General features: G+C 42.2%; 3 protein-coding genes across 13 annotated transcripts; 1 reads left to right on the top strand and 2 right to left on the bottom strand.

The window, feature by feature from the left end:
• Positions 1-72,193: 72,193 nt before the first annotated feature.
• Positions 72,194-505,308, bottom strand: TBCK (TBC1 domain containing kinase). Of its 8 annotated transcripts, XR_004540453.1 has the most exons (27): positions 504,100-504,266; positions 496,935-497,168; positions 494,458-494,530; positions 458,306-458,420; positions 452,090-452,163; positions 442,580-442,721; positions 438,910-438,970; positions 438,763-438,824; positions 437,345-437,406; positions 434,014-434,162; positions 422,920-423,058; positions 418,392-418,491; positions 413,821-413,870; positions 410,822-410,951; positions 387,400-387,498; positions 385,824-385,886; positions 382,996-383,122; positions 382,167-382,217; positions 380,319-380,402; positions 358,543-358,628; positions 345,943-345,979; positions 337,467-337,628; positions 294,420-294,595; positions 155,231-155,406; positions 122,882-123,038; positions 85,997-86,341; positions 73,261-73,388 (listed from the first exon to the last, which is right to left on the bottom strand). XR_004540453.1 is itself a non-coding variant. In XM_033956547.1 (26 exons), the coding sequence occupies exons 2-26, from the start codon at positions 497,125-497,127 to the stop codon at positions 73,278-73,280; spliced, it is 2,679 nt and encodes an 892-aa protein (XP_033812438.1). In that variant the 5' UTR covers positions 497,128-497,168; positions 505,289-505,308; the 3' UTR covers positions 72,194-73,277. The 8 variants fall into 8 exon arrangements, 6 of the variants coding, with proteins under 6 accessions (XP_033812438.1, XP_033812413.1, XP_033812404.1 ...); XM_033956547.1 differs by lacking the exons at positions 85,997-86,341; positions 504,100-504,266 and adding an exon at positions 505,289-505,308 and having other exon boundaries at positions 72,194-73,388; XM_033956522.1 differs by lacking the exons at positions 85,997-86,341; positions 504,100-504,266 and adding an exon at positions 504,571-504,682 and having other exon boundaries at positions 72,194-73,388.
• On the top strand, positions 504,492-632,474 carry AIMP1 (aminoacyl tRNA synthetase complex interacting multifunctional protein 1). 4 transcript variants are annotated; one of them, XM_033956598.1, is made up of 7 exons: positions 504,492-504,637; positions 538,195-538,328; positions 553,815-553,928; positions 560,823-560,987; positions 581,263-581,471; positions 605,082-605,250; positions 632,211-632,474. In XM_033956598.1, the coding sequence occupies exons 2-7, from the start codon at positions 538,220-538,222 to the stop codon at positions 632,375-632,377; spliced, it is 933 nt and encodes a 310-aa protein (XP_033812489.1). In that variant the 5' UTR covers positions 504,492-504,637; positions 538,195-538,219; the 3' UTR covers positions 632,378-632,474. The 4 variants fall into 4 exon arrangements, with proteins under 4 accessions (XP_033812489.1, XP_033812479.1, XP_033812498.1 ...); XM_033956588.1 differs by lacking the exon at positions 504,492-504,637 and adding an exon at positions 504,783-504,896; XM_033956607.1 differs by lacking the exon at positions 504,492-504,637 and adding an exon at positions 504,806-504,908.
• A 10,285-nt stretch (positions 632,475-642,759) lies between these two features.
• GIMD1 (GIMAP family P-loop NTPase domain containing 1) lies at positions 642,760-668,207 on the bottom strand. The gene is made up of 3 exons (XM_033945399.1): positions 668,181-668,207; positions 654,362-654,772; positions 642,760-643,020 (listed from the first exon to the last, which is right to left on the bottom strand). Exons 2-3 carry the CDS (start codon positions 654,746-654,748, stop codon positions 642,760-642,762), a joined length of 648 nt encoding a protein of 215 aa, XP_033801290.1. The 5' UTR covers positions 654,749-654,772; positions 668,181-668,207.
• Positions 668,208-1,028,381: the final 360,174 nt, after the last annotated feature.

Below are 1,028,381 nucleotides of genomic sequence, written 5' to 3'. Positions count from 1 at the left end.
TTTTACTCTCCACCACCTCTCTCGGGAGCGCATTCCAGGCATCCACCACCCTCTCTGTAAAGTAGAATTTCCTAACATTGCCCCTGAATCTACCACCCCTCAACCTCAAATTATGTCCTCTGGTTTTACCATTTTCCTTTCTCTGGAAAAGATTTTGTTCTACGTTAATACCCTTCAAGTATTTGAACGTCTGAATCATGTCTCCCCTGTCCCCCTCAAAAAAGGCATGGTTGCATAGAACCAGTTCATTATTTTGATGGAGTTTGTAAGGGGCAGATGCAACTCAGCTGTCCAGTGTTAATAAACGATTTGGACTAGATTTGCTAAAGTGGTACTGTTTTAGTTCATACTAACATGCATTAATATACCTTATTTAACAAAGGTCCCTTTTTATATAGTGGGACCTATTTACTAATTCATGCACTAACCCCCCCCCCCAAAAAAAAAAAATAAAATAAAATAGGGCATCTGAATTAACACTTAGGTCTAAATTCAATATATGGAGTCCAAAAATTCAGCGCCAAACAAAAACACTATTCTGTAAGCTATGTTTAAAGTTAGGCACAGTTTATAGAAGAGCGCTTACCCCCAGGAACCATGACTAAATTTAGGATCAAGACCCGAAACGGAATAACTCTCTCCACAAAGAACATACAAGCAACAAACACAGTAGCGATAACCTTATGGTGCTATGAGTCTTTAATGCAAACACAGAAACAGGACGCAACACGATCATGTTTCGGCCACTGGGCCTACATCAGGAGTCTATGCAAAACAAATTAAAAATATAGGGCTCCTTTTATCAAGCAGTTGTAGAGCTTTTTACTGTGGTCCGGCAAGGTAAATTCTACGACGCTCATTCAATTCCTTACGGGCCTGATTTTATTTATAGCACCAAAAAAGTCATCTCTGACTAGAATGGTCCATAGTACAATTCTAGAAAAGATACACATACCTTATAGAATCATGTGTAGTATCAGTGTGTGTCATAACATTTAGGCACACCCATTTAGGCCAAGGCAAACCAGGCCTAAATACCTGCACCCAAGTTGCGCGCAGATTGGGCATATTTTATATCGGTGCGCTTAACTTTTAGGAATGCCCACAATCTTCCCAGGCTCCTCCCCGGCCATGGACCCTTTTCAAATTCATGCACTAGTACTGATGTATACCAAGTTGTGCATGTAAGTTCTAATTAGTGGCAATTAGAAACAATTATGAGGTGTTAATTGCCTGTCGGCACTCAACGCAACTCAGCTGTGCAGACCTATTTGCACGCACAACTTACGGCACTATATACAGAATTTGAGGATAAGGCCATTTTTACTGCAGCTGGAAAATGTTTGGTTTTCCATATTCTTATTCACAAATGTTGCTATTGGTGTATGGCCATTAATAAAAATTAATGCGTAATCCCTTACCGCTACTTGTTTTGTAGGCGGTAAGGGCTCTCATGCTAATCCTGCGCTAATCAGTTAGTAGTAATCAGTTAATAGAAATGCACCACTCTCTGCCTTTCACTGGCTCCCCACCATTGGCTCCCTAACCGCATTTGCATACAGTTCAAACTCCTATTACTAACTTTTGAATGTGTTCATTCTGCAGCCCCTCAGAATCTCTCCTCTTTTATCGCTCCTTATACTCCTCTCCAAGAACTCCAGTCCTCCGATAAGTTTCTTTTATCTGTACCCTTCTCCACTGCTGATTCCAGACTTCATTCCTTTCATCTTGCTGCCCCATATGCCTGGAATAAACTACCTGAGTCTGTCCGCCACGCACCTTCCCTTGTTTAAAAATAGGCTGTAAAACCACGTTTTTGAGAGAGCCTTCAACTCATAATCCTCCACCCTGCTGTCCTCTGCTCAGCCAGTAGTTTAACCATCCCTGCTAACTTTAACCCCTATCTGGCATCCTGTTTATCTGTCTTGATTGATTAGATTGTGAGCTCATTCGAGCAGGGACTGTACAGCGCTGTGTATGTCTGGTAGTGCTCTAGAAATAATTAATAGTGGTGTATCCTAGTAGTATACCCTGAACACGGTTCAAATATTAGCCCATGAGCTTTTTAAAATTCTGGTTCTCGCTGCAGGGTTTTGTAGGAGAAATATCATAAAGAAAAGCAGCCAACTTTATAATTGCCCATTAAAAGTGACTGCACTACAAGCTACAATGTAAACAGTTATCAGAGGTGCTATACATGTTGAGAGCTTAATTCTTTCTTTTTAATTTTTAATATGAATTTTTTTAAATGTTGACTTCCTTCCAGAATTGGTTAAAATTAATAGCCTTATGTCATTGTCCTCAGTAGCAATGGAGTGGAGGAGGGGCCTAATGGCTGGAGCTGCATGTTGAGCACCAGGAATGTCAGGGTTTAAATCCCATTGTATCTCCTTTTGATCTTGAGCAAAGCCAGTGTATCGCAGTGTGGCACAGCACAGTAGTGTGCTGCGAAGAGATTCTGGGTGTGCCGCCAGGGATTCAAGAATAGATGATGTGCGCAAATTTGTCACTACTGGTGCTGGTGCCTCTCTGCCCCCAGACAAACCTCGTGTATTTTTCCTGAGCTCAGGGCCTTGTCTGGAGAGCCTTCGAGCATGCACAGATGTCACAACGTGATGACATCATGCGCATGTACGTGACATCATCACATCAATGTCCACATATGCTCGGAAGTCCTCTAGATGCAGCCCGAGCTCAGGGAAGATGAGACAAGATTCATAGGGTGGGGGGTGCGAGGCTGGGGGTAGAACGGGGCGGGGTTGTAGGCAGAATGGGGAGAGGCCTCGTGTCCTCTTTTTTTTTGTGTGTGTGTGTATCACAGAAAAATATTTGTTCTGTTAGTGTGCCAGAGCTATAAGAAGTTTGCGGAACACTGAGCAAAATAGTTACTATAGCAGTGGTCTCAAACACATGAGGCCCACCAGGTACTATTTTGAGGCCCTCGGTATGTTTACCATAATCACAAAAGTAAAATAAAACAGTTTCTTGATCATATGTCTCTCTAGCTATAAATTACAATATTATTATTAAGACTTAGCCAAAAGGAAAGATTTATAAACTATAAAGAGTTTTACCTCATGCAAAATTGTCATTTCTTTAATAAGACATTAACTATTTTTTTCTGAGGCCCTCCAAATACCTACAAATCCAAAATGTGGCCCTGCAAAGGGTTTGAGTTTAAGACCATTGCTCTATAGCCTCAGATACAAATTTAGATTGTAAACCCTCCAAGGTCAGGAAAGAGTATACGGTTCCTGAATATAGCTCACCTTGATATACTGAGAAAAGCATGAACTAAATCCAAATTCCCTCCCTGTGCAGACAAGGTTTCATGCATATATTCTATTTGGACCAAAATTGTCAGGGGTTTTGTAGGCTGTTGAGTCCTTATAAAGTTTTCAGGGTTTAACCTCTGTATTTCCTGATCCTAAGACTTAGTAAGAATCATCAGCGATCTGAGAGTTTAAGATGATATAATGTTAATGATGCGAAGAAAGCTTTTTTAATACCCATACTTGAAAGAAGGCCCTTAGATTTAGCCTGACATCATCTTCACAGGCAGCTGAATATTGAAATATGATTATTTTGGTTTGTGCAGTCTCTCATGGATTTCTGACAGGTACTTGTGATCCGGATTGGCCACTGTGGAAACAGGATACTTTGTGATGGACCACTGGTCTGACCCAGTATGACTATTCCTATGTTCTCATATTACCTTTTCCTCTCTGGCTTTAATATAAATGAATTATCACGCATGGCTTCACATTACCACCACTCCCTCCTGTAAATAATCCAAGCAAAGATACTTCCTGCTGTGGCCAAACACTTAGAATTCTTTCCAAGTGGTGCAGACCTGTATTAATTGATAAGGAAGTTCTCTAGTCAAAAGCAGCATTTTATATTCCTGCCAAAAGTTTTATCACCATAATATAATTATATTGAATTTTCTTTATTATAGTTTTCAGTAAATGTATATAAATATGAGGGATCTTCAAAAAGTTTCAGCACTTTTATTTTTTTAAACACTATTAAATATTCCAAAAGCAAATTACAGTAAACCCCCACAAATTTGTGGTTCGCAAATCACGGACTCAGTAATTTGTGGTATTTTCCGACCACCTCTTCCTGGTACTAAAGTCATGGTTACACCAATCAGGAACTGCTTTGACACGCTGTCTGGCATATCAAAGTAGCTCCTGATTGGTGTAACCATGATTTTAGTACCAGGAAGAGGTGGTCGGAAAATGTGCCTGGCTTTGTAAGTACAATTTAAGCACCTGCCGGCGCCCCAGCTGTCCTCTCCTGCCTTCGATCAGCTGAAAAACCATATTCACATTTTTTTTTAAAGTTCGCAGGTGTTCCTGGAATGGAACCCCCATGAATTTCGGGGGAGTACTGTACTTCACGTTTCCACATAATCAGAAAATAATGTTTTTAGTTGAGGGTGAAAATATGAACATGCAGAAACCTTTTGAAGAACCCATGTAATTATCGTAGCTAAAACAGAAATGGGTCCTATTGACACATAGGCCCAGATTCTCTAAGCCATGCTGGGATCGGCAGTTCCAGCACCATTTGTAGAGGCGCTGTCTTTTTTTTTTTTTTTTTAATGACTGTTTAATAGCTTTTAAATGAGGTGACCAGTTATCACATTAATTAAAAGTAATTAAACCAATTAAGTTAGGCAGCGACAGGGTGGCTACTGCAGCCTAGCTTTCACTGGCTCTTGTAGATTCTGGGCCATACTATATAATTCCTTCTGTGATTCATTGGAATGAAGAGTCAAAGGGCCCGGTATTCAGAAAAGGCTGGGTTTCGAAATTTATGCTTTATTTTCAGATGAAAATTTTAAATATGAGCATAAAGATTATGCTTATAAATTTCGGCCCACCGTTTCTTTGCCTAGATTTATGAGCCTTGTGCTAAAATTCAGTGCTAAACTCCTAACCTTTTCATCCTGCCTTGAATTTCACCTCTTCATACCACCCACTTTTTTGTTTATAAATTTAGGAGTTTATGACATTTTGAGTATGTTATGCAGTCAGCCCCAGCAAAATTTTCAAAGATGCCAAATTTATGACCATAACTCTCTAAGGTTAGGGTTACCATATTTTACTATTCCGGACCCAAAGTCCAACCCCCCAGGCCCATCCAGTTCCACCCAGCCCAGCCCTGTTATGCCCCAGCCTGGTCCCCCTCAACCTGTTCTCATGCTCGGAGCTGCATTGGGAGGGCGTCTGCATGCGCAGGTGTGATACGATGTCACGCGCATGCACACGTGTGTGTGATGTGACCGTGTTGCATCCATGCATGCACAGATGCCCTACCGAGGTGGAAGCTTTTCAAAACCTGGACAAAATGCCGAGTTATGAAAAGCAATCCGGATGCCCGGACATGTCCTCGAAAAAGGTTGAATACTGGGCCCAATCGAAAAAATGGTAGGATAATCTTTTTTGTGTAGAAAAATTGCATAACATCTATTGTGTACAACTATATGATTACAAATAACCTACTTATATATTATATACAGTAGGGGCAGATGACAATAATCTGGCAATAAGGGTCTTGGACTTATAGCCACCCACTCAACATCTAACGGTGGCTGTTACTGGTTAGATGAGAATGGACTCCTACTCTTGTGCTCTGTTGACAGACTGGTCAGTAGCGACTCTTTCTGCCCTTTCAGGCTCCACGTAATGACAGATCTCAACTAACAAAAGTCATAAAAAGAAAGTTATAGGTGAAGTATGAAAGCTTAAATCAATTGGAGAAACTTTTAGAATTAAGGGTTAGTGCCAGTGGCGTAGCCAGACAACCAGTTCTGTGTGGGCCCGATCTGAAGATGGGCGGGCACAAATTTTCTCTGCCACATCCTACCCCCCACCTCAAAATATAAATACTTTTCGCTAATGACAATCCCCAACCTCTGTCAGCTGAAGACGTTCTCTGAAGGTGGCCAGAGCTCTCTTTTACCAAGCTGGGCAAGAAGCAGCAACATCCCTAAGCCATTGATGCTGGCTAGTTGTCGGTGGCTCAAGGATGCTGTCACCAACTGCAGAGCTTGGTAGAAGAAAGTTTTGGTCATCGTTGAAGGAAGTCCTTAGTTGGGGATCCCCCCCACAAGCTATGCAACAAAGATCAGACCAGTGTTAAAACATGCTAAGGCCCAGGTCAGAAAGTAAAGAGGGCTCCCCTCCCCGATCCCCTCCCCTCCTGGTCTCCAAATTTTCCTACCTGCCATTACTATCACTCTGACAGACCCTCACCAAATACAGAACCATGAATCACAAAATAGAAATAAAATGTGTAGATAAAAAGGGCCTGATTTTATAAATGTTGCCTAACTTGTAGGCACCATTAGGCAGGCTTTTGTTAGGCATCATTTGTTAGGCACCGTTTATAGAATCACGCCTAGTGGTTTCTAAACAGTCTTCGGCACTGGTAGGCATTGAATCTTTAGGTGCACTACTATTTATGTCAGGGATTTTTTAGCCTCAATGAGTGTGCCTAAGGCAAGTGCCTACTGTTGCCTAAGTTAAACCATGCCCAAATCTACCTTGAATCTGCCCCTAACCATGCATACTTGCCGTGAAGTACCTACCAGTTAATTAACCCCCTATTTTACAAAGCCATATGGCAAAAGCCCTGAAGCCCTTTAAGTCACTACGGGCTTTGGGGCATTTACGCAGTGGCAGCTGCTAGCTTGGCTTTATAAAATATTATATTTATAAAATATCAATTATCAGTGCCGATTAAGCCAATTAAAGAAAATTAAGCTACGTGCCTAGATTGGCTAGGCGTACTGATCTAGGTGCCTAACCTTAGGTATCTTTTATAAAATCAAGGACCAAATGAACTGGGAACCTTAAAAAGTTAAACTTAGCATGTACAGAAACACTGGAGAAATAAAACAGAAATGCATTTCCTTTTATACTGAACACAGAACAGACATTTGCTATGCATATTTCCCAAAGCTAACATATTCCATTTAAAACATTCAAAATAAAATGCTTTTTTCTACCTTTGTAGTCTGGTTGTCTGGACATTTTATTTTTCCATCAAGTTGGTTCCAGTTTCTCTTTTCTGCTTTCCTGTCTGTCTGTCAACTGCTAATTCTCTTTCAAGCAACTGCTGTCCATTTGGTTTTTCTCCTCTCTCCTTTATAGTCCCTTACCACACCTGCCTCTGACATATTGATTGCTCCTTTTTAGCTTTTTCCTCTCTTTTTTTTATTTTTCTGCCTCTGTCAACTCAAATTTCACCCTCTTTCTCACACTTCTACTCCTTTTTTATTTTTAAGCTACCTATCAAATTTCCATCTTCTTCTCTCACCCACTAGTTCTTCCATTCTCATCACATTTCTTCCCCAGCCCTGCATTCCCTTTCATCTTAATCTACTCCCAATTACCCTCTGTAATCACTATCCTTTCTTTTATTTCCTTGTCACCCCCTCCTGGCCTCTTCCACATTTCCCAGTTCTTCCTTCCTCCACCTTTCTGGCCCAGCATCTTCTCCCTCTTTTTCACCTCTCTATCCTTGTAGCCTTTCATCTCCCTCTCCCTTCTTTCTTCCCTTCTGCCCACTTCTCTCACTCTTATTGTCTGGAATCTCTCCGTCACTCCCTTCTGCTTCTGGATTCAACATCTCCCTCTTTCTCCCCTCTCCATCTCCTATGCATCTCTCTCCCTCTCATCTATCCCCTTGTCAAACACCACTCCCTCTCTCCCATTGTCAACCATCTCCTTCCCTCCAACATCTCTCTTCCTACTCCCTCCATGAAGCATCTTTTCCTTTCTTCCCTCCACCATTATGTCTCTCTCCCATGCACCTCTCCCTCATATACAAGAAAAATCCCTCTCACCCCTCTCCAGCCCTTTGCTGCATATCTCCCTTCTTTACCAATACCTCTACTCCATGCCCAGCAATTCTCCTCTCCCCCCACCATTCATCATCTCTTCTGCCCTCCTTTATCCCATTCTAACCACAACTTCCCTCTTGCCAGCTTGGAAGGGAACAGGTTTGGCTCCCGCAGTCCTGGCTGTGTCGCTGTCTTCAATGGGGCAACGGCAGCAATTCTCACATGCTGCCTGCTGCTAACCCTGAAGCCACCCCTTTTTTTGTTTCTGCCGAGGCAGAGAAAACAGGAAACTGTGATGGGGCCAGGTTAGCGGCAGACAGCCTGTGGGAACTGCTGCCAGGACCATGGGATCCTAGCCTGTTCCCTCCATGGCAGCACTGGGTCAAGGTGCACCACTGCTGTGTGGACCTGAGACCAAACTGGCCCACCCATGGCTAAGCCCCTGATTAGCACTAAGTTCAGTTTTCTAATTAGGCAAAAGTAGACACTTGTCTAGGGCTCTACAAACACTTCCAATTATACTAGATATGACACCACAGTCTCCTGTAGAAGATGAGCTTTTATTTTTTTGTTAGACAATCCCCTCTTTCCCTGCTCAACTGTTCTGTTTCCCCTCTCCACCAGATGTTTGGAGAACTCCATTACCACTGAAGGGTGTGATGGTTGTAAATTCAGCCCTGGTCAGCACAGTGTAATAGTCCAACAACAGAAACACACTGGGCTTGATTCATACAAATTTTTTCTAACCTGTGAATGGTGGATTCTGCAAACTATTGACATGTAAAATGATAAATTTTCAAGATATTTCTCTCTCTCTCTCTATCTCTATCTATATATATTTGTTATGGCCTGATGCAGTGCCCAGTACTTTCTAAGGGAACCAATTTATCACATTTAAAAACCACAGAGAGAGATGCACTTGCCTTTTTACTAAAGTGGGGCAAAGTTTTGAACTTACCACTCATGAAATACAAAATTTAACATGGAGTAAGTTGAAAAACTTGCATGTTTAACTTGTTAGGGTGTTCCCAGATAGTAACACACAGAAAAGTTCTTTGTGATTGGATAAGTTTATTCACAGTTGGCACAGTAATACCGCCAATGTGCAGTCCATGCCTATTCCCTGTACCTAACTGTAGGTGGCAGACTGACACCTGAGCCAGTATTCCATAACTACAGTACATGTACAACTTTTTGGAGTACCCCTATGCCCCTCCCATGGCCACGCCCGCTTCAGAGATACATGCTATGAGTCATAAGCACCCTGCATTTTAGAATAGCGCACAGCCAGATGTGTGTGTAAAATTTTAGCGGGTGCCAATTAGCATCAATAATTGGTTGTTAGCACACAATTATCAATGTATTTGAGCTCGTTATTTGATGAAATTGGACGTGCATCTCGTGAGTGCAGACCAAATGTATGCATGCAAATCTGGACACCATATATAGACTATGTGGATAACTGCTGTGCCAGTGCTGTGACCATTAGCTCACTCGTGCATTAACCGCACATACTAAACTGCTTGACACACTTTAGTCAAAGGACTTCTGTGTCTTGAGATTATTTTCTTTTTATTTCGGAGTGCAGATTTGTTTTTTGGGGGTTTTTTTGAAGGGAACTTGTCTATAGTTAAACAGCTGCCACTGAAGTATATGCATCAAACTGCAAATTTTGCCAAAACTGTGATAACATTGCCTTTCTGGTTACCATCCTAAATTGCAAAGATTGTACCTAGAATACACAATATCTCACAAAAGAACTTGTAAATATATCGGTAATAATAAAATGCATGTTATTTTAAAGACATTGAGTTATTATTTAACCCAGCAAAGCATGATATATATGCAACTATCATGCATTCTGTAACACATGTTTGTGTATAATGTTTATTTTTGGAAACAGGCGCTTCACATATGTAAGTAGCATATTTTATTCTTCTAAGGTATAGTGGATGGCATAAAATGCTTACTGTATATTTTTACAGAATTTTAAAAATTTTTTAAGTGTTTAAAAATATTTTCCAATATGGTGGTGCTCATTAGATGGTAGTATGAGACATTCTTTGAACTCATACATTTATTATTTAGTATGCAGAATAATATTGTGGTATTTTGCAAGAAAAAGCATTGTAAATAGCCAACTGTACTCAAAGTTTCTCTAGCTGCAATTAAGGTGTAAGCAACCTATTTTGACAGTGATAACACATTTACCTGTATAGTAGCTGACAGATGGCCTCCAGAATTATTTTTCCTCAACACAAGAAACTGAGAGATCAGTTGTAAGCATTTCTGGGGTAAAGTCTATATATGGTGCCAAAAAAACCTGCATTGAAAAAAAAATGTTATTAGCTCTATTCTATAAACCTTGCCTAAATTTATACAATAGACGTAGTGGCCAGCCCTGTGACTGAAATTTAGGTGCGACCATTTATACCAACTAAAACCTGGCGCAAATGCCTGCCCCTAAATTCTGCGCAAATTGAGCCTATTCTATAGCCGTGCGCATAATTTTTAGGAATCCCGTGACTTGACCATGCCTCTCTCGTGGCCATGCCCCCTTTTTGAGATCTGCACGTGAGAATTTATGCATGCAACTTTCTAAGCATATTCTGCAAAGTGGTGTTCATAAATTCTAATTAGTGTCCATAATTGCTTGTTAGTGGCCAATTATTGGCACCGATTGGCCTTTTAAAAAATTTAAGTTGTGTGTGGAATTTGACTGTGCAGCCAAATTTACATGCACAGCTATAGTCGCCATATATAGAATTTGGAGGTTATTGCCATATTCCTATGAGGTAACAGTATCAGACTTAATCATATTTGCGTTACAATAACATTACACCCAAATCCTGGTCATTGGTTTTCACTGGCTTGCAAAGACCCATTTAAGGTTTATGTAAATGCTGTGTGAGTTGGGAGGGGGCAAACATTAATAGGATGTAGCACTCATATGAGTGGATTGTGTTTAAAACAAACAAGCCCTAAGGCACATTTCTGATTAAGTTTTAAGCAGCTGTGTACCAACAAACTCAATGTATAAACAAATTTTGATTGTGACATTCTCCAGAATCAACAGTGACAGCAGTTGGTGTCATCATTGATTCTGGAGAATGTTTCAGTGGAAGTTTGTTTATCCTTGACTATGAAATAATTTATAAAGAATACCTTCCCAAAAAAATAAGTCGATGTATATATATTTAGAATGTTAATTACTTTGTCCCTTCTCATAGTCAGAATAGTGCCTTGTGAGTTCTGGATTCCTCTTCTTGAAGGTCCCTGGATGGGGTAACCTCCAAAAGAATGTAGAGCGATCACTGGTTAGCAGATAAGTATATATTCAAAAGGACAGGATGCTATGTGAGTTTCATTTTATTAAAGACAGCAAACTCAATAAGATGACACCCTAAAATTTGTCGAAGTCTAGAATTCAGTACTCAGAATGTTCTAGTTTCTTGTTTACTACTGAAATCATGTCCTGTATGCTTGACAAGTTCTTGCACACCAAATGTTGTTTCAACAAAGGAGCATTTGACTGTTATGTTTGGTAGCCAGAGGTCTAATGTATATCTTATTTCAACAAATAAACAACAAACATGATTTGAGTGTATAAGTTATTGTGCGCTATATTGATCATCACAACCGATTATTCATGGTTTTTATCACAGAAATCCTTTGACAAGGGGATTACTAACACACTGATTGTGATTACCATTACTGCAGTGTACTTACTATCTCTTTTCCATATTTTGCTATTATCTTCCTGTCAATTGTCTGAATTAGCCATGTCTTTGTAGCCTTTTTCATGGGTTTAATTTAGGAAATACAAAAGAACTATTAAAATATTGATCAATTCACACTTGTGTCTCCTGTAAAAAAATGGAACCTACTATTTCTGTTAGCAAATTAGCTGGAAATTGTCATCAGACTCATTCCATGCAATTAATAGCAAGCAATTGCAGCCAATTAACAGAAAACAAGTGCTCAAGAATTGTAAGTATTATTTAAGGGAGAATTTTCGTCAAGCAGAGACTGCAGTTTATTTATATTGGTCTCATTTCACATGAATTACTTTTGGCTTCCGCAGTGCAAACAACTTGACTTTGTCAAATATTAACTGTCATAAAATCAGATATTCAACTGAATCAGAAATAACCACGGAAAGCTATTCTTGGGTTATACAACAGTAGTGTTGATGCATCACGAAAGCCTATGGAACCATCAGGCCCACCTATATAATTCCTTAGCTCCAACAGCTACAAGTGTAAAGCTCCCTTCATTGCCAGGGGTGGGGTTTTTTCCAAAAACTTTGAAATCTTTGTGTTGATTGGACATTAACATTACACTAATGCAACAGGTGTGTAGTTTCTTAATGGTGCATAAGTTTGGTTGTTTTTGCTTCAAGGTACTTTATGGCTTAGCCCCTAAATATATAACAGACCTTTTCTCTTTCACAACCAACAGACATAGGCGAAGCTCACACCCGAACTTTGTTTCTCCACCGGTTAGAGGTTGTAAATTTAAAAGTCATCACCAACATCTTTTCTCACATCAAGCAGCACTATGGGGTAAAGATCTAGAACAATTACTCGTGCCTACTACTTATAGGGAATTCAGGAAACGCCTAAAAACACATCTGTTCCTGAAATACTTAGGAAACCAACCTATACAATCTTAGTCCTCAACAAACGATTTCTAGAACTGTTAATCACTAAGTCTGTACTTTGTTTATTCCACTCAATCTGTAACATCTTTAATCATTGTAAACCGCATAGAACTTCATGGTCCTGCTGTATATAAATTGTTATTATTATTATTAAAACAGAAGACCCTCTGTTATTTTTTCTTTTGGTTTGACAATTTCCTCCCATTTTATTGGGCTTCCAGTTCAATCAGAACTGGCCTTTACTGGGGTTCCCCCACATTTTTATCCCCCTCCTAATCATCAGAGTAGCAGTCTTCAGCAGGGCTTAATTTGTAGACAAAAAGGAAGTGGAACTGTGAAGTTCTGAGAGGATCTGGGCAGGACAGGGGCAACAGAAGACAAGAGCTTGATGAGAGAGTCCTCTCTGTAATGCCAATCAGAAATCACAAGTGACCAACCTATATTTGTATGATTTGAGCATTGAACAAATACTACTAAATGACTAGTATAGATACTTGACCATGGTAAATAACTTAATGACTCACATGCATAGAAAGATCATAGTACAAATCTATAAACATCTATAGATGCCTACATTGAACATAAACAGGCAGTGAGATACTTTAGGGGTGATCTATCAACTCAATACATGAAATGACATACAAAAACTATTGACCATAGGTAGAGCTTAAAGTCAAATCTATATACATTGTTGTTGTAGCCCGCTCTCATTTTGTCCTGGAAAGGCTTTCCCTCAATCTCACTAAAAGTACATTTGCTATAAAAATACATTTTCTGCCAAATAGAGGAGAGTGATTTTCAGTCAAGCCAGCCTACTAAAGTAAATGGCCTTGAAAATGGTTTTATATATGCTCTTCGGAACATTTTATAGGGATGGAGTAGCAGCGATGAGGTTGGTGGCCTCATATACTATAGATTAACCAATTTATTGAAGCATTTAGCTTTTCAGATAAGGAATTTGCTTCATCATGTCATACTTCTGACAAAGTGGACTCTTGCTCTCAAAATCCCATTTTGAATAAGATGCCCCCCCCCCCCATCCAATGTCATACAGAGGGGCATTTTTGATAGGACATCTAAATCCAAGTTTGGATGTTTTGCGGAAGATGCACAAAAATCCAGTAGTGAACATGATCATTTTCAAAACAGAAACACAGCAATCTTTTTATTCGAAAATGGCCATTTCTCTGATATGTGTCTTTCTGTTTGAACCATTTTCAAAAAAATTAACCACTATCAAAAGAAAACCACACAGAACAAGCCATAGGGATGTAGGAGGGGCCAGCAGTTTTAATGGACTAGTCACACAGACATCCCAGCAGAACAGTGGGACATCTTAGGGGGGAACACTGAAGTGAACTTCACATTAAATGATCCAGTCACACATATCATCACAACCCTCTTATAATGTATGGTGACCCATCCAAAACCTACTGAACCCAACTGTACACCACACCAAGAGCCCTTATGCCTGCAGGTCTCACCTATATGCAGGTACAGAGGAATTAGGGTAGGTTTTGGAAGGCTCACATACTGTACTGTACTGTAGTTAGAGTGGGATATGGATCTGAGTCCTTATCTCTGAGGTTGACTACAGTGACCACTAGTGCTGCCCGATTCGCAATTTGAATCGATTCACCGATTCACTTCAGGTGAATCGATTCGAATCGATTTGTTTTTGAAAAAATTGAACTTACTGATTCGTCAGCCCCCTTGCTAGAGACCCGTTCGGGCTTTCCATCTGCCATTGGAGTTCTTGCAAAGACTGGTGGCAGAGGGAAAGCCTGAACAGGTCTCTGTGTGCAGATCGGCGGCAGCAAGGCTGTCTCCTTCTCGGCTGGAAGTATTTCTCCTCCCTGGCCAGGCAAAAGCAGTGGTAGCAAATGCAAACCTTGCCACTACTCCAGGTGTCTTCTCTCCATTCGGCTGCTCAAGTGGAAATAGGAAGTTTTCACTGAGGGCGGACCACAGTGGAGAGAAGACGCAAGGAGTGGAGGTAGGAGTGGATCGCTAAATAATTACCGCCACCGGCAACATGTTGTAATGTCAAAATAAAGGTAGATGGGGGAGAGGGGAGATGGGATTTGGGGAAGTTGGTGGACTGGAGGAGAGATGGGGAGAAGATGGATGGGAGAGATAAACTTGGTGGAGGGGGGAAGATGGATGGTGGAGGGGGGAGATGGACTTGAAAGAGAGATCATGGAGGGGAGAGGGGCTTGGGGGGAGAGGGAGAGATGGATTTGGGGGAGTTGGTGGACTGGACAGGGAGAGATGGGGAGAAGATGGATGAGAGAGGTGAACTTGGTGGAGGGGGGAAGATGAATGGTGAAGGGGAGATGGACTTGGGGGAGATCATGGAGAGGGGAGATGGGGGAGGGATAGAAGAAATAATGGACCTAAAAACAGGAGAGGGAGAGAGATGGTGGACAATGGGATTTAGGGAGGGAAGGAACATAAAGGGAGAGAAGTTGGACACAAGGGATGGTGTTGGGGGATAGAGATACTGGATAGGAGGGTAGTTAGAAAGAGAAAGGGAAATCTGGAGGGGAAGGAGGGAGAGATGCTGGATGAAAGGGTAGTTGAGAAAAGGAGAGATGGTGGATCTGGGGATGGTGGGGTCCATCGCTGCAGCTACAGGAATAGAGACGGAAAAAAGGAAAGATGCCAGACCTCCAGGGGAGGGAAGTGAAATGGAAGGGGAGGACAGAAATGGAAGATGGATGGTTACCACGGAGAAAGAAGAAAATGACAAATGGGCAAGAGACCCTGGCAAGTAAGTTATCAGAAGACGTTTGTTGCAGAGCCTAGGACCAACATGATTTGAAAAATGACCAGATAACAAAAGGTAGAAAAATAATTTTATTTTCTGTTTTATGATTACAATGTGTCAGATTTGAAATCCTGCCAGAGCTGGTATTATGGCGCATTTTGGAAAGAAATTAAGACTGCATTGTTTTACAGATTTATCTCCTAAACAGAAATCATTTTAAAATTAATAACTCTATACTGATTATTTTTGAGAAACATGTTGTACTTTTACTATTTGTATTCTGTAATTCGCTGATTGTCCAGTTCTCTTCAGTGTAAACCGCTTAGAAGTCGTAAGATTGTGGTGGTATAGAAAAATAAAATGATTATTATTATTAGACCGTGAACGTGAGCTAAGATTTAAGAGAGAGAGCGGAAAAGTATTTTTTTGTTTGTTTGTTTATATTGTTTACACCACAGCACCAGTGTGAATAGGAGAGGGCAAAGGGGGGTGAGGAGGTTATAAAATAAACCCACCATCTGCCTCTTTATGCCACTTTTTGGATGGTTTTCTTTTTTTGAAAATGAGCCCCTATTCTCCACAGTATGGACATGAGAAATGTTCTTGCTTTGAACATCTCGAGTGCAGAATTGGTGTACTGTCACTCATAACCCCAATATATAGAGTAAGAATAAATACTTTTTTAAAATTCTTTATTGATTTTCCACATATTAACAGTGCAAAATACAAATATAACAACATATAATATATCAAGAAAAGCACATTCGTCTTACAAATATACATGAACAACCATTCCCCCCCCCCACCCACCCAAAAATGTATATACTAATTTCCACTACCTAATAATCAAAAATGAATCAATCAACTTCTAGCAAATTTGTGCCTGTTCTTGTAAAACTGGTTTAACTTTGCCATCCCAAATAAAGTGATACTTTTTACAGAGTCTCTCTGCAGGAAAATCTTAATTGACCAAAGAGAGATCTGACGTGGATTTCCCATCTGAAATAACTATATTAAAAAGCAAGGTAGAAGGGTGCAGTAAAACTTTTTAATGCAATCATGCTATATAGCGGGCATGTGAAATGCATCACTCTCTTAACAGTGACATTTATTTCAATGATGAGAAAGGAACTAGAGAATGACACAGGGTAAGAGGTTAGGGCTCCTTTTACGAAGCCACGCTAGCGGTTTAACGCATGTAACAGTGCGTGCTAAGCCACCGGCTGCGCTAGCTGCTACCGCCTCCTCTTGAGCAGGCAGTAGTTTTTCAGCCAGCGCGGGGGGGTTAGCGCGTGATGAAAAGCCACGTGCGTTAAACCCACTAGCACGGGTTTGTAAAAGGAGCCCCCTAGTCTCTCGTGTTAAGATTGGGGGCAACAATGATGTCTGTGGCTGGCGCCAAGCTCCGGAATGCGCTGCCTGGTATTCTGCGATTCTGTGATGGGAGACTGAACTCTAAGAAAATGTTGAAAGCACAATTGTTCGCCAATGCCTTCCTGTGCTAATGCTATTTATGAGTTCAAAGAAGCGTGGGATGAACACAGAAGATTTAGAATCAGAAAATAATATTAAAGATTGAACTAGGCCAGTTACTGGGCAGACTTGTACGGTCTGTGTCTGTGTATGGCCGTTTGGAGGAGGATGGGCAGGGGAGGGCTTCAATGGCTGGGAGGGTGTAGATGGGCTGGAGTAAGTCTTAACAGAGATTTTGGCAGTTGGAACCCAAACACAGTACCGGGTAAAGCTTTGGATTCTCGCCCAGAAATAGCTAAGAAGAAAAAAAAAAAAAAAATTTTAAATTGAATCAGGTTGGGCAGACAGGATGGACCATTCGGGTCTTTATCTGCCGTCATCTACTATGTTACTATGTTATTTTCTGTTAATGCCTTCCTGTCCTGTTATGGGATTTTGTGTTTCTATCTTGTAGGATGAATTTAAAAGAAGATTTTAATAATGATAACTTTAGTTAATGTCTTCTTATATTTGTCTTGTTGAAACATGTTTAGCATTTCTTAAATATGGAGGCACCTCTCCTTGCAGGACACATTGAGGGATACGAGTGACTAATGTATTCGTCAGGGTAGGCCTGGCTGAGCCTCCGCGAGTGCGGATCACCGGACTGGATGGACCCCAGGTCTGATCCGGTGCAGGCATTTCTTATGTTCTTATGCATGTAATTTTGTAAACCGTATAGTTATTATGCGGTGTATACATTTTTACATAAATAAATAAATTTGTCCTCGTTGGAACTCAATTTCCCCGTCCTGTCCCCGTGAGTTTTGTCCCTGTCCCTACCCCCATTCCTGTAAGCTCTACCTAACCGCACAAGCCTCGAACACTTATGATTTTAAAGTATGATTTGAGGCTTGTGCAGATGAGGACGGAGCTTGCAAGAATGGGGCAGGGGCAGGAAAAGAACTCAGCGGGGCGGGAAAATGAGTTGCCGCGGGGATGGGGGAAAATTTGTCCCCGTATCATTCTCTTAAAGCAACGCAAACATTTCAGGGAGAAAATCAGTATAGAAATATTGTCACCTGCCGGGGTCTTGGTAAGGTTAAGAAGACCTCCGGTAGAGGGTAGCACACCCCTGACGTGGCTCCCAAAGGGGGAGACCTTACTGGTGTCTCACTATCTTGGGCTTTGCTAAAAATAAAGCACCGTGAGTCAAGTTGAACAAAAATAATGTGAAAAGTTTAATTAGTCACTTGACACATAAATCATATCAGCTATTATTATAGTCCAAGTTTCCTTTCTTCCCAAACAAGGGCAAAAAGAAAGAAAACAGAAAACAAAAAGACTTTTAACTTTCACCCCAGTCCAGTGAAAGCACAGCAAGCTTTCTATCAGGTATACTTCCAGTCCAGGTTTTAGGGCTTGCTCTACCTGATCACACAGTCTCTGAAAAACACTGCACAATTAGTCTCTTAAGCACTTATCCAGCCTTGAGCTGGAGTCCTGGGCTTACTAACCAACACAGTCCAGTTTCTTCACCAGGTATTTGCATTCTCGCATATAAAGTAAACTTTAAGCCAAAAACAAAAGACAAAAACTGAAGCCTTACTGCAGGCTCCTAAATTTCCAGCCCTGATTAGCTCACAGTCCTTTGGGCTTCTCTTGAGCCCCTGCACAGCTGCAATGTAGCAATCCAATCAAGCTGGTGCAGCACTGCTCTAAGATTGTTTTTACAGCACAAACAATTCAAACAGTTCTGCCAAAACTCCTCTCCACTATTACTCCTGTACAGCCTTGTACCTGTAGTGTTCAGAGGAAAGTTGCCAAGCCCACATCCATGGCTTCTTCCATAACGGTCTCCAGCATACACCCTTCATCCAGGTCCATGCTTTCTGGTGTATCCAGCTGCTCTGCTGGTTCCTGAGGCATTGGAGCCTCACACTCCATTGGCTCTGGAGTGAGGTCTGGCCTTCTCCTGGCCCGGAGAACTCTCTCTCCCAGACTCTCTTGGGCAGCCTCCTTTAATGCTCTGGAGAGCTGCTTAACAGGCTTAGGGCCACGCCCTACACTGGATGATCGTGTGCCTAGCTTGTGTGTTCTTGGGCTCCCCCTCAGGCTACAGGGTAGAATATCACTGGGAGCTTGATTAAATCCCTTAGTGTGACTGGAAGCTTTTCTGGGCCGGGCAGTTAACCTATACTCAGGGTACTGCTCTAGGCTAGAAGGCTCAGGATAGGCAGCTAGGCTTTCAGGATCTTCTTCCTGATCCTTCTCAGTGAGAGTCTGGTCTCGAGTAAGAGACTGAGACCGGGGTTTCACTTTGACATGACCGTCTCGGGAAGCGGAAATGTCACAATATGTAAATGAGAGGGACCACTACAACCATGTTTCCCCCATCTCCTTTTTCATTTCAGAACCTATCAAGCAGATAGAACAGGGGTTTTTTTTCTGATGAGCTGACAGATATGATGCTCATTACAGAATCTTAGGATCTGGTGAATTTCACAGACTTACAAGTTTTCTACACTGACCATGACAATTTCAAACCATATCCTGTTTCCACTGTATACTTGGTACCAGGATTCTCTTTCCCTCTTTTCCAACCCCTCTTTAAATACAAATAAAAATGGCAGGCCAGCTGTGTGATCTAAAGTTGTATTATCCCAAGTCCAAAGCAGCTGACATTAGAATTCCAGACTGCACAAAGTGAGACCTTCTGCCCAGGATGCTGCTGGAGTGGAGGAGGTGGAAAATTCCAGCATCCCTCCCCTAGAAAGGAGTAATTTATGTTATGAGTCACCAAAAGGACTCTAATTGGGAAGTGAATGTTCGAGGTTTCATTCTTTAATTATTCTTTGACAGGTTCAAATTCCTGACACTGGCTCCTGGGCAGAAGCTTATGTTGGTAGACAGGAGAGAAGGATTTAACTGATCTTAAAAACTCTAACAAATAGCAAAGAAGTTTGCGCTTTGTTTCCACTCGTGGTTTCTTCTTTCTTTTGGAATTATTTTTCTTTAGCCTGAAAAGAATCCACTGAACATGGTGAATTCCACATCACTTGACCTGGATTCATGTTTTGTTTTGTTTTTATTTTGATTTAGCTCACAATTTTCTCAGTAGTTTCAGGTACATTACGTTTAGGAACTATGGCCCCGGATTCTGTATATGGCGCCGTTATCAGTGGCTGCCTAAAAAGCGGCTGCTGATTGGGTGTCAATCATGCCACGGCGCTCTATATAGAATCGTACCTCTGGGTCAGATAGGCGCCAGAAATGTAGGCCAGGATTTTTCAGGCCTACATTTCCGGCGCCTATCTATGCCATGAATTGTACCTACTTAGGTGCTTTATGGCGCATAATGCTACTTCCGTAATTGGCAACGCCCATTGTGGAATTAGGCGCCATAAAGCACCTACTTGTAACCCGTTCTGAGCTCTTTGGGGAAAACGGGGTCGAAAACGAATTAAATAAATAAATACTGCCAAGGCTGTACATAAGTACAGTTCTCACCGTGTATATATATATATTTTTCATATCGAGTCTGGCTGACAACACGGGGAGTAGTGTTGCAAAGCTTCACTGTCACTAGATTTGTATTATGATATATTTTCATTATTATTTTCACTTATGCACACGCTGTGTAATCCTATGATGGTGTGCGCCTGAAAATGTGAGCGGTTTCTCACGCCAATAAAGTCCGGGCCTTGCTAAAGCATTGAAGCTTTCATTCCTAGTGGACCTTGCTTCTCAGAGCTTACCGAGGATTCACTGCACCATTAATAATTTCTTTACGGAATTTTTGGGCTTGAAAATTCAAATATTTCCAGATGTTAGTAGAGAAACCCAGAGTCGTAGACGTCAATTCCTTTTGATGAAAGCAGGAGTTGCACAGCTGGGTGGTATTTTCTTTTTACGCTTCCCATGTAAATGTATTATAAGGTATCGAGATAATAAATATGTGTTTTTTGAACCGGCTCAACTTACAGCTTTCTTGACGCAGAAACGTTTGGAGAAAGAAGGAAGAACGACAACAACAATGTAATAGTAACAACTAATGGACTCGATAAATAGAATAAGCTCCTTTAACCAGTCACTAGATACCTTTTTCTTGTATAGGTTTATTAATGGATTTCCTTAAAGTTCACTCATAAATTCTTGGATCAATATTTGAGGACTTGAGATTGTTAGATTTAGAGATTTTTAGTATTATGGAAATTAATTTCTTCTATTATTATGAACGATTAGACAATCTTTCTGTACAAAATGTTTTGATTTTGTTAAAAAATTTAAAATGATAAATAAAGAATTAAAAAAAAAAATAATAATTTCTTTACGGGACTTCTTATTTGCATTTACTGCATCAATTTGGGACTTTTAAGTATCCAAGGCAGTTTTTCTGGGGGTTTTGTTGTCTGTCCATGCTTTGGCCAGTCTCCTCCCGAGCACACACCCACTGTCAAAGTATGTGCTGTCGAGCAACATGTGGCCTTTTATGCCAGTCATGATCGTATAAGAGGTTATTTATTTATTTAAAAATGTATACACTGCATAATAACTATGAGGTTTACAAAATTACATGCATACATATTTAAGAAATGCTAAACATGTTTCAACAAGACAAACCCAAGAAGACATCATTATTGAACTCTTCTTTTAAAGTCATCCTACAAGATGGAAACACAAGATCCCATAAAATCATTTACAGGACAGGAAGGCATCGACCAATAATTGCGTTTTCAACATTTTCTTAAAGTTCAATCTCCCATCACAGAATCGCAGAATACCAGGCAGCGCAGGCCAGAGCTTGGCGCCAGCCACACAGACAGCATCGTTGCCCCAATCTTAACACGAGAGACTAGCATCTTACTCTCCAAACTCAGTTTCATACTATTTTCAGATCTCAAACATTTTCTGTGTTAATAGATTTCAAAAAACCTCTTTAGTGCCATTGGAGAAACATGATATAAAATTTGCTGTATAACTGAAATAATCTTAAACTGTACTCTCTACTGCATAGATAACCAAAGCAATTGTTTTAACACTGGAGTTATATTTACATGTGTATGTTACATATATATATGTACTTTAATGACCGAAACACTTCACATCTAAAAATATGTACCCCCCCTCTTATAAAATTACTCCCTTAGTGGGTATTAAGGTACAAAACTGAAGCTAAAGGAAAGCTTACCCCTCCCCCTTTTTAACGCTAAATGCTCTGATGCGCTGACACTGCTCCGATGCATTTAGTGCATGGGGCGCGGTAGAAACCTGTACCGCAGTTTAGTAAAAGAGGGCCTTATTCTTTTATTTCTGTATTATGTTTTAGAAACAAATACGGCATGAAATGTGTTGGTGATGTTTTTCTATGTTGCTTTAAATAACTGCAGCTACTACACTTATAAGGACAACATTGCGATTAAACCAAACAAATGAAGAACTCTGCTGGTCTCCTGGCCTTGAGGATCAGGCTGAGAGCGCCACAGTGCTGAGAAATAAACCATGACTCTCTTATGCCACAGGAGAGAGTTCATGAAAGCAACAAGGCAAAGTGCTAGGAAAACAAAGCCAGCTCGCCTGTACCTTTCTGTTCTGAAGTCTCCACATAGTTAAAATAACTAAACCATTACTAATAATCAACATTATTACAGCAGAGGACAGATATATCATAGTTATCTTTTCTTTTTTTTTTCTTTCCTCGCTGGCGCCAGGTTTCTAAACTACCTGAAGCAAGAAGATAAAACTCCCTTCTAAGCTTCCCTGAGAAGGGTGTTGTCATGCCTCACACATCTGAGCCTGTTTGCTGTGTTAGTGCCAAGTGGGACTTCACCAGGGGGTGAAAAAGATAAACAGTGGGGGGAAAAAAAAATGCTTGACAAAGACCTGTCTTCTGACTTGGGAGAACATGTCAGGAATAACTAGAGGGTGAAAAACAATCCTGGAGCTACTGTGCAGGCTACATCCACCAATCAGATTGGCCCAAACAATATCAAATGGTCTCTCGTCGACCAATTGTTTTTGATCCAAAGTTGCAGTTCGTCCACCCCTACCCCCCAAGACATTTTGTTTCAAGGAGAAGAATGTACAAAAATCTCAGGAGGTTCTTTTCAGGTTTTACAAGTATGAGTTTGTTATTCGAACTAGGGATTTTTGTGGGGATGGAGGCCAGGTAGGCAGAAGCAGAGACAGGCAGAAGAGGAAGAGGTTTTTCTTTCTTTTTGTATGTGAGGTCATCTACAGAGCCCACTGATGCCAAGGCAGCAGGCTGGACAGTGACAGACCCTGGACTTAGTTGGCAGGAGCCTCTCTTGTCTCCTCAAGCTACTTTGAATATCAGGTCCTATTTAACTTGCTTTTCATTAAAAAAAAAAAAACCCCAAAGATTGTGCGTGTGTATGTGAGTGGGTACATTCAGCATTGCTACAAAATGCTGAGGTTACTGATGCGCGGCACAAGCATGTCATAAATACATAAAATAATTACCAGTATACAGCATTTTCCCCGCTTCCTTGCCTTTCATCCAAGTGCAGCACTTCCCTCCTCCCTTCTTTTCTTCCATCCAAGTGCAGCAATCCCCCTCCTTTCCCTTCATCCATGTGCAGCATTCCCCTTATCTCTTCCTTCCATCCTAGTACAACACTTCCCTCTTCTCTCTTTCCATTCCATCCAAGTGCATTGTCCTCCTTCCCCTTCCCTTCCCTCCTCTCCCCTTCCATCCAAGAGCAGCACTTCCCTCCTCTCCCACCCTACCCATCCCTTGATACTTGATACCTCAGATCCAATCGCTCCTAATGTCAGAGGTCAAGAAATGTTGCCGTGTGAAAGCAGTGCCATACCTAATGCTTTCAATATGCAATAGGTGATGAAGAATGGATGTGGCAGTGTTTTCTTCGTAAAGTCTTAATAAACTGAGAGCACCTGGAGCTGACACAATGTGAATCTCAGAGGATCTTCACCCACTAATACTATTCCAAAGTTTTAATGCTAAATAATAACCCCTTCCCCTTTACAAAGGTGTGCTAGGGTTGTTGTTGTTTTTTTGCGTCAGCCTTGGCAAGAACAGCTTGGAGGCTCATAGGAATTCTATGAGAGTCGGAACTGTTACTGCAGCGGTTAGCACAGCTTTGTAAAGGAGGGGGAAAAAAACAGATTGTCTTATAGACTCAGTGGGCTTGTTTTGGGCCTGATAATACAGGGTGGTGAGAGCTGAGCGGTCTCAAGTTCTTGAAAGCAGTATAGGGCAGTGTTCTTCAACCACCGGTCCATGGACCAGTGCCGGTCCACAGAAATTTCCTGCCGGTTCACAGGGCCAGCACGTGCATCAGGCCCAAAACAGTGTTCTTCAACCGCCGGTCCACGGTGCGATTGATGCAGCGTTATCTTCGAGCCAGCTCCCTCTGCCTAACTGATTCAGTGCACAAAGCCAAGGGCAGTGGCTCCTACGGGCATCATGCGCCTGAACCGGAAGCCTTCTCTCTGATGTTGCAACATCAGAGGTTAAAACCGCTAGCGTGGCTTTGTAAAAGGAGCCCTTAGTGCCCATCCATACTTGGGCATTGGCCTGTTTGCTGAAACTGCCATAAATGTTGCCAAATAATGCCAAAATGTGTGGATACCTATCTGCACATGCCATTTTTTTTTACAAATATTATGTGACTTTCTCTTCTCATACACAAGAGTAGTAAGAATAGTGGGAAAGAAAGACCAGACTCCACCAGCAGAAAAGCAGTGTTAGGACCATAGCAGGCTGGAGATGATGGTGAGGGTCTAAGGGGGGCCAGAAAAGAAACCTTATCAGGGATTGGGGGGGGGAGGGCTGGGAGCAGGAGATTTAACCTGGCATGAGGGAGACAGTGAGACTAGACTGGAGGAGACAGAAACTTGTGGAGAAAAGCTGAGAATATGGGGGCACCACTTTTGGCTCAGGCCCCCTCCAGAAATGCCAGCCAAAGAAATACAGTTCCCCAGCCACTCCCCTCCTTACATGCTTCTTTAATGCAGAAGTCGGCAACATACTTCCAGCCAAGAAATCTGGGACTTTTCACTCATTCTCAGTTCACACAAAAACTAACTTGAGCTATTGTAGCAGTGGTTCTATTTCATGCAATAAGACCTAGTTACTAATAACCTGATATCACAGTAAATTAACACATCTTAAGGGTCCATGTTGATACCTTCCGTTCCCTCCTTAATTAAAGAAAAAAGAAACATCCTTAGAATTTGTTTGTTTGGTTTTTTTTTTGTTTAAATCTTTATTGATTTTCTAATTTTGATAGTTCAATACAAATTGTAAATCATAAATTCTGCATAGAATGCACTAATAACTATACAACTTATTACATTAAACAATCATTTACTCCCATCCTCATTTTAATTATTAATACAATAATACATATGATGTGATTTCAATATTATAATTAAATAATTTAACTCTTCAATGTACATTTTCCTCCCCCCACCCACCCTCCCTGGATGTGTAAAGAAATCTAATGATAATGGGAGAAACATGACCCTTACTGTAATGCAACAAAAGTAGTCAATGGGCTCCATACATCATTAAAGGACTTACTAGTCCCCAAACGTTCCGCCATCATTCTTTCATACTTATATGTGATACACACATTTACCCACCAAAAAGTATAATTAATCCTGTCATGGTTTTTCTAATTATGTGTGATCAGTTGAACACCTATTCCTGTCATGATCAGGAAAAGGCGACTTTTATACTTGTCTAAAGTAGGCTTAACATGAAGTAACTTACCACAAATTACAGCCTCATAGGATAAGGGGATAGATGACCCAAGAATGAGATTTGTCCCCAAATTGACTTCCAGAAACTAAGTATCAGTGGACAAAAATATAACAGATGATCCAAAGTCCCAATATTAATATGACAATGCCAGCATCTATTAGATTTAGAATTATCTATTTTTTGTAATCGAACGGGGGGTCCCAAAAATCCTATGTAATAAAAATAACCATGTTTGTCTCATAGATGCTGATGCTGTACATTTCAACCTCCAAATCCAAATTTGTGGCCGAGACACAGAAATATACTGTTTTATCTCGATGCTCCAAATATCTCTAAGACTATTTTTTGGCTTCTTATTTAAAAATTCAGAAATCAATTTGTACCACTGGGCGGCCTGATGCCCTACTAGATCTGTCTGGTAGCAAAGGATCTGCAAGCTGTAATAAGTTTTTTAGTTTTTCCATTTAGGGAACCCACTCTGAATAGCCTAATTCAACTGCAACCACCCATATTGTTAGGACTTTAAAATGCCAAATGATTGTTGCATTCTTAGAATTTGAAACTACTACTAATACTAATAAAAGTGAGCTAAGTTTAGGACGATCATGCCATTGTGACATCACTGGTGAACTTGGCTCTTAAGCATTGGTAAAATGAAGCATTATGATGTCACAATATCTGCTCTGGTTACCAGAGACTGAAAATCTCTACATTGAGGGGGAAGTTGTTAACATGGGTTACTGTTAAGCTGTGTTTATTATATTACCATTAATTCATGCTATTTTAGCACAGGGCCCGTTATACGTATTGCGGTCTTTTCAGTTTTACACACAGTTTGCACTGTTCCACATTTGGGTACAGAGCAACACAGTATAGTCTTGAGACAAATAGTTTTATAAGAAGCTTTGTAGACACTTTGACATTGATTGAACTCCTGATCAAGGCTTTCTGCTGAAACACAGCCTGTGTCGAGTCTTTTGTGTGAATTTTCACAATAAAGATTTGATTGAATTGAACAGATTTTTTTTTTTGTCCCCTCCGTGTGCCTGCTCTGGTTCCCACTCTTCTTTCTGAAAGAAAGAAAGACTTTTATGAGATCTAGCTACTCATAACTGGGGTTAACAATAACAAAACACGTCATTACAGTAGCCACACTGATAAATTCCCCCTTAGTGATTCAAATAGCCCGATATCATTAATATACATTTTTAAAATATTCAGGTAGCAGAATTGTGCATGGCCCGTCTGACCGTCAATGCATATTGCCTGCTGAATATCTGGTAGATTAACATTATGGATAGGAATTCATAATTTGCAAATTTGAAAGGGACAGCCTGCCTACAAAAAAAAGAGAGAGAGAAATTGAGAAAAGTGGCAATTATGTTTAATGGAAGAGACAGGAAATAACAAACGCTAGAATCAATTTGTCAAGACTCTTGTAGCCATCTAGGCTGATAGCATAAACTCAGAAAATAAGGATAAGGCTGACCTTGGCAGACACTAATCTAACTATTTAAAATATCATGGTTTATCTACAGAGGAAAGGTCAGAGTGCATGTTAATAGCTGATTACTGAGCCTCAAGTAATCAGTTTGTTATAGTCTTTATGCGTCTGCAGAAGAGGGTCTAATTACTTTGTACACACTGTGCTTACGCAGTATGACTACTTTATGCAAACACATTCGCAACCTACAAATGGACTCTGCAAGGGGACTTCTGCTTTGTGTGAGGGTTTTTTTTTTAAACAAACTAGTCATCCTATGCATTCTGCAAGAACACGGGGGGGGGGGGTCAGACCTATGCTGTTCCTTGTGACCCTGGGAAGGTCATTCAATCCCCCCCCCCCATTGCCCTAGGTACATTAGATAGATTGTGAGCCTGCGGGGACAGACAGGGAAAAATGCTTGAGTACCTGAATGAATTCATGTCAACCGTTCTGAGCTCCCCTGGGAGAACAGTATAAAAAATTGAATAAATAAATACATGGGAAGAACATTATTTTGACATTATGGGCTCCTTTTCCTAAGGTGCATTAGGGTCTTAACGCGCAGAATAGCACGCGCTAATTTGCCATGCGTGCATTGAGCTGGCATTATTCTAGAAGCGCACCGCGTGGTGTAGCGCACGGTAATTTTGTGCATGCGCTAAAAACACTAGCACACTTTAGTAAAAGGAGCCCTATGTAGGAGGTTTTATGATCCAGCAGCTTCTTCTTGATCCTTTGGGTGTCCAGCTCACAAAATCAGAGCTGTGGTGTCATGAGTGTAAATTCACAAATTAAGGGATTTTCTGCCTGTTGTAGATTCCTTCCATCTCTAGCTTATAGTACCTAGAACTTCTTTTATCAAGCTGAATAGTGCAGGTCGGCGTGGTAAATGCAGGTTTTGGTGCATTTGCTATGCGTTACTCGCTGCCGCGACTTGATACAAAAGGGCCTGCTGTGGGATAATAAAAATCTATGCATTAATTCCTTCACCATTTGCACACAGGGTGGAGTGCTCTGGATCAGACTGAGTGCTAAATACTACAATGATTAGTATTTTTCTGTATTGGTATCAATGTAACTTTTTAGGGATCTTTTTCTTTTTAACTTATCATTTATAATAGAATTAGTCTTTAAGCCCGTTACATTAATGGGTGCTAGAATACATGTGTCTGTCTGTCTTTCTTTCTGTGTCTCTCTCTCCTTGGCCGCTGTCTGTCTTTGTTTGTTTCTTTCTTTCTGTCTCTCTCTCTCCTTGGTCGCTTTCTGCCTGTCTGTCTTTCTTTCTGTCTTTCTCTCTCTCTCTCTCTCCTTGGCCGCTGTCTGTCTGTCTTTCTTTCTGTTTGTCTCTCTGGCCCCCTGTCTGTCTGTCATTCTTTCTGTCTGTGTCTCTCCCTGGCCCCCTGTCTGTCTGTGTTTCTTTCTCTCTCTCTCTTTGGCCGCTGTCTGTCTGTCTCTCTGGCCCCCCTGTCTGTCTGTCTTTCTTTCTGTCTATCTCTTTGTCTATCTTCCTGGCCCCCGGCCTGCCTGTCTCTCTGTTGTGCCATGCCTGCCTGTCTCTCCATGGCCCCCTTCTGTCTCCCTTCCAGAGCAAAGCAAGATTGCTGTCTGCTCCCAGTATACCCCTCCTCCCAAAGCAGCCCCCTTTCCCTCTCCCCCTCCACTTCCCTGTGCAGGAGTAGCAGAATTTTTACCAGCATGGGACACCTCGCAGCACTTGCACAACACCCTACTGCCGTTGCTCTAGGCGCCGGCTATCAGGAGAAAAACCACCGCTGAAACCGCTGCACACGCAGCAAGCCGCCGCACGCGCTGCAAATGGAACACGGCCACGGAGGCACACATTGAGAAATAAATGAACTTCAACATCAAAATCATGAATGTTCATTTTCTAGCCAATCTATTGGCCAGCATTTTAGCTAGAAGTTTAACCTCACAGCAGAGTAAAGATATGGGTCGATAGGACTCCACCTTTGTGGGATCCCTACCCGGCTTAGGAAACAACAGAAGCTGGGCTTGTCGCAGCAAGAGAGGTAAGTTTTTATCCTGAATATGGTGACTGAACATGGTCACTAGAGGATTCAAGACCTACATTGTCAAGAGTTTATAAAATTTGGCCCTGAATCCATCAAGACCGGGAGCCTTACAAAGGGGGCTCTGCTGGATGGCCAAAAGTAATTCCTCTTTTGTAAAGGGGGTATTAAGGGACTGACTTTCCGTGGGACTCAAACTGGGCAAGTCCCACTAGAGAGCTCATGAACCCCCATCTGCGGAGTACAGGTTGGAACAGTAGTCGTGGAAGATCCGGCAGGTAAAACACAAGTTAACATTTGCTTAATTCAATCATGGAACAAAGCATATATAAAAAAAGAGACGCGATCAGAAAAATACCTCCGACTAAAATATTAGCAAAATTCATTGCAGAGAATATAAAATTCTCTTCAGAGTCAGCAGCATATAATGTGGCTTTGGAAGGAGCTAAAGGAGCATCCATGGTTACTCCATGAGTCTGCAGATAAAAATCACCTTCATAGAAAAAAACTCCTAGTAAGAACTCGCTTAAACCGATTGAAAAAAAAAAAAAAAATCATTATGAATACTCTGGTTGTCTTATAACAAACTCTAATTGTATTCTGTGCATCCTTCTGCAGTATTTCAGTGTTCAGTACTCCAATATGATCCACTAGTGTTTAAGCCCGTTACTTTAACTGGTGCTAGAATAGATGTGTCTGTCTTTCTTTCTGTCTCTTTCTCTCTCCTTGGCTGCTGTCTGTGTGTCTGTCTGTCTTTCTGTCTCTCTCTCTCGCTCTCTGTGTGTCTGTCTGTCTTTCTGTCTCTCTCTCTCTCCTTGGCCACTGTCTGTGTGTGTGTGTCTATCTTTCTGTCTCTTTCCCTCCTGTTCCCCACCTGCACCCCGCTCCCCTTCCTTGGCCCTCCCCTTCCCCTCCCCCCAGCCCAGTCCACCTCCTCTCTGTGGCAGCGCCACCAGTCTCTAACGCCATGGCAGCGAATAAACAGATCCTCATCCTCGACCCACCCAACAAACTCAAATTCAGAGGTAAGGAGTGTTGGTTCGCCGCCAAGCGGACAGAGAGCTCGGCTCCTGCGAGCTGCAATGGTGTGCTGACCCAGAGGGGAGAGTGAGGGCAGAGGAGAAGACCGTGCGATCAAGGAGCGGCAGTGGCTGTGGCCTTCCCTCCCCTAGCTCCGTAGCTCGGTCGCCGCCGCCGCCTCCTTCTCTCCCCAGTGTCACTCTGAACGTGTGCATACGCTCCAAACGTGCGCACACACCGCATGCGCTGCACCCTTTAACATTTCTCTGCCAGCCACGGAGCTACAGATCACGGATCACGCAGGCAGGAGTGCGCATGCGCGCTTAGGGTTTTATTATTAGTGATGCTTTCTCAGGTACATTATTAATGTCTATCAATATAGCAAGTGAGACTATCCCCCCTTATACAAAGTTGAGCTAGCAGCTGGCCATGCAGCAACGGCCCCAAAGCCCTTTGAATCCTGATGTGCTTTGGGGCAGTTACCGCAGTGGCCTATGCTAAGCGACTTCGTAAAAAGGCCCTCTATGACTTCACATATTTTTGATATAGATGGGGGGTGTCAAAAATGATGGGCCCCGGGTGTCATATATGCTAGGTACAAAAAACTCAGATGTATTGAAAACCAAACGTGTGCAATGGTAAACACTTTCAGTATAGACTGGTAAGATGTTCAAAAGTATAATATAAGAACAGTTAAGGCTCTATACCAGATAAAAAATGAAGGAAAAAGCCTCAGAACAGGCCCTCCCACCTCCACAAAGGTGGATAGTAAAAGGTGGTCAAGCGGTAACCTCACTGGCAAAAAACCTTCAATAAATACTGGGCACTTGAGCTTAAAACTGTGCTTCACTAAATAAATAAAAGACTAATAGAGGAAACATCCACTTATCTTCTGCTGATCGGCACACCAACGAAGGCCAGCGTTTCACCGATAGGCTACATCAGGGTGTGTCCTGACCGATCAGGCTTCTTTCAAAAGGGACGCCGAAACGCCTCACAAGCCCGAAAAAAGCTCCCATGGGACTTGTGAGGCGTTTCGGCGTCCCTTTTGAAAGAAGCCTGATCGGTCGGGACACACCCTGATGTAGTCTATCGGCGAAACGCTGGCCTTCGTTGGTGTGCTGATCAGCAGAAGATAGTGGATTTTTCCTCTATCAGTCTTTTATTTATTTAGTGAAGCACAGTTTTAAGCTCAAGTGCCCAATATTTATTGAAGGTTTTTTGCCAGTGAGGTTACCGCTTGACCACCTTTTACTATCCACCTTTGTGGAGGTGGGAGGGCCTGTTCTGAGGCTTTTTCCTTCATTTTTTATCTGGTATAGAGCCTTAACTGTTCTTACATTATACTTTTGAACATCTTACCAGTCTATATTGAAAGTGTTTACATATGCTAGGTACACCACTGCTTTATAGCATTCATTTTCTGCACATAACATGCTTTCAATGTGGAAAATACTTTATAAATTACCATCTTTGTGTAGCAATGCAAGTGAAAGATTGAAACGTTAATTAAATTGGAAATAAAGCTAAACTTCCTTTTTTTATGATTTAACTCACACCTTTTAAATGATAGTTCATTCAGGAAGAGTAGGTATTTCTTTGTCTTTCCCAGTCACTGACTTGCAATGTAATCCTATCACTTTTAGGGCATAGGAGGTTTCTGTAGATGTCTGCTGATCTTTACTTTGGAATTTTCTTCTGTCATCATTAACAATCCTTTCTAATGTGTGTGAACATTCCTAAAGGGGGGAGGGGAAAGATGAAAAGGAAATGTTTACCTGTCCTCACCTGAACTGTTCAGTATCTTCCACGGTTGGATATTGTTTCCAGGGCACTTTCCATTACATGTTTCCTTCAGTATGAAAGCTGCCCATACCAAAGTCACATCAGACCAATGATGCATGCAACGGATTCATTTCAACAACCTTTCCCCAACCCCCTTTATAAGCAGATCTCCTGTCAACTTAGACTTTAATTATGTGCAGTATGTCACAGCAATAAATCTACACAATGGACTAGAACTATTCCCATTTTAAAGGTTTTGCTAAATTCAAGGCAAGAGTCATTCTAGTTAAATAATGTTGGTGGTAATACTTTCAATTGTAGTCAATATGGGGGGAAGTTGTCAACATGGGCTGTCATTAAGATGCACTATTTTACCATTAACCCTAGTTGTTAGTAACTATGGACCCGATATTGAGACTGTGAGAGGTAGCCTGGCTACTTCCTGAAGCCTCAGCAATCTTGGATAGTTAAGGCTGGTGCCATATCTGGCTACTGGCATTGAATATATGAACCTATGAGTTGACAAACTGGGACAGACCGAAGATCCATCAAACCCAGTATCTTGTTTCAACAAAGGCCAACCCAGATCACAAGTACCTGTGGCAAGATCCCAAAGAGTAAAACACATTTTATGCTGTTTATCCTAGGAATGAGCGGTGGATTTCCCAAATCCATTCCGATTATGGCTTATAGACTTTTCTTTTAGGAAATTATCCAAATCTTTTTTTTTTTTAAACACAACTAAGCTAACTGCTTTTACTACATTTTCTGACAATAAATTCCAGAGTTTAATTACATGTTGAGTGAAGAAATGTTTTCTCAGGTTTAGTTTTTTGTTTTTTAATCTACTACTTAGTAACTTGATCACATACCCCTTAGTCCTAGTATTTTTTTGGAAAGAATAAACAAGCGATTCACATCTACCCTTTTAACTCCACTCAGTATTTTATAGACCTTTATGATATCTCCCCTGAGCCATTTCTTCTCCAGGCTGAAAAGCCTTAGCCGCATTAGCCTTTCCTCACAGGGAAGTCGGCCCAACCCTTTTATCATATTCATCGTCCTTCTCTGTACCTTTTCTAATCCCTTTTTTTGAGACATGATGACCAGAATTGTACATTTGAGGTGTATCCACACCATGGAGCGAAATAGGGACATTATAACATTCTCATCTTTGTTTTCCATTCTTTTCCTGATAATTCCTAATATTCTGTTTGCTTTCTTAGCCACTTCTGCACACTGAGCTCAGGGTTTCAATGTGTCCTCAACAATGATACCTAGATCCTTTACCTGGGCAGGTCAAAGCTCACACCCATGGACTTAGTTGGTCGGTTAAGGCCTAGTGGCCAAAGATAGGCCTGCCTTTTAGGCAGATATATCTAGCTACTTGCCTTAGCTGACCAGCTGCTGAATATTGACAGTGACTAGCCAATCTGGTAAACCGAATATTCAGTGGGAGACAGCAGACTATCTTCCTCTGAATATTGGTGGCTAGCCTGTTAAATGGTACTTAACTGGCTGGGAACTGTTCAAAGATGGCTAAGTACTGATGAATATGGCTATGTACTGCATGGGTATGTCTCATTGCATAAAATGGGACCTATAGGGCTCATTTTCAAAGCACTTAGAACATTTAAAATTAAAGGGTGAGGGGCAAGATGCAAGTAAGTAGGGGGCACTCACTACTTAAAATCAAATTAGAGGGTTTAGGAATAGGGTAGGCATTTAGATCCCATTTTCATTCTTTTGAAGTGCCAGAAAGAGGGTATGTGGTGTTGGACACATTTATTTTTTTGTCTGGCTAGAATTAGGCCTGCTGTTGAAAATTCTAGTTTTGGAAAGGTCAGTTTTGGAATTTAATGCTTAAAATCAGGCTTTTTACCTGCCTACCTTTCCTTTCTTCCTTCCTTTATTAGTCCCTTATCCCTAGGCCTACCTACAAATTGACTGGTTGCCTATTGATTTTGGTATCCACAAATTGACTGGCCACCTATTGATATAGGTTCACAGGCTTTAATTTAGCTAACTACCGGTAAATTTCTTTGAATACTGATTTCATACTAAATTAACAAGAAAAGCAGGAGGTTAGGTGAATTATAAAGACTAGGTAGGCTTCAATTTTGCAAATAACTGCAAATATTTCAGGATTTATACCAAAAATAGCTGAAAATGGCATATACTTTAGGCTATGGACTCATAAGGGGATTTTTGTGATAGGATGAAATGTCATTACACTTAGTGCTGAATTTTGCTGCAGTGCTCTGGAAAAAAATTAACTCTGCTTGAACAGCTTGTAAAATTGATTCTCATACTTTTAGCTGGTCATAAGAAGTTCATACTTATGCTGTGAATGCTTGGATGGATTAGTACGAGGCTCTCCACAGCTGAATGGTTTTCTCTATGCAATCAAGAGGTTTGTTTACCTAAGTCTGGCATTTCCATAGCCAGGCTTCAGTTATGCTTTGAGTTCTTGAAGTCAAAACATTTTCTTCATTTTAAAGGCATAATAATAAGACCATTCAGGAGCAATGGAATACCTTATTGGTTTTTTGTGTGTGTGTTGGGGTGGGGGTGGGGGCTGCTGAAGAGGTGGCAGCCACTGCTCTCACTCCCAGGCTCACTAGTTGTTAGTGCTGTGTGGAGCAAAATGTTTGTTGAGCCATGGCCCCTGGGGCCCACCTTGTTCCACTGCTTATGAGACCATTAATTAAAAAAACATAAAACAAAATTTAGGGAAATCAAATACTACCACTGTCTGAATTTGGAATTTTAGACAAAATGAAAATGATTAAAAACTCTGTTTGCTAGATCAGAACTAGAAATGCTTCTGCATATTCATGATAATTAAGTGACAATATCTGTACATCGTGATCTTTATATAAAATTCAATAAATGTCGTCGGGCCTACTTAGGAGTTAAAAATGCACTTCAGTTTGTTTATTTACGGCACTACCAAGCAAGTTTTGCATAGACTAAAAAAAAAAAAAAGCTGCGTACCTTCAGACCTGTTGGAGATTTCAGTGTTAAAAACTGGCTTTTCATTTTGTGCATCATCTGAGCATCGATCAAAGTGCTCACTTTAATATTGATGAACTCATTGTAATCCATTCACATATCATTGTCGGAGGCTGCTGCAAGCTACGGAAAAGACTGTGATTAGCCATATTTTTTGGCACTAATAGCCGAAAAACTTCGACGCTAAACTGGTTAAAACTGCTTTAGCATCGATCATTAAAGCCACGGTGAGTTTTGAGCATATGGGCCTTTCTGAAATACTGCCTGCATATGGAAAAGGAGAGCAAAGAGTGAAAAACACAGAGGACTTTAATAGATGGCTCAGAGCCTGGTGTCATCAAGAAGGCTTCAGGTACATAGGAGGATGGGGAAATACATGGAAGGACAAGAAGCTATATTGCACTGATGGGCTACATATTACTACAGCAGGAAAAAGAAACCTTGCAGAGAAATTTAGACAATATTTTTCTAGGCATTTAAACTAGAAGGTGGGGGTGGTGTATGTACGAAGGACAATTATAGAGCCCACCCCTGGCAAAAGAAAAGATGTGATAGTAGTAAAGGCTGCAACATAAGCAATATCAGCAACTCATTTCTTAGTATTGCAACGGAAAGTGAAACGACACAAAAATCCATACGAAAAAGGAGATTATCGCTGAAAAATAGCTGGAAAGCGATGACCACAAATGCTCGCAGTCTAAGCAACAAAGTTCATGATCTGCCCTGATATTAGAGGCAGATCTAGATATTGTTGCTATCACAGAGACATGGTTCAGCGAATCACATGGATGGGATGCAAACATACCGGGATATAATCTTTTTAGGAAGGACAGAGATGGTCATAAAGGTGGAGGAGTAGCTCTCTATGTAAAGATCAATATCCAAGCGACCGAAATGCACGGGACCTGGGGAGAGGAAGAAGCGATATGGATTGCTCTGAAAAGAGAAGATGGAACTTCTTTCTACGTGGGTGTAGTCTACAGACCTCCGACTCAATCGCAGCAAATTGATAAGGATCTGATTGTGGATATCCAAAAGTTTGGAAGGAAAGAGGAGGTTCTGCTGTTGGGAGATTTCAACCTGCTGGATGCGGACTGGAATGTTCCGTCTGCGGAATCGGAAAGAAGTAGGGAGATTGTGGATGCCTTTCAAAAGGCTCTGCTCAGACAAATGGTGACGGAACCCACAAGGGAAAAAGCGATATTGGATCTGGTCCTCACAAATGGAGAGAGTATCTCTAATGTTCGAGTGGGTGCTCACCTGGATAGTAGCGATCATCAAACGGTTTGGTTTGATATAACGGCTAAAGTGGAGAGCGGCCGCACGATACTTAAAGTCCTAGATTTCAAACGTACGGACTTTAATGCAATGGGAAAATACCTGAAGAAAGAGCTGTTAGGATGGGAGGACATAAGAGAAGTGGAAAGACAGTGGTCTAAGCTGAAAGGAGCGATAAAAATGGCTACAGACCTTTATGTGAAGAAAATCAATAAAAACAAGAGAAAAAGGAAGCCGATATGGTTCTCCAACCTAGTGGCTGAGAAAATAAAGGCGAAAGAGTTGGCGTTCATGAAATATAAAAAAACCCAAGAAGAGGAGAGCAGAAAGGACTACAGGGTGAAACTGAAAGAAGCCAAGAGAGAGATACGTTTGGCGAAGACACAGGCGGAAGAACAAATGGCTAAAAAATGTAAAAAAGGGAGATAAAAATTTTTTCAGATATATTAGTGAAAGGAGGAAGATAAAAAATGGAATTGCTAGGCTAAAAGATGCTGGGAACAAATATGTGGAGAGTGATGAGGAGAAAGCAAATGTGCTAAACAAATACTTCTGTTCTGTGTTCACAGAAGAAAATCCTGGAGAAGGACCGAGTTTGTCTGGCAAAGTTACACGAGAAAATGGAGTAGATTCTGCGCCGTTCACGGAGGAGGGTGTTTATGAGCAACTTGAAAAACTGAAGGTGGACAAAGCGATGGGACCAGACGGGATCCATCCCAGGATACTAAGGGAGCTCAGAGAGGTTCTGGCGAGTCCTATTAAAGACTTGTTCAACAAATCTCTGGAGACGGGAGTGATTCCTGGGGATTGGAGGAGAGCGGATGTGGTCCCTATTCATAAAAGTGGTCACAGGGATGAAGCAGGAAACTACAGGCCGGTGAGCCTCCCTTCAGTTGTTGGAAAAATAATGGAAGTGTTGCTGAAAGAAAGGATAGTGTATTTCCTTGAATCTAATGGGTTACAGAATCCGAGGCAACATGGCTTTACAAAAGGTAAATCGTGCCAAACGAACCTGATTGAATTTTTTGATTGGGTGACCAGAGAGCTGGATCGAGGACATATGCTAGATGTAATTTACTTGGATTTCAGCAAAGCCTTTGATACAGTTCCTCATAGGAGGCTGTTGAACAAACTTGAAGGGCTGAAGTTAGGACCCAAAGTGGTGAACTGGGTCAGAAACTGGCTGGCGGACAGACGCCAGAGGGTGGTGGTTAATGGAAGTCGCTCGAAGGAAGGAAAGGTGACTAGTGGAGTCCCTCAGGGTTCGGTGCTGGGGCCAATCCTGTTCAATATGTATGTAAGTGACATTGCTGAAGGGTTAGAAGGAAAAGTGTGCCTTTTTGCAGATGATACCAAGATTTGTAACAGAGTAGACACCGAAGAGGGAGTGGAGAATATGAAAAAGGATCTGCAAAAGTTAGAGGAATGGTCTAATGCCTGGCAACTAAAATTCAATGCAAAGAAATGCAGAGTAATGCATTTGGGGATTAATAATAGGAAGGAATCGTATATGTTGGGAGGAGAGAAGCTGATATGCACGGACGGGGAGAGGGACCTTGGGGTGATAGTGTCCGAAGATTTAAAGGCGAAAAAACAGTGTGACAAGGCAGTGACTGCTGCCAGAAGGATTCTGGGCTGTATAAAGAGAGGCGTAGTCAGTAGAAGGAAGAAGGTGTTGATGCCCCTGTACAGGTCATTGGTGAGGCCAGACTTGGAGTATTGTGTTCAGTTTTGGAGACCGTATCTGGCGAAAGACGTAAGAAGACTTGAGGCGGTCCAGAGGAGGGCGACGAAAATGATAGGAGGCTTGCGCCAGAAGTCGTATGAGGAGAGACTGGAAGCCCTGAATATGTATACCCTAGAGGAAAGAGAGACAGGGGAGATATGATTCAGATGTTCAAATACTTAAAGGGTATTACCGTAGAACAAAATCTTTTCCAGAGAAAGGAAAATGGTAAAACCAGAGGACATAATTTGAGGTTGAGGGGTGGTAGATTCAGGGGCAATGTTAGGAAGTTCTACTTTACGGAGAGGGTGGTGGATGCCTGGAATGCGCTCCCGAGAGAGGTGGTGGAGAGTAAAACTGTGACTGAGTTCAAAGAAGCGTGGGATGAACACAGAAGATTTAGAATCAGAAAATAATATTAAATATTGAACTAGGCCAGTTACTGGGCAGACTTGCATGGTCTGTGTCTGTGTATGGCCGTTTGGTGGAGGATGGGCAGGGGAGGGCTTCAATGGCTGGGAGGGTGTAGATGGGCTGGAGTAAGTCTTAACAGAGATTTCGGCAGTTGGAACCCAAGCACAGTACCGGGTAAAGCTTTGGATTCTTGCCCAGAAATAGCTAAGAAGAAAAAAAATAAAAATTTAAATTGAATCAGGTTGGGCAGACAGGATGGACCATTCGGGTCTTTATCTGCTGTCATCTACTATGTTACTATGTTACTATGTAATTCCCACTTTATAAACACAGTTAAACATTAATGTGTAGTCTAGTATTCTAATTAACTTTACCTCAAGAGTATCTGAGACTTATGTGCCCTCTAATGCTTTCAAGGCTCCCCAGGATCCTTTAAAGGGGCAGGTAGCCCCAAATTACAAACTCTTGCCCCTCCTTGCACTCAAACCCCCATACCAAACCAGATATCCTTAGACTCCTCATTCCCTGGCATATCCCCACAAAGGTAACTTGTTATCCTTATTTCCATTCCTGTTATGTTCCATTGCTCCTGCCAATGCCCCAGTATTTCCCCTACCCTTAGATCCCATATCTTATTGTCTAAGCCCCTGTCCCACCTCCAGAGCAAAAGTGATTACTAATTTGCCCCATCAGTATTATAATTTATAATGGCATAAGCTGATCAAAGGAAACTCTTTGCTCCTGGGTTAGATGGTAGCATTTTGAATTGTGTTGCTGGTGGGGCACCAGTAACTGGGGATTGCCTCTGACACTAAGGTGGGGGGGCAGGAGGTTCCTAGAGGCTCATACTTCCAGGCAAAAGGGACCTCCTATTGATTTTTCAGGTGTTGCTATTTGGTCTTCCTTCCACTCAAAGATTATGGTGTTTTAGGAAAACTTTCATCTGTGAAATTCACTACTTGTTTTGATCAACAAAACCATCTGCTTGGATTAAACTAAATTAATGTGGGCTCCTTCTCCTACTACTCTCTACAGTTAATCACAGACTTACTCTAGGCCAAATTCCTACCCAGCAAAAGTGGCAGTTCTGAGACTCATCCTAAAAATAAAAAAGCCTCCTAAGTACCTTCCCTCCTGGCTCATTACAGCTCAGTAGTATCAAACCTCTGTTTTCTATCAAAAGTTGACAAGAAGATAGTTTACATTCAACTCCAATAATTTGGGGGGGAGGGATTTATCTGTCACCCATGTCAATCAGGATTTAGACCATGCTGCTATAACAAAACTGTTATGTCATCCATTCTGAATGAGGTCAATTCTAACCTAGATAAAGGTGAAATCCTTCTCCCAGTATCCCTTGATCTCTCAAATGCATTTGACCTCATTGACTACTCTCTCCTGTAGTTCTGATTGCACTCTTTAGGCCTAACATGTCCTGTCTAACTGGTTCGTGCTTGCTATCAGATAGGTTTTTATCAGGTAATCATTTCTGTATCATAGTCTAGTTATAAACCACTCTCCTGTAGTGTTCCACAAGGCTCTATTCTTTTTCCTATACAAGTGGTCCCCAACCCTGTCCTGGAGGACCACCAGGCCAATTGTGTTTTCAGGCTAGCCCTAATGAATATGCATGAGAGAGATTTGCATATAATGGAAGTGACAGGCATCCAAATCTGCTCCATGCATATTTATTAGGGTATCCTGAAAACCCAATTGGCCTGGTGGTCCTTCAGGACAGGGTTGGGGACCACTGTCCTATACTATTTAATCTTTTCCTGAGCCCACTTGCTATACTTATTCAAGAATCAAGTATTTCTTCCCATTTCTATGCAGATGATATTCTACCTTTATACCATCCTGACCCTGATAACCCAGATACTCTCCTTCAATTCCCTGTTTGGACACCATAGCCCAGTGGCTAAACAAAAGTTATTTAATGTTAAATAGGAAAACAAACATAGTCTGTTGACTTTCTGGCTACTATACTGCTCCAACTAACATCCTTCCCTTGCTAGTCATATCTCCTGTGAACAATTTTCATAAGAACAGTCATGCTAGGAAGAGAGACTGGATGATAGGAACAAGGATTGATAATGGAGTTGTGAGCCAGGAATAGACACAAGTTGTAATGGTGAGAAAGACTCAGGGAGAGCATGGGCTGTGTGTTGGAAGGTTGCTAGCAATAGGAGATATGATCTAGGAAAGGAAGAAGAGTAGGCAGAGGGGACACAAGCTGCATACAGAAGAGGAACTGAAAAAGATGAAGAACAACTGTGGGGCTGGAAAAAGAATGGCTGAGGGAAAGAGAACTAAAATAGACATGAAGATGAGAAAAGTGCGAGAAGTGGAGGAGGGAGTAAGACTAGAAGACAGTGAGCTAAAAGAAACCATGGAGAGACAAATATTCATGGAGGAAAGAGAAATGATCAGGTAGAGACAGAAGACAGAATTTAAACTACAGACATAAAGGTTGGAAAATTATTTCAAGTTTTTAGTAAAGATTTCTGTGCCAGCTGGACTGGATCAAGGGTAGGCAATAGCTATATTTTTCCCTTACCTTTCAGGCCTGTAGTCACCAGAATATGTTTTTTTTTTTCTTTTTTTATTGGAAGGACATGGGGGGACATTGCTGCCTGTTTGTCTGACATCGCTGCATGGATGTCCTGCCGTCATCTGAAACTACACATGTCCAAGACTGAGCTGCTCCTCTTTCCTCCTAAACCCTCTTCCATTCTCCATCTCAGTAAATGATACTATCATCGTTCCAGTCTCCTCTGCTCACAGCCTTGGAGTCGTCTTTGATGCCAACCTCTCGTTTTCTATGCACATCCAACAAACTGCTAAGGCCTGTCGCTTCTATCTCTACAATATCACCAAAATTCACCCCTTCCTCTCTGAGCACACTACCCGGACCCTTGTCCACACTCGTAACCTCACGCTTAGATTACTGCAATCTGCTTCTAACAGGTATCTCGCAGTGTTGCTTCTTCCCCTTCCAATCTGTGCAAAACTCTGTTGCTACGCTCATGTCACCCCTCTCCTTAAGTCACTTCACTGTATGCCATCGCATACAGTTCAAGATCTTATTGCTGACCTACAAGTGTGTTCATACTGCTGCCCCTCAATATCTCTCCTGTCTCTGCTTATACACCTCCCAGAGAACTCCTTTTCTCAGATAAGCTGCTCTTAGCTGTACCCTTCTCTTCCACTGCCAATTCCAGACTTCGTTCCTTTCATCTAGCTATCCCCTATGCCTGGAATAAATTACCTGAGTTTGTCTGCCAAGCCCCTTCCCTTGTTTAAAAGCAGACTGAAACCTCACCTTTTTGATATAACCTTCAATCCTTAACCCTACTCATCTGCTCGCCATCCCAGCCAGCTGATTAACCGTTCCCCTTCACTGTGTCCATGACATCCTGTTTGTTTGTCTTGGCTATTTAGATTGTAAGCTGTTTCGAGCAGGGACTGTCGTCTTCTTTGTGACTTTGTACAGCACTGCGTATGTCTGGTAGCACTATAGAAATAATAGTAGTAGTAATAGAGGGAATTATGTAGTAGTAATAGAGGGAATAGTAGTAGTAGGAATAGTAGTAGTAATGAGGGAATTATGCCAGTATTTGATGGGATGCCAGTAATGAAGGAATTATGCCAGTAGTAGTAATAGTAGAAATAGTAGTAGTAGTAATAGAGGGAATTATGCCAGTATTTGATGCCATTGTCTGGAAAATATCTTTAAAATTGCTTCTCTTTGGCAGCTCTGAAATGCAGAGATGTATGACTGAGTGATATATCAAAAGGGGAATATTACATCTTATGGAAGACAGTGGTATTAGACTAAGTGGACTCATTATGCTGCAAAGAAATAGCACAGCAGAAGCAGAAAGAGGTTATAGGAGAGTCTGAAAGGAGGTAAGAGGTCTTCCTCGGTTTGGTTTTTCTGTTGGCTCAGCTATTTGTCCTAAGCCCTGGCTTTCGATTCTCACTCCCAACATAACACTGCTACAGGCTAGTTTTTGGGGTATGTGACTTGTGTGCAGTGGTGGATTAAGAGTAGATGGTGCCGTCCCCCTCCATGCCTGCCTCCTCATGCCCCCGCTCCTTCCCGACCCCCCACTCCACACTCACGCTCTCTCTTCCATCCCCACACCGCTAAATCTTCACCAGCGTGAGTGGCTTCTCCAGCATGCTCCTCGCGCCAGCATTGCATTTCCCTCTGATGACACATCCTGGCCTTGTGACCCGGAAGTGATTCTGATGGGAACCAGGCTTGCTTGAGCAACAGGCAGAAGACGTTGCTCGGGCTAGCAAAGATCTACAGAGGTATGGGGTGGGAGAGAAGGAAGGCGTGAGCGTGGCATATAGTGGCAGGGTGGGGTGGAAAGGTGCTGGTGCCCCCCCTCCCCCGAAACAGTGCCTGGAGCGATCCATCTCCCCGTCCCCTTACTATGAAACTGCCTGTGTGGCTCGGCAGAGCTACATAAATGAGGCTGTATTGGTGTGCCACCCCATAACCTTCCACATCATGTGGGCCAGGGAAAGAGGGGAGTACGGGAATAATGGTGCTGGGCAGAGAATGGATGTTTGGTAAAAGTAGAGAGTGAGAAGGATGTTGTGCTGGTCACCACTAACAGAGCAGACAATATGCCAAAGCTGCTACCAGCAAATGAGGTGCTAATTTCCATTTTTGCAGAGTCAGTGCAAACTCAGTTCCCCAAGCCAACTACTTTCGTTCTCTGTGACAATGTTTCCCAAGTAAGTCCTTGAGTACCTCCTTGCCAGTCAGGTTTTCAGGATATCCAAAATGACTATGCAAGAAATTGATTTGGGAAAGAGATTGGGATTTATATACTGCCTTTTTGTAGTTTTACAACCACACTCAAAGTGGTTTACACTTCCCCCTCCCCATTCCCAGTTCCTGCACTCGCGGTTTCATATAATCGCGATTTTTTCTGGGGAGGGGGAAAATAAAAAAAAACAGTCTTAATGTAAAAAAAATATCCATCTTTTTTTCCTCCCTGCCGCCTTCCCGGCCTTACCTGGTGGTCTAGAGGGTTTTCGGAGCAGGAGCGATCTTCCTACGCTCCTGCCCCGTGCAGATCGCCATGAAGAAATGGCTGCTGGGAGTTCCCGTAGTCTCTCGAGACTACGTCGGGAACTCCCTACAACCATTTCCTGATGGCGATCTGCACGGGGCAGGAGCGTAGGAAGAACGCTCCTGCCCCGAAAACCCTCTAGACCACCAGGTAAGGCCGGGAAGGCGGCAGGGAGGTGGGGGTGGGTCAGAGCCAGATAATCGCGGTTTTTCGGCATTCGCGGTCCGGCTCTGCCCATATCCCCTGCGAATGACGAGGGAGAAGTGTACATACAGGTACTTCAAGCATTTTTCCTTGTCCATCTAATGTACCTGGTGCAGTGGAGGATTAAGTGACTTTGCCAGGTTTATAAGGAGCAGCACAGGGTTTGAGCCCACAGCCTCAGGGAGCTGAGGCTGTAGCTCTAACCACTAGGCCTCACTCTCTCTGAGGTACTCGTACACTGCCTCCATTATATGCAAATCTATTTATGCATATTTATTGGAGATATCCTGAAAACCTGATTGGCAAGGAGGTACCCCAGGACCAACGGGAAACCCTTCCCTGTGACCATTAGAGATTTAGCAGGTGAGCTGGCACACAGAGGGTTGATATGAATGAATGCCTTTGGGTTCACTGATTTCCTGCTCAGCTTGTGATCTTTGCAATTTTGAGTCAAAGGGCAGGAAGCACCACATGCAAATATGACCCTGATGGCTGTGGAGCAACTGACTGCTGAGCTTCCAAGGTTTGTGCATGCAGGTGGTGAAGCAGCTCATTAGGACCTTTCTAGATCTGGAACTATTATTGAATTTCAGTCTGTGAGTTCTAGATATGGATTGTGTCTGTGGCTCTGGGAAGGGGGAGTAAGAATATAATCCTTGCCAGAAAGGCTAGCCTGCCGGGGAGGGGTACTGACCAAGGTGGAGTTAGAGGGAAATGGAGAGAGGAAAGTAGGTGGCAAGGTCAAGTCAGAAGGTAGAAAGCAAAGAAGTATAGGATGGGGGAATGGAATAGGTATGGTGGGGTATTAAGCACCCTACCCCAAAACAAAAGTCAGTCTATGTCTTGGGAGAAAGAAGTGAGGGAAAAACAGAATAGGAAGATGAGAGGAGGAAGAAGACATTAAGGTAATGAGGGACTAAGGGCCAGATGCACTAAACAGGATCAGTAGGACTGCAAGAAAGAAAAAAGCGCCCCCCCCCCCCCCCGATGATGGCCCTTCCTTGATGTTTCTGTGATGAACCGGCACCAGGGACCGCCCCCCCCCAGTCTGCACCAATGAAAATCAGCAGGAAGGATGCCCACTCCCTCCTGCCTTGCCTTGCTGACCTCCTCGTGTGAGAAAAATTGGCAGAAGGGATGCCCACTCCCTCCTGCGTCAGGCACCCAAATCATCCCCTACCCTCTCTCCTTCCCCCCCCAAAAAAGTCAGAAAGGATGCCCACTCCCTTTTGCCATCAGATGCTTCTCCGAACACCCCACCCACCCCTCAAACCAACCCAGTACATTTTTCACATGTTGGAAGCAGGTGGGATGCGGTCTCACCTGCTCCAAGGCCCGCCAGTCCAAAATGGTGGGCCTTCCCCTCCCCAATGCATCATATGATGCACGGGGAGGGGACCTAAGGCCCTGATTGGCTCAGATGGGATACAGAGGGCGGAGCCTAAGTCCCTGATTGGCTCAGACGCCTAAGGCCCCTCCAGCCTAAGGCATCCCTCTAGCCAATTTTTTTGTACTGGGGTCATCGCGGAGGGTCGTCGGGGGACCATCATCGGGGGGAGGGGGTGCGGCTCACATTTTTTTTTTTATGGGGATAGATGTTGTGCATAGGTAACACATGCACAACATCTGTGCTCAGTAAAAATTTTTAAAAAGGCTTCCTGCCCTGAACATCTGAGCTTCAGGAGGCTGCAGCTCAGCTGTTCGGGATTCTCTGCACATGTGTTGAGTTAGTTTTCCAATGACTGGTGAGGTGAGATTAGGGCACACAACCAACTCAACTCATTGTATGGGAAGCCTGTTGAGCATGGATCGCTGTTTAGATATCAGCAAAAAAATCTGCCAACAGCGATTCGCACGGTCTTAATGACTGTGCTTTGTGCATTTAGCCCTAAGTGTATAGCCTATGATGGCGACTACGCTGTTTAACTTGCTTTTTTACCAAACTTTTCAAACCACCCTCATTCATCTAAAATAATTTAATCTAGCACAACAAGAACAAAAAAAAATGTGGAAGAGAACTAAAGTATGTGGGTTTGAAAGCTCTTGCTTATATCATCATTTTTGTTTGTCATTAATAGGTTTTGCAGCTTACTGAGGCTCCAATGTTGTCCAGGACTAATGTGGCAAACCAGAACCACATGCACCTTTATAACTGGAGGTTTTGTTCCCTTCTTCTTTGTTCTATGTCTTAACAACTTGACCATATCTTACCCTCCAATTTCTTTGTAGGAATAGTAGTATGGCATCCATGTTTAGTCTAATTTATGGAAATAAAGCAAAACAAAAAGAATATTGGACTAACTAGAACATTTTTAGATTAGTTTTCGAAAGTACCATAACCCTTCTTCAGATCAGATATAAGCAAATGTTGACGCCTATCAGTATATAACAATGAAATAACAAAGTATCCAAATGACAGTCTCACAGAAAGAGAGAGGGTAGTTTAGGGTGGGAGATAAGGAAAGGTTATAAGAAAGCGGCAAAGCCAAATTATAGTTTTAATGCAAAATCAAAATGATGTCTCTGTTAAGTCCTGTGTGATGGGTGTCAAAATGTTTTATCATTTTGATCTGAAAGGTCTTGCGTTCCTGAATTGTTTTAAAATTTTCTTTTAGTATCCTTACAATAGAATCATTGATGCAGTGTTCTGATTTTCTGATTTCTGAAATGTTGTCCCAGAGTGGTGATATCCTGGTTGGCATTACAATTTTTAATATGATATCTGTGTAAATTAAACCTAGTCTTTAGCATCTGGCTTGTTTCTCCAATGTAGCATCCTTCACTATACCTTTTGTACTGAATGATATAAACTACATTCGAAGATGAGCATATGAAGGATCCTCTTATGCTGAATGTTTTTCCCATGTGGGTGACTGTGGGGGTCTTGTGAAATGTTTTGGCAAAGTTATTGCAGGGATGTGTGCCATTCTCTTCCTTGTCTATAGGGAGTATGTTCTTCACCAGATTGTATTTCAGATTGGCCAGCATGGATGCTGGGAATATTTCTTTCACTAATTCATCCTCAGGGAGTAATGGTTGTAGATCTTTCATGATTTTCCTCAGTTTTTCCATCCCTGGGTTGTATGTCACTATCATGGGGATTCTCTCTGTGATCTTCCCGCCTTTGTACTACAAGAGGTTTCTCTGGGTGTTTCAAGGGAGGAGGCAATATTCGTGGAGATGATTTTGGAGTTGTATCCTTTTTCAGAGACATCGGAATGCTGCATAGTTTGGGAGGCTCAGGAGCTCCGCCTTAGCCCCGGTGGAACCCTACAGCACAGGTGCAACCTCTTCCTATCTCCTGACTCCCTACCCACCGCCTCTTGGCATTGTAATTGTAAGTCTTCAGGCAGCCACTGCGCAGCATCAGCGAGCAAGCCTGCTCTGGAAGTAGAATGAAGTGCTTCAGGGCAGGCTTGCTCATTGACGCGGCAGCTGCCTGAAGATTTAATTTAGAACACCAAGAAGTGGGTGGGAGGATGGGGGCCACACGCGAATACCAATCTTTAGGGAGGCCATGGCCCCTGCGGCCTCCCCCGTTCTGACGCCTATGTCCTTTTTGTTTAAAGGATTCAGTCAGGGTTTTGAGGTGTTTATCTCTATCTCTTGGGTCAGAGCAGACACGGTGGCATCGTGTGGCTTGGCTGTGTACGATAGATTTTTTTTGTGTGTGAGGGGGGTTGGCCACTGTTGGAAACAAGATACTGGGCTTGATAGACCTTTGGTCTGTCCCAGTATGGCAATTCTTAAGTTCTTAATTTAATTGTAGGTTGGTATGTATTGAAAGAATTGTGAGCCTGCTGGGACACAGGGAAAATGTAGCCCGTTCTGAGCTCCTTTGGGAGGATGGGCTAAAAAAATCAAACAAATCATAAATAAAAAACCATTTGAGAATCTCTTCTCCCTCAGTTCAAATCATAAAAATGTCACCAATGTATCAGTAGTATTTCAGAAGTTTTGTATGATAAGTATTCAGAAACGTCTCTTCCAGTTCTCCCATGAAGAGGTTGCATATTGTGATGCCATCCTGGTTTCCATAGCAATGCCCATAATCTGCAGATAGATATCATTGTTAAAATGGAAATATTTGTGAGTTATAATGCATTTTTTTAATGTGGTAATGGCTTCCATTAAGTTTTGGTGGTCCAGGATAGATGTTTTTAGGAATTTTTCACATGCAGCAATGCTATATGCATGGAAAATGTTGCTGTATAGTAATTCTACATCCATTGGGTGTCACACTAGACATGCACTTGACCATGGCTGACCACACAAACTTAACAGTGAAGAAATGCTTCTACACACTATGGAAACTAAGCACTATTAAAAAATACTTTGACACAACATCCTTCAGGTTACTGGTGCAATCGCTGATCCTATCCACTCTGGACTACTGCAACATCGTCTACCTGGGTATCCCACAAAAAACAATAAGAAAACTGAGATTAGTACAAAACACTGCAGTTCACTTGATCTTTGGACTGAGAAAACAAGACCACATTAGCCCATACTACAAAAAGCTGCAGTGGCTACAAATGGAAGCGCGAATACTGTTCAAATTTGCATGCATCTGCTTCAAGCAAATCTGGGGCCTAGCACCTTCCTACCTGCAAACACACTTTGCTCTACACAACCCCACACGAGCAACCAGAAACAAAAACATCTTCGCCTATCCTAAAATTACTGGCTGCAAATACAAATCCTACCTTGACAGAGCCTTCATGTTCCAAGCTAACAGACAACAATCCTGGCTGGGAAACTAAATAAATAAAACCAGACAGACCTACAACCCATTCTGAAAATCTATCAAAACCACTCTGTTTGACAAATTCATCACCTAAACAAACCAAACCGCGCTCACTACGCTTTTTCCCCCTACAAACCCAAAGCAATCTTCAGGCAATTCCTACTCCTCTCACTTCCCCCCCCTTCCCCCCCCTTCCATTCCCTCCCCTACAACCCTTTTCTTCTGTAACATTCCCTCATATATTTGTAATTCACTGAATGTCCAGCTTTCTTTCGATGTGAACCGCCTAGAAGTCGTCTGACTATGGCGGTATAGAAAAATAAAGTTATTATTATTATTATTATTGTGACTAGAAGCACATCCGGTGGTATCTGATTCTGTTTAGTTTGCTGTAGTGTCTTGTAGGAAGCTCTTTCTCTTGTGCATTAAGGGTTTAAAAATCTCCTCTATAAGTCCTGATATTTCTTCTTTGATTGTGCCAATACCACATATGATTGGTCTGCTAGAGTTGCCCAATTTGTGGATTTTAGGCAGCACGTAGAATGTGCCTACAGAAGGCTGGATAGGCATGAGTTTCTTTAAATATGGTTGTACTTGCTTTGGGAGTGTTTTGATAAGGTTTTCCAGGTAGTGTAATCCAGTGTGGGTTCTTAAGTCAGTTTCCTATAATATGTTTTGCCTGAGAGTTGGCTGTGTCATTCAATATATCTCTGTGTGTCCTTAATCACTACAGAGTCTCCTTTGCAGGTTTGATGACAATGTTTTCATTATTTTAAAATCTTTTTATGGCAGCTTGTTCCGGTGGGGAAAGATTGTACAGAATTTTCTTTTGTTTGCTGGAAAGTTGTGATTGTAGGAATAGGAATTCTAAAGTGAAGACTTTTGTAGCCCATTATTACTATTTCTGTTTTTTCTTGTTTCATGTTATTTCATTAATTCAGTGGTTCCCAAACCTGTCCTGTCCTGGGGGAACCCCAGTCAGTCAGGTTTTCAGGATAACTGCAAAGAATATTCATGAGACTGATTTGCATGCAAGTCTAACTCATGAATATTCATTGAGGGTGTCCTGAAAATCTGCTGGTTGAGGTTCATCCAGGAGAGGTTTGGGAACCACTGCATTAACTTCAAGGCCATGACTCATTTTTATCCCTCTCTTCCCTTATCTCAGCTTTGTGTTTCTTGGCTTTCACTATTGCCTTCTCTCTCCTAAAGTTTTTGGTCTCCTGCTGGGCTGGTTCAGCAAAGTGTAAACTTCAGTTGCTTCTTGTTTCGTCATCAACCATCTTCAGTTAATGAAATGTCAGGTGACTTGGGTTGTGGAAGTCCCTCAAGCATTTTATGAATTATCTTAATCATTTATCCCATCCTTTGCTTTATTTACTGCAAGTTTGAATCATAAAATGCAGCTTACAAAGCCAGCTGTGTAAATATTAAAAGACAGTAGTAACTCATAATAATATTGAAACAGGACCTTTGGCTGACAGGGATGTTGGCATCTTTTAAAGGCTTTTGTCTGGAAGAAGTAGTCTGCAGTATTTTCCCCTCATTTTGTAACACCTACATTTAAGCATCATATATGCATGCTTAAATCTAGTCTTTTAATCCCTTATTTGCCATTGTTGCTCAGAAGCAACATATGTTTCTTTGGCTCTTATGGGAGATCTGCATCTCCAAATGCCTGTTACCTTGGCACTGTTGCTCTCATTCAACATCAAGTTATATAAAGCAGCCATTTCACCATCTGCTAATGAAAGGGTTATGGTAGTATGCTTATTAAATTTAATTATTAAAATATTGGGAACTTAGGATCCTAAAAGATAATTGAGGGAGGGAGAGGGGGGGGGTGCAAAGCTGAAGGTTTTTCTAAGATATTTAACACCCTTCCATCCAACCCTGTAACCAAACACGCAGCACACTGATGCTGTGTAGAAAGCCAGGTTTCAGTTCTGATTTGTTATAGGAAAATATTACTTGTGTTTTTATGGTGCCAGCTGTTGCTTTTTATATTGCTATTTCAAATGCAGAATATTCATCTTCTTTCATGGACTTGTACCATTTTCAACAAGCACAGCTAAAAATATATTTCATATATCACGCCAATAAGTAATAAGTTCATACATGTTTATTAGGAGGACAAACAATACCGACATTTTAGTGGAAATCTTGTTTTATTGTTGAACATCAAAGAACAAACCACCAAACACAAAAAGCAAAGGCAAACATGAAGGATCAACAATTACTATGAGTTTTCAGTTTCTCCCCCCCCTTGTCCAAGCCAAACCATCCAACCCCCCTCCTTCCCCTCCTATACCCCCCTTCCCAACAAGACACTACACCGATGCAGATGTTAGAGAATTGGAAAGTTGTGTTCTTATACTTTCCAACAATCCCTTGACAAGGACTATCTCCCACCTCCCCACCACCACAGAAAAACAAACCCCATACTAAGACAAACATCCCCCCCCAAAAAACCCTCAGTCACACCAGCAGCTACTCCAGCCACCCATACCATTCCACACGCCATGCCAATCGCTGGAGAATATATCCAGAATCCAGAAAGAAAACCAAGTTAGAATGAGTTCAAAACTAAGCTCTGAGCCCTAGGAGGACAAAGATTGAATGTAGGAGTCCCAAATCTGCAAAAAAACTTTTTGTCTGTTTAAAGGAAAGACGGGCATGTCTCTGTTCCAAAAGCATCAAACTATGGAGATGATTCTGTCAAGCCCAGAAAGCAGATGTGGTCAGCAGCATCCAAACACTGAGAATAATTTTCTTACCCATGACAGCAGCCCTTTGAATTAACATCTGATGTCCCCGAGTAGGTATCTGAAAAGATTCATAGCGGTCCACAAGGAATCCTACTGGTGACACTGGAATAGATCAACCAAAAAGGCACTCCAAAAATCGAAGGATAGACCTCCAAAAAGCTTTGACCTTCGGACAAGCCCAAAAGGCATGAAAAAATGAATTGCAGCCCTGTTGACATTTTGGGCAAACCGGGCAAGGGATACTCCCACCTTATATACCTGATCTTGGGAAAAATAGGCCCGATACACCACTCAAAATTGGCACTCCCTAAGTTCTGCACAAAGAGAGATGCTCGATATACAATTAGTGAGAGAAGAAAAATCCAAAGACTCGACAGGTATCCCCAGATCTCTTTCCCAACATTGTCCCAAAGCCGCGCATGTCTTAGCTGGGAATAGTGCAGTCAAAGCCCCATGCAATGCAGACACTGACAACCCGCCTGCCCAGAATTGAGCAAAAAATAGGTGGAGTATATGTCCTAGTCTATACTTCAGGTCAGGTGAGGGCAAAGATCCTATATAGTTCTGGGTTTGTATGTAAGCAAATATCCCTCCCAAACCTGATGAATGCAATTCTGTGAAAGAAGCCCAGGGTTTCACAGAACCCTCAAAGCCCAAGAGATACTTGAGAAGAAGCAAGCCATTCCGGGCCCATAGTGCAAAATTCGGATTCTCCCTACCGGGTAGACACAGGATTTCCACCAATAGCCAACTGGTTGGACAACCGGGCATCCCCTCCCATTAAGTGAACTAACTCTTTCCAGCACAGGCGCCCAGATCGAAGAACACTCGGCCGCACCTCAGGTGGCAACAATTTCGCAGGGAGCTGAAACAAAGACAGAAGTTTCAAGTTTATTAAAAATTTGTTGTACACGCAATGTCAAATACTTCAATGTGTATGACAATTTAAAATTAGGAAACAAACAATAAAACAACTTTAAACAAATAAACATACAGAGGGGCATAATCGAAAGGGACGTCTAAGTCCGTTTATGTCCATCTCGCAAGTCGTCCAAAGTAAAAAAAACAGCTTAAAACACATTTTCAAAAGATACACCCAACTTTTTTTTCGTTTCGAAAATCGTCTAATTATACATCCTGCCGATCTGATCGTCCAAGCCACTAAATCATCTATCTTTATACCACATTTTCGTCCAACTTTCCGTCCAAGTCCAAAACGCCTAGAACAAGCCCTGTTGGGAGTGGGAGGGGTCTGCAAAGTGATGGACTGCACATCCAGACATGCCACCTAATAGTGGGGTACCTTACAGCTCCCTTATAGGTTACGGTGAGCCCCCCAAACCACCTCCAGAATCCCCTAGACCCACTTATCTACCACCCCAATAGCTCTTATGCCAGTACAAAAGGGTTTTGGGGGTGTATAGGGGAGTGCACATGTTTAAGTATCAATTCAGTGATTACAGGGGCTTATGGGCATGGGTCCTTCTCTCCATGAGTCCCTAATCCACCCCCAAGACGACTTAAGCTGCTTCTGGGCTGGATGACTAGGCTTTCCTATGCCAGGCGGCCAGGTGATGATTGTCTGGAGGCTGAATTTGAAAGTTATGATTAAAATTTTTATGGGGGGGGGTTGGTGATCACTGGGGTAGTGTGTAAGGGGTCTGTTTTATGTATTTGCAGTGTTTATCTGGTGACCTTAGGTGGGTTTTTGTGACTTAGACCATGTTTTACATGGTCTAAGTCACAACGTCCAAGTTCTGTCTAGGCTCTGTTGTAAAACTTTCGGTTATACATGCTGTACGACTAAGTCTAAGCCAGCCCACATCCCGCCCAACTCCATTCCTCGACACGCCTCCCGAAATATCTCATTTAGCTTTGGTCGTTCAGTGGCACTATGAAGACCTAGGTCGTTTAGAAATATGTCCAAAACCCGTTTTTATTATCGGCATTTGGATGTTTTTGAGAAATGTTTGTCCAAGTGCCGACTTAGGCCGATTTTTGGACGCTTTTCTCTTTCAATTATGAGCCCCACAGTGTATACGTACAAATAATTACCAGTACAAAAGGAAAGGAGGGTGAACTACAATCTTTAAAGAAAATAGAGATACCTTTAGGGAAAAAACAACTGGAGGGTAATAGAAATTAATCTTGAAAGCATGGCTAAACATGGAAAAGGGGTAAAGGAGATTACGACCTATACGTACAGTCTGATTAAAATTAAGGTGCCAAGGATGAAAAAAAGCCGACTCAAAATCCTTAGAGATATAATCCTCGATCTGCAAACTCCAGTAATCTAAGTAACTAAGCAAGCATGCCATGTTATACTTCCCAATAACAGGGAGACCCAGACCACCGGATCTCCATCGACCAAACAGATATGGAAGCTAAATCTTAGACTTCATGCCCTGCCAAAGAAAACGGGTCAGCAATCTGTGTAACTGTTGAATATCCAGATGCCACAGACGCAGTGGGAGAAATTGAAGCATATAGAGCCAGCGAGGGAAACGATACCGACATTTTAAATCAATCTTCACACTTGTTTTTTCAAAGACAGAACACATTTCTGAACAGACATTGCACTTTCAATTAGTTTAACCATGATGTCTTTTTGACATTATAGGCCATTTCAGGGTTTTATTACAAACACAAGATATTAGGCTATAGTATTTATAGATTAAATGAAAGCTGAATACCTAAAATCAGAACATTTTTACTTATTGTACTATAACTTACTGTACTTTGAACTATGGGTGAAGCATAATTTATTTTAAAAGTTTATTTTCCACCTAACACCTAGGTGGGTTACAGTTACGCATATATAATTCATTAACAGAGAAGACAAGAACTACACACATTAACTCATAGTACCCTTTTTTCTTTTATATTGAGCTCAGCAACAAATCTCCTGAACAAATAGATGAGCAGTTATCTAAATCAGTGTTTCTCAACTCGTTCCCGGAGTACCCCCTTGTCAGTCAGGTTTTCAGGATATCTACAATGAATATGCATGAAAGAAATCTGCATATAATGGAGGCAGTTCCTGGATTCATCTGCTGATGATGATAAGGAAGGAAAAATGATGTCTTACCTGATAATTTTCTTTCCTTTAGTTAGCGCAAGTGAATCCAGGATCCCAACCTCTTGCTATAGTTTCATGTTCTTTTTGTCTGTTTCTCAGTTTAGCTTTGTTGCTGCAAGTTCCAATTTTCACACTACATTTATATTACATTCTTGCTATGTCTTTTTCCTATGAGGAAGAAAGCTCTTTCTTCTGCTTTTGTATGAGTGATACTGGCTCCCAAGATGCTTACCATCCTATAGGACAAAGTTCAGTGTTATCCTCTATCTCCACTTGCTATTAGATGGTCAGAGCCCATAAGTTCCTGTGTTCATCTGCTGTGACTAAAGGAAAGAAAATTATCAGGTAAGACAATTTTTCCTTCTTACCTTGTTTTTTTCCACCCCATTCCCCACTCCCAGAGTCCTATTCTTCCTCTGTTTGACACACAATATTTCTGTTTGTCCCAAAACCGTCTCTCTCCCTTGGCCTTGACCACCGAGCATCTGTTAGGCTGCTGCTTCTAGCTTAGACAACACTTCTATAGCCCCCACCCCCAGCTGAAACATTCAAAGGGCAATTCTATAAACTGGGTACCCACATTTATGTGCGTTTAAAACATTAGCATGCATATATGTGCACACATACTCACTTACAATAATAATAATTATTAACATTACAGTTCAGAGCGGTTTACATCATGAGAGTCTGCCAAACACAGAAAAGTACATACATGAGCAAATCCAATACATGACAGAAAGGGGGCATCCAGAAAGGAAAAGCATGGGCGAAGCCCTGCTGCATTTAGGCAACTGCACTTCTGCCAGTTCTACTGCTTGTCTAAATGTTTGTATTTAAATGTCTTTTTTACGTGGGATTTTAGACAGGTGCTACAAATTATAGTTCTATCAAAGCTTGATTATTGTAATAGCATCTGTTTAGGGATTAAACACATTCACTATGGGAGTATAATACCTCAAACCTGTGATCATAAAACAACCATAAAACCTAAACAAATCACAGTTCAAAAAAAAATAATAAAAATAAAATAAATTATATGTGTGTTGCTCAGACCCACAACTTATATAAAGTTCAACGTGAAGTGAATATAGCATAGGTTGCCTAGCTGGACCATCAGCGCACTCACTTGTCCTGCCGCCTTTAAATTGATCTAAATGAATGATCTTAATAAACTCTACTCAGAATTGACTTATCTGGATAGACGCGGCTGGATCATCATGGGTCCCAATGATTGGGCAAACCATATGCCTGTTTAGTACTTAAAAGTACTCCTGAAGCTGAGAAAAATAAGTCGATCCCCCCCAAGGTCAGTCCTCCCAGTACGATATGTTAGTTCAATGAAGTCCTGTTTCTCTATTGTGGGCCCAGTTTTATGGAATGAAATATCAGGAGCTTTACAATTTTGTAGAGATGTGTTGCAGTTTAGAAAACTGATAAAAGCACATTTCTTTGTTCAAGCTTTCTATTGATATAAGGTGGTTATCCTCACTTGGTAAGATGGAATTTAGTCTTAAAAAGAATGCAAGATCAAGATTTTTTAACTGTTTTATTTTATGTTATTTTTATTTTGTAGAGTGATATGTTTTTAATATTATGTATGTTTTTTGTGAGCTGCTTAGACTTTTAAAGTGGATTTTAAATATTTTAAATAAATAAGTGTAACACAAAAAAACAAACAAAAAGGGAGATCTAATGATCCACAGTAAAAACAATCCAAAGATAAAAACAACAGACTATGGATGTTCTGAAAGATTATTTTATTTGCTTTTCACAATATAAATACAAATAAAAGTCTGAATCAGTAATACACGTATGATTGTCCTGACGGACCCTACATGGTCCGTGTTTCGGCGAGACCGCCTTCCTCAGGGGTCCTAAAGAGGATAAGATATAATGAAATGAAATTAGAAAGATAAATGAGAAGTAAAAATGACGTGAAGGTAACTGTGGTGCCAACCTTATGCATGCAAATTTGATGACTGATCTTGACCACGAGATAAGAAGAATTAGAGAAGTGCCAAGTGTGGCCATGCTGTCTAAGGTGACAAAGAATAACAACATACGTTAGAAGAAAGAGAATGTAAACAAATGGAGAGTATCGAGACTAGCCAGTGAAAATTCCATAGTGCATAAGTGTGCCAATATCTGGTTATGGGTTATGCTGGTATTCTATAACGGAACCTAGGAGATACTGATTCCTTTATAGAATATAGTTTTACTGCATGGTCTCAGGATGCCTAAAAGAAAGCACCCACTTATAGAATTGCCTCTTTATTCTTTGAACTGCAAGGCTTGAATCTACAGAACCTCGAGTGGTTCAGCCATCAGCTGTTTCAATCACACGGAACCTGCATAGTTCAAATAGCCGATGCACCTCTCTTCTTTCCTGCTCTGTACAAGGATACTAGATTTAGTCATAAATGTAGCCAAGCATGACCTCCAGAAAAGTATAGACACATCTCGAAAAGGAGAACTGGCTGATGTGAATGTAAAATGCATGCATCTTCCCACTCTCTGGAAGTAGCCAGAGAGCACAAGGGAAACAGCTGTCATCATTTCCATCTCAACAGATAAGCTGCGAGGGTGTTCAATCTGTACAAAAGGTCAGGCATCATAAGACCAATGGTCCATCTAGCCCTGAGAATGAATACATGGGGATGGAACTAGGGGACTAGAGAATAGGTGAAATATAGAAAGGGTATAGTAAGTTGAGGAAGGAGAGGCAGAGGGGGCAATGGGAGCATTGGATAGGCGGTGAAAGTGGGAAAATGCTGATAAGTGAGGAATGAAACTGAGGGCTGAAGGATGGGACTTGATATACCACCTTTCTGTGATTTCAATCAAAGTGGTTTACACATTATATATACCGTATTTGCCGGCGTATAGGACGACTGGGCGTATAAGACGACCCCCCAACTTTTAGTTAAAATATAGAGTTTTGTGTTATACTCGCCGTATAAGACGACCCCTTCTTCCGCACACCTTCTCTACCGCCCCGGGTGCAGCACAGCCGGCCAGGTTCCCTTACTTTTGTGGCACTTCCCCGACCAACCGACAACAGCCCCGGTCCGACAAACCTCCCTGCCCTTAACCGCGAATCTAAATTACCTTCTTACAGCTGCTGTAAGAAGGTATTTAGATTCGCGGCTACAGGGCAGGGAGGATTGTCGGACCTGGGCTGTTATCGGTCGGTCGGGGAAGTGCCACAAAAGTAAGGGAACCTGGCCGGCTGTGCTGCAACCGGGGCGGGGCGGCCGCCCCTCTCTCTTGGTAGCCACTCGAACCGCGAGGCTACTCTCCTTCTCCTTACCTGCCATGCCTGCAGCACAGAGCCGAACGGAAGTCTTCCCGACGTCAGCGCTGACGTTGGAGGGAGGGAGGGCTTTGTTTAAGCTTTGTTTAAGCCCTCCCTCCCCTCCGACGTCAGCGCTGACGTCAGGAAGACTTCCGTTCGGCTCTGTGCTGCAAGCAGAGAAGGTAGGGAGAAGAAGAGCCGCGCGACTGAGTACATCCAGCCCCGCAAGTAAGGGCATGTAAACTGTACCCGGCGTATAAGACGACCCCCGACTTTGGGGAGGATTTTAAGGTACTGAAAAGTCGTCTTATACGCCGGCAAATACGGTATATGTTACTTATTTTGTACTTGGGGCAATGGAGGGGTTCAGTGACTTGCCCAGAGTCACAAGGAGCTGCAGTGGGAATTCTAAGACCATTACACTAACCATTAAGCTACTCCTCCACTCCAGAGAAAGGAAGAATGAGGGAAAGAAAGGAGGAAGAGTTTTTAGAAGAGAATGAAGGAAATAGCAGAAAGGGATCTGAGAGGAGCCCAATAACAAGATAATAAACCACAGACACATAGGATGGTAAATTATTTGAGTTGATAAGGATTTGTTATGCAACTTAATGGGCAGTGTCTAGAGCAGATATGGGCAACTCCGGTCCTCAAGGGCCGTAATCCAATCGGGTTTTCAGGATTTCCCCAATGAATATGCATGAGATCTATTTGCATGCACTGCTTTCAATGTATATTCATTGGGGAAATCCTGAAAACCCGATTGGATTCCGGCCCTCGAGGACCGGAGTTGCCCATGTCTGGTCTAGAGTATATATGGAACAAATAGCTGATACTGTATATGCTCTCCATTTCCATTGCTGTGGTCACTAGGGTAAGAAGTCTTCATTTTTCTGGTTGACTGAGTTAGGTAGGTGGGGGATGGGAGGATGAGAATAGAAATAGGCACTGCTCTGCATTGAAAATATGCCTCATAAAAATGAATCTCCTTGATATCGTTCAATCTCCTATTTTCTCTGTCCTCCATTTTGTCTCTAAGCTCTACTTGTGTTTTAACTGCTTCATGTAATGTTTGAACTATCAGCTTCATTTCTCCAGACTGAAAGTTTGCCTTTGGTTTCTTCAATTCTCTTTTAGTGATCCAGTAAACTTATTGCTAATGTGATTGCATTCTGTTTCATTGCTGGCTTTGTTTCAACTGTTTTCAGGTTTTTTTTCTTTCCTAACTCTCTTGCTTGCAAGAGAGGTTTCCCCTCCCCCCCCCCCCCCCCCCCCACACACACATACTGTATTTTTTTGTACTGATGCTGCTGATCTCCACCATCTGGAGTTAGTCCAGATCTGCTGATCTCCACCATCTGGAATTAGTCCAGTTTAGGAGTAAAATTGCACACCAATATAGTCTGAGCTTGTATGCCTTCCCTCTGTGATGGGAGGTTACACATAATTGTTAATGACATCTATTATTGTTTTATTTTGCTTTCAGAGCTGTCCCAACTTATCAGGATGTTTACTATCAAGCTAGTTCCCTGCTCTTGAAATGTTTACTGTTTTTGGCAGGCCAGCAGTAATTTTTCAATCAAAATGTCATTTCATTCACCTCTCACCAAAAAAACCCCTACAAGAGCTAAAACCGCCTTCCCTGTCCTTACCTGGAAAATGGGATTTAAAGTTCAAAACCTAGTTAAAAATCATGTAATGAAAGTAGAGTTAGTTATGAGGAATAGACTATAAACATGATGCCAAAGTTTCTAATTAGCAGAGAGGTCTAAAAATGGTCACCATTGTAGCTGGTGGAGATTAAAAAGTCAGAGGAAAGTAGGAAACGGAGAAATTTACTAGGCAACAGAACAACTGAAAACAGTAGGTATAAAGTTGGATAAAGAAGTAATTAATTACTAATGGGGAAACCTATTTATTAAAAACAACAACAAATACATCAACACAGTGGTGAAAGAGTAAATAAAATGATGGCTAAGTGAAAAAAATAATAATTTAAAGAGGCTCAGGGTTGTGGGGTAGAAAAATACAGAGGGCTCAGTATTCAAAAAAGCACGGCTCTTATATTTGTGGTATATTTTTATCTGAATATTCATCTTAATTTTAGAGCTTATAAGTTAACTGCTGATGGAGAATTAAAGTTGCAGCCCTTGATAATGCTAGGAAGTTCTTCATGCAGAGGGTGGTGGACACCTGGAATGCGCTTCCAGAGGAGGTGGTAGGACAGAGTACGATATTGGGTTTCAAAAAGGGATTGGATGATTTCCTGAAGGAGAAGAAGATTGAAGGGTATAGATAGAGGGTTACTATACAGAATAATAAATGATTAGGGAATAAAAGGTTTAAGTAAAGGATCACTTCCAGGTCATGGACCTGGGGGGCCACCACAGGAGTGGACTCTGGTCATGATGGACCCATGGTCTGAACCGGCAGAGGCAATGCTTATGTTCTTATGAAAAAATTGGAGACAAAACAGGGCCGCTGCTGGGCTTTTTTTGTGAATGCGAGATAAAGAATACAGCTGGGCTTTGCTTTTTTTCCAATTGTGAATGATATAACATAATTCTTTATTTATATGCGGCGCAAATGCCTTTTGGTTCAAGGCGATGTACTAAACACACTAAACGTAATAATTTTTCTGATCATGACGGGAATAGCTATTCAAATGGTTACACATAATTGGAAGAGCTACGACAGACTGAATTACACATTTTGGTGGACAAATGTTTGTACCACTTATAAATATGAGAGAATAAGGGCTCCTTTTAGGAAGGCGCGGTAGCAGTTTAACGTTTGTAATACCGCACTAGCCGCTACTGCATCCTCTTGAGCAGTTTTGAGGTTAGCGCGTGATGAAAAGTTGAGCGCGCTGAAGCCACTAACGCGGCTTCGTAAAAGAAGCCCTAAATGCGGAGTGCTTGGGATTTAGTAGTACAATTTAATAGAGTGTGGAGCCCATTGACTGCATTTGTTGCATCGCAATAATTGTCATGGATTTTTTTGTTGGATTTCCTTACACATCCGGGAGGGGGAGGGGGGGAGTAGGGGGAGGTAAAATGTATTTTGATTATTAAAATTTCTTAATTATAATATTGTAATCATATAATGTGTCTTCTTGTATTAATAATTGAGAGGAGGGGGAGAAAATGATTGTTTTATGTATAAATTGTGTATTAGTGCGTTTTATGAAATGTTTATGCTCAAGTAATTGTCTTGCACTGTCAAAGTTTAAAAATCAATAAGGATTTATAATAATTTCTTAAAAAAAATAATAATAATTTTATTCTGTCTATCTTTTGAGTAATATGTTGTACTTCCAGTACTTGCATTTTGTAATTCGCTGACTGCACAGCTCTCTTCAGTGTGAACCGCCTTGAAGTCGTCAGACTATGGCGGTATAGAAGAACAAAGTTATTATTATTATTAAAAGAATATAAGGAGAAATTAATAACATTGAAATTGGTTAAACCATGTGGCAGTACGGCACACAGAATCTCCCTATCTGTCCCAGATAGGGATCACAATCTATACTAAGGTGCCTGGAAAGTAAAGATGAGAACTTTGTACGATATTAAGATCAAATTGAGAAAGAGAAGAAAGAGAGAGCAGGAAGAGAGAACGTAGGAAAATTAAAAGAATGAAATAAAAATAAAATCTTCTCATTAACCGGTCAAATCCATAACATTTTAGTGCGGGCCATAAATACAACTGTAAATATGAAATATAAAATAAATAACAAGGAGCAAAAGTAAAGACTTACCCCCTCTTCAATTAAACTGCGCTAGCAGCTTTTAGCATGGTGAGCTGTGCTGAATGGCTCGCGCTGCTCCTGATGCTCATAGAGTTCCTATGAGCGTCGGGAGCAGCGTGGGCCATTCAGCGTGGCTCTCTGCACTAAAAACTGCTAGCACAGTTTAATTGAAGAGGGGGGTTAGTTCAGTCCAAGTAGAGAGACAATTATCCGATCTCCGGAGACAGGAGATCAGGCCGGCCACAGATGATCTCCTGATGCCAAGTCATAGACTCCAGTGAACCGTCTTCGCTCCCAACGGACAGAATGGTGCACATTGGACCCTGGGCTCAAAATTGCTGTTGCCGGTGGAAGATATAGGATTGTGTCTACGAAAACTGAGCTTAAAGACACATTTTTGCAATCTTTTTGAAGACTGCAATAGAGTGGCATACTTAGGGCTCCTTTTACGAAGCCGCGTTTGCGTCTTTATTGCACATGACTTTTTAGCGCACACTAGCCAAAAAAACTACCGCCTGCTCAAGAGGTAGCGGCTAGCGTGGCAGGCAAATTAGCGCACGCTTCTACGTGCGTTAAACCGCTAACGCAGCTTCGTAAAAGGAGCCCTTAAATTGTAGTTTTTTTGACCAATGACTAGAGAAGCTCTCAAAAAGATGGCCGCGGCGTTCTGGTTCTGGACTAAATCACTCCCCCCAATGACGTCACATCCGGACCTCCAACAATTACAAAATCTATCAAATGTTGATTTTAAACTAAATCTAATACAGACTTCAAGTTATCTGAAAAAGACATTAATTTTATGAAAACTCCCCTGGATTTAAAACGGCTCCAACTAAAGATCTACCTGGGCCATCCAGTCAGACATTTCATTAAGACCTCCCGGGGCCATAGAGTTCAGTTTAAACATCCACCTAAGTTCACACAGGTTAAGCTTACGCTCACTATTATCTCCCTCCCACCCTACTACAATTTGATCTAAGACTCACCATTTCAGATCTTGAAGAGTGTGCCCACAGCTCTTCCAATGGCCCCCGTTGGCTGAGGGGATTTCCAGCAATGGCTGAAAGCTAAGAACATAAGAAATGCCTTTACCGGATAAGACCTTAGGTCCATCTAGACCGGCGACTCGCACACGTGGAGGCTAAGCTAGGTGTTCCCTGATGAAGACCTTGTTAACCCGTATCCTTCAATGTGATTTGCAAGAAGGTGTGCATCCAATTTACCTTTGAATCCCAGAATGGTGGTCTCTAAGTGAATGACTTATAAAATAACTGATTTTTTGAAAAAATATTTATAAAACGAAAGATTAATATATAAAAGTGAAGAAAAAGAAAAATATTTATAAAATTACATTACATTAGTGACTTCTATTCCGCCTGTACCTTGCAATTCTAAGCGGATTACAGAGTAAGATAGCTGGACATTTCCAGGAAATTACAAATAATAGTATAAGGTAGCTGGACATTTCCAGGAAGTTACAATTTACAGCATAAGGTAGCTGGACATTGCCAAGAAGTTGCCTTTTTGGGGATGATTACATAGTAGATGCAGGGGATGCTTATATAGTGGATGCAAGGGAATTACAGAGTAAGGGTGTTGAATAGGAAGGGAGGAAGAGGTTTAGGGTTGGTTTCGTGATAGGGTCAGAGGGGGGATACAAGTAGAAGGGGGAGATTAGCTGGTAGTTTGTGTGGAAGGCGGAGGAAGCGAGAGGAGGGAATAAGAAGGTTGTATAGTTTTTTTGAAAAGCAGAGTTTTGATTTCTTTTCGGAATGATTTATAGTCACTTGTAGTTGTCAGCAGGTTGAGGATGGAGGGGTCCAGCTTCGCTGCCTGCGTCGCCAGGAGGCCATCGTACATTTTTTTGCACTGAGTTCCCTTAAGTGGTGGGTAGGAGAATATGGTCTGGGTTCTTCTTGGTCTGGATATGCTGTTATGATTTAGCCGGTTTTTGAGATAGGTGGGTGCAGTTCCGTTTGTTGCTTTGAATAAGAGACAGTAGAATTTGAATTGGATTCGAGCTCGTATCGGTAGCCAGTGTGAGTCTAGGTAGGCATTGGTGATATGGTCAAATTTTCCGAGTGAATAGATCAGCCTGAGGGCTGCGTTTTGGATGGTCTGTAGTTGGTTTATCAAGATTGTGGGGCAAGGAAGATAGAGGATATTGCAATAGTTCACTAGTCCTAGGACAAGAGATTGGACTATGATCCTGTAGTGATCTTTTTCGAAAAATTTTCTTATTTTTTGTAAGTTGCGCATGGTGAAAAATGCTTTTTGAGTGGTTTTGTTGATTTGGATCTGCATTGTGCATTGTGGTTTTGTGATTTGGATCTGCATCTATGTATCGACACTCCAAGGATTTTGAGGGAGGGATGTATGGGGTATTTGGTGGCATTTATTTCTAGTTCTGTTATGGATGAGGTTTTGTCTTTTTTGAGTAGTAAGAATTTTGTTTTGTCCGAGTTTAATTTCAGTTTGTGGTCTAGCATCCAATTTTCCACTGCTTCCAGTGTTGTTTTTAGGTTGCTTAACGAGGTGGGGTCCTGGATGTTGAAGGGGAGTAGTATGGTAATATCATCAGCGTAGCTGAAAGAAGTTACATTTAGGGTATCTAGAGTGATGCCAAGGGATGATAAGAAGAGGTTGAAGAGCATAGGCGACAACGGTGATCCTTGTGGAACTCCACAGGGGTTAGACCAGGGGTCCGATTTGTGGTCGTTTGATTTGACTTTATAGGTTCTTGTTTTTAGGAATTCTTGGAACCAGTTGTATACTACTCCTGAGATCCCTATGCCGTCAAGTATCTGTAGCAGTATGGTGTGGTCGACCAGGTCGAATGCCGCTGAGAGATCGAGTTGAATTAGCAACATTCTTCTTCCTTTACTAAGGTGCTGTCTAGCTGTATCTAGTAGTGTTGCTAATAATGTCTCTGTACTATAGCTGGATCTGAATCCTGATTGAGAGGGGTGAAGTATGTTGTGGTCTTCTAGGTATTTGGTGAGGTATTGTGCTACTAGTCCTTCTATTATTTTAACGTATAGTGGGATTGAGGCGATGGGTCTGTAGTTAGAGGGGGTGTCTATGGGCCTTTGAGATCTTTCAGTAGAGGGGTGATTATAATTTCGCCTAGTTCAGATGGGAATTGACCTTCCGTGAGTGTGGTTTGAATCCATTGCATGAGGTTGGCTCTGAATTTAAGAGTGGCGTTTGTTAGTAGATATGAGGGACAGTTATTCAAGTCACATGATGCTTTGCTATATTTTTTGTAGAGACGGTCCATGTCAGACCATTGAACTAGTGGGAAGGTGGTCCAGATCCTGTCTGCTGCTATGGGTTCTTCTGTTGTAGGTTTTGTTGTGATCTCGAGGTATGTTGATGAGTTGTTGAAAGTGGATCTGATTGTGGAGATCTTTGCTTTTGTAGTGGTCAGCTAGTTGGGAGGCTGTTGGTGGGTGGTTTCCTTGGGTGGCTAAGAGAGGTTTGGTGTCAGTGAGGTTCTTTACTAGTTTGAAGAGCATTTTAGTGTCTGAGTTGTTAGTTTGGAGATGTAGGCTTTCCTTTTTTCATTAAGTTTGATCTTGTATTGTTTGATTAGGTTTCTCCATTTGACTTTGGTTTGATCCTGGTTCTGTTTTTTCCAAGCTCTTTCGAGTTGTCTACAGCGCCTTTTTAGTTGTAGTAGTTCGGTGTCAAACCATTTGTCGGAAGGTCTGCAAATTCTGTTTTTAGGTTTTAATGGGGCTAGTTCATTCAGTGTTGTTTCGCTTAAGGTTCGCCAGTGGTGTATAAACTCTAAAGGATCTGATGAGTCTATAGTGTTTATAGCGGGGTCTATTTTTCCCCAGAATGTGGTTGGTTCGATTTTTTGATGGGTTTTGTAGGAGGTTTTGTGGGGTTCAGGTTTGTTGTTGCTTTGTGCCCAGTTGATATTGAAGGTATTTTTGTGGTTGTCTGACCAGAAGGAGGGGTTCCAGGAACCGTTAGTGATGTGGATATCTGGTGTATTGGAGTTTTGGACTGTGTATGCTGCAATATCAAGTTGGTGGCCTTTTTCATGGGGATTAAGGATTTGGTAGGAAAGGGCGTTGAGGTATGCGAGTAGATCTTCGACTTGTTTTGAGGTGTGGTCTTCTAGGTGTAGATTAAAGTCTCCAAGGAGTAGGTTATGCGTTGAGTTAAGGGAGTTCTGGAATATTACATTACATTACATTAGTGATTTTTTATTCCGCTTGTACCTTGCGGTTCAAAGCGGATTACATAAGAAGAGAACTGGACATTTCCAGGATGGTACATGACAATAGAGAATACAGTTTGAGGATAGAGACTTAATAACAGAATGATAGTAAAGACTTAATAACATCGGAAGATGTTTTGGACGGCAGTGTTTTGGTTTCTTGGGGGATGGGGTGAGGGAGGTTAGGTAGATTGTATATATTTTTTGAACAGCAGTGTTTTGATTTCTTTACGGAATGTCTTGAGGTCTGATGTTGTGGTTAACAATCTGGTGATGGAAGGTTCGAGTTTTGCAGCATGTGTTGCCAGGAGGCTATCATAAAGCTTTTTGCGGTGAGTACCCTTGAGTGGTGGGTATGTGAATGATGTCAGTGTTCTTCTTGTTCTGGTTGGAAGGTTACGGTTTAGGCGGTCATTTAGGTAGGTGGGTGCAGTACCGTTAATTACTTTGAAGAGTAGACAGTATAGTTTGAATTGAATTCTGGCTCGAATCGGTAGCCAGTGTGAGTCTAGGTAGGCATTGGTGATGTGGTCAAATTTTCCGAGTGAGTAAATTAGTCTAAGGGCTGTGTTCTGAACGGTTTGAAGTTTTTTGATCATGTTTGTGGGGCATGGTAGATAAAGGATATTGCAGTAGTCCACGAGACCTAGTATCAGGGATTGTACAATTATCCTGTAGTGTTCTTTGTCAAAGAATTTCCTTATTTTTCTTAAGTTGCGCATTGTGAAGAATGCTTTTTGGGTAGTTTTGTTGATCTGGGTCTGCATAGTGCAGCTTCTGTCTATCAGCACTCCCAAGATTCTGAGTGAAGTCTTCGAGTGATTAATATATAAAAAGTGATGAAAAAGAAATATAATAAGAATAGAAACAGATGTGCCCATAGGAAAGATGAGGAAGTAACCCTTCAGAGCTATGTTGCTCAGAGGGTAATCTGATATCCCTCTGGCACTACATATGTTGTCTTGCGTGACTGGACTATAAATGACATTGAGTTGATTAAAGATAATAAAGATAATAGAGATTGTTTAAAGGATGTGCTTGTGAATGACAGTGGGTGTTCCTGAGATTCTGTGTGTGTACTAGTGCTGACCGATTTCCGATTCAAATTGATTCACCGATTCACTTTGGGTGAATTGATTCGATTTGATTTTTTAAAAAAATCGGCCTGGCTGATTCGGTGACTGACCTTCCTCCCCATGTCTTCCTATAGCAGGAGTAGCAGCGATGCCTCTTGCTGGCCTGCCGCTCCTGCTTTAGGGGGTGAGTGTCAGTCAGGAAGAGCTGCAGAAATGCTGGTTTTACCTTATTCCGTGCTTTGGTACTCTTTGCTGCATCTTCCGGCTTTCCTCCTGGCCTCCCATTCTTACCTGCAGAGAGGATCGCCGATGCTCTATGCAATCCTTGCAGGCTACCACTGTCCTCAGAAGCACGTTCCCTCTGACACAGTCCTGCCCCTCCTCTGATGTCAGGGGCAGGATTGCGTCAGAGGGAACGTGCTTCTGAGGATGGTAGTAGCCTGAAAGGATCGCATAGAGCACCAGCGATCCTCTCTGCAGGCTGCGGTAAGAGCGGGAGGCCCAGGGGGAAGCAGGAGGCCCAGGGGGAAGCCGGAGGACCTGCAAAGAAGGGGGGGGGAACATGCAGGCTTTTGGGGAGGGGCAGGCCTTCAGGGGAGGGGGGCCCTGGTCTAGAAGTACACGGAGGAAGGCAAGGGAGAAGGGGTACTGCTGGACAGGGGGAGCAGGGAAGGGAAAAGGGGTACTGCTGGACAGGGGGGAGGTAAAAGGAAGGGAGAAGAGGTGCTACTGGACCTGGCAGAAAGGGAGGGAAAGGAAAGGTTCTATACACTGGAGGGGAGGGTGAGATGGTGCATAGGGAGAGAGCATGTTGGGTTGGGGGGTGGGAAGGAGGGATGCCACTCGAGGGAAGAGGCAGGGACAGAGAGAAAGCATGCAGGAGGCAGAAAATATTGGACTCGTGGAGAAGGCGAGATGGATGGAGAGGCAGGAAGGAGAAATGTTACACTGGGAAAGGAGGGAGTGATGCTGGATGAAAGAGTAGTTGAGGAAAGGAGAGATGGTGGATCTGGGGATGGTGGGGTCCATCGCTGCAGCTGCAGATGGAGATGAAAAAACGGGAAGATGCCAGACCTCCGGGGGAGGGAAGGGAAATGGGAGGGGAGGACAGAGATAGAAGATGGATGGTTAGCACGGAGAAAGAAGAAAGGAGACCCTGGCAAGCGAGTTAGCAGAAGACAACCAGAGCCTGGGACCAACAAGATCTGAATAATGATCAGACAACAAAAGGTAGAAAAAATAATTTTATTTTCTGTTTTGTGATTACAATGTTAGATTTGAAATGTGTATCCTGCCAGAGCTGGTGTTAGACTGCAAACGTGAGCTAGGATTTAACAGAGAGAGGAAAATACTTTTTTGTTTATTTTGTTTACACCACAGCGCCAGTGTGGGTAAGAGAGGGCAAAAGGGATGAAGAGGCTATAAAATAAACCCACCAGGATGTTTGAAAAAAACACCCACTTGGGCAGGAAAATCGAATCGAAAAATCGATTCAATAGGCTGAATCGAATCGCAATTTTTTGTCCTGCATCGGGCAACACTAGTGTGTACATGTAGGGCAGAGGCTGCACTGGTCTGTGTGCTTGTGACTGAGGCTGCACATATTGTACAATAACCAAACATGGTCTTACATCATAATCTGTCAGCTACGTTTATACAACTGTAGTCTAGCTTTTGCTCTTTGCCCTGCTCTGATTTATTCAGATTTTGTTCAAAAGATGAAAACGGCACAGAGTTCAAAATGTTCTTTCACGAGCATAACAGCAAAGAAATGCAGGCTTTTAAAAGCAACATTTTAATGCCAATAACAATATTAGTCTCAGCTAGCTGGATAAATGCAAGACTGGCCATAACATTCTTTGGGCTGTTACAGTGATTTAAAGTTAACCTCTCAAGCACTCATAATCATATTTTAACCATCAGCTGTTGAACTGGTACATAGGTTGTTTGGGTTTTAAAGTCCTTCATTCAGTGTCAGATTGGACAACGATAATGCCACACAGACAATACTGGTACCTTCTGAATGTTTTATTTTTATTAGATACAAGTCATATACAAGAAAGTTAAAAAATTCTCCCCAAATAGGAATATAATTCTGTCATAACTACAAAGAAACATTCAATTAGCAAGAAGCTTTCCATTTCCAAGCAGCATTGAAGTTTCTTAGAGTAGGATCTGCTTTGGAAGGTGATGGTTACACTGTAGAGTTTTTAAAACACTTTTCAAACTATATTACTACCTCATATTTTTCATCTGTTTCAAGATCAATTGACAAAAGGACAGAAATCTGGAACCATGGCAGAGGCTCTTTGATTGTGCTTCCAAAACCAAATAAAGACCCTATGCTGGTAACGAATTACAGACCGAGCTCCTTAATTAATGTAGATGGGAAAATACTAGCTAAGCTTTTGGCGCTGAGGTTAGTAAAAGCTCTCCCTCATATTATTGGTATGCATCAAACGGGTTTCGTTGCTCAGAGTCATTCCACTAACAACACTAGATTGGCACTTCATATGCTTAATTTGGCAAAATCTTTAGAGGTTCCGACCTTCTCTGTATCGTTGGGTGCAGAGAAGGCATTTGATAGAGTAGAATGGTCTTTTATGTATCAAGCTATGGATTGGTTTGGGATAGGGCCTGGATTTGTACACATGGTCCAAACTCTTTATAGTTTCCTATCTGCTAGACTTTATATTAATAATGTACTCATGGAGCGGTTTCCTTTAGAGAGGTGAGTTCGGCAAGTATGCCCCTTATTTCTCCTGCTTTTTGATATTGTTCTAGAACCTTTATTACTGGCAGTTCAACAAACAGAGAGATACAGGGAATTCCTATGCAGGCTGAATATATAAAGTTTCAGCATATGTAGATGACTATCTTATTGCATTTAACCAATCCTGAGCTACTATTCCACCTTTGCTCTAGTCGATTGAAAACTTTGGGAAATTAACTGGAGCAAATCTGAGGTTCTTCCATTGATTGTTCATTGCGTCAAAGGATTACCTTACCCATTCCTGAATGGCTCACTTTAACAAGCCAACAAAGTTTTCCCTTCTTATGTTTTCAAGTGGACTTTCAAGGTCATCATGCTTCTAAATGGTACAAATTAATACATGAATATCTACCTAAAAATCCCAAGACAAATCTACGTGATATTTGGAGTTTGGAAATACAACACAACATCTCTGCAACCCAATGGTCCTGTCTATGGAATCGTAGAGTGCGGTGCACGGCCTCAGCAGCGATGAGACAAACTTTATACTTCTTGCTATACAGAATATTTTAGACCCCAGTGAGACTACAAAAACTGGACATACATGCTCCAATAATGCTGGCATTGTCAACTTGAGGCAGGAACATTAGATCATCTCCTGTTTTCACTGTCCTCTGATACTTGCCCTTCTGGAGATCCATTTGGAGCAAAATAATGTAATTTTAGGGGTTTCCTATACCATTAACTTATGGAACGATTTCTCAATTGGTACATCACTTATGCCTAAAAGTCCACTTGAGGATCACAAAGATAGGCTCCTTCTTATAATGTCTGGAGTTGCTTTGCAACTGATTACAAGGAACAGGAAAAAACTGGGACCATTTAACCTTTCCCGTTTTGGTGGGAGACACTTTGTATGTACAGTATTATCGGTTTGAGAGAAATGTTAGCAGTAACAGTTGGGTAAATCCCGAAAGTTTTAAAGAGATCTGAGGTCCTTTAGACTCTTTTGTCAAACACCTTTAAAATATTGTATTGTATTTTTGATATCTACCGGATTATAATTACTTCAACCACTCTTCATACACATCCAGGACGAGGGATGTGTATGAAGGGTTGATGCAGAGGGTTCTTTTCTTGATTCAGGCATAGTATATAAGTGCTTTATTATAATTTTGTTGTTATGATAATATGATGCACTTTCTGTAAGTTGTTGTTATAAAATCAATAAAAAGTTATAAAATCAAAAAGAAGCTTTCCAATTTCAGTTTTCTAATACATGAACCACTCTGTTGCCTTCTTCATTCCACATTTGATTTGTTGGAATATCTGACAGTGTCTCACAGCTACAAAATGTTTTCTACATTCTTTACAAAGTTAGAAATAGTGAGAAAGTCAGTATAGTGTGACACAATGACATTTTTGCTTTTCTCCAATCGTAGATACAAGCTCATCTCTGTGAGGGACTGGTAGGAGGGGTATGTGCGATGTGTTTGTGTGACGGGTAGTGTATGAGATCTGTCTGTTGTGTGTCAAGGGCTGTATATGTTTGTATCCCATGGGGGAGGATGTAGGTGCACACTCTTATTTGGTGCACCAGTCTCTAGTGGTAGGTACCGGTGTGTCTATAGAAACCAACTGCCACCATTTTGAATGATAGTAGTACCGGGACAGGAGTAACTGAGGATCACTCCTAAGTCTTGTTGTAGATATATGAGCCTGGGCCCATGGAGGTCTGGGAGGGTCTTTGCTTCTTGCCTTTTGCCCTTCACTAGGACTGGGGTAGGGAGTTTTTTTTTTTTTTAGAACTATTTATTGCACTGAAAGAAGCACTTTAGTAGCACTATAGAAATACTTATCAATTCAATTAAAAATTTTTTTTTTATGAAAACAAGTCTGATGAGGATCAATCTGACAGGAAATGCCTCAACCAGGAATTAATTGGTTGGAGATTGGCATATTCTGAAGACTTAAAACAAAAATTGAAGTATCTAATAAATATATCCATTGAATATTTATAACATTGGCACAAACTGCTATATTTTTAACAATGCATTCTCCTGGTTGACATCATGGACTGTGATCAGAAGTCAGGATAAAGTTGCTTAAAAACTTCTACACGTTGGAAGAGTCCAGCTGCCCTCTCTGGTTTATTCTTTACTTTTGGGTTATATTCACTTCCCCTAGAATTCCAGCTTGTGGAACACCTTGCTTCTTATTCCTATTTACTGCCCAAGGAGTTTCAGCCTGTGTGTTTGTTATCATGCACCACAATAACCAGATAGCTCACAACAAAATGACAATAACATACCATAAAAACCATGCTTTCTATAAATATAAATTCTTTGTGAATCAGCTGAGGGTCCAACTCCTTTATTTGCATTTTGGGAAAATATTTCATAAAATACCAATCTGAGTGGCTGGCACAAATTTAATTTTGCTATAACATGGAAAACAGATATAGGACTGCCTTTTGGTCAATAGAAAGCGTACCCTGAGATATCACTGACTCAGACCCATTCAGTATGCTCTAACATTGTACAATGTGACATAGGATTTCCGTTTACTAAGCTGCGCTAGCGATTTTAGCAAGCGCTTAGCGCGCGCAAGACACTAACGCCTCCATAGAGCTGGTGTTAGTATTTTCCACGTAGCGCGGGGGTTAGCACGTGCTAATCTTCAGCGCGCGCTAAAAACGCTACCGCAGCTTAGTACAAGAAGCCCATAGATAGTAGACCAAGATACATCTTTGCAAACAGATGTATACACAGTCAAACCTCGGTTTACGAGTGCACACGGCACCAGCACCAATGCACAGGACATGCCGGTGCCTGAAGATCCTCCCTCTTGCCTGTGCTGGGCTGGACTGGGCCTTGAGCATTTGTGCATGCTCAAAGCCTTCTGGTCTCGCTCTCTCCAAAATTCTCAGATTCGGAATCTGTGAGAGAGCGAGACCAGAAGGCCTTGAGCATGCGCAAATGCTCAAGGCCCAGTCCAGCCCAGCACAGGCAAGAGGGAAGATCTCCGACGCACTGCCCAGCCAAATACAGAAGAGGGAGGATCTTCAGGCATCAGCACCGGCATGTCCTGTGCGTTGGTGCTGGTGCCGGTGCCCAATCGGGGTAAGGGTCCTGTGCGTTGGTGCTGGTGCTGGTGCCCAATCAGGGTAAGGGATGTCATTTCAGTGCTCGGGAGGGATGTAGGATCAAAGGGGAGGGGAGGTGGGCGGTGCGAGCGGGGGGGGAGGATGCCGGTTTGCAGGGGGGTATGCCGGATCGCTGGGAGGCGGTATGAGGCAGCATTGGTGGCCTCAAGGGGGGGAATGGAGCAGCGCCGATAGCCTCGGGGGGGATGGGGGGGGAGGAGGTGAAACGAATCAAAGTGAGTTTCCCCTACTTCCTATGGGGAAAACTCGCTTTGATATACGAGCAATTTGGTTTACGAGCATACTTCTGGAACAAATTATGCTTGTAAACCAAGGTTCCACTGTACACACAAAATATACAAATCTGTTATGTGAAACATGTACTGCATTATTTGTTTGGATTTTACATCATGAGATTATCATTTTCTCTCTTTTAATTACTAAGGGCTCCTTTTATCAAGCTGCGCTAGCGGTTTAACGCGCGTTAAACCGCCAGTCACGCTAGCCGCTACCGCCTACTCTTGAGCAGGTGGTAGTTTTTAGGCCAGCATGGGGGTTAGCGTGTGATGAAAAGTCGCGCACGTTAACCCCGCTAGGGCGGCTTGATAAAAGGAGACCTAAATATTATATCCATTAATATTCTGTATAAGATATGCCCTGGTGCACTTGGGCTGGACCTAACAATTATTAATCACATATAGATTTCAGTGCTGTAGAATGGTAGAAAAAGTAGGAAACCTTTGTATCCATTAATGAGTTCTAGTAGCCATCCTAGTACACAAGAAAACTAGGTTAGTGCAATGAATCCCATTTTCATCTAGTCAAGTAGCGAGTTTGGATGAAGCCTTTAGGATTCATGGTCAGGTGATCGTATTTTGCCACTTCAATCTGATCTTCACGTATCTGCAGAATCTACAAAAGGTTCATATCTGTGGAGATAAGACAGTCAGCAGGCCAGTTGGCTTCATTTTGTTGATGCCTCCATCCAAAATGCATACCCTCGGATACCCAACCTTCACCAGATGAGCTGCAAACTAAAGCAGAAAAGTAATTAGTTTTACCTCCTTTGGGGTTTTATTTCTGCTTTTATGCCAGGCAGGTGGCATGAGACAATATAATTTAATTTTTTGCTTGCCAAGACTATTTGTCAATGCATTCCCCTCTCCCTTTTTTTTTTTTTTTACAAACCATAGCACAGTTTTTAGTGCCGGCTGCGGTGGTAACTGCTCCGAAGCTCATAGAATTCTTTTGCGCATCAGAGCTGTTACCACTGTGGCTGGCGCTATAAATTGTGCTATGGCTTTGTAAAAGGGGGAGGGATATCCATGAGATAACAGTGAAGAGGTGAGGAGTTATGTACTACCTTGGTATTCACTCCTAGTACTTGAAGACTGCCAACAAGTCAGGTTTTCAGGATAAACCTAATGAATATGCATGAGAAGTTTGCAGGCTTGCTACCTAAACTGTATGCAAATTTCTCACAAGCATGCTTATTATAGTAGTGGCTCTCAATCCAGACCTCGGGACACATCCAGCTAGCCAGATTTTCAGGATATGCATGCCATAAATTTGCATACCGTGGAGGTCATGTTGCAAGTTTCTCTCATGAATATTCATTAGGAATATCCTGAAAACTGGACTAGGATTTACAGAGGGGATTTTTAAACCCTTTGTGCAAAGGACAAAGAGCTTCATGCAAGACACCACAGACTTCCTGAACAAATTAAATAATACTGAACAGCTACTACCTGGAACACTTCTAGCCACAATGGATGTAGAATCACTATATAGCAACATTCCCCATACTGATGGTATTACACTTCTCCCTCCGTATTTGCAGTTTCGTCAATCGCGGTTTTGATTATTTGCATTTTTTAGTATGCTGGCTCCTCCCCCCTTTACATCACTGAAATTGCCGATTCACACGTTTTACAGAGAAAATTGCTGATTCCCAACAATGCACAGAGAAAATCGCTGATTTCAAGTGTCACAGAAAAAACCACTGATCCCCAGCATTTAAACATAAAATTGCTGATTCCCAGCACTGCACAAAGCAATCTCTGTTTCCCAGCACTGCACAGAGAAATCGCTGATTTCCAGTTGCACAGAGAAAATCGCTGATTCCCACCATGGCTACAAAGCGCAAAAATCCTAGTTCTACCAAAAGTGCTCCCAAGAGGGAAAAAAAAGTGAAACCTAACAAGAAAAGTCATCCTTGGCATTATGGCATTTAATGAGTCAACCGTTAGGTACATAAAGAAGAATGAAAAAGCAAATCTGTGAATCTGTTGCAGCAGCTACTCCTGCAGGTGCGAAGACATTACATGTAGTGCGAGATGTCAATCTCTCTCATATGGAAACTGCAACATTTCTGTGGGTGCAGAATTGCTACAAGAAGAGAATTCCGGTAGACTCTGTGATGATAAAAGGAAAGGCAAAATCTTTGTATGATAACTTGAAGAGCAGGGAAGGCGGAGTGTTACAATCCATCGACTTTTTGGCCAGTAAAGGGTGGTTTGATAAATTCCGTCACAGGTATGGCCTGTGTAATGTGAGAGTGGTATCTGCCAACCAAGAGGCAGCTAGAGAGTTCCCTGCTACCTTTAGGGAAATTATTGAAGAGAAGGGATATTAACCTGAGCTGGCATTCAATGCCAATGAAACTGCTCTATTTTGGAAGAAAATGCCACAGAGGACTTTCATTAGCAAAGAGGATAAGCAAGCACCAGGTTGCAAGGCTGCAAGGGATCATGTAACCATGCTGCTTTGTGCAAATACAGTAGGCCATATGATAAAGTCAACACTGATTTAAAAAGCAGCAAACCCCCGAGTCTTGAAGGGAAAAGATAAGTTCTAGCTGCCTGTTGATGAGCAACAAGAAGGCTTGGACAACCAGTGGTTTCATCAGTGTTTTGTGCCTGAAGTAAGAAAACACCTAGCCAATTAAGGAATGGAATTCAAGGTTCTGTTGATATTGGACAATGCCCCTAGACACCCAGACTCACATGAGTTCCATATTGAGATTGTTGAGATTGTTTACCTGCCCCCCCACACACACACAACATCTCTCATCCAGTCTCTCGACCAGGAGGTAATTAGGACATTCAAGGCATACTACACAAGGTATTCATTGGAGAGGATTGTGCATGTGATGGATAAAGGCCCTAACGTGGATAACATCATGAAAAAGTGGAAGGACTTCACTTTTGCCGATGCCATCAATATTATTGGAAGAGCGGTGAAAGCTGTCAAGCCAGAGTCAGTGAACTTGTGCTGGAAGAATCTTTGGCCTGAATGTGTAAAAAGGGAGAACACTGTCAATATCACAGAGCCTGTCCAAGAAATTATAGAAGATATCGTGAAATTGACAAGGCAGGTAGGTGGGGAAGGCTTTGAAGATATGGATATGGATGATATTCAAGACGTAATAGACACCAGAGCAAAAGAACTATCAGATGACCTAATTGACTTGACTACTCCTGCATACTGAAGATCCACTTCCACTGCCTGAGGAGGGACCTGGTGCTCACTTATCCTCTTTTTCTCCTCCTCCTGCACTGCATGCAGTACATGTACTGGACGATGAGGAGGAAGACACCTACTGACTAAGAGATAATTACTGTAAAGTACTCTATACAGTACAGTAATGGTTTACTCATGTTTAATGTACAGCACAGCACTGTTATTCAAAAGTTGCAATAAATGTTTTCAACTTAAATCGCAAATCTTGTATTTTTTGTTATTTGTGATTTCTCCTTATTCGCTATGGGGCTCATAATCAAAAGAGAAGAACGTCCAAAAACCAGCCTAAGTCAGCACTTGGATGATTATAAACGAAAGACGTCCAAGTGCCGATAATCAAACCGGGTTTTGGATGTATTTCTAAACGACCTAGGCCTTCATAGTGCCGCTGAACAACCATAGCTAAATGAGGCATTTCAGGAGTGTCGAGGGCGGGATTTGGGCGGGACGTGGGCAGGCTTAGACTTAGTCGTACAGCATGTATAACCGAAAGTTTTACAGCAGAGCCTAGACGGAACTTGGACGTTGTGACTTAGACCATTTAAAACATGGTCTAAGTCACAAAAACCCACCTAAAGTCACCAGATAAGCACAGCAAACACATAATACAGATCCCCCCCACACTATCCCAGTGATCACCAACCCCCCCCAACCCCATAAAAATCGTAATCACATCTTTAAAATTCAGCCTCCAGATCATCATCACCTGGCAGCCTGGCATAGGAAAGCCTAGTCGTCCAGCACAGAGGTGGCTTAAACCGTCTTGGGGCTGGGTTAGGGACCCATGGAGAGGAGGACCCATGCCCATAAGCCCCTGTAATCACTGCACTCATACTGAAACATGTGCACTCCCTTATAAACCCCCAAAACCCTTTTGTACTGGCATATAAGTGGTTCCTGCAGCCATGAGGGCTATTGGGGTGGTAGATAAGTGGGTCTAGGGCAGTGTTCTTCAACCTTTTTACACCCGTGGACCGTCAGAAATAAAATAATTATTTTGTGAACTAGCAAACTACTAAGACTGAAATTAAAAAAAACATTTCCGCCCCATGTCCGCAAGCTCGGTCCCCGCAAACCATCTGATCCCATCCGCACAAGCCTCAGTTATGGGGGGATCGGTGCTAGGGGAAAGCAACCTTGAAAAGGACTTGGGTGTGCTAGTGGATACAACAATGAAATCAACGGCACAATGTGCAGCAGCCTCAAAGAAAGCAAATAGAATGTTGGGTATTATTAAGAAGGGTATCACAACCAGGACGAAGGAAGTCATCATGCCGCTGTATCGAGCGATGGTGCGCCCGCACCTGGAGTACTGTGTCCAGTATTGGTCGCCGTACCTCAAGAAGGACATGGCGATGCTTGAGAGGGTCCAGAGAAGAGCGACGAAAATGATAAAAGGCATAGAAAACCTTTCATATGCAGACAGGTTAGAAAGGCTGGGGCTCTTCTCCCTGGAAAAGCGGAGACTCAGAGGAGACATGATAGTGACTTTCAAGATCATGAGAGGTATCGAGAAGGTAGACAGAAATAGATTCTTCAGACTAATGGGGCCCACAAGTACAAGGGGGCACTCGGAGAAGCTGAAAGGGGACAGGTTTAGAACCAATGCTAGGAAGTTCTTTTTCACTCAGAGGGTAGTGGACACATGGAACACACTGCCGGAGGCTGTGATAGGACAGAGTACACTCCAGGGTTTTAAAGAAGGATTAGATAAATTCCTGAAAGATAGGGGGATTGAGGGATACAGATAGAGGTAGAGATGGGATATAGAGAGAGTTTAGATAGAGACCAAGGGGATTTAAGGGTTCAGACAATGATCACCGTACAGGTCATGGGCCTGATGGGCCACCGCACGTGCGGACTGCTGGGCGCGATGGACCTCTGGTCTGACTCAGCAGAGGCAACTTCTTATGTTCTTATGATTTTATATTGAGCATATTTTATTAAAGTATAAAAAAAAACAATATTCTGTACAATTGTCATTTTATAAATACAAATATACAGAGCAAGGACCAACAAAACCCCTGTCTCCCCTCCCCTTCACATATATTCCCCTCTAATAATAATAATAATAATAACAACAACTTTATTTTTGTATACCGCAATACCACAAACAGTTCAGAGCGGTTTACAGTGTAAGAGACTGTACATATACAGAGATGATACAATGTAAGGGAATGTACTATGCAGTTGAGAGCAAGTTACAATGCAGGGGACTGTACATAGTTTAGCATAGGTATTAATACAGCGGAAGACAAAGCAGAATTACAGTGCAGGAGTCTGTACATCTACAGCAGCGATATTTATACAGTGAAAATACTGTTTGAGAGAATTAAAGAGAAGATAGAGGTGGTAGGGTTTGGTTATTTGGGGGGAGGGGTTCGAGAAATTTATCACAGAGGTAAGATTTGAGGGATTTCCTGAAGTAAGAGTAAGATGGGACAGATGAGATGAGGGTAGTCAGGCAATCTGCCCATCTGCCAGCTTGGAATGAGAGAATTCTGTTAAGGCATCTTTTGTAGGTGCATCGCTTTGGGGATGGGTAGGTAAACAGATAGGCATTGCGTGTGCGAGTGGTGCCTGGGAACGCAAAGTGGTGAGAGAGATATATCGGTGACAAGCCAGTTAGGGTTCTGAAGCAGAGGCAGGCGAATTTGAAGATGATTTTCGCTTCTAGTGGCAACCGGTGAAGTTTTCTGTAGTAAGGGCTGATGCGGTCTGATTTTTTGAGGCCATAGATTAGGCGGGCAGCGGTGTTTTGAATGAGTCTTAGACGTTTGATGGTTTTCTTGTAGGAGCCCAAATATATAATATTACAGTAATCCAGGGTGCTTAAGATTAGGGATTGGACCAGCAGTCTGAAGGAGAGGAAGTCGAAGTAGTGTTTGATGGTGCAGAGTTTCCAGAGGGTATGAAAACATTTTTTGACCTGGGCATTGGTGTGATCTTCGAAGGTCAGGCATCGGTCTAAGATGACTCCAAGGATTTTTATGGTGGGATTAATAGGGTAAGTTAGACCGTTGAGTTGTAGGGTGGTGGTTGTTAATTTGTGGTTGGGACTTGCAAGGAAGAGTTTAGTCTTTTCTGGATTTAGTTTCAGTTTGAACCGAGTTGTCCAGTTCTACTATCAAGAAAACTGAACAAGCCAAGTTATTACAGAATGCTACACAGAAATATCATGCTAACAGAATACTGCAGTCACAAATGACAGGAATACTGTTAGGGGAGTGCCCCCTGGTCAGACAGAGCCCTAAGCCAGCTGGAAGCTAAAGAAGCACTGCTTGGGCTTTGCAGTCCCCAGTTATGTCTCTAGCAGGATATATATTTCAAATCTGATATATTCTAATGACAAAATAGAAATAAAATGATTTTTTTCTACCTTTTGTTGTCTCTGGTTTCTGCTTTCATCTTCTTTTCACTCTTTCCCTTCCAGCGTCTTCCCTGTCTCTTCATCCAGCATCTGCCCACTGTCTGCCCCTTCCAGAAACTGTCTGTCTCCCCCTGCTGTCTCTCCTCTAGATCCCTACCCCCCCCTTTGGTCTGGCATCCATCATCTTCAATCTGTTCCCTCATGGTCTGGCATCTTTCTCCTTTCATCTCTCTTTCCCTCCCTCCCTGTGGTTTTTAGCATCTCTCTCTTCTCATTTCCTCTGCTCAGATCTGATATCTCTGTCTCCTTCCCCGTTCTCTGGCATCTCTCTCTTCCCTTTACTTTTTTCCTCTGGTCTTCCTTCTTTATTTTCTGCCTTCATCTAAATTAAATTCTTTCTTACTATGCAGTCCTCAGTTTCCCTCTTTTCACTGTGTCTACCCACAGCATACCACCCCTTTCCTTCACCCCTCCACTATCTCACTAACTCTATCTTCTTCCCCCATCCAGCATATGTCCTTTTTCTTTATCCCTCCTTCCATCCAGTATGTATTCTCTTTCTCCACTTCCATTCAGCATTTGCTCTCCCTTCTCCCCACTTCCATCATCTGCCCTCTTCTCTATCCTCACTTCCATCAACTGCCCCTTCTCCCCACTTCCACCATCTGCCCTCTTCTCTCTCTCCACTTCCATCATCTGCCCTCTTCTCTCTCCCCCCTTCTCGCTACTTCCTTCATCTGCCCTCTTCTCTCTCCCACTTCTCTCCACTTCCATCATATGCCCTCTTCTCTCTCCCCCTTCTTTCCAATTCCATCATCTGCCCTCTTCTCTCTCTCCCTTCTCTCCACTTCCATCATCTGCCCTCTTCTCTCAATCTCTCCATCCACCACAGGCCCATCTCTTTCCCTTCCTCTCACTTTTCCGATTTTGGCAACAAGATCGACAACGCCCCCCCTCCCCAGCGATGACACTTAAGATCGGCAACGGGCTTCCTTCTACTCCAGCATCAACAGAACTTAAGATCGGCAATGCGATGCTCAGTCCAAAGCTTCCCTCTGACTCAGTTTCCGCCCAGGCAGTTCAGGCAGAGGGGAAGCTTTTGACTGAGCACTGTGTTTCCGATCAGAAGTTTTGTTGATGCCGGGGGTAGAAGGAGGCCCGTTGCCGATCATGAATTGCATCGCGGGGGGGCGCCGATGCCGCTCATCACCGTTGCAGCCCAGATGCTGCCGATGACCCCAATGCGATCTTGCTAGCCCTGCAGCGGACCAGCACCGGACCAGCACTGGCTGGCTGTGCACCTCCCCTCCCTAAGGCATGCACCCAGGGCGGACCTCCCCCCCCTTGGTACACCACTGCTCCCAACACTTCGCAGTTTGTGCAATGTATGTTGTTCATTAAAATTAAATAGTTACAAAAAAAGGGAAACAAAATACTGTGCTAGATGAGCCATTGGTCTGACCCAGTATTGCTATTCTTATGCTCTTTCCAGGGTTTTGTATTACTTCTTGATGTACTTCTTTGGCACTTTAGGGTAGTTTTCTGAGGTGACATTGCATCTACCATGACTTCTCTGAAAAAAGCAGAATATAAGTGCATACAGTGTGCTTTGTGTAGTTTAATTAAGTAGTTACCATTATGTATTGTTAATATGATTATATTGTGTGTATATGAAGAATGAATGGAAGAAATGGGGTCTGGGGCGGGACTTGGGCGGCGGTTGGGTGTGGTCTACAGTAGGGCTTTTGGCCCCCCACCAAACAAAAAAGCGTTCTGCTGCCTATGACAATGGTTACATCCAAACATCTCAGGAAACCTACAGACAGATGTAGCTACCTTCAGAACTCCAGCTTCCACCCTCACATATAAAAGGATCCATTATACAGTACACAGCCAGGCCACACAATACCGCCTTTCATTATAAAATCATGAAAGGCATAGAGAAGGTGGAGAGGAACAGATTCTTTAGACTAGCAGGGACAACTAAAACAAGAGGTCATTCAGAAAAACTGAGAGGAGGCAGATTCATAACGAATGCAAGGAAGTTCTTCTTCACTCAGAGGGTGGTGGACACCTGGAACGCGCTTCCCGGAGAGGTGATAAGACAGAGTACAATTCTGGGGTTCAAAAAGGGACTGGATGACTTCCTGGAAGCGAAGGGGATTACAGGGTACAGATAGAGTTACCTTACAGGACATTGAGCGAATAGGGTATGAATATTTTAGGTTAGGTAGGGAACACTTCCAGGTCATGGACCTGGGGGGCCGCCGCGGGAGCGGACTGCCAGGCATGATGGACCCCTGGTCTGACCCAGCAGAGGCAATGCTTATGTTCTTATATCTGTTCTCACCCAAGAGACAGAGATAAACATCTAGAAACCTTGACTGAATCCTTCAAACAAAAAGGATACAACCCTAAAATAATCTCCAAGAATATCACCTCATCCCTTTAATCCCCCAGAGAAAACCTATTGCACTACAAGGACAAGAAAATGACAGAAAGGACCTCCCTGGTAGTGGCATACAATCCAGAGCTGGGAAAAATAAGAAAAATTATAAGAGATCTACAATCACTACTCCAAGAAGATGAATTACTAAAAGAAATATTCCCAGATCTACCTGTGCTGGCCTTCCATCAGCCACCTAATCTGTAACAGAAACTGGTAAGAAGCAAACTCCTTCCACAAACCTACAAAGAAGAGAATGGCACACATCTTTGTGGTGTGGCAAGCTGCAAACTGTTCGCACATCTCAAAGGATTCCACGGTCACTCTTATGGGAAAAACATTCAACATAAGGGGGATCCTTCACATGCTCATCTTCCAATGTGGTATATATAATTCAATGCGAAAAGTGCAAAGAAGGGTACTACATTGGTGAAACAGGCCAGATGCTGAAGACTAGGATCAACTTACACAGATATCTTTAACAATTGCAATGCCAACCAGGATGTCACCTTGTCAGACAGCACTTTGGTAAAACTGACCACTGTTCCAATGATTTATTGTGAGAATATTAAAAGGAAATTTTTAAGAATGTAAAACTTTTACAAAATTTGTCAATGGGTCCCAAACATCCTTAAATTTTTTAATAATGTCCCAATTGTTCTCATATGTTCAATTTTATAAGTTTGGCACAAGGATTCCCACCAAAAACTATAGTTTAATCTATCCCAATTTTTCCATTTTTTCAGAATAAGTTGTATAGCGACTCCCGTCATGATGAAAAGTAAATTTGTTTTTATGGGAAGTTATTAGACTCTTGGTCCTCATTAACGTGCCAAACAGCACTGTATCATATGCCAATGCCACTGGATTTTCCAGTATTCTATTGATCTGACTCCAAATGGATTGCCAAAATTTAAATATCAAGGGACAAAAGAAAAGCAGATGATTCAGTGTCCCTATATCGAGATGACAGTGCCAGCATCTATTTGACTTAGAACAATCTAATTTTTGTAATCTAACAGGGGTGCAAAAACTTCTATGCAACAAAAAAAACAAAACATGTTTGTCTCATAGATGCTGACGCTGTACATCTCATCCTCCAAGTGGCCAATGAGACGCAGAAATGTAAGACTTTTGAAATCAAAATGATAAAATATTTTGATACCCACTGGACAGGACTCAACAAGGACTTTGGTTTTCCTGAAACTGAAACTGTTTTGTCATCTCTCTATCTCCTACTTAACAAGGAGCTTGGCTTTCTTTCCCACTACAAAGAAATGCAAACTGCTTTGTCACTTCTTTGTCTCCATCTACCACTGAAATGCTTTCATGTTTCCCTTATATATATACTGATTTTGCCAACATTTGCTTATTTCTGATCTGAGGAAGAAGGGGTTACCTTTGAAAGCTAATCATAAACTACATTAATTTAATCCAAGAAAAAAGGCATATTTTTTCATGTGATGTAAATGCGCACGAGTCGAGTCTCTTTCATTTGAAAGAAAACTCTGGAATAAGAGGGCATAGGATGAAATTAAGAAGTGATAGGCTAAAGAGTAATCTACGGAAATACTGTTTTTACAGAAAGGGTGGTAGATGTGTGGAACAGTCTCCCGGTAGAGGTGATGGAGACAGAGACTGTGCCCGATTTCAAGAAAGCCTGGGATAGGCATGTGGGATCTCTTGGAAAGAGGAAGAAATAATGGTTACTGCAGATGGGCAGACTAGATGGGCCATTTGGCCTTATCTGCCACCATGTTTCTATGTATGTTTTTATTTTATTCCTACATATTACCTTATTAGACAAAAAAAAGAGGTAATGTTTACAGCAGCCTGGAGTAGAAGGCACAGAATAATTAGAAGTCCCAGAGCATAGCCTCAGAAGTACTACATTGCTGTTATGATCATAGCAGGAGATGTGAATACTTAACTGGGATCTACAGTACAAGTATAGGAAACTCTGCTAGAATCTCTGGATGCAGAGAAATTGGCAGCCATTAAGGACTAGATAGGCCACAGCCTCAAATTCACAGCAAGTAAGGACAGCAAATAGAAGCGTCAGCATCTGACATATACTTACTACTTCCTTTAGTATCTAGCTTGCTAACCCCACTAATGGTGAGCACTAAGGGGCAGATTCTATACGTGGCGCCTAGAAAAATGGCGTCTGACGCATGTCAATCACGTTCAGGTGCCACTTAGAAAATCATGATTACCGGCACCTAACGACGACCTTAGGCACTGGAAATGTACTGTAGGCCAGAGTTTTAAAGGCCTACATTACCAGCACCTAGATTCAACGCAGAATCGCACCTAGGGGCACCTAACCCCTCTTTTACAAAGATCCGCTAAGCTTTTTAGAGCGCACTAAATACTGGAGTGTGCTACATGCTAACGCATGCATGTTATCCTATAGAGGCATTAGCGGTTAGCGCATGCGTTGATTTAGCGTGTGCTAAATCCACGCTAAAACGCTTCGCACCTTTGTAGAAGGGGGCTTTAGTGACCCTTACAGCCAACTCCGCCCCTAAACATTCCGACTTAGTTGTGTGGCGTCGCTAAGCACTGCTAGGTGCCTGGGAGTTAGCTGCTAGTCCCAGGAGGTGCCTAGGTTTTTTTAAAAAATTGTTTTTTAAATCGGCTTTTAATGGCGTGATGAATTATTGTGCCACTTAAAGCTGATTAAAACAATTAAGTTAGGCACCGGCGGGTGTGATCTAGGAGCCTCAAACAATCTCATGTTTCAAACTCTCATATAGAATGTAATGTGATATCGATCTTATGATGATCATATGCTCGGGACATGTCCCTATTGAAGGACTCACCTCCCAACCACCTCATATGTGTAAAACATGTAAGCAAAAAGTGACAACAAATTTCTGACTTATTGTCACTTACATGTTTTACATATATGCAGTAATTGGGAGTGAGTCTTTCAATAGGGACAAGTGCCTAAAAGGGCTCCATGTTTCCGAGCATATGTTATATCAGGGATCTCAAAGTCCCTCCTTGAGGGCCACAATCCAATCGGGTTTTCAGGATTTCCCCAATGAATATGCATGAGATCTATGTGCATGCACTGCTTTCAATGCATATTCATTGGGGAAATCCTGAAAACCCAACTGGATTCGGCCCTCAAGGAGGGACTTTGAGATCCCTGTGTTATATGATCATCATAAGATCGATATCACATTACATACTATATGAGAGTTTGGAATACAAGATTATTTGTGTATTCCTTTTGTTTTCACGTGTTCAATTGAAACCACTGATCCCTAGTAAATACATAGTTTGACGTGATCTAGGAGCTTGCCAGTGCCTAACTTTAGTCAGCCCTTACAGAAATTCCCTCTAAGTGCCCAGCTTGGGAGAAGAATTCTTAACTGATTTGGTTTTGTGACATGCCACTGGCCTTTACCTTCCCATCTCATGTCTCTCATTTTTTCCCTTCAGAATGTCTGTATCTGTATTGTTTTGTGTGTTTATTTATTATTTGCCTTATACAAAGCGAAGTACAAATTAACAAACGTAATAAATGTCATCACAAACATAAAACCATACAAAACATACCATACAAAACATACCATACAAAACATACCATACAAAAAACATAAAACTATTAGCAGCGAAGAAACATCAAAATTCACAGCATGCCTCCTCATAACAACAAACACAGACCCCCATTCTTCACCCATATTTCATTTTGCAAAACAGATGGCATTTCGGCAATCTTTTAAATGTTTTCAAATTCCCCTGTTGTATATATTGCGTAAGCCTGTCCCATTTCTCTGGGCCAATCCAGGAGAACACACCCACCCTTGATGTTTGCAATTTTAGCTCCTTTCTCATCGGGATCTTCAGATCCCAGTGGTCAGAGGAATGCAACTTAGGGAGCACAATATGATACGATAGACAGCCAATTAGGTATTTGGGGGCCAACCCATGCAGACTCTGATAAACTAACAACAGCAGCTTATACCTGACACGGAAATCCATCTTAAGCCAATATAGCTTGATGTAATAGTCGGATACATGTTCACCTCTTGTTAAGTCTAAACAATGTCCTTATGATGGAATTTTGCACTATTGTTATGGTATACTGTATAGATCTTATGGCATACCGACACTCAGATCTTTTGCTTTGGTAGGCACTAAATTCAGTGTCTGTACTCCCAACCACTGTTTTCTAATACCTCATCACATCATATGATGTCAATTTCATATTACCTGGGAAAAAGTTTGCTTTACTAATCCCAAAGAATTCTTATTTACAATCATTCTACATGTGATATAAGAATATATACCTGTATGAAATCACCATTTCCACATGGCAACACCAGCATTTCCGCATGTAAGTGTGAAGTCACTGGATGCAGCTTTTTGATGTTCAGGTTTTGTAAAATTGTCCTGATTATGTATAATATTTTAGATGATTGTACGTACAATTGTCTCATACAGACACACAGGCTATGCATGTCAGCCTAGTGTTTCTAAGTGGCATGACAGATTGCAGGTCCTTTAGAGCCCCTTGATTGGCTTTTCCTAATTCTCTGAATTCCAGGTTGCTTCTTCTGTATTTCTCACCGCTTGAGAAGGCATAGCTGAAGATGATGCATGGTTGGAAACTATTTCTGGGAAATGTGCTTTGTCTTTGGCCCATATTGGGAGGGGAGGAGAAAGAATTAGGAAAAATGTTAAATATTTTGGAACAAATGGTTTAATAATAAGATGTATCAAACTTGTAGAAGTTAGCTCTCCCTTGTCCACTGACAAATTCATTGTTTTAAAGGTATTTAATGTTAAGAGCATAAAAAAAGCCATGCTGTGTTACATCAAGGTCCATCGAGCCCAGTATCTTGTCTCTGACAATGACTAATCTGGGTCACAAATACAGGGCAGATCCTAAAACATAAATCTTTCTCATAGCTCATTTCCAGGGATGAACAAAGGCTCAGCCAAGCATAACTAATAATTTTACATGGAGTTCTATTCCAGGAAATTATCCAAACCTCTTTGGAATTTCCACTGTGTTCAGTTGCCTTGACCACATCTTTGGGTAACAGATTTGAAGATTTGGATGCACTCTTCCCAGGACCCCACATCTATCTCTAATTACCCCAAGACAGTGCTAAAGTTATGGCTTCTGGTCTTCTGACACTATGGAGGAGAAGAAGCAGAAGTAGTGGATCTAACCTTTTTTCTGTGAAGTTTATAAGGGGTTAATGAAAAGAAAAACATCTAGACCAGCAATCAATGTCATAAAAACAAGATAGTCCTGTCCAGATTTTCCTCATTTGCCTGCATGGTCTTGCAATTGTGAACTTTCCAATGAAGCTCCCCTTGGATCATCAAACTACCTAACTGACCATGCAACAGGCTAAAAATGTGATTGGACAAGCTTCTTCATCATGTCAAAGTTAGAAGGCTACCTAATACCTCCATCCCTCCTTGTCTAATGTATTGTAGCCAGATTTTATTCCATCTACGGATTTGCTAAAACATTTGTAAGTAAAACTAACAATTGTATAAACAGTCAAATAATCTAAGTGGGTCTCGGAAGGATAATGAAACTAACACAATAACACATGTAAAATTGTTATGCCTATCTAGACTGCAATATGCATAAAATCTACTAAAAAACTTATGTCCTAAAAGATGATAGCTACTGACTTTGAAATTAACCTGTATCAGGCCCAGTTCCTAAAGGACAGTGGTTCCTAAACCTGTCCTGGGGGAACCCCAGCCAATCAACCTAAAGGCAGCACCAGTGTGCCCCCAAAGGTCCTGGCCAGAAGGACAAGCTACCACAGGAAGGGAAGCCTTTTTTATAGTTAGCTTGGCAGGTTTGGATAATTTCCTAAAAGCCCATAAGTTATTATTAAGATGGACTTGGGAAAATCCACTGCCTATTTCTAGGATAAGTAGTATAAAATCTGTTTTACTCTTTGGGATCTTGCCAGGTAGTTCTGACCTGGATTGGCCACTGTTGGAAATAGACCTTGATGGAACTTCTCTCTGTCCCAGTATGGCAACTCTTATGTTCTCATGATCTTCCTCTAGCCAACGTGGATTGCTGATTGACTATTTAGCTTTTAGATGCCAACTACCTTCTCTGTGACAGATCTCTGCTCCGACTCTGAAAGTGGCAATACGTGCAGACTTGTGTTTACCAACATCTTGTTTCAAGGTGCTTGCAAAGATGAGAGGACGTCAAGAAGCATTATACAAGGGGCCCTGGTACATTAGATAGATCGTGAGCCCGCCAGGACAGACAGGGAAATATGCTTGAGTACCTGTATAAATTCATGTAAACCGTTCTGAGCTCTCCTGGGAGAACGGTATAGAAAATTGAATGAATGAATAAATAAATAAATGAATATTAGGACAGGGGTGTCAAACTCAGGCCCGCGGGCCAAATCTGGCCCACAATGTAATTATATTTGGCCCACGCGAAAATACCAAATGTCTACTAGAGCTGGCCCGCCGAGTATGTCAATGTAGGACAGCTATACTATCTTCACGATGTGTGTCAGTTGTTTTTAGACCTTTCACTTTTATTTATTTATTATTTTTAATCGGGTTTTAATTCATCACGTGACCATTGATTTCTTTAGCGTTTTTTTTTTGTGTCGCTTTTTGCTTATGATTAGGGTTGTGACTATGGCACTTGTCATGTGAACCCCCTTTTTAAATTGCTGGTGTTTTAGGGCTCCTTTTACGAGGGTGCGCTAGCGGTTTTATCGCACGTGCTGGATTAGCGCGCGCTAGCTGAAAATCTACCGCCTGCTTAAAAGGAGGCAGTAGCGGCTAGCGCGCGGGGCAATTTAACGCATGCTATTTTGCGCCCTAGCGCACCTTCGTAAAAGGAGCCCTTAGTTGATTATGTGCCCGCGATGCTTCTTTGGTCACTTTTATGTTTACACTCTTTTAGTTTCTTGTGCTGGACCTTATCCTTAAACATGGTTACAACCACAGCACTTGTTTTGGTTGGCCCGCAACTTTGTCCAAGTTTTGAATTTTAGCCCACTGTGTATTTGAGTTTGACACCTCTGTATTAGGAGAACAGGAAAGAAAGGACACCTTTAATAATCTAACAACCATATGGAAGTTGCATGTATATGTGGAGTGTTTGCAGGTGTTACTTACATGGGGAGATTTTGGCATTGTGTTTTTTATATACATTCTCTTGTGTGCTGACATAAAAGGCTCCTCTTTCCCCTAGCGTTTTGCAACATATAGAGCAAGATCTGAATGTCCTTACTTGGTTGTTCTTTTTCTGACCTAGAAGCCCTATAGAAATTTATGCTATCAGTTTACAGGAGCTTAACGTGCCAGTGATATGCAGAAGGTAATAACATTACACAGTACAATGCGTATCTGAATATCAAGCACAGGCTATGAGAACATGGGGAACACAATCTGTTTTGATTCAGTAAAAGATACCGAAAGCTTGAAACTTTCAAAGTCAATAATTAAGCAGATTCCAAAGGTGAGAAATATTATAAATGTTTCGTCCATCTTTCAGTGCAATGAACGCTTCTATAGTCATGAAAACATCTCACGAGCTCTTTTAAATCAAAGGATCAAATTGCTATCAGTGGTCTGGGACACAACAAACTCAACCAGAAACAGAATCAAATGTATTTAGGAAAAAACTAAACACTAAGGGCCAGATTCTACAACAGCTGCCAAAAGTTAGGCGGTGGTGGCCACCCTACTATCGCCTAACTTAATTGGGTTTAAGTGGCGTGATAATTGATTGCGTCATTAAAACCCAGTTATACTCTCATAAAAAAAAAATCAACAACCACCTTCTGCTTCGTAGCCTCTGGGACCAGTGTCTAGGTCCTTGGCAGCTAGCGGCGCATAGTGACACCGAAGCCTGGAAGTGGGTATGGTTAGAGGCGGCATCAGACTTCAGCATCACTATGCACCACTGGCTGTGATTCAGGAAGGACCTTGGGTGATGGAAATATTTAGGCCTGTAAATCCCTGGCTTTACATTTCCAGCGCCTAGGGCTCTTGAGAGTCGTGATTCTGGAAGCGGCGCCCGTCAGTGATCGACACACATTTTGTAGGGGCCTGCCACGGCAGGCGCTACTTACAGAATCAAGGCCTAAGGGCCTTATTCAGAAAAGACTTTTCTCCATTCCTTGTCTAGACCAGTGGTCCCCAACCCTGTCCTGGAGGACCACCAGCCAGTCGGGTTTTCGGGGCAGATCAGCATTCCTATCATCTTCATTACATGCAAATCTCTTTCATGCATATTCATTAGGGCTATCCTGCAAACCTGACTGGCTGGTGGTCCTCCAGGACAGGGATGGGGGACCACTGGTCTAGACAAAACAATTTTTACTGATTACGTTCTAAAAATCAAATCTAATTTTAGGGGGAAACTAAGAAAATGCTGCAAAAAAGACCAGCAAATCAGCTTAACTTTCTTAAACAGCACACATTAAACTCCAGTCTAAATTCCTGCACCATCAGGAAGGGGAAAGAAATAGAGAGAGATTTTTGCAAACAAAATGAAGTGCAAAAGTGATTTAAGACTTGAAAAGTGATCAACTGAGAAGCAAGCAATTCTACTGAACCTTTCGCAGAAACTTGTTGTTTACATTCTTTCTTTCCCTTCAAGTTGCTGCAGGAGATTTAGTCCTCAACCAAAAATATGCTATTACAGAACAGCAGACTTTTAACCCAAACTGTTTATTTGTAGGTTTTGTATGTTATGTGATAGTTATGTTTGTATTTTGTAAATGCGGGTTTAGAAATCTTTTAAATAAATAAATAAAATTACCTTAAAATGTAACAGTAAAGTGCAGTAAATACAAGTGAACCCAGAAGAAAACATATCCATTTTAAAATCAATTTGAGTTCTATTTCATAAAATAAACTGTAAGGAAAACAGAGGGGTCCTTTTACTAAGGCGTTCTATCAATTAGCTCGTGCTAAATGTTAAGATGCTCGAAGAAATATAATGGGTAGTAATAATAATAATAATAAACAGTTAATATACCGCAGTACCGTGAAGTTCTATGCGGTTTACAAAAGACTACAAGAGGTACAAGTAGACTGAATTTAAAAGAGGTTAAGGAAAGAAAATGGTAATAGGACAAAAGAACCGTTTAGGAGAAAGAGATGAATGGGTCACTTGTCTAGATACTTTAGGAACAAATAAGTTTTTAGGCGTTTTCTGAATTCCTCGTAAGTAGTGGGCGAGAGTAATTGTTCTAGATCTTTACCCCATGATGCTGCCTGATGTGAGAGAAGGTATTCATGGTATTTTTTCAGTTTACATCCTTTAACTGGAGGGGAAACAAAGTGCGAATGTGAGCTTCTCTTGTGTCTCTTGGCTGAGAAGGAGAAAAGGTCAGTTAAGTATTTAGGGGCTAGTCCGTATAGTACTTTAAAGCAAAAGCAGGCGAACTTAAACTTTACGCGTGCTTCCATTGGTAGCCAGTGCAACTGCCGGTAGTAAGATGTCACGTGATTAAATTTCTTTAGCCCGAAGATTAGTCTGACAGCTGCATTTTGCATTATTTGTAAATGTCGCGTATTCTTTTGGGAGATTGCTAAATAGGCGATGTTACAGTAATCCAGTTGGCTTAGTACGAGGGATTGTACCAGGATTCTGAATGCTGACATATCAAAATATGGTTTGATGGATCTAAGTTTCCAGAGAGTGAAAAAACCCTTCCTGATTAAGGAGTCCACCTGGTCTTTCATGGTTAGGCATTGATCCAGAGTTATGCCCAGTATCTTCATGGTAGATTGAAAAGGGTAACTAAGGTGTCTTAGAATATACTCTCCCCCCCCCCCCCTTTTACGAAGCTGCATTAGACTTTTTTTTATCACCGGCCGTGGTGTTATTAGCGCCGATGTTCACAGGAATTCTATGAGCGTTGGAGCTAATAAGGCTGAGGCCGATGATTAAAAAAAAGCTTAACGTGGCTTTGTAAAAAAAAAGGGGGTGGTGGTGGTGGTGGTAAGTGCACACTAATCATTAGCATGTACTAAATCCGTTAGCACACCTTCGTAAAAGGACCCCCAGGTTAGACAGATATGCAAGAAAATCTACTAATTCTTATCTTTTTATGCCTCAATTAAAGATTGTTCAATATGCACTTAAGGGAAGACTATATTCTTTTATGCAAATATCCCATAGAGAAGCTTGAAGATTATGCATGTGCATTTAAACTGGATCCTAAAGCGAACTGGGAGCCAGTGAAGCTTTATCATGATCATACTTTTGTTTCCCCAAAATGAGCTTAGCTGCAGGATTTTTTATTAACTGAAGTGGTTTTAGACTGCTCTGCTTAATGCCCAGATAAACTGGGTTACAATAATCTAGCTGAGAAAGCACAGTGGACTGTACCAACACTGAGAAATGTTCTTCATGGAATACACTTCCCCCTCCCCATTCGCGGTTTCGGCAATCGCGATTTCACATATTTGCAATTTTTTGGGGAGGGGGAAAAAGAAAAAAAAACATCGTTAAGTCTTCCCCCCGCCTTCCCGGCCTTACCTGGTGGTCTAGCGGGCTTTCGGGGTAGGAGCGATCTTCCTACGCTCCTGCCCCGTGCAGATCACCATTAGGAAATAGCTGTAGGGAGACTATGGGAACTCACAGCAGCCATTTCCTAATGGCGATCTGCACGGGGCAGGAGCGTAGGAAGATCGCTCCTGGCCCGAAAGCCCGCTAGATCACCAGGTAAGGCCGGGAAGGCGAGAGGGAGGTGGGGGTGGGTCAGAGCCGGATATTCGCGGTTTTTCGCCATTCGCGGTCTGGCTCTGCCCCTATCCCCCGCGAATACGGAGGGAGAAGTGTAGTGATTTGACCTTCCTCAACATGCGCAGACTTAAAAAAACACTTTTTTTGTCAAGGAATTTATCTGTTCATGAAATGTGAGTGATGAGTCCAAGATGACACCCAAAATCTATATGTAGTGAGATACCTGTTTTTAATGTAACTGAGGAAGGGTTTTTTTTCTAATCTTGGTCCAATCCAAAGCCATTTGGTTTTGGCAGCGTTCAGTTTCATTTGAACAGACAAATCCCACAGTTGAAGTTTAGAAATGCAGCAGTCTATACTAGGGACCAGGTTGTTAAGATCAGGATCAACTTCTAATAAAATGTCCCCGACGTTACTGAGGTTTTGCTGCTTCCATATTTTAATTTTTGGCATTTGCTACGAGGTAACTGCTAATCCTAACTGGGGGGATTTAATGCAAATCTATTCCAGCATGGGTACCAAGAGCTTTCGAGATGCAAGATAAAACATGTATAAACTGAAGTTACCACTTATTTTACCCAAGCTGAAGTGTTTATACAAGTAGGAATCATTCTTAGATTAATTTACCACTAAACCTTTCTCACTGTAAATGAAATCATAATGGCAGATAGGCAAACAATTTACACCGCTCAGAATCCAAGCCGAAGCCTCCCTAAAGCAGCTAGCCTTGCAATTTGATAGCTCCTGATTTACAGGGACATTCAATAGGCTTTAGTGTTGAACAAAATTCTAGCATAATCACTACCATTCCTAGGAAATGCAGCATTGCTGTTATCCACTAATTAATTTGTTCCAATCAATATAAAAAAAACAAAAGCTGAACAACGGGTGAGGTGCTAATCAGTCTTCAAAGTCCATCCAATTATGTGCAATGCATTCAATCACAGCTCATGTATATTGTGACAGAATCCATATTCCATCAGGTAAAAGTGAAGGGAAATGTTCCGCAAGACAGGTAAAAAAAAATAAAAAGGAAAAATCAGTAGGAAAAACTACAGTTCCCATGAGGCTTTAGGGAAAGAGTGGAATCTCTGGCCACTAGCTTCAGGATTATGAAGAAGGAAGGTGAAGGGATTTTGGATTTAGCTCATGCCTTTTTCAGCTTGTAGCTAAAGTGAGTTATATTCAGGTACACTAGGTATTTTACTGTCCCCAGTTCTTTACAATATAAGTTTGTACCTGATGCAACTGGGGGGGGGAGGGGGGGTTAGTGACTTCTCCAAGAAACCGCAATTAGACTTAAACAAGGCTTCTTTGGTTCTCAGCCTGCTGCTCTAACCATTAGGATGACATACTAATCTAGAGAGGGCTACAGAAAGAGGAAGATCAAACGAAGCATCTGCCAGAGGGTGGTGAATGCCCGGAATGCCCTCCCTCTGGAGGGGGTAGAGGCAAAAACAGTGACGGAGTTCAAAAATACATGGGATAAACACAAAGGATCCCTAAACAGAAAGAAGTTAGTTTTGACACTAGACTCGACAGATCAAAAACTATATCTTCATTTATGATGCTCAGTCGTGGTGCTTAAATAGAAGCCCAGCAGTTGGGAAGGAAGATGATGCCGGATGGACCTCTATGGTCTGTGTCTCATATATGGCAAGACAGATGGGGGGGGGGGCAGGGGGGCTGGAGTTAGCTGTTATGGCAGTTCCAGCCAAGGGGCAGTGTAGCCAATGCCAGACAGACTTCTACAGTCTTTGTCCCGTATGCGGTAAAAAGGAACAAGAGCAATTATAAGTATTTTATACTATGTTCAAATCGTTTGAGTACAGGTCTTATCTATCTCGGGTGGTGGTAGTGGTGATGTTATCTTATACTGAAACTTAGCAAGTAAAATGAGTAATTACCGTTTGCTGCCTTGAGAATGAATGTGAGTGTTGGGCAGACTGGATGGACCTCACAGGTCTTTTATCTGCCATCATTTACTAAGTAATTCAGCCTACTCATATGAATTGCCCAGGAAGAATCTTGCTAGGGGGAGGTTGTGACCTGGGGTTTTCCCAGGTAAACAGGTGAATAAAAACTGGAAAACTAACAGGGTAAGAGGTGCCCAATGGCCAAGACCACAGGAAGGACGAGGCAGAGGCCACTAGGAGTTCTGGCACTGCCACCTAAAAACCTAGAGCAGAGCTTCCCAAATTGTCGGTCAGGACCTCAAAGGAGGTCATAAAACTTGCATTTGTGGTCACGGCTTGGGTGGGATTTTCATAGGTGCATCCTTTATTATTTACCTCTGAGGGGGGGGAGGTCACACAATTTTATTTGTCCACTATCATGGAGTCTTGGCCACACAAAAGACTGAAAAAGACTGACCTGGAGGCTTCTAGAACTGCGCAGCAGGTATAAACAAGCCTGGCCGGGAGAGAAACTTCTGGCTTTTATGTGTTTGTACTTAGCTAAAAACAGAAGATTGCTAAAGAAACCCGAGTTTATTTTTGTTGGGACTGTACAGTTGATATCAAACAAGGCTGGGGAAAGAAACTGTTTTACTATTACCGTATGTGTCTTATGTTTGCTTTGAGCCTAAGGCTACCAGAAAGTGAAACTAGTTTTGTTCTAGTCGTGAAAGGCATATCTAATTCAAGACCTGACCCGAAGAACAAATCACACAGAAAGGTGTTACTGCAGCACTCATTCCATATATCCTAAAAGCAAGGCTTGCCAGAAAAGACTGAAGAAAAATGAAATTACTGTTGGGAAGGTTGAAGGGCAATGCAAGGGAGGCAACTGAAGTCAAAAGGATGTCTTTAGAAAGCGGATCCAACTTAAGAAAAAGAAAACGCACAAACGCTGGTACAGCTTTCATAAGCTAGACCAAAAGAAATTTAAAAAGAAGTGTGCCACAGAGACAAAAAATTGTAATAGAAATGTTTTCAAATGCTAAGATGCTCATAGAAATATAATGGGTGTCTTAGCCTATACTCTCCCCCCCTTTTACGAAGCTGCGTTAGACTTTTTTTTATCACCGGCCGTGGTGTTATTAGTGCCGATGTTCACAGGAATTCTATGAGTGTTGGAGCTAATAAGGCTGAGGCCAATGATTAAAAAAAGCTTAACGCTGCTTTATAAAAAAAAGAGGGTGGTGGTGGTGGTAAGCAGTAAGTTCGTGAAGCAGAAAATTGGACCATTAGCCGAGCAAGGGGTAAAAGAGCTCTCAAGGAGGATAAGAGCAAAGCGGAAAACTACATGGATTTTTTGCTTTGGTCTTTAATGAGGAGGATGTTGGGAAGATATCCATACTGGAAACAATCTAAAGAAACTGAAGCAAATTATTGGTACGCTTTGTAAAGTGTTTAGAGTGATTTTGCACAAATTTGGGACCACAGAAGTTAGACTAGGCAAAGGCAAACTATAATAGTTCACATGCCAAACCTGGACTGTGACCTCCAAAATTCTGAGTGATTCCACATCACATGTGTATATTCTCCCTGGATCACCATTACCTGTTCCAGTAGTTTGCCAATGCCAAGGGTAAATCAGCGGCAAGGGTGATATCATCTTGAGCCCAGAATGTTCACCTTTAAATCTCCATGGATACGTATTAGTACATCGTTAAAGGTGGATATTTGGGGCTCTAAGTGATGACAATCACAGACAGCCTGTAAAGAGCTATTTCATGTTTCTGCTTATGCTTTACTCTCTTTGACAGTGACAACCCCCTGTTCCTTAAAATAATAAACACACCTTATCTAATCATGGACCTGGATGCAACCCAGGTCAAAAAAAACAACAACTTTGCCCTAGTTGAAAAAGGGAAATGCAATTACAATAAAAACAGAGGAAACCATTGAAGAAGAAGTCAGGGAGTTAGAGAAGTTAATCGAGGAGGCATACAGGGAGGCCGTGGAAAATCACCAACAACAGTGGAACAGCCAAGATACACCTACAGTGAGTGAGGACCACCTGGAGGACAACCACAAGGAAGGAATAGGTGACAAAGCAGCGAGATCTGGAAACAGCGGAGGGAACCCACAGGAAGATGAGTCCAGTGCAAGCCAATGCCAGTATGAGGGAAAATGGAGTGCACAGAGGACACAGACCTATGGCTGGAGAGATGGACATACACCGGGGACACGGACCTGTGGCTAGAGAGACAATAGGAGATAGAGAGGACAGCAATCGTCTTGGGAACTCCATCATCAGACAAGTCGACAGCCATATAGTGGGAGGAAGAAAGGATCGGCTGATGACCTGCCTACCAGGAGCCAAGGTAGAAGATATAGTGAGCCGCATCAACAGGATCATCGACAGCGCGGAAGGGGGAGATACAGCGGTGGTGATCCACATGGGGAAAAACAATGTGAGAAACAGAAACTACAGCAGTGAAACACTGAAGGACCAGTTCAGGATGCTAGGAAGGAAGCTGAAGACCAGAACGCCGAGGGTGGCGTTCTCAGCGATCTTGCCGGTACCAGGGACGATGGGAAGAGGCAGATGGAGCTGAAAGCAGTCAACGCAAGGATGAGGCGCTGGTGAGGAAGAAGGATTCCACTTTGTGCGTAACTGGACGACATTCTGGGGGAAGAGCAAGCTATACAGGAAGGATGGACTCCACCTCAGCGGAGACGGAACGGGGCTACTTGCAAGCAACATCAAGCGAGGAATTGAGAAGTTTTTAAGTTAGGAAGAAGGGGAAAGCCAATCAACCAACCAAGAGTCGATGATTCGGGAACCTAGGCACCTCCAGCTGCAGTAGGGAGACCAAGTTCCTTGGTGCTGTAGGCGATTGCTTCCTGGAACAACTTGTCAAGGAAAATACGAGAAGAAATGCAATTCTGGACTTAATTCTAAATGGACTACAAGGACTGGCACATGGCGTACAAAGGATCTGGGAAGCAGTGATCACCTCGACACAGGGGCAAAACATCGATCCAGAACGACGGCCACGGCACTGAACTTCTGAAAAGGGAATTACAAAGGGATGAGACTCATAGTGGGGAAGAAGATTAAGAAAAGGATAAGCCAATTGAAAAAAAAGCACTTTATGATTCTTCTTTTCTCAAATCTATAGGCAAATTATTCTATAACTGCGGAACTAGATAAAAGAACATACAATCTCTAGTTGACGCAAGATGTGCCTTCAAGATATGAGGAACGACTACCCTATTGTCATTCAAAGATCGTAATAAACGCCTTGGGGCATAAAATAACACTAGGGGCTCCTTTTACTAAGCTGCGATAGCATTTTTAGAGCACGCAGAATTGCCACGCGCGCTAAACCTGCACTACATGGCTAAAACTAATGCCAGCTCAATGCTGGCATTAGCGTCTAGCGCATGCGGCAATTCTGCGCACGCTAAAACGCTATCACAGCTTAGTAAAAGGAGCCCTAGATGCAGAAAGTTGAAATTCATGTTCCATTTGGGAAGTGAAATATTTGTAACTGACACTACCTACTTCTCCCTGTCTTTATTAGAAGAATGCAAGGATGAAAAACAAGTTCAATGGCGCCTCACAAACATAATAATGATAAAAATTCAGTGTTAGTCAGTTTTGTCATGAAGAGTTTGGTTTGATTCTCCATCTAAATGCAAAACTATGCTAGGAAATACACGGCAAGCAAGATCTTACCTATCCATCAGTGTCAGTATTCAGTACCATCATGTATCAGGAGCCACAATGAGTTCACTGTTTATTTTCACTTTAATTGCAAATCCCAAGACCTTGGAATCCCTAAAGATCATATATCAACCTGTGCTTACATTAGATCACCGGGCACTGTTAAACCATACTGCTTTCAAGTGTACTTTTCTTTATATAACATGAGGCACAAAGTAAACAATATATAGAACATAAATCTTATAACAAAATTAAGTCTAATTTTTGTGGTGGACTATAGCCAGATTGCATTATTTTATAGATCATGTAGGCGGTTGCTTGTGTGGGAAGTAATGTTTAATTTTACACTTGTTCAAGTCACTTCTAAACTCTGTAATTACATATGATCAGTCTGTGAATTTTGTAAAAAAAACAAACAAAAACACAGGAGGGGCACATAACCATTCAAGGAGACCTGATTAGCATTACCACAAAGTTTGATACGAGTGCCACAAATCAATAATACAGTATTTGTTTCAGAAATGGTGGTTCCATTTAACATTATGTGTTCAACTTAGCACTGCTGGCAGAGAAATACCTGCTGCAGAGAACCTATTATAATTTTTGAAAGGTTTAGGCCCCTGTTTCTATAGGGTGGGTCATTGGTGTGGGCAGACTGGATGGGCCGTGGCCCTTTTCTGCCGTCAGTTTCTATGTTTCTATAGGGTGGGTCATTGGTGTGGGCAGACTGGATGGGCCATGGCCCTTTTCTGCTATCAGTTTCTATGTTTCTATAGGGTGGGTCATTGTTGTGGGCAGACTGGATGGGCCGTGGCCCTTTACTGCCATCAGTTTCTATGTTTCTATAGGGTGGGTCATTGGTGTGGGCAGACTGGATGGGCCATGGCCCTTTTCTGCCGTCAGTTTCTATGTTTCTATAGGGTGGGTCATTGGTGTGGGCAGACTGGATGGGCCATGGCCCTTTACTGCTATCAGTTTCTATGTTTCTATAGGGTGGGTCATTGGTGTGGGCAGACTGGATGGGCCGTGGCCCTTTTCTGCCATCAGTTTCTATGTTTCTATAGGGTGGGTCATTGGTGTGGGCAGACTGGATGGGCCGTGGCCCTTTTCTGCCGTCAGTTTCTATGTTTCTATAGGGTGGGTCATTGGTGTGGGCAGACTGGATGGGCCGTGGCCCTTTTCTGCCATCAGTTTCTATGTTTCTATAGGGTGGGTCATTGGTGTGGGCAGACTGGACGGGCCATGGCCCTTTTCTGCTATCAGTTTCTATGTTTCTATAGGGTGGGTCATTGGTGTGGGCAGACTGGATGGGCCGTGGCCCTTTTCTGCCGTCAGTTTCTATGTTTCTATAGGGTGGGTCATTGGTGTGGGCAGACTGGATGGGCCGTGGCCTTTTTCTGCCGTCAGTTTCTATGTTTCTATATTTAACTGAATTGGATACCTAAACTGGCAACTTTGGAAACCGAGGGCCAGATTTTCAAAACTTACCATGCCTTTAATGATAGGTTGCTAAACTGGTTCCAGCCGGTTTAGCGTGCCAGTATTTTATCGCCCGATTATCAGAACGGCTCACCATGGTCTTTTCTGAGCTTCCTAGCAGCCTGACTCTGCCATGTAAATGTAGTACAACAAGGTCATTATAATGGGCTCATTAGTATTTAAACAAACACTCAGTGTGATTCTTTGTCGTTGCAGGGTGATTCTCCGAATGAAGCGCTGGTTTTTAGCAACCAAAAATTACCAGCTGGTCTGGGGGTGTCAGTACTGTGAAAAGCGCATCTCAGGCGCGTATTTCTGGCTATGGCTCATGATAAAAAATAAAATAAACCCCACACTCGCCACTTAAATTATAGCAATATAATGATGGGAAAACTTCTCAAAAGCACGCATTTTGAGCGCATGTATTAAATGTGTGTATTAAAGGCATGTCTTATACATACTTGTTGAACGCTGACAATTGCACCTCCTCTCCCTTCCCTTCCATCTAATAGCGCTGGCATGCCTATGATTGACACATTAACGTAGCATTTGCTGGTAGTTCTCTGCCCCTCCTATCCACCCTTGCTTCTTTTTGTGGATTATTCAGCGCATGTGCTGATCGCTATCATCAGCAACTGATTTTATGTAGATTTGGTGACCCTCATTTGAATGCACAGTTCTATAAGAATGGCTTGTTTTTATGAATTGTTAGATTTATGGCTGCTGCTGTGACCCATCTGATTTTATCGGCGATATTAGAGAATCTGGCCCTGTGCCCCAATTTAGGTGCTAAAAAGTTGTCTGGGAAAGTAAGTTAGGTGCCTAATGCTGATTTTTTTGTGGGAAACACTACAATATAAACAGATAAATAGCAGGCCTAAATTTAGGTGACTTAGATTCTTAAATTCAGTTGAAGATTTTCTTATCTGCCTAAAACTGAAGCACTTAAGGACAAATTCTATAAGAAGCGCCCAAAAGTTAGGCGCCGAAGATTCAAATACAATTGGGTGCTGTTTAATGAATCACACTGAGCGATACCTATTTTTGCGGTGGCCAACAAACAGGCCAGCTCTAAGCACAACTAAAAGTTAGGCACCTTTCTCAGCGCTTAAGCACGCTTAAGAGCAGTGATTCTGCAACAAGGCGTCTAACATGTAGCCACACCCACGCCTAATGTGCATAGCGCCTATTTTTTTTGAAGGAAGCCTAAATTTTTAGAGGCGCCTTATTGCAGAATCACACTTTCCTGATAGGCGCCTAAGTTTCAATTATTGCTGATTAAAAGGCTTAATTGAGCTTGTCAATCAATTTAGATAGGCGCTGCTAAAATAGGAGCCTAACATTAGACGCCGGTTACAGAATTTGGGCCTTAGATCCGATGCTGTTTTATTTATTTTAACATATTGGCTTTTATGGGGGTAATTTTATAAATGGGCACCTCCTTTGAGGCTGCACAGTGAAAGCCTACTCTGTAACATTTAGGGAGCCTGGATTCTGTTATAGATTACTAGTGCAACCTGGTATCAGGCCACCTAAAACCTAGGCACCAGCCATAAACCTGATGTAAGCGTGGGTGGCTAAATGGAACAAGGGCATCCTCCCTTGCATTTAAGCACTAGGCCACTTTTGCCTGTTCTTACAGAATAGCATGTAAACGACCGTGTGGCAACAAAGCGGCTAAGTGTACGCTGACCCTTGAAAGTGCAGGTGTTCTGTACATTCGTACATACAATGTACGCTTAAACGTGAATGACCAGTTATATAACTACACTTCATGTGACAATCTCTAATAAGAACAATTTTTCTTTGTAACTCAGGTAACTTGCCAATGATCTTTTAAACACTATGTTCATTCTATCTGATAAGTCATCGTTAGAACCACTCACAAATTAGTCCTAGATGATGTCGATCATTTTAATTAAAAAAAAAAAACAATTATCACAAAAATTGGAGTTTAAGAATGAGTTCTAAGGAACATAGAAAGATAAACTTTTCCTTTAAATGATAACATTTCTACTGGACATATGCCTTAATTCTCAGTCAGTGTTTTGGGTCACTGTCATCCCTTGACAGCAAACTAAGAAAATAAATTAGGTAGAAGGAGAGAAATTACATACTGTACTTGTCATAAGACTGAAGTTTTTATGATTGTGATGACATTATTACAAGGATCTACTATTGTTATGGAAGAACATTGTTAAACAAACAAGAATTGCATAGTGTATCCCTGGTGGATTATTGTAAACGAGCGATTATTCTCAGGGTCTGCAGAATCAGAAAGCCCCACCGATTCAGTTACCAACCCCCCTCCCCCACCTTGGTGAAGCCTGATATACCTTCTGGTTTCCTAAAGCAGCAGCAGTGGCTGGTCAGCAGAGACAGTGTTCTGAACAGGCTGGTCGTGGCCTGCTTTCCTCTGCTGTGTCATCAGTGACACCACAGATGACACGGAAGAGGGAAACCCTGGAGAGCAGGATGGGGTACAGATGTTGCCCATGGAAGGAAAGAGGAAGAATTGTTGGGGTGGAGGAGAAGAAGAGGGAGATTAAACAAACTTCCAAGACATGGGTTCCTTTGTTCACCAGACGCTACAAAGCCAAGCAAAAACCGATAGCGTGGAAGAAATGTGGTCGACTTTGAAAGCCACCATACAAGAAGCGACAAACCGCTATGTTAAATTAGTAAGTAAACAACGAAGAAACAACAAGCCGCAATGGTTCACTGTAGAGATCTCAGACCTCATCAAGGAGAAGAAAAAAGCATTCATCTCTTACAAACAATCAGGGAAACAGGACTCTAGAGCAGACTACCTGACCAAGTCAAAAGCAGTCAAAACAGCAGTCAGGGAGGCTAAATTCCACATGGAGGAGTCTCTGGCAAAGAACATCCAGAAGAGAGATAAATCCTTCTTCAGGTATATCAGTGACAGAAGTAAAAACTCAGGAGGGATTGTACGTCTTAAGAAACCAGACGGAGACTATGTGGAAAAGGATTCCGAAAAAGCCCAACTATTAAATGAATACTTCAGCTCAGTCTTCACCCGTGAAGCACTGGGGCTTGGCCCTCAGCTACAGACAAGGGCTGACTCAGTTGACCCGTTTAGTAACTTCGAGTTTACGCCCAGCAGTGTCTACGATGAGCTGTTACAACTCAAGATTAACAAGGCAATGGGGCCTGACAACTTACACCCCAGAGTGCTTAGGGAGTTGAGTGATGTTTTGGCGGAGCCACTGTCAGCGCTCTTCAACCTCTCCCTTAGTACAGGATGCGTCCCGCTGGACTGGAGGACGGCTAACGTCTTTCCACTCCACAAGAAGGGCTCAAAGATGGAGACAGCAAACTACAGACCAGTGAGTCTAACATCAATAGTGAGCAAACTAATGGAAACTCTAATCAAACACCAATTGGATAAGATCCTGGATGAGGAAAATCTACGGGACCCCCGTCAACACGGATTTACTAAGGGGAGATCATGCCAATCCAACCTGATCAGCTTCTTTGACTGGGTGATGGGGAAGCTGGATGTTGGGGAGTCCCTGGACATCGTGTACCTGGACTTTAGCAAAGCATTCGATAGCATACCACACCGCAGGTTGCTGAGCAAGATGGGTTCTATAGGATTAGGTGACACTTTGACGAAATGGGTTAGGAACTGGCTTGGTGGTAGGCTTCAAAGGGTAGTGGTGAACGGCACCCCCTCAGAAATGACGGAGGTGATCAGTGGAGTGCCACAGGGCTCGGTCTTGGGCCCGACCCTATTCAACATCTTTATAAGAGACTTGGCAGAAGGGCTTCGAGGTAAAATAGCATTATTCGCTGAGGACGCCAAACTAAGTAATGTAGTGGGCAAATGCACAACGGACGAAGATTCAATGCCCGACAACATGATGCACGACCTACTCCTACTGGAGCGCTGGTCTAGGACCTGGCAACTTAGCTTCAATGCCAAAAAATGCAAAGTCATGCACCTAGGCAACCATAATCCATACAAGACTTATACCCTTAATGGTGAGATCCTAACAATAACGGTAGCAGAACGAGACTTGGGGGTGATCGTCAGTGAGGACATGAAGGCTGCCAGTCAGGTGGAGCAGGCCTCATCCAAGGCAAGACAGATCCTAGGTTGCATACGCAGGGGTTTCATCAGCCGTAAGCCGGAAGTCATTATGCCATTGTATAGATCCATGGTGAGGCCCCACCTGGAATACTGTGTGCAATTCTGGAGGCCACATTATCGCAAAGATGTGCTGAGATTGGAGTCGGTTCAGAGAATGGCCACCCGGATGGTCTCGGGACTCAAAGATCTCCCGTACGAAGAACGGTTAGACAAACTGCAGCTATACTCGCTCGAGAAGCGCAGAGAGAGAGGGGATATGATCAAGACGTTCAAGTATCTCACGGGCCGCATCGAAGCGGAAGAAGATATCTTCTTTTTCAAGGGACCCACGGCAACAAGAGGGCATCCGTGGAAAATCAGAGGCGGGAAACTACGAGGTGACACCAGGAAATTCTTTTTCACTGAAAGGGTGGTTGACCGTTGGAATAGTCTTCCACTGCAGGTGATTGAGGCCAGCAGCGTGCCTGATTTTAAGGCCAAATGGGATCGACACGTGGGTTCTATTCGCTAAGCAAAGGTAGGGGAGGGTCACTAGGGTGGGCAGACTAGATGGGCCGTGGCCCTTATCTGCCGTCTATTTCTATGTTTCAATTGGATAATCGAGTCTGCATAACGTGGGTTCTGTTGTTTTCATTGATCAAAAACCTCTCTTTTTATAACAAACTATTAAATTTCAATACCTTATTTTCCTTTTTATATGTATTGTTATTTTAAACACAGTGATGCATACAAAACTATAAACTGGACACTTATCTCAATTGGTTGTGTAGAAATACCCCTCTGTTCGGTGAGCTCAATTACAATTCACCATATCTCCAATGGGACCCGTTTCTCCCATCAGGGAAACCTTACTTTGGGACAGTAAAGGGATAAAATCCAACCGCTCATCCTCCGAGCTCCTGTCCAATATACTATCATAGTCCAGCATAGCTTCTGCTTTCAGGGAGAAAGTGCTCTGCATCTCCAGTGAGGACTGTGCACTGGTCTGCTTGCCCATGGACCTGACTGGTAGATTTCTGTCTTGTGCATAAGCCTGCCAGAGGAGATTAATGAACTTTGGTGTAAAGGCCTAATAGGGCAAGTCTCTTTGTCCCTTAGGGTGGAGCAAATGCCTTTTCTTGTGCTACGAAGCATCTATGCCCTTATGGTGCGAAGAGTTGCTGTCCCGGGGTTTCAGAAGGTTCAGACAACAAAAGGTAGAAAAAATAATTTTATTTTCTATTTTGTGATTACAATATGTCAGATTTGAAATGTGTATCCTGCCAGAGCTGGTGTTAGACAGTAAGCGTGAACTAGGACTTAAAAGAGAGGAAAAGTCTTTTTTATTTATTTTGTAGCCGGTGTGGGGTTGGAAAGGTTGTATCCCTATACTTCTACTAAGACTAACCCCCTCCTTTGCTGGCGCGCAGTATGGGTTTTGGCGATGATTGATCCGATGCTCACAGAAGTCTTGTGAGCGTCGGAGCAGCCGCCGGCGTTGGGGCCCATTCTGTGCGTCAACAAAGGAGGGGGTAAATATCTGAATAAAAAATCTGGCCCGCGACTTAGCCTGTGTTTTAGATTTTGGCCCCTTATGTGATTTGACTTTGACACCCCTGCTCTATAGAATAGGCACCCCTTTATAGAATTACCCTCTACAGGCAGAAACTATATTGTAGTTAGATGTCTATTAAAAGAGAAAAAAAGGTTATCCCAGGATGATAATGTACAACAGCTTTCAAGACCAGATATGACGCGGATGGAATCTGTTACATGAAATGTTGTTATCAGATATCTTATATCTTAAAGCAAGGGCAGAAAACTCATACAATCAATCGAATGTTTTCCTGCTTAGCTAGAGTTCACCTTAGGAATCAGCACTCAAGAAAAAGATCCAGGGTGTCGTAGACAATATGCTGAAATCTTCTACCTAGTATGGTAACAGTAGCCAAAAAAGCAACAAAATGCTAAGAATTATTAGGAAAGGGATGGTAAATAAGACCAAGAATATTATGATGCCTCTGTATCGTTCCATGGTATAACTTCAGCTTGAGTATTGAGTATAGTGGAATTAGAAAAGGTTCAAAGAAAAGCAAACAAAATTATTAAGGGAATGCAACTCCTCCCATATTAGGAAAGACTGAAGAGGTTAGCGTTATTCAGTTTGGGGAAAACAGATGATTGAGGTTTATAAGATCCTGAATGATGTAAAACAGGTAAAAGTGAAGTCAATTTTTACTCTTTCAAAAAGAACACAGACTGGGGACACTCAATGAAGTTACATGGAAACACTTTTAAAACAAATAGGAGGAAATATTCTTCACTCAATGAATAGTTACCACATCCTCTGGAATTCATTGCCAGAGGATGTGGTAACAGAGGTAACATATCTGGGTTTAAAAATAGTTTGGACAAATTCCTGGAGGAAAAGTTCATAGTCTGCTATGGAGACAAACATGGGAGCAGCCACTGCTTGCCCTAGGATTAATGGCATGGAATGTCTGCCAGGTATTTGAGAGCTGGATTGGCCACTGTTTGAAACAGGATACTGGGCTAGATAGACCATTCGTCTCACCCAGTATGGTTATTTTTATGCTCTTATGTACCCTTTTCAGTATTATTCAATAACTTAACTTTTTAAACATTTTCATGATTAAAGCTTTTTAACATTTATTATGGTCATCCCCTATTGTTTAGTTGTTTTTCCTGAAATTGATTATTTAGTTCTTCACAATGCCTTAATTATGAGGGGAAGCATGGACAAGTAATAGAGGATTTTCAAAAATGTAAAACATTAAATAACTATCTCCAAATCTGTGAATTTGTTCACGGCTCAGTTTGAGGTGCCATAGATTTTGCCTTCTCCCTACAAGCAGTAAGGGAAAGTGACACACGTATTGTACATCACTGTACTGTATTTTGCGTAGACATAAATTTGAAGATCTATGATGTTTGTGCTGGACTGTATTCCTGTGAATATCCATGGAGGTAATTGATGTTTACTTCTACAAAGAAGAGAGCACCGTACACCCCATGAGGTATGAATGCAGAAATAGATTGGTGGTTCGATTTCTAAATGTGTTTGAAATGTGAGCTGTGAGTGTTGCTGTTTGAGTGGATGTCCCATTGACCAATCAAGCAAGGGGAGATAGGCTGCAATGAGATTAAAACGCTCAGGTGCCATGTTAGCTCACTAGCGGTAAAGAATGAGAAGCAGCTATCAAACATATGTAAGTGTACTATGTTTTGTCTTAGATCTGAATTGTAAATACAGTATGTCCCATGCCCTGAAGCAGTAGCTTTTTGCTGCAAAATGCTGGCAAATGTTGGTGGACTTAGTACAGCTCAGCTTCTAAGATAAGCATGATTTACTTTACTTTGGACTGGTAGTATAGTGTTAATATGCATGTACATTGTTTATAGTATTAAGTCCTCCATTCCATAAAGCATTAAATATCTTCAAAATAACCTTATTTCTGTTTTAAAATACATTTGTGGTATGCATATACATAAAAACAAGACAGTTTGATAATCACTTCAAGTAAGAAGTCCAAAATAATGAAGACTAAATAATGACACAGTTCAAATCTTCTGTCAACAACCAAGGAGTCACTGCGCAGTGACACAAACACCAGGCTAAGGTTTCTACAAGTTCAGGCTAGGCCCAACAGCTTCATTTCCCAATATAAATATATTTTTCTACTCAGCAGGGTGGTTCAGCCAATAATTACTGCAGAGAGGTGATAAAGCATGTTGCTGCACAAAAACAGTCATTAATACTAATAGCTTTCTGTCAGGAAACAACTGATTTCTGAGAACAGTTTGTGACTGTTACGATTACTCAACAGGACAAATAAAGTTATACATTTCATCCAAGCATGACTTTTCTGTTGCTATTCAATATTCGCCTTATACAGGAAAACAGATAAACTAATCTTCGTAAGCTTGAGTGACGACTCAAGTTTTCTTTGTACACATTGGTCTGGAGAGTACCAGAAATAAATTTTACCCAATGGTTTCTTTGTGATCTTAGCCAAACCATGGGACTCTATCGTGCCTTGGTCAAATCAAATATAGCAAAAACTTGTCTATAATGAAAAACAGTACACTGCCTATGAAAAGAGCCTAGCAATATACTATTGTACACATACTGCCTCAATGCTCCAGTGAAGGCAGAAACTTGCAAGGATCTGTATGTGGTAAGATTTACGGGGCTGATATTTAAAGGAATTAATCTGGTTAGCATGCAGTGCTAACTATTTAAAAATTAGCAAGTGGGATATTCAGTGGCACTCATCATGGAGTGCTGCTGAACACTCCCTCTGACTGCTATCTGGTCAGTGTCAGGGCGGTCCATGTGCAGTGCTTGGTTGGAGCTCAAGATTATATGGCTAACAGCCATATTCAAATAGCTAATCAGACAACTAACTGAATAAAAGTTTAGAACAGCAAATCTATCCTGTTGGTCATCTGGTTTGCATTCTAATTATTGCCACTAACTGAATAACACTTCCAGACTGCCAATGAAGTCAGATATTCAACGTTGGCTGATATCTGGGTATCAGTGCTGAATAACGGAGACTTAGAGGGGACATGATAGAAACTTACAAGATCATAAAAGGTATAGAGAGGGTAGAGAGGTACAGATTCTTCAGACTGGCTGGGGAAACAAGAACAAGAGGGCACTCAAGAAAATTGAAGGGAGACAGATTCAGAACGAATGCTAGGTAAGTTCCTCTTCACTCAGAGGGTGGTGGATGCCTGGAATGCGCTTCCGGAGGAGGTGGAAGAGCAGCGTACGATTTTGGATTTCAAGAAGGGGTTGGACAGGTTCCTGAAGGAAAAGGGGATTGAGGGATATAAACATAGTAACATATAACATAGTAACATAGTAGATGACGGCTGATAAAGACCCGAATGGTCTATCCAGTCTGCCCAACCTGATTCAATTTAAATTTTTTTTTATTTTTTTTCTTCTTAGCTATTTCTGGGCGAGAATCCAAAGCTTTACCCGGTACTATGCTTGGGTTCCAACTGCCAAAATCTCTGTTAAGACTTACTCCAGCCCATCAACACCCTCCCAGCCATTGAAGCCCTCCCCTGCCCATCCTCCACCAAACGGCCATACACAGACACAGACCGTACAAGTCTGCCCAGTAACTGGCCTAGTTCAATATTTAATATTATTTTCTGATTCTAAATCTTCTGTGTTCATCCCACGCTTCTTTGAACTCAGTCACAGTTTTACTCTCCACCACCTCTCTCGGGAGCGCATTCCAGGCATCCACCACCCTCTCCGTAAAGTAGAATTTCCTAACATTGCCCCTGAATCTACCACCCCTCAACCTCAAATTATGTCCTCTAGTTTTACCATTTTCCTTTCTCTGGAAAAGATTTTGTTCTACTTTAATACCCTTTAAGTATTTGAACGTCTGAATCATATCTCCCCTGTCTCTCCTTTCCTCTAGGGTATACATATTCAGGGCTTCCAGTCTCTCCTCATACGTCTTCTGGTGCAAGCCTCCTATCATTTTCGTCGCCCTCCTCTGGACCGCCTCAAGTCTTCTTACGTCTTTCGCTAGATACGGTCTCCAAAACTGAACACAATACTCCAAGTGGGGCCTCACCAATGACCTGTACAGGGGCATCAACACCTTCTTCCTTCTACTGACTACGCCTCTCTTTATACAGCCCAGAATCCTTCTGGCATCAGCCATTGCCTTGTCACACTGTTTTTTTGCCTTTAGATCTTCGGACACTATCACCCCAAGGTCCCTCTCCCCGTCCGTGCATATCAGCTTCTCTCCTCCCAGCATATACGGTTCCTTCCTATTATTAATCCCCAAATGCATTACTCTGCATTTCTTTGCATTGAATTTTAGTTGCCAGGCATTAGACCATTCCTCTAACTTTTGCAGATCCTTTTTCATATTTTCCACTCCCTCTTCGGTGTCTACTCTGTTACAAATCTTGGTATCATCTGCAAAAAGGCACACTTTTCCTTCTAACCCTTCAGCAATGTCACTTAAATACATATTGAACAGGATTGGCCCCAGCACCGAACCCTGAGGGACTCCACTAGTCACCTTTCCTTCCTTCGAGCGACTTCCATTAACCACCACCCTCTGGCGTCTGTCCGACAGCCAGTTTCTGACCCAGTTCACCACTTTGGGTCCTAACTTCAGCCCTTCAAGTTTGTTCAACAGCCTCCTATGAGGAACTGTATCAAAGGCTTTGCTGAAATCCAAGTAAATTACATCTAGCATATGTCCTCGATCCAGCTCTCTGGTCACCCAATCAAAAAATTCAATCAGGTTCGTTTGGCACGATTTACCTTTTGTAAAGCCATGTTGCCTCGGATCCTGTAACCCATTAGATTCAAGGAAATACACTATCCTTTCTTTCAGCAACACTTCCATTATTTTTCCAACAACTGAAGTGAGGCTCACCGGCCTGTAGTTTCCTGCTTCATCCCTGTGACCACTTTTATGAATAGGGACCACATCCGCTCTCCTTCAATCCCCAGGAATCACTCCCGTCTCCAGAGATTTGTTGAACAAGTCTTTAATAGGACTCGCCAGAACCTCTCTGAGCTCCCTTAGTATCATGGGATGGATCTCATCTGGTCCCATCGCTTTGTCCACCTTCAGTTTTTCAAGTTGCTCATAAACACCCTCCTCCGTGAACGGTGCAGAATCTACTCCATTTTCTCGTGTAACTTTGCCAGACAATCTCGGTCCTTCTCCAGGATTTTCTTCTGTGAACACAGAACAGAAGTATTTGTTTAGCACATTTGCTTTCTCCTCATCACTCTCCACATATTTGTTCCCAGCATCTTTTAGCCTAGCAATTCCATTTTTTATCTTCCTCCTTTCACTAATATATCAGAAAAAATTTTTATCTCCCTTTTTTACATTTTTAGCCATTTGTTCTTCCGCCTGTGCCTTCGCCAAACGTATCTCTCTCTTGGCTTCTTTCAGTTTCACCCTGTAGTCCTTTCTGCTCTCCTCTTCTTGGGTTTTTTTTATATTTCATGAACGCCAACTCTTTCGCCTTTATTTTCTCAGCCACTAGGTTGGAGAACCATATCGGCTTCCTTTTTCTCTAGTTTTTATTGATTTTCTTCACATAAAGGTCCGTAGCCATTTTTATCACTCCTTTCAGCTTAGACCACTGTCTTTCCACTTCTCTTATGTCCTCCCATCCTAACAGCTCTTTCTTCAGGTACTTTCCCATTGCATTAAAGTCCGTACGTTTGAAATCTAAGACTTTAAGTATCGTGCGGCCGCTCTCCACTTTAGCCGTTATATCAAACCAAACCGTTTGAGGATCGCTACTACCCAGGTGAGCACCCACTCGAACATTAGAGATACTCTCTCCATTTGTGAGGACCAGATCCAATATCGCTTTTTCCCTTGTGGGTTCCGTCACCATTTGTCTGAGCAGAGCCTCTTGAAAGGCATCCACAATCTCCCTACTTCTTTCCGATTCCGCAGACGGAACATTCCAGTCCGCATCCGGCAGGTTGAAATCTCCCAACAGCAGAACCTCCTCTTTCCTTCCAAACCTTTGGATATCCACAATCAGATCCTTATCAATTTGCTGCGATTGAGTCGGAGGTCTGTAGACTACACCCACGTAGATAGAAGTTCCATCTTCTCTTTTCAGAGCAATCCATATCGCTTCTTCCTCTCCCCAGGTCCCTTGCATTTCGGTCGCTTGGATATTGATCTTTACATAGAGAGCTACTCCTCCACCTTTATGACCATCTCTGTCCTTCCTAAAAAGATTATATCCCGGTATGTTTGCATCCCATCCATGTGATTCACTGAACCATGTCTCTGTGATAGCAACAATATCTAGATCTGCCTCTAATATCAGGGCTTGCAGATCATGAACTTTGTTGCTTAGACTGCGAGCATTTGTGGTCACCCCTGTATAGAGGGGGTACTATACAGGACAAAATGACTTCAGTAGAGGATCACTTGCAGGCCACTGACCTGGAGGCTGCCGCGAGAGCGGACTGCTGGACTCAATGGACCTTTGGTCTGACTCGGCAGAGGCGATGCTTATGTTCTTATGTTATGTTCTTATATATGCTTTTATTTTAACCACGGTGGCTGACAGTATTCTTAGCTGCTGATTGCCAGAATTGATTATCGGGCTCTCTGAACAAAATGGGTCATATTCAAAATACTGTTAAATGTAATATAATGTACTTTACATTGTCACCTATAGTGGTGCTCAATGTCCAGCCAGTTGGGAGAAGAAAACAGGGGGTTACTCTTTCCCTATCAATATTTTCTAGTCACAGCCTAGATGCACTGTTTGGTTCTGCAAAGTTCAACAGTGGCCTGTTTATCTACTCTCATGCTCTAACTAGTCTCGCACGTTTGACACAGACTTAATGATTCATGCCTTACTAACATTTCCACTTACTGCACACTGAACAGGGGCTGCTTAGATGCACATTTACTAAACACTATAAACGCTTTTCTTTTCATTCATTCTGTAAGTTAAGAGGCACTTTTTCACATTAACGTGTACAGATGACTGTAGAAACATTTACTCCATGAATATAAGTTAAAAAAAAAAAAGTTTTAGCCATCTTAAACCTGTAGATTACTATTAAGAAAAAAAATACAGTATTTAAATTTTATTACTTGTCTTTCTAAATACGAGCTCAAGATAAGTTAAATTCAGTCAAGTTAAATTCAGTTATAGAAGGTTCCTTACCATAGAAAGCTTAAAATCTTAGACTCTGATAATAAACTGTGCTAATCTCAGTTCAACATGTTAGGTCTGGTTTAGTGCTTATTTTTTGTTGCACTCTGATTGTTTCTGATCAAGCAAAGATTGAAGTACACACACACACACAAAAAAAAATCCCCAGAGCTAAATGAAAAATAAATCCCTTTGCTAATCTAAGTGCCTACATTGCCATGGCTCTGACACTGTGAACCTTCACATCACCCCTCAAGAGTCAGTCCAGAATGAGTATAAGCAAAGGAGATGCAATCTGCTAGCCAACTGGAGATTGTGCATTTGCCGATGGCCACTCCCAACCAATCTGGATCAACAGAAACAAAAAACTGGATAGACTGTCTATGGCAGGGCTGCCCAAGTCCGGTCCTTGAGATCTACTGGCAGGGCAGGTTTTCAGGATATCCACAATGAATATGCATGAGAGAGAAGGCAGTGCAAGCAAATCTCTCTCATGCATATTCATTGTGGATATCCTGAAAACCTGGCCCACCAGTAGATCTCAAGGATCGGACTTGGGCAGTCCTGGTCTACGGGCTTTAGTTCGCTCCAGATAGGAAAGCTAAGGCTTGCTTGCAGTCTAAGGTATGAAGTACACTTTTGCCAGAATGAGAATAAGGTTTTGGGGGAAAAAAAGTTGGCAGAATGACTGACTGATTAAGATGGAACTTCATCACTACCTTAGAAAGGAGCTTCAGGAGAGCGGAAAACTTCTGTACTTTGTTGTGAGGAAATTTAGCATAAGATGGATCAGCTACTAGGGTCTGAAGCTCGCCGACCCTGCAAAATGAAGTGACTGCCTCCAGAAACATTACTTTCCAGGACAAAAACTTCAGATGACAGGAAACCAGTGGCTCAAAAGGAGGTTTCATCAGCTGGGTGAGAACCACATTAAAATCCCATGACACTGTAGAAGGTTTGATAGGGGGTTTAATCAATAACAAACCTCTCATGAATCAAACAACTAGAGGCTGCACAGAGATGAGCTTACCCCCTAGATGAGAATGGTAAGCACCACTTGCACTGAGGTGAACCCTTACAGAGTTGGTTTTCAAACCAGACTCAGAAAGGTGAAGAAGGTATTCAAACAGTTTTTGTGTACGGCAAGTAAAAGGCTGCCTTCACGCCAGACAGCAAACCTCTTCCACTTAAGAGTAGCACCTCTCAGTGGAATCTTTTATGGAAGTAAGCAAGATTCTGGAGATACCTTCAGACAGGCCTAGGGATGCAAATTCTATGTTCTCAACATCCAGGTCATGAGGCTCAGAGCCTAGAAGTTGGGGTATAGAACAGATCCCTTGTTCTGCATTATGAGGGTTGGAAAACAATCCAGCCTCCAGGGTTCTTCGGAAAACAATTCCAGAAGAGGGAATCAGATCTGTCTTGGTCAATAAGGAACAATTAGGATCATGGTACTCTGGTCTTGCTTGAGCTTTAGTAAAGTCTTCTCTATGAGAGGAATTGGAGGATACGCATACATGAGACCTGTCCCCCAATGAAGGAGGAAGGCATGTAATGCTAGCCTACTATATGAGCCTGGAATAGAATTGGGGAACTTTGTTGTTGAGATACGTGGCAGAAAGATCCATCGAGGGGGTGTCCCACTCTGGAAAAATCTTGTAGGCAACATTCACGTTCAAAGACTACTTGTGCAGTTGCAAAACCCTGTTCAGTCTACTGTCCTTGCTTGCTAGGTATGTGTCTCAAAGGAAAATCCCATGAAGAAGAGCCCACTGCCAACTGATACTAGGGGTAGAAGCCCATATCCCCACCCTGCTTGCTCACATAAAATATTGAAACCTAATTGTCTGTTTGAATAAGTACAGTTTGGTTCTGCAGATGATCTCTGAGTTGAGGAGTGGCCTAGTTGTAGAACTGCTATCTCAGCACCCAGAGGTTTTGGTTCAAATCCCAGAGCTGCTCCTTGTGATCCTGGGCAAGTCACTTAATTCACCATTGTCCCAGGTACAAAATATACAAGTCCCAATTCCTTTTCCTTTAGAGCATTCTCTATTGTCCTCAGCTCTAAGAGGTTGATGTGAAGGTATGTTTTCTGAGCTGACCATTTCCCCTGGGCCAAGTTGTAAGCATTGTTTGTCAACACCTTTTGAGGAGATGGAATTTGGAATTGGAGACCCAGGATCAGATTGGATAGAATGGTCCACCAGAGGAGAGTCTGTCTGAGTTGTGGAGTAATATGGATGACATCCTCTAGGTTCCTCTGTGGCTTGAGACCACTGAGAAGCTAGGGTCTATTGGGTTTTTCTCAAATGGAGAGGAGCCATGGGTGTGACATGTACTATGCATGCAGCAGTGATATTCAATGTACAAGCTCTTGGCGAGGTTCAGAAAGGAATGAAGACTGAGTCTCCACATGCGCAAGTCCCCTCAATGCCGATGCAACCTGCAGCTGAGTCAGTTCCTCTGAGGATCGCCGGGTACTGCTTACCAGAAATTGTCATCAGCAAAGGCTGGGGAGCAGATAGAGAGACAACCTGAGCAGGTGTCGGTGTGAATTGGAAGCTGGGACTTGGTTGCCTGGCAACTGGCACACTGGCATCTCCACTAAAGAGGGGGCGCGATCTTCTCTGTGCCGATGCTTCTAAGAAATCAGTGCATCCAATGTCCTGGAGCTCCTGGCATTGTGCATCAAGAAGGATTGACACTGATGCTTTTTGGGCTTCCCCTGATGCGTGATCCCTGGGTGCTGAAAAGGATGACTTTGAATCTGTACTCATCCGCAGTGTTGGGTCCAATATTGACTGGTCCCAAGAGTGACTAGCAACACCTGATATTGAGACAGGTGGAGATCTGCTTGATGCCAGTGCACTCCCAGTGGATGTTGAAGCCTAGGCAGCCATTAATTTTGATAATTTTGATGCTGAAGTTGATGAACTGGCCTTCAAAGAGCCATAAAGCTTCTCAGCCATAATTCTTGTTAGACCTGTTGAGCCTTCTAAGCTATGGTCTGCATTTGGGAATAGAGAGAACAGGCTTTAGCATTATAAGCAAGTCCAAGGCATCCAGATCAATTGTTTAGGTCCATGACTGAGAAGACCTGGTTACACTGGGTACATCCTTTGAAGCCACTGGGAGTCTTTTTGGACATTTCAAAAAATATAATGGCCAAATTTAATACCTCAATTTTGAGCTCAAAAAGGGGCCTTTCTCGGGACTGGTGTTCTAGCCCAGAATGAAGCCCCAGTGTGACAAAAACCATGGAAACTTTAAAAAGGCCATAAAACCTCAAACAAATACTACGAAGGGAAAATATTAAAAGAAAAAAATTAAACAGGGTAAACCTGAAGGGACGGCAACTTTTCACACACATTGGAAGAACAGCAATAAATGTGATTCATCTGCTCCACAAAAGAAGAACAACTGAGAGATTGAGGCCTGCTTGTCCTCAGAAAAATAACATTGGTCCATGAGAAGGTCTAGGGATCCGGGAACTCTCAGGTTGAGTGTTTTCCTATGCCAGCAGCCTGAGTCAGGAGTGCCCTGTTTTGTGGGATGCCAAAAACAAGATCTGTTTAATGGATGATCCAGGGGCAGAGGGTCCCTTAAAGTGACTCTCCATAGTTATAACTTTTCAATTTTATTATGATTTTGTGGGTTTATTATTATTGTGCTTATATATTAATGCACTACAGTACTCTGCTTAGTTGGTTTTGTTATAAAATTTGATTATCTGTTTCATACCTGAAACAGGTAAAGTGAGAAGTTAACATTACTTCTATTTTTAACAGAAAAGTTAAAATGAAAGAAAGGGTTACTATAAAATTAACTTTCCTTTTGTTTTAATACAATGCTTCTCAACCTTTTGCATTTCAAGGAACATTTTCAAGCTTGCTTGATCCTCAGGGCACTCCAAACCAATTTCTCAAAGCTGTCATATTTGCTACTCATTAGCCCCTGATCACTTGACTGTGAAATGCCAGGTAATGTATTTCAAACTAAAATGTGCAGTACTGAAAAGCCTAAAATATATGGTAATTAGACAATAAAGATTTAAGAGAAGAGTATGGGGACTACAGCAGGATCAAACACCACATGCTAATTCATTCTCTTTGGATGTCCATGGTTAGTGAATAAAAGAAGTAAATCACTAATTACCAAACAGGCAACATCTTTTTCTCTCTCCCTCCCATCCCCGTACCACAAATAAGCAGCATTTTTTCTCACCCGCCCCACCCCAAACAGGCAGCACTTTTTTCTGAGCTCATCCACAGGCAGAATTTTTTTTAAATATAACCCCCCCTCTCTCCAGGCATAACATTTTTCCTCTTGGCCCCTCCCATGACAGTGCTTACCCCCCAGGGGTAGCTCAGAGTAGTCTGCTAAGGTGACAAATCAAATGGTGCCCCTGAAAACTGTGCTCAGGGAGAAGGGTGAGGAACAGGGCTGTCCGATTCACAGATTTTCACTTTTGGCAAATTGATTAATTAAAACCCCCCCCAAAAACTGAGCCCCCCGCATACCTTTTAAAAGACCAGTTCTTCGCCGGCAGCGAGAATGAGTAGCCAGCGACTGACACATAGGGCTCCATATACGAAGCCGCGTTAGTGGCTTCAGTGCGCGCGACTTTTCATCACACGCTAGCCTAAAAACTACCGCCTGCTCAAGAGGAGGTGGTAGCAGCTAGTGCGGCCGGTGGTTTAGCGCATGGTATTATGCACGTTAAACTGCTACCGCGCCTTCGTAAAAGGAGCCCATAGTTTTCATGCCAGCTGCACACCACCTTTCCTGTGACATAACTTCCTGTTACTGCATAGGTGGGAATATGTCAGAAGGAAGGTTGTGAGGCTGGCAGAAACAGCATGCATCAGTTGCTGGCTTGTCGTGCTCGCTGGTGCGAAGAATTGCTGTTTAAAAGAAACTGGCAACTTGATCGTGTAGAATGGACTTTTATGTACCAAGCAATGAATTGGTTTGGGATAGGTTCCGTATTTATTCAAATGATTCAAACCTTATATAGTTCCCCCTCAGCCAGATTATATATTAATAATACATTCTCTGAACGTTTTTGTCTGAGGAAGGGAATTAGACAAGGATGTCCCTTATCTCCTTTGCTTTTTGATATTGTTTTGGAACCCTTGTTGTTGGCTATTCAGCAGGCAAAGGAGATACAGGGAATTCCATATGCAGGTCAGGATTATAAGGTTTCGGCTTATGCAGATGATATTTTGCTTCATTTGAAAAATCCTGAATCAACCATCCCGCATTTACTGGAATTTGTTGATCGATTTGGTGAATTTTCTGGTTACGAGATAAATTGGAGTAAATCAGAGGTTCTTCCATTGAATGTACATTGTGTAAAAGGTTTATTTGATCCATTCCCATTCCCCAGACAGCAAACGCATGCGCAGACCATCTACAGTTAAAGTAGATGGTCTGTGCACGCATTGGGATCATTCTCCAACGACCCATGTCGTTGGTGAGGGCCGTGCCTCTGATCGCCTCCATTTGCATGAGGGTGCGTTATGGATCAATTGGCCTGCCTCGGATTGCCCACAGACTGGGTAGGATCGGTGGGCTTAGTGAATCTAGCCCAAAGTTGCTAGAGAAGCCCAGTGACAGAGGGGGCATGGGAAATCAACAATTTGTATATCAGTTGTAGAGCTTCAGATTTTAACAAAATGAACACAAACACCTAATAATACTGTGTGTGTTGGGGGAGGGGGGTTACTGGATACACACTGGAGAAATACAGTGTTCTCCTGGTCATTCGCGGTTCCGGTCATTCGCGGTATTCTCCGACTGGACTTCCTGTGCGAAAGTCGGGCTTCACCAATCAGGAGCTACGTGTCAAAACAGCTCCTGATTGGTGAAGCCTGACTTTAGCACAGGAAGAGGCAGTCGGAGCATACCGCGACTGATTTCCTTCACTCGCCGGCGCTCCAGCTGCCCTCTCCTGCCTCTCCAGCTGCCCTCTCCTGCCTTCCCAGGCGAAAAACTGCATTTGCAGTTTTTTGATATTCGCAAGGGTTCCTGGAACAGAACCCCCGCGAATATCGTGGGAGTACTGTATGACTTTTCCTAAGAGTCTCTCCCCTCTCCCTGCCTTGTCTTATATTCTCCACTCAGCTTTTGTGAATTTTCTGGTCTGATGACTCTTAAGTAGAGAATGACACAGGGATGGTATCTGTAGGATGGGGACAGTCCATAGGGATGGGGCGGGAACAGACACAGAGCCTGAAGGGATCGGGATAAACTTTGTTCACATTGTCATTCTTTTAAAAACTAGTATCAATATGTAAAACTTAACACATCTTAGACAACTGGCAACTGAATTCAGTGATTAAAAATATGCTTTTGGATTTCAATGAATTACTATTAAATTACATCATTTGTGTAGTCTGCCATCTGCAAAGTCCTTCCATCATGTGCCCAGCTGCTTAACCATCTTACTGCAACAGATTTATCCAACATTGCTGGCATCAATGATCATTTCTTTTTTAAAAAAATTTATTATTTATTAGTTTTATACCTTTACAAGAAAATACATCTTGCTTAGGAAAATACAGCAAGAATAATTGTTCAAATGTTCAATATCACATTTTACAATAACAAAAAAATAAAGAGGCAATACGGATATGCTTTCTTAGACCACAAAAAGCTATTAAGGGGGGGTTAAGCAAGTAAATGAGAAGCTAATCAATCATATTACAAAAAAATACCATGAAAGGTCATAATATAACATTCTGCATTCTAAATTCCATTAATCACCTATACAGCAGCAGCTATTTTCTTCAGCTCCAGAAAAGATCTTAACTGCTCTGGTTGAAAGAAGACATACTTAACTTGAGCATATTTAACAATACATTTACAGGGATATGCGAGAAAAAAGGACGCCCCCAAAGCCCTAGTGTCCTGTCGCATTGCTAGGAAAAGTTTCCTCCTTTCCTGGGTAACCTTAGTTACATCCAGGAACACCCATATCTTTTTACAGTAGAACAATTCTCTAGAGATACGAAAGTAAAGTTTCATAAAAGAGTCAATGTCCTGTTGGAAAATAAAGGAAACCATTAGTGTCATTCTCTGAGTCGTATCTGTGATAGATTCCTCTAAGATGGCTGAAATATTATTTAAATCCAATTGTGGAGTCTGTTCTTCAACCCCCATTGCTTCCCGGTTTTTTGGTGAAGAAGGCAAATAATAAACTTTATTCAAAGGAGGAATATTATCTGGGGAATACTTTTAAGATTTCCACTAAATATTTCTTAAACATATCATAAGCTAATATCCCGGGTACTTTGGGGAAATTCAGAATCCTAACATTCAGCCTTCGATTAAAGTTTTCTATATTATCAAGTTTACGATGCAAAGTCACTGAGTCTTTAATTGCAGCATTTTTAAAGTCCACAAGGGATTTCACTTCTGTTTTTACTTCCGTGAAAATATTTTTTGCCTCAATATTTGAATGTTCCAGTGCCTTGGTTAGATTGTCCATCTTACTAGCCAACATTTGTACCTTTGTGGAAGTCTTCGTTGCCTCAGAGTCCATCTTCTGTAGCAGTCCCCAAATCGCTGCTAGCGTCACCTCCCCGGAGGGAATAAACTGCCCAACGTTGGTCACCATCGGCAGAAGCTCATCTGCTCTGGGCGCTTCCCCCCTAAGAACTCCATGTGCAACTTCGGCAACACTTTCCGTTCCTATTGCCAAGGCAGAAGATTCAGCTGGACAGGGAGGTGGTTTGGTGAAAGAAGGCGAAAGTGAGATCTCATTTCCGTGTGGGCTCGAGCCTTCTCTACTCTCTCCCACCGCCGGAATTGCATCGCCTCGCTGAATGCAGATACCAGGTAACAACTGCTCAATCGTCTGCTGACGAGCTGGGAGCATAGGCGTTGAGGAAGCTAGCGCTTTAATGCTCCCTTTCCTCTTATGGGGCATTTTTTTTTTTGCAATTAATACTCCCGAGGCAGAGAGAGCCCGATCTCAGCGTCTGGTCGATGCCCCCCCCCCCACCCCCCCAATGATCATTTCTAGCATTTAATAGACACTTATTTTCCAGCTCATCCACTACACAGTTTAGGTTCTCTTCTACATCCATGTCTGAAAGACAATCCAATTACCTTCTCAGATGATTAAAAACTTAGGCAACTGAATTTTTGGCAAGGTTGTACCTATGAATCCCTTTCTCCTAGCTAATAGATCAGGTTAGGGTGTAGAAGTTCCACAAAGCTTATAGCTATTTCAAACAGGCAATTATTATTCAGTGGCCAAAAGACCAGAGTATAAAACAGATAAAAAGAATCCAGAAAGTATCTTCAAGACAGCTTCATATAATCAGGAGAATTATCAGCAGGTACGGGAATGGGCTGTGCTGAGGGCTCCCACTCCATTCTGCTCTCTGTCTCAGGCAGCTCCGTTGTGAGAGATGCCAACTCACTCCCAGGTGGAACTTGGAAGCAATCAGAAGCCCTGGCAAGAAGCATGTATGAACCTTCCTCCCAGGGAGATTGAGGGTGTTTTCCTCCCCAGCAGATCCTACAGTTCTGCCCCAGCTCTTAATTCTCTCTGTGGCAACGACTGCACTCTTGGTCCAATCCTGGCAGTCAGGAAAGCTGGTTTCTGTACCCAGCCTGTCTAAGAGAAATAACGAGGGAAGGGAAGCCTGCTTCGTAGGGTAGGAGTGGGGCCTTAAAGGGGCAGCTTTCTGCCAGGCTTACCTGTGTCCCTCTCACTCCTTGGAGCACACCTAATCCCTTCGGGTTTTCAGGATATTCACAATGAATATTCATGAGTTAGATTTGCATGCAATTGAGACAGTGCATGCAAATCTATCTCAGGCACATTCATCGTGGATATCCTGAAAACCTGAAGGGACTAGGTGGTAACCTGAGGGCTGGGTTGGAAATTGCTGCATTATAGAATAGTAGCATAACCTGGTATCAGCAAGCCAAACATTTAGGAATCTGCAGTTACACCAGTCATTGAGCTGGATATCTAAATATGGCAGGGATGCTCGTAACGGTATTTTGTAAGTTACGTGCATAAGTGGGAGCACCACCTATGATCCACCCTGTGTACACCCCCCCCTTGCAAACACCTACTTTATAAGTTACACGGGTATTTACAGAATAACACTTAGGGCTCCTTTTACAAAGGTGCGCTAGCGTTTTTAGCGTGCACACAGGATTAGCTACAGGATTAGCTACAGCGCATGCTAGCCGAAAAATTACCGCCCGCTTAAAAGGAGGCGGTAGCGGCTAGCGCGTGCAGCATTTTATCGCACGCTAAAAACGCTATCGCACCTTTGTATAAGGAGCCCTTAGGTGCCGATAGCACTTACACAGGTATATGTGCACACACACACACACACACACACACAGACGTAACTACTAGTATTCTAAATATTTATGTGCATTAGGGCATATGTGAATGTTGGTAAACTAGGGTCTTCCCTCCCCTTCAGAATCACTCAGCTCTGGAATAATCTTACTTCCCCTCTTCGTAACTTGAGTTCCCTTCAACTATTCCGTAAGCATCTGAAAACTTGGCTATTCTCCAAAATGGTACTCTAAGCCCTAACCTCTCTTTATACTTATTTCTATAATTCCATTGGAGTTCCGTTCCCATCCCAACTCCTGTAATCTGTGCCGAGCTCCACATTGTAGAGAAGATGCGGTATATAAACCCAAGATTTAGTTTAGTTTAGTTTAATGTAGGCAATTACCCTTTTGAAGACCCAAGAAAAATAAACAACATAAAACAAAGGTTCATCATTTGCTAGCAACTCAGTCTGGACTACACCTTCAGGTGCTTTAGGATAAGCTTGTTTCAGTTTGCCTGAAGGAATGTTCCACCAATCAGTGGCCAAGGATGTGGTCATAACAACATATACTACAGTGTTCCCCCGGTCATTTGCGGTCGGTGGTTCGCGGTCCCAGTCATTCGCGGTATTTTACGACCGCGAACCGCCGACCAGGAGAGGACAGCTGGAGAGGCAGGAGAGAGCAGCCGGAGCGCCGGCGAGTGAAGGAAATCACTCACTGTATGCTCCCACCGCCTCTTCCTACACTAAAGTCGGGCCGTTCCAATCAGGAGCTGCTTTGACACGCAATTCCTGATTGGTAAGGCCCGACTTTAGTGCAGGAAGAGGCGGTCGGAGGATACAGCGAGTGATTTCCTTCACTCGCCGGCTGCTCTCTCCTGCCTCTCCCGTTGCCCTCTCCAGTCTCCCCATGAAAAACCGTATTCATGGTTTTTCAAGATTCGCGGGGGTTCCTGGAACGGAATCTCCGCGAATATGGGGGGGGGGGGGGGGGGAGTACTGCATATCAAACCCTGCAAGTCAATCAGAAAAGTTCATCCATTTAGCTTGTATTACAAACAATGTATATTAATACACTTATAGCATTTATTGTCTGAGATGTTCTTACAAACACTGAAAACAAGAAACACCACATTTTACAATTACAAGATATCTAGCTATTATAGTACCACTTATTAATAAAAGTGATATCAACTCCAGGTTTGGTTTGGCCTAGCCGTACCTCTGCTATATGGTGCATGTGTCCCACTATCACAATAACTCTTCCTTTGAAGCTCTGGAGTGTGGCTGTGGCGGTGCCCTGGACTAGATCGCCTTCAGCTGTGAATGCAGACGCAAAGGGGATGTTGATGCTTCCTGGAATGTGTCCACGATTAAAGCTGAGAATGAGCAGTCAAGGAGATATAAATCGATATTGCTCTGTACCCACACACAAACGGCAAATAGGGCAGTGATAGGTATAACAAAAATCTGTTCTTAATGACAGATTTCTGAGAGAATTCAAACGGCAGTGTAGAAAATAAGTTGGAATCGAAGTTTCATCGCTAACAGGAACAAAATACATAGACTACGCCAGTGGTCTCAAACTCAAACCCTTTGCAGGGCCACATTTTGGATTTTAGGTACTTGGAGGGCTGCAGAAAAAATTGTTAATGTCTGATTAAAAATATGACAACTTTGCATAAGGTAAGTACCTACAAATCCAAAATGTGGATTATCTGAAATTATCAGAAGCAATTAAGAAAATATTTATAAATCTTTCCTTAATTGCTTTTGATAATTTCAGCTCTATACAGCTGAAAGCAGTGCAACATGCAGAAAGTGAAAAACTATCAAAGTATCAACTGCAAGAGACAAGATTTTGGACCAACTATTTTGAGGCTCTTGGTATTATAAACAATGAGTCTTTATGGACAACTTGTGCCTTAAGTGTCCAGCGGTCACGTCCGCAACCGCCTTCAGCTCTCACCTCCTCCAGCACCAGACACATGCACAAGCTGCACCGCCTCTAATGGTTACCTTACATTCTGGAACGTTGCCTGCCTGACTGCTGTAACTTCACGCAAGCGCTTTCCTGCACATGAGGTGGAGTGGAGAGGACACTCGCATATAGACGCAGGAAAGCGCTTGTGTGAGGTTACAGCAGTGAGGCGGGCAATGTTCCAGAACACGACCGCCGGACACTTAAGGCACAATTTTTCCATAATGAATCATTCCTTATAATACCGAGGGTCTCAAAATAGTACTTGGTGGGCCGCATGCGGTCCCCGGGCGGCGAGTTTCAAATCACTGGACTATACTGTGTATGTTAATTATATTAGTACATGCTAGGCTTTAGTAAAAGAGCCCCTTCATTTGTTGCCCGTTTTATGATCTCATTGGGTTCGAAGGATATCAAAGAGCCGTGTTCGTTTGTTTTTATGACAAAGTGAAGAAATAAAGACCTCTTCACTACTAAATTGAATGCAGATGACCAAACAAGTTGTGAGTCCAATAAAAAAAAAAAAAGCAAAACACACCCAAAAGTGACACTAAAAACAATATCACAGTAGATTTAAGGATGCAGGGCAGACCAATATTTCAATCCCATAAAGACTTTTTAAACCAAGGTTACAATATGCTAGGCTCATCTCTGCACTGACCCTGTTCAACAAAATAATCCATGAGGTTTTAGTACCTTGCAGAACAAGAACAAAGATGAAGGAGGGAACAAAATGAAAACATGAAGGGAGGAGTTTGATTTGTAAAGAAATTTTGTTCCCATAGGAAAATCCTTTCGAAAAGGAGGCCTACGGACTATTAAAAAGGATAGCAATCTTTGACAAAGCATTGTATTCTAGGACTGTTACTGCACTGTAGACTAAGCTGTGATTAACTTAATCTTTCACCAGATTTAAGGCATTTACTTTCACTCAGGATAATTGTATTGGCCCATGACTCCCCCCCCCCAGTTACCATTGTAGCATTTCAACAATTTCAGTACGAAGATGTTTACAAAACAGGAAATAATATATATTTGTTTACTGCAAAGATTACAAGCCATAAATTTGTTTGTGGGAGACTTCACTAAGCAAAACTGAAAAGCCCCCGCTGCTTCTGCCAACATATTTAATGAAAGGTGGTTTAGCCAAAGAATCGCTGTCTTTGTACCACAACCCAGGCAAGAACAGCCACTTTTATAATAGGACTCCCTGTTATGAGGCTTTCTGCAAACCCACAGTGGAATGTTACTGCAATGCGTTTTGGCTTCCTGCACTAACAATGTCTTATAAAGCAAGGCACTTTATTTCCATCTCATCAATTGCGTATCAAACAGGTTTTTCTTTTTAACAATTTATAAGTATACATGAATCAGAATTTTAAGCAGGAATTGTAAGGCTTCACCCCCCCCCCCCCCTGAAACTGGCGCTGCTCATCTTAAAAGCCTTTCCATATATTTAGTCTGTGTATGTTGAGCTTTTATTAGATTTCAAGCTTTTAAAAGCATTGTTTATTATATGTGCCTGTAAAATGCTTGGTACATCTGGTAGTGCTACACAAAATTACAATAACCGTACCATCAGCAAATTACCATTTACTGTATACAATTTAGCTAAATGTATTCAAAAAGCATAAAGGCAGTCCCTGAGTTACAGACGCCTGACTGAAGTACGACTCATACTTAAGAACGCACTTGTGACTTCATTTGATTTCACTGAGCAGTATTTCCAGTGACATAGACTCCTATACTTCCCCAGTAGCAGATTAAGGAATGGTGCATGGCCACATTAAGAACAGTGTGTGGTTGTGTATGTTGTACCTTAGAGGGAACACTGGTTGGAGACAGTTGGCCCTTTTGTTAGCTGGGAGCAGAGGTAAGCAGCAAGAATCTTAAAATCTACAAGTCCTGAGTTACATACAAATCTGACTTAAGAACAGCTTTAAAAAGATAACCTGGGGGTGGGTGGGTGGGTTGTTTTCAGAGGGGTTTGCTATTCTGTTGATTGTTTGACGGTACTGTTTTGGTACTGTACTGCTGTGTTGGTGTGCGATTCTTTGTTATAAATAAACAATTAAAAAAAAAAAAAGATAACCTGTTCTTAACCCAGGGACTGTCTGTAATCTCCTTTTGTGTTATTTTGCTATATTATATTCAGTCTTATATCCCACCAAATCTTCATATTTCTTTTTCTGAACAAGCGGAGGTATTTTCAGGATTTGAGCACTTCTATTTAATCATCATTATTAAAAATTTGAATAAGATGCACTGTTACTGATTATAGAGGATGTTATGCTGATTTTCTTTACATAGATTGCAACATGCATTGATTATATTTAGTAGAAAAACATAAAAAATAAAAAAATTACTCCATACTTTACCTCATTACAATTTCATGGGCAGCCTCATCCAGATATATGTGAAGCATTTGCATAGCATAAGCAGCTGAATAATGAAAACTACAAGTCAATAAACCTTACCTCGGTAACAGGAAAAGTAATGAAGATACTGCTGAAGAAAAGATAGAAACTTTTTACAATCCAGTGGGTTGTAAAATCTGAGGTGGTAACATGGTAAGGGAGATCTTGCCAAATGAATCTATTTCTTTGACTGGGTAACCAGAGAACTGGATTGAGGGCATGGACTGCATGTGGTCTGTGTAGACTTCAGAAAAGCTTTTGATGCAGTCACAGCTTGAAGATGGGTTCCAAGGTAGTGAACTACATTTAGCATCATATCTATGTTATTTGAATGTTCTAATGCATGCTTATTAGGTGCTTCATTAATATTTTACCAACAATGTAATATATGTTGTTTGAATCTCAGTGCTGTTAAATGTGTATATTTATTAAAATCTTGATATCTCACAATATGGAAAAGGTCAATGTGGCTTACAAATATAATAAAATCAAAATAAATAAAGGAATGCCACAAATAAAAGGAAAGAACTAAATCAATATCACTCAAGTATATATTCATACCAAGATCTTCAAAATTGAATTACTTGTATGGGGATAGACTTAAAGATCTCAATCTGTATACTTTGAAGGAAAGGCGGGAGAGGGGAGTTATGATAGAGACATTTAATGTAAATGCGCATGAGTCGAGTCTCTTTCATTTGAAAGGAAACTGCAAAATTTACAGAAATCTACAGAAATTTTATGGATGTTTGGGAGCCGCTGGCTAAATTTTGTAAGGAATGATAACTGATTTTATTTCATTGACCTGTAAACATACACATCCAGGGTGGAGGAAGGGATTTGCATTGGAATTTGATTCAGGGAATTTATGGATAGTTTCTTGAAGGTTTTATTTTATTTGAATATTAGGTGGGAGGGTGGGGGAAAATATAATTGTACATTAATGTCTGAAAGTTTATTGTGCTTGTCTTGTAATATTTTATGTATATGAATTACTTGTTGCACAATCGTAGTTTGAAAATTCAATAAAGATATACATTAAAAAAAAAGAAAGGAAACTCTGCAATGAGAGAGCATAGGATGAAGTTAAAAGGGGATAGGCTCAGGAGTAATCAAAGGCTTGACTGTGCAGGCAATTATTTTTGTAAAATCATGTTTTGTTATGTGACTGGCATTATTTAGACTTTAATTTCTATGAATGAATAGAATAAAAATGATATAAAATTGCTTGCTTGTTTTTATGTGCGTGCGCTGAAGGGAAGTGGAGAGAGTGGGCTGAGGACGCTGAAGGGAAATGGGGAAGAGAGAGTTGGGAAAAGACGCTGATTTATAAATTGACAATTGTACAGAATATTATTTCATTTTATACTTTAATATAATAAGTTCGAGGTTTGTGTGGATGAGATTAGATGGTTTGCGGGGACCAAACTCGCAGGGACGGAGCTGGGCTGGAGATAAAATTTTTTCCCCGTGTCATTCTCTAGGCCCTGCCACAAATCAATTTCGACTACGTGCAGGTGAGCGGGGTGTCAGTCGAGTTGACATAGCCATCGTAGCGCAAGCAGGTGTGGGGTATAGCTCTCAAAAGAAATCTTAATCGTTGTACTGTTGATCTTTGGCTCTTTTGACTAATGAGTTTGCCTACCACTGTCCTAGGACAAGCAGGCAGCATATTCTCACATATGGGACTCCCTAGCTTACTGAAATGGGATGGAGGGAGAGTTGGCCAATTAAGAGAATAAATTTTGTAAAACTGCTTGGCCGAAATGAGCACCATATCTGGAGATTCCAGACAGTAGTGAGAGGTGAAGGTATGCATTGAGGACCAAGTAGCTGCTTTGCAGATTTCATCAATGGGAGTGTAGCCTGGATTTTATGTGCCATGACATGGTTCCCTAGCTGCAGCCTGAGCAAAGCAAAAAGAAATACAAGCTGCCAGCCATGTGGAAACAGTTCCCTTGCTTATAGGCTTGCCCAGTTGAACAGTTGAGGAGATGTTCTGTGAGACTGAGTCCTTTGTAAATAATAAGCCAAAGCTCATTTGCAATTGAAGGTATGAAGGACTGTCTCACCAGTTTGTGAATGAGGTTTTAGAAAGAAAACTGGTAATATGATAGACTGGTTGAGATGAAACTCCGAGACCACTTTTGGTAGGAATTTTGGATGAGTGCAGAGAAGCACCTTATCATGGTGAAACACTAAAAGGTCTGAAGCTCACTTACTCGACATGCAGAAGTGATGGAGATTAAAAATGCCACTTTCCAAATGAGGAATTTAAGATGAGCCAACGACATTGGTTCAACTGGAGGCTTCATTAGTCTGGAGAGAACAACATTAAGATCCTAAGCCACCGCAGGTGGTTTGAAAGGTGGTTTGATGTTGAAAAGATCTTTCATAAATCTAGAAACAAGAGGATGCAAAGCCAGAGATTTGTTGTTGATCTGAATATGGAATGCACTGATGAACTCTGACTGAAGATGAACTATGACTGAAGTCTTAAAACCTGAGTTGGATAAATGTAGAAGGTATCCCAACACCGAAGAAATGGAGGAGGATGAAGCATCATGATGAAGAAGAGAACACCACGCTGAAAACCATGTCCACTTCTGCTGGTAACACTGCTGAGTGGAAAATTTTCTGGATGCATCTAAAATGGCTCTGACAGGATCAGAAAAATCATTGACTGTTGAGGTCAAGCTGTCAGATATAACGACTGCAGATTGGGATGTAAAAGCAACCCTTGACTCTGAACGAGAAGAGATGGGAAGATCTGCAGAGGTATTGAATCTTTGACCATGAGTTGAAGCAGAAGGAAAAAACATGGTTGCCTGGGCCACCGAGGAGCTATTAGAATCATGATGACTGACTCTTGTTTGAGTTTGACCAGTGTCTTAAGAATGAGTTGAATTGGAGGGAATATACAGAGAAACTTGTCTGTGCAATTCAGGAGAAAAGCATCTGCCTCCAGCCGATGATGAGAGGATTGCCTGGAACAGAATTGAGGCAGTTTGTGATTGATAGTGGATGCAAACAGGTCTATCTGAGGAGTTCCCCAAAGGGAGAAAACCTGACATTAACCTTGGAGTGAAGCGTCCACTCGTGTGGCAAAAGATAACTGCTTAGTTTGTCAGCAAGAGTGTTTTACTCTCCTTGAACATAGACCACTTTCAAAAAGATGTTCCGAGGAATTGCCCAGTTCCAAATCTTTGCGGCCTCTTGACAGAAAGTTAGAGAACCCGTGCCTCCTTGTTTGTTTATGTAATACATCACGACTTGATTGTGCGAACAAGGAGCACAAGATTGGATATACTGGGTTGAAACTTTTTCAGAGCATTGCAGTCTGCTCTGAGTTCCAATAGATTGATATGGAGTTTCTGTTCTTGAACCGACCAGTGGCCCTGTATCTGGAGACCGTCCAGATGGGCACCCCAAGCATACATGGAGGAATCCTTGGTCAGAACTTTCTGATGCAGCGGTATTTGAAATAAGAGCCCTCTGGAAAGATTGGAAGACTTCATCCACCACTGAAGACACTAACACAGTGATGGTGTGACAGTAATCTTCTGGGAAAAGGGATCGAGAGCTTGAGATCATTGAGACATCAGAGACCACTAAGCTATTCTGAGATGAAGTCTTGCAAAAGGAGTAACATAGACTGTGGAGGCCATGTAACCCAAGAGTCTCATCATGTGTTTTTCTGAGATGGTTGGAAGATGAGAAACTTGGAAGGGTATATGGACACAGAAATAAGATGGCTAGACCTGGGGGAGAATAAGAACACAGAAGGAAGGTGCTGGAGTTAGGGGGCATAAAGATATAGAGGAGTGATACTGTACACAGGGAGAGGGGATCATAGAATGATGAGATGATGAAGGCAGGGAGATGGGCTCAGGGGAAATACTAGAAAGGGACATATAGGAGACATAGGGAAGGGAGATGCTGAACATGGGAAACAATACATACATAGAGACAGAAGATAGATGGTGAGCATGGAGAAAGAAGAAATGTCAAATGGTCAGGAGACCCTGGCAAGTGTGTTAAGGCAATACAAAAGAAAACAGAAACCAGCGCCTGAAACCAACACGATTTGAAGAATAAAATGACAAGACGACAAAAGGTAGAAAAAAAAAAATAATTTTTATTTTCTATTTTGTGATTAGAATAAATCAGATTTGAAATATATATCCTGCTAGAGCTGTTGTTAGACATAACTGGGGACTGTAAAGCCCAGGCTGTGCTTTTTTTTAGCTTCTAGTTGGCTTAGGGCTCTCTCTGACTAAGGGGAAGTTGCCTTAACTGCACTCCCATAATACTATTCCGGTCATTTGTGATCGTGGTATTATGTAAGCATGATTTTTCTGTGTAGCATTCTGTAGTAATTTGGTTTATTCAGTTTTCTTGACAGTGGAAGGGTTACTTGTGAAGGGGAGAGAAGACAGGGGTTTTGTTGATCCATGTTCTATATTATTTGTGTTTATAAAATGACAATTGTACAGAATATTTTTTCTTTTTATACTTTAATAAAATAAGTTCAATATAAAATCATAACTATTTGAGGCTTGTGGAGATGGGATCAGATAATTTGAGGGGACGGGGTGAAGACGGGGACTGAACTCACAGGGACAGCGACCAAGCTCGTGGGGCAGGGACAAGGACTGAGCTCATAGAACATAAAAATTACCGCTGCTGGGTCAGACCAGTGGTCCATCGTGCCCAACAGTCCGCTCACGCGGCGGCCCCCAGGTCAAAGACCAATGCTCTAAATAAGTCCAGCCTCACCTGCATACGTTCCAGTTTAGCAGGAACTTTGTCTTGAATCCCTGGAGCGTGTTTTCCCCTATAACAAATTCTGGAAGAGCGTTCCAGTTTTCTACCACTCTCTGGGAGAAGAAGAACTTTCCTTACGTTTGTATGGAATCTATCCCCTTTTAAATTTAGAGAGTGCCCGCTTGTTCTCCCTACCTTGGAGAGGGTGAACAATCTGTCTTTATCTACTAAGTCTATTCCCTTCAGTATTTTGAATGTTTCGATCATTCCCTTCTCAATCTCCTCTTTTCAAGGGAGAAGAGGCACAGTTTCTCACTGTATGGCAACTCCTCCAGCCCCTTAACCATTTTAGTCACTCTTCTCTGGACCCTTTCGAGTAGTACCATGTCCTTCTTCATGTATGGCGACCAGTGCTGGATGCAGTATTCCAGTTGAGGGCACACCATGGCCTGGTACACCAGCATGATAACCTTCTCCGATCTCTTCGTGATCCCCTTCTTTATTATTCCTAGCATTCTGTTTGCCCTTTTCGCCGCATATTGCACGGACAGCTTCATTGACTTGTCGATCAGAACTCCCAAGTCTCTTTCCTGGGAGGTGTCTCCAAGAACCAACCCGGACATCCTGTATTTGTGCATGAGATTTTTGTTACCGACTTTACACTTATCCACGTTGAACCTCATTTGCCATGTCAATGCCCATTTCTCGAGCTTGATTATATCATGTTGCAGATCTTTGTAATTCCCCTTTGTCTTCACTACTCTGAATAACTTCGTATCGTCTACAAATTTAATCACCTCATTCATTGTACCAATGTCCAGATAGATCGTTTATAAAGATGTTGAAGAGCATGGGTCCAAGCAATGAGCCCTGCGACACCCCACTGGTGAAGCTTTACCAGTCTGAGTATTGTCCATTTACCTCCACTCTCTGTTTCCTATGCTCCAGCCAGTTTTTAATCCACGTGAGTATTTCATCAATTCCATGGCTCGCAATTTTCCGAAGTAGTCGTTCATGTGGAACCTTGTCGAATGCCTTTTGAAAATCCAGATATACAATGTCGACCGGGTTGCCCTTGTCTATCTGCATGTTTACTTCCTTGAAGAAGTGCAGCAAGTTTGTCAAACAAGATCTGCCTTTGTTGAAACCGTTTGGATGGGACCAAATTTTTTCCCCCCGTGTCATTCTCTAGATTTATGAACTACTTGCTGTCCAATGGGGTCCACTTGCCCTGGAGGGGGAGACCGCAGCAGTGGGCACCTCCCCTGCTCAGGCTGGCATCAGTCATGAGGGCCACCCATTCGTGGATCCTGAGAGGCATCCCCTTTGACAGGGCATTCCCTTGGAGTTACCAGTGCTAGCTGCACTTTGCTCTCGAGGTCCAGGGGAGCAGCATCTGTAAAGAGTGGCATTGCAGAAACCACAGGGATAGAAGAGAGTACAGGAGTGGGTGCATAGGAGTTCTTGCCCAGGGAACAACTTACAAGGAGGCTGCCATTGAGTCCAGCACCTGAAGGTAGCGCCAGATCATTGGGCTCCGTAGAGCCAGGATTTCTAAGAACTGCTTCTTGAGCTTCTATTTGTGTGGCTCGGGAAGAAAAACACGTCCCTGAACCGTGTTGAAATGGACTCTCAGATATTCTAAACATTGAGTTGGCTAAAGTATCTTTCAGAAATAATCTTTCAGAAGTTGATTATTCAACCCAGGTTCTAGAGGAGATTCACCATCTGCTGCACCACATGCTCACCTTCCTTTTGTGAAGGGGCCCTGATCAACCAATCACCCAGGTAAGGATGCACCTAGATGCCCATCTTGCACAGGTGGGCTGCTACAACCACCATCACCTTGGTAAAAATATGGGGAGCCGTGGCCAATCTGAAAGGGAATGCCACAAACTGGAAATGTTGCTGCAGAACGTGGAATTTTAGATATTTCCTGGGATCTGGAAAGATGGGGATGTGAAAAACCGCCTCCGTTAAATAAAGAGAGACAAGGAACTCTCCCAGAGCCATCACCGCTATAATGGAGCAGACTGTCTGCATGCGAAAGTGAGGTAACTTTAGGGCCTCATTTACTGACTTCAAATCCAGAATAGACCTCCAATCTTCTGTGCCATTCTTGTGCACTATGAAGTATAAAGAGTTATTTGTCTGAGCCCAAGGCTAAATGAGAGAGGGGCATTTTCTGCGCTATTTCAAAATTCTGAATGGACATTTTGGCTTGTAACGTCAGGGGAAGACTGTGCCATAGAAAGTTTGCAAAGAAGAAAAATGTGCTCTGTCTAGTAGATTTCAACCTTGCAGAAGCAAGCCAGGGGAGCACCAGTTGGTGATTGTTAAAATGATTGTAGAGTGTGTTATGGGGCATAAGGAATAACTGCAGATACCAGATATCTGGGGCTCCCTCATACAGAGCCCTACAGGCTAACGTGAGAACCTTAAATTGAAAATGAAACATTACTGGAAGCCAATGTAAACAATTCAACAGTGGATGAAAAGGATCAAATTTATGGGCTTGGCATAAGAAGCAGGCTGCTATATTTTGTAATGTTTGAAGGCATTTTAGTAGTAATAAAGGAATCCCCTTGTAAATTATAGCACAACAGTCTAATTTTGAAATAAAAAAAACTCATCAATCAGTGCCTTTAAGAAGTTTTGTGGGAGAGGTAACTAGGAAAAGCTCATAAAGTCCAAATTTTATAACATTAGAAATTTGAGAAGTAAATGAAAGTTCTGAGTCAATTACAGTCCCTAATAAAATGAAGAGTCAAAAGGTGTAATGAAAGAGTTAAATAGAAATGGAATCGCAGAGGGGTGCTCCTTTTGGCTATTAATCCAACACACTGTTGTATTTTATGGATTTAGTTTTAGATGATGATTAAAAAGCCAGTTAGCCACGAGTGCAAACAAGTTTGTAAAGGCGGTGAGTCACATCATCTGAATAAAAATAGTGGCTAATGTCAAAATCTTGCATAACAGTAGCCAAGGGACTTAGAAAATGATTGAATAAGAGAGGAGACAAGATAGAGCCCTGAGGTAATAATGCTGGACAGCAAATATATATGTATTCCTATAGTGCTGTAAAAGTTATCTGATTATGCAGCATGACATACCCAGGCTGAATGCCAACAATAAAGAAAAACTCCATATAGCAAAGGATACCAGCCACCCAAAAGGACAAAAACACCCCTCTCAATCCCCCTATCCCCCTCCCAACCCACAAATTTATCAGTTCCATCAGAAAAGAACAAAGAGTCCCTAAGATATTCCCTGCCATAGCCTATATGGCTTCCATATAGTTTGAAAACAACTCACTGAATCTTTTTTCTTTTGATAGCAGTCAATTTAGACATTAAATACAAAAAGTTCAACTTTGGCAAGAACTTGATCCTTGCTGGGGGGGCTCAGCCAGCTTCCAAGCAGCACCTAGGCACAGCCGCGCTGCAGTCTACTGAAGTGATCAACTGAGAGGCATCTTCCTGCAGGCAAGTGGGGTGATCCATTGAGAAGAAAGGTATTGGCTTGTGGAGAAGTTCCTAAAACAACTGTGCTATCATTCCCCAAAAGCATTGTACTGTGATGCAGTCCCACTAAATATGAGCAAAGGAGCCATCCATCGCGCAGCCTCTCCAAAAGTCCGCGCTATGTCCAAAGATTCACCAAAGAGCGTAATATCACTGGAACAGCATTTTGTAGCCACGTTCAATATAGTTTACGCTATAGAACCAATTTTAACAAATTAGCATATAAACCCTCCCAGGAGCTAGGGTCCAACTTAATTCCCATCAAATTTTTGTTTGTAGCTGCTTAGCAACTCTGTAAGGTCAGGAGATCAGGCCCACTCCAGCCTCATCATGAAAAATCTTTACTAGGACCTGATCCCCTGATTTCCAATCAGGAACCACTCTTTTATGCATGAAGCCTTGCAATTGATAGTAATAAAAATCAGTACGATCAATCCCATATTCATCATATAGTGCTTCGAAGGGAGTAAAAAAGGCTTGCATCATTAATTGTCCCAACACCTGCAACCCCCTTCCTGCCCAACAGGCAAAACTAGTTACATTATCCCATGGCGTACCTAGGGTATGTGGCACCCGGGGCCCATCATTTTTTGACACCCCCCCATGTAAAAAAATATTTTTTGTAATAACCATAAATGGTCATAATAGAAACAGGCACTGAAAATTTTCTTTTATTGAACCTCATATATGTAACCATTATTCCAAACATAACATAAATTATGTCTGAATTGTCATGACATCAGAAGTACATATGGAGTAGTTGCAGGTGATGCTTGGGACAGTTCTGATTGTGTTAGTTCGGTTTTATGTGTTTTTTGAATAGAAGGGTTTTTATTTCTTTTTTGAAGATTTTGTAGTTTGTGGTCAAGGTCAATAGGTTGTAGAGTTGGGGGTCGAGTGTTAGGAGGTTGTTGAACAGTTTTTTTTCTTTTGATGATTTTGGATGGAGGGTGTGTGAATGGTGCGTGAGTTCTCCTATGTCTGGTTGAGGTGGATTTAATTATTTAGCTGAAGAAATTAGTAAACCCCCCCCATTCCACACATTAATTCTCTTCCATTTTTGTTCCCATTCTAAAAAACATTGATAAGTTCCCAGAAAAAAAATACATTAAAATAAGAAGTGAGAACAAAGGCCCCTACAGATGAGAACATAACATAAGAATAGCCTAACTGGGTCAGACCAATGGTCCATCATGCTCAGTAGCCCATTCTCATGGTAACCAATCCAGGTCACTAGTACCTGGTCAAAACCCAAAGAGTAGTAACATTCCATGCTACCGATCCAGGGCAAGCAGACACTTCCCCCATGTCTTAATAACAGACTATGGACTTTTCCTCCAGGAATTTGTCCAAACCTTTCTTAAAATCAGCAACGCTATCTGCTTTTACCATAACTTCTGGCCACTTCATTTTTAAGCTTAGATCTTTCCTTCCAAACAGATACAGAAAGAATAAGGTAACTTCACAAGGACTTAGCTGTGCAGGAAATGAGAATCTCCTCATACACCCACCATATAGTGCAAAAATGTGCAAAGGTCTGGTTTTTTCTTTCGATCACTACATAGCCTAATGCCACACAAGCAGCGCTGTTACAAACATATTCTGAAGGTCAATGCTAAGGTTAACAAAGTTTCCTTCCTTGGACCATAAGGAGATACTGACAATCCACTGGAAGAGATCCCAAAACAACTACCCAGGCACAACACCCAAAGACCCACTCAGTGTGTGATCCAGTTGAGTGGAGTGGACTAACTGGGGGGTGGAAATGGGCCCGGAGTTTGCTCAGCAGAATTTCCCAGACTACCTCTTTCTCTCAACACATTGACACGCTGCCACCACCACCACCATTAGGAACACCTCACTGGGTAGGCCAGCAATGCTTATAAACTTATAAAACACATTATTATATTTTCTTATAAAGCACATATTTTAACTGAACTCTCTGACATCCTCAGCCTTGCCATTCACAAAAATAGAAGGAAGAAAAGTTCCCGTTTCCTGCTGTCTCATGTCCCCGGCCTATACAATATTTTTCTTCTGCAGACCCTTCAAAAATCTGACCAAATCCTCGTTTCACTTGCATTATAAGGTACTGAGGATGCCATCTCTCTCCAATCCCAGGTCCTAAAGTCTAAGACAGTAGCGCAAACTAGTGCTGCCTGATTCAAGAAAAAAAATAAATAAATAAATATATATATATATATATATATATATATATATATATATATATATATATTCGATTCGATTCAGCCTATTGAATTGGTTTTTCGATTCAACTTTCCTGCCCAATTGGGTGTTTGTTTGTTTGTTTTTCAAACATCCTGGTGGGTTTATTTTATAGCTTTCTCACCTCCCTTTGGCTTCTCCTAACCACACTGGCGCTGTGGTGTAAGTAAAATAAAGAAACAAAAAGGACTTTTCCTCTCTCTGTTAAATCCTAGCTCACGTTTGCGGTCTATCACCAGCTCTGGCAGGATACACATTTCAAATCTGACATATTGTAATCACAAAACAGAAAATAAAATTAGTTTTTTTTACATTTTGTTGTCTGGTTATTTTTCAAATCTTGTTGGTCCAAGACTCTGGTTGTCTTCTGATAACTTGCTTGCCAGGGTCTCCTTCCTTCCTTCTTTTTGCATGCTAACCATCCATCTGCCATCTCTGTCCTCCACGTTTCCCTTCCCTCCCCAGGATGTCTGGCATCTTTCCTTTTTTCGTCTCCTTCCACAGATCCATCTTTTCTTAACTACCCTTTCATACAGCATCTCTCCCTCCTTCCCCACCACCCCAAGGTCCACCATCTCTCCCTTTCTTTTCCCAACTACCCTCCTATCCAGTATCTCTATCCCCCCCTCCACACCATCCCTTGTGTCCAACTTCTCTCCCTTTCTGTTCCTTCCCTCTCTAAAAACCATGATCCATCATCTTTCTCCCTCTTCTCTATTTTCAGACCCATTATTTCTTCCCACCCAAAGTCCGGCATATGCGCGTCTCTGAACCACCCCATTCCCTCCGTGTATTTCTACACCAGGGCTCCCCCTCCCTGAAGGCCTGTCCCCCCCTTAAAGGTCTGCATCCCACCCCTGAAGGCCTGCTCCCCCCTTGAAGGCCTGCCCCCCCCTTGATGGCCTGCCTTCCTGTCCCCCTCCTTGAAGGCCTGCCTGCCTGATCCCCTTGAAGGTCTATCCCCCCCACCTTGAAGGCCTGCACCCCCCGAAGGCCTGTCCCCCCCTTGAAGGCCTGTCCCTCCCTTGAAGGCCTGCCTGCCTGTCCCCCCCCTTGAAGGCCTGTCCCCCCTTTGAAGGCCTGCCTGTCCCCCCTTGAAGGCCTGCCTGCCTATCACCCCCTCCCCCTTGAAGGCCTGCCTGCCTGCCTGCCCCGCCCTGAAGGCCTGATGCCCCGACCCACCCCGAAGGACCGCTCGCCCCCTGGCCTCCCCGCACCACCTACGAAGCAGCCCGCAGCGGGATCACGATGCCAGCAATCCCTGCGCTGCTTCGGCGCTGCTTCCTCCGCCGCATTCCCGCCCCTCCTCTGACATCATAGTGCACTGGGGAAGTGGGTATAGACCAGGGGTGGGCAACTCCGGTCCTCGAGGACCGGAATCCAGTCGGGTTTTCAGGATTTCCCCAATGAATATGCATTGAAAGCACTGTATGCAAATAGATCTCATGCATATTCATTGGGGAAATCCTGAAAACCTGACTGGATGCTGGCCCTCGAGGACTGGAGTTGCCCACCCCTGGTATAGACAGGCCTCTGTGGGCAGCCCTACTTTTCTTTCTCCCTCCACTATTCTTTCTGCCAGCACGTGATTTATCAGGACAAAATTTTGCAAGAAGGCTCCTTTTAAATATTTTAGCCTAGGCAACTACCTAGTTTCCCTATGGCTTAATTCTGCCCTGAATGCCAGGCTTATCATTTTTCTAGCCGATGGGAACATCCTTGCAGAGGCTTCACACATGGGGTCCAGGCACCAGATACATCTGTCAAGGCATCCAGGATTGACATTTTTCTGGCATATAATGGGCACTGCTTGAATCCACTTAATTTATTGTCTGTCATGTTCAGAAATACATATTAGATTTACTAAATCCAACTTGATTAAGACTAAGAATGTGTAAAAAATCATATTTGTTGGTTGACTTACATGGAAATACAAGTCATTAACACATCAAACTAACCTCCTCTTCTATGAAACCACGCTAGCAGTTTTTAGTGCGGGGAGCCGCGCTGAATGGCCCGCACTGCTCCCGACACTCATACAAACTCAATGAGCGTCGGAAGCAGTGCGGGCCATTCAGCGCAGCTCTCTGCAATAAAAAACGCTAGCACGGTTTCATAAAAGAGGTGGTAAATGTCTGAGGTTTAAGTAGGGCAAACCTCCTTCAAAATGCTGAGTAACGATGCTCTAATCGTTTGCACCTGATGTGATACACCTGTGTGTGATTTGAGCACTTTAAGTGGGAGGATAAGTGGGGGTGTCCTAATTTATTCCTCAGTTAGAATATATATTTTTGTGGATATCTTTTGTTTCATGAGTAAATCAAGGAAAATTTTGTTGTTTACCTGCAATTACATCACTTTCTTTTCCAGAGATAAATAAAAAAAAATTTGACATCGATATTTGGACATTTCTTAAGAAAGAACTGAATATTTTAAGGGGTTATCCTAATTTTTTCACATGGTTGTACATATCTAGATAGATAGATCTATATACTGTATACCGTATTTTTCGCTCCATAAGACCCACTTTTTTCCCCTCAAAAAAGTGGGTTGAAATAAGGGTGCGTCTTATGGAGTGAATACAGCCCCCCCGGTACCTTTTTTAAAATCCGGTGTCTGCCTCTTGTACTGGTGTCTTCTGGCAGCAGCAGAGTGGAGCACAAGGCAGGCGCGAGCTTTTTGTGCCCCTGCCTGGTCCCTCACCGCTCACTGAATGGCTGCCGTCAGTTCTCACGACTCCCATGAGAACTAATGGAAGCCATTCAGTGAGCGGCATGGGCCCAGGCAGGCACACGAAAAGCTCACGCCTGCCTTGTGCGCTGCTCTGCCGTTGCTGGAAAACATCAGGACAGGAGGCAGCCGCTGGGATTAAAAAAGGTACCGGGGGGGAGGGGGTTCCTGCCTGTCTGCCACTATGTCTGCTTGCCTGCCCTGTGCCCTGTCCTGGCCTGCCATTAGACCACCACAAGGGGGACAGGGTACACCATTTGGTTCAGAATTTTTTTCTTGGCTTTTCCTCCTCTATAGCTAGGTGCATCTTATAGAGCAAAAAATACGGTACCTGTATATTTATCTCTATATATTCCTGTATATATACACATACATGTTTCTGTACTGTATATACATATGTTTTTAGTATTTGATATGATTTGATCTGAATTTTATTAGCATCCAATTGAGTTTTTATATGTTTATTATTGATTATTCTGAATGTTTGTCTGACTTGGATTTTATTGTTTTACCTACATTTTGCCCCCCATGCAGCCTTTGGGCGAAACGTGGCCACATCAGGCACATTCTTTGTTGCTATTAAATTATTAAATGATGATATTATTGCTTCACATGTTTGTCTGGTCTGCTGTTTGTTCTGCTATTCTTACATTGCAGATCATCTGCCTCTCTTTATTCCCTGATCAAATAAAAATTGACATAATCTTGTGGCGTTTCTACTATTTGTGCATGCAATTTTATGAGCCATTTTCTGCATGTGAAATATGTTTTACATGAGGAAAAAGCTTTTTAAAATGATCTCCTTAGTGTATTAATGCTTTCTTTCTGATATTCCAAGTGGAATCCAAGTGACACTTAGAATTCTAGATAAAAATGCTACAGTGATGGATTCTGTCCACTTAAGCAGCTCATATTTCTGCTGGGCTTCTAGATACTAAAGTAGAGGAAAAGTTATTACCACATGAAAAATGTTTAGCACTCTTACTCCTAGGCACAATAATTTAGCTTAAAACATATTTCATCCCAGGAATAAAGTAGAAAATTTTGGGCAAGGAAGAGCTAAGCAAACCAGAAGCGAGACTCTGGCAGTCTAGAAATCAGGCATGAAATTAAACACAAGGAATAAAACCTAGGTTTTTGTACTATTTTGATTGCTTTTTGTTTCATAAAGAAATGCTGAAAAAAAAAGCTGCACCTGAATAAACTGTTGCTATTAAATCCCAAATCTGCCTTCCTGGGTTTTATAGTAGTTCAGTGCCAAGCATTTTGGTCATGATTCTATAAATGGTGTCTAACTCCTAAGTGCCGTTAGGCATGGTTGTCAACCATCTGCTGGATGCTCTTTACAGAATCATGCCTTTTAGCCCAGGGTTTTCTCGGCCTAAATGAGTGCACCTAAGGTATGTGCCTACCTGCGCCTAAGTCAATCTACGTCCAAATCCACCTCTAATCATGCCTACTTGCCAGTAGACGCCTTGGTTTGGACATCTACCTTGAAGTGGTAGGCACCTACCGACAAATTAACTTTTAAGGATGCTTTCAGTTATCACCGCATCAATCTAGGCACCTAACTTCCCGCACCATTTATAGAATCTGGGCCTTCATGTAGCCTATAACCACAACAGCCTTCTTTCTGAGTGAAAACATTTTGCAAATTAGTCATTGACCATCCAAAGCCTGTATCAATTTCAAGTATTCATTAGTGACTGCAGGAACAGTTATAGAAAGTCATTCATGGTAGTGTTAATAGTTTTCCCTCCTATACAGAATCCTAAGATATTCAACTACCACTTTCAATAGATCGCCTCAAGAGTGTGACACTGCATGGTGAATCAGAACATTATACAGCAATGGAAATGAGAGAATGCAGAATTTAGAAGTAATTCTACTTTTCTTACTTTTTAATAGACAGTGGAGTCTTGTCAGCATTTTCAACTAAGGGCGCCTTTTACTGAGCTGCGATAGCGGTTTTAGCGCATGCTGAATTGCCGCGCCCGCTAGACCTTAACGCCAGCATTGAGCGTTAAGTTCTAGCCATGTAGCGCAGGTTTAGCGTGCGCTAAAATCCTGAGTGCGCTAAAAATGCTATCGCAGCTTAGTAAAAGGAGCCCTAAGTATATCAGTTAAACAGAAAGCATGGCTTAAAATCCTGGCAATCTGATCAGGTAGAAGAAAGAGAATTAATTGCTTAAAATGCCCTGGTATACAAACTTTAAGAAGAATTGTCACTCATTCAAGATTATAAGCTCGAGGAGGGGAGAGGTGGGGGGTGTAGCAGAAACCATACTCATATTCAAATACTTTTCAATCTCATATGTTCACACAATAATTAAATATAGAAACCCAGAAAGATTTTGGGGAAAATTCTATAAATGGCATCTAAAAAGATAGGCTGCTATAATATAGTTGCTTATCTCTTATCACTCACACCTATTATAGAATTGTGCTTAACTTAAAACATAGGTACCTGTAATATAGACCAAGGTTTTAAAGGCCTACATTATAGGTGCCTAAGCCCTTTAAAGAATCGTGTCTAGCGGCGTTTAAGCCCTTCTCTGCCCCTAAACATGACTAAGTTAGCCACCTAAGTTTTGTAGAATCACCCCTAAGAAGATAGGCACCTATCACACAATTATGAACTTGTTAAAGTTCATAATTGAAGCAAATTTACTAATTAAGCCCTCCCCTTTATGAAGCTACATTAGGGTTTTTTATTGCAGGTCATGGCAGGTCCCTCTCCAAAAAGTAGTCCACCTGGACCTCCCAAACCCATTTGGACCTCCCTAAGCCAACCCCCCACTGGACACTCCCAAGCACACCCGGATCCCCCTACCTTATTAAGATGGCCAGCCGGAGGTATCTTTCCTGCCTCCAGCTGGCTGGTCTGCTTTCACTAGAATGGTGGGCTTGCCCCTTCCTGGTGCATTGTGGGATGCAGTGGGGAGGGGCCTAAGGGACCTGGGTCCACTGGAAACTTAGTTCTCTCTTGCAGTGCATTCTGGGATGCACTGGGTGTGGCCTAAGATTCCAAATAGCCAGATCCCTTAGGCCATTCCCATGAGGGTTTGGATGGGCTTTGTGGAGTCCGAGTGGGCTACTTTTCGGGGTGGGGGATTCCGGCAGGAGGGACTTGGCATCCCTCTGGCCGACGATCTTTGGGGGTGGGGTTCCGGCAGGAGGGATTAGCGGGGGTTCCAGCAGGAGGAACTGGGCATCCCTCCTGCCGACGATCATTGTGTGTGTATGTGGGGGGTGAGGTCCAGCAGCAGGGACTGGGCATCCCTCCTGCCGGCGATCTTTGCAGGGATGGGGGAAGGTTTACAGGGGGAGTGGGGGGCTCCGATAGGAGAAACTGAACATTTCTCCTACCAGTAGTCTTCGCAGGGGGGGGGGGGGGCGCAGGCGGATGGAACAAGTTGCCACACCTGCTAAACATATTGTGACAGGAAGATCCCTTGCTTGAAATGTAGGTCAGCGGGAATTGGATCAAGGTTGTAATCAAGATTGGATCAAGATGTAATTTGACACAGTTCCTCATAGGAGGCTCTTGAATAAACTTGATGGGCAGAATTTAGGACCCAAAGTGGTGAACTGGATTAGAAACTGGTTGATGGCTAGAAGCCAGAGGGTGGTGGTTAATAGAATTCACTCGGAGGAAAGGTGAGTAGTGGAGTGCCATAAGGATCTGTGTTGAATCTGACTCTATTCAATATATTTGAGTGCAATATTGCTGAAGGGTTAGAAAATAAGGTTTGCCTTTTTGTGGATGATACCAAGAAGGTAGTGGAAAACATGAAAAAGGATCTGCAAAAGTGAGAAGAGTGATCCAATGTTTGGAAACTAAAATTCAATGAGACGAAGTGCAGAGTGATGCACTTGGGGAGTAGAAATACGAGGGAACCATATGTGCTGAGAGGTGAGAAGCTAATATGCATGGATGGGGAGAGGGACCTTGGGGTGATAGTGTCTGAGGATCTGAAGGCAATGAAACAGTGCAACAAAACAGTGGCTGTAGCCAGAAGGATACTGGACTGTATAGAAAGAGGCATAACTAGTAGAAGAAAGGAGGTCTTGATGCCCCTGTATGGGTCATTGGCGACAACTCACCTGGAATAATATGTTCAGTTCTGGAGGCCGTATCTCGCTAAGGATGTAAAAAGACTTGAAGATGTCCAGAGACAAGTGATGAAAATGATATGGGGCTTGCACCAAAAGACGTACAAGAAGAGATTGAAAGACTTTAATATGTATACTCTAGAGCAGGGGTGCCCAACATGTTGATCACGATCGACAGGTTGCTCGCTCAGGCGACCCCAGTCGATCGCAGAGCGGGTTCCCTTCTTCCCTTCTCTTTTTTCCCCTCCTGACTAGCCTGCTCCTGAATTCTGCTGCTGCCTCCGCTGCTCAACATTAAAAAAAAAAAAAACGGCTTGGAGAATTTATGCTCCGGGGGCTAACGTGTGCTTGTACCGGCTTCCCTTCTCTTCCCTCTAAAACTGGAAGTTATGTCCGGGGGGGGGGGGAGAGAAGGGAAGCCGGCACGCACATGTTAGAGCCCCATTCGTGGGCTAAAGCGGGAGACAGGTCAGTGAAGCTTGCGATTTGCTCTTCTTGCTGCCAGGTCCTGCCTACTTTCTGTTTCCTCAAAGGCAGAACCGGCAGCATTTCTCCCAATAGGTCGATCTTGGGCCGATCAGCCTTCCTCTCCCTGACGTCAATTCTGCCGTCGGAGAGGAAGTTCTGGTCAGCGGAACTTCCTCTCAGATGGCAAAATTGATGTTGGGGAGAGGAATGCTGGTGGGCCTGAAGCAAGGAGAGTTTGGCCGGCGGTGGGCGACTTTGGGGGCCTGTTATCCGATGGCAGCGGCAGTGGCAGTGGCTTGGGGGAGGGCAGGGAGGGAGAAAGAGGGCAGGCAGGGAGACAGAAGGAAAGAAGAGAAACAGAAAAAAAGAAAGGGGGCATGAAGAGAGAAAGAAAGAGAGGGCAGGGAGAGAAGAAGAAAATGTTGGGGGTGGGGGATGAGGTCAGGAGGAGAGGAAGCATACAGGCTAAAAGAAGGGAAGAAAGATTGGATGCACAGTCAGAAGAAGAAAGTGCAACCAGAGACTCATGAAATCACCAGACAAGGTAGGAAAAACGATTTTATTTTAAATTTAGTGATCAAAATGTGTCTGAATTTATATCTGCTCTCTATATTTTACAATATGGTCCCCTTTTACTAAACCGCAATATAGGTTTTTAGCGCAGGGAGCCTATGAGCGTCGAGAGCAGCGCTGGGCATTCAGCGCAGCTCCCTGCGCTAAAAACTGCTATTGTGGTTTACTAAAAAGGGAGGGGGTGGGTATTTGTCTATTTTTGTATGGTTGTTACTGAGGTGACAGTGCATAGAGTCATCTGCTTTGACCTCTTTGAAAAAACCCCGGAATAGGAATGATAATTAACAATTCTATGCGTACAGTGTGCGTTGTGTTTTTTTAAAATTTTATTGTTGGTAGATCATTTTGACTTGGTCATTTTAAAAGTAGCTCGCAAGCCCAAAAAGTGTGGGCACCCCTGCTCTAGAGGAAAGGAGGGACAAAGAAGATATGATACAGACATTTAAGTACTTGAAAGGTATTAATATAGAAACAAATATTTTCCAGAGAAAGGAAAATGGTAAAAGTAGAGGGCATGAATTGAGGTTGTGGGGTGGCAGACTTCAGGAGTAATGTTAGGAAATTATTTTTCATGGATAGGGTAGTGGATGCCTGGAATGCTCTCCCAAGGAAGGTAGTAGAGATGAAAACAGTGGTGGAATTCAAAAAAGCATGGGATGAACACAGAGGATCTCTAATTAGAAAATAAATGATATACAAATAATAACAAATTATTACTTATAATGATTGGAGTTGCCATTCCACAAATTAAGTATAATTGGAAAAATTGGAGTAGATTAAATTATAATTTCTGGTGGAATTCCTTATGTAATGTTTATAAAATGGAAAGATTTATTGCAATACAGCGCAGTTTTTCAGGAAATTTCAGGATGTGTGGGAGCCATTTACTATTGTACCGATTAGATGACATTTTATTTTATTTTTTCCCTTAAATTCACAAGTTTGATTGTGAGGGGGGAGGGGAGAGTAAATTTATTGTTACATATTGTATAAGGTATTGATTATATGATAAGAAAGGGTGGGAGATAAGAGCATATTATTTGTACCATGATTATTAAGTGTTATATTTATTGTTAATTTGTTTGGATATATTGTTACACTTATTGTAAATTTGAAAATAAATAAAGAATTAAAAGAAAAAAGAAGAAAATAAATGGTATAAAACAAATTAAGGCCAGTACTGGGTGAACCGTATGTGGTGATTTGGTTTAGGATGAGCTGTGGAGGGCTTTGATAGAAGCTCCAGTGACAGAATAGTTAGGATAGGTTGGAGTAGGCTTCAATGGCAAATCCAGCAGTGGGAACCTAAAGATAGTACTGGGTGGATTTTCATGGTCTATTGCCCAGAAATATTAAAGAAAAGACAATTTAAACATGAATGTATAATGAGTGTAAATGTTGGGCAGACTGGATGGATCATTCAGGTCTTTATCTGCTGTCATTTACTATGTTACTATATAAGGAAGAACTCATGGTTGAAAAGCTTTTCTTGATCAAAAACTAAACTCAAAAAGTAAAGTTGTTTAAGATGAAAAAGGCCGAGTTCTACCTTAGAATTTATTTCCTTAATGGGATTTATAAATCAATTACTTCCCCAACTCTAAGTGGCATAACAAAACTGCATATCTACCGTATATTCATTGAGATTATCCCCAAAGAACAAAGACAAGTTTGGCAGAATTTCAGTATCTGAGACAGAAACTTTAAGAACAGGCCTGACAATGGCTTTTTTCAACTTTCAGGGAAGCACATCCAAAGTTAATGAACAATTAATAACAGATGTTGATGACTGAACAAGGTCTTTGCTGAAATCCTATGATGGTGTGCGGCTAAACATCTCATCTTGGAAAAGCCTGGGTCGATTAAGCATTGAAGCCGTGTTTTAAAACTGGTCTTCCTGGAGCTTACTACCTCACACTGAGCATACACTTCACGAATTATTATTATTATTTATGTGATAGTACACTATTGTGGTTATAGTGATGAGATATATACTTTATTCTTCCCATATTGGCATATTCAGCAGTTATTAGGATTTTTTTCACTACTGAAATCCTAGACCATACAGGGCAAGAATCCAATATTGACACTTGGTTATGATAATTTAAGACAGATTCAATTTTTTTGGCTATTAAAGGATCAAATATGACTCCGTTTAGTAGCTGGCTGAATATCAAATAATTGCCACAATGACTTTCTATTTTCAGCTCCACATTTTGTCTTAATAATTCTACCTTTCATCTAAAACATCATTGGCAAACTCTTAAGCACTAAAAGGAAATGCATCTTTATTTCTATGGCATTATTATTTGGCTTTGCAATGCTTTCATCATGTGAAGTGTCTTAGATTTATCTCTCTTTAGAGATCTCTGCTTCATTGCAAGCTTTTTATTAGCTTTCTATACTGCTATCTGGGATGATGTATATGCATCCTTGCATTATCACTTAGGTAAATGCAGTGGAAGTCCAAAAAACTGGACGTCGGATATCCAGACCATCTGAGAATCTGGCACTAAAATTGCAGAATTCAGGCCCTCAGAAAATCTGTACTCTCCAACCCAAACCTTTTCTTGCAAATGTAGGTACATCTCTCTCTTTCTCTGGCTGCCTTCCCTCATCCAGCATCTTTCTCATTTCTTTCCTCCTACTTACCCTCATTTTGCTTCTGTCCTCCTCTTCCGAAATGCAGTTGTAAAGACGTTGACATGGGAACATGTACTTATGTGCACTGCTCCTAGATCTTCCAGTCCCACTGCCTTCAATGCAGGAAGTCTACATCATAGGGGTTGGGACCAGCAAACCTAGCAGTGGTGTGCGCAGTAACAATAAAATGTCATTGTCTTTACAGTTGTGTTTAGAAACTGAGGACAGCAGCAAAAAGAGGGTAAGTGGAAACAGAGAGAGGTGAAGGAAGCCTGAGAGACATAGAGGAAGATGCTGGATGGGGTGGGAAGAGAGAGATGAGGTGATGCTGGATGGGGGGGAAGAGAGATAGATGGGTTGATACTGGATTGGAGGTGGGGGGGGGTACACAAATGGGGTGAATTTTAAAAGTACTACCTGAGAATCCAGATAAATTCAAAATTCCAGACTGCCTCAATTCCCAAGCAGTCCGGATATTTGGTCTTATACTGTATTTTGTCCTATCTCATACTTACTGGAGTACCTAACCTGCCTTCCCAGAAGCTGCAATTTGGGATAATACCATTGGACTGATTTCTCTGAAACAAACCACCCCTTGTTAATCAAATGAATGCCCTCCACAGACAGAATGGATAGAGATTTTAGGTCTTTAAATTTATTGGAAATGGAGAATTTGATAAATTTCCCAATACACATTAAGGGGATATAAACTGGATTTATTGTTGCTACTCAAAACCATGGAGGAGAAATGCCTGATAAGTAATATTGAAATGGAGTCGGTGATATAGTAGGATGATGTTTTGATGTGATTTTTTTGGATTGCAGCAGCATTTGTGATACAAGAGTTTGACTGGCTTTGTTTTTTATCTCCCCCACCCCCCCGATTTTCTACTTTGCTTGTAAGATCTAAAGACTGTTAGATTACTTGATCTAAAGGTTGGTGTACATATATGTGCAAGAATGCACACACATGTACTGTTTTTAAACTTTCAATTTATTTTTTCATCTTAGTTTTATTATTTTATTGTTTTTTTTTTTTTTTAGTAGTAAGCATGCAAGGTCCTTTGTGAAAGTTTGACGCTATCACGTGTTTCTTAAGCTTTCTGTTGTCTTTGTAAAATTTTATATTTTATGTTGCTTGTCCTATCCTAATCTTATATGCGTATCTCAAATATTTACATTGTATATTATGTGGTTTATTAAAAATTGTTTATAGATTTTATGTGAACTATACCATGACAGAGGCTTATGTGCTGAAACTTGGCTAAGCTGGGTTTCTTTTTTTTGGACTATTAATAAAAGTTTTGGCCTGTTTAATCTGAAGTTTTCTGTTACTTTGCTCTTTTTCCACTACTGGGCATAAGTCACAGTGGAGGTCCAGAAGGAGCAGGAACAGCCTTCTTTCTATGACCACATCTACATGATGTGACCCTATTTGTGGTCTCAACTCACAGTCTGGAAACCACTGGGGCAGTGTGTTTCAACTAAACTGACTGGATCTAATAAACTGTGCTCGATATTTATACCTTGTGCTCCAAAACAAGTCCTAACAAAATGAATATTTAGTTCTATAAATTTTTTATATGCAGCAGGAATTTCCTAGGTAATTTTAACTTATATATTGGTAACGCTACATTTGTTTAATGCCTCTCACTTTCAGAGCAGGTCAGCAATGGTTAGGAACATGAGCAGAAAACTCGAGAGGGGGGGCAGGTAAACGATCTTGGAGGGATGTATCCGGCCCTTGGGCCATAGTTTGAGGACCCCCTAATATACAGTAGATGCTATACAATAGATTCACCATGTGAAGATGCTCAGCAAAAGTATTCTCTCCCCCTAAGAGACAGTTTTCTGCTCAATTTTTTGTTGTTTCCCTTTGATCCCCAGTGTTTCTATGGACGTTTCTATGCTGCATAAACTGGAACTACTTCTCTCATTTAAATGCATCAAATCATTATTATTATTATTATTATTTTTTGAGGAGGGGTTATTTCTCTGGAAGCCTCAGCTCGATCTTGCCCATTTTTGATTTCATGTGGGTTTTTTTACTATTGAGTTTCCCTCATACCAAGCTCTCCTTCTTCTCTTTCTCCGAGTACTGCAGGGAGCTGCTACCTTTTGATTCCAACGTTGGTCCTGTACAGATGATGTCAGTGGGACTGGGAGATGGTCCAGGAAAATGCCCACAAGCACAGCAAAAAGCACACACAGTAATAATACAGTAAAGAAAGAATTCCATAAAGAATGTTCTGCATGCTTTTCTCACTTGTTTATAACTCACAGCAATAAAGTGGCTAGGGCTCTTCAGCTTGGAGAAGAGATGGCTCAGGGGTGATATGACAGAGGTCTATAAAATACTGAGTGAAGTAGAAAGGGTAAATGTGAATCGCTTGTTTACACTTTCCAAAAATACTAGGACTAGGGGGTATGCAATGAAGCTACTAAATAGTAGATTTAAAACAAACCAGAGAAAATATTTCTTCACACAATGTGTAATTAAACTCTGGAATTCGTTGCCGGAGAATGTGGTGAAATCAGCTTAGCAGGGTTTAAAAAAGGTATGGGTAATTTCCTAAAAGAGAAGTCCATAGTTCATTATTGAGATGGGGAAATCCATAAAATCTGTTTTACTCCTTGGGATCTAGCTAGGTACTTGGGACTTGGGTTGGCCAGTTGGAAACAGGGTACTGGGCTTGATGGACCTTCAGTTGGTTCCAGTATGGCAATTCTTATTTTCTTATTAAAGTATTTAGCTAGTTCTAATACAGTGATAGATAAAAATCTGCAAAGAATTAATATTTCATGAAAAGGGATTATCATATGAAGCTGAAGAAAGAGAACATTACAAGGATAGTGAAAAAATACTTTTTCATAGAGAAGGCAGAAGATACTTGGAACAGTTTTCCAGCAGAGGTTGCAGGAGTCAAAATGGTAGTAGAGTTCCAATAGCCATGGGATAGGCAAAAAAAGACCATGGAATGAATAAGACCCATGGAAGCACAGCAGACAGATGCAAACTGGGTACAGCAAATGATCATTTCCTATGCCTAATCCAAATCCCCTTTGCTATTTAGGCCAATTATTTTTCTGTCCTACTCCTATCCCACTGATTTATTACCATTCGTTATGTATTGAAATAGTATTATCACAACAATTCTCATTTTTCTATTTTCTTATTAAAATCACAGATCATGTTATCTCAAATAATTTATGCTTCTGTTCTTTGGACTTTCTCAACAATCTCCACATTCTTTTTTAAAACATGGGACACAAAACTTAAATAAAGATTTTAATTATAGTAACTTAGTAGATGACGGCAGATAAAGACCCGAATGGTCTATGCTGTCTGCCCAACCTGATTCAATTTAAATTTTTTAAAATGTTTTCTTCTTAGCTATTTCTGGGCAAGAATCCAAAGCTCTACCCAGTACTGTGCTTGGGTTCCTACTGCTGAAATCTCCGTTAAAACCTACTCCAGCCCATCTACACCCTCCCAGCCATTGAAGCCCTCTCAAGCCCATCCTCCACCAAATGGCCATATACAGACACAGACCGTGCAAGTCTACCCAGTTCAATTTTTAATATTATTTTCTAGTTCAATTTTTAATATTATTTTCTGATTCTAGATCCTCTGTGTTCATCCCACGCTTCTTTGAACTGAAGTGGGAGAAATACCTCTCATCATTTCATCTCTCTTCAGTCAGGCTGAGAATCCCTCTAATAAAGAGTGCTTCCAGAATTTCAGATCAAATTTTACATAGAAATAAAGGATAACAAGTTATTTTAAAAAAACCAAGGTGATGCCTTTCTAATGGACTGTCATGAAATGATGTTAGATCAATACGAAAGTTCCATCTTATCTGATGTGACTTTTTTTTTGTTAAGCTTTAGTTTTTCATGTTCAAGTGGAATAACACTTCAGTTTGTCATTCTAAGGATAAGAAACATAAAAGTAATTGCTTATCAGTATATTCATGGTATCAGTAATGGGCATGTGAGTCATTCCAATGGAAAGCCAGGTGATTTTTCTGTATTAACAAAAGTACAGTACATAAATGCACTAGGTTTTACTGACACATATCACTGCCGCAAAAATATCACAGCATACTGTGATGTTCAGAAGCCATTAGTCTGAAGATGAATATAAATTTCAAACCTCACCTGTCATGATCTGAGGAAGGAAGTTTTAATCTTTTGAAAACAAGTAAAAAAAACAACAACCAATAACCTAGTAAAACAGTCCAGCAAAGCAATCACAGTACTTACACTTTTTCCTGCAATATCTGCTCTTGAAGTCAGCTGAAATGAATGATTTTAATAAAAGTACCTACTATGGTAATACTTACACCCTCTTCTATTAAACCGCGATAGCAGTTTGTAGCGCAGAGAGCCGCGCTGAATGGCCCGCGCTGCTCCCAACGCTCATAGGAACTCTATGAGCGTCGGGAGCAGTGCAGGCCATTTAGCAAGGCTCACCGCGCTAAAAACTGCTATCGCAGTTTCGTAGAAGAGGGTATTAGTGTTAACATGTGCTAGCTACCATCATGGCCCATTTTATTCCTAGGGACACTGAAAACTATAACTCACACAGTGATGCTTGTTAGCATGAACTAAGTATTAGTAGAATTTACCCAAGATTATAAGAGACCTTAGGGGCCCCTTTTCCTAAACCAAGGTAAATTTTAGTTATTGTGGCTAAATGTGAGATTTTTACCCCATGGTAGCTGCAAATGTACCATAGCACCTATTGGGGGCATTCTTGGCATTTTCTGCTGCAGGTTGTATATTAACATTTACATTTACAAGGAAACACTTATCAAGTTTATTTTGTAACTAGTGTTAAAGCCCGTTACATTAACGGGTGCTAGAAAGCAGTCCCCTTTCCCTCTCCCCCTCCCTAACTGTCTCTCTGTGGGCCCCTAGTCTAAGTGAGTCAGTCAGACGGCGGGAAGGGATGAGAGGGTCAGACCGCGAAGGAAGGGTCAACGGGGGTTCAGGTGCTTCGAAGAGGGGTGCGAGGGGGGATTGCCGACAAAGAAATTACTTACTGTGAGTGAGGGGGAGCCGGCAAGACCGCAGGGACCATTTTATGCGCGCAGGGTTCTAGAGTAGATGTCTGTCTGTCTGTCTGTTTTTGTTTTTTTTTATTTGTCTCTCTCTCCTTGGATGCTGTCATTCTTTCTGTCTGTGTCTTTTCCTGGCCCCCTGTCTATCTATTTCTAACTCTATCCTCTTCCCTCAATCCTGCATGCTGCTCCCCATGTCCTTCACACTTCCATTCAGTGTCTGTCTCCCTCTCTCTACCCCTTCCATCTACTGTTCACCCTCTGTCTTGTCCCTTCCATTCACTGCCCTCTCTTCTCTTTCCATCCAGTGTCCGCCCTCTCTCTCTCTGTTCCATATGGCCTCTCTCCATCTCCTCCTTCCTTTTCCCTTGGTCTGGCATACCTTCCTCCTTCCCTCCATGCCCTGCCATCTCTTCTTCCCTCCAAGCCATTATCTCCCCCTCTGCTCCCTTTCCTCCTTGAACTACTTCATCGGGCAGCAGCAGCATTCACAATTCATTGCTGTTGCTGGCTTCAGGTCTTTCTCTCTGGCGGGTCCTGTCTTCATAAAAACAGGAAGTAGGCAGGACCGGCCAGAGAGGAAGGCCTGAAGCCCCAAGAGCAGCGAATTGTAAACGCTGCTGCTGCCTGAAGCACCGGAGGCAGACGGTTCTCTCCACTCCCAGCCCAACCCCCGCTGACTCTGCGACCCTCCCAGCGAGATGACTTTTAATAACAAACCTCCCTCCAGCGTTGGCAGCCGCAGCACGTTAAACAGGCTGCTTCCCGGCTTTCTTCTGCCATTGAGTCTCTCTGTCACGTCATTGATGATGTCATCAGTGACGCGGCAGAGGGACTCAACAGCAGGAGAAAGCCGAGAAGCAGCCTGTTTAACGTGCTGCGGCGGCCAACGCTGGAGGGAGGTTTGTACCGATATGTGCAGAAGCGATATGTACCTCGCCCTCCTGCATCCCTCCGGCGCATCCTCCCACGATCCTGAGTCGGCCACAGCGCTCGAGTCTGTTTCTCGCGCTTTGTCTGGCCGCCGCATACGCACTCTGGCCACGGACCTACAGATCACGGAACAGGGATCACAGATCACGCAGGTCTGAGTGCGCATGCGCGGCTAGCGTTTTATTATATAGGATTTATATACCACCTATCAATGGAGATTGTCTAAGCGGTTTTACGTTCAGGTATTCAAGCATTTTCCCTATCTGACCCAGTGTGCTCACAGTCTACCTGATGTACCTGGGGAAACGATGGATTGGGTGACTTGCCCAGGGTCGCAAGGGGCAGTGCTGGGCTTGAACCCACAGCCTCAGGTTGCTGAGGCTGCAGCTCTAATCACTAGGCCACTCCTCCCTGCACCCTTGCCATGCTTCATAACACAAAAGGCATTTAGGACTACATTTCCCCCTCCCCATTCACGGTTTCCGCACTCGCGATTTCACATAATCATGATTTTTTTGGGGGGAGGGGGAAAAAACCCCACCATATTTTTGCCTTCCCCCGGCATCCTGGCCTTACCTGGTGGTCTAGCGGGCTTTCGGGGCAGGAGCGATCTTTCTACGCTCCTGCCCCATGTAGATCGCCAATAGGAAATGGCTGCCGTGAGCTCCCGCCGTTGGGGTGTGTGTGGGGGTGCAACCCCCACATTGTAGAGAAAATGGAACTTTTTCCGATTTTTTTTCAGGAAAAGTTCCATTTTCTCTATAATGTGGGGGGTTGCACCCCCCACACCCCCCCAACGGCAGCGTGAAAACTATGCATTAAAAATGGGGTGTGTGGGAGGGAACCTCCCCCAATGGCAGCGCGAACATTATGCATTAAAGTGGGGGGGTTCCCCCCCACACCGCCGGGAAGGGGCGGGCCCGCTTCATTTCGACGAGGCGTGCCTGCCGGCTCAAGACGTGCAAGACCCTTCTAAGAACAGGTTTGGTGGAGTGGAGGTTTGGGGGGGGTTAGCGCCGGGGGGGGTGCGTCTTCGGGCAGGAGGGATTGGGCACCCTCCTGCCAGCTATTGATATTGTCGGGGGGGGGGAGGGGGGATCGGTAATGTCAGGGGGGGCGGTCGGTAGTGTCGGGGGGAGGGGGGATCGGTAATGTCAGGGGGGGCGTCTCCGGGCGAGGGTTTGGGCACCCTCCTGGTCAGGGGGCCGCGGCCCACTATACTTATTGCGGCAGAGAGATCCCTTGCCGCGATAAGTGTAGCGGGCTGTTTCTAATCTAACCCGTTTCTCTAACCCGCGTCTGTAACATGGACGCCGGTTACAGAATCGGGGTTTAGTTTAGGCCGATTCTAAATAGGACGCCTCTCCCGGGCGTCCTATTCAGAATCAGGGCCTAGGTGTCTTGCGGGCCTCGCCTTCAATATAGGCGGCCTGCCTGGGGAGCATTTTTTTAAAAAAACGTGCATCCCGATTGGCTGATTAGACAGCTGTAGGACGCCTATAGCTGCCTAAAATCGGGACGCACTTTTAGAGAATCAGGCCCTAATTGTCTTCATTAAGATTGATGCATATTGGTCATAATTATTCTAAGGTTATTTATTATAAGATTCAGATAGTATTGAATGAATAAGTTTAATATGAATGAATTACAGGTTTTATATATTGTATTAATTGAAGACAACATTGCTTAACCAGAATGCAAGAATTTAAGTATTAGTAGTAGTTTATTAGTAATGTAATATTGTAATATTGATGCAATATTGGAGCTCTTTATAAATGTTTTTTGGCGGCTTTCAATGGCGCGCTTCTTTCTTGCGCTGAATTGTCAGCGCGCTGGTGTCTGGCGCGCGATTATCCCGTCACCTTCTATAATGGCAATTATATACACAATTGCCAATATAGGATCTGTTTTCAGCGCACAGCATCCCAGCACCTAACTTTGGGTGATATACACAGAATTACTTCCTATGTGCTTAACTTGGTTTAGTAAAAGGGCCCTCATATAGATCACCTGAGGGTATCAATGAAATCTGAAATGGTAACATCATAATACCAATGCCACACTCCATAGTTTCCCACATTAATGGCAACAATAAACTTGAATGCTATAAATAAAAAAAAAGGATACTCTTCACTGTTTCGAATGTCAACCACCAGGAGTTTTGGCTTGCTGGACTTGGTTTTCTTTGTGGGGGTCTTGTAATGTCCGGATCCTGTCAGCTCACACAGATCAATGAGATCTTCTGCTGAAATCCTAGGAGACACTTCAGATTTCAGATCAATCAATCTGATGGGTTCTCGAGCCTGGAAAGAAGATAGGGAAGACAGAGAACAAATATAAATAAACAGTTAAATGGAAATAACAACAAAAAAATTAGATGCTAAAATAAAATCATACACAGTACAGTGAGGCTGGGGCTGGAAATAACCCTGTGGCTTGGCAACAGCATTGCAGGAGATTCAAAAGGACCAGACAAGTTGTGTGGCATATTTAGGCACCAGGAAAGGTTTTCAAGGTTTGCTTATGAAGGACTTCAGCCAAAATGGTAATTCATCTGCTGCAGATAATAATGAAAGATAAGCAAGTATATGGAAGAAGGGCGAGCCAGAAGAAGAGATTATGTGAGTGATTCAAATGTTATTTGATTTTATCAAACTGGTTATCCTGGTCTCTGTCAACTCTCAACATGTATTATTCTAATACTCAATTATGTAAAATAACTATTAAGAAAGAAAATGATGGGCTATTTCTTATTCACTGATTTTATTTTTTGGCTCCACAGTTTCCTCTTACTTCTCTGGACTGTTCAGTTAGAAGTGAGGCATAGATCTGATGCATAACCCTTTATTTGCAACTATAAATAGAAACATGATGGCAGATAAAGGCCAAATGGCCCATCCAGTCTGCCCATCCATAGTAACCATTATCTCTTCCTCTCTAAGAGATCCCACGTGCCTATCCCAGGCTTTCTTGAAATCAGACAGTGTCTCTGTCTCCACCACCTCTTCCGGGAGACTGTTCCATGCATCTACCACCCTTTCTGTAAAAAAGCATTTCCATAGATTACTTCTGAGCTTTATCACCTCTTGACTTCATCCTATGCCCTTTCATTCTAGAGCTTCCTTTCAAATGAGACTTGACTCATGCGCATTTACGCCACATAGGTATTTACATGTCTCTATCATATCCCCCCTCTCCCGCCTTTTCTCCAAAGTATAAATATTGAGATCTTTAAGTCTGTCCCCTTATGCCTTATGATGACGACCATGCACCATTTTAGTAGCCTTCCTCTGGACCGACTCCATCCTTTTTATATCTTTTTGAAGATGTGGCCTCCAGAATTGTACACAATATTCTAAATGAGGTCTCACCAGAGTCTTATACAGGAGCATCAGTACCTTCTTTTTCCTACTGGCCATACCTCTTCCTATGCATCTTAGCATCTTTCCAGCTTTCGCTGTCACCTTTTCAACCTGTTTGGCCACCTTAAGATCATCACTTACAGTCCCACTCAAGTCCCACTCTTCTGTCATATAAACATAAGTTCTTCACCCCCTAAACAGTACCGTTTCTTTGGGTTTTTGCAGCCCAAATGCATGACCTTGCATTTCTTAGCATTAAATTGCAGCAGTGGCGTACCTAGCATATGTGACACCCGGGGCCCATCATTTTTTGACACCCCCCATCTGTAAAGAAAACATGATTTTTAGTAACAAGCTACACGTCACACATGAGTACCTAGGAAAAGGCAGCATCTTACATACTGCAGTAAGCAGTACAACATCAATACACCCATTGTAAAACTAAACAAGCCAAATTAGTACAGATCAATCCTGCAGTCAAGCCTAACAAAAACCCATGTCTTTCGAACACACAGAACACAGTATGGAATATGTAATCACAAACTAACCCCTCCCTCTTTTACAAAACTGTAGTGTGGATTTTAGCCACAGTGGTAACGCTCCATAGTTTTGTAAAAGGGGGGATAAAATAGAAATACATAGACAAAGGTTAAATTGAACAAGTAAAAAGCTGAACTCTGCATACAATGCAACCCCACAGAAACAGTGACACATGTCTCCTAAAGCAATAAATAAATAGAATTTTTTTTTCTACCTTTGTCTTCTGTGGTTTCTGCTTTTTTCATCTTCTTGTAACTCTCTTCCTTCCATCCACTGTCTTCCGTCTCTCTTCCCCTATATGGCATCTTCTCTCCTTCTATGCCCCTTCCAGAAACTGTATGTCTCCCCCTTCCATTTCTCCTTTCACCCCCATTGGTCTGGCATCTCTCTCCTCTCCTTCCCTCTCCCACACCTCTCCTCTGCAATCCCTTTCCCTTTTTTCCCTCATTTTCCTTTTCAATTTATTTTCTGCATCTGTCTAGATTATGTTCATACTACCCTCTCATCAATGTCATTTTTTACTGTCTACCTAAAGCTTGCCACCTCTTTCCCTCACCCCTTCCAGTATCTAACTCTATCCTCGTCCCTCAATCCAGCATGTGCCCTTTTTTCTTTCTCCTCCCCACTTCCTTCCAGCGTCTGCACCCCCTCTCCCTCACACTTCCATTCAGTGTTTGTCCCTCTCTCTACCCCTTCCATCTACTGTTCACCTTCTGTCTCGCCCCTTCCAGTCACTGCCCTCTCTGCCCTTTCCAGCCAATGTCTGCCTTCTCTCTCTTCCATACATCTTCCTTCTTTCTATGTTCCTTTCATAACTATCTATCCTGTGCCCCTTCTCTCCTTTGTACATGATTGATTTCAGCTCTGCCACCTCTCCATTTTTTTTTCTCTGTCACCAACCCATCCCCTATGCTCTGGCATCTCTCTCTTCTCCTTTCTTTCCTTCGCACCCCACAGTCTGGTATCTGCCCTTCCCTGATTCTCTGACATTTCTCTCCTTTCCTTCCATCTTTCCCTCCCCTTCCATGCTCTGAGATCTCCCCCTTCCTTTTCCCTTAATCTGGCATATCTTCCTCCTTCCCTCCAAGCCTTTGCATCTCCTTTTATTCCCTCCTTCATCTTCCTTCTCCCTCCAGCTGGGTACAGCAACACTCTCCCCTGCAGCTCTGGACTTCCCCACACCTGCTCCCCCCAAATTGCCAATGCTTCGGTTACTCTTCTTTCTTCCTCCCTCCCTCCCCCCACGCGGGACCCTGCGGCACCATCAGCTCTTAGTCCCTCTAATGCCGGCCCTGCAGCTCCGGACTTCCCCACACCTGCTCCCCCATCGCTATTATTTTAAATGTTATGGCAGCCGTGGCGCTGTATCCATCGGAGGAGACTTCTAACCTCGGCCTGCCTCGGAACTCTTCCTGAAACAGTGACTTCCTGTTCCCGCCTAGGCAGGCGGCAGCTGCAGGAAGAGTTCCGGGGCAGGCCGAGGCTAGAAGTCTCCTCTGATGGATACAGCGCCGCGGCTGCCATAACATTTAAAATAATAGCGATCGGGGGGGGTGGGGGGAGCAGGTGTGGGGAAGTCCAGAGCTGCAGGGCCGGCGTTAGAGGCAGTGAGAACAGCCGGCTGTGCACCCCCCCCAAGGAGTGCACCCGGGGCGGACTTCCCCCCCCCCCCCCCCAGCTCCCCCCTTGGTACGCCACTGAATTGCAGATTCAATAGTATCCTTCAAGGATACTCTACACCAAACCATCTGCTCCTGGGCGATTGTCAGCTTCCCCCCCCATCTTAGTTTAAAAGCTGTTCTATCTCCTTTTTAGACGTTAGTGCCAGCAGCCTGATTCCATCCCAGTTAAGGTGGGATCCATCCTTTCAGAATAGGTTCCCCCTTTCCCAGAAGGTAGCCCAGTTATTAACAAATCTAAATCCCTCAACCACACATTGAGACTTCGGAGCTCTGCCTGCTTTTTGGGTCCTATGTGTGGTACGGGGAGCATTTCTGAAAATGCTACCCCGGAGGATCTGGATTTCAGCTTTCTACCTAAGAACCTAAATTTGGCTTCCAGAACTTCCCTCCCACATTTTCCTTTCTCACACCACTGATCAGCCTTGGTCAATCCATATGATTTACTACCTATGTCTATGCTGATGATATACAGCTTCTTTTCCCTCTCAATACAGAGAATCAAAATGAATTAACAGATGCAAACGAGAAACTGGAAAAAATTAACCAATGGCTTAGGAATAATATGTTATCCCCAAACATCAATAAATCTCAAACAATCTTATTTCCTTGGAAAAAGGGTCTATCACTAAGTGCTCTAATTCAGTTAAACAACATCCCCTTACAACAGGTCTTGAAAACTTTCTTATTTAAGGACGTTTGAAATTTAAGAACATTAATTCAATCCTGTCCAAACAGAACAATTCTTTTGCCCTACACTACCACCTCTAAAAGATTTTGATCTTGTTGTGTCCCCAAACCCTTTACTTTTTCCATTATTGTTATCTTTCCTATAAACATTGTAGTTCTACCCTTCTTTTTCCGTCATGTTTCTGCTTGTAAATCGTCCAATATTCATTTGGCCTGTTTTAACTTTAATTGTTTGGTATTCCCCATTTCTATGTACTTTGCTTAGAAATTCTTTTTATAAGCGTTTTTATCAAATTTTAAATAAACTTGAAACTTGTCATTAGTACCTAAATGTACCAAGAAAGCCGGCTCCTCCCCAGCACTATCTAATATCCTATCTAAGTGATGCGTGAGGTCCGCCACCTTCGCCCCAGGCAGGCAAGTAACCAGGCGATCTTCATGCCCACCAGCCAACTACATGCCTAATGATTTAATCTCCCACTACAATGGCCATCCTGACTCCTCCCTTCTGGGCAGAAGCCCCTGGAGATAGATCCTTGATGCAAGAGGATATTGCATCTTCTGGTGGGCACATCCTGGCTGCAGGATCATTTCCTGCATCACCAGGGTGATCTCCTTTAAGTAGACTTCCCTCCTCCAAGGCAGGGTCTGCCAGACTGGAGGTGGGACTTCTCTACAATGTCCCTGTAGGTCTTCTCTATGTACCTCTCTGTCGCCTTCAGCTCCTCGTAGTCTGCAACTCTAGCCTCAAGGGAAAATATTCATTCTTTGAGAACTAGGAGCTCTTTACAAGGAGCATACACATATAATTTCTTACCAACTGGGAGATAATCATACATGTAACATTGGGTACAAAAGTCTGGATAGCTCCCCTCTTGCTGCTAGACTACTGTCTGCATCTTATTATTGAGCTGCTTAATTAAATCCTATTAAACTACTAGGAATGTTAGACTGGTATCTTTTAGGTTTGTGGGGATTGTCCTTGTTAAGATCAGCTGGGAAGTTGTGGAGGGTAATTTAAGAGTAGTATAAGAGTAATTTGAGCCTAGGGGATAGGTAGAGGCAGACAGCAATTCACAAGTTTCTGTGAAAACTATCTTTAATGCTGAACCTGTAAAACCTCTCTTAGAACCAGGCTTACTGAGGATTAGGCACTAAGCCAGCATTCCTCCCCTCAAGGGTCACCTATGGAGTCTGATCTCTAAGAAAGTCCTCAGAGTTCAGAATATATATAAATTTAAATGTTGTAAGACTATTATTTTACCTCAAAGCAAAATAGCCTCTGCACACATAGACTTTAACTCATGAAAACTGAAACTAAAAGCCACACTGATTTTATAATGGCTAACTTTGCGCCACATTTGGAGTGACAGCAGATGTCATATCTCCACATAAAGTCTAATTCCTAAGGAGCCTGTCATCAGAAATTCACAAACTCAAATTCCTGCTAAACCTTTGTATCAAAAGCATTTATTTGGAGCACCCTACTTAGCATTTAAGCTACTATGCAAGATAATAACTGCATTACTTAGAATCGCACTACACAAAAAAATTAAAATGCAAACAGCAGTCCCCCCCCACCAGACTACCTTACAATCCCTTGTGGTCTACCGTGTTTCCCTGAAAATTAACCATAGCATGATTTTCAGGGTAGGTCTTAATATAAGCCCTACCCCCTAAAATAAACCCTAGTCGCCGGCAGCAGCGCTCTCCCCCCCTGCTGATCCTTCCATCTCTCCCTTCCATGCGAACCCTGACCGCGAGCCGAAATACCTGGAAACAAACGGCAGTGTCGGCAGCACAGGCTGGATGGCGGCCTGCCCTTCTCATGCCCGACTGTTCCATGCCATGTTGCTGATGACATCATCAGTGATGCAGAGGAACGCCCGGACATGAGAAGGGCATACCGCGATCCAGCCTGTGCTGCCAACACTACCGTTTGTTTCCAGGTATTTCGGCTCACCGTTGGGGTTCGCATGGGAGGGAGAGATGAAAGGGGCAGCAGTGGGGTGCGGGGCAGGGGATGGGAGGGATAGAAAGATGCTGCACAGGGGGATTTGAGGATGGGGGGGATAGAAGCTTCAAGGGTTCTGCTGCACAAGGGATGGGAGGGATAGAAGCTGCAAGGGTTCTGTTGCACAGGGGGATGAGAGGGAGGGATAGAAAGATACTGCACAATGGGATGGGTGAGAAGGAAGGAAAGATACTGCACATGTGGGGGAGAGAAAGGAAACAGGAAAAATTTGGATGGAGGAGAGGAAGGGAGGGATGATCATTGTACATAAAAAAAAATAAGACCTACCCGAAAATAAAACCTAGTGCCTTTTTTGGGCCCAAAATTAATATAAGACAGTGTCTTATTTTCAGGTTGTGCTGTAGTCAGGGCAGAAGTGATCCCTAGTCAGTCTTGTCCAAGTCAGCTCTATTCTCAAAATGGATGTCATAATCTCTTGCGGCAGTTTCAACAGATTACCACTAGAGGTCATGGCAGCCATTTTGAGAGCAGAACCAGGTGAAGTGACGGGATCATTCCTGCCGTGACTACCCCATACACCAGTGTCTCTCAAACTTTTTTTTAGCTTTGGCACACTAAACGGAGGAATTGTTTTTCATGGTACATTATAATTGAAATTATAAAATTGCAAAACCAACAAAAAATTTGAGATATATTTATTTAAAGTTCTTTAATCTATGTATGGGTAATCGAAACAACGGTGGAACTAAAATAGATACGAATAGAATTGCTAATCAATGCAATGGATGTGCTTGTTTTTCAGTGCAAATTAACTCAAAACAAGGTTCGATGGTCAACATCAAACATATATTTCATTATCCACCATTTGCAGTTTTCTTTTTTTCAATTTAATTTCTGTCAGAGCTGAAAATCCATGTTTGTAAAGATAAGAAGATCCAAACAGTAACAAAGCCTTGATTGCTTTGTTGCTCATGTTAGGATAACTACTGCAAAAAAAAAAAAAAAGCTAAAATTACTTGCCGTTAATTTTCAAGGACCAGTCACATCAAAGAATGATGCTTATCTGGGCAGTTGTATCCTTACACACACATACACTCACAACATTGACAGACTCTTGCATACACAACATACATCTCATCTATTCTAGTGTATACTTATGAAGGGAATTTTTAAAAATAAGGTAAAATTATGGAATCTCTCATGGCACACCCGGATTCTCTTTGGGGCACACCACTGTGCCTTGGCACACAGTTTGAGAGACACTGCCCTAGACCATAATATATACCCAACGGCGGTACCTACAGGTGAATGGGGTGAGGAGTGGGGGTGAGGAGACAATTCCTGTTTGAAGAAGTGGGAGATAAATAGGAGGAAGAATAAATGTTTGGTTTCTATTGAAAACATGCTGTCAGTTTTGGCGAAAAATTAAATCATGGTGGTTGCTTTTTGGCTGAAACTAAAACCAGGCAGAAAATGTATTTCGGGTCAGTTTCAACACCATAACTGAAACCAAAACTGAAATTTAGTCAGCCCCTATATATATTAGTATCAATCATCTTTTCCTTGTATAACCAAGGTTTAATTTATAGATATATTTTTTTATTTACCTGGATGGATTTTATTTTATTTTGATATTTGGCTTGTTTAATGCTGTTTTCGCATGAATGATTGTTGATAATACATATAATAAAAAAAAAAATGTTCAAAGAACATTACATATATCAATAAAACATCATTAACTCCACTCCAACCACCTCCACCTACCCAACCTACTCAATGTCCTCCATCTTAATCCCGTTTAACTCATTCCCTCAACTAAAACCCCAATTAAAACCCCAGCTTTCAACTTATTCCTGAATGCCATGTAATGTCACTCAAAACAAAAGTCTACTAAAACTCAGTTAAAAGAGAGAGATTTTAACCTTTTTCCTAAATGTCAAATAATGTTGATGAAAATAAACCTCAGCAGTTAGTGAGTTCTATGACATTGGCCCACAAATCACAAAAACTTGCATCTGAATATACTGCAGCACAGTTGCAGCTGAAATAGGCTGTATTATAGAAATCAAATTTTCATCAAGTTTCCTTTTACTTAAAGCAAATCAGCCAGTCATCTGATAATTGTCATGCATACTTCCCTGCAGGCATGCCCTCCTCTCAATGGGCTAGATTCACAAACCTACCCAGGCAGGTCCGATGAATTCACGAAGCCCCAATATGCAGATGGGGGCGATCGGAGGAACGCCCTCATTTGCCTTCTTGGATCGCTTGATAGCGATCCCCGCGCATGCGCCGACCATCTGTAGATAGTCTGCAGATGCGCTGGACCTCAGGGCCGGCATACATTATTATTTTATTTTTTTTAGGCGATTGTTTTAATGGAGCCCGTGGTTTTAACCCACTTAAGCCCGCGGGTTAAAACCACGGGCTTGCAGTGCAGGGAAGGGAGGCAGCGTGTTTGGGGCTGCAGGATAGGGGCTTACAGGGCAGAGAGCAAGACGGCAGAAGGCAGGGCAGCCAGAAAGAGCTTCAGCGACTGGTCCTCAGTAATCGCTTTTTTTGGATCGGCCAGCTCAGTCGGTGTTCCAGGGTTTTCTTTAGTGAATCGGGTCCCTGCCTACTTTGCATGCCGTTGCCCTCATTTGCATGCGCGGATCGGAGGATGGTCAGAAGAGAGGTAAGTGAATCGGGTCGGGGTCGCTATGGGGTCACAAACCGATTGGTGCACGATTGGTTTGCTTAGTGAATTTGGGCAAATGTATATACTCAGCATAAACTTTCAACCAGCTAGAACATTTATCAATTTTAAACAATCACTACTACTTTATTTTAAAAATCACTCTCCAGTCTCACTTGCTCAACTTCTCTTATCTCTTCTCTTAAATTTGAACAGCCCCCTGAAATGGCACAGAAATCTGCTATGGCTCAGATGCAAAACAGATGTAGATCAAACAATATATGCACATTTCTAGTAAAAAAAAATAAAAAAAATACCCTTCTAAGAACTTTTATGTGCTGACATGGTCCAATAATTTAGTGTAAATGAAAGTTATTTGAGTGAGATTAACACACAAGACAGGGTAATTGCTTAAGCCTCCCCTTCTCTTTGAAAAATAGTCTAAAATGGAGCTACTGATTGCAAAAAGTATAAAAGAAAGACAATGATTAAAAACATGTGAAATACTGAAAATAAGTTCTAATATTTTCAGATTATCTCTAGATGGATCAAATAAAAGAACATTCAAATAATTTCTAGATGTTTGCAGTTTCATCACTTTGTTCAAACCTAAAACCTTACTATTCTATAATTCTTATAGAAAGAGCAGGGCTTAATTTCTAGGGGGTTGTTATTCAGCTGACTGTTTTCAGTGTTTTGCTGACTGCCACCAGTGTTATGCTCAGAAATTCAATGCCAGGCCATGCTTGGGTTCCAGCACTGAATTTCTAGGTTTCAGAAGCTGGCTTAACCATAGTTGGTAAAGTTCAATATTTGGCACTTAATTGGCTATGGCTATAGAATTGACTTTTATGCAGTTACCTTGGCCAGTTAAATGCTGGATGGATATCAGCACTGAACTGGTCAAGTGGTGACTCAGCCCCTAAAATAGCCAGTTTTGAGTTAGGTCAGATGTGTCAAAGTCCCTCCTCGAGGGCCGCAATCCAGTCGGGTTTTCAGGATTTCCCCAATGAATAAGCATGACATCTATTAGCATACAATGAAAGCAGTGCAGGCAAATAGATCTCATGCATTTTCATTGGGGAAATCCTGAAAACCCGACTGGATTGCGGCCCTCGAGGAGGGACTTTGACATCCCTGAGTTAGGTGCTAACTGGACATTTTCATCAGCATTAACCAGTTAAGTGCCATTGAAATGAGTGGTTACCCTGAACAAACAATTTAACCTGCCAGGAGCCATTTCTGGCCAGTTAAATCATTTGGAATATCGACTCCTAGTGGAATAGCCTAGAACACAGTTCATCACTTCTTTCTGACTCAAGAGCAGTGGTTCCCAACCCTGTCCTGGAGGACCACCAGGCCAGTCGGGTTTTCAGGCTAGCCCTAATGAATATGCATGAGAGAGATTTGCATATAATGGAAGTGAGAGGCATGCAAATCTGCTCCATGCATATTCATTAGGGCTATCCCGAAAACCCGACTGGCCTGGTGGTCCTCCAGGACAGGGTTGGGAACCACTGCTCTAGAGTACGGCTGCCCAAGTCCAGTCCTCGAGATCTACTGGCGACCAGGTTTTCTGGTTATCCACAATGGACATGCATGAGAGAGTTTGCATACCAAGAAGGCAGTGAAGGCAAATCTCTCTCATGCATGTTCATTGCAAATATCCAGAAATCCTGGCCTGCCAGTAGATCTCAAGGACTGGACTTGGGCAGCCCTGCTCTAGAGCAATAAGAGTGTTCTGCTCTAGCTCCTCTCTTGCTAGCAGCTCACAGAGAAGAGGGGAGAAGATGGGATGAACCTGGGTCAAAGCAGAAAACAGTCTCCCTAACCTAGCTCCTCCTCTCCCTAACCTATCATCACAGTTCTATTTTTTTTAATCTATAGATCAAACCATGGGAATAAGGAACAATTGATTAAATGAAACACTCTCCACTGTATTGATAGTTAGCCCTTTAAATGGCACATGATGAAACGGCTGCTTTGCGTAACTTGATGTTGAACGAGTGCAACAGCGCCAAGTAACAGGCATTTGGAGATGCAGATCTCCCATAAGAACCATAGAAGACACATGTTGCTTCTGAGCAACAATGCTAAATAAAGGGTTAAGAGTAATTTATGCTTCCAATCACTTTCTCAATTGGCAAATACAATTTGTTCAGCTCAGTTCTTTGAGAGGCAGCCCTTCCCTAAGGAAAAAAATCTCTATATTTGCATATTCAGAGCTTTATCAGCTACTATTTAATATACTTGAGTAAAACATCACTATATCTATTTCATCTAGCTATTCACAACTGACAGGCAGAGTTTCAAACTATCTAACAGGCAGACTTTTCTAACTAACTGACGAACAGGCAGACATAACTAAAAAAAAAAAAAAAATGGCAGGAAGAACTAGAAGCACCAAGACTACAATCAAGACCGGCAGTCCAGTCACCGAAGGGATCCAGGGGATGGCCACGGTCCACGTGCAGACGGAGGGAGAGCCAGGACGGAGGTCAGAGGTCTCTGTACAGACCGAGGCCATCCCCAAACAGAAGACTACAGTCTCCACACAGACAGAAGAGATAGACCAGCTAGACGGAGACATCTTGCAGGAGCTGAGGAGCCTAAGAGAAGAGGTAAAGCGCTTGAGAAGCATCCGAGAAGATGAGGCTTTCATCGACGGAGTCATCCAGGAGCTGTCCCAGACCACCGAGCAGGAGCCAGACAAGTCCATTCTCAAGACGCCCAAACCGACCAAACCTGCAACCTTGAAACCAACGATTGGGGTACAAGAAGAGGCTGGAGACGCTGACTCCTGGCAGCTGGTAACCTCCTCCACAGGCAAACACAGAAGACCTTCCTCTTCTTTTGTCTCTTTCTCACAAGGCAGTTTTACATCGACCCTACAAATCACCTTGAGGAACAGATTCCAGCTGTTACAGGAAGGACCTGCCAATGAGGTACAGGAAGTTGTCCAACAGAGGGTTCCGGCTCCAGAGACAACAGATCAACTCCCCCCAAAGAAGCGCAGAGTGGTAGTCATTGGGGACTCCCTGCTGAGGGGCACCGAGGGACCAATTTGCAGACCAGATATGTAATCAAGAGAGGTTTGCTGTCTGCCGGGAGCCAGGATCCGAGATGTAACTGCCTGCCTAGACAGACTCATCAAGCCCCAAGACCACTTCCCCATGCTTCTCATCCACGTCGGAACGAACGACATTGCCAGGAACACCCCGGAGAACATACCTGAAGACTTTGGAGCCCTAGGTGAGAAGCTGAGGAGGATGGAAGCGCAGGTGGTCTTCTCCTCGATCCTCCCAATGAGGGGTAAGGGAAGAGCCAGGGAGGATCGTATCCAGAGGACAAACAACTGGTTGCACGGATGGTGCAAGGAGATGAACTTCGGATTCCTGAACCATGGAGAGGCACTGCAAGGACTTCAGGGACCAGACGGGCTCCACCTGACCATAAGAGGAAAGAACGTCTTTGGACACCGACTAGCCCGCCTGCTTCGTAGGGCTTTAAACTAGGTAAGTTGGGGGAGGGTACCCACTCGCGTATTAGCATAAGTAACCAACCTGGCGAGGTAAGTTGCCACTTCATTTCTGAGTCTGAGGTAAATACACACTCCATTTCTGAGTCTGAGATAAGTACACACATTGCAAACAGTACTATAGGAGTCAAATTAACGCAAGTGGGAAAATCTCCACAGAGATCTAGCAAACATAAGGTATGGAGGGCTATGTACATTAATGCCCACAGGTTGGGCAATAAAATTCTGGAATTGGAGATAGAAATGAGGAACGCCGACCTAGATGTGGTGGCGATATCCGAGACTTGGTTCACGGACTCCCATGGGTGGGATATGGCTATATCGGGATACAATTTACTTCGTGAAGACAGAGAGGGCAAAATGGGAGGATGGGTAGCACTATACACGAAAGAGGACATTAAAGTTACCAAAATCGCAGATGTCAAGTACACCGGGGAATCCCTCTGGGTGAATTTGGCTAGGTGGAATGACAAATGCCTGTATCTTGGCGTAGTATACAGACCTCCAAGACAACAGGATGACATGGATATAGAATTAATCGAAGACATAGAGAATATCACTTTGCGTGGAGACACCGTATTGTTACGTGACTTCAATATGCCTGACGTGGATTGGAACAAACTTTCCGCTATGACCAGCAGCAGCAGAAGGCTATTAACCTCCATAAAGGGAGCAAGACTCAGACAAATGGTTAGAGCCCACTAGGGATCAGGCGATACTGGACCTGATACTCACCAACGGAGAAAGTGTCACAGAGGTTTCGGTAGGCAATACGTTGGCCTCCAGTGACCACAACATGGTAACATGGTATGGTTCAACCTCAGGAAAGGTTTCACTAAATCAAACACATCAACCAAGGTCCTCAACTTTAAGGGCACTAACTTCAAAAGCATGGGATATTTCGTCCATCGGGTGCTGCAAAACCAAGCCGCAACAGATAATGTAGAGGTAATGTGGTTAACTCTGAAATCAACCATACACGAAGCAACCAACCGCTATATAAACAGTGAAGAAACAATAAACCACAGTGGTTCTCTGCAGAGATCTCAGACCTCATAAAAAAGAAGAAAAGAGCATTCATCTCCTGCAAATAATCAGGAAAGCGGGAGTCTAAGGAAGACTATCTGGCCAAGTCGAAAGCAGTCAAAACAGCAGTCAGAGAGGCCAAACTCTGAATGGAAGAGAATCTAGCGAAGAACATCAAGAAGGGCGATAAATACTTCTTCAGGTATATTAGTGACAGAAAAAGAAACACAGATGGGATAGTACGCCTTAGGAAAACAGATGGGAATTATGTAGAATCGGACTCCAATAAAGCCAAACTATTGAATGAATACTTCTGCTCAGTCTTCACCTGCGAGGCGCCGGGATTTGGCCCACGGCTGCAGACAAGGGAAAGCTTGGAAGACCCGTTTCGAAATTTCGAGTTTACGCCCAGCAGTGTCTACTATGAGCTATCAAGACTCAAGGTGAACAAAGCTATGGGACCAGACAATCTACACTCCAGGGTGCTCAGGGAGTTGAGTGACGTCCTGGCGGAACCATTATCCGTGCTCTTCAATCTTTCCCTAAGTACAGGAAGAGTCCCGTTGGACTGGAAAACGGCTAACGTCATTCCACTCCATAAAAAGGGATGCAGGACGAAGGCTGTGAATTACAGACTGGTGAGTCTCACATCGATAGTGAGTAAACTTATAGAAACAGTAATCAAACACCAATTGGATACGATCCTGAACGAGGAGAATCTACGAGATCCGCATCAACATGGATTTACAAAGGGAAGGTCCTGCCAATCCAATCTGATCAGCTTCTTTGACTAGGTAACAAGAAAGATGGATATGGGGGAGGCCCTGGACGTTGTGTACTTGGACTTCAGCAAAGCGTTTGATAGCGTTCCACACTGCAGGTTATTGAGCAAGATGAGTTCGATGGGATTAGGTGAAACATTAACTGCATGGGTTAAGGACTGGCTTAGAGGTAGACTTCAGAGGGTGGTGGTAAACGGTACTCTCTCCAAAACGACGGACGTGATCAGCGGAGTGCCGCAGGGCTCGGTCTTGGGCCCGATCCTATTTAACATCTTTGTAAGAGACTTGGCTGAGGGACTTTGAGGTAAAATTACATTATTCGCTGATGACAGCAAACTATGCAACATAGTAGGCAAAAGCCCAGTGCTCGACAGTATGATGCAGGACCTACTCTTACTGAAGCATTGGTCAAAGACTTGGTAACTAAGTTTCAATGCCAAAAAATGTAAGGTCATGCACCTTGGCAGCAGAAATCCATGCAGAACTTACACTCTAAATGGTGAGACCCTAGCAAGGACTGCAGCAGAACGAGACTTGGGAGTGATCATTAGTGAAGACATGAAGACTGCCAATCAAGTGGAGAAAGCTTCATTCAAGGCTAGACAAATCATGGATTGTATCCGTAGAAGTTTCATCATCCGTAAGCCCGAGGTCATAATGCCGTTGTACAGATCCATGGTGAGACCTCATCTGGAATACTGTGTACAATTCTGGAGGTCACATTACCAAAAAGATGTGCTGAGAGTTGAGTTGGTTCAGAGAATGGCCACCAGGATGGTCTCAGGACTCAAGGATCTTCCATATGAGGAACGGCTGGGTAAGTTGCAGCTATACTCACTCGAGGAACGCAGAGAGAGGGGAGACATGATTGAGACGTTCAAATATGTCACGGGCTGTATCGAGGTGGGAAATTTCATGGCGACACCAGAAAATATTTCTTCACCGAAAGGGTGGTCAATCGCTGGAATAATCTTCCACTACAGGTAATTGAAGCCAGCAACATGCCAGATTTTAAGAAAAAATGGGATAAGCATGTAGGATCTCTTCATGGAGGAAGTTAGAGGGTGGGTCATTAGAGTGGGCAGACTGAAATGGGCCGTAGTCCTTTTCTGCCGTCATTTTCTATGTTTCTATGTTTCTAATCAAGCAGAACCGCCTCTTATTCTGGTTATAATTATATGTATGGTGTAAGTGGGGTGGAAAAATATTTAGAAAACATGACATCAGTTAATAATTCTTAGGTTACAGGGAAACTGTTCTGCCTTAATTTTGGGGTTTTTTTTATTTTCATGCTTTCCAACACAAAAAACGGAAAGAATCACAGAAAAGGAGCAAAATAACACTCCATAAAATGATGGGAAAATCACTATTTGGCAAGCAGGAAAAAAATGGGAACGCTTTGGGCTAATACAAAGTTATTCAGGGTAGTGAAGACACAAGGGGATTGCGAAAATCTACAAAGTGACATAATCAAGCTCGAGAAATGGGCAGCGACATGGCAAATGAGGTTCAACATAGATAAGTGCAAAGTGATGCATGTCAATAACAAAAATCTCTTGCATGAATACAGGATGTCCGGGGCGGTACTTGGAGAGTCCTCCCAGGAAAGAGATGGGAGTTCTGATCGACAAGTCGATGAAGCCATCTTCACAATGCACTGCGGCGGCAAAAAGGGCATACAGAATGCTAGAAATGATAAAGAAGGGGATCACGAACAAATCGGAGAAGGGTATCATGCTGCTGTAAAGGGCCATGGTGCGTCCTTACCTGGAGTACTGTGTCCAGCACTGGTCACCGTACATAAAGAAAGACACGGTACTACTCGAAAGGGTCCAGAGAACAGCGACTAAAATGGTTAAGGTGCTGGAGGAGTTTCCGTACAGTGAGAGATTAGAGAGACTGGGCCTCTTCTCCCTTGAAAAGAGGAGACAGAAAGGAGACATGGTCGAAACATTCAAAATACTGAAGGGAATAGACTTAGTAGATAAAGACAGACTGTTCACACTCTCCAAGGTAGGGAGAACAAGAGGGCACTCTCTAAAGTTGAAAGGGGATAGATTCCATTCAAACGTAAGGAAGTTCTTCTTCACACAGAGAGTGGCGGAGAGCTGGAACGCTTTTCCAGAGTCTGTTGTAGGGGAAAACACCCTCCAGGGTTTCAAGACTAAGCTGGACAAGTTCCTGCTAAACTGGGACGTACACAGGTGAGGCTGGACTCATTTTTGAGCACTGGTCTTTGACCCGGGGACCGCCGCGTGAGCGGACTGCTGGGCACGATGGACCACTGGTCTGACCCAGCAGTGGCAATTCTTATGTTCTTATGTTCAAACACTGGATCAGTAATTTAGTAGAAATAACCCTCTTCTAAAAATTCTCATTGCTCTACTAACAAACTAGAGCCTATGGAATGTTGGTGAACACTCCAATCCAAAAAGTCCGCACCACTCTTTTAGAATCTTGGCCCTGGGCAAAAAAGTAGAGATAAACAGGGAAAAAAAATAAATCGGCTGGAGAAGTATGGTATGGCACAACACACACATGCACAGGAATCAGGATTGTCAGGTTGCTAACTGGTGCTCCAGATTTATGAGATCATCACCTACAATACTGTAGTTGACCTCTGAAAGTTTTTCAAAAAATATGTTGTTGGTCCAATAAAAAGATATCACCTTATTTTCCATTTTTTAAAAACTTTTATCTATTAACCTTTAGAGTGGACTATCATGGCTACCACACCATTTTATCCTAAATTAAAAATAAAATTATTTTTTCTGCCTTTGTTTTCTGGTCTTTTAATGTTTTTAATTATTAGTCCCAGCTTCTGGTTTCTGCTTTCCTCTGTTTTCTCTTAACTCTTGCCAAAGTTTCCTGTCCATTTATTATTTTTCTCTCTTCTGCTCTTCACTTCCTCTACTGCATCTGTCTCCAATCTTAATTTTTTTTTTCTCATTCTTCGGTTTCCCTCTTTTTTCTTTTTTTTAACTACATCTACCTACAGCTTTTCATCTTTTCCCCTGAGCCTGACCTCGTCCTCCTTCCATGTAGCATCTCTCTCCCTTCCACACATACATCTCTTCGCCAACTATCTGCCCTCCTCCCAACCCACTTCCATCCAATATCTCTCGTCTTCTTTCTCCTACCCATCCTTGGCATCTTCTGTTTGCCCCATGACCAGAAGTGGCAAAACACCAAACAGTTTTAGCCTTCAGCCTCTGTGCATGTCTACAAGAATTGCCCCCTTCCAAACAGGAAGTTATTGTTAGAGAGTGCAGAGTTGATAACCAAGTGTATTAGAGGTTGAAGCCCTGGCTGTTTTCTGTTGTTTTTACTACAGAGATCAGTTGCAAGAGGAGTGAGGTGAGGAGTATCATGGCTGGGGTTACCAGGCACCTATGCTGCCCTAGGTGACTGCCTAATTCATTTAGTGCTAAGGCCAGATCTGGTCTTTGTACATCACAGAATGAAAAAAAAAAAAGCCTCAATATATAGCAGAAAATTTACAAAGAATGGTCATGCCAGTTTTACAAGGCGTTTCATTTTATTATTTTTAAGCTTGGGCTCTTTTTTACATTCTGCGATAAAGGTAAATTTATTGACATGACAGTTTTACATATGTTGGCAAATGTCATGATTTCTCAGGTTATCTGAAGCACTTTGCAAATCAGTATTAGCATATGCAAAACAAAAACACTCAAGATTAATACCACCAAATCAAAGCTATCATTGTTAATAGGTATCATGGGAAGGCAAATAGTGAAGAGCACAGATGTTAGAAGGTTTTTTTGTTTTGTTGAGACAGCCTTCAACTCGAAACCCTACTCCTCTCTGCTCACCACCCTAGCCAACAGTTTAACCAACCCCTCTAACTGTAACCCCTAACCTGGCATCCTGTAGACTGAAAGCTCATTCAAGCAGGGACTATCTCCTTTGTGACTCTGTACAGCACTGTGTACATCTGATAGCACTCCAGAAATAATTAATAGTAATAGTAGTAGTTGGAAGGCCCTCAATGATACAAACAAAATACATTCCCAACTCTCCACAGAAAGTGATTGGAGGTGAAGAGTGTTTAAGTGACAAGAAAGTACAAGGAGATAGAGGAAGGTATATGAGGCTGGAGAGGAAATAATTACAGAGGGTGGATATAAGAGACTAAAAAGTGAGTGAAGAATGGGGATAGAAGGCTAAAGAAGGTATGAAAGACAGGTAGGAACTGAACGAGTAGGGAAGTGAGAGTAAGAAATGGAAAGCTGGTAGGTGAAAGGTATAAAGAGGGAGACAAGAAGGAATAAAATCTAGCTATAGGTAGATAAGTCAGATAAGAGAAATGGAGAAAACGTGAAACAAACGGATCAATGTCAGACACAAAAATGGGGAGGAGGGAAGGAAACAGGGAGTAGGAAGAAACAGAAAATGGAAATGAGATCCTGGAAAAGTACTCGGGAGAAAACCAAGAAGAAATGATAAGAGACCAAGATCAACCCAGCTGGAAAAATGAAATGTTCAAACACAGGTACCTTCTGGTGTGAGGCCATTCTCATAATATGAACCCTGACATCAATATGGCACATATTGCAAGATTGAGCCCACCATGAGGACAGAAAAACAAATGCTGGCTCAGGTTGCTACAATCCCTTGAGGTGACCTTGGTGGTGGAGGTCTGTGACAGGTATACTAGCCACAGATTGAAGAATTTGTTCCTTTACCACAGTAAAAGGGAAACTGAACAACAAAAAAATATCCAGGTGAGTAGGTTAAGTTAATTGCCCTATTTGAAAAGCAATAAATGAACTCCCTGAGGGAAATTCATGGGAAAGCATAGTGTGAGACTTCAAGCCACCTTAGTTGAACCTTAATTAATTATACCTCTGTGATTGTAATTACCTGAAACAGTTATAAGAGCTAGCAGAAATGTGAGAACCAAGAGCCACACCCAGAAGCTAAAAAATAGCTTAGCTGCCAGAGGCAGGCAAACACCAAACACTAAATTTGGAAGCAAGCAGACTCTTCTTTAAGAATGACTGTTTGCTAGAAAAAATGACAGACTGCTGGAGTGTTGGTGGCTGTTCAAAGAGAAAAAGTGAGAACTTCACTTTCCCAGCCAAAAACCTGCAGTTGATAGGCTGTAAGCCAAATTCATTGATTTCTTTCTTTCTTCAAATTTACAGTATATACTGCATATTTCGAACAGTGTCAATCTCAGCAGAGAGCATAAAGGATTAAATAAAAAAATACATAAAATACTATAAAAATAACACAATACAGTAATCAACACTACTACTATTAATTATTTCTATACAAATATTAAATTGTATATACAAAATATAAATAAATAAATCAATGAATAAAGCTATATGAACGGCCAGTTTACCTTAAAACAAGGGCATTATCAAATGAAATCACTAAACATTTGAGAATAAAGAAATGCCTTCAGCTGCTTATGCAAAATGTCAAATTTGTTTCCATTCTCACAAAAGCAGAACTGTTCCATAAACTAGGCCCTGAAACAGCAATCCTAACAGTGAACACTAACCTTATGATTGAGAGTTGGCTCCATTTGATCTAAGGAGCCAACTATAGGAGTGTCAAGTCCATACCCTCACTAGAAAAGCGGGACCATCTATGTGCAAGCAATGATAAATCAAACTACAAATCTTAAACAATAATTTGCTGAGCCACAGGTAACTGATACAAGCTATTTGATATGGGAAAAATATGCAAAGCACATCCAACTACCATTCTAGCTGCACAACTGTAATGCTCTAAGACAGGGATGTCCAACCTATGGGCCAAAATGCGGCCCCGTGAAGTATTTCGTGCAGCCCCGGTCGAGGGCGATGCAGTGTTTTCCTCTGCTGCCCCCGGGTGTTTACCGTCTTGCCGGCTCCCTCCTCTGTCTTGCTGCAGTGTTTGCGCAGCCCCAGAAACATTTTTTTCAGCCAGTGCAGCCAAGGGAAGTCAAAAGGTTGGACACCCCTGCTCTAAGTTGAGGGAAGGCCACATAGAAGGGTATTGCAATAATTCAAATCACAAAAATCAGTGGCTGCAACACTGTGGGAAGCCAGATAGGGATATGTAATTACCCTCACTAACTCCTTAATATAAAGTTTCAACTGCAACAGAATAAACCAGTACCACAAAACAATTTACCAGCATTACTCCCCAACTCCTATCTGTCCTGTCTGTATGTCCTAATTAGATTGTAAGCTCTTCTGAGGTTAATTTAAAAAAGTGTAGATTATGTGTGCTGTTTGTGTTTATTTTATTCACTTTTTTAACATCCCCTCCTGATGAAGCATTGGTAGGTGAAACTCGAGTGTGTGTGTGTGTGTGAGTGTGTGGGAGGGGGGGGGGGCTGGCTTGATAAGAACACCTTCAGGAATTACTTTTACATTAACGCATTGTGACGGGACCAGGGGTAAGCGCAAGTATTAGCACTCTTTGGAGGATCACTCTGGAATAAGAACAGCAGAGAAAAAGAAAAAAAACTCCCAAACCTTCCACCAATAATTGCCAGTTCCAAGTTTATTCTCCAGGTCAGTTTGCATTGTTTATGTTCTCTTGGCTTCTGCAGCTGGTATCATGATTGTTACAGTTGTCCAGGTCTTATAACCAATATTTTACTCATCATGCTGTGGCTTTCTTCAGGGTATGCTGTGAAGTCTGCAGTTTGTCTTTATACAGCAGGTTATCAAACCTGATTGGTTGAGCGTTGAAGTTGGTGGATTCCTCAGGAAGGTGGAAGATTTCAGTGGGAAATTGAGGCAAGAAAGCAGTTGGTCACAAATTTGAATTTTAGCAGGAAAATTAATTGGTCCCACTATATAAAGACAAACTGCAGACCTTATAGCAAGGATGTCCGACCTTGGTCCTTCAGGCTTTCCTCACTGAATAAGCATGAGCTCCATTTGCATGCACTGCCTCCATTGTATGCAAACAGATATCATTCATATTCTTTGTGGAAATCCTGAAAACCCAACTGGGCAAAGGCTAAGATTGGATACTCCTGCCTTATAGTATACCCTGAAGAAAGACACAGCATGGTGGCTGAAACATTGGTTCTACTTACTCAAACATGGGAAGGCTCGGACAACTATAAAATCAGTGTGTAGTTCAACTGATGAAAAATCTGACAGTGAAATATATTTGCACTAGTTTTTTAGCCCGTTATATTAAAAGGTGCTAGAATTGATGTGTAGACTTAGAAATTTCTTTGTTTCTGTATGTCTGTCTTTCTTTTGCTCTCCCTGCCCCCTTTCTTGTTTTATGCCTGTCTCTCTCCATGGCCCCGTTTGTCTTGTCTTTCCTGCTAGCTGTCTGTCTGTATTTATTTATTTCTGTCTCTCCCCCCTGTCCAGTACGAACCCTTCCCTGCTCCCCCTGTCCAGCAGTAGCCCTTCTCCCTTTCTTTTACCTCCCCCCTGTGCAACAGCATTTCTCTTCCCCTCCTTCCCTGGTCTAACTTCTCCCTCATTCCCTTTGTCGCCCCAAAAGGGAATGCTGCTGCAGCATTCCCCCCCACGGTCTCACACAGCCGTCAGCAGCATTTCTTCCCCCCCCCACGGTCTCACACAGCCATCGGCAGCGTTTCTCATCCCCCCCCCCCGGGTCTCACACAGCTGTCAGCAGCGCAGCATTCACAACTCGCTGCTCCTGCTTGCTTCGGTCCTCCATCACTGCCGAGTCCCACCTACTTTCTGTTTCCGCGAAGGCAGGACCCGGCAGCGAGGAAGGCCCGAAGCAAGCAAGAGCAGTGAGTTGAAGCCTCCCTCCCTGCCCTAGCCAGGAAGCGACCACGGCTATGCTCCGGGGGCTCTAACACTGTGCTTGCCGGCTTCGCTTATCCTCCCTCCCCCGTCTCTGGTTTCAGAGGAACAGGGTCGGGAAGCCGGCAAGCACAGCATAGTCAGAAGTCAGCCGGCGTCGGAGATCAGGAAATCAGCTGAGGCAGGAGCTGCGCATGCATGGGCACGGCGCCATGGATCACGGACCCACCAACTTTGAAGTGCGCATGCGCGCTTAGGGAATTATTATAGCGGATGGTATTCCAATTGTAAGATGGGAAATACAAATTAAATATTTGGCTCACCAAAGTCACACCCATATCACACCCTTTTAAAATCTGAGAGCCCTGTGCATCTTCTGGGAAGCGATTTGCACTTATAAGTGCCACAGTTCACATGTGAAGAAACTTTTAAAATTATTCCCTTTGGCTTTGAAGTTCATTGATTCTTCTAGCCCAGGGATAGGCAATTCAAGTCCTTAAGAGCCACAGGCAGGTCAAGCTTTCAGGATATCCACAATGCATAAATATGAGATGGATTTGCATGTACTACCTCCTTGAGATGCAAATCTATCTCATACATATTTATTGTGGATATCCTGAAAACCTGACCTGCCTGACATAATTTGAGGTTGAGGGGTGGTAGATTCAAGAGCAATGTTAGGAAGTTCTACTTTACGGAGAGGGTGGTGGATGCCTGGAATGCGCTCCCAAAGAGTTGGTGGAGAGGAAAATGGTGACTGAGTTCAAAGAAGCGTGGGATGAACAGAGAGGATCTAGAATCAAAAATAATATTAAATATTGAACTAAGGCCATTACTGGGAAGACTTGCATGGTCTGTGGCTGTATATGGCTGTTTGGGGAGGATGGGCTGGAGAGGGCTTCAATGGCTGGGAGGACGCAGCATGGGATGGAGTAGGTTTTAACGGAGATTTCGGCATTTGGAACCCAAGCACAGTACCAGGTAGAGATTTGGATTCTTGCTCAGAAATAGCTAAGAAGAAAAAATTTAAAAAGAATCAGGTTGGGCAGACTGGAAGGAGCATTCGGGTCTTTATCTGCCATCATCTACTATGTTACTATGCCTGTGGCTCTCGAGGACCGGAATTGTCTACCCCTGTTCTAGCCAAGTAACTACTACTGGACAATGCTAGGATTCTGTCTATGAGATGTTCTCTGATAGATTTGCAGTAGTCCTGATTAATAGAGGGTATAAATACTTCAGTATGGTGTTTGGAAGACACTAAAAGAAATCTTGTCCATTTGTGAAATTTCAAACTGAAAATCCATTTAAAAGCATATGAATGCCTAGCAGATGATTTTCTCATTGCCACCAGCATTTCTGTACCCCTTGCACTTCCAAATGTTTAGAATACTAGGATTTACACGCATAAGTGTACATTTACCAATAAAAGTGCAAGAAAGGCTCCTAAGTCCTTTGTGTAAGAATACATATTAAGTGGCAAAGCATATAAATATAAGGTGTACACTTAGCTGGAACTTGAGCAGGCAATGGACAGAACTCCCATTTACTGTATGTGGGTAACTTAGAGAAAACTATAAGTTTTGGGCATCCCTGCTGCATTTATGCAACTGCAGTTATGCCAGGTCTATGACTGATGTAACTACCGGGGCATAAATTTAAGAAATGTCAATACTGGGCCATGCTATAAAGGAATTTAGGTGCTCAGATGATAATATGAAATGGCTCCACCATATGTTCTTTGGGTGCATAAATGGAGTAGCCTAGTTATAGAGTTGTCCCATAGTAGGGTCATTTTGCAAAACTGACGTATAAACATAAGTCTTGCCATACTGGGACAGATCAAAGGTCCACGAGGCCCACAATTACCTGGCAAGATCCCAAAAGAGTAATACAGATTTCTAGGATAAGCAACATAAAATAAGCAGTGGATTTACCCAATTTCATCTTAATAATAGCTTAAGGACTTTTCTTTTAGGAAATTATCCAAACCTTTTAAAATCCTGTTAAGCTATTGCTATTGCAGCTTACATCCTAATCTTATGAACACTTTAGAAAGCTGTTGAAAACTTTCCATTTTTCAAGATTTCTCTTAAATTAGATCCTGTTATACTTTTTCATATTATAATCGTTTGTAAACCGCATTGAACTTATGGCTATGCCGAAATCTGACGTAACATAACACAACATTCTCTGGCAGTAAACTGCAGAGTTTAGTTACATGTTGAGGAGCTGATTCTATATATAGCACCCCAAAAATTGGCACTGCTTAACACAATTCTACAAGGTATCGTAACAAGTGCTTTTACATCACATAACTTTTAGGCACACCCATGTAGGCCAACTAAAACCAAGCCTAAATGCCTGCACCTAAGTTGTGCGCAGATCAGACATATTCTCTAACAATGTGTATAACTTTTAGGAACTGTCATGATCTGCCCCTGGCCAAGCCCCCTTTTCAAATGCACACATTGCAACTGTTGCATACTTTTTATAGAATCACACTTTCTAAGTTTAGTGCCAAGTAGCATCAATTACAAGATGTTAATTGCCAATTAATGGCACCAACTGAGACAATTCCCGTAATTAAGTTGTATGTGCAAATAGGCTGTGCGTACCAATTTGTGTGTACAACTTAAGGTGCCATATACAGAAATTGGGGGTGAGGGAAGAAATATTTTCTCCAATTTGTTCTAAGTTTACTTCTTAGTAGCTGCATTGATTGCACTCCAGCCCTTGTACGAGGGCTGATGTAAAAGTAATGAGATTGCCTCTGTTTTTCTTTCCAAGAAGTAGACGTGGCGGAAGGGAAGCAACACGAATGCGTGACAGTGAGAGGGCGGACAGGAAGACAAGTACCTGCGCCCTCACTAGAACGGTGCCCCGGGCGGTCCCCCCCCCTCCCCACTACTACGCCACTGCAAACATCCATGTGAGAAGTCCTTCCATATTCTGGACTGCATATGGGTTCTCGCTTATTGATTTAAAACAACAGAATACGAGTCATCAGGAAACATACACAAATGTTTGCCTCTGTCCTGCCCCCCTCCAAACATGGAATTCCAGTGGTAAAGCATGTACTAGCAATTGACTAGTGTTTTGTATTCAATTTTGTTATTCAGCTCCATTAAACTTCATAAAAAGCCACCATGGTTATTTTAACTAACAGAAAAACACATGGAAATAACTAGAAAGCATATGCAGAGCAGATGCTCAGTCTTTGGTTCAAACTTTCATTTTATACTACTATATTGGGAGCAAACAAGACAAAACTGCAGATCTGTACAAGACGCAGGCAAAATTTATTTGTGACAAAAAAATATATATAAAAAATTTTTTTTAAACCCTTTACCAATCAGGGGACCCGACACGGTCCGTGTTTCGGACAAACCTTCGTCAGGGGTCCATGGATAAAATAGAGGGAAAAACAAAAAGTCACTAAAAAACTGTATAGTGATAGCAAAGTATGGACGGCGTCAAGATCCGTCACTGTAATAAGCCATCAAAAAAATAAGCGGTGCTGTACAGAAACTTAAATAGATGGATGACAACAAAAGGGGACATCTATTAATTGTCAGTCCTGCCCCAACCCCACCCTAGCCCAGCCCCAATCCTGCCCTAGCCCCACCGCAACCCCGCCCCCAACCCAACCCCCAACCCCACCCCAATTTCTTCCATTCATTTTTCATATAGACATAATAGCTTATTAATTCATAATGGTAACCATAAAATTAAAAAAACTACAATCCACACTATATGCAGAGAAAATGTTAATTATCATTTATATTTGGGGGGTTTTCAAAGATGTCAAGGCAAATGACTTTAAAATATGCAATGTCACCTCAGTAACTATAGAAAAATAGACAAATATAATGCAAAATACAGACAGCAGATATAAATTCTCAAAACTGACACATTTTGATCACTAAATTGAAAATAAAATCATTTTTCCTACCTTTGCTGTCTGGTGATTTCATGAGTCTCTGGTTGCGTTTCCTTCTGACTGTGTATCCTTTCTTTCATTTCTTTCTTTCTGCACTCAGGCCCAACAATTGTCCCTTTCTATTCCCTCCCTCCTTCCTTCCCATGTCCTTAGTATCCCCAGTGCCTCTATCCTGTGTCCATAGTACCCCCAGTTCCTCCTTCCCGTGTCCTTAGTGCCCCCAGTGCCTCCGTCCTGTGTCCTTAGTGCCCCCAGTGCCTCTGTCCCATGTCCTTAGTGTCCCCAGTGCCTCTGTCCCATGTCCTTAGTGCCCCCAATGCCTCTGTCCCTTGTCTTTAATGCTCGCAGTGCCTCTGTCCCATGTCCTTAGTGCCCCCAGTGCCTCCGTCCCATGTCCTTAGTGCCCCCAGTACCTCTGTCCCATGTCCTTAGTGTCCCCAGTGCCTCCTTCCCATGTCCTTAGTGCCCCCAGTGCCTCCTTTCCCCACAATGCTACCTGCTTCTTATCCTTAGATCCCCTGCACGGGCAATGGGGGCAAGCAACAAAGAGCAATCCACTTGCTCTCCTTGACCTTACCTTAACTCCCCACACACTTCCTCTTCTTCTACAAACGCCTGCACCATATATACAACCACCCTCAAGCACAAGGGGGAAGAAGAACCTCCTCCTGACATGTACTACACGGGGATGACTCGAGAGCTTGCAATTGCTCCAGCATCCACTCCCTCAGGACTATTTTCTTGACTGGAGCCCAGAGCTCGCACAAGAGCGCCCACATAGCCGGCTATAAATTGCTAGGGAGTGGAAAGGAGGGAAGCTGAGTTCATCAGGCAGTCAGGGCCCCAATGATATTTTCGGGCCTACCCTTTAATCCGGCCCTGGTCTTATGCAGGCATCGAGTGAATATCGGACAGGACCCGCATAATTTCCATGCAACAAAATTAGTTCCGTACATGGCCAGCCTCTCTTCTTACCTCCCTGCTGCTGCTGCTGCTGCTAATCACCGTCAGAAGCCTTCTTCCCAAAGTCAATTCTGACGCCAATCGCTGCCTGGCCCGGAACGCCCTCTCCGACGTCAAAATTGACATCGGGAAGAAGGCTTCTGGGTGGCGATTAGCAGCAGCCGCAGGGAGGTAAGAATAGTAGCAGCAGCAGCGGCGGCAGACCAGGGGGTAGTTGGGGGTTTAAATCGGATGCTGGAGGGAGGCTTTTTTTGCACGCGCGGCAGGGAGGGACAGGAAGCGATTGCCTGTCCTGTTGTCCCTGCATACAGCTTCGGGCCGCTGTCCCTGAAAACGGGACATTTCGGTGTCCCGAAGCTGTGTGTGGGAACAACGGGACAGGGGATCCAAAAACGGGACGGTCCCGTTCAAAACGGGACGTATGGTCACCTTAGTTATCTATGAACAAAAGTGACCTTGATCTTGGGAATTACCCACTTGTGTGCCTAATTTAAATTCTCTCGCCTCCCCAAGCTATAAATCCAACTGAGTGGACTAGGGGCTAGATGCACTAAATTCTCCAGCTGTTTAACGAACGTTGCTAAACCAGTTTGACTGGTTTAGCGACCGATAAAATTTGCCGACCCTATGCACAAAATGACTCACCATGTGGTTTTCTGTGCGGTCATATGTTCTCCGATTCTGGGATGCAAATGAGGTCATTAATATTAAAACCAATCAATGCCCTAACCTTGCATGCCAGAATCAGATCAGTATTACCGACCTGGAATACTTGATATGACCAGATCTGTCGGTAACTGTTACCAACAGTTCTGCCTTTTTTTTTTTTCAATGGACACAGATGCTGTGAACCCCCCCTCAAATGCCGTGCCATGCTGATGACCCTCCCCCCCCCAAACAAACGACTCCGGAATCAAAAAATTGTCAGGAGGGATGCCCACTCCCTCTTGTTGCTGCAAACCTCCTCTGCACTGACTCCTCATGGCAAAGACTCCCTGAACAGACGTCTCCCCTCTCTTTCCTCCAAATTGGCAGGAGGGATACCCACTCCTTCCTGCTGTCATAAACCGCCCCTGCCATGAACCCCCACACACACTGACTCCCCCCCCATGCTCCCCCAACTAACCCAACTCTTTCCTAAAAATAAAATTAGAAGGAGGGATGCCCACTCCCTCCTGCCAGGCAGAAAGGGTTCACATGCTATTCCTGCACCAATTAGTTAGCATGTGGTAATATAGCTGCACCATCTGATTAGCAAAGGAATGCCCACTGAAGGATCCAGTATTTCTTCACTAACCAAATTGTTATATTGAATGTCATACTCATTATCCTGTAAAACTGTATAAGAAATCTGACTTTGAGATCATGACATAACTTCCTGATAATATCAGACTCTATTTCTTTATCGCTGTCATCAAGTGAATCCCAGTAATCCTGATGTGTGTTCAGATCAGTGGCTGAGAGTTTCACGTCCATGCTTTCATAGGTTTGGGAAGATGGTAGCCCTTTCTCTTTTTTCATTTTTATATTGTGAGTAAAAATATCTGTAGAAATCCCAATACCTGTCCCTTTAAGTTTGTACACTTTTTAAAAATTATATCCCTTTCCTGTGGTGATGCAAAGTATATGAGGATGAGTCTTGGCTTTGCATATGGACAGTCTCGCTGCTGCCCTAATCTATGGGCAAATTCAACTTTAATTGTGTTTTGTGCATCTGAAAATCCCATTTTGTCAATTAAAATTTGGTAAACAACATTTTCTGAATTTTCATATCTTTCTTCAGCCCCTCCCAGACTGCCTTCTCCCCAAAAAACCTTAAATATTTTTTAGCATGCAGCATGTGTTACTACTATTAATCACTTATATAGCGCTGAAAGGTGTATGCAGTGCTATGCATTTTGACACTTATAGAAAGTCCCTGCTCAGAAGAGCTTACAATCTAACTTGAACAGATAGACATGTTGGTGTTCTGTGGCATGCCATTTTAAGATGCACTAGGAACATGTTAGCGCCAAACACAACTTAGTAAAAGGGCCTCTATATTGGCCCACTATCTCTTTTTCAACAGAGTGCAAGTTCCTCTTGTTTGCCTACAAGTAATTTGCAGTTCCTCACTGCCTGTTCTCTTAGCTTATCCTATGCCCCTACTCATGAACTCTTAGCTCTCTGCCTCTACTGCCAGATATTAATTCTGTGGTTTCTGACCTTTCCTGTGCCATTTGGTTGGGATAGACTTCCTCTCATATAATGCTGTCTTTCCAGCCTTATCCAAAAATAGCCTAAAAATCCATCTTTATGGGGTTTTAAATTTTTAGTAGTTCCAATCCTCCTGATCAAAGCCTCATTGGTTTTATTTTATTTTTTTTTACATATGAAATCCACAAAGGCTTTTTGTCCTGGATATTGAGAAGCACTACAGAAATGATTAGTACAAAGCTTCCCAAACTGTGGGTCAGGACCTCAAATGGGGGTCACAAAACCTACAATTAAAGTCATTAGAGTCACAACTGGATGGACTCTCCATAGATGCATCAGTATTCCCCCTCTGGGTGGGAGAGATGACATAATTTTATTTGACTGTAATCATGGCAACAAAAATATTGATAAGCACTGGATTAGTAATAGTAGATGTAATCAAAAGATTTTCTAGAAAAGCTGAGTGGAGAGCTAAAAAGAGAATATAATTTCTGAGAACTGCACAGCTTATGGCACTAAAGGGGGAATTCATAAAAGGGTGTTAGATACATTAGCATGTGCAAGCGTGTTAACATGCACTAATTGCTAGAGATGCCCATTATATTCCTATGGGTGTCTAGTGGTTAGCACACACAAACACAACTGCGCGCAGTAATGCACGTAACACCCTTTCATGAATTCTCCCCTAAATCTGTCAATTTGATCTTTTTTGTAAGTTGCATTTTCCCATGACAGTTGTTTGCACCCCAACAGTCTCTGACATTCTGTGAAACAAGGGGAGGCCGTTTTTCTTTCAAGTGCAATCTATTTTCTGACAGTGCTGTCACATAAAAAGTATGCTAAGATTATCAGGATTGGATCAAGGAGAGATCACTTACACTAAAAATGTCTCATAAACAAGTTCTTGGATTTAAGCTTTGGTTTCCAATAATTTTTATGCTTTCTTTTCATAAAAAAGGAACGTGAGTTCAAAAATACTGTTTTACTGGGACAGTTTTTGCCTTCTGGCTGATGTAAATATGAGCAATTATGCAGGAATATCTGCAAAACCAATATTTGGTTAAACCTTTACCTCAGTTACAGACTATTAAACATACATGCCAAGCGTATGGAGTTTATTACTGCCTTAAAAAAATAAAAAATAAAAATAAAGCACATACTAGGAATGCTCATACAGTACTTCTTTCATCCTATTGTGCTCCTCTTTTTATAAGGGTTGAGTGGTACTTGAACATTCATTATTTTATGAATGGGGTTCACAAACTGAGTCTTCAAAATCTGTGTCCAATCCCACACTGGGCCTCCATTTGACAATAAGCAAAACCAGACAAAATGAGTAGCACCTCTTTGGTTTGTATAAATGATTAAGTCTAAATTTATTTGCTTTTTATTTATTAGAATTTAGCTCGTACCTTCTCAGCAGTTGATCAAGGGAGTGTGCTAGATGTAGTGTCTAATAAATAAACTGAGTACCCTCGGTATGGACCCCAAAGTGGGTCAAGAACTGATTAAATGCAAGACGACAGAAGATAGTGGTCAATGGAGATCACTTTGAGGAAAGGGATGTTACTAGAGGTGTTCCTCAAGGTTCGGTTCTTGGGCCTGTTTTTTTAAAAACATTTTTGCAAGTGATATTGCAGAAGGGCTGTCAAGTAAGATTTGCCTCTTTGTGGATGATACCCAAATCTGCAATAGAGTAGATACCACTGATGGTGTGAACAACATGAGGAAGGACCTAGTGAAGCTTGAAGAATGGCCCGAAATTTGGCAGCTAAGATTTAATGCTAGGAAATGCAAGGGCATGCATTTGGGCTGCAAAAAACCTGAAGGAACGGTATAGTTTAGCGGCTAAAGAACTTTTGTGCACGAAAGAGGAGCGGGACTTGGGTGTGATGATCTTAAGGTGATCAAATAGGATGAAAAGGTGATTGCGAAAGCTAGAAGGATGCTAGGATGCATAGTGATTTGTCAAGTGTTTTAACATGTATTCAATGCTTGTTATCTACTTTGGATAAAAATGGAATAGAAACAATAAACTATAAAAGGCTCCAGCTATATATAGAATCACTCTTAGTGGCCATACACTTAAGTTGTGCGTGGATCAGTCATATTCTATAATAGTGCACCTAACTTTTTAGAAAAGCCCATTATCTGCCCATGCTCTGACCCTAGCCAGGCCCAGTGGCTTAGTAAGGGGGGGTGAGGTGAGGGGGTTGGTCTGCCCCAGGCACCATTTTGGTGGGGGCACTGTCACCCCTCCTCCTCTCCACCCCCCACCGCCTCTTCCCATTCCTCCCCTCCACGCACGCACCCCCTTCCCTTCTCCATGACCTGTAGTAAACAGGAGGTATTGATGCCCCTGTATAAGACTTTGGTGAGACCTCAATTAGAATACTGTGTACAATTCTGGAGACCACATCTTCAAAAAGATATAAACAAGATGGAGTCGGTCCAGAGGAAGGCTACTAAAATGGTACATGGGCTTTGCCATAAGGCATATGGGGACAGACTTAAAGATCTCAATCTGTACACTTTGGAGGAAAAGCGGGAGAGGTGAGATAAGGGAAGCGGCGCGGGACCAGGAGTTCTCACGGGAAGTGGCACGGGACCAGGCAGGCAATTTTGCACCTTGCTCACCGTGTCCTTGAAAAAGGACCAGCATGTTCTACCGTAGGCAAAATTTGTATATCCCCAGATTCAGAAAGGGGTGCAAAAAGAGTCGAACAAAAGACCCGGCGTGGATAACTAAAATACTGAAGGAAGCGATAGGCAATAAGAAAAATTCATTCAGGAAATGGAAAAAGGACAAAACTGAGGGCAACTGGAAAGAGCACAGGGAGTATCAAAAAGAATGTCACCGTGTGATTCGAAAAGCCAAAAGAGAATATGAAGAGAGGCTAGCCAGGGAAGTTCAAAATTTCAAACCATTCTTTAGATATGTCAGAGGGAAGCAGCCAGCTAGGGAGGAGGTGGGACTGCTGGATGACGGAGACAGGAAGGGAGTGGGGAAGGAGGAGAAAGAAGTAGCAGAAAGACTTAACATGTTCTTTTCATCTGTATTTACAAATGAAGACACATCCAACATACCAGAACCTGAGCAAATCTTCAAGGGAGATCAAGCAGAAAAATTAACATCCATGGAAGTGAGCCTGGAAGACGTATGCAGGCAGCTAGAAAAACTAAAAACTGACAAATCCCCAGGTCCGGACGGAATCCATCCAAGGGTTCTGAAGGAACTAAAGGAGGAGATGGCGGAACTACTGCAGCAAATTTACAATGTATCCCTGAAAACAGGCGTGATCCCGGAGGACTGGAAGATGGCCAATGTTACGCCCATCTTTATAAAGGGATCAAGAGGTGACCCGGGAAACTACAGACCGGTGAGTCTGACCTCGGTTCTGGGGAAAATGGCGGAAGCACTGATAAAAGACAACATCGATGAACATTTTAAAAGAAACAAACTTCTGATAACCAGCCAACATGGTTTCAGCAAGGGGAGATCGTGCCTAACGAACTTATTGCACTTCTTCGAAGGAATTAACAAACAGATGGACAGAGGTGACCCCATAGACATCATATATCTAGATTTCCAAAAAGCCTTTGACAAGGTACCCCATGAATGCCTACTTTGGAAACTGAAGAACCATGGGGTGGAAGGAGACGTACATAGATGGATCAGAAACTGGTTGGCAGGTAGGAAACAGAGGGTAGGAGTGAAGGGCCACTACTCGGACTGGAGGAGGGTCACGAGTGGTGTCCCGCAGGGCTCGGTGCTCGGGCCGCTGCTATTTAATATATTTATAAATGATCTAGAAACAGAGAAGAAGTGTGAGATAATAAAATTCACGGACGACACCAACCTATTTAGTGGAGCTCGGACTAAAGAGGACTGCGAAGAATTGCAAAGAGACTTGTCACCAAACTAGGTGAATGGGCGACGAGATGGCAGATGAAGTTCAATGTTGAGAAATGTAAAGTACTACATGTGGGAAGCAGAAACCCGAGGTACAGCTATACGATGGGAGGGATGTTATTGAAGGAGAGTACCCAAGAAAGGGACTTGGGGTTAATGGTGGAGAAGACAATGAAACCGACAGCGCAGTGTGCAGTGGCTGCTAAGAGAGCTAATATAAGTATAATCAAGAAGGGTATTACTACCAGAATGAAAGAAGTTATCCTGCCGTTGTATCGGGCGATGGTGCGTCCGCATCTGGAGTACTGCGTCCAATATTGGTCGCCGTACGTTAAGAAAGATATAGCGTTACGTGAGAGGGTTCAGAGGAGAGCGACCCGTCTGATAAAAGGTATGGAAAACCTTTCATACGCTGAGAGACTGGAAAAACTGGGACTCTTTTCCCTTGAGAAGAGGAGACTTAGAGGGGATATGATAGAGACTTACAAGATTATGAAGGGCATAGAGAGAGTAGAGAGGGATAGATTCTTCAAACTTTCGAAAAATAAAAGAACAAGAGGGCATTCGGAAAAGTTGAAAGGGGACAGATTCAAAACGAATGCTAGAAAGTTCTTCTTTACCCAACGTGTGGTGGACACCTGGAATGCGCTTCCGGAGGGCGTAATAGAGCAGAGTACAGTACTGGGGTTCAAGAAAGGATTGGACAATTTCCTGCTGGAAAAGGGGATAGAGGGGTATAGATAGAGGAGTACAGCACAGGTCCTGGACCTGTTGGGCCGCCGCGTGAGCGGACTGCTGGGGACAATAGACCTCAGGTCTGACCCAGTGGAGGCACTGCTTATGTTCTTATGTAGGACCTTCATAAAGGAAAATCATCCACTTCATGCTGATCTTAAATGTAAACATTGGGCCAAAAGCCCAGTTTATCTGATGGCATGAATTCATGTTTCAAGCAATCAACAATGCTTTGCTTCAGGGGAGCAATCATCTTCAAACTGCTTTTTTTCATTGCATCCAAGACTTTTTTTTTCCTTATGATTGCTCTATTGAAGCAGCCTGTTATGAATATATGTCAACAGATAAATTGGACTTTTGGATCAAGAAGCACATTTTATGGTCAGCATGATATAGTTGATTTCCTTTTATGAAGGTCCTTTCTTAAACTATTTTTTTTTTTTTCTCTAGTAATTCTGTTACTATAATTTAGCATTTTGAGATCTTCATTAGATTCTAAGGGAATAAATCGCATAAAAGACATGTGTTTCAATTAATAAGAAGAGTTGAATAACTATGACTCTTTCTGAGATTTTTATACTACCAATTAAATATCTCACCCAGCTCATATTTCACCCTCCTAGTCTGATGTCACTTTTCCATCACTTAAGCGTTTAACTACTGATTAGCATAAACTCTAGGGGGTTTGGTTCTCAGTAGTGGACTTGGAGCTAAAATTCCAATAAGGAAAGATTGGTCAGGTCTTTCTGGATAGTTTTCTTCCCTCCAAACTCAGAACCTCTACAGCAGGGGTGTTAAAGTCCCTCCTTGAGGGCCGCAATCCAGTCGGGTTTTCAGGATTTCCACAATGAATATACATGAGATCTATTTGCATGTATTGCTTTCATTGTATGCTAATAGATCTCATGCATATTCATTGGGGAAATCCTGAAAACCTCACTGGATTACGGCCCTCGAGGAGGGACTTTGATACCCCTGCTCTACAGAATCAATGGCTAGTCACTATCTTTACAGTGCAGAGGTCATTTGAAAAAATATCAGCACTGATCCTCTCTAACTCTGGCTATAAAATGGTTTTGTTTTTTGTTCTCTTATTTACAGGTCCATATTTTTAAGCAACAGATAATAATAGAAAACAATGAGTGGCCTCAGAAAAACACTATTTCAGAAACACAGATGGGATTGCAGTTGAACCTTAGACCCTCAAATATAATCACTAGGCTGAGCTCCTGACTCTAATAGCTTATTTATTCCAGGCCTGAAATTAAATGCTCTAAGTTTCTTAGCACAAACTCCTTGGCTTTGTTTTAATGTTGAAAACAAAGGTTACGCCTGGGCAGAAGGAAAAGCAGTTGGACTGTGCTGTATTGAGAGATGAATTTCAGCGAGACTCCATCATATAGCGAAAATGTATTTGGCTGGTGCTAGATGATTACGGAGTCCCCCTGAGCACTACCTGGATCTGGTCAGTGCTTATTCATAGAATGTAATGTTAGATCTCTACAGATTTCTCAGGCAAACACTAGGGGCATCCCAATGGCAGGGGTTAAACTAATAGGCTAAAATTTAGAATGTCCGTACCAAATGCAAATTTAGAATAAGAGCACTTCACATCGATAAATACAAACATTTTAGGACAATCTAACTTAAAGCTTTTTGAAACACCAGGTCAGACTGCAAACAATAGCTTATAGCTATTCTTTTCTTTGCATAAGGGTAATTAGGGCAGACTAGGCACTCAGTTGTGTTAAATGATATTTCAAGATGCATCCAGAACTTACTAGACCACTGGAAGGAAAACCTGCAATGTTTTATTTCTATGCTATTTCCTTCCCCAATCATTGGAAAATTATTAGAACGGAAAGTTGGAGAGCAAAAGCAGTGTGGTTTAGTAGGATCTCACAATAAATTGGAAATCTATCATACAAACTCGAGTCCAGCTAAAAAATATGACTCACTCAGACTAAAGATAGGATGAGAACCCTCCTGGTATGCAACTCAAAATTATACAGTATTTTTTAGGATTTGGTAGCAATTTGATTTTTAGAGTGCATTATACAGTAAACCCATCTCATCGATATAGACATAAGAACATAAGAATTGCCATACTGGGACAGACCGAAGGCCCATCAAGCCTAGTATCCTGTTTCCAACAGTGGCCAGCTCAGGTCCCAAGTACCTAGCTAGATCCCAAGTAGTAAAACAGATTTTATGCTGCTTATCCTAGGAATAAGCAGTGGATTTCCCCTAGCCATCTCAATAATGGCCTATGGACTTCTCTTTTAGGAAATCATCCAAACATTTTTTAAACCCCGCTAAGCTAACTGAATTTCACCATATTCTCCAGCGACAAATTCCAGAGTTTAATTGCATGTTGTGTGAAGAAATATTTTCTCCGGTTTTAAATATACTACTTAGTAGCTTCATTGCATGTCCCCTAGACCTATTATTTTTGGAAAGAGTGAACAAGTGATTCACATCTACCCTTTCCACGCCACTCATTATATCACCCCTGAGCCGTCTCTTCTCCAAATCTATACCTTTGGAGGGGAATTTTATAACAGGTTACCTAGGCTGGAAATCCAAATAGATACCTATTTTGAGGCTATTTTATAAAGATATGAAGGTGACAATTCTATTACTTGGCGCCTCCAGTCAGGGGTGCCGATGCCATGGACTGAGTGCCAATACCATAATGGCATCTGTGAACCAAAAAGCACAGTTACTTACCGTAACAGGTGTTATCCAGGGACAGCAGGCAGATATTCTTGACTGATGGGTGACGGCACCGACGGAGCCCCGGTACGGACAATTTTAGAGTGATTGTACTCTAAGAACTTGGAAAGTTCCAGCAGGCCGCACCGCGCACGCGCGAGTGCCTTCTCGCCCGAAGGAGGCGCGCGGTCCCCAGTTAGGATAAGCCAGCTAAGAAGCCAACCCGGGGAGGTGGGTGGGACGCAAGAATATCTGCCTGCTGTCCCTGGATAACACCTGTTACGGTAAGTAACTGTGCTTTATCCCAGGACAAGCAGGCAGCATATTCTTGACTGATGGGTGACCTCCAAGCTAACAAAAAGAGGGATGGAGGGAAGGTTGGCCATTAGGAAAACAAATTTTGCAAAACAGATTGGCCGAAGTGTTCATCCCGTTCAGACAATAATGAGATGTAAAAGTATGAACTGAGGACCAAGTAGCAGCCTTGCAGATTTCCTCAATAGGAGTGGAACGGAGGAAAGCCACAGATGCTGCCATAGCTCTAACTCTATGGGCCGTGACAGAACCTTCCAGTGTTAGTCCGGACTGAGCATAACAGAATGAAATGCACGCTGCAAGCCAATTTGACAACGTACATTTAGAAACAGGACGTCCCAATTTATTCGGATCAAAGGACAGAAAGAGTTGTGGAGATGATCTGTGGGGCTTAGTACGGTCTAAATAGTAAGCTAAAGCCCGCTTACAGTCCAAAGTATGTAGAGCCTGTTCTCCAGAATGAGAGTAAGGTTTCGGAAAGAAGACAGGCAGAACAATGGATTGGTTGAGATGGAATTCAGAGACAACCTTAGGGAGAAACTTTGGATGTTAACGCAGAACCACCTTGTCATGATGAAAGACTGTAAAAGGTGGATCCACAACTAGTGCATGTAGCTCACTGACCCTCCTGGCAGAGGTAAGAGCAATAAGGAAGACCACTTTCCAAGTGAGAAACTTGAAAGGAGCCGTAGCCAAAGGTTCAAACGGAGGCTTCATTAAGGCGGAGAGAACAACATTGAGATCCCAGACTACAGGAGGAGCCTTAAGAGGTGGTTTCACATTGAAAAGGCCCCGCATGAATCTGGAAACCAAGGGATGAGCTGAGAGAAGTTTCCCATGAACCTGCTCATGAAAAGCAGCAATAGCACTGAGGTGGACTCTGATGGAAGTAGACTTGAGACCAGAGTCAGACAAAGAAAGAAGATAATCTAACAAGGTCTCCACTGCAAGGGAAGTGGGATCATGATGATGAAGAAGACACCAGGAAGAAAACCGTGTCCACTTCTGATGGTAACATTGCAGAGTGGCCGGTTTCCTGGAGGCATCCAGAATAGAACAAACGGGCTGAGACAGAAGAGGATCAGTTGAAGTCAACCCGAGAGATACCAAGCTGTCAGGTGCAGAGACTGGAGGTTGGGATGCAAAAGGGTCTCCTGATGCTGTGTAAGCAAAGAAGGAAACAGTGGAAGAAGAATAGGCTCCCTGGAACTGAGTTGAAGTAGAAGGGAGAACCAATGTTGCCTGGGCCACCATGGAGCTATGAGAATCATGGTGGCTTGTTCCCTCTGGAGCTTGAACAAGGTTCGTAACATGAGAGGCAGAGGAGGGAAAGCATACAGGAACAGATTGGACCAATCTAGAAGAAATGCATCTGCTGCCAGACGGTGAGGAGAGTATAGTCTGGAGCAGAAGAGGGGCATCTGATGATTGTGAGGAGCTGCAAAGAGGTCTATCTGAGGAGTGCCCCACTGAGCGAAGATGGACTGTAGAGTTAGAGGATCAAGAGTCCACTCGTGAGGCTGGAGAATTCTGCTGAGATTGTCCGCTAAGGAATTTTGTTCTCCCTGAATGTAGATAGCTTTCAGGAATAATTGGTGATCTGTGGCCCAAGCCCAAATCTTCTGGGCTTCCTGGCACAAGAGGCGAGAGCCTGTCCCACCCTGTTTGTTGATGTAGTACATCGCAACTTGATTGTCTGTGCACAGTAGTAGGACTTGAGGAAAGAGAAGATGTTGGAAGGCCTTGAGGGCATAAAACATCGCCCTGAGTTCCAGGAAATTGATGTGATGCTTCATTTCCTGGGCTGTCCAAAGGCCTTGAGTTTGGAACTCATTCAAATGAGCTCCCCAGGCATAAGGGGAGGCGTCGGTGGTGATGACAAGTTGATGAGGAGGTAGATGGAACAGAAGACCTCTGGAGAGATTTGAGGATATCAACCACCATTGTAGAGATTGACGAAGAGATGATGTCACAAATATGTGTCGTGAGCAAGGATCCGTCGCTTGGGACCACTGGGTAGCTAGGGTCCATTGAGGAGTGCGCAGGTGAAGACGTGCGAAGGGTGTGACATGAACTGTCGAGGCCATGTGACCCAAAAGTATCATCATTTGCTTGGCAGGGATGGAACGTTGTGGAAGCACCTGCTGACATAGAGATTGAAGAGTTTGAAGACGGTTGGACGGCAGGAACGCTCTCATGAGGACTGTGTCTAGCACCGCTCCAATGAATTGAAGTCCTTGAGTGGGGATGAGATGAGATTTGGGTAGATTGATCTCGAACCCCAGAAGCTGTAGAAACAGGATGGTCTGGTTGGTGGCCCAGGAGCACTGTCTGAGAGGAAGTGGCCTTGATTAACCAGTCGTCCAGGTAAGGAAAGACCTGAAGGTGGTGAGAGCGTAGAAAGGCAGCCACCACAATCAGACATTTGGTGAACACTCTTGGAGAGGAGGCAAGACCGAAGGGCAGCACCTTGTATTGGTAATGACAATGATTGATCATGAAGCGGAGGTACTGTCTGGAGGCCAGATTGACCGGTATGTGAGTATATGCCTCTTTGAGATCGAGGAAGCATAGCCAGTCGCCTTGATTGAGAAGAGGGTAAAGAGTGGCCAAAGAGAGCATCCTGAATTTCTCTTTGACCAAGCATTTGTTGAGATCGCGAAGATCTAGTATGGGTCTGAGATCTCCTGTTTTTTTGGGGACCAGAAAATAACGGGAGTAGAATCCCTGCCTCTTTTGATCTAGAGGAACTTCCTCTATGGCGTTCAGAAGGAGGAGGGATTGAACCTCTTGAAGAAGGAGGGAAGACTGAGGAGTGTTCAAAGCAGACTCTCTTGGCAGACTTTGGGTAGGAAGAGTCTGAAAGTTGAGAGAGTAGCCGTGGCGGATGATGTTGAGGACCCACTGATCCGAGGTGATGATTTCCCAACGACTGATGTAAAAAGCAAGACATCCTCCTATGAGTCGTGGAAGATTGGCAGATGGTAGAACACTGGCTATGCCCTGGAGAATCAAGTCAAAAGGGTTGGGTAGACTTTTGTGGTGGAGGAGGCTTCACCTGTTGCTGCTGTGCTGGCCTAGGAGTTTGCCGTTGTTGCTGACGTTGACGCCTAGGTTGTTGGGGAGCCGATGGCAAAGGGTGAGCCACATAACGGCGTTGATAGGCCGATTGTTGTCTGAAAGGCCGGGCAGGTGGAGTCTTCTTCTTGGTTTTTAGAAGAGTATCCCATCGAGTCTCATGGGCAGAGAGGTTTTGGGTGGTAGAGTCCATGGATTCACCAAAGAGTTCATCCCCTAGGCATGGAGCATTAGCCAGGCGATCTTGATGGTTGACATCAAGCTCCGACACTCTGAGCCAAGCAAGGCGACGCATGGCTACAGACATGGCCGATGCTCTGGTGGTAAGTTCGAACGTGTCATAAATTGATTGAACCAGGAACTTACGCAGCTGGAAGAGAGAGGACGAACACTGGTGGAAAGCTGGTCGTTTGCGATCAGGGAGGTATTTCTCAAAGGAAGCCATGGTGGTTATGAGATGCATGAGGTAAAAAGAAAAATGAAAAGCATAATTACTAGACCTGTTAGCCAGCATGGCATTTTGGTATAACCTCTTACCAAACTTATCCATGGCCTTTCCTTCTCTGCCAGGAGGGACAGAAGCGTACACACTAGCTCCGGCAGACTTTTTAAGCGTAGATTCCACTAGAAGAGATTCGTGTGGAAGCTGCGGCTTATCAAATCCAGGTATAGGGATCACTTTATACAAAGAGTCTAATTTACGAGGGGCTCCTGGAATGGTTAAAGGAGTCTCCAGATTCTTATAAAAGGTTTCCCTCAAGATGTCATGGAGGGGTAATTTGAGAAATTCCTTTGGAGGCTGGTCAAAATCCAGTGCATCAAGGAACGCTTTGGACTTTTTAGATTCAGCCTCCAAAGGAATAGAAAGAGATTCACACATTTCTTTCAGGAAGGAAGTGAAAGATGTAGAATCTGGCTTTGAGGACGGGTCAGGAGCAGAAGGATCCTCATCAGCCGATGAACACTCACCCTTAGAGAGAAAAGGCTCTTCGGAGTCACCCCACAGATCAGGATCCCTAATTTGGGAGCTACGGTCTCGAGACTCCCGTGTGGAGGGTTCCAGGTGTCGGGTTTTGTGTGTCGACTTACCCGACCTCACAGAAACGGTACCGGGAGACGTTAAAGGCTGCAACAGTGCCGAAGTTTGAACAACCTGGTGTTGAGCTCTCGGTTCCGGTGGAGACCGAGGAAGCAGAATGGACCGGTACCGACAAAGTGGACACGGACAATAGAGGCTGCTCCACTGTCGGTACCGGTGGCTCAGACCGAACCGGGACTGGAAGGCTCGGTGCCAATAGAGCAGGAAGGAGCTGTTGCAACTGCTCTTTAAGCTGCACCTGTAGGACGGCTGCAATGCGCTCGTCCAGAGAAGGCACCAGTACCGCTTTTTTCTTCTGCGGTACCTGCGGTGCTGCTCGACGCCCCAAGGATGAGGAGCCCGATGTCGAGGGACTCACCTCAATAGGGGCGGAGCGCTTCCGCGGGTGTCTCGTGGTCGGCAGGACTGGGCTCGCTGCTACCGAGACCGGAGGACGCTCCAGCGGGGAAGGCTTCTTAGCCGGCTTACCTGGGTGCTGCGACGCCGGCGCGGTGTCGACGAAGTGGGTGCCGACTGAGATGGGGCCGATACCGGTGTCGATGCCACAGGGTCAGACATATCGGCACCGAAAAGCAACCGTTGCTGAATTTGACGGTTTTTTAAAGTACGTTTTTTTAATGTGGCACAGCGGGTGCAGGTGGAGGCCTTATGCTTAGGACCCAGGCACTGTAAGCACCAGTTGTGCGGGTCAGTGAGTGAAATGGGCCGTGCACACCGCTGGCACTTTTTAAACCCTGGCTGGTGGGGGGCATGAAAGTAAAAACGGCTTCTGCCAAATCGAAGGCCGAGGCCTCGATGGTGGCAACAGGCCCTGCCGGGGCGAAACCGAAAGAAATAAAAAAAGAAAGGAAAAAAATTTTTTTTTTTTAAAAGAAAATAAGAAAGAAAAGAAAGGAAATAATATTTCCTCAGAGGTTTTCGCGAGCGGGAAGGCGATACAAAAAAATCTTTCAACAGCCGTTGAAAGGAACGCGTCTTCTTAGCTCCGCGGAAACTAAGAAACTGGGGACCGCACGCCTCCGTCAGGCGGGAATGCACTCGCGCGTGCGCGGTGCGGCCTGCTGGAACTTTCCAAGTTCTTAGAGTGCAATCACTCTAAAATTGTCCGTACCGGGGCTCCGTCGGTGCCGTCACCCATCAGTCAAGAATATGCTGCCTGCTTGTCCTGGGATAATGCCATTTATTATCAAATACTAATATAAACCTGAAGTGGTGCAATAAATGTACCAGTTTACACTGGCCAGCATGAGCAGCAAGTACTGGGGAGGGGGAGGAGGCAGGGCCAGGAAGCGAGGTCACAAGCATGGCATGGGGGGGGGGCAGAGATGTGCCAGCGAGGTGCTGGTGACCCCACCAGGATGGTGCCTGGGGCAGTCTGTCCTCCTACCCCCCTTTACTACGCCACTACCTGCAGAGTGAAAGGCAGGGAAGATGGATGGATTTTGGACCCATAAGTGGGGGAGAAGGAGGGGGGAGAGAAAGTGACTCAGAAGGGAAGGACAGATGCTGGACCTACAAGTGGGGGTAAAGGATGATAGAGTGAGGAGGGAAGGGAGACAAAACTATTTTTATAGTAAATCTCAAGCAACCAGAAACTACAGTTATCTGGCATCCACCAATTCCCACGTGTGCTGGATAACAAAGTCTACTGTATATTAAATAAAAATGAAATAAAATTAAATAAAATTGCCATTATAGACTTCTGTGTATCTTCATAATATGGCCTTTCAAAATCCACAAAATTATGGTTAAAATGCACATGCTTACATGCATAATTTGTGACTCTATTCACGATCTGCCCAAACTACAGGCCCAGATACTTTTACATGACTGCATGCAGGCGTATGTGCCTACTTGTCGTTGGGCTTACTTTTGCGCACATAAACCATAGGGTAATTTTATAGAAGGTCTTTTATGAGTTTTGAACAAGAGCACAAACCATAAACAAATTTTACATTACGTTAAAAAGGATTTATAACCCACATTTGGCAATTAAGAGTTCAATGCAGTTAACAAAGAAAGATAACTGGATAGTTTCCAGGAATTCCATAATAAAAAAAAATCTTACATTAAATTAGCGTAACGCAAACGGTGTGCTGTGGTGGGATTTCGAGTGTGCCATGAGATGCCGGCAAGGAGGAGAGGCGCCGGCCCTAGCTGACTGCCTACAGGATGTTCTTCTTGTAGCAAGAGGCATGTCCTGTAGGCAATCAGCAGTAGTGCTGCCCGATTCACGAGTCGAATCAATTCACCGATTCATTTTGGGTGAATCGATTCAAATCGATTTACCAGGACAAAAAATCGGCCTCCCGATTCGTTGACTGACCCTCCCCACTAAAGCAGGAGCAGCAGCGTTGCCCCTTGCTGGCCTGCCACTCCTGCTTTAGAGGGCAACTGGGGAGGGTCAGTCGGGAAGTGGCTTACCCGCTGATTTTCCTAATTTCAGCAGCCTGCAATAAGATCGCTGACGCTAGCGATCTTTGCATGCTGCCATATGGCTTTGGAGCTCTCTTCTCTCTGCCACGGCCCTGTCCCTTCTCTGACATCAGAGGAGGGGCGGGACCACAGCAGAGAGAAGATACTCCGAAGCCATATGGCAGCTTGCAAAGATTGCTAGCGCCAGCGATCTTATTGCAGGCTGCTGAAATTAGGAAAATTGATTCTGGGAGGCCAGGGGGAACACACAGGCCTTCTGGGGGTGGGTGGGGGGGAGGAGGTGCGGCCTTCCGGGGGGGGGGGTAAAGGCCTTCAGAGGAGACAAGCAGGCCTTCAGGGTGGAGTGTAGGCCTTCAGGGGGGACATGCAGGCCTTCAAGGGGGGGGACAGGCCTTCAGGGGGGGGGACAGATGTTCAAGGGGAGGTACAGGCAGGCAGGCCTTCAGGGTGGGGGGTGGGACAGGCCTTCAGGGGGGATAGGCAGGCAGGCCTTCGGGGGTGATGCAGGCCTTCAAGGGGGGGGGATAGGCCTTCAACGGGGAAACAGGCCTTTAGGGATGGTGGCACAAGCCTTCAAGGGGGAGAGGCATGCCTTTAGGGGTGGGGTGCAGGCCTTAAGGGGGGGACAGACCAGGGGGGGACAGACCAGGGGGGTCCTGGTGTAGAAGTACACGGAAGGAGGGAAGGGGAGGGTTCAAAGATACGTGCATATGCCAGACTTTGGGGGGGAAGAAATATTAGGTCTGAAAATAGAGGAGAGGAAGAGGGATGATGGACAATGGGATTTAGGGAGGGAAGGAACAGAAAGGGAGAGAAGTTGGACACAAGGGATGGTGTGGAGGGGAGATAGAGATACTGGATAGGAGGGTAGTTGGGAAAAGAAAGGGAGATATGTGGACCCTGGGGTGGTGGGGAAGGAGGGAGAGATACTGGATGAAAGGGTAGTTAAGAAAAGGTGGAACTGTGGAGGGAGATGAAAAAAAGGAAAGATGCCAGACCTCCTGAGGAGGGAAGGGAAACGGAAGGGGAGAACAGAGATGGCAGTTTGATGGTTAGCATGCAGAAAGAAGAAGGACACCCTGGCAAGCAAGTTATCAGAAGACAACCAGAGCCTGGGACCAACAAGATTTGAATAATGACCAGACAACAAAAGGTAGAAAAACTAATTTTATTTTCTGTTTTGTGATTACAATATGTCAGATTTGAAACATGTATCCTGCCAGAGCTGGTGTTAGACTGCAAATGTGAGTTAGGATTTAACAGAGAGAGGAAAAGTCTTTTCTGTTTGTTTATTCTGTTTACACCACAGCGCCAGTGTAGTTAGGAGAAGGAAAAGGGGGTGAGAGGCTATAAAATAAATCCACCAGGATGTTTGGAGAAAAAACACCCAATTGGGCAGGAAAATCGAATCGAAAAACCAATTCAATAGGCTGAATTGAATCAAATCGAATTTTTTTTTCCTGAATTGGGCAGCACTAGTCAGCAGGCACTAGTGCCTCTCCTCCTTTCCGTACCCACTCCCCCCATTGGCATAACAATTTCAGGGTTCTCAAGTTCAGGGCCCCATCTAGAGGGCTTCCGTGCATGAGCAGACGTCGATGTGAGAATGTCACACATGAGCGTGATGTCATCACGTTGACGTCCATGCATGCCCAGAAGCCCTCCAGCTGCAGCCCCGAGTTTAGTGTGCCACGGCTTGAAAAAGTTTGTGAGAGACTACATTAAATTGTTTACAGCCCAAACTTCCTAAATATAAAGGTCTTTAACAATCCTGTAAAAGCCTTTATTATTACAGTTTACCTTCAGGAAGCACTATTCATATTAAGTCAAATTTATAAGATGCCTGACCAATTTTATTTCTTATGCTCTTAAATAAGGACAGAATCAAGTACAACCGTATCCAATCAGTCCTTTCTGGTCATTGCATGACTATAAATGCCTGGAGCCAAATGAATCATCAGGAAACAGCAAACATTTGGTTTCTTAAGACATTAAATGTAAACTCTAGATATGGTAATTGTTTCCCATAAATTTTGTTCTTGTATGATTTCACTTTTTCAGTACTTAATGGATGCAACTAGGACTAAACGGACTGAAGCAGTATCAAGGGTCACTCAACTTCATTTTGATTCCTCAAACATAGATTTGCCAGCTCAAGTACACTTTAGGGATCCATTTCTACCTGAAAGAACATTTTCATCACTCATCGGGATTTCTGCAGTTTATTATTCCTCTGCCAGAAAGGACACCAAATAGGTATCTCACTGCTTTACATATTCATTTTTTCTAGAAATGGCTACTACTATATTTATTACCAAAAATATAAACTTGTATTTTTAATGGAGCATGAAGAAAGTAACATACTTGGAAATCACACTTATTTTTTGGTGAGAAAGTAGAAGAGTGTGATTTCTTGATCACAAGGGATTGACTTCCTGAACTCTGCAAAAGGCTGACTCAGGAAATGTTTTCGACATTGGTGAGCAACAGAGCCAGTTTATCAAGACTTCAGTCTTAACTATTGACCACTCCTGCATATGCCATGAACACTCATAGTTCGATCAATTAAAAAACCCCAACATAGACTACTGTATATCCATTCACTATATGCTTATCACAAGGGATTAGTTTTGTCAATCATCAGTTATGGAGGAAACAAGTGGATGGCAAACTTAGATGGCTAATAAACTGATAAGGTGTAAAGATTTGATTTAGAACATAAGAATTGCCACTGCTGGGTCAGACCAGCCTTACCTGCGTACGTTCTGGTTCAGCAGGAACTTGTCTAATTTTGTCTTGAATCCCTGGAGGGTGTTTTCCCCTATAACAGCCTCTGGAAGAGTGTCCAAGTTTTCTACCACTCTCTGGGTGAAGAAGAACTTCCTTACATTTGTACGGAATCTATCCCCTTTTAACTTTGATTTAATAAATTTGATATACCACTACTTACATCAGTATTAAGTAATGTATAATATTAATAAAATTCTAACATATAATTCTATCCAGTGCAATTGCACAAATACTTCAAAAGTGACATCACCTTGCTGATGGTAGCATAGAAAAATGGTTCCCAACTCCATAGGCTGATTGATAGTGATACTAGCAGTTTCATATGATCGTTGCACTTTAAAATCAAAGGTGACTGTAGGAGGCTGAACAGCTTTTGTGATAGTGCTAAAAAAAAACAACTGTCAGATCCAAAATGTTTCAACTACTCTACGAGGACTCTGGCTGCTACGCAGCAAAGTAAAATGGCAGAGGCTGAGTTAGGCCTGACTCAACAGCAGCCATCAGGAAAGGAGCCCTACTGTGAAAGCACTGTAATTCCAAGTTTTCAAGTTTATTATTTCTTTGATATACTGTCTATGAAAATTTATCTAAACGGTTTACAATCAATAAAAATATTTTAAAATAAAAACAGTATCCACATATAACAATTAAGCAACTGTGGAAGACAGGGGGGGGAGGGGATTGCAGAAACCGTACAAGACTAACATGACAGGAGGGGAGGAACAAGAGGTGGTAAAAAAAATACACCTAGTTAAAAAAAAAAAAATAAAATGTCAGCAGGGAGAGAATGGAACAAAAGGAGATATTTTGCTTCAAAAGAAGCGTTTGGTGCTGAATAGCCTGAATTGGATGTTATTTAAGGGGGAAGAAGAAGACTCTGAGATTAGGTCTTGTAAGCGTTCTTGAATAGAAAAGTTTTGATTTTTGACCTAAATAATGTTAGGGAAGACTCTTGTTTTATGTGCAGGGGATGAGCGTTCCAAAATGAGGGCGCCATAACGATGATGAAGGAACTGAAAGCCATGACCTATCTATATATTCCACCTCTGCTTACACCCTATGCAGTCTATTAAGATGTTTTACTGCATACTGCATGTTAATAAGAACTAGACTCTACCATACCCTGTATTGTTTTAACATTTTTACTACTGTAATTCTCTATTGCCTATGTTTGACTTATTCTTGCTGTACGAGTATACCACCTTGGGTGAATTTCTTAAAAAAGGCAGCAAATAAATCCTAATAAAAAATATAAAACCATCTTCCATATTGCCTATTACAGTATCATTTGTATTCTGATTTATCATATATGTTTTACAGTGCTGTTAAATGGAGACATTACAAACCTGAGCTAGTCAGGTCATTTTATCGCAAGTTGAATTATTTTAGCACAGGTTTAAGCAGTAGTCCATCGTGATAACTTCCCCCCTAAATATTAATATTTCTGATACTTAAAAGGATTTATTTCCATCACCAAATTTACCTCACTGATTGTATTCATGTGTATTTTTGCTCATTTTATTATTGTTCATACTGTCAACAAAATCATGTACCTGTTAGACCTTGGGTGAATCTCTTCATAAAGAAAGCTAATAAAAAAAAAATACACAAACAACCAACTAACCCCCAAACATATTCATTATTGATCTTAAAAACTGAACAACGGGTATGGGGGATAGTTAAGGTGCGGTAAAAGCTGGCATTTCACTGCAAGAGTGACTAACCTGTGGTATTCCACAACTTCAAGTTAGTCACTCCCATGGGATATGAATAAAGCAACAGGCAAGCAGCTTCACATACTGTGCTATTCATACTGCCCAGGAACATTGGGCCATTAATCAGTGGCCTGTTAGCGGATAAAGATCAAATGGCCCGTCCAGTCTGCTCATCTGCAGCATCCACTATCTCCTTCTCTCCCTAAGAGATCCCATAATCTATCCCATTCCTGTCCCACACTTTCTTTGTCTCCACCACCTCTACCGGGAAACTATTCCACGCATCTACCACTCTTTCAGTAAAAAAGTATTTCCTTAGATTATTCCTCTTCATTCTATGCCCTCTCATTCTAGAGTATCTTTTCAATTGTAAAGAGACTCGCTTCATGTGTATTTATGCCATTTAGGTATTTAAACATCAATATCATATCTCCCCTCTCCAGTTTCCTCCAAAGTATAAATATTGAGATCTTTATTTATATCCACATACGCCTTATGACGCAGAGCACCAACCATTTTAGTTGCCCTCTTCTGGACCGACCCCATCCTGTTTATATCTTTTTGAAAATGCAGTCTTCAAAATTGTACACAATATTCTAAATGAGGTCTATTAGGGTCTTATACAGGGGCATCAATACCTCCTTCTTCCTACTGGCCATTCCTCTCCTTATGCACCCTAGCATTCTTCTAGATTTTGCTGTTGCTTTTTCAACCTGTTGCCATCTTAAGATCACATACTATCACGCTCAGGTCCCGTTCCTCTTTCGTGCATAAAAGTTCTTCACCCATAAACTGTACCGTTTACTCGGATATTTGCAGTCCAAACACATGACCTTGCATTTCTTTAGCATTAAATCTTAGCTGCCAAATTTCAGACCATTCCTCAAGTTTCACTATGTCTTTTTTTATGTTTTTCACACCATCAGGGGTATCTTCTCTATTGCAGATTTTGATATTATCCACAAAGAAGCAAATTTTACCAGTCAGCCCTTCAGCAATATTACTTACAAAAATGTTAAAAAGATCAGGCCCAAGAACCGAATCTTGAGGCACACCACTGGTAATATCCCTTTCCTCAGAGCGATCTCCATTGACCACTACACTCTGTCACCTTTACAGTTACACAAAATCTGCCAGTTGTAATGTTATTGTTTGCTTTGAGGATTCTTCTTCCCCGCTATAGCCTGTAACTTTTTCTTCTTAAGCAGTAGCTGATTGCTGTCACTTCCTCCTTCCTCTGTGGTGTCTGTTTCACTCAAGTGAATCTTCTTTTTGCTCTTTGTAGGTGTAAGACTTTCTTTTGGTAACGACAGATATGGTAACACCTGTGTCAGGGTTCTCCTTTGTTTCTAAAGGATCAGCAAGCCACACAAAAAGGCAGGTGAGCCTAGCTGAGGTATTCACCTGATGGAGGAAGGAGGGGGGTTTCTGGACTTTGTTTGGATCAAGCCGCCACACTTGGCTATATCCATCACTGTTTTAATATATATATATACACCTGTTTTAATATTAAACCACACCACGAGGTGATCACTGGATGCCAAATGGTCAGAAACCCTTTCCCTGTTTGTAAGCACTAAGTCCAGTATGGCCCTATTCCACGTGGGTTCCATTACCAACTGCTGGAACAGTTCTTCTTGTAGAGAATCCAAGATCTCCCTACTTCTAGGAGATCCCGTAGTAGGGATATCCCAATCAACACCTGGCATATTAAAATCTCCTATTAGTAGTACTTCACCTTTTACAGCTATATTTTGAATGTCTTCTATTAAATCTCTGTCCACTTCTTCCATCTGTGAAGGAGGCCTGTATATCACATGAATGTAAATATATTTTCCACTCCCTCTTTCTAGTTTGACCACCAGTGCCTCTTCCTTACCCTGTAGGTCCTGCAATTGTGTGGCTTTAATATGATATTTAAAATATGCCACTCCCCCCTTCTTTTCTTCCTACATTGTCTTTCCTGAACTGATTATTGCTCGGTATAAATATATCCCATCACGGCTCTCTGTGAGCCACATCTCTGTGATCGCCACTAAATCCAACTCAGCCTCTTCCATCACAGGCTCTAGATCCAGAACCTTATTCCCAATACTTCAAACATTAGTATGCACTGCTTTCCAGACATTGCCCCTTTTGCTCATTTATGTAAAGGTATTTAGTGGTTCACTTACCTTGAGTCTTTGATCACCTTGCTCCAATGATTCTAGTTTAAAACTCCCTTCAGTAGGTTAGCCAGTCTGTTGCTGAAAACATTTCTTCACTTTTTAGATAGATGCACACCATTCCTGCTCAGCAGCCCTTGAAAAATCATCCTATGGTTCAAGAAGACAAAACGCTCTCGATGACACCATCTGCACAGCCACACATTCATCTCTAGGATGCGAGATTCTCTTCCCTGGCCTTTACCCTCGACACAAAGTCACTTTTGATATGTTCAAAAGGGTACTTTGCAGTATCATTGGTGCCAGCATGAATGAGCAGCATCAGATAATAATCATTAGGCTTGATGAGTCTCAGTAAGCTCTCCATAACATCTTCAGTTTTGGCACCAGGCAGACAGCACATCTCCTGGGGCATCATGCCTGGCCTGCAGACAGACACCTCTGTACTCCTCAGAAGGGAATCACCAACCACCACTACTTTTCACCTCCTAGTGGTCACGGATCCAGCAGATTTGGGAATTTCAAGCTTTGGTCCTTCCTCTCCCTGGGACGCTCTCTTCTCTTCCACTTCCAAGGCTGCATACCGGTACTTCAGTTCAATGGTAGGTAGAGTCACAGTATCGATCCTGCAGGGTCTCGTAATCTGATTATAGCTGCCCTCCCTCATCTTAGCCTCTTCTCCACTGCTGGAAATCTTCAATGACTCATGAAGCATTTCATCAATGTATCTCTCGTTCTCACAAATGCTTCTCAGCCTTGCCACCTCCTCTCTCATTTCCTTCACTTCTTTCAGGAGGGATTCAACCTGAAGACAGCCCTCTGCTTGGGTAACATTTTCTGTCTGTACAGAGATAGATGCTGTAACCTGGGCAATATGTTTAGCAACATGATGTTTCCCAGCCTTACTGTGGTTGCAGTACCTGATGAAAGAAAAAAAAAGAGAAAGCAGAAAAAAAAATTCTACCAAGGCAATGTCTTCCTCCTGATTGGCTGAAGAGCCTATATATCAAAAGATCAGCCTCGGAGTGGGAGAGAATTAAATATTCAGAGACTTTCCTCAACTGCAACTTAAAATACTAACCTAGACTAAAACACTTTTTATATAAAACCCTAACAAAGGCCTAGATTCTTTAAAAAACTGTTAAAAACGATGGGTTGCTATCACAGCCGTTCTGGTAGCAAATTAAAAAAAGCAAATCATTTTTGAAAAAACACTCATGTAAATGAGGTTGGCGGAGAATAGCGAAGACTTGCTAAATTTGCATGGGCCCATCGTTAGTGATAGCGATGGGCACATGCACAAAAAAAACACAAAAACTAAATAAACAGAACCAACAACAGCAGGAGAGATGTTCAATCTCTCTCGCTGCCAACCAACACCCCTCCTCCCTGCAGCGGGAGAGATGCATCATAATACCTCCCCCCCAATGCCTCCGATCCCTCTCCCCCTGTACTTTTAATTAGACAGCTGACCAGAGGGATGCCTACCCCCTCCGGCCAGCTCGCCTCTTCCAAAATGGGCCTTCCCCACTCCAATGCATCCTGGGAGAAGTCTTAAACAACATGGGCCAATCAGAGCCCCAGGCCCCTCTCTGGTGCATCATATAACATACTAACCTAGACTAAAATACTTTCTATAGAAAAACCCTAACAGAGGCTCTAAAGGCTACACTATTGTCTAAATTGACTTTGCTGAAAAAAGCAGAGTACTGAACTAAAAGTACTGATGTTTTTGGGATGCATCTTAAAGACGCTGGATAATCAACAATAAGTCTCCTTCATCTTCCTGAAGCCCCCTCATCATAACCTCTTCTCCTAACCGCTTCCCCATTACAATCCCCCTCGATGAGAGATTCCATCCTACCCTCATCTTCTTGAGTCCCCCAACTCCCCCCCACCTGTTTATATCCCTGGTGCCTAGGGGTTATGGGACAGGAACAATCTTCACCAGATACCACTAGCAATAGTAGTACCACAAGACTACTGATGGAGGGCACCGGCACCATTTTGAACCTATCAGTAGTGTGAGAGCGACTAGTGATCAATCCTGCCCAAAAGGCCTAAGCACCATGGACATCATTAGTAAGCCCCAGACTGCCTACAAGAAGGTGAGAAGTGCTTGTGGGACAGGGTGCAATGATGGAGGGGTTTGAGTGGGGTTGCTATGGTGAGGAAGGGGAAGGGAAGATTTAGCTTTGATAACCTGTCCTGTTTAAGATGAAGCTTGATGCTCCCAGACAGGGAAAATGATATCAGTTTTTAGCTAACATTATTTTTACAAGAATAATGAAATATATGGTATTCACCACAAGCTGCTTCAACTAATTTACACAGTAATTAGGTTTTGCATTCATTTGCATGCTTTGCCTCTCATTACTATGCTTACTGCAGGAACTTATTTTAACGTGAGTTTCGGTTGTATAATACAAATACACCCCAATGTCATTTAATGTGTGTTATGACCATAAAGCATTTTAATAACTACCCCCTAAATGAATCAAATCTGTACATGATACAAATATTCAACGTAGTCAAAATATGTGAAGACTATGGGGAACTCCAGAATGATCTTCACAGACAGAAGAGAGGTGTTTCAGATTGGCAGATAAAATTTAATGTTGACTAAGCAAGAAGTGATACACATAGTAGGAAAAAAAAAATCCTAACTATACTTATAGAATGATAGGTTTTGTACTAGGAGTGTTTACCTAGGAAAAGGATCTCAAGAGTTACTGTGGACAAAGAAAGCCAACAAAAATGATAAAAGAGGATGAACAGTTTCTTTATACTGAATAATTCAGAGTTCTTTAGCTTGGAGACAGGTAAACTATCAGGTAGCATATCTAAAACAAATTGGTTACTGCGGATGGGCAGACTAGATGGGCCATTTGGCATTTATCTGCCATCATGTTTCTATTTTTTTTCATTAAATGAACAATAAAGCTGTGGAATTTGTTACTAGAGGATATGGTCAAAGCATCAACATAGCTGGGTTTAAAAGATATTTGGACAAATTCCTAGAGAAGAAGTCTATTAATTACTACTCAAGTGGACCACAGAACACTACTGCTCATCCCTGAGAGGGTACTATAAGGGACAGATCTATTCTTTGCAATCTGCCGCTACCTCCTAGTGATCTGGCCTGGCCACTCTTCAATGCGGGGCTTGGAAGACTATCAGTCTGAGTCAGAATGACATACATATTTTTACAGTATGTTCTTAACTCATGTGGTTATATGTGGAACAAGTAAATCAGGAATGAATGAGAGCATTACCTTTGTAATGATATGTGACCGATTGGCATAATAGTAGAATAATCAGTCCCCATGAAAACATATATTACTACTACCAGATGCCAAAATTCTTGGACTTGTTTTTTTTTACTGTAAACTCCCATAAGGAGCTTGGGTAAGAATACCAAAGAGGATCCCTAAAATAGAAAGAACAGATCAAAAACTATAACTTCATTTATAATGCACAGGAGTGGTGCTTTTAAATGGAAGCTCCGGCAGCAGGGAAATGAAGATGATGCCGGATGGACTTCTACAGTCTGTGTCCTGTATATGGCAAGATGGAATGGCAAGAGCTGGAGTTTGTTTTTGACAACGGCATCAGAAGTGGGGCAGACAGACTTCTAAGGTCTCTGTCCCATATGCAGCAAGAAGGATCAGGAGCAATTAAGTGCATTTTATACCACATTCAATCAGAGGGGGGGGGAAAGACATCTTATACTTGAACTTAGCAAGTACAATGAATAATTACTGGTTTGTTGCTTCAACATTGCCTTGAAAATAAATATGACTGCTGGGTAGATAGGATGGACTACACAGGTTTTTTTTTTTATTTGTGATAATTTACTATGTTACCATGAATTAATTTATTTTCTTTTGCTTCTAATAGGTGCACATATACATAATTGTCCATCAGTAATGGGATATTGTAGAGAGATCAGAGGAATTAAATGTCTAGAATATATAAAAATTTAAGAACCCAAGCCAAGGGGAATTGCAAAATATCTCAGAAGGATCTGCTCTGATAACAAGCAAGCTGAAAAAAAAGTGTGCTTTGAGTGTTACAATAATTCTATTATATAAGTCAACTGAAGCCTATACATATGGCTTCACTAAGATGATGCATGCTACAAGGTTGTGCCTATTTTTATGCAATCCCAGCATGAGTGTTCCCAGGGTCATAATTTGGGTATTAATGGTAGCCAACACTAATAACTTCCCACCTTAATAGTAGTATAGGCATTCGTTGTTTTACGAACATCTGACTTACGTCGGATTCATACTTACAAACGGGGGTCTTGCGTGATCGTCACTATATCCAACTCATCTTCTTCCATCACAGCTTCTAGATCCAGAATCTTGTTTCTCATACTTCGAGCATTAGTATATACTGCCCCCTTTTCCCATCCGTGTAGAGGTATTCAGTGATTTACTTACCTGAGGGCATATACTCACCCGGGGGCTTTGATCACCATGCCCCATCACTTCTAGTTTAAAGCTCTCTTCAGTAGATTAGCCAGCCTGCTGCCGAAGACACTTCTTCCCTTCTTTGATAGATGCACACCATCCCTGTTCGCTGCAGATTGTTCCATTTTGTCAACTTGAGTGACACTCAGTACATTCTAAGTCATAAAACTGAGTTGGTTATTTTGTGTAGCAATTTTCTCAAGTATTCCAGAAGCATCCAGTACCTTAGACCTGTGGGGTGCCCTTATAGTCACTGATACCATTGTGGGAGTATCCATTTGCAGTGTACAAGACAAGTCAAAGGAGGAAGATGAGCACTAGGGAAAGTGGTGTTTTTCAGGTGTTTATCCAATAAATACCTATTTTAATTTTTTTCATTAGAGGCGTTTTATGGCTTTTCTTTTTGGTTAAAACTTAAAATCATAAACCCCAATTATAACATCCTACCTATTCTCCACAAAAACACTAACACTCCAGCACTAAAATGAGCTATGATCTCAGTTTACAGTGCTGGGCTTTTGCTATACACATTTAAAACATTTCTTTGAAGATCAAGCACAAAATAATATCTCCATATACGCTAGCTAAAGAAATATGGAAAAATGTGTGCACTCAGATGAAAACAGTTCCATTCTCATGTGCTGCCAGACCAATGCAATTCAAAGTTATATATCAATTTCTGAAATAGAAACTAGAGATGATGCCAAAATATAAATTACAGTAGATTTCTTTGACGAATACACCCTTGGGGCACTGAAAGTTCACATATTCCTCTGAAATTATATACCCTCAGTACTGTCCCTGTAGATACTGCAGTTTCCCTTGGCACATTGTAGGTCTACCACAACCAGCTGTTATTGTGGCAGCTGCGATGAAGATAAGGCAGCCACAATGAATTTCCTGGAGCTGGGCCTCAGGAAGGCATATTTAGAAAGACAATGTTGCATCTGTACTTAATTACAGAACAGAGTTCTAAGAGATATTTATTTCACTTTCACTTTGAACTTGGTTATCAGTAAAACACGAAGTTCATGTGCAATTAAATACAAGCAGATAATTTTCAAATTGATATTACACAATGAAAACAATAGGTATTTTTCCTATGAGACAGCTGCTGAATTGATTTTTGCAAATTTTATACCTTATCAAAATATTTTGTATTGTTTGATATAGATAAACCTAAGACACTGAAAATTTGTATAAGTAACTGAAATGTATATATCTGTATAAACATATGGAAATACAGTAACTTTGGGCCTGCTATATAGTACTTAATTTAATTACATTCAGTAATGATTTGTCTATACATTGAATATGTGGAACCAGTTACCATACCAGTGTTACTGACTGATTATTGCCGGTTACCCTCAATACCTTTCACCAATTGTATGAGGGATGTTCAATAATTTATCTACCTGAGTATGAAAGAAAGTAGCAACCATGTTGAAACAAGTCTTGTGATATGTCTCAAGTTGAGTTGAGGCGAGGCCCAGTGAGTGTCTAACATTCCAAGAAACAGGATGTCAGGAGAGTCCTCCTGTGAATCAAGTAAGAAACTGCTAGATTTGGAGCACTGTTCAGTGATAAAATTTCTCACAAAAGAAGAGAAAAAGCCAAAGGACATCCATGAACATATGACTGCAGTTTATGGTGAGTCTGCCTCATCATCCTACAAAGCAAAATTTTGGAGCAAGCAGTTTAAGTGGGTTGGAGAGTTCATTGAAGATGATCCTTACATTAGGTGACTTGTGGAAGCAACATCTACAGAAATGTGCAAGAAAGTCGAGGATTTAATTTTGTCAGAAAGACGAATTAAGTTTTCCTGAATAGCTGAAGAAATGAGCATCTTGGCATGTTTGGAAAATAATTCATGAAAAGTTGGGCATGTCCAACTTGATGTGCAAGATGTGTTTCAAAAATGCCGATGCCATGTCAAAAATCCACGGCTGGTGGGAGGGAGGGAGGGGGAAGGGATTTGTACTGGAATTTGATTAAGGGAATTTATGGATAGTTTCTTGATGGTTTTTATTTTATTTGAATATTAGGTGGGAGGGTAGGGGGTAAATATAATTGTACATTAATGTATGAAAAGTTTATTGTGCTTTTCTTGTAATATTACATGTATATGAATTACTTGTTGCACAATTGCACTTTGAAAATTCAATAAAGATATAAAAATAAATAAAAATCCACAAGGCTCCAGTGCTGTCTGGAGATGTTGGAGATGGTCTGTGAAGACCAAGTGAATTTTTTCACTGTATAGTGAACAGGTGTCAAACTCAAGGCCCCCTGGCTGTTTTATGCCCCTGGTGTTATCTTGTGTACGAAGACACATGCAGCGGCACCTTGCGCATCCTGCACCTCATCCAGAAACATTCCCTCTGAAGTTGCGACGTCAGAGAGAAGGCTTCTGGTTCAGGCTCCCACAGGATTAAATTGCGATAAGTAGGCTATCCTCAGATTTTCAGTAGCACTTAACCCCATAGTATCACTGAAAATTGAGTGTGATCCTCCCCATGGCACTTGTTGAATGGTGGTTTGGAAGTACAGCTGGGAGTTATGTGGGCACCAATGCCTGGGTATGTAGGACTGCACAAAAAGCAGTCCTAACTTTGCTCAGTCAGCTATATGGGTATGGCACTGAATATCAGCTGTACCCAACTAGCTTTTGGGGATCACCAGCAGTGCTGTAAAATAACCAACACTTAGGAAACAATCAAAGCTTGACAGAGCTAACAATCTGTTCAAGACAGACAAAACAAACAAATAAGAGTTTCATTTATTATGAGAATTATTAGAACAGGTATTAAACAGGTATTAAACAGGCACAAATTTTAAAGCAGCCTCAAAAAGGACCTTTAATCTAGATTTGAAAAGGGCCAGAGACAGAGTATGGCATATCAACTCAGGGATATGGCACAGCAAGATGGAGGATTAATCTGGAGTTGACAGTGGAGGAGAGCACAGATAAGAGTGGAGTTCCTGAAGAGGGGTGTAGGGAGCGATAAGAGGAGATACTATGCAGCTGCTCAATGGATGTGTTTGTAGGTCAGCAAGCTAAGCATGAATTTTATGAATAAACAGATAGGGAGTCAATGAAGTGACTTAAGAAGAAGGAGTACATGAATATAGAGACACCAGCAGATGTTAAGTTGTGCAGTAGCATTTTTTGAACAGATTGAAGGGGTGGTGGGAGGAGAGATGGTTCAGTGGAAGACCTGCAAGAAGCAGATGTAGTATTTTGGTAGTGTGCTCAGAAAGAAGATGAATTTTGGTGGTGTTACAGATAAAGAAATGACAGGCTGTAGCAATTTTTTGGATATGAGCAAAGAGACAGAAGAGTCATTGATGACCTTCCAGAAAGCTGTAAAGACCCTCCTCTTCAACTAAAATTCCAACCGCAATCAACCCCCACCACCCCCTAAAATTCCCCCTTCCTCCTGCACCCACTTCTCCATTCTTAACCTATAATCTTTGTACTGTCCAAATGTATTCCACTGTGAATGTTTGCTTGTAACACGTTCTGAGCTACTGGGAGGACGGGATAGAAATCAAATTAAATAAATAAATAAAAGAGTCAAAGATGATGCTAAGGTTATAAGCTGAAGAGGCAAGGAGGATGAAAGTGTTACTCATACAGAGAATTGGGGGAGAGGTAGGCTTAGGGGAAAAGATAAGAAGCTGAGTCTTAGTCATGTTCAACTTCAGATAGCAATGGGACAACCAGGCAATATTGTCAGACAAGCAGGCTGAAACTTGGGCCTGGATTCCTGGAAAAAATTCAGATGTAGAGACACAGGTATAGAACTCATCAGTGTAAATATGGGGCTGAAAACTATATAAGAACATCAGAGTACCAAGGGAAAAAGTACAGAGTGAGAAGAGAAGATGTCCTAAAACAGTGAGATACACCAAATGATAATGGGATAGCAAAGAAGCATTCACCAAGTATACAATAAAGTATCAAGTGATAAGAAGAAAATAAAGACAAAATAGAGTTTTGAAATCCAAGTGAAGACAACATAGCAAGAAGAAGCTGGTGTTCAACACTGTTGAACAGTGTCACAAACAACAGATAGATCAAGAAGTATAGAAACTGAATAAAAATCCTTTGATCTGGCCAAGATCAGGTCAGAGGAGACTTTGGTAAGGGCTTTTCCTGTAGAATACAAAGAGCAAAAAACAGATTGATGTGGAAAGGCTACAGAGGTTAGGGCTCTTCAGCTTGGAGAAGAAACAGCTGAGGGAAGATATACTGTATATACTCGAATATAAGCAGACACTTTTGGGCCACAAAAATGGCCCCAAAATGGGGGTCTTGGATTATATTCAGGTCAGCGCCCACCCCCACTCTTCCCAGACCTGTTGTAGGCCTCCATTGGGCCTGCTGTAAGACCTGGTGGTCCAGTGGTGGGCTGGGACAGGAGGGATCTCTCCTGCCTCCTGTTCTGACTGGTTGTAACAACTTTTTACCTCCCTCCTGCCCCCCAGAGTATCTTTCAAATCCCTGGTGGTCAAGTGGTGAACCAGAGCAGGAGCAATCTTCCTGTGCTCCTGCCCCGTGCAGAGCTGTTAGCTGATTGGCTGCCGCAAGAACCAATAGGATCTGGTGGTATACGTGGCTTTTTTTTCAACACAGTAAAGGCCAAATATGTGTAAATGTTTTTCACCACAAGGCCAAATATGTGCAAATTATTAGAACATAAAAATATTTCTACCATTAATTTTTGTTCTAAAACAGTTTACAAGAAAGCATAAAAGGAGGAATACCATTAAACCACAGCTACAATGATGAAGGTTTACATATTTATTTGTGTTATTAATTCTTTTTTACACTGGCAAACATATCTACAAAACCATTCCTGATTTACTCTTTAGGATACCACATTTAATTTGTCACAAGTCTGCGGCATATCTTAAATGCCTTCTATAATCCAAAAGTTTAAGTCATAAGCTTTATACTATTCCAAAGAGAACCTAAATTCTTTTGTTCAAGATGTCAAGTTCTAATGTTTGGACATGAGTTTAAAAAAAAAGGTGTTGAGAGATTTAGCAAATGCTTTCATGCATTAAGCTCCTCCAAACCTGGGCAAGATAAAGGTAAACATATTAATTTAAACCCTTCTGGTGTGGTAAATTCTCCCAATGAAACAGGCTCAGCAATTCCTTTTTAGTTAAGTCACAGAATATAAACAGCACCAATACTTGGCCGTGCAGTTTTCTGTCGAATGTTTTGCAGACAATTGGGAAGAGCACAATTTATGTGTGTTTCAAAAAGGAATACATCTAAAAATACATGTACCTATAAATCTAAACACACTTAAAAAATTATTTTGGTGAACAGCTTATTTAGTCACATTTCCCATAAGTCTCAATTTAGTTAGTAGAGAAGCAGAACAGAATGAGGACTAGATGACTAAGTTTGACCAGCAAACAGTTAAGGCAACTTTCACCTCTGGGTTAGTGGCTCAAATAAAGATCATTTTGGCTGTAGTCTAGGGTCACTACTATTTTAAGAAGGCTGACGTGAAATAAGTTGGCATTCAGTAGAAATCACTATAAAAGAAACATACTATCTCAGTTTTGCACTAACTGGCACAATGGTTTACAGTCTTTCAAACAGGACAGCAATAGCATAGATCGAGACTGAATCTGGAGAGTGCGGCTGAATGTTCTTACAAACCACCTTGGCACTATCTAGTTAGTGATGGTGGTGGGTAGGTAGGGGTGGGAGGAGAAAGGATAGGAGCAGGGGCAAAGTATGAGTGTTCCACTGAACTCTATGGATGGTTGACGATATTTAGCAAATATTCCCACAGTTAGGCCAGAAAAAGGGCTGTCCTAACTTAAACAGCTTAGCAATTTAAACAACAGCTGAATAAGTGGACAGTGGCACCAAATAACTGGAACAGATTTAAATGCAGCAGCCAGTGTTTAAAAAACACACTGACTTTGGTCTTTGAGTACTGATCCACTTAAGACTTCAAGTTCATTTACAATCTTCTTAGCAAAACAACAGTTGTAATGAGGACCACAAAGGACAGCATTTTAACAATGCTTAAAATATGCTAAAAAAATCCCACAGAATATATTAATTACAAAAGAAAAAAATACAGGTTAAATCTGGGGTACTCTAGGGCTGCAAACAAGACTGGTTTTCAGGATTTCTACAATAAACATGTAGATGCATTCACTGTTTCCACTGTATGCACATAGATCTCATACATATTCATCATAGAAATCCTGAAAAACTGAAAAAATTGTGTTTTTTGAGGACAGAGTTTGGAGACTCTTGTGTTAAATGTATCTCAGGGCTGGTATCATTGAAATGTCTGCAGATGATTATGAGATACGAGTAATTAAATCAGAGGACATATGATTCTTACAGAACATACATATTACACAACAGGTCAGTTTTATTGACTGGAGGCTTATAATGCCCTTGATTTATTTATTTTTTAGCCCGTCCTCCCAAAAGAGCCCAGAATGGGTTACAGGAGTACACACACAGTATAGGTCAGAGACAAGACAAACAGCACCTAATTTGGTAATAAGTGATACAAGCTTTCAGCCTTTTAAATTACACATAGCTATGTATATTAAAACTAATTTAAACACTTCAAAGTAAGTAACAAGGGAACATATGAGGTGTTTCATAATCCTCTAGAACAGTCCTTACAATTTGGACTTTAAGCCTTTCAGTGTGGTTAAAAATAATTACTTAAATTCAAACAGAACAGCAAGAGCACAATGACCTGGTAGATCGAAGGCAAATAATAAAAAACAGGTACCTATTCTCCCCCCTCCCCCGTTTTCTTTAAAAATCCTTCCAAATTTCCCTACCCCCTCCTCAGTACTACATGTCATGATTAAGTAGAATGGCATAACAGACCCTTCAATAATTAAGCAAATGCAAATAATTAAGCAAAAGCAAAGCCATTGCCTACAATGCTAAAGAGAACATCATCAACTAAATTTTCAGGAGTCTCACATATGAATAATTCTGACATTTACATGAGAAACCAGTTGTGAACATTTCAAGCATGCAAATTATATGATCTAGCTTTGGACAGATGTAGCTTTTTAAAGAGAAAAGCTAATAAAAACCAAGTCAGAAATTTTTCTTTTATTTATGTTTATGCCATGATAGAGACTTATAAAATCATGAAAGGCATAGAGAAGGTGGAGAGGGACAGATTCTTCAGACTAGCGTGGACAACAAAAACACGAGGGCATTCAGAAAAATTGAAAGGAGACAGTTTCAAAACGAATGCTAGGAAGTTCTTCTTCACTCAGAGGGTGGTGGACACCTGGAATGCGCTCCCAGAAGAGGTGATAGGACAGAGTACAATATTGGATTTCAAAAAGGGATTGGATGACTTCCTGAAGGTGAATGGGATTGAAGGATACAGATAGAGAGAGGGTAACTATACAGGACACTAAATGAATAGGGAATACACAATTTAGGTAAAGGATCACTTACAGGTCATGGACCTGGGGGTCCGCCGCGGGAGCGGACTGCTGGGCACAATGGACCCCTGGTCTGACCCGGCAGAGGCAATGCTTATGTTCTTGTGTTGTATGATCCTGAGGTAGTCACTTTGGGGGATATTCGATAACTGACGTTGAGACTTAGGCGCTGGTAGGCGGTAGAAATAATAAAATGCGCCGGAATCACGCCTATATAGGTACTTTATAGTGCTTAACGCCACTATGGTCTGGCTAACGCTGGAAGTGGCGTTAGGTGCCACCTACATAGGTGCGATTTACGACATAGATAGGTGCCAGAAATGTAGGCCCGGAAAAACCGGACCTACATTTCTGGCACCTATCTTTCGCCACTACTGGCGCCTATCTTCGCCATCACTACTCAAAAAATCCCATTGGCTTTCGGTGCCACACCGAATAAAATATAAAATGTCTGTTAACCCTTAAATCGCTGTTGTACAAAACCCCAGCCTTCATTGATAGGGTCCTGATCCCTTATTTCCCTACCAGAACACTTCGATCCAGTGAACAACACTTACTGACTGTTCCTCCACTTAAATCCATCAATACCCACTGACAATATATTTTTTCAGTTACGGCCCCTCAACTGTGGAACGCCTTACCTGTTTATATAAGGGAAGAGAGAGACATATAGATAGATTCAAGGGCAAGTTAAAATTCTTTCTTTTTAAAGATGCTTTTGACTGTTAGTTCCCTTAGTCAAGACAGCACACTTTATTTTTGTTTTTTAGCCCATCTTTAGGTTTCTGATTTTTTTTAAACCCCTCTTTGTGTTGCTTCCCTTAATTGTCTTATTTACTATCAATTAATGTATTTTTATCCCTGCCTTTCCTAGTGGCTCCGTCAATCCTATAAGTCATGTTTATAGCATCTGTATTTTCCCCTTAATATGTTGTAAAATAATTTTAATATTGTACATCGCCTTGAATATATGATTTGGCGATTAATCAAATTTTTAAATAAACTTGAAACTTAAACTTGAGGCGTGTTTCTCTATAGGGCACCATCACGTGACTGACAATCGGCGGCCACTTTTTAGGTGGCTGCTGATATCGGCCTTAATCCTTCCTTGCCCCAGGTACGTTGTGAACCTGCCGGGATAGATAGGGAAAAATGCTTCAGTACCTGAAAGTAAACTGCTTAGACAACCTCCACTGATAGGCAGTATATAAATAACTTACACTGCTTTTACAAAGCTGTGGTAGAGATTTGTATCATGGGCCAGTGAGGTAAATGCTCCAATGCTCATAGAATTCCTATGAGCATTGGAGCGTTTACCTCGCTGGCCATGGAAGAAACCTCTACCGCAGCTTTGTAAAAGGAGCCCTTAAATTAAAAAAAATAAATAAATGACATTTCATTTTCTATCTTGACCAGCACCACTGATTGAAGCATCCAATTTATTTTCTTTATACAAAAGTAACTTGGCTCTGGAAAATCTACTTCTGTATGGCTCACGCTTTACGAACAAAGGTAACAATCCGTTCTACTGTACCTTTTCTTTCTGAGAGCAAAAAACTCCAGAACAGCACAACTAAAGGGCTTTTAACCACTGAGCACAACAAAGTAACAAACATGCTGTTTGTATTGCAATGTATACCATTTCTACCAACAGAAATATGACTTCAAACTCATTAAATACCTTTCTTCCAAGAAATCAATTTTTTGGGGAAAAAATTTGAAGATTTTAATTTGTTTGAAAATCTTTAAGCTTTACATTTAGTGGTGGTTCTATTCTGATTGTGACATCCTAGTAATCTTTTATAATCCACAAGAAACCTGATAAGTATTTAGCAGGATTTAAGTTTTGTATAGTATTGTATTTTGTCAACCTGTGGTTGTACTCACAAGCTTGACAAGGTACCTCCTGAAACCCAAAGAACTATGTTGAATATGGAATATGCTAGTCTGCTATTTACAACTTCTGTTGGGTATGGAAAAAGGTGACTCAGATTCCGCCACACACAGTCAAATTAACCACACAGGCACTTGTCACTGACACTTGTCATTGTTAAATGGATAGCAAGTCAGATTACACACCCCTTCCTTTGTATCAAGCCATCTGAACCTTCAAACTCCATACCCCATTGTGTCTTTTGGCAGGTGTAAGCTGCTCTTTATGTGTTGCTCTTGTAGTAACAGCTTTAGCTATCACTCATTGCTTGACTGACATGAACATGGTAGCAACAGAATCCAGCCCAATTGTGCACAAGTCAAAACTACCCTCTTCTCTGTAGCAAGCGCTGGACGCTGAAGACTGACATTTGTAGAAGATGCTGTGGAGACTCCTCCTGCCTACCCTGGAATTAAGTTCTTTCTGTTGGAAGAAATAAGCCTAGATTACAACTCCTCAAGGTACTCATATTGGCATCTAGTTACTATAAAAGTATTGATTAAATTAAAATATATTTGAACTTAAGTAAACTATAAAAATATTGTGAACTTAAGTACATACTTAAGTTCAAATATATTTTCTACTTATGGCCACATTTTTTTGCAGCTCAAGGCTAGAGAGGGCAGGATGCCCTTACTCCTGTTGCAAGAGAGGGACTGCGGCACCCCACCTCCCAGATACTAGGCTGAAGTTCACAGAAAAAACCCCCACACTGCCCCAGTGGCTCTGATCATCTCTGGCACACACAGTGTGGCCCTAGGCTCCAACTAAATATTTAGTTCTCATGGGAAACTGGTACCAGCATGCCTACTTGAGCCCTGCCCAAGGTCCTCACAAAATAGCATGTCATACAGGTCTTCCATTCATCTGCTTACAAATCAGAGGGAGATTACATTCAGATTTATTCAAGGTGCTCCCAGCATCAGTGCCCAACACATTTCACCAAACAAGGATGCCTCAGGGGCATATAACTTTGAGAGTGCTTTCAACTTCTAATGCCTCTCACCTTGGGTTCTGCATCCCCAACCCCATATGTCATATCTGTCTGTCCAAGTTAGATTGTAATCTCTTCCGAGCAGGGACTGTCTATAAATTTCAGAATGTACAGTGCTGAGTACGCCTTTCAGTGCTATATAAGTGATAAGTAGTAATAGAAGTAGTAACAACGTCCACCAACATTTAAAAGCCAGCTGATGTAAAAGAACAGCTTAATCCAACAAGAATCCTGGATCTGCCGATTTTCTTTTGTTCCAAGAGAAAACCAGGAAATTCAAAAGTAAAGGGATGTGAAAGGGTAACGGGAAATGGACTTGTATACTGCTTTTTTGTGGTTACATGTTCAAAGCAGTTTACATATATACAGGTACCTATTTTGTACCTGGGGCAATGGAGGACTGATTTGCCCAGGGTATGTTGTGACGTATTTCAAGGTTACTCATGTACAGCTGTGGCTCAGTGCGAGTCTAACATTCTAAGAGACCATACGTCAGGAGAGTCCTCATGTGAATCAAGTGAGAAACTGCTAGATTTGGAGCACCATTCAGTGATAAAATGTCTCATAAAAGAAGGGAAAAAGCCAAAGGAGATCCATGAACACATGACTGTAGTTTATCGTAAGCCTGCCCCATCATCCTACAAAGTAGGATCTGATCCCACGACCTCAGGGTGCTGAGGCAGCAGCTCTTCCACTAGGCCACTCCTCACCTCCAAATATGCATGTAGAGTACTGAAGATATTATGATTAGTTCCAAGCCACTTTTAAGGCATAATAAAGTGTCCTCTTAAAAACTGCTTCTGCACAGCACAGGCTAGTGAAAGGTTTGTGACAGTAGGTTGTTTCTGATTTCATTTAGTTGACAGGTGATAGAGAAAAATGGCATGGATTTTATTTATTTATTTTTTACTGACATGAAAAATGTAGGAAACCTACCTGAAACAAAGGACCTGATCCTTTAAAAGTCGTCTATAGTTAGGCACCAAGATAAGAATGCCTAGCCAATCTAGGCGCCTGACTTAATTTTTTAATTGGTTTAATTGGTGCTGTTAATTGAACAGCGCCATTTAATACCAAGTAAAAATACAATTAAAAAAATAATTTTCAGCCAGGCGCCTAACTCAGCAGGCGGAGGCGCCCACTGGCACTTACCCCCAAAGTAGGCATGGTTAGGGGCGGAGTTTAGGCATGGAATGAGTTAGGTGCTGGTAGTCATCAGTATTTTAGGTGAGGAAAACTCTAGCTTAATATACTGGTGCCTGAGTTGCAGACGCCTAGCTGCGCCTAACTCAATTTAACCACACTAAATGTAATTCTTTAAATGGCGCCTAACTTTGAATGATATGCTGTTTTCCTAGGTGTTCACTGATTTAGGCACCATTTATAGAATCAGGGCAAAAGTGTCAAAACTGTACCAACTGATTGTAAAAGGAGTAGTGTGACAGTGGAAGGACTCCATTTCAGGGCCATGTTAAGGAGCTGTGGTACCCTGAGCCAACTTTAGGTTTGGTGCCCCTATCTTGGGGCCTGCCTCGGTTCCCTTCTACTCAGCTTCTCCCTGCCTGCATCAGCTCTCTTCCAGTCAGCTCTCCCTCCAACCCACCTTTCTAACTGCAACTCAATCTAGGCATAATGGGGGTAAAGAGGGCAGGGGTGGTCCCTATTTGATTCTGCTCCAGTGGCCACCTTCTTCAAAATGGTACTGTTAACTAAAGAATGATACGGGGAAAAAATTTGTCCCCGTCCCCGTCTCCGTGACCACCATCCCTATCAACGCAGAATCCATACAAGCCTCAGTACTGCAATATTTAGCATATTCCTTTCTTATAAATCAAAGTTCCTGCTGCTGAACTAGAGAAAGAGATGTTCAGCTGGCAGGGCTTTGTTTATAAATTTTTATCAACACAACTAATATTCTACTTTATCCTAAAGTAAAAAAAGAAAATACTTCTTTTTTTTCCTTTGTTGTCTGGTTTCTGCTTTCTTCATCTTCTCATTCAATTCCTTCCATCCACTGTCTGTCTTCTCTCTGCGTCTTCCATTTGCTCTGCTACTGTGCCACCCTCCCAATTGGTCTGGCACCCATCTTCTTCCCTCCACTTCCCCATAGTCTGGCATCTCTGTCTTCTTCCCTTCCAGTGTCTTCTCCCCACTCTCTCGTCCCCATTCCCTTCAGCGTCTTATCCCTACTCTCTCTTCCCCATTTTCTTTTAGCGTTTTTTCCCCACTCTGTCTTCACCATGTCCTTTCAGCGTCTTCTCCCCACTCTGTCTTCCCCATGTCCTTTCAGTGTCTTCTCCCCACTCTGTCTTCCCCATTTCCTTTCAGCGTTTGTTCCTCTCCACCCCCTTCAGTGTCTCTTCCTTTCCTCCACCACCCTTCCCTCTCGTCACCTCACTGCCCTTCGGCACCCCTCATGCGGCCCCCTCCCTCCTTCCTACCTACCCAAATCTATCTCCTTCCTTCCCCTTTACCTTCACAGCGCGTTTTGAGTAATTTATTCAAAGCCGTCGGAGCCTGCAACAGTAGCGTGCATGTGTGGGTGGAAGCTTCTCTTCTGACGCAAGCTTCCGCCCACACAAGCACGCTACTACTTGCAGGCTCCGATGGCTTTCTGAAGAAGTTACTCAAAACACGTTGTGAAGGTAAGGGGGAGGGAGCGAGATAGATAGATTCGGGTAGGTAGGAAGGAGGGAGGGGGCCACGAGTGATTTATGAACACACGCATTCCTTCCCTTAACTGCGGGGACAAGGCCATTCACCGCCCCATGGGGCAGTAGATGGCCTTGTCCCCATACCCGCAGTGAGCACTTTTTCCCCCTCACCACGGGTTACCCGTGGCTACCCGCGACTAGCCGCGGGTAACAGCCTCTATCAGTAATCTCGTAAACTACACTAAGAGGAATTAAAGTAGCCATATAAGAGAAAAAAGTTTATAAATAGGTGCCAGCTTTGTTAGTGCTTAGTGCGAATGTTACATCAATCTTCAGGTGGCGAATGTTACACCGATCTTCAAGAAAGGTTTGAGGGGAGATCTGGGAAACTACAGACCAGTGAGTCTGACCTCGGTACTGGGAAAGATGGTAGAGTCACTGATAAAGGACCGCATCATTGATCACCTTGATGGACACAGGCTGATGAGGACCAGTCAGCACGGTTTTAGCAAAGGCAGATCATATTTGATGAACTTGCTGCACTTCTTTGAGGGAGTAAACAGACAGATAGACAAGAGCGACCCGGTCAGCACTGAATATCTGGATTTTCAGAAGGCGTTTGACAAGGTTCCGCATGAACGACTACTTCGGAAAATTGCGAGCCATGAAATTGAGGGTGAAATACTCATGTGGATTAAAAACTGGCTGGAGCATAGGAAACAGAGAGTGGGGGTAAATGGACAATACTCGGATTGGAAGAGCATCACCAGTGGGGTGCCGCAGGGCTCGGTGCTTGGACCTGTGCTTTTCAACATCTTTATAAATGATCTAGAAATTGGTACGACGAGTGAGGTGATTAAATTTGTGGGCAATGCAAAGTTATTCAGAGTAGTGAAGACACAGAGGGATTGCGAAGATCTGCAACGTGATCAGGCTTGAGGAATGGGCATCAACATGGCAGATGAGGTTTAACATGGATAAGTGTAAAGGGTTGCATGTAGGTAACAAAAATCTCATGCACGAATACAGGACTTGGAAGTATGATCAACAAGTTGATTAAGCCGTTCATGCAATGTGCGGTGGCAGCAAAAAGGGCGAACAGAATGCTAGGAATGATAAAGAAGGGAATCACAAACAGATCGGAGAAGGTTATCATGCTGCTGTACCGGGCTATGGTGCGACCTAACCTGGAGTACTGCGTCCAGCACTGGCTGCCGTACATGAAGAAGGACATGATGCTACTTGAAAGGGTCCAGAGAAGGGCGACTAAGATGGTTAAGGGGCTGGAGGAGTTGCCATATAGTGAAAGATCAGAGAAATTGGGCCTTTTCTCCCTTGAACAGAGGAGATTGAGAGGGAAGATGATAGAAACATTCAAGGTACTGAAGGGAATAGACTTAGTAGATAAGGACAGGATGTTCACCCTCTCCAAAGTAGGGAAAACGAGAGGGCACTCTCTAAAATTGAAAGGGGATAGATTCCTTACAAATTTAAGAAAGTTCTTCTTCACTCAGAGAATGGTAGAAAACTGGAATGCTGTTCTGGAGTCTGTCATAGGGGAAAACACCCTCCAGGGATTCAATACAAAACTAGACAAGTTCCTGCTGAACCAGAACGTACACAGGTAGGGCTAGTCTCAGTTAGGGCCTGCTGGGCACGATGGACCACTGGTCTGACCCAATAGCGGCAATTCTTATGTTCTTATGGGTGCTTGAGCACCCCCAAGGTTGAAAAACCCCCTTGACTGTGTTCAGGATTACATTTATCTGATATATGAGGGGCATTCAATAATTTATATGAGTATGAAAGTAGCAAGCGTGTTGAAACAAGTGTGTGCATGTTGTAACATGTCTCAATGTTACTCATGCACAGTTGTGGCACAGTGCGAGTCTAACATTCCCAGAGACAGGATGTCAGGAGAGCCCTCATGTGAATCAAGAAACTGCTAGATTTGGAGCTAGATTTGGGATAAAGACAAAGGAGATCTATGAACGCATGACTGTAGTTTATGGTGAGTTTGCCCCATCATTCTACAAAGTCAAATTTTGGAGCGAGTAGTTTAAGTGAGGTAGCGAATCCATTGAAGATGATCCTCTCCTCGACTGACTCCTGCAAAGCAAATATTGTGTTGGCGTAACTCTCCCAGTTATGGTTGTCTTGTGTGTTATGAACTCCAGAAGCAAAAGTCCTTCATCATCCCAGAAGACAGCTGCCATGACTTTGACTGCAGATTTTTCTGTCTTGAACTATTTTTGGGTGGGGGATGACTTGTGCTTCCACTGCATTGACTCCATTTTGGACTCAGGATCTCTGCGATAGACCCAAGTTTCATCTCCAGTCACCAAACAATGAAAAAAATTTACTTGGTCTTAACGGAGCATCTCCAAGTTCTCCTGACAGCACTGGAGCCTTGTGGCCTTCTGACAAGGTGTCAGCATTCTTGGAACCCATCTTGCACTGACCTTGGACATGCCCAGCTTTTCATGAATTATTTTCCAAACTGTACCTGCCGAGATGCCCATTTCTTCAGCTATTTGGGAAATCTTAAGTCATCTGCCTGATAAAATTAAATCCTTGACTTTCTTGCAAATTTCTGTGTAAGTTCCAGAGTTTGTAGATCAAAGATCCATCTCTGCTCTTTGTAGTTAAGTAAGGACTCAATGTCACCACCTTCCCACCTGACTACAATCTCTTCCAGAAGGGTGGTGACATTGAGTCCTTACTTAACCACAAAGAACAGAGATGGATCTTTTAATCTACAAACTCTGGAACCTCATTGACTCAATGCCGAATTAGACTGGATGCCCTTAACTTGAAAGTATGGATTTAAATTCCATCTGGGTTGAAGCTTGTATCTGACGAAATGCATCATTCCACTTCCTTTATGATGTGGTTTTGGCAGGCAATCCTCTTTAACTATACGCGCTGGATCAGCATTGGTGCTCACCATGTTTATAACTTTGTGCCTCTAAGTAAGTAGAAAACTATAGGGCTCATAATAAAAAAAAAGTCCAAAAAGGGGCTAAATCGGTACTTGAATGATCAAAAAGCCAGATCATCCAAGTACCGATAATCAAAGCTGGTTTTAGATGTATCTAAAACCAGTTTAGCCTTTCCCCTGCCTCTAAATGCCTAGAGTGAAAAGAGGCGCTTTTAGAGGAGGGGAAAGGGTGGGAGGTGGGCCGACCTAGGCTTAGTTGTACAGCAAATATAATCAAAACCTTGAACAGGTTACCTAGTCGGAACTTATACGTTTTGACTTAGACCATGTCAAAACAGGTACAAGTTCCGAAAAGGGGCCGCTGAGCTGATCGCGGGTGCCACGATCAGCTCAGCGGCCCTGGCAACCTGCCCACCCCCCACCACAACGAACGTGGCAGGAGAGATGCCTCATCTCCTCTGCCGCAACAGCAGTCCCTGAACGGCCATGAACCGCGGCACTTCGGGGTGAGGATCACGCCAGGGGAGATGAGGCATCTCTCTTACTGCGATCCTCACCCAGAAGTAATGCAGTTCGTGGATCGCTATAGTGGCAAGGGAGATGAGGCATCTCTCCTGCTGTGATCGATGCGGGGGGGAGGGGGGGAATTCTGTAACCAATGTTGTTTTTGACAGATACCGGTTACAGAATCCAGCTTTTAGGCGAAGGACTGGTTTTGGGAGTTTGGGAATTAGACTATTTTTGGGTTGATAACACTGGATAACAAAGTTTTTGCTTCTTTAACACTTTCAGGTGTATCTTACAGATTTTTGGCTGCTGATCACAAAAATCACATTTAAAATTATGTATCACGTATCGTTTTAACAAAAAAGTACATTTTTTACAATTTCTTGTTATACTTTTAGGCTAATGCAATTAATTTGTAGCCTAATTCTTAATATAGGCCTATTGCTCACGTTATACCTTGCTGGATATAGTATGGGTATGTCCAGGCATACATTCAGATATTATATAGTAGGGCCTTAGACATGTATCATCCCTGTAAATCAAGTAATTGTTAACAAGATAGAATAGAAGGGAAGATAATTCAATAAATAAATGGAGTGATTGAACAATCAACTCTAACATTGATAGCTAAATCAGGGCTATGATAGCATCTAATGAATCAAATTTAGATCAATAAATTCTGAAAATGTCTTCATAAGAAATGTTAAGTCACAATCCTTATTGAGTGTTTTAAGAAAACAGTGGTGGACATATCGTAGATTATACAGACTTCAGTCTTTGGAACCTCTTATAATATATACCATTACAAGTTCCTGTCTTGTATATTATTGTAATCATCCATGTCCACCACCCCGTAACGAAAAAATAATCTGTTTCATTTTATTCCCTAAGATTAATATTGTCACTAATTTTATTTAACTATTATTATTATTATTATTGCTAACTTTATTATTATAATGTGCTTTTAAAGAAATAAATAAAATGGTCAATACGTTTATTAAAAAGTACTTAAACTATTGATTCATTTTGATGTGCTAAATTCATATTATATTAAAATTGAAAAAACTTCTAAAGTGCGTGAAGTGCATGTGCCTAGAAGACCTTGAGGTATAAAAGACTCAATTAATTAACTATCAAATATAAAGGGAAATATAAAAGTATATGATAAACTGAAGTGCATGTGCCTAAGGCATACATGTACCTAAAACATCTTAATATAAATAAATTATGTGCAAAAAAGCTAACATTTGGAAAGAAGGCAGCACTTAGCTTGTTGTAAGGTGGAACCTGCCACCATCAACGTTGATATGATGAAGGACTCCCAACGCCTTTTCTTTATATGGGCGTTTCAACCCTGAACCGGGTCTTCTTCGGGGGAAATTTTGAACAAAAGCTGCCTTTCTATGTGAAATGTGCAAGAAAGAAGACAAATGAAACAATTATAATGTATAAAATTGCCTGTGTGGCAACAACTTATTACTCCAAACTAATTGGCACAGAAACCTTAGACACAAAAAAACTCTTCCAATAGTAAAGAACCTCACAGACACCAAGCCATTCCTAGCCACACAAGGAACCTCCTCGCCAACAGCTACCCAACTAGCAGACTACTTCAAAAACAAGATTACCATAATCAGAACTTCCTTCAATAACTCACCAACCCACCTCGACGAGATAATAATAAACCCTACAACAGGAGATGCCACTGCAGCTGACAGGTACTGGATCAACTTCCCAGTGGTACAATGGTCGGACATGAACCGACTCTACAAAAAATATAGCCAAGTGTCATGCGACCTGAACAACTGCCCCTCGTACCTGCTTACAAATGCCTCCCCCAAATTCAGAATCAGCTTCATGCAATGGATTCAAACTACTCTCACAGAAGGCTAATACCCACAAGACCAAGGAGAAATCATAATCACCCCAATACTGAAAGACCACAAAGGCCCAACAGACAACCCTTCCAACTACAGACCCATCGCATCAATACCATTATATGCTAAAATAATAGAAGGTTTGGTAGCACAATACCTCACAAATTACCTTGAAGACCACAACATACTTCACCCCACACAATCAGGGTTCAGATCCAACCACAGTACAGAGACACTTCTAGTTTCTCTACTAGATATAGTCCGACAGCATCTTAGCAAAGGAAGAAGGATGCTGATTATCCAACTCGACCTCTCTGCCGCATTTGACCTGGTAGATCACACCATACTTCTTCAGATCCTAGAAGCCATAGGGATCTCAGGAGGGGTATACAATTGGTTCCAAGGATTCCTCAAAACAAGAACATACAGAGTAAAAACAAAAGATCTTATATTGGATTCCTGGTCTAACCCCTGTGGAGTACCTCAAGGGTCACCTCTGACGCCCATGCTCTTCAACCTATTCATCTCCTCCCATGGTACCATTCTAGACAACCTAGAAGTAACTTCATTCAGCTATGCAGATGACATAACCATACTCCTCCCCTTCGACTCACAAGACTCCACTCCAATAGACAACCTGAAAAAAACACTAGAAGCTGTGGAAAATTGGATGCTAGACCACAAACTGAAGCTCAACCCGGACAAAACAAAATTTCTATTGCTTGAAAAGGACAAAACCCCATCTATAACCGAGTTAGAAATAAAAGCCACCAAATACCCCATACAGCCCACTCTTAAACTCCTCGGAGTTACACTAGACAGATGCTGCACCTTGCAGGTCCAAATCAATAAAACAACACAAAAAGCATTCTTTACCATGCGCAACCTACGAAAAATAAGAAAGTTTTTCGACAAAGATAAATACAGACTCATAGTCCAAGCCCTAGTCCTGAGTCTAGTGGACTACTGCAATATCCTCTATCTACCATGCCCCACATATTTAATAAAACAACTACAGACTGTACAGAACACAGCCCTCAGACTGATCTACTCACTTGGAAAATTTGATCACATCACCAATGCCTTCCTAGATTCACACTGGCTACCCATACAAGCCCGCATTCAATTCAAACTATACTGCTTACTATACAAAGCAGTAAACGGAACTGCACCCACCCACCTAAATAACCGCCTAAATCGGAACCTCTCATCCAGGCAAAGGAGAACCCAATCTCCATTCACCTTCCCCCCTTTCAAGGGAACTCAGCGCAAAAAGATGTACGACCACCTACTAGCAACACAGGCAGCAAAATTGGACCCCTACATCTCCAACCTGCTCATAGCAACAACTGACTACAAAACGTTCCGAAAAGAAATCAAAACCCTGCTATTCAAAAAATTTATCCAGCCAGCTTAACCCCTTCTCCTCCCCTCTTGTAATCTCCTCCCTCCCACCCTCTACCTGTACCCCCAAAGACTCAACAATGTGAAAGTTTCTACTCTTTAACTTCCTCGTATTCTTCCAGCATCATCCGACACTTTTCCTATTCTCTCTACCTATCTGGTACCCTCTTCACAAAACTTTATTATGAACCAACTCCTTAATTGTACAATGTAACCAGCTCCTCATTTGTAAATTTTTCCTGGAAATGTCCAGTTAGCTTAATTGTAACTTTTGTTCCTGGAAATGTCCAGTCATCTTCTGATGTAATCCGCTTAGAACTGTAAGGTACAGGCGGAATAGAAGTCATTAATGTAATGTAATGTAACTTATAAAGTGTGCATGTGATGAACTAATGAAATATAAAAGAATAAGCCAGTGAAAACAGAGAAAACTGATGAAATACGGATACCAATTAACAAACCGGAAGCACCTAAAAACAAACAGATGAATAATGACATGTGAAAAACTAAAAGAGTACCCATAAAAGCCCCAAACTTACATTCATGTATAGATACATTATTGAAAAAAGGAAGAAAAAACAAGAGCTGCAGGAGATACCCTGCTACTTACCTAAAGGAAATAAGGCTGAGCTTAAACTAGCAAGTACAACACAAGCTTAAGCAAGCATTATCAATGCGGAATAAGCATTAAATGACTGAAAAAATAAATGAACAACAAACTAATTAAAAGGCACAAGACTAAAAACGACATTCAAAAAGAAACCGAAATGACATACCAAATTAAACTGGCCTGACGCTCAAACAAATTTTTATAGAGAACGATGTCGTCCACGTTGTCTTTTGGCATCAGCAGCTTTTAAAGCATGCATTGTAACGCATGAGAGCATTGCTGCTGGCAGGTTGCATAACGTCCATGGAAATGATGCAATTTGATCATGCTTGTACGTGGGTTTGATAGATGCTGCCTGAAAAGGCTATATAAAAGCAGTTTACATACAGGAATTTGGTTCCAGAATAGAAAAATATGGTACATGAACCACTTGTCGATCTGACAAAGATATTTTTGTCTCCTCTTCACCTAAAATTTGGACTAATGCAAGATTTCGTAAAAGCGATGAACAAGGAAGGCAAAGGTTTTCTTTATCTAAGACAGATGTTTTCAAGAATAAGTGATGCCAAGATTAAGGAAGGCATTTTTGTCAGTCCACAGATCAGACACATCATCAATGACGAGAGATTTGAAGATCTGTTAGTCGGGCCAGAGAAAATCGCCTGGAAAGCATTCAAGGATGTCATTGAGAATTTTTCTTGGCAGTTACAGAGCACTAAACTATATTCATAAGGTTGACAAACTTCTTAGAGCATACAAAACCATGAAATGCAGCATGTCACTGAAGATGCACTTTCTACCTTTACACTTGGACTTTTTCCCCACAAATCTTGGTGCAGTCAGCGATGAACATGGCAAAAGGTTTCACCAGGGCATTGCCACTGTGAAAAAAAGGTATCAGGGCAACTGGAATCCATCAATGCTGGCTGGCTGACTTGTTGGACACTGCAACAAGATGCACCGGACACTGAGTACAAATGAAAATCAGCAGGAAAACACTTTTAGCCATGGCAAACTATTACAGCATATCAGAAACTTAGTGCATTAAAACATGTTATAGTCAATTAAAGATACCATTGTGTTTCTCAAAAATTCCTATGTGATACAATCAGTGGGAAATTATATTTGTGTTTATTTTGATGGGGTCTATCATAATCACCAGTTTGTTTTAAGGAAGCAGAACGTTTGGAAAAATTTGTTGTCCAGTGTAATGTGTTGTAAGTTTAGACATAGTGGTGGTTGGGCCGTTTAAACTGCTGAACGTAGAGGTAGGCCATTCTAAAAAAAATCCTCATTTTGGACGGGTTTTTTTTGAGAATGGACATTTTCCCTGCTGCTACTTTCAGCGTTTAGGGCCTTAGGCCAAAAGGGGACTTAGATGTTTTTTTTTATTATGCCCCCTCCACGTCTGTGAGACATTAGTTAGCTTAACTTGTCACAGAACAGGATTTTAATATTGAAATGTCTGTTTTTGTTCTAGCATTACCGTACCCTGAAGCAGTATTTTGCATATGAAACATGCATGTCAGCATTGGCGCATTTTTGCTCTTGCTATAAGCTAAAATCTTTACCAGGACTTCAAAGATAAGTCTAAATTCTCTATACAAGCTATTCAGTTTTCTATACAAGCTATTTCAATAAGTAATAAGATTTTCCACACGAGTTCATGAGCCGATGAAGAAGTGTAGTGGCATATAACTCCATAAGTTTGCTATCTTGTATACTTGGAGTGCCGCTTCTGATGACTCTATAGCACTGAAATATTTCAGCGTTACGATGATTATTTGAATTGCAATATTTGGTCCAAGAAATGTGATTCAGAATATATTTGGTTTGGATATATGATTGGAGGTTCTTGATATAACAACCTTAAAACTTGATTCAGCTGGTTTATTGGATGCCTAAAAATATGGCATTACAATAGTTAAGATATATCAAGACTAAGAATGTACAAGGATGCACAATGCCTTTGGTGCAAGAAAATTTTGAATAGAACAAATTTGCTGCATTACAAAAAAAGATCAAAACATATTTTCCACGATAAAGGAAAGTATGGATGAAATTTAAGGTTGAGTCAGAATAACACCTAAATTTTTAAGGGCATTACCAACAGGGAAGGAAATTTCCATTGGGTATAGCACAACCAATTATTTAGAAAAAATGGCACATATGCTCCTAGCAGTAGTACCCATGCGGGTCAGTGGTGCCACTTTGAATGTGGCAGCTGCTGGGATAGCAGTGAGTGGGGATTGCTCCTGCCCTCATCACCCCTGGGGTGAGGAGTAGAGTGGTGAGAGCAGAAAAACACAATCTCGCTTGAGTTTTGGTATTGTAGTTCAGTCTAACCTGGCTTGTGCCTTAAACTAGTCATGATGCTTAGGTAGGATTAAATCCAAAGGTTAATCTCCTAATAAGCAGAGTTATCCAGCTGTTTGAAAGAAACTCCCCTACAACCAGAAGTCCATATTTGTCACTGATATGGCCCCATCTTTATTCTAGGCTAGAAGTTCAAGTGACATCAATGTGGTATCACTGCTCTAGGCCAAACACAACCTGTGATTTTGGAAAAGAACTTATTCTTATACCCTTCCCTTCTCCCATCTGGAGAGAGGAGGTCAATCATTCTAATGATGGGCAGCTGAAGGGCTAAATCTGCTACTGATTATATCAAGTAATGTTTGAGGGCAAAGAGGAGAATGAAAGCCCTGTGTATCACTCTATATTGCTATGTTAGAATAATTTTATGTATATTTTTATATACATTACCCTGAGGACAGGCATATATGAAATGAAAAAAAAAATGAACAGGGTAGGTGTCTGTTGAGAGTTCTATAGGTAGAGGCTGCTAGCAGAATGTCAATAGAGTCTTCTCCTCCTATGTGCCTCAAATAACTTTTGTCAGACCCACAAGAACATCTTTTTGATAAGTATCAGTATACTCAAAGCAACCCTTCTTTTGACAGCTGTTATTTGGCAACATCCAAATAGGTCTTTGTCTTTTAGAAACCAACAAGTCCCATATAATGAAGCCACAATAAGGGATGAGACAGACTGGACCAAAAAAATCTATTTTTTTCTCAGATGAAGCGGAGTAAGAAGATTATGAAAACAATATGCTATAATTGGAATTAATTATCTTGAAGCAATCTAACAGAGTTTTTGTCTTTAGATTTTTGAAACCTCAATCATGTGCGGACTAGTATTCTCTGAAGAAATCAAAGCTTTAATCCTTTTCACAGCACAAGCAAAGTAGGAAGATGCCAGCACCAAAGACATCATGTAACGAACACCTGCATAAAAGTGCAGTTTTCATGAGGAATAACTGATATTACATTGCTCTTATGGATAACAAAACAAGGCCCAACTGAAAACAAGAAATACATGGTCAAGAACTATCCATATGAATTGCAATGGTGACATATTTTATTATATTTTCAAGAATCCTTCTTGGATAGCGTGAGAACAGCAGGAGCCAATATGTGTTAATAAATATCAAACAAATTATTGGGTGAAGGAGGAGTGCCATTTTTCTTTCCTGCCCTTTGAGTTGTAATCGCTGGAGAATTGATCTGTGAGCCTTTGTAAGCAATGCGACAGATTCCTGAGGAAAGGTTTTGTTTCCCTCGAAACGGAAGCAATTAAATACAAAACCAGTACATGGATTATATGGCTTTTCTACATATTACAGCCAAAAGATAAGTACTGTGCCAATCTTTATTACTACAATTTCCAGCTAAAGAACATTACGAATCTTTCTCACTATAGGCTCAATTTGAATCATGCACTCTGACCTGTGTTGAATAACAGGAGCCAACTTGTAGGGTTGTAGGGTTTTTAGACTTTTTCACTATATTTCACTGAGGCACGTTCATGCACTTTGAAAATCACTATTGGAGAGAGTCCAGGGATTTCATATTAACCCCGCGTGGGTATAAACAGTGACAACTTGCACTTTGATTTTCTAGAACATAGTCGTGTTAACTGAGGATTCCTCCTTCACTCAATAATTTGTTTGATATTTATTAACACATATTGGCTCCTGCTATTCTCACACTATCCAAGAAGGATTCTTGAAAATATATTATTCTGTCACTAGTATTTAATCCCGTTACATTAACGGGTGCTAGAGTAGATGTCTGTCTGTCTGGGTTTTTTTTTTTCTTTTTCTCTTTCTCCTTGCACGCTGCCTGTCTGTCTGTCATTTTTTCTGTCTGTGTCTCTCCCTATGTCCTTAGTGCCCCTAGTGCCTCCTTCTCATGTCCTTGGTACCCCTTCCTACATCCTTAGTGCCCCCAGTACCTCCTTCCTGTGTCCATAATGCCCCAGTGCCTCCTTCCCATGTTCTTAGTGCCCCCAGTGCCTTCGTATTGTGTCCTTAGTGCCACAGTGCCTGCGTACTGTGTCCTTAGTGCTCTAGTGCCCGCGTACTGTGTCCTTAATGCCCCCAGTGCCTCCTTCCCGTGTCCTTAGTGCCCCCAGTGCCTTTGTACTGTGTCCTTAGTGCCACAGTGCCTGCGTACTGTGTCCTTAGTGCCCCAGTGCTCGCATACTGTGTCCTTAATGCCCCCAGTGCCTCCTTCCCGTGTCCTTAGTGCTCCCAGTGCCTCTGTGCTGCTTAGTGCCTTCAGTGCATCCTATGTCCTTAGTGCCCTCAGTGCCCCTTTCTATGTCCTTAGTGCCCCATTGCCTCCTTCTTATGTCCCCATCATTATCTTCCAGACTTTGTCCCACTCCCACCCCCGAAGCCAGCCTGCCTGCCTCCCATCCCCCTGAGCAGCATGTTTCCATTTAAACCCCCCTCCCCTCGATGCCAGCTTGCTTGCCTCCCATCCCCCTGAGCAGCATGTTTCCATTTAACCCCACCTCCACCCCCCGAATCCAGCCTTTCTGCCTCCTTCCAATCCCTCTGAGCAGCATGTTTCCATTTAACCCCCCTCGGTGCTGACCCTACCAGGTACACCCAAAACCTCCGTTGACCCTTCCAGCCGACCCTCCCACCGCTAGATGGTTGACAAACCTCCCAGCTCCAGCTGCATCCGAGGCACAGTAAACACGCTGTTTTGCGGTCTTCTACTGCCCTAATTTCCTCTGCCGTGTCTCTGATGATGTCATCAGGGACGTGGCAGAGGAAATCAGACCAGTAGAAGGATGCAAAGCAGCGTATTTACTGTGCCTCGGATGCTGCTGGAGCCGGGAGGTTTGTGTTCGTCTCACGATGGGAGGGTCAGCTGGGAGGGTCAACGGGGGTTTCAGGTGTGCCGGGTAGGGTTGGCGCCGGAGGGGGGGGGGGAGTCACGGCATGTTACCTGCCGCCGGTCCTTAGAACAGAACAACAATGCATGCATGCGTACTCTTACCTGCCACAGACCTACAGATTAGGGATCAGGGAACATGGCGGTAAGAGTGCGCATGCGCGCTTAGCGTTTTATTATAGTAGATTCTTCGCATTGGGTTTATAAGTTTGCTGGACATATTTTATTAAACAGAAAATATTTGTCTCATTGAGAAATGTCTCAAGTGTACTTTTCCCTTTAATTATTCAGAGTTCTGAAATATTTTACAGAATACACTAATAATAAATTAAACAATTTCATTATTATGAGAAATCTGAGCTTCCCAGCAGGTGAAGCCTAGACTATGCTCTTATTTTGTGAGACTGCTTTATAAATTATTTTGTTTTAAAGAGTTTTTGTTGAATTGTTTCTTTTCTTTTATTAGATTTTTTTTGAATATGTAGCCCACCTTCCTATGTCTTTAGTGAAAGGGTCATTTCAGAGCTTCTATCTGATGCAGCTCCTTGGGTTCATTCTAAATGGGAAGTGAGATTAACTTCAAGACTTTTGGGCAACAGGACTCAGTCTTAAATAATCATTCTCTAGGAATTGAAAGATGTTCCAACAAAGTAAATTTGTACTGGAAAAAATACCATATTTTTTGGACAATTACCGAAAAGGGGGTGCATCTTATGGACTGAATACACCGCACGCCCCCTGGGTACCTTTATAAAGTGGTGGTGGCCCAGCGCAGTCTCCAGCTAGATGGCTGCCTCTTTGCAGAGCGACACACAATGCAGGAGCGCAACCTTTGCGCTTCCTGCCTGGTCTCGCACCGCTCTTTGATTAGCTGCATTCAGTTACTGACTGCAGCCAATCACAGAGCAGAGCGGGACCAAGTAGGAAGCACACAGGACGCGTTCCTGTGTTGCTCTGCAGAGAAAGGTAGCCGTCCATCAGGAGACATGCTGGACCACCGCTACTTAAAAAAGGTACCAGGAAAAGGGGGAGGGGAGGTGTTCGGGCTGCAGGTGGCTGCTTCGGGCTGCAGGCTTCCCAGCATCAGATCACCAGATGCACCTGTGTGTAGAGGAGGAAAAACCAAAAAGAAAAAAATTCTGAACCAAATTTTTTTTTTCTTGGTTTTTCCTTCCCTATAGATGGGTGCATCTTATCATTCGGTGCATCTTATGGTCCCAAAAATATGGTAATCATCAATAGTGACAATAAGACACAATACACTCTAGGAGATAAATTAATATGGAAGAACCAAAGGCCCATTATGCCTAGCATGTAGCATTCTCGTATTTCCAGAAGCTGCCAATCCAAGTCACAAATACTTGGCAAGATCCAAAGAATAATATTTTAACTCTGATATTTAAAGTTCCATACAATACTTTCTATATTATGTTCTATTATAAGTGATTGTCTCTGGGAAAACATGATTTAAGTTAGATCCACAATGTTGAGAATGGGTGAATTTCATATTATGTTTCTATAGTCTGAGAAAGTTACATGTTTGAGCTTCTAGAAGTTTTAAATTTTTTTCACATAAAAGGCTCAGATTTGGACTGTTGTATAACAAATTGTTTGCTCTAATAGAATTCATCAAAACCTCATTTTTTGTTTCTGATTACTTTAGTCAGGTTTTCCCAGAGATGGTTGCATTATTCTATTATACAGTTTTATAATCCAAGTCATAACTGAGTTTGGAAAGTAAAGGCTTGTTGATGATTCCTTCCATTAAACCTGTTTATCATACCGAAACTCATGCCCTAGTGTTTTGAACTGTTAGGTTAATAATGTAGCACTTTCTCCCTTTTGACATGATATTGAGAGAAATGTCCTTAGGTTTAGGGAAAAAAAATCAATTTTTTTTTCTAACAAGCAGTTAGCCCTTTATAGATCCATGATTAAATGCTAAATTTTATTTTCACAGAACAGTTATTGCCATTAGCTCTTTTTCATGTTTGTGGTATTTATAATTGTATATCTTGATTAAACTAAATAGATATACTTATAGAATGTGGAGCTCAGAAAGGTCATAAAAACAGTGTGGATTGTGGGAGGAATGAGAGACTACTATGGGAAATGGTGTTTTTCTGGTCTTTATCCAAACATCCATTTCATGTTTAAATTTTTTTATTCAAATGATAACATAACTACAATTAAAGCAACAGGCACTAACATATGAGACAAAGAATCACCCATTTTATTTATGTTTGCTTTAAGGAGTGTTTGTATCAAGTCTGCTCTTCTTCTGAATATCTTAAATAATGGAAAGAGCCTGGTTTTTTTTGACTGCTGCTGAATATAAATATTTGACTTTTCAATCTTTTCAGATACCTATTCTGTATTTTTTTACCAAAAATTCATAAGGATATGTTGAATCCCCCAGGCCGCCCTATAGTGTTGGCCAGGGGTTCATTGTTGGAAAGAGTGTGTAAATACATCAATACATTTCTGGCCTCCTTGATCCCAGATATTTCATCTTATGTGCAAGATGCAACTCAATTTTTGAAATTGCTGGAATCTGAAGAACAGTATGAAAATGGGACTTTTCTGGTTACTCTTGATGTCCGCTGATTGTATACCTATATACCACAAAGTGCATAATGGATTTTTTCTTGTATGTGAGGGGTAGAAGCTGGAGTTGTGAAGGTAGCTGCATCTGTCTGCTGATTAAATTGACTTTTTCTGGGTAGTCAGTTTTGAATTTGATTGTAGGATGGTATGTATTAAAAGAATTTTAAAATTATTTTAGAGCAGTGGTCTCACTCTCAAACTCAATCCCTTTGCAGGGCCACATTTTGGATTTATAGGTACTTGGAGGGCCTCAGAAAAAAATAGTTAATGTCTTATTAAAGAAATGACAATTTTGCATGAGGTAAAACTCTTTATAATTTATAAATCTTTCCTTTTGGCTAAGTCTTAATAATAATATTGTAATTTATAGCTAAAGAGACATATGATCAAGAAACTGTTTTATTTTACTTTTGTGATTAGGATAAACATACCGAGGGCCTCAAAATAGTCCTGGCAGGCCGCATGTGGCCCCCGGGCCGCAAGTTTGAGACCACTGTTTTAAAGTCTCTTCTCCCTCAGTCCAAATCATAAAAATGTCATCAATATACCAACGGTATTTCAGGGATTTTGTCCGATATGTATTTAGAAATGTCTCTTCCAGTTCTGCCATGAAGAGGTTTACATATTAGGGTGCTATCCTGGTGCCCATAGCAGCGCCCATGATTTACAGATAGATATTTTTGTTAAAGCTTAAATAGTTGTTAGAATGAATTTGATTAATGCTACAATAGCTTCCAGTGAGTATTGGTTGTCCAGGGTAGATATTTTTAGGCAATTTTTCACATAAAGCGATGCCATCTGCATGGGGAATATTGCTATATAGTGATTCTATTGTGGCTAGAAGTGCACCTGGTGGTAGTTGCTTGATGTTATTTAATTTGTTCAGGAAGTCCATGGTGTCTTGTATGAAGCCCTTTGTCTTGTGCACTAGGGGCCAGATTTTGTAACCGGCGCTAGCATCGGCCATCGACTCCAAAACTGGCGCCAATTACACGTCAATCGAGCACTGGCACCAGTTGCAGAATCACAGCCAGGTCAAACATAGGCTCCAGAAATGTAGGCCAGGGTTTTGAAGGCCTACATTTCTGGTGCCTATGTTTTGCATGAATTGCGTCTACGGAGGCACCTACCAGTGTCTAAGATCACTAACCACACTGCCGTCAACCTTAGACACCAGTAGGCGCCTCCACAGATGAGATTCCAGCACCTATCTTTTTTTAAAATGTGATTTTAATTGCTTTCAAATGATATGGTCAATTATCATGTCGCTTAAAGGCAATTAAACCAATTAAGGTAGGCAGTGGTAGGATGTCTACCACTAGAGTTACGGCCTAAGGGTTTTAGAATCCCCTATTTAAGTCCAGATATTTCCTCTGTGAATGTACCAATGCAAGATATGATTGGGCTGCCAGGGTTGCCAGGTTTATGGATTTTTGGCTGCATAAAGAATGTGCCCACAGAAGGATGGTTAGGTATGAGATTCATTAAATATGGCTGTACTTGTTTTGGAAGTGTTTTGATAAGGCTTTTTTTTAACTGTTTAGTATAATCCTCTGTGGTTCTTCAGTTAGATTCCTATAATATGTGTTGTCTGAGAGCTATCTGTGTCTTTCTCCAATGTAATTTTGTGTGTCTATAATTACTACAGAGCCTCCTTTGTCTGCAAGTTTGATGACAATGTTTTGATTATTTTATAAGCTTTTTATGATAGCTCATTCTGGTGGGAAAAGGTTGCACAGAATTTTCTTTTCCTTCCTGGAAAGTTGCGATTTTACCTTATGCGTAATTGTCTAGTAGTTGTTTGTTTGTTTTGTTTTATTTTACTGTATTTAAAACCCGCCTTTCCCAAGGCGGCTCACAATGTAAACATACATAATAAAAAAATGCATAAAATACATGTAAAAACACAAACAAATAAGCGTCTAGCATTACACAAGTGCAAATGCCTTAATGCCCATATTTCATATTACAAAATAAATGTCTCTTTAATAACTTCTTAAAAACAGCAAAATTGCATTGCTTTCTAATGTACAAGGGTAGCTGAATCCATTCCTGGGGTCCCCTACAGGAAAACATAGTTACACATGAGGTATTCAGTCTCAATTCCCTTACTGATGGCACAAAAAAATCGCCATGACAGACAGGCTTATGTCCCTTTGATAAAGGGACATAAGCCTGAATAGTACCCACCAAACTTGCAGGAGCCAAACCATTCAAACACAAGTATATACGATCTTCTAACTTAGAAACATAGAAACATAGAAATAGACGGCAGATAAGGGCCACGCCCAAAACTGCCCACTCCAATGACCCTCCCTATCTATCTTTGCGGATAGATCCCACATGTCTGTCCCATTTGGCCTTAAAATCTGGCACGCTTCTGGCCTCAATAACCTGAAGTGGAAGACTATTCCAGCGATCAACCACCCTTTCGGTGAAGAAGAACTTCCTAGTGTCACCGTGCCACTTCAACCAGTATAGCTTCATATAATATTCTGTGACATGTTCAGTCCTTTCCCAGCGAAAAAGAGTTCTAATCACTGAATTTTGGGCAACATGTAAAGCACTCAACAGAGTTGTTGGTAAACCCAAAAGCACAAGATTACAATAGTCCAGATATGACAACATTGACTGCAAAATGAACCTAAATATACTAGGAGACAAATACGGTCAAAGTCTATTGAAAAGTCACAATCTGAAAAAAAAAAAAATCTTTTTTTTTTTTCAATTCCTGAACATGAATTTTAAATGTCAATTTCGAGTCCACCACCACACCTAGATACCTAACCTCTTCAGAGAGCTTTATAGGGGTGTCCCAAAGCTGTAAAGACCCCAGAGTTTCCTGTACTTGCAGTCTCCAAAATAACATTAATTTTATTTTTTGTACATTCAGTTTTAACCTGCTACTCTCCATCCATTTCTTCAAACTCATCATCACTACTTGCAGACGTTCCTCCATATCTCTCAAGTTCCCTTTAACACAGGGGTGTCAAAGTCCCTCCTCGAGGACCACAATCCAGTCGGGTTTTCAGGATTTTCCCAATGAATATGCATGAGATCTCTTTGCATGCACTGCTTTCATTGTATGCTAAAAGATCTCATGCATATTCATTGGGGAAATCCTGAAAACCCGACTGGATTGTGGCCCTGAAGGAGGGACTTTGACACCCCTGCTTTAACAGGTAGCAAGAGTAAAATATCATTGGCATAAAGCCGGCACCTAACCTCGGAACTCTGCAGCAGCTTACATAGAAGGAGAAGGGCAGCCAAGAGCGTTGAACCTTGAGGCATAAGAACTGCCATCTCCAGATCAGACCTTTGGTCCATCAAGTCCGGTGATCCGCCCATGTGGTGGCCCAGCCAGATGTACATCTGGCGTATTTTTAGTCACCCATATATTATGGTGGGAAACCTCACTATTCATTCCCACCTCTTGTTGCCTGTTTAAGTTGTGATTTTACCTTCTCTGAGATCCTCCCAGTACCAAGAGCGGATGGAAAGAGACAAGGGGAATTGCAAGTAATCAACGCCTGGATGAGACGATGGTGCGAAGAAGAAGGCTTCGACTTCGTGCGCAACTGGACGGCGTTCTGGGGAAAAAGCAAGTACTACAGAAGGGACGGACTACACCTCAACAAGGAAGGAGCACGAGTTTTGGCAGGCAACATGAAGAAGGCAATCGAGAAGGCTTTAAACTGAAAGATAGGGGAAAGCCGACAGTCAACCACCGGTCGATGGCACGGATAGCAGGATGCCCCGACGAAGAAGCCAAGGACTACTACTCCTACACAAGAGAAGACGACCCCACAGCCAATAAGGGAGAAAAAGCAGGAAGGGACAACTCAGACACAGGAGAGGACGACCACACAGCAAACAAGGGTGATAACACAGGAGCAATAAAGGATACCGTATTTGAAACTATAGGGACGGCCAAGAGTAGAAGGTCCAAAAAGGTAACACAAAGGGAATTTAGATGTATGTATACGAATGCTAGAAGTCTAGGTAACAAAATGGGGGAACTAGAGACAATAGCGAGACATGACATATTGGATATCATTGGCATAACAGAAACATGGTGGAATGAAGAAAACAAATGGGACACAGTACTACAGGGATACAAACTGTATAGAAGAGATCGAGTAGGGCAGAAAGGTGGAGGTATTGCTCTATATGTTAAGGAGGGAATAGATTCTGTTGAAATGGTTACAACAGAAATGAAAGAGAAGCTTGAGTCACTCTGGATCAAAATTCCTGGTCAATATGGTGCAGATACGAAAATTGGCCTTTACTATCGTCCCCCAGGACAGGCGGAGGAAACTGACTCAGAAATGATGGAAGAAATCAAACAAGAATGCAAAACGGGCAATGTAATTGTATTGGGAGACTTCAATTTCCCAGGGATAGACTGGAAACTAGCAACCTCCAACTGTGGCAAGGAGGCCAAGTTCCTGGATGTGCTAGGGGATTGCTTCCTGGAACAAATGGTAAAAGAGCCGACAAGAGGCAACGCCACCTTGGACTTGGTCCTAAATGGCCTCACGGGACCGATAACAGAAGTGGAAGTCGTGGTTCCACTGGGAACGAGTGATCACAATGTAATCAACTTTAAACTTGACATCGGGAAAGGGAAACATGCCAAAACCTTAACCACCACCTTAAACTTTAAAAAGGGTAAATACGATCGCATGAGGGCCATGGTAGAAAAACGACTAGAGAAGATGGTGGACAAACTTGAAACGGTAGATCAGGCATGGTCACTACTGAAAAATACTATCACAGAAGCACAAGATCTCTACATTCCGAGGATTTCCAAAGATCGGAGAATAAAGAGCAAAAGAGAACCGGCATGGCTTACCATACAGGTGAAGGAAGCCATAAAAGAAAAGAAGGACTCTTTCAAAAAATGGAAATGCATAAAGACAACCGAAGCCTGGAACAAACATAAAGATGATCAGAAGAAATGTCACAAGGCGGTGAGGGATGCCAAACAGGATTATGAGGAAAAAATAGCCCAGGAGGCCAAAAACTTCAAGCCCTTCTTTAGATACGTGAAAGGGAAAAAACCTGCAAAAGAGGCAGTGGGACCCCTGGACGACCAGGGAAGAAAAGGGTACATCAAGGAAGATAAACAAATCGCAGACAAACTAAATTCCTTCTTTGCGTCTGTCTTTACGAAGGAAGACACCTCAACAATACCTGAAGCAGAGAAAGTGTTTCCAGGAGAAATAGAGGACAGCCTCACCACAGTTGAAGTGGACTTAGACCAGATATACTATCAGATCGACAAACTTAAAAGTGACAAATCCCCTGGACCGGATGGAATTCACCCGAGAGTCTTAAAGGAATTGAAGGTTGAAATTGGAGAGTTATTGCACAAACTTGCAAACCTGACAATCAGAACTGGACAGATACCGGACGACTGGAGGATAGCGAACGTCACGCCAATTTTCAAAAAAGGATCGAGAGGGGAACCGGGCAACTATAGGCCTGTGAGTCTTACGTCGGTCCCCGGCAAGATGGTTGAAGCACTGATCAAGGATAGCATAGTCCGGCACTTGGACGCACACGACTTGATGAAACCCAGTCAACATGGATTCAGGAAAGGGAAATCATGTTTGACGAATTTACTCCAATTTTTTGAGACCGTAAACGAGCAAATTGATAGTGGGAAGCCTATGGACATAATATACTTGGACTTCCAGAAAGCGTTCGACAAAGTTCCACACGAAAGACTTCTCAGGAAACTACAAAGCCATGGCATAGAGGGAGATATACAAAGATGGATAGGCAAATGGCTGGAAAACCGAAAGCAGAGAGTGGGCATAAATGGGAAGTTCTCCGACTGGGAGAAAGTGACTAGTGGTGTACCCCAGGGCTCGGTACTTGGGCCGATCCTTTTTAATATTTATATCAATGACCTGGAGGAAGGAACATCCAGTGAGATCATCAAGTTTGCAGACGATACAAAGCTATGCCGGGCAATCAGATCGCAGGAGGATAGAGAGAAACTCCAGAGCGACTTGTGTCGGTTAGAAACATGGGCGGAGAAATGGCAGATGAAGTTCAATGTGGAGAAATGCAAGGTAATGCATTTAGGCAATAAGAATAAGGAATACGAGTATACAATGTCAGGTGCAACTCTGGGGAAGAGCGAACAAGAAAGGGACCTGGGTGTACTGATAGATAAGACCCTGAAGCCGTCGGCACAATGCGCGGCAGCGGCAAAGAAGGCAAATAGAATGTTGGGCATGATAAAGAAAGGAATCTCGAGTAGATCGGAGAAAGTTATAATGCCGCTTTATAGGGCAATGGTCAGACCACACTTGGAATACTGCGTCCAACATTGGTCTCCCTACCTAAAGAAGGATATAAAACTGCTGGAGAGGGTGCAGAGACGAGCAACAAAACTGGTGAAGGGTATGGAGAGACTGGAATATGAGGATAGACTTATAACACTGGGATTGTTCTCCCTTGAGAAAAGGAGAATGCGTGGGGATATGATCGAGACCTTCAAAATACTGAAAGGAATCGACAAAATAGAGCAGAGAAGATTATTTACACTGTCCAATTTGACACGGACTAGAGGACATGGAATGAAGCTGAGGGGGGACAGGTTCAGGACTAATATCAGGAAGTTCTGCTTCACTCAGAGAGTGGTTGACACCTGGAATGCCCTCCCAGAGGAGATTATTGAGGAATCGACCGTCCTAGGCTTCAAGAGCAAACTAGATGCATATCTCCTTAAGAGAGGCATATAAAGATATGGTGGACTATAAATTACGCCAGGTGTACACCTGGCGGGGCCTCCGCGTGTGCGGATCGCTGGACTTGATGGACCGAAGGTCTGATCCGGTGATGGCAGTTCTTATGTTCTTATGTTCTTATGTTATGTGTAATTGTCTAGTTTTGGGTTTTCTCCATCATGTGTATTCTTTTAAAATTGTATTCCAGTCTGTTGGAAGTCTCTTTATTGTGGAAATGTACTTTTCAAGTGGAGTTTCCTGAAGAATTCTAGATCTGATTATAATTGAATTTCATCCATTTTGCTGGTAGGTCAAAATGAGGGCAGGATTCTGAAACCTTACTGTGCCCTTAACATGGTCGCTAAACCTGTTCCAGCCAGTATTTTACCGGCTGATTAACAGAGCGGCCTTTTCCAAGCTTTCTAGTACTCTCTGACTTTGCCATACAAATGTAATACGAGGTCATTAATATTAAAATGGTCATCGCTGGGTGAGCTCGTTGCGCTACATTTGCAGCCAAAATTTTCCGATAGGGTCTGAGCTGTCATAGCCTTTCTTTCCAGTCAGTGCCTGAGTGCTGATTGTCTCAGGCACTGACAGGAATGTAAGGCTTCACAGCTCAGACCCCCCCCCCCCCAACAAATAAAAACAAACAAACCAAATTGAAGGACGGCAGGAGGGATGCCCATTTCCTCACATCGCTGGGGTCCCTGTCCCCCCAACATCCTCAGCAGGTGGGATGCACACTTCTTCCCACCACCAGTGATTTCCCCTCCCCCCCCCCCCCCCGACAGGAGGGATGCCCTCTCCTTCCTGCTACTGGCCTCTGTCCACTGCCCCCCCCCCCCACCGGTATATTTTCAATGACCAGAGAAATGCCTACTTCCTCAGGCCGGCAGGCCCACCTCTTCAAAATGGCACTGCACCGGAGAGAGACCTAAGGCACCGATTGGTCCAGGTACTTAAGGCCCCTTCCATACAAGGGGCCTTAAGCGCATGGGCCAATCAGCACCTTAGGCCCCTCCCCAGTGGTAAGCTGAGTATTGAATAAAGTGGCCAGATAGAGTAACCTTATAAGAATCCCATATTATTGGGTTATGAGACATCATCAGTTAAATTAAATTAGAAGAATTCTTCAGTCCAAACTTGAACTTAGTAATAAAGCAGGATTTAACCTCCTAACTCTAACACCACTTGTTTGAAAGTCTAACTCCAATTGAATGGATACACACACATGATATGAAATATGTTTTGGTTCTAAGACCAATAAGTAAATCTTTGGAAATAAATAATCTAAACACATAAAAAAGTCATTTTATATAGAATGAAAGGTAAAATCTAAATCTGAGGGGTGAAGTATACTCCAGGTATCTAATAAAGCCCAGTCAGAAAATAATTGTTTAATCAAAAGCTGTGATTTAGGCACACACACACAAGTACCAGAGGATTTTCTGTCCAAAATGATATCTATTGGAAATTTTAAATCGCCTCTTACAATTTAATACAGCAGTCTGCTTTAACCAAAGACAGCTGCTATTTAAATCTAAAACATACTGGGAGGCATCTGTATTTGGGTCATAAATCTTTAAAAGTGCATAATTTTTACCTCTTATAGTAGAAAACTGTATAAGAGTGATGTTTAGAAATTAGAATGGCAACTCTTGCTTTTATTTTTTTTTAACCAACACCAGCGGCAAAAATGCAGTCTTTAACCCAACTCTTTCTCAGTTTGTTAGATTCATGAGCATTCAAATAAGTTTCCTTGAGGAAGGCAAGACGAACCTTTAGATGAGACAAATAAGATAAAAGGCTCCTTTTACTAAGTCGCGTTAGGGCTTTAACGTGCAGAATAGCGCGCACTAAATTGCTGCGTGCGCTAGACCTTAACGCCAGCATTAGTTCTAGCCATGTCGCGTGGGCTTAGCGTGTGCTAAAAACGCTAACGCAGCTTAGTAAAAGGAGCCCCAAATCTTGATATGTTTAATGGGGCTATTCCACAGATTATACCTTTCATTCTATACTACATAATGTTTCGCAGTTTTGAAAATTGGAGCATTTGATACTGGACTTTTGTGCATCTTCTGCAAAATGTCCAATCTCAAATTTGGACGTCATATCGAAAATGGCCCTTCACACTATATTACTTTATGAATTGTCATATAAAGTATGAGGACAGCCTTATAGATCTGTAAGAAAGGCGGGAAAGAGTGGATATGATTAATGCCACAGAGATATTTAAATGTGCAGGATGTGAGCCTTTATCAAATGAATAAAAACTCCAGAATGAGAGGGCATGGTATGAAGTTGAAGGTTATAGGCTCAGAAGTAATCTAAGGAAATACATTTTTACAGAAAGGGTGGCAGATGCATAGAATAGTCTCCCAGTGGAGTTGACTGTGTCTGAATTCAAGACAGCGTGGGGACTGTCATGTGGGATCTCTTAGGGAGACGAGGAAATAATGGATGCTGCAGATGGGCTATTTGGCCTTTATTTGCCGTCATGTTTCTATATCTTTACTTTTCCCTCATCTGTAATTATATTCTGCCAAATATGCATCTAAAGCAAATTTAATAAAAAAGCTTTAGGGATAAGCATAATAAAATTCCAAATAATTTACTTGACAGAAATCTGTTTCATAAAAGCAATCAGACAAACAGAGTAGATGAAAGAATAAAGATGTCAACTGATCCAGCCAGTCTGCTCGTATTGCAAGAATATATGCCAGCTGTCAGCCATAGACCATGATGGCTTATAAGATATTTTTCTCCTTATCAGAAACAGTTTTTGCTGTTTTCTTCATTTCCAGTCTAACATCTTGAGCAGGTGGGCATGTAAGATTTCTCAGTTAGCTCATATCCTGCACCTTTGCATGTCAAAACCTGTCTAATACCTACAAATAGTAGAGTAGCTGTTGCCTGAACATCTGTTCTGCATAGCCTACCAGTCAAATCCGGCTATGTGAACTCATGTAGTCTCTCTAAGACTTCTAGTTATTTCTATTACAGCCTGCCAGATGAACTCAGCTCCTGGTTTTCCTTCACTGTATGCTAAGATAAATAACCATAACTATAAAGAGCGGATCAATTTATAAATTATCCAACCCACACTCCAATGTATACAGATAAAAAAAAAATGGGGGTCTAGGATACCTTATGCTACCTTAAATATAATTTTTCTCTTACACCTAAAGTGCTTCTAAACATAAATAATTAAATTTATTAACCCACTTATATGAAACCTATAGACAATAAACTGATTTAAAAAATAGAAATCATGCCCAAACTCTATAATGAGGTTGAAGTATCATAAGTATGCATAATTCTCAGTAAAGAGACCTCTTATAACCTAGATGTTATTTCAAGTTTTCATTCTGAAAACATATGATGCAATCATCTACTTCAAAACCTCCTTCCCACCAATAAATTTATTTATTTCTTTATAAAGTAAATAGAGTATTTATTGAAATATTTATTAATAAAATGGTTAAAAAACCAACTAACTAACTGAGGAATACAATTTTAAGATTATTGAGCTTAATTCATGTATGGATTATTCTAAGTGTAACTTTATGCACCTCGCATATATATATAACTAAATATATAACTGACCTTTTCGTCTTCTCAGCCAACAGACACAAGAGAAGCTCACATTCCAACTTCGTTTCCCCCCCAGTGAGAGGTTGTAAACTGAAAAATCACCATGAACATCTTCTCTCGCACCAAGCAGCATCATGGGGTAAAGACCTAGAACAATTGCTTTCGCCCACTACTTATGGGGAATTTAGGAAATGTCTGAAAACAAACCTGTTCCTAAAGTATCTAGACAACTGATCCTCTCTTCTCTCGCCCCTCTATAGCGATTAACTTGTTCTATTGATCACTCTCTCCTCAAAAATGGATTTCCTGTCCTATTAACCCTCTTTCTTCCTCCCCTCTTAAAGTCAATCAATTTGTACCTTTGCTTAATCTTTGCAAACCGCATAGAACTTCACGGTATTGCGGTATATAAGTCCTGATGAAACGATACTCCTATTGTGAAATAGCCACCGTCGGCTTTTATAACACAGTGGTAACAAGATTCGGCTTTCACCAGGCTTCAGCTTCAGCGTTCAGCACTCAGGAGGACTGTGGCAATAGTAATGGACGGCACTCACAATTACACTGCATCAATATAAAGATAAGTTCAGTCCTTTTTGCAACAGTCTATTTAAAGTTATTTATTTATATATAGCACAATCGCTGCAGTATAATAAGGGCTTTCTGGCTGATGATCGAAGTGTGGGGAGAGCTTAGATCAAGTTTTAGCTCTCACCCAAAGCCCTGGTGTTAATACACCCCGTGGCTTCTGAGGCTTTTGTGATCTATGGCAGAGTGAAATTTCTGGCAAGAAAATACAGCATAACTGGTGGTGTGTTAGAATTATAAAATATGCAAATACATCCCAACTCTACCCCTAGCTGTACTAGCATGTAACTCAAAAAGTGGCATGACCATGGGCGTGTCAGGGGCATTTCAAAAGGTTGCACACACAGTTATAAAATATGGTCTCAGCACGCTTAACTTAGGCACCAGAATTTACAACAGATTAAGTTAGGTGCAGGAATTGGTGCTAAGTGTGATTCTAGAAAGGGTGTTTACCCTTTATAGAATCATGCTTAGCATCAATTTGCTTTGTCGCCCAATTTTGAGCAACATTTACTGAAACTGATCTAATTTGTCAGTGTATGTATGTATTTTATTTATTCGATTTTCTAGACTGTTCTCCCAAGGGAGCTCAGAACGGTTTACATTAATGTATTCAGGTATTCAAGCATTTTTCCCTGTCTTTCCTGGCGGGCTCACAATCTATCTAATGTACCTGGTGTAACAGGGAGATTAAGTGACGTGCCCAGGGTCACAAGGAGAGCGTAGGTTTGAACCCACAACCTCAGGGTGCTGAGGCTGTAGCTTTAACTACTGCGCCACACATTTAACCACTGGGAAATTTAATAAAAGGTCTTTTTGTGTGTAAAACAGCCTTGACATGTGGAAAAGCTTTTATACATATTACTCCTGTAATTTGAATCTCCTGGTATAGAAGGATCAAGTAAACAAAGAACATTATTAAAAGAAAAAGGAATAAATACAGAAAAGCCAAAAATGGTGGTGAAAACTGCAAACTGGAGAATTTACAACTTTTATTGTACCCTGTACATCTGCTGCTTCCCCTGGGATGAGCAAGTTAGCAAAGCAAAGGATAAAGTAGGGTGTATGCTCTGGCATGGCTAAATAAAGTCATAAAAATAGAGCAAATGATAAAGATCAAGAACAGGGCTGACAATATCCAGCAGAAGAATAGATTCTGTACTGAATGTGACTGATGAGGTGAAGGTCTCCAATTTCCACAATAAAAGAACTTACTCTGCAGAGTCCTGGTGGCAAAGTTTTTGTTTGAAAGAAAAAAAAAATGTTTTTGTCTGGAAACTGTATGTGGTTGCCAGACAGCAGGGAGGAAACTAGTATCTTTGAAGCCTGCCTACATTTTTCTGGTTCTCAACAGTTCCCAGGAGCGTGGGCTCACGGCAGTTTTAATGGTCACAATTTGAATCCTTGCAGAAAGAAGTTTGCTTTCACGGTGACGCACACTGCTGGAAAACCAGTGAGTTTGCATAAACCTAAAGGTGTATATCAACCTCTAGCATTTATTTCTCATCTTATGCATGAGTCTAAGATGTAACATTAATTCCTGGTGGAATTCTGGCAAAATAATTCAAAATTCTGTGCAAAAAAATTCAAAATTCTGCACACAAAATTAACAAATTCTGCAAGTTTGTCAAAATTTTAACAATATTTTTGCTAATTATTATCCATATTCCATTTAAAACATGTTTTTCTTCTACCTTTATTTTCTGGATGTTTTATTTTTCCATCATATTGGTTCCAGTTTCTTTTTTCTGCTTTCCTGTCATCTGCTAATTTTCTTTCAAGTGGCTGCTATCCATTTGGCTTTTAACATAAAATAACATCAAATTTCTAGAGCCCATAACCATAAGTTCAATGCGGTTTACAAAAGCTTACTAAATGAATAATACAGTGAGATCTATTAAGTCAAGAATTTTGAAAAGAGGAAAGTTTTCAGCTGTTTTCTAAATTGTTCATAAGATCAAGATGTGAGCAGTAGCTGTCGAAAATCTTTATCATAAAAGGCTGTTTGATATGATAGAGTGTGTTCAAGATATTTCTTGCTTTTCCATCCCTTGACTGTTGGAAAAACAAAAAGGGCATGTGACTTTCTACTGTTCTTATAGGATGCTATAAGAAATCTATCAGCTAAATATAACGGAGCTAAACCGAAAGCAACTTTATAACATAAGCAACCTAACTTAAAGATAACACGGGCCTCCATAGGAAGCCAGTGCAACTCACGATAGAAAGATGTCACGTGATCATATTTCTTCAGGCCGTAAATTAGGCTAACTGCAGTATTCTGTATTAATTTCAGTCTGGCTATGTTTTTCTGAGTGCTTGTTAAGTAAATGATGTTACAATAATCAAGAAGGCTTAGCAATAGTGACTGAACCAAAATTTTAAAGACAGAAATTTCAAAATACGATCTGATGGTATGTAATTTCTACAAAGTATAATATCCCTTTCTGATCACAGCATCAATCTACTCTGTCTATTCCCTCTCTACACCTGCCTCAGACATATTGATCATTCCTTTTTTTTAGCTCTTTTCTGCCTCTTTCTTACCCTTCTCTTTTTCAGCTACCTATCAAATTTCCATCTTCTCTCCCATTTCCCATCTCATTCCTTCCTCAGCCCTCCATCCCCTTTCATCTTCAATGTACCTCCATTACCATATTTCTACCCTCTGTTATATCTATCCTCTCCTCCCCTCAGGGTTCTACCACTGTCAGCGTCTTCCTTCCTCCACTCTTACAGCTCAGCATCTGCTCTCTCTTCCTTCCTTCCCCACCTTCATAGCCTGACATAGTTCGATCTCTTTGCTGCTACACTCTCCCCCATGGTCCAGCATTTTTCCTACTTTCTTCCCATATTCCCATTTCAAGGTATCTTTCCATTACTCCATTCTGCGCCTTCTCCCCCTCCACCTCCTGTGTATCTCTCCCACCCTCTCATCCACTGCCATTGTCTAACACCTCTCTCTTTGCTTTTTTGCGACCCACATAAACTTAAAACTTATTTGGCCTGTGTCAGCCATAGAGTTTGACATACTTACTCTAAATGGCGTAAAGTTATACTTGGTATCTTTTTGCAAATTTTGAGGCATAATTAGTAGGGGTGGGCATTCATGAATGCTGTTTGCCATCAAAAGTTTGGCCTATGTGTATTATCCTTAAAAGTGCATGTTATTTGCACCTAATGCATGCTCTTACTTGATAGTATGTGCAATAGTTTATGCATATAAATGCACCGCGAAAGAGTGCACACTGTGTAAATAGGCACACACTTGTTAAGGAGAGCATGTACTCTACAAACATGCTACATGCTCTCAGCCATATTCATTTGAAAAGGAAAAATCAAACACGAAACTGCTTTGATGGCTATGGCCTTTGGGCATATAAAATTTGAATAGAACTTGAAATATTTTTTGGGTGAAAATCCCTAATAGTTATTAATTTATTTGTAGTTTTGTATAGGTTAAAAAAAACCCAAACCAACTATACATATAGTGGGGACAACCCCCCCCCCCCCAACACACACACACATTTAGACACTCTTCTAGTTAGTAATCTTTAACTATTCCATTAGTGCAGGGGTGTCAAAATCCCTCCTCGAGGGCCACAATCCAATCGGATTTTCAGGATTTCCCCAATGAATATGCACGAGATCTATTAGCATACAATGAAAGCAGTGCATGCAAATAGATCTCATGCATATTCATTGGGGAAATCCTGAAAACCCGACTGGATTGCGGCCCTCGAGGAGGGATTTTGACACCCCTACATTAGTAGAAATAAGTGTCCAAATCTCTGCTGCAGCCTGCTAAGAGATTTTCTACCTTTCTTTTTGATATTTTCTTACTCTTCCCCGCAGAACACTTCTAACTTGTGACAGGATATGCTCCCCATCACCAGGATACTCAGACCTGAAGAAAGAATCTGTAGTAGGAAACTGCTATCAGATGACAGCATGGGTTTAAAACCTGGGAAGGGACAACACTAAAGGCAGATGGATACTGCAAAGATAAGAACATAAAAATGGCCTTACTGGGTCAGACCAATGGTCCATCAAGCCCAGTAGCCTGTTCTCATGGTGGCCAATCCAGGTCACTAGTGCCTGGCCAAAACTCAAGGATTAGTATTAATCCACGCTACCGATCCAGGGCAAACAGTGGCTTCCCCCATGTCTTTCTCAATTACAGACTATGGACTTTTCCTCCAGGAACTTGTCCAAACCTTTCTTAAAACCAGCTATGCTATCCGCTCTTACCATAACCTCTGCCAATGCATTCTAGAGCTTAACTATTCTCTGTGTGAAAAAAAAATTTCCTATTGATTTTAAAAGTATTACCCTGTAACTTCATCGAGTGACCCCTAGTCTTTGTAATTTTTGATAGAGTGAAAAATCGAATCACTTGTACCCATTCTACTCCACTCAGGATTTTGTAGACTTCAATCATATCGCCCCTTAGCCGTCTCTTTTCTAAGCTGAAGAGCCCTATCCTTTTTAGTCTTTCCTCATACGAGAGGAGTTCCATCCCCTTTATCATCTTGGTTGCTCTTCTTTGAACCTTTTCTAGTGCCACTATATCTTTCTTGAGATAAGGACACCAGAATTGAACGCAATACTCCAGATGAGGTCGCACCATAGAGCGATACAGGGGCATTATAACATTCTTAGTCTTGTTAACTATCCTTTTAAAAATAATTCCTAGCATCCTGTTTGCTTTTTTGGCCACCGCTGCATATTGGGCAGAAAGTTTAATTGTATTGTCTACGATGACACCCAGATCCTTTTCTTGGGCGCTAATCCCCAAGGTTGACCTTAGCATCCGGTAAGTGTGATTTGGATTATTCTTCCCAATGTGCATCACTTTGCATTTGTCCACATTAAATTTCATCTACCACTTGCTACTCACCATGAGGGGAAAAGGGGTTAGAAAACAAGACTTCCAGAGTTAGTAACCTATAAAGAGAGAGCTTATCAGGTGCTCTCAGGTGACCCTTGAGGGTAGCATTTGCCTAACTCTCAGTAAGCCAAAAGGCTCCTGATGTGGCCAGAGTGTGGACTTTACCCTGTGAAGGTCAGAGTGGGGACAAGGGTACTGAGTGACTGGTGGTAATCAGATGACCAAAGAGGCGGATCATCATACTTGGAAATATTGTTAGTTTTTTTTTTCATGCACTACTGGAATGTTATTAAAAACCAGTAGGGAGATATCACACAAGTCTGCTTCTGTGAAAAACATTCTAAACCATTCATATTTATACCTTGAAAGTACTTCATGCTTGATTGTAAGGTTATGTTTCAGATCACTGTCTTGCTGAAACATTTAAATTCTATTCATCATCAATTTCTTTACTAATTGTAGGAGATCAGCTTATAGGATATGTGGAGATTTAGTTGGATCTGCTCTTCCTTTCACCTGCACAATTTATCTAGTGTCTCTGGCTGCCACAAAATTCCCAAATGCATAACAGATCCATCCCTCTATTCAACAGTTGTAGAGATTTTTTTCTTCAATTGCTTCACACTTATCTATAGATATCATGTCTGGTTGCACCAAAATGTTCAATTTTCATTTCATCAGTTCAAAGCACATTGTTTCAAAATGTTTTAGATTTATCTAAGTTTTCTTCTACATTTAGATGACTTTAGTGATGAGCTTATAGAAATGTTTTCCTTTTGACAATTCTCCCAGGCATATATCATTGTCATAGAAGCAATGGTGTACTATGATATCATGGACAACTATTCCAGTATCAGCTAAATCTTTCATCAGGTCAATTGCAGAGAACTGTGAGCTCTGTTTTGCAGTTCTAGCTAGTTTTCGACCAGTTCTATCAGAGGTGTTCCTTGGTTTTCCAGATCTCACTTTGACTTCAACAATTCCAAGTAACTTCCTTTTCTCAATAATGTTTTTGACTGTTGAAGGAGCCCACAGTTGTTCAAAGTAGACAGAAGAGTTACAAACTGAGAAGTAAGAAGCATCTAAGTATTTGTTCAATTGTAAAATTATCTCCACCTGATTAATTGAATGCCTAACAAGTAGCTAAACTTTCTGGTCCATAATAGCTTTAGAAAAAGTAATAGATCACCTACCATATTTATTATTAGTTTCAATCTGTTAAAATCAGCAAATAGATAGTAATTCTGCATTTAAGTTTGCAGAAAAGATGTCATGTTTAACCTTTGCACTACAAAGAAAGATTATGTTCTTATCTCGATAATCTTCTTTCTTGTAGATGTGTCTATTGGTTCTGAACTGTAAGGTTTTCTATCTGAACCGCAAGTTGCTTGCAGAAAACTGTCAATCATGTTTTCAACTCCATCTCCTTCCCAGGGAGCCTCTCCTGCCCCTTCAGTTGGTACAAAACCAATCCAGCAGCACTATAATGAAAGTCATAACTGAAGGACTCGGAGGCTGAGTGCGAAACTGGAAGTTACATGAGAAGGAGGAACTCGGCTGGAAGAAGGTCCCAAAGCAGGCCTGCAATGCTGCTTCTTCATTGATGACGTTTCTAAGAGGCTGGTAGGCCTGCAACGGGAAGCACAAAGGGGCCAACCTAGGGGAGTTGTAGGGTTTTTTTGTGCCAGTTTTGACTTGCAAACGGGAACGAAGGTGGGGCTGTTGGACCCATGATAGGGAGGAAGGGAGGGGGCTGCTGGACTCACGAGGGGGGCTGCTGCTATATCCAAGAAGGGGGAGTGGGTTGCTTGGGCTGCTGGTCAGGCTGGAGCTGAAGGGAAGGGAGACAGTTACTGGATCTGGTCTGGGGATTGGGAGGAAGTGAAAAAGGTGCTGAAACAATGGTGGGTGGACTGAAGCTGGAGGGAAGGGAGAGGTGCCAAACCCACACATGGGTGCTGAAGGGAGGGGATAGAGATGTTGGACCCATGGGAAGGGCTAGAGGGAAGGAAGAGAAGTGTAGGACCTGCAGGGAGGAAGAGAGAGAAGGGGAAGGAAAAAGAAAAGCTGAACCAAGGGGATGAAGGAAGAGTGAATTAAATATTAAACATAGCAGAGGGAGGGAGGAAAGAGAGTGTTAGAGACACATTGGTGTAAGGGAGAAAGAGAGGGGAAAACTGGACACAGTGAGATATACAAAAAGAGGGGAGATAGTGGGCATGGTTGGGAGCATAGGAACAGGGACAGGGACAGGGACAGGGACAAAAAGGGGAATGCTGCATTGGGATGGTATATGGACAGAAGGGTAATGCTAGACATGGGAAAGTACATGGACATAAGAGAGAAGATGGCTAGACATAGGGGAGAATAAGAATGCAGAAAGAAGATGCTGGACAGGGGGAGAGGAATGATACTGTACACAGGGGGAGGGGGGGATCATGGAATGATGAGACGATGAAGATAGGGAGATAGGCAAAAGCGAAATACTAGAAAGGAACATTTAGGAGACATAGAGAAGGGAGATGCTGAACATGTGGAACAATACATAGAGATAGAAGATGGATGGATGGTAGGCATGAAGAAAGAAGAAATGTCAAAGGGTCAGGAGACCCTGGCAAGTGAGTTAAGAGAAGACAAAAGAAAACAGAGACCAGTGCCTGAAGAATAAAATGACGAGACAAGAAACGGTAGAAAAAAATAATTTTATTTTCTATTTTGTGATATGAATATACCAGATTTGAAATATGTATCCTGCTAGAGCTGGTATTAGACATAACTGAGGACTGAAAAGCCAAGGCTGTGCTTCTTTAGCTTCCAGATGGCTTAGGGCTCTCACTGACCAGGGGTTATTTGCCCTAGTTGCACTCCCCTAACACTATTCCTGTCATGCGTGACTGTGGTATTCTTTTAGCATGATTTTTATGAGTAGCATTATGTAGTAATTTGACCTATTCAGTTAGTGGAGGGGTGACAGGAGTTTTATTGATTCTTGCTCTGTATTATTTGTGTTTATAAAATGACAATTGTATAGAATATTGTTTCTTTTTACACTTTAATAAAATAAGTTCAATATAAAATCATAACTATTCAAAGCTTATGCACATGGGATCAGACTGTTTGAAGGGACGGGGACCGAGCTTGCGGGAACAGGGACCAAGCTCGGGACCAAGCTTGTGTCATTCTCTACTCCTGCTCTCCTCCTCCCGGTATGCTTTGATGAACGCGGGATCATGGACACTCCTTGGCCAGCCATTCATCACAAACTTGGCATGATATAGGTGTAAAAAAGGTAAGAGAAGTCCATCCCTGTTGTTCTTAAGCAAAACTGAGAGGTTTTGAGGAATGTGGAGGCTTTAGAAAAAAGAAGATAATTTAAAATTCAAAATGGCCACCGCCGGAACAATTGGTGGACAAAAACACATGGAAAGGGGTTTTTAGAGGAGAGGGACCTAGGCTCTGGTTGCATAAACCTTCATAACTGACTTTTGAAAACTCCTCTTATTTTCCCCATAGGCTATAATAGCCTTACTCACTGTGCTATGTGGTGCCTGCCTGCTTCATCATAGAAACAAAGATGGAACAAATGGAGAAAAGCTCTGCCTCACAGATTCAATGAATGAACCTGGTTTTTGGGATGCCAGTTGGACTGAGGTCAGACTGAGCCTCAATCCCTAGAAAACCTTGTTGTGAAAAGGGGGGAGGACCACGCAGCCGACCCACTATTAATCTCGGCCGAGCTGGGATGAGCCCAAACAGCCTGCACTTAAGCTGCTGACTAAATCAGTGATGATAGCAGCTATACGGGGACTGCCCCTGAGCTATACAAAAATATTAACAAGCTGGCTAGCTAGGTGTCTTGCCTTACCAATTTGCTTGGTATCTTTGAAGATGTGAATAAACTTGTGGATAAAGGTGAGCCGGTTGATGTAGTGTATCTAGATTTTCAGAAAGCATTTGACAAAGTTCTTCATGAGAGGATCCTAAGAAAATTAGAGTCATGGGATAGGAGGCAATGTTCACTTGTGGATTATGAATTGGTTATTGGATAGAAAACAGAGGGTAGGGTTAAATAGTCATTTTTTTCAATGGAGAAGGGTAATAGTGGAGTGCTGCAAGGACCTATACTGGGACCAGTGCTATTTAACTTATTTATAAATGATCTGGAAATTGGAACAAGTGAGGTGATTAAATTTGCAGATGACACTAAACTATTCAAAGTTGTTGAAATGTATGTAGATTATAAAAAATTGCAGTTAGACTTTTGGAAATTGGAAGACTGGGAGTCCGAATGGCAGAAGAAATTTAATGTAGTGGAGAGAGGGACACCCAAGAGGGGTGGTGGGGGTGGGGGGAGAGAATTGGGGTTTGGAAGGAGGAAAAGAGAGAGAGAAAGAAATAAAGAAGCACCCCAGGAGAAGGCATTGGAAGGAGAGAGAGAGAGAGAAGCACCTGTGGGGGAGGAGGAATGGAGAGAAGCACTAAAAGGGTACAGAGGATGGGAAGGGGTCAAGGAAATGGGTGAAAGGTTGGGGGCTGTGGGTAGGGTCATGTGTCCTTTTTTTTTTTCTTCACAAATATGGTAACCCTATACCCGGGGCAATAGCGAGTTAAGAGACTTGCCCAGAGTCATAAGGAGCAGGCTGGGATCAAACACACAACCACAGTGCAAGAGGAAGAACTGTACTCTGCATATCACCATCATCACCATTTATTCCATGCTTCTCTAAATGAAGAGTTCAAAATATAGTCTATCAAGATAGGCATCATAAAGAGATGCTGGGAGATAGGAAGGAGTAAAATCATAATATATAGGACTAAAAAAAAATTGGCACCTTGGAAAATGTTGAGCACTATTTTATAAATGTGGTTTATAGAATAATGTTTATGCCCAGGATCTGTGCCTAACTTTAGGTTTATCCATTTGCATGGGTCACCCCTAATTCTATAACTAATTGCATAAATCCAATGAACACACCGATTCACTAATGACCTGCCCATTTCCATGCTCCTATTTTTTAACTCGTGCCTAAATTTATGCCCCTGATTTTTAATTAAAATTAATTTCCACCAATAATTATTTAAGATACCAATTATTGGCCTATGATTCCGTTATATTGGGCACGTACCCAAATTTACGCATGCAATTTTTAGCGCTTTTTATAGAATTCGGGGGATAGTGCATAAATCTAGAAAGGCAATGTGGTGAGCTGTCTGGGGCAATTGTTTTGAAAGGGTCACTGGCAATACTGGCATCAAGAAATGGAACATGTTTCTTTAAAGAAATATACTGCAGGCATTTTCATAGAGTGCAGTGACTTAAGACACCCCCCCTAGTTTTATACAGAAAGTTCTCAGAAAAATAGCCCTATCAAAAGTTCAGATAAAATGTATTCTGAGGGTTAGAGCATCTGAGAAAAAGTAATTTCATATGAACTTTTTCTTTGTTCTTCTGACAATACAAGCAAACACACTTTGCCCTTGACTGATGCAGTTGGTTTCACCTTTCAATTGGAATGGCTATGACCTATCCAGTTTTATCAAAGGCGCCAGTTTCAGCATTCGGTCTATTTTCTTAGTATGAGTGAATGGAAAGTCCCTGGGTTTTTTGTTTTGTTTTTAAATGTTAGCATGGTCAAGAGTTAAAAATGACAGCATCAGCTGATCAATAACCTTTTCTTCACTGACCAGATTTCTGTCAGCATGGACCTGGCCGGGTTGTGGAGCTCACCAGAGATCAATGTCAGCAAAAACAGAACATGAGATGTATAGTCAGGCACAAGGATCACAGACAAAGCTGCCAAAGTAAGTCAGAAAGAGGAAAGAAGAAAGGATATAGGCAAAGTAAAATAAAAGCTTTATTTTGTGACCCAGTAATCAAGCACTCAGCACTGACAAGTTCAAAGATCATGTGATACTGGCCAAATAGCTGGCTGCCACATTTAGTGTATTATACTTTATATTGTAGCCCACAGATCCCCAAACTTTTCAAAAGGGCTAGTGGCAGGGAGCTCTCTCAGAGTTTGACACCATGTTATACTACCATCTTCTCTGGCTGGTGGAATCTGAGAACACTCCCAGCCACAGCTACTCATGGAAAAAAAATGTAAAAATTTCCTTCATGGGCTGGATTCATCTGTAGGCAGGAAAATTAGTTCTGTGAGCCATATCTAGTCTGGGGTATAGGCACCAGTCATTATATAGGTGTAAAAAAAAGAAGCAACATGAGCTTGCCTTATATCTCCCACAACAGGGTACATTTGTTGACAACACTGCATCCTAAAATAGATAACCCTCAGCAGATGCTATCAGATTTTAAGAGTCATTAGCACTGGGCTTTCCCACTTGAGGACTGTGAGGGAGTCTATAGGATGCTGCCACTTCCCCTTAGGAACACTCTCTCACAGGATCAAGGTTAAAAACTTAGTCCCACCAAAAGAGGAACCAGAGAGGTGGAACCAGGAAGGCATGACCCAGGAAGTATAAAAGGCTGGGTCAGATCTAGGTTAAGGAGGCCCAGAGGGAAGCAGCAAAAGCCACTGTAGACACCGCCATTTCTAAGCTGAGAAACTGCAACCACTATGTTCAGGTAGACCAAGTTCTAATCTAATATTTTTAACCCATTTTATCCCTGTTCAAGTTCAAAGTGGCTTACATTTTTAAATATACAAATACAAATATTTGACAAAGTATAAGTATAAGTTTGCAATTTAAACATCCATTCAAGTTTTGTTAACTTGAGTATTTCTCAAATAATTAAGGGCTCCTTTTACAAAACCATCGCAGAGGCTTCTACCTAACGTGACCATTTATTTTTTTCATCAATTGTCAGTCCCGCCCCCAATCCCACCCTAGCCCCGTTTTCTCTGACAGTGTATCCTTTCTTTCATTTCTTTCTGCACTCAGGCCCAACAATTGTCCCTTTCTATTCCCTCCCTCCTTCCTTCCTATGCCCTTAGTGCCTCCTTCCTATGTCCTTAGTGTCCCCAGCGTCCCTTCCTATGTCCTTAGTGCCCCCAAGTGCTTCCTTCCTATATCCTTAGTGCCCCCAGTATCTCATGTTCTTAGTGCCCCTTCCTATGTCCTTAGTGCCCTCAGTACCCCCTTCCTATGTCCTTAGTGCCCCTTCCTATGTCCTTAGTGCCCTTTCCCATGTCCATAGTGCCCCCAGTGCATCCTTCCCATGTCCTTAGTGCCCCTTCCCATGTCCTTAGTACCCCCAGTGCCTCCTTCCTATGTCTTTAGTGCCCTCAGTACCTCCTTCCTATGTTCTTAGTGTCCCTTCCTATGTCCTTAGTGCCCTCAGTGCCCCTTCCCATGTCCTTAGTGCCCCCAGTGCCTCTTCCCATGTCCTTAGTGTCCCCAGTGCCTTCTTCCCATGTACCCCTCACTGCCTTCCAGACTTTGTCCCATCCCCGAAGCCAGCCTGCCTGCCTGCCTGCCTGCCTACCTACCTCCTTCCTTCCCTGCTGTGCAAAAAAAAAAAAAAAAGCTCCCTCCAGCGCCTGATTTAACCCCCCCCCCCCGGTTCGCCGCTGCTCTTCTTCTTACCTCCCTACTGCTGCTGATAATTGCTGCCCAGAAGCCTTCTTCCCAACGTCAATTCTGATGTCGGAGAGGACGTTCCGGGCCAGCCAATCGTTGCCTGGCTGACCTGGAACGTCCTCTACGACGTCAGAATTGATGTCAGGAAGAAGGCGATTACCAGCAGCAGCAGGGAGGTAAGGAGAGCTGAAGCGGACGGGGAATGGGAGGAGGGGGGGTAAATCGGGCGCCCATCTTCCCAGCTCCATGTCCAGCTTTGGCTCATCCTCCCTCTCTAGCTATGAGAAGCAGAAGGAGCTGAGAGTGACACCTTCTTTCCTCCTCTCCCCCAATCAGAGCTAGAGGGCGGACCCTTCTATGATTCTCACCGCCCCAGGAACCGTTCTGACCAATCAGCACTGAAAGGGATTGAAGACCGCGCGTCACTTAGCCCTCAGTGAGAAGATCTGCCTCTTCGTTGTGACAAATAGGAAATGGCTTGTTTCCTGTTTTCACTGTTTCTCTCATTTGCAGATAAACCGGAGATCCCCAGCTCCAAATCTCAATCTCTGCCCTTCTCTCCTTCCTTCCAGCACTGCAAGAGGCCAGAAAAAGAGGCTTTTTTTTTTTTAACATGGCAGGGAGGAACAGGAAGCGATCACCTGTCCCGTTGTCCCCGCGCACAGCTTCGGGACGCTGTCCCTGAAAACAGGACATTTCGGCATTCCGAAGCTGTGTGAGGGGACAACAAGACAGGGGATCCAAAAACGGGATGATCCCGTTCAAAATGGGACATATGGTCACCTTACTTCTACCGCAGGCCGGTGAAGTAAATGCTCTGACGCTCATAGGAATTCTATGAGCATCAAAGCATTTACCTTGCTGGCCCAAAGTAGAAACCTCTACCGCAGCTTTGTAAAAGCCAGTGTAAGTCTTCAAACCCTTTCTAAATATCAAATAGAAAGGCTAATTTTTCAATAATGCTGGTAAAGAATTTCAAATCTGAACAGACCGAAATGAAAAAGAATGTTTAAAATATTTTTTTAAATTCCTTTAAAAGATGGTGCAACTATATCCATTCTGTGGAAACTATGTCTAGAACCAATTATAGCTAGAAACAATATTAATTGGAACCTTGAGAGTTTGTGGTCAACCTAGCTAGCTGTAGACCAGCCTTGTGCATCTATTAGAAACTGTGCAGGTAATCCTAGACCAAGGGACCAGGCCAGAGACCTGTAGAATTGCTGCTGAGCCCCCAGACTTTCATGTACAGTGTGACCCTACAGGAGCAGGCCACCCAAAAACTTTACTGTGTTTATAGAATTAGCTTTGAATCTTTGCTTTCTCGCCAGTTGTGACATGATCAGGTGCATTCCGGTATACCTTTAATGAATGATTATTTGTTTCATAATAACTTGTCGAGTATGTGTGCCTTGTCTTACCTGGCCCCACCACCCGCACATGCACATGGTACCACAGGACCCTCTTGACTGGCTGGCTGGCCAATAGCTCTCCTTGGATCCTTAGTAGGGTAATTCCTTTTTGATGTGCACAGTGATTAGCTGGATGTCAGGTGATCAATACCAGGACTATTGACAAGGACATTGAGGTCCTTCTACTAAGCTGCAGTAAGCTAGCATGCGCTTACTGCAACTTACAATGGTTTAGCAGTGGATGCGTTCAGGTGCTCTGTGGTAAGTTCCTAATCTGTGCTACCTAAAAAATATTTCAAATTTTTGCATGGAGGAGAAGTGGCTGGGGGTGAAAAGTGGGCATTTCTGCACTAATCAGTGCAGCTACATTACCATGTGCTTAGTGCAGGATGTCAGTAAATGCTAACATGGTAATTTTGGTTTTTTAATGGTTGGACACTAATGGCCATTAGTACAAAAAAAAAAAGAAGGAAAATTGGCCATTTTACTGCTGCAGTAAAATTGTCCTTAGCATACAGAAAAAAAAAAACGTGCATATGGAAAAGCATTAAGGCCTCTTTAAACTGAAACTTAGAAAAAGACCCCAGAGTTAGCTAAGAGATCAGGATAGGTATATGAAAAGTCTGCTATAAATTCATAATGGACAAGGGCTTTACTATAAACAATAAAAGACATGAAAGCAAGAGTTGGGAGTTGCAGTAGGAGGGCAAAGAAAAGACAAAAAAAATTGGATTTTGCTGTGTGTTTACAATACTGTTGGACAGCCCACATGCTGACTTTGCTTGTTCTTTCTCTGAAGTCTCTTCAAGAAAGCTGGCTGACACAACCTGGAGGAGAGAAAACTGAGGAGCAAACCTGGACCACACTTTCTGCTTCTCCTCCCTCACGGAAGACTGTGCTTTCTAGTTTCATGCCAGAAAAATATAGGGACCGAGTGCTGCTGATCTCAAATCCAGGAGTCTTCCAGAATCGTAAGAGCTGTGCTATTGTCCCTTTCCAGGAACTGTTGGCATTGAGACATTAACTCAAGCCAAGGTTTTAACCAGAAAAAGGAGAGGAATCAAAAGGTCTACATGAAAAGGAAGAAAAAAATATGCATTGGAAAAGGGGAAAGGAGAAAAGCAAGGGCCAGGGCGAGAAAAAGAGCAAGGACTCAAGGGGGGAACAAAAAATGATAGTACAGTGAGAAATGAGAGATCTTGGAGATTTATAAAGCTTTTAAGAGTGAAAGAAATAAAAGTACAATTTATCAATTTTTTTTCCATTTCGTGTTTGTGGGAAAAACCTTTGATATATTAGGTCTAAAATATTTTATTAGTTAACCCCCCTCCTATTTACAAAACCACGCTAGTAAAAGGGGGGAGGTTGGTTAATTTCCTACAGGAAAATTAGCTATAGAAACTAATTTCTGTCTATCTTCCTGTGTGTCTATTGCAGAAACTCATAACTGCTGAACCTCTCAACACACTTCATTTAAATTAGTACAAAGTTGAGCACTTAATGACCACTGGCTCATATTTTTTAAATCTTGATTTTCCCACAGGACAGCAGGTCAGTTCAATTCATATGTGATCTCCTCAAGTTAAGTTGCCTTGCTTTTGATTAATGCCTATAAAATACAGTATGAACTATAGCAACATGTCACACAGATCCCTCCTCTCTCTGAAGAAAGATCAATACTTAAAACGATGGAATATACAATTTCCAAGAAGTTCTTTAGTTTAAGAACTAGTTAATAGAATGTTTTTGTGTATTTCTGTGTATCTACATGCCTTTTCAAGTTAAGTTCAAGTTACGAGCCTAAATTTCAACTTATAACTACAATTCTCAGAATTATCAGCCAAAAGTAAGATGCCTAATTTGAATGCTTTAAACTAGCAATTGGGTCTTCCTAGAAGGCTGCAGGCACTGTGATAACTAGGTATACTGGAAATGAAGTACCGTATTTTTCAGTCTATAAGACGCACCCCCCTGTAGAGGAGGAAAAACCTTCTCTACAGGGTGCTAAGCAGCCCGCCCACAGCTGCCCGCCCGCCCGCAACCTGAAGCCACCCGCACCCAAAGCAGCCAGCCCAAAGCCAGAATCTGCCTGCACCCGAAGCTGCCCCACGCTGCCTGCACCTCAAGCCTCCCACCTGCAGCCCAGTTAGAAGCCGTCACATAGAAGGAGCCCACCCGAAGCTGCCCGCACTCGATGCCACCCGCAGCAAAAGAGCCTGCCTGACACCACCAGCACCGGAAGCCGCTAGCCCGGAGCCATCCCGGTACCTTTTTAAAGTTGCGGTGCTCTCCTGGGCTGCCTTTGAAAGCAGAGCGGCGACGCAGGAAAGCAACCTTTGCGCTTCCTGCCTGGTCCTGTGCTGCTCAGTGATTGGCTGAGTGGTGCGGGACCAGGCTGGAAGCGCAAAGGTCATGTTCCTGCATCGCGCTGCTCTGCTTTGCTTCCAAAGACAGCCTCCAGCAGGAAAGCCCGCAACTTTTTAAAAGGTACCGGGAGGGGGGGATATGTGTATTCAGGGGGGGAGGTGTATTCACTCCATAAGATGCACCCACTTTTCCACCCCTTTTTTTGGGGGAAGTTGCATCAGAGGAGAAGCTTCCACCCACAAACGCATGTGACTGCAGGCAGACTCCGGCAGCTTGAGCAACTTGCTCTCTAAACTTAAAATGTGCCGCGAAGGTAAGAGGGAGAGAGATGCTCAGACCATGTGAGAGGTGCTGAAGGGCGGTGAGGTGGCGAGAGGAAAGGGTGGTGGTGGAAAGGAAAGGAACAGATGCTGAAGGGGGGTGGAAAGGAATAGACGCTGAAGGGAAATGGGGGAGAAAATGCTGAAGGGAAATGGGGACGTCAGAGTGGGGAGAAGACGCTGAAGGAAATGGGGAAGACAGAGCAGGGAGAAGACGCTGAAAGGAAATGGGTAAGAGAGTGGGGAGAAGACGCTAAAGGGAACTGTGGAAGACAAAGTGGGGAGAAGACGCTGGAAGGGGAGAAGACAGAGATGCCAGACTATGGGGAAACGGAGGGAAGAAGATGGGTACCAGACCAATTGGGGAGGGGGGGAGTAAAGGGAGAGACACAGTAACAGAGCAAATGGAAGACGCAGAGAGAAGACATGACAGTGGATGGAAGTAATTGAATGAGAAGATGAGGAAAGCAGAAACCAGACAACAAAGGTAGAAAAAAATTTTCTATTTATTTAATTTTTTGCTTTAGGATAAAGTAGTATATTAGTTGTGTTGATAAAAATTTATAAACAAAGCCCTGCAAGCTGAACATCTCTTTCTCTAGTTCAGCAGCCAGAACTTTGATTTATAAGGAAGGATTAAGCTAAATATTGCAGTACTGAGGCTTGTATGGATGCTGCGGGGATAGTAGTTGCGGGGGCGGGGACAGTGTTTGCTGGGACGGTGCGGTGACAGGAATGGCGGTCACGGGGACAAATTTTTTCCCCATGTCATTCTCTACTCTGTAACAAAATCCTCTGTAAGAAGAAATGACTGCAGCTTACTGTATGAAACAACCTCAGATTTAGATATGTTCATGCATATCTATTTTTTGTTCAAAGATATGGTAGTATTAAAACATGTTTACAATTTCACTTTTTAAGAAATACTGAGGTTATTTGGACCTGCCAAAACAAACTTTGAGCCATCTTCAGAGACAAAGATTTGGCAGCAAAAATTAGAACTTAACAGTAGAAATGAGACAGTGATGCCATTGCTGCATGTTTTACACTGGCTGCTGATTGCTTGTTGGATCCAGTTCAAGTTGCTGACCTTTGTATTGAGGGCACAGCAAGGGGATGACTCATTGGTTAGAAAGAAATGATAAGATTTATTCCCCTTTGGGTCTTTACAATCAGAAAATGTTAAGTCACTGGTTATCCCTGGATCTTAAGAACATAAGAATTGCCATACTGGGACAGAACGAAGGTCCATCAAGCCCAATATCCTGTTTCTAACAGTGGCCAACCCAGGTCCCAAAGTACCTAGATAGATCAACATGAGAGAAATTTTAGAAATATTTTAAAATATTAATAATTAAGAATATGAAAACAAAATAGCTCCTCGGCCTTTTGGTTGAGATCAGGTGTATGAAGAACAAAAAACCAAAAAGCCTTGGTTACCTATGTCCTAATCCATTTGCCATACAACCCCAAATTTGACATAGTTCCCTATGATTTTTCCCCCAAAGTCCACTCCTCTGATGATTAAGCCTCCCATCTAAAGAGGTACATTTTGCAAAGAGGACAGGACAGAACTGAACCAAATGGTTGAATCAGGAGAAACACAAATTCACGGCGTAGCCTTTTTCATAATTTATTGAGAATTTACATTGGGAGGTTATCTTTGAAAGAAATAATGGAACAACTTATTTTAACCTAGCTCTTCCATGATTTTACGGATGTTACAACATGCTGTATACTAAAGGCCTGATTCTATAAATGGTGCCTAAACGTACCTAACTTGTAGGCGTTAGTCTGCACGGTTGTCAACAACCGCTAGCCATCCTTTATAGTTTAATGGTTTAAAAATTTTGATAAACCTTCAATAAAATGTCGACATGGGATACAACAACAAAACATAACATTTTAAAATATAATACCAACCTTATTACAATGAGCATACATACAAGAATTAATATCTATCTATCTATCTATCTATCAGGGAGCCGCATTCCAAAGCTCAGGAGTTTTCCAAAATAATGTCCACTTTATAGTTACTGTTAAGCACGCATCCAATGTTGGAGACAGGGCTAAGATTTTAGAATCCCCAAATCTCAAGACCCTCTTAGGAGTATTGTTACTCAACAGAGATGCTAAATACACTGGTTCTTTATCATACAAAGCTTTATGTGTAAGGACAAAGAACTTATTTACAGTTCTAAATACTAAGGCAGCCAGTGAAACTGCACAAACATTGTTACCATTTCAAAACGACCTATCCCTCCTAATAAACATAATCCAGCATTTTGCAATTTATGTAATCTTCACAATAAATATTATGGCAAACCCATATATGAAACTGGAACTGGATCAGTAAGCTTATTTTACAAAGACAGAAAAATTGATGGCAGATAAAGATCATATGACCTATCCAGTCAGCCCACATAAGTGCCTATGATACCTTTATAAAATCGATGCCTTTTTGGACTCCCTCTCCCCTCCCTCCCAAATAAGCATCCTGTTATACACTCAGGCATAATAAGTAGGAAAAGTAGCAGATGTAAATAGCTTTAAATAAGCATCTCAAGCTTTCATCTGCAGTATAACATTGAAAGTCTAATTGCAGTTGATCAGAAAGATCAGGTAACTGATAATCACTTATTAATACTCATTATCTGGCTAGAATACCAATATCCCTCTATTAAATTGCTAAAAATAAATATTGATTTTTTTTTTTTTATATTAAAAATATGGTTAGAAGCATATTGTCATCCCATGAGATAAAAAACTTGGCTGAAGCTTCCTAAGGGGTGTTCATGGAATTTCAGAAGTGCCTTTGAAGGAGAGCTGCTAGCGATCTGCAGACTGAAGATATTTTTAGATCAAAAGTTCATGGGGGAGGGGAAGACAGTGCTTGGTGCTTCAGATGCACTGAATTCTAAAACATCAAAAAGCAAAGGGAGGATAAAATTTGGGGATTTTTTTGTTGAAATTCTTCTTTATTGCTTGTGGAATATAATGAGCTAGGAGGCAAAAATATTTAGTCTTTCTGAAATGCATGAAATAATTGAATTTTCATGCTTTGAATACGTAAAAATAAATTAAAAAAATATATAAGGAGAAACCTTTATATAGTATTTTTCTAAGGGACATTGCTGAAGGACTGTCTGGTAAGATTTGACTCTCTGCGGATGATACCAAAATCTGCAATAGACACCCCTAATGGTGTGGATGACATGAGGAAGGACCTAGTGAAGCTTGAGAAATGGTCTGAAATTTGGCAGCTAAGAGTTAGTGTTAAGAAATGCAAGGTAATGCATTTGGGCTCCTCCCGAAAGAGGAGCGGGACTTGGGTGTGATAGTATGTGATGATCTAAAGGAGGCCAAAAATGGAAAGGGAAAGGGGACTTGAATGCTGCTTTTTTGTGGCATTCAAAAAGGTAGGCACTGGAAGATTACCCCACCCCACCCCCTTTTTACAAAACCGCAGAAGAGGGTTTTAATGCTGGTTGGCATGCTGGAATGTTCTGTGCTGCTCCGATGGCCATAGAAAGACAGAAATTTTCATACCTGGTGAGAGCAAACAGCATCCCTGCAGTCTTGAACCCAATAATTCTGCTTTTGACAAACCTAAGTCCCTGATCAGGTTGTTTAATTCTGACTGTATTATAAGATTAGGCTCACCAGATGTACCTGGTTCAAAATCAAGATCAATGTTACTGTCAGTGCTTGGCTGGTGCATTGCAGATTTTTCGTCAGTTTCAATTAAACTCCATTTTTCTGGTGGCTTCGGTACGGGAAGACTGTCATCATGAGGTACTGGTCTCATGGCTGAAGAAAGATTGGGGTATTCAATTGATTTCTTATTTTTATCAGAGAAACCAGATACATTTGTTAGACAGAACAGTCTGTCAAGTGATCCTTCTGTTCTCACCATATCATTTGGGATAGCAAGTGGCATTGACTTCCGACTAAGAAAATAAGAAAAGGAAGAATAGCCTTACTGGGTCAGACCAATGGTCCATCAAGCCTAGTAGCCCATTCTCATGGTGGCAGTACCTGGCCAAAGCCCAAGGAATAGCAACATTCCATGCTACCAATCCAGAGCAAACAGTGGCTTCCCTAAGGTGACCATACATCCTGTTTTGAACGGGAACAATGTTCCCTCTAAGGATTGATGAGGTGTGTGCAAAAAAAAATATGCATGAGCGACAAATTACATACTCCACAAATTTATGAGCAGATGCAGAGGACGTATCTTTAAACAAATGTAGTTTATCCTTGTACTCCTTATGTATTTTTAATCATCTATGGATATCTTTGTATGTTTATTGTTCAAATGGTTTTATTTATTTCCCCAAATTTATTTTTGTTATACGCATTGAAAATATTTCATATTGCGTTTAAATCAAAATCTCAATAAACTTGAAACGAGTGCCCGTGAGATTGTGGGAGGGTTAAATACTCAAAACTTAGAAGAATAACAATTTTCTTAAAGTTTTTGCTACGCCAGCTTTCTGGTATCTTTACATACAGTGGCATACCTAGCATATGTAACACCCAGGGCCCATCATTTTTTGGCACCCCCCCCCATCTGTACGAAAAACATGATTTTTAGTAACAAGCCACGTCACACATGAGTACCTAGGAAAAGGCAGCATCTTACATATTGCAGTGAGCAGTACATCAATACACCCATTGTAAAACTAAACAAGCCAGACCAGCACAGATCAATCCTACACCGTCAATCCTAACAGAAAACCATGTCTTTCGAACACACAGAACACAGAAAACACCTTCGCCTAGTATGGAATATGTCATCACAAGCTAACCCCTCCCCCTTTTACAAAACTGTAGTGTGGATTTTAGCCACGGTGGTAACAGCTCTGACGCTCATAGAATTCTGAGCATCAGAGCTGCTACCACCACGGCTGGCGCTAAAAAACGCTCCACAGTTTTGTAAAAGGGGGGATAAAATAGAAATACACAGCTTCAACGCTCTAGCTCAGGGGTGCCCAAACTTTTTGGGCTTGCGAGCTACTTTAAAATGACCAAGTCAAAATGATCTACCAACAATAAAATTAAAAAACACAAAGCACACTATACGCTGAGAAAATGTTAATTATCATTCCTATTCTGGTTTTTTTTCAAAGTGGTCAAAGCAGATGACTCTATGCATTGTCACCTCAGTAACAACCATACAAAAATAGACAAATATACCCCCTTCCTTTTTATTAAACCACAATAGCAGTTTTTAGCGCAGGGAACTGCGCTAAATGCCCAGCGCTACTCTCGACGCTCAGAGACTCCCTGCGCTAAAAAACACTATTGCGGTTTAGTAAAAGGGGGCTATAGTGCAAAATATAGACAGCATATATAAATTCAGCCACATTTTGATCACTAAATTTAAAATAAAATCATTTTTCTACCTTGTCTGGTGATTTCATGAGTCTCTGGTTGCACTTTCATCTTCTGACTGTGCATCCAATCTTTCTTTCAGCCTGTATGCTTCCTCTCCTCCAGACCTCATTCCCTCCCCCAACTTTTTCTTCCTCTCTCCTTGCCCTTTCTTTCTTTTTTTTCCTCTTGATGCCCCCTTTCTTTTTTTCTGTTTCCCTTCTGTCTCCCTGCCTGCCCCCTTTCTTGCTCCCTACCCTCCACAAAGCCACTGCTGCCACCATCGGGGGAAACAGGCCCCAAAGCCACCGCCGCAACCATCGGGGGGAAAACAGGCCCCAAAGCCACCGCCGCAACCATCGGGGGGAAAACAGGCCCCAAAACCACCGCCGCAACCATCGGGGGGAAACAGGCCCCAAAGCCACCGCCGCGGCTGCCCCAAGCTCTCTCTACTTCCCCCGACGTCAATTCTGCCGTCGGAGATGAAGTTCCACCCAGCAAGGCAGTGATTGGCTGGCCCGAACTTCCTCTCCGACTGCAGCCTTAGGGGATGTGCACAGCCGGAGCGGACCGCCCCCCCCCTCCCCTTGGTAGCCACTGAAGACGTGGCAGCGGCTCCTCTCACGAAGTTCGATCTTGAGTCGGGGATCTTGAGAGGAGCCGCCGCTGCATCTTTCAACTTTGGAAAATGCTGCCGCTGCCGCTGCTTCCTCTCACCTCCCTCGAGTGAGTGACAGGGGAAAGCGTATGAGCGACGCCACTGAAAATAGTGAGCGATCGCTCATGCGCTCACCTTAGAGGGAACACTGAACGGGACTGTCCTTTTTTCAGCTCCCCTGTCTCGTTGTCCCCATGCATAGCTTCGGGACGCCGAAATGTCTTGTTTTCAGAGACGGCGGCCCGAAGCTGTGTATGGGGCCAATGGGACAGGGGATCGCAGGAGAATAGGCTGTCTCCCTGCCCCAGGACCAGCATTAGGGGGGGAGCAAAAAGGGCAGGGCAGGGCCTGGCCTCCCCCCCCGACTGTCTAGTGAGGTCTTCTTCCCTCCCTTCTACTCCCTCACTACCCTCTTGCCTGCAAGCGAACTAAACTCAGGCCGCAGGGCTCTTAACACGGCACGCACTGGCTTCCCTTCACATCCGAAACAGGAAATTAAGTCATTCCTGTTTCGGAGGAGAAGGGAAGCCAGTGCGTGCCGTGTTAGAGCCCCGCGGCCTGAGTTCAATTCACTTACGGGCCGTTACTGTGGAGACAACAGGACGCTTTCCCATCTCCCACCCACTAACCTGCCTCAGTGCCTCTCCGCTGGGGTTACCGGGCAACGGAGATGGGCCCAGACCGGAGAGAGAGCTCGTGAAGGTGATAGACTGCCCGCTACACCCCGAGGGCCACAGCAACTGACAGGTAACCGCCCAGCGTACAAAACTAAAGTAGTCGACTTCTAATCAGTCACACTGGATGCTAATCATTTTGGATTTTCTTTTTCTCCTTCCTGTAAGGATTATTTATGTACCTTAAGGAAGGAGAAGAAGAAGAAAATTCAAAATGATTAGCATCCAGTATGACTGACCATTCTACAAAGCCAGGATTTTATGGTTAAAGTCCTATTTTTCAATTTTTTTACCAGTACTCTAAGGCAAACTCTCTAACTGAGCATCTGCATTTATCCATCACTTGCACATGAAGGGGGAAGAAGACAGATGCCAGACCAGGGGCAAGGAAGGAGAGAAAATACCAGATAATGGAGGGGGAGGAAGAGATAAAAGAGGAGAGCAGAGAGGTGCCAGGGTATAAGAGAAGGGAAACTAAGGAGACAGATGCCAGACCAGAGGGAAAGGAAGGAGAGGAGATGCCAGAGCATGGAGGGGGAGGGATAGGTAGAAGAGAAGGAAATGTGTGTGATGCCAGGCCATGGGGTTGAGTGGGAAGGAAGGAAGGAAAGGAGAAGAGACAGATGCCAGAGCACAGGGTAAAGGGTGGAGACAGAAAAATGAAGAGGGGTGAAGCTGAAATGAATCATGTACAAAGGAGAGAAGGGGCACAGGACAGACAGCTTATTGAAGGGACATAGAAAGAGGGAAATTGCCATATGGAAGAGAGATAGAGAGTGGACACTGAGAAAGAGGGTGGACACTGGATGGAAAGGGCAGAGAGGGCAGTGGATGGGAGGGGTGAGAGAGGGTGAACAGTAGATGGAAGGGGTAGAGAGAGGGGACCGGTGCTGAATGGAAGTGTGGGGGAGAGGGTGGACAGTTGCTGAATAGAAGTGTGGGGAGGGGGTGAGAGAGGGGAGTAGACACTGGAAGGAAGTGGACAGAAGAAAGAAAAAAGGGCACATGCTGGATTGAGGGAAGAGGATAGAGATAGATACTGGAAGGGGTGAGGGAATGAGGTGGCAAGCTCTAGGTAGACACAATGAAAGAGGGAAATTGAGGACTGAACAGTAAGAAAGAATTTAGACAGAGGCAGAAAATAAATTGAGAAGGAAGAACAGGAGGAAGGGAGCAGAGAGAGAGAGATGCCTGAGCAGGGGGGAAGGGGAGGAGACAGATACCAGACTTGAGGGGAGAAAAGGAGGAGAGAGAAATGCTAAAATCTGCTGGGAGGGAAGGAGGAAGGGAGGTGAGAAAGTGGGGCGGGGTTGTAAGCAGATTAGAAAGATTACAGAAAGGCCTGAACCAAAGGGGAAAGACAGGAGGCAGATGCAGGACTATGGGAGGTTCAGACAGAGGGGGAGAGACCCTGGGGAAGAACAGGGGGATTTAAGATCATAACAGAGGAGGGAGACCTGGAACAAAGATACAAATGAGAACTGACACTGGATCAGGGGAGGGAAGCAGAGGGAAAAGAGAGAGAGACCTGGACCCAAAGGGGATGGGGCTGGATTGTGAAAGAAATGTTGGATGCACAGTCAGAAGGAAGTGTAACAGAGACTCATGAAATCACCAGACAACAAAGGTAGGAAAATGATTTTATTTTAAATTTAGTGATCAAAATGTGTCCGTTTTGAGAATTTATATCTGCTGTCTATATTTTGCACTATATTTGTCTATTTTTCTATAGTTATTGAGGTGACATTGCATATTTTTAAAGTAATCTGCCTTGACATCTTTGAAAAAAATACGAAACTCGTAAATGATAATTAACATTTTCTCTGTGTACAGCGTGCTTTGTGGTTGTTTTTAAAATTTTATGTTTACCATTATGAATTAATAAGATATTGTATTTCTACCCTTTTTCATTTTGTTTCGGTAAGTTAATGTTCGTCTGTGTGTTTGATTGTCTGTTTTAATAATTATAATTTTGTTTTTAACTTATGCCTTTCTACTCTTTGTTTTTATATATTATGTAAAACCGCTTTGAATTTTGATAAGGCGGTATATCAAATTTTAAAATAAACCTGAAACCTTAAACCTACATGAAAAATGAATGGATGAAATTGAGGGTGGGGGTGGGGCTGAATATTAATAGATGTCCCATTTTGATGAAAAAAATAAATGGTCACGTTAGGCTTCCCCCATGTCTTTCTTAATAACAGACTTTTCCCCCAGGAAATTGCCCAAACCTTTCTTAAAACCTTGGAGTCATACTCTAAGATCAATGGCACATCTTGCACAACAAAAGTGAAGAGCCCTTGTTTTGTCTTGATCACCAATCTTGCAACCAAAGAACAGCTCATATACTTTCTTAACAAGTTGAGTTATGGTTCTTCTTTGAGTCTTAAGCGTGTACTCGCCACAAATGTAACAGAATGTATCATAGCTGTTGCAACATTGGTGAGACATTTCTGCTGACACAAATCATCCTATAGCAATTAATAATTAACTAGCTTACTAATTAAGTTACTTACATAGACAATACTATGCCTTGATGCTTCAAAATACATCTGAACTGACAGACATGCAATGAAGATGGTATGGAAAACCTTTCATATGCTGAAAGATTAGAGAAACTGGGGCTCTTTTTCCCTGGAAAAGAGGAGGCTTAGAGGGGACATGATAAAGACTTACAAGATCATGAAGGGCATAGAGAAAGTAGAGAGGGACAGATTCTTCAAACTTTCAAAAACTACAAGAACGAGAGGGCATTTTGAAAAATTGAGAGGGGACAGATTCAGAACCAATGCTAGGAAGTTCTTCTTCACCCAAAGGGTGGTGGACACCGGGAATGCGCTGCCAGAGGGTGTGATAGGACAGAGTACGGTATTGGGGTTTAAGAAGGGATTAGACGATTTCCTGAAGAAAAAGGTGATAGAAGGGTATAGATAGAGGATTACTATACAGGTCCTGGACCTGATAGGCCGCCGCGTGAGCGGACTGCTGGGCATGATGGACCTCGGGTCTGACCCAGCAGAGGCACTGCTTATGTTCTTATGTAAGATTATCCCTGCATGCGAACTGCTTTTATATAGCCTTTTCAGGCAGCATCTATCAAGCCCATGTACAAGCATACCCAGATTGCATCATTTCCATGGACGTTATGCAACCTGCCCTGAATGTATGCCTTGACATGTCCACACCATATCTAGCAAGGTATAACGTGAGCAATAGGCCTATATTAAGAATTAGGCTAAGAATTTATTGCATTTGCCTGAAAGTATAACAATTGTAAAAATGTATATTTTTTTTTGTTAAAACAGTACGTTATACATAATTTTAAATGTGATTTTCGTTATCAGCAGCCAAATATTTTTTAGATATACCCAAAAGTGTTGAAGAAACAAAAACTTTGTTGTCTAGTGATTGTAACACTCATCTATAGGCTGAAATTGAGCCTGGAGGACTTTTTAAAACCCATACTCAGAACTAAGGCAATGAAGTAGCGGTCAACAGCTGTAGAAACATATACCAAGGCAATGCTATCAGCTCACGCTGTCTTGACCACTCAGTTTGCCTATTTTTTGTGTTTGTGTACTCCTGCACAATATTATAAAATCTCCTTTCATGTGCAAAATATGCTTTATATCAGTGTTTCCCAACTTGGTCCTGGAGTACTCCCTTGCAAGTCAGGTTTTCAGAATATCCACAATGAATATACATGAATTGATTTGTATATATTGCCTCCATTATATGCAAATATTTTCATGCGTATTATATTACATTAAATATTTATGGCTCACTAATATACCCCAGAAGGAGTTTAATGTGATTTATAGGTTAAGGAGTTACTGGTTATATCTAAGAATTATAAATCTTGTATTTGGTGTCATATTCAGGAATTACAAACTTATATTAGGGTTAAGATATCATGATATGGGAATCCAGATAGCTTGACTGACTGTTGTTTGGTGAGATCGTTGTTACGGATATAGTGCTTCTGAAACTCTGTTAAGGCATTATCCAGCTTGGATTTTATTTTTATTTATTCAATTTTCTAAACCGTTCTCCCAGGGGAGCTCAGAACGGTTTACATGCATTTATTCAGGTACTCAAGCAGTTTTGTAAACAGGTAGAGGCTTTAAGGTATTTTTGTAAGCTTTTGCAAGAGGAAGAAGTTTTTAGTTATGTTGGAAGAGAGTTCCACCATTTTGCCGCTAGATATGGAAAAGTAATAGAATGTATTGAGTTCTATTTGATTCCTCTGGTTTTTGGAAATCTCAGTCTTAAGTGGTTTCTGATCAGGCTATAAATGGATGGTAGTTCAACTAAATTCATCACGTAGTTTGAGGTTTCACAATAAAAGATCAGATAGAGCATTGTGCTTACTTTAAACAGACTTCTAGCTTCAATGGGGATCCAGTGTAATTTGAGATATAGAGGTGACACTTTCTCATTTCTGGCTGCTGAACATATTAGCCTGGCTGCTAGATTTTGGATGGTCTGTAATTTTTTTTTCGTATAGCTACTTTGCAATCTACACAGGAATTCTATGAGTATCGGAGCAGTTACTGCCGCTTTGGGAGCTAAAACCCGTGCTATGCATTAGTAAAGGAGGGGGCAAGTTATGAATAAGCGTCAACAAGGAGGAATGTTTCAGATCAGTTTTTTAATTTCTCGAGAACAGTCTGAAGTCGAAGCGATATAATAAGGGAAGTCCAAAGCTGAGGGCCATGTACTGAGAAAGTGGGTCACAATAAAAATACACAGTTTAAAACATTTGCTCAGAATCTTAAGTGCCTAAAAGCAAAATATCCAACATAAAAAAATGCATATATAACAACCCTTCATTAACGGGTACTAGAAAAACCTTCACAAAATAATAGGTTTTCAAATCTTTTCTTTAAAATTGATTAATATTTGAGCAGTCTCTTAAATATCCTGGCAGATTATTCTACATTTTAGGCCCTCTCTTAAAACATTAACTTAGAGCCGGAGCCAGGTCAGGTTTTCAGGATATCCAGAATGAATATGTATGAGATGGATCTGCATGCACTGCCTCCTTGAGATGCAAATCTCTCATGCATATTTATTGTGGATATCCTGAAAACCTGACCTGGCTCTGGCTCTCGAGAACCGGAATTGCCTACCCCTGACTTAGACCAAAGGTCAGCAGCCTTATTTATTAGATTATTAAAGTTTTCACAACATATCCTTCAGAGATGCTCTTGTGCTAAACAAGTAGCTCTAACAGTAAACTAAAGCAGCAATGCTGACTAGAATATTCATCAAAATATCAATTTGGTTGTTTTATTTTTTATCTATTGTTTTCTCTTGTGATCATACATTAATACATTGATCATACATTAATACATTGTGAGAACCATAATCAAATGTTACTGGAAATGGGTTATTTGATGACCCAACCTGTAAAAAGGTGAGGGTAGATACATTTTGTCAACAGATATGCTTTCATCCACTTACTGTGGATGTTTTTTTTCTGATGTACGGGGAGGCCATACAAGTGCACAATATACTTAATTTTGATTATGCAAAACTATGCACTTTTTTACTGAAAAATTACACACACTGAAAGCAAAAGCAGGTCTCTGAGGAAATTTTTCATTAGACAGTAAGCAAAGCAAAAGTATCAGAATAGGTAAACGTACCCATAGACTGTGCACAAGTGCAGGCACGTCTGGTTATTGTTTTATGTTGCTTTTATATTGTTTGTTGTTGCTTTTTTTTTTTTTTAAGTTTTCAACACGGAAAGAAGTAAAATCATGAATATGCATGAATTTTCCAATTTCTTTCAATGTGACCTTATTTCAAATAACCTCAACCTCATCAGGATGAAGCCATTTTCAACAGGTTAAATTCCAGCTTCATGGCTAGACTTTACCCTAATTTGACCTTAACCGTTGCATGAAGAGTATAATTATTGTGCCTCTGGAAACACTGAATAACTGAATAAGTACTTTTCCACATTGTTTTGAAAACTGCTAAAAATATCCTGCTGCGTCCACCCTTTGGCTACACCATGCCAGCTCATGCCACGTTATTTCACATGCGTTGTGATTCTTGAAAAGGAATTCAAGTGTAGGAAACTGAATAGGAAATCTTTCATAGACTTAAATAATAGTATTGCAATTGGAATGAATTAAAAGACAGTGAAAAAGAGGGATTTTAATGGTTTTGCTTGTGTCTATTCATTATTGGAAACATTATGAATGTACGTCTGTATTAATAACCCTCTACTGAGGAAGAGGGGGGGACACAAGCTGTGCTACACTGCCATTGTGTAGTATGCTGCAAAATGCACCTGGTGAAAGATGTTCTCTAACTACACATATAATAAATGAAGAAAGGATTAACACATGATATACAAATGCAATGATAAGCCTGTTGTGCCAGAAAGCCTGGGCGTGTAGACGGAAGAGGTAGTGGTAGAAGGTACATGAAATTTACAAAATGGTTCAAGGTTTTTGATCCAAGGACAGTTTATCTGTCAGCGTAGGCTGAAAGACAGGATGGAAAGGCAGGATGATGGACGGCTGCCATACACCTCTGCCAAGCAACACTGCCACAGACTATAGAAGATTTGGTCTTTGGAAAACAATACATGCTTATTTTGTACAGGTGCTCAGAATCTGTTGCTGGCACATGGAAAAGGGAAGTGCCCGAAGGCCATGGACTAAAGTGTCTTTTATTCATCAGAAGCAGCAATGTTAAGCTGGTCCTCAGTCTCTCATGCAAACTATATTTTACTTCAATACAGTATTCCACCCTTTTACTATCCATCCTTTTTCCAATTCAGTGTAATATTAAATCATCTTCTTGTTTTCTTTCATAGATAAGAGGTTTGCAAAACCACAGAAAATCTTTCAAGGTATTCTATTCATAACAAAAAGATATCCATTACAGAAGGAATGCAGCTGGGAAGGGTCTTCGCAGAAGATGAAATAATGAAAGATTTTCTTAAAACAGTTTTAGCACTGATGGTACTGAAATAAAGAAACAGCCAAGGTCATGCTGACAGCCAAGCAGAGAGATTTCAAGGCTTTATTAGCCTGGCTAGGCAAGAGGGACAGGACAGGTGCTTTTGTCAGGAATAGTGAAGCATCGCTTGCCAGTACCAGTCCATTAATTGTTTCACAGTCGGCTCCCTCAAATGAAAAACTGCAGGCAGTAAACTCGCAAAGCATGGAAGGACACAAGCAACGCATCACACTCTGTTGAATACGTATAAGTATTAATAATAGCACCATGTTCTTTAAATTGCTGATGAAAAAAAATTTATTATTTTTAAAAAAATATTTTTATATTATCTATGCTTACATAACTCTCAAGGTTGCAGACATAATAAAACATCAAGTGCACTTTTCAGTGTCTATGGAGCTCGTTAATTCTCAAAAAACAAGAAAAAACTGCAGATCAAAATGTACAAGATGCAGGATATGTTTATTTGTACCAAATATTAATGCAGTTACTGATATCACCATACTACAAACCAAAGGACCCAACACGGGTCCTAATAAATATGAATGAAAATTTTGAGTCCAAATAGTACATCATAAGTGCAAAATGGTGTGCAAACAATGTGATGTTTAAATAAGTATGTGATCTAAAAAAACCCTCACAGAATACAGGTAAATGGAAATATAATATATAAATTATGATTTATAGATTAAAAAATCAGAAGTGAATTTGAGTGATCTGAAAGTACAAAATGAGAGGATAGGGTAATAGGAAGGGAGAAAAAGGAGGATGATATGTGAGAATATGAAAGTGCTGATGTGCTAATGTCTATTTGAGTGTTCATAAAATGCGAAAAGTGAAGCATTTGGGTAAGTGAAACAAGCATAAAAGGACCTACCATGGTTGTTAAGGTTTGAGATAAACCGCAGTGAGAATGGTATAAAACTAAAATAAGAAAATTCAAAAAGGACGTTCATATAAGAAAATGTCATAAAATTGAATAAAATATGCTTTCATCCACTTTAATGTGTCTTTATTTAAATGAAGATTTTCATTAAAAGTTTGAGTTAAAAAAAGTTAATATTTGGAAAGCCCATGTTAAAAACTTTCTATAAAAAAAAAGTTAAAAAGGGGGAAGGGAGAATTCATTTAATGAAAGCTGCCAAATATCCATAAGAAACTACTTAAAACCTATATTTTGCATAATGAGATGCATGAAAAGATGTTAACAAATATATAGCAAGGTATGTCTAAGCAAGGAGGAAAAGACGGTTGTTAAAACTGAGAGCCATATGTAAGGGAAGAGGCCAGCAGTGATACTCAGCAATTTCATGATCTGTGCAAACCATCTTATAAGAGTGACCACGCAGCTCGTTAGATCTCAACACTGTTATAAGTGCTTGATATGCTGACATACTCTCACTATGTAAGGTTTGTTATGTTAATGTTCTGACACGTACCATCTTTCACTCTGCAAAGTAGGATGTACTAATTGAAAGACTCCTGATGCAGGCCGTTTGAGCCGAAACACGTATATGTTGAGTCATTGAATGAATAAAGCAGAGTTTCAAAATTAATCAGCTGTCAAAAGAGAAATTAACCTTTCTCTTTGGACATCTCTACTGTTTGTGTATTGCTACTGATTCGTGGAGGTGATTATCCTGTTGTCTATGTCAAATTTTTTTTTTCTCATCTGATTTTTTAAAATCTACCTAAAGATAAATTCTATTAGATCTGTAATATGCTTAAGAGGTATATCAAACGTTGATAAAACATAAAACATTCCTTCTTCTACCCCTCCAATCTTTAATCTCCCTATTTTAACCTTTCAGCTGTTTACCAACTTTTCCTTCCCTAGTCCTTCCTATCTCCACCTGTCATTTCTTATCCAGCCTCCTACTCCCCATTTCTTCCCACTGTACTTATCCTCTCCCCAACCTCATCTGCCTTCTCTCTCTCAATCCCTAACCAGCTCCAGCTCTTTCCCTGTCAATTAACTCTTCTCCAGCTCTAATCCATTTCTTACATCCCTCCATCTTTTTTATCCCCTCTGAATTTATACAGACTCTCACTTCCTTCAAAGACCTGTCTCCCTCCTTTGTTTCTCACGTTCTTCATTTTCCTATGTCCTTTGCAACTGTCTCTTCCAGGTCCTTCAAATTGTCTCCCTTCCCCATCTTTTTGAACTCAGTCTCATAACCCTACTCATATCTCTCAACCAATCATTTAATCCCCATTCCTACTCAGTTTCTTAGTTTCCATTATCCTCTGACTAATCCTCAAGTTTCACATACACTCCTAATACCCTGTCAACATTAGACAGACCTTTTCTGGTCTTCCTCTCAATTCCAAAGTCTACATGTAAGTGTTAGCCTATGCTCCCCACATATTCATGTCTCCAGTATCTGCCCTCCTGTTTCTCCCTTTTTCCCAACATCCATTGCCTCTTCTTTTTTCCCCATAATTTTTCCATTGCACAGTATCCACCTGTTTACTCCTCCAATATTCATCGATCCTATCTTTCCTACTTCTTATACCAGCATCTATCACTCTGCCATTTCTTCTCCATATAATCCCTTCAACTACCCTTGCTTCTTGCCACCCCCCCATCTTCCTTCTAATATGCCACCCTCAATTCTTCCAGCATCAGCCCCTTTTTCCCACTCTACCAGCATCAAGTTCTATTCATAGAAACATGATGGTAGATAAAAGCCAAATGACTCATCCAGTCTGCCCATCTGCAGCATCCACTATCTCCTCCTCTCCCTAACAGATCCCATGTGCCTGTCCCATACTTTCTTGAATTCCACCACCTCTACTGGGAGACCATTCCATGAATTTACCACCCTTTCTGTAAACTATTATTTCCTTCGATTACTCCTGAGCCTATCACCTCTTAACTTCATTCTATGCCCTGTCATTCTGAAGCTTCCATTCAAATGAAAAAGACTCACCCCATGCACATTAGCAGAAGCTGGAGCCTGTTTCACCATGTCCATCTAGGTCGCCATCTTGAATCTGCTATCTAAAATCAGTAAATGTTCTGGCTCATTGAAAGTTTGTGCTGAGCATTTACATTGAGAAGAGGGCATGGCAGCAGGTAAGTGTGCATGACAATTGTGAGGTGACCTGGGGACAGCTAAAAGCCATCTGATTAACTGATGGATCAAGCAGTAGGCTCAAAGAGGAATTTTACTAATACTAATCATTTCTATTCCACTACTAAACATATACCTGTATAGCACTGTGCATTAAAACACAGAAGAAATAGTCCCTGCTCAAAAGAACTTACAATCTAGTTAAGACAGACAAACTGGACAAGAAAGCACCTCAATACACAGTGCTCGGGGGGATTATAAAGGGAATGATAAGACAGATATTGGTGCTTAGAAGGTGAGTTGGAGTTTGGAACTGAAAGCATCTTCACAGAAGTAGGCTTTGAGTCTGGATTTCTTCTCAATCAAAAATCCATGTTGGACGTTCTACTTTTGGGCCCTCCCTAGTCCCACTTACAACCTTGCTATTTGGACGAACTGCAGTGTTAAACATCCAAATTCTGACTTTTCAAAATCAGGATTTTGACTTTTTTTTTTTTTAACAGTTGGACTTTCTTTTAGGCATTTTAAAATGTCCTTCTGCTTTGAAAATAAGCATCATAGTTTAACTGCACTTGCATGAATGCTGCACGAGTATGTATAACTTGCATTATTCTGCAAGTTGCATGCTTAAGTAGCAACTTCACCCATATTTTTTTTAAAAAAATTTTATTATTATTATTTTACATCGCTTTGAAATTCTGAAAAAGCGATTTTTATCAAATTTTAAATAAACAAAAACAACAACAAAAAGTCAGAAAAAAAACTAAGCTTAAATCTTGTCAGATGACCAAAATGATATTCGGGCAAAATAAGAAAAACCCCACAAAAACCCCCCAAAAATATTCCCAAGGAGGATTTTTCTAGGTTCTGGTTAGAACCACTTCTAGTACTTTTGAACAGCACAAACATTGTTTCACATTCAGAATTAGCATGTCCAAACTTTGATTTATAGAATAGTTCCACCTTTAGTCCTTTCAGAGGTTTGCTTTCTCAAAGTTCAATTCAATCAGCCCTCTTTTGGGCTTGCACTTTCAAAAGGGACCCCCCCCCCACCCCAACACATTCTGTGCTATGCTCCTGTTGTAGCGTTTCCAGGCTGGGTCCTGGCTACAGCTGCTAATCAGCACAAATTACTTCGGCAAACGTTTGTCGCCTTATCCAAGCTCAGTCTTTGTCAAACAAAAAGGCACAAGCACTGCTGCATAAACTTTAAATATTGACATATTAACTCTGGCTTGCCTGGAATTGAGGGGGGGGGGGGGTTGTTACAGTTCTATGCTCTCGTCTTCCTCAGGCACTAGAGTAGCCAAGTCCTCCCATTGCATAGCAAGTTCTAGGAAACTGTCCTCTGCTGGTGTTTCTTCACCGGTGTGGTGCTGGTATACCCTGGGCTGTTTCCTACTCCTCCCCCTTTCACCTGGCAAGCTACCGGGGATAAAGGGCTCTGTATCACCTTGTCCCTCCTCCTTAGCAGACTCGGGCAATTTCTTAAAGGGGCACTCACTTTGTGCCTTAGGTTCTATACTAGGGTTCCTTAAAGGCAAAGTAATAAACCCGGATGTTCTGAAGCTTTGTGGTTTTCTTCTTTGGGATGTTTTAAGAAGAGACCTATGCTCAGTAGTGGGTATAGGGGCTTGCTGGGCACCTTGCACAAGATCCTTACTGTGCTGCGCAGGGTCACCACCAGAGTTTACATTTAACAGTGAAAGGGCTGGTATTCTGTACATTTATGTATGCAAATAACATGCAATTGCTGGCACAGTTATAGAATCACCTTTTTTATGTTGTTGCAGGGTGGATGGCTGCCTGAAATACAGTACTTAACCACATTCAGAAGATTTAAAGGGTTTCTTTTAGGGTAAAGTCTCTAAGGGGTCCTTTTACTGCAAAAATGGCCTTAGTGTATCACTTCTGTACGTATTTCTTACATGCTAAGGCCACTTATACTCTGGCCTGAAAATGACCATTTTCCCACTTTACGAATTAATGGCCATGTGCTAATTTCACCATTAGTACGTGGCCCTTAAAAAATAATTTCCGCACAAGCCCCTACCGATGCCTATTTTGTAGATGATAAGGGCCCATGTGTTATCCCCATGCTAATAATTTAGTGCACAGCAATTCCTCACTCGCTAACTGGTTAGTGCAGTCACACCCACTTTCCACTTCCCCCCAAACATGCTCCCTTAGAGAAAATTAGGATTTTTTTAGCGCAGTGTATGCTTGCAAACTGATAAATTTACTGAGGATCATCAGTGCACGTCCTGTGGTAAGCCCTTTTAATATGCGATAAGTGCATGCTAGCGCTTTCTGCAGTTTAGTAAAAGGACCCCCAAAGGGGTTAGTTGCACACACAACAGTGATAATCTAATTCTTTAACCTATGGTATGTAGTGTATGATATTAGTCTGTCAAATTTACTGTTTCTGCTGAGAATGTACATTGAGAAGAGGGCATGCCAGCAGGGAAACATGTATAAAAATAAAGAGGTGACCTGGGGACAGCTAAAAGCCATTGATTGGCTGATGGATCAAGCAGTAGGTTCAAAGAGGAATTTTAGCTGAGGCCACTGGTGTGGAAAGAGTTGGTGAGCAAAATTCTGATTGCTTTTTTTTTTTTGTAAAAGATATCAGGCGTGTATGTGAAGTTGCCAAAGTTTAGAGTAAGAGAAAATGATGAATAAAACTGAATTGAAGACTTTTCAGTGATGGATGACCACATAATCTTTGATGACAAGGAATCTGGATGAATCGAGGAGGTCATTTGAACAATGGAAGACTGGAAGAGAAAACACAAACTAAAACTGAACCTGAAAAAACTCAAATTCTCTCTTGCAAACCCATGAACCCCAATGAGGAAAACCCTTACCACTATTACAATCCTGGGTGTGACACTAGATTGGAAGATGACCATGGAAACCCAAGAAGCGGCTACAGCACTTCAGAAGCTGCGACCTATTCGATCTTACTTTGACACCTTTCCATTTCAAATTCTATGTCGGGCTCTTATCCTTAGTATGCTAGACTACTGTAATCTTGTTTACCTCTCTTGCACCTAAAAACATTATAATAAATTCCAGACGATATAACAAACAGCCATGCACCTTATCTTTGGGCTAAGAAATTTCAACCATGTTACACCCTACTGTAAGCAATTTCACTGGCTCCCCATTGAAGCATGCTTACTATTCAAACTTGGTTGCTTTATGTATACATCCCCGTATGGTCTCCTACCGAACTACATGATGGAAGTTTTTGAGTTCACCACCCCCCCCACCTGCCCTCTGCGAACCAACTCTATCTTCACCTCCTCCCTCCCATACAGAAGACCCCAAAATAGCTTATAGTGTGTATTCGCGGTGGTTAGGGGCAGAGCTGGCCCGCGAATATTAAAAAAACGCGAATAATATTCAGGCCGGTTTGCCCATAACCCCTACTTCCCTCTGCTATTTTAAGCCCTGAAAGCACCTCCTTAAACCTTACCTGGTGGTCTAGCGGGTTTTCAGGCAGGAGCGATCTTCTCACACTCCTACCCTGTGCAGATCGCTCACAGGAAATGGCTGTCTTGAGCTCCCGTAGTCTCGAGCCATTTTCTGTGAGCCATTTCCTGCCCCGAAAACCCGCTAGACCACCAGGTAAGACTTAAAGGGGGGAGGGGTTAGGGGGCTTAAAATAGCCTGAAAAGAAAAATGAATTTTAGGTTTAAAATCGCGAATACGTGAATCCGTAGATACGGAAACTGCGAATACGGAGGGGGAAGTGTATAGGTCTTCAACCTATATGCATTTCAAGCGCAGCTTAAAAACCCAGCTGTTCAATGTTTCTGGCAAAACATTGAATCCTGTACCTTCCCTGTGAGCTAACCTCTTGGCTCCTTAGTTAGTGACCTGTACTCTGCAATCTGCATTTATAACTATAATTGTATCTAATGCTATTTATCTGTATTTGATAGTCTGCATTTAAAACTGTAAATGTTTCCTATGCTGATCACCTTCTGTTCCTTGGTTGCTTGTACTTATATCCTATACCGATTATGTACTGTCTTTAGATAACCCTGTTTTGAACTCCATGGTGCATATTAGCATACAAATAAAATTGTATGTTATGTTATAATCCTCATATACTGAAATGTGATGATTTAGCTGTTTCTTTCTAGATTTAAGTATGCTCTGATCCTATTGAAATCTATAAAGCTCTGGACATGGGAAGAGGGGAGATGCAGAGAGCAATGTTGGAACCAAAAGTGGAGGGAGAGAGAGGAAGCAATATGGAACCCAGCCTTGAATTATGCATGGGCCACAGTATTTGATTTCAGCACAATTTTTTTATATAAGGGAGTGTAATATGATGTAAGATGGTGGTTTGGTGGCTTTTTTTGATGTCAGTGAGCCACCTATAATGCCACAAGGGCATTTTCCCCCTAAATTGGTGGAGATCCTAATACGGAATTCACTCCTTTACACATCTGTTGATTTCTTTTTTGTCACGCACTCACAATTTATTGTGTGCCAGTTCCCAATTTATACAGCAAGGATTTTTTTTTATTTGGATATTTTTATTTCCTCTCTCTATAATATTGCAAAGAGTTTTTGTAGTGTTCACAGTATTTTTAGCCATTTTTAGTCCTAAAACTGTCCTCAATTTATACACGAGTATATACAGTAATTCTTTTTATCTTGTGGTCTTAGAAAAACTGAAACACAAAATTAGAGGAAAAGAGCACGTTCATTTTAAAAACCAGAAGGTCAAGATTTCTCCAAACACCTCTCAAAAGGCGCTGATAGTGTATAGGGGCGTCCATCTACTAATGATTCTACTAAGAGAAAAAGATATTCAGTATAAATAGGGCTTCCCTTTTGCCCAGAGTTTTAATTTATAGGGGAAAGGATACTTATGTTTTAGAACAGGGGTGTCCAACCTTTTGGCTTCCTTGGGCCGCATTGGCTGAAAAAAATGTTTCTGGAGCCGCGCAAACGCTGCAGCAAGATAGAGGAGGGAGCCGGCAAGACGGTAAACACCCGGGGCAGCAGAGGAAAACACTGCATCACCCTCAACCGCAGGGGCCCTCGGGCCGCAGGTTGGACACCCCACCTCTAGATTACAGCAAGAAAAATTGAGGAAAATAGACTTGAGCTAATGCAGACTGGGAAAAACTAGTATCAAACAAACAAAACGGCACAGACGATCATCCACAACCTTCCTTTAAAAAAAAAAAAATGAGAAAGAAGAGATGGAATTTATTTTACAAAAGACTTGTTTTAAATATCTGAAAATATTGCTGAGTTATGGATCATTAATTGAAGATCATTTCACTTTTATTGTAATTTGTTTTATTTTATTGCTCTTCTTTCTCCCTTTTGATCTCTAGTATATCTATATTATTGATTTACATTTGTCATTTTAATACAAAATTGGTACCATCAATACCAGTTAAGTATCAATGTCTGAGATTTCATCTGGGAGTATTTAATGACGGAATTGAAAAAGTGATGTGTCATTAGAGTATGTTCTATACAGATATGCTTCAAACGTTTTACAGCTTTGTCCTTACTCGTAAATGGCCAGAGATCATACACACTTATAAAGCACAGACACAGTGAAATTATATTATTCAAATGTCACTTGTTTGTTTTTCTTATTAAAGTTGATTGCATTACATGGGGGTTAAGGATTTCGATAAAGTACCTATTGTAATTTCTTGACCCGAGGTGCCTGGAGATACATGTCTTCATCTTGATGTCACTACACAAAAACAATAGCTTATTATATGAAACATATACCATGCTTGAATATACTTAAACCCTTCCAAATTCAAGCTCCATTAACGTATAGTGCCTACAGAAGATTTCACTTTCACTGATACTGCCTCTGTTTTCTCAATGCATGACTTAAGAAGTTGCTTCTTTGAATAATTTGTTGTATTTACAGTACTTAATATTCCACTTCCCAACATAACATTGAGGTGACAGAGTATTCCCTCTGAGAAATTGTCTGAAATAAAATCTCTTATTTCACTGCAGAGGTGGGAATCTATTGTCTACTCATAAGCTAATGCACAAAGCTACCAAGAGCCTAACTATATGGCTACCTGGTTGTGTCAGGATCCAGAAAACCTCTGTGTGTAACAATGGAAGGATCTCTGGGCTGTGGCTCCTGAATACTGTCAAGACCACCTGGAGCCAGTGGCGTACCAAGGGGGGGTGGTCCGCCCCGGGTGCAGCCTTAGGGGGGGTGCACAGACGGCCCGGTCCCTATCACGCTTCCTTCCTCCTTACTTAAGGTGACCAGCAAGTGAACTCTTCCGACCCTCCCAGCGAGAACAGCAAACCTCCCTCCAGTAGCGTCGGCAGCCTGATGACATCATCAGTGATGCTTCACCGGCAGGAGAAAGCAGCAAAGCAGCCTGTTTAGCGCTGCAGTTGCCGATGCTACAGGAGGGAGGTTTCCTGCTCTCGCTGGGAGGGTCGGAAGGGTTCACTTGGGGGGAGAGATAGGAGGGTCAGCGGGGGTTCGGTTGGGTGGGGAGAGAAGCGGTCTGCCTCAGTGCCCCAAGGCCTGGCACCATTACCTTCTTCAGGCAACAGCAGCTTTTACAATTCGCTGCTGTTGCCGGCTTCAGGCCTTACTCTCTGCCAGGTCCTGCCTACTTCCTGTTTTCATGAAGACAGGACCCGACAGAGAGGAAGGCCTGAAGCCGGCAACAGCAGTGAATTGTGAATGCTGCTGCTGCCCGATGAAGTTCAGAACACAAGGCCTTGGGTGACAGAAGGAGGAAAGGGAGCAGAGGGGGAGAGAATTGGGGAGAGCGTTGCTGTACCCAACTGGAGGGAAGAAGAGACGCCAGGGCATGGAGGGAAGGAAGAAGGTATGCCAGACCAAGGGAAAAGGAAGGGGGAAAGGAAGGAGGAGATGTCAGAGCATGGAGGGGGAGGGAGAGATGAAGAAAAGGAAAGGAGAGAGATGCCGGGAATCAGGGAAGACCGTGGGGTGGGAAGGAAAGAAAAGAGAAGAGAGAGATGCCAGAGCATAGGGGAGGGGGTGGTGACAGAGAGAAAAAAACGGAGAGGTGACAGAGTTGAAATCAATCATGTACAAAGGAGAGAAGGGGCACGGGATAGATAGTTTATGGAAGGAGCATAGAAAGAGGGAAGATGCCATATGGAAGAGAGAGAGAGAGGATGGACACTGGATGGAAAGAGCACAGAGGGCAGTGAATGGAAGGGGCGAGATAGAGGGTGAACAGTAGATGGAAGGGGTAGAGAGAGGGAAACAGACACGGATGCAAGTGTGGGAGAGAGGAGGGACAGCTGCTGAATGGAAGTGTGAGAGGGAAAGGGGGAGCAGATGCAGGAAGGAAGTGGGGAGGAGAAAGAAAAAAAGGGCACATGCTGGATTGAGGGAAGAGGATAGAGTTAGTTACTGGAAGGGGTGAGGGAAAGAGGTGGCAAGCTATAGGTAGATACAGTGAAAGAGGGAAATTGAGGACTGAATAGTAAAAAAGAATTTAGACAAAGGCAGAAAATAAATTGAGAAGGAAGACCAAGAAAGAACAGGAGAAAGGGAGCAGAGAGAGAGATACCAGACCAATGGGGGTGAAAGGAGAGATGGAAGGGGAGGCATACAGTTTCTGGAAGGGGCATAGAAGGAGAGAAGATGCCATATAGGGGCAGAGAGATGGCAGACAGTGGATGGAAGGAAGAGAGTAACAAGAAGATGAGGAAAGCAGAAACCAGAGAAGACAAAGGTAGAACAAAAATTTTCTATTTATTTATTGCTTTAGGAGACATGTGTCAATGTTTCTGTGGTGTTGCATTGTATGCAAAGTCCAGCTTCTTGCTATGTATTTCTATTTTATCCCCCTTTTACAAAACTGTGGAGCGTTTTTTAGTGCCAGCCTTGGTAGTAGCAGCTCTGATGCTCAGAATTCTATGAGCGTCAGAGCTGTTACCACCGTGGCTAAAATCCACACTACAGTTTTGTAAAGGGGGAGGGGTTAGTTTGTGGTGACATTCCATACTAGGCGAAGGTGTTTTCTGTGTTCTGTGTGTTCGAAAGACATGGTTTTCTGTTAGGATTGACTGCAAGATTGATCTGTACTAGTCTGGCTTGTTTAGTTTTACAATGGGTGTATTGCTGTTTTACTTCTCACTGCAGTATGTAAGATGCTGCATTTTCCTAGGTACTCATGTGTGACATGTGGCTTGTTACTAAAAATCATGTTTTTCATACAGATATGGGTGTGTGTGCAAAAAAATGATGGGCCCTGGGTGTCACACATGCTAGGTACGCCATTGCCTGGAGCCATGAAAATTAGAGTGCCCTAAGCTTCTAGAGGTTTTGGGTCTATTATTGGGTAAGATCGTCCAGACCTTTCCCGAATAACATAGAAACATGATGGCAGATAAAGGCCAAATGGTCCATCCGCAGTAACCATTACCTCTTTCTCTCTTTCTGAGAGATCCCTCATGCCTATCCTAGGCCCATTTGAATTCAGACAGTCTTTGTCTCCAGCACCTCTTCTTGGAGACTGTTCCATGCATCTAACCATCCTTTCTTGAAAAAAATATTTCCTTAGATTACTCCGGAGCCTATCACCTTTTAACTTCATCCTATGCCCTCTCATTGCAGTTTCCTTTCAAATGAAAGAGACTCGACTCATGCGCATTTACATTACATAGGTATTTAAATGACTCTATCATATCTCCCCTCTCCCGCCTTTCCTCCAAAGTATACAGATTGAGATCTTTAAGTCTGTCCCCATATGCCTTATGATGAAGATCATATACCATTTTAGTAGCCTTTTTCTGGACAGACTCCATCCTTTTTATATCTTTGTGAAGGTGCGGTCTCCAGAATTGTACACAATATTCTAAATGAGGTCTCACCAAAGTCTTATACAGGGGCATCAATGCCTCCTTTTTCCTACTGGCCATACCTCTCCCTATGCAACCTAGCACCCTTCTAGCTTTTACAGTCACCTTTTCAACCTGTTTAGCCACTTTAAGATCATCACATAAAATCATACCCAAGTCCCGCTCTTCTGTTGTGCACATAAGTTCTTCACCCCCTAAACTGTACCGTTCCCTCAATTGCCCTTTGAAAGGTTGTCTGCTGAGATTAGCTTTGAACATGGAATCATTGCCTGATCCAGAGCATTCTGCAGGCTGAGATTGAATAAGCTGACCCTAATTTATTTATTTTAAAAATTTCTAATGATGTCGTATAGAGCATCTGCCACATAATCCACTTCTGACAGAAGGAAATGGGGCACAGGGTCATTGCTTTTGTGCTCAAGAGTCCGCAACCTTGTATGGCAAGCGTGAGTTATAAAGGATGCTGCAGCGGCAGCTTTGATTCCCAAAGACAAAGCCTCGAAGAGCCTCTTGAGAACAACATCAACTCGGCAAGCCTGCACATCCTTTACCACCACAACACCCTTGCTCAGAAGGGAGGTGTGTTTAGTAAACTGTGCCACCAAGTAATCCACCTTGGGCTGAGTGAACATCTGGTAACACTCTTGTACCATAGAGTACAGCTGAGCCATAGTCCTTGCCATTTTAAAGGACCCCTCTGGAGCATCCCAATGCTCAATGACCAAAACTTTAATGTCAGGATGTCAGGGGAACGTAGAAGATTGAACTTTCATTCCACTTATAATAGAGGAGGAAGCAGAAGAAACCCGTGGGAGTCCAAGTTTAACTCCCAAAGCGAATCAGTGATGAGGTCTAAAATAGCTGAGGGTTTAAATAAATGCATCTCCAGGATCAAGAATCATCATAGACTCCAAAGTGCCTGATCGTGCCCTAGAATCCCCAGACAGGGAGGGCACGACCTGAGACAACAATGGTATAGTAAGGGATTCATTACAGTCCGAATCTCCCTCTGAAAGGTCTCCTAGACCCCTGGCTAGATGCAGTCAGTGAAGTAGATACACCCCAGGAGCCTCTGTTCTTTTGTGTTGCATCCAAAGTGCTGCCAGACTTATCCTTGGAAGGATGGCTCTCCTGAAAGGCTTTCCACATCAAATTATTAAATTCTGGGGGAAAAGCTGAACTAAACAGTGCAGAGTCTCCAGTGGAAGAATCCAGTTTGCATCTCTTGGACTCTGCAGCCTCTGAGCAGGATGATTGCTGTTCCAGGGACCAGAAAGAAAAATGTTCCGACCAACAGGCTTCCTCAGCCCTAGAGCACAAAGGGGAGATTAAGCCAGCCATTCCCACCCTCTTCTCATGCTGCGCTGCACTTGGCTCAAGGACGCTCTTCGGACACAACTTGCACAATCCTGGCATGAATTAGGAAGGAGCCTGAGGACTCCATCCCTGCCAGTTTTGAGGCAAAATGAGGTGTTTTGAAGCTTCTGGAGAACTCTGGAAAAAAAATTTGGAAAAAGATGGCCGCCAGCAGCATTTTGGCACAACAAATGCTTTAAAAAAAATGCCAAAATAAAAAAATTAAACCCAGCAATTTTAGAGGTAGGAAACACATGGGAACTAAAGCACTTCTTTAGGCTTGCATGCTTAAGGAAAAAGCTGTAGGGGGCAGCAGAGCCCTCAGTGAATTAGGAAGGATTTAGAAAAAAATCCAGAGTGGATTTCTTCTGCAAGGCTTGTGGCTAAAGGGAAATTATCCACTTGTCTTGAATGACACACCTATTGCACTAGAAATATAATTTACTCCAATCAAGAAAAAAAAAGAATTTGAGCTAGCAACCAGATCACTGCTAATTTGATCCAAAAAGGAGCCAAAGAAATGTAAGGTATCAAAGAAAACATAGGTTTAAAAGAAATGCAATTCAAATTTTGCATTGAGGGTATTCAGTGATGTTATTGCCAACTCTCAAGCAAATCACAAATGCACAACAGAATATGGTATGCGCATTCATTGTTTGTTGGTCTGTCCTTCGTTTCTTTTGGGAAAATGTATTGAAATGATATTATCAATGCGATTATTGCCAAATTCTATCGTTAATAATGTGAACTCTAGAACAGGTAAAGTATACCACAAAAAAACCCCAGAAAATGTTGGCCTACTGTGGTTGACAGATGCACACTCCACTCCAGCATCCAGTTGCCAAGCAGGAATGAGGTGGACAACATGATTACACCATGTGTATCTGAGCAAGTGACAATCTCTGCCGCCTCCTCCTCCCCACCCCTGAAAGGATAAACGCACTGAATGGTGCACATTTTTACCGCCTAATAACTTAGCAAATTTAGAAAAGCATAATGCAACAATACTTTTTCATCTTGCAGAAGTAATGATTTATGAGAAGGTTACCCATAAAATAAGATAATTTGCTATATGATACACACTAGTCTATGGGACCAAAAAAGAAGAGACAAAGCCTCGAAATATAATGAAGAGAACAAAAAAAGAGGCACTGGGGATGTTACAGCCACCTGATGATCATGAATCTTTTATTTGGAAATAAGGCTCTAAAATATATAAAAACAAACACAGACTTTGTCTGTTTTTATATATTTTAGAGACTTATTTCCAAATAAAAGATTCATGATGATCAGGTAGCTGTAACATCCCCAGTGCCTCTTTTTTGTTCTCTACACACTAGTCTATGGCATATCACATTAAATTAAGGGCTTCTTTTACAAAGGTGCATTAGGGCCTTAACGCACGGAATAGCGCGCCCTAGCCGCTACCGCCTCCTCTTGAGCAGGTGGTAGTTTTTGGGTAGCGCGCGCTAATCCGGTGCATGCGCTAAAAACGCTAGCGCACCTTTGTAAAGGAGCCCTAAGTGTAAGTTATTGTTCCCACATGGAACAACGACCCCCTGCTTATGTTAATTGCTCTTTACACTGTGCTAAACCTGTTGCAAAACATCGTGGCAATTTAGAAGTAATGCAATATTTAAATTATAGACATTCGCTTTGCTTTTTCTGTATTTAGTTTACATTTAGGGCTCCTTTTACTAAGCTGCGCTAGCGGGATTAGCACGCGCTAACCCCCCACGCTATGTGCCAAAAACTAACGCCAGCTCAATGGTGGCGTTAGCGTCTAGCGCGCGCTAAAACCGCTACCGCAGCTTAGTAAAAGGAGCCCTTAGTATTTCTAGGCCTGAAATAAGGAGTTTTTATTATGGAAAAAGACATCCGAAGATGTCTTATGGATATAGCATTCCCAATTTCAAAAAAGCCAGCCATCTAAAATGAAAAGAAAACTTGGCAAAAAATCCTCAAAGCTGCTACAGGAGATCACGTGACAATAACATGAAATGATATAAATTAATCACTACAAAATTGTACTTACCAGATCAGTCTTGGGTAAGTCCTGATAATCGGATGAAATGTGAGAGGCTGCTCTGCTTCCACCATTACTTTCAGTAGTATGCTTTGATAGCTGGGCATGTTGCCTGTAGGTTGCGCTTTTAGGGGTCCAACAGAACAGGTTGATGGATTCATGGACACATCGCTCAATGTCAATTTCTGTGGGGGACAAATTTACATGAAAAAAAAAATGCCTTCATAGAGGAGAAATTACATTAACATATATTTTTGAAATTCTGTTCAAGGGGGGGTGGAGAAAAGATATTGGTACTGCTGGTTTATTATATGAAGAACAATTTTATAAACTAGAAGCCCACATTTGCAAGTCCATTATAAGTAAATATTAGATTACCAGTCTATGCATGGTTATTTGCATATATACCCGCTCAATTGCTAACATGGATGCCTAAGCACTATTCTATAAATGTCTGCTTAACCTACATAGTGTATATTTGCAGGGCTTGGGCAGGACAAAGGCAGGGCTATCATCTATGCAGGTAACATACAGAATACTGTAAGTTACAAGCTTATCTTCTTCCTACACCAGCTCTTGGGTGCACCGATACCGAATTACTCTAGAGATGTCTAACTTCTATTATAAAACTGGCACCTACCACTGGGCCATGGGGCTCCCAAATGGAGGCAGCCACTTACAGAATTGCCTTCATAATGTACCCACTCCTGTTAAGGTAACATACAATGATAGAATTACAATGAATTAACATGTCACCCAGTTACAATTGATAAAAGAGTTCCTTGTATGATAAAGATTCTACTGTAAAGAGAACACTGGAAAATAAGTGAGACCAAAAAGGACAAGGCAGCTGCAAAAATGTGGTCTAGATCAGTGGTTCCCAACCCTGCCCTGGAGGACCACCAGCCAGTCAGGTTTTCAGGATAGCTCTAATGAATATGCATGGGGGCAGATTTGCATGCCTGTCATCTCCATTATATGCAAATCTCTCTCATCCATATTCATTAGGGCAATCCCAAAAACTCAACTGACTGGTGGTCTTCCAGGACAGGGTTGGAAACCACTAGTCTAGATCAATTACCAAAGGGGGGTCATATTATTGCTTATAGTTTTCACACTGGTGCTAATTCAACTCTTCTCTGTGTATGGAGACTAGTGAAATGTCTTTTCTAATTAGTGGTGGTGGTAGGGGAATTATCACAGCTAGGGTTAGAATTTTCAGGTTTGTCATGTTAGCATGGTAACTATGGAAAATGTAACCTGTAAATTGTACATTATGGGGCTCATAATCCAAACTTAAACATATCTAAAAACCCACCCAAGTTGGCACTTGGATGACTTAAAAGAAAGGTCATCCAAGTGCCGATAATCAAACTGAATTTCTGGACGTATCCAGTGTGCCCAGAGCTGAAAGGGGCATATCTGGAGAAGTGGTTAGGGGGACCTAGACTTAGTCGACCTGTAGGGATAATCGAATGTTTCACGAGACTTTCTGGATGAAACTCAGAGGGGCTGCCACAGGCAAAGGCAGCGGAATAGCCGTGAGGTGGGAAAGGCCAGCCAACCAACCTCCAACAGCACCCCAATCTCTGCCGGTGACAACGCAGAGGGGCAGGAGTCATGGGCCCTGATGTACCTCCCACCCGTCACCCCCAACCCGTCCCAGTATGAAGGACCCCGTGAGCAGAATCCGCACCACCCCCCATCCAAGGCACCCCCACAACAACCCCGCTGGGGCCTCCACAATACGAGGCCCCCCCGACAGCCGAGGAAGAGCTGCAAGCAATCACCGACCATAGGAGCTACCCGGGCCACAAGCCCACCACCATACCCTGCCACTCCAGCACACTCCTCCCCCAGACCCAGCTAACACCCGTGTGCCAGAGCTGTGCAGAACAAGCCATTGGCAACAGGGCTGGGAACCCACAACCGCAGGGGACATAAGCTGCAACATGAGCAACCACACCCCTAACACCGACAGGCAGGGGTAGCTATCTGGTTCGTTTTGTTCATGTGTTAATTTTTTTTTTAAATAAAGTTTGTATTGCGTTTGGTTTGGTGGAGATAGGGAAAGGGGAGCCAAAAGTCCTGCAACCACGCCTTCACCAAGTCGTAGAAACGCAGTAGCACCCAAAGAACTCCCCAACTCCTGCCTCCAGCACTCAAAGACTCATCGCGATAGCAGCAGAGAGCGGGGCTGCTTGCACACCCCCATGTCCGCCTGAAAGCTACACCCCTGCGCAAGCCCCCCCCCTCAATACTCCCACACTGCTGCCGCCTACTGCATGAACCAACCCCCAGGCATAGCGCGCCCGGGCAAACAAAACCCCATAACGCACAACTGGCAACTGCCCCTTACCGATGAGATAGCCCCAGCAACCGGGCAGGCACAACGAGTGCGCGGCTCGCCTGAGGAGATCGCCGAGCCAACGGCAAACTACTAGCATGCAAGCAAACACGGCCCAACAGCGGGATCACGCAAAGGACCCCCCCGTCCTCCAAGGGACAGGGATGCACGCTGTTCCCCGGAGGCATGCTATCCCCTAACCCTCCTCCCATCATGCCCTACTTCCCGTTGCTCCACCCATCCCTTCCAGGTGGGAAACCAAGTCCCTCCCTCCTACCTCCTATCCTGCTACCTCCCTTCATGCCCTTGCAACTGTCTCCACATGGGCAACTACTTGGGCCATCCAGCCCATTGTTATAGTCGCCCATCGAGACAAGCTTTGGGCTCTTTTTTACATCTCATTTGTACTTAGCCAGGTAGAACAATGATCAATAGATTTTAAGTTAAAACTTAACTCTGAAAAGACAAAAATATTTTTGGTTAGTCTAAATGATAAAATTAAAGAGACCACACTGAGATTGAATGGCCAGGATTATCTGATAAACACCACTATTAAAATACTTGGCGTTATTTTGGATCGCCATCTAACCTTTGATGAGCATGTTGATTCAGTGGTTTAAAAATGTTTCTTCGTATTGTGGAAACTCCGCACTATCAAAAACTATTTTGATTCAGTATCTCTCAGACTATTGGTTCAGTCTTTAATACTGAGTATCCTTAAGTATCCTTATTGTAACATTATCGGCCTCTTTTACAAAGCCAGGCTAGCAGCTGTGCTGCGCTAATGGCCCCGAAGCCCATAGAGATTTAAAGGGCTTCGGGGCTGTTGCTGCGCAGCTTTGTAAAAGAGGCATTATATCCTTGAGTATCCTTATTGTAACATTATATGCATATATATATACTGGATGAGTTTAAAATGATTTGCTATATAGATTCCAATGAGTTTTTAGCACAAATATGGCATTCTAATGAAGACAAGTGGCACCAAGGCCTCTATTTCAAAACAAAGGAAACTGTTTTATAAAATAGCAACACTGTCCAAATCTGACTAAACTTTAAGACCCTACATCAATATTGCCAAACAAATATTTACAAATAAAATCTCTCAATTCAAGCATGCACCTTCTAGTCAGTTTGCATAATGTATGCCACTTATGTTGGGTTCTTTCTGGACCTCTTTTGTCATGGTTACAGTTGCTAAAAGGAACCACTGTGTGAAGTGAAAGAACTGTTCACATTGAAGTTACTTAACTGTGTTTGCCTTGTAATTACTACAAAGACATGCACTGTAGGCCTGCAGCAAAACAGGAAATCTCAACATTATTTGGTGCCTGATAGCATACAAAATTCATCTGTCTTACAGCACTTCCTTGACAGCAATCCAAGCTGGCTGCCACTCAATAAGGAGACATTTTGGAAAAGCTACCATAGTGTCAGACAGGGCACGGTGAAACACAAAGAACAGCTGGCACCCGTTAAAGAATCGGTCGACAATGCAAGAGACACTCCATGTCCTCCATTACATCAGCTACATTATAAATTACAGTGGCAGAATTAAAGAAATGTGCCACAAGCAATCCCACCAAACAACCAGAAGCGCTGGATTGTACTTCTTTCTGAAATGAAAACCTCTCTCTCTCTAAATACCTTTTGTGGGAGTACTGGAATGAATCAGCTGGAAATCACAGGAAGCTTGCATACTGTCTTTTATCCTTTATTCACTAAGCAATCAACCTGCTGCGTACCAGAACCTGTCACTGCCAAGACTTGTTAAATATTCTGCGATGATAACAGGGTTAAAAAAAATAATTATATCTAATATAATAAAACGCTAGGCTGCGCATGCGCACTTTCTATGCGTGCGTCCGTTTTCCGTGAGCTGTAGCGACCCATAGGAAGTGCGCATGCGCGGCTTACGGTTCTTTGAAAGTCGCAGCTGTGGCTACTCTCATGATCCCCGCCTGCTTCGGACTTCCGACGCAGGTGGGGATCATGAGAGGAGCCACCGCCGCGTCTTTAAACTACAACAAAAAAAATACAGCAAGGTGGATGTCGGCCGCGGCGGCTGCAGGCCGCGGCAGCTGTAGCCCGCCGCGGCCGAGCACGGAGACGGACCAAAGTTTTTTTCAACTTCAGAGACGCTGACGTCACAGGAAGGAGAGGTTCACAGTCACTACAATCGAGTGAGAAAGGTCAGCCACTGTAAATTGACAGACAATAGTACTGATTGAATAATTTATGGATATGGAGGTTGAAGAAAAATGCAAACATTGTCAGTTTTGGAAAAAAAGACAATAGCGGGGCACTTTTGAACTTTGATAAGCAGCCATGCACGGTGCCACATTGTATTGCCGTCCCCTTGGAGTGACTGCGTGCTGTCTTTCACCTTCGGAGTTGCCCGTGTGTCTGTCTACCTGCACCCCCCTCCCCTTGCCTGCTGAGCCATTCTCATCTAAATTCCGGAAGTCTCTGGCTTCTTTTGATAATGGGGGAGATATTTATCGTTTTTCATTTTCATCCGTATGTCTTTTACAGACTTGAGCCGCCTGATTCCTTTATAAGACTTTGGGGGTGGGTGGGGGGGAATTTTCACATTGATCACAGAAGTCTGAATCCATGTTGACTGTGCGCGACAATTCCTGGGGGCAAAATATTAAAATGAGTGGGAGGAAGGCAGACAGAAAGAAAAGAAGAAAGACACAGGGACAGGGAGAGATACAGAAAGACAAACAGACAAAGGGGGCCAGAAAGAAAGACAGCAGGACAGAGACGGAAATAAAGGCAGACAGACAAACATATATTCTAGCACCCGTTAATGTAACGGGCTAAAATACTAGTGTATATATATATATATATATATATAATGCCATACAATGAATTGAACACAGTTCACATGTACACAAGATGCTTTCCAAAGTATAAGGGATCAGAAGAGGATCATTTATCAATCCATTTACTGCTCCTACATGATATGGCTATCAAACATTTTTTACTCTGAAACTGCTGCAAGTAAAACTGGACCGTATCACTATTCTGCCCATTTAAACCCCACTGAGTGAATGAGCGCTTGATTTTCAGTGGCACTTAACTGGTTAGTGCCACTGAATATCACCACTAACTAGCCATCTACTAACTGGTTAGGAACAGGTTAGGTTAGGGGCAGTCTGGTAAGCTGTCCTAACTTTGGAGTCCTTTTACAGACGCGTGGTAAAAAGTGGCCTTTGTGTATCTTCACACAGGTCTTTTCCTTGTGCTAAGGACATTTGTTTCTGCAGCTGGAACACTCCCTATTTGTAAGCACCAAGTCCAGAATAGTTCTATCCCACATGGGTTCTGTTACTAATTGCTGGAACAATTCTTCCAGAAGTGAATCCAAGATCTTACTTCTATATGACCCTGTAGCAGGGACATTCCGATGTCAGGCATATCAAAATTTGTAATATCCTTCAAATGGTATGTCGTAGACCAGTGGTCTCAAACTCACGGCCCAGAGACCACATGTACTATTTTGAGGCCCTCGGTATATTTATCATAATCACAAAAGTAAAATAAAACAGTTTCTTGATCCTATGTCTCTTTAGCTATAAATTACAATATCATTATTAAGACTTAGCCAAAAGGAAAGATTTATAAACTACCGTATTTTTCACTCTATAAGACACACCTGACCTTAAGAAGCACCCTCCTATAGAGGAGGAAAAACCAAGAAAAAAAAAAATTCTGAACCACATGGTGTACCGTCCCACCGTCCTTCTTAAATAAAGCCCAGAGCAGTCTGCAACACAATTGATAGCATGCAACCCCCCCAAAAACCCAACAAATAACACATAAATGAGAAATACTGTACCCCATCCACCAAATAAAAACAAATTCTATTTAATCCCAAACAGAATACCACACTCAACATATCTCCCAAAGATGGTAGTTTCTGAATTTCCTTTTCATGAATGCCTGAGCTAGAATGTGAAACAGGTCTAGAATTCAGATTGAAGTTGCTGATGGGCACTGAGCTGGACTGAAATGACTAGCTGGGCCAGCTCTTCCCATCGTTCTGGAACTTTAAACAAAGGAAAGTGATTGAAAAGATGGATGCCTAATACCCAAGCCAGTGGCAAGGCACAAGGCCAGTGGCAAGACATGGTACAAGGTCAGTCAAGGCAAGGCACAAGGCACAAAGCCAGTCAAGGCTTCCATTATAGTATCAATAACCTTAGTTACCCTATCCAGCCTACCATAAAGATACTAGGTGTAACTCTGGATCAATGCCTAACCATGAAAGACCCAGGTAGACTCCATAATCAGAAAGGGATTCTTTACTCTCTGGAAACTCAGATCCATTAAAGCTTATTTCGATACATCGGCTTTCAGAACCCTAGTTCAAGCACCCGTACTGAGTCTACTTGACTACTGTAACATCGCCTATTTAGCAATTTCCCAAAAGAATATGCGACGCCTACAAATGATGCAAAATGCAGCAGTTAGACTGATCTTTAGACTAAAGAAATTTGACCACGTGACACCTTACTACCGGCAGCTGCATTGGCTGCCGATGGAGGCACGCGTAAAGTTCAAATTTGCCTGTTTTTGCTTTAAAGCATTATACGGACTTACCCCTAAATACATTACTGACCTTTTCTCCTTCTCAGCCAACAGACACAAGAGAAGCTCATATTCCAACTTCGTTTCCCCCCCAGTGAGAGGTTGCAAACTGAAAAAACACCATGAACATCTTCTCTCACACCAAGCAGCATCATGGGGTAAAGACCTAGAACAATTACTTTCGCCCACTACTTATGAGGAATTCAGGAAACGTCTAAAAACACACCTGTTCCTAAAGCATCTAGACAACTGATCCACTCATCTCTCTCCCCCCAATAGTGATTAACTTGTCCTATTGATCACTTTTTCCTCAACAATGAATTTCCTTTCATATTCATTCTCTTTCTTCTACCCCTCTTGAAGTCAATCAATTTGTACTTTGCTTAATCTTTTGTAAACTGCATAGAACTTCATGGTACTGCGGTATATAAGCTGTTATTATTATTATTATAGTTGTAAGAGTTTTAAAATGTATTTATGATAGAGAGTCAATGCACTTGATTGTCCAGGGGCCAAAGAGTTAATTAATTCTGTCCTGCTTCCATTATAGTCCATTGGAGTAATTTTGTCAGAGATAATACTGCTTTCTCAGCAGCATGTCATAATTGGTCTTGGAGGAGCAAACGAAGGAAAGGGGTTCAGTACTAATGACCTGTGGTATCTAATGAGGTCTCAAAAATGCACAGCTCATCCAAACTCCAAATCACCCAATCCCTAAGCAGGTGTGAGGTGAGGCACGGCACAACGGTGGCAAAGGCACCCCACCCCCATCATACCTTTTTTTAATCCTGTTGGAGCAGGAGCTTTCCGTGCTCCTGCCCTTCTCTCGCTGGACCGCTGCCTCCTGATGTCTTCCGGCGATGAACAAGACAGGCGCGAGATTTTCCCTGCCTGCCTGGTCCCGTGCATCTTCTCTGAATGGCGAGACTCATGAGAACTGACCAGAGAGCTGCTTGGGACCAGGCAGTGTAGCGGTCCTGCGAGGGAAGGTCAGGAGCACAGAAAGCTCCTGCCAATACAGCGCTGGACCGCTAGGATTAAAAAAAGGTATGGGACCGGGGGTGTATTCGTTCCATAGGACGCACCCTTATTTCCATCCACTTTTGGGAAGAAAAAAAGTACGTTAAGCTGATAATCAAATACTGTAGGGGAAGAACACTACAATAAACAGGTCTTCTTCTTTAAGGTATAAATTATAAAGGATGGAAAATCTTTTGTTTAAATCAAGAAGTTATCTGTTGAAAAAGGTCTGAACCTAGTAACCTCAATCAGTAATGGATTTCTCTTGTTGGAAATAATTGAAGATGAGTGGTAGCAAATTTAGTAGTGCAAGCCTAGAGGTGGGTGGAAGGGCCTAAACAACTAGAGATCTGCTAGCTGTTAGAAAATCAAGTAAATTTTTTTGGCCCCCTCTGTTATGTCCTATAGGTTGCGAAGTAGGTCAGAGCCTTGTGCTGATTGAAACTTCTCCCAAATGAATAAAGATATTTTAAAAAAGAGTAATTTTTTAAAAAAACAAACCTTTATTCATTTTAAAACATACACAAAGTGCATACAGAAATACAATTGGCACCAAATAACAGCACTTATTACTAACAAATAATAATATAGACATATTCCCCCCCCCCCCCCAACCCGGATATGTGTAAAACTCAATAAAATGTAAGGCTCAAGTAAATTGTCTTACCAGAAAGGTTTTCTTTAGACTAAAACAACTTAGAGCTATTTGATCCTATTTCTCTGAAAAACATTTTGCATTGCTGGTACAGGGTTTAATATTGTCTCAAATAGACTATTGTAATGTGTTATATCGTAGTATCTTTGTTAAATTACAAAACAGAATCCAGTTACCACAAAATACAGAGGCTCGTTTAATCTTCAGGTGATAAAAGGTTGATCATTCAACACCTTTGTTGAAAGAGCTTCACTGGCTCCCTTTTCACATTCAGTTAGAGCAGTGGTTCTTAAACCTGTCTTAGGGGACCTCCAGTCAGTCGGGTTTTCAAGATATCCTTAATGAATATGCCTGAACAAGATTTGCCTATAAATTAGGTAGGAGGCATGCAAATTTATCTCATGTATATTCATTAAGGATATCTTGAAAATCCGACTGATTGGGGGGTCCCCCAGGACAAGTTTAAGAACCACTGGGTTAGAGCTTAAATTTTCCATATGGTTTAATGCACCAGACCACTTAACTCAGCTTAATCTTGTTCCTCAGGCTACACCAGGTAATTGTTTACTCAATCATCTTAACACTAAATTTTCCAAGTTGAACTAAACACATGACAAAGTAACCACCATGCCTTAATGACATATTCTCCCCCCCCCCCCTTTTTACAAAACCGCTTGGTAATGGCCCTGAAGCCCTAAAAATCCCTATGGGCTTTGGAGCAGTTACTGCAGTGGCTCATGCCAAATGGCTTTGCAAAAGAGGCCAGATATTTATTAAAAATTTAGGGCTCCTTTTACAAAGACGCGCTAGCGGTTTTAGGGTGCGCTAGCTGCTACCGCCTCCGCTTCTCCTAACAGAAGTCTTAAAACAGAAGGTAATGATTTATACTGTAGTTATATGCTTAACACAGAAGTTTTAGGAATCTTTTTCTATAAAGATCAACTAACATCTCAGTTAACATTTTAATTGTTACATGGTGATTATTTCTAGTTACCTTATAGGCTTTTCTAATTTTACAAGATACTGACGTGTACTGCTTATGGCAACTTGTTCAAATTAAAACTCCCAATGTGACCAAAACATGTTAATATAGCTACTGTACTTGTATTTCAGTTTTTCAACAAATGGACTTCAAGGAGAAATGCAGTAATTTACTTTAGATAAGATAATCTGTTCTTGCCACATCCTCTGACAATGCGTTCCAGAGCTTAACTATTCTCTGAGTGATTTTTTAAAAAGTATTTCCATATGACTTCATCGAATGTCCCCTAATCTTTGTAATTTTTGATGGTATAAAAAGAATTGATCCACTTGTACCCGTTCTACACCACTTAGGATTTTTGTAGACTTCAATCATGTCTCCCCTCAGCTGTCTCTAACCTCTTTAGTTTTTCCTCATACGAGAGGAGTTTCATCTCCTTTATCATCTTGGTTGCTCTTCTTTGAACCTTTTCTAGTGCTGCTATATCTTTTTTGAGATAAGGTGACCAGAATTGAATGGTGAGGTCCTGATGTTGTTGGGGTTTTTTTTTGTCTTTTGTCTTTCATGGTATTACGTTTAGGCCTTTTAGTATGACTTGGAACCTTTCTATAGTTAGACTGGTCACTTTGTATTATAACAGTGGTTTTTAGTTTGCCTTTTTTTTTTAATACAATATATTTATGTACAAGGATAAAAGAAAAGGTTTGGTAAAAATTTAAAATTATAGTAATAGAATTTAAAAAAAGTAAGTGTGAAATCACGATTGAAATGAAAATTCTTGTGTGTATAATATTCAACCCTGCTTGAAGAAAAACTAGCAATGCCACATCCATTATTAATGCTATTTCAATGCGAAAAAATTATAATTTATAATTCTCTCAGTTGTTACTCAACCTGAAATGTCAATGGCAGCAAAACAAGTTCATAGCAGCATAATTTCACATAAGCATTTTGTTACATAGAAAATATAAAATGTATACAGACTTTTTTTAGCAATATAAAAATTCATATAAAGGAAAATGTATGGGAAGGAAGTGCACCCAAAGAAATAAATCAATCAAGGATTTCTGACAGCTTCAAATCACAAGAGTAAAATTTAAAGGGTGTGTAATAACACCATAACCTATTTAGCCACATCCAGTATTAACTTCTGATTAAAGATCACAAACTCAACAGGGCAAGACAAGAATGTTGGAACTGACAAATGGCAGTCTGACTTGCTGGCCTCATCAGAAAACTGTAATTAAGGTTGATATCCAGTCAGAAAAAGAAATGCAGTGGAATGTGCTATCCCAGAGATTTCTACAGCTATCACCACCACACACAGTCAAATAAAATTTAATTGTGCAAAATAAGGGAGCAAATCCTAAGCCAAGCAAACTGCTTATCAGACCGGCTAGGGATTAGGTGTGCTGTGGAGACAGCTCACAGCCCAGGGTGGCAGATAGTCCTAGCCATTGTACAACAGCAAAAACACCATCTGGTCATATTTAGAATCCACAATTGCAGAGGTCTGGAGGGAGCCCCTTTGCATGGCTGCTTGTTGAAGGCAGACAGATAGATTAATGCCCAGTGTTTGGGGATCAAACTGTGCAAATCAAGAATTAGTGGCCTCATATAATGTAAAGATTAAGGGCTCTTTTTACAAAGCCACGCTAGCGGTTTTAACGCACGTTAGCCAGAAATCTACCACTTTCTCCAAAGGAGGCAGTAGCGGCTAGTGCGTGCGGCAATTTAGCGTGCGCTATTCCACGCATTAAGGCCCTAGCGCGGCTTTGTAAAAGGAGCCCTAAATTTAAAGAATTAAGAGATCAATTTAAAATCATTGGCTAATGAAGTAAACAAAATTAAACAAAAATGTCCTTATTCTATCAGCTATATCTAGGATACCACTAGTGGAACAAGGCCATTTTTTAAAAATTTTTGTGGTAAACTTCACTAATCTCCTATTGGTTGGGTAAACAAAATTAAATCAAACTGATTAAAACCCAAAAGATGCAGTCATCAGTACAGCATATAGATAAGAGGTAGGGTGATATCCTTGCACAAAGGGCTCCTTTTACAAAGGTACGCTAAGCGTTTTAGCGCACGCTAAATGCTAACACGTGCATGTTAGTCTATGGACATGTTAGTGGTTAGCGTGCACGTATATTTGGCGCATGCTAAAACGCATAGCGCACCTTAGTAAAACAGGGGGAAAGTGTTAAATGCCTGGGGGGAGGGGAAGAGTTGTACATTTGCACCCAGTGCAACTAGCTCTTAGGTATGAGAACAAATTTAATTTCTTGATGATTTTTTTTGCCTCCTCCCCACTGTCCTTATTTTTAAAAATTTTTATTATTGGGAATCTCTTTGCTTTATATGGTTTTGTTGTAATATAGAGCAGTGTTTTTCAACCTTTTTACACCTATGGACCGGCAGAAATAAAATAATTATTCTGTGGACCGGCATCGGTCCGTGGACCGGTGGTTGAAGAACACTGGGCTAAGTCGTGGGCCAGACCCCGCCCATCTCTACCCAATCTCCACCCCAGACACCGCCCCCATAATAGTACTAATTGCACCTTGCACGTCCCGTGCCTCATCTGGAAGCCTTCCCTCTGACGTTGCAACGTTAGAGAGAAGGCTTCCGGTTCAGGCGCAGGATGCCCGTAGGAGCCACTGCCCATGGCTTTGTGCACTGGCTCGAAGATAACGCCGCATCGATCACACCGTGGACCAGTGGTTGAAGAACACTGTTTTGGGCCTGATGCATGTGCTGGCCCTGTGGACCGGCAGGAAATTTCTGTGGACCGGCACTGGTCCATGGACCGGTGGTTGAAGAACACTGATATAGAGCATAAGAGTTGCCATACTGGGACAGACCAAAAGTTCATCAAAAACATTTCCAACAGCAGCCAACCCAGGTCACAAGTACATGGCAAAATCCCAAAGAATAAAATAGATTTTGTGCTGTTTATCCTAGGAATAAGTAGTCAATTTCCCCAAGTCCATCTTAATAGTGGAAGAAATCCAAACCTTGTTTAAACCATGCTAAGTTAACTGCTTTTATTATATTCTCTTGCAATGAATTCCAGAGTTTAGTTTCAAGGAGTGAGAAAACATTTTCTCCTGTTTGTTTACAATCCACCACTTAGGGGCCCTTTTACAAAAGCGTGCGCTAAGTGTTTTAGAGCACGCTAAATATTAGCATGCGCTAACCACATGTTACATAGAAACATATAGAAACATAGAAGATGACGGCAGAAAAGGGCTACAGCCCATCAAGTCTGCCCGCTCTGCTTACCTACCCCCTGTCTATGCCCTAATGACCCAATTTCCTTATCTTGACCCTCGTAGGGATCCCACATGGGTATCCCATTTATTCTTAAAGTCTGGCACGCTGTCTGCCTCGATCACCTGCACTGGAAGCTTGTTCCAATGATCAACCACTCTCTCTGTTGCCATGAAATTTTCCGCCCCTGAGTATGAGCGGGTGCCCTCTTGTGGCCGAGTGTCCCTTGAGAAAGAAAATATCATCTTCCACTTCGACACGTCCCGTGAGGTACTTAAATGTTTCGATCATGTCTCCCCTCTCCCTATGTTCCTCGAAAGTGTAGACCTGCAATTTGTTCAGTCTCTCTTCGTACGAGAGACTCTTGAGCCCCGAGATCATCCTGGTGGCTGTCCGCTGAACCGATTCAATTCTGCACACATCTTTACTGTAATGTGGCCTCCAGAATTGCACACAGTACTCCAGATGAGGTCTCACCATGGCCCTGTACAACGGCATTATGACTTCAGGCTTTCAGCTGACGAAACTTCTATTGATACAACCCAATATCTGCCTTGCCTTAGATGAAGCCTTCTCCACTTGATTGGCAGTTTTCATGTCTGTACTGATGATTACTCCTAAATCTCGTTCTGCTGAAGTCCTAGTTAAAGTTTCTCCGTTCAAGAAGTACGTCCTGCATGGATTTCCACTTCCGAGGTGCATGACCTTACATTTCTTAGCATTGAAGCCTAGCTGCCAGGTTGAGGACCAACTTTCCAATGTAAGCAGGTCCTGCGCCATATAATTCTGTAAACTGCATTCACTTACTATATTACATAGTTTGGCATCATTGGCGAATAGTGTTATTTTACCTTGAAGCCCTTGAGTCAGATCCCCTATGAATATGTTGAAAAGGAGTGGACCCAGGACCGAGCCCTGCGGCACTCCACTGGTCACCTCCGATGTTTTAGAGAGGGTACCATTAACCACCACCCTCTGAAGTCTGCCATTCAGCCATCTTGCTTAGCAGCCTGCGGTGTGAGACACTGTCAAAAGCTTTACTGAAGTCCAGGTACACGACGTCCAAAGACTCTCCCAAGTCCAACTTTCTTGTTACCCAGTCAAAGAAGCTGATGAGATTGGATTGGCAGGACCTACCCTTGGTGAATCCATGCTGACTGAGATTCCGAAGATTCCCTTCATTCAAGATCGTGTCCAATTTGCTTTTAATTAGTGTTTCCATGAGTTTGCACACTATTGATGTGAGACTCACCGGTCTATAATTCGCAGCCTCTGCCCTGCAACCCTTTTTATGCAGAGGAACGACATTAGCTAATTTCCAGTCCAGGGGAACTTTCCCATGTTAGTTTATGAACGCATTGGCGGTTAGCATGCACATATATTTAGCGCGCACTAAAACATCTAACGCACCTTTGTAAAACAGGGGGTAAGTAGCTTCATTCCATGAAGAGAATGAACAAATCTAAAACCTATAAAGGTCATAATGGCAGATCTGGATAAGCAATACCAAACATAGAGATGTATATTGAAGGCACCTTCAGGGATATTGCAGCATGGCTCTTCCTCTACTTTGGCAGCTACTTTGGAAAAGCGAGGTCACCTAGAAGGAAAGTATCACCTTGATGAAGCAGAAATGATCATATAGCTAAATCTTCCCTCCAGATGATGAGTTATCCTTCTACACTGAGTTGTTATCTCCAAAGACCTATTTCCAGGTGGAAAGGATAGGACTGCTATAAAATGATAGTGACACGATTATTAGAAATGTAGATAGCTGAATGACTTGTATGAAAAAGGATCATTTAATAATTTGCCGGCCTAGCCTGATGGTGGAAGACCTCACTAAATAGGATTTTAGAAAGTAAGGAGGAGGATTTGGCAACAGTAACACATATCTAATCTAATCTAATACACAATTTATTAATTGCACTAAACTAAAAAGGTTCAAGGTGACTTACATCCAAAGAAGCCGTAAAATCTACGGGAAAATACAAAAGCAATCAATAATTAAAATATCACCATACTATTAACATTACAAGTCATATTAAAAAGTTTTTAAATTTTTACGAAACCTTAATTGATATCAGTCCTAATGTGATTATTCCAAATTGTAATAGCAGCGTAAGCAAAAGGTTGAGCTGTCGTTTATACTATACTTATCTAATCTGTGGAAAATCAATAATAATAATAAAACGCTAGAGCGCGCATGTGCTCTCAAAAATTTGTGAGTCCTGGCGCCGTGAGGTGTGCTTCAGTGGCAACATTCTAATTGACACCTCACGGCGCTTGCAGGGGCTGAAGGCGCATGCGCGTGACTGTGCTCTCTCTCTCTCTCCAAACCTCCCGGCTCCCAGCGTAGGCAGCACCAGTGGCAGCAACCGAGTGGTGGACAGCAGCCCCACTCCGGCCGTTGACCCTCCACAAACCTCCCGGCTCCAGCGGCATAGGCATCACTATAAACACGCTGCTTCGCGGCCTTCTACTGCCGATTTCCTCTGCTGCGTCTCTGATGACATCATCGGAGACAGACGCGGCAGAGGAAATCGGCAGTAGAAGGCCGCGAAGCAGCGTGTTTAAAGTGCTGCCTACGCGGCTCGAACCCCGAGGTTTGTCGGCGGTGGGAGGGTCAGGAGCAGGTCAGATCGAGCAGGACAAAGGCAGTAAAAGAAGGGGGAGGGGCTGAACGGAGCAGGGAAGGGTAAGGGAAGAGAAGGGAAAGGGGGGTGGGGAAAATGATGCTACTGTTACACAGGGAATTGGAGAGGAAGGGAAATACTCTGCTGCTTATGCACAGGAAAGGGGGAGATAGGAGGGAAATGCTGTTGCTGCTGCATAGGGAAGTGGGATGGAAATACTGCTGCACAGGGAAATGGGGAAAAATGACAGACAGACAGTGGGAGGGAGGGAGGAAGACAGAAAGAAAGAAAGACACAGGGGCAGGGAGAGGGACAGAAAGACAGGCAGAGAAAGGGGGCCAGGGAGAGAGAGAGAGTCAGCGGGAGAGGGAAAGGGGGCTGCTTTGGGGAGGAGGGGTGCTGGGGACAGACAGCTTTGCTCTGGTGGGGAAGACAGAGGGGGCCCTGGAGAGACAGGGAGAGGGAAAGGGGGCTGCTTTGGAGGGAGGGGCGTGCTGGGGGGAGATAGGGAAAGGGGGCTACTTTGGGGGGAGGTGTGCTGGGGACAGACAGCTTTGCTCTGGGGGGGGAGACAGAAGAGGGCCATGGAGAGACATTTGGGGGGGGAGGTGGGTGCTGGGGGCAGACAGGTTTGCTCGGGGGGGGGGAGGGGGAGACAGAAGGATACAGACAGCGGCCAAGGAGAGAGAGATAAAGAAACACAGACAGACACATCTATTCTAGCACCCGTTAATGTAACGGGCTTAAAGACTAGTGTAGTAATAAAGTACCACATAATCTGGTGAAAAAAGAATAGTGCAAATGATAAAAAAGCAAAATTAGATTATCTAAAGAGTCAGTCTGTGATATACGATGAACTATGGAAGCTGATTTAAACTTAATCCACCTCTCAACTGATAACCAATTTAATTATTTATTCAATTTTCTATACCATTCTCCCAAGAGAACTCAGAACGGTTTACATGAGTTTCTTCAGGTACTCAAGCATTTTTCCCCGTCTGTCCCGGTGGGATCACAATGAAGATTCTTATACGCTACTGCAACACTTTCATATTTGTTTTAAGGCTCCTTTTACTAAGCTGCGATAGCGGTTTTAGCGCAGGCTGAATTGCCCTGCGCGCTAGACCTTAACGCCAGTATTGAGCTGGCATTAGTTCTAGCCACGTAGCGCGGGTTTAGTGCGCGCTAAAATCCTGCGTGCGCTAACAACGCTAGCGTACCTTAGTAAAAGGAGCCCTTAGACTAAAAATTATTCTAACCGCAGTATTCTGAATCAACTGCGATTTTTTTGATAAGTTTTGATGTCAAGTTCAAATTTAAAGAATTACAGTGATCGAGCTGAGGTACCAACAGCGTAGGAATGTGCACAGCAGAGCAAAAATTGAAGATTTTAAGTAGAAGAACAAAGGTACAGGGAAGAAGATTTTTAGATTTGTTAGCATATGGGCTCCACTTGTCATTAACGACTGCTTCGTAGAACTGACAATACAAGTGGTGGAGCTACTTGGCAATAATGATCATAATGAGACTAGATTAAAATGAAGAAATAAGAAAAAACCCTAAAAGCAGCTATGAAGGTTAGTAATCTGCATGAGCTTAAGAGATAAAATGTATTCTGTGCATTAAAAAGGTCAAAGGAAAACAAACAGTTGCTGGCATGGTTACACAGGATTGTGAAAGCAGCCATTAAAGACAAAAATGTATCTTTTTTAAAGCATCGAAAGCAGGAGAACAAGAAGGAACATAAGTACTGTACTGGCACATGAAATATAAAACATGAATAAGGCAGACCAAGAAAGAATTTGAGAAAGAAGCTTGCCAAAGAGACAAAAGCTAACAAATATTTTACAAGTACGTATATCAAAAGCAAGAAGATGAAAGAGCCAGCTGGAACACTAGATGACAAGGGTATTAAAGGAACACTTGGGGAGGACAGAGCCACAGAAGAAAAACTAAGGGCTCCTTTTACGAAGCTGCATTAGCGGTTTTAGCGCCCGCAGCTTTTTAGCGTGTGCTAAAACCCACGCCACGCGGCTAGAACTAATGCCGGCTCAGTGCTGGCGTTGCCGTCTAGCGCGGCCGGCAGTTTAGCGCGCGCCATTATGAACGTTAAACTGCCAACGTGGCTTCGTAAAAGGAGCCCTAAATTAATGCTCTCTTTTGGTCTTTACTGAGGAAGATGCCTATACCTGAATGTGATGATTACCAGGAACTAATTGTGAAACTGGAAGATGCAGTACAAATCTCTAGAACCACAATTTCTGTGCCAGAGTTCTGAAACATCTCAAATAGAAATAATTTATTCAGTTTTCTATACCATCCTTCCAGGGGAAATCAGAATGGTATGGAAAACCTTTCATACGCAGACAGGTTGGGAAGGCTGGGGCTCTTCTCCCTTGAAAAGCGGAGACTCAGAGGAGACATGATGGAGACTTTCAAGATCATGAAAGGCATAGAGAAGGTAGAAAGGGACAGTTTCTTCAGACTATTGGGAACCACAAGCACAAGGGGGCACTTGGAGAAACTGAAAGGGGACAATTTTAGAACCAATGCTAGGAAGTTCTTTTTTACTCAGAGGGTGGTGGACACCTAGAATGTGCTTCCGGAGGTTGTGATAGGACAGAGTACACTACCGGGTTTCAAAGAAGGATTGGATAAATTCCTGAAGGATACGGGGATTGAGGGATACAGATAGAGGTAGAGATAGGTTATAGAAAGAGTATAGATAGAAAGATAAGAGGGATTAAAGGGCTTAGAAAAGGATCACCTTACAGGTCATGAGCCTGATGGGCCGCCGCGGGTGCAGACATCTGGGTGCGATGGACCTCTGGTCTGACCCAGCGGAGGCAACTTCTTATGTTCTTATTCAGGTACTCAAGCATTTTTCCGTCTGTCCTGGCGGGCTCACAATCTATCTCATGTATCTGGAGCAAAGGAGGGATTAAAGAGCAAATTCTATAAGAAGCGCCCAAAAGTTAGGCACTGTTCGGCGCGATTCAAGTAAAATTGGGTGCTGTTTAGTGAATCGCGCTGAGCGGCACCTGTTTTGGAGGTGCCCAATAAATAGGCCAGCTCTAGGTGCAACTAAAAGTTGAGCACCCATACGAGCGCCTAAGCACGCTTAAGAGCAGCAATTCTGTATGAAGGCGCCTAACACATAGCCACGCCCATGCATAGTGCCTATTTTTTATGAAGGGCGCCTAAATTTTTAGAGGCACCTTCTTACAGAATTGCACTTTCTTGATAGGCGCCTATGATGTTGTTGTTTTTTTGGAAATCATTTTTATTACAAAGGGTTCAACAAGATAACAGGAACAACACAAATACCAAAATTGCGAATACAAAAAGGCAAATTCAAACAGCAGGTTACAGACAAGAACTTCACCCCTGGAAAAATCCACAGAGAAAGTACAGTTACAGGAGAACATCTGAGGGAAACTAGCCTCTCCCGACAGACTAATACAAGGAAATAGCTGATACAGAGGAACAAGATACAGACAATGCCTGCCCCACAAGTGATGTAGAAAGGTACAAAGCCCCCCAAATCTTCCCTAAGGAAGCAAATAAACACCAAAAAGTCATCATCCAGAGATACCCTGTCGGCCCCTAGTAGTTTTAAATATTATATCATATGGAAAAACAGCCAACCGAAGCAACTCCCCATACAGGGGGCTGTCACATCAACCAACCATACCTACAATCATACCCCAGGCACACACCCCATTCAATCACCCCCAGTCCCTTCCCCCCCCGTACCGTGCAACCAAAGGGAGCTGCAGAAACACCTTCCATAAAGCCTTATAGGCCAGCAGCTCAGGATTTAAAGAGTGCTTATAATGACTGAGCTCAAAGCAAGCCAGATCTGTCATCTGACCCAGCCAGCTGTCCTGTGATATAGCCCCCTCCTGCGTACAGTGAAGCAAAATGGTTCGCTTGACCACCAAAAAGGTCAAATATATAAAGCGTCGCTGAGGCTCAGAGAGTCCCTGATCTTCCAACAAGGTCTGATCACCCAAAAGCAACATTTTATAATCCCACTCCAAATCTTTCTGCAAGACCTGTTGAAGCTGCGCAAAAGACATGTTCCACAAAGTAAGTTGGGGACATTCCAAGAAGGAGTGTAAAAGCGTCCCAGGGCTTCCCCCACATTTAATACACAATGCATCAGCCCAAAGGCCTATCCAAGCCCCCCACTGCTTAGTAATAGATTCTATGGAGAACTTTGAATTGAGTTTCTTGCCAAGCTGCGGATTTCACGAAGACCTGTAAAACGTGAAAAAGCTCCCGGAAGGCATCCGGCGTATAGGAAGCAGAAAGATCATGATTCCATTGGTCCTGCAACCGAGACAGAAAGCCCTGAGAATGAACAGTACTGACCACCTTATACCAGATAGAGAGTGAGCCCTTCGATGCGGGTATGCGCAAAAGATAGTCATCCAGAGGCCCACACAGCCATGCCGTCCCATGTGTCTGTGAAAGGCTGAAGAAATAATGCCGTGCTTGCAAGTAAGCAAAAAAGTGATTATTCGGTAGAGCCCAACGTTCCTTGAAATACTCAAACGATGCGAAGGCGCCTGACCCGACATCTATCATCTCATATAGGGTACAGGCCCCATGAGAAGCCCAAGTTGCAAAGGGGCCGCATCCCAGACCCGAGGCGCCTATGTTTAAATGAGTGCTGATTAAAAAGCTTAATTGAGTTTGCTCTTCAATTTAGATAGGCGCCTATCTAGTTGGGCGCCTCCAAAACAGGTGCTTAACTTTAGGCGCTGGTTACAGAATTTGGGCCTAAGTGACTTGCTCAAAGTCACAAGGAGCAGTGTGGGTTTGAACCCATAACATCAGGGTGCTGAGGCTATAGCTTTAGCCACACTCTCCCCTCTATTAGCAATTCCTTTTGGGGAGACATGCTGCCATCTGCAGCCAAGAACCTTAGTTATTATACCACAGAAAAAAAACACTATTTTCACACCTATGTGCCACAGATATTCTGACTTTGTGTAAATGTACCTCTGCATAAGCCACACCTATGTATTAGCAGCCCCTAGAGTGTGTGTGCATGTTATTGTAAATGGGGATGAACTAGTATACACTTTTCCCTCCAAAACCACGGTTTCAGTATCTGCGGATTCGATTATTCGTGATTTTTTTTTTTAATTGATTTTAAATTTTTGGTCTATTTTTAAGCCCTCTGAGACTCCCTGGAACCTTACCTGGTGGTCTAGTGGACTTTCAGGGCAGGAGTGAACTTCTTACACTCCTGCCCGGTGCAGATCACTCATAGGAAATGGCTGCCCTGAGCTCCTGTAGTCTCTCGAGACTACGACGGGAGCTCATGGCAGCCATTTCCTATGAGTGATCTGCATGGGGCAGGAGCTTACCCTGTTTCCCCGATGGTAAGACACTGTCTTATTTTTTTTGGAAGGCCAAAATATGCTCTAGGGCTTATTTTCGGGGGATGCCTTATTTACCCATGAAGAAGACTACAGTACACAGTTATTGTTGAAAAAAAACAGAATTTTATTACGTTCACGATAGGTACGTTCGCAATGCGTTCGTTGGAGGAAGAAAACGGTCGGCTGAAGAATCGGTCGGCCGAAAAATCGTACTGTGTATGGCCAGCTTTATCCATCATACCATATATTGTACCATTTAATGTCCCCAATGTTCTCCATCAGGGAAACACAGTAAAGAGATTATTCTGTAGTGCAGCATCAGAGGGGACTTGACAATGTGAAACCATTGTTTATATACCATATGCATTTTAAACAGGCTTTATATACAGTAAGTGGTATTGCTCACAGCAAAAGAAACCTGTCTGCGTGTCTCACTTTTGGATGTTCTGGCCGTGAACAAACTCCTGCAGTCTCCATTAGGGAGGGATGAGGGAAGCTGCCTGTGTTTCCTTGCGCGGAGTCACGTGCGCGCGCTGCAGTCCTGTCACTTCCTCCTCTTCACTTCATGATGAGGCACGGCACGCAGCCATGGAGGCAAATACGGTAGACGGAGGGACCACACGGAGTCACCCACCGTACCACCCGATTCGGGTAAGCGCAGGTATCGGTGGGTGGCTTATTTGCGGGGGGGGGGGGGGTGTGTGCCTTATTTTACATTTTTTTCTAAAAAGGGGGGGCTGTCTTATTTGATGGCCCTGCCTTATCATCGGGGAAACACGGTAGGAAGACTGCTCCTGCCCCCAAAAGCCCGCTAGACTACCAGGTACAGTTCCAGGGAGTCTCAGAGGGCTTAAGGTAAGATCTGGGATTCCGGGGGAAGTTGTGTGTGTGTGGGGGGTCAGAACCAGCCCGAATATTATTCACAGTTTTTTAATATTCGCGGGCTGGCTCTGTCCCTAACCCCTGCAAATATTGAGGGGAAAATGTACTGGTTTTCTGTGTGGTTTACACAATCAAAACGGTTTACATATTTTAGACGGGTACTTATTGTGTACCTGGGGCAATGAAGTGTTATGACTTGCCCAGAGTCACACAGAACTGCAATGGGAATCAAACTCGCAACCACTAGGCCACGCCTCCTCTTATTATGTGACGAATGTTCAAGTGTTGGTGTTAACATGCACAGAACAGATGTCTACAAACAGTATTTTTTAAACACTGATAGGAATCGATGGAGAGAGAGTATTAGTGAGGATCCAGGGTAGAGTAGGTGGTTTGGTGAAGAGGATTTCTCGTCATCCTTTCACAGTTAGGTGCAGGTTTTGTCTTGTTATGCACATTGAAGGAAGCTTGTGCAAGTTTTAAAGACAAACAGATGGCAACTAACAAACATGTGCGTATGTCTGAACCAGTGTCTCACAAACTTTGTCAAGCTGTGGAATTGCCAGAGGTTCTGGTAAGAAAGGATAGTGTAGCTGGTTTTAAGAAAGGTTTGGATAAGTTCCTGGAGGAAATGTCCGTAGTCTGTTATTGACAAAGACAGGGGGGATGCCACTGCTTGCCCTGAATTGGTGGTATGGAATGTTGCTACTCTTTGGGTTTTAGCCAGGTACTAGTGACCTGAATTGGCCACCCTGAGAACGGGCGACTGGGCTTGATGGACCATTAGTCTGACCCAGTAAGGCTATTCTTATGTTCTTAAATGTGGCGGCCGTGTCTCAAGGCATCTGGAAGTGCGTGGATGTCGACGTGATGATGTCACGTGCATGCATGATGTCATCATGTTGACATCAATGCATGTGTGAAGGCCCTCCAGATGGGGTCCTGAGCCACTACTGGGGGGTGCTGGAAGGGAAGATGTGCGGAGAGGAGGTGGTGTTGACACCAGCTGACCGCCAACAGGATGTGCCTCTCACCGCAAGAGGCATGTCCTGCAGGCAGTCAGCCGGCGCCTCTCCTCCTCCCCGGCGTCTCACAGCACACACAGTTTGCGATACACTGGTCTGAACAAAACTGAAAATGAAAGCACTTTTTAGCACTTGTTTTTCTGTGTCTAAATATTTAAAGTGTAAACAATCTCTGCAAGGTTCATATTTATGTGCAGAAAAATAAATACTAAGTTCTCAGTTCAATCAACATAGTTGGGGCAGTCTCCATCGAGGGCTATACACTTAGGGCTCCTTTTTACTAAGCTGCGATAGCGTTTTTAGCGTACGCAGGATTTTAGCACGCGATAAACCCATGCTACGCAACTAGAACTAACGCCAGCTCAATGCTGGTGTTAAGGTCTAGCACGTGGGGCAATTCAGCGCACGCTAAGTGCGCGCTAAAACTGCTATCGCAGCTTAGTAAAAGGAGCCCTTAGTCAAGTGATTTTCCACTTTTTTCATTCCGTTGGAAAAATACAGAACAAAATAAGTGGAAAATCTCTGAATTAAGTGTATAGCCCTCGATTGGGACTGCCCCAACTTTGTTAGTTGGGCTAAGAACTTTTCAGTGGCCCCTAGTAATATGTGCTGACAATTCTGTTTTTGGTTTGGACATGCGCACAAGCTGCACTTACCGTGAAATCATGTGCATATGCATCTGGCATATTCCCCCATATTTGCATGCAATTTGCTTCTTGCACGCTGCGGTATTACATTTGTGGTACTCAGACATCTGCATGTGGCTCTACCGTAAGCCTATAAGCAACAAACATGAGTGCATGTCCAAACAAAGCTGAAAGAAACAGAATAGAATGGGCTGAAACCCTCAAGGCACAGTCTCTAGTTATAGAAGTCAGGAGCAAGAAATAGAAAGTCAGAAGAGCCACAGAAGGATTATGTAAATGGCCACCAGAAATGAGCGATATTGTGGATGTGGCCTGCAGCCACTTGTCTGTTATAGAAGGTACCTATAGCAATTAAACTTTCCAAGTTTTTATTTAAATCTTGATTTTCTATCTACCATAAAATATTTAGGCAGCTTACAATAAAAATAAAAGTGGGGAAGGGGTTGTGTTTGGACAGTATGTGAAAGGGAAAAGGGGGGAGAACTACAATATTGGATAGAAAATGGGGAGGAGAAAATACAAGATGTAACACTACAATGTTATGTATTGTTTCTTTAATCATAAGGGGGTTTAATATCCATCATTGGAATTGTGTGGTTTAATGGGGGGAGGGTATTATACATAGGACAAATTCACTAATGAGCCTTTAACAGGGAAAATGGATTGGTCAAGGAGGCTGAACAAGTTTTCCAGAATAGGATGGGGGAAAAGCTTGAGTGGGAGGAAGAGAAGGGTAAAGTATTATTGGTAATTTTGAGTAACATTGGGGATGGAAAAGGGAATATCAAATTTAGACTGGAAAATTTGGGATGTACAGAAACTCTGAATAATATTACTATTCAGTATCATAGGGGAAGGGGGGGGGACATGAAGGCTGGGACACCCTCTTCCCTTACTTATTAAGAATTCAACAATATTTGAAATGTGTTGGGGGGGGGGGGGTGATCTCTTCATCAACTAATCATAGGAAGATCCTATAGGTTCTCAATAAGCATAAAGCCCAGATGGTATTTTACAAGAAACACATCTAGACAGACAGAAACTTATGTCATTGGTTGGTGGGAGATTGTATAAAGAGACCAGCGAAAAATAGAAAAGCCGGGGTAATTATTCTATTTGGCAAAGGGATGCTTGTGGAAAAATATTAAACTACATTGGGCCCAATGGGTAGATTTGTTATAGCATAATATTATAACTACAATACCACTTTTTTTTTTTTTTTAAGGAAAAAAGGAACTCAGACATCCATGCCACTGGCCAATCAAAGGTCAGTTGGTAATAGTTGAATGAAGATATCATTCATCAATCCTAGAAAAACTTTATTTTAATTTTTTATATATAAATTTTTGTGAATTTTTTTAAAATAAATAATCATTTGTTTAATCCTCAGTGAGATAAATAATCAATATTATAAAGCCTTTTTCTCAAAATCAACTTTTGTGTCTGTTATATCAAAAACACAAATATCTCATTTGAAATCTTGGCTTAAACCATCAAAAACAAAGTTTCTTAAAATAAACTGGCAAGCAATGCTCAGCAACAAAATAGCAGCAAAACTTTCTCAGTATAATATCAAACTGCTGCAAAAAACCACTAATGTTGAATCTTGTACGTAGTAGCTCAGCTGGTTTCACACTGACAAAGACACGACTGCGCCATGCCGTTTAAAGATTCTGCTTTTTCTTTTTAAGACTCTCCTTGGACACTACAAACTTTTCAAGATATGCCAGTTGTTATGAGAAGGGATTTAAATAGAGTTTTTGATCCCCTGATAGATCTCCACTTTCATCTGTAGCCCCAACTGACTTCTCTAGGAGAATCCTATTACGGTATTATTATGCAGTATACTTGGATTCCTTGACACATGGAAGTTTTGGCATCCACATGATCGAGACTGTACTCACCTTTCTAGAGCTCAGACCTCTCAATCTCATATTGATTATGTACCAGCACCTACTACCCTGGCTCATTGTCTGACAGCAACTCAAGTAGGTCCAACATATGTCTTGAATCATGCTTTGATTTGGGTAGAAATATAAATGGATGAACAAGAAACTGGGGAAGAGAAGATGGTGTTTCCCTAGGGATTTGTACCAAGATAATAAATTTAATGAGTACCTCTTGGGAAAATGGAAGGAGTATGCACATTACAATAAAGACTACTGTGACAAATTCATCATCTTTTGGGAAGCAGCTAAGATGGTACTTAGGGGAGGAGGGTAGGGACATTATTTTATCTCAGGTTGAGAAATTTTGTAGTTTTCATCCAACAGGATCTAATAAGGCTAAATTCTTTGCTTCTCAGTTTGCTCTTAATCAACAGATTCATGATAGAGTTTAAAAAACAAACAAACAACCATCTACCAAATGTCACATGATAAGGTCTAATAAGAGAATCTGTAGAACATTTAAAGTATTATTTTTACCAATCTCTACTCCCCCATCTAAGGACACAAGTTTGGACAGTGCTATATGTCTTGCTGGTCTACAGCTGCCTATAGTTGATGACTCACAAAAAGCTTTACTTAATGTTCCTGTATTGATAAAGGTGGTGAAAGTCCCCTTCATGAAACACCTGGTTTAGATGGTTTTCCATTTAAGTTTTATAAAATCTTTTGCCCAAGTATAAAAAAGCAGGAATAATACAATAGAAACATGTACTCTACCCCTATGGGCCGGAGCAAAACTGGTAGCACAGAGCTAGAAAGCAACAAAATAAACCGGAACCCCTCAACAAGCGAGGACACACAAAAAAGCGAAAACAGCTTTTGCCTTTTCTGTATTGCCTGTTGCCTATTGTTGTACCCTTTCTAATAAAAATGGTTACAAAAAAAAAAAAATCTTTTGGCCAGAGATTGCCAATTGCCTACAATCAGTTTTTAATTATTTTGTTAGTATGGGTACCTTCCCAGAATCCTTAATTGTAGTAATCTTGAAATTGGGTAAATATCCACAACAGGCAGACTCTTACAGACCCATTTCACTTATGAGGCCAAAATATCGCTAAGATTTCAGCTAATAGATTTGCTTAAGTACGATTCCAATATTTATTTGTTTTTTTTATCCCATCCTCCCCAAAGAGCTCAGAACAGGTTACAGGCATCTTGGCCAAACCACAGATGGGTTTTGTGTGTTCCCGACAGGTATAGAAGAATCTAAGACAGATACTTACCTCCTTGGAGAAGGTAAAGATTGATTTGACACCGACTTTTCGGCTTATCAGCTTTGATGCAGAGTTATCTGGTTGTTTATGAGTATATTTGAAGTTTTACCTACATATGACTTTAAAGGATCCTTTTTTATCAGCTGTTCAGGTCTTATATCATTTCCTGACTACTGTGATAGGGGTAAATGGGGTGTCATTGGAATCTTTTGAAATAACTAGAGACTTTAGGCAGCGGTGTACCCTATAGCCCCCTTTTCTTCATCCTTATTTTGGACCCTCATTAGAGATATTTTGAGTAAGGGGTATGCAGGTGAGACTGGAGACTGGAGAATTTTAAAGTGTCTGCCTTTGTGGACACTTCTTGGTGCATATAATAAATCTGGAGAAGTTTTTGTCAGCATTATTGGACAACTTCAGAGTTTGGTGATTTCTCTGGCTTTAAATTAAATCTCTCAAAATAAGAATATTTGGAAACACAACTGAGATCAAGGTGCCTGCTGCAGTAAGCCCAAAGTTATTTTATTTATTTGGGTATACAATTATGAAAGCACCTCAATATTATACCAGATAAACATTTCAAAGTTACTACTTCTTCCAAAACAACTTCTATAAGTATATTCTAGAGGTGGACTATGCTTAAAATTTTTAATTGTGATTAAAAATTTTAAATGCATGGTTAATCGTGTTTAATCACGGCATGAGAAGGCAAAATAGGAATTCGTGTCAGGGAAGGGCAGGACACAGCAGGGTGAAGGCTTCTGAGTCAGCCTCAGACAGCATGTGGGAATTGCTGCTTCTGCTAAGCCTGTTAAGATAAACACAGGGAGGTGGGAGAAAACATGCCAGATTGTGGGATAAGCAAGGAGAGAAAGCAATGCTGGACAATAAAAGAAAGTTAAAAATTTTGGTCAGAGTTAAAACATTTTATTGTAGTTAAAAATTTTAACAAATTAATCGAACTTTTGTTTATTCACTATGAATACTTTTCTTAAGTGGTTGCATCTCTTACAAATGCTCCTCATATACTTGAAATAGAAAGATATCAAACATCTCTATAGAGTAGTGGCTTTGCTTTGGGGGGGGGGGAGGTCAGTCAAAAATAAAGTTTTCTAATCTACTGGGTAACTGGAGAAGGGGAGGGCTGGAACTCCTGGGTTTTAAACTTTACAATATGGATTGCCTGCTTTGTCATCTGGGAAACTGGCTTCTAAATGTGAAGGATTATACCCCGGTGCAAATGGAAAAGACATTACGTATGTCATCCTTAAATTTTGAATTATGTTTTACTGCAAAGAACTCAGCTCTTGCTGATCATGTGCAATCTGGTGTTAAAGTATAGCTATTCAGAACATTGTGGAAGGTTATGGCTCGACTCTGGGTCTTTGATCCTGGATCTAGTAGGCTGCTGCCTAATCAAGAAAATGCAGATTTTAGCTCAGGGTCATTATATTTTACAGGACCACTACAATTTCTTAAGAGCAACTCCAGACTTAGGGCTCCTTTTACAAAGGTGCGTTAGGGCCTTAACGCGCAGAATAGCACGCGCTAAAATGCCCCGTGCGCTAGCCGCTACCGCCTCCTCTTGAGCAGGCGGTAGTTTTTCAGGTAGCGCATGCTAATCTGGTGCGTGTGCTAAAAAGGCTAGCACACCTTTGTAAAAGGAGCCCTTAGTGGATCACTTGGCATACCAGCAAATTTCACACTATGTACTTTCCCTGAATAAATCTCTGTTAAGCATTGAGGAGGAATCTAAATTTCAAGAACTATTTGCTATACCCTCTAATGATCCAGTTTCAATATCTTTAGTACACAAAAAGACTGATGGCTAATACACCCCCGCAAGACTTGAACGTTCTGGCACATTACTGAAGTGATGATTAACACCACCACATAATATCAGGGGACTTGCTACAGCTTATCCGGGTTGTATCCTCCTTCGTAGGAAGCATGGAGTTAAGGGAGTGTCAACACAGGATAGTCAATAGATCTTATATCTCTCAATCTGGATAACACAGCATACAGGGAGTAGACACACTGGTGTGTCTGAAGTACAATGGAGATAATAACACCTTTTTTCATGCCTTGTGGGGCTGCACAGGCATACGATCTTTTTGGAGATTCATAATTAGATATCTAGAACGTATACTTCAACAAAACATTCCATTTAAGCTTTCTTTTACAAAGGTGCGCTAAGCGTTTTAGCGCGCACTAAATCAACACATGCATTAACCGCTAATGCGTCCATAGGTTAACATGCACGCGTTAGCATTTTGCACGTATTTAGCGCGCACTAAAAATCTTAGCGCACCTTTGTAAAAGAGGGGGTTAGTCTAGAGCTTTCATTTTGAGTCAGGCCTCCTTTTCGGGTCTACGGGGCAAAGGTAATCAATTTGAACTTTAAAAGCTTGCATACTTGGGAAAAAGTGTATGTCACAAAAATGGACTCAGGAGACTATTCCGTCTCATTGGCATTAACGTAATAGACTACATCACTTACTATTAATGGAATTTCAGGAAGCATGTCTTACTTTTATTTTTTTATTATTTATATACCACTTATATCCTAAGTACTTTATCATATTTCCCTATCTGTCCCGGTGTGCTCAAACTCTATCAAGTGTACCTGGGGCAATGAGGGGATTAAGTGACTTGGAGCAGTGAGGGATTTGGACCCACAACCTCAGGGTGCTGAGGTTGTAGCTCTAACCACTGCACCACACACTCCCAACTTTTAAGCAACAGAGGTGCTTCTACTCTGTTTGGGGGTCTTACGCTCAATCACTGGTACCAAGAGCAAGGAGCTATGCCAGTGGTTCCCAAACCTGTCCTGGGGGACCCCCAGCCAGTCAGGTTTTCAAGATATCACAAATGAATATGCATGAGAGAGATTTGCATATAATGGAAGTGACAAGTATGCAAATCTCTCTCATGCATATTCATTAGGGATATTCTGAAAACCTGACCGGCTGGGGGTCCCCCAGGACAGGTTTGGGAACCACTGAGCTATGCTTTAAATCAACTACGGTAGATTTCTCTTCTCATGTTGAAGGCACAGCTGTGCTAGGTTGATTGCCAGTCACTGATAACTATTACACACAATTATTCCCTTTTTGTTGGGAGGGAGTGTGAGGTTGATGGGGGTAGATGTAATTGTTTAGAAGGTATACTTTGATGTTGGAGAGCTACTAACTTTGTTTCTGGGAGAATTGGAGGAGTTCTATACTTCGTTATTGCATAGTTGGAGACTGGTTAATGGTTTATAATGTTTTTATTAAAATGGTGATGTTTATAATACTGTAGTAATTTGGGGAAAAAAGAGATCTCTAATCACATGCTCTTGTGATAAACTGTTATCATAAAACTCACTATGCCTTACAACAAATGCTCAGAGCTGTGTAGGCCTACCAAAGACTAAGTGCCCCTATAGTAGGGCCCACCACCCAGTCATTGCAAATGTGATAAATTAAAGAACATGTATGCTTATTTTTAATTTGTGCATTCTTCAATTCACAAAGAAATTTGAAAAATATCACTTAAATTTAAACATGTTCAAAGGTCCGATGTGGACCACTTTTCGCCATCTTTTTCAAGGAACCTCAAAAAGGTTTTTGTTTCACTTATTTGAGGCAAAGATGTGATGGTTACGCTTCAACATTCAAAAAAATCTGTCAATATACTGTTTTTGCGCAATGCTCTTCTTTCATTCAAAGCAGCTTAGGGCAACACAGGCATAGTGAGCTTTATGATAACAGTTTATCATAAGAGCATGTGATTAGAGATCTCTTTTTCCATATTACTGTAGTGTTACTCCTTTTGGATCTCTACTTCTGTAAAACAAATATTTCCTTGGTCTTTATTTCAAGGTTTATAATACTGTTCCATTTTCTTTACACTTTTTCTTATGTAATCTGGTACTTGTATGGTTCAGGTTTTGCATACAGTATTTTGTTCACCAATAAAAACTGTTTTAAATAAAACAGGTGAAACCTTTGCTATTATCTGCTACACAAGTTAGATGGCATGTTATAAAATTACTCTCAAAAGCGTTGAGGTGATTGGTTAGGTCCTGTAGACAATTTCCAGGCAATATGTACGTGGTGCAAAACAGAACGGTTTTCACTGGCTCTGTTTTTACTGTGCATAATTCTGTAAATACGTTTTGTGTGAAAAAACTGATTTACAAATAAGCTCTTACAAAATTAGGTCTACAAGAACACATGGTGCAAGCCAGTGCACAGTTGTATAGTAGACCACATATGCGAGCCACTTGTTGGAGGTATGCACCGCAACAGATATTCCCTGCCCATCTGCCTCCGTCGCAGGGGATCCCTCCTTCCTGCCTGCCCCCCCTCCATCAAAGCCAACTCAACCCCAGCCCAAACTCCTCTCAGCTGGATCTGACCTCTCCCCAGTTCCCAATTCCCCCACCTACTAGCTCCCCACCACTGTATTTTTAAAACTTCAGGCAGCCCGTGGAGCAATGAAGCCAGCCTCCCACCGTCTGCCTGCCCCGGAAGTGTTCTTTCTGCAGTGAAAGAATACTTCCGAGGCAGGCAAACGGTGGGAGGCTGGCTTTGTGGCTGCCAGTGACCTAGCACCTGAATATAATCCCACACTGACGGAGCTGGCTTCAACAGTAATTTCTTAGATCATCCCTGGAATCCTTTTTAAAATTTGGCATTAGGACAAATTGAACCTTGAAAAATGGTGGATGAACAGGAAACCTGGCTGTGAGCTCCTCATTTCACGGAATTGAGACTGATTACCTGCCAATTCCATCTAAGACCTGATGGAGAAAAGAAAGGGGAAGGCATGGAGAATTCCTCCTAGCCCTGGTGGAGCTTCAGCGACAGGTCAGATCATGCTAGAGAGGTATGGAGACTAGCAGCTGTTTGGTGGAGTCCACAGGGGTTGTGAAACCCATGGATCACAGAGAGGAGGAAGCTTCATTAAGCAGCTACTGGTAACCAGTGAAGTATAACCATTGAGTTTAAGTACTAAAATTGAGTTTAAAGTACTTTGTAAGATTTACAAGTTAAAACAGAGTAAACAGCCAGAGAGATGAGCAATCTTTTTCGTCAATATTTGCCTAGTCGTACATTGTGCTCCAGTGAACAGCATTTTTTCTTCCTTTCAAGCAGGTAAGACTAGTATGTCACCGTCGCTCAATGACTGCAGTGCAAGGCGCCCAGTGGAGGAGCGCCTTGTCGCTTGAAGTCAAAGAGGCATCATCTTTATTAAATTTTCAGAAACTGATCAAAACAGTATTGTTTGAATGACATTATTCATGCAAATGGGAATAATGAATAGGAGGTATTGCTGGTTATATGTATGAAATCAGTTAGAATTATTAGTTATGTGTGATGTTATTGGATTATAAATGTTTATGTTTGCATTATGTATGTTTTCTGTAAGTCGCTCAGAATTGTGGGATGGCCCAGATGACAATCTGCCCAGATGAAGAGCAACTGGACTTCTAGACACAGATGAGCACTCTTGGTGCCCCTTCTGGCAATTGACATAGGCAACTGCTGTAGTATTGTCCGAGAAGATCCAGACTGCCTAGCCTTCAAGAGTCTTTTGTAGCTTCAGCAGAGCCAGCTGAATGGCTCGAAACTTCAACTGATTGACTACTTCCTCTGGGCAGGCGACCAACCCCCCTGAATCAGCCAGTGATTGTAATGAGCTCCCCACCCGAGGCAGCTGGCATCCGTCATTCTGACCACCCAGGATGCTATGCAAAGGGGCATGCCCCTGGTGAGGGGCTGAGAATGGAGCCACCAATCCATAGCTGGCCTGAACCTCCAGAGTCCAAGGTACAGACTTCTGTAAAGAGTCTGTCTGCAGAGACCAACGTGTGAACAAAGTGCGCTAGAGATGAGCGCATGTGGGTCTTCACCCAAGGAAACACATCTAACGGGCTGCCATTGACCCCAGCACCTGAATATAATCCCACCCTGACAGAGCTGGCTTCAACAGGATGCACATTATCCAAGAGCAAAGCTTCCATCTGTGTGCCTCTGGAAGATAGACACAGCTGGCAACTGTGTTGAACAAGACACCTAGATACTCCAGGGATTCTGACAGCGACAAATGGCTGTTTTGATAATTCACAATCTAACCCAGACTCTCTAGGACTTGGATCACCTGATTCATTGTGTGCCAGCCCTCGGACAATGAGGAAGCCTGGATCAAAAAAGGCAGAGCAGAACAGAAACATTCCTTCAGGCTTGTGTGCAGAAGGACAAATCTCTAGGTGGCAGTAGAGCTCTCTTTGAAGTAAGAGGAATACAGAAAAAATCTTGAGTGGATTTCTTCTGCAGGGCTTGCGGACATAGGGAGTTTACCTGCTTGTCCAGAATGACCCATCTATTGCACTAGAAATTTATTTCGCATCTCCTTTAGCACCCCCTCCTCTCACATATGCCCTTGCTTTTCCCTCTCACAGAATTTAGCTTTCCTTCTCTCCCCACCTCCAATATCAATATCTCGCCCATCCCAATTCCCAGTATCAACTTCCAGCTTCATTCTTGAGTCCCTATCCCTAACATCAGCCTCCAGATCACTTTATCAGTCCCATCCCACAGCTACCTTCTTCCAATCCCAACTCCAGAATCAGCCTACAGCTCCCTCCTCCAAGTCTTCAGACCCAGCATCAGCCTCCAGCTTCTTTGTACCAGCATAACTTCCAGCCCCCTTCCTCCCAGTACCTACCACCACTAGGAGCCTTCAGTTCCCCAACATAGGTCTCCAGTTACCTTCTCCCAGCCCCAGCATCAGTCTTCAGTCTGAACCCTCAGCCCCTTTCTACCAACCCCAAGCAGCACTGGGAGCATGTTTCTCCCTCCCTTCCTTGGCTGCTTGGCAGGTTTGAAAAATGAAACCAAGCATTTCCTCTTTCTTCCTGTCTTTTCTGGGTTCCAGTCTATAGGATAGCTTAGTAACGGAAGCAGCAGACCTGTAAGAGAACAGAACAAGATCCTATAGCTGTCAAGGGGTGACCCTAAACTTGGGTGCTCTGAGCCAGTGCCCCTTTAACCTGCCTTCTGTGTCACAGCATACTGTATCAGCTGGAGATAAGCTTTAATACTGGGAGTTGTAGTTGTGTTTATATTTATTACACACCATCGACCAACATCTCACTCTTGATGCCCATACCAACATCCTGATCAACAAATGCTTTGGCCTACTATGGAAACTACGCACACTACAACCTTACTTTGACTTTGCCATGTTTAGGCTGCTAGTCCAATCTCTAGTTCTAAGCTCATTGGATTACTGCAACATAATTTACCTAGGATCCCACAAAAAAACATTAGGAGACTAAGGGCTCTTTTTACTAAGGTGAACTAGCGTTTTTAGCGCACACAAGATTTTCGCGCACGCTAAACCCATGTTACGCTTCTAGAACTAATGCCAGCTTAATACTGGCATTAAGGTCTAGTGCATGTGGCAATTCAGCGCATGCTATTCTGCGCATTAAAGCCCTAGCACACCTTTGTAAAATGAGCCCTAAGAGCGGTCCAAAACACGGCAGTAAGACTGATCTTCGGCCTGAAAAAATCCGACCACATCTTTCCATGCTTCAAAAAAACTACACTGGCTCCCCACTACAAGCCAGAATCATCTTCAAATTCGGCTGCCTTTGCTATAAGACGCTGTTCGGCACCTCACCCACCTACCTCATGAAGCACTTCGTTCTACAGGACCATCCTCGCCCTTCCTGCAGAACACTTCTATTTGCATTCCCCACGCCCAAGGGATGCCGCTACAAAAAATTTCTTAATAGGACACTATCCTTTCAGGCTGTCATCTGGAACAACACCCTAAGCGCACTCCTCCTGAACTCCCCATCATACCAATCCTTCAGGAAATCTCTGAAGACCCACCTATTCGACAAGTTTATCGGACCCTAAGTAACCAGCCTACCTACTATCCCTTCCTGCTACTTCTCCAATCTCTCCTCCCCTACTTGCACAGTCCCTCCTCCTCCTCAAACCTATGCTGTAATTCTCCCTTCTATCCTCTCTGGTATCGATACCTGCGGTATCCACACTGTACTTCCATCTTACTGTATACTGTCTTGAACTGAAAAAGTATGACGGCATATAAATAAAGCTATTATTATTATTATACCCCGCTGATTGTAAAAAGTCACAGTGGCTTCAAATCCATAAAACATATATAACAGAAAAGAACGCCATAGTTAAAAGATAAAAGCAAAAAACATTAGCATGATGAAATCTAACAATTCAAGACCTAAAATAATATAACAATAAAATAAAATAACTGTGTTTGTTGATGGTGTCTAGGTCAACAGTATTGACATATGGCACAATTTACTTTTTCCTTTAGAATATTTCTTATTACTTTTACCAGTGCAAAATACTCAGTTCAAATCTTTAATTTTGTAGTTGCTTTCATTTCTTATCTGTGTTTTTGGAGACCTAAGTTGCCATTTTATGATGTGCTTTTAACTGCAAAAGTTTATATCTGTATTCAGTTATCAATTTACATCCTTCCTACTAACCCCAATTAAAAAAAAATCTCAATATTTGGCAAAAAAGAAACCCACAACATAAAATGACTAGCTCCATGAAATTCTGCAAGTTATTATTTCAATGTTGCTAATTTGTGGTACCACAGCATAAAAGAGGGCTAAAAACAGCATTGTCCCATTGAATTGCCATAATAAGAGGAATCCCTAAACTCATAATAGACATCTAGAATCTAGCAGATGGACAGTCAAACACACAGTTAACAGCAGGCCCAAATTTTTAAATACAAACGGGCACTTTGCAAGTTCTATTTGCTGAACAACTTCTAGAGCTACAGCAGACTGGCCCATAAATGTTATTTTTTGCATTTGCAGGACTGAATCTTCCACTCCAGGTAATCTCCAGATATATGCAAATCTATGGGTCAGTGGCAGAAACAGAATACATAGTTGGCTCAAGATAAAACATTACCAGTTAGTACTTAGCATGCACCCTGCCAGGTAACCAGTACTTAACAGAATTGATACAGTCATCAAGGTCAACTTCACTTTCTGCAAAAATTCCATGAATTACAATTACACTACTAGAAATAAAATGAAACCCTGAGGAAATGGTTTTTTTTGTGTGTGCAGCCTGATTGCTTTTAGAGCTCTTGCTGACTATCCTTCAGAGACTTGTAGGAATGCATATGATTTTTGTTTTTTTAAATTAAGAGAGCCTTGATACAGTATATATATATATATATATATATATATATATATATATATATATATATATACACACACACACACACACACACACACACAGTATATATGAATCAATCACTAAAGACTTGTCAGTGTTATAGCAGAGTTACACGAAAGCCCAATTTACTTAGAATGTAGAAATCAGTATTGGTCGCCGCACCTCAAGAAGGACATGGCGGTACTTGAGAGAGTCCAAAGGAGAGCAACGAAATTGGTAAGAGGGCTGGAACACTGCTCATATGCCGAGAGGCTGGATAGGCTGGGGCTCTTCTCTCTGGAGAAAAGGAGGCTCAGGGGAGATATGATAGAGACTTTCAAGATCATGAGGGGCATAGAGAAGGTGGATAGGGACAGATTCTTTAGACTGAAGGGGACAGCAAATACGAGGGGACATTCTGAGAAACTGAAGGGAGATAGGTTCAAAACAAATGCAAGGAAGTTTTTTTTCACCCAAAGGGTAGTGGACACTTGGAATGCGCTACCGGAGGAAGTGATCAGACAGAATACGGTACAAGGATTCAAACAGGGATTGGATGGATTCCTGAGGGATAAAGGGATCGTGGGATACTGAGGGAGGAGCTGGGAGGTAACACAAGTATAGGAAGTAAATCAGGTAATGAGTATAAACTAACCTGGTCGTGCATGTGCAAGACCGGAGGGCTAGGACTTCGATAGGAAGGCAGGACTTAAATGGGAAACCAAGGTGGCAAGGGAGCCCCTTCTGATGATTCAGACAGGTCTTGACCTGTTTTGGGCCGCCGCGGGAGCGGACTGCTGGGCGGGATGGACCTGTGGTCTGACCCAGCGGAGGCACTGCTTATGTTCTTATGACATGGAGTGGAGAAGTGGGCTGAGAACCAGGAGAATGGGGTTTGATTTCCACTGCAGCTCCTTGTGACCCTGGGCAAAGCACTTAACCCTCCGCTGCCCCAGGTACAAAAACGTAAGATTGTGAGCTCACCAGGGACAGAACAAAATACCTGCAATATGTCAACTGCTTTAGTTGTACCACAGAAAAGTGGCATATCAAGATTCCAATAACATACATCCAAGTCTAGACATGCTCAATTCCACAGGTGTTTAAAAAAAATGCTCTGTCAATGCAATGCCCTTATCCAAAATTGGCATCAGCCTCCAGCTCCCTTCTTCCAGTCCCTAATCCCATGGCCAATGCAGATCCTTTTCTAAAATACCTGCAAGATTACACATGCATTTTACAGCCTGTACAGCAGGAGCAGCAATTTTAGAAATAAAGACATGAATACACGATCCTGGCAGCTTCCACACAAAAATGGCAATTTTGCAGCTTCCATGTATAAACAGTACTGCTTTACTGTGATTTTACAAACTACAGGGTGATGCTACGATTATAATTTGGTTTCATATTGAAAGCAGAAATAAACAACAGGGGATTAAGGAGAATGACTCCTTTAACCTATTGCATAAAACCCAGGGTCAAAACGAGCACTTGTTAAAAATCTCTATTTGGCTCAGAGCTGATGTAAATCCTGACAAAGATATTTTCCTCATAGACATGTATTCCTTTTATGAAGTCAGAAATACATATGTAGATTTTAATTCTATCCAAAGTGCACCCCTCGAAAACTCAGAATGGTATGGATCTCCAATAGTAAACAGCGACTTTCTAAAATCACTACTTATGTATGTGAGCTATATGTGTAAATGCTGCTATTTACTTATGGAAATACTTTTAGAGGCTTAAATGTATTAATGATCAAAGTTGTTTTTTTGTTTTTTTTTTCCAGAAAGTGCAAGGTTACAAAAAATATCTGACATTCATCAGTATTTACCTGAAAGACACTACAGTAAAACCTTGGTTTGTGAGCATAATTTGTTCCAGAAGCATGCTTGTAATACAAAACACTCGTATATCAAAGCGAATTTCCCCATAGGAAATAATGGAAACTCAGATGATTCGTTCCACAACCCAACAACATTAATACAAAATACTGTATGCGCTTGTATTGCAAGACCTCACTCGTTTAGAACAGTCACTACACTCCTGCAGCATCAGAGAGAGAACCATCGATTCAGTTGTGATGTGTGTATATTGTATGTACTTGTATTGCAAGACATTGCTTGTAAATCAAGTTAAGATTCAATAAAATGTTTTGCAAAACGCTTACAATCTAAGGTTTTACTGTATTTGTTTTACATTATATTACTGATGCCTCATTTTTTGGCACAATGGGTAACAATTATCAAGACATTACATTCTACCTAATACCACTGGGAATCATCCTAAGCAATGGCGTAGTGAGGGGGGGTGGGGGGCAGACCGCTTTGGGTGCTGTCTTGGTGGGGGGTGCCAGCACCTCTACTCCTCTCTGCCTCTAGCTCTTCACTGGTGCAAGCAGCAGCTTCAACTTGCTGCTCGCACCAGCCTCAGCTGTCCCTCTGAAGTCACTTCCTGGTTGTGGGACCAGGATCTGACATCAGATGGAGAGCCAAGGCCGGGACAGGCAGCAGATTGGAGCTGCTACTCGTGCTGGTGAAGTTAAAGAGGTACGAGGGAAAGGAAAGGGCGCACATGCACTGTGTGTGTGCGTTTGTGTGTGTGTGGGGGTGGTGGCAGGGAATGAGTGGGGGGGGGGGGGATGGAGACAAGGGCGGGGCACCACCGTCCCAGGAACCTCCCACCCTCACTACAACACTGATCTTAAGGGCAACTTGCAATTGTCATTTATGTGGAAAAGAGCAAATTAGCACAAGTAAAAAGGCTGTCTGAAACCTGCCCACCTGAAACACGATTTTTGTTCCTGGGCAGTAAGTGTAATTTCCTAATTGCTCAAGTATAAAAAATGTCTGTTATTTCCATAAAACTTTACTTTTGTGACCAGGATAATTATATTTTGCAATTTACCTATTTAAAATGTAAAAATGTCAAATTTTCATCTTTTCATTCTTATAAAGTCATAAAAAGCAACATATGAATCACAATTAGCATGTATTTATACTGATGTCATACAAAGATGACCACAGAAGATTTAGAAGTGAGTAGGTTTTTTTGAGATTTGGGATTATATTGTAAGTCATTTTCATGAAATCAGTCCCCAGATATAGTCTCCCATCATGTTCTCATTATATCATTCTTGGTAGTGACGTGCAAAGTCTAGTATATCTTGATGGAAGTGCTCATTTTGCTCTTCTGAATATGCTCCCATGTTTTCCTACAATGTCTCAAGATGAGCATCAAGGACATGGACTTTGAGAGACATCCTAGCCCATTTTACTGTAATTCTTCACCAGATTCTCAACCAACTCCATGTAGTTGTCCAAGAACCACTGTGACAAAGCTATTCCAAGTTGCTTTCTCCTTCCTAGATAGCTTCTTGGGAAATTCCTTGCACTCCAGGATCTTCTTTATCTGTGGTCCAATGAAGACACCAGCTTTGGCCTTTGCCTCAGACAGATTAGGGAAGAAGTATTAAAGTATTTGAAGGCTGCTAGAGTTCTGACAAATTGTTTCATTAGGCCCAATTTGATGTACAGTGGTGGCATCAGCACTTTCTTGGGGGTCCACCTGTGGGTCCCATTTGATGCTGTTTCTCCCCACCAAGAACTTGGTTTGCTGTGGCTAGTCCCACCTTTGGTAGTGCATCTTTTTGTCCCTGCTGTCCCAAAGGCAGATAGAAGGGAAACTTGGCAAAACTGCCTTGGAGACCCATTAGGAATGCCACCATTCTTAAGCCTCCAATGACCTCCCAGCCATAGTCATCATACTTCAAGGCACCTAGTCAGTGGTATAGTGAGGGTAGGAGGCACCCAGGGTGGTGATGCCTCCCCGTCTTCTTCTGCACCTTCACTCATTCCCCACCTCCTCCACTGAACACGCACCTTTCCTCCTTCTCTCCCTCCCCCCATACCTCTTTAATTCTTCACCGGCACAAGCAGCATCTCCACCCTGCTGACCGTGCCGGCCTTGGCTCACTCTCCGACGTCACTTACTGGTCCCTTGACCAGAAGGTGACTTCAGAGGGAGAGCAGAGGCTGGTGTGAGCAGCAGGTTGGTGATGTTGCTCACACCGGCAAAGAGGTACGGAGAGGAGAAGAAATGCCCCCCCCCCCACCCCCACTATGCCAATGTGCCTAGTAAGGTCTTAATGCTGTTGTAATCCTCTCTAAGGTGCACTGAGTGAGCTAATGGAAAAGATGGGTACTTGTTCCTGGATGACCTGTCAATGAAGAGATACCACCTTTTTGTTTTACATGTGATTCCAATTGCCTCAAACAGACTGGTCACATTGTGGTAGAAACAGAGCCCATTTTGATGGGTGAAAAATGTATAAAAAGCTTGGTGACGCTTACTCTGATCTATGATTTCTACTCTTTCATCCAACAAGTTCCACTGCTTGAGCCTAGACATCAAAAGGGCCCCTAAGTTTACTCTGCTTGGAATCAATCTAGACATTGATACTAGTTTCGGGATCCCACAGGGATCAATTCTATCTCCTCTACTATTTAATATATTCTTGGCTCCCCTGTTAACTATCAGTCAATCAATTGGATTTACACCATTTGCCTACGCTGACGATGTTCAACTTTTGTATCTCTTGGACTTAAGATCAACTGAACAAATCTTGGAAGACAATACGAAATTAGCTTTAATCGCTAAATGGCTACATGATAATAAGTTGGCCATTAATACATCCAAAACAGGGAAGGCCAAAAAATAGGAGCTAGTATTACTATAAATTACAGTACAATCAAAGAAGTCACAAAGGTAAAGATCCTTGGGATCTTTATAGACCAGAAACTGAGTTACCATGACCAAATAAATTCACTGATGAGGAACTGTTTCTATAGGCTTAGGCTGATTAGATCATTAGCTACATTTCTGGATGAAGCATCTTTAAATATCTTAATGCACTCCTTAGTCATAGCAAAAATTGACTATTGTAACGCTTTATATAAGGGAATTGCTCTTAAAGAAACGCGCAGAATACAAATCATACAAAACACGGCAATAAAAATAATCACTAAAAAGAAAAAATTTGATCATGTGACTCCCCTTTTAAAGGAAAAACACTGGCTTCCTGTTAACCAACAAATCACATACAAAATAGCTCTACTTTCTCATACAATTTTAACAAACAAAGCCCCTGCGTTTTTAGAAAAATGTTTAATTCCCTATATTCCTATGAGATCTTTAAGATCAGAAGAGAAATCTCTCCTCCTAATCCTGTCACTAAGAGTCATTTACTCCAGGAGAGATACGATCTTTTCTGTCATAGCACCTTAAATCTGGAATTCTCTACCAGCTAATATAAGGGATGAAAAATCACTTGGCAAATTTAAAAACCTATTAAAAAGTAGGCTTTTTAAGGAAGCTTTTAATTAAGCTATATGCATTTTAAATTCCCCCTAGACTTTCTTTTCTTTAGAAAGAGTTATAAGTAAAATCGAGCAGGTAATCTTTTACCCTTCCTTTTGTTTCAAATTCCTACCCTGTTATATTTACTTTATAATTGTATTTAATCCATTTTATTTTTTCCTCGTGTTTGGTTGGTATATAGTTGTGTAAATCATTGTCTTAGTAAAATATTATTCGTTTTTATGTCACCCTAATTTGCAACATTTTTTGTAAATCGCACTGAAGATTTTGCGATCAAATCAAAATTTTATTAAACTTGAAACTGTTCTGCAAAAAAGGTAAATTTCAAAATATAAATGTCCAGCTCACAAAAGCAAAATTTGAGGAGGATGATAGCCATTTTCTATACCTTTGAGGCATAGGCAATTAAGAAAGAACGCTTATTACTCAGGAACAAAAAAAAATAAAATTTTGTTACATAGTGAATCACCAAGTTCATTTTCAGGAAAAGCATTCCTAGGGACAATTTGGTAGGGTCAGGAAAACTATATTTTCAAATCTACATGTCCTATCATTTAGAAATTACCCTTAAGTAAAGCTAATACAAAAATCTTTAGGTACTCTGTACCATTAACAGTTTTCAAAGTCAAAATTGCTGCATAATTTCCCTTTGAAAATTTGTGTATAGATCATGCATTAAAAAAATGTATCCACCAAGTTTTGAATACAAAATTCTCAAATACTAAAATGTATTCACCACTATCCAATAAGGTCTCCTTCATTTACTCTCCTCTTCTATCCCCCCCTCCAACCTCACTCTAAGTTACTGAAATTAAATAGACCCTACCACAGGAGTAGTCTAGTGGTTAGAGGAGCAAGCTGTGAACCAGGAAATCCAATGTTCAGATCCTGCTGACATTTTTGTGACTTTAGGCAAGTCACTTCACCATCCATTACTTTAAGTAAAAACTTGGGGTATAATTGTATAATAAGACATTGGTTTCTTTAGAATAGGCTCCCAGAAGCAATCCCAAGAGTATGGTTACCCAAGGGACTGATATATTAATGCAGTGCATCACAAACTATGTGCCGCAAGACGTGGCAAGGAGGAGAGATACCGGCACCAGCTGACTGCCTACAGGATGTGCCTCTCATGGCGAGAGGCGCGTTCTGTAGGCAGTCAGCAGGCGCCGGTACCTCTCCTCATTGAAGGAGCCTCTTTTTGTAGTACCCCCCTTTCCCCCTCCCCCCCACACACACTGGCAGCTAGGGCTCCATCTGGAGGGCCTTTGCACATGTACAGAAGTCGATGTGATGTCATTGCATTGACGTCCGTGCATTTCTGGATGCCCTCCAGCTGCGGCACAGAGTTTAGTGTGCTGCGGATTCCGGAAGTTTGCGAGACACTGCATTAATGCTTGCTCTGAAGTTGGTGTCAATATATATTATATATAATGTATGTATATTGCAGCTCCACATCTGCTCCACCCAAAACCATGCTCCTGGAAATGCCTACATGGTGTCTTGTAGATATCTATACTTATAGCTGTGAAATTCTATAAAAGGCCTTCTCCATGCAAAAACTCTTAATTCAGCATATGGATTTCTTGACCTTAAGAACTACTATGCAAGCATATACTGAATTGCATATCATAAATATTAAATTTTGACCTTCAATACAAATAAGGACCTAAGTGGTATGGGATGCACATTAAATATAACCTTCTCCAAGCCAGTCTTTTTCACATCACAATATCAGGTGGTCATAACTTGAACAAAACAGTATTGTGGAAGGAGCTTATACAATGCTTTATGAAGTAATTGTGTATTGTTTAAAAAAAGTAATTACCTGGTAAATCTGAAAAGAGCAGAATACATTCATTAAATCCATTAGCCAAAAGTCTGTCTCTTAGCTGCTGCAAGATGGCCACTCCAATACAAAATGGGAAGGAAGAGTTTCCCAGCAATAATGTGTCCCAGAGGTGAAAAATCTTATGCAATGGGAAGACATCTGCAAGAGAATAGGGAAAATCACGGTGGTGGTAGCAGTGAGCAATTTCAACCCATCAGAGCCATACTCCATTTTCTATTCATTATAATGCTTTAAAAGGGGCCAATGTAATAAACTGTACGGAAATCATCCATTAATCTACATTAACAATCAGTTTTAATGAAGTAATTATCTCCCATTACAGGCCTGATGTACTCTGGACCGTGTCATCTTCCCCAACAGCAAAGCCAGGTCTCCTCAGGCTGAGTGACATCTTCCCAACCCCCTACTTGAAAGTAAATCCAGACCCCTACCTCCTAATGTCCAGGCTGACAGGGAAGGCAAACGTCATCAGACTTTTGACTTCTCACACTAGTCCTTAATCCCTTCACTTAAACAGTAGCACCACCCCTTGTAGGTCATTTGATTAATATTTTAGCACTGTAATCCTACCCTCTACCTCATTTCCCAGACCACCTGAAAGATCTGTCTCCTTCCCTCCCTCGCAAAACCTGGGACAAGGTAAAGGCCCTTGGCCAAGCTCTGGCCACTCAAGTTCAAGATTTACTGGAAATTAGGTGTATGATCGCATTCCTTCTCCCAAGGGTTGCCCGAGAACTCATGAAAAAACTGTCCATATTCAGAAGAAATAGTCCTTAGGTCTTTACGCAAACCCTCTTGAGGGTCAGGGTGGGCATTGTCCCACACACACCTGTACAAAGATCCCCTTATTATTGAGGAGTCTATTAATTATCTGGGATCAGATCTACATCTTCCCCCTCCTTCAAACAAAAGTCTTTTTTTTCTCTCTCCAACCAGTCTATTCTGTGCAGCTAGGTTATATACAAATTGAGTTTGCCACTAGGGATCTTGGTCAAATTCACTTCTGCTCCTGTCTCTACCATATAAAATGGTTCAAGTCAAACTCATGCAGTTCTTTGTCTCCAACTTAACTTATCTGAATATTAAGGATCTGCTTAGCATACCCTTACATGTGATGCAGCTTATTTAAATTATTGTGGCAGCAGCCCACTCTAATGTTAATGTTTGTGGAGTGTTGGTGGGCACCATCATGTATTTGGTGCACATTTTAACATATGTTAATACTGCATTCATCTTAATGCACTTTACAACATCCTTCCCCTCCTTTCCTCCAAGGGCTTGGTTTAAAAAAAGCAACATTTTAATGTTATCATATTTCAGATTTAACGCTTAAGAATTATTTCCCTTTTATACTGTGATTTTTAAATGAGGTGCATTTATTTGAAAGAGACATATCAAAGGTTGTAAGAACCTCATGTGACTCGGACAGATTATTATGACCTTTTTTTTTTCTTTCAGGAATAAATAGAATTAAAAAGTTGCTTAGATCAATTATATATTTTCATTTAATGGTAAAATAATTTTTTGCCAAAGCATATTTCTAATGTGGTTCTCTGGTTTAGCCCCTTATATATTTAAGCTCATTTACAAAACTAACACATGCTACCCATACAACCCTACCAGCTGCCCTTTCCGCAACTCCAAACAGAGACTCTATTCAAGGCTACTGTCAATTGTCTGGATAGCACACACTTGAGATTTGTCATTTATCACCAATTGTCCAACTCCTAATCTAAAACCTGTGGGAACAGTCACCACAGTTTGAAACAAGATGATCTCAGAAGTTTAATCGTTTTTGTATACACCCTGACACCTAAGATTAACCAGAACCATCTGTCTTAGATCTGAATAGCGATGGATTTTTACTCTTAACGATTTACATCCCACAGGTTTAAATATGAACATGGAATGGAAAGCCTTCTTGTAATTATTAAATAGGTAATTTGAAGAGAAAAAAGTTGGCATACACTGAATAATACAAAAAAAGTTGGCATATACTGAATGCAGTTCAGAACTTCGTAGTTTTGAGTGAGTGCAGTAATTTGGTCTTTTTGGGTTTCCGCATTCATAAGTGTCCCTTTAAATAACCACCAGCACAAGATTAATGATTGTGATGTGGCGGGGCATATGTAAGAATGGTGGCAAGCAGCACGGTGAAATGTTTTTTTTCTTAAGAGAGATGGAAAATGGTGAAAATATTTTTGAATCTTTGTGCCTGATCCGAATTAGATAATACAATATTTTTTCATTACTATTTTGCAGCTTGAAAACGGTTTGGGCAGTAAGAAGCTCCTGATAAAGCAGTTGTGAAATGGATGCTCTGTTGAGTGTTGCTTTCTGCCTGAGTAACCATCAAAACTTAAGATAAGTTTTATAATATTATTGCCTCTTGCTTATTAGTTCATTAGAGCAAAGAAGTAATAAATTATAAAGTTAAAGTTAAAAAGTGGTAATTAAAATCAATTAAGGAGTTTTTTCTGATTTGTGGAGTACTAATTTTCCCACGGAGAGTTGCTTAGAACAGTGCTTCTCAACCTTTTCAAGCCAATTACCCCCCTAAGCCTAACAAATATCAACCGAGCACCCTGCCCAAGCTCCACCCCAGACCAGCCCAAACTCCGCCCCTGACTCCACCCCCATAATAATAGTACTAATTGTAATGCCATTTCTTCTATTTATTTTTATAAACAACCAATCTCAGCCAAAGTCTTGGTTTCTTATAAACTTCTTCCCTTTATTCATTTAGTTTTTTCTCGTTAAATTATCTTACTACACCAGTCTTTGATATATTGATCATTCCCTTTTTGTTCTTTACTCCTACTCCAATCTCTCTCCTTTCCTCTTCCCTCCCTCTCATCATGTCTACCCCACCTCCCCCCTCCAATTTCTGGGCACATCATTTCTTCCTCTCTCTCATCACTTCTGGTGCAGCATTTCCCCCTCTCTCATCTCCTCCTCCCACATCTAGCTTAAAATAGCTCCAGGGGGCCCTATAGCCCAGTATCTCTTCCCCTTCACCCCAACACAGCCTGACATTTCTCTCCCATTCCCCTCACCTTTGGGTGTAAGAAAATAATTTTCTGTGCTGATCGGATGCCTCCTCTACACCCTTATGCATCTTCTCTGTGTCTCTGTCCCTTACCTGTTGAACTGCATTGCTCCTTCGGTCCTCAGCCCCCAGCAACACTCCCAATAGACGGCGCAAGCAGCTACTCATACGCTGCACGTGACTGACCCACAAGCCTCTCTCTGACGTCAACTCTGACGCTGGAGAGAAGACTTCTGGGTCAGCCACTTACGTGCAGTGCCTGAATCGCTGAGTACACCATCCACCGCAAAGAGCACTGCTGAAGGCTGAAGACCGAAGGAGAGTGTGTCACAGTATGTCGGCTTCGGGGGCGGGGCAGCACGGTGAAGAGAAATCATCGGAAGCGGCTTTAATGGGCAGGCAGGAACGGGAAATCCTGAGTGGTGGTGATGGCTTGCAGGAACATGAGATCCTGGGTGACAGTAGTGCGGTGGACACTGATTTGGCGGGAATTGGTGGCCAGGCCATGTACCCCCAACAAGCAGCCCACATACTGTCTGGGGTACGCATACCGCAGGTTGAGAAACACTGGCTTAGACAACTCGTGTGGGTATCCACTGAAATCTTTTCTTCTTTTGATGTGAATATTCATTTTGACTTGTTGTAAGACTTTATATGTATTTGATCAGAAGGTTTTAATGTATCTCTCATATCACTTCCTCCAGAACCCCAGAATAAAATTTTAAGCTCTACAGAAGTCAGATCATAATAAAGAGGATCTATACCAAAGAAGGTCATTTTTTTTTTTTAAGATGTATAATTTGACATTGGCGTTGTGGCTTCCCACACCCATTAGTGGTTTTTCCTTCAAATTAGTAGCTAGTTGGAATCCAAACTGGCCTCAGTGCACCAGCAGGAATAGTAAAAGCTTTTAAAGCTTGCTCTGCTAATGCATCTCCAATACATTCTGGCAGGACAGCTTTTAGGGTGTGAAAAAGTAGGATAAAACATTGCCTCAGCTACTCAGTCCTTAACCACTTTACCAAGCAGCAGAGAAGTTGGCCAAGTAGTTGAAGTAGAGGGCTGAGAGCTAGGGAAATCAGGGATCAAACACATTTCTCTCACTGGTGCTCTTTGTAAACTTGGGCAAATCACTTCATCTTTCATGGCTTCAGGTAGAAATTGAGATTGTAAACTCTCTACATCAAAAAAAACCCTACTGAAACCCACCTTAATTCCAGGGTTGGACAAGCGAGTAATTAAATCCAACTCTTAAATCCAAGGATGTTAATTGGGATTAAGTTAGTGCTCACTGAAATTGATTCACAGAACTTGCAACTTAATCAACTAATTAAAATCAACACTAACAAGTTTATATGAATAATTAATCTAAATGAATAAATTTAAACTATGATATTTCAGCTAATTCCACACACGATCTCTTAACCTTGAAAATTAATGTTTAAAGTTTGGTACCTGGCTCTGTGTGTGAATTCAAGTTTCTGAATAGAATGTGGCAGGAAAGGCCATGAATAAACACATAAAATTTGTTCAAAGAATTCACAATACAATTTACTTACTCCCTCTTTTACAAAACCGAAGCATGGTTTTTAGTGTCGGCCGTGGCGGGAACCGCTCTGGTGCTCATAGTAAATATATGAGTATTGGAGCTGTTATTGCCACGATGTGCTAAAATTGCTGGTGCGGTTTTGTAAAAGGCCTGGGGGGGGGGGAGGTTAGTTTCATAATTTTACTTTGAAATTCACACTTTTATTTTTCTCTTTTAGATGAATTCTAACCTGTATTTGAGTTACAAGAGGCAAAGAAATATGAGGAAAACTAAAGTCAGAGCACAGTCGGGCCCCTCCCCGGAGCCAGCAGGGAACACTTAAAATGAGCACCGATACCAGCGGGCAGGAGAGAGAAGCAAGAGCCCAATCCTGCAGACAAGCGAATTGATCCGCCCCTCCCCCGAACCAGCGGGGATACCTAAAATCTGCACCGATACCAGATATCTGATTTAATGCTATTCAACTAATTTAACTGTTAATTTAACTGTTGTTATTGAATCTGATCTAGTGCTACCTGATTCACTGCTAATTAATTATCCTAGAAACTGGAAGTAACAGAAACACCAAATAGCCACTAGGACAAGAAGGAGTCAGTTTAATCTGCAAGCATGCATCTCCTACTGATTCTACTAATCTATTTAATATGCAATAACATTAAGGATGTTAAGTTACTCTATCAACAGCTACACTTAGCCCATTATCCTGATCTATCCATCAAGCTTATAATTAACCAACAGGAAGACAGAGCAAACCATATCAAGGTAATCTCGAGCAACGGAAGACATCAACGTACCCCCAAAAATAAAAGGATAAGGGAAGTAAAACCTATCAGAACCACTACATTCACCAAACCTCCGTTCCCTGTGCATATCTTCGATCCGTTAGGAACAAAGCATTTTGAATTAAAGATTGGATCATCAACAAGCAAATAGCCTGTCTTTTCCTAATGGAAACGTGGCTACTGTCTGAAGCTGACCCAATAATAAATGATCTTCTACCAGATAATTTTAAAATTCACATGCTAAATTGTGATGGAAGAAGAGGGAGAGGATTAGCGATTGTCGCTAAAGAAGGATTTGTAGTTGAACTATTGGATTCCAAAATGACCAATCAATTAGAAATATTAGCCTGTAAAATTAGCAATAAGGAACTAAAAGATTCCCTTTCTTGTATACTATTCTATGTTCCACCGAAAAGCTAGCCAAAAGCTAGAGAGGACTTCTGCGAATTTGTCCTACATAACTCAATCACTTCATCACATAATCTAATTGCAGGAGACATAAACTTACATCTAGATGAAATAGGCAATCCAAAAGCGAAAGACTTTAAAAACTTTCTTTACTCAATTACAATCTCCCTTCACCCACTCAAACACATGAAAAAGGCCATCATTTAGATGTGGTAGCGATGTCCATAAAGGAGATCATAAACCCTCCCATCTCTCTTTCGGACGGTACTTGGTGTCATGATATCTGGTCTGACCATTTCACTTATTATTTCAATCTAATCTGGACTCGGCTAAAATCTAAGACACACCCACGGACAAAAAGAGAACACCTCACAAGGGGCCATATCAACCCAGAGGAATATTGGTCACAATATGATCTACAAGCGAAGATAGAAGAAGGAATTTATTTCTATTATCACTGGATGAAAACTAGCACATCCATTTTAGATAAAATTGCCCCTAAACGAATTAGCAAAAGCTGCTCAAACAAATACAACAAATGGTTTGACATCGAACTCCTAACAATGAAACAATCAGTAAGACGATTAGAAAGAATCTGGAAAAAAAAACGGGAAAACTGTCAGACCAAAACAACTGGAGATCCAACATAAAACTCTACAAACAACAGATAAAAGAAAAACATTAAACTTTTTACTCATCCAAAATTAACTCATCTAATACTAGCTCAAAAGGAGCCAATACAAAAGAACTGTTCAACATAGTTATTTGACACCACAAGCTACACTCAACCCATGCATAATACCAAGCTACCCTCAGCAAATGATCTAGCACAACATTTCGATTCAAAAATAAAAATCCTAAGAAATCAATTGATATACAAAGAAATGAAATACCAGCGGACATGATCTGGAATTCCTTCCACAATTTAGAGTGGAATAACTACATCAAATTATATAACAAATACTCTAAATTATATTGTGTCCTGGACTCATGTCCCCCAGAAATTATGAAAGCAGCTCCATTAGACTTTAAACTATCTCTATTGAATTATCTAACCAATAACCTAAACGATGGAAAATTCCTCACTAATAATGGTCATATTATAATAACCCCAATCCCAAAAAATTGTAAAGAATCATCAACATCAGTAACCAACTATAGACCAGTAGCATCTATTCCTTTTATGGTAAAAATCATGGAAGGATTGGTACACACCCAACTAATGGAATATCTCGACCAATTCTCTCTTCTACACGATACTCAATCTGGTTTTAGGTCTCTGTTTAGCACTGAGACAGTAATTGCATCTATCCTGGACAATTTGCGTTACTTGTTCAGTAAGGGCCTCAACGCCCTACTCATGCAATTTGACATGAGCTCTGCCTTTGACTTGGTGGCCCATGGAAAACTGTTACAATGCCTAGACGCAATTGGAATCAGAGGAGAGGTACTGAACTGGTTTCGAGGTTTCCTTATATCATGCACCTACCAAGCCCGTTTTAATCACGATTTTTCTGACATATGGGGCAATCCATCTGGCATGCCACAGGGATCACCACTATCCCCTTTACTCTTCAATGTTTACATGTCCTCATTGGGTGCACAGTTGTCCCAGCTGGGGATAAAACTATTTAGTTACACTGATGACTTCACGATAATTATCCCATTCACTAACTCTGTCTCAGAAGTCACCCCCAAAGCAACAGAAGTACTAAATCGAATGGAGCAATGGATGACTGAATTCAGACTAAAACTAAACTCAGAGAAAACAAAATTTTTCATAGCATCGCCACACCCACTTGACACTAAAGCATCAATGTGCATCAATAACCTTAGTTATCCCATTGAACCCACTATGAAGGTATTGGGAGTAACACTGGACCAGAGCCTGACCATGAAAGACCAGGTAGACTCCTTGATTAGAAAAACCTTTCTCACCCTCTGGAAGCTTCAGTCCATCAGAGCTTACTTCGATGTCTCATCATTTCAAAGTCAGGTACAATCCCTTATACTGAGTCAACTCAATTACTGTAACATCGCCTACTTGGCACTCCCCCAGAAGAATATGCGGTGATTGCAACTGGTACAAAATGCAGCGGTTAGACTACTTTGTGGACTGAAGAAGTTTGATCATGTAACACCTTCCTATCGACTTCTACACTGGCTTTCGATGGAGGCATGTGTGAAATTCAAGTTTGGTTGTTTTTGCTTCAAGGTACTTTATGGCTTAGCCCCTAAATATATAACAGACCTTTTCTCTTTCACAACCAACAGACAAAGGCGAAGCTCACACCCGAACTTTGTTTCTCCACCGGTTAGAGGTTGTAAATTTAAAAGTCATCACCAACATCTTTTCTCACATCAAGCAGCACTATGGGGTAAAGATCTAGAACAATTACTCGTGCCTACTACTTATAAGGAATTCAGGAAATGCCTAAAAACACATCTGTTCCTGAAATACTTAGGAAACCAACCTATACAATCTTAGTCCTCAACAAACGATCTCTAGAACTGTTAATCACTAAATCTGTACTTTGTTTATTCCACTCAATCTGTAACATCTTTAATCATTGTAAACCGCATAGAACTTCACAGTCCTGCGGTATATAAATTGTTATTATTATTATTATATCAAGAAATAAAAAAGCATGAAATTGCACTCACGTGTAAACATGGTGAGAAACCAAGGGATGGCATAGAGCTAGGAAAACAAAAAGAGTGATGTTACCATTTGCATAACAGAAGAGCTTTCATATGTATTATAAATGTTATATGTTACATTAGTGGTCTCTAACATGTGGCCCCAGGGCGGCATGCGGCCCCTGAAGTCCTCCATTGCATCCCTAAAACAGCTGGCTGAAATGCTCTTCAAATCCTGTAAATGTATTAATTTCAATTTTGCCCACTTAATATAGTATCTGCAAACACTCTCTTAAGCACGTTACTCAGGCATCTCATTTTTAAAATATATCTTTGAAGTGTTGTAAAATCAATATTAGTATTAATTTTTAATGTTTAACACCCAGTCTAAACAAGCAGGTCAAGATGGTTTATAAAGTCAGTCGAATGTGTATAAGTTTGAAATCTTTTGGTGCCCCTCAGAGCTTTCTCCTATTCACACTGCGACCCTTTACATGTAAAAGTTTGGAGTCCACTGTGTAAATCAAAAAATATTGTCCCTTACGAGCTTTATTTTTTACTAGTCTTATAGCCCGTTACATTAACGGGTGCTAGAATATATGTGTGTGTTTGTCTTTGTTTCTTTCTCTCTCTCTCCTTAGCCTGTTTCTGTATTTCTGTCTTTCTTTCTTTTTCCTCGGCTATCCACCACCACCCCTTGCTTGCTCCCCACACAGCCATAGGGAAACAGTGATTTAATTTCCAAAAAGTCACCAAAAGATATCCACCTAAATTTCTGCACACTCCCCCATCTACTAAAACAAAATGGAACCACAATCCATTCATCTTGAGTCAGTTTCAAAATTAGAATGCTGCCTGCAATGAACTGTGAGCAAAAAAAAATAAAATTAATGAATCAGGCAATGTGACATGAGCAGCAAAATATGTTTTTGCTGAGTGAGTTATTCACTATTAATGGCAAAATTCACTGCAGATCTATGCATAACAACAAAAATAAATTCCAAAAGACAATGGTGGAAAAAGTGTTCAATAGTAACTGATTAGGTAATAAATTCTAAGATAGTTTCTTATCAAACTTTCTGTAGCCCTGATAACCAGAAGCTTACTTTTCATCCAAGCTATGCTTTTGGCCTTCGTACAGTTTCAAGACTGACACTGCCACCCCCCTTTCCTGCGGTCCCGACTACGAACCTGGTGATTCCAGTAGCCTTCACACGATGCTTCGGGCCCTTCTACTGCCCTGATTTACTCTGGCATGTCCCTGATGACATCATCAGAGACACGGCAGAGCAAATCAGGGCAGTAAAAGGGCCCGAAGCAGCATGTGAAGACTGCTGCACACGCTGCTAGAATCACGAGGTTCGTAGTCGGGACCGCGGGAAGGGGCGGCGGCAAAGGACTCCGCAACTGCTGACAGCCACCGCGGCCTACATCACCTTGGAGGGGAGGGGGGATTCTCGCGCATGCGCACTCCTACCTGCAGTGCCCTACAGCACACAGAAAACGGGCACACGCAGGTGGGAATGCGCATGCGTGCTTAGGACTTTATTATATTAGATGTCAACACTTTATTGTTTTGTATTCAACAAATTACAAATAGGTAGATATAGGTCAAATCTATTACAGTCTTGCTATAAATGTAACACACCTGTTTATTTACTATGAGTTTTCTTTCGCAACTAATAGATCCCTGAACTTATGTACTTGAGATTTCCAAGTTTATTTAGGATTTACTATCCCGTTTATTTAAAAAAATTTCTAAGCAACTTACAGTCTAGTTTCATTTGAGGGGGGGAGAGAGTGTGCAGACAAGACAGGACAGTGGGGGAGAGGGCAGACAGTACAGAAAGGGTAGACTCTTTTTCCTCTGTTCCCAAATAGTGCTGGAAGGGAGTAGCGAGAACATATTAAGTATAAGCATCTCAGAAAAGAAATATTTTAAGGCCTGATTTAAACTTAATCAATGAGATCTGGAGCCTAAGATGAGGTGGAAGCATATTTCGTAATTTGGGGTCTTGCACAGAGAAAATGTCAAGAATGATTTATTGGAAGAAGGGAATAACAAGGCAATTTTGATATGAAGATCTCAGGGATCTAGATAAGCAGTAAGGGGTCAGAAGTGTGGATAGTTAAGGAAAAGCCTCAGCAGCATGAATTTTGAACATGAGAAGAATTATTCTGTAGGTAATGTGGTGTGTAACAGGAAGCCAGTGGTCTGCTTTAAGAAGGGGAGTGACATTATGGCTAAAATAAGTAACTGGAAAGGTTGAGATAAAACACATGCACACAAAAGCATAATGATTGAAAAAAAAAATATTACAACTGTCAACAATAGATTCTCTCACACTTCCTCAAATTTTATTGTGAAGGCATCTTTCCAGTAGGCCCAGAAAGTAATACAGGGGTGGGTGGGGAATAGAAGTTCTGGGAGGATGGTGGTCTTCAGGTCTGTGATTAATCATGATTTAAAAAATTTAATTGATTAATCATAATTAAAATGTTTGCTCAAACAACAGCTATGTTAAAATAAGACATGTTAAAAAGTATTCATGTATGTTACTGCTTTAACACAGGTTAGTAAATGTAGTCCTTAGTTAGCAGCAGCTGAATATCTAGAGAAAGTTAACTAGTTAAATCATACTTGCACTGAAATCCATTAGTATCTGTCAGTTAATGCCTAACTTAATGAATTAATTTTTTAGCTTTCTTTTATTCAATTCTAGAAATTCTTTGAGTTTTAATAGTAAAAATGCAAAATAATTTGATTTTAAAAAACGTGCAGAAATGCTCTAAAATGAAAAAAGATGCTTGGTTTACTTCAATCTCTCATGTTAAAATAAGAAAATGTTAGTAAACACTGCCCCCTGCCAATACTTGGTGACAATGTCTCACAACTTTGGTGACAGCTTTGAAGTTTGTGAGATTCCTTTATGTAAATTTATATTTTGAGTAGTAATAGACTCTGGTAATTTACAATACTGTTATAATCCAAGATGTGCTTTGCAATCACTCAAAACAGCAAGAATACCCCCTTCCCTGATCTTCCACAGTACACTTCTGTTCCATTATTTTATTATGAGGAACTATTTTAATGGTCCTGAAAACATGCATCTTCAAACATTTTTTTTTAGCCATAGAAATGTATCATTTGCACCTTGAGAGTCAGAGATATGCCTCAAAGCACTGCTCAGCACTATGCCTGACTGGTATAAGACTGATTAAAAAGATGGGTTTCACGTGCGGATTTGAATTTTGAGGAAGACTCTAGAGCAGTGTCTCACAAACTTTCTGGCTAGCGGCACACTAAATCCAGTGCCCTGGCCAAGAAGGCACCCGGAAGTGTGCAGATGTCGACGTAATGACAACATGCGCATGCATGATGTCATCACATCGATCTGGCCACAACACACTTCAGTGGAGGGATCCAGGAGGTGCGGGGAGAGGAGGAGGAGAGGCACCGGCCAGGAGGAGAGTCATCTGTGCCGGCTGACTTCCAACAGGACGTGCCTCGAGAGGCACATCCTGTAGGCAGTCAGCCTGCATGGATGACTCCTCCTCGCCAGTATGTCGCGGCACCCCTAAAAATCTCAGGAGGCACACAGTTTGTGATACACTGCTCTAGAGAGTGTGGTGTAGTGGTTAGAGCTATAGCCTTAGCACCTTGAGGATGTGGGTTCCGGTGCTTAACTTTTACTTGAGCACCAAATCTTTTGCACTGAAATGGAGCCTAACTTGTCACACATGACAAAGAATTAGGGTGCAAGGCCCTGATTCTACAAAGTTAGGTGCCGATGTAGGCAAAAATTCTAAAAACCCATTAGAGAACTATGCTTAGTGTCACCTATGCATGCTTAGGGGTGCTCAGCATCCTAACATTTAGGTGTACCCAATTTATCCTAGGGTTTTCTATGCCTAAAGTTAGGCATCGATATCAGAGCCTAAGGGCATCTGATTCACAAAGAGGTGACTAACTTGAAAACATGTCCATGATTCGCCCCCCTAACCACGCCCACTTTTAGTGTAGGCGCTTTGTGCTAAGAACCTAGTTTTTATAGAACAGAGTTTTTCAAGTTAGGCACTTAACTTTCAATTAAGTCCAATTAAAGCAGATTGTGAGGTGCTGAGTGCCAATATCAGTACTGATTAAGCCTATGGCTTCAATTAAATTAGGTGGCGATATTGGCGTCTAACTTTACGTAAACTTTATAGAATCAGGGCCTAAGGGCTAGATGCACTAAAGTCAGTCAGTAATACCAACTGGATCGCTGTTGGCCTATTCTGTGGCTGACTGCAGAAGAGCGATCGATGCGCTTACAAGTTTGCATGCAAATCATTTGCATGCAAACCCAACAGATCAATCACTCAGTGAGTGATTGACACATGCACAGAGTCCTAACAGCAGTGACAGGGGAAGCAGTTATTCAGAGTAGTGAAGACACAAAAAGATTGTGAAGACCTGCAACGTGACATAAACACACTCGAGAAATGGGCTGCGACATGGCAAATGAGGTTTAATGTGGATAAGTGAAAGGTGATGCATGTCGGTAACAAAGAGACCTCCCAGGAAAGAGACTTGGGAGTACTGGTAGACAAATCAATGAAGCTATCTGCGCAATGCACGGTGGCGGTGAAAAGGGCAAACAGAATGCTAGGAATGATTAAGAAGGGGATCATAAACAGATCGGAGAAGGTTATCATGCCGCTGTACCGGGCCATGGTACGCCCCCACCTGAAATACTACATCTAGTACTGGTCGCCATACATGAAGAAGGACATAGTACTACTCGAAAGGGTCTAGAGAAGAGTGACTAAAATGGTTAAGGGGCTGGAAGAGTTGCCGTAAAGTGAGAGATTACAGAAACTGGGCCTTTTCTCCCTTGAAAAGAGAAGCCTGAGAGGGGACATGATCGAAACATTCAAGATAATGAAGGGAATAGATTTAGTAGATAAAGACAGGTTGTTTACCCTCTCCAAGGTAGAGAGAACGAGAGGGCACTCTCTAAAGTTAAAAAGGAAGTTCTTCTTCGCCCAGAGAGTGGTAGAAATCTGGAACGCTCTTCCAGAGGCTGATATAGAGAAAACAACCTCCAGGGATTCAAGACACAGTTAGACAAGTTCCTGCTGAACCAGAACGTACGCAGGTAAGGCTAGACTCAATTAGGGCACTGGTCATTGACTTAAGGGCCGCCACGGGAGCGGACTGCTGAGCACGATGGACCACTGGTCTGACCCAGCAGCGGCAATTCTTATGTTCTTTTTTTTTTTTTAGAACACAGATGTGTGTGTGTTACACACACATGATCTTCCCCATAAAAAAAGCTCCCCCATGCTGATGGCCCTCCCCAACGACCCCCCCCCACACACACACATACAGAAGTGAAAATGGCAGGAGGGATGCTTACTCCCTTACGCCCCTACTCAGTCCTACACATCTGCGTCACTGACCCCCTTCCAACCATCCACTCTCCTCCTCCTTCCTGCCACCGGATGGTGCCCCAAACCCCCCCTCCACTTACCTTGGTAGACGTTGGGCCTTAGGCGTCTGAGCAATCAGGGCCTTAGGCTCCTTCCCGTGTTATCACATGGTGCACTGGAGAGGGGAAGGCTCAACTTTTCCACGGATAGGCCCTCAGAGCTGGAGGGACCATACTTCCCTTCAGCTCCCAACGTCTAACAAGGTACCGGGGTGGGGGAGCATCCGGTAGTAGGATGGAGTGGAAAGCCCTCCTGCCTTTTTTTTTTTTCTTTCGGGAGAAAGGGGGGAGGGGATAGTCGGGGAGGAGGGCTTGGCAGGAGGGAATGGGCATACCTCCTGCCAATTTTCTCTCTTGGGGATGGGTAGGGGGGATTCCCGGTGCCACATTCAGTCGGGGAGAGCTGTCATTGGTGGTGGGAGGTCTTTTTTTTTCTTTTTATGGGGTAGATATTTTGTGTTGGAAAAAAAACCCAGGCAGACCTGACAGGTATAACCTGTCGCTTTTTTCTGATCACTATAACCCCATCAATCGCTTGGCTACTTTGCATGGGGTTTTTTCTCATTTTCATGGCCAGACTGGAAAATGGGCGATTGAGGGGAAGAACATGTGGTGGGCCATTTTCTGAATCAAGTCGGTAATTCTGTGATATTATTCTGGGAGGATGAATTTCAAGAATATGTTGAAAATGCATTTGACTGTTAATGCCTTCCTGTGTTAGTCTTGTTGAAACTTGATCTGCTATCGTTCAAATATGGAGCTTAAGCTGATTTGTATGTAATTTTGTAAACCACATAGTTAATATGCGATATATAAATTTTTAAATAAATAGCAATTATCGCTATAGCTGTGAAAACAGGTTTAGCAACGATTGCTGACTTTAGTGCATCTAGCCCTAAGTGTCTTAGCATGGGAAAATCAGCTTCTTTTGACTATATGAGTTTTCTCCATGTTCACATTGTGAACTCCAGAGGCTGGTGTGTGTTAAACATGTATTTATGCAAATGAGGTGACTTATTGGGATTTATTAACCAACTTTATAAAGAAATTCACTAATTACTTCAATAAACATCAGCTGTATCATATGTATGCACACCTAATTAAAAAAAACCAACCAACCCACCACACATAATGAAAATGCTGCACAAAATTTCACTCTCCCCAACAACCTCCCTATTTTCATGTAAATAGAAAGACAAGTCTAATATTTGCTTATACATCCAACAGGGCATTCAACACTATTCATAAAGCTTCTGGACTCAGCGAATGCACAATATTCTCAGAACCCCATGACCCAGAGCAAATGGAAGGTTGCCCTGGAAACGCAATCCTTTCAGCAGAGAGAATCCGTGTCTCAGCGATGAAAAATTAATCAGGCTTCACCTCTACAGGATTATTGCGACAGCATGAAACTCAGGTTCGCATCCCATTACTAAAGGGCATATGTTTCACCCTGATAGATTCTAGGTGGTCTTGCTACAAATGCATAAAAGCATCTTTCAAACACCTTTCCTGTCTGCAGGATTTAAAAAATCCTTTCTAGGCATAAATCTTGTAGATATAAAAGTACAAATCTTATAAAAGAAATGAACTCTACAAAAATAAAGAAACCAGCAAGTCAGGAAGAATATTTCACTTGTCTTTTCATGCTGCACTCTTCAATCAGCAGCAATCAATCCAAGTCATGCGAGAAAAGACAAGAGATCAGCTATTTAGTATGCATGGATTTTTACCTATGTCTGATTAGAAACAGCCATCTTTCTCCTATTTTTCAGAGTTAGTACTTGAAAATTCAGTAAAGAATAGAAAATAAATGCATCTTCTCCATATTTCTATGTTTCATTCTTGTTACACCTCTTCTAGACTTTCTGTACTTGGCTTTATGTGAGAAAAATAGTTTCTCACTGCTCAGTTACAATTAGGGGAAAGGGATTTGATATACCACCTTTCTGGGGTTACAATCAAAGTGGTTTGCATACTATGGGCTAGATTCACTTACCTGCTTTGTGTGGCCAATCCGTGCAGGCCCGACCAATCCACAAAACAAAAAAATTCAAATGAGGGCGATCGGAGGAACGCCCCCCCCCCTCTGACCACACGGATCGCTAGTATGCAATCCTGACGGATGGGCAGACCATCTGTAGATGGTCTGCGCATGCTTCTAAGAGCCGTAACTTTTTTTAAAAAAAACTTTTACTAGCCCAGCAAGCCCGTGGTTTTAACCTGCTTTAAACCCACAGGTTAAAATAACGGGCTTGCAGTGCATGGAAGGGCTGAGACGGGGCAGAGTGCAGATCGGGGCAGGCAGGAGATTGAGACGGGGCAGAGAGCAGATCAGGGCAGGCAGGAGATCAGGGCTGAGACAGGGCAGCAGATCGGAGCAGAGAAGCAGGGCAGAGAGCAAGGCAGCAGAAGGCAGGGCAGTCAGAAAGGACCTTAGTGACTGGTCCTCAGCAGTCACTTATTTTGGATCGGCCAGCCCAGTCGGTGTTGCTTTTTTTATTTTGGTGACTCGCTTCCTGTCTGCATTTGAATGCCATTCCCCCTCATTTGCATGTGCGGATTGGAGGATGATCGGGACACAGGTTAGTGAATCGGGTTGGAGGGAAATCGGGTCGCAAAGGGCTCGCAAACTGATCGGTACACGATTGATTTTTCTTAGTGAATCTAGCCCTATATTCAGTTACTTATTTTGTATCTGGGGCAATGGAGGGTTAGGCGACATTCCTAGAGTCTGCAGTGAAGTACTATATAGGCAGAGTGAAAAATCCGGAGTGGATTCCTTCTGCAGCATGCAGCTAAAGGGAAATAACCCTACCGTCTAGAACAGGGATCTCAAAGTCCCTTCTTGAGGGCCGCAATCCAGTCGGGTTTTCAGGATTCCCCCAATGAATATGCATTGACCCAATTGGATTGCGGCCCTCAAGGAGGAACTTTGAGACCCCTGGTCTAGAATGTCTCACCTATTGCACTGGGACCAATGTTCTCCTTTCATTCAGAAAACATCAGGGTACTGATACCCTTCTGGTGTTACTGGATCTCAGCATGGCATTCTACACTATTGACTATCCTCTCCTCATTGCATGGCTCTCTGAAATTGGAATTCAAGACACTGCACTATGATGGTTCACCTCCATCCAGAATAATAGATCCCAAAGCATATTGCTCAATGATGCACGATCGAACTAATCAAATACAGTGTTCCACAGGGGGTTCTACTATCCCCCCCCCATTATTCAATCTCTACATTAGACCTGTCCTAGACATAACCCACAAATACCATATACAGATTCACTCCTTTGTAGATGATATCCAATTATATCTACTGCTAGAAGAAACCCACGACTCCCAGATCACAAAACTCCTAAACTGCCTCTTGGAAATCAAGAACTGGATGTCCCTCAAAAAGTTACAACAAAACGCCTCCAAAACAGAACTCCTTTGGACCTGCAAAGAACACTGCAAATGCACCCACCCCTCCCTGCACTGGGACTCAACTACCATAACTGCAAAAGACCACATATGCAACCTAGAAATACTCCTTGACTCCAACCTATCACTTTCCAACCATATCTCTCAGGTGGTATCTTCCTCATTCTGCGACAACTCCGAAAAATAAGGAACTACTTTTCTTAGACTGTCTTCACCCAATTACTCTATGTCCTTGTCCTCTCACGCATGGATTATAGCAATGCGCTATTCATTGGACTCACAGTGAAGAACATACGACATCTCCAGCATGTACTTAGCGCGGCAATTAGACTTCTTAAAAACCTCCATGCCTATCACTCTGTCTCCCAGGCTTTATCATCAGCTCACTGGCTACCTGTAGTCAAATGTTGCGTCTTCAAGGGTCTAATGCTAGTGTTCAAATCCTTGCACGCCATGGTGCCGGGCTACATGACGACCATGCTGAACAGGTCCCTCCACTTCCAGGATGAAATATGACTCAAAACGCCCCCGGTCATTCCCTTTACCTGCAAACCACGTTCCTTCTCCCACTTCATACCAAGCCACTGGAATCAATTGCCTCTACAGATCAGATCCTTTGAATGACTCCTGAACTTTATGAAAGCAATAAAAACATACCTCTTCACCTAACTCCCCTGCCTATAACACTGCACAACAATTTTTTGGTTAAGTCTTGATTCCTGAAAAGTTTTTGGTGATTATGACAGGTACCAACTTGGTATGCTCAAATATGGTTTTGGTTTTACTGCATCACGTAAGAACTATGAGAAATAGACATTTTTATGTTTACTGACAATAAAATATATAGTCAAGTTTACGTTTCGCACAAGCGACTAAATGAAACAGAATTAAAAGTGTTTTGCTCCCGAGTTTCTTTTATATTCAGTGTCTGGTGCATCACGTTGTAGCATCCAACAATAGTCGGCAAGCATTGACGGATTCCAATTGCCCTGGTATCGTTTCTCCATCGTAGCTATGTCTTGATGAAACCTTTCACCGTGCTCGTCACTCACAGCACCGAGATTTGCGGGGAAGAAGTCCAAGTGTGAATGGAGGAAATGAATCTTGAGTGACATATTGCACTTCATTCTCTTGTATGCTTTGAGAAGTTTGTCTACCAGCTGAATGTAGTTTGGGGCTCTGTAATTGCCCAGAAAATTGTCAACAACGTCTTTCAAGGCTTTCCAGCCAATTTTTTCCGGCCCAACTAACAGATCTTCAAATCGCTTGTCACTCATAACATGTCTGATCTGGGGGCCAACAAAAATACCCTCTTTGATCTTGGCATCAGTTATTCTTGGGAACATCTGTCTTAAATAACGAAAACCTTCCCCTTCCTTGTTCATTGCTTTCACAAAATTCTTCATGAGTCCCAGTTTAATGTGAAGAGGAGGCAAAAATATCTTTGTCGGGTCAACAAGCGATTCATGTGCTACATTTTTCTGTCCTGGAACTAACTTTTTACGGAGTGGCCAGTTCTTTCTAGAATAGTGCGACTCTCTGTCTCGGCTGTCCCATTCGCAGATGAAACAGCAGTACTTTGTATAGCCAAGCTGCAGTCCTAGTAACAGAGCAACGACTTTGAGGTCTCCACAGATATTCCAGTTATACCTGGTATACTGGACATACTTTAGTAACATTTCCATATTCTCATATGTTTCTTTCATATGTGCTGCATAGCCAACAGGTACTGAAGGATAAACGTTGCCATTGTGCAACAGAACAGCTTTCAGGCTTAACATTGACGAATCAATGAAAAGACGCCACTCTTCCGGGTTGTGATCACAACCAAAGACCGAGAACAATCCTTCAATCCTTCACAACAGAAACAGAGACTGTCGACTTGTGCAAAAAATTTGGTTATATCATGATGCCGGTCTCGAAACACAGAAATTTTCGTACCTGGTGATAGCAAACACCATTCCTGCAGTCTCGAACCTAGCAGCTCAGCTTTTGCTTTTGACAGACCCAAATCTCTGACCAAATCGTTCAATTCGGACTGTGTTATCAGATGTGGATCGCCTGATGAGGATGGTTCAAAATCCGGGTCAATGTCACTGTTAGAACCCTGCACTGCAGTTTCTTCATCTGGTTCGTCTAAGGTCCAATCCTCTGGTGGTTTCGGAACTGGAAGACTGTCATCATGTGGCATGGGTCTCATTGCTGAAGGCAGATTAGGATATTCAATTGACTTCTTGTTTTTGGCAGAGAAACCAGACACATTAGTCAAACAGAAATAACAGTCCGTCACATGGTCTTTCTGTTCTCGCCATATCATCGGAACAGCAAATGGCATCGTCTTTCGAGTACCTCTGAGCCAGGCTCTCAGACTAACAGCACATGTCGCACAGCAAATGTGAGGCGCCCATTGCTTGTCTTGATCACCTATTTTGCAGCCAAAATACAGATGATAGGCTTTCTTTACAAGGGCAGTCATCGAACGTCTCTGAGGCGTAAGTGTATATTCCCCACAGATATAGCAGAATGTGTCGCGGCTGTTACGACACCGACGAGACATATTGCCCGACACCAAAACGTCTATAGCATCAAGCTTACTTACTGTTATATTGCTACAGCTACTATACTACTATACTTTACTATACTGATACTATATACACACACGGACTATCTATATTAACCAAATGAGCAGGATCGGTGTATGGAAGCCACCATTATAGCATGGTGAGACAGCGCAAGCTCGTTCAGACCTGCCCAGACATGCCCAGGATGTCATCTTCCATAAAACAGCTTCCAACCTGGCTAGATTTTATGCATGGACATACCCAGGCGGCACAAACCGTTGTTGATAAGACACTTATGGGAGAAAAAATTGTTTGCATCCAAATATAAGAAAAAATCACGACAAAATTGAAGATTTCTCTGAAATGGTACGTGATGGGTAATTTTTGATGTAATATTCATGATCAGCACCCAAAATTCTATAAGAAACACCCAGCAGTGTTCAGGAAGCAAAAACTTTGTTGTGCAGTGTAACCAGTGGATTACAAAAAATATATATTGGTATTAGATCCTCAGTATATGTCAAGTTAGGATAAAAATACCCCATAAACTTGTATTGAAAAATCTTGAACTGTAACTATGGCGAACTGTAACCCGTTAACTATATATTATGTATGTTAACCCATTACATTATGTATTGTAACCTGTTCTGAGCTTGTTGGGGAGAATGGGATAGAAAATTAATTAAATAAATAAAGTTGTCTCTCTTGCCTATACACGTCGATGCTGCTCCAGTGCGTGAAGAACTGTGACAGTCTTTTCTTGTTTTGCCTTCACAGACTGCTGCCAGGCTGTTGTCCTCTCTGAAACCAATCCATAACACTTTCTGCAAAGTTCCTTACAGAATCATACATCTGTAGCATTTGAGCCCTTTCGGTACATTGTTAGTTAGGTTTAATTAATGTCTGTAAAGTGGGCCTCATTGATTTTCATGAGTATATTTTTAAATAATGTATGTATGTCCAATTGTTTCATTTTGGCTTTGACACTTATGAAAAGCATAAATAAATATTTTCTCCAGGCTTTGACTCCCATCTAAGCTCCCCTTTGTGTCAGCCAAATTTGAAAAGTTTCACATCAAGAACTTTTACCTAGCTCTTTGAACCCTTTATTTTAAATCACCATTAGGCAGCAATTCAGAGCACACTTTTATACTTACATCCGGAATAAAGCCAATCTCGTTCAGATGGTTACTCAGCTCTGGGTCATGGAATGCAATCATCTGGGAGAATACAGTCAGGTACTCTGAAATGACAGTGGCATTAGAGATCAGTGTCAGTGGAGAAGGGAAAACAGAACTGTAGTCAATACAAAATATTACTGTACATACATATAAACACATACACTTCTATACCTTGAAGCCTTTAGAAATAAATGGGCAATAATCCAAGCTGCCCTTCTTGGTGGAAACTCTGCAAGGTATAGGCCTTGTGGGTGAAGGCTAAGAATCAAAGGAAAATTACGTTTTGCTTTATTGCCCCTGGAAAATTGACTATAAGGATTTGCTGCTGCTTTCCCTCAAGGTAATATTTTCATCAGACAAAAAGTGTAATTTAAGTATACTTGGCATTCTAATATCCCTTGCCCTGAGCTTCTTACAGTACACTTCAGTGCTTCACCAAGCCACTCCTATTTTGTCAGCTTCAACCACCTTACCTTAAACTGGCAGCTCCATTATCCGGTTCTAAAAGGGGAGAGAAGCAGGGGATGCTGCAATTCACATACTATCTATTCAAAATCAGGGGTAGTCAGAAGTGAAAGAAGTGGAGGAATAGCCTAATGGTTAGTGCAGTTGGCTTAGAACAGGAGTGTCAAATCCCTCCTCGAGGGCCGCAATCCAGTCGGGGTTTTAGGATTTCCCCAATGAATATGCACTGCTTTCATTGTATGCTAATAGATCTCATGTATATTCATTGGGGAAATCCTGAAAATCCAACTAGATTGCGGCCCTCGAGGAGGGACTTTGACACCCCTGGCTTATAACATGGGGAACTGCTGCTCCTTGTGATCCTGGGCAAATCACTTAACCCTCCACTGCCCAGGTACATACATAACTCAAGATTATGAGCTCGCTAGAACTTAAAAAAGTACCTGCATATAGTATATGTAAGCCGCTTTGATTGCACCCACAGAAAGGTGGTACATTAAATCCATGGCCCTTTGACTCTTGTAGTTTTCAGCTTGACCACTAATTGTGTGCAAATTATGCAACCAACAGATTCTGTTTAAAGAGAAGCAGAATACTGTCAACCTGTAGTTGATTTAATTACTATGAAACGTAGAAATATGAAGGCAGATAAAGGCCAAAGGGCCCATAGTCTACCCATCCGTAGCATCCACTATCTCCTACTCTCCTTAAGAGATCCCACACGCTTTCTTGAATTTACAGTCTCTGTCTCCACCACCTCTACCAGGAGACTGTTCCATGCATCAGCCACCCTTTCCTTAGGTTCAGGAGTAATCTATCACCTCTTAACTTCATCCAAAGCCCTCTCATTCCTGAGCTTACAAAGTAATTAAAAATAAACTAGGTATAATAATAAGAAGCCTGTATTAGGATAATTAGGCATGTTTAATTGTGTCTTTATATACATTTTTGATAATTTGAGCCTTCTTACAGCTCTTCAGGCTGCTACTGTGAGAAAAGTCTTTCAGCTCTTCTTGCTAGAGGCATTGTGCAAGTAAGAATGTAAAATGTTGACTGTTGTCAGAAGTCCATGATACAAGGAATACAGGCACTAGGGTATTTATAGAAGAGCTAGGACATTAAGTACTATAATCTAAATAAACAACAAAAGATTCCTCTGCTATCATATTTTCAGTCAAACTCTTCAACTCGTGTCCGTTAACTACATCAAACCCACATCACCCATGTGAAAAAGTAACTGCCACCTGAACTTAACTTTAGCAGCAATAATTTCAACTAAACACTTCACATAATTTGATATCCGTTTGTCACATCACTGCTGAAGAATCTTAAACCACTCTTTATGGAACTGCTTTGCTTCAGGCACATTCATAGGTCTTCATGCATAAACTGTGCGTTTAAGGTCTTGCCACAAAATATCTAATGGGTTCAAGTCAGGCCAAGCTAAAATTTTAATTGCTTCTTCTCAGCCATTCAAATGTTTTTGATTTCTTCCTATTTTCTGGGCCGTCTTATTCCATATCCCTTGGGATCTTGCCAGGTACTTGCGACATGGGATACTAGGCTTGATGGACCTTCAGTCTGTTCCAGTATAGCAACTCTTTGGGCTCCTTTTACTAAGTTGCGGTTTTAGCGCGCGCTAGATGCTAACGCCAGCATTGAGCTGGCGTTAGTTCTAGCCGCATGGCGTGGGTTTAGCGCGTGCTAAAGTTCTGCGTGTACTAAAAACACTATCGCAACTTAGTAACAGGAGCCCTTTATGTTATGTCAATTCAATTTTTTCAGTCTCTTTCTTTTGTGACCCCACTGGGATTGATGGGGAAAAATATCTGATTACAATTCAATACTGTGGGTGAATCTCTTCATAAAGGCAGTTAATAAATCCCAATAAATAAATATTATATAGTCATGAACATTGACCTTAGCTGAGACTACAGAGGCCTGCAGTTCTTTGGATGCTCTTTTGGGCTATTTTATGACTTTCTACATGAGTAGTTGCTGCACCTTTGGAGTAATTTTTGAGGTCAGTCACTTCTGAGAATATTTATAGTTATTCCAACTCTTCTTTATTTGCAGATAATGGATCGCATTGTTGTTCAATGCAGTCCCAGAGCTTTAGAAATATCTTTATAACCCTCTTTTATCTCTTACTACTACTACTATTACTACTAATTCTTTCTATAGCACTACCAGATGCACGCAGCGCTGCACAGAGTCACAAAGAGCAAGAAAACAGTCCCTGCTTGAAAGAGCTTACAATCTAAACAGGCAAGATGGACAAACAGGTTGTCATGGATACAGTTAAGGGGAACGGTTAATCATCAGGCTGGGTTGGAGGGCAGAGGAGTAGGGTTAAGGATTGAAAGCTATATAAAAAAGATGGGTTTTCAGTCTGCTTTTAAACAAGGGAAGGGGCTTGACGGACAAACTTTGGTAATTTATTCCAGGCATAGGGGGCAGCTAGATGAAAGGAATGAAGTTTGGAATTGGCAGTGGAAGAGAAGGGTAACGCTAAGAGTGACTTATCTGAGGAACGGAGTTCTCTGGGAGGTATATAAGGAAAGAGAAGCAAGGAGAGGTATTGAGGGGCAGCAGAATGAACACACTTGAAGGTCAGCAATAGGAGTTTGAACTGTATGCGATGGCGGATACGGAGCCAGTGAAGTGATTTAAGGAGAAGGGTGACATGAGCATAGCGAGATTGGAAGAAGATGAGTCATGCAGCAGAGTTTTGCACAAATTGCAAGGGGGAGAGACAGCACTGAAAGATACCAGTTAGGAGTAGATTGCTGTAATCTAAGCGTGAGGTTCCGAGAGCTTGGACAAGGGTCCAGGTAGTGTGCTCAAAGAGTGAAGGGGCAAATTTTGGTGATACTGAAGAGATAGAAGTGACAGGTCTTAGCAGCTTGTTGGATATACGTAGAAAATGACAGGCCAGAATCGAAGACCACTCCAAGGTTGTGAGCAGAGGAGACTGGAACAATGACAGTATTATTTACAGAGATGGAGTAAGGAGGAGGAGCAGAGGGTTTAGGAGGAAAGAGGAACAGCTCAGTCTTGGACATATTTAGTTTCAGATGACGGCAGGACATCCACAGGCAGCAATGTCAGCCATTGTGGCATGAAATGTTCTTGTAGAAACTTGAAATGACCATTTCACTCATATAAGATTGGATATATAAGTAAGGTTTAGCTTGAACAAGGCTGGATGCAATCAAATTTGGCTGTGCTGGCCCTGTTACATGGGTGCAGCTTTTGCTGCATATATGTTTAATGCTGTTTTATGTTTGGTTATTTGAGTTATGTGGAATGAACTGAGACTCTGTATTTCTGTGCTTCTCATTGACTGTGTGTTTTTAGTGTTTGTTGTAATGCCTGCCTCAAGGCATGCTAGAAGGAGCAGAATTCTCCCCTTCCTCCACTTGATCTGAGGAGAAAGAAAAAATCACTCCACATTGAGGCAGCTACCCCAGCTGCTTTATTTTCCTGTTAAATATAGAAGGCCAGTGTTTGTACCTGAATGTGTTAAAGACTAATAACTGGACTATGAGATTTATTATGCCCACTGATTGTTCTGCTCCCACTTTATGTGGGCATTTGCTCAGTTTCTTATGTAAGAACAAGTTTAACGGCCTCTTTTACAAAGCCACGCTAGCGGCTGCTCTGCGCTAATGGCCCCGAAGCCCATAGAGAATTAAAGGGCTTCGGAGCTGTTTCCGCGTGGCAACTGCTAATGCAGCTTTGTAAAAGAGGACGTAAGTGTTTTATGTTAAGCTGTATGAGTAAGGTGTGCTCTGTGGACTTCATTCCCCAGAGGGTCTTGCTTCTCCCAGAGAGCTAGGTGGCATTCAAAGAGCTGAAGCCCCACCCTTTTTCTCCAGGGTAAGAGAAATGTTGTCATATTTGAGACTGCATGACAAGGAGAGGGCAATGGGAGAGGTACTTGCAAAGATTCTGCTCCTTGCTTCACATGGTTAGATGCCAGACCAGACACTCGCAGAGACTCTGCTCCCTGCAAAGAGTGTGCAAGCTCAGACTGAGGCAAAGGAAGAGGCTCGACCTCGCGGGAGTCTGCAGAATGCCCAGACTGGATGAGAGGAAGAAGCTTCGGTCCCATATTAGTAAGGAACTGAATGAATTGCTTCTCCAACATGGTCTGGAAAGAAGCCGGCAAGGATGGATCCTCATCTGAAACTGGACCACCTGCTCTGGCTGGAGGTTCCACAGAGGCAGTAGAAATGTGCTTCGACTTGGAAGTCTTAGGCAACTTAAGCACCACCGCTGGAACTTTCTGCTGAGCTATCTGACCTGAGGATACAGGGGAAGATATAGCAGGAGTCATCGAGGAGAGAGCCGCTGCAAACGAAGAAGGTCTGATGAGGCTCGAGGTTGAAGCAGTAAAAGCAGGAGGATTCTCGGTCGAAGGTGAGGTCGAAGCCGCCTTCGAATTCGAGGGAGCAGAGGAAGAATCCATCCCGAAGAGCTTCTCCACCAAAATGCGATGATGTTTAAGGGCTCGAGATTGAAGAATAGCACAGCGCTCGCACGACTTCGGTTGATGGTCCAGCCCAAGGCACTTGAGGCACCAACGGTGTGGGTCCGTGAGGGAAATCGCACGCTGGCACTAGCTACACTTCTTGTAGCCCGTTGCTGGCCGGGACATAGAAGGAAAAATAGCCGCCGCAAAATCGAAGCCCCTGGGCTGCGGCTGAGCAGCCTGTCCCAACAGCCGAATGGAAGAAATTAATTTTTTTTTTTGTAAATAGAAATAAAAGAAAAACGATTCGTGAAGAAAAGAACACAAACCGCGGTGTAGAGAAGGCATGAAGTAACAAAGTTAAACACAGAGAGTCAAAGACGGACTTCTCGGCTCTGCGGAAAACTAAGAACTGAGGAGACACGGCCTATGCTGGGCGGGAAGGCACTCGCGCATGCGCGGTGCAGTCAACTCGAAACTTCTAGTTTCTTCAAGTAAGTCTGCTTGCGAGCTTCCGCATCCGGGCTTCGTTGATGACGTCATCCATATGTGAGAATAGGCTGCCTGCTTGTCCTGGGATAAGTGCTATTATGCTTGCGGTAATTTTATTAAAAGTCTTTCATGCAGGATATAAATGTGCAAAATAGCTTTATAAAATTATCTTCTCTCGTACATGTATAAATCTCTTTGAATACTGACCCTAGTATTTTTAACTTATAATTCAATGGCAAGTATTTATCAATTAGGTTTCTCCAGCCCTAGCCTTCCATATAAATGTGTCAAAGAAACTGGATTAGATTATCAAAGGTGTAGATATACCTCCTACATTTAACTTCAGAGGACGCTTCAGCCCCACCACTCCACCGCTAGCATGTCTCAAAGAAGCGGGAGAATTACATGGTGCCTCATCATTGGCTGCCCGTCTTAAATATTATGTAATAGTTCACAGTTTGGTCTATTTTTATATTTTTTTATAAATTTAAATGATATATATAAATATATGAGCTTTAATACATAACAAAAGTTTTAATACTTAGCTAAATCACAGCCAAACCTGGGAGTCTGACCCGACATGTTTCGCACATATAGTGCTGTCTCAATGGTCTCCCGAGGTTGCCGTTGTCATTCAACTCACAAGTAAGGTATATGTGAAAGAGGGGGGTTTTATATATATATATATATATATATATATAATTTGATAATCTAATCCAGTTCCTAGTATTTTTAAGGCATTACATTTGGGAATAGAATCCTTTTTCCCTTACAGAACAAGCATTGAGATATGCATCTCTATTTATTTAAATCAAACTTATTATACCGCTTTTAATTGCCATAACAGAGCAAGGCAGTGTACTGTCTACATAAAGAAGGAACTACAAATAAAAATAGGATTGAATCAAGCACACTAGAAATCCATGAACACAAGGGGACAAGGAGTGGCGATATCAAGTTTATCCACTGCCAAGTCCCATGAAATAATCAGCTAGCCCCCAAGACTAAAAATAATGCTGAGACAATTCTACTGCTAGACTGAACCAAGCCTTAAGACCCAGATGGAACAGAAGGTAATATACAACATAGCAGAACACCAGAAAATACCACCTTAAGCTCATGTAGAATGTCAGAACAAGAAAAAGCAATGAAATCTGAAAGACATTCAGCAGATCAAATGCTATCTACATCAATGCATAAACATTCAAATCAAAGTTGGAATTAACCAAAAAAACATTGCCTTTACCACTGTATTCAACAAATATTTTTCTGTATTATTTGATACTTTTTTTATTACTAAAATGCGCTGTTGTTTTGCATGTTGTCTGCACAGAATCTGCTAATTGAAATCTCTTAACCCCCCTCAATTAACATCACTAAATAGATGCTAGTATAGCAGCTGCCTTCTGTTATTTTCATGGAATACCAACTATCCGTAACTCTCACTCTTTTGCTGCTCATTAACTCAGACCTACTCCTAGAAGTGTTATGCTCAAAGAGTGGTGTGCTCAAAGTTCAAATGAAGCTCATCAAATTAATCTAAAACAAAACAATGCAAAACTTCCCCTACTTCCATCCCTAACACACCAGCAGCAAAACAGGCACATATGCTAAAGCGGTGGTTTCCAAACCTATCCTGGAGGACCCCCAGGCCAGTCGGGGTTTCAGGATAACCCTAATGAATATGCATGCGAGCGATCTGCATATAATGGAGGTGCCAGGCATGCAAATCTGCTCCATGCATATTCATTAGGGCTATCCTGAAAATCCGACTGGCCTGGGGGTCCTCCAGGACAGGTTTGGGAACCACTGTGCTAAAATAACAATTTCATTTAGTTGTCTTATTGTGACACCTCAAAGGTACAACCAATAACCCATGATTCTGCTGTACTGATCAGACATTCTGAACATGCTACATCAAATGCATCTATACATGATCTTTGAGGGGTATACGTTGTACTGTAGAATGAATGCTATATAAACTTTATTGATTTGTTATCTGTCTAGAATCTAGTGCTGGGATTAGTGCAGGCTAGAAAAGATAACACAAAACTACAAATCTCCACTTTATCAAAATCACCAGTAAAGACGAAAGAAAAAGCCTCAGGTCTCAGGAGAGCTATGTGGTTTGAGCTCTACCTTTATCACAGCATTATCGGCATAAAAAAACTTTCGTCAAATCAGCAAATACTGTAAAAGAGGGGTGAAAATGTATGAAAATAATCTATAGCTCAACACTGGTCCTTCTTATTACAGCCAACGTTTTGTTGGGGGGAGACCACTTCTTCAGGACTGCTGGACCTCCGTGTTTATTGGACATATCTAAAACATAATAAATAACTACACACATCAACCTCCTACAGATTGACAAACTATATTGTTACAGGCAGCTGCCTGTAACCAAGTAGAAATCCCCTATCTGACACTGTCAGAGTTAAAACTGTCCCGATTCCTATAGTTAAGGACAGTCCTTTGAACATGTGTCAGGGGGAATAAAAATGGGCAGGGGGACAGCTCCTAAAGCAGATTTCTACCAGAGCTGGGCAGGCCAGTATACCACCCTATTATTCCCCTGTTAGAAGAGTTGAACAGAATCTCTGTAAGCCCGAGATAATAAGTTCTGATTCAAAAGAGGTTAACTGAGGAGGTGTGGCTCAGGGAACTCAGCCACAGGCTGTGCAACCAATCAGTGTGAAAGCTCACTCAAATAAATGGAAACCAGCTAGAGTGTTGGGGGGTGGGGGGTTGGGGGCAGCTTAGAACGCCACAGCCACAACGTTACCAAGAAGCACAGAAAGGCATCTTAGGAAGGCGAATCTAGGCTTCGTTATACCCAAGGAAAGCTGTCTTCAGAGAGAACCCAGCTGGGAGAGTGAGAGTTTCTAAAGCTAAGTGTGCAGGTAGTGGCAGAGTGTGGGGAGGGGATAGATTTTGAAGCCCTACAAATCAATGGCTTAACTCCACAGGCAGGAAGCAGGGAGGAACTGGCTGGAGCTGACTGTTTGATAGAATTGGGAACGACTGAATCATTCTTTAGTGACCCAAAGCAGAGCATGGAATGGCTGGAAGTAGGAGAAACAGTCTGTGTGTTGGTATGGAATAAGGCGTCATGGAGTGAAAATGATTGTTTGCAAGTAGATAAGGAAGTTGGTCCTAAATATAGAGTGGGCTGTGAATAAGACTGGTAAAATTCCCCTGGGTGTGAAAGGGAATATGGTGTTTTACTACTTAAATGAATACAGCCTAGGAAAGGACACAGTGTGGAAAACTGGGAAAGTTGTCGTCATTCTAGGCTACCTAAAGCACTTGTATGGGGATTTGGGAGGGCAGTGAACAAACTAATTATTTGGGTGGAATGTTCCCTGCATTCTGGTCCCATTTAAACTGGCCAATAGTGCTATAGCCCAGGGTGGGCAGAAGTGCTGTTAAGAATTTTCCAATGTGCTAAGCTTTGGCCTATGCCAGAAGGAAAAGAAGGAAAATTTGGGGTTGGAGGGAGGGGAATAAATATTGATAGTGATATTTGGGTAACTTTATTCTTTATTTGTATTGTATATTAGGATATATTATGATATTATTATATGCAGGAAAATGAAATTATTGAATGATATTTATGTTACCTGTATAGATAATAGTGTAATATGTGGAATATCTTTTGTTCTTTCATTTGTATGACACTGTTTTTGATTAAAAATCAATAAAGAATTAAAAACAAAACAAAAAATCCTTACAAAGAGTGGAAGTACAAAAGGACAACAGTGTACTAACCCAGAAGGCAGGACTTGCCATCCTACCCTCACTGGGGGGAAGGTAAGGGGACTGCTGGAACTGCGCTGAACAAGGCAGCCTGGTTACCTAAGGGGTTCCATTTTGACTAAGACTGTATTATCATTCGATTATGGAAATTATTGGTTTGCCTTTTTGCAAGTTCCTCTGGCCGATGCTGTTGGAAACTGTGCTAAGTATGATTTGTGGAGCTTCTCTCCAAGGATGAGGGTTTTGAAAGACAATAAAGCTTTTCTTTGATACTGAGAAGACTGAGGGCTTTTGTTTAGTGGTTTCAGGAACCCAAGTACCACTGGCACTCCCAGGGAGGCACAAGATCAACAGCATTGAGTGGGAAACATGGACTGTTCACGAACATCCACAGCCCCACCACAAAAGCTAGTGGGATCTAGAACCATATGCAGGTCAGTGGTGGAATGACAGCCAGGTTTTTTTGGGAATTTTTTTTCCTTTTTCTCCTTTTAGATTAAAGTTTTGGACTATTTGACTGGAGAAGGATCTGAAAGTGGTTTTGATCTTGTTGGAGGGTGCAGCCTATTAAGGCTAGGGATTACAAATATAAAGACTGTTGGTGTTTTAAGTTTTTCCATTGGAGGTGGAGAAATTCTCCTGGACTTGTGGTTCCTAGAAGTTGGTATGGCAGAACCGGAAGTGATCCAGAGAATTGGGGCTATACAACCTAAGTTCAGCCCAAGCGACTGGAGCCCACAGAACAGAGCAGAGGAGCTGAAGAGTGGAGCAGTGCCAGTCCAGAGGGAGTCCAGACAGAACATCGGAGATGGTGCGAAGCAGAGCAGACTGGAGTGCGTTCCAGACCAGACGGGTCCTCATCTTGTTAGCTCACAACCTCAGGGTTATCTTTGACTCCTCTCTCTCCTTCTCTGCTCAGATCCAACAAACTGCTAAAGCCTGCCGCTTCTTCCTCTATAATATTACCAAAATTCAACCTACCAAAAACCTTATCCATATTCTCATCACCTTTCACTTAGATGACTGAAATGCTCAACCATCTCTCTTCCCTTCAATCCATTCAAAATTCTGCTGCAAGACTCATTTTCCATGAGAGCTGCAATACTCATATTACCCTTCTCCTCAAGTCATTCTGTTGGCTCCACATCCATTTCCGAATACAGTTCAAATTCCTTTTACTGGCCTACAAGTACATTCACTCTGTGGTGCCTCAGTATTGTCACTTATCTCTCCCTCTGCTCCCCCTATGGACGCTGTTCATCGGGTAGCCCCTCCTATCTGTACCCTTCTCCTCCACTGCGAACTCCAGACTCTGTTCCGTCTAACTTGCTATTCTGCATGTCTGGAACATTACATCAGGCTCCGTCTCAAGCAGTATTCAAATCCAAGCTTAAAGCTTTGAACTCCTAACTCCCACTCACCATATAATACCTACCTTCATATGTCCATCCTATCATTCTCTCTGCAAGAAACTCCCCAACCCCTTTATATCTGTCCATATTAGACTGCAGACTCTTTAGAGCAAGGACTGTCTATTACATGTTAAAATGTACAGCGCTGTGTATGCCTTTCAGTGCTATAGAAATGATAAATAACAGTAACTTAACTAGTTATTGATATTGAAATTAGCAGTTAGTGCTTAAATGAAAACCAGCTATTTTGGGGGTGTTTCAGGAGTGGCGTCAGCACTTGGCCAGTTAAGTGCAGATATTCAACACTTGATCAGTCAGGTTAAATGTGACTACATAAAACACAGTCCTATCTTTATGCAGCAACCCATGGCTGGTTAAGTTCTGAATATTGACTTAACTGGCTATGCTAACCACATAAATTGGACATTCAATGCTGAAGCACTGAATATCCAGGAATAACGCCAGCAACAGCCAACAAAATGCTCACTGCTGCCAGCTGAATATTTACTCCTGTACCAAAATATTGGGGGTGTCCAGGCACCCAAAGAGCTGGCACCTATGGTCTGATTTATAAAAATACCCAGATATCTTTTCAAGAAGAGGTTTCTCAGCTCTCTCTGTAGCATTAATAAACAAGGCCTTAGCTGTCCAATTCAAAATGGAAAAATATAATGCAGAAATCTATCCTTAATGAGCAGAACCCTGATTATCTAAAATAATAAAAAAATTGATTTATATACCACAGTACCTCATGGTTCAGTGGTTTACAATAAGAGATAAGAACTGTAAAAACACAGTGAATTTACACCACAAAACACAGTACAATTCTCCCTCCATATTCGCTGTGATAGGGGAGACCCACAAATAACTTTTTCATATGTTATTCACTGTTTTCTATTAAAAACCATCATGAATACGGTGAAACCGCAAATAACATGGTGGGAGACCTGGCCAGTTCCTGAAGGAGAGGCAAAATATGGTGAAGAAAGTGCTGGGAATCAGCGATTTTTCTCTGTAAATGCTTGGAATCAGCGATTTCTCTATGCAAGCTGACATACCGTATTTTCACGCATATAACGCGCGCGTTATACGCGTTTTTACCTACCGCGCATACCCCTCGCGCGTTATATGCGTGAGCGCGGTATACAAAAGTTTTAAAACATAGTTCCCACCCCGCCCGACGCCCGATTCACCCCCCCAGCAGGACCGCTCGCACCCCCACCCCGAACGCCCGCTCGCACGCGCTCCCACCCGCACCCGCATCCACGATCGGAGCAAGAGGGAGCCCAAGCCCTCTTGCCCGGCCGACTCCCCGACGTCCGATACATCCCCCCCCCGGCAGGACCACTCGCACCCCCACCCCGAAGGACCGCCGACTTCCCGACAATATCGGGCCAGAAGGGAGCCCAAACCCTCCTGGCCAGACCGCTCGCACCCTCACCCCCACCCCGAACGACCGCTCGCACGCGCTCCCACCCGCACCCGCATCCACGATCGGAGCAAGAGGGAGCCCAAGCCCTCTTGCCCGGCCGACTCCCCGACGTCCGATACATCCCCCCCCCCCCGGCAGGACCACTCGCACCCCCACCCCGAAGGACCGCCGACTTCCCGACAATATCGGGCCAGAAGGGAGCCCAAACCCTCCTGGCCACGGCGACCCCCTAACCCCACCCCGCACTACATTACGGGCAGGAGGGATCCCAGGCCCTCCTGCCCTCGACGCAAACCCCCCTCCCCCCCAACGACCGCCCCCCCCCCAAGAACCTCCGACCGCCCCCCAGCCGACCCGCGATCCCCCTGGCGACCCCCACGACCCCCCCACCCCCCTTCCCCGTACCTTTGGTAGTTGGCCGGACAGACGGGAGCCAAACCCGCCTGTCCGGCAGGCAGCCAACGAAGGAATGAGACCGGATTGGCCCATCCATCCTAAAGCTCCGCCTACTGGTGGGGCCTAAGGCGCGTGGGCCAATCAGAATAGGCCCTGGAGCCTTAGGTCCCACCTGGGGGCGCGGCCTGAGGCACATGGGCCCAACCCGACCATGTGCCTCAGGCCGCGCCCCCAGGTGGGACCTAAGGCTCCAGGGCCTATTCTGATTGGCCCACGCGCCTTAGGCCCCACCAGTAGGCGGAGCTTTAGGATGGATGGGCCAATCCGGTCTCATTCCTTCGTTGGCTGCCTGCCGGACAGGCGGGTTTGGCTCCCGTCTGTCCGGCCAACTACCAAAGGTACGGGGAAGGGGGGTGGGGGGGTCGTGGGGGTCGCCAGGGGGGTCGCGGGTCGGCTGGGGGGGCGGTCGGAGGTTCTTGGGGGGGGCGGTCGTTGGGGGGGAGGGGGGGTTGCGTCGAGGGCAGGAGGGCCTGGGATCCCTCCTGCCCGTAATGTAGTGCGGGGAGGGGTTAGGGGATCGCCGTGGCCAGGAGGGTTTGGGCTCCCTTCTGGCCCAACTACCAAAGGTACGGGGAAGGGGGGTGGGGGGGTCGTGGGGGTCGCGGGTCGGCTGGGGGGCGGTCGGAGGTTCTTGGGGGGGGGCGGTCGTTGGGGGGAGGGGGGTTTGCGTCGAGGGCAGGAGGGCCTGGGATCCCTCCTGCCCGTAATGTAGTGCGGGGGTGGGGTTAGGGGGTCGCCGTGGCCAGGAGGATTTGGGCTCCCTCCTGGCCCGATATTGTTGGGGAGTCGGCGGTCCTTCGGGGGGGAGGGATGTATCGGACGTCGGGGGGGGGCATCAGGCTTTCAGGATGGGGACAGACCTTCAAGGGGGGACAGTGCACGGAAGTCAGGGGGGGTGAACGGAGAGTCGGGACAGCGCACGGAAAGTCAGGGCGGGCGAAAGGAGCGTCGGGCAGCATGCGCGGTATACCCGTGAGCGCGGTATACCAAAGTTTTTGTACATATCATCGTGATTTCTGCGCGCTATACCCGTGTGCGCGTTTTATACGGGTGCGCGTTATTTGCGTGAAAATACGGTAATTTGGGGGGAGGAACCAGCAAGCTAAAACCTATGAATAATCGAAACCGCGATTGCTGAAACTGCGAATACGGAGGGAGAACATAAGAATTGCTGCTGCTGGGTCAGACCAGTGGTCCATCGTGCCCAGCAGTCCGCTCACGCAGCGGCCCTTAGGTCAGAGACCAGTGTCCTAACTGAGACTAGCCTTACCTACGTACGTTCTGGTTCAGCAGGAACTTGTCTAACTTTGTCTTGAATCCCTGGAGGATGTGTTCCCCTATAACAGCCTCCAGAAAGCGTTCCAGTTTTCTACCACTCTCTGGGTGAAGAAGAACTTCCTTACGTTTGTACGGAATCTGTCCCCTTTTAACTTTAGAGAGTACCCTCTTGGAGAGGGTAAGCAACCTGTCTTTATCTACCAAGTCTATTCCCTGCATTATCTACCAAGTCTATTCCCTGCATGTCCCCTCTCAGTCTTCTCTTTTCAAGGGAGAAGAGGCCCAGTTTTTCCTAATCTCTCGCTGTACGGTAACTCCTCCAGCCCCTTAACCATTTTAGTCACTCTTCTCTGGACCCTTTCGAGTAGTACCGTGTCCTTCTTCATGTACGGCAACCAGTGCTGGATGCAGTATTCCAGGTGAGGGCATACCATGGCATGATAACCTTCTCCGATCTGTTTGTGATCCCCTTCTTAATTATTCCTAGCATTGTTCACCCTTTTTGCCGCTGCACATTGCACGGACAGCTTCATCGACTTGTTGACCAGTACTCCCAAGTCTCTTTCCTGGGGGGGGTCTCTCCAAGTACTGCACCAAACATTGTGTATTCGTGTAGAAGATTTTTGTTACTGACATGCATCACCTTACACTTATCCATGTTGAACCTCATTTGCCATGTCGCGGCCCAATCCTCGAGTGCGTTTATGTCACATTGCAGGTCTTTGCAATCTTCCTGCGTCTTTACTACTCTGAATAACTTTGTGTAAATTATATATAAAATATAACAATAAAACATTAAAAAATTACTAACTTATCTAGATTATACATATTTATCAGTTAACTTTTTAACAATCTTCTAAAGGCCTGATAAGAAGAATTTAATCAAACCACTAAAACTTTTGTTCCAAAGTCCTGCCTGAAAGGACAGGGTTCTATTAAGAAATTTGGGTTCTAATAAGAAATCTTTTGTAAAAGAGATGAAAATGCATTTTGCTTTTTCACACCTACCAGACAATACATCAATGCTTACATTTATAAAACATCTCTGAACGTCAAACATAGTAATCACAAACATTCAGCTGTGCCTTGCCAAAAGCAGTTTTAATTAATGGCTTCAAAGTGGTTTCTTTTTGACAAGAAATTCAAGGCTTTGGCGGTTCAACGTAGATAAATTACAGCTTATTAAACGTTATCTGTATTTAAATAGCCAAAGTCATAAAATACTGTATAACTGCAGTGTAGGATTATATAGGACTATATAGGATCCATTATCTTTCATGAACACATGCTGTTTATGTTCACCATTAGCTAGAATTATAGGTCATGTGCTGTATGTGGTGTGATTCAATATTCTCCCTCTCTAAATTCTTGATTGCTTTACACCTTACACCACAGGAAGAAGGGTAACTAATAATCTTGACAGACAGACAAGAAGATTTATGTCATCTAAGGCAGGATTTGCAGCATGTGCAGTACATAGTATTTGGAACAGATGCAATAAGGCCACACTCGCACATGAATGGACAAACACAGTGATACCTCGCCACCTTCCTTAGGCAGCCTTTAAGAAACATAAGTGACTCCAATCCATAGAAGAGAAAGTGTTAGGTACTGTTTATCTGTTACTCTTTGTTTAGGAAGCAGTATCAGCTAATACCTGCATCTCTTTATCAGCATTGTTCTAACCTATTTAGTGGCATCAAAAGAGAATTTTAGGGTGGTAGGAAACATTTTTTCTGTAAAAAAAAATAGATTTATGTGCATATAATCAAGTATTTGCATATGAACATGATTAAGATACTTACGTGAACCAAACAGCGTAAGTAGAAGGGGACGGGATTTCAGATCTAGCTCATGCCTTTTCAGTAGGAGCTCAAAGTGAGTTACATTCAGATAAAGGAGATATTTTTCTGTCCCTTGAGGGCTCACAATCGAATGCATACTAATAAATCAGCATCCCTAATGATTACAAACACGCCATTGATGTATTTTCATTTACTATTGCAAAACTTGCTGTCTAAATGTTGTGATCAAGAACGTGACTAATGCTGGCGTGGTTGCTCTCCCATTCAATTGCCAGCTTGACTTGCCAGCAGAAACAGTGCTAGCTCATGAGTGACTTGTAAGGTGCTTAGGATGTTAAAGGAGATCTACATATTTATTTCAATAATATTATCGCATATGAACATTGTGATTACTTATCGCAGTCTGTTTTTGGATACAGTGATGCTCATTTTCAAAGCACTTAGACACACAAAGTACCATACAAAAACTCTGTGTGTCTAAGTGTTTTGAAAATGATCCCCAGTGCATTTAAAACAATTCTCTCTTAGCATTTACACTGATATTATACCAATATCTATGCACAGATTCCAAAAAATAACCCCAAAACCTTTTATATATAGAAACAGCAGATTAATTTCCTTATCTATTTCTATGTTTTTATGTATAATTTAGGAGGTGAAGAACTTTTGCACACAAAAGAGAAGTAGGACTTGGGGATGACAGTATGTGATGATCTTAGGGTGGCCAAACAGGTTGAAAAGGCAACGGAGAAAGCTAGAAAGATGCTTGGGTGCATAGGGAGAGGAATGGCCAGTAGAAAAAAAGGAGGTATTGAGATTAGAGAATGACACGGTGGCGGTTTACCCGCGGCCACCGCATTTTAGCCGCGGGTCACCCGCCGAAAACGGGGAAGAAAACTAGCAGTCGCTGCGGCGACGGGGACAAGGCCATTCACCGCCCGCGGGGCGGTGAATGGTCTTGTCCCCGCAGTGAGGCATGAAGGATCGCGCGGTCCCCGCAGCTCACACCCGCCTGCCCAATCGATTCTAGTGTTTAGCCAGCTCTCTCCCTTCTCCTCACCTTAGTTTGTAGATTTTCTTTTTCGGCAACCCGCACGCTATCAGAGAGCCGCGCACCCGCTGCTGCTCAGTTTCGATCTTCTGCTCTGACGCAACCGGAAACAGGAAGTTGCAGCAGAGCAGAAGATTGAACACTGAGCAGCCGCGCGTGCGCGGCTCTTTGGGAAAGCGTGCAGGTCGCCGAAAAAGAAAACCTATAAACTAAGGTGAGGAGAAGGGAGAGAGCTGGCTAAACACTAGGATCGATTGGGCAGGCAGGTAGTGGCTGCGGGGACCGTGCGATCGCTAGTGTTCCCGGCTCAAATTGGAAGGAGGAGTGAAAGGGAAAAGGATTCTGGGCCAAGGGGATGAAGTCGGAAAGAAAAACCCACAGCAGAAAAGAAAGGGAAGGACTGGCAGGTGAGCCAGATGCTAGAAGCAGGGGGGGGGGGAAGAAAGAGAGAAAAAAGCTAGATGGGGTTGAAAAGAAGAGACACACTGGTATGGAAGAGGAAGATAGGGGAAATCTGGACACAGGAAGGTAACAGAAAGAGGGGAAATTATGTGCATGGGGCATAGGGACAGAGACATAAAGGGGACATGCCATGGGGATGGTATATGGACACAGGGGGGGCAATGACAGATACATAGGGGAGATATTAGAAATTGAGAAAATAGGAGCACAGAAGCGAGATGGTTTGTGGAGATGGGACAGGGACCGAGCTTGCAGGCTCCAGTGGCTTGCACAAATTACATTGTAACGTGCCATGAAAATAAGAGGAAGGAAGGTAGATAGGCCACGCGAGAGGAGCTGAAGGGTAGTAGAAAGGAACAGATGGTAAAGGAGGGAGGGAAGGGTGGTGGTGGAAAGGAATAGAACAGACATTGAAGGAGGGTGGAGAGGAACAGACCCCCAAGGGAAATGTGGAAGACAGAGAGGGAAGAAGACAGATGCCAGACTATGCGGGAGGGGGGGTTAAGGGAGAGGCACAGTAACAGCAAATGGAAGACGCAGAGAGAAGACACACAGTGGATGGAAGGAATTCAATGAGAAGATGTGGAAAGCAGAAACCAGACAACAAAGGTAGAAAAAAAAATTATATTTATTTATTTATTTTTTGCTTTAGGATAAAATAGTATATTAGTTGTGTTGATAAAAATTTATAAACAAAGCCCTGCCAGCTGAACATCTCTTTCTCTAGTTCAGCAGCAGGAACTTTGATTTATAAGAAAGGAATAAGCTAAATATTACAGTACTAAGGCTTATATGGATGCAGCGGGGACGGTGACGGGGCGGTGAATGGGATGGCAGTGGCGGTGACGGGGCGGTGAAAGGGATGGCGGTGATGGTGACGGGGCGGTGAAGGGAACGGCGGTGACGGGGCGGTGCAGAGGATGGTGGGCCGGTGACGGGGACAGATTTTTTCCCCGTGTCATTCTCTAATTGAGATCTCATTTAGGATATGGTGTACAATTCTGGAGACCGTACCTTCAAAAAGATATAAACAGAATGGAGTTGGTCCAGAATGTAATGTAATGTAATGTAATTTATTTCTTATATACCGCTACATCCGTTAGGTTCTAAGCGGTTTGAAGAAAATATACATTAAGATTATAAATGAGAAGTAAGAAGGTACTTAAAAAAGAAGGCTACTAAAATGGTCAATGTGATAAGGCGTACGGGGTTAAAGATCTCAATATGTATACTTTGGAGGAAAGGTGGGAGAGGGGAGGTATGATAAAGAAGTTTAAATACCTATGTGGCATAAATACACATGAAGCAAGTCCCTATCAGTAGAAAGGAAGCTCTGGAATGAGGGGGCATAGAATGAAGGTGAAAGGGGATAGATTTAAAAGTAACTTCAGAAAATGCTTTTTCACAGAAAGGGTGGTGGATGGTGAATGCTTGGAACAACCTCAGTGCAGGTGGTGGAGGCAAAAAGTGTATCTGAATTCAAGAAAGCTTGGGACAAGTATGTTGGTTCTTTAGGGGAGAGGAGGAAATAGTAAATGGCCCATATGGTCTTGTCTGCCTTAATTTTTCTGTGTAATCACATACTAAAATGCATCCAGAAAAAAGATTTCCTTCATTTTATATCTTGAACGCATTTTTTAATTGTTTTAAGTACAGTCAAACCTCGGTTAGCGAGTAACCCCGTTTGCGAGTGTTTTGCAAGATGAGCAAAACATTCTCGCAAAACTTGTCTCGCAAACCGAGTGTTGACTTGATTCACGAGCACCCCCCCGAGAACCAGCTTCGCTCCCCCCCGCTCGCAAAGCCCCCCCCCCGCGCGAACCGGCACCCCCCGCCCAAACAACTTGAACTCGGCGAGAGGGAGAATTAGAAGGCCTTGAGCATGCTCAAGGCCCAACAGAGGCAGGAAGATCTTCAAGCGGCACTGGCATGTCCTGTGGGCTACGTGCCGGTGCCAGACAGGGGGGGGGGGAGAGGGGGGAGCAGTGCCGCTGGCCTCGGGGGGGAGGAGAATGTATCAAAGCGAGTTTCCATTATTTCCTATGGGGAAACTCGCTTTGATATATGAGTATTTTGGTTTACGAGCATGCTTCTGGAACGAATTATGCTCGTAAAACAAGGTTCCACTGTATTTGTAAAATGTTATTTAAGCTATATTTGACATTGTGTATGTGTGTGTGTGTGTGTGCTATAAATTAGTTCACACTAAACATACGATCACTTAGAAAAAAAAGGCTAAAACAATTAAACATTGTTTAAAGAAATGAAAAGAAAATCCAAAATGATTGCAATTATGTCATTAGTTTCTCAGATTATTTAGAAACAAAAAGTCACTGTCTGGAAAGAAATAATAACCCAGGCACACAAAGTATTCTATAGAGTACTCTCTTGTTACCAGGAGCCAAGTTCTTCAGGGTTTATGGCATTTAATTTTTTTTGTTTTTTTAAATAAAAGATATGTAAACTAGTTCAATAAACCTTAGAAAGGCAATATTTATTTTTAAAATTTTCTCCCAGGGCGGCTCAGAACTGTTTATATGAATTTATTCAGGTACTCAAGCATTTTCCCTGTCTGTCCTGTCGGGCTTACAATCTATCTAATGTACCTGGGACAATCGGAGAATTAAGTGACTTGCCAAGGGTCACAAGGAGCAGCATAGGTTTGAACCCACAACCTCGGGGTGCTGAGGCTGTAGATTTAACCACAGCTTTACCTTGCTTGGGCATCTAGAACTCTATACATCTTTGCTCTGTGCCCACAGAAAAAGCACATCTGCTACAAGTTCAGCAGTTGTTTCCAGGGTTGGCAGTTTTGTGGGCTCCTCCTGATCTCAGGTCCTCCCCCCACAGAGTAACATAGTAAATGATGGCAGATAAAGACCTGAACAGTCCATCCAGTCACACTCATTATTAATTCATAAAGCAACAATGAATGTACTCTCTCCTTCCAAATGGCTCTGGCCTCCAGGCAGTTAATGGGCCACAGACGTCCATGCTCCAACAAGAACCCTTGCACAATTTGACGCATACAAAGATTGCCCCAACCTTCCAAGATCATGCTGATTGTTACCAAGATCCTTTTCAGTTGGACTAAGGGAACATCCTTAAACAGATGCTCTCGAACAGCACACCAAGCCAATTGGTTCCAGAGAAAATAGGGGAAGCCAGGATTTAAACGTCAGAGGCTGCTGGAAGAAATATCCTTGACTCAATTTAAGTCAAAACTAAAGACATTTTTATTCAAAGACGCCTTTGACAAATAATTGTCCTATTAAGGACGCCCTGTTCCTAAAGTACCTAGAGAACTGACCCACTCATCTTCTTTCTCCTCCATAGTGATTCCTCTGTCCTATTAATCTCTTTCTCCTCAACAACGCACTTCCGGTCCTATTAACTCTCCTCTTCCCCCCTCTTAAATTCAATCAATTTGTACCTCGCTTAATCTATTGTAAACCGCACAGAACTTAACGGTATTGTGGTATATAAACTATTATTATTATTATTATTTAAGTCCTTTGAACATTGTATATGTGTAAACCAAAATTTTATTGTACACTGCTTAGAAACACTGTATAGGCGGTTTAACAAATTTTTTTGTAAACTTGGAACAATAAGTGCTGAAGGGAGTCTCATATGGACTCTTGCCCATGGAACTACCTCCTGAGTTGCTGCCATTGAACAAGAAGATGAAGATAGTCCCAAGCCCTTAGGGCTCACAATGCATAGGACACAAGTGGGACAAGAAATTATTTTCTCACTCTTGCGGAGAAAGACTTCTACTCAAGTGTCAAACCAGATCCCTAGGTATTCAAAAATTTGTGAAGATACCAGATGGCTGTTGGTGAAGTTCAAAACCCAATGTGTGTTTAAAAAAAACAAACAAACTACATTGTCCCTTACCAATCTCACCTCCCATTTAATATCATTTAATGGTCATAAGGGTGAACCTGGATCCCCTTCTTGCAAAGGAACACTAAGGCTCCCATCTTACATTAAGCAGCAGAGAAATTTGGGTGCTTTTAAGAAACTGTTAAAATGCCACCCGTTCTATGTTATAAAATATATGAGCTGAGTGGGTGGTTGGAGTGGAACTGTTCTTATGTGATTAGTGCAGTAGGCTTTGGTAAGGAAAGATTGATGTCTGTATAAGGAGAAATTAGGTTCTTATCTGCTAATTTACTTTCTTTTAGCCTCTCCAGACCAGCATAGGGTTAATCTTACAAGTGGGTATATATCTCATCATGACCAGCACTCGAGAGGGTCCTGGAGGTGTCCCCAAGGGTCCAGGTCCTCAAGCATTAGTTAAAACTCTCCTCAGACAACAAAGCCTCGTCCGAAGTGGTACGCGGACGCTTGGACGAGGAAGGAGGGGGGGATGTGAAAAGAATTAAGGGGTTAAAACATCAGAAGGCGTGGAGGGAAAACCCCCCCCAAATATCCCCTGGACACAAGTAGGACCCACAGCCACCTATATGCTTTACACAAAGCAAAAAGAAAATGGAGGGGAGGGGAAACCCTGTCTGTAACAATGAATGCAGTAAAATACAGATTTACTCAAAATCTGACAGTGTAAATACTGGTGGCCTAGAGGTTTTAAGATTTAGTTAAACCTAAATCCATAAGTGAATAATTTAATCATCAAAAGTAAAATAATATGTTAACCTACCTTGAATAACATGCGAGTTGTCTTTCAGAAAGAAGTTATACAGGTATTTGGGAATGAAAGCCGACATACAGGCATAAGCAAGAGCTGAAACAGAATTGGGACAATGTAAATTAAGTTGTAAAGAACAACAACTGTTTTTCATCTTCTACGCAATTTATGTACATACCTACCCTTGGATTCTATAAAGGTCACCCAAATTTGGGCATCAAATAAACCCAACTATTCCACAGTAAAAAAGGAAAAAAAACAAAATAATGCTGTGGAATGGATGTTCTTGATGCAGATATTGATTGAATTAAACACATGTAGGGTACAAACTCATCCACATGAAGAAGCAATGATGCAGACCTAACACGGTCCATGTGTCAGCTAGAGACATCTTCCTCAGGGGTCCTGAACTATAAGTGCACAATAATGAAGGCACAAATATGGATAAGAAAAATGTCACTAAAAGCCAGCAAAACTCCAATGTGAATGTGAAGGAGAGCTAACCAGTGGCTGCAATGCATAAGCAGATCTGTTCATAAGTCTTAATTAGTGCCAATTAATATCAAGAATTGATTATTAATAGCTCGTTAGTTTTCTTGCAGATATGGGATCTGTGCCCAAAGTTGACTCTACACACTCTCAGGTGTGAGATTGTTGGAGATTGCATTAACGCTGAAATTGAGTATTAAGAAGTCGAAACCTGAGAGTGTGTAGAGTCAGCGTTGAAGTGTTGAAGACACCAGAACCCTTCAAGCTAAGTGAAAGAGTGAAAGTAGTAGATTTTTCCTCTGCAAAGTAGTGGGTTGGGTCCTTAGTATGAGATTTTTGTATTTTAGAAGTGGCGCGTTTTATGCCTATGATAAGAAACCAAGTTTTAGCTAAGGGCTCCTTTTACAAAGGCGCACTAGTGGTTTTAGCGCGTGCTAAAATGCCGCACACGCTAGCCGCTACCGCCTCCTTTTAAGCAGGTGGTAGTTTTTTGGCTAGCGCATGCTAATCCTGTGCGTGCGCTAAAAACGCTAGCGCACCTTTATAAAAGGAGCCCAAAGTCATTTTTGGCACATATTTAACAAATTTGAGATATTCACCATTATATTCTTTGAAAAACGTTTAAAAATCAGCTCAAAAGTATGAAGGATTAAGCAATGATTGGGTGGTGAGGTGGTTGGAGGGTTGTCTCTCCTTTTTTGCCTCTCCATGTCTCTGAGCTATCCTATCAAATATAAAGCTGATATTGACAGACTTTTCTATTTCTTTGTGGGTAGTGTTTTTGGATATATAAACAATAAGAAAATGAGCAGCTTAAATATATTGTGATTGCTGCTTCTGTGAAATTTTTGAGGCTTTTTCTCCATTGTATTTGAGGGTGAACCCACAACTGGCTAGTAACATTGTTTGAAAATGTATGATAATATGCTAATTACAATGTCAACACAATATGCAACAAAACGTCTTAGTTTAGTGTTTTAATGAAGGTGGAACACAAGTACATGCCTTAATAACATAGGTTACCAGCACCGGTATCGGTGCAAGAACAGGAAAGGAAGCTTCCAGTAAGAGAAGAGGGAAAGAGATATAAAACTTTCAACATCATCATTAACTCTGCTACAATCACTTCCAGCAACTGCTAATGTCCACAAGGTGATATGAGCAGGAGTCTATATTATTTATTTATTCATTCAATTTTCTATACCATTCTCCCAGGGGAGCTCAGAACGGTTTACATTATTATCTGTTGACTTCTAAATTGTCCCTTCAGTGGTAAAACAGGCACAAAACATTGCATGGATATTCAAAATTCAAGTTTGGAGCAGACAGTGTATAAGAAAGATACACAACTATTGCAAAGGTTGTACCTACCTTCATTGTTAAAATTCAAGTACAAGAACGGTGCGCAAAGAGAGTCAAGACCTATTGGGGGGTGGGGGGGAAAAGAGCACACACAGACTTTAGATTATCCCAGGGAATTTATCAAGACCTCCACAACTGAAATCAGGTGATGATTTTTACCATCACTATATCTTTGCACTCGAAAAAGTTACCCAAACAGGTTCTGACAAGCAGAGCAACCAGAAAAGTGGGGAAATAAAAGCTGAGGCAAGTACCTAGCACCTAGAATGATGAGGCTGCTATTGACAGCAGTCCTACTAAACTTTAACTAAATCAGAGTTCGATATTTTGGAGGCATCTCTGGGACATAACAAAACTGGGGTGAATCCTAATTTTATCATCAGATCCTTCACCTGTGATGAGCCAGCTGAATCCTAATTTTATCATCAGATCCTTCACCTGTGATGAGCCAGCTGAATCCTAATTTTATCATCAGATCCTTCACCTGTGATGAGCCAGCTGAGGGTCTCTGGAACCCAGGATCTTGTCTTCAACCATGGCAAAATCTAGGTCATACTCACTGGATCCCTAAGCGATGGGCTTTCCCAAATCTACATTATATATTTTTTTAACCACACTTTTCCTCCAGGTATTTATCCAAAACTCTTGTGAGATTTGCTATATTAATCAAATTAATTACATCCTTAGCAACAGACTCCACGGTCTAAGCATGTGCTGTGTGAAAAAACATACGTGCCAAAATGAAACTGTTAACTTCAATGATGCAAACATTTTTGTAGGAGTGTTGCAAGGGCTATTTTAGACAGGTTAGCCAGGTGCAGAAGAGAGTTCAACTTACCCTGCCAGTACACAAGGTCAGGGTGGGACACTACCCAAGCTTTCAACACACATCTGAATTTTGCATGACCCTCAGGTGATGAGAGCAGCTCGTCATACTGGTGACAGCGAGGAATATCAACTTCAATCTGCAGTACAGCCAGGTACATATAGAACAAGGAAAGAAGACAAGAGCAAAGATAAGTCAGCATTACTGTTTTACTTAACTGACTGTTTAAACAATTGAGTACATATTAGGGTTGGGCCTGGAAGGGCCTGGCCTGCCCTTTTTCTCCTTAAGCAGTTAACATGCTAAAAAAACTTAGTTTGGACATTCACAGATCTAGTGTTTTGGGTATGTTTGACCACATTAATTACACTGGAAATTTTTATTGAAAGTGGTGGTTTGCGTAGAATTTTACAAGTTAGGCCCAGGTAGAGCCTACCACGGGGAGTGAAGGAGGGTGAGTACAGCGGAGTAGTGGGTGGCCAGGAGGGGGGAAATGTGTTTTCTGTTGGGGGAGAGGGGGGAAGATGTGGAGGTGGCAGCCACATGTGCAGTTACAGTTGAAACCGAGCCTCAAATTCTGTTTTGGCCGCAACCAAAACTGCTGGTTTCAGTCAGCCTCTAATAAGGAGCTCGAATGGGAACTGAACCCAATTCCCCAGGTTTTCATACCTCTGCACTAACCAAAAGGATACTCCTTCACTCCTAACCTCTTTTCAATATCACTCCTAGAATGCCTTCACTGACTATTCAGGTCAACTTATGCACACACACTCAGATAAATTTATGTACATAAGTTTATATATATATATATGTATATATATATATATATATACATATTAGGCTCGCAAATTTTGCAAGCTGTGCCACACTAAACTGGTGGCTGTGGCTTGAGGGCATCTGGAAGTGCACAGACATCGATGAAATGACATCACGGATGTACGTGACATCATCCCATCGACGTCTGAACACGCATGGAAGCCCTTCAGACAGGGCTCTGAGCCGCCAGTTAGGGGTGCAGAAAAAAAAGAAGAGGTGGCGGAGAGGATGAGAGATGCCAGGGAGGAGGAGAGGTGCTAACAGCAGCTGACTGCCTACAGAATATCCCCCTCGCTGTGAGAGGCACATTCTGTAGGCAGTCAGCCGGCAGCTCTCCTCCTTCCCAGCATCTGAAGGCACACCTAAAATCTCATGCGGCACAAAGTTTGCGATACACTTATTTAAGGCTTCAGGACACCTAGAGCCTGGGCCAATCAGTTCTTAGGCTTAGTGGAGATGGGCGAGGATGAGCGGACCCGATAAGCCCAAGGCCTGATTGGTCCAGGCTCCTAGAACCTGGGCCAATCAGGCCTTAGGCTTAGAGGGGATGGGCTGGGAAGGGGCAGGCCTGCCTCATTTCAACGAGGCAGGTCTGCCGTCCGGCCAACAATTAGAGGTTAGTTGGGGGGAGGTTGGTGGGGTCATTGGGGGGGTGTTAGCACGGAGGTGTTAGCATGGGGGAGTCCAGAGGGGGGCGTCCTCCGGCAGAAGGGGTTAGGCACCCTCCTGCCAGCAATCGGGGGTGTTAGGTGAGGGTGTCGGGGTTGGGCACCTTCCTGCCGGCGATTGGGGGGGAGACAGGCAGCTGTGGCCAATATACTTATCATAGTGGCCAAGTCTACTTACAATGTAGGCCAGCATTTTGCAATCGGGGGTGTTGGGTGGGCGGCGTTCCGGCTGGAGGGGTTGGGTACCCTCCTGCCGGCGATCGGGGGTGGGTGGGGGACAGGGGGCTGCGGCCGCTATATCTATTGCGGCAGGGAGATCCCTTGCCGCAATAAGTGTAGCGGCTGTGTCTGCTCTAACCCGATTCTGTAACCGGAATCTGTAACATGGACGCCGGTTACAGAATCAGGGTTAGTGTAGACCCAATTCTGTATAGGACGCTCCTCCCGGGCGTCCTATACAGAATCCGGGCCAATAAGTAGTTAAAAAGCTTTTTTTTTTTTTAAATTACCCCATACTTTGGGCAATTTTATTTAATAATATTTCTCTGTGTAAAACACTGTTTGCCTTTCAATAATTTACTCCTTTAGAGGGCAAATTTCAAAAGCCACTTTGACACATAAAACTGCATAAAAATTGTGGGGAGGATGGGATTCCTGAAGTGAGAAAAAGATGGGATTTAGAAATCATGCTTACTTTTTAATTTTCAAAAGTACCACACATTTTTTATTTGGAAAAAGTACCTTCATTTAAAAAAAAAGTGGAAATGTGTGTGAGCACTTTTTCTTTAGCCTATATCCAAAGGGAGAAAGAGTACACATATTTTCATTTTGAAAACCAGTACAAAGTCCACTGATAAAAATTACCCATGGACTTTGCAGGTACATTTTCTACTTGAAAACAGTCCCCAAACAATAATGTCTCTTTTTTCCCATTTTGTTCATCTTTCTCTCTTGCAATACAAATACTAGATATAGCTACAAAAAGCTTGTTTACTCAGCAAGGCTCTTGAGAGCAGCTTTTTTATTTGTATGAAAACCTATTTGCGTATTTTCACATCTAATAAGCAGATTAGAATTATATTTAATAAAAAAGAAAATACTGGGTAAGGATATATGGTGTGGGAAAAACCATAAAAGGAAATGCTGTAATATTTTTAACACAAAATCTGAACAACTTCTGTACCAATCTAGTACTAGAATTTAGCTGATAAATGAACTGCCAAGTTCCAGTAGCCATGTACAAGTAGGTCCTGGAAAGAACTGTTTGGAATAACCCTCCTGAGCCAGTTTCTCTAACCCTTTGGGGTAGCACGGCAAAAACCCCAGATCACACAAATGAAAGAATAAATCACATACCTGCCTGTCTGTAGGAATTGGTGTATCCTTATCAATGGCATCATACCTGTCTTGAATGGCACCCTGTAAAACCAAAATATAGACATCATTAACTAGCCTTGAAAGACAGCCCCAATTGCTCGTTGTGAAGGGTAAGATAGCAACCAATAAGCAGAATAAATAAGCAATTAATAGTAGTTATGCTCTTGTTTATAACTGGCATCTGTCAACAAGTAGGGAAAGCATAATGAGTATGGCTCATGAAATGGTTTCCAAACCCTTGGAGGGGGTTCATTTTTCTTTCACTCTTCCCCTCACTACCACCACCACATACAGGAATTTCATTTCTACAGAAAAGAAAACTCCTCCATGTCACCTCCTTTCCTTTTCATGACTAGAGCTGCCTTCTAGTGCTCCACATCCACTGTCTTCCCATTGGCTAGTTCCTACCTACAATATCCCCCCACTTACCTGTGCAGCAGCAGCAGCATTCCCTCCCCTTCCACTTCCCTGTGCAGCAGCAGCATTTTCCTCCCCCTCTACTTTCCCGTGCAGCAGCAGCATTTCCCACCCCACTTCCCTGTGCAGCAGCATTTCCCTCCCACCCTTCCCCGTGCAGCAGCATTTCCCTCCCACCCTTCCCCGTGCAGCAGCAACATTTTCCTTCCCCCACTTCCCTGTGCAGCAGCAGCATTTCCCCCACTTCCCTGTGCAGCAACAGCATCCCCCCACTTCCCTGTGCAGCAGCAGCATTTCCACACCACTTCCCTGTGCAGCAGCAGCAGCATTCCCCCCCATACACACTTCCATGTGCAGCAGCAGCATTTCCCCCCTCCCATGTACAGCAGCATTTCCCCCACACACTTCCCTGTGCTGCAGCAGCATTTCCTCTCCCCTTCCCTGTGCAGCAGCATTCCCCCCTTCCCTGTGCAGCAGCAGCATTTCCCCCTTACCTGTGCAGCAGCAGCAGCATTCCCCCCTTTCCCTGTGCAGCAGCAGCAGCATTCCTCCCCCCCTTCCCTGTGCAGCAGGGTAGCAGCATTTCTCTTTGTCATTTCTAGCTGGCTCCCTTGTCAAAGTTATTTTTGAGTTAAAAGCCGCTGCCACGGCTCCTCTTATAATCCGTGCCTGCATAGGAAGTTTTCTCTCTGATGTGACTTCAGAGAGGCTTCCAATGCAGGTGCAGCTCATGAGAGAAGCTGACGCCGCAGCTTTGAACTCAAAAATAACTTTGGTAAGGGACTTAAGAATAACTTCAGTAAGGGAGCTGGCCAGTCTGCGGGCCGCAGAACAGTACCTGGAGGGCCGCGAGTTTCAGACCATTGTGTTAGACGGAGTGAGGGTGGGAGGGGGGAGTCGCTGCCTTGGTCGTCGCCTCCGTGTATCCGTGCTTAAGGTGCCTCCGCATGCGCAGTAGAAGGAGCCAGCGTCACCGAGGGAGGGCGTTGGGAAAACCACCGCTAGCTCCTTCTACTGCACATGTGTGGCACGGAAGCAGGGATCATAAAGATTGAAGTGTGCATGCACGCTAAGGGTTTTACTATAGCGGATATTTTTATCAAAGATCATCAGCGTTTATAATTATTTTAGGGCTTACCTCCACCCCAAGTAGAGCTGCCCAAGCCATTCCTCTTACAAGTGGTGGGACATCTACCCTAGCTTCTTTCCAAATCTGATTTTTTTTGTATGGATATGCCTAAAAAAAAAAAAGAAGAAAGCAAGCACAGGAAAGGAATTGTTAAGCAGATGGATATTATTCGGTTAGAGAACATTCAAAGCGCAGTGCAAACAAACTGATTCACTGGTGAAGACTGCAGGAGTGTAAGAGCTGAGGCAAGCACTGTAAAATATGAAAAAAATAAAAAAATAATTATAGTGTGCCATCTTCTGGGGAAGAACAATCTTTTGCTAAATGTGTTTATCTATCAGATTCCATATACTGTCTGTACCATTTTACTCAAATCATAAGCTTTCAAAATGGTTTACAAAATTAAAAGATTTTTAACAAATGGGAAAAAACAGGTTAAACAAAAGAGAAAATTTAATATAAAAAAAGTATTTTAAAACAATCCTTCACATTGCTACTTTAGCAAACTCACATGTCGGTCTTCCTGCCCTCCTGCTCCGTTTGAGGCCACTGGCTGATTGTCTGCTGCAAGTTCTTGCGAGTCAAGAACTCGTAACAGTCAATCAGCCAGCGGCCTCTAACGGAGCAGGAGGGCAGGAAGATCGCTCCTGCTTCATGTACTGGCTAGCTACCAGGGACTCGAAAGGTACGTGGGGGAGGACGTGGTTGTCTATTTCAGCAGACACAGGATGCAGAAGGGATTCCTCCTATCCCACCCACCGCGAGGCTGCCGGGGTCTCGCAGTGGGAAAGTTGGCGGCGTTCGGATGGAAAGGAGAGATGGAAAGATGCTGCACAGGAGGATGGGTGGGAGGGTCAGTGGGGTTTTGTTGTGCAGCGGCAGCAGCGGAGGTATGTGTGTGTGAAAATGCTACTGCCGGTGAATCCAGGGATGGAGTCAGGGACGTTCAGGAGGGACTTTGGGGGTCAATCTAACTAGAGCTTATTTTTGGGGTAGGGCTTATATTAAGACCTACCCATAAAATCATGCTAGGGCTTATTTCTGGGTAGATCTTATTTCTGGGAAAACACGGTATGTGCGTCTGCTGTATACATGCAGAGGCATAAATCACAACTTTCATTATCACTCACACAATAACCACCAACATGAAAAGACATTAAAAAAGGGGAGAGATAGCAATGTTACTTACCGTAACAGTTGTTATCCAGGGACAGCAGGCAGCTATTCTCACTAGTGGGTGATGTCATCCGACAGAGCCCCGACACGGACATCTTGAAAGCATGTCTTGCTTGAAGAAACTTAGAAGTTTCGAGATGCCCGCACCGCGCATGTGCCAGTGCCTTCCCGCCCGATGTACCGGGCGTGTCTCCTCAGTTCAGGTAGCTAGCCTGAGAAGCCAACCCAGGGGAGGTGGGTGGGACGTGAGAATAGCTGCCTGCTGTCCCTGGATAACAACTGTTACGGTAAGTAACATTGCTTTATCCCAGGACAAGCAGGCAGGTATTCTCACTAGTGGGTGACCTCCAAGCTAACCCCAATGGGATGGTGGGAGAGTTGGCAATTTCAAGAGAATAAATTTTGTAACACTGTTTGGCCAAACTGTCCATCCCGTCTGGAAAAAGTGTCCAGACAATAATGAGAGGTGAATGTATGAACCGAGGACCAAGTGGCAGCCTTACAAATCTCCTCAATCGGTGTCGATCTGAGGAAGGCTACAGAGGCTGCCATTGCTCTGACCTTATGGGCTGTGACCTTACAGGGAAGGGATAATCCAGCCTGGGCATAGCAGGAAGAGATACAAGCCGCCATCCAGTTAGAGATGGTGCGCTTCGATACAGGTCGTCCCAACTTGTTTGGATCAAAGGAGACGAAAAGTTGAGGAGCAGTTCTGTGAGGCTTTGTGCGATCCAAGTAGAAAGCTAAAGCACGTTTACAGTCCAGAGTGTGCAAAGCAGCTTCCCCAGGATGAGAATGAGGCTTTGGAAAGAACACTGGAAGCACGATGGATTGGTTGATGTGAAATTCAGAGACCACTTTAGGCAGGAATTTCGGATGAGTACGAAGAACCACCTTGTCATGATGGAATACAGTGAACGGTGGATCCGCCACTAGGGCCTGTAGCTCACTGACGCGGCGAGCAGACGTGAGGGCCACCAGAAAAACCACCTTCCAGGTGAGATACTTAAGTGGAGCCTTGTTGAGAGGTTCAAACGGAGGCTTCATGAGATGAGACAGGACAACATTGAGATCCCAAACCACAGGAGGAGGTTTGATAGGAGGGTTGACATGAAAAAGACCTTTCATAAATCTGGAAACCACAGGATGAGCAGACAAAGGTTTCCCCTGTAGAGGCTGATGGAAAGCCGCAATAGCACTCAGGTGGACTCGTATGGAGGTAGACTTGAGACCAGACTGAGATAGGTGTAGAAGGTAGTCCAATACAGAAGAAAGGGAAGCTCGCTGAGGTTCCGTGGCATTGGAAATACACCAGAAGGAGAATCTAGTCCATTTTTGGGAGTAGCATTGTCGAGTAGCAGGCTTCCTGGAAGCCTCCAAGACCTCCCTCACTGCTTGAGAAAACTGGTGAGGAGTTATGTTGAAAGGAACCAAGCTGTCAGGTGGAGGGACTGCAGATTGGGATGAAGTAGTGAACCTTGATGTTGAGTGAGTAGTGAAGGAAACACTGGAAGAAGTATGGGCTCCCTGCTGCTGAGTTGATGTAGAAGGGAGAACCAAGGTTGTCTGGGCCACCGAGGAGCAATTAGAATCATGGTGGCATGGTCTGATCTCAACTTGACCAGAGTCTTCTGAATGAGAGGAAAAGGAGGAAACGCATATAGGAAGCGATTCCCCCAACCCAGCAGAAAAGCGTCTGCCTCGAGGCGGAGAGGAGTGTAGATTCTGGAGCAAAACTGAGGCAGCTTGAAGTTGTGGGGGGCTGCAAAGAGGTCTATCTGAGGTGTCCCCCACTGTGCAAATATCTGATGAAGGGGTTTGGAATTGAGTGTCCATTCGTGAGGTTGGAGAAGACGACTCAATTTGTCTGCCAAGACATTGTCCTTCCCCTGAATGTAGACAGCCCTGAGGAAGGTGTTGTGGCGGACCGCCCAATCCCAGACTCGAAGAGCTTCCTGGCAGAGGGAGGCCGAGCCCGTGCCCCCTTGCTTGTTTACATAATACATGGCGACCTGATTGTCGGTGCGAATTAGGACCACCATGTCGTGAAGCAGATGTTGAAAAGCCTGAAGAGCATTGAAGATGGCTCTGAGCTCCAGAAGATTTATTTGATGGAGTCGTTCCGCACTGGTCCAGAACCCCTGAGTGCGAAGACCATCCAGATGAGCTCCCCATGCATAGTTCGATGAATCGGTCGTGAGAACTTTCTGGTGGGGAGGAGAGTGAAACAGCAAACCTCTGGATAGATTCGAAGAGGTCATCCACCAGAGAAGAGACTGCCGTAGAGCAGGAGTGACTACAATGTGGCGGGACAATGGGTCGGACACCTGAGTCCACTGAGATGCCAAGGTCCATTGAGGAATTCTGAGATGTAGTCTGGCAAAAGGCGTCACATGAACTGTGGATGCCATGTGACCCAAGAGGACCATCATGTGTCTCACTGAGATGGACGGGCGAGAAGACACCGACTGGCAGAGTAGAAGAAGAGCATCCATGCGCTGAGGAGGAAGGAACGCTCGAAGTTGGATGGTATCCAGGACCGCCCCGATGAAGGGGAGAGTCTGGGTGGGCTGAAGATGTGACTTGGGAAAGTTGATCTCGAAGCCCAAGTTCTGCAGAAAACCAATCGTAGTCAAGGTCGCCGAAATGACCTCTGGGGCCGACGGGGCCTTGATGAGCCAGTCGTCGAGGTATGGAAACACCTGGAGACCCATGTTCCGGAGTGCTGCGGCCACCACCACCAGACACTTCGTGAAGACTCTGGGCGAAGAGGAAAGGCCAAATGGAAGCACTCGATACTGCAGATGTAGATGTCCCACCCGAAATCTGAGGAACTTGCGGGAGGCCGGATGAATCGGGATGTGAGTGTAGGCCTCCTTGAGGTCCAGAGAGCATAACCAATCGTTCTGCTCGAGGAGGGGATAGAGAGAGGCAAGGGTCAGCATACGGAACCGCTCCTTGACCAAAAACTTGTTGAGGACTCGAAGGTCCAAAATGGGCCGCAGATCGCCCGTCTTCTTCGGAACCAGGAAATATCGGGAGTAAAACCCTTGGTTCTGCTGATCTAATGGGACTGGCTCGACGGCCCGAAGCCGAAGCAAGGCCTGAGCCTCCTGGAGAAGAAGGGCGGTCTGCGTTAAGTTGGAAGGATACTCTCTTGGAGGGTGGTCCGGGGGGACCTGTTGGAAATGAAGAGAGTATCCCTCTCTTACGATGGTAAGGACCCAAAGGTCTGTGGTGATTGACTCCCATCGATGACAAAAATGATGGAGACGACCCCCTATGGGAAAAACAGGGGAAGACAGAACGTTGGTTATGCTCCCTGGAAGAGAGTCAAAAAGGCTGAGTAGCCTTGGGAGCAGCCGGCATCTGAGGCTTCTGCTGAGTCTTCTGCGGAGGCTGTCTCTTCGCAGGTTGTCTCGCAGGAGGAGTCTGCCTCGGTTGATAACGCCGCTGGTAAATTTGAGGCGGTCTAGAGGGACGAGACTGCTGAGGCTTCGGTTTAGGACGCAGAATAGACTGAAAAGACTTTTCATGGTCCGACAGCTTTTTAGTAACAGTTTCTATAGACTCATCAAATAGATCCGCTCCTGCACAAGGTACATTTGCAAGTCTGTCTTGGAGGTTCGGATCCATATCGATGGTTCGAAGCCACGCCAGGCGACGCATGGCCACCGAACATGCCGCAGCTCGAGCCGAGAGCTCAAAGGCATCGTAGGAGGATTGCATCAGTTGAAGGCGTAATTGGGACAGGGTCGCCACCACCTCTTCAAACTGGAAACGAGCCTGAGCATCGATGAAAGGAATGAACTTGCGGAGCACCGGCAAGAAAAAATCCAAGTATGAAGAGAAGAAAAAGTTGTAGTTGAGTACTCGAGTCGCCATCATCGAGTTCTGATAGATACGTCTACCAAACTTATCCATCGTTCTCCCCTCTCTGCCCGGAGGCACGGAAGCATAGACTTGGGAGGGATGAGAACGTTTGAGAGAGGACTCGACTAGAAGGGACTGATGAGAAAGTTGAGCTCCCTCAAACCCCTTGTGGTGAACGATGCGGTATCGAGCATCCAGTTTACTGGGAACTGCAGGCAAGGAATACGGTGTCTCAAAACAGCGCATGAAAGTCTGGTCCAGCAGCTTGTGTAGAGGAAGCCGAAGTGTCTCCGCTGGAGGGTGAGGTAAATGCATGGTGTCCAAATACTCTTTAGAATATTTGGACCCAGTGTCCAAAGTCACATCCAAGTCATCCGCCATCTGTCGGAGAAAGGATGAGAAAGACAGTTGGTCTGCCAAGGCCGGCCGACGAGACGGGCTAGAAGACGTGGAAGCCTCCGGGTCCAGGGAGAGCTGAGATCGGCATGGAGAATAGGAGGCAGATGGTTCCTCATACTCCGGCCCCTCCGGCTGGGACACATCCGACGAGGAGTATCCCAAACGCTGCTTCTTCTTCTGCGGAGACACCTCCGAATGACGTGAGGAGTGCCGAGAAGAGTGCCGAGATCGATGCCCCTCCCGGTGACGGGACGGAGAACGAGATCTTCTATGCATCGATTGATCCTTCGAAGCCTCAAAGGAATGGATAGGGCTCGATGCAGTGGATCGCAGAGGTGGCAGAGATGCGGATTCACGCAGCGCCACCCATGTCTGGTATGGAGTGCGGAAGAACTCCTCCTGCGATGCAGTATGCCCAGGACTACGATTATCAGGAGCCGCCCTAGCACCCTGTTGGCGTGGAGGTGTGATGGGCTCCAAAGGTGGCATCTCAGGAAGGGAAGCCCTCCTGGAGGATTCCGCCGCCCTCCGCCGATCCCCCTCGTCGAGCAGAGAGATCGAACGACGAGGAGGAGGGGGAGGGGGCGGACCGCCCTCTGAAACCGGGGTCGGAATCTCACCGTGAATGTTGGCGATAAGCCGGGGTCCCATAGTGCGCATAAGCTCGACAAACTGAGCTTCTAGCAGGGATCGAAGCGAAGCCGATATGGAGGGATCCGCACCGAAAGGGGGTCCTCCTGCACGGTCTTCGCGTTCCTTCGTGGCCAAGTGCTTCTGCTTGCTAGCTTTAGGCACTTTGATGACCACGGGAGGGACAGTGGAAGGCGGTACCTGAACCGAGGAGACGGAGGCAGGTGCCGATGCTGAACTCGAAGCTGAAGCCGGGGCAAACGATGCGGGCTTCACGATGCTCGATGCAGGAATCGCAGACGTAGGTTCGAATGGACCGGCGAAACCTCTACAGCCGCAGTAGCAGAGATGTCCTTGGCAGTCTCCATCTTGAACATCGACTCCCAGAGCAAGCAGCGCCGCTTAAATGAGCGCGCAGTGAGCGTGGAACAAGGCCGGCACGATTTCGGAACGTGTTCCGGACCAAGACACTGAAGGCAGCGTCGGTGTGGGTCCGTCAGCGAAATCGCACGCTGGCACTTGCTGCACTTTTTAAAACCGGTGATTGGTCGGGACATAGGCCGGAAAATCGACGCTGCAAGGTCGAAGCCGCTAGGCCGCAGCCACGAGGCCGGCCCGGCCGAACCGCCGGAAGAAATAATTTAAAGTTTTTGTTTTTTTTTTTAGAAAAATAAAGTAAAATTGAAATAAAGTCAAAGAAATAAACAGAAACGCGGGTTAAAGAAGGCAAAAAACTGAAATTCAGTCAGCGCAGAATGAAGACAAACTTCTCAGCTCCGCGGAAAGAAAAGAACTGAGGAGACACGCCCGGTACATCGGGCGGGAAGGCACTGGCGCATGCGCGGTGCGGGCATCTCGAAACTTCTAAGTTTCTTCAAGCAAGACATGCTTTCAAGATGTCCGTGTCGGGGCTCTGTCGGATGACATCACCCACTAGTGAGAATACCTGCCTGCTTGTCCTGGGATAAAAGATGTTACAGGGTTTGAAATAAGGGGGCTGAACAGCGTTATACAGATATCACCCCCCCTCCACCCATGAAGCAGCAGGATGTTTCTATTCTATTCTTATTTATTTATATTCCGCACTATTCTCACAATAGATTCTAGCCGGATAACAACAATTTAAAAAACATTGTGTCCTTACAAAATTATTCTTTTAACAATCATTAAAAATAAAAAGTTTTAAACAATTTTTTAATGATATAATAATAATAATAATAATAAACTTTTCTTAGTGCAGTTGGAAGAACATTCCAAACCTTTGTTCCTATAAACTCAAAAGATTTTTTCATCAAAAATTTTAAACCACTATATGAACTCATTGAATAGCCAAGCCTCAATGACTTGTTATACCTGGAGGTACCTCTATTTATTGGGAAAGTTATATACTTCATTAAACCTTCTGGTCCCATTCCATGCAACAATTTATATATAAGTACATACAATTTAAAATTTACTCTCTTCTCAATCTGCAACCAATGTAATTGAATCAGAAGTGGAGAGTAACCCAGTCATATTTTTGCTCTAAAAATCAAACGTACAACCGTATTTTGAAGCAATTGCAGCCTATTTTTTAAATTCAGTGTAACACCAGAATATAAAGAATTATAGTAATCCAGCTGAGGCAGTACGATAGCTTTTACCACTGTTTGAAAACTCTCTAAAGATAAAACTCTCTAAAGATAAATTTGCCCATAATTGGTGCAAATGAAAAAAAAGGCTCTCTTTGCCAATCCATTTATTTGATTCTCAAATGTCAAACCACAATCCAAAATAATTCCCCAAACCCTAGATTTCTCTTCTATCATAAGAATTTCTCCAATACTTAGTACTGAGCAGAATGAATAGTTCAGAGACATCCTCCCAGGTAGTTGTGGTAAAATTTGAGCTGTATCTTTTAAGACAATAGGCAGCAAGCTAGCTGAGAACAAAGGGGGAACCAAAACTACTTGTTCAATCTTGCATCAAGGCTATACATTATTGTGAATACACATGACTTCTAACATTGGGGGAGGGAGGCGCAACAGAAAAGAAGGATAAAAACTGGTGCTTAACACAGCAGGGGAGGTCTGTCATGGGATGTGTTCCTCCTGTTTGTGTCTTGTATCTCTGTGTTATCTGTGAGTTAATGCCTCATACCAGAATAGTAATTAAAGTTTATGTTTCATCTTATTTTTATATAACTTTTCTAACTTTTCTTAGTGTTGTATGAGTGTGCACTAACTGAATAAAGTGGATTATTAGCTGTGATTTTCATGGTATGGTGTGAGTGTTCTTTCCTTGGTATTGCTGGTCAGTTGTAAGTGTGTAGGGAAAGTGGCTCCATAACTATGAATTCTCTGGGGCTCGCCTAGGTCCCTCACAGGTGGTCTGAATATCACAATTTTCAAGGTTCTGGATTTCTGAATCCTATTTTTTGAATTTGTACTGTATATTTTATTTTCCCTTTGTCATTTTTAGCCTGTTCACTGAACTTTCACCACAGCAAAATAAACAAAGAAAAAATAATTAAATTCCTTCATTTCTTTAGCATGAAAACACATACAAATAAATCAAAGATACTATCAAAAATGTAACAGAAAAGTACCAAGTAACAGAAAAGTACCAAGTCTACACTTAAGTGCAAGCAAAACCCCACTTGCAGATCTGAAAATAAAATGCTCTCTTTTTTCAGGATGTCTAGACCCAGTTCCTGGGAAATGTAATTTTCTGTGAAGAGAAAATTTATCACAAGGGAGGAATGAAATTTTTTAAAAAAAGAACACACTGGCTGGAATCAAAGATGGACAGATGAAACCCTCAGGTTTGGAAGCTACAAATGCCCGAGTCTGCACTAATATGTGGAACAACTATGCTTTAATGCTTGTGTAGTAATTGCTAAATTTAAGTTACAGTATCTAGGGTTACCATACATCCACGAAAACCTGGACATGTCCTTTTTATACACTGTCCGGGTGTCCAGACAAGTTTTTTAAATTGGGAAGTCTGTCCGGGGGTTTGGCAAGGCCATCTTATATCAGGCCCCCCTCCCCCATCACACACACATACACAGCCTGAGGATGTCCTGAAACCACTCATGTCCTAGGTGGCCTCTAGGCCTCTTCACTCCATTCTCATGGAGTCTCAGAAAAACCTGTCCTCCCAGAGACAGGGGATAGGCTGAGCTAAATCACGGAAGGGAACCAGGAGAGATCGTGCAGGGGATAGCAGAGTCACGATAAGCCTCCCTGCAGCAGACTGTGAAGGGAGTGAGCCATACGGCATCTGTCATTTCACAGGCAGATGGGAAGGCAACGAGTCAGATACTTGGTCAGGGGTTCTCTCTCTCCGGGGGCTCTGTGGCCTGACTGGGATCTAAAGGAACAATAATATGGGTGAGGGAGAGGCTCTGCATGCTGTTCAAGAGGGAGCTGAGCTGACCCTTCACAGCACATCAATCTAATCTAATCTAATCTAAACCTTAAGTTTATATACCGCATCATCTCCATGAGAATGGAGCTCGACACGGTTTACAAGAACTTAAAATAGTGGGTAGAGAAGAAGAAAAAGGATTACATGAACTTATGTGTAGAAGGGGGGAGAGAAAGGGGGGAAGGATAGAGCTACAATTTGCTCAGGTTTTCAGTTGTTTGCGGAATAACTGAAGGGAGCTCAGGTTCCGCAGCGGGGTGGTGAGGTCGTTCCAAAGACCTGTGATTTTGAAGAAAAGGGATTTTCCCAGTTTGCCTGAATAGTGGATGCCGCGTGGAGAGAGGAAGGCTAGTTTAAGCCTTTGGGCAGTTCTGGAGGAGTCGGGACTGGAGGAGTTGAAAGACAGTGGGATAAGAGGAGGCAGGATTCCGTGAATGATCTTGAAAGCCAGGCAGGAACATTTGAAATGGATTCTGGAGATTATTGGGTATTCTTCCGGGTTTGCCGCATGGAGCTGCCACTCATGGTATTGTGTGGGTTTCCGTGCAGCTGGAAAAGCCAGAGATTGAAGGAGCTGAGCACATTCCTAGTGGTGGGAGCCTTCGGTGGCAGGAAGGTGCATATGGTGGATGATGAAGGTAAGAGAGGGGGAGCTACCAGACTCTATGTAAGCAGGCCCTGCCAAACTGGGTGGGCTTGCGGGTCAGCTCTGGGGATGTGGGGAGAGGCTGAAGAGAGAGAGAAGCTGTGCAGTGCACATAATCCAGGCTTTGTGTTCCCATTATTTTATATGGGTGGTTGGGGCTGGGGGGGGAGAGGTTATGGGTGGGGTCATGTGTCCTCTTTTTTGCCTCACAAATATGGTAACCCTCACAGTACCATACCTTAATAACAGATTGTAAAAGATTATTAATTACTAGAGTAAAACAAGAAACTTTCTAGGATGCAGAGTCTCGAGTTAATTCTATTTATTAATTTACTTTATTTGTAATTGGTTACAGAAGTATGCTGGGCTGTATAAAGAGAGGTGTAGCCAGTAGAAGGAAGAAGGTGTTGATGCCCCTGTACATGTCATTGGTGAGGCCCCACTTGGAGTATTGTGTTCAGTTTTGGAGACCGTATCTGGCAAAGGACGTAAGAAGACTTGAAGCGGTCCAGACTCCGCCCACTAAGTTCTGCTCTCCGAATCTACTTCTCCTTCTGACTCCGCCCACTAAGTTCTGCTCTCCGAATCTACTTCTCCTTCTGACTCCGCCCACTAAGTTCTGCTCTCCGAATCTACTTCTTCTGACTCCGCCCACTAAGTGAACATGCCAGCACATGTGCTATTTACTGGGCTTGCTTGCGGCACATACTCTTAAAGCTATTAATTTTCAAGCACTCATTGCACTTTATTTTTAACTGTCCCTCACTTCACAATTTTAAAACCTAGCCAAGAACGGCCTTGTTCCTTGCTGTTTTGACCTGTGTTCCGCACTTGTAAGTAACTGTTGTTTTAACTGTGATTCATCTTTGTATGCATTTTTATGGTTAACTTTTATCTTGTCTTGCTTTTACAGTTTGCTCTCCAAATCTACTTTTCCTGCCACCGCAAAGCGGCGGCGCTTCTGACTCCGCCCACTAAGTGTACGTGCCAGCACATGTACTATTTACTGGGCTTGCTTGCGGCGCATGCCAAATGAGCGCGCTTAGGAGCAGGTATTGCTCCTTAGTGCACTCCTTTGTGCGCCTCCTGAGTGTAGCCTTATCTGGTTTTGCATCATAGGTCTCTTAGCCTTCTTTCACCCCTTGAATCTCTACTCGCCTCTTCCATTTGCACGGAATACTCGCAATAGATATTATGACTCCCTCTTTCTTCAAAATTCTAGTTCAATTAGGGCACCATCCCCCTCGATTTCACAAATATAACTTATCTACATCTCCTCAGAGGTCAAACTTAATTTATCTTTCTTCTCCCAATCTTTCTCCTCCCGTTCTTCTTAATGCATTCCACTTCAGTCTTATTAATGTTCGTTCGTTAAAATCTACGATACAGTGTTACAAAATGAATTCGATCTGCTTTGCATTATTGAAACCTGGTTAGTTGATGAAGAAGAAAGTTACCTCTCTCGTTCCCGCCCTTCAGGATACTGTTACCGATACAATCATCGAAAAGGTAAAAAAGGAGGTGGTTTAGCTATAATCTACCGGGAAGGCCTAATTACAAACTTAGAATTTTCCGTTGATAACAGCACTTTGGAATATCTTCAGTTCAGCTTAAATTTTGGTTCCCCTACAGCAGGGGTGTCCAATGTCGGTCCTCGAGGGCCGCAATCCAGTCGGGTTTTCAGGATTTCCCCAATGAATATGCATTGAAAGCAGTGCATGCACATAGATCTCATGCATATTCATTGGGGAAATCCTGAAAACCCGACTGGATTGCGGCCCTCGAGGACCGACATTGGACACCCCTGCCCTACAGATTATTACTACTCTATCTCCCTCCTCCGGTCAGTAATCAAACCTTAATGCTGCTTCAATCAGTTGTTTTTTAATTCTGCATTTCTTCCTTTAACCCAGTTATTTTAGGTGACTTTAATGTTCACTTTGATGATCTATCTAACCATGTCACCTCGGAATTACTGACATTATTGAAGAATCTAAATCTTTCTCCTCTGTTACAATGCCCCACACATATAGCTGGACACTCATTAGACATGATCCTCGTACCAACTTCACAGAAAGATCATTTCCAAATTAAATCTTGCACCCCATTGCCCTGGTCCGATCATTTTCTTATTTCTTTTTCCCAGGTTCCTAAGCTTAAATCGCTAAACATCAGCCCCAAGATCATATGCTCTTGCAATTATTCAAAATTAAACGACACAACCATTTCCTCCCATTTTCAATCTAACATTGCACAAATGTCAGAAGCTCCAATTGAGGAGAAATTAACTTCATGGATAAACTCCATTACCAAACTCCTTGGATAAACTCCATTACCAAACTCCTTGATACAGTTGCTCCCATCTTTACTCAACACATTTCCCCATGTAAGCAGAAAAACCTCTGGTATTACATTACATTACATTAGTGATTTCTGTTCCGCCAATACCTTGCGGTTCAAGGCGGATTACAAAAGAAGTTATCTGGCCATTTCCAGAGGAATTGAATAGTAGAGCGATTTGTTACAGAGAATTGGGATGAGTCTTGCGGTGTTAGTTTGTCTTCAAGGATGTCTTGAATAGAAAGGTTTTAATTTCTTTTCTAAACGATTTGTAGTCTGTAGTCGTTATCAGTAAATTGGAGAGTTGGTAGTCTAGTTTTGCTGCTTGAGTAACTAGAAGGCTGTCGTACAGTTTTTTTCGTTTGACGTCTCTGATTAGGGGATGAGTGAACGGTTTGTGCGTTCTCCTGTGTCTGGTTGAGGTAGTTTGGATTAGGCAGTTGTTTAGGTAGGCTGGGCTGTCTCTATTTAAAGTTTTAAATAGTAGGCAGTAGAATTTGAATTGTACTCTTGCTTGTATTGAGAGCCAGTGTGAATCTAGGTACGCCGCCGTGATGTGATCGTGTTTCCTCAGTGAATAGATACGTCTTAGCGCCGTATTTTGAACAGTTTGTTGTTGTTTTATCATGGTTGTGGGGCAGGGGAGACAGAGTATGTTGCAGTAGTCTAGAAGACCCAGGACTAGGGACTGGACCAAGAGCTGGAATTGTGTTCTGTCGAATAATTTTCTAACTTGCCTTAAGTTTCTTATGACCCCAAATGATTTTTGTATTGTTTTGTTGATTTGCGGTTGCATGGTACAGCGTCTGTCAATTGTCATTCCTAGAAGTTTTAGAGTGGGTTGTATAGGGTATGTGATTAAGTTTATTACTAGATTTGTTATAGTTGGGGTTCTATTATTTTCGAGGAGAATGAATTTTGCCTTGTCTTGTCTGGGTTCAGTTTCAGTTTGTGATTATTCATCCATGTTGCAACTGTTTCAAGTGTCCTGTGTAGTGTGTCTGTCATGGAGGACGTTGGATGGTCAAAAGGAAGGAGAATGGTGATGTCATTTGCATAGCTATAGGAGGTTAAGCCTAATTTGTCCAGGCAGGTGCCGAGGGATACAATGTAGAGATTGAAGAGAGTTGGGGATAGTGGAGATCCTTGGGGTACGCCGCAGGGGTTGGACCATGGTTCTGATTTTTCTTTGTTCAACTTGACTCTGTAGGTTCTGGATTGTAGGAAGCCTTGAAACCATGTGTGAACCTTGTCTGTTATTCCTATTGTTTCTAGTATTTGTAGTAGGATGTTGTGGTCTACCAGGTCAAATGATGCGGTGAGATCCAGCTGTATAATCAGCATTTTTCTACCTGTGCTGAGGTGTTGTCTAGCTGTGTCCAGGAGGGAACCTAGTAGTGTCTCTGTGCTGTAGTTAGTTCTGAAACCTGATTGTGTAGGATAGAGTATGTTGTGGTCTTCTAGGTAGTTGGTGAGGAGTTTGGCTACCAGGCCTTCCATTAGTTTGACAGAGTGGTATTGAGGCTATGGGTCTGTAGTTGGATGGTTGGTCTGTTGCTCCTTTAGGTTTGGAGTGACAACGATTTCGCTGAGGTCTTGCGGGAAAATGGCATCTGTGAGCATGGTTTGTATCCATTGTAAGAGGAGAGCGCGGAATTTGGTACTGGAGGATTTTAATAGGTATGGAGGGCAGTGGTTGAGATCGCAGGTTGCATGGCTGTATTTTTTGTAGAGTTTGTGGGGAAGTGGAACCAGGTTCTGTCTGCCGCTGCTGAATCTTTTTCTGGAGGGGGCATTTTGATCTCTTCTAGGTGGGTTGGGCTTCCGGAGAGGGTGGCTCTGGCAGTTGTGATTTTGTTTTTAAAGTATTCAGCTAAAAGTGTAGCTGAGGGGGGAGGGGTTCTGTTATTGGTCAGATAGGGTTTGGTGTCTGTGAGTTCTTTTAGTATTAGGAATAATTTTTTTGTGTCTTGGGTTTCTTGGCCTATTAGGTTGGAGTAGTGTGTTTTTCGTTTAGTTTCAGTTTGTATTGTTGGTTTAGTTTTTTCCATGCTGTTTTTGTGGATTCTTGGTTATTCTTTCTCCATTTTCTTTCTAGTCATCTGCATTGTCTTTTGAGTAGGAGTAATTAGCTATCAAACCATATGTCTGATCGTCTGCTAATTCTGATTTTTGTTTGTATTGGGGCTAGCTCGTCTAGGGTAGCTGTGCTTAGCTTGCATCATTGTGAGACGAAGTCCTTGGGGTTGCATTCTTGGATTGCTGCATCTGTTTTAGTCCAGAATTTGGAGGGGGTTGATGTATTTACGAGAGTTGTAGGTTGATCTTTGGGGTTTTGGTTTGGTTTTGTTTTGGGCCCAATTGCGGTTGAAGGAGTATGTGTAGTGGTCTGACCAGAGGGATCTAGACTACTTTCCATTTGATGTTTGAATCTCTGGCAGTAAGGGCTGTTGGGTCATGAAGGCTGTTATGTCTAGTTGGTGACCTTTTTCATGTGTGATTTGTGGGTCTAAAATCTTGTATGTTAGGGCTTCAAGGAATGACAGTAGGTTTTCTACTTGTTTGGAGGATTGGTCTTCGAGATGAAGGTTTAGGTCTCCTAGGATTAGGTTGTAAGTTGCTGTTAGTGAATTTTGGTATATAAAATCTTCAAATTCGGGTCTAGTTGTGTTCCAATTCCCTGGTGTTATGTAGCAGAGCATGCAAGTTATGGATTCTTTTAGTGCGGTGCATGAGAGTTGGCAGGCTAGTAGATCCATGTAAGGGTTGGACGTTTTGGCTAGTATAATAAGATTTAGGGAACTTTTGACTATGATGGCTAGACTTCCTCCTCTTTTCTTTCTCTGCAAACCACTGTTATTTTGTATCCCTTGGGGCAGACTTCTGTTATCCTGGGATATGAGTCTGATGTAAGCCAGGTCTCTATGAGGAAGAGGCAGTCCAGATTTTCTTTTTCTATCCAGTCTTTTATGTGTTCTGTCTTAGGGCCTAGAGCTCTGATGTTTATGTAGGCACATGTAAGTGTTGTGTATTCTGTTTGTGCACTGCTTATTGTTTTTGGATAGATGAGTGGTCTTGGGTAAGGATGTGGTTTGGTCATGGAGGGATTTGTTGGTCTTCTTCCCCATGTTGGTGTGATGGTGTGGTGTCCATCAGTGGTGTACCTAGGGTATGTGGCACCCGGGGCCCATCATTTTTTGACATCCCCCCCCCCTCCATGTAAAAAAATATTTTTTGTAATGACCATGAAATGGAATAAATGGTCAGAATAGAAACAGGCAGTGAAAATTTTCTTATATTCCAAACATAACATAACATAAATTATGTCTGAATTGTCATGACATCAGAAGTACATATGGAGTAGTTGCAGGTGATGCTTGGGACAGTTCTGATTGTGTTAGTTCGGTTTTATGTGTTTTTTGAATAGAAGGGTTTTTATTTCTTTTTGAAGGTTTTGCAGTCTGTGGTCAATGTCAATTGGTTGTAGAGTTGGGGGTCGAGTGTTGCAGCTCGAATGGCTAGGAGGTTGTCGAACAGTTTTTTTCTTTTGACGTTTTTAGTTGGAGGGTGTGTGAATGGTGCGTGAGTTCTCCTATGTCTGTTTGAAGTGGATTGAATTATTTAGCTGAAGAAATTAGTTACCCCCTCATCCAACACACATTAATTCTCTTCCATTTTTGTTCCCATTATAAAAAAACACTGATAAGTTCCCAGAAAAAAAATACATTAAAATAAGAAGTGAAAACAAAGGCCCCTACAGATGAGAACATAACATAAGAATAGCCTAACTGGGTCAGACCAATGGTCCATCATGCCCAGTAGCCCATTCTCATGGTAGCCAATCCAGGACACTAATACCTGGTCAAAACCCAAAGAGTAGCAACATTCCATGCTACCGATCCAGGGCAAGCAGACACTTCCTCCATGTCTTAAAAACAGATTATGGACTTTTCCTCCAGGAATTTGTCCAAATCTTTCTTAAAACCAGCTACACTATCTGCTTTTACCATAACTTCTGGCCACTTCATTTTTAAGTTTAGATCTTTCCTTTCAAACAGAGACCTTGCTAGATGTCAAATACAGCACAAGGTAACTTCACATGGACTTAGCTGTGCAGGAAATGTGAATCTCCTCATACACCCACCATATAGTGCAAAAATGTGCAAAGGTCTGTTTTTTTCTTTCGATCACTACATAGCCTAATGCCACACAAGCAGCGCTGTTACAAACATATTCTGTAGGTCAATGCTAAGGATAACAAAGTTTCCTTCCTTGGACCAGAAGGAGATACTGATAAACCACTGGAAGAGATCCCAAAACAACACCCAAAGACCCACTCAGTGTGTGAACCAGTTGAGTGGAGTGGACTAACTGGGGGGTGGAAATGGGCCCGGAGTTTGCTCAGCAGAATTTCCCAGACCACCTCTTCCTCTCAACACATTGACACACTGCCACCACCACTACTAGGAACACCTCACTGGGTAGGCCAGCTATGCTATAAACTTTATAAAAAACATTATTATATTTTCTTATAAAGCACATATTTTAACTGAACTCTCTGACATCCTCAGCCTTTCCATTCACAAAAATAGAAGGAAGAAAAGTTCCCATATCCTGCTGTCTCATGCCCCCGGCCTATACAATATTTTTTTTCTGCAGACCCTTCAAAAGTCTGACCAAATCCTCGTTTCACTTGCATTATAAAGTACTGAGGATGCCATCTCTCCCCAATCCCAGGTCCTAAAGTCTAAGACAGTAGCGCAAACTAATGCTGCCAGATTCAGGAAAAAAAATTTCGATTCGATTCAGCCTATTGAATTGGTTTTTCAATTCGATTTTCCTGCCCAGTTGGGTGATTTTTTTCAAAACTCCTGGTGGGTTTTATAGCTTTTTCACCCCCTTTGGTTTCTCCTAACCACACTGGCGCTGTGGTGTAAATAAAATAAAGAAACAAAAAGGACTTTTCCTCTCTCTGTTAAATCCTAGCTCATGTTTGCGGTCCAACACCAGCTCTGGCAGGATACACATTTCAAATCTGACATATTATAATCACAAAACAGAAAATAAAATTAATTTTTCTACCTTTTGTTGTCTGGTTATATTTCAAATCTTGTTGGTCCAAGGCTCTGGTTTTCTTCTGATAACTTGCTTGCCAGGGTCTCCTTCTTTCTTCTTTCTGCATGCTAACCATCCATCTGCCAACTCTGTCCTCCCTTTCCATTTCCCTTCCCTCCCCAGGAAGTTTGGTATCTTTCCTTTTTTTCATCTCCCTCCACAGATCCACCTTTTCTTAACTACCCTTTCATCCGGCATCTCTCTCTCCTTCCCCAGAGTCCACCATCTCTCCCTTTCTTTTCCCAATTACCCTCCTATCCAGTATCTCTATCCCTCCTCCACACCATCCCTTGTGTCCAATTTCTCTCCCTTTCTGTTCCTTCCCTCCCTAAATCCCATGGTCCATCATCTTTCTCCCTCTCCTCTATTTTCAGACCCATTATTTCTTCCTCCTCCCCCAAAGTTTGGCATATGCACGTCTCTTTGAACACCCCCTTCCCTCCGTGTACTTCTAAACCAGGGTCCCCCCCAAAGGCCTGTCCCCCCTTAAAGGTCTGCCTGTCCCCCCTTGTAGGCCTGTCCCCCCCTTGAAGGCCTGCCCCCCCCCCTTGAAGGCCTGCCTGCCTGTCCGCCCCCTTGAAGGCCTGTCCCCCACCTTGAAGGTCTGCACCCCCCCGAAGGCCTGTACCCCCCCGAAGGCCTGTACCCCCCCTTGAAGGCCTGTCCCACCCCCTTTTAGGCCTGTCCCACCCCCTTTTAGGCCTGTCCCACCCCCTTGTAGGCCTGTCCCCCCTTGTAGGCCTGCCTGCCTGTCCCCCCCTTGAAGGCCTGTCCCCCCCTTGAAGGCCTGTCCCCCCCTTGAAGGCCTGCACCCCTTGAAGGCCTGCCTGCCTGTCCCCCCCCTTGAAGGCCTGTCCCCCCCTTGAAGGCCTGCACCCCCTTGAAGGCCTGCACCCCCCAAAGTCCTGCACCCCCCCTGAAGGCCTGCACTCCCCCTGAAGGCCTGTCCCCCCCTTGAAGGCCTGTCCCACCCCCTTGTAGGCCTGTCCCACCCCCTTGTAGACCTGTCCCCCCTTGAAGGCCTGCCTGCCCCCCCCCTTGAAGGCCTGTCCCTCCCCCTTGAAGGTATGCACACCCCCCCGAAGGCCTGTCCCCCCCCTTGAAGGCCTGTCCCCCCTTGAAGGCCTGCCTGCCTGTCACCCCCCTCCCCCTTGAAAGCCTGCCTTCCTGCCTGCCCGCCCCACCCCGAAGGACCGCTCGCCCCCCTGGCCTCCCCGCACCACCTATGAAGCAGCACTACCTATGCTCCCGGCCTTGCCGTTCAATCCCCCTCCTTCCACCCCCGAAGGACCGCTCGCCCCACTGACCTTCCTGCACCACCTATGAAGCAGCCGCAGCAGGATCGCGATGTCAGCGATCCCTGCGCTGCTTAGGCGCTGCTTCCTGCGCCGCAGTCCCGCCCCTCCTCTGACATCAGAGGAGGGGCGGAACCGCGGCGCAGGAAGTAGCGCCCAAGCAGCTCAGGGATCGCTGACATCGCGATCCTGCTGCGGGCTGCTTCACAGGTGATGCAGGAAGGTTAGTGGGGTGAGCGGTCCTTCGGGGGTGGGGGGTGGGACTGAACGGCAAGGCCGGGAGCACCCCCTCAGGGCTGGCACCCGGGGCGGACCGCCCCTCCCGCCCCCCCCTTGGTACGCCACTGGTGTGCATAGGTCTGGTAATTTATGTGCCTGTCCACTGTGGTTCTCCTGGTTGGGTGGTGAATTCTGCTTGTAGTTGTAATAATTGGAATTGGGGAGATATTGTTTGCTGTTGCTTTCCAGTTGGTTAGGAGTAGGATAATCACTAGGATAGTTTGCGTTTGTTTTTGTGTTGCAGGCTTCATTGTGCACGATAGGAGGTAGGAGTTGTAGAGCGTGCAGTTGTAGGTGGTTCTCTGGGTTGGAGAGGTTTTGTTTGTTTTCTTTTTTGGAGAAGAAAAGGAATGTCGCAAGGTTTTTAAAAAAAAAAATTTAAGAGAAGAAAAGGAACGTCGCAAGGGCCATTGGGGGTGGAGTTGGCCTCACACACCCGACCAACTCCTTCCCTTGCGGCTGCTGAGGCCCGGTCGGGTTGGGGCAGCTCTCGAGTCAAGCGGAGCTGCCCTGAAGAGAAGAAACTTTTTTAGGTAGGGAGCGCCGCAAGGGCCGTTGGGGGTACTCCAACTTATTGCTAATCAAAAAACAGTTACGTTCTCTGGAAAGAAAATGGAGACATAATAAAACTTTACATAATTTAAATAAATTCAAAGAACAAGCTAACTATTACAAATCAGAAATTAATAAATTCAGAAAAGAATACTACTCCAAACAAATAAAAAAGCTAGGAATTCCTCTACATTATATGCAATTGTTAGATCTCTTACAACACAGAAGTCTGAGCAACAATCATCCACTTCAATCCCAACAGCTTAAGCTATCGCCTCTTACTTTATCAATAAAATTCAAAGCATTAGAACCTCCTTTTCACAAACAAGCGTCTCTAAAGAAATCTCAACCACAGTTAATTCAGAAGTTTCATCAATTGTATCACCACCTACGGTGCTTCCATATTCAAAATGTTCAAGATTTTCCTTACCTACTCTCCAAGATCTCCAGAGAACTTTGAACTCATTAAACCCAAAAGGTTCCAACTCTGAGATTCTCCCACCTTTTATACTAAAACGTTTTTTCTCATTTTTTGGTCAGGACATTTTAAACTTGGTACATATCAGTTTGGGTACTGGAACAGTCCCAAAAAGGTGGAAAGAATTCATCATTTATCCAATACTGAAAGATCGCAAAGTTAGCTCACTCGACGTCTCGAATTATCGCCCAATCGCAAATATTTCATTTTTTGGCAAAACTTGTCGATAAAACTGTTTTCCGACAAATATCAGACTTCATCGAACAAACTAATGTTCTCCACCCAAATCAGACTGGATTCCGCCAACACTACTCAACTGAACTCTCTCTTATCGGGCTAACTACTAAAATTCTTTATCACTTAGACCAGAAGTGTTCAACCTTTTGGCTTCCCTGGGCCGCACTGGCCAAAAAAAATGTTTCTGGGGCTGCACAAATGTGCAAACGCTGCAGCAAGACAGAGGAAGGAGCCGGCAAGACGGTAAACACTAGGGGGCAGCAAAGGAAAAGACTACATTGCCCTTGACCGGGGCCGCACAAAATAGTTCCCGGGGCCGCAGGTTGGACACCCCTGACTTAGACCATCATCAGTCTGTGTTACTTATCTCATTAGATCTCTCATCAGCTTTTGACACCATTGACCATAAACTTCTCTTATCACTATTACAAGACGTTGGCATTACAGACCAAGTCCTTGACTGGTTTTCCTCTTTTTTCACAGATCGGATTTCTAAGGTTGTATTTAGCTCAACCTCTTCAGACTCTTTCACAACAGATTACGGTATACCGCAAGGTTCAATTCTATCCCCTTTGCTTTTTAATATTTTCTTAGCTCCTCTACTAACTCTATACCAATCTATTGGTTTCACAACATTTGCCTATGCAGACGATGTCCAATTAGTACATCCAATAGACCTAAATAATCCGAATGAAATTACCATCATTAACGAAAAACTAGAAAAGATTAATTCTTGGCTTGATGCGCACATGCTCTCCTTGAATATTAATAAATCAAAATTAATGATTTTTCCTTTCAAAGACGGCCTCTCTCTCTTAACCCCTCTTAAACTCAAAAATCTCCCTATCAAAGCTGTACCTTCCTTAAAATTATTAGGAGTCAGCTTCACTGCAATCTTACTTATCACTAACATATCAGCACAGTGGTCCATCAGTGCTTTCATCGACTACGTATGATTAAAACTCTAGCAAAACTATTAGAGCCTGCATCTCTGAATATTCTAATCCATTCACTGGTCATCTCTTGCTTAGATTACTGCAACGCCCTTCTTAAGGGCATCACAAAAAAAGAAATAAACAGGCTTCAAATGGTTCAAAATACTGCAGTAAAAATTTTATTTAACACAAAGAAATATGATCATGTTACACCTCTTTTGTCCAAAGCTCATTGGTTACCTAAAGGATCACTTATAAAATTCTACTACTAATCTTTAAAACGAAAGCAAATAGTTAGCCAGAATTTATCAACAACTTACTTATCCCCTATAATCAATCAAGGACCCTATGATCTACCGCACATAATCTCCTCACTGTTCCCTCATTGAAACATATTAGTACAATGAGGAACACGATTTTTTCTGTAATTGCTCCTTTCCTTTGGAAGAGCATCCCCAAATACTTGCGGGAAAATACATCACTGATCAAATTTAAAGAAATGCTAAAGACATTCTTATTCCGCGATGCCTTTGTAACCTAAACTGTCCTTTTAAGGAAGACTTAGTTTTTAGAAAAAATTTTTAGTATTACTTCCCCATCCTTCTGTTTTTCCCTTTAAGTATTTTCTTTTCTTTCTATTAATTGGAGTACCTATCCCCTCTTCCCTTTTGTTCCTGTTTGTTTTTGTCCTTGAATCGTTTTTTCCCTTGGTCTGTTTTAGATTAAATTATACTTTTATTGGTATATTGCTATGGCATTTTTGTACACCGCCTAGAAGTCTCGAGTAGGTGGTATAGTAAATTTTAAATAAACTTGAAACTTGATGAAAATGATAAGAGGCCCTGAATATGTATACCCTAGAGGAAAGGAGGGACAGGGGGGATATGATTCAGATGTTCAAATACTTGAAGGGTATTAACGTAGAACAAAATCTTTTCCAGAAAAAGGAAAATGGTAAAACCAGAGGACATAATTTGAGGTTGAGGGGTGGTAGATTCAAAAGCAATGTTAGGAAATTCTACTTTACGGAGAGGGTGGTGGATGCCTGGAATGCACTCCCAAGAGAGGTGGTGGAGAAGAAAACGGTGACGGAGTTCAAAGAAGCGTGGGATGAACATAGAGAATCTAGAATCAGAAAATAATATTAAATATTGAACTAAAGCCAGTACTGGGCAGACTTGCACGGTCTGTATATGGCCGTTTGAGGAAGGATGGGCTGGAGAGGGTTTCAATGGCTGGGAGGGTGTAGATGAGCTGGAGTAGGTTTTGACAGAGATTTCAGCAGTTGGAACCCAAGCACAGTACCGGATAGAGCTTTGGATTCTTGCCCAGAAATAGCTAAGAAAAAAAAATTTAAATTGAATCAGGTTGGGCAGACTGGATGGACCATTCGGGTCTTTATCTGCCGTCATCTACTATGTTACTGTTACATACTGCCTGCAAGCATGAAAGCTATCGAAGCAGAGTATATTCAGACACAGTAGGTATTTTTCTGTTTCTGCACAGCTCAAAATCAAGGTGCTGTGATATGATGAGGAGGGTAAAAGTGACATGCCCAAAATTACAAAGAGCAGCAGTGGGATTTGAACTGAGCACCCCTAGCTCTCAGCCCACTGCTCTAACCATCAGGCTACCCATCACCACACTGCAAAACATGCTTACTATTTTCCCATTTTATTAATAGCTTACTTGAATTCTGACATATACCTTTCTACTTTCATATGGACTATAAAGACCAGACTTAAAAAAATTAAAGCATTTTCCCATTCTGTGCTGAGAACAAACATCTTTTTAAAAATAGGGTCCAATAGGACAATGGGACCTTTGCTGAATTATTTCTGTTCAAACACGTTCCACCTCTAATCTGTTGGCACTGAACTAATCTAAATGTCAGGAGCATTACTTTATATGAAAAGTGACCAGTTATTTCAATCCAAATTCTAGTATACCCTAAAGCAAGCTAAACAGGATTGTCATTTCTGAAAAGGCACTCTGATAACCATGAAGACAACCTTTACAATGATTTTAAGCGTGTGTCCAAAAGTGACACCAAGGGGGACCCTACCTTCAGCAGCCTGTCAAACAGAATAATCCTGTTGAGCTGGTACTCCGTGTCCCGCTCACGTATGATCAAAGGAAGAGTGGCAGCTGCAGACAGCTCATTAGCACTACCTGAATGAGGTAAATTGGACTGGCTGCAAAGAAACACACAGCAATGTTTTATTTACTTCCTATACAGCTTTCCATGCAAACGCATGCAGTATTTCAGAAGCTTGCATTCAGCTTGCTTTGGCAATTGGCAGGTGCTCTTCTCACGCGCATGCGCCTACGTTCCACGCAATCTTTTTCTCTCTCAACTCCCTCCCCTTCAGTCACCACCAGTCACACCCCCAGCCACGTGAGGTCACTTTTAACCAATGAGCGCAGGCCGGTGAGCTGCGGCTGTGGCTGTATAGGAGCACACCCCAGAAATCAAGAGAGGGAAGGTGCCGGTGAGCTGCGGCTGTATAGGAGCACACCCTAGAAATCAATAGAGAGGGAAAGGTGTCTGTTCCTCTCTACCTGAGAAATCTACTATTCTCCGTGCTGCTTGGCTGTGATAATGGGTTGGCCCGGGGCTGTCCTTTCCTGCAAGGCTCGCCGCCGGTGCCAGTAGTGGCAGCAGCAGAAGAGAGGGATTAGCGCTTCGCTGAGTGTGCTGCTGAGAGGGGAGGGGAGACGAGACATGCCGGTGAGGATCCGGTACAACCTGGTGGAGGATGGAGATGCATCGTCCTGAAGCAGGGGGCAGCTGTACGGTGACCCCGACAGAAGGAAGTGATCCTGCTGAAGGGGCTGCGGCACCCTGGCATCATCCAGGCAGGTACCCACCCCAGGGCCACCATAGCAAACCTTGGTTGTGGAACGAATCGTTTGAGTTTACATTATGGCCCATGGGGAACTTTGCTTTGATATATGAGTGCTTTGGATTACGAGCATGCTTCTAGAACGGATTATGTTCGTAAACCAAGGAACCACTGTATTTATATATTTTTTAATACGGACTTACTGATTTAAAGCTACACAGTTGATGGGGTCAGGACCAACACCATCTCCTTCTCATACCACTCTCCCACTTTTGCTGCTGCTGCTTTCCCAAAGCAGCAGTAGCAGTGGAAACAAACTAAAACAGATGGTTTGTGGGACCTTCCCTTATGTACCCGCGGCTGCTGGCCAGCCCTCTCAAACTTTCACTTCTTCCAGATTAGAGCTGGCAGCCATGGATATGTATGGGAAGGTCCTGCTGGTTTGGTTTGAGTTTGCCGCTATTGCTTCAAAAGATCAGCAGCAGCAGCGGTGAGGATACTAGGGGGCAGTCACTGGTGGATGTGGGGTGGGAGAAAGAAAGGGGCAGATACTGGTGGATGTGGGGTGGGTGGCTGGGGGGCAGATGATGATGGAAGATGGGTGAGGGTAGAAGTGGGGTGGGAGAAGAGAGAGGGGTAGAATCTGGTGGAAATGGGGTGGGGGAGGGAGAGAGAGTGCAGATTTTTTACAGAAGTCGGAAGATGCTGAATGGAAGATGAGGGGAAATAAGCTGTATAGAAGGAGGGAGACAGGAAGGAGATGATGGAAGGGGGTAGTGAAAGAGGAGAGAGGGGGAAGAGACACAGCAGGGAGATGCTGGTGGAAGGGGAAACAGTGTGGAGATGCTGGATGGAAAGGGGGAGAGAGGAGGCAGCCACTGTATAAAAGGGGGCTGATGATGGATGGAAGAGGGGAGAGAAATAAGCAGATATTTGGGGGGGATAAACAGGAAGGAGGGAAATAATGATGCAAGGAGAAAGAAAGGGTAGATATAGGAGACAAACACTGTATAGAAGGGGGAGAGAGAGAGCAGAGTTAGTGAAAGACTGAGAATAAGGAGAAGTAAAATAGGAGAGCCAGGGTGATGGAAAAAGATAGAAAGCTGCTATTAGACTGTAAAAAAGAGTGAATTTGAAATCTAGATAGTAAAAATGAGTTAAATATAGACAGAGGTAGAAAAATAAATTAAAGAAAGCTGAAAGGTTAAGGAGGAGAGAAAAATCCTTGCAAGGGACTTAAAATGGAGGAAAGCAGTAACCAGAGAAATAAAAAGGCCCAAAAATAATTTTATTTTTAATTCAGGATAAAGTAGTATGGCACCCATGTTTATAAACGTTAAAAAATAGAATTAAGATATCATCTTTTCATTGGACTAATTTTAATACATTTTTGACCAACTGTCTCAGGTCAGGGCAGCTTACTGTCTTAACCTGGGGAAGGAGGTGTTGTAGCCCTTTCAATAAAATAGCTTATTTTCCATTTTTTCCAAATTACAAATTAAGAAAACGAATCAAATCATATCATATCGAAAAACTTTTTCCTGAATCGGATGGAATTAGTGCATGTATGTGTTCCATACAATTCAAACAAAAGCTCCAGTTATGCTATGCTATCTTGCCAGAACATTCACGCTGTGTTATGTTCTAAAGATAACACAGCATAACTGAAGGTTTTGTTTGAATTGTATGTTTTATTTTACCCCAGCTCCACTATTGTGGAATGTATTTAATTATTATCCTACAAATATTAAGTATTTAAAAAAGGAGAGTATGACACAAGTAAAGCAATATATGAAACTGCAAATTGTGCCAGCACATATCGCAGGACCCCACAATTACCCACATGGTAAAATTATGCAATGTAAGAGGATCTTATTCTTCTATAAATGGGCAAGTAATTCATGCCACCTTTTATTATTTCACTTTAATGTGAAGAACTAGGGAGAGTCCAGTCTAAAGTTAATCAATCAAACTTATCTGGCTAACTCTAGGTCTGCAATATGGCTGGCCACAGTTATCCACGTAATATTGGCTTACCAGATTATCACTGCTGCTGGACCAAACCCTGGCAATACACCCAAGTTTTGCCTTATTCTGTCCAGATAAATGTTGACAGAGTAACAATTGTCCCAAATGAAATTGGGCCAGTCAGCAGGGGAGAAATTTGAGACAGGATTTGCATGGCTAACTTCCAAATGCAAGATTAAGGTGTACTTACTCATCTTCCAGCAAAGGGTAGAATGCTTCCCCTGGAACATCCTTCAGCCTCTGTGAATTTATACAAATTGTTAGCAGACATTCTAAGCATTAATAGAATCATGTGAAAAATAAGTGTGAGCGTACATGTGGGTTCCACTCTTATATGCTGAAAGACTGGAGAAACTGGGGCTTTTTTCCCTGGAGAAGCGGAGACTTAGAGGGGATATGATTGAGACTTATAAGATCATGAAGGGCATAGAGAAAGTGGAATGGGACAGATTCTTCAAACTTTCGAAAACTACAAGAAAGAGAGGGCATATGGAAAAATTAAGAGGGGACAGATTCAGAACCAATGCTAGGAAGTTCTTCTTCACCCAACGGGTGGTGGACACCTGGAATGCGCTTCCAGAGGGTGTGATTGGACAGGGTACGGTACTGGAGTTCAAGAAGGGACTGGACAACTTTCTGAATGAAAAAGGGATAGAAGGGTATAGATAGAGGGTTACGTATGGGTCTGGACCTGATGGGCATTGCGTGAGCGGACTATTGGGCATGATGGACCTCTGGTCTGACCCAGCAGAGGCACTGCTTATGTTCTTATGATATCACCTCCTTAAACAAGAACCAATTTTGAAAAGCTTGTATCTTTGGTAGAACTTGCCTAAAAACAGTATTACATGCTATGCAAACAAAACAGCACTACAAGATTAAGAAATGGTCAGAGCACAACAGAAAATATGGAGCGAGACTTGTTTAAACTTTTTTTATGAATGCAACATTTAAAAGGGTGCTACTTTCCTGTCAGAATCCCTTTATTGTAAAATTTTGCATGAACCTATATTTCACATCCATCGTTTTTTTTAAACAGGTGCATGCTCTTCATTCATTTTTTGGGAAAAACACTCTTAGGGGTCTTGGTGCACTTCCTAGTTATTAGTCGTCTTGATTATGGGCATATTCTTTACTGTGGACTATAATCATCTATCATAAAAAAATATCCATAATGTCCATAAGGAGCAAAATCAAAATATTATTACTCTGGTCTGCCTATAACATGATCACATAACCCCCTACTTTTTTGCTGAACAATGGCTTCTGTGTATCGAGGGCACTTTAATATCTTACTTCTTCCACAAAGCGCTTTCTACACCAGTGTACCATCCTACCGTAGTAATCTCTTACTTCCTCTAGTGTCTTCTTGTTCTAGAAGTTCTCAACATGTGAATCTTTGTCATCTGCCATATGCACCCAATGATGAAATTACAAGTTATGCCACCAGACACCAGTTTATTAAACAAGCTAAGACAACAACTAGGGGGAGATGGGAGGGTTGTGAGAATATCTGCCTGCTGTCCCTGATAACACCTGGTACAGGTAAGTAATTGTGCTTTATCCCAGGACAATCGGGCAGCATGGGACTCCCTAGCTGAAACCCAGTGGATAGTGGGTAGTTGGCATCTAAGTAGAAAATAGATTTTGGAGAACTGATTGACCAAACCAGCTATCCCATCTGGAATGAGTGTCCAGACAGTAATAGGATGTGAACGTATGAATTCAGGATCAAAGTAGCTGCTTTACAATTATCCTCAATGGGAGTTGAATGGAGGAAAGCCACTGAAGCTGCCATTGCCCTAACTTTGTGTGCCCGAGCATAGCAAAACGAGATGCAGTCAGCTAACCAAGTAGAAATAGTTAGTTTGGTTACAGGAGTTCCTAATCTGTTAAGATTATATCAGATGAACAGTTGAGGAGAAGGCAAAGTTGGGATAATGGTGGCTATATTCTCTAGAAGTATGTCAAAAAGATTGAGAAGACTTATGCTATGAAGAGGTCTGATCCTTTTTTATTTATTCAATTTTCCATACCGTTCTCCCACGGGAGCTCAGAACGGCTTACATTAATTTATTCAAGTACTCAAGCATTATTCCCTATCTGTCCCGGCAGGCTCACAATCTATCTAATGTACCTGGAGCAATGGGGGGATTAAGTGACTTGCCCAGGGTCACAAGGAGCAGCTTGGGTTTGAACCCACAACCTCAGGGTGCTGAGGCTGTAGCTTTAACCACTGCACCACACACATTGGCTTTTATTATGCTTTTGTGGAGGAGCTTTAGAAGATGTCAACATTGCTGGATAACGTCTTTCATAAGAAAAAGAAGACTGCTTTGAGTAATATGGTCTTCAGGAAGCTTGAGGCTTTGAAGACTTAGAAGAAGAAAGGATAGACATACTTTGCTCATGGCGAGTTCATTTTTGTGTGGTTTCTTCAACTTTATCACCAAAAAGTTCTTCACTTGTACATGGAATATTTGCCAACTGTTCCTGAACATTTGAATCCAGATTGGAAACCAGAAGCCAAGCTTGGTATCTCAAGGCTATGGATAAGGCTGATGACTGTAATGTCGAATGCATCAAACACAGACCGTGCCATAAATTTTTCAGTCTAGCAGATTGTGGGTTATCTCCTGAAAATCAGAGAGACGATCTTAAGGAAGAAACTCTTCAAATTGAGTTGGATGTTAAACCAACTGTTTCATGTAAAAATTATAACTAAGCATCCGACTGGTGAGCATAGTATTCTGAAAGAGGCAATGGCCAAATCTATCCAGAGTGCGGCCCTCTCTCCCTGGTGGTGCACTGGCATGTGGTCTGGAACTAGCCGACTTCTTCAGTGCAGATTCAACTAATCTAATCTAATCTTCTATTTGTGAGTGGCACAAACCTATACAAGCTCTAGGCGACTGAAGAATAAACAGGGAGGGAAGGGGGAGAAGAAGGGGGAAGGGGACATATAGGAGGAAAGGAGAAAAGGCAGATATTAATTAAATGGCAGAGGTAAGTTTTCAGTTTTTTTTGGAAGAAGTATAGTTGGCTTCCTTTCTGAGAGATCATTCCAGATTTTTACTCCCAGATAGGCAGGCATAAAAATAGATCTAACTAATCAAACCAAAAGGATTACTCTCGATGTCTAGTAAGGAGCCTGCTGCCTGATACGGTATCTAGAAAACAAAATTTGGCAGCGACATTTTGCACTTTGCAGCGTTCTTTGGAATTGTGTTTTCTAGATACTGTATCAGGCAGCAGGCTCCTTACTAGACATCGAGAGTAATCCTTTTGGTTTGATTAGTTGTATTCTGGTGCCATCTACTGGGCTTCTTTCATACACTCCTGAAGAAGGCTACCTTAGCCAAAAAACGGACCTTGTTGGGGGTCCAGTATGAAAAAGGATTGAAAGATCTATTTTTATGCCTGCTTCATTTTATGTATATGCTATATGTGTATCATTGATTTACAATGTTCTAATAAATTGATTGTCCCTGCAGTTGTTTGATTGTGTCCCTTCCCCACTTCTTTTTTGGTTCTAGATCTTGACTTATGACATGGAGAATGCGATCTGATACCGTGAAGCTATGATTGAACTGGGCCGATACCAAGGGAGGCAGTGCAGACACCAGTGCCAGTTGTGTATGAAACAGTATGGAAACAGTTCCTTAATCTGGTCCTGAATAAAATGCACTAGTTCCATGTGTTCAGAAGCCAGTGCAGATGGTGCAGCAGGGCATTGAGGCATTGGTGACCTCAATGAGGAGGTACATCTCAATGGTGACACGGCCTGCACTGATGGGGACCATTTTTGGCATCGATGCTTGGCATGCATTGAGGAACTCGATGCTGACAATGCCTGCGACGTATGGTGAGATGGAGATGAACACTTCTTAGCCTGTTTACCTGAAGGCGGTACTGACTCCGATGCTGACGGAGGCATTGATGCCAACATTGGTGTGGATGGTATCGAAGCAGCAGGTTGCTTCAGAAGACACTGCAGGTGAAGAGGACTTCCTGAAAAGTTTCTCCTGCTGCAGATGTTGAATCTTATGCGAACACTTCTGCAGAGTGAGACAATGGGTTCAAGAGTCCACTCAATGTTCAGGGCCTAGACATGAATACACCATTTATGGGGGATCAGTGATAAGAATGGCCCTGTTACATTGAAAGCACCATTTAAACCCAGTAAAAGGCTTCGACATCGACAGAAAAACTTTGGTGGTGAGGTCTTTGTGGCAAAGGTAAAAGTATAAACAACTGAAGAAAAAAACGAGACCCTTAAACAGGAGAGGACCAAAAGGCCGAACTGGACAGGAGAGAGAAAGAAAATAAAAGTTTCTCTCTCTACCTTTTTTTTTTTTAAACCACATACCACAACGGCAAAAAAACGTTTGCATAACTAGAGGAAAAAATTTGAAGGTGGGAAGGCCAAAAATAGAAACAGTCAGGAAGAAGTCTGAATACAACTTCATTGCTCCACAGAAACTGATGTTTCCATGAGATGGCATTGGGCGGGAAGGCACTTGTACATATGCGGTATGGGCAATCTCAAAGCTTCTTAAAAGCTTAAAGTGACAATTCACTTTAGCACTGTCCATACTGGGTTCCATGGATGACATCACCCATCTGTGAAAATATGCTGCCTGTTTGTCCTGGGATAAGAGACTAAATATGTATGTACCATAAAACACAAAGCAACAGTTCTTTCTTATACCAAGTCCACAAGTAAGAGAAAAATTACCATGGGGCTTTGTATTTCCTTACATTTCTGAGCTGGCACAAAGACAACGTCACAGTTGTGTCATCAAAGAGGGAACTTCGGTCTCGCCTTTGCCCAAAACTTTCACCATCTTCAAACAAAAAGCTTTAGAGAAAAAAATATTACATGAAAAAATACAGAAAAACATAAAAATAAACATAGCTACAGTATGTTGTTTTCCATTAATGGAGAAATATATAATGTCACGTAATATATTTATTTTAAAAAAAAACAAGGCTTGGCATTTTTTGAAGTTTAGGAAATCAGTATCCCTAGCAAAGAATTTTTAAATGCTTAAAATGAAACAAGCAAACAAAAAATAACAACCTGACAGTCAAACCCGACTTATGAGAGCCGTGAACCACAAGAAACTTTATGGGGCAAACATTCTACTTGCTCCTCCTGGTATGCACAAAAAGAAGTTTGCTGAGTTGACAGTGAGATTCCTAAAAGTACAGTACAATCTCGATTATCTGATGCAAATGGGACCGACCCCTTGACAGATAAGTGAAAAGCTGGATAATATGTATAATAATGGTAACCCCTCAAACAACACTTAAACAAAGGCAGTAAAAGCAGGGTTCTGGGTCACAATGGTGCTGGGGTATTGGAATAGATTTCCTATGGATCTTGGCAAGCTCTTTGGTTTTAGTTTAGAAAAAAGCTGCATGCTTTTTCTACTATTAACATGCGAGTAATGAACCAGCAGTCAAGTCTCAGTCAAGTAACAGCATTCGAGTTGTTTTGTTTGTGGTTGTTTGTTGGTTGTATTGTTATATGTTGGTTGGTTGTATTGTAATATGTTCAGTGTACTATGTTGTTTTGTTGTCTTATTGAAATATGTGTCATATGAGACGGTTGTAATTGTTATTTTTTATTTGGATGTTTTATTGCAGGATATGCAGAATATAAATTTTTAAAATAAATAAAAGCAGGGTCCCAGGTAGAAAACAAATTGTCTCAAACTTTCCTCCATGCTATACTATAAAACAGAAAGAAAAGCCATATGGCAATGCAATGATGTCACTGGGGGAACTGATGGATATGCTGGATGATTGGATTAGTGAAGATTGTATAATCGAGATTGTACTGTATTCCTAAAGCCTTCACTCTAGTCAGGTCTTTGTGGAAAAGGTGTTAGGTTCCACCTATCGTTAATACCAAAAATACTGGATGAAAATTAAACAGAAGAGCATTCTACTTAAATAGAAACAAGGGGCATTAAACATCAGTATTACCAGTGTTTCAGTTCTATTAAACAAAACTGGACTGGTTGTAGTCTAATGTGTTGTTCTGTTTTGTAATTTTTTGTTTATATTTGTGTACCCTGTAATTTATTTATTTTTTTTTTAATTATCTTGTTTGACATTTTCCTAAGAATACCCAAAGTATTTTTTTGTGAGTGTGTTTGGTGTCTCGTTTTAATAAATGATCAAGTACTACTGCAGTTAAACAATTTTTTTTTTTTTGTAAAGTTTAACAACCTTTGACTTCTTATTTCTCATCAACTACAACATCAAGAAAACTCTCTCTAAGTAAGGACTACAAAAGCCATCTCTCTCATCTTTTGGAGGTTTCCCCATGTTTACCCTCTCTACCCTTCATGGCCATTTCAAGCAGAAGTCCTCTGTTGAGAGGTACAGACCACAGTTTTCTTCACAGCCCAGGAAAAATATGATGGCTAGGAATCTCTCCCTTCTCAGGGGCTGTGAAGTTTACTTCCATATAGTGTATCCATTAGGTAGAGGAAAAGTCTAATGGTTAGAGCAGTGGGTTGAGAAATAGAGAAGCAGGATTTAAATCCCAACATTGCTCCTTGTAATTTTGGGCAAGTCCTTTAACCCTCAATTGCCTCAGGTGCAACTTAAATTGTAAGCTCTCTGGGGACAGGAAAATACCATATATACTCGAATATAAACCAAGATAACCTTTTTTCCTCCCCAAAAGGAGAAAAAAACAGGTTGACTCGAATATAAACCGAGTGTGTGTGTTAATATTCAAGCCTTGCCAGGCTCTGCACCCTATTCCCCCTCCCTCACTGCTCTGCATCCAGCCCCCTCCCTCCCTCCCCCCATCTCTGTACCCAGCCCCCCTCCCTCTCTGCCAGGTTCTGTACCCTTTCCCCCTCCCTCCCAATGCCTTGCAGGCCTCTGCCAGGCCTGCCGTGAGACCTGGTGGTCCAGCGGTGGCCAAAACAGGAGGGATCCCTCCAGCCTTCTGTCCCAGCCGATTCTAATTATTGTTTTCTCCCTCCCGCCTCCCCCGTGTACGTTTAGTTTCCCTGGTGGTCCAGCAGTGAGGAGCGACCTTCCTTCCTGCTAGTGGCTCTAGCAGGGCAGGATTAATTCTTCGAGGGCCCCTAGGCACACTAGTACAATGGGCCCCCTGGCCATGCCCGCCCATACCCCATGCCCCACTTAACCCCACCCACATTTATTTACCTGTTTTGTTTATACTCTTTTTTATTGTACATCACCTAGAAATCGCGATAGGCACTCAAAATTTTAATAAACTTTAAACTATTTCTTTATCTCCATTTGTATTTCATTTTTTTCTTTTATTTTAAAATTCAAAACAATAGACAAATATAGTGCAAAATAAAGGCAGCAGATATAAATTGTCAAAACTGACACATTTTGATCACTAAATTGAAAATAAAATCATTTTTCCTACCTTTGTTGTCTGGTGATTTCATGAGTCTCTGGTTCCACTTTCTTCTGACTATGCTTACAATTCTTCTTTCTTTCTTTCTGCCTCCTGCATGCTACCACTCCTCCAGGCCTCATTCCATTCCCCAACCAACATCTCTCTCTGTCCTTCCAGGATTCCAACTTTTCTTCCTCTCTTATCCCCCAGATCATTTTTCATCACTGCCCTCCAGCCCCATGCCCATTTCTCCTTCTATCACCCCTCTCCAACACTATGCCACATCTCTACCTCCATCACTATGCCCAACATTCCTCCCCCTTTCATCCCCTTCAATCTATCCCTCTCCACCACCATATCCATTATTTCTCCCTCTCATCCTTCTATTCCCCATGCATCTCTACCTCATTCCTCTCTATGCCCAACTTTCCTCTTCCTTTTTCCCCATGTGCACCATCTCTTTCCCTCTCACTCACACACTCAGGCCCAATAATTGTCCCTTTCTATTCTCTCCCTCCCTCCTTCCTATGTCCTAAGTTAGTGCCCCCTTCCTTCCTTCCTTCCTTCCTCCATCCCTCCTTCCTTCCTCCCTCCCTATATCCCCAGTCCATGCCATCTCCCCCTCACTGCCTTCCAGCCTTTGTCCTCCCTCCATGACTGCCTGACGAAGCCTGCCTTCCTCCATCCCTCTTTACCGAGCTGAAGCATGCCTGCCTATCCGCCGCCGATTCCTCCTCCTCTGCCCCCGGTTCTCCGCCGCTCGCTGCATCTTCAAGAAGGTAAGGTAAGGGCCAGCATGCAGTGATTGCACGCCACCAGCCTACAAGGCTCCCCACGAAGGCTTGTGGGTCGGCGGTGAGCAATTGCTGTACGCTGGCCCTTACCTTCCTGGAGTTGCGGCGGCGGCAGGTAGCAGCGGGCGGATGTGAAGCAGCGGCCACGGGTGGGCGGGAACCAATGGAATCGATGTACCCGACAAGCCCCCTTGAGACAACCAATGGGGGCTGGTATTGGCCTCCCCATACCCAGCTTGCAACAGACTCTGCACTGCAGCGGGCATGCACGCAAACTTTTTCTAGGGCTTAGCATGGGATGGTGTGATCGCGCCTTGTGCAGGTTGCCGCTGGTTACTCTAGTTTTCCGGAGCGCCCCGCTTTGCTGATTTTCCCGGGGGGGGGAGGGGGAGGGCAATCGCCATTTGAGTTGTCTATTGCTAGTTTCTTTAGCGGGCCCCCCTGACAAGTTCAGGTCCTAGGCACGTGCCTACCGGGCCTATTGGTTAATCTAGCCCTGACCTTTAGTATCCTTGGTGGTCCAGTGGTAAATCGCAGCAGGAGCAATCTTCCTTCAACTCCTGCCTGTGACTTCTGCAAGTTATCACAGGACTGCCACTTAGCTGGTGGCTCTGCTCGGGCAGGAGCGAAGGAAGATTGCTCCTGCCAAGATTTACCGCTGGACCACCGGGAAAACTAAAGGTACATGGGGGAGACGGGAGGGAGACAGCAATAATTAGAATTGGCTGGACAGGAGGCGGGAATGATCCTTCCTATCCTGGCCACTGCTGGACCACCAGGTCTCATGACTTGGGAGGGATCTCCCTAGGTGCATTATTATTCTACAGAGGCATTACTCTAATTGTCAATAAACCTAAAGGGCAGTAAAGAATTTCCCTGTGTGATAACTGCAGGGGACTTACTGGGCACACCTCCAACAGCCAGTGCCCAGCCTTTGCACTTACTGCAAGTTACGTTTTGCAGTTAAAGTGTAGCAAGTTCAAAACTTTGAGACGCTTCAGTAAACAGGCTCTTAACTGACTTCATCTCTAGTCACTAATTGTTTCTCTACCTCAGCACTGAGGCCACTGATGTGCTATTATCTTGTTCTTACTTGGGCAGTGTGCAGACAGGTGGCTTGGATCGGATGATTTCCTTGTTGATAAGTTCTTTCTCCAGATCTCCCCCTGCTAAGCACCAGAGGTAATAAACCTCTTCAACTGATCTTTCCGCAAGGTAATCGGTGTCTTCATCTATTCATGACAAGTGGGAAAAAACATTGATGAGAATATTTTTTCTTTCCATTTGTTTCCATCTGTTGCTTCTAACAAAGTGAGATTACAAATGCTCAATAAATTCTCTAGAAAGTGCTGAGTGGAAGAACAGAAGAGCTAGACTGCTAGAGTGTCTCCGTCTGTCTTTTATTTAATAACAGAAACAAGCCTGAGATAATTTGAAGACCATTTCTCAATGCCAATAAAACAAGAATAAATGGTGGCTAAAAGCATCACAGAACAATTTCTGTACTTTTCAAATGCTTGTTTCTTCAATTAAAGAGCTATTTTTATTCCGAAAACAAAAGCATTAGGCATATCACGGACATCAGCATCAAAGAGAGTATATGAATTCTTACCTGCTATTTTTCTTTCCTTCAGATGAACAGGGTAGATTCTAAACTGATGTAGAGGGACTCAAGTTTCACTAGTTCTCTTAATGGTGATAGTTCTGCCTTGATATTTTGCATCTCATCTACAGGTACTGCCAAAATATCTTAAAGATGAAAAATTCCGCCCAACTCATCAACACTTAAATTTCTTTCATAACCTAAAGACTTCTTGCTCCTCCTTGCCTATTGACACCATCATCATTGCATTGTCTGAAAGAATCCAAACTGCCTTGCTCTTAATCAGGGGCTGAAACTTTGGTAAGATCTAATCAAATTACTTAAGCATCCAACTGATCAATGGACTACTGCAACTCTGCTAAGACCACGTTGCATACATCTGTTTAAACAATGAACTCCTCAGCCTGACAGAGTCACATCTATCTTCACAATAATCAAATCCAGAGATATTAAACAGTTTCCTTTGAACAAATTGCTTCACTGCAATCACCAACTCTTCCTGATCTCTGGAGGCAACAGAAGAACTCAGCTGAAGTCCTGACTTGAAGGTGATTAGTAGGAGACTGAACTCTGAGGACTTCCTTAAAGATTAGACTCCACAGATGACCCTTGAGGGAAAGAATGTTGGCCTAGTGCCTAACCCTCAGTAAGCCTGGTTCTAAGAGAGAGGCTGTAGAGGCTCAGCATTAAAGATACACTTTTCCATCCATATTTGCGGTTTCTGCACTCGCGATTTCGATTATTCGTGGTTTTTAGCTTGCTGGCTCTCCCTCCCAAATTACATCATCCATGACTGCAGATAAAAATTTTGGCGTGTTTTTACAAGCACTGATTCCCAACATGCACAGAGAAAATCGCTGATTCCCAGCACTTTCTTCACCATGTTTTGCCTCTCCTTCAGGAACAGGCCAGGTCTCCCACCATGTTATTTGCAGTTTCACCATATTCACGATGATTTTTAATAGAAAACCGCAAATAACATATGAAAAAGTTATTCATGGTTTTTCTGTTTTCATGGGTCTGTTAATCCCCTATCACCACGAATACAGAGGGAGAAGTGTCGTATATATATATATCTTAAATAATAAAATGCTAGCCCGCGCATGCGCACTCGCGACGCGTGTTCCCTGATCCCTTTTCTGTCGGGATGTGGCCCTTCCTCAGGGGTCTATGGTGGTTAAGCTATAAAGCAAACTGCATAAAAGATAACAAACACATGCCAATCACGATCAAATGGGGTCAAGCAAGTCTTACACAATGCCATTTGATCGTGATTGTCGTGTGTTTGTTATCTTTTATGCAGTTTGCTTTATACCTTAACCACCATGGACCCCTGAGGAAGGCGTGTTATCCAAAACACGGACCGTGTCGGGTCCCTTGGTTGGCTATAAGGTTGTATATGTTACTGCATTTACTAATAAACAACGCCTGCATCTCGTACATTATCTGCAGTCTGTTCGTTGTTTTCTGGTTGCTGTTGTTTACTGCAGACTACGTTGGACTTTCTTTCTCCCTTTTGTGCATCGACTTTATTTTTCTGTCCATTTAACTATGTTTCCAGGGTCTTCTTGTCCTTTGACTGTTTTTCTCTCCGTCTTCACTTTCTGCCTTGCATCCATCTTTGGCATTAACTTAATATTCAATTTTTCTGCTTTCTTTTCAAAATCTATGTTTCCATGTCTTACCTTCCCTTCTATCTCTCTCTTCTTCTGTCCCTGTTTCCATGGTCTGCATCTCTTTCTTTCCTTTCTCTCCATCCCTCCTTCCTTCCTTTCCCCTAGTCTGGCATCTGTCTCCTTCCCTCCCCAACTTTTTATTTCTTTCACCCTGCCCCCTTCTTTCTTTCTCTCTCTATCCATGCCCCCATTCTTTCTATATGTCTGTCTTTCTCTCTCTCTCCGTGCCCCCTTTCTTTCTTTCTTTCTCCATGCCCGCCTTTTCTCTCTCCATGGGCCTTTCTGTCTGTGTCCTGTTTCCCTTCTTTCTTTCTGTCTCTCTGTCCCCCCCTTTCTTTCTTTACTTCTCCCTGCCCTCCCCCAAGCCACCACCATTGGGGAACAGGCCACCACCGCAATCAGGTAACAGGCCGCCACCGCCACAATCGGGGAACAAGCTGTCACCGCCACAATTGGGGAACAGGCCGCCACCACCGCAATTGGGGAACAAGCTGTCGCCACCACAATCGGGGAACAGGCCGCCACAATTGGGGAGCAAGCTGCCGCCGCCACAATCGGGGAACAGGCCAGTGCTGAGGTCTTAACTCTCCCTGCATATCTTCCCCAGCACGGGCCAACTAATTCACGCCACCCGACGTCAATTCTAACGTCGGGGAGGAACTTCCGGGCCAGCCAGGCAGCAATTGGCTGGCCCAGAACTTCCTCCCCAACATTAGAATTGAACGTCGGGTGGCGAGAATTGGTCGGCTCCGAGCTGGGGAAGATATGTAGGGAGAGCTAAGACCTCGGGCGCTGACCTGTTCCCCGATTGCGGTGGCTTGGGGGAGGGCAGTGGGGAAGGGAAGCAGATTGGGGACCCCTGCTTTAGGCAAGGACAGATCGCGGGCTGCAAAATAGTCCCTGGTATAGAAGTTTAAAAAAGGGAAATGCGTTAATGAAATCATTAGGTTCAATCTAGCCATTTATTTCTGCATGAATTTAAACAACTAAAAAAAAAGATAAATATAGCTCATCCAGTCATACAAGAAACATCTCTACAGCACCTCTAATAATATTTTGATCACTATATTCCTGAGGTCTCACTGAGGATATGAAATAGATGCGATCCCCACTTCCAAACCTCTTCCACATAATTTGAAGGAGACCTGTGTGATCGCACTACAGCAAAATAAAAAAGTAGCAGATAAAAATCAAAGTGAGAGCTAGGCAAAACAGTTTAGGTAAAAATGCAGGTAATAATTAGCAATGTATTAAAAATATTTTATTTTTATTTGCTTATAATGTCATTTGAAAGCTGTTTGATGTTAATACAGCTTTAATTTAATTCATTATAGTGTGTGTGTGTGGGGGGGACAACACCTACATCAACAGTAAAGTTAGCATAGGGTCATTAAATCCAGTGGCGTACCTAGTATATATGACAGCCAGTGCTGATCATTTTTTAATAACCCCCCTCCTCTATATAAAAAAAGTTATTTTTAGTAATAATCCATGAGTTACACAACAAGGGTGCACCTAGGTAAAGGCAGCATCTTAAACACTGCAGTGAGCACTAGAACACCAACACATGCATTGTAAAACTAAACAAGCCAGATCCTGCACAGTCAATTGATCCTGTACAGTCATTGCTAACAGAAAGCCATGTCCTTTTCATACACACAGAACAGAGATACACCCTCGCCTAATATGGAATAATCACAAACTAAAAATAGAAATATGTAGACAAAAGTTAAACTGAAACGCCAATAAACCAGACTCTGCATACAATGCAACACCACAGAAACAGTGACACGTACCCTAATACTGTGCAAAATATAAAGACAGTAAATGTAAATTTGAAAAAACTGCTACATAACAATCACCACTTTACAAATTAACAAATATAAATAAAACAGGGATGAGAGAAATAAGAAAATACCATTTTATTGGACTAATCCATTTTTCAATTAGTAGTAATTAGCTTTCAGAGGGCAAATCTTTCTTCAAGACAGTACAGTATACTGCTGTTATGGTATCCTGACCTGAGGAAAGGGGTTTAGTCCCCCAAAAACTGCCTTATTTCCATTTTCTATTGATAAACTTTAATCAATACAGTTACAATACTACTTGATTCTACATAAAGCAACAAATTTTTTTTCCACCTTTTATCGTTTCTGCTTTAATCATCTTCTCTTCACTCTCTTCTTTCTATTCAGCGTTGCTCCCTTCCATGCAACATCTGTCCTCTCTCTTTGCCCCTTCCACCCAGCCTCTGCCCTCTCTCTCTCTCTCCCCCTTGCATCCACTGTCCACCCTCTCTGCCCTTTCCATCCAGTGTCCGCCCTCTCTCTGTTCCATATAGCATCTTCCCTCTTTCTATGTCCCAATAAACTGTATATCCTTTGCCCTTTCTCTCCTTTGTACTCTGTGACCTTTGTAATTTGTGCCTTTGTACTCCTGTGCCCTTTCTCTCCATTTCAGCTTCACCCCCTCTCCATTTTTTTTGTCTCCACCATTTCCCCTATGCTCTGGCACCTCTATCCCCTTCTCTCCCCCCATGCCCTGGCATCTCTCTCCTCTCCTTCCATCTCCCCCTTCCACTCCATTATCTGGCATCTCTTCTCCTTCCTTTCTCTCTTTCCTTCCTTTCACCTGGTCTGGCATCTGTCTCCTCCCCCTCCCCCCATATGCCCTGACATATCTCCCCCCTCCATGGTCTGATAGCTCCTTTCCTTTCCCTCCCTCCTATGGTCTTGGCATCTTTTTCCTCTCTTCTCCCTTTCCCTGGTCTTCCTTCTTCCCTCTCTCTCCCCAATTGTGTGCAGCAGCAGCACTTCTCTTCCTCTCTCCCCCTCCCCAATTGGATGTTGCAGCAGCATTTCTCTTCCCATCTCTCCCCTCATGCCCTGGAATCTCTCTCCTCTCCTATGTCTCCCTCTGCTTCCTTGCTCTGGCACCTTTCTTTCCTTTCCCTCTGGTCTGGCATTTGTCTCCTTAGTTTCCCTTCCCTCCCCTCCCCCATGCCCTGGCATCTCACTCCTCTCCCCTACCCCTTCCATTATCTTGCATCTCCACTCCTTCCTTTTTCTCCCTCCTTCCTTCCTTTCCCCTGATCTGGCATCTGTCTCCTTCTCCCCCCCCCCATAGTCTGGTATCTCCTTTCTTTTCCCTCCCTCCTATGGTATTGGCATCTCTTTCCTCTCCTCTCCTTTCCCTGGTCTTCCTCCCCCCCAATGGGTGCAGCAGCAGAATTTCTCTCCCCCCTAATTGGGAGCAGCAGTAACAGCATTTCTCTCCCCCCATCACTTCTCTCCCCCCCCCGCCTCGGTCGGCAGATTCGCTACAGGCTAAGGCAGGAGATAGGTCAGCGACGGAGGTAAGCTTACAACTTGAAGCTCTTCCTTGCTTCAGGCCTTCCTTGCTGATGGGTCATGCCTTCATGGAAACAGAAAGTAGGCAGGACCCGGCAGCGAGGAAGACCCGAAGCAAGCAAGAACACCAAGTTGTAAGCTTTCCTCCCTGCCCTATCTCCCGCCTTAGCCTATAGCGAATCTATTTCTCGGACCTACTTCTTTTCTCTTAGGTACCTTCTCCCTCCGTTAGCCAGCAGCAGTTACTGAAGCAAGCAGCTGCGAGCTTCCGCCTCTCCTCTTTCCGATTGGTTTCGCTTTATGCAGGAGCGTCTTGTGCGATAAGCTGCAGAACAAAAGTAAACACGACGTCGGGGTTCTTTCTGTTTGTGCACTGGGTCATAATGAGCCTGCAGCCCTTGCCTCCAACTGCGACTGTAAAAATCGACCAGCAGTAGGAAAATTGTTTAAAAAAGTAAAGCTGAAAACCCTTTTTCTGGCGCTTAAAAAAAAAAAAAAAAAAAGTCAGGCGGAGGCGAATTTGCAGCCAAGATGACAGCCGGGCGCTCACCTAATCTAGCCGGGCGGGGCGGCCGGCTGAAAGGTGCTAGGGAGAACACTGTATATATATATATATATATATATATATATATATATATCTTTATTCATTCTTCAGTCTAAAAACAGTGCATAAAGGAATACATATAAGTAATTTGAAAAACAGCACTAACATCCATCAATAAATATATAAGAACCCACTTTCGCCACCCCCCACCCAACCTAATTCCAATGTATTCAATAAAACCATACAACAGTACATACATGTAATTAATAAACAAATCCTAATATAATATCCCTCTCCCACCCATCCAGATAAGGGAATAAACTATTTAATTAAAATTGATAAAATTGGTCAATGGACCCTCACGTCAGTTTAAACAACTTATTAGTACCCATTTGTTCAGAATTCATTTTCTCGTATTTATAACACAAGCATAATGAATTCCACCAAAAAGTGAAATTTAATCTGTCAAAATTCTTCCAATTTTTTGTGACCATTTGCATGGCTACCCTTCACAGTAACCTGTGAACTACTGTGTGCCTCTGCCCACCCACCTCTAGGCTCAAATTACTCTTAAATTACCCTTCACATTTCTCCAGCTGATCTTAACACAGACAATCTCCACAAACCTGAAACACCTAACCCCCAAACCTTCTCAGCAGATCTGTAAACTCACCCTTTCCCTACACCTGAAGAGGTACTGAGGGAGGATTTGCTCTGCTAAGGAGAAAAACATCCATTGGAATATCTTGCCTGCTGGCATTCAAACTTGGGAAAAGTAAACTTGGGTTTCAGTAGGTTATATCACTGTAATTCTCTTTTTAGCTTAGCAAAATCAGTTAGGCAATAGTATAGCCTTTAGAGCATAGGTGTCCAATGTCAGTCCTCGAGGGCCGCAATCCAGTCGGGTTTTCAGGATTTCCCCAATGAATATGCATGAGATCTATGTGCATGCACTGCTTTCAATGCATATTCATTGGGGAAATCCTGAAAACCCGACTGGATTGCGGCCCTCGAGGACCGACATTGGACACCCCTGCTTTAGAGTCTCTGTTAGGGTTTCATACAAAACAGTGTTTTAGCCTCATGAGTTCTTAAAACAAGTTACTTGACAGTATCAAGATAAGTGATTTTTACATCTTTGATATTATTCATATATTATTAAAGCAAGTTTGCACAGCATGATTTTTGCATATTAATTAAGGGTGGTGGAGGATGGCCAGTGATTTAAATTGTTGTCCACATCAGCTGAATGACCAGTGGGCTGGCATGTGAAAATGGACACATGATCTGAGGCTTGCCTCCTTCCACAAAATATAATTGATACATTTTTCCAGTGTTACATTTGCAGCTTTTTGATTTAAAAGGCTCTTCAGTCAACCATGAACAGGGCATTACTTTGGTAGGATTTTTCTGCCCTTTCTTTATTCTTCCAGGTGTAAGTACTTCTGCACCACAATATGGCTGGGAAACATTGTGTCACCAAAGCTGCTGTTAAGGTTACAACTTCTGTCTCTGTGCAGACAGAAAATGTTACCCAGGCAGAGGGAGTGGTTTCATGTGCAAGCTGTCTTCAGCTTGAATCCCTCATGAAGAAAGTAAAGGAACTGAGAGAGGAGGAGGCAAGAATGAGAGGCACATCAATGAAATGGTTCATGAGGCATCAAAAGTTTCCAGCAGTGGGGAAGAAGAGGCTGTGCTGAGGGAAGACAGCTGGACTCAGACTATGGAACATTGCAAGATTGGTACTGTGACTCCCCTCCCACTTGAATTAAAAACCGATATGCTGTCCTAGAAGTGGAGGAGATGAGAGCATCCCAAGGAGAAGAAGGACCAAAGCTTGAAATTCGAAAAATTACTGGATCCTTGACCGCTAAGAGGCACAAGTTGGCGATTTCCTTCTGAGAGGAAAGAAAGAAGAAACAGGACACGAAGACTAAATGGTGGATCAAGTCTGGCTTAGAGAAAATCTTTAGATGGTTCCAAACAAATGGACTAATAGCTAACAAGGATAAATCGGCTGAGGGGAGATATGATTGAAGTCTACAAAATCCTGAGTGGAGTAGAAAGGGTACAAGTGATCGATTTTTCACTCCATCAAAAATTACAAAGACTAGGGGATACTCAAAGTTACAGGAAAATATTTTTAAAATTAATAAGAGGAAATTTTTTTCACTCAGAGAATAGTTAAGCTCTGGAATGCATTGCACCTCATTGTGGTAAGAGTGGATAGCGTAGCTGGTCTTAAGAAAGATTTGGACAATTTCATGGAGGAAAAGTCCATAGTCTGTTATTGAGAAAGACATGGGGGAAGCCATTGCTTGCCCTGGATCGGTAGCATGAAATATTGTTACTCCTTGGATTTTGGCTAGGAACTAGTGGCCTGGATTGGCCACCGTAAGAATGGATTACTGGGCTTGATGGACCATTAGTCTGACCCAGTAAGGCTATGCTTATGTTCTTATAATTAGCAAATGGGGAGGAAATAGCCTGATATTCCAGCTAACTCTAAATGGCAATACCATAAAATCATCTATGGAAGGGGTGACAAACCTAAGAGTATGGCTGTTACAGGAAAAAATGCCTATGGCAAAATCTACTGGGTTAAAGGACTTAAATCCTACCTCACCTATCAAGCAATGTCCAACGTAATAACAACCCTGGTACTCTCACTCTTTGACTACTGCAATGCAATCCTGCTGGGCATTTCAAAGTACATGATCAGGCAGATTCAAATGATACAAAATACAGCAGCAAGATTTTGGCTGGAAAAATTGAGGCAGACAAGTGCCAACCCGCTACTGAGTTACATTGGCTCCCGACTAAAAGCAGGGTGAAATTCAAGGTCTTGTTGCATACACACAAAATCATTCATCTCTCGGAACTTAATATCTAGTGGCAGGACTACATTACCATACACAAGCAGACACCCTACGCTCAAACCAAGAATACCTGTTGGAAATACCCTCCTTCAGAAACATCAAATACAAAAATGGTAGGACAAGAATGTGCTCAGTGATGGCTCCAAGGTGGTGGAGCTCCTTCTGAAGGAATTAAAACTAGAAAAGGACACCAGAAAGTTCAAGAAACGGATAAAGACCATCCTCTTCAGACTACTTTAACTAATAAAGCAACATAGAGGCTAGTCCCCATTAGGAACGCAACATAGAACACGATACATGTATTATGTGTGCAAATAAGTTATATGTGCATATATGTAGGATGATTGACTAAGGTATAAATCTTATGCAGATTCAACACTTCCTCTAAGAATGTCACTGCTTGCTTAATCGGTAGGTCGCCATATATAAAATGGCGGTACATATACATAGGATGATTGATTATGGTATAAATGTGTTTGTATTGAAAATCATCTCAGAAAACACTATGTAGTGTAACACCTTTACAGAAGCTCATGTAAACCACTCTGAATTGATTCCTAAGTCATAAGTAGCGGTATAGAAACTTTCAATAAGCATAAACATATTATTTGTATTGTTGTGTATGTTTTCCTTTAGAAAATGTTTGTTTTGAGGAATAAAGACATTAAAAAAAGCAACTATACAGACATCCAAGCTAAGTGCTCTAACCATCTAGTGACGTGATTTCCACATGCTGATGCTTGTACTGCTAAAGCCAAAATTTCAAAGGCCTTCTTCAAAAAGAACTCCATTCTACCATCCAAAGGGTCCTTCAAGGGTGCACGATCCTCAACAGGAATTGTGGTTTTTTTAGTCACTTCAAAGACACCCACATCCACCTTAGGAAGTATAAACTTGTTTGTTTGTTGATATGCACATAACATCTGACCCAAAACCCAGCATCTGGAACTTCCAATCTGCTACAATAATATCTTCTACTACTGGAAAATCAGGAAAAGACTTTGATGATTTTTTTGATCCCAACCAAAAGAAGATCCTGTACTCCCAAACTAGAAGAATATGGACCACAGATAATGAGATAATGTCCATACTGCCAATTCCTTGTGGCTTGTGCAATGGTTATCAATCTATGCTACCACAGTTCCACACAATCCTTTCCCATCTCCTCTGATAAAAGCCCATAGTACCTTTTTTTCTCCCTTTCTTGGTCCTGATGATCCAGGTTAGTTACCAGGCTGGTTTGGTGGCTCCAACTTGGAAGCGAGCAATTATTTGATTGCACCTAAAAGATCCTCATTTGGGTCATGATCAAATTTCCAATTATGAGGGTGTTTCATAAAGTTAACAGCAAATTGACAGTATTTCATGAAAAGAACATCCCAGGCATTTCAAACTCCCACATAGGGACGATTCAACACTTCCTCTAAGAATGTCACTGCCCAAAAGATGGCATGGCATGCTTAATCGGTAGGTCACCATATATAAAATGGTGGTGCCCTTAGCTGTTTGCATGACAGAGTAGCAGCGAGCAGTCATCAGATTGTGATTGGAGGGTGTGAAAACTTGTGAAATTCATAACAGAATGCTACAACAGTATAGAGATGCCTGCATTTGTGAGAGAAGAGTGTACGAGTGGGTAGATGCATTTAAAAATGAGGGCAAACATCAATCCCTGATGAGGAATGCTCCGTCGTTCAGCACGGCCATCACTGATGAGAAGGTGGGTCATGCTGATGCCATTATTTGTGAAAATAGGCACATTTCTTTAGAAGTTCTGGCCATGGAATTGGATGTATCTTATCTACACATACCACTTTCATGGAGGTTCCCAAGTATCGCAAATTGTATGCACGGTGGGTGCCTAGGATGCTGACTGATGGACATAGACCTACTCTATTTAATAGGCATTTTACATTAGTATACTCATTAGAGAGTATAGTTTGTGCATGCAATATCTAGGCTCTTACAAGCACTGCAATATTTCAGAAGTCTTGACCTCTGTCCTTTTAACCAAGCTGCACTTCTTTCAGTGGTCTACTTAGAATCATAAATCCTGTACATATCCACAATGAGTATAATTCATTACACAACAGAAATCCTAGAAAGCATTGCATTGCCTCCTTTCCCACCTTTACCTTTGCAGAGCAGATTGATGTCTTCGGGCAGAGTTAAGTCAGCACATCTCAGAGAGGGTGAGAAGAGACTGCGAGGCTTGCAGAACGGAGAATACAAAGGCGACATTTCACTGAACAGACTAGCACACAAGAGCTCTGCTGCTGTGGGTCTTGAGCAAGAATATTTAAAAGAAAAAGAGAAATAAAAAAAGTACATCAAAGTGGTATAGACATTATTATATAATTATTTCAAGTTTTGCATTACAATATGCAATAAACACACATTAATGCATGCTATTTTATGGCTGGAATGGCTATAATTATGATATCACGTAGCTTTTACTTCACAGAACATCCACAGGCCCCAAAAAACAGAGTTTTACTGTGGATGATAAAAAGGTCATGTATTTAATATACTGCCTTTCTGTGGGTACAATCAAAGAAGTTTACATAAACTATATATGTACTTGGGACAACAGAGGGTAAAGTAACTTGCCCAGGGTCAAAAGGAGCTGCAGAGAATCAAACTCAGTTCCCTAGGTTCTCAGCCCAGTGCACTAAGCATTAGGCTACTCCTCCATACATGTTTTGGAAAAATGCTATTGCTATAAAAAGGAATGAGGGGACATGATAAAGAAAGGAAACTGCTGTATAAGGGTAAATTTGTCTCACTGATATAATTTACCACATACAATGGAAAGCAAATTAACCAACTAACCACAGCAGCTATTTTTATTGCTGACAGAGCATGGGCTAGACTACCAGGAAACAAGGTAGGCTTGGGATCTTTCCTCTGGGTCCGGAACGGGGGTGGGGGTGGGGGGGGTTGGTGGTGCCTGTTCAGGGAGGAGGAATGCTGCCTTTGCTTGTCGGGGGTGGGGGGGGAATGAACTGACTGTATTAATTTTTTTAACTATTATTAAAAACAAAATTAAAAAAAATTATTGTCCAATCATTGCAGGGGCGTGCTGAAGGTGGGGGAAAGTCTCACGGTTCGGGGCTAAGGGGGGTGCTGGGCTGATGGCAGCGGCGGCAGAAGCATAGTAGGAGCACTAGTGGGAGAGAGTGATAGAAATGGTACTTCGGGGGGAACTCAAATATAAACTAAGACCCCTGAAGCAATCCGGATAATTAGCGTTCTACTGTAATACGAGAATACTATAAGTTTTCACTTTAAAGCTGCAGTCTTACTTACTGACTCCACAGTCCTGTGACTCACACCTTATATTTGATCTTAGTCATAAAGAGCAATATCTAGTACATCTCAAAATATTAACACCTGTTAAATTCTGATGGCATATGCTAACAAATTGTAAATTATTCATGTCACATCTAAGCAAGATAGCCTCTTTCACGAGACTGGCTTGTAAAAGACTAACCCCCTATTTTACTAAGGTGCGTTAACTGATTGCCGCACGCTAAACGCTAATGCGTCCATAGAATAACATGCACACGTTAGCGTTCATGTCGCGTGCTAAATCGATTACTGCGTGCTAATCGGTTAGCGAACCTTAGTAAAAGAGGGCCTAAGAATATGACAGACATTGGAATAGAACTTTTAAACTGCCACAGACAAAATGGTGACATCCCAAATCAATGCCTTGAAACAGTGTGATTGTCCATACCTAATAAAGCATGTTTACTTTAGGGCAGAAAAATATTAAATTTGCATTGAGGTAAAGAATAAATTATTCTGGTGACATTTGGAAGTTGTGAATGCTATCCCTAAATTGATGTCAAGGAGTTCTTGATATGTAAAATCATATATTACTAAAAATAAAATTTAAAAATAGCATATCTATTTTAATTTAGACAAGTGCAGAGTGATACATATAAGAAAAACAATCCATGTTATAAATAAACCATGCCGCGATCTTTATTGTGTCACCATGCAATACTGGGGTCTTTGTGAGTTACACCTTAAAATCCTCAGCCCAATGTTTAGTAGTGGTCAAAGAAGTAATTCAAAATTAAGAATTCATCGGAAAGTAACGGAAAATAAAACAGAGACTATCATAAGGCTCCGTATAGATCCAAGCTGTGACCTCACCTTGAGTACTGTGTGCAATCCTGATTACCTCATTTCAAAAAGATTAAAATGGAACTAGAAAAGGTTTAGAAAATGATAACCAAAATGATGAAGGGGATGAAATGGCTCTCCTGTGAAGAAAAGCTAAACAAATTAGGGCTTTTCAGTTGTGGAAGAGATGGCTGAGATATAATAAAGGTCTATAAAACCTTAAGTGGTATAAAACCGGTAAAGCTATTTTGCCTTTCAAATAGAATTAGGTGTTGTGGACACTCCACAACAGGTTTCATGTTTAAAACAAACTGGAGAAAACATTTTGTTTATGCAGAGCACAGTTAACGTGTGAAATTTTACAAGCTCCTGGAGAAAAAAAAGCTCAAACATTAAAGACAGGTAGAGTTGAGAAAGCCACAGTTTTATCCTTGGACAAGAACATGAAGGAGTGTAATCAATTTTTTGGAATCTTTGTGGCCAGTGTCCAATAAGATGATGAGCTTGAAGGAGCTTTGGTTTGATACTGTCATTTCTTACGTTCTTATTACATTACATTACATTACATTAGGGATTTCTATTCCGCCTGTGCCTTGCGGTTCTAGGCGGATTACATTATAGAAGATATCTGGACATTTCCAGTAGAATTGCATTTCAGGATAGGAGTATATTACAGTAACAGTAAAGAGTTATGATACTTCAAGTTCACAGAAGATAATACTTGTCACATAAGTTATTACATATAACAGAAGATAGTGTATTTTGCAGAGGTAATACATGGCAACTCGATCGTTTAAATCGGGTGTAAAGTAGAAGAGTTACATTACATTTTAGGTCACAGACAAAGAGATAGTATAGATGGGTGTTTCCGAAGTCGTTGGTTGGGAACTCATTGGGTGGTGGTTAGAGTGATGGGAGATATTTTTTGAACAGTAGTGTTTTTATTTCTTTGCGGAACTCCTTCATGTCTGTTGTCTTGGTCAGCAATTTTGAGATGTCAGAGTCCATTTTAGCTGCCTGTGTCCCCAGGAGGCTGGCAGCTAAAATGACTTTTCTTACACCCTATATCCTTGTGCGAAGTTTAGGGATAAAGAATCAGTCTGCTATAATAAGGATTAGCTATTTTAAATGTGACTATTAAGCTTCCTTGCAGTGCTTCTAAGTAGCGTAAGGCACAGCTACTAATGTAATCCATTCCATCTAAATACTCCCTGCCACTTTCATGTCCATATCGGCAGTAATGTCAGCACAGTTCAATGCTAGCTCTTTAAAGTGATGGATTCACACAGATACCATGTCCACTCAAATCAGCTTGGATGCTGCATTATTTACCTCTTAGAAGGTTGGAATGTAAGACACTTCATCAATAAAGTTAATGCATTTTCAGGAAGGTCCTGCCAGAGAAAAGGGATAGGAAATTGTCAAACGCATGTCAGATGATACAAAACCACCATCTTTACCATACTTCTACATATGTCAACAAAAATACAATGTTCTGTCAAGTTCAACAGCAAAGAAGTTCATGGTTTCATATGGTGCTCTTTGGACTTCTCAAAGAGACCACAAATCATAGTAAATATACCTGGAGAAAATGTAACCAGGACCCGGAGCTGAAACAGTTGCAGGTCATTCTCTGCTTTAGCAGATTATATATACCCTGTGCTAAAAAAGTGCCTTTTACCAAAGGAATTTTACAAATTTACTTTCCGAAATTTGTAAAAGACAGTTTGTCTCTTCTCTAGACCACAGGGCAGGCAATTTAAGAGGAGTGAGCAAAAGCATGGCAGTTTAACATGATCTGGTAGTAAACACACAGCATCTGAACAAAGCTAAACACACTCTAGCTCAGGGGTGTCAAAGTCCCTCCTCGAGGGCCGCAATCCAATCGGGTTTTCAGGATTTCCCCAATGAATATGCATGAGATCTATTTGCATGCACTACTTTCATTGTATGCTAATAGATCTCATGCAAATTCATTGGGGAAATCCTGAAAACCCAACTGGATTGTGGCCCTCGAGGAAGGACTTTGACACCCCTGTCACCACTGGCATAGGACAACATCTTATTGATGCGGATAACATGAAAGGGGTGCAGGCGCACCCGGATATGAAACCCATCCTTGCCACAGCTCTTAACCATGTACTTATTGGCACAGATATGAGCAGCTTCTAGAGCTTCAGATGACAGCTGTTCATATTCATCAGATACCATGGGCTCCTTTTACAAAGCCATGCTAGTGGTTAAACGCGCATAATAGCGCATAATGTGCTAGCCGCTACCACCTCCTCTTGAGCAGGCGGTAGTTTTTCAGCCAGCGTGTTAGGGCTAGCGCGTGATTAAAAGTCGCTAGTGCGGCTTTGTTAAAGAAGCCCCATGTGTCCACACAGAGGGAACTCATCCACCTTAGCCTTTTTCATACCCAAGTCAAAAATCCTGATCTTGGAATCAGGAACACCTCTACAGAAACGGGACTTTGGGTAAGGCTTGTTCTTACAGTATTTGTAACAGCAGGCGGAGTGGCGGCCCATGGCTGGGGGGAATGACAAAAACACAAAACAGCAATTCAAATTCAAAGATCAGGCAAGGACAATGTAAGCCTGGTCATAAGACAGTATTAAGTGATGTAACTGCCAAGCCTGAAGTTATTTTAACAAAACAAAACAAAAAAAAAAAGAGGAGGAGATGACCCCTGTCTCGTGCACAGGACCAAAGAGCACCTGGCAGCAATAACAGTGGAAGCAGGTACACACCTTGATAATATCGAGACAGCCATGTTCTTCTGCCAGAACTGTCATGATGTCATCAACATACCCTAGCAAAATAAAGGTGAGAGTGAGGAAGGTCAGCAATGAACACAAGTAGTTAGCTTTTCAACAGATTTCACGTTTGCTACCTACCTAAGGTTAGTATGAGCTTTAACCTTTCTGATATATCCAAGCTCTGAAATAATTTTCTTCCCTAGATAAAACAGCATGAAACTGCATAAGTCAAAACCAAAATATCAGAGTATCAGAATACAAGAACTGCCTGGATGATATTCCAGGACTATTTTCTTTAAATTTTGCATCCTAATAAACCAAGATGCCACTGCATCAGCTATTTGTTTTTCCTGCAGAGGCATTTTGTGGAGCATTTTTTAAATGATTTTCTTATTAACATTCTAAACACAGAACAGGAAAATTTGAACAGTTTAAAACTTTTTAAGCTGTCATTTTTGGTTCTTACGAAATGTTTAAGATAAGATTCATCTTTAAAGCTGTAGTACAAGACATGCCTTGTTTAACAAAAATCCTCTCACCTGTAAATTGCATCAGACATTATTACCTGGGTCTTGTCTTTAATATTATTAAAGGGATAAGTTTATAAATTACCTGCAGTGATGAAAGTATGTGCACACTTTCTTGTTCTACAAATTTTGCAAGTATATGAGTGCTTTCACATTTAAAATTATCCCCAAAAGAGAATCCACAGACATTTATTTTAAATTTGCTTTTTGTATATATACCTCTTTTTTAAATGTACGTACGTAGACGCAAACAGCCCCTTCCCCACAGGACACCTCCTGCAGCAGAGATGCCAAGTTAACCAGTTCTAGGCTAGAGAATTTTTCCCTGTCCCCACAGGAACTCATTTTTCCAATCCCGTTCCCGCCCCAGTCCTGCAAACTCCATCCTCATCTGCACAAGTCTCAAACACTTTGAAATCACAAGTGTTCGAGGCTTGTGTGGTTAAGTTTACAGCTTACATGAATGGGGCAGGGACTGGGACAGTGACAAAACTCAAGGGGACGGGACGGAGAAATTGAGTTCCTGCCAGGATGGGGACAAATTTGTCCCTGTATCATTCTCTATATTCAATGCCAAAGCCTGGACATACCAGGCACTGAATATCCAGGAATAATCCCAGCGGTGATCAGCAAACACTCACCATTTCCAGATGATTATTTTACCCCAATAATATTAAACCTATGTGTAAAATAGCTAATTCTTTGTTCTGTTCTAAAGATACACTTAATCAGATGGGCAGGCAGCTTCACCGACTGCTGTAGAATTAGCTTCACGAAGAAGAGATCCCGAGTTCCTCAGTACCAGAACAAGAACTCCAATCTGACAAGAGTACAACCTGAATTACTAGCATCAGACTTAACAATACTTCCCACTGACTCCCTATAGGAGTTGATACTGCCTGGAAACAATTTCTTCCCTTTCTGTGAAGAATATACAAAAGCTACTAAACAAAATTTACAAAAAGTTACTGGGAAGGGTGCCTATGTCCAAAGTTTATTTGCAGGCACTCTTATTGATATGGTTGACATTTTTTTGCAACTACTGTATATACTCGAATATAAACCAGGATTTGGGGGCAAAAAAATTGGTCCAAAAAATCAGGGACCCGGTTTATATTCAGGCCAGTGCCCAGTGCCCACCTGCACCCCTCCCAAACTATTTGCAGGTCTCCATCGGGCCGCCAGGCTCTGCACCCTGCACATCGTATCTCCTCTACCGCTGGAATCCCTGGTGACCCGAGGTGTAGCGGGCAGAAGTGAGCTTTCTGTGCACCTGCACGCTGCTAATCCGGTTGGTCGCTGCCTGTCGCAAGTTCGGGCTTCCAAACGCTGAGCCATACTGAGCAGAAGAACGCTTTGGCGCTGCTGGTTGGTGCTAAATGGCTTCCTAAATGGTTCCCACATTCCCCTCCCTGGTGTACCATGCGATGCATGGGGAAGAGCCTAAGGCCCTGATTGGATCAGATGCCTAAGGCCTCTCCCTCTGTTTCCATGTGATGCACAGGGAGGGGCCTAAGGTCTGATGTCTGAGCAAATCAGGACCTTAGACCCTTCCCCGTGCATCACATGGGATACAGAGGAAGGAGCCTAAGACCTAGACTGGCTCAGATGCCCAAGGGGCGGGGCCTTAGGCGCCTGAGCCAATCAGGGCCTAAGGCTCCTCCCTATGCAACACATGGTGCACAGGAGAGGGGAAGGCCTGTCATTTTTGACTGGTGGGCCTCAGAGCTGGAGGGACCTTGCTTCCCTCCAGCTCTCAATGTCTATCAAAGGTGTGTGTGTTGGGGGGGGGGATTGGGGGAGCATCTGGTGGCAGGAGGGAGTAGGCATCCTTCCTGCCAATTTTATCTCGTTGAGGGGGTCATAGCAGCATCACTCCTGCCAATTTTCTCTCATGGGGGTTGGGATGGCATGACAGAAGGGAATGTGCATTCCTCCTGCCATTTTCGCTGCTGCTGGGGGGGGGGGGGGGGGCAGAGGGGAGTTGGACATTGCTGGGACATTGGGGGGGGACAAATATTGTGCGTGTTCATTAAAAAGGTTTTCCTGCCCCAAACAGCAGAGTGGCAGGAGGCTGCTTAGGCTTCCCTTTGCCGGCTTTGCGCATGTGTGAGAGTCGCTCTCATACCGATCAATCGGACGAGACAGAATCATTTGCATGCAATCTCTTAGGTACAACGATTGCTCTTCCACAATTGGCCAGGTAATTGGACAACGATCTAGTCGGTATTAGCGATTATGTTTAGTGCATCCAGGCCCAAGAAGCTAGACAGACTAATTCCATCTACCATTCCTGTAAGTGTCACGTCTTCTTTATCAATTAAGTTTAACATTGTTTCAGTTTCCAAATTATGAACAGAAAGATACTGAGAAATACAATCATAGATTCTATTTTTAGAATAAGATTCCAACCTATAAAAGCCTCCTCTCTTGACCACCCCTCTCTCTATCTCTGGACCATTGTTTACCTCCCTCTTTCTAGACTCTTGCTTATCCTACTCTCTGTCTCTTCTTTACTCTCACAGAATCTATTCAGGAACCTGCTTTTTCTCTCTCTTTCACAAGAGCACAGAAGCAGCTACATAATAAAATATCTCTCTGTACATTAGTAACCAAGCATATTTTTATGTATCTTTCTTATAAGCACTGCATCTCTGTTATATTAAGCCTATTTCTACACAATATATTCTTTATGCAACCACTCTTGGCTACCATTGTCATTAATTTCACTTCCTACTGAACCTCCTCCGAGGGCACTGAACCCAGGACCTCTGGCGGATTGTAGGGCCACAATCCTACATTTTGGGGGCCTGTCTGCTGCACACCTCCAACAGTGAAAAAAATAATTTTATTTTTAATTTAGGATGAAGTAATCTGCTAGATCTGTTAATCCACTTTAAAAAGTTAAAAATTTATTGCACCACATTTTTTGACTAGCTTTCGGAGGCCAAAACCTCCTCCTTCAGATCTGGACAGTAAAGTGTTATAGTATGCTTGTCCTGATTTAAGGAATGAGGTTCTGGCATCTGAAAACTAGTTAAAATATAATAAGTTGGTCCAATAAACAGGTATCACCTTCTCAGAGACTGTATGAGTGTGTGATCCCCAGAAAGAGAGCGTGAATGCATGTGTTTACATGTGTTATGCCCCTCCAAATGTTGCAAAATATAAAATGAGGCCCATGATAGAAAAAGATTAGACAAGCCTGATCTAAAACACTAGCAGATTAACTTAATGCCCTTACATTGGCCAAATACTCAGAAGCTTCTGAGTCTACATACCACACAGAGTTCAAACAGTATGATGCCAAGTGACCACACATCCGATTTAGGACCTGAAGGGACAGGTTTTTCACTCTGAGTGTGGTCACTGGGTTTGCCAATGCCTTGGGCAATGACCTCAGGTGCCAAGTATGATGGATACCTGCAAAGAAACAGCAAAATAATCTTATTAACTAAACTCAATGTGTTGCTTATGCTTTAAATGACCACCAAAGCTAGCTACACGGGATGCAATATTTCTGCAGAGTATACATAGGGATATGCAGAGACATAAAGTATATATTATCTAAACCAGTGTTTCCAAACCCTGTCCTGGAGGACCACCAGCCAGTCGGGTGTTTTGGATATACATGAGAGAGATTTGCATATAATGGAGGTGAAAGGCATGCAAATCTGCTCCATGCATATTCATTAGGGCTATCCTGAAAACCTGACTGGCTGGTGGTCTTCCAGGACAAGGTTGGGAACCACAAGTGGAAGGCGACAGATCATGCTCAATGGAGATAGCTGGAGATCAATGGAGATCGCTCTGAGGAAAGGGATGTGCCACAAGGTTCTGTTCTTGGGCCTGTTCTTTTTAACATTTTTATAAATGATATATTGCTGAAGGGTTGTTGGGTAAGATTTGCCTCTTTGTGGATGATACCAAAACCTGCAATAGAGTAGACATGTCAGATGGTGTGAATAACATGAAGAAAGACCTGGTGAAGCTTGAAGAATGGTCTGAAATTTGGCAGTTAAAATTTAATGCTAAGAAATGCAAGATCAGGCATTTGGGATGCAAAAACCAGAGGGAACGGTAGGAGGTGAAGAACTTGTGTGCACGACGGAAGAGCAGGACTTGGGTGTGATTGTATGTGATGATCTTAAGGAGGCCAAACAGGTTGAAAAGGTGACGGAAAAAGCTAGAAGGATGCTAGGTTGCATAGGGAGAGGTATGGCCAGTAGGAAAAAGGAGGTATTGATGCCTCTATATAAGACTCTGGTGAGACCTCATTTAGAATATTGTGTACAATTCAGGAAGCCGCACCTTCAAAAAAGGATGGAGTCGGTCCAGAGGAAGGCTACTAAAATGGTGTGTGGTCTTCGTGAAAAGGCGTATGGGGGACAGATCTAAAGATCTCAATCTGTATACTTTGAAGGAAAGGCGAGAGAGGGGAGATATGATAGAGTTGTTTAAATTCAAAATGTAATCAAAATGTTATTAGCCAAGAGGTGGAAATACCACATGAAAAGCCATTTATACTCGGTGGAGAAAAAGCCTCAACCATCAACACTCTTCGGACGTTCAAACATTACACATAAAAGACAAGCGGATGTACTTACATGACACTGTGCAGAAAAAAAATCATTCCTTTGTGGAATTTAGGTGTTTTGTATTAGACCATATTCCATTTACAGCAAGTCGTGGTGATGTAAAGACATTGCTGCATCAAAGTGAACAGAGATCCATTTTTTTTTCCTGAGAACCATTTGGCCTAATGGACTTAATCAGAAGTTAGAATGGTGTGCTTTTTATTAGAAATGAAATTAGTTGTTTGATCTAACGAAGTCTAACGGATATGACGTCATGAAACCGGTAGTTTAAATCCAAGCGCCAGTCTGAGCTTTGTGTGGATGGAGCAGGAGAGAACGTGAATTTCCCTGACGCAGCCATTGAATGGTGAAACAAGAGCCTTGTTGGTGGGAACAGCTAGTTCCTGATTCTTCAATCCAGCGTGAGAATTGCTATAGCAGGAAGATCAACCCACTGGTTGGAACATGAAATGTTCTGAGTGAACATCTATGAAGATAAGTGAACTGTGGGGGTCCTTTTACAAAGGCGCGGTAGCGGTTTAACGCGCGGAATACTGCACATTAAACCGCCTGCCGCGCTAGTACCCAACGCCTCCATTGACGAGGCATTAGGATTTTAGGCTGCCGTGGGGGTTAGCGGGTGATGAAATGTCCGACGCGCTAACCCCCGTAGTGCGCCTTGATAAAAGAAGCCCTGTGTCTCTTGTTCTTTTTTTTTGTTCCCTGTGCACAGTGGTGGTTTTTTCCTATTTTGAAAAACTACATTTGGAAAATTAGTGGAGTTCTTTTTGCCTATGATACAGAACAGGACTGGCTAAAAAAACTCATTGGGTTGCTGTCCGTAGAGTGTTGATGGTTGAGGCTTTTTCTCCACTGAGTATAAATGGTTTTTCATGTGGTATTTCCACCACTTGGCTAATAACATTTTGATTGCATTTTGAATTTATATTTTGTTATTACTATCAGTATTCTTGAGAGTAGTTTAAATACCTACGTAATATAAATGTGCATGAGTCGAGTCTCTTTCATTTGAAAGGAAACTCTGCAATGAGAGGTCATAGGATGAAGTTAAGAGGTGATAGGCTCTAGAGTAATCTGAGGAAATGATTTTTTCTGTTTCAGCTCCCCAAATCTGGAACTTACTCCCACTTAACCTAAGAGAAGAAAAACTATTGAACAAATTTAAAAGTCTCCTAAAGAGTTGGCTATTTAAAGACGCTTTTTAATAGACCATTCTTATTATACTTTAGGTCAGGATGAGGAGGTCTTAGAAATATGTGGATATTTGTTTCCTAACCCATGTGTCCTAAACCTATACCCGATTTTATTTCTGGTTTTATTTTTTTATTATTGTAATTAAGCAACCTCCCTTCCTAATGTTCTATTGTTAATTAGTAGTGTATGTCATGTATGTGGATTTTATTATTTTATTTAATTTTTAACTGATGTAAATCGCATTGAAATTAGATTATGCGAACAAATCAAAGAATCTATTAAATTTGAAACTTGAAATACTTTTTAAAGAAAGTTCAAAGTCTAATAGATGCTGGCACTGACATCTCAAAGCTGGAACTATGGATCATTTATTATACTATTGTCGCTTGATACTTAAATTTTGGAGATCTATCTGGGATCAAGTGAACAATATATTGGAAAATCCAGTGGCATTGACATAAGATACCATCCTATTTGGTACGTTAATGAGAGCTAAAAGTCAAATATCTGCTAAGAATAACAAACTTCTCTTTGTAATGACAGGGGTTGCCATACAACTTTGAAGAACTGGAAGAACTGAGATAGGTTAAATTCTGGTGGGAATCCCTTTGTTATACTTTTAAAATGGAACGTCTGATGACTATACAGCAGGGAAGATACAGGAAATTTAAAGATCATGAAGGGCATAGAGAGAGTAGAGAGGGACAGATTCTTCACACTTTCAAAAAATAAAAGAACAAGAGGGCATCTGGAAAAGTTGAAAGGGGACAGATTCAAAACAAATGCTAGGAAGTTCTTCTTTACCCAACGTGTGGTGGACACCTGGAATGCGCTTCCAGAGAATGTAATAGGGCAGAGTACGGTACTGGGATTTAAGAAAGGATTGGACAGTTTCCTGCTGGAAAAGAGGATAGAAGGGTATAAATAGAGGATTTCTGCACAGGTCCTGGACCTGTTGGGCTGCTGCGTGAGCGGACTGCTGGGCATGATGGACCTCAGGTCTGACCCAGCAGAGGCATTGCTTATGTTCTTATGTTCTTATGTTTGGAAGCCATTGACTAAATTTTGTAAGGAATGATAATTGACTTTATTTTACTAACATTTAAACAGACACATCCAGGGTGGGAGGTAGGGGGGAGGGGTTTGTACTGGAATTGTTTGGGGAATTTTTAGTTTCTTGTGAGTATTTAGTTAAGAACATAAAAATTGCCACTGCTGAGTCAGACCAGTGGTCCATCATGCCCAGCAGTCCGCTCACACAGCGGCCCTCTGGTCTAAGACCAGCACCCTAACTGAGACTAGCCCTACCAGCGCATGTTCTTGTTCTGCAGAAACTTGTCTAACTTTGTCTTGAATCCTTGGAGGGTGTTTTCCCCTAGAACAGCTTCTGGAAGAGCGTTCCAGCTTTCTACCACTCTCTGGGTGAAGAAGAACTTCCTTACGTTTGTACGGAATCTATCCCCTTTCAACTTTAGAGAGTGCCCTCTTGTTCTCCCTACCTTGGAGAGGGTGAACAACCTGTCCTTATCTACTAAGTCTATCCCCTTCAGTATCTTGAATGTTTCGATCATGTCCCCTCAGTTTCTTGATTAATAGGTGGGAGGGTGGGGGAAAATAATTGCTCATTACTATATGTAAGTTTATCGTGCTTTTCTTGTAATATTATATGTACATGAATTATTTGTATGCACAATTTTAGTTGGAAAATTTAATAAAGATATAAAAAAGAAAGGGTGGTAGATGCATGGAATAGTCTCCCGGAAGAGGTGGTGGAAACAGAGACTGTGTCTGAATTCAAGAGGGCCTGGGACAGGCAAATGGGATCTTTCAGGGAAAGAGATAGTGGTTACTGTGGATGGGCAGATTAGATGGGCCATTTGGCCTTTATCTGCCGTCAAGTTTCTATGTTTCATGTTTCTAAATATGACATCAGCAATACAGACCAAATGGGTTTAGTAGCCTGCCCATTTGTTCTAGCCTATCTTCGACCACAGAACATGCCACAGACGCTTTGGAGGCAGCGTTCAGTGGCAGAAGGGCAGTCTTCTATCATGTTCTCCCTATTTCAGATATGTTTCACTTAAAGGGCAGATTAGAGAGACCTTTGGTAGATCAGGTTGAAGTGATGCAGAGCTGTTCTAATGTTCAACTCTGAATCCCTCCTGCAACAAGATGTGGTTAGTACACAGCACTCGATTAAACATATATACAAAGGGTAAATCTTTCCCATCGCCAAACCTGGATGTGCTAGGGTCAGCCTGGACAAAGAAGGGGAGACACACTGATGAGATGGGGAAGAGAGCGCGTGCTAGAGTGTTTGGAGAAACGGACAGACAATATTATAGCTGGGCTAGTAAGAAAGCAGAGAAGTCGAGTTGGGTAGATGGAGTGATTGCACCATACAGGATCAGGCAACTTAATTTTGCATGATGGCCGTGCAGAGGCAGTAGTGAGTGGGCATTGCTCTAACCTCTGGTTAAAAGGTACATTGGGAGTGATGATGTGGGAAGTCCACTAGACTCGAGGGATATTTTTTGGGGTGTTGGAAGATTCAGAGGGTCCGCTAGACTACCAGATTTTTGGGGGGAGTTGTGTCAGTGGAAATGAACAGGGGGCGAGTTCCTTCTGGGGGTGCAGCTATTGTGAGATTAGGGCATGGAGGTGGGGCAATCTGAGGCAGTGGATAAAGGGCCTTCTAGCTTTCTGCCCTAATGCAAATGCTGTAGGAGCTAACCCTTCAATGCCTCCTCTGATCTGGCATTACGTTCCATGTTGTACTCGCCTTAAAAGTTTACCGCAGCAGTTCTGTGCATCAGGGTGAAATAGCAAATAGCCTCAGTGCCATCCATTTAAATAAGTGTGAAAAGAGGACGAAGATTATGTCTGAAAGTGGAGGGCGGAGGTGATTATGGGTGGGAAAAGGAGAGGTGCTGATGTGCCACAATGAATTGAACTAGTTCCAAAAAGCACACAGAAGCAACAGCAGAAGAGACAAAAACAAAGCAGTCTATGGCATACTAAATGAGAGGTTTATTAATCAAAAGTATTAGACAACACAAATCGTGTTTCAGCCATCAAACCTGCTCAGGAGTCTGGTATGTTAATGAAAAACTTTGTCTTATGCTAAAAACAGCAACAATTTGTGATAAACGCCAAAAACTCTCTTTAGAAAACGCCTCACTGAATTGTTAGCAGATAAAAACAGCCATGATTCAGTGAGGTATTTGCTAAAGAGAGTTTTTGGTATTTATCACAAAGTGTTGGTGTTTTTAACATAAGACAACATTTTTCATCAACATACCAGACTCCTGAGGAAGGCCCAAGGGCCAAAACACGATTTGTGTTAAGTTAACTTTTTATGAGTAATAAACCCATCGTTTAGTATGCCATAGACTGCTTAGTTTTATCGTCTTCTCAACTGCCACTTCTGTGTGCTTTTTGGACTTGCGGTGGATTTGTCTTCTGTTTTGCATCTGAACTAGTTCTAGGCACACCATGGCCATTTACTCCTTCCTAATGGTAAATGTAAGAATATGACTCTGTCTTTATCTTTTTGGTAACACAAAATGGTGACATATAGTAATTTTCGTGTTGCTTTTTTTTTTTTTTTTAAATTAATGAACTATGAATATGAAAGTTGTACAAATGCACAGTAGCCAGGGTTGAAGCCTTATTGGCTGGTAATATTCCAAGTTTCAAACTTGTGCTAATTCAACTATTTGTTTACAAGTTATTTATTTATATGTATATATATATATATACACATATACAGTGTTCTCCCCAGGGCCTTTCAGCCGGGCGCTCCGCCCAGCTAATTTAGATGAGCGCCCGGCTGTAATCTCGATCGCAATCCTGCTGCTGCTGCCGCCTTTTGCTCAACATTTTAAAAAAAAAAAAAAACCCTTCTCAGCCGGGCTGACTCGGCACAGCCTGAATCGCAGGAGCCTGACTTTTTTTTTTTTTTAGTTTTTAACGCCAGCAAGCGACTTGAACCCATGCTCCGGGGCTCTAACATGTGCATGCCGCTTCTCTCCGAAACAAGAAGTCATGTCCAGAGGGAGGAAGAGAAGGGAAGTCGACATGCACATGCCCCGGAGCATGGGTTCGCTATAGGAGACAGGTCAGCTTACAACTTGCTCTTGCTTGCTTCGGGCTTTCTTCGCTGTCGGATCCTGCCTACTTTCTGTTTCCGAAAGTAGGCAGGACCCGGCAACGAACAAGGCCCGAAGCAAGCAAGAGCAGCGAGTTGTAAGCTTCCTTCCGTTGCTGACTTATGGAAGATAGGTCAGCGATGGAAGGAAGCTTACAACTTGCCTTAGTCCAGCCCTGCACAACATGCGGCCCAAAACGGATCTCACTGCCGATATGGCTCTCACTCCGCTTTCCTTTGAAGATCAGCTCAGGAGGCAAGATTTAGCCCGAGATCAGACGAATATTAAAGGACATTTGAAGGCATCTGAGCAGATTGAGGAGAACATGTCCTGTTTTTCCATGCCTAAAAATTCCACCTTGTGTTATGTAATCTCTAATCAGGTCCTTAAGAGTGATGCAACTATGTATGCTGGACAGTCTCCTCCAGTAAACAGAGCTTTAAATCCTGCAACCATACAGAACCAGATGGTCAAAGGGCTCCGAAGTGTAGTATTGCCAAGGGATCTGTCTCACAAGTTTCTGACTCTGGCAGATATAAGCACAGCATAAGAAATAGAGACTTGTGGCATTCTGTGTAGAAAGCTGATGCATAATGAATTTACTATTACCCATGTAATAGTGCCAAAGCAGTCTGCTGGACCAGACTACAGTACAGTGATATGGAGAATGTGGAAGAATTATTCAGTGTTCAAGATCAACATGATCTCCTCACAGAAGAAAGAAGGAGAGAAAGAGAGAGGCCTAGACCAAAGGGGAAAGACAGGAGGCAGATACTGGAGAGGGGGGGAGAGAAGGGAAGGAGATAGAGATGTCAGACCATGGGGTGGAGTGGGAAGGAAGGAAGGAAAGGAGAAGAGAGAGATGCCAGAGCATAGGAGTGGAGACAAAAAATGGAGAGGGGTTGAAGCTGAAATAAATCATGTACAAAGGAGAGAAGGGGTTGAAGCTGAAATAAATCATGTACAAAGGAGAGAAAGGGCACAGGATATAGAGTTTATTGAAGGGACATAGAAAGAGGGAAGATACCATATGGAACAGAGAGAGGGCAGACACTGGATGGAAAAGGCAGAAAGGGTGGACAGTGGATGCAAGGGGCAGAGATAGGGTGGACAGTAGATGGAAGGGGTAGAGAGAGGGTAGAGGCTGGGTGGAAGGGGCAAAGAGAGAGGACAGATGTTGCATGGAAGGGAGCGAGGACAAATGCTGAATAGAAAGAAGAGAGTGAAGAGAAGATGACTAAAGCAGAAACGACAAAAGATAGAAAAAAAAATATTTTTGTTGCTTTACGTAGAATCAAGTAGTATTGTAACTGTATTGATTAAAATTTATCAATAGGAAATGGAAATAAGGCAATTTTGGGAGGGAATAAACCCCTTTCCTCAGGTCAGGACAGGATACCATAACAGCTGTATACTGTACTGTCTTGAAGAAAGATTTGGCCTCTGAAAGCTAATTGAAAAATGGATTAGTCCAATAAAATGGTATTTTCATATTTCTCATTATTTTATTTCTATTTGTTAATTTGTAAAGTGGTGACTTATGTAGAAGTTTTTTTCAAATTTACATCTACTGTCTTTATATTTTGCACAGTATTAGGGGACAATTGTCACTGAATATGTGGTGTTGCATTGTATGCAGAGTCTGGTTTCTTGGTTCAGTTTAACTTTTGTCTACATATTTCTATTTTTAGTTTGTGATTATTCCATATTGGGCGAGGGTGTATCTGTGTTCTGTGTGTATGAAAAGGACATGGCTTTCTGTTAGCATCAACTACAGGATCAATTGACTGTGTAGGATCTGGTTTGTTTAGTTTTACAATGCGTGTGTTGGTGTTCTAGTGCTCACTGCAGTGTTTAAAATGCTGCCTTTTCCTAGATGCACCCTTATTGTGTGACTCATGGATTATTACTAAAAATATATTTTTTTATATAGAGGAGGGGGTTGTTAAAAAAATGATTAGCACTGGCTGTCATATATACTAGGTACACCACTGGATTTAATGACTCTATTCTAACTTTACTGTTGACGTAGGTGTTGTCCCCCCCAACACACAGACACACAATATAAAGAATTAAATTAAAGTTGTATTATCATCAATTAGCTTTCAAATGACATTATAAGCAAATAAAAATAAAATATTTTTAATACATTGCTAATTATTACCTGCATCTTTACCTATACTGTTTTGCCCTAGCTCTTACTTTGCACTATAGCAAAATAAAAAAGAAGCAAATGAAGATCAATCACACAGGTGCCCTTCAAGGCTCAGTAACACCTCTCCATAAATTATGTGGAAGAGGTCTGGAAGTGGGGATAGCATCTATTTCATATCCTCAGTGAGACCTCAGGAAGGAACCTAGTGATCAAAACATTATTAGAGGTGTTGTACAGCCATTTCTTGTATGACTGGATGAGCTATATTTATCTTTTTTTTTTTAGTTGTTTAAATTCATGCAGAAATAAATGGTTAGATTGAACCTAATGACTTCATTAACGCATTTCCCTTTTTTAAACCGCTATACTATTCGAAAGAGGGTGAATATCTAATTATTCACTTCTAGAATTGGATACTTCTTAAATGTATTAAAAATATTCTGGCACAAGTGTCAAACTTTAAAAAAGGAAGTCATATTGAGCATTGGAAAATAATAATAATTAACTAATAAAAATAGTATACATTTAATTTTTCCCACTACCAAATTTCCCCGCCCCGCCCCACCCGGCTACAAAAAATTTCTGGGGAGAACACTGATATATATATATATATATGTATATATAAATATATACCACCTATCAATGAAGGTGGTAGTGTTATGTCTGTAAAGCATGCATACATATTTCTCTTACCCAATGGGGAAATCAACATCCAAGCCATGAGCTGTCATGTGGTAAAGGCCAAATTTAGCCAGTTTCACATGTCCCTATAGAAAGGAACATAACAATAAAAATGAATTATTCAACAGAAATAAAATATTAAATAGAACAGGTACCAGAAAAATGCACAAAAGTTCTCTTTTGAAAATACTGTCTAAGGGCTCCTTTTACAAAGATGCACTAAGGCCTTAATGTGCGCAATAGCCACTACCGCCTCCTTTTTAGGAGGCAGATTTTCGGATTCCAAGCACTATAGTGTGCGGTAATTTTGTACGTGCGCTAAAAACCCTAGCGCACCTTCATAAAAGGAGCCCTAAATTGCTTACAGAATACACTAACCACAACAGCATATGTACTAGGGTGCATCTACTACATATACTTCAACTTTCAAAAATACTTATTACCAGATTCCAAAGATGCCCTGAATATGTAACATAGTAACAATTCTGGTGCAGAGCATGGTGATTGTCCAGGCTGAATTTTTGCAATTCCTTAATGATAGGGATTGCAAAAAATAAAATCAAAGCATTGCAGTTTGATTAATGGGGTAGCTTGGAACCATCACATAATGCCAGATTTGAAGAGTCTCCATTGGTTGCCAATCTAATCAAGGGCCGAGTATAAAATTCTGATGATTGCAAACCACGCAATCTAAGGGATAACACCATGGTATTTAAGTCAGACGTTGAAACAATATATACCTTCTAGATCGTTAAGGTCAGAATCTGCCATGAGATTACCGATTGGTGTGCTTGGTGAAACTCATTACAAAAAGACGCATACAACAGCCATTTCTGTGGCAGGTCCTCCGAAATGGAACGATTTACTGAGATATTTGAGATTATGCAACAATAAGTTTATGCAAAGATAGAAAGCAACTAAAAACATATTTGTTTGTGAAAGCTTTTTATTAGCAGTGTTTTAGATTTGATAAGCTGTTTTATTTAAGTTTTATTAGCTAGTGTTAGTTTAAGTAGAAGTGGGATGAGTTGAGAGGATTTAATAGGAAAATGTTATTATTGACTATGCTTGTGTATACATGGTTGTGTATGTTTACATTATAAGCCACTTAGGCGCCAAATGGAGAAGACATTTTAAAATACATAAAATAAAAATAGTAAATGACAGCAGATAAAGACTTGAACGGTCCATCCAGTCTGCCCATTAGGTATTCTCATTAAAAATACATGATTAAATTAACTTGTCTCTTCTTTGATATTTCTGGGCCTTAGACTGTAAAGTCCATAGCTCACTATCCAACCATCCTGTTTTCAGGATATCTACTGTAAAGTCTGGCCAGTAACGTCCTCATGTTCCAAGTTTGTGGAGTTCCCATTGATGCCCTCCCCAGCTCATCCTATACCGAATCACCACATGTGGGACACAAACCGTATAAGTCTGTCCAATACCAGCCTTAGATCTTCCATTTATACCATTTGTTTTCTAATTATAGATCTTCTGTGTTTATCCCACGCTTTTTGAATTCCATCACCATACTTGTTAATACAATGAAAGGTGCTTTGTCTTTGCATTTGCCACCTTTCGCCATGTAGAAATTCTACAAATACAGACAGTATTTGTTTCAGATTTAAATTCCTTGGCTGCAGATAGAAAAATGGCCTTTGAAAGCCTTCAGTTGTACTTACCAATGAGAAGCCTTTTAATATTGGGGGGGCAAGGGGAAGAGGGAGGACACACACGTGCCAGATGATCAAAAATTTGGCTCCTGGCATTGTGTCGCCAAGTAGATGAGAAAAGTCACGCTGTCTGCGTCACGTCAATATAGTTAAAAATATCCCACAGAATGACAAAAGCACACTTAAAAAATATCAATTAAAGTTTCGATCTCTATTAATAATATTGGCGTGTGCTCATAATGTTAACAGGACCCGTATAGATCATATGTGTATCCCGATACAATGTTTAATCACTGCACACTTAGAGCCAGATTCTATAAATGGCACTTAAGTGTGCCTACACTGTAGGCGCTGCTCAGCGTGGCTGGCAATCAACTACTAGGTACCACTTATAGAATCCCGTCTAGCAGCATCTACACATGTTAAATGTCATAGAGGTAAGCACTAGTACAGTGGTCTCAAACTGGTGGCCCGGGGGCCACATGCGGCCTGCCAGGTACTATTTTGAGGCCCTCGGTATGTTTATCATAATCAGAAAAGTAAAATAAAACAGTTTCTTGATCCTATGTCTCTTTAGCTATAAATGACAATATTATTATTAAGACCTAGCCAAAAGGAAAGATTTATAAACTATAAAGAGTTTTACCTCATGCAAAATTGTCATTTCTTTAATAAGACATTAACTATTTTTTCTGAGGCCCTCCAAGTACCTACAAATCCAAAATGTGGCCCTGCAAAGGGTTTGAGTTTGAGGCCACTGCACTAGTACATTAGGCCAGGTTTTACTTGGCCTAATTTACTGGCACTTAACTCAGACACCTAGAAACATAGAAACATAGAAATAGACGGCAGATAAGGGCCATGGCCCATCTAGTCTGCCCACCCTAATGTCCCTCCCCTACCTTTGCCCTGTGAATAGATCCCATGTGCCAATCCCATTTGGCCTTAAAATCAGGTACGCTGCTGGCCTCAATCACCTGTAGTGGAAGACTATTCCAACGATCAACCACCCTTTCAGTGAAAAAGAATTTCCTGGTGTTACCTCGTAGTTTCCCGCCCCTGATTTTCCACGGATGCCCTCTTGTTGTTGTGGGACCCTTGAAAAAAAAAATATCTTCCTCCGCCTCGATGTGGCCCTTAAGATACTTGAACGTCTCGATCATGTCCCTCCTCTCTCTGCGCTCCTCGAGCGAGTATAGCTGTAATTTGTCAAGCCGTTCTTCGTATGGAAGATCCTTGAGTCCCGAGACCATCCGGGTGGCCATTCTCTGCACCGACTCTAGTCTCAGCACATCCTTGCGATAATGCGGCCTCCAGAATTGCACACAGTATTCCAGGTGGGGCCTCACCATGGATCTATAAAACTCGAACTAGTTCAAAATTGGCTTAATAATAATAAATTAGCACTTAATATAACTAAAACAAAAGCTATGATTTTTAATTGGAAAAGAGACATCGGATTAAATTCGCCTTTCCTTCTTAACAACACGTAATCGATGAAATCTTGTAATCGATGTAATCGATGAAAAATTAGAATTTAAAGACCATATCAACAATATAGTTAAAGTCTGTTTCTATAAATTACGCTTAATCCGATCTATATCCAAATTTCTTGAACCCAAATCTCGCAATATATTAATTCATTCATTAGTAATAGCAAAATTAGACTATTGTAATTCTTTGTTGCTCAATATCACTCAAAAAGAAAAACGACGATTGCAAATTATTCAAAACACTGCTATTAAATTAATCTATGATGCCAGGAAATTCGACCATGTAACTCCATTTTTCATTGACGCTCATTGGCTCCCTATTACCCATCGTATACAGTTTAAGGTCTTACTACTTATATTTAAAACCTTGATATTCAATGAACCTCAGTGCATATCAAAAATGCTAATTCCCCATAGTTCCGTACGTGCACTTAGATCATCTTCCCAAAATCTATTAGTTGTTCCCTCTTTAAAAATAATAGGTACACGAAGATCAGACATGTTCTCCGTAGTTGGTCCCCAATGGTGGAACTCATTGCCCCAATACATAAAAATTGAAAAAGACATATCCTCCTTTAAAAAATCCCTTAAAACATTTCTTTTTAAAGATGCTTTTAATATCTAAATTTTTTCTTTATTTTACGAATTTCGCTTTTAAGAACCTCCATGTTCCTTGATGTTTTTTCCCTTAACTGTTTTTCTTAATATAACAGATGTAACTTTTACCCTTCTTCCCTTCCAATTGTTGTCTGTCTCGTCTGATTTCTAATGTTTACGTATATTGTATGTATTTTAAATTTATTTTATCATTATGTACATCGCTTTGTATAAAGATATAGCGATTCATCAAATATTTAATAAACCTTGAATAATAACCTTGAATAATCTATACAATGGCATAATGACTTCCGCCTTACGGCTGACGAAACCCCTTCGTATGCAACCTATGATTTGTCTTGCCTTGGATGAAGCTTGCTCCACTGATTGGCAGTCTTCATGTCCTCACTGACGATTACCTCCAAGTCTCGTTCTGCAACCGTTTTTGCTAGGATCTCGCCATTAAGAGTATAAGACTTGCATGGATTTTGGCTGCCCAGGTGCATAACTTTGCATTTTTTGGCATTGAAGTTGAGTTGCCAGGTCCTAGACCAGCGCTCCAGTAGGAGTAGGTCGTGCATCATGTTGTCGGGCATTGAATCTCCGTCCGTTGTGCATTTGCCCACTACATTACTTAGTTTGGCGTCATCGGCGAATAATGTTATTTTACCTCGAAGCCCTTCTGCCAAGTCCCTTATAAAGATGTTGAATAGGATTGGGCCCAAGACTGAGCCCTGTGGCACTCCACTGATCACCTCCGTCATTTCTGAGGGGGTGCCGTTCACCACTTCCCTTTGAAGCCTACCTCCAAGCCAGTTCCCAACCCATTTCGTCAATGTGTCACCTAATCCTATAGAACTCATCTTGCTCAGCAACCTGCGGTGTGGTACGCTATCGAATGCTTTGCTAAAGTCCAGGTACACGATGTCCATCCAGCTTCCCCGTCACCCAGTCAAAGAAGCTGATCAGGTTGGATTGGCATGATCTCCCCTTAGTAAATCCATGTTGTCAGGGATCCTGTAGATTCTCCTCATCCAGGATCTTATCCAATTGGTGTTTGATTAGAGTTTCCATTAGTTTGCTCACTATCGATGTTAGACTCACTGGTCTGTAGTTTGCTGTCTCCATCTTTGAGCCTTTCTTGTGGAGTGAAATGACACCTAGTGATGCCTAAGTCAACCACACCCATTCTCGGCCCCTAATCACCGCCTACTTTTCAGACAGACACCGCGCACGGATTCTGAAGTTAAGCATCACTAGACATCCCTGATTAGGGCCCCTAGCAGCGCTTAATGTAGGCATCCTAAACAGAATCAGGCCCTTAATGGCTTAACATATATAAAAATGACAAACAACAGAAATGTGGGGTGAAATAACTATTGCTAAATATCATAAATAATTCATTAATCAATACTGAAAAGAGTGGTAAGGCTGAGCTTTCATTCAAAATATAAAAGTCATTTATGGTGAGACCTCGGAAATTCATTCCCCAACTCACTACAGGGCAGCCTAAGCTGATCCATTCGGGGGATTAATTTATCGATCACCGGTCAATCACCACTCACCGTCCTTAATGCAAAATCTTATCATGTTAAAGAAATAAATATTCTAAATATCATAAATATTCTGTAAACATTATAAGTGTGAAGTCGATAAATTAATCCCCCGAATGGATCAGCTTAGGCTGCCCTGTAGTGAGTTGGGGAATGAATTTCTGAGATCTCACCACAAATGACTTTTATATTTTGAATGAAAGCTCAGCCTTACCACTCTTTTCAGTATTGATTAATGAATTTTTTATGATCTTTGGCAATAGTTATTTCACCCCACATTTCTGTTGTTTATCATTTTTGATTTTTCAGTGGGGTTTTTTTTTGTCTTTTTTGATTTTGTGTTTAACATATTCAAAACATTCATGTGAATGTGCTAAAAAAAGGCATAAAATGTGAAAAAGTGCATTCTGGGATATTTTAAAATATGTTGTACAGACATATTTTAAAATATGTTTACACTTATAATGTCACATTACTTTCATTAGTCCTCTCGTTATGCACTGGGTCAGTGTCACTTCAGCATGGAACAGTCTCCTACCATAGCCATGTAGAGGAAAGGAAAAGAGACTGTATTGCAAGGGGAGGGTGGAGTAAACAGAAGCCGTAATGGGAGGGAGGGTTTCTGTACAGAGCTCTGTACGTCTATGCAGTATGTTACTGCTACAGGAAAAGCAAGCAGTTGTAGTAAGGCTTGGGAGGAAGAGGGAAGATTGCAAGTATTACCGATGGCAGAGAGAGAGACTGGAGGAATGTTTTGTAGAGAGAAGGGTTAAGTGGAAAAAGTGCTGGGTTCAAGAGCAGAAAGAGGGGGGGGCACGTGGCTCCTGTTTATTAGAGTCACGCTTGGAAAACTCATTTATTTAGGATGCACTGCTCCTTAAGAAAACAAAAAGTTCCTTGACCACCTACCTCTCGATCCATGCAGATATTGTGAGGCGCCAGCGCTCTGTGCGCCATCCCATGCTTGTTCATATATTCCAAACCCTGTAGGACCTCATATGCAATTTGCAGGATCTTCAAACCACTACAACAGGAAAAGTAAAATTGTTAGCTTAAGGCCCATGCAGTAATAACTCAGCAGCACAACTCGAAATACAGTATAGTTCTGTATTTGGAAAAGTTGTCGTACACAGCACAAAAACATACAAGTATATCCATGCCTTCCACAAAACTAAGAACTCTGGACATAAAAAGGAAGATTAAACACTGTGGTCACTGTGTTAGTCCATTTGAAAATGTAGATATAAGGGTCAGAAAACCGATTGAAGATACTGTCCTTCTAGTGGACTGATATACATCTTGGGAAAAATTTCTTCAAAAGTGCAGTTAATAATTCATAATAAGTGAAGACTGCTTGACTCTTGTAAGCTGATCACACATATATTACAAGTTACTTCTAGAACTGCCCTAGAGCTTGTTTGCTGGCTCTTATTTTTTTTAGGCCTGTGATTCTCAACCCTCTGCTGGAGGCATACTGAACTAGGCAAGATTTCAGATTACCATAATGAATATACATGATTTACATATTTTGGAGGCCCATTGTAGATAAACTCTCACATGCATATTTCTTAGTGGCAATCCTGAAAATCTGATCAGTTAGGTTTACCTCCAGGAAAGGGCTGAGAAGCACTGTTTTAGAAACCATTTTTTTCATTCATGAATATGCATGAGGCAAATTTGCATGCCTGTTACCTTTACTATATGCAATCTGCCTCATGCATATTCATTAGGGATATCTTGAAAGCCCAACTGGCTGGGGGGTCCCCCAGGATAGGTTTAAGAACCACTGCATTATCCCATAGATCTGGTCACTCATCATGAAGACAGAATAGTTATTAGTGTCACATGGAGCAGAGAATTGACAGTCTGTTAAACCCCAAAATGCTGTGCTTCCTCTGCTGGACTATAAGTAAGGTTGGCCTTACCAATTGCAAGACCTTGAGCAGACCAGTTAAGGAGGAGTCTGGCAGCCCATAATGTACCACTGTCTCCAAAACCCCCATGTGTTCTCCATTGACTGCTCAAGGCAGAGGCAGCGATTCATTTAGGCCAGAGGTGTCCAACCTGCGGCCCAAGGGCCGCATGCGGCCCTGTGAAGTATTTTGTGCAGCCCCGGTCGAGGGCGATGCAGTGTTTTCCTCTGCTGCCCCTGGGTGTTTACTGTCTTACTGCAGCGTTTGCACGGCCCCAGAAAATTTTTTTTCGGCCAATTCAGCCCAGGGAAGCCAAAAGATTGGACACCCCTGACTTAGGCCATCTGCCATCAATGACCCCGGAGCTTGCTCTATTCTGCATCTCATCGCTATAGAGGCAATAAATTACATCAGAAGGAGGTGGGATGCAGCAGATAGCAGGCTCCATACTCAGCGCCAGATGGCCTATGCAAATTGCTGCCTCTGCCTTGAGCCCTCTACAGAGAAACAAATTTTAAGGTAAGGAGTGATGGGGGGGAGGCGTTAGAAGACAGGGATACATACTAGAACAGTCACCTAGAACTGTGGGGCCCTGTGTGGTTGCCCCTGTCACCCCTGCTTAAGATCAGCCCTGACTCTAAGAGTCTGCGCTAGACTGAAACCAGAGCTGTTACTGCAATTATGACTGAAGTTTCTAAAAGGCAGCTACCGCAGGTGCTAAAATTAGGATATTTATACAAACTGAAAATGAAGATCCCTTTTATTTCTACACTAACATGAGAAATGAAAAAAAAACCCAACCAAAACAAAACACATCAGTTCTACAGTTCATCTGGAGGTGGCAGCAGTACCATGTAAAACATTCCAAACAGGGCAGCGTTACAGTTTTAGCCACAGCTGTTAGTGGTTTGTAGATTTTTGTACCAAATGTCCCTGAAATAAATGCATGCCTACATCTTTGTGAGAGAAGGAAACAGGGAAACCTTCATAATGAACCCTCCCAAAACACCACTGCTGAAAATTGAACCATTTTTGCTTTTTTTTTTTCAAGATAAACTGTTCATTAAAAACAAATTCTGTAAAAAGAATAAAATTTTACTTTTTACATTCTTGGCTGCCAAAAGATATACTAAAAACATAACCAACTGTCCGATATACTGTGTCCCAGCTGGTCACTGGGCTGCCTAAAGTTTACATCCCAGAGGGGTTAACTGTATATTATGTATGTCTACCTGTAACCCATTCTGAGCTCTTTGGGGAGAATGGGATAAAAAAATGAAATAAATAATAAATAAATGATAGAATTGAAAATAAATACTAATAGAACTGAACGTGAAAAACTATTGTTAATCATTTATAATGTATTTTTAAAATCCAGCATGGTACCGGAAGACTGGAGAGTGGCCAATGTAATGGAAAATGGAAGAGACTATTACAAAGAACAAAGTTACAGAGCATATACATAAGCCAACATGGATTTAGTCAAGGGAATACTTGCCTCACTAACCCCCTCCCCCCCTTTTTACAAAACCATGATAGCAGTTTTTAGCGCAGGCCGGTGTGCTGAATGTTCTGCACTACTTCCGAAGCTCATAAGAGTTTCTATGAGGATCGAGATCAGAACAGAGAATTTAGCACACCGGCCTGCGCTAAAAACTGCTATCAGGGTTTTGTAAAAGGGGAAGTAATTTACTACATTTCTTCGAAGGGGAGAACAAACATGTGGATAAAGGTGAGCTTGTCAATATTGTGTATCTGGACTAGAGAATGACACGGTGGCAAAATTCATCACCGTTCCCGTCCCCACGGATAACCGCGGGAAATAATCCCAAGCCATTTTCTAGTGTCTATTTCAACCTCAGTCCTTCTACACCAGCATTCTTCACAGAAAAGCTTGAGGGTCAGTGGTTGTGGCCATTCGTACTCTGATTCCTCCCTCTCTCCTTAAAGAATGACATGAAGATGGTTTCCCGCGGTTATCTGTGGGGACAGGAATGGTGATGAATTTTGTCACCGTGTCATTCTCTAATCTGGACTTTCAAAAAGGCATTTGACAAAGTATCTCATGAAAGACCTTCTGAGGAAAATAGAAAGTCTTGGGAGGGGGAGGAAGTGACTTCATCAGGCTAAACGGCTACTTGAGCCCAGGGCTCCTCACCAACCAGAGAAAATCTGTCACCAACGGCAATTTGGAGCAATGAAAATTCTAGCTTTATGGCGTGTAACAGTGTTTAACTATTGCTGCTGAGTAGTGCTGCCCAATTCACCGATTCACTTTGGTGAATCAATTCACCAATTCAGTGAGTCCCGAGTCTCCTAACACAATCTGGGTCCCCTAAAGCAGCAGCAGCAGCTGTGGCTGGCGGGCAGAGGCAGCGCAGTAAATAGGCTGCTCCTGGCCTGCCCCACCAGGGCCTTCCCTCTGCCGCATCACTAATGACATCATATTTTGCCATTTTTTTAAGAGTATCTATCATTGGCTTCCTGTGAAATATCATCTTATGCATAAGGCTTTAATGCTGTAACCGGGACTGTGGTCTGAGCAAGACTCCACAGCGCCACACAGTGGCTACACAAACGAGAACACCTGCGTGTGACCCGGCCTGGAGTCACCCTGCAGGCATGGACTGACACCAAGAGTAAAACAACAAAATAAACCACAATTTGCTCAAAAAAAAAAAGAAGTAAATCAAAACTCAGGATTTATTTTCTTTAAGGTAATAAAGTCAGGATTATTAGTAGTCTTACCAAACACAGGTAAGTAGAATGTCTTCAGTTCAAATTCAAACAGCAGAATAATGAACAGTCAAAACATACATTCAAACTAAAAAAAAAAAATATATATTTTTCCTTTTCTTCACCTCACTGGGCTTTATGCTTTCTTTAGCATTCAATTAAACCTGCTCCTAAGCAGGGCATTCAGTTCCTTACAAATACTGAAAACTCAATAGGGCAAAAGGCACTGGGTACCCTATTGTTAATGCTTCAAAAAGGAAGCCTCTGGCAGCCAAGCATTGCACTGCCAGGAAAAGGAGAGTGCCTCAGGTTTGCTTTATTTTCCAGCATATAATAGCTTCAAATTTTCCCTCCCAGATAATAGCAAACCTCTCCCTCAGTTCAGGCACTATCAGCTTCAACCAAAATGCAAAACAGTAAAAAAGAAAGTCCTCCAAGGTTCAGCTTCATTCAAACAGTCTCTCAATCAAAGAAAGCTGAACAAAATGCACTCACTGTTTCTTCAATTGTTAGCAGGTACAGCTGGTGGACAAACCAACTTCCATGGCTTCCTCAGCCAAGCTCATTTCTTCTGGCAGGTTGTTAGTCTCCATTGGAAGTTCCAGGTCAGCTACAGATTCTTCCAGGATATCTCCAGCCTCTTGCACCTCCATGGGTGTAACTGGTTCGCTCTTGCCTGGCCCAAGGAGACTCGCAGGGAGCAAAGGTCCCAACCTTCTCCCTAACCTGCTTCCTTGCTTGTACACAGCTGCTGGTTTTATACTGATTGGGCTACGCCCTAGCCTGGCTGATTCAGCAGTCCTCAAGGCAGCTCTAGAGCTCCTCCTGTGGTGCCCTGGATATTGCTGGTCTAGGGAACTATTGGGAAACTCAGGCTCCCTCTGGTGGTCAGCCTGAGAATCAGCCAGATCCTCACTAGGACAGCTTTTACCTACTCTCTTCCGGGTTTTGCTGGGAGTCTTAGTAGAAACACTAACTGGAACCAGGGCAGGCACGAAGTCTGTCTGGTTACAATGCTGACCTTTAAAGTGTTACAATCAGGTCAGCCTGATTATTTGGGGAAATTATTAGTTCAATATAGGCCAACTCATAATTTGCGTTCTGTATCTGCTTATCAACTAACTTTACCTTCAGTTCATTTGAATCAATTAGTTCAGCCCGTAATTCTGCTTTTTTTTTTTTTTTGCATCTGTTCCTAGCCTATGGAATTCTCTTCCGATTGAGATTTGTTATGAACTTTCTTACTCAAAATTTAGGTCACTTATGAAGACATATCTTTTTGGTTTAGCTTTCCATTAAATTATTAAGGGTGGAGTCTTTTCTGAGGAAACTATTAGACTATTTTTATATTATTTAATTTTCTTTTACTTTCTGTTTTTTAATGGTGTTCCTTTCCTTTTGATATTTGTAAACCATGCTGATGCTAAAAGGAAGTGCAGTCAAAAACTTTAATAAACATAAACTGATGACGCGGCAGAGTGAAGCCTGGGCAGGGCAGGCTGCGAGCAATCTGTTCAAAGTGCTGCCTCCGCCACTGCTGCTGTGCTTTAGGAGGCCCAAAAGTATGTCAGGTCTCACAGTTGGGGGGGGGGGGGGTGATCGGGAAGTGCTACACAGGGGGATAGGAGAGTTGGAAGAGAGGTATGGAAAGCTGCTGCACACGGGGGGGGGGGGAAGAGGAGAGAAGAAAAATTGTTGGAGATGGGGTGGAGGAGATGATGGGAGAGATGCAACAAAGAGGTAGAAAAGAGTGAGATCTTGCATATGGTGGAGGGGAGGGAGACATGCATGGAGAAGAGAGATATTGTAGTCTGCTTTCATAGCTTTAAAGAAGGGATCTTTATCAGCAAGACAAGATTGTCTGGGATACTTACGAGGCTGCAGTATTTGCTGATGTCTCCCCAACAGCATTGTGCAGCTGTCGTGAACTGAGTCAATTCACAGCTATACTGAGAGCAGAACACGTCCGCAATAGATGGACTTTCTTGTTTGATTTGCAATTTTCTATCAATGGCTCAACCCATCAGATCTCAACGAAGATAAATCCACTAGAAGTGTTCAAATCGTTGACATGGAGTGAGGCGGGAGAATACGCATCTGAACAGTCCTCCACTGCGCCCTCACCTCCGAAATGACAGCAGGTTAATTCATACAGAGGCCAATTAAGACCCACCCAAAAGAAGCTACCTCGGCAATTAAAGGGCATAATTTGATTTGAGGAACGAGACACTGATTTGGCCAGAATACAGTGTGTGTGTGTGTGTGCATGCATGATAGGATTAATTTTACTTTTGGTGGGTAACTGTGTGTACTACATATAAGTATGAAAGGATGATAGCGGAACGTTGGGGGAATAATAAGTCCTTTAATGATGTATGGAGTCCATTGACTAATTTTATTGCATTATAATTAGGGTTATGTTTCTTTCTTTCTTTTTTCATTACAATCCTTGCACATCCAGGGAGGGTGGAGGGGTGGGGCTGGGGGGACACGTATTTTAAGGAGTTAAATTATTTCCATCATAATAGTGAAATCATATCATATGTATTATTGCTTTAATAATTAAGATAAGAAGGGGAGAAAATGATTGTTTAATGTATTAATTGTATAGTTAATAGTGTGTTTCCATGTAGTTTGTATGATTTATCATTTGTATCGCACTATCAAAGTTTAAAAATCAATAAAGATTAAAAAAAACAAAAAAACAAAAACAAAGTCATTACTTTGAAGAAGGGAATAGGGCTAGCAGACTTCTATCTCAACAGTTGAAAGTTAAAAAGCTACAATCCTTTGTTTCTCAGGTCAGATTGTGACGGATCTTGTAAATTTTGAGAATATTTTTTTAAGTTTTGTTCAAACTCTATATACATCAGAGGTAATACATGATTCAGCAAAGAAATTGGCCTATCTGGAAAAGGCTAGCCTTCCTAGACTAGCGAATTCACAAACTATAGCTTTAGATGGTCCGATACAGCTGCAAGAAATACAGGAGGCCATCTCTTCCTTGAAGTCTGGAAAATCACCTGAACTAGATGGCTTTACAGCCAAATTTTATAAACAATTTGCTGGGTATCTAGTACCGGTCCTGCAGGATGTATTTAATAGTATACTTGAGGATGGCCAAATCACCCCATCTATGCTAGAGGCAGATGTTAAAGTGAAGTTGTCCCTACTCAGTTAAGTCCTTGAGCGTGCTCCTGAGTGGGAGTTTTCATTTTTAAACCCAAGCTGTATATGAGGGAGATTTTCTTGCCTATGAGAGTAATTACAGCAGTTGAATTGTGGCTGTTTGTGTATGCACTGCTACTTTGAGGCTTTTTTCTCCCTCATATGTTGGATATATGCTGGGTTTGAAGTGGGGTGCTCCTCAGTGGCCACGATTAAACAACATTTTTGTGAGTTTTTGTGAAGATACTGTTTGTTGTTTTCCTCAGTGTATCTGTTAACACAAGAGTTGAAGTATGTAAGATGATGTTATTACCTAAATTTTTATATCTTTGCCAGATTTTGCCCATAGGTATTCCTTGAAGTTACAGAAAAACTATTTGTTTACATGTGGAAGAGGAGGTCTCCTCAGGGGTACAGAAAGGTACTGCTTAGGAAAAGAAACCAAGGGGGATTGGGTGTACCAGACTTACAGTATTACATAGCAGTACAGTTGAAACATAGGTGACTGGTATGATCCTGCTCCAAAAGTGTAAATAAGATTTTTCCCTACATTTTGACTTCAGCTCACTAATTTCTACCAAAGATATCATTTTTAACTTTGCTCTACCACAACCCGATGAAACCAGTTTAAGAATTTACTTTCAAGAAAAGATTAGGACTGTAAGACAGTCATTCACACATTCCTGGGAGGATTATATTGAAGTAGAATAATGAAGGTATTCCAGCCTACAGATGCTGGGATGAATTCTAGACTGTCACCTCATATGAAATCAAACTTACTAAGGAGAATCTCAAAACAATCCTGCTGCTTAGCTATACGCCCAACAAAGATGCTATGACACTCTCCTCATCAGTTTTTGCTATGGCTGACAGATTTCACTAACATCAGCCTCAAAAAAAGGTGTATACCCAAAATCATTATCAACCATCACTCTGACGCCTCTACCCAAGACAGCGGGAAAGGACTTAACACTTTAGACTGGTAGCCAGAATAATATAGCCTACCAAACTCTTAGAATTCTGTGTCCACTTTTAAAACCCGACTGATAAGTTTTCATAACTTGCAACCTGGCTTCCGGACAATGCATAGTACAGAATTTTTGATCTTAGAACTGACATCAAAAGTGAAGTCCTTTCTAAGCTGAGGCAAGCAAACAGTTTTGCTGCAGTTTGACATCTCAGCTTTTTTAGCCTTCACATGCTGAGGAAAGTGAGATCCTGCTTCCATCAACAACATTTTGCTGTCCTTGTACAATCTATCATCCTTTCCAGACTGGACTATTGCAACTCCATCTATTTAAGTCTAACCAAGAAAAGTCTTCAAAGACTTCAGCGGATTCAGAACACTGCTGTTAAGCTAATCTTCGCAAAAACTAAATTTGACCATGTTTCCCCGCTTCTGTCCAAATTTCACTGGCTTCCAGTAATTTCCAGGGTTCACTTTAAATGCGCCTGTCTAACTTTTAAGAACCTACACGGCATCCTCCCTCCCCTAATTCCACTATCTTGGAATTCCTTGAGTCCTGATACCACCAGATCCACCCAAAAATTTAAACTATCCTTCCCCTCGTTAAAAGGCGTCATCTATGCGGGAAAATTAGGGACATCTTTCTCCTTCAGAATCACAGAGCTTTAGAATAACCTTACTACCCCACTTCGGAATCTGGGCCCTTCCAACTATTCCGAAAACATCTGAAAACTTGGCTATTCTCAAAAAGGTAATTCTATCTTCCCTCTTTATTCTTCCCCTAACCCTTTCTATGGTGTTCCCTCTTTATACTAAGTTCCTGTAACCCTTACTATGGAGTTCCCCCTTTATACTAAGCTCCTGTAAAACATGCCGAGCTCTATGATTGTGGAGATGATACGGTATACAAACTTAATGTTTAGTTTAGTTTAGCCACATTTGACACAGTTGATCATTCACTATTACTACTGAAGTTGAATGCATTAGGTCTAAATGGAATGGTACTAAAATGGTTTGCAGAATTCCTGAGAAATAGAACATATGAAGCGAAAAAGGGCAATAAAAAAATTCAACAACTGGAAGGCACTCTGTGGAGTTCCACAAGGCTCTCCTCTGTCCCCTTTTTGTTCAGTATATACTTAAGGGCCTTGAGCATATTGTTTTCCTCTTCTCCTACGTAGACAATATCTTCCTTCTTTGTCCAACCAAAGGGTCCCTCGACAATACCCTATTGTACCTTATGAGGATTATCGAAGATCTGAGCATATGGACACAGAAAAACTTCCTCAAACTCAATAAATTCAAGACTAACTGCCTCTTTTACAAAGCCGCACTAGCAGCTGCCGCGTGGCAACAGCCCCGAAGCCCTTTAAATCTCTATGGGCTTTGGAGCCGCTAGCACAGCTTTGTAAATGAGGCCGTAAAGTACTTTGATTTGGTGACTTCAATTGATTACCGTATACCGACCTGGTGCTGGCCACACCAACTTAATAGTCAGAATAACTCAAACATTCTAGGTGTCGCTCTGAACTCTCATCTAACTTTTAGAGACCAGATTGACTCCTTAGTCAAAAAATTCTTCTTCAGGCTAAGACAATTAAGAGCAATAAGATTCACCCTAAGTCAATCCAGCTTTAGAATAGTTGCTCAGGCAGTCCTTTTTCCATATTTAGAATACTTTCTCCACATATTCGAGTCAAGGATTAGGTTAATAGTCATACTGATACTAGCAACCCTATTGAATGCCCATATCAATCTGTCCATTGTAACTTCCTGGTTAACTGACCCAACCTCTTGTAATGTAATCCAACCTGGAACTGAATAGGTAAAGGTGAAAGAGAAAGCCTGATTAACATAACAACTACTGGAAGAGATAAACTAGCTACCAGTGGAAAAAAGTTATATTTATGATTGCTTGTATGGGTCTACAAAGCAATTTATGAAGAGAACTCTACTGGACTTATATTGGTCATTAACATTACATACTCTGTCCTCAACATAAGAACACAACACTTCAAACTAAACTTTCCATCTCCCCAACATGTCAATGGAAAAGATGTTTGGGTCTACCTTCAAACTTCAAGGCCCCAAAGTGTGGAATAGCCTACCCTTATTTCTACATCAGCTCCTCAATTATTATAGGAGACTTCAACTACCCCGGGATAGACTGGAGTCTTGGAAGCTCAAAATGCGCTAGGGAGACAGAATTCCTGGAGGCTATACAAGATTGTTTCATGGAGCAGCTTGTTAGAGAAAAAACGAGAGGAAATGCCACTCTGGATCTAATCCTAAATGGGTTAAGGGGACCTGCAAAGGAAGCAGAAGTAGTGGGACCGTTGGGAAACAGTGATCATAACATGATCAAGTTCAAGGTTAAGGTAGGAATACTGAAAGGAAAGAGAACCATAGCGACAACTTTCAACTTCAGGAAAGGAAACTACGAAGCAATGAGGGAAATGGTAAGGAAGAAACTTAGGAACACTTCCAAAAAATGGCAAACGGTAGAACATGCCTGGTCTTTTCTCAAAAACACGGTGAGCGAGGCGCAAAATCTGTATATCCTCAGATTCAGAAAGGGGTGCAAAAAGAGTCAAACAAAAGACCTGATGTGGATAACTAAAATAATGAAGGAAGCGATAGGCAATAAGAAAAATTCATTCAGGAAATGGAAAAAGGACAAAACTGAGGGGAACTGGAAAGAGCACAGGAAGTATCAAAAAGAATGTCACCAAGTGGTTCGAAAAGCCAAAAAAGAGTATGAAGAGAGGCTAGCCAGGGAAGCATGAAATTTCAAACCATTCTTTAGATATGTTAAAGGGAAGCAACCGGCTAGGGAGGAGGTGGGACCGCTGGACAACGGAGACAGGAAGGGAGTGGTGAAGGAGGAGAAAGAAGTGTCAGAAAGACTTAACATGTTCTTTTCGTCTGTATTCACAAATGAAGACACATCCAACATACCTGAGCAATTTTTCAATGGAAATCAAGCAGAAAAATTAACATCCATGGAAGTGAGCCTTGACATGACAATGAAGCTTACGGCACAGTGCGCAGCGGCCGCTAAGAAGGCAAACAGAATGCTAGGCATAATCAAGAAGGGTATTACAACCAGAACGAAAGAAGTTATCCTGCCATTGTATCGGGCGATGGTGCGTCCGCATCTGGAGTACTGCGTCCAATATTGGTCGCCGTACCTTAAGAAGGACATGTCGTTACTTGAGAGGGTTCAGAGGAGAGCGACACGTCTGATAAAGGGGATGGAAAACCTTTCATACACTGAGAGATTGGAGAAACTGGGTCTCTTTTCCCTGGAGAAGAGGAGACTTAAGAGGGGATATGATAGAGACTTATAAGATCATGAAGGGCATAGAGAGTAGAGAGGGACAGATTCTTCATACTTTCGAATAATAAAAGAACAAGAGGGCATTCAGAAAAGTTGAAAGGGGACAGATTCAAAACGGATGCTAGGAAGTTCTTCTTTACCCAACGTGTGGTGGACACCTGGAATGCGCTTCCAGAGAGTGTAATAGGGCAGAGTACGGTACTGGGGTTCAAGAAAGAATTGGACAATTTCCTGCTGGAAAAGGGGATAGAGGGATATAGATAGAGGATTACTGCACAGGTCCTGGACCTGTTGGGCCGCCGTGTGAGCGGACTGCTGGGCACAATGGACCTCAGGTCTGACCCAGCAGAGGCATTGCTTACGTTCTTATGTTCAATTACTACAGCTTCAGAAAAATGCTAAAAACCTATCTCTTCTCTGCATGATTCACAAGTTGCTGATCCACTTATATGTCTTCTGTAATCCTAATGTAACACAAAGATTACTCATTATATTTATTGTAAACCGCATTGAATCCTAGTTGAAAATTGTGGGATAAAAGTAACTATGGTATGGTAGCTTGCACATAATTGGATCTTAAAGTGTTTAATTATAACCAGGGCTATGGAGTTGGAAGCAATTTTTGGGCTACTGGAGTTAGTGAAAATGTGTCGACTCCAACTCTGATTCCTAATAGTTAAATTGTATGGCATGCTTAAATTTCTTATTTCACAGAAAATAATTTGATTAACCCATTTTTTCAGGATATGTTTTTACTTTTAGAATAAATTTTGATATAAAATTCTTTGATTACAAAATGTAATATATTTTATTTAATAAAAAAATTTGTATACTGCATACGACTATGCAGTTTACATTAGAGAATAACACAGGAAAAATATTTGTCCCCATCCCGCGAGCTCGGTCCCCGTCCCCGTCCCATTCCCGTGAGCTCAGTTCCCATCCTTGCGAGCTCGGTCCCCATCCCGTCCCCACAAACCATCTGATCCCATCCGCACAAACCATCTCTCTTCTGTGTTCCTATTTTCCCCATTTCTAATATCTTCCCTCTGTATCTGTATACTCCCTCCTGTGTCCGGCATTGCCCCCCCCAAATATCCATATACCATCCCCATATTTCTGTCCCTATGCCTCCATGCACATAATCCCCCCATGTAGCTCCCCTTTATGTTTCTGTCCTTATGCCCACATGCACATAATTTCACCTCTGTTTCTTTTACCTGTCTTTTACCTTCCTGTATCCAGATTTCCCCTCTCTTCCTTTTCTACACCAATATGACTCTCTCCTCTCCAACCCCATCTAGCTTCTTTCCCTATTTCTCCCTCCACTTCCAGCATCTGGCTCACCTGTCTGTCCTTCCCTTTCTCTTTCCTGCTGTGTCTTCATCCACTTGGCCCAGCATCTCTTTCCCTTTCAAGGATCGTGCAGTCCAGCAGCCCCCTGATGCCCATCGCCGCGTCCCACCATCTCCCTCCCTCCTCCCTTACATTATGTGCAGAATTTAATTGTTCTCCCAGCGGCACACTTTCAACAAGTTGCTCACGTGCAGCTACTTCAGTTGAATCTTCTCTTCTGAAGCAACTTCTTGTTTCTGGTTGCATCAGAGGAGAAGATTCAACAGAAGCAGTCGCGCGCGACTTGTTGAAAGCGTGCTGCTGGGTGAACAATTAAATTCCACACATAAGGTGAGGGAGATGGTAGGATGCGGCGATCGGGCAGAAGGGGGCTCCTGGACCACGCAATCCCTTCACTGCGGAGACAAGACCATTTACCGCTCCACGGGATTGTGAGTGGCCTTGTCCCTGTGGCGACTACTATTTTTTTTGCTCCCTATTTTGGCGGGTTACCCGCAGCTAGCCGCGGGTATCATCCACCGTGTCATTCTCTAGTTTACATATCACATACATAAAATCTTGTTTCCCTATGATTTCCACATATAGCATAGACATGACTGGACATTATTAGCATTCCCCCCAATATAAAATATCAGTATATATAGATTTCACCAATTAAGAAAACAAAAAGGTGTCAGATCAAATGATTAATTCCAAAGTAGATGACAAAATCAATTCACATTTGAATGCAAAGCAACTCAAATTCCAACAATTCAGAGATATAAACAGACTTTAAATCATACATTACTGTCAGGGAAATCTGAAGAGGATATTTTCAGATGGGATAAGCATTAGCATAGAAAGGCATTGGCAAATAATTGCGTTTTCAGCATTTCATCCTATTTACAGATCTAAGCTCTCTTATAAATTTCAAAAAATTCTTGTAAGATCTTTGGATAAGCATGATACAGTGTCTGATGTATAATCGCAACAATCTTAAACTGCACTCTTTGTTGCATAGGTAACCAGTGAAAAATGGGCACCTAGAGAATGACACGGGAACAAAGTTTGTCTCCATCCCCGCCCCATCCCTGAGAACTCTCATTTCTACAAAATGTCTTCTCCAAGCTGAAGAGCCCTAGCCGCTTTAGTCTTTCCTCATAGGGAAGTCTTTCCAAGTTTTATTCAAATTTGATTTGATCGCTTATCCTGTATCTTTTCCAATTCTGATGTATCTTTTTTGCGATGCGGCAACAAGAATTGCACACCCAAGTCCTGCTCCTCTTTCATACAAAAAAGTTCTTCACCCTCTACACTTGGGTTTTTGCAGCACAAATGCATGACCTTACATTTCTTAGCATTAAATCTTAGCTGCCAAATTTCAGACCATTCTTCAAGCTTCGCTAGGTCCTTCCTCATATTATTCTCACCACCTTGGGTGTCTACTCTATTGCAGATTTTAGTTTCATCCGCAAAGAGGCAAATCTTTCCTGACAGCCCTTCAGCAACATTGCATACAAAAATGTTAAAAAGAACAGTCCCAAGAACCAAACCATGAGGCACACAACTAGTAATATAACTTTACTCAGCACAATCTCCATTGACCACTGCCCTCTGTTGCCTTCCCACTCAACCAGTTTCTGACTCAGCTCATCACTTTGGGGCCCATACCAAGGACACTCAGTTTATTCATTAAACACTTGTGTGGAACACTGTCAAAGGTTTTGCTAAAATCTAAATGTACCACATCTACCGCACTCCCTCCATATGGCCCCATCGCTTTGTCCACCTTTAGTTTAGTTAGCTCCTCATGAACACAATCCGCTGACAATTGATTAGGATCTACCACACCTCCATCCCTATTTGCGTTGTCTTCTGCTGTCTATGTAAAGTATTCCTGAATACTTAAACAAAAAGAGAAAAACATTAAGATTACTATTATTGGTGAAATTTTCAGTTGTTTTTTTAAAATTTTCGAAAGGAGAAGCACCCCCTTAACCATTTGCAGCATAGTCACAACTAGTGCAGACCTGTACATGCATGCATCACTTATGCTCTCCCTATGTACTCAGCCTAACTGCATGCTATGTGCTTACAGTACCAAGGAGCGCAACCAGCTAAGGGAACAGTGGTAAGTAGGAAGTTTAACTGGGGAGGCACACCTGTCAAACTGTAATGCGGGTCTTAAGGCGAGCTCAGGGAGGACAAAAACCTCCCGTGCAGCATAAGGGCACAAACTCACTTGATCTTGATTTTCAGTATGAATATGAATGAATATTAAGTATTTTTGCATTTTACGTGTATTGGAAAACTGCGCTAAGTGTTAGCACATGACTTTAATGCAAGGTAACTGCATTGGTTTTTTTCCTTCTTTGGGATCCAATCTAGGAATGATATGTCAGCCTTATTTAGAGAAACGTTCAGGGGTTAAAATGAAGAGATGCTGCTCTCCATTCAGCTAATAGTGGAACTGCTAAACCACATAAAGAAGGAGCAGTGATAATGCAGACAGGAAAACCAACCACAGAATTGCTTTATTCATGTCCAAATATGTGAAATTTGACTCTATCAAATATCATACCTGGCCTTGCCTGTCCAGTGACTGGTGTCATGGTGGTCTTCATTGGCGTGGTTCCTAGTCCTGCTTCTTTGGTGGCGGCTGGTTGACCCGGCCTGGTTCTGCAGACTGAACTTACTATCAAGCCGCCTTAGAAACTTTTCTATCTCTTAAAGTTGTTATATTTTAATTTTTTATCATCTTTCATTATTTCTAGTTTCTATTTCTTTGATTTTTGATCTTAGAAATTTATTACATATTTTTATTTTAATCGGCTAGATTGTGAGCCTTCGGGACAGATAGGGTCGTTTTTCTCAAGTACCTAATTTCATTTTAGATTGAAACAATGTAAACCGCTGAGGTCAGTAAAATGCAGGAGCGGTAGATCAAATCTTAAATAAACATAAAGATAATGATCTGACACGGTGACATGTTAGCTAGCTGCCTGCCTCAGGGAACTAACACTGATCACATACAGTTAATAGAAAAGTTTCTCAACACTGGAGTACCACATTTAGGGCTCTAAAATTGTTGGACTAGCTTCTCCACAGCTATCAAAGCAAGTGGTGCCTAGTCACAGGATGATTGTTTCAACATGCTATAACACAACTGGCATGATTTCAAGGCAGAGAAAAAGAAGACAATGTTCAATGTTCCTGCATCTGCTTGTGAAGTGGTTATGCTGGAAAGTCCCTCTAGTAACCGCAAAGTAAACATCCTCTGGAGCACAGTCTATCAGTCAGAAACCATGCTGACATTAACCACCCTTGAAATCACCTCATCTACCTGCGCAAATCAAATACCAGGCAGTACAGATCTGAATTCATTGGCATGCAATCGATCTGTAGGCACACCTTTAAAAATATTAGTGCATGTAAAACTAATGTGTCAAAACTAATTTTTTTTTTAATATGAATCAGAACATGAATAGACGAAATGAACTGAAACGTTTGAAGACCAGTTAAAGGCCAAGAATCTGAAAATAAAATCAAAAAAGAATTTAAGCATGGGCATATTCTTCATCGAGAACTTGAAGTCCTCGAGTATACTAGCACTTACAAACTATTTTGTTGGAGCTTCACATGCACAGTTCCCCATATTTCGGGGCTATAATTAGGGTTACCATATGGCTCCAGAAAATGGAGGATGAATTGAGACATAGGGATTTTACTTCCACTGCAAGCACTCAGACGCTCATAACATTGGCAGACACTTGCTTACGTATGTCAACTATTCTAGTGTATACTTTTGAAGGGAATTTTTAAAAATAGAATTCTGGAATCTCTCATGGCACACCACTGTGCCTTGGGACACAGTTTGAGAGACACTGCCCTAGGACATTATCCCAAAAGGAGTGTACATTGAAAGAGAATGAGTGGATTGATTCCCAGACTAAAAGGGTTGTGAGGAATCGGAATAAAAAACTATGTAGGACGGTATATGTGGGTCGAACTAGTCGCCCCATAAAAATAAGGTTAAATGAGCACAAATTCCTTATACTTGGTGAAGTATTACAAGCACTTTTATCCCAACACTGGAAGGAAAAACAACATAAGATTGAGGATATGTGGTGGAGAGTGATTGAGTCAGTAAGTGAAGGGAGAGTGGGTGGAAATTTAGAAAGATATTTGAATTTTCAGGGACAATTTTGGATATTTACATTAAATACCACAGCTCCTTTGGGTTTTAATTTAGAGATAGATTGAGCATCATTGATTTAACCTGGGGAGGTTGTGTGATTTGTTGATGTAGAAATACATCATTGAGCGGTATGTTTAAAAATTCGACATTGGAATACCGCGACCATTTTGTCCTGAAAAACCGGGGCAGATGGTGTCTCAGCACATTAAAGGTGATTTTAGTAGGAGTAAGACTATGGGTTTGTGGTTTGTTAAATTGATACTAGGTTAATGTGTGTCCTTAATTTATAGGGAGGGATCCTTGATAAAGCCAATTCTTGACAAAACATGTTGGATAAAATAGCCCTGATCGATTGAAATAAATATTTAAGATAAGTGATTATTTAAATCTTATTTAAATGTAGAAATTCATAAAAAATTTTGCACTGAAGGTTAGCTACTTAAAAGAAGCTGGTGACAAAATAGGAGTGTAAAACTTAGCGCGATGAGATATTTGAGCACTAAGTGGCTCTTCTGGAGTAGAGAGTTGCGTGGGAACAGGGATGATGGGAATCCTGCGGAAGCTGCAGGGATCCCGTGAGGACCCCTCCCCGGGGTTGCAGGGATCGCATCGGGTTGGAGACACCTCATGGGGCTAACGTCAGAGAGAAGGCTTCTAGGTCAGCCACATGAAGCATGCAGGGCCTTTGGCCCTGCAAAGAAGAGCAGCTGGAAGGCAGGAAGGAGGCGGCTGACCCGGACAGCTCTGGTATAGTATTGCAGGAGGGGGAAGTAAAGTAGTTGAGTCACAAAACACATGCACACGTTGGACCAAGGAAGGGAGAGAGAGGGGACATGAACTTATAATAATAATAATAATAATAACTTTATTTTTCTATACCGCCATAGTCAAACTGACTTCTAGACGGTTCACATAGAAAGAAGGCTGGACAATCAGCAAATTACACAATGCAAGAAGAAGGAAGTTACATAATAATTAGGGAAGCATAGGGAAGGAATACATGAGAGAAAGAAATTACATAATACATTGGGGTAATAAGGGGCAAGAATATCTGAGAGAGGTCGTCTGATTAGGCAAGGAATTTGTCAAATAGAGCGGTTTTAATTGATTTTTGGAATGTGTTGTAGGTCTATCTGGCTTTGTTTATGTGGTTTTAGGATAAAAGAGGGCGCGCGTTGGGACATGGGAGGGGCATGAACTTGGGACAAAGACTGGAAGGAGGGAGGGGACACATATTGGGACACGGAAAGGAGGGAGTATTAATTTTGGACAGAAAAAGGAGAGATGAAGGAAGCACGAACTTGGTTCATAGGATGGAAGGAGGGAAAGATGCTGAGGTGGGGTGGAAATAGAAAAGGAGAATTGTTGGGCATGAGTCTTTGAGTGAGAGTGAAAGAGAGATGGTGGAGAATGGAAGAAAGAGGATAATTTTGGGGCATAGGGAAGGGGAGGAGTGAGGTTCAAATACTCGGGGAAGAGAAAGATGAGAGGGTGAAATGTTGTATATGGTGGTGGAAGGAATGGAGAAAGAGATGTGGCATGGTGCTAGGGAGGGGTGACAAAAGGAAAAATGTTGGATATGGGACAAGTGGGCAGGTGTGAAAGGTGCTTCACATGATCCGGGGGATGAGAGAGGAAGAAATGTTGGATGTGGCAGTAGAGGGGGTAAGAGAGATGCAGCCTGGATTCCTCTCTCTTTCCCCACTCACTTTGCAGCAAGGGAGGGAATGAGAGATAAAGAGATGATGGACAGTGAGAGAGAGAGGGAGACTTGTCATACTGTCAAAGATAATCAAAAGTTTTATGAGGCTGCCTGGACGGAATTTATACATTGTGACTTCGGCGATCTAAAAACAGATCTAAGTGCCCAGAAGATATCCAAAGTGACCAGATAACCACTGCAGATACAAAGTACAAACCCCCACACACTCCCCCAGTGATCACTAACTCCCCCCCCCACACACACACACAGCCATAAAAATCGGAATAAAAAACTTACATACCTGCCTCCAGAACATCAGCACCTGGCATAGGAAAGCCTAGTAGAGCTGGCCAGAAGTGGCTTAAGTAGTCTGGGGGGATGGGCTAGTGAACCACAGAGAGGAGGACCAAGACCCATAAGTCACTTTAACCACTGCATTCATGATGGAAAAGGCGAGTCCACCAAAAAAAAACAAACAAAAAACAACCCTACTGTACTGCCATATAGGTGGCACCTACAACCATAAGTGCTATTGGGGTTGTAGACCGGTGGGTATAGTAGGTTTTGAGGGGGCTCACCATGACCTGCAAGGGAGTTGTGGTAAGATGTTTATGTGGCACCCTTTTTGTGACGTTCACAGCAGTGCCCTGTAAGGTGCCCTACTACTCTGTTGCCATGTCTGGGTGGCCTCCATCACTTTGCTGATCCGTCCCAAGTCCAAAAGGTCTTGTTCTAGGCATTTTGGACTTGAACAATTTTTTGGATGAGAATGCGGTATAAAAATAGATGACTTGGCGGTCTGGACGTAGAAGTAGATGATTTTTGGAAAAAAAAAAAATTGGGTGATATGTTTTTCGAGAATGGACTTTGAACACTGCCGACTTTGGGCGACTAGCACCCTAGACCCAAAACGGACTCAGACATTTGTTTTACTTATGCCCCTCTAAGTTACTAATATTTTATTCATCCTAAGCAGTGAACACATTTTTTCAGATCCCTAGAAAGGATGAATGGAACACATATATATCTGGGTTAAAAAAGAAAAAAAGGTCCATTTAAAATACCATCTAAGATCTGATGATGTCAAATGCACACACAAAAAATAAAAATACCTATATCGTATGCTATGCTTGGCACTTATCACACCTCCAGAATGATCTCAAATAGTGAACCATAAGTAACCCAAACCCTACCCCACCCCAATTCCTGAAATGAAAGCAATGCAGATGTGTAAGTGATATTTCTATATTGCATTAAAAGCCCAGAGATGCCACCCAGGGACAGACTCATGCTTGTTCAGCTGCAGTTCAGTTATAGCCATGAGCCTTGGTACTATTTGCCTGATCAGCTCAATATTATTACTTTTGAAAGCTTTCCCTAAAGGAAGGGGTCAATTAATTTCATCACTTTTTAAAAACTTGACAGATAGCATTACATTTGGTTAACCCAGCACAGCTTTTTATCATACAGGCCTCTCGAAATCACCAAAATCTATCTTTCCAGTGCCCATTGTTAACTCATGCCAGCTTTTGTCTTAGTGGTCCAGAAGGAATTTATTTACTTTAAAACATTGCCTTTGATCGAGTAAATTAAAAACTGCTGCAATTCACCCAGCAGGTTTATGCTCCCTCTGGAAGGAAACAAAGAGCTTGCCATTTTACTTTTAAAATCATTCATTAATAATATATTTTAACAAACAAAACAACCAAGACATTATGTTGAGAACATTCTTGTAGATGCCGAGAAAATAGCCAAAATTTTGAATGTCAGATGCCAGTTAAGAGGGCAATTTTAAAGTCATTTCTCACATTGACCAATGCTTTACATGTATATATGGCTATACCATGCTCTTAAATCTGAACATCTGGAAAGCGGCCAAAGCAGTTTTAAGAGAGGATATTACTGCTTACACTAGTGCCCATAAAAAAAGGATATCCTCCAACATCTTGCACTTAAAGGCTCAATTGAAAATAGCGAAAAAAGCTTTTGTTTGTCATCCCTCCCAATAAACCAAATACACTTTGTTGTCAGCTCAAACCGCTTTAAATTCATGGTTACATAAACAAACAGCCAGATAAATGTTACATAGCAATGTGATAAGGAAGCACATGTGTTGGAGATGAGAGATTAGGACATAATAGTCTCATATGAAGAAAACACTTTTTTTATTCAATTTAGTTAGCCTCACATTTTACAGAAAATTAGCTTGGCTTACCTCAGCCAAGCAGCACTAGCATCAGTCCTTTTCCCACTGCTTTGCCCTCAGTTGATGTCTAGGGAAAAATCAGAAGTTCACCTCTCTTGCTCAGGGACCTCACCAAACTACTCCCAGGCTCAAGCATATATCCTCCTCCCTGCCTGAGCACCGCCCCTATAACTCAGCAGGATTGCTGAGCCCAGTGCATTTTGGGAGCTGTAGTCTCTGCACTACTGGGCCAGCGCTCTCTGCTGCCCAGTAATAGAATAACAGCATTACTGAGGGAGAATCCCTGACTGTTTACATATCCTCCCCCTCAGCTCAAACCTATTGGGTTGAGCGCCTGCTTCTACTCAGGGATTTTCCTGAAAAGACTGAGGAATACATACTCTATGGGTACCCTGTGTTTCCACCCACCAGTGAATCTCCGAGTCTGTCCCTGGACCCTCCATTCCACACATATGCTTATATGAGCGGGGCATAAAAAGCACTGAAGCCATTGGGCCCCGTTATACCAATGGCCTTGCATTTTGGACTCCAGATCATCCATGCTGTTCCTTAGTCACCAGGCCTTCCTGGCTTCAACACTGCCTTACCTGCAGGCTCAGATGTCTGATCTTCAGGCATCCCTGTCTGACCATCGTGGCTCCTGCTGAACCCATCTCTTCTTTATTCCATAGTCCAGAGTAGTCATCGGGCTACTGGTCATCACCTTATGGGTTCCCTCTCCCACTGGAGAGTCTCAGGTGAACACCTCCTTCGGCTTCTGCCTACTTGACTTTTGGCCACTTTACCACTTGTATCTGTAGACTTGGGTTTTGGCTTAAGATAATGGTTGTTTCCTATAACCACATCAGAGTCTTTTCCCAAACTACTTTTAGTCTTTTCTCAGTTCTCTTTTTGCAGAAGTTGAGGGTTTAACTTCCCTCAGAGTGAGTCTCCTGCCCCTCTTTTTAGTTTTGGTCTTTGAGGCTACTGTTAAGCCTATTTTAGCCCCAAAGCTAGTCCCCACCAGTGGCATCCACTTAGTACGGTCAAACTGTATTTTGTTTGGTAAGAAATTCATAGGAGCAATATCACTCTGACAAACTAGCAAGAGCGGACAGCGTAGCTGGTTTTAAGAAAGGTTTGGACAAGTTCATGGAGGAAAGGACTTGAAAAGGACAAAGGATAGTGAATTAGCTACACAGCTTTGATCCAAAAATTGGAGTAAAGAAAGAAAGTAATGGAACTACATATCTGCTTCAACACCCCCCCTCCCCCCACCGATGTTGACGTCTATATTATTTTTGCACTGTAAACAGCATAGTTGCCTTTGCATAATGCAGTATATCAAGACTTAATAAAACTTGGAATATTTGAGGACTGTGTGTGTGTTAGGTGTCATCGACTCGTGCTCGTGTCCTAGCGACTTGAGTTACATATCTAAAAAGAGATTGGTTTTGTGCTAGTCCAGTAAGGTCCGCCAGCATCATTCCCATGGTTGTTTTCAATATGGCCAGCCATCTGATTGCAGGTTGCCCTCTTCGCCTGGCTCTTTCAGTCTACCCGAATAAAATGTCCTTCCCTAATGATCTTTCTCTTCTGATAGTGTGACCAAAATAAGACAGTCGTAACTTCATCATTTGATCTCTTCCAGAATTGATTTGTTAGTTTTTCTGGCGGTCCACAGCATGCATAAAATCCTTCTCCAGCACCAAAGCTCAAATGAGTCAATCTTCTTTCTGTCTTGTTTCCGTAGTGTCCAGCTTTTGCATCTGTAATTGACCACTAGGAAAATGAGTGAATGGACAAGTCTGATCTTCATTTGGAGATCTTCATTATTTCCTGGCCTTTGAACACTTTGTCAAAAGCCTTCATTGAAGAGCAACCCAGTGCTATTCTGCAGAGTATTTCTTCCCTGCTAACTGGATCTCTCAGATATATATATATATATCCTTCTGGTATTAGACTGCAGGCTTCTTCCTTTTGCAAGGCCATGCGCATGTTCATCCAGCAAGAGCAATAGCTACCTCCACAGCTTATACTGGATCTATTTTTCAAGAAATTTTAAAGTCAACAATATAAGAATATAAAATGTGCCCTACTGGTTCAGACTAAAAATCCATCTAGACCGCCATCCTGCATGACAGTGACCAATTCAGATAACAAAATACCGGTACCTATTAGGACCTCAAAAAGCAGATCCATTGCATGCTACTCACACTCAGAGATAAGCAGGCTTCTCAGGACTAGTTGGTTAATAGTGGTCTAAAGACTTTTACTCCAGGAAATTTGATCACAACAAATTTCACAGTTTATTTTCTAACTCTGATTTGCATTAAGCATGCTATAAACTAGTTTCACGGTGTGTCCCCTTGTTTTACTATAATTTGAAAGAGTAAACAACCATTTCCTATTTATTCATTCCATATTACTTAGAATTTCACAGATCTCTATTACATCTTCTCTCAGAAAATGGGAGCCATTTCATCTCTTTTATAATTCTGGTCACCCTTCTTTGTATATTTCCTAGTTCTGATAAATGCATTGGTCCTTCTGGAGAATAGATTTCCAAAACTAGGATATCACATTTCTAACCACAAGCCAACAATTCACATTCAAAAGAAAAAGAAGAACCCCCCCCCAAAAAAAAAAAAAAAAAAAAAAGACCCATTATTCAGAATGTAAGAAAAGGGCAAAACCTTCCAGGAAGAGGTTCAGAATTATTAATTGTGAATGTTTGATATGTGAACAATGTAGATGTTATAATAGTTTGGTTTATATGATTTTTTTAATAAATAAATAAACACCCTCTAGGCTCTTTAGTTCCAATCAAGCAGATCTAAGCTATGTGCAGAGGACAGTTCTCCAAATAACTTTTAGACTGTGACTTAAGAACCTTGACAATATGGAGGCAATAATGTCTGGTCATCTGACCTCACTGGGAACACAGTCACCTTTACAATCATTGCCAAAGCAGGAAAATTAAACCTCCCATTTAGGAAAAACAATAGAATTTCTATAACACATTTAAAACATAAAACTGATGAGAGCAGAAGCCTGAGGAAAACAAAACACAAGTGTGATGATAATGGAAAAGCCGGTTCTTTCCTATTCAAGGCTGAAAGCTTGAGAATGACTAGCCAGGGACTTCTGCAGCATTTGCAAGTCTAGCTGTTAAGTACAGGTGATAAATCATGAACTGGAATAACTCTAAATTTGGAATTCAGCCTGACAAGAATATATATGTAAGATATGCTAAGAGTCCACTTATGTGAGGCAGTAAATCCCAAGTTAGAGAAGCCCAGTCTGATTCAGTAGCGGATACCGGAATGTTAAAAATCCATTTTTCAAACTGTGTGAAAATATGCTTTTGACAGAGTAAGCAATGGCTGGTATCCTACATGCAGTAAGAAAACAGTGGGATGATGATAGTACAAGCCTTGCTTCTCTACTGACCTCCTGTATGGGAGGTGAAAAAGCAGACCCAAGTGCAGAAAAAAATGATGAATAAACAGGCATCAAATCCTTAAGAAGATCCATGTCTAAGACATAGGGGTCGATGCAGGAAGCTGAGCTGCTCAATGGCACAGCAGTCTACACTTTATTTTCCTGTGCTAATCTTACTCCTGATGCAAGAAAAGTTTAGCATGGGAAAATCAAATGTACAAGCACTGCACTAAAGGGTAACATAGTGACCAAGGTCCCAATGTAAAAACACTACTAAAATCTAACTTAGTTTTTCACTCATTTTGTAGCTGGAATAAAGATGCAGCATGGGAGCAAAGGATTCCCCTACCCCCCAAAACATCCCTGGTGGCCCATGTAGGTCCCTGGACACTAAAAAAAACTTCATGGTAATCCAAGTGCCCCCCCCCCACCACCCCTCTGCACCTTTAACTTGGGAGACCAAAACGATGCCTACTCAACAGACATAGCCACTAGCCCATTTTTGGGGGGTACACACCCATTCCTCTCTGCTGTCTTCCCCCTTCCCCATTAAAAATCTTAGCTTTGCTGAAGAGCTCTGCGGCCCAAACCTCCCCTAGATTGAAGTTGTCAGTGGCATGCTTTCCTATTGCAGACTCCAGTACTCCTCATACCTGCTCAGTTCATTCACATGAACTCAGTGTCTGCAAGCAGTGCTAGTGTTGGCAGCTGAAAAGCATGCTACCGACTTCCTCACACTAGGGGAGGTTCATGCTTGGAGAATTAAAGAAACTCTAGAGCACTTTACAACACCATAACCTCTTCTGGATATGTTTTTTTATGGTTCAAGATATGAACAGGTCTTCAGATTCTGTTGTAAGCATGTCAAAAATAGCATGTTCTTTATTGAATATCAATTCTGTATAGTGTTGATTTCTGTCTGCCTTTCCCCCTCTCTCTCAATTCTGATAAAATATTGTACTTCATTTAAGAACACAAGAATAGCCTTATTGGGTCAGGCCAAAGGTCCATCAAGTCCAATAGCCCGTCCTCACGGTGGCCAATCCAGGTCACTAGTACAAGGCCAAAACCCAAAGAGTAGCAACATTCCATGCTACCAATCCAGGGCAAGTAGTGGCTTCCCCTAATGTCTGTCTCAATAACCCTTCTTAAAACCAGCTACACGCTGAGCTGTTCGTGTCGGGTTAGCGACTCTAGCCGGAAAATTTTCTTTGCCCTGTACACTTACCATTATGCCTAAGAGAAGAGGCTGGAGCGCTGCTGCTGCCTCGCAACGTTCCAAAATTTCCCCCTCTTGGCAACATAGAGGAACTCTTGAGGCAAATGCAAGAGGTCTCGCGGACATCGGATGGCGGCCTGCTGAGGACACAGGGAGGCGAACCCGTAGCTGTTCCTCCTGGGCATGATGTTACGTTGAGCCCGATGTAAGGGTGCCGCCCCCACAACTTCAGGTCACCAGCTCTCCCAGGGGTAGGGAAACCCCGGAGCCCATGGTATTCTCTTCCTCAGAGGCAAGCTTGGATCTAGGAGGTCTGGAAGTTGGGGCTCACAGTCAAGGAGCCCTAATGGATATACCTGGGGATAATTCAACTTTACAAGGGGGCAATGCCCAAGAGGCATGCCCCGAAGAACATCCACAGAATGGTGAGCACTCTACTATATTACAAGCTTCAATTTCTTTGGTTAAACCTGCTGAAGTAACCTTAGATTCCTTGTGGGATCTTATTGCTGGCTTTGCAAAGTCTATTACCCCTAAATTTCAATATTTGGAAGGGAAAATTATAGAACATACCAAAGAACCGATTGATTTAAGAAAGGAAATGACTAATTCAAATGCATCTATATAGAAATTTGAAAAGGAAATCTACATGTCTAAACAACTTCAAGAGACTTTATAAAGATAATACCAACTTGAGAAGGAAAGTTGAAATGTTTGAGAACAATTCTCGTAGTAACAATTTAAGGTTAATTAATTTTCCTAGGCTTGAGATGGTAACTCCCAGAGATATGCTTAAGAGATACTTAGTGGAAATTTTAGAAGTATCGGAGGAAATGTTACCACCATTTTCACCTGTTTATTATTTACCTGTTAAAACTCGCCAAGAGCAGCAAAAAAATTTGGCTCCACAAACTTTAAATGTTTCAGAACTATTAGAGACCTCTGACAAAGACTTAGCATCACCAGCAATTTTGATTATAACTGTTGCACTTCCGTTAGATAAAACATGGTTGTTAAGACTTTTCTTTAAAAATAGACAAAAAAATTTTCTTGGTTATAAAATACAGATGTTCCCTGATCTTACACGGGAGACGCAGAAGCGCCGCCGTGAATTTCTTCTTTTGAAACCTGGGGTTATATCTTTGGGGGCTACCTTTTATTTGAGACATCCATGTAAATGTATTGTGTGTTACCGCTCTGTTAAGTATGTGTTCTTTGAACCGTCTCAATTGACAACTTTTGTGGCAATGTCTCGTCTGGATGGAGGAATATCTTGAACCCTATAATTTGATTAATATGGGACGTCACTTTCAGTACTATAGCTTCCAGCATCTCGCTATAATATATTGTATTTTTTCTTGTTTTTGTTATAATTTTTTTCATTGTTTCTAAAACTTGAATCTAGAGAGAGGACTTGAGCATAAATAGTTAATCAATGTTATCTTTATTGGATGTATATTCAATTATATGTTACTATCATTGCTTTCTGTACAAGTGTTACGCTTGAATCTTAAATTGAAAATCAATAAAGATTTAATTAATAATAAAACCAGCTACGCTATCCACTCTTACCAGAGCTTAATTATTCTCTGAGTGAAAAAAAATTCTCCTATCGGTTTTAAAAGTATTTCCCTGTAACTTCATTAAGTGTCCCCTAGTTTTTGTAATTTTTGACAGAGTGAAAAAATCGATCAAGTCGTACCCGTTCTACTCCACTCAGGATTTTGTAGACTTCAATCATATCTCCTCTCAGCCGTCTCTTTTCCAAGCTGAAGAGCCCTATCCTTTTTAGTCTTTCCTCATATGAGAGGAGTTCCATCCCCTTTATCATCTTGGTCACTCTTCTTTGAACCTTTTCTACTGCCGCTATATCAAGAAAAGGTTCAAACAAAAGAACAAGCAAATTTAAAGACTTCCATTATGCTTTTGCAATCCCTTTATAGCAAATTTTTTTAAGTAGCCAAGCCATCTACTGTATTTTCTAATTTAGGCTCTTTTACTAAGCCACTGTAGAGGATTTTACTGCAGCCCAGGGCACTAAGTACTCCGACACTCATAGAATTCTCATAGCTCAATGAGTGGTAGAAACCTCTACCGCGGCTTAGTAAAAAGGGGGTTTGTCCCTTAATTATATCTTTACTGATCAGAGTACTTCTAATAAATGTGCACTCATCATGGAAACAGTTCTAGTGCACTACATTACACACTTCAGCATCAAAACATGTACTGAGAGCGGTACAGCCGAAAAAAAAGGCAACTACTCTCCCCCCTTGCAAAATGTTATGAATCATTTTAAATTAATTAAAATAATAAAATCCTGCTGTTTCATGACTCGAACTGAAACATAAGTCCACACCTAAACTGGGTTAATTTTTAGTTTTTTGTTTATTTAATTTTTTGGCATGCGTTCTAGCACTTGCTCCGAGGATGTGGTCTGGATGCATTCTTTACTTTTATACAAGCAACTCTGAAAGGAATGCTCATTATGGTTCGTATTTAAATAGTCACAAGTAACCCATTTCTGAGACACACATTCTAAGTAGCTGTTTCCAAAACAGAACCGATTACTCATGTTTCTGCTGCAGACTCCAGAATGAGTTCAGCAAAAGAAATAAAGCACGTTTGCCATCAACTGGTACTTGATTTTCCAACATTTTTCCCCGTTTTATTAGCATTACCAGCAGCAAATAAAATAAATTGGGAGTTTACTCAATATTAAGGGCTCCTTTTACAAAGGTGCGTTAGGGCCTTAACGCGCGGAATAGCGCGCGCTAGTCTCTACCGCCTCCTCTTGAGCAGGCAGTAGTTTTTTGGCTAGCGCACGCTAATCCGGTGCGTGCGCTAAAAACGCTAGCGCACCTTTGTAAAAGGAGCCCAAAGTGTTTTTTTTAATTTAGCACCTAGTCTTTGGAATAAACTTCCAAAATATATATGTGTTGAATTGAATTTTAAAACTTTTAAGACTGTTTTAAAAACTTTTTTTTTTCCAGTTAGCTTTTGGATCAAACATTCCTCAAAATGATCACATATATTAACAATAATCTAACATAATAAAACGGTAAGCCGAGCATTCGCACTTCCTATGCTTGCGTCCGTTTTCCGTGAGCTGTAGCGACCCATAGGAAGTGCGCATGCACGGCTTACGGTCTGGCCTCACGCGAGGCAAGACAAGTGGCATGCGTGCCCTTCCCTGCTCTCCACCTGCGGAGCGGCGGCTGCCGACCGCTAGCACCCCCTGCCCTCTCCGTCGCCTCCCAGCTCCAGCGGCGTAGGCAGCACTATAAACACGCTGCTTCACGCCCTTCTCTGCCGATATCCTCTGCCGCATCTCTGATGACATCATCGGAGACAGACCGCGGCAGAGGAAATCGGCAGTAGAAGGCCGCGAAGCAGCGTCTTTAAAGTGCTGCCTACGCGACTGGAGTCCTGAGGTTTGTCGGTGGTGGGAGGGTCAGGAACAGGCCGGATCGACAACGGCAGTAAAAGAAGGGGGAGGGGCCGAACGGAGCAGGGAAGAGAAGGGAAGAGAAGGGAAAGGGGGAGTGGGGGAAAATGCTGCTACTGCTTCTACTCAGGAAAGGGGGGGATAGGAGGGAAATGCTGTTGCTGCTGCATAGGGAAGTGGGATGGAAATACTGCTGCACAGGGAAATGGGGAAAAATGACAGACAGACAGCGGGAGGGAGGGAGACAGAAAGAAAGAAAGACACAGGGGCAGGGAGAGGGACAGAAAGACAGACAGAGAAAGGGGGTCAGAGAGAGAGTCAGCGGGAGAGGGAAAGGGGGCTGCTTTGGGGGGAGGGGTGTGCTTGGGGAAAACAGCTTTGTTCTGGGGGGAAGACAGAAGGGGCCATGGAGAGACAGGGAGAGGGATAGGGGGCTGCTTTGGGGGAAGGGGTGTGCTGGGGGAGACAGAAGGGGCCATGGAGAGATAGGGAAAGGGGACAGACAACTTTGCTCTTGGGGGGGGGAAGACAGAAGAGGGCCATGGAGAGACATTTGGGGGGGAGGTGGGTGCTGGGGGCAGACAGCTTTGCTCGGGAGGGAGGGGGGAGACAGAAGGATACAGACAGCGGCCAAGGAGAGAGAGAAAGAAACACAGACAGACAGACACATCTATTCTAGCACCCATTAATTTAACGGGCTTAAAGACTAGTAATAATAATAAAACCATAATGTTATCATCATGATTTACATGGATATATAGGGTTGATTTTTTTCCTACTCTGCCATCATCATGCAGAAAAGAGCCTCATGGAAAGGAAATGCTTAGGAGTCCCGCGAGGCCATCCAACAGCAGATCCCCCTCAATATGGTCTACAGACAGAGTCCAAAGCAGAGAGACAGCTTTAGTAACCTCATCAATAAGACAAGACAGCTCCTTTCTTCGAAAAAGATGTATCACGTGGGACTGCTCCTCTTCAGGTCCTTGAGATGGGGGGGGGAGCCTTAGTCTTGAGACCCCCATGGACTGAGTGTCAGAGAGGCCTCAGAGTCCATCCTGCCTCCTCCAAAGTAACTGGCACCTCCGACTCTCTCCCCTTGGTGCTCGACAAGGTTCCATATGAACAACTACTTCGGAAAATTGTGAGCCATGGAAACGAGGGTGAAATACTCATGTGGATTAAAAACTGGCTAGAGCATAGGAAACAGAGAGTGGAGGTAAATGGACAATACTCGGACTGGAAGAGCATCACCAATGGGGTGCCACAGGGCTCGGTGCTTGGACCCATGCTCTTCAACATCTTTATAAACGATCTGGACACTGGTATGACGACTGAGGTGATTAAATTTGCGGATGATACGAAGATATTCAGAGTAGTGAAGACACAGGGGGATTGCGAAGATCTGCAACGTGACATAATCAAGCTTGAGAAATGGGCATCGACATGGCAAATGAGGTTCAACGTGGATAAGTGTAAAGTGATGCATGTCGGTAACAAAAATCTCATGCACGAATACAGGATGTCCGTGGCAGTACTTGGAAAGACCTCCCAGGAAAGAGACTTGGGAATTCTGATCAATAAGTCGATGAAGCCGTCCGTGCAATGTGCGGCGGCGGTGAAAAGGGTGAACAGAATGCTAGGAATGATTAAGAACAGATTGGAGAAGGTTATCATGCCACTGTACCAGGCCATGGTGCACCCTCACCTGGAGAACTGCATCCAGCACTGGTCACCATACATGAAGAAGGACACGGTACTACTCGAAAGGGTCCAGAGAAGAGCGATTAAAATGGTTAAGGGGCTGAAGAAGTTGGAGAAACTGGGCCTCTTCTCCTTTGAAAAGAGGAGACTGAGAAGGGACATGATTGAAACATTCAAAATACTGAAGGGAATAGACTTAGCAGATAAAGACAGATAGTTCACCCTCTCCAAGGTAGGGAGAACGAGAGGGCACCCTCTAAAGTTGAAAGGGAATAGATTCCGTACAAATGTAAGGAAGTTCTTCTTCACCCAGAGAGTGGTAGAAAACGGGAACGCTGTTCCGGAGTGTTATAGAGGAATACACCCTCCAGAGATTCAAGACAAAGTTGGACAAGTTCTTGCTAAACTGTAACGTATGCAGGTGAGACTGGACTCATTTAGGGCACTGGTCTTTGACCTGGGGGCCGCCGCGTGAGCGGACTGCTGGGCACGATGGACCACTGGTCTGACCCAGCAGCGTCAATTCTTATGTTCACTACTTAGAACCCAAACCAAGGCCCCTCCAGCATCCCCCAGTCTGACTGCAACTGCTGTCAGACCAATTGTGCAAAGCTCTGGAGTCAAAAACTCCAGGAGCCTTAAGTGACCACCCAGGGACCTTCCCCCAATGGACTCAAGGGGGATTGGGCAGGTAGGTCCCCTACCCCCTTGAGCCCAGATATGGAAGGGACAGTTTCCTGCTGCTGAGAAGCAGCAAAAGATGAAATCCCCAAGGGATTAAAAATGGCCGACATTCCTGCCAAAATCAGGACTGTGGGTCCCAATTTCTTGACAGGTGGAGAGGGCATTGACTCATGATCCCAACCCTCCCCACTAGGCATAAATAACCTATCTCACTGTATGCAGAGAGAGCCAGCAGTCATACTCAGTTGTTGGTTCTACACACAAAGCAGAACTTCCTGAATGGCAGGCCTGACACACTACCCACACCTGTCTCAGCCAGAGATCCAGCTCCTGTGACATCCTAGGTTCATTGGGAGTGCAAATTAAGGGGAATTCCTTTAATAACAAGGAAATCCTTCAACTGAGAGGTAGGGGATTTTCCCGTTTAGGGTTGCTCTGCTCTCATTTTTTATTTTAAGGAACAAAAGCAACAAAAAGCCTTATTTATGGAATCTAGATCCTACCAAGTCAGATTTCAGACTCAACTCTCCTCTAGTTGGAAAAATCCATGTGGCGTGCCTCAAGGATCTCCACTATCACCCACGTTATTTAATGTCTACCTTTCATCACTAGGTTCGTGCCTAAGCAATCTGGATATAAGACTGTTCAGTTATGCCGATGACATCACAATAGTTTTACCTTGTAATTTGGTTCTATCTCAGATTCCTACTCAAATTGAGACTGTAATGGAAAAGATGAATCTTTGGATACAGCAATTCAAACTTAAGCTTAATCCTGATAAAACAAAGTTCTTTCTAGCATCTCCTACCAAAATTTTTCATGAATTTTCCATCAATATACTTTCAATTTACTTATACAATCCATCCAACGATTAAAATTTTAGGAATTATATTAGATAAGCATCTTACTATGAAACCCCAGATAGATGCTGTTGTATGTTAAAGTTACAGTGGTACCTTGGTTTAGGAGCATAATTTGTTACAGAAGCATGCTCGTAATCCAAAGTACTCGTATATCAAAGCAAAGTGCCCTGTAGAAAATAGTGGCAACGTAGACAATTCGTTCCAGAACCCAAAAGGTGGCCCAGGGGTCTGTACCTGTCGGGTGCCGGGTGCCGTCTCCTCCGTCCGTTATCCACTGAAGAACCCCGTAGTGCCGCTTTGGGGGGATGCTTCTAATGTCCGGAGAGCCCCGCAATGCTGTTTCGGAGGGATGCCTCTTCTGTCCACTGGCCAGCTTTCCACATCGGGTGCCTTCCGCATGTTGGAGAGCCTCTATCTAAGCCTACGCAACCGAGTGCCATCCCACCTGCAAGTTGCATATGACACACATGTCGATGATTGACGTTGTTCGTGATCATACGCAACGTGCAGGTGGGACGGCACTCGGCTACGTAGGCTCAGATAGGCACCCGACATGGAAAGCTGGCCGGCGGATGGAAGAGGAATCCCCTGAAGCGGCGCTTCCTGCAGCTGTAAGTGCTCGTTTATCGGGGCAGTGCTCGGTTTGCGAGACAAAAGTTTGCCGAGTGTTTTGCAAGACGAGCAAAACACTCGCAAACCGAGGTTCCACTGTATTTTACTTTATGGAGACTTCGAACAATTAGACCCTATTTTGAACTTTAAATTACTGGTCCAGTCATTATTGTTGAGTCTCCTTGACTATTGCAATATTAATTATTTATCAATTACTAAGAAGGAATTATTGAGATTATTATTGATACAGAACACAGCAGTTAGATTGATTTCCGGATTGAAGAAATACGATCATGTTACGTTATTTTATTGCGAATTGCATTGGTTGCCTGTGGAAGCTCGGGTATTGTTCAAGTTGGGCTGTTTTTGTTACAAGGTTTTATATGGTGCAACCCCTACTTATCTGGCTAATAGTTTTTCCATAGCTACACACAAATGCAGTAGAAAAACTCATGCTGTTTAATTTCCCTTCTATAAAAGGTTGTAAAAGTAAGAAATTCCTAAATCACTCTTTAGCATCTTAGGCAGCTTCTCATGAAAAAGAATTTTGATCATTGTTGCTCAGAGATGTTACTTTCAGACATTTTAGAAAACAGCTAAAATCCTATCTTTTCTCCAAATTCCTGACTAGCTGACTCATTCAAATATACAATTATGTTTAATGTTTATAATCTTTTGTAAACCGCGTAGAACTTTTTGGTAACGCGGTCTATAAGTATAATGTTATGTTATGTTCACTAAAGCAGGAATAAAGGCCAAGTGCTCGGGGCAATTTGTGGGGAATTTAGGCACTTGGAAGCTGCAGAGGGAGTCCACAGGGGACACACCCAGAGAGGGTTAATGGACAATAAGGGTGAGGGGATAGGGTAAGGTAATATTCCTTGGTACCAAGCTAAAGCTTCACCCCAGTGGCACTAGTGACCTGGGATAAGCCATTAGGCTCAACCATATTGTGCAGCTGCAGCCAGCAGACTGGTAAGCTAGGCCAGGGACACAGCACCACAACAACCTAGCACAGGTTTAATTACTTAATATATCGATATGTCACTTTACAGAGAATATCTGTGTTTTATAACATTGAAATACCTGCTGTAAGGTAAAGAAATACTGGCTTGTTTCCAGAGAGCACTACAATTTAGGCTTATGATGTCACTGGTTGAATTCAGTTTTCTCTACCGCCATCTGCTGGTGGGAAAGGATAACACCCACTAGTTCAGAAGAGTTAAAAGCTGGTGCTAAGAAATTATGGATATTTTGATTTTATAAAGGAAAAAATAAGTGTGATGATTATAACATGAGACTTTACTGACCTTGTAGCAAGGGATATATTAACACTTGATATAATATGAGCACAACAAAAACTTAATAAAATTTGTTTTTATATCCAGTAATAGAGGCAATATTTTTGTTGGAATCTGTACTGTGGACCAAAGATGACCTGACAGTAGACCACACGGGCCAGACAGCTTTAGGAAACCAGCAGGATGAGCTGGAAAGGGAGATTCGACCAAGGACAAACATTTGCAGCACCATCATTCCCAATTGCCTAAAACAAAGTCAACCACTTTTTATGCCTTGCCTCTGAGTTTTGAACAGAGCAAATAGCAACAAAAGAGATGAGCCTGTGCCTGTACAAGCGCTTTCTTATTAGATTCTGGGTGTGGAACTGGCACACCGAAATGTGTTTCCTGGGTCTTTCAGTTGTGTTTGGAAACATGGCAAGAAAAGTAACTTCAGAATGAAATGGTCATCTAAAATAAGAAATCACATTAAATAACCATGCATAAAATAAAACTGAAAAACCAAGATGGAACCCTAATACTATGATAACACATAAGTAGTTGGACAGTACAACAATGGAGTCAAACTGTGTACAAGAGCAGAAAAGCTGAAGAAAGATGTATGAAAAAAATCATAGGAACATTACTTCTTCCATACTATAATAAAATGCACTACTCCAGTAAAATGAACTACCAGCTATCATACTGCAGAAATTCTGCAACTGTTACAGAGAGAAAACCAAAAGGTTAATGCCATCTAAACCAGTGGTATTCAACCCAATCCTTGTGGACCACCTGGCCAGTTGCGTTTTCTGGATATCCACAATGAATATGAATGAGGATATCCTGAAAACCCGGCTGCTCAGGTAGTCCCCGAGGACTGGGTTGAATACCACTGATCTAAACCACCAAAAATGTTAACCTCTAGACCAGTGTATTGCAAACTGTGTGTCGTTGTACATTAGTGTGCCCCAAGATACCAACGAGGAGAGGAACCGGCGCTGGCTGTTTACAGGACATGCCTCTCGCAGCGAGAGGCACGTCCTGTAGTCAGTCAGCCGACGCCTGCACTTCTTCTCCTCGCCGGCGCCTTTGCTCCTTCTCCTCACCTCTCCTTCGGCAGCACCTCCCACCAGCGGTAACAGGAGGCTCAGGGTCACAGCTGGAGGACATCAGCACATGTGCAGACATAGATGTGATGGCATCACACATGTGCATAACGCCATCATGTTGACATCCATGCATTTTTGGGTGCCCTCCAGCCGCAACCTCAAGATTAGTGTGCCAGCAGCTTAAAAGGTTTGCGACACACTGCTCTAGACTTCTGAGCAGCACTGATCTAAGGTCACAGCTATTCATGATCTATTTGATTAAAAAACATTGCATCATTCCAAATGATGTAGTGGAGCACACTTCAATGTATGCCGTTTAACTGTAAATCTTTCTTCAGTGTACAGTAGTCAAGGGTACTATTTAGTGTTAAAGTGATTACTTAATGCAATAATTACTAACAGAAATCCTGCAAGAAACACAATTTTCCAACACCAAACTACATAGAAGGAAGGTTTAGTGCACAGTATCATAAAACATTATTGAAATAGGGCCGTAGTCTCCACGAAGACCTTGTTGATCGTCAAGGTTGATTTACAAGACATCTGTCTCCCCTATTACATGACTTCCAGGATTTTATTTCCATTTCATTTATTTTGACATCTTTCCCAGGGCAGGATTAATTTGTCTAGGGTCCCTAGGCACAAAAGTACACTGGGCCCCCCTGCCCCGCCCCACCCCACCATGCGCCCAGGTGGAAACAGGAAGCTGCATCAGAGGGAAGCTTTGGGCAAGCAGCACTGCTTGCAAAATTACAGTTCCCGTTGCCTTTCTTACCCGCGTTGCTTGCTTGTCTTACTTTCCGTCGATGGGGGGGGACCGCGTTGCTGATCGATGCTGGAGGGGCCCATCGTATTTTGGAAAAAACAATGTTGAGGCCCTTCTTCATTGGGGCCCCCTGACCATTTCGGGCCCTAGGCACGTGCCTGCTGGGCCTATTGGTTAATCCTGCCCTGATCTTTCCTGTATTGTACTTTCAAAAGTTCCATTTCATTCTAGTTTTGTTCTCGAGTTCCCAGGTTATTTCTAAGAGTGGTTTAATACTGCTATTGATATAAGCCTTTGACCCCCTCTCCCCCAGCATAACTTCTTTAATATCAATAAGACCGAAACAAGAAAACACCAGACAACTATGTTTGGGTTCTTCTCAAAACAATACCTGATAGGTTTCTGTTCTCGTAATAAGGTTTCCAGATTCTTCTCATAGTGCTCAGCCACCACCACTAGTCTTTCTGTTAATTGTACAAAGAAAAAAAAAAAAAAATCACTAAAACGGAGATACAAAAAGTTTTCTCAACACAATATCTTGCTTGATGTAAATTGAGAAGCAATATATATCTTTAAAAGAACAATACCAAGGAGGGAAAAAATAGAAATAAAAATTTACTCCAAGTCAGCTTCATCTGTACAAAGTAAAGTTAGAAACCAAACTTCTATGAAGAAGTCCCTCCATTTTCCAAAAGCTGGTCCTCCTTGCACTCTTCTAGAATCAGATTTATTTATTAGGATTTATTTATCACCCTTTTGAATAAATTCACTCTAGATTGTATACAGCAACAATAAGTCAAATGTAAGCACTAGACAATTACAACAGTAAAAATATTCAAACAATACAAGGTATGGCACAGTATGATCCTATGTAATTGATAGGGTGGGAGATATTGCAACTTTCTTAGAGCACTTTGCAAGACTCCTAGGAAAAACAGAGGCTGTATAGCTTATCAAAATCATATATCAGTTATATAGAATCCTAAAGCAAGAACTGTACTGCCAAAATACGGTCCCATGTCAAGTTTACCTAAGTTTTATATTAATAATTTGCAAGGAAACAACTTAACTTCTATCTCTGGTTTTTTACTTCTATCTCATTGGTCCTTCCCTACTTTTGCTTCTTTGGATGCATTGTGTCCTGCCATCAGCGTTTCTCAAGTCAGTCCTGGAGCAACCAATTGCCAGTCAGGTTTTGAGGATATTCACAATGAATAAGCATGAGATTGGTGTGCATACATTGCCTCCATTATATGCAGATCTTTTCCAAGCATATTGCCTATTCATTGTGGATATCCTGAAAACCTGACTGGCAAGGGGGTACTCTAGGACCAACTTGAGAAACACTAATAATAACTTTATTTTTGTATACCGCAATACCACAAGCAGTTCAGAGCAGTTTACAGAGGAAGAGACTGTATATACACAGCGATGTTACAGAAAATATTGTCAAGTACATTAGTAACAAATTTCAATTACATTGGTAAGCCGAGAGAGGTTAGGTATAACTGGAAATATGTCAGAGATACAACAAGTATTTTAGTGATATAACAAGGTAGGAAGGAGTCAGAGAAATTTATCAAAGAGATAGGTTTTAATTGATTTCCTGAAGGACTGGTAGGAGGGTGCACTTGAAATGAGGGTAGTTAGACATTTATTCCATTTGCCAGCTTGGAATGACAGTGTTCTATCAAGGAATCTCTTGTAGACACAGCCTTTCAGGGAGGGGAAGGCAAACAGATAGGCACTACGTGTGCAAGTGGTGCCTGGAAACACAAAATGGCATGACAGGTATATCGGGGATGAACCCGTTAGGGTTTTGAAGCAAAGGCAGGCAAACTTGAAGATGACCCTTGCCTCCATTGGCAACCAGTGAAGTTTTCTGTAGAACGGGCTTACATGATCTGACTTTTTGAGACCATAAATGAGACGGACGGCAGTATTCTGAATGATTCTCAGACGTTTGATGGTTTTCTCAAATTTTATTACAATTTGCTCCTCAACACCACTCCATTAAGAGTTGAGCTTCCAATGCAGTATGCATGGTACTGGTGTTTCTTGGTATATGCTACATTACTGCCATTCCAGAGTATCTGGGGCTTCATGATAGCTATATTCCAGGGGTGCTTAATGTCTATCCTCGAGGACTGCAACCCAGTCGGGTTTTCAAGATTTTTCCACAATGAATATTTATGAGACCCATTTGCATGAGCTGCCTCCATTGTATGCACATAGATCTCATGAATATTCACTGAGGAAATCCTGAAAACTCAACTGGGTGCCAGACCTCGAAGACTGACATTGAGCACCCCTGCTCTAAACAAATGATGATGATATGCAGGAAGGATAACAGAGTCCCTTTGCCTGCACTACTAGACAGCACTTCACTTAAGTAGTGAAGCATCTCATGATATCATCTAGCAAGCTATAGAAAGCCTCCATAAACAGCACAACTTCCTCAGAGGCTTGGGGGAAAGAAGGGAGATCTGTGGAGTGCTGCTTCGTGGAGGAGGAAGGAGAAAGCAGGGAAGAAGTATTGCCACTTGTGATTCACAGGATACGAAGGACAGGAAATCCCATGCCAACAGGTCTTTTATTCCAAATAGTACAATGTTTCCATTTAAGATTGTATTTCCCACAAAGTTTGCGGGAGAGCACTCCATAAAGACAGTGCTAAAAAAGAGCAATGCACCCCTCCTCATAGCAAACATTCACCAAATTGGTTCAGCAACACAGAAGAAATTCTGAATATTAGTACATCAACCCTCCAAAAGAAACACGGTTTAAATAGTTTGGTTTGACACCTAAACACAATTGTGTCTTAACTACAGTAAACATATATGAAATATTAAATAAAGCACAACTTACCGTGCTTACCCCTGGAAATATCTATATATTGGCAAAGTCTAGGATGAGTCATAGTCTTCAGGAACTGAAATCGTCCTAAAATTTTGATGGAGTTTGGTGTCAGGGGGAGACCATTGCTTCCACAAACATCATGAGGAAGTGCAGAAGCAAAGAATGTGAAGGCACCCATTTCTGCATCCTTCAAGGGAAACATTCTACCGCTTTTCTCTCTTGCAATTCAAGAGCAATGTGTCACTGAAAAATACAAAGAAAAAAAAATGCAGATTTTTTTTTTCACTCTCTGTAGAGTTTCTGAAATACTATCCTTAATTTGGAAGTCTCCAAACTGTATTTCTAAAAGAACTGCATAAAGAAGGAGCATAATACCAAGTGAGCATACATGCAACAATATACTAAGGGCTCCTTTTACGAAGCCACGGTAGTGGGTTTAACGCGTGCGACTTTTCATCACGCGCTGGCCGAAAAACTAACGCCTGCTCAAGAGGAGGCTAGCGCGGCCGGTGGTCTAGCGCACTATTACACGCGTTAAACCGCTGACACGCCTTCATAAAAGGAGCCCTAAAACACTCCAACATTAAAAACTAAACCAAACATTTAAAAAAATCTATTACTGCTAAAATAAAATTGAGTTAATGAAAACCATGTAATAATACAATTCTAATCCCAATCATGTTTAGAAGTCCTTTGACTAAGGTTTGCTGGCAGCTAACATGTGCCTATCACAGTGTAAAATGGTGCTTCACAGGATGCGCTCATGCATCCAGCAGTAACTGCCAAATTAGTGTTTGCTAATCTGGGTTCTAACAATTTTTTTCTCATTTTTTTGTGGAGGCGGCTTCGGGAGAGAAGATTGGGCATTCCTGTGCTAATCATTTAGAAAATCTGCAATATCATGTTAGCACAAGATTATTGTGTGAGCCTTTACCACCTACAAGAAAGGTGTTGGTAAATGCTTATGCAATAATTATTTTATAGTGGTTTTGTGCTAATGGCAACATTTGACCTATTCAAATCAAGCAATGCTCACTGTTAAGGGCATTCAGAGACACTGGTGTGCACTCGCATCTCATTATGTTTTTAAACAAGGCCTGTGTATTGCTTATACCAGACCAAAGAATTTGCATGAAAGGATTGTACACTCTACTTTTCAAAGTTGAACTGATAAGGGAAGAATCTGTGGGACATGGTCTGTGTGGCCACTGCACTCCTGCACTCAGTGGATTTACCCTATTACTGGAAAAATCTTATCATTTATGTGCTAAGACTAACTGTGATTCCACTTTTATTATATACATTATTGCATGTCCTTGCAAAAAAAGAAGAAAAACTCCCCATATATGTGGGTCAGATGACTCGTGTAGTAAAAACTTGCTTGATAAAACATTGCAGTCAATTGAACACACATTCTTGAAATGCTGCTGTGGTACAGCATTGTATCTCCAGTAGGCATATTTTCTCTGGTTACAATAGCTAATTACAGGACAGATTCCTGAGGATTCTTTTTTTTGTGAGGGGGAGGGGACCTTCTGTCTGCAGCTCCACGAGCAACTTTGAATTTTTGAGCTGCAGGCAGTTCAGCCATAAGATTCTGATAAACTTATTGAATGTAATACTGCTCTGTTTTGTTCAATAAAGTTAGGTGGAGAGGTCATGTTGAGTATTTCTTCCACAGGAAGCTTGGTTGGTATTCTTCTCAAGTTCCACCAATTTTTTTTTTAAAGCACTTACAGTTGTAGGGCAGGGGATCTTTTTATTCTGACATGGCTCCTTATTTCATTTATTCATTGAACATTTGGGTATCCTGAGGAAGGACTAATCTGAAATGAAGCTCTAGGAACCTCTTTGCTTGGCATATAAGCCGTCGAAAGATAAGTGCAATTTTGCATTTCATTATGAAGTCTGCAGTTTAATGTTGTTATGACCTTAAAATTATACCAGAGTTGATTTTGGGACACAGTTGTGGAGTACACTGGCAAAAAACAGTTTATTATCAACATTCACACTGTTATACTCAAAGATTTGTATAGTACAGAAGCTAAAATGAGAGCCTATTGTTAGGCATTTTAATTATTCCTTTATGCTCCTTTTGACTGAAGGCCATTGGGCCACGGGACTTATATATTGAGAGCTACCACATATTAATCACAATTACTTCATTTATTATTTAATAATAATAATAACTTTATTTTTGTATACCGCAAATACCACAAAATAGTTCAGAGCAGTTCACAATGCAAGAGACTACATATACAGCGAAGATACAGAGAATTAATTGTCACAATATGCAGCGGAGATACAGGGAAACAGTTATCACAATGTTGGGGGCAGAGCGGTTTTATTTCTATTATTTGTACCTCTACTTTGCAGTGAAACATATATATATATAAATTTTTTTTTTAGAAAACTTGCTTTTATGCTGAATATTAGTGCAAGGCCATTGAAACATACAAATGGAAAATCAACCATTTTACTGCTGCAGTAAAAAAAAAACAGCCTTAGCATGCGGGAAAACCCACAAAAGGGCAAAGATAAGGCAAGTTTTTGCTGCTGCCTAGTAAAAAGACTTTTTAGTTACCAAATGAAGATTGAGTTGGCAATAAATTTGAATACAAAAACCATCAATGCTGAAATGACTCCTCAAACTCTACAATTTACAAGTTCCCAAAACATCTCAGATGTTATTAAAACTACTGTAGTATTATGCTACATATATATTAAAATATTTAAAAAGCTGGGTTTAGCTTGATGATTAGGATACCCTCACCAGTAACTGAATTCTGAAATACTACTCATTTCTTAATATGCAAAACCAAAGCACTCCTGTCTCAGGCCTACTTATGTTGTAATCTCAAGCAAGTCATGATATCAGCAGCCATGTAACTCCTCCAAATTAAAACATTTTGCACTAAGGGCTCCTTTTACAAAAGTGCGTTAGGGCCATAACGTGCGGAATAGCGCGCTCTAAAATGCTGCGCGCGCTAGCCGCTACCGCCTCCTCTTGAGCAGGCGGTAGTTTTTCGGCTAGCGCGCGCTAATCCGGTGCGTGCGCTGAAAATGCTAGCGTACCTTTGTAAATGGAGCCCTAAGAGTTGAAAAACTAAAACAGCCTCACCTTTTATTTATGACCTGAAGCCACAGGATTAACTGAATTACTATTAGTAAGACAAACAACTTAAAAGTGTTTGGGGGAAGATCATGAACCCAGTGCTGTATGTCCCAGTACAACATACTGGGAGCCACTACACAGTGGGCTGTAAACCCATTCTAATCACAATGGCTAAATTTTGTTATGTTTTTCTTAATCAATCTTTCAGCCTCTTTCCAGGCTGGACTATTGTAACTCCATCTATCTAAGTCTAACCAAGAAAAGATTTCAGCGGATCCAGAAAACTGCAGCTAGGTTGATCTTCGCAAAAAGCAAATTCGATCATGTTTCCCCGATTCTGTCAAAACTTCACTGGCTTCCGGTGATTTCTAGGATTCACTTTAAATGTACCATGGCATTCTTCCTCCCCTAATAACACTATCCTGGAATTCTTTGAGACCTGACACTACCAGATCCGCCCACATACTCAAACTGTTTCCCCGATTCTGTCAAAACTTCACTGGCTTCCGGTGATTTCTAGGATTCACTTTAAATGTACCATGGCATTCTTCCTCCCCTAATAACACTATCCTGGAATTCTTTGAGACCTGACACTACCAGATCCGCCCACATACTCAAACTATCTTTCCCCTCGTTAAAAGGCGTCATGTATGCAGGTAAATTAGGGAAATCCCTTTTCTTCAAATTTACTGAGCTTTGGAATAACCTCCCTGCCCCGCTGCAGAACCTAGGCTCATTCCAATTATTCCGAAAGCATTTGAAAACCTGGCTTTTCTCCAAAACGTAAAGCTATCTATTTAAAATGTAAAGCTAGCTATCCTTTTCATAACCTCTAATGTCTTTCCCTCATTTATTGAATTACCTGTAAATCGTGCCGAGCTCTATCTTTATGGAGATGATGCGGTATACAAACTTAAGGTTTAGTTTAGTTTAGCCTCAGGCTTCTAGATTTGCAGATGAACTAATTTTGGCACAAGTGCAGTAGTGCTTCACTGTGCTGGGGAGGAAGTTCTATTGAGTTTAGCACCTCCAATGGTTTTCAAATATTGGGTCCTATGGTTTATAACAGTGTACTGCAAACTGTGTACCACGACACAATAGAGTGCCATGGCGAGATTCCAGGTGTGCCGTGAGAGATAGGCCATGTACGCACATCTGTCAATGCGATGGAGGGATTCCAAAACCCGGCATTTTGACCGGGTTTTGGAAGGCCCCCGAGCTCAGGGCCGCATCTGGAGGGCCTATGAGCATGACATCACACACCTGCATGCGATGTTATTGGTTGGTGTGCATGCATGCTCGGAGGCCCTCTAGACAAGGCCTCGAGTTTAGTGCCATGGTAAAAAAAAAAAAGTTTGCGAGATACTGGTTTATAAGGTCTCAGTAAGATCTCTTGCTGTAGCCATAATCTTTCAAACAAGGTGGAACTTTGTGTATTTTCTGTAACAGTCCACCCACTATACTGTAGACTGCACAGATAAGAACAGACTTCCCTGTTCACAGGGAAAGGTAGCTACAAAAAAAAAAAAAGTTTGTCTCCTCTCTCTCATTCTCTGCACATATCCACCAGACCGCCAAAACCTGCCATTTCTTTCTCTATAGTGCCAAAATCCAACCCTTCCTCTCTGAGCTCACCTTCAAAACCCTTATCCACACCCTTATCACCTCTCGCCTAGACGACTGCAACCTGCTTCTCACTGGTCTCTCGTTGAACCACCTCTCTCCCCTTCGATGCATTCAAAATGCTGCTGCACGACATATTCTGCTAGCGTCGCTATGCTCACATCACCCCCCTCCTCAGGTCTCTTCATTGGCTCCCTATCCGTCTCCACATACAGTTCAAATTCCTCTTATTGACCTAGAAGTGCATTCACACTGTAACTCTTCAATATCTCTCCCTATACTCCTCCCCGGAAACTCCGATCATCTGGCAAGTCTCTCTTGTCTATGCCCTTTTCCTCCACTACAGACCACGCCCCTTCTTTCTTGCTGTACCATACACATAGAACAGACTGCCTGAGTTGGTACGTTAAGCCCCGTCCCTGACAGTATACAAGTCCAGACTAAAAGCCCACTTTTTCGAGGTTGCACTCTTAATCCCTTAGCCTCCTTGTGACCCTGAGAAGGTCACCCGGCATTCCATTGCCCCAAGTACAAAACTTAGATTCTGAGCCCACAAGGGACAGAGATAGTACCTGCATATAATGTACACCTAGTAGCACTACAGAAATGATTAATAGTAATAGTAGTAAGCTATCTTGGAATTTTTAAAACTAAGATAGTGCCTATCACAAACGTGTATTAATAGAAAAGTGACAAAATCCTACATCAGCACAACTATTTCATAGCCCATAACTAAACAAACAGCAGAGCCCAGGGTGACATTAAGTTGAGGTGAGATTAAGTTGTGACAAATTTTTTTAGCAGCGCAGCATCACTGCAGCAAATGTTTATAGAATGGATAATATTAAACAAAACAATTAATTTACATTATATATAATATCCAGGCCACAATATAGAATCAAATGTATTTGTCCACTGATGCTGCAGAACTAAGCCAGGAGGATCAAAAAAAATTAGCTCAATAGCTCTGTAATAAGGGAGTTCCCGGGAAATAAGGGAAAGTTGGTCACCCTAGCAGAGCTCCCACTGCCACTTACAGTCAGGGCCGATACAAGGGTATTAGATGTCCTAGGCCAGTGTATTGCAAACTGTGTACCGCCTGAGATTTCAGGTGTGCCGCAAAATCCTGGGCAGGAGGAAAGGCAACAAATGACTGCCTACAGGATGTGCCACTCCAGGTGAGAGGCACATCCGGTAGGCAGTCAGCTGGTGCCAGTGCCTCTCCTTCTCTCCGCGCTTCTTCCTTTCCAGTATCCCCACTGGCAGCTCAGGGCCCTTCTGGAGGGCCTTCGCGCATGCATGGACATTAATGCGATGACGTCCACACACTTCCAGATGCCTTGAGCCATGGCCACTACGTTTAGTGTACTGCAGCTTGAAAAAGATTGTGAGACACTGGCCTAGGCAAAACTTCAGCTTTATGCCCTACTCTGAGATGCCAAGTTACCCAGTTCCAAGTTCAACATTTTTGGCCAATCCTGGCTTTGAACTTACATACATTCCAAAACAGTGTGGGATTTGTAATGCCAATCCTGCCCATTAAAATCAGTATTACAAATCCCATAATGCAATGGAATAGGGTGGTACAAAATCGATTGTCCCAAATTTCTAGCATAAAACTACAGTAGGTAAATTGGCATCCTTGCAACTTAATTAATTTTCAGGACCCTAATCTACCCTCCCTCAGGAGAGCAGGCTTTTAAATGCTAAATTTGGGGGTAACATCACATACAAATAATGAAAGCAGTTTTAAAAGTCATTTACATAGTGGATGAGCTACTTAAAAATGGACCATTCTTACTACAAGTAAACATACAAAATGATGATTCTTTAAGTATGCGCTGCTGTTAGGACCTATTTTACAGCTGCAGTTTGCTGTTTCCAGAAGGTGACTGCTTAGTCTTGCCTAATGTTCACACAGTCTCCCAGAGGAAAGACTGCTTAGTCTTGCCCTGTTCACAGTCTCCCAGAGGAAAGACACAGAAACCCAGGTGGGTATGAGCGCTCTCCTGAGGCTACTAAAAGATGAAATGGGCTTATGCTTTCAGCTCTTATGCTTCACCTTCCTTTCCCAGCCAAGTTTCTCTCTTTTTCTCTCTCTCTCTTTTCTTGCAGGTTGAAAAACAAACCACCGTGAGCTTCTGCAGAAAGAGCAGTAAATGACAAGCAAAGCCTGAGCACCGCTCTCTTCCTACTTTTGCAGTGTATATCGTGCATAAAGCCCAAACTTGTAGCTTCCGATGCCTGCTTTTTTTTATACCACATCTAAAGCCAATTAACCATTTATATACATCGGATATATATATATATATACCAAGAACAATATTCAGATTTTTTTTTACTTTGCTAGAGAAATCTGAAGCTAGCTATTCCTTCCTGGCAACTAGTTTTTTAAGTAGAAAATAGACAGGTTATATAGACGCCTTATTTTCTAACCTCCAAACTCCACCTCTTAAGTGGCTGCCAGCAGTCATTACATTAAGACGGGAGATCGGTCACCACAAAGTTCTAAAATGCACAGAATGAAGCAGATGAAACCAGAGTGAGGCTTAGAACGCACAGAATACGACTTGGTCTGCACTAGAAAAAGGTTATTGGAGCACCAAAATGAGACTTGAAATACATAGAGAGATGCTATTGGAGTACCAGAATGAGGCGTGGAATACACAATGAGTCTCTCAAAATACCAGACTGGTGAGACTTGGAATTATAGTGAATATTGCCCCCCCCCCCAAAAAAAAAAAAAAAAAAAAAGCCCGTATATAGTATAATAAAGTAGCTCAAAAATCCGTAGCTGGTTTTCTAAAGTAACTTAATTTGGTAGGAAATCTTCTCAGCGCAAATACTGCCGCGCTCTCCTAGAGAGGAAGCCGGTATTCGTAGGTTCGTGTGTTTACTACTACTGACCTCATTCTCCCGCGACCCAACTACGAAGAAGGCCCTGAAGTGTCCAGGGAGAATTGGGGATAGGTTGGTAGGTAAAGCGTTGCTGCATGTCCTTTTGTTTATACATTTAGGGGTATAAAGATGTCGAGGGAAAAACAGCTACTGGTTGCACAAGTTAGTGCAGCAGACTGGATCTGTGAATTTAAAATCAGTACCGCAGCAGGAAGCTAGAGGTGGTTCCAAAGAGCGCCTTTTTTTCCCCCAGCGCCGGTGCTTATTAAAGGTCCCCGCGCCCCTCCCACTGTTCTCTTTCAGCCGGTGGACACGCGCTGTAGCTGCAACTTCATGTGAGTACAGAGGTCTGTACTGTGGTCGGGTGCCGCGTGCGGCCCAGAATGTTCCCCCTCGCCCCCACAGTGGTCCCGTGGCGCTGGCCGCTTTCCCAGCCTTGGTTCCGGGCTGCGTTCGCTTCCGAAATCTCAGCCGGAGCTCTTTTGCTGACTCGGCAGTTCTGCGTGAGGAGAAAAAAAAAAAAAACCACGACAGAAAACTGCAAAATAAAGCAGGGATGTTAATGAATGAATAAAAAATGGTTTGAAATGCCCAACCTTTTTTTTGTGTGTGTGAGGAGGTGGTGAAAGAGAGAATTATAGCTCTTATTTATCTTTGTTTTTCGACCCCTGGAAAAACATACGTAAAAGTTAGAAGGATATAAGCTACTAGATATTATTTGAATTACATAATTTGAAGAGAGATGGTGTCTCAGCATGATTCCTTCAGAGTTATTAAATGCTTTTAATTTTATATTAATCAGAATCGGCTCTATACTTGTAGCACTATTGTATACTTAAGACACAAAGTTAAAACACTCAAAACAAAAAAAAAGTCTTAAGAACTATGGGCTCCTTTTATCAAGCCGCGCTAGCAGTTTAACGCGTGTGATAGCACACGCTAAACCGCGGGACGAGCTAGCCACTACCACCTCCTCTTGAACAGGTGGTAGTTTTTGGCCAGTGCGGGGGTTAACGCGTGATGAAAAGTCACATGCATTAACCCCGCTAGCGTGGCTTGATAAAAGGAGCCCTATATCTCACAGACCTCAGCGGTACCACTTGTATGAATCAAACTTTAAACACACAAGTATCAGGCACCAAAATTGTCATCGGTCTCGATAAATATTTTAAAGTTATTTTTTGCTTTAAATATTTTCAAATAGAAAAATACTCATCTTTATCTACGCTGATGGGGGTAAGCACTCCAACATAAAACTATGTTTCGCCCGCAAGGGCTTTATCAAGGAATTGCCCCTGCAAATACATATAATTATAACAACAGTATTAATGTCAAATTTGCAATATTTTAAGCATTTTAGCTAAATAGTTTTATTAAAGAAATTACCTTAAGTCAGCAGACTCATGCTTCCCGCGTTCATCAATTTTAACCAGGAATCATGGCCGCAGCATTCTTTCATTATATATCCAAACTCTTATAACGTAATGACACCACTCTTAACGTAACCACTGACTTATTAACTAACTTTGTTAGATATTTGAGCATTTAACCCCATTGGTTTAACTGAATTTAAAACATAAATCCACTTTTGTTCTTTAAAATTCAGTCTCTCTTTATAATTTCCACCCTTCCACCCAACATGAACCTGGTCTGTGATCCTCCATTTCAAATCCACAATATTATGTTTTTTCTCCCGCCAGAGTTGTACAAGAGGAGCTTCTATATTACCCATATTAATCCTGGATTTATGCTCTGTAAGTCGAATATTCATTTTTGACTCGTTCTTCCTACATAGATTAATTGACAAGGACATTTAATCGTATATATCACAAAAGCATTACAACAGTAGCATGATATATCTTATCTGTACCCGGATGTTTCCATACTAGTCCCACTAGAGCTTGATCACGCCATTGGCATTGTCCGCAAGCAGAATGGTTAAATATAATACCACCATTCAAATGTTTATTTTGAAAACAATGGGTAGAAAGTATTTCTCCCATTGTCCTGCCCCTCTTATATGATGCAATAGGATTTACTTAAAATTGAGTGCTAAACTGCAGTATGGGCCAATGATGTTTAATTATAGCAAAAAAGGCAGTGCTTAACACTGTAAACGGGAGGACACATATAAGACAATCGTCTTGTGTTTCTATATTTTTCTCTTGTAGCAATAAAGATCTTTGGACAAACCTGGCATGCAGGTATGCCTTATGAACAGCTTTTCTTGGATATCCTCTTTCATAAAAACATTTACTTAACACTTTTGCCTGCTTTTCCAAACTCCTCCTGTGAAGAGCATAACCTACGAATTCTCAAGAATTGATTAATGGGATGATAACTAGAAAAATGAAGGAAATTCTTCCGATCCACCTCTTTTCTATATAAAGTAGTTTTAACCTGTTGATTGGTATCCCTAATCAATAAAAGATCCAGAAATGCTATCTGTTTATCATGGTAGGTCGTAGTAAAAGACAGATGTTGGTCAAGGTATTAAGCCATTTCAAAAACTTTTCCAATTCAGATTTAGATCTGTCCCAAAAAAGCAAAATATCATCAAGATATCTTTTCCACAGCTTAACGTGATGAAACATAGGGGCTGATACTAGATCTTTTTCAAACTTGGCTATGTATAAGCTTGCCATCGATGGGGCAAGGTTTGCCCCCATTGCCACCCCTCTGGGTTTGTTTAAAAAACTCCCCATCATACCAAAAATAATTCTGCATGATTACTAGTTGGGCTAATTTAGTAAGCCACCTACTATCAAACCGACCCAAATGACAATTTTGGTGCCTGATACTTGTGTGTTTAAAGTTTGATTCATACAAGTGGTACCACTGAGGTCTGTGAGATATAGGGCTCCTTTTATCAAGCCGCGCTAGCGGGGTTAACACACGTGACTTTTCATCACGCTTTAACCCCCGCGCTGGCCAAAAACTACCGCCTGCTCAAGAGGAGGCGGTAGCGGCTAGCACGTCCCGCAGTTTAGCGTGCGCTAGTATGCGTGTTAAACCGCTAGCGCGGCTTGATAAAAGGAGCCCATAGTTCTTAAGACTTTTTTTGTTTTGAGTTTAATTTTATATTGACAGTGAGCAAAATATACCGTACTAGTAATTTTAAGCTCAAAAAGGCATAGACCAATTTTGTACCTATTGAACTTAATAGTCTGTCGGGTATCAAGAATATCTGGTTAGAATATCGCAAAACCTAGCAAGGTTGTCTGCTGATCTCTAAATTATAATATAAAATGATTAAAAGTCACGGATAGAGTCTTAAAAAATAAGTTGCTTCTAGATTTCATTCCTTCTTTGACCCAAGTCAACAATTGGATTTTTTTTTGTATGCTAAAGGAATTAAAAATCACTGTATAACCACAGTGCTGCTATAACTCATATAATATTTTTTATATTATTCCTTTTCCATCTTGGATCATATTTCCTTATACAATGAGCTAAATGGTGAGTTTGTTATTTCAGTTGTAATGATTTAATTCTTACTGTAATATTTCCTTTTTTCTATTTAATGTGTGTTTCTTTCCTATAGAAATTATTGTAGTTCCTTTCTTATTTTCTATTTATGTTTTTACCTATCACCGGCCGCAGCGGTATTAGTTCCAAAGCTCATAGAATTCCTATGAGCGTCATAGCTAATACTGCCGCTGCCGGTGATAAAAAAGGTTAAGGTGGCTTTGTAAAAGAGAGGGTTTTTGTTGTAAATCGCTTTGATCTGCCAGTTAGAAAAAGTGGTATAACAAGAATAAAGAATAATAATTATAATATTCTGAGAATTTAGTTTTACTGAAAACGAATGCGAACCAAAGGCTTGTGGAGTCTAGTAAGAGGACTTTCTGCTGTGCAGGAGTTAAAATATGGAACTCCCTTGTGGGCCATATACAAAATTGTCATAAAAAGTTTAGAAAACTACTCAAGACGCAGTTATTTGTGGATGCCTTTTTCTAGCCAATAACTTGTTTCTCTGGTATAATTGATGAATTATTCACGATCTCTTTATATAAGTTTTGGTGTTAGTTTGCAGATATGATCTCTGAGGATTGTTTGTGTGTTTTGTCTTATGTTTTTTTTATAATTTTATGTATGTAAATTATGTAAACCATTTAGTGCTAAACAGTATAGAAAATTTTTGAATAAATAAATAATATAAGCTCTGTGGTATGTAATTATAGAAATTCCATAAATAGTAATAATAAAAAGTTGCTTCTAGATGGGATAGTTTGGAACAACTCTCTGCAGCCATCTGTTAGAACAGAAAATCTATCAACAGCTTTGGTGTTGGTGGGAGAAAGCCCAGGGTCCAAAGGGGGGGGATTAGGGGGCACATGTATGATTATATAATTTAAGAACTGGTATAGAGCAGAGCAGATGAAGGATTTTCACAGATGGTTTTCAGGAGGTTTAGGTCTTTATTCAATATAATTTTTTGCTATAGACTCGGAATGGGAAAGAATTCCCACTGAAATATGGCACACTGGAAGAAAGTTGGTATGACAACTCAATGTCGGTTTTTAATGCAATGTGGGAGATCTGGGTTGCATTATTAAGCTTGTCTTCTGCTCAAGCTGGCAAGAGTTAGGGATGCTGTAGTTTAGAGTTAGCATTTGCAGGCCCTGGAGGAAAGTAAGGGGCCTCACCAATCATGCATAATGGTGACACTATTACCCAAAGTGAAGTTGTATGCAGACTAGGGAGCAGATGCTCAAAAGCTTATCTTTCTAATTAGATTGGTTGCATTTTGGTGTAGCGGACCTGCCAGCCGGAGGGTATAAACATCCATCCAGCTGGACTTTCTACAAAGAAATAAGGGGGTCTGGAAGCTTGGAGGCAGTGTGGGGTGTCTGGAGGGAGGGTGTCACCAGTTGAAGGGTTTGGAAGTTCTGAAGGGGGGGTCCAGCTAGAGGAAATGGGCATTCCTCCTGCCAGAGGACTTCATGAGGGGTTCCCTGCTGCAGCCACTAAGCTGATTGCGACAGGGGGATTCCCTTGCCGTGATCAGCTTGGCAGCTGCGTGTATTTGAAATGTAGGCCAGCATTTTACTGGCCTACATTTCAGGTATCTGACATGGCCCTAGGGTCTTAAGCTCGCCCAAGGCCACTTCCGGGTGAAACCATGCCCACACCCAGCCTTGGGCGAGCTTAAGTGTCCTGAAGCATCTCCCTCAACCATGACAAATGCCTACAATGTAGGTGACCTGCCTCTGGGTTTGGGGGGTGGGGGGGTTTAAGAAAATGTGCATCCTGATTGGCTGGTTAGACAGCAGTAGGACGCCTACCACCACCTACAATCGGAACGTCGTTTATAGAATACTTCCTTCAAAATAGGTAGTAGTAGGGGCTCATGCAGTAAGTTGTTGTTTTGTTTTGATTCCCCCCTAATGGCAGTCCACTAATGGCAAAATTTGATTGTGTCCATTAATTCAGAAAATGGGAAAATCAGCCATTTTTGGGCAGGAAAGACCCGTGCAAGGGATACGCTAAGGTCACTTATGCTGCAGCTTTTAGTACAAGGCTGCAAGGTGAGCTGTAGAGAAGATATAGGAAAGAAAAAGAGGCAAGGAAGAGAGAAATGGTTTTGACTTGTGTAGTCTGTTGACAGTGAGACGTGATTCCACTTTAACATTTTCTGAAGTGAACTCAGGGACTGAAATTGTAGCCTGAAAGCTAAAAAGAAAACCAAGCTGGTACAGGAAACTATATTTTAGCTGCACTGTCATAATGATTGGTTAATGTATTTGCATGTCTAAAACATTTATTTTTGTTGTTCACGTTGGATGTAGGCCAGGGTGACACTCTAATTTTGTTGAACACAGGGTCCATTTGGATACTATACTCTTTTTATTTTTTTTTTTTATTTTTTTTTTTTTTGTGGGTGGGGAAGATTGAAATGCCAGCCTTTAATGTGGATGTGCTAGAAAGCTGCTGTTATAACATTTCTGGAGTGCTGCCAGCATATAAATTAGCTGTTACATTCTCACTAGTAGTTCCAGTAGTAGGTGAGATGTTCAGAGTTTTTACATTGACCCTCTGTTGGAATGCAGGGCTCTGGCTACTGCTTTTAGCTGCTAACAGTGGCAATCAGATTTCCTGGTTGTGTCAGCTATTTATAACGTTCTTTTAAATTTTAATGCAATTAAAATAGTCCCTTTTAGGGTGTAGAAACTAAAAATGAGAAATCGATTATTTTTTTTAAGTTGGTGATCTGTAAGTCATGGATGAGCTTTTTATATATAACCTAAAGAAGTTTCCTTTCACCAAATTTCTTAAATGGAAAACCTCTCTGTTCTTCAAATGAAAATTGCTGATGAAATAGAACATAGGATAGCAAATGTGTGTTCTTGATAAATTTGTAAAGATCTCTTTATTTGCCTTCTCATTTATATGGTGTGCTGTAGGTAAATAGTACAAAATAGAAAATCTTCATAAAAGTAAGGAGATGGGATTTGATATACCACCTCTTTGCGGTTACAATCAAAACAATTTTCATATTATATACAGGTACTTATTTTGTAACTAGTGCAATGTAGGTTTAAGTGATTTGCCTAGAGTAAGAAGGAGTGCAGTGGGAATCAAACCTGGTTTCTCTGGTTCTCAGTAGTGCTGCCCAATTCACAGATTCGAATTGATTCACCAATTCACTTTGGTGAATCAATTTCAAATTGATTCTTTGTCCGAGAAAATCAGACTCACCGATTCAGCGACCAACAACCCCCCTCCCCCAGTGAGGCCAGACATACCTCTGTGGCCTCCTAAAGCAGCCACGGCAGTGGCATCATTCTGAATGGGCTGCTTGTGACCTGCCCCGCCACGTCACTGATGTCGCAGAGGGAAGCCCTAGTGGGGCAGGCCATGAGTAGCCCATTCAGAGAGATGCCGCTGCTGACTGTCCACCACCGCTGCTGCATTAAGAGGCCTCGGAGGTATGTCAGGTCTCACGGTGGGAGAATTGGTGGGGTTCTGCACAGGAGGATGGGAAGGAGGGATGGAAATCTACTGCACAGTGGGGTGGGAGGGATGGAAAGCTGCTACTCAGGGGGATGGGTGAGAAGGGAGGAAAGATGCTGATGGAAGTTGAGGAAAGATGCAGCACATGGGGGGAGAGAGGAAAGAGGATGAATTGGGGTGGAGGAGAGGAAGAGGTAGAAAGGAGTAAGAGGGAGAAATTCTGCATATGATGGAGGGGAGGGAGACATGCATGGAGATGAGAGAAATGTTGGACATAGGGTGGAGGGCAGAGAGAGATGGTGCATGGGGAGAGAGAACTAGCAATTATCCCAGGACAAGCAGGCAGTATATTCTCACATGTGGGTGACGTCATCCATGGAGCCCCGACGCGGACAGCTTTTCAAGCAAACTTGAAAGAAATTTCAAGCTTGCTGTGCTGCACCACGCATGTGCATGCCTTCCCGCTCCACTAGAGGGCGCATTTAGTGGAGCGGGAAGGCATGCACATGTGTGGTGACGTCACTCACATGTGAGAATATCTGCCTGCTGTCCCTGGATAACACCTGTTACGGTAAGTAACTGTGCTTTTTGCAAAACTGCAGACAGAAGGCTGATGATAGGAGTGAAAATGTCAGGAAAGAACAATCAAGGCAAATCAGCTAAAAGAGCTCATTTCAAACAGTCCCAATATCTTTCTCAGGCTTCTAAGAATGAACTAGATCAGTGTTTTTCAACCTTTTTACACCTATGAACTGGCAGAAATAAAAAAAATTATTCTGTGGACTAGCATTGGTCCGTGGACCGGTGGTTGAAGAACACTGGGCTATGTCATGGGCCAGACCCCGCCCATCTCTACCCAATATCCACCCCAGACCCCACCCCCATAATAGTACTAATTGCACCTTGCAACGTCAGAGAGAAGTCTTCCGGTTCAGGCGCATGATGCCCGTAGGAGCCACTGTCCGTGGCTTTGTGCACTGAATCAGTTAGGAAGAGGGAGCTGACTCGAAGATAATGCCGCATCGATCGCACCGTGGACCGGCGGTTGAAGAACACTGTTTTGGGCCTGATGCACATGCTGGCCCTGTGGACCAGCAGGAAATTTCTGTGGACTGGCACTGGTCGAAGTTGAAGAACACTGGTTGAAGAACACTGAACTAGATAGATGGCTGTTGTAGCTTGCATATCCTGTTTTATATTATATGCCACATGGCACCTAACACACACTAAAGCTTAGTGTGTGTTAGAAGGGCCCCAGATTTGATCCACACATGGACCTTTAGGGTGTAGAGGAGTAACTTGGCAGTTAGTGCAGCAGCCTGAGAACTATTCCCCTCCATTATCATGTGCAATATTTCTATATCTTTCCTTTGTTACCTCCTTTTCTTTTAAACCACTGCATCAGTTACAGTCTGTTATGTATTCTCCAGTTTAGTTTGCTGGTAGGTGAATTTTTTTCTGAAAAGGCAGTTAAAGGTCACGATCACCCAATACTAAAAACTATAAGAATACTAGGAATCGCCCTAGACACCCAATTGACCCTGATCGATCACACAAACTCGGTGACAAAAAAATGTTTCTCCACCCTTTGGAAACTGAAAACCATAAAAAAATATTTCGACCCTCTATCCTTCAGATAGTACAGTCATTGATTCTATCTACCCTGGACTATTGCAACATCATTTATTTGGGGACACCTAAAAAAACCATAAGAAAATTGAGATTAGTTCAAAACACGGCCGTCCACTTAATATTCAGACTAGTTTCAAGTTTCAAGTTTATTAATTGGCTTGTTCAATCGCTTAATCGGATTTCTAAGCGATGTACAATAAAATATACATATAAGGAAACAAAAACATTACATACAATTAATTAATTATAACGTAAACAAAAGGTAAGAGGGGATGAAATACATTTTTTTATAGTAAAGAAAGAACATACAGGGAAAATACAAAAGGAAATTGAAAAAAGAAAAGTGATCACGTTAGTCCCTTCTACAGAATACTGCACTGGTTGCCAATTGAGGAAAGAATTCTATTCAAATTCTCCTGCTTTTGCTACAAACTAATCTGGGGAATGGCCCCCAACTACCTTCTACCCCACTTCGAATTCTACTCCTCCATTAGATCTACCAGAAACCGCAACCTTTTTGCACACCCGAAAATTGCAGGCTGCAGATATCGAACCTTCCTGGACAGAACCTTCAAGTTCCAAGCTGCCAGACACCAATCTTGGCTAGGTTATTTCATGGATGTAGCTAGGATGACCTACAGCGTCTTCCGGAAAGAATTAAAGACCACTTTGGTTAAGAAATTCATGTCCTAGCCCAGTGGTCTCAAACTCAAATCCTTAGCAGGGTCACATTTTGGATTTGTAGGTACTTGGAGGGCCTCAGAAAAAAATAGTTAATGTCTTATTAAAGAAATGACATTCCTTAGCAAAGCAGCAGATGAATCCAGAGACAAGTGGGAATAGCTCACATCGACCAGCAGGTGGAGATAGAGAAACTGATTAACAGTTGGCCTTATAGCCTGGTATTCCTTCTGTCTATTCAGTTTGCTCTATCTCCCAGCAGGGGAAAGTCGCTATTCCAATAGCTCCTGGATTTTGGCTGGAAATTTCAATTGCTCCTGTTGGGATTTTCTCTTCAGTGAGCTTACCATTAATTCTATTTCTCCTGTTGAGATTGTTCTCTTCAGTGAGACAGGGGTGTCCGGCTGAAGGGTGCCGGCTTTAGAGGTTACACTTGGGCCCTCCCTTGTCCCTGCCTCACCCTCCCTCCTTTGATAGAGGGTCAGTTTGAGTCCCTATATGGATATATTTTTTCTTCTTTCCCATCCAAAAAAAAAAAAAGGGACTCCACAACTCCAGCGCTGCATTTTTTGCCCCGCTAGGGCGGAGCTGCCGGCATTTCCAGGCATCTAATGGCCTTGTTCAATGAGTTGTGAGTATGTGTAGTTTTGTGGTGTGTGATAGCTATGTGCTCTTATTTTAATCGGATTTCATGTGCGGTGCAGTTTCAGTTGTTCGGGGGTCGCTTCGGGGGGCCTAACACGCGAATGCAGGAGCCAGTTCCGTCACGCGCATGTGTTTGTAAAAACTTCTGTTTTTCTCCCCTAACTCTGATGCTGCGGCATTGCTAGTTCCTGGGGAGTGTTTTTCTTAGCGTTGCCGTGACCCATGAGGAACGGCAGGTTTGTGCAGCTCCCGGGGTGGCCTCGGGGAGTTGAGAACGGCTCTGGGGGCATTATGCAGTGGCGGGACCGGAACCGAGTCTTGCCGGAGCGCGAGTGGCGCGTGCTTGTTCTCCGCTGCGGTGGAGACACGGGCGCATTTCATACTTTCCCTGCCCGGGGAGTATTTCACAAGGGTGCGCTGAAACTGCAGGCTTCTATATTTGCCCCAGCTTTGCGCTCTGAGGCTGTATCAGCATGGTTCTCGGGGCCGGCCTGTGTTGGGGCGAAAGAGTCGCGCGCTTAAGAGGCCTGCCTCACGTTGCTCGAGGGGTTCATGTGAGGCAGCTGTTTTTTCCTCACGTCCCTCAGTTTTCCTTTGTGGGCTGTGTACTTCTGTTTGAGCTGAGTGCTTCAGTTCTGTTTTTTACAGCCCTGGTTGGGAGCCGGCTGGTCTTACCGCGAACAGGCCACGCGCTTGCCGCGACGTTCTATATGTTTGGTTCTGCAGCTGACAGTTTAGTCAGACACGTCGGCCCTGTTATGACCGGCTTTGTTCCGGTTTGCGGGGTTCATTGATGGCTGTGAAGGTTCCAGGGATGTCTCTTGTCGAGAGGCAGCTGGTTGTTCTTCGGGCGGTCCAGTTTTGTCCCTATGCCCTCGCACCAGTGGTTCTGCCATAAGTTTGGCCGTCTACGCTTAGTGGGGGCAACGCCATGGGTTGGCTGTGGCACGGGGCGGTAGGTGACCAGAGAGTGCCCATATTTCTTTCAGGTGGTGCGGTGCCTCATACAAAAAAAAAAAAAAAAAAACACGGTTTTTTACAGCCTATTCTGAGAGGCAAGGTAGGACCAGAGCTGAAGGATTGGGAGCGGCTATTGCTCAATAAGTAAAAGCCCTGTGCTCCTCTTCCAGAGATCATGGGTTCAGATCCCAACCAGCTCTCCCAGCACATTTTATAATTGTGGCATTCTACCTTGCAGGTGCACCTTGATGATCTCACAATGAGATCACCATTTAAGTATGTCGGTATTACGAGTTGGTTGACTCTCTTGGGACCTGATAGTCTTTGGTCTGGTCACCTGTTGGAAAGGGGGGCAGTGGTGTCCTTTAGATTCTTCCATGAGATTCGGCTACTTTCCTTCCTACCCATCTGCTTGTTTCAGATGTATTCCAGGCAGTCTCTTTGTCGGTCTGTTGCTGGTTTCTTTCTCTGAGCTTCTCTTCTTCAGTTAGTTGAATGTGCCTTCACATTTCCTAGAAGCTCTTTTCTCCTCTTCTATGAGTTGGCATTTCAGGGTAGGTTCCTCACGGTAAGGTGGAATGCGTTTCTCCCCGGTGTCGGAGGCGACTGTGTACAGTTTATTTTCTTCAGTCTCCCAGTTTTCGAACTGTTTGATGGGTTGCTGTATGCACCTTGATTTGGGGTTTCCCCTAAGATAATGTCGTTCTTCTTAAAGTTCCTCCATTGCTCATCCTGCCATTTACTGACTTTTTTGCACTGCATTCTGTGTGAATCCTAAACCCTTCCAGGGCCTTGGCGGGCTTTCTCATGGGGGAGTAGTCTCTATCCTTCAACGGCAGGGACTGTGTGTTTTTTCTTAAGGTTACTTGTCCCTTTGCCTCCTCCTCAGGTTTTCTGTTCGTTCATGAAGTCCCCATGTTTTGGGGTTCTCTTTAATTGCTTTCCGCGTCCTCGGGACGGGTCTAGTAGTTCTGGAGAATCCGATACCTACATGGTGGCCATGACGGGGGCATGGGGCAGACTAGATACCATTCTGCTAACGTAGTTCTCAGAGTTCCACTTTTCGGTTGCCTACCTGGGAGTCGATTTCCTTTTTTTTCTATAAACTCCGATGCAGCACTAAGTTTGCCTGCCTCTCTTAGAGCAGCGCTTTTGGATTTAGCACTTGCCATTTCGTCTAGCTGTAGCTTCACGAACGCTTAGTGGAGGTGGGCGATGGTACCGTTTTGGCGCTTCCAGGCGATTCATCCAATTTCTGCTAGTCTGCCTGTTGTCTCGGATGACTTCCTGACATTTGTCTGAAGCAAGAAGGGTGGTTTTCCTTTCCTCAGTTCTTTATACATGCAGCTGGGCATTTTGGAGACACGGGTGTTTCTGCCAGAAACTTAGGTGTAGATCTCAGTTTCAGATTGGCATTCTTCTCCACTTCCCAGGGCGATGAACAAGGGATTCTGTATAGTTTCTATGATCCTTAGTGCTGACTACACTGGGGATTTCGGCTTGCTTTTCCCTTCTTTCGCTACAGCAGTCGTCTTTTGTGCTGGTGGTTTCCGGTATCTCCATTATTTGGATGGCTCCCCATGCATCTCTAGGTTTGTTTTAGTGGCTCGGCGTGATTCTCTTTTCAAGACATGCCTGGGTCTTTGCTGAACTAGCTTTTGACCACCGCCCATCCCGGACGGTCGGGGTGAGGAGACTCGTTGGCTTCCGTCCGCAGCTATAGGGGTCAGGACTTTGGAGGCAGCTCAGTAATGGTTCTTTCTTCTACTCTTGAACAGGGTCAGGCTACTTTGCTGGAGCCTCAGATCTTTCCTCAAGAAGGCCGTTGGGGGTCCTTTTGGATCAGTATTTGGACGGGAGTATTTCTCTACAGCTTGGGCAGTATGTGTTGTACTCAGTTGGCAGGCGACGTTGTTCGACTTCCATTGGGTGCACTGTCATCTTCAGATTCTGTTGGCTAATCCTTTCATGCATCTGGATAAGAGTTTAGATAGACTCTCCATGATATCTGAGCATAGACCATTTCTTGTTTGGTACAGAGTAAGGTATACTCTGGAGAGTGGGCATGTCAGTACTTCTAATATCTTCTCCATTCGGGATATTGAGTTTGGGGCTCTGGCGTTCTTGCTCTTTTTGTGAACATGAGATCACTTGGGTCAAGTTCGCATGGCCTCGTCTCTCGTTTCTAGGCTTCCTTGCTTATCCGGCGGACCCAGGGAGTGGCAGTTATAGGAGGTTGATGCGTGGCTCCTTTATCGCCTCTGCCATCTCTTTTTCTATATTACCCTCTGCCTGATCATGGCTTGGTTTGGCCATCTCGAGCTCGACTGCTGGGCGCGGGTTTGTAGATTCTCTGGATTAGCGGCACCATCCTTGTTAGACGTATTTGTGAGTATTTAGACAGCTGGGATACAGATATGTCCGGGTATCTGTCGTTGCTCACCTGGGGACCACTCAACATGGATATTAGTACTACTGTAGTATTCAGACCTAGCTTTTTGGAGGTCTTGGCTGCCTTGTACTGGTTAGGCATAGCGCGTTTTTTTTCTGCGCTTATCTGGGTGCTACGGACATCTTCTACTGTGGTTTCTACTTCCTTTTGGAGGTTTTTAGTTTCCTTTCTTGGGTATTTCTTATCATTTGGACCACTCCAGGGTTCCTTTTTTGACACAAGTGTATTGCCAAGGGCTGAGTGTTCAGTACCCTTCAGCTTCTTGAGCCTTTCGTGGCTTGTTACAAGGACGGAGTAAGTTACTCTTCGTTTCCTTCTCAGCTTTATGTGGTTCAGTTCCTAAACAGAGTGCGGTATGTTTGGGCACCTCATGGAAAGCCCGGTTGGAAGTACATTCTTCACGTATTTCTTCGCAGTTTACCGAATGCTGTATTTCATCCTTATCTTTGAGGATTCCAAAGGGCTGTGCTGTTGAACAGGGTGTTCGTGTGGCCATGGCTTCAGCTCTGCAATCTTCTATGTTGCAGTCCTTGTTCACCGGGGATTCCTATTTCTGATTTCCAAAATATAGGGTATCAGTTCAGATGGTACCACTATATCTTTCTAAGAGGATGTCATCCTTTCTTTGACGGCATGCTCGCTTTCCCTTCCTTCCTTCCTCCTTCCTGGGAGGGGATATTGGGAGCAGTGCTTTTATTCACTATTTTTTTTTTTGGATACGTAGGGTGCGTTCTCCGCGACCTCGGTTCTAACAACTGTTTGTGAGATATATCTCCTTTTGATATTCTTCAAGGGACGCCTCAGGCGTATAGCGGCGTCCGTTGCCTACTTCGCTCAGTGGGTCCAGGAGGACATTCTTTATGCTTGCAGGCTGGCGGAGGAGCGGGTGGTGATTGAACTTCAGGACCATTCCGCTGGAACGCTAACTACTTCTTGGGCTCAGCCCAGAAGTTTTTTTCCCTTGGAGGAGATTTGTCGCACGGCTAACTGGTCTTCCGAGAGTACCTTCTCTCCACGTCTCTGCATGGATGTGTGAGCACATACGATATGAGTTTTTTGGATGCTTCGGTGGTTGCGGAGGCGGCGTTTGCTTCCCACCCAGATTGAGAATTGCTTTGCTACATCCCACTTGTCTCTGGATTCATCTGCTGCTTTGCTAAGGAAGGTAAAATTATGTTCTTACCTGATAATTTTCTTTCCTTTAGAAGCAGCAGATGAATCCAGAGCCCCACCCCTTCGATAATATTCCTGTCGCCGGGTTAGGTTGCACCTTTTCGGTTGAGTTATGGTTGGTAGTTGAATTCTAAGATTTATGGATTGTTCAGTAGCTACGGGAAAGAAGTTTTTTTTTCTGGATGCTCATTCTCTTGTTCTGGATGCTTGGGCAAGGAGCATAACTGAATAGACAGAAGGAATACCAGGCTATAAGGCCAACTGTTAATCAGTTTCTCTATCTCCACCTGCTGGTCGATGTGAGCTATTCCCACTTGTCTCTGGATTCATCTGCTGCTTCTAAAGGAAAGAAAATTATCAGGTAAGAACATAATTTTACCATTTTGCATGAGGTAAAAAAACTCTTTATATTTTATAAATCTTTCCTTTTGCTAAGTCTTAATAATAATATTGTAATTTATAGCTAGAAGACATATGATAAAGAAACTGTTTTATTTTACTTTTGTGATTACGATAAACATACCGAGGGCCTCAAAATAGTACCTGGAGGGCCGCGGGTTTGAGACCACTGTCCTAGCCAGACTTTCTCTCCGCGAACAAAACTCCCACACCTTACCCTGAATTTCTTCTTCATACTAGGTATCCTACATTCTTTGTTTGTTTACAAAAAAAAAAAAAAATTTCCTCTCCTCAATGGTTACCCAGATACTCGCTGGTGTCCTACCATTTTCAATGTATTATGTATAATAGTTAATTCTTATACTGCAACCTATGTTTACTTTTGCTTCTAACCACCTTGCACCTGTAATCACTGACCGCTCAGTGACCTCCTATCTATTTAATTTACTGTAATTCGCTGATTGTACAGCTATTCTTCATTGTGAACCGCCTAGAAGTCGCAAGATTATGGCGGTATAGAAAAATAAAGTTATTATTATTATTAATAACTCCTAATAAATAAAGTCAATGAATAGCAATTATGGTTTAGAGATGGTGTAGTTAGAACATTATTACATATTGGAAAGGGGAGTTCTGTGAATAGTGACTTGGTCTGCATTTTTGGGATCCTTTAGTTGTCATGTGACTTCATATGCCTGTAGCAGAAACTTGAAAAAGAACACTGACAAAATGGGTGTTCCTGCAGTTGGTGTTCTTGGCTTGTACACTGTACTAGGGGGGAGAAGGGGAAGGGCTCCACCTGTTCACCCTTTTTTACCATCATGGGTATGTTAAGCCAGCAGTAAGTCATACAAAGCTTAGCTGAGTCACTTACTGCATTGCATGTAAAATTGATTTGTATTTTCTTTGCAGAATGTAATGTTAAAAAAAATTATACTTGTTAACTATAATGTTAAAAAAATTATAGTTAGCATGGATTTCATAGTTCTTTGAATCTAGACCCCTGGAAATCTTCATGCATCTCTCAGGCTTGTGTGGCCTGAGGATTCAGCATTTGACTCCTAGATTCAGCTGTGAGAGACAATGGAACAGGTAGAATAATGGCTCACTTCTCTGCATCTGCTCTTTTTCTTAATACGGCTTACCTCTTTCACTGTTGAAATAAAAAACCAGTTATCATTTATCTTAAACCAGATCGAATACTGGACTAACAATTTTAAGCTGAAACTTAATAATAAAAAAACTAGATTCTTTCTCGCCAGTCCAAACGAAAAAATTACAGATACATTAATTCAACTCAACAGACATGAATACCCAATAGTGACCTCTACCAAAATCCTGGCAGTTACGCTAGATGTCATCTAACCCCAATCGAACATACAGATTTATTGGTAAAGAAATTGTATTTTTTTTTGCTTTGGGGAAATTGCGGACCATTAAAAAATACTTCGACTTTGCATCGTTTAGTCGGCTAGTACAGACGATGATTCTATCTATATTGGATTATTGTAATATAATTTATCTAGGATCTTTTAAATATAATTTAAAAAGATTGAAAGTAATCCAAAATACAGCTGTCAGATTAATATTTGGTTTGAAAAAGCAGGACCATGTAAGCCCATATTATCGCAAATTACATTGGTTACCCATTGAAGCAAGGGTTTTATTCAAATTTGCTTGCATATGCTTCAAATTGATATTTGGACTGTCTCCCATCTACTTTATCTCTCATTTCCAGTTGTACAGGTCTACAAGGGATACCTGTAATTTCCATCTTTTTTCCTATCCTAAGATAAAATCCTGCCGCTACAAGACGTTCTTGGACCAGACGCTTGCATTTCAAGCAGGCAAACTGCAAATTTGGATAGGTGAATGTATCCATCAAGCCTCATCATACTGTTGCTTTCGGAAATTAGTGAAAACTAATTTTTTTGATAAATTTATTACTTAAACCAAAGGTCTTGAAATTTTAATTATGTATTTAATTACAGAACTATGTACTAGGAAAGTCCTGATACAGTAGTATGCAGTTTTATTGCTGTGTTTTAAATGATTGTTTTTAACTGTCATAATGTAAGCTCCCCTTTGAGGAAGTAATCATGTATCTTATGTACAGTTGTACTTTTCACTGAATGTTCAGTACTCTTATGTAAACCACCTAGAACTGCTGGTGACGGCGGTATAAAATAATAAAATTGTTGTTATTATTATTATTTATAGCTATCAATTAGAGCATAACTCCTAATGAAAAAGACATTTCTTTATTCTCTCAGAAATTTTTGTATTTTCTTTTTTAAAAGAAGCAGTTCTTCCTGCTATTTTTGCCCAAGCCTGCTTCATTATACTTGTGCAGCATAAACATATATCGGAAATAATGTCTGAATTGTTGTCCAGTCCTGGGCCAGATTACTGTAACACCTTGCTGCATTACTTTGTAGGTACAGAAGATGATGTCTTTACAGAAACTTCTGAGGTGTTGGTTTAGTTTGGAATGTTCCTCTCTATTCTGCTACTGTGATAAAAGCCCTTTTGATGAAATAGGTCAACTACCAGGGTACTTTTGAAATGTTTGTTTGTAAAATGGTTGTTCAGGATGGACATCTCCAGCATAAGGAGACATCTTTCTCACATATTTTCAAGCAGGAAATCTGGACATATTTCCTGTTCAAAAATTGCTATAAGATATTTTGTACGTTATGAGCATGACATCCCAATTCTGACTTGGCATTCTTTCAAAAATGCCCCCCATGTAGCAAAGGACAAACAGAATCTGTAACATGAGCATATAAAAAAAATTAGATAGAAATAAAATGTTGTGTTATGTTTCTCCCGCAATACCTTGCAGTTCAATGCAGGTAAAAAAAACAATAAAAAAACTTCATAAGCAGTGAATTACAAGTATAACTCACACAATTAATATGACAATCATAAATAAATATTTAAATGCTGTACATATAAAAAAATTTAAACAAGTAGGTTTCAAGCAGTTTTCTAAACTGGAGATAAGATGTAGAATTTAATTTAAAAAAGCATGAATTTCTGATTCCCAGCTTGCTGTCTGCTAAGAAAGCAATATATCCTGAAATTTCTTAAACATGTATCCTCTGGCCGGGAGAAAGACAAAGAATGGCAGATTTTGCGAAGAGTGAAGAGAATTATTAAATGCAAAGTGATCCAGTAAATAACCAGGTAGCAAAGCATGAAGTGCCTTATAACAAAAACAACCTAACTTAAACATAATACAGTACATGCCTTCAACAGTAACTAACTTATGAAAATAATGTGTAATATGATCTGATCTTTTTAAATTGAAAATCAGCCAAACCGCCATGTTTTGTAACATATAGACCCTTCGAAGTTGCTTCTTGATACCAGACCACATAACTATATTGCAATAATTGATAACTGATAAAACTAGACTGCCAACGCCTCTCATCTGGGGCACACTAGTTTGCGATACACTGGCTTAGACAATTAATAGGCAGTATATAAATAACTAAAAATTTTTAAAAAGATGAGGTTTTCTGCTGATAAACCACTTTACATCTACATGGATAATAAAGAAAATATGATACCCCCAAAGAAGTTACCTTTAGATTTTAATGTGAGAAATAATCTGTCTCTGCATCTATATCTCCCTTTTAACATTGGATAAATTTTAATTGTACACCCTCAAAACTTCTTATCCTTCCTATGAAATAAAACTTAAAAATTCAATCCCTATCATATTCCTAAAGAAAAGTAGCCAACAATGTAGCAATATCCATATTTTACAGGAACAAAGTAGAAATATTTAATTTGGCCGTATCTACTACTTTTGTTGACTTCTTCCAGGGATTCATCTGTTCTTTAATGAATCAATAGTCAAACTCGATTTAGTTGACAAATGCACTATTCCAAAAGATGGAAGTGCTGCTTCTAGAATTTCCAGTACTTCTTTCCAATAACTTGGAAACATGTCTTAAGGAGAAACAGAATCCACTTTAGGAAATTTTGGCATTCTTATATTCCCCCATTTCATGAAGTTTTCCATATTTTCCATTTCTTGCAAATTCAAGCATGTTTCCTTAACAGCAACTACTGAAGACTCCCAGGAAGACTGTTTCTCTTCCATCTTAACAACTGACTATTCATAACAATCACTCCTACTGCTCAAATTGCATAGCCATGGTAGAGCATTTTAGTATGGGCTCTTGACACTCATTCAATACTACGGCTTGATAAAAGGAGGCCATAGTTTTTTATAGTTAATAAAAAATATAATTCCGATTGCAATTCATGAAATGATTTAAGTTGGCTGGTTGTCCAAATATTGCAATCTTGCCAGCATTTCCAGGAATATGCTATATCAGCATGATCGTGTTATGTTGCAGTTCCATTTTAGCAATCACAAGAGACTCTAATCTTGAAACACACAGAACAAAATAGCTATGGCATTATATAGAAACCATTTCTTTCTTTTTTTTAGTTCAAATATTCTTTATTAAAGAAATTTTTTTTCAAAAAAACAAAACACATAACAGAATAACCATGAGCAGTACCTGGATCAGAAAAAAAGGCTGAAAAATAGAGACATAAGCAAAGGCATTGTGCATACACTAGAAATCAGAAACACAATATAAAAAAATCATGAAGAAGGTTCATGAAAATACATATTGTTGGAAAGAAGACCACGTACAGGCAACTTTATATGAACGAGAAGTATATAAAGAACTGTGTAATTCAAATTTGTATGTTAGGCAAACTAAATTCCACAACATAGACACGTAAATCTCTCTGAATTTTCCAGTTTTTTAGGATCACTTTAAGAGCTAAAGCAAATAATAGATCAAATGATCTAGCTTGATCCTCAGTTAATACATCCCCCAACACTGTGCTTCTCCAGATCACAATGGAAAGAGTAAGCTGGACTCAGAAAAAAAAAATCTGGCAAACAATGGACCAAACCACATCCCAGAAGGGCTTTAGAGTTTTACAAGTATAGAGCAAATGAGTTAATGTTCCACAGTCAGCTTGACAATGCCAACAAACATCAGAGGACAAGTGACCAATATGCTCAGGTATCTCAGTGCTCACGAGCTGTGCAGAAGAAATCCACTCTATCTTTTGAATCCCTCCTACTTTACCAGAAGTCTCTGCTGCCCCCTTCAGTTTTTCCTTCTGCGTATGTCAGAAAGGATCTCTAGTCTGCTGCTCATTTCTTTATTTTTGTCTGTCTTTTCGCAGTCTTTTTTGCTTCCTTTCAGTGCTAAGAGCTTTCAGAGTTGAGGATACATGTCTTTCAGGAAGCTGCTAAAAACTGATTTGTTTGATAAATTTGTAGATTGATGTCTTGAATCTTGACTGGTAAATTGTATATTGATTTTAAATTATTTTAGTTTGATTTTAATGAATTTTAAGTCAATTGTATTTTACTTATTGATTGTATAATTTTTCTCTATATGTGAACTGCCTAGAACTATGGGCTCCTTTTACGAAGCCATGTTAGAAGCTTTATCGCACGCAACTTTTTAGCGAGCGCTAACCCCGCATTAGCAGGCGGTAGCGGCTAGTGCGGCCGGCAAATTAGCACATGCTATTATGCGCGTTAAACCGCTAACACAGCTTCATAAAAGGAGCCCTATGTGGTGTGGCAGTATACAAAAATAAAATTATTATTATACAGCTCTGCCTGCATGAAGGAGAAGCAGACTGCAGTCTTCAGCTGAAGGCTAGTCACTTGTGGTACTTGTTGGCCAGCCTGCAGAAGCTTATTTGGAGCATTGCTTGTCTATTGCATTGCAGGGACCTTTACGGCCTTGCGGTATATAAACTGACTATTATTATTATTATTAGGAGCTCAGCAGGGTTTCACAGGGTTCCAGCTGCGTTTTTATCTCCCCCCTCCCCCCCCCTTTTTACTTCTTTGGGTCCACAGTAGCTGGAGGTTTAATGAGACACCGGTTATACTAGCAAGCCCAAAGATTCAGCACTGGAAGGGTGTTCTGTTTTTAGGCAGTGATTTCTTCTCCCAGATCCAGCTACCTTTGGAGCTGAGGCAGGCTGCAGCACATTGCCAGCACAGGTCACAATGAGTAAGCTGTCGTAGCCTATAAGGAAAATACGGGGTGGGGGAGTCTGTCAATCTTGTTTCTAAAGGTTTCTTCCTGTTCCTTTAGATTCCTCCACCTCTAAAATCCTGAATTTTTTTTTTCTTTTTGTTTAAGTGTTTTGGAGCCAAAATGCTGCAGTAGTGGCCGTTTTGGATTTCCAGATTTATTTAAGTTCTCTAGAAGCTTCAAATTACCTTGTTTTGCCTCAAAACTGGCAGGGATAGAGTCCTCTGGCTCTTTTAACCCTAACTCATGCCAGGTTTGCACTGGATGGGCACCTGAAGAGTGCCCTTGTGCCACGTGCCGCACAGCACGTAAAGGGGGATGGGAGCAGTCGGCTTAGCCTGCCCTTTACTCTCTAGGGCCGAAGAATAGGTGGGAAGCCTGTTGTTTGGAGCTGAATTCCTTCTAGAGCCCCAGAATGGTGGGTGTCTTAAATGCAGGGACGCAGAGGCCGTGCAACTCAAGAGACGTAAGCTGGAGTCCTATTCAGGAGCCTTAGCACTGCCTAATATGGCATTTTCTCTGGAATTTGATTATTTGATGTGAAGAGCCTTTCAGGACAGCCATACTTCCAAAGGGAAGTCTAGCAATGCACCTGAAGGCGCATGAGGGGGGCGGGGGCTCCCAGGGTGCATCTGCTTCATTGTCTGAGGCTGGCCAGGACCTAGGGGGACTTTCCGAAGAAGATTGATTATCTTCCTTCACACCAGGTCTTGGAGATGCCTATTATATCTATCTAATTCTCCCATCTTGTTTCTTAGGCTACTTGTTTCTTAGGCATTTGCATAGTACATCATAGTGTATCCTATGTACATAGAGTGTACCCTTAGTACATCTTATAATACATAGAGTGTATCCTATCTACCATTTGCTTAGCAGTTGGCATGGATAATTTCCAATCTTTAAAATCAGCCTGCTCTGTATTTAAGGAAACCTGGTCTACCATGGCCTGTATTGCAATCTTGCTTTCGGGATGCTCTGTCTTCCCTTTTATGATGATACCTTGTTCTGAACCATGTCCTTTTGAGTGACTTGTTGGCCTTTTCCCATTTTCTAGTTTAAAAGCTGCTCTGTCTTCTTTTTAAAAGTTGGCTCCAGCAGCCTGGTTAAACGCTGGTTAAGGTGGAGCCCATCTTTGCAGAATAGATTTCCCCTTCCTTACTATGTTGCCCAGTTCCTAACAAATCTAAAATCCTCCCTGCACTATCATCTCATCCATGCATTGAAACTCGAGCTCTGCCTGTCTCTTGGGTCCTTCGCATGAAACAGGGAACACTTCAGACAATGCTACTCTGGATTCTGGATTTTAACTTCCTACCTAAGAGCCTAAATTTAGCTTCCAGATCCTTCCTACTATATTTCCCTATGTCATTGGTACTCACATGTACAAAGACAGCAGGCTCCTCCCCAGCACTGTCTAAAATCTTATCTAGGTGACTCGTGAGGTCTACCACCTTCATACCAGGCAGGCAGGTGACCAAGCTATCCTCATTTCCTCCAGCCACCCAGCTATCCACATACATAATAATCGAATCTCCCTCTATAATGGCCATCCCATCCCTTCCCTCGTGGGCAGAAGCCCCTGGAGATTCATCCTCGTTGTGAGAGGACTTTGTATCCCCTGGTGGTCCCCTTCTCCACCAGGGTGATGCTCTCCTTTAAGAAGCCTCCAAGGCAGCACAGAGGCTTCCAGAGTAGAGGTGGGACTTTTCTACAATGTCCCTGTAGGTCCCTCTATGTACTTCTCTGTCTTCCTCAGCTCCTCCAAGTCTGCTACTCCAGCCTCAAGACATCGAACCCATTCCCTGAATGCAAAGAGTTCTTTGCACCGAGTACACATGTAAGACCTCTCACCAACTTGGAGATAATCAAACGTGGCGGTGCAAAAGACTGGATAGCCCCCATCTTACTGCTGCTAGTATATTAATATTGACAATTTCTTTAAGTTGCTGCTAGAGTTGGAAAATGTACATGAAGGTCCCCTATCTGTTGTTTTAAGGAAAGCACAAGCTTGGTATAAAATTTTTGGTGACACACCAGTGAGTCTTGACGCATTGGCTGAGAACCACTGAGTTAGAAGAATGTTTTCAGGACTGCAGGGTAATGAAATGACTATAAATGACTGACGGGTGCCATCTGCTGCTGGCCCACGTTAGCGAATGGGCAGAAATTCTTCCTTCCCAAGACAACTAAGCAATTCGTTCTTCATTATTGTTAGGTAATGTATGCAAAATAACTTTCTACCTCTAACCCCTGTAGCTATCAAAATGGTATCTTCATTAATGCTCTTTCCTCTATACTTTTAATTTACAAAACAGCAGGTTTTTTAAAATTTGCTTTCCACTTAGTACAGTAATGAGGTGAAACGTATTCCAGGTTTATTTTAAAGTTTGAGGGTTGTACTATAATTTTTGTAATGAATTATTTTAAATTGATTACTTCCTCACAACTCTGTGATAGCAGAGATGGTATTCATGTAAAGCAAAGATTTTAGCTCAAGGATCTGTATTTCAGGCTAGTTGCCAGAGAGACCATGCTACATGTCTGTGCAGTTAGCTTGCCTGCTGATAAAGATTTACTTTTAGACCTTTTCAGTCTGGATGTATTTAAGAAGCCAGCTGTGGTTTTTGCAAGTGCCATCATTTCAGAGATATGCAGTTTGATTTTCCTTTCTGCCATGTAATACAGTTTAAAACCTGAAAGCCATAAAATGCAAGGAAAAAAGTTCATTAAATTCATACAAGAAGCTGTTTGAAAAATCTAACTTACTTTCACAGGTTTTGAGTGTTCTGTATAAACTGCTTAACTAATCACTTTCCACTAAGAACTACTGTATAAGAAGGAATTCCTGATGGCCTTATAGTGCAACCATCAGTTCTTACCGAAGATTGTCCTTAAATGCTTGATCAGTCCATTTCCCCATATCTCTAATGTATCCCTTTCAATTAAAATCTGAAAACCATAAAATGCATGCAAAAGCATTAAATAAATTAATGCTAATATCTCCTTTGCAAGTCTCTCAGTTTTCTCATCATTGTTTCCTTGCCCCCCCCCCTCCCCTGAGGCAGGCACAGAAACCCCAAAGGAGGCATTCCTCCCTCTGAGATGTTGTCATCAAAATGGCTGCACCCAGCACTGCCTGGTATATTCTGGGATGCACCAAGTGTAGCCTAACTACCAAATAAGGGAGTTTCTCTGAAGACAAGCAGGCATAATATTCTCACATGTGGATGACGTCATCCACTGAACCTGATACGAACATCCAAGTGCACTTTCATTTTAAATTTTTAGGCAGTGCCAATTAGGGTAGTCCAAAAATTTAACACACTTCATTTGTCCACATCATTCCAGCCTTACTGTTGCCCTAGTGGGGAGTGGCAAAGGATGCTCGAAGTCCCGAGAGACTAGCACCTACTTATCACCTATCCTGAGGCTATCACAGACTGAAGAGTTTTCATGCAAAAATGCTGGACATTCACCCCTATCAGATTCAAGATGATCCAAAAAGAGCTTCCTTTCTTTGAGACAAGGAAATAAATTGAATAACCCTCAGGCTCTGGTCTGCCACTGGGACAGACTCCACCATCCCCAGCTTGAGAAGATGCTGCAGAGTAAGGGCAACAGCCTACAGCATATCCCCTAGGCAGTGGGAGTAACTCAGCCATCAACACTACACTTGGTCCACATATCATAACTGATGGGGTCAATCTAGAGCCACCAGGATAAGATGAGGATGCCATACAATCCATGTTAAGAGTTGGTCTATCAAGAAGCCACAGAGGGAAAATCTACAGAGGCTCCTAGTTCATGTCACACAGACACATAGGCCCTCTTTTACTAAGGTATGCTAACCAATTAGCGTACGCTAAACGCTAACACATGCATGTTAGTCTATAGACACATTAGTGATTAGCGCGCGCTAAATCGATTAGCACACACTAATTAGTTGGTGCACCTTAGTAAAAGAGGGGGACAGAAAGACATGTTTAATACTTGATGACATTCCTGAATATTTTGTTTGTTGAATGTTTCTGTATTTTATTCAAAATCAATAAAAATATTGAACTTAAAGAAAAGAAAGACGTAAGTGTTTCACAAACTAGTATAGAGCATATTCAGGGGAACACAATTTCTAAAATCTTATAAAATCCTTATTAAGGTTTACTAAAGAAATATGAAAACAAACAATAACACATACAGAAGATGGCAGCAGATAACTATATTATTGTATGGACTCTCCAATCATTGCAAACATGCCTAATTTAGCTTTCACACATATGTTCCTACATTTTGGAGTTTGATGAATTGCATTATTTTTTGCAAAAACATCATTCTTTTAAGCTTTTCTGTACTATATTCTTTAATTTAGTAGCGTGAGAAAATAGAACAAATGTGGAGAACAAATAGGAATGAGACTGTTCTTGAGTGTAGTAAGATCAAGGCAGTGAGTCAGAAGGTGGGAATAGAAAAGGTATATTGGATGATTTAGGACTCCTTTTACTAAGGTGCGCTAGCGTTTTTAGCGCACACAGGAAATTACCGCATGCTACGTGGCTAGAACTAACGCCAGCTCAATGCTGGCGTTAAGGTCTAATGTGTGTGGCAATGTAGCATGCGCTGTTCCGCGCATTAAAGCCCTAATGCAGTTTAGTAAAAGGAGCCCTTCATTTTATTGAATAGTAAGCCCAAAACAAAATGCTCCATCAAGGAGGAGTATTCCCACTATTTTGTGTTGCAGATTCAGATAATCGCACAGTATCTGCTCCCGGTTATTTATTTACTCATTCATTTAAAAAAAAAAAAAAATTCCAACCCGCTTAAACATAAGCGGTTTATGAAATGCAATCATCATATTACAAATAGACAAAACAAATTCATCTAAAACGTTCACAATTAGTATCATAACTCTAAAAGTCTCCACAAACAAAGTTGTTTTCAATACTTTCTTAAACTTCTGACTATCAGAAATCAACCTCAACGGTCCTGTCAGATTATTCCATAAAAGTACACCTTCGACTGAAATCATAGATACTCATATTAACATAACATACTTTTGATAATTCATCTGTTGATAGTCACAGCGTTCCCTCTGATCTTAATGTTCTGAGAGGCTGATAAAGCTTCATCACCTGAGTCAGGTACCAGGGAATATTGCAGCGAATAACTTTAAAAATTAACACAGACGCATGCACTGTAAGGGCTGCTTTTATAAAGGTACGCTAGCCGCTACCACCTTTTTTTAAGTAGGCGTTAGTTTTTTGGCTAACGCGCACTAATCTTGTGCGTGCGCTAAAAACGCTAGCGCACCTTCGTAAAAGGAGCCCTAAGTGTAATGTGCAAGCTGGCATGCTGCTTCCTCAGCCATTCTCTGCCCATTCCATAACCCCTGAAAGAAAAATTCTGAAAAATTCAGTAATGTGCAATTTAAGCATGACAGGTAAATTGCCACAAATTGATGTGATTCTGTGATAGCAATTTTCTATACACGAACTGTACATTAAAAGCTTAATACCCTCCAATAGAAGATCCCTCTTAATTATTATTTCAGTTTGATTACATGTTCCATATTATACTTGCCTGTAACTCAGCTTGCTTTTCTCTTTCCCTCCCTCTGCTACCAAGGGCCATATGTGTCTAAACCAGGGATGCCCACACTTTTTTTGGCTTGCAAGCTACTTTTAAAATGACCAAGTCAAAATGATTTACTAACAATAAAATTTTAAAAAACACAAAGCACACTGTACGCAGAGAAAATGTTAATTTTCATTTGTATTCGGGATTTTTTTCAGAGGTCAAGGCAGATGACTTTAAAATATGCAATGTCACCTCAGTAACAACTATACAAAAATAGACAAATATATACCCCCTCCCCTTTTACTAAACCGTGATAGCGGTTTTTAGCGCAGGAAGCTGCGCTGAATGCCCTGCGCTGCTCTCAATGCTCATAGGTTCCTTGCGCTAAAAACCTCTATTGTGTTTTAGTAAAAGGGGGCCATAGTGCAAAATATAGACAGCAGATATAAATTCTCAAAACGAACACATTTTGATCACTAAAATGAAAATAAAATAATTTTTCCTACGTTTTTGTCTGGTGATTTCATGATTCTCTAGTTGCACTTCCTTCTGTAAATCCAATATTTATTTATTTCTGCCTTTTTCTTTCTGCCCCCTCCCCTTTTCTTTCTGTCTCTCTCTTTCTCTCTTCCCCTGCCCCCTCATTATTTCTGTCTTTCTCTCTCCCCCTGCCTGCCTATCTTTCTTTCTCTCTCTCCCTGCCCCCCAAGCTACCACGCTGATTTTTCCTTGCTTCCCCGAGCCAGGCCTGGTGCGTACAAGCACCGAGCCCACAAGCCTTCCCCCCCCCCCCTCCACGTCAATTCTGACATCGGAGGCCAGGCCAGCCAGGCAGCTCTTGTGGGTCTGGCACTTGTATGCGTCTGGCCTGGCTTGGGTAGGCAGGAAGAACAAGAACAAAAGCGCAAAGGCAACACGATCGACTCGCTTTGCCTTTGTGATCTACTGGTCTATGGTGATCAACCATTTGGGTACCCCTGGTCTAAACCTATGCACGTTTGAATTATACCCTATCTTCACTGGAAGTCTCTTCCAGATGTCTTGGTGAAAAAAGTATTCTCTCCCATTCCTTAGCAACAGCAGCAGATGAATCCAGAGACCAATGGGATAGCACACATCTACCAGCAGGCAGAGATAGAGAAACTGATTAACAGGTGGTCCTATTGGCTGGCACTCCTCCTGTATCTTCAGTATGCTCTATCTCCCAGCAGGTGATGGTCGCTATTCAACTAGCTCCTGAATTCTGGCTGTGACTGGAAAACTATTTTCTCCTGTTGAGGTTTCTCTTCAGTGAGATTGCCATTCTGTTTCTCCTGTTGAGGTTTCTCTTCAGTGAGATGGCAATTTTATTTCTCCTGTTGAAGTTTCTCTTCAGTGAGACAGGGGTGTCCGGCTGAACGGTGATGGCTTTAGGGGTTATACCTGGGCCCTCCCAGGTCCCTGCCTCACCCTTCCTCCATTGCTAGAGGGTCTGACTGGGTCTCGATTTTTTTCTTCTTTCCCTTCTTTGTTTAAAAAAAAAAAAAGGGAGACCACAGTTGCTACATTCTGCCCTGTTAGTGCTGCACAACCAGCTCTTACTGGCTTCAACCGGCCCTAACAACAAGCTTGTGAGTATGTATATGTTTTTTTACTGTTGTTTGAACTTCAGGTTCTATTTGGGAGTCTTAGTACTGTGGGTTCGGTCAACGTACATTTAAGGAATGGATATTTTATTGAGGCTAAGTTTTATGACTAGAAATCCGTTGAGGGAGCCGGGACTTTCCCGCCCTTTGTATGCACGCGCTTGGTTTCCTTGTTGGTTACAGCGCGGCAGTAGTGGTGCGATTTCATGCTCGCACTTGTTCTCCTCGTTGGGTTTCAGTGCAGCAGTAGTAGTCCTGTTTATTCTGAGGCTCTCTTTCATTGGTGTTTGTTGCGGCCATGTGCAACTGATTGTGCAGGTGCCGGTTTATAGCAGCGCGTATGAGATGGGACATGTTTTTTCTGGCACTGTGGGAAGCACCGCACTGTTCTTCTAGTCATTCCCCGAGTCTGATTTTCTTTCTATGCAGGTCGCGGCAGGGTAAATTTTATGGGGCTTGAATCAGACTATGTTTCTTTGAGCGTTGATGCAGCGGCCACGTGTCGGCGAGAATCAGGCGCGTGCTTGGGTCTCCCGATGGCTCGGGAGAGCTGCAGCATTCCGGTAGTTTATTTCTTGCTGACTTTGGGCAGGGTATGCTGCAGCTTCTCTCCTTTCCGGTTCATACAAGTTGTACGTATTTCACCAGCTTTAGGACAAGCTTGGGCAGATTTATATGTCTATGTCTGTGTTCCTGCTGTATTCACTTGAAGGAAGCTGCTAGTTTAATCGGACTCTGGGGTTAGCACTCAAGGGGATTACCAGAGAGTTTCTGACCAGTGCTAGGTCATCCAGTCTCGGTTTGTCTCCGGACTGGGTCGACATACGACAAATCACGGCACAGTGAGATCAGCAGTAAGATCTAGTACGTATTCACTTTAAAGGACATACGTATTTCGCTCACGTTGCATGGAGTTAGTACTATTTTCATGGTTCCAGTATACTCCTCTTTACATTGCGAAACTTGATTTTTCCTAGGAGAATTTCTTTCTTCTTACAGATCCTACAGTTCTCATCCTGCCGTTCCCTGACCTTCTGCACTTCATTCTGAGGGGATCTTGACTTCTTCCAATGACTCTTCAGGCTTTCTCATGAGGGGGAAGACGCTATAATGTCAGGTCAGGGGGCTGTGAACATTTTTCAGGATGCTTGCAACTTTGCATCCTCCTCAGGTTTCCGGTTCATTCTTGGAGTCTCTATGTTTTGTGTTTCCCTTTTAAGTGTTACTGGTCCTCAGGGCAGTTCTTGTAGTTCTTCAGGAATTAAGGGACTTTGTTCCACTTACTGCATGGTGCCCAAGACGGGGGCATTGGGCAGGCTGGATCCCATTCTGCTGAATTAGTTTCTCAGGGTTACACATTTCTGCAGAAAAACTGGGAGAATCTTTACATTTTCACTATGGACTCCAAATCGGCACTAGGTTTGTTTGCCTCTCTTGGAGCAGTGCTTTCGGTTTTGGCACATGCCATTTCGCCTACCCAGGGCTTCACGAACATTTTAGAAAATGTAGGCAGTGGTACCGTTTTGGCACTACCAGGCGATTCACCTACTTTCTTCTTGAATAACTGCTTGATTCGGACGTCTTCCAGTCGGGCCATTAGACTGACACGAAAAGGGTGGTTTCTTTTCCTCAGTTCTTTGGACGTGAATCTTCGAATTTGCACAGCGATCTTTTCTCCTGTACTATTTGTAGGTATATCGGGGAGATGTTTTTATTCATTTAGGAGAGAAATGTGTTTCTTCCCAGAGACTAGGGCGATGGGTCACCGTCTCAGGTTTGCATTCTTCTTCGGCCCCATGACCAAGAGTATGGGATTCTGTACAGGTTCTAGGATCCATGTTGCTGACTACACTGGGAACTTTGGCTTGCTTTCCCATTATAACGCTACAGCAGTCGCTTTTGTTCCAGTGGTTCCCAGTATCTCAGGTCTCCAATTATTTGGTAGGCTCCTCAAGCATCGCTTTGTATGATTTGTTGGCTCAGTGAGATTTCTCTTTTCAAAGGCATGCCTCGGTCTTTGCTGGACTAGCTCATGGTCACCAAACATCCCGGGCTGTCGAGTTGGGGGGCTTGGTGCCTTCCATCCTCAGCTCCAGGAGTCTGGTCTTAAGAGGCAACTCAGTATTTGTTTATTCTTCTACTCTGGCGCATGGTCAGGCTACCTTTCTGGAGCTTCAGACCATTCTTTCGGAATGACACTGAAGGTCTTTTCAGTCAGTATTATGATGGGGGTATTTCTCTACAACCTGGGCAGTAGGTGATGTACTCAGTTGGCGGGTAAAGTTGTGGTTCTGCTTCAATAGGTAGACCCTCATCTTCCTTTTCTGTTGGCAGATCATTTTATGGGTCAGGAAAAGAGTTTGGATAGACTTTCTCTCCGCGAAATCTGAGCATGGCCCATTTATTGTATGTTACAATATACAGCGCTGTGTATGCTCTAGAAAGTGTAAATGTTAGTAATAGTGAAATCTTCTACATCCTGGATATTGAGAATTTTGGCTCAGGCGTTCCAGCTCTTTTTATGGAAGTGAGATCTTCTGGAACTAGATCTCATGGCCTCGTCTCGAAATTCTAAGCTTCCTAGCTTCTTCGGCGGGCACAGGGAGTGGGAGTCAGAGGGGTTAGCAGCGTGGCTTCTTTCTCGCCTCTGGTTTCTCTTTTTTCAGTGTTTTCCCCTGGCTGATGATGGTTTGGATTTTCCATCTCGAGCTCACTTTCAGGGCAAGTATTTGTAGAATTTCTGGATTGGCTGTGCCATCCTTGCTATGCGGATCTGATGAGTCTTTCGACAGGGTCCGATCAACATGGATATTCGTACTACTTTGGTATTACGTCCTAGCTTTTGAAAAGTCATGGCTGACATGTAAGGGTTATGTGAAGCAGGTTGTTTCTTCTCTTATCCAGGTGATTTAAGGGCAAGTTAGATGCACATCTCCTCGGAAGGCAAATAGAGGGATACCGGTGACAAAGTTTTTGCCAGGTCGCACCTGGCTGGGCCTCCGCGTGAGCGGATCACCGAACTTGATGGACCCAGGGTCTGATCCGGTGATGGCAATTCTTATGTTCTTATGATACAGATGTCTTCACCTGTGGCTTCTGCTTCCTTTTGGAGGTTTTTCCTTTCTTGGGTACTTCTCAACATTTGCACCCTTCCAGAGTTCTTTTTTGGCACAAGTGTATTGCCAAGAGCTTAGCATTCAGTTCACTTCAGCTTCAAGTGCCATTCTTAGCTTGTTACAAGGGCTAGGTATATTGCTCTTCGCTTACTTCTCAGCTTCATATAGTTCAGTTCCTAAACGGAGTACGGTATATTCATACACCTCTTAGAAAGCCCTGTCTGGAGTACAGTCTTAAGGTACTTCTTCACAGTTTACCGAAGGCTTCATTTCATCCTTGTCTTTTGAGACTCTAAAGGGCTGTGCCATTGAACACGGGGTTTCTTGTGGCCATGGCTTCAGCTCGGCGGTTTTCTGAGTTGCAGCCCTTGTTCGGTGGGGATTCCTATTTCTGATTTACAAAATCTGGGGTGTCAGTTCGGACGGTACCACAATTTCTTTCTAAGTAGGTGTCATCCTTTCTTTTCCTTCCTTCTTCCTGGGAGGAGAAATGGGGAGACGTGCTTTTATTCACTGCATTTTTTGAAAGTGCGTAGCGTCCTCCGCAAGCTAGGTTTCTAACGACTTTTAGTTGTTTAGATCACCTTTTTGTATTCTTCAAGGGACGCCTCAAACGTCCAAAGCCTCCATCGCTCGATGGGTCCAGGAGGACATTATTTACACTTGCTTGATGGCAGGGAAGCGGTTGGCGAAAGAACTTCATGACCATTCTGCCAGAGCGATGGCTGCTACTTGGAATTGGTCCAGAGGTTTTTTCCTTGGAGGAGTTTTGTTTCACGGCTCCTTGGTCTTCCGAGAGTGCTTTATCTCGGCATTACCGGCTGGATGTGGGGGCACATGCAGTGGATGCGTTTAGTGCTTCGGTTGTTGCGGAGGCAGTGTTTGCTTCCCACCTAGATTGAGGATTGCTTTGCTACATCCCATTGGTCTCTGGATTCATCTGCTGCTGTTGCTAAGGAAATAAAAATTATGTTCTTACCTGTTAATTTTCTTTCCTTTAAACGCAGCAGATGAATCCAGAGCCCCACCCTTTCTGAATATTGTCTGTTGGTTGTTTCTTTTGCAACTTTCGAAGTTTGTTATTATTGATGGTTGTATTCTGTATTTATTGCCTTTTGAGATTTGTTATGGGAAATAAGTTTTTTACAAGCTATGCCTATTGATGGTTACGGATGCTTGGGCAAGGAGCTATACTGAAGATACAGGAGGAGTGCCAGCCAATAGGACCACCTGTTAATCAGTTTCTCTATCTCCGCCTGCTGGTAGATGTGTGCTATCCCATTGGTCTGTGGATTCATCTGCTGCGTCTAAAGGAAAGAAAATTGACAGGTAAGAACATAATTTTTCCTTCCCTTTGAGCTTTGCTCTCTTCAGCTTCATGGGAATATTTTTTGTTATTAAGCTTTTCATTTTATGGAAATTGCCATCTTTTGGTACTCTTCTGAAGCTTGATATATATCTGCTCAAAAAAAAGGTAGTGAAAGAAATTAGGAATAAGAAGAAGCAGAGGAGCTAATAGCAAAATGCTATTTTTATTTAATCTAACCAATGCTGTTACTTAGTCGAGCTATTTACGCTCTTATTCTTCAGTGTACTAAAGGAAGGAAACGGGACCATCACTGGACTAAACCGTGTTCAGTGTACACTCTAATGTTGCTTCAGCTGCTCTGTGTGTGTGTGCTGCCACTTACTCTAAGCATTTTATAAAGACAAGTTAGGTACAGGTTTTACATGGGTGCTTTAACTAAGGCAAGCCCTTTATAAAAAAACAATTACCCTCTTTAGGTTATCTTAAGCTTCCATGACTGGTGTCATGATTGTTGCAGTTGTTCGAGTCTCACTGTGTCTGGGTAGGTAGAACTGACGTTTCAGCCATCATGCTGTGGCATTTTTCCTACACAGACGCAGCAAGACATGTCATTTCTCAGCATCCAAATTTGCCATTCTTGATCTTATAGCAGTTTTGGGCCCCTGAGGAAGGCGAGTTTGTTAAAACACGGACCGTGTTGGGTCCTCCTCACTCCATTTTATGCATACGTGGCTTTTCCAGTGGATTGAATAAAAGCCTACATCAAGAACATCTTCTCCACTGTTTCTTTTGTTTTTTATTTCTAATTCGGAACCAAGCATTTTGTACCTGTAGTCCACATTAGATTTCATCTGCCATTTAGATGCCTTGCCTCCCAGTCTCACAAGATCTATCTGCAAATCTTTCAGTTCTATGCTGTTTAACTTTGAATGTTAAGGTTAAAAGTTTTTTACATTCTTGTATGATGTGACTTTAATTTTATCTTGGATTTTTCTTTCTTCTCTTTTTGGATCAGGTTCAGAGCCCAGTCATTGATAAAGATGGCAGCCAACACCACCGTGCTCAACAGGCTGGAGCAGAGGGCAACAGAAGCAGATCAGATTATTGAATACCTCAAGCAGCAGGTGGCACTTCTGAAGGAGAAAGCAAGTAAGAGAGTCAAGCTGACTGCTTTCCTTCATAAATAATATGTCTATAAAATAGACGTCAAAATTGGTTTAAAGTAAACCCCATGAAATACCCTTCTGGTACTTGAACAGCACTAAAACGTGTACCACTGCTTTGTACAAAGATAGTTTAGCCAGCTGCTTAATGTGTGTCCCAGTCCCCCTTCCATTTAACCTGATGATATTTGAGACGTGTATTCATAAGCATGTGGGCCAAAATGTTGTAATTCACTAACCTAAACTTTTATCTGGGTATTGGCCTGGGATACTGTTTGGCAAAATCAATTAGGTTATCAGGATTTAAAAATGGTTTGAATAATTTCCTAAACAAGAAGTCCATAGGCCATTATTGAGATGGCTTGGGGAAATCCACTGCTTCTTTTATGTATACATAGGAGTTCATACTTTTAGCTGTTGATTGCCATTTCCCGCAAAACTGCAAAAGGGTATCACTTTAAGATCTTGAACTCCTTCCCTTCTGCAAGCAAACTCCAGGTGTGTTCTGATCTTCTCTGCTTCTTTTTGTTATTTTTCAGGTATTTTGCCATCGGATTTTTGAATTTCTCATGGCTTTGGTGCTCGGAGGTCCCCTTCTTGGCCTTACTCTGCTAGGAAAAGGACTCAGTCCCATGTAGGTGGACTGTTGTTCCCAGACCAATCTCATTGAGTACCTGTGGAGACAGCCTGCTTTGTGTCCCTTCAGGAGTTTGTTCTGTCCATCTGGGAGCGGCTCGTCTGCTAATTTCATCAGAGACTTGAGCACAGGCAGTAGGTCCCCTGTGTAACAATCCTCTGGATATCAGGGAGCCAGCTGCATAGTTTCTCTCCCCATTGCTGTATGAGGAATATCGGGGGTGAGAGTCTCTGGTCATGATCCGTCCGACCCGCAACCAGAATTCATTTGACAATCAAGGTCTGACAAGTTCTGAGGCAGAAATACTTTCCTTGCAGGCAGGCTGATTCAGGCAAACAGGCACCAGAAGTCACAATGAGAACTCCCATTATTCCCTATGAAGAAAATCGGGGGTGGGGGAAGGGGTCTGTAAAATTGCTATGGTTTTTATTTATTTATTTACTTTTTGATCTAGCTCTAGGCTGTTATGGGCATGTTTTTCTTGATGGTCGCCATCGTGGATTGTTAGCAATGTTTTCTTAAACACTGTTTTTCTGCCTCGAAACTGCTCAGTTTTATTAGAGCCCACCTCTCATGGATGCCCCAAGTCATTCTAGTCCCAGATCAACGCAGATCATTCTAGTCCCCATCAAAGCAAGTGCCGTAAGGTGGTAAAAGGGACCAAAAGAGATACTACAAGGAAAAAATAGCCAAGGAGGTGAAAAACTTCAAGCCATTCTTTCGATATATTAAGGGGAAACGACCTGCGGAGGAAGCGGTGGGACCGTTGGATGGCCAAGGAATAAAGGGAGCGCTAAAGGAGGACAAAGCAATCGCCAACAAACTGAACACATTTTTTTGCATCTGTATTTACCGAAGAGAATATACACAGCATACCAGAACCCATCAGGCTATATGCTGGAAGCGAAAATAGGAAACTGACAGGGTTAATGGTCAGTCTAGAAGAAGAATTCAGGCAGATTGATAGGCTTAAGAGCGATAAATCCACCAGACCGGATGATATCCATCCAACGGTCATCAAGGAACTGAAAAGGACTATAGCTGAACTGCTTCAGCTAATAGCCAATCTATCGATCAAATCGGGAAAGATTTAGGAGGACTGGAAGGTGGCGAATGTTACGCGGATCTTCAAAAAAGGTTCAAGGGGAGACCCAGGAAACTATAGACCGGTGAGTCTTGACATTGGTACCGGGAAAGATGGTAGAGCCGCTGATAAAGGACCGCATCATTGATCACCTTGACTGACACGGTCTGATGAGGACCAACCAGCACGGTTTCAGCAAAGGCAGATCTTGTTTGACAAACTTGCTGCACTTCTTCAAGGGAGTAAACAAGCAGATAGACAAGGGCAACCCGGTCGACATTGTATATCTGGATTTTCAGAAGGCATTTGACAAGGTTCCGCATGAACGACTACTTCAGAAAATTGCAAGCCATGGGATCGAGGGTGAAATACTCACGTGGATTAAAAACTGGCTGGAGCATAGGAAACAGAGAGTAGGGGTAAATGGACAATACTCGGACTAGAAGAGAGTCACCAGTGGAGTGCCGCAGGGCTCAGTGCTTGGACCCGTGCTCTTCAATATCTTTATAAACAATCTGGACATAGGTACGACGAGTGAGGTGATTAAATTTGCGGACGATACGAAGTTATTCAGAGTAGTAAAGACGCAGGAGGATTGCGAAGATCTGCATAATCAGGTTCGAGGAATGACATAATCAGGCTCGAGGAATGGTCTTCAACATGACAGATGAAGTTCAACGTGGATAAGTGTAAAGTGAAGCATGTCGATAACAAAAATCTCTTGCACAAATACAGAATGTCCGGGGCAGTACTTGGAGAGACCTCCCAGGAAAGAGACTTGGGAGTTCTGATCGATAAGTCGATGAAGCCATCCACACAATGTGCGTCAGTGACAAAAAAGGCGAACAGAATACTAGGAATGATAAAGAAGGGGATCACGAACAGATCGCAGAAGGTTATCATGCCGCTGTACCGGGCCATGGTGCGCCCTCACCTGGAGTACTGCGTCCAGCACTGGTTGCCATACATGAAGAAGGACACAGTACTACTCGAAAGGGTCCAGAGAAAAGTGACTAAGATGGTTAAGGGCTGGAGGAGTTGCCGTAAAGCGAAAGATTAGAGAAACTGGGCCTCTTCTCCATCGAGCAGAGGAGATTGAGAGGGGACATGATCAAAACATTCAAGGTAGATAAGGACAGGTTGTTCACCCTCTCGAAGGTAGGGAGAACAAGAGGGCACTCTCTAAAATTGAAAGGGGACAGATTCCGTACAGACATAAGGAAGTTCTTCTTCACCCAGAGAGTGGTAGAAAACTGGAACGCTCTTCCATAGTCTGTCATAGGGGAAAACACCCTCCAGGGATTCAAGACAAAGTTAGACAAGTTCCTGCTGAACCGCAACATACGCAGGTAAGGCTAGTCTCAGTTAGGGCACTAGTCTTTGACCAGAGGTCTGCTGCATGAGCGGACTGCTGGGCACGATGGACCACTGGTCTGGCCCAGCTGCGGCAATTCTTATGTTTTTATGTTTAGCGTTGCTGGTTGAGGAGCAGCCATATTCCACAATCCATGGGACATGAGAGGAAGGGGCGGGAGCTTCAAGCTCAGCCCCCATTCAGTCTTCCAAGGCCTTAGAACCCCTGAAATCCCAGAAAATCTGGTCTAAGGGGAAGAGATCCTGCTCAGATGATCCGAGCAGTGATGGAGTGAAACGCAGGCGCATGTGGCAGATGAATCTTCTCTTCCCCAGTCTAGGGTTATGCAAGGCTTCACCAATGTTGTCAGCCTCTAATGGAAAACTTACTTAACAGGACCAGGAAGCGTTGCGCTACCTACAGGCACACCCGCACTGTCTCAGGTGGATCCATCTCCCAGGCAGGCATCCATCTCATACCATGCCAGCTCCCAGTGTCAGTGACCCTTTGGAGCAGGACTGGGATGATTGGAAATCCCTTTCCATGCCTTTTATTATCACAGGGCTCGTCTGCGAAGGTGGATGATTTGAGATCCTTGACAGGGTCCAGTAGCCAGGGGGCAGGAGTGACGGCAGATCACAGTGATGATCAGCTTCCATTTCCCATGTCATTTCTGACACCCTCTCTATGTTGAAGCTCGATGCCCAGCAGCTCTCCACCTCGCAGTGCTCCTTCATGTGTGGCACTAATGCACAGACAGACTTTTTTCCTGCCCATAAAAATATCATCTCCTTAGTCACTGACCAATGGATCTGAAGTCTCTCTAATGGTGGCCTATGTCTAGGCTATATTCTATAGCTCTAGACTTCCAACAGCAGTTTGTTCAGCCAAACATGGACTCCGCAGTAATCTACCTTCCTTCCTAGTGAAGGTGGAGCAATGCTAAAGGATGCTCAGAAGGTTGACGTGATCCTTAAAGGACAGTTTGAAGTGCTGGCTTTGGGTATGAAAGCTGCAGCAGCTGCCTTCTTCATGGTATGGGCCTATCATACCAGATTGCGGACTAGTCCGTCTGAGCTTGTCCTGTCCTCATATGTTTGAGGAGGGAGTAGATTATGTGGCTGATGCTCTTTATGACAGAGTCCTGAGTAAGGTTTTGACTTACTCCATTTCTTCCCGCCGCATGCTGTGGATCAGACAATGGGTAAGCGACTCAACCTCCAAGGCCACTATCGGCAGATTATAGTCAGTGTGATGAATCACCAACCCAAATCCCTCCTAGATAGTAGGAGCCATTGATCTTCCAGGGGCAGCAGAGGCAATTTTTGTGCCCCTAGGAGATCCACCAATTTTCCTCCTGTTATTCTTCTCAGAAGCCCTTTCAGGGGTCCAGACAGAAATTTGGCAGTTGCAGGTACCAGCAACCTGCCTCCAAGAAGCAACAATGATGCCAGGATGACAGTCGCTGCTCCTCAAATCAGAGGGGGTGTGTCAGCATTCTGGGAGGAAAGGGAATAGATTTCATCTGACCTCTGGGTTTTGGATATCATCTGGGAGGGGTACAGGATCAAGTTTTCTCAGCCCCTTCCAGATCTGTTCCTCGACTTACCAGCCGGAAAAGGAGGCCAGAGTCTGAGCGACAGTGTAACAACTCACGCCATAGAACCAATTCCCGCAGAAGAATCAGGCTCAGGCAGATACTCTTTATACTTCATAGTGCCTAAGAAAGGCACAGAAGGTTGGAGGCTCATTCTGGATTTGAAATCTGTAAACGTGACCCTAAAGGTTCCATGCTTTCACATGGAGATGATCCACTCTGTCATAGTGACGGTGGCTCCGGGAGAATTCCATGCTTCTCTGGATTTGACAGAGGTGTATCTTCACATCCCCTCTTTTCTGATCACAGGAGATATCTGAGATTTCAAGTTCTACAGCAATACTTCCAGTTTGTGGTGCTCCCTTTCACTTTGGCCACAGCTCCCCACACCTTTACCAAGGTGATGGTGGTTGTAGTAGCCCACTTGTGCAGAATGGGGATTCAGGTGCATCCTTATTTAGACGATTGACTGATCAAGGCCCTCTCTCTGGAGAATGGCAAGCGTGTGGTTCAGCAGGTGGTGAGTCTCTTACAAAACCTGGGCTGGATAGTCAACTTCCGCAAAAGTTAGCTACAGCCAACTCAATGCTTGGAATATCTGGTAGTCCGCTTCAACACGGCGCAGAGCCATGTTTTCTTCCCGAGCAATGCAAACAGCAGCTCAGGAAGCAGATCATGGAGATCTTGGCTCTTCCAAGCTCCATGACCTGCTATCTGTGGGTGCTAGGCTCGATGGTGGCCTCCTTGGAAGTGGTTCCCTGGGCAAGAGCTCATATATGTGCACTGCAATACTCTCTTCTCTTCGTATGGTCTCCGCAACGCCACTTCCTGCAGACGCAGCTCCCCTGGACTGTGGAGGCAAAGCACTGCCTGCATTGGTGGCTCCAGGGGGAGGCCTTGGCAAGGGATATGCCTCTCAGAATTGTCACATGGGTGACCCTCATGACTGACACCAGCCTCAGCAGCTGGAGGGCTCTCTGCTTCAGTCGCCCCCCTCCAAACCAGGTGGTCCCCGTCGAAAAGCAAGTGGTCCATAAATTGTCTGGAACTGAGAGCTATTCAATTGCTACTTCAGCAAGGTCAATCTTTCCTGACAGGGAAGGCTGTCAGGGTGTTTTCAGACAATGCCACTGTGGTGGCTTATGTGAACAGACAGGGAGGCACCAGAAACGCTTCTCAATGCTTGGAGGCATGGATGTTATTCCAGTGGATGGAACTTCACTTGTGGGATCTTTCAGCTGCCCACGTAGCAGGGGTAGTGAACACCACCAAAAGTCCAACAGGACGCAGTCCCACAGGTACCGAACAGCAAAGAAAACATGGCAACGGACAATAAGCACTCCACAAGAGCCAGCGTTGTGAAGTAAAATCTTGTTTATTTCAGTCTAGGACATACAGTAACATGGACCCATACTTCCCAGACTGAAATGAACAGGGCTAGAGAACATCCAGGATGGCTTTCTCAGCAGACAGACTCTGGATCCCAGAGAGTAGTTGCTCTCCCAGAGGGCTTTTTCCCTCATTGTTCAGACTTGGGGCAGACAAGACATGGATAAGATGGCCACAGCCAAGAATGCAACAGCAATCCACTTCTTCAGTCAAAGATCTGAGCAGGGAAGCACAGGGCTAGTCGCCCTAGTTCAACCCTGGCCCACAGTGCAGCTCCTTTATATAATTCCGCTGTAGGCTATGATGGGTTGGATCATCCGCAGGAAAGGAAACCATCAGGGGCTGGTGATCTTGGTGGCCCCAGACTGGCCCTGTAGGCCTTGATATGTGGATCTGGTGCATCTACGGCAGTGTCCCTCAAACTCTGTCGAACTGGGGCACACTAAAGGTAATGGCCACAGCTCGAGGCACCCAGAAGGGCATGGACATCACCGTGATGATGACATGTGCATGCGTGATGACATTGCGTCGACATCTGCACATTTGCAGAGGCCCTCCAGACAGGCCCTGAGATGCCAGTGTGGGGGGGTTGCTTAAAGGGAAGATGGCCAGAGAGGAGATGCGCTGGCGCCGACTGATTACCTGCAGCAGTGTTTCTCAACTATTTCAAACCATGTACCCCCTAAGTCTAACAAGTCACTTGAGACATGGTAAACCAGCTTCCAAAGCTTCTATTGCCAGATGGATCTGCATGGCAATTTCTTCTTCCTACATTGCCTGTGGGAAGCAGCCCCCTACCTCTATTGTAGCACATTCAGCAAGTAGAGCAGCTGCTTGGGTACTCTTCACACCTTTACAAAGTTCTACAGAATGGATGTGGTGACTGAAGAGGTTGCCACGTTTGGGTCCTTGGTTCTACGGGGAGGCTCATCTGTACCTCCCTTGTTGTCTGGCACTGCTTTGGTACATTAGCTAAAGTACAGACTCTTGTGTATATGTAACAGAACAACAGATTAGATTTTTACCTCAGTAATCTGGGTTCTATTAAGATACACAGGAGTCTGTACTCTCCTCCCTGTGCAGACTTTAGAGTCATCTGATTTCTGCCTCAGACTTTGCCACTATCCATCTCAGGACCTCTTCTACAGTTCTAAAATTAAGGAGAGTTGTTATTATAGGAACAAGGGGTTTCCTGTTTTCTTTCCCTTTGGAGGGTTCTCTAGTCCCTACTGGATGCACTTAGGTTGACTCTTAGCTACTCATGTGCCTGATTTATTGTTTACTGTTTCCTTGTTAAATGTTTATTGATCATTGTTTTATTTTCTAAGTTTCAGAGAAGAGCCTAATATGTTTGGTTTTGGGGAAGTTCCCCTTGTCCCTCCTTCTCTTTTCTTCTATTTCAGTGGAGTTTGCTTTGGTATCAACTGAAGAGAGAGCTCTTCTCTACTTCAGAAGGGGATCAGTTCAAGATCTTAAAGTGATACCCTTCTGCAGTTTTGCAGGAAATGGGAATCAGCAGGTAAAGTACGGACTCCTGTGCATCTTAACAGTACCCAGATTATCAAGATAAAAACTTAATCTGTCATCATTCCTAAGATAAGCAGCATAAAATCTGTTTTACTACTTGAGATCTTGCTAGGTACTTGGGACCTCGGTTGGCCACTTGAAAACAGGATACTGGGTTTGATGGACTTTGGTCTGTCCCAGTATGGCAAGTCTTATGATCTTAAATTAAATGTAAAAAATCAGGCAAGGTTTTTAAAAATTTCCTAGTTTCATATTGGGAATTTAATTTTGTATAATACTGTAGCACAGTTGCCTAGATTATGGACATGTTTACTGAGGTGCGAGTATTCTTTCAATGTATTTCAGGCTCAGCTAGTTGTACTTACTGTAGTGATTGCCGTTAAAACTGAATGAGCTCTGCAAAGGAAAACTCTTTAGTTTTTTTAGGGGTCCTTTTACTAAGCTGGAATAAAGAGTGGCCTTAGCGCAGTAGTCTCTAACCTTTTTTATATAAAGGGCCACAAAGTGAGCATGACAAAGCCTCCAGGGCCACCAAAAAAGTTTAGATTTGCTCATGTAATTTTAAATACTAACTGTAGTGCCGCAGGAATACCAGTCTTGACCAATGGATATTTACCCCCCTCTGTTGCGAAGTTTGTAGACTTCACATATTCTTCAGCTCCTCCTCCTCTCACTCTGGCCTGTGCTTGATTTCCTCAGTCGGTTCTGCTTACATTCGGCTTCTCTGTTCTGCTTGCATTTATTTTCTTTAATTTTTCAGGTTTTTCTCCCGGAAGCAAGACTTTTGGTGGTGCAGAGCCTCTTGGTTTCCCTGAGACATCTCTGTCTTTGAGAAAACTCTCGGAGCAGAGGTCTATAGCCCACAGGCACATGCTTAGCATGATTCCTTTGTGGTCTGTCTGCATTAACAGTCTGGAAGCTCAGGGATCATTCCCTTGGGAGCAGGCTCACCCCAGGTTTCATCCACAGTGAGCTTGAGCGCGAACTGTACAGTTTCCATGGCAGCCTTGTACCAGGAACGGGGCTGACTGCACTACTCCCCCCCTCCTCAATATCGCGCAGGCCTCGGTAGGGGTTTCCGGGTCTGGGAGACTGGATGGCAGTCCAAAAAAACAAGCCAGTTTTCCTTTCTCAGGCTTGTCTGAGGCAGAAATCTTCTCATACTTCTGATATTCGCTATTAGCAGCTTCCAGCATCCAGCATGGCATAGTGAGTAAAGCTGTTAGAGCTTATGGGAAAATTGTGTGTGTGTGTGTGGGGGGGGGGGAGGATCTGTAAAAGTTAATTTTAAAGGTTTCTGAGGCTAGGGTCAGGGTCCGCCACCTTCTGTATCTGAAGCCGAACCGTGAGGCACATGTGGCGGGGTGCCCTAGCCGCCGGCATCCGCTGCCGACGCGGCTTCCCCGCCACTCCGGCCTGCACAACGCTTGCAAAGGCCGGCCATGAGTACCTTGTGCCTGGAGCACAAGGAGCACTTTTTCTCTTTAGAAGAGCTCATTGTGCTGAAAACCGCCCTAGCTGTAAAGAAAGTGCTGGTTAGCTGAGAAAAAACACAGAAAAAAAGGCAGTTATAAAGGGAAATGAGCCCTTTAGACTTTTTTGTTATTTTTTTACTTAGTCAGAACAGACTCCACGGCTCTCAAAGCTGGAAGGCTGACCAACCAGGGGACCAGGCTGCCTGCTGAGGCCCACTACAAAAATGGGGAGATGGGGAGAGGGACCCAGCATGAGACTCACCAGGTTTAACACCCCCGAGGTCGGACGGATCCCCAAACAGAACCCGCTCAAGCTCTATCTGGCACAAAAAGGGGAACCAGGAGTCCATAAAGTTCCAACAGTGCTAAGAGGGGAGCTGAAAAGCCTTACCATCTGCTATTGAGGAAAACTGGAGTAGCAAGAGGGGCATGGTATACTGATATATAAGTTTGATCTCAGTCTCCACCTGCTGGTAGTGGTGAGGCATATTACCCATTCATAAGGACTATACCAGTCTACAAGCTAACAGAAAGAAAATTAGCAGGTAAGAACCTAATTTCTCCTTTCTGAATTCTGGGTGTTTAATGTTTGCCTCCAAAGGCTATTTTAAGCACTAAAATCGCTATGATCTTAGATTTCCCAGATTTTAAAAGCCTCTATCTGCCTCAAAATTACTTGTTTTTGATTATAAAGGACATATATAGACTCCTCAGGTCGCGATCCTTTGGATTCATGCCAGATTTGTGGTGGATGCCTGTCCAAGGGGGGTCATTTTTCTATGTGCGGCATGGCACATGAGGGGAGGGCAAGATAGTCTCTAGGAGGATTGGAGCCCATTTCAGCTGGAGCTGAAAAATGGAGCATTTGTGTCTCTGGCAAAGCGCAGCCACATGCTGGCGGACAGACCCCAGCAAGCACCACAAGAGATCAAGTTTCAAGTTTCAAGTTTATTCAATCTTTTGATGGATCGCCTATAACAATTACTAAGCGATGTACATATAATAATAAAAGAGATAAGAAACTTAACATAATAATTAATTACGTGACATAAACTAAAAACATTTAAAACGTACTTGAGGGGCAAGGAAAAATTAAAAAGTTACAATTTCGGGTTATATAAGAAAAAAGGGAAAGTACAAAAGGTAGGGTAAAAAGATAGAACAAAATGGCTCAAGCAAACTTCGTTAACTTCTTTAACAATAAAACCAGATCATAAATAATTTAAAAAAAAAAAAAAAAAAGAAAAAAAGAGAGAAAGAGAGAAAAAAAAAAAAAAAAAAAATAAAAACTACTAAAGGTCAAAGGCATCATTAAATAGATATGTTTTTAATAGTTTTTTAAATGTTGAGATATTTTTTTCTGATCTAATGAATTGAGGAAGTTTATTCCACCTTTGTGGGCCGGCGACGGTAAAAGTATCAGCTCTTCTGGTGCCTATGAATTTTAGAGATGGAACTGTTAATAAGCATTGGTCGGAAGAGCGAAGAGATCGGTGTGGTTTATATGGAATTAAAGTTTTGGAGATAAATTGAGGTTCGTTGGATGTTAACGTTTTGAAAATTAGAAGCATTAATTTGAAACAGATCCTGTGATTTACTGGTAACCAGTGAGCATCTATTAGTAATGGAGATACGTGGTCGAATTTTTTTGCATTATAAATTAATTTTATTGCTGTATTTTGAATTATTTGTATTCTTCTTATTTCTTTATGTGTGATATTTAGGAATAGAGCATTACAATAATCTATTTTCGCTATTATAAATGAATGAATTAGGATCTTTAAAGAAGAAGGAGTAAGAAATTTAGCAATGGATCTTATCTGCCGTAATTTATAAAAACAGTTTTTAACCATATAGGATATGTGTTCATGATAGGATAATTTTTCATCTATGTAAATGCCAAGAATTTTTGTTGAGGATACCATGTTAATGGGGATGTTGTTGAGAACAAAAGATTTAGAAAGAGAAATCTCGTTTTTCCAGTTAAATAAAATGGATTGAGTCTTATTAATGTTTAATGCCAATTTGTTTGTGTTTAACCAGTTTTGGACGAGCTCTAGCTTTTGATTTATTGAGGAAATATCTGTAGTGTTTTCAGGATCTAAAGGGTGTAAGAGTTGGATATCGTCTGCGTAAGAATAAGGGATGAAGCCTATGGCCTGACAAAGTTCTAGTAAAGGAGCGAGAAAGATGTTAAACAATAGAGGAGACAAAATGGATCCTTGTGGTATTCCAAAGGTTGCCGTATAAGGGGTGGATTCCTCATTGTTAAATCTAACGATGGAGGTTCTGTTAGTAAAATAAGATTTAAACCAGTCTAAGACTTGCTCGGTAATTCCTTTTTCTTTTAGTCTTCTTAGGAGGAGATCGTGGTCGATGGTGTCAAAGGCGGCGGAAATGTCTAAGGAAAAAAGTATTACTGATTTGTGTTGATCGAGGTAGTAATGGATGTTAGAGGTTAAGCCTGTTAGGGAATATTCAGTATTATGGAATTTTCTGAAACCTGTTTGGTTCGGGTGTAATGCGTTTGTTTTTTCGAAAAAATCAGAAAGTTGGTTGAATATGATTTTTTCTGTCAATTTTGCGAGGAATGGTATGTTTGCTATCGGACGATAATTAGTTAATTCATTAATACTGGTTTTGTAATTTTTCACAATAGGGGTAATGTAAGCAGATTTCCATTCTGATGGAACTGTAGAGGTAGTCAAGCTACAATGAATAAGAGCCAATATAAAAGGACCAAAATGGGAAAGGTTTTTTTTTAAATAGAATGGAGGAATTAATTCAGATCGGGAGCCTTTTAGATTAACCTGAGAAAATAATGATTCAATGTCTTGTAAGGAGGGAGTTTTGAACTTTGAACATTTTGCTGTAGGAATAAGGTCAGATTGATCAGAGTCAATGATGCAAACAGAAGGATTTTGGGAAAAGGATTTCCGGATATTATTAATTTTAAGAATGAAGGCGTCCGATAGTTCTTGAGCTTTTAAGGTTGATTTCTGCGTTGAGGTTTTTGATTTATGTAAAGGGTCCATTGATTTTAAAATGTTATAAAGAATGGAGGAGTTTTTCGCTTTCTCAATTTTTTTGGAATAGTAAATTTTCTTTGTTATATTAATTTTTGTTTTATAGTGAGTTGCTTTATCTCTGTATTTTAGTAAATTATCGGTTGATTTGTTTTGGCGCCATTTTCTTTCAAGAGAACGTAATTGTCGTTTGATTTGATGAAGCTCTGAATTATACCAGGGATTGATGGCTTTTTTAAGAGAGATAGTTTTTGAGGTTAATGGGACTATTGTATCTAAGAGTGAGGTTAGTGAAAGATTCCAAGCAGAGACTAGATTAGTAATTGAATTAGTGTGTGACGTTAGAATTTCTGGGTCAAGATGTGCAGTTATATCTATGTCTTCCAATTTATTGTATTCTCTGTAAGATATGGTTTTGAAATTAGATGGTGGTTGAATGGACATGAGTTTTGAAAAAGAAAGGTTAAATGATATAAAGTGGTGGTCTGACCAGGGAATGGATTTGACTATTATGTCAGAGATCGTGAGCTGTTGTGTTTGAGGTAGAAAAATCATATCTAAAGTATTGTTGGCTTTATGAGTAGGAACTGATATCTGAGGATGAATGTTTAGAGGTAGTAGTATATTGAGTAGGTCTTTAGATATAGAATTAGAGGGGTCGTTGAAGTGAATATTAAAGTCGCCAAGGATTACAGGTGTTATTGTAGCAGAAGTAAAGTCGAATAATAAATCTTGGAGTTGTGAAAGTTTGTTTGGGTTTACAGGAGGTGGAACATACAAAAGTAAAAAATTAGTTAGATTATTTGCATGGCATTTTAGTTGGAGAAATTCAATTGTGGCGGATTTTGGGGATTGATCAGCCAAGCTTAAGAGGTTATTCGCAAAAATGACAGCTAATCCTCCACCCTTTCGGTTATGTCGGTGATTATAAATATAATTGTAATTAGGGGGGCAACAGTATGTTAAATATGCTTCTTCGCCCTCTGAAAGCCAGGTTTCTGTTATAAATAAAATGTGTAATCTTTTTTGTTCGATTTCATCTTTTATTAAGTGATGTTTATTTTTAATAGATCTTGCATTGATTAAACCAAATCTAAAGTTAGCAGTAGTGAATGGATTTGTATTGATAGGGATGAATGTATTAGTAGGGATTTGAATCAGAGAGGAATGGGATATAGTAGGGGCTTTATGGAATGTTGGGCGGTGTCCCCAAAAAGAGGGAATTTTTTCGGCAAGAGCCTCTGGGAGGCCTGGGCAGTGCTGCATGCTCAAATTCGTCCATATGATATATGATGCTTTTTTAAGCTACAGAAGCCAGCTTGGCTCCTCAGGGGTCTTGGTGAGAATGGCACTTGGGCTTCTTCCCACGAAGGGCATGAGGATCCCCTAGACTAAGCCATGCTCAAGTGGGAACCCAAGCAGCACAGGATTTGGATGAAGATGGTTCAGAGTCCATGGCTCTGCTTTCTCAGTCGGAATCCTCCTTGTTTGGAGATTCAGCATCTCAGTATCTAGCAATCTTATAGAAAATGGATATCGAATGTATTATAGGTGGTATTAATACCTTCAAACATAAGAGATTTTATGGTGCGGACACAGACCGATGCTTTCAACAGTGTGGTCATAAAGGAGATTTTCATCACATCTGGTGGTCTTGTCCTGTTATTAAACTCTTTGGTAAGAAATAGGTCAATTTGTGATGCGCATCATCCATAAACATTGCCCACTGATAATGGAATGTTGCCTGCTAAATGCTCCTATTACAGGTTATAAGCTACGGGAACACAAATTAACTGCACATATTTTTACAGCGGCACATATTGTGGTGGCCGCGCTGTGGTGACAAAGGATAATTCCTGAACTGTCACTGGTTTACACTAAATTGGATTTTTTTGCAAGCAATGTCTAATTGATTGCCATTGAACATAATGCATTGAAATCTTACCATAAAGTACATGGGACTTTTATACTAAATGGAGATATAATAGACAATAGAACCATGCTCCTTATCTAATTATTGGTTACCTCTTTGTTCTGGGTGATACAGTGTTTAGAAGAAATACATGTTTGAGTGGCTAGAGGGTGGGTTGCGTAACTATAGAGGTTATGACAAGAGCTAGGAAGTAGGGAAGAAATTGATAACTAGCCATTTATATATGGACAAATTTGTTTTATTCTTTGTTGCTGCTGTTCTTTGAGGCTATAATTCCTTAAATAAAAAATAATTTGGAAACTGAAAAAAAGTAGTGTCTGCAGAGCAGGTATGTAAACTTTCATTTAGAGATGATTCAGAAGAAAGCAACTTTTAAACAAAGGGAATACTATTTTTTTTTTTTTCAATTACATAGCCCTCTTGTAATCTGATAAAGCATGAAGTTTCAAGTTTATTAGATTTTTATATACGGTTTTACAATCGGGTACTCAAGTATTTTCCCTATCTTTCCCAGTGGGCTCACAATCTTTCTAACGTACCTGAGGCTATGAAGAACTGAGTAACTTGCCCAGGGTCACAAGGAGCAGCGTGGGGTTTGAACCCACAACTCCAGGGTGCTGAGACTGTGGCTCCAATCACTGTGCCAAACACTCCTCCTTTGTTTAGAAAAATAAAGGCCCCCCTTTTATTAAACCATGTTAGCGTTTTTTAGCACCAGGAGATGCGCTGAATGCCCCGCGCTGCTTCCAACGCTCATAGAGTTCCTATGAGCGGGAGCTGTGCACAGCATTCAGCGTGGCTCCCAGCACTTAAAACCGCTAGCGTGGTTTAGTAAAAAGGGGACCAAAATTAGTCATCAGATTTAGGGCTCCTTTTACAAAGCCGTGCAAGCGGTTTTACCGCACGCACCGGATTAGCGTGTGCTAGCCAAAAATCTACTGCCTGCTCAAAAGGAGGCGGTAGTGGCTAGCGCACACGGCAATTAAGCGAGCGCTATTTCGCGCGATAAGGCCCTAGCGTGGCTTTGTAAAAGGAGCCCTTAGTTCCCAGACCAAATGTACCACAGTAAAATGAAGTTTTGGAATTCTATAGTCATTTGTATAACAAATGCTATAAATAATTGAGAATTCACTTTGTCACAATTAAATAAAACTTCCTACTATAAATGCTTGAAAGATGGCAGCACTGCTTCTCCCCATTTTGAGGAGTTATATCTTGGAACTTGATATTAATACTTTTAACAGAGTATTACTCTGAAGTGCTGGTGCCATCTCACGACATGGTATGACAAATATTTTTTTTTATTCCTTGAAAGAGCATTACAGCTATCTATATAATCTATAGATATACCGCACCACTGTATTAGAAAAACAGCCATGTTTGCCTTTTTGTGTCTGTTTATTAAGTGCCAGTGGTATGGCTTTTCTTGATTTGAGTGCTTGACCTGCAGTTTTACAGGCCTCCCTGCGAGAAGAGAAGAAACTCCGTGTGGAAAATGCCAAACTGAAGAAAGAAATTGAAACACTTAAGGTGCAACTGGTACATGCTGAAATCAGGAATGGAGGTATGAAATGGAAAGACATTACGCCACCACTCCAGCCTACATAGAATCAAGGCTAACCCTGTACACCCCCACCCGCCCCCTCCGTTCGGAAATGGAAAAACGCCTATGTATCCCCCCAGGAAGGTCTCTCCTGTCAGAAACCGCCCGCAAACGCTCCTACAGCCAATTCATTCCCCAACTCTGGAACCAACTCCCCCCGCAACTCAGATCATAGAACTCATTAATGACCTTCCGGAATGCGGTAAAGACCCTCCTCTTCAATTAAAATGACAACTGCGATCTAACCCTTAAACTCCTCTGTCCTTCTCCCCCTCCATCCTGAACCTCTACTTAAATTATTGTATAGTCCTCTCTTAACCTGTACCTAAATTGCTGTATAATCCCTGTACTTGAACTACTGTATAATCTTTGTACTGTCCAAATTTACATCACTGTGAATGTTTGCTTGTAGGTCGTTCTGAGCTACTGGGAGAATGGGATATAAATCAAAATAAATAAATAAAATAAATGCAGTAAATGTCTGCTTTGTGGGGTAAATACAGGGCAGGTGCTGATTATGCTTCTCACTATACAGACTTTGCTCTAACCACTCATTAAGATTTTTCAACTAACATATGGTAAGTGCAAAATCTTACCTCACTTTAGTACCTGTGCACTGCTTTGAGTGAATTTCATCAAAAAGGCAGTAAATAAATCTTAATAAATAAACAGTCCCCTAAATCTTGCCTTTTTAAAAATCTTTCCTTGTTTTCTCATCACTTTGATAATAACTAGCCACAATCACAACCATCTACTACCAATGATCTGGTTGGTTTATGGGCAGTGGTATTTATCCAGGGCAAGTTACATAGTAACATACAGAATAGAACATTTACATTTGTACAAATTACTTCAAGAACACACTATAACAAATAACATACTTACATATCAAATCAAATTACATATAACATACACGTTGCATATCATTTTAGGCCAAAACTACCCAAACCCAAACATACATCAAAATATAAAATTCTGTAGGTCATACAAGATCACTCAACGACCTACATCATTAAACCAGATAAAACAAACCAGACCATCGAATACCTCCATGACCAGCACTCAAGAGTCATCACTCCTTCTCCCTCAGCCATACTCAGACCCCATATTTCATCTTACAGAACAGGTGTCTTTTCAGCAGTTTCCTAAAGTTCTATAGATTATGTTGCTACCCATAGTATATTAATTTCATCATTGAACCCTAAGAGTACTCTAATTTTATCAAGTGAAAACCTACATCATTCCCCTTTAGTGTTTATCATCATCAGCTGATAACTTGTAAACCACTTATCTGTTTCTGTGATATAGGTGGTATTTATTATTTATTGGGATTTATTACCACCTTTTTACATGAAGAGATTCACCCAAAGCGGTTTACAGTACACTGAATAGTAATTGGGTACTCTTAAGTATTTTCCCTATCTGTCCCGGCAGACTCAGTCTAACTGGTACCTACCTGGGGCAATATCAAAATAACTGAATGAAGTAGCTATGCAAATGGTTACTCGCAATTGGAAAAATTGGAATCTCCTTAGTTTTACTTTTTGGTGGGCGAATTTATTCTTCTGTTATAAGTATGAGAAGATGAATGCTGACATGCTGGGGTATAATAAGTTATTCAAATTAGTTTGGGGGTCCATTGACGTCTTTTGTGGCTTCATTATAGTTGTCTTTTATCTTTATTTTCCATTGTTTTAACACACATCAAGGGGAGGATGGGAGGGAGGTATCTCTTGATTGGTTTTATTCCCTGATTGAAAATGTTGGATGGGAGAGGGGGTTTTATTTTTTCTGTATTGTTGCTGATGGATTATAAGTGCTTATTATGATTATTAATATATATATATATATATGTATATTGTTTGCACTTTTTGTTAGCTTTGAAAACTTTTAAAAAAAGATTTTTTTAAAAATAAATAACTGAATGAACGTGCAAGAATATTAGGAACATGATGGCAGATAAAGGCCAAATGGCCCAACTAGTTTGCCAATCCACAGTAACCATTATTTCTTTAGTACTCTCTAGACCGGTATAGGAAATCTTACAAGCAGGTATATATCTCAATCATGACCAGCAGGTGGAGACTGAAAACAAAACAAAACTGTGGAATAGTACATAATAGGTACCTTCCCCTATTCCTATCAGTCTTCTTTCAATCTCCAACAGGTGTGAGTGAGCTGTACCCATATCCCTTGGTAGGGCTGTTAGAATTTGTTTAGGGATTCTAGTCCCTGTTTTTGGCCATATTGAGCTTGGATGGACCCTGTTTGGGGGTCCATCTGATCTCGGGGGTGTCAAACCTGGTGGGTCTCGTGCTGGGTCTCTCCACCCATTTCCTCCACCTCCCCAACATTTTTTTAGATGAGCCTCGGCAGTAAGCCTTGCCCCCTAAGTCAAGCAAGGCATACTGCTTTGAGAGCTCGTGGAATCTCTTCTGGAAAAAAAAAAAAAAATCCTGAGGTAGTGCCGGTCTGAAGAATTACTTTCCCTTTAACTATGCTGTAATTTACTGTATTTTTTAACTAACCGGCACTCTTTCTTCTAGCTAGGTCGCGTATGGACCAATTGAGCCCTTCTCAGGGGAAGTTGTGCACAATTTGGTCCAGATGCAAGGCACTCACGGCCAACCTGAACTTGGCGGTTCAGGCCGGTGTGGTGGTGGAGCTTCATCCGCAGCGGTGCAGGTGTTCCCTGCTGCTAGTGCCTCGCAAGTCGGCAGGGAGCAGTGGGGCAGCCCGGTCTTCCCCACTGCCCATGGAGGGATATCCTCAGCCACCGACAGTAAGGGTAAAAAGGTTTCCCTTTCCACCGGTTCGGCTCAGGGCTCCCTCTCAGCTGAATTTTTAACAGCTGATGCCAGCTTGCCTGCTTTAGTGGCTGGGATAGTTCAGGCTTCCCAGCCGCTACAGGCCCTGGAGGGGTTATTTTTGGCAGGAACTTTGCCATTTTAACAGACAGGCCCCTCCATTTTGTCTGCAACCTCCAGGTGACCTTCCTCCTGTATTAGACAAACAAGGGAGGTTTCAGCTGGGTCCCCTGCTGTGGCAGGGAGTCCCATGGGACCCCTGGGGGTTTTCCCTCGATTTAATTTTTGCTTTGTGCAGAGCCTCTTTTCAGATGGCTGGGGGGTCCTACGTGCGCCCAGGGGGTTTCAGAGGGGTTCCCTCCGCACCCCCAGTAGCTTTGTCTCCCTCTTCTCCTTTGACATTCCCTCTTCCTCCTCCCTTGTCCAAGCGCCTGCGGGTGGCTTGGGTTGTGGTTTGGTGGTCAGAGGAGCGTGCTGGCCTGGATGAGGACCTGGACCCTTTCGAGGAATTCCCGGATCCTCTCGAGGGGACGGCCGCTGATAGCGGGGCGTCAGGTTTCCTGCCTTCTGGCGAAGAGGTGTATGTGGTTTTGAAGAAGTGCCACCGGAGACCCTGCATGTGGGGACCCTCTTCATAGGGGTATCCACATTGTTTCCCGCTCTTTTACTATGCATCATAATATTCGGGATCTCGTACTGGCGCAGTGGAATATGCTGGAGGCGCCGTTTCAGTTGGCGCATGCCATGGCTCATTTGTATCCCATCCCAGAGGGGGATAAGGCTAATTTGAAGTCGTCAGTGGTGGATGTGGTGGTCTCAGCAATTGCTAATCGGCATATCGTGCCTGTTGAGGGCGGTTCTGCCTTACATGACTCTGAGGAGCGAACGTTGGAGACCATTCTTAAACAGAATTTTGATGTCTCTGCCTTGGGGGGTCCAGGTGGCTATTTGTGGGGCTAGTGGCTCGCGCTGTGTTTCGGTAGGCCGAGCGTGTCCTGGATCGTGAGTCTGATGACTGGTCCTTGGTGGATCAGGAGGTGGCAAAGTTAAGATAGCTGCCTTGTTCCTCTCAGATGCTCTCTTTGACTTGGTGCGGACATCTGCCAAGTCTATGGGTTTGGAGTGGCTGCACGACGTACCTTGTGGTTTCGCGCTTGGTCGGCGGTTGCCGCGTCCCAAACTAAGCTTACTAAATTTTCCTTTCGGGGGGGGGGTGGGGTCTTTTTTATTTGGACAGGATTTAGATAAGTTGGTTCAGACTCTGATGGACTCTAAATTGCCCCGCCTGCCAGAGAACCATGCCCGCCCAGCATCTTGGGGTGTCACTGCCCGCAGGCGTCTGTGGGAGTTCTGCAAGTATCGCCCTGGGCATGGGGCTGCTACTTTCCAGGCTTCGGGGTTTTCCCGGGGTCGGTTTTATCAGCGCATGCAGTCCTTTCTGGGGGGCCCATCGGGGGGCTGGGAATCCCCCCGCCGGTTCCTCCACTGTCCTGCACAATGACTCTTTGCCGGCACCCCATTTGGTTCTGGTGGGTGCCTGGCTGCATAATTTTTTTTTCCCCAAGTGGGCCGAGATCACGTCCAATCAGTGGGTCCTGGAGGTGATGCCTCTCTTGGACGACCTTTTGACGCAGGGCCCATTGCAATGGTCGATCCAGGTCCCTTCTGTCTTATGCCTTGGCTCTTGAAAGGGGTCACCTAGATAAGAAGGGGTATTCAGATCAAGTGATCTCAACTCTCTTGGGGTCCCAGAGGCTTTCCACCTCTCGGGCTTATGTGAAGGTTTGGCGTCTATTTGAGGAGTGGTGTGATTGTGGAGTGGTCTCTTTTTGCGCTTCCCTGCCTACCTTCTTAGAGTTCTTGCAGCATGGCCTGGATAGGGGACTGGCTTGGTCTTCTCTCCAGGTTCAGCTTGCGGCCTTGTCAGCCTTTCGTGGGTTGTTGACAGGTCAGCGTTTGAATGTCATTCCTGATGTGATTCTCTTCTTGCAGATGGCCAAATTGCTTAAGCCCCACCCTATGACCCTCTGTTCCATCTTGGGATCTGAATCTGGTTCTGTCAGTGCTAGTGCACCCTCCTTTTGAACTGTTGGGCGACTGTTCTTTGAAGGACCTTATTCTTAAAGCGGTCTTTTTGGTGGCCATTACTTCAGTTAGACGTGTTTCTGAGCTGCAGGCTTTCTCTTGTAGGACTCCCTTCTTTGAGTTTTCTAGGGAGCGGGTTGTCTTGAGGCCTGTTCCTTCTTTTCTGCCAAAGGTAGTTTATCCTTTTCATGTCAATCAGGCAGTGGTCCTTCCAGTGTTGGGTAGTTGGGAGGGATCTTCTGAGCAGAAGCAGTTGCGCAAGTTAGATGTAGGTCAGGTTCTTCGCTCTTATGTGCAGAGGACCCCGGAGATCCGGAAACCAGATCATCTCTTTGTCCTTTTAGTGGGTCCTCATCAGGGGGATGGCACTTCTAAGGCTGATATTGTGCGCTGGATCAAGGAGACTATTGCTTCTGCTTATCTTCTGAAAAAGAAGCCTGTTCCAGAATTTCTCAAGGCTCATTCCACTAGGGGTCAGGCGGCATCTTGGGCTGAGTCTTCACTAGTGCCTCCAGTGTAAGGCTGCGGTTTGGTCCACCTTGCATTATTCATTTGTCAGACGCTACCGGGTAGATGTTCAGGCGCTTCGGGATGCGGTGTTCTGGTGTCGGCCCTTTGGAGATCCCACCCATGATGGAGACTGCTTTGATAAGTCCCGCTTGTAAGATTTCTTATACCGGGTCTGGAGAGTGCTAAAGAAGGAGAAATTAGGTTCTTACCTGCTAATTTACTTTCTTTTAGCTTCTCTAGACCGGTATAGAACCCCATCCTGTCTATTGTCATGTTATTGTGGCTGTTGCATGGGCAGCTTTTGGTTTTTGCTGCAGGTTCTAGTATTTTTCTAGGGCCAGGGAGAAATGAAGAACAGCGGCTGTGGCTCAGCTGACTTAGCTGGTGAGCTGTGGGGACATTTTCTTTCTGGGATCTCTCCTTTGCATTTTCCAACAGCATTTGGGTATATTAGTTGTTACTCCTGTTCGGAATATTGTTTATTTCTGTTTCAAGTTCTTAGTTCTGCTTGGCTATTCAGCAGACTGATAGGAATAGGAGAAGGTACCTATTATGTTATTCCACAGTTTTGTTTTCAGTCTCCACCTGCTGGTCATGATTGAGATACATACCCGCTTGTAAGATTTCCTATAGCGGTCTGGAGAAGCCAAAAGAAAGTAAATTAACAGGTAAGAACCTAATTTCTCCCTCTTTCTCTCGCTCTGAGAGATCCCACGTGCCTATCCCAAGCCCTCTTGAATTCAGACACAGTCTCTGTTTCCACCTCCTTTTCGGGAGACTGTTCTACGCATCTAACACCCTTGTTTATTTTATGTTTTTATTGTTGCTGTGGACTACTTCAAATATCTATTTTGGCAAGGAGGTAGTATAGTCAGCCTTCAGTATCCACAGGGCATTGGTTCCAGGACCCCCTATGAATACCAAAATTTGTGGATGCTTAAGTCCACGTGGCAGCCAGTCTTGGCCCTACAGCGGCAGCCATACTCAAAGGCTGCCTACAGTCTGTACTGGGCATTTACCTCTGACTCAGCCCCCCGCAGGAAGTTAGATCAGAAGAGGCAGGCAGCCTTTGAATATGGCTGTGCTGTTGTTGCAGGGCCGAGAGTGGCTGCTAGATGGACTTGAGCATGTGTGGATGGGGGGGGGGGTGAGGAGAGAGCAAGCCGTGATTGGGTCCTGGCTACAGAGGTACACCGGGTAGGCTTGGACTTCTTTTGTGGATATGGGGGAATGGGGAAGTGGGGAGAGAGTGCCACGGCCTGGTCTAAATAAATTTGCTGATGTGAGACCCATGGATACGGAGAGCTGACTGTGCTCAAATTGAAATGAACTAAACTATTTCAACTAAATGTTTGAGGGTGTTTTTTAAATTATTATTATTTTATTATTTTAGTGGTGGTAATATGGATGTATTGATAGTAATCTTCAGCATCTTTTGTTTGTTTTTTTATAGTGAAGCAGGTTGACCTTCCAGCCAGTATCTCAGTACACGCTACGCTTTCTACTGCTTCTGCTAAAGTTGTGAAGCAGCAAGAGTCCATCTCAGCATCTACCCTAGCTCCAAAAGACCAGGCCAAAGGAGGCGAGGAAAAGAAGAAGGACAAGGTAGACAAAAAAGGCAAGTATTTTCTTAATCATTGGCTATTGGATACTCTCACTTCATTTTGGTACTGGAGGAATAAACTTCATGCTTTATTATTTTTATGAGAATCTAGGGTGGCTTACTATTCTAACCGAAGGCACATTGACTTTTTGAAGATTTGGACCTTTCTCCCACAATAGGAAACCAAATTATGAATAAAATTGCAAAAGCCAACAACAGCATCCTTATAAGCCTCCAGTAATTCCTAAAGAGTAACAATTGAGGTTTTTGGTTTAGAATCGTGGTCATAGAAAACCAAGCCTTAATTCCTTGACTCCTTTCTTCATTTTAGGTTATTTATACTTTGTAAGTTGTACTGTATTGTATGTAACAGTTTTAGAAGATGTTTGAAACATAAACTGTTACTAAAGTTCATTGTTAACTACTTTGATTAAGTCTATTGAATGCTATTCTGATGTATGACTTAAAACTTTATTAAATAGAGTTACAAAAAAAAAAAAAAGCAAGTAGTTTGAACCTTACGTTACTGTTCTATTTCTTTTATAGGTCCTTCCTTTCCACCTCCTTAAATATACTTCCTAATGCTTTTCAAAAAGTGGTGTGCATATGAACATTTTTTTAAATCCTTTTTATTAAATTCATGTCACTCTCATAGAGAAAACAAGTTATATATGGCAAAATAGTGGACGTCCAGTTAATTCTTCCAGATTTCAGTTGAGAACATCTACCTTAAAGCAAGTGTAAAATCAAAGTTCAGAACCGTTTTTTTTATTGTTGTTTGTTTATTTAGCAATAAAATATTTAGCAATAAAATACTTGCACTTGAAATACAAGTGTGAATAAGAATGTTAAGTGATGATCTTAAGGTAGCCAAACAGGTTGAAAAGGTGACGGCGAAAGCTAGAAGGATGCTAGGGTGCATAGGGAGAGGTAGGAAAAAGGAGGTATTGATGCCCCTGTATAAGACTCTGGTGAGATCTCATTTAGAATATTGTGTACAATTCTGGAAGCTGCACCTTCAAAAAGATATAAAAAGGATGGAGTTAGTCCAGAGGCATGCTACTAAAATGGTACATGGGCTTTGTCATAAGGCGTATGGGGACAGACTTAAAGATCTCAATCTGTATACTTTGGAAGAAAGGAAGGAGAGGAGAGATATGATAGATACGTTTAAATACCTACATGATGTAAATGCGCATGAGTTGAGACTCATTTGAAACGAAGCTCTGGAGTGAGAGGGCATTGGATGAAGTTAAGAGGTGATAGGCTCAAGAGTAATTTAAGAAAATATATTTTTACAGAAAGGGTGATAGATGCATGGAACAGTCTCCCGGTAGAGGTGATGGAGACAGATTGTGTCTGATTTCAAGAAAGCCTGGGTAGGCATGTGGGATCTCTTAGAGAGAGGAAAAGCTAATGGTTATTGAGGATAGGCCATTTAGCCTTTATCTGCCATCATGTTTCTATGTTATACTAAAACATTAATTTACCTTAACCCTGACGAAGCACTGAAACATGGATTCATGTCGGGAGGGGTACAACTAATCTTTTCAAGGAAACTCAGATGTTATTTATAAAAAGAAAATCTTTTGAAGATTATATTATATTAGAAATTGAAAATATACAGTATATAAGATAAATAAAGAAAGATATTTTGGAACAATGAAGAATTTAGCTGTATGATGCAAATCCTCCTAACGGCATTCTGAAGATCCTATTAAACTGCAGTGAAATAGGTTGATATAGTTCATTGCTTATTTAGCAAAGCACACTCCCTTGAGCCTATCGCCCTCTGTCTTACACTTGACTGCAGTGCACGTGTGCACCTACCTACACCTCTCTCAGGACTGATGTTGATGCCCTCTTTTCCCAATCAATCTCCTTTCAGACCTCCCCAAAAGCAATTGCCCTCGTCTTATTTCCATCTTTCCAAACAAGTTCCCTCTCTCTTACGTGCCCCAAGTGTGAATCTTCAGTAAAAAGATGAGAATGAGGATATTAATGTAGCACCATCTGTGTTGTATCAAACAGTGCTTATGTTTTCCCCAACACAGAACGATTTGGTAGGTTTATATTGTACAACAGAAATGGCATCAGCTTCCACCAGTATGTACTATCTATGTGTATTGTAACTTATTCTGAGCATTCTGGGAGGATGGGATATAAAACTGAATGAATAAATAAATCAACAGCAGCCTGGAAGCATATTACCATACATCTCTTCCCTCCTCCCCACAAACAAGAATGAGATTGCAACAGGTTATGGATTGTGTACTCTGTCTAAATAAACTACACTACAACACCAAAAGATGAACGCTATTGAAAATAAAAGTTTGGACACCATTTTTCCTAATGCGATGAATATTAGCGCTTAGGTAGCTAAATAGTTCCGAATATCGTGCAGAAAGACTTTTAAAAATAGGTCTAGAATAAATTATACCTGGACTATACCGCCTGACACCTGTGGTGTGGTGTGGTTTGATACACACAGCATTATGGTGTTTCAAGATTAAAGTAAACACCAAAAAGTCCAACAGGACAGAGAACCCACGGGTATAAAACAGTACAAAAGGAAGTAGGAACGGACAATGAACACTCCACTGAAGATCACTGATGTAAAACCAACTTGTTTATTTCAGAAAAGGAGACAAGCAGAAACTGTGGACCCGACACAGCACTGTGTTTCGGTGTCTGAGGAACACCTGCATCAGGGGTCACTCGATCCAACTAACATGCCAGAGTAACCAAAATCACTGAAAAGCTATGGAAGCAGTTTTAAGCTGCTCTTCACTATTTTCATGGCAGCAAGCTAGGGCAAGCAGCATGGAATGAGCCTAAAGCAGAGTTGGGAGAAGAGTTGCTTAGACAAGGAGAAACCTTGGCTCAGCCCTAATTTCCTAGTAATTCACTGCAGATCAGGTGGGTTACAGTGAGTACCAGTTTTTGGCAGTTAATGCTGTGGTTACAGAATGGCAGGAGATGAAGGCTGCTGGATATATATGATCTTTCTTAAGATATCTTGATTTATCTATATTGCTCTTTATTTATTTAATGGTTATCATCTTTGTTTATTGTCCACTGTTCAGATTCTTTTTAAAATTTTTGTCTGTTTGTTTTAAAATTTTCTATAATAATAAACTAACAAAAAGACCTAATAGAAGGAAAGATTTTCAAATACTATCAATAGTTCCCTCCAGCCAAATCAAACAAAACAAAAAAAGACTAGGCTTCCACACTGCAGAATAAAACTTGCCAAAAAACTAAAAATAGTTAAATATTAAAGAATCTAGGGAAAATTCTGCGAGCCATACATGCAACGGATTCAATTAAAAATTATTTTTTTAAAATAGTATTTTCAAAATTATTCAGTGGTGATTTCTCATTTAAGCACAAAACCTCTAGCACAGTATGCTTTCTTTTGCATGCAAAAAATGTACCCTTTGCCTTACTGTATTCTGTATACTGTATCAGGAAGTGAGCAGTGCTGGGGAGTTCTAAAACTGCCAAGGAGAGCAGTTAGAGAGAGTTTAGTTGGTTTGTTGGCAGAGACAGCTGTCTGTTATATGTTGTCTTTGTTAAATTGGTTTTTAAAGATAAATTGGATATTTATTGGATATTTATAGATTCTGTAAAGGAATTGATTCAATAGAAAGTGGGTGGGATTAGATTTTAGGGAAATTTCAATTATCCTTTGATTTATTTGGGTAGCTAGTGGTCACACTGTTTGTTTTTTAGCCATAAAATAAGGATATAGGGTTTTGCTTCGTTTGTTTTTTTTTATAGATAGGGAGTAGGAGTTTCCACAAGCAAAAACGAAGAAGAAGGTACACAAAGCAAGAGAGTCAAACCCAAACAAGGAAAAATAATAAATCTACTTATCTGGATCCATCAGGCAGAGAAATCACAAGAGAAGAAAAAAACCCCAAAGTATCAACTCTCTTAGAGACTGTTTAATTGGAGTAGTGTTTCCAAAATTAATTGCAAAGTCACATTAAAAATTATTGCACTTATCAGGTGTGTTGATAGTTTTCTTTTACTTACCTATTTTATCCTGGTATTAAAATTTTGGGATAAGGAAATTTATAAAGTAAATCTGTTATTTCCCTAAGGAAATTAAATTATACTCTTGGCTAGCGTGACTACATTGTTGAGAATTTTACCTTGGAAAAGTAGCAGGCTATAGTAATCCACAACAGAACATTGCCTCTTATCCCAAGACTCTAATTTTCTCAGGAGTCTCTCCTGAGGAACTTTGTCAAAAGCTTTCTAATCTAATCTTCTATTTATAGCTCACACTATACTTGCATAGGCTCAATGCGATTTATAAGTAAGAGAACCTTTTTATACCAGGGGGAACATTCAACTGAAGGTCAGATTAGATATACAATAGACTCATTATACTGACTGGACAGAGATTTCAACAGAGGTAGAGACAAACAGCAAACCTTTTACAATTTGATATTGGGCTCTGCTGGAGTGGAACTGATTGTTTTGTTGTAGACAATCGAGTTTACTGTAAACGGTTACAGACTGATGAGTATTAGGGATGAGAGTTGAATTCATAGTCATTGGAGCAGTCCAATAGGCATTGTTGTGGTTGAGGTTCAGTCAGATTGTGGTGGAGGTTAGGGTTAGGCAACCAATAAAGTTAAAGTAATCTGATAATCTATCAAATTTTTTGAACCATATTTTGTATCAGTTTTTTATCCCAGGGCAAGCAGGCATGATATTCTCACATGTGGGTGACGTCATCTACGGAGCCCCAGCGCGGACAGCTTTTCAAGCAAACTTGATTGAAGTTTCAAGTTTGCTACGCTGCACCACGCATGTGCATGCCTTCTTGCCCACTAGAGGGCACATCCCCACCTCATGGTCCTCAGTTCAGTTTTTTCCGCGGAGCCAGAAGCCCTGTGGAAATTGTGCTTTCTCTTTTTTTGCCTTCTGACACCGCGTCTGAGTCGTTTTTCTCGGTCGCTGTGCTTGTTTTATTTTTTTATTCGTTCGTGTGTTTGTTAATCGTCAAAAAAAAAAAAAAAAGATTTTTCGTTCGGCTCCGGGGGCTCCCGGTAGCCGCGGCCGCGGGACCTCGTTCTGTTCCCGGCCGTTTTCGATTTCATGTCCCGTCCTTTGACGGGCTTTAAAAAGTGCACCCGGTGCAATCGGCTACTTTCTCTCACCGATCCCCACCGGTGGTGCTTACTTTGCCTGGGTCCCGAGCACCCCACCGATTCCTGTCCCAGGTGCTCGACCTTTCAGCCAAGAGCTCTCCGCCGCCATCGTGCCAGAATGGCGGAGCTCTTTGTTGTCGACCCCGCGGAGCAGGCCTCGACGTCGGCCTCGGTTTCGGCCCCGGCCTTGACCTCGGCCTCGCCGAGACATCCTGCTTCCTCGAAACCGACGGCCTCGACTTCGAAGTCGACGGGGGGTAAGTCCTCTCTTCCTTCCTCAGCTCCAATTTCGAAGAAGCCATCCTCGGGATCCTCGACGGGGGCGGGTGGGTCGTCCTCGGCCCTGCCCCGAGCGTCGAAGTCGGGTGCCCCGCGGGAATACTCGAGACCGAGGTCGCCCTCGAGGGAGCACCCGCCGGCCCCGGATCTACCAGCCATGATGGCGGTGCCGGCTTTTCAGGACTTGCTCCGTGCCCTCATTACCTCGGAGCTGTCCGGCGCCTTAGCGCACCTGCAGCCGGCTTCAGCCCCGAGCGCCCCGGCTTCGGCGGCCTCGGTCTCGGTGCCCTCGACTTCGGCCCCCGGGGTGGTTCCGTCCTCGACCCCGACCTTGCCCTCGACCTCGGTCGACCAGCTGGAACGGAGTGTGCGGCCTCGGGACAAGGTGCGGAGAGTTCGGAGGATCTCTTCCACTTCTTCCTCGTCGAGGTCCTCCCGGGGCTCCTCGCCCTCGGGTCGGCCTCGGGCGAAGCACCGGCTGAGGAAGCCCAAGCGTTCTCGCGGGTCTCCTCGGAGGCGCGGTCGCTCCTCGCCGACCGGGGCTGAGACGCTACGTGTCTCGGAGCTCCGCCTCGATAATCCGAGGTTGTTCCGTTCCTCCGAGGGAGGGTTGTCGAGAGACTCCTCGCCGAAACGGAAGGGGCAGACCTCGGTGCCTCGTACCCTGGGGACTTCACACAGGGGTTCCTCGGGGCATAGGCGGTCCCCGACCCCGTCGAGATCGCTCGGGGTGGCCTCTTGGGGCTCGGGGTCTGGTAGGGAACTTCGTTATTCCCGTGAGGCTTCCCCTTCCTTTTTTGGAGACGCGGGCCTCTCGATCACCCTCCCCTCCGTCCAAACCCTCCTCTTTTTCCAGATTTGTGCTTGATATGGGGAGGGCCTTGGACCTGGATCTGGTGTCTGATTCACAATACACCAAGGAGTTTTTGGAGGAACAGGATTTACCTTCTCCCCCGAGGGAGACCCCTCGTCTGCCTCTTAATAAAGTCCTCCATCAGACCTTCCTGAGGAACTTGGACTCCCCTCTTACAGTCACAGCGGTTCCATCTAAAATGGAGTAGAAGTACCGCACCATCCCATGTAAGGGCTTCGAAAAGGCGCAACTGTCTCACCAGTCGTTGCTGGTGGAGTCGGCGTTAAAGAAGTCCCAGCCTTCTAGGGTCTCCGCTGCGGTCCCTCCCGGGCGGGAAGGGCGGACTTTTGACAAGTTTGGTCGCCGCCTCTATTCCAATTCCATGATGGCGGCCAGGGTCCTTAATTATGCTTTCACTTTTTCATCTTATCTGAGGCAGATGGTGAAGGCATTACCCCGTTATCATGGGGTCATGCCGGATTCCCATAAGGGGGACTTTGGTAAATTTATGGCCAACTTGTCACAGCTGCGCCTATACCTTTTTCATGTGGTTTACGACGCATTTGAGTTGGCCTCCAGAGTCTCCGCCTTTGCAGTAGCGATGCGCCGTCTCGCATGGCTTCGAACTGTTGATATGGAACCGAACTTGCAGGAGCGCCTAGCCAATCTGCCATGTGTCGGATCGGAATTGTTCGATGAGTCCTTGGAGGCGGACAGGTAGCGAACACGAGCCTGTCCGAACACGCCTGTCCGACACGCCTGTCCGAACACGAGCGCTCCATCGCCTCCTTGGTCCGTCCTAAACCACGGGTAACGCCGCAGAAGCCATTTAGACCTCCTCCGCCGCGGCGATACCCTCAAAAGTCTACACCAGCATTCTCGAGGCCTCCGCCCAGGCGCCCACCGCAGCAGGGCAGAGGGGCCCAGCCGAAACCTCAGACGCAAGGGGCGTCTAAGCCGGCGCCGTCTTTTTGACGTGATGAGCGGATGGGGGCGGGCCCCCTCCGTACTCTCTCCGGACCCCCTGCCCATCGGGGGCCGGCTGCGGGCCTTTCATTCGGCCTGGACTATGATCACGTCAGATGCTTGGGTGCTCCGTCTCGTCTCCGAGGGTTACTCGCTAAACTTCTCGGCCACGCCGCTGGAACAACCGCCGGGGGCATCTCTTTGCAACCGAACCCAGCTTCCTCTTCTACTCCCGGAAGCCAGGGCCTTGTTGAGCCTTCGGGCGGTGGAGCCGGTCCCCCCAAACCAACGGGGGCGGGGATTCTACTCCCGTTACTTTTTGGTCCCAAAGAAGACCGGGGACTTGCGCCCCATTTTGGACCTCCGGAAGCTCAACAAGTTCCTGGTCCGGGAGAAGTTCCGTATGTTGTCGCTTCCGGTTTTCTACCCTCTGTTGGAGGAGGGGGACTGGATGTGCTCCCTAGACTTGAAGGAAGCGTATACTCATGTTCCGGTGCATCCCGCCTTCCGCAAGTTCTTACGGTTCCAGGTGGGGGAGTTGCACCTTCAGTATCGTGTCCTCCCCTTCGGGCTGGCCTCGTCTCCTCGAGTCTTCACGAAGTGTATGGTGGTAGTCGCGGCTGCCCTGAGATCTCAGGGGCTGCAGGTCTACCCCTACCTGGACGATTGGCTGATCAAGGCATCATCCCGGGAGGGGGTTATCTCAGCGACCCAACAGACTATCATCTTCCTTCAACGTCTGGGGTACGAGGTGAATTTTCCCAAATCGCAGCTGTGCCCTGCTCAATCCCTTCAGTTTATCGGGGCCGTGCTGGACACGGTTCGCCTTCGTGCGTTCCTTCCCTCTTCGAGGCTGGAGGCTCTGCTTCGACTGTGCCGTCAGATTTCGCTGCAGCGCTCCGTCTCAGCTCACCGGCTGATGATTCTACTCGGCCACATGGCATCGACGGTTCATGTCACACCGTTTGCCCGATTGCATCTGAGACTCTCTCAGTGGACCTTGGCCTCCCAGTGGCGTCAGGATCGAGACCCGCTCTCCCTTCCTGTAACAGTGACTCCTTCCTTGAGACGCTCGCTCCGTTGGTGGACCAACTCTTCCAATCTTTCCGGGGGTTTGCTCTTTCTCGTCCCTCCACATCGCAAGGTCCTGACCACGGACTCTTCGGAGTACGCATGGGGGGCAAACCTCGACGGTCTGCGGACTCAAGGTCTATGGTCTGCGGAGGACCGTCTTTGTCACATCAATGTGTTGGAGCTTCGCGCCATTTTTCTGGCAGCTCAAGCGTTCTGCCATCTGCTGCGCAATCAGGTAGTCCTGGTACGGACGGACAACCAAGTGGCAATGTATTATGTAAACAAGCAAGGGGGGACGGGCTCTTGGTCCCTGTGCCGGGAAGTCTTGCGCCTTTGGGAATGGGCGGTCTCCCAGAACATCTTCCTGCGGGCGGTTTACATTCAGGGAGAGAAGAATTGTCTGGCCGACAAACTCAGTCGTCTTCTCCAGCCGCACGAGTGGTCCCTCAACTCCCGAGTTCTGCGAGAGGTCTTCGACCGCTGGGGGACTCCTCAGGTGGATCTGTTTGCCTCCCGGAGACTCACAAACTGCCCCTCTATTGTTCTCGGATTTACTCCCAGGACCGTCTCGAGGCCGATGCCTTCCTTCTCGACTGGGGAGGGAGGTTCCTTTATGCGTTTCCTCCTTTTCCTCTTATCTTGAGGACATTGGTTCATCTCAAGTCATCCAGAGCCACTATGATTCTCATTGCGCCTCGTTGGCCTCGTCAGCACTGGTTCTCCCTGCTCCTTCAACTCAGTGCCAGGGAGCCTCTACTTCTGCCTGTTTTTCCCTCTCTGCTGTCTCAGAGTCGGGGTTCGCTGTTGCATCCCAATCTTCAGTCATTACATCTGACGGCTTGGTTCCTTTCCCCCTGACTTCGGTTTCTGTTTCTCAGTCGGTCAGGGAGGTGTTGGAAGCCTTGCGCAAGGTCTCGACTCGGCTTTGTTATTCCCAGAAGTGGACCAGATTTTCATCCTGGTGTTCCTCGCACCATCTGGATCCGAGTTCGGTTCCGGTGTCCTCGGTTCTGGAATATTTGTTGCATTTGTCCAAGTCTGGGCTAAAGACGACTTCCATTCGGGTGCATCTCAGTGCTATTGCTGCTTTCCATCGGCATTTCAAGGGACGTTTCTCTCTCTCTTCATCCTCTGGTGGTTCGTTTCATGAGGGGTTTAGTGAATGTTAATCCTCCTCTGAAACCTCCTCCTGTGGTTTGGGATCTTAATGTGGTCTTGGCTCAGCTGATGAAACCTCCTTTTGAGCCGATTGACAAGTCTCTTCTTAAGTTTCTCACTTGGAAGGTGATCTTTTTACTTGCGCTCACGTCTGCTCTTCGGATTAGTGAGCTGCAGGCTTTGGTTGCGGACCCGCCCTTTACTGTGTTCCATCATGGCAAGGTGGTTCTTCGCACCCATCCTAAATTTTTACCTAAGGTTATGTCTGATTTCCACCTCAATCAGTCAATTGTTCTTCCGGTGTTTTTTCCGAAGCCCCACGCTCATCCTGGGGAGGTGGTGCTTCACACTCTTGACTGTAAGAGGGCGTTGGCTTTTTATCTTCAACGCACCAAGTCTCATCGGAAGGTTCCTCAATTATTTTTGTCCTTTGATCCTAATCGTTTGGGACATCCTGTTTCCAAGCGCACCTTGTCCAACTGGTTGGCTGCTTGTATTTCTTTTTGCTATGCTCAGGCTGGTCTCGAGCTGCATGGTTGGGTTACGGGACATAAGGTCCGAGCGATGGCAGCTTCTGTTGCTTTCCTCCGGTCTACTCCGATGGAGGACATCTGCAAGGCTGCCACTTGGTCTTCGGTTCATACTTTCACCTCCCACTACTGTCTGGATACGTTATGCAGGAGTGACGGCCGGTTTGGCCAGTCAGTTTTGCGAAATCTGTTTTCCTAAATTGCCATCCTCCCACCTGCCCTTTTTTGGTTGGCTTGGAGGTCACCCACATGTGAGAATATCATGCCTGCTTGTCCTGGGATAAAGCACAGTTACTTACCGTAACAGGTGTTATCCAGGGACAGCAGGCATATATTCTCACAACCCGCCCTCCTCCCCGGGGATGGCTTCTTTGCTGGATATGGAACTGAGGACCACGAGGTGGGGATGCCCCCGGAGCCGAACGAAAAATCTTTTTTTTTTTTTTGACGATTAACAAACACACGAACGAATAAAAAAATAAAACAAGCACAGCGACCGAGAAAAACGACTCAGACGCGGTGTCAGAAGGCAAAAAAAGAGAAAGCACAATTTCCACAGGGCTTCTGGCTCCGCGGAAAAAACTGAACTGAGGACCATGACGTCACCCACATGTGAGAATATATGCCTGCTGTCCCTGGATAACACCTGTTACGGTAAGTAACTGTGCTTAATTGGCATATTTGTATTGTGATCCCAGCATGTAGTGAGTTGAGAAAGTATGAGCATTGGACCAAAACATCAAAGTGATGTTCAAAGAAAAGTGGTCTAATCAGTCGTAGTCACTTCATTTTGTAAGTCGGTTTTCTTCAATAAATTGGAAATTTGTGGTGTATAGGAGAAATCCAGAATGACTCCCAGCACTTTTGATGTTTTATGTACCTTAAGGTTGACCCTAGAAGGTAAAAAGTTAAGGAGTTTGGGACTGTTTGTTGGGCCGTGTGGAACCATAATTTCCGAAAGTTTAGGTACACTATGTCAAATTGCTCTCCTTTATCCACATGTTTATTCACACCTAAGAAATGCAGTGAATTGGTGAGGCAAGACCTGTGGCTGAACCCATTCTGACTCTGTCCCATTAAACCATGTTTCTCTATGTATTCATAATGTTATTTTTTTATTATAGTTTCCACTATTTTGCCTGGCATTGAAGTCAGAAATACCAGTCTAATTTTCCGGATCACCCCTGGAACCCTTTTTAAAATTCAGCGTAACATTGTTAAGTAATGCATCCAGTTTCTTCATGCCCATATTGCTTAAAAGCCATGGATAAAAATGTCTAAAAACAATTTTGTGAACCCATTGTTAAAGCCCTGATTAAATATGCCACATTTTTAAATCCTATAGTCAGTCAGTAGACATATAGGATGTGAATTCTTCCTGGTGAAGTTATACAGATATACTAAGACTATTAGACTATTCGAGATACTCTTTTGCTTAAATTTGACTAATTAAAATGAACTGCTGCTAATGGAAGCAGTTTTTAAAAGCCAGCATCCCTGGGGATAAGAGTATATATGTTCTAGGTAGATGAGTGATCTAAGAGGTATTTTCTTCCGAAGCAATATAAAGCACATAAATTGCTTAAGATAAAGTGTTATAAATTAAAATGTCATCGCCCTTAGCCAACAAAATCTTCATCTTCCTATTGGAAATAGAACAAATACCATCTGGAATGCACATGTCCTAATTGCTGCTGTTGATTGTAATCCTATTATGATAATCCTATTATGACCTTCCCCTCTTTTGCTGTTTTTGTTTATTTATTTTATTGATTTCAACAATTTCCATCAAAAATAACTGTGACTAACAAAAAACATTATAACCAAACTCCAGAAACAATTTTTGGTTCATGAGAATCAAGAGGGGGAAAAAAGCACTGATTTCAGAGAATAATAAGCCACAATAAGAGAGACTGATCAAGAAACAAAAGCTGTAGAAAGACATTTCAAGGAAAATTATGAAAAAAAAAAGCTACACGTTCAAGTACTACTTAGCCCAAATTAAGTTGGATCTCCACTTTTTGACTTAGGGCTCCTTTTATAAAGGTGCGCTAGCGTTTTTAGCGCACGCACCAGATTAGTGTGCGCTACCCGAAAAACTACCACCTACTCAAGAGGCGCGCGGCATTTTAGCACACGCTATTCCGTGCGTTAAGGCCCTAATGCACCTTTGTAAAAGCCCTTAGTTACCTCCGCCCCCCCCTCCACCAGGTCCCATAAAAAATCTGAGTTGAAAAGGTTAATTAAAAATATATTAACCATTTTTAAACCAAATAAAATGTGGAAAATAATAGCACAAACCTACAGTAGTTCCTAGGGAAGTAAATTGTTTCTTCCTTTCTTGAGTCCATTTGCAAACATCCTAAAAATTTTGTACCTACCAACCTATAAAAGTGACATCTGACAAGTGAAAATATAAACATAAACCTATTTCTTTATCTTGAAAAAATACAAATGAAATAAATGATATTGCTGTTTTGAGAGGCACAGCTGTAGCCTGGTCCTATACATCTGTTAAATCAGATTGTCAGACAAAATTTCAGCCAGCAGTTATTATTCACTCAGGAGTCCTTTTATTAAGTTGCGCTAACTGATTTAGCACATGCTAAACGCTAAGACATCCATTATATTCCTATTGGCATTTTAGCAGATTATCACACGCTAAATCGGTTAGCGCACCTGAATAAAAGGACCTCTAGGCTCCCTTGTAATTCCTTTAGTTGTCAAAGAACACAGCTTCTGCAAAGGTGGAAAAAGAGATTCTGTATACTTCAACACTTTAGATTTTTTGTTTTGTTTGTAACCCCAACTCTCCTTTTTTTTTTTTTTTTTTTTATAAATTCTTTATTAAATTTTCAGTTCTTACAAAAGTGCAATGTAGCATACTTGTCATACATCTGAAAATTAAGCACTTATAAGCTATCAGAAACAGTTCATCAACCCTTAACAAATTAAAACCCCCTCCCTTCCCCACCCTCAAGAAAATTCAGAAATCAGAAGATCATTAAGTATATACCTCTCTCCCCTGGATATGCCATTATTACAGCAAACAATTTAAACTATAATAACTCTACAAAAGACATCAATGGGCCCCAAATTAATTTAAAAAATTTTGTGTTCCCTGACAAGTCTGCATTTGTTTTTTCATATTTATACAATAAACATAAATTTGCCCACCAGAACATAAAGCTGAGATGGTTCCAATTTTTCCAATTGCGTGTGATCAATTGTACAGCTGTACCCATCATAATTAAGAATAGTCACCTTTTATATTTATCTAAGGGATCCCTTACATGTAACACAGTTCCACAAATTACTACCTCATAAGTCAGAGGGATCGCAGACACTAAAATATTATTAATATGTCCCCAAATCGACTTCCAAAAGCTCAGTATCATAGGCCAAAAAAACAGTAAGTGATCCAATGTTCCTATGTCTAGGTGACAGTGCCAGCATATATTAGACTTATAATTATCCAACTTAGTCAATCTAACCGGAGTACAAAAAAAAACGATGTAACCAAAAAAACCAAGTTTGTCTCATAGATGCTGCCGCTGTACACTACATTCTCCAAGACCAGCTACGTGGCCATCGAGATGCAGAAATATGCTGCTTAGTCTTGATGCTCCAAATAAGAGCGCTTTTGTGTTTTTTATTCACAAGTTCGGATATTAATTTATGCCACCTGGCAGCCTGATGCCGTAGCATATCCCTAGCTCTTAACCGTTATATGGTGCACAGTTGATCCCCTTCAGTACACCAACAATATAACATCATGTGACAACCGTTTCTTGAATTTTCCCCATTTTGCTTCCCCTATCCCTCTTTCTTTGTCTTTTTGTTTCTTCATATCTGATTTAATGTCCAGTACAGTAAGAATGGTATGCTGAACCTGGGGTACTCTGACATCTTTCTACAGTATGTTTGTGAGCATGGACAATCACAGCTTTTGAAATCTCCTTCTCCCAGAAGTCTGCTGCCCCATTCAGTTTCTCTTTGTGCAGGCAAGCATGAAAAGTGTCTTCTGATCTTCTTGGTTTATTTATTTTTTATTTTGCAATAGTATTGTGGTTTTCCACTCTAGTCACAATCTTTTTATGTGAAATCAGAGATCCCTTTTGATAAGGGTCTACTCTGCCTGCATGGATAGGAGCAGATTTTAAATCTGCAACTGGAGACCGTATCCTTCAGGGACTTGTTTCAGCTAGCCTGCTGAAGATAAGTGGAACTTGGGGTCCATTCCCCTGGCATTTCCTCACCCCTTTGACTTCGTCAGCAGCTAGAGCGGGATGCTCACGATGCCAGCTGCATTTTGCCCTCCTCCCCTTTTTCATGAAAGGTCTAGGGGCATTCAGGGTTGGTCCATGGAGGTCTGGCCAGCAGCTTGAAGATCCAAAAGAAGTAGCTGAGTGACTGGAAGCAGAGGGCCTCTCCTAGAACAGCTACACTTGAGAAGAGCTGATGTGGGCAGCAGCAGCAGCAGCAGCACTATTTCCCCAGCACATGGTCTGTGAATAAGGTTGTGGGAAAAATGGGGGGATGGTTCTTCAAAAGCTGTTTTTTAACTGTTTCTACAACTAGGACCTCCCCTAAAATCCTATTTTTTGAGGTGTTGTGTAAGCCCTGAGGTTATTCTAAACTGTTTTAGCACTAAAGTTCACCAATGGCAGCTGTCTTGGATTTTCCCGATTTTTTTTTTTTTCTCCCCTAAGTTCTCAGACTTCCAAAACACCTCATTTTGCTTCCAAAGTTCCAGAGAGTCCTCTTACTATAATACCCTTGTATCATGCCTTGTTTGTAAAGGATGGGCTGTGGAAGAGCACCCTTGCACCACGTTCTGCGTCAAGCAAAGCAGGAAGGTGGGAATTTTAAGTTTAGCTCCCACATAGTCTCTGGGGAATAGCACATGGTTTTGGAGCCTGTTAGATGAATGAAAATTTCCACAGGAGCCCTGAAAGTTCGTCGAACTGGCACAGAGGCTCCGCAGCCAAATAAGAGGCATTGCCTCCCTTCTAAAGAGGAAGGAGAACTGCCTACCCCAGAGTTCATTAAGCTGGTCTGGTAGATATATGCGCACGAGCAAAATATGCAACTTAGGTCTGCTGAAGAGTGCTTCTTCTATGAGAGTGGAGCTCCTCACTGATTTTGATTGTCAGTCAGACAGAGATTCAGGGGATGAAAGTTCAGTCTTGATCCCCTCCCTGTCTCAAAGCAAGGCCTCCCTGAGTTGAGGATCAGAATGGAGTCCTGGCTGCAGCTGCTCAAACCTTCAGCCCTGCCAGACATTATTACTGAGTCTCTTTGTGAGCTCAAGATTGATTCATCTCAGCCCCAGTTGTCTTGGTGCTCTTTTGAGCGGGGTCTGATCTCGGCCAATGTCCTTTCTATGGCACTCGGACATGAAATTCCTGGTTACAGAGCCCTGGGAGGTCCCAGAAGGATCTCTCAAAGGGGCGAAAGCCTTAAATAGGCTTTATCCTCTGGATCAAGAGTTTCAGCAAATGTTTGCTATGCCAAAGGTAGACTCCCTGGTGGCATAAGTGACTAAGCATGCGTCCTTAACCAGTGAGGGAGGAGTCTTGCTGAAGGATGCACAGGACCACAGAGTGGATATGGTCCTCAGGAGGCAGTTTGAGGCTCTGGATGTCAGCTGCTGCTTTCATAGCATGTTCCTGCCATTCACGGCTGCAAACCCTGGACATGACAGCAGCTGAGCTGTTACCTCAGCTCATGCTGGCAGGGGATGGACTATGTGGCTTGCACATTTTATGGTGTAATTAGAATCTTAGTGAGAGTCTCCGCATACTCCTCCATCTCCGCCCAACACATGCTGTAGATCAAACAATGGACGGGCAGTTCAACCTCCAAGGCTACGCTTAGCAGGCTTCCCTTCAAGAGACAGATGCTTTTTGGCAAAGACCTGGATGATCTTATGGCCAGTGTGCAAGATAGTTATCCCAAGTCCTTACTGGACAGCAGACCTTGTGTGGCTAGAAGTAAAAATTGGAGCTCCTTTCGGGGACCCCGCCAATACGTCTCAGGAGACTCATCTCAGCGAACTTGTCAAAGTTCCAGACAGAGATATTCTGGAAACTTGAAAATCCAAAATACAGGTTCCTGGGCCACAGCGGCAGCCAAGAAGCCGCAATGATGTCAGTCCTCCAGCCATCCTTCAGAAAATTGGGTGTTGGCTCTCGGACTTTCTGGAGGCCTGGGAAAGCATAACAACAGATCTTTGAGTTTTGAATATTGTCAGAGAAGGTTACAAAATAGTTTGCATACCGTCTTTCTGACTGGTTCATGGATTCTCTGGCGGGCCGACCAGATCAGGTGGTCCAAGTGTGGGCACTGATAAACAGATTTGCTGGATATTCAAGCCATAGAACCAGTTCTGGAAGAATACTTGGGCTCGGGCAGATACTTGATATACTTTGTCATGCCCAAGAAAGATTCCAATGACTGGAGGCCCATTCTGGATCTCAAGCATGTCAGTGTCGCCCTGAGGGTTCCACATTTCTAGATGGAGACAGTGAGATCTGTCATTTCAGCGGTCCAGCCGGGAGAATTTCTAGCCACCCTGAATTTAATGGAGGCTTATCTCCACATTCCAATTTTTCTAGTACACAGAAAGTTCCTGAGATTTCATTTGTTTGAGAATCACTATCAATTTTCAGCACTATCATTTGGGCTGGCAGTGGCACCCCAGACATTCACAAAGGTGAAGGTGGTGGTAGCAGCTCATTTCCGTAGGACAGGCTGGCTGGTTCATCCTTTATCTAGATGGCTGGCTTATCAGAGCCCCCTGTCAAGAAAAGGGAGAAAGAGCAGTGGCAGCAGCTGTGTACACTTTGCAGAGTCCAGACTGGATTGTAAACTTATGAGAGCGCCAATTAGTCTCCACTCAGTCCTTGGAATACCTGGGAGTTCTCTTCAACACGGCAGATGGCCAAGTTTTTCTACAAAAGGCACGCAGACAGAAGCTTTGGGGCAAATTATGAACCTACTGTCACAGCCAGTGCCTACAGCGTGGCACTACCTACAGGTTCTGGGCTAGATGTGCTGTTGTCTCATTGGTCTTCCCAGAGAGATTCCCTACAGGCCTCTCTATTCTGGAAGGAGGCAACTGCAACAGCATGATTTGGTGGCTTCATCCACTGTCTCTAGCAAAAGGGATTTATTTATTTATTTGTTTTCTGTCCTGTTCTCCCCAGAGAGCTTGGAACGGGTTACAGGTTAACATACATAATATACAGTTAACAGATTACAATTTGCCATAGCTACTGTACAAGTTATTGTTCTAACTCAACACATACTGGGGATCTAATGTTGTTGTTAAGTGCCATCGATTCTTGTTTAAGTTCTAGCTGTCTTTGAAAGGGGCTGGACAGTGCCAGCATCCTGAATCATTCCTCTAGGTGCCTTATTTCTATCCCACTTGCTGGGAGGGGGGGCTGATTGGGAGGAGTTTCTGAGTCAGGGAATCATATTGAGGAGGGGTTCTGATTGGGGGATATTGATGGAGTTCTTTTCCTTTTTGGCCAGGGTTGCCAGATTGTGTCCTAAAAAAGACACGTGGCCCTGCCCCATTCTACCCATGGCCCTGCCCTCCAACCCTGGCCGCACACAAACCCTGTCTCTTCGGGGCCATGTTTGGAAGGCATCTGCGCATGCGTAGATGCGATGTAATTGTTGCATCTGTGCAAGTGCAGATGCCTTCCAAACGCGGCCCTGAGCTCATTGGTTTTCAAAACCTGAACAAAGTGCCGGGTTTTGAAAACCCGCCCAGATGCCTGGACAGTTCTCTGAAAAGACACCATGTCCAGGTAAATCCGGATGTAGGAAGGGCTGTGGCTCACTGGCTGAACTGTTGCCTCTGCACCCAGAAATTGTGAGATCAAATCCTAGTGCTGCTCCTTGTGACCGTAAGCAAGTCACTCAGGCCTTAATTCTGTAAACTGTGTCCCGATTGTAGGCATCCTACAGCTGTCTAACCAGTCAATCGGGACGCACAATTTTTTTTAAAAGTGCTCCCCAGGCAGGCCGCCTATATTGAGGGCACCTCCGGGAGCCTAGGGAGGCCCGCAAAACCTAGGCGGCCATACGCAAAAACCTAGGCGGCCATACGCATCTCCCTTGGCCAGGGGTAGGCAATTCCGGTCCTCAAGAGCCGGAGCCAGGTCAGGTTTTCAGGATATCCACAATAAATATGCATGAGATAGATTTGCATCTGAAGGAGGCAGTGCATGTAAATCCATCTCATACATATTCATTGTGGATATCCTGAAAACCTAACCTGGCTTCGGCTCTCGAGGACCGGAATTGCCTACCCCTGCCCTAGGCCAGCGGGAGACGTGTACACTGTAGGCCTGCAAAATGCTGGCCTACATTGTAAGTAGATGAAGCCGCTACTCTTATCACAACAAGGGATCTCCTTGCCGCGATAAGTATAGTGGCCGCCAGTCCCTCACCCCACCCCCCAAATGATCGGGGCAGAAGGGAGCCCAACTCCTCCTGCCCAAAGACTGGCCCCCCCCCAATGTAGATCACAGCAGGAGGGTACCCAATCCCTCCTGCCGGACCCCCTTAACAAAACCCCCCACCCCTCCCTGAAGATGAGGGCCCAATCCTTCCTGCCGGAACCCCCCTCTAGCTCACCTTGAAAGTTGGACGGACGGACAGGTCTTCCACCATCCGGCCGGCAGGCCTGCCCCTCTCTGCCCCATCCCACAGGAGCCTAAGTCCTGATTGACCCAGGCACCTAATGCCCCTCCTATGGGCAGGGCCTTAGATACATGGGCCGCCCATAGGAAGGGCCTTAGGCGCATGGGCCAATCAGGCCTTAGGCTTCTGTGGGATGGGCCGGAGAGGTGCGAGCGAGGCGGGTCTGCCGGCCAGACGGAAAGACCCAGCCAGCCAACTTTTAAGGTGAGCCCAGGGGGGAGGGTCCATGGAGGGGGGTTTCGTTGGGGGAGGTCTGGGGAGGGGGATTTCATTGGGGGGGGGTCTGGTAGGAGGGATAGGGCATCCTATATAGAATCCGGGCCTCAGTGCCCCATCACATTGAATGTCAGTTTTGAAATGCCAAAAAGGTGGTATACAAGTCCCCATTTCCTTGCCCCATTTTTGGTTAGCCTCTTTAAGAAGTGTCTGGGAGCATCAGGCTGTTGCCTTGCAGCTCATTGCTCCCAGGACAGTAATATACCACTGCTTGCAAGATTGATTACAGGCAGCATTATGCATGTATCACTGGAGTAAGTAAGTTATGGTACTGAACTACTGCAGTTTAGCCACTGCTTTGATGCATTAAGATGTGGTAAAAGCCCTACTTTTACTTCACCTTGATAATTACCCTTTAATGTGTTTTTTTTCCCCTCCAAACCAAAGGCTTCATTTCCTATTTTTAAAAGAGGCCCAGCAGCTGAATTTTTTCGTTCCAGTTGCTTAATCTCATTGCATTTCATTGTGACAGGAATTAAGTTGACATTCTCTCTTTGAGGCTTTTTTTTATTATTCCAACAATTTTTACTGATAATTTCACAATTGTATAACAATAAAAAAAAGTAAAGATACAAAGCTTGTCATCCAATTTTATCTTACATATATTATATCCCCTTCTCGCAACTCCCCATTCTACAATCCCTCCCCACCCCATTCTACAATCCCTCCTCACCCCATTCTACAAACCCTCCCCACCCCACCCCACTCTGATAAACCCAAGAACTACCTCTAGAAATATGGATCCCAACTAACCGAAACCTCATTCCACCCACCCAAAATATAAAATTCTAAAAGTGTGAATGGAAAGGAAAGAAGAGAAAAAGAAAACACCAGGTCAACAGCATCTGTCTTTGAGGCTTTAGTTGAAGATTGGATGGATTTAGGAGAACTTGACTGCAAACTCTGCAGAAGATTTGGCGAAATATAAGACTACTTATAACATAAGCTTGCTCCTCCAAAATCTGCCTGCTCTATGTATTATAAAAGAGAACACATATGAACAGTCCAAAGAAAACTTTTTTAAAAAAACCCTCTCAAAAACCACCTTAAGTTCCTGCTTTGTTCTTAATATGGCTGTAACAAATGAAAAGAAAACTCAAGTGTTACAACTCAAGTGTTACAGAATCTGAAAATAAATACAGTACATTTAAAAAAAAAAGCAGCGGAAAATTAGCGAGTTTCCAACCCTTTAGATTTAATTATACTGGCAGTGCTGTATGTATTGCTGCTTATAGCTTCTGCTTTTAATATGCTGCTCTCTGCAGGAGAGAAAAAGGAAAAGAAGCAGCCTGTTCAAGCTGAAGATGCCACTAGGCCTGTGGATGTTTCCTGTCTGGACCTTCGTGTGGGATGCATTGTCACTGCCAAAAAGCACCCCGATGCTGATTCTCTGTATGTGGAGGAGGTGGACGTTGGAGAAGCAGCCCCAAGGACTGTTGTCAGCGGCTTGGTGAAACATGTGCCCTTGGAGCAGGTATGGTTATCAGCTGACTGTCTCTCTTGCATGGCATCTTTTGTGGCATGTAAAACTCCGTGCAGCCGTTTCCAGTCATTTTATTCTTTTCTGTTGGGTTTTATGTATGCTGATTTCGAGTATATGTACAAAGTAACAAGATCACCAAATAATTCCATAGAAAAAAGGGGAAAACCAAAAACAAGAGAAAACTGTGGCAACTATGTTCTTGATTTAAAAGTCCACACCACTACTTTTTGCTGTGTATTATATGGATTGACCTTATTTTGACTGCATCACTTTTATTTGTGAAGAGTTTCAAGTTTGTTTATTTTTGATATACCGTCTATCAAAACAAATGTCTAAACAGTGTACAATATAAAAAAATTGTAGAAAACTGTTAAAATGGGTAAATAAAAACAATATTAGGTCATATATTAAAATACTAGGCAAATTCACATTAACGTACATGAGACAAAAGGGAAGTTGGGAAAGGAGAAGTTTAAAAGTCATCGAAGTAAAATTAATAAAAAAGGGGAGTGGCAAGACAGAGAGGGGATTGCTTCAGAAGAAGCTTTTGATGTTTCAGAGCTTCACAGAAATTAGAAGTTTGAGAAGCGGAAGCTGGTACTAAAGAGTAAAGGCATCTTTAAAGAGAAAAGTTTTGAGCTTGGTTTTAAATTTTCCAAGCAAGTTCTCTAATCGAACATCTAATGGGAGGGCATTCCACAAAGAAGGGACAGTAACTGAAAAAATGGATTTACGAGTAGTATCGTAAAACAGTTCGCATATTGACGGTATGGAAAGTAGGTTTTGTGGGATCAAAAGTTTATTTATAAATGCTGGTTGGTTAGAGTTTTTTGTTTTAAAAGTGAGGAGGAGTATTTTATAAGTGAGACGATGAGTGATAGTTAGCCAGTGTGCTTTACGAAGGAGAGGAGTGACGTGATCAAATTTTTTTGCATGATAGATTAATTTGACAGCAGTGTTTTGCAATAGTTGTAGACGGCGGAGTTCTTTCTTGGTTATATCTTGAGAAAGAGCATTACAATAATCAATGGTTGAAATTACAAGAGAGTGAATTAGAATATTGAGAGAGGGGGGTTCAAGAAAAGAAGAAATAGAGCAGATGAGCCTAAGCTTATGAAAACATTTCTGCATAACTTGCACTAATTTGTTGGTGAAAGGTGAGGTCCGTGTCTAAAATGACTCCAAGAAGTTTGACTTTATTATCCATTTGAATTGAGGAGGAATCGTTACTAAAACTTTTAAATCAAGATCATCATTGCCACAGTTTTCTCTTGTTTCTAGTATATATAAATAGGCCCCTGTGGCGTTTATTAGGGTTATTTGTTATTAGGGAATGAGAGTTTTTGTCTCATTGGTGATTTTAATTTCTATTGGGACACTCCCGTGCTTACTTACAATAGGGCCTTCCTTTCTCTATTGACTGATCTTGCTTTAAAACAATACATTTGTTCCCTACTCATCATACAGGATACACACTTGATCTGGTAATTTCTTCATTTGCCACCTCTTCTATTTATTTTTCTGACTTCAGCTTCACCCCAATTCTTTGTTCTGACAACTTTTTGATTTTGTTTCAGCTAAAAGTCCACTCTAGGGTACCCCTTGCTCACTCAGGCTTGTCTTCATCAGTACTATACAGTGGTGCCTCACACAACGAACTTAATCCGTTCCAGGAGCAAGTTTGTTATGTGAAACGTTCGTTGTGTGAAACGCGTTTTCCCATAAGAATACATGTAAAACAAAATAATTCGTTCTGCAGCCCTGTTTTCCCATAAGAATACATGTAAAACAAAATAATTTGTTCTGCAGCCCTACATTTCCCTCCCTCCACCTCACCTTATATGCAGAGTTTGCCAGCTTTCTTTTTCACCCAGCCGCACGCTTTCAAAAAGCTGTGCACGCGCAGCTGCTGAAGTTGATCAATGTTCTCCTCTCCTGCAACTTCCGGTTTCCGGTTGCGTCAGAGGAGAAGATTGAACAACAGAGCATGCGCGCATGTGCTGCTCTTTGAAAGTGTGTGGCTGGCCGAAAAAGAAAGCCGGAAAACTCGGCATCTAAGGTAAGGTGGAGGGAGATGATGGAACACTGCATTCAGACAGGAGGGTGCTGCTGTTCCCGGCTCACATTAGGAAGCGGCGAGAGTAGTTCCGCCCCCCCCCCCCGGGCCCCTCGGGCGACTTCGTTGTGTGAAACGAAGTTCGTTATAGGGAGCAAGACAAAAAGTTCGTTATGCGCAGCGTTCGCTGTGCGAGGCGTCCGTTATGCGAGGCACCACTGTAATTTCAAAAATTGATCCATCTACCGTTCCTACACTCTGTTCTCTTTTGCCTCCTGACTTTGAATGTCTTTCTCATGACTCCCAAGCTTCAGCATGGAATTGAGCCTTCCTAAGACAGCCTCTTCCACCAGCCCCGTTTCCTATCTCTCTAGACCAGTGTCTCTCAAACTTTCTCGAGCCAGGGCACACTAAAGATAGTGGCCACGGCTCAAGGCACCCAGAAGTGCGCAGACGTCGCCGTGATGACATCATGCGTGACATCATCACGTTAACAACCACTCATGCTCAGAGGCCCTTCAGACAGGCCCTGAAATGCCAGTAGGGTGTGCCAGCAGGGAAGTCTAACAAATATCAACTGAGTACCCCCAACTACAGACCCCCAAGCTCCACCCTAGACCCACCCAAGCTCTTCCGCAGATCCCCACCCCCTTTACTAATTGTAATGCAATTTTTTCCATTCATTTTTCATATACACACAATATACACGTCAGATATAAATTCTCAAAACTGACACATTTCAATCACTATATTGGAAATAAAATCATTTTCCCTACCTTTTTTGTCTGGTGACTTTATTTTTCTGTGCTTTTAATTATGTTTCCAGTGCCTTCTTATCCATTGACTGACTGTTTTTCTCTCCGTCTTCACTTTCAGCCTTGCATCCATCTTTCAAAATAGAACAAAACACAAAAGACCCCCCTCTCATCAATACTGGGCAAGTTCTCAAATAATATCATCATATAACATTTAAAGGCTTTTAAATATTTAAATGTGCTCATAAGCTCTTCAGCAAGGCACCACAGCAGCGGTACAACGTCGCTGGAAAGATGCTTGAATTTTAATCATAACACATTGCATGGAGCAAGGATTCTTGCTTCTACTGGAGTGGCAAATGTTTTGGTTCTACAAAAGCTGTTTAACAGTAGACCACTTATCTGAAAAAGTCAGTTCACGGCTCCAACACAGTCTGTGTTTCGCTAAGCTACATCAGGAAGCCGGAAGGATAAGCTTTTTATATTGATTTTATTTGCAGTGTGCAGTGCCTAAGAAGAACAAAAACGTGCTATGAAAATTATGCTCATAGTTAAGAAATAAAATTCATTATAAATATATAACAACCAAGTATTTAAAACATTGTTTTAGTCTGGCTGCCAGGCAGGTTACCTGAGTCCTTTGGTCTACACACATGATGTTGAAAAAAGACGCCCTGGGGAATGGCACCAAACAGAGGCTGCAAAAAAGAAGCAGCCCAGCTGACGTCAGTAACCACATGGAGCATGAGGACCCGCCTCTCTTACTGCTTTTGTAGAGTCATAACATTTGCCGCTCCAGTAGAAGCAAGAATCCTTGTCTATGCAATGTGTTATGATTAAAATTCAAGCACCTTTCCAGCGATGTTGTACTGCTGCTGTGATGCCTTGCTGAATAGCTTATAAGCACATTTAAATATTTAAAAGCCTTTAAATGTTATATGATGATATTATTTGAGAAACTTGCCCAGTATTAATTACCGTATTTTCACTCATATACCGCACACCCGTGTAAAACGCGCACACGGGTATAGCGCGCGGGGAACAGAAATTTCTGTGCAAATGCTCAAAGCCTTCTGGTCTCGCTCTCTCCGAGATTATCTCGGAGAGAGCGAGACTAGAAGGCTTTGAGCATGCGCAAATGCTCAAAGCCTAGTCCAGCCCGGCACAGGAAGAAGGAGGATCTCTCTTGCACAGCCCAGCCCAGCCCAACCCAACGATGGAGGATCTTCGGGCACTGGCACATGCTATGCATTGGTGCCGGTGCCCAATCGGGTAAGAGTTGTCTTTGCGGTGCTGGGGGGGATGTAGGATCGTGGGGGAGGGGGGGAGGATGCCGGTTCGCAGGGGGAATGCCGGATCAGAATGAAAAAAAAAATTTGTACAACGCGCTCACCCAAGTACACCCATACATGTTGATGGTCTTCCCTATGGCCGATGGAATTTTTCAACAGGACAATGCAACATATCATACCACCAGAATTGTTTGCGAGTGGTTCGCAGAGCATAACCAAAACTTCCAGCTACTTCCCTGGCCTCTGAATTTCCCAGACCTTAACCCAATCGAGCACATTTGGGATACCTCGAGCGACATGTTCTATAACTGGATCCACCACCATGCACCCGTCAGCAACTGTTGGATGCATTGCAGTCTACATGGCTCCAGATACCTCCATCAGCCATCCAGCATCTTACTGAGTCACTCCCATGGCATCTGGCTGCAATCTGTGCTGCCAGAGGCGGTTATTCTGGTTATTAGCAGTTGGTCATAATAATGTAAGTCAACCATTTAAAAGAGACAGTCCCTGCTCAAAAGAGTTTACAATCTAGTCAAGACAGACAAACTGAACAAGAAGGTTCATCAGTACACAGTGCTCAGGTAGAGAATGTAAGACAGATATTGGTGCTAGAAGGTGGGTTGGGAGTTTGGAATTAAAGAAGTGGGCTTTGAGTCACTGGTAGGAATCCTGTCCCTAAATTATCACATATTCTTTTGAATTAACCTTTTTCACTGGTTAATCAATTCAAATATCTGACTATAACTCTTGATCAACAGCTTTCCTTTGAACACCATATCTCTACAGTAGTCAAATCTTAGTTTTATTCCTTAAGACAGTTTTGTTCAATACGTTCTCTTCTCGATTTAAACACAAGAAAACTATAATTTAATCACTTATTTCAAAATTAGATTATTGCAAAAGTGTTTGTGCAGGACTTCCTCAAACACAAATTCGTAGACTACAAACAATCCAGAACACAGCCATTCGTCATCTTTTTAATGCTTCACGTTTCAGTCGCCTACCCCTTTATTTCTTCAATATCATTGGCTTCCTATCTCATTCAGTTCAAAATCCTGATCTTGACTTTCAAATCGATTCATTCCAGCCTATCTCTTTTCTCTTATCCACGCTTACTGTCTAGCAAGAGTTTACGATTTTTGAATGACTAACATTTTCATATCCCTCCATTTTCAGTCCATTATGAACTGCCCAGAGACAGCCTTTTTTACATCTCACCTTCCCTCTGGAATTTCCTCCCCACTATAGTTCATCTTGAGCCAACATACTTGAAGTTTAGAACCCTCTTGAAAAAGCCTTTTTGAAAAGGTAGGTTTTCTATTCAGTTGGATGGCTCAGGGGTCGTGAGGATCTATTAGGAATGCAATTTAATTATTTATAACCTTCTTTTTATTTTATGCCTCCTCCTTTGCTATCCCTGGATATGTAGTTACTTTCTAATTTTATTGTAAACCGCCCTGCTATTGCCTGAAGAAGGGTGGTATATTAAATAAAATTAAACCATAACGGAGATTTTAAAAATATTATTATTACCTATTACTTAAAAGTAATCCATAAAAAATCAGATTAAAAGCAACAAAGCCCCTAGTTGTCTCCATTAGCACATGGAATAATGACATGTAGCCAGACTCCTTTCTTTTAGATTAGAAAAATACTCAGCTGTTGATATTGCTGTTGTACTTGTAAGTTTTTGAGATTCAGAATGATTGCAAAATCACTATTATTTTTGGCATTTTGCTGGAAAGCTCTTCATCTGGTTTACTGGTGTGAAACTTTCTTAGATCAGTAGTAAGAGAAATTCACTACCGTGTGAAATTCATTCTTTCTCCCATGGGAAATGAATTTATGGTATCGTTTCAGTTGCTCAGATGATCCTGTTCCCACTAGTAATTTTACATGGATTTGAATCCCTGTCCTTTGGCAGAAAGTTACAGTGGTGGCACCTCCCAATCTCCTAGCTCCCCCAAAAAGGGTAAAATAAACTTGTGGCATTTGCAGTGCTAATCAGCAGGGATAAAGAAAGTGAAGTGATAAAAATACCTGGATGGGTAATCTGAAATGGTATAGGGCAGGGGCAACAGGTTGGTAGAGGAGGATCTGTGTATAAAAGAATAGTTTGAAATGGCATAGGACAGGGCCTGAGGAGAGGGAGCATAGAGAAGGTATTGTATTCGAAAGAAGATAAAGAAGTAGCCCATAATCCAGTGATCTTTACTATTTTTTTAAGCAAGGGTTACATTGGCAAAAAGACCTTGCTGTCGGAGCCAGAATTTGCTGGACAAAATGGTCAGTGCCCTGCTTCCCAGATAATGCATCCAATCTGGCTCAAGTGCACTCGGATCAATATGTGTAACTAGGATTACCATATTTCTTAAGTTAGAAAAGAGGACACGTGGCCCCTCTTCCAGCCTCGCCCCCCTTTTGCAGGATGGTACCTCTCTGGTGACAGTGGGGGGAGGGTGGGTCACCTGCGGGTAGGAGCCATGTTAGTCGTGGTCCCACCACAGGTCCAGATGGTCCAGAGAAGAGCAACTAAAATGGTTAAGAGGCTGGAGGAGTTGCCGTACAGTGAGAGATTAGAGAAACTGGGCCTCTTTTCCTTTGAAAAGAGGAGACTGAGAGGGGACATGATCGAAACATTCAAGATAATGAAGGGAATAGACTTAGTAGATAAAGACAGGTTGTTCACCCTCTCCAAGGTAGAGAGAACGAGAGGGCACTCTCTAAAGTTAAAATGAGATAGATTCTGTACAAACGTAAGGAAGTTCATCTTCACCCAGAGAGTGGTGGAAAACTGGAACACTCTTCCGGAGTCTGTCGTAGGGGAAAACAACCTCCAGGGATTCAAGACAAAGTTAGACAAGTTCCTGCTGAATCAGAACGTACGCAGGTAAGGCTAGTCTCAGTTAGGGCGCTGGTCTTTGACCTAAGGGCCGCCGCGTGAGCGGACTGCTGGGCACGATGGACCACTGGTCTGACCCAACAGCGGCCATTCTTATGTTCTTAAGTTCTGTTGTGAGCTGCTGGAGACTCGGTTGACGCTGGCTGGAGGTGACAGGAAAGTTGCTGGCTCTACCTGAGCTTGGGGCCATATGCGCATACGAGATGATATGCTGCATGTGTGGATGCCCTCCAGGCATGACCCTGAGCTCAGGCAGAGCTGGGCCTTTCCTGCCAATTCAAGCCAACGCCAAATGAGCCTTCAGCAGCTCACAACAGGAGCTCTCTCAGATCTCTGTTGAATTTGAGGCAGGCTAAAATATGTCCAGAAATGTTATCTCCCTAGTGTTTCCTGCTTAGATATTTACCGAATAAATACCGAGGTCACTGAAGCCTATCATTATAATGTCACTAATTCTATCAGTGTTCTTAATTTCTATTAGCATTACACTGTGTTCTATTAACCACAGTGCATTTTGTTTTTACCAATATGTTTATCCAGCTTGGATCCAACATCCTTAACACAGCACTACCCTACCAGCCACCCTATCAATTTGATTTAATTTGTACAGTGTTTATGTTTATGTTAAAAGTTTTAACTACACTTTGGTTTGGCAACAGCACAGTATACAAAATACAGTAGAACCTTGGTTTACGAGCATAATTCATTCCAGAAGCATGCTTGTAAACCAAATTGCTCGTATATCAAAGCGAGTTTCTCCATAGGAAGTAAAGGAAACTCGCTTGATTTGTTACCCCCCCATCCCCCCGAGGCCACCAGCGCTGCTCTACCACCACCCTGAGAACCGGCATCTCTCCCCCTCCAGCCCGCGAATGCCCCCCCCACCTCCCCCCGAGAACTTGCATCGCCCGCCCAAACAGAAGCCTTACCCCCATCTGGCACCGGCACGCAGCCCACAGAACATGCCGGTGCCTGTGAATGAAGATCCTGCCTCTAGCCTGGGCCTTGAGCATCTGCGCATCTTCAAGGCCTTCTAAGGGCTCTCGCTAGAATCTCGGAGAAAGCGAGAGCCAGAAGGCCTTCAGCATACGCAGATGCTCAAGGCCAAGGCAAGAGGCAGGATCTTCATTCATCAGCACCAGCACGTCCTGTGGGCTGCGTGCTAGTGCCAGATGGGGTAAGGCTTCTGTTTGGGCGGGCGGGGGATGCCGGTTTGCACAAGGGGGGACGGGCGGGGTGGGAGCAATGCTTGCAAATCGAGTCAACGCTCAGTTTGCGAGTCACGATTTGCAAGAATGTTTTGCTCGTCTTGCAAAACACTCGCAAACCGCATTACTCACAAACTGAGGTTTGACCGTATATAAAAACAAGAAATGAAAAGAACGCCATAAAAAATAGGAAAGCAAAGAAAAAAAAAACCAATAAAGAAAGAACAGATATGAAATAAATTTTAAAAATTAATTAAATCTAAGTAATCTAAATTTAAAAAGAAAATAATTTTTTTAAATAGTTGCCAAAAATAGGATCCCAATTTACCAAACTTCTCATAAAAATGCTAAACTAAAAAGATGCGGCTTGTGTTTCCAGATAAATTCAATAGGACATGAAGCTGCACAGTGGTATAAATTAATATCTGGATATATAAATAAAAAACCAAAAAATGGTCTTAGAGACATTTGGAGCATTGAGATAAAGCACCAAATTAGTGCATCTCAATGGCCACGACTTTGGTCTTGGAGGTTAAAATGTACGGTGTCAGCATCTATGAGACAAACTTGGTTTTTTCTTTTACATAGAGCTTTATGGACCCCTACACGTTTACATAGAATTGATAGCTCTAAATCTAATAGATGCTGGCACTGTCATATTGAAATTGGGACATTAGACCATCTTCTATTCTTTTGTCCATTCATCTTAACATTCTGGAAATCAATTTGGCCTCAAATTAATAGGATGTTAGAAAACCCAGTAGCCTTGACATATGATACTATATTATTTGGAACAACAATGAGAACAAAAAGTCAAATAACATCAAATAATAACAAATTATTATACATTTTAACTGGAATAGCAGTACAACAAATCACATTGAATTGGAAAAATCATGACAGATTAAATTACACTTTTTGGTGGAATTCTGTTTGTCATATATATAAAATGGAACTTACCATAGCAACACAAAAAGGATATATTAAAAAATTTCAAAAGATATGGAGACCATTAACAGAATTTTGTAATGAATAATTAACTTTTCCCAAGATAAAAATTGATTAGAGGGAAATGAGATGGGATTTTATTTCTGATTTACACACTATATCAATGTTGAATGAATTTATAATAAAGTTGTTTTGAAATATTATTGATTGAATGGGAGGGAGGGAGGGAGGGGGAATACTACATTCGAAAGAAATTATATAAATCTAGATTTACTGCATAATATTATAAAATTTGTATAAAATTAATTTTCTAAAAAAATGTTAAACTTGAAGATGATAAGTATGTATATCAAGTGTATATATTTAAGTATCTAATAAGTTTATATGAAACACTTGTTGTAACAAAAGAAAATGAATAAAGATTATAAAACAAAAAAAAAAGATGCGGCTTAACCATTGATCTGAATTTTACATAAGATAACTCAGAACAAATCATAACTGAGAGAGAATTCCACAGGCAAAGACCTGCTGCAAAAAAGGCAGACTTTTTATCAAATGAACAGCAGACAAAGCCAGTTGGTGAGCAGTCGATGAAAGTAGGCTACATTAAGGCTTATAAGGAACTAATAATTTTCTAAGTAGTCTGGTTGACCTGATTGTAACGCTTTATATACTAGCATTAAAGCCTTATGCATAAGGCAAAATTTAATGGGAAGCCAATCGTACTCCTTTAAAAAAGGAGAAATGTGATCATATCTCTGAGCATTAACAAGGACTCTGATAGCAGCATTTTGAATAGTTTGCAGTTACCCTACTGCTACCATGTCTCAGATTCCTACTCAATCAATCCCACATTCACGCACCCACCTACCTGTCTTGCCAACTATTCTATCAACCTCCCCTATTTTTCCATCTTAAACATAAGAATGATCTCCTTCTTCAGCATCTACACCTGCCACCCACCATTTTAAAAATGGTGGAGGGAGAAGCTGAAGTCAGTGATTTTTAACCCCTGCCATTTCTAAAATGGTAGCCAGCAGAGGCAGTTCTTCAAGGAGTACACTTCTCCCTCCGGATTTGCGGGGGATAGGGTCAGAGCCAGACCGCGAATGGTGAAATACCTCGAATATCTTCTGGTCCGGGTCTGACACCCCCCGCCTCCTTCCCACCTTCCCTCCGGCATCCCGGCCTTACCTGGTGGTCTAGTGGGCTTTCGGGGCAGGAGCGATCTTCCTATGCTCCTGCCCCGTGCAGATCGCCAATAGGAAATGGCTGCTGTGAGTGCTTGTAGTCTCTTGAGACTATGACGGGAACTCCCCACAGCCATTTCCTATTGGCGATCTACACGGGGCAGGAGCGTAGGAAGATCGCTCCTGCCCCAAAAGCCCGCTTAGACCACCAGGTAAGGTTTTTTTTCTTTTTTTCCCCCTCCCCAAAAAATCACGAATATGTGAAATCGCGATCGCTGAAACCGCGAATGGGAAGGGGGAAGTGTATACTTTCTTTAGATGAGGTATGAAAGGAGGAATGGGCTATTTGGGAACACTTTAAGGTAAGTATCTATGGGAGTGGTTGGGAAGTAAATAACTGGAGAATAGCTTACTGAGTGGGTGGATAGATATGAGAGTTCTCTGATCCCCAGAAATTCTTAGAGACCCTGGGGTAGGCATTCCTGCCTCAGGGATCCCAAGAAAAGGTCTTGGAATATGGGGCCTTTTGGTCAGGAGATCTTAGGGTTGTGGGTCTCCAACCTGGGAATCTAGGATCTTTGGTTGTAGATTTTATTTAAAATATCTTATTGATTTTTGTAGTATTCAAAAAGAAACAACCTTTACATCACCTCTGGAGGCAAGATAAAGATCTAATGTTATTTAAGATATATAGAAAAAAAAACCAAACAAAAGTCTAAACATTAAACTTTAGTACAACTTTCTATATCAGAAGCATTTTTACATATAACTCATTAGCATGCACTCTGCATGTTGACTGCACTAAGCAAAAGAAGTATTACTTCCAGATTAGCACAGTTTTCTTTTGTAAAACCCTTGCTATATGGGAAATAATCACAGAATACGGGCACAAAAGTTATCCTCTAAGCTTAGAACAATATATTTCACAGGTCCCATAGTTTTAACATAGCCATCTTAATCAGGCTCTTAAGACTACTTATTAGCTGTCTTGTAGTAAACATTGCCTTAAAGTAACATGGTGACGTCTGTGTCGGTCTTCCTGTTCTTTCTTGTCATTAACATAAAATTCTACAGCAGGTGTTTAACATGGAGTTTTGCAGTTTGTTAATCAGAAGCAATTCTATATACAGCTCATATAGCTGTATATACTATATAGCAGGTCATGTTTATCCACTCTTACCCTAGCTAAGAATTTTCAAGCACCATTCTGACTTCATATGCAACTTCTTTGAATAAGTGCCCTTATTTTCCTACTCCTGCTACTCTGTCTTATCCATCTTACACCATCTTTGCCTATTCTGTCTATCAAAATGTTTTACTACTAGTGTTTAAGCCCGTTACATTAACGGGTGCTAGAGTAGATGTCTGTCTGGTTTTTTTTTTCCTTTGTCTCTCTCTCCTTGGATGCTGGCTGGCTGACTGTCATTCTTTATGTCTGTGTCACTCCCTGGCCCCCTGTCTGTCTGTCTTTCTTTCTGTCTGTCTCACTGGCCCCCTGCCTGCCTGTATTTCTCGGTTGCGCCATGCCTGCCTGTCCCTCCATGGCCCCCTTCTGTTTCCGTCCTCCCAGAGCAAAGCATGATTGTTGTCTGCCCCCCAGCACACCCCTCCCCCAAAGCAGCCCCCTTTCCCTCTCCCCTTCTTACCAGCATGGGACACATGATTGCTATCTGCCCCAGCACACCCCTCCCCCCCAAAGCATCCCCCTTTCCCTCTCTCCCTGCCCCCTGTTGGGCCATGCCTGCCTGCTCCATGGCCCCCTTCTGTTCCCCCCTCCCAGAGCAAAGCATGATTGCTGTTTGCCTCCAGCACACCCCTCCCCCAAAGCAGCCCCCTTCTGTTCCCCCCCTCCCAGAACAAAGCATGATTGTTGTTTGCCCCAAGCACACCCCTCCCCCCAAAGCAGCCCCCTTTCCCTCACCCCTTGGCCCCCTGTTGTGCCATGCCTACCTGCTCCGTGGCCCCTTTCTGTTCCCCCCCTCCCATTCTTACCATCCTTCCATCCATGGTTCCTGGTGTCTTTTGGCCCATCGGCACGAACCGCTGCCGCCGTTACTGCTCTTCAACAAAGCAGCCTGCTGAGGTTCGCCGGCCGGCTGTAGCGAACCTCGCAGGCCGCTCTCCACCTCGGTAGCACGCGATCGCATCAGAGGGAACGTGCTACCGAGGTGAAGAGCGGCCTGCGAGGTTCGCTACAGCCGGCCGGCGAACCTCAGCAGGCTGCTTTGTTGAAGAGCAGCAGCGGCGGCAGCGGTTCGTGCCAGCGAACCTCCTACAGGCTGCTTTAAAGAGGAGCAGAAATGGCGGCAGCAGTTGGTGAGTGAGGGGGGGAGTCGCCGGCGTGTTCCCTGCCTCCGTGTTCCAAAATGGAATTTGGCACGAGGGACACAGCAAAATCACAAGGCCCTAATAGAGGATGTATTGTCAACATTATAATGTAGCATACTATGTTATGCCATGCTTTGATTGTTGAAAATTTTTACTGCTGTAATTGTTTGTTGCTTATGTTTGACTTGTTCTTGCTCTGCACCTCCTTGTAAGGTGGCAAATTCTAGTGTCAAGAGTTGCTTGTAGGGATTTAGTGCAGGCCTGAATACCAGATGTTACTTGTGTTAGCTATGTTTCCTTTTTGGAAAGTCTAAATATATCTCTTGGATAGTGATGCCAGCTAGGGATGCCTTCAATAGCAAGCATGAACTTCTATATATCTGGGTGTGGGCAGGGCACAAAAGAAATGTTACCATTCAGATTGGAAGTAAAGGTCAAAAGGAGACAGGCATGAATAGTTAGTGTAAGAATTAACCACATAACATGAAATTTATTATTACTACTACTATTTATCATTTCTATAGCACTGAAAGGCATATGCAGGGCTGTACATTTGTCATTTAATAGACAGTCCTTGCTATGAAGAGCTTATAATCTAATTTGGACAATCTAATTGGGATTCTGATGTAGGATTAATGAACAGATTCCCAATTGACCAAATATATTCTCTTCACAAGCTGCTAATCCAGTTTAATTCATCCAATTTACTGTTTGTTTCTGAAGTTGTTACTGAGAATATCGCTTTCAGGGTAGCCTGAAACCAGGGAAGCCTGGTTCAAATCCCAGTGCTCCTCTCTGTATTTTTGGGCAAATCACTTACCCTCCATTGCTCCAAATACAGACTTAGATTATAAACTCTCCAGGGACAAGAAAATAATTATTGTACCTGAATGTAACTGAAAAAAATATAAGCTAAATCCAAAGTCCCTTCTCTCCCTTTAAATATGAGTGAATAAACACAGTATATGTGCTTTGAAAATTACATTCCAGACTTCCTCTCCCTGTATCAACATCGATTTAGTCAGATAGGTAGCAAGCACCTTGGCAGCAAAGGGGATGATGTTGGCTTATACCTGGCAGTCTCATTTGCCTGGAAACAGGCAAGTTTGCCAAGAGCTGTGAATGTAATAGAACAGAGAGTCTGAAATCATTTCTAGCATCTGTTTTAAGGACCGCTCTGTACTTGTTTAAGGGAAAACTTTGAGAAAGAAGTATGAAGCGTTTTTCCCATCGATGCAAAATGGGAGAATCCCCTGTGCACATCTGGTTCTTTTGGTGAGAAATCAGACAGGAAACTGCATTACAGGCAATTTCTCAGATCAACCGCTCCCATCGCGTTTCAAGCTGGGATTAATCAAAAGGATTTAACTTCTTCCAGAAAGAGCAGCGGGCCAAAAAAATTAATCAGAGGAGGGTATAAGAGATGAACTTTTTTATATGTTTTATTTTAATTTATTTTTAAGCAGTATGACATAACTATGCCATGGCAGATGGCGAACAAATTGTATAAGTACCTGCAGAACACCAGGAAGGAGCAATAGTCTCTAGGAAGTGCGGGAAAGGAAATGAGTCTGTTTGACTTTAAATGTCATATTTAGTTAGGAGATGCTGTTATACTGACAGCCGTGCAAAAGGTGATTGCTACAGGGGAGTTATGTTGCTCTCCCCATCCCCATCATACCCATAAAATCATCATGCACATGTAATTCACACTGGATTGTTTCATATAATCTTCAATTGCATTTCATTATGATTTCACAAGCCTGCACAGAGAACCCACGATTTACTCTTAAAATTTAGCAAATTAGAGGCCATTATCGTTTCTAAAGGTAATTTTTTCCAGGTCCCCCAGCCAAGGAGGATGAAATCTGAGGTTTAATCCTGAATAAGATTTTGGTTGTTTCCGTCATTCTTTTTGTATGAGGAAAGCCTACTCTCATGTTGCTGCTCATACATATGTCTCTGAATATGACTAGGAACCATCTTTGCTTCCCATTTGACTTGTCGATGATGCATGTGTTGCAGAGAAGGGAGATGGCAAAATATACTTGGGAAATGAATACTGTCTTAAAAATCAGTATGTGTGGAAATAATGGGGGCCATTAACACATCAATAGGAAAAAAAATGCACCTTGGAGATTACATATCACATGTGAACATCTCTTTGCAATATAATTGCTGCCAAAGGTCAGAATTTTAAACTCCTTTAAGAACATAGGATTTGCCGCTGCTGGGTCAGACTAGTGGTCCATCGTGCCCAGCAGTCCGCTCATGCCCTATTTGAGTCTAGCCTTACCTGCGGATGTTCTGTTCCAGTAGGAACTTATCCAACCTTGTCTTGAATCTCTGAAGGGTGCTTTCCCCTATAACAGCCTCAGGAAGAGCGTTCCAGATTTCTACCACTCTCTGGGTGAAAAAGAACTTCCTTAACGTTTGTACAAAATCTTTTCCCTTCTAACTTTAGCGAGTGCCCTCTTATTCTCTTCACCTTGGAGAGGGTGAACAATCTATCTTTCTCTACTAAGTCAGTTCCCTTCAATATCTTGGATGTTTCGATCATGTCCCCTCTTAGTCTTCTCTTCTCAAGGGATAAGAGACCCAGTTTCTCTAGCCTCTTGTTGTACGGCAACTCCCCCAATCCCTTAACCATTTTTGTTGCTCTTCTCTGGACCCTTTCGAGCAGTACTATGTCCTTTTTCATGTACAGCTATCTAGTTTCTCCATCTTATCAGTTTGCCCATTTCATGACTGTATGACTACCTAGATTTCTCTCTCTCTGTTTGGTCTCCCTATTACTACTACTATTGTTTATCATTTTTATAATGCTGAAAGGCTTATGCAGCACTGTACATTTAACATGCAATAGACAGTCTCTGCTTGGAAGAGCTTACAATCTAATTTTGACAGACAGAACATATAGGAGGTAGGGAGTTTCTTGCAGAGAGAAAGATAGGATGAACCTAGGTAATTTTACAGTCAGTGGGAATTAAGTGTTAAAAGCAGCCTCGAAAAAGTGGACCTTTAGCTAGGATTGGAATACTGCTAGAGACAGAGCCTGGCATAATGACTCCGGCAGTCTGTTCCATGATATGGTATAGCAAGATAGAAGGGCTGGAGTCTGCAGTTGGCAGTGGAGGAGAAAGGGTATGGATAGGAGGGACATGCCCAATGAATGGAGTTCACGGGATGGGTATGGGGAGATAAGTGTAGACAGATATTAAGAGGCTGCAGAGTGAATGCACTCTTAGGTCAGAAAGAAGAGTTTGAACTGTATTTGGAAATGGATGGGGACCCAGTGAAGTGACTTGAGGAGAGGAGTAACATGATTATAGCGGCTCTGGCGGCATATACACCGTGCAGCAGAATTTTGCACGGATTGAAGGGGAGAGAGATGGTTGAGTGGAAGACCTGAGAAAAGCAAATTGCAGTAATAAGCAAAAGGTGATGAGAGTGTGAATAAGGATTTTGGTAATGTGCTCAGAGAAGAGAGGTCGGATTTTGGTAATAATATAGAGGAAGATGCGACGGCTTTAGCAATTTGTTGGATCTGAGTGGAGAAGGAGAGAGGAGTCAAAGGTGACCCTCAGATTGCAAGCTGATGAGACAGGGAGGAGGAGAGTATATACAAGTATTGTATGTATATTTTATGTACTGTATTTTTGGAATAAAATGCTTATAGTTGACTATTATTATTATAGCTATATAATACTACTACTACTAATCATTTCTATAGCGCTACTAGATATACGCAGCGCTGTACATCAAAACACAGAAGAGACAGTTCCTGCTCAAAAGAGCATTCAATCTAGTCAAGACAAACAGGACAAAAAGGTACATCAGTACACTGTGCTCAGGTGGGGGAATTGCAGAGGGAATGAAACTGATATTGGTGCTTAGAAGGTAGGTTGGAGTTTGGAATTGGAAGCATCTTCAGATATGTAAATTCTACCCAAGCAGCCCTCTGGTGCAGAGAGACTGGTAAGGAGGGACCCACTTAATAGCTGCTCCTAGATCTTCTGAAGTGAATTTCCTCCCCACCCCACCCCACCCCACTCTCCTCTTGTCCACGTTCATGCTTAATGTGGTTCTTTGTGGTCTCTGCTTGGGATTCTGATGTAGGATTAATGAACAGATTCCCAATTGACCAAATATATGCTCTTCACACAAGCTGCTAATCCAGTTTAATTCATCCAATTTACTGTTTGTGTTAACTCAAGAGCTTGAAAAGCAAATTCCATATTGATCTTGGAGAAGTTAATTCTATCCGGTAGGTTAACTATCCGGTCCTGTTGGAACTGACTGGATTTTACTCCTTTCGTCATCTCCTGCATTAGCTTCGGTCTGTGTTCAAATATAATACTGATGTTGACTCTAGACTAGACTAGCTAGAATGCTACTCACCCAAAAGGATCCAGCTATATGACACTGTAGAATAACCAGGTCCTGTGGGTGAATTTCTCATAAAAGGAAGAACAGGAACTGCAGAAAACAATATCATGGAATCACTAGCAGCAAAAATCACTACAACTCTTAACCTCAGGCTGGAAGTCATTGTTTACAAAGAAGTCCAAAAATCTGGATACGAGGAATCTGGATCCTTCAGAATTGTAACTTCTGGACCACCTGAGAATCCAGACTATACATTCAGCACAATTTCTCCCTCCTGACTTCTTCCACACCCAGCCCTATCCAAGGCTTTCCCTTATTTCCCCACACAAACCCCAGTTTACAGTATCAAACCTTTATTAGAGAAAGGATCTCTTTGAGTAAGGCTGCCATTAGTACTAGAGCTGCCCAATTCAAGTAAAAAAATTTTCATTAGATTTGGCCTATTGAATCAATTTTTCAATTTGCTTTAATGACACAGCTTTTTAAGTTTAAAGTTGAATCAATTTTTTATTGTAAAATTAAACATGCCAGATTAATACAGCAGCAACATGTATCTATGGATGTTCCAAAATTTTCCCATACCAGTGGGTCCAAAGTCAAAACAAAAGAGGAGGCAAGGGTACCCTTGACGAGTGCCCCATCCAAAAAAAGCCATATTCCTGCAGTGTATCAAACATAAATTGCCAAGACACCCAATTGAACGCCTTCTCAGCATCAAAGCATACTAGCAGAGAAAGGACAGCCTAGGCGCACTACTTGTTCCAAAGAGGTGGTAAGTATGGTTCTCAAATTCTTGGTGGCCTTCTGCCCAAGCATGAACCCCACCTGTAGATCTGCCACCAGCTGGGGTAAAACCTATGCCATCCTATTCTCCAGGATCTTAGCAAATATTTTTGTCTCTACATTTAATAAAGAGATTGGATGATATGAAGAAGAATGAGTAGTATCCTTCCCCTGCTTCAATAATACAATAATCTGGACTTCTTGCAAAGAAGGTATCACTGGTCACAAATTGAGAGAACATGGAACACAAGACAGATGAAGCAGAGGGTTGTAATAATTTATAAAACTCTGCATGGAAACCATCTGAACCTGGAGCCTTAAGGAGAGCACTCTGCTAGATTTACAATACAACCTCATTCTCTGTAATTGGCACATTCAGTTTTTGCCGGGAAGAAATGGTAAGAAGAGGAAGCTCCACATTATCTATGTAAAATAATTTTTATTGAAAAGGTAGAAGAAAAAATTACAAAACCACCAGAGATATAAGAACTGTTCAAGAGATATACAACAACATCCTCCATTTCCCTCCCCCTCATAGCCAATCTTTCCCCACCCAATACCAAAAGCCACTGTCCCATTGTCCCCGCTACTACAAAAAAAATGCAATTTATATAGAGATAAAGGGCATGTGCCACACAAAACCAAGTCAATGAACAGAAGTACAGTAACCCAAAAACACAGCATGATGCCCCAGAAAGAACAATGAGCATGAAAAGAAACCAGCAAAGATCCAAAAGCTCAACCCTACCCAGCGGGAGAGGCCCAAACAAATTGTATAGTAAACACTGCAAATAGAGCCCTGTGCTCTTATGAACCCTGAGATATAGAAGGCAATTCCCCTCCCCCGTGCTGCTCCCCCCTCAGAAAAATAGGACACAACACTCAAAAAGGTTAAAAAAAGAGGGTCTTAAGGAAAACATAGGCGATCCCCTGCTGGGGAAAGGCAGCCCCAAAGCCACCGACCCACCACCACCACTCAAATCACCTCAGACTTTTAAGGCATTCAGAATCGGACCAGCAGCGTGCATGATTTTAAGGCCAAATGGGATCGTCACATGGGATCTATTCACAGGGCGAAGGTAGGGGAGGGACATTAGGGTGGGCAGACTAGATGGGCCGTGGCCCTTATCTGCCGTCAATTTCTATGTTTCTATGTTTCCATACTATAGGTTCTAGGAGACAAAGAATAGATATAAGGGCCCCAGACTCGCAAAAATAATTTAAACTGTCGAAAAGAAGCATGTAGTCGACCCCTCTCAAGCAACATCAAAGCATGTAACTGATTTCACCACGCCCAATAAGAGGGGTGGTTATCCGACACCCACTCCATCAGGATAACCTTCTTAGCCACCAATCCAGCCTTCCGCAAAAATAGGCTACCCACACCAGGCGGAAATCGAAATGCCTCAAATTTATCAAAGAGAAATCCCACCGGAGTGAAAGGTATAGAGCAGCCCAATAAACCCTCCAAATATCTGACCACCCGCCTCCAGAAAGACTTAACTACCAGACAACTCCAAAAAGCATGAAAGAAGGACTGGGGGGGGAGGGCAGTGTTAGTCTGCCAAGCCAGAATGATATAATTGAACCCATGTGAAATACGCCCTGTGTAACACCCAAAATTGAAATTCCCTGACTTCAGCAGAAACAAACAGTCGGGATGCGCTTGATAAGACCTTCCATATCCAAGTCCATCAGCAGCAAACCTAATTCCAGAGCCTAACAAATACATAAAGACTCCCAATATCTAGGCGGACCCAGAAAACACAAAGCCTTATGCAGCATCGATACAGAAAGTCCCGCATCTTCAAATTGGTCAAAGAAGGTGCGAAGCTTGGGTCTCCCAAGTCCATCTGCAGACCTTCCACCTGCAAGGAATGTAAATAATGGTCCAATTGCAGATAAGCAAAAAAAATCAGTAGCCAGAATCCCCTCCCTGAGCTGAAAAACCCGCCAAGAGGGAAGAGTCCCGGCCGGGGTGAGTACATGTGCCAAGATAGACCCAATTGGCCACATCGTCAAAAAGAAGCCAAAGAGCAACCAGGCAAGAACTGAAAATTCCCTTGCAGAGGCAATTGGTCGGACACCCCCGGCCGCCCCCCCCCCCCCCAAGCCCAACACCAAAATCTTCCAGATATCACGTAGAGCTCCCAATAAGAGGCTAGAGCTTAAGTAAGTAAGAAGAGAAGACCGAGGGACATGCAACAGAGAGGAGAAATGCCAAGGATGATAATACGCCAGCTCATAAGCAAAACAAGTATAGATGTCTTGTTCCAAAATCCAATCCCCAAAGTAATGAAGTAAGCAGGCCTGATTGTATTTCTGCATATCGGGGACATCCACCTGGCCAATACGAACCCCACTAACATCAGGAATCTGTAAAACATCTCATATCAACGGATCCAGGGTGAGAACAAACAGGAGAGGAGAGAGAGGACACCCTGCCGCGTTCCCGCTCCACATTATTTAAATATATGCTACCCAGTAGACTGAACTCCGTAGCTTCAGTGTGGAGATGCTGATAATAATTATGAAAATCATCCATAATTTGAATGTTTAATACCCAGACTGAACAAGCAGGTCAAGGCAGTTTACAAAATTAGTAGTATGTGTAAGCTTGAAATATTTTGGTGGCCCTTAAAGCTTTCTTGTGTTCACACTGTGACCCTTTACATAAAAAAGGTTGGAGACCACTGACCTAGGAGATTTCTTTCCCTAAATAAATCTATAAAAGTCCCATTACAGGTGACATAATGCCATTAGGGACCTCGAGAGGCAAAGTCTGAAACAAAAGACGGGGGAGTATATTCATCTTAAAGGCCGCAGTACTCTTCCCCACCAGAATAATCACACCCCCTTCCATTTACTCAAATCCCTTCATATCTGCTTAAACAAAGGGTCTAAACTCCAGAAATATAAAAGTTGAAGATTCCTAGTAATCCTTGCTTCCAAATACCTGAATCTCTTAGCTACCCACTTGAGTGGAAAATTCTGCTTTAACCCTTCTTCAGCCTATGGGTTCCCCCTCTGTTCTTATATCGCCTTCCAGTGCAAAGCATTGTATCAACATTCTTCGGTAATGGATGAGACTCCCTCCCTTTACAGCTATGTATAGTGCTGTACCATCCTCTGCTGGACCAGGGAAGAAACGATTAGTCCAGGAATTAATTGCAGGGTTTCCATGACAATGAACAGCACTTGCCACCTGAGCAACCTAAGCCTTAAAAGATATTGCCCACAGCACATCAATCCTTGTATCTCTGGCAATCTTCTTACTTAGTTTTTCTTAAAAAATACAAACCCCAAAACCAAACAAACAAACCTCTTCTGTGTTTTTATTTGTTTCTATCCAGGCATGATAAAGTGGCAATTACAGTGTGATAAAGGTGTTAAGTCATTTTCAGCTTAATTTACTAAGAGACCCTTTTACAAAGCCATAGTAACAAGTCCCAAAATGGGAAATGCGACAGCCCATAGGAATTAAATGGGCTCCATCACATTTGCTGCATGGAAATTGCTACTATGGTTTTGTAGAAGGGGCCCTAAGTTTATCCTCACAGACACAGAATGAGAGAAAAGCCCTTCATGAGTTGATGATGGCTTATATTTCCAAAACAATATTTCATCTCTTAATCAAGACAAACTACCATATTTTTCACTCCATAAGACGCACCTGACCATAAGACACACCCTAGATTTAGAGGAGGAAAACAAGAAAAAAACCATTCTGACCCAAATTCTCCCATGCCAGGCTCTGCACCCTGTCCCCCTCTCTGGTGGTCTATTGGTAGGCCAAGACAGGGCACAGAGCAGGCAGGCCTAGTGGCAGGCAGGCCCCATACCCCTCACATACCTCCCAGTACCTTAAATCATCCCTCCATACCCCTACGTGCCCCCAGTATCTTAAATCATCCCCATGTCCTTAACTCATCCCCCCATGTGCCCCCTTTACCTTAAATTATCCCCCCATACAACCACTTGCCCCCCAGTACCTTAAATCATCCCCATACCCTCAAGTACCCCCAGTAACTTAAATCATCCCCCCATACAACCACGTGCCTCCCAGTACCTTAAATCATCCCCATACACCCATGTGCCCACCTGTACCTTAAATCATTCCCCCATACAACCACCTGCACCCCAGTACCTTAAATCATCCCCCATAGCCCATGTGCCCCCAGTATCTTAAATCATTCCATGTGCCCCCCAGTACCTTAAATCATCCCCCAATGTACCAGTCCAGTATCTTTTTTAATCATCCCCCACTCCTCCATACCTTTAATTATATCCCTTCGGTACCTTTTTAAATTCCTCCCTCCTTAGACGGCTCTCATTTTTTCCAACCAGCAGATGCACAGGCCAGAAGCACAGAGATCAGGAGCAAGCCCTCCGCGCTCCTGCCTAGGTCCGCGCTGATCTCCGAATGGCTGCAGTCAGTTCTCGTGAGTCCCGCAAGAGCTGACTGCAGTCATTCGGAGATCGGCACGGGCCCAGGTGGGAGCGCAGAGGGTTTGCTGTTGATCCCTGCGCTTCTGGTCTGTGCGCTGCTGGCAGGGAAATACACTGGAGCACCAGGTATGATGGCAGCGAGCGGGTGGGCGGGTTTTAAAGATGCAGAAGTGGTGGGATTTTTTTTTTAATGCGGCGGCGGGGGGTGTTTTAAAAGATGAGGCGGCGGCAGGGGGATTTAAAAATATTCAGCGGCGGCAGCAGGGGGGTTAAAAGATGCAGGGGGGATTTAAAAGTTGCGACTGCAGCAGGCTTAATTTGTACCTTCGCTTCATAAGAAGCACTTACATTTCCACCCCCTTTTTGGGGGTGGAAAAAGTGCGTCTTATGGAGTGAAAAATATGGTATCTATTAACACCACAAATCTGAGTGGTAACCTAGAAGATCCATTAGTTTGTAAAATTAGGAAATGCTTTTTTATGGGGAGGATGGGTAGATACCTGGAATACCTTCCCGATAGAAGTGGTAGGGACAAAAACAGTGACTGAATTCAAAAATGTGTGGAATAAACACTGAGGATCACTATATAGAAAGAGGATAGAATTAAAGCAAAACATAAATGACTTTCATGCATAGAAGCAAGTAACATGTATGGAATAGCAGGTATAATGCTGGCCGCCTTGTTGGGCAGATGGGATGAACCTATAGATCTTTATCTACTATCATTTATATACATGTATATAATCATTAAAGGAGTCTCACACTTTGCATCACAGTTAGAGAGGGTCATTGAGATTGTGGTCCCTCAAGATCATTTAAGAAAATAAAACCAAAGAATGCTGAGTAGCAGTATTATATTTGACAGTGACAGCTGGTACCGTGTTTTAGTTTCTGCTCATAAGGTCTCAATATTTAGCAAAAATGGGAATTCGTGGTTTATGTGTTGCATCCCTCCTACCGATAATCGTGCCTGTTTCCTAGCTTTTGTGTTTTGTCTAGTTCTTTGTCCTGGAGATGGTGTGTTCGCCAGGGTTTCACAAGTGGTAGACATGTGATTATGTTATATTGAAAATATTCTGCAAAATCCCCAGCAGATCATTTCTTGTGAAGAAATGTCTCAAGTACAGAACATCCTTTGAAAACTGTATAGTTCAGCATCTGGTCTGTCCTGTTCACTTCTTAAGCATGTTGTGAGCAGACAGAGAAAAAAGTACATGTATTTCCCCCCACATCCACATCTTCGATGATTTAAGTAATAAAATTTAAAGCCTAACACAAAGTTGTATAATATTTTGCAGATGCAGAACCGTATGGCAGTGCTGCTTTGCAACCTGAAGCCTGCAAAAATGCGCGGTGTGGTGTCTCAGGCTATGGTGATGTGTGCCAGCTCAGCGGAGAAAGTAGAACTCTTAGATCCTCCTAGTGGTAGTGTTCCTGGAGACAGAATCACTTTCCAAGGCTTTCCTGGTATGTAACAGTTCTAGTACACGGTATGAAAATCACATGTTTAGAAAAGACATCCATTTCTTTTGTAGCATGTGAAAGCTGAAAAAAAGGGGGGAAGGAGCTGATGCAATAATCAGCAATATAAAACAATGATAAGACAAATTTTAAAACTGTATAAAGGGCACAATTTTGTAAGAGGTCATGTAGTTAAAGTGCATTTTAAGGCACCTCTTCTGAGCCTGTTTTTATAAAGAAAAGTAGGCACCTACTTGTCTTTATAAAATACATAACATAAAATTTTATTTGTGTACTTCGATACACCATGAAGTTCGATGCAGTTAATAAGTATGAACTAAACACCATACATAAGCAGTGAGGGTACAGGAGCAGGACAAGGTCAGCATCAGGTACAATTAAGGTGAGTAATACTACCATAACTGGCAAATGAAGAATTTATACCAGCCCTAGAACTGATGTAAACGTTCATGCATTATTTGTCAAGTGGGGTAAATATATATTCAGCTGATGACGGTGAGCGGTTTTTTTTTAGCCACCGTCGGCATTCTCCCCAGATATATAAACACCAGGTCATGTCTGGTTACTGGTGCTGAATATCTGGGTGTATGCAGTCCCCTGTTCTCTTATGTGGTTAAGTGCAATACTCAGTACTTAATAGCTTAAACCACACTCCATGAAGAGGCAAGTAGCAGGAGCAAACTTGGGGCAAAGAACCAGTATCTGCTAAGGAAGGAATATAAGTGCTATATATGCTCTATAAAGAGTGGGGAGGATGTTTGAAAAATTCTGAAAGCAAGGGCTCAGAGGACCCGAGCAATGGCAGCAGAAGTATGAAATGAAGGTGGAGAAAGGGTAGAGAAGCAGTGGCAGAAAATGAGGATAGGAAGGAAGAAGCTAGTGATAGCAATGTGAGAAGAGGCGCCCAGTGAGTGACTACTGGAGATGTGGATATGGTAAGAAAATGGCTGGTGCACTTACACATAAATATATTCAATTCAAAAATTTATATACCGCATAAAACTATGCGGTTTACACATTGCATACGTACATATTATTCTACTAGCTAGTGCTGCCCAATTCAGGAAAAAAAATTTCGATTCGATTCAGCCTATTGAATTGGTTTTAGGATTCGATTCGATTTTCCTGCCCAATTGGGTGTTTGTTTGTTTTTTTCAAACATCCTGGTGGGTTTATTTTATAGCTTCTTCACTCCTTTTGGCTTCTAACCACACTGGCGCTGTGGTCTAAACAAAATAAACAAAAAGGACTTTTCCTCTCTCTGTTAAATCCTAGCTCACATTTGCGGTCTAACAGCAGCTCTGGCAGGATACACATTTCAAATATGGCATATTGTAATCACAAAACAGAAAATAAAATTATTTTTTCTACCTTTTGTTGTCTGGTCGTTATTCAAATCTTGTTGGTTCCAGGCTCTGGTTGTCTTCTGATAACTTGCTTGCCAGGGTCTCCTTCTTTCTTCTTTCTGCATGCTAACCATCCATCTGCCATCTCTGTCCTCCCCTTCCGTTTCCCTTCCCTCCCCAGGAGGTCTGGCATCTTTCCTTTTTTTCGTCTCCATCCACAGATCCACCTTTTCTCAACTACCCTTTCATCCAGCATCTCTCCCTCCTTCCCCACCACTCCAGGGTCCATCATCTCTCCCTTTCTTTTCCCAACTACCCTCCTATCCAGTATCTCTATCCCCCCTCCACACCATCCCTTGTGTAATCTCTCTCCCTCTCCTCTATTTTGGGCCCCCCTCCCCTGAAGGTCTGTCCCCCCTGAAGGCCTGTGCCACCATCCCTAAAAAGCCTGTTTCCCCCTTAAATGCCTGTCTCCCCCCTTGAAGACTTGTCCCCCCCTTAAAGGCCTGCATCCCACCCCTGAAGGCCTGCCTGTCCCCCTTGAAGGCCTGCATCCCACCTCGGAAGGTCTGCCTGCCTGTCCCCCCTGAAGGCCTGCCTGCCTGTTCCCCCTGAAGGTCTGTCCCACCCCCCCCCCACCCCAGAGGACTGCTCCCCCCCCCGCCCCCAGAAGGCCTGCGTGTTCCCCCTGGCCTCCCACTGGTGGCCGGCTTCCCTCCCCAGTGGCCGACCAGCAAGAGCAGCACTGCTGCTCCTGCTTTAGGGGGCGAGGGGGGAGGGTCAGTCGAATCGGGAAGCTGATTTTTTGTTGTATTAAATCGATTCACCCAAAGTGAATCGGTGAACCGATTCGAATCGTGAATCGGGCAGCACTACTGCTCGCCCTTTAATCAGTACACATATGGCACCAACAATAGACAGATGCAATTTTTTCCATCCCCCCATGGTAGATGACACAATACCAATACAGACATTCTCAAATCAGGATTTCAACACTTAAAATGCAGAAAGACGTTGAATATTAAGTTAAACACAAAGTATTCTTTAGCACTGTATCTTAAAACTGAAGAGACTTCAGAAACATTAGCATAGAAAAATCTATATCTGCTTCTCCTGTAACAAATGATGATTTACACTGCATCCTACCAGGACATAGACACATACTTTTAAATCATCGACTTTGCATTCCTCCTCCTTGCAATCTTCTACTAATGTGCCTCCAAATGTCCATTTTTGTGCTTTTGTCTTCTGCCAGTTTTGTGTGTAATTTCCTTTTTGTTTTCTCAGCATAAGTACTGCTCATAAAATTATGAACATCACTTTTCCTACTAAGAAGTTCAAAGTTAACATTAGATTAAGAGTAAAATATTCTAGATTCTGTTATAATTTTTGGAGAAAAACAACTAAACATTTGTCAGGGTTTTTTTGGTTTTGGGTTTTTTTTTTAGGTCTTTCATGCATTTTCAGTACTTGATTGAGCTTTAACTGTACAAAGAGGTTTGGCATTGACAAAGCCGGGCTGACAGTTCATTATCAATGTTAAAGTGCCAGAGAAATGATTTACACTTCAGGGTAACTGAATTAATGAATATCTGTTACCAAACTTTTCTTTTAAGCAAAAACTACAAGTTTTCAATAGGGTTGTGATCAGGTAAATGAGGTGGCAAGTAAAGAGTCTTTCAGTCCTGTTGTCTGATGAAGTCTTTCACCATTTTTGACCAGTGGTGGGGACACCATCATTCTGCAAATGTAGTTCTGCTTCATAGAAGAGACTATTGACAGACCAACACACCTGGTGATTCAAGAATTTCAAGAACCATGCACTGTTGCACATTTCACCTTTTTCCTAGATGCACATGCAACCAATTCCAGAAGCCACAAATGCTTCCCATAGCATTACTGACACTCGATGTCACAAAGTTGTAGTGCTCACCAGTTTATCTTCTCAAATGTAGCTTCAAAGAGTCGTCATGAATTGCAAATCACGTTTAATCGGTGAAAAGAACATAAGAATTGCCGTTGCTGGGTCCATCATGCCCAGCAATCCATTCCCACGGCGGCCCCTAGGTCAAAGACCAGTGCCCTAACTGAGACCAGCCATACCTGCCTATGTTCCGGTTCAGCAGGAACGTGTCTAACTTTGGTTTGAATCCCTGGAGGGTGTTTTCCCCTATAACAGCCTCCAGAAAAGCGTTCCAGTTTTCTACCACTCTCTGGGTGAAGAACTTACTTACGTTTGTACGGAATCTATCCCCTTTTAACTTTAGAGAGTGCCCTCTTGTTCTCCCTACCTTGGAGAGGGTGAACAACCTTTTATCTACTAAGTCTATTCCCTTCAGTATCTTGAATGTTTCGATTATGTCCCCTCTCTCTTCTTTTCTCTAATCTCTCGCTGTACGGCAACTCCTCTAGCCCTTTAACCATTTTAGTCGCTCTTCTCTGGGCCCTTTTGAGTAGTGTTGTGTCCTTCTTCATGTACGGCGACCAGTGCTGGACACAGTATTCCAGGTGAAGGTGTACAGCAGCAGCATGATAACCTTCTCTGATCTGTTTGGGATCCCCTTAATCATTTCTAGCATTCTGTTCGCCCTTGCATTACGCAGACGGCTTCTTTGACTTGTCGACAAGTACTCCCAAGTCTCTTTCCTGGGGGGTCTCTCCAGGTACCGCCCCGGACATCCTGTATTCGTATATAAGATTTTTGTTACCGACATGCATCACCTTACACTTATCCACGTTGATCCTCATCTGTCATGTCGCAGCCCATTTCTCAAGCATGTTTATGTTGCGTTGCAGATGTTCGCAATCTTCCTGCGTCTTCACTACTCGGAATAACTTCGTATCGTCTGCAAATTTAATCACCTCATTCTACATACCAATTTCCAGATCGTTTATAAATATGTTGAGCACGGGTCCAAGCACCGAACCCTGCGGCACTCCACTCGTGATGCTTTTCCAGTCCGAGTATTGTCCATTTACCCCCACTCTCTGTTTCCTATCCGCCAGTCAATTTTTAATCCAGGTGAGTATATCGCCCTCGATTCCATGGCTCGCAATTTTTCAAAGTAGTCATTCATGCGGAACCTTGTTGAACGCCTTCTGAAAATCCAGATATATAATGTTGACCGGGTCGCCTTTGACTATCTGCCTGTTTACTCCCTCGAAGAAGTGAAGCAAGTTCATCAAGCAAGATCTTCCTCTAAACCAACTTGGTAAAGTTTTTTGCTGGAGTTAGCAGGTGACCTATGAACAGCAGTCATGATGGCTCAGATATGATGTGGTGTTGCTTTTGTCTGTTGCCCATAGTTTAACCTACCCAAGGATACCAATTTTGTTTAACAGTGTTTCTAAAACACAAAATATAAAGAAATATCTGTACTTCACGATCAATTACACAATAAATGTTAAAATCCCTCCACTCCTGACTAAATAATTTGCTTACCTTTATAATTGCCATAATTATTTCAACAGAAACACCTATTTTATGTGAAACTTGATGGAAAAAGCTCCAGCCTGCCCATTTTGTACAATGCACTGAGTAATGCCACTTTTCTGTGGTACAACTAAAGTAGTTTATATATTACTTACAGGTACTTTCTCTGTCCCTAGTAAGCTGACTAGGTTTTTTTGTTTGTGGACTTGTGACTTGTTCAGGGTTACAAAGAACCACAGTGGTTAAACTATACTTCCACTTCAACACTTCAGAAACGTCTTGTGACACAAGCAGGTATATATTTGGGAAGAAATTGAATTTTTCTTATTTTAATTGAAAACTAATCCTCCCCCCATCCCCCCCCTTTTATCAAACTGCATTGCTGAGCAACATGAGCTAAATGCCGAGCCACCATTCTATTCCTATGGGTTCGGCATTTAGCTTGCGCTGCTCAGCAGCGCAGCTTGATTAAAGGGGGGGAGGAATTTTAAAATTAGAATTATTAAAATGCAAATCATGTCAATGCTTTTTGTCAGTCCTGTCACCAAATTTTCATGAAAACAAAATCAAGATAACAGATACTGTGTTATCCAAGAGGGCTCAAATTCAATAAATAGAGTTGTTTTAAAGTTCAATAACTTATAGTTCATGGTTTTTTTAGTACCCCTGCCCAAGCACTGCCCCAGACCCCGCCCCCCCCTTAATAATAGTACTAATTGTAATGCAATTTCTGCCATTCATTTTTCTTATATACACAATATAATCTTCTTAACAATACATAATGGTAACCACAAAATTAAACTATATAAAGCAGTGTTTTTCAACCGCCGGTCCGCAGAAATTTCTTGCCTGTCCACAGGGCCTGCATGTGTATCAGGCCAGAGACAGTGTTCTTCAACCTCCGGGCCGTGGTGCGATCGATGCGGCGTTATCTTCGGGCCGCCTCCCTCTTCCTCAGTGCCACAGTGCACAAAGCCGTGGCTCCTATGTGCGTCCTGCACCTGAACCGGAAGCCTTCTCTCTGACATCGCAATGTCAGAGGGAAGGCTTCCAGATAAGGTGCGGGATGTGTGAGGAGTTGCTGCCCGTGGCTTTGTGCACTGCGTCAGAAAGGAACAGGGAGCCGGCCCGAAGATAACACCAGGGGCGGAATAAAACGACTAGGCGGGAGCAGCCCAGAAGGTAAAGCACAGTATGGAGGGAGGGAGACAACAAAGGTAGGGGGGATTATTTTATTTTTGAATTGAGTGATTGAATTGAATTGTGTCATTTTTGAGAATTTACATCTGCTGTCTGTATTTTGCACTGTTCAGGAAGAAATGCATTTGTTTTTCTCTGGGGTTGTACTGCATACAGAGTCTTGCATCTTAGGGTTTGTTTGTATATATTAGTACTTTTAGTTTTTGGTCCCATATTTGCACAGGGGTTATCTGTGTTCTGGTAGGAATGAATGTTGAGAAGCATATGTACAGTGTGCTTTGTGTAGTTTAATTTTGTGGTTAACTATTATGTGTTGTTAACAAGATTATATTGTGTGTATATATGAAAAATGAATGGAAAAAATAGTGTTGCAATTAGTATTATTATGGGGCGGGGTCTGGGGTGGAGATGGGCAGGGTCTGGCCTGCGACTTAGCCCAGTGTTCTTCAACCACTGGTGCTGGTCCACAAAATTATTCTTTTATTTCCGCCAGTTCACAGGTGTAAAAAGATTGAAGAACACTGATATAAAACACACTCTAAGCCAGGAGTGTCAAACTCAATCACATAAGGGGCCGAAATCCGAAAAAAAGGCTAAGCCGCGGGCTGAATTTTTAATTAAGATAATTAGGGGTCATTTAATTAAGGTACGCTAACCGATTTAGCACGCACTAAATGCGCACCTTAATAAAAGGGCCCCTTAGTGACTAAGGCTTAGTCTTAGTAAAGTATAGGGTTGCAACATCTCCAACCTCACTCCAGCTCTGTGGTGTAAACAAAATAAATATTGTAATTACAAAGCAAAAAATAATTTTTTTTTTCTATCTTTTGTTGGTCTCATGCTCTGGTTGTCTTTTGATAACTCGCTTGCTAGGGTTCCCTGCCCATTTGTCGTTTTCTTCTTTTGCCGTGCTAACTATCCATCTTCCATCTCTGTCCTCCCCTTTCATTTCCCTTCCCTCCCTTGGAGGTCTGGCATCTTTCCTTTTTTTCATGTCCATATCCGCTGCTGCAGTAATGGGCCCCCACCATCCCCAGATCCACCATCTGTCCTTTTCTCAACTACCCTTTCATCCACTTTCATCCAGCATCTCTCCCTCCTTCCCTACCACCCCAGGGTCCACCATCGCTCTGATTTTTTTCCCAACTACCCTCCTATCCAGTATCTCTATCCCTACCCCCGCTTCACACCATCCCTTGTGTCCAACTTCTTTCTCTTTCAGTTACTTCCCTCTCCTCTGTTTTATTTCTTCTCCACTCAGACCAGCATATGAACATCTGGACCCCTTCTTCTCTCCCTCCAAGTACTTCTACACCAGGACCAGTCCCTGTCCTGAAGGCCTGTATGTTCTCCCCCTCCCCCCCTCCCTTCTTCTTCCCGGACTCACCTTCAGAATAGGCCCACCGTTCCTACCCTCCCTCCATCCCGGCTTCCTGGTCTCTTCTGGCCCACTGGCATGAACTGCTGCCACCGCTGCTGCTCTTCATTCGCGTCTGCCTTCACTTGGTCTCCTCTTCAAAGCAGCCTGCTGAGGATTTCTGGACGACTGTAGCGAACCTCGCAGGCCGCTCTCCACCTCAGTAGCACGTTCCCTCTGATGCGATCCTGCCCCTCCTCTGACGTATGGGATCACGTCGGAGGGAACGTGCTTTCGAGTTGGAAAGCGGCCTGCGAGGTTCGCTACAGCCGGCCGGCGATCCTCAGCAGGCTGCTTTGAAGAGGAGACCAGGTGAAGGCAGACGCGAATGAAGAGCAGCGGCGGCGGCAGCAATTTGTGCCGGCGGGCCAGATTTACTATGAAGTTTAAAATGTCTGGCGGGCCAATTTTGAACACCCCGCAGGCCAGATTTGGCCCGCGGGCCAGAGTTTGACTTGTCTGCTATAAGCAGAGAAAATTTTGATTATCAGGTAAAGTGTGAGCCCACCAGGCAGAGAGAAAAAAATGTTTTGAGTACCTGAATGTAAACTATTTAGGCTGTGTTTAATATAAATATTAAAATAAATAAATACAAATGTTACACAGACAAATTTCTTCCTTTTTTTTTCTATTTTTAACTGAAAATATAGTTTTCTAAAAAACTAAGATCCAAAGATAAAAGTGCCAGTACAATAAGATATCACATTTTTAATTAACTAGGACACAACAGTACAAGTTCATACTGTGCAGCCTTATGTGCTTTACAGGCCGTTTCCAGTAAATGCTCAGCCTCACTGATGTAGCAACCACAGCATGAAACGTTCTCAACTCACTGTAGAATGGAAATGATCCATAACCACCAGAAATATGTGTATTGAAAGATTTATAATTGAAATATTGACTTGGGGCTGTGAATTAACAAGAACAAGCTCCGAACCACCTAGGGAGGAGCGATGACAAATCAGCCGAAGCCTTGGGGGCCAATCGGCTAGGCGCAGGGGGGGGGGGAAGGGGGGGTAGGATAGATTAGGGTGAGCGGAGGGGAGGTCGCCCCTTTCGATCCGGCTTCACATGAGGCGGACGCGGCTTCCCTCCCGCTCACCCTCGACTGCACAGGCCGGCAGCAACGGGCTTTGCCGTCGTCTTCGCTTGCAGGGATTTGGGTGGCTGGTCGCCACGGAGGGAGGTTCTCTCTCTGGCTCTGTGCATTGGAGTGGGCGGAGTGCGGCCGTGTCTTGGTGGCCCCGACGGCCCAGGCGTTGCCAGTGGACCGGCGGGTGGGGGCGCTGGGGGCCTCGGCGGGGATGGGCCGCTGCACGGGCGGCCTGGGCGCGTGGCCGGGAGCTCCCGTCTGCGGCTCCTTTTCGCCGAGTGTCCTCTCTTGCTGCGTGCGCTCTCTCCGTCCGGGTGCGCGCACGGGGCGGACGCGACTTCCTTCCCGCTCACTCTCAAAAAAAAAAAAAAAAAAAAAAAAAAAAAAAAAAAAAAAAAATAAGGCATTGGGTTCCTCACCTCGTTTGTTGCCCTCTCTGGCTCTGTGCCTTGCGGTGGGCGGGGGGACGGCCGCGGCTTCGGGGTCCCAGCGGCCCGGGCGCTGTGAGGGGACCTGCGGGTGTGAGCGCTGGGGGCTGCTGCACGGGCAGCGTTGCGGGCCCGTCTGTGCCGCGAGGGGGGGATTTGCCTCTGTTGCCGGGGGCGCCGGGAGCGGCAGCCAACTGCTCGTCCCGACGCGGCCGGTTTTAGCTGCGCGGCCCATCTCCTGCTGCGGCGAGGCGGCGGTCCCTGGCGCCATCCCTCCCGCGATGCGTGGCTATCTTCCTTCCCCTCCCTGAACAATCCGGCGGTGGGGAAAGGAGGGATAGGGGTCTCCTGCCACGCGGGGCCCATTGCAGCAGCGTCCTTCCCCTCCCTAAGCACTCCGGCGGTGGGGGAAGGGGATTGGGGTCGCTGCCTCCCAGCTGCCATGCTCCCACCCCGAACCAGGCATCATGGCAGCCTGCGGCCGCACTGGGCCGCGTGGCATCCCGACTACGGCCGGCCGCTAACGGTTGCTGTCCGTGCCCTGGGCCCATGGCTGGGGCGTTGTACGCGGCGGTATGGCCCGACGGGGGCCCATTGCGGATCGGGTGTGGTTCGGAGCTTAAAAGCAATTGGAAGAGGGGTCCTTTTATTTGGTGCATCAGTATTTCTTAGTTACTCGTGCTGATTATAGCATAGTACCATTTTCAAAAAAAAAAAAATTTTCTCCATGATGAACTGAACAGAATTAGGAGAAAAATAATGTTTCTATGTTCAAATGTTTAATTTTCTTCATTTCTCTTTCTGTGTTCTCTTCTTCAGTATAAACTATGCAGGAATCATACTTCTTAACAGAGCTCCAGTGTCTTAATTACCCCAAATAAAGAACGTATAATCTAATCATTAATCAGATTTAACAAAAATGCTAATTAACCCAAACATGACTAATGTTATTAAACTGAAACTGTTACAGCCACCGTGTGGCTTGAAACTTCCTCAGAAAGGGACAGAGCTTCAATTGAACTAATTTCAGTTCATCCTTACCCTGATTACTTCCTACAAACTAATACGAGGGCGAATCAAAAATTAAAGGCAATTGTTAAATTACGCAAGAACCGGAACATATGTACTCGCACGTTGCCTGTCGGATTGTTTATCCACGCTCGGTGTAGCACTCGGAGTTTAGTCATGTGGCAGCCGCGAGGTCAGAAACATAGGCGCTCCTTTGCAAGATTACACCATCGAAGAACAGCGTACAGTAGTGCGCTTTTCTTTGGACAGAGGGAGTAAAACCTGTGGAAATGCACCATTGGATATTGACTCAGTCTGGACGTAACACCAGGAATCTACCTGTGTCCGACGAGGCAGATGACGGTTGACCGCTTTGGGCACCCGCCCAGGGTCTCAGTGGCAGCCATGAGCTGTTCCTCCAGGAACTTGTCCTAATTTTCTTTTAACTATAGAAAAGTGCATTTGCATTTCTACCTGGGTCCGACGAGGCAGATGGCGGGTGACCGCTCCGGGCACCCGGGAGGCTGCCAGCCACGGCCACATGTCTCGGCACGGCCATCGCTGCGGTTTCTGCAGGGAGGGATCGACAAATTTAATTATCTTGACAATTCCCTGCATTCGGATTCCCCTATTGCTATCTGAGTGTAATTCTCTGCATTCTGTGCTTTCCTTATTGCTACCTGAGTCTACTTCTCGGCTGCAATGTGCTGGGCAAAATATAAGACCTTGCCTTCAGGGCTGTGCTAGATGAGGAAGTTATGCTTCACGGGTTATTTCGAGTCTTCCCATCTATCCAATCAGCTAATTTTAATGATCCGATAATTCTTATCCTTGGGATGAGAAATATTAAAAGCATTTATCTTTCCAGTTATTCCAATTAATGAGACAGCGATGACACTGGACTCATCACATTTCTTCATTCAATGAATTTTCTTTAACTATAAATTTCTTATTTCCGGGAATTATCTTTAGTGATAAATTTCTTATTTCCGAGAATTTAACTAGAACTTGCAATAGGGAATAGCTGTGGCAACTGGATTTGACTGCCGACAACCTACAAATGTACTGTTTTTTCCTTATTAATTTCTGCTATATAACTTTACCTCATAAAACAAGGAAGACACTAGTTGGAGGCCGCTCTGTTTTCCTTTGACATGACATGCTGATATACAATCATGTTCCACTCTCCTTATGCCGGTACTTACTGTATCATTCTATAAGTATTTCTCGACAGCACAAGTCACGATCCATGCCGCCGTGCCGAAGAAGCCACCAGCACCAAAGAGGCGCTACCACCGCGGCTTCTACGGCCGCACATCTCAGCTGGAGCTCAGCACCGCCCGCAATTTTAACCCCACTAAGCTAGAGGGCAAATGAGATAGTCCAATTGCTTAGCCTAGGATAGGATCTCCCGAGATTGGGGCAGCATCCACTCGGCGGGAACTTCGATTCACAGGTCCTGCCCTTAGACTTCGATTCATGGATCCGATGTATACTACTGTACAACACTGGCTTCATTCGAGAGCACAGAGACCACATCAGCTGACCTCTGGAATCCTGTACAAGCAGCGGCAATGCGATAATCAGCATCTGGGAGGTAAGTCCGATACATGAAGGGACATGGCTTTATCGGCCCTTACATTGGGGTGTACAACACAACAATAAATTAATATAAATTCACAAATCATTTTAATTTACCTTAAAGGGCCTACTATCGCTTTATCCATTTAACGACTTACATAAGACCTTCATTAAGAAGGTTTACGTTACCTCAACAGCATAGTTTGATATCTACACACTGATCCAGATATTTTACATTGGAGCCTCTGTGCATTGCTAGGCTCATCAGTACATTGGATACGCTCCTCGGTAATTCTCTGTGCATAGCTAGGCTCATCAGTACATTGGATATGCTCCTCTGATATGCTCCCCTGTACATCGCTAGGCTCATCAGTACATTGGTTATGCTCCCTTGTGCATTGGCGAAGCTTATCAGTACAGGGGATATCAGTACATGCTCATCGGTACATTGCCTAGGCTTATCAGTACATTGGATAGGCTGCTAGACTTATCCGTACATTGAATGCTCCTCTATACATCGTCTAAGTTCATCAGTATATGGGATATGCTCCTCTAGGTTCATCAGTACATTGAATATGCTCCTCTGTACATTGGCTAGGTTCGTCAGTACATTGGATATGCTCCTCTGTATCAGGACATCGGGTATGCTCCTCTGTACATTGGCTAGGCTCATCAGTACATGGGATATGCTCCTCGGTACATTGGCTAGGCTTATCAGTACAGGGGATATGCTCCTCGGTACATTGGCTAGGCTTATCAGTACATTGTACTCTGGATACTCTGTACATCGCTAGGCTCATCAGTACATTAGATATACTCCTCTGTACATTTGCTAGGCTCCCCTGTACATTAGGTAGGCAGCACATTGGATACGCTCCCCCGTACATTGGCTAGGCTTATCAGTACATTGGATATGCTCCTCTATCAGTACATTGGATATCCTCCTCTGTACATTGGCTAGGCCACATTGCATGTGCTCCTCGGTATCAGTACATTGGATATACTCCTCGGTATATGCTCCTCTATCAGTACATTGGATATGCTCCTCTGTACATTGGCTAAGCTTATCAGTACATTGGAGGTGCTCCTCTGTATCGGTACATTGGATATGCTCCTCTGTACATTGCCTAGGCTTATCAGCGCATTGCAGGTGCTCCTCTGTACATTGGCTAAGCTTATCAGTACATGGGATGTGCTCCTCTGTATCGGTACACTAGATATACTCCTCTGTACATTGGCTAGGCTTATCAGTACATTGGATACGCTCCTCTGTACATTGGCTAGGCTTATCAGCGCATTGCATGTGCTAGGCTTATCAGTACATCGAATAGGCTCCTCTGTGCATTGGATACGCTCCTCTGTACATTGGCTAGGCTTATCAGCACATTGCATGTGCTCCTCGGTACATTGGCTAGGCTTATCAGCACATTGCATGTGCTCCTCGGTACATTGGCAACGCTTATCAGCACATTGCATGTGCTCCTCGGTACATCAGCACATTTATCAGCACATGGCATGTGCTCCTCGGTACATTGGCAACGCTTATCAGCACATTGCATGTGCTCCGCGGTACATCGGCAACGCTTATCAGCACATTGCATGTGCTCCTCGGTACATCAGCACATTGCATGTGCTCCTCTGTACAGTAGCAATGCTTATCAGCACATGGCATGTGCTCCTTGGTACATTGGCAACGCTTATCAGCACATTGCACGTGCTCCTCGGTACATCAGCACATTGCATGTGCTCCGCTGTACAGTGGCAACGCTTATCAGCACATGGCATGTGCTCCTCGGTACATTGGCAACGCTTATCAGCACATCGCAAATGCTCTACATTGGCTTATTACAGCAGAGGCTTCCACGGCCTCAACTGCAGCGGCAGCTTCTACGGCAGCACAATATCAGCAATATACAACAGCAGAGGCTTCCACGGCCTCAACTGCAGCGGCAGCTTCTACGCACAATATCAGCAATATACAACAGCAGAGGCTTCCACGGCCTCAACTGCAGCGGCAGCTTCTACGGCAGCACAATATCAGCAATATACAACAGCAGAGGCTTCCACGGCCTCAACTGCAGCGGCAGCTTCTACGGCAGCACAATATCAGCAATATACAACAGCAGAGGCTTCCACGGCCTCAACTGCAGCGCCAGCTTCTACGGCAGCACAATATCAGCAATACAACATCAGCGGCTCTAACAGCAGGGGCTTCCACGGCCACCGGTACATTGGCAACGCTTATCAGCACATTGCATGTGCTCCTTGGTACATCAGCAACGCTTATCAGCACATTGCATGCTCGGTACATCAGCACATTGCATGTGCTCCGCTGTACAGTGGCAACGCTTATCAACGCTTATCAGCATATCGCAAATGCTCTACATTGGCTTATTACAGCAGAGGCTTCCACGGCCTCAACTGCAGCGGCAGCTTCTACGGCAGCACAATATCAGCAACTGCAGCGCCAGCTTCTACGGCAGCACAATATCAGCAATACAACATCAGCGGCTCTAACAGCAGGGGCTTCCACGGCCACCGGTACATTGGCAACGCTTATCAGCACATTGCATGTGCTCCTTGGTACATCAGCAACGCTTATCAGCACATTGCATGCTCGGTACATCAGCACATTGCATGTGCTCCGCTGTACAGTGGCAACGCTTATCAACGCTTATCAGCATATCGCAAATGCTCTACATTGGCTTATTACAGCAGAGGCTTCCACGGCCTCAACTGCAGCGGCAGCTTCTACGGCAGCACAATATCAGCAATATACAACATCAGCGGCTCTAACAGCAGGGGCTTCCACGGCCACCGGTACATTGGCAACGCTTATCAGCACATTGCATGTGCTCCTCGGTACATTGGCAACGCTTATCAGCACATCGCATGTGCTCTACATTGGCTAGGCTTATCAGTACATAGCATGTCCTCCTCGGTACATTTGCTAGGCTCCTACATTGGCTAGGCTCATCAGTACAGGGCCATATATATATGGTGGGTTGCATACATAACTTGAGTAAGCGGAGACAATGAAGTTATATCAGTTGATGAAGTTTTGCAAATATCAGTTGATGAAACCCGTGCAGTGGGTTGAGTATATTTCATTACACTGAGGCGATTCAGTACGAAAAGTTATCAGTACCTTTGCATACCCATGCAGTGGGTAGCATATAGGCCGCAGCTACAGCACTTGGGGGGAACCCGCGATAAGCGAGGTTTCGCTATCCCGGGTAGTGGAGGGTAAGCACAGCATATGAGTCAACGACATACACCTTTACATTGCTTAGGAAATTGGGCATGTCACCTTGCTTGGACGGCAGGGAGGCCAGGCCCTGATCTTCACAGCAACGTACTGCTGATGAGAGGACACATCCTTGAACGGGATAGGTCCAGCGAGCAGGGGAAGCTGTTACGGCAACTCAGATTCGGAGAGGATGAAGAGGCATATGCTGTGCACCTGATCATGTGGTGGTCATACCTGATTGGTTATTCTGCTTAATGGATGACAGTTGTGATGTAATAGTGCTGTTATGGCTGCGGCCTAATAAATTCCACACTAGTTGAAAACGCTTGTGTAGTGTCTTTGTTTTCCGGACCAAGGGGTAGAGCACCAAGTGCTGAGTGCACGATTTGAGAACAAGCTCCGAACCACCTAGGGAGGAGCGATGACAAATCGGCCGAAGCCTTGGGGGCCAATCGGCTAGGCGCAGGGGGGGGGGGGGGAAGGGGGGTAGGATAGATTAGGGTGAGCGGAGGGGAGGTCGCCCCTTTCGATCCGGCTTCACATGAGGCGGACGCGGCTTCCCTCCCGCCCACCCTCTACTTCTGTCGCAGCCAGACTGGAAAGGAGGGTAAGCACAGCATATGAGTCAACGACATACACCTTTACATTGCTTAGGAAATTGGGCATGTCACCTTGCTTGGACGGCAGGGAGGCCAGGCCCTGATCTTCACAGCAACGTACTGCTGATGAGAGGACACATCCTTGAACGGGATAGGTCCAGCGAGCAGGGGAAGCTGTTACGGCAACTCAGATTCGGAGAGGATGAAGAGGCATATGCTGTGCACCTGATCATGTGGTGGTCATACCTGATTGGTTATTCTGCTTAATGGATGACAGTTGTGATGTAATAGTGCTGTTATGGCTGCGGCCTAATAAATTCCACACTAGTTGAAAACGCTTGTGTAGTGTCTTTGTTTTCCGGACCAAGGGGTAGAGCACCAAGTGCTGAGTGCACGATTTGGAGCTTAAGCTATTGGTGAAGCAGCTGCAAAGGAAGTTTGGATCTGCTGAAGCGTGCTGTGTGAAGTGCTGGGCTATCTGTCAAGTAGCCTTTTTATTCAATGCACGCCTATAATTTCTTTACAGTTTCACATTTAGTTATCTCCTTTCCCTGTTTACCTTTGTCCTCTCTTGGTCTAAGGAGAAGCAAGATGGCTTTGCACAGGGCTGCACCTGCAGCTGATGACAACTTGCTGTAACGTAGCATCCTGCCTTTTGCCACAGTCTTCCCAGTTTGCTCTCTTCTGTCACTAGGATTTCTCCCCAGTATCAAACAATACTATTAAGTTTCTAGAAAAGTTTTGCTGCCCTTTTTACCACAGTTATGTTTTATCAATTTTTCTCACCGTTTTCACAAGTCCCAATCTGTGTTTCCTCTAAGAGAAAAGCGTGAGCTGAGCCAATCTGTCTTTCAAACGAAATTAAATTATAAAAAAATGATTAAACTAAATCAGTTACCATGTATGTGATGTTTTTTTTATATGCTATATACAGAAATGCATTTCTAATACTGTGTTTGAATATTGTTGGGGTTTTTTAACTTGTTGCTTACATGAAAAAAACATTTGCACGTACCAAGCTACTCCTTAGAGAAATCGCTCCTAATGCCTGTTTCTGAAGCTACAATCAATCATGTTGTTTCACAAGACTCGGCTCTGTTTTCAATATGCTGGCACTTACAAAGGCGCAATTCTAAGTTTGGAAGCTTTATCTTTAAACATTTTGTTAAGGTTGGCAGTTAACATACTTGTTTGGCGACAGAGTTGTGAAACTTGGAGTTACTCGGACTTGGCTTATGTTAGTAACCCCAGCAGTTCCTAGGCCACACAAGTTCTTTATCTTCCATTTTAATCGCTCTATACTTTGTATTCCCTTTTTGAAGGCATAGCTCACTTTAACCATGCCAAACAAGTGACTAATCCACCCATGTAAATCATTCATAGTAAGTAGAGTTTCAGACATTGGAAAGTATACACTTGGGTTCATAATGTACACAAAACTTGTTTATATGAAAAAGATGACCTGGGGAGTGTTTTGTGGATGTTCATTACCTTCGTGCCTCACACTTTCAAAAAGTACATATATAAGTGGCATATTATTAATATACCTGAATTTTCACCCCTATTGTACTTTGCATATATTTACCTACATGACAACCTAATTTTCAAACTGTGTACACAGGTACCTTGTATTTGAACATCATCTTATCTGCAAGCTTCAAAGTACACCTGTACCTTACTGAAAATTTAATTGTAGGTGCCTTCTGAGAGATTTCTGACCAAAGTGGGGAGAAGTTTAAAAAAAAAATTAATAAGGATAGATAGTTGAATGTCAGTAACTGGGGAGGGTTGCGGCAATAAAAATATAAGCCAATGGATAGTATAGAACACTTTTAAAACTTTAAAAATGGTTCCAGTGCTAGTCTAATGCAAGCTTGCCACAATTCCCATTTCTTAATGAGATCCAGGAGGTATGTGGAGATATTTTTCACATCATCCTTTTTTTATTACATCTTTTTTTGTACAAATACATGATTTTAGAGGTAATATGAAGTTATGGTTTCTTTTATTTGCCAGTATTCATCAGAACTCCCACTGTACCCTAGCTGAGGCTGATTTGATTACTGAGTACAAGACAAACTGTTCCAGGATCAACACAGGAGAAGAAGCTAAAACTGAAAAGCCTGAACCTTAAGAGAAATTAGTTTGGTTGCACTTTTTTCAGCTGAGGCCCATTTTTCTTTCTTATGGGAAATGGTGGAACATGCACATATAAAAATTTCCCAAATCACATAGTTTTCCCAAACATTCCTTGCAAGGCAACATTGTTTCACGTGGATGAATCTACACTATTGTTAAACTCAAAACTAGAGCTAAACTTATAATGTAAACCGCTCAGAAAGTACTCCTAATGAAGAGTATATGATGAAGCTTACATTCATTGCAAAGAAATTCAAGGCACAGTGAATCAGTTACCCCTGCAGCTAGTTAGGTTGCAAAGTAAATGGGCAAACACAGCAGGATTTTTTTCATTTATTTTCCAAGGGAAAATTATTTTTGTGCTTGTCTATTGTGGATACCTTGCATTTTAGATAATGCTCCATATTTAGATTGCATGCCCTTTGGAGGCCCTTTTGTGCGTGTGTTAGTTGGCAGCGTTCTAGGTTCCCCTGATGCAGCAGTAGCGAAACAGGGCCACTGTCTGCTTATTTCAACGATGAGCATTTTGGAATTTTGGGGGGGGATTACTAGATTGCTGAAGTTCTGTCATTCTGGCACCATAGTGGCTGAAGACTTCTGTTGCTGTTCCAGATAACCTCTTAGGTAATCCGCCTTGCACCACAAGATAATGGCGGAATAAAAGTCACTAATTTAATGTAATATTGAATTTTTGGGACGTTTTAAAATTTATTATGTATACAGACCACATTGAGGATTGTGCTATTTATATCCATTACAATATATGGGAGTTTTTTTGTACCTGTGATGTTTTCCTCTTCTGATTTGAATATCAGTAGTCGGTAGCCAGTGGTGGTTAGCTATTATTGCCTTTCACTTATTCTGTGCAACACTGAGGTTCTTTTTCTCCCTTATTAATTTGAAGTCTTTTTGCTCGCTTTACCTTTGAATGTTTTTTTGTGTGAAGGTATATTTTGTTTCATTCAGCCACTTGTGAAGTAGTGTATTTTGGAGGGTCCTACATGACATCCTGTTATTTCATATTGTAAATTTCAGAGTTGGCATTTATTTGGCATCTGTTAAGGATTAAATATCTTATTTATTCACTTAACTCTAAATAAATTTGCAGCCAAATTATTTTTGGAGGAGGAGCCTAGTAATTAGTTCAGTGACCAAATAACCTGGGGAATGATTTCAGTTATTTAAAAATTATAAAATAATTAAATTATAAATTATAAAATTAATTATTTCATTATGAAATTATAAAATTGATAGGGAGTTATAAAATTAACAAAGAAACATAGGGAGGAAGAGGTTTTTGAGCCAATGAGGTAGCTCATGAATACAGCCTGCTTGAAAGCTAATGAGCAGTGGCAGGCTGGGAGTTTGAGGCTCTTTCTTCCTTTCCTTGTGAGCTGAATACATTGTGATAGCATAATACTACAGTGGTACACTTCTCCCTCCATATTCGCAGGGGTTACGTTCCAGCTATAGCCACGAATATGGAAAAACCACGAATATGAATTGTATTTGTTAATCGTGTTTTTTTGTAAAAAATAGCGGTTTTGTTAATAAAACCGCGAATAACATATAAAATTAATATTCACGGTTTATGGAAGGGACTACAGTACAACTAAATACTATGTTAGTGGAATAACGATACAGTACTGTATATATTAACTGTATTTATTGAATACTGTAACAATATTTATTGAATACTGTAAATCTCAGGGTAAACAGAAAAAAGTTCAATACAGTACAGGGAAAAAAAGAAATGTTCAAAACTTAAAGTACAATACTGGAATACCTGTACAGCGATTTTCTCTATGCATGCTGGGAAGCAGTGTTTTTTCCTGTGCACGATGTGAACCAGCGATTTTCAGGGTTAAAGTTTTTGAACTTCGATTTTGTAGGAGAAATCATGGAAGCTGAGGAACATTAATCATGATGTAATTTTGGGGGGCGGAGTCACCCGATGAAAAATCGCGATTATGTGAAACCGCGAGTACAGAAATCACGAATACGGAGGGAGAAGTGTACCTTGATTTGCGGGCATAATTTGTTCCAGAAGCATGCTCGTAATCCAAAGTGCTCGTATATCAAAGCAACTTTCTCCAAAGCAAGTAATGGAAACTCGGAAAATTCGTTCCACATCCCCAAAATAGGCCTATGTTGCAAATATAAGCTTACCCTCCCCTGCAAACTTTCAGTATCTACTGCAGTACTCCCTACCCCAATACTTCGAATTTCTGCATCTAATCCACCCGTACCGGAGAACACAGCATCAGCCGCTGGCCCCCGAACAGCTTTCGCTCCTCCCTCTGTGCATTATTGCTCAAGAAAGCCTTCCTCTACCTCTGGCCTGCCTCCTTCTTTCCTATCTCTAAGCACAAACCAGCCCCTCGCTGCCAACCCACCTACCTGGCTCTGGTGCTAAGCTTAATCCACAACTAAGGAAAGAATGTCAGCCACACACTTACCCCCGGCAGCTCTCTGCGCTCATGCGGTGGGCGGATGGTTTCTCCCCTCCACATTTAAGCGCTCTCATCATCAGGCTACCATCACCGCACTGCCAATATTCAAACCTGGCACGCAAAATTACTGGGGCGACGTCAGGAGAAGCACTCCCATCTGGCAGCGGGAGAAGTTGTATTGGGCGGGGGTAGCTCCTGTGCTTCTCTCCAACGTCTGGCTAAAGCGTTGTGTGGAGAAGCCAGCCCGACGCACCAAGCCACGTCCATGACGTGGGCTAATGGTAGAGAGGCTGGAAGTGAGGTGGTGGTTGTAAACGGTCGCAGTGTGGTGGGAGGGGAGCTCGGACTCGCAGCCGGCATGCTGCAGCTGAAGGACTCGGAGAGCAGCCCCGTGGCCCTGTTTCCAACTGAGGCGGATAGCATGGAATTGCCTTTTACTCCCCCGCCCCCCCCAGTTCCACTTTACGGCCCTTAAACATTCATGACCCAACCCCGCAGGAGTACTTCCTGTTGTGGGTGCGTACTGCTCTCTGCTGCCAATCTCCTGCTCCTCTCATCCGGTGTCGGTGTCCGCTGGAGGTAAGGGTTTGGAGGTGGGCCGCAGGAGAAGAGAAGCCGGTTCATGGGATGGACTCACTCGCTAATTGAGTCAATGTTCGTTTTGCGAGTTAAAGTTTGCTCGAGTGTTGTGCTTGTCTTGCAAAACACTCGCAAACCGCGGTTTGACTGTATATTGAAAGTTAATCCCTTTTAATTAGGGAACAAGTGAATATATCCCCTGGGTGTTTGGAGTATTGAACTGATTTCAGTTCTCACTGTAGCTCTTTATGACTCTGAGCAAGTCACTTAACCCTCCATTGCCGCAGTACATAATAAGTATATAATATGTACACCACTCTGATTGTAACCACAGAAAGGCAGTATATCGAGTTCATCCCCTTTCTCTTATTTGTAAGTTGGGCTACTGTGTGATATTTCTTTCAGTGATGGTTATCTAGTTAGCGCCATCAGAATGCCTGTTAGACCCATAACTTTTCACCAGACATCAAAAAGGGGAAGGAGGTGTTAAGCGGTTGACCCCAAATGTTGAAAACGAGCTCCAAATTTAATCACTTATATTGTTTGAATATTGACCTTCTCATTTACTTTAACTCCTGCCCTTCTCTGTGATATAACTGCTCTTTGTACCTTGTATTTTGTAAATGTTACATATCATAGTTTTAGTTTTTCTATCTTCTGGATATGCAATAACAAAATAAGACTATTTTGCCATTGATGCTGTTGTGTTTGCAAGCCATCTGTAGAGTGCTTACAAACCCAGCTTCTTTCATGTTTGTTCTATATCAACATAAATAGCAAAGAGGGTATTTTCTCCCTCTTGGAGAGTACTGAGGGAGGAGGGGTAGTTTAATGGTTAGCATAGTGGGCCTGGTTCAGTTTCCCCCTTGATTCCTTAGTAGATAATTTAATGAAATTAAAGATTTTAAGATGAGACACTTATCTTTTTCGGCTTCAGCTCTGTCGGATAATGGAATATATGGTTGGGAGGGATGGGAAAGGGGAAGGGATAAAAATTTATGTAATGTATCAATGATTGTTTTTAAGTGATATATTTATTGTTAATGTGTATGATTATATTTAACACTTAATGTAATTTTGAAAATGAATAAAGAATTAAAAAAAAAAAAGAAAGAAAGAAAAGGTAAGCCTGGATGGCCATCGGGAGGGGAGGATAGGGAGGCCTTTGTGGGGGGGGGCAGGCCTTTGGGGGGGAACCTGGTATAGAAGGAGGGAAGGGGGGTTAAAGAGACATGCATATGCTGGACTGGGGGGGAGGGGAAGAAATAATGGGTCTAAAAACAGAGGAGAGGAAGAGGAATGGTGAACAATGGGATTTAGGGAGGGAAAGAACAGAAAGGGAGAGAAGTTGGACACAAGGGATAGTGTAGAGGGGGGAAGGATAGAGATACTGGATAGGGTAGTTGGGAAGAAAATGGGAAAGATGGTGAACTCTGGGGTGGTGGGGAAGGAGGGAGAGATGAAAGGGTAGTTAAGAAAAAGAGAGAAGGTGGATCTGGGGATGGTGGGGTCCATCACTACAGCTGCAGGGATGGAGACAAAAAAAATAAAAGATGCCAGCCCTCTGGGGGAGGGAAGGGAAACGGAAGGGGAGGACAGAGATGGAAGATGGATGGTTAACACAGAGAAAGAAGAAAATGACAAATGGGCAGAAGACCCTGGCAAGCAAGTTATCAAAAGACAGCTAGAGCGTGGTACCAACAAGATTTGAATAATGACTAGACAACAAAAGGTAGAAAAAATAATTTTATTTTCTGTTTTGAAATGTGTATCCTGGCAGAGCTGGTGTTAGACAGCAAGCGTGAACTAGGACCTAAAAGAGAGAGGAAGTCTTTTTTGTTTATTTTGTTTATACCACAGCGCCAATGTAGGTAGGAGAGGGAAAAGGGGATGAAGAGGCTACAAAATAAACCCACCAGGCTGTTCAGAAAAAAAAAAAAAAACAATTGGGCAGGAAAATCGAATAATTGATTCAATAGGCTGAATTGAATTGAAATTTTTTTTCCTGAATTGGGCAATACTAGTGCACACCTAATTTAATTGAACAAGCCAGTTAGCACTTAAGAATTGGCATCTTAACTAGCAATTAGCAATAACTGGATTTAATTAAAAGTTATGAGCTTAAATTTTACCCACCAGTTCAAAAAAGGTGTGGAAATGAGGTCATGGGTGAATTGGGGGCATTCCTAGAATTTACGCGTGTAGTTATAGATTAAGGGGGATATACATCTAATTTAAGTGCAAGGATTTTCACATTTCAGTTGGTGCAAATGGATGTGCCTAAAGATAGGCACAGTTCCTGGGCAGAAGCACTATTCTATAAACCACGTTTAACTTTAAGTATTGTTTATAGCAGTGTTTCTCAAACTTTTTAAGATCTGGCACACTAAGCGGAGCAAATGTTTTTTTGGCACAATATAATTGAAATTATAAAATTGCAAAACCAACCAAAAATTACATTTGAGTTCTTTATTTAAACTTCTTTAAGCTATGCATGGGTAATTGTAACTATGGTGAAACTAAAGTAGGTAGAATAGAATTGCTAATCAATGTGATGGATGTGCTTGTTTTGAGTGCAAATTAACTCAAAACGTGGCTCGACAGTCAACAAGCAAACACGCATTTCATCACCCACCATTTGCAGTCGTTCTCTTCTTTTTCGATTTAATTTCTGTCAGAGCTGAAAATCCAAGTTCGCAAAAATAAGAAGATCCAAACAATAATCCTTGATTGATTTGTTGCTCAAGTTAGGGTAACTACTGCATAAAAAAATTTAAAAAAAGCTAAAATTATTTTCTGTTAGTTTTCAAGGACCAATCACGTCAAAAAATGATGCTTGTCTGGGCAGTTGTATCCTTACGCACATAGATGCTTATAACATTAACAGACTCTTGCGTATGTGACATACATGTCATCTATTCTAGTATATAATTGTGTGACGGGGTTGTTTTTTTTTTTTTTTTTTTCTTTATTTATTTGATTATTCATTACAATATCTTTGTAACAAACATGCATGAATGAACACAGAAAATACAAATGTAAATTCCCAATCAGGGATTAACATAATATAAGGAAACTATTTCAACCATGTCCTAGTCCACATTAAAACTGATAGCCAGTACAAATAAAACATCAAAGCAAATCTTTCTATCTACTATCTAGGAACAGGCAAATGGCTATTATATATATTATACATCATCCTCCAAAAATAAACTGAATATTAAGAATTAAACTTTCAACAAAGGTTTCTCTTTAATAAAATCTTCCACCTGGGCTGGATCAAAAAACACATATTTATCATTTCCATATGATATCAGGCAACGGGGTTGTTTTTTTAATAAAGTAAAATTCTGGAATCTCTAATGGCACACCTGGAATCTCTTTGGGGCATACCACTGTGCTGTGGCACACAGTTTGAGAGACACTGGTTTATAGAAAAGTATTCAGCAGTTTTTAGCAGTACCAATTTTTTTTTTTAATGTGTCATAAATAGAATCTAGTCCACAGTGTACACACTCCTGACACCACTTGTATTTTGTACATTTATATGTGCAAGTAGAGTGTAAATATAGACACTCAAGTTATAGAACTGCCTTGTAAGATGGTAACTTTATAAACTTTTTTTCACAAGTAAACCATATGAAAGAATGCTTTTATAAAATTACTCCAAGGATTATGCCCATTTAAAGTAGACATGGAGAATAATACATGTATTTCCACATATGTATTTCAAAATATCTCCCCATCAGCATTTACACCACCTCCAGTTAATTACTCCATTGGACTTGGTGTTTAAGGAGGGGTTTAAAAGGTGATTTCTTAAATGTCATCTTCTACATGTAGTTCTGTGAGCTCTGGGAACATAAGAGGTAGAAAATCTGAGATGTAAACATAGAACAAACAGCAGACCCACAAATATAAAAGTAAAAATAAGAACTTTAATCAAATAATCCCGTATGCCTGAAGTGGCCATGTTTCACCAGAAGGCTGCATCAGAGGCAAAACTATAGGGTAAAAACAACAAAATTACACTTCCATATTGACAATGAATAAAAAACTGTAAACACAGACATAAATTTAAATAGACTATATTAAAATCACATAAGAACCATACAGAACATGCAGAAAAATGATTAAATAGACTAAAACATATACATGCCATTAATTATAAGAGAACCATGCAAATTTATGTAAATCATGTCAAGAAAAGCATCAGAAAAGTGACATTAAAATTTGAAAGATGTACTTGTGCTGTCTATGCTTCCTGCTGCTCATAATACTAAAATTAAGAACATCTTTGGAAGGTGGCGAATGTTACGCCAATCTTCAAGAAAGGTTTGAGGGGTGATCCGGTGAGTCTGATGGTAGAGGGAAAGATGGTAGAGGCGCTGATAAAAGACCGCATCATTGAGCACCTTGACGGACATGATCTAATGAGGACCAGCCAGCATGGCTTCAGCAGAGGAGGTTCTTGCTTGCCAAACTTGCTGCACTTCTTCGAGGGAGTAAACAGATGGATAGACAAGGGTGACCTGGTTGACATTGTATATCTGGATTTTCAGAAGGCTTTCGACAAGGTTCCGCATGAACGACTACTTTGAAAAATTGCGAGCTATGGAATCGAAGGTGAAATACTCACGTGGATTAAAAATTGGCTGGCGGATAGGAAACAGAGAGTGGGAGTAAATAGACAATACGTGGTCTGGAAAAGCATCACCAGTGGAGTGCCGCAGGGTTTGGTACCTAGACCTGTGCTCTTCAACATATTTATAAACGATCTGGAAATTGGTACGAAGAATGAGGTGATTAAATTTGCAGATGATACAAAGTTATTCTGAGTAGTGAAGACGCAGGAGGATTGCGAACATCTGCAACGTGACATAAACACGCTTGAGAAATGGGCTGCGACATGGCAGATGAAGTTCAACGTGGATAAGTGTAAGGTGATGCAAGTCGGTAACAAAAATCTTATACACGAATACAGGATGTCCGGGGCAGTACTTGGAGAGACCCCCCCAGGAAAGAGACTTGGGAGTACTGGTCGACAAGTCGATGAAGCCATCCGCGTAATGTGCAGCGGCAGCAAAAAGGACGAACAGAATGATGGGAATGATTAAAAAGGGGGATCACGAACAGATCGGAGAAGGTTATCATGCCGCTGTACTGGGTCATGGTGCGCCCTCACCTGGAGTACTGCGTCCAGCACTGGTCGTCGTACATGAACGACATGGTACTACTCGAAAGGGTCCAGAGAAGAGCGACTAAAATGGTAAAGGGACTGGAGGAGTTGCTGTACAGTTAGAGATTAGAGAAACTGGGCCTCTTCTCCCTTGAAAGGAGGAGACTGAGAAAGGACATGATAGAAACATTCAAAATACTGAAGGGAATAGACTTAGTAGAGAAAGACAGACTGTTCACCCTCTCCAAGGTAGGGAAAACGAGAGGACACTCTCTAAAGTTGAAAGAGGTTAGAGCGACTAAAATGGTTAAGGGGCTAGAGGAGTTGCCGTACAGCAGCGGCAATTCTTATGTTCTTTATGAAGAACTGCTATGATCGTCATCAATCCTTAGTAGATAATTTAATGAAATGTAAGATTTTAAGCTGAGACACTTATCTTTTTCGGCTTCAGCTCTGTCGACAGAACAGTGGACAGAGCTGAAGCCGAAAAAGATAAGTGTCTCATCTTAAATGTCATTAAATTATCTACTAAGGACTGATGACGATCATAGCAGTTCTTCATAAAGAATATCAATGAGGAATTATTGCACAAACTTCCGAAGATCCTTAAAACTATTAGAATGATCATTATGAGATAGAATTCATGCAATCTCACAATGTTAGCATTAAGAGCTTTAATGCAATTGAAGAATTAAATGCCGAGATCTTTAACTTGACAAATGTAAGTAACATAGGATATAAATAGACAGGGGAGGGTGCTAACATGAATGGAGCATGGATGTAGCACACCGAATACAATAAGTTAAGTATGCTCTTGCTGTTTTAGACACCCATAGCTACAGTAGCTGTGTGGCTGGTGTAATTACAGGTGCCTAGATTTAAAGCCTGCCGATGCCAGGTTCCACTAGTAGGCTGTAATGGAGTCTGGGTGTCCAAATTATGTTTTTAGAATATGCTCTCATCACACAGCATCAAGGAGGTAACCACTTATGGAATTGCTTCCTTATGCACTAACAGCAATAAGTTGGACTGATTGTTTTGGCTTGGAGAAGTGCTGTCCTTCAGTTGTGTTCCTATTGGGTATAGCATATCAATGTTGTTTAGCCTTTGTTTGAGGATCCTGTAGAAGAATTGCATATTGTTGGGATGGTAGTGTGTGTGAAATTGCTAAAGTGTTTCTTTTTATTAATCCTAGTTTATAAAAATGTCACCATTAATTTGAGAGTTGATTGTTTTGCAGGGGAACCTGAGAAAGAGCTGAATCCCAAGAAGAAGATTTGGGAGCAGATCCAGCCTGATCTCTACACCAATGATGAGTGTGTTGCCACCTACAAAGGCGTGCCATTTAAGGTGGAAGGGAAAGGACTTTGCAAGGCACAGACTATGTCCAAAAGTGGAATTAAATAAAACTGTTTTATTCTGTAATTGCAGAGAACTGTTTTGGATGAATTATGTTAAAAATATAGCGAGCACAATAAATACACCTTTTCCTTTCAATCTCTCATTCATTTTTGTTGTCCTCTCTTTCCAAAGTATGTATATTTACTGTATCTGCAGCTCACAGATACCAATTTGTTGGCAAACAGGCTAGCTTCGTGGTTTAATAGTCTGTTTTTCTTGGGAAACCTAGAATTTGGTTTTTAGTTGGCTTCTTATCCTCAGGGACTTACTGAGCTGTGGATTCCCAGTAAGTTTGAAGTGAATAACAGCTGCAAGACAAATGTACAAAACAACATATCAGAAAATTTTACATGTAAATTTGGGAAGGGGGAGGTATGTTTATAATGATGCTTAAATTCTTAAAGAGATACCCATTTTCTATTGAACTTTGTTTATTAGAAAAAAGTAGGCAGTACAAAAACTTAAGCTAATGAGTAAGTCCTGAACAACACCAGAGACCTTTAGAACACAAGTGATAATATACTTAAAACAATCCTTTCTTTTAAGGTATATGCATAACTTTGTGAAGTTTGCCCGACAACAGTAATTATATAACCAATAGTCTTTATATACGGTATATACTCAAATATATAAGTAACCTTTTCCCCCCCCAAAAGGGGAGGGGGGGAATGGTTGATTCAAATATAAACCGATATTAGAAATTTGGGTGATCATAGTGTGGCCTCAATGTCCTACCAACTGAAGACAAACCTGCCCTGCTTTTGGCTCCTGCATAGCATGAGCTCTTTCCAATACTGGGCTGCCATTGGAGTTGGGAGGAAGAAAAGTACTGGTATGGAAAGGAAAGGAGACCAAGGATTTGGAGAAGATATAAAAGGTAAAGCGGAAACATCTGTGATTGAGTACCTGTGCATGTGATCTCGTATCCAAATCATACAATTATACACCCTTTAAAATCAGAAGTTGTTTTTTTTTTAAACCCACAACACCCTGCCTAGAAAAAAATAATAGGAAATTCGGTAGGGTTTCCAAGAATCTATGATTATTTATTTTTAAGCAAAACTAAATTAAAGGGTTAATTTTAAAACGGCTTGTTTATGCAAGTAGTATGTGTACACTATTCCCTACCCTAGTAACAACACATCTTTTAAAGTGTGGGTGTACTTTAACTTTGAACACTACCCCTGCAGATTTATGCAAGCTGCTACTTTCCTCCACAAGCCCCCTTCCCCCAATGGCCAACACTATCATCTTCCACAAGTGCCATCATATTTCACAAACCCAACCCTCCCTTGATGAAAGGTGCTACTTTCCTCCACAAATCCCAATGACCGGTGCTACCGTTTTCAACTTTTATCCTCACCACCTGATCCGATCATTGGTGGCACAGCTATCTCTCCCCACCCCTCCTCCCCGATGCCTGAAATTTCTGTCCTCCATAAACCCTCCTCTCTCCTCCCCGATGGCCAACACTACTATCTTCCACAAACCCAACCCTCCCTCAATGAAAATTGCTATTTTCTTCCACAAATCCTTCTTCCCCGATGACTGGCGCTACCATCCTCCCCTCACGCAGCTAGCATTAGGCTTACCATTCCCATGATTAAAGAAGATGACATCGATGTTCCGTGCCACGCTGGAGCAGAGCCTTGAGCTTCTGTGCATGCTCGAGGCTTGCTGGTTCCTGCCCTTTTCAAGAATCCCAGTACGGCATGGAATATTGAAGTTGGCTTCTTTGATAACGGGATTGATAAGCCTAATTCTAGCTGTGTAAGGAGAGGATGGTAGCACCAATCATCAGACCTTTAGACTCCAAGCAATTTTGGAAAGTATTACATATGGTAGCACTGACTTGAATACCCATATATTATTCAAAACACCATCTGATATTACCCAGAAGACTCTTTAGATTCCTGAAGCAGGCCAGTTTGGCCGAAACATGTACATGTCGAGTCATTGAATTATTGGATGAATAAAGTCATTTGAACCATTGGATGATTAAAAGGACATTTTCATATTGTCGCAACCCGGGCTCCTGAACCACGCAGCGAGTTGGGTTCACAATGACCACTACTGCTCCCAGCGCATTCCCTCCAACTGGGGAATCCTTCAGGTTCCCTAGGCACCGGCCTATGGTAGAAACCAACAGGTAAAATGATCACAGTAAAAGCAGGCAAGAAAATCACACACACACCCAGGAAAGTCAAAAATAAAGGTAGCCTTTTATTCCTGACCCTGAGTCAGGTTGCTCTGATGTTGTCAGTAAGTTGTGATATTTTCCAGTACATTTGTTCAGAAACTAAAACATGCGAAACAGGGCCAACCTGGCCACACTAGCTTCACAAACACTAGAATGAATGTTATAACAAAAATCAAAAGCAAAGAAGAGCACAAAACCAGACTTATGGCTGGACTTCAGTCTCTGCGACTCAGTCCTCTTCACCAGCCTTAAAGGATAAAGCTAGGTTCAGCAGTGCTCTCTTTCTATGGAGGAGCAGTAAAGAAAAATTCACAAGGCTCTGGTTACATGAAGATAAAACTTTTCCAAAATCAAAAAGTATACTGCTTAAAGCTGGAACTCTGGCACAGGCTGACTGCAGCTAGGAACTATACAAAACAGAGCTCCTCCATGGCTGACATTCCCTGCAGTAGCTTATCAGTAGTTAATTAGCTTCCAGCTGTGAGGAGAGGAGAGCAAGCAGAAATGCTCCGTAGTTTACAAATGTCCCAGCAGTATAAAGTACCAGTGTGAGAGAATACCTCAGAGCCTAGCTCTGGGAAGTGGGACAGTTCTGCCCACAAAATAAACTTAGCCCCAAAACTTCACAAAAAACCAGGTAAGCATCAACAAAGTAGCATAACACTTCCAACCTCTTAGCTTGTGTCCATAGCTTCCAACCTCTCACTAGGAATACTTGGCATATCAGTGTCCATGGGTTCTCAACTCTCTGTCTCTGGTGGGTTCAGACACCTCTGACATGTCCACCATTTCACAGTCTCGTCCCAGCTCTTCAGCATTCAGCTGGGGAGCTGAGTTGTGCTGCCATGCAGGCTCACGTTCCCAGCTTCTCTGCTCCTCCCCCCCTCTGAGTCTCAGCTGCCTTGTTTTAACAGGCTCCAAATCACCCCTCCCTGCTCTAAAGAGGGGGAAGGGAGAAAGCTCCCTCTGCAGCTGTGACTGGTCACATGACAGCTTCCTCCTAGGTCTCTGCTTTTCTGGGAGATGTAGTTTCCTGTTCCCTGAGGTCTTATGAGTTCTAACAGCAGGCTTGGAAGAGTAACCTGCAGCTAGTCTGTACTTTCCCTGGCCGTCGCTGTCTGACTCAACAATCTCAGTGCAAGGGAGGTCAGCGCTCTCACACTCAGCAGAGTCAACCTGGTCAGCTCTCCTGCACAGGGGCTTCTTGCTCTTCTAGTTATTCCTGTGACAAAGCTAGGAGGAGAGCTAGATTTGTCACAATATCAGCTTGTGTTCACCAGTCTCTTTGGGATAATTCCACTCTTTATTTTTTGTATATTTATATGTATGCATAAGAAGGTATAATATGAATAAATATGATATATTTTATATAGGTATGTACAAGTAGGTATAAGCAGGTAATTATAGACGGAAATAAGAAAGAAGATTGATTTTGGTTTAAGAGAGCTGTATTGAGAACCAACTCAGAAAATAACTATATTGTAACACCTTTACAATAGCATAAGTATTGATTACAGTTTAATAATGTATTGATTATAATTTAATAATGTCTGTATTGAAACCATCCCATGAAATGCAAACTCTGTATTGTAACACCTTTACAGAAGCTCCTATAAACCACTCTGAATTGATTCCACTAGTCATTAGCAGCGGCATAGAATTTATGTGCTAAGAGAATTGCAGCCATTTCACCATATGCCAATTAAAGGGTTAAAAAATTCAAGTGTGGAAACTTTTCATAGATCGCTCGTACTTTAGTATTAAGGTTAATTTTCAATTTTAAAAAGTCAGATCACGTGATACCTTACTATCGGAAGTTGCACTGGCTTCCAGTTGAGGCCAGAGTTATCTTTAAATTTGGGATTAATGTGTTACATGGTGCTACATAGCCTCATAGCAGATTGCTTGGTGGATCACTTTACACTGGCTCACTCAAGGCGTTCTCAACATTCTCTTGTATTTTTTGCTTTCCCTTCATTCAAGGACTGTACTAAAAATATTTCAATAGGTTACTTTCATTCCAAGCAGCAACAAGAGACAAAGAGTTTAGTCAGTTGGTAGTTAATGCTACATCTTATCAACATTTTAACCAAAGGCTGAAATCTTTATTTATTGATAAATTTTTATAGAATAAGCTCTGTACTTCCCAGAGTTTGTTCAGTTTCTTTGAATTGTGAACCGCATAGAACTGGAAGATGTTGCGGTATGCAAATAAAGTATTATGTTATGTTCAGTAGAAAGGACCCTTAATATGAGCTGAACATACATTATCCCAGGACAAGCAGGCATGATATTCTCACATGTGGGTGACGTCATCTACGGAGCCCCGATGCGGAAGCATTTTCAAGCAAACTTGATTGAAGATTTAAGTTTGCTCTGCTGCTCCACGCATGCGTGCCTTCCTGCTCCACTAGGGGGTGCATCCCCTCGTGGTCTCCAGTTCAAAATTTTCCGCGAGCCTAGAAGACGTGTTTTTCAGGCTCTGCCCCAACTGCCTTCTAGCACCGCGATTTTTTCTTGTTTTTTCACGATTAAGTCGCTGTGCGCGAATTCCTTACCTTTTTACTTGATTCCTGCTTCGTTTTCAACGACCCGGAGGCTTCCGGGTCCCCGTGGCCGCGTGGCTAATCGAGCCGCGGCTACTTTCGATTTAATGTCCCGGCCTTTGACCGGCTTTAAAAAGTGCACCCGGTGCGAGCGGCTTCTTTCTCTCACAGATCCGCATCGCCGGTGCATCCTTTGTCTGGGGGCGGCTCATCCAACCGACTCCTGCCCCCAGTGCGCTATTTTCCAAAACCGGGCCCTCCGCCGAAGAAAAGCCCGCATGGCGGATCTCTTCACCCCGGACCAACCCTCCACCTCGGCCTCGAGGTCGGCCCTGGCCTCGGCCCCGGCCTTGACCTCGGCCCCGGAAACCTCGGCATCGCCTCGAGATTCGACCCCGAAGCCCTCGGGACAACAGAAAGCCTCGGCTCCGGGTAAGTCCCCTCTTCCCTCTTCAGGTTCTGTAACAGCGAAGAAGCCAGCCTCGGGGACAACGGCGACGCATGGCGGAAGCCCCATGCTTACAGCCCCGTCTAAGCCCTCCAAGCCTTCGGGCCGTGCCTCCACCACACGGGAATACTCTGATACGAGGTCGCCCCCGGTGGAGCGCACCGAGGCAGTGGACATGCCTTCGATGCTGTCCGTGCCCGTCTTCCAGGACCTACTCCGAGCGATGATCACGTCGGAGCTGTCCGCTGCAATGGCCCAGTTTCAATCGGCCTCGACCTCGATTGTGCCAGACCAGCCTGAGCCTCATACCGAACAACCTCGAGGAAAGGTGCGCAACCCTCGCCGCATCCCATCCTCCTCGGACTCCTCGCCGAGACGCCCGAGACGTTCCCCCTCTGCGGACCGCCGAGGGGCAAAACGTCGGGCTAGAACGACAGAAACCGCCGTACCTCCAAGAAGGCCCGAGGTTCACCAACCCTACGAGGCCGTTCTCCCACACCTCGTACAGGACCACTAAGGGTGGCTGAGTTATCACTCTCCAACCCGCGCATCCTCCGAACTCCCCTTCGGACGCATTCTCCGAGGGAGTCCGGATCGAGGTCACCAATCCGACATCGATCGGTACCCCTAACCCCGGCATCGTCTCCGAGGGGCTCCTCGAGACGCCGAAGATCGACAACCCCGGAACACTCTCACAGTGCTTCCCCAACCTCGGAGCATGGATCAGAGCATGAACCTCGATACTCGAGGGAAGCCTCCTTATCCTTCTCCACCCGACGAAGGTCTCGTTCCCCGACCCCACACGGGGCCCCGGGGACATCTCGCCCATCCTTCACTCGCTTTGTCCAAGACATGGGCCACGCATTGGACTTAGACCTCCAGTCCGACTCCAGATACTCTAAGGAGTACCTGGCGGAGCTGGATATGCCATCACTGCCCAGAGAGTCCCTTCGCTTACCACCTAACCCGGTACTCCAACAGGCCTTCTTCAGGAACCTGGAGACCCCCTACATGGTCACGGCCGTACCCTCCAAAATGGAGGCCAAGTACCGCACAGTACCTTACCCGGGATTCGAGCAACCACAGCTCTCCCACCAATCGCTGCTAGTGGAATCCTCCTTGAAAAAGGCTCACCCGTCCCGGGTCTCAGCAGCGGTCCCCCCAGGCCGAGAAGGCCGAACCCTGGACAAGTTCGGCAGGAGACTATACCAAAACGCAATGATGGCCTCTAGGGTGCAAAGCTACACTTTCACCTTCACATCATACCTCAAACACCTCATTGGACTATTGAGAGCCTTTGAGACTGACCTACCGGCCTCCCGGCAGGGAATGTTCGGCCTACTCTTAGAGTCCCTCTCCAACCTGCGCCTTCATCTATTCCACGCAGCCTACGATGGCTTCGAACTCTCCTCCAGAGAAGCAGCCTTCGCTATCGCCATGCGCCGACTAGCTTGGCTGCGCCTGGTCGACATGGACCCCAACTTACAGGACCGGTTGGCTAACCTCCCCTGCGTGGGAAAGGAATTGTTCGATGACACTATTGAGGCGGCGACAAAACGCCTCTCCGAACATGAACGCTCGTTTGCCGCCCTTGTCCGGCAAAAGCCCAAACCGCCAGCGCCCAGGTCATACAGGGCCCCTCCGCGCCGCTACCCACAAAAGTCCACCCCTGCTTTCTCGCGGCCCCCACCCAGACGTCCGCAAGCCCATCACAGGGCCATGCCCAAGTCTCAACCGCCCGCGACCACCAAACCATCCCCGTCCTTTTGATGGGACACGCGGAAGGGGGCGGGCCCCCTCCGCCATAGTCCCAGGCCGCCTTCCCATCGGAGGTCGACTCAAAGCCTTTTACCCTCGCTGGGAACAACTCACGTCGGACACATGGGTCCTTGGCGTGATCTCATCAGGGTACTCTCTCAACTTTCGGGCCATTCCCCCGGACAATCCCCCAAGGAATTGCCCTCCCAACCGGACTCAGCTACCTCTACTCCTCTCCGAAGCTCGAGACCTGCTTCGCCTGAGAGCAGTGGAGAAGGTCCCCCCCGACCAACGGGGGAAGGGCTTCTACTCCCGTTACTTCCTGGTACCGAAAAAAACGGGAGACCTACGCCCAATACTAGACTTGAGACGCCTCAACAAATTCCTGGTACGGGAAAAGTTTCGGATGCTCTCACTACCAACACTCTACCCCCTGATCGACGAGGGCGACTGGCTCTGCTCCCTCGATCTCAAGGAGGCGTACACACATGTCCCAGTGCACCCCGCTCACCGCAAGTTTTTGCGTTTCCAAGTAGGGGACTGGCACCTACAATACCGAGTCCTCCCCTTCGGACTAGCATCATCACCTCGGGTCTTCACCAAGTGCCTCGTGGTGGTAGCAGCAACCTTACGCTCCCAGGGCCTCCAGGTATTCCCCTACCTGGACGACTGGCTAATCAAAGCCCCGTCCAAAGAAGGGGTTATCTCAGCGACCCAACAGACTATTACCTACCTACAAAGTCTGGGGTTCGAAATAAACTTCCCAAAATCTCAACTACGCCCCTCGCAGTCCCTACAGTTCATCGGGGCCACGCTGGACACGGTTCGCCTCCGTTCCTTCCTCCCTCCTCTGCGCCTGGAGGCGTTAGTAAGTCTGAGCCGAAGGATCTCTCGGCTGACCTCAGTATCAGCCCGACAGATGATGACCCTCCTGGGCCACATGGCCTCCACCGTCCATGTCACACCCTTCGCCCGCCTCCATCTGAGAATCCCTCAATGGACCCTGGCGTCTCAATGGCGTCAAGACCGGGACCCGATCGACCACTCCGTGACAGTGACTCCTTCATTGCAACGATCGCTCCGCTGGTGGGCCGACTCTTCAAATCTTTCCAAAGGTTTGCTCTTCCTCACCCCACCCCACAGCAAGGTACTCACCACGGACTCGTCGGAGTACGCTTGGGGAGCCCATCTGGACGGCCTACGCACCCAAGGAATGTGGTCAGCACAAGACCGCCGCTGCCACATCAACGTGCTAGAACTTCGGGCCATCTACCTCGCAGCTGTAGCCTTCCAACATCTGCTCCGCGACCGAGTGGTTCTCATCCGAACCGACAATCAAGTAGCGATGTACTACGTAAACAAACAAGGGGGCACAGGGTCTTGGCCCCTTTGTCGGGAAGCCCTGCGCCTCTGGAAATGGGCAATCTCCAACAACACCTTCCTTCGGGCGGTGTACATACAGGGAGAACAAAACTGCCTGGCGGACAGACTCAGCCGCCTCCTCCAGCCACACGAGTGGTCACTACACTCTCAGGCCCTACGAGGAGTGTTCGAACGGTGGGGGAACGCCTCAAATAGACCTGTTCGCGTCCCCTCACAATCACAAGCTGCCTCTCTTCTGCTCCCGGATATACTCCCCGGACCGGCTCGAGGCCGACGCCTTCCTCCTCGATTGGGAGGGAAGGTTCCTGTACGCGTTCCCGCCGTTTCCTCTGATACTGCGGACGCTTGTCCACCTGAAAACAGTACAAGCCACCCTGATCCTGATTGCCCCTCGCTGGCCACGCCAGCCGTGGTTTTCCCTTCTACTTCAACTCAGTGTCAGAGATCCACTGCCTCTGCCTCTGTTTCCCTCTCTACTGTCACAGGGTCAGGGTTCACTGTTACATCCCAATCTTCAATCTCTTCATCTGAATGCTTGGTTTCTCTCCCCCTGACTGCTCTCCCCGTGTCTCAATCAGTCAAGGAGATATTGGAGGCCTCTAGAAAAACCTCGATGAGAACCTGCTACTCCCAAAAGTGGACCAGATTCTCAACCTGGTGCTCCTCCCACAGCCAGGATCCGGTGTCGGTCCCCGTCCCCCTGGTCCTTGACTATCTACTTCAACTATCTCATTCCGGCCTAAAGACCAACTCCATTCGAGTACACCTCAGTGCGATTGCGGCCTTTCATCAGCCCCTGGAAGGGAAAGCCCTCTCGCTCCATCCCTTAGTCACTCGCTTCATGAAGGGCCTGCTGAACGTCCACCCCCCTCTCAAACCTCCCCCGGTGGTTTGGGACCTTAACGTGGTTCTGGCTCAACTAATGAAACCTCCATTTGAGCCCCTAGACAAATGCCATCCAAAATTCCTCACTTGGAAGGTAATTTTCCTACTTGCGCTCACGTCCGCACGGCGGGTTAGTGAGCTACAAGCTCTGGTAGCGGACCCACCCTTCACGGTATTCCATCACGACAAGGTGGTACTCCGCACCCATCCAAAGTTCCTACCTAAAGTAGTGTCTGATTTCCATCTCAATCAGTCCATTGTCTTACCTGTGTTTTTTCCCAAGCCCCACTCTCATCCCGGAGAAGTGGCGCTCCACACTCTTGACTGCAAAAGAGCGTTGGCCTTTTACCTCCAACGCACTCAGCCACACCGGAAAGTCCCACAACTGTTTTTGTCCTTCGACCCAAACCGGTTAGGTCACCCAGTTTCCAAACGCACCTTGTCCAACTGGTTGGCCGATTGCATCTCCTTTTGCTACGCTCAGGCTGGTCTCGCGCTGCATGGTCGAGTAACGGGACACAAAGTCCGAGCGATGGCAGCCTCCGTAGCCTTCCTCAGGTCAACACCTATTGAGGAAATCTGCAAGGCTGCCACATGGTCTTCGGTTCATACCTTCACCTCCCACTACTGTCTGGACTCCCTGTCCAGAAGCGATGGCCAGTTCGGCCAATCGGTGTTGCGAAATCTATTTGCTTAAATTGCCAACTTCCCTCCATCCCTCTTCAGTAAGCTTGGAGGTCACCCACATGTGAGAATATCATGCCTGCTTGTCCTGGGATAAAGCACAGTTACTTACCGTAACAGGTGTTATCCAGGGACAGCAGGTATATATTCTCACAACCCACCCACCTCCCCGAGGTTGGCTTCTTGGCTAGTTAAGTGAACTGGAGACCACGAGGGGATGCACCCCCTAGTGGAGCAGGAAGGCACGCATGCGTGGAGCAGCAGAGCAAACTTAAATCTTCAATCAAGTTTGCTTGAAAATGCTTCCGCATCGGGGCTCCGTAGATGACGTCACCCACATGTGAGAATATATACCTGCTGTCCCTGGATAACACCTGTTACGGTAAGTAACTGTGCTGTATGTAAGCATAGAAGATGCTATTTTTAATTTTTCCTTCTATAGAGCCAAACTGAAAATAGGTGATCATTTCACAAATAGGTCAGTTTATTGAAACATAAGTACCTGATAACCATTTTGTCTTACAAAGGTCATAATCTTATTCATGATGATAGTTCTCTCTTGTGAGAGTGAATTTTCCTGAAAGCCCTTGAAAAGGTACCGATGATGCATAGAGTCAAGCAGAGCACGCAGTGCCTCCGAGGCTGTCTGCAAATATTCTTCTTCTTTGAATCCTGCCTCTCTCACTTTATCCCCATGGCTGAAGACGATGGCAGTGAATTTCTTCCAATCAGGACCAAGGAGATTCTGTTACGAAAGAAAATAAAACCTATGATAATGACTCAATGAGAAAACATCACACCGTCTACATTATTTGCAAATCTTCTTGTGCATATTATGGATATACCAAAAATCCAATCCTTGATCTTGTATACCGATTCTTCCCAACAATGGGGCTCAATTCAGTTTATAAAAGATTACATAGGACAAGGAAAAGCAAAATATTAAAGCACAGGAATCATTATTTGTTATTACATTACATTAGTGACTTTTATTCCGCCATTACCTTGCAGTTCAAGGTGGATTACATAAGCGGTTATCTGGACAATTCCAGAAGAGTTACATATTTGAGCGGGTTACTTTGGGGGATTGAAATGCTTCCTGCGGAGTTAGTTTATCTTGATTGATTTCTTGAATTGCAGGGTTTTTATTTCTTTTCTGAAAGTTTTGTAGTCTGATGTGATCAGTAGATTGGATAGTTCGTGGTCAAGTTTCGCTGCCTGCGTGGCCAGTAGGCCATTGTACATTTTTTTGCGTTTGACGCCTCTGATTGGGGGATAAGTGAATGGTGTCTGGGTTCTCCTTAGCCTGGTTGTGGCAGGTTGAATAAGGAGGTTGTTCAAGTAGGTTGGGCTGTCTCCATTCATTGCTTTAAATAATAGACAGTAGAATTTGAATTGTATTCTTGCTTGTATTGGGAGCCAGTGAGAGTCGATGTATGCGGTGGTGATGTTGTCGTATTTCTTCAGCGAATAGATCAGTCCAGGACTATGTTTTGTATTGTTTTATCATGACTGCGGGGCAGGGGAGATAGAGGATGTTGCAGTAGACTAGAATTTCTGAAATAGAAGTTTTTAAAGTTTTCCGAAAAGTTGATAAAGAAAGGAAAAAGTCTAACTTCACCAGGAAGATTATTCTAGATTTTTGCAAAAGAAAAAGCAAAAGATTGATAGATCTTACCTAAAGCTTTAATTCCCTTAATAGAAGGGAAGGCAAGTTTATATTTATGAATTTTTCTGGAATACAGAGGTTGATGAGAATTAAAGGAAAGAGTGACCAATGGAGAAAAAATCCCATATAGAATTTTAAATATTATGCTGGCACATTTGAATTGAATTCTCCAATAAACTGGAAGCAACAGAGGAGGCTTTCAACAGAGGAGTAACATGCTCGTATTTACTCTTACTAAATATCAGTTTGATCGCCGTATTTTGAATGAGTTGTAGCTTTTTCATATTACATTTACTTAAGCTGATAGAAAAAGAATTTACATAATCCAAATGAGCCAGTATAATTGCCTGAACCAAAACAGCAAAATGTTGCTGATGAAACAAATGACGAACCCTTCTCAATATCCGAAGACTAAAGAAGCATTTTTTTTGTTACATTATTGATTTGATTTGACAAAGAAAGAGTGGAATCCAGAAAGAAACCCAGATTTTTTTATGAAAACATCGCCAGAGTTTAACAACAGTGAAGAAGGTAATTGATCTAATTTAGGACCGAACCATAAAAGTTTTGTCTTAGTGGTATTCAATTTCATACACACAGAGAAAGCCCAGTCTTGAATTCTTGAAATACAAGAATTAATATCTGATGTTAAATTTATTAATGATGGATCAACTTCAAGTAAGATGAAAATGTCATCAGCATAAGTAAAAATTGATTCTGAAGAGGACAAATTCAAATATTTTAACAAAGTCATATATAAATTAAATAATATGGGGAACAATGGTGAATCCTGTGGTACTCCACAGATGGGAGTCTAAGCAGAAGAGAATTTACCCTCAGCATGTACTTGATAGGATCATAATGTCAGAAAACATTTGAACCAATTTAATACTTTTTGATCTAAACCAATATTGGCTAGCAATTGAATTAAGATTGGTTGTATTGCACTCCATGTTTGCACTCTCTGTATTACTTTCAATAAAAAGACATTTTTTAAAAAAAATCGAAAGCCACAGAAAAGTCAAATTCCAATAGAATAGCAAATCAACCTTGAGACAATAGACCCTGAATTTTAGCTACCAATGAGATAAGAAGGGTTTCAGTAGTGAAGTTTGGGCAAAATCCATGTTGAAATGGTAGAAGGATTGAAAATTTATCCAAATAATCTGAAAGTTGTTTTGAAACAATAGATTCAATCATTTTTGTCAAAAGAAGTATATTCGCAATAGGACGATAATGAGAAGTTAAGGTAGGGTCTAAATTTTGATTTTTTTTAACAATGGAGCAAGCATAATACACCCCATATCTATTGAGAAATAACCACTAATAAGAAGATAATTCCCTAAAACTGTTAACCAAGATGTGGCATGAGAAGGAATACTACAGAAAATAGGATAGAAAAGGTCAAGCAAACAGTTTCTTATGACCAAATTTCACACAGAGATTTGTCAATTGAATTTCAGATATAGTGTTGAAGGTATGCTAGTATCTATTGACTGAAATTTCAGCAGGAAAGTCTTCACTACAAGGCAAGCTAGATATCTTTGATTTCTTCAAGAACCAGGATCTTATAATCAAGATTTTATCATTAAAGAAAATAGCCAATTCTTCAACTGATGGTCTTCGAATGTTATTAGGCTGATCTGTTACACTACTAATAGATTTCCAAAGTAGAAATAAGGCTTTATTCTGATCTTTTGCTGTGTTAATTTTATTAACATAATGAATTTTTCTAGCCTTGTTAATTTCGTAATTGTATTCTTTTATTTTCCATCTTCAGTTTAACTTATCTGTCTCTGACCTACTTTGTTTCCACCTTCTTTTCAACTTTCTGCATGCCTGTTAAGTTGACAATGGTAAGAATACCAAGAGGCATTTTTTTTTTAATGAGAAATCATTTTGGTTCTAAAAGATGTCAAAGGATCAAAGATTCTGTTATAGGAACTGGGTTGAAAAACAGTGGTCTACACTTAAATTCTATGACAGCCAGAATGGTTAAGGACAGAAGAGTTCTGGAATATTTCAGATAGTTATTTCTGTTTGGAAATGAAAGAAAAGGAAGTAATTTACTATATTTTATTTTAACTGTCAGCATCATTTTCCTTTTTCTTTTCTAATTAGGTCGTATTGCTACATTAGTACATTCTGTATCGTGGGGTCAATGAGCTGCTCAATTATGAGAGGAAAATGATTATAATTGGCAAGAGGCTATTGTGATTTTGAGTGCTTCAGGGTGTTGGAGGGCTTGATGTGCTCTGGGTACAATTAGTTCCACTATACGTAGTACTTAGAATTTGTAGTCATCTCAGGACCCCCACTAGCTGCCCTGCCCCATTTATTTGTGGTTAATGAAATCATTGCATTTGGGATCCTAGCAAAGAAAAGTATTTTAAAAGAAAAAAACAAAAAAACAGCCAACCCTTACATCAACTTTGAGCAACACTTCTAATCATGAAAAAGAAGTGATCAAGTCTTGCTTGTTCCTGGTGTTTTTCATTTAACCGTTTCTCCTCTTGTCCCATTGTATGTAACAACTCAGGCTGTCTTGTTATTTTTTGAACAGGTGATTGTAGGACAAAAAAGTTGTTTGAAAGATCTTACTGAGCTCGGGTCTCCCATCCAGCGCTGGATTTAAGTGTATTGTGTCCCCTGAACCATTTGAGCTTCACTGAGAGAACCGTATAGAAAACTGAATAAATAAATAAAACCTGGTGTGCAAATTAAGTGCAGATACCCTGGATTAGATAACACTGCATAGATCTTGATCCACCCATGGACATGTTGTGCATGCAGTTTTAAAGAATAGAGTGCAGCAAGATGCACATAGAACTCCCACCTGAGGCCAATTAAAACCTAATTGATTATTAGCTTTCAATTATTGGCATTAATTAAATCATTAAGCAATTGAGATGTGTGCACATCTCAGGATTGTGTATACATATCAGCACACATCTATGAGCACCATATGTAGAATCTGGGGGTAGACATATAGGTGCAGTGGTTAGAGCTACAACCTCAGCATTCTGAGGTTGTTGGTTCAAACCCCACACTGCTCCTTGTGGTCCCAGGCAAGTCACTTAAGTCCCCCAGGAACATTGGGCAGAATGTGAGCCCACCAGGACAGATAGAGAAAATGCTTGAGTCCTTGTATGTAAACCTCTTTGAATGTGACTGAGTAATACACAATGTCAGTATAAAGTTCTGGTCCTTTAACCCTAAAAGCCCCCTCCCCTTGATTAAGAAGGAAATAAATTTTAGGCTTAATATTTACCATGCTAGTGAAGTGTGTGAGGCCCCTTGTAATATGCAGCCCTGTTTTGTAGGATGTCCAGTTTATATGTATTATATATCAAGCCCTGCTTCTATCTAATCTAGGAAAAGAAAAATGGTCCTGACTAATGCACTACTAATAAGTGAGAGAAAAAAATAAGTTTCTTCAGAGCCCTGTATTTGGAATTGTTTAAAATCTGTGATCTACTCATTTGCAAGTTTTTAAAATTTCAAGTTTGATGTACTGCAACTGCAAAATGTCTAACTGATTTATAGAAGCAAAATACTTAGGAAACAACTCGGACAAGAAAATCAGAGTTAAGACAAAAAACATACAAAAGGAGAGCACAAAGAAGATAAAAATAGTTACAATATTCAAGACAGAAAGGGATTAAGTTGGGGTGGGCGGAACATAAGGCATAATGCTGTCAAAAGGTGCCACCTTTGTCAAGATAGAATAAAATCGTGGAAAGGCCTGAGTAAAGAAATAGGTTTTCAGTGTACTATTGAAATGAAAGAACAGTTCAGTCTGTCAACAGGAGATTATTCCACACTATCTGGGCAACAACACTGAAATGCAGGAATTTCTGATGGTGTTGTCAGATGTGACAATGAGATGCAGGGGGTGGTTTTAGACGCTGGGGCCCAGGCAGAAGTTAAGGAGGGGACCTTTGATCTCTCTCTCCTCCCTGCCTGCTCTCCCAATTTCCCCACCTGTCATTATTACTACACAAAAACCATACAAAACACAGATAAACCTTCACAAAATACAGATAAAGGGACTGCAACATAGAAATAGGAATATGAAGACCAAAATTGAACTGGTACCCTAAGTAATTAAACTCAGCAAGTGCTGCTATACTGGAGAAATAAAAACAGAAGTGCACTTCTTGTACTAAATATAATTGGTGGCATAGCCATAGGGGGTCCTGGACCCAGACCCCCTCAAAATTAGCCACCTCCTTTACTATGGCTGGTGGAGATACTGAAGTTCTGCCAGCTGAAGACCACCTCCTTCTCTAGTCTGGCAGCCAGCCGGTCGGTGGTAGTGTCACTGAGTTGCCACTGGCTGCAGAGCTTGGAGAGATCTGGCAGCTGGACTGGACTGGAGGCAGAGGTCTTCAGCTGGCAGGACTTGGGATCTCTGCCAAATCAGGCATTTATATTTTGCATTTGGGCAGGGGGCACAGATAAATTTGGTGTCTACCTATTTTGAGTTCAGCCAACCCCCCCATCAGCTTTCTGGCTATGCCACTGAACACAATACAAAGAAAAACATAAGAACATAAGAAGTTGCCTCCGTTGAGGCAGACCAGAGATCCATCTCGCCCAGCGGTCCGCTCCCGCGGCAGCCCATCAGGCCCATTGCCTGAGCAGTGGTCCCTGATTAGCTCTATAACCTATCTCTACTCCTATCCCTATAACCTACCTCAACACCTATCCCTATAACCTACCTCTACACCTAACCCTATAACCTACCTCTATACCTATCTATACCCCTCAATCCCTTTGTCTATAGTAAGTAGCCCTGGTGTCCCACCCATCTGCACCTTCATGCGGCGGGCTTCAGCCAGCTTCTCAGGTCGGCCACTCACCCGCAGATGCCCTCCTGCCCGATGCGATTTTGAGGAAGCTTTTCAAAAAGAAGGACATGTCCGGGGAAATCCGTACATCTGGTAACCCTAGTCTTTCTTTGTCTTCTTCTAATTCTCTTTCCAGTGTCTGCTATCCATCTGTCATTTTTCATCTCTCTTGTCTTGTTTCATTCTCTCAGTACACCTGCTTCAGATATATTGGTCCTTCCCTTTTAGTTCTTTCCTCCTTTTTTTTTCTTTTCTGCCCCTGTCCACTCAAATTTCATCCTGTTGCTCATCTTTCTTTTTACTTTTCAGCTTTCCATCTCCTCCTTTCATGCTCTAGCTCTCCCGTTTCCCATCTCACCCCTTCCCCAGTCTCCTATTCCTTGATACCTTTCATCTATTCCTCATGACAACATTTCTAACTCTGTACTCACTATCCTTCTCTCACTCATATCCTTGCCACCCCTTCCCTTGAGTCCCACATGAGTCCACCATTTCTAGTATTTCCCTCCACTCTTGCAGCTCAACATCTTCCTTTCCCTCATGGCCTAACATCTCCCTGCCCCTTCCATCATCTTCCTGCTCATCTCTCTTCCCTCACCATTGTCTCCTCCTTTCCATGGTCCAACATCTCTCCTTTTCTTCTCCCCATCCAACACTGCTTCCTCTTTCTTGCTTTTCTTCCATACTGCGGCCCCATTATCCAAAAACTCTCTCTCCCTCACCTAGGTCCATCTCTCTCGCTTTCTTTCTCTCTTCCCTCCTTTCTCCTTCCTATCCCCAGGACCAACATCTCTCTTGCTTCCCGACTGTTCTCCCATCCAGCATCTCTTTAATCCCTCATGCTACTTCTGCAGCCAATGTCTCTCTTTTATTCTTCCCTCCCTCCCATTATCCCTCTATCTCTCATCCTACCTGCCTGTCAACCCCACCCATTTCTGAGCACATCCTTTCTTTCTCAAGTCCCCTCTCCCCATCTCTGGTGCAGCATTTTCCCCCTCTCTCATCCCTTCCTCCTCCCCTCCTCCACAACTAGCTTGAAATAGCACCAGGGATCCCTATAGCCCAGCATCTCTCCTTCTCCCCAGCAGAGTCTGACATTTCTCTCCTTTCCACCTCACCTTTGGATCTATGAAAAAATATACATATATTTTCTGTGGCAGAGGGGGCCAGAATTCAGCAGAGAGAAAGCTTTGAGGCAGCCCAAAGGTGAGGTGGCAGGGAGAAAAAAGTCAGACGATGCTGGGGAAAATGTGGGAGTTGTGGGGCCATGGGACAGCTGCCCTGTTTGCCTTTCCCCTAACACCAGCCCTGGTGGGATGGAATGGTTAGGAGCCATTGCTGATAGGATTGAAGGGTCTGCTGTGGAACATATGAAATAAGATGATTAGTGAGAGATGATGGAAGTCTAGAGTATATGACCTGTTGAACACTAGTTATGTATTTGAAGGGAATACGATATGTTATCAGAAGCCAGTGTTCAGAAATGAGCAAGGGTAAACTGTATATTATATATATTAATATTTGACCCCTAGTATGTGTCAGGTTAGGATAAAAACGTGTATTGTAAACTTGTTCTTAAATTATGTATGTTTAACCTGTACCAGTTCTGAGCTCTTTGAGAACAATGGAATAGAAAATGAATTAAATAAATAATAGCTGTGTTTTGAATGAATTACACTCTTCTGGGTTGAGTTAGTGGCAAACCATGATATAGGGAATCCTGTTCCAAGTTTATTAGTTATTTATATACTGCCTGTTAATAGAGGTTGTCTAAGTATTTTTTACATTCAGGTCTTAAGCATTTTCCCTATCTGTCCCAGTGGGTTCACAATCTACCTAATATACCTAGGGCAATTGAGAGTTAGTTGACTTGCCTGTGGTCACAGGGAATAGTGCTGGGCTTGAGCCCATAACCTCAGGGTGCTGAGGCTGTAGCTCTACCGACTAGGCCACTTCTCCCTCTCCTCTTGTGAAATGACAAGGGCAAGAAGAAAAATCCTAAGGAAAGCAAGTCCAAGCATTGGGTGAGTGGTGTACATCTGTTTATGGGAAACACGTAGAATTTTGACAGACTCTTTGAGGGGGGATATGAACTCCATAAACATGAGGCAAAACAAATTTGGTTCAAGAAAAGTAGGAGGATAAAATGATTGCATCTGATTTAGAGGGATTTAGTTTTTTGTGATTTGCAGACAATCAATCTGTTATCTTATCAAATTTGTGAAATTGAAAAAAACTGACTAAAGTGAACAAAAATCTCACGAGTGTGATCCTATGTTTTAAATGTGCTCAGAGAAGTGAAACTCTGAAGAGGGGGAGGTAACCCCCTCTTGGAGCAAGTGTTTACCATCCAGTCATAGCGTACTTGATATTAAATAGGTCACTCTGAGGTATAACAAGCACTTTATATCTTCTTGAATATTATTAAAAAATCCAATTGTATTCTTTGTTTTTCTAGTGAGGTTTAACCAATGTTCCAGTGATTATATATATTTATACATAAAAAATAGAAAAACAAAGAATACAATTGGATTTTTTAATAATATTCAAGAAGATATAAAGTGCTTGTTATACCTCAGAGTGACCTATTTAATATCAAGTACGCTATGACTGGATGGTAAACACTTGCTCCAAGAGGGGGTTACCTCCCCCTCTTCAGAGTTTCACTTCTCTGAGCGCATTTAAAACATAGGATCACGCTCGTGAGATTTTTGTTCACTTTAGTCAGTTTTTTTCAATTTCACGAAACGACTTTACTGACTTTCAATATAGGATATATTATCCCTGTTTTAGTTAGAAACGATCTTATCAAATTTGGCAGAAATTATGGTTATGGAATGAGAAGAGTAGGAGTTCAGTGGTGCATGAATTTGTATATCAGCAGGGCAGATAAAGAAAGTGAGTTTACCAGACTGGATTAATAGGGCAAGAACAGAGAAAAAACAACCCATTAAAGAGAATTGGTCCAAGGATTGAACCCTTGGGAACCATAGAGATATGTGATTTAGGGTCAGAGGAAGCAGAAGTGCAATGAACTTTGAAAGCGCAATACTGCAAGCACATAATTCAGCAAGGTGCTGAAGGAGAAGGGAGTGGGGTTTCTGCCTGCATTGAGCCTTTTGCATCTACATCACACACAGCCCTTAATATGGCCCTGCCATAATGAAACCTAGACGCCTAGGTACCATTATAGAACAGGCTCCATGGGGCACCTAAGTGGAGTCACCCAGTTCTAGAATTGCCCCCTATATGAATAGTGCCAGCAGAAAATGGCACTAACTGGAGTGACACTATCCTTATAATAGAGCAATGAAGTTAGGGTGGGAAAAAGGTGGGAGCCAAATGCTATTCAGATAATATGTATGGTGGCCATTTTAGGTTTGTTGCAAAGCAATCCCAAAATAGACCATAGAGGCTAATGCGCAGTGTATTTCAAACTGTGTGCCACGAAACTAGTGTGCCTCCTGAGATTTCAGGTATACCGCAAGATGCTGGGGAGGAGAGACGCTTGCACCGGCTGACTGCTTACAGGACATGCCTCTCGCAGTGAGAGACACATCCTGTAGACAATCAGCCAGCGACAACACCTTTCTTTCACTCCGCACATCTTCCCTTTGGCACCCCCACTCTTGACTCAGAAGGGCCTTCACGCAGTTGCGGACATTGACATGACATCATCATGTATGTGTGTGACATCATCGTGTCAATGTCTACGTACTTCTGGATGCCTCGAGCTGCAGCCACTAGGTTTGGTGTGCCGCGGATCGACAAAGTTTGCAAGACACTGGTTTAGTGGCGTAATTTTGTAACTAAGTGATCTGCCAGTTGGGTGGTATATCAGTGCATCGCAAACTGTGCCATGGCACAATAGTGTGCCCTGGCAGATTCCAGGTGTGCCGTGAAATGCTGGAGAGGATGAGAGGCGCCAGCGCTGGCTGACTGCTTACAGGACATGCCTCTCCTGGCGAGAGGCACATCCTGTAGTCAGCCAGCTGGAACCTGCGTCTCTCCTCCTCACTGTTGCCTCGACTCCTTCTCCTCACCTCTCCTTCTGCAGCCCTCCCCCCCCCCCCCGTGGTAATAGGAGGCTCGGGGTAGCAGCTGGAGGACATCCACGCATGCATGGACGTCGAAGTGATGACATTGCACATGCATGTGACATCATCGCGTCAGCATCCACACATTTCCGGGTGTCCTCCAGCCATAGCCCCGAGATTAAAATGTGTGCGACACACTGTATTCGATAAATGTGGAAACATAGCTGCTGTTCAACTCTCCATGAATGAAAATGCAGAGTGTTGCTAATTTGCTTCAATGATTATCTAAAACAGTGGTTCTTAAACCTGTCCTGGGGAAGCTCCAGCCAGTTGGGTTTTCAAGATATCTCTGATGAATATGCATGTGGAAGATTTGCATATAATGGAGGTGGCAGACATGCAAATCTTCCTCGTGCATATTCATTAGGGATATCTTGAAAACCCGACTGGCTGGGTGTGTCCTGAGGACTGAATTAAGAACCACTGATCTAAAATATATAAAAATTAAATTTTCCTAGTAGAGTTGTTTGAACAGGGAACAATTGGGCATGTAAATATTTTACAGATCCTTTCACCTCTGGTTCAAATATGTCTTTGGTCAATGGAGACTTAGAAGGACAGCCTATGTGAAATGAGTTCATAATCAGTGTCCAGTTACCAAGGTTTAAGACATATTAATTTATATTCCACCTATATCTAAGCAGAATAGATATAGCATATACATATTCATAACAGATGACCACAGAATACATAAAACCAATAACATACATAAAACAAACAACCCGCACAAAAATCAGCTACAGGTACAATTTCAAAGGGGGATAGATGAAGAACTAAATTGACAGACATGGGTGACACCTTATAGACTAAGCAATTTATTGAGGCATAAGCTTTCAAGGACTAGGGTCTGAAGAAGTGAACGCTGGTCCTTGAATGCTTGATTAGTCAGAAAGGTTCCAGTTGCCTCTGTTATGTTCAGAACTGCCAAGTTAATCCATTCCAGGAGAGAGACTATTTTGGCCAGTTTTAAACTTAGTAGTAGTGTAGTATTTGTTGTCCCAGTCCATTAAAATCAGTGCGGCAGGGCCCATAATGTAATAAGATGAGATTGGCCTGCCCTGGATTTCTGCCAAAACATCTCTCTTCTGGAATGGGTAACTTGGCAGCTCTGCATATTTCTTCACCATTTAAATCAGAGCTGCTGGTCTCAACAAAATGTCGAGCAAAAAAATTAGGAAAGAGAAACCCCATGTAAAGTCAAACAACAGAAGAACAAGTGGGGAGTGGGTCTATCCTACTCCTCACTTGCTCTTCTGTTGCTCAACAGAATGTCAACATCTGCAAATACAGACAGAATTTGGGGTGATCCTTGAGAACAGATTTTAACCACACTGTTAGGGAAGTATGGGAAGTTGGTGCTACTCCTGGCACTTCTTTTATGTTTCAAGTACCTATTCTATAGATAAATGGAGGGTTTGGGGTTTAGTGTTGGCAACAGGTTTTTGTTGTCGTTGTTGATTACGTTACCTCGGCCAATTGCACTATGTGGCGGTGGTCATCCTCACAGACTGGCATGTCGGCTCTCAGAACGAGCAGTGCCATATGAAGTCCCTCCTGGAAATGTTGCACCAGCGCCTCTCTGATAGTCCTGGCCACCACCTTCCTGCCCAGGTTGCTGTGCGGAAAGCCTGGTGTATCTATGACGTGCACTTTCAGGCATAGCTCCTTGCCCAGCCGGCGGCCAAAGTTTGGTATGCAGCAACAGTAGGAGCGGCACGCCCCGGTCACAGAGCATGCAGAGAGATGGCTGTCAAATTCAATGCTGCCCAGTAGACTGTTTCCAACTGCACTCTTCCCACTCTGTGTCCTTCCCAGCAAGAGGAGGTTGATGGTGATTTCATTGTCCTTGGACATCCTTGCCTCTTACGATCGCAGTTCCTGCAAGTGAAATTTAAGACCTGCAAATATAATTTCAATACATATCCATTGGCACAGCAAACTCAACAATACAATAAAAATATTGCAGTGTACGTGAGCTTAGGGAATCATTTCTGGAATGGAGTGGGAAGATGGGAATTTCTATTCTGATTGCTGGAGGCTTTTGGGGACAAGTATATTATGAGGAAATACAGTTTAAATTAACTCCTCCCTATTCTGCAGCCACGTTAGGCTTTTTTATCGCCTGCTGCGGCTGTGTTAGCTCTGACGCTCATAGAAATTCTATGGTACTGCCGTGTTCGGTGATTTAAAAAAAGCCTAATGCAGCTTCGTAAAAGGGGGATAAATTAAATTTTAAATGATTTAGGGACTCTTTTACTAATGTGTGCTTATCACAGATTAAAAACCACTGTCAAGAGGAATGTACAGGCATGCCATGGCAGTTTTGGCATCGGCGCACAGTTCTCTCATGCTAAAAAATATTTTTTTGTTTTTTTTAGCACTGGGAGGTGTGTTTGGGGACAAGAGAGTAGGCATGTGCGCTAATTGGTTAAGAACATAAGAATTGCCACTGCTGAGTCAGACCAATAAGTACATAAGTAGTCGCCTCCGCCGGGGCAGACCAGAGGTCCATCCCGCCCAGCGGTCCGCTCACGCGGCGGCCCATCAGGCATATTGCCTGAGCAGCGGTCCCTGACTAATTTTATACCTACCTCTACACTTATCTCTAAACCTTCCACTGCTCTTATCTGTACCCCTCAATCCCTTTGTCCTCCAGGAACCTATCCAGGTCTTCCTTGAAACCCTGTACTGTGCTATTTCTTATCACGGCCTCCGGAAGGGTGTTCCATGTGTCCACCACCCTCTGTGTGAAAAAGAATTTCCTTGCGTTTGTTCTAAACCTGTCCCCCTTCAATTTCATCGAGTGTCCCCTTGTTCTTGTGGTTTCTTTCAAATTGAAAAATCTGTCCTTGTCAACCTTTTCGATGCCCCTCAGGATCTTGAAGGTCTCTATCATATCTCCTCTGAGTCTCCGCTTTTCCAGGGAGAACAGCCCCAGCCTCTTCAGTCTGTCAGTGTATGTAAGGTTTTCCATACCCTTAATCAGTTTAGTTGCTCTTCTCTGGACTCCCTCAAGCATTGCCATGTCCTTTTTGAGGTACGGTGACCAGTACTGTACACAGTGATCCATCATGTCCAGCAGTCCGCTCAATCGGCGGCCCTCTGGTCCAAGACCAGCACCCTAACTGAGACTAGCCCCACCAGCACATGTTCCTGTTCAGCAGAAACTTGTCTAACTTTGTCTTGAATCCTTGGAGGGTGTTTAAAGCTTTAAACTTTAATGAACCCCAATTTATTAACAGATGGCTTATCCCATATAGTACAACACGATCACTTCGTTCATCTTCATTTAATCTTCTTTCCGTGCCTTCAATTAAAATGATAGGAACTAGAAGACATGACATGTTCTCTGTTATGGCCCCACAATCATGGAATCTTTTACCACAATACATTAGAGAACTAAAAGACCTAACACTGTTTAAAAAAACGTTAAAAACCTTTCTCTTTAAAGATGCGTATGGATCTTAGGACACTAAAAAAAATCGATTATTTTTTAACCGTTACCTTTTTTTTTTTTTTTTAAACAGCTATTATAACCCCCCTTCTTGTTCTTCCCTTTTTTGTTTTTTCTTCTCTTCTATCAAAAATTGTAACTATTCCCCCTCTTAACCACACATGTCTTGTATGTCTTACCCACAAAATTATTTTAAAATTATGCCTACACTCAGTTTGTTAAATGTGTTAAATTTTAACTAACAACAAATTTGTTTTTATGTCAACATTAACATTGTACTTGTTTAATTTATTAATATATGTTATTATTATTGTACATCGCCTAGTAATTTAAATAGGCGATTCATCAAGAATAAATAAACTTGAACTTGAACTTGAACTTGTTTTCCCCTATAACAGCCTCTGGAAGAGCGTTCCAGCTTTCTAACATTTTTCAGCAATGCTAAAGGTGGCCTCAGCACATGGGAAAGCGCTGCGCTAGTGATAGAGCTGGCGACTTTTGGCTTGATAAAAGAGTTCCAAAATGTTAGAGAGAATGGGGGGAGCCAGTCATATCTTTTGATGTATTAATTAATTGTGTTCACTGAAATGTTTCCTTTGGTTACTAAGCTGTTGTACAAATGAGTGCATGCTGTTTGCCACAGAACCCATTTTATTCCTATGGGCCCTGATGCAGATAAGATGCGCTAATCTTTAGTACAAGACCCCCTTAAGTGGATAAATCCAAACTTATATACAATACAATATCTCCAGTCATTAGAATGAGTGGTCAAATGGAAGGAGAAAATCCAAAGACCCTGTTGTATTCATTCTGCTGCCCCTCAATATCTCTCCACGCTTCTCTCTCCTTATACGCCTCTCAGAGAACTCAGTTCCTCAGATAAGTCACTCGTAGCTATACCCTTCTCCTCCACTGCCAATTCCAGACTTTGTTCCTTTCATCTAGCTGCCCCCTATGCCTGGAATAAATTACCTGAGTTTGTCTGTCAAGCCCTTTCCCTTGTTTAAAAGCAGACTGAAAACACAACTTTTTCATATAGCCTTAAATCCTTAACCCTACTCCTCTGCCCTCCAACCCAGCCAGCTGATTAACCGTTCCCCTTAACTGTATCCATGACATCTTTTGTTTGGCTGTCTTGCCTGTTTAGATTGTAAGCTCTTTCGAGCAGGGACTGTTTTCTTACTCTTTCTGACTCTGTACAGCGCTGTGTGTGTCTGGTAGTGCTATAGAAATAATTAATAGTAGTAGATGGCGCTAAAAACAGAGCTTAAAACCTCTCTGGGGGAGGGGGTGGTATAGCTACTGCACTATTCCACTCCCCTAAAGAATTCAAGGGCTGGGTCCCTGCCAGTGTTCCTGGCATCAGCAGATCTGCACTAAAAAGTTGCGCGGGGACAGAAATCCCACCCATCCCCGCCAGCATCCTCTTCATCCCCACCCGTCCCCGCCAGGATCTTCTCCGTCCCCACCCATCCCCGCAAGGAATTAACTCCATCCCTGCCCGTCCCCATAAAAAGCAGCAATTACTTCTGACAGATCATCAATTCCAGTTTCTTATGTGTTTGCGCTGCTGTTTTCCTTGTGGAATCTCTTTGGTGGAACCCTTTTTTTGTTTTCTGTTCAGGTAATTAACTTATTTATTTATTTATTTATTTATTTATTTATTTATTTAGATTTATATCCCGTTCTCCCAGTAGCTCAGAACGGTCTACAAGTAAACATACACAGTAGAAGTAATTAGGCAAATAAGATGTACAATAGGTTTAGGTGCTTGGACATACAAAATTGTGCAGTATTTATCAGGGTACAAACAATTTTTCAGAGTACAGACAATTTATCAGAGTACAGACTAAGAGAGGACTATACTGAAATTTAGGAGAAGTTAAATAGGGGAGAGAAGAGTGAGGCGGGGTTTAAGGGGGGGTGTAGACTGAGGGAGATCTTTAGTTGAAGAGGAGGGTCTTTACCATTTTACGGAATGTCAATAAAGAGTTCTGTTGCCTGAGTTGGGGGGGGAGTTTATTCCAGAGATGTGGGATGAAGTGGCTGTAGGATCGTTTGCGGGCAGTTTCTGAGAGGAGGGACCTTCCAGGGGGAATGCATAGGCGTATTTCCGATTTTGAGCGGAGGGAGCGAGTGGGGGTGTAGATGGGAAGCTTAGATTTTATGTAGGAGGGGGTGGTGGCATAAATTCTCTTGTGGGCTACTGCTAGGGCCTTGAAAGCACAGCGCTGGCTAATTGGGAGCCAGTGTTCAGCGCGGAGTGCTGGGGAGACGGGATCATGGTAGTTGAGGTTGTGTAGGAGGCGGATAGCTGCATTTTGGACACGTTGGAGGCGTTTGAGATTATTTTTGGTTAGTCCATTAAATAGGGAGTTACAGTAATCCATTCTGGAGAGGACATATGCGTAGAGGAGTTGGGCGAGGTCAGGTGTGGAGATGTAGGGTTTGATCCTTTTCAGTTGGCGGAGGTAGTAGAAGGAGGTGGAGATTACTTGGGATATGTGGGCAGATAGGGATAAGTGTCCATCTAAAGTTACTCCTAGGCTGCGTACCTGATCTGTTGCCGTTAGTAGAGTGGAGTCCCATGCTAGGGTAGGACGTGTGAATTTGGTGCTTTTTTTCCTGATCCATAAGAGTTCTGTTTTAGTGGCGTTTAGTTGAAGTTTGTTGTTTGACATCCAAGTTTTCATATCAGAGAGGCAATGTTGGAGGTTAGTAATTTGGGACGATCGGTTCTCGCCTAGTGGGAGGAGCAGCTGGATGTCATCTGCATAAGAGTGGATTTTAATGCTATATTTCTGCGCTATATCAATGACAGGTCTGATGTAGAGGTTGAATAGGAGGGGGGATAGAAGGGCGCCTTGAGGAACACCATATTTGATAGGCTTGGGGCGAGATTTGTGTGTTCCTAGTAGGACAGTCTGGGTCCTTTGATGGAGGAAGGAGGTGATCCATTGGAGGGCTGTGTCCTTGATTCCGAGGTCATAGAGTCTGGATGTGAGGAGGTGGTGGTCGACTGTGTCAAAGGCAGCGCTGAGGTCAAGTAGGACTAGTAGGGCATCACTGCCTTTGTCGAGTATTGCCCAGCTGTCATCAATGATGTCAAGGAGTACTGACTCTGTGCTGTGGCCTTTTCGGAAGCCGGACTGGACAGGGGATAGAGCAGCTTGTTCTTCAATGAAGGGGTGAAGTCGGTGGAGCACAATTCGTTCAAGGAGTTTGGAGACAAATGGGAGGTTGGAGACTGGGCGATAGTTGCCGGGTTTGTTAGGATCAAGGGTGGATTTTTTGAGAGTGGGCTTGATAATAGCTGACTTCCAGCTGAGGGGCACAGTCCCAGTGGTTAGAGAGGTGTTAATGATGGGGAGGATGGATTCTGCCATGGCGTCTTCTGTGGATAGTAGGAGGCTGGATGGGCAGGGATCGAGGATGGTGTTGGAGGGTTTGAGTTCTCTCAGGGTTTCGAGAACCTCGGCATGAGTGGCCATATGAAATTGGGAGAGAGCGGCGGAGGGTGGGGTATTTGGAATCGGTTGGGGCTGAATAGGAGTGGGTTTGGTGTTGGTGTCAAGATTATCTCGGATGGTTTGTACTTTGGACTGGAAGAAGTCCGAGAGAGTCTCGCTATCAAGTTCTGTTTGGTTGTTGTGACTTTTTCTTTGGGCGCTGGTGAAGAGTTGGTTTGTGAGGGTGAACAATTGTTTGGATCTAGAAGGGGCAAGTTGTAGGAGGTGAGAGTAGTAGGTCTTTTTTGCTTCTAGGATGGCAGCTTTGTAGGTGATGGATATGTTATTCCAGTGGGCTTTGGTTTCCGAGTTCGGGTGTTTGACCCAGATCCTTTCTGCTTTCCTCAGCGATCGTTTTATGGATCGGAGGTCACTGGTGTACCAGGGAGCAGGTGCTTTGTTGGTGATTATTTGGGTTGTTTTTGTCTTGGCGAGGCTATTATAGAGGGATTGGATGTTGGAGTGCCATGCGGAGGCTGCCTGGTCAATGGAGTGGGGATGTTGGGTGCAGGTATCATTTAGGGTGCGAATGCCTGCGGCCATGGCTGGAGGGCTGACTGAGTTAGGGAGTTGACGTAGGGTGGGAGGGGTAGGGTCTTTACGCGGGGCTAGGGTAGTTTCGAGTGGGAGTTCGAATTCAATGAGGTGGTGGTCTGACCATGGGACTGGTGTGGTGGTATAAGTTGTTTGTTGGGGCTCTGCAGTTGGGTCACTGAGGGTGAAGAGCAGGTCTAGGATGTTGCCTGCTGAGTGCGTGGGGGTGGTTATAGCCTGATGAAATCCCAGGTCGGTGAGGGAGGAGAGGAAGTTGTCAATTTGTCCTGAGGTGTTGGGGTAGTCTGGGAAATTGAAATCTCCCAGGATGGTCACGTGTTTGTGTGAGATGGATAATTCAGTGATGAATTCGAGGAGGGTCTCTAGGGTATCTGCTGGGGAGCTAGGGGTTCTGTAGAGGAGTATGAAGGCAATTTTGTGTTTGTGGCCTATGGTGAACGCAAGTGCTTCTAGGGAGGGAATATTGATGGAGTTTATCAGTTTAGGTGTGGCGGAGGTCTTGACAATGGTAGTCACTCCACCTCCTTTCCCAGAGGTGCGTGAACAGGCTAGGGCCTGGTAGCCTGGAGGACATAGTTCGCCTAGTGTTATCCCATCATTGTCTTGGAGCCAGGTTTCAGTGATCATGAGGGCGTCCCCCTCTTTTACTAAGGCTGACGTGTCCATTATATTATATGGATGAACCCTGCTTCCAAAGCCTTCCATCCCCGTGGGAGTCCCGTTGGCTAGAGGGGGGTCCCCATGGGAGTCCCGTGGGTTAGGGGGGGATTCCTGCGGGACCCCCACAGGAACCGCGGGATTCCCGCGATCCCCGTTCCAGTGCAGACCTCTAGTCTGCACACTGTATGAATTCCTTATCTGGAACTCTTTACCCCCTTATATTAGGGAGGAAACCAACTTAAATTTAAAGGAGCTCTTAAATGTTTCCTATATAGAGATGCCTTTGAGCACTGATGTTAGTTTTCCTTTCTTGTATCTGTACAGGCAGCCCTGAACGAAATTCCTCTCCCTCCCTCCTGTTTTGTCCTTTTTGGTTCTCTTTTCTTGACTCTTTAATAGTTTACCCTTCTCTATCCTGTCTCTCGTTCGTCTGTTTTGTCCTTATAATTAAGGCCTCCTTTTATGAAACTGCGATAGCAGTTTCTAACCAGGGAGCTGTGCTGAATGGCCCGCACTGCTCCCGACTCTCATTGAGTTCCTATGAGCATCGGGAGCAGCGCGGGCCTTTCAGCGCGGCTCCCTGCACTAGAAACTGCTATCGCAGTTGTGTAAAAGAGGGGGTAAGTCTTTTTTTGAGTATTTTAAAATATGTAATCCCCCTTTTCTATTATCATATTTTGTATAATCACTTAGAATTAAGATAGGCGAGCAATCAAATTTATATTAAACTTGAAACTTATCTCCACAGGTGCAGATAGCTCTAATCTCAACCCAACAGACAAACTATAGGCAGGTCTAATTAATAGGGCTGCAACAGCTAATGCTACAGAAAACCCACAGCCTGATAATAACCGGGGTATTAACAGTCATTGGAAACACATGCCCACAAATACAGTGCATGTATTTCCCTAAGGCTACATTATGTTGTTATAATTTTTTTTTTGGGGGGGGGGGACCCAGCATGGCATGGTTTATAGAAAACTATCATTTCTTTATAACATTTCTATACAATTTCAATGAAAGAAAATTCATTTAAAATGGCTTACATTTGATTATAAAATATAAAAGTAGGAGTGAAGATATTAAAAAACAGTTAAGAAAGACAACTATTTAAGTACAAATTTATACATGTTCTTGCAAGATATAGATTTGTACCAGCTATAAGAAAGGTGCTAGATTTTGTAAAGAGCAGAAGGTGCTTACTTTACTTTACAAAATAGGATTGAAATAGGTGCATTTTTGTTGACTTAAAGTAAGCTAAACAGCCAGGTAAGTCAGCAAGTAATGGATAGTATGTACCCTTTGCAATTGCTAATAAAGATATTTAAAATAAATAAATAAATAAAGTAAGCTGCTGGTTTTATAAAATTACCCTTCACAAGGGAAACTAATAAGACAATTGAATACATTGTATTTTAAAAGAAAATAAAAATATAATTACATAAACATCTTTGAAAAAATGCCATGATACTAAGGGCTCCTTTTACTAAACTGCGATAACTCAATGCTGGCGTTAGCGTCTAACGCACGCGGCAATTCTGCGTGCACTAAGTGCGTGCTAAAACTGCTATCGCAGCTTAGTAAAAGGAGCCCTAAATACATTTTTTTTCTTATTCTATGTGAAAAGAAATACTGTACTTCTTGAATCTGAATCTTTCTAGATCAGTGATTTTCAATCCAGTCCACAGGACACACCCAGCCAGTCAGGTTTTCAGGATATCCACATGAATATGCATGAAATAAATTTGCATGCACTAACCTCTATCTACTCGGGCATATTCATTGTGGGTATCCTGAAAACCTGCCTGGCTGGGCTTGTTCTTAAGGATTGGGTTGAAAACCATTGTTCTAAACTCCTAAGGATGAATCTAGTGTTTTGTACTTCTGAAAAAATATCGATAAGATAAAGGGACTCCATATTATGGCAATTAAATTGATGCAGAACATACACCAAAAGCCCTAAGAGCTGAGAATGAAGGACATAAACATGTCTACCCTGCAAGAAAAAAATGAGATGGATGCAAGAGGAATATGAGAGTAGCATTAAAATACTGCAGTGCTATATTCAATGTCCGATAAGTGATTTTTTTTTTTTTTTTTCAGAAGAAAGAATATTCTGCAACAGTGGTAGCAAGGCATACTCAGTTGAGTCTTCATGAAATGTAAATTAATTTAATGCATATTAATTGCAAATATGCTGAAAACCTAACTTCTTTGGTGTCTCAGGGACTGGATTGTGAATAACCCCTGCTCCAAGTAGGACTCTCAAAGTGGACATCACAGAATGTGGCTTCAAGGATGTAGACTCAGAAAGTACTTCTTCACTGAAATGGTGATTGATGCATTGATTAAGCTCCTGGGGAAAGATGATGACGATAAAACTGTAATGTAATTCTAGAACGCATGGAATAAGGACAAGGTCCCTGCATATAAAGAAAGGAGGGGAAAGCCAGAAATTAGCTTGAGTCTATGGCCGTGCACCGGAAATGATGTTGAGTAAATTAATTAACCTTACAATTCTTTTCTGCCCTTGTGTTCCATTTTTCTATGCAAGAATGAGGAAGCAGGGATGATGAAATACACTATACTCTGCAGCCTTTATAAGCATTTTGTCAATTAAATATAGTCTGGCCTTATTAACCCAGAGATCTGAAAGTAGGCTCCAGTCTTGCAATATGGTGGTCACTGTTAATCTTTGTTCTGTCATTGCAGTTAAGACCAATATTTGTACAGATGGATAGGGTGATTAGCTAGATTAATACAACATTTTTCCTCTTTCACATTAAACTTGATTGAAATAGTGCAATTTCCTGATGACAATTTACATGAAAGCATATTCTAGGACTAGCATATTGTAATACTGAATTTTATGGGGTACACAACCAAACCATGAAAAGTGAGGGAGGTTTGAACATTGGTTTTAATTAATTTCCTTTCGTACAGAAAACTCCTTTCAGATGCATCTTAACAGGTGTTAGATTTAGTCAGTGCTGGGTAGCAGAAAAGGCATCATGTCTTCTGTCATAAGAACATAAGAATAGCCTTTCTGGGTCAGACCAATGGTCCACCAAGCCCAGTAGCCTGTTCTCATGGTGGCCAATCCAGGTCACTAGTACCTGGCCAAAACCCAAGGAGTAGCAACATTCCTTGCTACCTATTCAGGGCAAGAAGTGGCTTCACCCATGTCTTTTTCAATAACAAACTATGGACTTTTCCTCCAGGACATTGTCCAAACCTTTCTTCCTCCAGGTTGCAGAGTGTCAAGAGGTTACTGTTATTCAAATAATTTAATCTAATCAGCAAATGGTATTAACTGGGAAATGTAATGTTTCTCCAGTATTACATGATTAAACTTATTTTTCAGTGCTATTAAAGTCACCCTCCATTTTTCTGATGTTATCAGGTGTTTCATCATTACTCAACCCAGCTAGATATATCCCTTCAAGGCCCTGGGAAGGAAGCTAAAGCAGACAGGAGCACAGGTGGTCTTCTCATCAATTCTTCCGGTAAGAGACAAAGGCAGAGACAGGGAAGAGCGCATCCATAGGACCAACGAGTGGCTTCGCGAATGGTGTTTAGAGACGAACTTTGGATTCCTAGACCACGGAGCAGCGCTACAAGGACTACAGGGACCTGACGGACTTCACCTAACAAAGAGAGGCAAGAAAGTTTTTGGACATCGACTAGCACATCTACTTCGAAAGGCTTTAAACTAGGTAAGTTGGGGGAGGGTTCACACATACATACCAGAGCAGTAAGGATCCATCCTGGAGAAGCAAGTAAAACCCACACTTCTGAGCCTAAGGTAAGTACCCATAGTATACACACTTCTGAGCCTAAGGCAAGTACACTAACGGGGATAGGCATATCATCACAAATTTGGAGAGCAATGTATGTTAATGCACACAGCTTGGGCAACAAAATCCTGGAACTAGAAACAGAAATAAGGAATGCTGACCTTGACATAGTAGCGATATCCGAGACCTGGTTCACAGACTCGCATGGGTGGGATATGGTTATACCAGGCTACAATCTACTTCGTCGGGACAGAGAGGGCAAATTAGGAGGGGGGGGGTAGCACTATACACTAAGGATAATATCAAAACTACCAGGATCACAGAGGTTAGATACACAGGGGAATCACTTTGGGTAAACCTGGCCAGAGGGAACGAAAAATGCCTTTACCTCGGTGTGGTATACAGGCCTCCGAAACAAAAGGAAGACAAAGACAAAGAATTGATTGAGGACATAGAGAACATCACTTTGCGTGGTGACACAGTACTGTTAGGCGACTTCAACATGCCAGATGCAGACTGGAACACCCTCTCAGCAACTACGAGCGGTAGCAAAAGAATAATAACCTCCATTAAGGGTGCACAACTAAAACAAATGGTATTAGAGCCCACCAGAGAAAAAGCAATACTGGACCTGGTACTCACAAATGGAGACAGTGTCTCGGAAGTATCAGTGGGAGACACGCTGGCCTCCAGTGACCACAACATGGTATGGCTCAACCTCAGGAAAGGCTTCTCTAAATCAAACACAGCAACGAGGGTCCTCAACTTTAGGGAGGCAGATTTCGACCACATGAGAGACTTTGTCCATCAAAAGCTGCAAAACCATGCAGAAACTGACAATCCGGAAACTATGTGGTCAAACCTAAAATCCATCCTGAACGAAGCATCTAGCCGCTACGTAAAAACAGTAAGCAAAAGCCGGAGAAACAAAAAACCACAATGGTTCAACAAGGAAATTTCGGACCTCATTAAAATGAAAAAAAGAAACATTTATTACCTACAAACATATTGGGAAAAGGGAGGCAAAAGAAGACTATCTGGCCAGATCTAAGGCTGTCAAAAAGGCAGTCAGGGAAGCCAAACTTCAAACACAGGAAGATCTAGTACGGAACATTAAAAAAGGGGACAAATCCTTCTTTAGGTACATTAGCGACAGGAAGAGAAACAAAAATGGAATAGAACGCCTTAGGCAATCAGATGGAAACTACGCAGAATCTGATACTACCAAAGCAGAACTGCTAAACGAATACTTCTGCTCAGTATTCACCTGTGAAGCACCGGGAGATGGTCCGCAACTACAAATAAGAAACAGCCAAAATGACCTGTTTCGTGATTACGAGTTTACACCTAGTAGTGTCTACCACGAACTTTCAAGACTCAAAGTAGACAAAGCCATGGGGCCAGACAATCTACACCCCAGGGTACTCAGAGAGCTGAGTGAAGTTCTGGCTGAACCACTATCCGTACTCTTCAATCTTTCCATGCGCACGGGAAAAGTACCCCTAGACTGGAAAACAGCTAACGTAATTCCACTCCACAAAAAGGGCTGCAGAACGGAGACAGGAAATTACAGACTGGTGAGTCTTACATCCATAGTGTGCAAACTCATGGAAACACTGATCAAACAGGAACTTGACAAAATTCTAGACGAAGAAAATTTACGTGATCCACATCAACACGGATTTACCAGGGGAAGGTCCTGCCAATCTAATCTGATTGACTTCTTTGATTGGGTGACCAGTCATCTGGATGCCGGTGAGTCCCTTGACGTGATATATTTGGACTTTAGCAAAGCTTTTGATAGCGTCCCACACCGCAGGCTGTTGAACAAACTAAAATCGATGGGATTAGGGGATACATTCACAACATGGGTAAGGGATTGGCTAGATGGTAGGCTTCAAAGGGTGATGGTAAACGGTACCCCCTCCAAAACGTCAGCAGTGATGAGTGGAGTACCTCAGGGCTCCGTCTTAGGGCTGATTCTATTCAATTTATTCATAGGAGATTTGACCCAAGGACTTAGAGGAAAAGTATCACTGTTTGCCGACGATGCCAAACTATGCAACATAGTTGGCAAAAGCAGTGTGCCTGACTTTATGACGCAGGACCTAAGACAGCTTGAACAGTGGTCATCAACTTGGCAGCTGGGCTTCAATGCTAAAAAATGTAAAGTAATGCACCTAGGCAAAAAAAATCCACACAGAACTTACACACTAAATGGTGAAACCTTGTCCAGGACCACGGTGGAACGTGATTTAGGAGTGATCATTAGCGACGATATGAAGGCTGCCAATCAAGTAGAGAAGGCTTCGTCCAAGGCAAGACAAATGATGGGCTGTATCTGTAGGGGTTTTGTCAGCAGAAAACCTGAAGTCATAATGCCACTGTACAGATCCATGGTGAGACCTCATCTCGAGTATTGTGTTCAATTCTGGAGACCACACTACCGAAAAGATGTGTTGAGAATTGAGTCGGTTCAGCGAATGGCTACCAGGATGGTTTTGGGGCTCAGGGAACTCACGTATGAAGAAAGGTTAAAAAAACTGCGGATGTACTCATTGGAGGAGCGAAGAGAGAGAGGGAACATGATTGAGACCTTTAAGTATATTACTGGGCGTATAGAGGTGAAAGATGATATCTTCAGTCTTACAGGGCCCTCGGTAACCAGAGGACACTCGCTGAAAATCAGGGGAGGGAAATTTCAGGGTGATGCTAGGAAGTACTTCTTCACTGAAAGGGTGGTAGATCATTGGAACGAGCTGCCTCAGCGGGTGATTGAGGCCAGCAGCGTGTTAGATTTCAAGAGAAAATGGGATATTCATGTGGGATCTCTAGGAGAGTAAGAATCAGGGAGTGGGTCATTGGTATGGGCAGACTCGATGGGCTATGGCCCTTTTCTGCCGTCAATTTCTATGTTTCTATGTTGTCTCAATACAATAACAGCTCATCTCTTGGTGCATAACTGCTTGTACCAACAGATGATATTTCAAATCATGAATCCAGCTATTGTTTCTATAAAATTTAAAATAAAAATCTAGCCACCTTGTATCAGAAAAACAAGTAGTCTTATTAATCTTTTATTGCTAGTTAGTCATCTGGATCCTATTTTCCTTGCAGCGTTTACTTTATAAGATGAAATATTAGCTTTACCTAAAGTGGATTCATATTTTCTAAGAGGAGGTATATTTTTATCTTCCCTGTATTTGGATGCAGCACAGTACTTTTATACCCTTCTACAAATGATTTTTTTCCCATCCTGCTACAGCTCTGTTTATTTCATGACTACTCCCTTTCCATTGTGTATCACTTACCTTTCCAGCGCTCGCTCTCTCTGCCTCTCTCTTTAGGTTTATGAGGTGGGACACTGCAGTGCGACCTTTGAGACTCACATGGAGTTGGTTGGTGCTACCCACAGACTGGTACAGAAGCGCTAGTCTAGTTAATGTGTTACAGACATCCTTTATAACAGATCACTAGTCTTCTTCCACTATTTTTTTTTCCTTTCTAATAGACACCTGACAGCTGTTCAGTTTCTCAATTAATTCAACACTGTTTGGATGTCAGAGTCTAGGAAGTTTGGTGATCCCAAACACTTTAGGCAAAAAGAAGTAGAAAAATGGCATTGTTAGACTCAAAGGTGAAGGGGATGAATATGTAGAAGCTGATAAAGATAAGACTGAATTGTTTAACAAATATTTCTGTTCAGTGTTCACAGCTCAAGCACTAGGAGTGGGTCTGCAGAGGACAAAAGCAAATAGGGCTAGAAGTGTGACAGACCCTGATCGATTTTTAGAGGACTGTGTTCTTAAGGAGCCAGCTAAACTAAGGGCTCCTTTCACCAAGCTGTGCTAGCGGTTTTAGCACGCGCACTAGATGCTAACGCCACCATTGAGCTGGTGTTAGTTTTTGGCATGTAGCGTGGGGTTAGTGCGCGCTAATCTGCAACGCGCGCTAAAAAAACGCTACCGCAGCTTAGTAAAAGGAGCCCTAAATGTGGACAAAGCGACGGGGCTAGACGGTGCACATCCAAGTGTACTGAAGAAACTTAGGAAAGTTCCGGCGGCTCTGCTGGCTGGCCTTTTCAATGCGTCTCTAGAGTCAGGAGTGGTACTAGAGGACTGGAGAAAAGCCAGACGAGGTCCCTCACCACAAACGTGGAAGTGAGGAAGAAGTAGGGAATTACAGTCTTATAAGTCTGACTTCTGGGGTAAGTAAATTAATGGAAATGCCTTTAAAACAGAAAATAGTGAAGTTTCTAGAATCTAGTGGATTACAGGACCCGAGGCAACATGGATTCACTGGTGAGGCAGGTCTTGTCAGACAAATCTGATCAACTTCTTTGACTGGGTGACCAGAGCATGCTAGTTGTGGTGTATTTAGATTTTAGCAAAGATCGTGCCCTTCAACACATTTCATTGACCAATCACAAGCTGCCCTCACCTCAGCTACTGCGTGAGTGGTAAGATGAGTGCCATGTCAGTGTCAGCTCATCAACAGTTCATTGCTGAGGCCTGCAGTTTGGTCTGCGGGGCTGCAAACGTTCAACAAGCCACTGATGACTGATGTCCAAAGGCGCAACCAGATTGATGACAATTTACATGAAAGCATATTCTAGGACTAGCATATTGTAATACTGAATTTTATGGGGTACACAACCAAACCATGAAAAGTGAGGGAGGTTTGAACATTGGTTTTAATTAATTTCCTTCCGTACAGAAAACTCCTTTCAGATGCATCTTAACAGGTGTTAGATTTAGTCAGTGCTGGGTAGCAGAAAAGGCATCACTCAAGCTCACTCAAGCTCACTCAAGGCATCACTCAAGCGGAAGCACTCAAGCTGGACACGTGGAATGTGAGAAAAGGTGTTTTTTTTAGGTGATGAAAGCACCTTCTGCCTGTTTGGTAACCAGGCCCACAACTATGTGAGGAGGTTTCCTGGAGAGGAGTTCAAGTCTGAGTGCCTCAACATCACTGTGATTTATAAATATAGCCAAAATATAAACTTATTTAAGGCTATGAAGCCACCTTGTGTGTGATTTTCAAAAAGCAAAAATATTTTTTAGAATTTTTTGCCCGACCCTCAGTGGCACCACTCAGGACTCAAACTTCTCATTGTCCTGAGCTCAGGACAATGAGAAGTTTGAGTCCTGAGTGGTGCCACTGAGGGTCGGGCAAAAAATTCTAAAAAATATTTTTGCTTTTTGAAAATCACACACAAGGTGGCTTCATAGCCTTAAATAAGTTTATATTTTGGCTATATTTATAAATTGAATGTTCTGGCACCTTGATAATAATTTCAATATTTGTGCGTGGATTTGATTCAACATCACTGTGAAGCATCTTTTAAAGGTCAAGGTCTGCATGGCTGCTAGTGGTGTTAGACGTCTGTACATCATTTATGGAATGGTCAGTGGGACCAAGTACATCACAATACTGCAAACCGCATGGTGCCATCAGCTCTGCAGCTGTTCTCAGGCCAGTTCCTGTTCCAAGATGACAACGCACTTTGCCGTCACTCCAAACAGGTAATCAATTGGAAGCATGGGACCAACATCGAGACAATCATCTGGCCTGCTCAATCTCCGGATCTGAATCTAATAATCCTTTTTATGATTTCAAGGAAGGCAATGAATTCTCTCCAGTCCCAGCTTGATTGTGCAAAGTTCTGGAGGTTTTCTTTCTTGTGATTCATTGCCTTCCCTGAAATCATAAAAAGGATTATCCGTAACTATGGGCTTCTTTTACTAAAGTGCGCAAGCGTTTTTAGCGCAAGCACAAGTTTAGCGTGCACTATTGCGCACGCTAGCCAAAAAAATTACAGCCTGCTTAAAAGGCGGTAGCGGTTAGGGCACATGGTATTTCAGCGCTAAAACCGCTAGCACACCTTTGTAAAAGGAGCCCTATGTTTCTCACAAGGACTCATTTCTCTTCGCTCCTGATGAAGATATCAAAGCGGAGCTCTTTTTTTAAACAATCTTTTTTGATTTTCAAAGCATATAAAAAGTGCAACAAATACACATTAAAAAATATCAAAATAACAGCACTTACATTCTTGCAGACAACTGAAAGAATTACCCTATCCCCTCCACCCTTTCCTCCCACCTTACCAGATAGATTTTGCCATACTTCAAAAAGAAAAAGATGTAATATAGAATTTCACAGGAAACGAGTGCTAACATCGAGTGGCAAGCATCCAGGCAAAATCTATCTGAGTGGAGGCACATCCCAGATATTATCATCGGTGGCTCTTAAGACTCCTGAAGCAGGCCTGTTGGCCGACACATGTACATGTCAAGCCATTGAGTCGTTGGATGTATCATTGAGCAATTAGATGAATAAAAATTATTTTATTATCAGATGAGTTGGAGGACACTTTCATTAGTGTACATCATTCTGATCTGGACAATTCCATTCTGTCTTTTGCTATTTGTGTTCATGGTTTTGTTTTCCCCTGTTTTGTTCCTTCCATATAAAACCACGTCATACGACAATGGAATAGAGACACCTAATACCAGAATAATTTTACTCCAAATTGACTTCTAGAAATTGAGTATCAATGGACAATAGAATAAAAGATGATCTAATGTCTCTACTTCAAGTTGACAGTGCCAGCATCTATTACATTTTAAGTTATTCAATTTTTGTAAACGAACAGGGGGGTCCAAAATCTATATATATAAAATCGGAGGTATGTATGTGTGTGTGTATGTGTGTATGTGCCGCGATCACACAAAAACGGCTTGACCGATTTGAACAAAACTTGGTATGCAGATCCCTCACTACCTGGGATGATATGTTCTGGGGGTCTCGCAGCCCACCTGCACACGTGGGCGGAGCTACAAACAGAAAATCAGATTTCACCCATTCAAGTCAATGGAAAAAATGTAAAAAGCTGTGGGACCGATTTGAACGAAACTTGGTATGCAGATCCCTCACTACCTGGGGTGATATGTTCTGGGGGTCTCGCGGCCCACCTGCACACGTGGGTGGAGCTACAAACAGAAAATCAGATTTCACCCATTCAAGTCAATGGAAAAAATGTAAAAAGCTGTGGGACCGATTTGAACGAAACTTGGTATGCAGATCCCTCACTACCTGGGGTGATATGTTCTGGGGGTCTCGCAGCCCACCTGCACACATGGGCGGAGCTACAAACAGAAAATCAGATTTCACCCATTCAAGTCAATGGAAAAAATGTAAAAAGCTGTGGGACCGATTTGAATGAAACTTGGTATGCAGATCCCTCACTATCTGGGGTGATATGTTCTGGGGGTCTCGCGGCTCACCTGCACACGTGGGCGGAGCTACAAACAGAAAATCTGATTTCACCCATTCATGTCAATGGAAAAAATGTAAAAAGCTGCCAACGCAAAAACGGCTTGACCGATTTGAACGAAACTTGGTATGCAGATCCCTCACTACCTGGGGTGATATGTTCTGGGGGTCTCGCAGCCCTCCTGCACACGTGGGCGGAGCTACAAACAGAAAATCACATTTCACCCATTCATGTCAATGGAAAAAATGTAAAAAGATGCCATTCTCACATTAATTCAAAAACGGCTTGACCGATTTGAACGAAAATTGGTATGCAGATCCCTCACTACCTGGGGTGATATGTTCTGGGGGTCTCGCGGCCCACCTGCACACGTGGGCGGAGCTACAAACAGAAAATCAGATTTCACCCATTCAAGTCAATGGAAAAAATGTAAAAAGCTGTGGGACCGATTTGAACGTAACTTGGTATGCAGATCCCTCACTACCTGGGGTGATAGGTTCTGGGAGTCTCGCGGCCCACCTGCACACGTGGGCGGAGCTACAAATAGAAAATCAGATTTCACCCATTCAAGTCAATGGAAAAAATGTAAAAAGCTGTGGGACCGATTTGAACGAAACTTGGTATGCAGATCCCTCACTACCTGGGGTGATATGTTCTGGGGGTCTCGCGGCCCACCTGCACACGTGGGCGGAGCTACAAACAGAAAATCAGATTTCACCCATTCAAGTCAATGGAAAAAATGTAAAAAGCTGTGGGACCGCTTTGAACGTAAATTGGTATGCAGGTCCCTCACTACCTGGGGTGATATGTTCTGGGCGGTCTCGCGGCCCACCTGCACACGTGGGCGGAGCTACAAACAGAAAATCAGATTTCACCCATTCAAGTCAATGGAAAAAATGTAAAAAGCTGTGGGACCGATTTGAACGAAAATTGGTATGCAGATCCCTCACTACCGGGGGTGATATGTTCTGGGGGTCTCGCGGCCCACCTGCACACGTGGGCAGAGCTACAAACAGAAAATCAGATTTCACCCATTCAAGTCAATGGAAAAAATGTAAAAAGCTGTGGGACCGATTTGAACGAAAATTGGTATGCAGATCCCTCACTACCGGGGGTGATATGTTCTGGGGATCTCGCGGCCCACCTGCACACGTGGGCGGAGCTACAAACAGAAAATCACATTTCACCCATTCATGTCAATGGAAAAAATGTAAAAAGATGCCATTCTCACATTAATTCAAAAACGGCTTGACCGATTTGAACGAAAATTGGTATGCAGATCCCTCACTACCTGGGGTGATATGTTCTGGGGGTCTCGCAGCCCACCTGCACACGTGGGCGGAGATACAAACAGAAAATCAGATTTCACCCATTCAAGTCAATGGAAAAAATGTAAAAAGCTGTGGGACCGATTTGAACGAAAATTGGTATGCAGATCCCTCACTACCGGGGGTGATATGTTCTGGGGGTCTTGCGGCCCACCTGCACACGTGGGCGGAGCTACAAACAGAAAATCAGATTTCACCCATTCAAGTCAATGGAAAAAATGTAAAAAGCTGTGGGACCGATTTGAACGAAACTTGGTATGCAGATCCCTCACTCCCTGGGGTGATATGTTCTGGGGGTCTCGCGGCCCACCTGCACACGTGGGCGGAGCTACAAACAGAAAATCAGATTTCACCCATTCAAGTCAATGGAAAAAATGTAAAAAGCTGTGGGACCGCTTTGAACGTAAATTGGTATGCAGGTCCCTCACTACCTGGGGTGATATGTTCTGGGCGGTCTCGCGGCCCACCTGCACACGTGGGCGGAGCTACAAACAGAAAATCAGATTTCACCCATTCAAGTCAATGGAAAAAATGTAAAAAGCTGTGGGACCGATTTGAACGTAACTTGGTATGCAGATCCCTCACTACCTGGGGTGATAGGTTCTGGGGGTCTCGCGGCCCACCTGCACACGTGGGCGGAGCTACAAACAGAAAATCAGATTTCACCCATTCAAGTCAATGGAAAAAATGTAAAAAGCTGTGGGACCGATTTGAACGAAAATTGGTATGCAGATCCCTCACTACTGGGGGTGATATGTTCTGGGGGTCTCGCGGCCCACCTGCACACATGGGCGGAGCTACAAACAGAAAATCAGATTTCACCCATTCAAGTCAATGGAAAAAATGTAAAAAGCTGTGGGACCGATTTGAACGTAACTTGGTATGCAGATCCCTCACTACCTGGGGTGATAGGTTCTGGGGGTCTCGCGGCCCACCTGCACACGTGGGCGGAGCTACAAACAGAAAATCAGATTTCACCCATTCAAGTCAATGGAAAAAATGTAAAAAGCTGTGGGACCGATTTGAACGAAAATTGGTATGCAGATCCCTCACTACTGGGGGTGATATGTTCTGGGGGTCTCGCGGCCCACCTGCACACATGGGCGGAGCTACAAACAGAAAATCAGATTTCACCCATTCAAGTCAATGGAAAAAATGTAAAAAGCTGTGGGACCGATTTGAATGAAACTTGGTATGCAGATCCCTCACTACCTGGGGTGATATGTTCTGGGGGTCTCGCGGCCCACCTGCACACGTGGGCGGAGCTACAAATAGAAAATCAGATTTCACCCATTCAAGTCAATGGAAAAAATGTAAGAAGCTGTGGGACCGATTTGAACGAAACTTGGTATGCAGATCCCTCACTACCTGGGGTGATATGTTCTGGGGGTCTCGCGGCCCACCTGCACATGTGGGAAGGGTGGGTTCACCCAATAATGTATATGTTCTTGCTCCTGGAGGTGAAACTAAAAATGTTGTTTATAATCAAGTTTTGTGTTAGTTGTATTGTCTTCATTTTGTCAAATATTTCACATTATAATTTGAATATTGTACTTTTTATAAAGCTGTAAAAATATATTTTCATTCACCACTATAAAGTATCTTTATTTGAATCCATTTACAGTGTTATTGCTATAATTAAATACCCGTGCAATGCCGGGCCATCAGTTAGTATTCTATATAACAGAAAAAAACAAGTTTGTCTCATATATGCTGACGCTGTACATCTTATTCTCCAAGTTCAAATCCATAGCTACTGCATAGCAGAAATATTCTGGTTTGTTTCCATGTTCCAAATGTCTCTAAAACTTGTTTTTGGTTGTTTTGCCAAATATTCAGATGTTAATTTATGCCACTTGGAGGCCTGATGCCCTTGAAAATCTGTCTGGAAACATAGACCAGGCAAACTATACTGATTTTTTAAGTTGCACCAGTCAGGGAATGCTTTTGAATGGCCTGTTTCAACTGCAATCATTTATAACCTTGAGCTTTTGAAATATCGAATGATTGTTGCAACTGCAATAAAGATATCATTTCCTCATTCAAAATTACATCATTAAGAGTATGAATGCCTGCTTGCAACCAATGTTTCAGGATTTTAGACTTGCCGACTTGTATCTTGGAGTTCAACCATAGGGATTGACATTTAGTTTGCTGTATCGGAATAGGAGTTAAAGAATCAATAAATTTTAAAGTAATCCAAGCTGAATGAAAAATAATGTTGTCCTTGTAAATTCTAGAAAGCTTGATACTCAATATATGACAAAGATGAAGTAGAGCCATAAGATGACTTTCCAGAATCAACCAACCCGGCAGATTTTCCATGAGTTCAGAAAGGATCCAATACATACCCTGATGCAAAATAAAAGCTTGATGATATCTGTAAAAAATTGGAAAATTTACCCCTCCCATCAATTGAGATTTGTGCAATGATACTAAGGCTATTCTAGGAGTTTTACCAAGCCAAAGAAATTTTGAAAGAATCCCATTTAGTTTTATTATATAACGATAACTGAAAATAGATTGGTAACACACTCAGTTGGTAACAAACTATAGGCAAGATCATCATTTTGATGGTTTGGACTCTTCCCCCACCAAGAAAGATGTAATGGATTCCAATGCTTACACATTTCTTTGACCTTTGACAATAAGAATTTTTCATTTACACAGTTCAATGGAAGAACCTCTGATTTATTCCAATTTATCTTATAACCAGAAAATTTACCAAAACGATCAATCAATTCCAGTAAATGCAGGATGATTCAGGATTCTTCAAATGAAGCAATATATCATCTGCATAAACCAAAACTTTATAATCTCGACCTGTATATGGAATTCCCTGTATCTCCTTTGCCTGCTGAATAGCCAACAACAAGGGTTCCAAAACAATATCAAAAAGCAAAGGAGATAAGGGACATCCTTGCTAATTCCCCTCTTTAAACAAAAACGTTCTGAGAATGTATTGTTAATATATAATCTGGCTGAGGGGGAACTATACAAGGTTTGAATCATGTGAATAAATCCAGAACCCATCCCAAACCAATCCATTGCTTGGTACATAAAAGTCCATTCTACTCGATCAAAGGCCTTCTCTGCATTCAAGGAAACAGAGAAAGCCGGATCATCTATTGTTTTTGCTAAATTAAGCATATGAAGAGCCAATCTAGTATTATTTGCATGCAGAATGTCTTCGAACAACAAAACCCATTTGGTGCATTCCAATAACATAAGGGAGAGCCTTAGCTAGCCTCAGAGCCAATAGTTTAGCCAAAATTTTCCCATCCACATTAATTAAAGAAATCGGCCTATAGTTTGAAGCCAACATTGGATCTCTGTTTGGCTTTGGCAAAACAATAGTAAGCGCTTCTGCCATAGTACCTGATATCTGACCCTTTGCCAGTTGTGATTGATATAACTGAAAAAGATAAGGTAACAGTATATTTTGAAAAGATTTGAAAAACTCCACTGTAGAAATTATCCAAACCTTTTCCATGAAACATTGGGAATCTATGCTGACAACCTCACTTACTGATGTTGACTGGGAACTCTTCTGGTCATCGACAAACCGACCTCTTTTATCATCCAGAGTCTCACAATCAATGTTCTTCATTATGTGGAATGCGGTATGGACACCCTTTCGGATGTGGAAAGCTAACCTAAAACAAGACTCTATATGTTGGAATTGTATGAAAGAAGCTGGGACTCTTGATCACATGCTTTTCCACTGTGCTAAAGTTCGTTCCTTTTGGACATGCATTTGGGACACCATAAAGTCTATTACCAATTGTTCAGAAGAAATTTCCTTTGACATTATAATTCTCCGATCTCAACACCCTTGTTTTACACAGTCTAACTGTCCTCCTAAACTCGTTGATGCAATGTTTGTGACTGCCCTTATGCACATCTTGAAAAATTGGAAGTCCTCTTCATTACTAAACTATACCTTTTGGTGGAATTCTTTGAGCATGTATCATAAATTTGAATCATATGCTTATGAAAAGAAAAATATAATTCGACTTTCCAAAAGTTTGACACAATGTAAATCACCCTGGAAATTCCTAGACTCATATGTTCAATCTATTTCATAGACACTCCTCTCTTCTTCTTCTTCTTTTTCTTTACCTTCATCTTTTTCCTCATTTTATTCTTTTTCTTTCTTCCTTCAATTTCTCTTTCCTCTTATCTTTTCTTTTATTATCTTTTCATGAACAGTCCTAGTACTTTAGATCTTTTAAAACGATTCAATTCTACATTGCACAATATAACTGAATATTTGTTATACTAAATGTTTTGTTTTATTTTTTGATACCCTGTACTTGAACTGTTTCTTATATTTTTTCAAAAAACTCAATAAAAAATATTGAACTTAAAAAAAAAGAAATTATCCAAACCTTTTAAAAATCCTGCTAAGCTAACTGATTTCACCACATTCTCCTGCAACGAATTCCAGAGTTTAATTACACGTTGTGTGAAGAAATATTTTCTCTGGTTTGTTTTAAATTTACTACTTAGTAGCTTCATCCTTTGCCCCCTAGTCCTAGTATTTTTGGAAAGAGTAAACAAGCATTATACTCATAGACCTCTATTATAGACCTCTATCATATTGCCCCTGAGCCATCTCTTCTCCACACTGAAAAGCCGTATCCACTTTAGCCTTTCCTCTTAGGGAAATTGTCCCATTCCTTTTATCATTTTAATCACCCTTCTCTGAACCTTTTCTAATTCCGCTATATATTTTTTTGAGCTACAACGACCAGAATTGCACACAGTATTTGAGGTGCAGCTGTACCATAGAGCGATACAAGTGCATTATAACATTATCTTTGTTTCCCATTCTTTTCCGGATAATCCCTAACATTCTTTTTGCTTTCTTAGCCTCCGCCACATATTGAGCTGAGGATTTCAAAATATTCTTAACGATGACACCTAGATCCTTTTTCCTGGGCAGTGGCTCCTAATTTGGAGCCCTGCATCACTTATCTATAGTTTGGGTTCCTCTTTCCCACATGCATCATTTTGCACTTGCTCATTAGACGCCATCTGATATTTTGATGCCCAGTCTCCCAAAGTCCTCTTGCAATTTTTCACAGTCCTCTTGCAATTTAACAACTTTGAACAACTTTGTGTCATCAGCAAATTTACCCCTTCCCCCTTTTATGAAGCCATGATAGGGTTTTTATCATCAGCCATGGCAGTAAAAGTTCTGACACTGCGATAAAAAAACCCTAATGCAGCTTAATAAAAGGGAGGGGGTGTTAATTATCTCACTAATTAGTCCCATCTCTAGATCATTGATAAATATATTACAAAGCAGTGGTCCCAGCACAGACCCCTGGGGAACCCCACTATTTACCCCTCTCCATTGAGAATATTGACCATTTAATCCTACTCTCTGTAGAGCCTGGCTCTCTCCATACTGTTTTTTAAGGGACTGTCTTAAAATAACAGGCTTATCTTTAAAAATACTTCGATCCTACATCATTCAGGTTGCTGGTACAGGCACTGACCCTATCCCTCCTTGACTACTGCAATATCATCTACCTGGGCATCCCACAAAAGACAATAAAAAAACTGAGATTAATACAAAACACCGCCGTCCACCTAATTTTCGGACTTAGAAAAAACGATCACATCAGCCCCTACTATAAAAAGCTGCATTGGCTTCCAATAGAAGCGAGAATTCTTTTCAAATTTGCTTGCACCTGTTTCAAGCAAGCCTGGGGACTAGCACCATCATACCTACAAACTCACTTCAGCCTACACAACCCCACTAGAACGACCAGAAACAAAAACATCTTTGCTTACCCAAAGACTACAGGCTGCAGATACAAATCCTTCTTGGACAGAACCTTTAAGTTCCAAGCGAACAGACAGCAAATCTGGCTGAAAAACCACATAAACGAACCCAATACGACTTATAATGCATTCCGCAAATCGATCAAAACCACCCTATTCGCAAAATTCATTGACTAAAACAGTCCCCTCCCCCACTAGGACTCCCCTCCCCAACAAACGCCTTTCTCTCTCTCAAGAAGCCCCTCTTTTTCAGATCTCCTCTACCCTTAGAACTCCAACTTATGGATGTCCTAAATCTCTCAGATACTCTTTGCCCATAGATCTCCAATTTAACACGTAAGTTTCCCATTTAGACTATCGTACTGCATTAAGACTCCTTGTACGGTATTATATTTAGACTTATTATATGTTATTGTATTTAGACTCACTGTATTATATACTATTGTATTTAGACTGTATTATATGTTATTGTATTTAGACTCACTGTATTGTATTGTATGTGGATCTATGATATCGTATTGTATTAAGATTTTTGCTATTCGCTGAATGTCCAGCCTTCTTATAATGTAAACCGCCTAGAAGTCGCCTGACTATGGCGGTATAGAAAAATAAAGTTATTATTATTATTATTATTATTAAAAGCAGTAAACCTTGTGGGCTCGGAAATAAACCTTTCCTGAGGTGTACTGTGTGTGTGGTTAGGTAACCAGTCCCTAACTTGTTTAGCTTTACTGCCTGAAGAGTAGCCAGCTAACTTCTGACTATGGCTACTGACCTGGTCAGCTCTTCTGGTAAGGGAATGTAAGTTTCTGATGCTGCATTCTCTTGGGAGTAAGCCAGTACTGGTGCTGGGTTGGTCACACTGTCTAACATTGCTACCTGGATGTCTCACTGCCATCTAAAATTAAACATGGCCAAGACTGAACTCCTTATCTTTCCTCCTAAACCTGCCTCTTCCCTTCCTCCGTACTCTATTTCAGTAGATAATGCTCTCATCCTCCCTGTCTCATCGGCCCGCAATCTTGGGGTTATCTTTGACTCTTCTCTCTCCTTCTCTTTGTATAACCAACAGACCACCATAATTTGTCACATCTTTCTATACAACTGTGCTAAAATCTGGATTTTTCTTTCTGAACACACTGCAAAGACCCTCAGCCACACTCTTGTCACCTCTCGCCTAGATTACTGCAGTGTGCTTCTCTCGGGCCTACTGCTAAGCCATCTCGCTCCCCTTCAATCTGTTTAAAATTCTGCTGCACACCTTGTAATCCTCCAAGGTCATTAGGCTCACGTTACCCCCCCTCCTCAAGTCGTTTCATTGGCTCTCTGTCTGCTTCCAACTCCTCTTATTGACCTACAAGGGTATTCACTTTACGGCTCCTCAATATCTCTCCTCTCTTATCTCTCTCTGCACTGCGCCCCGGGAACACTGTTCATCAGGATTGTCTCTTTTGTCTATATTCTTCATCTCTAAAGCAAACTCCCAACTCTGTCGCTTCCGCCTTACCACATCATATGCCGGAAACAACCTGTCTGACTCAGTACGTTGGGCTCCGTCTCTGGCTGTATTCAAGTCCAGACAGAGGCTTCACTTTATCGAAATTGCATTTAGGTCGTAACCCTACCAATTTGCAAAGCACCACATCTGTAGTCCCTACCCTCTCTACCTCTTCTCCTTTTATATTTCCATATATGAGCAGAATATAATAATTCACCATTTTTGTCCAATGTGTCTTTCATAATTAGATTGTAAGCTCTTTTGAGCAGGGACCATCTCTTATGTGTTTGGTATCAATATAGAAATAATAAATATTAGGAGTAGTAGTTTTGCACGTAAAACTATAGATAACTTGCATCTTTGTATATCCCTCGGCCAGGTATTACCTGTAATTCCTACAAATTTCTATGCTTGACTCTGTAATATAATCTCTGAACAAATGGGGTCCTTTTACTAAACTGTGCTAAAATGTAGCCTTTGCCATTATTGGTGTGTGGGTTTCCTGCACGCTGAGGTCACTTTTAGCGCAGCTGTAAAATGACCACAGTTTCCATTTTATTCAATTAATGGCCATATGCTAATTTCCAAATTAACGAGCGGCCATTCGCGCATGAGCTCTTTCCACCACTTATTTACTAACCGGTAAGGGCTCCTATGTTAACCACACACTAATTGGCGCTAATCAATTAACCCAGGTCATGCCTAGTCTCCACCCCCAAACATGCCCCCAACACTAATAAATAAAATGTTTTGTTTTTTTAACGTATGGGAAGTGCACATTGATCCTAAAACTATCATAGGATGCCTGAGCATGTCCCGCTTACTGCAATTTAGTAAAAGGACCCCTTGGTCGGTTAAGGTCTTAAGCATTATTTCATATGTGAAATCACATATTGCCTTCACCTCTAGCAGCAAAATGCAAAATTGTGTATTCGCTGCAGGCTATATATGCAAAAATACAGTATGCTTGAGTTATGTTTTGTATCCCTTTCACTTTTAGTAGACTGAGATCGTATCATAACTGAATGAAGAGAAAAAGAAATTCAGTGCAGACTCGTTTCCTCCCAATACTTTACATCAAGGAAAGATTAGACATGACAGAGATAAATAAAACCACGGCAATTGATGCTTTAAATGTGGTTTTCCCTTGGTCTTTATGAGGGAGATATAGCATTGCTGAAATGTTCCAGAATAGGGTAAAACTAAGGATTAGATGTTAAGTGACAGAGGCAGGCTAGAGAGTACTGAACTGATTGACAAGATGAATTCACTCCCCAGACTGTTGAACAAAGTGAAATGAAAATCCTCCCCAAGGTGGCAGCATCAGCCTGTTTCAGAGCTCATGAGAAAACAGTGTAGGCTTATTTTTCATTCAGTTTTATTTTTTTGCATTTATATTTTGCCTGTATTCGCATAATATTGGCAGGTTACAATGTACTTAACAAATAATGCAGTCCATCTGCATTAAAACGCAAACCAACTCACATCAACTAACTTCACACAATATATTACAGACATTATCAGCATATCATAACTTCAGGAAATACAGCTTAGCCATCAACCACCTCCAAAGTGAACTAAGGGCTCCTTTTACAAAGGTGCGCTAGCGTTTTTAGTGCACGCACAGGATTAACACGCGCTAGCTGAAAAATTACCTCCTGTTTAAAAGAAGGCGATAGTGGCTAGCATGTGCGGTAATTTAGCGCGCGCTAAGCGCGTGCTAAAACCGCTAGCGCGCCGTTGTAAAAGGAGCCCTAAATCTTTTTCCATGCTTCTTAATGTTGTTTAAACAACCACTGGAAAATGCCCTTGCTGGAAAAATTTGGTATATGGATTTTCAGGGGGGGATGGGTCACTGAATTTCTTGACTATGGTTAGCAAAGACCTGTGGGAGGAGTAGGAAGTTCCCTTTTCAATAGTGGGAGGGGAGAGTGTATAAAAGGAGAGTGCAGAGCACATTTGTGACTTTTGGCTGTTCCTTTCTCCCACCAAAGCCCAGAGACAGAGAAATTTGGGAGGGAACTGAAAAGAAAACTGGAGAATATAAACCAGGGTGAATTGGAAGTGACAGGAGTAGGGCTACCGGATGTCCAGAAAAACCCAGACATGTCCTCTTTTTAGAGGACTGTCTGAATGTCTGGGGGGAGGCAGGGGGCATTCCAAAACCCAGCAGTATATCTGGGTTTTGGAAGGCCCCGAGCATACGTGGATGTGATATGATATCATCACATCTGCGCATGCTCGAAGGCCCTCTAGATGCGGCCCCGAGCTCAGGGAAGAAACGATAACGTTCGTGTGGGAGTGGGGACGGAATGGGGGGGGGAGGAGCTGGAGTCAGGGCAGGGCTAGAGGTGGAATGGGGCGAGGCCAAAGGTCCTCTTTTTTTTTTACAGACAAAATCTGGGGGAAGTTTTTTATATGAAACTTAAGTGTTTGCCTTCTTACTGAGAATACTGTAAATACCGTGCTTCCCCGAAAATAAGACAGTGCCTTATATTAATTTTGGGCCCAGAAAACGCACTAGGTTTTATTTTCGGGGTAGGTCCAGCACCAAACCAGATTTCTTCCCCCAGCTTAAGCAGTGCACTGGAGCTTTACACTATCCTCCCCATTAGAAAAACAAAATAAAGATAAAGATTTTAAAAAAAAGGCCACTCTACCAGCTTGATCATAAATACAATATATTATCTCCAGATATATAAATTATTTTTGTTTTAATGTTCAGAACGTTCAAGTGACGGGGAAGGAGGAAAAATTCACACCCGATGTCCCTTGCGTTGCCCCCCGAGCTGACAAAAGGCCTGGTGCAGCCTCCTCGGCAGTTTATGGACTTGAGGGGGGGCATATGTGGAGGAGGGAGGGAGTCCGGGTCGATCCTGTGCTCTCCTCCTGCTGGGACGGGACATGGGGGAGAGGGGGGTCAGCTGCCCATCGGTTGGCCTCACTCCAAGCCCGGCTAGAGCCAACGGTTACCGGCTGCCTCTGGCTTTTACAGGGGAAGAACGCCAGTAGTCCTCCTCCTCATCGCTTGTCACTAGCCATCTTGTTTGTTCTTTAACTCTCATGGTAAGGAGAGAGAGCGTGTGTCAGGCTGGAGCTCCAAGGCAATGAGCGCAAGCCTCCAGCCCTTCCCCCACCACCTCATCTTGCTGTCCCTGCTGGGGGGATGTTATTTGTATGCTGCCCTGAACACTGGGAACCAGTCTGGGCAAAGAACAACAAAGGGCTGCACATGATCTTGCTCCCTGCCTGGCTTGGAAGACCAAGGCAACGGCACCGCCTCTTCAGTCCAGACCAGGGCTTATTTTGGGGGTAGGGCTTATATTAAGACCTACCCCGAAAATCATGCTAGGGCTTATTTTTGGGGTAGGTCTTATTTTCGTGTAAACATGGTAATTAAAGGCTGTTCTGCAATCAAGTTTAATAAACGTTCCAGTTGTTTTTCACTTACACCTTGGACTGAGCTGTCCTTCATTTGAAAGGGCGAACAAAGAGTTCAAGTGGGATGAGTGAGACCCAGAATTTGCCAATTCTCCAGCCTATCACAGCTATCTTGTCCTGGTTGCGCCTAAGCTCTTGCAAAAACTGTGAGCAGAGAGACATTGTGTATTGTTGTTTTATATATATATATATTTTTTTTTTTTTAATTAAAAATTTTTTTTTTTTTTTTGGTGAACCCTGACATTTGTGCTGCGGCTGCCAACGCTGCTGAAGGGAGGTTTGTCAGTTGTCTCGCGGTGGGAGGGTCAGCAGGGTTCGCATGAGAGGGAGAGATGGGAGGGTCTGAGCTAAATGTTCCTTTTCAGAGGGGTCCCGGCTGCCGTGTCTTTAATCCCAGCTCTCTTTTACAATTCATTTTTTCTCCCTGAGGTCCCTTGGAAAATCAAAACGCTTCTTTTGAAGCGAGCCCTACCCTAATGTATTTCCCTTCTCCATTTACCTACTTTTATTTTTATTTTGATCTCGATGTATTTACAATCTTACCTTCCCTCATGTCCCCTCGTCTCATGTACATCAGTATGATTATGCCCCTGTAATTTTTAGCTTTTGATATGATATTTCTTTTATTATTGACTTTTTATTTTTACTTCTCATTTTATACCCGTCTGATAAACGGAATATCAAAAATAAAGAAAATTTGAAACTTGATACTGAGCACACTACCAAAACCCTTATCCACGCACTCATCATCTCACGCTTAGATTGTTGCAGTCCACTACTTTCAGGTCTTCCACTCAGTCATCTTTCTCCCCTTCAATCTGTCCAGAATTCAGCTGCATGACTCATATTCCAGGAAAGCCCCTATACTCACATTACTCCTCTCCTAAAGTCACTTCACTGGCTTCCCATATCCAGTGGCACAGAGAGGGTGAGAAGCATCTGGGGTGGTGGCACCCTCCCCACCCTATTCTCTGTTCTCCACCCTTCCATGCTCCTTTCCCACCTAAACCCATCCCTAATGTGCTGCGTGCGCGTTGCTTCCCTTCCTCTGTACCCCCAGCCTTCTGTCATGCCTGCGTGGGCTCTTCCTCTGATGTCACTTCCTAGGTGCGGATCCAGGAAGTGATGTCAGAAGAAGGGCTGACAAAGGCGCGGCAGCAGGTTGGAGGCTGCTCGTGTCAGGAACGTTATAGAGGTATGGAGGAAGGGAAGTGATGTGCACGTGCCCCCGATATCTCTGCTCACTCATCTCCCCCATGCTCCCCCCCTGATCTCCACTCGTCAGCAAGCCCCTCTTATCTGTACCCTTCTCTTCCACTGCCAACTCTATACTCCGACCCTTCTTTCTTGCGGTGCTGTATGCCTGGAACAGGTTGCCTGAATCAATGCATCGTGCTCCGTCCCTGGCAGTGTCCAAATCCAAGCTAAAGGTCCACTTTTTTGAAACCGCTTTCAACTCTTAACTCCCCCTCACTGCTATCAGATACCTACACCCACTATAACCTCCCCAACTCTGAAATGTCCTGTCTAAATTAGATTGTCAGCTCTTCTGAGCAGGGACTGTCTATTGTACGGTAAAATGTAGAGCGCTGCGTACGCCTTTCAGTGCTATAGAAATAATAAATAGTAGTAGTAGTATAGAGCGGGAGAGTGGAGAGGAGGATGGGTGCCGCACCCCTACCAAGTTGGTGCCTGGGGTGGACCCTCCCCCTCTTACTAAGCTACTGTTCCCATCTGTTTCCGAATACAACTCAAACTCCTCTTACTGACCTACAAACGCACTCACTTGGCTGCCCCTCACTATCTTTCTTCACTTATCCCCCACTAGGTTTGCCCCTGCGAGCTCCACTCAGCTGGTAAGTCCCTCCTCTCTGTGCCCTTCTCCTCCTCTGCCAACTCCAGACTCCATCCCTTCTATCATGCTATGCTGTATGCTTAGAACTTCCTGAATCCCTATGGTGGGCTCTACGTCTGGCAGCGTTCAAGGCCATAAGAACATAAGCAGTGCCTCTGCTGGATCAGACCAGGGGTCCATCCTGCCCAGCAGTCTGCTCATGCGGCGGCCCATCAGGTCCAGGACCTATATAATGATCTCTATCCCTTTTTTCCCCTATCTATCTATACCCTTCTATCCCTTTCTTCTTCATTTATTTATTTAGATTTTTATTTATTTAGATTTTTATCCCGTCCTCCCAGTAGCTCAGAACGGTTTACAAGTAAACATTCACAATGGAGTGAATTGGACATACAAGATTATACAGTAGATTTAAATACTTGGACATACGAGACTGTGCAGCAGTGTAAATATAGGTACTATATAGCAAATTAAGAACAGTAGTTTAAATATAAGTAGTTTAATTTAGATACAAGTTATTTGAGTATAGGCTGAGAGTGGACTACACAGAAATTTTTGGCAGATAATTAGAATGGAGAAAGAAGGGTAGAGGTGGGGTTTAAGGGGTTGGGTGTAGACCGAGGGTGACCTTTAGTTGAAGAGGAGGGTCTTTACCATTTTCCGGAATGTCATTAGTGAATTCATCCAATCCCTTCTTGAACCCTGATACCGTACCCTGTCCTATCACACCCTCTGGAAGCGCATTCCAGTCATCCACCACCCTTTGGGTGAAGAAGAACTTCCTAGCATTTGGGTCTGAATCTGTCCCCTCTTAATTTACTCGAATGCCCTCTCGTTCTTGTAGTTTCTGAAAGTTTGAAGAATCTGTCCCTCTCCACTTTCTCTATGCCCTTCATGATCTTGTAAGTCTCTATCATGTCCCCTCTGAGTCTCCGCTTTTCCAGGGAAAAGAGCCCCAGTTTCTCTAATCTTTCAGCATATGAAAGGTTTCCCATACCTTTTATCAATCGCGTTGCTCTTTTCTGAACCCTCTCGAGTATCGCCATATCCTTCTTAAGGTACGGCGACCAATATTGAACGCAGTACTCCAGATGCGGGCGCACCATCGTCCGATACAACGGCAGGATGACCTCTTTCGTTCTGGTTATAATACCTTTCTTAATAATACCTAGCATGCTATTCGCCTTCTTAGAGGCTGCTGCGCACTGTGCCGACGGCTTCATCGCCTTGTCCACCATTACCCCCAAGTCTTTTTCTTGAGTACTTTCACCCATTACCAGCCCTCCCATCGTATAGCTGTACTTCAAATTTCTTTTCCCTACATGCAAGACTTTACATTTCTCTACATTAAACTTCATCTGCCATCTCGTCGCACACTCTTCTAGTTAAAAGCCCACCTCTTCAAGACTGCTTACAACTCCTAACTCCTCTCACCTTGGGCTCTGCGTCCCCAACCCTATATGTAATGTCTGTCTGTCCAGGTAGATTGTAAGCTCTTCCGACCAGGGACTATCTATTAAATGTTAAAATGCACTGCGTACGTCTTTCAGGGTTATATAAGTGACAAATAGTAGTAGTAGTAGTTATTATAAGTACTTATGAACAACAAATTTTGAAGGAAAGATCTATACTAGAAAAATACAGTCTATTTTAACTAAGGAAGAAATACACTCCCCCTTTTACTAAGCTGCAGTAGAGGTTTCTACCGCGACCCGGAGAGCTAAATGTTCTGATGCTGCTCCGACGTTCATAGAGCATCAGAGCAATGTCAGAGCATTTAGTGCTCCAGGCCATGGTAGAAACCTCTACCGCGGCTTAGTAAAAGGGAGGTACAATGATTTGAATTATTTAAGAACTAATAATTCTATATTGGCCAATATTCAAAATGACTTAACCAGCCAGAAATGACCACTGACTGGCTAAATCGCTTCTTCAGTGCTATCTGCAAATTTTCAGTGGTATTTGACCGCTGAAAATTGGCAGTTGGTGCCTAAGTCAAAATTGACTATTTGGGGGATTTTCTGGGGGCAAAGTGAGCACTTGGCCGGTTAAATGCCAATATTGAGGACTTCACCAGCCAGGTAACCACATAAATAGGACTGCATAAAACATACGATAGGGCTGCTGAAAAGTCCTCAGTCCAATCAAGAAGAGAATGACGTGGAGTCACGAAACTTACAAGTTATTCCACACTTTTCTTGATATGAAATGAAATGAAAAGTGTGGAATAACTGCTTTGTAAAAGAGGCAGTTAGTCGAGTGAGTTTCCAGTTTTTTTGGTATCATAGGAAACCACCCTCGTAGATTGGCCACATTTAACGCACACAGATTGAGATACACAAAGGGCTCTTTTTACGAAGGTGCGCTAGCGTTTTTAGCGCACGCACCAGATTAGCTATAGCGTGCACTAGCTGAAAAACTACCGCCTGCTCAAGAGGAGGCGGTAGCGGCTAGTGCGTGTGGCATTATAGTGCGCGCTATTACGTGCGTTAAGGCCCTAATGCGCCTTCGTAAAAGGAGCCAAAAGATTCAGATATAGATCCACTGATTTTTTTTTTATTCAAGTTTTTCTTCTTTTAAACATATATATATTTAAAAAGATTTTTTGAATCTTCTTTCTTTGTGTATATAATACAGCTATGGAACTGTCTTTCTTTGCAGATAAAATCTTCATTGTTTTACTCCATTTTCAGGAAGCATTTGAAAGCATACCTTTTTGAAAAATATCTGATGTGATTTTTGTTTTGTTTAATGTAATCTTTTGCTGTGAGTTGCTTTGGACTACAGAGCTGCACGGGAATGGGGATTGCGAGAATCCTGCAGAATGGGTATGGAATAAGTTGCCACGGGATTCCCGTGGGAGTATAGTCAAACTCTCTGGTGATCCCAGAATGAGTCTTGAAACATTTGGAGAAAGGCTGTTGGTGCACTACAATGAAGCTTTGAATGTCCGGAGAAGTAGCTGGAACACCAGATTGATGCTTGGAACACTTATTGGTTGAATAGTGAATACCATCCAAAAAGCATGGGATACTGTAGGGACTGGGAGGAAACAAGCAGCTGTAAGCAAGAAATTATTGTGTTGGCTCCTATGAGTATGGGGATGGAATGGATCTTAGTTGGCATGGGTGGAAATGGGTCAGATCCCAATGGGGATGGGCAGGGATGGGTGAAATTTCTGTTTCCATGTAACTCTGTACTTTGGACCTAAATTTAGAGATTAAGCAGGTTAAAAGTGATCAGATTAGATTAGACCATGATAAGAACTTGAAATTCTCATTATTCATCGGTCTTGTAAACTTTTTCTTAACATGGCATATCATACATTTGTTGTTTAGAAGAAAGTATTTTCAAAGATAGCTTCCTACGTACCATCAATACTGGTATCCTGTAATCGTCTACAATGTATCTCTCCAAACATTGGTTAAAAGGTTAGAAATAAATGATTTCCCTCTTGTGATGCATTTGTCAATATTGCCTATAAAGACTTCTACAATTACTGGTCTCTATTTTTCATCTGTTTAGGTCATTTCTATCTGTTGGGTTGTTTTTTTTTGGTTTTTTTTTTCATAGACTAAAAAAAACAGAGGTATTTACAGGAGACATTTAAAACATCTGCTAAAAGCTAGAGTGCCTTAGGTGTAAGATTCAGGGCAGCAGCAGCGTCTCACTGCTCCAGGCATCAGAGAGCAGTGCGTGCTTCAGAATAGTCTTTATGCCCTTGGGGGTTTGGCTTGCTTAGGGTCATGTGATTTTTGGACTGAAAATTACAGGCTATGAAACATTTTATTTCATCATGTCATAGGAACACTTTGATATGTTGGCATATTCTGTCATCTTTACAGTGTAAAGAAATTGATTTAAAGCTTTTTGTTCAGTGCATATTATGTGTGATACAAAACATGTGCAGCCTGCATACAACAAGGATGATTAAATTGCATGGCAACTAATTCAAGCTCTTCTACTGTGTTTCCTGCATAACTGCAGGGCTGGATTAAAGGGTAGGCCCAGTAGGCATGGTGCTTTAGGGCCGTTTGGGCATCCAAATCGCAAAGAAAAAGACTTCTGAACTTCTGCTTGCAAAGAGCTGTGGCTATAATCGCAAACTATTGTCCCCCCACCCCGGGTGTTACTTCTTGAAGTTAGGAGCCCCAGCGATCATAACAACCCTGCACACTCAGGGCCTGTGCATCTCCCTCACCCTCGCTGGATTTGCCGGCAGCAACGTCATTGCCCCCCCCCCAGCATCATCGCCCTGGGCCCTCCCCTGCCGACCCTCCCATGCATACTCTGTCGACCCTTCCACTGTGAGACGACTGACAAACCTCCCTCCAGCAGCATTGGCAGCTGCAGCACTGTAAACAGGCTGCTTTGCGGCCTTCTGCTGGTGATTTCCTCTGCCACATCACTACTGACATCACCAATGATGCAGCAGAGAGAATCACCAGCAGAAGGCCGTGAAGCAGCCTGTTTAGAGTGCTGCGGCTGCCAATGCTGCTGAAGGAAGGTTTGTCAGTCATCTCACAGTGGGAGGGTTGGCAGGGTTTGCATTGGAGGGTCTGAGCTAAATGTTCCTTTTCAGAGGGGTCCTTTTGTGTTGGGGCCCCCTATAAAAAGGAACATTGTGGCTACGGGAGGGAGGGAGGGTGAGAAGCGGTCTGCCCTGGGTGCTCCAAGGCTTGGCATCATTAACTTCTTTGGGCAGCAACAGCGTTTACAATTCGCTGCTTTTGCTGGCTTCGGGCCTTCATCTCCGCCGGGTCCTGCCTACTTCCTGTTTCCATGAAGGCAGGACCCAACAGAGAAGAAGGCTTGAAGCCGGCAACAGCAGCGAATTGTGAATGCTGATGTTGCCCGAAGAAGTTCATGATGCCAGGCCATGGAGCACCCACTTAGGAGTTGCACTGCTAACCGAGGAAGGGATGACAGAAGGAGGAAAGGGAGCAGAGAGGGAGAGAATTGCTGCACCCAACTGGAGGGAAAAAGAAAGGGAGAAGGAAGATGAGGGAAGGGAGGGAGGAAGAGATGCCAGAGCATGGAGGGAAGAGAGGGAGGGAGGAAGGAAGAGATGCCAGGGCATGGAGGGAAGAGAGGGAGGAAGGTAGAGATGCCAGGACATGGAGGGAAGGAGGAAGGTATGCCAGATGAAGGGAAAAGGAAGGAGGAGATGTCAGAGCATGGAGGGGGAGGGAGAGATGGAAGAAAAGGAAAGGAGAGAGATGCCAAAGAATCATGGAAGGGAAGGAGACAGAGATGCCAGACCGTGGGGTGAGAAGGAAAGAAAGGAGAAGAGAGAGATGCCAGAGCATAGGGGAGAGGGTGGTGACAGAGAGAGAAAAATGGAGAGGTGGCAGAGCTGAAATCAATCATGTACAAAGGAGAGACAGGGCACAGGATAGGGTCCCCAAAGTCCCTCCTTGAGGGCCGAATCCAATCGGGTTTTCAGGATTTCCCTAATGAATATGCATTGAAAGCAGTGCATGCACATAGATCTCATGCATATTCATTGGGGGAAATCCTGAAAACCTGACTGGATTCGGCCCTCAAGGAGGGACTTTGGGGACCCCTGGGATAGACAGTTTATGGAAGGAGCATAGAAAGAGGTAAGATGCCATATGGAACGGGGAGAGGGCGGACAGTGAATGGAAGGGGCTGATGCTTCATGGAAGACAGAGAGAGGACAGATGCTGGCTAGAAAGAAGAGCGTAAAGACAAGATGATTAAAGCAGAAATGACAAAAGGTAGAAAAAATATTTTTTTGTTGCTTTAGAATAAAATAGTATTGTAATTGTATTGATAAAACTTTTATAAACAGAAAATAAGGTAATCTTTTTATTGGACTAATTTTAATACATTTTTACTAACTTTCATAAACCAAAATCCTCTTTCTCTGGTTAGGACAGTATAATGTAACAGAAGTATACTATATTGACCTGAAGGAGGCTATGGCCTCTGAAAGTTAATTGAAAAATGGATTAGTCCAATGAAATGGTATATTCTTATTTTCAATTTTTGTCTTATTTCTATTTGTTAATTTGTAAAGTGGTGATTGTCAGTTTCTTCAAATTTACATCTGCTATATTTATATTTTGCAAAGTATTAGGGGGTTATGTGTCATTGTTTCTGTGGTGTTTCACTGTATGCAGTTTGGCTTCTTGGCAGTTCAGTTTAATCTTTATCTACATATTTCTATTTTTAGTTTGTGATTACTTATTCCATACTGGGTGAGGGTGTATCTGTGTTCTGTGTGTATGAAAGACATGGTTTTCTGTTAGCGTTGACTAGCCTTGTTTGGCGAAATACATCGGGTATGGTTATTGGGAGAACATAAGAATAGCCTTACTGGGTCAGACCAATGGTCCATCAAGCCCAGTAGCCTGTTCTCACGGTGGCCAATCCAGGTCACCAGTACCTAGCCAAAACCCATAGAGTAGCAACATTCCAGAATCTCAAAGATTAGCAAGATTCCAGAACCCCAAATAGAAGCAACATTCCATGCAGAATCCCCAAAGAGTAGCAAGATTCTGGAATCCCAAGAGTAGCAACATTCCATACTACCGATCCAGGACAAGCAGTGGCTTCCCCCATGTCTTTCTCAATAGCAGACTATGGACTTTTCCTCCAGGAAATTGTCCAAACTTTTCTTAAAACCAGCTACGCTATCCGCTCATACCACAACCTCTGGCAACGCGTTCCAGAGCTTAACTATTCTCTTTTTTTTTCTTGGTATAGCAGTTTCCTCCTGTTCCTTTAGAACAGGGGTACTCAAACCTGTCCTAGAGGTCCACAGGCCAGTTGGGTTTTCAGGATATTCCTAATGTATATGCATGAAAAAGATTTGCATGCCTGCCACCTCCATTGTTTGCAAATCTCTCTCTTGCATATTTATTAGGGATATCTTGAAAGCCCATTTGCCCTGTGGATTCCTTTGAGTACCCTTGCTTTAGAGCTTCCCTCTCAGTCAGAGTTGTTCTCTATTGGGCTATGATGTCATCAGCCTTCCTGTGCCATATTTGATCAGTTCAATGGTCTACCAAGCTTAGTAAACTGTCTTAGAGAGTTTCCAGTCTAGGAAGATCTTAATGCTGCTAGATCCCTTCCATATTACTCATTCCAAGAAATAAGATCATGGATCTGGCCTCTAATCTTCTGGCAGCAGATTTCACATTTCTAATTGTGAACTGACAGAAAATAAATACTTTCATAAATCTGGAGACTTTTCCCCAGTTTAACGCCTCTTTCCAATTCAACCTAGCCATTATAGCAACAGTCCTCAGCCAGGAGCCACAAGCTTCAGCTCCTTGTGGAACTCAGCTAATGCGAGCTCTTACTGTCGAGTGAGTGATGAATGGAACTTCCTTTCCCCTCAGGCTTTGGATGCTGCCTCCACAACACATCCGATTCCAGCTGGCTTGGGAGGAGAAGCCTGACCCAGTAATGGAACCCAGATCTTTTACATGGAAGTGTGCAGCACTGTCACTGAGCCACCAACTTAGATTTGGTCTTTTAAATACTTGTAACTTCTGTTTCCATTTTTCCACAAACATCACCAGTAATGTTGCATTGTAGCATTTTTGCTTTATACAAAACAGAGGTGTCTTGAGATTTTGTCATTTTCTGAGAATTCTTTTTAAATATAAGACATGCAATACTGGATCATACATGTCAATCAAGCCTGACTCAGACAGTGACCAATGCAGGTCACAAGGAAATACCTGGTAGATCCTTAAAAAGTAGATCCATTCCTTGTTACTCACTCATAGGGATAAGCAGTGCGTTTCTTCAAGTCTACCTACTTAAGAATTGTGCGACCTCATCTGGAGTATTGTGTTCAATTCTGGTCTCCTATCTCAAGAAAGATATAGTGGCACTTGGAGTACTGTGTTCAGTTTTGGAGACCACACTACCGAAAGGATGTGCTGAGGATCAAGTCGGTTCAGCGAACGGCCACCAGGATGGTCTTGGGGCTCAAGGATCTCACGTATGAAGAAAGATTTAAAAAATTGCGGCTGTACTCACTTGAGGAAAGAAGAGAACGGGGAGATATGATTGAAACATATAAGTACATCACGGGACGCATCGAGTCAGAAGATGATATCTTCTGGCTCATGGGACCCTCGATCACCAGAGGGCATCCGCTGAAAATCAGGAGAGGGAAGTTTCATGGCGACTCCAGGAAGTACTTCTTCACCGAAAGAGTAGTGGATCATTGGAACAGACTCCCACTCCAGGTGATAAAGGCCAGCAGCGTGACGGATTTTAAGAGAAAATGGGATACTCACGTGGGATCTTTAAGGGAGTAAATTCAGGGGAGGGAATACTTGGAATGGGCAGACTTGGTGGACTATAGCCCTTTTCTGCTGCTTTTTTCTATGTTTCTATGTTTCTAGAAAAGGTTCAAAGAAGAGCGAGCAAGATGGTAAAGGGGATGGAACTCCTCTCCTATGAGGAAAGACTAAAATGGTTAGGGCTCTTCAGCTTGGAAAAGAGACAACTGAGGAGAGATATGATTGAAGTCTACAAAATCCTGAGTGGAGTAGAACAGGTACAAGTGGAATGATTTTTCGCTCTGTCAATAATTACAAAGACTAGGGGACACTCGATAAAGTTACAAGGAAATACTTTTAAAACCAATTGGAGGAAATATTTTTTTACTCAGAGAATAGTTGAGCTCTGGAACGCATTACCAGAAGATATGGTAAGAGCAGATAGCATAGCTGGTTTTAAGAAAAGTTTGGACAAGTTCCTGGAGGAAAAGTCCATAGTCTGTTATTGAGAAAGACAATGGGGTAAGCCACTGCTTGCCCTGTATTGGTAGCATGGAATATTGCTACTCCTTGGGTTTTGGTCAGGTACTAATGATCTGTATTGGCCACCGTGAGAATGGGCTACTGGGCCTGAAGGACCATTGGTCTGACCCAGTAAGGTTATTCTTATGTTCTTATGTTTCTTCCATTAATATGTTCAAGATCCTTTTAACCCAGCTATACTATCTGCACCTATAGCATGGCTGCCCTGAGTAGGCCCACTCTTACTATTGGAAGCTAAGCAGCATGGGGCCTAGCTAATACCTGGATAGGAGACCACCTGGGAATGTCAGGTGCTGTAGGCTGAGAGGCCCCATGTTGGGCAGCAGCAACATAGTGGAGCAACACACTGCATAGGAGAAGGCAATGGCAAAACCACTCCTGTACTCTGCCATGAAACATCACAGGGTGGATTCCTCACTGTGCATGTTGCCATGTATTGGTGGCCAACTCAGTGGCACCATCCATACTATCTGCTTTCATCACCGCCATTTAAAACTGAACATGGCCAACAGTGAGCTTCTTATCTTTTCACCTAAACCCACTTCTCCTCTTCCCCCATTCTCTATTTCTGTGGATAACACTCTCATCCTCCCTGTCTCATCAGCTCACAATCCGTTCAAAATTCTGCTGCACAACTTATATTCCATTAGTGTCACTATGCTCACATTACCCTTATCAAATCACATCATTGTCTCCCTATCTTTTTTTCACATACAGTTCAAATTCCCCTTATTGGCTTACAAATGCTTTCACTCTGCAGCTTCTCATACTCCTCCTCGAGAACGCCATTCATTGGGTAAACCTCTCTTATCTGTACCCTTCTCCTATACTGCCAACTCCAGACTCCGTTCCTTCTGTCTTGTTGCACTGTATGCCTGGAACAGACTGCCTGAATTCGTACGTCAAGCTCCATTTCTAGCAGTATTCAAATTTAGGCTAAAAGCCCACTTTTTTGAGGCTGCTTTGAACTCCTAACTCACACTCACTTGTAAAGTACCCATGCCTGCTTTATCATTCCCTCTGTGAGAAATTCCCTAACTCATATTTGTCCTGTATGTCTTTTTCAATGAGATTGTAAGCTCTACTGAGCAGGGATTGTCTCTTACATGTTTAATGTATGGTGCTGCGTACATCTAGCAGCACTATATAAATGATAAGCAGTGCTAGTGATAGAGTCTCTTTCATATGGAAGGAAGCTCTGTAATGAGAGCAAATAGGATGAAAGTAAAGGAGGATATGTTCAGAAGTTAACCTGAAGAAATACCATTGCCAGTTATTTTCCATTTCTACATCCTATATGAATTTTAGGAAATTGTTAAAAACTTATCGATATATAATGTTTTTGTAAAATTATGTATATGCGAAGTTCTGTGAAGAATAACCTGTAGCTCGCTGTCGATGTTCAGTCCTTCTTAGTTTGTTAACCACATAGATCATGTTATATTCACAGAAAGGGTGATGAATTAGTGGAATGGCCTTTCCGGTCGAGGTAATGGAGCTGAAAACTTATCTGAATTAAAAAAAAAAAAAACTTGGGACAAGTACATAAGATCTCTAAAGGAGTGAAAGGAGGAGTAGACGGCATGAATTGACAGACTGGATAGACCAGGGGTAGGGCAATTCCGGTCCTCGAGAGATGGAACCAGGTCAGGTTTTCAGGGTATCCACAATGAATGAGATGGATTTGCATGCACTGCCTCCTTGAGATGCAAACCTATCTCATGCCTACCTGGGATATTTTTTTTATGCTTCTATACATTTTTGTGGCTATATAGTTGAACACAGGAATTTTCAGAGAACAGGGTCCTACACTGTGAATAATAAGGGAGGTGCAGCCCATTTTGAAAAACGAGGAATTTATTTAAAGGGGACTCAGTGAGTCTTAGAGAGTTCCATCGACCAGAGAAGTACATGAGTGTGCTCTATGGTGCTGTAGGGCTGGAAAAACAGTAACCCTTTCTTCTCATTAGGATAGTGGGTTGTCCTCCGCACACCAGCTGGAGTCTTCTGAGGGCCAGATTCTCTAATATTGCTAGTAAAATCCGACGGGTCGGTGTAGTGGCTGTAAATCTAACAATTCAAAGATGAATGATTCTTAAAGAGCTGCCCATGGAAATGAGGTTCACAGAGGGTTGTCAAATTTACATGAGATCAGTCGCTGGTGATAACAATAAGCACATGTGCAGAATAGTCCATGGAAAGAGGCGTAAATGTGCGCATTTGCTGGGAAAAGCTACGCTGTAGGCATGCATATCATATCATGAATGACATGGGTAGATAGGAGAGATGGAGAACTAACAACAAATGCTACATTGTTGTGTCAATCATAGGCGTTCCAGTGCTATTGGATGGAGGGGAAGGGAGGGATGGTGCAATCATCAGCTTTCAACAACTGCATGTAAGACACGCCTTTAATACACATCAGGGGTGGGTGGGTGGGAGGACAGGTTGGAATGTATTTTTCAATTTCTGGGGAGGGATATATCTATATGTCATAAATTATAATCGTAAATGTATTTAAGTGCTTTTATACAGTTATATGATTGTATTATATTTTGCACTTACTCATGGCTTTAAAATGAATAAAGAAAAAAAGTACACGTACTCGAGTCACGTGCTTTTGAAATTTATTTCCCATTACTATATTACTATCATTTATGTGAAGTATTTTAAAATATTTTTATCATGAGCTATAGCCAGATATATGTGCCTGAGACGCACTTTTCACAGTACCGGCTCTCCTGGACCAGCCGGTAATTTTTGGTCATTAAAAACCAGTGCTTCATTTGGAGAATCATCCGGTGATGATAGAGAATCACCTGGGGTACTCATTTAAATATTAATGACCCCATTTTACTACCATTTTAATAGTAATGACCTCGTTGTACTACATTTGCATGGCAGAGTCGAAGGCTGCTAGGAAGCTTGGAAAAAGACCACGGTGAGCCATTCTAAGAATCAGGCGGTAAAATGCTGGCACAGTAAACTGGCTGGAACAGGTTTCATGACCATCGTTAAAGGCATGATGGCCACGAGCCACGAGCAGTAGCATAGGTAGCCCAAAGGTTTTTGTTTCATTCGGCTTCCCTTGTTGTTCATAGGACTGTTCGTTCAGTGTCATGTAGCTGGCATTCCATTTTTTTGTCTCTGAGCCAATGTTGTTAAGACTAGGCACTCAATGACACATTGCACCCTCCACAAAATAGGTTGCGCTCCATGAAAGAGTGTGCATTTGCCATGCCCATGCACTGCACGTGCCGGACTAGTGCTCGTTGATGGCCGAAGTTTATGGAAGTTTATGCAATGCCCTGCCAGTGCCCAGTGTCCAGCCTGCTACCACTGGTGCCCACTCGGTACACAGCATGCCATCAGTCTACTAACCCCCTCTTCTACGAAACTGCGCTAGCAGTTTGTTGTACAGAGAGCCGCGCTGAATGGCCCGCGCTGCTCCCAACGCTCATAGGAACACTATGAGTGTCGGGAGCAGCGCGGGCCATTCAGCGTGGCTCACCGCGCTAAAAACTGCTATCGTAGTTTCGTAGAAGAGGGGGTTAGTAGACTGATGGCATGCTGTGTACCGAGTGGGCACCAGTGGTAGCAGGCTGGACACTGGGCACTGGCAGGGCATTGCATAAACTTCCATAAACTTCGGCCATCAACGAGCACTAGTCCGGCACGTGCAGTGCATGGGCATGGCAAATGCGCACTCTTTCATGGAGCGCAACCTATTTTGTGGAGGGTGCAATGTGTCATTGAGTGCCTAGTCTTAACAACATTGGCTCAGAGACAAAAAAATGGAATGCCAGCTACATGACACTGAACGAACAGTCCTATGAACAACAAGGGAAGCCGAATGAAACAAAAACCTTTGGGCTACCTATGCTACTGCTCGTGGCCGGATTCTCAAAACTCATCATGCCTTTAACGATGGTCATGAAACCTGTTCCAGGCAGTTTACTGTGCCAGTATTTTACCGCCTGATTCTTAGAATGGCTCACCGTGGTCTTTTTCCAAGCTTCCTAGCAGCCTTCGACTCTGCCATGCAAATGTAGTACAACGAGGTCATTACTATTAAAATGGTAGTAAAATGGGGTCATTAACATTGGCTCAGAGACAAAAAAATGGAACACCAGCTACATGACATTGAACGAACAGTCCTATGAACAACAAGAGAAACCAAATGAAACAAAATTTTTGGCTACCTATGCTACTGCTCAGGGCCGGATTCTCAAAACTCATCATGTTCTCCTGCTCAGCACCTTGTAATTTCTTTCTCTCCTTTCTCGCACCCTGTCACCTGCATGTTTCCTCCCTCTTGACATGAGCATGATTGATGAGCCTACCCTGTTCATAGATGCATTTGTATGGTACTAAATAAACCACACACTGTTCTGTCTCAGTCAGTTGTTTATCTAGTGCACCTTTAAAGCTTGACACCTTTATCTGGCTGTGTAGTAGTTCAATGAGTCTGCGCTTATGACTGAGTAAGTATTAGCACTGCGCTACTGAGACACTCACACACACACAGTACTGTAGGCAGTGTGGGCAAGGGAACTGGTATGTGTGCCTCTGTCTCTCAAGCACACTTGGATTGCTCTACCAAGCTTGATGCAGTTTTTTTTTTTTTTTGAGAACATTTTTGTCTCTCACTCTTCTGTGCTTTCCCCCAGCAAAAAGTGGGAAAACTGCCTGCTCTTATATACGAATTCCTTCCAAAAAAAAGCCTGATTGGTTGATTCACTTCGCAAATTGGAAGTAATCATGCATACATTGTGAAACTATTCCCTTGCAAAGAGAGAGCTCCTTGGGAAACAGGATTTCCACTAGCACCTGCATGCTATGCCTTGCAATTCATGGCCAGACTCATGCAATTATAAGAGACAGCTCTGTGGGTGCTAAGCAACCTCTGTATTGAGCAAGTGCCCCTCGCTCCCTCACATACATGCAATTGCAAACAGCTGAGTCTTTAATAGGTTTTTTGTTTTTTTTTCCATGATTTATTAAGAAAATGAAAATACAAAGAAGTATACCACAATCTGGAAACAGAAACAACCAGAAACTAACCAAAGCACAAGACAAAAGGGTCTACCGCGTGGTGTCTGCACGGAGACAAAAGATACCCACCAAAAAAAACAAATGTCAACCCACCCCCAAGAACCCTCCCAGAGCCCCCCCCTACCCTCTCCACCCCTCCAAGCACTCCAGTGTCAGAAATTCAAGAGAGCACTTCGGGCACCATGAGACAAACTGTCCCAAACAGGAGCCCAAACCGCCCAGAATTTCCTCCATTGACCAGGGCCACAGTTCTTAGTATCCAAGTATTCATACTTCAACAAGGTAAACAGTTCATTTTTCCACATGGTAAGGGTAGGCACCTCAGCCTGCCTCCATAACAAAAGGATACATTTACGAGACAACAAGAAAGCCTTCTTCAGCAATAAGGAATTACCCTTAGATAGTTCCAAAGAGTTTTTTTTTTAAACTGCTCTACCTGCAATTAAAGGTATTTGCCCTGGCAAGGCATGCCGAAGTTTCACCCTGGCTGTAGAGAATATGGAATCACTTATCTTTACATGCTATGTTGGCATCCATTTAGTAAGAAAAAAAAAATACATTCACACAGCAGAGGATTCTGGGGTAAATATCATCTGGTACTTTGTCAATCAATGGTTTGCTTCAGTTCTTTCACATCAAATCACTTTTAAAAATGGTTTCCAATGTGGATATTTCCCAACATTCTTCTCTCAGTAAAAAATTAAAGCAAACTTGAAATTTTCTTGCTATGGCTATATTCTTCCTAAGAACCCCTTGGGGCTCCTTTTACTAAGCTGCGCTAGCGTTTTTAGCCCACGCACAAGATTAGCGTGTGCTATAGTGCGCGCTAGCTGAAAAATTACCGCCTGCTTAAAAGGAGGCAGTAGCGGCTAGCGCGCACGGCATTTTAGAACACGCTAAAAACGCTAGCGCACCTTTGTAAAAAGAGCCCTTGGTCATCTGATAACTTTTTTTTTTTTTAAATCACTATCTCCATAATAAGTTTTTACTCAGATTCTTTATTTGCCTGCTATGCTAATGTTTTACATCTGACTTTCAAGTCCTCATGTGTTGTTTTTTTTTTTTAATTTTCTTCATTTGGATCTGTTTGTCATTTATAAAAAAGATACCTTTTAATCTTTAATAGCGAATTTTGCCTGCATCCTCTTGTAACGTATTTTAACATTGTGTGTCTGGTAAATTCATCCAGCCAGGAAGGCATGTGATCAATCTTCTTCCAGCTAATGTCAACGCAGTATATTAAGCAGCTGCAGATAACATCCTGCTCATTGCATGGACCACAAACCTAAGACATATCCAGAAAAAAAGCCTTACAATAATAAGACACAACCACAGAGTTCTCATATAGAATTTAAAAGTGACAAAATTAACCATTACACATCTGTACACATTCCTACAACTTGAGACTACAAATATAACCTTTGCTATTCACATTGAAGAGAGTTGTCAACATTGAATAGCCTACTCATGAAATTGCAAGCAGACTATGTGGAAATTGTCCAAACAAGCAGTAACCCACTAAAATTAATATACCACCAGACAGTGTATAACTCATATGTTGCATTGAACTTGCAGGCCCTCTTTGGTAATATGGAACTATTTGCACGTTAAGCAGAACAAAATAGTGTTGCGAGTACAAATATTTGGAGGATAATTTATTGATTTATGTCATGAGGAAAAGAATAATTTCAATCTTCTTTCCTAGCTTGTGTTATGGAACCCATCATGTACTTTTGATTTGATTGAGGTAAGGTGTAGTAGTCTGAGTGGATTTTGATGTGAAGACATGAACGGTGCAACAAAAACTCTAATAGATCGGAAACCTGAGCCCTGTTACTTTACATGCTCAGGGAAAAGAAAGTGGTCTCTTAGGGCTAGATGCACTAAAGTCAATGATCGTTGCTAAACCTGTTTTCACAGCTATAGCAATGATCGTTATTACCGACCGAATTCACAAAACGACTCACCATGTGGTTTTCCCCTCAATTGTCTATTTTCCGATCTGGCCATGCAAATTAGCTAAAACCCCATGCAAAGTAGCTAAGCGACTAACATTGCTTGGCTATGCAAAAAAAGAACCTATGCAAAAACCTATGCAAAAACATTGTTTGGCTATGCAAAAAAAGAAAACAGGGGTTTTAGCTGTCGGAAAAAAACCCGACAGGTTAGACCTGTCGGTAACTGTGTTACCAACAGATCAGCCTGGTTTTTTTTCTTCATTTTTTTTCAATGGCACTGATATTTTGCGTGTGTTACACATGCAAAATATCTGTCCCATTGAAAAAGAAAAAAAGCACCCCTCCACCCGCCAATGACGGCCCTCGCTCCCATATGAACCAACATCATAAAATGCCCCCCCACCAGCAAAAATGACAGGAGGAATGTCCACTTCCTCCTGCTATGCCAATCCCCCCCCCCCCCACACACACAAAAGGAAATTAGCAGGAGGGATGCCCTCTCCTTCCCCATGTGACTCCCCTCACCCCTCCCGCAGCAGCCTCTCTATGTGGACTTTGTTTTGGAGTCTGGCTGAGAAAGACTGTTGCAACCTGTGTTTGGAGCATGGCAGCCACTGGCAATGAACAGCCAGACTCCAGAACAAACTCCACATATAGAGGCTTTCTCACAGCCCCTCTGCTTCCACAGGTTTCTCCTGAACACACAGCTAGGGATTATCCAGCTTCACACACAGGCTTGCCTTCAGCCTTTCACACTTTGGGCTCCATTTACAAAGCCGCGCTAATAGTTTTATTGCACGCACCAGATTAGCACACTATAGCGCGCGCTAGATGGAAATCTACCGTCTGCTCAAAAGGAGGTGGTAGCAGCTAGCACGTGCGGCAAGTTAGCGCGTGCTATTCTGCGTGTTAAGGCCCTAGAGCGGCTTTGTAAAAGGAGCCCTTAATGTTAAGTCTTTAAATAAATAACAGACCTCTCACCTTGTCAGTCTTTTTCACAATCACTTGAGGGCCACTTTGCTTCCCTGGGCTTCTCCTTAGTCCACAGCTGGGGAAGATCTCTCCTTCTGGAGATCTTAGGTCTTAGGGCCTCTCTGAATGGCTCCACTCTAGGGCATATGAACTCCTTGTTGCCTGAGTCCCACCCCCATGTCAAAGCAGGGTTGTTCCACCCATACTAAGGTGACTTATTCTTCCACTCTGTGAGCTAGCACCCCTTGCTGTACAGTGGTGTAACTGCAGCATCAGTGCGGGAATACCCTTCACTCCCTTACTTAGGGTAATTTATCAGACAGTTGGTGCACTTGGTTAAATGGAAACTCATCTTTCAGACAATGAATCATCAAAATTAGAGGGAGATTGGGTGAAACATTGTTTTTATGCGCCGGCCATAGGTAAAAAAGCAGAGGTCACTATTTTAGTACACAAGAAATGTAATGGAAGCTTTAGATTAATTTCTACAGATGTCATGGGAAGATGGGTCCAAGTGGGCATGAGCTTAGGGAATAATACCTTGATGATGATTAATGTTTACGCACCTAATTTGGGTCAAATTGAGTTTTTTAAAATCTCTTCAACAGTTGCTTTTACCATTGGCTACAACTAAAATGATTGTGGCTAGAGATTTCAATGCGGTTATGGATCCTTTGATTGATAAAAAACCAAGTAGAATAATAAAATCATTGGGTTTGGATCTAGTGCAATCATGTGGATTAAAAGATACATGGAGGATTTTACATTTTAAAGATCAGGAATTTTCATTTTGTTCTCAAGTACACAAATCCTTTTCAAGAATAGATTTTTTTTTGTGTGTCAGATATTTTAATTCAACAAATCACAAAAGCTGAATTGATCCGATTATTTTTTCGGATCATGGAGGAGTATGGATTGAATTAAATATAAATGAACAAGATTATAGTAGACCTGTTTGGAGGTTTAATAATGCTCTGCTAGCTGAAGATAATTTTATAGAAGAATTACAACAAAAAATTAATGAATATTTTCAATTAAATACATCAGAAGAAATCTCATTAGAAACTCTCTGGGATGCTTTTAAAGCTACTATGAGAGGACATATTATTTCATTCTCAGCACACACAAAGAAAAAGCTTAAAATGGAATTTTCTAGTTTGGAGAAAAAGATTAAAGATTTAGAATTAAAATTGTCTTCAAAATAGGAACAAAGCACTTTGCAAGAATTATTGCAAAACCAATACAAATATAATGAGATTTCCTCTAGAATAGTGAAAAAAGAGTTATTTTATCAGCAAGCATTGTATTATGATAATTCTAATAAGGCTGGAAGAATGTTAGCGAATTACCTTAAAGTAAAGAAAAAGAAAATAAAATAGCAGCTATAAAAGATGAAAAAGGGAAATCTCATTCCCAAATTAATAACATTTTAGAACAATTTTTGAAATTTTATAAAACATTATATTTTTTCGAGTTTGATTCGAATAAGGAAACTGAAGGAATTGAATTTTTAAAAACAATTGAAGGTCCGAAAATTCCTGATCATTTAAAAGAATTCCTTGAAAAGCTGATTACATTAAAGGAGATATAGACGGCATTGAAGTTTCTTAGAGTTGGATCCGCTCCAAGTGGAGATGGTTTTACTGTTGAATTTTATAAATCATTTCAAACTATATTATTACCCCAATTATTAAATTTATATAAATTTCAATTGAATAATAGTTGTATTACAGGTACCATGGCGGAATCTTTAACTATAGTATTACCTAAGGCAAATAAAGATCGTACTTTGGTTTCAAACTACAGGCCTATTTCATTAATTAATGTGGATGGAAAATTGTTGGCAAAGACGTTAGCTTTGAGGTTAGCCAAAGCTCTCCCATATATTATTGGAATGCATCAGACAGGGTTCGTTGCTCAAAGGCATTCTTCTAATAACACCAGACTGGCTTTTCATATGTTAAATTTATCAAAAAATTTAAAAGATCCAGCTTTCTCTGTATCACTTGATGCTGAGAAAGCTTTTGATCGTGTGGAGTGGACATTCATGTACCAAACAATGCAGTGGTTTGGAATTGGTTCAGGTTTCATACAAATGATTCAATCCTTGTATAGTTCCCCTTCTGCTAAATTGTATATTAATAATAATTTTTCAGAAAGTTTTGGACTGTGAAGGGGAGTTAGACAAGGATGCCCGTTGTCTCCTTTGTTGTTTGATATTGTATTGGAACCCTCATTATTGGCTATATAACAATCAAGGGAGATTCAGGGTATTCCCTATGCAGGTCGGGAATATAAAGTTTCAGCATATGTGGATGATATTTTGCTACATTTGAGGAATCCAGAATCTACCATTCCACACTTATTAGAATTGATAAATAAATTTGGGAAAATATCAGGATATAAAATAAATTGGGATAAATCAGAGATTCTTCATTTAAATATTCATTGTCAAAGAGGTTTATTTGATTCGTTTTCATTTATATGGAAAGATGAAGGCATAAAATATTTAGATAAAATATTCGGATTCAAAATACAATAGAAGAAACGATGAAAGTAAATGAAAAATCTTTATTGACAAAAGTTACAGAGATGTGTGAACAATGGAATCCAATGGAATCTTGGTGGGGGAGAGTTCAAACTGTAAAAATGATGATTTTGCCTGTAGTTTGCTATCAAATGAGTATGTTACCAATTTATTTTCAGGGGTCCTTTTATAAAAAAATTAAATAGTATTCTAACAAAATTTATTTGGCTTGGGAAATCTCCAAGAAAAGCCAATTGCGGAGGGTGGGGTAAATTTTCCCAATTTTTATAGGTATCATCAAGCCTATATTATGTGTCAGGGTATGTATTGGATCCTCCCTGAGCTCATGAAATAATTTCCAGACTGGTTAACATTAGAATGGCAACTCATGTTTCCTTTGAGATTAAATCATGTCATTAGTATTAAAATGCCTAGGTTATATAAGGATCACAAAATATTAGTAGATACATGGAAAACATTAAGACATGTTAATGATTTAACGCCTATTTCAATATTTAAATCAACATACCAGACCATATGGCTAAACTCCAAGATTAAAATTGGCGGATATAAGGTCATCTGGAAATATTGGATAAAGGCAGGTATTCATACTTTGGATGATGTTATTTCTAATGGTAAGTTGCTTGATTTTTCACAATTGCAGCATAAATTTGATCTTAATAATTCATAAAACTATAAATGGTTGCAATTGAAGCAAGCCATTCCTGAATGGAAAAATCTTAGTGATAAGTAGTTTGCCTTTCCTGTGTTTTCAGATGGACTTTCTGGGACACCAGGCTGCTCAGTGGTACAAATTAATATCTGGATTTATGAATAAAAAACCAAAAACTGGTCTACGAGACATTTGGAGCATTGAGATTAAGCATCAAATTAATGCATCTCAATGGCCACGAATTTGGTCTTGGAGAATGAGATGTACAGTGTCTGCATCTATGAGGCAAACTTGGTTTTTTCTGTTACATAGAGTATTTTGGACCCCGGTACGTTTACAAAAATTAGATAGCTCTAAGTCTAATAGATGTTGGCACTGTCATCTTGAAGCTGGTACATTGGATCATTTATTGTTTTTTTGTCCTCTAATTTATAATTTTTGGAAATCTATTTGGAGTCAAATTAATAAATTACTTGAGAACCCAGTAGCACTTTCATATGATACGATATTATTTGGTACATCAATGAGGAAAAAGAGTCAAATTTCCTCCAAAAATAATAAACTTTTACTTATAATGACAGGAGTTGCCATTCAACAAATTACAAGAAATTGGAAAAATTGTGATAGATTAAGTTACAATTTTTGGTGGAATTCACTATGTCATATTTTCAAAATGAAGAGGATATTAGCTATTCAGCAGGGATGTTATAAAAAATTCATTGATGTTTGGGAGCCATTAACAAATTATTTTAAGGATTGTTTATAATTAATTTATTTCTTCCCCTTTATTTATTGAAGCATAGGGTGGGGGGAGGATGGGATTAATTTTAAATCTTTATTCATTTTTAAACTTATAATAAGTGTGATAACATATCCATACAAATAACCATAAATATATCACTTAATAATCAACAATGATATATATAATATTCTCTTATCTCCCCCCCTCCCCACCCTTATCTATCATATAATCAATACTTAATTAATTTTAAATTATCTGAAATTATAAGAATATAATGGAGGGAGGGAGAAATAGTATTATGATTTCAATATATGTAAGATTAATAAGTTATATTAAAGTGAATATGATGGTATTATTATGTACTTGTTGAAAGTTTAAAAATGAATAAAGATTTTTTTTTTTTTTTTTTAATTGTCATTCAAATGACTCTTGCAGAGAAATGATAAAAAGATTGTTTCAAAGACATTTTGATGAAAGACTTAAAGAATTTTTTAAAATGTGTTACAAAATAAAAGTTAATGGAAAAGTTTGAAAAAATAGCCAACAGGGGTACCTTTATTATGATAAGGAAAAAAAGATTAAATGGCATTTTTGACTCTGGTAAACATAATAAACTCTGAATAAATTGTCAATATAGTTTGTGAAAAGAAGAATTCAGAAGAGAGTATAATGGTCACAACTGGTAATTTTGGTAAAGGTAGGAACTATATTCCAACTAATGCAACCACACTTGAGAGACTATAAAAACTGAGGTTTTGAAAAGGACTTGGCCAAACCTGAGGGAGGAAGTAAGAAGGCAAAATTTTTGTAAACCCTAGCTCCTGGTAGGCTGAAGGCACCAACTGGGTATTAGATAGGGTTTCCATATGGCTTCAGAAAAAAGAACATCCGGGTTTTACTTCTGTTGCTTTCAATGGAAGTAAAGCCCAGATGTCTCTATCTGTCCTATTTACTTCCATTGCTTACAGTAGAAGTAAAACCCGGATGACTCAATTTGTCCTCCTTTTTCTGGAGCCATATGGTAACCCACTATTAGATCACACTTGCTAAGTGTCAGTTGAGAACTTACCCAAAATCAAAACAAGGTTTCTAGGATGAAAAAGGCAGATTAGTTAAAAGGAGCAGATTACTGCCAGGTTACTCAAGAGGCATGAGAAACTATTTGTATTTGTGGATTGTTAATTAGAGTCTTGTTCTTATTTATTTCAAATATTCTTTATTAAAGAGTTTTTTGAAACACACAACAAACAAAAACAAAATGATAAGTTAAAATTGAAAAGAAATGTTCTAGATCTTATACTAACTCCCCCCAGTGCTTTTTTTCTCTTTTTTGATCCTGATTAAAAAATATGCTGCTTTTCTGTGGTAACCAAGGCCTTTTACATGGTATATAGAAGTATTTTGTCTGTCCCTAGTGAGCTTACCATCTAAGGTATTTTTTTTTTCTTGCAGCAATGAAGCGTTAGTAGGCTTGTCTAAGGTCTCAGGGAACTGCAGTGAGAATTGAACCTGGTTTTTCCAGGTCTCAGCCTACTGTATGACCTCTATTCCCAAGTGGTTTCCCATCCGGTTCATAGACAAAATCGCGCGAGACAATGGCGCGCCAACAACTGAGCGCAGACAACTGAGCGCAAGGTTGATGGCGCGCCGAAGAAAAGCACTATTTTAAAGGGTTCCGATGGGGGGTGTTGGTGGGGAACCCCCCTATTTTACTTAACAGACATCGTGCTGGCATTGTGGGGGGTTTGTAACCCCATCATTATACTTGAAACTGAACTTTTTGCCTGTTTTTTAGGGAAAAGGTTCAGTTTTAAGTATAATGTGGGGGTTACAACCCCCCAAACCCCCCCCAACGGCAGCACAATGTCTGTTAAGTAAAGTGAGGGGGTTCCCCCCACACCCCCCATCGGAGCCCTTTAAAATAGTGCTTTTCTTCAGTGCGCCGTCAACCTTGCGCTCAGTTGTCGGCGCGCCGTTGTCTCACGCGATTTAGTCCCGTCACCTCCCATCCAGGTACTAGCTAGGCCCAATGCTGCTTAGCTTCTGATAGTAAGAGTGGGCCTACTCAAGGAAATCAGGCTGTAGGCAGAACTCTAAGCAGGCTGAAGGAAAGAGAAATAGCTTAGTGGGAGCTCTGTAAGGAGTGGGTTGCTATAATCTAAGTGGGAGATGATGAGAGCATGGATAAAGGTTTTGGTAGTATGTTTAGAAAGGAAGGCATGGGGAGGCATTTTGTGCCACAGTTCTGGTAGGGAGAGTGAAGGTGTTTCCAGCTGGACATAGGTACAACGAGTGAGGTGATTAAATTTGTGGATGATATGAAGTTGTTCAGAGTAGTGAAGACACAGGGGGATTGCAACGTGACATAATCAGGCTCGAGGAATGGGCATTGACATGGCAGATGAGGTTCAATGTGGATAAATGTAAAGTGATGCAAGTCGGTAACAAAAATATCATGCACGAATACAGGATATCCGGGGCGGTACTTGGAGAGACCTCCCAGGAAAGAAACTTGGGAGTTCTGATCGACAAGTTGATGAAGCCGTCCGTGCAATGTGTGGCGGCGGCGAAAAGGGTGAACAGAAAGCTAGGAATGATAAAGAAGGGGATCGGAGAAGGTTATCATTCTGCACCCTCACCTGGAGTACACTGGTAGCCATACATGAAGAAGGACACAGTACTACTCGAAAAGGTCCAGAGAAGAGTGACTAAGATGGTTAAGGGGCTGGAGAAGGCGAAAGATTAGAGAAACTCGGCCTCTTCTCCCTCGAACAGAGGAGATTGAGATTGGACATGATTGACACATTCAAGGTACTGAAGGGAATAGACTTGGTGGAAAAGGACAGGTTGTTCACTCTCTCCAAGGTAGGGAGAACGAGAGGGCACTCTCTAAAATTGAAAGGGGATAGATTCCATATGAACGTAAGGAAGTTCTTCTTCACCCAGAGAGTGGTAAAAAACTGGAACACTCTTCCGGAGTCTTTCATAGGGGAAAACACCCTCCAGGGATTCAAGATAAAGTTAGACAAGTTCCTGCTGAACCGGAACGTACACAGGTAGGGCTAGTCTCAGGGCGCGTGAGCGGACTGCTGGGCTCGATGGACCACTGGTCTGACCTAGCAGCGGCAATTCTTATGTTCTTATGTCATGGACCCCAGACACAGACACAGTGGTTGACATCATCATTGGGTGCCTAGTGAATATAAATTTCATCTTCTTGCTGCAAAAGACTGGAGGTATGCTGTGCTACAATTCTGGTGAGGAGTGAGAGAGGAAAATGAAAGTATTTCCAGCCGCTGCTGACTCAGGCTGAAGACGCTGGGGGTGATGTCATCTTGCATATCCAATGAATATAAATATCTGCCTACCAAAGACGCTGAATGAAGAATGTTGTAGAGAATCTAATTGATTTGGAAGTTTTGTTTTAGACGTTTAGTTGTACTGAACTGAGAGAGCCTCTACTCAAGCCCAATGGTCTCCTTCATAACTAGGATGCATTGTTTGGTTCAGAAGGAAGGAAACAATTCAGAGTCTCAGGCAGCTGATATGGTATCATTAAGCTTTGTTCTCCACTTGTCGCCCTTAACACCAGCTATAAGTGGAAATTTGAGTTATTTGAATCTAGACTTATTGCAATGTGAATTGCAAGAAGTTAAGCCAGTGCTGCTTCTGTGTTTTTGGCTACATTTTACTGGTCAATACTGTACAGGATTGTGTTGTATTGGGTTACACAGCAAGCACACACAACTACACATGCAAAGACTGGGGAAGAGAGTTACTTAAATGGAAGAAATTATACTTTTTGTATTTCAAAGATCATCTATCTTACCATATTTACTCCCACCCCCTCCATTTTCAAAACCATAGCATGTTTTCTAGCACCTGCCATGGCGGTAACAATTCGACACTCATAAGAATTCTATGAGCATCGGAGCTGTTACCACCACGGCTAGCGCTAAAAATTGTGCTACAGTTTTTTACATGGAGGAGGGGGGGTAATTAGAAAAGCCATCACTTTATTTATGTTTTTCTGATATAGGTAATGTTTAAAAAAGATGTCCTATGTACCAAAATAAGGTATCAGAAATAAAGCACAACAATCCAGTCAAAATAGAGTACCTCCATTAACAAAAGGAAACATGATCTTATTTTCCCTGAAAAACTGGGAATTTCCATGAATGTATCACTTTCAACCCATAAATAGATGTGTGTGTGTGTGTGTGTGGGGGGGGGGGGTATTGCCAAAGCAGGTTATTAAAATAATAAGAGAAATCTAATACAGTTTTAAAAGGAAGTTTATATACTGCATTCTTTACAACAGCTGCTTTTATTTCATTTCAAATTAGTGAGGTCTTTGTGTTGAGTTTTTAGGGTTGACCTTGTGGAGCATGCCATTAGCTTTCAAGCACATGTTTCAAATTATTTGAGTATCTGAGGTAACTTTTCTTGTAAGAGTAAAGGTTAAACCCCCCCCCCCCCACCCCAAACAAACCTGTAAGATGTGGAAAATCTTCCAAAAGTCTATATGCATCCCTAGTGTGGCTTGTGGTTACCTTTCAGTTTGCAGTATTACTCATGGGCGAGATCCTTGGTAGTCGCAATAAAAATAATTGTGATATTTTCTATGAAAATGACATGGTATAAAGGTCATGATGGTGTCATAGGAACATAAGAATAGCCTTACTGGGTCAGACCAATGGTCCATCAAGCCCAATAGCCTGTTCTCACAGTGGCCAATCCAGGTTTCTAGTACCTGGCCAAAACCCAAGGAGTAGCAACATTCCATGCTATCGATCCAGAGCAAGCAGTGGTTTCCCCTATGTCTTTCTCAATAACAGACTAAGGACTATTCCTCCAGGAAATTTTCCAAACCTTTCTTACAACCAGCTACACAATTCACTCTTACCACAACCTCTGGCAATGCGTTCCAGAGCTCAACTATTCTCTGAGTGAAAAAAATATTTCCTATTGGTTTTAAAAGTATTTCCCTATAACTTCATTGAGTGTCCTCTAGTCTTTGTAATTTTTGACGGAGTGAAAAATCGATCCATTTGTACCCTTGGAACCGCTATCAATTTTTATAAAAGACTTTACTTTTTACTTTTTATTTAACAACCCTTCTAGCATATTTCAAGGGTACTTAGCTTTTAATTGTGGTCTTCTTTTCAGGGGAAATAGGAGCCAACATGTTTCACCTACAGAAGGTTTTTTTCAAGGCTTATCATCCCTTAGCAAGCTTTACACCGACATATCAGACCACTGAAAAGAAGACCACAATTAAAAGCTAAGTACCCTTGAAATATGCTAGAAGGGTTGTTAAATAAAAATTTAAAAGTAAAGTTTGTTAGTAAAAATTGATAACGTCTCCAGTGAGGAGGTAGTATATAAAGCTTAGGGCAGTGAAAACTTTTGAGCCCAGGTGGTACTTCTGAGGAGCTGGGGATTATACATTGGAGGTGATGAGTTTGGGATATATACTGAGCTTTGTATGGTGAGAGTTTGATTGGTGATCTTCACAAGAACATTTATAAATAAAAGTTGAGTGCCGTTTGGATAAATTCTCTACAGTACAGCATATCCCCTTACCTACTTCCCTCCCCAGGTGTCCAGCATCTTTCTGCTTCCCTCTTCCACAGGTATCCTTTCTGTCACTTCTCCAAGGCATCCTGCATATTCTCCTTTTCCACTTGCTACCATGCCCAAAGGAAATTCATAGCCAGAAGAAAGCCACAGCACAATGGCTGAAATGTCAGTTCTACCTACCCAAATGCAGTGAGAACCGGACAATCACAACAGTCATGATGCCAGACGCGGAAACCTAGCCTTTGAGCATCTGTGATGTCAGAGAGGACAGGAAATGTCAGGCTTAAAGGCTCACCTTTGACAGTGGCTTTAAAGGACTGCCTTGCTGCTGCCTTTACTGGCATGGCCATTACTGCATTTCTGTCCTTGAAGCCCCTGCTCTAATGGGACAACTAGTCCTGCCCTGGATGCAGAAACTAGTTGCACAGAATACTCAAGATGTGGTCACACCACCGAATGATAAAGAGAGGGACATTTTCGAAAGAATGTCCCAGTCAGAACTGGGACATCCTGCTCATAAGATCCCCCAAAACGTCCATCTCACAGTCATTTTTGAACAGGAAAAATGTCAGGATTTCCCATTTGAAAATACGTAAGAAGGATGTTCATGCACTGAAAATGTCCAAAATGAACAACCATTTTCCAAAATGAAATGTCCAAAATATGGATGCCAAAAGAGCAGGCACAGAAACATTTGCCTGGAATCATTTATATAAAAATAGCTACACAAACATCCCTGCAGAATAGAGGGGTTTCCTAGTGGTCAGTGCAGTGGACTTTAAACAATAGCACCCAGGTACAAATCCCACCTTAATTTCTTTATATGTGATTGTGAGCCCCCCTCCCCCTCCCCCTCCCCCCGGAACAGATAAAAATCTACTGTACCTAAAGGTACATCACTGTGTGCCAGGAAAGATCACATATTTGTACAGAAATAAAAGAGTTGAAGTGGGGGGGGGGGGGGGGTTTATACCTGGGTCCCATTGTTCAAAGGAAGGGAGGCATGGCCTAGTGGTTAGAGCTGCTGTCTCAGCACCCTGAGGTTGTGAGTTCATTCCCAGCCTGCTCCTTGTGACTCAGGGCAAGTCACTTAATCCCTCCATTGCCCCAGGTATCACAGTTAGATTGTGAGCCTTCCAGGACAGATAGAGAAAAATACTTTGGGTGATTCTCTTCATGAAAAAGGTAGCTAGTAAATCCCAATTAAAATTTTAAAAAGTCCACTGCACCTCTCCCAAGGTGTAGGGAGGGGGGTATTTTATTATTATATATTTAATATGATAATGGAATATATGGTTGGAAGGGATGGGAAAGGGGAAGGGATAAGAATTTATGTAAGGTAGCAATGATTGTTTATAAGTGATGTATTTATTGTTATTGTGAATGAATATACAGTGGTGCCTCGCATAACGGACGCCTCGCACAGCGAACGCTGCGCACAACGAACTTCAGGTCTTGCTTCCCACAACGAACTTCGTTTCACACAACGAAGTCGCCCGAGCTGCATCCTTCCGCGCAGGCACTGCGCTTAACTGCCCTCTCTCCGCCTGGCTCCCTGTGCAGTGGCGGACCGTCGGCTCGCAGGGGCCCGGCGCCTACTGCTGATGCGTTGGGGGGGCGGAGCTACTCTCGCCGCTTCCCCGATGCTAGAAAAATAACAGCTTTGTTCTCTCTCACCATTGGCAATCTGTTTACATATTGAAAGAAACAGGAAAACAAAAGCTTATCCATTTAGACCATTTTGTAATACTGTAAGTATAAACTAGTATTATAGACAGAATGATCTGCCCAAGGAAATGGACAACATTTTCAACCATGCAGGCATTTAAAAAATGAACAGTTAAGTCCCAGTTTTTGCCGCTGAGACTCTGCCCTCTCTCACTGTAAAATTAGACTCTACTTAGTTCTGTCTTTAAATTTAAAAAATGTGTGTTGTTTTAAAAAACAATTATGTTTTTAGATGTATCTAAATAAACATAATAACAAAAAATTTATCTTTTTTTATGTCATCTTAGCATATTTTATGCTGCAGAACGAATTATTTTTTTTTACATGTATTGTTATGGGAAAACGCGTTTCACATAACGAACTTTTCGCATAACAAACTTGCTCCTGGAACGAATTAAGTTCGTTGTGTGAGGCACCACTGTATTTAACACTTAATGTAATTTTGAAAATGAATAAAGAATTTAAAAAAAAAAGAAAAGAAAAGAAAATTATTTATTCTAAAAAAAAAAAGTCCACTGCACTAATCATTAGGCTGCGCCTTACACTTGCTTGCTGCTCTTTTAGGAATATCCGTAATACCTGAAGCTGTCATAGACCCTGGTATCCATAGTCACCTTCCCTTCTTAGGGGAGTAGGAGGGGTCATGCCTTCATTCTTCCACTGGTCAGCTGCTGAATCAGAGTACCTTTTTGAACCCTAGATGTGTTTGAAACAGGTCTAGAGAAAAACATCCTTCTTTTCTGCCTTGGACATTTCTCCTCATTCCATTATTGCCGAAAGATGTTCTAATTTCTGACCTGTCCTAGTCCAGACCACAACATGCCTCCAACACACACACCCTTGCTATTTGGAAAAATTGCAGTTGAAAAACATCCAAGTTTTGCTTTTGAAAATTACAGTTTGGATATTGACTGTTGAGTGTTCAAGCCAATTCTTATCCTATATTTAGGAAATTATTGAAAACATATCTGTTCGATAAACAAAGATTGTTGAGAGTTTAAGATGTGTTCTTTTTAGGTTCCGCATTTCAAATGTACTTTTTATTATGTTTTATATTTTAAATGTATTTTTATCTGATTCTATATTTAACGATGTAGTAGTTATGATAGTTGTTTTTTCGAAATTGTATTACTAACTGAAATGTTCAGTCTTACTGTTGTGAACCGCCCAGATCTGCTGGTGGGGCGGTATATAAGAAAATAAATTATTATTATTATTGACCATTTTGAGATGTCCATTTGCTTTAAAAATGAATGCCAAAGTTTTGCCAGTTGCCCTATTACCTACATCCCAGTCGCCGTTTGTTCCAACAGAGAGGGCTGGCCTTGAATGAGTCAGCGTAGATCTTGCTGATAGTGTAAAAGGCATTCTATCTTGAGTCTACATAGCCTAGCATCCTACTTCCAATCCCATAGTTTCAGTGAAGCCTAGACACACACGAGGCTTTCCCAATTGAACCCCAGGGCACAGTGTTTAACAGAACAGTTTTATCTTTTATTGAGGTTTTGGTCAAATTCAATTGCATACTATAACGTCCTATTTTCCCTAGGGAGCAAAAAGATATAGTCCATACAGTAAAATTATGAGAAACCAAACAAAAGCACACCTTACTTCCTTTTACATACATATGGAAGAAAAACACAAATTCCTAATCCTGTACCCAAGATTAGTACCCACTGCTTGCCCTGTATCAGTAGCATGGAATATTGCTACTCCTTGGGTTTTGGCCAGGTATTAGTGACCTGGATTGGCCACCGTGAGAACAGGCTACTGGGCTTGATGGACCATTGCTCTGACCCAGTAAGTCTATTCTTATGTCCTTATGCTCTTCCAGGGCTACCAAACTCAAATATTGAACCATGTTTTACATTCAAAGTAACAGCTATTAGTTCATTGCAGTTTACTGTCATTGACAGGGGTACCTGGCCTACTCTGGTTGTACTGACTGTCTGTTAGTTTCTAGCAGCTCAGCAATTCCAATCCCTTTCCCAGGCTCAGTCCCGCCTAAGCTCTACCCCTAGTATAGTAGAAGGAAGTTTCTCCTCTCCTCCTTTTTCCAGACTGCTACTTTTCCTCTTGCCAGCACTTGTTTATTCCCACAGCAATCACTACTATATTTTATACTTAGTCCATCTCCCTGAACATTCTAATTCGGCAAAACAACAGACAACATTTCATTTCCTGGCTGCTTTTTACTAGTTCAAAGCCAAGTAGCATCTAATACCAGACCTCTGCTGTGTTCCTTTAGCCTCCCCAGCACCCATGGGATTCCACTGCACTTCAGGTTTTACTAGCCAAAAGGTTTCTGTTGCCTCATATATCAGTCCTAAATCAAATCTCAGGGCAAACTTGCTTTGCCTTGCTAAATTGATAGAATCTTTAGAGTCCTCAGTTTGGAATTCTCACCCATTCCTCTTGTCCCTTTCTCTCTCTTCCTCTGCCAAATAAAAATCCTTTAAAATGGTGTGTGTTTTTTTGATCCAGCTAGCAACATGACTCATGATTTTCCCAAGCCTAATCCTACTGATCTCTTCCCCATTGCCTTCTGGGAATGGTAGTTCCTGCTTCTTAAAGGAAAACGCTGCCTTCTACTTTCCCTTCTCTTAAAATGAAAACAAATGCAGTAGAATGTGAACCAACCCCTTATCTATGACAGGTGAAGTCCCAAATCCTTGTCACAAGAGGCATTATACAGCAATATTCACTGTTTTATTTTCCATTCTTTTATTAAAATAGTTTACATTCATAATGTGGCTATAGTTTGGATTATTCTTCCATACCTGCAATTTCTCACAATTTCTTGTTCTTAACAATTTTGAATAATTTTTGTTACCAGTTAATTTGATCACTTTTGTAGTCTTTGTTCTCATTGCCAGATCATTTGTAAATATGTAAAAAAAAACAAAAAACACCCCAGCCAGTGGGCCCAGTAAAGGCCTTCTTTGAGAAAATCAATCAAGCATTTATCTAACTCTGTTTTCTATCTTTTCTCCCAATCCCAGTCCATAATAGGATTTTGCCTTCTTTCTTGTCTTTAATGTCCTCACGAGGGTCTCATATGCCTGTCGAAAATCCGGATATTTCAATTGGCTCGTGTCTGTCCATATGCTTATTTACAATTTTTTAAATGTAATAGGTAAGGATACATTAATTTGTTGGTTAGTACTATCTCATTAGACTATCCCCCTCTTCTACTAAACTGCGGTTTTAGAGCGGGGAGCCGTGCTGAATGGCCTGCGCTGCTCCTGACGCTTATAGAGTTCTTATGAGCGTTGGAAGCAGCATGGGTGATTTATTGCTATGTTATCTGCTGTTGCTGAGTGTATTGCTCTGTTCACAGCCGCTTCTGTTTGCTCATGACCTTACTGTATTCCGTTTGTTCCTTTGTTCCTCTGTTTGACCTTCATAATTCTAATAAAAATGATTTTAAAGAAAACCCAAAACTGACAGAGACTTCAGATTCAGCTTCTGGTAGTTTCTGGAAAAGATCTCAGCTAGAAGCAAAGGAGGGCTTGGATTTTCTGAAGGGATTTTGCTAATGGCAGTGGTATACATCCCCAAGAAGATTTAAGCTCTGGCTTTTGCCACCAACAATTTGTTTTAGGTTTTCTCCCGCCTATGATCCATGTCCTGAAGGAGACCTTACTTGCTAATGCCTGCAACAGATTCCCTGTGACTAGTGACAGTCCGACTATACTCCCATGAGTTAGTCCCATTTAGACAGCTGCTAGAGGAGCATTGTCACAGAGGCAAGAGGACAAATATCAGATCCTAAAGAAGGTTACTGGCTTCTTTTAGTTTTCAAGTTTGGGACTCTGAAAGCCCTTCATCTGACCTTAGAAAAGGAAAAGGGGATTTTTTTTTCATAGGACTTTATCTGCCTAAACCATCCAGGCTCCCTGCTCTGGTTCCCAGAAAGAGATATCATTTTTGATGCAAGAGAGATATACATCTAAATATTACCATCAGAATCAAAGAGAACCAGCATGGCTTACCATACAGGTGAAGGAAGCCATAAAAGAAAAGAAGGACTCTTTCAAAAAATGGAAATGCACGAAGACAACCGAAGCCTGGAACAAACATAAAGATGAACAGAAGAAATGTCACAAGGCGGTGAGGGATGCAAAACAGGACTATGAGGAAAAAATAGCCCGGGAGGCCAAAAACTTCAAGCCCTTCTTTAGATACGTGAAAGGGAAAAAACCTGCAAAAGAGGCAGTGGGACCCCTGGACGACATGGGAAGAAAAGGGTACATCAAGGAAGATAAACAAATCGCAGACAAACTAAATTCCTTCTTTGCGTCTGTCTTTACGAAGGAGGACACCTCAACAATACCTGAAGTGGAGAAACTGTTCACAGGAGAAATAAAGGACAGCCTCACCACAGTTGAAGTGAACTTAGATCAGATATACTACCAGATCGACAAACTTAAAAGTGACAAATCCCCTGGACCAGATGAAATTCACCCGAGAGTCTTGAAGGAATTGAAGGTCGAAATCGGAGTTACTGCAAAAACTTGCAAACCTGTCAATCAGAACTGGTCAGATACCAGACGACTGGAGGAAAGCGAACGTCACGCCAATTTTCAAAAAAGGATCGAGAGGAGAACCGGGCAACTATAGACCTGTGAGTCTTACATCTGTCCCCGGCAAGATGATTGAATCACTGATCAAGGATAGCATAGTTCAGCACTTGGACACACACGACTTGATGAAACCCAGTCAACATGGATTCAGGAAAGGGAAATCGTGTTTGACGAATTTACTCCAATTCTTTGAGACCGTGAACAAGCAAATTGATAGTGGAAAGCCGGTGGACATAATATACTTGGACTTCCAGAAAGCATTTGACAAAGTTCCACACAAAAGACTTCTTAGGAAACTACAAAGCCATGGCATAGAGGGAGATATACAAAGATGGATAGGCAAATGGCTGGAAAACAGGAAGCAGAGAGTGGGCATAAATGGGAAGTTCTCCGACTGGGAGAAAGTGACTAGTGGTGTACCCCAGGGCTCGGTACTTGGGCCGATCCTTTTTAATATTTATATCAATGACCTGGAAAACGGAACATCCAGTGAGATCATCAAGTTTGCAGACGACACAAAACTCTGCCGGGCAATCAGATCGCAGGAGGACAGTGAGGAACTCCAGAGCGATTTGTGTCGGTTAGAAAAATGGGCGGAGAAATGGCAGATGAAGTTCAACGTGGAGAAATGCAAGGTAATGCATTTAGGCAGTAAAAATAAGGAATACGAGTACAGAATGTCAGGTGCAACTCTGGGGAAAAGTGAACAAGAAAGGGATCTGGGTGTACTGATAGATAGGACCCTGAAGCCGTCGGCACAATGTGCGGCAGCGGCAAATAAGGCAAATAGAATGTTGGGCATGATAAAGAAAGGAATCTCGAGTAGATCGGAGAAAGTTATAATGCCGCTTTATAGGGCAATGGTCAGACCCCACTTGGAATACTGCGTCCAACATTGGTCTCCCTACCTAAAGAAGGATATAAAACTGCTGGAGAGGGTGCAGAGACGAGCAACTAAACTAGTGAAGGGTATGGAGAAACTGGAATATGAGGATCGACTTAAAACACTGGGATTGTTCTCCCTTGAGAAAAGGAGACTGCGTGGGGATATGATCGAAACCTTCAAAATACTGAAAGGAATCGACAAAATAGAGCAGAAAAAACTATTTACATTGTCCAATTTGACACGGACAAGAGGACATGAAATGAAGCTAAGGGGGGGCAAGTTCAGGACTAATATCAGGAAGTTCTGCTTCACACAGAGAGTGGTTGACATCTGGAATACTCTCCCAGGGGAGATTATTGCGGAATCGACAGTCCTAGGCTTCAAAAGCAAACTAGATGCATATCTCCTTGAGAGAGGCATATAAAGATATGGTTGGCTATAAAATAAGCCAGGTGTATATCTAGCAGGGCCTCCGCGTGTGCGGATCGCCGGACTTGATGAACCGAAGGTCTGATCCAGAGATGGCGCTTCTTATGTTCTTATGACAGCCAGATTTCTACTAGCTTGTAAGTGTATACTACCTTAATTTTTACTGATAAGCTTCTAGCATCAGCTTAAGAAACAGTTTGAATCAGAACTGACTGTATCTCACACCTACCTGGTGACCGGGGTGTATACTTTTAAGAAAAATTGCTAACATCTGCATCTTGTAACAACTAACCTTTTTGTGCTGGAGGAAGAGAGGAAGACATATAATTTGACAGCTGTCACTGTTCACATTTTTTGAATTCTGCATTCATCAATTGAGAGACAGTAAAGTACAAGTTTGGAGTTTACTACTTGGTGTGGTCTGGATTATTGAGTGAGTGAGTGGAGTGAACAATCTGATGCATAGCTTGTCCGGCCTACCAGCTTCATACTTGGCTCTGGCTAGGGTTACCAGATGGCCGGGAAAACCCCCGTACATGTCCTCTTTTTAGAGGACTGTCTGTGCCCCCGAATGCACTTTCCAAAACCTGGCATTTGTCTGGGTTTTGGAGAGCCCTGACGAGCTCTGACCGCATCTGGAGGGCCTTTGAGCCTGCGCAGATGACATCACACACATCCACGCATGCTCCAGGCCCTCCAGATGCGGCTGGAGCTTGTCCGGAAGAAGAGAGGAGGCTTTATGGGGGCAGAAAGGGGCGGGGCTAGAGGTGGTAACCCTAGTCCTGGCTTCAGTTCCAATACATAAATTCTTTATGCGCCCCTTCTCCCACCCTCTGGGCAGAGTCCAGGCATTTACCTAGGCACCCATCAAAAGGGGGGGGGGGGCCTTACATGTGTAAATAATGGAAATATGTGATTTACTTCCATCAGGGAAAGTCAGCAGTTAAGATGTCCTACCTCTGCAGTCCCCTCTAGTCTGGGTAAAACTGTTCCTGACGTATTTTATTACAGTTTGCAATAGCTTTCCTTTTTGGGAGGGAGAGTTGTAGCACAACTTCACACACAGTATTAATAAAACTGAGCAATGGTAGCTCACTCAGGTTCTTTCTCGCTAGTGTCTTCTCCTACCATGCTCTATCTTTCCTTTCTACTAACATTTTAGTACCGCCTCCAAGTCTTCCCTTGTTTACTTTTTTCCTCTTGTTCAGTTTTAGCCTCTCAATCCCCCCTTTCATCATCTTGTTCACCTTTTATCCCCACCTCCCCCTCCTCTGTTTACTCACTTCCATCCCCGTTCATGCCTTTGCTCACTTTATCCTGTGTGGCCCACAGTGCTATGAGCTGCCTGTATCCCAGCACTTCTCCCAGGACATAATGAGAACAGTGTGATAGTAGTTGGGAGACACACTCAAAGTTAGTGCGCCCCAATGAACCTGCTAAAAGCTGCTGGTGCCTCTGCCAGGGCTCTGGGAAAAGGCCATTAAAATAGTTTCCCTACTTCAAGTTGATGCAGACATGGGAAAGAGGCTGCAATCCAGATATCGATGTGCAGCGAACCAGTCCAGTACTGAGTTGTGGCTAGATCAGTGGGAGACAACATTCTCACCCTTGGGGTTTAAGCTGGCCAGTATCTTAGCTAGCTAGCCAGATCCCATTGAATATTGGCTCCCATGTGTGAAAAATGTTTGGATAATTAGAAGCAACCATGGTGAATGCGCCCAGATACTTTTGAGGCATTGATGTGCTGAACAGGATTTCATAAATTAGGTTTTGAAAACAAAGGAAATCTTAGTGAGCTGAATATAATTGACAAGATCCCCTTGATAGCAATCTGGCAACATATCAGAGGAGGGAGGAGAAATGATTTGTGTGTTTTAGTAGGCCTAAAAATGATCTGTCCCATTTCTTAATTTAAAAAGCTAATGTGACATTAAACATGTAGCATTACAAAATTGTGAAACTTTTCATGTTTTGGGTTGGGATGAGGAAATAACATGGATGCATTGTTTTTCACGTTTGTGTCACTGTAATTATCTTACAGAGGCAGCCTGACAGGGTTTGGCAGCTTTTCCATGTTTTGCATTGGATAACTTGAATCCCATGAAAAAATAAAACTACATTGGCTGCTGTAGTTTGAAGAAATTTGGGAGATACAATATACGACTACCTTTTGAGAATCAGTGTGGCGAAATTTTGTGTTCTATAATGGCCACTGTCTTCCTCTGATCACAAAGAAACATGCAATAAAGTCACATAGGCAGGCACTATTTTGGGGCCTAGAAATTCCTTCTTTTTCTTCCTTTTCCTCTTACTTCCAATTGGAACAAGTACTGCTATCCTGACAGCATGAACCTTTATTTACAACACCCAGGGACCCCCCCTCTGCCCAGCTTATATTGTGTGATATCTTCTTAAAGGAAACCAACACAATAGCCCTTGATTCTATATATTGTATCTAAAGTTGCTTGGTCAACTTTGGAAGCACTTCCAAGATACGCATTCAAATAAGTTAGATAATGAGCTTTGAACTATCAATAAACAGGTGCTAACAATCAATTGATGTTAATTGGCATTCATCAAAATTTGCACAAGTAGCTGGCTGCACGCAATTCTATAAGGCATGGGGCAAGATTCACTAAACTGACCGATCGTGTCCCGAGCGGTTTGCGTCCCCGATCCGATTCACTAACCTTCTGGACGATCTTGTCCGCACCCGATCCGATTCCAGCATGCAAATGAGGGGAAATGCATTCCTGCATCGATTCACTAAACAAATCGATTGGGCTGGCCAATCCAAACATGAGCGACTGCTGAGGACCAGTCGCTCACGTCCTTTCCGACTGCCCTGCTCTCTGCTTCCCCAGTTCTCTGCCGGTTTCATGCGGTTTCGCCTGTATCCTTTTCTGCAGCACTTCTGACCACCGAAATTCACACAGAAACATCCTTGATCCCACTTCAGAATGGGAAAAGCAGCTTGAATTAGAAAAAGACCTCTGTGCCCTGAAATGTTACAGCAACCCTCGGGTTATCTGGCAAGGCTAATATGAGTTATTCCTTTGCAGCAGAACATGCTCAAGGGGTTGTATCGCCCTCCCCCCTGCCCTTTAAACAGCGGCAGGAGTGTGTTGTTTTGCTCTCGCTGCTGTACCCTCTTCCCTGAGCAACATCCAGGACTGCTGCTGGTTTAAATACAAGAAAAGTACCTGTTTTCATGTTTAAACCTGTGCCGGTGGCCATGTAGAGAAGAGAGTACAGTGGTTATAGCAAAACATGCTTTCACCAATTAGAAGGCTGTGTCAATGAGACAGACATTTTTTTCTTCTGTTCCTTGCTGAGGGAAGTCAGGCGAGCACGCACATGCGCAGACCATCTACAGGCAAAAAAGATGGTCTGCGCATGTGTCAGGATCGGTCTAAACAGCGATCCGTGTAGTCACTGTGGGGGCGTGCCACCGATCGAGATATTTTGCATGTTGAGGGTTCCTGAATTGGTCGGCTGGGACGACGAGGACAAGAATCGGAAACGGATTGGAAAAGTAAGTGGGGTTTAGTGAATCTATGGTGTGTATCTCAAAAGGGGGTGTCATCATGGGTGTGGTGGGGCATTCTGAAATGTTGTGTGCGGAATTATATAACACTGCCTAACCACAACTAACTCGGATGCCAGCATTTATACCAGGTTGCAGCAGGCGTAAGTTCAGCACTAGAGAATGACACGGGGAAAAAATCTGTCCCCGTCACTGCACCGTCCCCGGCCCACCATCTTCTGCACCGCCCCGTCACCGCCGTTCCCTTCACTGCCCCGTCACCGTCACCGCCATCCCTTTCACCGCCCCGTCACCGCCACTGCCATCCCATTCACCGCCCCATCACCGTCCCCGTCTAGCACCCATCTTCTTCCCTCCACTCCCCCATAGTCTGGCATCTGTCTTCTTCCCTTCCAGCGTCTTCTCCCCACTCTGCCTTCCACATTTCCTTTCAGGGTCTGTTCCTCTCTACCCTCTTTCAATGTCTGTTCTATTCCTTTCCACCACCACCCTTCCCTCCCTCCTTTACCATCTGTTCCTTTCTACCACCCTTCTTTCATATCTTCTATCAGTCCCCCCACCATCACTAGCAGTCTCTCTTCTCCCTTACCATGAGCAAATAGAACTTCTTAAAATTGTATTGCTGAGGCATTATTTCTAGTACGCCTTTTTTCCAGATGGATAATGGCATCAATTTTATAATTCTTACTGTCTGCTCTGATTTCATTCACAATTTGGTTTGTGTTTTGTACCTGAGGATTCCATGAGGCATTTAACCTTTTCATGTCTCTTCTGTGATTTCAAGTTGATTCCTTCAATAATGGAGTCTCAAGGCAGTAGCAGTTTTCTATTTTGGGCTCTTTTGACATTGTTTAAGGGATTTCTTGTACATTTGGTGCTGGTCTTCTTTGATGAGGTCACTTCAGAATCTATTTCCAAGGAAGAGAAACTTTTTCCCTTTCACCCCCTCCTTCCTTGTGTGAGCCGGAACACGCGGTCCCCGCAAGCAAGTAATTTTATATCATTTTCATTCTATTCATTCATAGAAATTAAAGTCTAGATAATGCCAGTCACATAACAAAACATGATTTTACAAAAATAATTCCCTGCACAGTCAAGCCTGCAAGGATTACTAGATGTCTTTCAGCAGCTCCCCTCCCTCCCTCCCCCTTACCTTTGTGGTCAAGTCAAAATGATCTACCAACAAATGATCTTCGCTGTACGAAGAGAAAAATGTTAATTATCATTTATATTCCGCGGGTTTTCAAAGAGGTCAAGGCAGATGACTTTATGCAATGTCACCTCAGTAACAACTATACAAAAATAGAAAAATATTCCCCCTCCCTTTTTACTAAACTGCGATAGCGGTTTTTAGCGCAGGGACTGCGCTGAATGCCCCACGCTGCTCTTGACGCTCATAGGCTCCCTGCGCTAAAAACTGCTATTGCGTTTTAGTAAAAGGGGGCCATAGTGCAAAATATAGACAGCAGATATAAATTCTCAAAATGGACACATTTTGATCACTAAGTTGAAAATAAAATCATTTTTCCTACCTTTTTGTCTGGTGATTTCATGAGTCTCTGGTCCTTCTTCTGGTCCTTCTTCTTTCTTCTCCTGCCCCCCCTCTTTCTTTCTCTCTTCCCCTGGCTCCCCTCTTTATTTCTGCCTTTCTTTCTCTCTCCCCCTGGCCCCCCTCTTTATTTCTGCCTTTCTTTCTCTCTCCCCCTGGCCTCCCTCTTTATTTCTCTCTCCCCCTGGCCCTCCTCTTTCTTTCTGCCTTTCTTTCTCTCCCCCTTGACCCCCTCTTTATTTCTGCCTTTCTTTCTCTCTCCCTCTGGCCCCTCTTTATTTCTGCCTTTCTTTCTCTCTTCCCCTGGCCTCCCTCTTTATTTCTCTCTCCCCCTGGCCCTCCTCTTTCTTTCTGCCTTTCTTTCTTTCCCTCTTGACCCCCTCTTTATTTTGCCTTTCTTTCTCTCTCCCCTTAGTCCCCCTCTTTCTTTCTGCCTTTCTTTCTCTCTCCCCCTGACCCATCTTTATTTCTGCCTTTCTTTCTCTCTCCCCTGCCCCCCCCTCTTTATTTTTTCCTTTCTTTCTCTCTCCCCCTAGCCCCCACAAAGCCATCGTGCAATTTCTCCACTTCCACGATTCTTTCCTTACCCTCACCCCCAAGCCAGCAGCCAATTTCTCCCTGCTCCTTCCCCGATGTCCTGACCTTCATCAGGCAGCAGCAGCATTCACAATTCACTGCTGTTGCCCGCTTCAGGCCTTCCTCTCTGTCGGGTCCTGTCTTCATGAAAACAGGAAGTAGGCAGGGCCTGGCAGAGAACAAGGCCTGAAGCCGGCAACAGCAGCGAATTGTAAACGCTGCTGCTGCCCGAAGAAGCTAATGGAGCACCGAGGCAGACCGCTTCTCCCCCCTCCCAGCTGAACCCCCGCTGACCCTCCTATCTCCCCCCCCCCGTGAACCTTTCCGACCCTCCCAGCGAGAGCAGCAAACCTCCTTCGCGGCTTTCTCCTCCCTCTGCCGCGTCACTGATGACATCATCAGTGATGTGGCAGAGGGAGGAGAAAGCCGACGCTACTGGAGGGAGGTTTGCTGCTTTCGCTGGGAGGGTCGGAAAGGTTCACTTGGGGGGGTGGAGAGATAGGAGGGTCAGCGGGGGTTCGGCTGGGAGGGGGGAGAAGCGGTCTGCCTTGGTGCTCCAAGGCTTGGCGCCATTACCTTTTTCGCCCCTCCCGCCCCCCCCCCCCCCCTTGGTACGCTACTGCTCTCCAGCTCTCTTTAGTTTGCCAGTTTTCTTTTTCGGCGACCGGCACGCTTTCAAAGAGCCGCGCATGCGCGGCTGCTCAAAGTTCAATCTTCTGCTCTGCTGCAACTTCCTGTTTCCGGTTGGGTCAGAGCAGAAGATTGAATACTGAGCAGTCGCGCGTGCGTGGCTCTTTTGAAAGCGTTCCGGTCACCGAAAAAGAAAGCCGGCAAACTAAGGTGAGATGGAGAGAGGAAGCTGGTTAAACGATCGAGCCGGCGTGCGGGTAGGCGGGTGGGGGCTGCGGGGACCGCACGATCCTTTATGCCTCACTGCGGTGACAAGACCATTCACCGCTCCACGGGGCGGTGATGGCCTTGTCCCCGTCCCCCCAGAGGCTGCTAATTTTCATTCCCCATTTTTGGCGGGTTACCCACGACTAAACGCCGTAGCCGCGGGTAAATCGCCACCGTGTCATTCTCTATTCAGCACCCAAAAGTTAGGCTCGGGATCCGTGCTGAGCATTCCCTTTATATAAGTTTTGACAGCACTCCAGTTCCAGCACAATTATTGAATTCCCTCCATATGACAGTTCCCTTAAGACTCTTGGAAACAAATAGGAGAAACTGCGTTCACACCAGTGAACAACAAAACACAACAACAAAGGGTGACAATTGGTGCTCAGTCTCTTTTATTGTAATGGACTCAATAAAAGAGACTGAACACCAATTGGTCACTAGAGAATGACACGGTGACAAAATTCATCACCGTTCCCGTTCCCACGGATAACCGCGGGAAACCATCTTCATGTCATTCTTTAAGGAGAGAGGGAAGAATCAGAGTATGAATGGCCACAGCCACTGACCCACAAGCTTTGCTTTGAAGAATGCTGGTGTAGAAGGACTGAGGTTGAAATAGACACTAGAAAATGACATGGGATTATTTCAAGCGGTTATCCGCGGGGACGGGAACGGTGATGAATTCTGTCACCGTGTCATTCTCTATTGGTCACCTTTGTTGTTGTGTTTGCAGTTCCCTTAAGACTTCATTGATAAAGTTGACGTAATTCCAGAACTTATCTTTTTTATTTTTTTTTTTAAATTTTATTCTTTATTCATTTTTATAACTTACATCAAGTGCATCAAAAAGTATCAACCATTTTAACTTAAATATATCGCTTGAAATTCTACAATTCTTCATATTAAATAGAATTATCTCTTTCCCTCCCATCCTTTCAACATCTCATAACGCTTATACCATATAATAAAATCCCCCCTCGCCCCACCCCATTCTTACATTTGTACAAATCAGGGAAAATAATACTTATTCATTGCAATAATTTGTTAATGGTCCCCACACATCTTGAAAGTTATTAAAATTTCCTTTCTGAATAGCTAATATTCTTTCCATTTTATAAATATGACACACTGAATTCCACCAAAAACTGTAGTTTAATCTATTCCAATTTTTCCAATTGCATGTTATTTGTTGTATGGCAACTCCTGTTAAAATAAGTAAGAGTTTATTATTTTTGGAAGATATTTGGCTCTTAGCCCTCATAGACATTCCAAATAGTACTGTATCATACGATAATGCCACGTGATTTTCTGAATATATTTTTATTGTAGGAACAAAGCACAAGAGACACAATCAGCAACCAAGCCAAAAGAGAACAACACTGTAGAAACAATAATACAAATAAGCAATACAGCTAGGCAAGAAATCAAACAATCAAACAAAGCTCTCTCATGAAAGTCCAAAATTTTCATTTTTTAGACAGAACAGCAAGAAAACAAATCTCCCACCCTCCCAAACTCACCCCCACCCACCCACCCCTGCATCCTAAAAGAACCGACCCAGCTCAGAAAGAGTTCCAGCACTTCAGATAAGCCACTGATTGCCAGCTAGTGGCACCCTTCATGCGTTGCCTTTCCCAGACCGCCATCTGGGACATAGTAGCTCTCCATTGTTGGAACGTAGGACACACACTCCCTACCCATTTTTTCCCCGTTGGACAGGGCTTTTCTTTCCCTTTCGCTTGAATTTAATTCGTTATCGGCTTGGTACAAACTAGGGAGGGATTGGAAACCTGCTGAGGCTTTTTTGTGATTTTCTAATAAACTATTAATTTGGCCCCAAACTGATTTCCAAAAATCCATAATAAATGGACAATAGAACAATAAATGGTCTAAAGTCCCTGCTTCAAGATGACAGTGCCAACATCTATCAGACTTAGAGCAATCTAAGTTTTGTAAATAAACAGGGGTCCAGAATGCTCTATGCAACAGAAAAAAAACATGTTTGTCTCATAGATGCAGACACTGTACATCTCATCCTCCAAGTCCAAATTGTAATGGACTCAGTAAAAGAGACTGAACACCAATTGGTCACCTTTGTTGTTGTGTTTGCAGTTCCCTTAAGACTTCATTGATAAAGTTGATGTAATTCCAGTACAGTACTTATCTTTTAAGAAACTGTGCGTTAGGGATATGAGAATAATTTTTTTTTCTGTATGAAATTGGAATCTCAATGATAGATTATGGGGCACAGAAGTGTAGAGATATGATTACGATGCCCTGGTAGATTTTAGGGGGCATTGAAAATGTGGCCGCTGTTTTGTTTGTAATATTATGATAGAATCCTCAGCCTACATCAAGGATCTCAAAGTCCCTCCTTGAGGGCCGCAATCTAGTCAGGTTTTCAGGATTTCCCCAATGAATATGCATTGAAAGCAGTGCATGCACATAGATCTCATGCATATTCATTGGGGAAATCCTGAAAACCTGACTGGATTGCGGCCCTCAAGGAGGGACTTTGAGACCCCTGGCCTACATGGATGAAAACACCAGCATTTCTCATCAATTGCAGTTATCATCTACTTGATGGTCTGAAAACATACTACCTGATTTTCAAAATGATTTAGCCAGCTGCTGACTGGCAAAATTGCTTGGTTAAGTCCTAGCTGCTAATATCTAGTGGCACTTAACTGGTTAAGAACTACTGAATATTGAGGTTAATGCAGAACACAAAGTTGGCTATCTTGGGGGCGTTCCAGGGGCAAAGTGAACATATGGCCACTTAAGTGCTTATATTAAGCACTTAAACAGCCAGGGTTAATGCATAAATGGCATAAATGTCTGTCCTATCTTTGGGTCCCTTTTATAAAGCCACAGTAGCTATTCCTGCCCATAGGAACTGAACAGGCTGCACTGCATATGCCATGCAGGGACTCGCTTCCGCGGTTTTGTAAAAGGGGCCCTTTATGTGGTAACCCATGGCTGCTTAAGTGATAAATATCGTCTTGTGTTGATGTCTTAGCCAGCTTAAATATAACTGGATATTCAAAGTTGAAGCCCGCACAGGTCTCGGTTTTGAATATTTGAGAATAGGTCGTTGTCAGTGAGCAATACCCTCACCGCCGAGGCTATATACTGGCCCCATAATTTACTTTTTAGAGTGCCTGTGTGGATTGAAATACATGGGCCAAACTTCCTGAGCATTGAAGATGAGGGTGATAGAACGATGGCTTTGTTTGTGTGCACAGAAAATAACGAAACCTCTAGTGGCTGAATGTTTGGAAAAGAGCCATGTATTTGGCTTCTTTCATTGTATATTATTGGGACAGTTGAATGTTTTGGAGTGTCAAGGGAATGTGAGAAAGCAACTCAAACAAATGGAACAGAAACTGAATTTTGCTCTTAATACTGTGAAACCCAAATGATTTAATAAGTCAATAGGATGGATGGCATTTATTGATGATGTATAGTGATTAAGATTGGTAGAAAGAACTGTGTGATTTTGTTTTGAAAGTATGGAGGGGAAGTAGCATGTATTTGTCTGTAGCAGTGTGGGCAAGGGTGTGATGTTGTGGAGTTCCAATAAACACTTAGAGAGGCTCATTGCTAGCACTTGTTCTCTTATATCTCTTTATAGTCCCATTAACCACATTGATAAAGCCAATAAAGTTAGCATACAAATCATTGCAACCTATGAATCATGTGGGGGTTGAAAGATAATAGGGTACAAGTGAATCTCATTAAAACAAGGGCATTATTGTTTTTCAAGGACTGCAAACACACTTTATTTGATTCTCTTAGTCATGCAGATACCAAGGCATCTCTTAGAGACCACCTTGATTCTGGGGGTTATTGCTTTAAGACCACATATTTCATCTGTTTTCGGTAATAACATGCTTGAAGTTAAAGCATTACACATCCTTAAACATTTCTTGGTAATTACACACATGGGTTATTGTAATGCCTTCTTTAAAGGCCTCAATGCATGCAATATCCAGTGCTTACAGTTGTTAAAAATCATTGCCATGAAATTGCTTACCAATGCTGAAACATTTGGTAATGATGCCCTGCTCCTGAAATTAGAACACGGGCTGCCTATTAAATTACTCAGGTTTTTAAAATAAAATCTCCCTTCCAGGATTACTGTGCCTTTTTTAAAATCAATATTTAATCCCATAATCTATTACATGTTCTCTCTGTTCCTCCTCCCAAGATCTTTTGGTCATTTCCTCCTTCCATCATACTTTTTTTTAGATACCTTTAGAAATTCTCTATTTAATGTTGTATCCCCTACCCTATGGAATGGTCTCCCCTTATCCCTTTGAAAGGAGAAATACTACCAGAGTTTCAGGTAAGTTTCAGAAGGCCTTTAACCACTGACCAACATATACTGCATTACATTCTGGAATGTGTTGCCAGAGAATGTGGTGAAAGCAGTTAGTTTAGTAGGGTTTAAAAAGGTTTAGATAATTTCCTAAAAGAAAAGTTCATAAACCATTATAAAGATGGATTTGGAAAATCAATTGCTTATTTCTAGGATAAAAAGCATAAAATCTGTTTTACTCTTTTAGGATCTTGCCAGGTACTTGTGACCTGGATTGGTCACTAATGGAAACAGGATACTGGGCTCTTTGTTTGTCCCAGTATGGTAACTCTTATGTTCATATGATCTTTGCTACTTCATCATGACATTTAGGGTTCCTTTTATAAAGGTGTGCTAGTGGTTTTAGCACGCACGCTACACGCTAATGCCTCCATAGAGCTGGTGTTAGTATTTTCCGTGTAGCGTGGGGTTAGCGCACGCGGCATTGTAGCGCACACTAAAACCGCTAGCGCACCTTCATAAACGGAGCCCTTAGGGCTCCTTTTACTAAGCTTCGCTAGTGGTTTTAGCACAAGCTTAGCGCATGATACATTGCCCTGCGCGCTACACGTTAATGCCTCCATAGAGATGGCGTTAGTATTTTTCACATAGCGCGGGGGTTAGTGCGTGCTAAAAATGCTAGCGCACCTTAGTAAAAGGAGCCCTTAATCTTTACAGGAAGGCAATGATAGGCGTAATGGGGTAAGAGGGCATACCAGAAAAGTGATCTTTATTTTCTCTCTCATTCCATTATTTTAGTTCCTAACTTCCTGTCTTCTTTTTCTGTTCTCTTTATACATAGCCATATTGTAAACTACCAGTGAGGCAGTATATCCAATAAACATGAAATCTGAACCTTGACAGTAAAACAAAAATACTTTAGGACCTTTTACCAAACTGTGGCAAAAAGTCTAGTCTAGTCTTTAGTCTTATATACTGCATCTTCCCTTAAAACTAGAGTTCATCTGTTTTTCTATTGTCCTTTGATACTTAACTTTTGGAGGTCAATATGGGGTACGATTAATAACATTGGAATCATCAATTCCACTGACGTATGAGGCGGTCATATGTGGAACGTTATTACATGCTAAACCCCCTATGGATCGTTATAAATGCTGCCTTTTTCTTGTCATGACCGGGATAGCCATGCAGATGGGAACCCAAAATTGGAAGAACTATGACCGCTTAAATTTTCCTTTCTGGTGGGCAAATTTGTGCTCCAGCTATAGATATGGAAAAATGAATGCTGATAGTTTGGGGTACAGTAATTTATTTAAGCTGGTTTGGAGGCCGTTGACATCATATATTACTTCACTATAGTAGGTCTTTGATTATGAGTCAGTTTTGGTTTATTTTCATACACATCCAGGAAAGGGGGGGGGGGGGGGGGCTATTGCTGTCCTAATTTGACTTTTGAGTATGTTCACCTGGGGTGGGAGGAGGGTGGAAGGATATTTTTAATCTTAATAGGGTAAGGTTATTGGGATAGTCTATGTTTCTATGTTTTATTAAATAATCATTGGGTGGGAGAAAATGGTTGGTTATGCATATTTGTAAGTTGAATGTGCTTTTATTAACTTATTATATGATATATATTTGTGCATTGCACTTTTGAAGTTTAGAAAATCAATAAAGAAAAAAAATAGAGATCAATTTGGTTTACATAAAGTAGAATATCATATTGAAGCACAACTAGAGAAGTCAGATCTCAATGGATTTCTGAAAAAGTCTTTAAATATTTGTAAAATAATTGATAAAAATTGGCTTCCTGAATAGAAAGAGGTAGACTCTTCTATAGAGAAGTTGCCACATAAGGAATGGAGAATTCAGTAAAAATCTTTAAATGGATTCCTTTAAAGGAGGGAATCATCAAACATATATGAGCAACTGGATCTGCATAAATACTTCCTAAAAAATTCTGTACCAGAGAAATAATTGACTCAGAAGTAAACCATAAAATATTTTAAAAACCAGGCACAAACATTTAAAATCTACTCCTGCTCGAAGAGGCAGCCAATGAAGGCTTTTCAAAAAAGACGATGTATGTTCAAACTTCGATTTATCAGAAATCAAATGAGCAGCTGTATTTTAAATTAACTGTAAATATTTAAAAGTACCAACACCCACTCCACAGTAGATGGAAGTACAATAGTCAAGTTGTGATAAACTAATAGCTTGGACCAAAATCACAAAATGATATCAATTAAATAGAGAACATAGTGATTTCAAACATCGTAAACTCATGAAACATTTTGTAGCCAAATTATTTACCTGCAATTGAAAAGAAAGGATTGAATCTAAAATAATACCAAGAACTCTTGAAGACCATTCAACTGGAAGAAATTCACCAGAATCCAATATAACATTGTCAGAAAAGCTCCGATTTGCTGGACCAAACCAAAGTATTTTGGTTTTTGATGGATTTAGCTTTATCCAGAATTGAGTAGTTCACAGTCGTAATCTTGAAATGCAAGTGTGAATGTTTGCAGAAAAAGAATTCATATCAGAAGAGAATGAAAACATCATCAGGATAGGGGAAAAGAAATTCACCACGACCCAGGTGTAAAGAATTCAATGTAGTCATATAGATGTTAAAGAGCAGTTGGGACAGGAGAGACCCCTGTGGAACACCACAATTAGAAAGCCAAGAAAAATAACTATTACCATGTGAATTAACCATAGTGATCTTAGTCAGAAAACACTGAAACCACTCTAAAACCTTACTGCTTAAACACATGTGAGTTAGAAGATCCAGTAAAATTTTGTGATCCATAACATCAAAGATTGCAGATAAATCAAATTATAAAAGAATGTCTTTTGCTAATAAAATTGTATACCATGGAGACTAATTACATTACATTAGAGACTTCTATTCCGCCTATACCTTGCAGTTCAAGGCGAATTACAAAAGAGCTAACTGGACATTTCCAGTGAAGTTACAACAGTTTTGTTTTGTTACAAGGGAGGAGAGGTAGCTGGATTAATTCCGGAAGAACTTGCAAATTGGATATTAAATTGACGTTACTGTGTGATATAACAAATAGATTACAGTTAGAGTACAAATAAGATTACGTTACATTTCAGGGATCTGAATACTTGGTTGGTGTTATGGGGAGGAAGAGATTATTTAAGTGGAGGTTTTGGGGGAGAATTTATCTAGGAGGAGGGGGAAGGTTTGGGTTAAGATATCTGGATACATTTTTTGAAAAGTAGGGTTTTGATTTCTTTTCGAAAAGTTTTGAAGTCGCCCGTTGCCGTCAACAGGTTGGAGATGGAGTGGTTAAGTTTTGCTGCTTGCGTCGCCAAAAGGTTATCAAACATCTTTTTGCCCTGAGTACCCTTGAGTGGAGGGAAGGCAAAAGGGTTCGGAGTTCTTCTTTGTCTTGAGGTGAAGATCTGGTTTAGGCGGTTGTTTAGATAGGGGGGGGCGGAGCCATTTAATGCTTTGAATAATAGACAGTAGAATTTGAATTGAATTCGTGCTTGCATAGGTAGCCAGTGAGAGTCTAGGAAGGCAGTTGTAATATGATCATATTTTCTCAGGGAGTAGATCAGTCTGAGGGCAGTGTTTTGTATAGTCTGAAGTTGTTTTATCATGTTGGCAGGACAAGGTATATAGAGGGAATTGCAATAGTCCAGTAGACCTAAGACTAGGGATTGGACAATTAGCCTGAATTGTGCTGGGTTGAAGAATTTTCTTATTTTACGTAGATTTCTCATAATTAAAAAAGCTTTCTGGGATGTTTTATTGATTTGGGACTGCATTGTGCAGCATCTGTCTATAGTTACTCCTAGGAGTTTGAGTTCGGGCTGTATTGGGTATTTGGTGTTTTTAATGACAAGAGTGGAGTCTGTACTGTAGCCAGGATGAAAGCCATGTTGAAAAGGTTGCAAAGCAGAAAATTTTTCAATGAAATCATAAAGTTTTTTTTAGAGACTACAAACTCCAAGAATTTTGTCAAAATAGGAATATTAAGAGACATTTGGAGCATTGAGATTATGCACCAAATTACTGCGTCTCAATGGCCACAAATTTGGGCTTGGAGGATGAGATGTACAGTGTCTGCGTCTATGAGACAAACTTGTTTTTTCTGTTACATAGAGCTTTTTGGACCCCAGTTCGTTTACAGAAGTTAGATAGCTCTAAATCTAATAGATACTGGCATTGTCATCTTGAAGCTGGAACATTAGATCATTTACTATTCTATTGTCCATTGATTCTTTTTGGAAGTTAATTTGGAGGCAAATAAATAATTTGCTGGAAAATCTGGTTGCATTAACTTATGATACAATGTTATTTGGCACATCAATGAGGGCCAAGAGCCAATTATCTTCGAACAATAACAAGCTATTACTCATCATGACAGGGGTTGCCATACAACAGATCATGAGAAATTGGAAAAACTGGGATCGATTGAATTATAGCTTTTGGTGGAACTCCCTATGTCATATATTTAAAATGGAAAGAGTAATTGCCTTGCAGCAGGGGAATTTTAGGAAATTTCAGGATATTTGGAAACCGTTAACAAAATAGTGTAATGAATGAATATCATTTTTTCCCCTTAAATATGCACATCCAAGGTGGGGGGAGAAGGGTGGAGGGGTATTTTGGTTTTCTTATGAGTGCAAATAATGTAGAGAGGGGAGGGTTATTATATGTCTTCTTATGTTTGATGAAAGTCATTGTATATGGGGGAGGGAGGGTTATGGGATCTGAATTAAATTTTAATAGGATATTACGTGATATATTTAAATATAAATAGTTTTAAAAATGAATAAAGAATATAAAAAAAATAAAATAGGAATATTAGCAATCAGAAGATAGTTTGATGGAAGAGTAGGATCTAGGGAAGATTTTAGTAATCTGACTCATGGATGATAGAAAAAACCCATGTCAAGAAATAGTTAAAAATGTAACCCAGCGTACTACATCAGGTGAAGAATTCCTAAAAACAAACGAAGGACAGGAAACGAGTGGACAAGTAGATAAATTAAGCTTGTTTAGAAATAAAGAAATAGTATGTTCTGAAACATGACAAAAGCTGGTCCAGAGCACATCTGCTGGAATAGAATCATTTTCATTCAAGCAAACAGCCATGACCAAAAGATCCACAGAAGGTTGGACAAACGAGGAATGAATAGTAGCCATTTTCTCAGAAAAGAAACGTGCCAAAGCATCTGCATCTAGCATTTGTGGCTATTGCTCAGACTGTAGAGATAAAGTTAAAGATCTCCACAATCTGAACAGATAGCCACAACTATCTTTAGCCCCACATATCCTGGAACCATAAAATAACTGTTTGTGACTTGGTACGTTCCAATGTTCTCCATGTAAATCTATCTTCTGCAATTTGATCTTTCTCCATGCTCATTTAAGTCTCCTACATTGGCGTGTGCGAGACCTAAGCGTGTGCGTATACAGGTCATTCCTAAGGCTATTTTTCTGAATCGATATAGGATAGTTTATTTTTTGAACTAGTGACCGTTTGTTAATTTCTCCATTAGTGTGTGAACATTAGCGCATGAGCCCATACCACCACCTATTTCGTAGATGGTAAGGGCTCCTGTGGTAACCACACATTAATCCGTTAGCAAATGGTGATGTAGCTGCACTGATTAGCGCAGTACATGCCTATTCTCCGCCCCTAACCTGCCCCAGTGTTAAAAATAAAATTATGTTTTAGCATGTCTACAGTTAGTTTGTTCTGGGGTAATTGCATATATTTTCACTTTAAAAACTGGTGTGATTTCTATGGGTAAAAAGTACCTGTGGACTTTGCAGTAATAATGACAGCGTGGAAAGTGCCTATGTGTCTCTGTACATTGCTGTATACATTTTGAATGCAGTATATGAATGATGAATAAAAATAACAGCTTTGAAAATTACTCTCAAATGGTATGTGTCTTCTATACAGTTTTAATGCAACTATATTCACTGGGGATTATTAGGCTTTCAATCTACTGGGCCACTATGATGTGCAGTTTTATGACTTACTAGTTTTTAATACCATCACATGACTGAAGTTTGTGGATGTGAATAATTTGATCAGGAGGAGGAGTGCCATCACTGGAGATTGTCACTCATTTGATGAGTATGGTCCAGTCTTTTGTCCTACGTTCTGTGCTAATGTACTGTTGTGGTCATTATATTCCTACTTTTTTAATGGAAAATGAATTGGCAGCTCTCTTGGTTTTTCTGGAAAATGAGAATTGCAAAGTTCAAGCTGCATTGGGATAGTAGAGAACCAGGACCAGGTGTTCGGTTGGCAAACACAGTATGATGTTAAGATACTGCTTTAAGTGAAACTTCAGGCAATGAAATGAAATGTATTGTAGCTAAAATTCACATATACTGTATAACAAGAAATGACCCAGTGTTAAGATTTCAAATGTAGGTGTGACCCCTTTTATTGTTAAAGATCACACTGAACAGAGAAAGCAGATGATCAGCTGGTATCATTTAGAAATAAAAATATTTGTCTCTTGCCGGATTCATGCCAGGCACAAGCCTGTGGAATAACAAAATGCCTGCATTCTAAACTAAACTAACTAAACTAAAACTTAACCTTATGTTGAAGCTAGAAAGAAGCCACCTCTCACAGTACGGGCTCATTCTACACCTGGATGTACTGATAGATAGGACCTTGAAACCGTCGGCTCAATGTGCGGCAGCAGCGAAGAAAGCAAATAGAATGCTAGGCATGATAAAGAAGGGAATTACGAGTAGATCAGAGAAAGTTATAATACCGCTCTACAGAGCCATGGTCAGACTGCACCTGGAATACTGCGTCCAGCATTGGTCTCCTTACCTAAAGAAGGATATAAAACTGCTAGAGAGGGTGCAGAGATGAGCAACGAAGCTAGTGAAAGGTATGAAGAACCTTGACTTCGAGGAATGACTTAGGGGTTGTTCTCCCTTGAGAAGAGGAGACTGCGAGGGGATCTGATCGAGACTTTCAAAATACTGAAAGGATTCGACAAAATGGAGCAGGGAAAGCAGTTATTTACAATGTCCAGTGTGACACGGACAAGAGGACATAGACTGAACCTGAGGGGGGACAGGTCTAGGATGAATATCAGAAAGTTCTGTTTCACACAGCGAGTGGTGGACACCTGGAATGCTCTCCCAGAGGAAGTAATTGCAGAATCCACTGTTCTAGGATTTAAGGGTAAACTAGATGCATATCTCCCTTGAGAAGCATACAGTGATATGGGGACTAAAACTATGCCAGGGTACACCTGGCAGGGCCTCTGCGTGTGCGGATCATCACCGGACTTGATGGACCCAGGGTCTGATCCGGAGATGGCAATTCTTATGTTCTTATGTTCTTATATACCGGGTCTTCAAACAAAGGAAGCTCGACGTGGTTAACAATAAATTAAAAAATAAAGTAAACTGAAATACAAGAGAGTTAGTTTTTCAAAATGTTTAGCGAATAAAAAAGTTTTTAAAAGTTTATGGAAGAGTTGGAAGGAACTGGGACACCTCAAAATTAAGGAAAGTTCATTCCATAATTGGGGATGTTTAAATTCCAGAGAGCTGCTAAAATTCTTAACTCCTTGAATTCCTTTCCTAGAAGGAAGAGAAAGTTTAAATCGATGAATGCCTCTCGCATTTGAAAAATCTATAAACATTCCATAGCAGAGGAATAAGAGGAGCAAAGATACCATGTAAAATCTTAAAAACAATACATAAACACTTAAACTGAATTCTAAAATAAACTGGGAGCCAATGGAGAGTGAAAAGCAAAGGAGTCACATGGTCGAATTTGCTCTTTCCATAGATCAATTTCGCGGCAGTATTCTGAATCAATTGTAGTCTTTGAAGGTAATTCTTAGTGATGCCAAGATAAATGGCGTTACAATTATCTAACCAGGATAACATAATAGATTGGACCAAAACAGAAAAATGGCGTTGATGGAAAAGAGATCTGACCTTCGTAAGCTGAAAAAACATTTGTTAACCAGAGAGTTTATTTGATCCTTAAAAGTGAGAGAAGAATCAAAAAGTATTCCCAAAATCTTAGAAGAGAACTCTATTTGTAAGGAGGCTCCAGAATCCAAAAGTACAGTGGAAGGAAGATGATCCAATTTGGGGCCTAACCACAGAAGTTTAGTTTTAACTGCATTTAGCTTCATCTAGACAGACATAGCAATTTGACTAAGAACAATGAAGATGGAGTTCTAGAGATAGACCCAGAGCAAAATTTCTATGGGTTTGCACCAAGAACCCAGTCCCAGATGGAATACTTAATTGCACATGAAGCTGAATTTATGGAATACCTATGGTAATACCATGGTCAGCTTACAAATTTGTGGTCTTTAAGCTGTATGTAATTTATTTAGTGTGAACTTTTGAAACTTCCTGAAAACTGTTCTCAGCAGTTCCAAATGCTGCAATGGGAGTGCCAAAAAGGGGAGAAGCAGGGGTCTTTTTTTTCTGGAGTCATGGGTTATAGTTGGCTCTGATTGTAACCACATGGGATAAAATGCGTGAGAACCCCCTTCGAGAAAAGTTAAAGAATCACTTAACAGAGCTGAACTAGGCAATTAGAGGTCTCCATTTCCTGCAAATGCCATTAGAACATGCAGTTTTAATATGAACCAATCCCCAAACCCTAAAATCATGACTGCCTACAATTCTATTTGTTATGTTGTTGTACTTTGCTAGAAGTTTAAGCTTTTGTTGTAAAAGAATAAAACAGAGACATGAAGTTCTGAGGAAAGTTTGCTTCCAGTATTTTAACATAAAATTAGGGCTCCTTTTACAAAGCCGCGCTAGGGCCTTAATGCGTGGAACAGCACGCGCTAAATTGCTGTGTGCGCTAGCCTCCTTTTGAGCAGTGCGTGCGTTAAAACTGTTAGCGCAGCTTTGTAAAAGGAGCCCTTAGATACATAAAAACTTGGAATCAAGTGAGAGATTTTTTTGAGAGTAGAGGGCTAGGGCAAGCGGAATACAAAGGAGTTAGGCAGCCTCCAGTCCCTGTGAACACCAATCTGCTGGGATTTTCCAGACATTGTTAATGAATATGCATGAGACAACATATAGAAGCATGACTGCAATTTTATGCAGATAAATCTCCTGCGTTTTCATTGGAGTATCCTGAGTACCTGAGTGGATTGGTGTCTATAGGAACTAAAGGCTGCCTAACCCAGAGAATGACACGGGGACAAATTTTCCCCCGTCCCTGCAGGAACTCAATATCCCTGTCCCCGCAAGCTTTGTTGCAGTCCTTGCCCCTGCCCCATTCCTGCAAGCTCAGCCTTAACCGCACAAGCCTCGTACACTTTTGATTTTATGGTGTTTGAGGTTTGTGCAGATGAGGGCAGAGCTTGTAGAAATGGGGCAGGGGCAGGAAAAGAACTCTGGGACGGGACGGAAAAATTAGTTCCCGTGGGGACGGTGAAAAATTTGTCCCCGTGTCATTCTCTACCAGGAATGCCTTATGCAATTTTTTTTTTAAACTTAAAAAAATGCATTTTTCTGCACTCTAGATATCATAAAAAATTTTATTATATTTGAAACATCACATTATCTCTGGGTTTTAGTAAACTGCGCTAGAGCTTTCTACCAAAGCCTTTACCTCACTGGCCCGCGGTTTAGTAAAAGGAGCCCTATATATTAGAGGAATTGTTATGCATATATCCCCCTCCTAGCAGTTTTAGTGCTGGCTGTGACGGTAAGAATTCCTATGAGTGTCAGAGTGCTTACCGCCGTAGCTGGTGCTTGAGTTTTTTTTTACTGTGCTCCCCTATGAAGTTCTGGGGGGTTGCAGGGCGGCTGGGGGGGGCCGATCGGGGGTTCTGGGGGGGTGGACGTTGGGGGAGGGGGGTTTGTCGAGGGCAGGAGGGCCTGGGATCCCTCATGCCCGTAATGTAGTGGGGGTGGGGGTAGGGGTTCGCCTGGGCCAGGAGGGCTTGGGCTCCCTCCTGGCCCGATCGAGTCGGGGTGGGGTGCACGATCAGCAGGGCAAGAGGGCTTGGGCTCCCTCTTGCCCCGATGTTGTTGGTGCCGCGGGTGCCTGGGGCAAGAGAGCTTGGGCTCCCTCTTGCCCCGATGTTGTTTGGGGGGAGTGATGCATCGCGGCAGGAGAGATGGTCGCGGCAGTTCGGGTAGAGGAGTGATGGCATCGCGGTAGGGGAGATGAGGCATCTCTCCTGCTGCTATGGTTAGGTTGCCAGGCCACTGAACTGATGGCGCCAGCGGCCATCAGCTCAGCGGCCCCTTTTTCGGCACTTAGACCTGGTTTTATTTTGCCTAAGTCAAAAAGGTCTAAGTGCCAACTAAACTGTTTTGGTTATACCTGTTGTACGCCTAGGTGTTAGGTCGGCCCACCTCTCGCCCACTGCCCGCCCTTTCCCCTCCTCTAAACACACCTCTTTTCTCTCTGTGTGTTTAGTGGCAGGGGAAAGGCCTAAGCTGTTTTTAGATACGTCTAAAACCAGCTTTGGTTATGGGTACTTGGACGATCAGGCTTTTTGATCGTCCAAATAGCCACTTAGGAGTAAATTCTCTATTACTGCGTTTAACTTAGGCGTGCTTTGGACGTCCGATGTAAGTGAATAATTACGGAGTTAAGGGTCTTAATTAATGTTAATTGGGAAATAAACGACACATAGACGTCCCTAAGAGGTAGTTGACGGACTGACGTCTACAGAAAGCATAGTCCCGTCTCCAGCTCTGGAGGTGGGCGTTCCGTGGGCGTGCCAAATGGGGACGCTAGATAGGCGCTACCTGAGCGAACGCCTGCGTCTAAATATCGTGTATTATGTAGACGTAAGAAACCCTGGTCTAACTTAGATTTCAATGCCGTTTCAACTTTCGTAATTGCGGCTCTTTGTTAGACGCGAGGCAGACGTTCGCTGTGTTTTTCATCAATAATTCCAATAGTGAGTTTGAATAGGTAATTTTCATCTTTTCTCTGTCCTAATAAATATAATGTCAATGGAACACATTATATTGCATGGATAACAAACCACATTTCTGCCAGAACAATAATATAATTTACACATGGCTTTTACAACCCCCTTTTTTTTCTCAACAAACAGCACTGCAATCGGCTCTCTTTTGAAAGCAAAGAAAAATCAGCACACATTATCAGCACTTAAAAAGAGAATAAACAGATACACACCTTAACATTCAGCTTCCCTTATTGCAAAATGGAGGTCTTCAGTTGACCAAAACTGACCTCATTGTGACCTCATCAATCTGCACCTTCAAAGTAGTATGCCACAATTAAAAGATGTGCTGGGTGTAGAACTCACAACCTCTGGATGTTAGGAGCACAGGCTGGCTCCTAACACATAGAGCTACAGCTGCTTCTACTTAGGTCCATCTCACCACCCTTTCATATCATACTTGACTGAGCTGTCTATGCTCATTAGCTATCATATCAGGATGAACTCAAATAAGTTTAAGCAAAGGAATGCCTAAAGATTTGGAAGGTTTTCAAGTAGAAAACAAATATCAAATATGTATTAAAGAATTGCAGCACAAATGACGCTGATCGGTAAGGGCAAAAAAACACCACTTTTCCGTGTATGACGCCTAAACGGAACAGATTACTTACAGTCATATATCCATTAGTACAGTGCTTAGAATGAAGATTAGCGTGTGAGAAAAATGGAGCTCCACCTCACATGCATTCAAGCACACTTGGGAATATGGGTTTGGGGCTCAGTGAAAGCAGCGCTTTTAACCATTGAGCTACCACTCTTTTGTCTCATCCTACTATGACATTATAGCTAAACTCCTTTTCCCTTAGCACTTCACTAAGATATGATATGACAAGGGAGCCAGAGACATTGGAGCAAAAGTTGCTGTAGCTCAGTGAGGAAAGGCACTCTCTACCAATCTTCCGGGCTTTGAAGGTTCAAATCCCAGCCTGTATTTTACTTGTGGCATATCTACCTTCCAGGTGCACTTTGATGATGCTTTCCACTTCTTATAGGAGTTGAATATAACATTACTGTACAACTTTGCTGTGTAGCAGAAAAATAAACTTTTCCCCGTTCCATGCTAAGAATTTGAGTTCAACTCATCTTATATTTCTCCTTTTAAACATGGCATACTTTGTTAGTTTTTATCATGGTAAAGTATACATTTTTGAAATGGTGAAGAAACAATAATATACAACTGCAGTGTTTTGTCTCTTAGCAGAATTAACGGCCTATAAGAAGCGGTATAAGCAAATCCAAACTGCTATAAGCACAAGAAAGCATTTCTAGCTCAACACAGTAATGCTCCTGTTCTAACCTCTGAAACTCCCTGGTTCAACTCCCACCTTTGCTCATTTTAATAAGGTCCTAGTTTTTTCCTATTAGCTCTTATAACAGGGTCTACATGGTGGACTTTGCCATTTGTAAGGTGCACATTTCCCTTTCCAGGCAAACCTATTTTCAACTTACCATGGCTCGAACATCCTAAGCAGTGATGAGAGCACATTAACCAGGCGATCCACAAATGTCATCTTGCTGTCAGAGGAAAGGTGCGCCGCAAAGCAGGGGATTTGTAGGGGACGCTACCGGTGAGGTAAAGTGGGCGGAGTCGTCGGCGCCTTTGGAAGATACATGCAGTGCTTTTAAGCACTGAGCTATGTTGGGGACTTGGGAATGGGAGTCTCCAGAAATGGCTTTAGGTACAAGCTTTGACAAGGGGTAATCATTGCAAGTATCTACAGGTGTATTTGATCTGAGAACACCCAATGAACGTCCAAAACGATTTCAAAATTCTAATGGCTTCTATGATGTCAGACGCTACTTTATGGTTAGGGTTAGGGCTAAAGTTAAGTAGCTCAGTAGCTCAGTGAGTAAATGCGCTGTACTAATCATCCATAGTTTGTGAGTTCAACTCCCGGCTTGTCTTTTACTTGATTATAACATGAGGGGTTTATGCTGCAGAAGTGTGTTGTTGGGGTGTTGCAGGGGTGTCTAGGATGACAGAGAATAGTCACTTGCATTTTCAACAATGCATTTGAATTTCTTAAGATGAAACCTTAGTGAGCCGGGGGAGGAAGGTCACCGCAGCCTCGCGCCTCAGATGAAAAGGTTAATTTTTTAGGGACTGTGTAAGCTGATCTGGGACAGTCTTCAGCGACTCGGAGCCCTCCTCCCGGCTGGGCAGAAGGAGGAGGCTTTGGCGGTGGTGGTTTTGGTGGTGAGTGAGGGCGGGAGGGGGGAGTCGCCTTGCTGCTGCATCTGCACTCCTGCTGGCCACAGACCTACTGATCACAGAGCAGAGATCACAGAAGCACGCAGGTATGTGCGCATGCGCGGCTAGGGTTTTATTATATAGGATATACACCTATCGCATCTGACTGTGATATGATAGCTAAGTAGAGTATACTTTAGCACATCACTAAGGTATGCTATGACAGGGGAACCAGAGACACAGGTGTAAGTCAGTGAGTAAAAGCACTATATCGATCATCTGTAGGTTGTGAGTTCAACTCCCAGCTTGTCTTTTACTTGTGGCATATCTACCTTCCAGGTGCACCTTAATGATGTCACAATGAGGTCAGCATTGTGCTGCTTGCTACTTCCTCTTCCAGTGAACTAGAAGCCACATTTAGGTCTAATCTGTGTTTTGATTCTGTTTCTAAGTTGGGCCAGTGTAAGTTATGGGATTTACCTTTGTTCTGAAGAATGAGCTGATTGTTGCAATGTTTTAAGACCAGGAGAGTGTTCTTTCGAGCAAGATATCACTTCTAAACTATCCTCTCTGAAATAATGTCTCTGGGAAATCGAGAGAAAGCTTATTGGATGACTTAGGGTGCCTTTCCTGCCAGTCTTTGTGGAACTTAAACGAAGTTTATATGGTGTTCAAAGTCCTATCCTTTCCACTTCTAATAGGAGGTGAGTATGACATTTCTGTACAGCTTTCTGTGTAGCATACATCTACCGGTTCCCACCTTCCATACTGATAATGTAAGTTCAACACCCACTCGGTACGTTTCATCTTCTAGTTCTCCTTTGAAACATAACATATTTTTTTTCCTTGTATTAATGGTAAACTGTACAATTCTGATATCCTAGAGGAAAAAGATACAACACAGCAGTGTTCTCTGTCTGCCATTCCCTATCTCACTGATATTGCTAGATCAACTAATATATAGTTTACAAAATGGTATACTGTGTTTTAGTTATCTTTTTCATCATGCTATACTTACAATGCTGAATGAGTGATAATAAAGAGTATAAATAAAGTATAATCTAAAAAAAAAAAAAAACGTACCCACGTCTATCACGGGTCCATTGGAGACGTCTTAATGACGTTTCAGAAACCTGCGTCTATTTTGCGCGAAGAGGTTGTAGGGACGTCTACCGCACGCCTAAGTACCGTTTGATTGACACTTGCGTTTGCCGGACGTCTAAAGCACGCCTATGTTAGACGTACTAATAGAGAATTTACCCCTTAGGACACTTTTTAGACTTTTTTTTTAAATTATTACCCCCATACTCTATAAAAACATACAATTATAAATATTTAAACAATAAAATGCATTCTCGCCAAATATAAATGGCTTCTATCCTTTACGAATAAACCCCCTCCTTTACAAAGCCGTGCTAGCATCAGAGCTGTTACAGCTGCGTACAGCACTAAAAACCATGCTACGCTTTTGTAAAAGAGGGGGGGGAGAGATCATATATAACAAAAATAGATAAACTTAAAACAAGCATTGAAATTTTGATTTCAATAAGTCCAACATAGGAGTTGCCACACTGGGATAGACCAAAGGTCCATCAAGCCCAATATCCTGTTTTTCACAGTGGATAACCCAGGTCACACGTACCCGGCAAGATCTCAAAGAATAAAACATATGTGCTGCTTATTCTAGGAATAAGCAATGGATTTCCCCAAGTCCATCTTAATAATGGCTTAAGGACCTTTGCTATAGGAAATGATCCAACCCTTTTTTAAACCCTGCTTAGCTGACTGCCTTCACTACATTTTCCAGAGTTTAATTACCCATTGAGTGAAGAAATATTTTCTCAAGTTTGTTTTAAATCTACTACTTAGCAGCTTCATTATATGCCTCATAGTCCTATTATCGTTGGAAAGAATAAACAAACGATTCACATCTACTCCACTTAGTATTTTATAGACCTCTGTTAAATCTTCCCTGAGCTGTCTTTTATTCAGGCTGAAGATCCCTAACTGATTTAGCCTTTCCTCATATGGAAGTGTTCCCATCCCTTTTATCATTTTTGTCGTGCTTCTCTGTACTTTTTCTGATTCCACTATATCTTTAAGATGCGGTGACCAGAATTGCATACACTATTTGAGGTGCAGCCACCCCATGGAGCAATACAACGGCATTAAAACATTCTCATCTTTGTTATTCATTCCTTTCCTAATAATTTCTAACATTTTATTTGCGCTTTTAGCTGCTGCTGCCGCACACTGAGCTGAGTGTTTAAATATATCCTCAACAATGATACCTAGATCCTTTTCCTGGGAGATGACTCTTAACGTGGAACCCTGAATCACATCGCTGCAGTTTGGGTACCTCTTTCCCACATTTATCACTTTGCACTTGCTCACATTAAATATCATCTGCTGTTTTAATGCCCAGTATCCTAGTCTCATAAGGTCCTCTTGCAATTTTTCACAATTCTCTTGCAATTTAATAAATTTGTGTCATCAGCAAATTTATTCCCCCCCCCCTCTTATACTAAGGGCCTGTTTTACAAAGCAGCGCTAGTGGCTGCTGCACGGTAAGGGCCCCAGAGCCCATAGAGATTTAATGTGCTTCGGGGTTGTTATCGTGCGGCTTTGTAAAACAGGCCCTAAGCCACGGTAGAGGTTTCTACTGTGATCTGTAGTGCTAAATGCTCTGACACTCATAGAATTCCTATGAGCATCAGAGCCTTAATTTATTATCTCACTAGTTATTCCCATCTCTAGACCATTGATAAATATGTTAAAAAAAAGCAGCGGTCCCAACACAGACACCCCCCCCTGGGGAACCCCACTATTTACTCTTCTTCAATGAGAATATTGGCCATTTAACCCTACTCTCTGTTTTCTATCTTTTAATCCATAATAGGACTTTAACTTCTATCCCATGACTTTCTAATTTCCTCAGAAGTCTTTCATGAGGTACTTTATCAAATGCCTTTTGAAAATCCAGATATACTGTACAATATACGAGGTCTGTTCAAAAGGTTACAGGACAGTTTGAATTGTGCGCCAACAGGAAGTTCTTTTGAGACACTATGCTAGGCTGCATTGAGTAGCTTGAAACCTCATGAGTAACCTCCTTTTTTCTTTTTATTGATATCTGTTTTGTCTCCGAACTATAGCAGTTTTGTGAAAGTGTGTTTTCGTGATCGGCTATTTTTCGTCATGTGCAACCTCAATGAGCAGTGTTACAGCGTGAAGTTCTGTTTTAAATTGGGTAAGACCGCTACAGAAACCTATGAAATGTTGAAAGTGGCTTATGGGAAATATGTCATGAGTCATGGAAGGTGTTTTGAATGAGCAAAAACGCAATGACTGTTCTTCCCCAACCACTTTACTCTCCTGACTTGGCCCCTACTGACTTCTTGTTTCTTAAACTTAAATCCATACTGAAAGGAAAGCGATTCGACATCATTGAAGACATAAAGCAAAATTCTATGCAGCAACATTTGGCGATTCCTGAAGATGCGTTTAAGGACTGTTTCCAGAAGTGGAAATGACGTTGGGAAAAGTGTATACGTAGGGAAGGGGAGTACTTTGAAGGAGATCCGATTGAATAAGTTGTAAGATTGTTTAATACATTTTTATAAAATCTGTCCTGGAACTTTTTGAACAGACCTCATACATGGAAATCAGAAGAAACATCTTCCATTTAAAGGAAAAAATTTGTGCTATCTAGGCAAAAAAGGAAAACAGCCCCTGAATTATAGGTTTTTTTCCCCTAATGGCAAAAATTAAAAGGAAAACGAGAAACCTAAAGGGAGAACACAACAAATATTTGTATATGCCACCAACAGCTATTCCCTAGATCTTTCAGCCTGAGCTTGAGCAGGAAGCTCCAGCCTGTTAGGATGCATAAGAAATTGAACATGATCTAAATTTAAAAAAAGACAAAAAAACCCCACATATCTTACTGCAGAGATAACATCCACCCATTTGCAAGGAAAACATATTTGAAAAGTATCACCTCTTGTAGAGAGTAAATCAATTGTGTACATGATAAAACTTTTTCTTTCGCTTCTGAGTGGGTTTTTAAAATTAAATATAGAAAAATACACATTTTTGTGCCATAAACTCAGCAGCTTTATAGCGAAAAAGGTTCATTTCATGATCACAATCTTGAGGAAATAAAAAAAAAAATCAATGTAAGGGTAGCACGATCAACTACATCAATATCTGGAAGTTCCAAAAATCCTGGAAGATCCAAACTGTCTTGTGATATATTGTCTATCAATTTAGAAGCACCTTCTTTCTGGACACCTTCAGCATTTTGTTCAACAAAATGTAATAAGTCTTGGAGAAAGGAGGAAGTGCTTTTTTTTTTTTTTTTTTTTAGGAATATGCATATTTTCTTCCATATATTTCTTAAGAAGCTCAGTAGGCAATATGTTAGCATACTTTGGAATGTTCAGAAAATGCAAATTTAAATAATGTTTTCCTATAGGTAAGATGAACATTGTATAGCTCTCAGAAACAATTCACAAAAAAACTGTATATGATAGTAGTATCTCTGTACTGGAAGTGAAACAAAAATGTAATATATGCTCAGAGACCTGGAGACCACCTGGGAAATCTTCTCCAAAATAAGTCTCACCACCCAATCATTATATATATATTCTCGAATCTCAAAAAATCTTTAAAGACCATGTTTCGTCTGCTGCTTCAGGGAACCCAAATCAAAATCCAGATTTGTTCAAACTGTAGGTCTCTGTCTGTTTTGAGCATCTTCACTGCATGAATTTTTAAATTGAAAAAGACCAACCGGTTGGACCAAGGTAGTTGGTCTTTTTCAATTTTCAATATATATACAAGAGAGAGAGAGAGAGAGAGAGAGAGAGAGAGAGAACTTCCAAGCACACCTGGATAGATTGCTTAAACATATTATATCTTGCAAAATCTAGAGGGATGATCTCTTTGGCATGATGCAAGTTCCATTGTGAGCATTAGCAGTAAATTTGAGACACTGTGATCATATTCCACATTCCATGGCTTAGCAATAAGGTTCATTGCTGTCATGATAAGTGCAAAACTAAACTATTTGGAGATGTTGCCCCCACAGAGAATCATACAGCATGAAGAAGTTATGATCACCTGGGACATTCCAATCATAACTGATGCAAAGCTCGATGCAAGACAACCAGACAAAGATGTAAACATAAGAAAAGCAGTGTTACTAGAAGTGTCAGTGCCAAACAACCATTCTGTGCAGCATATGGAGAACAGACAGTCCTCAAATACCAAGCAATATAATCAGTGAACAAGAAAAATAATACAATTGGGCCATCCTGACTGAAAATAGTTTCCAAGCTCTCTTTGGTAAGTTGCAAGAAATACATTGAACCCTAGCAGTAAATCTGAGAGATTAAGCTCTCACCCTAAATCCTTATTTTAGGAGTGAGGTTCATTCCTGTCATGAGTAAAACTAAATAGTTAGTTAGAAAAACCTGCTCTTAGATTCCCAACTCATGAACATATCATTCTTTTTTAGCAATAGACACTTGTTATAATTGATTTGGTGAGAAATCAGTTCTTGGGGAAACTTCTTAATAAATCTTAGAGTCTCCACCAGGGTTTATCTCACAACAATACATGTGTACCCAAGGGTGCACCATAGGAACTACTATCATATATCTTCACCAACATGTGTATATCTTTTTTTATGACTAGATTGCTATGAAAGTAGGAAACTTTTAATATTAAATATTGCTTATACCCTACTTAAAATGGACCTTAAGAAATCCACACTGATTGCAATATCCAAGAAAAGAAAAAACGCTTATCTGTGGAAGCACGCAGCTGCTTATCTTTCTTGAAGGGATGCTGTGGCTGATTGCCCTACAGCAGAGCTGCCCAAGTCCGGTCCTCGAGATCTACTGGCAGGCCACGTTTTTAGGATATCCCCAATGAATATGCATGAGAGAGATTTGCCTGCCCTGCCTTCTTGGTATGCAAATCTCTCTCATGCATGTTGACTGTGGATTTCCTGAAAACCCATTTCGTGTCCTTCTTCAGGGACAAACTCAGATAAGCGTTTTGCAAATGAAGTTATGTATGCAATCTATATATTTTTTCATGTGCTTTCTTTGCTTTCAAGAATGAGCTGTTTGGAGTATTGTTTAGTCAGAAAAAAAAGAAGCATAAAGCTGTGTTTTTCATGTGCTGTGCTTCAGTTAATGGATCTTTTCCTCTAATTAGCAAATAGCATTGCTGTTTGTCCACAAAAATAGAAGGTTTTGCATGCAATATATCTGTTTTGATGTGCCCTGTTGTTGTGGTGCCTTATTAAATGTATTTTGAGCTTAATAAAGCAAAAATAAAAACCCAGAGAACTATTTAGCAGATCGCATTAAGGATATCCAAACTGTGCCTAGGTTCCATCCATAGAACTCAGATCTATTTGAAGCCCAAACTAAGCTCAAAAGTAGACTTGGTTTTCATTTGCTTACAATGTAGGTATGAGATGGATGCCCTAGGCCACTCAGTGTTATGCAAATGAATCAAAGGACACCCATATTGAAGCCTCGCCCAGACCATGCCCATTCCATGCCCATGCCTATTCCGTTAGACGTGAGTTTCCCAATGGTTCTCCATGAAATTGTGGAGGTGCCTTCAAAGTGAACATCCACATGCCAATTATCACTCATTAAGACCCTTAAATGGCTCATTAACAACTTGGTTTGGACGCCTATGTCCCGCTTAGTGTTAGATAGGATTTAGGTGCCCCTAGGTGCCCCTTAGGCGCCCTTTATAGAATCAGGGCCTCAGTGCCTGCTAAAACTAACTACAGTTTATAGATGTATTATTATACATTAACGTTGTTAATTATGGCACTTCTTGACCCAGTCAAAGTTTTTTCAAAAGAACAAAAACTATATTGGAAACCCAACTATGAAGTTCAAGTTAATTCCAATTAAGAGAAGAAGGATGGGCTGCAGACAGTTTTTGAGAGCCCTTCTTAAATGTCTTACAAAAGCAAAGACTGTCTCAACAAGTAGAGTAAGGCTGATGAGAACCCCAGAATAGGGTAGGTCAGAATCTGGTGATTAGAACTGGAGAAGCATTATTTTAACTACAGCAGCTGAACTGTTCTTTATGCCAGTGTTTCTCAACTCAGTCCTGGAGCACCCCTTGCCAGTTTTCAGGATATCCACAATGACTAAACTTGATTTTTATATACTGCCTCCATTATAAGCAAATTTCTTTCCTGCATAGTCATTGTGGATATCCTGAAAACCTGACTGACTCCAGGACCGAGTTGAGAAATACTGCTTGCAGCCATATAGCTCTACAAACAGATGTCTATTTTTCCTCCACTACTGAAATAATGTATTTTTGCTGAAATATTGCCCATCTTAAATATTTCTTAGGCCAACAATTTCCTCAGGTTTGAGGATTTCTAAGTGGTCCTGTTATTATGCTATAAAAAGTGGCCTTAACATGACCTCAAATGGGGTTTATTTTTCTGCGCACTAAGGCCATTTTTATCACAGAAGTAAAAATTTCCTTTTTCTATTTTCTGCATTAATGGCCATGTAGTCAGCAAAAAAAAAAAAAAAAAAGATCAGCAGGAGGGATGCTTACTCCCTCCTGCCGGTAGGCCTGTCACTTCAAAATGGTGGTCCTTCCCCTTCCTGGTGCATCCTGGGATACCCCAGAGAGGGGCCTAAGGCCCTGATTGGCCCAGATACCTAAGGCCCCTCCAATAGGAAGAGTAATTGACAAACTATATGGGACCAATAACAAGGTAAAAATTGGCCTGAGGCTGTTAGCTTAAAAGTAATACAGACAGTGGCTATTTCTGACGGGTCCTGAAAAAAAATTTAGTTTGGTAGTGTGGAATTTTTCAATGGTTTGATGCTAAATTTTCAACATTGTTTTGAATGGTCTAGACCAGCGATCTTCATTGTGAGGCCTCTGAACCGATGGTGGCACTCCGAGACCTCTGGGGTGACCCATGAAGTCTGTCTAGAATTTCTTCTCTTCTCGGTGGGATCCAGCACTTTTATACCCTTTTTTTCTAGAGTTGCACTCTTCAGGTTGCAGGCAGCTTGAGTGAAATAAACACGCTACTTTTAGTGACCCTGGAAGCTTTCCCTTTGCTACAGCTTCCTACCATGGGGACAGGAAGCTATAGCAAAGGGTAAGCTTCTGGGGCCACTGAAGGCAGTGTGTTTACTTCATTTATGCTGTATGTGGCCCAAAGAGTGCAGTGCTAGAAAAAAAAAAGATTAAAAAGTGTCGGATTCTGCTGGGAGGAGGGAGAGGGTACTGTGGAGATAGGGAGGAAAGGGTAAGAAAACGCCAGACCTCTGTGGGAAAGAGGAGAGGTGATTGAGAAGGGGAGAACAGCGATGCCAGATCACAGGAGGGGGAAGGGAGGGAATGAAATGAAATGAAAGAGAGATGCAGAGCTAGGATGGAAGGGAAGGAAAGGAGAAAGATTTATGCCAGACTGTGAGGAGAGGAGAGAGATAGCAGACCACAGGAAGGGGGAAGGGAAGGAAAGACCACGGGAAGGACCATGGGAAGTGGAAAGGGTGGGAAGGAAGGAGAGAGAGATGCCAGACCACAGTAGGGGGAGGAGGGAATGGAAGGAGAGAAGAGATGCCAGGCTTTGAGAAGGAGAGAAAGATATACCAGATCATGGAAAAAGGGTGAAGGGAAAAAGAGAAATGTCTAACCATTGGAAGGGGAAGGAGAAGGGGGAGGGAGCGGGAAGGAGAGCGAGATGCCAGACTACAGTAGGAGGGAAGGGAAGAAGGTGAGAGACATATGCTAGACTGCAGGAAGGAGGAACATAATGATACCAGATCATGGGAAGGGGGGGGAAGGGAAGGAGAGAGATGTTAGACAATAAGAAAAGGGTGGGGGAGGGAAGAAAGGACAGGGAGATGCCAGAGAAGGAAAGGAGGAGAGATGCAAGAACACAATAGAGGGGAGGAGGGAAGGGAAGGGAAGGAGGGGATAGAGATGCCAGATTACGGGAAGGAGAGAAGAAAGATGCCAGACCATAGGAAGGGAGAAGACATAGATATCAGAACATGAGAAGGGGAGAGAGAGGGAGGAGGTGGTGTACAGGGATGGGAGGAGTGGGGAAGGGAAGAGAGATGGAAGAAATGATGTGTAGGATTGATGGGAACAGGGGAGAAAGAGGGAGAAGATGGTGCACATGGATGGAAGGGAAGACAGATTGAGAAGGAAGACAGAAAAATAGACAAATTGAGAAGGAAGCAGAAAAATGGAAGAAAGTTTAATGTTAAAAATTAATGCCAAAGATGGATGTAGGGTAGACAGTGAAGGAGGTGAGAAAAACATCAAATGGATAAGAAGGCCTGGAAAGAGTTATGAGAACAGACAGAACAAAGTGCAGCCGGAGACTGGAAAAAGATGATTAGAAAAATAAAATCACCATACAGCAAAGATAGGAAAAATGATTTAATTTTCATTTCAATGATAGAAACATGTCAATTTTTAGAATTTACATCTGTTGTCTATATTTTACACTGTTCAGGAAGAAATACATGTTTCTATTTCTGTGGTGTTGTACTGCATGCAGATTTTGGCATTTTAGGGCTTCATTTGTGTACATTAGGACTTTTAGTTTGTGGTTCTGTGTTTGCGTGGGGTTTATCTGTGTTCTGCATTGTATGACCAAATGATTGTTGAGAAGCAATTTTGGCATCATGGACCCATGTAGGAAGATACTTCTTGGCTCTCTTTCAGCCCTTTTGGACCTAAAATGGCCCTCACTTAAAAATTAGTGAAGACCACTCTAGACCTTGACTGTAGAAATTGTTGCTCTGTTTTGTTGGGGTTTTTTTAGTTCAAAAGTTTTTATTAGGTTTCAAATGAGAGATAACAAGAAAGTAGAACATCATAAAGTGATTGCAACACAAGGTAAATAACACAGAGCATATATGTGAATTATATGAGCCAATTAAATAGTGACAGGTATGAGCTTGTTAATGAGCACAGAATTGGGCCAATGGTGACCATATGAGAGTGTATTTGGAAAAAGTATTGGTTTTCTCTGCCAGAACCCTTTCAAACTTACCAATCATACAAATATTATTCCACCATGCATGGAATCCAACTTTGGATAAGTCTTTCCAACAATAAAGGACATTTTTGATAGCTGAACGCTATCAAATGGCTGTTTAAATTAAATTAAATGGTGCATTTTTCTACTTGGTTCCAATATTATGAAACAATTTACCAGTAGAGTTAAGGAAGGAAGAATCATTTAAAAAATTTAAGAGACATCTAAAAGCACATTTTTTTCAAATGGTTCTCCCGAATTGAATAATGGAATGGGGACCGCAATCTGCCTTAATTTGTATTAATTTGTACTGATTCGTGTTGATTTGGATTTATTTATTTCATATAACAGTTTTAGTGGATATGTTTTAGAAATGTTAATTTCTTTGATGCTCTAAAGCTCTGCCAGTGACAGATCTGTGAAGTGTGCTATGCCTGGAGTTGTATTAAGACCTGCACTAAAATATGACTGTTTGCTATCAGGCCGCTTCAGAGACTTTTCTATCTCTTAAATCTGTTTTATTTTATTTTTAATTTTTTATCTTCTTTCATTATTTCTATTTTCTATTTCTTTGATTTTTGATCTTGGAAATGTATTACATATTTTTACTTTAATCAGGTACTTTAGCTAGATTGTGAGCCTTCAGGATAGATAACATAAGAACATAATAATTGCTGCTGCTAGGTCAGTCCGGTGGTCCATCATGCCCAGCAGTCTGCTCACGCAGCGGCTCTCTGGTCAAAGACCAGCACCCCAACTGAGACCAGCCCTACCTTGTACGTTCTGGTTCAGCAGGAACTTGTCCAACTTTGTCTTGAATCCCTGGAGGGTGTTCTCCCTTATGACAGACTCCAGAAGAGCGTTCCAGTTTTCTATCCCTTTTTGAATTTTAGAGAGTGCCCTCTCATTCTTCCCACCTTGGAGAGGATGAACAACCTGTCCTTATCTACTAAGTCTATTCCTTTCAGTACCTTGAATGTTTCAATCATATCCCTTCTCAATCTCCTCTGTTCGAGGGAGAAGAGGCCCAGTTTTTCTAATCTTTTGCTATACGACAACTCCTCCAGCTCCTTAACCATCTTAGTCGCTCTTCTCTGGACCCTTTTAAGTAGTACTGTGTCCTTCTTCATGTACGGCGACCAGTGCTGGATGCAGTACGCCAGGTGAGGGCGCACCATAGCCCGGTACAACGGCATGATAACCTTTTCCGATCTGTTCATGATCCCCTTCTTTATCATTCCTAGCATTCTGTTCGCCCTTTTCACCGCCGCCGCACATTGCGTGGACGACTTCATTGACTTGTCGATCAGAACTCCCAAGTCTCATTCCTGGGAAGTCTCTCCAAGTACCGCCTCGGACATCTTGTATTCATGCATGAGATTTTTGTTACCTACATACATCACTTTACACTTATCCATGTTGAGCCTCATCTGCCATGTCGATGCCCATTCCTTGAGCCTGATTATGTCACGTTTCAGATCTTCGTAATCCTCCTGCGTCTTCACTACTCTGAATAACTTTGTATCGTCTGCAAATTTAATCACCTCACTCATGGTACCAATGTCCAGATCGTTTATAAAGCTGTTGAAGAGCACGGATGTTGAAGAGCACGGATCTCAAGTACCTAATTTCATTTTAGTTTGATACATTGTAAATCGCTTACATCGGTAAAATGTAGGAGCGGTATATCAAATCTTAAATAAACTTAAACAAACATACTTCTCAACCAGTGTTGCCATATTCTGTTCTCACTGCAGCTTCTTGATTTTCATAGAGGCTCTTTATGAACTGAGTTATGTGTTTGGTTATTCCCATTTGTGCTAGAGTTCTCCATAGTTTATCGTGATCCACACAGTCATAAGCTTTTCTGTAGTCGATAAAGCACAAGTGTAGGGAGTTTTGGTATTCTTTGCTCTTCTCCAATATCCATCTAACATTGGCATGCTCAACCCTTGTTAGTCGGGTTTTTAGGATTACCACAATAAATCTGCATGTGACAAATTTGCATACAGTCTGTTCTTGTTATTTGCAGTAGTTTGGTTCATAAAAATGTTCATGATCCACAAAATTGCAAATAACGAAACATGGAGAAAATAGAGGCTAGGCTCCAGGAGTTCACATTACACCTCAACACCGTGGAAAGTGAACTGCGGTTCCAAAGGGAAAATGTGGTTAGGTGCCTGCATAAAGTACCTGCAATTCACTCTCCAGCCACTTGGGGGTCATATCTGGAAGCAAAGCCTGACTGTGAGGTGCAAGTGAAAGCAAAAAAAACTTTTTAAAAAAGTGCTGGTTCGCAAATATGCGAATACAGCGGCACGAATGTGGAATTTGGTTGCAAGTGACGCAACTGCAGATAGTGGCGTAGCGAGGGTCAGAGGCACCTGGGGTGGTGGTGCCACCACCCTCATCTCCGTCCCCTGCTCCTTCCCCCAATCCCACCTCCTGCGCAAGCTCCACCTTCACTTCCATTTCCCTGTACCTCTAGTTGAAGTTGTTGCTCAAAGCGGTCAACAATGTACTCCTCGCGACCCCATCGGCTCTCCCTCTGACATCACTTCCCATGCATGGCAGCCAGAAGTGACATCAACAGGAGAGCCGACGGGGTTGCGAAGAGCATGTCGTTGACCGCTGCAAAGAGCATCTTCTACTTGGGGGATGGGAAGGGGAGCGCGCACATGGAGAGAAGGAATGAATGGGAAGAGGTGGGGGTGGAGAGGAGGAGAGGTGTTGGCGCCCCCACCAACATGGCACCCAGGGCAGACCTCCCCCCTCGCCCCCCCTTACTACACCACTGACTGCGAATAGATGAATTCATGGGTCGCGGACACACAAATAAAAAGAACTGGAGAGAACTGAAAAATGCTAGCTTAATAACTACCACTATGTTTATCCTGTTTTTTTTGTAGAGATTCTTAACAAAAAGTTTCAATTATACCTAATGTTAGCTATTATACAAGCCTTGCTGCCACCACTGGAGAAAGGCAGGAGAGGGGAGATATGATAGAGACGTTTAAATACCTACGCAATGTAAATGCACATGAGTCGAGTCTCTTTCATTTGAAAGAAAACTCTTCAATGAGAGGGCATAGGATGAAGTTAAGAGGTGATAGGCTCAGGAGTAATCTAAGGAAATACTTTATTACAGAAAGGGTGGTAGATGCATGGAACAGTCTCCCAGAAGAGGTGGTGGAGACAGAGACAGTGTCTGAATTCAAAAGGGCCTGGGATAGGCACGTGGGATCTCTCAGAGAGAGAAAGAGATAATGGTTACTGCAGATGGGCAGACTAGATGGGCCATTTGGCCTTTATCTGCCGTCATGTTTCTATGTGTCTCCAGGTTATGAATTAAATGGAGCCTAAATTAGCTAGAATTTATTGCTCTTTGTTATTGAATGTGCTTTTTACAGCTCAGCATGGGCGCTAAAGAGACAGCTCTGCACCATAAGTTGCCTTTGCCTGAAGAAATAAAAGTGAAAAATTATCAGCAAGTATTTTTGCAGCCAAGCGTTTTAATCCTGCATACATAGCCAAACCCATTGCTCGGTGACTGGATAAATCACACTGATCCTGATTCATACTATCAGAACAGGACCTAGATACACCTGAAATAAAGCAAATTGACCAAATACGTGGCTATATTTGTTTTGTTCCCTAGAGAGTAGCTTCTGTTTATATAGGCAAAATATACTAACTGTGGACATATGAATCATATGATCATATGACTATGTAGATCTGCAGAGATTATGCTAAAGTTGGTGAAATTGTCCTATTTTAGTAAAGACCAAAGAAATTCTGGAATCTACATATGGCTGGCTTGGGGTTCAGACATGAAAGATTGCGTTGACATCACTTAATTTCACTTTGCTTACTCAGACAGATGTTATCTCAAGATGATAAGTATGGAATCGTGCCCTTCTCTTTCCACATTTCCATATGTGAAATATAAGAAGAAACTTATGAGCACAGAGTACAGATCTGCAGGAGCTGAACAGATACTCTAGTTACTGAATGAAGTGATGCATCCTTGACCTTCCTGCAAAATAATTCACCAGCTTTTTAACACTGTCATTGGAGTGTAATTAGCATCTACTTGGAGGGAAAGAGTTATTTTCTGTCGACAAGCAAGGTTGAGGCAGGCACACACGTGGTGACATCATCTGATGGCACTGAGGTAGAATGTCCTGCCACAGCTCAGAACATAATGTAAAGTTCTGAGTACTTATGACCCTGTCCACATACATATGAATGTGTGGCTGCATGGATGGTTTCGTTGAGAGCATTTTGGCTTCCTAGACCATAGGATGATTTTCCAAGGGCTGCTGAGCAGAGATGGTGTGCATCTATCAAAGGGAAGAAGTATCTTCAGCAGAAGACTGGCTAACCTACTGAACAGAGCTTTAAATTTTATTTATTTGGGAAAGGTAATCAAAGACCCCAGGTAAGTAGAATACTTCTACACAGATGGGAAAAGGGGCAATGTCTGGAAAGCAGTATATATTAATGCTCGAAGTATGGAAACAAGGTTCTGGATCTAGAGACCGTGATGCTAGAGGTTGAGTTAGATTTAGTGGCGATCACAGAGAAACAAGACTAGGATATTGTTATAATCTGTTCAGGAAGGCCAGGCCAGGAAGAAAAGGAGGGGGAGGGGCATTATACTGCATGTTAAAGATCATTTTAAAGGCACACAATTGCAGGATCTACAGAGTAAGGAAGAAGTACTGTGGGTCAAACTGGAAAGAGGGAATGGAAAATGTATTTATATTGGTGCGATATACAGGCCTCATTCACAGACAGAAGAAGTGGACAGAGATTTAATAGTAGACATTCAAAATTTAGCTGTAAAAGGGAATGTACTACTAAGAGGTGATTGTACCATGCCAGATGTTGATTGAGGGTCTCCTAGAAGTATGGAGATCTTGGATTCTCTACAAGGAGAACTGTTCCATCAGTTGGTAATGGAACCCATGTAGGATGGAGTCATACTGGACTTAGGTTAGGATTCTCAAAACTTACTGTGCCCTTAACATAGTCACTAAACCAGTTACAGATGGTTTAGCGTGCCAGTATTTTATTGGCCGATTATCAGAATGGCCTTTTCTGAGCTTCCTAGCAGTCTCCGACTCTGCTATGCAAATGTAGTACAATTAATGTTAATGTTAAAATGGTAGTAAAATGGGCTCATCAATATATTTAAAGGAGCACTTAAGGAGATTCTCTATCATTGCTAGGTGATTCCCTAACCTCGTTGTGCCAAATTTGCAGCCAAACGTTTCTGACAGGGCTGTCATCACCTTTCCAGTTAGTGCCTGAGTGCTGATTGGCTCAGGTACTGACAGGAAAGTAAGGCTTCACAGTTCAGACCCCCCCTATGCAAATGAAAAAAAAGAACCTATAAGGACAACAGGAGGGATGCCTACTCCCTCCCGCTGCTGGGCTACCCATCCCTCCGACACCCCCAGCAGGAGGGATGCTGACCACAGGTGATTTCCAGCCCCCGATAACCCTCTCTGGCAGGAGGGATGCCCACTCTCTCCTTCTGCCCCCCCATGGGAGTTGCCTAAGGGACTTGGCCAATCGGAGTCCTAGACCACACTCCCAGTGCATCCCAGAATGCACTGGGAGAGAGGTCTAAGATTCTGGTTGGCCCAGGTATCTAAGGCCTCTCCTATGGGGTTTCTACTGTGGGCTAGCAAGGTAAATGCTCTGACACTCATTCAATTCCTATGAGCATTGGAGCATTTACCTCACTGACTCCCGGTAAAAAGCTCTACCGCAGTTTGATAAAAAGGGGCCAAAGTCAGTAGAATCAATAAAGACACCCGATTAAATAACTCCATCTAAAAATGATATATTAAAAAGAATATGTAAAATGTGAATAGATATCCAGTTACTATGTAGTCTAAACATATGAAAATAAATGAGAAAAAGTAAATAAAATAAGGTGGACCATATAAAAAAGGATTAGAATAAATAAATAAACAATCGATCAATAATAAATACATAAAAATCAACATAATTTATAGTTAAGAATGAAGGTTAAAAACAAAATATAAACAAATAAACCAACCACAACAAATGCAACAGAATAAATATGCGAAGCCAGTTTAAAAGCTATATAGTGAATGTAAAGGAGAGGGATTAGCCTCTTTCCAGACTCACAAGTGATGTCACATACAAATGTGATGGACAAAAGTTATCATATGCAGAGATTTAACACTGTGAATTGATATGAATGTAAATATAAATTACATGAGAAGATGCACAAGGTAGCAAAACAATGAAATATAATTCATAAATGTAATGCATAAACAAAACACAAGAAAACAACAAAATAAAAAGCCCTCTAACAAATGAAGTGAAGGTGAAGAGCAGTGTCTTTCAAGTAATGTGCCCCGAAGAGATTCCGGGCGTGCCACAAGAGATTCCAGAATTCTACTTTATTTTTTAAAATTCCCTTCATAAATACTAGAATAGATGACATGGATGTCACATACGCAAGAGTCTGTCAATGTTATGAGCTCTGTGTGTGTAAGGATACAACCGCCCAGACAAGCATCATTCTTTGACGTGATTGGTCCTTAAAACTAATGGCAAGTAATATTAGTTTTATTTTTTATGCAGTAGTTATCCTAACTTGAGCAACAAAGCAATCAAGGCTTTATTACTGCTTTGATCTCCTTATCTTTGTGAACGTGGATTTTTAGCTCCGACAGAAATTAAATTTTTTTAAAAAGGAGAATGACTGCAGATGGTGGATGATGACATATGTGTTTGCTTGACTATTGAGCTGCGTTTTGAGTTAATTTCCACTCAAAAACAAGCACATCTATCGCTTTGATTAGCAATTCTATTCTATCTACTTTAGTCTCACCATTGTTACAATTACCCATACATAACTTAAAGAACTTCAAATAAATAACTCTCAAATTTAAATTTTATGTTGGTTTTGCAATTTTATCATTTCAAATGTGCCTCAGAAAACATTTGCTCCATTTATCCCCTCTTCTATTAAACTGCACTAGCAGTTTTTAGCGCGGTGAGCCACGCTGAATGGCCCGCGCCGCTCCTGACGCTCATAGAATTCCTATGAGCATCAGGAGCAGTGCAGGCCATTCAGTGCGGCTCTCTGCGCTAAAAACTGCTAGCGCAGTTTAATCGAAGAGGGTGTTAGTGTGCCAGAGCTAAAAATGCTTTTGAGTAACTGGTGTAGAGATTTGCTATGTCCTTTCAACATTCAATACCCTCAAATGTATCTTGCAATAGGCCCATCACCTTTTTCGTATTCATGTTACTTTCTTATTATCCTATATTGTGAATTGTATTGGGTTCTGGAAAATCGATACATAAGGAATAAATGAAATGTAATTTTAGTTATTTCCTTATGAACCCTATCTTCTGAAAACTGTTTGAGGTGTACCTTATTTCCATTCCCATTTGTGTCAGCTTTCTGTGGTCCTGCCCTTGGCCCTTCACCACTGAACAGAAATCTTGGTCCAACAATTCTGCTTTTTCCTCTAAATATTCCACCCTTTCACCAAGTCTCTCAAAGTCACTGTTTCCTGTCACTAAGATATATCTGAAATGATTATAATTTCTACTTTCATATCCATTTTATTCTCATTCATACTCGTTCAGTTATCTTTTCTGTTACCAACAACTTTCACTCTCTCTTTCTCAAAATGTTAAAAGTCAGTTATTTTCACATCTTAGTGCTAATCAGAAACAGGAGGAATGTCTGAGGCATTCTTTGGAATTCTTATTTTGAAACTGATACCCTCACTGTACAAGAACCACATCAGCTTCTTGCTTGAAAGGCCTGTAACTCATGAGGCCATTTCATTCATCGGTCAGCTCTCATATTTATTTGTTTATTTATTAGGATTTGTTTACGGTACCACCTTTTTGAAGATGTACAGCAAAAATAAGTCAAACATAAGTAATACAAGTTTCAAGTTTAATAAAGCAATACTTCAAAGGAAGTAAAACCCGGATGTCTCAATCCGTCCTCCTTTTTCTGGAGCCATATGGTAACTCTATGTAGGTGTCACCTATATAGTTTCATAGTTTATTTAAAATTTGATTACACGCCTATCAAAATTCTAGGCAAAAGTACAATATTGATAAAAATAAGGGGTACAATAGTTTAAAACACAGATATCTTCAAATTAAAAACAAACCATACAGATTATACATGGAAAGGAGGAAGGAACTACAATAAAGTTAAGAAAAGAAACATAAGGAACAAGCAAAAGGAAGGGGAAGACACATTTTGTGCTGCTAAGATTCTGTTAAAACAAAAAAGAATGAAAAGAGACAGGACAAAGCATGTAGAAGATACGTAAAGGGTACTTGGCATCACTAGATATCTTTAAGCAGAAAGAGTGGGTTCAGTAGGTATTTTGTGGTTTGGGGGGCATTCACAAAAGTGTACCAGTTAGAGTAGGATATGGGCCAAGGTCCATTTCGCTACAGTCTACTGCACTGACCACTAGGCTACTTCAGGGACCTGCTTGCTGCCCATTACCGTATATCTGTACCTGCATGTACTCTCATTTTCACCATTCTGGCAATTGGGGAGGGGGTCAGTGACCACTGGGGGATTTAGGGGGTATGCCTTTTTCCATTCAGTGGCCATCTGGTCAGTTTGAACACCTTTTTGAAACAAGTCTAGCCCAAAACATCCTATATTGGGCCCTGGGCATTTTTACAATGTTTCATTATTGCAGAAAAACATCCAAATGTATACTCAACGTCTAGGGAGGTAATACTAAATATTCTGTGATAATCCAAATAATATCACTCAAATATCACAGCTCTAAATTCATAAATAATCTTCTGGCATAAATAAATAAATAAATGTGTAAAGTGCTCAGATCCTACAACCAAAATTATTCAGTGAAATCACCAAACTATGGTTGCCAGTGGGACCATCATTGCCTTTATAGTCTCTTTGCCTCCCAATGATATCATATTAGTATCTAATGCAAATGCCTCTAAGTAAAATTAACTTATCTGTAATCGAAATCTGGAGGGCTCTTGTTAGATATGTCGGCAGCCATAGATAAAAACCATGAAAGTGCTGGTGCTCATAAAGTGCTTATGCTTTGAAACAGCTGAATGCCATAATGAGAAACCGAGTCCCCCCCCCCCCCGACTCGAGTTTCGCACTCTTCCTCAGGAGGGATCACTTCTCTCGGCTAAATCAAACCCAGAGGGCGCCAAGGCCAGGCTGTATGAGAACCATCCAAACCATAAGCCCACTCTAGACCTGCCCAAAACACATCCCCAACACACACCCTTGAGATTTAATGCACTATGGACAAACTGTGGAGAAAAACGTTTTGAAAATAGCAATTAAGATGTCTATGTGAAAAAAAGTCCATTTTCCACTTTATGCCCTTTTTTGGATGTTTTTCTAGTTTCAGAAATAAGCCCCTCTGTGTCTTTTTTAAATTTCTCCATATAAGCTGCAAAACCATAGTTAAAATGAGGTCATCTAAGTCTGTTTGGGAGCAGGTGTAAATGTTTGCATGTAAAATTTGAACAGGTGTATTTTATTAAGAACCTAACGGATGTAGCGGTATATAAGAAATAAATTACATTACATTACATTACATTAAGTACATGTGTAAATCATAATTCCGTCCACACTCCATCCAGGATCCACCATAGAGCATATCTGTACCTAAGTGTGTGCATTCCTGTCACTGCTTAAACAAGGATAATTTTTAAGCAGCATTTTATTCTCTGCATACTTGCATATAAGCATGAAAATACATTTGTAAAATTAACTCCCACGTGTCCAATTCACCGAAGGATATGAGATACGTTTAACAGTTGAAACTGCTTTGGGCCAAATTCCTTTTAATTTACATTTTATTCAAAGGAATGTGTAAATGTTCCTATGTGAATTTTGCATTTCCTACATTTATTAAAATACTGGGGTTTCTTTTTGACTTCCTTCTCCTATTATGTGTATCCTCTTGATGATCTTATACTGGGTTTTGTGCAAATCCACAATTGTAGCCATTTTATGTACAATATTTATTGATTTTTCCCTCCTCAGTAGAGAATGACATGGGGACAGGTACCTGCGGGGTTGAGAAAGGGATGAGTCTGTAGGGATGGGGCGGGGATAGGGAAAGTAACAGCCTGCGGGGACAAGGACAAACTTTAGTCCCTGTGTCATTCTCTAAAAACTTGAGACTAGTATTAATATGTAAAAACTTAGCACATGTTAGACAATTGGCAACTGAATTCAATGATTAAAAAAACTGCAGAAGCTGCTTTTGGATTTCAATGAACTATTGTTAAATGACATCATTTGTGTCTTGTCTGCCATCTGCAATATCCCTCCATCAAGTGCCCAGCTGCTCAGGCATCTTACTGTTACTGCAACAGATTCATCCATTGTTGGGGGGTATCAAGGAACATTTCTAACATTTAACAGACACGTGGAGGGGCCATAATCAAAAGAAACGTCTAAGTCCGTTTGGGCCTAAGTCTCAAGTTGCCCAAAGTTGGACATGGGAAAAGGTCCATTTTCGAAAAATATGTCCAGCATTTTTTTCCCAAAAAATCGTCCAACTGTACGTCCAGCCGTCTGATTGTCCAGACCGCTAAGTTGTCCATCTTTATACCCCATTTTCGACCAATAATTGGTCCAACTCAAAAACGCTTAGAGAAAGACCTTTTGGGCATTGGAGGGGCCAGAAAAGTAAGTGACTGAACACCCAGACATGGCACCAGAGTAGTGGGGTACCTTACAGGGCACTGCTGTAAACTACACAAAAAGGGTCCCACATACACATCCCACCCAAAACACCCCCAGAGTCTACTAGACCCACCTGTTTACTACCCCAATAGCCTTTATGGCTGCAGGAGCCATTTATATGGCAGTACAAAAGGGTTAGGGTTTTTTTTTGGGGGGGGCTCACATTTTTTACCATGAATGTAGTGATTGAAGTGGCTTATGGGCCTGGGTCCTCCTCTCTATGGTTCACTAACCCACCCCCAAGACCACTTAAGCCACATCTGTGCAGCTCTACTAGGATTTCCTATGCCAGGCTGCCAGGTGCTGTTGTTCTAGAGGCAGATATGTAAAGTTGTTATTATGATTTTTATGGGGGTGGGTATGGGGTCAGTGATCACTGGGGCAGTGTATGGGGATCTGTACTTTGTGTCTGCATTGCTTATCTGGTCACTTTGGATACCTTCTTGTGACTTAGACCTGGTTTTAGATGGCCTAAGTCACAACGTCCAGGTTCCGTCTAGGCAATGTTGTAAAACTTTCGGTTATACATGCAGTACGACTAAGTCTAGTATGGCCCATGTCCTGCCCAAATCCCGCCCTCGACACTCCTCCTGACATGCTCCTTTTAGCTCTGGTCGTTCAGCAGCACTATGAAATCCTATATCGTTTTTAAATACGTCTAAAACCCGGTTTAATTATCGGCACTTGGACGACTTGTCTTTTGATCTTTCAAGTGCCGATTTAGGCGGGTTTTTAGATGGTTTTCTGTTTCGATTATGAGCCCCTTATTTTACTGCAGATGAAGTTGGACTTTTGGTTCTTTTTGTTCTGTTGTTTCTTTCTTTTTGTTCCCCTTATTTTCCTGTTCATCCACTGCACAGTTTAGGTTCTCTTCTACACCCATGTCTGAAAAATAATACAATTACCTTCCCAGATGATGTTGAAACATAGGCAACTGAATCTTTGGGAAGGTTGTATCAAAACCAGATAGAAAAGGAAGGCTCTGTTTGTGATTTATAAACAGTTGTATAGAATATTGCCCCTTTTTATATTTTAATAAACATATTTAAATATATAATCATAAATGTTCAAGGCTTGTACAAATAAGGACAGAGTCCATGGGATATGGGACGGGGACAGAGCTTGAAGGGACAGAGATGAAGTCTGCGGGGATGGTGACAGTGCCCAAGTAGATAGGGTGGAGATGGGGACAGAACTTGCAGGGATGGGGCGAGGACAAGGTCAAACTTTGTCCTCATGTCATTCTCTACTCTTCAGCATTATTCCTTCTTTAACAATACCCTGAGACTGTTTAGCTGTAAGACATTAAATAATTGCCCTGTTTCAGTTCCCTACTCGACCCCACATTGTCATTTAGTTTGTCAGAAAGAGAGAGAGAGAGAAAGATGAATTCTTCATCCAATGTTTGTTTATAAATTCACTCCTTTGCTTTCTAGGGTTGCAAAATAGCGATTGCATGCAAATATGGAGAAAGATATGCATTTGCACGTGTTCCATTTACCTTTGATTTGACTGAGAGGGGAAACCATCACATATTCAATTTTATTAATTGGTCTGTTTTGGAAAACATATTTGCCCATTCCATGAGATAAACCTGGGTTGTCTAATAATATAATGAAAGAAGAATTGAAGCTCCATTTTGCATTATGAGGGAAAAAGGACAACCTAGTTAGAACATTCACATTTCTTCAGTATAAAAGGCACTGCTGAACACATAGGGTCCTCATCAATTTGTTTGACTTCTTTGAAGGTGTGAATATATATGTGGATAAAGGCAAGCCGGTTGATGTAGTGTATCTAGATTTCCAGAAGGCTTTTGACAAAGTTCCTTATTAGAGGCTCCTGAGAAAATTAAAGAGTCATGGGATAGGAGGCAATGTTTGATGGTGGATTAAGAGCTGGTTATCGGACAGAAAACAGAAGATAGGATTGAATGGCCATTTTTCTCAGTGGAGAAGGGTAAATAGTGGTGTGCCATTGGGATCTGTGCTGGGACCGGTGCTATTTAACTTATTTATAAATGATCTAGAAATTGGAACTACAAGCGAGGTGATTAAATTTGCAGATGACACTAAAGTGTTCAAAGTTGTTAAAATGCATGCAGATTGTGTAAAATTGCAGGAAGTTCTTAGGAAATTGGAAACTGGGCATTCAAATGGCACATGAATTTCAGTGTGGACAAATGCAAAGTGATGCACTTTGGAAAGAATAATCCAAATCATAGTTTGTTTGGTTTTCTTTCAAATATGTTATCAATTACAACATAGAATGTACAATCAAACCAATAGTACAGGGATGAAATGTACAATACCAATATGAACCACAAAAAGGATACAATCAAAAGTCCAGAAAGAAATCCAGCATGAAGTAACAATCCAGTGGATGCTAGGGACCACCTTGGAGGTCAGCGCTAGAGAATGACAGGAGGACAAATTTTTCCCCATCCCCATGGGAACTCATTTTCCCATCCCAATCCTGCGAGTTCTTTCTCTGTCCCTGCCCCATTCCTGCAAGGTCTGTCCTCATCTGCACAAGCTTCAAACACTTTAAAATCATACATGTTCAAGGCTTGTGAAGTTAAAGTAGTTCTTACAGGAAGGGGGCAGGGACAGGGACAGGGACAGCGACAGCGACAAAACTCACGGGCACGGGATGAGAAAATGAGTTCCCGCGGGGACATGGAAAAATTTGTCCCTGTGTCATGCTCTAGTTAGCGCTCAAGAAAAGGATCTGGGTGTTATCGTAGACAATATGCTGAAGCCTTCTAACCAATGTGTGGCGGCAGTGCCAAGAAAGCAAACAGGATGCTAGGAATTATTAGAAAAGGGATGGTTATAATGTTATAATGCCTCTGTATCACTCAATGGTGTGACCTCACCTCGAGTATTGCATTCAGTTCTGGTCTCCTTATCTCAAAAAAGATATAGCGGCACTAGAATAAGTTCAAAGAAGAGCGACCAAGATTATAAAGGGGATGGAACTCCTCTCATACGAGGAAAGACTAGAGAGATTAGAGCTATTCAGCTTAGAAAAGAGATGGCTGTGGGGACATATGATTGAAGTCTAGAAAATCCTGAGTGGTGTAGAACGGGTACAAGTGGATCAATTTTTTACTGCATCAAAATTTACAAAGACTAGGGGACACTCAATGAATTTACAGGGTAATACTTTTAAAACCAATGGGAGGAAATATTTTTTCACTCAGAGAATAGTTAAGCTCTGGAACGCGTTGGCAGAGGATGTGGTAAGTGCAGTTAATTTAGCTGGTTTAAAAAAAGTTTTGGACAAGTTCCTGGAGGAAATGACCATTGTCTGCTGCTGAGACAGACATGGGATGGTAGCACGGAATGCTGCTACTATTTGCGGTTTTGCCAGGTACTTGTGACTTGGATTGGCCTCCGCGAAGACAGGATACAGGGCTAGATGGGCCATTGGTCTGACTCAGGAAGGGTATTCTTATGTTCTTGAGTTCTAATGATATTGAGACTGCGGGAGGCAGGTAAAGACTTAAAGCTACAGACCTGCTTTTTAGGCTGGCCTGTCTAACTGCAAGCCTTAGCTTGCCAACTGCTGAATAGGTGGTGACTGACTATGTCACGCAACAAAGCCAGTCACCGCCCAGTCCAGTTGGATAGTCAGCAGGAGAATATCAGCAGATAGCCAAATGGTACTTAGCCAGCCAGGAGTTGTTCTCAGCTGGCTAAGTCTTGCTGAATATCAGGGGAAGAAGCTTTTGTAAAATATGGATAAAAAATGCTGCAAAACACAAGTGTATTTGCAGTATGTACAGCAGGAACAGCAGTTTTATATATATATATATATATATATATATATATATATAGAGAGAGAGAGAGAGAGAGAGAGAGAGAGAGAGAAATCTCTGTATATTTCTATCTATATCTATATCAATCTACATATATATGTAGCTAAAAAGAGCAGTGTGGTTAAATCTTTAGTACAATCCTCTTCTCTATCTGACAATGCTATGCATTGACCTTGTGAACACTGTAGCTACTGTGGGATGACCTTATGTATTAGTGAATGCACCCTTGAACCAACAAAGTATATACATTAAGATCAGAGACCACATGTCATTCCACATTTGTAATTTATATTATTATTTGTCCCTATCAGCTCATTTATGTTGGATGGCCATTAGGAAAATTATGGGACACAGAAGCCAAATTGATACAGCTTCCCTCACTGCTCCCTCAGTACAGCATTTTTTAAAAATAGATAAACACCATATATTTGATCAAATCAAGTGGTTTGTTATGGAACAAGTTTGAGAATTTCCTGTTGGAGGTAACAGATTACAACGTCTCACTGTGAGAGAACAATATTGGATGTATCAGTTGGGAGCTGCTACAGCATGGGGTCTTAATGATATGGTTGAGTGGAATATGATTGTATGAATTTTTTTTGTGTGTGTCCTGTTTGGAAATTGTTAACAGCATGCTGGAAAGCATAGTTATAGGATTTTTATGAATGTGTCTTGTGTTTGTGCGCATAAATATAGTGACTCGCGGACAAAGATTTATCCCCGTTCCCTCACTGTCCCCACATTTTCACCCCTGTCCCCTCACCGTCCCCGCAGTAAAGTGCATTTTTCATCCCCGTTCCTGCAGTCTTAATTTTCTTCCCTGCATCTTCCTGCTCAAAGCAGAAAGATGATTTTATGCAATTTTATGGGCCTAAGGCATTGCAAATAAACATTTTAAGCCTATTAATGGGTTTTTTTCTAACTTTTATTTTGATTGAAAGAACTTGTGAGGCAAACTGGGTTTTGCATTATGCACAGAAAACCAAACATCATAAGAGCATAAGAGTTACTATACTGGGACAGACCAAAAGTCCATCAAACCCAGTATCCTGTTTCCAACAATGACCAACCCAGGTCCCAAGTACCTAGCTAGTTCCCAAATAGTAATACAGGTGTTATGCTTCTTCTTCTAGGAATAAGCAGTGGATTTTCTTCAGACCACCAAATAAGAGCATAATATTTTCTTCAGCATGTGCAAAGTCATCCCAATTTAGGAAATTAGCCAAATTAACCTTTTTAAAACCCTGCTAAGCTAACTTATTTCACCGCATTCTCTGGCAACGAATTCCAGAATTTAATTACATGTTGTGCGAAGAAATAATTTCTCCAGTTTGTTTTAAATCTACTACTTAGTAGCTTCATCACATGACCCCTAGTCCTAGTATTTTTGGAAAGAGAAAACAAGTGATTCATCTCTACCATATCACCCCTGAAGAGCTCTAGCTGCTTTAGCCTTTTCTCATGGAAAGTCATCCCATCCCTTTTATCATTTTTGTCTCTGTACCTTTCCTAATTCCGCTATATCTTTTTTGAGATATGGCAACCAGAATTGCACACAGTATTCGAAGTGTGGCTGTACCATAGAGTGATACAAGGGCATTATAACATTTTCATCTTTGTTTTACATTCCTTTCCTGATAATTTCTAACATTCTATTTGCTTTCTTAGCCACCACCACACATTGAGCTGAGGGTTTCAATGTATCCTCAGCAATGACACCTAGATCCTTTCCTGGACAATGACTACTAAAGTGGAACCCTGCATCACATAACCTTAGTTCGGATTCCTCTTTCTCACATGCATCATTTTGCACTTGCTCACTTTAAATGTCATCTGCCATTTTGATACCCAGTCTGCCAGTCCCAAAAGGTCATAGAAACATAGAAACATAGAAATAGACGGCAGATAAGGGCCACGGCCCATCAAGTCTGCCCACTCCAGTGACCCTCCCTATCTTTGCGGATAGATCCCACATGTCTATCCCATCTGGCCTTAAAATCTGGCACACTGCTGGCCTCAATAACCTGAAGTGGAAGACTATTCCAACGATCAACCACCCTTTCAGTGAAGAAGAACTTCCTAGTGTCACTGTGCAGTTTCCCGCCCCTGATTTTCCACAGATGCCCCCTTGTTGCCACGGGACCCTTGAAGAAGAAGATGTCTTCTTCCACCTCGATGCGGCCCGTGAGATACTTGAATGTCTCGATCATATCTCCCCTCTCTCGACGCTCCTCGAGTGAGTAGAGCTGCAATTTCCCTAACCGCTCCTCGTACGGGAGCTCTTTGAGTCCCGAGATCATCCTGGTGGCCATTCTCTGGACCGATTCCAGTCTCAGCACATCCTTGCGGTAATGCGGCCTCCAGAATTGCATACAGTACTCCAGGTGCGGTCTCACCATGGATCTATACAGTGGCATAATGACTTCAGGTTTACAGCTGACAAAACTCCTGCGTATGCAACCTATGATTTGCCTTGCTTTGGATGAAGCTTGCTCCACTTGGTTTGCAGACTTCATGTCTTCCCTGACAATCACCCCTAAGTCTCTTTCTGCTTCAGTTCTTGTCAGAATTTTGCCATTTAGGGTGTAAATCTTGCATGGATTTTGGTTTCCCAGGTGCATGACTTTGCATTTTTTGACATTGAAGCTGAATTGCCAGGACCTAGACCAGTGCTCCAGCAGAAGTAAGTCATGCACCATATCGTCTGCCATTGCTTTTTTGTCTGTGCTTTTGCTCACCACATTGCTCAGTTTGGCATCTTTGGCGAATAATGTTATTCTACCTCAGAGCCCTTCTGTCAAGTCTCTTATATAGATGTTGAACAAGATCGGGCCCAGGATGGAGCATTGTGGCACTCCACTTATCACCTCCGACATTTCGGAGGTGGTGCCATTCATCACCACCCTCTGAAGCCTACCCCCAAGCCAGTTCCCAACCCATTTGGTTAATGTGTCGCCCAAACCTAAAGAACTCATCTTACTCAGCAACCTGCGGTGTGGCACGCTATCAAATGCTTTGCTGAAATCCAGGTAGACGATGTCCAGGGACTCACCAACATCCAGCTTCCTCGTCACCCAGTCAAAGAAGCTGATCAGATTGGATTGGCAGGATCTCCCCTTAGTGAATCCATGTTGGCAGGGATCCTGCAGATTCTCCTTGTCCATGATCCTATCCAATTGGTGTTTGATTAGGGTTTCCATTAGTTTGCTCACTATTGAAGTGAGACTCACTGGTCTGTAGTTTGCCATCTCTATCCTGGAGCCTTTCTTGTGTAGTGGAATGACGTTAGCTGTCTTCCAGTCCATCGGGACGTTACCTGTACTAAGGGAGAGATTGAAGAGTGCGGATAGTGGTTCCGCCAAGACATCACCCAACTCCCTGAGTACCCTAGGGTGTAGGTTGTCTGGCCCCATTGCCTTGTTGACCTTGATTTTTGACAACTCGCAGTAGACGCTGCTGGGTGTAAATTTGAAATTACTAAACGGGTCTTCTGATTTAATCCTTGTCTGTGGTTGAGGGCTGATTCCCGGCGCCTCGCAGGTGAAGACTGAACAGAAGTATTCATTTAACAGTTGGGCTTTTTCCGAGTCCGTTTCTACATAGTCTCCGTCTGGTTTTCTGAGTCGTACTATCCCGCCCGAGTTCTTTTTTCTGTCACTGATATACCTGAAGAAAGATTTATCTCCCTTCTGGATGTTCTTTGCTAGAGACTCCTCCATGCGGAATTTGGCCTCCCTAACTGCTGCTTTGACGGCTCTTGACTTGGTCAGATAATCTTCTCTGGAGTCCTGTGTCCCTGACTGTTTGTAAGAGATGAATGCTTTTTTCTTCTCTTTGATGAGGTCCGAGATCTCCGTAGAGAACCACTGTGGCTTGTTGTTCCTACTCCGTTTGCTTACTGATTTAACATAGCGGTTGGTTGCTTCCTGTATGGTGGTTTTCAAAGTTGACCACATTTCCTCCACGCTGTTGGTGTCTGCTTGGATTTGTAGCGCCTGGTGAACGAAGTCTCCCATGTCTTGGAAGTTTGTGTCCTTGAACCTGAGAATCTTGGTCAGTGTGGTAGATTTCGTGAAACCTTTCCTGAGATTGAACCATATCATATTGTGGTCACTGGAGGCCAAAGTTTCACCCACCGAGACCTCTGTGATACTTTCTCCATTGGTAAGTACCAGGTCCAAAATTGCCTGATCCCTTGTAGGCTCAAATACCAGTTGCCTGAGTCCTGCTCCATGCAAAGAGTTTAATAGCTTCCTGCTGCTGCCGGAGGCAGAGGAAAGCGTGACCCAATCCACATCGGGCATGTTGAAGTCACCTACCAATACTGTGTCCCCCCGCAAGGTGATATTCTCTATATCTCTGATTAATTCCATATCTAGGTCTTCTTGATGTCTTGGGGGTCTGTATACTACGCCAAGATACAGGCATTTGTCCTTCCCTCTGGCCAAATTTACCCAAAGGGATTCCCCAGTGTACTGTACATCTGTGATTCTGGTGACCTTAATGTCATCTTTAGTATATAATGCTACCCCACCTCCCATTTTGCCCTCCCTGTCCCGGCGAAGCAAGTTGTAACCTGGTATGACCATGTCCCACCCGTGGGAGTCTGTGAGCCAGGTCTCAGATATCGCCACCACATCCAGGTCAGCATTCCTCATTTCTTTTTCCAAGTCTAGTATCTTGTTTCCCAGACTGTGGGCGTTGACGTACATAGCCCTCCATGTTGTGTGTTTGTTATATCTCAATGGGGACAGTCCCTCTTTATCAACTAGGACACCATTAGTATTTTTCGCGTGTCTCTTACACTCCCTAGACCCAGAGTTACAGCGTGTACCTATCCCGGACTCCCCATGACTGCAGTGTGCTCCTATTTCAGACTCGGTAATGTGTGTACCCTGTGGGGGTATTCCTCTTGCAATTTTTCACAATCCTCTTGCAATTTAATTTTGAACAACTTTGTGTCATCAGCTAATTTAATTTTCTCACTAGTTATTCCCATCTCTAGATCATAGCTAAATATGTTAAAAAGCAGCGGTCCCAGTGATATTTTAGTCTAGACAATTTTAGTTCTAATTGTTCATGTGCAAAACATATCAAGAAAAGCCCTCAAAATATCACACACAAATAAGCCCCCTTTTATCAAGCAGCGGTAGAGTGTTTTATTGTGGGCCAGCGAGTAAATGCTCTGATGCTCATAGGAATTAAATAAGCATCAGGGCATTTACCTCACTGGCCCACAATAAAACACTCTACTGCTGTTTGATAAAAGGGGGCTTATTTGTGTGTGATATTCTGAGGGCATTTCTTGATTGTTTTGTCCCTCATATGTTTTGTCCCTCATATTTTACCCATTCTCTGCACACGCATATTTATTGTATCTGTATTCGCTGACTGTAACTATTCGCTGATTGCCCGCCCTTCTCTGTTGTAAACCATATTCACTGATTCTTTGTTGTATCTGTATTCACTGATTATAACTATTCGCTGATTGTCCAGCCCTTCTTTATTGTGAACCGCCTCGAACTACTACGGCTTTGGCGGTATATAAGAAATAAAATAATAATAATAATAAAGTGCTCTACCGCTGCTTGATAAAAGGGGCCCTTAGTGCTTTTTTTTTCCCCCTAGTGTAAAAGCAAACCAATATCACATGTCTTAGTGCTTTTCTCAATGTGAAGGCAAACCAAACGGCACAATGTCCATTTCCAAGCAACAAAACAAAGACAGCAAATTAAAAAAAATAAAAATTCTATCAAGTACAGCCCTGTGACTATTACATGCAAAGAACTTAGGGCTCCTTTTACTATACAATGGTAGAGGTAATTACTCCAGTGCTCATAGGAATTCTAAGAGTGTCACTGCTGATAGTATGCATTCGTATACCATAAAACTTTCTCTCAATTACCAATTTAGAAAGTTCTAATAAAAATTCTGCAGAAATCCATTGTACACCTGTTTGACCTTCCAAATAATCAGTAATAATTCTTAAAGCTCCAGACTGGGGTAGAGAGAGGTGTAGCAAGAGGTGGCACCCAACGTCACAAGCCAAGCCGAATCAGTTATATCCACCAATTATTGCAAAATTCTTTACAGATAATCTGAATCCTTCAAATAAGATCAAATTTTAACGACCTCTGTTGTAAAAAAAAAAAAAAAGTGTTCACAGAACATAAGAACATAAGAATTGCCGCTGCTGGATCAGACCATTATGCCCAGCAGTCCGCTCATGCGGCGGCCCTTAGGTCAAGGACCAGTGCCCTGAGTCTAGCCTTACCTGCGTACGTTCTGGTTCAGCAGGAACTTGTCTAACTTTGTCTTGAATCCCTGGAGGGTATTTTACCCTATAACAGCCTCCAGAAGAGTGTTCCTGTTTTCTACCACTCTCTGGGTGAAGAAGAACTTCCTTACGTTTGTACGGAATCTATCCCCTTTTAACTTTAGAGAGTGCCCTCTCGTTCTCTCTACCTTATAGAGGGTGAACAACCTGTCTTTATCTACCATGTCTATTTCCTTCATTATCTTGAATGTTTCGATCATGTCCCCTCTCAGTTTCCTCTTTTCAAGGGCGAAGAGGCCCAGTTTCTCTAATCTCTCACTGTACGGCAACTCCTCCAGTCCCTTAACCATTTTAGTCGCTCTTCTCTGGACCCTCTTGAGTAGTACCGTGTCCTTCTTCTTGTACGGTGACCAGTGCTGGACAAAGGATGAAGAACAGAGTTTGGTCATCACTAGAAGCCTTTGCTGTGCATTATTAGAAGGTAGAGCCCAACTGCTCCTACACTAGAATAAATAGATTAATAAATAGACATCTTCCAGCCGTCCATTTGAGAAGAAATGATCTAGTTCATCACTTTTATATTAATCTATTTTGATTTAGACTTTTTCAAAGTTACAAGGAGCCACTGAAAAATTCTCACCCAACCAAGATGAGAATGATGTGGAATCATGAAACTTACAAGTTATTCCATACTTTTCATTTCATATAATTGAACAAAAAAAGTGCGGATTAACTTGTAAGTTTCATGGCTCCATATCATTCTCTTCTTGGTTGGGCTGAGAACTTTTCAGTGGCCCCTTGTACTGGTGAAGCTAGGTAGGACCCCAGAGCTGCTCATTGGATAATATCTGAAATAGCTTAATGTGGGTTTGTTACAACTAACAGTATATCATGCAGAAAGAGTGCCAAGTTTAAACTCTAGCTACATTTCATTTCTTCAAACAAATACAGATTCCTGAAACTTATCACCCGCAGTTCTAATGCCAATGCAAATAAAGCAGGAGAGACTGGGCAGCTCTGTCTGGTACCACATGGAAGTTCAAATGCATGAAGCCCAATATTTCTGCTTAGAACAACTGTTCTTGAATTATTATACAGTGCCTTACTACAATGTGAAACCAAAACCTTGGTTAAAATATTAAACAAATATTTCCATGAAACCATATCGAATGCATGCATTCTCTGTTTTCTAGTAATTTCAAAAAATGGCTATGACCTCGAGGGACTGGGGAATGCCAGGGATTACACAGTTTTTAAAGACTTTTATGTCTAATCAGCACTAATCAACAGAATCGCCTTACACTGGGACAGCTACTTTTACAGGGGAAAGAACTGTCATCACCTCTGGTTTGTTTGTGGAGCAAATTTGCCAATATGTGTGTAATTCAGTTTTAAAAAACTGATAGATTCTCCTTGCTTTAGTGGTAGAGATTAGAGAGCAGGGATAGCAGGGCGTCTATTAGTACGTTTAAAGCTTAAATGTGGGATCTGAAGAAAGAGGCAGCTTCATACATGTCAGCATAAAAAGTGGAATGGAATTTCCATAGTGATTGGGTAGTGTAGGTTGAAAAAATATAGGAACCAGATTGTTCTATTTTTCTTCTTTGCTGATGAAATTCAGTTTTATGTGTCACTGGGGGAAAACTGAGAGAAAAGTTCACTGAATCTGCAAAATTCTCCTGATGCAAATGTGAACTGTCTAAAATTAAAACCAGATAAAGTAGAAGCATTATGGCTTCAGAAACTGGTTATGACCTTTCTAGAATGTAGGTGATTGTGGCGGTGGTGGTGGGGCATTCAGCAATGCTTTAAGGCCCAAAATGCCAGTTTCTGTTTTGAGAGAGCTGACCTGCCCTTTGTTTTCAAAGGAGAATTTTGCTTTAATTATTCATGCTTCTCTAACTTCAAAACACACAACAGGGGAAAAAACAAAACCACAAAAGAGATACCAGAAACCAAAAATGGAATTGTCCAAAACAGATTGATGCGCACTAAAAAAGTGTCCACAAACTAATCTGTAGATGTAGAAATCTTTATTCTTCCAATATCATCATGGTACAATTTGATTCAATGACTCGACATGTACATGTTTCGGCCAACAGGCCTGCCTCAGGAGTCTTAAGCATCGCAAAACAAAAATAAACTTGCTTGCAAAGCACATGGACGCTACCAATATTCAAAAAGAAATCCGGAAATGGCGCGTTGAACAATGAGGGACGCCAAGAGTTTAGTCGGTCTGCATTGTTCAACGCGCCATCTCCGGATTTCTTTTTGAATATTGGTAGCGTCCATGTGCTTTGCAAGCAAGTTTATTTTTGTTTTGTGATGCTTAAGACTCCTGAGGCAGGCCTGTTGGCCGAAACATGTACATGTCGAGTCATTGAATCAGATTGTACCATGATGATATTGGAAGAATAAAGATTTCTACATCTACAGATTAGTTTGTGGACACTTTTTTAGTGCGCATCAATCTGTTTTGGACAATTCCATTTTTGGTTTCTGGTATCTCTAACTTCAAAGCCAGATTGCCAAAAAGGATCAAGGGGAGATTGCAGTTTGGCAAAAAATCTGGTTAAGAACATAAGAAATACCACAGTAGGACAGACCGAAGGTCCATCAAGCCCAGTATCCTGTTTCCAACAGTGGACGGTCAGATACACGCATGACAAATGCGCACAGACAAGACAATCAGGTGGATATTTGTCAAGCTATCTTTTTAAATATGTTTTAGATTGGCACTTAACACTGCTTAATAAAAGTCCTCCCTAAGAATTAAACATAAACTAACCTAATACCAAAAATTAAATGTCCTAAAAACAAGAGTAAAACCACAAAAATAATAAAATAGCCCAAATACAGACACAACCCATGTCCACAAACAAAACCAGTCATTCCACAAATAATTTAAGCAGATAAAGCCATAAATGATATATTATATCTATATATATAAAATCGGAGGTATGTATGTGTGTATGTATGTATGTGTGTGTGTATGTGCCGCGATCACGCAAAAACGGCTTGACCGATTTGAACGAAACTTGGTATGCAGATCCCTCACTACCTGGGGTGATATGTTCTGGGGGTCTCGCGGCCCACAACTCTATGTTGCTTGCTCAAGGGTGGGTTCACCCAAGAATTTATATGTTCTTGCTCCAGGAGGTGAAACTAAAAATTTTGTTTATAATCACGTTTTGCGTTAGTTGTATTGTATTCATTTTGTCAAATATTTCACATTATAATTTGAATATTGTACTTTTTATTAAGCTGTAAAAAAATAATTTCATTCACCACTATAAAGTATCTTTATTTGAATCCATTTACAGTGTTATTGCTATAATTAAATACCCGTGCAACGCCGGGGCATCAGCTAGTAGGTAAATAAAACCGTAAAAGGCTAAGCTAGTTTAAATATTTATTTATTTATTTTATTTATTCAGTCATTTATTTAGCCCATCCTCCCAAAGGAGCCCAGAATGGGTTACAGGAGTACATTCATATTATGGGTAGGACAAATTTTAGTGAGACATAGGGCTCCTTTTACTAAGCTGCGCTAGCGGTTTTAGCGCACGCTAAATTTCCGCGTGCGCTAGACGTTAACGCCACCAATGAGCTGGTGTTAGTTTTCGGCATGTAGCACGGGGGTTAGTGCACGCGGCACTGTGGCGTGCACCAAAAACGCTAGCGCACCTTTGTAAAAGGAGCCCATAGACTTTACAGCATTTACATCATGGACAAGGGTTTAGATTGCGGCAATTACAGTGTGGCTATAACACTTAGGGGTCCTTTGATTGAGCTGCAGTAGGGGTTTAAGGCACGTAACACCGCCCGTTAAACCGCCTGCCGCGCTAGCCGCTAAAGCCCGCATTGAGCAGGCGTTAATTTTTTAGCCAGCCGCAGGGGTTAGCGCGTGATGAAATGTCCGACGCGGTAACCCCGCTAGCGCGGCTTGATAAAAGGACCCCTTAGGCTAGGGGTCTCAAAGTCCCTCCTTGAGGGCCGCAATCCAGTCGGGTTTTCAGGATTTCCCTAATGAATATGCATGATATCTATGTGCATGCACTGCTTTCAATGCATATTTGTTGGGGAAATCCTGAAAACCCGACTGGATTGCGGCCCTCAAGGAGGGACTTTGAGATCCCTGCCTTAGGCTTACAAATAGAGGCTTAGTGGATATAGGGTGGTTTAAATTGCAGCCTTTTCAGTGCAGATATACTAGGAAGTGAAATAGCTTTTCTTTGCAGGTGGGTGCACCTTTGATGTCAGCGAATGTGGCTTTGACTAAAAGAGCTGATAGTGTAAGGCCTTCGGTGTGCAATAATATTCCAAATGGGCCTCTTTTGGAAGTGAATTGCACAAATAGGGGGTAGCAGGGCACTGCCCAAAAGCTTTCTTTCTAATTCTTATAAGTTGCTTCAAAAACGAAGAGGAAGAACTCGAGAAGGAAAACACCATAATCATCCTTTTTAGGTATGTGGGATCTTTCCCTCTCAAAGTCTCGAACATCAATACCAAGCTCATAAACAGAGTAAAAACACACAAAATCAATGGAGATTTTGTTTAGACAGGCAGGTTTGTGGTTTAAAGAATGAGGTTCTAAAGATAAATAGTTCAAGCAAAGGTACAATATAACAATGCAATTATGACATTTTTATTATTTTCTTAGGTGTGAAAAAGCTGACACTATAATTCAAAGCACAGATTTGGCTGTCTTATAGATAAGATCTTAAATGAGCCACAATAAACCTATTGGATTCCCAATACATTAACTCATAATTTGTCTGACAAATTATGCTCAAAATGGCAAGGCTTTGAGTAATAGGGAAAATGCACAACACAGAAGAAAAGGCAAGGATATAAGTCATTCTTTTGTATTTTTAAAGAAGTTGGATGGAAATACATAGATTCCTCGATGAGCAGCTTCCTCTGGAGGAGGACCTCATGGGGACATGGGTTGAACAAAAAAGCTCTTGTATGGACTGATTTCTTTTCATAACCTCTTCCTGTCATCTTTCTCACTTAACATGAAAAAAATCCCCTGTAGGAATGCCAGAAAAGATAACCTATTATATTACCCAGAGCTCTAGGGATATGAAGGCCTTTATTTATGTAAACTCTGAAGTTATTTTTCTTGTCTGGTGAACAAAACCAAAGATGACTTTTGGAAAGAAGAAAATGAAGAAAGAGAGCCTACACATTTATTTATTTATTTTTTAAATGCTCACCTTCTGGAGGTGACTTCTAATCACTCTTCTGCTCCCTTTGGAACACAGCCTTAAAAAAAAAGGCGACTGCAGTGCTTAACTTCTTCAGAGTTTTCTGATACAGTACTTTTACCACCTTAAAAGAAATCCAAAACCAGTTACTGAATGCTTCTCAGTGCAGCAGATAGTTGACATACACCCAGAACTCCAAGGACTGATGCTTTTCTTAACAGTTCTGTGTAGGCTGCCTGAAATTAGGGCTAATTTTACTAAAAGATACTCCCCCTCTTTCACTAAGCTGTGGTAGAGGTTTCTACCACAGCCCGGAGCACTAAATGCTCCGACGCTGTTCCAGTGTCCATATAATTCTACAAGTGTCGGAGCATTTGGTGCCTGGGGCTACCATGTCTTAGTAAAAGAGAGCCACTATTATTTTAGTGTGGTAATATGTACAAATGGGCATTCATAGAAACAGAGAAAAATGAAGGCAGATAAAGATCATATGGTCTATCTAGTCTGCTCACCAATGCTATCTGCTACCCCTTCTTCTTCTAAAAAAAAGCAGTATATCAAGTCCCCTCCCCCCCTTTCTCCCTTCAAGATCCAATGTATTTGTCCCAATCATCCTTGAATTCAGTCTTCATCTCAATAACCTCAACTGGGAGGCCATTCAACAAATCCACAACCCCTTCTGTGAAGATGTATTTCCTCAGGTTACTTCTAAGTCTATCCCCTTTCATGTTCACCCTATGATCTCTCATTCCAGAGTTTCCTTCAATTGAAAGAGACTTTCTTTCTTTATTTATTCATTCATTCAATTTTCTATACTGTTCTCCCAGGGGAGCTCAGAATGGTTTACATGAATTTATTCAGGTACTCAAACATTTTTCCCTGTCTGTCCTGGTGGGCTCACAATCTATCTAATGCACCTGGGGCAGTGGGGGGAATTAAGTGACTTGCCCAGGGTCACAAGAAGCAGTGTGTGTTTCAACCCAAAACTTTAGGGTGCTGAGGCTGTAGCTATAACCACTGTGTCACACTCTCCCCCATAACTTGCCTCCTGTGCATTTATGCCATGTAAGCATTTAACTATATCCCCTCTCATGCCTTTCTTTCAAAATATACATATTGAGACACAGAGAAACAGAAACATGATGGCACATAAAGGCCAAGAGTCCCATCCAGGCTGCCCATCCGCAATAACCACACAGATATCTGAGAAGAGTAGAGCAGAGGTGTACTCTAGGGGGTACTGCAGTGAATGTCACATTTAAAAGTTCCAGGAACACGTCATTATAACCTGCTTATATTTTATGGTGAGCCTTCCAAAACCCACCCAGAACTTACTGTATCCACCTATACACTACAACAATAGCCCTCATGCCTGCAGGTGTCATCTTTATGTAGGTACAGCAGGGCTCACTCTACAATATAAGCAGGTTATAGTGATATGTGTACCTGGGACATTTTAAATGTGCCCCTCTGCTCTTCTCAGCTGTCTGTGTAAAACAGGCTGGAATGTACTGGGGGTTTTTTTTCACATCTTTGGGTGGTGAGAGGTGGATCGGTGACCTCTGGGAGAGTAAGGGGGGGGGGGTCATACCTAATCTCTCCAGGGGTCATCTGGTCAGTTTGGGAACCTTACTGGATCCTTATTCGTTTTTAAAACAGATGTAGCTTCAAATGTTTAAATAATGCCTTGGACATTTTGTTAAAAATTTGATTATCCCTGTAGAAGTCAGTTTCAAAAATTCCCAGTTTATGCTGTCTTTTGGACATCTATCTTTTTTGAAAATGAGCCCCATAGTGTCTTTTCTTGGCTATAGAGCAGCGCAGCTAGAGAACCATCAGGACTGGCTATAGATGTGTAGACTTTGGCAAAGTCTCAGGTCGCTGGTGCTTTAGTAGTAGCTGGGTTTGATGATATCAACTCTGTGGTTGTCCCGTGGAGATCTGGCTTAGTTTAACTAAATGACATTCACACAGCCGTCACCTCACCATTCATCTCACCCACTAAGGGCTCCTTTTACGAAGCCGCATTAGCGGCTTTATCGCACGTGACTTTTTACCACACGCTAACCCCTGCGCTAGCCGAAAAACTACCACCTGCTCAAGAGGAAGCGGTAGCAGCTAGCTTAGCAGAGTTTAGTGTGCGTTATTACGCGCGTTAAACCGCTAACGCGGCTTTGTAAAAGGAGCCCTAAAGAGTTCAATTCAAACTTCTTGTGGCACAACCAGTCACAGCTTTAATAAAACAACCTTAACATTCACTTAACTTGAATTACACTTTACATGTAATATTGCAATTGATTTATAAGACTAATTCTCTACCTTAAAATATATTTCTCTGTTAGACAGAAACATATTTTATAAAGAAATCTTAGTCTGGGGAAAGCCCTGTCTGTCTCAAACTTTAGCTCTGTATAATTATAAAACCAGGCTGGTAGAGCAGTTACAAATTAGGATCTTTGAACAAGGGATAATATGCCACAAGATAAAATATTGCTAAAGCAGAATGATTAATTTAGCTGGGCTCAAAAGTTACTGACAATGATGCATTCCCTGCTGGTTGGAAAGTCCTTTAGTGGCAGAGGAGACCACATGGTAGAGCTGGGGACATGGCCTGTTGATTGTCCAGCATAGAGAGAGAGACATGTTTCCAGTGATGGTCCAAAGAGAAGAGAGAGGGAGCATGGGTGAATCTTCCTGTTTTATGGATTTTGGGGAATTGAAGTCTGGTCCAAAGAGGCAGGAACCCAGGAGCAATTGTCCAAACCCAAGGCAGGAACTTGGGGGCTATGTCCCCTCCCTGATTCTGGCATAACATTGTCCAATCTAAGAGCAGTATTTCAATTCCCTCTCCCCAACCATCCCTCCGTTATAGATCACTACTACATCCTTTACACCAGCCTTTCTCAACACGTTCCTGGAGTACCCCTTGCCAGTCAGATTTTCAGGATATCCATAATGAATTTGCATAAACTTGATTTGCATACACTGCCTCCATTATATGCAAATTTCTTTCATGCATATTCATTGTGGATATCCTGAAAACCTGACTGGCAAGGGAGTACTTCAGGATTGAGTTGAGAAACACTGCTTTACACAACCACCCATGCTGACCTCACCCACGAAGTAAGCACCCCACAATGAAAAAAAACCAGGAAGGTTGGGTGGGAGAAAAAATTACTAAACTTTCTGGGCTCCCACAAAACCAAATACCTGCCAGAGGCTCACTTTTGACACAAACCTTGAACATTCATCTGATTGGTGTTCCCATCCTTCTCTAACCAATCCTAGCGCCAGGGATACTCTGATTATTCTCCTCCACCTAACTCAACCTCTTCCCCCCAATGAATCTTCCCCTCACTTCTTACCAGTGAGGTTCCTCGGAGAGGTCAGCCATGTTAAGCCACCCTGATGAAAATACTGGCGTTGCCAACCATAGGGCTGTTGCAGTGCCAACAGTGGTAGAGATATTTAAGAAGCCCGAAGTGATGACTTTGGACTATATATGGCAGATTTACTCAGCGGAGAAAATGGACTAACAGGATGGGTGATTTTGAATTGATGAAGTTAAAACTTTGTTATCTAATGCGGAAGGGATAGTGAGGAATCATTATATGAAAATCGAAACTGGAGCAATGCTGTGACTCTGTGCAGCCTGTGAGCGACGGCATAACGTGAGATCATGTCTCTATCCATCATACACTGGACCAGATGGAGAACAGGTTGACCAGATGGAGAACAGGTTGAGGAGCTTGGCTATCAGAGTGTTCAAATTTCCCTTCATTGGTCTGAAAGACTTACAGAAAAATTTCAACAGAGACCCTGCTCTTGCTCAACAGAATTTATTTCTTTTAAGAAGCATGGGGAGGTGGAGAATGAGACTGGACCCTTTGCGAAACTCTCAGATTTCCATGGGTAGTTTAGTTATTACAACACGGTTTGAAGCTCTGCTAGATGACGAAACTAGTCATTTCTGTTTGAAAGTGACATGAATTCAGTGCTTAAACTTTTCTTTCATAATACACATAGTGGTATTTATGGAACAGTGTGTATAGTGTTTCTCAAATTTGTATAGGCAGATACATAATAAATGTAAGCTTTCTTGGCAGCTCTAACAAGATGTTTTTAATTATCAGGGGCGGGGGTAGGGGGGGATTGTTTCTTGTAATTTTTTTCATAGTGTTTGGTGAAAACTCCTAAAGTATATTTTCTTTGACCCAGCACACGTAAAGAATTTCCTGGAGACTAAGTTTTTTTTTTCCTTTGAGCTTTGTTATATTGGCCTGCCAAAGAACCTAAGTCACGTTCGGGTTAAAGTCAGCTGAATATCCTGCATCATCATAAAAACATAGAAACATGATGGCAGATAAAGGCCAAATGGCCCATCTAGTCTGCCCGTCCACAGTAACTATTATCTCTTTCTCTCTCCGAGAGATCTCACGTGCCTATCCCAGGCCCTCTTGAATTCGGACACAGTCTCTGTTTCCACCACTTCTTCTGGGAGACTGTTCCACACATCTACCACCCTTTCCGTAAAAAAGTATTTCCTCAGATTACTCCGGAGCCTCTTAACTTCATCCTATGCCCTCTCATTGCAGAGTTTCCTTTCAAATGGCAGAGACTCGACTCATGCACTTTTATATTACGTAGTTATTTAAACGTCTCTATCATATCTCTCTTCTCCCGCCTTTTCTCCAAAGTATACACATTGAGATCTTTAAGTCTGTCTCCATATGCCTTATCATGAAGACCACACCCCATTTTTTAAAAAAATAATTTTTATTGATAAAGCAGCCAACAGCAATACAAGAATTAGAAGCTATAGTACAGACCCTGGGCTTAGACACCATTTTAGTAGCCTTGCTCTGGACTGACAACATCCTTTTTATATCATTTGGAAGGTGTGGCCTCCAGAATTGTACACAATATTCTAAATGAAGTCTTACCAGAGTCTTATACAGAGGCACCAATACCTCCTTTTTTCCTACTGGCCATACCTCTCCCTATGCAACTTAGCATCCTTCTTTGTGTTTTCTCATATAGAAAACAGAGCTGCTCTCCTGGCCCTCTCATCTTCTGATGCTTCTGCAGCCCATATCACTGCTTACCATGCCTGCTCCAGGCACGACCTGCTTTCAATTCGGTGCCACCGCTTGGTTTCATTGTTGCTGTTACTACCTTAGCTGCTGCTGTCCTGCGTCATCAGCTATCCTGGTACTTTTTTGTTTCTATGGGTGGGGTGCTTTGCCCTCCAAAAGACAGACACTGAAAAAGCATAAAAAGAAAAAAAACAGATAAAAATATTTTCCTCTTTTTTCTAGTTAGTATCATGGGCAGTTTGAGCACAATGTTGGACTAGAAACTGTAAAGCAATCTTACTTGATGGTGCAGGTAATACTAAAGCCTAGAGAACGTATTATTCCAAAAACAAGGCAAATGAAACACATGTTATGCTTCACTCTTAAAAAACAAACTAAAAACTATGGACAGGTATCAATCTGCATTGTTAAAGCACAAACTATTACAGGAAAAAACCGAATGACAGCACAGTAGGTAAACATTTCTCAAGGAAGGTCAGCCCCATAATGACCTTATAATAAAGAAGCGGACAGGAAAGGAGAACTTTGGAAATTAGAAGGATCAAATAATTTGAGACTGATACAAAGGGCCTGATTCTATAAATGGCGCCTAACTCGGCAGAGGTCTACGTAAACGACATTTACCGCATGCCATTCAAAGATAGACATGAAAATAATAAAAGAGAACTAAACTATGGGCTCCTTTTATGAAGCCGCATTAGCAGCTTTAGCGCGTGCGACTTTTCATCATGCGCTAACCCCTGCGCTGGCTTAAAAACTACCGCCTGCTCAAGAGGAGGCAGTAGCGTCTAGTGGTTTAGCGCGTGCTATTATGCGCGTTAAACCACTAACCCGCCTTCGTCAAAGGAGCCCTACATATCAACAAGAATATCAAATCAATTTCTATAGACTAGACCCCTATGATCGAATCACTGCGATCACTAGCCCAAGTGGAGAAAAGGAGACCTCAGAAAAATGACCCCATATAATTCTGCACATTAACACGTGCAAATTGGGGCATCATACAATCATTGGTCTTTCAAAAAGCTTCACAGTGTTCGTGTATTCAAAGTACCATTCAATTAAAATTGCAGAATGATTTTATCAAACTTAGAAGTACTGCAGGACTAAATCAATCCAAACATTTTTTTTTTTTTTTTTTTTTAATCTTTATTCATTTTTAAAACTTCCAATAAGTGTAACATAAGATACAATCATTTTATACTTTAACATCACTTAATATACCATCAAATTCTAACCCACATCAAATATCCCCCCTCCCTTATACCCAACAATTGTTCTTAAGCATTAGAAATCATAAAGTATTCCCATCCCCCCTCCCCATGCTGGGCATTCTGAAGTTGGTGCAAGGAGTCCTTTTTTTATGTGTGTGTGGTGGGGTCTAAGCTGTCAATCTTTACTTTCTTGTCATTGCTTTAGCCAATCAGCGCTCAGGCACTGATTGGAAATTAAGGCTACAACAGCTCAGACCCCAAGTGTAAAATTTGCCTGCAATGGTGTGCCCCAAAGAGACTGCAGGTTGTGCCATGAGAGATTCCAGAAATTTACTTCTATCTTTAAAATTTCCCTTCATAAGTATACACTAGAGTAGATCACATGTAAGTCACTTACACAAGAATCTATCAATTTTATGAGCATCTGTGTGCAAAAGGATACAACTGCCCAGACAAGCATCATTCTTTGACCTGATTGGTCCTTAAACTAACGGCAAGTAACTTTTATTTTTATTTTTTTATGTAGTTGTTGCCCTAACTTGAGCAACAAAGCCATCAAGGCTTTGCAAGCATTTGAATCTTCTTATCTTTAAAAACTTGGATTTTCAGCTCTGACAGAAATTAAAGAGAAAAAGGAGAATGAATGCAGACGCTGGCTGATGAGGCGTGAGTTTACTTGTCAATTATCAAGCTGTGTTTTGAGTTAATTTGCACTAAAAAAACAATCCCATCCATCACATTCATTAGCTACTCTGTTCTATCTACTTTAGTTTCACCGTTATTACAATTAGCTTAAAGACCTTCAAATAAATAACTCTCAAATTTACCCCACCTTTTATAAAAGCATTGTGTGAATTTTAGCACCAGCCGCCGTGGTAACAGCTCCGACACTCATAGGAATTCTATATTCATATATAGGAAGCCTATATTTTGCGCCAAGGTATGTATTGGGTCCTTCCTGAGCCCTTTGAAAAATATCCCAGATTGGCTCTGGTTGGAACGGCGACTCATGTTTCCTCTGCGACTATGCCATGTTCTCAGTATCAAAATGCCTAGATTATATAAAGAAAACAGAATTCTAGTAGATACGTGGAAAACTTTAAGATATGTTAATAATTTAACATCTACTCCAATTCACAAATCAACAAATCAAACTATATGGTTAAACTCCAAGATTCAAATTGGCGGATTTAAGGTCATCTGGAAGCATTGGATGATAGCAGGAATGCGTATTTTAGAGGATGTAATATCTAATGGAAAGTTGCTTGAATTTTCACAGTTGCAACATAAATTTGGTCTTAATAAGTCACAGAGTTTTAGATGGAAGCAAGCCATTCAGGAGGGGTTCCCTGAATGGAAAAATTTAAATAATCACTATAGTTTGGAATTCCTATGCTTTCAGGTAGACTTCTTGGGACACCAGGCCGCACAGTGGTATAAATTGTTAGCTGGATTTGTAAATAAGAAGCCTAAAACTGGTCTTAGGGATATTTGGAGCAATGAGATTAAGCATCAAATTTCTGCATCTCAATGGCCACGAATATGGACTTGGAGGTTGAGATGTACAATGTCAGCATCTATGAGACAAACTTGTTTTTTTCTGTTACATACAGCACTATGGACCCCTGGTAGATTACAAAAGTTAGATAGCTCTAAGTCAAATAAATGTTGGCAATGTCATCTCGAAGCAGGGACTTTTGATCATTTATTGTTCTATTGTCCATTTATTATGCTTTTTTGGAAATCAATTTGGGGCCAAATTAATTGTTTATTAGAAAACCCGGTGGCATTGACTTATGATACTATTTTATTTGGTATGTCAATGAGAGCAAAAAGTCAAATATCATCTAAGAATAACAGACTTTTATTGATAATGACAGGAGTCGCCATACAACAAATTACGAACAATTGGAAGAATTGGAGACGGCTCAATTATAGCTTTTGGTGGAATTCATTGTGTCATATGTATAAAATGGAACAAACATTAGCCATCCAGAAAGGGAATTTTAAAAAATTTCAAGAGACTTGGGAGCCATTAGCAAAGTACGGCACATCCGGGAGGGTGGAAATCTGTAAGGATAATGAATTTAAATATAATGTAATGAGATTTATTATATAAATTTTATATATGTTGGGCATTATAATTGTTTAGGAGGGAGGGGGGACTAATTCTGAAATGGATATTAATGATATATTAAGTGTGATATTGAAGTATAAAATGTTGTATTTATTGTAACTCTTACTGCAATTTTGAAAATAATAAAGAATTGGGAAAAAAAAAAGAATTCTATGAGCATTGGAGCAGTTACTGCCATGGCTGGCACTAAAAACCACACTACGGTTTTGTATAACAAGGGGGGAAGGGGGTCATTTTTTCTTGGTTTTGCAATTTTATAATTTCAGTTATAATGTGCCGTGAAAAATATTCGCTTTGTTTAGAGTGCCAGAGCTAAAAAAGTTTGAGAGACACTATTAGAAACAGGATAATGGGCTTGACGGATCTTCGGCCTGTCTCAGTACAGCAGTGTCTATATACTTATGTAAAAATAAGTTTTTGTTTCAACACAGGTCACAGTTGGGTGCGCACAGATGTAAAGTTTTTACTTTGTACTGGGATTGTCTACCATTTCAGACATTTGCTGTCTAGCATGGTCTGTTTCCTAATTGGGAGGATTCCTATTAATGTACATTATTTGGATTTGTTGCTCAGCAACATTTGTTCCCGTTGTGTTCTGCAGCTCATCCGTCCTTTTCTGTTTGTTTTATGATGTACATCAAAGCCCAGATTTAACAACAGATGACATGAAAAGCAGCATCCAAACCACACTTAGTTTGGTTCAGTTTCGGATCAATTACTCCTGCATTTGTTTTTCCAGTTCTGAAAATCTTTGCTCTGTTTGCTTCATTCGGCTCCAATAAAGCGAAGGTGGAAAAGCAATTTTTCACTCTTAAGATAGTGATTTCCATCCAGTTTTAATGACACTTACTTATAAGTTTCTTCCAAGCTTCAGCCATGGCGGCGGCAGCAGCACTCAAGGGTAGCATAAAGATCTCCATGACACCTAAAGAGGGGTAAAGGACGCAAAGGAGTAATTTTGCAGATAAACCTCAAGGGTTGCACGTTCAAACCTAAATTTGGGGAGAGTGTCAGATGGGCCACACAAATATACTTTTCTTGGACTGATTTGTGGGCAGAGCTGGGACACAATCCATACAGCACGCTTCTCACCTTTGATTAAGCAGTACACCCTCCCCCTCCCCCCCTTTTACAAAGCCATGCTAGCGGCCACTGCTGCGGTAACTTCCCCGAAGCCCATAGAGATTTAAAGGGCTTTGGAGTTTTTGCCGCGCGGCAGCATGGCAAGATAATTAAGTGTTTACTTTTAACTTGGATATTTCAACACAAGGGTCACATCTGTCAGCAGAAGAGGTCCAGAAACCTTCATTACTTGTATATGTCAGTATAGATAAGTTGTAAAACAGAAATACTAGATATTCTTCTTCCTAATTCTCTTTAAGTTAAAAATCATTGTGTAAAGTCAGTTTAATAAAAAATTACGAGAAAACAAGGGAGCTGGGTTATACCCCTGAAGAAGCCCGAATGCTTTTGTGTGAAATAGTGGCCTCATAAGACTTTGATTTAAAGAGGGATGGGGGTGCATGGCACCGCAATGCTGGGTGCGTCAGCCCCAGGCGCAGAGCAATATTAATTTGTCGAGGGCCCCTAGGCACACAAGTACACTGGGCCCCCCTGCCCTGCCCCACCCCACCATGCGCTCAGGCGGAAACAGGAAGCTGCGTCAGAAGGAAGCTTTGGGCAAGCAGCACCGCTTCAACAATTACAGTTCCCGTTGCCTTTCTTACCCCCGTTGCTTGCTTGTCATACTTTCCATCGATGGGGGGGGGGGGGGGGGGGCCTGCATTGCAAATTGGGGTTGGGCCCGCATTGCCGATCGGAGGGGCCCATGTTGCCAATCGATGCTGGAGGGGCCCATCGCCTTTTGGAAAAACAATGTTGATGCCCTCCTTCATCAGGCCCCCCTGACCATTTCGGGCCCTAGGCACGTGCCTACTTGGCCTATTGGTTAATCCTGCCCTGCCCAGGCGCAAGCTTTTCTTACTATGCCACTGCCTGTATCCAAGTGGCTAATCTAACTCACAAGTATCTGGAAGGATCCCACAAAGTAGATCGATTCCATGCTGCTTAGCCCTTAAATTAGGACCTATTTCCCCAGATATTAACAATGGTATACAGACATTTTCCTTCAGGAATTTGTTCAATCCTTTTTTAAAGCCAGCTATGTTAATTGTGTTTGCTACATCCTCTGTCAACAAATTCCAGATTGGCAAAACAAAACAAAACGCTAGTAGTTTCTTTTCAGAAATTTGCACAAAATTTATGCGTTAAGGTCTGGATTCTCTAAATGTTGCCAGTTTTTTTAGGCTCTGGTAGATACAGAAAGGGTGGTGGATGCGTGGAACAGTCTCCCGGAAGAGGTGGTGGAGACAGAGACTGTGTCTGAATTCAAGAAAGCCTGGGATAGGCTCAGAAAGAGATAATGGTTACTGCGGATGGGCAGACTAGATGGGCCATTTGGCCTTTATCTGCCATCATGTTTCTATGTTTTTAATATAATTCAACAAATAGAACCCAGCTGACATTATTGCCTCATTTCTCAAGTAAATGTGCACTAAGGCAGTGGTTCCCAACTTTGTCCTGGAGGACCACCAGGCCAATTGGGTTTTCAGGATAGCCTTAATGAATATGCATGGAGCAGATTGCATGTCTGGCACCTCCATTATATGCAGATCTCTCTCATGCATATTCATTAGGGCTGGCCTGGTAGTCCTCCAGGAAAGGGTTGGGAACCACTGCACTAAGGGCCTGCTTTTCAAAGCCGTGCGGCAACAGCCCTAAAGCCCTTTAAATCTCTATGGGCTTCGGGGCTGCTAGCGCGGCTTTGTAAAACAGGCCCCAAGACTTGGTACCTTTTTGACACATAAGTAACCCTCATGTTAGTGTGCCTAGGCAGCTGTCTAGTGTCTACCCTATGGTTGGGATCTGGCTATACAATCAAATTTATTGGTTGAGGGACCAAGGACAGGATCAGATAAATCTGAGAGGAAGAATAAACAGTTCAGAATTTTAAAAGTTCTAACACAAAAAACAGTCGACTCCAATGTATTTTCTCTGAACCAGAACTTTTACTACGTCATGTAGAAGATAGGATTTGTAACTTGGGTAAAACTATGTGCAAAGTCTCTCCTGAACATTTCTCCTGTATTTAGTGCACAGTTTCACTTTTATATCTGTGTAGCTGGAAATGCCATCTCTTCATGACTCAGCACTTTTACTGGATCGTAATCTAAGACTCTGAACACTAAATGACTCCTCCTTTGGGTTAATAACCACTCTTTGAAACTGTAGTCCACTTTAAAATGCTCTGTTAACACACAACCTAATGTTTCAGTGGTATAAGTGATTTATGTCACTCACTCTAGTAGAATGTTCTTGGCTGTAGAACGGTTAACCGTGACATTTTGTGGCCAGAAATACCAACATGCCTGTGAAGACATGATTCCTTTGCAATACTGGTTGCCCTCAGACAGCAATTTTTTGTGACCACATGCGTATGGGGAACAGTACACTCTGTAAAATGGCATTAAATGCCCTGTATTGATGTGGAAAACGAGATGTATGTTTTGAAATTCCATTGGTTGTCTCTTATGACAGGTAATATTAACTATGCACACATAGAAATAATTAACACATTTCTGTCTTTTCTCAAAGATTTCACGGATTAGAAACACAAAAAATCTAAAGAGTGCTTTAAGGCAATGGCAACTTGAATCTACCAAACTGCAGAAAAAAGCTACAATTTCACTGCAGCTATCCAAAATACTTATTTTTATAGATACTCCTGCTAGCTGTTTATTTATTGACCTACTTATAAAAAATCTTTTATCCACAAGTAGCCCATATGAAACTGGATCAGTGGAGGGGCATTTTCTATAGGATGTCTAAATTTGGACATTTTAGGAAAGACCGGAGGAAGTGATCAGGCAGAATACGGTACAAGGATTCAAACAGGGATTGGATGGATTCCTGAGGGATAAAGGGATCGTGGGATACTGAGGGAGGAGCTGGGAGGTAACACAAGTATAGGAAGTAAATAAGGTAATGAGTATAAACTAACCTGGCCGTGCATGTGCAAGACCGGAGGGCTAGGACTTCGATAGGAAGGCAGGACTTAAATGGGAAACCAAGGTGGCAAGGGAGCCCCTTCTGATGATTCAGACAGGTCTTGACCTGTTTTGGGCCGCCGCAGGAGTGGACTGCTGGGCGGGATGGACCTGTGGTCTGACCCAGCGGAGGCACTGCTTATGTTCTTATGTTCTTACATCCAGAAATCCAGAAAAGAAAATGTCCGACTTCGGCAGTTTTTATGAACGTCTTAGGGCTAGATTCACAAAGCAAACCGATCGTGTACTGATCGGTTTGCGACCCCTTTACTATCAAATTTCCATCCGGCCTGATTCACTTACCTCTCCTGTGATCCGCTTTGAATCCGTGCATGCAAATGAGGTGAAATGCATGCAAATTGGACAGCGACCCAATTCACTACACAAAATTTTGCATCCGACTGGGCTGGATGCTCAACCCAAGAAGCGACTGCTGGAGGCCAGTCGAAAACGTCTTTTCAACTCTCCAGCTCCATAGAAGCCCTGCTCTGCCCCGTGTCTCCTGCCTGCTCGCCCCGATCTTCCAGCCCTGCTTTCTTCCCTAAGCTCCTGCTCTCTGCCGCCTTCCCTGCAGTGCAAGCCCGCGGGTTTAAAGCGGGGCTGCACCGGAATCTTAGGTTGGCCCGTTTGCCTAAGTCCCCTCCTAGGATGTTGTACTCATTGGTATCTTGTCAGGTACTTGTGACCTGGGTTGGCAACTGTTGGAAAGAGGATTCTGGGCTTAATGAACTTGCCATCTGCCCCAGTATTTCAACTCTTATGCTCTTATGCATATTCTTTTTTTATTTGTTTCTTTTATTATGTATTCATTTTTCCATAGGTGTTTAGGTCCAGTTGATCATGTCTGCAAATGCAGATGAAATACAAAATTACAGGAACTTTGCCAAAATTCCTCACAATTTTCCTAAATCATATTAGTGTGTTTATGATCATGGAAACTAGGTCTATTCTGTAATCACGAGACAATGGGTTGGATATAGAACAGCAATCTGAAATCAGGATTTTCATCTTAAGCCTATGCAACCCATTTAATTTCCATTTTTATACAATTTTAATGTGCTCCTGGATAAAGTTTGATGTTTAGGTTGGATAGTGTGACAATTATCTGGTTGTCTAAAACTTTTCTTTAAACACAACATATACCTTACCTCCCCCTGTAGCTCCAGTAAATGTTTGGGATGCCTTGCACTTATCACACAAATACATTTGTAAAGCGAGACAGTACATGTCAGCAAAAAGGTTGGAGCCTGCTCTCCAGGACAGCAAGAATTCATACAAAAGCAACTCTGATTCATTGATGGGGCTAGTTCTCTCTACAGCCGGAGCTTCTTGTCATTAATATTTTAAATGAAGGAGCAAAAATTGCTTTTATATGAATTCTTGCCACCCTGCTGAGTGCAGTCTAAAGCTTGTGTTGATATACTAGTTATTGCTTTCGGCTGGGGAAATACACCAGAACTGCTGCAGCGAATTATTATTGGTTAAAGGAATACATGTATTTGAGTTGGACAAATGCACAATACTAGAAAACTCATCTATAAGGATGACTTTCTTTTGATTGCCCAGCAATCACAATTCTGCTCCTTGAGCATTCAGCCCAGTTGGCACCTATAACTGAGATATAGTGCCATATTTACTTGCTTTGCATCCATTTTTATTCCCCTCCCCCACCCTTACTGCTTATCTTAGTTATCACACTGTTGTGCAATATCCTTTATTGTTCACAGGTGTTGTGAGCACTGCCACCAAAACGTCTCATTCCGGCTGAGGAATATGAAGAGAATTTGGTAATCAAATCCAGGCCTTCTGTATGTTCATGGGCTGATGGAATATCAAACTAGCCCTCTCTCTCGCTGAATTATTTCAATCTAGATAAAAGTTCCGTTTATGGAGTATGCATTCTAACCACATTGTATTGATGTGGAGGATATAGGAAAATGATCTACTACTAAACTTAAAGATAGCAAAATGGAATCACTTCTAGGGCACAGTCATATAGATTTCTGCATATTGATTGTGGTGTTTAATAACATACTGTACCAAAATAAAATTCCTATATACTCCTTTATCCATCATTGAACATGCACGGATTGAGGTTGTCCCTTTAGCCTCCATTTCTGTAAACGGCATCTAACTTCTAGGCTCAGATGGCTCAGATGTCAATCAACCGCTAGGCATTGTTTATAGAATCATGCCTAGAGGTGCCTAAGTGTTCTTAGGCATGGGTAGGCATGAAATCCTTAGGCGCAGTACCATTTAGGCCAGGGTTTTTTTTGGCCTAAATGAGTGCACTTACACAGTGGCATAGCGAGGGTGAGAGGCACCTGGGATGGTGGCGCACCTCCCCCTGCCCTCTTCCCTGCACCCCTTCTCATTCCCCGTACCTTTTTAACTTCTCTGAGGTGAGCAGCATGCCCGCGTCAGTGTTGGCTTACCCTTATACATTGCTATGTAGGCACGGGACCCGGAAGTGATGCCGATGCCAACGCGGGCAGCAACGTTGCTCAGGCCGGAGAAGTAAAAAAGGTAGGGGGGAAGGCAAGGGGCACGAGAACGGTAGGGGGAAGAGTAGGGGTGGACTGCCCCCACCTTAGTACACCACTGCACCTAAGGCAACCATTGACTAAGTCATTCCACATCGAGACTCTACCCCTAACTCCCCCGAATTCACGCTTCGCGCTTCGTGGACTCACTCATTCGCAGTCTACTCCAACTGCCTCTTCCTGTAGTAAAGTCGGGCTACACCAATCAGGAGCTGCGTATCAAAGCAGCTCCTGATTGGTGTAGCCTGACTAAACTACAGGAAGAGGCAGTCGGAGCAGACCACGAGTGATTTTCTTCACCCACCGGCGCTCCAGCTGCCCTCTCCTGCCTCCCTTGCCTTTTGACAGGCGAAAAACTGCATTTGCGCTTTTTTGAAATTCGCGGGGGTTCCTGGAACGGAACCCTTGCAAATTTTGGGGGAGTACTATACTTACTTTGCAGGTACCAGTAGGTGCCTCAGTGTAGATGCCTATCTCGAACTAATAGGCATCTACTGGCAAATTAATTTTTAAAATAATTTTTACATTTTTTTTTAAACAGCACTTTCAAAGATCAGGGCTGATTAAGCCAATTAAAAAAGTTAAGCGAGGTGCCCAGACTGACCAGATGCACCGATGTAGGCACCTAACTTCCGGTGCCGTTTATAGAATCAGGGCCTTAGTGGCTAAGTTACATAACTTATGCCTGATACTTTCACGTGTCGATATGTAGGCTGACCTATCAGCTCGATTATGTCGATTTTTTTTTTTTGAAGATCACTTTCTTCATTAGAATTATTAAAAGAAACTTTCAGATAGATTTTTAAAAAATAAGCGACACCTAAATTAAAAAAATAAATAAATAAAATTTATATTCTGCATATCCTACAATTCTGTGTGGATTGCAAATTATTCAGGTACTCAAGCATTTTTCCCTATCTGTCCTGGCGGGCTCCCACTCTATCTAATGTACCTGGGGCAATAGAGATTAAGTGACTTGCCCAGGGTCACAAGGAGCAGTGCGCAATTTTAACCCACAACCTCAGTGTGCCAAGGCTGTAGCTCTAACCACTGTACCACACAGGCCCACAAATACCAGGAATATGCATATTTGGAAATCTCTACAGATTTCACATAAAATCTGGGGTGTTCTCCATGCTAGATATGGATATCTCTCTTCCCCCCCCCCCAGTATTATATCTGAATTTCTTTTTCTCTTCATTCAGTTATGATACGATCTCAGTCTACTAAAAGTGAAAGGGATACAAAACATAACAAGCATACTATATTTTTGCATATATAGCCTACAGCGAATTCACAATTTTGCATTTTTCTGCTAAAGTGAAGGCAATGTGATTTCACATATGAAATAATGCTTAAGACCTTAACCAACGATCCGTCTCTTTGAGCTCCAGGCCGAGGATCCAAGATGGCGATCTGAGACAGGACGCGCTGAGCTGCGTGTCCCAGGATTGTGCTTTTTCAACTTTTCTAACGGTAATTACTTACCGCGATGCCGAAGAGACGGGGCCGGAGTGCCGCTTCTGCCTCGCGGCGTCCTGGAGCCCCGGGTCTTGGAAATATTCAAGAACTCTTGTGGCGCATGCAGGAGGTCGCAGCGACGTCGGATGGCGGCCTGCAGAGAACCCAGGGAGGCGAAACCATCGTGGATGCTCCTGGGCCCGATACCACACTGAGCCCCGACGTTAGGGCACCGCCCCCGCAACCCCAGACGACCAGCTCCCCCAGGGGCGGGGAAACCCCGGATTCACTGGTTTTCTCCTCTCCAGAGGCAAGGGAAGATTCACTGGAGAGTTTGGAGGTTGGGGCCCACTTTTTCAGGGCCCCTATGGAGGTATCTGGGGGAATATCATCTCAAAATGAGGGGGAAGGGCTGAAGACATCCCCCGAAGGACTTCAGAACGGTGAGCACTCTACATTTACACAAACCTCAATTGAATTGATTAAACCTGCAGAAGTGACTTTAGACTCTATCTGGGACTTATTGGCTGGTTTTGTTAAAAAAATTACTCCTACACTTCAACAAATTGAAGGGAAAATTAAGGAACATGATAAGGAATTGAAGGATTTAAGAAAAGAAACAAATACTTCTAACTCATCTGTTCTAAAAATGGAAAAAGAAATTGTATCATTGAAACAAATTCAAGAGGCCTTAGTCAAAGACAATATTAACCTAAGGAAGAAGACTGAAATGCTTGAGAACAATTCACGCAGTAATAACTTAAGGTTAATTAACTTTCCAAGACTTGAGTTAGTAACACCTAGAGATATGCTTAAGAGATATCTAGTAGAGAACTTAGAGATACCCGAAGATTCATTACCACCATTTTCACGGGTTTATTATTTGCCTGATAAAGAACAAAATCAACAACCAAAAGAAAAATCTTCAGATCAAGAACCCTTAAATATATCACAGATTTTAGAAACATCTGAGAAGGATTTAGCATCACCAGCCACTATGATTATTACTTTAGCTTTGCCAATTGATAAAACATGGTTGTTAAAACTTTTCTTAAAAAATAGACAAAAAAGCTTCCTTGGGTATAAAATACAAATGTTCCCAGATTTGGCACGGGAGACGCAAAGGCGCCGCCGTGAATTTCTTCTGTTGAAACCTGGGGTTTTATCTTTGGGGGCAACTTTTTATTTGAGACATCTGTGTAAATGTATTGTATATCACCGTACTCTTAAATATGTGTTTTTTGAACCATTACAATTGACAAATTTCGTGGCTATGTCTCGTCTGAATGTTAACAATCCTTGAGCTCTATATTTGGGATATTGTGACCCCATCTCAGTGCTATAGTTCTCAGTTTCTTAATATTATAACTTTCTTTTTTGATAATTTCGCCAATTTTCTTTAATTCTTGGATCTTAATTGTGGACTTGAGCATAAATAGTATATTTGTTTAATTTAGGAATTATATTTACAAAGTAGCTTGACAGAGAGGGAGAGTCGGAGACAAAGAGTTCTGCACAGGGGAAGGAGGCAGGAAGAAAACACGTCCAACATACCGGATCCTGAGCAATTCTTCAACGGAAGTCAAGCAAAAAAATTAACATCCATAGAAGTGAGCCTTGAGGACGTTCGTAGGCAGATAGAAAAACTAAAAACTGACAAATCCCCGGGTCCGGATGGCATACATCCTAGGGTTCTGAAGGAATTAAAGGAGGAGATAGCAGAACTACTGCAGCAAATTTGCAACTTATCCCTGAAAACAGGCGAGATCACGGAAGATTGGAAGATAGCCAACGTTATGCCCATCTTTAAAAAGGGATCAAGAGGTGACCCGGGAAACTACAGGCCGGTGAGCCTGACTTCGGTTCCAGGGAAAATGGCAGAAGCACTGATATAAGAAAACATCGATCAACATTTTGAAAAACATGAACTTCTGATAACCAGCCAGTATGGTTTCTGCAAGGGAAGATCGTGCCTAACAAACTTATTGCACTTCTTCGAAGGAATCAACAAACGGATGGACAAAGGCGACCCCATAGACATCATATATCTAGATTTCCAAAAAGCCTTTGACAAGGTGCCCCATGAACGTCTACTCCAGAAATTGAAGAACCATGGGGTGGAAGGAGACGTACATAGATGGATCAGAAACTGGTTGGAGGGTAGAAAACAAAGGGTAGGAGTGAAGGGTCACTACTCCGACTGGAGGAGGGTCACGAGTGGTGTCCCGCAGGGCTCGGTGCTCGGGCCACTGCTATTTAATATCTTCATAAATGATCTAGAAACAGGGACGAAGTGCGAGATAATAAAATTTGCGGACGACACCAAACTATTTAATGGAGCTCAGACTACAGAGGACTGCAAAGAATTGCAAAGGGACTTGAACAAACTAGAAGAATGGGCGGTGAAATGGCAGATGAAGTTCAACATTGAGAAATGTAAAGTATTACATGTGGGGAGCAGAAACTCGAGGTACAACTATACAATGGGAGGGATGTTATTGTATAAGAGTACCCAGGAAAGGGACTTGGGGGTAATGGTGGACATGACAATGAAGCCGTCGGCACAGTGTGCAGCGGCCGCTAAGAGAGCGAATAGAATGCTTGGTATAATCAAAAAGGATATTATAGCCAGAACGAAAGAAGTTATCCTGCCGTTGTATCGGGCGATGGTGCGCCCGCATTTGGAGTACTGCGTCCAATATTGGTCGCCGTACCTTAAGAAGGATATGGCGTTAGTCGAGAGGGTTCAGAGGAGAGCGACACGTCTGATAAAAGGTATGGAAAACCTGTCATATTCTGAGAGATTGGAGAAGCTGGGTCTCTTTTCCCTGGAGAAGAGGAGACTTAGAGGAGATATGATAGAGACTTATAAGATCATGAAGGGCATAGAGAGAGTAAAGAGGGACAGATTCTTCAAACTTTCTAATAACAAAAGAACAAGAGGGCATTCGGAAAAGCTGATAGGAGACAGATTCAAAACAAATGCTAGGAAGTTCTTCTTTACCCAACGTGTGGTGGACACCTGGAATGCGCTTCCAGAGGACGTAATAGGGCAGAGTACGGTACTGGGGTTCAAGAAAGGATTGGATAAATTCCTACTGGAAATGGGGATAGAGGGGTATAGATAGAAGATTACTACACAGGTCCGGGACCTGTTGGGCCACCGCGTGAGCGGACTGCTGGGCATGATGGACCTCGGGTCTGACCCAGCAGAGGCATTTCTTATGTTCTTATGTTCTTATATTACTATTGTATTTGATTTCTATTCTATTCTTGCTTTCTGTACAAGTGTTATACTTGAAATTTAAGTTGAAAACAATAAATAAATAATTAAAAAAAAAAAAAAAAGACCTTAACCAACCAAGGGGTCCTTTTACTAAATTGCAGTAAGCGGGACATGCTCAGGAACCCTATGATAGTTTTAGGATTAATGCGCGCTTCCCACACATTAAAAAAAAATACATTTTATTTATTAGTGTTGGGGGCATGTTTGGGGGTGGAGACTAGGCATGACCTGGGTTAATTGATTAGCGCCAATTAGTGTGTGGTTAACATAGGAGCCCTTACCGGTTAGTAAATAAGTGGTGGAAAGAGCTCATGTGCGAATGGCCGCTCGTTAATTTGGAAATTAGCATATGGCCATTAATTGAATAAAATGGAAACTGTGGTCATTTTACAGCTGCGCTAAAAGTGACCTCAGCATGCAGGAAACCCACACACCAATAATGGCAAAGGCTACATTTTAGCACAGCTTAGTAAAAGGACCCCATTTGTTCAGAGATTATATTACAGAGTCAAGCATAGATATTTGTAGGAATTACAGGTAATACCTGGCCGAGGGATATACAAAGATGCAAGTTATCTATAGTGCAAAACTACTACTCCTAATATTTATTATTTCTATATTAATACCAAACACATAAGAGATGGTCCCTGCTCAAAAGAGCTTACAATCTAATTATGAAAGACACATTGGACAAAAATGGTGAATTATTATATTCTGCTCATATATGGAAATATAAAAGGAGAAGAGGTAGAGAGGGTAGGGACTACAGATGTGGTGCTTTGCAAATTGGTAGGTTACGACCTAAATGCAATTTCGATAAAGTGAAGCCTCTGTCTGGACTTGAATACCGCCAGAGACGGAGCCCAACGTACTGAGTCAGACAGGTTGTTTCCGGCATATGATGTGGTAAGGCGGAAGCGACAGAGTCGGGAGTTTGCTTTAGAGATGAAGAATATAGACAAAAGAGACAATCCTGATGAACAGTGTTCCCGGGGCGCAGTGCAGAGAGAGATAAGAGAGGAGAGATATTGAGGAGCCGTAAAGTGAATACCCTTGTAGGTCAATAAGAGGAGTTGGAAGCAGACAGAGAGCCAATGAAACGACTTGAGGAGGGGGGGTAACGTGAGCCTAATGACCTTGGAGGAATACAAGGTGTGCAGCAGAATTTTAAACAGATTGAAGGGGAGAGAGATGGCTTAGCAGTAGGCCCGAGAGAAGCACACTGCAGTAATCTAGGCGAGAGGTGACATGAGTGTGTTCAGAAAGAAAAATCCAGATTTTAGCACAGTTGTATAGAAAGATGTGACAAATTATGGTGGTCTGTTGGTTATACAAAGAGAAGGAGAGAGAAGTGTCAAAGATAACCCAAGATTGCGGGCCGATGAGACAGGGAGGATGAGAGCATTATCTACTGAAATAGAGTACAGAGGAAGGGAAGAGGCAGGTTTAGGAGGAAAGATAAGGAGTTCAGTCTTTGCCATGTTTAATTTTAGATGGCAGTGAGACATCCAGGTAGCAATGTCAGTCAGTGTGACCAACCCAGCACCAGTACTGGCTTACTCCCAAGAGAATGCAGCATCAGGAACTTACATTCCCTTACCAGAAGAGCTGACTAGGTCAGTAGCCATAGTCAGAAGTTAGCTGGCTACTCTCCAGGCAGTAAAGCTAAACAAGTTAGGGACTGGTTACCTAACCACACACACAGTACACCTCAGGAAAGGTTTATTTCCAAGCTCACAAGGTTTACTGCTTTTAAAGAGAAGCCTGTTATTTTAAGACAGTCCCTTAAAAAACAGTATGGAGAGAGCCAGGCTCTACAGCTTAGAGAGCCAGATCTCCTCCCCTGCTCCAGGTGCAGCGGGCGTGGCTATCCCAAGCATAAAATGCAGGGCTTGGAACAGCCACAGGAGCAGCAGTGGAAATAGCAGGAGAAGGAGCTGTTTGGATTTTCTTTGTATCTTGCCTTAGATGAAGCCTGATCATGTGGAGAAGGCTTCATCTAAGGCAAGACAGTTGTTAGGTTGCATCCGCAGGAGTTTCATCAGCCTGAAGTCATAATGGCATTATACAGAACCATGGTGAGACCTCATTTGGAATACTGTGTGCAATTCTGGAGGCCACACTACCGAAAAGATGTGTTGAGAGTAGAGTCGGTGTAACGGATGGCCACCAGGATGGTCTCGGGGCTCAAGGATCTATCGTATGAGGAAAGGCTGAAATATTTGCGGCTGTACTCACTCGAGGAACGTAGGGAGAGAGGAGACATGATCGAGACGTTTAAGTATATTACCGGCCGTATCGAGATGGAAGAAGAGATTCTCTTTCTCAAAGGACCCTCAACCACAAGAGGGCATCCGCTCAAACTCAGGGGCAGGAAATTTCATGGCGACACCAGGAAATATTTCTTCACTGAGAGAGAGTGGTTGATCCTTGGAACGAGCTCCCGGTGCAGGTGATCGAGGCAAACAGCGTGCAAGAATTTAAGAGCAAATGGGATGCCCATGTGGGATCCCTTAGAGGGTTAAGCCAAGGGAACCTGTCACCAGGAGTGGGATCCCTAGGATAGTAGACTTGGGGGTGGGTCAGTAGAGTGGGCAGACCTGATGGGCTATGGCCCTTATCTGCCATCATTTTCTATGTTTCAATGAAGCTGGGACCAAGGGAGCAAAGCAGTGCCTTGCTGAGCCATGGTTGGGTCAAGAGGTGGAAATGTGTGAGGAGGAACTGGCTTCACCCCAAACCTCCAGGGCACAACCAGGTTGGGAGGCAATGGACACCACCTGTGGGCCAGAGGAGGCCAAGATTTTCCCTGACTTTATGGAGGTGGGTCCCTGAAAAGCTTAAACCTTTGAACTGTATGTTTTTTTTCTTTTCCCTTTTTGTCTGTTTGTTTAAGCTGGACTGGGAAGCAGGAAGCTAACTTTGGGAAGTTTTGTTTTTCCCCTAACAACATTTGGAGTCTCCCCCACCCCTTTTTTTTTTTTTTTTTTACTGCATTGTTTTGGCTGTGAAGGTTTTTTTTCCTACTGCCCAGGTTGGCAGTAATTTCAGCCAGGTGTGAGCTATTGGGTATGTGGAGCTGGGGAGAAGTTTCAAGTCAGATCAAGATGATTGGCATTTATTTTGTTTGTTTTGTCTAGAATGCTAATGTGTAAACTTTCTCTCTTTTATGTAAGCCAAACCACAAGGAGAAAAGGGACAACTACCTTGTTCGAAGTACTTACCAGCATAAAGCCATCACAAGTCCTGATTAAACCTCAGAGATCACCTGCAGCGCAAGAAATTGCAAGCAATTACAACTCACTGGTGAAATTTACTATGTGCCTTTTGTCTACTTGGATATACTACATTGCTAGTCTTTAAAAAGAACTGTCCTAGCAGACTATAGCTATTGGAAAAAAAATTTTATTTTTTATTTTCATGAAAACTGTTTGGATTTTCTTTGTATTTTATAATTGCCAGCCTGGCCATTCTGACTTAAGCCCAGAAAAACTATTTTTCCTTTACAATGACTGTTTTATATGGTGGTGATTTTTGGCTACTACAGCCAGTATACTGGCTGGTCCTGGGCAAGCTCCCGGGCCAGTGCTCACTCCTAAGGGTTACTCCAGTTCCAGAGGAACATGCCAGGGTCTGAGTTTGGTCCCCAACAGCGCCCTCTGCTGTCCTGACCTGAGGCCTGGTGGACGACAACAGGCACGCTGAGACTTGGGTCTGGATTCCTATAGAAATTTCAAGCACAGAGAGGTAGATTTGTGAATTGTCAGCAACCAGTGCTTCCACTCAGATTGTACATGGGTGTGAGTTATAGGTGCAGAGTATAAAATGTATGCAAAGATACAGTAATTTGATTTTACAAAAAATAAGTTTACTCAGTGGTCAAACTTGTGCAAGCAATGGCAACTGCATTATTGGGTAACTAGGGCACAATATTAATCCTGATTGGTTAAATTGCAGTGAGTGGGCCATCTATAGATTTTCAGTGGCATTTAACTGCATATGCTACTGAAAATCCAGTGTGCCTGCTATGGTTCTCATGGGATAGTGCTGGACATATGTGGCCACTGGTGATATTCATAACTAACTAGGCACATAGAATGGCAGAAATGGCAATCTTAACTTTGCCTGGCTAGCTTTGCAGGAATGGCACTGAAGATCAGCCATATCCACATGTGCCTGCTTCATTGCTATCCTGAGTTTAAAATGGTAGTTCTGACCCCCTACTGGTAGTCTAAAGGTACTACAGCTAGGGATCAAGCTGCCAATTAAGGGCTTTAGTCTGATTTTATCATTGATTTTATTTATCCCCTATTTTACTAAGCTGCAGTAGAGGGTTCTATTGCGGCCAAGAGCACTAAATGCTCCGACACTGTTCCAATGCTACCGGCACCTAAAAAAATCAGCGCCAGTTAGAGAATCTGAGCCTTACTGAATAATATGGAGACTCTGCCCTTTCTTCCTACAGAAGGTGAATCAATAGCTGATGAAATCCAAATACTACTTTTAATAAAAGAGGAAGTGCATGTTAAATGAGTTTCTTGTAAAACAATAATACTTGGATTTGATCTCTTAAGCTGAATTACAACTTTTTTTTCTTTTAACAGGATACATTAACAAACCATTAACATTCCATGATATTATTTTAAGTGGGAAATTCTGATTCACTGAAGCCTTAAAAAGAATAACATTATAATGACAATGCTATGTATCATGACATACTTGATAGATGAATTGCCAGAGAAATGGAACAAAAAAGTATATACAGTATGTCCAAAGATAGCAGCAGTGTATCATCATTAACAACAACAAATGGAATATCGAACCATATAAGTTCAACCATGAGAAAAACATTTTGAAGGAAAGCTAAAGACTGGAAAGCAAGGGACGTCTGATCTGTCCTCTCTGCTTACCGTATGATGATGTATTACCTGAGCAAGAATTACAAAGATTTGTTGAATGATAATTATGTGAAGTTGGTATAGTGAAGGCAAACAGAACAAACATTCGTAAAGAAAATAATTTACTGTGCTTTATAAGAGTACTAACCAGTTCTTTGGTAGAACAGAGATTGCTTCACATGTATGAGTATATAACATAGGAGCACTGAAATCATAAAATTTGCAACTTGATCATATGGATGAATAGTAAAGATCGTAGTCATGTGAAGATTCTTATTGATGGCATAGAGAAATAGAGCAACGAAAATTCATGTCGCCATACCTTAGGATTGAATCAGATCAAGGTAATGCTGTAAGTCATCTGGAGAATTAAAAACTTTTGTAATGTCTGGGTTTTGGAAAGTTCTGGCCATGTGTGGAGGACCTCTGAGCATGCCCAAATGATGTGACATGGGTCTGTGCATGCTCGGAGGCCACCGGACATGGCCCGGAGGTCATGAATAACGAGATGAGGATTTCAGGGGCGAAGCTTGGGGCAGAATGGGGTGGGGTTGAAGGCAGAATTGGGCGGGGTATGGCCGGAGGCAGAATGGGGTGGGGAAAGGCTTCTGAGATTTTGCTGAGAAAAATATGGTAAAGGTACGTGAGCAGCATCTATGACCTGCTGTCCGCAGCGGTCTCAGCTCTCCCTTTGACGCCACATATATCCCCTTCCACTTTTACTTCTAAGAATAAGCATCAGATGTAACTGAGTAAAAGTAGTGACAACTGATGAAATTATTACTTCAGTGAAGATAACAAATATTTTCCTGTACTTCTTTACAAGTAAAAGTAACACAACTTTAACTTAAGTAAAGTAATTAGTTACATTTACTTAGGGCTCCTTTTACTAAGATACGATAGCGGTTTTAGCACACACTTATCTAGACCTGCTTCAGTCATATCCAGTTACAAAAAAATCGCCCTAACTGAGCAGCTGACCACTGAAAGGATTAAGGCATGACCTCTCCAGTGGTTGCTGCCACCTTCCCTCTCCCCTGAAAGCAAAACTGGAAAGGAAAACCAGGCTGTATGTCAGCTGCAGATATTACAGCCTTTCTGAACAAAGCAGCAACTAAGTCAGAGGAGTAGCCAGGGCCGGATTTAGATGAAAAGAGGCCCTAGGCTATTCCACTTATGAGGCCCTTTCACCTCCCATTTTTAAGTTTGTAAATTACATGAGAGATAATAAAATACATCATTACTGTGATATATATCAATATGTTAAATGAAACATGTTGTTATTGGTACTAACCTTTATAAAAAATGTGACAAGGATAATAAATAAAAAAAAGTCGAGAACACTTATTTGGACATTTATTCTCAGCACCATATATAGTACTTGTAACAATAACTAATCAAACATAACACACAACATTGCCCCTTCCTATGTCCATAGTGCCCCAGTGCATCCTTCTTCACCTCACCCCCCCTCCGATGCCCGCCTGCCTCCCATCCCCCTTCCATTGAACACTCCCCCATGCCATCCTGCCTGCCTGCCTTCCATTAAACCCCCCCACCCCTCTCTGATGCCAGCTTGTCTGCCTACCATCCCCCTTCCACTGAATCCCCCCCCCCCCCCGATGCCAGTCTGGGCTGCCCTGTCCTGACGGATCCACGTTTTGCCTCTCTCCCCGCGGGGCTGGGCTTTGCCCAGCTGTTTCCGGACTGACGTCTTTCCCTCCCCGATCCTCCTCCCAGGGCGAGAAAAAGAAAGGGAGAAGCCGAGTCGGCACTCCGTTGCGGCCGGAGCCGGTTCTGATCCCGAAGCGTAGAATTTCTCCTTATTTTTGGTTCAGTGTTTTAGTGTTCATTGTTTTTAGAATAGTGTAATTTTAATTTTGCTAACAATTTGAATGTAGGCCCCTCTTGATCTTGAGGCCCTAGGCTGAAGCCTAGTTAGACTATAGGAAAATCCGGCCCTGGGAGTAGCCTATAGGTTAGTGCAGTGGGCTTTAAACCAAGGGACTGAGGTTTGAGTCCAAGTTGAACTATTTTTTTTGGTTTATAATTGAGCCTCCCAGAAACAAAAACATACCTACTATACCTAACTATATGACATCTGCACCTCTGAAGGTTATTGAAATTATGTACATTAAGGGCCTCTTCTATTAAACTGCTCTAGCAGTTTTCTAGCACGGGGAACCACGCTGAATGCCTGCGCTGCTCCCGACGCTCATAGAGTTCTCTGCACTAAAAACTGCTAGCGCAGTTTAATAGAAGAGGGGGTAAGATACAGTAGGTATTTTTCAGGTCTTGGAGGGATCACATTTACCAAAAATGAGCTACAGTAGAGTTTAAACCTATGTCCCTTGGTTTCAGCCTAGTGCACTAACCACTAGGCAGGGATGTCTGTGTGGCCATATTTTTGAAATCGATGCCAGACAGAACATTCATGTTCCTAGTTTTTATCATTCAAAAGTTGGATATTTCATTTTAGAAAATGATAATTCATTCTGAATGATTTCAGTGCAAAAATATCCATCCTGCATCCATTATATTTTTTTCTTGTTTGATTATGACTGTTAGAAGGATGGGGTGTTATTGAGCAAGAGGGGTTTATTTTTAGACTTAGGGCTCCTTTTACGAAGGCAAGTTAGCGGTTTAACATGCATAATAGCGTGCGTTAACTGCCGGCCGCGCTAGCAGCCATTGCCTCCTCTTGAGCAGGTGATAGTTTTCCGGCTAGCGCGGGGGGTTAGCGCGTGATGAAAAGTCGCACGCGTTAAAGCCACTACCGCGGCTTCATAAAAGGAGCCCTTAGATTTTTTTTTTTTTTTTAATTTATATTTACTTTTTCATTACTAAATTCTGCCTTTACCAATTCAGGTTCGATGTGGATAACACATTTTAAAAAACTGGAAACATTCTTCCAGGAATTTAACAATATAAAATGCAATAATCCACAATCTTGCTACTACTACTATTATTAATTATTTCTATAGCAGCACCAGACGCATGCAGTGCTGTACAGTCACAAAGAAGACAGTCCCTGCTCGAAAGAGCTTACAATCTAAACAGACAAGCCAGACAAACAAACAGGGTGTCATGGATACAGTTAACGGGAATGGTTAATCTGCTGGCTGGGTTGGTGGGCAGTGGGGAGTAGGGCTATTGGTCTTCCCCCCCAATATATTAACTATAGTTATACTAAAACCAGCCTAAGAAATGTTAGAGCCTAGTATTCATGAAGATCATATTTTTTAAGTAGAAAAGTTTTGATACAGATTTTGAATTTGTCAAAACTGGACATATGTATGTGAGCACATTTGTACGTGCTCAACTAGTGGATCATATGTACAGGCAAAGCATTCCACTTGTAATACAAGAACACAACACAAGAACACAAGCAGTACCTCTGCCGGGTCAGACCAGAGGTCCATCCCGCCCATCAGTCCGCCCCCGCGGCGGCCCAACAGGTCATGACCTGCCTTAATCACCAGAAGGGGCCCCCTTGCCCCCTAGGTTTCTCATCGAAGTCCTATCTTCCCATCAATGTCCTAACCCTCCGGCCTTGCACCTGCACGACCTGGTGAGCTGTCTATACTTATGCAACACCCCAGCACCTCCCTCAGTACCCCACGATCCCCTTTTCCCTCAGGAATCTGTCCAATCCCTGTTTGAATCCCTGTACTGTACTCTGCCGGATCACTTCCTCCGGGAGCGCATTCCATTTGTCCACGACCCTTTGGGTGAAGAAAAACTTCCTTGCATTTGATTTGAACCTATCTCCCTTCAGTTTCTCTGAGTGCCCCCTCGTACCTGTCGTCCCTTTTAGTCTGAAGAACCTGTCCCTGTCCACCCTCTCTATGCCCCTAAGTATTTTGAAGGTCTCTATCATATCCCCCCTGAGCCTCCTCTTTTCCAGAGAGAAGAGCCCCAGTTTATCCAGCCTCTCAGCATATGGGCAGTTTTCCAGCCCTCTTACCAGTTTCGTTGCCCTCCTTTGGACTCTCTCAAGAACTGCCATGTCCTTCTTGAGGTGCGGCGACCAATATTGAACGCAGTATTCCAGATGTGGGCACACCATCGCTCGATACAGCGGCATGATGACTTCCCGCGTCCTGGTTGATATGCCCCTCTTGATGATGCCCAGCATCCTGTTGGCTTTCTTCGAGGCTGCTGCACACTGTGCGGATGGTTTCATGGATGGATCCACTAGCACACCCAAGTCTCTCTCAAGTCCGGTGTCTTCCAGCAATCTCCCCCCCATTTTATACTCGAACAACGGGTTCTTTTTCCCTATGTGCATGACCTTGCATTTATCTACGTTAAAGCGCATTTGCCATTTGTTTGCCCAGTCCTCCAGCTTATCGAGGTCCCTTTGCAGTTCCTCACACTCCTCCCTGGTCCTAACTCTGGCGCAGAGCTTGGTATCGTCTGCAAATTTTATAACCTCACACTTTGCCTCCGTTTCCAGGTCATTGATAAATATATAAACTACACGTTTAACAGTCACACATGAAGAACAGGGTCAGACCCTCATCTAGAACAGAATACAAGTCCATAAATTTGAAAGAAACAGACAGATAAGAGCTGAAATGAAAGGAAGCCAGACTCTATAAGCAGTGCACTACTGGTAAATGAGAGATTTGAATGCTACAAATTACAAAATTATAAAGATGCACTTTTCCCAGAGCTGATTACCGTCCTGTTGCAAAAAATATAAAATGGTTATTTTTCTTTTCCACCTTTCCTCCCCTTTTACTAAGCCGCGGTAAAGGTTTCTACTATGGCCCAAAGCACTAAATGCTCCACCGCTCATAGAATTCCTAAGAGTGTCAGAGCAGCGTTGGAGCATTTAGCACTCTGAATGAACTACAGTAGAAACCTCTTCTGTGGGTTCATAAAAAGAGGGGGGTGGGGAGGGTTTGCTGTCTTGGTATTTTATTTTTCTAATTGGGTTGGTTCCAATCTCTCTTTTCCACTCTTCTTGTGCCATACTTTTAAATATCAGCAGGCCAAAAGCTGACCTACATTACTGGTGAATATTCAGGTGTGTTCAAGTTATGTTCAGCTATTTTCACCTAGACCCTGTGTCTTCCCTTTGCTATGTCACACCCACAGGAAATTGCATCAGAGGAGACAGGATGTGGCAGAGGGAAGAACCAAGGCCTGACCAAAGGCAGGAGGTGGATGCACCCTGAGGCAAGCTGTCTCAGTGCACCACAATACCTTGAGCTGGTCCTGCTCATTTGTAATGGTCAATTGATGCAATAACCAAGCTATACATTTAAATGTGTTGAAAAAATAATTCTCTGTTCCTACTAACATTTATTTGCAGACTTCTGCAACTTCTTGTGATTTCGGACAAGTTACTTAACCCTGTGGGGCATTCAATAATTTATCTACCTCAGTAGTTTCAAAAAGTTTTTGTTGATTTAGAATTTTGATCTTCTTTACCCAGAGAGTGGTAGAAATCTGGCCGTTATAGGGGAAAGCACCTTTCAGGGATTCAAGACAAGGTTGGATAAGTTCCTACTGGAACAGAACATACGCAGGTAAGGCTAGACTCAAATGGGGCACTAGTCTTTGATCTAAGGGCTGCTGCGTGAGCGGACTGCTGGGCATGATGGACCACTGGTCTGACCCAGCAGTGGCAAATCTTATGTTCTTATGTCCCCTGATAGCTCCATACACTTCATCCACTTTTCCTGCAATGACTTTAACCCCTTTGAAAAGAATTCTTCTGTTTGACCTTTAAATCAGGACATCGCAGCTTCCTTGAGGTCTTCATCATTTGGAAACCAAGGTCCATGGGGAGATTTATTCAAAATTTGCAACAGGAAATAATCTGAGGGAGCCAGGTCAGGACTGTAGGGTGAATGACTCAGCTGCTGAAATCCACATTCTTGGATGGCAGCCTGTGAATGTCGTGACATATGCACTGGCACATTGTCATGAAAAAGCAACACACCTGCTGTGAGTTTTCTTCATTTTTTCTCTTTGATTGAATCCCACAAAGAGACCATTGTGTTGACATAATTCTCCCCAGTTATGGTTGCCCTGTGTGGCATGAACTCCAGATGCAAAAATCAAAAGGAATTGACCAAATGCAAAAGTCCTTCATCATTCCAGAAGACAGTTGCCATGACTTTGCCTGCAGAATTTTCTGTCTTGAACTTGTTTGGGGTGGGGATGACTTGTACTTCAACTGCATTGACTCCATTTTGGACTCAGGATCTCTTTGATAGACACAAGTTTCATTTCCAGTCACCAAACAATGAAAACAAATTAACTTGGTCTTCACGGAGCATCTCCAAGTTCTCCTGACAGCACTGGAGCCTTGTGGCCTTCTGACATGGCGTTGGAATTCTTGGAACCCATCTTGGACATGCTCAACTTTTCATGAATTATTTTCCAAACTATATCTACTGAGATGCCCATTTCTTCAGCTATTTGGAAACCTTAATTCATCTGTCTGACAAAATTAAGCCCTTAACTTTCTTGCAAATTTCTGTGGAAGTTACTTTCACAGGTCAACCAGTGTGAGGGTCATCTTCAATGGTAGACCCCACTTTAACTGCTTGCTCCAAAATTTTACTTTGTTTGGTGATGGAGCAGATTCACCATAAACTGCAGTCATGTGTTCATGGATATCTTTTGACTTTTTTTCCTTCTTTTGTGAGATATTTTATCACTGAACAGTTCTCCAAATCTAGCAGTCTCTTACTTGATTTGCACATGAATTCTACTAACATCCTGTCTCTTGGAATTTTAGACTCGCATTAAGCCACAATTGTGCATGAGTAACCTTGAAACATCTCACAACATGCACAGACTTGTTTCAAGTTTCAAGTTTATTTAAAAATTTTATAAACTGCCCAATCGGCCTTCAAGGCGGTGAACATTATGTTAAAAACATATATGGGGTAACTATACATCCTTTAATACCAGTGGCGTACCAAGGAGGGGGAGGTCCTCCCTGGGTGCATGCTTCAAGGGGTTGCACAGCTGGCTGGGTCTGGAACCTCCCGCGCTGCTCTAAACGGCACTTCAGCGCGGCTACTGTACATATTTCAGAGCAGAGTCTGCAGCCGTGCTGAAGTGCAGCAAGGTCCCGCGATGACTACTGCTGTCTCTGCTCCGGAAGAGGTAAGTGACGTTGGAGGGGGTGGACCAGCAGCCGCAGTCATCGCAGGACCTTGATGCAACTTCCTGTGTCTGACGGTCCAGCCCCTCTCCGACATCACTTACCTCTTCCGGAGCAGAGGCAGCAGAAGTAGTCATCGCGGGACCTTGCTGATTTGGATGGAAAGGAGCATAGCAGGGTGGTGGAAGGAGAAAAAGGGAGTCAGGGTGGTATGGAAGGGTGGTGAAGGGAGAGAAAGGGGGTCAGGATGGTAAGGAAGGGTGGTTAAGTGAGAGAAAGTGGGTCAGGGTGGTAAGGAAGGGTGTGGAGAGTGAAAAAGGGGGTCAGGGTAGTATGGCAGTGTGGTGAAGGGTGAGAAATGGTGTCAGGGTGGTATGGCAGCATGGTGGAGGGAGAAAAAGGGGTAGATGCTGATGGAATTGCAGGGAAAGGGGAAAGAGACATAAGGGGGAAGGATACTGCATGGAATTAGGTTGGAGGGAGAGAAAGGGGCAGATACTGATGGAAGTGGGGGAAGGGAGAGGAGAGAGTGAAATGCCACACCATGGAGGTGTGGGAGAGGGAAGGGGAGGAGAGGAGAGAGATGCCAGACCATTGGAGGAGGGAAGGGAAGAAGATGGATGCCAGACCAATGGAGGTCAAGGGAGAGATGGAAGGGGGAGGCATAAAGTTTCTGGAAGGGGAATAGGAGAGAAGATGCCATATAGAAGGGGCAGTCCACAAAGTAGTCTAACCGCTGCATTTTGTACCAGTTGCAATCGCCACATATTCTTCTGGGGGAGTGCCAAGTAGGCGATGTTACAATAATCGAGTTGACTCAGTATAAGAGATTGTACCAGAATTCAAAATGATGAGACATCAAAGTAAGTTCTGATGGACTGAAGCTTCCAAGGAGTCTACCTGGTCTTTCATGGTCAGGCTCTGGTCCAGTGTTACTCCCAATACCTTCATAATAAGTTGAATGGGATAACTAAGGTTATTGATGCACATTGATGCATTAGTGTCAAGTGGGTGTGGCGATGCTATGAAAAATTTTGTTTTCTCTGAGTTTAATTTTAGTCTGAATTCAGTCATCCATTGCTCCATCCGATTTAGTACTTCTGTTGCTTTGGGGGTGACTTCTGAGACAGAGTTAGTGAATGGGATAGTTATCGTGAGGTCGTTAGCGTAGCTAAATAGTTTTATCCTCAGCAGGGACAATTGTGCACCCAGTGAGGACATGTAAACATTGAAGAGCAAAGGGGATAGTGGTGGCACGCCAGATGGATTGTTCCATGTGTCAGAGAGATCGTGATTAAAACGGACCTCAAAACCAGTTCAGTACCTCTCCTCTGATTCCAATTGTGTCTAGGCATTAACAGTTTTCCATGGTCCACCAAGTCAAAGGCAGAGCTCATGTCAAATTGCATGATTAGGGCGTTGAGGCCCTTACTGAACAAGTAAAGGAGATTGTCCAGGATAGTTACAATTACTGTCTCAGTGCTGAACAGAGGCCTAAAAGCAGATTGAGTTTCGTGCAGAAGACAGAATTGGTCTAGATCAGGGGTAGGGAACTCCGGTCCTCGAGAGCCGTATTCCAGTCGGGTTTTCAGGATTTCTCCAATGAATATGCATTGAAAGCAGTGCATGCAAATAGATCTCATGCATATTCATTGGGGAAATCCTGAAAACCCAACTGGAATACAGCTCTCGAGGACCGGAGTTCCCTACCCCAGGTCTAGATATTCCATTAGTTGGGTGTGTACCAATCCTTCCATGATTTTTACCATAAATGGAATAGATGCTACTGGTCTATATTTGGTTACTGATGTTGATGATTCTTTACAATTTTTTGGGATTGGGGTTATTATAATATGACCATTATTAGTGAGGAATTTTCCATTGTTTAGGTTATTGGTTAGATAATTCAATAGAGATAGTTTAAAGTCTAATGGGTGTATTGATGTACTGCTCACTGCAATATGTAAGATGCTGCCTTTTCCTAGGTACACTCTTGTGTGACGTGCGGATTGTTACTAAAAATCATGTTTTTCATACAGATGGAGGCGGATCAAAAAATGACGGGCCCCGGGTGTCATTTATGCTAGGTATGCCACTGTCTAAAATAATAATCATTATTTAAAACATTTAAAAACAATATAAAAACAAACAGGAACAAAAAAGGGAAGAAGGGTAGAACTACAATTTATCAAGTATGAAAGAAAACAATTAGTGTGCACTAAACGCTAAGATGCCCATAGGGACAAAATGGGCATCTTAGAATTTAGAGTGCACTAAATCAGTTAGCGCACCTTAGTTAAAGGACCCCTTAGATTGTAATTCCTCTAGGGCAGGGGTGTCAAACTCAATCACATAAGGGGCCGAAATCTAAAACACAGGCTAAGTCATGGGCCTTTTACTAAGGTGGGCCTTAACGCATGAAATAGCGCACGCTAAATTACCGCGTACGCTAGACCTTAATGCCAGCATTGAGCTGGCATTATTCTAGAAGCGTACTGCATGGTATAGCGCGCGGTAATTTTGTGCGTGTGCTAAAAACGCTAGCGCACCTTAATAAAAGGAGCCCCAAATCTCTATGGGCTTTGGGGCCATTACCGTGCGGCAGCTGCTAACGCAGCTTTGTAGAAAAGGGGGTTAGTTTTAGTAGAAGTGTAGGGTTACAATCTCTCCAACCCTACGCCGGCTCTGTGGTGAAAAAATAATAAATAAAAAAGACTTTTCCTCTCTTTTAGGTCCTAGTTCACACTTGCTATCTAACCCTAGCTCTGACAGAGTACACATTTCATATCTGACATATTGTAATCACAAAATAGAAAATAAAATTATTTTTTCTACCTTTTGTTGTCGGGTCATTATTCAAATCATGTTGATCCCATGCTCTGATTTCTGTTTGTCTTCTGATAACTCTATTGCCAGGGTCTCCTGCCAATTTGTCATTTTCTTCTTTCTCGGTGCTAACCATCCATCTTCCATCTCTGTCCTCCCCTTCCGCTTCCTTTCCCTCCCCCAGAGGTCAGGCATATTTCCTTTTTTTTGTCTCCATCCCCGCAGCTGCAACATGGACCCCACCATCACCAGATCCACCATCTTTAATTTTCTCAACTACCCTTTCAACCAGCATCTCTCCCTCCTTCCCCACCACTCCAGGGTCCACCATCTCTCCCTTTCTCTTCCCAACTACTCTCCTATCCAGAATCTCTATCCCCCCTCCATACCATCCCTCATGTCCAACTTCTCTCCCTTTCTGTTCCTTCCCTCCCTCCATCCCATTTTCCACCATCACTCTCGCTCTCCTCTGTTTTTAGACTGTCACCGGCCGGGGTCCCAGAAAGACCACTGACAGGCGGCAGCACGACCCTGGCGTGGCTCCCACTGAGGAAGACTTTACTGATGTCCCAATACTTTGGGCTTTGCTACAATAAACACCAGCGAGAGCCAAGTCAAATCAAAATGTCCAAGGTTTAATTTGTTACCAAAAAGACAAAAATAGAAAACCAAAATAATACAAGGAAGTGCTAGCACTATCTTCCTTTTCTCAAAAATAAAAAAAGGTTGCTATTAAACAAAAACAGTTCAACGGATGAACAGAAGTTTTTGTAACAGGGAAGTTCATATAAGTCCAAAGTAAGGTTCTACTAGCTTCATCCAGCACTGAACCCTCAATTCAATAAGGAAAAAAAAACTAGTCCCAAAAAGGAAAAGTCCTCAGAATTATCCTTGAGTCCTGTTTCTTCGCCAGGCTTTTATATACTATATTTCTAAACAAACTTCAAAAATGAAAAGCAAGGCAATGCATTATTGCAGACTCTTGTTATTTCCAGCAATGGCTACTCTCCAGTCCTTCTCACTGTTGGGTAACAGAATTGCCGGATCCCCTTTGTAAATGGCTTTAACAAGCTCCCGCAGAATCCCGACCCTAGCTTCAGGGATCCTACCCCAATTCTGTAAGTCCCTTGGAGTTTAGCAGCTAACAAGGAAAATACTACACAAGCTCAAAGGAAAACTTCCTTCAGCCTTCTCTGGCTTGTGCACAGCTGGGGTGTAGCAACTTAATTAATGCTGCTGCAGCACTGCTCTCAGCCCGGTTCCACAGAAGAACCAAAACTTCTTCATCAACAGAGAAAAATAGTCTTTCAGAAAACAGTCCCAACAAACATATCCTGATCATTCTCAGTCAGTCTCTGGTCCCGGTCAAAGGATTTACTATTGGGTTTCCCTCTGACATGAACGTCTCTGGGAGCGGAAATGTCACAAGACCCATTATTTCTTCACCTCCCCCCCTTCAGTCCGGCATATGCACATCTCTTTGGACCCCCTTCCCTCCCTCTATGTACTTCTACTCCAGGCCCCCCCCCCCACATACACACACCTGAAGACCCGTAAGTTTTCCCCCTTGTTTCTAGCGTCCTCCGGTTTCCCAGTCTCACCTTCAAAACAGCCTGCAGAGGAACACCGGTCAGCTGTAGCGATCCTAGCAGGTTGCTGTCGGCCTCTGCAGCATGTTCCCTCTACCACGTTCCCGTACGTCAGAAGAGGGGCCAGACCGTGGCAGAGGAAATGTGCTGTGGAGGCTGACGGCAGCCTACTAGGATCGCTACAGCTGACTGGCGATCCTTTGCAGGCTGTTTTGAAGGTGAGACCGGGAAGCCGGGAGAGAGATGGTGGATAATGAAGGGACAGAAAGGGTATTTTCTCGCAAGCCAAATCTAATTACACTGTGGGCCAGATTTGGCCCACAGGCCTAAGTTTGACACCACTGCTCTAGGGAAAAGAAAATACCTACTGTACCTTAATATAATTCATACTGAATTACTAAGAAAAATATAGTAGGAGAGAAAAACGTTGCCTATCATTTTGAAGAAGAGTCTTTGGTCCCTGGCCTCATGATTGTTAGTGCAGCTATGTAAAGAGACCAAATATCAGCCACAATTGAAGGATGAAGATACTTCAGGTTCAAATTACCTCTAACATAAATTTCAATTTTCTCTTTCCAAAAAAGAAGCCTGGGATGAGTTTCTGTCTGGCGTATATTGAAATTCCACGAAACTGGAGAAGAAAGTAACAACTCTTTCCAAGTCTGTGTTCATGGACCATTAACAACACTACATTTATCTTGTAAAACATCCCATAAAAAGTGAATTTTGAAGGTAACAATTGCATGGTTTTAAATATAACTTTAGTGTCAGTCATTAAATGAAGAATAATGGGACTTTACAGAGGTATAATTTTTAGTGTGATAAAGAAGACAGACAGGAACGAGAGAGTAGCATTCGGTATAGTTTGTGATATAAAAAGCACACAACTGACAACGCAAGAAAGGAAAAAGAAAAAGTAGGGGTTCCAGGACTAATAAGTGAGACAGGAGAGGTTTCAAGCTCCAGCACAAAGGAGCTATAGACCATGAACAAGGTTTCTGTAGTGTTTCCTGATGTTCTGTGCTAGTTATACGTTGGTTTTCCATGTGATTGTCTATGTATCTTTGTCTCTGAGATGTTTGAGGTTCATAGCAACATCCCATTGGTATTTATAAAAGATCCTAGTATTACGGAGGTTGTGACACGTAGAGTCAAGTTTTCCACTTGCTTTCTCTGCAGCTGGGGCTATGGCTGTTGCTCAGTTGTATGAGACGCTTTTGACCTTTTCCTGACCCAAAATGGTCTTTGACTTATCTTCAACAGCATTAAATAAAGCACAACCTCTCGTCCTTATTTCACAAATCTGTGTCTTTATTCCTTTCTTCATCGTAGTCCTGTTACAATTTACAGTTTATAGTTCATTAAAACCTGATGTACCACCAAGCCGGCGTGGATTTAGGCAGTTGACAGTCAAATACAATAAAATAATTAAAAAGGAAAGAGAACGCCATAGTCTTTGGATAGGACAGACTTAGCTCTTATATTCCTGAAGAGTAGAAGCCCTATTACATTTCAAGTTTCAAGTTTATTTCAGTTTGAGATACCACTTAAAGCAATCCTAAGCGGTTTATATAAAAACATGGGGCTCCTTTTACAAAGGCGCGCTAGCAGTTTTAGCGGGCACTTAGCGCGCACCAAAATGCTGTGCGCGCTAGCCGCTACTGCCTCCTTTTAAACAGGTGGTAGTTTTTTGGCTAATTATAATAATTTAATTTTTTTCAAAATCAATTCTGCTTAGATAACTTTAGGCAGAGCATTCCAAAGGTAGGGAGAACGAGAGGGCACTCTCTAAAATTGAAAGGGGATAGATACCGTACGAACATAAGGAAGTTCTTCTTCATCCAGAGAGTGGTAGAAAACTGGAATGCTCTTCCGGAGTCAGTTGTAGGGGAAAACACCCTCCTTGGATTCAAGACAAAGTTGGACAAGTTCTTGCTAAACTGGAACGTACGCGGGTGGGGCTGGACTCATTTAGAGCATTGGATGGACCCAACAGCGGCAATTCTTATGTTCTTATGATCCATGCAAAGGCATTTGTGTGTGTTTGATTCCCATCGAGCACTAGCAACTGATGACAAACTCATGCTATGATTTTGCAAAGATCTCAGTGCTCTTGATGGTGCATGTGGCAAAGCAAGCTTGCTTAAATAAACATGAATATCTTTTTAGCACCTAACTCCCGCTTACTTGTAAAATATCCTTGTCTGTTTTATCACTCCCTCTGTGAGAAATTCCCTAGCCCCTATTTGTCCTGTTTCGTGCTAGCGGCTGCCGAGCGGCAACAGCCCCGAAGCCCTTTAAATCTCTATGAGCTTCAGCTGCTAGCGCGGCTTTGTAAAAGAGGCCGTTTGTCTGTTTTAATTAGATTGTAAACTCTGTCTCTCACATGTTAATGTACTGCGCGGCGTACGCCTAGCAGCAATATAGAAATGAACTGCATTATTATTAGTAGTAGTATATTATGCTCATTGAGAAAGAATTAAGATTTTAAAGCAAGTTCTGTAATATGCAGGCGACCAACAAAAATGCAGAAAAAGTGGTGTGAGGTGATCAAATTTCCTCACATTATTAAAATTCTCAAAGCAGCATTTTGAATTATCTGTAAATGCTTAAGATTAGAATACGAAATACCAATGTAAACCAGGTTGCCATAGGGCTCCTTTTACGAAGGCGCGTTAGGGCCTTAACGTGCGGAATAGCACACGCTAAAATGCCGCACGCGCTAGCCGCTACCGCCTCCTCTTGAGCAGGCGGTAGTTTTTCGACTAGCGCGCGTTAATCCGGTGCTTGCGTTAAAAACGCTAGCACGCCTTCATAAAAGGAGCCCTAACCTAGAAAGAAAAAACACGTGTACCAAAGTATGTAAAGCATCTTCATTGAAATAATGTTTAATAGACCATAGTTGTCATTAGGTAGAAAAACATCTTTGCAATAAAACTGAAAGAGAGAATTTATAATCAAAAAGGATCCTTAGATAATGGAAACTTTTCATTACTGGGATAGATTTACCAAAAAAGAATGGGGAAATGATTAGGGCAGTCTTCCTGTCCTGTCATCAAACAGGAGTTGTTTTATCAACATTTAAGACTAATTTATGTTTCTCAAGCCATATAGTAATAGATTCCAAACATTTGTAAGACCAAAAGTTGCCAAGGATATGTTAGTAACTAGGAGAATATCATCCACATAACAGTAAACTTGAATATTAAAACTCTGGATATTAAAGAGTAAAGCAGATAGTGAAGAACATCTTTTTTTTTTTTTTTTAATTCTTTATTTATAATTTATTTCTTTACAATCAAGTATAATACAACTTGAAACAGGTCTGTAATTCAAATTAAAGGTACAAGGAAAAAAAAGGAAATAATAACTCAAATATTTAGGGCTCATTTTACTAAGCTGTGCTAGCGGTTTTAGCACGCACTTAGCACGCGCTACAATGCCGCACGCACTAGACGCTAACGCCTCCATTGAGCTGGCATTAGTTTTTCCGCGTAGCGCTAAAAACGCTACCGCAGCTTAGTAAAAGGAGCCCTAAGTCTACAATACTTTGAGAGATATCATAAGGAAATTAAAAGCAATAAACCCCTAAACATACAAATCAGAAACAGCAATGCTCAGCATATCCTACAATTGATCATCAAAATAGCTGCTAATTTTCAGCTACTTTGTCCACAACCCCTTTAGTATCCACTTTTTCTGGATCCTCAGCGGCACCACTTAGAGCTCAATATATTCATTGCACTAAGCTTTACGTATCAAATCGTCATCGGATCCAAGTTTTACAACTTAACTTAGTTATGCCTTTAATTATAGTTTTAGCTTTGCTTCTCTTTATTTGTGCTATTTATATAAAACTTTTAAGCGTAGACTTAGCTTAAATCGTGTGGGCTCTGGCTAGGGATGTCAATACCGACGTTTCGCTTTTTCAGCTTTCTCAAGGCTTAACCCCTATAAAAAACAAAAGACTTATTCACACCTAATTGGTTTCCAACACTGCTGTCAAAGTATAAATTTATACTAAGCAACCATGTATCTGTATTTGCTCTTGCCTAACTACAATACCGCCAGTAACTGCGACCACTATGTCCTCAGGTAAGGCGGCAACTCCTACAGCATATCCTACAGCCTGTTTATGGCACTTTACTAGCCTCTCTTGATTCTGTAAATTCTTACAGTTGTTTGGGCTCAAAAAACAGGAAATCGTTAGTTTGATAAGTAATGAAACATTTCGCAGGGAACTTCAACAGAGATAGTGAAGAACTTTTTTTTTAAATAGATCTTTATTAATTTTCAAAACTAATACAAAGTGCCATAAATTATACATGCATTCGTTACAAAATAAGCACTTAAATTCCATCAATAACAAAGAAGATAATAAATATCCCTTCCCTCCCATCAAACAATTTGATCAAGAAATGAACCAAAAAAATATCTCCCCCCCACCCACCCCATCCTGGACATGTATAAAAATAAAGAAAATATTTGAAAACCACGAAACTATGTTGAATCAACAAAGGATGTCAACGGGCCCCAGATCAAATTAAATACTTTGCTATGCCTCAGGATATCTGCATTCAGCTTTTCGTATTTGTACCCTAAACATAAACTGGCCCACCAAAACGGAAAGTTGAGCCAATAGTGAAGAACTTTGAGGAGCTTCATAGTCTATCTGGATAGATTTTGAGATCTTAGAGTGCAAAACCACTGCAAAGGAACTATTCATCAAAAATAAACTTGCGGCTCATCTCTCTCCATGCCTCATATTACGTCAGTGTTATTATGCTCAAGTCACGTCATTGGCTCTCTGTCCATTTCTGCATACAGTTCATACTCCTATTTTTGACCTGCAAGTGTATGCACTCTACAGCTCCTCAGTATCTCTCCTCTCATGTCTCTCCCTATATTCTTCCCTGGGAACTTTGCTCATCAGGTAAGTCTCTCTTGTCTGTACCCTTCTCCTCTACTGCCATCTGCCGACTCTGGGGAAGATTCTCAAAACTTTAATGTGGTCGACAAACCAGTTCGTATTTAGTATTCATGTATTTTAGCATCAAATTATCAAAAAGGTCTTTTCTGAGCTTCTTAGCAATCTCTGACTCTGACATGCAAATGTATTACAATGGGGTCATTAATATTTAAATGAGCACTGCTGGTGATTCTCTATTATCACCAGGTGATTCCCTAACTTCGCTGTCCTACATTTGCGAGCAAAATTTTCTGTTAGATCTGCACTGTCCTAGCCTTGCTTTCTAGTCAGTGCCTGAGTGCTGATTGGTTCAGGCATTGACAGGAAAGTAAGGCTTGACAAGTCAGACCTGCCAGAAAATTTTGCCACTGTCAAGCAACCCCCCCTCCCCCCCCCGCAACCCCCTGGAAGCGGGAGAGATACCCACTCCCTCTAGCTCCTGCCATTAAGCAACCCCCCTGACATCCCCCCAGCAGCGGGAGGGATGCCCACTCCCTCCTGCTACTGCCATTAGCAACCCCCCCTGGCAGCAGGAGGGATGCTCACTTCCTCCTATTGCTGCCATAAGCAACCCCACTGACAACCCCCAGCAGCGGAGGGATGCCCACTGCATCCTTGTGCTGCTATTAAGCAACCCCTGTACCTCCCCATCAGCAGGAGGGATGTGCACTCCCTCCCCCTGCCACCATCATGCTCCCACTGCCTCCCCGCACTTTCTTACCTTGTTTATGAATGCTGGCCAGAGGGTTGCCTATTCCCTCCAGCCAGCAGGCCTGCCTCTTCAAAATGGCAGGCCTTCTTCTCCCCGGTGCATCCTAAGGCTCTGATTGGCCCAGGTTGCTTAAGGCCCCTCCCTGGATGCACTAGGTTGGGGCCTAAAGCTCTAATTGCATCAGATACCTAAGGCCCCTACCATAGGAGGGGCCTTAAGCAACCTGGGCCAATAAGAGCCTTAGGCCCCTCCCTGGTATATCCAGGATGCACTGGGGAAGGGAAGACCCACCATTTTGAAGAGGCAGGCCTGCTGGCTGGAGGGAGTAGGCATCCTTCCAGCCAGCCTTTGTAAACAAGGTTAGGGGGGCAGAGGGTCGTCAGAGGCACAATGGCAGTGTTGGGAGGGAGTGGGCATCCCTGCTGCTAGAGGTGCCATGGGGTTGTTTAATGGCAGCAGCAGAAAGGAGTGGGCATCCCTCCTGCTGCTGGGGGTGGGGGGTGTTGAGAGCGTTTGCTTAATGGCAGTGGTGGAATGGAGTGGACATCCCTCCCGCTGCGGGAGGGTGTGTTGCTTGACAGGGGTCTTTTTTTATTTGTGAGTTTATTCTGCGCATGTGCTGATCGGCACATGCAAATTTAGTAACCCTCGGTGAGCCTCATTTGCACCACCTTTTTGAAATCATTACAGTAGCAGCTGCAACAGCAGCTCGTCGGATTTTACTGTGACATTTGAGAATCATCCCCTTTATCCCTTCTACTTTGCTGCACTGTATGCCTAGAACAAACTGCCTATTTTGGTATGTCAGGCTGTCTCTCTAGCAGTATTCAAATCCATGCTAAATCCCACATTTTTGAAACTGCTTTTAAGTCCTAACTCCAACCCACTTGTAAAGCACCTATATCTGTTTCATTCCCTCTGTAATTCTCTACCTGAGCAGCATGTAAACATTCACCCTTTTGGTCCTTTTTGTTTGTCACAATTAGACTGTAAGCTCGTTTGAGCAAGGGTTATCTCTTCCATGTTAATGTACAGCACTGCGTGCATCTGGTAGCATTATAGAAATGATTAGTAGTAGCAGTAGTAGTAGCTCCAAAATGCAATTGCTTGATTTTCTTTTCTTTATTAATTTGATATACTGCATTACACAAAAAAGAGCATCAGTGTGATTCACAATAAACAATATGACATCAGATATTAACAATAACAAACACATCATAAAAATGTAATAACATCAGAAAGTTAAACACCAAAGGCCCTGGTTCTATTAAAAGCGCCTGCTGTTAGGTGCCTAGATCGACGTGCCTAGCTGATCTAGGCGCCTACCTTAATTCTTTGTGTTAAAACATTTTATTGAAGAAATCCAATATATACACAATAATATAATACAATAAAATAATCGTTACATATTAAATTTACCATATTAACATTCCATCACTTGTCTTTCATTTCTTCAAAATAAATTTCCAAATTACCTATAACAACTATCAATACATTCCCCCTATTACCTTCCCCCTTCCCTTCCCCCTCCCCCCATTATTTTTAATTTAATTATAACATTGTAATAAATGAATTAAACAAAATACAATTCAAGTAATTCCACATATATTACTATAATCCCTCCAATTCCTACCCCTACCCTAAAATGAAAGGTGACATCAAATACCAATTAATTTAACTTAATTTTTTAATTGATTCAGTCAGTGTTGTTAATTGTGGTTTTTTTTTTTAATTCTTTATTCATTTTCAAACTTACAATAAGTGTGATAAAATGTCCAAACAAATTAACCATATCTATATCACTTAATAATCATCAATGGTAACAGTGATAAATACTTAACTCCCCCCCTTCCTCCCCTTACCTATCAAATAATCAATACTTATACAATACATAACTATAAAATTCCTCCCCCTTCCCTCACAATTGAACTTGTAAATTTAAGGGAAAAGAAAATTTCATCTATACAGTACAATACTTTGTTAATGGCTCCCAAACATCTTGAAATTTCTTGAAACTACCCCGCTGTATTGCCAGAAATCTCTCCATTTTATATATATGACATAAGGAATTCCACCAAAAATTATAATTTAATCTACTCCAGTTTGTCAGTGTTGTTAATTGAACAGTGCCATAAAAAAAAAACAATTTAAAATAATTTAAAAAATTTAATTTTCAGTTAGACGCCTAACTTGGTAGATGATGTGTAGACATCTACACCGAGGTGCTTAGCTGCGCCTACCCCTGCCTACCTGAAAAGTAAGCACAATTAAGGGTGGAGCTTAGGTGTGGAAAGAGTTAAGAGCTGGTATATTAGGCCGAAAAAACACCTAAGTTAGAGATGCTTAGACACACCTAACTCTAGTTATGCGCCACCGTCATGATTCTATAAAGGGCACCTAACTTTGAATGACTTCTGGTAAGTACTGTTTTCAATGTTGCCTACTGATTTAAGTGCCCTTTATAGAATCAGGCCCCAAATGTTATATTTATAGCTAATTCCCCCCAAAAAATATAACTCATACATAGAGCCGAGTTTTTAAAGCTTTGCAAAAATGTCAAATAACTATTCATACTTCTGATTTCCTCTGGCATGGAATTCCACAAATAAGAATCAGAATAACAAAACAATTTAACCTGAGATAATGAAAGAAATTCCAACAAAACACACCGAGAAGAACATAACTGCCTCGTATGGGATTATACCTTTTAATTGTACTGGAAAGATACTTTGGGACTCCCATATGGAAAGCGTTAAATACCAGGCACTGGTAACCAATGTAATTCAGCCAGAACCTGTGTTATATGATCAGTTCTCTTTTTTCCAGAAATCAGTCAAGCAATAACTACAATCTTTTTTAAATGATCTGAGTCAAGCCTTGAAAAAGTGAATTACAATAATCCAATCTACTTGTTGTAAAGTAACAGGTATAATTTTCATTCTCGTTCTCAACTGAAAGTAATAGACTTTACCACAACATTAATCTGTACATTATCTCATCATAACAGTAGAATCCTAAAGTAATAAAGTCATAAACAATTGCAAACTGTTTACTCTGTATCATTGGCTTTAATACCAGTGGATTAGACTTTCAGGATATCACGTGGCCACAGATTTTCCTACCTTTAAACCCAGTTCTTGATTATTTAATCGTGCATCCAGAGCATCCATTTTTTGATTGAACTCAGTGATGACATCTTGCTGGCCCCTATGATTAGGATCTTTTACTTAAGGGTGCTCTCTGTCTTTAGGAATGCAGGTACAGGGTGTTTGGGGACCAGTCGTGGAGCTCCGAAGGCAGATGAGAGCAGTTACACAATAAAGGAATCTCACGGCTGCCAATATTACAGCTCAACTTAATTGAAGTCAATCTTCTTTTCTCACAGATGCAGAGAGGTGGTCAATTTATATTAAAAGAAATGTACACGTATACAACCAGTTGGATGTCATCAGCAAAAAATTAAACCAGTTGGATGTCATCAGCAAAAAATGAAAGTTTAAGTCCAAATGTTCCAAATTTTGCCAAAGGAACTAAATACAGATTAAACAATAAAGGAGATAGAAGCGATGTTTAATGTTTAATAGGTTTTTATATACCACTCCTCATAAAACATCGAAGCAGTTTACAATAATCAATTAGTAGAACAGGAACTACAAATCCTTAAAGGATAAAGAAAAGGATGAAGAGTAGGGGAAACAGAAGTGAGGTAGGGAGGGAAAAGAGAGGAAAGGAGGCCAGAACACCTCTGACTAACCTCTTTGATGAAGAGATTTCTTGATTCCTTATTATCATTTGTGAATGATTGAATAGGTAAGAAGTTTCAAGTTTATTAAAATTTTATACAAACCAGTGGCATACCTAGGGTATGTGACACATGGGGCCCATCATTTTTTACACCCCCCTGGCCCATCATTTTTTGACATCCCCCCAGGCCCATCATTTTTTTTTACACCCCTCCCCCCCGCCCTAGGTACACCACTGCTACGGTTTTAAAAAGGCTAAGAAGCTGGCGGGAGCAGCGAAAGTGTCCTTTAAGGAACACCCTCCCGATCTGGCTCTATCCTGCCCCCTTTGTGATGCCACCGGACAGCGCACAGGCAAGGTCGACCAATGGCTGAGAATGTTGTCTAGTGGTGTCACGAAGGGGCCGGATAGAGCCAGATCAGGAGGGTGTTCCTTAAAGGATGCTTTCGCCACTCCTGCCAGCTTCTTAGCCTTTTTCTTGGCCACAGGGGTGGACCGGCAGCCACGCTGAAGTGCAGGTCCCAGGAGGTTCCAGACCTGGCTGGCTGTGCACCCCCTAGGGTGTGCACCCAGGGCAGTCCGCCCCTCCCACCCCGCCCTTGGTACGCCACTGATGCAAATGCTTATAATATTATTTAACAGCAAATTACATGTATAAAAATCAGGGGTAACAAAAACTCATAATTATGTGTACAAGGAGAAATTTTTGAGGACAGACATACAGAAACAGGAGGCCATGGGGTAGAACTACAATATTTTAGAGAAAGGTGACATTAAAGCGTAACATGATAGGTCGGGGAAACCATTTCAATACTGTTGAACTAAGGCTTAGGCATCTTAATAAGTCATGCAATTTAAAATGAGACCCTGTCAAAAATGGTACTTAGATCAATCTGAACCCAGAAGGCATCAAGTTTTGGTACCGACCATCTGACCTTATTTTGATGTCCCTGCATTCAAATCCTTGATTCAGTCTCTGTTGCTGAGCCAATTGGATTATTGCAACATTGTTTATCTTGCAGGTCTTAAGAAAAACATCGCTAGACGTTGGATTATCCAAAACACCGCGGTTCGACTTATTTATGGATTGAAGAATTGCACTGGCTCCCTATGTAAGTACGTGTAATTTTCAAACTGTGTTGTATTTATTACAAAGTTGCATTCGGTCAGGCTCCTCTTTACTTAATTAATTCTTTTTCCATTGCATCTTAGAGGAATCTTAGAAGATCCCATGCTCTATTTATATTTCCGTCTGCCAAGGGTTGCAAATTAAAAAAAATCAAGACTGAGATTCCACAGTATAAGGAGTTACAATAGTCCAGATATGGGAGTAAGACCGCCTGTAAAACTGTCCTAAAGCTGGTCTGGCTTAAGACAGATCTTATTGTTCTAAATTGTCTCAATCTGAAGAAACATTTCCTGATTAAGGCGCCAATTTGTGCGCTAAAGGTTAGATTAGAGTAAAAAATAATGCCTAGGATTTTCTGACATTTTATCAATCTTAAGTTTTTCTCCTGTATGGGGTGGTGAATTATAATCTCCAAACCTAAGCACCTTAGGGCTCCTTTTACTAAGGTGCGCTAGTGGTTTTAGCGTACGCTTAGAGCGCGCTACATTGCCCCGCGTGCTACACGCTAACACCTCCATAGAGCTTGCTTTAGTATTTTTCATGTAGCGCGGGGTTAGTGCGCGCTAATCTTTATCGTGTGCTAAAAACACTAGCGCACCTTATTAAAAGGAGCCCTTAGTCTTCAGTTTATAAAGTTTAAGGAAGTTCTTCTATGACCACATACTTAGATCCTCGGTGAGCCTATATTGCTCTTAACTTTTCATTCACTCCAACTACCCGTTTATTATTTCATGATGTCTATGCTCTTCTTCTATGTCACGTCTTCTTCCATAATTGATAATTTTTTAAAAAATATTATGGCTTCATGTAGTTATTACTGTTTTATTCACCATTCATGGGAGCTTGTTGCTCCCTTTGTGTTCCTTTCCTATAGTATGTATCACATTTACTGTATGATGTACTTTTTCTTTTATTATAAAAACTTTCAATAAAAATATCTTGAAAATTGGAAATTGATCCTCAATGAGCCTTAAGTTCTGTAGTGTCATTGTAGGATTTTTTTGACCACACATAGGAAGAAAATATTGTATAAAAAAATGTATGAACTTGAGGAGAGGAGAATCTCTTAGCCAAGGTTTTCAAATACACATTGAATAAGGATGGGGACAGCAGGGAGCCCTGTGGAAAACCGCAGAAGGCCCTTCAACTTTGGTGGCACTTATTGACTTTTCTTACTTCATATGTTCTATCGCCTAGCAATTCTGTAAATCATTTTAAAACTGTTCCATGTAAGCCTAGTTCCGTCAATATTAGAAGCAAGAGATAGCGATCCACTGGATCGAAAGCAGTGGAGATGTCAAACTGCAACAGGAAGGTTTGTTTAACTTTGCTTAGGTAAGATTTTGCTTTTGATATTAAGTCTAACAGTAAGGATTTTGTGCTATGCATAGCCCTGGAGCCATGTTGTGTGCTGTGAAACCATCAGTTAGACATAGAAAATCAGAGAATTGCATATTGAAACAGAATTCTAAAAGTTTTGCAGGCCATGGTATTTCTGCCACTGGCCAAAGTTTCTGCTTTAGATAAGTCCAAACCCAGGGCTTTAGGTTTGGGAGTCAGTGCAATGGCAGGTGTTGTTTTGGGGAATATGCCCTTTTGTAAGCATGCATTAACAAAATCAGTCAGCCATGACAAGAAGGATATGAAGGGATATGTTCCAGCATGTTAGCTGGACAGAAATATAAGCAACAATTTTTTTTAGAAAGTCTTCTCAGCATGGAAGAGACTTCTTCTGTGGTAACAACAAGAAATTCTTTCCAACATCTGTTAGCTGGTACCCCTTCTTGCAAAATTTCATTTACAGAATCTGCTTCAAAACAGTTCTTTAAGGTAGTGCTGCACAACTCAAAATTGATTCACTGATTCACTTAGATGAATTGATTCAAATCGATTCACTTAAAAAAAAAAAAAATAAGACTCACTGATTCAGTAAGTCCTTCAGTCTCCTGACATGTCTGGGTCTTGTCCGGGTCTCTTAAAGCAGCAGCAGCGGTGGCGGAGGCCAGCGGGCATAGAAAGGTGGTGATCAAGCTGCTCCTGGCCTGGCCTGTGGGGACCTTCCCTCTGCTGCATCACAGTGGGCAGGCCACGAGCAGCCTGTTCACCGTCTGTCTCTGCCCACCAGTCTCCGTCATTGCTGCTGCTGCTTTAGGAGGCCTGAAAGTTGGAGGGATGGAAGGCTGCTTTACAGGGAGATGGGAGGGAGGGATGGAATGGAAAGCTGCTGCTCCAAAGGATGAGAAGGAGGGATGGAAAGCTGCTGTACAGGGGGATAGAAGGGAGGTATGGAAAGTTGCTGCACATTGTGGGGAGGAGAGAGGAGAAAGAACATAAGAACATAAGAAATGCCTCTGCTGGGTCAGACCCGAGGTTCATCGTGCCCAGCAGTCCGCTCACGCGTTGGCCCAACAGGTCCAGGACCTGTACAGTAATCTTCTATGTATACCCCTCTATCCCCTTTTCCAGTAGGAATTTGTCTAATCCTTTTTTGAACCCCAGGAAGAATTGTTTGGCATGGGGTGAAGGAGATAAAGGGAGAGATACAACAAAAAGGTAGAAAGGGGTAAGAAGGAAAAATCCTGCATATGGAGGAGGGGAGGGAGACATGCATGGAAAAGACAGCAGGAGAAATGTTGGACATAGGGTAGAGGGTAGGGAGAGACAGTGCATGGAGAGAGAGAGAGAGATGCTGCACATGAAAATAAAGGGTAGGAAGGAAGAGATGCTGCATGGAGGTGAATAGAGAGATTTGACCCAGGGCACAAGGCAGAGAGATAGATATATAGTAGACAGCGAGAAAGAAACAGAAATGTTGGATATGGCAGTGGAAGGGAAGGTATAGAGATGGAAGATGAATGGTGAGCACAGAGAAAGAAGAAAATGTCATATGAGCAGGAGACCCTGGTGAGTGAGTTAACAGAAGACAAACAAAAACCAGCATGATTTGAATAATAAAATGACCAAACAACAAAAGGTAGAAAAAATAATTTTATTTTCTGTTTTGTGGTTACAATATGTCAGATTTGTCTCACAATAGAAGTGGTTATACTTGTTCTTCCCCCTCGGGAATGACTCAACTAAGAAGGCTTCATACCTGTAGGATACGAGGGCCATTCAACAAGTATCAGACCTTAAGTTTTCTTGCATAAACAAATAAAGCTAGGGAGGTGTGGTTTGATGCACGTATGTAGGTGGCCCTAATGCGCATGCTTGAATTTTTTCCCGCCTACAGAAGCTGTCAGTAGCTGGCAGACTTCCAATGAGTGAGGAGGTGTAAGTGAGCGCTGTCAGATTTTCGTTTTTTTACAAAATGACAGAAAAAATTGAACAACGCTACTGCATTAAATTTTGTGTAAAGCTTGGCGATTCCCAAGTGGAAATGATCCGCAAGATTCAACAGGCCTTCAGGGACGAAGCAATGGGCTTCACACACAGATAAAGGAGTGGTACAGCTGCTTCAGAGATGGCCGCACATCAGTGGAGAGTAAAGCATGTTCTGGTCATTGACCAAGTGAGGACCCTGGTGATGCAGGATCGTCAAATCACAATCGGAGAACTTGCAGATGAGGTGAGCATCAGCGTTGGATCCATTCATTCCATTTTGACTGAGAATTTGGGCTTCAGGAGAATTTCAGTGAAGTTCATGTCAAAGCTGCTAACGATTGAGCAGAAGCAACTCCGTTTGGAGATCGCACAGGACATGCTGGAGACTGCGAACAGTGATCCCAGCTTCCTCAGCACAGTGATCAGTGGCGATGAGTTCTGGGTTTATGGGTATGACCCAGGAACCAAGTTGATGTGATCACAATGAAAGCATTAAACATCCCCGAGGCCAAAAAAAGCAGGGCAGGTTCACAGCAATGTCAAAGTCATGCTGACTGTCTTCTTTGACTCCAGTGGCATGGTTCATCACGAGTACGCACCACATGGCACAACCATGACCAAGGGGTACTACCAAGAGGTTCTGCATCGCCTTCATAATGCTGTGAGGTGCAAATGGGCTGACCCGTGGGCAGCGGGCAATTGGCAGCTCCATCACGATAACTCACCTGCCCATGCTTCACATTTGATACAGAATTTCCTGGCCAAACACAACACACTTGTGATTCCTCAGGCTCCCTACTCTCCCGACATGGCTCCATGCGACTTCTAGCTTTTCCCCAAGCTGAAAATGCCTCTGAAAGGGTCCAGATTTCAGTCAAGAGAAGTCATCATGCAGAATGCAAAGGACCAGTTGCGAGCAATCTCAAAAGAGGCGTTCTAGCGCTGTTTCCGACAGTGGCAGAACTGTTGGAAGAAGTGTGTGGCAGCCCATGGGGACTGCTTTGAAAGAGATTAGTATAAGATTGTTTTATCTGAATATGAGTTATTTTATGAATAAAAGTCTGATACTTTTTGAACAGCTCTCGTTTGTACAATAGGTCACACCCTCAACCTATCACTCTCCACCGTAACAGTTCCTGATGTCTTCAAACATGCTGTAGTTACACCTCAAAAAACCCTCACTAGATTCCACATCCCTATCCAACTATCACCCCATTTTCCTCCTCCCCTTCTTATCCAAACTACTTGAACGTGCTGTCTATCGCTGCCTGGACTTCCTTTCTTCTCATGATATTCTTGACCCGCTTCATTTGGGTTTTCACCCTCATTCTACTGAAACTGCCCTTGTTAAAGTCTCTCACTATCTGTTCCATGCCAATTCCAATGGCCTCTACTCTATTCTCATCCTTCTTGATCTATCTGCTGCCTTTGATACTGTTGACAACCACCTGTTCCTCAACATGCTATCCTGGGATTCCAGGATTCGGTTCTCTCCTGGTTTTCTTCTTATCTCTCCCATTACACTTTCAGTAAATGTTACGGTGGATCCTCCTCTGCTGCCATCCCACTATCGGTGGACCTCAAGGCTTTGTCTTGGGCTCTTTCCTCTTCTACATATATACCCACTCTCTTGGTACACTGATCTCCTCCCATACTGATGACTCCCATATCTACCTCTCCACACCCGATATCTCTATAGAAATACAGGCCCTTATCTTTCCGCCTAAACTCACCTCCCCCCTCCTACCATTCTCTATTTCTGTGGATAACATTCTCCTCCTCCCTGTCTCGTCAGCTTGCAACCTCGAGGTGATCTGTGATTCCTCTCTCTTTTTCTACTCAGATCCAACAAACCGCTAAAACCTGTCACTTCCTCCTCTATAATATTACCAAAATTTGATCTCTCCTCTCCGAGCACACTACCAAAACCATTATCCATGCTCTCATCATCTCTCATTTAGACTACTGCAATGCACTTCTCTCAGGTCTCCCGCTCATCCACCTCTCACCTCTTCAATCTGTTCAAAATGCTGCTGCATGACTCATTTTCCATGAGAGCCGCCATGATTTTTAGAGGACTGTCCAGGGTCTTGGATGGACTTTCCAAAACCTGGCAGTTTGTCCAGGTTTTGGAAAGCCCCGATGAGCTCTAGGCCACATCTGAAGGGCATCTGAGCATGTGTGGATGATGTCACACATTCCGGCACATGCTCCAGGCCCTTCAGACACAGCTGGAGCTTGTTGGAGAAGAAGGGAGGAATTCTGTGGGGGCAGGGATGGAGGCTGAACTGGAAGGGGCTGGGGTAGAATGGAGCAGGACCAGAGGTGGAACAAGGCGGGGCCATGTTTCTGGATTTTTGCGGCCTGAAAAATGGCAATCTTAGCCATGCTCACATTATCCCCACCCCTCCTGAAATCACTTCATTGGCTACGTATCCACTTCCGTATCAAACTCTTACTGACTTACATGTGCATTCACTCTGTAACCCCTGAATATCTCTCCTCAATCATCTCCCCCTATGCTCTCCCCGCCCCATGAACTCTGTTTATTGGGTAAGTCCCTCGTATCAGTTTCCTTTACCTCCACCACCAATTCCAGGCTCTGTCCCTTCTTTCTTGCCACACCGTATGTCTGGAACAGGCTGCCAGAGTCAATACGTCATGGTCCTTCTCTAGCAGTATTCAAATCCACACTAAAAGCCCACTTCTTTCAAGTTGCTTTCAACTCTTAACTCCCACTCGCTGTCAGATACCTATATCCATTGTATCATTCCTTCTACCTGAAACTCTCCAACCCTGAGAAACCCTGCCTGTCCAAATTAGTTTGTAAGTTCTTCTGAGCAGGGACCATCTATTGAATATTAAATGTAATATTAAATATTAAAAGTGCTGCATATGCCTTTCACCACTATAGAAATAATAAATAGTAGTAGTAGTAGTAGAAGTAGTAGTAGCTTATATCTATATGGCTCTCCCCCCCTTTAGGGATGACATCCCTTGAGTAGGACTTATGCCTACAGAGTAATTGTAACAGATCTGTCTGCAGTTAATGTAGAGTTAATTCCCTGGAGTTTTGCAGAGTTAGCTAAGACATTTCTCCCTGTTCCCTGTACCTTGCTCCGGTGTTTATCCTGCTGGTGTCTAGTGGTGTTAGTTGTTGAAAGTATAGATCTTGACAGGAGAAATTGGGCATAGTTCCATGCTTGATCCTCCTTGGTGGGGCCTAGCTGCGGGCCCTTTAAGGGAAGAAGATCTGGCCATTAATAGTTGAGCGGGACTTTCTTCCTACAGGACTGGCCTGACAGCGTCCCTATCGACAGTCTTGATGGGACACGTGCGGTATGATCTTCCTACTTACTCTGCTGGTGTAATGTTTAGACGTCTGGCTGTGTCTTTTTAAGGGAAGATATGGCCAGTAGTAGTTGGGTGGGACTTCCTTCCTGCAGGACCTGCCTGGCAGCATCCCCGATGCTGATCAGGATGGGTATGGAGGGACGTGTGATGAAGATCTTCCTCATTGCCCTGCCAATGTTTCCTGGGCCTGGATTGAGTCAGGGCAGCTCAAAGATGGTGAGGAGCTGCCCTGGAGGCTTCCTGATCTGCTCCCAGCTCAACACCGCTGTGTTTGCTATCAAGAGAGGAAGGCGAGGTGCAAAGTGATCTCTCATCCCAGGTCCCCTCACGTACCTGGGCCAGAATCAGCTCAAGGGAGCTCAAAGTTGGTGAGGAGCTACCCTGGAGGCTTCCCGATCATATCCTTAGAGCCAGATATGTTGGTAAGATCTTGAGAATTAACTTGGGAATCGATGTCCTAAATATAGCAGCTCCCAGTGGTGCGGCCATGGGACCTGAGCCTCCTCTGTCATCGTGGAGCACTACAGCTGTTGAATAGCTTTGTGTGATGCCCTCCTAGAAAAACTTTTTTTTTCCAGCTGATTGCAAAGTATAGACATGACATCTCTCTAAAATGCATGTCAGTGTAAACAATGAATTTAAAGGTCACATCTGCCTGACAGAAATTAAAAGAGAAAAACATAACTTATTAAATCATTTCTGAGTAAACACTGCATAAGCTTAATGGAAAAACATCTGCACTTGTAGTTCACTGCAGCACAGTTTATCATAAAGGTTTACAAGTAAATTAAGTGTGCTTTATTTTGGATTTCCTCCTTGCTGCCTTCTATTTATATCGGTCCTCATGATTCATGGAGGTAGATCACTTGTGGGGAATTTTAAGTAGAATCATGTACAAAATTCTAAAATACTGTTTTAGTCTTCGCAAAATGATAGCATGACGACTTTTTATTTCTCGTGCTATTTTTTGTGATAAATTAGTGAAAATGTTATAAAATATGGGATGGTGTGCCAGCAGATTAGAAGCACTTGCAGTGTAAGGCAATTCTTGTGGCTGTGGTCCAGACTTGACTGGGGCTTGCCATGGTTAATATAACTTGGCAGTAGGCTAAAGAACTGAACCAGCACATAAGTTATGTGACATAAGCTTTCCAACCTCGGCAAAAAGGGCTTTGTAGTACAAATGTCTGGTAGTTTTCCCAAAAGAACAGAACATAATTTTTGCTTCCAAAGATAAACACTTATGATCAAATTTGTCAATGACAAAATTATTCAAAGTTGTTAAATTTCTCATGATTTACAGAAGGATCATGTGAATTGGCAGATGTAATATAATGTGGACAGATGTGCTATTTAAGAGTATAAATTGTGTTCTGATTCTGCTCCGTTATATCTTAGCAAGTTGATTATCCCTTGTATCTTTCAATGTTCCATTCTCTCCACTGACAGTAACCTTCTCCTTGTCCTCCATCCCCTGTCTGAAATTAGACTTTCCTCCTCTTGCCAATCTGTCTTCCAATATGTTAGTCCTAAATATTGGAATGACCTTCCCTTTTCAATTAGAAACTTCCAGTTCAAAGATTTTTATTGATTTTAATAAAATACAAAAATACAATAAATGTTAACAAGGCAAGATACAGACAAGTTGTACAAAGCAAAGAACCGTAAAATATTATCTATGCAATACAACAAACTCACCCCTGCCTATCTAAAAAGAGAGTGTCAGCACAAACTGCAGCCATAACCATATACAATATCCAAAGCACAGAGAAACACAGGAGTTAACTCTTTTAGGTGTAAGACTTGATTCTGGCCTGACAATGAATTTGCAAGTAACTAAGACCATTCAGGAATGCTTTGCACAAATGCATTTATTATACTGACTGAAACCAATGCTTTTCAAACTGTTGTTCAGGCCATGGTCTTGTCGAGGCTTGATTACTGTAATGTTCTGTATCTTGGTATAACAAAGACAAGATGCAGAGCATTGCAAGTTATACAAAATGCAGCAGCTCATCTGATAATGGGTTTGTCTAAATATGATCATATTTCACCATATCTTAAAAAGCTGCACTGGCTTCCAGTTGCCTTCAGAGTCCAATATAAAGCAGTGATAATTTATGTATGGAAACATCCCAGAATTGCTTAAAAGTAATATACTCAGCTATACACCAAAAAGATCCCTGCGTTCTGAGAATCTAGCTTTACTGAAGATGTCTGTAAATCCAAGACTTGTTGAGACTGGTAAAATGACTTTTTTGTTGTGCAGGAGTTAAAATATGGAACTCCTTGGTGGGTCAGATACGAAATTGCTGTGAAAAGGGTAGGTTTAGAAAATTATTAAAGACACAGCTATTCATAGATGCTTTTCTTTAGTTATTTTTGCTAAAGTTGATGAACTATCCATGTTCTTTATTATCCACACCATCGTATTTCTTTGAAGATTTTATGTATGTTTATTTTATTATATGCCTATTCTATCATGTACTTGTTTTTATTATATGTTCGTTTTAATTACTGTGTATGTAAATTATGTAAACCGTTTATTTTTAAATGGTATATAAATTTTTAAAATAAATAAATAAATAAAATTATACCCCTATATAAATATGGATAGTGAGCCATGATATAGGGCTCCTTTTACAAAGGTGCGTTAGGGCCTTATCGCGTGGAATAGCGTGTGCTAAAATGCCACGCGCATTAGCCGCTACCGCCTACTCTTGAGCAGGCACTATAGCATGCACTATAGCATGCACTAATCCGGTGCATGTGCTAAAATTGCTAGTGCACCTTTGTAAAAGGAGCCCATAATGCATAAGTTCTGTTGTAGATATCTATATCCTAGTACAATAACTGAATGCCAAGAGTCTGTATTGCAATATGAGTTGACCGGACTCCAGATTTTGATAAATGAACTCATAGACTTGTGCCTTTCCACCATGATACGTTCATATTTTACTGTAAGGCATAACGTAACATATAAAACATGGTAACATAGTAGATGACGGCAGATAAAGACCCGAATGGTCCATCCAGTCTGCCCAACCTGATTCAATTTAAATTTTTAAAAAAAAATTTTTTTTTTCTTCTTAACTATTTCTGGGCAAGAATCCAAAGCTCTGCCCGGTACTGTGCTTGGGTTCCAATTGCCAAAGTCTCTGTTAAAACCTACTCCAGCCCATCTACACTCTAATATAATTCACCTTAGATAGGTCTTTCCAACAATGTAAGATATTTTTAAGGGCTAAAAATAGCAAGACGTTAAGCAGCCTTGCATTATGATCAGGCAGCGTGTGCAGTAAGCCGTGATGACCCAGTATGATAATGGGCAAACTTAAGGGCTCTTGTATATTCGAGATTGTAGAAATGGTTTCCCAGACTTTGCTCCAATAGACTGATAGATGTGAACAGTCATAGATCGTATGAGTTAGCGTGCCTTCCTGTGAGTTACAAGACCAACATATGGTAGAGTCCATTTGAAATGTTAGCTACCTTAATTGGAGTCCAGTCTGCATCTGGAGGCAAATCTGTTTTTATTAGTATTGATTAATGAAATGTAAGAAAATAGTTCTAGGATATTCTTTAATTGCACCACATTAGGAAAAAGTGCATTCAAGCAGTGTCTCAATTGTATCCAACGAAACTGCTGATTGAGTGGAAAGTTATAACAAATTTGTAATTTCTCAAAGGACATTCATTGAGAGTTCTTTATTATATCTTGGAGAGTCCAGATACCATAATTCTGATACAATATTCAGTTAATTGATCTATCCTGAATCTTTATATGATCATTGTGCCACAACAATATTCGTCGAGATTCGTGCTATTTAATTTCCATCAAGTTATCATAAGCCTTGAATACTACATGAGTGGAATAGTAGATTGGTTGATTTTTATCTTTAGGGTGTCGTGGGATAGAAAGTGTAAAAGTGAGGTGAGTATTTCCATATACACTTTTTTCCAACTGCAACCAAGTAAGGGAATTAGCAGCAGAATCAACATTCAGCCATATTGATCCTTGCCTTATGATGAAAGCTTGGTGATAGTGCAAACAGTCAGGAAAATTTAACCCTCCCCCTCCCATAGATTTGACTTGTTTTAATTTATGCAACGCAATACGGGGTTGTTTATTCGGAGCCCCGATGCGGAAGCATTTTCAAGCAAACTTGATTGAAGATTTAAGTTTGCTCTGCTGCTCCACGCATGCGTGCCTTCCTGCTCCACTAGGGGGTGCATCCCCTCGTGGTCTCCAGTTCACTTAACTAGCCAAGAAGCCAACCTCGGGGAGGGGGGCGGGTTGTGAGAATATATGCCTGCTGTCCCTGGATAACACCTGTTACGGTAAGTAACTGTGCTTTATCCCAGGACAAGCAGGCATGATATTCTCACATGTGGGTGACCTCCAAGCTTACTGAAGAGGGATGGAGGGAAGTTGGCAATTTAAGCAAATAGGTTTCGCAACACCGATTGGCCGAATCGGCCATCGCTTCTGGACAGGGAGTCCAGACAGTAGTGGGAGGTGAAGGTATGAACCGAAGACCACGTGGCGGCCTTGCAGATTTCCTCAATAGGTGTGGACCTGAGGAAGGCTACGGAGGCTGCCATCGCTCGGACTTTGTGTCCCGTTACTCGACCATGCAGCGCGAGACCAGTCTGAGCGTAGCAAAAGGAGATGCAATCGGCCAACCAGTTGGACAAGGTGCGTTTGGAAACTGGGTGACCTCCATCCCTCTTCAGTAAGCTTGGAGGTCACCCACATGTGAGAATATCATGCCTGCTTGTCCTGGGATAAAGCACAGTTACTTACCGTAATATGCTCAAAATATAATTTATTTTGGGAAGTATCATCATCTTAATGGTGTCCAGGCGGCCCCACCAAGTTAGTTTAAGAGGGGACCATTTCAGTGTAGAATCTTTGATGATATTTAGAATATAATCTGTGTTATACTGCTGTATATCCTCCAGCGTGGGTCCCACATATATACCTAGTTATTTAGTTTTGGTCAGGTTCCAAATAAAGCCATAAGAGTCCATTTTATGCCTATCTTCAATACAATTCAGCAGCATTAACTTAAACTTAGTTGTATTTAGCCAATATCCAGAAACCGATGCATAATTGTCTATCACATTCAAAACAAATGGAATTGATTCCGGAGACACATAAAGTATGACGTCATCAGCGTATGCGGACAATTTAACCTCCATGGTTTCATGGGCAAATCCTTTAATAGAGTTGTTTACATGGATAGCATACAGCATCAGTTCCAGTGCCAAGTTAAATAATAATGGCAACAGTGGACATCCCTGACGAGTTCCTCTCGACAGTCTAAAGACACCAGAAAGTTGTCCTTTGATATAAATTTTTGTAGTAGGGGCATAATATAAGACTTTAATCATTTGTATAAATCGCATGGGAAAGCCAAATTTTGTGAGTTGCAAACAGGAAGGGACATTCCACTCTATCGAAAGCCTATTCAGCATCTAGTGCTAAAAAGGCAAGTTTATAAGACTTAGATTGACACGGATATAATATTAGATAGAGTACACGTATTGTTGGAGGAATGTCACCCATACATGAATCCAGCTTGATCCTCAGTAATTAATATAGGCAGAACATCCTGAAGCCCAGAAGCTAATAATTTGGCGTAGATCTTAGCATCTACATTTATCGAGAGTGGTCTATAATTGCCAACATATTTAGGACCTTTGCCATGTTTAAGTATCAAAATTATTGTTGCTTCAGTGAATGTCCCATCAGCCTTCCCTTGTGATGCCATGTAGAAACAGAGTCAGCGTTGACTTAAAGGTTTGATAGAATTCATTAGTAATGCCATCTGGCCCTGGTGCTTTATTAGTTGCCATGCTCTTGATAGCGTTAATAATTTCTGTAGTTGACATGGGAGACAACAATTTATCATGTTTCAAATCAGGCAGATAGAGGGATTTCCTCAAGAAATGTACGTGGATCATCATCATTATGCAATTCTGTTGTGTACAAGACCTCATAAAACTTTTTAAATTACCCTAATATCTCAGTAGTAGTGGAAAGTACAGTGTTGTCCGTACTAGTCAGACTGGTAATAGATTTGCGCTCTCTTTTTTGTTTTAAATATGATGCCAACAGGTGACCCAATTTATTGTTGTCTGCATAATAGTGGCCAGCTTAGCAGGGAGTTGTATTGGAATCTATAATTCTGCAACTCCGTTAAAATAAGAAAATTGTTGATATCAGTTTGATGTGCTAATTCTTTTGTTTTGATAAGGTTTTCAAGCTTATATAGCTCTGTTGTGTTTTTCTTTTTAATCATAGAGCTAAACGATATGACCACTCCTCTAATATATGCTTTGAAGGAGTCCCAAGTGACACTCCAACTGGTATCTTCAGGAATATTAAAAAGAAAGAAGTCAGTGATAGCTTTTTCCACATGCTCCTTGAAGCCGTCCTCTACAAGCAAGCTAGAATTAAACCTCCATGTCTTGGATGGTCTTGATAGAATTAAATCGTCCAATGTAAGAGTTATAGCAGCATGATCTGATATAGAAATCTCCTTGATCAAGGAGCCACTAAGGAACTGCTGTAGGGGGCTACTGATAAGAAACCTGTCGATCCTCGAGTAGGAACCTCTTTGTCTGAATCTTAAAAAAGTCCTTAAGACATACTTGTTTACCCAGACATGTGAAATGTCATGACTTTTTTTTTTGTGCGTTTATAGTTTTATTTTTGTAATACAGAGTGTTTTAAGCCTTAAGACAATTTACCGTACTTGATTCAATTGCAATTTGCTGCTGTATTTTTATTATCCCCCTCTTTTACAAAGCCCGATAGCATGGAATGCTATGGTAACTGCCTCAAAGCCCTTAGGGATTTAAAGGGCTTTGAGGATTTTGCCTCACAACAGCTGCTATTGCAGCTTTGCAAAAGCAGGGGTGGGGGGGGGGGGGCGTATATATTTGCAAGTTTTGTAAGGCCATTTTGACAGTATATCAAGTGTAAAATAAATAATGTTTTGCTGGTACCCTTTTTGAAGTATAGTTATCATTTTACCTGCACAAATTTACCCTCCCCCCCTTTTTATGAAGCCATATTAGGCTTTTTTATCACCCGGCCGCAACAGTATTAGCTCTAATGCTCATAGGAATTCTGTGCGTGGTCTAATACAGCTTCGTAAAAGGGGGCAGATATGTACCTAGATTTAACAGCCCCTATTAGCAAATATGAGATATCAATTACTATTGATACCAAGTAGAAATTCTAGATCTCACAATTGAATTTTTCTGAATGGTGGAACTACCTATGTCCTATACGAAAGTATGAGGACATAATTGCCATTTAAAACAATTGTTTATCGCATTTTTCTAAAATGTGTGCACCGTTAGTTACGTACTGTACTGAACATGCTTCCCTCTGACCTGTCATTGCTTACAGCCATATTATATTTTCAAAATGATGCAACACCTCTAGTTCACAATACTTGAATGTTGACATTGTTATTGTCTTTCATTGTCTTTTTCTCTATATGTAAAAAATTATTCTTAATAAAGAAATTTTGGAAAAAAAAATTCTAGGTCTCAAAAGGGATAATTGACAGAATGATATTGCGTGAGGGTGTAAGCTTGAATGGCTATTGTTTTTTCCACTGATGAATGAATGTTATACTCTATTATTGTTTTCTGATTACCCCGCTCTACAATGTAGGAAAGGAAATATGAGGTAGAGGCTGGGAAATTTCTGTAATAATTTATGTGTTGGCTCAGAAAGGAGCATCCCTTTTGTACCTTGTTTTCTTTAAATAAGGAACTAGTGATAGAAGTGATAAATACATTGATATAAATAAACAAATGTCTTTGGAATAGATTAGCAGAGGCCTCTTATCATCCCATAGTGCTTTTTAATCCTCTAGGAAAAAACAAAACCAAATGCCTTAGTCTGACTTCAGTGCCAGGCAAAATAGTAGAAACTATTATACTGTAGAGAATAAAATTAAGGAATAAGTAACCAAACATGGTTTAATGGAACAGTCAGCATAGATTCAGCCAAGGGAAGTCTTGCCTTACCAATTTGCTTCATTTCTTTGAAGGCGTGAATAAACATGTGGATAAAGGTGAGCCTGTTGAAGCAGTGTATCTAGATTTTCAAAAAGCTTTTGACAAAGTTCCTCATGAGAGACTCCTGAGAAAATGAAAAAGTTTATAGAATAGAAAGCAACATTCTGTTGTGGATTAGGAATTTATTGGATAGAAACGATAACACTGGGATCTTTCTCTGGCACTGTTCAACTCCAAGTTAAAAGCTCACCTTTTTGAGACTGATTTGAACTCCTTACTCTCCTCCTTGGGTTCTGCATCCCCAACCCGCTAACTGTCCAAATTAGATTGTAAGCTGTTCCGAGCAGAGACTGTCTATTTAATGTCAAAATATACAGCGCTATGTACGCCCTTCAGCACTATAGAAGTGTTAAATAGTAGTAGCAGTACTAAACAAGAGGGTAGGGATAAATGGCCATTTTTTTCAATGGAGAAAGGTAAATTGTGGGGTTCCACAGGGTTCTGTACTGAGACTGATGCTATTTAACATATTTATAAATGATTTGGAAATTGGAACACTCAGTGAGGTAATTAAGGCCCACTTTTACTAAGGTATTTATCGCGGCAGGCCACAGTAATCGTTCTGATGTCCACTGGGATTCAATGGGCATTGGAGAGTTTGCTGTGTGGCAGCCGCTAGCGTACCTTTCTAAAAGGGGGGGAAGGGTAAATTTTCAGATGACACAAAACTATTCAAACACACGCAGACTGTGAAAAATTGCAAGACCTTAGAAAATCGGAAGACTGGGCATCCAAATGATGTATACAATTTAATGTGGACAAATGCAAAGTATGCACATCAGGAAGAATAATTCAAATCATAGTAACCTGATGGAGTCCTTAGGAGTCAGCACTCAAGAAAAAGATCTGGGTGTCATTGTAGATACTACACTGAAAACCTCTGCCCACAGACAAAGAAGCAAACAGGGGGAGTAAGGGGGGAGGGGAGCATGCCTTCATGCCTCCAGTGGTTGTCTAAATTTGGAGACCTTTAGGCATTTATTTGTTACTAGCTTCAAATGGCCAAGTTTTGCCCTGGACGTTTTCTGCAATATTCCATTGACGCAGAAAAATATCCAGATCATAAATCTGCCTTAATCCCACCCAAAACATGTCCTCAACACCCCCCCTTGAGATTTAGCTGCACTGCAGACAAACAGCAAAGAAAACCATCTAAAAGATGTGTTTAACAAATGGCAATTTGAATATTTTAGCAAGTTGTAACCTTGTTTTATCGTTCTTGGATGCTGTTAATTTTTTTTATTGTCCACTGCTCAGAAGCTTGATTGAGCGATATAAGAAACTTTAAATAAACTTGAAACAAAACGTCCAAATGCTACTTTATGCCATTTTGGGGGGACATTTCTCTCTTTTGAAAATGAGACCCACAGTGGAATTAGAAAAGGTTCAAAGAAGAGCAAACAAAATGATAAAGGGGTCGGAACTCCATTTATATGAGGAAAGACTAAAGAGGTTAGCGCTCTTTAGGCTGGAAAAGAGATGGCTGAGGGGGGGAAATGATTGAGGTGGTATATAAAATCCCAAGTGCTGACTTCTCCTACAACCCAATGCTTTTGATTTGTGCATTTTTGTTTTGGATGTGCTTCTTAAATAGCTATTTTCTAAAAAAAACAAGATAGATGTTTTCCAGTTTTTTGTTTTTTTTAAATCTTTATTGATTTTTAAACTTTGATAGTGCAACACAAATGGTAAAGCATACAAACTGCATAAAAACACACTATTAACTATACAATTATTACATTAAACAATCATTTTCTCCCCTTCTTATCTTAATTATTAAAACAATAATACATATGATATGATTTCAATATTATAATGAAATAATTTAACTCCTCAAAATACGTTTCCCTCTCCCACCCCTCCACCCTCCCTGGATGTGCAAGGACTCTAATGGAAAAAGAAAGAAAGAAACATAACCCTAATTATAATGCAATAAAATTAGTTAATGGACTCCATGCATAATTAAAGGATTTATTGGTCCCTAAACGTTCCACCATCATCCTTTCATACTTATACGTAGTACACACAGTTACCCACCAAAAAGTAAAATTAATCCTATGATGGTTTTTCCAATTTCGAGTAATCAGTTGAACCTCTATTCATGAAAAGGTGACTTTTATATTTATCTAAAGTAGGTTTAACATGAAGTAATGTACCACATATTATCGCCTCATATGACAAGAGGATAGATGATTCAAGAATGAGATTAATTTGTCCCCAAATTGACTTCCAGAAACCAAGTATCAATGGACAAAAATATAACAGATGATCCAAAGTCCCTATATTAATATGACAATGCCAGCATCTATTAGATTTAGAATTGTCTATTTTTTGTAAACGAATTGGGGTCCAAAAAATCCTATGTAATAAAAATAACCATGTTTGTCTCATAGATGCTGACGCTGTACATTTCAACCTCCAAGTCCAAATTTGTGGCCAACGAGTTACAGAAATATACTGTTTTATCTCGATGCTCCAAATATCTCTAAGACTATTTTTTGGCTTCTTATTTAAAAATTCAGAAATCAATTTGTACCACTGGGCGGCCTGATGCCCTACTAGATCTGCAAGCTGCAATAAGTTTTTTAATTTTTCCATTCAGGGAACCCACTCTGAATAGCCTGCTTCAACTGCAACCACCTATATTGTTGAGTCTTTAAAATGCTAAATAATAGTTGCAGCTGTGAAAAATCAAGCAGTTTTCCATTAGACATAACATCATCTAATGTCCGAATACTTACCTGCATCCAATTCTTCCAGGCGATCCCAGCACCACCTATTTGAATCTTGGAGTTTAACCATAAGGACTGCAAAGTAGATTTCATTATAGGAACATCTGTAAGTTTGTCAATAAATTTAATTGTTTTCCATGTATCCAATAAAATTATGTTGACCTTAGCATATCTAGGTAATCTGATACTTAGTACATGAGATAGTCGCATAGGTGACATAATTTTCCATTCAAGATATAACCAATCTGGCTGATGTTCCATGAGCTCAGGGAGGATCCAATACATCCCTTGATGCATATAGGCTTGATGATACCTATAAAAAATTGGGAAAATTGACCCCACCCTCCGCAATTGGTTTTTGTAAAGATACTAAAGCAATTCTTGCATTTTTCCCAAGCCAAATAAATGTTGTCAGAATACTATTTAGCTTTTTGAAAAAGGACCCTTGAAAATAAACTGGCAACATACTAATTTGGTAGCAAACTACAGGCAAAATCATCATTTTGATCGTTTGAACTCTCCCCCACCAAGACAAATGTAAAGGGTTCCATTGCTCACACATTTCTGTAACCTTTAACAATAAGGATTTTTCATTTACTTTCATCGTTTCTTCCAATGTACTTTTTATCCAAATCCCTAAATGTTTTATACCATCTTCCTTCCAGATAAAAGGAAACACATCAAATAATCCTTTTAATGGAAGAACCTCTGATTTACTCCAATTTATTTTGTAACCGAGGGAGGCGTGTCCGAGCTCTAGACAAGATGGAAGCCTGAACTCTGCTCTCCTCCTTTACTTCAATTTCTTTCAAAGCCGGACTAAACATATCCATCAAAAACCATATTTTTTTTCTGCAATCCTGATAAAGGAAAATGTCAGCACCAAAACCATGTAAAATGGATGTAGCTACTAGCTCTCCTGCTGGTATGAAAAGAACCAAACCGGATTCACCAACCCCTGAAAAACTTTCACCTGAAAAGAAAGCCACAACTGCAAGTGATATTGTACTGGATGAATGTCGTGCCCTCAGGGAATTGACAACTAAACACTTTGAAGCTACCAGAGAATTAAAAGATGATTTGGCTGAGATCAATACTTCACTATCCAACTTTCAGCTGCGCATTAAAAAGCTTGAAGCAAGTGCTGACACTGCTGCACTGGAATCAGCACAATCTCGGAGCCTTATGGACAAACGTTTCAAAAAGCTGGAACAAGACCTGGAAGATCTGGCTAATCGCAGTCGTAGAAATAATTTGAGAATTATTGGCTTAAAGGAAGGAATTGAGGGGTCTGACATGACTGCTTTTCTACAGAAATGGTTACCTAAAGTACTACAGTTTGAGCCTGAAAATGACATTGATATTGAATGCTCTCACAGAGTTCCCTCCAAAATGACACAAAATCAATCTTCCCCACGCCCAATTGTTGTTAGATTTCTCCGCTTTCAACAAGCTCTTCGTATACTCACTACAGCTAGAGCACACACTGGATTGATCATCGATGGAAGAAATATTTTTATTGTTCCTGATCTGGCTCAAACTACTGCCAGTAAAAGAAAGTCTTTTCTGGCTATGAGACCCAGATTAAAATCAATGAATGCCCGATATGGTCTGCAATACCCAGCAAGAATGATTGTTACTATAAACAATGCTACCAAAGTCTTTGACTCACCTGATTTACTCCAAGAGCATCTGGATCAAATTCAGTCTAAAGGAATGGGAACCTGACTGTCTTGCCCTTGTTCACTGGTGCCTGTCCGGTATCACTGTTAGACTCAGCTACAGTTCAAAATTCAACTTTCTTCACTGGTTTTGACTTTTCCCCTTATTGGGATATCTGTGTTCACTTTTACAAATGCTGAATTCTCGTTCACTTGTTTGGTTTTACAGCATTTTAAAGTTTCTGATTGTTTATCTATTACATGTGCTTTCGCCACCATTTTGAATTGCCTTCTTCTCCCTCCTGCTTTCTGTCTCTCTTCCTCTCTCGATGCGACTCCATTTTCTTTCACCCGATTTTCTCCTACAACGAGGTTTTTACCATTATTTTTTTCTTTTTACTTTATCTGATGAACCCTAACAAATGAATATTTGAACATTTTATTGCATGCTTTTCTTCCTTTTTCTTCTTCCTGGATTTTTGTGGCATCTCCCTTTATATTCTCCCCTCTCTCTCCCTGTGCATATTTCTTTATCTTCTTTTTATGCCTCAATGTACTACTTGGTGTTTGTGTTGCTGTGTCTCTTATATTTTGTGGCAGACTATGTCATCGTTGCACCCTGATTCTACCAATTGTTTGTATTTCCATCAGACTTGTCCACTTGTTTATTTATCCTTACTTCTGATTTTACCATTCTTAAGTCCCGGTATATGACCTCATGTTCTCTTGGTTTCCCAGCAATGATGAATTTTGATGAATTTTATCCCTTTGTTATCTGTATGTATTATGCTCACATGCTGCCTGCACTGATGTCATATATATCTCCCCTACTGTTTAATTATTTTACTATTTATATTTCTGTCTTTAATTCTGCTGATCACATCAAAACCTTCAGTAACTTGTACCTTGTATCACCATTTATCACCAGTTCCTGTTCTGATATCAATTGCTTTAGATATAGACTCTGCTGCTTCTTTAGCTCAATACTATACTATATTGATATACATTAGTCTATTTTTACTCGGATCTTCTTTTATAATTGGTTTCTATTAGTATTATATGCCTTTTTAATTATTGCTCAACTCAATGAATTTATTAACTCTCAATTGTCCTTCAGTTCACTTAATATTTAATCTCATGACAATTCACTTGTATCTCAACTCTAATATTGTATTTTATAATTAGTTTCCTCAATAGTTTATAATTATTGTTTAACAGATGAATTACTTCTGTCATTTCCCTCTTTAAATACTCATTCACTTCTCATCTACAACTCCAAATAATCAATTATTGTTCCACCTCTAACTGATTCTGTATGTACAATGCATTTTCTTTGTCTGCCTTTACTCTAATGTGGGGGTGGGGGGCTCCAGTCCTCGGGAGCCGTGTTCCGGTCGGGTTTTTGGGATTTCCGCAATGGATATGCATTGAAGGCAGTGCATGCAAATGGATCTCATGCATGTTCATTGGGGGGGGGGAGGGGGTCCTGGGAGCCCGGCTGGGGTGCGGTTTTTGGGGGCCGGAGTTCCCTACCCCTGCTCTAATGATTTCTCAGTAGTTTCTAATTCATACTTATTAGATGAAGTGCCCCTGTCATTCCTTTCTTGATACTTATCAATTGTTACTTTTACAACTGCAATGTCATTTACTTTTCTTACTCTAATTAACAATACTTTATACTGTATATATTATGAATTTTGATGAATTGTCTCTATAAGCATCACAATTGATTCCATGTTATTCCTTTATTTACTTTTTTCTGTTGCACTAATCAAAATAATTTGAATATCTGAACCAATATGTTTCTAATAATCAGTTTTATTGAACTACATTTCTATATTAGCACAAGATTTACACTTTTACTATATAAATTGTGTATTGCTGTATCTGATTTCTGCTGTTTTAGATTCCCTATTTATTTATCTCTTACTTTTACTTACCATTTTCCCTTTCTATAATATTTGATAATCAATATATCACTAACAGCTGATTGCATTGCTTTTCATATTTAATTGCCATCTCTGTCTTTCTATTGATTTCGTTGTTTGTCCTCAATAACTGATTTCTTTATTATATACAAAATTGTTTTATTTTCCTCCTGATCTATGTACTTGAATTTAAGATTAATTCCTAACTCTATTTTTTCTTTTACTACTTCTTGATTCTTGGATTTCTGGCCTCTTTACATTATGTTTCATCTATAGGAGGATTCCCTCTTTTCAGGCTTTCCTTGTCTATCTGCTTTTCCCCCTTTCTCTCACAATTCCTGTAGACCGGCTGAGCTTTCTTCAGCTCTCTATGCCTCTTATTCTTTCTTTCCCTCAGAGGTCTCTCACTCTTTTTCTTTCTTTCTCATTCTTTCTTGAGTTGCAGTGCCAAGTACGTATAAACGGCATGTTACAATTCCATGGCAGACGATAAAATATTCTCCATCCTCTCTTTTATTTCTTGGAATGTTAATGGCCTGAGACATCCCATAAAGAGGAAAAAAATCATTACTTATCTTAAAAAATTCAAGCCTTCCATTGTTTTTTTTTTTTTTACAGAAAACACATATCTCCAATCTCTCCCATTTTTTAGGTAATACTAATTGGCTGACTTATCTGGCAGAGGCTCCAGTGGTCGGTAGAAAACATGGTGTAGCGATATTATTTAACAAAACTACTCCAGTTCAGCTTCTGGAAGTCAAACATGATACTGAAGGTAGATGGTTGATAGTTAAGGCAAATATTCTCTCACAGGAAGTTCTTCTTGTTAATGTATATGCCCCAAATGTAGATTCCCCTGAATTTTTTACTCAACTTTTCCACACCATTGCTGAGTTTGACATCCTCCCTCTTATTATGGCTGGTGACTTTAATCTTCCATTAGACATCTGGCTGGATAGACACTCTTCCAGTGTTGTTGCACCTTCTAAAGCTAATTTTGTCTTAAACTCCCTGCTTAAGCATTATGACCTTACTGAACCCTGGAGGCTACAACATCCAGATGATAGAGATTACACCTATTTTTCCTCCCCCCATAAAAGCTACTCGAGAATCGACTATTTTCTTATTTCCTCCTCACTAGTGCCTAATCTACTTTCCACTTCAATCAATCCTATTGTCATCTCCGATCATGCCCCTATAACACTTGCATTAAAGTGGAACGCTGTGACCCCAACCAAATCTCCCATTTGGCGACTGCCTAATCACCTCCTATCTGATGAATCTGTTAGACAGAGGATTGCTAAGTTTATAGACAAATTCTTTCAGTCCAATTACTCCGATTCTATGGATCCTCTACTTATATGGAAGGCCTTCAAGGTCTCATTAAGAGGAGAATTGATTTCTTGTCAATCGTTTAAATTAAAACAAGATAGAAAAGAACAACATCATCTTGAACTTCAAATTAAGAGTCTTGAGCATGACTTTTTTCTTTCTAATGATAAATCTCTTCTGCCCCAAATATATAGACTAAAATACACTTATAATAAATTAGCAACTATGGCAGCACAACAAGACATTTTCACCACTTCCACTAAATATTATATGGAGAGGAACAAAAGTAGTAAAATGCTTTCTAATTATCTTAAGCGAAAACAAATTAAAGTACGGATCTCCTCTATTAAAGATTCAGATGGGAAACTCCTTTCGTCACATTCTTACATCTCACAAGCCTTCCAACTTTATTCTTCTGAGATCACACAACACTCGCCTTGTGCCGAAGAATTCCTGGCCACACTGCAATCTCCTAAATTAGGTTCATCAGACATTGAAAAACTTCAATGTCCTTTTGACTCTTCTGAAATTCTGTTAGCTATAAAACATTTATCTTCTGGTAAATCTCCTGGTGCTGATGGCATTACAGTTGAATTTTATAAACTCTTTCACGACAAACTCTCCCACATTCTCACAGCTTTAATCAATTCCTTAGATCCACAAAAAGTATCGAACAGTCATTTTTTAGATGCTATTATCACTGTTATCCCAAAACCTGGCAAAGATCCTCACCTAATTTCAAACTATAGACCCATTTCTCTACTTAATACTGACTATAAAATCTACTCTACTATACTATCCAATAGGCTTCAGCGTTCAATAGGCTCGCTCATCTCTCCCCATCAAGTGGGCTTTATGCCAGGATGACTTATAACAGACAACTCCCGTCTATTTTTCCATCTTACTTCCATTGCACATAACTTCAAGGAACCTTTTATAGTCCTCTCCCTCGATGCTGAAAAAGCATTTGACAGGGTGGAATGGTCCCATCTCTGTCTTACGATGCACTGGTTTGGATTTCCCCCGCTATTTATTAATTATGTTAAAATCCTTTACTTTTCCCCAAAAGCATCTATAATCACCAATAAACACCAATAACATACTATCATCCTCTTTTAAGCTGCATAGAGGTACCCGACAAGGTTGTCCCCTCTCTCCTTATTTATTCAATATCGCTCTTGAACCTCTTCTTCTAGCAATTAACTCCTGCGATAGAATTTCTGGAATCCTCCATAACAACATTGAATATAAACTTACAGCTTATGCAGACGATGTACTACTTTATCTTACTAATCCCGATCAATCTCTGCCTGCCCTTTTTGATTTATTAGGTTCTTTTTCTCTCTTTTCTGGTTACAAAATCAATCAACATAAAACAGAAGTTTTACCTCTTAACACTTATTCTCAACCAGCTTTAGTTCAACCTTTTCATCTTCTTTGGTCTCCCACAAGTATGAGATACCTAGGAATTGATTTATATGCTACTCTGCCTACTACAATACACTACAATAGTGAAAAACTTATTGCTTATATCAAGACTCTATTACATTCCTGGCACCCTCTTCATATCTCCTGGTGGGGCAGAATTGAAACAATTAAAATGGTCATAGCTCCTAAGATTAATTTTATCCTTAGTATGATCCCACATTTATTTCCAACTTTGTTTTACAAAACGATTGACAAACATATTTCATCCTTTCTATGGAGTCAAAAACCACCAAAAATTGTCCTTAAAAAACTTAAGGCTCCCAAAACTGCGGCGGGTGTATTACTACCTGATTTTTTGACATACCACAAGGCTTTTATTCTACAACAATCTAGCCAATGGTTTTCATTGTCATCTGACTATTGTCTTCTCTGGCTACAGTTGGAACACTCCCTCTGTACTTTCTCTCCGTCGCTAATTGCACTGCTGACATCCCACTCAAAAGTCCGTGAGAACAACCATATCATCTCCCAATCTGTTTCTTGTCTACTTCAGCTAGATAAACTACTTGAAATTTCTATTTGTACCTCTTCTTTAACTTCATTATGGTTCAATCCGCATTTCTTAATTGACAAAGCACCAATTTTTTGGTCTTCTTGGGCTAAATTGGTGATATGGTCCCTCAACGACATTTGTACGCCAGCCTTACAATTGCTAACATTTGCAGAACTAAGTAGCAAATTTTCTCTACCGGCTTCGGCTTTTTACCAGTGGTTACAACTAACTAGTGTAATCACTAAATCAAAAATTTTACAATCAGTAGTTGTTGGAGCCCCTTTTTTGCTCTCACACTGTTCCCTGCTTATTACAACAGGTCATGTTGCGTCCTGAATATATAAATTACTTATCATCCCTTATACGAAAACTGACACCTCACTACGTAAAACCTGGGAACTTGATGTAGGACACCCAATATCAGACAGGCAATGGACGACTCTTTGGTCTACAGTCATCAGAACAGTTTCCTCTGCAAACTCGACCCAATCAATGTTTTTCTTACATCATAGAATGAACTGGACACCCCAAAAGCTACATATTGCTGGTCTCCTTCCATCAAATAGATGTTGGAATTGTAAATCTCTCCCTGGCACATTGCTTCATATGTTGTATGAATGTCCTTTACTTCAATCCTTCTGCTCGGACATATGGTCTCATCTCAGTCGGATTTTTAACATCCAAACTGCTCTTTCTCCTTCAATTATTTTACTAAAATCCGAGGTTCCTATGCTTAACTTACCTCAAACTCAACACACTTTATTTGATACAATTATTATTATAGCATTAAGACTTATACTCTCTAATTGGAAGTCATTTGAATCTATTTCAATCCAATTTTGTTCAGTCATTGCTTCTTTAATATAAATGTGAAATGTTGATTTCCACTTATACACTCATGTCTTCCAAGGCTCGTCTAAAATGGTCTGCCTTTATAGACTATCTTAACCTTCTTTGATTCTCTCCTCTAGCTTTCTCTTCTTCTCTTTCTCTCCTTCTTCTCCTTTCTTTCCTTGACCTCTGAGGGATTTTCGTTCTTCTTTTCTACCCTTTCTTTCCCCTTTCTTTCCTTCATTTAGCCTCTCCTCCCTTCCCTTTTTACTCTTTTCTCTCCCTCTTTACTTTTCTTTCCCTCACCCCCCTTGTCTTCTCTTCCTACCACTTTTACCTTCCCTTTTTGTGTAACATAATTGGACATGCTTGACCATTGTACTGTATTATATTATCTATTATCATTAATCCCTGATTTCTTTGATATTGCCTTTATATGATTGTACTTGATTGTTCTTATGACCCTTGTACACCTTTTTCCTTTTTGTATTTCAGTAAAACTCAATAAAATTTCAAGTTTAAAAAAAAAAAATTTTGTAACCAGAGAATTTTACAAATTTATCCATCAAATCCCGTAAATGTGGAATGGTCGACTCAGGATTCCTCAAATGAATCAAAATATCATCTGCATATGCAGAGACTTTATATTCCCGACCTGCATAAGGAATACCCCGTATCTCCTCCGTTTGTTGAATAGCTAATAACAAAGGTTCCAAAACAATATCAAATAGCAAAGGACATAACGGACACCCCTGTCTAACTCCCCTCTCCAAACAAAACAGCTCTGTATTATTTATATATGATCTGGAAAAAGGGGAACTATGCAAGGTTTGAATCATTTGTATAAATCCAGAACCAATACCAAACCAATCCATTGCCTGATACATAAAGGTCCATTCCACTCGATCAAAGGCTTTCTCTGCATCCAAAGATGTTTTGCAGTTTTGAAAATAGACATGTTTGGTACTGCATATATGTGCGCCTTCCGCAAAACGTCCAAACTTGGATTTGGACCTCATATAAAAAATGACCCTCCATATTACCTAGCCCCTTTCAGCCTACACAGTGCTACACCTCACCTCTGGCCTTAACTTCTGGGTTTAAAAATTTTACTTCACCTCTAGGGGTAAAGTAAAAATTCAACACCAGGTTGAAAGGGAACAGTCTCCTGGTAGAGGTGGTGGAGACAGAGACTGATTTCAAGAAAGCCTGGGATAGTTGGTGAGATCTCTGCAAATAGTCAGTGGGTTACTGCAAATGGGCAGACTGGATGGGCCATTTAGCTCCATAACTCAGTCCTTGATTTCATCAAGGAATTTTACCTCCCTTGCATGCCTTGATTTTGCATTTACCCAGTCAATATCAGGGTAATTGAAATCACCCATTAATATTGTGTTACCCAGTTTATTAGCCTCCCTAATTTCTGATAAAATTGCTTCCTGGTCAGGTGGATAGTAGTACACTCCTAACACTATCCTTTTCCCCTTTACATATGGAATTTCTACCCATAGGGATTCCAAGGTGTAGTTTGGTTCCTGTAGAATTGTTAGCCTATTTATCTCAAGACCCTCATTATGGTTTATTTTATTCAATATACCACCCTTCCTTATGCAATAACAGAGCGGTTCACAAAATTTATAGAACATATAGTAAAAATAACTTAACATATAATGCTACAACTCCACCAATTTGATCCACAGTATCAGTAAGGAGACAGTTGTATAAGGGGCCATCTCAGGTAAGGATCCACTCAATGTAGTAAAAAAGAAAAGAGAGAGTGATCCCGAACTGCCTACACACTGTGCCAAATCACTCACGACACAGGTGCACATTTACATGCATAACTTATAGACCACTATAACTTATGTGTGCATTTTCCACATCTAGGTGTGAACATTTATATCTGTTATATGAGGGGGGGCCACTGAAAAGTTCTTAGCACAACCAACAAAGTTGGGGCAGTCTCCATTGGGGGCTATACACTTAGGGCCTGATTCTTGAAAATGTGCGTCCTGATGGGAGGCAGCGTTAGGCGTCCTATCGCCATCTGGTAATCAATCGGAATGCATAATTTTTTTAAAAAACTCTCCGAGGCAGGATGCCCACATTGTAGGCCTCCGGAGCATATCTAAGGAGACATGCAACATGTCTAAGTAACTGTGAGCGACGCTTAAGCATGCCCAAGGTGGGGCATGGGCGTGGCTTTGCCCGGAAGTGGCCTTGGGTTGGCTTAAATGTAAGCCTGCAAAATGCTGGCCTACATTTTCGGTGTCTGATTGGGACTGTAGATGCGATTCTCTTTTGGACACTAACGCATGATTGACATGTGATCATGTGATTCTCCAAAAGAGAATCAGGCCCTTAGTCTAGTGATTTTCCACTTTTTTTTATTCCATCAGAAAAATATGGAACAAAAAAAAGTAGAAAATCACTGGACTAAGTGCATAGCCCTCGATGGAAACTGCCCCAATTTTATTGGTTAGGCTGAGAACTTATCATTGGCCTCTTGTATAGATGGTATAAGTGCTCATGCTTCAGCTCCTACTTTCGTTCACATAGAATTACTCTCCATGTGTTGAAAATCAGGGCTACCCAGCTAGGTCATAATTTCTGGGAGCCATCTCTTTTTAATCTTGCTAAATTTGCCTGTTTGGCAAATATTGGTAAGGGAAAAAATTTTAAAACAGAGGTTTAATCTGCCCCTCACTGCTTAGGACTCTTGTGCTTTTCTTTACTGATTTCATCTTTTATCACTCTGACTTGCTGTTGTATTTTTCTTAAGCTTTAATCTAACAGTACCGCATAGCATTCTGCTTATTTTGTTCACTCTTTGACAAATGACTGCTCTTTATTTCCCAGTATAAACAAGCTTGTAAAAATATATGAACTTATGATCATTTGCTGTTAAAGTTAAGCTTTCAGGTTTCCAGGGGAACTTTCATTGCACAGTGAGTACTAAGCAAGTTTAAATTGCAATAAAAGCATACTTCTTGTTTTGGTTCAAAAATCACACATTATGGATTGTTCCATTACCAATGACGGAAAAACTACAGCACATGAGCCAGATTTTCTCCTAACACAAATAGCAATTAACATTCAGCTGTCAAAATCCGTCTGTAAGCTATTTACTTTTAACTAAAAAATAATGCCAACTCACTACATTTGCTGCCACGAACATGCCTAGCTTTCAGATATATCTGGTAAGGACTGACTATCACTAGAGGCAAATTTGACATTAAATAGCTTGTAAGCACTGTGACTGCCATTATCGGAGCTTTTGCATTTGGCGAGAGACTACTGTGTTTTTGTAGGTCATGTCCTACATTCCTATTGCTGCTCAGTGGCCAAGACCATTGTAAGATGCAGGCATGAAGAGCAGGTACATTAGGTGACAGTGTGGGTCACTGCTCTCTCCCTCCCTTCCAACATGTCCCTTATTATAGCTCCTGTCACTAGCAAGGAGGCTTGGAATATATGCCACTTTCTTCCTAGCTTGGCTGCTTCTGGTTTTTATATGTGAGGTCCTTTTCTATAGCTCTGGTTCCCAGGGTTAGAGAGAGGTTCCAATATGTGTTTCCTCATTACTTCTGCCATGGATGGGAAGAAGAGAGCCTGCATCCAGATCCAGGTTCTCATTGTACTGTCCCTGTTCTCATACGATCTCCAACTCATGGATTTAGGCTCCCTAAGTATGGACCAGCTAGAGGGGGCTCCCCGGAGCCTCTTTGTACATTGAGATCAATATTCAACTGAAAGATATCTAGATAAAGTTATCCAGGTATCATTAGAGGGATATTTAAAAAGATATCCCGATAAATCAGTACCACTCAGTATACAGTAGTCAATTTAAAATATTCAGTATCTTAGGCCTATTACGTTTGCTGCTTACTTTAAATTTGATAGTAGCAGAAATCAGGTAGTCGGTGATAGGGAACCCTTCCTGTCAGATCCCCCCAACACCCACTGTGTACATTTCTGCTTACCCTCAAGTATCAAAACCAGCATTTTCTTCTAAAAGGGAAGTTTATTATAAGGCCACAGCAAGGTTACATAAGAACATAAGACTTGCCGCTGCTGGGTCAGACCAGTGGTCCATCGTGCCCAGCAGTCTGCTCCCCCGGTGGACTTAGGTCAAAGACCAGTGTCCTAACTGAGTCTAGCCTTACCAGCGCACGTTCTGGTTCAGCAGGACCTTGTCTAACTTTGTCTTGAAATATCCCAACTAAGAACTAACATGACAAGATTTACAGTATTGTAACTTTTTTTCCTCCTAACACTAACCTGCAGTGGAAGGGTCATTTCCAAACTAAAACATTTAGCAACAAACAACTGTGTATCTGTAGCTCATGGAGCGAGGAATGGCCACCACTATATAAGCTGGTTGCCCTTATGTCCATTTTTAGAGCGGGTTGCTGTGCAAGCCTCCTGGATTCCCACTGCTTGTGTCCCTACCATCCAAGCAACAGGGAATTCTTTGCTTATAGCTTGGGCAGCCTGCTCCATTCAAGAAGGGCTGAACATCACAACCTTGCAGGTGATCACACTGTAGAGGGCATTTTTTCTTGGACAACAAACTTATCTGGCCCCCCTTAATACCATCATAGGTTCTTTGGATTTCCTCCTCCATAGCCATAATCGCAACAGAGACTTATCACTTGTTGGGACAAGCCTGTATGACATTGCTGTGACTGTCCATCAAAAGAAGCCTGCCATTTAGGAGAACGGGCTAAAAAAATTAAATAAATAAATAAATGATATCTTGTATTTTACTAATGAATATATCTAAACCTACGTCTGATAAATATGTGCCATCTTGGTACAATCCTGAACATGCTTCTGCTATCATTTCGTGTGTCTTGCTTATTCCCTGGAGTGCAAGCATGAATTTGTGTATCCACTTGGTGATCTTCTGGTTCTATCTACTGCATGACGGGACCCCTCTCCTGCCATATGCACTGAGGGATATTGTGGGACTATATCAGATGCATGGGTACACTTGGAGGGGCATTTTTGATAGGACATATAAGTCTGAGATCGGACGTTTTGGGCACAAACCCAGGAGAAAAAAATGTCCATTTTCAAAGCTGCCAGACGTCTATCTTTTATTTTTGAAAATGACCTAGGCTAGGTATAAGTTTTGGTCCTTAGGACGTCTATCGTTTTTGGCCATTTTCAAAAATAAAAATATCCCCATGAAAAACTCATTAAAGCAAATTTTGTAGATGTACCCAACTACCTTGTCTGATCACAGCAGAGGAATTGCCATCAGCTGAGCCTGTTTTAGGGATTCCCCCTGCCATGATCAGCTGAGCCACAGAGCCTTACACCCCTTCCCATGACATCCCCCCGACATCCCCCAACATTCCTGGACCTCCCCCACATCACCCGACACTACCCAACATCATGGAATACCCCTCCCCCCACATCACCCAACACCCTGACATCATGGAACACTCCCTCCTGCCTATAGGGCTACATGCAGCAAATGACGGGCCTTCCCCCTCCCAATGTATCTTGGGATGCTGTGGGAAGGGTCTAATGCATTGAATGGCTCAAAATCGCCATTTTGAGCCAATCAGGGCTGCTGCTGCTACTCTGGTTTAAATCTCTCCAACTACCATTTTATTGGCTAGAGAATCCCCATCTGGCTTCCATTGACTACTCTCTCTGTTTTTACATTTTGTCAATCCCTTTCCTTTCTTTTCAACCCCCCCCCCCCCATTTTTCTTTCTTCTACACCTGCCCTCCCTCCTTTCCCACTTCTCCTCCTGTTATCTCCCTATATGGTTTCCATGATGGACGAGTTGAGAAAAGGAATTGATAAAAAATAAAACTTTTTGTGAGGTGTTATTGGATGTGTCATCTGCTTTTGATATGGTTGATACTAAGGTTTTATTAGGTACTTTGTCCAATATGGGGATAAAAAGTTCTGTCATTGATTGGATTGCTTCCTACTTTCAAGATAGATCTATGCAAGTGAAAAGCAATGGATGTATTTCTACAAAGCTGACTATAGATTATAGGGTACCGCAAGATTCTATACTGTCTGCGTTTTTGTTCAATCTTTATCAGGCATCATTGGGTAATGTATTTCGTAAGTTAGATATTAGTTATTGTCTATATGCAGATGATGTACAATTTTTCTTTCCTCTGTTAGATTATCAAAGTGAGTTGAAGAATAAATTGACATTATGGGCTCCTTTTATCAAGGTGCGGTAGGGGTTTAACGCGCGGAATACTGCGCGTTAAACCGCCTGCCGCGCTAGCCGCCATTGACGAGGCATTAGTATTTTGGCTTGCCGCGGGGGTTAGCGCGTGATGAAATGTCCGATGCGCTAACCCCCCGTAGCGCACCTTGATAAAAGGAGCCCTATGTTTGTGTGCAGTTAATGATTGGCTGATATGCTATAGACTAGTTTTGAATTTTGATTTGGACTTAATGGAACACTATAAAAACAGGACCAAAATTACAATGTTTTAGGCTAGACCTGTTTTAATAACCACTAAGTGCCAAAGAGGTGTCCAAACTAAACATATGACCACTGGAGAGATAGAGGCATGGCTCCCCTTAATACCCCAGTGGTAACTGTCCCTCTCCCACACCCCACAAAGTCCCACAAAGTGATAGAACATACTAGGCTCTATGACATCAGCAGATAAAATGAGCATTCCTTTTAGAGCAGCAAGCAGGTCCCTGGAGTAACCTAGTAGTGGGTGTAGTGGACTGTAGAGGATAGGTCTCATGCCCATATCCCACTTTAAGTGGCACACTTCTGGTAGAAAGTGTGAGTGCCCCCCAAACCACACAATACCTACATATAAGTTGCACCTGCAGGCATAAGAGCTATAGTAGTGACATACAGTTGGGTATAGTACATGGTATGCTATTCCTGGAAGACTTATCATACAATATAACACATTTATGATGTGATGTGCACCTGGGACTTTTTATGTGAAGTTTACTGCAGTGTTCCCTAAGCTGCCCCATACACTGGGATGTCTGTATGATCAGTTTAGTAAGAGGGCAGCTGGGGTGCCGGCAGATGTAGTAAATCATACCCGGTTTGCTCGGGGGGGGGGGGTGAGGAGAGGGAGGAGGAGGAGGAGGAATTGTCTGTGCAAAAGGCTGATTGGGAGAGGGGGGGAAGGGAGGATGGGGGGGGGAGAGGAGGATGAATCGGATGTGCAGAAGGCTGATTCGTGGACTCATTCCCTGTATTTTCTGACCGGAAGAGGCAGTCAGAAAATACCACGAGTCTGCGATTCGTGAACTGCGAATTTGCGGGGAACACTGTAATGCCAAAACAAAATCCCGCTCTAATATACCATAACCTCCAATATCTTACACTATGGCATATGTAAATGCGCTGTTGTTTTACATATGCTCAGAGACGTGAATCTCTGTAGGGAATATCTCCTTCACAGAGCTTACCATCCAGTCATTGTATATGAACTAATACTTAATCATTGTGGGTAACCCTACTATCTTAGTGAATTATTTCTCTTAGTGAATTATTTCATCTTGTAATTCAATAAGAATAAACTGTATTGAAAAACCAGAATTGAAAACAGTCACTCTTCTGATATTTCAGCATTTTTGGCCCTTAGTGCTTCTGATTTAGTGGATACATAGGCTAATCAGTGGTATTATTTGGGGGTTGATGTCCTCCCCTCACTACCAATTGGACACCCTTGTGACATGGCAATTTCAGGTGTTTGACCTTGGGTTCATAGTGCCGACTTTTCCTAAGCTTCTGGGATTTGAGTGGGTATAGCACTTTTTACTCATAGATTTGCCTGGAAAATTACTCTCCAAATGTGTATCCCCTGGTGTTGCTGAGAAGGATGGAAAACAAAGAAGTAAATGGAAATGGAAATGAAAACAAAAATTTAAAATAGGGTTTACTGAGACTTATTGATGTGGTAGCTAGATCTCAGAACTGGTTTAAAGGAAAGGTTCTGGTAGTTAATTTGCAAATCAGACTTTGTACATGGAATATTTCATGTTTTTATTTTTTTTTTTTCAGTGACTGGTTCTTTGGTGTTAAATTTCTGTGTTACTTCAGTCTGAACTTCAAGCAGGAACATCAAAAAAGATACAAAATCATGGAAACTGGCCAACTACTGAGGAGAATGCAGACTAGTCAAAGCAAACATCCCAGTTATTCACAGGAGATATAATTTGGAAAATTATGCTCTCTAGCAGCTCTCCTGCTGTAGACTTTCTTCTTCTTCTTCTTGTGTTCTGGAAACTGTCTTTTAAGTGCCCTTAAAAACTTCCAGCATGCATGCCATTAGATTACTGCATGCCATTTTATTATTTTATGGAATGCATTGTAGACACACTATTTTGACTATTATTTCTGCTGCAATTTTTTTCCACTGAAGAATAGATATAATTGTGATATGCAAGAATGTATTATTCAGGAACATTATTGTAGGTTAAACTAAAAAGCTTCTTATTTAAGGATGCCTTTCCATCTTAATACTATCTAGATCTCTGGGTTCTGAGAACTCAGCGTTATTAAAAACAAATGCTAATCCAGAATATGTTGAGACCAGTAAAATGGCCTTTTGCTGTGCGGGGGGGGGGGGGGGGGAGGAGGGTGAGGGGGGTCAAATTGTGGAACTCACTTGTCGGTCAATTTCGAAAATGTTATGACAAGAGTAATTTCAGAAAACTATTAAACACGCAGTTATTTGTTAATGCATTTTTTAAAGAACTGATCATTGCGATTGTTCTTTCGATGGGCACTTCATGTGATTTTCTGATGATTATATGTTAATGTTTGTTAGATTTTATTTATTTTATTGAATTATGTATGTATGTAACGATATGTAAACCGTTTAGGTTTAAATGGTATATAAATTTTTTTAAACAAAATAAAATAAGTGGAGGGGCATAATCAAAAAAAACGTCTAAGTCCCTTTTTGGCCTAAGGCCTTAAATGTTGAAAGCAGAAGCAGGGAAAGTGTCCATAACCAAAACAAACGTCCTTATTTTGATTATGGCCTGCCTCTACCTTCAGCTGTTTAAACGCCCAGCCAACTACTACGTCTACAAGTACACCCCCACGACGTCTACACTTATACCCCATAATGAACCAAAAAACCGCATAAGCCCAAAACGTCCAACACAAGGTCTTTTAGGCGAAGGAGGAGCCAGTCCTTCACCTAAAAGCTGGATTTTGTAACCGGTGTCTGTCAAAAACAACACCGGTTACAGAATCTACAACAACCCCCCCCCCCAACACACACACACAACATCAGGGCAGGAGGGAACCCAAGCCCCCCTGCCCCGGGCACCCACGGCACCCCCCAACGACATCGGGGCAAAAGGGAACCCAAGCCCTCTTGCCCCGCGGCAGCCGCGGCACCCCCAATGTTATTAGGGCAAGAGGGAGCACAAGCCCTCCTGCCCTGCAGCACTCCTGACCTCCCCGATGAAATCTGTGACCAGCTGGGTTAGCAGCGGGCTCCTGCCCGCTGCACCTCTGGACCACCAGAGATAAAAGTAAGTGGGTAAGTGGCAATTTTGGGAGAGGCCACGGCCCCTGTAGTCCCCCCCTCCCGTTCTGACGCCTATGCTTGTACAGTTTTAACCTATATTTTATATATACTTGTACTTTGCCTAAAAATTAATTGACAGGCGATTATATCAAATTTTAATAAAACTTGAAACTGGAAAACATGATTCGGGCACATTGTTGTTCTAGATGTGGTGCTTGGATTTAATTTAGAATATAATGTCATAAATTTGCATGGGGTTGGCTTTAATTAAGGCTTTAATTGTAGGCTTTGATATTTGTGATGTACCATTGATTTTTATTGGCATTCACCCTGGGCGCTTTGCCAGCAAGGCATGCCATTGAATTTATTAAATAAATAAACAAATAGCTATAAAATAAAGACGTGTGATCCAAAGCCAAATGATAGGAATAAAATACAATGCAAAGAAATGGGTGTTGAATTGTGATGCTTAGGAAAGAATCTTACAGGTGTTGTTTTTTATTATTTGCTGAGTAGGGAAATTGGATTAGAGAGTCCTTTTTATAATATGTGTTAACGATTTAGCACATGCTAAATGCTAAGATACCCAATATATTCATATGGGCAACTTAGCATTTAGTATGTGCTAATCTTTAGAGTGTGCTAAATCAGTTAGCACACCTTAGTAAAAGCACCCCTAGGACAAACATTTTTCCCCTGTTATTGAGTCAGCATTTTTTTACAACCCTGGTTGCTGTAGGCAAAAAAAAAAAATCCAGATATTCAGCAGCAAGATATGGATAGAAACTGTCTCTGAATATAAAGACAGAGCAGTGAGCTGCTAGCACCAGGGCCGGCTCAAGACTATGCCTGGCCCCCAGCCGGTTCCCTCCTCTGACACTACTGTCTGGTGCCAGCAGGAAGTGGCTTCATATACCAGCTGCCGCAAGAAAGGAGGACCAGCATCAGTATCAAGCAGTAACAACAGAGGAGGGAGAAGGGAAGTGCTGCGCTTCCCTCCTCTAACTCTGATGCCAGCCCTCCCCCTTGTGGCAGCTGGCCTCCGAAGCTGCACCCTGCAAGGACTGGGCAGCAGCAACAAAAGAGGGATGAAGAGAAAGGGGGAAGTTAAAGCCGCATGTGCTGATGCCATCACAGCCCTGGGTGTTTGACTCCCTTTAGCACCAGGAGTCACAAAAATGTATTAAAAATATTTAATAAATTCCAAAAAAGATTAGGTAGCATATCAAAATATTGATTGGTGTACAATAGGAGCCAACATGGTCCATGTTTCAACAGATTGTATCAGGGAGCGGACCCAGTTCTCAAATTACTGGGCCAGAGCCTCACCTGCACTATAGTTAAGCTGGGCCTACCTGGAGTGATGATATTCAGCTGCTACCTAGATAGCACTGCTGTTTCGCTGTCTTAAGGAATCTGGATATGAATCAGGATAGCAGTGCTGAGAATCGTTATCTAGATAACTTGTGCCTATGTCCTGACTCTGGCCTTGGACCATGCTGGCACGATCTGGATGGCACAAAATAATAGAAAATTGGGAGTATATTAGCAATAAAAACCGAACTCAAAATATTTCACAAAAAATACTGGTTCAGAATAAACCGCATCAATGAATTATATGGCAAATGTAAAATCTGTGAAATAAAATGATCTTGGGCCCAGTGTAATCACTTTTTCTATCAGCACACACCAACACTTACTTCTCAATGTCATTAAATGCTGATCAGATGACAATAATATTAACAATATTACTCACCTTCAACATACCTGTTCTTCTCTTGTTGCCTTTTTATGTGCTTGTGGGCTTGACAATTTTCACTATCAATTGGCAGCCTTTCCTATACTTTTCTAAATAAATCTAGATAGGTTCACGGTTCGTTGTATTTGATTGTCCACTTAAGGCAAGCCATCAAAGCCAGAGTACAATATAACAAAATCGCACAGTTTAGAAAAGAACTCCAATATTATTTTAGAAACGTATAGCCAAATGTTGTCCAACTGCTGTGTTGCCAGGCCCATAGCATCTAATTCCACCTATAAATTCACCCCTTTTACTAAACCGCGATAGTGGTTATTAGCACAGTGAGCCGCACTGAATGCTCTGCGCTGCTCCTGACGCTCATTCCTTTGAGCGTCAGGAGCAGCGTGGAGCATTCAGCGTGGCTCCTGGCACTAATAACCGTTATTGCGGTTTAGTAAAAGGTGGGGGATGAAGGAAAAGCTAAATCTAAGACTGAAATACGTTCTGAAATAGGCGAGCTGAAAGGATCTTTTCAAATTAGACATAGAAAATTCTGTACATAGCTTATGCCAATATCCCCTGAGGAAGCCAATACTGGCAAAACGTGGATCTATGTCAGGATGAGACATGTGGGCTAGGTTACAGTCATATAACGCAAGCATGAGTTGGATGTGAACCCTATGTGAAATTTTAAAGAATGGATATGATCAACGCTTGGGGCTCCTTTTACTAAGGCGCTAGCAGTTTTAGGGCGCTAGACGCTAATGGCACCATTGAGCTGGCATTAGTTTTTGGCACGTAGCGCGGGGTTAGCTTGCACGGCAATATAGCGCGTGCTAAAATCACTAGCGCACCTTAGTAAAAGGAGCCCCAGGTTTCTTCATGCTGGACATTTGAAGTGAGCTACTAAGATAATTGTTAAATGATTTACCTCATACTGTATTTAACTTTTTGGATACAATGAAATCGAGGAACACATTATGTGCAATGACAGATAACAACAGTCATTATTATTATTATTTTTTTAAATCTTTATTCATTTTTAAAACTCACAATAAGTGTAACATAAAGTACAATCATTTTATAGTCTTATTATTTATATATTCACATATTAATATTGTTGCAATTTGTTTTCTAAACATATTACGGTACACAATTTTATTTATAGTTTTATGATATTGGTTTGGGATATTTTTAAATAGTATTTTGTTTCAATATAATTGCACCTGGAATGATTTATATGGTATCATTTATAAACCAGGGATTATATATAAAAATAGCTTTTTGAACATTGATGCTCTCATATTTGTTAGAAATTTGATATACTGACCTTAGTGGCCAATCATAGTGGTTTACAATTCAAGACCACCGTGTGGTTAAAATATGCAAACAAAAAAAATGTTACTAATTAAAATGATATAAACCCAATTAAAACATCAGGGGATACAAAACAAAATGGTTAACAAATTTAATTGGGAGAAAAACATAAAACAAGGGAAGGGAATCTGGAGAAGTAGGAAGAACATCAACTAACATGAAGCTTCCTAAATCAAAACTGTAGTTCCTCATCTCAGATATTCAATCCAAAGAATGCTTGTTTAAAGAAAAAGGTTTTAAGATCCTGTAAATCTAGATGACTTTCTAGTCTTAGATGATGGGGAAGAGAATTCCATAAAGCTGGTGCTAACAAGAAGAAAGTCAACGCCCTAATAGAATATAGGCAGGTTTTCAAAAGAGGGAGGATTACAAGATAGTTCTGAAGATTTGGAGATCTCAAAATATTTGGTGGTGTGGAATTAATAAATAGCCATACATGGCAATTTTTGCAAACATCTTGTAAGACATAACTAATAATCTATATTTTATATGGAAAGCTCAGAAGTGGTGAAACATGGTCAAATTGCCTGGCTAATGACTAAATTTTGGATAGTCTGAAGTCAATTTATAGTATATTGTGGTAACCCATTAAATAATTTCTATAATCCCAATTTGCTTAAAATCAGATCATGGACTAGTTTCTGTAAAGATGGTTTGTCTAGACAAAAAGGCTCTGATAGGACACAGTGCTCCAAAACAAGCCTTAATGATCAAGGCTATAAAAAGTTCAAAACTCAATCTATAATCTAAAGTAACATCTAATATTTTTGTGCTCTGCTCCAAAGAAAGAGTATTTCCTAATAGGAGTGAGGCTATTCTTGGCACTGACAGGCAGCCAGTTATCCAAATGGCTTGACTTGGTTGGATTTAATTTCCAAGCGATGCTACAACAGTCAGAGTGCAATCTTATCCAATCCAGTTTTAAAAGTTGTAAAATTAGGGTTCAAAGGGTCATTAGCAGTTAAATGAATTTGATCCATAAAGAAATGGGCTGAATTACCAAGTACTTAAGCTAAAAGGCTCAAGAATAGATTAGAAAGCATTGGTGATAACACTAAAGCCTGTAGAACTCTACAGGTCAGAGACTGTAATTCTGAATCCTGTGAGCAAAGAGACATGAAAAATTAATGCTCAGAAAGAAAAGATCAAAACCCAGACCTATTTCCTTAGAATGAACAAGGAGTACATATGTATGGTCCATTATATCAAAACCTGCAGACACCAATAATGCAACTAAACTTTTCGTATGTTATTCGCGGTTTTTCTGTACGAACGTAAGGAAGTTCTTCACTCAGAGAGTGGTAGAAAACTGGAACGTTCTTCCGGAGTCTGTCATAGGGGAAAACACCCTCCAGGATTCAAGACAAAGTTAGACATGCTCCTGCTGAACCAGAACGTACACAGGTAGGGCTAGTCTCAGTTAGAGCGCTGGTCTTTGACCAGAGGGCCGCCGCGTGAGCGAACTGCTGGGCACGATGGGCCACTGGTCTGACCCAGAAGCGGCAATTCTTATGTTCTTATGTCGTCTAATTGTTCACAAATATCACTAAGCATGGATATGTTTCCCTGTTGTGTGCCTTATGAAACCTTAATTACTAAGAGTGAATTTGATTTTTCTTATTAACATTCTAAAACTGCCTTCTCCACTAACTTAAAAATAAATGCCAAGTTTGAGATTGATTTATAATTCTCTGAATGGGAAGGGTCTAAGAATCTTAAAAAAAAAATAAAAAAATTAATAACTGTTTTTTTCAAACAAATATGAAGAACAACTGAGATGAGACTACATCGGGAACTCATGACAGCCATTTTGATGACAGCTCTGCATGGGACAAGAGCACAGGAAGATCGTTCCTGCCCCACGTCACTGCTAGATCACCAGGTAAGGTAAGGCCTAAAAATAGAAGAAAAATTAGATGAAAAAATCATGAATAATTGAATTTGCAAATATGGAAACTGTGAATCCGAAGGGAGAGCTGTCCTGCCTCAGTGTTATACACTTACCCATCCATATTTGCGGTCCATGGTTTCGGTTATTTGCGGTTTTTCGCTTGAAGGCCCCACCCTCAAATTTACATCACAGGAAATCGCTGCTCCCGGCGTTGCACAGAGAAAATCGCTACTCCTAGCTGCACTTTCTTCACTGGAACAGGTCAGGTTATATGCAGTTTGGGCTTTTTTGGGGTTTTTTTACAGAAGAACCGCGAATAACATATGAAAAGTTATTTGTGGTTTTTCTCTATTCGCTGCCTTGCCATTCCCCTATCACCGCGAATGCAGAGGGGGAAGTGTATAGAATGTTGATTTTGTCTCAACTCACAGCACTTACAAATCTACAAAATTTGTGGGAGACTGTGGACAATACGTCAATGAAAAGCAATGGACCTACACTATGCAAACATTCTTCAATCATTGTTCTTATACCACAAATCTCTTTGGACCCCTCAAAAACTTTTTAGTTGTTGTTGCAAGATTAGTCCAAATGAAGCAATGTTGGAATTGTAATGAAAAAGTTGGTACTTTAATGCATTTATTAGTTGAATGTGGAATACTGTTCAAGAAATCTTTATCATTAATCAAAAAATCTCTGCTTCAATAATTTATAAATCCTATTTGCCAACAATTATTTAGCAGATAATCACACAAAATTATTTGATGCTTTGTTAATAGGCCAAAAACCTGTTCTCACCAACTAGAAATCTTCAAATATGTTAAACATCTACTTTTGGTGGCAATCTGTACTACAACCCCCCCCCCCCCCCATTTGAATTTTCTATTGCTCAGAACTATGAAACTTTTAGCTACTAAAAAGCTGATATGGTTCTTCCTGGAAACCTACATTCAGAACTAATCTAACCCAGCAAAGAAGAAAACACAAATGACGATTTACAACATTATCTACCATAATACTTCTTGTTGTATACAATGCCAGTATGTATCTTTTTACAATTGTTGTTCTGTATTTCCTCTTGTATTTCTCCTTGTTGCATTTGATTGTACCTCCTTGCATAAATTTTAATAAAATATCAAGGGTTAATAAAGAAGTTAAATACTATTCAGTTTAAATTTTACCTAAGTAAACCAACACAGCACTAGGTGGCAGTATAACCCAAAATGTACAAAAGATAACTAAGTACAGTACTGCTAATTACTGACCTTCAGCTACTTGGACTCAGGGAAGACATTGCACAGGATTCATCTGCAATATAAAACATTATAGAAATGCCAGTGCTCTTACAACTCAAATGTCTCTTTACTTTATTCTGGAGCCTGAACTCCTCATGAAGGAGGCTTCCATATGAAAGAATAGAAAGGGGGGTGGGGGAGAGAACCTCAGAAAATGTACTCCATGCCTTACAAACTTTTAAATACTCCCAATGAAAACACACTTTCTTTACTCTCTGGGACACAGGAAAGAGCACTTAACCCTTGTTCCGTGGAACAACCGAGCACCTACTTACCCAGGACTTTAACTCTGAACCCTTTCCATGCATATATAAAAGTGTTCAAATATTTGTAAAGCAGTAATACTATCCGAAATATGTTTATATTAATAACCAAGTTTACAACGCCTCTCAACTGCCTCACTCTACATCAACCAACTGTAACCCATATGTTCAAAGAAGCGTGGGATGAACACAGAGGATCTAGAATCACAAAATAATATTAAATATTGAACTAAGGCCAGTACTGGGCAGACTTGCATGGTCTGTATATGGAAGTTTGGTGGAGGATGGGCTGGAGAGGGCTTCAATGGCTGGGAGGGCGTAGATGAGCTGCAGTAGGTTTTGACGGAGATTTCGGCAGTTGGAACCCAAGCACAGTACCGGGTAGAGCTTTGGATTCTTGCCCAGAAATAGCTAAAAAGAAAAAAATTTAAATTGAATAAGGTTGGGCAGACTGGATAGACCATTCGGGTCTTTATCTGCCGTCATCTACTATGTTACTATGTAAATAGACAGTTCATCTGACCTATATCATTAAACTGGTCTAATGATTTAATGTACATACTTTAGTATTAACTCAATGTTTGGTAGCAATGTGTGATGTTGTGTTGCAAGGGTTGCATTGTAAATATGAGAGCGACTTGTTAGCTGACTTTCCCCAAAGGACGGTACCAGGCTTAGGGTCAGTGGCATAGTAAAGGGGTGGGGGACTGCTCCGGGCACTGTCTTCATGGGGACACCGCTGTCAGCACCTCTCTTCCTCTCTTTCCTCTTTAAATGTTTGCTGGCATGAGCAGCATCTTCCATCCGCTGCTCATGTCAGCCTTAAGGTCCCTTCTCACATCACTTCCTGGTCGCGGGACCAGGATATGACAGAAGGGAGCTGAGGTTGGTGCGAGCAGCAGGTGGAAGGTTTTGCTCAGGCCCGCACATATTTCAAGAGGTATGCAGGGCCAGGGACTTACGTGGTGAGGGACAGGGGCGTTTAAGGGGTATGGGGGGCACAGCATGGCGGGGAAGAGCAGGGAGGTACACAGTGTGGTGATGCTGGGGACCACCGCCACAGGGTGCCAACCTCCCTAGCTATGCCACTGCTTAGGGTTACCATATGGCTCCAGATTAAATTGGCTCCACACTGTATAGAAAAGAACCATACATTTAATTCACTGAAATGTCAAGTAATTGACAGAGTACAGGAATCTATATTATCAAAACGGGACATCTATTAATTTTCAGTCCCGCCCCCAACCCTGCCCCCAACCCCGCCCTAGCCCCGCCACAACCCCGCCCCCAATTTCTTCCATTCATTTTTCATGTACACACAATATCTTATTAATTCATAATGGTAACCATAATTTTTTTTAAAAAAACAATACAAAGCACACTGTACACAGAGAAAATGTTAATTATCATTTACGAGTCGTTTTTTTTTTCAAAGATGTCAAGGCAGATGACTTTTTTTAAAATTCAATCTTTTTATTGAATTTTACAAAATAAACAAAATATTAAACCAGAAAACATGGAATAGTAAATAGCATCTTGCAGTACTCAAACATACATGGATTGCATACATATATGGTAGTAACTGTCATTATACAAAGAAGATATGTACCCATGGGATAGACCTGAGCTCGTGAAAACAAGTACCCAAAGGGGGAGATGTAAGTATAGACAGTCCTTTAGTCTCTCTTACAATATGCTACAATTTTGAAAGGATAATAAGGAGTTAGTTCGCTCAGCAGCTATATTTTCATAGAGACATACTGTGTTGCACCAAGTATTATGATTAAGTGAAGAGAAATCCTTCCAACACAAAAGTATTTTAATCGCTATTAACAATAAACTCTTAAGTAATTTTGCCTCATATTTGTCTAAGGTTTTCTTTAGTGCACAAGATCCAAACATTATAATCGAATAGGTCAGCTCTTCAGTAATGGGCAATATCTCGCATATCGTATCACAGATGTTTTTCCACAATAATTGTAATTGAGGACAATAATAGATCATGTGATCAAGCGTACCAACTCTTTGATGACACGTCCAGCATTTATTGGAATCAGAGGGGTTCAATTTAGAGAGTTTATATGGAGTCCAAGAAGCTCTGTGATAAAGAAAAAGCACCGTTTTCATAACGACTGACAACTTCAAAGCTTTGAAGGATGATAGCCAGTGTTCTGCCCAAACAGAAGAATTAAATTCTATTCCTGTATCATGTGCCCAAGTGTCACGTAATAAATTTCCGGTGGTGCATTAGTTTATACCAAATTGAAGCTTGGCCAGGAAGTGAATTGAAGGCATTGGCCCAACTTAGTATGGAAGGTGAGTCCAGTAAAAGTGTGGTCTGTTTAAACTAGGACTGAACACTATGGTGCAATTGTAACCATTGATAGTAATGAATGGTCCAATATAAAAGAGTTGCTCAATGTATTATAATCGATGAAGGTACAATCGGCCATCAGATGATGTATTGCCCAAATCCCATGTCTACGCCATGACTTCCATTCGATGTATTGTCCTTGTATTTTTACATGAGGATTTCGCCATACTGAAGAATGTAGTGTCGCATTCCACTTTAATGGAGCTAGAGAGTCAACTTCAAGAAGCGCCTCTTTAGTAGAGGCCAATATATGATTGTTTCTGGTGGTATTGTTAGTGGTAATGAAAGGCATATATTTCAGGTACGTCTTGTCAAATAAGCTATGTTCTAACTTCAATCATGCAGGCAGTTGTGAGGTGCTAGGTTCCGCTAACCATTGGGATCCTTGTCGACACAGAAAAGCCAAGTGATATTCGTATAGGCTAGGAAAGTTAACCCCACCATTTTCTTTAGTACATTTCAGTTTTTTCAGGGCTATGCGAGGCACTTTGTTATTCCATAGGAATTGGGTCATAATGGATTCAAACTTCTTATATACTGTAGGTGGAAATAAGAATGGAATTATAGATAGCACATAAGTGAGTTTTGATGCCAAGACCATCTTTATCGAATCTAGTCGTCCCCACCATGATAATTTGAGAGGAGTCCATCTTCGGGTTGTATCTAAAATAATTTGTGAAATATAATCTACGTTATATACCTGTGTTTCCTCAAGTGATGTACCAAAGTAAACACCCAGATACTTCAGTTTTGTGGGGGTGTACTTAAGATTGAGGTTGTTGACAATATCACTACAGGAAGGTCCAGACAGTGGCATAACCTCCATCTTCATAGCATTTAGTTTATAGCCAGACACACTTAAATACTCATCGATCGACTTCAAGATGGCTGGTAAGGACTCCGCAGTGGTATAAAGTTGGACGTCGTCTGCATAAGCTGACAGTTTTATCGTCAAATCTGCAATGTGCAAACCAGCGATTGAATTATTAGTTCTGATTGAATAGGAGTGGAGATAGGACACCCTTGCCTAGTGCCCCTAGTTGGAGTAAAAGCTTCATAGAACACATCATTAATACGCAGTCTAGTAGATGGATTAGAATATAAGACTTTTATCGTTGTATAAAGTCATCATGGAAGCCAAACCACTGCAGGACCTGGAACATATAAGGCCATTCCACATGATCAAAGGCTTTTTCCGCGTCAAGCGCCATAGTCACAAATGATGTCATACCAGGAGGACCCTGAGATATAATATGTGAGAAAGGCCGTATGATGTCGCTGGCAAGTCTCCCTTTCATAAAGCCATTTTGATCAGAATTTATTACTTTGGGCAGAACTTGTAGTCTGGAGGCCAGGACTTTCGCAAATAGTTTGGCATCCGCATTTATCAAAGACAATGGACGATAATTTTGAACATACAATGGATCTTTATCAGGTTTCAGCAGTACAATAATTATTGCTTCAGTGATGGTACCTTTTGCTGATCCCTGAGCTATGAGGTGGTGCAAGTATTTATGTAATATCGGAAGAAGGAGATCTTGAAATGCCAAATAAAACTCAATAGTTAGGCCATCAGGTCCTGGAGATTTGTGTTTAGCCATGGAGTGTAAGGCTCCCTGTAAGTGATCTTGGCATAACGAGGATCTTGTTATCATTTGCATCAAGCCTGGGACCATCCAGCTTTTGAAGATAGGCCAGTATGGATGTGACATCAGGGGATTCAGTAGAGTAGAGATCTGTATATAACGAGCGGAAACAGTTCGAGATGTCTTTACCATTCAACAATAACTCGCCTGATATTGTATTGAGAGCAGGAATGGTCGTCTTTTCGGTCTTTATTTTCAGATAGGAAGCCAGTTGATGTCCAGCTTTGTTGTTAGCAGCATAATAATGCACGGCATGCAGGAAGACTTCTGAGGCTGCTTTTGTACTTAACCTCAGATTGTATTCATACTGTAGTTTACGTAAGTTATCCTGTATAGATGAATTAGAGAGATCTGCATGATGAGACACCTCCAATGCTGAGATCTGAGTGTGAAGAGATTGCAACAGCAGTCTATCTTCCCTTCGTTTCCTGAAAGCATAAGATATGATCACACATCTAATGAAAGATTTAAACGCATCCCAGGTGTTATGCCAAGACGTCTCCTCAATCTTATTGAGCTCAAAGAATTCTATGATATATTTTTTCATGTACTCACAGAAGGTGGGTTCAGATAGTAGAGATGAATTGAAGCGCCAGATGCCCTTGGGTTTTGGTAGGAACATATTCATTAATGACAAGGAAATCGAGGCATGGTCAGACACTGTAATTTTCTGTATCTCAGCTGATTCCAATTTATCCACCAAAGAGTGACTCACCAAAAAGAAATCAATTCGAGAGTACGACGAGTGTAGAGGGGAGAAGAATGTGTATGCTAAGTCATCCTTGTGCATTAATCTCCAGGGATCTACCAGTTTGAATTTATAAAGTAAATCATGTAGATTATACCACGATTTAGATTTTTTATATGGAACCTTTGATTTCCTGTCCTTCTCCGGACACAAGATTAAGTTAAAGTCTCCTCTTAGAATACAGAGTTGATCCCCTGCCCGGCTTAATTGCTAACGAATCAAAAAAGGATGGATAGTCCTGGTTAGGTGCGTATATATTGTTTACATGGAGAGAAACATCATTAATGCTCAGAGCCACCTTTAACCAACGTCCCTCTGCATCATGGGAAGATGAGACTATTTTGATATCAGAATGTTTTCTAATCAAGGTGACAACTCCGTTCTTCTTACCTAGAGAGGGAGAAAACAGTGGGGGATAAGCCCATGATGGTGCAATCTTAAGTGCTTCCACATTTCCAAGGTGCGTCTCCTGAAAGAAGACTATGTCAGGAAGATGTTGTTCAGCATATTTAATGAGTTTATGTCTCTTCACTGGATTATTAAACCCCTTTACATTCAAGAAGAAGTATGTTAGAGACATTCAGAAAAATCATTAAAGAATATTATCCTAGTGTTTATAAAAGCCATAAAGGTTAGAGGTACATTATGCACAAGCATGAATATGACAGTTATATGCATATACAGTGGAACCTTGGTTTGCAAGTAACCCGGTTTGCGAGTGTTTTGCAAGATGAGCAAAACACTCAGCAAACTTTCGTCTCACAAAACGAGTATTTACTCGCTACACGAGCTCTCACTAGGGAGGTCCAGGGGTGGGTGGGTATCTGTCTGTGGGAGCTGCAGCCCTTGCAGCGTGGTGGTTTCCTTTCCCCGGGGTCTCCGTGCGGCTCTCCTTCCTCTTCGGCGATGCTTTTGCCATTAACCAGCGCCTCCCGGCTTCTGATTCAAGCCGACCATCCTCCAGACGCATGCGCAGGACCTCTGCACTCCCCCGTCAAGCTGGCACCACTGCAACAATACGCGCACCATGTACAAGCACGCAGGATTATATGGTGTAGAGCCTAGATTGCAGGCTATGTAAGGTGCGTACTTATAAGTACTTATACTATACTTGCTCTAAGTGGACAAACTCAGTCATGGGGAAACTCATGAAGTAAACATTAAGAATCCACCCATAAATCATAAGCACCCTGTAAGTACGCACTTGTTAGTACGTACTTATAAGTACGCACTTACAATTTTTTTGAGACTCATTGAATTTTGGGTTATAATTGTACCACATAAAAATGTTTGATTTGATTTTTAATAACCACGTTTAACCTGTATATGCTGATTTTAGAACTCATAAATCATAAGCACCCTGTAAATACGCACTTATAAGTACGCACTTGTAAGTACGCACTTGTAAGTACGCACTTATAAGTGCGTACTTACAAGTGCATACTTATAAGTACATACTTATAAGTACACACTTGTAAGTGCGCAGTTATAAGTATGTACTTACAATTTTTTTGAGGCTCTTTGAATTTTGGGTTATAATTGTACCACATAAAAATGTTTGATTTGATTTTTAATGACCATGTTTAACCTATTTATACTGATTTTAGAACAGAGGAGTTTGGTGGGGCGATTCCCCATACCTAACGTGACCATTTATTTTTTTCATCAATAGGGGACAACTATTAATTGTTGGTCCCGCCCCTAATCCTTCCCTAGCCCCGCCCCAATCCCGCCCTAGCCCTGCCACAATCCTTCCCTAGCCCTGCCCCCAATCCCACCCCCAATTTCTTCCATTCATTTTTCATGTACACATAATATCTTATTAATTCATAATGGTAACCATAAAATTTTTATAAAAACTACAAAGCACACTATACGCAGAGAAAATGTTAATTATCATTTATATTTGGGGGGGTTTCAAAGATGTCAAGGCAGATGACTTTAAAATATGCAAATGTCACCTCAGTAACTATAGAAAAATAGACAAATATAGTGCAAAATATAGACAGCAGATATAAATTCTCAAAACTGACACATTTTGATCACTAAATTGAAAATAAAATAATTTTTCCTATCTTTGCTGTCTGGTGATTTCATGAGTCTCTGGTTGTGTTTCCTTATGACTGTGTATCCTTTCTTTCATTTCTTTCTTTCTGCACTCAGGCCCAACAATTGTCCCTTTCTATTCCCTCCCTCCTTCCTTTCTATGTCCTTAGTGCCCTTAGTGCCTCCTTCCTATGTTGTGCTGTGTTAAACACAACCTGTGCATTAAAAAAAAAAAAAAAATTCCCCGCACCATGTTCTTCCACCCTGTGCCGACATCCCAAGCCACAGTCCACCCCCCTGGCTAACCTGCTGACTCACGGCAAAATGGAAGGAGGAAAATGGCATGAAGGAACTCCCTCCCCCCACTCCCAAAAAAGACAGGAGGGATGCCCACTCTCTCCTGCCACCGAGGCATCCACTCCCCCTTCTGGTCCCCCTGCCCCGTACCTTAAAAGTCAATGTTAGACTATGAGGGGGAGGAGAGAGAAGAGGTAAGATGATGGACTGTGTATGTGTGTGGGGGGAATGTGACAGAAAGATGGTGGAGGAAAAAAGACAGGGAGATGTCAGACCATGTAGGGGAGAGGAACAGGAGATGCTGGGTTACAAGAATAGAGGGAGGGGATATACTGGAAATTGTTGAATCATGTGGGAGAGACTAAGGGGGTGGCAAGGAGATGAATGAAAGGATAGTAGAATATGGTAATGAAGAGTATGTAGATGAAAGATAGAAGAGAATAGGAGGCTGGGAAATGCTTGTGATGGGAAAAGGGTGAGCTGTAGCATGAGAAAGCAAGATGGAAAGTTGGTAGTAGCTGAAAAATAAAGACAAGGGAGAAATGTGAGTGGCTGGAGAGGCATGAAAGTAAAAAGAGCAGGAAGAGCTAAAAAGGAAAAATCAGTATATCAAGGCGAGGAGTAGTGAGGGAATGAAACAAGTTTCAAGTTTCAAGTTTATTATCTTTTTAATATACTGACCATCAACAAGTATCTGGCCGGTCAACAATAAAATTTTAAAAAGAGAAAAAAATCATAGATATTTAAAAATGATGAGTGAACATCAAAAACATTAACTGGACAGACATGAAAGTGAGGGTAAAAGGGAAAGGAGGGGGAAAGTTACATGTTTTGAGAAGAGAAGGAGAAAGTGGGAGTGAGGTAAAACATATTGGGTGGGGTCGCTTTTTTAAAGCGGTTGGTTAAATAAGAGAGGAACAGAAGAGAGAAGGAGAGAGAAGAGAAGGAGAGAAGGAAAAAAAAAAAAGAAGAAAAAGATAGCTCTAAGCACTGGTGAAGGCGTCACGAAATAAAAAAGTCTTCAGGACAAGGACAAGACAGGAGAGAGGAGAAAAGACATACAAGTGGACAGCAACCACTGGAAAGGGATTTGCCAGAAGATGCAGGAAAGAGAAGAGACAAAATGGGACCAACAAAATGGAAAACTAAAATGTCCAGACAACAAAGGTAGAAAAAGTGTTTTATTTTAAATGTATTACCTGAAATATGTGCATCACAGATATTTGTATTATGTTCAGTGAGTCACCAGACAGATAACGGGAGGTGAGGGATAGGGGTGGGTAGTGGCCCTGAGACCAAAGTAGGTGGGCACTAAATTTTCTTCTTGCCATGCCCCATGCCTTCTGCAAAAATGCAAAATATAAATACCTAAGTTTGTGGGCTTCCCAAAGCCCTGCCAGCTGAAGACTTCTTCCTCCAGTCCAGCAGCCAGAACTCTCCAAGTTCTGCAGAGCAGAGCAGTAATCGGGATGGCAGCGAGTGAAATGTTAGGGGTGGGGGCTTCCTTGAAAAAGCCAAAGGGCGAAACATGTTGGAAAGACATGCTCCTATCTGACGCTGTGAAAAAAAAACATACAAGATAAGTGGCTTGAACTTTGTTTGAACATTCAACTACACTTCTCCCTCCATATTTGCGGTTTCAGTATTCACGGTTTCTAGCTTGCTGGCTCCTCCCCCAAAATTACATCAGCTTGCATAGAGAAATCGCTGATTCCCAGCACTTTCTTCACCGTGTTTTGCCTCTCCTTCAGGAACAGGCCAGGTCTCCCACCATGTTAATCACGGTTTCACCGTATTCACGATGGTTTTTAATAGAAAACAGCGAGTAACATATGAAAAAGTTATTTGTGGTTTTTCTGTATTTGCGGTTCTGTGAATCCCCTATCACAGCAAATATGGAAGGAGAAGTGTACTTACAGAATTATACACCAATGTAGTATTAAGTTATCAGAAAAAAAAAATCGATTGATCAAATGAAGATTTAAGTGCACAAAAATCTTATGTAGCACAATACGCAACTCATGACAGGCGTATCTGAAGATCTTTCGTGACACCATTAGAAGTCATTTACCCCCACCCCCCCTTTTATAAAACCGCGAAAGCGTTTTTCAGCATAGGCCGGCACACTGAATGCTCTGCGCTACTCGAGATGCTCACAGAACTCTATCAGTGTTGGAAGCAGCACAGAGCATTCAGTGCACCGGCCTATGCTAAAAAGGGGGGGCAGGGTTAAAGTTGTTTTATCTGTGGTAGTAATGGGAGATGGGGATATCGTGTGGAGGGCGCAGGGAGGAGAGGGGATCAGGGGCTCCCTCCTTAATTTCTGCCCTGACTGGGAGGAGAACTGAATACCTAGCTCTACTAAAGCAATGGAAGCTCGTGCTCTTTTCCCTCAAAGTCTTGCTGTGGTCAGGGCAGGATTAATTCTTCGAGGGCCCCTAGGCACACAAGTGCACTGAGCCCCCTAGCCCTGCCCGCCTATGCCCCACCCCTGCCCACCTATGCATCGCCCTCATTTAATTACCTGTTTTCTTATTTACTTCCTTATTTCCACTTGTATTTCTTTTTTTTTTATAAAATTCAAAACAACAAAGATTACCAGTGCCAGTGTACAGTTTTAGATCTATGCTAGCGCAAACATCTCTGAACAAATCCCCCCTTCCTTCCCACCTATTATTGCCCAGGACTTTAACTCTGAACCCTTTCCATACGTATACAAAAGTGTTCAAATGCATTGTAAAGCAGGAATACTATTCGAAACATAAGTCTGTATTAATAACCAAGTTTGCAACTCCTCTCAACTGCCTCACTCTATGTCGTCCAACTTTAACCTATATGTATGCATAAACAACTAAATCTGTAACTTCTCTGGTACATTCCACTCCATGTCTGTTAATTTGTAACAAAACAACAAGGCAAGCGGTCCACCAAAGAATCCAACGTGGAACAAAAGAAGATCGGCAGACAATAAAGGAGATTCAAATCAGGTTTATTCAAGGTGCTTCCAGGAGCATTGCCTGATGCATTTTGCCAAACAAAACTGGTCAACGTTAACAGAAAACCATATCTTTCATACACACAGGACACAGAACTACCCTCATCCAGTATGGAATAAGTAATCACAAAATACCCTCCCCCCCCTTTTCTTTTTTTTTACAAAAGCACGGAAGAGGTTTTTAGCGCTGGTGGGCTGAATGTTCTGCGCTGTTCTGACGATCATAGGAATTCTATGACCATTGGAGCAGTGCAGAGCATTCAGCATGCTGGCTTGTGCTACAAACCGAAGGAACGGTATACTTTAGGGAGGAGAAGAAACAGTGGTGCATATCCCCCAATACAGAACAAAATATAAAGACAGCAGATGTAAATTTGAAAAAAGAGAAATAACAAATCACTTTACAAATTAACAAATAAAAATTAAAAAAAAAGGAAAATAAGATAATACCATTTTATTGGACTAATACATTTTTAAATTAGCTTTCAGGGGTCAAACCCTCTTTCCTTAGGTCAGTAAAGTATTACAGTATCCTGTCCTGACCTGAGGAAGGAGAATTTGGTCTCTGAAAATTAGCAAAAAATGTATTAAAATTAGTCCAATAAAACAATCGCCGTATTTGCATTTTCTATTTACAAACATTTATCAACACAGCTACAATACTATTATATCCTATAGCAAAAAAAATTGAATTTTTTTTCTACCTTTGTCGTCTTGATTTTCCAAGTTCCAAGTTCCAAGTTTAATATGTATTTGATTGATCGCTTTATCAATTTCAAAGCGATTAACACATGTTTAAAATTACAATATATAAAAGTTACAATATATTTAATTATTAAAAAAAAAAACGCGACAAAACATAAACTAATACAAGACAAATTGGAAACATTAGGATAAGTAGGGGGAGAAGTTACAATATGTTTGAGCAGAGTGGGAAACAAATTAAGGAAAACACATTTGGGTGGGATAAGAGGAGAGAAGATTGAAAAAATGTTCTAGCAATAAAAAATGAATTGATTCCGAAACTTGTAAAAAAATATAGAAGAAGAAACCGAATAAAATTAAATAATAAAGGCGTCGTTAAATAAAAAAGTTTTAAGATTACTTTTGAATTTGTCCAAATTAGATTCTTCACGTAAGTGGATGGGGAGAGAATTCCAGGTTTGGGGCGCTGTAACTGAAAAGATATATTGTCGACGCGTATTGATTATTTTTAATGAGGGAATTGTTAATAAGCGCTGTTTCTCTGATCTTAAAGTTCTGTTAGAAGAATAAGGAATTAGTAATTTATAAATGAAAGCCGGAGATTTAAATAGGAGGGATTTAAATGTAAGTAAGCAAAGCTTATAGATTATTCTGTGGGCCACAGGGAGCCAATGGGCCTCCTATATTTTCATATAGGCTCTCCATCAGCTGAATTATGTGGTTGGGTATTCCCATTTGCACTAGAGTTTTCCATAGTTTATTGTAATCCACACAGTCAAAAGCTTTGCTGTAGTCGATGAAGCAAAGGTATAGGCCCACAGTGGTTTCCAACCCTGTCCTGGAGGACCACCAGGCCAATCGGGTTTTCAGGATAGTCCTAATGAATATGCATGGAGCAGATTTGCATGCCTCTCACTTCTATTATATGCAAATCTCTCTCATGCATATTCATTAGGGCTAGCCTGAAAACCCAATTGGCCTGGTGATCCTCCAGGACAGGGTTGGGAACCACTGGTATAGGGGGTTTTGGTATTCTTTGCTCTTCTCCAATATTTATCTAATATTGGATTAGGACTCGAGCATGAGTTGATGGCACCTAACAACCTTTGTCTCCCAATTCCTGCTTTCCTCATCTTGTCATTTTCTTCCTTCCATCCACTGTCTGCGCCTTCTAGAAACTGTCTGCCAACCTCCTTCCATCTTTCCATTTCTCCTCCTGCCCTCCCCCTGCCCTCTTGGTCTGACATCCATCTCCTTCCCTCTGTTCCCCTCATGGTCTAGCATCTCTCTCCTTCCATCTTTCCTTCCTTCCCCCTCTTCTCATTTCCTCAACTCAGATTTGATATTTATGTCTCCTTCCCCCTTTCTCCCATGCTCTGGCATCTCTCTCTTCTCTATTTTCTGCTTCTGTCTAAATTAAATTCTCTCTTACTATTCAGTACTCAGTTTCCCTTTTTTTACTGAGTCTACCCATAGATTGCCACACCTTTCCTTCACCCCTCCACTATCTCACTAACTATCTTCTTCCCCCATCCAATATATGCCCTTTTTCTTTATCCCCTCCTTCCATCCAGAATGTGTTCTTTCTACACTTCCATTCAGCATTTGCTCTCTCCTCTGAACTGATATCCATCTGCCCCCCTTCTCTCTCTCTCTCTCCCTACTTCCATCATCTGCCTCTTCTCTCTCTTTTCCAATACCCCAGGCCCATCTCCCTCCCTTCCCCTCACTTTTGCGGGTCAACACTCACCTATCTTTCTGCTTTTTTTTTCCAAATGGTGACAAGTAAGATAAGAAATACCCCCCTAAGAGCAGCAATGCCCCCATCCCTCCGTCATTAATGGAACTTAGGATCAGCATCGGTAACGGCCCTACCGTCTTCCTTCACCTTGCCTTTTTTTCTTCAAACGGCTACGGCAAGTAAGATCAGCTACGCCCCCCCCCGGGCAATTAAGATCGGCTATGGCCCCCCCCCTTTAAGATTGGTTACAGCCCGCCCCCCTCCGGCATCAATGGCACTTAAAAGATCAGCAACGGGCCCCCCCGGCATCAACAAGTAAGATCGGCAACGCGGTGCTCAGCCCAAAGCTTCCCTCTGATGCAGCTTCCTGTTTCTGCTCGGGCAGTTCACGTCAGAGGGGAAGCTTTGGGCTGAGCACCGCATTGCTGATCTTACTTGTTGCTGATGACGGGGAGCCCGTTGTTGATCTTTTAAGTGCCGTTGATGCTGGAGGAGGAGGCTGTAGCCTATTTTAATTGTCTGGGGGGGAGGGTAGCCGATCTTACTTGCCGTAGCCGTTATAAAAAAAAAAAAGGTGAGGTGAAGGGAGACAGTAGGGCAGCTGCTCTCTGTTTGTCCTCCTTTAGCAGGACCTTCTGAAATTTCGGGCCCTAGGCACGTGTCTCCTGGACCTATTCCTGGCTGTGGTTTTGTCATTTGTTACACCACTTGCTATTGTCTGTTCTCTTTGTTCCAGTGAATTCTACCAGGGCCAAAATAGAAACACACAAGGAGAGACAATCCTCCTTCCCTCTGCATCTCTGCTTCTGGTGCTGCTGCAGGTTGGGTCAGTACCTGTCCACTCTATTCCAGATTCTCCACTGCCAGTCCTACTTTCTTAGTTCCAGTAAGTTCCGTTAGGTCCAAACAGAAACAGCATACAAAGAAAAATCTTCCTCCTTCCCTGCATTTGTTTTTATTTATTTAGATTTTTATCCCATCCTCCCAGTAGCTCAGAACTGTTTACAAGTAAACATTCACAATGGAGTGAATTGGACATACAAGATTATACAGTAGATTTAAATACTTGGACATACAAGACAGACAAGAAGAAAATATAATTCTTGAAGGGGTGTCATGCCTTAAGAATAGAATATAAGAGACATACTGGTCCATCTAGCTCAACATCCTGCTTACAAAAGTGACTAATTCAAGTTACAAGTATCTGGCAGAATCTCATATAGTAGCAAGATTCCATGCAATAAATCCTAGGGATTGCATTGGCTTTCCCCATTTCTTTCTCAATAGCAGACTATGGACATTTCCTCCAGGAAATTGTCCAAACCTTTTAAATCCAGATATGGTAACCACTGTTACTACATTCTCTGGTAATGAATTCTGGAACTTTAACTATTTGTTGAGTGAAAAAAAAAATCCTCTTTAAAAGTTTTGCCCTGTAACTTCATTGAGTGTTTCCTCTTTGAAATAATAAACAATTGATTCAGATTTTGTAGACCTCTATCGTATCCCTCCTCACCCTTCTCTTTTCCAAGCTGAAGAACTCTAACCTCTTTAGCCCTTCCTCATCCCCTTAATCATTTTGATAACCCTTCGTTGAACCTTTTTAAAATTCTGCTATATCTTTTTTGAGATATAGTGACCGAAATTGCACATAGTCCTGAAGGTGAGGTTGCATCATGGAGTGATACTGAGACATTATAATAGTCTTCTTATTATTAACCACCCATTTCCTAATAATTCCTAGCATTCTGTTTGCTTTAATGGCTGCCGCCACACATTGAATGGAAGATGTTAGTGTATTGTTCACACCTACAGTAGTTCTTTTTCTTGGGTGCTGACTCCTAAGGTGGAACCTAATATCAAGTAACTGTGTTTTAGATATTTTTTTTCCTGTGTGCATTTCTTTACATTTGTCCACCAAGTACCTGTTATAAGACAAATCTTTGCTGGCCCCATGGCCCTTCCTTCTGATAAACAGGAAGATATGTCAGAAGGAAGGGCTATGGGGCCAGTGGGAGCAATGAATCAGTCAGACTGCTCACTGCCAGTGAAGATTTGACCTTTAATAGGTACTTTGTGGCAGCGGTGAGAAGGGGAGGCTTTGAGAGAGCGGATCACATGGGCAGGAGAGGGAGACATTGGGGGGGGGGAGAAGGAGTGAGGGAAGGGAAAGTGAAGTACTGCTCACCGCCAAGGGAAGGGATGGCAGGGGAGGCACAGAAATCCTTTAACTTGACTATATGCTGAGACCACCATTTTTGGGCTTTTTTGGGGCCCAAAGATCTTGGCTTATTGTCAAGTATATATGGTTATTAAATTTGTATCCTATGTTTTCTTCTTAAGTAAACCACTATAGACATACACTATGGTTAAGAAGGATATCTATTTAAGGACTATAATGTTTCTCCTCAATGGGTCCATCTCATGCAGCCTATCGCTAGGGCAGGGGTAGGCAATTTTGGTCCTCGAGAGCCAGAGCCAGGTCAGGTGTTCAGGATATCCATAATGAATATGTATGAGATGGATTTGCATGCACTGCTTTCAAGAGATGCAAATCTATCTCATGCATATTTATTGTGGATATCCTGAATACCTGACCTGGCTCCGGCTCTTGAGGAGCGGAATTGCCTACCCCTGAACTAGGGTTACCATATGGCTCCAGAAAAAGGAGGACGGATTAAGACATCCGGGTTTTATTTCCATTGCTTTCAATGGAAGTAAAACCCAGCTGTTTCAATTTGTCGTCCTACTTTCATTGCTCTCAACAGAAGTAAAACCTGGATGTCTCAATCCGTCCTCCTTTTTCTGGAGCCATATGGTAACCCTAGATCTGTTTATCAGGGCTGAATATATGTATTTTCTAAAATGCCACAGGCAAGCTTCTGAATGGCACAAGGGAAAATGCTACATTTTATTACACTGTGAAGTACGCACTTTTCTCAAATTCTTATTATTTAGTACCACTGCTCGCTTTTCTAGATGGAAATGTTACAGTCATGCCTTGGAGCAGGAAAGACATAAATATTTTTCCATTCATTGCCTGGAAAACGTCTTGAATATTTTAAGATGTGCAGGGCATCATAAGTCCAACAAAGTGCACCTGTAGGGCCTCTGTGAAAGAGGCTTGTGAGATATTTTCATCCTGAGGATTCACTGGGGAGCTCAATGTTTCCTGATGAAAGAATCAGTGTAGTTCCTACTACAAATCCTTCTGTAGTTCTTAAGTTTAGACAACACTCCTGTTTTATGAGAAATACACAGATGACTTTTTAGTAAAGTTTTCAGTGAGGGATAAAGAGGCTATCTTTTTGACTTATGAAATTCCTTTGAGAAAAACAAGCACAGGAGTGATAGTGCTTAATAGTAAAAAAAAACATTTTCCAGCTTTTTTAAACCCCTTGTATAGCTTACTAAGTCATATTTTTTTAATCATTCCTATTGTCTTATTTACTCATCTTTACAAATTTGAGCTCAGGGTATAGCACTCTGGTATAGCACTCTGGTATAGCAGGGTGTAGCACTCTGGTATAGCAGGTATTTCCCTGCTCAAAAGGGTTTACAATCTATGGCCCCCTTTTTTCAAGCTGTGCTAGAGTTTTTAATTGCGGGTTGCTTTGGTAAAAGCTTCGCTCGTAGGAATTCTATGAGCATCGGAGCTTTTACCATAGCGGCCTGCGATAAAAAACCCTAATGCGGCTTGGTAAAAGGGGGCCTATGTTTTGTAGTTGAAGCAATGGAGAGTGAAATGAGTTGTCGAAGGTCACAAGGAAAGTCAGAAGGAGAGGCAGATCCCTAGCTTTCCTGGTCCCCAGTCCACTGCTCTAACCACTAGGCCACTCCTCAGGAAAGAATCTGCACTAAACCATGATTAAAAAAAAATAGTCTCTTCACATCTCACTGGACACATTTTCCTTGCAGCTGAGTTTATGCCCTCAGTTGCATACTTACTAATCTAATCTTCCATGTGTGAGTCACACATACCTATACAGGCTCAAGGCGACAGATCAAAGAGGAAGGGGAAAGAAGTAGGGGAAGGGGGCATGGAGAAGCAAGAGGAGGGACTTAGAAACAGGAGGGTGCTATCCAGAAACTAAGACAGTTAATTGTCAAAGAGGTGAGTCTTCAGGTTTTTTTTCTGAATGTGGTGTAGTTTGTCTCTTTCCTGATAGCTTCTGGAAGGTCATTTCAGGTTTTTACACCCAGATAAGTTAGCATAGAGTGGAAAATTTGATTATAGTGGAGGTATTTTGTGGATGGCAGGTTTAGTTGGATTCTGTTAAGGATTCTTTTGGATCGACCAAACAGTAGAGAATAGTTGGATGAGAGGGGCTGCTGAGTTTCTGTATAGAATCTGGTGTAGGATACATGATGATTTGAAAATTATTCGAGATGATATTGGGAGCCAATGTAGTTGCCTGATGAAGGTTGTGATTGAATCTAATTTCTTTAATTTGTAGATTAGTCTAACGGCTGTGTTCTGGATGAGTTGCAATTTGTGGATAAGAGTAGTATTGATGCCAAGGTAGGCGGAGTTGTAAAATCCAGTTGAGGTAGGACCATCATCTGAACGATCAGAGCAAAGTGGTGTGGGTGGAAGTATGATCTTGTGAGTCGGAGTTGACGCGTGGAGGGGCATAATCGAAAGGAATGTCTAAGTCCGTTTACGTCCAACTCGCAAGTCATCCAAAGTAAAAAAACAGCCTAGGACACATTTTCAAAAAATACGTCCAAAATATTTTTACTTTCGAAAATCGTCTAATTATACGTCCTGCCGTTCTGATCGTCCAAGTCGCTAAAGTGTTCATCTTTATACCACATTTCCGTCCAACTTTTCATCCAAGTCCAAAACACCTAGAACAAGCCCTGTTGGACATGGGAGGGGTCTGCAAAGTGATGGACTGAACACCCAGACATGCCACCTAAATAGTGGGGTACCTTACAGGGCACTGCTGTGAACTTCACAAAAAAGGTGCCATGTCTTCTCCCCACTATAGCTCCCTTATAGGTCATGGTGAGCCCCCCCCAAACCAGCTCCAGATCCCCTAGACCCACTTATCTACCACCCCAATAGCCGTTATGACTGCAGGAGCCAGTATAAAAGGGTTTTGGGGGTATATAGGAGAGTGCACACATTTCAGTATCAATTCAGTGATTACAGTGGCTTATGGGCATGGGTCCTCCTCTCTATGCGTCCCTAACCCACCCCCAAGATGACTTAAGCTGCCTCTGTGCTGGACGACTAGGCTTTCCTATGCCAGGTGGCCAGGTGATGATGGTCTGGAGGCTGAATTTTAAAGGTGTGATTAACATTTTTAGGGGGGTGGGGTCGGGGATCACTGGGGTAGTGTGTGGGGATCTGTTTATGTGTTTGCAGTGCTTATCTGGTGACTTTAGGTGGGTTTTTGTGACTTAGATCATGTTTTACATGGTCTAAGTCACAATGTCCAAGTTCCGTCGATCGTGGGTTGTGGTTATACATGCTGTACAACTAAGTCTAAGCCGCCCCACATCCTGCCCAACTCCCGCCCTCGACACTCCTCCCGAAACACCCCATTTAGCTTTGGTCATTCAGCAGCACTATGAAGGCCTAGGTCGTTTAGAAATATGTCCAAAACCCGTTTTTAGTATCGGCACTTGGACGTATTTGGGAAATGTTTGTCCAAGCGCCAACTTAGGCCGGTTTTTGGACATTTTTCTCTTTCGATTATGAGCCCCATAGTGTATATGGTCTTTTTCGAAGGTTAGATATTTGTGGTTCCATTGTGAGAATGTCGTCTAAGATGCAGCCTAGTATCTTAGTGGATTTTTCCATTAAGAGAGTGATGCCTGATGAAAGAGTGAGGTTAGATATGACATTCTGTTGTGCGGTGCGGAAACCAATGGTCTTAGTGGCGTTCAGTTTCAACTTGTTGTTCATTGCCCAGGATTGAATTTTATCTATATTGTTTGAGATTTTTTCAGTACTATTAGGATGGTTATTGGTTATGGGGATGAGGAGGAGGAGGATGTCGGCATAAGATAGTACAGTTTCATCTTCCATTTTGATGTGTCCCAGCGAGCTCATGAATAAATTGAATGCAATGCAACAACTTAGCCAGCTGCATTTCTTAGCGAAATAACTTCCTGGTGGAAATTGACTCAAGTATCTGCTCTTTTTTGGTATGTGTTGTGGGTGGGGAGAAGGATTCTTCTATACCTGTATACTGTCCATACCTGTATACTGTGTTTCTGGTAACATCCTAAAATCAATAAGGCTACTGCCTGATGATTACCGGCTGATTACTGGCACGTCGAGGCCAACGGTGCACAAGCGCGCTGCTGCATGGGCGGACACCACTTCTGAATGGCTGCCTCAGTAGAACTGAACTGAACCATTCAGAAGTGGCGCCCGCCCACGCAGCAGCGCGCTTGTGCACCGCTGGCCCTGACATGCCGGTAATCAGCAGGCAGCAGCCCTGCAAAGCACCAGCGACCAACCCAATTAGGGAAGTGTCCGGGCCCAGGCATTGGTGCGCTTGTGTGCCGCAGGCCCCGACAAGCAGCAGGCAGCCGTCCACCGACCTCCAAATTTAAAGGTATCGCTGGGGGTTTTTTTTTGTATATTCGTTTCATAAGACACACATTTATTTCCTCCCATTTTTTTTGGGAAAAAAGTGCATTTTATGGAGCGAAAAATACGGTAAACGTTTTTCTGAGGGGAGAGAAAGCGTCATTTATGAAGAGAGGTCAGGGCGGCCAGTAACGAGCAGAACTGATGAAAACATTACAAACATTTGTTGAATTGTGCGTCAAAATCATCGGCTGACTGTGAGAAGCATAGCGGATCGAATAAACATTGATAGAGAAACACTTAAGAAAATTCTAACTGAAAATCCTGGCATGAGAAAGGTGTGTGCAAAAATGGTCCTTCATGGCTCTTGCATCACGACAATGCACCAGTTCACATAGCACTGTCTGTGAGGGAGTTTTTAGCCAGTAAACACCCTCCCTATTCACCTGATCTGGTCCCCAACGACTTTTTTCTTTACTCAGATAAAGGAAATTTTGAAAGGAAGTCATTTTGATGACATTCAGGACAGCTTTGATGGCCATTCCAGAAAAAGTTCTAAAATTGCTTTGAAGGGTGGACTAGGTGCATCGCATCCTAAGGGGAGTACCTTGAAGGTGACCATAGTGATATTCAGCAATGAGTTTTTCTAGAATGAGTTTGTGAACTTAAATTGCCAGACCTCGTAGACAGTTTAATTCAGAGCCCAAATGCATAGTCTAAGTTTTATATATTTATGTTGTTATATACTCTATATCTAAGTAATTCCACTTGCTTATAGGGTTTTGTCTTTTTGTCATCTGCACCGAATCAAACTGAATGATAGCGGAATATAACTGCTTGAATTGAATTGGATTTGAATTAATTATTTTGGTTGCCCTTTTCTACCTTTCTTTGTGCAGAAAAACACAAAAAAGAAACCAAGATGGCTTCCAAATCTTTAACTAAAACTCCAGTGGTCTGCTCAGACATTGATGTCATTTGATTCCTTTCCCTGCTGTTCCAGCACATGTTCCATTGCTCTCCCTCCAGTTTCCTTGGTTCCAGCCATAGTGGTGTCCATCTCTGTACCGTTTCTACTCCTCCTATATATTTCCTGAGATGTGGTGACCAGAACTGCACACAGTACTTAAAGTGTGCTTGCACCATGGAGCAGTACAGAGGCATTATGCTTTTCATTGTTTCATTTTCCATTCCTTCCCTAATGATTCCAAACTTTCTGTTTAATTTGTGACTGCAATGAGACACTGAGAAGAAGATTTTCCCTGATCGTGGGAACCTATCATCATGTAAGCTGTTCATCACTTTGCACTGTCTAAAAGAACTTTCATCTGTCACCTGGATTGTTTTATTCTCTGTGATTTGTCCTGTGCTGTGAGTGGTTGGTTTTCCCTTTTAGACCAAACAACATTCAGCAGATTGAAACTGCCTAGTCATAGTTCTCTACCTTTCATTGCAGTTTTGTGAATGTCTTCAATTAAATCTCAGTTTGTTCTCCAAGTGAGGCACATCCGTATGTTCCACAAATATAAAAGATGTTCCATTCCATCTTTCCAGATTAAATTCAAACTGCCTCCTCTTTTCCCCCTAAAACCTGCTATTCTTTAATACTACTTTTTATACATCATGCCACTTCACTCTTTCCTCTTATCCTATACTTCCTAAATAGAATATAACCTTTGCCCTTGCAATTTCCATGCAATAGCTATTCCATCCAGATATGGGACTCACTTTTTTTTTTAAGAAAAACATCCAAATAATGCCCTAAAGACAAATCAACATTTATATGGTGGGAAAACCTTCAAAGCGTATAATTAAACATGAAAAAGAACCCCAATGCCCAAGATTGCTATTTGTCAAAATAAATAAATAACGAGAAAGGAAGACTGTATGAACTGGTGCAGGAGGTAATGATAATGGAGCCACTTGACAACAATGTTTTCAGATTTGATATATTTTCTGGAATAAGTACATACAGGAAATACAATACAATTGCATTTTGCTTTAAAAAAGGAGACTATGATAACAGGAGAACAGCAAAAAAAAAAAAACAAAAAAAAAAACAACTTAAGAGGAACAGCTGCAAAAGTCAAAAATTTACATCAGTCATGGATGTTATTTATAAAAAATGCCATTTTGGAAGCTCAGACAAGATATATTCCATGTATTAAAAAAGGAGGAAGGAAGACCAAATGGCAGTCGGTGTGGTTAATAGGTGAGATAAAGGAAGCTATTAGAACAAAAAGAAAATCCTTCAAAAAGTTGAAGAAGGATCCAACTGAAAATAATAGGAAACGGCATAAGGAATGGTATGTCAAATGCAAGGTGCTGATGAGGAAGACAAAGAGAGACCTTGAAAAGAAGATTGCTTTGCAGGCAAAATCACATAGGGGGATCTTCTCTGTTTATTTATTTAATTTGATTTATATCCCATTCTCCCCAAGCAGCTCAGAACAGTACTTTGGTAAAAAGTGAGGGCTGCATTCTGTTCATTGATGCTTTTATAAAATTTTACCTTTGCAGGCCCTCTATCAACATTACTTTATTAAACTTACCAGAAAGTTAGGCATGATGGAAGGCTTTCCTGGGGTTTAGTGTTTTACGTAGTGTAGGTGTAGATGTCTTGCTTAGCCACCCCTACTCTAAGCTGAGTGTGAGTCCTCTGCCTATATTTCCTATCAGTAGCAGTGCTATTTCAATATCATATTTTCAATAATGAGAGACAGGCAAGTTCTGCAGGACTCCAGAGGACCTGCCTGTCCTTAGTCATTGAAAACACAAAATTGAAGCATCACCCCCTACTGGCAGAAATGTGGCTGGAGGACTCCGGTTCAGTTTAGAGGGAACATTGCCCTAGCTTATTTTTCCTCTAACATATTCATTTAGAATTGTATTCACTGTTGAACCAGCTCTCTCACTTACCATTGAGTAGTTCAATTTTTGACATGAAATGAGCCAAGGCCGATAATTGAATTCCAGTCCAATTGAGGATTACAATTTATTAGATGCTAAATCCACTAATTATTCTAATTGTTACCACACTGGTTTTCTTCAGAGCCTAATATAGACGATTATGAGAAACAGTAGGCAGCTTGTAATGTGTTTGATTCAGTGAAATGGATTGTATGATTCAGATCTTTTTATTAGTTGAGAACTTGGATGGATACCAGGGCTTAGCCGAATGCAAGAAAAAAACAAACGACATCTACATTCAGCTTAGACATTCAATGTTGGTATTAACCCAGACACCAATAAAAATTAGGCACACCATCTCACACATCTCCTACATACTACTAGTAAGGTAAATCTTCTCTGTGATGCAACACATTGGCCTCCTTTTACGAAACTACGAGAGCAGTTTCTAGCGCGGGGAGCCGCGCAGAATGGCCCGCGCAGCTCCCAATGGTCATTGAGTTCCTATGAGTGTCAGGAGCAGCGTAGCTCCCCACGCTAGAAACTGTTATCGCAGTTTCGTAAAAGAGGGGGCTTGTCTTTGGGGGTTAATTCAGAAGTTTTAAGCCACCGCTCACTTGAAAGTTCCTGATCCAGGGAATTGCAGCTAAAAATGCAAGTCTACTTCTGTTATATTACTCTTTCAAGTTGTAGAGAAGTCATGCTTTCTGGCACTCTCTTTTCTGAGGATTTAGATACCAAAACAACTAATGAATCAATCCACTCATATTTCTTAGAAAAATGTGTAACCCCCTCACCCCCCAAAAAAAACCATTTTAATGAAGGGAAAATATATATCAGTTTTGATGCTTATATTCTTCTATCAGGAATTATAGTTCGTTTACATAAGAATATATATATCTTGTGTGATAATTAGTCATGTTTTCTGATTACTTAGGGGTCCTTTTATTAAGGCGCACTAACCGATTTAGCGCATGCTAAATGCTAAGGTGCCCATTATATTCTATGGGCGCTTTAGCATTTAGTGTGCTAAATCGGTTAGCACGCCTTAACGCCTTAGTGAATTACATAATAATTGTGTGCTGACATATTTACAGAAATATTTATGCATAATCATTAGTCTTGTTTTATTCAGCTTGCTATATATATATATATCTTTATTTTCATAATAAAATGCATTTCAGATATGCTCTGGTCTCATACTTCCAATTAGATTACCAAAGTCTTCCTTACCCATGAGAGCAGAGTGATTGCTTATCTGTAATTTCCTGTGACGGTTTTATGACACCTAATTAATCTTATAGCCTCCTCCCAGAGAAGTAAAAAGTTGTGTACATGTATCCCGCAGAAGTGGACTCCCCAAAGAAAGCAAATCATATTTTTAAGTATATTTTATTTTGAACTGCCCCCTCAAGGATCTCACACGCAGGATGCAACTGTTTGCTTAAATTTTCTCCTTTGTGTTGCATAGAACTAGAAGGTAATACGATATACAAATGACAGTGTAATATAATGTCTGTGATTCAAACCTGAGGATCCTGGATGTCAATGTCATAGTAAGGGGGGGGGCAGACTGCCCCAGGCGCAGGCTTCACGGTGGGGGGGGGGGGTGCCAGCACCTCTCCTCCTCTTCATCCCCCCGTGTACCTCTTTAAATGTTCGCCAGCGTACACAACATCTTCCACTTGTTGCTCATGCTGGCATTGGCTCCCTTCTGATGTCACTTCCTTGTCGTGGGACCAGGATGTGATGTCAGAAGGGAACCAGCGCTGGTGCGAGTAGTGGGTGGAAGATTCTGCTCGCACCAGCGAACATTTCAAGAGGTATGTGGGGGACGGGAGGCTCCTAAGCGGTGGGGAAGAGTGTGTGTGGGGGGGGTGTTTGGCATGGTGATGCCGGGTGCCACCATCCTGGATGCCAACCCCCCCTCTCCCTTGCTGTGCTACTGCTGGATGTTGTGTCCAAGTTCCACAGGAGCTGCCATGACTCATATATCCTTGCTAGCTATGTCCCTGGGCAAAAATTTGCAGATGGAAAATCTTGCCATGGATGGCCAAAGTGTGATTGTCAAGTTTAAAGGACTGTGTGTGTCTGTGTCTGGGGGGAGGGGGGGGGGAGGAGGGGGAAGGCAATGAAGGAAGGAGCCTAGTAGGGGGAAGGAATAAGAGAGGGAGGGTATGATTTTTATAGCTGTCCCTTTTTAAACATAACACAGGGAATTTTGTTTGTGTGTGTATGTGTGTGTGCTAGCATACCTTAGTAAAAGGAGCCCTCAGGGGCACTCACTCAGTGCAGCCCATATCTCCCTTTTGCCCAGCTGCAGCATGCAGGCATAACCCTGATCCTGACAAATGCAGGAGGGGGGAAGGGGAAAAGTAGAAGACTTATACCTGCATCCACAATTTTGGAACGGCCAAAATTCATGTGACCTTAATTGCTGCACTGTTTTGGTGGTGCTGAAATGGTGACAGGAACGCCAGAAGCTCACATTCCCTTAACCGGCAATGTAGTGAAATGTGAAAATCGAAAAGAAGGTTAAAAAAATATGCTTTTTGTTCATGAAATGTTCCAAGGCAAATCATTATTTCTTAAGAGTGGTAAAATGACTGTTAGATATTTCAGTTGCTGAAGCTCATGAGTCTTTCTACCAGAGTGTGCTTTTCTGTTCTCGACCTTTACTGTAATTCATGGTAAACAGCTGTGATTTGGGAACCACACCCCAAATGTCCAGAGTATGTTTGTTTTTGCTTTGGCTCCTTGCTGGGCATTCTGTTTACAATTGACTCATCTACTCCGGCTACCCCAGGGGAGGGATTCCTTTTTGAGAATTTTATTAGAATTTCAAATAAGAATCACAGACACACGATCCAAAGGAAAAAGCATTTGTATACAACCAAGAAAATTATATCAAGCACATAAATCCTTATGCCGTTCATCTACATTAATGGGTCAATAACAGAAAAAAGAAAAGGAAATAGAAAGCTATAACCTCCCAGAAAACTCTTAGCTAAGGACCTTAAAGCCAATTTAACCGTGAAAAAGCTTATTCAGTATGAGAACCGATCCTATTACTAGAGAAACCTCCTTCCCTAACCCTCAAAAATTCCAAACACTAAGGGCTCCTTTTACTAAGCTGCGTTACGGTATTAACACACGGAATAGCGTGTGCTACAATTCCGCGTGCACTAGACGCTAATGCCAGCATTGTTCTAGCCATGTAGTACGGGGTTAGAGCACGCTAATCTGCTGCATGCGCTAAAAACGCTAGCGCACCTTAGTAAAAGGAGCCCTAAGCAATTGTAAGGACATTTTAGAAGAAAAGATGCCCAAAGGGCAAGGGTTCTTGCCTTAAGTACCCAAAACTCTTGTTTCATTTCTGTATTATTCTAGAAAAATCAGGAAAAAATATATATAGCAGATCTAAGAAACTGTTCACTTTTATGACAGAAATACAAATGCAATGCTAGGTTACGGTCAAACTCAAAGGCAAAACTGACTAATGCCTGTCTCTAGATCACTAAGGGGCTCATTTAAAAAAAAAAAATGCAGATGTCCAAAAAATCCAAAAGACATATAACTGACCATATAAATAAGACAAGCCTTTGAAGGGTGATCAAGAAATATTGTATAAAATTACTCAGAGATGTGAAACTCTGAAAGGAAGGCTACAAAACCTCCCTTGGGTAAAGAGTTTACCTTCCAGTCATTGTTATTCTATAAAAATCTTTTTTGATCACGACCTGGAAAGGCTAAAAAGTTCAAACTGTTTCAAAAGTTCAAAATAACTGGTTTGTTCTTGTTGTTAATATCATGCAAACGTCACTGCATACTTGATGAAAATAATCCACTTAGCTGCTAAACAGGAGTGAGGGGGTCGTGATCAAAAAAGATTTTTATAGAATAACAATGACTGGAAGGTAAACTCTTTACCCAAGGGAGGTTTTGTAGCCTTCCTTTCAGAGTTTCACATCTCTGAGTAATTTTATACAATATTTCTTGATCACCCTTCAAAGGCTTGTCTTATTTACATGGTCAGTTATATGTCTTTTGGATTTTGACTCTTTCTGACCTAGTGTTTGTCCAATAATATCCCTGAACGTAATTCAGTAATTGGATGTCCAAAAAATGGCATAAACCGGCATATGGACATTTTAATCGCCAAAATGTCCAAGTGCTGATTTTTAAAGCTAAGGTTTTAGACATTTTGCAGGTCATTCAACTTCCAGGATGTCTAAATGTTAAGGGGCAAGTAAGAGGTGTGTTTTGTGCAGGTTTAGTACTTGGGTGGGTTTAGCACTTGGACGTCTTGCAGGGATAATCAAATATTTTTGCCAGACATCCAGGGTGTCATTTGGACATTCAAGAGTTAGACCTGTTTTCAAAGCTGTAAGTGCCAAAAAGGTACCCAAACTGACCAGATGACCACTGGAGGGATGAAAGCATGGCCCCCACACTCCCCATGGTCACTGATCTCTCCCCCCTCCCCGCCAATACATACTAGCCTCTGGCTGCTGCAGATATTATGGGACATCCTAGCAGAGCAGCAAGCAGGTGTCTGGAGTAGCCTGGTGGGTGGTGTAGTTAACCATAGAGAAGGGGATCCAGGTCCATATCCCACCTATCCACTACATTTATGGTGAAAAGTGTGAGACCACAAAAACCCACCAAAAACCTACTGTACTGCCATATAGGTGACACCTTCAGCCATGAGGGCTATTAGGGTGGTATGGTAGGTTTTGGGGGAGTTCTGCAGGGCTCACCATACACTATAGAGGGGTTCTGGTGAAATATGTACCTGGCACCCTTTATGTGAAGTTCACAGCAGTGCCCCCTAAGGTGCTTCATTGCCCTGTTGGCATGTCTGGGTGGCCAGTCCATTAAGATGCTGGTCCCTCCCACTTCAAAATGAGTTTGATTTGGACATTTTCAATTTGGACATTTTTGTATTCATAAATTGCCAAAAATGTTAGACAACCTAAGAGCCAAGATGTCTAAATAGGTCATTTTTGAAAAAAATGGGGGGGAGGGGAGGGGAAGACATCTAACAGTTTTGAAAATGGATGTTTCCCCACCCTGTCTTTTAGACATCTTGTGAGAAACATCTAAAGTCAGACTTAGAAGCACTATCGAAAATGTCCTTCCATTTCAAGTGAAGACCCCAAAAGGTCCATCACATTAAGTGTATACCGATTTTCTCCTCCACTTTGAATAGTTGCAGATCTTCCAGATGACACAAACACTCATCGTCCCCATCTATATATCTGCACTAGGCCCTTATGGTAAGCTGTATTGTAGAAAAGCATTAACCTTATGGGCTCCTTTTACGAAGCCGCGTTGGTGGTTTAACGAGCGAAATAGCGTGCGCTAATTTGCCGGCTGCGCTAGCCGCTACCACCTCCTCTTGAGCAGATGGTAGTTTTTCGGCTAGTGCTGGGGTTTAGTGTGCGCTAAAAAGATACACGTGATAAAGCCACTAACGCGGCTTCATAAAAGGAGCCCTATATCTGTTATTTGAATGTTCTAATGCGTGCTTATTAGGTGTTTCAAAGGTATTATGCTGACATCGTATTATATCTCTTATTTGAATTTCAATGCTGTTAAATGTGTATAGCTTTTGATACTGTTTCATGGTAGTCCAATTATTAGATTTGAATTTGCTGATTTCAGGCTTACCTGGTGAACTATATTTACATATACAGTATAGCTGGTTATTTTACCCTTGTTATGCCATTAACAAAATTGTAAGTTTTATGTTAAACAGTACCTGCTATTCACTGCCCTGGGTGATTTTTTTTCATAAAGGTGGTTAATAAATCCCAATAATAAAATAAATATTCTGAATTCTAACAATTGGTGGCAAATTGTCCTCAGCCATATTTAAAATATCTTCAAAATATTTCTGAATCAAGCAATAAGTGAAGATTTCAGGAAATTCAAACATCTAAGCTTATTCCTCCGCATTTGATTTTCAAACAGTTCCGTCTTATGTGCCCCTTCTTCATCTTTAACTAATTGAATATTCACAACTTGTAGCATGGATAACTTATTTTCTAAAGCTGGCAATCTAAAAGAGTGATCAGTCACACACTGTGCTGGTCAGTGATCACTTGAGTGGCCTGATGAGTTTTGCCCACCAAATTATTAACCACAGTGGTAAAAGAAAGGTTAACATTCTAGATTGCATCTAGAATGTAACAGCGTCTGTCTCTGTTCACTCCAGAGCTATGAAGAATGTGCTATAAGTTTCCTCCCAAAGTCTCAGGCCTCATGGTTTGATGTACTATCGGATCTCCTGAGTTCATTAATGGCATGGACTGTGGAAAAAGGTTCCCCTCTCAAGACTGCTAACACCAGAGCTGACCCAACACAGCCACTGCTTCTGGGTTGTGGAGGTGCCACTTGAAGCTCAGGGCTGAATGAGGCCTTATTTGCACTTCATTCCACTTTTATACACAGTGGAACCATCAAAGCAGGAGTCCCTGCCAAGAACAGAAGTGCTCTAAACTCATCCAAAGTAACCTGCTTCTAGATCAAAGGCATACCAGCTTGAGGGTTCTTTCTTGTCCTCTTTCCTTCATAAAAATGGATACTGAGAAGCCTCAGTCTCAGAACTACACATGTCTTCAGCTGACACCATCTTGACTTGCTCTCCCAATGTTCTCCTTTTTAAGATTCAATATTGGAACCCTCTGACTTTGATCTTGTTTTGTATCACCCTAATGAGGTTCGTCTTCTGAATTTCAATTCACTGTCATGGGTTCTTTTCAACCTCCTTCATTCTGGAAGCCATTTACTTTTATCGTGTTTTCTTCACAAATGTCATGTTAGATAGCTCCTTCTACTTGCATTCTTGCCTCTCTTTTCAGGCTTCTGATCGCACGCTCCTGCAGGGCTTACACATATAGCCTTAGAATTAGCAACTTAAGGGTGATTCTTTATCTTAGATTCTGATCTCACGCTCCTCATATTTCATGAAATTCCTTCGTATGCGGCACCTTGGAATTCTGTTGGAGAAAGGTACTGGTTATTTCAGTGCAGCACTCATGTCCTGTTTGAATCTTCTCTGTTTGATTTTCTTCCTTTGGGACATCTAACAGCTTCATTCTTTGAGTATAATTTATGAGAATTTCCTTTATTCACTTTCTGCTGTTTGGGGAATTATAAACGTTCTAATACCCTACTATTTTCTTCTTCTTAAGACTCAATGTTCTGTACAGCAGTTCCTGTTTCCACTTATCCTTCATAGATTTCTCCCCTCCCCCCATCATATCAACTGGGCATTCCCTCAGAAAGCCTCCTGACTCCTTAGCCTGGAGATGTTTTTCTTAGTGTGGGAAGTGTAGTAGCTGTCCCTCAGAGAGATGGCATGTGCTTGTACTTTATATTTTTCATAGGCATCTAAAATTACTGAGAACAAAAAATGTTAACGCATAACTAACGTTTCAGATCTTTGGTTATGAGTGAAAACACTGATAAAATGGCTGATAAGAAAGTGGTGTTTTTATAATCGAATCCCCCTGGAAACAGACCTCTTCAATGTTGTCCAGCAGCTGCCACTGCTGGTGAGAGAGGAAGCACAGCGAGAAACAGCCAAGTATCCTTGACTTTTGCAGAAACGTTATCAGGTTACTGCAAACAAGCTTTCCATTTTGCTCCTGCTCTTGAAGATGCAACAACAATAATAGAAAGAGAAAAGGGTAGAGAGGGTGGGACTTGGTATACTGCTTTTTCTGTGTGGTTTACATAATCAAAGTGGTTTATATGTTTTAGACAGGTACTTATTCTGTATTTGGGGCAATGGAGTGTTGAGTGACTTGTCCAGAGTCACAAGAAGCTGCAGTGGAAATTGAGCTCACAACCTCAGAGTGCAGAGGCAGCTGCTTTAATCACTAGGGCACTCCTTCATAAAGAGAGAGTGTGTGCGCGCGTGCGCGTGTGTGCACGTGTGGGTGTGCATGGGTGCGCGCGTGTGCGTGTGTGGGAGTGCGTGTGTGTGCATGCATGCGGGTGTGCGTGTGTGTGTGCGTGCGTGTGTGTGTGCATCTGTGCGTGCGTGTGGGTGTGCATGTGTGTGTGCGCGTGTGTGCACGTGTGGGTGTGCGTGTGTGCGCGCGTGTGTGGGAGTGCGTGTGTGTGCATGCATGTGAGTGTGCGTGTGTGTGCGCGTGCGTGTGTGTGCATCTGTGCGTGCGTGTGGGTGTGCATGTGTGTGTGCGCGTGTGTGCACGTGTGGGTGTGCGTGTGTGCGCGCGTGTGTGGGTGTGCGTGTGTGGGAGTGCGTGTGTGTGCATGCATATGGGTGTGCGTGTATGTGTGCGTGCGTGTGTGTGTGCATCTGTGCATGCGTGTGGGTGTGCATGTGTGTGTGCGCGTGTGTGCACGTGTGGGTGTGCGTGTGTGCGCGCGTGTGTGGGTGTGCGTGTGTGGGAGTGCGTGTGTGCGCATGCATGTGGGTGTGCGTGGGTGTGTGCGTGCGTGTGTGTGTGCATCTGTGCGTGCGTGTGGGTGTGCATGTCTGTGTGCGTGTGTGTGCATGTGTGTGTACGTGTGTCTGCATGTGTGTATGTGTATAACAGCAAACTTTCAGTAGCTTACAGCAGTGATTCCCAAGTTAGTCCTGGAATGCCTCCTTGACAACTAGGTTTCAGGATGCAAGCACACACATAGAAAATAGACCTCTGAGGAACATTCTCTATCAGGTTTCTTGGGTGTTTGAATATGCCATTACATACTGCAATTAGTAATCTGTGTAAAGTAGTGATGAATATATGAGGCTTTTTTTTTTTTTTTTTTTGTAAAGACCACAGCCAGTGTTTAGAAAAGGCACTCCCATTCTGGCTACATAATGACCCAAAACACAATCATTTCTTCGAATGATTTTAATGGCAAATAAAATGAAAGAAATAGCTAGTAAAATGATGAAAAAGAACAATTTTTCCATGCACATTCTTATTAAAAATCTTGGGTGGCATGCCATCTGGTCCTGGGGATTTTCCTGTTGAAGTCTGACACACATCTTCTCTGACCTCAAGTCAAAATAGTAATATATTATTCAGTATGTCTTCAGATATGCTGGAGGGGAGATTTAGGGGAGAGTTAATGATTCAGGATCTTGGTCCTGTCTGCCAGCACTTTAGTACTATCTGCCGAACAAACAGATACATTGCCATTTGATGTAGAGCCAAAAAACAGTTTAAAGACCATGATAAAGTAAGTCTGATGTGTTTATCTGCTGGTTCCTGCAGTTTTTTGGTTTTCTTCACCCTCCATTTGTTTTCCATTTGCCGTAATCAGGGTTAAACGTCATGCTTGATTTGGAGGCACTGGGCCTCCTTTCCTGAGGACTTGTCAGCAATATACACATTATAAAGTATGTGCATCTTGTCTAGACTTTATCTGTATGTGTGTCATTTTCGTCAAACAAGTTACAATGTTTCCTTTTAATAAAGCCAAGAACATTAATACATGCAGAGCAGGTTGTGTTGGGAAATTGGGTCCATGCTCTCTCCACAGTTAGTATCTGTGAAGATGGAAATTGGAAGCTATGCAATCATTTTATGTTGTAAGTCTTCCCGAATTATTGGATTATTGCACTTAGGACTCCTTTTACTAAGCTGCACTAGCGGTTTTAGCGCGTGCTTAGTGCACACAATGCCGCACGCACTAGACGCTAACGCCTCCATTGAGCTGGCGTTAGTTTTTCCACGTAGTGCAGGGGTTAGCGTGCACTAATCTGCAGTGCGCGCTAAAAATGCTACCATAACTTAGTAAAAGGAGCCCTTAGTGATATTTCCTTGAAGGGTTCTCTCTTAACTCTATATTGTATAATTCAGTTTCTTTCTTATTGTAATACACTCCACAGATAACTCAGGGGCTCATAATAAATATTTTTAAAAATGTCTAAAAAGTGGCCTAAATCGGTACTTGGATGATACAAAAGCCAGATTGTCCAAGTACCGATAATCAAAGCTGGTTTTAGATCGGGGGTTCGGGGGGGGAGCGATCATGGGGAGGGGGGTGCATCATGGGCAGGAGGGCTTGCCCGAATCGGATCGGGGGGGTCGCTGGGGCAGGAGGGGTTGGGATCCCTCCTGCCTGTATCGGTTCGGGGGGGTGGGATCGCGGTAGGAGAGATTGGGCATGTCTCCTACGGCAATCGCGATCACCCCTCTACCCGAACTGCCAAAAACCACAGCAGGAGAGATTGGGCATCTTTCCTGCCGCGGGTTGTGGCAGTTCACCATCGTGATCACAGCGGGGGAGATGAGCCCGATCGTTACTGGGTTGGGGGGGGAGTGGTTGTTTTTGACAGACACTGGTTACAAAATCCAGCTTTTAGGCAAATGACTGGTCCCTCCTTCGCTTAAAAGGTCTGGTTTTGGGTGTTTGGGGCTTAGGCTGTTTTGGGGTTGATAATGTGTTGTAAGTGTAGACGTAGTGGTGGTATGGCAGTTTAAACTGCTGAACGTAGAGGTAGGTCATTATAAAAAAAAACACGTCATTTTGGACATTTTTTTGAGAATGGACATTTTCACTGCTTCTTTTTTCAGTGTTTAGGGCCTATCCAAAAGGGGACTTAATTTTCTTTTTAATATGCTCCTCCCAGTGTATAAGTCTGTTTCAATGTACAAGCTGTGCTGACAATAGATAGGTGTGTTCTCTTAGGATTTTACAACTGGCGTCATGATTGTTGCAGTTGTCCGGGTCTTGCTGCATCTAGGTAGGTAGAACCGATGTTTCAACAATCATGCTGTGACTGTCTTCATGGTTTGCAGGGGGGAGCGGGGCTGGAGTTTCTCTTTATATACAGTGGATCTTCAAACTTGATTGGCTGGGATTTGAGGTAATTGAGGCAGGAAAGTTTGTTAATCGCGAATATGAATTTTAAAGATGTTCTCCCTGTAAAGCTGGATTATATACTCTCTTAGGCTTCCATGACTGGCTTCATGATTGCTGCAGTTGTCTGGGTCTCGCTATGTCTAGGTAGGTAGAACTGACGTTTCAACCATCATGCTGTGAGGTCTGCAGTTTGTCTTTATATACAGTGGGTCCTCAAACCTGATTGGCTGGGGCTTGTGTTGATTGAGGCAGGAAGTCTGTTAGTCATGAATTTGAATTTTGGCAGGAGAGCCCGTTGGTCAGGTGTCCTTGTCATGAGTGGATTTTTCTATGCAGGTTCCCTTGGGTATGTTTTTGTGACTGACAAATATAGAGGCATCCTTGATATGTGTTTGAGATGTAGTGTATGTGAATTCAGAGTTTGGCTAAAGGAAGAATTGTTACCCCAGAGTTGCTGCTCCTTGGGTTTTGACTAGAGGCTGGGGACCTGGATTGGCCACTGTGGGAACGGGCTGCTGGGCATGACAGACCAGTAAGGCTATTCTTATGTTCTTACTCAGCAACCAGCCTCTGCCATACTAGTAATGCTGTGAAAAGAGATCATGCCAGGAATCTGTACATCACAGAGCACCTATGTATTCAAGGAACCATTGTTCTTTCAGTTTTGGAAGAATTTTCTCTTTCATATGCATCATCAATGCAACGTGCATGCAGTTGATAGCACTCATCATGGGGAATGAGAAAATGAAAGTAAAGGTGGTTCCTGGAATTCAACGGATTGCATTACTCAGGGCAGCATGATTTTATCAGATAGGTCTTGTCTAGTAAAAAAATCAGATTTGTCTGACTCCATTTACTTACAGTTGATTTTAGCATAGCCTTTGACATGGTATCTATAGGCAACCTATAAATAGAGCAGTTATAGTATGGGCCCTAAAGAGACTGGCTGGGTTAGAAACTATTTGAATGGAAGGTGACAAAAGGTAGTGGTAAATGGAATTCCCTCTGAGGAAAAGGGTGCTATCAGTGTTGTGTTGCAGATATCAATGCTTGGTCCAGGCCTGCTTAATATTTTGAAAGAGATATTGTAGAAGGGCTGTCGGGTAAAGGCTTGTCTCTTTGTGGATGATAGCAAAATCTAAAATAAGGTAGATATCCCTGATGAAAAGGGATCCAATGAAGCCTGAAGAATTATCTAGAATTTGCCAGTTGATGTCTAATGCTAAAAAAATGCAAGCTGAAAAAAAAAAAAAAAAAAAGAACAGTATACTACAGAGGGCTAAAGAATAGTGGGACCTGGGGTGAGGGTGAGGGATAATTGTATCTGATGATCTTAAGGTAGACAAAATAATGGCAAAGGTGATGGCAGAAGCCAGAAGGATTCTTGGGTGCATAGGGAAAGGAATGGCCAGCAGGAAGGAGATAGTAATGCCTCTGTATGTTTCTGGTGATACCTGATTAGGAGAACTGTATACTGTATACATTCAAAAAGATATAATGGGAAGGAGTCAGTCCAGAAGACTGTTACTAAAATGGTCAGAGGTCTTTGTTTTAAAGCATATGGAGACAGTCTTAAATATCTAAGAAAAGGCACAGAGAAAGGTGATTAAAATGATAAAGGGGATGGGATGATTTCCCTAGAAAGAAAGGCTAATGAGGCTAGAGCTCCTCAGCTTGAAGAAGAGATTGCTGAGAGGCAGTGGCGTACCTAGGGTATGTGGCACCCGGGGCCCATCATTTTTTGACACCCCCCCCCCCCCCCATGTAAAAAAATTTTTTTTTTTTTTTTTTTTGCAATAACCATGAAATGGAATAAATGGTCAGAATAGAAACAGGCAGTGAAAATTTTCTTTTATTGAACCTCATATATGTAACCATTATTCCAAACATAACATAACATAAATTATGTCTAAATTGTCATGACATTAGAAGTACATATGGAGTAGTTGCAGGTGATGCTTGGGACAGTTCTGATTGTGTTAGTTCGGTTTTATGTGTTTTTTGAATAGAAGGGTTTTTATTTCTTTTTGAAGGTTTTGCAGTCTGTGGTTGATATCAATTGGTTGTAGAGTTGGGGGTCGAGTGTTGCAGCTCGAATGGCTAGGAGGTTGTCGAACAGTTTTTTTCTTTTGACGTTTTTGGTTGGAGGGTGTGTGAATGGTGCACAAGTTCTCCTATGTCTGTTTGAAGTGGATTGAATTATTTAGCTGAAGAAATTAGTTACCCCCCATTCCACACACATTAATTCTCTTCCATTTTTGTTCCCATTATAAAAAACACTGATAAGTTCCCAGAAAAAAAATACATTAAAATAAGAAGTGAAAACAAAGGCCCCTACAGATGAGAACATAACATAAGAATAGCCTAACTGGGTCAGACCAATGGTCCATCATGCCCAGTAGCCCATTCTCATGGTAGCCAATCCAGGACACTAATACCTGGTCAAAACCCAAAGAGTAGCAACATTCCATGCTACCGATCCAGGGCAAGCAGACACTTCCCCCATGTCTTAATAACAGATTATGGACTTTTCCTCCAGGAATTTGTCCAAATCTTTCTTAAAACCAGCTACACTATCTGCTTTTACCATAACTTCTGGCCACTTCATTTTTAAGTTTAGATCTTTCCTTTCAAACAGAGACCTTGCTAGATGTCAAATACAGCACAAGGTAACTTCACATGGACTTAGCTGTGCAGGAAATGTGAATCTCCTCATACACCCACCATATAGTGCAAAAATGTGCAAAGGTCTGTTTTTTTCTTTCGATCACTACATAGCCTAATGCCACACAAGCAGCGCTGTTACAAACATATTCTGTAGGTCAATGCTAAGGATAACAAAGTTTCCTTCCTTGGACCAGAAGGAGATAAACCACTGGAAGAGATCCCAAAACAACACCCAAAGACCCACTCAGTGTGTGAATCAGTTGAGTGGAGTGGACTAACTGGGGGGTGGAAATGGGCCCGTAGTTTGCTCAGCAGAATTTCCCAGACCACCTCTTCCTCTCAACACATTGACACGCTGCCACCATCACCACTAGGAACACCTCACTGGGTAGGCCAGCTATGCTATAAACTTTATAAAACACATTATTATATTTTCTTATAAAGCACATATTTTAACTGACCTCTCTGACATCCTCAGCCTTTCCATTCACAAAAATAGAAGGAAGAAAAGTTCCCATTTCCTGCTGTCTCATGTCCCCGGCCTATACAATATTTTTTTTCTGCAGACCCTTCAAAAGTCTGACCAAATCCTCGTTTCACTTGCATTATAAAGTACTGAGGATGCCATCTCTCCCCAATCCCAGGTCCTAAAGTCTAAGACAGTAGCGCAAACTAATGCTGCCAGATACAGGAAAAAAAATTTTTGATTCGATTCAGCCCTATTGAATTGGTTTTTCAATTCGATTTTCCTGCCCAGTTGGGTGATTTTTTTCAAAACTCCTGGTGGGTTTTATAGCTTTTTCACCCCCTTTGGCTTCTCCTAACCACACTGGCGCTGTGGTGTAAATAAAATAAAGAAACAAAAAGGACTTTTCCTCTTTCTGTTAAATCCTAGCTCACGTTTGCAGTCCAACACCAGCTCTGGCAGGATACACATTTCAAATCTGACATGTTATAATCACAAAACAGAAAATAAAATTAATTTTTCTACCTTTTGTTGTCTGGTTATATTTCAAATTTTGTTGGTCCAAGGCTCTGGTTTTCTTCTGATAACTTGCTTGCCAGGGTCTCCTTCTTTCTGCATGCTAACCATCCATCTGCCAACTCTGTCCTCCCTTTCCATTTCCCTTCCCTTCCCAGGAAGTCTGGTATCTTTCCTTTTTTTCATCTCCCTCCACAGATCCACCTTTTCTTAAATACCCTTTCATCCGGCATCTCTCCCTCCTTCCCCACCATCCCAGAGTCCACCATCTCTCCGTTTCTTTTCCTAATTACCCTCCTATCCAGTATCTCTATCCCTCCTCCACACCATCCCTTGTGTCCAATTTCTCTCCCTTTCTGTTCCTTCCCTCCCTAAATCCCATGGTCCATCATCTCTCTCCCTCTCCTCTATTTTCAGACCCATTATTTCTTCCCCCCCCAAAGTTTGGCATATGCATGTCTCTTTGAACACCCCCTTCCCTCTGTGTACTTCTAAATCATGGTCCCCCCCCAAAGGCCTGTCCCCCCTTAAAGGTCTGCCTGTCCCACCTTGAAGGCCTGCACCCCCCTTGAAGGCCTGTCCCTTCCCCTTGTAGGCCTGTCCCCCCCTTGAAGGCCTGTCTCCCCCTTGAAGGCCTGCACCACCCTTGAAGGCCTGCACCCCCCCTTGAAGGCCTGTCCCCCCCCCCTTGTAGGCCTGTCCCCCCCCTTGTAGGCCTGTCCCCCCCTTGTAGGCCTGTCCCCCCTTGAAGGCCTGCCTGCCTGCCTTTCCCCCCTTGAAGGCCTGTCCCCCCTTGAAGGCCTGCACCCCCTTGAAGGCCTGCACCACCCCCCTCGAAGGCCTGCACTCCCTTGAAGGTCTGCACCCCCCCCCCCCGAAGGCCTGTCCCCCACTTGAAGGCTTGTACCACCCCCTTGTAGCTTCTCCCCCCCTTGTAGGCCTGTCCCCCCCTTGAAGGCCTGCCTGCCTGCCTTTCCCCCCCTTGAAGGCCTGCACCCCCTTGAAGGACTGCCCCCCCCCCGAAGGCCTGCACTCCCTTGAAGGTCTGCACCCCCCCGAAGGCCTGTCCCCCCCTTGAAGGCCTGTCCCACCCCCTTGTAGGCCTGTCCCTCCCCTTGTAGGCCTGTCCCCCCCCTTGTAGGCCTGTCCCCCCCCTTGTAGGCCTGTCCCCCCCTTGAAGGCCTGCCTGCCTTTCCCCCCCTTGAAGGCCTGTCTCCCCCCTTGAAGGCCTGCACCCCCCTTGAAGGCCTGCACCCCCCCTTGAAGGCCTGTCCCCCCCCCTTGTAGGCCTGTCCCCCCCCCTTGTAGGCCTGTCCCCCCCCTTGTAGGCCTGTCCCCCCCTTGAAGGCCTGCCTGCCTTTCCCCCCTTGAAGGCCTGCACCCCCTTGAAGGTCTGCACCCCCCCAAAGGCCTACACCCCCCCCCCGAAGGCCTGCACCCCCCTGAAGGCCTGCCTGCCCCCCTTGAAGGCCTGCACCCTCCCCCCGAAGGCCTGTCCCCCCTTGAAGGCCTGCCTGCCTGCCTGTCACCCCCTCCCCCTTGAAAGCCTGCTTGCCTGCCCGCCCGCCCCACCCTGAAGGCCTGATGCCCCGACCCACCCCGAAGGACCGCTCGCCCCCCTGGCCTCCCCGCACCACCTATGAACAGCCGCAGCAGGATCGCGAAGTCAGCGTCAGCATCCCTGCGCTGCTTCCTGCGCCACGGTCCCGCCCCTCCTCTGACGTCAGAGGAGGGGCGGGATCGCGGCGCAGGAAGCAGCGCAGGGATGCTGACGCTGACTTCGCGATCCTGCTGCGGCTGTTCATAGGTGGTGCGGGGAGGCCAGGGGGGCGAGCGGTCCTTCGGGGTGGGTCGGGGCATCAGGCCTTCAGGGTGGGGCGGGATCGCGGCGCAGGAAGCAGCGCAGGGATGCTGACGCTGACTTCGCGATCCTGCTGCGGGCTGCTTCACAGATGGTGCAGGAAGGTCAGTGGGGCGAGCGGTCCTTCGGGGGTGGCGGGGGACTGAACGGCAAGGCCGGGAACACCCCCTTAGGGCTGGTACCCGGGGCGGCCCGCCCCCCCCGCCCCCCCTAGGTACGCCACTGCTGAGAGGAGATATGATGAAAGAGGTCTATAAAATACTGAATGGAGTGAAACATATGGACATGAATCTCTTGTTTACTCTTTCCAAAAATATAAGGACTAGGGGAAACACAACGAAGCCACTGAGTAGCACATTTAAAACAAATTGGAGAAAATATTTCTTCACTCAATGCTTAATTAAACTCTGGAATTCATTGCCAGAGATTGTGGCGAAAGCACTTAGCTTAGCAGGGTTTAAAAAAGGATTAGATAATTTTAAAAAAGTCTATATGTAGAAATAAAACGAAAACATAAAGGAAAAAAAATACCTTTTTTATTGGACTAACTCCCCCCTTTTTTTTCAAAGCCATGCTAACACTGCTGCTGTAGTAATTGCTCCGATGTGCATAGGTAATTAATGGCCTTTGGAGTGCTTGCCGCACAACAGCCACTAATGCAACTTTGTAAAAGAAGTCCTTAATGTAGTTTATGATTAGCATTCAAAGGTAACCCCTTCTTCCTCAGATCAGAAATAAGCAAAATTTGGCAAAATCACTATATATAAGGGAAATATGAAAGCATTTCAGTGGTAGTTGGAGACAAAGAGTTGACAAAGCAGTTTAAATTCCTTTGTTGTGGGAAAGAAAGCCAAGGTCCTTGTTGAGTCCTGTTCAGTGGGTATCAAAATATTTTATCATTCTTGGATTGTCTTAAAATTTCCTTTTATTGTTCTCAGCATAAAATCATTGGGTCAGTAGTCAGTTTTTCCAAAGTGCTGTCCGACAGAGGTGACAGGTATATGGGCTATTGTTGTGGTGTACAAGGTTGGCATAGTAAGTTTTGGGTGGGTTTTGGAGGGTTCACTATACAATAAAGTTAAAATGACATCTGTACCTGCAGTAATCCTTCTGCTGTGCTGAGCAATGCTCAGCTATCTGAAAACAGTTTGCTATGAATTCTAGTTGCTTGAGCCTCTGAAAAACTGACTTTTGTGTGTTTATCATATGGACATCTTTATATCTGAGAATGACCAAAAAAGATAAACGTACTAATGTCAAAATAGGTCATTCTCAAAAACAAACAAAAAAAAAGATAGACATTTTGCTGTTTTGAGAATGGACATTTTCTCTACTGGATTTCTGGACGTCTTTCTCAAAACGTCCAAACTCAGGCTTAGACGTCCTATCGAAAATGTTCCTCCACGTGTTATCTGAGAGTTGTGTGAGTCCTTCTCCAATGAAATTTTGTATGTCCGTAATTACTATAGTGCCTCCTTTTTTCTGCAGGTTTGATGACAATGTTTTGATTATTTTATAAGCCTTTTATGGCAGCTCGTTCTGGTGGGGAAAGGTTGTACAGAATTTTCTTTTGTTTGCTGGGAAGTTGTGATTTTACCCTATGTCTGAAACTTTTTATGTAGTTGTTTCGTTTTGTGTTTGTCCATCCTGTGGGGTAAAATATGTATTTTTTTTTTGTTTAAAATTGAATTCCAGTCTGTTGGGAGTCTCTTTATTGTGGGAATGTACTTTTAAGTGGAGTTTCCTGAAGAATTCTTCAGGATCTGAATATAGTTGGATTTTTATCTATTTTGCTGGTAGGGCAGAAAGAAAGTCCTTTCAACAGTAGAGGTCTCCTCTTGTGATAATTGGTTTGATTTCATTGTAGTTTTCTGTTTGTTTTAGTTATTATGCCCCTGACATAGCCAAGTCTGGCGCAATGTGGCTACATCAGACACTACTTCCTGGGAGTATACATATGGTCTGTTTCTTGTGTTCTTTCCCATTGGATCTAGTGGACCGGCTGCCTTGTTGGTTTTTTTTATATGACACACCCTAGCCAAACCTTAGCTAGACAATAGAGGTATTTTCAGCAAGGCTTTGAAAGTGCAGTGATCACCTATCTCCAAATTTGGTTAGCAAGGCTTTTCCATCATATTTGCCACCATTGGACCCCTGAAGAAGGTGTTTCACTGAAACACGGCCCGTGTCGGATCCATGGAACACAAATTGTAGATAGTGTTTTAAAGTCTTTTCTTAAGAAATAAAAAGAAGGTTTTTTTTTAACATTGGTTTCCACATTTTTTGTTTTGTTTGGTTCACTGTGCTTATGAATAGGAAAGACTATGAAAAAGAAATTCACAAACAGGTTCATGATGACAAGTTCTAGAAAGCTTTGCAGTCTGATCCAACTGACTCTGAAGAAATAGATTCTTTTCTAGAAACTGGCAAACAAGCAGGCTACCTTTTCACTAGAGAATACAACTTTTTAAACATACGATTTCCAAAGATTCCCAATATACTACCCCAAATCCATAAAAGTTTGGTAAACACACTGAGCAGAACTATTGTCTCTGACATTGTTGGGTTATTTTTTTTTTTTTTTTTTAACCATTATCGAAGCTCACAGATACATTCTTGAGACCTTTGATCCCTCTGAATCCATCCTATGTGTGGGACTTACATTATTAATATTAATATTGTGGCAGAGAACCCCCGATCTCCCTCCTACTGGAATCCCTGAAACAACCCCTGACAGGGGCCTTAGGGATCTGGACAATTGGAGTCTTAGGCCACTCCCAGTACATGCACTGTGAAGGAGGTCTAAGACTCCGGTTGGCCCAGGTGCCTAAAGCCCCTCCTATGGGAAAGACCTTAGGCATCTGGACCAATCAGGGCCCTAGGCTCCTCCCCGGTGCATCCCAGGATGCACTGGGAAGGGGAAGGCCCTTCATTCTGAAGAGGCGGGCCTGATGGCAAGAGGGAGTAGGCATCCCTCTGGCCGGCCTTGCAAATAAAGGTATTGGGGGTGTCCTTGTGGGTTTCGGGATGGGGGTGTTTGGAGGGGCATGTGTTGGGATGGGTGCTGGCAGGAGGGAGTGGGCATCCCTCCTTCCAGGGATGTTGTGGGGGAAGGAGGTAGGAGGGATTGGGCATCCCTTCTGCCGAGGATTGTTTCAGGGGTGGCTGCAGGAAGGATTGAGCATCCCTCCTGCTGGCCAATTTGTGGTGAGGGTCGGGGTTTCCTGCCACAGCCGCTACGCTGATCGTGGCAGGAGAATTCTCCCCCTCCACATCAGCTGAGCGGCAGGGAATCCCCAAAGCCATGATTCTTAACCAGCGCCCTCGAATTATTGACAAGCAATTCGACTCGGAGAGTCCCTGCCGCTCAGCAGATAGGGGAGGGTGGATTCCCCTGCCGCAATTGGCTGCTGCGGTCTAGCGGCAAAGATATGCAGATGAAATGCAGGCCAGGGTTTACCAGGCCTACATTTCAACCATCTATCTTGGCGTGAATTGTGGCTGGGTAGCTACTTTAGCCCATCTAACGACACTTCCAGCATTGGCCATGCCTACTTTGGCATTCCGTGGCTTAAAGTGACTACTTCACCATGATTCCAGTGGCCATTTCATCTGCCTTTTATTTAGGCATCGCTAGGCACTTCAACACTGCCGTTTCTGACTGAATTTTTCAATTACTTAGGCATTGGCAGGGTTCCTACTGACGCCCAAGTTTAGGTGCTGGTTATATAATTTCTCCCTATATGATTATTCTATATAAGGATACAGATAATATAGAACCAGTATAAGAATGAATTCTAAAGTAACAAAGGGAAGTTGAGACCAAATATATTTTGAAAGATCCTCTAAACTGGGCTATTTTTCTTAGAAAATAAGACAATTAGAATACAATTGTGTAAACATATTAATGTATTGTACAGAAAATTGGCAAGCAATCTTTTAATCCCAGGAGCAACAAACAAAACAACAGGCATCTTTGCAGACTTACAGAAAATCTATTTCACCACCTTCAAAGAAAGAGATTCTTTAAGAGTGGTGACATTGTGGAATATTATGCCAATTGAAGGGGTCATGGCTACAGGACAAAATAAACATAGCAACTGTCGGCCATGTTCTTGAAGGGAAAAAGATGATGTAGTTAGACTCCTGGGAAATGTGTTTTGTTTTTATTTCTGTGCGCTGTAGAACTGACTACAGATGCACAAATATGCTCTTGACTTCCAGTTGATTGCTATTTAAAAAGTGCTGTAAGGAACTTGAGAGGCCGGTGTACTACAGTGTGGTATGTTTTTGCACCGAATACACATTTTGATGCAAAAATTAATACGTGGTAAATGCAAAGCATGTGCACTAACTATTGGGGGCATGCTCTAGATGTATTGTCAGTCGTTCTACCCGTTGTGTATCCAGAACTAGAGGGAGGAATGCTATGGGTGGGCTTAGACTTGGACATCTTAGACATCTAAGACAGAACTTAGATGATGTGAGCTAACCATGTTTTAAAAGCATCTAAGTGCCAAAAAGGTACCCAAACTGACCAGATGACCACTGAAGGGATTATGTTATAACCCCCCCCAGTGGTCACTGAACCCCCACTGAAAGAAGCAGTACATATCTGTCTCTAGAACAGCAGAACCTGGTGTGGGAAAGCCTAGTAGAGCATCACATAAGTGTCTTAAGTAGCCTGGTGAGTGGGCTAGTGAACCATAGGGAGGATAACTCGGGCCCATAAGCCATTCTAACCACTACATTTATGGTAGAAAGTATGAGCCCACCAAAACCCACTAAATTCCTACTATACTGCCATATAGGTGCCACCTGCAGCCATATGGGCTATTGGAGTGGTAGACAGATGGCTATAGTAGGTTTGATAGAGTTTTGGAGGGCTTACCACACATTAGAAGGGAGTTATGGTAAGAGAGACTTCTGGCACCCTTTATATAAAGTTTTATAGCATATGCCTGTCATCATGTGATCGGGCCGAGCGGTTAACACCCATCACATTCCACACCCCAGACACCTTTGTTCTCTGTTAAAACACAAATAAAGGGTTACATACACATCACACATTCCATTAAAACCCTGACCAGGTCTTCCCAGCTCCTCTTGTTCATTCTCTGAGTCTTCCCTGGGCTCCATCTCTCAAGAGTCCTTCCTCCAACCCTGCATTGGCCCTCCAGGTCTTTGACAGCCTCTGGTGCCATTTACCGGTCACTCCGCTGATTGTTACCATCCCAACAGGTCCCTCTGCCAGTTGCTCCCAGACCTTTGGCCAATGTCTCCAGGTCTATCAGGGTACTTCACCTGGGGTCCTCTGACAGCTCCCAGTGCTATTTTTAGTCTCTCTGCCAGTCGCCACTGATTCCTTGTTATACCCCCTCAACCTAGGACCTCTATCCAGCTCATCCACAGCTCCTCCAGCTACTTGTGGGGCCACCACCAGTTCCGTATTCCAGGGCCTCTGGGGTCCACATGGGTCTTGGGTCCTTCGCCTGTCCCACTTCTGGTCATCAAGCCTGAGTTCTGCCTGGACTCCAGGCTCTACTGGGCCCTCTGGCTACTTTATCTTCCAGACCCCATCTGCTGGTGTATAGGTCTATATTGACCCTCTCACTACTGGGCTTTCTTCATACAGGCTTCCTCCAGATCTTTTCTGCTGCTGTCTAGGTCTCTGTGGACCCTCCTACCACTAGGCTTCCTTCCTACAGGGCCAGATCTCTGTGCTAAACCAGCCCCCCTGTCAGGACTAGTCAGCCTGACCATTGTATTCTGTTAGCACCAGTTGACAATGGCCTTCAGGGCTTCCCAGGAGTTAGACCAGAGGCCAATATTCCTCCTCCCAAAGATCACCCAGCTTCTAAAGGAGCTTCAGCTTTCTGTGTTGGGAACTGTTCTTTTCAGCACCACAATCCACTCAGGGTGAGTGGACAGTTCTCAGCAGCACTTGCAGCTCTATGCAGATTAGCTCTCCTCTCAGGCTCAATGAGCTCCACTGCTTGGGCTTTGTCCGCTGGCCAGTGACAGGTACCCCACCCTGTCATGGTGCCCCACTGCTCTATTGGTATGTCTATGTGGCCTGCCCATTACATTGCTGGCCTCTACCATGTCCAAATGGTCTGGATCAGGATGTTTTAAACTTGGACGGTTTTGTGGTTGAAAATGGCAAATAAAGTTAGACGTCCTAAGGGTTGAACATCCAGGCAACTGACATCTAAGTAGATAATTTTCCCCCCAAAATTGGATGTCTTGCGATGTTGCTGGTTTAGAAAATGACCGTCTCTTCACCTCCGACTTTAGAAGTCTTGCAGGAAATGTCCAAAGTTTGACTTAGACTTGCTATTGAAAATGGCCCTCATTGTACGGGGCCATGTTAAATACAATGGCAGATAATGCAGGTAAACCCATGCTACTTGCCAATACATTTAATGCAGACGATAATGCTATAAAAGAACAAGAAGACAAGAAGTATAATTACGTAATCCTGATAACAATCCCAATTCCCCTGACCACATCTCCAACCCTATTGAGCACCCTTCTAACTTCTTGATCACAACCCCAATTCTCCTGAGCATGCACCTATCTTCTGAATGACATACCCACGCTGATCACAGCCCCAAATCACATACCCACCACCCAAGAGCATCAGCCAACTTTTCCCCCTCCCTCCTAACCCCTCAGCACTCCTAAAACAATATTTTTTGACAAGCGGTTACCTTTCTTCAATACTTCATAGGGCATATTTGAGAGCAAGATATGCTCAAAGAGAACTGCTATTACAATATCATTCTAAAGAAGAAAAACAGTCTTTTGTATGTGTCCTTCCATTTTCAGCATTATCTAATACAATTGTAACCATAAGATCACACTAGCACGTCCAGCTTCTTAAGGTGTTTGAAGATTTCCCCATTTTTGCCTATAAAAGAAGTGTCAAATTTATTTAAAATTTGATACAAACGCTTATAAAAATATTTCAAAGCACAGTACAAATTAAAATTAGGGGGAAACAAAAAAGTCATAAATATACAAACAAGGACAAACTCAGATGGCAGACAAACAGAGACAAGAGGAAAGGGGGTAGAACTAGAATGGTTTAAAGAAAAAGAGAACCATAAGGGTTAAAATGATAGGTTAGGGAAGGACAAGAGCAACAGATCATTTTTGAAAAAATAAGAAATAATGATTAAGCATTCTAATGATGAGTTAATCTGAATCTGATGGTTTTCATTTTCGTATAAAGAAAGAAGGAAAACTATGGGAGAAATTTTATTTATTTATGTAGATTTCTATCACTGCATGAGGTGGGTATGGAATTTCAGGCTTGAGGTTCTTAACAGATATGGGGGGGCAGTAGTTAACGTTGCAGAAAAGAGGAAGTATAATCTGATAACTCTATATATGTGCAATCCAGACTTTCAGACTCCTCAAGTTTTACTTCTACCGTCAGGGCTTAATTTATGAGGGAATGGCCTGGAATGCAGTTCCACCACTTCTTTTTAGACTCCAGAGCAGCAGGTGTGTTCTACTCAAGTACCTCCCTTCTAAGAAGCCTGCAGGGAGCAGGAGAGGATGGAGGGAACCTGGAGCAGCAGAGAACAGTCACTTTACTCACTAATTCAGTCTTTTTTTTTTTTCCTGTTACTGCTGTCCCACCGGCTCCACAGTTCTACTTCCTTTTTTTTATATACAAATTAGGCTCTGACTTCTGTATTATACCTTTAGAATGAGTATGAGATTTATTGGGTTCACTTGATACAGCCATGTATGAAGGCGAATGATTGCTTTTGCAGTTTTGCAGAATATCATTGCAAAAAAATTTTGTATGCAAATTGTTAATAGCACTGTAACAAGGCTGTTATGTTACTGAAACAAATGAGTAAAGACATGAATACTTACAGGCAATAAGTCAAGCATCATAAGCCCTAGACTTAAATGTATTTTAAGGTTTAACAGTATTCCAACAGGATTTGTGCTTTACAGATGTTGCTATGCTGTTTATGACTAACATCTCTCCCTGCAGAGGTCAGATGACTGAAGCTGAACATCTAAATTAGCAAAGTCTGTATGTGTGATTTCATGAGGGAGGTAAGCCAGGCGTCATATGTACTGTAATATACAGTTCTGGCCAAATAATGCATATTGCAGGCAGCAGTCGAGGTTGTTCCTAGAGGAGCTGCATGCAGATGTTATTATGATATGCAAAACACAAATTTCCACTTCACTGAAGTGAAACTGAGCTAAAGTGACACATGAATCTCAGCGTTTTTCAGTATAGCATATTTTTATTTTGCCATTTTTATAAACATTGTCAAAACATTGCGAACATGATAGATATGTACCGTATTTTTCGCTTTATAAAACGCACCTGACCTTAAGACGCACCCTAGATTTAGAGGAGGAAAACAAGAAAAAAATCCTATTGTGAACTAAATTATGTACCCAGCCCCCTCACTCCCTGGCAGGCTCTGCACCCAACCCCATACTCCTTGCCAGGCTCTGCACCCTGTTCCCCCTTCCATGTCAGGCTCTGCACCCTGTCCCACCTTCCCTGCCAGGCTCTGTACTCTGTCCCACTGCCCTGCCCTGTAACCTTCCCCCACCCTCACCTCTATTGGTCTAATGGTAGGCTGGGACATGAGGGATCCATCCCAGCTAACAATTTTTTCCTCCTCCCCCCTCCTGGTAATTTTTTAATTTCTCCCCTCCCCCCGGTACCTTTTTAAAACACCTGCCTGCCCTTTTAAAACACCCCCACCCCCGTACTACTTTTTTAAATGCCCCTTAAGCCTGGTAGTACCTCCCTTCCCTGGTGTTCTGTCTGCTGACTCTGCAGCCAAACAGCCAGCCAACTTGTAGTCTGGTGAAGTTTGCTGGGATCTTGCAGTAGTCATTTTTTCACTGCGGAGACTTCCGGGCAGGAGCATAAAGGGATCGCTCCTGCCCCGCCTCACCGCTGGACCACAGGGAACCTAAAGTAGACCTGCAGGGGGACCGGGAGGGGAGGAGAGTGAAGGGGAGTGAAGGGGAGGGACTGGCTAGTCACACAAAGTTAAACATCAAAAAGTGGAGCGGGTATACAATTTTTTACATATTATTATAAATTTGTTGTAAATACACTTAATAGATATTTTAACTATATAGAAAACCTGGGTTGGCTGCAAGGTATCTCACAAATCTCTGAAAATTAATTTTAGAAATTTTTAACGAAGATGGAAAGATCTCATATACCCCTTCTCTATTCACAAAAAGACAGCGAGAGAAGTCAAAGTTGACCCCGAGATTACGAGCAGACAAAACAAGAAGGATGAGAGTGACTCCGAGATATAGTTTGAGAAAGCAAAAACAAAACAAAACAACATTCAGCTATGTTAAAAATGTGTGTAGAAAAAGTTATACCCGAGTTCAAAGTTACTCATAGTACCTTAACTGAATGTATTAGTGGGAGCGGAGTCCCTGCTAGACTGAGTGAAAGATTATCTTTGCCTATCAAAGAGAATTGCTGCAATTTTATTAGGGTTCATTTTTAATATGTTAGCAGTCAACCAGTTAAAAATTGTTTGAGAAATTGAATGGCCTCCTCTGCTAGGGTATGTAGCGTATGATATCAGTCTCTCCAATGTATTGCCCATGCTCGCCAAAGAGAGCTCTCCTCTGGAGTTCATAAGATGTAACATATACAGTGGTGCCTCGCATAACGGACGCCTCGTACAGCGAACGCTGCGCATAACGAACTTTTTGTCTTGCTCCCTATAACGAACTTCGTTTCACACAACGAAGTCGCCCGAGGGGCCCGGGGGGGGGGGCGGAACTACTCTCGCCAAAGCCGGGAACAGCAGCACCCTCCTGTCTGAATGCAGTGTTCCATCATCTCCCTCCACCTTACCTTAGATGCCGAGTTTTCCGGCTTTCTTTTTCGGCCAGCCACACACTTTCAAAGAGCAGCACATGCGCGCATGCTCTGTTGTTCAATCTTCTCCTCTGACGCAACCGGAAACCGGAAGTTGCAGGAGAGGAGAACATTGATCAACTTCAGCAGCTGCGCGTGCACAGCTTTTTGAAAGCGTGCGGCTGGGTGAAAAAGAAAGCTGGCAAACTCTGCATATAAGGTGAGGTGGAGGGAGGGAAATGTAGGGCTGCAGAACGAATTATTTTGTTTTACAGGTATTCTTATGGGAAAACAGGGCTGCAGAACGAATTATTTTGTTTTACATGTATTCTTATGGGAAAACGCGTTTCACACAACGAACGTTTCACATAACAAACTTGCTCCTGGAACGGATTAAGTTCGTTGTGTGAGGCACCACTGTATAGACAACTCATCCAAGTGTGTTTGGAAACTCTTTTTGATCAGGCCTGTGGCATGCAAAACAATGGGAAAGAGTTCTGCATCTTTCTGCCACATTTTCTTGGTCTCAAATTGTGTTTCTTGGTATTTCAGGGTCTTCTCCCACTCCGTGTGTTTGGCTTTATGCCATATTTAAATGTCCTTATTCTAACTATGATTATAGAACAAAGTTATTTTCATAATGCGCCGTGATAGAAATATTATTGTAGAATGTTCTGTGTCTGGTGCAGATTATGATCAAATTGTTGGGAAGCTAATTCTTTACATAAATGCTGTTATTATTTTTCTTTTGTTACTGCATACGGATTGATTTATGATGTACAACTACATCAACATTATTATGGTGTTGGCTACTAAACTGTTGGTACCTTGCTGACTTGTTTCAGGTCATGCGTGGCTGGCTGCTGACATAGGTAAATCTGCATTGGGATATATACAATGTTCAACATAAGCTGCCAGCAAAAAGCTAACCTAGAATGATTACAGCTGACAGAAATTTGACATGATTTAGATGTTTGGTGTCAACAGTATGTCAAATGTTATTCTACAGAGCCCCCAGTGGCATTATGCTCTCTTATTTTCCATTCTGCATTTCCGCTTTCTCCTATAATGATGTAAGCCGTCTTCGTAGCAATTACACATCATGGAATTTTAAATTTAGAACCAATTTTTTTTTTTTTAAATCAAAAAGACAAACAAGTGCATTGGCATAGATATAAACTGATGAAGAACCTCACATTGTCTTTAAATAATACCCAAAGAGAGCCAAAATAATCAGAGCTTCAAAATTAGGCTTCTAAATTTTTGCCTTTATTTTCAGCCAAATTTAGAAGCCTAACCCCTTCCCCCCCCCTTTTACAAAACCGTAGCGTGGTTTTTAGCACAGGGCGCAGCGGTAACAGCTCCAACGCTCATAGGAATTCCATGAGCATCGGAGCAGTTACCGCCATGGCCAGCGCTAAAAACCGTGCTACGGTTTTGTAAAATGGGGGGGGGGAGCAGGGGGAAATTATCAAGCTTAAAATATATTAAAGAGCTCTAATGCTGGTTGTGGTGCTCTAATGTAGTGTTAAATAAGTCACTCCAAGTTACATAGTAATAGTTTATTCCATATTTAGGTAAGGCAGATTACAACCAAACGGTGACGGGACTAAATCGCGCGAGACAACGGCGCACTGACAACTGAGCGCAGACAACTGAGCACAAGGTTGACGGCGCGCCAAAGAAAAGCACTATTTTAAAGGGCTCCGACAGGGGGTGTGGGGGGGAACCCCCCCACTTTACTTAACAGACATTGAGCTGGCGTTGTGGGGGGTTTGGGGGGTTGTAACCCCCCACATTATACTTAAAACTGAACTTTTTCCCTAAAAAACAGGCAAAAAGTTCGGTTTCAAGTATAATGAGGGGGGTTACAACACCCCAAACCCCCCCACAACGCCAGCGTGATATCTGTTAAGTAAAATAGGGGGGTTCCCCACCAACACCCCCCGTCGGAACCCTTTAAAATAGTGCTTTTCTTCGGCGCGCCATCAACCTTGCGCTCAGTTGTCTGCTCTCAGTTGTCGGCGCGCCGTTGTCTCGCGCAATTTTGTCTATGAACCCAACCAAACATACTTAGTTAAAATTGGCAATGAAACAAAAAGAAAACAAACATGTCAAAAAACATCAAAATGACAAATTCATATAAAAAGCATCATATTTCATCTTACAAAACAGATGGTGATTTAACAATTTTTAAAACTTGCACAGATCTTTTTTGTTGCTTGATATATTCTGGAAGCCTGTTCCCCTCAGCAGGTTCCTCACACAGGAAAGTACTAAGATCTCAGAGTCTGTAAACGTAATTTCTTATGAGTTAGAATAACCAAACCACAATCAGGCTCAAAATCAAAACATTTAAACGTCCAAAAACCAGTTGGCACTTGGATGTCCTCATAGTCAGGACATCCGAGTGCCAATAATTGAAAGTGACTTTCTGAATAACCAGCAGAACTTCAAAGCCACTGGACAACCTGAATCCTAAGGGATGTGGTTGGGAGCTGTGTTATAGGTGGGCATTGGATGGACTTAAACCTGGACATCCTGCAGCAATAAACTTTCCCAGGATGTCCTAGGCGGAATTTATTTAGACCTGACAAGATGACCATGAAGGGTTTAAGGCATGATCCCCCCTTACTCCCCAAGTAGTCACGACCCCCACCCACCACCCATGGAGTGAAAAACTCCCAGTAGGCTTCCTATCAGCTGATCGAGGCAAGGGAATCCCCATCAGTTTAGCCAGTTTCAGGGATTCCTGCCAGCTCCATTCCACTCAGTATTTTATAGACCACTATCATATAACATTGGGACTCATACATCAGCCATTCTGAACTACATCACCATTTCCAATAATAACTCTTACAATGTTCTATTGGGCAAATATTGGCCGCAGCTTTATTTCATATTATTTAAACATTAATTTTCAAACTTTTGAAAATATACCAAACTTAACTCTTAACAATTTATGATTTCCTTCCAAGAGCTATTCAGTATCGACACTAGCTCTCTTATCCAAACTTTCCCTAATCTCTCGGTGACTTACGGTGTCGTCAAGTCACCTCATCTCGTGGCGGTGTCGCACACGAGGACATATTTACTATTCATAGTACTTCAAATTTTATCTGCCTATCATAAGGCTCAGGTCATAGGCCTACCAACATATTAGCTGCGACCTCCCCACCCCCCACCCAATTCCCTACCTTCATCCCCATCATTCACTCTTCACTCTCTTAATACACCCAAAGCGGTGGGAGGGAGGGAAACTAAAAACCCTTTCCTCTCCTCCCTAGCTCTTTCCTCCGTGTTTCCAATTTAGCCCGCCAATTTCTTTCCTACTCTCCTCATCCCCAGCTACACCCTTTTTCCTTTTTCCTCCAATCCCCTGCTTTTATCACCCACCAATCAAAATTATCTTCCTTGTTGCTAACCCTTTGCTCTTCATTCCAACCCCTAATCCACCCTTTTCTTTAACTGTTTAGGCTTTTGATATCGCCCACTGTTATTGGCCACCCAGATTAACTGTGTGGCCTTTTTTACATCTGAGCTGTCTCTTATCCAAACTGAAGAGCCTGCTTTAGCCTTTCCTCAAAGGGATGTTGTCCCATTTTTGTCACCCTTCTCTGTACCTTTTCTATATTTTTTTTTTAGATATGGCGACCAGAATTGCACACAGTATTTGACGTGTGGCCATACCGTAGAGCGATACAAGCGCATTATAACATTTCCATCTTTGTTTTCCATTCCTTTCCTGATAATTCCTAGCATTCTATTTGCTTTCTTAGCCACCGCCGCACATTGAGCTGAGGGTTTCAACATATCCTCAACAATGACGCCATGATTCTTTTCATGGGCAGCGACTCTTAACATGTAGCCATAATTCAGGTTCCTCTCTCCCATATGCATCACTTTGCACTTGTTCACATTAAGGGCTCCTTTTACGAAGGTGCGCTACCGGTTTTGGCGCACGCAGAAGATTAGTGCGTGCTAGCCAAAAATCTACTGCCTGCTTAAAAGGAGGTGGTAGTGGCTAGCGCGCGGGGCAATTTAGCACGCGCTATTCCGTGCTTTAAGGCCCTAACGCACCTTCGTCAAAGGAGCCCTAAATGTCATCTGCCATTTTAGTGCCCAGTCTTAGCGTAATGCGTTTTAAAAGCAAAGCAGGCTGCTACCTTGGAAATGTAAGTATACTTCCATGGCTTTCATAATAAGTTTATTTCATTTATTTATTTTCATTTAAAACAAATTTATAAGTCACTTATCCATCTGATATCATAAAACATTTTAAAAATGCCCAAATAAACTATAGCAGTAAATCAATTACAAACAAAAAAAAACTCATTCTAATGCATTGCTCAAAAATTAACCTTAAATGTTAACAGGAATAATTTTACATCATTACAACATTTAAGATGATCATTCTTATGACATAATGACCACTGTAAATGCACACTCTAGTTCTAGTCCTCTGGATCACTTTCAAAGAAAACATTGCTAGTAGTCCTTGCTGTGATGCATAGATCAGCTTTTTTGGCTGCTTGCCACAAGTCAACATGACTGGTGAAATGCCTCATGCTTCTTCCTTAGTTTCCTCTCAAGGTGGCATTGATGTATCAGCCCTCCCTCTTCCCACAGGCACAGTTTGCTGTTGAAAATGAATGGAACAAATAAGGATTAAGCTCAAACCAGATTCTTGTCTATGGTTCATTTAAAAGCAAATAATGAACAACCACACAGAGGGGAAAAAACTATCAGCAATCCATCAAAATTCAGTTGTCGGTTATATTGCAGGAAGAATATGCAAGGGTGCCTCTACATAGTAAGTGAAATAAATGAACCTTAAAGTTCTGTAAAATCAAGTTTCAAGTTTCCTGAGAATTTGATTGATCGTCTATCATAGTTCTAGGTAATTATACAATAATAAAAACCACGGAGGGGGGAGGAGTAAAAAATACATTCAATCCAAAACAATCTTATAATGTAATAACAAAACAGACAAACAGGCAACAAGATGAAACAGGGAAGGCTACAATAAAATCATGGCAGAAGAGAAGGATGAAACAGGAGGACAGGTGGGGAAAGAAAAGATGGAAACTGCCCTATGCTAAACAAGTAGGAGAAAATTCCCTGCATTCAGTGCTCAAAAGCAACTCTAAATAAGGATTTTAGAGCTCCTTTAAATTTATCTAAATGGGGTTCTTCTCTAAGGTATGAAGGCAGAGAATTCCAGATAAGTGGGGCAGTTACTGCAAAAGAGGTGGTGTGGTGAGTGCAGAATGTCTTGAGAATGGTGCCTCATTTACAAATCTACCCTAATAACAGAGACCCGTTTCTTGGCATAAGTTCAATTCAGTTGCAAGCAAAAATAGAAAAGTAAAAAAAACAAACCCCAAAACCATACCTCTAACCACAAAAACAAACACTGGCTTTTAGAAAGCTGTGGTAAAATTTCTATGAGCATTTACCTCACTGGCCCACGGAAGAAACCTGCACCGTGGCTTCGTAAAAGGAGCCCAAAAATTTCGAAAAAAGAAAACAATCCTTCTGGAGAAAAAAAAGTCCTACAAAAACCCCAAGACAAAATCAAAAAAATGCATGTCACTTGCATATTCTTCCCCTTTAAAATTTTTTTAAGCAGCTTCAAAATCAAAATTTACCACATATAAGAACATAAGAATTTGCCGCTGCTGGGTCAGATCAGTGGTCCATCATGCCCAGCAGTCTGCTCTCGCGGTGGCCCCAGGTCAAAGACCAGTACCCTGAGACCAGTCCTACCTGTATATGCTCCGGTTCAACTTTGTCTAACTTTGTCTTAAATCCCTGGAGGGTGTTTTCCCCTATAACAGCCTCCGGAAGAGCGTTCCAGTTTTTTACCACTCTCTGGGTGAAGAAGAACTTCCTTACGTTTGTACGGAATCTATCCCCTTTTAACTTTAGAGAGTACCCTCTTGTTCTCCCTACCTTGGAGAGGGTGAACAACCTGTATTTATCTACTAAGTCTATCCCTTTCAGTACCTTGACTGTTTCGATTATGTCCCCTCTCAACTTCCTCTGTTCGAGAGAGAAGAGGTCCAGTTTCTCTAATCTTTCGCTGTACGGCAGCTCCTACAACCCCTTAACCATCTTAGTCGCTCTTTTCTGGACCCTTTCGAGTAGTACCGTGTCCTTATTCATGTATGGCGACCAGTGCTGGACGCAGTACTCCAGGTGAGAGCGCACCATGGCCCGGTACAGCAGCATGTTAACCTTCTCCGATCTGTTCGTGATCCTCTTAATCATTCCTAGCATTCTGTTCACCCTTTTTGCCTCCGCCGCGCATTGCGCAGACAGCTTCAGTACCACCCCGGACATCCTTTATTCGTGTATAAGATTTTTGTTACCGACATGCATCACCCTACACTCATCCACGTTTACCTGCATTACAGTGACTGACGAGATTTTAAAGATGATTTTATAGTATCTGGGCCTTAGTCCAATGAGTTTCCAGTTTTTTCAAAAGCTTTTTCAAAAAATCTCCCCAAAGCTAAGCATGTTTTATCCACTTATCTTCCTCCATGGAACCATCTTCTATCCTCAATCGAGACTCTTTGGATCCATCCAGGATTGAGCTTGCGCTAGATTGTCTCTAATGATATGTGCAACAGGGGCCCCTTGTTTTGCTTAGTGCTGCATCAGAATGCTCTTCATTTTTTAACAATCTCTTCAAAGTGAGCTTTCAACAGTCACATTTTCATAATACAGCTCAAACTGGGCCAAAATGGCAACCATGTAAAAAAGATGCTCAATGCTCAATCCACCAATCACAACCACTCAACATAAGCAGGCATTCCATTCAATAAAATAATTCAGTCCATTTGGTTCCACCACATTTAATTTAATTATCCAATGTTGTTCCATCTGTCACAGGATCCTTTTTAAATTGCCTCCCTGAAGGGAAGGTGAAATCTGATCAATAGCTATATGCTTTAGTTCTTCAAAATCATGTTGATGATGGATACAAGGATATACCAAAGGAGCTTCTAACTTCTTATTTTCAACATTTACATCATTATAACATCATTATAGATGAGTCCTGGAATGTTATTATGTTCTTCGGATCTTCCCTGTTCTTCTAGTCTTGGGGGTAGTTATTGTCAATTGGTTCCTCATTCATTTCCAGTCATTGACTCCTCTGGTCACCGCAGATCACTCTGCTTACTCCAATCATCACTGGTCACTCTGGTCACTGCTGGAACCTTGGCCACACTCTGGCCCCACAAAGTAATATGACCCTTGGCCATACTCTGACCACACAAGATAATCTGTCCATGCACGGCCATCTCAGGATACATTGAATTACCGAGAGTTAGGCAAATACCAGCATTCATCCTCTCAAGGGTCACCTGAGAGCTCCTGACAAACTTTCCTTCTAGGTTCATTCAGTCTGGAGGTCATGGGAAGAGATTCCTCTTAATATTAAGGTGAAACTACAGGTCCTTCCCAGGAGGCAATTCCCCAGTATTTAAATCTATATGCAAATAAGTTGTCATCAGTTGCTTTAAGGGCTTTGCTTCTCTTTTCCTAAGACCCACACCATCTCCTGGTAGTGTTTTCTTAATGAAGTGTTTCTCCTCAAGTTCGTAGTTTCTGGTGATGGAATGTATACTCCATCACAACAACAAATGACTGAATTTTGATGGATCATTTAATAGCATACCTACTGAAAATGTCCTCCTTCTTCACATTTTATCCAGAAACATATGCAAATCCTTTATTATGAAATCATAATAAAAGATTAGTACATAATAAATAAGATACCCTTATGAGCAGGGAAATAAGTATAGTACCTACATGTAGTTCACCTTCAAACTGGATTTAGAAAGACAAATAATTAAAGACCTCTTTTACAAAGCCACAGTAGTGATTCTACTGCGGCAAATGCATCAAAGCCCATAGAAATTGAATGGGCTTCTGTGCATCTGCAGAGGAGGACTTGCCACTGCAGCTTTTGCAACAGGGGCCCTATATCTGGTAAATTTAAACCATTTTGTCCATAAATATGATTGCATCCCACTTTTTGTTGAATTTTGTTTGCTGTACTGTATATTCAGTTTGCACATACTTCAAAGTGAAGTCCCACTGTGAACAATAATTCTGCTGCAATATTAGCAGAACCCAATTCAAATTTACTCTTTGGATGATATTATCAAGCTATTATTAACTTATTTACGTGTTGGAGAAATGTGAATCCGTGTGCCGAATGTACAACTGGGACTTTTCCTGGAGCAGAACTTACTAAACCCAGGCAGAACAATTCATCTAAATCTGTCCAAACAGATTAAACTGATAAGTATTGGAAGATTTTCTAGGTTCTTGGGGTTCAGGCACTGCAATGATGATTTTTTTTTATCACTCATTTTGTTGCCTTAGACTCTTTGGAGCCTACATAGCAATTGTCTGAATCTGATTATAATAAATGAGAAGCAGATAGCATTCTACAAAATCTCTGACTTTAGTTACATATGCTACAGATCTTTTTTCTTACAGCTGTCAATTTTATTCTTCTGTACCTAAGGAAAGATATGTTCTCTATTAATGAATACGACCTTTTTTTAATGTGTTATTTTTCTTGAAATTAAACAAAATCAGACCAGTTTTCAGTTCCTATTGTCACCAAGGTTTTTGTAAATAATGCTTGCTCTGGCGTGAAAATAAAAATTATATATTCAATACCACTATACAGATAGGGGCACCCAGCAGCTGGGTACCCAGATCCAGTTAGAGCAGAGGTCTCCAACCTGTTTCACATAAACGGCCACAAAATGTTCATGAGACAGTTCCGAGGGCCACCAAAAGATTTCAGGCTTACATATTGGCTTTTTTAAAATAAAAAATACAGTAAAATAATTATTTTTACCTTTGTTGTCTGGTAATTTCATCTTGTTCTTCCTGCACTTCCTACCCTATATCCATCTTTCACACTCAACTTCCTTCAATTTTTCTTCCCCCTTGTAGGAGAATACACAGGTTCCTGAGATAAAACCTGGACATACACATACTTTGGAAACTTAGGTAAAGTATAATGAAAAGTCTTTATTCATTAATAGACCTCAGCTTGTTACTTCACAGGCTCAGAGAAGGCAAAATCTATCGTACACTCTTAACTTCTATCTCTCAAACTAACCTTTACTCCTTAGGCAGTTAACAGAATCTCACAAACAGATCAGCAGTTCTTAATCCTTGGTCAATTAAACAGCTTTCACAATGTTCAAGTAATTTAGTTGGCTTGCCTCAGCCAAACAGACATCAATCATCCTTTGGACACTCTCACATACATTCCATTCCTTTTTCTAGGTTTCTCCTCAGCCCACAGCTAGGGAAACTTCTCCTGTGGAAGCATCTCCCTTGGGACCTCTCTGAATGACTCCAGTCTGGGGCAGAATTACTCCTCCTTACCTGTGTACCGCCCCTCTGACTCAATAGGATTGTATTACTTTCCTCAATGTGCTTATTCCTAAGTTAGTGCCCCCTATAGTCCAGTGGTATAGCAGCAGCATTAGTGAGGGAGAACCCCTTAATAATAATAATAATAATAATCCATTTATATACCGCAGGTCCGTAATGTTCTATTCGGTTTACAAAAAATTTAAAAGATTACAATTAAGAGACAAAATTAGATAACCAAATAATTAGAAATAATACTATAATGATCTAGGTAGTTCATTACAATATCCATACCAATTAGTTGCTTAAAAGTTTCAGGAACAAATATGTCTTTAAATGTCTCCTAAATTCCACATAGGAATTACATTACATTACATTACATTAGTGATTTCTATTCCGCCTGTGCCTTGCAGTTCTAAGCGGATTACAAATTAGAAGAGATCTGGACATTACCAAGAGAATTATATAACAATGATTCATGTAAATTACATGATACAGTAGAGAATTACAAATTAGAAGATATCTGGATTTTTCCGATAGAGTTACATAGCAAAGATTCAAATAATTACAGGATACAGTGGAGAATAACAATATTTTCGGGTAACAGAGGAAAATTACCTAACATTGAAGGAAGAATTTTTATTGGATACAGATGGTAGATGCTTATTTAGGAATCTGAATATTTTTGGTGGGTATGGTTCGAGGAGTTGACTAATGTGTTATTCACGGGAGAGAAAGCATGTGCGAATGGGGAGGAGATTAGTAAGAATCAGATAGCATAATCAGATGTTCCAGATCCTTACCCCATAATGCTGCTTGATATGACAGAAAATATTCATGATGTTTTTTTTAAATTTGCAGTCCCTAACAGGTGGAAAAACAAAATTCAAATGTGAATTTCTCCTGTGTTGGTTGCAAAAGAGAAGAGCTCAATTATATATTTGGGAGATAGACCAACCAAACTTGAACTTCACCCGTGCCTCCATTGGCAACCAATGCAGTATCCGATAGGAGGGTGTTATATGATCATATTTCTTCAGTTCAAAAATCAACCTGACCACCACATTTTGAACCATGCGCAGTCGCTGCATATTCCTCTGAGATATTGCCAAATAGGCAATATTATAGTAATCAAGCTGACTAAGTATAAGGGACTGCACTAGAATTCTAAATGATGAAACATCGAAATATGCCCTAATGGACTGAAGCTTCCAGAAGATAAAGAAATCTTTTCTAACCAAAGAATCCACCTGGGTCTAAATAGTCTGATCTAATATTATTCCTAAAATCTTAATGGTAGATTGGACAGGATGACTGAATTTATTTATGATCACGGATGTCTTATGGGTCCTTTTATCAAGTCGCGCTAGTGGGGTTGGTGCGTCGGACATTTCATCACGCGCTAACCCCCGCGGCAAGCAAAAAATCTAATGCCTGGTCAATGGAGGCGTTAGTGACTAGTGTGGCAGGTGGTTTAGCGCGTGGTATTCCGCGCATTAAACCCCTACCGCACCTTGATAAAAGGACCCCTTAATATCGTATGGGCGTGGAGAAGCTACAAAAAACTTTGTTTTTCCTGAGTTAAGCTTTCATTTGAATTCAGTCATCCACTGTTCCATTAAACCTAATACTTATGTTGCCATAGGGATGACTTCTGAAAGAGAGTTAGCAAATGGAATGATAATCGTAAAATTATCTGCATAACTAAACAGTTTTATCCCCAATTGAGACAATTGTGCACCCAGTGATAATCTAGTTTACATCTCTTCCCTTCCCCTCTGTCCATAGACATGATCATCTTCCTTCTCTTCCCCTCCATAGGCACTATCTCTTGCTTTTTGTCTCCCCTTCCCCTGTACAACATTTCTTCCCTTTTTTCTCCCCTTCAACATTCCTGCCCTCTTATGGTCCTTATCTTCTCACTCTTTGCTCCTTCTGCCCTTCCATCTCGGCCCTCCGCACTGAAGGCATGCTGCTTTTTTTGCGCTGCCTGAGATTTTTCTGCAGCATCCTAACTGAAAACAGGAAGTTCTGTCAGAGGAGGCAGGGCGGGACACTGTAGAGAGAGGCTTCAGGCAGTGGGAATCTCAGATGCATAAAGATGTGTGTAAAATCAGTAAATAAGATTCACACAGTTTCATAATCAGTAACTATCTTCCCATCAAGAGATCTAAGTTCTATGATTCTAGTTTTCACTTGTTTAACCTTCAGATAGGAAACCAGCAAGTGACCATCCCTATTGCTTTCAGCATGATATTGAGCTGACGTTTTCAATAAGAAGAAAACACAGATTCTCCTGAAAACATAGTATTGTAACTATATTTGAGTTTTAACAAGCTGTGAGAGACCTGTGAGGCATTGGTTTAACTTTATAATCTATGTCTCCAGTTGCCCTTTAATTTTAGCATTTGTTTACATTTTTGGGCTGTAAAATGAATTATCCCAGGACAAGCAGGTAGCATATTCTTAACATGTGAGTGATGTCATCCACGGAGCCCCATAGCGGACAGCCTCGCCAGCAGACTTGCTTGTAGAACTTTCAAAGAGTTTGCGAGTGCTGCACTGCGCATGCGCAAGTGCTTTCCCGCCAAAAGTAGGTCGTGCGTCTCCTGTGATGTACCTCAGTTCTCAGTTTTCCGCGGAGCCAAGAAGTACATGTTTCTCAGCTCTGCCGTCTTCGAGTTCGCCTTCTTGTACCGCGGCTTTCTTTTTCCCTTTCTTTCTTTATGTTTTGATAGTCGCTGTGCAGCGCGTCTCTGTGTTAAAAAGAAACAAAAACCTTTTAATTTTTTCGTCGGTTCTCGTCTGGCGGAGCTTGGGCTCAGGCCCTGCCGCCAGCCCTTGTTTGTCTGCGGCCATACTTTTTTCTATATCCCGGCCTCTTACGGGTTTTAAAAGGTGTAGCCAGTGTAACCGGGTGATTTCTCTCACCGACTCCCACTTTTGGTGTATTAAGTGCTTGGGTCCTGAACATTGCCCTGAGTTCTGCCCACGCTGTGCTACCCTTCAAAAAAGGGCTCTCAGGAAAAGTCGTGCCCAAATCCTGCAGCTCTTTAGTCCCATGGAGGCGTCTGCAGAAAAGGCCTCGATCTCGGCCTCGACCCCCTTGGCGGCCTCGTTGTCCAAGTCCTCGACCTCGAGCAAGTCGCCCTCGTTCTCGAGGGCCTCATCTGCTGTGCCTCTTAAGGTCTCGTCCTCAGGCAAGTCTCCTCTTCCCTCTGTAGGTACGCTACCTAAGAAGCCTCCAGCTGAGTTTCAGGCAGTCTAGGCAATGAGTGCAGTCATGCCAGCCTCTACGAGACCTCCTCCAAAGCGTGCCTCCAAACATAGGGAATACTCATCTTCGAGGTCGCTTGTTTTCAAGGACTTGCTGCAAGCCATATTGCCCAGGCAGCTTACCTCCGTTTTGGTCAAGCTTGCCCCTGCCTCGACCCTGCTTTCTTCGAGCCAGTCTGAGCATACTGTTGAGGCACCGCAAACAAAACCTCTGCAGTCTCGACCTTTGTCCTGCAGTGACTCCTCACCTTGTCTTTCCAGGTCAGGTTCTCCAGCTACTCAACCTGTTCGAGAGGTTGTGGAGAAGCCTCAATCGAGGCCTAAATCGAAGCATTCCTCGTCCTCGAGGCACCTGACTTTGAAGAAGAGTAAAGAGTCTCCTATGCCTCATTCTCTGAAGCCCATCGAGACCCCTTCCAAACCCAGGCATAGGTCTTGAACTCTGAAGCTTTCAACGCCTCATACTTCTCTGACTTGAGGCCCGACCAGGTCCTGGACTCCTCTGTCGAGACCATCTATAAGGGATCCTCCTTCGCTTGTTTCTACGAGGCACCAGACAAGGCTTTCAATTCCTCATACTCCTGGGACTTCTTCATTGAGGCATCTCAAACATAAACACTCTCTGATTCCACCTATATCACACAGTGGAGCTTCTTCTGTGACTCTTACGTTGGATACAGACCTCCCTTCTCAATACTCCAGGGAGGCTTCTCCTTCTTATTCAGCCTTTTTCCTCCCCATAGGAGGTCGTCTCCATCACTTTTACCAACAGTCAGAGCAGATTACATCAGATCTCTGGGTTCTCACCATCATCAGAGAGGGTTACTCGCTTCAATTTCTTCAAATTCCACCAGATCTCCCTCCAAGAGAGTTTCCTTCCAACATGTCACAACTTCCCCTTCTTCTTCAGGAGGCTCAGGCTCTTCTTCGCCTCTGGGCTGTCGAGGAGGTTCCCTCGATCCAAAGGGACACGGGCTTTTATTCCCGTTATTTTCTGGTCCCAAAGAAGATGGGGGATTTGCAACAAATCCTAGGCCTCAGAGCTCTGAACAGATTTCTTGTCAAAGAAAAGTTTTGAATGCTCTCTCTTCCAACTCTATATCCCCTGATGGATCCAGGAGATTGGGTATGTTCCCTAGATCTCAAAGAGGCTTATACTCATATTCCAATTCATCAAGCCTCTCGCAGATTCCTAAGATTTCGGGTGGGGAATCTTCATCTTCAATACTGAGTCCTTCCTTTAGGCCTCGCCTCATCTCCAAGAGTCTTCACAAAATACCTAGTGGTGGTGGCTGCAGCCCTGCAGATGCAGGGTCTTCAGGTCTTTCTATATCTGGACAACTGGCTCATCAAAGCATCATCTCAACAGGAGGTTATTGTAGTGACCCAACGGACTATAGCTTTTCTCCAACGTCTTGGGTTCGAAATCAATTTTCCAAAGTCCCTGTTACGTCCCTTCCAAACTCTACAGTTTATTGGAGCCATACTGGACACTGTTCAACTCAGAGCATTCCTGCCTCAATCACGTCAAGATGCTCTCATTCACCTTTGTCAGCAAGTGTCTTCCTCACGTCAATCTCTGTGAGACAAATGATGGTTCTTCTCAGTAACATGGTCTCTACAGTTCATGTGGCTCCTTTTTCCAGACTTCACCTCAGAATTCCTCAGTGGACCCTGGAATCTCAGTGGCAGCAAGCTTGCGACCCACTCTCTCAACACATTACAGTGACTCCTTCGTTGAGACAGTCTCTCCACTGGTGGATGCTTTCTTCCAGTCTTTCCAGAGGTTTTCTTTTTCACAAGCCCCCTCACCAGAAGATTCTCACGACAGATTCTTCAACCTACACTTGGGGGCTCATCTCAATGGCCTCCATACTCAAGGCCATTGGTCCAGCATGGATCGCCAGTGTCACATCAATCTGTTGGAACTCAGAGTGATCTTCAATGCTCTCAAAGCTTTTCAGCATCTTCTTCATGACCAGGTAGTCGCCATATACCATGTACTCTCTCCCTCTTTTTCAAGAAGCTCTGAAGTTTTGGAATTGGGCGATCCTTCACAACACCTTCCTGAAAGCTATCTACATCCAAGGGTAGAAAAACTGTCTGGCGGACAAATTGAGTCGTCTTCTACATCCTCACAAATGGACACTCAATTCCTCGCATCTACATCACATTTTTGTTTAATGGGGAACTCCTCAGATAGACCTATTTGAATCTTCCCACAACAACAAGTTGCCTCAGTTCTGCTCCAGGATATACCCTCCTCACCGCCTCGAGGCAGATGCTTTCCTTCTGGAATGGACGAATCAGTTTTTCTATGCGTTCCCTCCATCCCCTCTGATTCTCAACTCTTGCCAAACTCAAGACGGAGCATGCCACCATGATTCTGATAGCTCCTCGGTACTCCCTTCTACTTCAACTCAGCACCAGGGAGCCTCTACTTCTACCAGTATTTCCCTCTCTGCTTACACAGAGTCAAGGGTCTCTGCTCCATCCTAACCTGCAGTCTCTACACTTAACAGCTTGGTACCTCTCAACCTAACTGCCACTCTACAGTTCTCTCAATCTGTACTGGACATTCTAGAGGCTTCCAGGAAGCCGTTCACTAGGCAGTGTTACACCCAGAAATGGACTAGATTCTCTGCTTGGTGTACTATTCATCACAAGGAGCCGCAATCTACCTCCTTGTCTTCGGTTTTGGATTATCTGCTGCACTTATCTCAATCTGGTCTCAAATCCACATCTATTAGAGTCCACCTAAGTGCAATTGCTGCTTTTCATCAGCCTATTGAAAGGAAACCCCTCTCCACTCATCCTGTGGTTTCCAGATTTATGAAAGGACTTTTCAATGTCAAACCACGTCTCAAGCCACCTCCAGTGGTTTGGGACCTCAATGTTGTTCTTACTCAACTGATGAAGCCTCTCCTTTCGAACCCATAGATTCGGCTCATCTTAAATATCTCACTTGGAAAGTGATTTTTCTCATTGTGCTCACTTCTGCTAGATGAGTCAGTGAGTTCCAAACTCTAGTGGCAGATCTACCTTTCACAGTATTCCATCATGACAAGGTGGTCCTCCGTACTCATTTTAATTCTTACCTAAAGTGGTTTCAGAATTTCATCTCAATCAATCCATTGTTCTTCCAGTGTTTTTTCCAAAGCCTCATTCTCATCCTGGAGAAACAGCTCTTCATACTCTGGACTGTAAACGTGCTTTGGCTTTCTACTTGCAACGCACTCAACCTCATAGAACTAACTGCTCCTCAACTTTTTATCTCCTTCGATCCAAATAAGTTGGGGCATTCTGTTTCCAAGCGAACCATCTCCAACTGGATGGCTGCTTACATCTCTTTCTGCTATGCTCAGGCTGGTCTCCCTCTGCAGGGTCGAGTCACAGGCCATAAAGTTAGAGCTATGGCGGCATCTGTAGCTTTCCTCAGATCAACTCCTATTGAGGAAATCTGCAAGGCTGCCACTTGGTCCTCGGTTCATACATTCACCTCTCATTATTGTCTGGATACTTTCTCCAGATGGGATGGCTATTTTGGCCAGGCAGTTTTACAGCATTTATTCTCCTAAATTGTCAACACTCCCACCATCCAATTCTGGTTAGCTTGGAGGTCACCCACATATTGAGAATATGCTGCCTGCTTGTCCTGGCTTGTACTTACCACAACAGTTGTTATCCAGGGACAGCAGGCAGATATTCTCAGAACCCACCCACCTCCCATGGTTGGCTTCTTAGTTAGCTATCTGAACTGAGGTACTTCACAGGAGACACACAACCTATGTTCGGCGGGAAGCCACTTGCGCATGCGCGGTGCAGCACTCGTAAACTTTTTGAAAGTTCTACAAGCAAGTCTGCTTGCTAGACTGTCCGCTACGGGGCTTCATGGATGACGTCACCCACATGTTGAGAATATCTGCCTGCTGTCCCTGGATAACAACTGTTACGGTAAGTAACTGTGCTTTCTAAGCTCTCATAAAGTGGCTTTCATTGCATCACTTAGTGAAGTTTCATTTATAAAACCCTGATCTAGCAGTAAGCTAGGGTTAAGCCGTCCACTAGATAAGGATGCATCAGCGATATTGGTATGGATTGTGAGGTTAACAGTTGCATAGTCAGAGACAACAGTGACATAAATTTGAGCAGACAGTAGCTTATGAACCAATGATTTCGAAATTTTAAAAAGGGTCTATTTGGAAATAGGGGCAGTGTGGGGTAGGATTCAGCAGTCTTCATGGATCCTCTATGATAGAGTTCAGGAGGTGACTGCTTTAAGCAGTGCATGTCTGCCACAAACACATCTATCTAGTATAACAATATTTCTCAACTTCTTCAAGCCAAGTACCCCCTAAGCCTAACAAATACCAACCAAGTAACCTGTCCAAGCTCTGCCCCAGATCTGTCCAAGCTCTGCCTCTGACTCTACCCCCAAAATAATAGTGCTTATTGTAATGCAATTTCTTAAGAACATAATAAATTGCCTCCACTGGGTCAGACCAGGGGTCCATCGCGCCCAGCAGTCCGCTCTCGAGGCAGCCCATCAGGTTCATGACCTGTAAGTGATCCTTTGACTAAAACATTTCAATCCTTATTTTACTTCTATCTATAGCCTTTAATGAACCTATCTCTACCTCTATCTATATCCCTCAATCCCCATATCCCTTTTGAATCCCCTTAATGTACTCTGTCCTATCACAGCCTCTGGAAGCACATTCCAGGTGTCCACCACCCTCTGAGTGAAGAAAAATTTCCTAGCATTGGTTCTAAACCTGTCCCCTTTCAATTTCTCCTAGTGCCTCCTTGTTCTTGTAGTTCCCAATAGGCTGAAGAATCTGTCCCTTTCCACTTTCTCCATGCCCTTCATGATCTTGTAAGTCTCTATCATGTCTCCTCTGAGTCTCCGCTTTTCCAGGGTGAAGAGCCCCAGCCTTTCTAGCCTCTCAAGGTATGAAAAGCTTTCCATACCTTTTATCATTCTTGTTGCTCTTCTCTGAACCCTCTCAAGTATCTCCATATCCTTCTTTAGGTATGGCGACCAATATTGGATGCAATATTCCAGATGTGGTCGCACCATCGTGCGATACAACGGCATGATGACTTCCTTCGTTCTGGTAGTAATACCCTTCTTAATAATACCCAACATTGTGTTTGCCTTCTTTGAGGCTGCTGCACATTGTGCCGTTGACTTCATTGTTGTGTCCACCAACACACCCAAGTCTTTTTCAAGGTTACTTCTCTCTAGTGCTAATCCCCCCATTTGGTAGCTGAACATCAGGTTCTTTTTCCCTATATGCATGACCTTGCACTACATTGAAACTCATCTGCCATTTATCTAATCTAATCTAATCTAATCCTTAGGTTTGTACACCGCATCATCTCCACGTTCGTAGAGCTCGACGCGGTTTACAGTAGGAGAAATAGGAAGGAACTACAACAGAGGGTTAGAGGTAGAAGTGTGAAGAAAATTTAGAGGACTTGGGATGCCAAGATATAAGAGTTTCCTTGATTCCTAAGTTGGAGGGAGACTTACATTTTTTGAGAAAAGCCAGGTTTTCAGATGTTTGCGGAAATCTTGGAGAGAGCTCAAGTTCCGAAGAGGGGAGGTAAGGTTGTTCCAGAGCTCAGTGATTTTGAAGTGGAGGGAGGTCCCTAGCTTTCCTGTGTGGGAAATGCCTTTTAGCGAGGGGAAGGATAGTTTTAATTTGTGGGAGGATCTGGTGGTATTAGGGTTTGAGGAATTCCAAGAAAGAGGGATAAAGGGAGGGAGGATACCATATAGAATTTTGAAAGTTAAACAGGCGCATTTATAGTGGACCCTGGCGATTATCGGAAGCCAGTGGAGCTTGGCCAGGAGCGAGGAGACATGGTCAAATTTACTTTTAGCGAAGATGAGCTTGGCCGCGGCATTCTGAATCCGTTGAAGTCTGTGGAGGTTTTTCTTAGTTAGGCTTAAGTAGATAGAGTTGCAATAGTCCAATCTGGAGAGGATGATGGATTGGACAAGGAGGGTAAAATGTTTTTGATGGAAGCAGGATCTAACTTTCCTCAGCATGTGAAGGCTGAAAAAGCATTTTTTTAACCAAGGATTGGAGGTGGTCATTGAAGGACAATGTGGAATCAATGTGGAATTTATTCGCCCACTCCTCCAGTTTGTTCAGATCCCTTTGTAGGTCCTTACATTCTTCCACAGTTCTAACGCTGCTACAGAGTTTAGTGTCATCCGCAAATTTTATAACTTCACATTTCGTCCCCGTTTCTAGGTCATTAATAAATACATTGAACAGCAGCGGTCCAAGTACCGACCCCAGCGGAACTCCGCTCGTAACCCTCCTCCAGTCCAAGTAGTGGCCCTTCACTACAACCCTTTGCTTCCTGCCTGCCAACCAGTGTTTAACCCATCTGTGTACGTCCCCTTCCACCCCGTGGTTCCAAAGCTTCCTAAGTAGCCACTCATGGGGTACCTTGTCGAAAGCCTTTTGGAAGTCGAGATAAATGATGCCCCCCATCCATTTTTCATATACACACAATATAATCTTATTAATACATAATGGTAACCACAAATTTTTTTAAAAAACACAAAGCACACTGTATGTAGAGAAAATGTTAATTATAATTTATATTCATTTTTTTTCCCTAGAGGTCAAGGCAGATGACTTTAAAATATGCAATGTTACCTCAGTAACAACTATAGAAAAATAGACAAATATAGTGGAAAATATAGACAGCAGATAGAAATTCTCAAATCTGGCACATTTTGATCACTAAATTGAAAATAAAATAATTTTTCCTACCTTTGTTGTCTGGTGATTTCATGAGACTCTGGTTACACTTCCTTCTGACTGTGCATCCAATATTTCTTTCTTTCTTCCTCCTACATGCTTCCTCTCCTCTGGACCTCATTCCCTTCCCCAACCATCTATCTCTGTTCCTCCAATGAGTCCAGCTTTTCTTCCTCTCTCCTCCATCCCTATTGGCAACAAATCGCCCTCTGTCTCTCACTGTCCATCTGTCTTGAGAGATCCAGGCAACTTTCACACCCCCTCTACTGTCACATCCATTTCTCCCTCTGTCATTCCCCGAATCATGTGCAGCATTTTTCATCACTGTCCACCAACCCCATGCCCATTTCTCCTTCTATCACCCCTCTGCAGCACCATGCCTCTTCTCTCCCTCCATCACTATGTCCAACATTCCTTCCCCTGTCATCCCCTTAAATCTGTCCCTCTATTCCCTCTCTACCACCATATCCAACATTTCTCCTCTCATCCTTCTCTCCCCATGCATCTCTACCTCTCTCCTCTTTCTCTCTATGCCCAATTGTCCTCTTTCTTCCTTTCCCTCTCATACACAGGTGCAGCAGCCTCTTTTGTGCAACTCATTTGTCACACCAAAATGCATGGGTTCACTCCGGCAGAGAACAAGCCTTTGTCAAGCTTTTGCTGGCAGGGGTATATTATGTGGCCAATGCTCTCTATGACATCATCATAGTCATGAGCAAAGTCTTGGCTTATTCAATTTCAGCCTGCAAAATGCTCTGGATCAGGCAACAGGCGGGAGATTACATCTCCAAGGCTGCTCTCAGCAAACTCCTTTTCAGATGTTCTTTGGAAAAGGTCTGAACAATCTGATGGTTCTGGGCAGTCTAATTTTCATAATTTTAGGTGCCTTTGTCAGTGTATTTTTGTATTTTATTATGTATGTCATTTGTGACCCATATAGAATTGTTGGATATGCAGGATAGAAAATTTTAAATTAATAAATAAATACTCAGGTGGAGCCTCATTGAAGAGATTCTATCAGGGATGAAGGCAGAGATTTACAGGGCTTAGGCAAAGCCAAGCTGCTGGTCCTTTCCCGACTTCACCCCCCAAGAGGGCACAATAATGCCAGGTCTGAAGTCTTCCTCCTAAAGATAGGAGGAAGGCTCTCAGCATATGCAGAGGTCAGGGAGTAGATCTAATTAGACCTTTGAATGCTGGAGACCATTTGGGGAAGGTAAAAGCTCGAGTTCTCCCATCCCTTAACAGACTGGTTTGTGGACTCCCCAGTAGGACACCCAGAAAAGTCATGCAGAGTCTTAGCATCAGTGCATCAGACTTGTAGAAATTCAGGCCTTAGAGCCAGTGCTACAAGAAGAATCGGACTTGGGCAGATACTCCGTATACTTCATAGTGCCCACGAAAGGCTCAGAAAATTGGAGACCCATTCTGGATCTCACACATGTCAACAAGGCCCTGAAGGTTCCACACTTTTGCATGGAAACCATGTGGAAAGTCTTTGCAGCGGTAGCTCCAGGGGAATTTCTAGCTTCCCTAGACTTGACGGAAGTCTACCTCCACATTCCCATATTTCTGGAACACAGGAGATTCCTGAGATTCCATGTGCTAGAATAGCGTCCCGCTGCGGCACTTTGTCTTTGTCAAGCTGCGGCACAGTAAACATAGTGACTGCGGCTCGAGGCATCCAAAAGTACGCTAATGTTGACACGATGATATCATATTCATACATGATGCCATCATATTGACATTGATGCATGTGTGAAGGCCCTCCAGACGGGCCCTGAACCACCAGTGGTGGGTGCCGGCAGGGAAGACGCGTGGAGAGAAGGAGAGACGTTGGTGCCACGAGAGGCACTTCCTGTAGGCAGTCAGCTGGTGCTGGCACTTCTCCTCCTCCCTGGTGTCTCATGGCGCACCTGAAATCTCAGGAGGCACACAGTTTGCGATACACTGTGCTAGAGAGACATTATCAGTTCTCGACGCTCCCCTTTGGATTGGCAACAATACCCTGCACGTTCACCAAGGTGATGGTGGTGGTATCAATGCATCTCCACAGGGCAGGGTTGCAAGTGCATCCATATCTGAATGACTAGCTAATCAGGGCTCTGTCATTCTCAGAAAAAGAACAAGTAGTGGCTCAAGTGGCCAAGCTCTTACAGAGTCTGGGCTGGATGGTGAATTTTTGAAGGAGCCAACTGGTTCCGTCCCAATACTTGGAATACCTGGGAATGCTATTCAACATGGCAAAAGGCTGATTTTATCTTCCAGAAGCATGTAGACAGAAGCTTTGCACGTAGATAATAGTACTGATGGCCAAGCCAGCCCCATCTGCTTGGCAATACCTTCAAGTGCCGGGCTCCATGGCGGCCAATATTGATGTAGTCCCTTGGGTAAAGGCTCACATTTTCCATCTCCAGAACATGCTACTGTCTCGATGGTCTCCACAAAATGGCATCCCTTCAAACAACTCTCCCGTGGACTTTGGAATCCTGATGCAGTATGGGTTGGTGGCTCCATCCACAGTAATTATTGCGGGGCATGCCCCTCAGGATATTTTCATGAGGGATTCTCACAACAGATGCCAACTTGATTGGCTGGGGAGGTCATTGCAATGGATGTCCAGTACAGGGGCGGTGGTCGGCCTCCCAGAGAAAGTGGTCCATCAACAGACTGGAGCTTCAAGCCATTTGTCTGGAGAGGCATCTGAAAGGACAGGCAGTCCGAGTTTTCTTGGACAATGCTACAGTGGTGGTGTAAGTCAATTATCAAGGAGGCACCAAGATTGCGCAGCTGAGCCTTGAAGTCCACTTATTGTTCCAATGGGCTGAGCTTTACATTCCAATGGGCAAGCTTAACATTCACCTACAGGTGATCTCCACAGTACATGTAGTGGGAGTGGACAATGCCAAGGCCAATTACCTCAGCAGGCAGACCTTATACCTGGGACAGTAGATGTTATCTGCAGCAGCATTCCAATTCGTCATTCTTCAATGGGGTCAGCCAACTTCCCATCTGATGGCTATGGTGAGGAACAAGAAGGCAGACTGGCAGTTGAAGATCTGAAGGAAGAAGGCAGTTGAAGATCTGAACCCGGAAGCAAAGGCCTAGACACCCTAGTCCAACTATGACCAAAGAGTAAGCTCTTGTATGTGTTTCCTCCATGGCCCAAGATAGGGCAAATACTTCACAGAATAGCAAACTACCCAGGTAGAGTGGTCCTTGTAGTACCAGATTGGCCATGCAGGCTGTGTGGTACGTGGACCTAGTACATCTTTAGAGGGACAAGCATCTCAGACTGCATGTGCAGCCCAATCTTCTATCTCAGAGTCCAGTTTATATAGAAGATCCGGATCAGTTTGGTCTTACACATCTGGAGAAAGCAGATAGAGTTGAAAACCTGGAGTGGATTCCTTCTGCACAGCTCACAGGCATGGTGAGAATACTGTACGGTCCAGAATGACACACCTATCCACTAGAAAAAATATTAGCAAGATAAGAACCTAATATCTTTTTACAACATCCTGCAGCAATGAATTCCTATGCATTGAGTGAAAATAATATTTTCTCCTATTTTAAATGTTCTATTTAGTAAATTCAAGGTACAGTGCCCCAAAGCAACAAAAGAGTACCTCTCATATGTCAAACAACTGAGAGAAAATATTCCCCTTGAAACAACTTAGATAATAGCTCCTGTATTACTTTAGGGGTGGCAGCAGGAAAGCCCTCCCATTCAGCTGCAGTTTCATGAAAGAAAATTACCGGACTCTCTCGTGTGCTCCCTCCCCAGCTGAATAATTTTATCTTCAAAGAAACTGCTAAATCCTCTGCTGATGGAGTAGCAGCTGAAACTCCTTTTAGCTACTTTCCATACTGAATTCTTAGCATCTGGAAAAGTTCCTTTGGTTGGTTCAATTACATTTTTATTCTTTCTCGTAAATGATCTGTTTTTGCAGCCAGAATGTTCAGCCTATGAACAGATAACAATTCAGTAAAACTCAAATCATCTTTAGCACCCAGCTTTGCATTAACTTTTGATTTGCCTCAGTCAGGTCTCTGTTATACCATGCAGCAACAGTTAGCTCTTTTTGAGTAATATTGCTATGAATCACTGTAGATGCTAAATCAAAGACAGCTCTAGAAAGTTATGCATGTTATTGTAAAGTTAAGTGTTGAGAATCTTCACACATTTTGCACATTTTCCAGGTTGAATATCCATTGCTAAATTCTGAAAGTGATCTTTTGAAGAAAATTCATGCTTGACCCATTTGCTTTTGGATTTGGCTATGTCCATGTTGCAAAACTTATACTTTCATTAATACTTCTTTCAAATGTTCATCTTTACTTTAATTCTCTTTTGGTCACTCTTTACAAAAAAAGAGACTATTTTGGGTCTAGCAGTACCTTTCAACTACAAGCCTACTACTGTCTACGAAAGCTAAACTGTCAAAATATTTCCACTATTCAGCTGACGTCTAATTTAGTGGATTTTGGTTTCTTGGACCAAGTAGAGGCAGTGGCGTACCTAGGGGGGGGGGGCGGGCCGCCCCGGGTACCAGCCCTAAGGGGGTGTTCCCGGCCTTGCCGTTCAGTCCCCCGCCACCCCCGAAGGACCGCTCGCCCCCCTGGCCTCCCCGCACCACCTATGAACAGCCGCAGCAGGATCGCGAAGTCAGCGTCAGCATCCCTGCGCTGCTTCCTACGACGCGATCCCGCCCCTCCTCTGACGTCAGAGGAGGGGCGGGACCGTGGCGCAGGAAGCAGCAGGGATCGCTGACGCTGACTTCGCGATCCTGTTGCGGCTGTTCATAGGTGGTGCGGGGAGGCCAGGGGGGCGAGCGGTCCTTCGGGGGTGGCGGGGGACTGAACGGCAAGGCCGGGAACACCCCCTTAGGGCTGGTACCCGACGCTGACTTCGCGATCCTGCTGCGGCTGTTCATAGGTGGTGCGGGGAGGCCAGGGGGGCGAGCGGTCCTTCGGGGTGGGTCGGGGCATCAGGCCTTCAGGGTGGGGCGGGCGGGCAGGCAAGCAGGCTTTCAAGGGGGAGGGGGGTGACAGGCAGGCAGGCAGGCCTTCAAGGGGGGACAGGCCTTCGGGGGGGGGGTGCAGACATTCAAGGGGTGCAGGCCTTCAAGGGGGGCAGGCAGGCCTTCAGGGGGGTGCAGACCTTCGGGGGGGGGTGTAGGCCTTTGGGGGGGTGCAGACCTTCAAGGGGGTGCAGGCCTTCAAGGGGGGAAAGGCAGGCAGGCCTTCAAGGGGGGGACAGGCCTACAAGGGGGGGGGGACAGGCCTACAAGGGGGGGGACAGGCCTTCAAGGGGGGGTGCAGGCCTTCAAGGGGGGGGGCAGGCCTTCAAGGGGGGTGCAGGCCTTCAAGGGGGAGACAGGCCTTCAAGGGGGGGAAAGGCAGGCAGGCAGGCCTTAAAGGGGGGACAGGCCTACAAGGGGGTGGGACAGGCCTTCAAGGGGGGGACAGGCCTTCGGGGGGGGGGTGCAGACCTTCAAGGGGGGAAAGGCAGGCAGGCCTTCAAGGGGGGGACAGGCCCACAAGGGGGGGGGACAGGCCTACAAGGGGGGGGACAGGCCTACAAGGGGGGGGACAGGCCTTCAAGGGGGGGTGCAGGCCTTCAAGGGGGGTGCAGGCCTTCAAGGGGGAGACAGGCCTTCAAGGGGGGGAAAGGCAGGCAGGCAGGCCTTAAAGGGGGGACAGGCCTACAAGGGGGTGGGACAGGCCTTCAAGGGGGGGGACAGGCCTTCGGGGGGGTGCAGACCTTCAAGGGAGTGCAGGCCTTCGGGGGGGGGTGCAGTCCTTCAGGGGTGGGGTTTAGGCCTTCAGAGGGGGACAGACCTTCGGGTGGGAGGTAAAGTCCTTCGGGGGGTGCAGGTCTTCAGGGGTGGGGTGTAGCCCTTCGGAGGGGGGACAGACCTTCGGGGGAGGGGGGTCCTGGTGTAAAAGTACACAGAGGGAGAGAGGGAAGGGGGGGTTCAAAGATACATGCATATGCCAGACTTTGGGGGTTAGAAATAATGGGTCTAAAAACAGAGGAGTGGGAGAGAGATGGTGCATAATGGGATTTAGGGAGGGAAGGAACAGAAAGGGAGAGAACTTGGAAACAGGGGATGGTGTGGAGGGGGGATAGAGATACTGGATAGGAGGATAGTTGGGAACAGAAAGGGAGAGATGGTGGATCCTGGGGTGGTGGGGAGTTGAGAAAAGGTGAATCTGTGGATGGAGACAAAAAAAAGGAAAGATGCCAGATCTCCGGGAGAGGGAAGGGAAACGGAAGGGGAGAACAGAGATGGCAGACGGATGGTTAGCACGGAGAAAGGAGACCCTGGCAAGCAAGACAACAAGAGCCTGGGACCAACAAGATTTGAATATTGATCAGAGAACAAAAGGTAGAAAAATAATTTTATTTTCTGTTTTGTGATTACAATATGTTAGATTTGAAAAGTGTACATGAGACAGCTTGAAATGGGAACTTTTCTATTTTTGTGAATGGCAAGGCTGAGTTCAGTTAAAATATATGCTTTATAAGAAAATATAATAATGTGTTTTATAAAGTTTATAAGCATTGCTGGCATACTCGGTGAGGTGTTCCTAGTGTTGGTGGTGGTGGTAGCATGTCAGTGTGTTGAGAGGAAGAGGTAGTCTGGGAAATTCTGCTGAGCAAACTCTGGGCCCATTTCCACCCCCAGTTAGTCCACTCCACTCGGGTTCACACACTGAGTGGGTCTTTGGGTGTTATTTCTGGGTAGTTGTTTTAGAATCTCTTCCAGTGGTTTGTCAGTATCTCCTTCTGGTCCAAGGAAGGAAACTTTGTCAACCTTAGCATTGACCTTCAGAATATGTTTGTAACAGCGCTGCTTGTGTGGCATTAGGCTATGTAGTGATCGAAAGAAAAAAACAGACCTTTGCACATTTTTGCACTATATGGTGGGTGTATGAGGAGATTCATTTCCTGCACAGTTAAGTCCATTTTTTTCTACTGAATAATAGTATAGGTACAATGAAAGTAAATAGCAAAAATGTTTGGTAGATAATTAAGGAAATCTTTTTCATATTGCTTGCTTATGGACTGGGAAAAAAGACTGTTCAAGCAAATGTCTCCAGAACTGCTTTAATGGAAAAATGTGATTTTTTTTTTTTTAAGTACTTTGTGAAATTTATTGTTGTTGTGAAATTTATTGTTATACTTTGTTTAAACTTAAAAAGCGGTGTCATTAACAGTGAATCTAATCGAAAAATCGATTCAACAGGGTGAATCGGATCGAATGAAATATTTTTCTCTGAATCGGGCAGCACTATTGGCTACCATGAGAATGGGCTACTGGGCATGATGGACCATTGGTGTGACCCAGTTAGGCTATTCTTATGTTATGTTCTCATCTGTAGGGGCCTTTGTTTTCACTTCTTATTTTAATGTATTTTTTTCCTGGGAACTTATCAGTGTTTTTTTATAATGGGAACAAAAATGGAAGAGAATTAATGTGTGTGGAATGGGGGGGGGTAACTAATTTCTTCAGCTAAATAATTCAATCCACTTCAAACAGACATAGGAGAACTCACGCACCATTCACACACCCTCCAACCAAAAACGTCAAAAGAAAAAAACTGTTCGACAACCTCCTAGCCATTCGAGCTGCAACACTTGACCCCCAACTCTACAACCTATTGACCTCGACCACAAACTACAAAACCTTAAAAAAAGAAATAAAAACCCTTCTATTAAAAAAACACATAAAACCAAACTAACATAATCAGAACTGTCCCAAGCATCACCTGCAACTACTCCATATGTACTTCTGATGTCATGACAATTCAGACATAATTTATGTTATGTTATGTTTGGAATAATGGTTACATAAATGAGGTTCAATAAAAGAAAATTTTCTGTGGGAGCATTTGTTGGAACTTCTGTTATCCTGATTTCTTCTATCTGTGGGCTTTCTTTAGCTAACCTACTTATCTGGGGCTTTCCACTTCTGCAGCTGCCCTTTTCACGGTCCACTTTGCGCTTGCACTCTCTGGGGAGGGGGGGTTGGGTCTGGGCTTGGTGGGGTAGGTGTGTCTGGTAGTTTTGTCTGGGTGGTGGCTGGGTGTTTCTTGGGTGCTTGTTGTGCGGATTGGTGTGTCTGGTGAGCGGTCTGGGTGTTGTTGCTTGTGGGGGTTTTTTTCATTATAAAATATGGCTGAGGGTCTAGTCCGGCTTATTATTCTTGTGGGTTCTGGGGTGGGATTTGTTTGCTTGCCCCAAGTTTTGGCCTTTTGTTGTGTATTGCTATGCCTCTCATTGGCAATTTTCTCTTGGGAGAGGCTTGTTCATGCTTGTTGTTGCTGTTACTCTCATTCTGTGTTCTTTTTGATAATGTATAAGTTTCTGTACAGACCATGGTTGCTTGTCTGGACCTTTTGCCATTCTCAATAAAAATACTTTGGAAAAAAAAAAAAAAAAAAAAAAAGAAAATTTTCACTGCCTGTTTCTATTCTGACCATTTATTCCATTTCATGGTTATTGCAAAAAAAAAAAAAAAAAAAATTTTACATGAGGGGGGGGGGGGGGGGTGTCAAAAAATGATGGGCCCCGGGTGCCACATACCCTAGGTACGCCACTGAGTAGAGGCAAGGGGTAGAGCACTGCGAGTTGGGTCTGTGGGAAGAAATGAGAATGGCTTTACATGATGGTAGGATAAGTCTTTCAGTTCTTTTATAAAATAGACATAAATATTGGTTTAGTGGATCACTCTTGGCTACGTACATGCCTTGGGAATGTGGGCATAATGGGAATTGTGACTGGTTCATTTCCTTCAGATTGTAAAAGTGGTTGGTTCAATTTCTAATTTGTGGAAGATGAACTGTGGCCTCCCTCGTAGTTCTCTTCTCTCCCCTATTATATTTAACATATTTCTGCAGCCTTTGGGGAGAATAATAAGACTATGCATTTCAGTTATGCTGATGATATCCAGACATTTTTTACAGTTGAAGTTTCTGTTGAGGCTGCCTTTGGGCATATTGAGTCCTGCTTGACAACTTTTGATGGGTGGATGACAGCTAGTAGGATGAACTGAATCTGTCAAAGACTGAACTGCTGTGAATAGCTAAAAGGATTTTTCATTACCCAGTGGGGGCCTTTCTTAGGGGCAGTATTGTGTAAGTAAATTCCAAGTTACGAGATCTGGGGATTATTCTTGATTCTGCCCTGATGCTTGAAGATTAAATTAATACAATGGTTAGGGAGATATTTGTATGTTTCAAAAAGATATGATACCATTTGGGGTCTCTTTCACCATACTGATCTTAGAGAAATTATGTTTTCAGTAGCTCTTTCATACTGCCAAACATATGCATTCCCTATTCATGGAGTTTCAGTGGCACTTTTCAGATTCATGTAATCACCACAACTCTACAAATGGATGTCTAGTCTACATCAATCAGCAGAAACAATAAGGTGTGTGCTGGTAAGCTCTCCAGAACTCATTTATTCCACTCCCTGAAAGCTCTCACACATAAATGATTTTAATCAGACTCATGTAACACTTGATTGGTTTTGTTGGTTGATGTATTCCACCAGAACTTTGGACTCCTGATGCAGGTACCTTTGTCCAAAAAAAGTCCATATTAAGTCCTTGGAATTGTACCATTGGATATAATAAAAGTGGCCACTCAGTTTAAACTGGGTGGTTAATGACATTGGGCGAAGGCAAAGCCCACATATAAAAATTGGGAAAGGAGGGGGTGGGGGGATAGAAGAGCAAGGTTAGGATAGAGACAGGAGAGGTGGAATTTGATTGGTAGATGAATGAAGATTGGGGATTGGATAAGAGAGAGGGGAGGTTGGAAGAAAGAAAGGGATTGGATGTTGATTTGGGCGGGTTGAAATTAGTTTGGAGAGAAGAGGGTGGCGCGAGGGAGTCGGCGTTCGTTTTTCGGTGTGAGAGAAATACTTATAAAAAAAAAAAAAAGATTTTCGCTGAAGCGGCTGCAAGGGTTTTTCGGACCGGGCATCGGCGTTGTTGTCGGCGGAGGTCCGCGGAGCACTAGGGTGCGCGGCTGCGTGCGAGAAGGGAGAGGCAGTCTGAAGCTCTGAAGAGGGTCAGTGCGGGCCGTTAGGCAGGCAGCCTGTCGGTCTTTCGTCGCGCGGTTTTCAGTTGTCGGTAAGGCACTGGGGGGGGGGGGTGAGAGCGGCTGTGAGCGGTTGCGAGCACGCTGCTAAAAGGCACTGCCTGAGCAGCATTTTTACTGTGGGAGGCACCGGATGTCGGGGAAGTGTTCAGGAACAGTGTAGGTTAGTCGGGGAAGTGCTACGGACATTATAGGTTCAGTGGGGGTTGGTCATTGAGTGAGGAGGCTGTTGTGGGAATTTTACAGGTTTTCGGGGAGTGCTGGTTGGGGATAAGGGTGGTGTGGAGGTAGGCTGAGGTGGTCAGTTTTTACGAGTGAAGAGGATGGGACAGTAGTACCGTATTTTCACGCATATAACGCGCGCGTTATACACGTTTTTACCTACCGCGCATACCCCTCGCGCGTTATATGCGTGAGCGCGGTATACAAAAGTTTTAAAACATAGTTCCCACCCCGCCCGACGCCCGATTCACCCCCCCCAGCAGGACCGCTCGCACCCCCACCCCGAACGACCGCTCGCACGCGCTCCCACCCGCACCCGCATCCACGATCGGAGCAAGAGGGAGCCCAAGCCCTCTTGCCCGGCCGACTCCCCGACGTCCGATACATCCCCCCCCCCCGGCAGGACCACTCGCACCCCCACCCCGAACGACCGCTCGCACGCGCTCCCACCCGCACCCGCATCCACGATCGGAGCAAGAGGGAGCCCAAGCCCTCTTGCCCGGCCGACTCCCCGACGTCCGATACATCCCCCCCCCCCCGGAAGGACCACTCGCACCCCCACCCCGAAGGACCGCCGACTTCCCGACAATATCGGGCCAGAAGGGAGCCCAAACCCTCCTGGCCACGGCGACCCCCTAACCCCACCCCGCACTACATTACGGGCAGGAGGGATCCCAGGCCCTCCTGCCCTCGACGCAAACCCCCCTCCCCCCAACGACCGCCCCCCCCAAGAACCTTCGACCGCCTCCCAGCCGACCCGCGATCCCCCTGGCGACCCCCACGACCCCCCCACCCCCCTTCCCCGTACCTTTGGTAGTTGGCCGGACAGACGGGAGCCAAACCCGCCTGTCCGGCAGGCAGCCAACGAAGGAATGAGGCCGGATTGGCCCATCCATCCTAAAGCTCCGCCTACTGGTGGGGCCTAAGGCGCGTGGGCCAATCAGAATAGGCCCTGGAGCCTTAGGTCCCACCTGGGGGCGCGGCCTGAGGCACATGGGCCCCAACCCGACCATGTGCCTCAGGCCGCGCCCCCAGGTGGGACCTAAGGCTCCAGGGCCTATTCTGATTGGCCCACGCGCCTTAGGCCCCACCAGTAGGCGGAGCTTTAGGATGGATGGGCCAATCCGGCCTCATTCCTTCGTTGGCTGCCTGCCGGACAGGCGGGTTTGGCTCCCGTCTGTACGGCCAACTACCAAAGGTACGGGGAAGGGGGGTGGGGGGGTCGTGGGGGTCGCCAGGGGGGTCGCGGGTCGGCTGGGGGAGCGGTCGGAGGTTCTTGGGGGGGCGGTCGTTGGGGGGGAGGGGGGTTTGCGTCGAGGGCAGGAGGGCCTGGGATCCCTCCTGCCCGTAATGTAGTGCGGGGTGGGGTTAGGGGGTCGCCGTGGCCAGGAGGGTTTGGGCTCCCTTCTGGCCCAACTACCAAAGGTACGGGGAAGGGGGGTGGGGGGGTCGCCAGGGGGGGTCGCGGGTCGGCTGGGGGGGCGGTCGGAGGTTCTTGGGGGGGGCGGTCGTTGGGGGGAGGGGGGTTTGCGTCGAGGGCAGGAGGGCCTGGGATCCCTCCTGCCCGTAATGTAGTGCGGGGTGGGGTTAGGGGGGTCGCCGTGGCCAGGAGGATTTGGGCTCCCTCCTGGCCCGATATTGTTGGGGAGTCGGCGGTCCTTCGGGGGGATGGATGTATCGGACGTCGGGGGGGGGCATCAGGCTTTCAGGATGGGGACGGACCTTCAAGGGGGGACAGTGCACGGAAGTCAGGGGGGGTGAACGGAGAGTCGGAAAGTCAGGGCGGGCGAAAGGAGCGTCGGGCAGCATGCGCGGTATACCCGTGAGCGCGGTATACCAAAGTTTTTGTACATATCATCGTGATTTCTGCGCGCTATACCCGTGTGCGCGTTTTATACGGGTGCGCATTATTTGCGTGAAAATACGGTAGTTGGGGAAGGACATGCTAATTACCTACTGCATACTTATGACTATCTTATTTTGCAGATAACTAATTGGAGCTAATTACTTTTCTTGTTTCTTTTCTCCTGCTTCTTTTAGTGGAGTGTGGGTAGGGGTGGGTTTTTATTTGGTTACTGATTGATAGGGTGGGGGTAATTTGGTTGGGGAACTGAGATGGCGGGAGTAAAAAAAGGCGGGAGTGGGGGTAAAAAGCAGAAGATTGTGGCAAAAGGCAAGAGTGTACAGAAGGGGTTGAGTGGTGGAGTCAGTAAAAGGGTGGGTACGAAGCAGGGTACGGGGCGGGGTAGGAATTTAATGGGAACGGGAGTTCAGAGGGCAAGTACAAAAGATCAGTTGGTGGCAGGGGCTGTTAGAGAATCTGTTGAGGTTTCACAGGTTCCAGAGTTGTCATCGGCGGTGGTGTCCGTCCCAGAAACCAGCAGGATTCCGGTGAGGGAAGTTGCCAGTACCAGTGTTGCAGCGGCACCGCGGACATCTGGTGAGTTGGTACAATCTTTATTGGAGGTTTTGGGGGATGTGCGGGGTGATGGAGCTAGTGAAGGTCCTCTAGCGGGCCGGTCTTTGGGGGACCATAGGTCGGGGTGCCAGACCATTCGTAAGAGTTTAAAGGATAAAAAGTTTTTAAAGCGCTTGCGGCATATAGTTAAGCGTATGGATTTGGAAAAGCGAAAACGGCGAGCAATAGGGGGAGCTCCCCTAGCGGTCTGGGAATCCTCTGATTCATCTGACTCGTCGCAGTCTTCCTCTTCCTCTTCCTCGGAAGGAGAGGATGGAGCTGGTTTGATTAGGGATGTTTCTGCGGGGTTGCCGGCACGTACTGATGGCGCCCCTGGAATTTCTAGAAAAGGCCATACCTTATGTGCTATTGCACCTTTAGATTGTCACATTTCCCCTAAGTGGAAGCGGAAGATTTTGCGGGGCAAATATATTGATTTTTTTTAGTTTGTTGGGTAGAGAACAGGAGGGACAGGGGTCTAAGGACGGTAATAAAGCTGATGGCAAAAAGATAAAAGGGCGTGTAGCCAAAAATATTTTTAATTGGTTGTTGGGTTTTAATGTTTTTGCCAGTGTATTAGGTGAGGCCAGGCCGGACCTTTATTCTGGTTTATTACGCTATGCGGATCTTATATTACGTGCTTACCGGACATATGGAGGATGGTTTTGGCTCAATTATGACGAGCAATTTCGAAAAAGTTTAGTGCGGGATAAAGCTGATTGCTGGGGTGTTCGGGATGTGGATTTGTGGTTGGCAGAAATGACACCATCCCGTGGGACTACCTTTCGACCAATTCCATCCGCAGTTGGAACCCTGGCGGGTGGTTTTTCATCTGCGGGAGGAAGAGGTGTTGGGATTCCCAGATGGTCTCACCCTGGTGTGGGATCGGGGGGAGAGGCGGGTCTTGGGCGGGGGGCCAGTTTACAGGGCGGATCGACTAGCGCAGCTTGTTTTCAATTTAATGCAGGGCGGTGTAATCGTGCCAACTGTCGGTTTCAACACTGCTGTAGTCAGTGTTCTGGGGGACATCCTGCCTTTCGTTGCCCCGGCGGAGGGCCTTTCGGTAGAGGCCAGTTTCCAGGTTCCGGGTTCTTCACGAATAGGATTCCTGGACAAGGCGCCTTCCCCCATTAAATTGCATGAGTTGAAAAAGTGGTTGTCTGTTTATCCGCACCGGGGGGATGCTTATCTTTTAGACCTTGGGTTTTCTGAGGGTTTTCCTATACCATATGAAGGGCCACCATTGGTACATCGTTCTGGTAATGCTCGCTCAGTGGGTTTGCATAGGGAGGTGGTTTTGAACAAATTGGATAAGGAGCTATTTTTGGGGCGTATTGCGGGGCCTTTTGTGGAACCTCCTTTGGAGAATTTTGTAGTGTCTCCTTTGGGGGTTATTCCAAAAAAGGAGCCTGGTAGTTTCAGATTGATCCATAATCTGTCCTATCCATCTGGACTCAGCGTTAATACATTTATTGATCCACAGTTCTGTAAAGTTCAGTATGCTTCACTTGATGCGGCCGTCACTCGGTTACGTGAATGTGGTTCGGGTGCTTTGATGGCAAAAGCCGACATCGAGTCTGCATTCCGTTTGTTACCTGTCCATCCGAGTGCATTTCACTTATTAGGTTTTCAGTTTGAAGGCCAATTTTATTTTGATAAGTGTATGCCTATGGGGTGCTCCATTTCTTGCACTTATTTTGAGGCTTTTTCTACCTTTGTACATTGGGTAGTGGTGCAAGTTAGTGGTCTGCATTCAGTTATTCATTATTTAGACGATTTTTTGTTTATTGGAGCATCGGTGTCTGGGGAATGTGAGAGTTTGATGGCTGCTTTTCAAATTATGGCAAGACAATTGGGAATACCTTTGGCCTTGGACAAATGTGAGGGGCCATCTACTCAGTTGACCTTCTTGGGAATTGAGTTAGACTCTGTTCGCATGGAGTCTCGTCTGCCGACAGTGAAGGTTCAGGCTCTGTTGGAGGCAATTGGGGCAGCTTGTCAGAAGCGAAAACTGAGCTTAAAGGAAATTCAATCATTGGTGGGTCATTTTAATTTCGCAGCACGGGTAATTCCAATGGGGCGAATATTTTCCAGGCGTTTGGCATTCTTGTCAGTAGGTTTACGCCGTCCGCATTTCATGGTTCGTTTGACAAAGGCAGTACGAGAGGATTTGCAGTTATGGAGGTCATTTTTGATATCTTTTAATGGCGTCTGTGTCTGGCAGCAACCTAGGGTGTCGAATGTTGATTTACATTTGTTTACGGATGCCTCTGGAGAGATTGGCTTTGGGATATATTTTGGGGGTGCTTGGTGTGCCCAGGGTTGGCCAGAGTGGTGGAGGCTGCTGGGTCTGTGTTCCAATATTGCTCTTCAAGAATTGTTTCCTGTGTGGGTGGCCTTGGAGCTTTGGGGGGGTCAATTGGCAAATAGGAGGGTGGTTCTATTTTCGGATAATTTGGCAGTGGTGCATGCCATCAATAAACAGTCTGCTCACTGCCCATTGCTTGTGGAGTTGTTACGTTTGATTGTACTGGCTTGTTTACGGCTTAATCTGTTCTTGTCTGCGAGGCACGTACCTGGGGTCTTGAATGAGATCGCTGACTCTCTCTCTCGTTTACAGTGGTCTCGATTCCGGGCGCTAGCCCCAGAAGCAGAGCTCTACCCTACAGAGATGAGGGAGGAATTATGGGCGCAGTTCCGCCGCATTGTCGATGGCTAGTTCAACAATCGTTAGCTCCCAGCACGTGGAAAGCTTATGATGCGGGTTGGAGGCGTTTGATAATATTTCTACAACAGCGTGGGGTAGATTCTTCTATTCCTGTATCGGAACAATTGCTCATCGATTTCATTGTGACTAGTGCGCAACAAGGCTGGTCTTTTGCCATGGTTTCGCAAGTAGTTGCTAGTTTGAATTTTGTGTCACAATTGTTACGATGGAGTAATGTTACCGGGTCATTTCTGGTAAAAAGGCTTTTAAGGGGTTATGCCCGTGCAGGGCCGGTTTATCGACCTCGTTTAAGACGTCGGCCTATATTTTATGACTCTTTGGTTGAGTTATGTGGTCGATTGCCAGAAGTTTGTTTTTCCTCTTTTGAGGTTATTTTGTTCCAGTTGGCATTTGTCATTGCCTTTTTTGCTGCTTGTCGGGTGGGTGAGCTTGTGGCACCATCCAGTCATGCCCAGGGTGAGTTGGGTTTACAGGCACAGGATGTGCACTTGGGTGAGACCTCCTTGCATATTTATTTCCGGCGGTCTAAGACGGACCAGGAAGGAAAAGGTGTGTGGTGTGTGTTGCGGGGTCAGGACATGCTTCCAGTTTGTCCAGTACGTTGTGCCCTGGTCTATAGGGACATTAGGCCCCGGGGAGGTATTTATTGGTTGGTACATCAAAATGGTATGCCCATGACTCGATATCAATTTGCAGCAATTTTGCGCAAAACTTTGGTGGCTGTTGGATCTGACCCGGGTGAATATGGGACGCATTCTTTTAGAATTGGGGCTGCTTCCACAGCATCGGCAGCTGGTGCGGCACCTGCCTTAATTAAGAGGGTAGGTAGATGGCGTTCCAATTGTTATAAGGGTTATGTGCGGGTATAATATTGTATGGCTCTTGAGTTTGTTATTGTCTGTCAGTTTCTTTTCCAGATCACAGGAATCCTGTTCAACTGCCTCCTGATATATGCGTCTGGGTTTGTGGACACTCGCTTATATTTTGGGCGCATAAACATGCTCAAGAATCCCGTTGGGGGAATAATCTGGGCCTGGTGGAACATGGGATTCGGCTACGCTGGTTGGGTATTCGAGGCATGTATTGGGACCAGCTGTTGCCTACTTTACATCAAGCCAGTTGTTTTTCTGCACCTGTACTTATTTTAATTCATTTGGGAGGCAATGATTTATGTAAAGTTAAAGGGGTTCATTTAATCCGACAGATGAAAAGTGATTTATTGTCTGTGGCCTGTACATTTCCTAGGGCCCGCATGGTTTGGTCTCATATCCTCCCTCGGCGTTGCTGGAGGGATGCTCACAAACCTACTGCCGTGGAGCGGCTTCGCAAGAGGGTGAATGCTGAGATTTCAAAATTTGTTTCAATGTTGGGGGGTTTAGTTTTGGTGCACGATCTTATCTCTGTGGATTGTCCGGGTTTATTTCGCCCGGATGGGGTTCATTTATCTGTTATTGGGCTGAACATTTTCCTGAGTGTTCTTCAGGATTTGATTGGGAGTTGTTTCAGGAGATAGTTGGCCGCAGTTTGGTGGGGGGGCAGTGACAAGAGAATCTGTCACTGCCAGTGGCCTAGAGGAGAGCATTTGATTACAAATGATTTGAAAGTTAATATAAATGAGATGAGTTGATTTATGTCCTCGTGGGCGGCACCGCCACGAGTTGAGGTGGCTTGACGACACCGTGGGTTACCGAAGAATGTAAAGGAGAAGACGGGGAGACTGGGGCTAGTTCGATACCGATTAGCACCAGGAATTGATTTAAAGAATTTTGAAATTTTGTTGAGAATTGGTTCTGTGTTAAATGTTATAAGCAATGCAGTTTTGGAAAATGATGTTAAATAAAGCTGCGGCCAACTTTTGCCAATTAAAGAGTGTATTGGAATTCTTTGAAAAGAATGGGGAATATGTGATATATATGAAAGTGTGGCTGAAGTACGAGTCCCAATGTTAAAGTGGCCACTCAGTTTAAACTGGGTGGTTAATAACATTGGGCGAAGGCAAAGCCCACATATAAAAATTGGGAAAGGGGGGGTGGGGGGATAGAAGAGCAAGGTTAGGATAGAGACAGGAGAGGTGGAATTTGATTGGTAGATGAATGAAGATTGGGGATTGGATAAGAGAGAGGGGAGGTTGGAAGAAAGAAAGGGATTGGAAGTTGAATTTGGGCGGGTTGAAATTAGTTTGGAGAGAAGAGGGTGGCGCGAGGGAGTCGGCGTTCCCCTCCCTCCCACCCAAGTTGGGATGAGATGGGACGGGCATACAGGGTGGAGACGGGTGTGGGGGGTCTGTTGGGGGTGGGGGTCGCAGCTGGAAGAGGGGCCTAGAGGAGAGCATTTGATTACAAATGATTTGAAAGTTAATATAAATGAGATGAGTTGATTTATGTCCTCGTGGGCGGCACCGCCACGAGTTGAGGTGGCTTGACGACACCGTGGGTTACCGAAGAATGTAAAGGAGAAGACGGGGAGACTGGGGCTAGTTCGATACCGATTAGCACCAGGAATTGATTTAAAGAATTTTGAAATTTTGTTGAGAATTGGTTCTGTGTTAAATGTTATAAGCAATGCAGTTTTGGAAAATGATGTTAAATAAAGCTGCGGCCAACTTTTGCCAATTAAAGAGTGTATTGGAATTCTTTGAAAAGAATGGGGAATATGTGATATATATGAAAGTGTGGCTGAAGTACGAGTCCCAATGTTAAGGATTCTCACAGAGAATCAGCTTACCTCATTTCTTTTTGGTAGTCTTGACTGTAATTTTTTATCTACAAGTCTTTGGGGATTCGTTTCTTCTATCTACTGAGAGAGCAATTCTATAACAGGACTCTTTATCGTAGGCAGTGCTCATGGTGCCCATTTCAAACCTATTCTATAAGAAAAAGTAGGAAGTTTAAAGAATTCTAGTGCAAGTGAATGGAAAGACACATACATTTAAGATTCTTTTTTTTATATAAATCTTTATTAATTTTCAAGTAGTAACAGTGCAATACGTATGAATCTGAATATATAACAAATCAAGAAAAGCACTTTGAACTTACAAATATTAAAAAATTATATTTTCCCCTCACCCCTTTACTTAATCAATAATATAAATGCAATTATTCCTCCAATAACCTACTCTTATTTAAAATAATACCACATTCCCACCCTGGATGTGTAAGGAAATCAAACAAAAATTAAAGAAAAATGACAACTATATAGAAGCAATAAAAGATTCATGCATTTGAAACAGTCCTAGAGCTGATGTAAATGTCTGTGCCTAGTCACATGCTAGAACACAAGTGAAAAACATTATTCTATAATTATGTGTATACTTGTAGGTTCCTCTCATACTCTTCCTACTGGCACAGTACAAGCCATCAAATCATAGTGTAAAACTCATTCTTCTCCTTTAGTTTCTTATATTTATGTTAAAAATATATTACCCATAGCATCCAACAATTCGGTGTGGGTTACAATAAAAAATACACAATAACACCACATACAACATAACAATAAACAGGAACAACAAATACAGATTTCAGTCATTTGATACCCCAATAATCTCATTCAAAGAATCGTTTCCGACTGTTTCCATAACCGCATAAGCCCCGACAAAGTTATACCTGAAGTGTTTTGGAATGCGATAGCAAGTTCTCTGCTTTCTCCTTTTTTGGAACCCTGGCAATCAATCTGTAATGAGACTTTGGACAAACTGGCTCCTCTTAAATGCAGAAGAAAATTTCAGAGAACTTCAGATAAATGGTTTGATTCAAAATTATTATCTCTAGAGAGATGTTGTTGGCTTGAATGTTATGGGAGAAGCCATCCTATTCTCAAAGACAAATGTAATTGACGGATAAAAATCCTTGCGTCTAACAGGTTCATTTAAAAAAAAATAGATGTCTAAAAGACAGCATAAACTGGCACTTGGACATCTTACTAGACAAAACATCCAAGTGGGCATTTTCAACACCGACCATCTGGACGTCTTTCTGGTTATTTTGACTCCAGTGCATCTAAATCTTAAGGAGGCGTGTTAGAAGAGTATTTTTGGTGGGATTAGCACATGGATATTCAGCAGGGATAATCAAACCGTTAAGGAAACTATCTTAGACATATGGATCTAGACCTGTTTCAAAGACGCATACGGGTCAAAAAGGTGGCCAAACTGACAAGATGACCACTGGAAGGATTAAGGCATGACCCCCCTTCCCCTCCCAATCCATCTTGGGATGCTGTGGGAGGGTCTTAAGACCCTGATTGGCTCAGCCAAATGGATCTTTGCGATCCAAAAGTAGAAAATTGCTAGATCCGATACTGCAGGGAAGATATGCAGACACTAGAGCAATGACTTTCTGTATTGCTGGTGCTAAGTTGTAAAATGCTTTGGGGGGGCAGTTACAACTGTGCTCAAATAGGTTCCAATTTAAGAAACAGTTGAAAACTCAGCTGTTCGTTATAGCATTCCTGTGATATGTTTTGTTGATTTTGGAGCAGAAGAATTTACAGTAATTAAGAGTGAAGATTTTATTTTATTTTTATTCTGTGATGTTCATTTTATGTATGTTTTATTCTTGTAAACCGTTTAGTATTTTAGACGATATATAAAATTGTAAATAAATAAATAAACTCAGCTTATTACATTTGCCATACACGCTGGTTTAATCTTAGGGTGGCAAAAGGGTATAAAAGTGAAGGTCCTTCTCTTCAGCAGATTGTAGTGTACTATCTTGTTACCTTCCCAAGCTCATTGGGATGCTAGCTTATTAATCTTGAGCAGCACCAGAGCATAATACAGGAGTATATAGCAAGGGCAGCCTATGGGAGGGAAAGAGAGCCATGGCACAGACTGTGATCTGGCACAAATATACGAGGGATCTTCTAAATTTTTCCACACTTGTACTAAGGCGTGCTAACCGATTTAGCGTGCACAAACGATTAGCATGCGCTAAACGCTAACGCGTCCATAGACTATAATGGGTGCATTAGCGTTTAGTGTGCGCTAATTGTTTGTGCATGCTAAATCAGTTAGTGCACGCTAAATTGGCTACCGCACCTTAGTAAAAGGACTAGTTATTTTTTTAAACACTATTTATTAAATGACTAAAAAGAAAATTACATCACTGCCTACAAGGTGAGCCAACTTGTCTGACTAGTCACATGACATTCTACGACACACCCTCTTATCACTTCTCCCACCCCCAACCATGTCCTGCAAAAATATGAAAGTGCGGAAACTTTCTGAAGAACCCTTGTATGTTGATCAGGATATTGCTATATATTTATCTGATATATATTCAACAGTATGATGTTGCTGAATCCTTGCCAGTCTGGATAATATAAAGTATAGGGAGGGAGGGGAAAGGGATCATAGGAAATGAAACTGTTAGAAAGAAACACTAAGGCCTATATTGTTTGTTGAAATGTTTATTGGATTTCAATAAAAATATATAAATATAAACTTGTCTTGCCAGAAATGAATTGATCACTTTATTATTATTTTTTTTTTAAATAAACTTTATTGATTTTCCAAATATTGACAGTGCAATAAACAAGTATATAAACATATAATAAAATAACAAAAGCACATTCTTCTTACAGATATATGATCAATCATTTTAACCCACCCACCCACCCATTGACTAAATGAAATGAAATGAATTGATCACTTTAAAGGTTTAGGGTTAATTGCTTTCAAAGTTTGTTTGGCAGTGATACTCAGTGTGATGCCTGTGAACTGTATGACAATCCTAGCATAACCATTAAAAAAAAAAAAATGTGGAATGATATAAGCCAGGGTAGTACCCTGCCTTAGGAAATATTTCCCCTGGAAAAATTTCACTGAGTATCACTATTTTTAGGAATTAAGACATACAAATTAGCATGTTTAAAGTGGAACAAAGCCAGATATTAAAAAAAAGCAACCTTCAAAAACTCTAGAGGGTAGCATTTGCCAAACTAAATACCCAATAGCTTGTTGAAGTCAGTTTCAAGACCAGTAAAAATATTTTGAAGTTTGGTGCATGTGTGAAGGTAACATCCTTGAGGGAGTTACAAGGGTTCTCTTTTATACTCTATGGAAAAAAGTGATATTATCTTACACTGTGTAAGTAATAGGAAAATATAATTACTTCTCCTTAGCTCAACTTTGCCTCAGTGAGGCAAGTAGTATAAAAAAGAACTAAGAAAGATAATTTATGCACATTAGCAAGAGTTGTCTAAGACAGTGTTCTTCAACCTTTTTATGCCTATGGACCGGCGGAAATAAAAGAATTATTTTGTGGACCAGCACCGGTCTGCGAATCAGCAGTTGAAGAACACTGGGCTAAGTTGTAGGCCAGACCCCGCCCATCTCTGCCCCAGACCACCATAATAGTAGCAATTGTAACACTATTTTTTCCATTCATTTTTCATATATACACACAATATAATCTTATTAACATAAAATTAAACTACACAAAGCACACTGTATGTATGCTTCTCAACATTCATTCATACCAGAACACAGATAACCCCTATGCAAATACTGGACCAAAAACTAAAAGTACTAATATATACAAACAAACCCTTAGATGCAAGACTCTGCATGCTGTACAACCCCAGAGAAAAAAAAATGCATTTCCTCCATAACAGTGCAAAATACAGACAGCAGATGTAAATTCTCAAAAATGACACAATTCAATCACTCAATTCAAATATAAAATCATTCCCCCTACCTTTGTTGTCTCCTTCCCTCCATGCTGTGTCTTAATTTCTGGCCTGCTCCCGCCTGGCCGTTTTATGCTGCCCCGGTGTTATCTTTGGGCCAGCTTCCTCTTCCTCACTGACATAGTGCACAAAGCCGTCGGCTACAGCTCCTCGCATGTCCCGCGCCTCATCTGGAACGTTGCAACATCAGAGAGAAGGCTTCCAGTTCAAGCGTAGGATGCGCATAGGTGCCGCTGCCTGCAGCTTTGTGCACTGCGGCAGTGAGGAAGAGGGAGCCAGACCAAAGATAACGCCGCATCGATCGTACCGCGAACCGGCGGTTGAACAACACTGTTTTGGGCCTGATGCACACGCTGGCCCTGTGGACCGGCAAGAAATTTCTGCGAACCGGCACCGGTCCACAGACTGGTGGTTGAAGAACACTGGTTTAAGAGACCATTTTACTAAGACATAGTGGACCCTGGCTGACACTAGCATCCACCAAATGCTGCCCATCCTATTTTATATCTATGGGTAACAGGCCCTGAGTGCACGCGTAAGAGCCATATTTTATATATATGGTGCCAACTAGAACAGTGCTTAGAATGATTCTACAAGATGTGCAAAGCAAAATTTAGGAACGCCCTTTTAGGCCAGCTAAATCCAGGCCCAAATGCTTGTGCCTAATTTGTGCATAGATTGGGTATATTCTATGAGGGTCCTTCATAAAGTTTCAGCACTATCATATTTTTGCTGGAAATGGTTGGAATGGGAGAAGTAGTAAGACGGTGTCCCGTTGAATATCATGTGACTAATCAGAAAATAATGGATATACATTGAAGGAACTATGGCCAGTACTGGGCAGGCTTGCATGGCCTGTGTCCCGTATATGGACATTCAGTTGAGAACATAAGAACATAAGAATTGCCACTGCTGGGTCAGACCAGTGGTCCATCGTGCCCAGCAGTCTGCTCATTGCGGCAGCCCCCATGTCAAAGATCTATGCCCTAACTGAGACCGGCCCTACCTGCGTTCATTCAGGTTCAGCAGGAACTTGTCCAACCTTATCTTGAATCCCCGGAGCATGTCCTCCCCTACAACAGAATCCGGAAGAGCATTCCAGTTCTCCACAACTCTCTGGGTGAAGAAGAACTTCCTTACGTTCGTACGGAATCTATCCCCTTTTAACTTCAGAGAGTGCCCTCTCGTTCTCTCTACCTTAGAGAGGGTGAACAACCCGTCTTTATCTACTAAGTCTATTCCCTTCATTATCTTGAATGTTTCGATCATGTCTCCTCTCAGTCTCCTCTTTTCAAGGGAGAACAGGTCCAGCTTCCCTAGTCTCTCACTGTACGGCAACTCCTCCAACCCCTTAACCATTTTAGTCGCTCTTCTCTGGACCCTTTCAAGTAGTACCATGTCTTTCTTCATGTACGGTGACCAGTGCTGGATGCAGTATTCCAGGTGAGGGCGTACCATAGCCCGGTACAGTGGCATGATAACCTTCTCCGATCTGTTCGTGATCCCCTTCTTAATCATTCCTAGCATTCTGTTCGCCCTTTTCGCCACCGCTGCGCATTGCGCAGACGGCTTCATTGACTTGTCGACCAGTACTCCCAGGTCTCTTTCCTGGGGGGTCTCCCCAAGTACCGCCCCAGAATCTTGTATTCGTGTATGGGATTTTTGATACTGACATGCATTACCTTACACTTATTCACGTTGAACCTCATTTGCCATGTCGCTGCCCATTTCTCGAGCATGGTTATGTCGCGTTGCAGGTCTTCACAATTCCCCTGTGTCTTCACTACTCTGAATAACTTCGTATCATCTGCAAATTTAATCACCTCACTCGTCGTACCCATTTCCAGATCGTTTATGAATATGTTGATGAGCACGGGTCCAAGTACCGAGCCCTGCGGGACCCCACTGGTGACGTTCTTCCAGTCCGAGTATTGTCCATTTACCCTCACTCTCTGTTTCCTATCCGCTAGCCAGTTTTTAATCCACGTGAGTATTTCACCCTCTATTCCATGGAGGATGGGCTGGGGAGGGCTTTGATGGCTGAGATGGTTAAGATGGGCTGGAGTGAGCTTTGATGGAATCTAAGTACACTACCGGGCAGGGCTCTGGTTTTCTGGCTCAGAAATATCTAATAAAAAGGACCATTTAAATTAAATTAATTTATGGAGCATGTATGGTTGGGCAGACTGTATGGACCGTTCAGGTCTTTATCTGCCGTCATTTATTATGCCACTATGTTATGTTACTAGTCAGTCAGGCAACAGGATGATTATGTGGAAAGGGGATGTAATTTGCTTTTGAGATATTTAATAAATAGTGTTTAAAAAAACTAAAAGTGCAAAAACATTTTGCAGATCCCTTATATAACAAAGTGTATAACTGTTAGAAATGATCCTGATCTGCCCCTGGCCACGTTCCCTTTTCAAATTCATGCACTGCAACTGGCACATACTTTTTATAGAATTGCGCTTTCCAAGTAGCGTGTGTAATTTTTAATTAATCCCAATTATCATCAATTACAAGATATTAATTGCCAATTATTGGCACAAATTAATCAAGTTGAGATTGAAAAAAAGTGATAAGATTACACCTTATTTACATGAATTACACTGGCTATCTATAGAAGGGAGAATACTTTATAAATTCTATTGTATTCTATTTAAAATACGGTTTGGAGAAACTCCTGATTATATGCCACAGCTTGTTAAATTTTCTAATAAACCATCTTTGAACTTAACAAACAATGACACTTTTCGGTATCCAGTCATTAGGAACATTAGATACAATAGAGCTTTTAACTCCACGTGGGCAAATTAAGCAGCAAAACTGTGGAAAGTATTACCAACTAATATTAACCAACAATCTAATTTTAAATGTTTAAAAAAAAGACCTAAATTTGTTACTAATAGTTCCTAAATATTGTAACACAGTTTTTAATTTGTATCACCATAATTATTTATGTAAACCACTGTGAACCTTATGGACGTATTAGCAGTATACAAATAAAAATTGTATTGTATTGTATATACATTAGCTATGTGCACCGATGTACACACACAGCTTTAGTCCCCATATACAAAATTTGGAGGTAAAGGTCCAAAGGTATATATTGGGCTTTAGAATTTAGCACGTGCTAACTCCCTTAGCATGTGTTAAAGGTGCATTAAGCCCTAACACTGCTTGATGAGTTCCTCCCCCCACACATGGTTCCGTTATTGATATAATATAATATAATATAATAAAATAAACAGAACTACAATTTTTCAGTTACAAATCCAAAAATTATTAGGTCTCCAGTGAATGGTTGGAATCTCATCGTACTTCTATTTACATTTGTAAAGTATTTAGAGCTTTTTATATTTCTTGAAATTTCCTAACGCCAAGCCTCTATAACGGTAAAAAGAATGGAAGTCATGAGAATAGTTGCCATTTTTTTTTTGTACCAGTTTACTTTTATCCTAAATCAAGCCTTCGGATTTTTCTTTCAATTTAGACGTCAGAACAAAAACTAAGCCAGTACCATAGATAAAATCTCTCTATGATCCCCCTCCAACCAAAGTTCAAGCAGAGGTGGAAGGAGGGATGTCGTCTCAGAGATCTGCCACATCTTTTTTAGGGCCTTATTTAGCAAGACTGTTTCTCAGTCTATTTCCATTGAGTCAAACAGCTTAGTAAATCAAGCTTCTAATGTGCCATTGCACAGTGCTGCCAGAAATCAGCAGCTAATTATGCTCTCAGCAGCATGCCAGCCTCCTCCCTGTCTAATAGCTATTCCAGGGGTGATTACCACTTTGGTTCACTTATCATTGTGTCATGGGTCATGCAGCATATCATTTGTTTTATTCTTTTGGGATCTTGCCAGGTACTTGTGACCTGGATTGGCCAATGTTGGAAACAGGATACTGGGATTGATGGACCTTCGGTCTCTCCCAGGATGGCAACACTTATGTTCTTAGTCTCCCTTTCTCATTCATCATGCCTGTCAGCCTAGTCTTCCTCGGTTTCCCTTCTTCTCCCCCATCCTTTATTGTCGTTTCTCTTTCTCATCTTTCATCCTTCTTCACTCTCCTTCTCCTTTATATATTCCTTCACCCTCATTCATCGATTTCCCTTTTCAGTCTGTCTCTTTCTTTTTTTTTTTTTAATCTTTATTAATTTTCAAATATTAACAGTGCTCTGCAAAAAATGTAAACATAAACAAATCAGGAAAAGCACTTTAAATATACAAACATTCTGAAAACAATCATTTTCTCTCCCCCTTCCTCCCATTCATCCATAAAATATAACCACATATAGAATTTCAATAAATTAAATACAAGAAATAATGATGCCTTCCCATCTCCTTCCCTCCCACCCTGGATGTGTAAGGAAATTAACTAAAAAGAAAAGGTACATGACAACTAATGTGATTCAACAAATGATGTCAACGGGCTCCACAACATTCTAAATGCATTATTATATCCTATAAATTCAGCGTTCATTCTTTCATATTTGTAACTGCAACATAAGTTCGCCCACCAAAAAGTATTAGTCTATCATAACTCTTCCAATTGCATATTATCATCTGCATTGCTATTCCCATCATTATTAAGAAAAGCCGGGTTTTACAACGATCCAAAGAAGGTTTAACATGTAGTAAAGTATCCCAAATTATGACTTCATAAGTCAATAGTATCGATGACCCAAGTACAACATTAATTTGGCCCCATCAGTCTGTCTCTTTCAAGTCCATCTCTCTGATCCAACTCTGACGTCCTCAGTAGCCTCTCAAACCCACAGTCCCGAGCTTCCTAATCACACTTTGCTTCTTCCCTTATCCTGCAGAAAAGATCCAGGAGCACTAGCACTTGCCTCTGTTCTTTGAATCTTCCTTTTTGTGATCATTGTTGCTGTTTTCTCAATTTTTTCTTCTTTTCCCCCATTTCCCTCCTTCATATGCTTCTAAATATTCTATTTTTCTTCTCTTTTTTTCTTCACTACTTCCCTGTTCGCGACTTTTTCATTTTTCTCTCTTTTCTTTCCTTGATTTATTTGATCTTTTATGATGTCCTCCATTACTCTGCTGACCAGTGCTGCAGCTCTTGCCCTTGCCACGCCACCAAAAAAAGTCTTCCCCTTCTGGGTGCACAGCACAACCCAGCTTAATTTTCAGTCTCACCATGCAGGAAATGCCAAGATGGTCTCATGGTCTCATATTTTGCAAGACTCAAGACTCGGAGTAATTTGAGAGATCCGACACTTTGTGGCTTAAACCTGACCAGTATCACACTGCACATACAAGAAAGGATGACCTGTTTCTGTAGTCGTGTCAAAAGAAAAAAAAAGGTGCTATTTCTAGGTGCCATAGCAACCCGATACCCAAGATTTGGAACAATTCTATTTTTACAGGAAGTTCTGCAAAAGCATTTTAATTGTTTTTTTTAAAAATACATACAAGCTTATTAACTAATGTGAAGTAACTTGTACCGCTAACACTCATCACATTAACTTTAACATATGCTGATTGTTGTAGGTTCATTTGGTCACTCATTTTCGAAGCAAATGGACATATCAAAATGGGCCCAAAAAGTCCTTCTGCTGAATATGTACGAATTGTGATTTTCAAAAGTTAGGATTTGGATGTTTTACACTGCGGTTCATCCAAATAGCAAGGGGGGGTGTAGAAGGCATGTTTTGGGCAAGACGTAGGCCGAAATTAGGACATGTTACCGTCCCCCTAGGTACCTGTCTCCTTGTCATTCTCTAGCCCTGATAAGGAGGAACATGATTGTTTCTGGTATTGTAAAAGTTGTACCCTCAAATTCTAGAGCATGCAACTTCAAAGTGTGTGTGTGTGGGGGGGGGGGGAACATGGACTTGTTAGGGGTATGGGGGAAGTGTCAGGCAGTAAGGTACATTAGTTATAGAATACTAGTTAGGTGCAAGCATTTACATCAGTCATTGAGCTAGCATAAGTGCTCACGACTAAGGTTAGGCATGTAAGTGTGGACTTACACTAGTATTCTGTAATGGCAGTTGTGTACACAACTGCTTTTAAAGAAACACAGCACCTAACTATTGGGGTATATATAGAAAATTATCCCCTACATATTCAATTTTTCAGAAAATTAATCAATCACAAAAAGATGTCCACCTTTTAGATGTAGCAGCTTCAAATATGTATATTCAAATGGATCTAACAGTTATTAAAAGCAAATCTGTCAGATCACTGTTTTAGAATTTACCTGTAGACGGAAGATAGTAGGGAGTAATTAGAGGCCTCTTTGTGGAACATAAGTCACCAGCTGAAGAACTACAATAATTCTGCTAAATTCTGCCATGAGAATACTGTTTTTGAAAGATTCATCAAAAGATCTTGAATTAGTGATGATTGAATGAGATAAAATGACAAAAACAACCATTAACAACCAATCACAACAATTAACAACCCCCACCCCCACACACACACACAACTATTGTCTTGGTATAACGATGAACTATTGAGATTAAAAAATAAATTCCAACAGCTAGAAAGGACTGGGCATTAAAATAGGTACTCTAGAGGCTAGCCAAAACTTGAGAGCTGAATTTAATATGTATAAATATTAAATGTTAATAATAAAAGTATCATACTATTCATCTCAGGTAGGGATCAAGTCAATGGATATGTGGAAACTATGGAGTCTTTTTACTAAGGCGCGCTAACCAATTTAGAGCATGCTAAAGATTAGCGTGCGCTAAATGCTAAGGCGCCCATTATATTCTATGGGCACCTTTGCATTTAGTGCGCGCTAAATCGGTTAGCACGCCTTAGTAAAAGGACCCCTATGTGAGATAGAGGATATTAGTCAACCAAAATAAATTACAATTACTAATAGTTTGCAAAAGAACTTGCCATCAGCAGAAGATCAAGCCTATTTTTATGTAAAAAATAAAATAAATAATTTGAATGACATCTGCCAAATTTAGGGGCCCTTTTAATGAGCTGCGGTAAGCACTAATGCATGCTTACTGCAGGCTATAAAGCAATGCCGGGGGAACACTCAGGCATCCCAGGGTAGTTTTAGAATTTATTTTTTAGCATTGGGGGCACGTATGGCTGCGGAGATTAGGCGTGTTCTACACTAATTGGTTAGTGAAGCTACTGTATATTACCACACTCTAACAAATTAGTGCAGGATTAACTCTTAGGGTCAGATTCTCCAAACAGTGCCAACATTGGCAGCTGTTTACAAAAGTGGCGCTGATTGTGAACCAGAGGGAAGTTACATCAGAAGCAAGGACTCCGGTGGCAGAGAGAAAGCCCGAATGGGTCTCTAGCAAGGGGGCCAACAAACCGGTAAGTCCGATTTTCTTAAAAAAACAAACTGATTCGAATCAATTCACCCACAGTGAATCGGAGAATCGATTCGAATTGCGAATCGGGCAGCACTACTAGGTACCCTGAGGTTGTGCGTGCAGGCCCACGCTGCTCCAAAGTTACAAGCAGAGGAGACAGAAATGATAACAGAATTATTTTACAGAGATGGAGAATGGAAGGAGAGGAGCAGAGAATGGACTGTTTTCCTATTCTTTGTGACTCTGTGCAGCACTGCATGTGTCTGGTAGCGCAATAGAAATAATTAATACTAGTAGTAAAGAGGAGAAGCTCATTCTTGGACATGTTTAGTTTCAGGTGGTGGTGGAACATCTAGGCAGACATAATTTTAGATGAAATCTCAGGTGTAGAGAGGTAGATCTGAGAATCATCGGCATGTAGGTGATACTGAAAGCCATGGGAGGAGATCAGGACACCGAGGGAAGAGGTGTAGAGTTAGAAGAGAAGAAGTCCTAAAACAGAACCCTGGGCAATACCAACCACTAGCAAGATAGCAGCAGAGCATCCACAAGTGCATACACTAAAGGAGCGATGGGAGTAGGGTTACCAGATTTTCCCGAAGGAAAATTCTGACCCATGGCCACACCCCCAAGCCTGTCCAGTTCTGTCTCTGCCATGCCCTGTTATGCCCCAGCCCAACCCCTAGATGACATTTGTGTATGCGTGGACAATGATGTCATGTGCATGCATGCATGACATCATCAAGTTGCGTTCATGCATGCGCAGAAGCCCCTTCCCGATGCAATTTTGCCGGAAAGCTTTTCAAAACCCAAAGTGCTGGGTTTTGAAAAGCTGTACAGACTCCTGGATATGTCCTCAAAAAGGAGGACATGTCCATGGAAATCGTCAGAGCAGGGGCAGGACTGTAGCAGAGAGAACGTGCCACTGAGGATATATAGCACCATCGATCCTGCAGGCTGCTGTATTAGCTGCTTAAGGTAAGAGCGGGTAAGCTGGGGGAACATGCAGGCCTTTCTGACTGACCCTCCCCCCTCAAGCAGAAACAACTGCGGACGGCCAGCAAGAGGCAGCCCTGCCGCTCCTGCTTTAGGAAGGCACGGGGGAAAGATCGGTCATTGAATCGGGAGGCTGATTTGTTTTGTAAATTGAATCGATTCGAATCGTGAATCGGGCAGCATTACTCTGCACTAACTCTGCTAGTGTTTTTGTAAAGTGAAAGAAACAGGGAAAACCTGGAGTGGATTAATTGCCGGCAATGAACTGGACTACCAGAGGTTAAAGCGTCTCTTTTGGTGAAAAGTGGGTATATTCTGACATGGAGCCATTCCTAACCCATTGCAACTTACATATATAAGAACAAGTATGCTAGATATTTACATATACAAGGGATGCATAAGTGTGGGTGATTAAATAATAGAATTACCCTTTAAATACCATTGGCAACCAAAGTAATTACTATAGCAATGGGGCTACATGGCCCCACTATTTCCTTTACAGAGGAGCCTGACTGCAGTATGTTGAACTAACTGAAGCTTTTGCAGGCTGTCCTGTGAGTGATTTAGCAACAGAGAACTGCAATCCATCTGGTTCCACATCAGCGCTTTTGAATTTATATGTATGTATACCCCCTAGACTGTTAGATAGGTGGTATATCAAAATAAAAATAAACTTGAACTTGAAACTTGAACATCAGAATGAATGGATGATCCCATTCCAAAAATGCCTTAAGTTTACAAGTCAACTGAAGCTGGTAAAAAGCAATTCTGCAGAAAAGTCCACCTGTGAGTCAAAGTGGACATCCAAACTATATAAAGATATTTCAATTTAACCTGGTGGTTATTGCAACACAGAATATGCAGAAATGGATTTCCCATTTTATAACAGCTGACTTATTCATGCTCAAATTATATTATCCTGAAGTCATCCTACTAACTTATTTAGACAGTTATTTAAACTGTTCATACAAGGTTTCTGGTCATCTTTTAAAGTATGCAAACAGCTGGATGTCATCAGTAGAAAAGTAAAAATTTACATTGAACTGACTCAAATTCCAGTCTAGCAATGCCAAGTTCATATTGAACAATGTAGGAATATAAAGATCCCTAAGGGGACCCCTCATTGGAGGGAACAGAATTCCAACAGTTGCTTCAGTCAAGGCACACAGGGTCCTGTCACTTAAATAGGAGCAGAACCAAGCATCCCAAATCCTATGTCTCATAACCAACCTAACAACTCTCCATGGTAGACAATATTGAAGACAGCAAGAAGGTCTTAACTTTTTCTACAAAGACACCCTTGATCAGCATTTGTCTGAATACCGTCCAACAAAATGATCCTGGTGCTACGGCTGATCTAAAACCTGATAGCACTGGCTCAAGTGGTTTGTTGTCTTCAAGAAAGCCAATCAATTGACTAACGACAACCTTCTCTGTCACCTTCATTAAAACTATAAAGTTAGATATGGTTAATAAATAGCCAGCTATATTTTTCTTGACGAATACTGTGATCACTGCTCTATTCAAGATGCAGAAAACGTTTCCCTCCCAAAATGACTGGTTAATCAATACCAACCAAAGAGTGGAGGTTTGATACCCCATAGATACTTGAGCTAGCTGACTTGTTGCATATTTTAATCCAACACTCTCCCCCTCAAAAAAAATAAATAAATGAAAAGCCAAGCAAGTGAGAATGGTGAGATGCTTCCAAACCAGGATATTTTGACCCAGCACAACATCATACTTCATTTCAACTATCAATTCAGTCAACTTTACTGCAGCCATATTTCTGCCATCATTGTCATCTTTGATGATATGTTGAGCCCTCTGCTCAGTGCTCACTGGAGGCTAAGAAAGCAAATAGAATGTTAAGAATTATTATGAAAAGGAATGGAAAACAAAAGTTAGAATATTGCAGCTCCTTTGTATCGTTCCATTGTGCGACCACAGTGTGCAATTCTGGTCACAACATCTCATAAAAAGTATAGCTGACTTATGAAAGGTACAGAAAAGGGTGTCGAAAATTATAAAGGGGATGGGTGACTTCCCTATGAGGAAAGGCTAAAGAGGTGAGGGCTCTTCAGTTTAGAGAAGGCAGCTGAGGGGAGATATGACAGAGGTCTATAAAATACTGCAGAGAAGATTCTCAAAACCTACTGTGCCTTTAACGATGGTCGCTAAACCGGTTCCAACTAGTTTAGTGTGGAAGTATTCTGCTGGCCAGTTCTCAAAAGGACTCACCGTGGTCTTTCCCAAGCTTCCTGGCAGACTCTGACTATGCCATGCAAATGTATTACAACTAGGTTATTAATATTTAAATGAGCACTTGACAATTCTCTATTATCGCTGGGTGATTCCCTAACTTCGCTATCCTACATTTGTGGGCAAAATTTTCTGGCTGGTCTGAGCTGTCAAGCCTTACTTTTCTGTCAATGCCTGAGCCAATCAGACCTACCGGAAAATTTTGCCCTCTCCCCCCGACACCCCAAGTAGGAGGGATGCCCACTCCCTCCCTCCAATGCCATCATGCCCCCAGTGACCCCCCCACTCCCCTACTTTGTTCACGAAGGCTGGCCAAAAGGATGCCTTCTCCCTCCAGCCAGCAGGCCCACCTTTTCAACTTGGAGGTCGTTCTCCTCCCCAGTGCATCCTAGGATGCACCAGGGAGGAACCTAAGACTCTGATTGGCCCAGACACCTAAGGCTCCTCCCATAGGAAGATCCTTAAGCACCTGGGGCAATCAGAGCCTTAGGCCACTCCCCGGTGCATCCAAGGATGCGCCAGGGAGAGGAAGGCCCACCATTTTGAAGAAGCGGGCCTGCTGGCCAGAGGGAGTAGGCACCCCTCCAGCTAGCCTTCATGAACAAGGTAGGGGGTAGAAGGTCATTGGAGGCACTGGGGGAGGGGGTCATCGGGGGCATGAAGGCGTGACAGGAGGGAGTGGGCATCCCTCCAGTGGCGGAATGGAGTAGGCATCCCTTCCGCTGCTGGACAGATGTCGGAGGAGGGTTGCATGATGGAAGCTGCGGGAGGGAGTGGACATCCCTCCTGTCGATCTTCGATTTGGTTTTTTAAAAAAAAATCTGTGGGTGTATTCTACGCATGTGCTGATCGCTATCACCAGTGATCGGCACATGCAAATTTAGCAACCCTCTATGACTCTCCGTGAACCTCATCTGCATGCACATTTTTTAAAGAATGACTTGCCTTTTTGAAATTGTTATAATAGCGGCTGCGATAGCAGCCCGTCGGATTTTACCACAGACATTAGAAAATCTTCCCCTGAATGGAGTGGAACAGGTAGACATGAATTGCTAGTTTACTCTGTCCAAAAAATACAAGGACTAGGGGGCACCCGATTAAACTACTAAGTAGTAAATTTAAAACAAATTGGAGAGCATGTAATTAAACTCTGGATTCATAGGAACATAAGAGTTGCCACAATGAGATAGACCAAAGGTCTGTCAAGCCCAATATCCTGTTTCCAACAGTAGCCTAACCAGGTCACAAATATGTTTATGTTTATTAAAATTTGATATACCGTGGAAACATACAACAGTTCTTAGCAGTTTACAATAACAAAAAAAAGTACCTAGCAAGATTCCAAAAGAGTAAAACATTTTATGCTGCTTATCCTAGAAATAAGCAATGGTTATGGAATTTTGTTTTAGGAAATTATTCAAACCTTTCTTAAACCCTGCTAAGCTAACTGCTTTCACCACATTCACTGGCAACGAATTCCGGAGTTTAAATACACATTGAGTATAAACGCTGCCACTAGTTATTCTAACAGGTATGAAAAATCAGTTTTTAAACTGCTTTGATAAACAAATCTTAAAAATCCAACCTTTCAGACCACCTAGAATCCTCTCATCCACCCCACATCCCATGGACCTCTTCACACTCTCACCTTCCAATCACACAAAACATCACAAACAACCCCAAACTCTCACTCTCCACCTCCAACCTCAATCCTACAATGCTCATCATCCCTGTTGCCTCCTTTTCCTGCTCTGCTGATAATGGAGGCAGTGATCCTTTGGTACTGATTGAGATGTTGGTTTCTAAGAACATAAGAATAGCCTTACTGGGCAAGACCAATGGTCCATCAAGCCCAGTAGCCTGTTCTCATGGTGGCCAATCCAGGTCACTAGTACCTGGCACAAAACCCAAAGAGTAGCAACATTCTGTGCTACCAATCCAGGGCAAGCAGTAGCTTCCCCATGTCTTTTTAACATCAATATTGATATCCTGAGATTTTTTTTTTTAATTGAGTGGCTTTAATGTGCATTTTGGTCATATTCTTTTTTTCATAGGTACATGTCAGCTAGATCATGTACCCATGGGATATCAAACCTCCACTCTTTGGTCAGTGTTGATTAACCAATCATTTCAGGAGGAGAAACATGCTCTGCATCTTGAATAGAGCAGTGATCACACCATTCCTCAAGAAGAATATATCTGGCTACTTATTAATCATATCTAACTTTATAGAATATTTTATTGGATTTTTAATTGAACAGATAGAGATATACTGTAAGTACAAATACAGTTGAACAGAGGTGTTCATAATGAAAAGGAATAAAAAGATTCATTAGTTAAGCATTATAAAACTAATCAAGAGGTGCCCAAGTTTTGCGAAAGCTATGCAGAGTGTGATTTTTGATTGCAATAATTTCCTCATTTTTTTAATAGAGCATAAATAATTCAACCATTCAGAAATATTAAGGTTTGGATTATTTTTCCAATTAAAAATGAATAAGTTGGTGGCTAAAGCATGCATAGTATTACAAGATTTATGTTACCACTGAGGCCGGCGCTGAAAACTGTTTTGTGAAAGGGGAGGTTAGTTATTTGTTGGTTTTACAATTTTATAATTTCAATTATAATGTGCCATGAAAAACATTTGCTCCGTTTAATGTGCTGGAGCTAAAAAAAAGTTTGAGAGACACTGCTATAGCTTCTGACTTGGTATGGTCCTGAATGTCAGAGCTCTAGATTTTCAGTGCCATTACCTGCATAGGTGCCGGCTTGGAATATTGATGCCTAATTCTGTCTGTGGCAGTCAGCGTTTTAAAAAATGTTGAACGCTGCCAGCTGAATATTAACAGGTAACAGGCAAATTTGTGTAAAGTTATGCATTTATACCTTGTATATTCACAACTTAACCCAACTGAGCATAAGCAAGTTGAAAGCAGAATAAAGAATTTGCCCATATCATGAGGGTAGGGTTTTCGTTTAGGAGCATACTGTAGTTTTGAATATATGCTGGTAAGCAAGGAACTTATTCAATTTTCTATACTGTTCTCCCAGGGGATCTCAGAACAGTTTATATGAGTTTATTCAGGTACTTGTGATGGGGTGTATGTCCCATCACGTGAGAGAGTGTCGCCCCGAGGGAAGGCTACATCAGAGTCTACCTTTCCCCAGAGTGCCCAGGGGAATAGGTAACCCAGGGTTAAAAAGGGAATGGCTGGGTTCAACTAGTTCCTAATGGGGTGGTTCTAGTCATAGTGGAAGACTAGGTGGGTGGTATTAGGAACCAGCTACCCTTATTGCTCTGGAGTATTCTGTTGCCCAATAGTCAAGACTGAATGACCTTGCCATTGGACTTGAATAACTAATTTGCATCCTAATTTGTATAAGAATCAAGTGGCAGAGAAAAGAGGTGATTTGTAAAGAAAAGAGACTCCTAGAACCTTAAACTGGACTCCTGAGAGGGAGAGGAGCTCTGGCTTGGACCCCTCAATCCTTGGGGGGACATTTTGAGAGGTCAAGAGGGACCTCACCCTGAACTAACAGGGAGGGTTCATTAATGGACTCCCAGCAGAATGGAGCTTAGTTCAAAATTCTCTCTGATCATAAGAGTTCCAGTGAGTGGACACTTGGCTTGTTCTCTGATAGGTGGTGAATGGATACTTGGCCTATTCCTTGATAGGTGGTGAGTGGACTTGGTCTAGTTTTCAGGCAGATGATACCAGGATTGTGACAAGAGACACTTGGTCTATGCTATGGTGGGCAGACACTCTGCCTAGCCCTTTGGGTAGGTGGTGGCAGGATCGTGACAGTATGCAACCATTTTTCTCTGTTCTGGCAGGCTCAGAATCTGTCTAATGTATCTGGGGAACATTATGTTAGGAGTCAAATAGTCAGCAGGGAGCTCATGAGCCAAAATAGAAGCAAACAAGTTATTCTTACAATGAAAGAAAACTGAACCAAAAGGCAAAAGAACGTTGACTGGGAAGGCAACTCGATTTGGAGAGTCCAAAAAACAACTTCTTTGCTCTGTTGAAAACGAAGCACCACGAGCCGACTTAAGACGGGAAGGCACTTGCGCAAGCACGGTGCGGGCAATCTCAAAGCTTTGCAAAGCTTAAAGTGACAGTACACTTTAGCACTGGCCATACCAGGCTCCGTGGATGACGTCACCCACATGTAAGAATATGGTGCCTGCTTGTCCAAGGATAATACCTGTTACGGTAAATAACTGTGATATATTTACCCCTGTTTTTACAAAACCGCATAAACGTTTTTTGGTGTCAGCCAGCACACTGATTGCTCTATGCTGCTCCAACACTCATAGGAAATCTTTGAGCGTTGAAGCAGTGCAGAGCATTCAGTGTGCTGGCCAGCGCTATAAACCACTTGTAAAAAAGGGGGGGGAGGTTATTTATTTACAAATTTTATATTCCGCACTATCATTATCATTCTAGGTGGATTACAAATCAGCATACAAATTCAGATACATAAAAGATAAAAATAATAAAAACACAAAATGAAATTCAAAAAACCCAAACAAACTACCGTATACATATTTAAAATTAATAACCTAAACTGCTATTTATTGCTGAGTGAAAATCATTACTGTTGATGTATCATATCATTAATACTGGTCAGGAAGTTAAGAGAATGTGCTGAAACAATACAGTTTTTAACTCAAGCTTAAATTCTTTTATATAGCACTCACTCCTCTTTCCTGGGTTTTGTTAAAAAACATTAACCTTCCGCCCCCTCCCCCCTTTTACAAAGCCACAGTATCGGCTGTCACGTGGCAAATACTCTGACGCCCATTAAATCCCTATGGACGTTGGAGCGATTATCGCAACAGCAGCCACTACCGCGACTTTGTAAAAGAAGCCCTAAATTAACTGTATAAATGACATTTTAAAGACAATTGTGTTGCTACCGATGTAGCTCAGACTACTTGTATGTTCAAATAAATATTATTTATTTATTTAAAAAAATTTCTTACCCGCCTATTCCTAGGTGGTTTACACAATTCAGTCATAAAATACAGGCATATACAATAGTTATGCACAAACAAACCACAAATACTCCAGTTTCTTCAGATAATTAATTACCTGACATGGCCAACCACATATATCAGTAAGAATGTTTTCATAGATCAAGAGTAGACAATCATTTAAATGCTTCCATGAATAGAGTGGTTTTTAATACCTTCCTTAAATTTTTGAAAATTCCTTAATTTCTACATATTTCAACTGTGATTTGAGGTAGGTAAGATTCACTTTAAGTATTTTCCGAAAATAGATTGAGATTCAGTGTGCAACGCTGCATAATTTGGTCACTAGCAATTTGAAAAAAAAAAAAAATCTACCCCCAAATTTGACACACCTACTACATATCCATCCACTCTCTTCCCATACTTTGGTCTCCATTGCCCCACTACTTATCCCACTCAACAAATCCCATCCCTGCCCCCATCACCACCACCCACCCACAGTCCCCCTACCAATACCTCTCTATCCATTCTACCATTCCCACACTACTCTATATACACTGTCTCAGACTCTTAAACACATCCAATCTCTACTGATGCAACTGCAGGATACATAAATAAAGCTCTTATAACACACCCTGTCTAACATAGGCATAAAGGTCAAGGAGTCATAAAATATGCTTAAAAAAAAAGTTACCATAAAATTGTAGATGTGTTTCTTTTTCCTTTGCCTCTTCTGTAAAGTTGGATACTTTTCATTTTTTTTTTCATGCAGGGTTACCAGATCTGGAGCTATTGCACTCCTATATAATGGATCTACAATATGTTGGCCTAACCTCCTCACAAACCTTTCTGTCACCTCTTGGATCACTTAATTATGAAGTTTAACAAATGTTTAAGTCTTTAACCTATTAAACAGTCAGTACCCACTGCAAAGGAAATGTTCTCTTGTAGGTATCTGGATGAGCAATAAGGTTCAAGGCTGACAAGCATTAAATCTCCTAGGATTGATAGAAGTCATGAAGAGTCCTGCTTTCTATAAGAATGTGATCGTTCTATCTGAAGGACTTTGGGAAAAATGCATCCATTGTTGTCTCTTTGGCAGCAGTCCATGAGTACTACAGCTAAGAGCACGCAGCAAGATACAGAATCAATTTTCTAAGCCAAGATTTTAAGCACAAACTGCAGTTCATGTCAGTTTTATCTGTCTTTTTCTCTGAGCTGACTTAGTCGACTCCGGCACCTAAGGAACTGATTAGCCGTGCGCAATAGTTCAGCAGAGAGGACAACTGAGAATAACGGGCAGTTTGTTTGGTTGAGACAAGCAAAAACTAATGTGATATTCTGTTTCACAGCCCTTTCAGACGCAGTCATGTCTTTTGTGTTATTTTTCTGGCATCATGACAAGAGGAGAATAGTTTAAATGAGTGGAGGTTTCCATGAAAGGAGATTATCTGAGATAAGTATACTTTGAAATTGAACTTTTTTAACTCAAAGTTTTGCTCAGGCATCCTTGCTCATCTAGCATCCCTAGTCATACCTTATGTTCCAAGACAGGCACTCCAATCTGCCTATGAACCAAGACTATCTATTTCTTCAGTTTATTGCTCATGTGTGTACACCACTCAACAAGATGTGCAGTACATTACCCATGACTCTTTGTTCAGAATCCTCTCATCTGAAATATAGATCTAGCCTAAAAATACATCTTTTCCAAAAAGCTACTGATTTGTCCTTCACAGGGTTGGCCACTTGCTAGTTGGATTGATTTCTTTCTTTCTTTCTTTCTTATTTTAGAATGTAAATTGCCTTGTGTAATCACTCATAATGTGATTTTTCAATCAATGAAGAAACATGAACATAAACATACATGGCTTCTGTTAAGGGTTGGTCATATCCTTTTAAGAATATTATTTAAGGATTTGCATGAACTTTTTTGAAATATTAGTATGAAGACTATTTTATACCTATTAACACCAACACTTGGATGGTGTATAGACAATAACTACACATATAAAATGCTTTTTGAGAGACAATCAGATCAATGTGCAGCAAATGCACCAAAGCCCTTTCAATTCCTATGGGCTTTGATTCATTTACTGTGGCTTTGTAAAAGGGGCCCTTAATTTAATTTTCTAAAAGTTCTCTTAATTCAGGGATTTATTTGTTTTCATTTTTTACATTTTGCTCTGCTGTTTTCTTGGTCTTTTCCCCCATTTGGTTGACTTGGATGATCTGTTCTTAACAGTTTCCTCAGATGTCACATTTCTTTTATGTGTTGGTGTAATTTTTGTGTGCATTTCATCTAAATTATCTTGATATAACATGAAAATTTTGCACAAATAAGTTTTAAAAATCACACAGTGAATGTTCAGAAATATAATTAAACATCTGGAATGGTAACGCAAATAAAGGATTGCCACTTACACAGGTGACCTCTTGTCACATCTGCAAGAATAATTTACATTTGTTCTCTGTCTGCTTATTTTACTTTGGGAAAATGTCCTATTCTTTGACCCATAAACAAATTATTTCTAGAATGGAAGAAGTGTCTCATCACAGAATTCTTGTCTTTTTAAAAGACAAATGAGATTAACAAAGTGGCCCAAGAGGTACCTTCCTCAGTGTACCTCTCTAGAAATGCTGTCAAATTCAGACTTTCTGCTGAAACCTGCATCTGGTGAGCAGCTGTGGAAAGGCTTTCCTGATGCATTTAATATGTCAAATAGAAGATCTTATTCAGTGGTGGTGGTGCCTAAAAGTCTTGATTTCAATCTTGAACATCTCCCTTGGGCTAATAGCTGACACCTGTGAAATCTGTGTGTTCTTAAATTAAGATGTTTGAGTTCATTTTCCATCAATTCAAAGTTTAATGGATAGTTCTACTATCTTGAACAATAGTGATATTAGCATTTCTGAACTAAAGATACACAGATATTCCAAAGTTTCAGTTCTCCTATTATGATCTGTCAGAGCAAATGGTAAAAGCATTTAATGTAACTAGGTTAAAAAAAGGTTTGGACAAATTCCTGGTAGAAAAATCTATAAACTGTTAAGTTAGTTCTGGGGAACACCACTTATTATTATCTTTGGGATAGATAACATAGAATCTTCCCAATTGTAACGTGGACTGCCACTATTGGATACAGGATGAAGAGCTAGATGGACCCTTGGGCTGACCCAGAAGGGCAACTTTTATGATATAATTTCCCAGATGCAACTCAATGACCAGTGTTTCCCAACAGAAGAGGTATCTACCCATCTCCTCTAGAAAGAATGGAGCCACACCACTATCATTTCTGACCATTACTGATCTTCCTTTAACACCAGGGTCCTTCCTTGCCAAGTGAACCAATTTTGAAAATCATCCATGCTCAACCTTTTCCAAACTGAATAAAATTTTGGACAGACATTTATTAGGATCTCAAACTAAAGCATGCAAAAATGTTTTGGCTGGATCCTCTATTGGTTCAAGACTTACAGGCAGATGAATAAAAGGTTACCTTTGGAGTATCATGCTCCACATAACACATAACAGCCATTTTGTCCAGGCATTGCAACCCGCCAAAACCTGTCAGGGGACTGAAATTTTTTGGATTAGTACAACCACTTGGTACTAAATTCCTGTGCAAAATTTGGAACCTAACATCAGCTTGCCTCCCTTTTTATGGGCCAGCAAATTATGTGAAAAATGTTACAAAAAGAAATATAAGACCTATTGCTCCTGACCTATATTTTGATTCAGGCCATAACTGGACCAGTAGTCATGATCCCTGATGTACATCTAGGTTTTGCACTAGGAGGCTTTGCAGCCAACTGGAGGCAAAGATATAGGGCTCCTTTTACGAAGGTGCGTTAGTACCTTAACGCGCAAAATAGGCGGTAGTTTTTCGGCTAGCGTGTGCTAATCCGGTGCATGCGCTAAAAACGCTAGCACACCTTCGTAAAAGGAGCCCATAATGTTTTTAATGTTTTTCTTTTTATATCCTTTGAAAGAGCATCTTTTTTGTTGCTACAAAAGTCATCCTATTTCATCTTGGACCTGACCTTACTTTGGTCAGAATTAAGGTCCCAAAGACATGCATCATTTGTATACACTATGTTACACAGAGCTATCGTTGGCACCCTATTGTGTAACATACAAATGAGCTAGAGATATGACATTTTGCAATTCAGCTAAGCTTGTCGTGCTTACCATGTTTTTAGCTTATGACATCTTGATTTGCCATGTACTTTAATAAATGACCTCTCAAAATGGATGTTCAGTTTTATGTTGTTTATTGCTTGCAAGCCTAGACATGCAAAAGTATCATCTTTGCAAGAAACAGATGTCATATCAAAATGTCATGCTAACAGTGTGTTAAGGCAGAGATTTTGGGAACATGCCTTGGTCTGTGACACCATTGTGCCTTTTATTGTACACATGTTGCCTTGATGGACAGGTCCTGGCCCATCCTGGTGTTTTATTTATTTTTACTGAAACTATGACTTTAGACATCCTATTTGGGACCAGGGTCAGAATTTGTATTTTTCCCTTATGGTTGGAAAGTTCCAACTTTTGCTTCAGTTCGTTTAGCAAAAGGTCATAGTCAGTACATTTTTGACATCTATTTCTTGCTGGTTCTTGCTCAACAACAGCAGGCGTTAAGCTACTAAAAGCAGCAATTTGATTAGAAATGGATCCTTGGGCTTCACTGAATGTGCACTTGGCATAACTCTGAGAATTTTGCCTGCTAACTTAGTGAATTTTTAAAGGGGAAATGCCAAGAGGTGTAAAGCTAGTCGAAATTACTAATCCCTAGTGAAAGAATAGAGATTCATTGGCATCACATAACAGACTTTGTGAAAAAAAAGCTTACTATGCTTATTTTAAAGTGAAACTTGGTGACCAGGATAAGGCATAGGTGCCAAAGAAAGTTTGCCATTATTGTATTGAGAGATTAAGATTGTGGACAAAAGGAACGAAAACGTGCATGCCACTTGTAATTCCTATGATGTGGAGGGAGCCCAAAGACCACCTTAATGGCTGTTACTTCTGTTTAGTTAATGTTCAGGGGTGCAATTCAAAAAATAAAAACCAAATTGTGTATCCAAGCATTCCTTCAATCATTAGGCCACTTCCACATGGAAAAGACCTGCATGCTTTTCTTCCTCCAACTGTTTTAGAGAACCTGGAAGAAGACGATGTTGTAAGTGAACTTGACGCAATCACCAAAGACGATACTGATGATGTCTACCAGCCTGAATACGACTTTACTCCGCAACAGTTCTCTCAGACTGCACTTAATGATCTAGTACGTGATTTGAATTTGCCTAAGGAATCTGCAGAACTACTTGGCTCCCAGCTTAAAAGTAAGAATCATATGTAACACAGAAAAAGAACTAGTTGCTTTAGTCTCACAGAACGATTCCTTGGTTTACTGCAGTAACATAAACAAGTTGATGCACTTCTATGGCACTAAACAGTTGAGACTTTTTATAGACTCATCAAAGAGGAGCCTCAAAGGCGTGTTACTGCATAATAGGAATGTGTATAGGTCCATTCCTGTGGCCCATTCAGTTCAAATGAAAGAGACATTCAAGAACATGAAGCTACTTTTAACAAGTATCCAGTATGAAGAACACAAATTACTTATCTGCAGTGACTTCAAAGTTATAGGAATACTATTAGGACAACAAGCTGGGTTCACAAAAATACCTTGTTTTCTATGTGAATGGGACAGTCGGGCAAAGCAAAGACATTGGAGTGTGAGAGTTAGGCCAGAGTGGCAAATGTGCCTGGAACTAAAAACGTCCTATATGAACCGCTTGTAGACCCCCAAACAGTCCTGCTTCCACCGCTACATATCAAATTGGACTTGATAAAGCAGTTTGTAAAGGCTCTACCACAGGATGGGCCCTGCTTAAAGTACCTTTCTAAGAAATTTCCCTTCACACAAGAAAAATTAAAAGCTGGAATTTTTGTTGGTCCTCAAAGAAACTGATGAAGGATGAAGATTTTGATAAAACAATGAATGAGAGAGAAAGAGACGCATGGATCGCTTTCCAATCTGTTACTGAAAACTTTCTAGGGAATAACAAAGATCCTAATTATAGGGCCATCGTTGAAACAATGTTGGAAAATTTCAAGAAGTTGGGTTGTAACATGAGTGTAAAAGTTCACTTTCTACATTCCCATATTGACTACTTTCCGGAAAATCTGGGACATTAGAGTGATGAGCAAGGTGAACATTTTCACCAAGATATTAAGGAGTTATAGAGGAGGTACTAGGGGGGATGGAATGAAACTATGATGGCCAACTACTGTTGAATGTTGAAGAGGGACAGTCAAGATCTTCAAGGATCTGCAAGGAAGTCAAAGAGGAGAAAGTTTGAAAATTAATGGAACATTGTTTGCTTTTTGCTTTGTTACAGGGTAGTCAAGAAATAAATTAAGGCAGTTCTTATTAAATGTGTTTGTAATAAAAATTGACATCATGTGAAATGGTGTTTGAATGCATTTGTGCTTACAGTAGTTAAAATCATGAAAATATAACTTCTTATTTTGTGTAAAAACCTGATAGGCAAAAATGGAAGTCATTTCTAAAATCATCATAAAAATTGATTCAAGAACACCTACTTTTATGAAATCATCTGCGTAAAAGTTTTAAAATGCAGATTGGTGATAAGCAGTTGCGGTGCCGCCATTAATATGTATGATCTTTACCAGTAAAATGGGACTCCACCTTGATTATCTGTCAACATACTGTATAAGTATTATGAAGCAATTAAGGTATGAAGTGTTATATTATGATTAAAATTAATTGCATTTTATTATTGCACTGCTATAAAAGATAAGGAGATTTTGATATTGATGTTTTGGGCTTATGCCAATAGTGAACAGCCTGTGAACTAGCTCAGCTCTTGAGGACGCCGAGAGGTGAAACAGCAGCTGGTGTAGAGCTGAACTAATAACAACGGACATAAAGCAAGTGCAACATTGAAACACTACCGAAGCATTAAAGATCTTGCCATCACAAGGACTTTGATTCAAGTTAGCTTGATTGAATTTCAATGATACATAATATCTTATGGGAGATTTGTGAACTTTATTATGAACTGCAGAGTACATTCAATGATATAAGACCAATCATTAGGGGTAGTAATACAACACATGGGTGTTCATTGGATATGTGACACATTTGTAATTGTTTTGGGTATTTAGCATTCTTAAGTAATAAGGACATAACATATTTGAAAAATAGTGATCTAATCTAAGGCTTGGCTTTATATACCGAGTCATCATTCTAAGAAAGCTCGACTCGGTTTACAATAGTTAACTTAACAAATAAAAACCATAAGAAATAATAGTAAAAGAATTAGCTTCATCTATAAATTTATATTTTAATCCAAAAAAGTTCAAGACAGAAAAATCTGCAGCCAACTGTCTTTTGGGATGATGAAGGACTTTTTCCTTCTGGAGTTCATGACACACAAGACCATAACCGGGGAGAGTTACGCCAACACAATGATTGCGTTGCAGGAATTAATCAAGGAAAAAGAGATGAGGAAAACTCACAGCAGGTGTGCTGCTTCTTCACGACAATGCACAGGTGCACGTCACAACAATCAAAGAATGTGGGTTTCAGCAGCTGAACTATCCACCCTACAGTCCTGACCTGGCTCCCTCAGATTATTTCCTGTTCCGAGTTTTGAAGAAATTTCTCCATGAACAGCAGTTTTCAAATGATGAAGACATCAAGGAAGCTGTGATGTCCTGGTTTAAAGGTCAAACAGAAGAATTATTTTCAAAGGGGTTAAACTCTTTGCAGGAAAGTGGATGAAGTATATGGAGCTATCAGGGGAATATATTGAAAAATAAAACAACAATCTTTTGAAAACTCTTTTCTTTCCTACTGAGGTAGATAAATTATTGAACCCCCTTGTATTTGATTTTTTTTTTTTAGCCTGCCCTCCCAAAGGAGGTCAGAATGGGTCACAAATCAGGTACTCAAGCATTTTTTTCTATCTGTCCTGGTGGGCTCACAGTCTATTTAATGTACCTGGGACAGTGTAGGATTAAATGACTTGGCCAGGTTACAAGGAGCAGTGTGAGGTTTGAACCCACAACCTCAGGGGGCTGAAGGTGTAGCTCTAACCACTACACCACAACAGGCTTCTGGGGAAATACTGTAATTAATCAGTGGTCTAGTGGTGTTCGATAGAGGAGCAAACCCTACTAGCTTTGCCTCTCACATTTCTTACTGGAAATCACTGCGGCAATCCCTAGCGGTTGTACTGTGAGACTACACTAGAGGGGATTAGACTATGTTTGGGGGTGCAGAGGAACTGTGGACCCCACTTTTGTGGGTCCTGGCTGACAGTAGTGTTTAATTTAAAACCTGTACAACATACTATTACCATGAATGGTGCTTTTTCCATTGCAGGACCAAAGTATATTGTGAGGCTGCTGAATCTTTCAGCAGTTTAAGAAAAGTTTGAAAACATACTTGTTTAGGCAGGCTTTCTTAATTTAAGAGGAAAGACTTTTTGGATGCTAGTGGCAGATAGGGTGGAAAGATGTTGTTTTTAGTACTGTCTAGTTTATTATATATGTAAAAAATTTTTAATGCCGCTTAGTGGTAGGCAGTTTATTAATGTAGTAAATATATAAATACAGTATATAAAAAAAACTCAGGAACATATATAAACTGTAGCACCCTATATCCAAATATGAATGTCAATTCCGGTGCTTCACTCCAAATTGTCACTAAATTAATAAATTAAATAACTAAATATACTTATAAATTTATTGAGTGTGCTCAGTACCCCCATTCATGACGGTCACATGAAATGACGACCAATGATACGGCGAACCATCAAAGCCCCACTCTGTTCTCCATAATTCCACAACTTAGGAAAATGTACTAAAAAGCACTATTACTTCCTGTTTATCCAAAATAGTAAATTGAAAAGCCACTTATCTGATTGTTATTTGTTGACTGTGTTCATTGTAAAGTCATGCTAAGTGGCTCTTAAGGTACTCCATCTCAATGTCCAGGTGTGATGTGCTCACAAACACCATCTGTGTAAACCAGGGATCTCAAAGTCCCTCCTTGAGGGCCACAATCCAGTCGGGTTTTCAGGATTTCCCCAATGAATATGCTGCCAACGCAAAAACGGCTTGCCCGATTTGAACGAAACTTGGTATGCATATCCCTCACTACCTGGGGTGATATGTTCTGGGGGTCTCGCGGCCCACCTGCACACGTGGGCGGAGCTAAAAACTGAAAATCAGATTTCACCCATTCATGTCAATGACAAAAATGTAAAAAGCTGCCTACGCAAAAACGGCTTGCCCGATTTGAATGAAACTTGGTATGCAGATCCCTCACTACCTGGGGTGATATGTTCTGGGGGTCTCGCGGCCCTCCTGCACGTGGGCAGAGCTACAAACAGAAAATCAGATTTCACCCATTCATGTCAATGGCAAAAATGTAAAAAGCTGCCAACGCAAAATCGGCTTGCCCAATTTGAACTATACTTGGTATGCAGATCCCTCACTACCTGGGGTGATATGTTCTGGGGGTCTCGTGGCCCACCTGCACACGTGGGCGGAGCTACAAACAGAAAATCAGATTTCACCCATTCATGTCAATGGAAAAATTGTAAAAAGCTGCCAACGCAACAACGGCTTGCCCGATTTGAACGAAACTTGCAACACATCTTCCTTTTCAGTTTAAGAGATTGCAAATCCCACTGATACTTGCATTCTCTATCACAATCAACAAATTACAGGGACAGACTATTACATACTGTGTAGTGGATTTAAGATCCCCCTGTTTTTCCCATGGTCAACTCTATGTTGCTTGCTCAAGGGTGGGTTCACCCAAGAATTTATATGTTCTTGCTCCTGGAGGTGAAACTAAAAATGTTGTTTATAATCAAGTTTTGTGTTAGTTGTATTGTATTCATTTTGTCAAATATTTCACATTATTATTTGAATATTGTACTTTTTATAAAGCTGTAAAAAAATAATTTCATTCACCACTATAAGGTATCTTTATTTGAATCCATTTACAGTGTTATTGCTATAATTAAATACCCGTGCAACGCCGGGGCATCAGCTAGTTTATCATAAAAGTAGATATTGCAATGTTGTCAATTAGAAGATTCTATAGGTACATCGTTTAGATATTGTGTAAACAACAGAGTTTTTAAGACTTTACGAAATTGTTGTAGCTGTCCTGTCAATCTAACAGAAACAGGAAGTCCATTCCAAGTCTCTACCAACTTGAAAGCAAAAGACTGACTAAGCTTCCCAACAGATTTAATTCCTTTAAAAGAAGGGAATGATAATTTATATCCATGTGTATTCCTGAGGTTGCAGGATCTGAGAGTATTCCAATGTAAAGGAACCAAAGGATCCAATATTCCATAGAGAAGTTTAAAAACAACACATGCACATTTGAACTGAATCCTAAAATGAATTGGGAGCCAATGAAGCTTTCTTAGTTTTGCCGCCATGTTTTGTATCAACTGAAAGCATTATAAACTGCCCTTCTTGATATCCAGATAAACAGAATTGCAATAGTCCAATTGGGCAAGAACAGTGTACTGTACCAACACTGAAAAATGTTCCTGATTAAATAGTGATCTAACTTTTTTCAACATGCGCAGGCTAAAAAAGCACTTTTTCACCAAAGAATTTATCTGTTCATGGAATGTGAATGATGAGTCCAGGATAATACCCAGAACTCTGGAAGAAAACTCAATGTGTAGCGAAATACCTGATTTCAATGTAACAGAGGCAGGGAGATTTTCCAACTTTGGCCCAGCCCAAAACAATTTCATTTTAGCAGCATTCAATTTCATTTAGATGGATGTCGCCCATGATTGAAGTTTAGAAATACAACAATCTATGTTTGAGACTTACCCCCCTCTTTTACGAAACTCAATGAGTGTCGGGAGCAACGCGGGCCATTCAGCGTGGCTCCCCACGCTAGAAGCTGCTATCGCAGTTTGATAAAAGGAGGCCTAAGTTGCTGAGATCAGAGTTGACTTCCAATACATAAAAATATAATCTGCGCATGTGAATATAGTCTCTGCAGATGTGAGACAGAAGCTTTTCAGTGAGGTCATATAGATGTTAAAGAGGATTGGCCGCAAAGGGGAACCCTGTGGCACCCCACAGCCAGGCTTCCATCTAAAGCAGGGATCTCAAAATCCCTCCTTGAGGGCCGCAATCCAGTCGGGTTTTCAGGATTTCCCCAATGAATATGCATGAGATCTATGTGCATGCACTGCTTTTAATGCATATTCATTGGGGAAATCCTGAAAACCCGACTGGATTGCGGCCCTCAAGGAGGGACTTTGAGACCCCTGATCTAAAGGATGTCTCACCCTTCAGATATACCTCATAGGATCGCAGTGACAGGAATTTACTGAACCAGTTCAGAACTACTTGATCAGAACTACGGATCAAAATATCGTGTTGGACATCAAACACAGCAGATAAATCAAATAAATTTTTATGTGATCTTATTCATTATCATAGTCAGTGATTTTATGTTATTATGGTTTTGATTGGATCATTTATTGTGAATATACTAATATATTGTTTATTTTTTTGATTGTCAGTTTTTGCAGCGCATGATGCAGCCCTTATGAGGGTGAAACTTGGCCATGTCTGGTTTTTAATTTTTTTATGTATTTATGATTTTATGTGGTGAATAAATTTTACATCGGAGTTTTGGACCTGATCCACTGTTTTTTAGTATATGAAAAGTACAAATATACGGTGGATGCAGGTGTTTCTTCAATGCACCCATCTCCGCATTTATTATATTACCCCTATTGCCCTCTGATCCCCTCCCAAACTCCCAGGCAAAAATGAACAAGCCCATGCAAGCTATACAAACAAGCACAATTTTTAATTTATAAACTCATTGCCCCACACAGGGTTTAAACAGCAGGAGTTTCTGTTATCCCAAAATTTTAGCCAAAAATTGTACAATAATAAAAATACTGATATTCTCTTTCTTTGTGGAAATGCATTCAAAATAAGCAAATAACTTCATGGATTAGTCATTATTTTTCTTCTCAGTAACCTTGGGAATGGGGGTGGAGAAGGAGACTAAGAGAGACTACTGTATGTATTTCAATGCCTTTTACTGTCAATGTGTGCTGATTCTTTCCTTTTATTCATTGGATTTCCTTTCATTTTCATGATTTAATTTGTTTCCGTACACCATGTTGTTCCTTGAATGGTGTAATCAGTATATCAAGTTAAATAAATAAATAAATAGTTTAGTCTAGTGATTCTTTTACCTGTACTAAAGAGGAACCAAATAGTCAAATTTTTAGGATCTCACAAATATATGCATAAAATAGATTTATATGTGCTGTCTCTATTGTACTAGATTCTTCTCTTTCCTTTAAATCATATGTTTCCTCCTTAGTGCAACTGTCTTTTGCCTCTTTGCAAAAAGACAGAGGTGAGATTCATTTGATCTCAGAATGACCTTCGGGAAAGTAGTTTAACTCATGGGCAACTGTTTAGATGTTATTCTACCATTAACTCATTGTATTTTAGCACAGGTTCCATTTTATACAATGAGATCTAGTTATTAATAACAGGGGTTAACATAGTGTGTGGTGACATTCATAGCAGGGGATTCAGTAGAAGAGCTAAACCAGGGGTGACCAGCCTCGGCCCTCACCAAGTCAGATTCTCAGGTGTTCCACAATGAATATGGATGAGATCTATTTGCATACAATGGAGGCAATGTAATCTCATGCATATTCATTGAAGAGATCTCTGCTGCATTTATGGAGCACTTTTATGAAAACACAAGGGGCTAGATTCACTAAGGGCATGGATCGGATCCGATCCGTGAGGGATCGGATCGGATCTGTGTCCGTGGGGCTGATTCACGAATCGCCCTCATGCAAATGTGGGCGATTGGAATCACGCCCCCTGCATTTCCCAGTTGTTTCTATATCTTTTGTGATATTTGCTTGTTGGTTCTGGCGTTGTGGCCGCCTGACTGCATGTGCTGCTTTACTGTTAATAAACATATGTTTAAAAAAAAAAAAAAGGAATCACGCCCCCAACCGAGCACCCGGATCACTCTATAGCGATCCCGATGCATGCGCAGACCATCTGTAGATGGTCTGTCCATGCTTAAAGAGCGACCTTTTTTGTTGTTGATTTTACTCTCCATGCCCGGCAGAGCACTACTCTTTTTCTCTTTGCAAGCCCGTGGTTTTAACCCGCTTTAAACCCGTGGGCTAAAACCACGGGCTTGCACTGCGGGGAAGAGCAGGAGAAATTCGAGGCTTGCAGAAAAGCAGGATCATGGTAGAGAGCAGGGGAGCAGAAGGTAGGGCAGTCGGAAAAGACCTGAGCAACTGGTCCTCAGCAGTCGCTTATTTTTGATCAGTCAGCCCAGTCGGTGTCCCTCTTTTTTTTTTTTTTTTTAGTGAATCACTGCTTGCCTGCATTTGAATGCCATTCCCCCTCATTTGCATGCGCAGATCAGAGAATGATCGGGACAGAGATTAGTGAATCGGGTCGCAAAAGGATCGCTTGGTGGTCAGAAGTTAATCGATGAGCTTAGTGAATCTAGCCCATGGACATCTATATAGAATGTATCCACTTGCCCTTCCTGCATAGGCACCTTATAAAATTACATGGAAAATCCTTAGAAAGTTTAAAACGTGAGGAAAATAGTTCTTAACCTTAATAGGGGTGTGTATTCAAATTTCCTGGTGTCTGGAGAGATATCAGGGCTTGTGTTAACAGAGGTGGCCATTTGGAGAACTAGAGTGGAGGTGGAGAGTTCCAGCTCCGAGGGGTGCTGACATCATCAGTGCACCCAGGATCTTTAAAAGCCTACCAGTTCCTGTGGCGCAGATGCAGGGCATGGTCAAAGGGGCATGCCAAAAGGGACACGCTAGGCTCCTTAGGAGTCACAAAGGAACAGAAAAGGAGCTGGAACTCTAAAAACCAGCCAACTGTGAGTTGGTCTTTATGACTTTTCTATTATGGGGAAAAGGAAAGAGGTGTCTAAGACTGTGAAGGGCCAACAGGCAACTAGTACTTCATTACAAGGTCCTATGGACAAACATAGTGCTACAAGGACGGTCTGTATAGGGACAATTTGGATCTCAGAAAGAACATGCTTCACTCAAATCTCTTGATAGGTCTCCTCCTCCTATGCCTAGCACCCTTAATTTGGAGTATTCATCTTCCAGAATGTCTGAATCTGAGAATCATAAGTGATTACAACAGATTCATTTTCCTAAGCCAATGGTGCTTCATAAGAATTATGTATTGGATACACAATCTTTTCAACTAGATATTACTCTTACAGATATCTGGTCAGTGGTGACTAGGATTATGTCTAAGATGGGAGATACTATGTCTCAGTTATGTCAGTTCTCTCAGGTCTCAATCATGAAAATGGAGAATATAGCAAAAAAATTCTTATTGATCAGAGCCTCGAGAAAGTAAAGTCTCAAAGATGACTGGTTCTACTGACTGGAAGGATAGTCTTTCAATCTGTTATGGCTTAGAAAGACTAGAGAATTCATTGAGAGCTAAGAATCTTAGATTTTTGAATTGCCCACAAAGATTATCGTTATCAGATATATTGTTTTCTAAAAATTTTAAGGAGGTACTTATTAAAGAAGTGACGATCTCTCAGTCCTACTATTTGCCTCAGAGATCTTGTGTGGTGAATGAACAGGAGGGAGCTCTTGACTCCCTGGAGGGGAGTAAATTTAATTTAACTGAATTTCTGGAATCTTCCACAGATCAAATTTCTTCTACAGCAACACTCCTAGTTACATTCACCAGAGAGACTGATACAATTATGGTATTAAAATCTTTAAGAAAAAAAGAGTATCTCTTTTGGTGTCGAAGGGTTCAAATTTTTCCCAATGTGATTCATTCCACTCATGCCAAGAGGAAGTTATTTCTACAGTTAAAGGTAAAAGTTTGGAAATAGGGGTTTTTCTTTTTTAATATTCCCTGGCAAGGGAAACAATATATTTTCTTTGACCCTCTTCAATTAGGTTTCTTGAAGGATAAGGTTTATGAATAATTGATTGTTAGCATGGGAGTCCTTTTTTGATTAAGATAAGCCAAATGTGGATTTATTTAATCCTTATATTTCCAATCGTTCAAGTTTTCTGAAGCAACATCGAAATGCTGTTTCTTTGCATTTTCAAAATACGAATAAACCAATAGAAAAATACCCCAATATTCAAAGCGATTCAACAGTCAAAAATGGCTCCTGGCTAGTTAAATCATTTCTGTAGGTTTAAATGCCAATATTCAGTAGCACTTAACTGATTAGTGACCCTGAATATCATCACTGATCACTAAAGTGAAAGCCAGCTCTTTTATATAAAATGGCACAGCGGCAGAATCGGTACTTATGCGTTAAGGACCAGATTCTATAAATGGTGCCTAATTTGGTAGGTGCCTAGCAAAGTGGCACTTACCACATGTCAATCAAAGTTAGGCACCATTTCTAGAATCAAGCCTAGCGACACCTATGTCAACTTAGGCACTGGTATATTAAGCCAGGTTTTTCTTGGCCTAATATACAATCCCCTAAGGCAGATGCTTACCAGTGTCTAACTCAATCCATGCCCAAACTCTGCCCTTTATCAATGTAGGACACTTACCATAAGGTGATAGGTACCTACTGATGGTTTTTAATGGTGATTTCAATTAACAGCTGCAATTAGGCAAATTTTAAAAATTAAGATAGCCACCTAAAACGGCAAGTGTCTAAATTCAGGTGCGGTTCATAGACAAAAGCGCGAGATGACAAAGGCGCGCCGACAACCCAGCACAGACAACTGAGTGCAAGGCGGAAGCGCGCCGAAGAAAAACAGTATTTTAAGGGGCTCCGATGGGGGGTGTTGGTGGGGAACCCCCCCACTTTACTTAACAGAGATCACACCGGTGTTGTGGGGGGTTTGGGGAGTTGTAACCCCCCCTCATTTCCTGGAAACTTAACTTTTTCCCTCTTTTTTTAGGAAAAAAGTGAAATTTTCAGTATAATGTGGGGGGTTACAACCCCCCAAACTGTTAAGTAAAGTGGGGAGGTTCCCCCCCACGCCCCCCATCGGAGCCCTTTAAAATACTGTTTTTCTTCGGCGCGTTTCCGCCTTGCGTTCAGTTGTCTGCGCTGGGTTGTCGGCGGGCCTTTGTTGTCGCGCGCTTTTGACTTGCCACCTTCAGGTGCTGTTTATAGAATCACAGTTGAAATGCTGATATCCGACATTTAACCACCTAAGTTAAGCATCCAAATAGGATCACCTAAAACAGTCCTATCTTTCCCCCTTTAGAAAACCGCACGTGTGGTTTTTAGCGCCAGCCGGCACACTGAATGCTCTGCACTGCTCCGACGCTCGTGGGAACTCTATGAGTGTCAGAGCAGTGCAGAGCATTCAGCATGCCGGCCAGTGCTAAAAACCGCTTGCATAGTTTTGTAAAAAGGGGGGGGGGGGCTTATATGGTGTGACTTAGATGGTTAAGTACTAAATATCACTTAACTGCATAAGAGATGGAAGGTTGAATATTTAGTGCCAGTACAGGACATGACGTGGCATTGAATATCCAGGAATAATGTTGCTGTTGGGTAAAAAAAAAATGCTCACTGTTGCCAGCTAAATATCTACCCCATGAAATTTTGAGAAAGTAGAAAAGTGCATAAAGTCAATTTCCATACATTAAAAATGAGCAATAAGACCTATTAACTAACATCTTCCCTTTTATAAAACCGTGCTAGCTTTTTTAGCACTGACCGTGGTGGTAACAGCTCCGACGCTCATAGAATTCCTATCAGCGTCTGAGCTGTTACCGCTGCGGCCAACGCTAAAAGCACGCTATGGCTTTGTAAAAGGAGGAGGGGAAATTTTAAAACATTTAAAAATTTGGAGGGGAAGTTTGACACTGATCCCAAAATGAGGCCCCTTTTTTTGTGTGTGTGTGTGTCCATTCCTGCCGAAAACCTATGATAGCTCAGCCTTTAAAATTCACTTTCAATATGAGACCACCTTGTGTACAGATTTTAGAAATGAGGAATTATGGCCTGTCTTGACAGTATAATGATGTTAAGTATTTAAGCTCTCTTCCTTCTAGGACATCTGTAAATGTTGTTACTTAGAAATGAGGAAGTATGAACATTGCAAATATTGAGAAATGGGCCATTAGTCAAGTAATTCCAGGAATTGGAAAATGCAGCATTAATAGTCATCCTATTGAAGATGAACACACAGAAGTTCTTCTCTGAGGCTGAAATCCTGCTACTGATAACTTCTAAATATCTAGTTAAATTAAGAAGCAGAAGACATCCATGGAGGGTGGGGGGGTTGGAGGGAGGGGAATAAATATTGATGGTGACATTTGGGTAACTTTATTCTTCATTTATACTATATATTATGTTATTGCTATATGTAGGAAAACTGAAAATCTTGAATGATATATATGTTACCTGTACAGATCTTAGTGTAATGTATGTAACACCTACTGTTTGTTCATTTGTATGACACTGTTTTAGATTAAAAATCAATAAAGATTAAAAAAAAAAAAAAAAAAGAAGCAGAAGACCTGTGTGGGGTGGGGGCTGGGTGGGGAACCTAGAATAGGGATACTCCTACTTTTTTATGAACTGGAAAACAGAGGATACTTAACATTTCGTGACAAATCTGTTTGAAAAACTAGATCTGAAAACAAGAGAAATATAAAAAAAATTGTAACCTTGTAGGTGACAATTTTAATTTTACTATGCTTTTTTAAGAATCTAAAGGACATTTCAAAGAATTTTTATAAAATATCCCACAGTATATATGGCATTCCTTTGGGGGTATAGTTTATAGGGAGCAGGGGTTGAGTTGCCACATGTACACATGTATCCAGGGCAAGGATCCAGGAATTTTGAGTGATTATAGGCCCATTTCAGTAATGCCAGTTTTATCTAAGATTATTGAACGAGTGGTATTAGAAAAGTTAGAGGAATTTGTGGAGAAAACTAACTGGCTGGATAAACATCAATATGGATTTTGGAAAGGGCATGGGGTTGAAACTTTATTACTGTCTACTATGGATGTCTTTTGGAGAGGTTTAGATTCAGGAGGAAAAAAAACCTATTGTATGGTTTCGCTGGATGTTTCTGCAGCTTTTGATACTGTAGATGCCTTGATACTTTTTTTTAAAGAAATTGCATATGGGAGGAATTGGAGAAGTCGTATTGAAATGGTTTAATTCATTGTTGACTGACTGTAAATTTGTGGTGAAAAGTGGTGGTCGGACCTCTGCTGTGATGTTATCAAATAAGGTAGTGCCACAGGGATCAACACTATCTGCTTTGTTATTTAATGTCTACATTGCATCACTAGGGCAAGTATTAGAATAGTTAGATGTACATTATTGAATATATGCAGATATGTTTCTTTTTTCAATCAAAACTACGAGGTTTGTAATTTGACAATCAATATGGAAAAGATAGGGAAGTGGATGGATGAAAATATGTTGATGCTAAATTTGAAAAAAAACCACAAAAATCCGGAAGTGATGCTTGTTGATGATGATCAATTACTGCAGATGAAAGAGATGACAGTGCAGGATATGAATTTTCCCTAGTATGATATTGCTGGGTATTTATTTGGCCAGCCATTTAACAATACGAGAACATATTCTATATATTGTCAAAGGAGCTTTTATGCAGATGAGAATACTATCTAGAGTTAAACCGATGTCTGTATTAGACTTTTCAAATAGTAATCCAAGGTCTTGTTATTACAAAACTGGATTTTTTTTTTGCAATTCATTATTTCTGGGTATGACTAAACCTAAGGTATGTGCTTTGCAAGTGGTACAGGATACAGCTGCAAGGATGATTACTGGTGTTTCCCGTTACCAACATATCTCCCCAGTGTTGAAACAGTTACACTGGTTGCCTGTCATGTTCCATGTTGAATACAAAATTCTGACAGTAATGTACAATGGAGAAGCACCAGGGCACTTAATGCAACCTTTAAAGAAGTACTTAACAAATCGTTCCTTGCGCTCACAATCAACAATGAGGATATTGCTTGAGCATCCGCATGAGGTACATTATAAAAACAAAACATGGATGGCAGCAATCTCTGTGGCTGGGCTTCAGTTATGGAATGCTTTGAATGGCTCATTGAGACTATGTAAATATCTGAAATCTTTCAAAAAGAATTTGAAAACACATCTATTTGTTAAAGCATTCTTTTAAGACTACAGTATAGGATGTAATACTTTATTGGGTTGTCTGCTTTTTGTTAAGATGTATTGTTGTTATCTTATTCTGTATTTGTGTATGTGAACACTGTAATCTGCTTAGGTTGTAAGCGGAATAGAAATTTTTTAAAATAAAGAAGTGTAGAGTGCATTCTCACATTTACTCCTGCTCCAAAGCAGGCATATTTCTATGAGTCTGTTTTATAAATATTGTAAGGAACTAGTAAACATGGTTGCCTTAAAAAAAAAATATTGAAAGCACACTATAAAAATAATTGAACATTATGTACAAAAGCTGCTTACCTCAATGGAACTTCACATGTCACACAACCATTCTATTCATGCAGCAAAAATGGCCTTAGTACACATGAATGACCATGTAAGGACACACTAAGGCCACTTTTTACCCCAGTCTGGTAAAAGGGCCCCTTAGGTTGGTATATAAAAAAATTACTAAAATGGTTAAGGGGTTGGAGGAGTTGCCGTACAGTGAGAGGTTAGAGAAACTGGGCCTCTTCTCCCTTGAAAAGAGGAGACTGAGAGGGGACATGATCGAAACATACAAAATACTGAAGGGAATAGACTTAGTAGATAAAGACAGGTTGTTCACTCTCTCCAAGGTAGGGAGAACAAGAGGACACTCTCTAAAGCTAAAAGGGGACAGATTCCGTACAAACGTAAGGAAATTCTTCTTCAACCAGAGAGTGGTAGAAAACTGGAACGCTCTTCCGGAGTCTGTCGTAGGGGAAAACACCCTCCAGGGATTCAAGACAAAGTTAGACAAGGGCTAGTCTCAGTTAGGGCGCTGGTCTTTGACCAGAGGGCCGCCACTTGAGCAGACTGCTGGGCATGATGGACCCCTGGTCTGACCCAGCAGCGGCAATTCTTATGTTCTTATGTACTGTAATTATAATGTTTCTATGTGAATAAAACTTAGGGCTCCATTTACTAAGCTGCGATAGCGTTTTTAGCGCACGCAGGATTTTATCACACGCTAAGCCCACGCTACGCAGCCAGAACTAATGCCAGCTCAATGCTGGCATTAAGGTCTAGCGCGTGGGGCAATTCGCTGCACACTAAGCGTGCGCTAAAACTATTATTGCAGCTTAGTAAAAGGAGCCCTAAGGCATCAGATAAGGAAGTAGTTGGCAAATCTCTCTGAGGCAACATAACACAGAAGGTACCTGAGCTGACACAGTCAATTATAATCGAATGTTACCCATAAACTTGTTAACTTTTTTTTTTTTTTTTTTTAGATTAGATCATTGCAGTGAACACTATGGGCTCCTTTTACGAAGCCGTGTTATTAGCTTTATCGCATGCAACATTTTAGCGCGCAAACCCCCCGTGCTAGCTGAAACACTGCCGCCTGCTCAAGAGGCGGTAGCGGCTAGCGCAGCTGGCAAATTAGCGCACGCTATTATGCGCGTTAAACCGCTAACGCGGCTTCGTAATAGGAGTCCTATGGGACAAAACTATAATGATCAATCACAGGACAAACCCATAAGCATTCAGATTTTACTGGGTTAAACGTGAATGATTCTGCTCCAGATCAAGTTGAAATGGCTTTTAAGTATTTATTCACATTAAGCACATCTGTTGTTCTGATCCACCCCTACACATGTTTCTAATTGAATGTCATCTGTGAACAAATGGTACTTGGTGCCATATCCACAGATGACATTCACCAGTGGGGTTATAAACAAATTAAAAGGCAGTGGGGATAAAACTAAGTCCTGAAAGACTCCACAGATCAAAGGATAAGTCTCAGAATTCATATATTTTCCTAGTGTATCCGGAAGGTTTTTTTTTTGATAGCAAAACAGAAACACATATCTCAATGCAATTCCTTTTGATCCAATCTTTGCAAGTCATTTCAAGAGCAGGCCATAGTCCAATGCGCCCAAAGCAGTTGACAGATCAAGGAGAATTAACAGAGTTTCCTTTGTATTTTCCCTCATAATAACACTACCTATCAAGCTAAGAAAAACAATTTCCATTCTAGTGGCCAGATAGGCAACAATGAAGCAGACTGATAGATAGTCTGCTGTCTATTGCGTTACAGAACTTTTATTCACCACATAAAATTAGTATAAATATAAAATAAATACATAAACAATTAAAAGCCCAACATGACCATGTTTCACCTTTACAAGGACTGCATCAGGGGCTATAAAACCAAAAGATGTTATCCCAAATTGGCAAAAGTGGAGGGTTTTTCTCCTTTCAAAAGGGAAGAAACAAATGGTAAATTCAATTTCCTTAAAAATAGGACTTAGGCTGAACAGTGACACCCAGTTTCTATTCTGAAATCCAACCTGTTCTTTTTAGTCACTGGTCCAATAACTACATTTTTCAAGCAATAAGTTATCTGAGCCTACTCCTGTACTAATAATTTATTACATTTTAATGGGACTGAGACAATAAAATAGTAAATTTCTATTACATAGTAACATAGTAGATGACGGCAGATAAAGACCCGAATAGTCCATCCAGTCTGCCCAACTTGATTCAATTTAAATTTTTTTTTTTTCTTCTTAGCTATTTCTGGGCGAGAATCCAAAGCTTTACCCGGTACTGTGCTTGGGTTCCAACTGCCGAAATCTCTGTTAAGACTTACTCCAGCCCATCTACACCCTCCCAGCCATTGAAGCCCTCCCCTGCCCATCCTCCTCCAAACGGCCATGCACAGACACAGACCGTACTAATACTTTCTCCACCTCAGTCAACGAAACTAGATTTAAAATCTTAAACTTCCAATGAGGAATATTAGTAACATGGTGACCCACATTTGACATTTGAAATTAATTACTGTGCATAATTTTCAATCAAAAAGAAAGGCTATCTATCACACCATATACAAATGACAATCACATATGGAGATGAGAAACAAAGGGGTCCTTTTTTCAAGGCACGGTAGGGTTTAATGCACAGAATGCCGCACATTAAACCGCCTGCCGTGCTAGTCGCTAATGCCTCCATTGATGAGGTGTTAATTTTTTGGCTTGCCGCGGGGGTTAGCGCGTGATTAAATGTCTGATGCGCTAACCCCGCTAGCGAAGCTTGATAAAAGGAGCCCAAAATATCAAAAATCATATAGATTTATTTTTATGACTAAAGCAATATCAAAAATATTTACTTTATTAACACACTCGTCCAAAATAGGTGACCCCATAGTCATCTCCTGAAACTCATTGAAAAATATGCTTCTAAAGTATATTTGATTTGATTTATTTACTGCTTACTGCTTAGCACAAACTTTGAAAACGACCCTAGTTAGTAAATTGAGGTAAAATATCAAATTTTATCAATGCTTAATTTTCCAACAAAGTCACTAACCTGTGGTAACCCAGTGCCACAGATTAGTAACTTGCTGAAAATGAATAATATAATTTGTGATAAAATCTTGTAATTACATTCTTTATCCTATGATTATTGAGATACTAATGGGTAATTCAGTGTTTCTTAGGAGCCTTCGTAAAGGGGTCAGTGCTATAGAAATTCAAGTGCAGACCTCATTCCCATAGCAAAGACCCCAAGACTCCCAATCAATATCCTCTACCGCAGACACTCTTCACTTCCCAATCAAGACCTGAAAGCACCTATCTGGACCAGGAAAATAGCTTGAATCCTCCTTAAAACTCCCCAATCCTCATAGTCCTTCCTACAAGTCTATCTCTGCAGTCCCTGGTGTCTTGCTGGCTGGGGAAGGAGTGATCCCCAGTTGCTCATTCCCATCTGGCTCGAGGTTCAAAATGGTATCTGTCGACTCCCTAGCAATAAAATACAGAGACTACTGCTAAGGATTAACAAGCATTATTTTAAACCCAGAGCCAGAAGGGGAAGAAGTGATTGAATATTGTTCCTGATCCAGCCTGAAAGTAAGTCCAAGGGGCCTATTGGGGAGGGGGGGGGGGGTGGATCTTGCAGGAGTTGTGGTATCTTTTTCCTGGGGGACATGTTCTAGGGGTATCTTTTATGAAGTGGGGTGTTTTAACTGTAGGTCCAGGAGGTGTATTCAGGGGGAATGGAGAGTTTTTAATTTGCAGTCCTTTTAAAATGTCAGCCGGGAACATCGGCCTGTATGTCAGCAACCCAATGCTTCCGGGAAGAAAAATGAATGGCCTCTCAAAGCATTATGGTAAAATAATATGCATTCCCTCTACACATGTTTGTTACTACCATCCCATTTTATTTCTTTACTCTTTATATAACATTCACATCAATCCTGCTTCAAATCCCGTACAATCTCTTCTGTATAAGTATCCACAATCACCCTCTCTAAACCATTCATATCAAGACTGTAATCTTGTTCCAAAAGGGACTCACAATAAACTACTGTATTTTAAAAACTCTCAATATAGAACATATTCATTCATAGCTACCATTACAATCAATACTATTCAAATGCACCAATAATTTTGCTGTACAACCAGTGTCAAACAGACCTTTAACATAATTCCACATTAAAGTCACATGTGTTGCATATATTAAAGTCCCATCTAAAACATGTATCTGATTTATTTGCATCCCATGGCTACTATGCTACAGTAATTTAAGTTGCACTATAGCCCTTTAACAAGCGTTAAGGGGCAAATAATACAACTTAGAGCGCTAATGCCAGCTTGATAACTTCCCCTCTTATAACCTGTCGTACATTATCATTAGGAAATCAGTCAGAATTAGGTGTACATCACACCTAATAGAAAAAAAATAACTGTGCTGAAAACTGCTCAAGTGGTATTCTATAAATGACAGCTAAAGTTACCGTTTACAGTACAGCGTTTATGCGCGGGAGCCATGCCTAACTTTAAGCATGATCATTTGCACCGATGAAAATGCGGCTCCCCCTCCCCTGCCCTTTTCTCTGCCCCCCTGCCTCCACACACTCCTTCCCCACCCCCTCCAGCCATGCACGTGCCGCTTCAATTGCCACGTACCTCCATCAGTGTCAGCTCTTCCTATGATGTCACTTCCTGGGGGTGGGTCCAAGAAGTGACATCAGAGGAAGAGCCAACGATGGTGCAACAGCAGCTTGGGAATGTTACAGAGATATGGGGGAAGGGAAGCGGCACCCACGTGCAGCAGTGGGGAGGGGGCAGGGAAGGAGCGAGGGGCGTAGAGGAGGACAGGTGCCTGGGGTGGACCCCCCTCCCTCACCTTACTATGCCACTGGCTAGGGCTAATGAAGACATCCCTGAGTGGGTCTATTAGGATTATACAGCTGAATCCAGCCAAATAAGTGCCCCAGATCACCATATAAAAAGAGCTGCTAAATAATAGGAAGAAGGCTGTGCTTAATGGATGTTGGGTTTTCTTTCAATATAGGGAAGGGGAAAGAAGGTACCAAGCCTCGAAGCAAAGCAAATCCAACAAGAAGAGGCACTGGAGATGTCAAATCCAACTGAATGGTCAGAAATCCTTTATTTGTTTTAAACTTTGATACAAACTACAAATAAAGGATTTCTGACCATTCGATTGGATTTGACATCTCCAGTGCCTCTTCTTGTTGGATTTGCTTTCAATCTAACCAGCTGTGTATGATAACTTATTACATAATGGATCTTTTAGGACGGTACAGCTGAATACAGCAAGATACTGCAAGCAATCATACAGCATTGTTATAAATATCTTTGATTTACACAGTAGAATTAATGATTACAGTAATTGATATGGAAACAATATTGAGAATATGGGTCTGAAGTAAGGAAAGCTGTGCACTTCATCAAGAAACATAATTGTTTCTGAACTAGACTGCATAGTAAATAACAAAGACATTACATTTTTATGGCATTCCCAGGACAAAATTAATTTGTTTTTAAAGCAGAAATGATTCTGTCTGGTTAGAAACACCACTGTTGACACACAACATGGGGAAAAAGCACCACTGGCGTTTGCCAAAAATGTCACATTCTAGTGAAACTTGAGTTAACAGATTTATTAGAATGTTGTTTTAAGATTTCAAAAGAGTGGTCAAAAAGAAAAATGATGTTCTTGGAAATGAGACGTACATTTTGTGACCTCAGTTGATACATGGAATTTTAAGACGTGTGAACTGGATGAAACTGACAGCTAGGTGAAGTTACCTTGCAATAAAATACAAAAGTATACAATTTCCTTTTTTTATATCATTTTTCAACATATAGAAATATAGATACATGATGGCAGATAAAGGCCAAATGGCCCATCTAGTCTGTCCATCCGCAGTAACCATTATCTCTTTCTCTCTCCGAGAGATCCCACGTGCCTATCTCAGGCCCTCTTAAATTCAGACACAGTCTCTGTCTCCACCACCTCTTCTGGGAGACTGTTCCACACATCTGCCATCCTTTCTTTAAAAAAGTATTTCCTCAGATTACTCCTGAGCCTCTTAACTTCATCCTATGCCCTCTCATTGCAGAGTTTCCTTTCAAATGAAAGAGACTCGACTCATGCACATTTATATTACATTACCTTAGTGATTTCTATTCTGCCTGTGCCTTGCGGTTCTAGGCGGATTACAATTAGTAGAGATCTGGACATTACCGAGAGAATTACATAACAACGAAATAAGTAGTTTACATATTGTGGTAGAGAATTACAAATTAGAGGATATCTGGAGTTTTTCCGATAGAATTACTTAACTAGAATCAGTAATTACTGGATACAGTGGAGAATAACAATATATTCAGGTAACAGAAGAAAGTTACCTTACTTGAAGGGATAGGATTGTTGGATAGCGATGGGTGATGCTTATTTGGGAATCTAATATTTTTGGCTGGTGAGGTTCGAGGAGTTGACTGATGTGTTATTCATGGGGGAGAGAGCGTGTGCGATTAGGGAGGAGCTTGGTAAGTAAGGACGTGTTTTTTGAATAGGAATGTTTTGATTTCTTTTCGAAATACTTTGATGTCTGTTGTATTGATCATCAGATTGGTGATGGTGGGGTCAATTTTCGCTGCCTGTGTCTCTAGAAGGCTGTCGTAAAGTTTCTTACGTCGGGTATCTTTATGAGGGGGGAAGGTGAATAGGTTCTGAATTCTCCTTGATCTGGGTACTCGGTAGCGGTAAAGGCGGTTGTTTAGGTAACTGGGGGCGGTACCGTGGGTTATATCATGTAGGTATTTAAACGACTCTATCATATCTCCCCTCTCCCGCCTTTTCTCCAAAGTATACAGATTGAGATCTTTAAGTCTGTTCCCATACTCCTTATCATGAAGACCAATATGCCCCAATATGCTTTGCTTTCAAATATGATAACTCTACAAAACATATTGCTGTGTTTTGTACTATAACAAATCTGGCTAGCGCAAGAACTATTTCAGCGCAAGGTTATTTCAGCTAGAGGGCACTGTCTTGACAACAACTCCTCCTCTAGCTGTGGCTATATTATATCATGTATACCTTAGAGCAGGGGTGCCCAATAGGTCGATTGCGATCGACCAGTGGATCGCCAAGGAAAAGTGAGTCGATCGCGGAGCCCATCCTGGGCTCCGTGATAGACTCACTTTGTCTTGGCGATCTACCGGGCCGATCAGCCTTCCTCTCCCCAACGTCAATTCTGCCGTCGGAGAGGAAGTTCTGGCCAGCCAATCACTGCCTAGCTGGGCCGGAACTTCCTCTCCGACGGCAGAATTGATGTCGGGGAGAGGAATGCTGGTCAGCCCAACCAAGGAAGCAGGGAGAGCTTGGGGTGGCGGCGGTGGCTTTGGGGCCTGTTATCCAATGGTGGCGGTGGCTTGAGGGCCTGTTCCCCGATGGCAGCAGAAGTGGAGGTGGCTTGGGGGAGGGCAGGGAGAAAGAAAGAAAGAGGGCAGGCAGGGAGACAGAAGGAAAGAAGAGAAACAGAAAAAAAGAAAGGGGGCATGAAGAGAGAAAAAAAGAAAGGGAGGCAGGAAGAGAGGAAGAAAAAGTTGGGGGAGGGAATGAGGTCTGGAGGAGAGGAAGCATACAGGCTGAAAGAAGGGAAGAAAGATTGGATGCACAGTCAGAAGAAGAAAGTGCAACCAGAGACTCAGCAAATCACCAGACAACAAAGATAGGAAAAATGATTTTATTTTAAATTTAGTGATCAAAATGTGTCTGAATTTATATCTGCTGTCTATATTTTACACTATGGTCCTCTTTTACTAAACCACAATAGCGGTTTTTAGTGCAGGGAGCCTATGAGCGTCGAGAACAGAGCTGGGCATTCAGTGCAGCTCCCTGGGCTATAAACTTCTATCGTGGTTTAGTGAAAAGGGAGGGGGGTATTTGTCTATTTTTGTATGGTTGTTACTGAGGTGACATTGCATAGAGTCATCTGCTTTGACCTCTTTGAAAAAATCCCGGAATAGGAATGATAATTAAGATTTTCTCTGCATACAGTGTGCTTTGTGTTTTTTAAAAATTTTATTGTTCGTAGATCATTTTGACTTGGTCATTTTAAAAGTAGCTCGCAAGCCCAAATAGTGTGGGCACCCCTGCCTTAGAGGAAAGGAGGGACAGGGAGATATGATTCAGACGTTCAAATACTTGAAAGGTATTAATGTAGAACATAATCTTTTCCAGAGAAAGGAAAATGGTAAAAACCAGAGGACATAATTTGATGTTGAGGGGTGGTAGACTCAAGAGCAATGTAAGGAAATTATTCTTTATGGAGAGGGTGCTGGGTGCCTGGAATACATTCCTGAGACAAGTGGTGGAGATGAAAACGGTGATGGAGTTCAAAAAAGCATGGAATAAGCACAGAGGATCTAGAATCAGAAAATAATAGTAAATATTGAAGAACTAAGGACAGTACTGGGCAGACTTGCACGGTCTATGTCTGTATATGGCCGTTTGGTTGAGGATAGGCTGGGGAGAGCTTCAGTGGCTGGGATGGTATATGGGCTGGAGTGAGTTTTGACGGAGACTTCAGTAGTTGGTACCTAAGCACAGTACTGGGCAGAGCTTTGAATTCTTGCCCAGAAATAGCTAAGAAGAAAAATAAATAAATACATTTTTGATTGAATCAGGTTGGGCAGACTGAATGGACCATTCGGGTCTTTATCTGCCGTCATCTACTATACTATGACAGACAAATCAGATACTGGCAACAGTGGCGTAGCAAGGGTGAAAGGCACCTGGGGCAGTGGCGCCCCGCCCCCCTGCTTCTTCTCTGATCCCTCTTGCCACGCATGTGCCTCCCCTTGCCCCATACCTCTAGTTGTTCACCGCCACGAGCAACAAGAACTTCAAAGTACTCCTCTGACATCACTTCCTATGCACCACACCCAAAAGTGACGTCAGCGGGAGAGATGGCGCGGTCGTGAGGAGCACGTTGAAGTTGTTGCTCGTGGCGCTGCACCACTAGAGGTACGGGGAAGGGAAGGGGCGTGCACGTGGCATGGGGAGGAGTGGAAAGAGGTGGGGGTTGGAGAGGAGAAGGGGTGCCAGCACCCCCACCAATCTTTTCAAATATATACGAAGATAAATACGACACCCCCCCCCCCTCTTATTACACCACTGATTGGCAGATCTGAAGAAAAAATGGTAATTTCATTGCTCTGGACATTGTGGACCTGATTCTATACAGTTTGCCTAAAAGATTACCACCAACTACTTCAGCGCTAAGCGCAATTCTATGAAAGTTAAACACACTGTATAGAATCATGCTTAGCTCTGCCTAAGCAGGTTTAGACCCATCCTAACTTTAAGCACACCCAATTTATAAAGTAACTAAAAAATATAAGTTGGTTGAAAAAAAAAATTCAAATAATTCTAGATCTTTCAATTCAAAATACAAATGCAAATAAAAAGATCTAAACCAATATTAAATATATAATATAATTAGTGAGATGTGCTCAGTCCAATGATTATAATCAACAACCCAGCTGTCAATGGTATAATCTCACATATCATAGCACCACCAGTTTACCTTAACCAATATAGGAAAAAAACCATAAAATAATGCTTTTTACTTATCTCGTTTTAAATCACTGTTGTCCAAAGTGTTCAGTAATTTATATAGCCTCGGCAGATAGTGTTTACCATTACCAGGTTGTAAGCTGCTTTGAAATTTTGAAAAGGCGGGATAACAAAATTTAAATAAACTTGAAACTTGGCACTCATAGGGATTCTATGTGTGTATAAAAGTCCGGTCAAAAATGCAAGGAGTGGAAAAGTCACAAATAACCAGGAAGAGAACAGGAGTTCAAAATAAAGTCACTTTATTAAAAACACTATATGAAAAAATGAAGCAGCAAAACCTAGAAGAATGGATGCACTAAGGACCCAAACGGATCGTATTTCGGCAGCCTATTCCTTCAGCAGTAGTTCATATATCCTGTGCTGTGTCATATAAAATCGTGGAAATTTTGATTAAAACCAGGTTGATGTGCACAATAGTGCATTAGTCTCCTGCTACAATGCTGAAAGCTCTCATAAGCCACAATACTGTGCTTTAGTGCTCTCTGTGAAAATGACATCACTAAAGCTGCTGGTGACATCATTTCCCCAGAGAGCACAAGATATACAGACTCCTGATGAAGGTATAGGCTGCGGAAACATGGTCCATGTTGGGTCCTTAGCACATCCATTCATCCGGATTTTGTTGCTTCATTTTTCATGTGATAGTGTTTTTAATAAAGTGACTTCATTTTGGACTCCTGTTCTCATCCTGGTTATTTGTGGCTTTTCCACCCCTTGCATTTTTGATTGGACTTTTATACACCCATAGAATCCCTATGAGTGCCAAGTTTCAAGTTTATTTAAATTTTGTTATCCCGCCTTTTCAAAATTTCAAAGCAGCTTACATTCATAATACATTTGAGTAGGGTAAAAAAAATTAAGACAAAATAACAAAACATCATCAAATTTTAAAATAACATCAAAGTTAAGAAAAACAACAAAATAACCCTAAACTTTAAAACAGATGAATACACTAGCACAAAAAGGAAGGGAAAGAACTACAATATTTTTGAAAGGAAAGGATAAAAATGGAAAAAACAAAAGGTGGACACTGCAGTTTTTTCCTGAGCAGAAAGGCTGGTCAGAAGAAAACTCTACTATTTGATTATAAAAGAACATCCTTAAAAGGACGGTTGCACTGCAAAAGCATCTTCAAAAAGCGTGGAGGGGCATAATCAAAAAACACATCTAAATCCCCTTTTGGCTTAGGCCCTAAAAGCTGAAAGTAGAAGTAGGGAAAATGTCCATCCTTTAAAAAAATGTCCAAAAGGAGGTTTAAAAAAAAAATAAAATCTTTATTCATTTTAAAACCAGCAGGAAGAGCAACATATTATTCAAGCAGTTAACAAATTAGACAGCACTCAATACCATCAAATGATACAGTAAATACATATTCCCCTCTCCAACCCCACCCACCCTTCCTAAAAGTGTAAAAATGCTCAGGATAAAACAAATGATCAAAATATACAACCTTACAAGCAAATAATAATTAAATACATATCCCCCCTCCCACCCTCCATCCTGGATGTGCAAAATCAAAATAAAAAAGGTCAAAACTAATAATCAATTCTTGCAAAATTTTGTTAATGGGTCCCAAATTTCTTTGAACTTCTTATAATGTCCCAAATACATTGAACTCATGCGTTCAAACTTATAAGTTAGGCACAAGGTTTCCCACCAGAAACTGTAGTTTAACCTGCCCCAATTCTTTATAATAAGCTGAATGGCAACTCCTGTCATGATGAGCATGATGAGTCGGGGGGGGGGGGGCAGGAAGGCTTGGGCTTCCTCCTGCCCAGATCAAATTGGGGGGTGGGTGCTGGGGCAGGAGGGCTTGGGTTCCCTCCTGCCCATGTTGAGTTGGTGGGGGGAGGTCGCTGGGGCAGGAGGGGTTAGGCTCCCTCCTGCCCATATTGAATCAGGGGGGTCACTGGGGCAGGAGGGCTTGGGCTCCCTCCTGCTCAAGCCGATCGTGGGGCTATGTTGGTGGCAGGGGGGGGCGGGGGATCACAGCAGAAGGGATTGGCTTTCTCCTGTCACGATAGCGATCACCCCTCTACCTGAACTGCCACAAACTGCGGCAGGAGAGATTGGGTATCTCTCCTGCCACAGGTCGCAGCAGTTCGGGAAGAGGGGTGATCGCCATCGCGGTAGGGGATATGAGCCATCTCTTCTGCCACAATGGTTACAGTGGGGGGAGGGCAGATAGCCGTGCCGCTGAGCTCATTGCAGCAGCTGCGATCAGCTCAGTGGCACCTTTTTCAGCACTTATACCTGTTTTGACTTGGTCTAAGTCAAAACGTATAAGTGCCGACTAGGCAACCTACCTAAATTTTTGGTTATACCTGCTGTACGCCTATGTCTAGGTCATCCCACCTCCCGCCCACCTCCTGCCCTTTCCCCTCCTCTAAAAACGCCTCTTTTTGCTCTATGCGTTTAGAGGTAGGGGAAATACCTAAGCTGGTTTTAGATACGTCTAAAACCAGCTTTGGTTATGGGTACTTGGACGATCAGGCTTTTTGATCGTCCAAGTACCCATTTAGGCCACTTAGTAGACCATTTTTTTTTTTTTATTATGAGCCCTATAGTTTATAGGCTGGATTTAAATTTGTCTAATGAATTAATTTCTCGTATATAAGCTGGCGCTGAGTTGCATAGTGTGAGAGCGGTGACGGAGAAAATGCAATTTCTCATAGTATTAATAACCCTTAATGATGGGATTATGAGTAAGTTCTGGTAAAATGAACGGAGTGTACATTGGGAAGAGTGGGGTATAAAGAGTCTATTAATGAATTCTGGCTGCCCAGTTTGTCTAGTTTTAAATGTCAACAATATTATTTTATAAGTGATACGATGCAAGATTGGGAGACAATGGGATTTAACCAGTAAAGGTGTTACATGATAAAATTTTTTTGCATTATAGATTATTTTGATGGCTGTGTTCTGAATTATCTGTAAGCGTCTAACTTCTTTTTTGTAATTCCGTTGAAAAGGGCGTTGCCATAGTCCAGACAGGAGATGACTAGTGAATGAATAAGGATGTGGAGAGATGATTGATCAAGAAACTTAGCGAGTGAACGTATCATTCGTAGACAGAAAAAGCATTTTTGTACCACAGACCTGATATGATCATGAAACGAGAGTGAATCGTCTAGGATAATTCCTAGAAATTGAATAGTACTTACAGACTGGGTGGATATGGATCTAAATTCTATAGGTGAAAGCAATGCTTGACCCTTTTTGGGTGGAAAAACCATGGATTTAGTTTTTTTTATAGTAAGTGAAAGCATGTTGGAATTAAGTGTCAGAGCATTTAGCATTCCAGACCGCGCTAGTAAGTTCTCTATCATGGTTTGTTGCACCTCCTGCACTGTGCTGAGGAAGGCAATATATTGTGATGTGTGTGTGAGGAAAGTATTGAAAAACTGAGAGGCAGATATTTGTGTGTGTTCTCTTTCCTTTCTGTCTGGTATCCTGGGACGGGGGTGGGAAAGGGTTACCATATGGCTATGTTGGCCTTCTTCTCTCTCCGACTGTGATGGCTTATCTGCAGATCATAATATGAATGTATAGGATCAGGTCCACACATTTTACATCCTAACATTGTTCCAAGTAAAGGGCACAGATTATCCCATACATCTCTATACCTTACTCAAATCTTGATTATTATTTTGTATGCCTCTTTATCACATAGGCTGACCTTGTGTAACTGCCCGTGTTAGGTGCACAATGTTGACTTGCACTAGTATTCTATAATCTATGATTGTGGGATGCTGTTCAAGATGCAATACGTTAGATTTCTTTTGTTTCTATCTTTTCAAAAAGATCTTAAGACTTTTTTTTTTTCAGGAGGCTTTTGGTAATTTATGAAAGGAGAAATATATTTGCAGCATTTTATTGATAAACTTTATGGGAGCAATAACAAAAAAAAACAAACGTCTAAAAAGTGTCCTAAATGGCTACTTGGACGATCAAAAAGCCTGATTGTCCAAGTACCCATAACCAAAGCTGATTTTTAGATGTATCTAAAAACAGCTTAGGCCTTTCCCCTGCCACTAAACGCACAGAGTGAAAAGAGGTGTGTTTAGAGGAGGGGAAAGGGCGGGCAGTGGGCGGGAGGTGGGCCTACCTACACCTAGGGGTACAACAGGTATAACTAAAACATTAACAGGTTGCCTAGTCGGCACTTAGACCTTTTTCACTTAGACGTAGTCAAACCAGGTCTAAGTGCCGAAAAAGGGGCCGCTAAGCTGATGGCCGCTGGTGCGATCAGTTCAGCGGCCCGGCAACCGACCTACCGCAACCATCGCGGCAGGCGAGATGCCTCATCTCCCCTACCGCGATGCCATCACTCCTCTACCTGAACTGCAGCGAGCCGCGGCACTTCGGGTAGAGAAGTGATGGCATCGCGGTAGGGGAGATGAGGCATCTCTTCTGCCGCAATGCATCACTCTCCTCCCCACACACACACAACATCGGGGCAAGAAGGAGCCCAAGCCCTCTTGCCCCGCCGACTCCCCGACTCCCTGACAACCTTGGGGCAAGAGGGAGCCCAAGCCCTCTTCCCCTGCCGACTCCCCGACGATATCAGGGCAAGAGGGAGCCCAAGCCCTCTTGCCCCGCCGATTGTGCCCACCCCCGACTCGATCGGGCCAGGAGGGAGCCCAAGACCTCCTGGCCCAGGCGACCCCCTACCCCCCCCCAATTCGATCAGGCCAGGAAGGAGCCCAAGCCCTCCTGGCCCAGGTGACCCCCTACCCCCACCCACCACTACATTACGGGCAGGAGGGATCCCAGGCCCTCCTGCCCTCGATGAACCCCCCTCACCCCAACGTCGCCCCCCCAGAACCCCCGATCGGCCCCCCCCAGCCGACCCACGACCCCCCGGCCGACCCCACGACCCCCCAGCCCCCTTCCCCGTACCTTTTTAACATTGGCCGGACAGAAGGGTACCAAACCGCAGCCCACAACAGAATGGGACCGGATTGGCCCAGCCGTCCCAAAGCCCCGCCTACTGGTGGGGCCTAAGGCGCCTGGGCCAATCAGAATAGGCCGGGGAGCCTTAGGCCCCTCCTGATTGGCCCAGGCGCCATAGGCCCCACCAGTAGACGGGACGTTGGGACCGCTGGGCCAATCAGGCCCCATTCTGCTGTGGGCTGCCTGCCGGATGGACGGGTTTGGCACTCGTCTGTCCGGCCAATGTTAAAAAGGTATGGGGAAGGGGGGTGGGGTTGGGGGAGGTCGTAGGGTCGGCTGGGGGTCACGGGTTGGCTGGGGGGGCGATCAGGGGTTCTGGGGGGGCAGACATTGGGGGGAGGGGGGTTTGTCGAGGGCAGGAGGGCCTGGGATCCCTCCTGCCCGTAATGTAGTGGGGGATGGGGGTAGGGGGTCGTCTGGGCCAGGAGGGCTTGGGCTCCCTCCTGGCCCGATCGAGTCGGGGGGGGGCACGATCAGCGGGGCAAGAGGGCTTGGGCTTCCTCTTGCCCCGATGTTGTCAGGGGGGGGGGGGGGTTGGCGGTTTGACAAAGCAGGAGGGCTTGGGCACCCTCCTGCCTGGATCGTTGGGGGGGGGGATTCTGTAACCAGTGTTGTTTTTGACAGACACCGGTTACAGAATCCAGCTTTTAGGCGAAGGACTGGCTTCTCCTTCGCCTAAAAGCCCTTCTGTTAGACGTTTGGGGCTTAGGCGTTTTTTTGTTTCATTATGGCTAAAAAGTATAGACGTGGTGTGGGGGTACTTTTAGATGTAGTGGAGATTGGGCGTTTAGGCAGAGGAAGGCCATAATCAAAACATGGACGTTTGTTTTGGTTATGGACACTTTCCCTGCTTCTGGGTTGAACGTTTAGGGACTTAGGCCAAAAGGGGACTTAGACGCTTTTTTTGATTATGCCCCTCCATTTGTATGGTAATTTTAATGTGTGAAGATGTCTGTTTTAATGCATTTGTGTGCATATTGAAACCCGCATAGATTTTGATGATATGCAGGATATAAATGTTTTAAATAAATAAATAAAAGTAAATTATGGCACCAGGATACCTTTTATAAAGGGCTCCTTTTATGAAGCCGCGTTAGCGGTTTAATACGCGTAATAGCGCATGCTAATTTGCCGGCTATTCTAGCCACTACCGCCTCCTCTTGAGTAGGCGGTAGTTTTTTGGCTAGCACGGGGGTTAGCATACACTAAAAAGGTATGTGCGATAAAGCCGCTAACGCAGCTTCGTAAAAGGAGCCCAAAATGTGCATTAAGCATGTGGTATTTGGTGCCTAAATCTTGGCACCTATTTATAGATTGGAAGCCCTTTGGGTACAGGAAAATAGTGTACCTACTTGAATGTAACTCACTCTGAGTTACTACTGAAAAAAAGGTGTGAGCTAAATATAACTAAATTTAAAAGAAAATATAAGCAGTTGATAGGAAAACATGTTCCGGAAGCAGGGAATAGTACAAGGGCAAATCAAAATTTAAAGGCAATTGTTAAATTATGCGATAATTGAAACAGAGCTAGCGAAATGCAACATATGTACTCATACATTGCTCGTTGGATAGTTCGTCCACGCACAGTGCAGTACTTGGCTATTAATCATGTGGAAGACACAAGGTCAGAAACTTGGATGCTCCATTGCAAAATCGCACCATCGAAGAACAATGTGCAGTAGTGCCCTCCTCCAAGAAAATCATGATAACCTTCTTTTGGGACATGAAGGGGCCTATTCTGGCACATTTCTAAGTGCACAGAGAAACAGTGAATGGTGAAAATTAATTGCATTGATGCAAAATGAACTTAAATCTGCAATTTGCAGCAAAAGAATGTTGTTCAAAACAGTCTTGCTGCACCATGACAATGCACATCTTCATACAGCAGCAGCGACAAAAGAATCAGTGCAACAGCTTGTATTCAAACATCTTCCACATCTTCCTTACTGCCTAGTGATTATCACATCTTTGGTCCACTGCGAAAATTACAGAGCCATGGGATAGGAAACAATGTTCTGTTGTGGAATTTTTTTTTTAAAAAAATCTTTATTAATTTTAAAAACAAACAGAAAATGCAATAGAATATACAAACAATTGGTACTATAAACAGCACTTATATCTAACAAATAATAATATAAGTACATATTACATACCCCCACTTCCCTCCCTCCCACCCTCCCTGGATGTGTGTGAAACTCATTCAGAAATTAAAGGCTTATACTATTGATCAGTTTTTACAAATTTCGCTAATGGACCCCAAGTCTCTTTAAATTTTTTATAGTGTCCCAATTGTGGATTAAGAACTGGTATCGAACAGAAAACATAGGGTAGAGTTGAATGGCCATTTTTCTCAGTGAAAGAGGGTAAATAGTGGTGCGCCACAGGGTCTCTGCTGTGACTGGTGCCATTTAACTTACAATATTTATAAATTATCTAGAAATTGGAACTACGAGCGAGGGGATTAAATTTTCAAATGGCACTAAACTGTTCAAAGTAGAGAGCTCCATGGGAACGGAGACGACGGGAATCCCTCGGAACCCACGAGGATTCCGTGGGTTCCCCCTTCGGGTCACGCGGATCCCATGAGGACACCCCCTAGGGTCGCGGGGATCCCATGGAGATGCCTCCTAGGGTCGCAGGGATCTTGCTGGGTTCGATGCATTCGAGCCGCGAGGCTCGTCTTTTTTTAAGCAAAGCCCTCCCTCCCTCCAACATCAGCGCTGACATCGGGGAAGACTGCCGGTCGGCTATGTGTGCTGGGGCAGTGCAAGCAGGAAATAGAAGATGAGCCTCGCAGTTCGAACTCCATTTTGCTTGCAGATGAGGGCTGGGAGGCGGAACACAAAAGGGGGGAGTGAGTGCATTTTTGGCACAAGGCATGAACTTGGGAAAGAGGATGGAGGAAGGGAGGGAAAGAGATGCTGAGGTGGGGGAGGGAGTGCGTTTTTGGACACAAGGCATGAACTTGGGAAAGAGGATGGAGGAAGGGAGGGAAAGAGATGCTGAGGTAGGGGAGGGAGTGCGTTTTTGGACACAGATGGCATGGACTTGGGAGAGAGGAAGGGAAGGAAAGAGATGGTTGTGTACACGGGAATGGAAGAAAGGAAAATTTTTGGTCATAGGGAGGGAGTGAGGTACAGATGAGAGGGAGAATTATTGTGCTGGAAAGGGAATAGTGGGACAGATTGAAATGGATGCAAGAGGAAGGAATGTTGGACATACCGGTGAAGGGAATGGAGGGAGAGATGTGGCATGGTGCTGGAGAGGGGTGATAGAAGGAGAAATGTTGGGCATGGGGCTTGTGGGCAGGCACGAAAGATGAGAAAGGGATAAATGCTGGACCATGGTAGGAAGAACCAATGGACAGCAAAAGGGACCCCCGGCCAACTGCAAAGGAAGTCCTCAGCAGACAGCTTGGGGGTTCTCATCAGCTGAGTATTTATATTTTATATTTACATTAGAGGCTGTGGTAGAAACCCGTTTACAAAGTATGTATTCTTCCCAATTAATATTTCCAAATTAATAAAGTCTCTTTGTTTATTTGTAAATGGGTCTCTACCAGAGCCTTTAATTCAGTAGCATAATTAAATGAAATCATTATTTCTGAAGTTTATAGGGATGGGCGGGGATGGAGGGGATTTCTCGCGGGGACGGGTGGGGACGGAGGGGATTCCTCACGGGGATGGGTGGGATTTTGGCAGGGATGGGTGGGATTTCTGTCCCTGCGCAACTCTCTAGTTCAAAGTTGTTAAAACGCATGTGGATTGTGAAAAACTACAGGAAGACCTTAGGAAATTGGAAGCCTGGGCATCCAAATGGCAGATGAAATTCAATGTGGACAAATGCGCAGTGATGCACATTGTGAAGAATAATCCAAATCATAGTTATTGGATTCTAGGGACCATCTTAGGGGTCAGTGCTCAAGAAAAGGATCTGGGTGTCATCATAGACAATACGCAGAAGCCTTCCACTCAATGTGCGGTGGTGGTGCTAGTAATTATTAGAAAAGAGATGGTTGACTAGACTAAGAATGTTATAATGCCTCTGTATCACTCAATGGTGCAACCTCACCTTGAGTATTGCATTCAGTTCTGGTCTCCTTATCTCAAAAAAAGGTATAGTGGCACTAGGAAAAGTTCAAAGAACTCCTTTCGTGTGAGGAAAGACTAAAAAGGTTAGGGGTCTTCAGCTTGGAAAAGAGACGACTAAAGGGAGATATGATTGAAGTCTACAAAATCCTGAGTTTGTTTGTTTTTATTCATTTATAACCTGCTTTTTACAGAGCGGTTTACAGTAAGAACATACACATATTTAAAACACCAATAAATCAGCACAGCGCTCAGAATATGAAGCTAAAAGGCGGGGGAGGTGTAGGGGGGGGCAAGGGAAACCTATGTTTGCTGAAGTTGTTTATAACAGACGCATCAGGACATATTTCTCCATCAGGGTATTCCAGAAACCAGTTTTGAGTTTCGCTTATTTGGTGTACAACTATGCATAGATGTGGTACATGTCATCAGATTTCATTTGCTACAGTTTTGTAAAAAGAGGGGGGGGGTGTAATTTAGGTTTTAATAGTGCTTATCAGTGCTAGTTATGCCAGTTAAAAAAGCGTTAGGCACTTAGATCAGCTAGGTATGCTGATCTAGTCACCTAACTGTAGGCATCATTTATAGAAACAGGGCCTTTGTACCCCATAGACATCATATACCTTGATTTCCAAAAAGCCTTTGACAAGGTGCCTCATGAACGACTACTCCGGAAACTGAAGAACCATGGGGTGGACGGAGACGTACATAGATGGATCAGAAATTGGTTGGCGGGTAGGAAACAGAGGGTAGGGGTGAAGGGCCACTATTCGGACTGGAGGAGGGTCACCAGTGGTGTTCCGCAGGGCTCGGTGCTCGGGCCGCTGCTATTTAATATATTCATAAATGATCTAGAAACAGGGACGAAGTGTGAGATAATAAAATTTGCAGACGACACCAAACTATTTAGGGGAGCTCAGACTAAAGAGGACTGTGAGGAATTGCAAAGAGACTTGAACAAACTAGTGGAATGGGCGACAAAATGGCAAATGAAGTTCAACTTATTTTGCACCATCCTGATCCACATAGAAATTTATCCAAAAAAATTTCTATGTGGATCGGCCTGTCGGCGAAACATGTCGGATATGACAGGTCCCTCTCCCGATGAGATAAGATCATCAAGAAAAAGAATATCAATAATAATAAAATGCTAGAGGCGCATGCGCTCTTGAAAATTTGTGAGCGCTGGTGCCCTGAGGTGTGCTTCTGTGGCAACATTCTAAACCTCAGGGCGCATGCGGGGGCTGGAGGCGCGCGCGCGGTGGCTGAAGGAGCGCGACTGTGGAGCATTTGGCGGTTTGCAGTCTGCCGTTGATTCAGAGGGGGAGGAGGGGCACAGGCGCACCTGCCAGGATTTTCTCACCCTCCTCACCCACCCGCCGCGGCTCCTCTCTCGAACCGCACCAGGCGGGGATCGAGAGAGGAGTTGCGGCGCGGGCGGCCGGCCCACAGACAGGAGGCTGCCGAAGCCGGAAACGAAGCTTCCCGGGGGGACAGACGGACAGCGAGGAAGGAGTGGGAGCAGGCTGCAGAGGCTGTCGGTGTCTTCAGGCCGCGGCGGCTTTAGGCAGATGTTGGTGGAGGTAAGGGTTGCTGCTGGACATGGGAAGAGGTGCTGATGGATGGGGGGAAGGAAGGGAGGCCTACTGCTGGACAGGGAGAATAGAAAAGAGGTACTGCTGGACAGGGGAAGAGGTGCTGATGGACGGGGGGGGAAAGGAAGGGAGTCCTACTGCTGGACAGGGGGAACAGAAAAGAGGTACTGCTGGACAGGGGAAGAGGTGCTGATGGACGGGGGGGGGGCAAAAAAAGGAATGGAGGCCTACTGCTGGACAGGGGGAGCAGAAAACAGGTGCTGCTGGACAGGGGGGAATTAAAACAAACAGGGAGAGCAGAAAAGAGGTGCTGCTGGACAGGGGGGGAGTTAAAACAAAGGGAGAAGGGCTGCTGCTGGATAAGGGGACCAGTGAAGGGGTGGTGGACACAGGGGAAGAAAAAGGAAGGGAGAATGGACAGGGGGAGCAGGCAAGGGGTGGTAGTGGACCGCCGAGAAAAAAAAAAACACAGAAAGAAAGAAATACAGAAACAGGCTAAGGAGAGAGAGAGAGAGAGAGAGAAAGAAAGAAATACACACACATATACATATTCTAGCACCCGTTAATGTAACGGGCTTAAAGACTAGTAATAAGATAGGTTTAACCAGTTTTTATAACGGTTAAGTTATTGACATTAAGCACTTTAAGCACTTTAATAAGTTTGAGATATAATGAAGCACTTTAAAAAAATCAAAAAAATTGTGAAACATATTGAGTAGGGGCTAGTGAAGAAGCCATAGCCAGTGAGAAGAATTTTGGCAACCAAGCAAACACAAAAAATTGTGTGGTGACCAAATGGCATGTCTGAAGCCCTGATAGTTTGACTAAAGCAATTTATTAAGAAGAGAGAGCGGCATTGAGAGATATAGTTGAGGTGCAAAACCTTAGCATAATTTAATAAATAGGGACCTAAATTTACAAATTCTAACTGTATGGGCTTGTTTTACGAAGGTGCGCTAGGGCCTTAATGCGCAGAATAGCGCATGCTAAATTGCCACGCATGCTAGCTGCTACCGCCTCCTTTTGAGCAGACGGTAGATTTCTGGCTAGCGCACGCTATAGCGCGGGCTAATCTGGTGCTGTGCTAAAACCACTAGCGCACCTTCGTAAAAGGAGCTTATATGATTTATTTACTTGAATATATGAATTACCAAACAAAATGAATTCTGGGTACTGAATGCCATCATAAATACCGTATTTTCACGCATATAACGCGCGCGTTATACGCGTTTTTACCTACCGCGCATACCCCTCGCGCGTTATATGCGTGAGCGCGGTATACAAAAGTTTTTAAACATAGTTCCCACCCCGCCCGACGCCCGATTCACCCCCCCAGCAGGACCGCTCGCACCCCCACCCCGAACGACCGCTCGCACGCGCTCCCACCCGCACCCGCATCCACGATCGGAGCAAGAGGGAGCCCAAGCCCTCTTGCCCGGCCGACTCCCCGACGTCCGATACATCCCCCCCCGGCAGGACCACTCGCACCCCCACCCCGAACGACCGCTCGCACGCGCTCCCACCCGCACCCGCATCCACGATCGGAGCAAGAGGGAGCCCAAGCCCTCTTGCCCGGCCGACTCCCCGACGTCCGATACATCCCCCCCCCGGCAGGACCACTCGCACCCCCACCCCGAAGGACCGCCGACTTCCCGACAATATCGGGCCAGAAGGGAGCCCAAACCCTCCTGGCCACGGCGATCCCCTAACCCCACCCCGCACTACATTACGGGCAGGAGAGATCCCAGGCCCTCCTGCCCTCGACGCAAACACCCCTCCCCCCCACGACCGCCCCCCCCAAGAACCTCCGACCGCCCCCCCAGCCGACCCGCGACCCCCCTGGCGACCCCCACGCCCCCCCACCCCCCTTCCCCGTACCTTTGGTAGTTGGCCGGACAGACAGGAGCCAAACCCGCCTGTCCGGCAGGCAGCCAACGAAGGAATGAGGCCGGATTGGCCCATCCGTCCTAAAGCTCTGCCTACTGGTGGGGCCTAAGGCGCGTGGGCCAATCAGAATAGGCCCTGGAGCCTTCGGTCCCACCTGGGGGCGCGGCCCGCGGCACATGGGCCCAACCCGACCATGTGCCTCAGGCCGCGCCCCCAGGTGGGACCTAAGGCTCCAGGGCCTATTCTGATTGGCCCACGTGCCTTAGGCCCCACCAGTAGGCGGAGCTTTAGGACGGATGGGCCAATCCGGCCTCATTCCTTCGTTGGCTGCCTGCCGGACAGGCGGGTTTGGCTCCCGTCTGTCCAGCCAACTACCAAAGGTACGGGGAAGGGGGGTGGGGGGGTCGTGGGGGTCGGCCAGGGGGGTCGCGGGTCGTCTGGGGGGGCGGTCGGAAGTTCTTGGGGGGGGCGGTCGTTGGGGGGGGAGGGGGGTTTGCGTCGAGGGCAGGGGGGCCTGGGATCCCTCCTGCCCGTAATGTAGTGCGGGGTGGGGTTAGGGGATCGCCGTGGCCAGGAGGGTTTGGGCTCCCTTCTGGCCCAACTACACAAAGGTACGGGGAAGGCGGGTGGGGGTGTCGTGGGGGTCGGCCAGGGGGGTCGTGGGTCGGCTGGGGGACGGGCGGAGGTTCTTGGGGGGGGGCGGTCGTTGGGGGGAGGGGGTTTGCGTCGAGGGCAGGAGGGCCTGGGATCCCTCCTGCCCGTAATGTAGTGCGGGGGGGGGTTAGGGGGTCGCCGTGGCCAGGAGGGTTTGGGCTCCCTCCTGGCCCGATATTGTTGGGGAGTCGGCGGTCCTTCGGGGTGGGGGTGCGAGTGGTCTTGCCGGGGGGGGGATGTATCGGACGTCGGGGGGGGCATCAGGCTTTCAGGATGGGGACAGACCTTCAAGGGGGGACAGGACTTCAAGGGGGGACAGTGCACGGAAAGTCAGGGGGGGTGAACGGAGAGTCGGGACAGCGCACGGAAAGTCAGGGCAGTGCACGGAAGTCAGGGGGGGTGAACGGAGAGTCGGGACAGCGCACGGAAAGTCAGGGCAGTGCACGGAAGTCAGGGGGGGTGAACGGAGAGTCGGGACAGCGCACGGAAAGTCAGGGCAGTGCACGGAAGTCAGGGGGGTGAACGGAGAGTCGGGACAGCGCACGGAAAGTCAGGGCAGTGCACGGAAGTCATGGGGGTGAACGGAGAGTCGGGACAGCGCACGGAAAGTCAGGGCAGTGCACGGAAGTCAGGGGGGGTGAACGGAGAGTCGGGACAGCGCATGGAAAGTCAGGGCGGGCGAAAGGAGCGTCGGGCATCATGCGCGGTATACCCGTGAGCGCGGTATACAAAAGTTTTTGTACATATCATCGTGATTTCTGCGCGCTATACCCGTGTGCGCGTTTTACACGGGTGCGCGTTATTTGCGTGAAAATACGGTACATAACATTAACAGGACTAAAATATATAAAACAAATGCATTTATGGGTAAAGGCTTCCTTTATAAAAAACAGAATTTAAAAGCAGTTTTACGAGACTTTAAGGGGTCCTTTTATCAAGCCGCGCTAGCGGGGTTAGCATGTCGGACATTTCATCATGCGCTAACCCTCGCGTCCGGCTAAAAAACTAATGCCTGCTCAATGCAGGCGTTAGCGGCTAGCGCAGCAGGTGGTTTAACATGCATTAAACCCCTACCGCAGCTTGATAAAAGGACCCCTAAAAGAAAAAAAAAATCAATATCATTTATTTCTACAATTTTTTTTTAAGTGGCCTATAATGTTTTGTTTCAACTATCTTCATATTTAATGTCTTTTGGCAAAAGGAAATCTGATAAATTGTCTATAAAGTTATCTCCTTTCCCTTAGTGAAGCACATCTAACAGTTCATCAATTCTCCTCTTACCAAAGAGAAGCTGTAATAAAACTGTTTCTTAGTACTTAAGAGTACAATTGTGAAACTGGCAAAGATATGAAGCTTTTTTTACAATATGAACCACTGATTTATTTAGTGTGGGGGTTCTATTTTTGTAATATTTAGGTTGATTAAAATCCAATCATTTATCTTACCTCATTTGTTTGTCTTTCTTTGACATTTCTTCTGTCTCCTTTTCTTCAGTCACCTTAACACTTGGGAGCAGAAACAAGATGGCTTCAATAACAAATTTCTGAGCCTCATAAATATTACATTACATTAGTGACTTCTATTCCGCCTTTATCTTGCGGTTCAAGGCGGATTACATAAGAATTGTTATGATCTTAATACATAAGCTTATATAGGAACATTTTCTAATTTGCTAAGGAGTAGATTGGTAATGTCAGTGGAGTTTGGAACTTTGTTGGTAAAGTTATATTGGTGTTATGTGTTTTTTGAAGAGTAAGGTTTTTGTTTCTTTTTTGAAAGTTTTGTAGTCTATGGTTGAAGTCAGCAGATTGGTGAGTTGTCGGTCCAGTTTTGCTGCTCTGGTGGCCAGAAGGTTGTCATATATTTTTTTTTGTTTGACCTTTTTGGTTGGCGAGTGCGCGAATATTGTGTGGGTTCTCCTGTGTCTGATTGAGGTGGAATGAGTTAGTCGATTGTTCCAGTAGGAAGGGCTGTTTCCGTTTATGGCTTTGAAAAGAAGGCAAAGGAATTTGAAGTGTATTCTGGCTTGAAATGGGAGCCAGTGTGAGTTGTGGTAGGCCTCCGTGATGTGGTCGTACTTTTTCAGAGTAGATAAGTCTTAGGGCTGTGTTTTGTATTGTTTGTATTTTGTATCTTGCTATATGGCTATATTTGACTGAAGAGAGAGGCAGAAAGAGACAAGTGGCTGCAGGAAGGTTAGGTTGGAGCACAAGACTGAAAGGAAAAGAACCATTTAGCATCCTGTGGCACAGAATACATTTAGAAGAGCAATAGGGAATCTGGACATCATTCCGGATAATATGCTGTACCATTAAAAGAGATACTATATTACTATATGTGACTTTATAATGTAACATAGTAAATGACGGCAGATAAAGACCCAAATGGTCCATCCAGTCTGCCCAAACATACACTCTCTGCAACTTAATGATTTACTTTAAATTGTTCTTTTTCTTAGATATTTCTGGGCCAGAAACCCTGAGTTCTGCCTGGTACTATTCATAGGTTCCATCTACTAGAGTCTCTGTCAGAGCTCACTCCAGCCCTTCTAAACCATCCCAGCCCATCCTCAACTGAATGGCTACATACGGACCGTGAAAGTCTGCCCATTATTTTCTGATTAGAGATCCTCTGTGTTGATCCCATGCTTTTTTTGATCTCTGTCACCATTTTCCTCTCCACCACCTCCCTCGGGAGTGCATTCCAGACATCAACCACCCTCTCCGTAAAGAATTTCCAAACATTACTTTTGAGTCTACCACACCTCAACCTAAGATTATGCCCTCTGCTTTTACCATTTTCCTTTCTCTGGAAAAGATTTTGTTCTACGTATATTAATACCTTTCAAATATTTGAACATTTGAATCATATCTTCCCTGTCTACTTTCCTCTAGGGTATACATATTCAGGGCTTCCAGTCTCTCCTCATACATCTTTTGGCACAAACCTTGTACCATTTTCAACGCCTTTCTCTGGACTGCTTCAAGTCTTCTTATGTTCTTTGCCAGATACGGCCTCCAAAATTGAACACAATACTCCAAGTGGGGCCTCACCAATGACTTGTACAGGGGCATCAACACCTTCTTTCTTCTATTGGTCATGCCTCTCTCTATACAGCTCAGCATCCTTTTGGCAATAGCCACCACCTTGTCATACTGTTTCTTTGCTTTAAGATCTTTGGATATCACCCCAAGGTCCCTTTCCCCATCTGTGCATATCAGCCTCTCACCTCCAAGCATATACGGCTCCTTCTGATTTCTACTCCCCAAATGCATTACTCTGCACATCTTACCACAAGAATATATTTCTCCAGTCAGAGCTTAACAGAGTCCAATTTAGTATCACCATTTGGTCTTTTAAGGCTTGCCCCATCTATCTCCAACTCTCTTCTATGAGGGAAGAGATCAACAGATTCAGACAAGAATTGGCTGCAATTAAAGAATCTTCCAGAGCTGCATTGCCTGCAGCCAACTTACCACCTCTGCCACAGAGGATCAAACAGCCCAGGAATAGATGGATAACTGTAGGCTATTGTAGATTATGACCAGTGACACAGACCCATCCTCCTAGCTAATTATTGTCCCCACATAATTCTTATGCTGTATTAGAGCATTTTGATGCACAGAAAACACTCTCTGAGGTGAGTTTATAAACAAAGAATAAATCAAAATAAAAGGTGCCCACAAAATCTCCTGTTATTAGGAGACTCCATTAGCAGAGGAATCAATTTAGGGACTCAATTAGTTCCGCTACAATTAGTCCAAAATATAAAAATTTTAGGGGTAATTTTCGATAATAAACTTACTTTTTACGACCATATTAGTAACATCATGAAAACTACCTTTTACAGATTACGTAAAATTCGCTCTATTTCAAAATTTCTATGTCCCAAATCACTCAACATTCTGATTCACTCTTTGGTGATGTCTAAAATAGACTATTGCAATTCTCTATTTAAAGGAATTGCTTTACATGAAATAAAACGTCTCCAAATCATACAAAATGCATCAATTAAATTAATAACTAAATCCAGAAAATTCGACCATGTAACACCGCTTCTTAAAAATGCTCACTGGCTTCCAGTTATTCACAGAATAACTTTTAAACTTTGTATAATCATCTTCAAAACTCTATATAATATGACCCCCGCTTTTTTATTTAAATTATTAATTCCATATTCTGCAAGGAGAATTTTAAGATCCAACGAACAAAACTTATTGTCTATTCCTTCATTAAAAAGTATAAATACGAGAAGGCAATTTATTTTTTCATGTACTGCACCTCAGACTTGGAATGCCCTCCCTATTTTTTTAAGGGAGGAGAAGGAATTCGGAAAATTTAAAAGTAACTTAAAAACTTTTCTTTTTAAAGATGCCTTTGCAAACTGATTTTTTTATGTTACTACTCCATTGTACTTTATTATATATATTTTTTTACTATTACCCTTGTGTTTTTCCCCTGAATGTCTCTTCTTTACTTTGATGAATTGTATTTCATCCCTCCTTACCTAATGTCAAGAGTATGTTAAAACAGTGTAATTTATTTTTTTTATTTTTTAAATATTCGTATGTATTGTACTGTTACCTAACAAATGTAAATTTTAATGTATATATCGCTTTGAAGTTTGATTAAGCGATTCATCAAGATACCTAATAAACTTGAAACTTGAAAGGAGAGGATTCATAAGAAAGAAAAGTTCAATAACTGGTTCAAATCCTGGTGTCAACAAGAAGGCTTTAGATACATAGGAAGATGGGCCAATATATGGAAAAACAAAAGGCTATATTGTAGGGACAGCCTACATCCTTCTTTGGAGGGAAAGAGGTGACTTACTGAGAAATTCAGACAGTATGTTACTTGGTGTTTAAACTAGAGTCTGGGGGTGACAAAGGGAAGTGGTTGAATCAAAAAGTCACCCCCCCAGAAAAAAGCAAAAATGCAACAGTAGTGGGGAAGGTATTACTAACACCATCAACAACAAAGAGGGAATGGAGAGTCAATAAAACATTATACAGAAGCTTACAGTAAAATGTTGCTGGAAAGCAATGAACACAAATACTCATAGTTTAGCTAATAAAGTTCAAGATCTGCAAGCCCTGATGATAGAAAATGTCTTGGATATTGTCATCACAGATTCATAGCTCAATGATTCATATGAGTGGAATACAGCCATATCAGGATATAATCTTTTTAGGAAGGATAGAGATGGCCGAAAGGGCAAAGGAGTAGCAATATATGTGAAAAACAATGTTAAAGCAGCTGAAGTACAGAGGTCCTGGGGATTGGAGGAAGCATTATGGACCAGCTTAAACAGAGAAGATGGAACCTCTATAGATGCAGTTGTCATCTATAGGCCTCTGACACAAACAGAGAAGCTGAACAAAGAGCTGGTTGTGGACATCCATAAACTGAGTCTGAAAGGGAAAGCAGCAGATAGACTGAGAAGTATTAAAACACATGTGGACTGTGAAAAATTGCAGGAAGACTGTAGAAAATTGGAAGACCGGGCGTCCAAATGGCAGATGAAATTTAATGTGGACAAATGCAAAGTGATGCACATTGGGAAGAATAATCCAAATCATAGTTACCTGATGCTAGGGTCCACATTGGGGATCAGCACTCATGAAAATGATCTGGGACAATGATCATCGTGGACAATATGCTGAAATCTTTCACTCAATGTGTGATGGTGGCCAAAAAAGCAAACAAGATGTTAGAAATTATTAGAAAAGGGATGGTAAACAAGACTAAGAATGTTATAATGCCTCTGTAACACTTAGTGGTATGACATTACCTTGAGTATGTATTAAAATAGCCCAATGTTGTTTCTGACGTTGTCTATGTAATATACACCATCAATCCACAACAGCATATAATAAACTTCAAAGTGCCTAATTTCTAAGTGATCTTTTTTTCAGATATCTTTCTAAGTACCTCTATGGTCTTCTGTTACAGCCAACCACCAGCCAAATTATTTGAAGGCTTGTTTCTCTTTCTGGCTTTTATTCATCATCAGACCTTAGTTTTTTTTTAAGTGCTTGTGCTCTATATTCTATGTTTTGTGCAAATCGATAAACTTTTCTTATACAACTTTCAAACTTTTGTACTTAGCTTTAGCTATTTCTTCATTCTTTTTTTAAATCTCGGGAAGGACCTTAAGGTTCAACCAGTTTCGCCCAAAGACTTTTTGAAGAATGGGTCCTCTGTAAATAAGAGGCTAGAGCTGGTAAATGCATCAGTTTCATTGTTCTAAAACTTTAAACTAATCCCTCAATATCTTAGCAGTTCTAGTTTTAGAAGTAAAATTACCCCTTTTGTTTTGCTCCACAGCATCCCGACGTGTGTTCATAATAAAATAACCTGTAAGTTTCCAGGAAGAACAACTATTTATGGGCTGCATGTGCACAGAGCAGAAGGTATCAATGGAGTGTTTATGACAGCAGCTCTTCCTGAGTGCCTGGCTTTATTTTTTTACAATGTTTGTCCCACCCACTCCCAAGCAAATGAACTATTTATTTTCATTGATATTTATCAAAACTGAAATATCTGCTGATGTTCACTAAATGAAGGCTCAAGATGTAGCAGGTAAATGAACCCTTTTTTGTTTGGTATGCATCCAATGAGCTGTCTTCTATCTTATTCCAGATTATTACAATTACTGAAAGATTTATTTTGAAACATGATAGTTATTTCCGGACTACAGTACTTTCCAACTGACAGTACTTTCTTGGTGCTATTGTAGTTTAGTCAAGGACCTTGAAAGGAAATTAAATGATCTACTCAGTGCCAAAAAATGTCAATTATTTAATATAAGAAAACCTATTTTACATGGCCTCTGAAAGCACATGACTTTGCTTTTCTGTAAACTACTAAGAATACTACACTAACCAATGATTAGACATCTTAAATCACAAATTGGCTAGGTTTACATTAATATAAATTGTAAATGTGTTTCCCATTATTTCCTAGTTTAACATATTCATCAGTGAGCATGAAAATGTTTTGAGATTTTGGGGTTTTTTTCATTGAAGGCATTTGATGATTTTCCAACTTATGGGGATGTTTAAAATAATGGAGTGTCACTGGCAGAATGTTCAGTGCTTATAGATAATTAGCCATCTGGGTGGAAATATAGAAGGGTTAAAGATGCAATGAAATTAGAAATCATTTATATTCAAGATCTGGATGCAGTCATGCTCAATTTAAACACATCTGAAATATATTTCATATACACATCTCCTGAACAAAGTGCTTATCCATTTATAATGCTCTAAAGAGGTTTTGTCCATTGTGATTTTTATGGGGACACAAAGAGGCCTTTTACTAAAGTTTGCTAAAACGTGGTGTGCGCTGTTTTTAGTGTGTGAGTTACCCACGCGCTGAGGCCACTTTTTAGCATGCCTCTACAATGGCCGCAATTTTCATTTTCCTATTAATGGCCATGTATTAATTTTGAAATTAGCATGCGAGTCCTTACTGTAACCTATTTTGTGGTCAGTAAGCCTGGATTCTGTTAAAGGTGCCTAAATTGGCGCCAGCCATGTGTAAATCACACTTAAATGCTGTTTCCAGAATCGTGGCTACCAACACCTAAAAAAAAATCTTAGACACTAGTAATATAAAACCCCAAACCTGCACCCACACTAAAAAATAAAATGTATTTTTTAGCAAATGTATTTTAGCACATTTTTTAGCCAAATAAAATATATTTTTAGCACATTTTTTTAGCCAAAAAATAATGTATTTTTTAGCACATTTTTTAGCCAAATAAAATGTATTTTTTAGCAAATGTATTTTTTAGCAAATGTATTTTAGCACATTTTTTAGCCAAATAAAATATATTTTTTAGCACATTTTTTAGCCAAATAAAATGTATTTGTTGGCACATTTTTTAGCTAAATAAAATGTATTTTTTAGCAAATGTATTTTTTAGCAAATGTATTTTAGCACATTTTTTAGCCAAATAAAATATATTTTTTAGCACATTTTTTAGCCAAATAAAATGTATTTGTTGGCACATTTTTTAGCAAATGTATTTTTTTAGCAAATGTATATTTTAGCCAAACCCGCAGTTAGCCCTTGGTTCCTGAGCACAGCCCGCTAGCGCTGTTTTTAAGTGGTGGTGAGCATGTTTTGGTGTTTACCGCTGCTCAATGAAAGGGCCTCAAAGTGATTTCTATAGGAAATAAAGGAGGGGTGAGATACAAGGACTTTATGATGGCTGATTCAACTGCTAATTCAATTTCACAGAGAAAGTGGGCATGGCAAACCTAGATTATATTTCTGGCTATGCCTAGGTGTAGATAAACTGTGCTTTACTTAAATAGGATCCTGAACGTGTTTTATATACCAAGATTTTGAGTAATTCTGAGATTATAACTAGATTAATTTTATTTAATTTTATTTCTTGTATACCGCTATACGTGAGGTTCAAAGCAGATTACAGTAAAGATGCATTAAAGATACAAATAAAATAAAAATAAATAAGACAAGTACTTGGAAGTTCTCTAACTGTCCCGAAGGCTCACAATCTAGCTAAAGTACCTGAGAAAACAATTATTAACATGGTAAAGAAAGAAAAGATAAAAACAAAGATAGAGACAAGGTATTAACATCCCACCAAGTATTCAGTGAATAAATTAAATTAGGATTACAATACATAGGTAATTATTTCTGGTTACGTTACTTAGAAGTATATCTGGTTACCTTACATTACATAAAAATTACATTACATAGGAAGTTACATTACATAGGAAAATTACATTACGTGGGAAATTATTTCTGGTTATGTTACATAGAGAATTATCTAGTTTTCTAACAATGTTTGGTAGATGGATTTCATAGGAGATGTAAGGAGTCAGGTTGATTGTTTGGGTTACTGGTTACTTTTTGGGACGATGAGACGCAGGTACCAGGGAGTGGACTATATTTGGGAAGGATATAGAGGGGATATGAGGAAGGGGAGTTTACGTAGATTGAATATATTTTTTGAAAATGAGAGTTTTGATTTCTTTACGGAATGCTTTGAGATCAAATGTTGTGGTTAACAATTTGGAGATGTATGGCTCAAGTTTTGCTGCTTGCGTTGCTAGGAGGCTATCATATAGCTTTTTGCACTGAGTGCCTTTGAGTGATGGGTAGGAGAATGGGATCTGTGTTCTTCTTGTTATGGTTGGAAGGATACGAATTAGGCAATTATTTAGATAGGCGGGAGCCGTACCGTAGATTACTTTGAAGTGTAGACAGTATAGTTTGAATTGAATTCTAGCTCGAATCGGTAACCAATGTGAGTCAAGGTATGCATTGGTGATGTGATCAAATTTACCGAGAGAATAGATTAGTCTGAGAGCTGTGTTCTGAACGGTCTGTAGTTGTTTGATCATGTTAGTGGGGCATGGAAGATAGAGGATATTACAGTAGTCTACAAGACCTAGTACAAGGGATTGAACTATATAATCCTATATTGTTCTTTGTCAAAGAATTTTCTGATTTTTCTTAGATTGCGCATTGTGAAGAATGCTTTTTGGGTAGTTTTGTGAATTTGAAACTGCATAGTGCAACATCTGTCTATCAACACTCCCAGAATTTTGAGTGAAATCTGTATTGGGTATTTGGTTGCTTTAATTTCCAAGTCTGTTATGGATGGATTTTTGTTCGATTCTAGCAGTAGAAATTTGGTTTTATCCGCGTTTAGCTTCAATTTGTGAGTGCTCATCCATTTTTCTACTTCCTCCAATATTATTTCCAGGTGCCCTAGTGAGGTGAGGTCTTGGGTATCGTAAGGGAGGAGAATAATTATGTCGTTAGCGTAGCTGAAAGATGTTACATTTAGATTGTCTAAGGTGGTACCGAGGGATGATATGAAGAGATTAAATAGAATGGGTGATAGTGGAGACCCCTGAGGCACTCCACATGGGTTTGACCAAGGGTCTGATTTAGTATCTTTTAGCTTAACTCTATAAGATTATCAAGGAAAGATGATGAAAAATGTAAAGTAGCCTGTGATCTTATGTGTTTCTTCCATGATGTGGAGTGCAATGCTATATACAGTTAGAGGCTGATTCTATAAATGGCACCTAACTTAATTGGCAAAAAAACTTTAACAACCTCAATAATTGGTTTAAAAAATATTTAATTTGGCAATAGGCACCTATCTGGGTCTATAAAAGATAGGTGCCTATCGAAATGCGCTTAGCATCACCTAATGCCTAAGTTGGTGTGTCTATGGGCGGAGCATGACTTAGGCGTTGCTAAGCGCAATTCTCCAGAAACTGCCTTTTTAAATCTTTTTTTCCCCCCCAATTAAACCCCCTCTTTTACAAAACCCAATAGTGTGGGCTGCTGTGTTAACTGCCCCGAAGCCCATAGGGATTTAAAGGGCTTCAGGGCTTATGCTGCGCTACTTTATAAAAGGAGGGGGAAATATTCTAAGTCTGAAATTTTAACAGTGGAAAGCTAATGGAGATTTTCTAAAAGAACTTTCATTTAAAGCTGCCTCTAGACCAGTGGTCTCAAACTCAAACCCTATGCAGGGCCACATTTTGGATTTGTAGGTACTTGGAGGGCCGCAGAAAAAAATAGTTAATGTCTTATTAAAGAAATGACAATTTTGCATGAGGTAAAACTCTATGGTTTATAAATCTTTCCTTTTGGCTAAGTCTTAATAATAATATTGTAATTTATAGCTAAAGAGACATATAATCAAGAAACTGTTTTATTTTACTTTTGTGATTATGATAAACATACTGAGGGCCTCAAAATAGTACCTGGCGGGCCGCATGTGGCCCCCGGGCCGCGAGTTTGAGACCACTGCTCTAGACTGTTGGAAATCAAAATAATGAAAGATTTCAGGAAAGTAGCGAGGCTTAGGTTTGACCATAACTAAAGACTAGCACAGATTTTACGAAGACAAAATTGCAGGTAAGCCATGTTAGCTGTTTAAGGCAGGAATTAACATGCACAAATAAGAGCACAACTTTTTACTACATGATACAGCTAAGGTGGAAAATATCATTTTGGGCCAGGAAATTGGCACAGAATGGATGAGGCCTCTGGTTTACAGTTAAAGGGTGGAATCAGGGGGAGAAACAGTCAACAGCCCTACAGAATGATAAATGAAGATTTTCCAAGTTTATTTATGGCTTCTACCTCGTCCATCAATTTAACATCTGGGCAGCTTACAATCTCGCATAGAGCATAGATCAGTCTCTGCTGGGAGGCTGAAGAGTGAGTAGCTCCTGAACAGAATTCCCAAACCGAGCCACGAAATATAGAACTGTTCTTTTGAATATTTTGGTACTTTGGATTTGCTACTAACCTGGAAATTATATCCTGTCTAAAGGAAACTCTTGTTAAATTATCCGTCAAGGGGTGGCTATGACTGGGAAGAATATCCAAGGGAAAATCACACTAATAGAGCATAATATCTACTACATGATACTGCTAAGGTGGAATATATCATTTAGGGGAGTTCTGCTGGCTCAGCTGATTGGGTAGTCCCCTGCCGTGATCAGCTGATGGCAAGCTGATCCCCCAGCAAAGATAGGTGCCATAAATATAGGCCATGGTTGTCGGAGCCTACATTTCCTGTGCCTATCTTTGCATGAATCGCATCTACATAGGCACTTTAGGCCACCTAATGCCACTTCTGGCATTGGTCACGCCTGCTTTGGTGTTTGATGGCCTAAAGTGCCTATGCAGGTGCGATTCTGGTACCTTTTATTTAGGCATCAGTAGGCACTTTATTTTTACCATTTTTTGCTGTTTTAAATGGCATTTCTCAATTAGGTGCCTACCAGCGCCTAAGTTTCAGCATCATGTATAGAATATCCCCCTAAATCTGTACCCAAATTTCAGTGGAGAAATGCATTCCAACAGATGCAAGGTGCTGAAGTGGTGGATCAGCATGGAAAAGCAACTATTCATCCAGTTATAGGATACAGTACTCCCCCAATATTCATGGGGGTTCAATTCCAGGAATATGTTTTTTAGTGGGAGGAGAGAGGAGAGGGCAGCCAGAGAGGCAAGAGAGGGCAGCCGGAGCACCGGCGAGTGAAGGAAATCACTCGCGGTATGCTCCGACCGC

This window comes from Geotrypetes seraphini, chromosome 1 (genome assembly GCF_902459505.1).
Source record: "Geotrypetes seraphini chromosome 1, aGeoSer1.1, whole genome shotgun sequence".
Lineage (NCBI taxonomy): Eukaryota > Metazoa > Chordata > Amphibia > Gymnophiona > Dermophiidae > Geotrypetes > Geotrypetes seraphini.
This window is presented reverse-complemented; position numbering and strand designations above follow the sequence as displayed.

Coding starts and splice junctions, on each gene's coding strand:
- TBCK (XM_033956547.1), bottom strand. CDS start 497,127: ATGTTTCCCTTGAAGGATGCAGAAATGGGTGCCTTCACATTCTTTGCT. Junction 442,722..452,089: donor GATGTTGATTTCCCCATTGG/GTAAGAGAAATA, acceptor GTTTCTTTGCAG/GTATCCATCATACTTGGCAC. Junction 345,980..358,542: donor AGATTGGCTTTATTCCGGAT/GTAAGTATAAAA, acceptor TTGTTTTCCTAG/CTCTATGCCATCCCTTGGTT.
- AIMP1 (XM_033956588.1), top strand. Junction 560,988..581,262: donor GGACAAGGTAGACAAAAAAG/GCAAGTATTTTC, acceptor TGCTCTCTGCAG/GAGAGAAAAAGGAAAAGAAG. Junction 605,251..632,210: donor CACTTTCCAAGGCTTTCCTG/GTATGTAACAGT, acceptor ATTGTTTTGCAG/GGGAACCTGAGAAAGAGCTG.
- GIMD1 (XM_033945399.1), bottom strand. CDS start 654,748: ATGTCCAAGGACAATGAAATCACCATCAACCTCCTCTTGCTGGGAAGG. Junction 643,021..654,361: donor ACATAGTGCAATTGGCCGAG/GTAACGTAATCA, acceptor CTTTCGTAACAG/AATCTCCTTGGTCCTGATTG.